Source organism: Triturus cristatus, chromosome 7, assembly GCF_964204655.1.
Source record: "Triturus cristatus chromosome 7, aTriCri1.1, whole genome shotgun sequence".
NCBI classification, from domain to species: domain Eukaryota; kingdom Metazoa; phylum Chordata; class Amphibia; order Caudata; family Salamandridae; genus Triturus; species Triturus cristatus.
The window spans coordinates 1,520,595,784-1,521,749,216 of NC_140590.1; the positions used below are offsets into that span (position 1 = coordinate 1,520,595,784).

General features: G+C 45.7%; 3 protein-coding genes and 1 pseudogene across 4 annotated transcripts; 2 read left to right on the forward strand and 2 right to left on the reverse strand.

Moving 5' to 3' along the window:
• Window positions 1–26,827: 26,827 nt before the first annotated feature.
• On the reverse strand, window positions 26,828–61,478 carry LOC146812284 (myb-related transcription factor, partner of profilin-like). The gene is made up of 5 exons (XM_085614574.1): window positions 61,321–61,478; window positions 31,487–31,523; window positions 30,802–30,996; window positions 30,185–30,452; window positions 26,828–28,292 (listed from the first exon to the last, which is right to left on the reverse strand). Exons 1-4 carry the CDS (start codon window positions 61,362–61,364, stop codon window positions 30,321–30,323), a joined length of 408 nt encoding a protein of 135 aa, XP_085470700.1. The 5' UTR covers window positions 61,365–61,478; the 3' UTR covers window positions 26,828–28,292; window positions 30,185–30,320.
• Window positions 61,479–61,653: 175 nt separating this feature from the next.
• Window positions 61,654–960,411, forward strand: SPO11 (SPO11 initiator of meiotic double strand breaks). Its single transcript, XM_085614575.1, has 14 exons — window positions 61,654–61,792; window positions 176,102–176,252; window positions 248,569–248,682; window positions 254,759–254,847; window positions 322,336–322,402; window positions 381,410–381,518; window positions 417,798–417,884; window positions 511,586–511,622; window positions 601,283–601,392; window positions 650,621–650,720; window positions 730,896–730,933; window positions 851,036–851,112; window positions 865,574–865,685; window positions 960,292–960,411. Exons 2-14 carry the CDS (start codon window positions 176,104–176,106, stop codon window positions 960,409–960,411), a joined length of 1,209 nt encoding a protein of 402 aa, XP_085470701.1. The 5' UTR covers window positions 61,654–61,792; window positions 176,102–176,103.
• A 43,638-nt stretch (window positions 960,412–1,004,049) lies between these two features.
• LOC146812286 (high mobility group protein B2 pseudogene) lies at window positions 1,004,050–1,005,445 on the reverse strand (annotated as a pseudogene). Its single transcript, XR_014966827.1, has one exon. The product of XR_014966827.1 is annotated as a high mobility group protein B2 pseudogene (transcript).
• A 366-nt stretch (window positions 1,005,446–1,005,811) lies between these two features.
• RAE1 (ribonucleic acid export 1) lies at window positions 1,005,812–1,122,571 on the forward strand. Its single transcript, XM_085619282.1, has 12 exons — window positions 1,005,812–1,005,944; window positions 1,057,457–1,057,553; window positions 1,071,113–1,071,217; window positions 1,073,712–1,073,804; window positions 1,095,470–1,095,556; window positions 1,101,655–1,101,741; window positions 1,101,889–1,101,960; window positions 1,103,225–1,103,332; window positions 1,103,525–1,103,631; window positions 1,103,721–1,103,796; window positions 1,105,658–1,105,852; window positions 1,121,593–1,122,571. Exons 2-12 carry the CDS (start codon window positions 1,057,464–1,057,466, stop codon window positions 1,121,677–1,121,679), a joined length of 1,107 nt encoding a protein of 368 aa, XP_085475408.1. The 5' UTR covers window positions 1,005,812–1,005,944; window positions 1,057,457–1,057,463; the 3' UTR covers window positions 1,121,680–1,122,571.
• Window positions 1,122,572–1,153,433: the final 30,862 nt, after the last annotated feature.

A 1,153,433-nucleotide genomic window follows, 5' to 3' on the forward strand; every position in this document is an offset into this window, starting at 1 on the left:
AGTGGGATCTACATTCCCTTCTTCAGCAAGCCTCAGTAAAAAGACATTTAGAAATATCATATAACCTTTTATCGGAGTGATAGAAATCGAGATAATTGTAGTCAAAAATGCAGAAAATCCTCTGGCGGTCTGGAGGGAGCACATGGGTGAATCTGCAGGAATCTGTTATAAAATTTAATATGGCAGGAAGGTAAGTCGATCAATTCACAGGATTCTCTGTGTGCTGATCCCTCCTAATTTTTTGAACTACGCTACAAGTTCCAGATCTGAATTAAAGTCAATATAGAGAAGCTGGCCAACACATAAAAAACAAATGAACAACAACACTACCTAGATAGGCCTTATTACTTAGTCCAAGACATAATGACTGTTGAAAGTATGTACAGAGGTTAGTTACCCACCTTATTAATATCAACACTATGCACACCTATCAAAGGGACTCAAGCAGCCAATATTCATCTGGTCGAATGAGCTCACGTTCCCTCAAGGAACGCCTCTTATTGCCAAGCGCATAATGCCGACTATAAAAGTCAATAAAGAGTGAAGTCCTTTGCTTGGATACCACCTCTCCTTCTCGGCAAAATAAAAAATAAAAGTTAATCATCTGACCTGTACTCCTCGCGTTTTCTAATGAAAAATATGCAAGGTTCTGATGGAGTCTAGCTTCTGGAAGTGCTTTTCAGCCTTCACAGGGGGAAAGGAGGAAGAAAGAAGGAAGGCAGCAAAATGAAATGATGCTTTCCAGCTTCAAATGGTACCTGGCTGAGGACATGGGTGTGGGAGGGGTCACTGAAGCTGTTGTCATTTCGGTCTCAAATAACTTGTCTTTGCTAGGGCGTTTTGGTCAGGTGGTCACCCCTTTGCACAGTACAATTACATATGTTGACTCTCGCTTAGTCTATTGGGGAGTTCAATGAACACTCCATTTGTCGGTCATGAGTGACTGTTGTAACATCCAGGGGATGCACATGTGTGCTGATCCATATGTGAATGGCAAAACAAACCTGTGATTCAGGAGCTGACCTACTGATTCTCTCTTTGCATTTCTAGGCTCCCAAAACTTAAACATAAACAAGCTGGTCAACATGCCTTTCATTCTAATACAATACAGTAAAGCAGGTTCATAGAATCAGGGAAGAATGCACAGATTCCTCCTTAGACATTAAGAGCACAGCGAGATTTTCTAATATTTATAAACCGTTCTCTAAACCAGTTTCTCAGGCACCTCATGCAGCAGGTCCCTGTTCCTAAATGCTATATTTATTCATATTATGTGTTCCCCCATCATTTTGGCAACATGATTTAGAATCATAGAACGTCAAAAGCATTGGTGGAGCTGCCTCTGAGGGCCGTGGTCACGCACTCTGGCTAACACACTGTGTGCCAGCTTCCGAAGGGTATGGTAGGAAAGGACATTCAGGGCCAAATTACGAGTCTGGCTGTCCGGGTACTGACAGACACGTGGTAGTGCGGCCGTGAGGGTCCGGTCAGACCACCCTGGGACCGCTGATGCCGCCAGGGAACTGCCGTTCCCTCAAGGTCGGTCGGCGATCAGCGGACACAATATGCTCAGCAGGACCGCCATAGTCCCGTCAAGCATATTATGTGTTTCCTTTCCACCGGCAGTGACATGGAGGTTTCTACTCCATGTCATCCCTGGCATAACATGTGCCTCCCTGTGTGCATGCACAAGGCTTTTGCACAGCATGGATATTTTAGTTCATACCGTGCAGGAACCTTGTGGGGCGTTCCCATTGCGGTGCCTTTTTCAAAGGCACCACAGCCTTTGAAAGAGGCACTGCCCTGGGAATGCCGCCCGCCTGCAAGACTACGTTTAATTTTTAATCTGGCAGGTGGGTGGCTGCGAGTCTTGGCGATGCAGGGGTGCGGCAGTGGAGTACTGGCCGCCCCTGCACTGCCGAAACTTGTAATCGGGCCCTCAGTGATCAGCTAATGTTTGGCCCTAAACTTGTAAATTAACTTCTCAGGAACTGTTCCCATAGAGTGCACAGAGCTCAAAGCCTCAATGGTGTTCCTTATTAGCAGTTAATATATATAGTGAACATTGCTGACTTTAGGGCACACTTTTTTTATTGCAGAGATAATCATGGTACTCCTGACAGAGTTACCTCCCATTATTACCGTTCCCGCTTTAATGATTATTGTATTTTAAGGTATTTCTTTAGTAGTACACCGGTTCACTGGTAGACGCTCACTATGCAGGAAAAAATATATTGAATATCTAGAGGTTTTTCTTGCCTTGGAGACATCATTGTTACATTTCATAAAACTTCTTAATATGGGACAGGATTCTCTGCTGTGTTTCTTGAACTGTGGCCATATACACTTCCAGTATCAATAAACGCAGATGTATTTTGCTTGAGCTCTTAAGTGAGTGACAACATTTATAAAGTGTCTACCACCAAAAGGAATCTATGGCATACGTCTTTAAAAGTGCCTACGCAAACAGGTATGTTTTCAGCTTTTTCATGGGCGTAGGAGTGTGCCTGATGTTAAGGGGCAGGGATTTTCCCAATAGTGGTTATTGTATTAAGAATGAACACCACACTTGCACACCAACAACTACTCCAACACGCACCAATTCACACACATTGGCAAAATATGAGACAGACACTGGACCTTTACGAATTCCTTTATGCTTCAGCCTTCCCCTCATGCAATGCAGGATACGTTAATATTTGTTATAGAAGGTATACTTAGGAAAGACCTCGGTATAAATAATAAATTCCTCTCTGCTTTTGTAAATCTGGGAGGGATGTGGAGTATTTAGGTATTCAGAGAACACCCAGGATGGAGAACTCTTTTTAAAGGTAAGTAATGATCTATACCAGGTCCTGGGATTCTTGGGGAATAGGATTGAACAGCAAGCTCAATAAAAATTGTGTCTTGTAGTTGAGAAAAGCATATAGAGTAAAAGAAGCCTTAGGGCCTTATTTATAGCTTGGGTTCAAATTACCTTTTTAGTCAAGAAAATAGGTCTTGAAGGAAGTCTTCACCAGCTATACCAGTTCTGAGGTTGGAAAGCGTACAGTGGTGCTTAGGAAACATAGGAGTTAGTCATCACGAGGTATCCACCTTACATAACTAAAGCAGCTTCTTGGCCCAACACTCTCTGACCTGCCTTATAATATACTTATTTTTGTATCTTGCAGAAAATTATAGTCTTGAGGGTTAGGCCAACTCCCTCTCTTTGAATAAAGTTATTAAGAAAAATATTGAGTTTGTGTTTCCCAGAAGTTCGTATGCAATAATTAAATACTAGTTAAGCACAATTTAAAGTAGCACAGTTATGAAACATAACACATCTTACAGAATTAACGAATACATACATTTGACAAGTTGTGCCTTTTATCATAATTATTACAGATTATTTCCAATAGTTAATCCCAAATTGCATCAATCAAAGTGTGTAGCATGTGACATTCTTGTTGTAGTTTATCCAAAAAGGATATTTTTATATTAGTTTTCTTTTTATTCCCTGAGTATTTAACAAAGATTCTTTTGCAGTATCATAGTTAAAATGCACTTCATTCCCAAGCAGTCTTACAGTATTCCATTGATTTAAAACCAGCCAATATGCGTTTCGCCCTCTACATGGTCAGCAAGCCTAGGGCTTTTTCAAGGCTGTAGTATTTGTAAAAATCATTATAATACAGAACCTATTCCTTGCCTTATCCTAATACGGCTGTTAGATTTTAAACCTACAATGTGAGTTGGAAAGCCTGTGACCTGTGGTGGGAGGCTTTACGACTCACATCGTAATAGGTCCCCAAGTGTCTCCTAGAATGTGAAGTGCACCGCAATCCAGTGATGCACCACCCACGTGCCCTTTAGTTAGACCTTTACACACGTGAAAGTGAATCTACTGTGTGAATGTACTATCTATTTTATCCTTCCAAGATAGGATATGTGCTTATTTTAAAAACTACAAATTACTATGCGCTGCAAAGCCTGGGGTTTTAATATAGCCTTATAGCCCGCCGTAGTGGGCTATACCGGCTGTTAAAGGCCCGCTGCAGCGTTAAAGGCCCGAGCCGAAGGCGAGGGACTTTAACAAAGCAGAGGGACTTTAAAAGCCGGTATAGCCCTGCTACGAAGGGCTATAAGGCTATTAGAACATTCTGCCACTAGAGGGCAGAATGTTCTAACAAAACAAAGCCTTCAGGGAGCGCGAGGGGATTGAAATCCCCTCAGGCTCCCTGAAGCCTTTGTTCACAGCCAGAGCTGTGAACAAAGAAGCATTGGAATGTTGGAGCTCCGGGCTTATACCAGCCATTATAAGCCAGGAGCACTCCATTGTTTTCAATGGAGCTTCCAACATTCCAATGTTCTAATAAAATAATAAGTACCTTCCAGGAGTTTGTTTTCTTTAAATTAATTATGTTATATACTGCTGTCTAATTCAAGGTTTATTCATGGATTACGAGGATGGAGTCTGAAAGTATTGAAGCATAAGTTTATATAAACTTATAGAGGTCAGTTGTGAAATTCTGCGCCTTTTTTGAGTCCCCAATTTACTGTATCAAATCTAAGTATCAGTTCACTTTCTCGTTTCCATAATTCTAATTCCAAATTCTCGGATGTCATTTTAGTTTCTCCAGCCCATAGGAAGTAAATGTTTGTAAATGGGGATTTTGTGTATCATAGTTAGGACTCCCGGTTTAATGGTGTTTATTTTTTTAACATTTCCATCTGTATTTACTGATATTTAATTTTTTGCCATTTATGTTATGTATTTATCCATATTCATTATGTGTTTTCATATAAATGTAGTTGTAAAACTGTATATTTCCATATTTATTTAAATGATAGACGTGCCCTCATACTTTGATGTCTGTCGGGTTTTAGCTATTTAAATTGCCAAATACTACATAATAGTACTTCCACTGGCAAATATTAGCATTATACTACAAATGTATGTTGACACATGCAGTTATTTAAAGAAATGTCATCTTTTTTTATTATTTCCCATGCTGTCCACCTGCTGGGCTATAATACATGTAAAACAGCACGAAGAGTTACCTAAAACAAGAACATTTTCTGTATTTATCCACTTTTAAAAATAAATACAGACAGAAAACACATAGTCTTCTGTCTGTATTTATCTGTAAAAATCAGTAAAAACGGAAAACAGGAAGTCTTAATCATAATGTTCAATAAATGGTAGTTTTCGATTCGATTTCTTAATGTTTTGATAATGTTCCTGTATTATATGTTTCAATTGTCTGATAGTGCTTCTGATGTCATTTTTATTACATGGCCAGGTTATGTTGTATATGACATATAAAGTGTCACAATTGATCTACTCCTTAACTTTATGTTGATGTCCATTTATTGTAGTTTCAATTGTTTTGTTTTTACCTAGTCTTTAGACTGAGCAGTTTTTACATGTATACAACACTTTTGGATTGTCCAGGCATGTTCCTATGTCCCTTCTGGTATCCTGAAAAAAATATTGACATAATATTTGTTTCACATTTGGTGCTCTTTTGAAACTTAGCTCAGGGAAAGGGTAAATATAAGTTTTGATGGTAGGATTGTTCACTTGCAATGGCCAGTGTTTCAGAAGGATTTTCCTGATGTGTTTGTGTCCGTTGCTATATTGGCTGATAAACCGAATTTCAGGTTTATTCTTTTTTTGTTTTCCTGGGTCTTGTAAGAGTTGATGTCTAACCACCTGTATAATTTCTTTCATAGATTTCTGTAAAGTAGTTATGTCATAACCTCTTTTGATGAGTCTTTGAGTGATTTTGTTTGATTTTATTAGGAGGTCCTCTTGTTTGCTGCAATTCCTTCTAGCACTACGGTAGTCACCTTTCAGAATATTAGAAATGGTAGCCTGTGGATGACAACTGGTTGCGTGTAGAATTGAATTAGCTTTAGTAGTTTTCCTGTGTATTTTACTATATAGTTGATTATTTTCTATAAACAACTTTAGATCCAAAAATTCCATTTCCTATTTTGCAATAATAGATGTCTATGTTATCCCCCAGTTGTTGGCAATAGTTTGTTGATGTACTTTTTAGAGTAGTTTGTGAGCCGTGTCATATAAGCAAGATGCCTCAAAGAATTACGCTGTTATCAAGATCCTTAAAGTTTTCATTCCAAAGCCAATATTTTCCAACTTCACCCGTTAGGAGACAGGCATATGGGGGTGGGGGGGTAAATCAGGCTCCCATCGAAGTCCCTTGTTGTTTTAGATATTTATTGCTATTGAAGATGAAGATGTTGTTGGTCAAGCAGAACTTTGGCATTTCAATAATCATCATATTCCTTTCCAGAAAATGGACTGATCTAGTGACCAGTGCTGTTCTGACTGCTTCAAGTCAATCCTGATGCTTGATGGCTGAATATAAACTTTCTACGTCTATAGTGGCCAATATATAGTCTGGTTGCCAGTCAATATTATTGAACTTTTTGAGGATATCCTTTGTATCTCGGTTGCAGGAAAGTAAATTTTTCATAAATGATTGTAATTCCTCATCTATGTATTCTCCTAATCAGGATAAATTGAATCAATACAAGCAATAATGGGCCTTCCTGTAGGGAGGAACCCAAGCTCAAGAATTTTTGGAAATAAATACATGCTTGGCATCACAACGTGCTCAATAAATAATTATTGCTTTTCTTGAATGGTAATAAGACCTTTATTGTACCATGTGCTACAAGTCTCTTCTGGGTGTCTGCTCTGGGTTATTTGTTATTTTGATATATCAAGCAGTTTCCTCCAGTTGCCGATTTCTTTCTTTCAGTCAGTCTATTTCATCTAAAATTGCAATGTTGCCTCCTTTGTCGGACTCTTTTAATACTACTTCCTGACTGCTACGAACCTCCTCAATCACTTGTCCATGTTTCTTAGTTAGGTTGGAGGGAAGGTATTTGCATTTAGAAATATATTTTCGATATTCCTTGTCAAGGTCATGCAGTACTGCAGTTTGGAAAAGATCAATTAAATTGCCTAGGGGTAAAACAGTTGTGAAAATGGACTTAGAGGAGAATTTACTTTCACGTGTGTATGAAACATCAATTCCTAATTCTGTAGATGTATCAGAGATTATGGGCCTTATGTAGGTGGGCTGGCATTTACCACTTCATAAATACCGAATCATACCGATTCGGTATTTATGAAGTGGTAAATGCAATGTAGGTAATGAGTCGGTAAATATTACCGAATCGGAAAAATTCGGTAATTACCGAATCGGTATTTACCGATTCGGTAATGAGGCATACCTTCCCATTGATGGTAATGGGGGAGCACATGCAAGGGTGGCAGGGTGTCACATTGACACCCTGTTGCACCCCTGATTCGGCCATGTGTGCACATGTGGCGCACATACATGCCCTAAGGGCATGTATGTCTGCCACATTGCACACTTAAACGTGCACAAAAATGCTTTTTTTCACCTATTCGTCATTTACCACCAACCTTTAGTTGGTGGTAAATAACGAATCCCCACACCCACCACACACTCCCCCTACATCTCATTTCATGATTCGGTATTTACCGAATCGGTAAATTTACCGAATCGGTATTACCGATTCGGTAATTTTACCGATTCGGTAAATACCGAATCATGAAATTCTCCCCCTACATCTCATAAGCCAAAATACCGGTCGGTAACGGTATAATTACCGAAAATCGGCCGTTACCGACCGGTATTTGGCTTCCTACATGAGTCCCTAAGTCACTTAAGCCAGTATCATCAGTTTCTGAAAGGTTAGGCAATAAATGTATATTTTCAAGGTACCGTAAGGTCACTTGTCAAAGCTGGTAGTGTGACACTTTTCAAAGTTTCCTGCTTATCTAAAAAAAGGCTTGAGATTTTAGTCACTGAGTGACTTTGTATAAGTCGATTTTGGTTTTTACTAAGTCACATTTGGTCGTGGGGCAAAAAAATCGCTAATATCCCACACCCCGGCAGAGAATTTATTAGCCCAGGAAGTTTGCTCGGCTGGCATGTTTTCTTCCAACATCAAGCTAAAGCTCAAACCTCCTGCGACTGGGTCAACTTCGCACCAATGAGCTTTCCCAAGCTTCTCTCAAATAGCCATCAACTGAAACTTTACTGCTCAATGATCCTGGCATTAAGGGAAGGGCAACAGCCAGGAAAGTTTACATGCACAATGTGCCCATACTCCCAGGAGGAGATATAGAAGGAAAGGACTTTCTGACCAATAAAGTAATTAATTGGTTGCATAGTGTTTGTAACTGTTTATGCATAGTTTGTTCTGATATTGAAGACTTTTGTTTTAATATCTCTATGTGTATATTGGTAAGATCCTTTGTTGAGAGTTTGACCATTAGTTTATTGTTGTTGTCTTGACCTTGGTTTGTTCTTTCTTCCTTGCTCGTGTTTGTATCCCGATGTTGATGGTTTGTCGGTTTTGGTATTTGGATGTCTGGTTCTTGTGCATTTAAATTTCCCAGGCGGTGTCTGCGGACCGCTTTGTAAAAATGTTCTCCAGCAGCCTCCTCCCCTGGGGATTCTATATCCGATGTTAATGATGTTTCTGTTGTATTGATTGGTTCATGGTTGATTTGCTGGTTTTGGTAAAGAAATAGACTGTACCAGTTGATAGTCAGCTTGGTCTCGTCTGAACTTTCTATTCTTCCTTTTTATGATGTTTTATTTGTATTTATCAATGAATTTGTTCAAATATCATAATTTTTCTTTGTCATTTCACCCCAGTTCGCTTCTTCAATTCTTTTAGTTAAAGTATCCTCTTCCTCCCTATATTTGTCAAATTCTTCTTGAACTTTGTCTAATAATTGTTTAATCACATAATTTGAATGCTAGAATCACCACATTTGCCTGTACCCGGGGTAGGACTTCATCCCCCTGTATTCCATACCTGCAAGGAGGGGCACAGGTTTATCCTCCCGCTAAAAGCTCAGTTTGTTTCCCGCAGCACAGGAGGCCAGAATCGCCACATTTGCTTCTACCTGGGGTGGGACTAAATCCCCCTGTATCCTGCACCTGCAAGGAGGAGGGGCACCGGTCCATTCATGCACTAAAAGCGTTGTTTGTTTCTGGCTGGACGCACCTGGGCACTTTACTGCTCAATGATCTTGGCATTAGGGGAAGGTTGCATAGAGTTTGTAACTGTTTATGCGTAGTTCGTTCTGATATTGAAAGTGTTTCCCATTATAATGTTTCGGGAGCCAATTTTGTTTATGTTGAAATTTCACTAATATCCCACACCCCGGCAGAGAATTTAATAGACCAGGAAGTTTGCTCGGCTGGCATTTCTTCTTCCAACATCAAGCTAAAGCTCAAACCTCCTGCGACTGGGTCAACTGCGCACCAATGAGCTTTCCCCAGCTTCTATTGCAACTATGGCACTGGCACCCTCTACCCAACAGTGACTCAAGAAGGGAATCTGTGATTAACATTTCACCAAAGAGCCCCCTAGTTCTTCCACAACGCCCACTGATGAATGGAATAAACTTTTCTAGGTGCATAGCTGCCCTAAAATCAAAACTTGCTGACCCTGACTGGGGATCCTTTGCAGACTCCTTCGATATATATATTTTTCAAGAAACTTGGTGTGTCAATCCTGTTTTTAGATCGGGTTTGCAAAGTTTTATTGTGAGGCTCTATCTAGGGGAAGGGGTGCCCTGCTTCAGGCCTGTAATATGGGTAAAAACCTCCTACTGCAGCATGAAAAGGCTTCCTCTGATCTCACTTGATATTCTTGGCCTGCTGTTTTCCACTCCCAATGGTAAGTCTAGGTGGCCACAATATAATGTCGTCCACACTCCCCAGTCTTGAGGAATTTCTTACTGTTATCTTGCCTGGGGGTTTGGCTACACTAGCAGGGGATTTAAATGTTACCTATGAACCCTTTGATAACTCTGATCTTGGTATCTCCGAGGAGGAAGACAAGGCATGGGCTATCCTTCAATTAGCACCGTTGAAGAGACACTCGGTCTTAGCAACTCAACTTTGAAGGCTCATATTGACATTAGGACTTAGAGCCTGCAACGGCAGGCCCCCTTCGGACCCGGGAGGTGGGCACACATTTAAGCTATATAACGAATCCATCAGAATTGTTTATATCCTCCTTTTCCTGGATTTATGCCCTATATCCTTCCCTCTCTGGATGTATGGCCCTACTTGGGGGACATAAGGATTATCTACAGAAGTAATAATGATCATAATGCCCTCCAACTGATAATGAGAGGGTCTCAGTTTAGCAAAACCAAATTGCAACTCTCCAGGCTGCAGGGAAATACCATTCTTGCTAATAATAAACAAGCCCTAAAATGGCCTGTTGTCTCCTGTGACCCTAACACTATGGCCCAGGTATATGAGAAGGTTGCTGACTCTATTGAGACTATTGTAAGCTTGGAATCCTAAGAGAATTGTGTAGCACCAACTTATACATCATGATGACATCTTCGATACGCTAGGTGTTTTGCTTCTAGAAAGAGCACAATAAGCCCTTTAAAGGCAGAACCAAACATCCAAGCACTGCACATTAGCTAAGACAGCTTTAATACAGTCCATTAAGTCAAATAATAGGGACCAAATTATATCAGCTATATAAGGACCTGCTTAAGCGTGCTAGATCTGAATGGGAGACAGATGTATCGGAAGACCGGGCTGTGTCAGCAAGAAAAGGGGATACCAAATCTTTTTGGAATATAGTTGCCCGTGGATGTAAATCTGCGGTCACCCACGTGGATTTCTACCTCCAGTCCAATACATGGGATGGTCACTGTGAGGGGGTCTACTCTGACATGATGCCTTGTCTAGTGACGTCCCCCATTTAGGTCTATTTAATCACATGGAATTGGCAAACTCCCTTTAAATATCGATAAGTGACTCTCTAGAGGCTCTTATAGCTATTGTCCCAGGAAAAGCCCCAGACCCTGATGGCATATCTTGCAATTCATTCGCTGCGGAACCTTTAATCTGAGGTCTCTCCTTAAATCTCCTAAGCAACTCTATTTTGAAGGGCAGTCCCTTACTGAAGTAATAGCATCAAGAAGAAATCGTATCTATATATTAAAAGGGTAACCAGGGCGATCCCTGTAGCTACAGGCCTAATCAATGGGTTGCAAAAACTTTTTTGCAGTCAAATTCTGGGAAAACTTGTCGAGTGGGTCCGAGAGAACAATATAGTTTCTGATTTCCAAGCTGGTTTTCGCCAGAATATAAGTAGTATGAATCAGACCTTCCACCTGTGTACCATCTATTGAAATCAGTGCTAGCTGAGAAGGTACACTTATATCTGGTCTTTTGGGACTTAAAATCAGCTCTTGATTCAATCCTCAGACACAAGCTATGGGAGACATGGAGGTACCCGATGGAATTCTATCAATTATTATTAGATTGCATGACCTTAATTATGTCTGGGTACAGGTGTGGTGGAATAGGCGAATTGACAATCATTATCCAAATTCAGAAGGGAGTGGCCAAAGGGATGTGTATCAATTCCCATTCTCTTCTCACTTTACATACACAATCTAGTGAACTATTTGGACGTCCTGGGCAATGATGCGCCAAAAACCGGGGCACTTAAAGTCCCGGCATTTTTATTTGCGGACAACACCTTGCTCATTTCTAAAACCCCCTCAAGTTTGCAAATCCTGCTTGACCGTTTTTTACTGTTCTGTGCTAGAAGGGGTTTGGAACTAAACATTCAAAAGGCAAAATGTATGTCCTTCAACCCCTACCCTTCCAGGAGGTACAGCATTAGGGCTTAAAACTGAGTGCTTGAACAAGTCAAATACTTCAAATATCTGGGGGTTAGAATTAACAACAAGCTAGCCTGGCCTTTCTACGTCTCACTCTACACACAAGCTCCAGCCAGAGTCCAGGGTAATCCTTATGATGATAAATAAGAAAAAGACTAGGTCACTCTCTCCAGCAGTGGAGATATAGAATACCAATGCTAAAGGATCTGCCTTTTATGGCGTGGAGATTTCGGGATATGAAACAGTAATAAATCTGACAGTAGTAGAAAATAAATGTATATGGGCACTGCTGAACTTATCACAAAGTACTCCCCGCCTCCCGCAGCTTATAGATGTGGGTATCCTTCCAATTGCCCTAGTGTGTAAACTTCGACCCGTACTCTACTGGCATACACTGTGGCCCAAGAAAGAACTGGCACCATATAGGCTGCCTCTTGCAGAGTTAATGCGTTCAGACACCTGCTGGAAAATTACTTGGCTAAGGTTCATTAAGGAAATGCTTTTTAAGCTTGATCTAGCTGTTTTCTGGAATTCTCCGGATAACACTGCCTCTACTCTTAGATCCATGCTAAAAAATACATTGACATTTTTCTAATGGGAAGAGAAATTAAGAAAAAGCAATCGAGGCAGTTGCAAAGACAGCCTGCTAGATATAAAAGTAGTTACATTCTCTGAGCCCTTTTTTAGATAAGAATATTTGTCCCTAAGCTAAGCTGCTGTTCTTACGATTCGATATGGCACCCATTAACAGTTTTTATTTACGTTGGGGATCAAATTATTGCACCAGCAACTTATGTCCTACCTGTAATTTAGAGGAGGAATCTCTACATCACTTCTTCTGTTTTTTGTTGTAAACTCTACACCTCTGCTCGTAAGAAGTGAAACAAACCTATGAGTCTCTTGCTAGGCATGAGGAGAATAGATCATGCATTGAAAATAATGAGATCGGACAGTGATGAGATCTATACCAGTGTCGCAAAATGTCTGTTCTCTGCATGGATTAGTGCTAAGAAAGCCCTCGCGCTGCGGTCGACCTGCGTTTTGCACAATCATAATGGCTATTTGTAGTAATGACACCGGACACCAGGGTTACAGGAACAGACATTTATTTCCAAATAAGTTCCTCAGAGCAAACACAGGAGCGTGTTCCATCAACTCCAGCCAAACACCAACTGTCGCCACTCGCCAATAGAACAGCGCGCGACGAACGTTCTAAACGCCAAACACCAACTGTTGCCAATAGAACAGCACGCGACGAACGTTCTAAACGCCAAACACCAACTGTCGCCAATAGAACAGCGCGCGACAAACGTTCTAAACGCCATACACCAACTGTTGCCAATGGAACAGCGCGCGACGAACGTTCTAAATAAACGGAACAATGGGGACTGGACGCAGCCGAGTCCAAAAAGGTAAATGTGACATCACTACACTATTCAAGTATTCTTTAATGATATGCTTCTTTGCACTTATAGTTGCGATCCTGCAAAATGAAGTAGGCGTGCTATAATTGAGTGTGAGTGAGCCCGTCTGCGCCCGTCCGCGCCCGATCGCTGCCAGTCGCCACAGCCCCAGGTTATTGACAGGTAATTTTGTATATTGTTTTGGAAACTAGTCCCTTTCCTTGGTAGTTCGTGTTCATTATAAAATGACTCCTCTACAATTCTCGAGGGAGGATTTATTAGAAATCAATACTCCCACTTTGGGCTGCTCTGACTGTCACATAGTAAGCCCTGGGTTAGTCTCAAGTATCCCCCACATAATCAGGCCTGTAAAGGTGGCTCCATCAGGTACTGTAGATGGACGAAAACATCATCAACTCAAGGCCATCTACCTGAATGCTCGCTCCATTCCTAAGCACTCTGGTGAATTGTGGGCCCTGATAGATCAAGAGGCCCCTGACATTTGTCTAATCACGGAGACTTGGCTTCATGACCACACTTTGCCTGATATACATGTAGCGTTTCCTCCTCAGTATAGAATAACGAGAGCAGATAGGACTCAGACAAAGGGGGGGGTCTATTAATAGCCATTCTGGACGATCTGGACCTAACTGTTCTAGAAGTCCTTATTGAAAGCTGTCTTGAAATTTGTATTTTTAAACTTAAAGCTGGCCAACATGGAACTTGGAGGGGGGCTTTGGTGTATCGTCCACCTGGCCCCAAGGGGGACTTCACTGAAAGACTCTTGGAACTCCTAGCACCGCATGTCTTGGCAGCAGATAACTTTCTTGTGATTGGGGATTTTAACTACCACATTGATGTAGATGACAACCCTGACACTGGGAAATTGATCTCGTCCATGAGTATTCTGGGCCTCACTCAAATGGTGCATGAATCCACTCACGCGGCTGGTCATACTTTAGACCTTCTTTTTACAAACCAGTCCGAGATAGTTGTATCACCTCCCGTCCCGCTATTATGGACCGACCACTGCCTTTTAAAATTTCAATTTCCTTATATGTCCAGAGAAAACAAGTCTCTGAAAATTGATTCCTCATGGCGAAGACCCTGGCACAAGATCACTTTGCCTCTTTTTCTGGAACACTTCCCCCGCAATCTAATAAGGCCCGACCAAAATATAACTCAAACTCTGGCTTCACTAGAGGAAGCAGTTTCAAACACACTGAACAATATAGCCCCGATGACATTGGTGAAGACCAAGATAAGAAGCGCCCCCTGGTTCACGGACCAGCTTAGAGCGACCAAGACTATGTGTCGGACAGCGGAGCGCAAGTGGCGTAAAAATAAATGCCTAGAGGACCATGCCACGTATAAAGAACTCCACCACAGATATATGCAGGAAATCAAAACTGCCAAAACATTGTTCCTTACTAATAGAATAAACAAGGCAAGCAATTCCTCCAAGGAACTTTATAAGGTCCTGAATGAATTTACAACTCCCAGGAATCTGCAGCCTGCTCCTGTTTCACCACACTGGACGGACTCTCTCTCCAAATTTTTCAAAAAAAATCTCTACTATTCATCACTCTTTTACGTCCAATATAAATAATTTGGACTTAAATAATGGTTCTCCTGCCCTTGCGACTCCCCCCCACTATCTCGAGAAATTCACTGCGGTGGATCCAGAGACAGTTCTCAAGACTTTGCAGAGGATAAAATCCGGCTCTCCTACTGACCTTATCTCCTCCAAACTTCTGGCAATGGTCGCTCCTGCATTGGTGAGCAATATCACGGATTTATGTAACAAATCATTATCAGAAGCTGTTTCCTCCTCTAATTGGAAAATTGCCTGCGTTAAGCCCATCTTGAAAAAACCTACGGCCGACCCCAGCCTCCTCTCCAACTACCGTCCGATCTCTCTACTTCCCTATCTTGGGAAAGTAGTAGAATCCCTTGCCAATCAGCAACTTGTTGGTTACTTTTTGACTCATGAGCTATTGGACCCTTCACAATCAGGGTTCAGAGCGGCTCACAGTACGGAGACGGCACTGGTCGAGTTCACCGATAACATCAGACGGGCCCTGGACATACAACAACCAGTAGTCCTCGTACTTCTCGATTTGTCAGCCTCATTTGACACCATCTCCCATAGTATTATAATTCATCGGCTCGGAGAGATTGGTGTCAGCGGCTCGGCCCTGAACTGGTTCAAAAGCTACCTCTCGGGCCGCAGCACTACTGTTCAGGTGGGGCTTAGTACCTCCTCCACTAGACCTGTCACTACCGGTGTTCCGCAGGGTTCCATTTTGAGCCCCACTCTATTCAATCTTTATGTGGCTCCTTTAGCTCCAGTGATCAGAGCATACGGATTTGAGGTCATATCGTATGCCGACGATACTCAGATCATAGTCACGTTGGGCCCGGACCCTAAGGAAACCATGACGCGTTTCCAAAACTGCATGTCCCATATTAACAAGTGGATGAAGGATAACCATCTGCAACTTAACGGTGAAAAATCCGAGATTATGCATTTTAGAAAGGCATCAGACTACTGGTCCTCAGAATGGTGGCCCTATGACCTTGGCACCTGTCCTGTTCCCAAGGAGGTAGTTCGCAACCTGGGTTTCTACCTGGACAATCAATTGTCCATGCGGGCCCAGGTTAATCATGTGATCAGTTCCTGCTTCGGAATTATGCGCACTTTACGGAGAGTTTTTAAATGGATCCCCTTGGAGGCAAGAAAATCGCTGCTTCAGGGTTTGATTACCAACCGAATGGATTACGGAAATGCACTTCTGTTATCCATAAATGAATCCTTTTTAAATAAGCTCCAAGGGTTGCAAAATATTGCAGCCAAGATGATTCTGAATCTCCCCCAACGAACCTCCTCTGCCTCATGTCTCAGAGCCCTGCACTGGCTTCCAGTGAAAAAGCGCATTCTCTTTAAGGTCCTGTGCCTCACCCATAAATATCTTTATGGCAACAAACCGCAATATTGGTCCAGAAAACTTTACTGGTACAAGCCCCAGAGGGCATTGCGGTCAAGTGCTAAGTCCTTACTCACTCCTTTTAGAATTTTTACCACTAGACAGGGTGGCAGATCTTTCTCATACTTAGCTCCGTATTCCTGGAACAAGTTGCCGGTCCACTTGCGGTCCATCCCCGTTCTTGGGTGTTTTCGAAACAGACTTAAGACCTGGCTGTTCGATCAATAATTCCGCACTGCCATTCTCACTTTGCTTCCAGCCGCTGCAAGCGCCATGAGACTCTTCGGAGGGATATGTCTGCGCTATAGAAATGCTGCTGACTTGACTTGACTTGCTATCAAAGGGCTGCTGCTAAGCATTTGCATTTTAAGAGATTTCTAAAATGATGTAGATATGTGATAATTGTTGGGATTAATAAAGAGCCACAGCTAAGCATTTGCATTTTATGAGATTTTAATGTTAGTATTCTACAACACTGTACTGCTTCCTATCCATTTTTGTCAAGATCTTGCAAGATGATGCAGGCTTGCTGTAAATTTTGGCGAAATTAATGAGCTGCTGCTAAGTATCAAAGGGCATATTATCAAGCCAGGCGATAAAATTATCGCCGCTTTAGCTTTAGTCCTTCACATCTAACATGGGCTTCAATTAGAATTCCATAGAGCATATTATCAAGCCCATTATCGCCGTTTTAGCGGCAGTTTTCTGCCGCTAAAGCGGCGATAATTTTATCACCTGGCTTGATAATATGCCCCTTATATTTTAGGAGCTGCTAATGCTATTCTTTCATGAGCACTATTTTTGACATTGGATATATATTATGTACTGTTCAATGCTTTTTTAAGATTGTTTCTTGGATTTTAACACTAATGTTTTTATGTGGCTGTGCTCTTATTATGATGAGTGTGGTTTCAAGGATTTTTAAATCTGAAATAAACTTTTTTGACATGTTATTTAAAAGCTGTGCGTAAATTATCTCCCCATCTTTTTAATCTGTCATGTGATGTCGTTTTTACAGGTAAAGATAATAATATTCTAAGGCCTCTTTCCGCCTGTAGAAACTACATCACATGACAAAATAAAAAGATAGTCAAACAATTAATAGACATAAATCAAGTAGAAGTTAGTGTAAATCAATACACTACATGAAGGCACAGGAACTGCTGCAATGGCTGTACCCTTTAGAAACATTGGCATTTGGGAGTCACCTCCATTGTTGGATTGTTGGGATAGGTGGAGGCACCTCAGCAGTAGATACCGGCTACATAAAAAAGGTGACTTAATCACCCTCTTCCATGTTCTAACTTTAACATACTTAGGGCCCGATTGCGATGTTGTAAGGAAGGCCATCCCAGAGCCGTCCAGAGTCGGACCTTCTAACCGACTCGCACTGGGAGCCGGTTCTACGAAACGATAAAGTACAATGCCCAAAATCCTTTACTTACCGAACGACTCAGTCACTGCGATTCTGCTTCATTTCCCAAACGAGAAGCCTCCAGATATGCAGAATGGAGTCGTCCGGAGGCATTTTCCTAGTCCGATCGCCCAAGTACGATTCGTATTTCCTGTGCGCTGAAACGGTCGCCACAACCAACATGTCCGAGCATCCGGAAGGGGAGTATTTCAGCTCTGATTCATGCGACAACACAATTCCTGCGAATGAGACGGTACAGCCATGTATCCTATTGCACATGTCATCCCTATACTGTAGATCTACGGACAATACTACAACCCCAACCGACGCTGACGTCGCAGATAGTAAGTCAGACACCTACACCCACACAAAAACACCCCTACCCCGCAAAAGGCAACATAATATAAAGCAGGGGCGAAACTACAGTTACATTTACGGTGGGGGGAATACTTGCAGCAATGTAGAGGCAAGGGGGGTGGGGGCAATAATTCCAGCAATTCAGACACAACGTGGGGCTGAGGGGCTAATACTCCCAGCAATGTACAGCCAAAATTGGGGGGTGGAGGTCTAAAACTCCCAGCAATGCAGAGTTAAAACTGGGGTTGCGGGCTAATACCCCCAGCAATGTATAGGCAATTTGTGGGTTGTGGGGCAAATAGCCCCAGCTATGTTGAGCCAATCTGGGGTTTGGGTGGCAAATACCCCCAGCAATGTTGAGCCAATCTGGGGTTTGGGTGCCAATAACCCCAGCAATGTTGGGGAAAATTGTGGGTTGTGGGGCAAATAGCCCAAGAAATGTTGAGCCAATCTAGGGTTTGGTTGGAAAATACCCTAGCTATGTTAAGCCAATCTGGGGTTTGGGGGCAAATACCCCCAGCAATGTTGGGCCAATCTCGGGTTTGGGTGGCAAATTCCCCCAGCAATGTATAGCCAAATTGTGGGTTGCGGGGCAAATAGCCCCAGCTATGTTGAGCCAATCTGGGATTTGGGTGGCAAATACCTCCATCAATGTTGGGCCAATCTGGGGTTTGGGGGGCAAATACCCCCAGCAATGTTGGGGCATATTGTGGGTTGTGGGGCAACTAGCCCCAGCTATGTAGACCCAAACTGGGATTTGGGTGGCAAATACCCCCAGCAATGTTTAGCAAATCTGGGTTTTGGGGGGACACAACCCCCAACAATGTTGAGGCAAATTGTGGTATGTGGGGCAAAACCCCCATTAATGAAGATGCAAATCTGGGGTTTGGTGGGCAAAACCCCCAGTAATGTAGATACAAATCTGGGGTTTGGGGGCAAATTCCCCCAGCAATGTGTATGTGAACAATGTAACTGCTGCACATGCAAAGTGCCTCAATGCCTAGAGGTGGAGTACATGCCTCAGGAATGTCTAAATGAACAAACACAAAAGTCATTTTCCATGAAATGCATTCTCATGCTGTTGCAGCAAAAGTAACTGGCAAATTTGAGGAATGGGCAGAGTGGAGATGCAAGTGTTCTAGGAACTGTTAAAAAACAAACAAAGCCTCATCATCTACTAAATGGTCCCTTAAAAACCTGTGAAATACTAGGGGGCTGATGTGCAAACAAGATAGACCAGCCACCTACAGCAGTTCAAGGACTGAATGTGTGTGTGGAGAAGCTGTCTCAGCCTGGGCTGGCACACACAAAGGGGGAAAAAGCCCAAAGAGCCCTCTGGGTGTTGAGTCCAATCAGAAAGTGTTCAGCATACCCTTGGATTGGCCCTGCTGGCAATTGGGCATTGGTCAATGGGCTGGTGCACTAGGGTCACCTGTGGGCTATGGTTTTGGGGCCTTCGTAAAACACACCAAGAGACTAACTCACTTACACAGTCCCCACCACACCACTGCAATGTGGTGCCAGGATTTTCTCGGCTCACCATCTGTACTGTAAATTGAGGCTGGGGACAGCCTTTGGAGCATACTCACCTTGGTGCACTGCCTTACATGCCGTGACAATGGTAGTGTCCCTCACACGACCATCACTTTCAGGTCATGGCAGGTGCAGGGAGGTTGCATTTTATGTAGGGACCTTGCAAGGAGTCAAGTCACATTTGGATAGTCTGACCTACAACCCACCCCCTTGATCAGCAACAGTGTGCCTTTTATAAAAAAAACCTTGGCAGGTAAAAGCACAGAAGCCAGAATCAAAGAGATGATTACAGATTGAATGCCAATTACTTTCAGAGGGCCTGAGCATCATTGTGATCCCAATCCGAACATGGGTCCATAGTATGTTGTGTATGTACAATGAGGGAATGCCAGCATCAGATAGGTATAGTTAGCACTGTAAATACTAGGGGAAACACACATTTGACAGTGGAACATGAATTGCCATTACCACACATATGTATGTATCACAAAGTGAATGCATGACTGCACCACAACACACACTGAAGCATCGCAGGGCAACAGAGCTACAATGTACTCACAATAGTATGACATCGTGATGCGTCTGTGTACAGTTAAGCCCAGAGGATATTGGCCCAGACAACGCACATGTCCACAGACCTAGCCACTCAGTACTGATTTCAGTGTCTCCTAATACAACACAGAAGTGGCTGTCTCACAATCGTCAGGGAAATAGCTGTAGACAAAATCCATCTTGGATTTAAAAGAAGCATGGGCCAAGAACAATGTAGGATCCAGTCACCATGTGTGGACTGGTGCTGCTGCACACAATTCCCAATCAGTATGTGTCATCTTTGGAGAATGTCATTCGTGGCAATTCAGCATCTAGCTCCTCAGGCTGTAGTGTGTTCTGCAAATTAATAATCCCATTTTGAATGTGCAGATTGTGTGCTGCCCAGTAGGAGGAGTACGCATGAGTCTCAGGACGTAGGGTCCACAAACAGTGTTGGTGTGTCTAGTGCACAGCTCATTGTGTAGGATAAGCTGCCAGCATGGGTGAGGATACTGGGGGGGGGCGTGGGTGGCTCACAAACACAACTGAAATAGTCATCCTCAAGTCAAGGGATATGGGTACATCTTTGAGGATGAAAGATATGTGCTGAATGAAGTCTGCTTTGTACACATTTGGCACTGAAACACTGTCCAAAAATCTATGGAAACATCAAGGAGGCCTTCAACAAACACATATTTCCATCAGGCCCTAGGGCAGTATTTAATCAGCACAATGGGAGCCCTCATGGACACACACAAGGGCTACCCTTGCAAAACCAGATCAGAGGTACCAAAATTTAGAGAATGCAAACACTTATGGAACTGGGTGTACTGTTCCAGTGCCAAATGTGTGTTTGCTTACACTGCAATGTGTTTTCCTCTGCACAACCAGAGATATCATCACAATGACTCCATCTCCCTTGGTGTCCCCATACCTCAGACATTTAAAGTCAGAATGCCAGCAATACCCATGCGTGTGTAGTGTACTTGCAAGTGTGGGCATGTGTTTTGGAGTAGTCTTACCCCAGGTGGCACAACAACACACATCCATGACTTCAAAATTGATGGGGCTTTACCCCACTAAGGAATGGACTGCCATCAAATGTTTCGGAATCATGACATTGCAAATTTAGAAAACACCACCTCCATCCCAGGGCAGTTTCCACGGGCAAGAATGACCAATAGCTGAGTACAACTACCTACAAAGTGTTAAACGCCACATATGCCAACACACAACTCAGACAAGGCAAGGCTAGGTGGAGCCAACTTTTCCGGTGAAGCCAATAGGTCTTGCAAACGACAGTGTACTCAAAGTGGCCATTAAAGCAATCAGTCATGAACATTCATTGGCAGGCAGCACGCTACAGACAACACATTCCACATCTACATATTTACTCAGGCAACTGTTTTTGACTACTTACATACACAAAATCTACACATCGGTACATATCAACATTATCTCATGGCCTGCATGAACTCTACTTGTGTAGGTATGACCCCTCTCACATCCACCTCAAAGTACATGGTCAACTTTCAAAACTATCATACAAGCACGTCATGAGCCCCCACTGGTGCAGCTAGGTGGAAAACCATGTCTGCCCCTCAAGCTACAACCTAGTACTCACACTGTCCAAACCCAATTCTCATAATATCACACAGGCTCTGCACTTCTCATATCGCCACCTACATGCACAGCACCCCTCTTCATCACTATGTACACAACAACTCTCACATACATGACATGCAAACTGTACTCATTACCTCCTCAGCAGATGTCAAACGTACCATGTCAAAAGGACCATGCTCATCACCAGTTGTACCCTCAGTAATGTCATGGACTTCACTCATCACAACGTGCAGCATCACTGCCCACTCTGACATGCACACTTCACACATCACCACATCTCACAGCAATGGATATATCCTCAGTCATTCACATATCACCACATACCCACCCTACTCTGCTTAAGTTCTATATATTGTAATTTCTAAAAGACATGCATACACAGATGCAAAAACAACATACATCAACTATACAACACCTCACATTTTACTGTTCAGCACCCTAAATTACACAACTGGTGTATACCCAGAACATACACGTATGCACTTTGTCACATATGACTAGTTTAATCATGTCTCACTGTGGCCCTGTCGCATCCAGAGACAACTTCCATTACCAATAACCCAATTGACTTTAGCACATTAACAACTAAACTCACACATTGAAAATGCCATGTTCCAGTCATATCTCACAGTAGTGCCACAGACTACAGCTCTGATCACTTGCCATAATCAGACCTTGTCTAGCTGGATATACCCCTATCACATCTGACTATTCCCACTATACCTTGTGCCGGATAAACCAATGTTAGGAGCTTGCATACTCTGATTCACACCCCGCATATAAAACCACTCACCTTCGGACAATGTGACTACTTCACGTCTCCTACACAAGAACAGCCCATGAACTTAAGCCATGCCTTACACTCTCTGACAATAGCTAATTTTGTCCTGGCTCCATTACGTAGGAGTCTCCACTCCATATCAAAGTTGGAAACTCCAGTCGCTCTCACCTCTACACTTGTTAAAGCCAGCTTAGCACATGTAACATCAACATCAACCTTGCTAAACACACCTGCAGCTAGGCCTCACAACTTAAATTCCACATATTCCCCTGTGTGGCAACTGAGAGCATGGATGTGACACTGGCTCCAGTGGCATCTGCATGGCAGACAGACCCCAACACTTCTGTGCACTCACTGTCCACTCGGCTCACCACATGTAGCACAGGGCAATCCAAACGACATTACAGCACCCTTAGTTCAGCTCTGTGTGATCTGGAACAGCATCAAGCATAGCTCTAAAGGATACCATTGTCAGTCATGCACAAATGACAACCTACACACAAATCATATGCTCAACTATGAATGATGTGTGGCAGTAAATATGAAATTCAGGTTTGGACAGACAAAACACAACATCAACATGATGCAGCCAGACCAAAGCAAGATGGCCTGAATCACATATGAATGAGAAAGCACTGGACTTTTAAGACCACAGACACCTTGATGAAAAGGAATATCGGCAGAAAGTTAAGTCCTAGGAGGCAACAGGGTCTGAAGACTGAAAATACTGCTCACCTTACACTCACCATGAGCTCAGGGAATGTATCAGATGAGTACACAGCCATGAAGGGAGATTGCCTACAGTGGCATGCCACCTGTGGCAAGGTTGTCATTGCCACTAGTCTACCAGATCTAAAGAAGACACAGATATGGATCCACCACTATCAAATCACATACAAGTATTGTACCATTACTTTGTGTACATGGGTGTGTTAAAAGTCACTACCATGTAGTCAAACTCTATATATACCCATGTGTATTCATGACACAGGTGTCTTCTGCCCATTACAAACATATGCAGCATGCTTCTCCTAAACTGTTGCACTTTGGGACATTTGCACTATGTTGACATCTGAAAGCATGAACTACGAGGAACTATGAATAAAAAATTCAAAGGTGTGTGACTTCATGTCACACTCATAACTAAAACTAATCTTCACATTGACACCCAGCAAATGTAGGCACCAAACTCTAGACTACATACTGTCAAAGTCCACATACTCCATGGACCATATGCAATCTATGCCATGCTAACTTCATTGTACACTTACACTACTAATTACACATGATTTACAGTTAACTAAAATACAATTTTGGATGCCACCCAGGCTGACGAGGACTCGCCACATAAAGCACGCATGGCACAGCAGGAATACAGGTCCCATCTTTGGGAGGCAGCACGCGCTAAACAGGTGGCAACTCAACATACGATCTACGAACTAGGGGACAAAGCAGGCAAACTCCTGGCATGGCTGGAAAGAGGGGAACGCGCGGCGCGGTGGGTGGCTCGGATTCAGCTCGGAACCGGGGAATTTACCTCGGAGCCTAGGCAAATAGCGGGGGCTTTCGCGGCCCACTACAAAATGATATACACTCCGGAGGCCTCCTCTACCGTTGCTGATAACGAGCTCTTCCTTCGAGACATCATAATGCCGCGACTGCCCCCTTCGGGCGTAGCGGCCCTGGAGGCGGACCTGACGGCTGAGGAGCTTACACTGGCGATTCTGGCCCTCCGCACCGGGAAGGCGATGGGGCCTAATGGAATCCCGATTGAATACTATAAACAAAACTCCTCACTAGTGGTCCCGCACCTGTTAGCCATGTATAGGGACGGTCTATCGACCGGGATCCTCCCCCACGATCAGAGGATGGCCACGATAGTGGCGATCCCGAAACCTAACAAACCGACGCACAAATGTTCATCTTACCGCCCGATCTCATTACTGAACGCGGAGGCGAAGATCCTAGCCAAGGTACTGGCGACACGACTACAGCCATACCTCTCTAACCTAATACACCCGGACCAGTCGGGATTTATGCCCCACCGAAACACTGCCCTAAACATACGACGTCTACATGGAATTATTGCGTGCCGCTCCTCGATAGAGGAGGACGCGGCCATCCTGTCGTTAGATGCGCGGATGGCGTTCGATAGGGTAGAATGGCCTTTCCTGTTTGCCGTTCTTCGTCACATGGGACTGGGCCCCAAGATTTGCGCTTGGATTCAGCTTCTTTACACCCAGCCACTTGCACAGGTAGTAGTGAACGGCCACGTCTCGGACGCCTTCCCTTTGGGCCGGGGGACGAGACAGGGATGCCCCCTTTCTCCGCTCCTTTTTGCGCTGGCTCTAGAGCCTTTGGCGGCATGGGTTCGACAGGACCCTGTGATACGGGGCCTCAAATGGACGTTGGGGTGGGAGGATCGTATCTCCCTATATGCTGACGATGTCCTCCTGTACCTTGCCTCGCCGGCACGCTCCATTACCTGTCTCCTTGACATATGTGCATCGTACGGGAGGAGGTCAGGCTATGAGATCAACTGGGAGAAATCCATCCTTTACATGCTCCAGGGCTCCCCACCTCGCCTTCCGAGGAGTTGTAATATCCGAGTGGCCGCTGATGGCTTCAAATATCTTGGCATTTATGTGACGGCGGATCGCGACAAATTTATGGCTGAAAATCTAATGAAGCCCCTGCAAAGGCTCCGTGCCGACGTCAAACACTGGCGCTCCTTGCCCCTGACATTGCTGGGAAGGGCTTCACTCTTCAAAATGCTGGCCCTCCCTAGATTCCTATACATGCTACAAAATACCCCTTTCCCGGTTGCACCCTCCTATTTCACGGCTATCAACGCAGAGGTCACCAGCCTCCTATGGGAGGACAAGGCACCACGGATAGCTCTACACAAGCTCACCAGTGGCTGGTACGATGGCGGTATAGCCCTCACAGATATCAAAATCTATTACTGGGCGTCGCAACTTATGATTATAAACCAATGGCTCCATGCGCCTGGAGATGACCCTGCTTACCGCATGGATAGGCAGCTGCTGGGGGGGGAGGGGGTGTTGGGAGCCCTATACAACCCCAAAAAAGGTCACCCTCCGGCGGGGCCCGCAGCACACACCCTCCGGATATGGTTCACGGCACAGCGCGCAATGGGCTGGGCGGGAAGAATTACCCAGGCTACGCCTCTCTGGGACGCGAAGCGGCTCGGGGTACTCCGCACCACCAAGGGATTCCACCAATGGGATCTAATCGGTATCTCCAGGGTCGGGGACCTCTGGAAACGGGGAGAGGTGGTCCCTTTCCCCAAATTGCAGGCGGAGTACGACCTGGCCGATACTGAATGCTTCCGCTACTTACAAATCCACCACGCTCTCCGGGCGGCGATTCCACCGGGGACGCGGCTCCCGGAGTCATCGCCCCTGGAAGATCGGCTCCTGACAGAACACCTTATTCAAAGAGCGACGTCCCTCACATACCGGAAAATAATAAATACTCGTCCTGATCCTTTCCTGACCCTCAAGAGTAAATGGGAGGCAGAACTTGGGGACTTAGATGAGACGGAGTGGCAGTCCGCGCTGTCGTCCCCCAGGGAGGTGGGCATATCGTCCAAGTTCAGACTAGTCCAACTTAAAATTTTGCACCGCACATACTACACCCGTACACTCCTATTTAAACTACAGCGGGCGGAGTCCCCGCAATGTCTCAGGAACTGTGGCCTCGAGGGATCTTTCTTTCACACCATATGGGAATGCCCAGCCATCACGATCTACTGGAAGGAGGTGATGCATACGCTCTCCCAAGTGACTAGAATCCTGACACCCCCGGAGCCTCGGCGATGTCTCCTTAACATCTGGGAACAAACTGATCATAATAGAATGACGCAGCTCTGGGTGACGTTAGGGCTCATGCTGGCAAAACGCAATATAGCCCAGCGATGGGGTTCGGGGCAGGCGCCTACCCTGGCGCAGTGGATACGTGACATGGATCAAGTAATGGTGGTTGAAAAATCTGTATATATACATAGAGGGTGCCCCCGGAAATGGTCCCAGGTGTGGAATGGGTGGAATGTATACAGAGGGAATATATGTGAGCCCCCACCAGCCGCATCAGATGATGAACTCAGTGACCAAGAGTAGTGCGCCTTTCGAATGCAAGGGTTTGAGATGGGAACGACGATATGCTACGTATGTAATGTCTTTATGTCTCACTTGTAACTATACTGCACTGTGGAATTCCGTTTGGAGTAACCTCCTGCTACGCCTGGAGATCGATGAGTGGTGTTTATTTTCTTTTGTGTTTGCAAATTTAATAAAAATATTTCAAAAAAAAAAAAAATACAATTTTTGGGATACAGAAATCTGAAAATGAAATTTTGAACCTGCTTTATTCAGCATGAGAACTAAAGATAATAAATAACAAAAGGCCAATGGCCAGTCCAAAAGTCTCTGACATATGGGGTAGAAGAATCATGCCCATCAAGTCTTTCCTGCACAATTTCTGCTAAGGACACCTCCCCTGGGAGGGGCATCTAGGGGGCATGCCAGGCACCAAAGGGACTAAACTAGGGAGGACCTGTTTGGGTTTTGGGAGGGATGGGATCAGGAGGGATGGGTGGGTCCACTACAGTGGTTGTGTCCAATTGAGGGGGCGGTGGGTCCACTGGAGTGGTTTTGTCCAATTGACAGGGCGGTGGGTCCACTGCAGTGGCAGGCTCAGACTGAGGTGGGAGGGCAGCTGTAGTGGGAGTGCTCGGTGGAGGGGAGGTGGGGCTTGGTTTAACCTTCTTGGGGATGGTATCATCTTGAATTGTATATACAGGGATGGGGAGGGACTCTGACTTATTGAGAGTGGTTTTTATTGTTGGGAGGTACAGGGCTTGGCTGGGGGAGTCTGGGTTTGTAGAGTGGGTTTAGGAGACCGGTGTGAATTCTGGGTTAGGTGGGGCTTTGACCTATGACCTTTTCTTCTCCAAGGGGGGGCAGATTTAGGCATAAGGGCCAGGGGTGGGGCTTTGACCATTGACCTTTTCTTCTCCAAGGGGGGCAGATTTAGGTATCAGGGTCGGAGGGGTTGCCTCTTCTTTTTGGGATAGAGGCCAAGGTCACTGAGGAAGAGTTTCTGGCCAGAGGGGGTACAGGAGAGGCACGGGCAGGTGTTGTGGAGGCAGAGGTTTGTGAAGTCTGCGGAGTGTCTGTGGATGCATGTGTGTCGTCTGGTGGTATGTCCCTGGTGGTGAGTGTGCTGTCTGTCTCCTACTTATGCAAGTGTGTGGGTTTGCCTTTGTGTCTGTGCACTGCTTGTGGCTGTTGAGGTGTGTGCATGTGTGTGTCTGCATGTGCTTGGGTCAAGGGGGGTAGTTGGGACAGTGGATGGGGAAGAGGTAGGTGGGGGGAGGGGGGAGGGACTGCTGGAGCTGGGACACTGCTGCCGTCAGTATGGAGGCCAGTGCCTGATTGGATCTCTGTAGGGCAGACATGTCTGAGTGAATGCCCTCAAAAGAGTGGTATGTGCATGGAGGACGTTCAGCATCGATGTCTGCCCCACAGACATCTTCCTTAGGATGTAGACCGCCTCCACACTAAGAGCAGCAGGGGAGACAGGGGCAGGGGGGTGAGGTGCCTGCCACAAAGAAGATGGTTCCCCAGTCACAGGAGCAGCTACGGACACTGTGTCTGGGAGCAGGTGGGTGGATGGAGATGAGAGTAGTGGTGGACTCCGATGTTGAGGAATCATTTCCTGTGTCCTCCATCACCAGGGAGTCATCGCTGGAGCTTGACTGGTCTTTCGGATGCTGCAGATGGAGTTGCAGAACTCCCCTCATCCTCCCCGCCAGCTGATGCCTCCAAGTCCGAATCGGCACTGGACCCAGACTGGCAAACTGCTCCCCCTACACCTGTGGCACTGTCTTCTCCGCTGGCTGGTGCTGATACTGTGAACGAAAATGAAAAATATTTACATAAGTCATCTGTATGTACATGACACATAGGTAACATCGCAAGTCCTCACAGTTCAAACAACTACATCATTTTGACTAGTGCTATCAGCGTTTCATACATTTACATACATGGCACTTGTCAAACTGCAAGTTAACCATTTCTCCCTCACACATGTGTTTATCTGCAACATTGGGTGTATCAACATCAATTGACACAACCACACTGGCGACTACTTCACTATGTAGCAGGTGATGTATCGTCTTTTGCACCTGACGGTCTTGTGTCCTGACACACCTGTCTCATCTCCTGCAAGGGAGTATAGAGCTCACAATGGAAATAGGATTCACACAATTGAATTGAGACAGGGTATCCATTCTGCAGTACCTAGTCATCCAATTGGGAAACATTGGCTCTATTGAAACAGGTCAAATGACATCCTTGTCCAACTTTAAGCTTGCGTACTCATTGCATGAGTCATGTTACACAGTTAACAGTGATTGTGCTTGATTGTCCTGTAACTTAGGTTCTCTACTGTCAGGTCACACATCTGACTCTGATTGAGGATTTACCAAGGCAGTAGGCATAGCTAGGGTGAGAGGCACGTGGCCCACTGTCTTGTGTCATCTATGCAAAGTGTCATTAGGAAGAATCAGAATGTTGTGCACATTGTAAACAGCTCACCATTTTCAGATGTGAACAATGGTCAACACACTTCCAAGTCCAATAACTTCATCTTCACAATGCTTCTTGTGAAACACCATGCCAATGGCCCGTCTGGGTGCACTGTCTGTCTGTACAGACTATCAGTACTGAACCTCCGTTCTTCATGAGACCAGTCAACACTGTGTACCAATCCTGTCCAGACTGCAGAGGTTCCCATTTGTATGGCCCAAGTCTGAATGTCCCTCACTTCCATGAGACATATTTCAAACTTCCTACAGCTTAGATCGCTCTTCTTTCCCATCTCATTTTGTTGATTCACTTCAAGATGATGCATATTTTACACCTCTCAGGCTGACTGCGATGCATCATACGCATGGTTTACAAAGCCCCAAGTATGTATAGTCAACAGAATTTACACACATGACAACTGTTGTGAATGTGTAGCTAACACAGACCTCACATTTTCAGCCATGTTTCAACCAGTGGTTTACAAAGCCCCAAGTATGTATAGTCAACAGCATTTACACACATGACAACTGTTGTGAATGTGTAGCTAACATTAGACCTCACATTTTCATCCATGTTTCAACCAGTGACCAACCAGTGACCACCAGTGAATGGCATGTGTTGTCACTGTCAGACACTCACTCCTTTGAATGGAGAGAATGGAATCTTCCACACAATCATGTGACAGGACAGTGTGACAGATGACCAGAGTTAGCATACCTGTAATTGGCCCATGGGATACATTTCATCACACTGAGCAGCACGGCTGGGGCCTAACAGTGGCACAATGACCAAGCAAAATTCACCAATGCCTCAATCTTGATGTCACCTGCTGCAGGGATGTACAGCATGGCCTATTCACACTTGTTTGCTCCAATAACAACATGCCTCACACCACACTGAGAACAGGTCATACATTATTCAATGTGCAGGCACATGTTGGGCATTTGCATTACTCCAGAAGGTTACCTCCATGCACATGTTTCTGTGATTTGTGGTGACCACATGAGCATGGCACTATGGTCACTTCCCTGAACATAACTGAATCACATCTCCCTGATGAAAGGGGCATAACCTGGCATCAAATGATCCCTGTGCATATACACCTTACAAAACGGAACAGTAGGTTTGGATGAATTACAAACCAGTAAAAGGGGCAGCAGGATAAGGTACTGTAGCATGCATGTCCAAAAAAGTTGTGCGAAACGGCACATACTCAGTCCCTCCTTGCTGCTTTCTGGCTTAACTGCCCATCCAGGTCAGGGAAGACCACCGCTAGGATGCGGAGCATGTGGGGGGTCAGTGTTCAGTGCCCGTCCCTCTTGCCAGGATGTGACAGGCCCAGCTGGACCTCAGCAATCTTTCCAGCTACAAAGGTCCTGCCACCTCTTGTGGCAATGACAGATGCGCCGAAGCTCCAACTCCACGGAGCGCACCTTCTTGGCAATAGTCCTCCACAGTTTGGCCTTTTCATGAGCGCTGACCTGTAAGGATGACATGGTGACAGAACCTTAGTGCACATGCAACATGTTTCTGAGTCAGACATCTGTACACACTGTTCATGGTCAGTCTGGCAACAATGTCTAAGGGCTAGGCATATGGCATTCTGTGCAGTTGTCCTGGTTTCAATGATGACTCCGTCCCATGAGGACAGTGTTAAGATATTCACCCCAGTACACACACTTCTACAGCAGTGTACCTTCCCAGAACAGTTATCTACACACTTTTAAAGTTACAGATAACGTTTTACATGCTTGCCAATGAGATTACTAATGGTAGTACAGCATGGTGAGTGCACATGTTCAATGAAAATGCAGTGTGATCATCACTCACCTGCTCCTCTGGATTGCCATACAGCTGGCTGTACAGTGGCAGGAGGGTGTCCAACAGGGCCTGGTTTTCCTCCTCACTGAAAGCTGGGGTCCTGTCCACTGTACGTGCCATAGTAGCTCCCAGAGGATGTGGTAACAGCAGCAGAGAGATAGGGAGGTGCAGGAACAATGCAGGTAGTGCAGACAAGTAAAGTCTCTAGGGAACAGAGAGACATATCTAAACAGAAGAGGCGGTCTCAAATCCATGCAGCAGAAGTGATAAATTTGCATCGGTCGCATTATCGGAATCGGTCCAATGCATTACATTGCTTGCAAAAAACACGCCTACCGCAATGTTCAAAAACTCTTCATCGGACCAGGAGTGACTTTGATACATTGGTGATGGGAGGTTACTGAGTCGGTTTCCACACGATTACGATAGGAATTGAAAAGGGCGTCTGTCACCATAACAACCAACATCCAATGGTTGTGACCGATTCGGTTCGGATGGGACTACCGCATCCTTTTAATACTCACCATCGTCTGTTACCATAATAACTTACAGCCAATGGCTGTGACCGAATCAGTTCGGATGCGGCTACCGCGTCCTTTGAATACTCACCCATATCTGTCACCATAATACCTTTCAGCCAATGGCTGTGACCAAATTGGTTCGGATGTGGCTACCACGTCCTTTGAATACTCACCAGGTCCTTCCAATAACGGTCGGCAGGGCAGAAACTCCTGTAATTGATGAAAAATTGTACCTTTCAATTAATAGCTCACACTCCCATGAGAAGCTAACATTGAGGGGCACACAACACACTGTTTGTGATGCTAATACCAACATTAAGACATAACTACTCCTTTTACCCTCCTAGGCTTGGTCACAGCGCCAATCAGTTTTGGGGGATACCCAGGCTTTTCCTCACATATTCACTGCTTTGGTGGACTGTTTGACCCAGTGTGCAATCTGTGAGATTTCTGACTGTAAATCTTTTGTGTCTAAGTCATGGAAAATGCATTCACTTCTGAATGAGTAGAGCGTGACATTAAGCCGCCACACCAGCTTGTGTTTGTTATGTGATTTACTGTTGTATCTTTGTGTCCCAGACTTAAGTGGATGATGGCGTAATATGCAACACCTACACTCTTCATGTTCTGTGTATGTGATTGTATGTGTTTGTCAAACATGACAGTTTCCATCCTGTGACAGTGGTGTGCATGATTCTCATTTTCAGACGCTGTGTGTATCATGTGTCCCACATATCTGGCATTACATGATCCTATTGTGGGTACCTTTCAACCATGTAATTGTTGGCACAAACCTATCTCTTGGCTTATTAGGTAGGGGGTTGTGGACTATGTGATGCTTGATCACATGAACAGTGACAGACAGTAGAGACTTTGTACAGTACAGCACTCTAATTGCTGTGTTACCATACCTTGGTAACTTGTCTGGAAAGGGTACTAATGCTGTGATATGTATCTAGGGTCAACCTTTTTAATAGAAATGTGTATTTCCAATGCTTTGTACCTTAATTGTGTTCATATTTCATGTTCAGTTTCTTTCAATGCATTTTGCTTTGTACATTGTAAACTGACACCAACTCTGTTTGCACTCTACACATAGGTATTGCAGACAACCTCCAGTCTACAGGCCCTTCCCCAGCCTCCAGACCATGGGAGAACGTGATACCATCAGAAGATGCCATTTTACCAGGTCAATTATTGTGGAGTTGTCTCAGCAGTTGGCCCTGCATTTGCAGCCTAGACGCCCATATCCAACTGCGCTGCCCCCAAGGTGAAGGTGATGGCAGCCCTACATATTCCTTTGCCACGGGGTAATTCCAGTATACAGTGGCAACATCTGGTGGCATGTCCCAGACCAGTGGTGGCTGGTGACATTTGAAAGTGGTGGGGCGTAAAAAAAGGGTCTAAATGTGTTTTGTGTCATAGCGAGCCTGATTGACTAAAGGGGAACTGCAGGACCCTCACGCCAAGGAAATTTTGAAGAACAAAAAAAAAAGGCCCAAAGGATGCAGGTTAAACCACATTTCAGAAAGCAAGAATATTTATAAAAGTAGGTAGGATATGTAGACTTGAAATAATTAAACACATTTAAAACTGTCCCATATCGTGCTTCATTCCTGCTTGCACCCGTGCCATCCATTTAGCCTGACTGCATTATTTTAAAACAATAGGGAACATTGGCGTTAGCCGCCTGACCTTATTGCCAAAGAAAGATGAACTATATGTCACCTCAGGTCTCCAGTAGGGCCAAAGATTGGGTGGCGAAAACAGTGACCAAGTCTCCATAACCACACTCTCTCAGATGCATTGAATTAGTTATATAGCGCCACTCATACCAGTGCAGGGTGTCTGAGCACTTTGCATCACACGCATATTACACACAGACATTCAATCATACATGTGTAAATCACTGTGTAGGAAATGTTACGTAAGCCAAAGGACTAAAAGTGTAGGAGTCACATGTCATCCATACTGGTAGGCAGCATAGTTTAAGAGTGCTTGGTGTGGAGAAGCACAAACTCAGAGTCGAAAAAGAAACAGCATAGTTGGGAGTTTTCTTTAATAATAAGAATCGATTTCTAGCCAAATTAACCCTTTTTGCAACATTGATCAATGTTCTGTACTTTGCAGCGTGTATGCAGTTCTAGGATGAAAGTTAATACCTCACTATTCTATATTAGGACTAAGGACTTTAAATTATACATTGCAAGTAACCTGCTGATCTGTTTACATCTGTAATCTACATGGTACACGTTCTCTGCAGCAGGCATATTAACCCTCTGCACTAACTTCACCTAAGTCAAAACCACAACTATACAAAATGCTGATCTCTCTCTCCAGGAAGATAATTAATCACACGAGTTATCTTGACATTTATGTGAGGCATGGTAATTGCGGGGTCAAAGAAACGCTGCAGCAGGTGCTTCAAAGGCATAATAAACTTTCAAACACGGCGCCCCCAGGATTCCAGCACCCGGTGCGGTGGCACCGATCGCACCGCACTAAAGCCGGCCCTGACTGGCATTGATACGGCACCGGAGGGTCTAAAATAGTAATGAATGTACATAACTATTTTAGGCCTAAGGAGGGCCTAAAATAGTTTTGTACATTCATAACTTCACAGTAACGGCCGGCATGATGGGGGTGGGGGTCGTCACGGGGGGTGGAGGCGGGTGGGTAAATGAAAGAATATTATAAAACTTACCATCCTCGTCCTGCAATATCTTCTGGATGCGTTCCAACTCCCGCTCCGTCCTGCAACACCGCAGCTTCTGGATGCGTCCAAACTGCCGCTCCCGCCGTCCTGAAGCTCTCGTCGTCATGTCGTCATGAATGAAAGGCAGCCTCCCTCCCTCCGCTCTGCCAATCACAACGCTGAGGCGCAGTAGAGAGCGCCCCAGCCGGGACCATTTTCGCTATGTAGAGTGGGCGCCGTGGGCGGTGCTGCTCGAGGGCATGGGGGGAGTGGCTTGCCCAGTGTTGTGCATACGGACTGTTTGATTGGCCCCAGGGCCGGCCAAACAGTCCCTATGCACAACACTGGGCAAGCCACTCCCCCCTGCCCTCGAGCAGCACCGCCCACCCCCGATCAGGCACTTCTGCTTTCTCGCAGTGCGAGAAGGCAGAAACATAAATGGTAGTTATTACCATTTATGTTTCTGCCTTCTCGCACTGCGAGAAAGCAGGGGGGCGGCGCCCAAACGCCCGTATGGAGGAGCCGCCACTGAGTCTATCATAGGTACATGCTCACTTGTTAAGTGCTTTTTTCTTAAGAATGTATAAAAATGATCCATGATCCTGTAAATCCCCTTAAATATTCTCTTGTTTATGGACAAAAGAGAGATTCCCATGCCAGAGAACTTTATAGACTAAGGGGCACATGCATTAAGCTTTTTTCCGGTCGCAAACGGGCCAATTTGCATAATCGGCCCATCTGCAAATGCAAAAATGCCTTTTCTGATGCATGTACCTTTTTCCATTCGCAATTTAGGGAATCGCAATTTATGATTCCCTAAAGGCGATGCGTGTAGCCTTTCCTAAATGTGAATGTGCATTTAGGAAACGCTAATTACCATCAATTTCAAGATGATGGTAATTTGTGCATGCTTTGAAAAATTAGCAGAAATGCATTTTTCAAAGTGCTATGTGCTACACATGTGCACACTTACCTTTTTTTGGGGGGATGCTTCAGGGGGCTTTAGGTCCCCGGGCACCCTAGGATTTGCATTCACAATTTGCGATTACCAATTTGGTAATCGCAAATTGCGAATGAATGACCATTCATTCCTATGGGCCTGTAGGCCCCTAGGAATGACTGGAGTCACATTAGCTAATAGTGATTTGCAATTACCGAATAGCTATTAGCTAATGTTAAGGAATCGCAAAATGTAGTGCATAGGCATTTTAAATAGCGTTTCCTTAAAAATTGCTATTCGGTAATCACAAATGGTGAGTTTGATGCATGTGCCCCAATACCTCAACCCCAGGTATGCTATGTAGCAGGTTCATTTTCACCTTCATTTCATTCAAGGATTACACCAAGTTTGACCATCTAGCGAGAAAGATAACGCGGTCCTATAAAGCACACATACTCTACTCATAAGAATAGCCTGCTTATGATTATCATATTTTTTTATAAAGCAGTTAAAGTAAACAACCCAATGTACTGTGAATCTTATGGCATATGCTGAAGCCTTACAACAGGGTTATGATCAAGGAGAAGAAAAATGGGTTCTCTGTTGCTGCTGAATAGTACAGTTCTGTGTCCAGAACCACTAATGCTCCTAGTTGATATGAGTGTAAGGTGTACTTCCATCCTATTGTAGGGCAGTTTATTTGATCAAGTAAATGACTCAAAATAACTTTTGAACTGCACAAATTAGTTCTAAGTGCGTCTACAAGCAGATTTTGGATGATGAACAGTATATTTGCTCACCTTGGCTTGTTGAGAAGCTAAACCTTTGCTCGTATTGACATTAAACTTTTAAACTATCTCTCCAATTTGAATCTTATTTTCATAAGCTCCCCAAGAATCTGCCATCCCTACCCATAAATAACCCAAGATTATGTAAAGTGGGGACATCATTCTGCTCTGCTCACCGCATTCCAGCACCCCACAGCTCAAGGGAGTCTTCCATACCTGCCTTCTAGCCCTGGTGGGACCGGAGTCCCAGGGCACGACAGACGCTTCTCTCTCATCTCACAGCGCCAGCAGTAAAGAGGACTACAAGTCCCAGAAACCAGTTCGCCGCCCACAGCTGCCGCCAGTGAGGGGGAGGCGTTGCCATCGTGCTTAAAGCGGTGCCTCTCCCACGCGGCACGGGACCTGCGCGGGCCGTGCCTGGGCCAAGCCCGGGCCCATCCTTGCCCATCATCGCCAGGAAGAGACAGGGCAGGGCCACCCCTCTTTCATCTATCACCTGGAGTTTGAGAAAGGCGAGGGCTACTCATGGACACAAGAGGTACTGTTTGTTTGCCCACCGTACGTGTATTTACCCACAGAGGAAAATTAGACTTTGCTTGAAATTCAGTGAAGTAAAACTGAGAAGCCCATTTATCTAACAGGGTGTATTTTTTTTTCTCTTATAGGAAAACGAAAGAGCATGGAAGGTGGAGGAGGGGGGTAGATGGTGACAACGCTGGCAGAACTCGTAAAGGGAAAAAGGCCAGAAGGATAACCAAGAAAGCTGGCAGCAATTGTGTACTTGACCGGATAGACACACTAATTGAGGAATGCGAGGATATTCTATTATCTGAGCCAAGTTTGCATTTAGATAGGGACAAGGCCCCTCCTAGCACAGCTGAATTGTTGAGGGAAATACCACTTAAGGGTCTCGCTATTTCTGCTATGTTCCTAAAGCACAAAAAAGGTTCGAAGGCCACTGGGGGGCGAAAGAGAAGTGAGAGAGAGAGGAGTGAGCCCAGCGAGGATGAGCGTCTTGGCTGGTAGCATTGTTAGTCCCCCTCCTAACTGATAGTAGTCAACCCCAAACTTATGAACCCATAGTATCCTGCTCAAATAGGTATGCCATATTGTTAGACACCCAGGAGGAGAGTAACACACAGCTGCCTGATTCACCACCTGAAATACCACCTGAGATAACTGTTGACCCAGTTGTTAATCACACTCTGACTCTCCAGGACTTAGCTCAGGTGGTATACTCACTGCGGGATGAATTAGGAACTCTGAGGACATTGATTGATAATCTAACTTCCATTATTAGACACATAGCGGGGCCCGAAAACAAGGTAGTGCAATCCCTGGAGATAACTCCACCCCACCTAGTCAATCTACTGTCCAGGCAAATGTATCTGGTTCGCTAAACGCTGCTGGGCAGCATAATGTTACTGCTTTGTATAGTGAGGTGACCAAACAGAAAAAATGTATATTACCATACTCCACTACTAACAAAACAGCCCCTACTACACCAAGCAGTTACAGGCCCCCAAATGTAGAAACACCAAGAAAGTACTCACTGCTCAACAGGAGCAAGAATACCTGCTTATCTGCAAACCAACAGTATAGCAATGTGGAAAGGAGCGGGGACTTGAATGTAGTTAAAGCACCTAATAATAACAGAATATATATGGTGAATGTTCCTAAATTAGATCCTAGCAAAAGTATAGAAAGTGCAGACTCTCTGACCAACAAAGCGATCCATTGGATACGCCATGTGAGGGGATGTCGATCTGTGATCAGGAAAGACATCATAAAGGCGCGTAGGCTTATCTCCACCACTGATCGTTTAGATTGTATTGAACTGACCCTTCAGAGGGAGGAGTTGCCTGAAAACCTGTTTGCTCTTGAGTTTAGAACATGCCCTCCTGCATATTCTTCTATCCAGCTAAGGAGGCTTCCACCTGGCAGTCAGTCTAACCACCATCCTGGGCAGCCCGTGGCTTGCAGGGTGGGTAACTCCACGCTAGAATGCAATGACTGACTGGTGGAAGAGCCTGGGCCACGCACTGGTGGAGCTGATGACTTAGTAGTCCCAAGGGATAGCCACTTAGCCACTAATTCCAACAGCACTTATAAATCTGTAATGTCTACTGAAATATGATCCTCGTATCCTCCTTGTTTAGTGAACCAGCATGAGCTTAGAAATAATCCCCCGGGGCCCATAAATGAATCACTGCACACTTGTTATGCTTCCACAAGGGGCTCACTAATGTCATGGAACATCGCAGGTCTGAGTTCAAAACTTATGTCTCCGGAATGGCTTGCTTTTATTAATGGTTTTGATATTAGTTTTTACCAAGAGACATCGCTGTTGACACCGCAATACTGTGCAGGTTTTTTAAATGATCATGTCCCAGCGGTAAAAGGAGCAAAAGGTCGGCCTGCGGGTGGTTTAACTATATGGATTCGCCAAGATCTAGGTGTAAGCATTAGGGAACTTCCATCTAAGAGCAACGATATACAGGTGCTAAGACTAAACCTAGGCCCCCTAGAGAACGTTGACATCTACAATGTCTATGTGAGGGGAACGCGAGGGGGCAAGTCCCAAGTTTTAAACTGGCGCCGGTTGTGGACCACACCGGAATTGATATCGTATGCAGGGGGATTTTTGGATGTAATAAAATCCGATAACTTTCACAAAATTGGCTGGCTACGGGGAGTCAGAGACGTTCTAGTGGATATTGGCATGAAAGTGCTCTTGGAGGACCCAACCAAGGCCTGCTTTCCCTGGAAAAAGATCCTAAAAGAAAAGTGTTGGGAGATGGTTACTTATAACACTGAGAAATAGTGATTCTACCTCTCTGACAGGAATCTTTTTGGAATTTAAACCTATTCCAAGACTTGAATCATATTGGGACACCATAACCAAACCACTGGACAGGAAATTGTATTTTCAGTTGAGGGCAGGTGCACTGTCCCTAAGATTTTTTACTTCTAGGTGGTCTCCCTCAAGTGGTAATAAGTGTCCCGCATGTGCGGCCCACAAAGAAACAGTCCCACACATGCTTTTTGCCTGCCCTGCCTATGTAGCCCCATGACCGGTCGGGCCGAGACCTATATGCAAGCTGCTAGGTATTAGGAAGAGGAAGGATTATACGCACTAGTACCTCATCAACTATCTCAATAGCAGTTCCAAAATATCTTGGGTGGATGTGGGTAATAAGGCTGAAATCAATGCCTGTGTGAAATGTTTTTGCAAACTGTGACTAGTTAGTACATTGACCCAGTATTGTAAATGTCTCCCTCTTACCCAACTTCATCCAGCTTTTCTTTAGTGCAGGCCTGAATTACCAGAGATGAAGTTGTCCGTATTGGGTTCCTATGAACAAAAACTTTCTACAGTTTTATCATCTGTAAATATGAAGTCTTTTAACTAATTTTCCACAAACAGGATTGTTACATAATCTATGTACGACATTTTTTAATGTATATTTATTGATTGTTTTTGTAATGTGCTTTTATGACTATGTGTCGAATAAAGCTTGTTTGGAATTGGAATTGGTAGGAGAGACATACAAGGTCTGTATTTCCAAACTGAATCAGCATTGTATATGATTGGGAGAGTGTCCCATTCATCCCAATTCCTTCTCAACCCAGAGTAGAGTGCGAACTGCCCAGTCAACTAATATTGGTGGAAAGTTAATCTCTGGGTCAGAGATAAGAGAATGTCATACTCTTAGGGAATGTACGGTGGATGTTCATTAAATATGCACACCCCTATTACCATGCTTGACCCTCATCAAGAATGTCTATGTCTAACTAATGGTCAAGTCCATTATTAGGGGCTGACCCTGTGCCATTTGGAGCAGACCAGCCTAATGCTTCATAACTTATTTCTGCAAAAGATACCTTGCCCAATTTTGCTTCCTTTGTTCCCACATGTCGGGACTTTCACTTTTTCTCGGATCGGTGGATTTCCCTGGAGGAGAGCGAGAAAATAGCTAAAAAAATAAAAATGTAGCAATTTAGAAAGGACATAGGGAGAATGTGATGTGGAAGTACGTGTGTTTCTTTCTAACATCTGCATTACCGAAGGGTTTATTGTGCCAACATTACCTTCTTCACAGATTTCAGCAATCGACAGGCATAAAAAGGAATTTTTTTTCACCACAGGACTTTCTAATTTCCAAGGGGTGGCATTTACTTCCTATTTTTCTGTTTTCTACCTACTTGCAGTTTTTGGGGTAAAAAGGTGTGAAACTTATGGGCAAACCTGGAAAACCCTGTGCATTTCTGAAAAGTAGATAAAATTCTGAATTCAGTAAGGGGTCGTCGGTGTAGCTTGCTTATGGTCTACCAAAATAAACTAACTGTTGAATTCAAAAATAAAAGAGGGAAACATAGTAATAGGTCACAATGCATTAATTTTGTAATATTTTGCCCATTGGATGATCTTCAAAAGTAATAATTTATAATGTCTGTCAGACTTTTCCAGAGGCAGGTATATAGATTGTGTCTCTTGGTTGTCCAAAAACACATGATACCCAGAGCCATACATTCTGCTGCAGCTTATAATGACTTTTCATTGTGTCCCAAAAAGCATCAATTCATTTAAGTTACATTTAATAAACGAAAAATGGGTATGAAGGAAAGCTATGCATTTTTTAAATATGTCCAAGAATCCGAGTTTAGGAATAGTGGTTATTCGTTTGACTCTGAATTTGGTGTTAACCATAATATCATGTGCATCAGAGGGTGTTGTACAAAATGTATTTTCTTGCAATATGACTTACATAAAATGGAGAGAACTTCAACAGATCAAAATAAACGTTCTTCTATTTTGTTTTTCCACATTTCTCTCACTAAAAACAGCACCCCACTTGGGTGAGATGGCCTGTCACCCAGGAAAGACTCCAAAACACAAAGTGGAAAGTTGTTCTTTTTGAATTTCAATATTTTTGCGGATGGTCTAGCTGCAGTATTTGGGCTCAGGGTTGGGTGGCATCCTGGGAAATACCAGGCATTCCTTAAAACTAGACACCCAAGGCAGTGCAGGGTGGTGTGGCTTGCAAAGGTCCAACTAGCTGTCTTACCCAGAATGGGTGGTATGAAAGAGGCACACATGGCTGAACCACACATGCCTCTACAACGCCGTCCTAACCACAAATGTGTCTAAACCACACATTCCTTTACCACGCAATTTCATGGTAAAGGCATGATTAGTGAAGGGATATGCATGGTAAAGATTACTATTACCCCAATCTCCCCCTCCCTGCCCTAAGCCCTAAAATCCTATCCCCCTACCTCGTCCCCCCACTCTGAGGCCTAAAACCTACCCACCCTTAAAACTACCCCTTATCCTTCCCAGCTCTGAGGCCTCAAACCCTCCCCCTTACCAAAAACTACCACAATCCCAGACTCCCCCACCCTGAGCCCTAAAACGTACTCTGCGTTGTCTTTAAATCTACCTCTACCCCTTCCACTGCCCTTAGGCCTAAAACCCTGCCCCCCATTAAATAAACTACCCAACCCCCCTTTCCTGAGCCCTAAAACTGACCTCATCCCTAAACACTACCCCAAACCCTGCCCCAGCCATTAAAATCACCTTGAGCCCCTCCCCTCCCCTCCCCGTCCCCTCCCCCTCCCCTGTGTCTTAAAACTAACCCAGCCCTTAAACCTCCCCCAAACCTTTCCCCAACCCTTTAGACTACCCCACCTCCTCCCCCCGCCCTGAGCCCTAAAACCCTGCCCTTTCCAAAAAACACCCAACACCCCCACCCTGTGCCCTAATAACCACCCCTGCAGCCAGCCCAACTTACCTGTCCGCGTCCAGAGCTTCCTGTTCTGATGCTTCCTCTTCTTCTCCTTGCCCTTCTGAACACTAGACCACTATTTGCCTTAGCCATGCATATGCGTGGTTAAGGCAAGTGCGTGATTCAGGCAAGCATGGTTACTCTTGCGGGTAAATCGCATGGGTGGCTCAGCCCGCGTTGTAAAGGCCGTTTCCCCTCAGAATGCCCTGCAGATCCACGTTTGGATAAAATCACAGATTTTCTTCAGATTCATGTGATAGCATTCTGGTATTTGCAAGAAAAGTCCTACCACCCACCTTTCTCCCAACAAAAGGGTCTATTGTCCATGTCAAGAAAGGCCCAAAAACAAAGTGGAAACATCAAGATTTTCCTCTTGAATTTCAATAATTTTTTGTTTGGGGGTACCTGCAGTATTTGGGTCGAGTACAGAGGAAAAAGTACTGATAGCAGACATTTCTGAAACCAAAACACTCAAGGGTGTCCAGGGTGGTGTGCCTTGCCTGGTTCCCAACACATTTGCTTAAAGAGAAGGCCCTGCAAACAGCAAACTTTGGCTGAAATTATGGATCAGATTTCCTGTCATATATATACTGAAAGTCCTAGAATCTGTGAGTAAAGACTGCAGTCCTATCACCTAGCGTTCCCAAACTTCTCCCAATGAAAATGGTACCCCACTTGTGGTGGCGGGCCTATCAAAGAAGATAGGCTAGGTTCCAAAATGCAATTTGGTGATCAAGATTATCCGTTGGATTTTCATTCTGTCTGGGGCTATGTTATTTGGCCCCAAGGCTGGGCAGCACCCAAGGAAATCTACCAATCCAAGAAATGTTTGAAATCTAGACACCTGGAGAGTCAGAGGGTGTGGCGTGTGTGGTTGTTCCTGTATTTTCCTATCCTTAATGCTTAGCAAATAGCAAACTTGTCCTAAACCACAGATTTTACTTACATTTATGTGGTGGAAATTTCTGGTATCTGTGATGAACAACAAAAGTCCTGTGACCCAGCATTCTCACACTTCTCCCAATTTAGACAGTATCCCACTTGTGTGGGTGGGCATATCATCAGCAACAGAGAAGGTCCCAAAATGCAAATATGAGACATCTAGAATTGTCCTTGGAATTTTAATTATTCTAGGGAGCGTGTTAGATAAAATCATAGATTTTCCCCATATGTGTGATGGAAAGTTCTGATATCTGCATGGATCAATTAAAGTCCTACCATCCATCCTTTCCACACTTCTCCCGATAAAAACTTGAACCCACTTGTGTGAGTGTTTTTTTTGTCTATGACAGGAAAAGATCCAAAACATAACATGAAGATTTTCATTTTGAATAACAATTTTTCTTTTGAGAGTAGCTGTGGTAGTTGGGCGCAGGATTGGCCGCAGCCAAGGAAAACTTAACAAACAGGACACCCAGGGAAGTCCATGGTGGTGTGGCACTTGTGTCTCCCACTACTTTTCTTACCCAGAAGGTCCTGCAAAGTGCAAACTTTGGATGAAATCAAAGATTTTCCTCACATGTCTGTGTCGGACAGTTACAAATTCTGCAAGGATTGACGAACTCCTACCAACCAGCGTTCCCACTCTTCTCCAGATGAAAATGTTATGTGTGGGTGAGTCTTTTGTCTGCTACAGGAAAGTCTCCATAATGCAACATGAAAACATCAAGATTTTTCTACTGAAATGCAATCCTTTTGCTATTGTGGGTCACTGCAGTATTTGGTATTGCAGTCTTCCAATACCCAGAAAAACCTACCATCCCAGACATTTCTGGAAATTAGACACCCAGAGGAGTATAAGGTGGAGCGGCTAGCTTGCCACTACTTTTTCTTACCCAGAATCGCCTTCAATACTGCAAACTTTGGTTAAATCACTAATTTCCCTTTAAATTTTGTGATGAAATGTTCCTGTCTCCATGGGAATTGACACAACTCAGTTCTCACCCCGCTAAATGAAAATGGAACCCCACTTGTGTGGGTACTTCTTTTGTCAGCAACAGGAAACGCCACAATTTGTTTTTTTTTATTTCACCCATTTTGCATTTGGGGATCATTGCAGTATTTGGGCATAGGTTGCCTGGTACAGAGATAAAACTACTAATTCAAGACATTTTTCAAAACTAGAGATCAGGTGGGAGTCCAGGGTGGTGTGGCTTGCTTGATTTCCTCTGCAGAATGCTCTGCAAATGAAAACTTTGGCAAAATCTCATATTTTCCTCACATTTATGTGATGGAAACTTCTGGTATCTTTGAAGATCAATAAAAGTCCTGCCACCCAGAGTCCCAGATGAAAACTGTACTCCCACTTGTGTGTAGGGCTGCTGCCTGAGATATGAAAAGCACCAAAACACAACATGGGACATTCAAATTGTCTTTGAATTTCAGCAATTTTGTGTTTTGAGGAACCAGCAGTGCTCGGGACTTGGGTTGGACACCTACCAACCACAGATATTTCTGAAAACTAGACACCCAGGCGAGTTCAGGGTGGCGCGACTAGCATGGATCACACTGTGTTTTCTTACCCAGAATGTCTTGCAAGCATCAAACTTAGTCTAAATTCAGAGATTTTACTCACTCTTCTGTGAGAGAAAGTTCCAGAATCTGTAGGGATCCACAAAATTACTACCACCAACCATTCCCAGACTTCTTCTGATAAAAATGGTACCCAAGTTCTGTGGTGCACCTATTGCCCACAATAAGGAAGGCCCCAAAATACAACAAGGAAGCATCGTATATTTGCCTTTCAAATTCACAGATTCTGGCAATGTGGACAGCTTTGGTATTTGGGCTCAGTCTCGGCTGACACCTAGGACTCCCTACAAACCCCCAGACATTTAAAAAAACAGCATTCCGAGGTGAGATCTTGATTGTGTGACTTGTGTGGATCCCTCTTTGTTTTCGTACTCAGAATGTACTGTAAACTTCGAACTTTGGCTAAAATCACATATTTCCTCAAATGTTTGTGGGAGAAAATTCTGAATTCTGTATGAATCCACAAAATTCCTAGCAACCAGGATTACCACATTCATCCCAATGAAAACTGTACTGCATTAGTGTGGCTGGGTCTAACGCCTTTTACAGGAAACGCCCAAAACTCAACAAGGAAACATCAAGATTTTGCTTTTCAAATTGACCCATTCTGACAGTGTGTGTTGCTACAACCTTTGGGCCCAGGCTCGGCAGGCATCTAGGAGAACCAACCAACTGCACAACTCTCACACTTCTAACAGTATATCTGCCACACAGTGTAGGCAAAATGTATGTACTGGTTCTGTACATATGGAATCTATCCTCCAATACAGACCTTCCGATTCTTATCTTGTAACGTTTCTTCAGTACAGGCATTACTGTGATCCTACTCAGTCCTACATCAATCAGCAATCTAAAATCTCTTGATGGCTAAAGCATTCTGCTCGAGACTTGCAGATAGAAAGAGTGTTTAGGCACCAAATTATGCCAAAGAACAGATGTGGTTATCAACAGGCCAGCTGTTTCTGTGTCACACACAAAGTTGTTTCTGGTTTTGAGGACCCTTTCCTATTGTAAAAATGGTGAGTTCTGAGGCCAAATAAGAACAAAAAGAGAGCGAGGAAAAAGAGAGAAAACTTTTCCTCTTCCCCAATAGTTCTGAGGCCATCCTGCTTCAGCTACTAGAAAAAGTGATGATTTCATGTTTCTAGACTAAAAGCAGGGAAAGTAAAAGATCAGACCTCCTACAGTAATCATGGCCCAAGGTCAACAAGAAGCTGAGTTTTGAGGCAATCCTAGATTTTTTAATCAGTAAGCGTCTACTTACATATCTATAGCGTGGACCAGTTATGATGCCTCAGATAGGTAATGGAAGCATGCTTTTTTTGTGAATACCCTCTGTATACCCTCTAATTGGTTGGAAAGTTCCATAAGGGATTCCCCACCAAACCAGTAGTACGGTTGTTGGAATTTGCATGGTGGGAAAACTATCATGACTCATCAAGTTAACACTAAAGGTCAGAACAGATCAGGTGGAAGAACAATACGCACCTGCGCGCTACGAGAGGTACTTTACCTGAGAACACTTATTTTAGCAGCCTACACAGCAACCCTACACACTCACCTACTCCCTGCTGACGAGAGGCAACTACCTCGAAACACGTGTCCAGGGATGGCTAACGCTACACTTACTTGCACTCATGACTCGGGCATAGGCGTACCCGCCGACGCTGACTTCAAGGACCACAATTCTTTGGGGCAACACGCTGGTAGGTAGAGCAGTGTGCGACCAATTGGACTTTTGTTAATATTCAGGCTCCTTGAGCCGGTGGAGCTGACGAGCTCATGGTTACGCACCTGCGCGCTACGAGAGGTACTTTACCTGAGAACACTTATTTTAGCAGCCTACACAGCAACCCTACAAACTCACCTACTCCCTGCTGACGAGAGGCAACTACCTCAAAACACGTGTCCAGGGATGGCTTACGCTACACTTACTTGCACTCATGACTCGGGCATAGGCGTACCCGCTGACGCTGACTTCAAGGACCACAATTCTTTGGGGCAACACGCTGGTAGGTAGAGAAGTGTGCGACCAATTGGACTTTGGTTCCCTTACGCTTGGTTCACTCACTGTATTTTGCCTTTCCTGCGTGTAGTGCTAGAGGCACTACTATAGTCTGACACCATGTGATGACCTTTGACTACAATCATTTTAATTGACTTTGGTGTGTTATTTTATCCTAGTCTGAATGTACGACGTCCTGCATATGCCTTGTTTCTCTTGACAATTTCTTCTCGTAGTTTGGAAGTGGGAAAAGTCACAGTAGAACATCCTTGCCAAGAACAGAACGTTTGGGGATGTGCATTTGAAAGCATGAGAGAAAGAGAGTTGTGGAATGTACATTTTGATCTCTAAGTGCAGTGTTATGAGCAGTGGTGCACAAATGTGCACTGTGTTATACATTGAGAGATCAGGTATGTGATGCTATAGGCAGTGGTGCATAAATGTGCATTGTGTTGGATATTGGGAAGTATTATGAAGTTCTTACTATTGGCTTTGACATGGCCTCATGTCATCCTGAGTTCTGACTCTGCCTTGCTTGAGCTTTTCTGTGCGCACAAACAGGCCCCCAGGGTTAATCACGTTCAAGGTTTGCTTTGTGAGAGATTGTTTAATGTACCCTGGAAGGCTTTCGTAAGCTTTGTTAAGATAAAGGCTGGAACATGTGAGAATGTAGAGGGAACATGGGAACTTTTCTTGCTGTGGAATACGTGCCTGGAAACTAGCAGTTCCAGTAAGTTTCCTTGGCGCAGAGGGAAAGACTCTCGAACCTTCTAGTGTGTTTTGAGATTATAAAGCTGAGGGTTGTTGACTTAGAAACTGGGATTTTGGAATCCGAATGGGGACGGACACGTCTACTTCGGTACAGCGGAACCCTGGTTGCTGAGGCTCTTACACCCGGTTGTAAAATCCCTTGGTCTGGTGTGGGCTAAGATGCAGTGTTTGCACCAGGTGAATTGTTTGAGTTTTGATTATTGCCATCGTGATGTGTGGCCCGTGGCTTTGATCTTTTGAGGTGTTTTCTTTGTGATGTGTGAGAGAGTCGGAGTACACATCCAAAGTAATTCTTTGATGTATTTAGTGTATATATATATATATCTTTCTGATCTCTTGTAGGAAGTCCAGTATTATTTGCTTTAGTTTTATCTCATATTATTTGCTGCTTGTATTTCACATTATTATCCATGCATTTAACTGTTGCATTTACCAAGTGTGTTATTATTGCTTGCATATAAATATATATCTCTATATAAATTTCAATGTGGTTCATTTGACACCTGGGGAAGCCTTCTGTTAGAGAGCATTGCATAAATAAAACCCCAAGCCTTATTCTAAAAAGAGAGTCTTTGCATTTTGTAAAGTGAAACCCTTTTTTAGGTGTTGTGTTTTATGTCTCTAGCCTGATGCTCCAGTGATCACTGGAACCAAGCTATACCCGGTTAATGCTCCCTAACTAGGGCACAACCGGTCCTGGGGTGCTTGTGTTTCAGTTCAGGGAGGACCTAGCCTGGAAGTTTAGGCTGGACTATTACTAATGAAGCAGGGCCAACACTGATTTGTATATGGCTGGGTCCAAACTAAGGTGGCATGGCATGCAAAATAACGATGGACTGGGGTGCAGCCCCGAGTAATTACCGGTGGCTGAAATTAATTCAAGCATTCCATCCATCTCTTTTTTGTATACTTTAGTGTGCCCACCATAGCTGTTATTGATCTTAGGATGTACAAGGAGACCACCCCATGCTCAGGACCACTGGGTACTAATTGAAAACAGCGAGGAAACAAGCAGAAGAGAAAGATCTGAAACCTACGGTAGTGGAGCTCTTCACAGAATCACGGCAGGACCATGTGGAGTGTTTAAAACAAGTCAAAAACTATAGAGGAAGGTAAAATCAAAGAGAAAGGAGAAACGACAGCGGCGCAGGAACCAGAATGGTGCAGTGGCGTAACACAGGCCCCACAGCTACCGTTGTGCGGGGTGGGGCAAGTTCCAGGGGGCACCCTCAGCACAGAGAGATGTCCTTAATGAGTCCGGAGGGGGCACATACCTTGCAGGGGGCCCCCCTCAGGTTTCGTTACGCCAGTGGAATGGTGAACAAAATAAACACCAGTGATAACCATATAACCAAGAAACTGAACTATAAGTTTTTCCACCGATGCTTCTTATGCTGCTTTAGAAGAATTGGATTCTGCAATCCTAATTGTCTGTAGACTGATATTCCACCTTTCCAGACTTCAACTGCTATTTGTCTGAAATCCTCTCCACCTAAGCAATGTCATCTACAACCTTTAACTTGCTTCGATTCTATTAACATTTTCTGCAGTCTTCTGACACAATATGGAAGAGAAAGGTACCGAAGTCCCTAATAGTTTGCCAACAGTGGCTGGCCTGTGACTGCAGCATTCATCTAGTGGTAGAACTAATGGATTTAACCCAGTACCGGGCCTATGGCCCCTTAATCACGGCCCATAGCTCTACAGTAAAGCAAAATATGTTAGCACTCAAAAACTAGTGTCACACTTATAGGGTGATTGACAGTTACAAGGCGTACATACTGTATTACAAGACCTGGGCCTGGATTGTCATGCTGTGAGAACAGCGAGCTAAGTGAAGGAGCGTTTGGGAGAATTGTGGAAGAAATTAAGAGTGGGATGTACCAAAGCATTGGAAGGCAAATATAAAAAATGTCTCACATGTGCACAGTACAGTTAGAGTATTGGCCATCGCACATCAGTGATAATTTTTGAAGGCAGGTGTCCATAGCATGGTGGTGCCCTCACCTGGTACAAAACTGACCCTGGCATTGCAGAGGTACTTCTTGGTCTATTATGGGCATAAGTGGCATTATGATGATGATACCTACACATGGCATATTGCTGGACCTCTGACTTCAAACTATTGGCACACGTTTTGCAGCGATAAGGCTCCAGTTAAATTGGGGCTACAGTCAACACAGACTTTCTGCAAGTTTAATCCATACAGCTAATGTGAGATATCATTAATCTATTGATGATAAGCATCCCCTAAGCTACAAAGTTGGAAGACACAAGTATATATTAGAGATATGTTGATCCCTATAAATGTTTAAAACCTATACACTTTCTCAGTCACGATCTGTCAGGAGTCTGTAATATGGATGCCAACACCAACCCCATGTCTTCCCTTCAGCGAAAGTACTTAATTTTAAACAAGCACTGTGCAAAAGATTCTCGGGAGGACACACAAGGAGGTAAGCCAAGAAGGAAGAACAGTGGAGTGGCCCCGCAAACTTTGGAGGATACCACCACTCCCTCTGTACTGCTCCACCACGTAGAGTGAGATACAATAGGCATCAGATACAGTGATATAGGGAGGAACAAAGTACATATTATAATGTACTATTTGTTTTCCTCGTCACTGTAGGTTGCAGGAGACAGGTCGCCCACAGCACTAGTAAACTCCCTTAGTGGTCTCTGCGAAGATGGTGAGGAGAGCATGTCAAATGTTTTTAAGCAGGATTGTTAGCAGCAGGTTGCTAGAGTGTATTTGCAGAAGGAAAAGCAAGAAGTCACTAAAAGGTAACCTTAAGGAGATGACAAAACCATAACCGCGCATACAGAGGAGGAGTCAAGGTGAGAACCCAACAAAACACACAGTTGCCATGGTAGCCCAGGGTTATAAATTGTGCTATCTCACGTTGACTTGGAAATACTACCCTTCGCTATTTTGAATTGGGGAAGGATAGGAAATCCAGGATGGAATGGGAAAGGATGCTAACCATTTGCTGGCACTTCTCAATATATGTGTACTGTATTATGGGTTTTCAAACTCTCCACATGCTTTTTGTATATATTTTGCCTTTGGGAGACTTAATGTTTCTCCAATTATGAAGAACCTTATAACCATGACAGTACCCTCCAGAAAAGAGTCCCCCTGGCTTGATAGGGAAGCGTTGATGGAGTTTGTTGATCACCACGGACCATTTATAAAAGATGTAGGTTACCAAGAAAGGTTAGCTGGTCCAGGTCCTTTCCAGTCAATCAGATATTGTACTTGACCTCAGTTTATCCTAGAGAAAATACAGTCTCTACACTGGTTTTGATTAAGGAATTGGAAGAGTGAACTCATACTTGGGCTTTCACACATAATCCATAGATATACAAAATGGGGAACATCTTTAAAGAACTTTATAAAGAACTATTGTACATGAACCCAGCCTGTGTAATCCAATGGGTGCCATCGTGGTCTTTTGAGTGATAAAACAGTTTAGCTATTATTCAATGGGTTGATTCACCCTTTTTGTCTCTGTCAGTCAGTTTGTGGATAGTAGCTATTGGAGATATTAGTTGTGATACCTAAAAATGGCACTCAAGCTGTCCTGGATTTTGATGTAAACTGAGATCTTCAATCTGAAATTATTGTATTAGGCAGCAGGCGTTTCCCCGGAGGGCCAGATAGGTGGGGGCCGGTTTTATCACTGGGGGCCGGTTTTGTAGCAGTGCTGCAATATCAGCGCCCTGTGACAAAAGCGAGAGCTGTGCTGATCTGTTAGGCACCATGTAAACATGTTCCTTATTGTGTGATTTTGAAAAATCATTGTAATGAAAGCCACAATTGCATGTTCGTATACGATACATAACAGATACTTATGTTAGCCTGTTAAGAGGCTTAAAACTGACACAAGTTAGGAATCGCTAAAATTAGAAAGGAAGTGATTAAAATCCCTGTACATTTTTAATAATACACAAATTTAAGATGCTAAATGTTAAGATACTTTACAAAATCTAAAAGGCAGCTTTTGCCCCTAAATGGGCTTCAAAAATGATCCCATAACAGAGCTTGTGATGCCCAATACATCTAAACAAAGCCTGAATTAAAATGTAACTGCTTAAAGAGTTTCTCAAAAGCATAAAATACTAATTTTATCATGATTAGTCATTCTGTAGAATAAAAACATATAAGGCCCACTAAAAAAATTAGATATTTAGGGCCACATGCATCAATCCCGCATTTCGCAATTTCTAAATGGCGAATTTTACCAATTGGCTATTTAGAAATCGCAAAATGCAATGCATGTAGGAATCGCAAAAAAAAAGTGATTCCTTAAAATTCCTTAATTGCGACTCAAAAATTGCGAGTTGCAATTAAGGAATTGATTCCCATTCATTCCTATGGGCCTAGAGGCCTGTAGGAATCAATGGGAATTGCATGCGCAATTTGCAAGTACTCCATAGGTACTTGCAAATTGCGCATTCAATTTCAAGGGTGCAAGGGTCCCAAAAGGATACCCTGTTGCACCCCTGAAATTCCAAATTTTACACATGTTGCGCACACACATGCCCCAAGGGTATGTGTGTGTGTAAAATGTGAATTTTAAAAATGCACTTTAGTGTATTTTTCAAAGAAATCGCAAATTCCCCTCAACTTTAGGGCCAGATCTATGAAGCCCTTTTCCTGTTCACAAACGGGCCGATTCTCAGAATCGGCCCGTTTGCGAATGGGAAAAAGCCTTTTGGGATATATCATCCCAAAAGGCCCTCGCAACATAGGAAATCGCAAAATTTGCGATTCCCTATTTTGTGAATGCATTTAAGGAATCGCAAATTGCGATTCCTTAAATGAAATGCTGGAAGCACCCAAGTTGTGCGATTTCTCCTTAAGAAATTGCAAATTACCACCATCTTCAAGTTGGTGGTAATTTGCAATATCTTTGAAAAATGCACTTTTATGCATTTTCAAAGTGTCATGTGGAGCACATACATGCCCTTAGGGCATGTATGTGCGCCACATGTGCATGCATACATATTTCAGGGGTGCTTCAGGGGTGTCCTTTTGACACCCGTGCACCCTTAAAATTGCATTCGCAATTTGCAAGTACCTAATAGGTACTCGCAAATTGCGAATGTCTTCCCATTCATTCCTATGGGCCTCTAGGTCCATAGGAATGAATGGGAAGGTATTCCTTAATTGCGAATCGCAATTTCCGATTCGCAATTAAGGAATATTACGGAATTGCAAATATTATTGCGATTCCTACCTACAAGGCATTTTGCGAGTCCTTAATAGCGATTTGCTAAAAATCGCTATTAAGGACTAGCAAACTGCTACAATGATACATCTGCCTCTTAGTTTGATGGTAATTTGCGATTTCTAATAGCGAAATCGCAATAATTTTGTATTTAATGCATTGCATTTAAGGAATCGCAATTTGCGATTCCTTAAATGCAATCGCAATTGAAGTAATCGTAATTTTAGCGACTCCTTAAGTTGCGATTTTTGCATTTGCAATGAAAAAATTGCGGTCGCAAAGGGGCAGATTTTTGACCGCATAAAGCAATGAGGCATGTGCCCCTAAGAGTTTATGGGCATTTAGCAGCCTATTGGAAGCACAGCATCTGGTGCATAGGTAGGTAGTGCCAGAGTCGCTTTCAGAAACTTCAAAGATCATGCTGCCAGCTGTGAGGAGTTACTTCTCGGGCATGCTTCAATGGCTGCGTGGCAAGTTCTAATGTTAAGAGCATGCCATATTGGGCGCAGTCAGAATATTCTTAGCTGAAGCAGCTTTTCAGAGACGCAAAGGATATGAATTAATGATTCCTCCTGTTTTGCACAAAAGCAGCAACGTCTATCATGCTCATCAAAGTTCCTCTGGCCGTGCCAATACTGTTTCAGCAGAACTAACCCCAGTCGCAGACTCATTAGCTCCTGCTTTAGGGCCAAGCTGACAGGCAGAGAAAGATAAATTGTCTGGGCCCCTGGCTCGTACAGAACATAGGCCCATCTGCCCTATGCCGATTTTTTTTTTTTTTTTTTGAAAAACCTTTATTTTATATCAGTGACACAGCTATTCAGCCGACATCCCGGAGGTACGGCAGCTTTAGAGATTCAACACATGCTTGCGTCCACATATCACTGACAGGAGAGCCAAAGGTTCTATTTTGCATAAACATAAATACAACCCTAAACACAAGCAAGGCGAAAGGTACTGTAATCACCAAGAGAGGTTCCCATCAGGGGGGACGAGCCCCATCACGTCCAACAGGCACTGATCTATAGTAAGGGAAAGGAGGGAAAGGCAGAGACTCTAGAAACAATCACATATCAGCGGGAAAGTCAAAGCCGGAAAAGGACTAAGGGGAAAGTTGCTCCTCAGGCGGATCCGGGTCGGGGGGCAGGCATATGTCCCCTCTGTACTGGTTCCATGGCCCCCACACAGCCTGCCATTTCCGAGGGCGCCCCCGAGCACAATACACTGTCTTCTCCCTAAACATGCTCCAGTCCATGTTTTCCATCCACGCTGTCAATGTGGGCGGCCTATTGGAGCCCCACAGCCGAGCGATATCGCGCTTGGCTACCATGTTCCCCAGGGTCACCCACTGAGTCTGTGCCGCGTTGTGGTCAGTAGGACTCCAGACATTCAGGAGACAACATCGCGCCTCAGGCTGCATAACAATTCCTGTCACCTCCCCCATCACCTCGTGGACTTGCCTCCAGAACTCCATAATCGCACCGCATTCCCAAATAATATGGAGGAAGGTACCCACCATACCACAGCCTCTCTTACATAGGCCCTCCTCAGAAAAACCCATGTGAACCAACCTGGGCCCCGTCACGTAGACCCTATGGAGTATTTTAAGCTGCACCAGCCGCAGGCGCGCGGGGATAGCGACCTCTTTGGGAGAAGAAACTGCGTACTGCCAATCCTCATCATCTAGTTCAAGGCCGTCCCCTATCCATTGGGCGCGCAACCCTAGGAGAAGATCCGCCCGAACATTGATAAGCTTCTTATAAATGAGCGAAATCGTGCTCTCTGGCATGTGACCATCCAGGATCCGATCCTCCAACGGAGAGGACTCGGGCACCTTCTCCCCCTCCACAAGGACTGACCGCAAGGCGTGGCGCACTTGTGCATATCGGAAGAACTCCGTGCTCCCCAGCTCGTATTCCTTCTGCAGCTCCTCGAACGACTTTATCTTACCCTTAACCAAAAGGTCTCCAACCCTGGATATGCCGATCAAATCCCATTTCTCGAACCCTTTTGTGCGCCAAAGCTTCCCCAGAATCTCGGAGTCGAACAGAGGGGTGGCAAGGGTAAGCTTACCCCTCCAGCCCAGCGAGTCCGTCGCCACCTTCCACACATGGACGGCCACTCTGGTGGGCCCCGTGAGGGTGAGGTCCGACGATTTCGAATACAACGCTCTGTGGTAATTACCCCCACGGAGCAACCAGCGGTCCATGGCGAAGCCAGGGCTGAGCGCCGGACCATAGACACCATGGTTAATCGCGCTCAACTGGGTGGCCCAGTAATAACGTCGAATGTCTGGAAGCGCGATACCACCGTCGTACCACGAAAGCGTCAACTTAGCGACTGCGATACGCGGACGCCCGTCCCATAAGAGCGCGCGCTGGTGGCTTTCGATCTCACGGAAATAGCTGGCCGGGACCAGGTCAAGAGTATTCTGCAGGGCATAGAGGAAACGGGGAAGGGACATCATTTTAAACAGTGCAGCGCGGCCAAGGAGGGAGAGCGGCAATCGCCGCCAGCCCGCCACATCCCGCCGCAGGCGCACCAAGGGAGGGAGCAAGTTCTTCTCGTAGCGCAAGATGGGGTCGGTGGAAATATAAATCCCCAAATACAAAAAGCCCTGCTGGGCTATCTGGATCGAACAGTTACGCGGAACAGGCGGGACATCCCCACACAGGAAATACAAATGTGACTTCCCCCAATTAATGACTAGGCCCGAGTTTCTACCGAAAGATGTCAAGACGTCACAAACCACTATCAGAGATTTCTTAGGCGAGGCAAGATATAACAGAATGTCGTCAGCGTAGAGTGAAATACGGTCTTCATGGTCAGGCGACCAGCGAAGCCCACGTATATCCGGGTGCCACCGTATCCGCACCGCCAACGGCTCAAGAGCAAGGGCAAACAGCAACGGCGACAGGGGGCAACCCTGCCGGGTGCCTCTCCCGAGCTCGAAAGGTGCCGACGCCCGCCCGTTCACCACGACGCATTCAAGAGGCCCCTCATAGAGCAGCCTCACCCACCCCACGAATCCAGGCCCGAAGCCGAATTTGGCCAGCACCGCCCACAAGTATGCCCACTCTACCGTGTCAAAGGCCATCGTGGCGTTGAGGGATGCCACAATAGCCGGCTGTCGTATCGTACCCGTCCTGGCAATCACTCCGTGGAGGCGTCTAAGGTTTAGTGCAGTGTTACGGTGCGGGATAAAGCCCGACTGATCCGGGTGGATCAAGTCGCCAAGTACCCGGACCAGGCGGTTCGCGAGAATCTTGGCAAGGATTTTCGGCTCGGCGTTGAGGAGCGAGATCGGCCGATAGGAGCCACACCTATCCCGGGGCTTTCCGTCTTTATGGATTACCACGATCGTCGCCAGCCGTTGATCGAGCGGAAGAGACCCGTTCCTCCGCGCCTCCACGAACATGGCGGTCAAGTGAGGAGCAAACTTATCCGGACAAAGCTTGTACAGCTCTACCGGCAGACCATTTGGGCCCGAAGCCTTGCCGGAGCGCAACGCACGGATAGCACCTGCCACTTCGTCTACAGTGATATCACCATCGAGGTCCTCCCTATCAATGGCGGAAAGGCAGGGCAGAGCGATGTCACGCAGAAGATCACACGAGTCCTCAGTCGATCTATCCGAGACCGAGGCGTATACCGTACGAAAATAGTCTGAGAAACACCGGACTATACCGTCGGGATCAGTGACAACCTCTCCCCCATCCGTCAACAACTCCGGCACCACACGATTAACACGCTCCTTTTTGTCCAGCCATGCCAGCAATTTCCCGGCCTTATCACCAACATCATACAACCGCCCCTGCTGCTCCCTGTGAAGGGTCTTGGCGGCATTTGTCACCAGATCCCTATACTCCAATTGCTTCAGGCTCAAATTGTGCAGCGTGGACGTCTCAACATCCCCTTCCAAGGCCAACTCTAAAGCCGCTATCTCGTCCTCCACTTGTATCACCTCGGCGTCTCTCCGCCGCTTGGCGGCCACTACCAGGGACAAGGCTTCTCCTCTCAGTACAGCCTTAGAAGCTTCCCACAAGGACACCGCGGAGTCAACTGAGCCCTGGTTTTCTCGAAAGTAGTGGTCAACTGTCTTCAGCAACGCGCTGCGCAGCTTGGGGTCCCGAAAGTACCAGGGGTTAACGGGGGCCACCCTGCCCCCCGCCACCCGGCCTATGTCCAGACGTGCCCACACCGGTGAGTGATCTGATATGCCCCGTGCCATGTGCCTAACCTCAGTTACCAAAGAGGCGTGTGCCGCCAGAGTGAGCAGATAATCAATCCGGGAGAGACTCCCGTGGGCCCCGGAGTGGAAGGTGTATTGTCGCTGAGTGGGGTGCCGCAGCCTCCAACAATCTACCAGGCCAAAAGTATCAATAAAGTCGGGAAGCCACTTCTGAGCCCCCCCGGTGTCTCTGGGCGGGCACCTATCTAGCATTCCAGAACCAACCGCATTGAAGTCCCCTCCCACCACTAGCATCCCTTCGGGGAGTTCCAACAAGGCCTTGCCCAGATCAGCAAACATGGAGGCCTGCAAGGCAGGATGGACATAAACTGAAACCAAAACCAACGTTCTGCCCTCCCACCTCACCGACACGCGCCCCCTATCATCAGCAATGGTGGAGTCAACCTCAAATGGTAGGGAAGCTCTGACAAGTATGCCCGCACCCCTGGATCCCGAGGAAAACCCCGAGTGAGCAATGAATTTGTAGCCCTTTTGTTAAGTGCATAACACATATTCCCTATAAGGTGGGTCTCCTGCAAGAGGACCACATCCGGCAAGGTCCGTTTAAAAAATTGCAGGACTATCCCCCGTTTTATACGGTCCCCTAAGCCATTAACATTCCAGCTGAGTACGTTTAAGCCCCTATCCCCCATCCCTGAACACAAAGAGACCTCCCCCCCCCCAGAGAACCACAATCGGACAATTCTGACAGTCATTGCTACGCCTTGCAAGAAAAAACAACAACCCCAAACAACAACCCCAACATCCTGAAACCCCCTCCACCCTGCACCCCTGCGTCAGCTTACAGAGCCCCCCCAACTTGCAGTGTGCCTGTCGCCCTACCAAAAACAAATCTATAAAAAGCACCCCAAGGGAGGAAAGAGCCCCTATCTTCCCCCCGCCGCCCTCCCATTACTGCAATAAGGTGCGAGTCACTGTCCAGGGCTGAATCGAAGCAGGCCAGCACCGAAGGTATCACTTCTGTCCATCCCGGTCGCCTTCCACCCCATCCACGCTGTCCCGGCCGGGCTGTCGCCGAGGGAGTGCATCCAGCCAGTCCCCTGCCATGTCCGGCGATTCGAAGAAGAAAGTCCGATCCTCATATACCACACGCAGCTTAGCGGGGAAAAGCATGGCATACTTCAGGTCCATATCCCTAAGCCGCCGCTTCACCCCCAGGAAACTTTGCCTCTGTTTCTGCACCATCTGGGTGAAATCAGGGTAAAAGCTCACAGAGGCATTTTGTAGCCCTTTTGTTAAGTGCATAACACATATTCCCTATAAGGTGGGTCTCCTGCAAGAGGACCACATCCGGCAAGGTCCGTTTCAAAAATTGCAGGACTATCCCCCGTTTTATACGGTCCCCTAAGCCATTAACATTCCAGCTGAGTACGTTTAAGCCCCTATCCCCCATCCCTGAACACAAAGAGACCTCCCCCCCCCCCCCCAGAGAACCACAATCGGACAATTCTGACAGTCATTGCTACGCCTTGCAAGAAAAAACAACAACCCCAAACAACAACCCCAACATCCTGAAACCCCCTCCACCCTGCACCCCTGCGTCAGCTTACAGAGCCCCCCCAACTTGCAGTGTGCCTGTCGCCCTACCAAAAACAAATCTACAAAAAGCACCCCAAGGGAGGAAAGAGCCCCTATCTTCCCCCCGCCGCCCTCCCATTACTGCAATAAGGTGCGAGTCACTGTCCAGGGCTGAATCGAAGCAGGCCAGCACCGAAGGTATCACTTCTGTCCATCCCGGTCGCCTTCCACCCCATCCACGCTGTCCCGGCCGGGCTGTCGCCGAGGGAGTGCATCCAGCCAGTCCCCTGCCATGTCCGGCGATTCGAAGAAGAAAGTCCGATCCTCATATACCACACGCAGCTTAGCGGGGAAAAGCATGGCATATTTCAGGTCCATATCCCTAAGCCGCCGCTTCACCCCCAGGAAACTTTGCCTCTGTTTCTGCACCATCTGGGTGAAATCAGGGTAAAAGCTCACAGAGGCATTTTGAAAAGGCACCGGGCCTGTCACTCTCGATGCTTGCAGGATAGCATCCCGATCTCGAAAGTGGAAGATCCGGGCGACAATCGGCCGCGGGGGGGCTCCCACCTTAGGCCGTCCGCCAGGCACTCGGTGAGCCCGCTCCACCGCGAAAAACTTGCCGAGGCCCTTTGGCGCAAGATGATTCACCACCAGGTCCTCGACGAGGAGGTCCACGGAGAGCTCCTCCGAAGTTTCCGGGACCCCAATAATGCGCACATTATTGCGCCGGGCCCGACCTTCAAAGTCCTCGAGCCGGCGAGCGGAGAGGTCATTCGCGGTTCGTAGCTTGCGGACCTCAGCCTGGAGTTCCGAGATATCGTCAGCGAGGCCAGTAGTCTTGAGGTCCAGGGACTTGACCCGTTCATTGGTTTTTCCCAGGTCCGCGCGAATCAAGTTGACATCGACCAAAATCATTTCCACCTTGTGCGCCAGGGTCTCGAACTGTCGCCCAATCGAAGATTGCATCCCATCTATCGCCCCCTTGATATCCTGCAATGATAACTCCGAGGCTGGGGATGGATCGGCCTTCTGTGCTTCCAGCGACTGTCCCGATCCACCAGGCGACTCCTTCTGCTGGGCATAGCGATCCATATTGTTGGATTGAATATAGCCTCCCCGCCTGGTAGTCTTAGACTTCGACCTGTCTGCCTCCGATTTGGTCGACATCTCGGACAGCAGGACGGTCCGTCGCAAGAGGACGTCCCTCACTCAGGTAGAGGAGACAGGTACGACTAGGTCTTCAACAGCCAGTCAGGACCGGGTGGAGGTCTTCCAGACAACAGAGGATCTGTATGACGCACTCCCAACCCGGAGCAAACAAAGGGCGAGAAAGCGAAAGTGAAAGTGCCACGGCATCCGTCCGTCAGTTCACACCTCCCAAGGCCGCTGTTGTTCAATTAGTGGCCGGGCATCCTGCCAACGCAAGCCCCTGGCATCCTTCGGAGGTAGGCCGCAATCTTCCGCCGTGCACAACTTCGGTCCCCGGTGGGCGATCTTGGCCCGGACAACGTCAATCGCCCCAGCTGTGACTCATCTGCAGGATTCCGTGCATGAAAATCAGGATTTAGGACAGGATGAGTGCCGGAGAGCGCGAGGGTAGCGGGAGCTCAAGGCTCACGCGGCCATCTTGGTCAAGCGCTAAGCTCCTCCCCCCTATGCCGATTTTTTGATGGCCAAAGCGTCCTGTTCACTTGAGATTGCTTTTGCCTGCTTGGTTATCAATTTGCGCTAGAATGCCACTGGACCAACAGGCACATGCATCAAGGTAGGATTTTGAGAGTCCTTAATTGCGATTAATAAGAAATCGCAATTAGGGACTCGCAAAATCCTATGCATGTAGGAATCACTATAGAAATAGCGATTCATACACATTCCTTATTTGCTACTCGCAAATTGCGAGTCGCAAATAAGGAATGGCTTCCCATTCATTCCTATGGGCCTACAGGCCCATAGGAATGAATGGGATATTGCATGCGCAATTTGCGAGTACCAAAAGGTCCTCGCAAATTGCGCATGCAATTTCAAGAGTGCACGGGTGTCAAAAGGAAACCCTGTTGCGCCCCTGAAATTGATCTGTGAACATATATTGCGCACACACATGTCCCAAGGGCATGTGTGTGTGTAACCTACAACTTTGAAAAATGCACTTTAGTGCATTTTTCCTTAAATGCAATTCCTTAAATGCAATTGCAATTTAAGAAATCGCAAATAATTGCGATTATTTAAATTGCGAGTGGCAAATTGTTTCCTGCATCGCAAAAGCTAATTTTGAGATCGCAAACGGACGATTTTTGAGATTCGCACCGTTTGCGATCGCAAAAAGCTTTGATGCATCTGCCTGCAAATCTCAAGGGCCTTTAGTGTGTTCAATGCCAAGTTGAGATACTTATGCCAGTTAGTCGAAGGATTTCTGATTGTTTCCCAAATTATGCTTTTCAACATGTCTTCCTTTGCTTGTTTAGCTTTCACACAGTAGATTAAAAACTCAACCTTGAGTAACCAGTGTCGTAAGACCAAGCAAAACTCCTGTCGAATTTGGGCATGTGCTGTGCAATTGGAAAGGGTAAAGATCCTTTGGTATCAGAGGGATTAAACCCTATCTATCCAATTTGCCATGCCTTCCCTGAATATTATTGCGCCATGCGAGATTGTTGGACATAGTTTGCAGCCCATCACCTTTAGCAGGGGCCTTAAATTAGGATTCACCAGTGACTTATGCAATTTGCAGAAGGCCCATTCCAGTGTGTTTACGGCTGATTGCTGCGCATGGATGTGGGATGCAATGCAGCCCCTATGGTCCCACCATACTTCCAGCTATTTATAAGTGTTCACGACTTCAACAACACCCTCTTCAATGAACCAGGTCCTTCTTTTTTCAGTTTAGATGAGATTATCAAGACTTTTGTTTTTGTTACATTTATCTTCTATCTATTAATTTTGCAAAAGGCTGCAAGTGCATTGAAGAGTCTCTGCAACCCAATAGGCATCAGATCGAAGAGCACAGTGTCGTCTGAATAATGTAATGATTGAACTCTGATGCCTGCCATTTTTGGTGGGAAAGCCCTCTGTTGTATCTTATATCTTCTATTCCTTTGGTTTCTTCCCTCACCCCCACTGTTGGAATGTGCTTAGAACGTTGACAGCATTCTAACCTGCGATCCTGTACCAACGCTCGTTATTGCCGTTGCCGCTGTGGTAATGAATGTCAGCTGATACCTTTGAATAAACCTTTTTTACCTCAACGTTTCTTTAATTATTTCACTGGCGACGAGTGTCAGTGTTGAGCGGAGGACGATCTGACATTCCCTCCGTGAGTAACCACAGTCGGGATAAGGATATTTTGATTATTGTGAGGAGGCACAGTGACTATCGTTAAATACTGAACAAGAAGATGTTACGAAAGCATTGTTGAGCACTAGGTTGAGATTAAGAAATATATTTTAAGTATAATCAGCGATCATAAGGAGCTTTTCGACTCACCTTATACATCTAAATGGATCAAAAGTGAGTACTTGGAAAAACATCTTGGATATTGCGTCGTACAGGAAAAGTGTAGAGAGGAAATCCTCGGATGTACAGAGCCTGGTGAATGTATCCTTGCGGTTTCCGTTGAAGCTTTCGCATCTACTTCTTGGTAGTGTTGCTTGCAATTGTGTGAAGCCGCGGAAGGAGATCACGACGTAAGTTCAAATAAAGGTGTGGTGTTATTTTAAGCTCATGAGCATTGTCCTGAGGAGGAGTTCCGACTTGTGTCTCTCTTTCGCACATGCGCGGTGATCCGAGGAAGACTTCTCAAATTTCATTGCTGTTCCTGGTTGAGGCGACATTAAATTGCTTCGCTGGAGCTTGCTGTGCTGTCGAGCGGATAGCTGTTTGAACATCAAATAACCATACGGTGAAGTTGGGACTGTGAGAGGAATTATTTAACAGCGCGCGGTGAAGATTTGGAAAGGTACTTTTTGGAAAATGCAGCTGTAAGTTAAGGAACTGCTCTAAATACACTGCTGCAACTAGTTTGAACCTACTTCCTCAGCTAAAAAAACTAAGACTATTAAATAATTTTAGGAGGTACATCCAATACAGGAATGTGTAAATTCTAACAATTTTGCATAGTGTTAAACAACTGAAGTTATGGTATAAGTATTTTAGTGCATAATTCATGTAATACTGTGTATGAGTATAGTTAGAGCTCATTGGTAACTGTGATCCTTTTATGTTACTGAGATAATAATTCTGAATATTGCTAGAAAATATATTTAGAGTATGGCAGCGGCTAGTATGCTTCAACCCACACCATTTCTTTCTGAGGCAGGGGAACCGCTAGTACCATGGAAAGATTGGAGGAAAAGCTTTGAGTTTTATCTTATTGCCATTGGTGCGAGTGGATTCTCTGCAATTAGGAGACAACGTATCTTGCTTCATAATTTAAGAGCGGAAGGAAGGAAAATATTTGACAGTTTACCAGTTAGAAGAAGAAGAAGTAGGAGAAGAAGGAAGAGATGTGTATGATTATAGCATAAAGAGATTAGAACTTCAATTTGCTGACAAAATTAATGTTGTACTAAAAAGACATAAGTTTTTTGGAAGAGTTCAAGGGAAGAATGAAAAGGTAGGAAATTATATTGCTAGCCTAAGGGGACTTGCAAATACTTGTGAATTTAATGAGCTCACTGAATCCTTGATACGTGACCAACTAGTACGTTGTACACACAAAAACAATATTCAAGGAAAATTATTAGTTGGTAATCCTAATTTAAAAACTGCAATGGACATTGCAAAAAGTGTAGAACACACTGCTGAATGTATGAAAGAGATGAACACGACTGGAGATAGTAGTGTAAATGAAATAAGTGAAGAGTTAAATGTCTGTGCCATTAGAAACACTAGGAGGAAGGAAGCAGCAAAAGAGTTTAACTAGGAAAGAATACACACAGAAAACAGATTAACATGTTTCAGATGTGGTAGCAGTGGGCATCTAGCCAACAATATTAACTGTTTAGCGAGGACTGCCATGTGCAGAAATTGTAATCGCAAGGGTCATTTTGCACGTGCATGCAAAGACATGTCCAGTAAAACTGTAAATAGTATAGAGAATAACGAAGAGTACAAAAGCAAATATGTTTTGCAAGTAAATGTATTTGACAAATGTAATGTATACCATATTGACCTACCAAAATGCGAAATTGGATTAGACGGGCACAAATTAGAAATGTATGCTGATTCTTGTTCACCATTTACGTTCATGAATAGTGAGATTTACCATAACAAATTTAATGAGGGGGAGACATCACTACAAACTCCAGATGTAGTACCTGTAGGTTATAATAAGGATCCGATTCCCCTAGAATGAGTTGCCACTATGAAGATTACATTCAAAGACAGGAGTACTGTAGGGAAAGTTTATATAGCAAGGAAGGGTGCAAACTTACTAGGTTGGGCACACCAAAGAGACTTAGGGATGAAACTGGATCCTACTGCAGATATTCCAGTGATGCTTGTGGAAAGGAGTGTTTGTGGAGTGGAAGTTTTTGATGAGTTTCCTGGAATCTTCACAGATAAACTTGGGTGTTTAAAAGAGTACCAGCACAAAATTAAATTGAAGGAGGGTGCTAAACCTGTAGCTCATAAATGCAGGAATATTCCCATAATGATGAAAGAACCTTTGAAGAAGGAGTTAGACAAATTATTGAGCCAGGGTGTTATAGAACCAGTGGAGTGTGCAGAATGGGTGGCACCCATTGTTATTACGTCAAAGGGTAACACAAATAGCATTAGATTATGAATTGATTTGAGAGAATTAAACAGTAACATATGAATTGACAGGCACCCTTTGTCCAATATAAATGACATGCTTAACCAGATTTGTGGGGCAGAATTTTTCACGGTAATTGATTTATCCTCAGCCTACCACCAAGTAAAACTTCATCCCTCGAGTAAGGCCTTGACCACCTTTATCACACCATTCGGAGCGTTCAGATTTTGCAGAATGCCTTTTGGGCTAGCTTCCGCTGCGGCGGTTTTTCAAAGAGCTATGCAGAATATTTTAAAAGGGATCGAACAGGTATTGTGTTTTCAGGATGACCTGTTAGTTTATGGGAAGGATGAGAAGAATCATAATGAGAAATTACGCATGGTTTTGAGAAGGTTGAAGGAGGCTGGACTTACTCTAAAGAAGGAAAAATGCCAAATAGGAGTCCGCTCTGTCACTTATTTAGGGCATGTTATCTCTAAAGAGGGAATCAAGCCTAATGCCAACTTGGTTGATGCCATTAAATTAGCTCCCAAACCGAACAACAAGGAAGAGGTTAAATCCTTCCTTGGATTGTCAGAGTATTATTCCAAGTTCACTAAAAATTTTGCAGACACTACATATCCTTTAAGAAACCTACTTAAAAAAGGAACTAAATTTGAGTGGGATGAACAGTGTACAGAAGCATTTGAGTACCTTAAACATCATATACCTAATGCACGATTTTTGGGGTGTTTTGATACCAAAAAGCGCACTATTATCACTACGGATGCCAGTTTGAAAGGCATTGGTGCTACTCTCAGTCAAATGACTGAAGGAGAAGAAAGGATTGTAGCTTTCGCCTCTAGAGCTCTTTCGGAAGCGGAATCCCGTTATTCAGTCATAGAAAGAGAGGCGCTCGCTTGTTATTGGGCTGTGTTGCATTTTCGGACATTTGTTTGGGGCATACCTTTCACTATAAGGACAGATCATAAACCCTTAGTAAGCACGTTTTCATCGAAGAACCTAGAAAGAACCACTCCTAGAATATCCAAATGGTTCCTTGGACTTGAGGGGTACAATTTTAAGGTAGTATACATACCTGGACAAGCTAATCAGGCAGCTGATTGTTTGTCAAGATTACCCCTAGAAAATTAGGAATCAGGGAACTGTTCTAGTGATGAGGTAGTAGTGGCTAAGGTTTCTGACGGGTTGAACAAACGAGAATGAGAGGAGGCCTTGTCCAATGATATTCTATTTCCAAGAGTGAAACAACTCATATTGGAAGGATGGCCAAGCAAATTATCTGATTTAAACAACGGTGAGGATGTGTTCTGGGAAGTGAGAAATGAGTTACATGTACGAGAACAGAATATATACAGAGGAAGTAAGTTGGTACCACCAGAGAGCTTAAGAGAAAAGATTAGAAGTTTAGCCCATGAAGGTCATCTCGATTGCAGCATAACCAAGAGCAAGATTCGCATACATTAATGGTGGCCAAACATGGACACCATGGTTGAGAGAAAAGTGAGAGTGTATGCCATGTGCAGCGAGTGACAAGAGTAAAATTGTGAGTAAGGGGAAAATTTCACCTGTAGAAGTTCCACTTGCTCCTTGGAATAAAGTTGCCATGGATATCATTGGACCTTTAAATGTAAAAGGGCTAGGTGGGCGGTTCATATTTACGTTAGTAGACTATCATTCAAAATGGATTATCATCAAAGTGGTAGAAAATATCACTACCAACAGTGTAATTTGTTTCCTTCAAGAAGTTGTCCGTACAGAAGGGGTACCACAAATCTTGGTTACGGACAACGGTGTCCAATTTACCTCCACACTTATGAGAGAGTTTCTACACAAATTCTCTGTTGACCACCAACCAACAGGCTTATATTGTCCTAGGGCAAATGGTCCAGTAGAACGCATCAATCGCATGATCAAAGACTGCATTCAACTTAATGTACGCAATGGAAGCAATGTTGTTAAAGCACTTAATGAAATGATCTGGTCTTATCTCGTCACTCCTCACTCAGTCACCGGAGTGTCACCATTTAAGTCCCTCAAAGGGAGAGAACCTGGCACCAAGTTAAGCCCTCTGTTGCTTGTCGTTAATATGAGGGAGGAAGTCAACAGGGATATGATCATGGACAAAATACACTTACATCAAAAGAATTATGTGGAAAAGTACAATTGTAGAGTGCAGAAATCTCCTAGAACTTTGGAGGTAGGTGATGTAGTAAGAATACAATTACCTAGATCTGTAACTTCAGGTTGTTCAAAATTCTCTGACAGGAAGGTGGTAAGCAAAGTGTTCAAGAATGTTGTACAGTTGAATGATGGACAATATTGGAGTGTTGATAGGGTAGTCCAGGACAACAGCGATGGTATTCTTGACAATGACTGCAATGTCGAACTTGAGGCTCACAATGGGTGTACCACTCCTAATACAAAGGTGCACCTGATAAATATCCACTCTAAACCCAGTTGGCAAAGAGACTATGTTATGTATTAACCTCTTATCTTGCCCTCGCTGTTTTGCTTAGGTAGGAAGCTGAGATTATCCTCAATGTGACATCCCTTTTGGAATCCTGTTTGACTAATTGGGATTAGCTTATTGCCCTCTGCCCAGGATTGAAGCTCTCTGTTTAAAATGCTAGCAAAGCACTGTGTCGAGGCGCGGAATTAGACGGTAAATCCTAGGGCATGACCTAGAGCCTTTTTTGGAAGAGGTACCAGTAATGAGCCCCTCCATGAATCGGGGATAGTTGATCCAATAAATATTGCTGAAATAAGGGGGTCATTACCAAGGCCGATCTGGTTGGAGCCCATTTATATACTGCTGCCGGGATACCACTTGGGCCGGAGGCCCCACTTTGGCGCATTGCCTTGATGGCCATCATTACTTGAGCTGGGCTTATTGATGACAGGTCGTCGATCACTGGGCTTGATGGTACTGGAAGCTGGGTGATAATCTGGTTGGATGCCTTGCTCTCATTTTTGCCATCCACCTGTTCTATGTAATCTTATAATATACGATTCCCACTCAGTAGGGCTGACATTGCCACCCGTCACCTGGGGCATTGGAATTAGGCTTTTATTAATCCACCTACAGTATTTCCTTTGGTCCTTTGATTTTATGGTCATGTGCAATTCAGACCACTTTCTAGCTTCCTCCTCCCTTTGAGTGTAGAGAGTTTTTCTCTATTTTAGCCTTATAGTGGTGAACTGGAATCACAGGCATTTATTCTCCCTCGTGTCACTGCTGAGAGTTTTCAGGGCTTTATTTAATTGTTGTTTTAAGGTGCCGATTTGGTTTTTGCTGCTTGTTGTCGACGTGGTCAAGGCTGATTCCATACTACTTGCATTTCTTATTGGGATACCATCCGCCTCCTTTAAAGGGGCGGCCAGGCACCCCCAAAGATTTTAATTAAGGCGTTCATTGCCTGCATTCAGGATTGCCTCTAAAAACACGTTTCCTCGAATTCCATGCCCCTCTTGATTTTCCATATTCCACCATACCCTATTAATGGGTTCAAGGTCGTCTTGCATTCCAATAAGACACAGTTTGGGGCGACCAGACGGAGTATTGCAACTTCACAATTGAGAATGGCATGGTCGCTAGCTAGGGTCATGGCAACTACAAATTTGCCTATAAGTTAAGAGGAGGCCAGAGAAACCCACATACAGTCTAGGGTTACCATCCTAAAACAAGATGTATATGTGTATAGGCAGCTGGAATATCCGGCGCTACTCTACCATTTATTTTGCAGAGGCCCAGTTGATTTAGTGATTCTGCAAGCACTTTACCTTGCTTATCGCACCTCTGATGTTGGGCTTTGGTAAGTCCCAAATCTCATCATTAAGGCCTGTTGAGCTGTTGTTCCACTCATCATGCATTAAGTTAGTAGGGAAATCCCCCATAATTATTTAGATATGATCCGGATTTGATGCGGTGAGGTCCATCAAAATTGGAAGCAGAGACATAAGGGTTGATTCTCTTCTTGACCTCGTGGGATGCAAATAAATGCACCCTATAATGAGAAATGGCATTGGCCTCATTCATCTACTGCTAGTCCGATTTATTTTCAAAATGATGTTGTCCCTCTTCCCTACATTAAGCACCATTGTTGTTGCCATTAAACCATTCTTCACATACATTGACACTCCACCAGAGGCGTGTCCCCCTGCCTGTGAGACTATTTGCAGGGGATTCATATACTTTGAAATCTGGCCAGGGAGAAGAATTAAGCGGCTCAGTCCAGATCGAGGTACCGACGGACAGAGCGGTGCTTCATTCCCTGAGCGGATGCCAGGTGAGGTGAGGTGCACACCCGTACAAACACGGGTATGAGTCCAATTTTCCTGTGATTTACTACATTTAGGATACACAGGTTCTGGCAGGTCGTATGGTATCAACTGCTTGTTATTGAGACTGGTGTACACGTTTTTTGGTTCACTGTTTTGCAGTAGCATTTTTTCATCTTTATATGTCCTGACGAAAGCCTGGATCAAATAATCCAGGGGGCTGAAACATGTAGACCTTCCCTTATGGACTTACTACAGTTATTCTTTTAAACTGTAATTGCACTGTTTTTAGTTTTGGCATCAGGGTAGCATTTATTAAAATTTAGTCAGTATCCTGTTAGCCAATTTTAATATCACTTGACTTTCAGGCCATCACATCACGAGCACTGCAACCATCACCCTTCCAAATACTCCAACAATCTCCTCATTTTTTGATATCATACTGATGGAAACATCTGTTTCAACTCCCTTCTACCTTTGAGAAGTTTGCAGCCCTTGATTTCGTAAGGGCGTGCATTTGGAGTGGATATCCCAAATGATGAAGCAAGCCACCTCGGTGGGTGATGGGATTCCGTTGTTTCCCTAGAAACTTTTCTCACTCTATTCAGCATTTTCTTGCTGACTTAGAAATAATTCTTTTAGAGACCATAGTTTTCTTCTTTTTGTGTGACTAGAAGAATTAAGTGCCCATTTATCTTGGAGTGCGATAATATCCTGTCTCTGCAACTCTTTGATGGTTTCATTCTTAGCTGTTGAGTCAATTAGAACTCTTATATTCCATGAACTGATTTTCAGAAAAGGCCCCATTTTCTTGTTAAATGTGTTCTGGGGCCAAAGGCTAGGAACAGGAGTTTAATGTACTTGGTAGCCGCGTCCAATCCTTTAATGCTGTTTGTTGTGCTATACAATGGTGGCCTTCGTCAGATCTACTTGCTGTAATTGTTAATGTCTCTTCCATAACTTTCGGGGGTCGACTTTCCCTTGCGATGCTCCTTAGAACTGGTCTAGTGGCAGACATTTTCCTATTTTGTGATTTGCTCTTGGGACCTGTCTCTTCAATTGTGAATGCATCTAACTCCAGAAAGCAAGCAGGATAATTGCTTACCACGCGATCAACTTATTTTATGCCCCATTGTTCGAGCTGCTTCTTATTCTTCCTCAGTGCATTTCCTGGGTTTGGACTGCTGAAGAGGATTTCAGTGCGCACCATTCTCTGATGGCAGGGCGGCACCACTCCATCTATACCTGAAGAACGGATTTGTTCCAAGCTCTGGATATTTGCATAAAGTTTCGGAAAGTTTCCTCTATTGAGGATATCGCATATTCCCCTAGATACATATTCTGGATAGAGAATCATTTTTTTATGTTCTGTTCCCGGTTTACTTTTCTCATTTTCTAGGATGAACACCTTCCTGATAGAGCTTTCCCTTGGTTTCCTTTCCAGATTGCTTGATATATTACAGATCTATGCCAGAGCTTTTGAGGGTTTGTAGTCGGAACATCCTTTTTAGGTCTCAGCCTGATGTAGGCAGCGCATGCGCTGCATCGTCATACGAGGCTTCTTGGAATCGATACGATTCCAGAAGCCTCGTCCCAGCTCCGCCTTAACTTTTGATTCGTGCGCGTTGTTTTCCATCACAAATTGTGCCAAAGGCAGTGCAATGATTGCACTGCAGGCATGTCACTCCCTTATTGTTGCCACCCTGTTAGAAAAACCCCACTCCCACACCGGAAAGGGTGGTGGTAACGGGGTCTCCCAGACATACACTGTGGTAGCTTGGCTCGAGTGGTCAGGAATCAGGCTCCGTGCTAAGCATACGACATACCCATACAATAACCATGCGTGCATCCGTTCCAAAAACGACTCTACACCGTAAAAATTATGAAAATATCTTTCTTTATCTTCTTTTTCTCTTAGTTGCTGATTAGATAAATAAATAACAATCACAATATACAAACTTTTTAAATAGTGCAGGTCAAATAAATACTGGCTTAATGATTCAATAAATAGGGGTGATCATAAATAATGAAGGCCTAAATATAAGTGCAATACATACAGGCAATTAAATATTCTGAGGCAATAAATACTGTAAACCAATAAATATTGTGCATCAATAAATACTGTGGACCAATAAATACAGTGAAGCAATAAATAGGTTAAATACAATAAATACAGTGCCCCTAATGAATACTTAAAAGCTGACAGTGACACTCATAGAATCAGATCACATTTGAATTCCTAAGGGCTGATTTGGCCCAGGCACAGCTTGTGGGGATGTGGAAGGCTTGAGGGTGTCTACTCCCTGGCTTGGACAAGGCTGAGGCCTAAACTGAGGTAGATCAAGGGGGGAATACCAGAGACCTGGCTCTCTCACTCTACACAACCCCTCTAAATTAGTCTCAGCTCACCCCTGGCACAGTCCAGCTGGTTCCAGCACCTCTCTAACCCCTAGAGTAGTCTCTTAGGATTCCACAGGGCCTTTGGCGCCCTCTATTCCACTTACTGCCCTTTTTCTGATGTTCCGACGCCGCTGGAGTCGTGTCGACACCGTGAGGCGGATCCGGTTCGACGTCGGCGGCCTCGGCACAATGTCAGTTCCTGACGACGCCGGTAGGCGGCTCCGGTTCGATGTCGGCGGCCTCGGCTCGATCTCGACCTCCGATTCGATGGCGTCGGGCAGTCTTTACTCGATGTCGACCTCGGGCGGCTCCGGTCCGATGGCGTCCTCAGCTTCGATGACGTCGGCCGGCCTTGGCTCGATGTCGACTTCCGGCGACTCCGGAGTGCGATCCTCACTCCCGACCTCCGGTGCTCCTTTCCTCAGGTTTCCGGCGACTCCGGAGTGCGACCTCCACTCCCGACCTCCGGCACGATTCTCTCAGGTTCCGGCGACTCCGGAGTGCGATCCTCACTCCCGACCTCCGGTACACTTCACCTCGGTCTCCGGCGACTCCGGAGGGCGGACTTCACTCCCCCGTTGACACCGCTCACTCGACCTTGGTTAACTTCCACCTCGACCTCTGGTACACCTCACGTCCTCCGTCGGCGCCCTCTCACGATCTCTGGCGGCTCTGGGCACGACGTCTGCTTCTCCAGTCAGCGCCGCTTCTCCACCTCAGGCTCCAGGTCTCCAGGCTACTCGACGTCCGGCTCCAGGGAAACCAGTATCCAGGTCAGGATCTTGCTTTCTTGACTTCTAAGGCCTGTTCCTGCTGTCCAGGTCCTTAAGATGGTTTTTCTCGCTTCTTCCCACACAGGGCTCCAGGCTGGGCTCAGTCAGTAGGGACTAGTATCACGGGTGGGTTTATGGACCCAACTCCAGGCACAAGTTTCCACCCCTGCTGCCTCACTCCTTCCTCCTTCAGGTTTCTGCTGCTCACTCTTCACCAGTCAGGTGCCAACTCCCAGCTCCAACTGCCAACTCTCTGTCTTAGCTTCCCAACATTCTAAACCGCCTCCAACGGTCACAGGGTTCTGGAATGTTCTGGAAGGTGCTAGTAGGTTCCAGTGGATGCTGGTGATGTCACAGGTGGCCACCATTTTGTGCTCCAGGCCCTCAGACAGAAGTTTCAGGGGTAGCTAAAATGGCTCCCTGAATCTGCAGCAACACGAAAAAGTCTGGTGGTTCCCAAAAAGGAAAAATTCAAACAGGGTTTGAGGCAAAAGTGGGACAAAATAAATAATGATGAGGAGGGACCACCCAAAGGGCTGACAGGTCTAACACGCGTCCCCCCCAGCTGAAAGTGGGGAGAGCTACCCAACCCCTTGGGAGTTCTCATCACTAAGGCGGAAATACCTTGAGAGACCGTCTGCATTGGCATGGTCCACTCCAGGCCGATGTTCCACCTGAAAGTCCATTCCCTGTAGGGAAATAGACCACCTCAACAACTTGGGATTCTCCCCCTTCATCTGCATCAGCCAACGAAGGGGTCTGTGGTCGGTCTGAACCAGGAAGTGCGAGCCAAACAGGTATGGCCGCAACTTCTTCAGAGCCCATACCACTGCAAAGGCTTCACGCTCTATTGCACTCCACTTCTGTTCCCTGGGAAGTAGTCTCCGGGATAGGAAGACCACGGGTTGATCCAGACCCTCTTCATTGAGTTGCGATAACACTGCCCCAATGCCATGTTCTGATGCATCTGTCTGGACAATGAACTCCTTGGAAAAGTCTGGGGCCCTTAAGACCGGGGCCTCGCACATGGCTTTCTTCAATCTCACAAAGGCTTGCTGACAAGCCTCCGTCCAGACTACCCGTCGAGGTTGTTTCTTGGACGTGAGCTCCGTGAGGGGGGCTACGATGGTACCGTACCCCTTCACGAAGCGGCGGTAGTATCCCGTGAGGCCCAAAAATGCTCGGACCTCAGTCTGTGTCTTGGGGGGTTCCCAGGCCATGATGGCCTCGATCTTCGCCTGGAGGGGTTGCACCGCTCCCCTACCCACCAAGTGTCCAAGGTACACTACCAACCCCTGCCCGATCTGGCACTTGCTGGCCTTGATCGTCAATCCAGCTTGTCTCAGGGCCTGGAGAACAGCTTGCAGGTGACGCAAGTGATCCTCCCAGCTGTTACTGAAGACGGCTATGTCATCCAGATAAGCAGCAGAGAAACTCTCCATTCCGGTGAGGATCTGGTTTACCAGGCGCTGAAACGTGGCAGGTGCGTTCTTGAGCCCAAAGGGCATCACACAGAACTGGTAGTGGCCATTGGGCGTGGAGAAGGCTGACCTTTCCCTTGCTCCATCAGTCAAAGAGATCTGCCAGTACCCTGAAGTAAGGTCAAAGGTACTTAGATATTGGGCAGCTCCCAGCCGGTCAATCAATTCATCCGCCCTAGGGATCGGATGAGCATCAGTTTTGGTGCCTGAATTCAGTCCCCGATAGTCCACACAGAACCTCAGTTCTGGTTGGGCACCCGGTGGTGCAGCTTTTGGTACTAGTACCACCGGACTGGACCAGGGGCTGCTAGAAGGTTCGATCACTCCTAGCTCCAGCATCTTAGTGACTTCACTATGAATGCTGGCCTTCACCTTGTCTGACATCCGGTAGATCTTGGACTTCACAGGTGGGCTGTCTCCTGTGTCCACGTCATGGACGCACAGGTGAGTCCTACCCGGGACAAGGGAGAACAACGAAGAGTACTGCCCCAGGACCTGGCGACAGTCCTCCTGCTGTTCAGGAGTTAGAGATGGGGAGAGAATCACTCCCTCCACCGACCCATCCTTTTCTTGAGACGCAAACAAATCGGGGAGAGGCTCGCTTTCCACGTCCTCTCCTCCGTCAGTCACCATCATCAAGATGACTTCGGGCCTCTCGTGGTGGGGTTTGAGGCGGTTGGCATGCAGCACCCGCAGGGGCTGACGAGGGGTCTTCAGGTCCACCAAGTAGGTAGCCTTACCCTTCTTCTCCAACACCTCAAAGGGTCCTGACCAGCGATCCTGGAGGGCACTAAGCTCTCCTGGTTCGATCACCCACACCTTCTGGCCAGGCTCCAACTCCACCGGGTGAGCATTGTGGTCATACCACGCCTTCATCACTGCTTGGCTGGCTTCCAAGTTGTCAGAAGCTTGCTTCCACAGCTTAGCCATTTGGCTCCGGAAGGCCAGCATGTAGCTCACCACATCCTGGGGAAGCTTTCTGGGAGTTCTTTCCCATCCGTCTCTCACCAGGTTGAGAGGTCCACGTACAGGGTGCCCATACAGAAGCTCGAAGGGGCTGAAGCCCACTCCCTTCTGTGGCACTTCCCTGTAGGAAAAAAGTAAACAGGGTAGGAGGATGTCCCATTTCCTCCGCAGGCTTTCAGGCAGACTTCTGATCATGCCCTTCAAGGTTTTGTTAAACCTCTCCACCAGACCATTGGTCTGGGGGTGGTAAGGAGTGGTGAACCGGTATGTCACTCCACAGTCCTTCCACATTGCCCGCATGTACGCTGACATGAAGTTGGTCCCCCTGTCGGACACAACTTCCTTGGGAAAACCCACTCGGGTAAAGATTCCCATCAGGGCCCTAGCCACAACAGGTGCTGTTATGGTCCTCAGAGGTATTGCCTCTGGGTACCGTGTGGCATGATCCACCAGGACCAGGATAAACCTGTGACCAGCTGACGTTGGCGGATCTAACGGACCCACAATGTCGATGCCCACCCTTTCAAAGGGTGGTGCTAACGACAGGAAGTGGTTCCAGGGGAGCTTTCAGCTTCACCCCTGTTTTCCCACTGGCTTGGCAAGACACACATGTCCGGCAGTAGGTATCGGACGACACTTTCATCTGAGGCCAATAAAAGTGTGGGACAAGACGGGCGAAGGTCTTGTCTTGCCCCAGGTGTCCTGCCAATGGTATCTCGTGAGCCAACTCCAGAAGGAAGGCTCGATAACGTTGAGGGACTACCAAGGCTCGTGACGATCCGTGTAGGGGTGCCTTGGGTTCACTGTAGAGGAGGCCATCCTCCCAGTAAACACTGTAGTTCCCTTCAACGTTCCCTGCTGCCTGGGCTTCGGCCTGTCGCCTCAGCCCCTCAAGGGTAGGGCACTCCCTCTGGCCCTGGCAGAATTCCTCCCTGGACGGGCCTCCCTCCACGTGCCACTCGGCCGGGATGGGTAGGTCCTCCAGGTTGGTAACGTCCCCCACCGCAGACTCCTGGTCCACCACCTCCGGTGGCCTATCCGTCCTACGGGGTGTGGACGCCGAGGCAGGCTCCTCCTGTCCTCGGTTCTTCCCTTGACTGGCAGCTGGCTGGGTCTTTGTTCCAGGCTCCAGCCGAAACGAACTCCCTCTTCGGGTAGTCGCGGACCTTGTGCTAACACAGACCCAGTCAGGTGTACCCAGCATCTCAGTGTGAGTCCGGTATTCCACCTCCTTCCAAGCATTGTGCTCCATGTCATTCCCCAGCAGACAATCGACTGGCACGGCAGGGCTTACGGCAACTCGAAGTGAACCTGCAACCCCCCCCCCATTCAAAGGGAACCTCGGCCACTGGATAGTGGCCTGTTCTGCCGTCAGCCATCGCGGCTGGGTGGAGTACATCGGGAATTACCTGCTCTGGAGACACCAGTTGGCTACGCACCATAGTCATACTGGCTCCTGTGTCTCTCAGAGCCTCCCCTCTTTGGCCGTTGATGGTGACCCACTGCCCATACTTTGCGGTATTTGCGGGTACCTGGATCTTAGGAACCATCTCCCGTTCTCCCAGGGACACTAAAGTGACACCCGCCCACTCCCTTCCCTTAGTTAAGGGCATCTCCTCCCCGAGCACTACACTAGCTACTCCGGGGGTCTTTCCTCCCATGGGAGGGGGTGGTCGTTTCAGGCACTTCGGATCTCCTTTATAGTGTCCAACGCCACCGCACTCGTAGCAATGGACAACCCTTGGCTGCTGACTCTGGCCAGGATTAGGGTTTCTGGGTGGGTTAGCCCTAGGGGTGAATCCTGTTCCCTTTCCTTGGAAGTTATTTTGGGGGCCTTTGGAGAACTCCTTTTTCTTTTCCCCTCCCTCTTTCTTCTGGGGGGCGCCCTGTCCGGCCCTTTGAGTATCCCCTCCAGTCCCCCTTGTGGACACCCGGGTACTAGCCCAAATGTCCGCCTCCTCAGCAAGCTTCCGGGGACTGGTCAGCTTGCTATCCACCAGGTGTTGCCGCAGTTCAGGGAAACATTTCTCAAGCAGGTGTTCCTTCAGTACAAGGTCAAACAACCCCTCGTAGTTCCTCACTTCACTGCCCTGAATCCAACCCTCTAGTGCCTTCTTTGCATAGTCCAGGAAGTCCACCCAATTCTGTGTGCCCAGTTTGTGACTACCCCTGAACTTCTGTCTGTACTTTTCGGGTGTTAGTCCAAACTTTCTTATGAGCGCCAATTTCATGGTGGGGTAGTGGGTCTGCTCATCCTCTTCGAGGGCCAATAAAGCATCCCTACCAGCTGGAGGCATGTACTTGTACAATCCCCCTCCCCAGTACTTCTCTGGAACCCCATGGGCCCTTAACGAGACCTCATAGGCTGCTAGCCACTTGGCGATATCGTCACCCGCCCCATAGCTAGCTACTATGTCCTTTGGCAGGTAGGGTTTGGGTTCCCTGGTGTACTCTCGTCCTTCGCTGCCACCGTTAGGTACAGGGTGTGCCCCGATTCTCAGGATCTGAAGATCTATCTCTTTCAGCCTTATCTCATGAGCCATCCTCTGTTCCTCCTTCTCTTTCTCCAGCCTTGCTAAGTCCCATGTGAGCTGCCTTTTCTCCCTCCGGTCTGTTAACTCCACTTCAGACAAGCCACCGCTAGAGGCACTGCTGCCCTTCCTGGAAAGTGTCCTGGGCCCCGCTGACAGGTTCCCCACCTCCGGTTGGTACAAACCAGCTCCCTCACTGTCGGGCTCTCTATCCCTGTCCTCCTCCTCAGCCTTGCTTTCTCGGCGTGCCTCCCCCCAAGCCCTTAAGCTGGTTTGGAGTGCACCGTTCTTTGCTCCTGGGGGACAATACACCCCCTCCCGCTGGCAAAACTCCCTGAGTTGGGCCACAGTGTACGTTTCTAAATTCTCCAGTACAAACTCCATCTTGCCCACTCAGGTCAGAGGACAGTTATTTGCAGTAACAATGCAGGGGGGTACCTTTAATAATACCTCCTCCCACCACCAGAGTAAATTTGGAAAAAACAAAAACCCACAATTAGGAAGGCCGCTTTGAGAAAACTCCCGGTGTAGGCCTATGGACTACCCACAGTTATTGTTGAGTACACGTAGGCACAGCTCGATCCCACCACTGAACACCAATTATGTTAGAAAAACCCCACTCCCACACCGGTAAGGGTTGGTGGTAACGGAGTCTTTCCAGGACATACACTGTGGTAGCTTGGCTCGAGTGGTCAGGAATCAGGCTCCGTGCTAAGCATACGACATACCCATACAATAACCATGCGTGCATCCGTTCCAAAAACGACTCTACACCGTAAAAATTATGAAAATATCTTTCTTTATCTTCTTTTTCTCTTAGTTGCTGATTAGATAAATAAATAACAATCACAATATACAAACTTTTTAAATAGTGCAGGTCAAATAAATACTGGCTTAATGATTCAATAAATAGGGGTGATCATAAATAATGAAGGCCTAAATATAAGTGCAATACATACAGGCAATTAAATATTCTGAGGCAATAAATACTGTAAACCAATAAATATTGTGCATCAATAAATACTGTGGACCAATAAATACAGTGAAGCAATAAATAGGTTAAATACAATAAATACAGTGCCCCTAATAAATACTTAAAAGCTGACAGTGACACTCATAGAATCAGATCACATTTGAATTCCTAAGGGCTGATTTGGCCCAGGCACAGCTTGTGGGGATGTGGAAGGCTTGAGGGTGTCTACTCCCTGGCTTGGACAAGGCTGAGGCCTAAACTGAGGTAGATCAAGGGGGGAATACCAGAGACCTGGCTCTCTCACTCTACACAACCCCTCTAAATTAGTCTCAGCTCACCCCTGGCACAGTCCAGCTGGTTCCAGCACCTCTCTAACCCCTAGAGTAGTCTCTTAGGATTCCACAGGGCCTTTGGCGCCCTCTATTCCACTTACTGCCCTTTTTCTGATGTTCCGACGCCGCTGGAGTCGTGTCGACGCCGTGAGGCGGATCCGGTTCGACGCCGGCGGCCTCGGCACAATGTCAGTTCCTGACGACGCCGGTAGGCGGCTCCGGTTCGATGTCGGTGGCCTCGGCTCGATCTCGACCTCCGATTCGATGGCGTCGGGCAGTCTTTACTCGATGTCGACCTCGGGCGGCTCCGGTCCGATGGCGTCCTCAGCTTCGATGACGTCGGCCGGCCTTGGCTCGATGTCGACTCCCGACCTCCGGTGCTCCTTTCCTCAGGTTTCCGGCGACTCCGGAGTGCGACCTCCACTCCCGACCTCCGGCACGATTCTCTCAGGTTCCGGCGACTCCGGAGTGCGATCCTCACTCCCGACCTCCGGTACACTTCACCTCGGTCTCCGGCGACTCCGGAGGGCGGACTTCACTCCCCCGTTGACACCGCTCACTCGACCTTGGTTAACTTCCACCTCGACCTCTGGTACACCTCACGTCCTCCATCGGCGCCCTCTCACGATCTCTGGCGGCTCTGGGCACGACGTCTGCTTCTCCAGTCAGCGCCGCTTCTCCACCTCAGGCTCCAGGTCTCCAGGCTACTCGACGTCCGGCTCCAGGGAAACCAGTATCCAGGTCAGGATCTTGCTTTCTTGACTTCTAAGGCCTGTTCCTGCTGTCCAGGTCCTTAAGATGGTTTTTCTCGCTTCTTCCCACACAGGGCTCCAGGCTGGGCTCAGTCAGTAGGGACTAGTATCACGGGTGGGTTTATGGACCCCACTCCAGGCACAAGTTTCCACCCCTGCTGCCTCACTCCTTCCTCCTTCAGGTTTCTGCTGCTCACTCTTCACCAGTCAGGTGCCAACTCCCAGCTCCAACTGCCAACTCTCTGTCTTAGCTTCCCAACATTCTAAACCGCCTCCAACGGTCACAGGGTTCTGGAATGTTCTGGAAGGTGCTAGTAGGTTCCAGTGGATGCTGGTGATGTCACAGGTGGCCACCATTTTGTGCTCCAGGCCCTCAGACAGAAGTTTCAGGGGTAGCTAAAATGGCTCCCTGAATCTGCAGCAACACGAAAAAGTCTGGTGGTTCCCAAAAAGGAAAAATTCAAACAGGGTTTGAGGCAAAAGTGGGACAAAATAAATAATGATGAGGAGGGACCACCCAAAGGGCTGACAGGTCTAACACACCCTGTCTCCTTTTATCTATGCCCTGCGGGGTTGGATCTCTTACCCGCGGCGTTACACTAGTGCCTTTATTTACTGGGGAAGCACTATTTGTTTCCCCTTCCGTCTGTCTCTCTGAGACACAGCTGCTTGTTTACAGCGGCTGCCTGACCAATCTGTTTTTCTGCCAGGGTGTGTTTGAGTGCGTGTGTGAGATAGAGAGCATGTTTGTGTTGGCGTCAATGTATGTGTCTCTGGTCTGTGGTGTTCGTGTGAGAAGTGGCGCGATGTCTGTGCGTGGAACGGTCACACATTGCGACCCCTGTCTCTCTTTGTCTGTAGCTGCGTGTTGCCGCCCGATGCCACAGGCCTCCTCTCTGCCATGTCGGTGCCACGGAAGATCTGAATTGGAAGTGCTCAGACATTATTTAAATGCCAGGATTAACATGTCGCACATGCCTTCATTTGGGCATAGTTTAAGAAAGAAATCAGTGGATTACATGTACCGTATAGGACGCAGCTGAGCCAGAGTAGGGATGTTAAATCAGCGCAGTTAAATAAAACCTCAGTACACACGAGAGATTGGCGTGTTGAAAAAGTCTTCTTTTATGACAAAAGTGCAGCGAGGCCCGACTTGGGATCTGACATGATCCAGTGACTTGATTGCTCTGGTCTGACCTGGGTTTTACTATATACCTCCCCTCACCTCACTTGTCCACATGGCGTGATCCTCTGCCGTTAACTCTACCTTTCTAAACCTCATTTCTGTCATCGATCTGAATTGGAAGGGCTTAGACATTATTTAAATGCCAGGATTAATGCCCTGATGACAAACTCAAGTTTAATTCTGCGATCAGGAGTTTGCGCAGGGATTGTAGTGCATAGCTGTGCGATGATGATCCCACTCCACATGTTTTACCCTGGCAGATTTCAGCATGTCTAATCTGATGGAATTTAACAGGGGAAAAGGCCTTGAAAAAAATACAAAACAAATGGAATTTCACACTTTAAACACCGATTCGGAGTGTGGAGACTCATTTCCAAATCAAAAATAGGAGGTATTAATCATACACGATGCATACCTCAGCCCGGGCAGTGTCTTTTTTACTGGGGAGGTAAATACGGTATGGCCCACTTCTATTAAGGTTGTCAGTGTCTTCAAAGTGCTCATTCTCTACTACCCACTCTCTACTACTCATTCTCTCCCACTCTCTCCTACTGTCTACTAACTCTCTACTAACTCTCTACTACTCTCTCCTAAGTCTCTACTAAGTCTCTACTAACTCTCTAATCACTCTCTACTACTCACTCTAGTACTCACTCTCTACTATTCACTCTCTACTACTCACTCTCTATGACTCACTCTCTATGACTCACTCTATACTACTCTCTACTCACTCTCTACTACTCACTCTGTACTACTCACTCTCTACAACTCTCTACTACTCACTCTACTCACTCTCTATGACTCAATCTCTACTACTCTCTATGACTCACTTTCTACTACTCTCTACAACTCTCTACTCACTCTCTACTACTCACTCTGTTCTACTCTCTACTACTCTCTACTAGTCACTCTCTACTACTCTGCTCATTCTCTACTACTCTCTACTACTCACTATTTACTCTCTACTCACTCTCTACTACTCACTCTGTACTACTCACTCTGTACTACTCTCTACTACTCACTCCCTACTACTCTCTACTACTCCCTCTCTACTACTCACTCTCTACTACTCTACTCATTCTCTACTACTCTCTAGTACTCTACTCATTCTCTACTACTCACTCTCTACTACTCACACTCCCCTAACTCTCTACTCACTCTGTACTACTCTCTACTTCTCACTCTCTACTACTCACTCTCTACTACTCTACTCATTATCTACTACTCATTACTCACTCTCTCCTACTCTACTCACTCTCTACTCACTCTCTACTACTCACTCTCTACTACTCTCTACTAGTCTCTACTACTCACTCTGTACTACTCTCTACTACTCACTCCCTACTACTCTCTACTACTCACTCTCTACTACTCTACTCATTCTCTACTACTCTACTCATTCTCTACTACTCACTCTCTACTACTCACTCTTGCCTACTCTCTACTACTCACTCTCTACTACTCTCTACTCACTCTCTACTACTCACTCTCTACTACTCACTCTCTACTACTCTACTACTCTCTACTACTCACTCTCTACTCACTCTCGCCTACTCTACTCACTCTCTACTCACTCTCTACTACTCACTCTCTACTAATCACTCTTTACTACTCACTCTCTGCTAATTCTCTACTACTCACTCGCTACTACTCACTCTCTACTACTCACTCATTACTACTCTACTGATCACTCTACTAATCACTCTCTACTTCTCACTCTCTACTACTCACTCTCTACTACTCACTCTCTACTACTCACTCTCTACTACTCTACTCTCTACAAATTCTCTACTACTCACTGTCTACTACTCTCTCTCTACTACTCTATACTAATTCTCTACTACTCACTCTCTACTACTCCCTCTCTACTACTCTCTACTTACTCTCATCTCTACTACTCACTCTCTACTACTCTCTACTAATCACTCTCTACTACTCACTCCTACTCACTCTCTACTGCTCTACTCTCTACTCATTCTCTACTACTCACTCTCTACTAATCACTCTACTACTATCTCTATTACTACTCTACTACTCACTCCCAACTACTCTCTGCTGCTCTACTACTCACTCTCTACTCACTCTGTACTACACTCTACTACTCACTCTACTCTCTACTACTCACTCTCTACTCTCTACCCCTTACCTCTCTCTACCTCTTACCTCTCTCTACCTCTCATGCTACCTCTCTCTCTACTACTCTCTACCTCTACCTCTCTACCTACCTCTCTACCTCTTTACCTCTCTACCTCTACCTCTCTACTCTCTACCTCTAACACATATGCACAAATATATATATATGCATTTATATATATGTATGTGTGTATATATACATACATACAAATATATACATCTGCATATCTATATAAGTACAAATAAAAATGCATGCATACATATACATATATGCATACATATGCATGTTATGTACATGAAAGTTTGAAAGACACTAACAAAAGCAAAGCTAAAAAGCCACCTAATTACAAACAGAATTGCTTTAACTTAAACGAGGGCGAGACCTATTGCATTTTCAATGCTTGTTTACTGATATTCCTGTTTGTGACGTGTGATTGTTTGATGACTCTCCTGAGTCTCATTTTCCTGCAGGCCTTGGCATTGTTTGCGACCCTACCGAGGACTTGGGGGGACTGTGGAACTCCTTTCCTCCAGATACATTGGCTGTACTGGGTGGAGTGGGGGATCCTTTTCTAGTGGCCACTCTGGTTCGCTGGCTTTTTCTGGAGTAACAGACTAATTTACTATAACTATGTCTTCCATGAGTTCCTTACTAGCCTCCTTTTGATTCTGTTCAGGGGCCCCTGAATCACTGACCTCTACCTCTTGTCTAGGTTTACAATCCCCTTAATCAATAAATCACTCAATCATAACATTTGTAAAGCGCACTACTCACCCGTGAGGGTCTCAAGGCGCTGGGGGGAGGGGGAAGAAGCTACTGCTCGAATAGCCAGGTCTTGAGTAGTCTTCTGAAGGCTAGCAGGTCCTGGGTCTGCCGTAGGAGGATGGGGAGGGTGTTCCAGGTCTTGGAGACGAGGTGGGAGAACAATCTGCTGCCGAAGGTCGATCTAAGGATGCGGGGGACGGTGGCGAGGGCGCGGTCGGCGGAGCAGAGCTGGCGGTTGGGGGCGTAGAAGGTGAGTTGTCTGTTGAGGTATGCTGGTTCGGTTTTGTGGAGAGCCTTGTGTGCGTGGGTGAGGAGCTTGAAGGTGATCATCTTGTTGACGGGAAGCCAGTGCAGGTCTCTCATGTGGGTGTGATGTGGCTGTGGCAGGGGATGTTGAGGATCAGGCGTGCAGAGGCGTTCTGAATACATTGTAGTCGTTTCAGGAGTTTGGCCGAGGTTCCTGCGTAGAGGGCGTTTCCGTAGTCCAACCTGCTGCTGATGAGGGCCTGGGTGACCGCCTTTCTTGTCTCGGTGGGGATCCACCTGTAGATCTTGCGGAGCATGCGGAGGGTGTTGAAGCAGGAGGACGAGACGGCGTTGACCTGCTTTGCCATGGAGAGAATAGAGTCAAGGTTGCGTGCGTGGTCAGTGGGTGTTGGAGCTGTTCCCAGTGCGGTCGGCCACCCAGAGTCGTCCCAGGCTGAGGGGGTGGAGCCGAGGATGAGGACCTCTGTCTTGTCTGAGTTCAGCTTCAGATGGCTGTTCTTCATCCACTCGGCGACGGCTTTCATTCCTTCGCGGAGGTTGGTTTTGGACGTGAGGGTGTCTTTGGTGAGGGATAGGATCAGCTGGGTGTTGTCGACATAGGAGATGATGTTGAGGTCATGTAGTTGGGCGATGTGGGCGAGCAGTACCATGTAGATGTTGAACAGCGTCGGGCTGAGGGATGAGCCCTGGGGTACGTCGCAGATGATCTCGGTGGCTTTGGAGCGGAAAGGGGGGAGGCAGACGCTCTGGGTTCTGCCAGAGAGAAAGGAGATGGTCCAGTCCAGGGCCTTTTCTCGGATCCCAGCGTTGTGTAGGCGTGTGCGTAGGGTGCGGTGGCAGACAGTGTCGAAGGCGGCTGACAGGTCCAGGAGAATGAGGGCCACGGTTTCGCCGTTGTCCAGCAGGGCCCTGATGTCATCGGTGGCGGCGATGAGTGCCGTTTCGGTGCTGTGGTTGCTGCGGAACCCGGACTGGGACGGGTCCAGGATGCTGTTCTCCTCGAGGTAGCGGGTCAGTTGGCTGTTGACCGTCTTCTCGATGACCTTCGCCGGGAACGGGAGCAGGGAGATGGACCGGAAGTTCTTGAGGTCCTTGGGGTCAGCTCTGGGTTTTTTGAGCAAGGCGTTGATCTCGGCATGCTTCCAGCTCTCCGGGAAGGTCACTGTTTCGAAGGAGATGTTGATGGCTTTCCGGAGATGGGGTGCGATGGTGGCTCTGGCTTTGTTGAAGATGTGGTGTGGGCATGGGTCTGACGGGGATCCGGAGTGGATGGTGTTCATGATTTTGATGGTGTCGTCGTCGCTTATGTTGGTCCAGGAGAGCAGGGGATCGGTGCAGATGGTGGCTGTGGGGACGGAGGTCTCAGTGGTTGTCGGGGTGGTCGTGATGTTGAGGCTGTGGTGGATGTCTGCGATCTTGCGATGGAAGAAGGTGGCAAGGGAGTCGCACAGGTCTTCCGAGGGTGAGATGTCGGTGTTGGAGCTGGGGTTGGAGAGTTAACCTTTTTTAACGGGTGGTTCCATTATTCCCTGCTCATCTTCTGGTTCTAACCGTAGCCATTGAAGTAGGGTTGATCTTCTAATATTATTACCCTAATGTATTTTTTTCAATCTTTTTTTTTCCTCGACAAGGGCATTCTCAAATCGTCCAGAGAGTTCGACTCATTAATTGTATTAGGTATGAAGGAATTGACATCTCCAGCCTTGCCAGGTCAGCTGTGCCTCACCGTCAGACAGAATACCCAAAATTCTAAAACAGCTCTACCTGAAGGTTCTAAGGATGAGACCACATAGTAGGGATAAGGGAGGAAGGGAGGGGGGAACGGGTGAGGCTTTACATAGGAAGTATATTAAGATTATAACGCATCTCCCCTCTATAATAACAAACAATCATTAAACCAAAGTAACTATTGAACACTCAAAATATAAAACTCTACACCTACACTGTGAAGTGGTATATTGTCATCACATTGTAAAAGAATTACAAAAAACTGTAATGTACAAAAAAGAAAAAAACAACATACAGCTGGATAGTGTTATGACACCTCATAGCCTTTAAACCACCCAGGAGGATGGACTTGCTTTTTTGTTCTTAGACTAGACTTGATATTAATGGATTTGTTTTTCTCCACCCATGCAGATTCTTTGGGGGGGGGGGGGGGGGAGCAGATTTCTCGGCCAAGATGCTAATTTATTAATGCTCTACATAGCCCCACTTTCTAGAATTACAACATTATTTTTAACTTTCTTGATTTTCTCTGGTTTATTAAATTTTTCAAATTTATTACGACAGTTGTTGGGTTTCCTGAAACCCATTGCCCTTTCTTCCAATCCCCTTTTCTCACTCCCCATTTCTTTTCATACCAATCTTGGTATCTGGTTTGATGTTTCTCCACCTTATCCTTCAACACCTCCTTGTTAACAGTAACCTATTTGTTATCACACAACCAACATGGAGTCAATTTGGTCCCAGGTTTACTGCCTCTCAACTTCTCAATAAACCTGTAACTGAATTAGGAGAAGTAGGATAAGACCACATCATATACCTTACCCTTTGCTCAATGGGTTTTGAAGAGGCTATGGCTAACTGAATTGATTCTTTGATCATCGTGTCGGCCGTTTCCACACTTCCATTAGCTTTAGGGCAATGCAAAGGGGTTCTTATGTGCTTAATGGACATATCACGAAGAAAATTCTTCATCTCGTCTGACATGAATTGAACCCCATTGTCAGTGATCAAAGTGGCAGGTATCCCTTCATTAGAAAACACCTCTTTATATTTATAAGGGTCTTAGTATTTAACATATTTACGAATTTAGTACAAATCCAATGAGAATGATATATTATTTCTGTATACCCCACCCATGAATGGGACCTGCAATATCCAAACACAATTTGTTCCTCGGGGCTGTAGGGAATTAACAGGGACCTACATATACTTTTGGCTTTCTTACTTACGCTACAGGCATGGCAATCTTTGACCTTTTCTTCCACTAAATGATCCATATAGGGGAACCAACAATCAGCTCTTGCCTTAGCTTCAGTGAGATTTCTCCCTAAATGCCCCTCATGGACTATATTGACAACTGTTCCCTTAACCCTGCTGGTGGTACCATCTTGCCAGATCTTAAGATGTTTCCTTCCAAGGTATAATTCTTCTCTAACATTCCAAAATAGTTGTAAATCCTCTGGTAGATCCTTACACTTTTTGGGACAACTTTCCGCGAACCAACTTCTTATTACTTCAAGATTGTGGTTCTTTACCATCGGATCACCCCACTCCGACTAAAGAATGGCTGGAACAGTGATTTCAGGAATAGCTCCTTCATCATCTTTTGACACTTCACTTTTTCCCAAAGGTAACCTTGAAAGGAAATCTGCTGCACTGTTACTGGATCCAGGAACGTATAAAACCCTCAAAATTAAAACCTTGGAGTCTTAAAGCCCACTTAGCAATTCTGGGTATGGTTTTCTCAATTTCTTTTGTTTGACAACAGTGTCAGCAAATGGTTATGATTTGTTCTCAACTCGAAAGGCAAACCCCCCAGATAAAAGTTAAAGTGTTTGATGGTCCAGTAGGACGCCAGTGCCTCTTTCTACACAGTGGAATAATTTACTTCTGAGCATACCAACGTTCTTGACGCAAACACCACAATTCTCTCTTTGCCCTGAAACCTCTGCAAAAGGGTGGCACCTAGACTTCAGTTAGTAGGATCTGTATTAAAGTAGTTTCCCTATCAACATGAAAGTTTCCTATATGTGGTGCATCAACAATGGCTTTCTTTATGTCCATGAAGGTAATGGTGTGCTCCTCTTTCCAGATAAAAGATAAAATATACACCTTTTTCAACAAATCTCTAAGGGGCTGGACCAAGTCAGAAAAATTCCATATATACTTGGACATGTACTCTGCCAAACGCAAAAATGATTTGACTTCATCTTTATTAGTCGGGGTGGGTGCTTTACGAACTGATTACACTAAATCTATCTTGGGCATAATGCCTTCACTAGTTTCTGCAGCTCTTGTTTCAGTGGTTCTCTGATCATTAATGGTACTGATCTTGTCTTATGCACCACAGGAGTGGCCCCTGCTTTAAGTATTGTTTTATGTAAGTAATTGTTCAACAGAGCCAAAGTGTATGAAAACACTTTTGGGAACTCCTCGAATACGTTTTTTCCCACTAGGGATTGATCTACTAAAAGCACTTGCTCTTCAATATTGGGGTCTAAAGTTATACCTAACTTATTCTGATGTTTTCCTTCCAATACATTTGACCCTTTTTGTGTCACATAAAATTTCCCCACTGTGTGTCTGTCCTTAAATGAGATACGCCTTCTCACCATACCCTCTAGTGGAATGGGTTGTTTGGTGTACCCTCCTGGGTGAATGTCTGGGATCTCAAGTTTGTACTCTTCTGCTGAAAAGTTTTTCTGAAAAGTGACCTTGTCAATCAGTGGATACGGTGAGCATGAATCAGCATTTGCCTGAATTATTATACCATCTAACAGAATGTCACATTTGGGATAATGCATTTTCTCCTTAATAACTGTGGGATTAACCTGGAAAATATATTCTTTCTTACCCTCCAATTTACTCCTAGCGTCAGATACCAGTTGTACATTTTTACCCTTAGGATTTAGAAACTTTATTAAAGTGTTCCCCTTCATTGCATTTTCGACACATAATTCCCCGAGCAGGATACTTTAAGCTATTGGCCAAATGGTTCTGATTTCAACATCTATAACACCTTAAATTCTCAATCTTTAACTTGGGTTTCACACTGGTTTCATCATTATGTTTTACACACCATAGAAGAAACGCGTTACTTACCTGTAACAGCAGTTATCCAGTATTGGTGTCTTTCATAGATTAAAAAGCCTGAATCATTCCCCGTCGTCGAGACGGGAGCCTCCGGTACATAGAAAAGTAATGTCCTATAGACATACATAGAGAAAAATAGGCCTAAGGGCCTCCCCTTAGTAGCCTATCTTAGTCCTTATGCAAAAAGGACCAAACTCTTAGAGCCAGCCAATCAGCTGTCACCTCCCTCTAGAACCTTCCTGACAGGAGGCTCAGTCCCTCAGATTTTCGTACGCACCAAGCTAGGTAGGTGTAACATAGTTAGAGAGAGACGTGAGTCCTTCCAGGGGAGGCGGGAGGGTTGCATGTGAATCTATGAAAGACACCAATACTGGATAACTGCTGTTACAGGTAAGTAACGTGTTTCTTATCCAGTATTAGGGGTGTCTTTCATAGATTCACATGCCTGAATCAGAGTAGTCAGCAATACATTATGCACATTTCTGATGTAATCATGCCATATAGCTATTTTAGATAAAACACATATTACTATGCGAGTTTAAAACATTGGCATACATCAATACAATAAATCAGCAAGAGATGTGCATACCAGGATGGCGGGATGTTGGAAGGCTCACCTCACTGGAATAGATGGCGAAGCACCGCCTGGCCCACTGCCGCATCCTTCGTAAGCTCAGCATCCAGGCAGTAGTGTCTGGAGAAGGTGTGCGGTGACTTTCACGTCGCCGCTCTACATATGTCCAAAATCGGCACTCCAGCGAACAGTGCTGCTGATGTGGACATCGCTCTGGTGGAATGCGCTTTCACCCTGTCTCTCAAAGGCCGACCGGCCCCGTCATGGCAGAATGCTATCGCTGAGGAGATCCACCGTGAGACGCTCTGTTTCGTTAGAGGCATACCCATCCTTGGCCTACTGTAGGCCACAAATAGCTGAGATGACTTCCTGAAGCTCTTTGTTTTGTCTATGTAAAACTTTAGACACCTTTTGAGGTCCAGAGAGTGGAGCGTCCTTTCTGCTGCCGTGGTAGGGTTTGCAAAGAAGGAACGGAGAACCACCGGTTCATTGAGGTGAAAGTCTGAAGGCACTTTCGGTATGAATTTGGGATTTGTCCTCAGTACTACCCTGTCCTGTTTGAACTGCATGAAGGGTTCCTGAATGAAGAGAGCTTGAAGCTCGCTGACTCTCCTGGCAGATGTTAGAGCGAGCAGCAGAGCCGTTTTCCATGAAATGTACTTGATGGAAGCTCGATGAATGGGCTCAAAAGGGTGCCTCATGAGTTGGTTAAGGACCAAATTGAGGTGCCACGTCGGTGGGACCCGTCTAGGTCTTGGGAAGGACCTATTTGTCCCTTTAGGAACTGTTTGATAAGCCTACTGGACCAGAGAGACGGGCCTTTGTAAGTCCTGGTGAAACGTGAAATGGCCGCCAGATGCACCTTTATAGATGCATGCGCCAATCCCGACTGTGCCAAGTGTAGTAGATATGGCAATATCTGTTCAGGTGTGATATGGAGTGGGCGCAGGCCTTTCTCTAAACACCATACGCAGAATCGTTTCCATTTGAGAGAGTAGGTTTTGTTGGTACTGTCCGCTCTCGCCTTTGCCAGCACGTCCCTGCATTCCTGCGGGATGTTTAAATGACAGAACTCTCTGTGCTCAGGAGCCAGGCCGATAACCTGAGCGATTGCAGGTTCGGGTATTGCACCTGCCCGTTGGACATTGTCAGCAGGTTCGGGTGCTGTTTCAGACGAATCGGTGTCCTGATGGAGAGGCGATGAAGATCCGAGAACCAGTGCTGCCTCGGCCAGAACGGAGCAATTAGGATCAGGATACATGGCTCTGCCTTCATCTTCCTGAGGACTCTGGAAATCATCGGAAACGGCGGAAAAGCGTACGCAAATACGCTGAACCAGCCTATGGAAAAGGCATTTCCGAGTGACCTTGGTTGGGGATGCCAGCTTGCGTAGTTTGGGCATTTGGCGTTCTCCTTGGTGGCAAACAGGTCGATTCCAGGGACTCCCCATTCCGAGAATATCTGACCTAGCGTATTCTCGTCGAGCTCCCATTCGTGGGAGAGGGATTTCTGTCTGCTTAGGGCGTCTGCAATGGTGTTGTCCTTGCCCGGGACATAGTCCGCCCTGAGAGTGATCCCATGGAGAACAAGCCAGTTCCAGATCTTTTGCGATTCGCGTGATAGAGTGAGCGAACGCGTTCCTCCCTGTTTGTTGAGATAGTGCATCGTCGTGGTGTTGTCCGTTCTGACGAGCACCTGGGAGTTCTGGATGCGTGGTAAAAAGGCTTGTAGCGCCAGATACACAGCCCTCAATTCCAGAAGATTGATATGGAGATGCTGCTCCTGATCTGTCCATTTGCCGCTTACGCGGAGGTCCTGTAGGACGGCTCCCCAGCCTGCCAGGGATGCATCGGTGGTGATCACCAGCGGTGCTGCTGGAAGCAGGAATGTCAGTCCTATAGACAAATTCCTGTGATCTCTCCACCATTCCAGGCTCTTGGATATTTGCGGTGTTATCCTCACAATGTCTTCGAACGAACCTGTACTCTGAGTCCATTGGCTCGCGAGGGCTTCTTGCAATGGACGCATCCGAAGTCTGCAGTGAGGGATGAGGAGTATACAAGAAGACATCATTCCTAGGAGTGATTTGTAGGTTCGAACTCTTAGGGACTTCCTTGATGCCACAGCCGTGGCCAGAGATATTATCTTGTTTTTCCTTTCCTCTGAAGGGAATGCCCTTGCGCATTCCGTGTTCAAGGTCGCCCCGAGGAAGGTGATGCTTCTTGTTGGGGACATATAGGATTTCTGGTGATTGAGAGTCAATCCTAGATGTTGAAAAAGATTGGTGCAGGCGTTGGAGGATTTGGTTGCGCCTGCAGCTGAAGGTGCCTTTACCAGCCAGTCGTCGAGGTAGGGGAAGACTTGGTGACCCATTTGACGCAGGAAAGCTGCCACAGGTGAAAGGCACTTGGTGAAAATCCGCGGAGCGGATTTGAGGCCAAACGGCAGGACCTTGAATTGGTAGTGCTGTCCTGCCACCTCGAAACGTAGAAACTTTCTGTGCCCCCTGAGTATCGGGATGTGATAGTAGGCATCCTGAAGATCCAGCGATGCCATGAAATCTCCTTTTTCTAGAATGCCTATTATTTCTTGGATCGTCACCATCCTGAACGACTGACTCTTGAGGAAAGAGTTGAGTGCCCTGAGGTCTAGAATGGGCCTCCACTTCTTCTCCTTCTTGCGTATAAGAAAGAAGCGGGAATAGAATCCTTTCTCCCTCTGAGACGATGGAACCCGCTCGATCGCTCCTTTCTTCAACATCGCAGATATTTCTCGGAGTAGCAGTCGCAGATGTCTGTGTGGGAACCTGCGGGGAGGGGTTGCAGGTGGGATGGTGGTGAATTCCAGGGAATGGCCGAATCTTATTAATTGAAGTACCCATCGATCTGTGGTGATGAGATGCCAATTTTTTAGGAAATGGGTCAATTTGCCTCCAATCTTTGATGAGGGAGATAGTCGCTGGACTGGCTGGAGTAACTGGTCACTGGCGTCCGCCGGTGCCCCTCTTCTGGTTTTTGCCCCTGAAGTTTGATCTCCCATAAGAAGCCTGACGACCTTGTTGTTGTTTCTGCTGGTACTGGGATTTATTCTGGGAGGAATACGAGGACCTACTCTGATAGGATCCCCTATAGGAGGACTGGCCTCTGGACTTGTTGCCTCGAAAGGACTGATTCCTTGCCTGTAAAGTACCAAGCGCTCTAGCCGTATCAGTGTCCTTCTTGATTGCTTGGAGCGCCTCGTCAATTTTATCTCCGAAAAGGTGTTGGCCGTCGAAGGGCATGTCCAGCACCTTTGTCTGCACTTCCTGCCTGAACGATGTTGCCTTCAGCCATCCCTGACGGCGCAGGACTGCAGCCCCAGCCAGTTGGCGAAAGCCTGTCATGGCCACATCTATGGCACAATCAATGATCTCGGCCGCCGAGGTTTGGCCCTCAGTAAGTAGTGCCTTGACCTCCTCCTGAACTGCGCTTGGCAGCTCCGCTAAATATGGGGCTATATCTTCCCAAAGTTGGCGGTTATAACGCCCCAACAGGGCTATGGAGTTGGCCACCTTGATGGTCATTGCCGATGTGGTAGAAAACCTTTTAGCAATCGTGTCCAACGTCCTGCCTTCCTTGTCTGGTGGGGCTGACAGAGGAGAGGAAGGGTTTCGAGAATTCTTCTGGGCCGCCTGGGTTACCACCGAATCCGGTTTCGGGTGCCCATTAAGGCAAGCTGGCGCCGTGGATGGAGCCTTGTACTTTTTATCCAGGCGTGGAACAACCGCAGGTACGGAGGCCGGTGTCAGCATCAGTTTCTTTCCCTGGTCCCAGAGAAAGTCAATAATGGGGATTGACTTCGTCGTCTTCTTTGTCTGCTCCTTGAAGTCATGCAAGAAGCACTCAGTCTCAGTCGATTCCATCACCATATGAAACAGCGTCGCTGCTCTTTCTACTATCTTATGGAAACCGCCAATATCCACTGGCGGTGAATCTGCTTGGCGCGGTTGCGGGGAAGGTGGGGAGGAGGCCACATACTCCTCTTCCTCTTCCTCATCCTGATCCGTCTGGTCTTCCTGGACTTCCCCCTCTTCAGCCTCCTCATCCGACGACTCTATCACTTGAGGAGGCACTTTCTCCTGGCAGACCTGGGTAGCTGGTCGTGTTTGAGTTGGGGCTGTCCTTGGTGGATTTGTAGTAGGCATCGGGCCCCCTGTCTCAAGCGCCGGTGATTCCGGGAAACGTTGTTTGTAGTCCCGGATAAGGTATTTGAGGTCATTAACAATCGACAGGGGAAGGCATACCATCGGGGTGACCTCCGTGCGAACCTGCTCCCGGACAGGGAGTTCCTGGTAGCTCATCTCCTCCTGTTCTTCATCCGTGCTCTGACATTTGACATGCAGCTCAGAAGGGGAAGTAGCCTGATCCAGGAATTCTTCTTCAGACTCCTCACTCTGAAGAATCTCCATAGGCAAATGTGTTTGCACCTTACTTGGAGACGTTGTTTCTGGAGTAATCTGTTGCCTTGTCAGTTTGTCAGATCCAGAACCTTGTACAGGATCCCCTGCCGTCGTCCGTGTTGTCGTCGACGGTGGTAGGGTCATAGACGACGTTCCTACTAGTTTAGATTTCTTCCATGGCTCAGAAATATCTATGGACGACGATGATTCCCCCGTCGACGATACCCTCGTCGACGGCATGGCCTTCGCCGACGGTGTCCCCGCCGACGATGTTTTCCTCATCGACGATGCGCTCGTCCACGATGCGCTCGTCGACGATTCATTTGTCGCCGACGCCTTCGTCGTCGACGCCTTCGTCGTCGACATCTTCGTCGTCGACATCTTCGTCGTCGACATCTTCGACGTCGACGTCTGCGTCGTCGACTACCCCGTCGATGGGGGACTCCTCATCGACGATGTCGTCGTCAACGGGATAATCTTCGTCGTCGACGAGGTCTTGGACGTCGACGACGGCTTTAGCAGTATAACAGATGAAATAGGTGTACCTGCTGACGATGATGAAGGGGTGGTCGTCGTCGACGAGAAGACTGACGACGCAGTCGTCGTTGACACAGTTGTCGTCGCTGTGGAGACATGACCTGGCGCCCCAACTCTTTTTTGCGCTGAGGAGGTTGGCGCCATTTTGCTGGCCGACTGGGTAGGCTTCTTAAAAGTCTGAGAGTCCTTGTCAGACACTGAAGATTTTGAAGATCTTGCCTCTGAAGACTTCTTGTGTGCCTTCATAGGAGGAGTGTCTGAGGGGCCAGGAGATGTAACTCTTGGCCTCTTCAGGGAGACTTGCGAGGTTCTTGAAAAGCTTTCCTCTGAGGAAACCACACTCTCCCTGTCCTTAAGCCTGTCCAGCCAGATAAGCAGACGACCTTCTCTGTCCCTCAAGGTCTTGTGAGGGAAAGACCTGCATATTTTACAGTCCTTAGGCACGTGGTCTGGATAAAGGCAATATAGGCAGAGGTCATGTTTGTCGTCCACATGGAGCCTCTTCTTCCCACATGAAGAGCAGGCCCTGAAAAGGGCTTTCTTCTGGGATTCAGACATGCCAGAAATTTTAGAAGAAAGAAATCACTCACTGCAGTAAGAAGTGGCCTGAAGCAATCTCAGTTCAAGTCCTTGAAGAAATAAGTCACTTAAAAAGTGAACAATCTGGTTTGAAAGAAATCCTGAGGAGAACTCAGGCTGGAGACTCCCTAGCACAACGTGCGGTAGAAAATCTGAGGGACTGAGCCTCCTGTCAGGAAGGTTGTGAGAAGTTGGCCTGATGTATGATGTCACTAGTTCTAGTGTACACCTTATATGAGTCCAAATACCCTTATGGTGATTGGTTGTAAAGTCAACCTTATAGACCAGCTATCCTAGTGGTAGCATGGACAAGAGCAGTCTTAGGCTAAACTCTGAATGGCATGTGAAGCCAGCTGTGATACCATATATAATCCCTTGAATACCAAATGAAAGGACACCACAACAGATATATATATAAAATAAAGTGTATTTATTCTAGTCAAACCCTCAGCACTCTTTATGAGATTAGAGGTAAGTACAACACAGTCTTATTTAAGCATACATTAAGTCACACAGGTAAGTAATACAGTTAGGCCCTAGGGGCCACGCAAACCATATACTAAGTAAGTGGTATAAGGACCACTGTCACGGAAATAGAATAGGCCTAGGCCTAGGGAATCGCTGGGGCTACACTACACTAGCGTTAGTTAGGAAGTGGGAGGCCCACGGGATTCGTGTGCAGAGTGGAAGCACTCACGCGTAATGCGTAAAAGTCAATAGCAATAGTACAGTTTAGAAATCGATAGATTTAGGACACTTCCGGAGTAGCTAGGAAGTCGAGACTGGAAAACTAGACACTAGGATAGTCACTATCCTGATGAGCACCGGAGTACCCAAGTTACCTAGCCCACAGGCTGCGGGTGCATAGGGGTGAAGATGCGTCGGTTTTCGTCGTCGACTCCTATGGATGCCTGAAGAAAGATGCTGACAGGCAGTCAGTGAAGAGTGTCCGGTGGATCCCAAGGCTGGGATCCAGAAGAGAGGAGACCTGCAAGCAGAAGGGACAGAGTCAAGGTCACTAGCCAGTGACCACGTGGAACCAGGAAGGAACCAGGCGATGTCGTGAAGATTGCAGGTGAAGGTGAAGCTTGTCGCTGCAGCCAGGAGGACCAGGAAGCGTCGAGGACGACCAGGACCAGGAGGCGAGCTGTCCCACGAAGGCTCTTGCTGTCGGCGGCGTCGAAGTTGGACTAGGACTCACCAAGCCTTGGCAAGCGGAACCCACGAAGAACGGAGGACTTGCTTCTGGTGCAGACCAGGAAGGTCTGGGGTGCTTCTTCTTTGCAGAGAAGCGGGAGCCAGTCTGGAGGAGCCAAACCAGCGCAGAAGATTTCAGGGTGCGTCGTCACAAAGGCCACTAGCCAGCGGGCAAGCAACCGGACAGACGCGGCAAGCAGGAAAATGCAGAAGGGCCCCACGCAGGACTCGTGGAGTGTGGGGGGCTGATCTTCGGTGCAGATGGTGCTTGGGGTTTCTCAATCCCCGGTGCACAACTTCGAGGGTGCCTCAGAAGCTGCGCTTGAAGTTACTAGCCACTTTTCCCAGGTAGCCGGTCCCACGTCGCTCGTCGCCTCCACGGATCTCAGCTTTGCTGTGGATGTGGATCAGGGTCGGAGAAGTCTGGAAGTCAAGGCTCTGGTCGGGCTCTGCAGTCGGTTCCTCGTAGAACGTGGGCAAAGCAAAGGGTAGTCTCTTGATGGTGCCTGTTTGCACAGGGTGGCCACTCCTTGGCCACAAGGGAGATTCTTCAGTCTTCTTCTTTCGTCGAATGTCGAAGGTCCAGAGTTTCTGTTCAAGTTTGCAGGTTCAGGATAATCTAAAGTCTTGAGGCCCAACTCCCACTCTTATACTAATCTGGGGGGCTGGGATACCTGCTAGGTCACGCCTTATGGGTGGGACCTGGGAGGGGGTGGTTACACCCACTTCCCTTTGTCCAGTTTCGCGCCAGAGCTGGGGCTGGAGTGCCCCAGCGCCGGTTTGAACTGGACTATGCAAGGAACACCTTGTGTGCCCCAGGCATGTCTCATTCCTTTCAGCCCACCCTGCCCCAATACACTAAAGGCTGTCTGGGGAGGTGCTAGCACCTCCCCAAGCAGGAAACCTATTGTCCAGGCCTCCCTGGCTGGGATCACTCCCAGCTGCAGGAGGTCAGACTTGTGTCGTGGCAGCAGCATCCATTTTGTGATGCTGAGGCTTTGGTCAGAGGCTAACAGTGAAGTATGATTTTAACATGTCTTTCCCTCTAGAAGGGGGGAATAATATCCTCATGTCCAGAAATGGCATGGGGGTATTATTCCACAGTGTTAGACACCTTACACGACATGTTTCGATAAAGCCAAACCATAGTTACCATAACCGTCTAAGATTATAAGGCACTTTAAGAGTATATGGTAGGCTATATCATAGAACAGCTATAAGGACAAGGTTCCGAAAGCTGCAGACAGGCTCAGCTCATGCTAGAGCACCATCTCACATGTTACCAAGCACTCTGCCTCCAGGATTGTTAAGGCCCGCCATAGGAGTGACTGATAGGTACACATGTGTCTATATAAGTAAGTTAGGTATAGGAATACTACACCTAAGCAAGGGGTGATTACACGACCTTGCCCCAGCTGAGTGATCAGCCAGTTGTGTCAAAATGGAAGGCCAGGCCAGGGGTGGCATAATACATGCTGCAGCCCCTGGTAGGCCTAGGGTACACCTATGCCCTGGGTACCTAGGGTACACTGTACAGGGGCCAATAAGGTGATCCTATCCAAATGGGTTATGTACCTAAAGTACATAGTATTAATTTAGAGAGAGAACAGCAGGGCTGTGGGTCTGATTAGCAGGCTCACAGCCACATCTAAGTCGAAAACCAGTAAAGCAAAAGCAAAAAGTGGGGGTGAACATAGAAAGCAGACCCTACTCTCCTACAAAGGTTCTAGAGGGAGGTGACAGCTGATTGGCTGGCTCTAAGAGTTTGGTCCTTTTTGCATAAGGACTAAGATAGGCTGCTAAGGGGAGGCCCTTAGGCCTATTTTTCTCTATGTATGTCTATAGGACATTACTTTTCTATGTACCGGAGGCTCCCGTCTCGACGACGGGGAATGATTCAGGCATGTGAATCTATGAAAGACACCCCTAATACTGGATAATCATCATTAAGAGATTTTACCTCCTCAACCTGATTGCATGCCACACTAGATAAACTCAATTCTTTGAACGTTTGTTCAATTACCTTTGCTATGTTTATGGCCTCTGATAGATCTGGGTTCTGTGTAAGAAGTTTCTCCAGTACTTTATGGTCATTGGTGCAACAAACCATTAGAGGACGATACCCTCCCTGATCACGCCATGCCTTTTTTATCCTTTCAGGGCAACAGTCTCATGACGACCACCTACAACGTAGTACCACAGGATTACGGGCTCTTTAAGAAGCACCAGGTATCTGTGGCTAACCCCGCCCTGAGGGAATGTGTCACGTATAGCGTCTTCCCTGAAAGGCTGGAAAAAAAAGGACGTAGAGGAGGAACCCGGAAGACGTGGTGTCTACGCGGGACTTCAGAAGACGCCGGGAGAAGACGCCGTCTACAAGTCCAGCCAGCAGAAGTCCCTCCTGACACCGACGCCGGAGTCTGAAGGAAACAACGGAGCCACGGGGGTCTCGTCCACCGTTCCTGACCGAGAACAAAGACTACAGCGACACCGCGCAGAGACCTGCCACGCTCCTGGAGGAGCGTGGCTTGCAGAGGTACGTGCCCGTTTACAGGCATTAAAGGGGAGGCGGGTTACCGACACCGAGTGAACCTTGCACATCAGTGTGTACTCCTGCGTGTTTTCCCCATTCCCTCACATTGGTGGCCGGCTGGTGCATATCACCTCACTCCCTATCCCCGTAGAGGTAAGCACTTGAGAAAGAGACCTCTGACTCTGGTTTCTTTGTGTTTTTTTTGTTTGTTTTTTTTGTTCTCTTCCGAGCATCCTACAAGCAAGAGGATCCAAGAACCGCGTGACACGAGTTAAAGACGTTTTGAGCCTGTTCCCCTGCACAAATTACGGAGAATGGTTGTCTGTCTAAATGTCTAAATAAAGAGAGGTCAAAAGAATAGATAAGTCTCACTCCGTCCTTACCGCCTGAGCATTGTAACATCTATTTTAAAAAACAGTGCCTCTCAAGAACAAAATGAATTCTCTCTTTGAAATGAGATTCTAATTTTCTTAGTGTGTAATCATATACATCTTCTTCAGTGTGTTCTTCTCCGCTTGCCTCATTTGATTCTCTTTTTGTAATATCTTCATATACTTTCCTCCCTTCCCCTCCATTAGCTATCAAATATGATTTAAACATTTTCAACCACCTATCCCACGGTATATCTGGTTCACTAAAATCATTTAGAAAAGAAGGGGGCCGAGTCATGCTAGCAGCTGCTGTTGTGAAAAGTCTAACAGGAGTTATTTAAATATGCACTGTCACATTAGACAGCAAAGAGAGTTTACCTGTGATAGTACTACACCTGAAGAACAGTGCTCACCCCTTACCATGATGGAGAAGTTGACAATAATTTAAAGTATATGGAAGTAACTTTTAAGAGCATAACCTAAAACCCTGCACTAACTTCCTTCGGTCCCCTCTCTAACTTTATACTTTATTTTTCTTTGTTACAAAACCATCCTCTTTCTGTTGAACAAGTTATTTGCCTTCGGTAAAGCCTTATCTGGTAGCGACATGACCTAGCAGCAAATTCCTTACCTTTGAATTTCCCAGGCATTAGACTGGATCCAGAAGATTTTTCTTCGAGCAATACCCTTGTGCGTCGATAAGTGGCGTCAGTCGTCTCCGCATGGTTTCGTAGTGACAACTGCGTCACCTATATAGGAACCACCTCGGCGCCCTGACATTAGTTACTTTTCACGACTTTCCATGCCAGAAGTGTGGAGCCCTCAACATGTTTTGAACAACTAGGGCCCTAAAAGGGTATCAGCCATGACCTAAAAACCTGTCCTCAGTGCAGGGAGGATGGGTGGGTTGGTAACGAATCTGCAGCTAGATCATGTCTCAACCAGATAAGGCATTACCGAATGTAAGTAACTTGTTCATCTGAAAGTCACAGATTCCTTACCTTTGAATAGCTACACAAGCAATTCCATCCCCGGAGGAGGGACTGCGGACAAGTTTAGACCAGAAAGTTCAGCAAGACAGAACGGGCAAAGAAGCCTTCCCTGTGGACCTGACCGTCAAGGCAGTAATACTTGGTAAACGTGCTCAGGGATGCCCACGTTGCTGCCTGAGAAATGTCGAGGACTGGAACCCCACGTTGCAATGCAGCGGCAGCAGCCTTAGCTTTGGTGGAATGAGCTCTTAAGCCTTCAGGAGGCTGTTTCGTTTCCACAGTGTAGCAAATCTTGATGCAGAGGAAGACCCATTGTTAAATAGTCCTCTTCTGCAATGAACAACCTCTCTTTGCACCAACATAGCCCATGAAGAGTTGGTCGCCCACCAAGAATTCTTTTGCGAGGTCAAGGTAGAACGACGCTCTTTTTGGGTTCAGGCAGTGGAGTTGCTCATCTTCCTTAGAGGGATGCAGCGGAGCATAGAAAGTGGGCATGGTGACAGACTGTCCCACATGGAATGGTGTTACCCTTTTCGGAAGGAAAGAGGCCCTAATGCGAAGCACCATCTTGTCAGGGAATATTGCCAGGTAAGGAGGAATGGATGGCAAAGCCTGCAATTTGCTCACCCTCCTGGTGGATGCGATTGCCACTAATAAGGCTGTTTTGATGGTAAGCAACCAGAGGGGGCAATTGTGCAAATCCTGATCGGAGGATCGATGCTCAGTTGGAGAAGCTCGGAATACCAGACTCTCAGTGCCCAGTCCGGAGCCACAAAATTACTTGGGCCCATTCGTTCCTGATCTTGAGAACTCTGAGCAGGAGTGGTATGGGCAGAAAGGTGAACACGAGGCCTAAGCTCTACCTGAGATGAAGAGCATCTCTGAGCAAGAACCGCCTTGGAGTTTCCAGCACGCAAAACTGCTGACATTGCATATTCTCGGCAGAGGCGAACAGATCTAACCAAGATTCTCCTCACTGCTGAAAGAGACCATGCGCTATCTCCAGGTGGAGACGCCATTCGTGATCAGCTAGGCATTGACGGCTGAGTTCGTCCACCCTGGCATTCAGTGAACCTGCCAGGTCTTGAAACACCAGGGATATGCTCTGCTGTTCAAGCCAAGTCCAGAGATGCAGAGCTCTTGACAAAGGGTCCACGACCCCACCACGCCAGTTTGTTGCAGTACCACATGGCGGTGGTGTTGTCTGTGAACACATGTACCAGTCTTCCCTTGATGGAGGGTAGAAAGACTTTCAATGTCAAACGAATAGCTTGGTGCTCCAGCAAGTTGATGTGGAGTCCAGATTCCACCGAAGACCAGACTCCTCTGATATCCACCTCTCCCAGATGGCCGCCCCATCCGAGAAGTGATGCATCTGTCACTACTGTGCGATATGGTTGGGGAAGGGAGAACGTCTGCCTGTGACCCAATCGTGATTTGTTAGCCACCACTGCAATTCCTGTGCAGTTCCTTCTGAGATCTGGACCATGTCGAAGAGATTCCCCTTTTGCTGCGCCCACTGGAACTTCAGGTCACACTGCAGAACCCATATATGCCATCTGGCATGTGTCACTAACAGGATGCAGGAGCAGGCCCAGCAGCCTCAGGGTCATTTTCATCGAACTTCAGGGGCTGAAACATCGGTGTCATAGTCTGAATATCCTGGACTCGCTGCTCGGGAGGATAATCCCGAAACTGTTATGTCCAGAACACCTCTGATGAGAGGGGGTCAGGTGTGACTTTGGCACGTTGATAGTGAACCCCAGCGAATGCAGGAGGTCAGCTGTAGTATGGAGGTGGGAAATGACAGCCTGGGGTGAGCCCCCTTCAACACAGTCATCAAGATAGGGGAAGACTGATGCCCCTGAGCTACGAAGATGAGCTGCGACCACCATCATCACCTTGGTGAATACCTGAGGGGTGCTGGTAAGGCCAAAGGAGAGAATGGTGAAATGAAAATGCTCATGGCCTACCGTAAACCACAGGTAGCTCTGATGAGCAGGTTGGACGGGAATGTGGAAATAGGTGTACTGCAAGTTCAGCGCTACCATCCAGTCTCCCGGGTCCAGGGCAGGCAAGACCTGAGATAATGTGAGCATCCTGAACTTTCCCTTTTTGAGGAAGTAGTTGAGGGCTCGTACATCTAGGATAGGACGAAGGCTCTTGTCCTTTTTCAGGACCAGAAAGTAGTGAGAATAACAACCACAGACTATTTCTGGTGCTGGAACCCTCTCTATGGTTCCCTTGGCCAATAGAGACATGACATGCTCCTGAAGCAAAATGAGATGATCCTATGTCAGCCAGTCATAAGACATAAGCATGGGGGCATAAACTCAGAGGGGAGGGAGTAGCCCCTTCGGACGATCTGGAAGACCCACCTGTCTGATGTGATGGTCTGCCAGTTGTGGAGTTGATGGCTCATCCAGCAACCAACTGGCCACCCATGAACTAGGAGGGCAAGACTAGGAGGGTTTGGAGGCTGAGGTTGCAGGGGGGTGGTAGGCTGACCTGACCTCTGGCACCCAAACCACAGGGTCGGAACGAGCCACAACCTCAGCCGCGCGGAAGTTGTGGAACTTGCACGGTCTTGTGGCTGTGATAGGGCTGGCGCTGCTGAAAGTCCCTAGCCACGAAAGGGGCAAAAGACAGACTGTGGATGTGTGGCCACTGAAAGGCCCAAGGGCTTGGCTGTAGCCCGTGAGCCCATAAAATGCTCCAGCACCATGTCTGCCTGGTCTTTGAAGAGATGACTGCCATCCAAGGGCATGTCCAGGAGAGAGGCCCGGACATTCCCCGAAAAGCCAGATGTTCTCAACCAGGAGTGGCATCAAACAGCCACTGTTGATGAAATGGCTCTGCCCAGGGAGTTGGTTGTGTCAAGACCAACCTCTTTGGAGTAGGGTGGATAGTGAGGTAACTTGGGTCGCCGGAGCAGGGCGGTGGTAGCAGGCAATTGTCCTATTCACAGGAGCCCCTGTGCTGGGCTTGGACCAGGTTCCCAGTAAGATATCTCCAAGGATCTCATTAAAGGGCAGCAAGGTTTTCAAAGAGGCGACACCAGGCTGCAGGGCCTCCATCAATATCTTAGTCTTGACCGCCATGGAAGGGAGCTGAAGGTCCAGGACCTCAACCGCCCTTCGCCCCACCATAGCAAATAACGCTCCCTTCTCCATAGCCACGGTAGGGGGAGAAAGCATGCCAGAATCTGGAGAGATGTCCAGTCCACTGGCCTCACCCAATTCCTTATACCAGTCCATTTCCTGGTAAGGCCGGTCTTCAAAAGGGTCCAGCAACCCCTCCCAATATTCTCCCACTCCTAAACCCTCAGAATAGGGCTCAGGAAATGGCCTAGGACCTGGAGGTTCTGTGAACGCCGGTATTGGCACCAATTGATGCGGTACTGGCTCTGGGTCATCGGGATCAGAATGGGACTGTCACTGCCAGGGGGCACCAGCAGCACTGGGAGCATCAGCGTAGGTAAAGGTTGCAATGGCACGACCGGTGTTGGAACAGATCCTTAGGGAGTTGTTGGGCTGGATTCGCCTGCGCGGAACCCAATAGAGTACCCTTTGACCCCTGGGAGCCCAAAGGTGCATTGGTAGGGTCAGGCCACCCAAAAATGAGCAACATGGCCTCATAAAACTCTCAAAGTTGGCTGGGGGCCACACTGACTCCTGGAAAATCGAGGAGGTGCAGAGCCGAAACATGCACAAGTTCTGAAGAAAGAGGTCTAGAATGCAGAGATTCCTCCATTACGTCGGTGGACAGATAGGGAGAAGTTGAAGCACACTTTTTTTTGCACCTCTTACCTGCGTATCCTGATGACTTGGAGTGGCACGAAGAGGACTTGGGACTCTTAGAGCAGTGCCTGGACCTTCCTGTCGACCGGGACTGTGAACGAGATCTCCTTGGAGCCATGCGACACGGTGCAGACGTTCGGGCTGCAAGTAGCTTTAGGGAAAACTTCCCCAAAGCCTTCGGAGCCATGGTCCGGTAGTCGTGTTTGCGCTCCAGGCACCAAGCCAAATCAGGACCGGGTCCGTCAACGGCATGGCGCTGTGGGAGGCACCGCATGGTTTGAATTCAGAAGTCTTCCGAGACAAGAGGAAAGAACCTACACATCCAAAAGGTCTCCACAAAAGTTTTTAAAAAGCCTGTCAAAACGTGACAGAGGGCAGCTCTCTTCACAGATCCGCAATTGACTAGCGTGGAAAGAAAAAAAATTACACCAGCGCGCAGAGCTAGTACCTATATAGGTGATGCGGACATCACTAGGACGCCGATGACAAGGATGTCACGCGGAGCCGACCGATGCCAACTACCGGCGCGTAAGGGTATTGCTCACAGAAAAATCTTCTGGATCCAGTCTGACGCCTGGGAAATTCAAAGGTAATGAATCTGCGGCTAGATGGCTCTATCAGATATTATTGTTCAACACACAGACCACTTCCCTGTAGCTTGATGTAGCAGCCACCACGTTTTCCTTGAGTCTGCTGCCACTGACTTCATGAAGAGCTACACCATCACTGGAATGTAGGCAGCGACTTTTCACCTTCCGATTTGCTGCCAAACAGTCCCTGAATTCACACCAAGTAAGCTTTTCAAATGAGGATTCTTTTCAAATGGTGTGCCGTATGAGCAAAAATGCCTCCAAACTATTGCAGCGTAGGGTTTTCTTATGGTAAAACTAATTAAGTGTATCTCTTCACAACACAACATAACTGAGAATGCTCGACGCTAACTAGCACTGACCTCCACAACGGTTAGAAATCGTGTCACCGTTAAAATCACCACAGCGTCCCCTCCCCGCGCTAGTTCTTGTGCACGACGTGTCTTTCACAGCGATATCCTCAGTGATCTTCTCAACGTGCCAACATTCCTTCTGAAAACGCCACGCGCTGTTTCACCGGTGCACTCTTACCAATTACACTGCAGCCCTCTTCACTCCGGCTCCTTGTCGCAGCAGGCCATCTTCTCTCAAACACACTCGCACATAGAAACAATGTGAGGATAAGTATATTACAATGGAAGGCTCAAGAAATAACTGTTGTGTATTTCACTTTAATTCTTGTTTATTTTATCTCGTGCAACAGCACGTGTATTGTATTTGTTTTAACTGTATGTTCGGTTCTCCAAACGTTTTTCCTGGGCAACAGGCATTACTGACATGACCTGCTGAGGAGAAGCGTTGGAGGTGCTGAGCTCCTTGTGGTGTTTCAACTTTCTGAATAAATCTTGGATTATTTCAATGATATTTGTGTACCTTTTACTCAACCATTTCGGCAACGAGTTGCTATTGAGACACCATCCAAGAACCCACAAAATTCCTCACCATTTTGCCTTTTAATAATTTTTGAGGAAATACTTTATCTACATTGGATCGTCATTCCTTGAAGAATTTCTACATTACAGACTTCTACGTTACGAAAGGTATACTGGGCCAGATGTATGACCATTTTTGCATGCGCATACGTGTTTGCGAACCCGTTTGCGCATGCAAAAACAGCATGGGCCATGTACAAAGCCTATCGACTCGCCAAATAGGTTTTGCGAATCGCTATTAGGAAGGGGCGTTCCCTTCCTAATAGCGATCGCAACCCTATGTAAGAATGTTTTGCGTCCTCTTCAAGAGGGTGGTAATGCACCCGCAAAAGGAAAGGGGTCTCCAGGGGACCGCTTCTCCTTTGCAAATGCATGGGAAAATATTTTTGAAGGGCAGGCAGGGGTCCCAGGGACCACTACCTGCCCTTAGAAAATGAACGTAAACGTTTCATTTTTTTCGTTTTTAAATGCATCCCGTTTTCCTTTAAGGAAAACAGGCTGCATTTGAAAAAATAACTGCTTTATTTAAAAGCAGTCCCAGACATGGTGGTCTGCTGAGCCCAGCAGGCACCATACCTGGAAGGGCCTGCTATTCCCAATGGGGTCGCAAATTGCAAGAGGCTCATTGAAATTCATGAGCCTCTCAATTTGCAACCCAATTGAGAATCGCTAGCAGTGTGTTACACACTGTTGTACATCCAAAATAGCGCCTTACAAGTTGTGAGTCACGAAAATCTCGCAATTTGTGAGGCGCTATTTTGGGCGTCGTACATCTGGCCCACTGTTCCTTTGCCATCGCAGCATGGTATTTGGTTTGCCCAGCTGAATGACTCACCGGCTTTCCTTGCGACCGTTGAAGGCATTGTTCAAATCAAGGAGCCAATACCAAGGGAGATCTCTTCACCAGCATTCGAATCTTCATCACTCTGTCAGGTTCCAGCTGCCTTCCGTCATACAGATTCCAGCATTCGACTCTTCGTCACTCTGCCGGGTTCCAGCTGCCTCCCGTCATACAAATTCTAGCATCAGCGTGCGTGCGTTGTGTGACCTTTTACACGTCATCACGCAAGGTCACGTTACGCGACGCCATCTTGGCTGCTTCGCAGAGTTGCTCTGCTCATCGACACTTCTTGGCTTCACTGAATTAACGGAGCTGAATAATTACTGGCTCTAAGACGTTTCTCTGAACATCGGCATTGAATACCAACCAAGAGATCAACACTTCATTTACGGCTCACGCATTAATTTTATTCCAGAAAGAGTTTTGTTATGGTAACTGTGTTTATCACAATTAGTTTTTCTTTCTTCTTTTCCTCATCGTCATTTAGTTAAACATATGAAAGGATATAGTGAACTAGTCCCTTGTGGTGAAGAGTGGACACTATATCCTATTACCTTACACAATGGCTGCACAGAATTTTACTTTACAACCACCTCAAGCCTTTTGGCCAGTAGGAAGCAGTCCGTGCATGAAATGGACTGAATGGAAATCTTAGTTTTTGAATTTCATCAATGCCATTGATGAAGAAGATAAGATGTCTGCTGAAAGAAAAAAAAACAATATTTTTACATTCTGTTGGGCCTGGTGGAATAAAAGCTTATGAGGAAATGACAATAGGGGTTGTAAGTGGTGGTGTTAATTTATTTAATGCTATTCTTAAAGATTTTGATAACCATTTTGCTCCCAAAGTCTGCATAGGTATTGTTAGATACAAGTTCTTTCATAGAAACCAAGAAACGAATGCATCCATAGATGAATATGTTTCCGCTTTAAAGTGATTAGCAGAGGATTGTAAGTTTGACCATTCACAGGATCAGTTTATTGGAGACCAGGTTGTCATGCACACCAGAGATCCTGCCATTCAAGAGAGACTGTGGATTAATGGAGATGCAGAATTGAAGGATATCCTAGCTATTGTGAGAAAGGCGGAATTATCTAGTTGCAGGGCAAAAGTGCCCAAATCTGATAGCAAGTCCGGAAACATTATTAGTAAAATGAAGAATAGGAGTGTAGATAAGCCTATAAAAGTTAGTCAAAAAAGACATGATTCTGTTAAAATAAAGTCGTAACTTTAGATGTTATCGTTGTGATGGCAGTTCCCACTTAGCCTCCAGCAAATTCTGTCCTGCTCTAAGACAAAAATGTTATAATTGTAATATTGTAGGACATTTTGCAAAAGTATACAGAAGAAGGAAAAACATCAAAGTGAAATGTGTTGATGGAGATGTGTCCAGTTCTAGTGATGAAGAACAGTTAATTAAAAAATGGTCTTCTCACGGTTTAACAGATTGTGACGATCCCAATAGTTATGATTCCAAAGAACTATTTCTAATTAACATTATTGATAAGAAGGTTGATCACAAGAAGAAACCCTTTTGTTCAATATCTTTTGGTGGGATCAATGTTCTAATGTATGCCGATTCAGGATCACCTTACACGATTGTTGATGAAGAGCGGTGGATGAACAAATTTGCCAATAAGTTAGGGCAAGAATCATTCCCACCTGACATTCACCTGGAAGGTTTGTCAGGTGAAAAGATTGATATGGTTGGTTTTCATTCTTGGTTGTTCAGATTTAAAGGGAGAGAATCCTTTGGGAAACTAAATGTAGCAAAGAAGGGTCCTGCGGTTTTAGGATGGAAGGATCAAGGTAATTTAGGTATTATCCTAAACCCCAATAGTGCGGATCCAGTCATGATATTGGATGACACTATAGAACTATGCAAGGAAATCTTAAATACATTTCCTAAGGTGTTCTGTAAAGAGATAGATACAATTAATGATTTTGGACACCGCATTATTTTAAAACCTGATGCTTGTCCTAAAGTTCACAAAGTTAGACATATTTCCATTTTGCTTAGAAAGGAGGTGGAATTAGAACTAGAAAAGTTCACTAAAGCAGACATTATTGAACCTACTGAATCTTCACAGTGGATTTCTCCAATTGTCGTCGCCCGACGCAGTAATGGAAAATTGAGACTTTGCATTGATTTACTCCATTTAAACAACAATTTATTTGTTGACAGATTTCCATTACCTAAGATTTCTGAAATGTTAACTCTCATAAAAGATGCAGATTGGTTTTCTACCATCGACTTGTCAGCCGCATATCATCAGATACTATTAAGTGAGGATAGTAAATCTCTTACTGCGTTTATTACTACGTCTGGTTGTTTTTAGTACAAGCGGTTACCGTTTGGTCTTGCTTCTGCTGCACAGTGCCGTCTGGTGACATTTGAAAGTGGTAGGGCTTAAAATAATTGTCATACTTCACTGCAGCGAGCAAGCCGGACCAACCTACGGGGGGTTTGGGGGGTTCCCCCGTGAAAATTTTGATTAAAGAGTGGACAAATGGTGCATTTTCAAGCAAATTTGAGAAAGCAGGAAGGTTCCTGTGGATATCATAATTCTATCAGCAGCTAGGTCGCAAAGCAGTAGTACGGGGTTTTTAACAACTTAAGCATTTTTCATGCTTTTTTTAATTCAAATTAGAGCGTTTCAATATGATTTAAAAAGAAGACTCCCAAAAAACACTGTTGCTGCACCCTGTAAGAGACAAGGTAGTATAGAAACGTACACTACTTGCTATAAGTAGTACCTGAGAGGACGTGAAGAAAGAGATATCACATGAAATAGGCAAACACGTTTTAGTGATTGACTGTCACTAGAACAAAGGTCCTTAAATGCGCTTAAAAGGGGTGGTGCAGGCTCAGGAGTAACATTAAGAAATAATTATCTGGCTAACTTTTCAAGTATCCCCGAACTTGCAGTCTTTCTATAATATGCCAACAACCGACCTCCCTAATGATGCTTTTACACCTTAGTTTCACGAAATGGCAAATAAACTTTAGAATGAGAAACACGCCGTGCGACGATACAAACTGTGAATGAATTATTGACAATTCTGCACAATCCCCCGGAGGAACTCGTGATGAAAATGGTACGAAGAGATGACAAACTATCGGACGGCTTGAAAACCCCTGGTCCACGATGCTTTACGTGTTCACAAGGGGCCCGGGACCCAAGAGGGGTGTCTGGGGTGGGGGTGATTTGCATGTGATATTGAATAGATGTGGGATTCACGGCGACCGCTGTGTGGAGGGCTTACGGGGCTTACGAGACTACATCATCCAGGCTCCCTTGCTACAACGCCCGGAGGCGGACACCCTGAATTTCGCGCCAACAGGAGGTTTAAACATCACTCCGCCCCAGGCAGAGCGGGTTTCTCTGCTTGCTCACCTGATTGAAACTGACGGTGGTGTATTTCCCTACCCGCAGCGCCTTCCAGTGGGCTTGTGTGTCCTGATTGCTGTCCTTCCACTCCCGCCGTTGCAGTGGGATTCACGGCGACCGCTGTGTGGAGGGCTTACGGGGCTTACGAGACTACATCATCCAGGCTCCCTTGCTACAACGCCCGGAGGCGGACACCCTGAATTTCGCGCCAACAGGAGGTTTAAACATCACTCCGCCCCCCGCATCGCGGGACCGCGCACGGGCGGCGCCGGGCTAAGCCCGGGCAAAGGGTGGGCCGTCTGTGGCCGTCAGAGGCAGAAAGAGGCTGGGCCACACTCCGTTCGTCTGCATTCCGTGAGTGGCAAGAAGATACTGTGGTTTGTGTGCTGCAATTGAGTACAATGACTAATTTGTGACGATGACCAAATCCCCACGTTAGCACTATAACTGCTTTTCCGTATCATTCATTTTTTGCCCGTGTGAAATTTCGGGACTTGATTTATACGTATTGTATTGCGCCCTAGTTATTTTGTGCTAGGATGGGGAAGCGGGCTTGCTCTGTGAGGCAACATAACCCTACTCCCATAACTAGTATGCCCAAACCTACATCCATTGATAGAATGCTTGAGAAAGCCCTCGGAGTAGTGGCCACAGAAATAGAACGCACTGAACGGCGCCTTTCTATTACTCCAAATTTAGAGCTACATTCACAAGTCTCTGATTCTTTAACTAACACACGGACATCAGATATAGAGCTCTCTAAAGATCATTCTCTAATTGAGGTGATTCAGACCCTGGATCCCCCAAGAGAGGAGGTCTCCCGCTGTCCTGGACGTAAATGTAAGGAAAAAACTAAACACATTTTGAAATCACCCATAAGAAAGAGAAAGGGACAGGACGTGCTCAAGGAGAAGGGGAAGCAAGGTAGGCTTCCAACGGAGGCTAGTTCTGTAATTACAAATGATCAGCCCGCGTGGGTTACTTTGCTGATGACGAATCTGCAACAGCAGATAAGAGTTATTATCAAAGAAGAACTAACCCCTGTAAAAGCAATGTTGGATAGCCTGTTAGCAAAGAGGGATGCATGGGAACAAAATAAAGAGATGTTCATAGACACAAATACGAAACAGAGTATGGTTAATGCCCTGGTCCCAACGAGCAATATGCAATCTGGGTCCACTACAGCTACTAAGGACTCTTCCAATTTGACTCTACAGGGAAAAACTGTACACGACAGGGGGGAAACTGTTACCAATGCGGGATGTTGCTTGGCTACAACCAATTTGGCGCTCCAGGACCGTTCGCGGATTCCAGGAAAAACGCCATTAGTGGATACCCATAGGCGGGGGATGGTGGATACCCCTTCTAATCAGGTATATAATGATTTTGAATCAAAAACCCTAACACAGTGCCCCCCAACCATAAATCTACCACCCGAGTCTGCACCATATGTTTTGATTTTAGCAGGAACTCCAGCACTAAGAGAGGACACATTAGAATCCCATGAAGAGCTAAAGCATAAAACCATTCACTGGTTAGCTAATCACAGTGATTTTAGCTATGAGAACACCCACGAGATTTTGACTACAAGAAGGGTAGGATGGATTGGTAAGCATCACAAGGATATACATGGGGACTGTGTAATAATCAACTTTAGAAATCCATGTATCATCGAGCACATTCTAGCGACAGAATACGGGAAAAATAGGGGGTCTATTATTTTACTTCCCTTAGGGTATTTCTATCCCCCAATAAGACCTCATTATCAAGAGTACTCAGCTCAGTTGAAAAGGAGAGTCCCAACCATAAAAGTGGCACCCCTAACCCAGCCCAGTTGTTTTATAAATACCCAACTTTTAATATCCCCACTAGTAACAGGTATAGTCCCCTTGAGGGAGTGGATTGACAGGGGGGGTCTAACATTACTAATAAAGTGGGAATAGTTTCGACATCACCTGATTTAGAGTATCCGGATAGGCAAACAGGGATGATTTCCAAGTCTGGGGAAGAATTAGTTAGAGGGAGTCAGATTGGCTACCGCAATTTAAGCTATCCTCTTTTGGGGCCCGACCATTTTGAAAACCCAGATCATCCGATGCATTTAGTTTGTAAACCTATTGGTAGTGCTGAACCAACAAATGTTCCCACAAATCAAAAAACAGTTGTGACCCCGCATAAGAACCCATCCAATGCCGAAATAACAAGGGTCTTATCTTGGAATATAGCGGGTTTAAGTAGTAAATTAGACGACCCTGATTGGGGAACGTTTATCGATCGGTTTGAAATCTGCATGTTCCAAGAAACCTGGGCAAGAAGAGAGGTTCTTAAATCAGGATATGCCAACTTTAACATCTTGGCATCCTCGAGGGGAAAAGGGAGACCTTCCGGGGGCCTTATAATTTGGGTGCGATCCCACCTGGGGTGTTCTGCAACCCTAATTGATACAGGTTCCAGTGACATTTTATGTGTAATGCTACAGTTTCCGGCAAAGCCCCCTGTTGTTTTAATTAATGTCTATTCACGACCTTCCCCAAAAGGTATTGAATCTAATACTGTGGAGGAATTAACCACCTTCCTCGGTACCATTGATACCAACCAATTGATTATACTAGGTGGGGATTTTAATTGTCAATTTGAACCGTTGGAAGGACTACCTCTGGACGGTCTATATGAATAGGATCAGTTTCTAAAAATTCCAGAGTCAGGCTGCCCCAAAGTCAAAATTTGGTCCCCATTGGCGATCCAGATGAGTTGCCTCACTTTGAGGCATTCCCTTCGTGCCTGTAATGGGAGATCACTATCTGAGACATCAAATAGCTATACATTTTATAGTAAAAATAGGGGGTCCATATTAGACTATATTTTTATTAATTCACATTTATGGGATAGGATGTTGGATTTTAAGATAATTCCTCGTTTTGATAGCGACCACTCCGCTCTTGTGGTGGAACTTAAAGCGCTGAACATAGGGAGTCAGTTGGACATGGATAACCCTCTTGACTCTAGGCTTGTGGTCACGCATTGCAGAAAGAGAGTGAAATGGTCTAATTTTATCCAATCAGAAGAAAAAATGGCCAGCCTATACAATGCCTTGCTTCCGGTTTTTACAGACGCATCGAAATTGTCCAGCCCGATTACAGAGGGTTTAGACCTCCAGCAGGCCCAATTAAACTATGACAAACTAGGAAAAATTACCTATGATTTCTTTTTCCCAACAAAAAAACTGAAAAAAGATAAGTGGCCTACTCATCCCTGGTATAACAGCTCTTGCCGTAAGGCAAAAAAGGCATTGGTCTCAAGTATTAAAACTAAAGACCACCCTTTAATACGGACGGCTAGAGCCAATTATAAAGCAGTTATACACGAGACAAAACAAAGTTGGGAAGTTGAAAATTGGGCTTCTATGAAAATCTGGGTGATAGAGATATGAGGACCTTCTGGGGAATTGCTAATTCTGGCACAACTATTTTACATAGTGCGGTTGAACCAAATTTAGACGAACAGACCTGGCGGACCCACTTTGAAACTTTGTATGCCAGGGAATCGGGTGTTGATCTTGCTCTTGGTTGTGATTCATCAGCTCCTGGTTCTGTGGTTAAGGAGGACATAAACCATCCATTTGATGGTGACCCGGGCTTGAGTATTTCTATAAAAGAAATAAAAACCGCATTGGCCAGAATAGCCTCGGGCAAAGCCCCAGGGTTGGACAAGATACCCGGTGATTTATTCAAAAGTGAACCTGCTATTTGGGCTCCCTACCTTTGGATGCTTTTTAACTCAATTATGCAAGGCATGAAGATCCCTTCAAGTTGGCTAGGTGCGGAAATAATTCCGATTTTTAAAAAGGGTTCCCCATTCCTCCCGACCAACTATAGACCCATAAGTTTAATAGATATCTCCCAAAAAATCTTTGCGAGAGTTCTCCTCCTCAGACTACAGTCATGGATGGAAGAGAGGGACATTTTGTCTGTCCTCCAGGCTGGGTTCAGGGAAAAACTATCGACCCTGGACCAAGTCCTAAGATTACAATTACTGTATTGGAAAACTGTTTTCCTGCAGGGGGGCAGTCTCTTTTTAATTTTTGTAGATTTAAGATCAGCATTTGATCTAGTACCGAGGGAGAAATTATGGTCAGTTTTAGGTGGGATGGGGGTCCCTGTCTATCTAATTCAACTTTTTAAACGTTTGCATGAATGCAATTATGCCCAAATTAGGTATGGGAAGGATGGTAATCTTACAGCTCCTATACCGATTAACCGTGGCGTCCGACAGGGTTGTGTGCTCGCGCCAACTCTGTTTAGCCTTTACATTAATGGCCTAATCGATACCCTGTTAGCAGCAAAAGACCTGGATGCCCCAAAGCTAGCTTCTCGTAGAATTTCGGCTATGATGTTCGCCGATGACACCCTTTTGGTTGCTAAATCACCTATGGGGATACAAAAGGTCTTGGACAAATTTGAGGAGTTTTGCAGGGATAGAGGTTTAGAAATAAATCTCCAAAAAACTAAATTCATGGCATTTAATTGTCCAAAAAGCTCACGTCCTAATCCATCCCTAAATGGTAAACCTCTGGAAAGGGTGTCATCTTTTGTGTATTTGGGTTTCACAATAACTGAGTCTATGGATTGGGGGGCTCATATTACAAAATCTACGCTAAGACTAGCACAATCTTCAGGAGGAATCATGAAGGTTTTTAACAAGTCCAGTAAAAGAACTGTTAGCCCAGCAGTTGAAATATACAGGGCTCAGGCAAGAGGTGGAACTTTATACGGCGCAGAGTTATGGGGCCACTTAAACATGACAAAACTATCCCAGGTGGAGAACCAATACCTAAGACAGTTATTTAGACTACCTCGTAGTATCCCCCTGCGCTTGGATACAGGCGTAACACCAATAGCTGAAGTAGCGGGCCTCAAGCCCATAATGTATTGGCGTCATCTGTGGACCGCCCCTGAGCTTATACCATATAGGGAGGAGCTTTCAGAGGTTCTAAGGTCTTGTGGCGCTTTAAAAATCCCGTGGTTTGACCATATAAAGCTTCTTTTATCCAGCTTGGGCCTAGGAGATTGTTGGCTTGACCCTGAGTCTGCCTGTCTGTTAACATCTGAGGGTCATATGAAGGCATGCTATAGTGATTACAAACTAAACCAACTTAACAATTTCTCTAGGATTGGGAAATGCACTAGTGCTTTCTTAGAAATAAAAGCATTTCCTTGTTTTGAACCGGCAATAGATCTCATCACACCACCAGCGGCCAGGAAGCTCTATTTACAATTTAGATATGGGGTACTCCCACTCCGCTGTTTTACATCTAAATGGAGAAATCAAAACCTGACCCATTGTCCGGTGTGTGATCACTCCGAGGAAACAGAGCTCCATGTCTTCTTTTGTTGCTCTGGATACCAGAAGGCAAGGAGTCGCTGGTTGGCTCAGATCTGCAGGAATCTGGGCAGCAGGTCCTGTCTAGAAACCTTTAGGATACTGAAATCTGACTCGGGTATCCCAATAGTATACTCGGTGGCTGGTTTTTTGTTTTCAATATGGTGTACTAGAAGGGCCTATCTGAGATCTCATAATGAAAAATAGATTGCCTGTTAGTAATTGCTGCAAATTTATTTCCCGCTTATTTGCTCATGTACAAGTTTTTATATTTAGGAACTTTTGTTTCCTTATTTTATTGAGGATCTGTTTTTAGGTAATTTATATATTTATTGCACCAGGCACTTTCTAATCTATCTGTGCTATCTCTTGTCCAAATCTTATTTCCCAAAGTTCTATGAATTTTTAAATTTGAAATTGTATGTACAATTGTATTGTTTTTATCCATTTGCTAGTTTACGATGTACTTTTTAGGACATTTTGTCCGAAATAAAGTTTTCTTGAATGAATGAATGAATAGATGCTTATGTTTTGTTCCTAAACCTACATCTGCATATTTTTTTCACCTTGCCGCCCCTGAACAAACTAACGCAGTGCAGTAATGGGAAACAGAGTAAGCCTGGAAACTATAACAGTGGTAGTCTACTGCCGCGCCACACGGACGTTTGGAAACTGAGAGGTAAGTAAGAAATGTGCCGGATACATCGGCATCAGACTACGCACTTTCCCTGCTAAACGGAACGGTAAAAGGAATGAAAAAGATGCCGCGACACACAACTCTGACATATATTATCACTTTATTAACAATTACTTCTACTGCCGAGACCTAGTGCTGGAAAAATACACCCAGAAAAGTGCCCTTTAAATGTGTTGCGGCGTTTGAATGAATCTTGCCCATAGCTATAATGGCAGTATGGAAAGGTAACACATTCTATACATTTCCTGCCTGCTGTTTACACATAAATCCTTCATGTTCTTCATCTTTACCCTTCTAATTTGATACTGCTGTTTCCCTTATCCTGTGACACCGAAATAAATTTGGTGACTTATTAATCATGCCCATTTGACAATCATGACTTACAAAATCAAAGACACGTTTAAATCAACAATTGGTTGCAACAAAGACTGAATACCAAGAGCGTTACCGAGTTCACATGACCTAGAATGTCTATAAAGCAATGTATAGGGCAAACCCCATGCAGCGGCATCACTATGGGGGCGCGGGGGGGGTGCTGACCGGGTGACACCCTCACATGGGGTGACACCAACAGGGCCGGTGTGTGCAGAGCAGCCTAACCTTTCTGGAGGAGGAGGTGCCTGTGCGCTGTGCGCACTGTCTCCTACTCTGCCGCGTCTGCGCGCCTCTCTAGGCCCGGTGCAGGCGGCTGATGTCATTCCCGCATGCGCATTGGACCCTAAAAGTGCGCATGACTGGCCTGCAGCAGCATCACGAGTGACGTGGAGGAGCTGAGGCACTGTCTTGACCACCCGTTTCTGGGCCGCCATAATTTAATTGCATTCCTAGGCTAGCCACCGACGTAGCCCCCCCTGTCTGCCACCAACACAGCAGGTGAGTTTCTCCAGCACCAATTGATTAACGGTCATGGGTGGTGGTCAAGCGGTTATGCTGCCTGTACTGTGTTGTTGGGAGTGAGTGACTTTTGTGACTTCTTGAGCAGGGCGCAGGGCGGAGGGCGGAGGCAGTGCGGAGCGAGGTGGCCTGCCTCTGATCACTGATGACGTCTTCTACGAGTTGTGGGCCCATGTTTTGAGCTGTCGGGAGGCCTGCGAAGACGACTTTCAGGCACAGCTGCTCTGTGTACATGCTGAGGCCTCTCGCCTGCTATCGCGGCAGTTCTTCTCTTACTGAAAACAGTGGCTGCAAGACGGGGTTCTCACTCTCTTTCCTCTCCTTTCCTTTATTTGCGCTCCTGTGAAATGGCTGCAAAAAAGAAAATCACTTTTGCTGGAAATCAATGTCGTATTTTTCTGACATTTAATTCCAAAGTGCAGCATCGGGAATAAAAGTTGAAAAATAAATAACTAAATAAAGTAAGTAAGACAGAGTGGTAGCAAACTGGCAAGATTTATTTTATTCACACCCAAACACATTAGCGCCACTTTTACAGAGTTTGCCAGTGACGCGCTATTTTTGTTGTCTTGGCTTTGTTTTCCCTGGGCTTGGAACTAGTGCACCAATCCTGGAAATACTGCAATGTGAGGATTGAAAAACAAAATTTGTACTGCTGCTCTGCATCTAGGGATGTTGTCTTTTTTACCATACTGCTTACGTTTTGTAAGGATGTAAGTAATGTCCATTGAAATGGGTCCATTCAGGACCGTGTGGTCATGTCCCTAACTTTTCAGGCAAAAGCACTCACTGATTTCTGAACAGTGAGTGTAAAAGCGTTAAGGTAACCATGTTGTTCCTGCTTACATTTCACATGGTTTGCAAAATTTTGCATTCCCTATGATTGTTTGCTTTTTCCAGGATGATGTCACTTTTTTTTTGTAAATGTAGGCCACATATTGCTCTAGCCCAGTGTGTAATTTAAATTGAGCCGCATCCAGGTGTTTATAGCTGGCAACAATTGGGTTGTAGTTGAAGGCAGTCTGAGTTTTTCTCAGTGGGGCAGTATGGTGTTCAGTGGGGGAGAGGATGTGGCACTATGGCCAGAGCTGCTGAATTTGGAACTTGGGAACCAGGTTCAGCCTTAATAACCAGTCCGCCAGACCATTCTCCTGAGAGAGCACTATCTCATGCTAGACCTTAGAAGGCTTCGCAAGACATTAGAAGCCCCGGTGTCGTAGCACCAGCAGTTGGACCCTAGCATGACAAGTGTAGGTTAACCTTCAAGGCTTGTTCACCACTATTCATACTGAACTTCACCTCCAGTCTTGAGGACAGGCCTATGAAGCAGCACACCCTAGAACAACAGTGACCCTGTCACTGAGATCACAGGACCCTTGAGAAGGGCAGCTCTAGGGCGGTGCAACCGGTGTGACCGCACCAGACTTCCTGGCATCCAGCAATTTTCGGTAACAATAAAAATGTCATGATGACTCTGGTGATTAATGTTCTTCGTAGAGAGAGATCGGAATTTTGTCTAATGGAAGATTTGACTCATGGAAAGGTAGCTCAGAGTGTTAATGTACCTGCTGCAAAGAACATGTACCATGCAGATCACAAACTGGCACATGCATCAACAATGCCATTTGCGATTCCTTATTAGCGAAAAATAAGGATTGGCTAATAAGGAATAGCAAAAGTCTATGCATGTAGAAATCGCTCACAAAATAGCGATTTCTAAACATTCCTCAATTGCGAGTCGCAAATTGCGAGTCGCAATTAAGGAATACCTCCCCATTCATTCCTATGGGCCTAGAGGCCCATAGGAATGAATGGGAAGACATTCTCAATTTGCGATTTTCAATTAGAGAATAGCAAATTGCTCATGCAATTTCAAGGGTGGCAGAGTGTCAAAAGGACACCCTGTTGCACCCCTGAAATCTGCATATGAGTACATCTTGCACACACACATGCCCCAAGGGCATGTGTGTGTGTAAAATGGAACTTTGAAAAATGCACTTTAGTGCATTTTTCAAAGTTTTTGCATATTACCATGAAGTTCAACTTCATGGTAATTTGCTCCCCCTATTAGCGAAATCGCTAATATTTTTACTTTCATGCATTGTATTTAAGGAATCTCAATTTGAGATTCCTTAAATGCAATCGCAATTTAAGTAATCGCAATTTAGAGATTACTTAAATTGCGATTTTTGCATTTGGGATGATGCATCCCAAATGCAAAAATACCGGTTGCAAAGGGGCAGATTCTGAGAATCTGCCCGTTTGCGACCGGTTTTTGCTTTGATGCATGTGTGCCATAGTGCACATAATGTAAATAGGCCAGTGGGCTACTGCTTTTGTCAGAGAGATCCTTTTGTTACTTGCAGTTTATAAGTTAAAATCCTAACATAGAACAGTGAAGTATTAACTGTCGTCTACTCCGCAGCAACACAAGTCAAATTTTTTATTAACTTTTGATACGTTTGAGCTACAAACAATTTATTAGTTTAAATGGTCAGATCATGCGGCAGATCTTGGATTATGAGACAAATATGGCAGAGCCATTATTATTTAGAAAACATTTGCAAACTAGGATTTTTAGCCATTCATATTTGAACTGCTGTTGTCGAAAAGGGAGAAGTGCTGATGACAGAAACTCCATGGCTCGGAGACAAATGGCTTGTGCTTTTTATTGTATTTGGGGACATTCTAAGATTAGAAGTATATCCCAATTTGTGAATACATTTTACTGTCAATAACTCATTATAACCTTAAATAATCATGTGTATCCATTGGTTGATAAAACTGGGCAGTGAAACCACACAAATACAAAAAATTGGGATGTTTGTGCATTCTGGCCACACCTCTGGCTCCGCCCACTGATCCAATCCTTGGGTTATTCCCGCCCCCTGGTTCTCCGTCCACAGTCCCCCTACTTTTTTCCCCCCACTTCGACCACTGATATATCGTGTTGCCGGATAGTGGGAACACCACACCAGTACAAAGTACCATGCCTATGATATTATAAATTCCAATAAACTGTTGACTAGCAGGTAGCCCACTGTACAACCTGATTAATGAGTCATTATCACACTGTTGTTAACAGGCACAGGGGCCTCTGTCTGCAGAGGCACGGCTGGGCGCTCACTGTCTACACAGATTTGGGTGGTAGAAGAATACATTGGTTATATTTAAATTCATGTTTCATGCTCGACATTAAATTTTTTAGTGTTCTCTGTAGGAATGTCTGTGATTCATGACTGGGTATCCTGGTGCTCTATAGGGTAATCATTTACTATGCTTTAAAAGTTAATACAATCTAATATGTAATGAAAAATGTGTTGAAAAATGCTTTGTTTAGGCCTTTCTGTCTCCCAAATTTTCTTGGGGGGGAGAAGTTCAACCCCCCAAACTCCCCCTAGTAGTGGTTGCTCACTGCGCTTGCTCGCTACAAACCATGTGGGGCTGGTCTCACTTTTACTTTGTTCTCTCTGATTCACTACTTGTGTCTATTTTTGGTGCTCTCTGAAAGAATATCTATGGGTACGTATGACTGGGTGGGTAACCTGATGTTCTTTAAGGTCACCATCTACTATTTACTGTGCTTTGAAAGTTGACACAATTTGAATATGTAATGAAAAATGTGCTGTAAAATTCACTATCATGTGACCTTGCAGCCATCTGTAATTTGAAATGTGAAGACGACACAAGGGGTGAATCTGTAGCGCTATCATTTTTCAGACCATTTACTATTGTCACTCCCATCAGAGTACAGGAAGGGGGGCGGGGGGCTATATTTGGCTGCCCTTTATTGGGCATTTATGTGCTTTTGAACTGAGACCTTTATTTGGAATAGCTTGTAGGAGCACCTCCCCCCGTTGTCCAAGCCTGGGTGGGAGGCTCAACTACGTTGTCATTGTCACACGACTCCACCATGGTGGAGAGCTGCCTGGCAGAAACGCATCCACCAGTTAAATCTGGTTAAAAGCACCAGGCACGCCCTGAAATGAGGGGGAAGCCGGACTCGGAGCGGAGGAGGTCCATGAGGTAAGTCGTGAGGGGGTGACACCATGAGTTACCCGCACCGGGTGACACCAACCCTAGTGACGCCACTGGGCTAGCTTGCATCCCTTCAATAATCATTTATAGAACAGCCTCCAGTGAATTACCGAGAACTTGAAAAAGCACATACATACCAGTCGCCACAACCCCCTTCTCCTTCCCTCGCCATTGTTTACCGGTGATATGTAATGGCCCCCTTTCATTCCCTTCTCATTTAATTATGCCAATCACGGTACAGGAATAGTGCAAGAAATAAACGCATGCCATGAGACTAAATAAATAGGGTGAACATTAACATTAAATTATGAATGCGCGCACTTAAAAATTATTACCCTTTCGGGAATGATTCTGTCGCATGTTTCTGCAGCATTTGAAGGTAGCCGATTTGGCTGTTAAAGAAAATTCTGCTCGCTGTCCTTAAACCCAGAACAAGAAGATTCTGGAAATAAGTCTGCCAGCATCTCCCAGTGCCAACCAGTGTCAGTTTTTACACAGCCCACTGGTGCTATTGACAGCATCTCATACTGCCTACTACCAGCGTCAGTATGAGATGCTGTCAATAGCACCAGTGGGCAGTATGAGAGGCTGACACCGTTAGGCAGTACGAGATGCTGTCAATAGCACCAGAGGGCAGTATGAGAGGCTGACACCGTTAGGCAGTACGAGATGCTGTCAATAGCACCAGAGGGCAGTATGAGAGGCTGCCCTCTGGTGCCACTTACAGCATCTCATAGTGCCCACCAGTGTCAGTTCCGTGACCTGCTTGCTGGCACCAGCATTTCTTACTGCCCACTGGCTTCAAATACTGTCTGCGGTGGTCTTGCAGCCTTGCACTGCCCAAAAGTGTGATCGGTGTGCATGAGCACTCACCAGTGTGTCCTCTGCTGCTGCCCCATTCCAGTTTATCATGCTGTGCACCAGTGCAAGCGCATCGTGCGGCTCACATCCGACGCAAACACCTTAGATCGCCCAACCGTAACAGCTTCACGAGTCACCTGCTTCTCACGTGGCCCATAGGTTGCCCCTCTGTGCCACCGCCTTGCTGTGCGTGTTCCTGACGTTTTTCACCAGTGTCCTCATCCTGCCTATGAAGCACTAACGTTGTACTATGCTCACACCATTTAGCATCACACGTTCTCAGGAAGGGGACTACAGACTCTGTGCCCAGTCAATGCATGACCTCTTCGCTGAGACTGTAACATCACTCACTGGTAGCACATTGTGACGATAGTGGCCATAGTGAAATAACAGTGTGCAGGATTACCACATATCAATATATTTAGCAAAAAATGTGGTGGGGCTACAGGTGAGATAGCTGGGGGCAGAGGCGCCACTGATGTAGTGGGGTGGAATTAACAAGGGCGGGGGGGGGGGGAGGGGGGGGTGGTTGCGGGCCTGCTTTTTAAAACCAGTCCGTGTTCCCCTTGGTGTGTGTGACTGTGTGCCTCCATACCCGCTAACATTCCTAGCCTTAGCGGCCTTAGGAGGTAGGGAGACCCCCTGTTACAGGGGCTCAGACCCCTTCCGGCAGAAGTGATCGAGTGTTGCGATTGGACCTTCACTACGCCCAACTATGCTCTGCTATGGAAGGCCAGGCAGCGTCCAGTCAGGGTTCGGAATTGGGTGGTGATGTGCCTGTCTATTCTGTCCTTCCGGGGGCTGCCCTTTATGTCCTCAAGTAGCCCAGTGTTTGCCGAGGGCATGCAAAGAGTGCGCGGTTCACCGGACGAGGAGAAGATTATGCGGAACCTTCTATGTGACATGTGCTAGGAAGGTGCGCCACTACACCCCGGCGGGGACAGCGGCTTTGGAGGGGGAGGTGGGGGTTTAGTAGGGGGCAGTAGGAATATGCGTTTTGAGAAAGGGCAACAAAACTTGTAAACATACTTGACATATGAGTGCAAGGTGGTTCTAAAAGATCGCATTGGGGAGAGTTGGGGGATGGCAGGGAAGACTTGTCAGCAGCGCAGAACGACAGGTGGGTTGGACCACATACTTGCTGTCCGTGGGGTAAGCTGGGGGATTTTTTAACGTATGATTTTTTTTTTTTTTATATCGCAGACCAGTCTCAGAGGGCACTTTGAGCATTAAATTAGTGCTATTGATACATAAACTAGTCGTTTCTACTCGACAGCTACCGTGCACGGGCAGTGTTTACGCTTGAGACAGCACAGTTAAACCTGGTGCCATTAATCACAAATGTAATATTTCATTATATGTGCACATATTAACGCTTGATAAATTCCTTCCCCACCGTGCCAAACGCGCACGTCGTAAATTAGACACGCAGCTCGCGTGGGGGGGGGGGACCGGGGGGAGTTTTAAAATAAATTAAAAAATCCTACCTGAGCAGGTCCGCGCTGCCTCCGGTCCGTTGGCGCCTACAGGAACGGAACAGCCGCATCACTGTTGGCAAGTGGGTGGCAACCCCTCTCAGCCAATCCTGGCGCTGGATTGACTTAGGGCATGGTTACTCTCCGCCCGCCTGCCCATTAGGAGACCGGGGTTTGAGCCTTTGCTCAACCCTCGCTCTCCTAATGGGCATGCGCCAGCCTGTGCAGACACTAGTGTGCATGACTGGGCACGGCGGAAAAATTCGCCAACCTTCCCCAGTCATGTGCACTTGTGGTGCTACCTGCTGCCCCTGGTCTGACAATCATGTCAGTCAACATGACGTTGGACCGCCCACCCCCTTCAGACTCTGAAGGGGGTGGGCGGTCCGACGTCATGCTGACTGACATGATTGTCAGTTCTCCCCCGGGGTCTCTGAACTTAAGTAAACTGAGAGTTTACTTAAGTTCAGAGACGCCGAGGGAGTCGCGGGCGGCTTGTGGGGCAACGCCCCAGCGCCCTAATGGACGCACCGGCCCTGCTGCCGCAGCTGTTTTTCAAAGACTAATGCATCTACTTTTTGGAAAACATGATAAGGTGTGTTGCTTCCAAGAAGATATTTAAATTTTTGGCAAAGATAAAGAAGAACATGATGGTGTGTTGAGGGATGGGTTGACGGTTTTAAAACAGAAAGGTTTGACCATTGAGCACACTAAGTGCAAATTTGGCGTGAAGTCCATCACGTATTTCGGACACGTTATTAGTGATGCAGGGGTGTCCACCAAACCTGCATTAGTGGATTCTATTGTCAATGCTCCTCACCCTAAGAATAAAGATGAGGTACGTTCTTTCATTGGGTTGTTGGAGTTTTACTCCAAATTTGTACAACAGTTTTCTAGCAAAAGTTTTAACAGACAACTACTCAAAGAGAGAAACAAATTTTTGGGGAGTGAAGAGTGTGACAAATAATTTGTAGATATTAAGAAAGCCATTGACGATGCACCTGTCTTAAGTTGTTTCGACCCTGATCTTAATAATTGCATTACTGTAGATGCCAGCAACAAAGGCTTAGGAGGAGTACTTTCTCAATTCAATCAGGAGGGTAAATAATGTATTGTCGCTTATGCGTCTCAAGCATTATCACCTACTGAAGAAACATTTTCAGTCCTAGAAAAGGAAACGTTAGCATGCATATGGGCTTTAGAAAATTTCAGAGCGTTTGTATGGGGGAAATCTTGCATTGTACGAAGTGACCACAAACCGTTGGTAAGGTTATTAACTAATGATGGATTGTTTAATGCCTCTCCCAGGACAGCAAGAATGTCATTAAGATTACAGGATTACGTTTACAAAATTGTTTATGTTCCTGGAAAAGAAAATGTAGTTGCAGATTTTTTGTCACGCATGCCTACTGAATTACAAGACAGCCCTGACCATGACTGGGAAAATGTTGAGGTTGCATTAGTTCATGACCAAGGTCTATCCATTGTCAAGAAGGATGAATGGGTAAAGTTATACAATGTTGACAGTATCTTACAACAACTCATTATATTTACTATTGATGGATGGCCTGAAGAAAAATGAATTTCCAAGGAGCTAAAGCAGTTTTGGGAAATTCGTGATGAATTATCTGTACTCCATGGTAATGTCTTGAGAGGTGAGAAAATTATTCCCCCTTCATTACTAAGGGGCTGATTACGATGGCAGTTGTTGGCACCTCTGCGGTGCTGGCGGAAAAAGTCCTTTTCCACACTCCTGCTGCTGTCCTCGTGTCCGCCGTATTAGGATGGGCAAAGATATCCCATTTCCTGTCTGCTGTGGAGTTTTGGGATCTGCAAGAAATTTCCTTCTGCAACGGTGGTGGAGGGAGCCAATAGAGAGAGGCCGCCGTGCGGAATGACGTTACGACCGCCGAACAGATCACGATGCTTCAAACAGCCCATCACACCGCAGCGGAGAATCCAGCCATTCGGAGACGGCGGAAGCACTACTGTGGTGAGCGAAAATCGAATCCCGGACACCGCCACGTGTTCCTGATTGCGGGTCGAACGGCGTTTTGGGTCTATCTGCAGCAATTCCGCCCGCTGCGGATGGATTTTCAGCTTTTCCGGACGTTCCCGTATCATGGATTCGTGGAAACCGTGTGCCGCGGTAGGATTTTTCGTGCAGTGCATCCTAATCCGACCGCCATCGTAATTGACCCCTTAGATTGAGCATTATTAAAATGTGTCATGAAGGTCATGGCGGAATTGTCAAAACAAAGGATAAAACAATGGTATTGGTGGCCGGACAAGGATTTAAGTATTGAGAGAGCAGTAGGAAATTGTGTATATTGTGCCAATTCTGATAAAACCCATGTCACTTTAAAACCTGAGATGTCTGAACCTATTATTCCCAGACAACTTTGGCACACTGTTCCCATTGATATCATGGGACAAATTGGCTCTCAAAGTAAATATATTTTATCACTCATAGATATTTTCTCAAGATGGCCTGTACTAAAAATTGTGGATAAAGTAAATTCCCAAGAAGTTTTAACATTTTTAGACAGTGTCTTGGTTGGCGAAGGACTTCCTGCACTCCTCATTAGTGATAACGGAATCCAATTCACTTCTAAGATTGCGAAAGATTATTTCGAAAGAGAAGGCATAAAACCACTTTATACAATCCAAGTGGAAATGGCATGATGGAGCGTTTTTATAGAGTCCTTAAAAATACCATTCAAACAGATAATTTTAATAATTGTGACTGGGAGATGCAAATATTTAAAACCCTGTGGATGTACAGAACCATACCACATGATGCTTTAGAATTATCACCATTCGAAGTAATGAGAGGGATAGCTGTCAGAACTAAGTGCAATCCTGAGTGGTTATTTAAAACTTCAAGACCTAGTGTTCCTGTCGATGTTTTAAAGTCTAGAATTGAGAGAATGCACCTTAAGTACAAGGACGTTTATGACCTCAAACATGGCACAAAGGCTTGTGACATTAAAGTAGGAACTTGGGTCAAAGTAAAACAAAATATGGAAAGTAAGGAAAGGTGAGAGCCAGTTTTCTGAACCCATGAAAGTAATTAAAGTCTACCATAATGCAGTTCAATTAAACAATGGCAAGGTTTGAAATCTGAAACGCATTGCTGTGTTGAAAAGCAACATCAAACTGTTTGAAAACTGTAGGGAACAGGACAGTTCTCTCTTGAGGAAAAATTTGGACTCTCTTGATATTGATAATGATCCTATCTGCAGCAGTAGCTCTGGAAGTGTTGACGGTGTCTGTTCCTGATGTTCACATTGATGCTAATAAGGATCATGTAGAGCTTGGTTCTGAATTTTCTAACAGGAAAGATAACATGGTTGATGTTAGTATTGAAGGTGTGGATGCAGGAGAAGGTGTGGATGAAGGAGGTCGCAGCACGCGCATTCGCACGTAACCAAAATGGTTGGCAGACTTTGTCTGTGATGATGCCTCCAGACAACACCCATCAATTTAAAAAAAAAAAAAAAAAACCTTAAAGGGAAAGATGTGTTGTGTATTTCACTTTAATTCTTGTTTATCTTATCTCGCACAACAGCGCATGAATTGTATTTGTTTAATCTGTATATTCGGTTCTCCGAACGTTTTTCCTTGGCAACAGGCATTACTGACATGACCTGCTGAGGAGAAGCGTTGGAGGTGCCGAGCTCCTTATGGTGTTTCAATTTGCTGAATAAATCTTATACGATATTTGTGTACCTTTTACTCAACAAAGACCCTCAAGCCGCGAAAGGTTTAAACATTGTCAGCATATCCTCAGTGAAAAAAAGTTAAATTGCGGTGTTTAAAAGCCGCATGCACTGCTCATTCAGCCATAAACTAATTAATCTCTGACTTTTACTTAATGGATATATGAGTGCACCTTATCACAAGAAGTTTCACCATGATTAGTACGTATTCCTCTGTGGGCTGTCACAGGAACCATGATTTGGCAGCAAGTTTTCCGTTCTGGCCAGTTTTTTAAGACACCGGGGTAAAGATGTCTTGCTGTCCCCAGCACAGCATTCCTTGCTCGTCACCATTTGAAAAGATGGTACTGAAGCAGCGAAGGTTTAGTGAGCTTTATTACGTATGAAGGAATACACATCTCCAGCCTTACCAGGTCAGCTGTGCCTCACCGTCTGGCAGAATACCCAACACTCTAAAACAGCTCTACCTGAAGATTCCCAAGGATGAGACCACCTAGTAAGGATAGGGTAGGTGGGGAACAGGTGAGGCTTTACATAGGAAGTATATTAAGATTATGAAGACTCACAATGAGGACTCAAATTAGCTCAGTGATCTCGACCTGCTTCTACCAGTTGAGGAAAATAAAGAAAATCTGTAGATTTCTTACCCAGGAAGCCTTATCTCAGGTAGTTCTAGCTATGGTTATGTCCCATATAGACTATGCCAACTCTTTATACTTTGGCATCCCTCTATATTTAATTAAACAATTGCAACTGGTACAAATCTCAAACTTTTTAAAAGAAAAAAAAAATTCCTCACATTTCTGTGATGGAAAGTTCTGCAATCTGCGGGGATTCACACATTGGCACCCACACAGCATCCCCCCCAAGTCTGCCAATAAAATTGGTACCTCCCTTGTGAGGGTAGGCCTAGTGCCCGTGACAGGTAACGGCACAAAACGCAACATAAACACATCCAATTTTTCCAGTGAAAACAGATTCTTTGTTTAAATGTGCCTATCTGTGGATTTTGGCCCATGGCTCAGCCGGCACCTAGGCAAACCTAGCAAACCTGTACAAGTTTTAAAAACTAGACACCCAAGAGGATTCCAGGTTGGGGGGGGGGGGACTTGTGTGGCTCTCACCAGGTTCTTGTAACCAAAATCCTTTGCAAACCCCAAACTTTGTCCAAAAAACACATTGCCTTCACATTTCTGTGATGGAAAGTTCTGGAATCTGTGGGGAGCCACAAACTTCCACCCACCCAGCATTTCCCCAAGTCTGCCGATAAAAATGGCACCTCACTTGTGTGGGTGGGCCAAGTCCCCGCAACAGGAAATGGCCCAAAACTTATTGTGGAGAGATCAAAATTATTTATCACCCAATAACCTGCTTTTGCAAGTGAGTCACCCATATTTTTGTTCTCGGTCTCGACGGCCATCTGGGGAAACCTACCAAACCCAGACATTTCGGAAAACAAGACACCCGTGGGAGTCCAGGGAGCTGTAGCTTGCATGGATCGCCAAATGTTTTCTTACCCAGAATCCCCTGCAAACCTCAAATGTAGCTTAAAGAAAAATCACATTTCTGTGTTGTAAAGTTGTGGGATCACCAGGCGACACAAATTTCCTACCACCCGTTATTCCTCCAGGTCTCCCGATAAAAATGGTACCTCACTTATGTTGGTGGGCCAAGTACCAGAGACAGGGAAGGGCCCAAAATGTATTGGTGAAGACATCAAAATTAAGTATCACAAAACTACCTGGTTTTGCAACGGGGGCACATGCGTTTTTGGACCCAGGCTATGAGGCCATCTATGGGAACCTACCAAACCCAGACATTTCTGAAAACTAGACGGGGGGAGTCCAGGGAGGTGAGACTTGTGTGGATCCCCCATCGTTTTCATACCCAGAATCCTCTGTAATCCTCAAATTTAGCTAAAAAGAAAATCACATTTTCCTTCCATTTCTGTCTGGGATTATCACACCAGCACAAATTTCCTATCACCCAGCATCCCCCTTGGTCTCCTGATAGAAATGATACCTCACTTGTTTGGGTGTCCAATGCAAAATAGCCTAAAAACATATATGAAAAATATAGCAACTAGAGCTCGCTTTGCTATCCCCTTAATATCTATGATTTTGGCCTTTCCCAGTCGCAGGCCCTTGGCCCACCCACACAAGTGAGGTATCATTTTACTCGGGAGACTAAAGGGAATTTGATTTTTCAGCAAAATTTGAGGTTGGCAGGAGATTCGGGGTAAGAAAATGATTGTAGATCCACACAAGCCACACCTCCCTGAACTCCTCGAATGTCTACTTTTCATAAATGTCTGGGTTTGGAAGGTTTCCCTAGATGGCCGCCTAGCTCGGGACCAATAACGCAGGTGCTCCCCCCCTTGCAAAACCAGGTCGATTTGTGATAAATCATTTTGATGTATCCACAATGTGTTTTGAACCTTTCCCTGTTGTAGGTACTCGGCCCACCCACACAAGTGAGGTACCATTTTTAATCGGGAGACCCGAGGAAATGCTGGCTGGTGAGAAATTTGTGCCAGTGCAGTGTTCCGACAAATTTTTAACACCAAATATGAGGACAATGTGAATTGTTAGCTAAATTTGAGGTTTGCAGGGGATTCTGGATAATAAAACACTGGAGGATCCACGCAAGCCACAACGCTGCCAAGCACCATTCATGCATACCACCAGCCAAGCGCCATCCACGCACACCGCCAGCCAAGCACCATCCAAACCCACCGCCAGACGTGCCATCCACGCAGACCACAAGCCAAGCGACAGTCCACGCACACTGTCGGTCAAGCGCTAGTCCACACACACTGCCAACTAAGCACAAGTCCACACACACTGCCAGCAAAATGCAGGTTCACACACAGGCAGCCAATCGCCAGTAAACACAGGTTGTCAGCCGTACTAGAGTTCACACACCCAGAGAAACTTTCGCTAGCGTCTAGTGGTTTTCTGCCCCCCTTGGGAGCAAGTGTGCCTATAAATATCGCTGATCTGCCGCAAGGGGGGCAGAAGCAGTGAAAATGTGTTCACAAAAAAGAGGTCACTCCCTGACATGCCCATAAACATATGTCTGGTGCCTAGAGGGCTTTCTGCCCCACTGGGCAGCAGATCGGGGGCTATTGCCCCCATCTGCCCCTGGGGCAGAAAGACTATGACAATTTTTTGGAGGCGTCCTTTAGGGCAGCCCCCACCCTTTTGTTCTCACAAAAAAAGATCCCTGGTATCTAGTGGGCTTTCTGCCCCCCCCCCCAGGGGAAGATCGGGGGTCTTATATTTGTTTTTGAACAACGGGGTGTTGAAAAAAAAAAGACATGCAATTAACTGATTATCACCAGCTGAAGACCTGCTCAGGTGCCAGGCAGCCTTTCCACTAATTTAAAAGAGTCAATAGAGGGCAGACATACTCCAAATTCTTCCGCTAATTCTGTCACGCCAGCTGCACTGTCATTCTGGCTCGTGGCTTTTCCCTACCGCCTTTATCACCTTCTGTTGCTCTTGCAGTGTTTGATGTTTCTTCGCCAATGACCGGGTCACAGTGCAGCGGCAAATTAGAAATGGAGAATGTATCCTGACCATTGAACGTTCAAGAGAAAAGCAATTTTCCATTCCATCTCGTCCCTGGGAAAGGATTTACTGTGGCCCTTGGCAGGACAATGTCCAGGTTGGAAATGGGTCAGAAAAAAAAGTCTATGAATACCCATGAACGTGAGAGTTTGTGGGTGTTATCAAACCAAACAGGGTACACCCTCCATAGCACGCTCTCTCCTAGGGTAGGATTTACCTATGCACAATATTACTCAATCATAGGAGAATATAATCAAGAGTTAAATGGATTTTTACACGCAAGTTTACCATTTGTAATTTTCCTCAATAATGGAAATGGAAATGGAATCATTTGTATATGTAAATTTGACTTGTGCACGCAAATAGCTTTGTAAATCGGCTCCTACATTTTCCCCAATGCGGCGGTGACGTCAGGAGGCAGCTTGGAGGACTCAGCGCGCACCATCCGTGAGTACTTGGAAAATACGCTGGTCTCTGGGAAACGCCTCAGCACACGGGGTTTCCCAACAACAAAGGCGCCCTTGTACACCGGGGGGATCGTAGAGCGAGTGCTGATACAGGAGCACTCTAGTCTGTCAGCAACTGTGAGGTGCAACGGTGCCTACTCTCCTCTTGTTATAAAAAAGCAGGTAGGATCGCTAAACCGCCCTGGGTGCCTGAGTGCTGCGGTCGCTGTGCACCGAAGCGAAGGGGCGGGGCACGCTCTTATCCCCAGGAGATGCCCAGTGTGTGCGCCTTCAATGCATGCTGCCTGTACATAGAGCGCGCTGCAGCAGCAGCTTCAACAGGAGGAATAAGCGGTCATCATCTTTAAAAAAAAAAAAATAACAATTAAATGTAAACGTACGCTACCTTTCACATTGCAGTAAAAAGGATCCAAAACCTTCTGTCCGATTTAAAAAAATACAAGCCCAATCCTCCTTAAAAAAGGCCAAAACCAAACAATCATACTACTAAAAAAAAGCCCAAATGAAGTTAGATCTCGACAATTGCTAAAAAGCCTAAACAATATAACCAACAAAGCGAGAGGCATGGCGCAGGAAGTAACACTAATACAACTGTGGAATTAAGAGGTGGTCGGAGGAAGGAAAGCTATATTTTAATGTAATCAGCCTTGGTGCCGAAACCGCACACAGGCAAAGAGTAACAGAGCATGTAACCAAGAAAAAAGCACTCTCCCAAAGAATAGATAAAGACCTGTAGCGTTATGGGACAGTACTTAGTCCCTGCGGCATGGGAGGTACGGAAGAGAAAAAGAAGGGACAAAGAGGCATGAGTGAAGACTAGCAAGCAAGGATTTTTAAAGGACACTGACATAGACAAATGAAAAGCAAAGGTAAGCAATGGGTGGAGTTGGAACTCCATAAAGCAATTACAACAGGTCGCTAAGCGACATCGCTGCCTAGGCTCAACCTAAAAAAGGAAATCCCTCTGCTGTTGGTGTGCAGAGGACGGAACGGTTACGTCCTTGGCACACCAGCGCTGCAGCCATGGACATAACCATTACGTCCATGGCACCGAACCGGTTAGGAATCGCTATTTTTTATTTTTTTTATTTTTTACATTAGGAATTGCGATTTCCTAATTGAGATTCTTTCCTAATAGCGATTCAGTAAGAATCGCAATTAGGAAATCACAATTCCTATTTTCAGTATAGCTGGCCCTGATACCCTTGGGTTAAAGTTGGAAAAAAAGTCTCAACGTATGTTTGTTAATCTATCCCTTTTGCACACGACCAATTCAAAGCTGCCAGTCACAATTTTAACTTGCTTAGGTTGAACACTGGCTTTGACTCGGGGTCGGACTGGGACAGTAAATAAGCACGGGTACCAAAATAATAGGCTGACTAAAGAAAATGGCCCACGTACGAAAATCATCAGTTTTTAACTTTTAAAAACACCAAAGTCTAAAAAGGTAGACCATCCAGGAGTCATCTGATGACTTTAGCAGGGCTATTCCTGCAATTATCTGGAGAAGTCACCCCAAGCCGTCCTGAGGTATGCCTATAGGCGAAATATTTAAATGAGATGAATCCAGAGTCATTATTAAAACGACTCTGGTATGGTGTCCCGATTACTTAAATTGAATATGCGTGACAATCTTTTACTACTGAAGGAACACAACTGACAACTTCAGGATGAGTGTTAATTACTACAGGATGATTCCATAACAACTTCACAATGACTGATGATTACTCTAGGATGCTTCCAGGACTACTTTTGGATGACTGTGAATTACTCCAGAATGACTCAATGACAACTTTAGAGCGAGTAAGGATTACTCCAGGATGATTTCATGAAAACTTTAGAATGAGTGTGGCATAATATAGGATGACTTCATGATAAGTGTAGGGGGAGTGTGAATTGCTCCTGGATGAATTCAGGAAACATTTTGATGGCTTTTGGCAACTAATGAATGATTAATCATTATTGCTGTAATACTCATTGCAGATTCTATGACATGAGAACATGCATTGGCCACATTTTCTCAAATCCAGTGCCCATCAAGGACTTTAGATCAACTAATCTGTCGATAAACAAGTACTTTGAGGTGCATGACCTATGTACCAACCTGTAAAATAGGAACCTGTACTAGAATGTAATGATGAATTGTAAGTAGCTAATAAGAGAGTAAAATTAAAACAATCTGAAGTAGGAATTAGCAAGAATACAACACACTTTGTATTCAAAAGAAGGCTTTTAATGTGTGGTACTCCCTCATATTCAGTAGAGATGGCCTTTATTTGTGTATAAGACATTACCTGACTTTTTTCTAATATTGTGATCTGTGGGAAAAGACTAAACAAAACACAGGTTGAAAGAAAATGAATCCAAAATAATTAAATGCAATTTTATTGAGCTGAAACACATACTTTATCCCAAAAGGGCTCAGGCTAACATGAAATAGAAGAGTAAAATGAGATAAGAAAAATTAGACAAGAAACACATACCCTATCCCAAAAGAGCTCAAGCTAACATAAAATAGAATAGTAAAAGTAGACAAAAACTGGCACCTCGTTGTTTGCTTCTAGATTTTCTGGTTTCTTCAGTTCTCTTCTGTCAAGGCAGATTTTTATGGCAAGTTCTCACTGCATCTTTTTGATGTTCATGGTTCGCCAGCTTTTGGCCTTATACACAGATTTCATAAACTCTGAAAGATAACAAAACCATAGATTAGGATCTTTTGTCAAAGTGGGTGCTGCCTTCAAAATGAACAAGACCATAAGCTTTCAACAGTTTGCTTATGGTTATTGGTCACGGAAGCACAGGTGATATTAGGACATTGGTCATGTTGGAGGTGGAGAAAGAACATTTCCATTTCAGAACTGTGATAGAGAAATAAGCAATTTCAGAAGATCAATCTCATAGTTAAGATGGTGTAGCCAAATCTGATCAATCTGCAAAGCGTACTATTTCACTTTTTGATCTCCTCCTCATCAGAAAAGGAAAGAACACCTTCCTAGCTGTGCCTTACATGGACGCAATTGTTACACAGGATAAAGTCTTCAGAGAGTGTGTTCAGTTAGTTAAGAGACTGCTCTGCCAATAAATATCTGGTCCCCAAAAGGATCCTACACCCAAAATGTAACAAGCATTTGCAATGCAATAGGTCTCGCATTAGTTAGAGTTAGAGATTTTGGTATTGTTTATATTTTTCTGGATTTGTTTGTTATTTTCTGTACTTAATGTGTTAGCTAACTACAGTTTTGTATGCATCTGTGGAGTAAGTATGTGTATTATACTTTTTGCATTGAATATTTGCTGGTGTAATAGTATATGTAGCATAAGCTAGAGTAGCAATAATGTGTATTTGTAAACCATAAAAATAGTACGAATAAAAATAAGGGCATCTGTTTGTACACTACTATTTGTAAAACAATGCAGAAGGTATCAATAAAAATTGGTATTTGTTGCCTCTGTTTGTTGTCATATGTGTAGTGGGATAATATTTATTAACAAGTGGTATAAAAATATAGTTGCACGTTTAAAGCGCTGCTTATAAACATGCAAAACAAACACTAGTTAAATATGTCCTGTGAGTTGCCCTAAACAGTAACCTAATGTTAGAACAGCAAAAGTGGCACGTAAATATAAGTGAAACCGACTCAAAATGTATTGCTGTGATAGCAGAAGCAAAAGCGTCAAGTATGTAAAAAAAAAGTACCTTTTTAAATAAATATAAAATACGCCAAGATATGCTAAAGTGGAAGTGTCATGAAAATGGCTCACACAGTTAACACGTAATGAATAAAACAACTACGAAATAAGAGACAGATGCGGGCAAGGCGTCTTTTAGTCTGTTTTTTTGTCATTTACAATACACTGAAAGCTATCATAGAGACGAAGAAATGCACAGCATGTGTTTTTATTAAGTGCGAACAGTGGATGGTGTTATAGACAAGAGTAACAGATCCTCCTCCAAACAACATACAAAGTGCTAGAGGGATGTTTTGTGTCCTGTAAGAAGTTTGTAGATGGCATACGTTCACCAGCTGCCACATAATATTGTGGAACGTCCTAAACATGCCGTAACAGGATATTATAGTACCTGCATCCACATAAAAAATGCATACTACTCCGACAACCAAACTGCAGTTAGGAGATTGCATTATGAAAGCTAAGTACAGAACACTTTGTGTAAACAGTTGTAGAGCCCGGCTGTAAAATAATTGACACTTATGTTTAGCCAAATAGGCGAAGTCAAATTGATTGATGTAAATCCCAGTAGGAATTGTAAGCAGACACAACAGCATAGACACTGTCTAAAATGACACAGCAGCCAAAATAAAAAATACGCCTTGCTGTCCCAAAAATGTATATGTTTAGGCTGCTATATAAGGGCCGCATTTGTTGAATTGAACAACGCTGTGAGTGGCGTATTTTAAAACATCACACCACTAATGGGAAACACAATTGCAAAAAACACGCTATGCGTGCAGTCTTACTGTGGCGCTTTAGTTCTGCTAGTGGTGGGGGAGGGACAGTTGTGAGAGGCGCCATAAGGAAACAATCTCTCGGCATGCTGTGGCGGGGGAGCGCATTCCAGGCGGTGGAGCGGTCCCTTTGAAGTATGATGCCGAGGCTGTGGCTACACGTGCACGCGCCAGTGGGCTGAAGCGCTTCCCAAAACGGATTGCATGGCGGCACGATGCACGTGATTGTGCGCGTGCTCGCCATGCAATCCCCTTTTGGGAGCACTTTGAAATGCCCCTCTTACTAGAGTCTCGCATAGCGATTGCGTAAACGCAATAGCTAGGCGAGACCTAAAAATTGGGATGTTTGTGCATTCTAGCCACACCTCTGGCTCCGCCCATTGATCCAATCCTTGGGTTATTCCCGCCCTCTGATTCTCCGCCCACAGTTCCCCTACTTTTTTCCCCCCACTGCGACTACTGATCCAATCATTCAAGAAACGTAATCTCGCCAATGCGATTCACACACCGCAGCGCCCATTGTGACGTTTTCTAATGGTAGAGAATGCATGAATGAGCTCATATAAAGCCCCCTTCGGGTCGAGCTCGCGCTACATAAAACTACAACAACAAAAAAACAGCATGGCTCAAAGATCGCACATGCGCGCTGCCTAGGCTCGACCTAAAAACGCATCAAAAGCAACAGCACAGCACTTGCGTAATTTGCGTTTCCTCGAACGAAACCTAAAGATGGGCTCTAAGGTCACGTAATGCAAGAAGACCAATCATATTGGCTAAATAAATTAAATTAGAACCCTTAAGTACTCAGGAATAGTTGTTGCTGTTTGAAGGACATTTCGCGGCTATCGTGAGGTAGCGCTTTGTGAAAGTTACCTATTTTTATGTCTGGTTGCTTCGTTTTGCCCGTGGTGCGGTGTCAAAAAAAATCTACAAAAGGCATTGATTTATAATATATTAGTTTTTCATCAAAAAAGAGTGGATCACTTGTACCGGTTATCCAGGGTTAAGTGGTTATTCAACCGTTCCTTAAAAAACCCTCATTCACGTTTTTAGATGGTCTGTGTGGCGGTATATCTTGTTTCTCCGCCTCAATAACGTGATGGCATCATCATTGGGTTTAGTATTGTGCTACCTCCACCCGGAGGAAACCACTGGATATGTCAGTAGTGATCAGAGATAAAATTGAATAAAGTGCTCGTGTGCCGTGAATCAGTGTGAATTAAAAAGGATAATCCCTCATGCTACCTGGACTATAATCTTTATTGTTGTCTGGTGCACGGGGAAAGAATAAAAAATGAGGGAAAGTTGTACCGAGAGGGCAGTTAGTGTGTCCGCTGTACAATCAATCCAAAGGGTGGGTCGACATGTTTCAGCTCTTCATGTGCCCCGTAGGGTCAGGTGAGCTTTCATCAGGACCTAAGGGTGTTGTGTTAGAGAGGGATATTACCCACTCTATAAGTGAGGAGTTCGGAATGGTATTCACTGAGCTCCTGGTGGGAGGTTATTACCCACGCTGTCTTCCTGTTTGGTCAAACAGGAAGACAGCGTCAGCACAAGTCGTGCAGAGCGGCAATCCCGCTCAACTGCGCTGCAACTCTTCCTCAGAAGCCCTAACACGGAGCTTCTTAAGGTAATAACCTCCCACCAGGAGGTTATTACTGCTCTTTGGTGCGAAACGTACCATCTATGTATAAATTGCCCCATGTTGCGATACCTACTTTAGTGAGGAGCTGGCGACACTGCAGTACCTGAGTGACCTCCAGGGCTGGATACCAGATCACTGGGAGTAACAGCGAGTATAGCATCTCTATATTCAATCGCAAATATTTTTCCATGCATTCACAGTGCACTCCACAGTGGTGGAGCCCACTTCTCTTGTCCTAGCTTGTGTAGCTATAAACCCAGATAGTAGAGTTGGCTGCATGTAATACTGCTCTACCGCCAGATGCGGCATTAGGGGGGTGGGGGGTTTGAACCAGTATGTCGCATAGCGCGCCTGTGCACTAAGATAGTATAATTCAAAGTCAGGAGCTTCGAAGCCCCCCTGTGCATATCTTAGTGTCAGAGTCTGGGCCGTATCCCTCCCCAGGCAAGTCGTATCACCTGAATTCTTAGGGTTTTGTAAAAAGCCGGACCGTCTTCTTTAGGGAAATTCTTCCTGCCATTGACAGGGGCAGTGCTATCCATCTCTCCACCGACTCAGTAATGTGCTCCATCGTTCTCCCGTAATTTGCTTGAAGGAGCTCTGAGCCGTCTCCAGTTATTGTTATTACCAAATATCCAACTTCATTGGGGCACCATTCTATGGGATAGTCTAACGGGTAAGGGCGCACAGCGGCAGTGAGAGAAAACATTTGAGACTTTACCCAATTTATTTTGAATCCTGATAGCTCTCCAAATGCGATAAACTCTCTCAAGATTGGATTAAGACCGGCCTGAGGTTCTCACACATTCAGCATGATGTCATCTGTGTATAATGAAATCAGTGCGTGTTGTGTGGGATATTCAAGAGCCTATTCTTCATGCCACTGTCTGAGTCTAGCCCCCCAAGGGCTCGATGGCCAAGGCGAACAGCAGCGGCAACAGCGGGCACCCCTGGCGCGTGCCTCTTGTATTGGAAACCAGGGCGGGCTGGCTCTGTTTATTATTACTTTTGCACGTGGCCGCGTATAGAGCAGCCGTATCCAGGACAAGAAGCTATTTGGCATACCCACCTGCTGCAGTATTCCGAACAGGTAATCCCATTCCACCGAATCGAACGCTTTGGTGGCGTTTAAGAATACTGCAACCTCCTCAAGGTACGGGTCCATATCGTGCTTTGCCGCAAACAAGGTTTGCAAGTTACGAGAAGTAGTACGGCCAGGCACGAATCCCGCTTGGTCAGGCAAGACAAGCAGTCATGAGGAGGCTCATCCGGTTTGCTATTATTTTGGCTAATGTCTTCGCGTCACAATCATAGAGAGCGGCCTGTATGCGTTTCATCTGTCTGCTGGCTTTCCAGGTTTGAGTATTTAAATGTTGGTGGCATCTCTCATGGTAGGCAGTAGCTCACCTAACTACAAGGCTTATTTGTACACCTGTTTGAGTATCGGGGCTAAATGTTCTATATATGTTTTATAAAAATCGGCATGCAGGCCATCGGGTCCGGGGGCCCTGCCAGATCGGAGTGGCATTATTGCGGCACGGATTTCATCTAATTCGAACTCAGTAGATATAAATTCCCTCTGTGAGTCTCCCAGCCATCCTAAGGCAACTGGCTCCAACTTCTGTTGTAATGCTATCGGATGTTGCAGTTTCGAAGTGTATAATGTAGTATAGAAGGTCTGAAATGTTTGTAGTATGTCTAACGTGTCCGTGGCAGGCTCTACCTCTGGAGTCTGTATCTCCATGACATAACTTTAGAATCTAGGCGTGCGTATTTGTTCGGCTAGTGCTTTGCCTGGCCTCTCGCCCTCTCTGTAGCGGCGGGCTTTAAAATATTTACCTCGGAACCGGCATTCTCTATCTGCTGCTTCTTAATATTTGGTTATCTTGTCTCTAAGCTAGATATACTTCTGTGAGGATGGCAAACGATTTATGCCAGTTTTGATTTGTTTTATTTCTTACTCTAGCCGGGTGAGCGTATACCGCAAGTCTCTAAGTACCCCTCCTCCCTTAGCGATGCAGTTCCTTCTCACAGTTATTTGAACACCTCCCATACCGTTGCCATATGTTCGACTGTTGGACTTGGCCCTTTTGGCAGGTTCACCCCTGAACTTTTTGCCTTAAGCTCTGACATAGAGGTAATGATTTTTGGCCTCTGCGCACTTTAGCACTGTGGCCCAGTGTAAAGTGCGTGCACTCTCTGAGTGCGTGTGGCCTGCCCTCCCATAGGAATGCATGGGGGATATATGTGTCCATGGTAATTCTTGATGTGAGAGGAGTGCAGGGACGAGTTTAATATGTGTGAACTGGTGAGAATAAATGCTGCGCAATGGTGTGCGTGGATTTATGGTGACTGGTGGAGAAGTGCCACTTCTAGAAGTTGGCATTTCTGTGTGCTGTGTATCTGCCTGCCTGATGTGGAGTGCATGTCTGGCTTGTGATTGACAGGTGCTGGGTGGTGTGGGAAATTCCAGGAGCCAGGGTGAGTCAGCCCAGTGGTGAATGGAGAGCTCTGCATGCAGATGGGAGGGAGGAGTTGCACCTGGGACCTGAATAGGACTGTGCCTTCCATCCACAATGCTCAGATGCCCCCTGTGGTGCGTCTGAGCACCTAGCCCCCACCTAACAAAGGAGAGAGGAGCTGAGCAAAACAAAGTGCTCCAAAGCTCTCCCAAACCAGTTCTAACTGGTATCCCTAAACCCTGTGCTGTGACACAAAGGGAGTTGCTAATATAAATATAGGGGCTGTGTCCCATAAAGTGTGCTGTACTGGTGCTGTTCCTGCGGGGCGTGCTGCTGCTGGGGCCCAGGAGGAACTGCCATGGGGGCTGCCTCCCTGCTGGAGGGCCCTGTGTGCTGGCCCCAGGGCCCAGCTATGCCCCTTCCTCTCTATGGACTCATTTCCTCTATCTACAGGACCTTTTGCCTGTTCTAGCGCCTTGTGAGCGCTTTATTTTATTTCCTAAAGGCGCTGTCTCCCTGCAGCTGATGGAGAGTGCATGGGCCTGCCAGCGTGGCGCTGCCGACAGAGAGAGAGGGAACCCCCCAGCGTAGGCATTCCCCCAGCAATGCTAGAAATTGCGGGTGTTCACCCCGCATTCTTGTGGAGCTTTGCGGGTACCCACCCCGCTTATTTCTTTATTTAAATCGCGGGTGCCCACCCAGCGGTATATTTGAAATTTCAATGGAGCCTACCCCTCTTGCCGCCGAGGAAAAATCACCGCCGCGGCCCGAGCCGAGAACCAAAAGCAGGCGCGTCTGTTTGACTGTGGGCGGGGCTTCAAGGAACGGAAGCAAGAAGACGTCCGGAGCCTGCCCGCCCACGAAGCCCAGGTCCCGAGAGAGGGGACCGGCCGAAGCAAAGAAGAAGTCCAGAGCCCTAGGAAAGGGCCCACGTGAAGGCGGTGAGAAGTCTACGTCCAGGAGGGGCTCCCGTGATCCAAGGGAGCCCCGCGATGCCATGGAGAAGACGTGTGGAGAGGAGAGCCCCGCCGTACTGGAGAGGAGTCCTACGCTAGAGCCCGGGCGAGGCAAAGAGAGCAGCCCGGTGAGTTAAAATGGCTGGGGGGGCTCCGTGTGTGCTATTGTTGGTGCCTGATCGAGGCACAGTGTCGGACCTGTCTTGCGCGGCCCCGCCTGCCAGAGGGCCGCTCCAACTTGGGGCATGTTATACTATTGCCTTACCATCCCTCTCTCTGCGCCTCTTACCACCCCTACAGCCAACATTATTACAGTTCCTCGTATCGGGAGCGTCCCCCGTGACACCCGCCAGGATACCCTGTGCATTTTGACCCTGTTTCCCCCCTACAGACGGCCTCTTGGGACCCTTCACTCAGGATTTTGCTGGTTCAGTGTAGCTCCTTCCCTTAGTATTTGTCCCTCCATCCTAAGTTCGATTGCCGGAGAAACACAGATGTTGCCTCTATACTTGTTCCACTTCCCCCATTTGTGATCCCATTTAGGTGGGCACCCCCTCTCCTTGTACGTTGCACTCTCCGCTAGCATGGCGTAGTCCATATCTTTAGCCCAGTCCGCTAAAGTTGGTATGGTGCCCACTCCCCATAGCTGTGCAATGTTCCTCTTGGCTACCCCCCATCCCCCCGTGACCCATTCTTGTTCAATTTGTGTAAGGTCTGTAGCTACCCAGATGTTCAACAGGCATAGCGCGGGTGTAGGATCTATTGTCTTATCGCAAACCCTGGCCACTTGCCTGGTGACTTTGACCCAATATTCCCTTATGCGGGGACAATCCCATAGTATATGAAAAAATGTGCCAGTCTGTGCACACTGCCTGAGGCACTGGGAATCAGGACGCCTATTTAGTCTGTGCAGCAATCTGGCGTCAAGATATACCCTATGAAGGACTTTAAGTTGCACCAGTCGGAAACGCATGGGGACGGCTACTTCTCTTGGCGATGACAGTGCCTCCCTCCAGTCTTCCTCGGGCAGGTCCCCCAAGTCAGCTTCCCAGGCCACCCTAAGCTTAGTCATAGAATCACCTCTATTGTTGATCAGCTTCTTGTATGTGAGCGAAATGGCCTTACTGTTCATGGGGTCCAATAGGAGTCTATCCTCCAAGGGAGAGGAGTCCGGAAGGGGACCATCGCCGGGCCCGTATTTTAATCTCCAGCTGCCCCGATGACTAGAGGGCAGCTGCCACATCTTGGGCATATTGGTTTTAAGGGCCAGAGGGGCCCGTGTCCGCTCCAACATGGGCATGTGTTGTTTAGGAGCCAGCGCGCTCCAACTTGAGATCCTGCGTGGCTCCAAAGGGGGCATTTGTGTTTTAGTATAGCCCCCCGAGGGCTCCAACGATGGCATAAATATTTTAGGAGGTCCCAGAGGGGTCCATGCTGTTCCCCTGTTGTGTGGCCACTCTTCACAGCTGCCCCGCTTGCGAGAGGGCAGCCGCAACGTTCTTGGGCACATGGGTTTGAAGGGCACAGTGAGTGCCAGTGCCCACATCTTGATTTGACAGCTGTGCAGCACTTAGTGCCAGCTGCTACTTTTAGGCCGCATTTCTTTGGCGGCATGTTTTCTGAAGTTAAGAGTGAAATGCACTCCTTTGCCCCATGTCCTCACAGCTGCCCAGCAAGTAGTGGGCAGCTGCAACGTTTAGGCCTGCGCAGATTGCGCACCCTTGACTTTCGCTGCTTTGGCAGCGCGCCCTGACTTTTGGGACATAGGGCATTTGAGCCCTTTTGAAATGGCCAGTTGGCCAGGGGGACTATTAGGTTTGTAGGGCGCCAGGCCCTGATGTGATTATGTGGTGCTAGGAAATGTGATTCATGTAATATGATTTACGCACCCTGTTTTATACCTCTAAATGTGGTTCTTGTGATTATGAGGTTGTTTTGCATATTATGGTTTATGCTAGTGAGATTTATTTCCTAATGTAGTTATGCTTAGGAGGTTAGGGTCTAACGCATTTTAGACTTCTGAGAGAATTGCATCATGTGTTTATGCTGGTGAGGTTGGCGCAGTGTGTATTCGCGCCTAACGTGATACTGTGATTTATGTTACAGGCTGATGCTGAGTACAATGGCTACCAGTAGTTACTGGTTGTGTTCTAGGTTTATATGTTCTGCATTTACTAAGTTCACTTTGTGATGGTTCTGACAGTGGTCCAGTTGGCCCTGTCCGGTGTAAATAATCCCTTGTAAATATAACCTAGTGCCAGGTGGCACCATGTATATTATGTGATTAATAATCTAATGAGTTATGAGAATACAAAGGATATTTTTGATATAACCTTGTGTGAAGTTCCTTTTGTAGTGTGCCTGGGATGTTGTTGCTGTGTGCGTGCGCAAATGCTTTACACATGGCCTCCGGGATAAGCCTGACTGCTCGTGTCAAGCTACCAAGGTGGTGAGCAGGGGTTATCTTTGGCGTGTAACTCCCTTGACCTGACTAGAGTGGTGGTTTCTGCCTGGCTTGGGTGCAAACCTCAGCCAACCAGAAATCCCATTTCTAACATCGACCGTGCCCAAGTTGCGCTGTAAGGAGTCTTGGATTATCTGATCCATCTTGGCTCGAAATACCGCATCTAAAAGCATGGTAGGGTTTAGGCGCCAGTTCATATAGGGAGTGTGTGTCGTTGGTGGCGATAGGCTCATGAGTACAGGGGAGTGGTCCGAGTAGGTACGTGCAATATGTTCCACATTGGTTAGCCATGTACTGAGTCCTTTAGTGACTACCCAGGTATCTAATCGCGACCATGTTGCATGCGCTGCCGCGTGACATGTTTCCTCTCCGGTTGTATGTGTAACCAGGCATCTAGCAGGCTGTATTCTTTCATTATAGCGCCCATTTGCCGCTGGGAGCGAGTGTAATGGTGTGGTATCGACCTATCTTGCGTCGGCTTAAGAGTGATATTAAGATCCCCTCCCCATATCACATGTGTGGCTCCAATATCTGCTATTTTCACCTATAGTGTGGCAAAGAACATAGGGTTATCGATGTTGGGACAATAACAGCTGACCAGAGTCACCGAGTGAGCTGCCAGCGTTACCCGATGCCAGACTGAAGCGACCCTGCGGGACCGAGATCATGCCCGTGGGCATGTACGGAGTGATTTTTTTTTTTTTACAAAAAAAGCTGTGCCTCGCGAGTAAGTGGAGTAGGATGCGGAACAGCTGTATCCTGCCCATCTAGCAGCAAACCTCTGTGGTCGTTTGGAATCAAGATGAGTTTCCTGGAGCATCGCGATCTGTATTGAGTGCCTGGCTAAGTATGTTATAATTTGCCTGCATTTTGGTGGGTCTCCCAGCCTTCTGATGTTCCAAGTCAATAAACGTATCGGGGGGGGGGAGAGTGCCGGAGTTATTCATTTTGCCAGACTATCTTGTTACATGCTCCCTGGTATTTAGATGCGCCTAGGTAGCTACATCCCACACGCCAGGGGTGTCTATTAATGTTGTGCACTATGTCTGTTTGCATATGCTGTTCAATATGTGGGAGCTCTGTGACATATATTGTTATGCTGCAGTAAACTTAAGCAAAAACATTTCCCTTTTCCACCCCCACCCACATCGACAACTCAAATTTGTCGTGAATGTCATTCTCACCCTTATTTTCAGAATCAGCAATCGGTAACATTTTCATTAACAGCTGTTTCGTCAGCAACAGTATACCAACTAGTGTGAACCAGAGGGGTGAGGGGCGAGGGAAGGAAGGCAATGAGACATGTATAAAAAGGGGGGGGGGGACAAATTAGAAGGGTGGAGATTGAGAGACAAGGGGAGGGATATAGAGGATGGGGGGGTTTGACTCTGAGGGGGAGGAGAGGAAGGGAAATACAAATATTAGCAGTCAAAGGTGGACTGTCTCCTAGGGGTCTACGGGTAGATATTAAAGGGGAAGGCAAAGAAAGAGACTACTATAGCCAGGGGGCTCACAATGTGGGGTAACATCAGAAGGCGCGTCTCTCCGCTTCCCCCTCCCCTATGGTCCCGGAAAGAGTGGGAGCGGGGTGCCCGGGATTTTCAGAAAACATACTCACTAATTTCCCCTAATTTCCCATAGTATATGGTAAGCTATCATTTCTGTTATTCTATTGCTTCAAATTGCTAAATGTAAAGTTCTTATTCATCAACATTGGTCGCTATTTACTCACAACCCGCCTCTCTTGGACATGATCAGTCATTATCGGAAAGCTGCGAAGACGATCGGGCCTCAGAGTCATCAGTCTCTTGGTTCGATTTCTGCTTCTTCAGTTTTCGTAGGTAATCCTCCACCTGCTATGGATTAGTGTAAAAATACTGTTTCCAATGGTGCGTGATTCGAAGACGCGAAGGGTACATCATTGCGTAGTCTATGTGCGCTTGTATCAGCTTTCGCTTGACTAGTGCAAATTTCTTTCTGGCCTCTTGAACAGCGAACAGAGGTAAAGTCTGGGTATAAAGCAATGGTATGTCCGTCACATGTTGTTTCGTTCTCGCCATTCTCAGAGCCGCATTGTGATCTCTGTAATTAAGAAGTCTCAGGATAATAGGTCTGGGCGGTGTCCCCGGGGGTGGTCTAGGGCCCAGGGAGCGGTGCACCCTCTCCACCACCAGCTGGGTCGAAAAGGCCTCTGAGCCAAAGAGACCACTCAGCAGTTTTGCAATGTATTCCTCCATTTTGCCCGTGTTGGCGCTCTCCAGTATTTCCAAAACTCGAATGTTGTTGCGCCGTTAGCGCGCTTCAAGGTCTTCATTCTTGGCCGCTATAACTTTTAACAACGTGTCCATTCCTTGGAGGTCACTGCGTCTTCTAGGTCTGAGATTCTGTTCTCTGCGTCTCCTATGCGTGTGTCGTGTTTCTCCAATTTTTGGGCCATGAAGTCAATTCGGTTGCACATGGTGTCCATTTTGGATTCTATGGAGCTTAAACAGTGTTTCATGGTAACAGGGAGTGTTTTTAAGTCCTCTTCTTCAGGTTGCAGTTTATCGGTATGTTGATCTGCGAGCAGTTGCTCGGTTTCGCACTGATGTCTCGGCGTCATGCGGGCTTCGAAGGGCAATTTAGACTGTCTGGGGTCTGTCTTGCCCATCATGCTTAGCTGCAGTCTGTCGATGCGCACTTATATAGGTGGGCGTATTGTCCAGTTGTTGTGGAACAAATCCGTTATCTCGTTTAGAGGGAGCTCCAGCAGTATGGTAGTTGAAGGAACACTCCTGTACCTTTGCAGTGGTATAGTGCAAGTTTCGGAGCTCTCAGGAGTAGCTCGGGAGTAATACGATTCATATTCCCCCGTCACGAGGGTGCGCCCCCACCGCTGATTATGGCCTCTTTGTTTTCCCTTTCTGCTACGTGTATTCCGCCTTCTGTCTGCAGCGGCCAGACAGCACTTTCAGGCTCCTTGCGCCGCCGATACACGCACCTGCGCACTAGCCGATCTCCCGCAGCTCGACCACAGCCCTCGGGAGGAGAGGTCGTCGTAGTTGTCTCTTAGGCCGTAGTCGCTGCCAGTTCTCGTCACAGCGGGTATTCCGGTGGCTCTCACCGCACTCCAGGGCAGTCAGGCAGCAGGGGCAGCGTCGCTTTCCACAGCAGCGAAGCCCGGCGCAGTCCCCCCTGCCTCAGGCCGCACCTTCCCTGCCGTGTCACAGCAGCAGCTAGGGGAGATCTGCCGCTCCTCGCTGATTGTCAGTTTATAGTTACTTCTGGCCTCACTTTTCGAAGCCAGCTGTAATCCGGCGCTGAATATGTAATTTTAACTAGACGATCGCTTTGCGGGAGAAGGATAATGTCGGATTATTTCTCCCGGGCCGCCAGAGCCTCACACAAGTGCGGCTATCTTGGTTGCGCGCCCTTTGACCATGTCGATGCAGACTGCTGCCGGAAAACGATTTGTAGTCATCTCCTTTCAGCATGTGCCACATACCTGAGCTATAATGGAAACAAATAGTTTCAAGTGAGCAGATATAGGAAACACAAACATTTTTGGGCAATACAAGTTGAGGGTAGAAAAGAGTTATGGATTTGGGTGTTGTGAGATATACATCTCTGAAAATGAGTTGTCATCTATCTGGTCAAAACAGAATATCCTTTTAGGCAGTCAATCTCAGACTGTACACCTCTCTCTTTTGCTCGTTAAAGTATTCACTCCTTTTTCGTATAGGTAGAGATGGAATAAGAGGAATAGGTGTTCTCTCCATTAATGATTGACAAGTTATACATAATTTCATTAGGCAGCAAGTGCCTTTATCCCAGTGTGAAATTATGCACTTTGAGTTATCAAACGATGATAGAATGCCCTGTTCTGAAAAAATCAAGAGAAACCAGTGAACTTATAACCACTTCTGTGCAACTGTTTACAATATAATTTTTTTCTTTTGTTCATTCATATTTTTTAAAAGTTATGTTAAAAGGGCTTTTCAGTCAAGACAATTAATGAACTACATTTATTCTGTATTACAAAAAAGGATTACGTCCCAAAAAAGGATGCCTTTGTCACCATGCAAAGTAGAATAGGTGTGCAGGCTTATTCGATACAATTCTGTATAATTATGCACTTATAAATCTCAGCTTACATGATGGCCGCCACACTCTCACTGCTTGTGAACTGGTCGTGAAGGCGAGTAGGATGGTGCACATCAGTGATCACAGCGGCAGCATAAACTTCACTGTAGGGCAGGTCATTTGATGATGAATGTAGCCATATCGGAGTAACACTGACGGGCATAGTCACAAACTACATTTTGGAAGATGTTTTGAAGTAATACAAAATGCTCTTCACAAACCTATGTGCAGTGTTTATGATTCTTCTATATTTTTCTGTGCAGAGATCTCATCCTCCCCCTCTAAAAACCCTCCTCTGACTGCACTCTTCGCATGCGCAAGTATACATATTAGTATTAAATGTGTGAGGGACAGAGGGGAGTGGTTGGAAAATACTACTGGGGGCCGTGGGGAATAGGAAGAACTAAAGAGTGGTTAAGGAAGGGATGTCTAACCCCTAATTTGACCCTGTTAAGCACTGTACTGGGTGTGAACATAGGCCAGGGGCACTGAGACACAAGGTGTCTTGTAGCTGTACTTGCTCCTCTTCCCATCATCAGGGGTGCACTAATGGGCAAGTCCTGGCATTTCTGACCTATCAAAATGCCTACTTCTGGTGAGAAAGATGGCCAGTAATTTTAGCTTTGAGTGCAACGCCAATATTGAATTAAGTATTGACAATTCATTGACTGGTGTTTTTGACCTCCTGTCTGTGCAGCACTTTCTGCATGCAGCTTTATAAAACGGATGAATCTTTGAGTCATCTGTGCTCTATTTAGGAATTTGTCATAAGCCTGAGGTTCGAAAAACAATTAAACATATTTGAATATTAAGTTTATAATAAATAAACCACATAACCTATTTCCGGCAAGGTATAGCATTTAGGCATACATTTTATAATACATATTTGGAATTTTCATTACTTAAATTGAAACTGGACATCAGACACCAAGGTAGCCACTGTACATTGAATCGATCACCTTCTTACAGAAATGAACAGAGCATCATGTGAGCAAAAGTGAATGGCACACAACTAGAGAGCAACAAGTATTGGCAAAGCCAATAGGCCTCGCCTATGCGAGAGCTATTGGCAATGCGTTTAGCCATGTTGTACACCAGTGTGGCAGCTGCTCAGCACGGCTAAAAGTAGGTGGCATGGGGTGGGTTATATTGGGGCAGAGTGGAGCGGGATAGATTGGCGTAGAGTGGAGTGCGGTAGAGATAGGAGTGGAGTGGAGTTGGATAGATTGGAATGGAGTAGAGATTGTTTGGGGAAGAGAGGCGTGGTGTAGATTAGAGTAAGGTATATAGAATGGAGTGGGGTGAAGTGGGATAGACTGGGGTAAAGTGGGATAGACTGGAGTGGAGCTGGGGAGATTGGAGTGGTGTAGTTGGGTACATTTGAGTAGAGTGTGGCAGATTGAAGTTAAGTGGAGTGGGGTAGATTTGGATAGAGTGGAGTGTGGTAGAGTGCAGGAGGTAGAATGGGGTAGATTGGAGGAGACTGGGCTGGGGTAGATTAGATTGGAGTGGGTTGGAATGGGATATATTGGGGTAGACTGGGGACTAGTGCAGTGGATCGGGATAGATACGAGTGGGGAGTGGAATCGAGATTCGAGTGGAGTGGGATAGAGTGGAGTAGATTGGAGTATAGTGGGGTGCATTAGTGTGGAGTATATTGCAGGGAAAATAGGACAGATTGGGCTGGAGTGGATTGTGGTAGATTTGAGTAGAGTGTGGTAGACTGGATTGGAGTGGGGGTAGATTTGGGTAGAGTGGCTTGGGGTAGTGAGCTAGACCGCAGTTGGGCCAATTGGAGTGGGATAGATTGCAGTGGAGTTTAGAGTGGAAAATTGGAATGGAGGGTGGAAAATTGGACTGGGTTAAATTGGAGTAGAGTGGGGTAGATTGGAGAAGACTGAGAGTGGTAATCTTCAGTGGAGTGTGGTAGACTGAAGTGGAATGTGGTACAGAGGGGTGGGGTTGATTGGGTTAGATTGAGTGAAGTGGGGTAGATTGGAGTAGAGTGGTGAAGATTGAAGAGGAGTAGGGTAGATTGGATCGAAGTGAGTGGATTGTGACAGATTGGGTTAGAGTGGGCCGGGGTAGATTGAGTGAAGTATATTGCTGCGAACTGGAGGAGGTGGGATAGATTGGGGTATATTGGTGTGCAGTGGAGTGGGAATGAGCGCAGTGGGGTGAGTGGCGCAGTGTGGGGTATACATGGTGTGGTAGCCCACTGCCATTAGACAATACATTTTCAATTGAAATGACCATTACATTTGCACCGAAATATGGCCTTACTGCATTCAACCGATAACGTGTGCTAAATGTCATCACCTAGTGTATTGATGTGTCATGTTCAAATACTTGTTTCCACCACACTTCAGAATTACAAGAAAAAACACACACAAAAAAACTTCATTTGTACTAATTCTGATACATCAGCATAGTTCATTTTTATAGTGTGCTTGGAAAAAAAACTTCCAACATACTCTCCTCTTACATGGGTACTTAGCAGGACAGTCACATAAATGCTCTTGCTTTGAAGTAAGAGAAAGAAACATAATCACCAAGCTCCTTGAAAGAGAAAGCCTGACCATTGACCTCAGTCTTTGAATGCACAGAAAATGTGATAAGGGATAAAAACAAGATTTAAACACCTCTTTGCGGATAGCGAATTTGTAAGAATACAGTAAAACAATGTTTGGGCAACAGGATGGGCGAACTCAAGCTGGGCAGCCTAATGAAAATAAAGCCAGCAAATAGAAAGCCATAAATTTAAGTTACAAACCACAAAGTCAATGGTAAGCCACGGGCGAATGCATTCCTAGGTCAGTTTTCTGAATCTCCCTAAGATGTCTTCAGCAAAGTCTGGCAGGCTTCAACCTAAAAAGAAGCTTAGTTACGTAGATTATAAAAAAATATAGAAAGGAAGAGTGTGAAACATGGCAGGAATAACAAAATTGTGATGAAAAGATGGTGAAACAAATTGAGAGGAAAGAGTGACAAAAAGTACAAGATGAAAAAAGAATAAAGGGTGGAGGGAGGGAAAAAAGGTGACAGAATGAGTTTCAAGCATAACTTCATTTGTAGGTTATGCAGCCCACGTGTTTTTATGTCTGGTGATTTCACTAAAATTATTCATGAGATAGACATAAATAGCAAGGACGTTCAGTCAGGCCTCTTCTTCTATTGGCCAGTTGTGTCATTTACATTTTTGTCCCACCCAGGGCAGCATACAGCATGGGCAGAGGGTCAACCAGCTCACTTCAGCTGAATGACTAACGCCACTGTAACATCATTCTTCCTTTCATAAGGAACACATTGCGAGACAACGTAGTTCCTTTCAGGAACTGCCACAGCAAGTGCTATCTGAGAACAAAAAAAATCTTCGCTTTTACATTTTTTTTTGATCGACAAGAACACTGCAGCTTCTGCTAACAATAAAGTTTTACAAAAGACAAAGATACAAAACAAGCACCAACAAAACCAGAAGGCTGGTGGGCAACATCAGACCTATTTGCTTTGCCAGGTCCGGTTTACCACTGTATTCTGTACCTACAGTGGCAGTTGTATAATCTGATAAGTAGGACTACAAAGCACAGAATACAAAAAACGACTCGCCTGCGCTAGTCATACATGGATGTGAGAAACTAAGAGGTCTGCTTGGTCCAGAAACAATCATGTAGGAGGCCAAAATATTCTAACACTGCTTTGTAACTACTTCAACATCCACATATATGTATTTACTGAGCATATGATGGCAGACACTGGCATTTGAAATACTGGATTGCAGAGTTGCAGAGATCCAAACAGCTGGGACGTTATAACTGACACCACTGTGCCCCTCACCACGGGCAAGACTGAAAATCAATGTCTCCAAGGCAAAGGGCACAAGTAAGGAGGACAGTCGCAATGTGTGATTCAGTAAAACATTAGTGCAAAAACGTGCCATTTACAGCATTTCAAGAATCAAGTTAGGTGGAATGACTGCAAAGACGGACACTATTATACTGGTGGTTCCCTAATGCTGAAAATCAATCAATCAATCAATCGCATTTATAAAGCCCGCTACTCACCCATCAAGGGTCTCAAGGCGCTGGGAGGGGGAGGGGGGGTCAGTGCTCGAAGAGCCAGGTCTTGAGCTGCCTTCTGAAGGAGAGGTGGTCAGGTATGGCGCGAAGGTGGCTGGGCAGAGAGTTCCAGGTCTTCGCTGCTAGAAAAGAGAAGGATCTTCCTCCGGCGGTGGCTTTGCGGATGCGGGGTACGGCTGCCAGGGCCTGTCCGGTGGAGCGCAGAGTGCGCGGGGGAGTGTAGAAGGAGACGCGGTTGTTGATGAGTTTGGGTCCGAGGTTGTGAAGGGCTTTGTGTGCGTGGGTGAGTAGTCGGAAGGTGATCCGCTTGTTGACGGGTAGCCAATGGAGTTTTTTCAGGTGTCCGGAGATGTGGTGGTGGCGAGGGATGTCCAGGATGAGTCTTGCGGCAGCGTTCTGGATCCGTTGGAGTTTCCTCTGCAGCTTGGTGGTGATGCCGGCGTACAGGGTGTTCCCGTAGTCCAAGCGGCTGGTGACGAGGGCGTGGGTGACGGTCTTCCTGGTGTCGGTGGGGATCCAGCGGAAGATCTTGCGGAGCATGCGGAGGGTGTTGAAACATGCCGAGGTCACCGAGTTCACCTGTCTGGTCATGGTGAGGGAAGAGTCCAGGATGAAGCCGAGGTTGCGCGCGTGGTCGGTGGGTTGGGGAGTGCTGCCTAGGGCGGGGGGCCACCAGGAGTCATCCCATGCGGTGGGAGTGGGGCCGAGGATGAGGACCTCCGTTTTGTCTGTGTTCAGTTTCAGACGGCTGTCTGTCATCCAGTTCGCCACTTCCTTCATTCCTTCATGTAGTCTGGTCCTAGCTGATGTGGGGTTGTTAGTGAGGGATAAGATGAGCTGGGTGTCGTCGGCGTATGATATAAGGTCGAGTCCGTCTCTCCCCATCTGACAGACCCAGCAGTGACTGAAAAATAGCTCTGCAAATAGCATAGCCTATGTGAGGTGAAAAACATGTGCTACTGAAAACAGCCTCAAATCGCGATAGACAGAGATACCCTAGAAAAAGCCAGAGGACTGCCTCCATTGTGAAAACCATAAGGACAAGGATTGCCAAATACGCGGTCTATACCTAATACATTGGTAGCACAGACATAGCTGCCAAGATTTGAGATTGCCAAGTGTGACATTTTCATAATTACAGTGTAATTATGAGTGACATTCCAAAGACTACGATTGACACTTTTTCGCAAGCAATGAAGACTAGGAAAACATATAAATATCAGCAATTACACCCATTTGAGCAACAAGGCACTCTTAGGAGATGTTAAAACTGCTGGAAAGCACCAGAAACTAAAGCATCTAGTGCCCTTCTAAGCTGATCGTACTATTAACCAAAACGGAGACTCAGATCTGCACCACTCTCATTGACAGTGCGCGTCCTGCCACTACAAACAAAAGGGCGTTTCTGTAAATTTCAGCAAAGTCAGTTATTGTAGTAGGGTCAGATTATCTGTTGTGATAACCGGCACAGTGTGCATGCCACTTGATCACCTGGAGTACAGAGAATAACATAATGACTGGTGTGGGGGTGGGGTGGAGATAAGGAGGCGGATGAGGACTGTTTTCAAGATTGGGTGTCTCACTTGAAAGCGCACATCATCATTCGTTGGGGTACTGAATGTATCTGAGGTGCAGACTCTCCACTACCAAAAATTTGAGCAGGAGTTCTGCTTTAATTTCTTCTGCTCTACCAAAATGAAAATAAAAAGCTTTACCTAATCACTTTCATGACTGCTCAACCGCTATAAATCTGGCCAAACAAATTAGCACAGGGACATCCATTGTATTAAAAACATCAATAGTTTGCCTTGTTCAGAGGATATAAGAGATCATTAATCATGTACTTACGTTGGGCAGGCGACGAGCGGAGAAGATGCCGTAGAGACAGGCACTTTTCCCCGGGGCTGGTACACACTCTCACAGCTGCAGGCAGCAGTCTGGCCAGTGCCAGGCGGTGGCGGTAATGACCCTTAGGCACGGGATCATGATTATACCACTTAGCACACAGACACTACACAGAGTACATAGCTGGCCGAAAGTGGCGAGCAGCTATCTATCTCTGCTACATGGCGGCAGCAGGCTCATAACAGTGAGTCAGCAGCCACCAATGCTTGTGGGGCCGGGTGACCCTCAGAGAGACCGAGGCAAGCCTGAGGTGGTGCGAGCGGCTGTGGCGTGCTCATCGCCTCAGCTACCCCGGACCTTTAAATTATCTGAGATCCTGCCTCTGCCATGACTATGCCCACCCAGTGAAAGCCGGTGTTTGCGCGAGGAGGCAAACTGAAAAAGCATAACTGCCACTCGCCTTGCCGCCTACGCAGAGAAAGTTAGGGATACACTGTTGCAATCGCGTGACCTCACCAGGCCACGTGAATGCCGTGCTCCCCGCCTGCCCGCAGCAGCTGTGCTAATAATAAATGCTCATTGCTGCAGGCAGCGCAGCAACGAGCCATTCACAAACAGACTTTTCTCACTTAAACTTACAATACACACTGCAATAACAGCACGTGGTCTACGCTGCGTGCTCAGCTCATTAGGAATTGGCCAGGGTGGCGATTTCCGTCCTGCTTATCTCTTCGTCTGGACCGATGGTGGTGTCGTGAATGAGCTACAAATGCGTGACCTTGCATTTTTGTGAGGTGATGCGGACCACTGCACAAAAATGCGTTAGTGTCCCGCCTGATGCGTGAAACTTGGCAGGGCTGCACAGACGAACATGCATCATACCTGCACCAACTACCAGATACTACCTCGAAAAGATCTGACATTATGGCCATAACTACTGACTATGGAACCGACGAACCAGGATCGATGTCCAGGGTTGGCTCAACATCCTGTGATTCTCTGCAAATAACGTAAGCTTCCCGTGCCTAAAGGAAAACACAAATGTGACTCTGTGTAATATAATGGATGACTTGTAAAAGCGTTCCAATCCCTTCAGGTCGAGTTCTGCTCCTTAAAACTGAAAAGACAAACCCATGTCCTATAGAGACTAAAAACATACCCGCTTACTATTAGAAACTAGCAGTCTCCAATAGAAGGAAAGTATGTTGTTTTCAGTTTTATGGAGCAGAACTTGACCCGAAGCGATTTGAGTGCAATTAATATACATACAAGAAAGGCCCAAAAGTGAAAGATACACGAGGCATTTATTAAGCCTCAGAAAAAAACATAAACTACAAGTTAACAGTTGCGGATGAGCATTAGGAGCACGGAAACGGGATGCATACAGTTTAAATGTCCAAATACACAGCTGCCTAGTTTTTCGGTAAAATACAACTTAATTGTGGTTATCTCCAAAAGAATGCTCAGTCAGGCCACAATTAAACCAGGAAGAGGATTGCTGAAGAATAAAATACTTAATTGTTCCCAGGTGCCCGCCATTTCGGACTACAATCCGATCCCACTATTTTCCTGACCACGCTTTTTAACTCAAAGAAAGGGGCTGAATGCGACATCCTAGACTTGGTAGTTGCGGAAAAACGCACATGAGAAGGGAAAAGATAAGCAATCTTTCTATTTCACATACCTCTTCAATTTTCCGGCCGTATTCCTCGCGTGCTCCTAACAATGTCGGCACGGGCAGGTGACGTTACTTCCTTGGTGACGTCCCTTCCGGTGCCACGGGACGTCCGCCCTGAAGTGCTTTAGAAACGTGCTTGAAACGCAGGTGTCATTTAGGCCACTTGTACATTTGTGGTCTTGCTGTTGCCGGTGAAGGTAAAAAGTCAGTGATGCAGCTGCATGAAATCTAGAGTTTCAGAAAACTGTTAGGTTTGAATTTCAGCGCTCCGATTTAGTTTGAAGAATTCCGATTTTTTCAGCAAAACGAAGTTTATTTTTATGTTCTTTGTACTAAATACCCTTGATGGAAGTTAGTTGGAAAAGGAATTTCTCTCGATGTTTACGATCACTGCAAGAGTTTCCTTGTGTTATCACGTATAGATTGGAATGTGCAAGAACGAGGGGATGAGTGCAAAATAGGAAATGTGACATTTTTTAAAGAGCAATGCAACGGTAAATTATTACACGTGCGCACCAAGGTATGATTTATGCATAACATTTTTGAAAAAGAAAGTGAGATTTTTAGAAAAGTTTATTTAAGCACAAACAATTTGAGGTTGGAGACTCTAAAATATAGTAATTTGTGCCTTCAAAAAATCGTGAGTCTCCCACTTGAATCTAGTCTATTGGCACTTATGTTTATGTACCAATTAAAATATGCATAGCTGACTTTTTTCGTGCAGCAAATCACGTCTGGAACTGATAGTTTCACTTTTATGACTCGAAACCCCAGAATGCAACAAGCAATTCAGAAGAGATAAAATGTTGAGTGAAGCCACAGATAGTTATACTCCACAGGAATAGCGTGTATCTTTCTCAAACACTGTAACATGCTTCCTAACTTAAAGATTCCCAGTGACTGCTCAAAAAAGAATAGCATTACCGTGTGGTAATTTATAGAACGTCGTAACCTCATCAAGTGCGTAGCAGTCACCTTGGAAGTTGTGTAAAGCACTTGATCTGGTGCCTCTTGCTTTATGTGGTACCAAATTCTTCCAGTGACTTAGATATTATAAATTACAGTTGTGGGTACATCATTCTGTCCATAAATTAAGTGTGTTTTCAATTTCGAAAAAAGGTTCATACTTCCCATGGTAAAGAGCTATCACATAACTCTAAACTGCTATATGAGTGTTATTAATATTTCCAAATGTAGTGGCAACCCTCGACTCCACTGCACTGATTACAAAAGCAACCATAGGAGTGAACAGGTATGCTGCTGTCATCCTTCCCTCTCAATTGCCTGTTCTGACTCATAACGGCTTCACACATAGTTGCTGGCCTAAGAGATCAAAGTGTCAAAAGGTTGGGGTTACAATAGGAGGTGCTCCGCCATGCTTGGCTGTTGCTATGCTTCAAATAAGATCAACATCATCTTTATGAAGATTGGGTCCTGGTTGGATTAGGGTGGTTACTACTCTTCACGTTCTGTGGCCTCAAACAGTTCCCAGAAGCCCCGGAGAGTGGGCTTCAAGATTTTGAACCTTGTGCGCTGTGGCTTTTACAGGAGTTTTGAGGGCCCTGTCCTTCCATGTAGGTTCAAGGTTCCAGAATGAGATTTGCTGTTGGTTTGCGACGTTTTACTGAATACATCATTTGGAAGCAATTAATATTATGAGTGACCAACTCGTAGAGTACACACAACAACCTAGATTGTCTCTCCCCTTTATTTAATACCTGTCCTTGTTAATGAAACCAAGGTTATGATTTTTGTGGTGTTTTTACTGAAAAGGATGAAAGAATCAGTCAGCATGCAGAAATTCAAACAAGTGACTTGCAATTCCCTACAACAAGCATTTGGCTGACTGAGCTGACTTAGAACAGGAAACCAGGCCAACACCGTCGGAATATTTGCATTTGGGTCAGGTGCTTAGTAAAGGCTGCTGTTTTCCTCTAAATCAGGGGATCTCCAACTTTTTCTGTAATTAGAGCTACTTATGTTCAGTGTAAATCATATTGAAATACTAATATTATCAGTGTGGTAATAGCGACCACGTGAGACAAGGTTATGTTGGAGACCTCCCATGCAAGATTACTAGCAATGACTACCTTAGTGCGTAAAGCAAGGTTGGCAGCAGTAGCAGGAAAATGGGTTTATCAATTTGGAATCCTTCGGCATGGTTAATACATGAGTCATAGTTGCAATGCCCCTGACGCCCTGGTTATAATTTTAGTGTAAGTCTTCCTGATGCCAAATTATTTATCCAGCAATTATCAGTTTTAAATATATTTTGAAAATTCCTACATTTGTATGCAAATAATAGCTAAGCTTATGAGTTCTGAAAATGTACACATTTTAATCTAAAATACACGTTTTTCAATTTTGTGATACATTTATTAATTCAACCAAGTAAAAGTGTCTACTTTAGGAGGCTGGGGTGCACTAGTTGAGCTACTTACAGGTAGTTGGGGAGCCACAAGCAGCTCGTAAGCTACTCTTAAGAGAAGCCTGCTCTAAATAATGGAATGTTGTCTTCTATAAGTTACAGTCTCGTAGTGCCAGAAACTCTCTTTCCCACCCATACAATCTTGTGACAGTATTTTTGCCTTTCATCCTTTTGCCCAGGTTTGCGTTATACAAATATCAAATGTATACACAAGGCATGGGCAAAGTTAAAATTAGGTTGCCATAATTTATGTAATTTGTGGAATTTTACGCCTGCTACATGAAATTATGCACCATTGAACGTGCAATTTGTGTTAAAAATGTACCACAAACGAATGGGAACAACAACGCGAGTAGCTGTTGTTCACTGTGCATTTGTGTAAATGCGTGCTTGCACCAAAAATTGACACATTTCACAGCACAACATAGTACAAAATTATGGATTTGCATTTCAAGTAATTAACGCAATTTTGCCGTAATTTAGTGTAATTAATAAAAAAAAGATTTTGCACTCCCCTAAATACATGTACATATACATGATTAGACAGACTATTTTCATGTGAAATATAACAAATGCAGTATTAATTGCAAGCAGTGATACAGTCAATCAGCCTGACTTTTGATTAGTAACCTGCTTTGTAATTGGTGGGTGAGTTGGTGTATAGATATTTAAACCACTGGGATGCACTGCGTATCCCTCTCTCCATGTGATGAAAATAGCGGCAGGTGGAATATTCACCCTTCACCTGCAAAGTCGGGAAACTTCACCCTCTGCGAAGATGCTGACGCTTCCCAGGCTCACTAAGTCAACGTTTTAGCCACTTAACCTGAAATTTTTACATTGGACTTTTTTCCAGCCTCAGGGTGTTTCAGCCTTTGGTTTTCCAGGGTAGGACAGTTGACAGTGAAAAGGTGGAGACTGGGGTGACGCTCCAGCTCTGGAAGCAATGTCTATGAGGGTGTAGGACCAAGTGACTTAGCTCGGTAGCAGGAGATGGTGCACAATTTTAGACTCAGAATCTGATTAGGAAACATGTTTCGGGTAGGGTCTCTGTTGGGGACCACAGCCACCCAACAAAAGTTGCCATAGTAGGAATGGTTTCTCATTGCTGTAGAATTCTGCTGAAGCTGCTATTTTTTGTATTACTTTGCAGTATCGCACTTTGCACAATTAAAAAAGTATGTAAAGTTCCAAGTTGCTTGAACCTGTTACCCCTTTTTAAAATGTCAAGCAGATACATTTCGCAATTTCATAGAATGTGCTGTATGATTTGCATTCTTTGAATTCATACCTTGTTTTACCTTGCTGCATGGTTTAGACAACACTGCCCAATTATTTTGTACTCCATTGCTGCTTAATTCCATTGGCCCTACCTACAATTGATCAAATGGCATACAAATTAACATGTTATGATCATTTTATTACAATATACTTGTTAATACGGATTATTATAAATAAAACTGATGTAAAAATTAAAAAATCCACATATTTACCTGTGACTTTTTTCATAGTCTTATGAAGCACACTGTATGCTAATTTGCATTTAAAAAACACTAATTTAATACCTAAATAGTGATCACTGACTAGTAATCAGCAAATGATTCTAAAATCACTCAGCAGGTTCGATCTTTCTGACAAAAAATGAAACCAAAATAGTAGGTGTATTTTTGGGGTAATCAGCAAATCATTCTTTTAAGGGTAAGTTTGGTCAGTGCGATTCGGGGCTTTCCCTCCCACAGCATTTCTCTCTGCAGTCCCTCTATTTCTCTGAAGTATTTGGTAGGCACTGTGTCAGGGTAGTTCTGCAACATATAAAGGAAGCGGGGCAGGGACATCATTTTAAAGAGCGCTGCCCTACCCAACAGTGAGAGCGGGAGCGCCTTCCATGCCAAGATATCTCGCTTCAGTTTTTGTAGTGGCGGAAGTAGATTATGAACGTAGCGGAGGTGTTGGCTCGCTGTCACAAAGACCCCTAAGTATTTAAAACCTGTTGTGGTGACTTATATGGGGCAGACCTTGGGTATAATTGGGGGGCCTCCGTGGAGGTTGTACAGGGTGGATTTACCCCAGTTTATGGAAAACCCAGAGAATCTACAGAAGCTTGCTAATATGTCAAAGACCGCTATCAGCAATGCTCTAGCGGAGGCGAGGAATAGAAGTATGCCATCCGCATATAGCGAGATGCGGTCTTCCCATCTTTCCGTCCAATGTAGGCCGCGTATGACTGGATCTCTCCAAATCCATGCCACAAGGGGCTCTAACGCAAGGGCGAATATGAGGGGGGACAGCGGGCATCCCTGGCGAGTCCCCCGAACTAGTGCAAACAGCTCACAGCAAATCATTCTTAAAACATCAGGAGCAATTACATCATGTTAAAAAGAAATGATGTTTGTGGAGTTATGGATGTTTATTTTTAAATCATCCTCACATCATCAAGAATAGTTGGACCATATGAAGTAATCAGATACTCATTCCTAAATCCTCCTGAAGTCATCAGGAATAGTCAGACCTTGTGAAGTCATCCGTTACTCATTTTGAAATCCTCCTGAAGCCATCAGGAATAGTGTCACCGTCTGAAGTCATCAGATACTCATTTTCAAATCCTCTTGAAGTCATCAGGAATAGTCACACCTTGTGAAGTCATCAGATACTCATTTTCAAGTAATCCTCAAATCATCAGACTCAAGTTTCTAAACTCTGCTGATGACTTCAAGAGCTTGATGATGTCTGATGATGTGAAAATGACTTCTACAGTAAGTGGATGCTCATACAATTACTGAGATGACTTCTAAAGTAATCCTGTTTGACCTGGTTAGGTAAGTATTTTATAAGGTATGGGAGATGACATGCAATTATGCTTGTTTGAGGTAATATTTGCGGTAGTAAAGGGGGAAATCAACTGCAAAGAAACGTCCCACGACCTTAAAATAGGCCCACAAACACAGCCAAAAACCAGGCCCACAAACACAGCCAAAAAACCGGCCCACACACTGACCTTTTAAAACAACAGCCTTACGGGCATTTGCCAGATTGCTCATAGACCAGTCCGACCCTGTTCTTGAGAACCTTTGTGACACGGTGTGTGCCTCAAACAGGTTGAATACTCACTGTAGTTTATGAACGGGTAAAAGCCACAAGCAACGCGCGCCCGGTTGTCACTCACTGCCAAGGTCAATAAATAGTTCAGAATCAAATTGGTAGAACATTTATTGTTACAAAAGACAGCGCTCTCTCTTTGTCGTCTAAGACATCGTAAATGTAATATTTTTTGTATTTATAAAGTTTCAAAACATTTAAAAATATTGCATAACATTATCTTGCACTGCTACATACAGCCCTTGCTATTTTACCTGAAAAGGGCAAACTCCGTGAATTATGTATTTTGTTGCTGACACCTGTTCAGTCGAAAGAAAATATTTGTATCTTGAGGTAACATTCGTGCCACGAAAGCGCAGACCGTGATTTTAAGACACTCAACATGTTCCGCCAATGGCGCCAAGCCAGATCCATCTCTGACTAACAAAAAAACCAACGCTCAATCTACAAACTGGAGGCTAGGGGGAATGCAGTTTTAGACCAGGGTATGTATGCCAAGTTGTGAAAGCTTTCTATATCAGCACCGTGCGAATACACAGATCTTACGGCCTCAGTTCGCGTGGCCGGCTACCATTCCGCTTCCTTCCCCATCTGCCGAGGGACTAGGCAGGGTTGCCCCCTCTCCCCGCTCGTCTTCGCTTTAGCTATAGAGCCCTTGGCTGCATGGGTGCGCCTTGATGCGATTTATCGGGGACTGGACGCCTGAATGCGCAGACAGGATAGCACTGTATGCTGACGACGCACTGTTCTTCTTTTCCGATCCTTTGGTTGCTTGGACGAGTGTGCTTGAGATTCTGCGGGTATTCGGCGACACGACCGGCCTTCATGCCAACCCGCCCAAATCGGTTCTCTTCCCTATCTGTGGCGACCAGGGGAATCAAACCTGGGCCGCACAGCTAGTTATCGCGGACAAGGCGTTTAAATACCTTGGTTTCCATATAACCAGATATCCCACAGCGGCGTGGTCGCGCAACATGGCCCCTGCTGACGGTATGGTCCCACCTCCCCTTATCATTATATGGCCGGTCTGCTATTTTTAAAATGGTGTCCTTACCATGCTTGCTTTATAGGCTGCAGAATTACCCATATCCTATCCCCCCGTCGTGGTTCCTTCAAATCAACGCGCTTCTCAACAGATTCCTCTGGGGGAGAGGGGCGATAAGGGTGGCCCTAGCGACCTGTATCCAGTCCACTTATTGTGGCGGGATTAAGGCAGCTGACGTTCGGGCGTATTATTGGTCGTCACAGCTCCTAGTAATCAACGACTGGTGATACAACCCCCAAACTGATACGGCCTATGCTGTGGAATGGCTCTTCCTGGCAGAATACCCACTGCTTGGTCTTCTATACAGTTACTCGCCCTTAGAAGCCCTTCTCCCGGCCTGCCGTACTGTACTTCAGGTCTGGCGACGTGTGTCTCGGAGCATGGGCTGGTGGGGCATGTTGACGGGCATGACTCCCCTTTGGCAGGGCACGCACCTCCGGCCCGTCTCCACTCTAACCGGATTTCATAGGTGGGATATTATAGGAATTTCTACGCTGGGAGACGTGATGCGTGGGCCCACACTCAAATCTTTTCAGAGGCTGCAGGAGGAGTTTGACCTTCATAAATCTCAGTTTCATAAGTATCTTCAGCTCTGCCATACCCTGTCCCCCCTGATAAAGCACCTTAAGTCCCTGCCCGAATTCCATCCACTGGAGGGTAGACTGTTACTGGGGGATCTAGGAGGACACAAAATTCGTCAAATCTATCAAACTTTGACTACACACTCCAAGACGAACATACATAAGACTAGGGCAGCGTGGGAGGCAGATTTACCGGCCCTGACAGACGATGATTGGACAGAGGCCCTTGCCAGCCCTAGATATGCTGCCGTCTCCTCTCGGTACAGGCTGATTCAGTTTAAATACATACACAGAATATATTACACTCGCCTTCGCCTGTGGAAGATGGGAGCTATTCGGTCCCCTACATGCCTTCGCTGTAACTCTGAGGAGTTACAATTACACCTATCTTATGTGTGAACACATCTTGAAAATTTGTAACCATTTCTGAGAGTGTGTCATGTTCAGAATCATGTTTGCAAGCTAAATTGATATCACAAACCCTGACAGGGTCAGGTGAACCTGGAATCAACATTTGTCCCAATTTTACCAAATAGCGCCAGCCTAAAATTAATTTTCCTTTCTTAGCAACACAGATTTTTGTAAATGCTTCTCTGCCCTAACATCTTACTTTCTCCAAGAAAAAGCTGAGCATATCAATGTCCTTGTTTCCATAAGCTTTGGAAAAACATCAGTTGTGTCTAAAGGTTTCCATGTAGTCCACACTCGTTCATACAATGTGTCTGAGATTATCGTGAAGGGAGCCCCTTAGTCTGCCATGATGTTGAGTTTTGTGTCACCAATGTAAACATCACAAATGGGACCCTTAATTGGAGTGGAATCAACTATGTCTACTTCAAGGGGTGAGAAGTACTTTTGCAAAATCATGTGCCAAGGAACATTCTTCCGAGACAAAAGAAATATCAACAGAACCAACCCTAGTGACATTCCCTGAACTTCTGCACACTCCTGAAAAGTGACCCATTTTATGGCATTTGGTGCATTTTTTACCGATAGCAGGGCAAACAGGATTATTACTTAAATGGTTTTTGGATCCACATCTGAAGCAAAAAGTATTTTTTTTTTAAAGGACTTATTAGTATTAGTCTTAGATCTGTAAGATAAAGCATTAATGACTTCTGGCATTTCTACATTGTTTATAGGCTAAGAAGTGGTATCAGAGGAAATACATTTGCTGGAAAAGATTGAGCACTCAATAGCTTTTGCCATGTCGATTACTTTTGAAAGTGTTGGATCTCTGTAGGAAAGTAAGCGTTCTTGAATTTTCTTTGAGTTACACCCAAAAACAAATTGATCTCTAATAGAAATGTCAATAGATAGGCCAAAGTTGCATTTTGTTGCCAAAATTCTGAGTGCTGAAATATACTCTTCCACTGACTCATCTGTTAATTGATTCCTCTTATTGAAGTTGAACCTTTCCAATAAGATGCTAGGTTGTTCAGAAAATTTGTTCTTCAATCTACTTATAGCTTCCAGGTATTCATTCCATTCTTCACCTTGTCCTACAGAAGATATTGCTGAGAGACTGTTGAAAAACCTTTTGTCCCTCAAGGCCGAGATTGATATATAAAATGTCCCTCTTCCTTTTGGCGTTGAATTTATGTGCGTCAATAGCGACAAGGAAGTTTTCAAAAGAATTATACCATTTGTCCCATTGTTGTGCAGGTTTGCCAGGGTTCTGTAAGAACAGATGAATTTGCACAAACTGTTGGAGGTTAGACATTTTAATAAAAATTGTTGAAAGTCTTTTCAAAATGTTGCAAGTGTATGAAATATATTAATTCCGGAATAAAAAACTTTTCGAAAATAAGATGTATACCAAGAAAAAGGTTCCTAAACCAAAATGGTTTCCAGCGTTTACTTAATAGATTTAAAATGGCTGTGTGAACAACCTTTCCCAATTTAAGATCGCCGCCAAGTTGAAGCAAGCTTGAGCGTGGCTTAATACAGCAGAACGTATGAATGACCATTCCAATATGGCCGCCACGTAACATCACTAACCCTGCCTGCTTGTGTGCCTGTGCCATGAACCCTTAACAGTCCAGTCCAAGATGGCCCACACGTGACATAATGAGTGACTTCAGCATCTAACAATGAGAAATGAAGAAGGAAAACTCAAGAAAATGCTTGCACAGCTTCTTTGCGCAGCGTAATGGTCTCCGATCATCTCTGGCAGTGGCGGAGTACAGTCCCGGTCAGGATTGAAGAAGAGCAGAGAAATTCCAAAATGTACATCGGGGTTCGTAATTATGAAAAGTTGCAGTGAGCTCCTGCTTACTCCCGCTCGTCGCCAAATGTAAAATGAGATTCTGCAGACTTTGAAGTAAGTTTCACAACGTTTATTCAACAATAGCAGGAGCCCCTCCGGCCGCGGTCCAACTCCATGAAGTCAAAACCCGCATCTAACGTGCAGCCATGGAAACCATGGAGAAGGAACCTAGCCGTGAGCAGTGCATATTTGAAAGAAAGCATTGCGTGTGATCATGCCTGCGACGAGGAATCATCACGAGCAAGATCATGCGCATATGGCACACTACACCTGTTTACTGTTAATATCGGCGTGTTGTACTTGCTTGCTTGTGGCTGAAAGCAGCATCTCGAGCAATGCACGCTAACACACATGAAATAATATACTGGAGAGTGTTTACACTTTGAAAAAGAAGACCTTGTGTGTGCCTTATTTCGAAGTCATCCGCCTATTTAGTCAACTTGTGTGTGTGTAGTTCCTGGGTAAATGCAGGAGCTGGCTATATGGCAGGTTCTCATTTAGATAGCGTGGATGAACTCTTAAAAAGTGTAGTAAAGTGTTTTTGTTAGTAGGTTTGATATATAAACTTACTGAAAGGTGAATATCATTATTCTAAACTCTTGGAGCATCAGACTATAGAACTATGCTGATCGAGTCACAATTCTGAAAAAGCCAGCCTCACATTAGACTTAGCGAACATCAGCAAAAATCCGGACTGTACAGTACAGGTGCTTAACCAAGGGAAGTCCTTCAATGACGTGCAATAAAAACTAAAGGCAATGCACTTAACTTATTTGCTGATGATTCTGGCCAAGTTGAAAGTCATACGCGAGGAGAAGACTCATTTCTTTGAATCGTTACAGGCTATATTGAACCTGCTAGACACATGGTCGCCGGGGCCGAGGAGCCCTACTCAGGGATCCATAGTCCAGACAGCTGGTCATTAGGGCTTGTGTGACTGTTTTTTTCTTGCTTATTGGAACCCATTTGAAGATTCTTAGGAGCATACAGACAGTGTGGAAGCAGGCAGAGGAGACTGTTGATCTGTCGTTTCATGGTGAGTTTGCTGTCCAAGATGGTGCTGAGGTTGCAGGCCTAACGTTTTGGTGTGGGGGTGGGTCAAAGTTCAGCAGGCCACCAGGTGTGGTTCCAGGGGAGGTATGGTTGCAAAATATCAGCACTTTAGTCTTGTCCGTGTTGAGCTTCAGTCAATTGTCCTTCATTCAGGTTGCAGCGTTCTTCATGCAGTTATAGAAGTTGGTCTTGGTGCGACTGTAACTCCTAGGTCTCTACTGTCTGTCTTCCAGTGAACCCCTTGTGTTTCCAGCTGTTCCTGCTTCCCTTTTCCGGTGCGATCGCAGAGGGTAACTGGAGCTGCTTGAAATTTGCCACTCGCAGGGTCCTCCCACCCCTCTCTAAGCTAGCGAGCTCCGGTCCATACGAGCGTGGCAGATGTACTCAGCCGCCGCAGAGTGCATGCCCTGGGATCTCTGGGGAAGCGGCCCGGCTAGAGCCAGGTGCGGCGTGCGGGCCTCTCGGTGTGCCCCGCTCACAACCCCATCCTCGCTTCACAAATCGGCCACCTACTCCGACCTCTGTCAAGTCGACAGGCTCATAAGCTGCCTGCTGACCACTGCTTTGCCGCCCCACACGCCACCTTACCTTATTCCACCTGCTACCTGCCAGGATTGAAAGTGCAGGTAAGCAGAGCAGCGCGGCGGGTTCAGGGAGTGGCTGGAATTGGCTGGACCGAGCAAATTCGAATAGGTCTACGCGGTGGCATTGCTTTGGAGGCCCAGCTGTGCCCAGGACCTCACGCTCTGCTCTAGTAAGGGCTCACAATCCCTGTTTCTTCTGACTATTCTGGTCTCCCATTCGGTGCCCTGAGCCCCTCCTCTGGTGCACGGTGGGGGAGTGGGAGCGGGGGGTGGGGGGAATAGCAGAACCTGCTGAGGGGTCAGGAGGAAGAAGTGCATCAAGTAGCTCATTTAGCATGCAAAAAAGAGTGCCACCACTCCCTCTGGATTGGGATTCGCTTGAGGCAAATCACCTGCAGCCACTAGCAGGTTCGGGCCTCAGAGTCAATTAGCACCAGCCACAACCTGCACCAACTAGCACCTCCACCGAAAACGCCAGGACACACCTGCGGCATCAGCGAGCACCAGAGAGCATTGAAGCACTTTGGTGGGCAGAATAGGATCAGGGAAAATCTAGGGGCCCAGCAGCTGGCACAGCACAGGAAAAAGGGATCAAAGGCAGCTTGCACTGAACCTGCGCTTGGGTCCGGGCTTCAAATACTCAGTGTTAAGCAAAAGCCCACACCGGATATGGCTGGCAGCTCAGCTTCACCATGAGTCACAAAATCAATTCTACCTCAGAACAACGTTCTCCATTTGGTCGAGGCTCTGGAAGAATCTGGGAAAGTTTGGATTCATGAAAGATGAAGGGCCAGCCCTTTACCCTACTATGGAGGCGGTAAATAAAGTATACCTACCACTTTAGCCCACCCCAACGCCTACACCTGCCACTCTACTGGAAGAACACGTTGGAGCGCAGGGAGAACAGTATGGCAATGTACTCAATCAGCTTTTCAGACTCAATTCTACCATCATGTGTGTAACCTTGCCCACTGATCAGCAAATGGAGCCACTTTCTTCCGCATCACCATCCCCTGAACCAAATCTCCAGCAGGACATTCTGGCAATGCAATTAGTGGAGTATCAATTGTCAAACTGGTCCATATCCTTAACCAATCTCACTTTACATAACACGCATAGTGAAGCACTTATTGACGTACTCAGAGCTGACAGTATCTCACAGCCACAAGATCAATATCCTGAATTGGGGTCTCTAACAACTACATGAGCCATGCCCAGCACTGGCAGTGACTCAGAGAACATTGCAAAAAATGAACTCTTCAGATACAAATGATGACATAGCCATCGGTGAGTCCAACATCATGACATATGTGCAAGACTTTATAACTGACCCTCTGCCAAATATTAGGACCTGGCAGCAACTAATCAATACATTAGACACCACAGCTAAAACCCTTGAATACCAGTCTAATAAGTTTGATATCTAAATTTCTCTGCTTGAAACATTAGCCCAGTACACATACACAATGGACTCACGATTAGAACGCCTCAATGCAACTATAGGTAACCTACCTAGGAGCGCTCACAAATCAAACTCTCTTACGCCTAACGCAAATGAATGCATATGTGCTATCCTCATGGTAAAATTGGTTGCTCTACCATCAATAGTGAACGACTTACTTCAAGAAGTAAAAATGGTTCGCAAGGTGCAATCGTTGAACGCCAACCCTCGTAGTTCTGTCACCACCAGTTCAGATTGGCACACCCGCACAACCAGCCCCAATCTTAGCCCAAACAGAGTCTTAAACATTAATGCGGAATGCTGATGCTTTGCCAAAAGTGTCTAGTTCACTAAGAAAGAACGGAAGTGAGACCGCTGGGTCATCTAAAGCCACCAAAACATTGTTGGCATAAAGGCTAATTGGTGTGTTTCTCTCCTCCAAATGAATTGCCTGTGATCTCGGTATTATCCCCTACTCTCTGGGCCAGGGGTTCCATATATAGTGCAAATAATAGAGGTGTGTGTGGACACCCCTGGAATATGCCTCTACATATCGGAAATAAGGGTGAGGGATAACCATTCGCTCTGACCAATGTGGTTGGTTGGCCATAATTGTTGTGAACCCACAAACAGAAACTTTCGCCAAAACCAAAGTGTTGAAGTGTAACTGTCAGAAACTGCCAATGAACTCGATCAAACACTTTTTCAGCGTCGATCGCCAGTAGCATACGTTCCCAGTCAGATCGTTGAGCTTTGTCAAAAAGGTGTAATAGCCGTTTGGTGTTATCGCTACATTGGCGATGTGGTATAAACACTGCCTGATCAGGCGCAATAAAGTAATAAGGAGCCTAGGCGTGCAGCTAAAATGCCCGTAAAAGATTTGAGGTCCACGTTCAAGAGGGAAATTGGTCTATATAACACGCAGTATTGCTTATCTTTACCAGGTTTAGGAATCACAACTATAGAAGCTGCTAACATAGAGGGTGGAATTGAGAAAGGTGTGGTGATTGCGTTGAACAGCCTAGTAAGTAGGGGGGCCAGAATCGAACAGAACATTTTGTAAAAAATTGCTGGAAAGCTATCTGGGCAAGGTGACTTGAGGTTTCTGTCAGACTATGCAAGAAATAACCTCTTTCACCCAAATAGGGCAATCTAAGTCCATTGCCTGCTCTGGTGTTAATTTTGAGGTATGGGCGTCTCGAAGATATAACTGCTGTATCTACCAACAAATGTTGCTCCGCATATGGATCTTGGTAGAAGTCCCTAAAAGTCACAGCGATATTGGGATCTTCCGCTTCTTCCATACATGCAGAGTCAAACACCATCTGAACCCCTGTTGCCCGATGTTGTATTCTTAATCTATTAGCTAGCAAGCGCCCACACTTGTCTCCACCTTCATAAAACATGTGATGAAGCCGAAGAGCTGTGTATTCTGCTCTATCTAGGTTGATCCGCTCCAATTGGGATCGGGCAAAATCAAGTTGCCGCCACACCCAAGGGTTACCCATATGCTTATGAATGCATTCTAATTCTTGGACCTGTCGAGGCAGCTGTTCCCATTTATATTTGTGCAGTTTATTTCCAGATGCAGAGATTGCAATCAATTCACCTCTAACCACTGCCTTCAAAGTCTCCCATAAAGTAAAGATGGAAACATTGGGGGTATTGTTGATAGTCAAATAGTCGCTCAAGGACCTGGTGATTTGTTTGATAACTTTGGGTCTATGTAAAAGAGTTTCTCTGAATCGCCAGGACCTAGGAGGGGGCTCTAGGGAAGGGGGGCAAGGGGTAATTTCAAAGGGACCAACACTACAGCATAAGCCGACAAGGAGCGAGGCTCGATCACAGATTGCGAGACCATAGAAGTGATGCCTGATGAGCCAAAAAAGTTCTCCAGTCGGGCATAAGTTTATGCGCATGTGAATAAAATGTATATTCCCGTGTTCGTGGATGTAGTGATCGTTAAATGTCAGACAACCCCTCCTCCTCCAAACAGCCTGCCCTGTAGGGATAGAGCCCCAGTCTGGCCATGACGAGAGGCCAATCTGTCTAAGTTGTTGTTGAAGACTAAATTTAAGTCCCTTCCCAAAAAGATCAATTGATCAGGGGTGTTCAGGACCTCGGTCACTGCACTGTGGAGAAAGGGTTCCTGCACTTCATTTGGTGCATAGATAGAGACTCTTAACATTAAGGGTCAGAATCAGTAAGTCACGGTACATTAAGTCGGCTGGGGTAGAAAGCTGAATTAAGGGCTAGAAGCCAGCCTGTAAACTGTAGATGTACCTCGGACAGCATGACGAAGGGTAGCTAGTATGTAAAGTATTATTAAACAAGTCAGTGCCACTTTTGGTTGATTCCCCCAATATAAAACAAAAACACAGAAACCATTAGAATTAACCATTGAAACATAGTAATAAGAGTCAGTGACCAGGGCAAGTGCCCTATTAGTATAATAGAAGAAAGGGTGTGTGTTGGTCCAGTGACTTCCCTACGGCCCCACCTGGGCCCTCTTGTCAGTATGAAAATAATTTTTTTGATTGGAGAACCACCCCTACTGCTGCCGTTGCTTTGCTCATGTTGCCTGTGTTGGGCGCGTTGCTGTGCTGTTGGGGATTTTAGTGCCGTCCGGCTGATTTGGATATGGATCGTAAATTTGCCTGACATGGCCTGTGGTGGACGTGCCTGCTTGCAGGCCGGTTTGACAAGCCAGTTTGGAGTCACCAGAGGTGCTTTAACGCTTGCGGTATCGGCGACCGGCCGCGATAGAACATCTGGAACGCCTGGAAGTGAAGTATGGATTTTGGCACGTTTATTGCAGCAGCCAGGATTTGTGTATTGACTGAAGCATCTTAATTAAGCCCTGCGGGCCTCAAATTCCCCCTTCACCAACCCTGCTGCACCCAGACCCTCTGGGAAGCCAGGGGGATTAGGGTGTACAGCAGATCTGTAATTTAGTGTAGGGGGCTAAGAGGGCGCAGGGGCAGCTACTGGCAGGCGTCAGAAAAAGAGGGGCAGCGTTGGAATTAAATCTAGCGGACAGCGAATCACATAGTCTGGTGGAGCCGGCTGTAGCACCAAGGCAGAGTGGGAAGTAAGTCTTCTTGTACAGTACCGTGTTCCTGTTTAAAATCAGACTGACTACCTCAAGGTGCAGCAGACTCGAGCTTCATAAGGGGGAAATGCCACCGAAAGCGAAGGCCCTCGTGGCTATAATCTAAAGAGGGGGCGGAAAGACTCTTGGTTAAAAATGTGCACCCCTAAGGAGGGCCAACATAGTAGGTCTGTGGAGAATACTATTATTGAACCCCCTGAAGAAAATCCGTCTCCCAGTATGATTTAGTAAGGATATCTGATTAACGCAGCTGTGTACCCTACGGAAGAAGTGGGTGTGACACCCTTGGGATAATCTATAAAAGAATTTGTGGGGAAATATTTTACAAGGAAATCCGATGTCTGCGAGCACCCTTCATTGCTGGGAAGTCTTCAAGGTGGCGACTAGAGAGAGGGCGAGAAGAAGGTAACGAGTGACTCTATATTTTTTTTAAACAGATACAAATCAAGTTTTGGGGATGGGTGGGGTAAAAATGTTGGGGGATGTTCTTGCCTGAACCAAGGTTATCGATTTCACCCTGTGTCTTCCCCTATGGGATCAATAGCATTACAGAGGATAGCGAGGCCCCGCAACAAGCGGTGAATGGGCTAGGGAGGAAGGGGACAAGGAGCGGGGAGAATGACTCATTAGAAGAGGCAGGAAAGAATATCCCTCGGCAGTACATATCCCACTGATACCTCTCTGGTCTTAGATATGACAGCCACCTTGGCCTCATCACTATTAGAGATGATGTTTTTTTTATGCTGAAAATCCTTCAGGCAATATTAGAAGCCCTAGTTGAGAATAATTGAGGGGAGAACTCTCATAAAAACCAACTACAGAGGATTACAGAGGAATTAAATCAAATTAATAATTGGATGCCCACCCTAGTGCGACCAGTGACAGAGAAAAGAGATCAGGAGGTATATGTGTCGGTTGACACCAACGAAGTAGATCATACACAGACAGTAAGTTCCCCTATGGTATACATTTCAAAGTGCCCAATGCTAGTAATAAAGAGGGGCAGCATTGGTTGCCAAAGAGGTATAAACCATGTCCTAAGAAATTAGGGAAAATATAGAAGACACTCAAAAAGAAAGGGGGTGTAAAAAGATGTTGGGGGAAAGGGCAGTGTGTGGCCCCAGATATAGTGAGCCGGCAAAAGAGTGGAATGGGAAGTAAAAAGAGAGTGAGTCGGATCTTGAGTTGAGCTGGAGTTATAGGCCAAGAGGACAGTAAGGCATTGTTTGGAAATACTCAATGCCAAAGATTTGTAGACGAGCGAGGAAGGGAAATAGTTGGAATTGAAAAGAGGGAAGTAGAGTGAAGGGAGAGTTTCCTGCTATAAATGAAAGAGATGAATTCACTTTAAAGCAACCTGGGAAAAGTGAATGCTTAATGTCAGTTAGAGCTTTCAGAGATGAGAGTAGTGAAGAAAAATATAATGGAAAATATAGTATATGGGTATGTTTGAAACCATGGGGAAGAGGGATAGGGAGGAAACTTCAGAGGAAGCTAAAGCCCCTGAACCGCTCGCATCTATTACAAGTGCTGGCTAAATGTCCTAGTCTGTGCGAGATTACAACTGGTGATATAAAGCAAATAGGATTTGTTAGACCTGGCACCTTGGCGTGAGTCTCCCTTCCACTTTTTATCGCTGTGCCTCATGTGTTTTGCTGGTGTTAGCTGCTCAGAGCACTGTGCCACTGCCAACCAGTGCCACAGTGCAAGTGCTCCCTATTTAAAATGTATATGTTGGTTGGATTCCATGATTGGCTTATTTGGTTTACTGTCAGACCCCAGTAAAGTGCACCAGGAGTGCCCAGGGCTTGTAAATACAAATGCTGCTGGTGGGCTTGCAGCACTGGTTGTGCCACCCACAGACGCAGCCTAGTAAAATGTGACTAAGGTCTGCCATTGCAGAACCTGCGTGCAGTCTGGTACTGTCATGCTGACTGAGCAAGTGCACCCACTTGCCAGTCCCTAAACCTTCCTGTAACTTCAAATTAGTCACCCCTATGGTAGGCCCAAGGGCAGGGTGCATTGTAAGCATAAGGCAGGACAAGCCCTGATGTGTGTGGCATTTCCTAATAGTGAATTACAGCCATTTTCGTTTTTCACTATTGCAAGGCTACCTGTTCCCATAGGCCAGAATGGGCTGTCAGAATTGTTACATCCTATGATCCTAACAGACCCAGGGAACATGGTAGAAATTCGAGTTTAGTATGCCTGAACTCAGAATAATAAAATACATCTTTTAGTAAAGTTTATTTTAATATTCTGTGTTTGCAAATACCACTTTTAGAAAGTTGCTATTTGCTTGCCTGACCATTTCAGCCCACCTCTGCTATGGTGTGTATCTGCCTGTCTGGTTTGTGTGAGTGACAGGGCTGGGGAAACCCAGAGGGGCAGGGCTAGGTAGCCTGGTGGTGAATAGAGAGATTGACATCCAGATGGGTGGAAGGAGTGCACCTGGACTCTGAATAGGGCTGTGCTCTGCCACCACAATGCTGGCTCCACCTCCTGTGGAGTGGCTGATGTCTCTGCCCTGCACCCTGAATATAAAGTCAGAGTCATGTCAACAAAGTGCTCAGGAACTGGTTTGGACTGGACAAAGGCCCCTCTACCCCAGAGGAACAAAGGAATTAGAGGTATAAGTATTGGGACCCTGCTCCCAAGACATTAGATCCTGCTTGACAAGAAGAACCTCTGCCTGAGGAGAAGGAACTGGGAAAGCTGTAAGGAGGAGTACTGTCCCTGACCAGGGGGACTGGCCTGCAGTGGTTGCCTTGCTGCTGAAGGAGAGGAGAAAGACTACAAAGACTTTATTTCAACTTGTGCTTAAACAGATCTCAAAAGGGCTTGGAATAGAGCTTGCCTCCTGCTGAAGTCTCAGGAACAACAGACTTTACCCCCCAGCTACCCAGAGTTCTTTGGAAGTGCCTGCTGCTGTTGTTGGGCCTTCTGAGGAACTGCGTGTCGCAAGGAGCTGGAAGTGCGACTCAAGGAGGAGAAGCGTGCCGCCGTCGGAGCTGTTGTCGTCACATCTCGTAAAGTGTGTCGCCGCTGCAGCATCGCATTGAGCGGAAGCATCTCGCATCATCCAGGAAGCGTCTCGCATCATCCAGGAAGTGTCTCGCGACGCCGAAGAAGCGTGTCGCCATCGTAGCTGACGCATCGCACCGCATCAAGAGAACAGTCTCGCATCGAGGAAGGAGCGTGTCGCCATCCAAGCCATCATAGCTGTCGCATTGCACCGCTTCAAGAAAAGCGCCTCGCATCCACGGAGAAGCGTGCCGTCGTCGGAGCTGCTGTCGTCGCATCGCGTAAAGGGGTGTCGCCGCTGTAACATCGCATCGAGCGGAAGCGTCTCGCAAACGTCGGAGAAGAGTGCCGCTGCCAAGGCTGCTGTCGTCGCATCGCGTAAAGGGTGACGCCGCTGCAGCTGACGCGTCGAGTCTTCTAGCAACATCAGAGAAGCGTAACGCATCTGGAAGATCTTCACGTCTTTATTTCTTTGCACCAAAATCTTCATCGCTTCAACAACGTTGCAACACTTTCGTTGCCCTGCGTGTCGCATCTAAAAGGTACATTGACTTAAAGTGTCGCATTTAAGAACCTAAGAGAACTAAGCAAAATTCTACCATCTAAAGAAACAGTATTGTGTATTTTTGTCGTTTAATGGTCTTGTGGTAACTCTATATAAAGAATCCTTATTTTTAATATAAAACCTGTGTGGTGTCCATTTGTAGTTTTGTCACTTGGTTACTGTATGTGTTCACAAATGCTTTACACACTTCCTCTGAGATAAGCCTGTCTGCTCGTGCCAAGCTACCAAGGGGGTGAGCAGGGGTTATTTTAGGAGTGTACCCCCTTACCCTGACTGGAGGAAAGGTTCCCTGCTTGACACAAGTTCCTACCTGTGCCAACCAGAGAACCCGGATTCTAACAGGATTTACAACAAACTTGGAAGGAAAAGAGTTGACATATGGCACAACGACAAGACACCGGACAGCCGCGCTGCCCACAAAGACGCCATCCGCAACCACCACCACCTCATCAGGACCGCCAAAAGGAGCTCCTTCACAGACCGCCTCGACAACAACGCACACAACAGCAGGGTGCTCTTCACCATCGTGAAGGAACTCTCCAACCCCAGCTCCAGCGCCAACGACATCCCACCATCGCAAGCCCTGTGCGACTCCCTCGCCACCTTCTTTCACCGGAAAATCACCGACATCCATGACAGTTTCAAACCCCGGACGACCCCTGCAGAGCTTGCCGTACCGGACCACTGCATCCCACCGCCCACGACACCCTGACAACCTGAGCCAACGTGAGCATCGAGGACACAATCAAGACCATGGGCACAATCCACTCCTGATCCCCGTCCGACCCTCTACCACACCACATCTTCAACAAAGCCAGCAATTCCATCGCACCCCACCTGCACAAAATCATCAACCTGTCCTTCGAGACCGCCACCTTCCCTGAGAACTGGAAGAACGCAGAGATCAACGCCCTACTGAAGAAACCCAAAGCGGATCCGGGCGACCTCAAGAACTTCCGACCCATCTCCCTGCTTCCGTTCCCAGCAAAGGTCATCGAGAAGATAGTTAACACCCAGCTCACCCGTCACCTCGAAGACAACAACATCCTGGACCCCTCCCAATCAGGATTCCTCAGCAACCACAGCACCGAGACCGCCCTCATGGCCGCCACAGACGACATCAGGATCCTTCTAGACAATGGCGAGACGGCGGCCCTCATCCTCCTGGATCTCTCCGCCGCCTTCGACACCGTCTGCCACCGCACACTACGCACGCGACTCCAAGACGCAGGGATCCGGGAGAAGGCCTTGGACTGGATCACCTCCTTCCTCTCCGGCAGAACTCAGAGAGTCTGCCTCCCCCCGTTCCGGTCCGAGGCCTCCGAGATCATCTGCGGCGTCCCACAAGGATCTTCCCTCAGCCTGACGCTGTTCAACGTCTACATGGCACCACTAGCACGCATCGCCCGACAGCATGACCTCAAAATAATCTCCTATTCCGACGACACGCAGCTGATCCTCTCCCTCACCAAGGACCCTCTCACCGCCAAATCCAACCTCCACCAGGGAATGAAGGCAATCGCCGACTGGATGAAGGAAAGCCGACTTAAGCTGAACTCAGACAAGACGGAGATCCTCATCCTCGGGTCCAACCCCTCAGCATGGGACGACTCACGGTGGCCCGCATCACTGGGGACCCCCCGGCCCCCACCGACCACGCACGCAACCTGGGAATCATCCTCGACTCAAAACTCACCATGACCAAACAAGTCAACGCAGTCTCCTCCACCTGCTTCAACACCCTCCGCATGTTCTGCAAGATCTACAGATGGATCCCGACAAACACGAGGAAAACAGTCACCCAGGCCCTAGTCAGCAGCAGACTCGACTACGGAAACACCCTCTACACCGGAGACTCGTCCAAGCTCATCAACAGAATGCAGAGAATCCAGAACGCCTCTGCACGCCTGATCCTCAACGTCCCGCGCCACGACCACATCACCCCCCACCTGAGGAACCTGCACTGGCTCCCCGTCGACAGGAGAATCTCCTTCAAGCTCCTGATCCACGCACACAAGGCATTCCACAAGACCGGACCAGCCTATCTCAACGGTCGACTCTCCTTCTACGTACCCAACAGGAAACTCGCTCTGCTGACTACGCCCCGGCCACGGTCCTGCGCATCCGTAGAACCACTTCCGGATACAGGTCCTTCTCCCACCGCGCCGCCAAGACCTGGAACACCCTCCCCCTCTACCTACGACAAACCGAAGACCTGCTGACTTTCAGGAGACAACTCAAGACCTGGCTCTTCGACCAGTACCCCCCCCCCCCCAGCGCCTTGAAACCCTAGTCCAGCCCGAACTGCCAAGCCAGGTCCTCCCCGGACCGGAAACAAGCATCCTAGGACCTTTTTCGGTCCTAGGATGCTTGTTTGAAACCCCGAAACCGGTCCTAGGATGCTTGTTTCCAGTCCAGGGAGGACCTGGCCTGGCAGTTCGGGCTGGACTCTTCCCATGAAGCACAGGGTCAAGACTGATTTGCATATGGCCAGGTCTAAACTGGGGTGGCACGGTGAGCAAAAGAATGATGGATTTAACCCAGATCTCTTTACTGGGGGTGAATGTTTTGATTTGTTCTGCATTCCGTCCATCAATTGTGTGTCTTTTGCTTTCTCGCCCTAAGTGCGCCAGGTATGCCCAGACGTGTGTCCTGGGCTCACTGTGCCACTGGAATCAAGCTATCATGGCTGAAGAGGGGTGAAACCCCGAAACCGGTCCTAGGATGCTTGTTTCCGGTCCAGGGAGGACCTGGCTTGGCAGTTCGGGCTGGACTGTTCCCCTGAGGCACAGGGTCAAGACTGATTTGCATATGGCCAGGTCTAAACTGGGGTGGCATGGTGAGCAAAAGAATGATGGATTGAACCCAGATCTCTTGACTGGGGGTGAATGTTTTGATTTGTTCTGCATTCCGTCCATCAATTGTGTGTCTTTTGCTTTCTCGCCCTAAGTGCGCCAGGTGCCCAGACGTGGGTCCTGGGCTCACTGTGCCACTGGAATCAAGCTATCCTGGCTGAAGAGGGGTGAAACCCCGAAACCGGTCCTAGGATGCTTGTTTTCAGTCCAGGGAGGACCTGGCTTGGCAGTTAGGGCTGGACTGTTCCCATGAGGCATAGGGTCAAGACTGATTTGCATATGGCCAGGTCTAAACTGGGGTGGCATGGTGAGGAAAAGAATGATGGATTTAACCCAGATCTCTTGACTGGGGGTGAATGTTTTGATTTGTTCTGCATTCCGTCCATCAATTGTGTGTCTTTTGCCTTGTTAAAGGGCAGCATGCCATAACTCATAGTGAAGTCAGCCAATGGCGGAAGTGGGCTGATGCATTGCCCCTTGGTGCATGCTCAAGTGGGTGGAAGAAAATTGTGAATGATACAGATGAATGGATGAAGTGTGGCTGGAAACCCTTATAAGTAACTATGTCATGCACATCATTTTAGTAAAATCAAAAGGTCCTGGCTAACACAGATCTAAAAGAGCTAACCGTCCTGCATGCCTCTTGCCTTTGAGAAAGAATAAAACAAAGAAGGAAAGAAGAAAGGACAGACGGACAGAAAGGAAAGTAAAGAAAGGAAAAAACAAAGAGAAGAAGAAAGGAAAGAATAGAAAAACAAAAATAGAGGAAGGGAAGAAAGCAAAAGAATGGGAAGGAAGAAAAGTGGAAGGGAAGAAAGAAAGGAAAAATGAAGAATGAAAGAGAAAGGAAGGGAGGAAAGAATAAAGGAAGGGAAGAAAGGAAAAAGGAAGGAAAGAAAGTAAGAAGGATCTAAGTTTTCATACACTGTCCTCCTAGTTTGCATCACATTTGATTTAGGGCCACCATACATTTAATGTAATGATTGGCTCATAACTTGCACCAGTAAAGTTTCAAGCTTCTAGAGGACCTAACACATTCAATTATTAGTCATGGTGTAGAGGCTTTATAGGGGGGGCACTCTTTATGTGCAGACAAAGGAGGTACACGTCTTGGTTTAGTGATGTGATGCAATGTGTTTCTTTACATAGTTTGTCATGTTTGTTCCTGTTCCTTAATCATCTCATGTTTCCTTTTCAGGAATGTCATCTTTTCAGATATGCAAGAATTTCTTCAGTGTTATAGACCACCATAAGATGGCGTTAATGTACTCTATGAGTGAGATGGAAGATTCGGAGAAGGGGGGAGAGACCTACGAGAAAACTGATCCTCTTCAAGACAGAATTACAAGGTAGAATGGTATCCATTCAGTTATTTCCCATTCTGTGGTTATTGACTCTTAATTGCCTGGAACTGGCTGATGCTACCTTTTCCAGGGGAATTCACTCATAATTGCTTGCTACTGGATAGATGCTACCCCATGGTATCATATTTATAGGTGCGGGGTTATCCCCCCACCAGTACTATTCAATTTGTAATCGGGTTAGAATAGTAAAGATAATACTGCACGTATATGTTAGCCAAGTAATATTTTATATCCCAAATATATCCTTCAATTAGCAGGAACATTGTGACCCCCCCAAATGAAGTTTAGTTGAATCCTAACAAAGTTTATACAAGAAACACGGAAGGTTCCTCTTTCTAAACAACCCAACTAGAACCCCATACACCACATATAATTGCATTGTAACTCAAATGTGCTCAGTCTCACCAGGGTAGTTGCTCATACAAGCTATGCATTGGGGGCATGCAGAAATTGTGAAGCTAAATATGCTGCCAAAGATTAGAAAACTGACAAATTAACTGACGGAAGAGTACCTTTTTGGTGCACAAGTAATTACTGTATTTGTATAAAGCAAAACTGCAAATGCCTTTTCTAATGCAAACGTTCTTCATTCTCTTACTCTGCTTGCCAATATAGTAGCAATTAAAATGCTGCCTTCATAGTTAACTATTAAATACATTTATTCGAAGGATTAAATAGGACCCTACTATCCACCTAGAGAGCACTACACTTGGGCGGATTTAGAGTTTGGCAGAAAGGGTACTCTGTCGCAATAGAGTACCCTCGTCACCAAACTGAAGACCCGCCTTTCTGATTTACATTTGGGTGGATCTTAAGTATGTCATCAATGGAGAGTACTTTGTCTCTGTTGCTAACATACTCCTCCGATGACCTGATGGCTCATCCATAAAAGAGAGGATGCTTCTCTTTAGTATTGCTGCTGGTGGATATGTTAATAGAATGGAAACTGTTGCGAAAAGATGTAAATGCTTCCAATTGTCCGAATTGTCTACTTCTTGCATTCCGTGCTATAAATATTCCATCAATTTATCTTAGCCATTCCAGAGGTTTGATGCTAGAAGTAGCAAGTATATGGCCCTCAAGTTTACCCATGAAGATATTTGCATAAGATGGAGCAATCTGAGTGCCCATGGAAGTTCCTTGTATCTGCAAATAATGTTTACCATTGAAGGTAAAAGTTAAAATTGTTGGATTTAAGGATAACTCTTGCAAAGATGTTAAGGACTTTGGTTGCTGGCATTTTTCACAGTTCTTTTATTAAGAGCTTCAGATAATGTGATAAGACCATCCTCGTGTCATGTTAGTGTATAATGATGTAACATCAAATGTAGGCAGGAAAGTGTCATCATCAAATGTGTAGGTTTTGTTAAATCTTTCAATAATCTGAAGTAATTGGTATCCTTAACAAATGATGAAAGTCTTTGAACAATGGGTTGGAGGTGCACTAAACAAAGTCAGTTTCTTATGTAGTCCCACTCCAGAGAGTCGAATGCCTTTGTGGCATTGAGGAGCACCAACACCGTAGCCTGTTCTTGGTCTATGTCCTGTAGGAATGAAAATAGTGTGCGCAAATTGTGTGAAGTAGCGCATCCCGATATGAATCCTGATTGGTCAGGCCTAATAGGATTGTCATCAGCAGGCTCAAGCGATTAGCCAGCATCTTCGCAAGTATTTTGATATCGCAGTTGATGAGTGACACGGGCCGGTAGGATTAGCAAATCTCTGCCGATTTTCTGGGCTTGAGGAGGGCGATAATCATTGCTTCCCTCATTGAGGCAGGGAGGAGGCCAGACTCCTTTGCCTCTTCATAGACTGCTTTTTGGAGTGGGCCAAGGGGACCAATTTATGTTTTATAGAAGTCCGCCTGCAGGCTGTCCGGACTGGAGACCTTGCCAGGTTGTAACTGCATAATAGCCTCTCTTATTTCGTCTTCCTCTATGTCTGCCAATAAAAACTCTTGCTGCGCACCATTCAGCCAGCCTAATGCTACATCCTCTAAATATGGATCCATGTATATGGCATATGTTCTATGGGATGTGTAGAGGGAGGAGTAGAAGGTGGAGAAAGTACTGAGTATCTCAGGTGTGTCCCTGACTACTGTGCCGTCAGCGTCTCTAATCTCAAGGATATAGTTTGAGAACCAGGGTTTGTGTGTCATTTCTGCCCGCACGTTACCCGGACGTTGCCCTCTCCATATATCCTGGCTTTAAAGTATTTGCCACGGAACAAGCACTCGCGCTCAACTGTGTCGTGATAGTGGGTGAGCTCCTCCTCGAGTTTGGCATCAATTCCCGACTCCCCCGATTTTCCATTCTGCCCCTTCAGCTTCTTGATATCACTTTCCATCTTCTGGTGCGTGCTCCGGATTGCGCGCAATAGCCCACCACTTTTGGCAATGCAAGCCCCATGTATGGTGAACTTGACGGCCTCCCACACTGTGCACATATCCAGGACAAAGTATTTCTCTCAAAGAAATCGAGGATCTCTTATCTCAGTTTCTCACTGAATGGCACATCAAGCAACAGTGCAGGGAACAGCCTCCATACAAATAGGGTGAGGGATTTGTCGAAGAGCTCAGCATGAGGAGGACCAGGGAGTGGTCAGAGTAAGTTTGCACTTGATTTGTTGCCCCCTGTACCCAAGTGTTCAGTCCCCAGTATATGATCCTATAGTCAAGTATCGAACAACTACTGTGTAACCCAGGGTGAAAGGTGCCCTCTTTTTCTTGGGGATGGAGCATTCTCTACGCATCCAATAGTTGATGCTCTTCCATGATGTCCTGAATATGGTGATTAGCCGAGGTGTGGTAATGGGTTAATGGATGGGATCTGTCCATAGCCGCGTTTAATGCAATGTTAAAGTCCCCTCCCCAAATTATGTGCGTGGCCCCTTTATCCATTATTAGACCCCACTGTCTATCAAAGAAGGGGGAGTCATCAGTGTTAGGGTCATAACAGTTGACGATTGTTATCGACACCAAAGCTAGTCTCCCTCCATCAAAGTATGCCCTGTTGTGTATACGGTGTGCCCTTTCGAATAAGCGTGGCGGTGCCCCTGGCATACTTTGAGTAAGTCGCAAAGCTTCTGTTTGAAGCCCATCGGGTGGCAAAGGTTGTGTGGGTGTCATCTCCTATATGCGTCTCTTGTAGCAATGCTATATGGATATTGTGTCCATCCAAATAAGCTAATATGTGACAACGTTTACCTGGGTTACCCAGCTCCCTAACATTCCACGTCAGACAATTATATCTAACTCGGACATCAGTACAGGTTGCTCCAGGTTTAGCCATCCCAGCTAAGTGGTCGGGGCTCTGTTGTAGTGTGCTACTTCCTGCAACACAGTGACTGGTATGACCTCAAATACAGGATTAACGAATGTGGCTGATTTGCACTGAATAACATGTAAAACATTCCTTATACCCCCCCATCTCCCACACTGGCAGCCCAAGCCTGCCACGGAATAGCCTCCATCCCACCCAATGAACAGAAAAATTAACTTAACCATGGCTCCCTGCATTGCGCTTTTTGACACGTAATCCTTGAAGTCGAGCGGGGAGAAAGGAAGGAGGAAAAAAGGGAAAAATAAAAGAACAGAATAGGAGGAGAGAGAGAAAGGAAGCTGAGAGAGTAGAGAGGAAGTAGAACGTCAAGCTATCTGCCAGGGATTATGCAGGTCAGGATAGTGCGGAATAGGGGAGTTGTAGAGGAACAAGTGGAGTAATCGTGGGTAAGCAGAAGTGTACGGAAGGGTCAGAAGAAAGAGAAGAAGTAGTAAAGGGAGGGACAATTTAAATAATAGATTAAGTAGTCCAGATAGAAACAGCACATCTCAGAGAACACAATACACCAATAAATTATATCACGGGTATCCTTTAGGGGTTCAACCAGTAAACCTGGTGGTTTCTCCTCGAATTAACGAGGGTGTCCAGGGCAGCTTTGTGGACAACTCAAATGACTGACCATTGGAGAGTCAGAATCTGCCAGTTTGCCATACTCAGTATGTCATTATCTGAGCATAAGTCATATTGCCTGGTAGGGTGGTGTCTTTCTCTTCTGCACTACCAGTGTCTTTATGTGCCCCTTTCGACTGACTGACAATCGGGCCACTGTATATCTCAGCTTTGCATCTTTAACCCTGCTGCTCTGACAGCGGTGAGGAGGGTCTGGGTTCCTGTGATGCGTGATTAGCCAGGGAAATGTGGTTTGCATTGCATTTAATGAAATCACTGACCTGTTGCAGGTTGGGGAATATGTGAACTTTACCCTGATAGGTGAGGCGGAGGCGTGCAGGTTATAGTATTGCATTCTGAATATTGGCTTGCTGAAGCTTCTGTTTGATGACCATGAAGTTCCTGCGGGCCTCTTTCCCTGCTATAGTGAAGTCAGGATGTATGGACACTGCGTTCCCTTCAAAGTGTAGCGAGTGTTTCTCTCTGGCTAGTCGCATGGCAGTGTCCTCGATCATGATAGTTTAATAGACAGGCAGTGATTGGGCTCAGTGGTGCACTAGGTGGAGGGCCGGTTCCACTATAAGCATCTTGGAAAATGACTGCCTCGAACAATGTTGTGAGCAAGCGCTCCACAAAATCCTTCATTTTACCTGTGTTGGCGAAGTTGGGTCACCTATAATCCATAGATTATTTCTGCTTGACCTTGCCTTTAAATCCTCGTTTTTAGCAGATATCACTTTTAAAACCCTTTCCATATTGAGGAGTTGTTCACGTCTGTGGGAGGCAGAGTGTTCAATCACAGAGATCCTGTGTTCCTCGGCCCTTGTGCGGCCATCCTGTTTTTCTAGCTTTTGGGCGAAGGAGTCCATTCAAAAGCACATGGAATCCATTTTGGATTCAATGGAGATGAGGCTGTGCTGCATTTCGAGGAGCGATTTCATTTCTGTGGCATCAATTTGTTCTTCAGTGGGGAGGTCTTCAGGACTTGTCTGATTGGTGCTGCTTCCCTGCACTCGAGTAGATCTACAGGCATTTAATTTGAGCTTGGTCTGCCTGCCATCCGTTTTTCCCATTTCATTGTCTATGGTGATACCTTCAAACAAGAATAAGCAGCGTGAGGTCTATGCCGCAGGCGCGTCCTACCACCCACTTGTCAATCGTGGTCCCGGTGGGTCTCCACCACCCAGGCGTCCACCAACCCACAGTTGCTTGTCACTGGTATCACTGCGGTCCCACCTCATCTCCTCTTGGCCGTTGGGAGGGGCCTGAGCAGGCAGGGCCAACCAGTCATTCAGGCTGCCGCAGGGAGTGGGTTGGGAAAGCCCCATAGTACTTCACTGTGTACAGCATGCGTAGCACCCAGAGGTTCCTTGCTGGTTTAATAACGGGTGTGGGCAGTCGCTCATAGCAGGTGAATATTAAGGAGAGCCACAACAGTTGTTGAATGTGAGTGTTCTGGAGTTCTTGGATTTCTGGGCCTTCTTGTAGCTCGCCCCCAATGGGGTGGACACAATAGCGCAGGGTATGCCCTCAAGTGCAATGTGGGATCGTCAGGGTCTCCATATGTAAGTATCCACTGCCCCAGCTTTGGTGTTGTCATTCAATAGGCCTCTGCGACCTCACTCTCACTCACCGCAATGGCCCAGTTCGTGGCAATATGTCAGCAGTTACCAGGTCCGGGTTGCCGGAATCCTCCGCTGGGTAGCTGTGCTCACATCCCCCAGCCAGCGCAGCTGGACCCTGCCTGCAAGCAGTGACCCGCCCATCATCAGCTCCCCAATTGGCACGGCCCCAGTCCAGGACAGGCATGCAGCAGGTCCGAGCACACCCACCCGCCCTTCTGCCGGGCAAGCAGCTACCAGCCCCCCATCTTTCTCCCACAGCCCGCATCTCCATAGGACGCTGGGGCGTGCCGGCCGGGCCAGTACAGCGGCCCCGCCATGCAACCCCCACCAGGCAGGCTCCCGGAAGAGATCGAGCCAGCCAGAGGTTGAAACGACTTCTGCAGTTGGCCACCAAGTTGCTGGAGCTCTGCCTACTGCAGTCCTGGGTCAATCGGCTCGATGAGCTGTTCGCAGCGCTGCCGCCATTTTCATGCGCGTCTCTCTGTTTCAACTCACAGGGCCGCTATCCTCCAAACATAGGCATTTGCCGCTCCACCCAGCGCAAATATCGCTCAAAACAATTCTTCTCTGTACAACTCAGTCTGGCATGCTTAGAGATCTGTGTGTGGCAGCCCTTTAGGGCAGGATTGTGAAATGTTGGCCCTGGACCGAAGGAGCCTCACCTTAGTGCAACCATCTATCTCGCCAGCTCTCTGGCGCCACTCAACATCATAGTTCATGTTAAAGTATTCTGCAAGTCTACATCTTCTATCAATGGTTTTAGGTCTCTCATCATGTTGGCAGTGCTATGCTTCTTAGGTACAGGACATAAATAGAGGCCTTAGCTCAATAAGTTTATTTCACCTCGTGATCCTGTCACCCTCCAGTTAAGTCAATAATGGTGTCTGATGTCTGAGAGTGTCGTAGCTGGCAGATTCTATGCAATCTTTTTTGTCTCATCAACCTTCTGTTCTTTGTATGCTGTTTACTCACAAGACTTTGCACTGACAAACACATTTCCAAAAATAGATTGATTTAAGGGGAAGATGAGGTATATAAAATGTTAACATGTCTCTTTATAGTTTTGCAGATAAAATTTGAAGAGCATTCCTGACTGCCATCTTTTTTATTTATGCAGTCCTAAGTAATGTGTATGTCATTTGAAAGTCAATTTTTGTGTTCTTTAAAATTTCAGTTCTTTTTGTAGCTTGGTTTTAAGCATTTGCTTTTTTAATCATTACTTTAACAAATGCTGATAGTAGTGCCATTGATAGGTTGTTCAGTAAAATATTCTACGAAGCTGACCATCCAGAGATAGTTAGTTCAAATGGTGTCTTAGGTGTATCTCCAACCCCATGAGATAGATGTAATTTTGTTTATACATTTGGAATTATGCTACTGTAAATTGCGGTGTTAAGACAAAATATTGTCTTTAAAATATTGGGAGACAGGAATACTGGAGATTGAATATTGTGACACACAAATATAGTAATTTACTCATTTCATTAGCAAGCCTATTGTTTTTTGAGGTAAGTAAACGCGTTTTAAACAATATCAATGTTTTTAATATTGTTTTCTATAATATAGTAATTAAAAATATAGTTTTTTGATTATTTGAATGTGTTTTAGTTGATATATTAATGTTATGTGTTGCCATTGTTTATATAAATGTTAATTTATTTCTATAGTTTGTAATTTTAAGTGATTTAGACTTTTTAAAATAATTTTAATAGTAATTTATAGTATTGTAGTGGGTTGAGTTTGTAGGGAGATCTAGTGGGAAGTTATGTAAAAATTGATTATGAATTAGTTACTAAATTTTAATTTATTATATCATTTATATTGATTTTTTAAATTGTGTATTTATTTCTGTTGTATGTTATTTGTGGGCTGTTAGGTTTATAGGGGTAAAGGGTGGGAAGTTAATTAAGTCATAATTATCAATTTTTAATTGGTTTTTATTTATGTCATTTATGGAATAGTTATTTATTTTACTTCTATTTCAATTGTGGGCTGCTAGGTTTGTAGGGGTCCAGGGTGGTAAATTAATTCAATTCAATTCAAATATCTTTATTCGAATGTAATACAATACATCCATAAAAGTACATTTTAAAACGTACAGACATAACATATTCCTTTCCTATAAAGAAAAATCATCCATTTCAACAATAAGACACAAAATGATGTGCAATAGTTTTGTGAAACCAGGATAACACATAAAATGCAACAAGTTAAAAATATAAATAATTATACAAAGCTAAAAAGAGATAAAAATACAACGATAGTAGCAGCATAATTAACCCTCCATACTTTTCCTGAAGGTGATAGCAAGTTTCAAAAAGCTGCATATAAACAGAGTATAGTCACATTTCAGGAGTTGGAGGTAATAAAGTGCTGGTTTGATTTGGGTAAATTGTAAATCCTTTAAACAAGGCTTCAAATACAACTTCCGAGGTACTAGATAATATGGACAAACAAATAAAAAGTGTGCCAAATCTTGCGGAGACTTCCCGTCGCAGCCGCAAGCAGGTAACACTTGGCCTCGGTGTGCTCCTTTTGGTGTTGCCAACAGGAGATGAAATAAATCAAAACGGAACCTTGTCAAGAGATAGCGTTCATACCCTGACATAGGCCAGGATAGGTATGGTTCCATATGTGAACATGTTTTAAGTAGGGCGTGCTTCCTTACACTATCTTTCGTCAACTCGCCCTCCTCCCGGGCAAGATACCTAGTAGACATAAATGTCTTTTTCACAAAAATTACATCAGCTTTAGTTATACAATTTGGGGATGAGAACAAATCCGGCCGTCCCATTTCAGTGAGGCGGTCGTTAATATACCTCAGCCACGGAACCTTAAACCTACCGTCCCAGGTTAAAGCTTCTTCTAGTATAGCATGAGTGAGAGGTATATCATCATTTAGCCAGGAGTTCAACCAACATAACAGGGGATTTGCTGCTATTCTGTCACTCAGGAATGGTACACCTAATTCCTCATGTACCGAGAAATTTCCGGTGCCCCTTGGCAGCCTCAATACCTTCTTTAAGAAGTTATTTTCTGTAACCTCCAGGGCTTGTGTCTGGCAGTAGCCCCATATCTCACTGCCATAGCAGGCGATGGCGACACTTTTGGCTTGATATAGTTTGAGCAAGGCGGCCACCGGACTGTTGCCCATTTTTCTAGCAAAGCCAAGTATTGCTGCATTGACACGTATTACTTCGCCCTTTTTTTTGGCAATAGCTGGGCCCCACTCTAGATGGTCGTCGAGGAGGACCCCGAGGTATGAGAAGGTTTTGGAATTTGGAATTCTTTCCCCATTTGTGTGAAAAGAGTTGGGTTTACGCGACCCCTGGCCTATTTTCATAGTGTAGGACTTTGAATTATTGATACTTAAGCCTCTGGACTCCATAAATTCATAAAAAGAATTTAGAAGTTTCTGGAGACCAATTGCGGTCCTTGAAATAAGGACAGCATCATCCGCATACAGTAAGACTGGGATACCTTTTTTGCCTACATAGGGGTAATCTGCACCTGTTCTCAACAAACAGTCCTCCAGCTCATTTATGTACAAATTGAAGAGAAATGGTGCTAAAATACATCCTTGACGGACGCCCCTATTAATTCTGATGTCCCCTGACACCTTCAAATCTTGTGAGTAGCGGACGTTGGCTCTTGTATCTGAGTGCAAATCGATCAGAACATACACTAAGTTCCGATCAATGCCCATTTTTAACATAATGTCCCATAATTTACCTCTGTCCACACAGTCAAATGCGGACGATAGGTCCATAAAGGCCATGTGTATGGTTCCCTGGCGGGCTAGAGTGTATTTGCTTACAATTAAGTACAGGTTCAGACACTGGGTCACTGTTGAGTGGCCTGGTCTGAAGCCGTATTGTATTGAAGATAGAATATTTTTCTCATTTGCCCATGTTGTAAGTCTGTTCAAAAGCACACCCCCTACCACTTTTGCTACAGAATTAATTAAGGATATTGGTCTGTAGCATGTCGGGCTGCCACGATCACCCTTTTTAAACACGGGGACAATAGTTGATTGTCCCCAGGATTTTGGGCACCCAGATATTGCAGCTGCATTTATTACATTTGCAAGGATAGGAGCCCATAACTGGATACTGGATTTAAAAAGATCCGGAGGAAGGCCATCCGGACCAGGTGCCTTATTGCTAGTTAAACCTTGGATTGCCTTTTCTACTTCGCTGATTGAGAAACAGGGAGGCTTCTCCTCTAGAGTTAAAAATTCATGATCTGAAAATTGATCATGACTTTTAAAAATTGCACTAAAATGGGACACCCAATCTGCCTCTGGGATATTTGTGCCTATTGCAGTATCACTTGGGTTGTCAAACAAAGGTTTGTTGACAATCTCCCAGAATTTGCTGCTATTTCCCAGGACAGCTGGGTCAAGCAGGGACTCCCAAGTACTGGCCTTAATTTCCTTTTTCCGCTTGTCTAATGTTTTTTTATAGACATAGCGGAGGATCCTGATTTCGCCTAGATCTCTAGGTTTATTTTTTAACGCCATCCTTAAATTTCTGTTTACAACAGAACATGCATGATCAAACCATTTAGGGTGACTATCAACTTGCCCTTTTGCTGGAACCAGTAGCATAGAGCTTACTGTTAGCGCTACACTTTCAAAGGTGGCTAAAGTTTGCTTTGGAGACACAGATGTTGAGGCACAGGTCGCTAATTCCTCACCACATAACTTATTAACATCATTGTAAAAGTTTTCTTGATTTACCCTATGCCATTTCAAACGACGTTTACCATTTGTACTTTGTAGAATTCCCCTGTCTTTACATTGTTTACGTAATTCAAATATACCACCATTCAAGTTGATAGAAATGGGGTTGTGATCACTGTAAATATTCATGTGGATAGTAAAGCAGGAGATCTGGTTTACAAGGTCAACAGATAATAATATATGGTCAATAAAAGACCCATAACGTGACCCTTTAAACGTCGGTACATCAAAGACTTTAGATTCTGACACCAGAGACATGGCTACAGACAAATTATATTCATTGAGTAAATCATTAAGAAGGGAACCGCGTCTAGTATGATTAAAGTGAAAGCCATCCATGCTGTTACATCCGAGGGATCCCATTGGGGTATCTCTTGGGTTACCGCACGGATGTGCATTAAAGTCACCTACAATCAATACTTTACAAGGTAATATGTCTATTCCTTCTTTCAACATTTCATTCAGTAATAGTATGTTACATTCCCCTTGACTAGATGTGGCGTTATAAAAATTGACTAAAGTCAAAGCATTCTTGCCTCTCTTCAATATAAGCGCTTGAAGGTTACTATTTACACATTGATGAATAGTTATATCGCAAGACAGGGCCAAGTTTATAAAAATGGCCAGGCCCCCTTTTGCTCTGCCACTAGTAGAGGGGGATGCTGGCCTAAGGAAGCTTTGATACCCTTCAATAAAGGCGGTATTTTCTTCTAACCATGTTTCTTGGAGACATATAATCGCATATTTTTTAACAAAAGCAAGCCAGGCAGGGTCGCATATCTTGTCTGCCAAGCCTGCAATGTTCCAAGAGACTAGACTCATTTTACAACCATCATCATTCTCTGTGTTCATGGGAGCCTCGGTACTAGTAAGTTCTGATAACTGGTTTTGTTGTTCATTGACAGTGGATCCCAAAGTTTCTACCGCAGTGGATTTTAGTTCTACAATTGATAGGTCAACGTTAAGTGCGTCAGATTGATGATGCAGTATATTAGAGTATTCACAATCAAAGGATACAGGCCTGGATAACAAACAGTCTATATCTGGTTCCACAAAATTTATGCAGTCTAATTCTTTGTTTGGATGACAGATGGAAGCATCGCAATTAAAATCACTTAATGGGGAATCAGCAAGCGTAGGCATTGCTGGTGCAGCATACAGTCAATCAACCCCCTCTAGACCATTTTGCTCGTAAAAAACATCAAACCTATTTGTGGTTGGGACATTATAATATGTGTTAGAGGGTATTGGTTGGAAATGATTTTCATAGCAATATGGGACATCTGGGGTCTTCCGTCTTTCATGATAAGGGACCGAATAGTTAACATTTCTGGGTCCCCCCAAAATATCATTTCTATGCTGTCTGTAATGACCTGTATTATAAGAATACGTCATCGGTATTTCTCCATTAAAATGTGGGTTGTAGGCGACATACTTTTCTTTTTCCTCAATAATAGGATGTGTAGGCAACTTATTAATGCCATAATCACTTGTGGGATAAAAATAGCTTATATCTTTAGTGCGGATCAAGCTGTTGATTGTATCATCTTTCCAGCCAATAATGTGTTTTACTGCTCGATTATCAGAAAAAGTAACGAGAATGCAGTCACCCTCAGTAGATTTAAATCTATGGCCCACCCAATCGACCCTCCTGACATTTAAGATTTTACCACTGATGTGTCTAGGGAGCGGTCTATACGTGGTTAGCCAATGACTTACTTTATTTTTCAAGTCCCCATATCTCTCCGCCTTATCCTTTTCTAGCTGCGGAACACCTATCATTACTATGGTGTGTAGTTGGGATTCCGGAGGGAGATGAATATGTATGGGTTTTTTATTTTGTGGGGGCTGCGTGAGGTTTCGTGTTGGTCGTATATTTGTGGCTGGGGATACCGCTGGTGGAGTCCTAATGGGCATAGCTCGATCGGCAGATGATACTTGGGATAGATCTTCTGCGGCCCATTCGCTCTCGTCGTTGTCAACTATGGAGTATGCCAACATGGTGGGTACACTCGGCAACGCTAATGGTTCTTTTTGTGTTCTTATATGTTGTGGTTGATCGTTCTGAGCATTAAATCCCGTAGGGGTAATGATTGCCGTATTGCAACAAGCGGTTTCTGAATTGTCAGTCTGTATAAAGGTAAGAGGGGATTTGGGATTAGCGATCTGTACGTTATCTCGATGTTTCTCGAGTTTGGCTAACATTAACTCTATATTAGTGATTTTCTCATTTATAGGCTGGAGAAGGAGTCTAACCAGCCGTTCTAGATCTGTCAAGTGAGATGTATCAGTTAAACTCACCCTTTCAGTCTGGGTTGTCTCATCAATATAAAGTTTTTTTGTTTTTGACTGATTTTCTTTGGCTGTTGATAAATCTTGTTTGGTAGATGTTGTAGCCATATTAGATGTACCCATTATTGGTTTGGCCAGTTTAAAATTAAGCCATACATCTTTGGCTAAGGATTTATGGTTGCCCAGAGGTTTGTAAATCTTCCTCGTGATAGACTTAGTTTTTTTTCTCCCATTACGTCCTTTCTTCTTTTTGGGAGAGGGAGACTTATCTGTCACTGTTATGCTAGTTAGGGGGGAACTTTCAGCAAGTACCTCTCCTGGGGAGTTTATTGACATATTTCCTGGTTGTACTAGACACGGGCTAGCCCCGCCATTAGTAGTGGGCGAAACACTTCTTTCATTACTATTTAGAGTAATCAGACCTGAGGGTGTTTCATTTCTACAACCTTTGCCACTCGGTAACCCCGAGAAGGATTGCAGCAAGAGCGAATCATCCACATTTATAGTTGACTTCACAGTGTTATTATGCTCAGTGGTATGCATTGAAAGATTTGGAAAACACATGTTAGGAGTCAAGGAGAGGCGTCTCTCCGTATTTTGGATCGCATCAGCTACTACACTAATCGTTTTCTGCAGCATAAGGTCAATAGCTGTTAAAGATGGCAAGGGTGTAGAGGGGGTGGGATTTTTCCGAGTGGATGATCTTGTGGCCACCGGAGTCTTTCTGGCTTTCGTCATTTTTTACAACTACCCCTCTATGTTACAACACAGCTAGATATTACACTTAACCTATGCTCGTATCAGGACTAGTTAACATATAGCACACAGATGAGATACAGAGATCACCTCAAAGCTTTATCCTGAGTGGCAAGATGAATGCAATGGGGGTGGCCCGTCCCGTCCCCCTCAGTCCCCTGAGGGCCACAGAGGGCCCGCCCTTTGCCCGGGCTTCGCCCGCGCGCGTCCCGCGATGCGGGAGGAGCGTCGCGCTTTTATGCGCCTCCGGGCGCAAGGCACTCTGGGGGCTGTGGTCTCCGGTCTCCGGCCGCGAGAGCTGGTGATGGCGGCGGGGAGACACACGGAGAAGCGAGGAAGTCCCCGGTAGTGGCGTCGGCAACAGCAGCCCCAAGACACGAGGGAAGGCTCCCCAGCAGGTAGGCAGCGTTTGTTTTAGGCAGTGTTCCCGCTCTGTTTTTCGAGCGTCGCGCTTTTAAGCGCCTCCGGGCGCAAGGCACTCTGGGGGCTGTGGTCTCCGGTCTCCGGCCGCGAGAGCTGGTGATGGCGGCGGGGAGACACACGGAGAAGCGAGGAAGTCCCCGGTAGTGGCGTCGGCAACAGCAGCCCCAAGACACGAGGGAAGGCTCCCCAGCAGGTAGGCAGCGTTTGTTTTAGGCAGTGTTCCCGCTCTGTTTTTCGAGCGTCGCGCTTTTATGCGCCTCCGGGCGCAAGGCACTCTGGGGGCTGTGGTCTCCGGTCTCCGGCCGCGAGAGCTGGTGATGGCGGCGGGGAGACACACGGAGAAGCGAGGAAGTCCCCGGTAGTGGCGTCGGCAACAGCAGCCCCAAGACACGAGGGAAGGCTCCCCAGCAGGTAGGCAGCGTTTGTTTTAGGCAGTGTTCCCCAAATTAATTATGCAATAATGAGTTCACAATTAATTATTACATGTTAATTATTAAATTGAGTTTTAATTATGTAAAATATGGAATACTGATTTATTTTACTTATGTTTTAGTTGTGGGATGCTATGTTGGTAGGGGTAAAGGGTGAGAAGTTAATTAAGTAATAATTGATTAACTATTATTTGTAAATTAATTATTTAATTGAATTTTGAATATGTAAATTATGGAATACTTATTTATATTATTTATATTTTAGTTGTGGGCTGCTTTTTTAAAATCCAGAAAGCCCCGGGGAGGTGGTGGTCTCTGGGGCGCTGGTCCATGCAGCCCGCTAAATTTAACAAATAGATGGCGGTCCTAAGGGCCAGGAAGGTCCGGCAGCCCCCCACCTCATATTTAGAATAGCCCTGGGAAGCTGGTGGTCCCCGGGGGGGGGGGGGGGGGGGGGTCCACCTGGTCCCCAGCAACATTTCTTATTTGAGCCCTGAGGAGGTGGTGATCCCTTGTGCATAATTAGGCCCCAGGAGGGGGGCCCAGTGCGCCCACCTCCTTTTAATTCCCACATGACCCCGGGGCCTGGCCCACCCGGGGGCTCAACCTCACAAAAGAGTTGGTGTTCACGCTTCTTCTTTTATTTATTTTTTGTAAAGAGCTGCAGCTCCAGTTGGGATTAAAAAAACAAAACAATGTTTATTTGACTCCCTCCAAGATGCCTAGGGGGTCAGGGTATACCTATCCTGCCCCTTTCTCTTTTTATGTAACATATTTTGTGGGACTCAGCTCAAGCGAGTCCCAAGATGGATGCCAGTACTTCCTAGTTTGAATTGTTGGCAGCCAATCAGATCCCAGCACAAGATCAAGAGCCATTGCGTTCCTATATATACTAATTTGAATTTCTTTTAATAACTTCTTAACTACTGAATGGTTTACACCAAATCAGAACAAGGCGCTTTTCTAGACCAACAGGTATATTTCTGCCAAATTTGGTGTAAATCTGTTCAGTGGTTCGGGCTGTAGCTGTGTCTAAAGGTCCTATGGGAATTAACATGGGGAAAATGCGTTTTGGGACCCTCCATTTTTCTAAGCCCCTGCTTGACGGATCACCATAAAACGTTCGAGACAGCAACTGAAGTGAGTGTCATACTAGTCATGAAATTTTACAAGGATTCGTCAAACGACACCAAAGTTATTAGCAAATGACAAAACGCTCTCCCTAGGGAAACTTGGTCCTAAATATAACTATCTACTGGCAATCGCCAGTAGGTAATAATTATTTTTATTCACTTAAAAAAACAAAGTTTAAAGGGCTGTTACAGTTAGGTGAAAATGTCACTTAAAACATGCAATTTTAAACAAACAAAATCACTGAATTTCACCAATTACAGTTGTTTCAAGTAACTATAGCTCGTGCCCTAAAGCAATCATAACTCGACATCTCCATTATGCACAGCGTTGTCATTAATGAAGTAATTTCAGATGCTGCAGGGATGTTATCAATGATTTCATAGAAGAAGTCAATTTAGCAGTGCATGGCGAGAGTGTGGATTATAGTTAATGTAGGTCACAAGATATAAGTACTTGTGATATCTATAACTGGTGAAGTTCACCGGTTTTGTTCATTTAATGATATGTTTTAACTGGCATTTTCACTTAACTGTAACGTCCCTTTAACTTATGTTTTTTTCAGTGGATTTCTAAGGAATTTTGTAATGTAAAGTAAGATATTGTTACAACTCTAACTATATCGTTCATGTAACTTTTTTTTTTCAAGTGTATTTCTGTGGCCAGGCCCTGCACCCAACCCCCATTGGGCGCCTATCCCCCGCTGCCATCCACCGCGCACAGTTGACTATGTCATGTAACATTATAAAGGAATCACTGTAAGTGAGGCAGACATACTGGCTTTGTCAGAGGATCAAAACATAAAAAGCGGTGGGCCTATTGAATTCATCAAGGGGTCAGCACATCAACATATATAAAACAGACCTACTGACTTTGTCAAAATGTCACGAATAACTATAATCAATGTATATTACATAAATCGCACATTACAATGTTTAATAATAGTGATTGTCACAAAATATATTAAATAAAGCATTGTTTTAAACAGAATTAAACATGTCTTTGAATCTTTTTTGAAAAATGTTCAGGCCACCAAGTGCAGCCATAGATTCAACCACAAAGGGTCCCTGCACTCCAGCTGAGGAGAATACAGCTCCAGCTCAGAATGCTTTAAAACCATTTGGTAAGCTTTCCTGAGATCCTGGATTCAATGACCCAGGAGACGTACAATCTTTTTAAATGTTGCTAGGGGGTTGCTGCGCTCACTGCAGCCCTCTACAGCATTAGGAAAAAGGTTGGTGGTGCCTCTGTCTGTTCTAAGGGTCCCACCAGGAAGAAAATGTAATTTAAAAAAACCCTTGTGGGGCCACATTTCTTCTTTTTTTTTAATTTATATTTTTTTATGGTTTGTTTTTTTCTTTTTGACCGTGGTTGCCCGGGGCACTCTCAGCTTTTTTTAGGCCCCTGCTGGCTCTTCCGCCAACACCTATAGTGGTTGCTGGCGGGAGCAGGCCATTATATAAAAATGGGTGCCCCTGTGGGATGAGGTCCCTGGAACATTACTTTGATAAGGTACCTGGGGATAGGGGCCTGGAGAAAATGCATTGCTTGAGGAGGGAGGCTTGATGCCACACTGCCCAAAACAAAAGCACTCGCCCAGGTGAATGGGGCTCCCGGGTCTTATAGACCCTCGAGGGTGGAGGAGGGGCATTGCCCACTCCCCAAAACCAATATTTCAGCCCTGGTATGGGATTCCCAAGATCTTAAAGAGACTCAGGGATGGTGGTCGCTCCATTCCCCCCATTAATAATTATACCAACCACTGAGGATGGAGTCCCCGGGGCCTCCAGAGGCTTAGGGAGGGGTCCGCACAATTCCCTGCCACTTAATAATCATACTGGTCCAGGTAATAGGGTCCCCGGGGCCTCCAGAGGCTCGGGGGCACATTTTGTACTCATGAAAGGTGCTTCTCTGCCAAATGTTATTCTGTCAAAGAGTCCAAAATCAACTCATCCAAGCATATCTTGACAGCATTAGTCCTTCATTGCTTTCTCAGGAAATGCATAGTTGTATTATCTGCACTTGAACCAGCATGTCCTTGAGAACTTGCTGAAAACATTTCAGCACCAGTGTTGCCATTGTAAAGACAAGGATGTTTGTTTGAAGAGTAATGTCTCTTTTCTGCAAAACACTCACTGCTTAATTTGAGCCGGTGTTTTCTGTTGCGAAGCAGTGGCACTTAATTCTGTGTCAATACCGGACCGCTTTCTTTAATATAGCAGCCGTCCCATAATTTTTTATCATTTTCAACACTAAAAGCGAAAAGCTACCAGTCCCATGAATCTCTGGGAATGTTTCACCAATAACAGTCCAATCACAATACACATATTCCCAGGAAGCTGCACTTGTAGATGCGAAGATCCAATCGCTCTTAAAAAAAATGCTTTTCGCCCAATGACCATCCACCCCCACAGTTTGTCAACTGTCATTTCAAAATGGAAGGCACTCGCCTCCTGCGGGATGTGCTGCGGACGGCCCACTGGATGGTCCATTTGGACCTCAAGGACACCTATCTGTCCGTTCTGATTTTCCCTCCTCACCGGTGATTCCTCCAGTTTATTTGGCGCCAGCAGGTGTTCAAGTTTTCCAGTCTTCCATTTGGGCTTTTTTCCACCCCTTGGTGCTTTACCAAGGTTCTCAAACCAGTGGTGACACATCTTTTGGTGCAGGAGATGCGCCTCATTATATACCTGGACAACATGCTCATCATGGCCCAGTTCCCTCGACAGTTGTAAATCCAGTCGCAGACGGCGATAGACCTTCTGGAAAGTTTGTGGTTCATGGCTTATGAAACAAAGTCCCTACTACTGTCTTCCCAGAAGGCGGCTATTTTGGGGTTTGTAATCAACTCAACCACATCCTCACTGAGCCTCCCGTCCCAGAAATCACAAAAATCCGACACGATCTGAGGAGCACACTGGCAAAGCCTCGCACATCGTTGCGACAGATTGTCCACCTCGTGGGGCTCCTTTCGTCCTCCATCCAAGCCACCTTCTCGGGTCCTCTACTCTATCGGGCCATTCAGCGCTTCAAAGCCTCCCTTTTGCACAAGGGGCTCACATACCCTGAATGGTATCCGTCACGGACTACACAAAGGAAGAAATCTCCTGGTGGCTTTTTCAAATGGAAGCAGGGAGGAGAGCAATTTGTGGATAAGGCCCAGATCTCGTTATAGAATCTGACTACATCAGGTCAGGTTGTGGCACGTGATGTGGTGAGTTTTCCACCTGACATTCTTGGTACCCTCAGGAGCAGTCCTTGCATATCAATTGCCTGGAACTCCTGGCCAGCTCATTCCCGGTCCACTGTTGGACAAAGGACAGAATTCAGTCATGTGTTCTCCTCAAGATGGACAATGTCTCAGCAGTCCGATACATCAATAATCTGTGTGGAACGCGGTCCAAGGTTGTCTCTGACATGGCAACCAACTTTTGCTAGTACTGCCTGGATCACCGGGTGTCGGTGACAGCAGAATACCTTCCAGGCCAGGTGAATCAGGTGGTGAAGTGGCACTCCCGCCATTTACGGGACTCTAGTCTGTTGAAGATCCATCCTGAGGTGTTGCCGACCTCCAGGAATGGCGGGGTACCTTTTTGGTGAACCGGTTTGCCTCTCGGCTGGATCACCAGCTTCCCAGATTCTTCAGCTGGAGGTCGGATCCGCAAGCGGTGACAATGACAAATGCCTTCATGCAGGATTGTGCTCCAGAACAGGGTTACGCGTTTCCCTCGTTCACAATGCTCACTTTGGCTTAGGCACAGATCCAGAGACAGCAAGCGGACATGGTGATGATCACGTCAACGTGGAGGTCTCAAGTATGGTTTTCGGTTCTTCTAGAACCTTTCTGATATTCTCCAATCCAACTCTCCCTGTTTCCTCATCTTCTTCTCAGTCTAGATCAACTCCTACACCGGCTGGTGTTGGAGGGTTCTCTAGGTTTGATGGCTTGGTGGATTTCAGGGGATGCTTGTCGGTCCTGGGTCTTTCGAAACAGGCTGAATCTTTCTTATCCAGAGCGTGGGAGGCTAGTACCATCAAGAGGTATAAGTCTGCTTAAACTAAATGGACACGTTAGTGCCTGTGACGGGGTGTGGATCCTGTGCTTGCTGATGTAGCTCAGAGCCTCAATTTTTTGCAGAGCCTAGCAGCTGAAGGTTTGGCCTATTGATCTATTAACACTTTTCGTTCCGCCATTTCGGCTGGTCACGTACCAGTGGAGGGATCCCCGGTGGGAGAACACCCTTTTGTGTGCCATCTGGATATTGATCATTTGGGGGTAAGCAAGCTTTGAACAAGCAGAATCCTCGCCTCCAGTCCTGACATAGAATGAAAATTGTTCCTAACTAACGTGTTTTTAATTCTATTAAGGACATGGAGACCAGGATTATCCCACTGTTCCTCCTTATGGAACCCACCCTATCACTAGTAAGTACTTACATTTTCAGATTATGTGAAAGTAATGTTTTGAGGTTTTCAGAAACCCTGTTAGTGGTATTTATTCAATTGAAGCGTTGTGATATGATTTATTCTACATACTGATGACTCTCTTTGTTCATAGGATTGGAGGGTACTAAACAGGATCCACAAGGGCAATACTGAGGCTTGCCTCTTGGAGAAGGGACTATATCAGACCAGAACAAGCCTGATTGGATATTGATAAAACTAATCTGTTCTGTGATTGGCCTGTTATTGTTGAACCATTCCCTGAGGTTCAAGCGACTGGTAGTTTTTTGCTTTAACTTTTGAAAATGATAAAAAATCCTTGATCTTCCTCACTTACATTTCCCAACACCCCTGAGTTCAAATATCTTATCATATTCTCCTCCTCCCCTCCCTGCTCCTCGGTTTATAGCTTTTAAGTAATGTCTCTGGAAGGCAGCCCTAATCCCTTCCTGATCCGAAACTATTCTTACCACAAGGTCTTGAACTTCACCTATGAGGGTCTGGGTTGTCTGTTGTCTAGTCCGCACCGCCAAAAGATGACCCACTTAGTCATTCAGCAGTGCAAAGAAAAAAAAAAAGAAAATCCATTGTCCTATCCCCCACACCCGATCCTACCTTCAACCCTCCGTGTCCGTGTACTTGTCCCTGTCCACTTGGATATGCTCCACTACCCCTCCCCCCTACTCACCCTGCTGCTCCCATCCCCTGAGCAGCCCCCAAAAACTGAGCAAATAGGTCATATCTGACCCTTGTGATGCCACCCACTCCTACCCGCCCATGGTGCCCCTATGCTCCAGCTCTTGTGCATATCCATCAAAAAAAGAAAACATCCAAGAACAGAAGATTCCGATGAACAAAGAATATATACTTGATTAGCAAAATAAATAAAAGGGGAGAGGGAAAAAAAACAAAGGGAAAAAAAGGAACACAAGCCTAAAGCAATCAGCCACCTAATAAAGTTTTGCAATAATGGGAAGACTAAAATATTGGCGCATTATGTGCAATAGATGAAGAGTCTAAGACGTTCGGGAAATTTTCTGGATATCTACTAAATTAGGGCAAGACCTAAATTGTAAAAAATACAGAAGTCGAATGGGCGGACGGGCAAGTAGTAGAGGGTGCGACTTATTTGGTGGTCCATATTGTAGAAGATATAGACAAGATCGTACAAATCTAGATCCACTAATAAAAAGTACTAAGAGGGAATAGTCAAGAATAAATAATCTGCGAATGTCATTATTAGTTAGGACTAATTTGATCAAAATGACGTATTTACCCAAAATATTATATTTTTTTAGAGCCATACCTCTCAAAATAGGGAATCAGGGGTTTAAAGCCATACACCAGGCCTAGGAGGGCGCTGAAATATCTGACTCTTCCAAGAGAGCGGGGAGGGGCTATCGGTACCTAATATAAAAATATACTACTGGGCCACGACAATGCAACAGATGTCTATTCTGCTGGGGAGAAAACGGGAATATCTCCATAGTCCTAATCCTTTCGAACTTCTGATTGGAGACATAGCGTGTGGCATATTATGGAGACAGTTGGAATACTTCAAAAGAGTTAGATTTAAGACACTCAGTTGTTGGTATAAAGTGTGGGCAATAGTACGGAAGAAGTTAGGAATAGGTAGGTGGAGCTTTTACCCCCATTATATAACAACCTTAATCTCCCGATGATTTTTAGGGATTCTTATATGAAGCCATGGGAAGAGGGGGGACTGGTAGAACTAGGAGATTTTTTTCAAAGGGGGGGGGGGGGTATTAGTCTCATTTGAGGTTTTACAGCCAAAATATAAATTGGGGCACCAGGAATTTTTTTTTATTATTTAAAGATTCTAGGCTCTTTATCTGAAGAAATAGGAGTGACTGAAGGATTTTCTAGGATTGAAGTGGAGGATAGAGTGCTGAGCAGAAAACCCCCCATTGGAAAATGTTATCAGATGCTTAATGGGCTCATGTCAGATGACTCAGAAAAACAGGAAAAGTGGTGGGAAGAAAAGGCTCGGAAGGGAACAAAGGCCCTCTCGGAGTCTAGAAATTTAGCATAGACTATCTTGATCTCTGCTTCTTTGCAAGTACAGCATTTTAAAACTTACTATAAACTCTACTATACTCCGGAGAAAATTGCTAAATGGGGCGGCACTAATAATGTGCACTGTCCCAGGTGTCATCTATATGAAGCAGATTTGATACACATGTTTGCGACCTGTTCAGCATTAGAGGGTCTGATAGGGGATGTGACGGAGTTCCTGGTGGGGAGACTAGGATTAAACATAGTATTGAACCTGGAATTTATATTACTGGGGGTAAGTATGACACTGTTCAGTTTCAGTTTTAATCTTTATTCAACTATCGGAGATAGCCATAAAAGAGCAATCATTATAAAATCTTATATCCAGCACATACAAAATAATATAATAATAAAATCATTACATAACATTACCATACATTCACGTATGAGCTACATCATAAATGAGGCAGAATTAAGTTTTGCACATGAAATAATCGATTAGAAATATTAAAAACTCATGTCAACTCTATACTGCTAAAAACGGAGGGCTTTTCTAGTATTTATTGCCTTCAGAATGAACAGGGCAACACTATAGTAAGCCAGGGGATCACCCAATGTCATCAGGAATTTAATTGCCACTTTATGTGATCTGATGGTGTGTGGAATAAAAAGTGGCTTTAATTAAAAACGTCTAAGATTCTTATAAAATTTGCAATACAGCAAAAAGTGAACATACTTTGTTTACTTAAACTGTCACATGGACATAGATGATTTTCCGGCGGATGAGACAGCATTGTAGGGAAGGCTACAAGGTAATGAATAATGCCACATCTTAATCTGATGAGAACAAAATGATGCTGTGCAAAGGTCACGTATGATAAATAATTATACGTACTCATCTCAGTGTTATACGATATATACTGGGTAACGGTAATTTTATTCTTTTCATCCTTGGATCTTTCGACTGTCCTACGTTGTAGAAAGGTATCTCTAATCTCTTTCTTTGTATGTATCAGTGTTTTAGATGTTTCTGCCTATACTGTTGTTTTATACATATTTTCTAAGGCAGTATTAATGTACAGCTGCCATAGGATCTTCAGAGCATTATGTAGCTTAAGGCAGTCTAAAATAATTGATTTGGTAAAATAATTTTCTTTCCTTTTGCATGTAGAATCCCAGAATAGCAATGGTTGGGCCAGTAGGAGATCTTCTAAAAACTGGAGACCCACCTCATAATGAGCAATGTATTTGATGCAGAATGGGGTAAATAGAGCAAACGTTTCAGGAACAGGTTTTCTTGCACTTGCAGGTCTTCAGTGTTTGTATGGGCCCATAACTCTGCCTCATAAAGAGCTATACATGTTCCTTTAGCTTTATATAAGGCTACCATCTCATTAATTGGTCGACTCCCCAGTTTGGAAGAAAATTTAAAAATGCCCTGAATTGCCCTACACATTTTGGCTTTGGTTGTTGTGATGTGTTGTGACCACGAGCCATTTTCTGAAAAAACAATACCTAAATAGCAAAAAGAATTCACAGTCTTAATAGGACTTTTTTCAATATAAAAAGTTTTAGGGAGTTTATATGTTTTAGATTTTTATGACCATTTTCTTCTGTAACATAAAATCAGAAAATGCATCCATAAGTCTCTGTAGGCCCATCGGGGTTCTCGCTACGAGTACGGCAGCGACCGCATATAATAAAACAGGTGTCGGACGACCTGCCACCATGGGGGCGTCAGCCTGTATGACTAAATTCCAGTTCAGGCATATGAATTCATGTTTATCGTAATGGCGGTTCTTCGGTTATGCTTGGCTACCACTTGGCGAGAGAGCTCTCCACCCTCAGTCCATCAATGGCTTGCTTGTCTTATGGCTATTTATCACACCAAAGTGGCAGTGTATGCAAGAAAGGGAAAGGAGACTAGGAGGAAAGGGGCTACGGTTTGGGACCCTCTGACAAGGTGGGCGGCCACAATATAAACGCTCAGATGTCAGTATGACAATATCCTATCACATGTTTTTCAGGATTACTTTCTATTCTGTTTCATTGTTTTCTGACTTGGTTAGTGTGGCTCTGTTAGGTGGTGATGATAAGATTATTTGTATATAAAATCTGGATCTGATTATCCTATTTTATGTAAAGGATGGGGGGAGGGGCAAGTAAATTGTAAAAGGTGTAATAATATTATTATTTTTTAAAAAGAAAGAAAATTATAATTAACGATGAAATAGCTGCTTTAATAAGGAAATCAAAGAAAGTAAAGCATAATCCTTTCCTCCGTGTCCTAGTTAGGAACTATTTTCATTCCCAACACCAGCACATGTGAAAGTCCCCACATGGTGGTGCTTTTTGTCTGTTTCTATGGTGAGCGCACCAGAGTATTTACCATTTCAAAACATATTAAAAATTAACAATACTAGCACATCCAAGCCATTGCTATATTTTTGGATTGCATGTAATAATCTAAATTGTTACACTTGCAGGAGTATGATGAAGTTGTGTTGGTGCTTGTTTGGGAGTGCTGGCATGGTACCCCCAAGCACCCATTTAAGAACACTTCTGGGCCTGAGGAAAAACAGAAGAGGACTGGACCTGCTGTGTGTGACGTGAGAAGAGCCCTGAAGGACTGGGCCTGCTCCTTCTTGTAGCCAGGTCAAAGAAGTGGACTCCAAGGGTCATAAGGCTGACAGCCTGGTAAAGCTACAGGGACACATAATGCATCCTTTTTCTGCAACTGCCCAGCTGACCAGTCACTGCCGTAACGAAACTGGAGGGGGCCCCCTCCACAGTACATACAGGGGGTCCCCCACGCTCTGGATTCACTCCGGAGCTCTCAGCTGCCGCCCGTGCACAGTGCTGGGGGTGCCCTGGAGCTCGGGGGCCCTCACACTGCAGGGGCTGCAGGGCTATTGTTACACTACTGAGACCAGTAGCACCTAGACCTGGACTGCACCCTGCTGTTTTGCCTCTGTCTGACACCATGTGCCTCCCCTGAAGTCTACAGGGGCTTTAGAAGTGTACTCCTGTGGTGGATTGGCACTTAAAGTAAAAAGGACAAATCTTTGATCAGGACGATTCTGGTTGGTGGTCTATGTCAAATTGAGCTTAGGGCCCTGGTCTACCGCAACCATTGACTGTCATTTGCACTGTATGCATATTGGCGCTATTCCTACTTAAAACTGCTTCATATCTTTAGTTCTCCTTATTGGATTTTTGTCATTTTGTTGATTACGTTTTCTCAATTTTTCTGATTCTGTTTGGGATTTCTATTGTTTTGCACCTCAGCTTTATTACTGTTTTGATACTGCATAAATACTTTACACAGTGCCTTAAGTTAAGTCTTTCTCCTCTGTGTCATAGATACCAGAGGGTTGAGCTCAGGTTAATTTAGTGACTTTGAGGGTTCACCCTAACAAGGGTTGTAATTAATCCTTGTGGTGGGTTGTTTCCCACCCCAAATGATAATCCAGTTTCTCACATTAGTGTGTTTTCAGCAGTGGTCTGAGGCTGGACAAGGAACCCAAGAAGGAGGACTACAGGATTGCCTTCACAACTTGTGAAGAAGTAAGCCTGCTGCACTTCACCTCACAGGAGAAGGAGTATGAGGTAGAAGAGGAAAATGTGAATGACAGTGTTGAAGCCCCAGGACCAGAGGAGTGTGTGCTCCAAGGAACAGCCTCACCTTCATTTTCCAGGAAAGGGAGCATTGTGTCCTCCGACAGTTTGTCTCATCAGAGCTGGTGGTCAATCAGATGGGGAGGAATCTGATGTTGCGACTAGCTACCCTAGCTTAGAAGAGAAAAAGCTGGCTGCTGAAGAGAAACCAGCAAGAGCTGGACCTGAGAGCCAAGAGGGTCTCTGAGTCCGGGAAGATGGTGGCAGCGACAGTAAAATGCTTAGGAGAGGTAAAATCCCAACAGACCTGGTGCCTATCTTTGTGGTGGGGGATGACATAGATAAGTAGTTTTGCAACATAAGCCATGCCCCTACGAATGCATTGAGTCCCAGGGAGGGAATGGAGGCCTGTGTGTGAAATCACGTGCCCATTGCTGGAAGAACACCTGATTGGTCCTTGAAGTAGCTGACCAGATGACATAGGACCCCATGGAGAGAGCCCTAAATACTAAATTTGGTTTAATCTCAAAAAAGTATAATCTGAAATTCGGGGTTAGCCAGAAGCAGACCCCCCAGTCATGGGATGATTTTATGTATTTTTCCAGTAATGCACTAAATGGTTGGGCGAAGGGCAAAAAAGTAAATTATTATAACGGGCTGTTAGACCAGGGCTCCATGGTTGGCTGAGGTAGGTACCTTAGGCCAAATAGGGACCCGCGTTTCCACGTCAGGGAAAGGAAGGTCACCTTCTGAGATAGCCCCCGCTCACCCCATGGTAGCTTGGCACGAGCAGCCAGGCTTATCTTCAAGGCAAATGTGTAAAGTATTTGCAACCGCGCTCACAGCAACCCAATTATGACACCACTAATAGACTCCACACGAGTTTTATAAAAACAAGTATAAATTTTATATAAAAAGATATACGATAAGACCGCACGATATGAATCCAACATATGAGTATGTGTACTATTTCTCCTGGCAGGTTGTTAGGCCAGCCAGCCCTTGTAAGTTCTGGCAATATTAATGAGCACTTCTAAATATTCCACTGTAATCCTAATACCATGTTATGCAGTTCGTAATGCTAGAATCAGGCACTTTTGCAATGTAAAAATAATGCAAGGCATAACACAACAATCAGGCACTTTGCAATGTAAAAATAATGCAATTATTAAAGTAACAATCAGGCACTTTGCAATGTAAGAATAATGCAGCGTGTAATACAACCACCAGGTACGCCGTTATGCAGAAATAAGGCAGTGCATAATACACGAATTAGGTAGTTCTTTATGCAGGAATAATGCAATGCGTAATACGCTAATCAGGTAGTTTGTTATGCAGAAACAATGCAATGTGTCATACGACAATCGGGTAGTTCATTATTCAGAAATAATGCCTTGCGACATACAACTACCAGGTACATTGTTATGCAGAAATAAGGCAGTGCGTAATACACTAACCAGGTAGTTCGTTATGCAGGAATAATGTAATGTGTAATACACTAATCAGGTACTCCGTTATGCAGAAATGATGCAATGTGTAATACAACAATCAGGTACTTTGTTATGCAGAAATAAGATAATGCGTAATACACTCCGGCACCGATCACGGTGCCTTAGGCGGTCTCTCCGCCACTCCTTCGGACTCTCAGTCAGCCTCTGTCAACAGTTGCCCCCAACACGGGTATGGTGTAACAAAAAGTGCAGCTCCGCACTCTGGCCCCAATACTGTCACTCCCTTGGCAATACAGGCTGCGATACGAGCGGAAGCAGAGGCTCGCGCTGCTGTAATGAGAGAGAGGCCGAGGGCGTCTCCCTCTGAGCCCGCACCCCGCCCCAGGAGTCGACACTCGTTGCCTGGGGGGCGCAAACTCACTCTCCTCTCCTCATCCAGCATCTTGGGCCTCCAATGCAATCTTTGTGAATTGGCAACGGCGGGCTTGGGCCGACGGCTCAGCTCCTCCGGGGCTGCCGGTCCGGGCCGCTATGACTACGAAGATTTCAGGCTGCCACAGGGCACATGCACACAGCGTCGCTGAGACTCCCTTGAGCTTCGAGTGCACGATCACCGGGCACTCCACACAAAGGTCTCAGGCTGCACGAAGAACACGCGCACAGCGTAGCTGAGACTCACTTTAACTCCAGGTGCACATTAACAAGGCAATCCTCATGAAAGTCTCAGGCTGCACAAAGCACACGCACACGACGTCGCTGAGACTCACTTGGACTCCGGGTGCACGATAACAAGGCAATCCTCACAAAGGTCTCATGCGGCACAAAGCACACACACACAGCGTCGATGAGACTGACATGGATTCCGGGTGTGCACAATAACAAGGCAATCCTCACAAAGGTCTCACGCTGCACACAGCACACGCACACAGCGGCGATGAGACTCACTTGGATTCCGGTGCATACGATAACTAGACAATCCTCACAAAGGGTTCAGGCTGAAAATAGTACATGCACACAGCATCGCTGATCCTTGCTTGGACTCCAGGTGCCCACGATCACAGGGCACGGCTTACAAGGGTCTCAGGCTGCAACAAGCACGCGCACACAGCCTCGTGAGACTCTCCTGGAAACTTTTGTGTTCCTGAGTTTCCGCAACAGGGAGCCAGCTCACCTCGGGCCCTTGGGGATAAGTTACTTTAGGACACAGCACAGCTAAATCCTTTCAAGCAGGGAGACACAGCACACAGCAAAGTCCCTTTAGTCTTTCCATGGTTAAAACAGCAAACTGCAGGCCAGCTCCAGAACACACAGCAAGGGTCAGTCCTTTCCTTCAGTCACTTCAGTTGTTTCTTCCTTGGCAAAGGGTCCTCTTGATCACGAAGTATCTCCAGTCTTGTTCAATCTTGATCAAGCTATTCTCCAAAGTTCAGGGGCTTCAGCTCTCATAGTTATACCACTCAATGGCTTTGAAGTCCTTGTGTTCAGGGGGGCACTGACCCCTGTTCAAACTAGTTCTGGGTGCCTCCCTGCCAGTGACACCTTCTTCCTTTGATTAGTGGGGTTCTGGATTCTCAATCACTCAGCAGGAGATGGGACAATTGTTTTATAGCAGCCGCCCAGGCCTCTTCACCTCTAGGGGCTAATCCTCCTCCTACACTCCAGATGCAGGTCAGCCTGTTGCTGTCTCATCTCCTCCCCTGGGTCAAGACATTCCCCAGATCCTATTGCTTTCAACTCCAGACAGTCAACCCACAACCAGGCAGAGACACCCAGAAATGTTAGAGCACAAAAACCCAGCCACTTCTAAAAGAGTGGCTTCTAAACAAACAGTGCAAAAACCACCTTCAGAAAAATATGTGTTATTACATTGTGAGTTCAGGCATACTAAACGTCACCTCTCCATCTTAGGCCTTTGGGAAGAGAGGCTGGAAAACATATTACACAGCCTTCCCATTTTATCCTATGGGCAAGATGGCCTTTCAACAGTGAAAAACGAAATGGAGATTATTTCACTGTCAGGACATGGTAATCACCATGGCACATGTCCTACCTTTCACATTCACTGCACCCTGCCCAGGGGGTACCCTGGACCTACCATGGGGCTGTCAGGTGTGCATAGAAAGGGAAGTGTAAGGTGTGGCAAGTGGGTGCACTTGTCAGAACAACATGGCAGTTTAACAGACTGCGCGCAGACACTGCAATGGCAGGCCTGAGTTCCCTTTTTAAGGCTACTTGTGTGGATGGCACAATTAGTGCTGCAGGCCCACTAGTAGGATTTGCATTACCAGCCCTGGCACACATAGTGCACTTTACTAGTAAGGCAAACATACCAATCATGGACAACCAGTTACCATTACACTTTATACAGGGAGCACTTGCACTTTGACACTGTTTGCAATGGCAAAGTGTCCAAAGCATCTAAGTTGGCAAAACAAAATCTATCACAGCACCAAAAACAGAGGAGGTAGAGGCAAAAAGTCTGGGGTAATCAAGCCAAGAAATGCCAGGTCTAACACGGGCTTTATATTTTGATGATAGGAAGCACATTTTAAGCAATTCTTTGACAGAGTTGCACCAGCACCTGATTGATTGATACCAAGCTCACTGTGCCCAGAGAGCTTGCAAAAAAAGCTGATTCTGGATCACCACCAGAATGTCAAAGTAGACACCAGAAAGGGTGGTTCAGGTTCACCTCAACAGGGGTAAGAGGAATGCCAGGATAAAACAGAGATGTTCCCCAAATGTCCGCAAAAGAGTTTGGAGGGAAAGGATTCCCATTCCCCTTCAGAGCAGAAGGGGAAGGATTGATGGGGGGAAGCTAAGGCACCCAAACATAAAGATTTTTAAAGGAGCTATCCCTAAAAAGAGGGTACGGTGGCCCTGAAGAAGAGTAACAGTAGCAGGTGGGTGTCATCCACAGTGGGATAACCAGTGGGTCAGAGGTTAGCTCATTTGAGATGAGAGTACCCCAAGACCGACCCTGGTAACGCCACTTCTGTCCTGGAGGTGCTGCTTACCTTGTCACAGAGAACTGGAGATTTGCACCAGGCAGACCCTTAAATTACATAGACAGACTGTGTAACCCTTGCAAGGGACTGTCTGCACCCACGTGGAAGAACTGGACTGCCAGCCAACTTTTCAGTCTCAGGGTACAGTCCCTGAACTGAATGTACATCTACAGGTTGTTACCCCAAGATGGTAGACAAAAGAGTGAAAGGACAGTGTCTTCCACCTGAGAGTATGGTCCCCCACTCTGAGAAACCTGAGAGGTCAGAGAGACCTCAGGAACAAGTCAGGGACTCCTTGCCAGCCTCACCCGTGAAAGTGAAGTCTAATCAAGGCCCCAGATTGATGCCTTGCCTGGCAGTAGATGGGAAGTGGCCTGGTTCCTGACACTGACAGCTATCAGAGACCTCCATTTGTTGCTTACCTTATGAGTAGAGCTACTTTTATCTGGGACATAAGTCTGACCTAGGCGGCAGAATGGGCCACATCACCTTGTTGACCATGGTGAAATTGTCCACCTACTGGGATACACCTGTGAGCAATCTAGGGTTAGTCAACTTACAGGTGGGTTTTGCAGGTGAGGGAAAGGTTTTACCATGGGCAGAGTTCAAGGTAAGTGGCTAGCAGAGATGACTACAGATGGGTACAGGTAGGTTCAGAGGGGCATAGAGTAGACAAGTACCTGCCTTTTCAGCTTGGTCATCACAGAATTTATGTGTTTTGCTAGACCCTATGTTTTTGCTAGTTTCATAAGTATGTTCAGTTTACCTCTGCTAACCAGTACTAAGTGCATGTGCTCCCCATTTAAAAGTGGCACAATCCTAATTGGTATATTTAACTTAACTACAAGTCCCTAGTGTATGGTACAAATTGCACCCAGGGCTTGTAAGTTAAATGTCACTAGTGAGTTGTTGCACCTATTGTGCCAGTCACTACAGTAAAAGTGTACAAAATGGCTTCAGGCCTATTAGTGTAGCCTGACTGTAGCCGTCTAATAAATATTAATAAGTAAAACCTATATAGGCTTTGTCGCCTAGACGGCACAGAGCATGGCATTTAAAAGTACGACATATAAAAATGTTATGTTAACATGTCCTTACAGTAACTAATACCCAGAAGCTATTTTTATTGTGGCAAGTCTACAAGTTGTCATATGCGGAAAAAGCAGAGTGGAGATTAAAAATCCTAATAACAGTATTTTCGGACTGGGACTAGATAGAAAATAATTAATCAACTATTTTTAATAGTTATCAAAAATCCAATTCAATGGCAAAGCCGTATTTGTATGAAATGTTAAGGAAAAGCAACTTAGAAAGTTACCTTTTCCCTGCCTGAAGTTCCTGGAGGCTAAATTTACATTTGCTCTCCCACTTCTGCCAGCTAGTAATGAGCATTTGAACAGGAATAAAAAGGTGCAAAGTCCTTTCCAGGAGCAAACAATAGGCAAACTAAATGGGCAGACATGCCTCCACTGACAGAATATGCAGAATAGAGCTATGAGGATACTTTTTGACATTACAGTGTCAAATTCTGCTTAACAGGTCTGCTGGAGTTTTAAATATGACACTTGACGAAAACAGAAGGGATGCCAAAACAATTCTTGTGTATCTTCTGTCTGGTTGCTGAAGGGCCTGGTTTGTCCCACCAGACTTCTGTCTCTTGTTTTTTTTTTACAAATAACTCTGGGAGTGCACTTCAAAGAAGGGAAACATTATGCCAAAATAATTCTTGTGTATCCACTGTATGGTTGCTGGAAAACCCTGTGTTGGTCTGCCAGATTGTTGTCTGTGAGTATTGTGGGTAGAGTGACTGCTGCCCCAAACTGGATTTTAGTGTTAGATGTAGGACGACACTAGGACTACCAAGGTACACCTCCCACACACACCCCCAACTCCTAGAGCCCACGTTTAGTGCGGCTAAAGAATTTTGTCATCTTGAAAATGACCAAAGTGTGTAGGGTTGTCCCCGAGAACTTTTACCCTATTTGGCGTGTCCAGGAGTCATTCTTACCCACTAGTTTGTGCCAGACATAAATGTGACACCATCAGGCACCCACTGACCGGGACTGTACCCTGCTGTTTGGCCTCTATCTCACAATCTTTGAGTTACTAAATGCCTTCCCTGGAGGTCTTTATAAGGGTGTGCTATTGTGTCTGTATTGGAGTGGGACTTGAAGGGCAGCCAGAAGGTAAAATATTTGACCAAGACAACCCTGGTTGGTGTATCTAACCCACAGTCCATCGCGGTCAGCGTGAAATTGAGCCTGGAACCCAGTCTAACACGACCATTGACTATCTTTAACACTTTATGCTTCCTACCTAAAATTGTATGTCTTCGATGCCCCTTAATGGATGTTTTACATGTCATTGTGGTGTCATTTAGATTGTACTCTATCTTGCTAACTCAGTTTTGGATTTTTATTGTTTTCCATTCTGTCTTTATTACCAATTTATTTCTAAATAAATACCTTACACATTGCCCTAAGTCAAGCCTGTCTGCTCTGTGCCATAGCAACTAGGGGGTTGAGCTCATGTTAATTTAGTGATGTTGAGTGTTCACCCTGGCAAGGGTTATGATTATTCCTTGAGGTGGGTAGTCAACCACCCGTAATGATAATCCAATTTCTCACAGCCATGTACACAAGTGGGATCCAGGATTTTGCAGTATCATGCAGTAATTCAAGTTTCAAATTAAAAATCTATTTTGTTTTCTAATACTCAATTTCTATTGATTTTTCAAACAAAAGAACACAAGTGAAAAAGTAAAACACAGCACATTACAGCGATGATAGGCAGCAGCCACATTATGTCCTTGGAATTTAGTATGCTTTGCAGTCTATGATCCCATGAGGCCACATACAATAGACAGAGCTAATGGAGTTGAGCGTGCCTATTTTATCTGACCCAACCATTTGCCCCAAACCTTGCGATGGTTAGCTGGGCATCCTCTGGCTTCGTACAGAGGTTTCTCCTGTGTCACACACCAGTCCAGCTCCCTGCGCCACTTCAAAATAATCTATTTTTGAATTGACAGCCAAAAATTACTTTTTGGATTTGTTATTAGCTTTTGATTTTGAATTGGTCATTCTTGATTCTTCCTAAATTTTTATTGCTGTCCTCACTTTTTGCACCTGTGAATTTTGCAAGCATGCGGTAGAACTGAACAACATTGAGAGCCTCGGCACGCAGAGTAAGGAAGGAAGGGGCTACCTACCCCAAATTATCCAGTTTCGTATAGTTGCGTTTTGCTAACCCCTAAATCCTGTTAGTGAGTACTGTAACCATGAGGCTATGTGTAGTTTCTATTTTTGCTCAAGGCAAAGAAGGACAGCGTACATTTTATTAGTGAAGAAGAGGGCATATTTGTACACACTTTGGGGCACATGCATCATTGGAAATTGCGCTCACAAAGGGGCAGATTCGCAGAATCAGCCCCTTTGCGACCGCAATTTTTGCATTTGGGATGCATCATCCCAAATGCACAAAATCGCAATTGGCAATTGCATTTAAGGCATTGCAAAGTGCGATGCCTTAAATGCAATGCAAGATTGCATTTACAATAGCAATTTCTCTATTATGGACCGCTAAATACCGATTATTTCAACCTGATGGTATTTAGCAGAAACTTTGAAAAATGCACTAAAGTGCATTTTTCAAAGTTTCATGTTACTCACACACATGCCCTTGGGGCATGTGTGTGCGCAACATGGGTGTGCATCACTATTTCAGGGGTGCAACAGGGCGTCCTTTTGACACCCTTGAAATTGCATGCGCAATTTGCGAGTACCTATTGGTACTCGCAAATTGCGCATGCAATCTTCCTCCATTCCTATGGGCCAGGAGGCCCATAGTATTGGATGGGAAGCCTTTCCTTACTTGCGACTCGCAATTTGCGAGTCACAATTAAGGAATGTGTAGGAATCGCTATTTTAATAGTCCTTAATGATTGCAATTAAGGACTCCCAAAAGCCTACTTTGATGCATGTGCTCCTTAGAGTGCCAAATAGTGGGTATCTAACTTGGAAATGCAGAGCAGAGGAGTTTGTTTCATCCTCGAGATTGATTAGGCTTTATAAGAAAGGGTGAACCGACCTTTCCACTCCTTCAGTGATTACCTGTGCACAGGATTCACATGCTGTTTCACTCATACATGTCTTAGTGGCAAATACCCATAGCACACATATTTTCTCTGTGTCTTTCCGACGCTTTTTAGCTAGGGGACTAACTTGTAATAGCATTTGGCATGTAAATAAACCTACGTTAGAAAATATAGAGGCCAACACAGGAGCAGGAAATATTGCAGCCCAGTCGGTTAACCTACAAGCACCATTGGAAAAATGACTCTCACTCTTGAGTAAGGTGGATGGGAGTTGGGCTGTCTTATACTTTGTGTTGAGGGACTGACATGGAAAGTGGAAGTAATTGTTCTAACTCCTACAAAGGAAATATGGGTTACTGGATACTCCCTGTGCTCTACTTTTCTATGGGCTTGCCGTTCCCCATGGTGGCCCTAGAGTCAATCCAAACAGTTTCACGCAAAGCTAGACATATGGACATCTCCTCCGGGGAATTAATGGTCTAGGCTCTGGGCTAAGGGCACTAATCTCCAGTAGCACACAAAACACATCTGGATCATGGCCAGGGCTCGGTGGAGACCCTAGGGGAATGTGCATAAAAGAAGGCCCCAGGGGCTTCACACCGTGTGCATGAGGTGATCTCACCAGTTTCCAATAGCTACCTTGCTCATTTATCTTCAGACATGTAATATTCCTGTTACCACATCCACGTGACCTATAGTTATGCACTCATTCTGCATACTGTCACATTCATTCCCATGGTGTCTTTTAGCTCTCAGCTCTCAACAGTTGTGTAATGAAAACATTATAACTTCTACCAGCATATTTCCTAAATAGAACTCTGCCCCCAGCATGGCCATGTGGGGCTGGCAGATCTATCCTCTAATCAGACATGTGTGTTGCCAAAGGAGGGCAGCTGAAACATATATTCCATCTGTTAGCAAATGAGCGCTGCCACTGTTATGCAATCTGGGAGCACTTTGGGTGCTGAACTTTACTTTTGCAGTTGTGAAAGGCCCTCTCCCCACAACCTCCTTTTGGTGTGGAAGATGGTGTGTACAGAAATAATTGGTTCTTTAGTTGGGCCCTTGAAGTTGCTGATTCTCTTTAAGAGATATGTGTTGGTACTACTACTAGTAGTATTTGTAAGCCACAGTGGTCCTTTGAAGTGCATTAAAAGGGTCCCAACAAAAATTGAGCCACTATTCCCAGTATGTTGAGGACGGTACAAGAAGAAATGGTCCCAGTGAAAACAAAATTAAAACATTGATTTAAATACGTGCGTTAAATTAATTACTAACAATCCTTTGCATGTTGAACATATTTAATCATATTGAACACAGTAGCATGTTCAAAACACAGCACATGTCTCAGTAAAATTGTGCAACGGTGCCCCAGAAAAAGGGAAGGGTGGGATTGGTGCAGCAATGTGCAAAAGTGAGGGTAAGTGAGAAAGGAGGGCAGTGACAATATATACATCAAAAACACATGAATGGCCTATCTGGCCTTAACCAAGGCTACAAAACTATTTACAAAACCATAATGTTAAGTTTGGCTCAGTGAAGCTATCACTGTTGTCCTCATTTGGCACACAGAGTGGAGCGGTCGATGTTTCGACCCAATGGTAGTGTAGGGAAATCTAAATCCCTACAGGAGGGTGTGTGGGGGACCTAAGAGTCATTAAAATTACCTTTAGTGTATTCAGGGGACAGAAAAAACAATTGCAACATTAATTGCAACATTAATTGCTTCGAAAGTATGTTGAGAAAGCCTCCTCCATTTGAATCTCACACTACTGACTCTTTCCTACTCTGTTCTTATGTGCTGTAACAAGCACTGACCTAAAAACAGGTTTCTTTTCCCTGTTAGGGCCCACCCCTCTCAACCATACCCAAACAGGTTCAAAGAGGACCTATCATGAGACAAAAACACTCATTCTTACTTCTGCTCTGCATCCTGCACACCCTATGACTTCCACTTCCAATGTCGCAATTTTCAATCAATTGCCGAGGGAACATTGATAACTCGGAGACCATGGAGAACAGTACATTAATCATTATCAGCTGTCTGGAATCTGCATAAGATGAATTTTTCTGCAACTCTAATCCTATCTTTAACTCTAACCCTTGGCCTCAGGGTAACCTATTATCTAACTTTATTTTTCGTAACAGTTTCCTCGTTAACTATTTACTTTCTCAATAATTGTTTTTCCCAACCACTTGATTTGGACAAATTTTAATCTGAACCAAATAATTTTAGCTAATTACGGTGCACTGGTAGCGGAACCCGAGTGCCTTTGGTACCTGTGATACTGTGAGTATATGCATGATGTTCTTTGCACTTTATTGACTACCAGGGGATTAAGGGGATTTTAAATTCAGTATGCTTGACAAGTCTGTGGTGTGGATTGTTTGTCTGTGCTCGTACTTGATATTTCGCGTCCTCTATATGTGTCAGCAAATGTCCCTCCCAGAGAGTAAATTGAGTTTAAGGCTTGTTACTCTAACATCGGGTAATGCTCGGTGTTAAAGATTTTCTTCACATGTGTCCATTGGTGAGCACTTCTGTTTCTAAAAATGACATTTTCTTGCCTTTTTAGGTGGTAGCCTACCAGATAGGTCAGCTGTCTGGTTGTGAAAGACTTCTTGGGGACATTCTGAAAGCTGATCTGGGAATGCATTCCGCCCATTACTTGCCATTGGCCTTGTGTTTAGTCACTCACACTTGCTTGCTTTCTATAAGTTGGCTTTATTTATTTTAGCACCTTGAGCGTGTCTTTGTCTATTCCATGGAGCATAGCCTGTTTACCACATCTTCATTTGACTCCTATTCTTCCACAAGCGCTCGCTTTTTAGAAGCATTTTTTTGTTTTTTGAGCAGCCCTCCATGAGAGTGCATGTGTTTTGTAGTTGTTTCCGTTGTATGCTTCTCTACTCCACGCACTCTGTCCTCTCAAGCTATGTGCTTCTGTGCATCCCACGTCCACATTACTGTTTCACCCATGAGCTTCTATCCCCTTCACCCGTATTGCTCTGTCGTTTTCCCATGAGCTTCTCTGCTACCTCTGTGTTATTTATTGTAGTAAACAGTAATGCCAGGATAACCTTACCCAAATAATGTTTAGGGCTTAGCAACTGTTTCACAGGCAAACATGATGATCCTAGTCAGAAAGCTGCCCACTGTGGCTGCCTGCCATCACAAAGCTATTTTTTTAAACAAAAGTCAAACGGAATGCATGCAGTGATTGTCTTTTTATATGTTTAATAAGCTTTATTAACGTAATGTTCATCATACAACATAGGGCAAAAGCGTAGCAATATTTGAGAATAACCAACATATGAGATAAAAGTATGCCATAAAACATAGCAGAAATCGTTTACAATTTTAAGGTTTACGTAGGAAAAGAGAAGGAAGGGAAAGAAAGGGGCAGATAAGATATACTCTGCAACTGAGGATCAAATAGCATTAAATACACATTAGTACAAAAAAGGATACGATTAATACATTTTTCATATAAGTTTTACAATGTTGAATAGTATTAAAGAGAAAAAAGGCAAAGAAGTAGAAACTCATGCAGGCTGTAAGTTTTCAGAACAGTTATGGGCTGACCTGAGAAATAGAGATCTTATTTAATTAAACAGTTGGTGGTAACCAACATAGATCGCTATTTACCTGTGGATTACAACAGGAGGCAAAAGCAGTATCCAACCTATGATAGTGGCATACAATGTTCCACCAAGACTTGACTGAGAGCTTGTTTGAGCATTTCCAATTCAGTGTAATCTGTTGAAAAGCTAAAACTAACATAAGGTCAAACAACCCTCGCTCATAAGACAATAACCCAAGTGACTCTGATAAACTTCTCGTAAAAAGAAGGACATTTAATAAAGAAATATGTAGATTAAAAATAGTCGAGACCTGAAACCAAATTTGTGACCAAAATAAAGCTGTGGGGGTCATGAAAAAAGGAGGTGGTATAGGTTAGCCAAACGGTGGTCACAAGACCAGCAGGTCTTATTATTAGAGTGTGTAAAATTAGCAATGGAAATGGGGTAAAAAATAGTCTGTGATATAGAAAAAACATAGATTGAGTGGTAGATGCTGATCTAGAGATTTTTAACAATCTGGTCCATATCTTGCTCCAAAAATCAGTGCTCCATGTACAACCAAAATATGTCTTCCATGAGAGCTCCATCTTAGTCTTAGCCCGATCCGGATCAGCGGAGTTGAAAAATCTATCAATGAGGGAGGCCCTTGGGGATAACCAGACAATTCTGAGAATCAGATCTTGTGTAGACAAATACTTTTCGGAGGGAAGGGAATAAAAAACTTCCAGAATTGCTTCATCAGTAGCGAGAATTTGTGTAAAAACGAGCAGGGACACTGAAAAGTGGCTTGGAACTGGGGTAAAGAACAAGGAGAAATGCCATCAAACATGTCCTGGACCCAGATGATACCTTTAGTTCTCCAAGAGCACCAAAACAAAGATCTGTTGTTGATGATGAGAAGAAGATTGTGCTAAAGAGGAGAACATAAGAATGTGTTCCTAGAGATTATTTTTGGTTGACAGTTAGGGCTTAACAGTGAGCAAGTGTGTTTAAATAGTGGAAGAGATGTGAGACTGGTTTTGGCCGTAAAATCGAGACTCTGCGGGATAGAGAAAAATAAGCAGTGTTCAACACTAACCCATTAAGGGGTGAAAGAGGAAATAAAAGGCTTTATGATACAATCTAAAATTTGTAAAATTTACACCTCCGGTAGATTTTAGTTTTCTAAGATGAGATTAAGAAATTCTGGATAATTTACTGTTCCATAGAAATTTGGAAAGAAGGGAATAAAGTTTTTTTAGATACATAGAAGGAATGTGGACTGTGATCATTGAAAGGATATATAACATAATAGGAGTGACCATCATCTTGATAGAATCAGGGCATCCTCACCAAGAAAAAATAGAGGATTCCAGGAGGAGGGTAATTTGGAAATACGATCAAGAATTTCTTTCATATTTATTTTAATTGAGACTGAAATGGAGTTAGTAAACCATAAACCTAGGTATTTCATTCTAGAGCTATTCAAACGGAATCCAATTGGGTCAAAGTGATGCTTAGGACAAAATTTGGTTATGGGAAGAATTTCCCTTTTGTCAGAGTTAATTTTATATCCTATACCCCCGAAAAGTCTGAAAATTCTTGTAATAACGTGTGGATAGAAGTTTCTAGGTTAGATATAAAAAGTAAGATATCATCTGCTTATGCAGAGAGCTTCAAGTGATGATCTCCATATAGAAATCCAGAAATAGAAGTGTTGCGACGAATGTGAGTCAGAAAGGGTTCAAGGGATAAAATAAAAAGAAGAGGAGATATGGGGCAACTCCGTCGAACACTGCGATTAAGTGACAAACGATTTGAAACAAGACCATTCACTATAGTGGAAGCAGTAGGTTTCGTATAAAGTAGTGAGAACAGGAAAATGAATTCAGGTCCAAAACCCTGCCAACGGAGTGTCTTAAATAAGAAAGACCAATCAACTCTGTCGACAGCCTTTTCCGCATCAATAGATATCGCAGCCATGGAATAGGATAGAGTAGATGCCTTGTTCAAAACATTAAAAAATAATCGAGAATTATCAGAAGTTAATCTGCCCTTGACAAAACCACACTGTTTTGGGCCAATTAAATGGGATAAGAGAGATGCAAGATGTAGTGCCAATAATTTAGCTAAAATCTTATAATCCACATTTATCAAGGATATAGGGCGCTCATTTTTGCAGAATTTAGGATCCTTAACTTCTTTATGAATTAGACAAATAGAGGCTTCTAGAAAAGTGGAACTTGCTTTACCAGTAATGCAAAAATGCTGACAGAGATTAAAGAGTTTTGGGAGAAAGAAATTCGAAAAATGTAAGTAAAATTCTACAGAAAAACTATCCGGACCAGGGGATTTATTTTTCTTTAGTGAATGTAGAGAGCTAGAGATCCCCTGGAGCGATATGTCCGAATCTAGGGAATTGAAATCAAGATCTGTGGATGGAGGGGGAGGAATACTGCTGAGATCAGAGGCAATAAGAGGGTCCGATGCTGGTGTTTCTGGAGTATATAAGTTTTTATAAAAAGTTGTAAGTTCTTCTAGAAAGTCGTGATCTTTGAAAAGAAGTTTCCCATCCGCTGACTGAATAGAATCTATCAGCACCCTCTCTTTTCTGGACTTAGGATAGTTAGCTAAGAGTGATCCTACTTTGTTACGGCCTCCATAATACCGGGTGCAGCTACGAAGCAGAATAGAAGAAGCATTGTCTTGTTAAACTCCAGCTTTGCACGAACAAGCTTCTGCAGAGTGAAATCTGACGAGGAAGTATAAAATTCATGTTCCAAGTGTTTGATATTGGTTAGGAGGGCTTTATGTTGGGTAAGGGTGTGGTTGTTTTTTCTGGATACAAAATCAATGATAAAGACCCGGGCAGTGGCTTTAAAAGTGTCTCACACCAAAGCAGGAGATACAGATGGACCTTCATTAAAAGAAAATAATTATTCCGTAAAGGAAGCAAAGGAGGAGGAAAAAGCTGGATCCTGTAAAAGGAAATTGTTAAATCTCCATCTAGAAGATTTGGGTTGCGGATGGAGCAAATCGAAATCAGCAATCACAGGAGCATGATCAGAAAAATGGGTTTAATCGAAGATGAAGTGAGATTTTGAGCTAAAGGTTTGGACAGGAAGATATAATCTAATCAGTTAGGGAACCATGTGGAGGGGAGAAAAAAGAAAATTCTGTTTGGTCTGGGTTACAAAGTCTCCAAGCATCTGCGTAATTGCACTGTGAAATTGTTTATGGGCTTTGTGAGAGATAAAATGTACCTGGGATTTGCGGTCAATAAAGGGGTCCATGACCTGGTTACAATCGCCCCCAGGGATAAAAAAAAAGAATCTGTGTGATGCATACATTTATTTGTAATAGTAGGCCAGAAGCCATAATCCGGTTGTGTCGGACCATAAATATTGAAGACAGTTAAAGGAATGTTATAATTAATGAGTAGTTTAACTAAAATCCATCTGCGTCTATTTCTTGTGAAACAACAGAGCATTTTGACTTTTTATGGCATAAGATAATTACACCTTTCTTCTTTGTAGTAGTAGGAGAGACAAGAACAGAACCAACCCAATTGCGTTTGAGCTTAAGAGTCTCCGCTTCTGAGAAATGAGTTTCTTGTAATAAAACTAAATCAGGATTATAAGAGGTTAAATGTGAAATAATTCTCTGCCTCTTTATAGGATTAATAAATCCTTTTACATTCCGTGTGACAACTCTGAATGCAAGAAAATAACAGTAAATATAGAACAATAGAACTGACAATAGTGAAGGAGAATAGGAAAAGTAATAGGCAAAGCAAGAATGAAAGAAAAAGGTAGAGAAAGAGCCATAAGGAACAGAGTAAAAAGGGAAAACAAGAAAAGGAAAGAGGGAGACAAAGATAGAGAAAAAGAGGACAGTACATGTCAAAACAAACTGACGACCGCAATACATACCTTGTATTGCGGGGAGTACAAAAAGGAAAAATGACTGGCGACAGACGCTAAAGACAGCAGACCAGCAGAGGGAAACTCACCACATCAGGAACCCAAACAAACAGATAACGAGAATGTGAAGTAGATCCAATGAACTGTTATATTAATAGAGAAAAAATATATGATTTAATAGGAAAACATCAACAGTTAACCTGTAAAGGGAATAAAAAGTAATGGTTTAAAAGTAAGATAACATTGACCACAAGATAAAAACTCAAGTATTAGAAGAAGGGCCAGCAATTTCCATGGAAGCCGCAGAATGAGAATTGATGAACTTCCGAATATCGGCAGGTTCTTCAAAGGTGAATGTGTGATTTTGAAAAGTCACCTTCAACAAGCAGCAATTAAATAAGCCATATCTAGTGCCCAAAGAGCGTAAGGCTGGTCGAAGTTCAAGGAACTCTTTCCGTCTCTTGACAGTCACTGTAGACACATCCTGGGACAAAAACCACTTGGCTTCAGACCAGGATAACTGTTTTTTTCATTTTTGCAGCATTCAAACCTTGAAGAAGTCAAGTGAATTGCAAGAATAGGATTATCACTCCACGAGGTTTTGAGGGTCCTGAAGAAGAGGATAGGCAATGCCCTAATCTGTGTGCTCTTTGGATATTCCAAGCTGTTTATGTAGGTAAATCTAAAAGTTTCAGGAGAAAAGAAGAGAAGGACACCGGGTCACCTACCTCAATGCCCTCTGGAATACCATATAAACGAAGATTGTTACGCCTATTCCTGTTTTCAAGGTCTTTAGCTGATTTCTTTCAGAGCAGAATGCCCTTCTCCATAGATGAGATTTTTGTAGAAGTGGCTTGCACTTCACTAACTTGTTGTTCCACTATGGAAATTCTGGATTCAAGTGATGACCATTTAGTGTCCATGTCTTGTAAACAAGTATTGGTTTCCTCTACAAATGGTCGCAGTGCCCTAATCTCTTCCGAGGTAATATCCAAGGATACCAGAAGGACAGTCTTCGGTGAAGAAGGAGGGTCTTGATTAAGCCGTTTGTTCACAGGAGAGGGCGACTGCAGTTTAGGTGGAGCAATGGGTGAGGAAACTGCCTTGGAAGAAGATGGGTAAGCCATCATTACAGGAGTATGAAGAGAATCCACCAGGGGATTAGAGATAGAAGATTAGTATGAAGAGAATCCACCTGGGGATCAGAGATAGAAGATTGCGATAAAGGCAAGCCAAGAGAAATTTTTCTACGTGTAATAGTTTTTTACTTCTGCTCATATATCTGAGAAGACACCCAGGGCGAACTGAGTTTAAATGTAATTAAAAGCGACCAGGGTGATCACAGCTCTCCTGAGGAAAAGGAGCAGTGGGCACAAATGTAGTATGCCCCTTTATGCAAATGAAGAGGATCCAAGTCCCCAGAGAACATGGAAAGGAAGGCTAAAAATAGTCAAAAAACGAATACCTGAAGAGATGTCCAAAACTGCATGTAGAAGAATCCAGTAAGAATAATGGCGGCCAGAGAAGGTCGCAGGAGATTTACGCTGTCACATGAAGCTGCAACCCTTTAGACGATATTCAGAGACATCCTAAGGGTCACCAGGTGTTCACCTCATAAGGAATCCTGTTTTCGCTAAGAAAATCAGGTAAAAACCGCCGAAAAACGAAACGCGGCGCGGAGCTCTGTACTAGGCGGCCATCTTGAAACATGTTGCACGCCGAGTCCCGCAGTGATTGTCTTTAAATCCATCATGTCGCCTCTGGTCAGCTGTTCGTACACAGCAGCCCTCTGGGCCCTGCCTCAGACAGAAACATGATCTCACAATGCAGTTGATGAGCTCACCACAGCAGAAACGCCCTGGCTCCTCAGACCACCCAGCTGCCCAGGTAAATAAAACTAATAAATAACCAAGACACATGTGGTCTTATAGTTTCCAAGGGAGGGAAGCCCTGCAGGCGTCACTGTGTGAGACAGAGGGAGTCATCTCCCACTAATGTTGCTGACACTTTACTCACTGCTTGTTCTGGTTCCACGTAGCGCTTCATACCTCACTTTTTCAGTTTCTAGGTGCTATAGAAAACAACCATTAGCAAAGCCAATAGGTTTCGCCTATGTAAGACCTATTGGCGTTGTCAATGTTTTTTAAAGATGTTGCTCAGCAACATGATTCAAAGTAAATAAAAACAAAGCATTGACCAAGTCATAGGAGTTTGTTTTTATTTACTTTAAGAGATGTTGCACAGTAGCACGCACCGCTGTGCAGTAAGCCTTAAAGCAGCACGGTGGGTTTGTGGGGTGGCAAGCAACCATCTCATTTGGGGAGATGTGGTGCTCCAGCCAGCGATACCGACTGTGGAACTGGGGATCCAGGTTCGAGCCTCGACGTGGGCTTAAAATCCTGTGATTCTGGGCAGTTAACCTAATCTCCCTGTGCCTAAAACAAAAATGAATGCCTCCTTGTGTAATAAATCAAATATGAAGGTGTCCTTGCGTAATGTAACTGGTGCTCATGTAAAGTGGTCCAATGCCTCCGGGTCGAGTTTGGGCTATATAAACCTTGGGGGAAAAAAAGCAGGAAGAGGGTGGGAAACAAAGATGGTAGGGTGAGTTGGTTAACGAGAACGAGAGGGGGTGGTGAAAAGCAAAAATGAGAAAGGACACTGGACACAGGAAGCACTACTTGGTCCATGCTCAATGAGGGTCGAAAACCGATTCCCAGAAGCAAGCCAGAGGCGAGGAGGGGCGCCGACAAATAGGATACAAGGAAATGAGAGTGAAATGGAGCCCAACCAATGGTAAGTAAAGGTAAGTAATGGTGGTCTTTAAGCACCTTTTTAAGCTTTTTTTTTTTTTAGAACAGTAGCTTTCACGGACAGCGCATGCGCCCATTAGGTGAAACCTAAACACCACCATACCCCTTACCACCACTCTTCCCACCACTCTTAAAAACCACCACCACCAATGTAACTGCCACCACCACCCTACTCTAAGCACCATCACCTTAGCCTGACCACCACCCTAACAGTCACAACCACCCTACCCTAACCAACACTGCCCCCTAACCACAACAACCTTCAGCACCCCACCCCCCTTCTACCCTACTACCACTGCCCTAACTACCACCACTCTAACTACCACCACAGTAACCACTACCATCCTAACTAGCCTACGAAAACCTTACCACCACCACCCTAAAACCACTACCCCACCACCACCCTAATCACCACAGCCCTACCCTAAATGCCATCACCATACCCTAAACACCTCTACCATAACCCCTAACCCTAACCACAACCACCACTACCCTAGCAACCACTGCCACTTTAACCACAACTCTCTAACGATCACCCCCAGAACCACCACTACTCGAATCACCACACTAACCACCACCCTAGCCTACCAATGCCACCACCCTAACACGGCCTCCTTGACCACTTTCACCGTAACACAAACACTCTACCAACCACCCTCATCACCATCACTGTACCATAACCAAAACCCTAACCACCACCAACCTCACTACCCTATCCACCACCCTACCTTACCACAACCACGCCCTACCCTAACTACCACCACCCTACCTTAACCACACCACCCTCAACCGCTACCTCCCTACTAACCATCACCCTGTCCTATCCCTCACCACCTGACCCTAACTGCAACCACCCTAACCACCACTCTATCACCCAAACCACCACCCTAACCATCAACCGCACATGATCTTAACCACCGCCACCTTCACCACCACTACCGCACCCTAGCCACCACCACAATCTGACCCTAATCATTACACCCTAGCCACCACCAGCCTCACCGCCTGTTCTGCTTGGGTTTTCGGATCAGATAGAACCCACTCATCAGGGCCTCACTAACCCAGCCAGAACGTTACCCCCTCCCTAGAACCTATTTACAATCCTACAACCACATATATCTATCACCTAAGGACAGGGGATTCCTACTATGTATACCCAGATCTCACAATCGGCGGCCTCGCGATCCCATACGGATCCAGACCTTTCTGCCCATACGACAGTATCACAAGTGGCGGCCTCGCGGTCCCATACGAACCCAGACTTCTGCCCAGACGACAGTATCAGCACAATCGGCGGCCTCGCGATCCCCTACGAATCCAGACCTCTCTGCCCATACGACAGTATCACAAGTGGCGGCCTCGCGGTCCCATACGAACCCAGACCTCTCTGCCCATACGACAGTATCACAAGTGGCGGCCTCGCGGTCCCATACGAACCCAGACCTCTCTGCCCATACGACAGTATCACAAGTGGCGGCCTCGCGGTCCCATACGAACCCAGACCTCTCTGCCCATACGACAGTATCACAAGTGGCGGCCTCGCGGTCCCATACGAACCCAGACCTCTCTGCCCAGACGACAGTATCAGCACAAGTGGCGGCCTCGCGGTCCCATACGAACCCAGACCTCTCTGCCCATACGACAGTATCACAAGTGGCGGCCTCGCGGTCCCATACGAACCCAGACCTCTCTGCCCAGACGACAGTATCAGCACAAGTGGCGGCCTCGCGGTCCCATACGAACCCAGACCTCTCTGCCCAGACGACAGTATCAGCACAATCGGCGGCCTCGCGATCCCCTACGAATCCAGACCTCTCTACCCAGATGGCAGTCTCATACGACAGTTCATCCTATGGTTACCATAACATACAAAAAGGGCTCACTATTCATCAGATCACACAAGGATTGTCAGTTTGAGTACAGCCTGTTCTCAGGTTCGAGGGGCTCCTCTTTCCCTTATTCAGTTACCACTTACCTGATCAGGGTTAACATCTGTTCATGTAGCCGCAGCTGACTAGAAGAATAGGCTACCCTCTTATACAAGAACACGCAGTACATGTTGGTTCACTACAAACTGGATATTTTATTACTCATTACATACATAATCACATAACATTACGATATAACACATAACCTGCAAAGAAAAGTGAAAGATTAAGTTGTACACTCTAATAAGAAAGGGTCGACATCACCTTAGTAGTATGTAGCCTGCACTCAGTGGTCATCTAGGTTCCCTTCTCGTCTGTATCTCGGCTCGCCGGGAGTCACCCTTCTTCGAGTCACTGGGACCTCTTCCTTATCGGCTACTCTCTCCTCTCTGGCTATTCTGCTAGGAAAGCATCTGTCTCTCGGTTCTTCTCCGCCTTCAAGATGGCGTCTGTCTTCCCTGGAATAAGTAGTAGCTTTACTGCTAACGGCCAGATGCCGCCTACGGACTGAACATGTAACTGCCTAAGACTTTCACTAATATAGAGGTGCATTTCCTCATGGAAAATTCCGGCCCGTAACCTGCCGCCCACCAAATTCTTGTACCTCCCCGTACCAAGGACACGTTCCCAGCCGGCCGGCCTGATGTAGTGTCTTCGGCATGAAGAAAAATACAATCCTTCGATAAGGGCCGGCCTGAACCGGTTCTCTCCAAGCGAATAACACCTCATAACTAAAACATAGCTTTTGGCCTAGAAGCATCCCAAGCTGCCGAAGCAGAAAGAAAGATGGAGTCTCTCCCGTTTGAGGCCTAACAGCCCTGAATTCAGCACAGCTCCATGAAATACCCTCACTATAGGACAGGTTATCCCTAATACTAACGAATCTATCCCCTAGGCTATATATGCAAGCCCTGATCTATGGGGAAGGGCACAGAATCATATCAAAGTGCCTAGTAAATAGGCTCCATTCACTACTCTAACCCTTAGGCTTGAATGATAAGAGACTGAAGTCACATCCAATCACTTGTTAACACAAGAAGGCCAGGAAAATCGAGCAGAACACCGCCACATTCCCTACTAACCATGAACACCCTTTTATCCACCAGCACCCTATTATCCACCACCACCCAACCATAACCACTACCCAACTCTAAAGACAATCATTCTAACCACCATCCCACCCACCACTCGTAATCACCCTAAATACCAACACCACATGACTCTTACCACCACCACCACCTTTACCACCATCACCCTAACCACCACACCTAAACCACATCACCCTAACCACCACCACCCTAACCACCACCACCCTAACCACAACCACTCTAAACACCACAACTCTAAACACCTCAATAACCACCACAGCATGCCTAAACAACACCACTCATTATCACCAGCCTATCACCACCACCCTAACCACCACCACTCTACCCTAACCACCCACCCACCTACACCCTGCTCCACCTCCACCCTAACCACCACCCTCATCACCCTAACCACCACCCTCATCATCCTATCCACCGCCACTGACTAACCACAAAATCTAACCTTAACCTCAATCATTCTGATAACCACCACCTTAAACATTAAAATAACCACCACAACCACCCTAAACAACATCAGTCTAATTACTGCCTGCCTCCCACCACACCGCCCTGTCACCACCATCCTCTACTGCCACCCTAGCCATTACCACCATAACCACCCTACCCTAACCATCAACCCACCTTAATAACCACTATCACCACTACCAACCCTACCTCCATTAACCTTACCACCACTACACTCACCACTACCCCTTACCACCACCAACCCTCGCCATCTTCACCACTCTCACCACCCAAACCAGCCAACAACTGCCTTTACAACCATCCTAAACACCACCACTACCCTAACCACCACAATAACCATCATAGCCACCCTAACCACTACACTCACCATCACCACCACCCTACCACTACCCTGACCTCCACCCTAACTACCACCACCACTGTCACCACCACTACCCTCACCGCCACCACCTTCACCACCACCACCCCTCACCATCCTCACCACCACCCTCATAAGCCTAGCCTTACCACCACCACCCAAACCTACCAACCCCAATCACCACCACCCTTTCACTAAATATAGCTCTCAGTTCCTGTAGAAGCGCGTCATTTTTAACAACCATTTTGTATTCATTACTTGACTGTTGTTTTCAAGGAAACTTGTGGCCAACGTTTGCATTTGTTTACTCTCGGGTAACTTGTTCTCACCTGAAACTATTCATCTAAGTATCCAGTAAAGCTTAGTCATAGTAAAGATTAAGAGACATTTACATGTTGTGTATAGCTATCTATCAACCTTTTGGCCTTATCAATGGAAATCGATATGTGAACATTGAGAGGGAACTTTATGGTAGGATGTTGCTGGAAACCCTAGGGCAAGTGCTCACTGGGCAGATTCACATTTGAATGAACTTTATATTTGACTGCCTAGTATGCTTTAATTGTTGTGAAGTGGGAATAAGAAAACATAGTGTTCATCGCATTACATGGCATGCTTTTAATAAAGTAACCACTAAATGCAGTTGGTCCTGCTTCGAAGACTGGTTGTGTGGTCTTTCCTTCCTCTTCTTGTGTTTGTCCCTGCCCTGGAGCGTGGCCTCATCACGTGTGTCCTTCTACTGCTTACTTTTCAGACACTCCATTTTTCTTTTTGTCTAAGCACTCCATGAGAGTAGATGTGTTTTCCAACTGTCTACCTTGTGTACTTCACTTCTCCCCTCCACCGTGATCCCTGTTGATCTCGCCCATCTGCTTTTTACCCTACGCCCCTCAATGATGTGTGTGCTTACACTTCTATGCTTTTCCTCTGCATTGCTTTTTTGTCCTTGTGCTTCTCACCGTTCCACACTGCACACATTCTTGCTTTTGTGCTTTTATTCCCCTTTGCTCCACGTTGCCCTCTCTTGTCAGTGATGTGTACTTTTCTTGCCGTTAAACAAATTGCTTCCTACCCTGTCCTCTGTGGTGCCTTGCCCCACCAGTGCCCTCCATGTTGCTTCCACCCCATTCTCCTTGTAGCTTCTGCCACCCACTTTAAAAAACACAAAAAAACCTTTGCCATTACCTTCTTGTCCTTTTTGTAATGTTACAAATCCAACTTAGATTAGTAAATAAAAAGACTTCCTGTGCATTTTATAGGTCCGTGCATATGTGGTGCACGTTCCTACAAAATGACACGGTACAAAGTTCTTGAAAGGAAGAAGCTTCACAAGAAAGATGGGGTAAGTGTAGCTTATTTATACTGAGAGTAAGCTGTCGCAGGACTCCGCACCTCCCAGCCAGCTCCCAACTGACTCCCCGAATGCCACACTTCCAAGCCCCTCCAAAATTCCACGACGCAGTATGCTACACACCTCTCGTCCCACAAACCATACAAGGATACAGAAATGCAACAATGCAAATATTCTATAAAATAAAATAAGATGAAATAAAATTAAAGGAAACATCCAAACTTCATGTAAAATCTGGAATGACATAGCGTGGAGAAAACATATGCTAGCTCTACCACAATGGACATGCCAAACAGTAAAATCGTTGAAAATCGCTGAAATAAGCTTCAGTACATTTTGTAGTCCTTCACCCATTCCGGTGCCCTCCGGAACCTTCCTTGCCTGGCTTGCCTCAGAAACACATTGGTCTGCACATCATTTCTTGTTCTCACAGGTACATTGGTAATGCAATCAGCCAGCTTAGCAAACTTTTTCTCATTTCATAAATTTCCATCACTCAGGTGAACGGTATGTGCATTCACCTTTTTCACTTGGAACGGACCAGAAAACGTAGACATTCCCTTCTTCCCTTTTCGCCCACAAAGCACACACTCCCAATCACCAACCACCAAGCTTAGGGAATTTGTTCCTTCCATGCCATCTATTCCAATGACACTGTTCTGCTCATTCCACCTCTGCACTCCAAAAGACAACAACATCCTCGCTTTTCTGCCCGCATCAATTCAAAACATGATTTCCCAGTGGCACTATTGGGTATGATAACCCCTTATCAACTTCTACTCCGCCTTCTTCCATGAGCTACCCTGACCCAAAGCCAGGTGCAATCCTTCCTTCAATGTTCTATTCCACCGCTCCACTAATCCATTCTCTTGGGGATAATAGACCAATGAACGGACCTGCTCCACACCCCATTTTTCCCAAAAATCTTTCATTTCACATGACACAAACTGCACACCATTATTGGTCACTATCACCTCCGGGGCCCATTCTCCGTTCCACAGCTCCTCCAGAAACACAATCATCTCTCGCATATTGACCTCATTGGTAAACGTCACTTAATCCACGGCCACCAGAGCATACACAGATCTAGCACCTAAAACTCCATAAGGTCTAGAAATGTCATACCCGATTTTCTTCCTTGGAGCATCCATTTTTTTCGTTACCACCGGTGGGTATGTCATTGTCTTCTGAGATATATCACTCCATGCACATGCCAAACTGTTCCAAATACTGGGTTCCACCTCACGGTCCATGCCAGGCCACCAGTATTCAGATCTCAACCTCCGCTACATTGCACTCATTCCTGAATGTCCCTCGTGTGCCAGACCCAAGACATGACTTCTTAGCTCTCCCGGCACCACCAACACCTCATTCCGCCACAGCATCCCATCAGTCGATGATAGTTCCTCACCCACTTGCCGATATTCATCAGACTGAACAGAACCTTCCCCTCTCTTCTGCCACCCATATGTCACATATTTCAACACTTCCTGCAGCACAACATCCCTTACCAAGGCTTACACCCACTCCTTGTGTGACATGCGACCTTCTCACATAGCACTCACTCCAGCCACCATCCAATATATTTTGTCCAAATCTTGTTCATCCAAACAATTGACCGGCAACCTCGATAAACAGTCAGCTTCCACATTTTTCTTTCCTGGCAGATATTCCACCACATACGTGTATTCCATTATCCTCATCCTCCAACATGCAATTCTGGCGGTAGATCTGCTTGCCCCCTTTGTGGTAAAAACAACCACTAATTGGCGATGATCAGTACGCAGTACGAACTCAGTTCCCCACACAAACATTTTAAAATGACAAATACCCCACCAACACCCCAGGGCCTCCCGTTCAATCATGAAATATGTCAATTCCACCTCCCTCAATGGTCTGGATTCATAAGCTTGTGCTTAGACGCGGGACTGAGAGCACTCCGCGACAAAATAGGGCTTAGACCAATATTGTATTGGTGCAGAATTTAGGTGACACTCAAGCTACTAGCTTATCTGCAGGGTTTAGAGGATGTATTTAGGTCAACTGGTGTCTTAAAAATACCATAGGTCAGGTATATCAAGCAAACTCTTATCCAATTAGACTGTGCAATTCTTTGGACTCTTCCATGCAGACCTTAGTGGGGTATCCAAGGCTGCCTTAAAGAGCTTGTATTGGCAGTATAAGAAATCCACATACATTGGGCAAGGGGGAGCAGGTTCCCTAGCTTCTGCATGTCTTGATTTTAAAGTAGATTTGAAATTGGAACCCTTTTTCAGTGAGGTCGATCCCCTTTTAGCTGAGTCATTATATTTGAAATTCCGTTATGGGACTCTTCCTCTGTGTTCCTTTTCTTCCAAATGGCAGCAAGCAAATACGTTATTGGAAAGAACTTGCCCTCTTTGTGCTGGACCCAATGAGACCATTGAACATGTTATGCTCTTTTGCCCAGTTTACCCAGGATATCAGAAAAAATGGATACTTCCACTATGTTGGCTTCTGGGCATACGAGTTTACAGAACAGCAATTAGGATATTGAGAAGCGATACAAGGCAATCCATAGTGTTTGCGATCTCATGATTTCTGCTCTGTATGTGGAGACTACAGTCCAAATTTTTGTAGTCCAGGGATCCTGCTTTTATTAGCGCTTGATTTGCACCTATTGTATATGTAAATTTGCTGCTAAATTGTATCACTGGAATGATTTTATCAGTTTATTTATTTATGTACAGTATCAATTGATTTTATTAAATCATATGTTTTTATGTACTTTTATGGCTCTGTGCTGAATAAAGAAATGTATGACGATGATCAGCTATTGCCACCCCTCTCTCTCCTCAGCGCTGCACCAACACTGCTCCCAACCCCACGCCACTGGCATCAATGCAAATTATACTGATGTCACGTGTCAATATGTTTTATCCTAAGCCATCAATAAGAGTGTTTAGTGAGCCAGCCATAGTTGTTAGATGACTATGGATTGCCTGTAGAAGGTCTTTAAAATGCTATGAAACAACACTTCTGAAGGCTGCATTCTAAGGTCCAATGGGAGGAGGTTCCACATCTTTGTCTTTGCTGCAAGCACACTGAAGGAGCTGCCACCCAAATGAGCTCTGTGCACTTTGGGTATCGTCAGCTTAGCTGTTCCTGAGGATCTGAGACTGCTATTTGGCAGGTAGAGTTTAATCAGGGGAAACAAAAATTGGGGACTTTTCAAATTTCCGATTCTGTGACAGAAGCATAAGGCTTTGAAGGCCACTCTGACCTGAATAGGAAGCCAGTGAAGCTTAGTAATGGCAGGGCCCAGAGAGAAATGCCTAGGAATATTAAGGAGCATATGGGCCGCAGTGTCCTGCACCCTCTGCAACATTCTTATTCTGCCCTTAGAGACTCCAAGATAAAGAACATTACAGTAGTCCAGGCTAGACACTACCAACATCTGGATGATTGTTTTCTTAGGCAACTCTGGTAACAGCACTAAGATTTTGTGAAGCATCTTCAAGATGCCAAAACAGAAGCCAGCCAGAGACGAGATCTGGTAGTCGAAGGACAGTGCTGATTCAAACCAGACCCCAAGATTTTTTTAATCTTTGATTTAGGAACAGGGACCAACCCCAGTTCAGTTCTCTTTTATCTGCACTAATTCTCATTCACAAGCTCACACCACACAAACTTGGCATTCTTTGTCATTAGTTTCCTCATATTCACTGTCCTGTCCGCAAAATTTGGTATAAACCTTGAACAATATTCGGCTAACCCCAAGAATGAACGTAATTGGTCCTTGGCATCTTGTATGGCTTTTACAATCTTCAGCTTAGGCGAAACACCATGCTTATCCAATCAATGTTAAAGAAACTCTACTCCATCCCTCTCAATCCTACATTTGTCCAGCTTGATCGTTAACCCACTATCACACAACTTTGACAACACACCATGCAAGCTTTTGTCATGTATTTCCTCTTTTTTCGCCGAATATCAGAATGTCACCCTGAAAATACGTTATATTAGGCATTCCCTGAAACAGGTGGTGCATTGCCCTTTGGAAAACCCCAGACGCCAATCCAAAGGGCATGCACACAAACCTGTATGCCTCCTCCGGTGTGACAAATTAAGTTAGATGTCTTGACTCACTTGCAATACAATCTGGTGGTACTTGGATAATAAGTATTAGGTAGAAAACACCTTAGCTCCCTTGACCAACATCCACATATCTCCAATGTTGGTCAAATGATGCCTGTCCACCCATATCTCTGCATTGAGATCCCAGAGATCAACTAACATTCTCAGATCCCCATTGGCTTTCTTTGCCAGTACAACTTGAGCCAGCCACTCTGACGCCTCTATTTCCTTGATGACATTCTCCTCACGCAACCTGCGCAACTCCTTCCTCAAGTCAAACAGTATAAATGTCACTTGTATGTTTGGTGGTTTTTTGAATTTTGGTTTGGCAATACGACATAGTTGGATTAATTCTGGGTCTAACTTTTTTACTTAGATTTTACACGGCAAAAGATCTGGTGGACACACCATCCACAGGTACAACTCACTTTTAATAACGAGGCTGTTGCATTTAAAAGGCGGAAGCAGTCTAGTAAGAGTCCCTTTGTGTTCTCCTTTCAGCTCCCAGGTCCTGATGAGAGCCCCAGCACTAGAAGGGGCTTGAAACGCGTCGACCTCTATCTTTTGGCCTAATGAATTCAAAGAATCTTTTGGAACCCTCAATATTGTTCCCTACAGAATACATCATTCTCTATGGCCAAATTGTAAATTGTGTCTTTAAAGAGAATTCAGATTGTTTGTTTATACATAGTATGTTTGGTTCTGGACTGTCCAGTGTGGTATGGGAATGAATGTTGATATGACTGTGGTTGAATGTGTCTATCTATGTACAGTAAATATTCTGTGTTATTAGTTCAATGTTAATTGTGGAAATACACAAAAAAAGTTTTTGTGGAATTCAAAACAAAACGCATAAATAGATTGATTAAATCGACTAAACAAAAGGTCCCCCGTTCATTTTGTTTTCTTTCGAAATGTTCCCACATAAGAAAGTGGAGTCAAAAAGTCCATCAGTACTGGCATTGTTATTGTTACTTCTATTTCCTTGATAACATTCTCCTCACGCAACCTGCGCAACTCCTTCCTCAAAGGCTCTCTCATGACGAATGGCACAGGATGCGCCTTGTGTACTTTGGATGTAGCATTATCGTTCAATCTTATTGTATGCATGAACCCTTTTAATAATCCCAATCTGTCACTGAAAACTTTGGGAAATCTTTCTTTCCAACTGTTCTTGATACTCCATTGACACAGGGTCACAAACTTTATTCCACCCCAATTACTTGCTCCGGATGATTAGGATCCAATTTTATCTGCAACTCCCTCTGTTGCGGACAACCCAATAAACAAGATCCATCATTCGCGATGTACACCTACGACATGAATGAGAAACCCTGAAACTCCAAAGTGCTATTAAAGTGCTATTGAAGTGCTCCACCAGATCAATTGGCTTATTTCCATATGCCATCAACCTGACATCTGGTGGTTTCACATCCTTTCCAGGAAATTCGTTCATGCGTTACTCTCCAATCAGCGTATAGTGTGCTCCTGAGTTCACCATTATTCGCACCTCCATGGCATCCACAGTCAAGGTGCAATATGGGTTTTCTGACTGGCCAACTCCCACCTCACTGAGTAGCAACAGGAATTCTTTCGGCATTGCATTCTCGTCATCCCCACTCACGGCTGCAATCACGTTTTTCGGTTTGAAGTACAAACTTCCAGCTTTCCCTTGCACATCCTGGCAAAATGTCCACGTGACCTGCATTTCCGGCATATCTGTCCCACCTCAGGACAATCGGGACTAGTTGCATCATGTCCCTTCCAACCACACTTGTAGCATACTACAACCTTGCTAAAAGCTTCCACAGATTTTCCCCACGTATCTTGTTTCTTTATACTCAAGTCTCGTCGGACCGCACTAGAAGCACTCGTACTCGCCACCTTGTTCACATCACCTGACCCCATTTCTTTCAGTCCTTCTCTTGTGTTCTTGCCCTCTTTGCAATTTTTATTGCTTTGTCTAGTGTCAGATCTTCAGTATTTAGCAATTTCTCTTGCATTTTCTTGTCTCCAATTTTCTGAACCAACTGATCCCTCAACATGTCATCCAAGAAATTCCTGTAGATGCAAGTCAAAGCTCGTTGGTTCAAATCGACCATGAAGTTATCAAACGTCTTGCTAGATAGCTAACCTCTCTTCAAGAACTTGTATCTCTCCACCACCACGTTTCTTTTTTTCCCATAATTGATGTCCAGTCACCACATAACACTTTCTCATTCGTCCAACTCATCATCCTCCTCTTCGTTCAACTCAGGAAGATGCTTTAACACTCAATGTTCTTCTGCCCTCAATGTTTAAGCATAGCCGTTTTACGCACTGCAGTAAATATATCCCCGCCCACTGCTGTCACATAGGCTTCAAAGCCCTCTTGCCAGTCCTCCCATAGGATTGTGGGCTCCCCTGGTGCCTTTAGGAATGTCTTGGGAGCTATTAATCCCTCCATTGCCATGACTCTTTACTACGTCTGACGTTTTATTAGTTCTTAAATTGTTCTTCTGGTTCAATGTTAGGCTGTAATGTTAGGTTTGTATTCATCAAGGCTTGTTTTCTTTGCCAGAGGCGGTGCTTGTTACATCACACAAAATGAGAGCAGTTACATCAAATTGCTGGAAAGGCTAAACAAGTTAAGTGCAGAACTGCATTACTTTACATGAACGAGCGAGAGCTGGTGTTGCCAGTCACAGATGGGTTGCTAAGGGCAAACGTGTTCCGTCCTCCTTTGGTAGAGACTGCCAGGAGCTTCTAGGCAACAGATGCATTGCTAGGTGCACTGTGACAGATGTGTGCGCTCGACTTCTCTCGGGCTGACTCCGCCCAGCTTGCGTTGACTCCTTTGTTTTTTAATACGTAAAAAAACTCTCAATGGCAGCAAAAAATATTACAAAAAAAACAATACCAGCAATATCCAACAAGTGACTATTCTTGGCTGTTGCTTGTTTTCTCAGTCTCTCATCCAGTGTAGAGGCACCGGCGCAATACTGTCGATGCTTCCCTTTTAGATCATGTTCGGACCTCCGTTCGTTGCTACTTCAACGTCCTTAAAAGGAAGAGGCTTCGCAGGAAAGAAGGGGTAAGTGTAGTTTATTTATACTAAGAGAAAGCTGTCGCACCACTCCACACCTCCCAGCCTGATCCCATCAGACTCCTCGAATGCCACACTTCCAAGCCCCTCCAACATTCCACGATGCAGGATGCCACACAGAACTGCTGCAGCTGTGTCATAGCATAATTTCTTTGGTTTCCTCTTTAGCATTGCTGCACATATAACTGAAAACCATTGGCAAAGCCAGTAGTTCAAAAAGGTGCCATCGATTGGCTTTGCCAATGGTAGGTTTTACAGCCCCTTGATAATCTATGTTCTATGCACTTAAACCCCTTAGAGACAACTGTTTCTGTCTTTGAGGTAAGAAAGGGAGGGAAAAAGGAGTCCCTTTCTGTGTACAGAAAGGCTTGAGTCTCCTTACATCTCTTCTATTCTTTTCCCTTGGATCTTTGCCACCATGCCTTGAGAAGCGCCTCCCCTGGTTCTGGTAAGTGTCGTGATTAACTATTTTGCTATTTCTCTCGGCATCAAATAAGGACAATACTAGAAAGGGCAGGTCAGGGACACACAAAGCAGCCTTTGATGTCAACACCAGCAGTCACGCCATGAAAGTGTTTTAGGATTACCCCATGAACAACTGAAGGCTCCGCCAAATATAAAATATGAGTTCAGAAGACGTTATCAGTCTGTTTCAGCTAAGTGTCAGCTCAGGTGAATAACTATTTCTAAAGGTTTATATAGCTGCTTCTTTCCTCTGTTATCTGGCCTGAGCCCAGGTCTTTCTTCTCTTTCAGAGAGCTGTGCAACAGTATTAAAGATATTCAGCTGAAAAAACAGGCACACTAAGAGCTGAGATCTCCAAATAGGTGAATTCACATTAAATCAGCATATGTTACACAAACCTACGTTGAGAGACAAAGAGCACAAGAAGAGTACAGTGGATGGAACACACAAATCAGCCCAAGCAGGAAGAAACTTGTCACTCGAGCTCAGGAAGAGCCATTGATGTACATCTTTTGAAGTATCTTTTTTAACCCATAAATTTTAGGAGCCTGCTCCTGGCGTAGGCCAAACGGACCAGTTTAATGCGTCAAGAATGTTAATATTCTCAATTGGTATGACGGGGGCGTCAGTCTCCCTGACTTTAAGAAATATTATTGGGCGTCCCATCTCACAGCAATTAACCATGGGATCTATGGTCGCCCGGGTATGCCATGGACAGATGGCTACTCCCGGGGGGGGGGGGGGGAGGACAGCAGGACGCTATATGCCAAACCCCGCAGATTCCCTCTTACCGGACCAACTGCACATTCAATCCATGTATGGCATGAGGCCAACAAACAATTGAGATGGGACGGTAGGCCCTCCCTGGCTACTCCATTGTGGAACTCCGAGAGGCTGGGGAGTCTATGGAAATCCAAGGGCTTCGACAAATGGGATCTCATTGGAATTTCGTAGATTAAAGATGTCTGGGGTAGGGGGACTATTATCCCTTTTGCCTCCCTCTAACGGCAGTACCGCCTGGCGGTCACCGAATACTATCGGTATCTTCAAATACGACATGCCTTGCTCACCCAGGTGGCCAGCAACACCACACTTCTGGAAGCCTCCCTCCTGGAGGACAGATTACTCGACGGACAGCTCCCGGAGAAAACCATCTCCCTGATTTATAAAAAATTGATTAATAATATGGCAGACCCACTACAATCCTTGAAGGAGCAATGGATTAGCGATGGCTTAGAACTAGATGAAGGGGACTGGCAGGAGGCGGTTTCCTCCCCGAGGGAGGGAGGTTGCAATCCAGGCTAGGCTGTGATTGGTGCAGCTCAAAATATTACATAGTATCTACATCACAGGGCCCTGCTTGGTACGAATGGGTAAAGCAGAAAGCGGTGAGTGCAGTAGAGGGTGCGGGGAAACCGGAACATTCATCCACACTTTGTGGAATTGCGTACACATACAGTCTTATTGGCAAGCCATACACCACACACTACGGGAGGTGCTTCATATTGACCTTCAGCCCGAGGCTCGCAGGTGTCTCCTTAACATTTGGGAATCTACGGATCTCAACTCGTACGCCACGCAATGGGCAACCCTGGCATTCATGATAGCGAAAAGGAATATAGCACAGCAGTGGGGGGCATGCCAACCACCCAAGCTGAGAAAGTGAGAAGAAGACCAAGACTGGTGTATGTTTCGGGAGAAATCAGTCTATGTGGCAAGAGGGTGCTCTGGTAAATGGAGTAGGGTGTGGGGGTCATGGAATCAGTACAGAGGCGATATCTGTACTCCACCTTCTACCCGGACAGACCCTGAAACTCTTGAAACCCCTTGAATTATCTTATATTGTAAATGTGACTTGACATGTGGTGTACTTGATTGGAAATATGGAATTTGTAATGTCGCTTGCTCATGATTTTTTATGGTGAGTTTTGTCGATAATGTTCAATAAAAAGAATTGTAAAAAAAAAGAATGTTCCTATTTCATTGCTGTGTTATGTTAACCAAGATTTGGATGCCTCTGTATTACCATTAATGTGGCGGCGGTGCGCTGCCTGTTCAGGAATCCCAAAGTCTAAGTAAGAATGAAGGGAAATAACTGAAAAATTGGACTGAGAGAAAAACTCACTAATACGGCGGCTTCGTGTTAATGAATGCATGGCCAAAACACATTTGTTAGTTTAGTGATCTACATTGATGTAGAATACTTGTTGTCACTCCAAGACACCCTTCAAAGGACAAAAAGGTCAGAAGTGTTGCATTATTACTAGCCAGAGCTCTTCGAATGAGGGCTAGCTGCCTTTTCCAAGAAGGATTGTCCTGCGTTTTCAGTTGAAGGAATGTGGGGCTGTTTGTATGCATTCCTCTTTCCGAAAACGAATCTAGCCAGAGCTTAAAATAGTAAGAGGCATTACAGTCCTTCATCAGAGCTTTCCATGTTGACAGGACTGCCTGTGCTGTCACAGGAGAGTCTGAACTGGGTCGCACGCCTGTATGTCACCCCTTGGATGACCAACTCTTCCTGCTAGATAACCCAGTCAAGCTGCAGGAGTCAGAGGTTTTTCCACGGCTACCTTCTGCGGTTATCTGTTTCAGATGAACAAGTGTTCAGAGATTCCTCCCCCTATGCCTCGCCTGCACTCACTTAAGCTATCAAGGCCCAAGAAGGTTGATTTGCTGCAGCAGGAAGTGTTTGCACTCGTTACTTGTAACCCTATACAGCCAAAGCCAATATTACATCATCTGGGTGAAATAATGAATCACTTGAGACACAGAACAACTATTTGATTTACAAGCGCAGCTGCTTTCATATCTGATGGAGTCAGTGATGAGTTATTGCAAATCTTATATTTGAGTGGTGTTACCGGTCGTGCAGCAAACGTATGAACATACTTGTCTTAAATGGTTGCCTGTTATCTAAGCAACCATAAATCAGAGATAGCCAGATGCTTTCAGAAGCGCCCTCTGGTGAAGCACAATGTTTTCTGGTAGTGAAAAGTAACACGATCTTATATTATAAATAATGTATTGCACAACAAACTAGACTGCAGAGTCTAACACCCCAAAATACCTCGACTTGAGTGGAAAATTATCTGCATTGGATTTTTTTTTTATTCCTAGCAGTGGACATATTTACATTTTTAGACCGTCTTTGAAAGTAAAGTCACTCAGGCCACATTTTAGATTAACTATTTTCCAACGTCCTGGCTGTATTACCTGAAATCCAGTCGTCTTTTAAGTCCCTTGATTTTAATGTGCAGCTGCTACGTCAAACAAACTATATCCTGGACTAGAAAGGAATGTTACCATATATCTTATGTAAACGAGGCACATTAAGTAGCACTCATTTAGAATTGTCATTGACTGTCATCAGGATTGGGGGGAGGGGCATGGCTGGTTGATATATTGTACGGAATTAGAAGAATCTGCTTCTGCACGTAATGGCTTAGAAGTACAGAACAAAGATTTTGGCTCAAATTTAAAGCTGACCCTCTAATAACTCTTGATTGAGAGTATAGCACTTCATATCAAGTCTTTCTAAGAAAATATTGAAAGAAAAATGAATGAAATCTGAATGCCAGTTCGATGTTGACTGTAGGCAAAAATGAACACTAACCCCGCCAAGGGTGTTATGAAGTACCTGCTACACCAGCTTCAGCGTAGATGGCAGTGGAAGATTAAATGCTTCTTGATGCCCTTCTTAACTTTGATCTGCGAGTCATGAAACTAATACATAACACTACAAGAAAGAAGATACCATGGCAATGTTGTGGAGTGGGGCCAAGGGATGGCAACGAGAAATAATAAAACAATGATGAGAAGAAGGAATGAGAGGTAAATGGAATGGCAGTGTTAAAGAAGGAAGGAAGGAAGGAAAATGTTATAAGGGAAAAATGTTGGGAAAAGATTGAAAGGAACATAAAAAAAAAGAATGACATTTAGAAGGATGAAAAAAAGAAGGATTGTTAATGCTACAGTGATTTGTAAATCACGAACAAATACCCGAAGGTACTCGTGTTGAGTGCTGCTCCCGATATTTTAAAAAAGATTGATGTTTGCTTTTTTAAAAAAATTGAATTGATTGTGCTCTGTGTTGCTTTTAACTAAAAATCACTTTTTCCCGCTCTTTTAGCATTTTCTATGCTGTTTGTGCCGGGTTCTGCTGCTATAACGCTTGCTCCCGCATTCTAGACAGTGCCGAGTGCTGATTGGCTGGTTAGGGCCAATCAGTAGTGCCAGGAGGTTTTTGGCCCTGCCCACCGACCTTTAAATTCCATAGCCAATGCGGACGTGCAGCGGGCGCGCCGCTGGCGCGTCGAAGGCGCCCGTCCGAGCTGGGACGCTGCCAACTGCTAGTAACTCTGCCCAATTCTGTATTGACAGGATAACATTTACCCATTCTGAACTTCTGTCTCTGAACACACACTGCTCAAGTTGTATGAAGCATTCCTGGACATCTATGTTAGATTTTTTTCAGTGTGAACAGTGTCTTTTTACTCTGAGGAGCGCGGGGAGGGGTTTCTCTCCCATGGCCTCAACAGAACTACGGTTCCTTAGTCTGAATTGCCGCTCCCTTGTTAAACATCATGCTGAAATATTTGATTTGCTCTCAGATGATTCTCCGACCGGTCTCTGACGGAGACCTGGTTAACCCAGGATTCTGGTTCAGAGGGCTGGCTGGCGCTCCCTCCAGGTTATAGTATGTTTCAACTTAACCGATCATCCAAACGTGGTGGAGGCATTGCGCTAATTCTTAAAGAGCCGTTCTTATGTAGTTTTAAGAAGGAGGATATTCCGGACTGTGAAAGTGCTTTTTTTCAAATTACTTTTAATTTCAACTTCACGGTCTCGGGATTGCTAATCTACCGGCCTCCTGGGCCATCTAACATATTTAGGGAGGCGCTAGTGAGTAAGGTCGCGATATTAGCTAGTTAAGCAGCAAATTTCTCCATCTTGGGTGATTTGAATCTCCATTTGGAAAACAATGACAAAGCTGACATCGCCTGTTTCTTAGCTGATCTTGAGGCCTGCCAACTGTACCAATACGTGACTGAAAGCACTCATGTGGCAGGCCATTTGTTGGACCCCATATTTTCAAATTTGGGCTCATTAATAGTGTCTCCTCCTGTCCCCGTGGCTTGGTCCGACCACTTTTTGGTCTCCTTTTCTGTAAAATTGCCAGGGAAACCGGCTTTGAAGCGTGCTTGCCCGGTGATGAAACGTCCTTGGCATAAATTGAATGTTAGCCAATTCTCTGGTTGGTTGGTAAGCTCAACACCCCAGTTTTCCCCTAATATAGAGGCTGCGGACCTTCTTTTTCAGGATTGGCTGACCTCAGCATTAGATACTTGTATTCCGGCAAAACTGAGCTCAAAGAAGAAACAAGGGCCATCTAATCCATGGTTTACTGAAAAAAGGTCTGTAAGCAATTGGAGCGAACCTGGAGGCGTGCTTATGAGTCAGAAGCAAAAAATAATGATCGCGCCGCTATTAAGTCATATCATAGGTTGATTAGGAAAGCAAGAGCTAATTATATTGCTGACAAAATTTTGGAAGGTAAAAACCCGCCCAAAATGATTTTCTCCCTTCTTAGACAAATGCAACATTCTAATATGAAAACGGATCCCCCTGTCTTGTTTAATGCTCATTGCGATAAACTTGCTGACTTCTTTGTGCAAAAGGTGGAGACTATTTATAATAATCTTCCAACTGTCAGCCCTCACGTACTGAGTAGTAACATTGCGTCTGTACCTAAAGGGGTGGATTGGTTGGTCGCCCCTGCATCTACACTGTTTTCTTTTCCTCCTCTTACGTTAGCTGAGACGGAATCTTTTTGCCGTAAGATCAAATCAGGTTCCCCAGTTGATACTTTGAGACCCGACCAACTGAGCTTGGTCTTTCCCTCCGTGCTCCCAGTGGTCAGGGATTTGATTAATTTATCGTTGTCTTCGGCTTCTTTGCCCACCTCTTGGAAGCATGCAAAAGTGATTCCTTTATTAAAAAAAAGCATCTTTGGAGCCCTCCGATCCTGGAAATTTTCGGCCCATTTCTCAACTTCCTTTTTTAGCCAAAGTCATCGAATCCTATGTCAATTCTGCTTTGGCGGAATTTGTGGCGGAGAATAAAATCCTTGACCCCTCGCAAAATGGTTTCCGTCCCCGCCACAGTACCGAGTCTGCTCTGTTGGCCGTGATTGAGGATCTCCATGGTAACCTGGATGTCGGGAACTCGGTGGCCTTGATTCTATTGGATTTAAGTGCCGCTTTTGACACTGTTTCGCATGACATCCTTTTGGGTAGACTACGTGATATTGGGGTCAGGGGTTCGGCGCTTTCCTGGTTCGGTTCTTTCTTGGGAAAGAGGACCTTTCAAGTGGTTATTCCTCCATACCATTCGCAGGTGCATGCCATTAAGTACGGGGTTCCGCAGGGCTCAATACTGAGCCCAGCATTGTTTAACATCTATGTTCAGCCCCTTGCAGTGGTTGCTAAAAGTAGAGGGTTGTCGTTGGTATCTGATGCCGATGACACCCAGTTAGTCATTGCTTTTTCTAAAAATTGTAGAAACAACCTTCTCAAATTCAAAGAGGACTTATTAGCTATCTCAGATTGGATGACAACCAACTGCTTGCAGCTAAATGCCGCAAAATCAGAAATTCTTGTGCTAAGGAAAGACAGTGCTTTATGGTCAGAACAGTGGTGGCCGGATCAACTTAAGCCAGTGCCACTGCCTAAAGAGGCGGTCAAGAATTTAGGCTTCTGGATAGACAGGGACCTTTCCTTCGATACACAGTCCAAAGTCCTTGCAGGGGTCTGTTTTGGACTCCTGAGGGGGTTGAAGCCCCTGCATGGATACTTTGATCCAGAGATCCGCCAAACTATTCTCCAGGCCACAATACTGTCCAGGTTGGACTATGGCAATTCCCTTTATCTGGGGGCCAATAAATCGTGTATCTCTCGCCTTCAACGCATTCAAAATGCGGCTGCTCGGGCGTTGTTTGCGCTTCCTAAATTTTGCTCGGTGTCTAATCTTTTACCCAACCTGCACTGGTTGCCTATAGCCAAAAGATTTCAGTTTAAGTCCTTGTGTATGGCTCATAAAATTCTGGTGAAACAAGGCCCTCCTATCCTGGATGACATGCTTGTCCAGTATATTCCGAATCGCCCCCTTCACTCCGCTAACTCGGGCCTTGTCTGTACTCCTCGTTTTCAAAGAGTTAGAGCTGGTGGACGTTCTTTCAAAGTCCAGGCAGCCCTTTTGTGGAATTCCCTTCCGACTTCCATTAGAGGTTTGCAGAATCATATGCTATTTCGCAAGGCCGTGAAGACCTGGCTTTTTCCTGCGTAATTCTAGTCTGTGTTAGTTGGAGTAGTCTCTGCACTTGTTCTTCTGGGTAGCGCTGGGACGCCCCGTCACTGGGGCAGCTATGTGCTGTAATAATACCTTAATAATAATAGGTGTCAAGACGCTAGCACTGTGGGAGATCAAACATGGGACCTCAAGGAATTACTTAGTGAAAAGCCAAGTTTTCAGTACCTTCCTGAAATTGAGCAGGTTATGGCTAGATCGAATATGGGAGGGAAGTAGAAATGATAGAAAATATATGTGGGCAAATAGTTACAGGAGACCTTCTTACGAATTGTCGAAATTGCATAATTCCTACACTATATTCGTGTGATATGGTATAAAGTTGGGTATTTTATTTTTTTGTTACTGCTTGGACCCCTGCAATAAAACATTTCCTACACATAACTAATTAGTAAGTTCTTTGCCATTGTAGCAGATTTTTTGGGGGATAAATTGTCTGGGTCAGTAAACACTTCTATAGAGCAATACTCGTGCTCTTTCAATTTTGCTAATTAAAACAATTTCAGCCTCACTCTCAGAGAATCTTAGCCTCATTTCTAACCCAACAGCAACAAGTTATACTGATCCTTCAGTTGTCTCTCTAAAGACTGAACTTATATAAATATAGCAGGATATCATTTGCATACAATGGTAGTCCGTCATTCTCCCATTCGGGGCTCCTCCAAAGCCCCCTGATCAATGCCACATCAAATCCAGTGCTAGCTGCTCTAATACTAGAAAAACACACAAGATGATGGACGGAATGTTGCACATTGGCAAAACATTCACCCCCAGTCACAGATCTGGGTTTAATCCATCGTTATTTTGCTCACCACGCCACCCCAGTTCAGACATGGCCATATGCAAATCAGTCTTGACCCTGTGCCTCATGGGAACAGTCCAGCCCGAGCTACCAAGCCATGTCTTCCCTGGACCGGAATCAAGCATTCTAGGACCAGTTTCGGGGTTTCACCCCTCTTCAGCCAGGATAGCTTAACTCCAGTGGCGTAGTGAGCACAGGACCCACATCTGGGCATACCCTTCCCGCATAGGGCGAACAGCAAAACACATAAGATGATGGACGGAATGTTGCACATTGGCAAAACATTCACCCCCAGTCACAGATCTGGGTTTAATCCATCATTATTTTGCTCACCACGCCACCCCAGTTCAGACATGGCCATATGCAAATCAGTCTTGACCCTGTGCCTCATGGGAACAGTCCAGCCCGAACTGTCAAGCCATGTCTTCCCTGGACTGGAATCAAGCATCCTAGGACCGGTTTTGGGGTTTCACCCCTCTTCAGCCAGGATAGCTTGACTCCAGTGGCGTAGTGAGCACGGGACCCACGTCTGGGTATACCCTTCCCACATAGGGCGAACAGCAAAACACACAAGATGATGGACGGAATATTGCACTTTGGCAAAACATTCACCCCCAGTTACAGATCTGGGTTTAATCCATCGTTATTTTGCTCACCACGCCACCCCAGTTCAGACATGGCCATATGCAAATCAGTCTTGACCCTGTGCCTCATGGGAACAGTCCAGCCCGAAATGCCAAGCCATGTCTTCCCTGGACCGGAATCAAGCATCCTAGGACCGGTTACGGGGTTTCATCCCTCTTCAGCCAGGATAGCTTGACTCCAGTGGCGTAGTGAGCAACGGACCCACGTCTGGGCATACCCTTCCCACATAGGGCGAACAGCAAAACACACAAGATGATGAACGGAATGTTGCACATTGGCAAAATATTCACCCCCAGTCACAGATCTGGGTTTAATCCATTGTTATTTTGTCCACCATGCCACCCCAGGTCAGACATGGCCATATGCAAATAAGTCTTGACCCTGTGCCTCATGGGAACAGTCCAGCCCAAACTGCCAAGCCATGTGTTCCCTGGACCAGAATCAAACATCCTAGGACCGGTTTCGGGGTTTCACCCCTCTTCAGCCAGGATAGCTTAACTCCAGTGGCGTAGTGAGCACAGGACCCACATCTGGGCATACCCTTCCCACATAGGGTGAACAGCAAAACACATAAGATGATGGACGGAATGTTGCACATTGGCAAAACATTCACCCCCAGTCACAGATCTGGGTTTAATCCATCATTATTTTGCTCACCACGCCACCCCAGTTCAGACATGGCCATATGCAAATCAGTCTTGACCCTGTGCCTCATGGGAACAGTCCAGCCCGAACTGTCAAGCCATGTCTTCCCTGGACTGGAATCAAGCATCCTAGGACCGGTTTTGGGGTTTCACCCCTCTTCAGCCAGGATAGCTTGACTCCAGTGGCGTAGTGAGTACGGGACCCACGTCTGGGTATACCCTTCCCACATAGGGCGAACAGCAAAACACACAAGATGATGGACGGAATATTGCACTTTGGCAAAACATTCACCCACAGTTACAGATCTGGGTTTAATCCATCGTTATTTTGCTCACCACGCCACCCCAGTTCAGACATGGCCATATGCAAATCAGTCTTGACCCTGTGCCTCATGGGAACAGTCCAGCCCGAAATGCCAAGCCATGTCTTCCCTGGACCGGAATCAAGCATACTAGGACTGGTTACGGGGTTTCATCCCTCTTCAGCCAGGATAGCTTGACTCCAGTGGCGTAGTGAGCAACGGACCCACGTCTGGGCATACCCTTCCCACATAGGGCGAACAGCAAAACACACAAGATGATGAACGGAATGCTGCACATTGGCAAAATATTCACCCCCAGTCACAGATCTGGGTTTAATCCATTGTTATTTTGTCCACCATGCCACCCCAGGTCAGACATGGCCATATGCAAATAAGTCTTGACCCTGTGCCTCATGGGAACAGTCCAGCCCAAACTGCCAAGCCATGTGTTCCCTGGACCAGAATCAAACATCCTAGGACCGGTTTCGGGGTTTCACCCCTCTTCAGCCAGGATAGCTTGACTCCAGTGGTGTAGTGAGCACGGGTCCCACGTCTGGGCGTACCCTTCCCATATAGGGCGAACAGCAAAACACCCAAGATGATGGACGGAATGTTGCACATTGGCAAAACATTCACCCCCAGTCCCCATTCCTGGCTGAAGAGGGGTGAAACCCTGAAACCAGTCCTAGGATGCTTGGTTCCAGTCCAGGGAGGACCTGGCTTGGCAGTTCGGGCTGGACTGTTCCCATGAGGCACAGGGTCAAGACTGATTTGCATATGGCTGGGTTCAAACTGGAATGGCATGGTGAGCAAAAAAACGATGGATTCAGGCCCAGATCTCTGTACTGGGGTGAATGTATGACATTGTTCTGCATTCTGTCCATCAACTGGTGTTTTTGCATTTGTCACCCCGAGTGGGAAGGGTATGCTCAGACGTAAGTCCCGTGCTCTCCATGCCACTGGAATCAAGCTATCCTGGCTGAAGAGGGGTGAAACCCCGAAACCGGTCCTAGGATGCTTGGTTCCAGTCCAGGGAGGACCTGGCTTGGCAGTTCGGGCTGGACTGTTCCGATGAACCACAGGGTCAAGACTGATTTGCATATGGCTGGGTTCAAACTGGAATGGCCTGGTGAGCAAAAACACGATGGATTTAGGCCCAGATCTCTGTACTGGGGTGAATGTATGACATTGTTCTGCATTCTATCCATCAACTGGTGTTTTTGCTCTAATACTAGAGCAAAACTTAAATGGAAAGGGAGTCGCCCTGTCTTGTTCAGAAAAGGGCTCAGATACAACTCCATTTACCCGCTGTCTTGCCAAAGGAGCTGTATAAAGTAGTTTAATCCCAGACACAAATTAGAGACTGGAGCCTATCCTCTCTAGAACTCTCATTACATAAGCATACACAACTGAGTTGAAGGCATTTGGAGAGTCCAGGGACTGCACTACTGTCATTTATGCAGTGTTGCGCATATATTCCATGCACCTATACAGAAGTACAGAGTTATGACTCATGCTGCTGTAAAGCATGAATCTGAATTGATTCTTAGAGATCACCTGATCTGTCCCACACAGAGGTGATTTTCCAAGACCATCTAAAATCTCACATTCTAATCCCACCACAGCCACTTAATTGTGGTATTGGTTCCCTGAAGATCACAGGCCACTTGAAAATCAGTTTTTTCCAAGTTGGAGCAACTGCGATTCTACTTCCATTAATAAATTCTCATGTACGGTAGTTTTGGGACAGACCCTATAAAATGTGAAATGGAGTCAATATTATGGAAAATGTATGTTAATTGCCTGGACGAAAATGCATCTTTTCCTGACTTCCTCTATTTAGAATTCTGTTGTATTGAAAAAAAGAATAAATATGTTCAACTTCACCTGGAACAGGATAACAATGTAAGGATTATTTGCAATATGGAAATTGAGGCCAATGGGGAAAAATCAATGTAATGGTGCATCCAAGATTCTTACATGTACTGTAGACTTGTGAATGGTGTATCTGAAGAAACCATTCGCCCAAATAGGCGTGTCTTTGATTTACTTTCTTCAACAGCAAAATGTGAAGGTGAAACTGGCTGGAGACTTCACGTAATGTGATCATACTACAACATGCCAAACGTGTAACAGATCTTCCTGAATCTGAAATACCCACCTGGTTAAATATAGAGAGTTTCTTGTCCTTGACTCCATATTTCGTTTTAGTTGTTTCCTGGAACATTTTAGGGTTACACTGACATTTAAGAGAGAAAAAGATTAGAGTGTATTGAGTTGTATCAAATAAATAATTTTAAGGAGACCTGGCATACTGGAATCTCCTCTCACCCACAGACCATATTTCTTTGAGAAAACCACTACAGCATATCTTTAGGCCTGCATAAAGGAAGATCTTTAGACACTGCTCTGCAATAACTAATATTGCCAGTTGGAAAGGGAAATTAACATTGCTTTAGAGTATTGTTTTACTTTTTGCACTTGAAATTTTCAATGTTTAAAAAATATACTAATTACTAATACCCATTTTCTAATTCATTCCTCATTCAAACACACTTTACACAAAGAGGTATTTGGTACTGAAGTAATCTCTTTTGGATGGACCCCACTGTTGTAATAGGGAAACATGAATCTAATGTGTTCTGTGGAGCGGTAGAATGTCCAATGGATGATGTGCAAGCAGTGTTTGAGTCACTGGATTTCTGAAGCACAGCAGACTTTCGAGTAGAGTTGTGTATCATCTGCATTGTTATTTGTTAGTAGTGCACGAAGTGGCTCCATGTAAAAGTTGAAGATCACAGGAGGCACTCTGAAACCCTGGAGGACTTGGCAGGTGATAGGGATGATTTGTGACCTGTAGGTACCCATATGAACAAACTGGTGTTGGTTGGAAAGGTGGGAGGAGAGCCAGTGAAGGACATTGCCAGTGAATCTCATTTGACACTCTGGGGTGCGTATGAGGGTGGGATGGTTGTCTATATCGAAAACAGCTGAGGGGTCCAACAATATCAGGAGTGCCATATTCATCTGGGGTCAAGAGGGCATCGCCTGTGATGTATAAGGTAGTGCTTTCCATGCTGCAGCATAATCTGAAGCCATACTGGCAGTTATGCAGGAGATGGTCACTACTGATGTGCCCTTGAAATTAAACATAGACTGCTTTTTCAATGAGCTTGTCGATGAATGACCGGTGAGTGATGGGCTGGTAGCTGGCAAGGTCAACCGGCTCTAGTGTAGATTGTTTTAGAAGTGGAAGGACCGAGGTGCAAGGTGCCTTGAGTGTGGGAGGCATTGACATTAGAAAGTAGGGGTAAGAGCATCCCCAGAGAGTGCTTTGAGGAAGGATAATGATAAGACATCACCTTCATAAGAATGGGCTATAAGGAAGTTGAGCATGTCAGCAACATCTGGAAGAGATAGGGCTTTGAAAACTGGTCATTGTGGAATTCTTTTGAAAGGGCAGATGTAAGAATTGAAACAGGCTTGATGTTGTTGATGTGCTGTTGGATCTTCTGTACTTTTTCATGGAAGAAGAGATTGATGGCATTGCACTTTTCTTTAGAGTGAGGAACGGGTTAAACCAGCATAAGGTTGATGCAGTGTATGACTGTCTTGAATAGCCTTCTGCTTCTGTTGGTGGCTTTGTTGATGGTGTTGGTATAGTACTTTGCGTTGGCTGATTTGATGAGCTGTCTGTGTGTTGAGCGGAGGGACTTCGAAATCCTGAGGCCCTTGGGAGTTCTGTTTTTCATCCATTGTCTTTGTCTGCAAATGGGTTGTTTATTGCTAGCAAGGTCCTTTGAGTACCAGGATGCTCAAGGCGTTGACCTGCAGTTGCATCTTTAAATTTGGGCGTGGATGTTAATATAGGTTTCTAGAAAATTGTTTAATTTGTTTAGAAGGGTGTTGGCGTCTGACTTGGACTTGATAAGGTGATAGGAGAGTTCATACATTAGGTTGTTTATGAAGAAGTAGTTAAAGGATCTGAAGGTTTGGCCTTCTGTTTTGTGCTGACCTTGATGTTTGTAGGAAGCTAAGTCTGGAGATAGTGATGGTAAATGTGTTGATCCAGTCCAGGGGTATAGGTGGTTTGCATGAGATTGTTGGTGATGTTGACAATATGGCCTTTGGAATGGGTTGGTTTTGTGACAAGCTGTAGCACTTTGAGTCGTTGAGTGTATCGATCGGGATGGTGTCTTTTGTTCTTATTTTAGGTTGTGTTGCCTGAGAGGTTGAAGTCACCGAAGAGGGTGGTGTGGGCATGTTGGATGGGAGAGGTGGTGATGAGATCCGAGAGTTCATCATTGAAGACCATGGTTCTCCCCACGAGGCCTGTAGATAAGATGATGGAGGAGGTTTGTGTCACAAGGAGAGGAAAATTGCATGTCAGCAGCTCCATAGAGTTGGTGTTACTTGGTAGCCTAGAATGTAAGAACATAAGGACTTATGGATGACAGCGAGGTGGCGGCCTCATCCCTTTTTATGTGTGCAGTCCACAGGATGGATGCTGTGTGAATGTTCTGCGAGTCTCTGGGTCGTCTACAAGTGGGTGTGATTGTGGGGATTGATAGTACGGGGTACTGGATGAAGCACAAGAATGCACCTTACACTGTACGTTTCACTGGAATAGGGTTCTGGCCCAAGGCCTATCCTGGCCCTAACAGGCCCAAAAAGGCGATACCAGTGCCTGTGTCCACAGTTTGCTGGGGACCGCCTGGCAACGGGGCTTCCTGAAGAGTTAGTTGAAGTCGGGAGAAGACAAGAAGTGACTTCACTACCTGTGCAAATGGATGATGGGAAATCCAGTGATGTCACTTCCTGTTCAGATGGATGATGAAAAGTGCAGTGGTGTCAGTTCCTCTGCAGATAGATGATGGGAAATGAAGTCCTCTTGCTTGGCTTGTTCTTTTAAATACAGTTTTGGTGGGAAACCAGTGATGTCACTTCCAGTGTGGATGTATGATGGCAAATCCAGGGATGTCACTTCCTGTGCAAATGGATGATGGTATGTCCAGTGATGTCACTTCCTATACAGATAGATGATGGGAAATGCAGTTGTGTCGCTTTGTGTGAAAACGGATAATGGAACATTAATTCCTCTTGAATGGCTACTTATGTGTTGACCATATTGAAATGATGTGGGTCTTTTGTTTACTTGTTGAAGTAGAATGTATGTTAATGTAGTGTATATCAAACAAACCAAGCACTTTGAATTGTTGTGATTTGATTATTGCACAGCCAATGGAGAATCCACCTGTTTGTAGAATATGAAAAAACTAAGAAAATTATCATTACTCTAACAATCCTGGTTTCCTTAATGATGAATGATGGAAAGCTCCAAATTTCACTGCATTTAACACCAATAAAATCTTTTTATTTTAGTCCTCAAGTTCTTGTGGCAATAGAAAATGTGATCTTGGAAGTTGTTTCAAGCTTGTCCCGAAATGAAGCGCCTTGCCTCACCTTGTTTAACCGATCAAACTGGGGAAATGTAGAGTAAGTACTTTTCAGTATTGCTGGCTGCATTTTTCTTTCCTCGTGGCTCACAATACTAGGTCGTATTGTTTAAAAATGTACATAATTTTGAATTTGTGACTGCTATTTTCAATAAAAGGATAGAGACCATGTTACTTTAGCATTATACCATTATTTATTTAAGTTGATTCCTAGAGTCGAAAGAATGGCTACTTTTAACCCTAGCAGAGTGCTTTTGTACATAGCAAATGCAGTAAGTTAGTATGCACATGTAGGAGATGTATAACAATGTGTTGAATGTGTCTAATGCGGGTTTTGAAACCTACGGCCTGCCACATTGTCACCTTCACTGTGCAACTTATGATGAAGTAGTGTAACAAAGGTTTATACAGTATAGGGAAGGGAAGTTCAAAAGCAAGAAAATATGATAATTAGGAAATATGTAAAATAAGATTTTTTTTATAAGGGTAGAGTGTTTTTCTGAAGGGGAGATGACAGCCAGTCTCCATTAGTTCGCCTTGACTCTAACTAGATTCTTCTTAGGAAACTTTCTCAGTAAGCGATCAAAAGGCAATACTCAAGGTGGTAGGTCCGAACTGTTGGACTTTGCCCTTTCTAAAGGGTCATCAACCAACTTTTTGCCTTGGCCCTCCTATTTTCAGAACTCATTTTTGTTGGCTCTTAGGACTCTGTGCACTTTGCCACTGCTAACCAGTTCTAAAGTGCTTGTACTTTCTCCTTAAAACATGGAAGAATTGGCTTATACCCAATTATCATATTTAACTTACTCCTAAATCCCTAGTACAGAGGCACTCCAAGTGCCAGGAAATTAAAGGCTATTAGTGGGCCTGTAGCCCTGATTGGGCCACCCACTTACTTTCTCCTTAAACATGTCTCATGCATGCCATTACAGCCTGTGTGTGTAGTTCTAAACTGCAATGTTGGCCTAGCAAAATAAGCATTTTGCTGTGTCCAACCCTTCCTTTTGAATACATATAAGTCACCCCTAGGGTGCAGTGTACTTAAAAAGTAGGACATGTACTTTTGAGTTTTACATGTCCTGGTAGTGAAAAACTCTTAACTTTGTTTCTCACTTCTGCAGGGCCTGCCTCGCTCATAGGATGAAATTGGGGTTAACTTATTACATTTTAATAAGATGTAACTTCCAGATGGAAATAGATCATCAATTCATGTTTGGTGTTTTTGGAATTGTAATGAAAAATCTTCTCTTATGGTAAAGTCGGATGTTAAATTACAATTTTGAAAATGCAACTTTTAGGAAGTTGGCATTTTCATACCTTAGGCATTTATTGCCTACAGCATGTCTCTGAGTCACATGAATGGGTGTAGCTGACAGTTGGGCTTTGTGTATTCTTCCTAAACAGCCACACACAATACAGAGTTTAGGTGTGCCTGGATGGGCCATTATTGGCAGGATGGGAGTACGGAGCTGGGCAAGGCACTAATTACACTTCAGTAGGCTGTGCCCTACCTCCACAGAAAAGCTGCATACCGCCCTTAGTTTGTCTGGAGCCAGGGCAGGGAGGCAGGAAACCTGTGCACTTTAAAGGGAAAACTCCTGAAGCTTCTCCCACTTCAAAGTTAAGGCCAGGTAAAAATATTGAACCTCAGACACCAACTCTTCAGTACACTTTTGGACCTGTGGAGACTCTGCCAGGAGGAAGGACTGCTGTGCTATTGAAAGGACTGCACTCTGCTGCCCTGCTGGAGAACTACCTTGCTGGCCTGCTGCCTTTCTGGAGTGCTGCCCTGCTGCCCTCTTTCTTGAGTCAGAGGGTTTGGACCCACACCTGAACCCAAGACTCCCAGAACGACACCGAGGGTGAGCCTGCATGCCTCCTGTTCTGAGTCACAAGGACATAACAGGTTCCCAACCACCTGACCCAGCACCCAGCTCCAGCTGGAGCAACCCCTTGACCCCCAAGTGGTGCCCCTCAGGTCCACAGAGAGGCTGAATTTAAATGTTTGGGTTGTTTGCGACTGCTGACTGGCCCATTGAAATCGAAACATTGGCAGTGTCTGCCAACGTGAAGTTCAGTCAGCTTGACCCTTCATGCTACAGCATCACCACGACCCACCCATTCATGAAGATAACAGGATCTTCACGCTACAGCAATGATCGTCCATGATGCCAGGCATTGCGCTACATCGACGACCATCACGCAATGCTTCCCTGCTCCTCGCGGCCCACTCCACCTTGAACGGGAATCTTTGTGCTGGACTGAGAAGGTGACTTTTAAGTGGGACTGACCTGCTCCTTGTATCTTACCCACCCTCCATAGCGCTCTGCCTGAACTTGTGAATTTCTTCCTGTTTTGCACGACCAGATAGATGCGCTTTTTTCGCTTATATCTTTAAAATTACATGTTTCTGGTTCCACTGATTGGATTTTTGTCATTTTGGTCTTGATTCATTTATAAAAATGTTCTCTACTTCTTTAAATTTGTGTGGGATTTTTCTTGTGTTGTGTTTTCACTTTGTTACCATTTGTAGTGCTGCAGAAATGCTTTACACATTGCCTCCAAATTAAGTCTGTCTGCTGTGTTCCAAGCTATCAGAGGGTTGAGCACAGATTAATTTGGGTTTTGCTTGTGTCTCACCCTGATAAGGATTGTGGTTGCTGCTTGAGAAGGGTTTCACCCCCTGATTTATTATTTGGTGGACGGATCGTTGTTCCGCCACGGGGATGGAATAAATTAATCCATCCCCACGGCGAATGGACCATCCATCAAATTTATAAATGACCGCCAAACAGGCGGTTATTTATAATGCCTTGGCAAAAACCTCCATGACGGCTGTTCCTGCCAATGCATTTCACTGTTTGGTGCAGGGCTGCGTCAGCATGACACACACCTGCACTAAACAGTTTCCTTTTTTTATTTTCAAAAAGAAAATGTAATGTTCCCCTTGCCATGGGAGTCATCTCCCATGGCGAGAGGAGCATTATTAGCATTTTACTGTCCCTTACCGCCAGGGTTTAAAAGCCTGGCGGTGACGGACAGTAAAACACTGGCTATATGTCCACCCATCCTGATTGGGTGAGTAAACACACAGCCATTTCTCTGATGGCCCTTACTCCGTCAGTCTGTCAGAGAGATATGGCTATGAGGTGGCGGAGTAGTCACCGCTCTAGACAGAACTATGGTCCTCAAGCATTTAAATCGGGTGGGAAGTGGACCATTATGTTGACGGTAAAGATACTCCGTCGCCATTGCGATGCAGTATCCTTACCGCCAACATTTAAATCAGGCCCCATATCCTGGACCATTTTATAACAAAGAGATAAATGATGCTATTCCACGAAGTAACTTATTTTGTAAGTCACGTGCATTTTTAATTAATTTCCTCTCGTAGTACTCCAGCTGTTTCCTTGTGCAAAATAAATCAGAAGAGTGGCGTACCTTATTGGATCCAAGACAGTATAGAAGTAAATCATCTGGATGGTCACTCGACAGAAGGTGCTGCAGCAGTCCCAGAATGAGAAGTAGTTACCCCTCATCGCTGGATTATCAAGACACACATTTCTCCATTCCCACACACCCCAAGAACCACAGAAACCTGCAAGTAGCCGGTTCTTCGACCTCATGCCAGCACCTGAGATATTCACAAAATATATGGCCACTGAGGTAGCATTCCTAAATAGACAACGACACCGTGTCTTTCTTTACTTAGATGACAAGTCAAATGTAAAGATTTCCACTCGGCCAAATCATCAACAGAATCGCACCAGCACCTTTTTTGCTCCCTAGACTTCGCCTTAAAATAAACAAAGTCTTATCCAAATACTCTCAATATTTTTAGGGCTGTCAAAGACACAACAATGGAAAATTATTTGACATCAATCAAAAGAATTCAGAAGCCATGAACATTTGCAATTCATGTACAGGAACTGAAGAAGGGCTCAGTCCTCACTTACAATTAACTTATTTCATGATGTCCTCATGCATTTCGTGGATGATGCACTTCCGGTTGAATATGTGTCCTTTGTAGGAAGAAATGAATGCGCAGTGGCTGCAGATGTTCAGCTTTTGTGTAGACCGTGTGCAGGTCACTAATATAATTAAACAGTTGCTGACATGGTAGAAAGCAAAGTACAATACAGGTACAACCTTGTATTTGCAACGTCGCCCGGTACACTTTGTAATGACAACCTATGCATTACTGGAGGGATAGGGCATCCAATTACTGGACTTGGAGGCAAGAGGAAGTTGTTCAAAAAGAGAATGTCTGCTCCACATCAATATTCTCAATTTCAAGGCCGTCAGGAGGGGGTTACAGTCATTCCTCACACGGCTTATCACCTCTTCAGTGCTCCTGAGGACAGACAATGTTTGTAATGTTTTATAAAACGAGGAGTCACAAGTCAACAATATTCTAGGAGGTGTCACAACAATTTCAGATCTGTCCCGAAAAGTTACTGCATTTCACTGACTACAGAATATTTTCCTGAAATCAACAACGCACGGGGGAACACACCCGACAGAAAGCAAAATGTCAGGCACAAGTAAACGTTGATATTCCGGAAATTGGGTCTACCGACATGAATATATTCGGTGCACCACAGAACAAAAAATGCGCATACTTTACAGACAGTAGTTTCTGGGATCAAAAGGTGGCGAAATGCCGCTGCCCGCATCCCACGCAGGGGGACATCAGCAGGGCAGCTCTCTAGTGGCCACCCGTCGGAGCCTCCCCCCCCCTGTTCCACCTCTCTCGAGAGGCCGCGCCTTGGGGAGGGGAGGCCCCAATGGGCATCGCTGGGGGAGGTGGGCCGCTGGCTGGGCGGGGCCAGGCCCCTATTTAGGCCTCCCCCACTCGTAGATCGCCCTCTGCTTCCTGCGTACACTCCTGGCCGCGCAAGATCCCACCCTTTCCGCTTACCCTGCGCGGCGTAGGCAGCGCGCAACTGGAATGTTATAATGTTTTTTCTTGCGTTGCAGGCGGAGTTACAGGGCGATCTGGAGGCAGAAGCGTACAGTAAGGGTACCTCTGCGACAGGCGGTACAGTAAGGGTACCCCTGTCCGGCACAGTAAGGGTGCCCGAGCCAAGGTCCGTGAGCCGAAGGAGGTTCTGGGAAGACCGCGACGGCGCCCCGTTAGTCCTTCGGGCGGTTGGGGGGCCTGACCAACCGGGGGTGTGCCATAACACGCTCCGCCCCCGTTAAAAGGGGCGGGAGTATTAGACAGATCACGTGATCCAAAGGAGGATCTGAAAAGAATGTGCCGCACTGCCGGGCATCGACCCACCGTGCGTGCTGGCTCGCAAGGCGGGCGGAGCAGCGAGGGGCTGCTTGCCCTGGATCGCCCGTAAGATAACCCACTCTATCGTCATACTTATGTTGTATGAAATAAACCTGCAGCAGTTCTTCACCCATAACTAATGTGTCAGTGTAATCATTGGGTGATGTCTGTGCATACGTGTTGAGTGGAGCGGATGACGGTGTGGTCACTATGTTCATTCTTATAGTCCAAGGCGTTTGCATACACTTTTGCTTTGCTTCCCCCTCCCCCTCGCCCACAAGAGATCAGCATGATCAAGAGGGAGCCTTACAAACAGATTCACCTCCCCGCTCTGAGGCATTTTTCTCTTTTCATGCTTAAGGTATCAATGAATAGAAGTATGGTGGTCTATAGTGGCAGTGGAGCTCAGTTTTCTCTCACCTTTGGGTCTTTCCAAATGCGGGGTTTTAGTTAGTTAAACACAACAGTGTTGAGTGTATTTCTAAGGAAAACTGACTGTACTGCTAGTGTATAATCAATATAGGAGTCCCACCTGGACATAGGGGATTGATTCAAGCATGTGATTCCATGAAAGAAATCAGCGCTGGAGGACTATGGTTCCAGGTAACTAACTTTTCTTCTTATTCCTTTGCTTTTCTACCAGACCCTAAATTATCAATTTAACACCATGTGCAAAGTAATTACCACTAGATTTATTAGCCTAAGTTAAATTTAGTTGCCTTGTTTCTGAATGAGAGCGCAGCAGTTTTCCAGGAAGGGCTTTATTATCTTTAGTTTACTAATAATTCCTCTATTCTGTGTAAAGAATCCAGCCATGAACGTGTTTGTATTCCAGGTTTACAGATTCCCTGGGTCTTCACATGATCCCTTGTTGCACTACCAGAAGAGTAAGAAGTGATTGTCCGAAGTCAGCACATAGATTTGGTAAGATGAATGAATAATAACATTTGTATGATGCTCCGATTTAATTAGATTACTTGTCGGTGCTCGCCATCTGACTTAACTGAACCAGAAGATGTACAACAAAGAAGGCTTTTAGGTGTCTCCCGCAGAATACAAGGGTGGAAATCATCATGAGGGTGAACAAAAATACAAATAATTTCTAGGCGATAGTTGTCTGAATTGAGAATTGTCACCCTCTTAGCGGAAAGTCTAAAGAAGTTACTGGAGAAAAGCAGCCGGTTAACTGAGCCGGGCCATCTCCTGTGCAGTGTTTTGTTTCTCTCCTAGATGTCAGGGCTAATCGACCACTTAGGCACTTTGGCATTTCTCCGAAGAGCTGCAGGCTAGGTGATTGGTTAAAGGACTGGATGGGCTGTCCCAGCCAGCAATGAAACTGCTCTCTATCCTGTTCTACCCACAATTCATTGCCACTACCTGCATCAGGTAGATGAGCTTGCTAGCTTCTCCGCCTCTGATCACAATCTTTTTACTAACTGCATTTTCTGGCAGACTTGGAAACCAAGCAACCTGTAAAAGGGTGCAACAGTGCATCTATGTGCGCATGCGACTGGAGTGTTTAATCCATGGATGAAAAGGGTGGTTTGATGTGACTAGATGGGGAGATTTCCCATCTGGAGTGAGTTAAAAATTACTGTGAATTTAGAAGGAAGGGCAGACTTCTGTCAATCTCTACAGCCGTGTACTAAGCAGCATGCACTAAGGCGAGTCTTGAATAGACACTTCCTACTGTTACAAAGTCCAGCAGTTCCTGATACTGGTTGCAGTCTATGCCTCTTTGACTGGGATTGAGGAAAGATGAAGGAGTGTAGGAAGTTTGGCTAGTCTGCATATTGTACTTGCACTGAAATGAGTCTTTAAATAACATGGTATTTTGGTTTCTGGCTTGATAAACAAGCTGTAAATTCCTTTGCACTATTGATGTAGGAACACTTATGGTGCCCGCTTACTTGGACAATGTGGATTCTTACATGATTGTCGATGACTCTATGCAAGTCATGGTATCGGGGTTGCTTGCCCTGCAGTAATGCTTTCCATACATAGGCCTTTCCGTTTTTAGCATGTTATTGGTGCTAATCCTACCTGGGTAATGTCAATTCCAACATGCGTCCAACATTGTAGTTTCTGGAAGAGGTGGTGTTTTCCATGACATGCGATAGCAATATGTAGTTTCCTTACATGTACGATGTATACACTGGTATCAAAGCAGTGTCCAGCTGGCATATTTAGAATCTTATTATGAGCAGCCCACGAGCTTTTGAAGCAACCTTAACTGGCATGGGAACAGTAATAAGCGTTATGCCGTGACAGTTCTAAAAACTATCGGAATTTATATGTGCATTAGCATTTATTTAGTGAGTGCATTGGATCAGGTAAGCAGTATTGCTATTGGGGCCCAGAAATAGTTACAGGTGCAGGTATATTTAATTGGCTCTTCAAAAATGACTTTTTATCCAAGATATTTGATGCATTGTGCTGTTAAATACACTGTTTGAGCCAATTTGTTTAACAGAAATGTTCTATGTGGAAGACCCTTTGCCCTCTAAACCTCTTTGGAGACATTCAGGTGTACTTACTTTCAGACTTGCATATACAACATTGCATTTGAGCTCTGATGTAAACAAGGACTGCCACACTGAACCTATTTTTTTGTACATACTAGTGACATTACTGAAGTGAGTTTTGACCGCGCTCGTAGTTGAAGGCGTCAAGGTCTTGTCTTTGATCATATGAAACATTACTGGCTTAGGGGCAGCTCCTACGCTAAGGAGGAGGAGCATCGCCCTACTGAGTTCAAAGGAAAAATAAGATGAAAATAACGCAACGTTAATAAAGTTACGTTATTATCATTTTATTTTTTGTATGGAGCCCGAGCCAGGTTAGGGCGGGGCAGGGCTAGGCTGTCGTCACAGGGAGGAGGAGTGGTTGCTCCACCATAAGTGCTCATGACAGTTTGGCTAGCCATCTTGAGGTGGCCAAACAGTTATGCACACTTAGCATGTTCTCCATCTGGCTGTATTGCAAGGCCAGGTAGAGAACATGCACAGGCTACCACTCCCTGTCTGAGCGTTGAACCAGGGCGCTCAGAACAGGAGTGGCTAGGGGAGTCTGGGAGCATGTGTTCTTCCTGCTTCCTGGTGACTACAGAAGAGGACGGAGGAGAGGCAGTGTCCGGCAGGTGAGCTTTACTTTTCTCTATTTTTTATTTTTTTGTAATTTCCCCCACACCACCACTACATTTTCCTAGCGGTCGCTCCTGACTGGTTTACCAATGAAAAAAGCTTTTGAGTACAAAGTTATTTTAGGCTCTTTCATTGAGTTATTCTAATACAATTTAGTTTTAGATAGATTGAGCTGCAGACAGCCAGGTTTCCATTTGGTTCTGAAAGTCAAAGTCTAGATGAGACACTTTTGGTTTGCACCCAACTTTCTGACAAAGTTCTCTAGCTGCAGATTCCACATCTTTCCAATACTGTCCAGGAGTCTGACTGGATCCTGAAACTCTTCAGCAGTACCTCTGCACGCTAGTAGGTAGTGCCATCCAGTTTTGCACCAATGCCATTCCTCTCTTGAAGTGGCTTCATGATGCTGCGCACAAAGACAGTTGAGGTGCTGCTTCTTCCACGTGCAAAGCCTCCCCCACAGGGAAGACAGCATACCCTGCATTCATTTTTCATCATGGACTGAAATATTGATTATGACGCGGGTGATGTGTTTGCTCAGCCCTTCAAAGACGTCAATTGGTATGATGATCTGCAGGAGGCAAAAACCAAAGGAAATGATGGACGGAGTGTTGAACATTGCAAGCACTCACCCCCAGTCAACTGATCTGGGTTTAATCCATCACCGTTCTTTAGCCCACTCTGCCACCCCAGTTCAGACATGGCCATATGCAAATCAGTCTGACCCTGTGCCTCATGGGAACAGTCCAGCCCGAACTGCCAAGCCATGTCTTCCCTGGACCGGAAACAAGCTTCCTAGGACCGGTTTCTGGCATTTCAGCCGTCTTCAGCCAGGCTTGCTTGAATCCAGTGGCAAAGTGAGCAAGGGACTCACGTCTGAGCATAACCTGCCAACTTATGGCGAACAAAGCAAAAACCAAAGGAAATGATGGACGGAGTGTTGAACATTGCAAGCACTCACCCCCAGTCAACTGATCTGGGTTTAATCCATCACCGTTCTTTAGCCCACTCTGCCACCCCAGTTCAGACATGGCCATATGCAAATGAGTCTGACCCTGTGCCTCATGGGAACAGTTCAGCCCGAACTGCCAAGCCATGTCTTCCCTGGACCGGAAACAAGCTTCCTAGGACCGGTTTCTGGCATTTCAGCCGTCTTCAGCCAGGCTTGCTTGAATCCAGTGGCAAAGTGAGCAAGGGACTCACGTCTGAGCATAACCTGCCAACTTATGGCGAACAAAGCAAAAACCAAAGGAAGGCTATTGGTCTCAATACCTCCCTTGAAATGTGCCTTTTCTTACACCCAGTACCAGCCACAGAGCAATCTGCTTCCTACCCAACGGTAATTCGTAGGGTGACCGAAGTACTTTACCTTCAGCTCTCCACCTTGGAGGTGAAGATTAACATATTGACCTTGCTCTGGTCAACCCTCAATCTTAAAATTACGCAACGCAATCACCCATTTTTATCTCAACACCTCTCCCCCGAAAGCTTGGTGGTACAAATGTTCACAAGGGAAACTAACCCCAACATGTTCCCTACTGCTCCCTCTGATAGAGAGTCAAAACGTGTTGAAACCTTTGACAGGCGAGTATTTTCAGCCACCAGCTTGGCACTCAGGTCAGTGAATGCAAGCTGCCTTCTGGGGCACTAGTCCCATGCCCTTTGGGACTTGGTGGATTTAGTCCTCCCAGATATCCCTCCAACATTAATGACCTCTCCTTGCCCAGGCTATCAAGATGCTGCTAAATTCACGATTCGCTGTGGCTTGGACACCACCCAATCCATTGTGCAGGCCATCAGCACCAGTATTGCTATTCACATCCGCACCTGGCTGAGGTCCACCAGTTTTTCAAGCAGTGATTCCTCATGGACATATCGTTCGAAGGTCAGGGGTGCCAGTCTTTCCCTACCTCAACAACGGGCTGTTGAAGGCGGGTTTGTCCCATGCAATAATCAACTACCTCCAGACTACGGCGAACGCCTGTCATCACTGGGGTTCTCTATCAACATGCCAAAGTCATACCTGACTCCTTCTCAGACTCTTCTCTTTATATGAGCCATTCTAGATATGGTTCGGTTCATGCCTTTTCCCAAGAAAAGAGAGTACAGGACATTCAGACTATGATCTCGATCTTTCTGCTTCGGTCCTGGATTTCAGTAAGTTCGACTCTGAGGCTGCTGGCAGGGATGGCTTCCTGCATCCTGCTGGTCGAGCACGCCAGGTGACATTTGCAGGCTCTGCAGTGGGACCTAAAGTCTCAGTGGGACAACATCAAGGGGACCTCTCTGACCACGTTCAGATTTTGAAGAAGACTGATCTGCAGTGATGGTTGCTGGACTGTGATTGGGTCAGTGCAGACCACTCTCCTTTCCCCACCCAGGGCTGACAGCAGTGACCATTGCGCCACTTCTGGGTTGGGGTAGGCCTCTGGGAGAGGTTGAGATCAGAAGCCTCTGGTATTCAGCGGAGCCCCAGCTCAATTTCAATCTTCTGGAGCTGAGGGCCATGTGCTTAACGTTGAAAGCATTCCCTCCATCCATCAAGGGGAGGCTGGTGCAAGTGCTTAAGGACAACACCATCAATATGTGGCACTGCTACAGACAGGGCACGTTGGGGTAAAGGACCCTGTGCTAGGTGACCTTGCACCTCTGTAACTGGCAGGACCACCAAGGAATTTTGCTTGTGGTGAACCACCTGGCAGGATCATTGAATGCCAGGGTGGATGAGCTCAGCCATCTGTGCCTAGTGGATCATGAGGTCAGTTATACCTGAAGGTGGCACAGGCTCCCTTCCTTGAATGGGGAAAACTTTAGCTTGGTCTGTTCACACCACAGAGAACGTGCAATTTCAGCACTTCTGCATGTTGGAATTTCCAAGGTGTCTCTCATGCAGGGGGTGCTTTCCTCCTCAATTGCAACACATGACTTCTGTATGCCTTTCCGCCAATACCACTCCTGTCTTGAGTTCTCAAGAAGATGAATGTTGAGACCCAAGTCTTGCGGAATCTTCCATCTCCACTGACTGCGCCCGCGCGGCGTGGAGTGAGGACCTGGGCGCCGATCTCTCTCAGGAGGTCTGGCTATACTGCTGCAATCAGACGAAACGTTTATCCCCAAATTACCGCCTGCGCCTCATACATTTTAAATATCTGCATAGACTATACCGCTCCCCCGCTCAGCTGCAAAAAATGGGCCTCATCCCCAACGAAAGATGTTTGCGATGCTCCGCTCCTGCGGCAGACTTCTCCCACCTCGCCTGGCTGTGCTCCAAGGTCTCTGCATACTGGCGCGATGTGTGCATCGCCATCACTGAGATCACCTCCACGCCTGTCACGCTGGACCCACTGCTTTGTCTCTTACGCTTTGTGAAATTCTGCCCAGATGCTACTCGCCGGCTGACTGCGATGCTGCTCGTTCTCGCACGGCGCAGGGTCTCTATGTGCTGGGGTCGAAGGTCCGTGCCCAGGGTTAGCCCTTGGCTTGAGGAAGCTTCGCGTTGTCAGACTTCTGTCCGAATTCTGGGACCTGGTGACGGCCACCTGCCGCCCGATTAATATTTGGGGTCCCCTTGTCTCTTATCTCCAGTGCCATAACGCCCTGCCCTCTGCGACCTCTCCCGCGCTCCCCGCCGGCACTCGGCCCGCGGCGGCTGCCAGCGTTGGCTCGTGAGGCGCGGCCTCCCCATCCACACACTCTACAGGTTCCTTGCGCACTCTCTCATTAGCATTGGGCCTTTCCCGGGTGCTTCCCTCCACTCTCCCTGTTTCACCTCAGTACTTCTCTTTCTTTGTAATGTAATGGGCTACTCATATACGATGGTTCATATAATGTATGTAACAGATGTGGTTCTCCTCTTTGATTGCGGACATGCCGCCTGCATATATTGTAACTCGAAGTGCAATTTTTTCTCAATAAAGGTTTTTGGAGAAAAAAAAAGATGTTGAGACCCAAGTCATCCTAGTGGCCCTGGACTGTCAGGTTACCCCTTAAGGAGGTCCTACTGTTGCAGAAGCAGGGCAGGATTCTGCACCCGGTCCTTCCTAATCTCCACCTTCATGCACAAAGATTGAGTGGCGACAGCTGAGCACCTTTGTCTTTCCCCCAGAGGTGGTTGATGTCATCTTGGCAGTCAGGCGTCCCTCGACTAACACTGTATAGGCCTGTAAATTTGTGGCTTGTGCGTTACTTGGCAGATTGACCTACTTCACGTCAAGGTATCTGGCGGTGTAATGTCTGTTTTGTCTCTAGCCCAGCAACGCCTTGCCCTGGGTACAGTTAAAGGGTACCTTTTGGTCCCTTTGGCTTTTTTGCGGTTGCCAGTTCAGCCCTCTTTGTTCAAATGTCCTGTCGGTATGAGATTTTTGAAAGGGTTACAACATGTGTTTCCTCCCTCTCTCTTTGTCATGCCACAGTTTAATCTTAACTTGGTCCTCACCTTTCCAATATGCACTTGATGTAAGCTGCTTCAATGCTGTCCCTTGCGGCTCTGTCCCCTCCAGACACTGTTCCTTATCGCCACAACCTCAGCTCGACATGTGAGTGAGCTTCAGGCCCCCTGTGTCAACCCATCGGACACCACCTTCTTCCCAGACAAACTGGTTCTGCTGATACAGGCATCCTTTCTGCCAAAAGTTGTAATGTGGTTCCACGTTGGTCAAACCATCACCTTGCCAATTTTCTAAGGAGGAGAAGTGGATCCATCACTCCTTTGCTTAGTCCCCATGAGAGCACTGAGCTTCTATATAGATCTTAGCAAAGACGACTAGCTCTTTGTGGGGTTCGCTGGAATGAAAAAAGGCAAAAAAAAAGGCAAGGTTTCGCAGAAGAGAACATCATCTGCATTATCATCTGCTACTGACAGGCTAAAAGGCTGCTAACAATGTGTTAGTACGAGGAATCCCTGTCCTGGACATTTGCCAGGCTGCTACATGGGCATCCCTCCGTATGCTCACGAACCACGATTGTCTGGACAGTCAGGTCTGCTGAGAAGGGCCTTTTGTCCATGCACGTCTACAGGACTATCTGGTATGAGTCTATTCATAGTACCTCAAATTAGGTACTGCTTTGGTATCTATCCAAAAGGGGAGGAATCTACAGCTAGAAGTATAATGCTGTTTCCGGTAGAGACTCTATCTAGCCACAGATTCCTCACCGACCCTCCCATCCTTCCTGTTCGTTGATTGGACTCTATCCATTAATAGGATCCCACGTCTAAGATTTTGCACACTGGTCATGACAATTTTCTATTGCGGCTCTGCATCTGGGGGCACGGACGTCTCGAAAGCAACTTGTTGCATCCTGTATTATGTAAGCTTGTCTGTTTTGATATGTAATCTGGGCTCACTGGAATATGGAACACAGTGTCTGCGTGGTACGGTTTGTGTTCCATGTTCCAGGGGTCGACAGTTGGTGTATTACCAGTAGCTTGATGTGCTGTGTCTCTTTTATTCTACATAAAGAAACAATCTTTATAACTACCTTGTTCCCTGGAGTTTGGATTTTACAATTGGCGACGAGTTGTGGAAGGTGTTGCTGCCACTTCATAAACGAGACACAGGTGCGCTGCAGCTTTCATTTGGATCCACGCTGTTTATGGTTATAGAGACGTGGGGAACATCCTCCTTTCATCGCCGTATTCTCTTCGTGCCGTTCCCGAAAATCCGGAGTTTGAAGGTGGTGAAATCCACAAGCGGCTGAATTTTAATCATTTTCCTGGGAAATACAAGTCCTGGATATGTCACAAGGATACGTCATTGCTGCACGAGAAGAGTGACTACGCTGCATTTGGTATCTGGGATACCGTGAGAGACGCTCCATAAACAGAAGCATACAAGTTTACTGTGGGCCCCTCTGATTGGATGCGCGCGCTACAAGATATGAAGTGTTAAAGCCTGCGATTGGCTGCGCGTGACGTAATCACGCTGGCGGCCATCTTGATGTAACACGGAGGTGTAAAAGAGAAGCTTTTTGTCGGAGAGGTTTATTTTGCTCGTTTTTCCTCGTTTCAAGTCTTCGTTCTGAAAAAACAAATATTTACTTATGTGAGGTACTTTGGTGCGTGACTTTAACACTTACTCTACGGGATTATGATGATGAAACTTTATTACTCTTCATTTTCAGTTCTAAGATAGGATAATAATAGCTCCAGTAATTTATTTTCTGTGTGGTATTTATTGTAAAGTGTGACATAATTTTGCAAGAATATACGTTGAGGTTCAATGTAGTATACATTTATAAAGTTGAACCATTATTTCATTTTTGTAAACATGCAATTCGATCCGCCATCTAAGTTTCTACAGGACAAGGGTGAACCACCAATTCTCTGGACAAGATGGAAGGAGGAATTTTTTACCTTTTTAAAGGCCATCGATGGAGAACGCATGTCGGCCGAAAGAAAAAAAAACATTTTTCTTCATTCGTTGGGTTCTGAAGGACAATTAGTTTTCAGAACTCTTCCGCCTGTTAGATCTGGTGGAGATCACAATGTTTATGATGAGGCCATTTTACGTATTGAGGGAAGATTTAAACCTACTACTAGTGTTGCACTTAATAGGTTTAAATTTTATACAAGAGCTCAAGCAGACAGTGAAAGTTTTGATGAGTTTCTCACTGCTCTGCGTGCGTTATCCTTGCACTGTAACTTTGGTCTCATGACGGATGAGGTGATCAGAGATCAGATAATTGTGCATGTTAAGAGTAAAAAGGTTCAAGAACAGTTGTGGATTTTAGGTGACCCTAGCTTGGAAACAGCGATTAGTACGGCTAAAGCTCTTGAACAATCAGATAGATGGATTAAAGCTCTTGATAAAGATACCAAATCTGTCGCTTCAAATGAGGTTAGCGTAGTTAGTCCAAAAGGAGGTCCTTCTTACAAGAATGAAAATAAGTCTAAACAATTTTATTGCTATAGGTGTGGCAATCCGGATCACATAGCTTCATTTCCGCATTGTCCTGCTATAGGTAAGGAGTGTAATAAATGTGGACGTCTTGGGCACTTCTCGAAATTGTGCAAAAATGTATCCAAACCTAAAGTTGATTACAGGAAATTTAATTCAGATTCTTCCAATGTTGGAAGAGGGAAAATTTCTTGTGTTGCATGTGAGAATATGCCTAATGATTGTTCCTTTGGAGGAGTAGAGTCTGGTGTGGTGGTTTCAATTCAGAGTTCCTTTGATTTGTCGGAAGTAGATAAGATTGGTTCGCCAAAGTGCATTGTTGATATTTTGGGAAAAAACGTGGAACTCATGGCAGACTCTGGTTCTCCTTGGACAATTATTACCAAAGAGTATTGTTCAAAGTGTTTAGGAGATCTTGTGGATTTTGGATCTCTATGGGAGCCAGATATTTTGGCTTTCAATTTTGATGGCTCTAAAATTGATTTCATTGGTTACAAAGAAGTACCTATTCAGTTCAAAGGTAATTCCACCATCATTAAATTGTATATTACCCCTAAGGGTGTTAATGTGCTAGGATGGCGTGACCAAGCCAGGCTAGGTATTATGTTAAATCCCAGAGACAAGGAACCAGTTTCGGTACTGGCTCTAGCTGTGTCTACAATTGATTTTTCACAGATGTATCCTCATGTTTTTTCAGATAGGTTAGGGAAGCTCAAAGGTTTCACACACAAGATCAAAATCAAGTTGAGTGCTATTCCTGTGAAACAAAAGCTAAGAGGTGTTCCAATCAACATCAGAGAAGACCTAAGAAACATGTTGGATACCATGATTAAGGATGACATTATTGAGGAAGTGGAGTCCTCGGAATGGGTGTCTCCCATTGTTTTGGCCCTTAAACCGGATAAAAGTATTAGGTTGTGTGTTGATTTAAGAGCTCTTAATACTAACCTAGTTGTGGATTGTCATCCTCTTCCGAATATCAATGAGATGTTATGTATGTTGGATGGAGCATGTGTATTTTCCACTCTTGACCTTCGGTCAGCCTATCATCAAATTGAACTCACAGAGGATTCTAGACATTACACTGCATTCATAACACCACATGGTCTTTTTCAGTTCAAAAGAATGCCTTTTGGCCTGGCTTCGGCCGCTTCTGTTTTCCAGAGAGCTATGTATCACATTTTCAGAGACTTGTCTACTTTTGTGAAATGTTTTCAGGATGATATTTTGATTTTTTCAAAAAATGATGATGAGCATTATCTACATATTAAAGAAGTCTGTTCTAGGTTAAGTGAATATGGGCTAACACTCAAAGCCAGTAAATGCAAATTTTTCTGTAAATCTATGGAATATCTAGGACACACACTTTCTGGGGAAGGTGTGGTACCGAAAAAGGTTTTGGTAGATGCTATCATTAATTCACCAGCTCCTGATAATAAGGATAAATTGTTGTCATTTGCAGGGTTATGTGAATACTATAGTAAGTTTATACGAAATTTTGCAACCAAAATGGAACCTCTCAGAGAATTGATGAGGAAATCGTCTGAGTTTGTATGGACAGACAAACAGGATGCAGCGTTCAAATGTATCAAAGAGGAGATTGTTAATGCTCCTACTTTAAGGTCGTTTTGTGTCAACAAAAGATGCATTATCACTGTTGATGCTAGTCTTTATGGACTAGGAGGGGTTCTTAGCCAATGTGCTGGTAAAGATGAATGGTCTGTAGCGTTTGCTTCAAAGACCTTGTCTGGAACGGAAAGAAGATATGCTGTTATTGAGAGGGAACTTTTGGCATGTGTCTGGGCGATTGAGCATTTTTGCAACTATATTTGGGGAAGCAGATTCACACTGAGAACCGATCATAAACCCCTGGTTGGTATTTTATCTCCTGGGGGTGGTTGGAACTCCACTGCCCGCATAGCTCGTCTTACATCCCGTTTACAGGAGTATGATTTTGAAGTTGCTTATGTTCCGGGTAGAAACAATGTAACTGCAGATTTTTTGTCTAGGTTACCGTGTGGTGATAGTTGTGTTTCTTCAATTGAACAGGATCTAGATATAGTTGCAACATTGAAAGACTTTGTATCTCAGGATTTTGTAAAATTGTCAGAAAGTGAATGGACATTGGAAATGGGTAAAGACCCGTTGTACCAGGAAATTTTGTGTTGTGTGAAAAATGGGTGGCCTAAGGAAAAGGAGGTTTCCGCTGATCTTGCTCCTTTTTGTCGGGTATCTGCTGACATTGAGGAAAGTGATGGTTTAATTTTCAAAGGGGGTAAGATCGTTCCTCCGAATGCCATGCAAAAGAGAATTTTATTTATTTCACACCAAACTCATTTGGGTATGTCTTCGATGAAGCGTTTGATTAGGGCTAACTTTTGGTGGCCGGGCCTTGACAAAATGGTGGATAGAACTGTTAGGGAGTGTCCTGAATGCATTAATAGCGATAGGATGCTTCACACTTCTTCTGCTCCGCTTAAGCCAGTGGTGTGGCCAGTGTTCCCTTGGCAGAAGGTGGCTTTTGACATTTCTGGACCATTTAGCAATCTCCCCCCCAGTGCTCGCTTTGCTTTAGTCATGATCGACTATCATTCCAAATGGCCTGAGGTTAAGTTTGTGGCTAATTTTTCAACTCAGACTATTGTGACTTTCTTTAGGGAGGTCTTTGCTCGTGAAGGGTATCCTGAGATAATTGTAACGGATAATGGGGTACAACTTACATCTCATGAGATGCAGGAGTTTTTAGATATGTGTAACATCAAACATGTGACTACGTCTCTATATGAACCAAGGGAGAATGGTCAAGTGGAGCGGTTTAACAGAGTTCTCAAGGACAGTGTTCAGGTGGCACAAAGGTCAAGTGAACCTTGGTTAGACGTAGTCAGGAAGAAGCTGTGGATTTACCGGATCACTCCGCATTCAGTGACGGGCATTAGTCCTTTCAGCTTATTGAAAGGGAGGGAACCTTCGTCTGAAATTTGTCCCTGGTGGATTAAAAAGTACAATAAAACAGATGATACAACTGATATTGATGATGTTGCTAGACAGGTAAAAAGTAAACAGGAGGTGATGAAAAGAAGGTTTGATGATAAAATGAACGTCAAGATTCCTGACTTTGTGGTTGGAGATTGGGTCAGGATCAGGAAGCCTGGGTTTTTGGTTAAGGGATGTTCTAGATTTTACCATCCCATTAAGGTGGTGAAAGTTTGTAAGAACAGTGTGATTACTCAGGATGGTAGAGTCTGGAATGTAAGAAGGGTGGCAAGGTATAAAATGCCTGCGGTTGTTGAATCTTGTACATCACATAATTTGTCTGACTTTTCAAAAAATGTTCCTCCTTCCACATCTTCTGTGGCATGTAGAGTTAAGAACAATCTTCGCGAAAGAAGGTTACCTGTACGGTTTTTAGGTTAACATTTTTCTTTTGTTAAGGAGGGAAATGTGTTGCATCCTGTATTATGTAAGCTTGTCTGTTTTGCTATGTAATCTGGGCTCACTGGAATATGGAACACAGTGTCTGCGTGGTACGGTTTGTGTTCCATGTTCCAGGGGTCGACAGTTGGTGTATTACCAGTAGCTTGATGTGCTGTGTCTCTTTTATTCTACATAAAGAAACAATCTTTATAACTACCTTGTTCCCTGGAGTTTGGATTTTACACAACTGACTTCAGCAAATGGGAGTGGCGTCTATATCAGCTCTGCCCGTCATATCTAGAGTAAAGCGGCATCAATGCGGATTAGCACAGCACCACCTATCAGTGTGCAGAGGTACTGCTGAAGAGTTTCCAGATCCAGTCTGACACCTGGGGACTATTCAAAAGGTGAGGAATCTGCAACTAGAAAGATTCTCTACCAGAAAGAGGCAAGTAATGTCTTCTTAAGTTGCATGCTGCGTGTTGCACACGAAGAATATGACAACGTGGTTAGAAACAGTGGGTCCAGAGTCATTGTTGTCTTCCAGGCCAACATAAAATGGTAAGCCAGAGCTGGCAAGACCTGTGCACATTCAATAACATTTTATTGGGATTTTATCCAATAATAAGAAAACAGCGCTTGTTAATGTTAATCACATCACACTGCTACTGATATGTAGCACAATCATTAATCTATAACCCAGCCCCCATTTCCAAGCACAAGGTGGAAAAGCTCATATCACAATTTTGTAGAGGTAACATTTAAACAAAACATTAGCAACAGTACAAAATATTCAAAATGACAATTTGCTGCTCATTTCACCATGATCTTATGAAGTTATTGCAAATCTTAACTGGATTCAGGGTTCCCCAGTAGGTTGTCAATGTCCAAAGTGTCCGGTGGTATGACAGAGCTGGCATATGAATTTGCAGATGGTCAGAGGTTAGAGGTTTCCATTCAATGTAGAATATATCCCTGTCATTTGCTAGCTCAAATGTCATCATTTCCATGGCCTTTATCAGTCATGGATGGAAGTAGGAAACTGGCTTATCCACTTCAATGTTATCTATTGTCTCATATTAGTAACTAAGAATCAGTCAAACCAAGTCAGTCCTTCCATTCCATGATGTTGTAGGCCCAGAATGTTCACCCCAGAGTCTGCAGGCAAGCGATGGTCCATCACACTTTTCACATTCTTTCCAAAAGGTCTAGACATGACAGCAGTTCCACCAAGCATGCACATCATCTCCCATCCCACCACACTACCTCCAGCACTTGGTATCTATACCCCAAAACATCCGTATTCTGTACCAAGGGAACTTTATTTTACACAATATTTCTTTATTTTGTACACTTTACAAACTCTTAGGTATATCTTGCCATAACCATCCAGTTACACTTCCCAAGACAGATTTTGACAAACTTACCAAAGTGAGAAGACAGACAGGGTGTGACCACAACTCCCCTGTAGATAATGTTGGGGAACATTATGTCCACCACCCTGATAAATTACTGCCCGCTAAATTTAGAGATGATTGCCGGCCATGGATCTCTAAAACTTGATAAGAACCACCATCATCTTGGTTCCGCTCAAGGTACAAAAGGTTTGGTGGACAGCCACCATGCTTTTGACGGCCGTTCACTCCCGTTTTTGTGCGTCAAAAATAAACTCCCTAAGTGGGAGTTTGTTTTTGAAAAAACAAATAACTATTTACCCCAAAACCCAGGGAATTCTTTTCACTGTGTGTGGGTGTTATTATTTGTCTTTTTTATGTCCCTCACCTCAAGGTAAAACCTGGCTTAGCCTGGTGATGACAGACAAAAATAATAGCACACTTTCCACTCTAAATGGGCCGGGTACTAAGGTACCCCCAGATTGGCTACTGTTGTACCCTTGTAAGTCCCTAGTATATGGTACTGAAGTACCCAGGGCATAGGTAAACCAGGTGTTCCCCATGAGCTGAAGCATGTATTATGCCACCCATCGGAGACCAGTCAAATTGTGATTACAGGCCTGCCATTGCAGCCCGTGAGCTGGTGCAAGCACCACTTGCAACAGATATGCTGAGGTCACTACACTTAAAACCTATAAAGCACCCCTCATGCAGGCCTTTCAATCCTGATGATAGGGTGCTTGGTTATAAGTGTGAGGGTACACCTGCATGAGCAGGACGCTCCTACAAACGCCGGAGTCCATTCTCCAGGCGCAAGTGCATCAGCCATTACGATACATAGAGTGGCCATGCGTCATTACGCGATGGCTAACTCTAAACTGGCTGTAACGAACCCTGGCATGTTTGGTATCAAACATGTTGGAATTATACCCCGACACCGGAAACAGTGTTGGAGGTATGATTCCATGCACTGTGGTGCAACTCCGGGAAGCCCTCTGTGCTCCTGGTACCAGTCTTCCAGAGTCTTGACAGCAAGCTATGGCTGCTGTCGACCACAGACACGATTTAGGCCTCATGCTGCTGAGCCAAGCTCAAGCAGGGGAAGGTAGGACAATAGGTTTCCTGTCACGGGGAGGTGTGACCACCTCTCAGACATGGCATAGTGTATTGGGCCAGGATGGGGGTGCTTACCAGCGCCACTAGACTGCTATGAAGGGCACATTTTGTGCCCTCCTTGAATACTCCAATTGGAACCAGTTCTGGGTGCCGTTGGCTCCTGCTCTGGTGCGAAACTGGACAGAGAGCATGCGAGTATCCTCCCCACCGTCCAGCCCCTCCCCTGGGAGGGACCCCTGAATCGTCTCTTCTTTAGGGTACTTAAGGGCTTACCTTTTGGTGGTTCTTTAGATTCTTCGTGGGACAAGATTCAGATCCAAAACCACTTTATCTTCAACCGTCTGGGCACTTTGGACCTCATTGGACTTCGCTTTGGGAACCAAGACTGCACCAGGAAGACTCCTGCTCCTGGTCTCGTTGTACTGCCAATCTTCTTTGTCATTTGTGCCTTTGCTCCATACATAAAAATAAATGAAGGGCAAACCCAATATACCCTTGAGGGCTTGGGCAGATAAATTGTAAAGGTAAAAATGCCAACAAGGGATTTTGTTTAAAGTAAACTGGTTACTTGTACGTTTCAAAAATTTAATTAGTAGGTGTATTAAACTAAATTCACACCAAAAAGAAGTCAATCAACTGATCAAATCATCCAATATAGAACACACAAACGGGGATTCTGATTTGTGAATTAAACACAGTTCTTTTTATATGTCAATCAAGGATAAAAAGGAGTATAGGTGAAACAATAATTTCAGCAATATTTCATGAAAAAAGGGGGTTACATCAAATCCACATTTCATCTGAAAAACATCTATTCCATCGTGATTTTAAACAGAGACCAATCTCATTGTTGAGAAAAATAATCAACTGTGCATGATAAATAATTTGGAAGTAGATGATATAGTCGACGTTTCGGTCTTGGGTGGTGTCAATCCGTCAGACCATCTTCAGGACAATTATTGCATTATAAAGACTCCTATATGAACATAATACAAACAGTTACATAACTGTAAACATGATTGTGCTATCAATGTCAAATACAAACAATTTTAAAACAACCCGTGTGTGAGGAGTGGTTTTCTTAACATTTTGTCAAACATATTTTGTCGCCGTCTTGCAAATCTTATCAACAGGACAATTATCATTGTTTTATATTGAGTGTTAGTCTACATAAGAAGACAAATTCTTACAATTAATGAGTCATGCTTACTTTCTGAATCTCAGAGATTTCACGTTACTTGTTTTAAATCGTCTTATAGACGTTTTTATTGGTTGATGCTGTAACAAAAGTAGAGAGCACAGCATTTAGCAAACATTTATAATGATTTTTAAGAAAAGAGTCCAGGTAATGAAATCAAATCATACCGGGTAGTCTTCAGGGTTTCTGACAGCCAATTAGTGTAGGCGCGAGGGAGTCCTTCCTCGTATGTAGAACTGTTTAGTGAAGCAAAATGCCACAGTATTACACAAAGGCTTATAGCTGCGCTGTCTGTTCATTATATCTGCAACTGCATCCATTCAGAACGTACTTTTATTGTCGAAATTTAGTGTTTGAGCCGTATATTTCGCTCCTGGTGTCAACTAGCTTGGAGGTCAGCTAATCAACGAGCGTTTTGGTTATTCTCAATCACATAAATAGCTCCGAGTGTCAACTGGCTTTGAGATCGATTAATCGGCGAGCGCTTTTTTTGTTATTCTCAATTACATAAATGTCTGGCACATGACATGATTGTATTCCATTCATTTAATGGCATCGGGAATTTCATGCATCTTTGGCTAACTTAGAGTGATGACCATCGACTAAGCGATATCACTTGCGACCCGCCGTATATGGGTATGACGCCTAGCTGTATATGTCAGGGGGAATATCAGATACTAGAGTTATCATTCCCGTATGGCTAACATAAGTGAAATGACAATAATTGGGCTAAACTGAACAATCATGCCTTGTCACCGGATAACCAGTCTGGTCCGACGGCAGCCAAACGAGAAACTCTCAAACATGTGATATACAAATTAGGCTGACTGCTCATTGCGACTGAATTACTGTGTTTCTAGTCTCTTAGTTAGTTCATTTATGTTAACTAAGTGAATTAACAAGGATGCGAGACGAGTTCCACGTAACGAACAATTTGGGCTGACTGCTCTCTGGCTGTGTTACTACTCTCTTAAAAAGTTAAATCCTTAACAAAAGTGAGAGACCTTAATGACCTAATACAAAGTCAAGAACTACTAGGAAACTCAAATCGACTTACTTGTTTTTTGCAACAGTCAAGACACGCAGGGGGGGGGTCCGTCCAAGTCCGGAGAGCCTAACCTGTCTAATGACTGTAGAGTCTTTTTAAAGGCAAGCAGCATCAAATACGGAAGTCAATGTAATTGATACCGGAAAAGCGTATAGATTTTTTAACGAAGCAAAGGAGCGGCCATCTTTCATTGCCTCACTTATTATGTTTTTGTATATACACATAATTGTGTTACTCAATATTTCCTCATTATCGTAAGGGAAGCCTGATCTGTCTAATGACTAAAGAGTCTTATTAGAGGCAAGCGGCACGAAGATGTGATTAATACTGGAAATGCATATAGACAGTTTTGCGGAGTAAAGTGGCGGCCATCTTTGACTGCCTCACTTTTTCTGATTATATGCACTTTATCATGCTACTCAATACTTCCTCATTTTCGATAGAGCTATATTGAATTTAGGGTATAGTAATCAAAAATTCGGAATTCTCCAAGAATAGGTGTGGGCAAATCTTTAAGCTTTAAATTCACTTGAGATTAGTACAAACACCGGGACTATCGGGTAAGTGCTCTCAAAGAAATGCAGTCTGAGAGACATATAAGTGACATGATAGAGCGGCCATCTTGGACTGCCTCAGTATTTTAATCATCTTTAAATCCCACCTCATGGGCATAGGCTTTTGACTAATTAATTACTCTCAGATTGTCATACATTAGTCTATGCGGTATAAATATTATGGAAAGATAATCTCAAAATCAAGACTCTGTGAATTAAGACACATATAAATTAACAGTAACATTTTCGATACTTTTAACTGATGATGTTATTGTCAAATGCTGTTATCTCATAAGGTCATATTTTAGGACATTATTGTGTATTTTTACAATCATTTACATGTATTCAAGAGTGGGCACAACTTAAACATTCTTTATGAAAACAGCTTTCATTGTTATATCTTAAGCAGGCAGTGTCTACATTGTCATTTTGGCGATGGATTATCGACATATTTTCTGTATGTCAGAGTCACTTTATACAGACTGGTATTTAAAATCAACTTTTGTACTGTTTTAATTGTAACTCCTGTCCACAACAACTTTCTTATATGCATCTAAACATTTATCACTAATTCGTACATTTTGTTACAATAGTAGTGACAGTCACAGTGTGATTACAATCATATTGGTTGCCAGAACATCTGATAATAAACAATGCATCTACATATGTTAAATAATACATCCTCTTTTTGGAAAACCATGAAAAATAACCTATGCTGAGTTATGTACCTAAGGTGCGGTTAGTAAAAGATCACCTTAATTATATTAGGCAAGCCAAAGTGTGCCATTCTGTGGCAGAATTAAGACCCTGCTTGATGTTGTCAGTTCGCCAAATCCAGCGATTTTCTTTCATGGTGAGTGTACGATCAACATTGGCCTGTCTAATTGTGGGTTTAACCACTTCGATAACCCACCAGAACATGTCTTTTTCAGTGTGCTTCATTCTGGTGTAATGCTCAACAAGTGGTGCATTCTCTACTTTGCATCTAATTCTTGATTGGTGTTGCAAGATCCGTTTTTTGACCATTTGTGTGGTCTTGCCTATGTATTTCAAGCCGCAGGGGCATTGAATACAATAGACAACGTTGTTAGTGTTGCAATTCTAGAAAGACTTTACTTTGAAATTTTCGCCATTAAGTTCAAATGATTTCACATTAGATGTACTCGGGCATGCTGCACAGTTACCGCATTTGTAGTGACCAATTACAGGTAAAAGCTGTCGCATGTTATTGACTACATTGTGGTCTAGAGATTTGTATGCATGCACTAGCCGATCTTTGAGATTTGTACCTCTTTTGAACGAAAACAGTGGTTCTCTGGCTAACTCAGGTAATGAGGCCAAAAGTGTCCAGTGTTTTTTGACGATTTTTTTGATTTTGTTGGTGGCTGTGCCAAAGGTAGTAACACACACAAGTTCTGGTTCATTTGTTTTGCATTTGACTTCTAGCAAGGCATTACGATCGTTGTCCACGCCCTTTTGAGTGATTTTTTAAGTAGCTTGTTGGGATAGCCACGTAGGTGTAATTTTTCTTTGAGTTTCTTTGCTTCTAAAAAATAATCTTCCCTCCTGGAACAGTTCCTCCGAAGACGGAGAAACTGACCGAAGGGAAGGTCATCCTTGAGTGACTGTGGGTGATGACTGTCATATTTCAGAAGAGTATTTCTAGCTGTGGGTTTCGTGAACAGTGGTATATAGTGTATTTTCTGTACCCACTTTGACTGAAATGTCAAGAAAGTTAATTTGTTGGTTGTCACATTCTATTGTGAATTTCAAGTTGGGGTTTCTAGAGTTGATCCATTCATGAAACTTGAGGAGTAGTTCTTTAGTGCCGGATAACCAGTCTGGTCCGACGGCAGCCAAACGAGAAACTCTCAAACATGTGATGGGTTCGAAGGTGGGTGGCTCAGTGCCAAAGAGGCATTGTTTCTAATCAATAAATCCCCCACAGTTCCGGTAATATACATCTTACCCAAAATACATAAGAATGCTAACATGCCTCCCGGTAGACCGATTGTCTCTGGTTGCAACTCAATCCTGAAACCTTTAGCTCAATATGCAGATTTTTTCATTCGTCCCTTTGCTACTGAGACTACCACCTATATCAGGGACACTACAGCAGTCTTCAATGTGGTCGAGAATCACCCTTTCGACCCTCTCTGTGAACTCCTAGTCTCTATGGACATAGAGAGTTTATATACCAACATCCCTCAAGTAGAAGTTTTAGAGATTGTGGAAAATCTACTTAACAGTACTAACAGTAACTTAACAGTAGACCCAGACCACATGCGGTCCCAACAGAATTAATCATGGAGTGTATGAGGATCTCTTTGTGTGAAAACTTTTTTCTTTTTGAAAAAACATTTTTTCAGCAACTAAAGGGAGTCGCAATGGGGGCAGTTTATGCACCAGATATAGCTAACATCTATGTATCGGATTTTGAAAAGAAACATGTTCAGAATACATCTAATCCATTTATAGCCAACATTACGTGTTGGCTAAGGTACATAGATGATGTCTTTCTCATTTGGAAAGGCACTAAAGAACTACTCCTCAAGTTTCATGAATGGATCAACTCTAGAAACCCCAACTTGAAATTCACAATAGAATGTGACAACCAACAAATGAACTTTCTTGACATTTCAGTCAAAGTGGGTACAGAAAATACACTATATACCACTCTATTCACGAAACCCACAGCTAGAAATACTCTTCTGAAATATGACAGTCATCACCCACAGTCACTCAAGGATGGCCTTCCCTTCGGTCAGTTTCTCCGTCTTCGGAGGAACTGTTCCAGGAGGGAAGATTATTTTTTAGAAGCAAAGAAACTCAAAGAAAAATTACACCTACGTGGCTATCCCAACAAGCTACTTAAAAAAATCACTCAAAAGGGCGTGGTACAACGATCGTAATGCCTTGCTAGAAGTCAAATGCAAAACAAATGAACCAGAACTTGTGTGTGTTACTACCTTTGGCACAGCCACCAACAAAATCAAAAAAATCGTCAAAAAACACTGGACACTTTTGGCCTCATTACCTGAGTTAGCCAGAGAGTCACTGTTTTCGTTCAAAAGAGGTACAAATCTCAAAGATCGGCTAGTGCATGCATACAAATCTCTAGACCACAATGTAGTCAACAACATGCGACAGCTTTTACCTGTAATTGGTCACTACAAATGCGGTAACTGTGCAGCATGCCCGAGTACATCTAATGTGAAATCATTTGAACTTAAAGGCGAAAATTTCAAAGTAAAGTCTTTCTCGAATTGCAACACTAACAACGTTGTCTATTGTATTCAATGCCCCTGCGGCTTGAAATACATAGGCAAGACCACACAAATGGTCAAAAAACGGATCTTGCAACACCAATCAAGAATTAGATGCAAAGTAGAGAATGCACCACTTGTTGAGCATTACACCAGAATGAAGCACACTGAAAAAGACATGTTCTGGTGGGTTATCGAAGTGGTTAAACCCACAATTAGACAGGCCAATGTTGATCTTACACTCACCATGAAAGAAAATCGCTGGATTTGTCGAACTGACAACATCAAGCAGGGTCTTAATTCTGCCACAGAATGGCACACTTTGGCTTGCCTAATATAATTAAGGTGATCTTTTACTAACCGCACCTTAGGTACATAATTCAGCATAGGTTATTTTTCATGGTTTTCCAAAAAGATGATGTATTATTTAACATATATAGATGCATTGTTTATTATCAGATGTTCTGGCAACCAATATGATTGTAATCACACTGTGACTGTCACTACTATTGTAACAAAATGTACGAATTAGTGATAAATGTTTAGATGCATATAAGAAAGTTGTTGTGGACAGGAGTTACAATTAAAACAGTACAAAAGTTGATGTTAAATACCAGTCTGTATAAAGTGACTCTGACATACAGAAAATATGTCGATAATCCATCGCCAAAATGACAATGTAGACACTGCCTGCTTAAGATATAACAATGAAAGCTGTTTTCATAAAGAATGTTTAAGTTGTGCCCACTCTTGAATACATGTAAATGATTGTAAAAATACACAATAATGTCCTAAAATATGACCTTATAAGATAACAGCATTTGACAATAACATCATCAGTTAAAAGTATCGAAAATGTTACTGTTAATTTATATGTGTCTTAATTCACAGAGTCTTGATTTTGAGATTATCTTTCCATAATATTTATACCGCATAGACTAATGTATGACAATCTGAGAGTAATTAATTAATCAAAAGCCCATGCCCATGAGGTGGGATTTAAAGATGATTAAAATACTGAGGCAGTCCAAGATGGCCGCTCTATCATGTCACTTATATGTCTCTCAGACTGCATTTCTTTGAGAGCACTTACCCGATAGTCCCGGTGTTTGTACTAATCTCAAGTGAATTTAAAGCTTAAAGATTTGCCCACACCTATTCTTGGAGACATCCGAATTTTTGATTACTATACCCTAAATTCAATATAGCTCTAACGAAAATGAGGAAGTATTGAGTAGCATGATAAAGTGCATATAATCAGAAAAAGTGAGGCAGTCAAAGATGGCCGCCACTTTACTCCGCAAAACTGTCTATATGCATTTCCAGTATTAATCACATCTTCGTGCCGCTTGCCTCTAATAAGACTCTTTAGTCATTAGACAGATCAGGCTTCCCTTACGATAATGAGGAAATATTGAGTAACACAATTATGTGTATATACAAAAACATAATAAGTGAGGCAATGAAAGATGGCCGCTCCTTTGCTTCGTTAAAAAATCTATACGCTTTTCCGGTATCAATTACATTGACTTCCGTATTTGATGCCGCTTGCCTTTAAAAAGACTCTACAGTCATTAGACAGGTTAGGCTCTCCGGACTTGGACGGACCCCCCCCCCTGCGTGTCTTGACTGTTGCAAAAAACAAGTAAGTCGATTTGAGTTTCCCAGTAGTTCTTGACTTTGTATTAGGTCATTAAGGTCTCTCACTTTTGTTAAGGATTTAACTTTTTAAGAGAGTAGTAACACAGCCAGAGAGCAGTCAGCCCAAATTGTTCGTTACGTGGAACTCGTCTCGCATCCTTGTTAATTCACTTAGTTAACATAAATGAACTAACTAAGAGACTAGAAACACAGTAATTCAGTCGCAATGAGCAGTCAGCCTAATTTGTATATCACATGTTTGAGAGTTTCTCGTTTGGCTGCCGTCGGACCAGACTGGTTATCCGGTGACAAGGCATGATTGTTCAGTTTAGCCCAATTATTGTCATTTCACTTATGTTAGCCATACGGGAATGATAACTCTAGTATCTGATATTCCCCCTGACATATACAGCTAGGCGTCATACCCATATACGGCGGGTCGTAAGTGATATCGCTTAGTCGATGGTCATCACTCTAAGTTAGCCAAAGATGCATGAAATTCCCGATGCCATTAAATGAATGGAATACAATCATGTCATGTGCCAGACATTTATGTAATTGAGAATAACAAAAAAAGCGCTCGCCGATTAATCGATCTCAAAGCCAGTTGACACTCGGAGCTATTTATGTGATTGAGAATAACCAAAACGCTCGTTGATTAGCTGACCTCCAAGCTAGTTGACACCAGGAGCTAAATATACGGCTCAAACACTAAATTTCGACAATAAAAGTACGTTCTGAATGGATGCAGTTGCAGATATAATGAACAGACAGCGCAGCTATAAGCCTTTGTGTAATACTGTGGCATTTTGCTTCACTAAACAGTTGTACATACGAGGAAGGACTCCCTCGCGCCTACACTAATTGGCTGTCAGAAACCCTGAAGACTACCCGGTATGATTTGATTTCATTACCTGGACTCTTTTCTTAAAAATCATTATAAATGTTTGCTAAATGCTGTGCTCTCTACTTTTGTTACAGCATCAACCAATAAAAACGTCTATAAGACGATTTAAAACAAGTAACGTGAAATCTCTGAGATTCAGAAAGTAAGCATGACTCATTAATTGTAAGAATTTGTCTTCTTATGTAGACTAACACTCAATATAAAACAATGATAATTGTCCTGTTGATAAGATTTGCAAGACGGCGACAAAATATGTTTGACAAAATGTTAAGAAAACCACTCCTCACACACGGGTTGTTTTAAAATTGTTTGTATTTGACATTGATAGCACAATCATGTTTACAGTTATGTAACTGTTTGTATTATGTTCATATAGGAGTCTTTATAATGCAATAATTGTCCTGAAGATGGTCTGACGGATTGACACCACCCAAGACCGAAACGTCGACTATATCATCTACTTCCAAATTATTTATTATGCACAGTTGATTATTTTTCTCAACAATGAGATTGGTCTCTGTTTAAAATCACGATGGAATAGATGTTTTTCAGATGAAATGTGGATTTGATGTAACCCCCTTTTTTCATGAAATATTGCTGAAATTATTGTTTCACCTATACTCCTTTTTATCCTTGATTGACATATAAAAAGAACTGTGTTTAATTCACAAATCAGAATCCCCGTGTGTGTGTTCTATATTGGATGATTTGATCAATTGATTGACTTCTTTTTGGTGTGAATTTAGTTTAATACACCTACTAATTAAATTTTTGAAACATACAAGTAACCAGTTTACTTTAAACAAAATCCCTTGTTGGCATTTTTACCTTTACAATTTGCTCCATACAGGTTCTTTTCCAGGCCTGTGGGCATCCAAGACACCCAAAGGAATCTCCCTTGGAGTGAAGGAGTCATTCCCCTGCATCTGCAGGCACCTCAACGAAGCTGACTGGTCTGCTTTTCCTAAGCTCCCACGGACACCGAAAGGTTCAACAACACAGGTGGTGGTTCTCCAATTCCCTCAAGGCCTGCCGTGTCTTCACAGACAGTTTGAAGTCAGTATCCTTCGTCGGAACCGCTGGAGCTGCACCCCTCTGCACTGTGTCGACTTGCCGTTGCAAAGGCTTGTCGGCTCTCTTCTCCAGAGATCTTCGGGCTCCAAGAAGCTCCACCCTCCAGCATCTCCTGCTACCAAGATCTTCGTCCTCACTGCATCCTCTGCACCGTGGGCCTGCATCATTGGTGAGTTGCTTGAGGTCCTCTAGCGACTCCTGTGCCTTAGCCCGTGGACCCACTACAGGGTCTTTTTTGGCTCCAGTGGGCTCCTCTATTTGCTCAGGCCTGCTCTGACTTACCTCCACTTGATGAGTCCCTTGGAACTTGCTGGTTCCCACACTGCACCTTACTTCTTCTGCCTAGTTTGTTGCCTCTGCCAAGGCTTGTTGGTGCTCCTGCCGGACACCGACCCCCTGGCTCTTGAAATCCGACGTGGGACAGTTCGTGAAAGGCTCCTGGTTTTCCACAGCGTCCCCTGGTCCCCACAGCTACAGTGCCAAGGTTACCGTCAACTCTTCTGATAAATGCCTATGATTGATTCTGCTTCTTCCGACATCAGTGGGCATTCGTCTCCTGTGCCTCTGGGTCACTCCTGAGTGGCATAGACTCTGTCTCTCTGCTTGCAGGTACCTGTCATCCTGAATCCACCCCTGGATTCCACTGGATTTTCACCTTCTTCGCCAGCGGCATCTTTACTGAAGTTCTCCATTGTGGTCTACGGCGGTTTCCAACGTCACTTCGCACCTATGCACCCGACTTCTCTGGTATAGGTATCCTGGTTCACAGGGTATCCATGGGTTGGGTGACTCTCCAACCTTCCATCTTCCACTAGATTTCTTCAGGGTCTTCTGGGAAGGGTGCTTCTTGAAAACGGCAACCGCTCATTCCCCACTGACTTGTATTGATCACACGGTCGTGTTTCCAGGGTACTTACCTTGGGTGGTTCCTTGGGTCCCCGGCTCTTCTAAGTCTTCTGGTTCCAGTTTCGATTTAGGTCGTTTTTCACATTCCACTTTATTTGTATTTGGTTTGGTCTCCCCCTGAAGACCACTGTGTATTTGTGCTACCTACCTGTTCTATTACTGAAGTATTGTGTGTATTGTGGTTATATGTCCGGGGAGGAGATATTGCAATTTGTTAGTGAGTGCTAATAACAAATACATATTTTTATAACTACACTGTATGGTTCTTTTTCACTTAACCTACACTATATGATTAGCACTGGTAAAACAAGCTGCTTCGCACTCCTTCTGGACTAAGCCTGAAGGCTGCTCTCCACAGCTACCACTTAGAGAGCTTTCTTATGTTGTCTAAGAACACTAAAATCACCATGAGGGTTGTCTGGATTAGTGCAGGGCCCTTCACTTAAATAAGTGTGCACCATATACTAAGCTAGCCTCCTACATATGTTGTGACAATTTAGCATGTCATAATCACCTTCTGACTTATACAGGGACGTGAAATCTAATTTAACCATCTCCTGGGGGGCTTAGTGCGTGTTTTGATGGTCAGATTAGTTTATTACCATAATTTGTTCTTGGGTCCTATGAGATAGGTCTCTGTTTAATTTTTACAGATGATGAGCGTTTCCTGTGGATTCCATATTTGAGCAGCGAATGTCACTTGGTTTTACTATATCATCAGCGAGGGTTGAGTGAGACTGATACATCTGCGGCTAAGAGTATTAGTAATGTGGCTATCATTGCAATGTCATTCATTATGTGTGCATCTTTGAATCATTGGTTTGCTATGGGGTCGAGATTACATTTGTTTGCTTGGGAGTTGAGATAACTTCGGCCCCTACAGAGGGCAACCCTTACTTCACAATCTCTCTATAAGTTGGTTGAATAAATACCGTTGTGGTGCCAAAAGTTATTGGCGGTGCTATGGCGGTAGTAACACGGTTGGACAATTCCTTTCTGTAGTGGATGTAGCTATTGCTGCAGATGAAGATGAATTGGGGCCACTGAAGGTATTGAAATCCATGTCTACACTCATATTTTTAGCTTCTCCATCTGATTGTAGTGTGTCAGGCTGTGCCATATCTGTCGTGGCAGATGCTGCCGAGTTCACAGCAGGTGTAACGATATTGGTCTCACTTGTGTTATAGGAGACCGTTTTCAGCATCGGTTTTTTGAATATTGGAATATTTTCCACTGCCACATGAGAGTTTTGGCCTGGATTTGCCTGATTTATGTCTGAATTCTTTTTAAGTCTTTTTAGTTTCTTAAGGCGTCTTTTACTTAAGAATGGAGCAAAGCCTTCAGAGGTTTCTTCCCTGATTGATTGTTCTGGGGATGAGCGTGATTTGTCAAGCTGGAGAGCTTGTATGATTTGTACAGCTGATTTATAACTTGTAGTACTCGGTCCCCCATTTGTAGTATTTTTGAGGATCGAGTCTCCTGGCTCACTAAGAGCGCCTGTTTCCACGTTTGTGACTGGTGCAGGCTGTGACAACTGTCATAATAAATTCTGCTTGTGATTTATCTCGGTATTTGTTGGAGCCTGCATTAGGTGAGTGGGGTAATCCGACTCTCTTGATACTTCCAGCTCTTGCAGTTGGTCCAGAGGTATTGACTTATTGAATTAGTTAGCTGTTAATTCAGTGTGATTGTATTAAAATTCCAGGTAGAACACCCCTACAGCTATGGAGTACTTGTGGCCATAGATAGAGTTAGTTTCCAAATGATCATTAGCAGATAACTCTGGTATGGCGTTCTTTACTGCAGGGGTGGTCGTAAATCGGTGTGGTAAAGAAATGTCAGCATACGTGGTGATAACATGGAGGCTCTTATTGGGTGCCATGTTAACTGCTTCAGTGCTTAATTTGAGCCGCTGGTTTCAGTGCTTAATTTGAGCCTGTGGTTTCTCGGCACCGGTACTTAATTGTCAACACCGGCACTTATGACTATCTGCTACATGGTGGCACTATCTGTCTAATTTAGAGATGAGCACAACAGTTATTTCATAATTCAGTAAACTTTAAAAAATTACTAATACGTACCTCCCAAGCCATTCTTATAGCATTAGGGTGGGGAATAGTCTGAATTGTCACATTTGTAGGAGTGTGATGGTTAGTAGCTGTGGTGGTGCGGTGATTGACAGCACCGGCAGGGGGGAATGGTGTGGTGGAGGCTGCAGTGGCCTCTTGACAAGAGCCCTGGCACTTAATATTTTTACAAATTAAGCACTGAACTGCTTCCAATGGTTGCAACCCCAGACCAGACTTAGAGCACAATTGGTTATTTGTGTTATTATCTGTTTTCCTTAAGCATTTGTGGATCAATTGTTGTCTAGTATTGGGTTTTGCAGGCTTGGGAATAAAAGATGAAACCTCTTCGTCCCTCTCCATGGGAATTGTATCATGTGCTGTATGCAAGGCAGGTTGAGCTTTGGCTATATCTGTTGAAGGCAGTACAGGCCTTACTGCAGAGTCCTTGGATTTACTCAAGCCTGCCAAGCTATGATTGGGTATATGGTGGACGTTCAGTTTAGCGGAGCATGTTTTCATCTCCCATGGCTGTCGCTCACTAATTTAGGGCGGGGGGGAGGAAAAACACTTGTAGCAACCACTAAGTACGATCTTCACCACTATGCAGTTGGTTAGGTGCTTTTCTCACCACCCCACAGTGAGAAACTGGTCATTACAGATATTTTAACATCGTTCTGGTGGTTGTGTGATTTTACTTATTTACGTTGGGTGAGGTAGCATCAACTTGGTTGGGGATTAGTCAGGTTTCATCTTGAGCCAATGAAGCTGCTGGGTCTCCCCTCCTTCTCACTATGTGAACCTTGTGGAGTGGCATTATCGTCCTAGCCAGTAGAATTCGGGGAGGCTGCTGATAACGGATCAGATGCATGCAGACAAGATTGAGAGAAGGCAGAGGAGGGCCATGCAATGACCAAGCCGCACCAGCCCCTAGGCTAGCTGCCTCCATGCACCGCAACCCTCAACCCTATGGTGATGAACCTACTCTGCAGCAGCCTCTCCTCCTCGTTGTTATGTTTGTATAAGTGAGCCAGGTTCACATGGTCAACCCAGAGAGGGGTGTTTTATGTCTCCCCCTGTGTGCGTCAGTCCCGGTAGTCACGATGTAAGATCAAAGGCAGCGTGAAGGAGACGTCAGGAAATTAAGGTAGGCTTGAACAAGTATTTATTGTTCAGGAGTTATAGAGACCCCATCCAGCACTCAAGCCTTGCAACGGTCAACTGACCAGTTGCTGGAATCCCTAGGCAACCTCCAGGTTCCACATTCCATGGTGGTAACCGAGGAATCAAGAACTTAACACTATACACAACCGTGACATAGGAACACAACAAGTTTAATAAAGGAACCCGGGCGTGGCCCAGTGGTAGTTAACCACCAGAGTTTGTTTGCGTGTCATTTAATTATCCCGGGGAGCCACTAATTACTCGGGGCCTGCATCCACGGGCAGTTGCACTCATTTGGCAACACAACACTTGTGAAGGGCAAGGCAGGATGGGCCACGAGGTCAGAGCCGTGCTCTCGTTGGGGGAGTCTGCTGCCCGCCCAAGTTGCGATGGGGCGCTTCTCTCCTTGAGACTGAGGCCACGCTAGAAACACACATGCTCTCTGCTGCTCCGCTCTACAGGTGCCAGCCCTGGCAAGTCGGGAGGTCGGTCGGGGGTCCGCAATCCATGATGCGACCCGTGGAGCGGGCCCAAGTGATGGCCGATAGTAGTGGCGGCAAACAGCAGCCATGCAGCCCAGCTGCACGGGAAAGAAGGTAGCTGGAAGCGGAAAGAGTCAAAGGTAGTGTTCAACCTACCTAGCTAAAAGTTGGACTACAGTTTCCTCCATCAAGATACATTGAACTGCCATTAACGAGTATCATTTGTATCTTGAGGTATCTAATTTCGGGGTTTCAGTCGTTAAAGATTTTCTAAAAGATCTCAGGCAACTTTGTCCTACTGTCAGAAAACCCTCTCCTTCATGGGAACGAACATAGTCGTATAAACGTTAATTGGTTTTTCCTTTCGACCGATGAAAAAGACAGATCTATCAAATTTGTATCACTTTTTCTTTCTTCCTAAAATAATGTATGATTTCAGCAACAATTGGCTGATTTCCCTGCCGGCCTCCTTCCAAACCCTTTCCTCTGTCTGAACCTTCTTTGCATACATTGGATATGTGAAGAGCAATCCTTTATTACTTAGAACCAAATGCATTGAAAAGAAGTTACTGAAGCCAGGTAAGTAAATTGATTTCTTCTTTATTACCAGCAGGACTCAAGGGACTCGATGTACAACCTCTCTCCGTATTTTCCCCAACTGTCGTTTCCCTTCCTTCTAGAACCCCTCTACGTGGAAGTTCTAAGGCGAACATCACGAATAGAACCTAACACATCTTTCTCCTATACAAATGAAGAACTAAAATTAAATGTATACTAGAATTAAATATCAACAATATTTTCATAAAACAAGAATAATTAAGATTCTGACATATTAATTCACTTACTGATACATTACGTAGTCATGAAATTTGCTAGGTAATTTTGTTGATCTGGAAGAGTGTTCACGAATGTAAGGACTGTGACATGTAGTAGTTTGATTGGAACATGTGGTAGTTTGATTGGTACAAGATGAATTGTGGCGATCAGAAATAGTTTGATTGGCACAAAAATGAATTGTGGTGATTAAAAACAGAAATCTTACTTTTATTCCACCACCTTCCATCTTCTAAATGTACAGCACTTTTATTAGTTCTTACTGCAAGCTGAGGATGAGAGAACTTTGATGATCCCTTAGGCAAAATTCTAGAACATTTGACTCGCACAAAATCTCCTACTTTTACTTTGAGCTGTCTTGTGCAAGACTGAATGTACTTCTTTTGAGCTTCAACTTTCTTCTTGTTAACATCTTGTAATTTCGTTATTGGTACACTGAACGCACCCATCCATCCTCTTAACATTTTTGAAGAAGGGATCCGCCCTCTAAGTAAAGCAAAAGGAGAAACCCCTGTATCTGAGTTCGGAGTAGTGCGTACAGCCCATAACACATTTTTAAGTTCTTTTTTACAATTAAGATTACCCGCTTTGGAGAGTTGTATATCCTCTTTGATTACCCTATTAAACCTTTCCACAAGGCCATTACTCCTAGGGTGATAGAGAGATGTCTTGGTATGTTTTATGTCTATAAATTTTAGAAATTCCCCAAATTCTGAGGAAGTGAATTGGCAACCATTATCAAATTTTAACTCTGGCCAACGGCTGTAATAATCCATGACAACAATACCATATTCTGAAACACCATGATTTGATAACTTCAAAGGACCTATGATGTCAATAGCCAACTTAGACCATGGCTTTGGAGAAACTTCCACAGCTTGAATAGGGCTGGGAACAGTCACCTGAGTTTTGTCACTAATGGCACACTGTAAACAATCTCTCACAAAATGTTCGACATGCTTATCAAGACCAGGCCACCAGAATTGCTCCCTAATCCTTCTCTTCATTGCACTTATGCCTATATGTCCCTCATGAGCTAGGGTAAGTACTTTATTCCTCATACCTTTTGGAACTATAAGAGAAGTAGAACGGAATAAAAAGCCATCAATTATTGATAACTCATCAAAAACAGGTTTGAATTTACCAATAGAATCATTAAGAGAAGACTCTACTCCACCCTGTGTGAATCGTGTCCATCACCTTCTTGTTATCCTCATCACAAGAATATGCATCTCTCCATTCACTTTCCAAAATGGCACCACATGATTCAAAAATAGCAAAACAAAATACATCTCCTTCATCAATATCTTCAATTTCCTTTGTGTCATCAACACTTGGCAATCTAGATAGACAATCTGCCACAATGTTCCTTTTTCCTGGAACATACTCTACTTCTAAATTATGTTCTAATAATCTATACTGCCATTTTGCAATGCGGGGTGTTGCCTTCTCCCCACCTTTTGTTGTGAAAAGTTGTACTAAAGGTTTGTGATCAACTCTCACAGTGAATTTAGAGCCCCATGAGTAGTGTTTAAAATGAACAATGCCTCACCAACAAGCTAAAGCTTTGCGCTCTATTACAGAATACGTTGCCTCTGCACCTTTAAGACCTCTTGATGCAAAGGCTACTACATCATCTCTTCCAGTCCTGCGTTACATTAGTACTGCGCCAAGACCCTTCTGACTCGCATCCGTCATAATTATGGTATTGTCATTAATGTCAAAAGGTTTAAGAGGAGTGGCATGTGCAATCTCATACTTAATTTTTTTAAATTCTTTGTTGCATTCATCACACCATTTAAAAATGACATTTTTCTTCAGGAGATTCCTCATATGAAAAGTTTTCGATGAACAATTGGGAACGAACCTGGCATAGAACTCAATAAGTCCCATGAAATATCTCAATTGATCTTTGTCCATTGGAATACAGAAATCTTCTATAGCTTTAATTAGGCTATCTTTTGGTACAACCCCCGTTTCAGATAGTTTGTACCCCAAATAATCCACAGAGGCTACATTCATTTTACATTTTTCCACACTTCAAGTAACACCTTTTCCCTTTAAATGTTAAAGACCTTACTTAATGTCTCATCATGTTGAGTTTGATCCGAACCATAGACCAAAACGTCATCCTGAAACGCCATCACCCCAGGGATGTTCTTAAACATGCTTTCAACAATTCTCTGAAAAACTGCCGAAGCAGATGCAAGACCAAATGGCATGCGTTTAAATTGAAACAATCCTTCTGGGGTGATGAAGGTAGTGTAATGTCGCGAATCAGGATGCAACTCAACCTGATGATAGGCTGATGTCATGTCGAGCAGACTGAAACTTTTTCCATTCTTAAGGGTGCTAGTCATCTCAGTTAACAATTGCGTTAGCCTGGTTACCTTTGAAACATACATTTGCATCAACTTCACCTATAACATTTATGTTTTTCCCTCCATAAGCAATAGGTTTAACAAGAGAGTATTTTAAAACATGACCTTGTGATTTAAACAAATCCCCCCATATTTTGTCAGATATAAGAGTGAATGGGGATCCTTAATCGGCTAGAACTTTGATGTCTACTCCATTTACTGTTAACATACATAGAGATCGTTTAGCTTCTGATTCAATTATAGCAATAACATCGGCATTCTGAGGATCAGACAATATGCAAATTTGGTTTTCCTCACTTGAAGATGATATATCCGAAGATTGTTCAATATTCATGACTTTCTTGGTGGGCGACGTGCTTGGTTTGCTTAATAATGACGATTTAGTATTGAATCTGCAGGCACTTGCAAAATGACCTTTCTTTTGACATTTACTGCACGTTTTATTGATGGCTGGACAAAATTTAGCATTTCCAAGGTGGGAACTACTTCCACAACAATAACATTACCAACGTTTATTGGGTTTAGAATTTGTATCAGCATTAAGATGTCCATCTTTATTCCCTTTATGTTTATCTTTTGAAGAAGAATTGGATTTGCTTTTAATGGAAGAAACAGCTTGTACTTGACTATCAGAACTAGAAACAGACATCTATTCCAAATGAGAAGAAGTGCTTTCAATTCTTGTAGCTATTTCCAACTCTTTTTGTAGGGACAAGTATGGTTTGTTTAAAAGAGCTTCTTGAACTTTTTTGCTATTAGTTTTTTCTACTAATGGATCCCTTATCATTTCTTCCTCAAAAGTTTTATAATTGCAGGATTCTGCCAAAATACGTAATGCACCAACATAAGTAGTGGCTGACTCACCGGAAAGCTGTGCTCTTTTTCTAAATGTATGCCTTTCTAATGTAATGTTCTTACATGCTTTGAATCTATTGTCAAGAGATTTAATTGCTGTAGCATACTGATCTTCTACACCATCACCTTCATCTCCGCTTAAAAGAACTACAACTTTTGTGGTATCTTTAAGGATGGTGCGACCTTCAGATCCAAGACAGTGTCTCAAAATTGAAAATGTCCTTTTATGCGTGAAAGGATCGCCATCAACAGCATCCAGATATGCTTCAAAACTTTCTTTCCACTTCTCCCAGTCTAAATCAGGAGAAGATGGATTTGGAGAAAATGCTGGAGGAGCTGATAAGGATTGCTGCATGTTGGCAATGACAATTTTTCTTGTTGACTTATAATTCAATCGATAAAAAGTAAAAGCTTTGACTGTTTATTCTAAAATAATAAATGTGACTTGTTTTGACACATGTAAGTTATTATTAGCGTGCGTGCCGCAGATGTAGAAGTAAATAATTGTGCCACGATGAAAAGATTCACTTGAAATAGGTTGAAAACAACATGCACGTTATTTTAATTACAAAGGTGCTAGCGTCCGCATCGCTGATGTGAGTATTAACAGTCATAGTTCATTGCACCAATCTGTATGCTTTTTTTTTAATTAGCGTGTGCATCGCTGTGAAAAGAGATGCGCTGCAAATTTGAAATAATGAAGAGGCGCGCTTAGATCAGTGTGCGCGTCGCTGGGCAACAAGTTGACGCGCTACTAATTCCGGAAAAGTACGCCGAGAAAATAATTTTTACTTCCCTATTCACAATGGCGGCACGTGATCTTTTACGTCTGGACTAAATGCATCATACGCTGTATGCGTGTCTCGAGAGGAGCGCGCGATCGTGTCTCGAGCGTAGCACGCGATCAGAGTGCGCGAGCACCATACCTGTCGAAAACACGTACCTTGCCCAAATTCGTTGGCGGGAATCCCAACACAGTTCCCGATCCTTCGAGCACCAGCAACCATGCACGAACTGGTATGGAATCAAAGAGCCGAGCACAGCACCTGTTCGTCGAGGAGAGTTCTTGTTCGTTGAGAACAGTTCCCATTCCCGTATCTACTCCGCCAACTACAGACCAGAAACTGCACGCGTGGCTGTCCTGCTGGCTACTCGTCGCCAGTGAAAAGAAGTTACTGAAGCCAGGTAAGTAAATTGATTTCCTCTTTATTACCAGCAGGACTCAAGGGACTCGATGTACAACCTCTCTCTGTATTTTCCACAACTGTCGTTTTCCTTCCTTCCAGAGCCCCTCTACGTGGAAGTTCTGAGGCGAACATCACAAATAGAACCTAACAGGCATCTCCAAGCCCAAGCTGCTTCCATTTATTATGGAGCTATTCAGATGTGGCTAGCATAGTCTAAGCAGTCTGTAGTTAGATGGGATAGTCTGTTGCATCATAAACTCCTTAAAGAATGCCAATAGGACCTTACATAGTGGACCCTAGAGCCACTCCAGAAGAGGAAAAAAAGCAAGATATTTTCATAAAGACAAGTCCACACGTTTGCTAAGCATTGTTTATGCATTCATTAAGGATTTTGTATAGCAGTATGTGTAACCTTCAGTAACTTCAGAGTGCTCGCAGATGCAAATTACCATTGATTGTTGAATGAAGATGTTAGTGTTCATTCGGGTAGGGTAAGTAGATATGTACAAAGTTCTTCGACACCATAATTTTCCAAGTCAATCTCAAGTAAATGCAAGTTGGAAAAGTTCACTTTTCATTAGCCTCTAGAAAATAACTTCAAGACGGATATCCCAGGACACCAGGCTTCCCTGCAAACATGTTTGCAGAATAATTCCTTCTTGCTCCATAATTTGTTTTGCTATATTTCTTTATGGAATTTTGTGTAACATCAACAAACAATGCTGAAGGATCACCTGGTAACAACTGCATACAATTCCGGCTCGTTCCAGTTAACGCCTACAAAGTAAATATATAAGTAAAAATAGTAGAGTCTGCAGGAGTGCCCATCTGTAACACTAACAATAACCCTTTGAGTTCACTGTGGTGTAGGTGTAATTGAATTAGTAAAACTACCAATAAAAGTTAAGTATGGCGTTAGCACCATACCATGAGCTACTGCGTAGTGCCATCCTCCCTCATATAAGGACCCCTATCTGGGCCTCCATCATCATGCCCTGCGCATTTCCATGTCTGATCTGCCATTACTATGCATCTACTACTCAGGGAGGGTGTACGTCCGATCTAGGTTCCAGTTTTTCCAGGTAGGTGTCCCAATCAGCGTAGCGCACACCTCTGCCTCCCTTACTATGGGGAGTAGACATCACAGCGATCTCGGTTTGGGCCCATTTCCAGATATTAATCACTCAGTCTCCAAGTGTTGGTGCCATTGCCGCCTTCCATGACATTGCAATGCTCCGTTTAGCAAGCACAAATGCCAGATAAATAAATTGCGACACATGTTTGTGTTTTTTTGAACGGGCCATTAACCACAATAGTCATAGCGAGTCATCTCTAGGTATCAGCCGTCCAATGAGGTCTGTTATATTTTGCAGTATTGGGTCCCAGAATCCAACTATCATGGTGCAGTGCCATACCATGTGCGGTAAATCAGCTTCTTCTTCTCTACATCTAGGACACACTGTTTTCATCCCTGAGAACATGTGGTTAATTCTGTGGGGCGTTAAATAGGTGTGTTGGAGGTAGTCAAACTGGACATACCTCAGTCTGGCATTCCGGGAAACCCCTTTGATCACTGATGGAGCAAGGTTTCGCATAAAAGGAAACTTGCTCATATGCAATCCTCTCAAATAACCTGTAACACTATAATCAACCTGTCCGTGAGTACTAACAGCGCACCACATTCAACATATTGTATCTAGGGGACGCTTTTCTATGTACCTTACTAATGAATAACCCGAGTGTTCTAAAATGGCCGCCGAAAATGCGTGAACTCTTCTGCGCATGCGTCTACTACATCTACGTAGTATGACGTTTTCTGTCGCTTGGGGGGGGGGAAACTTTGCATCTGCGCAATAGCTTCCAAAATGGCCACTTTAAAGTAACGCATTAATGCACATGCTGAGCTGAAACTAACCCATGCAAGCTCTACTAAGCTATTAATGCAAAGGATTTATTACGTAAATGGGGTTAGAGTAGAAGTAAGTGATATACAGTGAATTCATTTAAGTTTGTATTCTAACGTGTTCCTCTTTGACTTTATTAATAGTTCCCATTTGGGCTTTGGAGGGTGACCGTGTCTCTGTTTCCATGTGACTTACACGCATGCTCAAACGTCTGCTTATTCTGAACAAGTGAACTAAATTGACTGGCTGCCAAACCATAAGCCAAGCAAGGACATGGGAGACCAACTTTTGACCCTACAAGAGGAAGGAGAAGAAACATTGTAAATTAGACTTACCGATCCACCTATGAAATATCTGTGGGAATAAAGCTTGTGGGTATTAAAATTAAGGGGCGGGGAGTTAGACAATAGACTAAAGAAAAATATTGCACTTGGTATGGTGTGATGTCCTCACCCCACTGCTTGGCCCAATCAAATTGCGGGTGAACATGGAATTGAAACATTTGGGGGTGGATCATACACTTGAATTTGGTATAACAGAGGTAAGTTATAGATAGTTAGACACACTTGATGCTGATATGCTGATGCTATGCTGAGATGCTGCCTGATTTTGCTGCAATCTGACTTAAGAATCGAACACTAGGGAAGTTCGTGGAACAACCGAGGAGGCACATCTAGGAAGGGGTCCGGACGAGCCGGAGAGAGTAGCACCAGAGAAGGGTGTAACGCTGGCGTTGCACTAGAAGAGATCACCTTTCCCTGTCCCGAAACTGTCCTGAATCCTTGACTCTCTGATGTCGGGGTCCTCACACCATTCTAGGTAAATATATCTGTAGGGTTAATGCTCCGTACTTGCTCTCTGTTCTTTCTCTCCTCGGGTGCTGTCATTGCAAGAATTATTAATGCGAACTGATTATAAGCTAACTGTACTATTTTCATGATGGAGATTTCTGGTATATTCATGTGTATTTTGATTTGACTCACAAAATTATTAATTCAGATAAACTTTTAAAACACCTTCTGAGTCTGTGGTTCTTTAAAATAAAGTTAAATGCATTATTGTATTTCCTTCCTATTCTAATCTACTACTAAGATCTTATCAAAACGTTCATTTACTCAGGAGACAGGAATGGTAAGAATACTGGTGTAATGGTTTCCTAAATAATAAAATTGATGACCAGTGGATATTTGACAGCTCATTGCGCGTATGAATGTATATGGGCCCAAATGAGTGTTGTGTGTATGAATGTGTAGAGCTGGTAAACTCCGCTGCATCACCACTGCTAGGCATTTTCACTCATTGTTGGTATGATAAATTCTCTCTCACAGTTCCCTAAGGTGTCCCAGTGACTGTACAGTGTTGTGCAGCAAAGTTGTGTAAAGCAATGTGACAGCGTGCCTGCCATAAACTTGTGTTAACATCACTTGTAGTGGTTTCGATGTGGCTGGTTCTGAGTTTCCAGTTCCCCACCTCTCCGTGAGCAGATCACTCATCGCTGCTTAGAGCAAAAAGGCGCCCGGCCCCAGATTGGTGGTCTCTTGTAGGTTAGAAAAACGTTGCAATGTTTCTTCGTGGAACAGATCCCCCTATGCTGTGATGTCCGTCTCAGTCCAGTGGCGTGTATCATGCAAGGCAGCCATTGTCGCACTTTTTGGAAGGGTCTAAAGGGCAATTCTGGAGCGTACGTTGCCTTTCCGGGGCTAACCTGCATGTATTTCTTGCAGCGCTAGTGAGCCGCCCCAAAACAGCAGAACAGTGGTGGTTCGCTTCTCGTGCACTCCTCAAAGTCCCTGTAGCAGCGGCAGGCCTTCTAAGTGCGCCGATATAATTGGAGTTTCCGGGTCGGCAGACCCCACTATCCATCTCATTGGCCACTGCAATTGTGCTGCTTAGTAATATAGCTCATAGTCGGTGTACAACCAGACCCCCCTCATTCTGGGGGAGATAAAGGTCAGTCAACCTTACAGTGCGCCTCCCATTAGCCCAAATTACCATTGATGATAGGGAGTGTAACGTTTAAGTATGAGTCTGAGCGCTGAGAAAAACTATAGTAACCTAGGAAGTATTAGCATCTTAGAGATTTCTATGCGGCCCAATGTGGATGATGGTAAGATGCTCTAGAAGGGGAGGGAGTTCCTGATCGTAGTATCAGCCCTCCCTAAGTTACACTGGAACAGATCCTGTCTGTTTATAGTGATAGATGTGCACTCCCAGGTATTTAAATGTATCACTCGCCAAATGCAGTACAGTATTTGGGCGAGCCCACTGCCTATCAGAGTCTCTGGCAGTCAATGGAAACAGGATTTATCCCAATGCACTTTGAAACCCAAGGCTTTGCCAAAGTCTTCAAGTACCGCCATAACTGGGGCGAGGTTTCGTTCAGTGATCATTCCCACCCTTAGGTATATCAGGGCATCATCAGCATATAGGGAAACTAGGTGCCATTCTCTCCCCTGTCGCGTTTCTATTCCTATCTGGATAGGGGATGATATGTCTCCCCGTACATTCCCGCACAGCATATTCCCTGTGGAGCAGACTCACCCATCGAAGGAATCCAACACCTATGCTGAATCGCTGCAAGACACCCAGCAAATAAGGTCAGCTGAGGTTTTTTCGATATCTAGCAAGATCACCCAATGGCGCTCTAGGTGCCACCTAGCCCAGTCCATGATCTCAAATAAGCGTAGGTGATTTAGGAAAGTGTTGCAGCCTGAAATGAATCCATTCTGATCAGTTTGTATCACAGTCTGGATCATGGGTAACAGGCGATTAGCCAACACTTTCCCAGAATTTTATAATCTAGCTTCACAGCAAAAATGGTTGCTAGGAACCTACCGCTAGGGGATCCCTGACGGGTTTCGTTAAGACCACGATCAACGCCTCACTCATTGACTTAGGAAGATGACCAGCGTCCTTGGCAAATTCATAGGTCTTTAATATGTGTGACACTAGCCCCGGTCTGAAACCTGCATAAATTCTAATGGGAGACCATCTGGGCATGATGTTTTGCCCCTGGCCATTTGTGCTATCTCTGTATTTACTCGAGGAAGAGGGGGCTATCTAGTACAGCTTTCTGTGCCGCAGTAAGGCTAGGGAGGGGGTTTGCACTTGGATCATCATCAGCCGCCGTTCCGTTAATTCGGCTACAGGTGTGTATAGGGTAGCATAATAATCTTTGAACACCCTGTTGATTGCAGACTGCACATTAACTACCATTCTGTAAGTGTCCCGGATCGCAACCACTGGTGTTCTGGGGGAATCTGTTCGTAGGAGCAATGCCATCATATGTCACGCTTGTTGGGTTGCACTCTCCCTGTATTCAAGGCGTCCCAATCTCGGTAGTGCCTCACTGTACTCTGCTCAGGAAGTGAAGAAATCATGTTGCCTCAAGGGTATGGTCATCTTAAGAGGTTTGTGATTAGGGAGCATGCAGCCCGGGTATTCTGCATCCATCAGGTTACCTACTAATGTCTCACTGCAGTAAAACAGGTCTATCCACATGTGTAAGGTGTGCACCCAAGAATAGAACGAGTATTCCCAACCAGTTGGGTACAGAGCTCTCTATACCTCTGTGACATTTGTCGCCCATTGGGATAGAGTCTTCCATGCCTCCAACGAGTGCACCCCAGGAAATGGGGGAAGTGATCTGTCAGTGTCAGTGTTTGGTACCGTGTTGAAGTCCCCACCCCATACGTGTGGCAAAATTGGATCAGAAAGCAAAGTGGGGGTGAGTGTGGTGAGAAAGGACTCCTCTTGTGCATTAGAGGCTTATATCACTATCAAATTTATGCTCTACCCTTCGAGCAGCCCTTCAGCGTTACATACCGGCCCTCCTGATCTGTCTTGCAGTGTGTGAGCTGGAACGGAACCCCGGCTGCAACCTAAATGAGAACCCCTCCTGGCATAATTAGAGTATGTGGGACCCACCAGTGTACCTCACCAACGTTTGCGCAGTTTGGCAAGTTCTGTGGTGATCATGTATGTTTCTTCTAAACATGCAAAGTGTACATCTCTGCATTTAGGTAAGCATGAATTCTGTTACACTTGGTGTGGGAGCCCATGCCCAAACATTCCAGGTGAGGATAGTGTATCGAGAGGGGATGTTTGTGAGTGTATCAGGAATTATGACCCTTGTGTTATAGAGAATACATCACAACTCCACCTCAGTAGGCCTGGCGAATCCACATATGGGATCATGACAGTCTGGATTCCAATCCGTGTACTCGAAGTATGAACTAAGAAAACCCCTTTCTCCCCATCCTCCATCGAGGACTCCTAGCTTGCCTTGCCAAACCTTTAGCACCCCAAACCGGTGCCCGGTGTCATGTCCATTCAGTAGTCAGCAAGACTCCATGTAGGTATGCACTAAATTCTTGTGTCCCACCCCAGGCAGCTCCCCTTAGAGCCTGCATCACCCTGCCCCCTTACTCTACCCCTTCACCTCCATTTGATAGGGTTGACGATCATTATTAAGCCACAAATAATATATGGGTGTCCATCAGTTATCCAATAAAGTCTGCCGTCATGGGCTCCGTGCCTCGAGGACAGCAAAACCTCCTCCAGTTTGGTGTGGCACCCCTGATCGTCCCCTGAATTAGATGATTTCGGGCTGGTCTCCGCTACGAACGTGGCCCGCTCTTTGGCTGCTTGTTCTTGAGACGACGGCTGTCCCCTAAATCTTCTGCGGGGCCCTTTCCTGTGAATCCAGGCCAGTTTGGGAGCAACAGCATCACTGTGGCCCAGCCCCAGGAGCCCCCCTGGCATCTAACCATGAGTTTGCTTCAGCCAGGGTTTAAAAAAAAATCACTTTTTCTTATTCTGTGACTGAGTTTGGCTGGGAACATCAGAGCATATCTCATGTTAAGGTCTCGGAGGTACTGCTTGACCCCTCGGAATGACTCTCTGCGGCATTGTGTTTCAGTAGTGTAGTCCGGAAATATGCTTACTTGACTGCTCTCGATCATCTATGGCTAGGCTTTCCTGTTTTCAGTTTCTATTTTTGGTAAAATCTGGTGTATTTTTTTCTCGTGTTTTCCAGTGATTTCAATACCTTAAAAAAACAGTGGTTCTCAGTGGTTACACATTTTCGCACCATTAAAAACAACAGAAACATTGTTTTTCCGGTGTTTATGGAACGTTTTGCTTTTATTATTTCTTGCTTACTGTACTGATAGTGCATGGTATATAGACAGTGTACGTACAGTTTATGAGGTTCTAATACATTTTTACAAATCAAAATCATTGTAGCACACCATACAATACTTCTTCAGTAAGTCTTTGGTCATGCACGCTCGCACATTCCTTCACATGTAAACTTTTATCTGTGAAAAAGCCCTCTCAGCATAATATTAATAGTAATAATTAATATTAAGGGCGGACTTATGACCCCAGAAGGATTTCAAGGCACTGGTGGGTCATTGGGGAGATTAAGTGAGCTATTGCCCAGAGTCACATAGTGCTGAGCTGAGCTGCTGACGGCACTGGGGATTGAACAGCGTGCCCCGTGCTCCGGTGTCAGCTGCTCTGGCTGCTGCATGCCAAATCAGCCAGTACACAATTTGCTAACTCTGGCCACTGGCATAGCTTTCTGTGCCAATACTGGTGCACCTGAAGATTGTGATTCTCTGGGATAGGTTCTGCAACATATGCGTTGAACTGGGCGCATATGTCCTCAGAGTTATTAAAGCGGTCAAAAATAAAGCAGTCATTTTCAAAGTCCGGAGAAAATTTTCCTTTACAGAAGGGATCTAGGACTTGTGCAGAGTACCACAGTGATGCCTCATTAACTTCAAATCGAAAACCAAGGGAAATGATGGACGGAGTGTTGAACATTGCAAGCACTCACCCCCAGTCAACTGATCTGGGCTTAATCCATCACCGTTCTTTAGCCCACTCTGCCACCCCAGTTCAGACATGGCCATATGCAAATCAGTCTGACCCTGTGCCTCAGGGGAACAGTCCAGCCCGAACTACCAAGCCATGTCTTCCCTGGACCGGAAACAAGCTTCCTAGGACCGGTTTCTGGCATTTCAGCCGTCTTCAGCCAGGCTTGCTTGAATCCAGTGGCAAAGTGAGCAAGGGACTCACGTCTGAGCATACCCTGCCAACTTATGGCGAACAAAGCAAAAACCAAAGGAAATGATGGACGGAGTGTTGAACATTGCAAGCACTCACCCCCAGTCAACTGATCTGGGTTTAATCCATCACCGTTCTTTAGCCCACTCTGCCACCCCAGTTCAGACATGGCCATATGCAAATCAGTCTGACCCTGTGCCTCATGGGAATAGTCCAGCCCGAACTGCCAAGCCATGTCTTCCCTGGACCGGAAACAAGCTTCCTAGGACCGGTTTCTGGCATTTCAGCCGTCTTCAGCCAGGCTTGCTTGAATCCAGTGGCAAAGTGAGCAAGGGACTCACGTCTGAGCATACCCTGCCAACTTATGGCGAACAAAGCAAAAACCAAAGGAAATGATGGACGGAGTGTTGAACATTGCAAGCACTCACCCCCAGACAAAGTGGCAAAGTGAGCAAGGGAGTTCGGGCTGGACTGTTCCCATGAGGCACAGGGTCAGACTGATTTGCATATGGCCATGTCTGAACTGAGGTGGCAGAGTGGGCTAATGAACGGTGATGGATTAAACCCAGATCAGTTGACTGGGGGTGAGTGCTTGCAATGTTCAACACTCCGTCCATCATTTCCTTTGGTTTTTGCTTTGTTCGCCATAAGTTGGCAGGGTATGCTCAGACGTGAGTCCCTTGCTCACTTTGCCACTGGATTCAAGCGAGCCTGACTGAAGATGGCTGAAATGCCAGAAACCGGTCCTAGGAAGCTTGTTTCCGGTCCAGGAAAGACATGGCTTGGCAGTTCGGGCTGGACTGTTCCCATGAGGCACAGGGTCAGACTGATTTGCATATGGCCATGTCTGAACTGGGGTGGCAGAGTGGACTAAAGAACGGTGATGGATTAAACCCAGATCAGTTGACTGGGGGTGAGTGCTTGCAATGTTCAACACTCCGTCCATCATTTCCTTTGGTTTTTGCTTCATTAACTTCAAATGCCATGGTTGGTGAAGGGACATATCTATACATCGTTGCAAGCCATTCCTCTTGCATTGTAAAATAAATTTTCCTGAATTGCTCCTCAACATTTCTTTGCTTACCAAGTGGTAAGCATTCCAATATGGAACATGTTGCCGTGCCAAAGTCAATAAAAGTGTAGTCCAGCCTACTCTCAAGATGTTTTACACCAATTATACTGAACACTTGGTAAACAAGGGTGTTTTCAGACTCTAGTGTTTTAATTATGTCCACTACAGCAGTCATGGTTTCCTGTAAAAATCTAAGAATGCAGTAGTGTACTTTTTTCACATCACTATCAATATACAACCAAAGATCCTCACATTTCTTGCCTTTGGCATCACTAAGCAAAAATTCTGTAAACAGTCACCACAGGGATAATATCGCATTCACGGCCTCAAGGACTGAGATCCACCGGCTAAATGACACAGTTGGGATGACTCTTTCTTTGATGCCACACAAAGCACAAAATGAGAAATATTTGTGTTTTAGTTCTCGTGCATAACAAAACTGCACAGAATGGACTACAAAGTCAATAGCATTCTTTATTAACTCTGAATATTGTAAAGAGGCTTTCCTCATACCATCTAGCAAGTGGCAAGGATTTCTTACAGGGAAACACTTCACCTCAGGTATTTTTCATATACGTAGCTGAATCACTGCAACTACACACAATATCACTCCAGTCTTTGTTAAACTTGGTAAGAAGTTTTTGCAGCAGCATTCCAAGTGACACTGCATTTCACGTTTTCCAAAAGCCTGGTGTCGTGTTTCCACCTCTTTCCCAGATGCTTGGTGACAGTACGCTTTTCACATATACCTGTCACTACACCTTGCATTGACTGTTTAAAGCCTGGGGTGTTTGGCAATTCACCTACTACCAATACTGACGCACTAGAAAAGGAGAATGATGTATTAAAGGGTTTCACCCATCTTCTGACTATGGGTAAATGTGATGGTACATATCTGAGGAAAAGTGTCCTTCTTGTCGGCATCCATTTTATGTCAGACTCCATTATTTTAGCATTGCCATTTTGTGTCAAACACCTCTGCATGACCCTCCTGGTCGTTTCTACTGATGCTTGCCAAAGTTCTAACTGTCACGACCGCCCTGCCCTTCCTGCTCCTTGCGGTTAAGCCAATTCCAAAAAGGGGAACAGAGAAATGGCCTCTCACCGCCCTCGGACTGGACTCCTGCACGCACCCATCCTGTTTTTGCAAGACTTGGTCACGACGCTGTCCCAGAACTTGTTTCTTTCACATATCCTGTTTGTCAAGATCTGTTTGATTCTTTCACGTACATATCCCGTTTGGCAAGATCTGTCCTAATCGATTGCATCATCTGTTGCAGTACCAGTCCTGCCTGAACGAAGAATGGCGTAACTACAGCCCCATCTGAACTTGTTCCTTGGGGTGGGGAAATATGTATATAAGGCCTGTAAGCTGCGGAGTAAAGCAGCAGCCTCCTCTGTCTTGTCACCGACGAGCTTGGGACTCTGTTCCATAGCCCGGGCTATTTGATTAAAACCTTGTTCCTCCTGCAGACGAAGGCTCCTGTGTCTCCTTTTTCGATATAAGGAGGGTATGGTAGACTTGGGCGGTTCCCCCGCCACCGAGACCTAGTAAGTGGGTATTACGGCTCTACAAAACGGCGCCCAAACAGGGACCCCACGAGCACGAAGGTCTGGCCCGGTGGATGTGAGGAGGTGCACGGAGAGACTCGGACAGAGGTACCCTACCTGAGGGATTCTTGCAGTCCGGTAGCCGAACGACTCGCCCGCTGTTCCTCCCCGCCCGGTCTGGGCCACATGACCGCGTCCTTGCTGGGGTCCCCTAACAGTGATTTCTGGAACAGGACACGGCCCTACGTCTGCAGAAGAGAACTACCCCTGTCAGGTAAGGGTGGGCTGATCACCCACCGAGTCTGTATGATTGCGCTCCTATTGACTTTTGCAAAAGCCAAGCCAGCGAGGTGAGTTTTTTAAAGCCCGCTCTTGTTTGCATTATCTGTTTTCGGTCCTTTTCAGTATGCCGGCGAATAGTAAGTTTAAGAAATATGTTGTTGTATGTGTACGCAGGACTCCCAGCTGGAGGCGGCTTGCCCGCTTCCTCCAGAAGGGACGCCTGGTCACACTATGTACGCAAAACATGGCCCATCTGCCATAACATTTTCCTCCCTTGGGACTAAGTATACCAAATGAGCAGTTCCCGATTTACAATGGCGCCCTTATGGGTCCTTTGATCCACAGGTTATTGCAAATCTAGAAGAACAGCTATTTAAACTGAAGGTTCGTCCCTCGATGTTTGAGTCTGTCAGGCTGTGGAGGAAGGAAATTGAGCAGAGAGCAAAGAAGGAAAAGGCACTAGCAAAGCGCCTAATAACTAGAAGGTGGAAGGCGCATGACCCGCCTCACCCGCAGGCATGGAGGCACTCGCTTGCTGCATGGGCTGGAGCGGAGGGGACTGCCATCAGACGGGAGGAGACGTTAGGGTTGATGAAAACGCCCATAGCCGCGCAGTGGGAGGAGTTGCTCCGAACGCTCAGACATGTAGAGGAGGTGGAAGGGGGGGACGAGCTGGCAGGTAGGGGGTCGACTTCAGGGCGGGCGACGGGAGGGCCGTTGGAATGACCCCGTAGTGTTCTACGCATGACTTAGACCTAGACTGGGTGATGTGAGAATACGCACCTAGACACAAGATTACGTGCCATAGCTTAGCCACTGCAAAATACCATGGGAGAAGGGGAGCGGGCGGGGGGCGGAGATAGGGAGATGGATAATGGAGCTGGTCTAATTCCGAGGTGGTTGAGGATTTAAATGTTTTGTTTCATCATGGTTTATTGGAAGTAGATATTGATTAGGCTGAGGGACTCAATGAGATATCCTGACATGCTCATGTAGAGGAATAGTGGGCTGTACACGGCAAAGCTTAAAACCTACACTTTACCAGAGGTTCTGAGCAACTGGGTAGAGTTCCCATTCTGTAACCCAACTATGTCCCTGTCATGTGTAATATATAACCTCTTCAGTGCCCATGACGAGATAGTCTCGTCATGGAGCACGGTTGCGCTGTGCCCATGACGAGACTATCTCGTCATGAACCCCACCCACTAGTGCAACGCCCGGCACAGGAGGGGGAAAGGGCGTGGCACTGAAGGGGTTAAAGCTGTTATGACAAAGGAACTCATATGCAAGTAAGCCGAATTGCTGTAACTGTGTTTTCTTTTTAAAAACCCAATAAAAACAGATGATAAAAAAAAAAAAAGAAGAAGGAAAAGGCACGAGAAAGGAAACGAGAGCGGATGTCAATGGCTGACCATGCTAGGGAGCACTTACAGGACCGAATGGAAAAATCTGTAGAGATAGCTGATAGGGAACATAGGGCGCGGGTGCAGAAGTGTTACCCGGCCCGTGAAGAGAAAGGAAAAGGCTTTATGGAAGGATACCATGTTGGAAAGTCCTCCTGCTTATGCCCCCATGTACCCTGCGCTGAAACCCCCGCCCGCATGCTACACACTCCTGCCCCCACTGCCCTCCTACTGTTCCCCAAGTCACACCAACCCCCCCTATTTTGACGCCTATAACACCGACTGCGCACGCTACCCCTGTCCTCGCCACGGGAATGACAACGAGTCGCCATCCGCCCAATACCTGCAGCTTTACCCTTGCCCGCCCCCTCCCTTCTTCCCCGTGGTCTACGGTTAAGCAGGATTTATATAGATTATTGAATTCCCCCCGACTGGCTTCCTTGCGCTCTGCGGTCAGCTTTTCATCCCTTCGAGAAGATGACCTGCAAAGGCAACAGTGTGAATGCTGGATAAATAGCGGGAATATTTATCCATTTAAAGAAATATGCTCCACCATTTCCCAGTGGACGATTATGGAACAGACCACCTGGGCTGAATACATGTGTACCTTGGTTGTGCAGAGATTCGAGAATTAATTTATGCAGATACCCGCCGGATTGGTGGACCTCAGGTCACAAATAAAAAGAGGCGATGTACAGGGAGAGGGGATGTTTGGCGCTATGTCTGCTTTGATAGCTTACCGTGATATGACCGCTTTCCCCAGCCCCACTCTAGAGACAGCTATGCCAATGAGAGAGGCAGCCCCGGTCTTTGTTAATGCACTCACCGATGCCCAAAATAATGACCGAGGGGCTGTCGAAGCACACTGGCGCAGGCTTTGGGTTCATGTTCCTTGGAAAAGGTCAGAAGTGATACAGATAAAGGGACAATTGCCGGATCCTCTGAAGAATCCGGCTGCCTTCTATAAAGAATTAAGCCAGATAATATCTGCCGGTACCCTTATTCTCGAAGACAAAGATTTACTTTTTGGTACGGTTGTCCCTACTGAGGTCTGGGATAATATACTACATACCGACCATGAAGTAGAATTGGGATGTAAATGGGCTGATCTAGAGGCCATGGAGTGGGAGGGTGGAACCAAACGCCCCCATCACAGCCTTGCCTGGCAAAATCATAACATTCATGAAGACGCTGTTGCCAGAAACGGTCATCAATTGGGATCAAATTAACGCCTGTAGACAGCGTAGAGATGAGAGTGGCGGATTTCTTCACCCATTTTGAAACTGAATACAAGGAACACAGCGGCCTGGACCCTCGGGTCCCAGGAGACGGCCCAGAATTCGTTGACAAATTTGTCAGCAATTTGCTCCCTGACATTTCTGCCAGACTCAAGAAGGTTTGGAGTACATGGTCCGCTCAGACTGACAGGTATCTTGGCCATGGCCCAATACCATGAGAATAGGGAAAACGAGGATAAGGAGAAAGAGGTCAAGAGAAATAAAGACCTTAAAACGAAAGTACTTCTGCAACAGGCCTATCCTCCCAAAGGTCCTGACGCCCGTGGCAATTTCCGGCCGCCCCCTCAGCGGCCGCCAAGAGCACACCAGTCGATTCCCTCCAGCCCCTCCGGGCCTCTCCAGACAGATCAATGTGCCTATTGTAAAGGTTACGGCCACTGGGTGGATGAGTGTCCTGTTTTGACAGAAAACATACGGACTGGTAAAGCACGGCCTTGTGTTCACAGGGATGGGATGATTGCTAAAGACCAAAGGCAACACCGCCCTAGTGACCGAGAGGGGAGAAATAGGGATGACAACACCATACGACAACGCCCCGCTAACAAGTTTGATGGGTATGAAGCCATGGGTATGAAGCCACACGTACTTATTACAATGACGATTATGAAGAGGTAGACGAGACACGGTTTTATCAAGCATAGAACAGCCAGGGAAGGGGTATTTCGAAAGTACAAATTCCGGTCGACCAGAAGGGCACGCATGTTCAAGTGTCAGTTGCAGGGGATGCTTGGTCTTTCCTTCTGGACATAGGGGCGACTAGGTCTTCTATTGCACGTGTATCGGTCCCGGAGGCACCCCTTTCTGGCAATTTGAATGTCTCCGTGGGTTTTGCGGGAACACCCGTGACCAGCCCTGTTGATGAACCCCTCCCTCTCGATATCGGCCCACCCATGTTGATGCTCCCTTGCTCCTTACTACAGGTTGCAGTGAAAACTTATTAGGCATGGATTTACTGAAAGCTCTGTATGCCACTATATCATGTAGTCCCCAAGGCGTGTCTCTAACAATTTCCCCCACCCCCGACTCCTATATGTATCTGTCCGGGCCTCTCCCACCAGAGTTGCAGTCATTACCTTCCTCCCTCTGGGCATCATCAGACACTGATGTGGGGTGACTCAACATACCCCCTCATGTGGTACGCATTCAGCCAGGCACCCTTCTCCCCCGCCTCCAGCAGTATCGACTACCCGCGGAAGGAGAAGTCCCCCTTTTAACAATAATATCTGAATTGATGGACTAGGGCGTAGTGGAGGAGACACGTGGTAATAACTGTAACAGTCCCATTATTCCGATTCTTAAGAAGACCAATGGAGATGCTCTCTCCCCTAAAATATACAGATTTGTGATTGACCTGAGAGCCCTTAACAATATACCGATCTCCCAATACCCTGTTGTCCCCGACATTACAGCCTTCTTGACGATGGTCCCTTCTGACGCCACGCACTTTTCTGTCATAGACCTGAAGAATGCTTTTTTCAGTATTCCTATACATCCTAACAGCAGACATTTTTTTGGTTTCTCCCTTGGTGGGCGGAGCTTTAGATTTTGCCGCGCCCCTAAAGGCTTCACCGAGAGCCCCAGTATCTATAGTCAAGCTCTCAAAAGTCAACTAGATTCCTTGGAACTCCCTGATAATTCCACACTGCTGCAGTATGTTGATGACATCCTCATTGTTGCAAATTCTGCCCCGACATGTAAAGAGGCTACCCTCTGTTTGTTATGCCACCTTGCCCTCCATAACAACAAGGTCTCTTTAAAAAAGCTTCAGTTTTGTCAAGAGAAGGTGACCTATTTAGGTCATCTCCTCTCGAAGGAGGGAAGACAGCTCACCGCTGATCGTGTAGCCGTTATCAATGTTATGGCGGCCCCACGAACACAAAAGCAGGTACGAGCCTTCATAGGCCTAACCTCAGACTGCAGACAGTGGATTTCCAATTTTTCGGCCATGGTCAAACCTCTTCTTTCCCTCACCACGAAAGACATATCAGACAGTTAGTTTCCATGGACTAGAGCGCATACGCAGGCCTTCCAGGATTTAAAAAGAGCTCTGTGTACTGCTCCAGTCCTCGGTACTCCTGATTATAACAAACAATTTTTTCTTTTTGTACATGAGACAGACGGTTGTGCATGCGCTGTCTTGACCCAGATGTTCGGAGATCACCATCGGCCATGTGCCTATTTTTCAGCTCCCTTAGACCCTGTTGTGAGGGCTCTCCCAGGATGCCTACGGGCGACAGCTGCGGCCACACTCATGGTCCGTCAGAGTGCGGGGATCGTCATGAACTCCCCCTTAACTCTGATGGTTCCCCATTCTGTGGACACCCTCCTTAATAACACCAAGACACAGTACCTCACTAGCGCACGACTCACAGGATATGAATTGACAATCTTTTCCAGCCACATTAACATCAAGAGATGCACTGTACTGAATCCCGCCACATTACTCCCACTGGATACTCAGGATGCCCGTTTAGATCCACATGACTGTATATTGAGGACAGAGGAGGAGACGAAGAGACGGGTTGACTTACAGGATACCCCGATAACAGATCCAGAAGGTACACTGTATGTGAACGGATCATGTCTCAGAGGGCCAGATGGTAACACATCAGCCTACGCCCTCACGACATTGGAGCAAGTAGTAGATACAGCTCAGATTCCACAGTGCTCTGCTCAGGCTGCAGAATTAGTGGCCCTCACTAGAGCCTGTGAGTTAAGCAAAGGAATAACGGTTAATATCTCCACTGACAGTCAGTATGCTTTTGGGGTGGCTCACAACTTTGGAAGACTTTGGAGAGAAAGGAATTTCCTTACTTCACATGGGACGAAAATTCAACATGGCCCCCTAATTCACCGATTATTAGACTCCCTGACATTTCCCAGAAAGGTAGCCATTATAAAATGTAAAGCGCATAAGAAAGTGACGGATGATGTTGGAAAAGGCAATGCCTTGGCTGACCAGACAGACAGCTCTTAAGAAAAAGGAAGGAATGTACGTGGGAGTTCCCTCCAGGTGGGTGGCAGAAGGGGGCATGGTTGAAGACACAGTACAGAGTGTGATTGATATTCAGTCCCATGCTACCCCTGAGGAGCTGAGGATGTGGACGGAGCATTTGGCGGTAAAGGAAATAGATGGTTGTTGGGCCCGTATCACGATGGAGAGACAATGGATGTTGCCTGACAGTCATGTGCTACCGGTAGTTACAATGGCCCACGGCCCTGCTCACATTAGTACAAAAGGGATATGTAAGCTGTTGCAACCTACCTGGTATAACTCAAAGATACAAGCGTATGCTGAGAAGTTGGTCAAAACATGCATGATTTGCCTTATGTACAACCCGGGTAAAGGTACAGTAACTCCTGAAGGAGGATTCTCCCCTCCTACCTTTCCTTTTGAAGCCCTCCAGATGGATTATATCCAGATGGACAGATGTAACCATTTAAAATATGTCCTGGTGGTGGTCTGTACCTTTAGCCGATGGGTAGAGGCTTATCCTGTCAAAGACTGCACCGCTATCACTACCGCCAAAATACTATTGAAAGAATACTTCCCACGATATGGTTTGCCCCGTTTGATCTGGAGTGACAACGGGACACACTTTACGGCTCAAATAATGGAGTATGTCTGTTCAGCACTGGGTATGAAACAAAAATGTCATGCAGCTAACCACCCCCAGTCCGCAGGTCTAGTGGAGGTGTAGAATTGCATCCTAAAGACCAAAATGGCCAAAATTGTAGCCGAGACAGGTGTCACTTGGGTTGATGCTCTGCCCCTGGCTCTACTGTCTGTCAGGACAACGGCCCATACCAGGATCGGATTATCTCCCCATGAGATTGTGTTCAGGAGGCCTGCCAATGTGTGGGGTGTCCCATGCCCTAAAAAACTGTCTGATGTTGAATACCCTGTGTTGACTGATTATCTGTACAGTTTGACTAACACCTTTCGTACCCTTATGAGGCCATACCTGATAAAAGCGAGGGCCCAGGACACATTATCCAACCTGGCGATTGGGCTCTGATTCGCAACTTTCAACGTACTAAGAGCCTCGAACCCCGCTGGACACAGCCCTGCCAGGTGTTACTGGCCACCCGCACTGCCGTGAAAGTTGAAGGTCGGAAGAACTGGATACGTGCAACGCACTGTAAACGAGTGCCTCTGCCTCTCCACTATGATCAGTGGGTGTGAGAAGGACAAGGAGACTCAGCGACAGAAATAGTCCCGACGTTTGTTCCATTCAGCGATGCAAGATTGCATTCTACATCTACAGAAGCAGAGAGTGACAGTATTCTGAAGGGAAAGGTGGAACTCTCACCTAACTCTGCTAAGCATCAGGAACAATTATTCCCCGACCATACTGTCCCTATTTCTACCCGATATAACTTGCGTTCCAGAAAGAAGGCTTGTCCTTGACTTCGCCCGGGTACCTATAGGCTGTAGAGCTGTGATCTCCCGGCTGAGACCGGTGCTGGTGTGTCAGACTAAGGTACGTCCCTAGGGCTCTTGGCACCTGCATCCAGTGAAGCAACCACCAATCACAGACAGCAGCTAGTGGTCCCTGGCTTAGTACAATGGCAGCCGTTCAATACACCCAAGTCCAGAAATGATATGTCAGTCTCCTACATAGCAAAGGCTTCCTGACCACCGTGGTGACACTGTTTGTCTCCCTCATCTTGTCTATCATCGGTTGGATGTTACTGATCTACTATCCTGTTACCCCACCGACTCCTACCCCCACTCCTGCGGAGCATCAGTATTTCACGTTACCTGCCCACGAATTACCCCGCCGTGCAGAATTTTTCAATAACACCTTCGTCCAAATGTTACATCATCATCAGCTGATCATAAATACTTCCAACTGTTGGGTATGTGGACTGATGCCGCATGCTATGACACAACCTGTCCCATTCTTTCCTTATCCTTTTTCCATCTCTGGGTCCTGTCTTGCATGGCGGATGTTGATACAGGAGGCCTATACTGTCAATGGTACTGCCAATTCTGCACTTGGAACATTTCGAGATGACTTCTGGCGGAACAGGTCTGGCAATACTAATACCCTTTTTTGCTCGACCAACTCATCAACATTGCTATTATCAACGGATGAACTCGGTGAGATGGTGGTATTTAACTCAACTTCTCGACAAACATTTTCCAAATTTCGCGCCAGAAGGCTACTACCTGATGTACAAAACACTCTGAATGTTATAAATGTGCGGGGCCGTGTCTGCATCCATGGCTTGGGAACTAAGAAAGTTGGTACTAGTATCTGTGACATCATTAAAAAGGTAAAGTCTACTCCAAAGTTGGTGGCGTCTCCCAACACTTATTTTTTCTGTGGCACAGCAGCCTATACTTGGCTCCCCCACAACTGGTCTGGCACATGCTATCTGGCCTTCCTCTTTCCACCAACGTATTCTACCCATGGAAATTGCCACCTGTTGATGAAGGGTGCTTTACGCCGCTCACGTAGGGGTGTCATATCGGCTGAGGATACAGTAGGCCAGGAAGCCGGGGACTTCTTTAAGGGTTTCCTGCCATTCTGGGGCCCCATGGCAAACAGTCTGGCTATACGAGGACTGATCAGGGTCCTTGAGGCCACTATCACAGAAACAGCTGGTGCCCTCTCCAACGTCACTGCAGAGCTACAGGCGAACCGCCTTGTAGCACTTCAAAATCGTATGGTCCTTGACATCATCCTCGCTGATCGTGGTGGTGTGTGTAAATTGATTGGCTCCAGCTGCTGTGTGTATGTTCCAGATAATGCACCTACAGTATATGATGCCATCCAACGTCTGCATCACCTTTCCTCTGAAATTCATCAAGATAAAGGCAACTGGTCCCTCACAGGCTGGATCTGGGGCTTCCTTTCCCAATGGGGATGGAGGGTCCTCGTCTTCCTTACCTTGGGAGTGGCTGTCCTAGTCTCCTGTTGTTTGTGTGTTCAGTGCCTGCCAATGCACTGTGCAAGGTGTGTCCAGGCTCTTAAGCTTCCACCCCCAAACATTCACGACACCAATATGAAGATGATGCTCCAACAAGAAACAGATGATCTCATGAATATAGACATTTCGTAATGGTTTTGCCACTCAATGGCAAAAGGATGGTCTGAGGAAAAGTGTCCTTCTTGTCGGCATCCATTATTTTAGCGTTGCCATTTCGTGTCAAACACCTCTGCATGACCCTCCTGGTCGTTTCTACTGATGCTTGCCAAAGTTCTAACTGTCACGACCGCCCTGCCCTTCCTGCTCCTTGCGGTTAAGCCAATTCCAAAAAGGGGAACAGAGAATTGGCCTCTCACCGCCCTCGGACTGGACTCCTGCAAGCACCCATCCTGTTTCGCAAGACTTGGTCACGACGCTGTGCCAGAATTTGTTTCTTTCACATATCCTGTTTGTCAAGATCTGTTTGATTGTTTCACGTACATATCCCGTTTGGCAAGATCTGTCCTAATTGATTGCACCATCTGTTGCAGCACCAGTCCTGCCTGAACGAAGAATGGCGTAACTACTGCCCCATCCGAACTGGTTCCTTAGGGTGGGGAAATATGTATATAAGGCCTGTAAGATGCGGAGTAAAGCAGCAGCCTCCTCTGTCTTGTCACCGACGAGCTTGGGACTCTGTTCCATAGCCCGGGATATTTGAATAAAAACTTGTTCCTCCTGCAGACGAAGGCACCTGTGTCTCCTTTTTCGATATAAGGAGGGTATGGTAGACTTGGGCGGTTCCCCCACCACCGAGACCCAGTAAGTGGGTATTACGGCTCTACATATTGGAAACAATTCTTATGAAATCAGCCATTTTACCTATCAGTGAAAGAATCAAACGTAGCCAAAATATCAAATTTAATTTTGATATTTCCTGATTCTATGCAGTTTATAAAATGATTAAATAAGACCTAAAACATGCTTCTAAACCGTGCATCTTTAGACCAAAGACAACAAAACTGAAAAAAGTAAAAGGAAGAAGAAACAATATTTTAGTGACATATCTAAATAACAAAACTCAAGCAGAAAAATGTTAGCATAGTCTGTCTTGCTGTTACCTTTTATAACAAAGTTACATTGTATTGGGCCCTTCAGGAAGAATTAAAATGACTCTTTCACGCTCCTTTACCTTTCTTTGAATGACATTTAGGGTATGGCTGTGCAGGTGTTTTTTCAGAGTTTATATGTTAACACTGGTAATGGCTGTCTCCCTTTCGGTGGGATTTTATCAGTTATCATAGGTTTAAACCAAAAACAGGATAGTATACCTATGGCCCTTGTGCTTTGGATGCTTGAAGGATGCGGTCTCTATCCGTTAGTTGAAAAGTCTCGCCATAATTGACCAGGGGAGTGCTCCCGGCGGCGGTCTTTGGCTTGGCACTCTGTGCTCTCACTCCACTGAAAAAACTGTGATTGTTCACCAACTAGTACTGTTTACATAAACCACATTTCAAGATAAAGTTCCAAGCTAGGGCCCTCAGTCCGCTTCGAGAGGTCCACAATGCACACACTGTTCCTATAACACCACAGTTTGCCATCTTCAGTTTTCAATTTCAGGTATCATACTTCCCCCTAGAAAGCTTTGATGTGTGTTTCCATATCGCTCACTTAAGGACGAAGCGCTGCCAATGCAGACTGATTAATCTCCACCCATTCCACTAGCTTCCTGTGGTCTGCTCTCAGCATCACCACTTATGTTACGTTATAGGTTGTATAGAGCGCACAGCTGCCCCAGCAAAAGGGAATCAAGGCGCTAATTGTAGCAGATTATAGGAGGAGACTGAAAAGAGAGAGGCAAGGCCTATAGCGTAGAGAAAAGATGAGTTTTAATAGCTTTACGGAAAGAGGTGTGGTTGTTGATACTACGAATATGAACCGGGAGAGAGCTCCAGAGTTTCGCAGCCAGGGCGTGGAAAGAGAGACCACCTGCTTGCTCTTTCCTCACCCGAGGAACAACCGCCAGATGCTGGCCCAAAGATCGTATATGGCGAGTGGGTGTGTAGGGTGAGAGCAGGTTCGCCAGGATATCTGGGGAAAGGAAATGCATGATTTTGTGGGCAATACAGACTGACTTAAACTCAATGCGTTTCGCCACTGGCAGCCAGTGAAGTCTGCAGATGGCGTTGGTTGTGGGGCAGGTTCTTGGGAGGCCAAGTAGGGTTCTGGCAGCCGCATTTTGAGCCCTTTGCAGATGTAGGATTTCTGCCTTATTAGCCCCTAGGTAAAGTTAACTAGCATAGTCCAGCCTAGATAGAATGGAGGCCTGAATGATGACTTGGTGAACTGTTGGATCAAAGAAGCCCAGCAGTGGTTTGAGCCCACGCAGGAGTCCAAAACAGGTCCCAGCTACTTTTTTAGTTTGGGCCTGGAAGTTAAGGGCAGAATCAACCCAAACTCCCAGGTTTTTGATCACCTGTCGAGGGGCGGGTGCACAACCCAAAGTCAGAGGCCACCAGCTCTCAGTCCACAACTCAGTATCTTTCCCCACTAGCAGAATCTCTGATTTGCTTGCATTTAGCTGGAGACAGTTGGCAGTCATCCACTCTGCTACAGCTGTTAGATCGCTGAACTTAAGAGCGTCCTGTATGGAGTCATCAGAGAGTGCCACTACCAGCTGGGTATCGTCAGCATAGGATACCACTGTTAGTCCTCTGCTCCTGGCTACCACTGCTAAGGGGTTGGACATAGAGATTGAATAACGTTGGGCTCAACGCTGAGCCCTGTGGAACCCCTTGTTTAATAGTGTGTATCAGGGAGATGTAAGGGGGGGCCGCCACCTGGAAAGTTCTTTCAGCTAGAAAAGAGGCAAATCAGCCTATTGCCATACCCTCAATGCCAGCCTTCTCCAGACGTTGTGACAGAATCCGATGGGACACTGTGTCAAACGCGGCGCTAAGTTCTAACAGTATCAGCGCCGATGTTCGCCCAGCATCTAATGTCTCCCTCAGGTGTTGGGTCACAGCTAGGAGGGCAGTCTCCGTGCTGTGGCCTGGTGCGGAAACCATTCTGAGAGGAGTCAAGCAAGTTGTTATTTTCTTAGAAACCTGCCAGAATGGAGTTGATGTAGACTCCGCGATTTTGGAAACCCAAGGCAGGAGAGAGATAGGGCGAAAGTTCTCCGGTTTAGAGCTATCCAATGTGGTTTTCTTTAGGAGAGGGACAACCAAGGACTGTTTCCAAGCCCTGGGGACAACCACCATAGACAGGGACATGTTAATCATCTGACGAAAAGGAGAGAGGAGCAGAGGCAGAGAATTAAGGAATTGCTCAGGTTTAAGAGGATCTGCAGGAGAGCCTGACTTAACTTTCCTGCACATCGCAAACCTCAGTAGCCACTACATCGAATTTGGGATCCAATGTGGAATTCACATCCTGGATAGCCTTCAATATGTCATCCAACTGGGTGGTGTGTTCCTGCGCCGCAACATCAGGGGTGGCATGCATTCCCGGCGAGGAAGCTTGAGTCACCATCTCGCCATTGAAGAGTCCACTGTGGCTTCCAGGTGTCACCCCTTTCGGTTTCACCATGGTGACCGGGATGATTGGCACCAACACCGGACTCCCAGCAACTCTGTATTATGAGCCAAACAAAGGGTGGAGTGCTGGGGCTCTACCCTGTTATCAGGTTGCTTGTTGAATGGCCTCTATACAGTCCTGTTTCACCTCACCCGAGTGAGGTCGCCTTGCACAGATCTGGCCCTACCAGGCCATCCTAGGTCTTTAGTGTCTCGTCATGCTCCACTGGGCCGACATAAAGGAAGACAGCCCCGCCCCCTAGGTGATACTCTGTGCGCACCCACCAGTGGGGGGAGTGTCCACATCCACCTCGAAGAATATCCATAGACGGAACCCTGCACTCCAATAGAGGTCTCCGCGATTCTCTGACTGAGTCCCAGTCAGGGGGCTACGTGTTTGTTTTGAGAGAGGTAGGAGAGACGACCACAGTGCACCCAACCTCCTGCCCCCGTCAAGTACGGCTGATGCGCTGGTCCCGCGTCACCAAGGCCCAGGACCGTTGGTCCCTGTAATGTGGGCTCAATTATTCCGCGTCTGGCACCCATCTTTCTCCCAGGAGCTGGCCCAGCAATGCAACTCGGACGAGACAGCGTGAGATCCTCTTCACGGCGCTGAGGGGGTATGGAGATCAGCCGGCCCCACCGCTAAGCCAGACAGCGAGATACGGGGCTTCGCTCGCTACACCCGCTCTCCTTTCTCCTCCATCAGGACCCACGGGCCACGGCAGCACCCCTGGTGTCCGGGCCGCAGCACGCCGCTGGCACCAGGTTTCCCAATCAACCGCTAGCAGTTCTCAAGGTCCCCGGAGGTCGATTTAGGAGGCAAGGATCGCAGCCAGGGTAGTTCAGGATGCTAGCAGGGGGAAGACTTACAACAAACAAATGATGGACGGAATGCTGACAATGCAGACATTCTCCCCCAGTCAAGAGATCTGGGTTAAATCCATCGTTCTTTTGCCCACTACACCACCCCAGTTTAGACATGGCCATATGCAAATCAGTCTTGACCCTGTGCCTCATGGGAACAGTCCAGCCCGAACTGCCAAGCCATGTCTTCCCTGGACCGGAATCAAGCATCTTAGGACCGGTTTCTGGCTATCAGCCGTCATCAGCCAGGATAGCTTGACTCCAGTGGCGTAGTGAGCACGGGTCCCACGTCTGGGAATACCCATCCCACTTAGGGCGAAAAGCGTTACAACAAACAAATGATGGACGGAATGCTGACAATGCAGACATTCTCCCCCAGTCAAGAGATCTGGGTTAAATCCATCGTTCTTTTGCCCACTACACCACCCCAGTTTAGACATGGCCATATGCAAATCAGTCTTGACCCTGTGCCTCATGGGAACAGTCCAGCCCGAACTGCCAAGCCATGTCTTCCCTGGACCGGAATCAAGCATCCTAGGACCGGTTTCTGGCTATCAGCCGTCATCAGCCAGGATAGCTTGACTCCAGTGGCGTAGTGAGCACGGGTCCCACGTCTGGGAAAACCCATCCCACTTAGGGCGAAAAGCGTTACAACAAACAAATGATGGACGGAATGCTGACAATGCAGACATTCTCCCCCAGTCAAGAGATCTGGGTTAAATCCAGCAGGGGGAAGACTGTCAGAGCGCTGAGCCGAGCGACTTACTCAGTTGCCATCTTGGTCACGCATCCCGCTTGCTCCATTGTTAACTCTCCAAAGGTTGTTAAGTTTGTTCTTATAGTCTGTTCTTTGGGAATATCAGAGAGAAACCCGTGATGGAGAAGTAAAAGTTACTTTGTTGCATTCCTAGTACGCCATCATCGCATTCCTCTCTGAAGTCCCATTTTTAGATTCTTCTCGATGCAATGATAGGGCAGCAACACAAGTTCTTGATTAGTCATGCTGAGCTTTTCACGTTTGTGCACACTAAATATAGGAGCATTTTTCTCGCCTTTCTTTTTGTTTTGAGAAATGCATGTGTTCTAAAATATGACTAATTTAGTTGATTAGGTTACGTTTTTACATCTGGCTTGACAGTGCAGCTGTCCTCATACCACCAGAAAAAGAGATGTACAAAGTACTCCATAGAGAGAGGAGCTTTCACTCTGCTTACATGTCATGCGCCTTAGTTACAGGACTTAATTGGGCAGCAATTGTGTTAGTCTTCTTAAAAGTAGTTCGACTTCCTCTGCCGTGGCATCAGCTGATATATACCATGCGCCTCTGACACCAGTGAGCGAGGACAAAGCCCCTTTGGTGATTGCAGCAATGCTTGCCCTGTGACGGCACCTGCCCCAAGGAAAACCTGCATTCAACTGTGTGTTTCTAAGGGCTGTTGAAATATTACCTGCTGTCTCATGCGCTGACAACGCTAATGGGGGCTGTAGTTTTCGAGTCCTTAAAAAGCCCCTGGGGCTCACTCATATGTCAAGTAGTTTCTCTAGGGCATCAGAACTCTTGTCCATCCTCGAGTCCACTGTCATCTCCCTACACTCAGAGACAAAGAGAGGTGGTGGGCAGTACAGTGCAGGCTAGAGGTGTATAAAGGCACTTCATCTCATTGCCACTTGTTCATCTCTTTCTCTCTGGCATCTGCAGTGCTGCTGTCTCTCATCAGTGAGGCACTGGGAGATGGAACTGAAAATGTGAAACCTGCAAATAAGGTTCAAAAGCCACACTAAAGATGGTGTCTACGCGCTCCTGCAGCATTGCTCTGTGGCATTATTGCCCTGTCCACACAACTCCTAAGCAAGGGTTGATAACAGTCCATACTGCTCTGCTGTGAACTGCTATGGTTTAGCACACACACACCTCCAAACATAACCTGGTGACAAACTCAAATCCATATCATGATGTTGCCTTCAGTCAAAACCTCATCCACCCCACCCGCCCTAGCTTTGCTTGTCTGCAGAAGCATCCCTCATAGATCTGGTATGAAAGCCTCTGGTACAGTAGACTACAACGTGAAGGCTGAGCTGGGTAGCTTAAACTCTGCTTTAATTGTACTTCCTGCTTCGAGTATGGGCTCCTTATTTTGATGTACATCCATGATGCAAAAATATACATGTACACTAACAAACACGTATACAACTGCACACACACATACACCATACAATACACAGATACACACATGCAACACCAACATTACTGCCTTCCTCCTGTTTGATAGTGCAGCTGATACATGACTGCACTCTCTATCCACTGCCCTTTTTCCTGTCGTTTGCATCAATCCTGTTCCTCCAGTCTAGCAGAGAAGCTGAACTGTGACTGCATTTAGTCTAACACACACACGTCGATCACATGGAATTATTATACACAGGCATCCACTCCACATTGTCCCTCACTTCTCTCTGCCCCCTTTCTCCATTCTTGTAGGGGAAGTGGGAGTGTGGCTGCACTAATTCTACTCATCACCACCTCTCTCCTGTTCACTCACCCTCGGATCCAGGACAAGAGTTGGGGGTATACGCAGGTGGACGGAGTCCACCCACTAATTTCACAGGGTTAACTCAGTCCACCCTGCCAAGAATTTGGGCCCCACTGACTAATGTGCTGAACTCGTCCCGGTGTAATCTCCAAACATCGGGACACTTTCAGTAGCGCCTGCACGTTCTCTGCTTTCCATCTGCAACAAGCAACAACGTGCAGGCGGGAACGGGGCTTTCCTATTTTACAGCCCTCCTGGGCCCATAACAAAGGCCGAATTTGAGGGGTCATCAGGCCTCTTTTTTTCGAGTCTCTTTGCTGGGAGCAGCCAGGAGCCTCACACCTGATGCAAAGGAAGCGGAGGGGAAACAAAGACTCACACCTTGTTAGCACTTCACATATACTTAAGAGAGGCAGCTTTTCACTTTGTTCAGTCCCTGTTTATGAGATATGCATGCACTGTAAGAATGTCAGATGTGTTGGTCTTTCCCAGTATTTACACAAAACAAATTGCAATTATATGGAGCTTATTTCCCCTGAGAGGGCGTTGAAATAATTTAAGTACTATTATTTTTTATTGTATAGCCCTACTCATCCCAATCAGGGTCAGATCGGTAACGCGGACACTCGGGAAATGGCCGAAGGGCCGGTAGCCGAGTTCTAGCAGTGGGCTGCTTTTTTGGGTAGTCTGTGCTGTTAGTATGCTTCCAGCAGCCCAGTGGGTGCCTGCGTGGCCTTTCTAGAGGCAGATGGGCGAAGGTATCACTCTGTTTCTCTCGCTGGACCGGCCCATTAATGTATGCTGACTGAGCGGGAGCAGGGGGCCTGATCAGAAGTGATCTCACTTGCATTCATGTGTGGCTCAGCAGTGTAAACTGATCTCTGCATTTAAAAAAAAATCCCTTTTCTTTTCATAAAACTTCGCTGAAGCAGTGTTTTGCGGAAAGGCACTATGCCAATGTGGGTGAATTTTTTTGGGTGTGCCTCAGCCGATTTTTGATCTCAATCCAACCCTGATCCCAATGCAGGTTGTCAGAGCGCTTTACATCAACATGTGCATATTTACATGTACAATAAATGATATAGGTTTGTAAATGAACGAACAAGATGTGTTACATAAAACTGGGGATTGCAAGGTGTAGAAGTCAGATATCGTTTTCCATAGCTCACTGTGCTTTTATCCTTGCAATGCACTCAAACTTACTCATGATGGACCTGCTAAACATATATGTGAGGGCTTTGGATCTGATGTCACTTCTTGTGATGCCACTTCCTGTAAAGTCATGGCTTGTGATGCCACTTTATATGATGTCAATTCCTGTGATGCCATGCCGTGATGTTGTGCGCCGTGATGTCCCTTGCATACTGCCTAACTAGGTTAGTCCCGCTACTTTTTTGAGGGGATTTGTGCCCTGCTTGGATCCATGTGTGACTAGGTCCTTCATCTGAGTTTTTTCTTTTCCTCGTTAACCTGTTGTCCTAATTTTGTACTGGGTTCCATGGGACCAGGTACCAGATGCCAGTGTGCTGTGTGGGAAGCCATGACTTGAGCGGCTGTGGACCAGGGAAATGTGACAGGACTAGCTTTTAGGTCTCGCCTACGCAGTGCGCATGCGCTGCATAGGAAAAAGACCTTTTATAATCGACACAGCTTTGCAGGCAAAAACGTGCCCGCGTTGCATTGCTTTCAATGGTAATACGTGCACGTTTGGCGATTCCCATGCAGGAGCGACATTTGGCGTCATGTGTTAGCAATTATCGCTCCTGGCGCTGCTCGCTCCCGCAAGGGAAACGCTTTCACTTTAGCCGCTACTTGTTTTTTTTACTTTTAGCTCTCTTACTTTTGCAATTTACTGTGCATACGGAGGTGCCAGTTGCAAGACTTAGTTATATTGTACAACACAATGGAGTATTGTTTTGTACGTCATTATTTGACATTGAGCCCGTGGACACGCACCCACCCCCATGATGAAAACGTTCCAACACATGGGTTACGGTACCGACGGCGTGTCCCTGCCTTCTCGCACTTTCCCAACTTGCAATCACTATGTGCCCCAGTAGTGTGGCGGTGGCTGCTTGAAAACGGCGTTTACTCTTCAATGTTCTCCCCCCTCACAGACACACACGCCTCAGACCCTCCCACCCGGCAGCGTACTTCTCCATGCACTTCATGTCCCCCCCGCACTGCTGCCCACCAGTCTCCATGCACAGACATGTATGCCCATCCGCCCCCGCCTGCCTCCACCTCACCCGAGCAGCCCCCTCACAGCCCACCGCTTGCAATTAGGATTTTTTTTTGCCACCGGGGAAGAAAGTGAGGGAAAGAAAGCGCACCCACCTCTCTGAGCGCGCGCAGCAGCTTGCCTCTCTCTGCAGCACACAATGCAGCTTCATGAAACTTGGCAGGCAGTTCTCTTTTGGGGAGGGCTGAGGTCTGTCCCTGTCCAGCCCTCCCTCACCACACCCCTTGAAGTGTATGTACTGCGTGTAACTGATAGCACTGGTAGAACCTCCTCTGTCCTTCTATGGGCCTGGAAGGGGCTTTCCTCGCGTCTAATACAACCCTAGTCTGCTGGGAACTTTAGCAGAACATAATGCGCACAGCCTCGCTGTTCAACCTTGTTTTAACCAGCCGACCGCAGGCACCTATACACACAGTACAGCATTACCAGGCAGGTACCCAGGAAATGCACGGCGATTGAGTACCGAATTATATGGTTGGAGCAATACATTATGTGGCAAAAAGGGAAGTTATGTGGCATAATGTAACGTATTCTATGGCAGCCTTATTTTGCCGTTTTGTCACTTTAAATCAATAGTGCCTTGGCAACATTTTTACCTCTTTAGCACTGTTTAATATCTGAATAAAGGAAGCAGGGAATGAAAGGTGACAGGTTCACCTTTGCAAATGGTTTGCCACTTTATCCAGTGTTGGACTGGCTTTTCGGGCAGCCTCGCAGCCTGGCACTGCCAGATGAGCCATCTTCAAAGGGCCAGTGTGTGGGCTGTGACTGTCTTGGTTCCAGAACCAACAAGCATTGGCATAGCCAATGGGTCTCGCCTTTGGAACCTTATAAGTATTTAGTTATGCAGTACAATATCCTTGGTGCAACAACATCAACTGTTGCATGGCTAAACACTTACAAGGTCCCAAATGCGAGACCTATTGGCTATGCCAATGCTTGTTGCACAGTAGCAGTGGATTAACAGCACTTCATATACCCTTACCAACTTACCACCTACAACTTCTTTTATGCAGGGCAGCTGAACCATCACCAGAAAGAGCCTGTTAGACACACCTCAGACAACTCCTATCAGTAGACTGGCAGTAAGTTTACTCTCTTTAACGCCCTTCCCCCAATTGCCCCGCACACCCATTCTTGCTCTTTCCGATTTTGGAATACTGCAAGAATTTATTTGCGTTTCACTTGCTTTACTAAAACGCTCAAACAACTGTAAGGACTCGTCCAAGGGACTTGAGACAGCGTCCGATAATATTCCACAAATCTCCTCCCTGTGATGGCAGGTAAGAGAGCACATATGCAGAAAAAGGGATTTAAGAGTGAAACGAGAAACCTCTTCTATTGGAGTCCGAATGGATGGCGTTTCGTAGCAGGTCATCGATGGAACAGCTCACAGTAGAAAGGTGAAATCCCATATAAGGAGCGTTGACAAGAGCCAGAGATTACCAGGAGGCCCTCTCCGAATTTGAGTTGAGAGCATTGGAGGCAGCTGGTGAAATCCCCAGATGCCTTTTTAGGTCTCGCCTGGCGACGCAGCGCAAAAGCGCTGTCGCCAGCGAGATCTATTGTTACTGACTTGCTTCGAAAGGGAGACAGGAGATGTGCACGAGCAGGATGGACTGGAATTGTGAACGCGCTCGTGAACGCGTACGACGGCGTTAGATTAACTCGCAGGAGAAACAAACAGACTTGCTTTTTTTTCCAAAAGCTTCCATGTCAATTGCAAGCAAACCTAAAAACAAAGAGACTACAAGGCGCCTTCAGTACACCCACCCTGCACGTTCTAGCTCGCTAGAAGCATTCCGTACAACCGCTTTTAAAAACCCTGTCCTTATCTCATCCCCCGCACGCTCCTGGTTGGGCCCTTACCTCAGTTGTTGCTCTGTTGACAGCCGGCAGCTCCACAATCTCCACAGCCCACTCACAGCTGCCTCTGCCTCCCCCTTGTCTATAGTTTTTTGGCATGGTGGTGCAGCAGTCCTCCCCTGCCAAGTCCCAGTGCGTGGCTAGGCTTCTCGATCGCGTCGCATCACCATTCCCCAGCGCGCCCGGACAGCCAATGTGCACGCTCACGGTGTGTCTTCTCTTAAGTCTGTCTTAAGTTTGTCTTAAGTTTGTCTTAAGTCTGTCTTAAGTCTGTCTTAAGTCTGTCTTAAGTTTGTCTTAAGTCTGTCTTAAGTTTGTCTTAAGTTTGTCTTAAGAAAAACTTAAGACAAAATCCTAACTTCTGTGAATACCAACAGTAGTAAGTTTAGGATTTTGTCTTAAGTTAGTTCTGTGAATCGGCCCCAATGCCTTTTATTTATGTTTGGTTTTTTAAAACATAAATAAAAGACATTGTCATTTACAATGCCAATATCTTAAACTCGCGTAAATGCGAGACCTATTGCATTGCAAATGCTTGTTTGAGTTTGCCAAAGTCACAGCCCAACAGATACAAAACATGAAGAGGAAAGGAGAAAATTAACAAAGGTGCTGAAACTCTAATGGTGAACAAACTGAGCGGGGAAGGAACCCTACAACACAGCAAGTCACACGGACTGTTTCCCACTGCTGCTAATTAAAGTCAACAGGAAGAACCCGCTCTAACCCACTGACCGACAGGACACATCTGAATGGTTCTTTGCCTCAGGTTATACTCCCTCCGAGCTCCACCTTCACAGTGCCGTCCTATATCTCTTCCAACCCTGCCCAGGTCTCGCTGCATTCCTTATAATCAGTGATTTCTTTTTATATGATAATCTACAAGTAGGTGTTTATCTTCTTACAGAACTGGCTAGCCGAGGGCACTGTGACAATCATCTCCTGACACCTACCTTACAATAGCTCTAACCTTACAATTATTTTCGCCCTAGGATTGTATAGGGGATAGGGAGAGGAGTGCTGGGGATAAGGAGCGTGTGGCTATTACTGCTGCTCTGCCTAAACAGCCACACTAACTCTGCCCCACAGAAGAAAGGAGCTCATCTGGAGCCACCTTCCCTGTTATGGACAGGTTTTAAATGAAGCTGAGCTGTGCATCACTCATCACTCATCTTGAAATCTAGTCTGTGCAAGGCTTTCCAACACATGCTTGGCACTGTGTGAATGTGGTTCTTCACCAGGTGGCCTTCTGTGAGGGATGACACAGTTTGTGAAATGGTGGCACCGTGTGAATGGCAGGCCTGACACGCACAAATGCAGGTGCACATCAAAATATTACATGCTCATAAATCAACACAAATACATGTGCACATACGCAAAACCATGCACATAAAAAGGCATATTCATATTCATACAAACCACACCATTACATATACATATACACCTGATATCCATATACCTTTACCCCTCCCTTCTTGTGCCCACCCCGTCCGGTCTTCCAGCCCCTCTAATGTGGCCCCTCCTCTCAGTGAGTATAATCAAAGGTCTGTAAAAAGTTTAATTTTCTTTAAAAACTACCCGTACTTTTTGCTTTGTCAATGGCGCTGGCATAGTTTTCAAGAAAAACATTTTTAGCCTTGTGGAGAGGTATGCGTAAACCTGTGGTGTAATGAGAATAACCCCTGGGCCCCTTTCTTCAGTGGGACATATTCTACATTTCATGGTTTCTATACAACTGTACAGGACACTGTCGTTACATGCTGCTCTTGCCATGGTTCTTAAAAGTGGGTTACCATTACCATATATAACCCTTTCATGCTTTTTCTTTTTCAAAGACAGAATCCGTATCTATGCGTGGAGATAGCCTATCCTTTCTGAAGTCAGAGAAAAGGCCCATGATGTAGGTCTAGAATTGCATATAAGTAACTTTTCCTCATGCATGTTCAAAATATCCTTGCTTTTTACATGGAGATCAGATTACATTAAAGATCTGTTATATTAAATTAGCGTCACCATTACATTGTTTTCGACGGATGCATAAAACCCACTAAGATTTTGTTTCTTCATTTACCCATGCCATAATAATTTACTGTAAACGCGATTTGGCAAGTACATTTTAGGTGAACAAATCTCTTATTAAAAACACTCTATCTTAGACACATTTGTTATCCTGGTTCATAGCACTTAAGAATGTATTGCCTACGCTGCCAACATAAATCTAAATAACTTGCAAATTGAGTGCCTGGTGAGCTTAATATTTCTCTTGTGCCATAATTTATGGGCTCGGCATGTTTTCTGTTACAGCTCTCATTCTTAAAATACTATCCATGATTTACAAGATGGTGCAGAAAAATACCTACGCAACTAAGAGGTAATTTTTTTCTAATCATTACTTTTTCGGAATGTTAATGAATTTATTTACGTTATTAGATGCTGAATGGGTTAACACTTTGTAAATCTCTGCTGTTTTATTGCAAATCATGACTCGCAACTCCTTGTCAGCAACCTTCTGAATTTTTTCAAAAATGTGATTTGCTGGAGAGGGGCTCAACGTTTTTTCAACCTTATTGAAACTAGTGAGTCAGCACTGACTCAAATGTTTTTTGACAAGGGAAAAAAAAATCCCAGCCATGGTTAGAGTGGTGTCCAATTAGTGGTGCCCGACCAAGTAGCGTGCTGAGAAGCACCCAGAGGCATGGAATACACACCTAGAAACTCAAAAAACGTTCTAAGCACGTTAATCGTTATTTTCACGAAAAGCTGGTGGATCACAACAGCTGTCATTTTAGGTGGACAAATCTACCAGCTGTCATTTTAGGTGAAGGAAAAAGCCACCATTTTGTGTTGAAAGCCCATGAGTTTGCAACCACATTTTAAAGAAAATATATTAAAAAAATGAAAGAAAAATATGGGAAAATTATTTTTCACCCACAACAAAAAAAGTATAACACATGCTGCCGAAGGGCTTCTGCAGTAGGAGTTGGCCACCAGTGATACTTAAGTTGCAGGACCTGGCTGCAGGCCATGGCCTGCGTCCAAACCAGCGACACAGGGCTGAAGAGTGTTCACAGTGGGGATGAGCTGTCCGCAGCGGGTCTGCAGTAGCCCTGATGTAGAGTTTGGAGCAGGGCCTGTCTGCAGGTCAACCTACACTACACACAATGTATATATGTGCTGCAAATCCTTTTGTTCACAAACAACTTAATGCATTCTGGCTACACAGAGCCCTACTTCAGGGTGAGGAGCCATGTTTATATTTGCATTATTTATACCACCCAGCGACATAATCCTGTAGACAGAGAAAGTATTGTTAGTGTTATTGCACACAGTAGTCTTTTCTTATGGTATACCTATATAACTCATTTCTTATCATTAAACTACATCTAAAAAGATTTCTTTATAAATAATATGTATCTTATCATATTGAAGCAGTAACATCCTTGGATGAATCTCAACAAACGACGCATACACAATTATTATTAGGCTCAAAAACGTGTTACCAACAATCTGTTACAAACAAAATTGACAGCTGTTGCTATTAGGTACCTCATGCCCATGGGGACAATGTACCATTCATCCATTGATCACATGTACATTGTTCCCAGGTGGGCCACTTTTACAAAAAATCAATATTTGTAATGAATTGATTTATTTCTCAAAACAATAATTGCAACTACTCCATATTGAATCGATCATGACTAAACTGGCAACTATCAGTAATGGTGAAAAATGATTCATTCCTCTCCATTGAGCAAGCTGCATATATTATCATCAATTGTGCTCATCAGTAGTTTATTTTACATTGATTTCTCTTCAGCTGTTCCCTAGGTCAGTTTGATATTTTTTCCGGTAAAAGAAAAGATTTAATTTAAAAAAGCTAGAAATCAAAGAATTCACAAAAATGTGCACGCTGCTCTTATCAGAAAAAGACAGTTACCATATTTTGTAAGTGCACAAATAATTATCCTTTTATTTTCAACTCTCTGGGTTCCTTCGTGTCTAGTTCCATTTAGACTCTAGCCTTCTAAATGCTAATTATCTAGTTTCCCTCTTCCTAGGTTTATATACTCTGTCAATAATAGACTATTCAGGAGGTCTTCCTTCCCTTCATGCCATTTCGCAAATCTGCATGATTTCTTATTGCCCCTACATGCTGTAAAATTCTTTTGTGAGCCTGCAAAACAGTTCTCTATAGATAGCTCTTTCAGCATGATCACACCAGCATATATACAACATGATCTGTTTTACATGTTAGAATTTCATTTTTCTTCTTTAGGAATGTTTGAGAAAAGTGTAAAATAATATTTGCAGTCTACGCTATGTTTACAAGCTTTGCAGCTTTTGCAGCACTTGAAACCATCCATCCCCTTTGGCCATTTACGCCTCTTTGTTGCAAAATCACTATATACCTCTGTCTTTTAACAATAGTGCTTTACAGTTTTTATGGCTGGTCTTCTAGGTATCAATTGCCCTATCACTGGCTGCGATATTATCACCTTCCAGTGCCTATCCATGATTATTCCTACTTTATGATGTTGATTACTACAGGTTGTAATTCGACCTGTTCTTAGTCTCTTTCCTGCCTCATATTAACTCCTCCCTGTGTGAAAGCTATTAGCTTGCAAGATGCTGTTTGCTGATCTATCTTCACTGAAAAAACAAAGGTTAAAATGATGTTATAGTTAGGTGAAAATGTCATTACTAAGCTAACTAGAACTCGTGCCCCCCACCATGCCTAGTGTCATCAGTTCTGTCATTTGAAATGTTATCATTATGTCATCTATGATTTAATTGAGCTTGTAATGAGTGATGCTGTCAGTGAGGTCATAAGCAGAGGATAGTGGGGCACAAGTTTCAGTTAGCTCAGGGTTAATTTGGGGTTTGTTAATGTAAAGTAAGATCTAATTATCATACTCAATCCCCTGTGGGTGGCCAACCCCCCTGCCTGCATGTGGTGTTGGATGCAGAACCTGGCCTGTGGCTAAGACCTGCGCCCACCCATCCACGGGCGACGAATTCAATGCTGCACACGGCTAAAGCAGTGCATCGTATTGGGTTGGGTGCAGGGCTCTGCATTGGCCAAGCCCTGTGACCAAACCCTCGCAGGCAGCCAACCCCATGAACTCCCACTCCACATTTTTTTATTCATTTTCCCAGTGCCTCGGTACTCCTGCAAGATATATGCTATTGTTTAAACATTTTCAGGGCACGATTGCCGAGCCCCCATGTTCAGTAATGGCAGACGCAACATTTCTTCTGATGTTTCGGTCACCAACCAGAGAACTCACTCCCGCAGGACTATCTTGCTCCAAAGAAAGCGAAATGACTGACGAGAGAAAGAGTTTGCTCCTCAGTCACGCTTTATTTTTTTTTAAACTGGTCCTGTAGGACACCAAGGGACCAACCATCCAGATATCTCTATTTTGTAACCTTCATTTTTCAAAAACAAGTGAACGGATTAACACCAAAGCACGCTTTCTGGATAAAGATCGAGCTTTCAGACAAATTTGGCATAATTCTGTTCAACCGTTTTGGCTGTAGCACTAGCTAAAATTCCCTATGGAAACTGCACGTGGAAAAAGAGCTTTGGGACCCTCCCCTTTGTCTCGGCCCTTTCTTCACAGATCATCCCAAAACTTTCAAGGAAGGAGCTGAGGTGGGGGAACTTTTTTTATGAAAGTTTCTTTTTTTAAATCTCTTTATTCAGTTTTTGCATTTTTCCCCAGAGATCAGCACAATAAACACAACCAGATACAAAATACGAAAATACGAGATTTTAAGAAGAAGCAAACAAATGTTACATAGGCTTATTATAGAACATCAGAAAGTAAATAAAGCACATTTTTTGCAGAAGGAGGCCGATTTTTATCACAAAACATTAATCTGGGTTCTTGCAGAAACACTTAAACTAAGCCAGTACATTGAACTCCACCCACATACTTGGCTTATTTGCCTAATTACTGGCAGTAACTATGAATCCTTCCATCTTGCTAGGGGAGCCCAAATACTCCGTCCTAACAATTTCGATTTCTTCCCCTTTCTTTCATAAATCGCTCTTTCTAATGTATAAATAGAGAGTAACCGGGCAAGCCATTGATGAAAAGTAGGGGCGAAGGGTCAAGCCAGGCAGAAGCGATATTCATCCGTAGTCCAGCCATAGCCACAAAAAGAAATTGATAAGCCATCTCATTTTGTTCCATCCTGCTTACTCCCAGCAAAACTAAATCGAAAGTTGGTATAATCTTTAACCCTAATGACCGGTCTAAAAATTCTACAATAGATTCTAGTAAGCCCTGCAGACGTGGGCAGGATGCAAACATATGCACGAGGTCTGCTGCCACCGCCCCGCACCGAGGACACGTAATCCCAGATAGCCCACCCCACTGTGCTAGTCTTGCCGGGGTATGATATAAAGCAAAGACAGTTTTAAAGTTTTGCACCTGAAGCCCGGCAGATCGCAGAACCGTTCGAGCTAGCTCTAAGGATTCTGTAAGCGCCTATGGCGCGGCCCCCACACGTTCCACCCATTTATTCTCATGTTAGCTAAATCGTCCTTTTTTAGGCCTATTAATTCTGCATACGATAGCCTAATGATACCCTTAGTACTGCCTCTCATAATGTTTATGATTTTATTACTGCTAAACCCAATAAGCCCCCCAATCTTTTTAGAAAAAAAACTACGTAGCTGCAAGTATTTAAAAAAATGACCCCTTTCCAACCCGAACTCGAGCTGGATATCGCTAAATTGGCGAAACCCTTCATTCAATATTAGGTCCCCAGCCATCCGAACTCCGTTTGTTGCCCATACTGCCATTACCTCATCTGAGAAGATTTCCGGAAAGGTGGGATTTTTATAAAGCAAAGTATAGTGATTAAGTCTCCCCAAACCAATCTTTTTTTTTAAAGCCCCCCAAATCTTGAAGGCAGAGAGAAGAGTCTTACATTTTGCCCTCTTATAGTAGCTGGGCTCCGTAAATTTCCCAAAACAGTTCTCAGCCTGCTCCCCCAATAGCAACTTATAAACATCAGGAAGTTCTATTTCCCCATCCAGATCCCTGGAACATGACCCAACCAGTATGCCCATGTATTGGAGAGTAGCAGCCTAGTAATAGCTTTGAAAATCAGGAACTGAAAACCCCCCTTTCTCCCGTGGTAAAGACATAAATCGAAAGGCCCTCCTAGTTTTCGTGTGTGCCCAAATAAATCGATTAACAATACCTTCCAAAATAACAAACCAAGATTTTTGAAACTCCAACGGGATTGCCCTAAGCAAATAAAGAATCTTTGGTAAGAATATCATCTTTACCACGTTACAACGTCCATAAAGAGATAAAATCCACTCTCACCTTCCTAATTACTGGCTCAATATTCTTGGCTACCAGATTCTCTAAATCAGACACGATCCTAATACCCAGGTATATTGCTGAGTCTGTAACACGAGAATCTTCAATGTTAACAAAACGATTCTTTATAACTTGAGTTTTCGTTCTATTTAGTGCATACCCTGAATATATGCCAAATTCTTGTGCAATTGACTCCACCACCGTCAGCGCCGAGAGCGGATCAGCGGTGATAATGGCCACATCGTCAGCATAAGCTAAAACTTTAGATTCAACACCCTGACATATAATTGGGAAAATTCCATTATTAGCCTCAAATAGCCGTATTAAAGGGTCCATATATATAGCAAATAGCAGGGGCGAAGATGGACAACCCTGCCGAGTCCCCCGTTGGATATTAAAAGGCAGAGTATTGCTACCGTTAAGCCTTAAGCGAGCTGTGGGAGCCAGGTAAAGTACCTGAATAGCTTTAATAAAGAATTCCCCCAACCCAAACCATCTCAATGATTCCCACAGAAAATCCCAAGAGACCCTATCGAATGCTTTTTCACCATCTAATAACAAAGCAGCCATAGGGTCCCCTGAGATCTCCGTGGCATCAAAGAGTGTTATCACCCACCGTACATGCTGTGTGGTTCCACAGCCCATTATAAACTCATGTTGACAGGGGTGAATAGTTTTCTTTAATATATTGTTTAGCCTCGTGGCTATTACTTTCGAAAATATTTTAACATCACAGTTCAATAATGTTATGGGGTGATAAGAGCCTGGCTCCCTAGGTGGCTTATCTTTTTTTAGGAAAACTGTAATGTCCGCTCCTGCCCAAGACTCAGGTGCGGGTCCCCCCCCCCCTTTGAGCCAAAAAAATAACCTCAGTCAAGTCTGGTCCAATAATATCTTTGAATATTTTGTAGAACTCTAGCGAAATCTGGTCAGGACCATCTGCTTTACCAGATGGTAAATCTTTTAGAGCCCCTATTATTTCTTCATAAGAGAACACCCTCTTGAGTTCATCCCTATCCGCCGGGTCTACCTTGTGTACGGGTTTTTTATCTAAAATGTTTAGTGTTAGATCTGGGGGTCTCTAGTTGGCAGAGGTAAGTACCTTAGACCAAATAGGGACCCTTGCTTCTAGTCAGAGTACAGGGACACATACGGTAGATAACCCCTGCTCACCCTCTAGGTAGCTTGGCTCGAGCAGACAGGCTTATCCCCAAGGCAATGTGTAAAGTATTCGCACTTAACATCTACAATGAACCCCCTAGTACACCACAAACGTGGACCACACAGGTAAGTATATCAAAAATATAACTTTATCTAGTTTCAGCAGTGGAAATCAATTATCATAGCGTTGCACATTAATCGTTTTCTTAGGTTGATAGGAGCGTAAAAAGATAGTCTCTAGTCTCTCGTGTGAATTCCACAGAGAATATGTTCGTAGGCTCTTAGTTCTTAAGACACGTTATTCAGTGGTGCCCCTGCGCTTGCAACTGTAGCGCTCCTCTCCGGCTGTTCCTTCGATGGTAACCAGGTGATTATACCTTGCGCGGCAGTCCCCGAGCCCCCCACACGCTATGCGGGATGATCTGGACTTGCGAAGGATGCTACTACAGTAAGCCGGGTTCCCTCTCCCTCTACAGACTCACCAGGATGGGGCCCGGGGTGCGAGGACTCGGCGTGTTGGAAGGTTTCTTCGGTGCAGGGCTCCTGCAACTCGCTAGCGCTGGCCAATCCGGTCGCGGCTCTCTCGTCGAGACCCCAGTGACATCGACAGATGTCCCCGGGCAACAACCAATCGCAGCGCAGCTCCTCCGGCCAAGCCTCCACAAACCACCAATCGGGTCGCGGCCTTCTCGCTTCTTCCTCCGCGGCTTTGCGGAGCGAGTTGGTCGAGACGTCGCCGGGCTTCACAGCGGCTCAGAAGGCACCCACGATCTTTTAGGCTGGCAGGAATTCACGTGCCGATGAGCACGCCGATCTCCTCTCCACGGCAGCCGGTTTCAGGCAGGACTCGGTGCGGCGCTCTCAAGCAAAGCGGAGAGCAGCCAGCGCAGTTCACGGGCAGAACAGAGTCTTGTAGTCGCGGCAACCTTGATGTCCCTGGGTTGCCAAACAGGAGGCCAGTTCTTCTCAGGCCCTTGGAGATTCAGAGTTTGAAGACACAGCACACAGCAAAGTCTTGTTTTTAGGTCAAGCAGGCAGGGTCACAGCACACAGCAAAGTCCCTTCTCCTCCTCAGCTTCAGTTGTACAGCAGGACAGGTCAGCCCTTAGAGCACACAGCAAGGCAATCTTCCTTCAGTCCTTCAGCGGTCCGTCTTTCAGCAGAGGTTCCTCTTGATTGTAGAATCTAAAAATCTGTTGTCAGGGGTCCTTTACTTATACCCCTAAAAGTCTTTGAAGTCTTTGTGCAAGTGGGCCCTGAGCCCGGTGTGATCCAGTTCTGGGTGTTGCTGGAGCACTTTGTTTTCCTGGCTTCTTCTTTCCTTTCAGAGTGAGGGGCAGAGTCGTCAGCCGCCCAGCAGGAGGTGGAGCCAGCACTGTGGCAGGCAGGCACATCCCTATTCACTCCCAGGTGCTACCTCCTCCTTCCACTCTACTTGCAAATGTCGTCATTCAGCAAAGGGCTGACTCAGCCAACCCCCTGGGGGATCCCCAGCCCCTGTCACTCTCCAACCAGACAGTCAATCCACAAGCATGCCCAGGCACACAGAAGGGTCAGACAAGAGAACAGCTACTCTCTAAAAAGTACTATTTTCCAACTCAGGATTTAAAAACAGCCTCTCCTAACAGATGTGTTATTAAATGCTGTGCTCAGGGATATCAAACACTCATGTCTTATCTTGTTCCTATGAGAAGATAGGCTGATAACCATTGGCACCAGCCTCCCCCATGTTAGCCTATGGAGCAAGATAACCTTGCAGCAGTGAACACACAAAATGGCCGCTGTTCACTACCAGAGCATGGTACCTGCACTAGTACATGCTCTACCTTTTACATACACTGCACCCTGCCCAGGGGGGTACCTTGGGCCTTCCATAGGGATGACTGATGTGCACAAAAAGGGAAGGGTTAGGCCCGGCCAGTGTGGACACTGGCCAGGAGGACATGGCAGTCCGGGGACTGCAGGCAGGCCTGCGGCGGCAGGCCTGAGACACCATTTTAGGGCTACACAGGTGGGTGGCGCAATCAGCGCTGCAGACCCACTAGTAGCATCTGTCATCACCAGCCCTGGCACACACAGTGCACTTTACTAGGGACTTCCTGGTGATACAGATATGCCAATCAGGTATATCCAATCGATACGATATTTTACACAGGGAGCACTTACACTCTGGCACTCATTAGCAGTGGCAGAGCGTCCAAAGCATCTAAACCAGCAAAAACGAAATCCAGCACAGCATCAAAAATCCAGGTAGTAGAGGCAAAAGATAGGGGAAAAACCCACGCCAAGGATGTCAGGTCTAACATTTAGTATATCCAGTGGCACCACTAGTGATTCTCTGCTATATAGATGCTGATAAAAATGCCTAAAGGTCTCTTGAATCCCTAGCGCGTCGGTTATAACCTTCCCATCAGCATCGTAAATTTCAGAGATCTCCCCAGCCGCCATTTGTTTCCTTGCTCTTACAGCCAGAGTATGCCCCACTCATTATATTCATAACAATGCTCTTTTCTCGCCAGATAAATCTCTGCCGCTTTTGCAGCAAAATTATCACCTGCCTCAACCTTTTTTATAGCCAGCTGAAATATTATTTCTTCTATCAGCCCTCCCGTGCTAATAGCAGTAGCTACAGCCTCTTCCAGTTTATTAAATTTTTCTCTAATCTCCGCTAGTGGTTTCGCCTCTAACAACCCGCTTTAAAAGCGTCCCAGACCATTCCCGCGCCAGAACTCCCTCGGTTAAAATCCCAAAATTCCTTAATCCAACCCTTCATATATATAACATAATCAGGATCATATAACAACCTCCGGTCAAAGGTCCATCCCCGAGTTTGCTTATCACCCCCCTCCCCCCCCCCCCAACAAATTAACAGTAAGAACTAACGGGTTATGATCCGACATTATCCGAGGGTACCTCTCAATACGAGAGTTAGAAATAAACTGGTGTGAAACAAATAAGTAGTCCAAGCGAGAGATTACCTTATGTGGTGCAGAATCTGTAGATTTCACATATGCCCATACATTTATCAGAGCATTATTGCTAACCAAATTTGCTAAAGCAACACCAACCCTTTTTTTTCCGGCAGTACTTGCTCCCTGGCATACCCACCGGACCCCCAAACCATGGATATTGAAATCCCCACAAATAATCATAGGGGTGGGCCACATGGCCAACCTAGAATCTAGAGCCTCTAGCATTTCTGGATCATCACATGTTGATCCATAAAGAGAGCATAGTGTAAATTTGAAACCATTTAATAATCATTCAATCACCACCCACCGACCCCATTGATCAGCAGACTTTCTTAAAACTCTTACATCATTCCTCCGGGTGAGGATTGCAACCCCCCTAGTACGAGAGCCCTGTGTCGTATGCACCAAAAGTTTAAATCCCAGTTGTTCCATTATACGTGCTCTGCTACCTTCTATATGTGTCTCTTGAACACAAAGAAGATCTGCGCGAAGAGACAAGCCAGATTGCCACCTTATTCCTCTTATTCTGGTCATTTAAACCACAAATATTAACTGTCACAATCCGCAAACTCATGAGTAAAAATTCCCTGTTTCCTTATTGTAAACCCACATCCTCCTGCTTTTGTTTAATATCTCCATACTTGCATTTATACTTGTCAGGACTGTTCGGACATCCTCTAATAACCAGGCACAGACATTTTGCCTCCAATTACGCAGCTCCTTCATAAACCTCACAAATTGTGCTAACTCATATTGTGCTGAACCCAAACAAGACCCCCCCGAGAGAACAACCTCACAACCTCCCCCCACTCCCCCCTACACCCCTTACAGGCAACTAGGTCAATCATGACCTAAGTATGGCCGCTGAGTTTCCACCTCCAGCAACGCCAACCCCCCCCTCGAGTGTCCCCACATACCACTTATTAACCAGCCTCAATGGACTAATCCTTAGCATTGCTCAACCCGGTAGACCCCCAGCCCCGAAAATTCAAAAATAGGAAACCAAGGCGGCTAACAAAATTATACTTCATAGTAAGTTTCCCATCACACCGTGACCCCCGCAGAACATTAATAACAAACCATAGTGGCTAGCACAATTATACTTTAGTCATCCCATGTGGCCCCCCCTCTGCGATATTGGCTATGGCCCTCTGACCCCTCATTTCGTTTAACTCCGCTAGAAATTCCTGGGCTTTTACCTCAGAAAAAACATTTTAACCCTCCCTTTATGAATAACCTTGAGTCGTGCGGGAAACAGCAAGAAAGCTTTGCAACCCACCCCCTGAACGGGTTATCATCTGCCATAGTCTCCATCTTCGCTCGACCGTTGTGTGGCAAAAGTCCGGCCGACCGAAGAAGGTGTACCCCTCAAATGTTCGCTTTGAGTCAGGTCTGGCCCGGTCTGGTATAGCCTGCCTTAGCAAAAAATTGTCAACAAAAATCAAGATGGCTCTGGGTCGCTCCCCTTGGTTTTTCGTCTGGGTTCTCCTGAACATTGGGAAGCGATGAGCCCGCTGTACTTCCATCTCCCAGTTCCAGTGGGCAAGATCCGGAAAAGCACCCTTCAGCAGCTTAACAACGAAGGCCATGATATTCTTTCCCTCCACGTTTTCCTCCAGGCCAAGCAACCGGACATTATTGCGGCGCTGCCGATTTTCGAATTCCTCAAGCTTCCAGCATACATCTAGTGATTGTTTTTCCTGTGTAGCCTTAAATGATTGTAGTTTCTCCACCGCCTCCTCTACAGCAGCTGTTCGTTCTTCCACATGAGTAACTCTCTCAGACATATCGGTACACAGCTTGTTCGTCTTGCGGATGGCCCCCTGCAGTTTTTTCGCTGCAAGTAGCGATCTCTTACTTTCCTGTCTGGCCTCCCCCTGCATCTGTTTAAGAGTTACATACAGTAACTCCAGTGTCGGAGAAGGAGGCATATTGCCAGAATTATTGATTCCTCGTGTACCACTTTGTAACAGGTTTCCTGATTCAGGTCCGCTACCGGTGCAGGCTGTCAGCATAGATGCGAGTAGTCCCATTCAAGCTTCCTAGTAGCTGAGTCCGAAGATCTCCCTTTAGTCCTGGCCCTTCGTTTGGAGATCATAGATCGACTGCGATGCGTCTTCTGTGTGGCCGATGAGGCGGTCTCTTGTGATGATTCCAGCTCGCAAATCTCTGAAGTGTCAGCATCATCATTCAATGAAAAAAATGTATCTACTTCCGGGGAAGGCAAGGGTACACTCGTCCAAGAAGCTACAGTCCCATGGTTATTCTGATCTCCTGAAGTACTGCTAATATTACCACCGTCGATTTCCAGTGTATCTGGTACTGCCTGAACTTGCGCTGATGTATTACACTGAGACTGGATTGATTGACAATCTGTATTCTTAGAGACGGTATCTAGACTAAACCCAGTGGCAGAGGCATTACAGTCTTTGTCCTTATCCTTGCGTTCATTTGCAGTCTTATGCTCATCCATTATAGTAGCCATAGTAACCATAGTCTGAGAGTTTGCCTCCTCCAAAGTCTCATTTAAGGATATCGTAGGTGGGAGCCCCCCTGCTATATTTACATCCATTGCACCACTCAGTTCCGAACAACCAGCAGAGTTCTCTGGAGCCTGAGACTGTAACTGTAACGGAAGCTGGGAGAGAGAACGACTAATCACAGAATCCACCTGGGCAGCCACAGGAAAATCAATGCCCTGTACACCTAGGGCCGGAACATCCGCCAAAAAAAGTAAGCTATCATCGTTTCCAGATACAGCAGGTATTACAGGGGCAGAAGCAGGGAGGCCAGCTGGAAAATCAGCAGTGCTTGGGGGTATTAACGCCGTAGTGCCTATCACCCCAAAAACCTCCAGAACCGAAGGCTGTCGCATAGTACCTTCCGCGGCAACAGTGGCTGCAGCGCATAGCCTTGTACCGCCCGCCATGCCAACATCCTGCGATCTACCACCCTCACCTTTCTTTTTGGGGCCACCTCGCCGCTTCTGTCCAGAATCTGCACCCATGTCCTGCGCACCGTCCCTCGAAACACCTCTGATCTCCTTGGCCGCAACCCTGGCTGCAGCCTTAGCGTCGTTCGTGTCTTTTACAGCGCTCGATACCTTGAGCATCTTAGTTGTCTTCGGAGCCATCCTAAACCGAAACGACCACTGCCGAATGAGCACAGAGAGCCGCCGCAAAGCTGCTGGAATCCGTAGCAGCCGAGGAACGCTACACGGAGCACCGTAAGAACAGCCACGACAGCCGAGCCAGCCGCTCCCAGCCTCACGAAAGTCAGCAGCGTCAGGAACTTGCGGAATCTGAACAGCCTCGCAGTGAGTCCACCGAAACATATCCCTTACATTTGATCGTGCATTTTCAGCGGGTTTTCCACGGAGGAGAGAGGAAGGTCAGCGCTGCCCTCCCTGAAGTCAGTCAGCGGCCATCTTGCCTTTATGAAAGTTTCTTGAAGGCCAAAGTTATTAGCTAAACAAAAAATGCTGTTCCAGTGGAAACTCTGATTCATTATAATCTCACATATTACATTACTCATGAAGCTCAATGACATCATTGATGACATCACTGATGACATATCTATTGTTTTTTCAGTGAATTTCTAAGTTTTTATTTAACGTAAAGTAAAATATTATTAGAGCTAATTCTAAAGCCACTTTAACCTTTGTTTTTTCAGTGAATTTCTGGGGTCTTTTTTAACATAAAGTTAAATCTTATAACCCTACCTAACCATAACGTGCATTTAATCTTTAGTTTTTTTTAATGAATTTGTAGGGTTTTTAACATAAATTATGATCTTATTACCATACCTAATCATAACATCACTGGCCTGTGGTGGACAATCCTTGCACCCAGTCTCAAGGGGGTGCAGACAGAAACCCCCCTTATCCCCAACACACACACCCTCCTGCACAGTCAGCCGATGAGAAGGCTCATCACAATACAAAGGTGTATTTTAACTGATGCAAGGCTTTCTCTAGGGGTCACCACATCAATTTATAAAAGGGAGACCTACTGGCTTTTTCAAGAGGTGGCCACATAAACATTCAAGACAAGCCTATTGACTTGTAAAAGGGACACCACATCATTATATAAAGGTAAACCTATTGGCTTTGTCAACGGGTGACCACATCAATAAACACGGCAAGCCTATAGCCTTTGTCAAAGGGTGACCACATTCTTATACAAAGTAAGCCTATTGGCTTTGTCAATGGGTCACCACATCAATATATGAAGGCAAGCCTGTTGGCTTTGTCAAGGGATGACCACATCAATGTACAAGGCAAGCCTAATGGCTTTGCCACGGGGGTCACCATATCATTATATGAAGATAAGCCAATTGGCTTTTTGAAGGGGTGACCACATAAATATACAGGACAGCCCTATTAGGTTTGTCAATGGATCCCCACTTTATTGTATAATGACAGACCAATTGGGTTTCTCAACGGGTGACCACATCATTATACAAGACAAACCTACTGGCTTTATCTAAGAATGACCACATCAATGTACAAGTCAAGCCTATTAGCTTTGTTAAAGGGTGGCCACATCATTATACATGACAAGCCTATTGCCTTTGTCAAGAGGTCACATCATCAGTATATGAAAGCAAGCCTATTGGCTTTGTCAACAATAGTAAATACTGTTAAGAGTATTTTATTTACATTCCTCAGGCCACATAATGCAGCCATAAGACCACTCGCATGGTATCCCTTCAACTGTTAGCTAAACAGCAAAAGCACCAGCTCAGAGAATGCTTAGAAACACCATAAACTTTTCCTGGGGTGACATTGTATACACAGCAGCAAACATGGTTACTTTTAATTAATGATTTCCGGGGAGCTGCTTTACTCCCTGCAGCCACCCAAAACACTTTTGTAACATGTTGGTGTTTCCACTGCCCAGATAGGGGTACTGTGAGAAAGTGGGTCTATGTTGCAGTAAACCCCCCCCCCCTCCTTTTCTTTTTTTTGTTGCCAGACTACTGATGCTCTTTGACTTGGTATGCCCTGGGCCCCTGCCAATCAGGTGCCCAGGGCCTGTGTTCCTTCCCTAAAACTGCCTAACAACCTAAACCCAATTGGCATCTCTGGCCACATGTCAGCCCCTGGTAAATGGTACCCTAGGTACCCAGAGCCTTGTGACCAGAGAAGACCACTAAGGGCTGCAGCACTTATTGTGCCACCCTTAGAGCCCCTGTGCCCTGACACACACACACTGCCTTTGCAGGCTGAGTCTCTTGGTGCAGAACAAAACAGAAAGTTGACATGGCACACACCCCTGTGTGCCATGCCCACAAACACACTGCCATGGCATACCTCAGTCACCCCTCTAGCTGGGTGCACTATGCCAGTGGTGAGGATATAGGTGCATGAGCCCTTTACCCCTACAGGTCCATTCCTGGGCACTGTAAGTGCAGTGCTGCCATTAATGAATATATGGTGCTTGGAGGTCGTCATCATGAACTCCAGAGCACCATGATGGCTGCACTGAAGACTGAGAAGTTTGATTTCAAACTTCTCAGCACATTAAACCCACACTGATTCCAGTGTAGGATTTAATGTAAGATGCATGACAGAGGGCAACTTAGAGTTGCCCCCTGAACCTAACCTACAATCCACGTCCTGTCTGAGAGGCTGCCTAGGCTGCCACACAGCAGACATGTTGCTGGACCCCTGGGTAGAGAGCCATCCGCTCTCCTGGGCCTGCAACAATGCACATCCTGGGCGAGGTGCTAGGTCTCCTCCCCCAGGATGGGCAGGGGAAGCTTCAAAGGCATGCCGCCTTTGTGAGCTTCTCCAGGCCACTTGCTGTACTCAGCAACTGGCCCCCACCGGTTCAGACCCCCACTCTTGGGGGAAGACTGGCCGGAAAGCCCAAGTGAGGAAAGGGGGTGTGCCAGCCTCTGCCAACCCCACCCCTCAGGTGGGGGAGGCGAGGTGAAGCACAACTCCGGGCTCTCGCCATCTTGAGGATGGGGGAGCCCTGCCCAATCAGGATTAGGCTCCTGCCCCCCTCCCACTCGAGAGTGGCAGGATAGGGGGTGTACCCATCCCAGGGAAGGGACCCATTGGCCCCTGACCTCTACCTACCTGTAACGCCCCCAAATTTAGTATTTAGGGGCACCCTGAACCTTCCTTCCTCAGATCACGAATCCGAAACAAGCAAGAAGAACAAGAAGAAAGAAGACCTGCCGTGCAGCTGCTAACAAGAGGAAGACACCAACTGACTTGGCCCCAGCCCTACAGGCCTGTCGACCCTCGAACCTGCTCCTGCTAAAACCCGGCGTCTCCAGTGGTCAGCAACCTCGAAAAGCCCGGAGGACCTGACTGCTTTGTGACTATAAAAGACTGGGACTCCCACGAGAAGTGGTTCTGCTCAAAGCAAGTAACAAGCCCCTGGTGCCAACCAGGAACCGCGACTCCTGCACACTCTGCACCCGCCAAGCCTGGCCTGTGCCGGAGTGGACGAAGACCACGAGGATCTCCCCCGGCGACTGTGACCCCGAATCCAGCACCCAAGGAGCCACCTTGACGCTCCTGATGACGCCTGCATCCTCAGAACCAGAGACCCCTCCAACCGCGACCAGCTGAGGGTAAGATTTCCCGACGCAAAAAGACACCCCTGCATCTGGCGCCCTGCGACTCCCTGTGCCCAGCTCCTGGGTGCCTACCTAACCTACAGCTTCCCAACTTAGCTCTCAAAGTGGTGGTCGCACCTGAAGAATCTTCGTCCCCGAGCTTGCAGCCTTTCTTCGTCTTAGAGATTCTCCATTGAAATCCGTTGAGCGCCCGACGGCTCAAAAGCACCCTGCACCCAGCCGCCCGAGTGCCCCTTGGAGTGCAACCTCTGTCCTATTTTTCTTCCCCACTTGCCCTGAGCAAGTGACCAGGAGCCCAGCTCCCACAGCCGCGTGGCCTGCCTGCTAGCAGCCACTACCAAAGGCCCCCTGCCCGCCATAGGCTAACATTGGGCATAACTCTCTCTGCACCCGGCTGCCCCTGTGCCGCTGAGGGTGTTACAACTGTACTTACCTGACCCTGGGAGATCCCTGAGTCTATGCCCAGAACCTTAACTCTGCCAGTCGAGTACTTACCCAAAAGCCAAGTTTTGAAACTTTAAAATATTCACCTAAAATCAGCCGAATAACGAAAACGAAATTACTCACCTGTTATCAGGAGAGATCCCAGTGCTGGATCTTGGTGCCCAGCACTGACCCTGAAAAGTAATTACAACTGTACTTACCGCTAACTTGATTTTCCTCCATAGGATAACAATGCCTGTTTTTTACCAGAAATTCTTCTAAGTGTCGATTTTTGAAACAAACAAATATTGCTTAAAAATCGCCTGTGTAACAAAAACGATTTCTTTCAACTGGATCCAGCACTGAGTAAAAAAAAGTAACGATACCCCTACTTACCTGCTAAGTGTGTTTCCTCCCATAGGATCATATTGGTGATTCTATGTGAAAAAGTTTCTAAGTGTCAACTTTTGAAATACAATAATATTCCTTAAAAATCATACCTGTAATCAAAACGTATTTACTTACCTTTTTCCAGGAAATGTCCCAGGATCCAGTCCTGTAGTTAGAAAAGTAATCCAAAAAGTAATTAAGTGCATTTACTAAGAAATTCCCATTGAGCTCAATGTTATAATTGTGTTTGAATTGTGTTACCTATTGCAACAGCTGTAACTACTGTGTTCAAAAGTCTATTGCCTATTGTAAGTATTTAAGTAAAGCATCTCATTCTCAGAAAATATATTTTGCTACCTATTGTTGGTTCTAAAATAAAACAACTATATATTTTTATATACAAACCATTGGCCTAGAGTTCAGTTCTTAAGTGTGTGAGACCACTTTCTGACTGAGTGTGTACAACAATGCTTTACACTGTCCTCTGATACTGCCTTACTGCTCGACCAAGCTACCACTTTAGAGAGTAAGGTTATATCTAACTTTAGCCTCTGCCAAACCTCTGGAGACTGTGGACTCTGTGCACACTGTACCTATATTCAGAGCCACTTTCTTACAGGTACCACAAAGAAAGAAAAAATAAGCAAATTACCCCACAAAGGGCATTATGAGGTGCTCCTGGCTGGGAGCAGTGACTTATAAATGAACTTCTCTGGGCGCTTATTTATTATGGCCTTATGACCCGCCATAGCGGCTATACCGGCCATTAAAGTCCTGCTCCAGTGTTCGGCTCGGGCCCTTAACAAAGGAGCGGGACTTTAATGCCTGTATAGCCCAGCTACCTAAGTCTATAAAGCTATTAGAACATTCTGCCACTAGAGGGCAGAATGTTCTAACAAATAAAACAAAGGAATCCTTTTGGGCTCTGTAAGGCCTTTGTTCACTGCAAAAGCTGGGAAGGACGACATTGGAATGGTGAAGCTCCCGGCTTCTACTGGCCATTAGAAGTCCAGAGCACTACATTGTTTTCAATGGAGCTCCCAACATTCCAGTGACCTAATATTCTTTGTTTTCATTCTTTAATTGTTGATTTGTGGGTGGCCAGTCCCACCCAGGATACCCACTATTTATTTAATTGTCACAGGGTGCGGGGGGAACCCAGTGGCCCCTATGAGTCCGCGGAACCGCAAATGCAGCCCGTCCTATGGTGCTGCACAAGTGCATTTTTTTCTTCAGTTCTACATTGAAAGTAAATATATAAAATTCATTTATAATTATATTTAACATAAACATATTTTGACTGTTTTTTTTTGTGCCTCAAATAAACTTTTTACATTTTCCTTATACTTTAGTATAGGGAGACTCCACAGTCAGGGCAGAGATCTCTGCATGCTAAAGTACAGGGAAGATAAAAAAAGATTATTGAACTTGAAAATGTTAAAAAAAACATTTTTATGTCAAATATTATTGTAAATTAATTAAGATATTTATTTTAAGTGCAGAACTAAAGAAAAAATGCTACAGCACTGTTTTCTTAATTTCGAATTAACTCTTTCATTACTATAAATATATTAAATAAAGTTAAAATAATTCTTCTGAAGTTTAAATTAAAAAATAAATTCTCACCTAGTAAAACAATTAATTTTGTTATTTTGTTTTAATAATTATTAAGAGTGATGTTTAGAATTAATTAAAAGTAAATTAATTACATTTAAATAAAAATATTGTTACATTATTTTTTAATTCAAAAGTAATTAAAATATGTCATAACATAATTATATACTATTTTTATAGTTTTTATTTAACATTAAATTATATTTGTTTATATTTGTAACTATTTCAAACAATTTAATTTAATTTAACATTATTTAAATTACTTTCAATGTGAGGGTGTTGCATTACCAGGGAATTGCCAAGTGTGGTGCTGAACTTACGTCAGCCCTGAGCTAGAATACCTTATACTGTTTTGGGTTCTTTTTTGGCTGTAGTAACTTTAAAAGTGCAATTTGTGAATAGCTCTTACTCTTTGTGGGTGGGTGGATATTCCTTCCTAAATACCTCCCTGACCGTCCCTAAACCCCTCCCTAATCCTGAATTATCCCCCCCCCCCCCCCCATTAGTTGTAAATATTTCCATTTTCCTCTCTGTTCCTCCTACATTCACTACTGAAACATGAACTTAGGTGTCCGGAGATTCCACAGTCGGGGGCAAAGATTTCAGTGCAGAAAAATATAGGAGAGGCAGAGGTTGAAAATGCACATGTAGTTTTGTAAATCGCGTTTTTAGTACTATTGTAGTATTACAAAATGTACTATAAAATTGCAGTTTCAGAATGGGCTTCAGGTTATACAAGTTCACTATTATTAAACATAGACAAAAAGTTATAACTTTTTAATTGTGGATACAATGTGATGATCAAATGACATATCTTCACTCAACTTTTTACATTAGATTTACCCTCTTTCATCTTTAGTGTGATTTCTGTATGGTACTCTCATTCCATTGAGATGGACAGTCAGTTTTTGTCATATAGCAAAAACATCTATGATGCCCACAAACATTCTACATATCACCTGTTGCTACCTCTCCAGATTTACAGAACACCTAGAATAGTGGGCTTCATTTTTTTCAGTCCAATATACAGTGATGGCTGTGCAGTTTCTACAACGTATCTTACTACTAACCTAAATATTTTGCACCTTGCCTTTTACCTGGTCACCAAAATCATGCACGTCCACGTCAAAGCGTCTGTTATTAAGGCTTCTGGGGTTTTAGTTTTGGGCTTCTCAAGTCTGTAGAAAGTTTCAGAGGGTTTGAAAATCACACCTCTCATCTCTGTAGAAAGGGTGTGAAACCTTTCTGTTTTAAGCTTTGATTTTCATTGTTTTTTTAAATAATTATTTTTATTGTGTTTTACAAAACTACAAACATAATTCCTCACAGCTCAGTCCTAATAACGCAGGTAACGATTAGCAAGTAAAGCATACTTAGTTCACTTCAGCCCTCTCCTCAGTTCCCCAAGCCAGTAGTACACTGACTAAAGGTCCCACCAAGCATCCTATATTTTATGGTACTTGCTCAGACAACCACACGCAGCATAAACAGTTTTTTCAGCTGTTGCAAACATATCCATTCCTTCGTTGTAGGTGGATTGGAAGCCATCTAGTGCCACGCAACATCTTGTTTTGCTACCATCAACACGACAGCCATCAGTCGGCGGGCCGCTATGGTGTCATCTCCTTCTCCGTCAATGCCCAGAATAGTATGCGTAGGATATGGTGTAAGCATGTATTTACCACAATTTCACTCAGAGCAATGTGTTTTTTAGTCCAATATCAGGTGATGACCGCCCACTCTCATATCCTATGAAAAATGTGGCCTGGTTTGCCTTGCATCTGGGACAGTTATGATCCTTCCATCTATCCGTGTGCCAAAGTCTGACTGGGTCATAGTAAACCTGGTTGAAATATTTAAACTGAAACAGTCGTGGTTTAGCAGATATCGTCAGGTATCTAGCTGCCATTTTGGCTTTCTGCTACTCTTCGTCGTCAAGTGGGCCTATGTTGTTCTACCGGCTAGCCTCCAGGGGTAAAAAGGGTTCTGTGGAATTCACCATCAGAGATCTATATGTGCATGAGATCCCCTTCTCAGTTAACTGCTCCATTCACCACCTTAGGATCAATTGGGTTAAATTTGGTTACCTATTCATGGAGGTGTTCCTGTTTAGAAAGTGCATGGCCTAGTTGTAAATACCTACTAAATTGGGATCTGTGTAGAGTGAACTCAACTGCAAAATGGTTGAGGGATTTAATATGTCCTCCAGACCATACATCACCAATCATAGAGATGCCAATATTATCGTAGGCTTTAAAGCCCTCCAGACCCGACACCTGGAGGTTCCAAGTGTCCTGCATGAAGGAGTTTCCTTGGTAACATGTTTGAGCCATTTGATATGTTTGAGAGCATGGTGCCAACATATTAATTGTGCCATGGTCAGTTCCAGTATCCCAGTAGAGACCAACAACCCATATAGTATTGCTTCCAAATCACATGCCTCTATGTAGTCCCTCTCTAATTTATACGCTGGGTCTCCCGTTCTCTGAAAAGCCAATCATTGACTATATAGCTATAAAGCCTAGTAATAAAGGCGGATTTCGGGAATGCTCAGTCCACCGTCATGTTGGGCCTGTATACATTTAGCCAAAGACACTTGCGGGTGTAGGTCAGCCCATAAAAACGTACTTACTAAAGCGTTAATCTCTGCGAATAGGGACGTGGGTATTAAATGATTAACCTTTGCGGACGCCTTGCCAAGCATTCGTGTCAACAAATAAAAATTTCATTGTTAATGCATTTCTAAAATATTACTGCCATTGTTTGAAATTGTTGTAATATTAAAGACGTGCATATAATGTTTTATTTATCACGGACTGTCTAAACTACATTGTATTTAGGCTATTGGTCAAATATATTTATAAATAAACATTAATGCATAAATTCATTACTTGAACTGGCAGATTTACAGACTTTGAGATTTTGTTATTGTCTTTTATTTAAAATGTTTAATTTGTAATGCTGTGTCTTTATCTCTAATTTAATCAGAACTGTTTTATTGTTGTGGTTTGAGTAGATATATTGTAATAAATGTATTTGAAATCTGTTGGAACACAATGTAACAGTTTCTTTAAAAATCTCTGCATCAGAGTAAGATCTGGCAATTTTGCCAACTTGTAAAAGTTCATTTTATGCCATTATTGAAATTTCTCCATAGCCAGTCTAAAGTTTTCTATATTAGACTTAAGCATCGCAAACCTTAAGTCATTTGAAAATTCTGAGGCAGATCTACCAAGATGAGAGTCCACAGCCAGCGCAATACAAACTTCAAATGCAATTCAACTAGCAAACAATGAAATTACATTGAACTTGTACCATCAGTTAATACATTTTTATTCCAACAAAAGCCTGAACTTGTGAAAGTGTTGTAAGGAAGACGCTCAATTATCAGTAGTTTATGAGAGTTTATTCTTCTCAGACCAGCCATACAGAGAGTCTCATCAGCCAGACAGCAGACCTCCTACTGAAGTGGTCTCCCTTGCTGACAATGGATCTCCTAATGTAACCATGATCCATAAAGCTATCAATCGTAACAGATGTCTTTTCTCCTTTAAATTCATAAAATTGAAATATACAAAGAATTTGAGAAAGAAAATATAATAGAACACTTGTTAACCTAATGATACACAGAATATAGTATGGACCAACAACAAAAATATTAAAACATAACAAGATGGTAAAGAATATATATGTCAATGCAATATCATATAATGATGAAATGTTATCTTCCCTACTTCCACTCAATAACTATCACACATAGTCAGTAAGCTGTATTGGAGCCCTCCTCACTGTTGGTCGGTTGAAACTCATCAGGTCATTCTCATGACCGACACCTGTAAGATAATCACTCCTAGTTTACTGCCCATCTCTCTCACCAATTTCCTTATCTCAAGGCTCTACCACTCTCTTCAAACACTCATCAGTCATCATCAAGACTCCTCCACAACTTTCACTATCCTCTCCATCACCTTGAATTTCATCACTCAAACTTCGTTTTTGATACAAAGCCACTCTGCACCTGTTTCAACTCTGGCCATTTTGCCGTTTGATGTAGTCCCCGCTCACATACACAACCTTAAAAAGTCCTTTAAATTTAGATAAGTCCACACCCAACAGTCCAGACTTCACCGTCACCCAATCTCCTACCTACACCCAACATCTATCATTTTACACTTCGCCGGCCTCTTCTGAATCCTCCTTTTTGGCAATTTTTTTTCAACCATATTGGGGCCAACTTGGTGTGACCTACCCGACCCCTCATCATAAAAAATGCTGTCTGATCCATGACCTTATTCAAACAACTGTGATGTGCCCCAAGAATTTCTATGGTCCTGATTTACAAAGGTAAAAGTACACTTTTGGTTTGGTTTACTACATTTCTGTATTCACAAAGGTAAACTTAGACCAAAAGTTGAACTTTACTATTTTTCGGTATTCACAAAAGGTAAGTTAGTAATAGTAAAGTTCGACTTTTGGTCTAAGTTTACCTTTGTGAATACTCAAAAGTAGTAAAGTTTGACTTTTGGTCTAAGTTTACCTTTGTGAATACCGAAAAGTAGTAAAGTTCGACTTTTGGTTCAAGTTTACCTTTGTGAATACCGAAAAGAAGTAAAGTTTGACTTTTGGTCTAAAGTGTAAGTTTACCTTTGTGAATCAGACCCAGAAACTGTTCAATCCACACTTCACCTCCATTTAAATGACACCTTTAATCATAGAATTCACGCTTTCAAACATGGCATTCAACTGTGAATAGGCTATTGCAGTTCTACAGTTTCTTCCACGGACTTCCATCAAAACTATTTAATATCTTTTTGAAATTAACTGTGTTCCACTGTATGTAACTCGATAAAATGGGACACCCTTTCTGGTAAAAAAAATTAGATTGTGCTAGCAGTGGTTATCTCACTTATTAATTCGACTTCTAGCCATCCGGTATGCACATCTACCAGAATCAAAGCAAATCTCAAGCTATGCAGAAAAGCTTATACAGGACCTATAAAGTTCCATAAACCCTCCCCTCGAAGGTTGAACTGAATCTTGTGTGTGAAAATCAAAACCTATAATGTTATGAGAGAGGCCCCACTCACCAAAGGGACAGGGCTCTGTATAGACTGTAATATAAAATTGATATTCCCTTTGGTATTCAACCTAATCAGATATTCCTCTCCATTCAATTCCACACTAAATCACATTTCATGTATACAGCACAACCCCTGCTCATAATTGTAGTTTAAATACTTTAAAAATATAGTATGTTTATTAAAAATACCATAGCCTCCTTTAGTGTTGGATATTTCACTGTCCACAGTCTTTCTTGTAGCTTCTTACCGTAACATTTAAAAAAAAAAACAACTTTATTTATACAATTTTTCACACCATAACTGAGCGGTCACATAAAAAATCCTTCAAGATAATACCCTTCGATTTATTTCCATTATATACTTCTGAGTCCTGAGCACATTAGTTATACCTTTGTACATGTATGGCACAGCAGTAAGCCCAGCGTCATACATAGTTAGGGTTGCCCAAGCACCAACATTTACATGCTACTACTGCTGCAGACCCATTGTCCTGCTCACTTCCAGTCCCCGTTGGATTTCACAATTCCCTACATAACTCTCTCCAGATTACAATGTCCTCCTCTAACTTCTCATCCTTACGAGAGGCCCTCAAATGCAGCTCCTCCACTAGAGACCACTCTCCCACATCCCTTATCCAACTTTCGAACGTCAGAGCCCGTTCACCCATCCAGCATATTGCCACCCTCCGTTTGGCCAGCACCAATGCTAACTGTTAAAATGTATTGGCCTTTTTCCTTTTTTTGGCGTTGTGGGACCAGCCCCAGTAGACACTGTTCTTTCTTACTATTGCATTAACTATGTGTTGATCTTGTATCAGTTCCTCCATCATAGCACCAAATTGACACTTAATTGCCAATTATCTGAGGCAAGTGACACATTCCTAGCCTGATTTGTTCACTCTTTGAGGATTCATATACAATTTGTAGCTTGTCATAGCAATATTCACAGCTTTGCCAAATATTGTTTCAAGTGTATACACATCGGGAATAGGCTGTCTTAGTTATTGTTGGAAAGTGGATTATTGGTAGGGGCAAATGTAGGTCTGCCACTGGCAATAAGGCTATTAACAAGGTAGTGGGCTCAGAATAGGTCACAGAAAATTATTCCTAGGCTCAACCCATGGTAACGTGGCTGCGAGCAGGCAGGCTTAACTTCAAAGACAGGTATGTAAAGCATTTAAAAACACCAATTCAGTAAATAATTAAGACACAACACAAAATAAAAATCCAATACCAATTTACAAAAATAGGAAATATTTTTATCTTTTAAATGACACCAAAACGAAAAGAAAATCCACTGTATGGACCAGAGATATGAATTTGTAAAGATTAATCACTTTCTAGTGCTTAGAAACCAACAGTGCCCCTTTTTTAGAACACCTTCCTAAAGTTCTTCTTGCGGGTCCCAAATAATCCAACACACAATCCAAGGTTCTGGAATCTCCAAGAGGGTCCTTGAAAGTGTGAGACTTCAATTCCCACCATCCGCTTGGACAAAACCCTTACAAATCCACTGGTAGTACTCCAGGCTGGGCATTCTTTGTGGTGATGGTCCAGGTCAGCTCTGTTAACCTGTAGCTTGCAGGGAGTCCACTCTTTAGTCCTTATGAAGCAGGTTTGATCCACAGGGCTGTAGTTTCAAATGGTGCAAAACGGCGCAATCTTCAGAGTTCAGGCTTTTGGAAATGCACATCAAACTCTTCAGCGCAGACCCTTCTGATTCTCTTAAGTTTCAAGCAGCAGATCTGAGAGGCACCGCCCCTCTCAGATACTAGTTCAGTGTTCTCTGTGGCTCAAGCAGAAGGGCACTTCTGTCCAATGAGCCGCAGGGTTCCACCCAAAGGTCTGACCACTTCCTGCAGAGTGTGGCAAAATGCTAACCCCGAAACCACTATTCTTCCAAAATTCAATATGTCAGATTTTTCAGCAGGGAGAGAAGAGCTGGCTAAACACACCCCTAGGATGGGTAATCTCCATAGTCTCTCCCCCTTACGTCTGCTCATTCCTTTCTTAAGCCTAGCATCTGCCTTGGGTCAAAGAGGAGAGTTGTAAATTAAACTGATGTTTTTAGCTTTTCTTCCTCTTCCCTTGAAGAGCATTATTTACTGACCCTCCCCGTGGCTCTGGCATTCCTATGTCCAGCAACCTCTCCTCCCCATGGAGGCTTCCTAACTCCAGGGGTCATTTATCACCTCTTCAAAGCAGCCAGGCTCACCCACTTATCTCTGACCAATCAGGACAGAGCAGCACAGGGTTGAATTTTGGCTTACAGACAAAAAAAAGTCTTATAACTTCTTGTTACATTTTACAATAAATTCAACAATACCATATTGTTGGATTTATCATTACAATTCTACTGAGTCCTTTAACCTAGTTTTATGGCTTTTCTCTCTCCAGTTATTAACTAATAGCCTTTTCCAATGTTAACCTTTGGCATGGGATTGGCAATGGGAAAAGGGACTACAGGACCCTCACCCCAGGAACACCCAGGGGAGACATTAGGGGTTCTGAATATGTAAAAAATATTGCAGATCCTCGCTCCACAGTGCTCCTACCACCAAAGTCGATTTTGGGCAGCATTTTATCACAATGTGGGCAGTGAAATGTGCAATTTCAGTTCACCTAGGGCATATAAAACTCATTTTTATAAAGATCCACCTTATAGATACCTGATCCCCCACCCCTGGGACACCTAGGGGAGACCCTGGGGGTACCTAATATGCCCAAACATTGTAGGTTAACCGTTTTAAGTGCCCCAAACACAAAAGGCGAGATTTGGGCACAAATTACTTTTTAAAAGCAGTCATGTAGCACAGAGCCACTTTTAAAAAGACCTTGGGCTTTAGCAGGGCACACATGCAAGTGCAGAAGGGGCTGCTGGCCTCTAAACTGCCATGCCCTATTATTATACTAAGGACTGGTAGGTAGTTTCAATCCCCCTGAACCATTATGTACTAGGGCCCTATGGTGTAGGTCATACCAATCACAGGGGTACCCCAACCCTTAGTGTACCCTAGTATATGTAGGTGTTTTCATTGTATTCCAAGTGTTGTCAGCATAGCACTGGCCCTGGGCCTGGTTAGGCAGAGCCCAGGGTCAGTTAGAGTCAGTTACCACTAGTTAGCAAAAAGTTGGGGAATGCCCAGAGCACAGGATAACTTTGCAACAGTTTTGCTCTAGGTAGATAGTTAAATATGAGCTGCCCCTGCTGGCCCAATTTATTTAATGACAAAGCCCTTTTCCTTTCTTGACTGAGGATCTGACCATCCAAGCCTGCTAGATAATTTTCAAAAATTTCCCTCCATCCAATCAATGGAGGGTGGACTACGATTAGGTGAAAAGTGAAGGAAGTGAAGGGAGCAATTCCCGAAACGCGTCGGACCAGCTGGAGGCGGTGCGTGTATGGAGCATCGTGCCTGAAAAGAGCTTTACTCTATCTGCCCTGAGTGCCGGCCACAAGGGTGTTTCTTGTTTCTAATAAATTGTGGCTTTAACCCGGCCACGGCATGGCACTGCTGCAATATCTTTGCGGATACCGCGCCTGTTACACTTGGCAGGTATGCGGTTTGGGTGGCCTGGAAGCTGCTTGTGGAGGGCTGTTAGCGATGTTTTTTCACCCCTTCATTGGTTTTTAAGAACTTTTTGGCTTCAACAAACTCAGCGGTGGGCACCCCACATGGGGATTATTGTTTCATGGACTGCATGCCCCATAATGCACTTGGCAATTGCTACAGATTTCCTGAAAGAATACAGACTTCCTGTGTTTAAATGAAATAAAAGAAGGCTTGAATGCAGCCATTTGCCTGCCGCTCTGTTATTGAAAGGGTCCATGAGGAAGGGAGCAATTCCTGAAACGCGTCGGACCAGCTGGAGGCGGTGCGTGTATGGAGCATCGTACCTGACAAGAGCCTTACTCTATCTGCCCAGAGTGCCGGTGATGTAGCGCCTAAAGGTTTTGAAAATTGTAGGGGTGCATCATATCCACTGTTAGTTGGCACCCGCATATAATCAATGTATACTTAGATGTGCCGTGCGAAATGTATTAAGAAATGTATCAGCTATATGGTAACATAGAAGCATTAGAAATGTGAAACTATATTGTGAATGTATTTAGTAAATTGCATGATGGTTAGTTTTCGGTCAATGCAATGTATTAGTTAAACGTGGGACATGATTAAGATTTACTCGTGTAGGTCGCCCATTCATGTAGGTGAAAGTAAGAGTACTAATGCTTAGGATGTGATTTAATAGCGTGCTTAACCGAGTAGAGGCCCGAATGCACATATATCGTTGAGAAGAAAGGCCTGTTAGTTTCTTATGTTAGCTGAATGCGGTAGGCCGCAATGATTTATTCTTGTAGAGGTTTTGGGCTGCAGTAAATTGTAAAGTTAAAAGATGCAAAGTATTTCTCCATCCCATGATCTCACCGCAGGTGCAAGGACAGTTGGTTCGTTAGTAGAAAAGGTCTTTGTTTAAGAATTGAATTATGGGGGAAGCCAGACATGGGAGTACTTTAGAATGTGCCAATTGCAACTCCTAGCGCGGACGGTGTCTGGGACTCAAGGCCAAGCTGATGGACGATGGAAGATGGACAGCGCTGGATGGAAAAGTACTGGAAGAAGACCTGGTCGAGGAGGTGTGCCAGAGGGCGTGTTCTATGATTTGGGGTTTCGTATTAGGGACAGCGCCCCGAGGGTTGAGCAGAACAGAGTAGCCCAGAGCAGAGAGAGGAGAGGTAGAGAGGAGCGGAGAGAATAGGTGGGCAAGGAGCTAGAAGGAGCATGGTAAATCAAGCTCTCTCTAAGTGAAGACTTCTTAGGGAGTTTCACTTCTGACACCTTTTTCGATTTCTTGGGTCTTTAGGGAATGCTAAGTAGGGATGACATCTAGCTGAGAGTAGGGACAGAGATGCTTTGGATTAATGATTCCTAATATCGACATTGGCTTGGTAGTTATCTACCTCATACTTTTAGAATTTTGTCGGGTTGTCAGCGGCACAAGGTAATTAGGAGAGCCACTAACCTGTGAAAACAGCCAGCAGGGACGATAGCAGTGGAGAGAGGCCTCCCTATTCGCCCTGATACTGCCTCCCACCCAGGAGTGGTCACTGGTATGGAAGGCAGCACCGTGGGGAACAGGGAAGAGAGAGCAACTCGGGTAACAGCGGATGTGGGTGTCGGGCGAAGTTCGCGTTCCACACGGCTGGGAGTAACTGCGGAGGGATTAAAACAGGAGCATAAGTATGTTGTTTGGAATGAACATGACCAAGACCGTACAGTATTAGCAGTGGTTAATCCTCCTACTCACAAGCCTGTCGTACTGGTACGCGATTGCGTCGTGGGCTCCACTCTTCCCTGTGACTTCTCAGCGCCCCAATGTCTGGGATGAGAGTCAAGGTGGTGGACTGTGGATTACGATGTCTCGAGCGTGTACTCAACAGGGTCGTGAAGCTAGGCAAAGTAACAGATAAGTGAGCGTCAATAAGGGCGTAGGTAAACACGCACTTAGCGCCCCTTACCTGTCACCGTTGGCCGTAGTCGAGTCTGCGTCTGGGAGTACAGCTTGGGATGGGTCCGTATACCGAAGCGGGTAGGAAAGCGTCCGCCTTCGGTATACCTGGGTCACGCTGCCGACAGCTCCTAGCGGGAAGGAAAGCGTCCGCGCTGTGACAGGGGCGTGAATGAAGATGGCGGGAAGCGCCGCTGGTCCTAGCGGGAAGGCAAGCGTCCGCGGTGGGCTGAGGTCCCAATGGTAACACTGGGTCTGTGGCGGCTCCTAGCGGGAAGGCAAGCGTCCGCGGTGGGCAGAGGTCCCAATGGTAACACTGGGTCTGTGGCGGCTCCTAGCGGGAAGGCAAGCGTCCGCGGTGGGCTGGGAATCCTCGGCGAAGGGAAACTGCAACGAAGCCTCGTAGCAGTCTTCAGGTTCCGGTCGGATTGTCAAGCACTCACCTGGTTCCAAGGTGGAGCTTATATAGGGGCGGGATTCTTCCTGGTTCCCGCTCTTTTCCCGGCCCTGCCCCGCGGTGTTATGGGAGTTGTAGTGCGGGTGTGTGTGCACTACTCCCGGCGTCTCTGGAGGATCGCTACAGAACCCCCTCTCAAGGACCGCCGACTCGGCGGGCGACCAGGTTTACCAGGATTATGTCTATGGAACCGGTCTAGCAATTCAGGGCATCGGAGATTCTGTATGGGTTCCCAGGTTCTGTCTTCCACCCCGTATCCCTTCCATTCAACCAGATATTGCACTCTCCCTCTCACCAATCTGGAATCTAATATCTGGTGGACCTCAAACTCTTGTTGGCCATCGATATCTATGGGTGGAGGTTTATCTGGCAACCTCATGGCAGTGGGGCAGGGTTGGAGCAAGGATACGTGAAACACCGGGTGTATGTGCCATGCCTCGGGTAAGGTCAATCTCATGGCAACGGGATTTACGACTTTCTCAATAGAGTAGGGACCGATGTATTTGGGTTTGAGTTTTCCCACTCCCTTTAAGTGTAAGTTTTTTGTGGCCAACCATACCCTGTCTCCTACTTGATACTCAGGTTCTCTTGTTCTCTTTGTGTCAGCATAGCGTTTTTGTGCTGCTTGAGCTGCGACGAGATGCTGTTTGGCGTCTAGTAGAACCGCCTTCAGGTGTTCATGATGTTCCTTTATACTGGGAAGGTTGGTGGTAACCGGCAATTCGAAAGGTAGCATGTTCGGATGGTATCCATAGAGACAAAAGAAAGGGGAGCATCCCAATGTTGCATGGTCCGCATTGTTGTATGCGAACTCCGCCGTCCACAATAATGTTCCCCAATGGGCTGTGTTTTGTATAGAAAAACACCGGAGATACTGTTCTAGTGTCTGGTTGAGGCGCTCCGTCTTCCCATCTGTTTGGGGATGGTAACTGGAGGAAAGGCGCGCTTCAATTCCCATTGTTGTGCATAAGGCTTTCCAGAAGCGGGAGGTAAATTGAGTTCCTCTGTCTGTGATGAAGACACTAGGTATACCATGAGGTCTCACTACATGCTGTAAGATCAAAAGAGCTAGTGCTGAGGAAGTAGGCAATCCTTTCACTGGTACAAAGTGGCCCATCTTAGTCAAATGGTCCACTATTACTAGTATCGTTGTGTATCCTTGACAGGGGGGCATCTCCACTATGAAATCCATTGACACTGTATGCCACGGTCTAGGAGGTATAGGGATTGCTTGAAGTAGTCCAGCGGGTTTTTCATGTCTCGCTTTTCCTTGGGCGCATACCGAACAGTTCTGGACATATTCCGTGGTATCTCCTTTCAGGGATTTCCACCAGAAGGCTCTTTCCACACAGCCGATTGTTTTATTGATTCCTAGATGTCCCCCCAGGCTGGAATCGTGTGCCCATTGCAACACTTGGCGCTGTAGGTCAGGGATGGGTACGTACACGGCATGGAAGTGGTAGAGTAATCCACGGTTCATGGTTCTATGGTTTGGGTCTTCCTCAATCCATTCCTGCTCGTTTACGTCTCTTACTGCGGTTCTGATCTTGTCTATGAAGTCGGTTTTTGTTAGTAGGGCTACTGCCTGTTTCTGGAACACGCCTTCCGCCAATATTGAAGGGATCTCGGAGACGTCCAAAGGTGTGTCACTATCTGTGTTCAGACTGCGTGAAAGGGCATCAGCCTTGCCGTTTTGAGGCCCTGGCCGGTATTTGATTACAAAGTCATAATCGGCAAAAAAGAGAGTCCAGTCGAATGGAGTATTTTTTCTCAACAGACTTGAAATGGGATGTATTATTTTTGAGAAATCTTTAATAAACCTACGGTAGTAATTTGCAAACCCCAAAAAGCTTTGTACTGCCTTAACGTGTTGGGGGGTTTGCCACTGGGTAATGGCTTCAATCTTTCCCGTTTCCATCTGGAATCCCTGGGCGTTGATGACATACCCTAAGAAGGCTACCTCTTGCACATGAAAAAAGCATTTCTCCAGTTTTGCGTAGAGCTCGTGAAGACGCAGTCTATTTAGGACGGTTTTCACGTGTTTCACATGATCTTGAAGACTAGCTGAATAAATGAGTATATCATCTATGTAGACCACACATATGGTATCCAATAATCCCCTCAGCACTTCGTCCATGAAATATTGGAAAGCGGCCGGGGCGTTGCAGAGCCCAAAGGGCATTACTTTATACTCGAAGAGACCGAACTTCGTTCGGAAGGCTGTTTTCCATTCATCCCCACTTTTGACTCTCACTAAATGATATGCGCCCCGGAGATCTAACTTAGTGAAGTAACGAGCTCCCTTGAGCTGGTCCAGTAAAACAGGAATCAATGGTATCGGGTATCTGTTCTTTACTGTTATGCTGTTGATTGCTCGGTAATCTATGCAGGGTCTTAGCTCGTCGCAGTCCTTCTTCGGTATAAAAAAAAGTGGGGAAGAAGCAGGTGAAGAGGACGGGACAATGAATCCGGAGGCCAGATTCTCCTTCAAGTAATTTTGTAGATACAGTGTCTCGGGTTCGGTTAGTGCATATACTCTGCTACAAGGGATGTGTGCTCCTGGTATCAAGTCGATACGACAGTCGTAGACTCTGTGGGGAGGAAGTCGTGTAGCCTTTTGTTTATCGAAGAGAGAACGATATTCTTCATACTCTTGTGGCAATGTGTTGTTGACGAGGGTCATCTCTTGTGTGTTGGCTATCGCTAGCAGGCATGCTTGAGTATCGGGGGAGCTGATTCCCGAGAAGGGGTCTTTATGACAGTTCTTGGAGCAGTATTCTGAATCCAGGGTCACTGTTCTTTCCCCCCATCTCACGGTGGGATCATGGAGGGTTAACCATGGCATACCAAGGATGAGGCGGAATTGCGGTGCATCTATTAAATCAAACTGTATATACTCGTGGTGCCAGGCGTTAAAACGCATCAATAGAGGCCCCGTATGGGATGTCACAGGGCCTGAGGTCAACGCAGATCCGTCGACCGCTTTCACGAATTCTGGTCTTTCCTTTTTCTCCCACGGCACGCCGATGCTCTTGGCATATCCTTGATCCATGTAATTTCCTGTAGCACCCGAATCCAATAGGGCATCCACCTCTCGAGGGTCGTTAGCGGAGATCCATAAGGTAACGTTTACACAGAGATGAGCCACCGATGGCTGCAAGGTATTTGCTAAGACGGAAGAGATCAAATTTCGTAGTTCACCCGACCCAGCGATCTCCTTTTGGCTCGGGCGCTTTAGTTTTCCGAAGGGTCTTGTATTCCCATCACGGATGGTTGTCTGGAAGAAGACACCCGTTCGGGTAGCTGGGCTCTGGCTCTACATTCCCGCACGAAGTGTCCTCCTTTCCCGCAATAAAGGCACAATTTCATCTTGCGTCTTTTTTCCTTCTCTTCGGTGGTGAGGGGGCCTCTAATGCCTCCGATCTGCATGGGTTCTGTCCCTTCCACCGTTTTATGCGGTTCCTCCGTGCTTACTTTGGGTTTTGGGTACCACCCTCGAGGATCACTTTTACCCTTATCTCCCTTTCTTTCCTGCAACCTATGGTCCAATTGGACTGTGAGGTCGATCATGTCTTCACAGGTGGCGGGAAGTTGTACTACCTGTGCCAGTACGTCCTTTAGTTCCCCTCTCAGACCCTGATAGAACAGAGTGGTCCGCTTCTCTGGTGGCCAATCTGTTTCTACTACCAATCTATTAAAGGAAGTGATGTAGGACAATAAATCCTGCGATCCTTGCCGCAGGGTCAGCAATTCTCTGTCCAGGGACAACATGTGCGATTTGCGATCGAACAGTTTCCTCAGTGCCACACAAAAGTCAGGGAAGGAATGCAGCGTTGGATCATTTCGTTCCATTAACGGTATAGTCCAACTGGCAGCATTGCCTCCCATGTATGACATCATGAACGCCGTTTTAGCCACATCCGTTTGGAAGACTGCGGGTTTGCAGAGGAAATGGAGTCGGCATTGATTTAGGAATGTTTCAAATTTCTTCGAGTCTCCATGGAAGCGCTCTGGAGGTGCCAGGGGAATCCCCGTGTTTTGTATTACGTGTACTGTAGGGTTCGTGCCGGAGGAGGGAGAGGAGACAGGAGGTATCACAAAAGACCCACCCTCACTTGTTGTGGTGGTCACCGGGGTGGGGGCTGCCGCCCCTGGTGCAGGAAGGGTAGCCTCACGAATATAAGATCCTGTCCCGGGGCCCCTACGTGACAGCCCTGCTACCTCCCTTCGTAAGGTATTCATGTCTTTTCTTAGGTCTTGGTTTTCTACTCTAGCGGTATGTACTTCTTGCTGGAGTGCCGTAAGAGTCTCCAGCAATGAGGACAAAACCACATTGGTGTCCATCGTCCAGGCCGGTCCTTTTAACTTGGGCTTGACAATCTGTCGGGTTGTCAGCGGCACAAGGTAATTAGGAGAGCCACTAACCTGTGAAAACAGCCAGCAGGGACGATAGCAGTGGAGAGAGGCCTCCCTATTCGCCCTGATACTGCCTCCCACCCAGGAGTGGTCACTGGTATGGAAGGCAGCACCGTGGGGAACAGGGAAGAGAGAGCAACTCGGGTAACAGCGGATGTGGGTGTCGGGCGAAGTTCGCGTTCCACACGGCTGGGAGTAACTGCGGAGGGATTAAAACAGGAGCATAAGTATGTTGTTTGGAATGAACATGACCAAGACAGTACAGTATTAGCAGTGGTTAATCCTCCTACTCACAAGCCTGTCGTACTGGTACACGATTGCGTCGTGGGCTCCACTCTTCCCTGTGACTTCTCAGCGCCCCAATGTCTGGGATGAGAGTCAAGGTGGTGGACTGTGGATTACGATGTCTCGAGCGTGTACTCAACAGGGTCGTGAAGCTAGGCAAAGTAACAGATAAGTGAGCGTCAATAAGGGCGTAGGTAAACACGCACTTAGCGCCCCTTACCTGTCACCGTTGGCCGTAGTCGAGTCTGCGTCTGGGAGTACAGCTTGGGATGGGTCCGTATACCGAAGCGGGTAGGAAAGCGTCCGCCTTCGGTATACCTGGGTCACGCTGCCGACAGCTCCTAGCGGGAAGGAAAGCGTCCGCGCTGTGACAGGGGCGTGAATGAAGATGGCGGGAAGCGCCGCTGGTCCTAGCGGGAAGGCAAGCGTCCGCGGTGGGCTGAGGTCCCAATGGTAACACTGGGTCTGTGGCGGCTCCTAGCGGGAAGGCAAGCGTCCGCGGTGGGCAGAGGTCCCAATGGTAACACTGGGTCTGTGGCGGCTCCTAGCGGGAAGGCAAGCGTCCGCGGTGGGCTGGGAATCCTCGGCGAAGGGAAACTGCAACGAAGCCTCGTAGCAGTCTTCAGGTTCCGGTCGGATTGTCAAGCACTCACCTGGTTCCAAGGTGGAGCTTATATAGGGGCGGGATTCTTCCTGGTTCCCGCTCTTTTCCCGGCCCTGCCCCGCGGTGTTATGGGAGTTGTAGTGCGGGTGTGTGTGCACTACTCCCGGCGTCTCTGGAGGATCGCTACAAATTTGTACTCTTGTTTATATTTAGCCGAATGCGAATTCTTCGTAGAGTAGCATTTGTGTTAGTGACTATTTACCTGTTGTGCCTTGTACTAATGTGCCTTTATCTGCAGATGTTTATGTTGATAATAAAATCCCGAGAACACTAGAGATTGAGTTTCGAGTTCTTAATTATGTCAAATTGCGGAAGGTATTCACTGATAATTGTGTTTGCTCCCTCCACGCTATTGGGCAAGTAAAAAGGTTCACTCGACCAGAGTGGGTTCTTGGAGATAATTGGAAACAAGAAATTGGGCCCCAGCAGTTGGTAGCAGAGGATGGTTACTTCCGATAGCGAGGGACGATTAGATTAAGATAAGTGATCCTTGAGACCCATATACGATAAGTAATGGTGAATCATCAGACGGTGAGCAGCGGACGACGGCGGATTGTGAACATTGACGGCGAGTAGCAGTGCGGCAGGAAGCAGCAGTTCGTGGAGTGAGTATGAATAGGATGAGATGTTGTAGATTGCGGTGTTGAATTGTCGTGTGATGTCTTGCGGAGTTGGAGCGAATGTTGAGTGATTGTGAGATCAGGCTGTTGTTGTATTCCTTTAAAATGTGCATGGCTATGCAGCACCTAGCAACAAGGTTCTTCTGAGGAATCTAGATTGTAGAGACCTCAGAGGAAGCTTGGCTGAGGAGCTGAGAGGACACGTCTGGGGCTCCGTACTTGATATCTCATTAAATATCTTCTTCAATTCATTTTTGGTGTCGGTATTCACAAAAATGGCGACAGAGGATGGCGGAGTTTAAGGACATTTAAAGACGTTTGCTGCCTTTAACTTTTGACGACTCTGCAGAATACCGAAAACGCGACTGTGGACCCCCAGAGCTGATTATTGCTTTACAGGTAAAGAGGCTTAGGAATATATCGGACATCGGACAAGGACGGCTATACCCTGAAGTAATTTAGATAAATCAGTTACGCTCACCTGAACGGTTGCTAGCGTTGTTCAAATCGGAACGCGTGCGTGAGTGTGAGCTGGTGAGACTACGTTGAGTCGTGTCGCGTGCCACACGGAGTGCTGCATGGAGCAGAGCTGTCTGACTTGCGGCTGCTCTGAGGAGTTGCTGGTTTTCGCTGACATAGCAGCGTGAAGACACACGGAGGCAGTGGGAAGTTCCTGTCGGTTTGGATCGGCGAACCAAGTGCACTGTGGGAAATCGTCCAGGACAGCAAAGATTGTCTCTAGAAAGAGACACAAATACTGAACAAAAACACAACGAGGTGAAGTGCATTATTTGAATGAACGTGGGAAAGGTACTGGAGAGCGAGGATTGTCTCTAGAAAGAGACACGAGAACTAAAAAGACACAACGAGGAGGAGAGCGATTGTTGTCACTTCACAAGCAACACAAGGAAGTAGAGAAGTCGCAACAAGAACTAGAACACGTATAATTTACATACAAAATATGGCAACACAGTCATCGATTCCCATTCCACCTACTTTTTTACAAGAACCTGGTCCTCCGTGTATGGAATGGGAGTATTGGAAAGAAGCTTTTACTACATATTTAGAAGCTATAGGGGGTGATATATTTGTACGAAAAATGAAATTAGCCATATTAAAAGTATGTTTGGGGTTAGAAGGGAGAAATGTTTTAAGCACTTTACCTAGTTTTCAATCTGATTCCACAAATGTTAATATTTCGTCTGACGAAGATGAGGATGTATATGAAATGGCATTGACAGCCTTGGCTGACAATTTTGCGAAAAAATTGAGCATTGTGGTTGAAAGGCATAAGTTTTTTTCACGCTCCCAAAAACAAGGAGAACAAATAGAGCAATATGTTGCTGCTTTAAGGAAATTGTCAATAACTTGTAAGTTTAAGGATTTAAGGGATGAAATAATTAGAGATCAACTTATAAACAGAACTAATAACAAAAGAATACAAGAGAAATTACTTGATTTAAAAGACCCTTTGTTAGATAAATCCATAGAGATTGCCAGACGCTTAGAAAATACGTCGCAATATGTGAAGGAGTTAGCAGAAACTAATGTAAAGAGTGAAACAGATGCTGATAAAATATGTGCAGTGAATTTCAATGCAAAAAAAAAATTATCTAAAAATGTTAATGATGATAAGATGAATTTCAAAACAAAACAAGAGGTGAACAGTAGGAAATGTTGTTATAGGTGCGCAAGTTATAGACATAGTGCAGATGCTGTACACTGTCCTGCACTCAAAAGCCGTTGTTATAAATGCAAAAGGATTGGTCATTTTTCAAGGGCTTGTAAAACCAATGACCTTCCAAATTTTAAAAAAACGATAAACACGATAGATAATGCATACATGACAAATAATATGGAAGGTAAAAGTGAGGATGAGGAAAGTGATGTTGAAGTTATGGTAATCGAACAAGTCAGTTCAGTCATTAATGATCAATCTACGCTATATGTTCCTCCTAAATGTTCGGTATTCATTAACAATACGGAGATACAAATGTGGGCCGATTCATGTTCCCCTGTTCACCTTGATAGACAGAATCAAATGGGAAAAACTAGGAATTCGCAAATTAATTCCTACTGATGTTGAACCCCTAGGATATTGTGGGAAGAAACTACCTGTGATAGGATATTTTAATGCTAAGATTAATTTTAAAGATCGTGAAACTTTAGCAAAAATCTATGTCGTAGAATCAGGCAGATGTCTTTTGGGGTGGATGGAAAAAAAGGGTTTGGGTATAATACTAAACCCGAATCATCCTGCACAAGTGCTTTTAACAGATGTGAGCAAGGGGAACAAATGGGTCAATGATTTTCCCAAACTATTTAGTGATGACCTAGGATGTCTCAAAGGGTTTGAGCATAAAATTATTGTCAACAGTGACGCAATTCCAAGGGTACACAAGGTACGTAATGTACCTATGGCCTTAAGGGGGGAGTTAAAAAAGGAATTACAAAGATTGTGTAAGGAAAAAATTATCGAACCTATAGAAGCATCACAATGGTTAAGTCCAATTGTGATCGCGCACAAGCCCAACGGAAAAATCTGCATGTGTGTGGATTTGAGAGATGTAAATGAGAGTATTTGGGGACATCTTGCTCGTTTTTGCAGGGGATTCAGCGGAGGAGCTTACCTGTTTCCTACTTTGCGCCCAATCACTGCTTGGCGCACCCGCTTCGCGGGTGCCCCTTCGCCCGTCTCGAGGAGCGGACCATAATCCACGCTTGGGAGGAGTCCGGAGGAGCTAAACCGGCAACAGGCGTGTGGCTGCAGCGGGGCTGCGAGCGTGCGGTGACTTCATTTCCCAGAAGTCCCTGCCAGACCAACGACGAGCTTCCGGTCCGCTCTCCCTGCTGCCCCGCCCCCCGCCCTCCCGAGGTTTAAATACACCTGTTTGCCTTGAATTAAGCGGGACATCTTGCTCGTTTTTGCAGGGGATTCAGCGGAGGAGCTTACCTGTTTCCTACTTTGCGCCCAATCACTGCTTGGCGCACCCGCTTCGCGGGTGCCCTTTCGCCCGTCTCGAGGAGCGGACCATAATCCACGCTTGGGAGGAGTCCGGAGGAGCTAAACCGGCAACAGGCGTGTGGCTGCAGCGGGGCTGCGAGCGTGCGGGGACTTCATTTCCCAGAAGTCCCTGCCAGACCAACGACGAGCTTCCGGTCCGCTCTCCCTGCTGCCCCGCCCCCCGCCCTCCCGAGGTTTAAATACACCTGTTTGCCTTGAATTAAGCGGGACATCTTGCTCGTTTTTGCAGGGGATTCAGCGGAGGAGCTTACCTGTTTCCTACTTTGCGCCCAATCACTGCTTGGCGCACCCGCTTCGCGGGTGCCCCTTCGCCCGTCTCGAGGAGCGGACCATAATCCACGCTTGGGAGGAGTCCGGAGGAGCTAAACCGGCAACAGGCGTGTGGCTGCAGCGGGGCTGCGAGCGTGCGGGGACTTCATTTCCCAGAAGTCCCTGCCAGACCAACGACGAGCTTCCGGTCCGCTCTCCCTGCTGCCCCGCCCCCCGCCCTCCTGAGGCTTCAAATCTACATTTTACTCCCGCAGCGCGGGACGCAGCCCGGGCTAAGACTGGGCAAAGACAGGGCCGTTTGAGGCCGTTCGTAGTCGGTCGTGGTCGGGGCGGGCCACCTCCCTTAAACCTGCCACCATATATGAACTAATTATTTTGCTGGCGCAGTGAGTATAACCGCATCTGCCGTCTGGCGAACTGTTTTACAGCATTGGTGGCCTATATTTTGCCCTTAACTAATGAAATGAGTTCTGGACATATCTAGTCAATTTAATTTTGTTGTAACCATTGGAGGTTTATCAGTTTACCACATTCCGAGTTTGTTTGTTTGTTTGTTCTTTCCCTAAACCATGACCTCTTTAAGGTCTGGTAGGATGGTGGCCCGGGGCAGTATAGGGGGTCAAGTAACAGGGACCCTAGACAACTTTATTACTAGAGCTGCTCGTGTTCTCGAACACGAGATTATATTAACAGAAAAAAGATTGTCCCTGGAACTATCTGCTAAAAGATCATCCCTTGGCAACATTATGACAGCGGTCTCGCCTGACAATAGCCAGCCCCAACTTCATTCTATTATGTCAGGTATTACTTCAAATGTACCTCCAGTCACTGTTGATTCTTGCTCGTCGGTGGACTTCCATGAGACAATAAGTACCCCAGTTACTAGTGGCATCCAAACCATCGATGGCACTTGTATCCAACAGTCCACCTTCGACCAGCCATCTGCTGGAGCGATGACTCAGGTCCATAAGCCCAGGTACATTTCGAGTAAAAGGAAACGGACGGGAGCCCCTCCCAAGGGGAAACGTGTTAAAACATCTAAAGTGTCTAACCCTCATAAATTTGTAGCTACCGGCGAAGCTTCCAACCCTGCTACGCCTGCTAGTTCCCAGTCGGCATCTGTTAGTTCTAAGTCCCCGCACCCTCCCTCTGTTCAACCCAACGTAGACTCTTTTACCTCCGACTTTCTCAAGCCTGTAGAGAAGCTATTTAAATCACTACTCCTCCCATTATTAGAGCGAGTTACTCGTCTCGCTACGTCGCTTGGGAAGTTAGAGGGTATGGTCTTAGCCAATACGTCTTTACTGGAAAAGATTGCAGTGTCTCCTACTGATCATGTAACCTCTTCTAATTTAGACATTGCTGACAAATCTAGACTTGCTCCCACGGCCATTACATCTTTGGACGGAGCTTTACCTAATAACCCGGCTCTTAATGTTCAGGTGGTGGATGTTCCTCGTCCCCAGGCCCATACTGAGGCCCCGAGAGAAACAGATCGCCACACTAATACTGCCATCAATTCTAATATTATTTCTACCAGTAAGTCCAACATAGAGGAAGCTGATTCCCCCCAAAATTTTCCATCTATTAATCTTCCACCCGAGTCCCAGCCTTACACTGTCATAATGGTGGGTGTTCCTCGGCTTCCTCAGTCAAAGTTCGAGTGTCATAGTGAGCTGAAGAACAAAGTCTCACACTGGTTAAATACCAACAGGCCTTTACCGGCTGGTCTAGGGGCTGAAATAATGACTGTTCGTAGGGTATGTTGGTTGGGCAGTACTGTTAAACAGGTGGTGGGTGATTGTGTGATTATTAACTTCCGTGACCCCAGGGCTGTCAGGCATATTTGTTCCTTTCCCAACATTTTGAGAGGGACGGGCATATCCACGGTTGACTTGTCATACTTTTATCCACAAAAACCCTTTGCCACAATACGTGACATGTCTCTTGCTTGGGAAAGGGTCAATGGGACTTCCCACCGTCTGATAAGGCCGGATTTTCAACTCCCACTGTCAAATTATTATGCACCCCTGAATTCATTAGAAGGGGTTGATTGACAGTTATCTTATCAGGATAATTCTTGTTTTCCGTTGGAAGGCTGCCTTGGCCCAGTTAACTCAGTGCACAAGGGGAGTGGTGGCTCTCGGGGTGGTCAAGTTGGTTTGGTTGCTTTCTTTCCCAGCACCCCGCCTCCTCAACCAATTAGTTTACCTTCCCCTCTCACTGATTCTTGTCTACCCGAAAGTGAGTCTAGGGGCCCCATCGATATTGTACTAACCCCAGTCACTACTGGTCCCGTCTCTGCAGCACTATGTGCCATGCCATCTAGTTCCATGCCTTTGACCCTGGTTTCGTGGAATGTTGCGGGCCTTAGTAGTAGGGTAACTTCTGAAGAATGGGTTGGCTGGGTATATACACACGATATCCTGGTTTTCCAGGAAACCTGGGCGGTGGATCCGATCTATCTTTCTGGGTTCGTAAACTTTTCTAAGGGGGCCATTCGTGGCATCAGGGGCCGTCCGTCCGGCGGGCTCTGTATATGGGTTAAGCAATCCCTTGGGTATTCACTCAAGGAACTAGCTATTGATAGCCCCGACATACTAATTATCTCCCTGCAACATAACAATGATCCCGCTGTTTTAATTATAAATGTTTATAACAGAGGCCTCCCCGGTGGACGTGGTACTAACACCTTTTTATTATTAGATGGGTTCTTGGACACCATTAATATTTACACCAATGTCTATATTGTGGGCGATCTAAATTGTTGTTTCGAACCCCTGCTTTCTACTCTAGACCCACTAACTGGGGAAGTGGATGCGATTTTAAATATTCCCCCTCTTGATCTCCCTCCCATCAAGAGGTGGACCGAGTCTGCCACCCAGTGGATGGGATTATGCATGGAGCGGGGATTTAGGGCCGCAAATGGGAGGACCACCTCGGATAAGGGTGGAAAGATGACTTTCTCAGATGGCCGACGTTGCAACAGCAGAATTGATTATGCCCTTGTTAAAATCGAGTTCTGGTCAACACTAAGTGATATGGCGGTATTAGACCGTCCAGAGAGTGACCACAACCCGTTGGTCTTAAGTCTCTTACTTTGCCCGGCACATAGATCCAAACCCACCGAAATAGCGACCGCGGAAGCCGTCTTAGCTAATGATCGACGGCGCGTTCGCTGGGACAAGGTTGCAATTGATGTCGATTTACTGTTAGTGATTAGCTCCAAGGTATCCGGTGCTCTGGCTGATTTACAGTCTTTCCAGAGTATCGAGGATGTTGTTGGTAAAACCACACGTGTTCATGACCATCTTTTCACTGGCCTTAAATCTCTTTTCTCCAAGCCTTGTAAGGCTAAGAAATCTGCCACTTTAAAGCCATTATCCTGGTATAACAAAGAGTGCCGTGAATCTTTTAGCAATTTAAAATCTGCTATTGCTAATAATGATCCAGTTAATACCAGACTGGCTAGGAAAACCTACAATAAGGCTAAAGCCAAGGCCAAACATGAGTGGGACAACGACCACTGGAATAATCTTTTGGCTGCTAGCAATGCACCGGAATCTAACCCTCTTCTGGCATATTGTCAAGTGGGGCAACTCCCAGAACAGTCAGGTTCCGACCAATCACGTCTCTCCGGACGCCTGGGTGACTCATTTTGAATCCCAGTTCTCGGTTTCCCCACTGGTTGAGGGTTTTGCTCCAGCCATAATCAGGGATCTTCCCCCCCACTCGACATTGACTTTTGTCAATGCCGAAGTTGAAAAGGCCTTAAGTAAGATTCCAAGTGGCAAGGCGCCTGGTATGGATTGTGTACCTACGGATCTTTTTAAATCTGATCTAGGGAATTGGGTGCCTTATATTGTCCACCTTGCCAACGCTGTAGCCAGAGGGGCTGATATTCCTGACTCCTGGGGGGGGGGCTGAGATTCTTCCCATCTTCAAAAAAGGTGATCGTTCATGCCCGGGGAACTACCGCCCAATCAGCCTTATTGACTCGGTCCAGAAAATTATCGCTAGAATGATCTTGGCACGAATACAGGCTTGGATTGAGCAGGAGGATATCATCTCTCCCCTCCAAGCTGGCTTCAGACCGTGTACCAGTACCATCGACCAGGCATTTAAATTCCAACTAATTGTCTGGAAAACGGTCTATCTGTGTGGCGGTACTTTATACGCTGCCTTTGTAGACCTTCGGTCAGCTTTTGACCTAGTCAATAGGACGAAACTCTGGAGCGTATTGGCTGAGCTAGGGCTTCCTCCCGATCTCCTGAATATCATCATTAGGCTCCACGACAACAACTTTGCACAAGTTCGCTGGGGGAAACAGGGCCAGGTTACGGATCGGTTTAGGGTCAATCGGGGTGTAAGACAGGGGTGCGTCCTTGCTCCTACTTTGTTTCTTTTGTTTATTAATGGTGTAGTTAAGTATTATTCTAACACATCGACTGACGCCCCAACGTTGGGAGGTACAAAAATACCCCTCCTTATGTTTGCCGATGACACCCTTCTCCTTTCCCAGACCCTGTCTGGATTACAGGTGGCACTCAACGTCTTCACGAAATTCTGCCTTGATTTTGATCTGTCTGTCAATGTGTCCAAAACCAAATACATGGTTTTTAATAAAGGGAGAGGTGTAAAGGGCCATGTCTGTATGGACAAAGCCTTGCTGGAACGTACTAATGTTATGACCTATTTAGGGGTAGTTTTTGAAAATAAGTTGGATTGGAGGCCGCAAATTGACGTTCTATCGCTAAAATTTGCTCAGCTTTCAGGTTGCCTAGTCAAAGAACATAAGCAATCCCAGTCGAGAATGATAGGTCCCCCCATTAAAATCTACAATGTAAGGATCAACTCGGCGATCCTCTACGGCGCCGAACTTTGGGGCTTCGCAGATCTTTCTCCTCTGGTTAAGGCGCAATATAAATTCCTCAGATTACTCACGGGGCTTCCTTGTTCTACCCCTGTCAAACCCCTCCTGTTGGACCTTGGTTGTCACTCGTTTGATGATATTGCAAGGTTCAAACCATTGGCTTTCTGGAGGCGTTTATGGACAGTCCCTGAGTTGGACCTTTATGCTAAGGCCTTTCTGGATGTGCGAGCCATCTTGGGGGCTGGCAACATTCCCTGGTTCAAACAGACCAAACAACTCCTGGAATCTATGGGGTTAGGCAACCTATGGTCCGATCCCGCCAACGAACCCTTTCCCTCTAAGAAAGATTTTAAGAGCCTTTATTGGTCAATGGTACAGCAGAAACATTTTAACACAGCTACCGCAGAGTCCTTGTCAGGAAGGTTCCTAGCCCTAAAAAGAATTCCACTCCTCGAAGCTTACTGGGACACCATCACCAGACCTTATGACAGGAAACTATACCACCAATTTAGGGTAGGCACACTTCCGACCAACTCTTTCACCAAAAAATGGAAGGGCATGACCAGCGACTCCTGCAAAAATTGTTTTGATTGTATTGACTCTGTCGGACACATTTTTTTTGTTTGTCCTGCCTACGCTGCACCCCGAGCAAAATGGCTCAAACCATTATGTCAAATTTTGGGCACCAGACGAGGGTCTGAAGCACTTGAAATGTTGAGATTTGAGTCTAGCGAATATGTTGCTATCGCTGTTGCCAAATTTTTGGCTTGGGTTTGGTTTATCAGAACCAAGAGGCATTAAGGTACTGAAATATTTTTGTGTATATTGCACATGTTCTTCTTCTTTTTAATCTATGTATTTTTAAAATTATGTATTTCTTTTATGTATTGTAATCGTCTTTCATGATGTAATACATCGATAATAAAGACTAATGAAATGGGTAGACAGATTTCCTTTACCCCGTATAAATGAGATGTTATCGAGTATTGAAGGGGGGAAATATTTCACGACCCTGGATCTATCAAGTGCTTACCATCAAGTACGCTTACAACCTGAGTCAAAACATTTAACATCATTTATCACGCCTGAATGGGCGTTTCAATTCGTTAGGATGCCGTTTGGGTTGGCCTCGGCATCGGCAGTGTTCCAGAGGATCATGCAAAAAATATTGAAGGATGTTAATAATGCTATGGTATTCCAAGATGATGTACTGGTGTGGGGTAAGGATGAAGATCATCATGACAATGTTTTGAGGGAAGTACTATGCAAACTTGAAACTGCTGGTCTAACCATTAGCTTACAAAAGTGTAAATTCTGTTTACCTGAAGTAGAATATTTAGGACATACGTTATCCGCCAAGGGTATAAAACCAAAATTAAATTTGGTGGAAGATTTAGAAAAAGCCCCTCCACCATTAGATAAGGACCAATTAAGGTCATTTCTCGGACTAGCCGAGTATTATGCGAAATTTGTACATCATTTTTCTGATATAGTACAACCATTACGTGATGTTATGAAAAAAGGCATCAGTTTCATATGGTCAAAGGAATGTCAAGAGTCTTTTGAGACAGTCAAAAGGGTGGTTGCAAGTGCCACCGCTCTGAAGTCTTTTAATCCGTCAAATAAGTCAATCATAGTGACTGATGCTAGTGGATATGGCTTAGGAGCAGTATTGATGCAAGAGTGTAATGGTAAGAAACATGTGATAGCGTTTGCATCACGTACACTTAAGGGTGCAGAATTGTCGTATTCCACTATTGAGAAGGAAGCATTGGCATGTTGGTGGGGTGTGCAACATTTCAGGGTGTATGTTTGGGGCACAAAGTTTGAACTGCGTACTGATCACAGACCTTTGTTAGATATATTCACAACTAAAGGTGCTAGTAGAGCAACTCCACGCATAGCCAAGTGGATTTACAGATTGCAAGAGTATATGTTTAACCTAAGATATGTGCCCGGCGTGAAAAACATTAATGCAGATTGCTTATCAAGATTACCTGTGGATAATAAGTTGGATGATAATAGTGACGATGAAGATCTGCTAATTGCTAACATTGATGATCTCCATCATTCTATAAGTGAACAAGAGTGGAAGGATGCCGTTATCTCTGATGACTCCTTGGTCAAAATAATTAAATGTTTGCCATCCATGAACAGGGTCAAGCTAGATTCAGACATAGCAATGTGTAAGGATGTTTGGGAAGAACTATCTGTGGTTGACAGTGTAGTAAGGCGAGGGGACAAATTGGTAGTGCCTTCTGTTTTAAGATCCAAGTTGATGCATCTATTACATGAAGGTCATGGTGGGATGTCCGCTGTCAAAAGAAAGGCGAGAATGGATTTTTGGTGGCCTAATATGGATAGAGATATAGAAAGGTTTGTGAGGGAGTGTATTTCTTGCACGTGTAGTGACAAATCTCATGTAATGAGGGATTCCCCTATAACACCTATGAAGTTTCCGGAAAGAGCATGGGAAAGGTTGGCAATTGACATATGTGGGCCGTTCGATGGGCTAGGCTCGGTAGAAAAGTATGCCATAGTCATGATAGATTACTATTCGAAGTGGCCTGAAGTAGCACTTGTGACTGAAGTCAAGACCAGCAATGTTATCTCTTTTTGTGAAGAAGTGTTTAGGAGGGAAGGCTGTCCGGCAGAATTACTGTCGGATAATGGTCCACAATTTTCTTCACATGAATTTGATGAGTTCATGAAGGAATGGGGGGTCAAACATTTAAGAACACCAGTATATCATCCTAGGGGAAATGGTGTGGTCGAGCGCTTCAACCGTGTTTTGGGGGAAAACATTCAATTGGCGGTATCCATGAACATGTGTTGGAAGACGCAAGTAAAAAAAAATTTGTGGGACTATAGGACTACTCCTAGTTCAGTAACGGGTGAAACACCTTTTTGTTTACTTAAAGGTAGGACTCCTTGTTCAGCTGCGGTGCCTTTCTGGATGGGGAGGAGTGGTAAGAAAACGATAGAAGATGGAAAAATCAGGGAAAAAGTGATGAAATATCAAGAAGGTTATCGGTCAAGAAATAATGACAAAATTGTGAACAGTAAGAGAATTTTCTTAAAAGGTGACTACGTGAGAGTATGTCCTAACAATTTCGTAAGGAAAGGTCAGTCTAAATTATCCGATCCCAAGATGGTTGTGGAAGTCAATGGCAATGTGATTAAAACTTCAGATGGAAAATGGTGGAACACTTCTAGAGTTGCCAAATGTAATGATGTTGAAACAAAATATTGGTTGGACAACAGTACAAGAAAAATTGAAAATTCAGGGTGTGGCAATTCTGTTGATATGTCTAAAAGAGTTCCAACCGAACGTCTGAAAATGAGACCTAAAAAATTGGATGACTATATGTGTTTTTAATTTTGTTGTATTTATATTTGCAAAGGATTTGCATATATATTTGTAATTATATTTGTACAAGGAGGGATGTGTTGTATTCCTTTAAAATGTGCATGGCTATGCAGCACCTAGCAACATGGTTCTTCTGAGGAATCTAGATTGTAGAGACCTCAGAGGAAGCTTGGCTGAGGAGCTGAGAGGACACGTCTGGGGGTCCGTACTTGATATCTCATTAAATATCTTCTTCAATTCATTTTTGGTGTCGGTATTCACAAAAGCTGTGAGCGCGCGCAGCCCGGGAATTGTGGTGTAGAAGACACCCGTGGTAGATTTTGTTGACCACCCAAAAGGAGATCGTGAGGTACCATCGATCACCTGGACCGAGATAGGGGGAGCGAATGTGTGAGTGCATGACAACTTGACGCTGGTCGTGGGTTGCTGTATGTGGATTTGAGTATTTGTAACCTATCAGAGGCGATCTGTCTGCCCGGACGGGGACAGACAGTTGCCAGCCGAGGTCAACAATTTCGAGAGACTGTGGACGAACAGTCAGAGGCTGTGGACGGACAGCCAGAGAAGTAACTAGTTTGGGACAAACGGTTATTTCAGTGTATGAGTGGGACGAATGCAGGCGTGAGATGTACGTGTAAGGAAAGGGAACTGCTGCGAACGAAGGAAGGTGACGTCAGAGAGTGTCGCGCTGTGATAGGCTGGTTGGTGTTAGTCGCGCTGTTATTGGAGGGTTCGACATCAAGAGGTAAACAGTGTGTGAGATCGAATTTTGTCAATCATGAAGTGTTTTAAGGTTTTTCGAGAATTGTGTAGAGGTGACAAACATGTGGTTACTCGGGAGAGAGAAGAAGCTCCTCCTGAGGATACTCCAGCACATTATATGGCAAAGAATGTGGAATTGCATACGATAATTTGGCTTGAGAATTGGCATAAAATGACTCAAAGTGAAGGAGAATTAGCATTCCCGAGGTATGGCTCATTTAGATTAGCAGTATTCTACCAGTTGAAGTCTGTGATGGCGGCTTTACGACCTTTGCCAAGGCCAACACAATTCGAAGCACTATATGCGTGTATTAGAGCAGCGCATGATAGAGAAAGAGGAAGAAATCGGGAAAGGGTGAAAAAGTCGGTCAGGGCTTTTCAGGATGCCAGATGGGATGCAGCGGAGAAAAGATGGAGGGTACAGGCAATAGATGGAGATAGACTGTATCCCTTATTGATCAATTCAGAGGGGATAAAGAATGTGAGGTTAGAGGACGAGGATGAGAGTGATTTTGAGGATGGTCTATTGGAAAAGTTGTTATCAGAGAGACCACCTCCGTATAACCCAGAGGTCCCAGAAGAGACGTTGGTCCAGATAGAAGACGGCAGAAGAATAACCTTCCAACCAGAGACGAGAGTAGAAGGAAGGATCTCGATAGGAACAGAGAGTACAGGGAGCCAGTCTGTGGCTAGCGTAAAGGTCGAGAGAGACGTGAGGTTACCGGATGCTCTAAAAGAACCGGTCACTATTGAACCTATTGTTTCGATTTATCACCCAGATTCAGAGGAGGCTGCGGACCCAGAGCGGACAACCGAAGGGGTAAGGAGAGAGGCCGCGGGAAGTGGCCTCATGGGAGGAAATGGGTTAGTGGGTGGAATGGCTTGGACTCCGAACCCTATAGAATGGAGTACACCATTGCCAGCCATGTCAGATTCATCTCAGAGTCAAGGAGAACAGAGACCAGAGAGGCCGAAGTCTCTGATGGAGCCGAGATCAGATTTACGATCATGGGTACCACCAGTGAGAAATCAGAACCCAGCAGTGATGACAGCAGAAAGAGAGCGGGTTGCTTTTCTGAATCGTTTGCTCCAAGGTGCATACCAGAAGGGAGTAGGTCGCAAGAGCAAGAATGCGAGGACAGAGATAGGGAAGGGGCAGTCTGCCGAGATATGCTGAGAGGAGCCCTGAAAGGGGGGATGATAGATGTAGTAAGGTTAAAAGCGGAAGTGGATGAGATAATAGGTGGAAACTTACCCCTTGACAGAATATTAATATATGGACCAGATGAATTACTCTTCGTAGCGAAGGATGTGACTCGGAAGGCACGAGCTGCACATGAGAAATTGTCAGAATTGGCTAGGCGATATGAGGTGGATCTGTCCAAGACTAAAACATTGCAAGGAAGTCATAGGTTGCAGTACAGCGACCAGGAACTGGAGGAGAAAAGGGTTGCTGGACTGAGGTCCCACAGTAGAGATCTAATCACAGCCATGCGTGCATGGATGATGCTTGAGAAATGGGAAGAAAAATGATCCAAGAAGAAAACCTCTAGGGGAATGGCAGGGACCCCACCTCCGGGTGGAGGGACGATAGGGATAGGACATTTCCCTTTAAGGGAAGTGCAGAATGGAGGATATGTGCATGTACCCTGGAGCAGGGGTGATTTGGCGGCGTTTACGAATGATTTTCCCCAGCTTAGGGAGAAGCCCGCAGAGTGGTACAAACAGGTTGACCGCTTTGTGAAGATCTCGAAGGTATTATGGATTGATCTGAATACCTTGTTTGATATTGTGGTTCCGGGAGATTTGTGGGCAGCATGCAAGATTGCCGTTGATTGGCTGACTTATAAGCCCGATAGGAACACGATCACGAATGGTCCGTCACCGCTAGTGATGAGGAAGTACGAGCAAGTGATTGAGTGGTTGAAGTCGAAGGTCTCACCACAAGACATTGATTGGGTGAAGATAGACAGGACAGTGCAGGAACCTAAGGAGACGGTCTATGAGTTCTACGAGAGACTTTTGCAGGCTTTAAAGCAATACAGTGGCTTAGATGTGTTGGAGACGAAAGATATGGGACAGTTTGACTCAAAGTTTGTGTTGGGATTGAAGCCAGAGGTTAGTCTCATGATACAGCAGCATTTGATTTGTTGGCAGAACAAGCCCGTTGATGAGATTTTGTGGTACGCCTGATATTGCACAGATGAGATTGAGTCAAAACACAGGAAGTTGAAAGATAACTTGATGCTTGTTCAGATGCAAACCGCTCAGGGACAGCCTAATGGGGGAGCATTGGTAAGGTGGCAAGGAAATTATCAGGCAGGAAATCAGAATGTTCAGGGGCAGGGAAGGCCAAGACCAATAGACCCTAGAACAGGCATGGATGTGGCGACATTGAAAAAGACTACAGCATGTCATCAGTGTCACCAGGTTGGACATTGGAGACGCAAGTGCCCCCTGAACCCATGGAATCAGATACATCCAGAAGGAGAGATAGTTCAGGTCCCTGGGACGGAAGCGGTACACACGGTGACTAGACCTAGAATGGTAAAAGTGGGGACTGGTGCTTCGCAGGTACAGATTCCCCAGCCACCCAGAATACAGAATGCACAGCAGGGAGCTCGAACTTATTTGCAAATGCCAATGTTTGAAGTAAGTGAGGGAAACGATACCAGCCTGTTGGCATGATCCTGTTCAGAGAGAGATAAGGATTGCATTCTTAGAGCCATCCTAGAGGTAGATCAGAAAGGACCCTTTGTGGAGGCAGACCTTGACGGTCACCCTACAACCTTTTTGGTTGATACGGGGGCTACCAGATCGACTATAAGATCGCCAGTGGTTCCAGGTTTAGCTCTTTCTGGGCAAAGTATCCAGGTTGTTGGTGTGGCAAATAAGAAACTGATTAGTCCACTGACAGAGCCAATTCCAATCAGGATAGGAAATTTCAGAGATAGACACCAGTTCGTGGTGTGCGATTCTAGTCCGGTTTGCCTGTTAGGGAGAGATTTACTGTGCAAGCTCAACTGCACGATCTACTGTACCCCGAAAGGAGTGGAGGTACAGACGAGAGACTATGACGCGACCTTTAAGGTTGCGAATCAGCGTGTGTGTGTGGAAATGTACCCAGCATTGACGCTGGAAGAACTTCCACTTGATCTGAGGGACTCAGTGTCTATTGACGTATGGGACCTTAGTGGGGAGGAGATTGGTTTAATCAAGGGAGTAGACCCAGTGAAAATCCAGATTAAACCAAACATAGAGTTTCCGAGGACACCCCAGTATAAGTTATCTCCTAAAACTATTGCAGGGATTAAACCTGTGATTGAGTCTATGATCAAGCAGGGAATACTAAGGGAAATTATGGGTAGCCCATGTAATTCGCCTATCATGGGACTACAGAAACCAAGTGGGAAATTCAGGATTGTGCAAGATTTGCGAAAAATAAACGAAATAGTTGTTCCATGTTGTCCAATGGTACCGAATCCATCCGTGATCCTATTTCAGATCCCATGTGAAGCTGAATGGTTCACGGTGATTGACTTGTGTCAAGCATTCTTCTCGATTCCTTTACAGGAAGAAAGCCGTTTTCTTTTTGCATTTCGGCTGGAAAATCATGTGTTAACGTGGTGTCGTATCCCACAGGGGTATACCGAGAGCCCATCTATCTTTAATCAGATCTTGAAGAAAAATCTCGAAGGTCTTGTGTTTCCACAAAACTCTGTTTTAGTGCAATACATTGATCATCTGCTCGTTGCGTCGGAGACGGAAGATGCCTGCAGAAATGATACGGTTGCTCTGTTGAATTACCTGGGAGAGAATGGTCACAAGGTGTCTCCAAACAAGCTGCAATACTGTCTGAGCGAGGTACAGTACTTGGGGCACCGAATTGAGAAGGGCAAAAGGAAGGTGTCTCCAGATCGCATCGATGCGATTCTGAGAATGCCGATTCCCTCGACTCAAAGGGAAGTCAGAATGTTCTTGGGAATGGTGGGCTATTGCCGCCAGGGGATCCCAAACTTTTCCTTTGAAGCGAAGCCTTTACAGCGGCTGACGCGAAAGGATGTGAAGGATCCGGTACCATGGGATGACGACTGCCTAAGGTCATTTTTGAGGCTGAGAGAAGCTTTATGCAGCGCGCCAGCTTTGGGAATGCCAGATTATAACAAGGCATTCGCTTTATTCTGTTGCGAAAAGGAAGGTTGTGCATTAGCAGTGTTGACTCAGAGTCACGGAGGTGTCCGTAGACCAGTTGCCTATTTTTCAGCTACTTTAGATCCAGTAGCTTCTGCGTTGCCCGTATGTCTCAGATCCGTTGCTGCAACAGGTGTCAGTATCGAAAGATGTGAGAGCATTGTGATGGGTCATCCGCTTACTGTTCATGTGCCACATTCTGTTGAATTGTTGATGACTAGGACTACCACACAGCACCTCACAAATAATAGATTGACTCGTTATGAGCAAGTCATCCTTGCTGAAGACAATGTGACACTGAAGAGGTGTTCTGTTTTAAATCCTGCTACATTGTTGCCTATTCCAAATGTAGATGATGATGAAGATTGTGAGGACCATGATTGTTTCGACGTGACTGAACTATGCACCAAACCGAGACCTGACATTGTCGATGAACCGCTCCCAGTTTCAGATGAGATTTTCTTTGTGGACGGTTCATGTTTAAGAGACAGTGTTGGTCGACTGAGAGCAGCGTTTGCTGTGTGTACCATCACAGGGGTGGTTGAAGCCGCTTGTCTAGAAGGAGTATACTCCGCACAGGTGGCTGAACTTATTGCCTTGACTCGTGCCTGTTTGGCCGCTGATAAGATCCGTGTAACCATTTACACGGATAGCCAATATGGGTTTGGTGTGGTTCATGATTTCGGACAGCTATGGTCCCAGGGAGGGTTTATGACATCTTCTGGTTCACCCATTAGAAACGGGGATTATGTACGACAATTGTTGGAGGCATTGCAAGGCCCAGATGAAATTGATGTTGTTAAATGTTCTGCACACACTAAAGGAAACGACTTTGTGTCATTGGGTAATAATTACGCAGATGAAGTTGCTCGATTTTGTGCAGAACAGGGATGTAGTTTTACTGAGAACCATGTTGTGGAAAGCGAAGAGAAAACAGAATACGATGTGATGTTAGCTATGGCAGACTCATGGGAGGAACTGAAACAGTTGCAGGATGGAGTCCCTGATCAGGAGCGGGACAGCTGGATACGAGCGGGATGTGAGAAGGGGGATGTGGATGTTTGGGTTTCGAATGATGGACGAGCTGTGTTGCCGGAATGTTTGCTGAATCCCATGGCGAGGTTGATACATGATGCTGTACATCTTGGTAGAGATGCAATGATGCGAGTGTTTCGTCAGACGTGGTACAATCCGAAGTTTCGGACGGTAGCTGAAGGTGTGTGCCAGAGGTGTGTCACATGTCAACAGATGAATGTAGGAAAGAGGACCGCTGTGACGTTGAGTCACATTGGTAGGTCAGGTGGACCTTTTAATAGAATGCAGCTGGATTTTATTGAAATGCCGAAGTGTAATGGGTTGAGGTACATATTAGTCATAGTATGCGTCTTTTCCAGGTGGGTGGAGGCTTACCCGACACGTAGGTGTGACACACTCACGGTAGCTAAGTTATTATTGAGAGAACTAATCCCGAGGTACGGTTTTCCGACCTCTTTTGAATCAGATAGAGGAACGCATTTCCACAGTGAAATCATGAAGCTGCTTTGTGCTGCCTTAAATGTAGACCAGAGGTTGCACTGCAGTTACCGACCAGAGGCTTCTGGGATTGTAGAGCAAGTGAATGGGACTTTGAAAGCCCGAATGGCGAAAGTGTGTTCTTCGACATCCTTGAAGTGGCCAGATGCATTACCTTTGGTTCTCATGAGTCTCCGTAGTGTCCCTGATAGGAGGACTGGATTGTCACCCCATGAAATCCTCATGGGAAAAGTGATGCGCTTGCCCGCAATACCTGCTACTGCTTTGATTAATATCACTGATGATATGATACTGGACTATTGTAAAGGCCTGGCTGACGTGGTCCGTTCTGTGTCTCAGCAGGTGCAGGCAGCAACGGTTCCAGCCGCAAGTGACCTGTGCCACGACTTGTGCCCAGGGGACTGGGTGTTGGTGCGCAAACACGTAAGGAAGAGTTGCCTGGATGCTCGCTGGCGCGGGCCGTACCAGGTTATATTAATAACGAACACAGCAGTGAAGTGTGGAGGACTTCCGAACTGGATATACGCTTCCCATACCCGTAGAGTTCCAGCACCCTTGGAAGAAACAGCCCCTCTCGAGAACGAAAACCCAGCTGAGGTGGCAGAGCCATCCGAGAGGGCAAGTCAAGCTGTAGGGGTTGCTGACGCAGCTGGTTGTGCACTAAATCAAGCCGAAAGGGAACGTGAAAGTAACATCGAAACAGACTCGGAAGAAGAAGAAAGAGCTGCAGTGGGCAGTACCGAGTCAAATCCTGCTGAAGAAGAAAGAAGTGCACAGGGTACCAGTAGGGAGAGTGGAGGTGCCACGGAAGCAGGAAAAGTCTGGCCCGTGAGTCAGAGTCAGAGAAACCTGAGATCAGTACCAAGAACAGATCTCGCCCCAGTTTCCGAAGAATCAGAAGCAGAGCAAGGTGACGAAGATCAACCCCAAGGTGCTCTGAGGCGATCGAAAAGAACAAGAGTGCCGTGCCAGAAGTACGCCTCACCAGAGTGGGCATACTCTGTGACTGATGACAGGGTTACTGACCACGGGACGGCTGAGATCAATCACACTGGTCAGCAATTCTCTGTTTCCGAGAGTGGAAGTGTTGTTGAAGATCCCAGGATTGGAGATCGAAGGAATATTGACCATCAATATTTCGAATCCGCCACTTCTGAGCATCATCCGTGGTCTGATTTTGGAAACGCTAGACTTCCCAACTTTTGCAGTTATACCAGCTCCCCAAGAACTGACAACCCTTAAACTTGCAATTTTGCAGGGGGTCCTACAGCTGTTGGGACCCACAGTTATTCTGGACTGATTGTAAATTTGGTGTATATAAAGCTTGAAAGAAGGTAACCTAGGCCCGAGTGGAAGAAGAATAAATTTAGGGATTTTTCCGTTGGAGGGCAAAGAAGAGCTAGTGAAGCCTTCCTGATCTAAAAGGATAAGAAATTGAACTTTGCTAGAGGTTCCCCCGATTGAAAAGAGCAGCTGAACTGAACATTGCTGGATGAGAAAGAGACTTGTGTCAACAGAGACTGTGCTGAACATTGAGAACAGTTCAAAGATGGCGGAACCTGGAAATACACACCGTAGAGCCAAAATAGTGATAGGCACACTGTTAGGGATAGTGATAGCCGTTATATTTGCAGTAGTAGTGACTTCATACATGGTGGCCCATAGACAGGAGGGGGAGGTTCAGGGAACACCCACACCTACCACTTTGGGACAGGGAGGGGTCACTAGTAGAGATCAGAGAGCTCAAACGCTTGAGGAGAGTCATATGTTTCACATAGATTTGTCCAGAGCTGATTTCAAACTTAATGCTTATGCGAAGCTGTTGTATGAGTATGTTGATGCGATGGATGCGAAGGATTGTTATGTGTGCATGCAGTTGCCTGCTTCAGTAGACGAAGGTATCAGGTATCATCATCTTCCATTGACATATGGGGTTTCTTGTAGCTTATTGCTTAGTTTGTTTTATGACAGGAGACAGTTTGGGTATTTCTTTTCAAATTATGATTCAGTACTTCCTGAAGTTCCGGCATACAAGCATTTGAATAAGTATGATTATTACAAGTCAGAAGATAGACTTCGGAAGTATTTCATACCGACTGTGAAGCTAGATACAGCTTATGCTCACAGACATAACTGGACATGTTGGTTGTCCGAGACAGAAAAGAAGTTCATAGCTCAGATAGAGGATAGGTACAGAAAACTGACTCAGACACGAGATACAGGAGATAGTCCAGTGGATTGGACGGATGAGGAGAGATTACACAAATCTAAGGGAAGTTATGGACCAATTGCATTAGATGAAGTACAGAAGGGGAAATTGTGTGTTGCCCGTCCTCAAACTCCTAAGGAGAAGGTTCCAGTGGGACAGAGTACGTGTGATCATACTTATACCATGGAGCACTCTGCTAAGAACTTCTTGCAAGGTCCGGTACAGGTGATTCCGACCGTGTACTATGTATGTGGGAAGAATGCCTATGTGAGATTGCCTGCGAATTGGTATGGTTCATGTTACTTGGCTATCATCTTCCCAAAGATTTATCATGCTGAGGATTTGAAGTTACTAGAGACGGGACGTCATTCGAAAGTGCGTAGAGCTGTAAGTGCAGGAGTAGTGATTGGTGATATATACGGAGCGACTATACCTAGTTTGGGCGTGGTCCTGAATGATGTGAAAATAAGAAGGTTGGCGACTGTGGTGGATGAATTGTCTATGAATTCGGCGAGGTCATTCTTGTTGGTGAATGGAGAAATGTTATCGATACGGAATATGGTTTTGCAGAATCGACTTGCGTTAGACGTATTATTGGCAAAAGAGAGCGGAGTCTGTAAATTGCTGAAGGTTCAGGAATGTTGCACGTATATTCCAGACAATAGCAAGGATTTGGAGAAATACATAGATAACATTACCACAATCCATAAAGAAATATTAGATCTGACAGAAGAGAATGTGTGGGAAAAAAATTGGTCAAGGATTTGGTCGCGTGGGAACTTGGTTTGCGAACCTGGGAATGGGATTTCTTGGATCTGTGTTGAAGCCAATAATAATTGCTGTGGTTTGTGTGATTTTTTTGTGGGGACTCGTAAGGGCATGGAAATGGTACAGCGGGACTAAGGCCGAAAGAGCCCTCAGAGCGAATGAGCAGAGAATGGCGAGATTGCAGGACCGTCAATATCAGAATCTTAAAAGGATGGAAGAGATTCAACAGAGTGGAATGGTAGTAACTGCCGTTTAGATTAGCTTCTGATTCCAGGAGAAGTGAGAAATGATGGTGTGATGACAGTTGTCATCAAAGGGGGGAACTGATGTAGCGCCTAAAGGTTTTGAAAATTGTAGGGGTGCATCATATCCACTGTTAGTTGGCACCCGCATATAATCTATGTATACTTAGATGTGCCGTGCGAAATGTATTAAGAAATGTATCAGCTATATGGTAACATAGAAGCATTAGAAATGTGAAACTATATTGTGAATGTATTTAGTAAATTGCATGATGGTTAGTTTTCGGTCAATGCAATGTATTAGTTAAACGTGGGACATGATTAAGATTTACTCGTGTAGGTCGCCCATTCATGTAGGTGAAAGTAAAAGTACTAATGCTTAGGATGTGATTTAATAGCGTGCTTAACCGAGTAGAGGCCCGAATGCACATATATCGTTGAGAAGAAAGGCCTGTTAGTTTCTTATGTTAGCTGAATGCGGTAGGCCGCAATGATTTATTCTTGTAGAGGTTTTGGGCTGCAGTAAATTGTAAAGTTAAAAGATGCAAAGTATTTCTCCATTCCATGATCTCACCGCAGGTGCAAGGACAGTTGGTTCGTTAGTAGAAAAGGTCTTTGTTTAAGAATTGAATTATGGGGGAAGCCAGACATGGGAGTACTTTGGAATGTGCCAATCGCAACTCCTAGCGCGGATGGTGTCTGGGACTCAAGGCCAAGCTGATGGACGATGGAAGATGGACAGCGCTGGATGGAAAAGTACTGGAAGAAGACCTGGTCGAGGAGGTGTGCCAGAGGGCGTGTTCTATGATTTGGGGTTTCGTATTAGGGACAGCGTCCCGAGGGTTGAGCAGAACAGAGTAGCCCAGAGCAGAGAGAGGAGAGGTAGAGAGGAGCGGAGAGAAGAGAAGAGGTGGGCGAGGAGCTAGAAGGAGCATGGTAGATCAAGCTCTCTCTAAGTGAAGACTTCTTAGGGAGTTTCACTTCTGACACCTTTTTCGATTTCTTGGGTCTTAAGGGAATGCTAAGTAGGGATGACATCTAGCAGAGAGTAGGGACAGAGATGCTTTGGATTAATGATTCCTAATATCGACATTGGCTTGGCAGTTATCTACCTCATGCTTTTAGAATTTGTACTCTTGTTTATATTTAGCCGAATGCGGATTCTTCGTAGAGTACCTTTATCTGCAGATATTTATGTTGATAATAAAATACCGAGAACACTAGAGATTGAGTTTCGAGTTCTTAATTATGTCAAATTGCGGAAGGTATTCACTGATAATTGTGTTTGCTCCCTCCACGCTATTGGGCAAGGAAAAGGGTTCACTCGACCAGAGTGGGTTCTTGGAGATAATTGGAAACAAGAAATTTGGCCCCAGCACCGGCCACGAGGGTGTTTCTAACATATATATATATGTATATATATATATTTAAATTATGTGAAATATAGGGTAAACCAGCGTTTCCACAATCCTGACATCAGCATAGTATGTCATATGATGCTTTCGCCTGACTTTCTGTAGCATTGCTGTGGTAGCAGCACACAGTTTCTTCATATTATTTTCACACGCAGGCCCTCTACAGCATCCCCTGTAGTCGTGCTGAAGCTAACACACGTTGCCAAACTGTTCTTAGGAAGACGCTCACGTATCTGCAGTTTATGTGAGATTATTCTTCTCAGACCAGACTTACTGGGAGTCTCCTCAGCCAGCCAACCAATCTCCAACCGAAGTGGTCCTCCTTGGCAACAATGGATCTCATGCAGTAATCATGTTCCATAACGCTGCAAACTACAACAGAAACATTAGAGAAAACATTTTTTTTTTTTTTTAAACACCAGGAAAAGGTGTTGTAGAGAGATCAATAAGGGGAGCATCTGCATTCAGTATTAACAAGTTTTCCGATTGATATAAAGTCTTCCATGTCACTTGTCCTAGATGTTAACATTTTCCTGCTCACTGCTCATGAAAAGAGCCACATTTTATTGGTGATATAGATGCTATTGAGATTCAAAGCCGAAATACCTCACAAGTTTGTAACTATCTCAGGCCCTTGTGTCCAACTTCATAGTTGGAACTAGCATAAACGACCAATAAAACACGAATAATTTGATTGAGAGTACAGTAAGCAATAAAAGCAGCGGAGCGTGGGCGAGGCTTCCACAGGATACTCTACTGCTGCATGCCACGCAGAGTGAGCAACGCATGCGCACTGCCGCTAGGCTCGACCTAAAAATGATTGTGTTTGTCTGTAACGCAACTGGTGCTCATGTAAAGCGCTCCGATACCTTCGGGTCTAGGGCGCTATATAAAACTCACACACAAAATAGTGTAGGGTGTATGTTTTGGTTGTGGTTCTGTGTGTGACGGGTAGAACTACAGTTCTTTATACATATGTAAATAAATAGAATGCAGAGTGAAATACAACATAACCACACACCTAGGTGCAGATTGTGAAAAAGGTGTCATTTGATCTTGTTGATAGTTAATTGGTGATATTTTTAGAAGTCGTTTGCACTTTGATGTACCCACCACCCAAAAAAACATGAAATCGTTGCTCTTTTTTATGAGAGATTTAGTGAATCATTAATTTTCTTGTTTCCCGACAGAGACATATATTACACGGATGTGCAGTTATTTGGCACCCAAAGTGTAGTGGACAACATTGTCAATGACATTTCCTGCATGTTGAAAATACCCAGGAGAAGTCTGCATGTTGTAAGTTGCTTCATTCATTTTGCCCAATATCTGTGTTCGGCTATGTATCTAAATCTCCAAAGTGTTTGTCCCTTAAATAAGAAAGCTGTTTACATCTAAAGCAAAGCGGTGTGGATTATAATAAAAGTTCAGGCTATTTTTATTTGTGTAGACATAGGGGGTGGTCATCTGCTTTCTTCCACCTTGAGAGTTTTGTCCTGGCTAAAAATACCTTTAATCTTGCAGATTTGCATACACCTCTGCATTACTTAACTTCATGTTTACTTCTGTTATGGTGGGAACGGTGGGGAAGTAGTGTCGCCCGTGAATATTGCCAATAAAAAGATAAACGTCTCTTTTCAACTTCTATTAAACTTTAGCTGTAAATGTTGTGCGGCTGAAATGAAAGCAGTAGGACGCTCTAACCGCAAAAAAGACCGGACGTTCTCCCACGACTGGTTTATACACACATCTTTTATATTGTTTATGTTCTCAATTTTGTTTAGCCAATTAACTCCAGCAGTGTCCTCTTTTCTTTCTTGTTGGTATCTCTGATATGCAAGCTAAATTAATGTTGGCGTCCTTGCAAGCTAAATTGAGCCGTATTCGTTTTTCAAAGTCTCCATTAATGAGCTTTGTTGGTACTGTTCAACAAAGCAAACTTTGCTCACCAACCCTTCCTCGAATTCATTTAAGGTTCTTTGCAGCCTTTTTGAGACATTGGTGTTGCCTCATACGGAAGTACATGTATACCCGAGTATCCGTACTTGTAGATTACAGGAACACCCGTCCATTACAAGGTGGAAATGAAATGAGAATTAGGGAGTAAAATGCTGGAATAAATGATTCGGCACTGATTCCTGCGCCTTATTTCTCATTATCCAGCAGGTAAAATTTCAATTCTTTTTAGCAGGTGAAATATATGGATGAAAAACTCGGGAGCTGTAGTGTACGCGTTTGGTTCCCAGTAACTCTCTCTCAGGACACTTTCGGATAATACCTCGGCAAGTAGGAACTACTGGGCCCACAGCCGAAGTGCATGGGGCATTGTATTACTGTTGCTCCATGCCCTAATCTACTACTACAGCGCTGAAACTGAGCACTAACTACACCTTTTCAATGCTGGATCCTTAGGGTTGCAGACCAATAGTCCGAGACTTCTAAAGGAGGCAATGTGTGAGGCGGAGACATAGGACACAACAATGACCCAGTAGCGGAAAAAAAGATTGTCCAATCCAAAGCTTACTTTTAGTACGAGAAAAGGATATAAACAGGGGGCAAGGTTCTACAGGAAAAAGGCCCTATCTTATTTAGCAAGGCAAAATCACAAAGTGCAAACAGATCGCCGTATCTATGACCGTGGGAAGGGCCTCTAGGGCAGGGCACTCAATTTTGAGTTCATTTAACAATTATGCTCCAGTCTCATTTCTAGGCACTCGTGTCAACTTTGGCCCAAATCAGTTCTGGTTTACCTGCTCTTGTGATGGAGGGACCAGGTGCGAGGTCTTCACCAAGGTGTCTTGTAGGAGGACAGGCTCTGCTTCTTTTCTGATGGTACTCAGGAAGGATTATAGGCGCAAACAGACCCAGTGGAAAACTCTCCCTCTCAAATGGTGAAGCCCACCCCTCACATTCTCTGTGAGCTTTCTCCTGGGCATCGCAGGTGGGTTTTTTCTCGAGGCAGTCTTCCTCCTGAAGGGATGCCCTTCACTCCCCTGTCTCAGGCCAGGGAGGCTCTGTATCGGGGGCCGGGGCTCCGTTCCACTGCTCTCCTTCAGTGATAGATGCAGACTTCCATGTATTATCTCCTCATCCCTGGGATACTGGCTCTCAGGGACACTAGACCTGGATCACAAGAATCCCTAGACATTCTGCAGAGTGCCACCTCTCCGGGCTGTGAGAATTTGTGGAAGGAACACCTTTGGAAGGCTTCAATCCTTCTCTTATAATCAGTTTCCAAACTGGGATTGGATTCCACTTACACATTTCTGGACCCAGGATGAAGTGGTTTTCTCATACAGTGTGTTACTCTTCTTCAGTGTGGGGTCAGTCTTTAGTGACATCTGAAGGATTTTTGGGTCTTGTGACCGTGATGGGCCAGTTTTTGCTGTGGCACTTCACAGGATCAACTTAAATGGTGGCTGATGCGCACTACGGATCAGCCTCCTGAAATTCCAGTGAGTGCATATACAGTTGCAACAATTAGAATTCCAGCTCATGAGCACCAGATGGGCCGATTTTGCTGCAACCTAATAAGTGCCTCTTCTGCAGCGAGCTACTGCACTGTCACCGCGTTGGGCTGGTTGCTGCGCTGTCCCGCTGGAGCAGACAAAATGGTGGCTGTCGCGCTCGTCTGGTCACCCTCACAGAGGCCTCTGTGAAAATCTGTATATGCATAAAAGTCTAGGTTAGACAGGTTGCGTTTAAGTTGTAAGGATGAGATTAGTAACATACCAGAGTTGTCGTATAGATTGGAAATCATAGCTATCCCTTTGGCAGCCCACAGGTGATCAAACTCATGAGAGTTAGGAGTGAGTAGTTCCTTTTTATACCAAAAGGAGGACATCGTTGAGTTATGGATGCTGGTTTTCAGTACTGAATCAATGGCGAGTATGGCGGCTACAGTGTTTATAAAGATTATGCAACTGGGAGTAGGGTTACTGTGACATTGTCAGTGTGGATGAGAGTGGAAAGGGGTGACAGATAGTGGACTCGGGCTCGAACCAGATGGGTTTAAGTAGAGGTTTAGGTTCAACCCACCGAGCGCCCTGGGAGGCCAAGTATGCCATTTGGTAAGAAGCCCTGTCAGGGAACATGCAGCCACTGGCCTTCCTGGACATTCTCAATTTCACAGTCTCGAAGTACGAGACAGAGCTACAGTTCTTGCAAGAAGGTTGCCAGTATCGAGCCAAAGGACTACCAGGAATCCCTTCTGCAAATCAGAGAACCTGTAATACTTAAGGAGACATCCAGGTAGAATTGGAGGATGCCTAGGCAAGAGAGGCAAGTAAGTAGTGGCACTAGTTGTTCACTGATGTATACAAAAAAGTGATGGTTGGAATGCTTGAATTATTCTCAACCACTGCTAATTACTTGGGGGTTTATCTCAGTCCATCATTATTTTGCGCACCATGCCATCTCTGTTTGGACCCAGCAAATCATCCTTGATTCAGTTTAGAATTTACCAGTGAACTCGAAGACTGCAGTAATAGCATGAAGCGAAGGAAGGGAAAACACAACAAAGCTGCAGGACTGGGAAATGATGAGTGTACTAACCAGGGATCAAAAGACTAAGCAGTTGCAGGACAACTGGCAACTTACAACATGGCTCTTTACATTTCCCTGTAAGTACCCACCTTCTCTCTAACTGTTGCAATGATTGGACTCGTGACTGAAATGACTCAGAAGTCTTGCCTAATCCCTCTGTACCCAAGCTGCCAGTGTCATGCCTTCAATTATCATCTCCATTTACCGCACTTCTTGTGCTGTTTAATACCTGGTGGACCCCAGGGGATTAGGTTCATGCTTTAATCATGCCTTTCTCAAGAATTTCTGCCAATGATTCCTGACGGACACCTTCTTACTAGCATTCCCGAAAATGTTTGAAGATCCTGGCTTTGAGTATTCTGCTGAAGAAGCATTGTCCAATATTCAACAAGGAAGAACGGAAGTACTGATTTTTGTGACTTGTCATTAGTTGACAGCTGAAACTACGTGGGTTGAAAGAGCTCAGGTGACGTTTCTGATGTGGGTTGAAAGTAGAAATTAAGGGTGAATGTATCCGTTTTCAGCATCCTACTTCATTTTCTGAACGTATTGATCTCGTGCTGTTGATTGAACACAGGTTACAAGAGAAATTAAATTAAAGAAGGAACTCAAAAGTAAGTTATTCTACATTTTCCAGTTGCCCTGTCTGTTCGATTTCTGTGGACCCATTTTCTTGAGGAGAGTCAATGCAAGAAGGAGCTTTGTTGAGCCCTTTAACTGAAAGTGAAAAAGAGCGCTGGTGAAAGTCTCAACTGTGTCTATATCGTAAATAGTGCTGGACATATTATTTAGCCTATATAAATGGTCACCTAGAAATGTTGGAAGTACTCAGTCCTCTCCTGAGAAGACAGGAGTGTTTTGGCTTTCTTACTTTAGATATTCTATGAATAACACTGATAATCATTTGTTCCTTCTACAGATTGTTATGAGAGTAGAAGAAGGAAAGTTTGTAATAACTCTGTATTGATGGATAGTGGCTCCTGTGGTATGACTGATCAGGACTAGCTGCAAAGAATCAGACCAGCCATCAGGACAGACAGACCTCTCTGCTTACCCTTTGCCTCAGTTATGCTCTAGCCTGAGAGTGATTTAAACAAACTGTTTTCTAATGACTCCGGAGAAAGAGGGGAAGAAAACAATAGAAGAGGAAAGACAATTAGATGCCTGCCACTGAAGCAGTAAAGCTATAAAAAGGAAAAGGCAGAATATTAAAAATGCAGTAATTGGTGAAATAACATTTTGGAGGATACAGTTGTATTCACGATCAGCGCGCGAGTTCAGCCCTCCTGTTCTGCCAAACAGCAATGAAGGAAGCAGAGGCAATCTCCATCTCAGAAAACCTCAGTGGCAAAGCACTGATAGATGGCAAATGCAAGATAACAAAACAAGAAGTATACAAACTCAAACACTGGAGGAGCGCGAGGAGGGAGGGAGTAGGGTAAACAACCAAAGTTCACAGAGGAAGAAGACCAGTTGCAAACAGGAGCAAGGTAAACCCACCAGTACTCAAAGTTGCCAGGCACAAACAGAATGGAACCCTTTTATTCTGTCACAGCTATCCGTGCTCCGGAACACGAAGTGAATGTAAATGGTAGCCATATTGGATAGGGAAGATAATCTATGGAGCATGATGGTTTTGACGGAATCCAATATGGCCGACTCGTGTGGGAACTTAACCAATTATATGTTCAATCTTCACCTCAAGATATTCCCGGTTTGTCACTTGTCGTTCACAGTCTCCTGAACCCAGGACTCTTCTATCTTTCAGATGGGGGTTTGCTCCACAATCCTCTGATAAATGTCTGTGGGGCCAGTTCCCAAACTTCATTTGTTGTAAGTAAAGTACTACTTACTTTCTACAAAATGCAATTCATAAACCTACATGTGGAAATCTCCCCCTCCATTTCCGCTATCTTTTCTGTGGGGACATCTCCACACATGTAAGTTTACTACTTAGGCCCTCATTACGAGCAGCCTAGTTCATTACAGTATGTAGAGTAACTGCTGTTACCGCACAGATTCCAGTTATGTGTTTTGATCTAAATATTTTCAGGTCAAACATGGCAATATTTATCAGTGAAAAATTATTCTTTATTTACCTGAACATGCAAATTTTTGAGCAATGAACACCAAATCGGCATCTTTTTCCACAAAAAAACACGTATTTTAGATAAATTTAGACTCGGCTGAATCTGATTTTATTAGGTGCAATAAACATCACTCCAATTATTGGGCAACTTGTAATGAGGGCTATAGTGGTGAATGTGGGAGGGACCAGGGAAATGATGGGAAAATGGGAAATATCTACTAAAAACGGCAGGGGTTTAGGGAAAAAGTAGGGGGTTAGGGAGGGACAGAATACTTCAAACACCCACCCACAAAAGAGTAAGCTTATTGTTATTCACAAACTATACTTCTAAAGTTACTAAAGCCCTAAAGGTAACAAAACAGCAGTAAATGTACACTAGCCTAGCTTTGGAGTAAATCAAGCATCACACATGGCCATCATAGGCACTGCAGCACACAACATTGAAATGTAATCATAAACTTACTTTCAAAATAAAATGAAATTAAACTTTTGCTATAAAAATAAAAATAAATAAATTAAAACATCTAACTTGTAACAAAATGTAATACCTATTAAATGCAAATAAATATTACTATGGTTGGGCATTGCTTTAAATTATTCTTTAAGAAATATTATCGCTAAGATAAATAAATAAATTTAAATTAGTTAACATTTTATTTTGTTATTTCTATGTTAATGAATATTTTAAATTACTATACAGTGCCATTTTATACTAAAGAATTGCTAATGTTTATTTTCAAGAATAATAATTTTAAAAGTTTGCCCTATACTCTCCTGTAGGGAGATCACCAACTCAGTGTTTGAGATCTCTACCAATGTGTGGAAAGTTCCTAGTCGAAGCTTTAAACTCTTAAATGTATTCCTAGGTGTCTCCACTCCCAGGCTTCAGATCTAAATCTATATTTAGAAATGCTGAGCGAATGATTAGCAAAAAGTGTAGATTTAAACCTAGGTGCAAGAGTAACTTTACATGTAAGTAAATCTACACATATAAGTTTACCTTTGTGAATAGATATTGTTTTCCCACAACTTCTACAGGCAGTGTAATACAGGAAATCTGCACCTGCTTTTCCTATCCATCTTAGTCGGTATCCTGAAACATGGCCACTAAAAATAATATTTCAAATAGAGTTAAGAAGGCTCTTAAAGTGATTTCAGCTGTGGATGGCTTCAGGTCTGACTGAGGAAGCTTCTATTGCTTTGCAATTTGGGATCATATAGAAATGTTTTCCTTTGGCATTATTGCCTCTCATTTTCACATTAATTGTGGAATTCCTAGGATAAAGAGGCAAAATCCACATATAAGTTGGTCAACTTGAAAAATATCTTTGTCAACACAGATTTGTTGTGATCATTGTTACAGTGTTATGTTTCTGGATATCATTCCGGAACAAGTAATGAGAAAAGGAACTACACCTCCAATTAACTAGTGGCTGACCTAGCTTCTGGGCCACTGCAGTACCATGCTCTCTCTCCAGTCTTTGCTAAGTTTATGGTTTATCTCTTCTCCTTCATAGGGAATATGACTGCATCATACCAGTTGAACCTGCTACTAGGAACATTTTTGGACTGACTTATTCCTTAACACAGAAAGTGATACTAAAGGCTCATTTGCAGGAGAGTTTGCAACATAGTTTAATTGTGCTATCTTGTATCACTTCCTGGGGCAACATTATTCTTTGCATCCTAGAAAGATCACAATGTTCAACCTTGTATTGATTATAGAGGTTTATGTCAGATCACAATCAAGAATACATCTATATCCTTTACCTCTTATAAAGGGCATCTTAAGGTCACTCCTTAGAGTACACGTCTTTACTAAAATTGCTTTGCAAGGTGCATGTCATTTGTTGCTCATAAAGGTTGGTAATGAATGGAAAATGGCTTTCAACCCCCCATTCAGACATTTTGAATATCATAATGAGTGTGTGCAAAGCTCCTGCAATCTTTCAGCGCTTTGTGGATTCAATATTCTTTCATATTTTCACTCAATGTATATTGTGCTATCAAATTATATTTTTGTGTTTTTTTAAAAACTGTTGAGGAACATCAAGGGCATGTGAACTTGGTGTTATCAAAACTTCAGCAACATCATTTGCCTTACAAACTTGACAATTTTGAGTTTGTGAAGGAGGACGTCGAGTATCATGGATTTACACTGAAGTACAAGGTTTCAGCTACTATGGACTAGCCATCACCTACTAATGATAAAGATACTCAAAGTTTCCTTGGATTACAAACATTTAACAATTAATCATCAAAACTTGGCAAAGATAACCAGTGATATTACTTGTGTTTTCAAAAAGGAAAATATGAAGAGAAGCTTTTGCTTGAACAAGCAAAATAAAATAGTTTTAGTACTCAAGTACCAATCTTATGTCATCCTGATATTTCAAAACTTTATTGTGTAAACAAGTGCCTCTAAAAGGGTAGGTGGGGCAGTTATGTTACAAGAGCCGGGAGATGATGGGTAAGAACATTCTATCTTTTATTTAGCTCATGATTTGTCAAAGACTGAACGAAAGTACTCAGTATTTGAAAGAGAACTCTTAGCTCATAGCCATGAAGATGTCTTCAACTAAACGGTAACCTGTTTTCATGGGCACTATAGAACCATTTGGAATTTGAATTGATCATCAAAATATGGGATGTTTGAGGAATCTTCAGTGCAGGAATTACTGTCAAGATACATAGGCAGTTTCTTTGCACCGCATGCTTTTACTCTCACTTATATTCCAGCTTCAAGGAATGTGTTGGTGGATGCTGAATCCTGTCATTATCCTGAGGCATCTCATACTAATGGTGAGCCTGTAATTCCCACTCAATGGGTCGTTTTAATAGTTCAGTCTTTCTCAGACAAAGTCAAGATGGCTCAATAACTTTTGGATGCAAAGAAATTAGAACATCTTCATCTAGATCCTGCTAGTTTGTTGAAATGATTTTATTTCAGCCACCGAGCTATTTTATGCCATCTTAGGAATTCCAATTGGATGTTATGAAAATGTGTTCTAACTCAGCCATTTCCGGTCATAAAGAAGTTAAGACCACTTTGGATTTAGGTTTAGGATTGTTTTGGTTGTCAGCTGTGGTTCTAGAATACGTCCTCACCTGTCCCATTGTGTCCATGGATAAACTCTTACATTCTAACTCTTTTGTATAGTTACAACTATTACAAGCAACTCCTAAATAATTTTGGCATAAAATTGCTACAGAGTTTGTGACAGATAAAACACTGTTGTTAGGATACTGTGTGATAATGGTTGGTATAGATACTTTTTCCAGAGATGTTTCCTCATCTGCCCAAGTTACCAATGGGTGAAGAAATGATTTATTGTTTTTGGTTGATAGTTTACATCTTGATGGATTCCCTTACACTATCATTTTTGGTAAAAGTACTCAAAATCTTAAACTTTTTAGAGAGTTTTGTGTAATGCATTGAAACTTGATGAAAATCTTCGTTGGGGTTATGATCTAGAGTGAAATAGGCAAACATAACACTAACAGCAGAAATACTGACGTTGCTACTGTTATTAAACTCAAGACAATGTTACATCTTTGGTAAAGCAGGGTCTGCAGGGACAAGTGCTCCCTGAGTTGTGCAGCGCTTCCCACTTTTGCGAGACAAGCGTGTTCACATACCTACCCGTCAACCTTCTCACCTGGTTCCTGACTCAGAGCAGCCCACCCTGGCTCTGACGAATGTCTCAGGGGACATGGTTGTGGTTTCGGGCGTCTTTCTTACCCAAGGTATTGGTGTTTTCCTTTCCTGCTTTCACAGGACTAGGGACGATAGCATCTAGGCATAAGCTACTAAAGACAAGAGTGATAGCTCTGAAGGCAATGTAAAGCAACTAATCAGTATCCTCCTTAACTTGCAATTGTCAGGGATACCACGTCTTAGTCGTGTTTATTGCCCATTTCACTGCAATCCCTTGTTTCACCTTGTGCTCTATGTTCTGTTTTTGACTACTGTTTCATTCTGTGTTTTGTTGTTTCTTATACTTTTTGAGAACTGTTTTATGCTATATGCATTTTTTGTTCTTAGGTGCCTTCCTGCCTATAGCGACGGTTGGCATTCTTCTTTTTTCTATTTGCCTCCTTACTCTTCTTTACCTAGTTTTTCTTAGCAATGCCAGGCTGCCATCGGGGAATGACCATCCAGATCTTCCTTTATTTAATATGAGGTCCAGAAAAGAACAGACTAAAGCTTATGCTGTTCTCATTTCAAAAATAAGAAAAATGCTGATAAATCAAGCTCAAAGTATGTTTATTTTGCTCCTGAAGAGAAAGTCTGACTTTCTTCTTGTTTCCTTCCTTGCCATACATTGCCAGTTAAATAATGAACAACATTCTTTGGTCCTTGGTCATTTAGTCTATGGTCTCTGTGATAACTAATCAGATCACTCCAATGGCCTTTTGGTTGTAGTTGCTTTGCTCTTAGAAGAATTATGCTGCCAACTTAAACCAGTGTTTTCCATTCTAATCATCAGCTTCTGTTTGAAGCTCCATCAGTTATGGTGCAAGGGCCATCACAATAAGAGCTTAAAGCAATTGGTGATTTTCTGAAACTTCGATGTAGGTTTTAATTTCTAATTCACTGTAAAGATTATCTTTCTAGTGACCGCTTTTGAGAAGACCCTTCCACACTTCTTAGATTGCCATTTATTTAAATGGCACTCTGATAAGTCTGGAGCTTTAGGGAGCAGGCACAATGTTACATCCCTGCCAAGAGCTGTGTTGAGAGCAATGTTGATAGCAGTGCCAAGAGCTTATCAGAGCCTATGAATGATCAGAAGATAAATCACCATTCCAAGTGTCATTGGACAGTGTGTTGATGGATGCTGCTGTCAGCACATGACTGGGCAACTTTGCCTTCTAATTCACTCTGGCATCTCTGCTCTCTTGGCCACCTGGAGAAGGTATACCATGAACTGCCTGGAGCCTCTTTCATAAAGGTCAGCCATGAGACTGCAGAATTTAGTGCAAGTTGATGAATGTCGAACATGGGCTTCTTCAGTTACCAACTGAACGTCATGAATTGCGGGAAAGGGATATGGACAAAACATACAAATTGCTGTCGAAAGATTATGGTCTGTCATAGCATGTTAATAGAGGTTTATAATCTAAGATCAATTAGAGTCTTTCCCTGTGGTGCTGGTTCCTGTTTGGATCGTTGTAGGAAGGTGGATATCTGACTATGGTTACCCCCAAATTTGTGCCTAGTGTCTAGCTGGTTTTTCGACTTAGTTGGCCTGAGATCCTGCCATTCAGGCTCTCAGGCTATCTGCTCTCTCTGTAAAATGGACTCCATGTACCCTAGGTACATAACCTATTGGAAGTGGATCACCCTGTGAGCCCCTGTACCAGTGTACACTAGGTACCCAGGGCATTGGTGTATCCAAGGCCTACCAGGGGCTGAAGCATGTATTATGCCACCCCTGGCCTGGCCTAACAAATTTGACACAACTGGCTGACCACTCAGCTGGGGTAAGTTGGTGTAACCACCTCTTACTTAGGTGTAGTATACCTATACCTAACCTTAAATGGAACACATGTTAACCTATAAGTCACTCCTATGGCAGGCCTTAACAATCCTAAAGGCAGAGTGCTTGGTTTCCATGTGAGATGGTGCTCTGGCATGAGCTGAGCCTGTCTGCAGTGGTCGGAACAACTTCCTTCTACTGTTTCCAGTTATCGTCATACCATATACTCTTAAGTGCATTATGAACCTCGCGGTTAAATGCTATCTTTGGTTTGGCTTTATCAAAACATGTCGAGTAAGGTGTCATACGAATTGGAATACTAACCCCTCGCCAATTCTGGCGACGGGGTTAGCATTCCACCCTTCTAGAGGGACACGACATGTACAGTACCTGAAACCCGGGTAAAATCAGACATAGCCTCAGCTCCACAAAATGGATGCCGCCACCACAGACACAAGTCTGCCCTCCTGCTGCTGGGAGTCCTTCCAGCTTGGGAGGTGTGGACAAAGGGTTTCCTGCCAGGGGAGGTGCGTGCACCACCCCAGACAGGATTTTGTGTATTGGTCAGGTAGGGCTTGAAAGGAACCAGACATGCCTGAGGCTCACAAGGAGCCTCGGTGCATATGCCAGTTCAAACCGGTCCTGGGGCACACCAGTCCCGGGCCTGGGGCGAGCTGGACAAAGGATTGGGGGTGTAACCACCCCCCTTCCTGGTCCCACCCATAGGGAGGGACCTAGCAGGTAGTCCGGCCCCTAGAATCCGAATAAAGGTAGGAGTTGTGTCCTAAGACTTTAGACATCCTGGAATCAACTTGAAACTAAGAAGAAGACGGGAACTTTGACATTCTGCTGCACAGAAGACTGAAGCTAATCTCCCCTGTGGTCAGGGAGTGACCACCTTGCTAACGCAAGCACCATCCAGCGAATCAACGTCTGCTTTGCCGCCGCCGGAGCCCGAGCCCAGAGACTGACAAGACCTGGACCTCCAGACCTCTCACCGCCCGATCCACAGTCCCTGAAAAGAGGAGACCCGTGGAGGCACCGAGACACGTGGAGCCAGCCATCTTGGAACGACTACGACAAGCTGACAAGTGCAACAACCGAGGCTCCCTCCAAGTTGTGCTTTGGGATCTGAGAAGCCCAACACCCGAGCAGCATCTGCACCAAAGGTGAGCCCTCCAGCATCTCCACGATCTGCGTGGGGCCCTTCTGCATTTTGCCACTCGACGCGCCTAACCGGTTGCTGGCCCGCTGGCTAGTGGCCATCTTGGTGACGAACTACACGAAATACACCGCTGGTCTGGTTGCTCCAGACTGGCCCTTGCTCCCCTCCAAAGGAGCAGTCCCTCTGACCCTGCTGGTCAGAACCATCAGCTTATTTCATTTCCTCCAACAATTGCTTTTGCCAAGGCTTGTTTGCTTCGATCAAGTCGCCGACACCGCCGACAGCGAGAACCTGCGTGGGACAGCTCGTGAGCCGACTCCTGGACGTCGTCGACCTTCAGGGACCACGTGGCTGCAGAGACAAGCTACACCTTCCTTCCTGTTTGCACCCGACATCGCCTGGTACCCACCTGGTGCCACGCTGGTCACTGGCTAGTGACTGTGAACACTGTCCCCTCTGCTTACAGGTCTTCAACATCTCCGATCCACTCTTGGATCCACCGCATCTCTCCCGGACCGACCGCCTGCAGCATCTTTGCCCCCAGGCTCCACGGAACAGATAGAAGAAACCCGACGCACTTCGACACCTATGCACCCGCTTCCTGTGGGTGAGGTAAAGCTGGCACTCCGGTGCCCACGTGTAGAGTATCCTCTCTAGTGTCTATGTTTACAATCTTAAGTTCCTAGTCCATCCGGAAGATCCTCTTTGCAGTAACTTTGTACTTTTTACGCACCCATTGAAACCTATGGGAGCTCGCCTGTGACTATTTGCTCTGCACACGCAACCCGTGGACCTCCTGGTCACTAACTGAAGTTAGCTCCTTGTAGGCCCAGCGATTCTAGAGGCCCTAGGCCTTTTCCCTTTTCTGTTCGTGGTACTTATACCACTATTTTAGTATATGGTTTGAGCGGCCACCAGGGCCTATCCATATAAAGTGCAACTTCTGTGTATTCTACTGTAATCTTGTTTGAGGATTTGTGCTCCTGTGCTCATAAAGAGACTAGGGGTTACTTTGAGAAATAAATACATATATGTTTTGAATATATATCTGTGTGGTGTCCTTTCATTGGTATAAAAGGGGGTTACATTTGGTAAAACAGCCTGCTTAACACGCTTCACGAGTTTAGCCTCAAAGACTGCTTAGCCTACGCTACCACTAGGGCAGCTAGTCCGAAAAGGTTGACTTACAACCACACCATAAGGGTTGCTTGGCATGGTACAAGGTGATCACTTTAACTAGTGAGCATCATATACCAGGCCAACTTCTCACAATCGTGTAAAAAGGAGGCATTTCCATTTGCAACACATTAGTACCCTTATTTCTATTCATCCTCTTGCTACTATTTTTGTTCCTGATATTTTGTTTCTAGCCATTGGAACTTTCTAGCCAACTCTACTTCTGGATATTTGGGTTGGCACTTTCCTCTTCCCTGGTATCAGCAGACTTCCTTACCTTGCTAATTACATCAGTATTATTTTCTCATGAGTCAATAGCTACAGCATTTCCAATGTGATTTGTTCCTCCTAACTGACATCCTTTCAAGGAAACACTTGATATCCTCCACATGTACAATTCTGTGCAAGTTCTGTGCATAGCTACTAGGGGGAGTCACAATGTTCTCGAACAATTAAGAACAGGACTCAACAGACCATCTTGCCATTCAGTACTTGAAAACCCCACTTGTTTCATATCATTCATCTGTCATACAGCTCTAAATTACCAGTCACCTTATACTAGTCAGCACTTACACACCACACGCACAGAGGATGTCAACGCAGGGAACTGGTTATAGCACTTCAGTGGAACTATCCAGAGCGAGGTCAGTAGACTCCTTGCCTTTTACCACCCAGCATCTAAAAGCTGGTACATTGTGAGAAGTCCCATGTAGTGAGTGGATAATTTTTGTTTCGCTCCTCCAGACAACATTACCTTGCACTTGATCACAATTTCTTTACCTATGCTGGTCCTTAGCATCCTTTCGAGATTTTTGTGTGTGCTGGGAAAAAAGTAGGAATGGTAAAACATTAGGTTAATACTTATATAGATGGGGGATTATTCTAAATATTTACTATGGGTTGTAATTTCTCACCTTATTTATTCTTATGGTGAGTCTTATCCAAGCAGTCCTGTACACGTACGGTATATATACCCGACATAAGATGGCGCCGGACGAATACGCCGGTTCGGGCACGCGGTAGGAGTACTCTCCTTCAGATGACTACGGGGACAGGTATTTTGGCTGCAGTTGTGAATACATGTGTTAGCATACTGTATACACTATTGATTTCTATTCTTTAGTAGCGATCATTAGATATTGGGGATATTGTGAACGGTTATATATGCGCCCTTTCTCAACATGCGCTATTGATTTTTATACTGGAGACACAACTGCTTTAATATGAATATACAGTGTGTCTTCTTTGCAGAGACCATTTTTGTTGAGCACTTTGTATGCGTCTTTTCTCAGCATGCGTTATTGATCTTACACCGGAGACATAATATTTTTTGATAATTAAATATATACTGCATGTTATTTTTCACAAAGACCTTCTTTTGAGCACTTTGCATTCATTTGTGGTCATCCTCACAAGTTAATTTTACTTTGTGGTTTGTGGGGATCCATTATGAGGACTCTGGATGTGCCCGTCTGGTGGTTTTTACCACGGTAGGCTGTAATTGAATATCTTACGCAATGTGGGATAATATAATTTAGACGACATAATCCATTTGGGCACATTCTAAATTTACAATATTGTCATTTTGGATTACAGGATCACTCCCTGATCCTTACAATACTAACTATGGGGCAATCCAAGCACCGCTGTACTCTCACAATACACCCGTGGCCACTTAAGGTACCTTACATCAGGGAGGCATTGCTTAAAGACGCAGACTACTATTTCACCAAAAATATGGGGTCGTTCTCATCAGCGTCGGTGCTGAGGGGTGCGTTCGGCGCGGTAATAAAGGGCAGAGCCTTGTCGCTTATGGTAGGGCATAGGAGAGAACATACTAGGTGTGTGGTTGATCTGGACGAGGCATCCTCGCTAAAGAGAAGGCCCTGGCAATTGCTCCTAACTCGGAGGCGGAACACCTGCTGGACATGGTGCGCTTAGACTATCAGCAGCTTCTGACTGACGCGGCTAGGGCCCCACACACAGCCACCCGGCATAAAATATACGACCATGGTGAACGTACGGGCAGGCTCTTGGCATGATTGGAGAGAAAGGAAAGAGCATCTAGGTGGGTGCATTCGCTGCATGGGGCTGAAGAGGAATCGCTCACTGACCCCCAAAACATTACTGACACATTTGCCACTTATTTCTCGTCTGTGTATACACCGGCCAAGACGTCCCAATCTGCCATGGCTATAGAACTACTGTCGACAATTAAAGTCGCTTGTCTGTCCACACAAGACAGGGACTCCCTTGAGGGCGACATCACTGACACTGAAATTCAGAAAGCTATTCAACACCTGTGCTCCGGTAAAGCCATGGGACCCAACGGGCTCCCAATCAAACTTTTTAAACCAATGGCATCCAAGCTCTCTCCCCATCTATTGCAAATGTATACTGAAAGTTTTGACGCGGGGGTTTTACCACCCGAAGTCAGGATGGCGTCAATTGTGGTCATACATAAACCTGCCAAACCTGCAGAGGACTGTAATTCGTACCGTCCTATTTCCCTCCTCGCGGTTGAGGCAAAAATTCTGGCAAAGCTATTGGCCAATAGGCTTCTCCCATACCTGACCGGGTTGGTGCATCCGGATCAATCCGGGTTCATGCCAGGACGGAACATAGCTTTGAACTTGCGCCATTTGAATGGGGTCCTGGGCAGAATAGATACCATTAGGGAGGATGCAATCGCGCTTTCCCTAGACGCAACGATGGCTTTTGACACCATTGAATGGGACTTTCTCTTTGCTGTTTTAACCCGGATGGGGTTCGGTCCCAAGTTTGTCAAATGGATCGGGCTACTCTATTCTCAACCTGCCGCGCAGGTGATTGTCAACAACCATGTATCAGGATCGTTTCCACTGCGACGGGGCACTAGACAGGGGTACCCCCTGTCACCCCTTCTCTTTGCGCTAGTACTGGAACCCATGGCAGTTTGGGTCAGCGGGGACCCAGTGATTAGAGGTCTTAAATGGACAGAGGACCATGAAGACTGCATCTCCCTATATGTGGATGATATCCTCCTTTACCTCGCTTCGCCTGCGCGGTCTCTTAATCAAGTCCTCCATATTTTTCGTGTATTTGCTGCCCACTAGGGCTACACTATTAATTGGACTAAGTCGCAGATTTATGTCCTATGGGGCGATCCACCACGTAACCCTAGGGGATATAGCATACCAGTGGCCCCACACAGCTTCAAATACCTCAGTATCTTAATCACCCTGGACCCGGTTCTATTTCACGAGTCCAACTTGCTCAAGCCCTTGACCCGGCTTCGATCTGACGTCAAGCACTGGCAGTCTCTTCCCCTTACCCTCCTGGGATGGGCCGCCCTTTTTAAAATGCTAGCGCTACCGTGCTTCCTCTATGTGCTGCACAACTCCCCCAATGCGATCCCCGACACCTTTTTCGTCGGTGTGGAGGCCACAGTGCGAGAGCTACTATGAGAGGGACGTGCCCCACGCATAGCAATTAAATAGTTAACGATGGGATGGTACGATGGAGGTATTGCATTGCCAGATATAAAGCTATACTACCAAGCTTCTCAATTGATCGCAATCAATAAGTGGGCGCACGGTGAGCATGATGACCTGAACCTTCGCACTGACCGCTGGCTCCTGGGACGGGGTGGCTACAATAGGGCGCTTTACACAAACCCTCGCAAACTGCACCTCACGGGGCCCACGGCACGCACAGTAGAGATTTGGCACGGGGTTAACAAACAATGGGGCTGGAACAACACTCTTACTAAGGCCACGCCACTCTGGGAGCCTGACATGCTGGGTCAGCTTAGCAAATGCCCTGGATTCGACAGGTGGGACATGATAGGGATCTCGTCGGTAGGGGACATGTGGGTAGAGGTAAACTAGCAACATTTGAAGACATGCAGGCTAAATATCAACTATCTCAGACTGAGGCATACAGGTACCTACAGATCAGCCATGCAATTGCCGCTGCCTTACTTAGGGGCTGCCCTTTGGCCGCATCCACCCCACTGGAGGATAGGCTGATACTCGACCCTATGCCTACAAAAGCCATATCCCTACTTACAAGAAATTACTAAATAACCGTCCTGATCCCGTTTGCGCCAGAGCTGGGAGGTGGACCTGGGAGACATTGAGGATGAGGACTGGCGCGATGCTCTGGCTTCCCCTAGAGAGGTGGCCCTCCCGCTAAGACTACGCCTGGTTCAACTAAAAAACCTGCACCACGTCTACTTCGACGCGCAAACCCTGTTTAAAATGGGTAGAAGATCTGACCCTCTGTGCCTCCGGCGCTGTAACTTGCCAGGCACTTTCTTTCACATACTGTGGGAGTGCCCCATAATGCAACAATCCTGGGAAAAGATCACAAAGCAGATGGAGAGAGCGTGTGGTAAGTCTCTAAAGGCTACCCCCCAGCTATGTCTCCTCAACATGTGGGAAGGCACTGACCTCACACAGGCCGAACAGACATGGGCTTCAACTGGGTGGTCCATCGTAAAACGAAATATAGCGCAGAAATGGGGGGTGGAGGCAGCCCCATGCCTGCGGGACTGGGCGATTGACATGGACAGGGCTATGATCGCTGAGAAAGACGTCTTCAAGCATAGAGGGTGCTCCAAGAAATGGGACCATAAGTGGGGGAGGTGGAACAAGTATAGAGGCGACATCTGCGTATCCCCTACCATTAAATTACAACGAGATAGACACCAAATATTGGAAGTCTCTGGTTTTGATGACACACTCCCGCCTAACGAGACTGATATGCCTGTTCTAATGCTCATAGCCGAGTGGGGTGAACTCACACTAAGTACAACATTCTGTCTAAATGCCAGTTGCTGCCGGGTTGAGATGTTCCTTATATTTCCGTTGGGATGTGGGGATGTGGGAAGGTGTGCTGTGCACACTGCGCACTTTATGAGCTGCAGCTGGTAAATTTTTACTGTGGACCCAAAGACTGTTTTAACAATGCACTGTACCTTTTCTTTTTCTTTCTCGATAAAAATTGTTTAATAAAATTTTGGGGGGATTACAGGATGATGGTTCTCCCTAATATTGGAACTTAATATACAAATGAAGAGGTGCATTAAAAACTAGTTCTATATCGGTGAGACATAGGATTTAATAGATTTTATAGATGGATGTGTGCCACTTTGCGATATGGAGTTGATGGTTACTGTTTGTTCATAGTTTGGTTTACGGCGATATTGGGAAATATCAAAGGTTACAGGACCATAGAATATTACAGTGTGATGATTTACCAACAGGTGAAATAAAATATGAGTTCATTAATGTGGAAAGAGACATAAGGGCTATAAGGTGGCACTAGGGTGTGATTGTAAATATTAGCACGATATGTGCCACATTACACAGGGTGATTATTTTTTGTTTTTCAAAATCTCTTTTGAATTCATACTAATATTCCACAAATTTAAGTACAGCATGCGAATCAGCACTTGTGGTGGGACTATTCTTGCATGTATACATTATAGATGTGTTAGCTTCCTAGATTTGTGCTTTAGGCATATATTTAATATGTGTATTCTTAGTGTGTAATTTATTTAGTAGTCCTGATGAAGTTAGTGCTTGATATACTGAATGACGAAACATATGTTGGCCACGGATTTGATTGAAGGCTTTTGAACATATGTGAAGAAAAAAGAATAAAAGACAAAGAAAGCACAACTTACCTTGTATTGACTTTTTGAAATATTTGGCTGCTCAGGAGGATTTTAAAAAGCAGAATTATCATGGAAATTTGAAGTTGTGTAACCTGTGGCAGGGATGCTTGTAAAGCCTTGCAAGGAAAATTCCTGCCAAATGCTCTCATTAAAGGCCGCATCAGGAACAACAGGCCACTTGCAATTAGGCTGTGAAAAGGCTCCAGTATCACCTCTCCTGAAGAAGCCCTTTCTGGGTCCTTCTAAGCTGAGTGCGATTTACACGATGTTCAAACTGATTACTTGGCTAAACTTGTAGATGCTGTGTGAATCAATGACTTCTAACTTTCTTGGAAAGTTGACATATTTATACCTTTTCCAAGGTGTCTTTAGATGAGGCAAACAACAAAATCATTTTTAATTAGGTTTAGCTCATTATTTTCAACTTATCGAGAATGAGGTCAGTGTCTCTGAAGTCATTCTCTTGAGCCAATGCGGCCTTCGATCATGTGATCTATAGGATCAAGCTGTCCACCTGACCAAGCGGTGTGTGGAGAAAAAGTAATGGACTGGGTTTCTTCTTTTCAGTCTGATGGTCCTAGAAGCTGGTACTAATCCTTTTTCTCCTTGGTACCCTGCACCATTCCCTAGTGGATCCACAAAGTTCTTCGCTCTCTCCCCTCTATGTAACATCTACATCAGCCCTTTAGCTAAAGTGATATTTAGCTTTGGCTTCCACTGCTTTACCTAAGCAGATGTCTCTCAGATCTTGCCCCATATCAACTCATTCAACTCCCTCAGTTGCTTCAGCTTTGAACTCTTTTTTTGTAGTTGTTGTTGTTCAATAGATATACTTCACCTGCTTAAAACTACAGTTTGCACTGTTGGGAGTGAGAAATAAATCTGGAATCTAAATATGATATATAGGGTTATTGCCTTCAGTGTGTCAAGCCCAGCATTCTAGAATTTGGTCTCCTGCTTGACGAAAAACTCTTGGTTAATAAATCAGAGCATTACTTAAGTCTGGTCACATTCAGCTCAGGATTTTTCCCCAAAAACATTTTTATTAGGTTGTCCATAACACCAGTAATACACAATTCACTGCTTTGTGGGTGGAGTTAAGCACTGCTATTGACAGTTTTCTGGTTCAATTAATTGCAAGAAGGATGATTCCACTCCCCCTTCCCCTTACGTTACAGAACATATTATTCAATATGCAATATATTCCCTTTACAAAGTCTTCACACAGAATATTGAATCTCTTTGCTGAATTTTATACTATGCTCAATCTTCTTTGATCTCATCACTCTCTTTTTTTTAAAATTCTTTTTATTTGCATTTTCATCAACAAAACAACCACAATGATCTCATCACTCTCTTTAGTAGTTCCCAAAGTGATCGGAAGTCTTAGTATAGTTTAAGCACCCACAGGCTTTGTGGGTGAGACAGTGACAAAGTATGTGTTGGCATATATTCAGTGGTTTCCACACTGCCAAGTTTTGCTAGTCCTATGGTAGCATCTCCATTGCCATGGCTGATCATAGCCTTCTTTTGCATTCATTAACGAAGGGGGAAGAGGGTGCCTTTCCCTACAGTGCACCCTCTTCTTTTACCTCACTAAGAGCATGTTATAGATAAGATTCCAATAATTGTTTGCGAACCCCTCTAATTCTGTTTGGTCTCAATGCCACCATTATAACCCCTGGTTCTTCTTGGTCTCAGAAACATATCACCTTTTTAATGTGACTCAAAATCCCCTTCAAGTAAATGGTTAATACTGAGCAGTTCCACCAAATATGCATATCATCTCTCACCATCTCACACTGTATCCAGCAATGTTTGTTACCTCTCAGGAACATTTTCCTAGCCTACCTGCCATTGATTTTGGGAATCGCTTTACCCAGCGCTTTTCCCCATGTTTCATGTATGACCATGGGGGTGGCATGTGTGTGTCCTTATGAATACTTTATAAATGCTGAATTCCAGGCCCTTTGTGGTTTCGTACATGCTAAAAGAATTCACCACAGAAGTCAGCACTCTAGGACTTCCTCTCATTGCAGTCTGCGAGACAAATCTCTCCTGTTCTCCCATTGAGAATTTTTTTGTTTGCACTTTTTTAATGTCTTGCAGTGTAAGAAGACCCACACCACAGTCTCCCTCCTTACACCTTTTCAATCCCTTTCTCTTCATGTTTGGCCTAAACTCTAGTTTATTGTGTATGACTGTAAATGGGATGTGAATGGGATGTAAATGTCATATCTTTGATGCCCTGGGATATGTAGTCCCATATTTACAGTAGTGGGTATGTTAACTCCCAAACGTAGACCAATACTGGTCTGTTTTTGTTTTCTAACCAGAGGAGTTCCCAAATAGAGAGGACTATTGATGCTTGCTCCCTCAGCTCGGGGTTTAAGGCACATTCTGCCTTTCCTACAAAACAGTTTGATAGCCAGAGCAATAGACCTTTCTAGACTGCACTATTATAGCAGTCTTTATTTGGGTCTGTCCAAGTCTGTGGTGTACCACCATCAATGACTTTAGAAGGCTACTGCAAGACAAGTGCCTCACAACCACCACTTTGATCAGATAACTCTAGTTTGCGCCCAATTTTACTGGCTACTTGTGCACTAGTACATTAAGTTTAAAGCTCTGTCAGTTGTGCAAAAGGCTGAAGTGAAGGCCTAGGTTTACTGGTGAGTAACTTTCAAAACTATCTTACCTCCCTGAAAACACCCTCAGGAGACAGTTGTCATTTCCATGTTTTCTCCTTCCATAAGGTTGTACCGGAAGCCATGCCTCGGGCCTTTTGAAGCTTGTTGCTGGAATGTACTGACTTGAGCAATGCATCATCATGCTTGATGACGTGCCAGTAATGCAGTCCTGCAAGGTATAGATGATGGGCCCTGCTCACGTGGCCCAATCAACCTGCATAGAATCCCCATGGCCCTTATGGCTATACCCTATTGTGTTATGGCTCATGACATGAAATGTTGAGCCATGACATCATGCATTCCAAAGGTGACAGTTGGAGCAGCCTGGAGAGGTTTACATAGTGGGGGCTTCTGTAATGTCTACGCAGTCAGACTAAGCCAAGTTCTCCTCGTTGCTAGAGTGTGTTGGCTCTACACTGTCACCGTGATGCACACACCTTTATTTCTACATTGCAGGCTCCAAAAAAAACTAACGCTGTGACACACCTTTTTTTAATACCAGCGTGTCTTTGTTGAGTATGTCACACCGGCATTTGTATTTGTTGGCAATTTACAAACACGCGGTGAGGCACTCTCCTACTAAAAGTTAACGGTGGCCTCTTTCTATCCCAAGGGGCGTGTCTGCTGGAGGCTCCTCACAAGCTGATTAGTGTCCAGTTTCAACCGCCATTTTGGGAGGAGATATTTTGGCATTGAAAACAGTTTGGCAATCTCATTGATACGCACACCTAATACAGAGTATCAATTGTTATGTGTGTTGAATAGGTGATGCGCCTAACATGTGGAGCACGTTTGGCATAGTTTCTTTCGCTGACGTACACAGCTGGTTGTGACATTGTATGTTGGTGACAATTATGTGCATTTACTTATTAGTTTGGAAAACACATTAAACCAGATTTTCAGTACTGTGGTGTTTTGATGCACGTGTAGCATAATTAATTCTACTCTTTCGCTGATGTGCACAGCTGACGGTGACATTTAATGATAGTGTCATTTGTGTGCTGATTCTTATTAGTTTTTAAAACACATTAAGGCAAATTTTCATAGTTTAGATGCACAGCAGGCAATTCTTTTGTTATGTGCATAGGATGAATGACACATGGTGGTGAGATACACATCCATTTGTTTAGTAGGTATATTTGATTTTGCCAAAATACATCTGTAGCACATATTTATTTTTGCTATTAGCATGCGGTCAGTCAATCCTCCACCACCGTTTTTGGAATTGCCTGGTAGTCCGCCCACACCATGGAATCATTGTTTCCTTGCCCTCCAGGCATATCTGAGGCTATTGGTGCATCTTGCTTCAGGGCTGACAGAAAGAAATATCTCTTATTACATTCCTTGGGTTTCGAAGGTAGAGAAGTGTGCTAATATCTTCCAGAGGTGCTTCTATGGATAGAGAAGATCTTGATGAATATCAGGAAGTAGTAGAAAAATTGAAGGAAAGGTTTGATATTCAACCTAGCTTAATCGTGTTACGACATAATTTCTTTAAGAGAACACAGTCGCCATCAGAGAATGTAGACAGGTACATCAGTGTGTTAATGAAATTGTGTGCAAAGTGTCAGTTTGCAGGATTCACTTATCAACTGAATAGGGATCAGTTTTTTGACAATTGTTTCTGATAAGCACATCCAGCAAAAATTACTTATTTCCTTCCTTACAGGAGGTGATTATAATTCGCTCAGATATCTATTAAGGAGTTAAATGCCCAGGCTGTAGTAAAAAAAACTGTCAGTGCAGTTTGTGGGTGGTCAGCAAAATAAGAAAGATGTTAAGACACTTGAGAAGAGTTTTTTTAGGAGGTCCAACATCTGTTTTAGGTGTAGGAATAATCCACATCGTAGCGAAGGAAGAGGTTGCACTGCAAGAATGGTAACATGTCGCAAATGCTCAAAGGTGTGTCATTTTGCTACTGTCTGCTAGAGCAATATGACAGAAAGTCTGAAGGTGACTAGTGTGGTAGAAGAGGAATTCCAGTGTGGGGTTGATGAGCTGATTGTGAAGGAGATTCAAGATATAATTCTTGTGGTCAAGGAAGACGAATTGAAAGGTTGTGATCCAGAGGAATGTATTGACCCATATTTAGATGTGTGTGTGCGAGACAAATTATTGTTTGATTCTGTGGTAAGAATCACAATGATCACTTAGGAGTTGTACCACAATCTATGGGGTGGCATTAAGTTGAATCCTCCGGGTATGTCACCGGTATCCTGTCAGGGTAGAAAGATAGAGTTAGGAGGATTTCTTGAGGATAAATTGGAGTTCAGAGGCAGAAAAATATTTGGAAAAGTATAGGTAGCTAAGAAGGGTCTAAATATTTTAGGATGGTATCATCAGGGGTTCTTCATTTTGATGCTCAGACCAGGCACAAGTGAGCCTGTGTTAGTTGTAAAGGATGTATCTCTGTCAAATTCTATTGAATAAGAGTTCCCTGAGGTCTTTGCTGAATAATTGAGACGCATTTCAGGTTTCAAACGCAAAATTAAAGTAGGAAGCTATACCTGTTAAACACAAGACTAGATCCAATCCATTTAGTTTATGAGGTGATTTGGACAAAGAGTTTGTAGGAAGGTGGATATCTGACTATGGTTACCCCCAAATTTTTGCCTAGTGTCTAGCTGGTTTTTCGACTTAGTTGGCCTGAGATCCTGCCATTCAGGACCTCAGCCCATCGGCTCTCTCTTTAAAATGGACTCCATGTACCCTAGGTACATACCCAATTGGTTGGATCACCCTGTCAGCCCCTGTACCAGTGTACACTAGGTACCCAGGGCATTGGTGTACCCAAGGCCTGCCAAGGGCTGAAGCATGTATTATGCCACCCCAGGCTTGGCCTAACAATTTGACACAACTGGCTGATCACTCAGCTGGGGTAAGTTGGTGTAATCACCTCTTACTTAGGTGTAGTATACCTATACCTAACCTTAAATGGGACACCTGGTAACCTATAAGTCACTCCTATGGCAGGCCTTAACAATCCTGAAGGCAGAGTGCTGGGTTCCATGTGAGATGGTGCTCTGGCATGAGCTGAGCCTGTCTGCAGTGGTCGGAACAACTTCCTTCTACTGTTTCCAGATATCGTCATACCATATACTCTTAAGTGCATTATGAACCTCGCGGTTAAATGCTATCTTTGGTTTGGCTTTATCAAAACATGTCGAGTAAGGTGTCATACGAATTGGAATACTAACCCCTCGCCAATTCTGGCGACGGGGTTAGCATTCCACCCTTCTAGAGGGACACGACATGTACAGTGCCTGAAACCCGGGTAAAATCAGACATAGCCTCAGCTCCACAAAATGGATGCTGCCACCACAGACACAAGTCTGCCCTCCTGCTGCTGGGAGTCCTTCCAGCTTGGGAGGTGTGGACAAAGGGTTTCCTGCCAGGGGAGGTGCGTGCACCACCCCAGACAGGATTTTGTGTATTGGTCAGGTAGGGCTTGAAAGAAACCAGACATGCCTGTGGCTCACAAGGAGCCTCGGTGCATATGCCAGTTCAAACCGGTCCTGGGGCACACCAGTCCCGGGCCTGGGGCGAGCTGGACAAAGGATTGGGGGTGTAACCACCCCCCTTCCTGGTCCCACCCATAGGGAGGGACCTAGCAGGTAGTCCGGCCCCTAGAACCTGAATAAAGGTAGGAGCTGTGTCCTAAGACTTCAGACATCCTGGAATCAACTTAAAAACTAAGAAGAAGACGGGAACTTCGACGCTCTGCTGCACAGAGGACTGAAGCCAATCTCCCCTGTGGTCAGGGAGTGACCACCTTGCTAACGCAAGCACCATCCAGCGAATCAACGTCTGCTTTGCCGCCGCCTCCCGCCGGAGCCCGAGCCCAGAGACTGACAAGACCTGGACCTCCAGACCTCTCACCGCCCGATCCACAGTCCCTGCAAAGAGGAGACCCGTGGAGGCACCGAGACACGTGGAGCCAGCCATCTTGAAACGACCACGACAAGCTGACCAGTGCAACAACCGAGGCTCCCTCCAAGTTGTGCTTTGGGTCCTGAGAAGCCCAACCCTCGAGCAGCATCTGCACCAAAGGTGAGCCCTCCAGCATCTCCACGATCTGCGTGGGGCCCTTCTGCATTTTGCCACTCGACGCGCCTAACCGGTTGCTGGCCCGCTGGCTAGTGGCCATCTTGGCGACGAAATCTACGACAAACACCGCTGGTCTGGTTGCTCCAGACTGGCCCTTGCTCCCCTCCAAAGGAGCAGTTCCTCTGACCTTGCTGGTCAGAACCAACAGCTGATTTCCGAATCCTCCTGCAATTGCTTTTGCCAAGGCTTGTTTGCTTCGATCAAGTCGCCGACACCGCCGACAGCGAGAGCCTGCGTGGGACAGCTCGTGAGCCGACTCCTGGACGTCGTCGACCTTCAGGGACCACGTGGCTGCGGAGACAAGCTACCCCTCATCACCTGTTTGCACCCGACATCGCCTGGTACCCACCTGGTGCCACGCTGGTCACTGGCTAGTGACTGTGAACACTGTCCCCTCTGCTTACAGGTCTTCAACATCTCCGATCCACTCTTGGGTCCACTGCATCTCTCCCGGACCGACCGCCTGCAGCATCTTTGTCCCAGGCTCAACGGAACAGATAGAAGAAACCCGACGCACTTTGAGGCCTATGCACCCGCTTCCTGTGGGTGAGGTAAAGCTGGTACTCCGGTGCCCATGTGTAGTAATACATCTCTAGTGCCTGTGTTCCAAATCTTAAGTTCCTAGGTCATCCGGAAGATTCCTTTTGCAGTAACTTTGTACTTTTTACGCACCCATTGAAACCTATGGGAGCACGCGTGTGACTAGTTGCTCTGCACACGCCCCCCGTGGACCTCCTGGTCACTAACTGACGTTAGCTCCTTGTAGGCCCAGCGATTCTAGAGGCCCTAGGCCTTTTCCCTTTTCTGTTCGTGGTACTTATACCACTATTTTAGTATATGGTTTGAGTGGCCACCAGGGCCTATCCATATAACGTGCAACTTCTGTGTATTCTGTGATAATCTTGTTTGACGATTTGTGCTCCTGTGCTCATAAAGAGACTAGGGGTTACTTTGATAAATAAATACATATATATTTTGAATATATATCTGTGTGGTGTCCTTTCATTGGTATAAAAGGGGGTTACTATTGGTAAAACAGCTTGCTTAACACGCATCACGAGTTTAGCCTCAAAGACTGCTTAGCCTACGCTACCACTAGGGCAGCTAGTCCAAAAAGGTTGACTTACAACCACACCATAAGGGTTGCTTGGCATGGTACAAGGTGATCACTTTAACTAGTGAGCAGCATATACCAGGCCAACTTCTCACATTGGTGAGCAGCGGTTGGATTTGAGCTTGCTGTGTTTTACCATTGTAATCTCTTGGTTACCAATTGAAAGATCACATAGGTACCTGTAGGTACATATAAAACAAGATTAGATATACTTAAGTTCTACTGAACTTAGTTGTTGTAGAGCAAAGGGAGTAGCACACCCTGACTACAACTACTAGATAGGTTTAGTAGGTAAACCCAAGTGTAGGTAGATTGCAACACATCCACCCACACTTAAGAGCAATGGCCGGGGCAGAGGGGTCCACTGTACCCATCTCTGTTGAGAGTGACCCCCAGAGGGCACCATCCAGCTTTGCTACCCTTAATCAGAATGAGCTCAGGCATTTGGCAACTCTTAGAGGCCTTAAACAGCCCAAGAACCCAAACTCTGCTGAGCTCAGAGAGCTCTTGCAGAATGATGAGAATCAGAGAGCACTCAAGAAAGCTTCCCAGTTAGCCCCCTTAGGGACAGGAACAGGAGGCCCCCCTTCTGAAGATGCCACTGAAGTACCCCTTCCCAATAGTCACCCCTTAGATGGGATGCCTACCACAGAGGATGAGAGTGAAAAGGATACTGACAGTAGTGAGGATGAAGGGAGAACTAGCCCAGTGCCAAGTATTATACTTGGCCCAGCTAAACCAAGGCTATTGGGGACTGACAGTGGGTTCAACCCACTGGATCTCCCCAGTGGACTTAACACAGGGCTTGGAAGGCAAAGGAATCGCTCAGGTGACTCCAATGCTTCCCATGGCTCTAGAGGCTCTCAAGGTCACTCCAGGAGAAGGATGACCACCCCTCAGAGGAGGGAACATGAGGCCAGAATGCAGGAAGCCCAGCTGAGGATCAGGAAGCAGGAGCTAGAAGTAGCCCTGATGGAAGAAAAACTGAGCAAGGCTAGGCAGCATAGAGAGAGTGGGTCTATACCCACTGGTGGCAGCAATGTCCCTAGGGACAAAGATAGGGTCTTTGACAATAGGAACCTGTCCAAGATTGTGCCCCCCTACAAAAGTGGGGATGACATCCACAAATGGATGACTGCTCTTGAGAGAGCCTGCAAAGTGCAGCAGGTTCCTGAAGACCAGTGGGCAGCAATCTTATGGCTCTCCTTTGAGGGGAGAGGCAGAGATAGACTCCTCACTGTTAGAGAAGAGGATGTCAGAAATTACAGAGTCCTGAAGAGTGTCCTAGTTGATGGGTTAGGCTTAACCACTGAACAGTACAGGTTAATGTTCAGAGACACCCAGAAGACACAGACTCAGGACTGGTCTGAATATGTGGAATGTGCCACTAAGGCTTTGGAGGGTTGGTTGCTGGGAAGTAAGGTGTCTGATTATACAGGATTGTACAATTTGATGATGAGAGAGCAGATTTTAAGTAATTGTCAAAACCAGCTTCTCCATCAACACCTGGTAGACTCAGATTTGACCTCTCCCCAAGAATTGGGAAAGAGGGCAGATAAATGGGTCAGGACCAGGATCAGGCCTAAAAACCAGGGTGGTGACCAAAAGAAAGATACCACCAAGCCTCAAGAGAAGGGTGGGGATAAAGAAAAAGAGAAACCTTCCTCAGGGCCCCAAAACTCCACACAGGGTGGTGGGTCCCAAGCTCCCTCCTCTACCACAGCTAAAAAGCCCTACTGCCATGAGTGTAAAACTCCTGGGCATTGGAAAACTGACAGCGGTTGCCCAAGGGCTAAAAACAAAACTGTTCCTCCAATTACTCCTGTCACACCACCTATTACTGTCAGCAGTAATCCCCCAGGTGGTGGGAGTGCCCCCAGAAATCTGGGTGGGTTTACTTGGGGAACACAGGGGGACCCTGGCTTAGCCAATTCCCCTACAGCAACCACTCTTGTCTGTGATGGTGGCATGGGGTTTGCCAACTTCACTGCCTGTCCCAACACTTTGGGTAGGTACAGACAGGAGCCCTACATCAATGGTACAAAAGCTGAGGCCTACAGAGACACTGGGGCTAGCATCACAATGGTGGCCCATTGGCTAGTTCCCTCTGAGCAGCTTTTGCCCGGTTTCTCCTACCAGGTGACTAACATTGATGGCAAACAGAACAGTCATCCCATGGCAGAGGTATGTCTCAGCTGGGGAGGGGTCACTGGCCCTAAAAGGGTAGCAGTGTCCCCAACCTTGCCTGTAGACTGCTTACTGGGGAATGACTTAGAACTCTCAGCTTGGGCTGGAGTTGAACAAGACACCCATTCTAAAATGGTAGGCCTGTCACAAAAGGGTAGGGGGGTTGTGCCATTCACAACCCCTGTCCAAATAGATTTCCTCCCTGAAAAGGTTGGAAGGGCATTGGTAGCCACAGCCCAGGCACAGACAGACTTCCCTGTAGAGACTGGCAGAGCTGTGACAGTCACAGCTCAAACACAAACTGAGTGCCACCCTGAAAAGGTTGGCAAGGCTGTAATGGTCTCAGCCTATACTCAGACTGACATAGGTGTAGTGAAGCCTGAAACAATGGATCACTCCACACAAACTGAGAGTAGTGGGGAGGAAGAAAAGTCTCCCTCTCCCCAGACATTAGGAAAAGGTCAGCCTCCTCAGGGATCTGACCTCACCCCTTGTGAAGGAACTGCCCCAGAGGTAGCCAGGCCTGGCCTGGCAGAGCCTCTGATATCAGTGGCCCCTTCCAAGGTGGGACCCAGTCTGGTGCAGGTAGCCTGCCTCTCTCTACCCTGCCTCAGTCAGCCCAGGGCTGCAGAGGTCAGGGAGGCCAGTGGACCCCCAGAGGGCCCCTGTCCACAAGAACCCCCCCATCAAAAGAATGAGGATTGCCTGGCTAGTAGCCCTAGTCAGGTGATGGGTAAAAACATTCCTGAGGGATCTCCTTTACAGGTAGTTAGGGACCTCCCCCAGAGGGATTCTGTTGGGCACAGGCAAACCTGGGACCTTAGGGCCCCAAACCTGACCTGTCCCTCCAGTAAGCCCACAAAAGGGACCCAGCCTCCAGCTTTAGGTAGCCAGAGGCTGACCCTGAGAGCACAGTGCAACTCAGTTAAGGAAAGAAAGGCATCCATGGTGAAGGATGATTGGAGGAAGCTGAGGTCTCACTTTGAGGACACTCACTTCAGTACTCCATCTCAACACCAGCCTTTTACTTTGCCAAGACACACCAAAGGTAGAGATTCCCTATGGTGGAGACCCTCTGATACCCTTAGGGTGAGGGATTGCTTAGTGGACCATGAGACAGGGGGTAACCATGCCAGTGCTGGTTCCTCCTTATATGGCCACTTGGGCAATATAGGCTTACCTGGTCAAGGTCAGCCTTATCTCCCTTCGTTTGGGGGGGGGTTGTGTAGGAAGGTGGATATCTGACTATGGTTACCCCCAAATTTTTGCCTAGTGTCTAGCTGGTTTTTCGACTTAGTTGGCCTGAGATCCTGCCATTCAGGACCTCAGCCCATCGGCTCTCTCTTTAAAATGGACTCCATGTACCCTAGGTACATACCCAATTGGTTGGATCACCCTGTCAGCCCCTGTACCAGTGTACACTAGGTACCCAGGGCATTGGTGTACCCAAGGCCTGCCAAGGGCTGAAGCATGTATTATGCCACCCCAGGCTTGGCCTAACAATTTGACACAACTGGCTGATCACTCAGCTGGGGTAAGTTGGTGTAATCACCTCTTACTTAGGTGTAGTATACCTATACCTAACCTTAAATGGGACACCTGGTAACCTATAAGTCACTCCTATGGCAGGCCTTAACAATCCTGAAGGCAGAGTGCTGGGTTCCATGTGAGATGGTGCTCTGGCATGAGCTGAGCCTGTCTGCAGTGGTCGGAACAACTTCCTTCTACTGTTTCCAGATATCGTCATACCATATACTCTTAAGTGCATTATGAACCTCGCGGTTAAATGCTATCTTTGGTTTGGCTTTATCAAAACATGTCGAGTAAGGTGTCATACGAATTGGAATACTAACCCCTCGCCAATTCTGGCGACGGGGTTAGCATTCCACCCTTCTAGAGGGACACGACATGTACAGTGCCTGAAACCCGGGTAAAATCAGACATAGCCTCAGCTCCACAAAATGGATGCTGCCACCACAGACACAAGTCTGCCCTCCTGCTGCTGGGAGTCCTTCCAGCTTGGGAGGTGTGGACAAAGGGTTTCCTGCCAGGGGAGGTGCGTGCACCACCCCAGACAGGATTTTGTGTATTGGTCAGGTAGGGCTTGAAAGAAACCAGACATGCCTGTGGCTCACAAGGAGCCTCGGTGCATATGCCAGTTCAAACCGGTCCTGGGGCACACCAGTCCCGGGCCTGGGGCGAGCTGGACAAAGGATTGGGGGTGTAACCACCCCCCTTCCTGGTCCCACCCATAGGGAGGGACCTAGCAGGTAGTCCGGCCCCTAGAATCCGAATAAAGGTAGGAGCTGTGTCCTAAGACTTCAGACATCCTGGAATCAACTTAAAAACTAAGAAGAAGACGGGAACTTCGACGCTCTGCTGCACAGAGGACTGAAGCCAATCTCCCCTGTGGTCAGGGAGTGACCACCTTGCTAACGCAAGCACCATCCAGCGAATCAACGTCTGCTTTGCCGCCGCCTCCCGCCGGAGCCCGAGCCCAGAGACTGACAAGACCTGGACCTCCAGACCTCTCACCGCCCGATCCACAGTCCCTGCAAAGAGGAGACCCGTGGAGGCACCGAGACACGTGGAGCCAGCCATCTTGAAACGACCACGACAAGCTGACCAGTGCAACAACCGAGGCTCCCTCCAAGTTGTGCTTTGGGTCCTGAGAAGCCCAACCCTCGAGCAGCATCTGCACCAAAGGTGAGCCCTCCAGCATCTCCACGATCTGCGTGGGGCCCTTCTGCATTTTGCCACTCGACGCGCCTAACCGGTTGCTGGCCCGCTGGCTAGTGGCCATCTTGGCGACGAAATCTACGACAAACACCGCTGGTCTGGTTGCTCCAGACTGGCCCTTGCTCCCCTCCAAAGGAGCAGTTCCTCTGACCTTGCTGGTCAGAACCAACAGCTGATTTCCGAATCCTCCTGCAATTGCTTTTGCCAAGGCTTGTTTGCTTCGATCAAGTCGCCGACACCGCCGACAGCGAGAGCCTGCGTGGGACAGCTCGTGAGCCGACTCCTGGACGTCGTCGACCTTCAGGGACCACGTGGCTGCGGAGACAAGCTACCCCTCATCACCTGTTTGCACCCGACATCGCCTGGTACCCACCTGGTGCCACGCTGGTCACTGGCTAGTGACTGTGAACACTGTCCCCTCTGCTTACAGGTCTTCAACATCTCCGATCCACTCTTGGGTCCACTGCATCTCTCCCGGACCGACCGCCTGCAGCATCTTTGTCCCAGGCTCAACGGAACAGATAGAAGAAACCCGACGCACTTTGAGGCCTATGCACCCGCTTCCTGTGGGTGAGGTAAAGCTGGTACTCCGGTGCCCATGTGTAGTAATACATCTCTAGTGCCTGTGTTCCAAATCTTAAGTTCCTAGGTCATCCGGAAGATTCCTTTTGCAGTAACTTTGTACTTTTTACGCACCCATTGAAACCTATGGGAGCACGCGTGTGACTAGTTGCTCTGCACACGCCCCCCGTGGACCTCCTGGTCACTAACTGACGTTAGCTCCTTGTAGGCCCAGCGATTCTAGAGGCCCTAGGCCTTTTCCCTTTTCTGTTCGTGGTACTTATACCACTATTTTAGTATATGGTTTGAGTGGCCACCAGGGCCTATCCATATAACGTGCAACTTCTGTGTATTCTGTGATAATCTTGTTTGACGATTTGTGCTCCTGTGCTCATAAAGAGACTAGGGGTTACTTTGATAAATAAATACATATATATTTTGAATATATATCTGTGTGGTGTCCTTTCATTGGTATAAAAGGGGGTTACTATTGGTAAAACAGCTTGCTTAACACGCATCACGAGTTTAGCCTCAAAGACTGCTTAGCCTACGCTACCACTAGGGCAGCTAGTCCAAAAAGGTTGACTTACAACCACACCATAAGGGTTGCTTGGCATGGTACAAGGTGATCACTTTAACTAGTGAGCAGCATATACCAGGCCAACTTCTCACAGAGTTGAGTAGGTTACAAAGTTCTGGTGTTATTGAACCAACAGAGTTGAGTTTATGATTGTCTCCTTTAGTGGTAGCTAGAAAGCACAATAGAGATATTCGGGTATGTGTTGACTTGAGGAGTCTTAATAGAGAGATATTGGTTTATTCCCACCCTTTGCAGAAGATTAGGGATTTGTTGGGAATGCTGGGTGAATTTGAGTGGTTTTCGAAAATTGACTTGACACAGCTTTTAATTCTCCTTCTGGCACATTCCAATTCTGTTGCATGCCGTTTGGGCTGACATCGGCTGTGTCAGTTTTCCAACGTACCATGCATCAGCTGTTGGACAACATTTTAAGTAAGCTTCTCCAGATTTTTTCAGATGAAGGAATAGTCGTTTAGAAGGAAAAATGTGACGTCTGGAAGGAGAAGGTTGAGTTTTTGGGTGACATTATTTCAGATGTGGGTATTTACCCGAGACCTGGACTGGTAAAAGCGGCTGTTGATTGTCCACCATCCGTGATCAAAATGTGAGTTATGCTCATTTATTGGGCAATGTGAGTTCTAAGCCAGATTTATTTTGGGGTATGTGTCTAAAATTAAAAGACTTACAAATATGTTAAAGAGGAATGTCCAGTTTGAGTGGGATGACTGTTGTCAGGTCACTTTAAATATGGGTAAAGATTAAATGACAGGGGCAAGACTTTTACAGTCTTATGATCCGGAGTTCCCATGCTCCATTACAGTTGATGCGAGCAAGTGTGGTCTGGGAGCTGTACTCACTCAAGATAAGGGGTGTGAGTATGTCACTATAAGTAATGCATCTAGAGTTCTTCATAAACTAGAGCTCAGTTACTCTATAATTGAGAAAGAATTGTTGGCCTGCTATTGGGCCATAGAACAATTTAGGTCATATGTACGGAGTAGGAGATTTTGCCTCCAAACAGATCATATGTCTCTGGTGAACAACCTGAGTGGTGAGAGAGTCAAGTATAACATTCCTCGTAAAGCTCATCTTACCGCCAAGCTTTTACAATATAACTTTTTGATTTTACACTTTCCTGGAAAAGATAATGTAACTGCACATATGTTGTCCAGTTTGCCAGTGACTGATCAAGAATTGACAGATCCTGAGGAAGATGTTGAGAGGTGTTTTGTAGCTGCAATGGATATGCCTGAGTATGAGGCATCTTCAGAAAGGGAGTGGAAACAAGCAAGTAAAGTGGATGCTGTGTTGAATAAGGTCCAGGATTATATTATTAATGGATATCCAAAGGAGAGGTGTATACTCCCAGAGATTCAACCTTACTGCAAAATTGCTGAGAAACTCTCCATTGAGGGTGGTGTTGTGTTGGGAGGTGACAAGTGTGTTCTCCCAGTGGCATTGCATCAAACGTCGGTTAAAATATCTCATGTGGAGCATTTGGGGGCAACAATGACAAAAAAAGAGCCAAAGCTTACTGTTGGTGGCCTTCGATGGAAAAGGATATTAAATTTGAAGTCAAAGAATGTGTTGTGAGCAGTAAAAGGCCTTAAAGTGGTGTTGCCACCTTTGCAGCCTCTTCAATATCCTGACAGACCATGGGATAAATTGGGATTTGACATGGTTGGTCCATTCAGTTTTCTGTCTCATAATTTGCATTTTCGTTCGTCGTAATAGATTATTACAGAAAATGGCCATAAATATGTTTTCCACACCTTCTGCAAATAATGCTGTGTTGTTGCTGAAGGATGTCTTTCTACACAACGGTTTCTTGAACATCTTATCTCTGACAATGGAGTATAATTCATAAATGCTTGAATGGAAGACATTTTGAAAGTTTCAGGGTCATACATTTGAAAAGTTCTCTTTATCATCCGCAGACCAATAAGCTGGTAGAGAGGATGAACAGGGTTGTGGGTTATGGGTTATTGCATTGAGTGGGCCAGAAACAACAACTAAAATGTGGAAGAAGCTTTCAAGTCTATGTTGTGGTTTTACCGTGCGACACCCTACTCTGTCACACAGCAGTCCCCATTCAGTTTATTAAGGGGACATCCTCCTGTCTCTGTGCTGTATACATCTTAGTTTCTTGGGTCTATTAAGCACAAAGTGATTAAAATTGATGATCAGAATACCTTATGTCAAAGAGTGTTGGAGAACCAAAACCTGGTTTTGTAAAGAAAGGAGATGCCAAATATAGTGCTCCAGTTAAGATTGAAGGGAAGTGCTATACTTGTGGAAGGGTGACATGGTGGGATGTTGGTAAGATTGTCAAAAGTACCAGGGTGAAATGTTCTCAGAGGCTGAGCTCAAACAGAGGAAAATATTGGTCAAGATGATGGTTCTTAGGGGCGATGACACAGTCAAGGATTCTTTCAAGGGTCTTCTTGAAATAACAGGGTGGAGTTAAGGAGATAGACCTGCAAAAGATTTGTGCCTATGAGATTGAGATCGGTTTATGATGCATGATTTTATAGTTACTGTGTTACTTGAAGGTTTGTTTGTGATACTAGTATGTGATAGAGATGTATAATTGTATCATTGTGTTTCTACTGTGTTTTGCTGTTTAGTTTATTTATTATAGTTATTTATATATATTTTTAGTGTTTAGTTATTTTGTATTCTTCTGTTAGTTTGCTTATTTTGTTTACTGTAAAAAAAAAAAGATAATATGTTATGGTTCATGGCATGGAATGTTGTGCCATGACATCATTGCTGGCCCTCGAAAGGCTGCGCTCCAATAATGACAGTTGGAACAGCCCTGGAGTAGTTTGCACAGTGGTGGCTTCTGTAATGACTACGCAGTCAGAATAATCCTGGTTTTATCTCACTAACCTGGAAAGCGTGATCTCTATACATTGTCCTAACAAAAAATATCTGGGTGGACCTACAAAATATGAGATCTTACAAAAATACCAATTTACCTAAAATTTGAGTAGTCCATCATATTTTGATATTGCATCAGTGATTCAAGGATTAACCAGTGGAAACATAATTTTTGCTGGTCGTTAATGCATATCTGTTAATAGAACAATGTATTACAGATCATTAAATGGAGATGAGTGGTATTACTGGTCCTTCTCCATGTATTACAGCTTTGCTTCCCATTAAATTGCCAAAGATGTTTGTATTTTTGCAAAGCAGACAAAATATATGGCGACCCTATTACGGGAAAATGGGTTTTGCTCTGCCCAGTAGCCAACAACATTTAATCATGGAGCAGATTGAATGGGCGCTGCCTGTTGAGGGAGTTTCCTGAAGAACAGACGAGTACGTGTAAATCTGAACTGAATTAAAAGTCTAATACAGTCAGAAGAAGTATGTTATTGACTAATATACAAAACACTTATCTCAAATACTTCGCCCAGCTTTCCATATACACTTTGTTTTCTTCATCACTGCAACTTTTATTTTTTCCACCAGCTGTCTACCTCCAAAGGTTGCATTGCGGGAGATTTATGTTATTCCGAGGAAGATGGTACTAAAGTAAATTGTAGCTGTTATTCAACGGTAAGCTGTTTTAATAATGTAATCCTTCTCGTACATTGTGTAGAATTGTGTTCCCTATTGAGATGAGAAGCTGAGTGCACTAATACATTGTGTTCCACAAGCCAGCATTTAACTTTTTAGAACGCTTCAACATTTTACAGTCACTGAAAGAAATTAAAAGGGACACGTGTATTTAAAACAGTTGATATGCTGTATCTTACTCTCAATGTTTACATTCCTGGCAGTGCCCATAAACCTGTTTACCTTGCATCCTGTCACTTGACCTATAGTATACTCTCGGCAATAAGAGTCTGCCGAAATCCTGCTGTGTTAGAGTGTTTATTAACTCTTGAGTTGGTTTACGTAGTAGGTCACCACGGTCTGGGAGACGTAAGTGTAGCATTAGTGCTACCAGATGCATGCCTAGTGGCAGTGCTGGTGGTACTTCAGCATGGTCGTCCGAGTTCAATAACAAGATTAACAAGCATTGGCATAGCCAATAGGTCTCGCCTTTGGGACCTTTTAAGTGTCTTGCTAGAGCTATGGGGGTGGGGGGGGGTGGGGGGGGGGGTTGGTAAACAAGGCACCACGGACTGAACGTAAATCAAACAGCTGCCGGCGTTGGCAGCCCCGGGTGCTGTGTGCTCCAGATTTGGAACTACAAAGGAAGGTCCTGCTGCTGTGCTCTGAAAGGACCATTTGGCAGTTACACAGCCTCCTCCACACGCAAACACACAGAGGCAGACAGACACACATGCAGAGAGGCAGCCGCACACGCTCGCAAACCACACACTCATTCACAATCTCACTGACACACGCAGATACACAGGCAGACAGAATTACAGACACGCAGAGAACTAAATTGGCTAACTTAAAGAAGTCTGGTGCTGCATCATAATGAAATAACTAACAGGGTTCCTAAATATGCAACTCTAGAATTGCGACTCCAAGAAACAGTTCAGGGTTATTAAAACAATCATCAAATCACATTATAATAGAAGTGAAAAAGATCCCAAAGAAAAGAATCGAAAAGGGAATAGCAGGGATTATGCCCAGTAGCGTGCTCAAAGGAAAGTCAACTCAATGAAAAGAAATAGACAAGGAGCTCCTTTTAAGGTAAACACCAGCACTCACGTCGGGACAGAAGTGCAACTATAGCCAAACTAAGGGGGAGGGGGGGGGGGGTGTAGGGAGAGGGATTCTTCCAGCAATAGGCAGAGTGGAGATGCAGGGTCTCTAAGAAGGGGCGAAAAACACAACAGCTTCTCATTTACAAGCAAATGGTCTTTTAAAGACCTGTGAAGTACTCGGATGCGGCTGTGTGTGTGCCCCGGAAGCTGTCTCAGCCTGGGCTGCCACACACGGGGGGAGGATGGTGGGGGGAGATCAGCTGAGGCTGAAAACAAAGCAACAACTTCACGGCTAAAGGAAATCAGGCGGAAAATTAAAAAAAACACACGATCTGTGTTTTCGTCTCTTATTTTAAATGTGTTATTTCTTTTAGTCGCTGTGATGCCCATTTAACTAATAGAGTATACAAATTATATGTACACCAAATGCCCCGAACACCACATTTGTGGCTTTTTTGTGTGTTTATGTGAACAATTTCTAAAAATAACATGAAAGAAACAAAGATCATGTCTGTGGTATGCTTTTTTGATCGTCCATAAACGGAAAAAAAATATAATTGTGGTGACACTCCTGAGAAACACAGTGTGAACCCGGCTTCCCTGCCATTTTCAGACTCAAACATTTCTTTAAAACACATATGGTACAGGATGAAAGGCTGTCTGCGCGGTAGATCTGCTTTGTGATTGGCTGAAATTATGGTGGATGTCACGTTTTAGGGCAGGATGATATGGCTCTGCACATCCGTGAAACCTCAGCCATTACCCCTGGTGAAACCGGGAAGGTAGCAAACTGTGTAGCCTCTGCAGCAACCGTGATGATTCATCTGCAGCGCCGCCTGAGTAAATCTGAGGCGCGCGCGCAGACTGGGTTTGATGACGATCACACTGTTCTCCCGTATCTAGGGCACGCCGTGCCTTACATTTGTTACAAAAACAAGCCCGGCCGTGGTGTGCGAGAGCTCGCGCGCTTGTGTGAGGGAGCAGCCCATCTGTTTTCAATTATCGCGCACGCGGCTGGGCACGATAATTGGAAACAGATGTCGCCCGTGCGGGTAACCGCACTGGTTTGGCCGTGGGCGGAGCAAAGGCGGGGAGATGCACCCGCCTTTTCCAAATTGCGTGCTGTCTTTTTTGAAAGACAGCACGCAGAGCTCAATTAAAATAAGCAAAAAAAGCTCGACCCAATGATGCTCCACAGAAAAATGGAACACTCATAGAGCAAATGAGAACCAGTTTGAAAGCCTTGAAAAAGAATATTATATTAAGTGATTAAATCCCTTGCAAACCAGGAGAGTTCTAACTGAAGCTAGAAAATTGCATAATCCATGAGGTGAAAAGGAACCGTATGGGCAGTGGTAGACTAGAAAATGGAAAAGAGCCCACATTTAAAAAAGAGAGTTCATGCAGGATATTATTAAAAACGCTTAGTTCAGGGTTGTCAGATGGAGGACAGGGGTGCATTATTCCTTTGGTCCTACTCTTTTTCAGGGACACATGCTGCAAAATTAATATTTCAGATTTTGGAGAAAGCCTGTCCTGTTTATCAAAGATGATGAAGATAATTAGTGCTATACCACTAAATGGTGACAGAGGCTAGAGCTTCTATGGTGCTTCTTTCCCTGGAGAATATATATATATGTTTTTTTTTTTTTTTTTTTAAGATGCTCACAGTAGGTAAGGCCTTAAAGGCGCATAAAATAACTTCTGGCATGCAAGGTGGCCCAATGTGACCTCACAGAGTAAATGAAAACATCTCTTAACAAGGAGAACACTTAGATCTCATAAATGGCACGAAAATAAAGGACTGCGCGGAACACCTTCAACGACTTAAATAGATATATTGGTCACCACTCAGTGAGTGATAGTCCATTTCACACTCTGCTCTTTGCTAAAATAAGCATTATTACTAGATTACTTTGAACAGGCTCTGTTTTCCAAGATGTAGTTTACAATGAAGCTCACGGAAGGACAAAGGCAAACAACATCTCGTAACAAGGAGAACACTTAGATCTTATAAATGGCAAGAAAAGAAGGACTGCGCGGAACACCTTCAACGACTTAAATAGAAATATTGGCCACCACTCGGTGAGCGATAGTTCATTTCACACTCTGCTCTTTGCTAACATAAGCAGTATTACTAGATTACTTTGAACAGGCTCTGTTTTACAAGATGTAGTTTACAATGAAGCTCACGGAAGGACAAAAGCAAACATTAGTGGCCTGATGGAGTTCTGCCAAGGAGAATCATGCCATAGGAGGTGGGTAACTAGCTGCTTCAATGAAGTGTTTCACAGAGTGGCCATGTACACTCCATAATGTGATAATTGGTTGCCACAGCAATTGTTCTATATTTCCATAAGCTTTTAGGAGTGACAAAGCGCAGGTCACATTCCCAGTCTGAATGACGAGCTCCAGCACCCGTTGAGGTTGTAATAAAATGCGTGCTTGTTGTTAGCTTTGACGGTCCCGAGAGCAGGACTCTATTTGGGTCTCATTTCAGGTGAGGTTCTGCCATTTGCAAGCCTAACGTTTTCTACGTCACTGCCTGTGCCATGTATGCTGCCTCACAGACTGTCCGTCCCAGTGCTGGGCAGTTAGGTTGGCAGTAGCAAGGTGGGAGGTAAGGTGAATGGAACTGTATGGGCCAAGTTAAAATGAGTCAGTTCTTCAGGAAAGCCCCATTTGTTTGGATATTTTATGTTTTTATGATCTCATGGACCAAACCAGGCGACTGCCAAAGGCACTGTGGCTTAAGGATATAACACGTCTTACTGCGCTCACATTCCCAGGTTTCATTCCAGTGCCCTGCATTGAGTTCACGTTCTATACACCATAATAATTTGTATATACAAAGATCTTCCTAATCGATAATCTTACACGCCGTCGCAGTCAGGAAGTGGCACCTCCCTTCCCAGGTATGTATGCTCCATTAAAACATAGCTCGCAAGGCTGCATTCCTGCAGGCGGAAGCTGCAGGACAAAGGGGGCAGCGTGGGAAAGAGCTACAATGGACCAACGTGATGGAAGGGAAGACTCTGAGGCGTGAAGAGAACGGGTTTGGAGGTGATGAAAGGTAATGATACGGGGATTTGAGAGCGCACCAACAAGAATGCAGGTGCAGAATCTGAAACATTGGACAAAGGGTCGTGTACGGTACTGATGAGTGCGCTGAAAGGATCCCTGGGTGACAGCCTAGGGTACCAGGGCAAGAGGATCGTCTTCTCAAGGTCACGTGGTCCGCCTCAGCATGCATGCCCAAGGGAGCGTGCTCCGTTGTCCGAGTTCAGAACTGAAGCCTCCTTTGGAACTTCCGCCTGTTCTCAGCACATGGAAAGACCACCCAGTCACCTAAAGCAGTCTAAAGTCATGGAGACTTGTAAATACCTAGAGACAGATATCAGTTTGTACTGCCTGCTGGATACGGATCTCACTTTCAAAGGCGAACCGTGCTGAAATTATTGTTCTACATCAACAGTGCGTCTGGGCATGTGATCAATTAATCTATAACTTAAGAAAATAGAGAAAAGCTTATGGGGTTTTAACGCTTCTAAAGCTCGCGCGATGTCACTGCCAAGGTAAACAGAGTCAGAATGTCCCTGAAAGCACTGTGAGGAGGGAAACAACTTGATGCAGAGCTTCCCAGCGGAATGCCGCACATTCCACGTGCACCAACAGTAAAAGCAGATCGATGATTACAAAACCCCGGGAGCCTGACAGGAGGTGCCCGGCTCAGGGACAGACTCCGATGCAACTTACTAACTACTGAAGACTTACTAACATGGCATAGCCTACATGAGAACCGATGCGCCGGCGAATGGATTATACAACAGCACTATTTACAGGATCACTGTCTGGTGCTCAAGTAAAGAGCTCTGATACATTCGAGTCAAGTTGGCACTATATAAAACTCCAAAGAAAGAGCTGTAAGAGATGTTTAACACGCTCCAGATATTTGGAACCGTTTGTTTCTGGCTCATGTACAAGCCCCAATCTGCTGCAGTCTATTCACTGAAGCCTTTACTAACATGGTTAGAGCACTCCGTGGATAGCGACTGTAAAAACAAAAGATACGGCTGGGCACAGGCGTGTAGTGTTGTGCGCGCTCACACACACAGCGTTTCCCTTGCGAGAGCGAGCAGGGGCACCCGATAATTACAAACATATGTCTCCAAAGCTCGCTCCCGCAAGGGAATCGCCAAGCGTGCACGCGTTGCCATTGAAAGCAATGCAACGCGTGCACGTTTTTTCCCCAAAAAGCGAATCAATTCCAAGAGGTCTCTTTCTATGCAGCGCTGCGTAGGCGAGATCTAAAAATTAGCAATCCTTGTGTGACCATGCATAAACCCTGGATAGTAAAGCTTATAAAACACTAATAACACACATTTGTTCAGTTTTTCATGGGGAAATATTAGCCGTCTATTGGATTACAGATTTCTTAAAGTTTAAGAGAGGAGCTCATTTAGAACAGTGAGGTAAAACCCAAATTCACAGCATGTTTTAGCTAAGTCCTCATTCACATGGCGGACGCAAAGCAAGAAAGCAGGAAATGGGACTAGGACCTGGGTAGCCAGGCACCGGCCTTGTACCAATGTCTTAGGTACCATGCGTTCACCAGAAACAGTTGTATTGGCATGGAATACAACCATGATTCTGCCCAGTGCATGTCTCTCTGTCTCATCACCTATGGGTTAGTTTCCTGCTGTATTTGATTCACTCTTCATAGGTAAATACAATTATGATTCTTAACCCCTTCGATGCTCATGACGGAACGGTTCCGTCATGAGCATCGGTTGAGCTGTGCTCATGACGGAACCGCTCCGTCATGAGCACAGCCCCTGGGGGAAGCGCTGGCGCTCCCCCCCTGGGGCATCGATCGTGCCCCCACAGATGGGGATGGCAGCGGAAGAGTTTCCGCTGCCACCCCCGAGCCCCCCCACGCTTCCTGGTGACGTCAGCGCGCACAGCGCGCGCTGGCGTCATCAGGAAGCGTTGGACGCGCTGGAATTCATTTCTTCCAGCGCGTCCAACGAGGAAGGTAGGTGTTTTGCTGCGGTGTGGCGGGGGGGGGCGGAATTCCAGGGCCTTGAGGCATCGGGGGAGAGGAAAGAGTATTTCCTCTCCCCTGATGTCTCAATGCTGGGCATTCCTGTTCCACGATCGCGCACAGCGTCGCGATCGTGGGACAGGAATGCCCCCACTAGACCCCAGGGATGTTGTTTTCGGCCATTTGGGAAGCGACCCCTTGGGCAAGGGTCGCTTCCCTGGGGGACAATATTTTGACAGACTTTTCTGCCCCCCCTGGTGCAGATCGGTCCACTTTCGGTCCGTTTCTGCCCCCAGGGGGGGCAGAAAAGCCCACTAGACACCAGGGATGTCGTAATGGTGAATTGGGAAGCGACCCCTTGGGCAAGGGTCGCTTCCCTGGGGGAGAAATTTGGCAAAGACTCTTCTGCCCCCCCTGGGGGCAGATCGGTCCACTTCCGGTCCGTTTCTGCCCCCGGGGGGGCAGAAAAGCCCACTAGACACCAGGGAATTTTGATATATTGATATGGGAAGCGACCCCTTGGGCAAGGGTCGCTTCCCTGGGGGTGAATTTTTGCAAAGACTCTTCTGCCCCCCTGGGGGCAGATCGGTCCACTTCCGGTCCGTTTCTGCCCCCAGGGGGGGCAGAAAAGCCCACTAGACACCATGGATGTCGTAATGATGATATGGGAAGCGACCCCTTGGGCAAGGGTCGCTTCCCTGGGGGAGAATTTTTGCAAAGACTCTTCTGCCCCCCCTGGGGGCAGATCGGTCCACTTCCGGTCCGTTTCTGCCCCCAGGGGGGGCAGAAAAGCCCACTAGACACCAGGGAATTTCGATATATTGATATGGGAAGTGACCCCTTGGGCAAGGGTCGCTTCCCTGGGGCTGAATTTGGGAGAATTTGTGCACAGACTTTTCTGCCCCCCCTGGGGGCAGATCGGTCCACTTCCGGTCCATTTCTGCCAACAGGGGGGGCAAAAAAGCCCACTAGACACCAGGGAATTTCGCAATTTTGTTATGGGAAGCGACCCCTTGGGCAAGGGTCGCTTCCCTTGGGGAATCATTTTTGCACAGACTTTTCTGCCCCCCCTGGGGGCAGATCGCTCCACTTTCGCTCCGTGTCTGGCCCCGGGGGGGGGGGGGGGCAGAAAAGCCCACTGGACACCAGGGAATTAGTGTAAATAAAAATGGAAGTGACCCCTTTGGCAAGTGTCGCTTCCAGGGGGCAATTTTTATAATATGTATTTGGCCCACCCGCCCCGGGACAGAGTAGCCTTTTTTTTCCTGCTGTTTTCTGCCCCACCTGGAACATAACGATTGACCATTTGGGTAGTAACATAGAATGTTGTTATGTTTATTGTTTTTTTTTTGTGAATTGCAATAGTAATGTTTTTTTTTTTTTTACTTTTTTGTTCTAGGTGAAGGCTTTTGCTCTTTTGAGTTTGCCGTGTTTCTGGCGGTTCTGCTGTTTGTGTAGTTTGGTAAGAGACTCTTTTTTGTACAATGTAAATGTGTTTGATTTCTCTGCATGAATTTTTTTTGCAAATGGTGTAATAATAGCAGTATGTTTGTTTTTTGAGTGTCAAAAACTTTTTGCATTGGTGCTCGATGTGTATTTTGTTGTCTTGTGAGTAATGTGTTTTTTTTTTCTTCTTTCTAGTTTGATATCGTTGGTTTTTGCTGTGTCACTGCAGAGTTAGTTTCTGGTGAGTGCAGCTGTCTCTTGTAATTGGATTGTATAGTTTTTGAGTACATTGATCTTTGTGATAAAGGTACACATTTCTTTACTTACTTGGTTTGCACATTGTTGGTTGTTGTTGACTTGTTTGTGCAGTCTTCTATCTTAGTAAGTATAATGGCTAGCCGCAGGATGACTGCTCAGCAGGTTGTTGGTTTGCTGTTTGAGTCTTCCTCTGATATTGGTTCAGAGACTGACTCTGCATCTGAGGGAGAGGAGGCAGGGGACGATTCTGGCAGTGAGTTGTCTCTCCGTATGGAGTCATCGGATGATGAAGATACTCTTAGTGCGGATGAAGTGCCTGTGTTAGAGGAGGAGACTGATGTGCCGCTAGTGCGGCAAGAGGCATCTGGGTTGCAGGCTGGGGCTGCAAGGCTTCCCGTTGGTGTAGTGCGGCAAGAGGCTTCTGGGCTGCAGGCTGGGGCTGCTAGGCTTCCCTTTGAAAGTGATGACCTCTGGGTTGCCCCTGGCATGGTGCAGCCGGCATTGCTAGAGTTTACTGGTGTTCCAGGGTCTAGAGTGAATACTGAAAACTTTTTGCCGGTCAATTTTTTTCAGTTGTTTATGGATGATGTGTTTTTTGCAGAGATTGTTGAGCAGACTAATTTGTATGCCGAACAGTTTTTGAGGGACAACTGTGCCAGTCTTAAGCCACACTCTAGAGCTACCCGGTGGACTCCCACAAATGTTGAAGAGATGAAGAAGTTCTTGGGTTTAACTTTTTTGACGGGCTTGCTAAGGAAGCCATCAATGTCTTCATATTGATCTAGCAGTCCCTTGATGGCAACGTCTATTTTTCCGGCAGTCATGAGTCGTGACAGGTATTTGCTACTGCTTCGGATGATGCATTTTGTTGATAATGGTTTAGCGTTGCCACGAGATCACCCTGACTGTGACCGTCTTTTTAAGATTAGGCCTGTCCTTGATCACTTTGTTGATCGATTTCCTGAGATCTATGCTCCTGGGAAACAAATTGCAGTGGATGAGTCTTTGGTGTTGTTCAAGGGCCGCTTGGTTTTTAGGCAATACATTCCTAGTAAGAGGGCACGCTATGGAATAAAGCTGTATATGCTGTGTGACAGTAGGACTGGATATGTCTCTAATTTCAGGGTGTACACCGGTAAGGAATCTAGGTTTAATCTCCCTGGTTGTCCGTCCACTTTTGGAGTGACTGAGAAAATTGTTTGGGAACTTGGAAGAGGATTTTTTAACAAAGGCCACCATTTATATGTAGACAACTTCTACACTGGTGTGCGGTTGTTCAGGGAATTGGCCAAAGTGGACACTCTTGCTTGTGGCACAATCTGCTCTAACCGTAAAGGTTTCCCGAAAGAACTTGTGTGTCAAAAGCTTGTGCGGGGACAGTGCAGTGCGTTGCGTTGCCAGGAGCTTCTTGCTGTGAAGTTTACTGACAGGAGAGATGTCTACATGCTGACTACCATCCATGATGAAAGCACTGCACCTGTGACTGTTTGGGGTCAGGTCGCTGAAGCGCGCAAACCTGTGTGCATTTTAGACTATAATAGGCACATGGGTGGTGTTGACAGAGTAGATCAGAGGTTGGAACCTTACACTGCTCTTCGTAAGGCTTACATTTGGTACAAGAAGTTGGCTATCCATCTTTTCCACATGGCAATGTTTAATGCTTTTGTTGTGTTCCAGGATTCTTGCCCTGAGTCAAAGATGACTTTTGCTAAGTTTCAGGAGTCTGTAATAGGCAGCCTTGTTGTAGTGGAACAGGCAAGTGTTCCTAGAGTTGGACTGGTGGAGGATGTTGCTAGATTGAAAGAACGCCACTTTCCAGATCACATTCCTCCCACACCCGCAAAAGATTTTCCCAGTAGGAGATGTAGAGTCTGTTGGCGAAAAGGTTTGCGGAAGGAGAGTCGTATGTACTGCCCCGACTGTCCTTCTCATCCTGCACTGTGTCTCTCTGCTTGTTTTAGAGCGTACCACACCCGAAATTTTTTTGGGGAGGATTCTTGAGTGGTAAAGTGAACTGCCTAGTCTGTATTCTTTGGATAATTTGATTCTGTTTCAAGGTTGGTGTTAGTGCAATGTATTTAGTTGCTGATTTTCTGTTAGAAGATTTGTATCTATTTGCAATTTGTTTGTGTTTTTTAAAAAAAAAATCCTAAATGTGATGGCGGTGTGTGTTGGCTTGCGCTTGGCTGTTGGTGTGTGTGGACTGGCACTTGGTTGGTGGTGTGCGTGGAATGGTGCTTGGCTGGCGGTGTGCATGGACTGGCGGTGTGCGTGGACTGGTGCGTGGCTGGTGGTGTGCGTGGAATGGTGCTTTGCAGGCGGTGTGCGTGGACTGGTACTTGGCTGGCGGTGTGCGTGGACTGGTGGTGTGTGCGGACTGGTGCTTGGCTGGTGGTGTGCGTGGACTGGAGCTTGGCTGGCAGTGTGCGTGGAATGGTGCTTGGCAGGCGGTGTGCGTGGACTGGTACTTGGCTGGCGGTGTGCGTGGACTGGTGGTGTGTGCGGACTGGTGCTTGGCTGGTGGTGTCCGTGGACTGGCGCTTGGCTAGCGGTGTGCGTGGACTGGTGTTTGGCTAGCGGTGTGTGTGGACTGGTGCTCTGCTGGCTGTGTGTGAGTATTGACTTTCTGCTGATCACTACACACACTGCTAGCTGAGTGCCACTCCACGCAATCCATCAGCCTGTGTAGTTGCTGTGTCTGGATTGTGGGCGTGTGAAAGTGATGGGCCCTTGAATGGCGCTGTGTGCTGGTGTGAGTTTTGTTATGTGATGGGCCCGCGGCTGGCGGTGTGAATGGTTTTGTATGTCTCACACGTATGAAAGGTGTGTGAATGGCCTGTAAAGAGGTTGGTGCCTTGTCGTGGCTTTACAGCTCACGAGCTGTGAGTCAATGGTTCAGTTTCTCGCCCTTTCAATTATTACCAGTGCATTTCATTTCTGTGAAATCACTTGCTAATACAATTGTATCTACTGAACCATCACTCACCCTCGTGCCAAATCCAACCAGTATGTGTGTGTGCTTGCGGATTAGATGGCTGTGCAGTAATATTTGTCTTTCTGAAGCAGGGTGTACCTTGTCCCTTTTTGGTGAATTTTGTAATGTGTTGCTTTTGTGCCTGGTGGTGCGAATGGTCTTGTTTGTATCACGTATGAAAGGTGTGTGAATGGCCTGTAAAGTGGTTGGTGCCTTGACGTGGCTTTACAGCTCACGAGCTGCGAGTCATTGGTTTGGTTTTTTGAGAATTTAATTATTGACAGTGCATTTCATTTTTGTGAAATCTCTTGTTAATAAAATTTAATACACTGAACCATGACTCGCCCTCGTGCAAAATCCAACCAGTATGTGTGTGTGTTTGAGGAATAGATGGTTGTGCAGGAATCTTTGTCTTTAGTTTCTCTGGCAAGGTACACTTTCCATGCAAGAATAACCCACCAACTGTAGATATTGTCGAAAACCCTTGGGAGTTCATGGTGATGTCTCTCTAGTGAATTGAAAAATATTTTTTATCCCCATTGTCCTGTAAACCTCAAACTGTCTGCCACATTTTCTTTGCAGTATTATTCCAAAATTCCCACGCTGTAGTAACAATAGTTAATCTGGTTTTGCAAGGGGGGTTACTTTGGTTTTTTGCCCGGTGCTCTGCGGCCATCTAGGGAAACCTACCAAACCCACACATTTCTGAAAACTAGACAACCGGCGGCTTCCAGGGAGGTATGGCTTGCGTGGATCCCCCAACGTTTCCTTACCCAGAATCCCCTGCAAACCTCAGTTTTTGCTCAAAAAATCACTTTTTTCACACATTTTGGGGTGGGAAAGTAGTGGCATCACCGGGCTCACACAAATTTACCACCACCCAGCGTTCCTCCAGGTCTCCCGGTAAAAATGGTGCCTCACTTGTGTGGGAGGCCCAAGTACCCGCGGCAGGCAAGGGCCCAAAACGTAGTGAGGCGACATCAAAATGGCCTATCGCAAAACCACCTGGTTTTGCAAGGGGGGTCACTTTGGTTTTTGGCCCGGTGCTCGGCGGCCATCTAGGGAAACCTACCAAACCCACGCATTTCTGAAAACTAGACACCCGGCGGCTTCCAGGGAGGTATGGCTTGCGTGGATCCCCCAACGTTTCCTTACCCAGAATCCCCTGCAAACCTCAGTTTTTGCTCAAAAAATCACTTTTTTCACACATTTTGGGGTGGGAAAGTAGTGGCATCACCGGGCTCACACAAATTTACCACCACCCAGCGTTCCTCCAGGTCTCCCGGTAAAAATGGTGCCTCACTTGTGTGGGAGGCCCAAGTACCCGCGGCAGGCAAGGGCCCAAAACGTAGTGAGGCGACATCAAAATGGCCTATCGCAAAACCACCTGGTTTTGCAAGGGGGGTCACTTTGGTTTTTGGCCCGGTGCTCGGCGGCCATCTAGGGAAACCTACCAAACCCACGCATTTCTGAAAACTAGACACCCGGCGGCTTCCAGGGAGGTATGGCTTGCGTGGATCCCCCAACGTTTCCTTACCCAGAATCCCCTGCAAACCTCAGTTTTTGCTCAAAAAATCACTTTTTTCACACATTTCGGGGTGGGAAAGTAGTGGCATCACCGGGCTCACACAAATTTACCACCACCCAGCGTTCCCCCAGGTCTCCCGGTAAAAATGGTGCCTCACTTGTGTGGGAGGCCCAAGTACCCGCGGCAGGCAAGGGCCCAAAACGTAGTGAGGTGACATCAAAATGGCCTATCGCAAAAACACCTGGTTTTGCAAGGGGGGTCACTTTGGTTTTTGGCCCGGTGCTCGGCGGCCATCTAGGGAAACCTACCAAACCCACGCATTTCTGAAAACTAGACACCCGGCGGCTTCCAGGGAGGTATGGCTTGCGTGGATCCCCCAACGTTTCCTTACCCAGAATCCCCTGCAAACCTTAATTTTTGCTCAAAAAATCACTTTTTTCACACATTTCGGGGTGGGAAAGTAGTGGCATCACCGGGCTCACACAAATTTACCACCACCCAGCGTTCCCCCAGGTCTCCCGGTAAAAATGGTGCCTCACTTGTGTGGGAGGCCCAAGTACCCGCGGCAGGCAAGGGCCCAAAACGTAGTGAGGCGACATCAAAATGGCCTATCGCAAAACCACCTGGTTTTGCAAGGGGGGTCACTTTGGTTTTTGGCCCGGTGCTCGGCGGCCATCTAGGGAAACCTACCAAACCCACGCATTTCTGAAAACTAGACACCCGGCGGCTTCCAGGGAGGTATGGCTTGCGTGGATCCCCCAACGTTTCCTTACCCAGAATCCCCTGCAAACCTCAGTTTTTGCTCAAAAAATCACTTTTTTCACACATTTCGGGGTGGGAAAGTAGTGGCATCACCGGGCTCACACAAATTTACCACCACCCAGCGTTCCCCCAGGTCTCCCGGTAAAAATGGTGCCTCACTTGTGTGGAAGGCCCAAGTACCCGCGGCAGGCAAGGGCCCAAAACGTAGTGAGGCGACATCAAAATGGCCTATCGCAAAACCACCTGGTTTTGCAAGGGGGGTCACTTTGGTTTTTGGCCCGGTGCTCGGCGGCCATCTAGGGAAACCTACCAAACCCATGCATTTCTGAAAACTAGACACCCGGCGGCTTCCAGGGAGGTATGGCTTACGTGGATCCCCCAACGTTTCCTTACCCAGAATCCCCTGCAAACCTCAGTTTTTGCTCAAAAAATCACTTTTTTCACACATTTCGGGGTGGGAAAGTAGTGGCATCACCGGGCTCACACAAATTTACCACCACCCAGCGTTCCCCCAGGTCTCCCGGTAAAAATGGTGCCTCACTTGTGTGGGAGGCCCAAGTACCCGCGGCAGGCAAGGGCCCAAAACGTAGTGAGGTGACATCAAAATGGCCTATCGCAAAACCACCTGGTTTTGCAAGGGGGGTCACTTTGGTTTTTGGCCCGGTGCTCGGCGGCCATCTAGGGAAACCTACCAAACCCATGCATTTCTGAAAACTAGACACCCGGCGGCTTCCAGGGAAGTATGGCTTGCGTGGATCCCCCAACGTTTCCTTACCCAGAATCCCCTGCAAACCTCAGTTTTTGCTCAAAAAATCACTTTTTTCACACATTTTGGGGTGGGAAAGTAGTGGCATCACCGGGCTCACACAAATTTACCACCACCCAGCGTTCCCCCAGGTCTCCCGGTAAAAATGGTGCCTCACTTGTGTGGGAGGCCCAAGTACCCGCGGCAGGCAAGGGCCCAAAACGTAGTGAGGCGACCTCAAAATGGCCTATCGCAAAACCACCTGGTTTTGCAAGGGGGGTCACTTTGGTTTTTGGCCCGGTGCTCGGCGGCCATCTAGGGAAACCTACCAAACCCATGCATTTCTGAAAACTAGACACCCGGGGGCTTCCAGGGAGGTATGGCTTACGTGGATCCCCCAACGCTTCCTTACCCAGAATCCCCTGCAAACCTCAGTTTTTGCTCAAAAAATCACTTTTTTCACACATTTTGGGGTGGGAAAGTAGTGGCATCACCGGGCTCACACAAATGTACCACCACCCAGCGTTCCCCCAGGTCTCCCGGTAAAAATGGTGCCTCACTTGTGTGGGAGGCCCAAGTACCCGCGGCAGGCAAGGGCCCAAAACGTAGTGAGGTGACATCAAAATGGCCTATCGCAAAACCACCTGGTTTTGCAAGGGGGGTCACTTTGGTTTTTGGCCCGGTGCTCGGCGGCCATCTAGGGAAACCTACCAAACCCATGCATTTCTGAAAACTAGACACCCGGGGGCTTCCAGGGAGGTATGGCTTGCGTGGATCCCCCAACGTTTCCTTACCCAGAATCCCCTGCAAACCTCAGTTTTTGCTAAAAAAATCACTTTTTTCACACATTTCGGGGTGGGAAAGTAGAGGCATCACCGGGCTCACACAAATTTACCACCACCCAGCGTTCCCCCAGGTCTCCCGGTAAAAATGGTGCCTCACTTGTGTGGGAGGCCCAAGTACCCGCGGCAGGCAAGGGCCCAAAACGTAGTGAGGTGACATCAAAATGGCCTATCGCAAAACCACCTGGTTTTGCAAGGGGGGTCACTTTGGTTTTTGGCCCGGTGCTCGGCGGCCATCTAGGGAAACCTACCAAACCCACGCATTTCTGAAAACTAGACACCCGGCGGCTTCCAGGGAGGTATGGCTTGCGTGGATCCTCCAACGTTTCCTTACCCAGAATCCCCTGCAAACCTCAATTTTTGCTCAAAAAAGCACTTTTTTCATACATTTTGGGGTGGGAAAGTAGTGGCATCACCGGGCTCACACAAATTTACCACCACCCAGCGTTCCCCCAGGTCTCCCGGTAAAAATGGTGCCTCACTTGTGTGGGAGGCCCAAGTACCCGCGGCAGGCAAGGGCCAAAAACGTAGTGAGGCGACATCAAAATGGCCTATCGCAAAACCACCTGGTTTTGCAAGGGGGGTCACTTTGGTTTTTGGCCCGGTGCTCGGCGGCCATCTAGGGAAACCTACCAAACCCACGCATTTCTGAAAACTAGACACCCGGCGGCTTCCAGGGAGGTATGGCTTGCGTGGATCACCCAACGTTTCCTTACCCAGAATCCCCTGCAAACCTCAATTTTTGCTCAAAAAATCACTTTTTTCACACATTTTGGGGTGGGAAAGTAGTGGCATCACCGGGCTCACACAAATTTACCACCACCCAGCGTTCCCCCAGGTCTCCCGGTAAAAATGGTGCCTCACTTGTGTGGGAGGCCCAAGTACCCGCGGCAGGCAAGGGCCCAAAACGTAGTGAGGTGACATCAAAATGGCCTATCGCAAAACCACCTGGTTTTGCAAGGGGGGTCACTTTGGTTTTTGGCCCGGTGCTCGGCGGCCATCTAGGGAAACCTACCAAACCCACGCATTTCTGAAAACTAGACACCCGGCGGCTTCCAGGGAGGTATGGCTTGCGTGGATCCCCCAACGTTTCCTTACCCAGAATCCCCTGCAAACCTCAGTTTTTGCTCAAAAAATCACTTTTTTCACACATTTCGGGGTGGGAAAGTAGTGGCATCACCGGGCTCACACAAATTTACCACCACCCAGCGTTCCCCCAGGTCTCCCGGTAAAAATGGTGCCTCACTTGTGTGGAAGGCCCAAGTACCCGCGGCAGGCAAGGGCCCAAAACGTAGTGAGGCGACATCAAAATGGCCTATCGCAAAACCACCTGGTTTTGCAAGGGGGGTCACTTTGGTTTTTGGCCCGGTGCTCGGCGGCCATCTAGGGAAACCTACCAAACCCATGCATTTCTGAAAACTAGACACCCGGCGGCTTCCAGGGAGGTATGGCTTACGTGGATCCCCCAACGTTTCCTTACCCAGAATCCCCTGCAAACCTCAGTTTTTGCTCAAAAAATCACTTTTTTCACACATTTCGGGGTGGGAAAGTAGTGGCATCACCGGGCTCACACAAATTTACCACCACCCAGCGTTCCCCCAGGTCTCCCGGTAAAAATGGTGCCTCACTTGTGTGGGAGGCCCAAGTACCCGCGGCAGGCAAGGGCCCAAAACGTAGTGAGGTGACATCAAAATGGCCTATCGCAAAACCACCTGGTTTTGCAAGGGGGGTCACTTTGGTTTTTGGCCCGGTGCTCGGCGGCCATCTAGGGAAACCTACCAAACCCATGCATTTCTGAAAACTAGACACCCGGCGGCTTCCAGGGAAGTATGGCTTGCGTGGATCCCCCAACGTTTCCTTACCCAGAATCCCCTGCAAACCTCAGTTTTTGCTCAAAAAATCACTTTTTTCACACATTTTGGGGTGGGAAAGTAGTGGCATCACCGGGCTCACACAAATTTACCACCACCCAGCGTTCCCCCAGGTCTCCCGGTAAAAATGGTGCCTCACTTGTGTGGGAGGCCCAAGTACCCGCGGCAGGCAAGGGCCCAAAACGTAGTGAGGCGACCTCAAAATGGCCTATCGCAAAACCACCTGGTTTTGCAAGGGGGGTCACTTTGGTTTTTGGCCCGGTGCTCGGCGGCCATCTAGGGAAACCTACCAAACCCATGCATTTCTGAAAACTAGACACCCGGGGGCTTCCAGGGAGGTATGGCTTACGTGGATCCCCCAACGTTTCCTTACCCAGAATCCCCTGCAAACCTCAGTTTTTGCTCAAAAAATCACTTTTTTCACACATTTCGGGGTGGGAAAGTAGTGGCATCACCGGGCTCACACAAATGTACCACCACCCAGCGTTCCCCCAGGTCTCCCGGTAAAAATGGTGCCTCACTTGTGTGAGAGGCCCAAGTACCCGCGGCAGGCAAGGGCCCAAAACGTAGTGAGGTGACATCAAAATGGCCTATCGCAAAACCACCTGGTTTTGCAAGGGGGGTCACTTTGGTTTTTGGCCCGGTGCTCGGCGGCCATCTAGGGAAACCTACCAAACCCATGCATTTCTGAAAACTAGACACCCGGCGGCTTCCAGGGAGGTATGGCTTGCGTGGATCCCCCAACGTTTCCTTACCCAGAATCCCCTGCAAACCTCAGTTTTTGCTAAAAAAATCACTTTTTTCACACATTTCGGGGTGGGAAAGTAGAGGCATCACCGGGCTCACACAAATTTACCACCACCCAGCGTTCCCCCAGGTCTCCCGGTAAAAATGGTGCCTCACTTGTGTGGGAGGCCCAAGTACCCGCGGCAGGCAAGGGCCCAAAACGTAGTGAGGTGACATCAAAATGGCCTATCGCAAAACCACCTGGTTTTGCAAGGGGGGTCACTTTGGTTTTTGGCCCGGTGCTCGGCGGCCATCTAGGGAAACCTACCAAACCCACGCATTTCTGAAAACTAGACACCCGGCGGCTTCCAGGGAGGTATGGCTTGCGTGGATCCTCCAACGTTTCCTTACCCAGAATCCCCTGCAAACCTCAATTTTTGCTCAAAAAAGCACTTTTTCACACATTTTGGGGTGGGAAAGTAGTGGCATCACCGGGCTCACACAAATTTACCACCACCCAGCGTTCCCCCAGGTCTCCCGGTAAAAATGGTGCCTCACTTGTGTGGGAGGCCCAAGTACCCGCGGCAGGCAAGGGCCAAAAACGTAGTGAGGCGACATCAAAATGGCCTATCGCAAAACCACCTGGTTTTGCAAGGGGGGTCACTTTGGTTTTTGGCCCGGTGCTCGGCGGCCATCTAGGGAAACCTACCAAACCCACGCATTTCTGAAAACTAGACACCCGGCGGCTTCCAGGGAGGTATGGCTTGCGTGGATCACCCAACGTTTCCTTACCCAGAATCCCCTGCAAACCTCAATTTTTGCTCAAAAAATCACTTTTTTCACACATTTTGGGGTGGGAAAGTAGTGGCATCACCGGGCTCACACAAATTTACCACCACCCAGCGTTCCCCCAGGTCTCCCGGTAAAAATGGTGCCTCACTTGTGTGGGAGGCCCAAGTACCCGCGGCAGGCAAGGGCCCAAAACGTAGTGAGGCGACATCAACATTGCCTATTCCAAATGCCGCCTCACTACGTTTTGGGCCCTTGCCTGCCGCGGGTACTTGGGCCTCCCACACAAGTGAGGCACCATTTTTACCGGGAGACCTGGGGGAACGCTGGGTGGTGGTAAATTTGTGTGAGCCCGGTGATGCCACTACTTTCCCACCCCAAAATGTGTGAAAAAAGTGATTTTTTGAGCAAAAACTGAGGTTTGCAGGGGATTCTGGGTAAGGAAACGTTGGGGGATCCACGCAAGCCATACCTCCCTGGAAGCCGCCGGGTGTCTAGTTTTCAGAAATGCGTGGGTTTGGTAGGTTTCCCTAGATGGCCGCCGAGCACCGGGCCAAAAACCAAAGTGACCCCCCTTGCAAAACCAGGTGGTTTTGCGATAGGCCATTTTGATGTCGCCTCACTACGTTTTGGGCCCTTGCCTGCCGCGGGTACTTGGGCCTCCCACACAAGTGAGGCACCATTTTTACCGGGAGACCTGGGGGAACGCTGGGTGGTGGTAAATTTGTGTGAGCCTGGTGATGCCACTACTTTCCCACCCCGAAATGTGTGAAAAAAGTGATTTTTTGAGCAAAAACTGAGGTTTGCAGGGTATTCTGGGTAAGGAAACGTTGGGGGATCCACGCAAGCCATACCTCCCTGGAAGCCGCCGGGTGTCTAGTTTTCAGAAATGCGTGGGTTTGGTAGGTTTCCCTAGATGGCCGCCGAGCACCGGGCCAAAAACCAAAGTGACCCCCCTTGCAAAACCAGGTGGTTTTGCGATAGGCCATTTTGATGTTACCTCACTACGTTTTGGGCCCTTGCCTGCCGCGGGTACTTGGGCCTCCCACACAAGTGAGGCACCATTTTTACCGGGAGACCTGGGGGAACGCTGGGTGGTGGTAAATTTGTGTGAGCCCGGTGATGCCACTACTTTCCCACCCCAAAATGTGTGAAAAAAGTGATTTTTTGAGCAAAAACTGAGGTTTGCAGGGGATTCTGGGTAAGGAAACGTTGGGGGATCCACGCAAGCCATACCTCCCTGGAAGCCGCCGGGTGTCTAGTTTTCAGAAATGCGTGGGTTTGGTAGGTTTCCCTAGGTGCCGGCAGGGCTAGGGTTCAAAATCTACAGCTAGTCACTTTGCCAAAAAAAGGGTCATTTTTCACTGCAAAACCACGTTGCGTTTTGCGCCGTTTCCTGTCGCGGGCACGAGGCCGACCCGCACAAGTGAGGTACCATTTTTCTCGTAGGACTTTGGGGAACGCGGGGTGGGTGGAAATTTGAGGATCCACGCAGATTCCAGAACTTTCCATCACAGAAATGTGGGGAAAATGTGTTTTTTTTGTCAATTTTTTACGTTTGCAAGGGATTCTGGGTAACAGACCATGGTGGGAGGCAGTTAAGTCACCCCATCCTGGATTCCCCTGGGTGTCTAGTTTTCATAAATGTATAGGTTTGCTAGGTTTCCCTAGGTGCCGGCAGGGCTAGGGTTCAAAATCTACAGCTAGTCACTTTGCCAAAAAAAGGGTCATTTTTCGCTGCAAAACCACGTTGCGTTTTGCGCCGTTTCCTGTCGCGGGCACTAGGCCGACCCGCACAAGTGAGGTACCATTTTTCTCGTAGGACTTTGGGGAACGCGGGGTGGGTGGAAATTTGTGGATCCACGCAGATTCCAGAACTTTCCATCACAGAAATGTGGGGAAAATGTGTTTTTTTTGTCAATTTGTTACGTTTGCAAGGGATTCTGGGTAACAGACCATGGTGGGAGGCAGTCAAGTCACCCCATCCTGGATTCCCCTGGGTGTATACTTTTCAAAAATGTATAGGTTTGCTAGGTTTCCCTAGGTGCCGGCAGGGCTAGGGTTCAAAATCTACAGCTAGTCACTTTGCCAAAAAAAGGGTCATTTTTCACTGCAAAACCACGTTGCGTTTTGCGCCGTTTCCTGTCGCGGGCACTAGGCCGACCCGCACAAGTGAGGTACCATTTTTCTCGTAGGACTTTGGGGAACGCGGGGTCGGTGGAAATTTGTGGATCCACGCAGATTCCAGAACTTTCCATCACAGAAATGTGGGGAAAATGTGTTTTTTTTTGTCAATTTTTTACGTTTGCAAGGGATTCTGGGTAACAGACCATGGTGGGAGGCAGTCAAGTCACCCCATCCTGGATTCCCCTGGGTGTCTAGTTTTCATAAATGTATAGGTTTGCTAGGTTTCCCTAGGTGCCGGCAGGGCTAGGGTTCAAAATCTACAGCTAGTCACTTTGCCAAAAAAAGGGTCATTTTTCACTGCAAAACCACGTTGCGTTTTGCGCCGTTTCCTGTCGCGGGCACTAGGCCGACCCGCACAAGTGAGGTACCATTTTTCTCGTAGGACTTTGGGGAACGCGGGGTGGGTGGAAATTTGTGGATCCACGCAGATTCCAGAACTTTCCATCACAGAAATGTGGGGAAAATGTGGTTTTTTTGTCAATTTTTTACATTTGCAAGGGATTCTGGGTAACAGACCATGTTGGGAGGCAGTCAAGTCACCCCATCCTGGATTCCCCTGGGTGTCTACTTTTCAAAAATGTATAGGTTTGCTAGGTTTCCCTAGGTGCCGGCAGGGCTAGGGTTCAAAATCTACAGCTAGTCACTTTGCCAAAAAAAGGGTCATTTTTCACTGCAAAACCACGTTGCGTTTTGCGCCGTTTCCTGTCGCGGGCACTAGGCCGACCCGCACAAGTGAGTTACCATTTTTCTCGTAGGACTTTGGGGAACGCGGGGTGGGTGGAAATTTGTGGATCCACGCAGATTCCAGAACTTTCCATCACAGAAATGTGGGGAAAATGTGTTTTTTTTGTCAATTTTTTACGTTTGCAAGGGATTCTGGGTAACAGACCATTTTGGGGGGCAGTCAAGTCACCCCATCCTGGATTCCCCTGGGTGTCTACTTTTCAAAAATGTATAGGTTTGCTAGGTTTCCCTAGGTGCCGGCAGGGCTAGGGTTCAAAATCTACAGCTAGTCACTTTGCCAAAAAAAGGGTCATTTTTCACTGCAAAACCACGTTGCGTTTTGCGCCGTTTCCTGTCGCGGGCACTAGGCCGACCCGCACAAGTGAGGTACCATTTTTCTCGTAGGACTTTGGGGAATGCGGGGTGGGTGGAAATTTGTGGATCCACGCAGGTTCCAGAACTTTCCATCACAGAAATGTGGGGAAAATGTGTTTTTTTTGTCAATTTGTTACGTTTGCAAGGGATTCTGGGTAACAGACCATGGTGGGAGGCAGTCAAGTCACCCCATCCTGGATTCCCCTGGGTGTCTAGTTTTCATAAATGTATAGGTTTGTCTAGGTTTCCCTAGGTGCCGGCAGGGCTAGGGTTCAAAATCTACAGCTAGTCACTTTGCCAAAAAAAGGGTCATTTTTCGCTGCAAAACCACATTGCGTTTTGCGCCGTTTCCTGTCGCGGGCACTAGGCCGACCCGCACAAGTGAGGTACCATTTTTCTCGTAGGACTTTGGGGAACGCGGGGTGGGTGGAAATTTGTGGATCCACGCAGATTCCAGAACTTTCCATCACAGAAATGTGGGGAAAATGTGTTTTTTTTGTCAATTTTTTACGTTTGCAAGGGATTCTGGGTAACAGACCATGTTGGGAGGCAGTCAAGTCACCCCATCCTGGATTCCCCTGGGTGTCTACTTTTCAAAAATGTATAGGTTTGCTAGGTTTCCCTAGGTGCCGGCAGGGCTAGGGTTCAAAATCTACAGCTAGTCACTTTGCCAAAAAAAGGGTCATTTTTCACTGCAAAACCACGTTGCGTTTTGCGCCGTTTCCTGTCGCGGGCACTAGGCCGACCCGCACAAGTGAGGTACCATTTTTCTCGTAGGACTTTGGGGAACGCGGGGTGGGTGGAAATTTGTGGATCCACGCAGATTCCAGAACTTTCCATCACAGAAATGTGGGGAAAATGTGTTTTTTTTGTCAATTTTTAACGTTTGCAAGGGATTCTGGGTAACAGACCATGTTGGGAGGCAGTCAAGTAACCCCATCCTGGATTCCCCTGGGTGTCTACTTTTCAAAAATGTATAGGTTTGCTAGGTTTCCCTAGGTGCCGGCAGGGCTAGGGTTCAAAATCTACAGCTAGTCACTTTGCCAAAAATAGGGTCATTTTTCACTGCAAAACCACGTTGCGTTTTGCGCCGTTTCCTGTCGCGGGCACTAGGCCGACCCGCACAAGTGAGGTACCATTTTTCTCGTAGGACTTTGGGGAACGCGGGGTGGGTGGAAATTTGTGGATCCACGCAGATTCCAGACCTTTCCATCACAGAAATGTGGGGAAAATGTGGTTTTTTTGTCAATTTTTTACGTTTGCAAGGGATTCTGGGTAACAGACCATGTTGGGAGGCAGTCAAGTCACCCCATCCTGGATTCCCCTGGGTGTCTACTTTTCAAAAATGTATAGGTTTGCTAGGTTTCCCTAGGTGCCGGCAGGGCTAGGGTTCAAAATCTACAGCTAGTCACTTTGCCAAAAAAAGGGTCATTTTTCACTGCAAAACCACGTTGCGTTTTGCGCCGTTTCCTGTCGCGGGCACTAGGCCGACCCGCACAAGTGAGGTACCATTTTTCTCGTAGGACTTTGGGGAACGCGGGGTCGGTGGAAATTTGTGGATCCACGCAGATTCCAGAACTTTCCATCACAGAAATGTGGGGAAAATGTGTTTTTTTTGTCAATTTTTTACGTTTGCAAGGGATTCTGGGTAACAGACCATGGTGGGAGGCAGTCAAGTCACCCCATCCTGGATTCCCCTGGGTGTCTAGTTTTCATAAATGTATAGGTTTGCTAGGTTTCCCTAGGTGCCGGCAGGGCTAGGGTTCAAAATCTACAGCTAGTCACTTTGCCAAAAAAAGGGTCATTTTTCACTGCAAAACCATGTTGCGTTTTGCGCCGTTTCCTGTCGCGGGCACTAGGCCGACCCGCACAAGTGAGGTACCATTTTTCTCGTAGGACTTTGGGGAACGCGGGGTGGGTGGAAATTTGTGGATCCACGCAGATTCCAGAACTTTCCATCACAGAAATGTGGGGAAAATGTGTTTTTTTTGTCAATTTTTTACGTTTGCAAGGGATTCTGGGTAACAGACCATGTTGGGAGGCAGTCAAGTCACCCCATCCTGGATTCCCCTGGGTGTCTACTTTTCAAAAATGTATAGGTTTGCTAGGTTTCCCTAGGTGCCGGCAGGGCTAGGGTTCAAAATCTACAGCTAGTCACTTTGCCAAAAAAAGGGTCATTTTTCACTGCAAAACCACGTTGCGTTTTGCGCCGTTTCCTGTCGCGGGCACTAGGCCGACCCGCACAAGTGAGTTACCATTTTTCTCGTAGGACTTTGGGGAACGCGGGGTGGGTGGAAATTTGTGGATCCACGCAGATTCCAGAACTTTCCATCACAGAAATGTGGGGAAAATGTGTTTTTTTTGTCAATTTTTTACGTTTGCAAGGGATTCTGGGTAACAGACCATGTTGGGGGGCAGTCAAGTCACCCCATCCTGGATTCCCCTAGGTGTCTACTTTTCAAAAATGTATAGGTTTGCTAGGTTTCCCTAGGTGCCGGCAGGGCTAGGGTTCAAAATCTACAGCTAGTCACTTTGCCAAAAAAAGGGTCATTTTTCACTGCAAAACCACGTTGCGTTTTGCGCCGTTTCCTGTCGCGGGCACTAGGCCGACCCGCACAAGTGAGGTACCATTTTTCTCGTAGGACTTTGGGGAACGCGGGGTGGGTGGAAATTCGTGGATCCACGCAGATTCCAGAACTTTCCATCACAGAAATGTGGGGAAAATGTGTTTTTTTTGTCAATTTTTTACGTTTGCAAGGGATTCTGGGTAACAGACCATGTTGGGAGGCAGTCAAGTCACCCCATCCTGGATTCCCCTGGGTGTCTACTTTTCAAAAATGTATAGGTTTGCTAGGTTTCCCTAGGTGCCGGCAGGGCTAGGGTTCAAAATCTACAGCTAGTCACTTTGCCAAAAAAAGGGTCATTTTTCAATGCAAAACCACGTTGCGTTTTGCGCCGTTTCCTGTCGCGGGCACTAGGCCGACCCGCACAAGTGAGGTACCATTTTTCTCGTAGGACTTTGGGGAACGCGGTGTGGGTGGAAATTTGTGGATCCACGCAGATTCCAGAACTTTCCATCACAGAAATGTGGGGAAAATGTGTTTTTTTTGTCAATTTTTTACGTTTGCAAGGGATTCTGGGTAACAGACCATGTTGGGAGGCAGTCAAGTCACCCCATCCTGGATTCCCCTGGGTGTCTACTTTTCAAAAATGTATAGGTTTGCTAGGTTTCCCTAGGTGCCGGCAGGGCTAGGGTTCAAAATCTACAGCTAGTCACTTTGCCAAAAAAAGGGTCATTTTTCACTGCAAAACCACGTTGCGTTTTGCGCCATTTCCTGTCGCGGGCACTAGGCCGACCCGCACAAGTGAGGTACCATTTTTCTCGTAGGACTTTGGGGAACGCGGGGTGGGTGGAAATTTGTGGATCCACGCAGATTCCAGACCTTTCCATCACAGAAATGTGGGGAAAATGTGGTTTTTTTGTCAATTTTTTACGTTTGCAAGGGATTCTGGGTAACAGACCATGTTGGGAGGCAGTCAAGTCACCCCATCCTGGATTCCCCTGGGTGTCTACTTTTCAAAAATGTATAGGTTTGCTAGGTTTCCCTAGGTGCCGGCAGGGCTAGGGTTCAAAATCTACAGCTAGTCACTTTGCCAAAAAAAGGGTCATTTTTCACTGCAAAACCACGTTGCGTTTTGCGCCGTTTCCTGTCGCGGGCACTAGGCCGACCCGCACAAGTGAGGTACCATTTTTCTCGTAGGACTTTGGGGAACGCGGGGTGGGTGGAAATTTGTGGATCCACGCAGATTCCAGACCTTTCCATCACAGAAATGTGGGGAAAATGTGGTTTGTTTGTCAATTTTTTACGTTTGCAAGGGATTCTGGGTAACAGACCATGTTGGGAGGCAGTCAAGTCACCCCATCCTGGATTTCCCTGGGTGTCTACTTTTCAAAAATGTATAGGTTTGCTAGGTTTTCCTAGGTGCCGGCAGGGCTAGGGTTCAAAATCTACAGCTAGTCACTTTGCCAAAAAAAGGGTCATTTTTCACTGCAAAACCACGTTGCGTTTTGCGCCGTTTCCTGTCGCGGGCACTAGGCCGACCCGCACAAGTGAGGTACCATTTTTCTCGTAGGACTTTGGGGAACGAGGGGTCGGTGGAAATTTGTGGATCCACGCAGATTCCAGAACTTTCCATCACAGAAATGTGGGGAAAATGTGTTTTTTTTGTCAATTTTTTACGTTTGCAAGGGATTCTGGGTAACAGACCATGTTGGGGGGCAGTCAAGTCACCCCATCCTGGATTCCCCTAGGTGTCTACTTTTCATTAATGTATAGGTTTGCTAGGTTTCCCTAGGTGCCGGCAGGGCTAGGGTTCAAAATCTACAGCTAGTCACTTTGCCAAAAAAAGGGTCATTTTTCACTGCAAAACCACGTTGCGTTTTGCGCCGTTTCCTGTCGCGGGCACTAGGCCGACCCGCACAAGTGAGGTACCATTTTTCTCGTAGGACTTTGGGGAACGCGGGGTGGGTGGAAATTTGTGGATCCACACAGATTCCAGAACTTTCCATCACAGAAATGTGGGGAAAATGTGTTTTTTTTGTCAATTTTTTACGTTTGCAAGGGATTCTGGGTAACAGACCATGGTGGGAGGCAGTCAAGTCACCCCATCCTGGATTCCCCTGGGTGTCTAGTTTTCATAAATGTATAGGTTTGCTAGGTTTCCCTAGGTGCCGGCAGGGCTAGGGTTCAAAATCTACAGCTAGTCACTTTGCCAAAAAAAGGGTCATTTTTCACTGCAAAACCACGTTGCGTTTTGCGCCGTTTCCTGTCGCGGGCACTAGGCCGACCCGCACAAGTGAGGTACCATTTTTCTCGTAGGACTTTGGGGAACGCGGGGTGGGTGGAAATTTGTGGATCCACGCAGATTCCAGAACTTTCCATCACAGAAATGTGGGGAAAATGTGGTTTTTTTGTCAATTTTTTACATTTGCAAGGGATTCTGGGTAACAGACCATGTTGGGAGGCAGTCAAGTAACCCCATCCTGGATTCCCCTGGGTGTCTACTTTTCAAAAATGTATAGGTTTGCTAGGTTTCCCTAGGTGCCGGCAGGGCTAGGGTTCAAAATCTACAGCTAGTCACTTTGCCAAAAAAAGGGTCATTTTTCACTGCAAAACCACGTTGCGTTTTGCGCCGTTTCCTGTCGCGGGCACTAGGCCGACCCGCACAAGGGAGTTACCATTTTTCTCGTAGGACTTTGGGGAACGCGGGGTGGGTGGAAATTTGTGGATCCACGCAGATTCCAGAACTTTCCATCACAGAAATGTGGGGAAAATGTGTTTTTTTTGTCAATTTTTTACGTTTGCAAGGGATTCTGGGTAACAGACCATGTTGGGGGGCAGTCAAGTCACCCCATCCTGGATTCCCCTGGGTGTCTACTTTTCAAAAATGTATAGGTTTGCTAGGTTTCCCTAGGTGCCGGCAGGGCTAGGGTTCAAAATCTACAGCTAGTCACTTTGCCAAAAAAAGGGTCATTTTTCACTGCAAAACCACGTTGCGTTTTGCGCCGTTTCCTGTCGCGGGCACTAGGCCGACCCGCACAAGTGAGGTACCATTTTTCTCGTAGGACTTTGGGGAATGCGGGGTGGGTGGAAATTTGTGGATCCACGCAGATTCCAGAACTTTCCATCACAGAAATGTGGGGAAAATGTGTTTTTTTTGTCAATTTGTTACGTTTGCAAGGGATTCTGGGTAACAGACCATGGTGGGAGGCAGTCAAGTCACCCCATCCTGGATTCCCCTGGGTGTCTAGTTTTCATAAATGTATAGGTTTGTCTAGGTTTCCCTAGGTGCCGGCAGGGCTAGGGTTCAAAATCTACAGCTAGTCACTTTGCCAAAAAAAGGGTCATTTTTCGCTGCAAAACCACGTTGCGTTTTGCGCCGTTTCCTGTCGCGGGCACTAGGCCGACCCGCACAAGTGAGGTACCATTTTTCTCGTAGGACTTTGGAGAACGCGGGGTGGGTGGAAATTTGTGGATCCACGCAGATTCCAGAACTTTCCATCACAGAAATGTGGGGAAAATGTGTTTTTTTTGTCAATTTTTTACGTTTGCAAGGGATTCTGGGTAACAGACCATGTTGGGAGGCAGTCAAGTCACCCCATCCTGGATTCCCCTGGGTGTCTACTTTTCAAAAATGTATAGGTTTGCTAGGTTTCCCTAGGTGCCGGCAGGGCTAGGGTTCAAAATCTACAGCTAGTCACTTTGCCAAAAAAAGGGTCATTTTTCACTGCAAAACCACGTTGCGTTTTGCGCCGTTTCCTGTCGCGGGCACTAGGCCGACCCGCACAAGTGAGGTACCATTTTTCTCGTAGGACTTTGGGGAACGCGGGGTGGGTGGAAATTTGTGGATCCACGCAGATTCCAGAACTTTCCATCACAGAAATGTGGGGAAAATGTGTTTTTTTTGTCAATTTTTAACGTTTGCAAGGGATTCTGGGTAACAGACCATGTTGGGAGGCAGTCAAGTAACCCCATCCTGGATTCCCCTGGGTGTCTACTTTTCAAAAATGTATAGGTTTGCTAGGTTTCCCTAGGTGCCGGCAGGGCTAGGGTTCAAAATCTACAGCTAGTCACTTTGCCAAAAAAAGGGTCATTTTTCACTGCAAAACCACGTTGCGTTTTGCGCCGTTTCCTGTCGCGGGCACGAGGCCGACCCGCACAAGTGAGGTACCATTTTTCTCGTAGGACTTTGGGGAACGCGGGGTCGGTGGAAATTTGTGGATCCACGCAGATTCCAGAACTTTCCATCACAGAAATGTGGGGAAAATGTGTTTTTTTTGTCAATTTTTTACGTTTGCAAGGGATTCTGGGTAACAGACCATGGTGGGAGGCAGTCAAGTCACCCCATCCTGGATTCCCCTGGGTGTCTAGTTTTCATAAATGTATAGGTTTGCTAGGTTTCCCTAGGTGCCGGCAGGGCTAGGGTTCAAAATCTACAGCTAGTCACTTTGCCAAAAAAAGGGTCATTTTTCACTGCAAAACCATGTTGCGTTTTGCGCCGTTTCCTGTCGCGGGCACTAGGCCGACCCGCACAAGTGAGGTACCATTTTTCTCGTAGGACTTTGGGGAACGCGGGGTGGGTGGAAATTTGTGGATCCACGCAGATTCCAGAACTTTCCATCACAGAAATGTGGGGAAAATGTGTTTTTTTTGTCAATTTTTTACGTTTGCAAGGGATTCTGGGTAACAGACCATGTTGGGAGGCAGTCAAGTCACCCCATCCTGGATTCCCCTGGGTGTCTACTTTTCAAAAATGTATAGGTTTGCTAGGTTTCCCTAGGTGCCGGCAGGGCTAGGGTTCAAAATCTACAGCTAGTCACTTTGCCAAAAAAAGGGTCATTTTTCACTGCAAAACCACGTTGCGTTTTGCGCCGTTTCCTGTCGCGGGCACTAGGCCGACCCGCACAAGTGAGTTACCATTTTTCTCGTAGGACTTTGGGGAACGCGGGGTGGGTGGAAATTTGTGGATCCACGCAGATTCCAGAACTTTCCATCACAGAAATGTGGGGAAAATGTGTTTTTTTTGTCAATTTTTTACGTTTGCAAGGGATTCTGGGTAACAGACCATGTTGGGGGGCAGTCAAGTCACCCCATCCTGGATTCCCCTAGGTGTCTACTTTTCAAAAATGTATAGGTTTGCTAGGTTTCCCTAGGTGCCGGCAGGGCTAGGGTTCAAAATCTACAGCTAGTCACTTTGCCAAAAAAAGGGTCATTTTTCACTGCAAAACCACGTTGCGTTTTGCGCCGTTTCCTGTCGCGGGCACTAGGCCGACCCGCACAAGTGAGGTACCATTTTTCTCGTAGGACTTTGGGGAACGCGGGGTGGGTGGAAATTCGTGGATCCACGCAGATTCCAGAACTTTCCATCACAGAAATGTGGGGAAAATGTGTTTTTTTTGTCAATTTTTTACGTTTGCAAGGGATTCTGGGTAACAGACCATGTTGGGAGGCAGTCAAGTCACCCCATCCTGGATTCCCCTGGGTGTCTACTTTTCAAAAATGTATAGGTTTGCTAGGTTTCCCTAGGTGCCGGCAGGGCTAGGGTTCAAAATCTACAGCTAGTCACTTTGCCAAAAAAAGGGTCATTTTTCAATGCAAAACCACGTTGCGTTTTGCGCCGTTTCCTGTCGCGGGCACTAGGCCGACCCGCACAAGTGAGGTACCATTTTTCTCGTAGGACTTTGGGGAACGCGGTGTGGGTGGAAATTTGTGGATCCACGCAGATTCCAGAACTTTCCATCACAGAAATGTGGGGAAAATGTGTTTTTTTTGTCAATTTTTTACGTTTGCAAGGGATTCTGGGTAACAGACCATGTTGGGAGGCAGTCAAGTCACCCCATCCTGGATTCCCCTGGGTGTCTACTTTTCAAAAATGTATAGGTTTGCTAGGTTTCCCTAGGTGCCGGCAGGGCTAGGGTTCAAAATCTACAGCTAGTCACTTTGCCAAAAAAAGGGTCATTTTTCACTGCAAAACCACGTTGCGTTTTGCGCCATTTCCTGTCGCGGGCACTAGGCCGACCCGCACAAGTGAGGTACCATTTTTCTCGTAGGACTTTGGGGAACGCGGGGTGGGTGGAAATTTGTGGATCCACGCAGATTCCAGACCTTTCCATCACAGAAATGTGGGGAAAATGTGGTTTTTTTGTCAATTTTTTACGTTTGCAAGGGATTCTGGGTAACAGACCATGTTGGGAGGCAGTCAAGTCACCCCATCCTGGATTCCCCTGGGTGTCTACTTTTCAAAAATGTATAGGTTTGCTAGGTTTCCCTAGGTGCCGGCAGGGCTAGGGTTCAAAATCTACAGCTAGTCACTTTGCCAAAAAAAGGGTCATTTTTCACTGCAAAACCACGTTGCGTTTTGCGCCGTTTCCTGTCGCGGGCACTAGGCCGACCCGCACAAGTGAGGTACCATTTTTCTCGTAGGACTTTGGGGAACGCGGGGTGGGTGGAAATTTGTGGATCCACGCAGATTCCAGACCTTTCCATCACAGAAATGTGGGGAAAATGTGGTTTTTTTGTCAATTTTTTACGTTTGCAAGGGATTCTGGGTAACAGACCATGTTGGGAGGCAGTCAAGTCACCCCATCCTGGATTTCCCTGGGTGTCTACTTTTCAAAAATGTATAGGTTTGCTAGGTTTTCCTAGGTGCCGGCAGGGCTAGGGTTCAAAATCTACAGCTAGTCACTTTGCCAAAAAAAGGGTCATTTTTCACTGCAAAACCACGTTGCGTTTTGCGCCGTTTCCTGTCGCGGGCACTAGGCCGACCCGCACAAGTGAGGTACCATTTTTCTCGTAGGACTTTGGGGAACGCAGGGTCGGTGGAAATTTGTGGATCCACGCAGATTCCAGAACTTTCCATCACAGAAATGTGGGGAAAATGTGTTTTTTTTGTCAATTTTTTACGTTTGCAAGGGATTCTGGGTAACAGACCATGTTGGGGGGCAGTCAAGTCACCCCATCCTGGATTCCCCTAGGTGTCTACTTTTCATTAATGTATAGGTTTGCTAGGTTTCCCTAGGTGCCGGCAGGGCTAGGGTTCAAAATCTACAGCTAGTCACTTTGCCAAAAAAAGGGTCATTTTTCACTGCAAAACCACGTTGCGTTTTGCGCCGTTTCCTGTCGCGGGCACTAGGCCGACCCGCACAAGTGAGGTACCATTTTTCTCGTAGGACTTTGGGGAACGCGGGGTGGGTGGAAATTTGTGGATCCACACAGATTCCAGAACTTTCCATCACAGAAATGTGGGGAAAATGTGTTTTTTTTGTCAATTTTTTACGTTTGCAAGGGATTCTGGGTAACAGACCATGGTGGGAGGCAGTCAAGTCACCCCATCCTGGATTCCCCTGGGTGTCTAGTTTTCATAAATGTATAGGTTTGCTAGGTTTCCCTAGGTGCCGGCAGGGCTAGGGTTCAAAATCTACAGCTAGTCACTTTGCCAAAAAAAGGGTCATTTTTCACTGCAAAACCACGTTGCGTTTTGCGCCGTTTCCTGTCGCGGGCACTAGGCCGACCCGCACAAGTGAGGTACCATTTTTCTCGTAGGACTTTGGGGAACGCGGGGTGGGTGGAAATTTGTGGATCCACGCAGATTCCAGAACTTTCCATCACAGAAATGTGGGGAAAATGTGGTTTTTTTGTCAATTTTTTACATTTGCAAGGGATTCTGGGTAACAGACCATGTTGGGAGGCAGTCAAGTAACCCCATCCTGGATTCCCCTGGGTGTCTACTTTTCAAAAATGTATAGGTTTGCTAGGTTTCCCTAGGTGCCGGCAGGGCTAGGGTTCAAAATCTACAGCTAGTCACTTTGCCAAAAAAAGGGTCATTTTTCACTGCAAAACCACGTTGCGTTTTGCGCCGTTTCCTGTCGCGGGCACTAGGCCGACCCGCACAAGGGAGTTACCATTTTTCTCGTAGGACTTTGGGGAACGCGGGGTGGGTGGAAATTTGTGGATCCACGCAGATTCCAGAACTTTCCATCACAGAAATGTGGGGAAAATGTGTTTTTTTTGTCAATTTTTTACGTTTGCAAGGGATTCTGGGTAACAGACCATGTTGGGGGGCAGTCAAGTCACCCCATCCTGGATTCCCCTGGGTGTCTACTTTTCAAAAATGTATAGGTTTGCTAGGTTTCCCTAGGTGCCGGCAGGGCTAGGGTTCAAAATCTACAGCTAGTCACTTTGCCAAAAAAAGGGTCATTTTTCACTGCAAAACCACGTTGCGTTTTGCGCCGTTTCCTGTCGCGGGCACTAGGCCGACCCGCACAAGTGAGGTACCATTTTTCTCGTAGGACTTTGGGGAATGCGGGGTGGGTGGAAATTTGTGGATCCACGCAGATTCCAGAACTTTCCATCACAGAAATGTGGGGAAAATGTGTTTTTTTTGTCAATTTGTTACGTTTGCAAGGGATTCTGGGTAACAGACCATGGTGGGAGGCAGTCAAGTCACCCCATCCTGGATTCCCCTGGGTGTCTAGTTTTCATAAATGTATAGGTTTGTCTAGGTTTCCCTAGGTGCCGGCAGGGCTAGGGTTCAAAATCTACAGCTAGTCACTTTGCCAAAAAAAGGGTCATTTTTCGCTGCAAAACCACGTTGCGTTTTGCGCCGTTTCCTGTCGCGGGCACTAGGCCGACCCGCACAAGTGAGGTACCATTTTTCTCGTAGGACTTTGGGGAACGCGGGGTGGGTGGAAATTTGTGGATCCACGCAGATTCCAGAACTTTCCATCACAGAAATGTGGGGAAAATGTGTTTTTTTTGTCAATTTTTTACGTTTGCAAGGGATTCTGGGTAACAGACCATGTTGGGAGGCAGTCAAGTCACCCCATCCTGGATTCCCCTGGGTGTCTACTTTTCAAAAATGTATAGGTTTGCTAGGTTTCCCTAGGTGCCGGCAGGGCTAGGGTTCAAAATCTACAGCTAGTCACTTTGCCAAAAAAAGGGTCATTTTTCACTGCAAAACCACGTTGCGTTTTGCGCCGTTTCCTGTCGCGGGCACTAGGCCGACCCGCACAAGTGAGGTACCATTTTTCTCGTAGGACTTTGGGGAACGCGGGGTGGGTGGAAATTTGTGGATCCACGCAGATTCCAGAACTTTCCATCACAGAAATGTGGGGAAAATGTGTTTTTTTTGTCAATTTTTAACGTTTGCAAGGGATTCTGGGTAACAGACCATGTTGGGAGGCAGTCAAGTAACCCCATCCTGGATTCCCCTGGGTGTCTACTTTTCAAAAATGTATAGGTTTGCTAGGTTTCCCTAGGTGCCGGCAGGGCTAGGGTTCAAAATCTACAGCTAGTCACTTTGCCAAAAATAGGGTCATTTTTCACTGCAAAACCACGTTGCGTTTTGCGCCGTTTCCTGTCGCGGGCACTAGGCCGACCCGCACAAGTGAGGTACCATTTTTCTCGTAGGACTTTGGGGAACGCGGGGTGGGTGGAAATTTGTGGATCCACGCAGATTCCAGACCTTTCCATCACAGAAATGTGGGGAAAATGTGGTTTTTTTGTCAATTTTTTACGTTTGCAAGGGATTCTGGGTAACAGACCATGTTGGGAGGCAGTCAAGTCACCCCATCCTGGATTCCCCTGGGTGTCTACTTTTCAAAAATGTATAGGTTTGCTAGGTTTCCCTAGGTGCCGGCAGGGCTAGGGTTCAAAATCTACAGCTAGTCACTTTGCCAAAAAAAGGGTCATTTTTCACTGCAAAACCACGTTGCGTTTTGCGCCGTTTCCTGTCGCGGGCACTAGGCCGACCCGCACAAGTGAGGTACCATTTTTCTCGTAGGACTTTGGGGAACGCGGGGTCGGTGGAAATTTGTGGATCCACGCAGATTCCAGAACTTTCCATCACAGAAGTGTGGGGAAAATGTGTTTTTTTTGTCAATTTTTTACGTTTGCAAGGGATTCTGGGTAACAGACCATGGTGGGAGGCAGTCAAGTCACCCCATCCTGGATTCCCCTGGGTGTCTAGTTTTCATAAATGTATAGGTTTGCTAGGTTTCCCTAGGTGCCGGCAGGGCTAGGGTTCAAAATCTACAGCTAGTCACTTTGCCAAAAAAAGGGTCATTTTTCACTGCAAAACCATGTTGCGTTTTGCGCCGTTTCCTGTCGCGGGCACTAGGCCGACCCGCACAAGTGAGGTACCATTTTTCTCGTAGGACTTTGGGGAACGCGGGGTGGGTGGAAATTTGTGGATCCACGCAGATTCCAGAACTTTCCATCACAGAAATGTGGGGAAAATGTGTTTTTTTTGTCAATTTTTTACGTTTGCAAGGGATTCTGGGTAACAGACCATGTTGGGAGGCAGTCAAGTCACCCCATCCTGGATTCCCCTGGGTGTCTACTTTTCAAAAATGTATAGGTTTGCTAGGTTTCCCTAGGTGCCGGCAGGGCTAGGGTTCAAAATCTACAGCTAGTCACTTTGCCAAAAAAAGGGTCATTTTTCACTGCAAAACCACGTTGCATTTTGCGCCGTTTCCTGTCACGGGCACTAGGCCGACCCGCACAAGTGAGTTACCATTTTTCTCGTAGGACTTTGGGGAACGCGGGGTGGGTGGAAATTTGTGGATCCACGCAGATTCCAGAACTTTCCATCACAGAAATGTGGGGAAAATGTGTTTTTTTTGTCAATTTTTTACGTTTGCAAGGGATTCTGGGTAACAGACCATGTTGGGGGGCAGTCAAGTCACCCCATCCTGGATTCCCCTAGGTGTCTACTTTTCAAAAATGTATAGGTTTGCTAGGTTTCCCTAGGTGCCGGCAGGGCTAGGGTTCAAAATCTACAGCTAGTCACTTTGCCAAAAAAAGGGTCATTTTTCACTGCAAAACCACGTTGCGTTTTGCGCCGTTTCCTGTCGCGGGCACTAGGCCGACCCGCACAAGTGAGGTACCATTTTTCTCGTAGGACTTTGGGGAACGCGGGGTGGGTGGAAATTTGTGGATCCACACAGATTCCAGAACTTTCCATCACAGAAATGTGGGGAAAATGTGTTTTTTTTGTCAATTTTTTACGTTTGCAAGGGATTCTGGGTAACAGACCATGGTGGGAGGCAGTCAAGTCACCCCATCCTGGATTCCCCTGGGTGTCTAGTTTTCATAAATGTATAGGTTTGCTAGGTTTCCCTAGGTGCCGGCAGGGCTAGGGTTCAAAATCTACAGCTAGTCACTTTGCCAAAAAAAGGGTCATTTTTCGCTGCAAAACCACGTTGCGTTTTGCGCCGTTTCCTGTCGCGGGCACTAGGCCGACCCGCACAAGTGAGGTACCATTTTTCTCGTAGGACTTTGGGGAACGCGGGGTGGGTGGAAATTCGTGGATCCACGCAGATTCCAGAACTTTCCATCACAGAAATGTGGGGAAAATGTGTTTTTTTTGTCAATTTTTTACGTTTGCAAGGGATTCTGGGTAACAGACCATGTTGGGAGGCAGTCAAGTCACCCCATCCTGGATTCCCCTGGGTGTCTACTTTTCAAAAATGTATAGGTTTGCTAGGTTTCCCTAGGTGCCGGCAGGGCTAGGGTTCAAAATCTACAGCTAGTCACTTTGCCAAAAAAAGGGTCATTTTTCAATGCAAAACCACGTTGCGTTTTGCGCCGTTTCCTGTCGCGGGCACTAGGCCGACCCGCACAAGTGAGGTACCATTTTTCTCGTAGGACTTTGGGGAACGCGGTGTGGGTGGAAATTTGTGGATCCACGCAGATTCCAGAACTTTCCATCACAGAAATGTGGGGAAAATGTGTTTTTTTTGTCAATTTTTTACGTTTGCAAGGGATTCTGGGTAACAGACCATGTTGGGAGGCAGTCAAGTCACCCCATCCTGGATTCCCCTGGGTGTCTACTTTTCAAAAATGTATAGGTTTGCTAGGTTTCCCTAGGTGCCGGCAGGGCTAGGGTTCAAAATCTACAGCTAGTCACTTTGCCAAAAAAAGGGTCATTTTTCACTGCAAAACCACGTTGCGTTTTGCGCCGTTTCCTGTCGCGGGCACTAGGCCGACCCGCACAAGTGAGGTACCATTTTTCTCGTAGGACTTTGGGGAACGCGGAGTGGGTGGAAATTTGTGGATCCACGCAGATTCCAGACCTTTCCATCACAGAAATGTGGGGAAAATGTGGTTTTTTTGTCAATTTTTTACGTTTGCAAGGGATTCTGGGTAACAGACCATGTTGGGAGGCAGTCAAGTCACCCCATCCTGGATTTCCCTGGGTGTCTACTTTTCAAAAATGTATAGGTTTGCTAGGTTTTCCTAGGTGCCGGCAGGGCTAGGGTTCAAAATCTACAGCTAGTCACTTTGCCAAAAAAAGGGTCATTTTTCACTGCAAAACCACGTTGCGTTTTGCGCCGTTTCCTGTCGCGGGCACTAGGCCGACCCGCACAAGTGAGGTACCATTTTTCTCGTAGGACTTTGGGGAACGCGGGGTCGGTGGAAATTTGTGGATCCACGCAGATTCCAGAACTTTCCATCACAGAAATGTGGGGAAAATGTGTTTTTTTTGTCAATTTTTTACGTTTGCAAGGGATTCTGGGTAACAGACCATGTTGGGGGGCAGTCAAGTCACCCCATCCTGGATTCCCCTAGGTATCTACTTTTCAAAAATGTATAGGTTTGCTAGGTTTCCCTAGGTGCCGGCAGGGCTAGGGTTCAAAATCTACAGCTAGTCACTTTGCCAAAAAAAGGGTCATTTTTCGCTGCAAAACCACGTTGCGTTTTGCGCCGTTTCCTGTCGCGGGCACTAGGCCGACCCGCACAAGTGAGGTACCATTTTTCTCGTAGGACTTTGGGGAACGCGGGGTGGGTGGAAATTCGTGGATCCACGCAGATTCCAGAACTTTCCATCACAGAAATGTGGGGAAAATGTGTTTTTTTTGTCAATTTTTTACGTTTGCAAGGGATTCTGGGTAACAGACCATGTTGGGAGGCAGTCAAGTCACCCCATCCTGGATTCCCCTGGGTGTCTACTTTTCAAAAATGTATAGGTTTGCTAGGTTTCCCTAGGTGCCGGCAGGGCTAGGGTTCAAAATCTACAGCTAGTCACTTTGCCAAAAAAAGGGTCATTTTTCAATGCAAAACCACGTTGCGTTTTGCGCCGTTTCCTGTCGCGGGCACTAGGCCGACCCGCACAAGTGAGGTACCATTTTTCTCGTAGGACTTTGGGGAACGCGGTGTGGGTGGAAATTTGTGGATCCACGCAGATTCCAGAACTTTCCATCACAGAAATGTGGGGAAAATGTGTTTTTTTTGTCAATTTTTTACGTTTGCAAGGGATTCTGGGTAACAGACCATGTTGGGAGGCAGTCAAGTCACCCCATCCTGGATTCCCCTGGGTGTCTACTTTTCAAAAATGTATAGGTTTGCTAGGTTTCCCTAGGTGCCGGCAGGGCTAGGGTTCAAAATCTACAGCTAGTCACTTTGCCAAAAAAAGGGTCATTTTTCACTGCAAAACCACGTTGCGTTTTGCGCCGTTTCCTGTCGCGGGCACTAGGCCGACCCGCACAAGTGAGGTACCATTTTTCTCGTAGGACTTTGGGGAACGCGGAGTGGGTGGAAATTTGTGGATCCACGCAGATTCCAGACCTTTCCATCACAGAAATGTGGGGAAAATGTGGTTTTTTTGTCAATTTTTTACGTTTGCAAGGGATTCTGGGTAACAGACCATGTTGGGAGGCAGTCAAGTCACCCCATCCTGGATTTCCCTGGGTGTCTACTTTTCAAAAATGTATAGGTTTGCTAGGTTTTCCTAGGTGCCGGCAGGGCTAGGGTTCAAAATCTACAGCTAGTCACTTTGCCAAAAAAAGGGTCATTTTTCACTGCAAAACCACGTTGCGTTTTGCGCCGTTTCCTGTCGCGGGCACTAGGCCGACCCGCACAAGTGAGGTACCATTTTTCTCGTAGGACTTTGGGGAACGCGGGGTCGGTGGAAATTTGTGGATCCACGCAGATTCCAGAACTTTCCATCACAGAAATGTGGGGAAAATGTGTTTTTTTTGTCAATTTTTTACGTTTGCAAGGGATTCTGGGTAACAGACCATGTTGGGGGGCAGTCAAGTCACCCCATCCTGGATTCCCCTAGGTATCTACTTTTCATTAATGTATAGGTTTGCTAGGTTTCCCTAGGTGCCGGCAGGGCTAGGGTTCAAAATCTACAGCTAGTCACTTTGCCAAAAAAAGGGTCATTTTTCACTGCAAAACCACGTTGCGTTTTGCGCCGTTTCCTGTCGCGGGCACTAGGCCGACCCGCACAAGTGAGGTACCATTTTTCTCGTAGGACTTTGGGGAACGCGGGGTGGGTGGAAATTTGTGGATCCACACAGATTCCAGAACTTTCCATCACAGAAATGTGGGGAAAATGTGTTTTTTTTGTCAATTTTTTACGTTTGCAAGGGATTCTGGGTAACAGACCATGGTGGGAGGCAGTCAAGTCACCCCATCCTGGATTCCCCTGGGTGTCTAGTTTTCATAAATGTATAGGTTTGCTAGGTTTCCCTAGGTGCCGGCAGGGCTAGGGTTCAAAATCTACAGCTAGTCACTTTGCCAAAAAAAGGGTCATTTTTCACTGCAAAACCACGTTGCGTTTTGCGCCGTTTCCTGTCGCGGGCACTAGGCCGACCCGCACAAGTGAGGTACCATTTTTCTCGTAGGACTTTGGGGAACGCGGGGTGGGTGGAAATTTGTGGATCCACGCAGATTCCAGAACTTTCCATCACAGAAATGTGGGGAAAATGTGGTTTTTTTGTCAATTTTTTACATTTGCAAGGGATTCTGGGTAACAGACCATGTTGGGAGGCAGTCAAGTAACCCCATCCTGGATTCCCCTGGGTGTCTACTTTTCAAAAATGTATAGGTTTGCTAGGTTTCCCTAGGTGCCGGCAGGGCTAGGGTTCAAAATCTACAGCTAGTCACTTTGCCAAAAAAAGGGTCATTTTTCACTGCAAAACCACGTTGCGTTTTGCGCCGTTTCCTGTCGCGGGCACTAGGCCGACCCGCACAAGGGAGTTACCATTTTTCTCGTAGGACTTTGGGGAACGCGGGGTGGGTGGAAATTTGTGGATCCACGCAGATTCCAGAACTTTCCATCACAGAAATGTGGGGAAAATGTGTTTTTTTTGTCAATTTTTTACGTTTGCAAGGGATTCTGGGTAACAGACCATGTTGGGGGGCAGTCAAGTCACCCCATCCTGGATTCCCCTGGGTGTCTACTTTTCAAAAATGTATAGGTTTGCTAGGTTTCCCTAGGTGCCGGCAGGGCTAGGGTTCAAAATCTACAGCTAGTCACTTTGCCAAAAAAAGGGTCATTTTTCACTGCAGAACCACGTTGCGTTTTGCGCCGTTTCCTGTCGCGGGCACTAGGCCGACCCGCACAAGTGAGGTACCATTTTTCTCGTAGGACTTTGGGGAATGCGGGGTGGGTGGAAATTTGTGGATCCACGCAGATTCCAGAACTTTCCATCACAGAAATGTGGGGAAAATGTGTTTTTTTTGTCAATTTGTTACGTTTGCAAGGGATTCTGGGTAACAGACCATGGTGGGAGGCAGTCAAGTCACCCCATCCTGGATTCCCCTGGGTGTCTAGTTTTCATAAATGTATAGGTTTGTCTAGGTTTCCCTAGGTGCCGGCAGGGCTAGGGTTCAAAATCTACAGCTAGTCACTTTGCCAAAAAAAGGGTCATTTTTCGCTGCAAAACCACGTTGCGTTTTGCGCCGTTTCCTGTCGCGGGCACTAGGCCGACCCGCACAAGTGAGGTACCATTTTTCTCGTAGGACTTTGGGGAACGCGGGGTGGGTGGAAATTTGTGGATCCACGCAGATTCCAGAACTTTCCATCACAGAAATGTGGGGAAAATGTGTTTTTTTTGTCAATTTTTAACGTTTGCAAGGGATTCTGGGTAACAGACCATGTTGGGAGGCAGTCAAGTAACCCCATCCTGGATTCCCCTGGGTGTCTACTTTTCAAAAATGTATAGGTTTGCTAGGTTTCCCTAGGTGCCGGCAGGGCTAGGGTTCAAAATCTACAGCTAGTCACTTTGCCAAAAATAGGGTCATTTTTCACTGCAAAACCACGTTGCGTTTTGCGCCGTTTCCTGTCGCGGGCACTAGGCCGACCCGCACAAGTGAGGTACCATTTTTCTCGTAGGACTTTGGGGAACGCGGGGTGGGTGGAAATTTGTGGATCCACGCAGATTCCAGACCTTTCCATCACAGAAATGTGGGGAAAATGTGGTTTTTTTGTCAATTTTTTACGTTTGCAAGGGATTCTGGGTAACAGACCATGTTGGGAGGCAGTCAAGTCACCCCATCCTGGATTCCCCTGGGTGTCTACTTTTCAAAAATGTATAGGTTTGCTAGGTTTCCCTAGGTGCCGGCAGGGCTAGGGTTCAAAATCTACAGCTAGTCACTTTGCCAAAAAAAGGGTCATTTTTCACTGCAAAACCACGTTGCGTTTTGCGCCGTTTCCTGTCGCGGGCACTAGGCCGACCCGCACAAGTGAGGTACCATTTTTCTCGTAGGACTTTGGGGAACGCGGGGTCGGTGGAAATTTGTGGATCCACGCAGATTCCAGAACTTTCCATCACAGAAATGTGGGGAAAATGTGTTTTTTTTGTCAATTTTTTACGTTTGCAAGGGATTCTGGGTAACAGACCATGGTGGGAGGCAGTCAAGTCACCCCATCCTGGATTCCCCTGGGTGTCTAGTTTTCATAAATGTATAGGTTTGCTAGGTTTCCCTAGGTGCCGGCAGGGCTAGGGTTCAAAATCTACAGCTAGTCACTTTGCCAAAAAAAGGGTCATTTTTCACTGCAAAACCATGTTGCGTTTTGCGCCGTTTCCTGTCGCGGGCACTAGGCCGACCCGCACAAGTGAGGTACCATTTTTCTCGTAGGACTTTGGGGAACGCGGGGTGGGTGGAAATTTGTGGATCCACGCAGATTCCAGAACTTTCCATCACAGAAATGTGGGGAAAATGTGTTTTTTTTGTCAATTTTTTACGTTTGCAAGGGATTCTGGGTAACAGACCATGTTGGGAGGCAGTCAAGTCACCCCATCCTGGATTCCCCTGGGTGTCTACTTTTCAAAAATGTATAGGTTTGCTAGGTTTCCCTAGGTGCCGGCAGGGCTAGGGTTCAAAATCTACAGCTAGTCACTTTGCCAAAAAAAGGGTCATTTTTCACTGCAAAACCACGTTGCATTTTGCGCCGTTTCCTGTCACGGGCACTAGGCCGACCCGCACAAGTGAGTTACCATTTTTCTCGTAGGACTTTGGGGAACGCGGGGTGGGTGGAAATTTGTGGATCCACGCAGATTCCAGAACTTTCCATCACAGAAATGTGGGGAAAATGTGTTTTTTTTGTCAATTTTTTACGTTTGCAAGGGATTCTGGGTAACAGACCATGTTGGGGGGCAGTCAAGTCACCCCATCCTGGATTCCCCTAGGTGTCTACTTTTCAAAAATGTATAGGTTTGCTAGGTTTCCCTAGGTGCCGGCAGGGCTAGGGTTCAAAATCTACAGCTAGTCACTTTGCCAAAAAAAGGGTCATTTTTCACTGCAAAACCACGTTGCGTTTTGCGCCGTTTCCTGTCGCGGGCACTAGGCCGACCCGCACAAGTGAGGTACCATTTTTCTCGTAGGACTTTGGGGAACGCGGGGTGGGTGGAAATTTGTGGATCCACACAGATTCCAGAACTTTCCATCACAGAAATGTGGGGAAAATGTGTTTTTTTTGTCAATTTTTTACGTTTGCAAGGGATTCTGGGTAACAGACCATGGTGGGAGGCAGTCAAGTCACCCCATCCTGGATTCCCCTGGGTGTCTAGTTTTCATAAATGTATAGGTTTGCTAGGTTTCCCTAGGTGCCGGCAGGGCTAGGGTTCAAAATCTACAGCTAGTCACTTTGCCAAAAAAAGGGTCATTTTTCGCTGCAAAACCACGTTGCGTTTTGCGCCGTTTCCTGTCGCGGGCACTAGGCCGACCCGCACAAGTGAGGTACCATTTTTCTCGTAGGACTTTGGGGAACGCGGGGTGGGTGGAAATTCGTGGATCCACGCAGATTCCAGAACTTTCCATCACAGAAATGTGGGGAAAATGTGTTTTTTTTGTCAATTTTTTACGTTTGCAACGGATTCTGGGTAACAGACCATGTTGGGAGGCAGTCAAGTCACCCCATCCTGGATTCCCCTGGGTGTCTACTTTTCAAAAATGTATAGGTTTGCTAGGTTTCCCTAGGTGCCGGCAGGGCTAGGGTTCAAAATCTACAGCTAGTCACTTTGCCAAAAAAAGGGTCATTTTTCAATGCAAAACCACGTTGCGTTTTGCGCCGTTTCCTGTCGCGGGCACTAGGCCGACCCGCACAAGTGAGGTACCATTTTTCTCGTAGGACTTTGGGGAACGCGGTGTGGGTGGAAATTTGTGGATCCACGCAGATTCCAGAACTTTCCATCACAGAAATGTGGGGAAAATGTGTTTTTTTTGTCAATTTTTTACGTTTGCAAGGGATTCTGGGTAACAGACCATGTTGGGAGGCAGTCAAGTCACCCCATCCTGGATTCCCCTGGGTGTCTACTTTTCAAAAATGTATAGGTTTGCTAGGTTTCCCTAGGTGCCGGCAGGGCTAGGGTTCAAAATCTACAGCTAGTCACTTTGCCAAAAAAAGGGTCATTTTTCACTGCAAAACCACGTTGCGTTTTGCGCCGTTTCCTGTCGCGGGCACTAGGCCGACCCGCACAAGTGAGGTACCATTTTTCTCGTAGGACGTTGGGGAACGCGGGGTGGGTGGAAATTTGTGGATCCACGCAGATTCCAGACCTTTCCATCACAGAAATGTGGGGAAAATGTGGTTTTTTTGTCAATTTTTTACGTTTGCAAGGGATTCTGGGTAACAGACCATGTTGGGAGGCAGTCAAGTCACCCCATCCTGGATTTCCCTGGGTGTCTACTTTTCAAAAATGTATAGGTTTGCTAGGTTTTCCTAGGTGCCGGCAGGGCTAGGGTTCAAAATCTACAGCTAGTCACTTTGCCAAAAAAAGGGTCATTTTTCACTGCAAAACCACGTTGCGTTTTGCGCCGTTTCCTGTCGCGGGCACTAGGCCGACCCGCACAAGTGAGGTACCATTTTTCTCGTAGGACTTTGGGGAACGCGGGGTCGGTGGAAATTTGTGGATCCACGCAGATTCCAGAACTTTCCATCACAGAAATGTGGGGAAAATGTGTTTTTTTTGTCAATTTTTTACGTTTGCAAGGGATTCTGGGTAACAGACCATGTTGGGGGGCAGTCAAGTCACCCCATCCTGGATTCCCCTAGGTGTCTACTTTTCATTAATGTATAGGTTTGCTAGGTTTCCCTAGGTGCCGGCAGGGCTAGGGTTCAAAATCTACAGCTAGTCACTTTGCCAAAAAAAGGGTCATTTTTCACTGCAAAACCACGTTGCGTTTTGCGCCGTTTCCTGTCGCGGGCACTAGGCCGACCCGCACAAGTGAGGTACCATTTTTCTCGTAGGACTTTGGGGAACGCGGGGTGGGTGGAAATTTGTGGATCCACACAGATTCCAGAACTTTCCATCACAGAAATGTGGGGAAAATGTGTTTTTTTTGTCAATTTTTTACGTTTGCAAGGGATTCTGGGTAACAGACCATGGTGGGAGGCAGTCAAGTCACCCCATCCTGGATTCCCCTGGGTGTCTAGTTTTCATAAATGTATAGGTTTGCTAGGTTTCCCTAGGTGCCGGCAGGGCTAGGGTTCAAAATCTACAGCTAGTCACTTTGCCAAAAAAAGGGTCATTTTTCGCTGCAAAACCACGTTGCGTTTTGCGCCGTTTCCTGTCGCGGGCACTAGGCCGACCCGCACAAGTGAGGTACCATTTTTCTCGTAGGACTTTGGGGAACGCGGGGTGGGTGGAAATTCGTGGATCCACGCAGATTCCAGAACTTTCCATCACAGAAATGTGGGGAAAATGTGTTTTTTTGGTCAATTTTTTACGTTTGCAAGGGATTCTGGGTAACAGACCATGTTGGGAGGCAGTCAAGTCACCCCATCCTGGATTCCCCTGGGTGTCTACTTTTCAAAAATGTATAGGTTTGCTAGGTTTCCCTAGGTGCCGGCAGGGCTAGGGTTCAAAATCTACAGCTAGTCACTTTGCCAAAAAAAGGGTCATTTTTCACTGCAAAACCACGTTGCGTTTTGCGCCGTTTCCTGTCGCGGGCACTAGGCCGACCCGCACAAGTGAGGTACCATTTTTCTCGTAGGACTTTGGGGAACGCGGTGTGGGTGGAAATTTGTGGATCCACGCAGATTCCAGAACTTTCCATCACAGAAATGTGGGGAAAATGTGTTTTTTTTGTCAATTTTTTACGTTTGCAAGGGATTCTGGGTAACAGACCATGTTGGGAGGCAGTCAAGTCACCCCATCCTGGATTCCCCTGGGTGTCTACTTTTCAAAAATGTATAGGTTTGCTAGGTTTCCCTAGGTGCCGGCAGGGCTAGGGTTCAAAATCTACAGCTAGTCACTTACCCAAAAAAAGGGTCATTTTTCACTGCAAAACCACGTTGCGTTTTGTGCCGTTTCCTGTCGCGGGCACTAGGCCGACCCGCACAAGTGAGGTACCATTTTTCTCGTAGGACTTTGGGGACCGCGGGGTGGGTGGAAATTTGTGGATCCACGCAGATTCCAGAACTTTCCATCACAGAAATGTGGGGAAAATGTGTTTTTTTTGTCAATTTTTTACGTTTGCAAGGGATTCTGGGTAACAGACCATGGTGGGAGGCAGTCAAGTCACCCAGTCCTGGATTCCCCTGGGTGTCTAGTTTTCAAAAATGTATAGGTTTGCTAGGTTTCCCTAGGTGCCGGCAGGGCTAGGGTTCAAAATCTACAGCTAGTCACTTTGCCAAAAAAAGGGTCATTTTTCACTGCAAAACCACGTTGCGTTTTGCGCCGTTTTCTGTCGCGGGCACTAGGCCGACCCGCACAAGTGAGGTACCATTTTTCTCGTAGGACTTTGGGGAACGCGGGGTGGGTGGAAATTTGTGGATCCACGCAGATTCCAGAACTTTCCATCACAGAAATGTGGGGAAAATGTGTTTTTTTTGTCAATGTTTTACGTTTGCATGGGATTCTGGGTAACAGACCATGGTGGGAGGCAGATAAGTCACCCCATCCTGGATTCCCCTGGGTGTCTAGTTTTGAAAAATGTATAGGTTTGCTAGGTTTCCCTAGGTGCCGGCAGGGCTAGGGTTCAAAATCTACAGCTAGTCACTTTGCCAAAAAAAGGGTAATTTTTCACTGCAAAACCACGTTGCGTTTTGCGCCGTTTCCTGTCGCGGGCACTAGGCCGACCCGCACAAGTGAGGTACCATTTTTCTCGTAGGACTTTGGGGAACGCGGGGTGGGTGGAAATTAGTGGATCCACGCAGATTCCAGAACTTTCCATCACAGAAATGTGGGGAAAATGTGTTTTTTTTGTCAATTTTTTACGTTTGCAAGGGATTCTGGGTAACAGACCATGGTGGGAGGCAGTCAAGTCACCCCATCCTGGATTCCCCTGGGTGTCTAGTTCACAAAAATGTATAGGTTTGCTAGGTTTCCCTAGGTGCCGGCAGGGCTAGGGTTCAAAATCTACAGCTAGTCACTTTGCCAAAAAAAGGGTCATTTTTCACTGCAAAACCACGTTGCGTTTTGCGCCGTTTCCTGTCGCGGGCACTAGGCCGACCCGCACAAGTGAGGTACCATTTTTCTCGTAGGACTTTGGGGAACGCGGGGTGGGTGGAAATTCGTGGATCCACGCAGATTCCAGAACTTTCCATCACAGAAATGTGGGGAAAATGTGTTTTTTTGGTCAATTTTTTACGTTTGCAAGGGATTCTGGGTAACAGACCATGTTGGGAGGCAGTCAAGTCACCCCATCCTGGATTCCCCTGGGTGTCTACTTTTCAAAAATGTATAGGTTTGCTAGGTTTCCCTAGGTGCCGGCAGGGCTAGGGTTCAAAATCTACAGCTAGTCACTTTGCCAAAAAAAGGGTCATTTTTCACTGCAAAACCACGTTGCGTTTTGCGCCGTTTCCTGTCGCGGGCACTAGGCCGACCCGCACAAGTGAGGTACCATTTTTCTCGTAGGACTTTGGGGAACGCGGTGTGGGTGGAAATTTGTGGATCCACGCAGATTCCAGAACTTTCCATCACAGAAATGTGGGGAAAATGTGTTTTTTTTGTCAATTTTTTACGTTTGCAAGGGATTCTGGGTAACAGACCATGTTGGGAGGCAGTCAAGTCACCCCATCCTGGATTCCCCTGGGTGTCTACTTTTCAAAAATGTATAGGTTTGCTAGGTTTCCCTAGGTGCCGGCAGGGCTAGGGTTCAAAATCTACAGCTAGTCACTTTCCCAAAAAAAGGGTCATTTTTCACTGCAAAACCACGTTGCGTTTTGTGCCGTTTCCTGTCGCGGGCACTAGGCCGACCCGCACAAGTGAGGTACCATTTTTCTCGTAGGACTTTGGGGAACGCGGGGTGGGTGGAAATTTGTGGATCCACGCAGATTCCAGAACTTTCCATCACAGAAATGTGGGGAAAATGTGTTTTTTTTGTCAATTTTTTACGTTTGCAAGGGATTCTGGGTAACAGACCATGGTGGGAGGCAGTCAAGTCACCCCATCCTGGATTCCCCTGGGTGTCTAGTTTTCAAAAATGTATAGGTTTGCTAGGTTTCCCTAGGTGCCGGCAGGGCTAGGGTTCAAAATCTACAGCTAGTCACTTTGCCAAAAAAAGGGTCATTTTTCACTGCAAAACCACGTTGCGTTTTTCGCCGTTTCCTGTCGCGTGCACTATGCCGACCCGCACAAGTGAGGTACCATTTTTCTCGTAGGACTTTGGGGAACGCGGGGTGGGTGGAAATTTGTGGATCCACGCAGATTCCAGAACTTTCCATCACAGAAATGTGGGGAAAATGTGTTTTTTTTGTCAATTTTTTACGTTTGCAAGGGATTCTGGGTAACAGACCATGGTGGGAGGCAGTCAAGTCACCCCATCCTGGATTCCCCTGGGTGTCTAGTTTTGAAAAATGTATAGGTTTGCTAGGTTTCCCTAGGTGCCGGCAGGGCTAGGGTTCAAAATCTACAGCTAGTCACTTTGCCAAAAAAAGGGTCATTTTTCACTGCAAAACCACGTTGCGTTTTGCGCCGTTTTCTGTCGCGGGCACTAGGCCGACCCGCACAAGTGAGGTACCATTTTTCTCGTAGGACTTTGGGGAACGCGGGGTGGGTGGAAATTTGTGGATCCACGCAGATTCCAGAACTTTCCATCACAGAAATGTGGGGAAAATGTGTTTTTTTTGTCAATGTTTTACGTTTGCATGGGATTCTGGGTAACAGACCATGGTGGGAGGCAGATAAGTCACCCCATCCTGGATTCCCCTGGGTGTCTAGTTTTGAAAAATGTATAGGTTTGCTAGGTTTCCCTAGGTGCCGGCAGGGCTAGGGTTCAAAATCTACAGCTAGTCACTTTGCCAAAAAAAGGGTAATTTTTCACTGCAAAACCACGTTGCGTTTTGCGCCGTTTCCTGTCGCGGGCACTAGGCCGACCCGCACAAGTGAGGTACCATTTTTCTCGTAGGACTTTGGGGAACGCGGGGTGGGTGGAAATTTGTGGATCCACGCAGATTCCAGAACTTTCCATCACAGAAATGTGGGGAAAATGTGTTTTTTTTGTCAATTTTTTACGTTTGCAAGGGATTCTGGGTAACAGACCATGGTGGGAGGCAGTCAAGTCACCCCATCCTGGATTCCCCTGGGTGTCTAGTTCACAAAAATGTATAGGTTTGCTAGGTTTCCCTAGGTGCCGGCAGGGCTAGGGTTCAAAATCTACAGCTAGTCACTTTGCCAAAAAAAGGGTCATTTTTCACTGCAAAACCACGTTGCGTTTTGCGCCGTTTCCTGTCGCGGGCACTAGGCCGACCCGCACAAGTGAGGTACCATTTTTCTCGTAGGACTTTGGGGAACGCGGGGTGGGTGGAAATTTGTGGATCCACGCAGATTCCAGAACTTTCCATCACAGAAATGTGGGGAAAATGTGTTTTTTTGTCAATTTTTTACGTTTGCAAGGGATTCTGGGTAACAGACCATGGTGGGAGGCAGTCAAGTTACCCCATCCTGGATTCCCCTGGGTGTCTAGTTTTCAAAAATGTATAGGTTTGCTAGGTTTCCCTAGGTGCCGGCAGGGCTAGGGTTCAAAAACTACAGCTAGACTCTTCGCAAATAAAGTGTACATTTTCAGTGTGAAAATGTGGTGCGTTCACCTTAGGTTTTGAGCCACTTCCTGTCGTGGGCACTATGCCTACCCACACAAGTGAGGTACCATTTTTATCGGGAGACTTAGGGTAGTTCAAATTTGTAAAGCAACTGTTATTACCTATTGATTTTTGATGCATTTCTCCCTTCCAAATGAAAGACATTGTGTAAAAAAAAAGTCATTTTGAAAAATGACCAATAATTGTCATGCAAATATGAGTATTCCCAATTTCGAAAATGTGCAAATATGCACTGTTTCTAACCTCTGTAATTTGTTCCCATTTCAGAAATACATAGGTGACTTTCATACCGATTTTTCCATGTATACATTTTCCCACAATAATTGCTATATACCCGGAACAAAAAAAAAAACATTACAAAATGCTGCTCAGTTTTCTACTCTGGGTTCGTTGGGCTCTTGGTGAACCTACAAGTCCTATATGTCCCCACAACCAGGAAGGTCTACCGGATGTAACGGTACATTGCTTTCAAAGAGATGTCATAATTCGAAGAAGTTACAGGTGAAAACGTTGACTCAAAAGGCTGCTTTTTTCAACAAATTTTTAATTTTTCCTATATTTACCTGTAAATTTCTATAAAGAAACCTTGATGGATCTACACAAATGACCCCTTGCTGAATTCAGAATTTTGTCTACTTTTCAAAAATGTATAGCTTTCCAGGATCCATTATTGTTTTTGTACCCATTTCTACCGTTAACTGGAAGGAGGTTGAAAGCACAAAAAATAGCAAAAATAGGGTATGTCCCAGAAAACATGCCAAAACTGTGTAAAAAATGTTGGTTTTCTAACAAAATTCTGTCATTCCCTAAAAGCTGGAGAAATGGTGATTTCAGCCCCACAAACCCTTTTTTGATACCATTTGCAGAGAAAAACCCAGAAGCTTTCATTTGCAGCCCGTTTTTCCCATTTTTCACAAAAAAAAAAAAATTGCTGTATTTTGACTAATTTCTGGGAACCCTCTAGGAGAATCCACAAACCCTGGGTACCTTTAGAATCCCCAAGATGTTGGAAGAAAAGGACGCAAATTTGGCGTGGATACCTAATGTGGTCAAAAAGTTACAGAGGCCTAAGCGCGCACTACCCCAAATAGCCCAAAAAAGGCTTAGCACAGGAGGGGAAAAGGCCTAGCAGCGAAGGGGTTAAAATCCAGGAAGACAAAGGTTGTTGATGAATCACACTAATCAGAATTTACAGGGGAACGACCTCCAGATTAGTGCATCACAATTTGGCTTTCCTTTTTTTATAACCATGTACACCATAAAAGCACGATTTTTCCAACCGAACAGAGAAATTTACATTGCAAAATTAACTGGAGTCTGAATGTTCATTGGGACAACACTTTAGAATTTGAATGTCTACACAAGTGCGAAAAAAAGTTTTGTTAGAATATCTGAGTTTGTTTTCTGCTACTGTTAGATCGTAGCTCTTTCCCATTCAGAGCTTAATGGGTACCAAGTCAGCCTTTGTAGTCTTTTAATACCCAAACAAGGGGAACATGGGAGCATTTTATGTGTTTATGCGTTTGCTTTAAGGCCCATGGCACCCTTAGGTAGGCCACTGTTAGTCACCTGGAAACTAGACCACAAACGAAATCTAGAGTTGTTAATTCAAAGGTTTGTGCGGCATTACTACACTTGCATGCATGTGTGCATCATATGTGGCATGGCCACCTCTGATACGCATACGTATTGCCTCTCTAGCTCTGTTCACGGACAAAATAGAAATCAACTGGTGTTCATAACTTTGTGGGTAGATTCTTGAGACATTTAGACTCAGAAAGGGAGTGGGAAGAGGCAATATTGTGTGCCTTAGGCCTAGGCAATAAGATTATACTGCACTTCCTTCAGAAGACTTTGCATTGCTTCAGCAGGTCATCTTAATAGCAGATAAATTAATCTAGGGCAGCCCATGTGCACTTCAAAAATGGGAATGTAGCAATGCACTATGTTGTAGGGTCTGCTGCCTGACATTATGCATCTACCTAAAATACCCAAACTTGATAAACAAAATAGCATCATTGAGTTCAAAAGTTAGAAACAGAAGATGGAGGCTGCAAAGTTCTGTACTTTACCACCGGCCCCCACATTATTAATAAACATCGAGCTCTCTGAGCCTGCAAACTGGGGTGGAGATGGTAGTATGGATTCCCCGTCTTCCCCGGAGGTGTACTTTGCCATTGTGTCCTGGCAATCTGAAGCTGCAGAGAGGAGGTGGTCCCCTGGCAGACTCCTGTGGAGAAGGGAGAGCTGCGGTGCCTGGCAATGAGCCCCATTGGGCCCCGACAGAGAGCCTGGGGGCCTGGAGAGGTGGCGTCTGGCTGTGGCGGTAGTGCTGTGACTCATCTGGAGACCAGAGGAAGAAGAAAGTGGCGTTCCTCTAGTGGTAGAGACCACGAGCCTGGAGGACAGGTGCAATGAGTCGGCGCCCTGTGTGGGGTCCAACTGCAGACCTAGTGCAGAGGAGACTCCTGCACTCAGCGAAGGAGTCAGAGGTGGTAGAGGGCGACAATGGTGGAGTGGACCTGGGAGATGGGCATTACGGCCTAATGAGGGGTGACTAGTGTCTGGCTAGGAGCTGTGGCCATTAAATCAGACTTGGACCATGAGGTGAGGCGGTTTGACTGGACCTGGATGGAGTGATTGGGGCTAGATCACAGGGTGATTATCGCCAGACCAGGAGGTTTGTTTGCCCTATGGTGCTGGCAGACAGCACAAGAGACGTTGGGGGAGACTTAGGAGGTCTAAAACAGGCTGCCCTTTGTATTGCAGCTAGTGGATGTAGACGTTGCAGCTTCTAGCGGTAACCCATAGCTGGAAGGAGTGGTCTGGTGCAAAGCTATAGGTAGGGAGAAGGCGGCAGTCCCTGCCCAGGGGAAAATACACAAATTCTTCAGACCTTCCGCAGATAAGAAAGAAGGCAGAGGGGATGGATCCCGGCCTATTGGTGTTCCCTCTGACTCCACTGCATCCATTTTTCAGGCCATCCTCAACTCCCGATCTTCACCAAAGGGCACGATTGGCGAACCTAGTCTCAACCTGTGCCTCCTCCGCCAGGATCTCTGTAACACGGTCAAGAGGGTCTTAGAGGCTGAAAGGAGGCTGTCTGTAGTTGAGGACACTACTAAGACTTTTCATGCTATGCTGGCAGCCATCCAACGCAGAGTAGGCCTCCTAGAGACCAGAGCCGAGGACGCAGACGGTAGGTCAAGGAGGAACAACATCTGCATAAGGGAGGTGAAAGAGGAAGTCAAGGGGCCACAGCCCACCGCCTTTATCATCTACTGGCTTCGCTCGTAGGTTCCCCACGATGCATTATCTGCTTGCTTTGTGGTGGAGCTGGCACATAGGTCCCTTGCTGCCAGGCTACCCCCAGGCTCCCCTCGAGACTGATCGTAGCGAGGATCCTTAACTTCGTTGACAGAGATGCTATACTTCAGGAGGCCTAGACGATTGGGGACTTAAACTGTGGGTGGGCCAAGGCCATGCTCTTCTCTAACTACACTATAAAAGTACAGCAGTATCAATGTGCTTTTCAAGCTGTTAAGGTAAAGCTTAGGCCCATGCAGATCACAAACATGCTGCAATTCCTGCACTCCTCAAAGTTATCCATAATCACTGAACCTTGTTCTTTGATACTCCGGAAAGTGAGGAGCGCCAGGAATTGCAGCATGTTTGTGATCTGCATGGCCCTAAGCTTTACCTTAACAGCTTGGAAAGCACATTGATACTGCTGTACTTTTATAGTGTAGTTAGAGAAGAGCATGGCCTTGGCATTTCATAGGTCTATGGCCTGGGTATGGGGAACGCCCAGTCCATAGACCTATGAAACGCGTGTCACCCACCATTCCCTGTAAGGACTTGCCCACCTCACTGTGGCGACAGTTGCTGCAACTCACCAAGAGGAACAGATGGCAGCACAGATCGAGGAGGTGACCCCATACAGCCCGAAACACCAGCAATCGACGTCCATGGATGGCTTCCCCTAGGCATGGAGAGGAGGGGGAGCTGTAGAGCCCTGCAGGGGGCTTGCTGGGCCCCCTAGTGTCACCACTCACAGCGTTCTCAGTGTGCTGTACTGTAGTAACTTACCTGGGGCCCTAGGAGATCTACCACAGAATATATTTTTAACTATTTAGGGTATTATGATTGAGTTCTCAGTTTGGTGCCAGATGTTTTAGGGGGAAGTGGAGGGTTGAAAGGGAGTATTGCATCCTCTGGTTGCGGAGTCCCAGGGGAGTTATTATTCTGTTTGTTTGAATTTTGGTTTGGTTAATGCGCTCCTGGCGCTGGGCCCCATTCAGTTTCCTCTTACATGCAATTTCAGCAGTCACAGTAGTCAATTGGCAGTTGCCACAGGGGAGTATAAGATCACCTGTTATGCAAATAGTCTTAATGACGAGATCAAGCGGGGCTTGTCATCGCGTATGCCAAACTGCATCATCCAGCGGTTCTCATGCTCTAGGAAACTCATCTACTAGGGACCAACTGTTCCTTTCTGGGGCGGTTTAGATATTCTTTCGGTCCTGGATGGGCGTTCAGGGTTTGGTCGACGCCTGACGGGTGCGGCACCGCACCAAGTGTCAACACACATACTACTCCCCCATGGCTTCTCCTCCCATTTGGATTATTTCTTGCTACCCTCCTCAGACGTAAGATTCGTTATACAGGCTTGCATCCTTCCTAGGGGTCTTTCCGACATTCTCCGGTACTGTTGGTGGTTGGGGATGGACGTCGGGGCGAGCGTGGACTGGCGTGGTTAAATGCATTGTGGTTCCTAGACGGCGACTTTGCAGAGGGTTTCACCAAATATTTTGAAATTAATAAACATACTGCTTCCTCCCCTACTGTCCTCTGGTCCTTCCGGGATGGGCATTCTAGATATAAGCGTTAGCAACAGGCGTAGGGACGAGGTGTTGCTTTGTCTTGAGGGTGAGATTGCTGGCCTTGAGCAGATGGCTCAGGTCTCCCCTTCATAGTCTGTGCAGCGTAGTCTTATCCGAGACCGCTTAAACCTTCGCCAAAAGCTTTTAGATTCGACAAAATTGGGCTGACTCCATGCCCAGGGACAGATGTACAAGATCTGTGATAGGTGGGTAAGCTAAAATGTTGGCTGGCAACGGTCAACTGCCCTTACACTTTGGTCACCGAGCTGCGGACTGAGTCGAGCATAAAGCTGAGGGAGTCTGATCTGGTGAGGGAATTTGTCTCCCATTTCCAAGCCCTGTAGGCCCATCGGGGTCTCCCACTTCTGAGCGGGGGAATCCTATTATCCACGATTTGCCTGTGTGTACATTCTCGGCCGAGGAGAGCAGAAACCTTGATCTGCCACTCACTGTTGAAGAGGTCCAACAGGCAATATACTCTATGCCCCCCAGGGAAAACCCGTGGCCCGAATGGGTTTCCGCTAGATTATACAAGAAGTACTCCTCCTTATTAGTAACGCATCTACTGGTGCTGTATGAAGATGTCTACGCTTGCAGGGAGCTCCTCTGAGATCTCCGGAGAGCAATTCTTAGCCTGATAAACCCCCAGCAGACTACGGGTCATATCGCCCCATTTCCTTTCTTAACTTCCAGGTGAAAATTCTGGCTAAAATCCTGGCTATGTGCCCAGCCATGGTGATATACTTGGTAGTGGACTCCAAACAGAACAGCTTTATGCTGGACAGAAGCCATAAGCATTGCTTTCATCAACTGCATTTGGCACTAGCCGGATTGTATGAATTACCTGGTCGACATAGAGTGGGCCTTTGATATGGTTCATTGGCACCTTCTACTGGCTGTTCTTCGAAGGATGCAATTTGGACCCAGAATCAGGAAGTGTGTGTATCTTTTCTATACTGTCCTGTGGCCCCAAGCCTGGGAAACGCTGCCCTATTGCGAACATTTTCCATAGAAAGGGGCACTCAGCAGGGCAACCTGCTCTCTCCTTTGTTGTTTGATCTGATGATAGAGCCATTGGCGGAGCTCATCAGGGTTGACGCCTAACTGGGTGGCTTTGAGTGGAAAGAGAAGACAGTAGATTGCATCTCTCTATATATGCAGACGATATGCTCCTATTCCTTCAGAGATCCCGAAACACCATTCCACTGCTTATTGAGATCCTGACGGTGTATGGGGAAGCCTCGCGGCTCAGAATCAATTGGGGGAAGTCAACATTGGTGATCATACGAGGGGTGATAGACAGAGGGGTGTGGATTCTCGTTGTGGGTGGCATGCGATAGTTTCCGCTACCCAGGAATTAAAGTGGCCCTCACTCAACAGAGGTGCTGGGAACTCAATATTGCCCCGCTGCTTTCCTAGACATGGCAGGACATTGGAATGGTCCAGATTACCACCTGCAATTGCAGGTAGAGGTGCGCTTTTTAAGATGGTGTCCCTCCCTCATTTCCTTTACGTATTAAAACATTGCCGGCACCCGCTACCTCCCACTTTCTTTACAGACTTGCAGACCTAAATAGCCAGTTTCCTGTGGGTGGGAAAAACTCCCAGAGTCTCTTTTGAGAAATGTCAGTTTTCCACATTCAAGGCGGGGTAAGTTTGGGTGGATGTTACACTGTACTATTGGGCCGCACAGTTAGTCAATATTAATGACTGGTTCCGAGCAGATAGAGGCAACCCCGCTCACAGGCTAGAGTTGGAGCTGCTGCAATCCAATTGTATACTTTCATTATTGTATAGTAGGTCATCCCCTCACTCACTGCCACTCATCACCCAGGTCCCCATTCAATGTTGGTACACGTCCCTCCGCCACATGAAATTGTATGGCACCGTACTCAGGTGACCCCCCCATGGCATGGGACATGACTGTCAGAGATGGTGAATCTTGGTGGGTTTCGCTTCTGGGACCTCATAGGTATATCTATGCTCGGGGAAGCCTAGGGAGAGGGACATATGCGATCCTTCCAGGAACTTGTGGCTGAGTTCCATTTGCACTCCTCACAGTTATTTAGATATCTCCAGCTGAACCATGCTCTGGAAGAATACAAGGAGAGACTGGGTACCCTTCTGCAATTCACCCCCTAGAATGTAAACTGGTAATAGACGACCTTGGAAAGGGTCTATCTCATGCCTATACAAATCTCCAGTTGTTAACACGCCGGACTCCATGATGACCTTTAAGGTACTAGGTGGCCAAGCAACACCTGGTTAGGCATAGGAGAGATGAACTGGCACTGCCCCGGCAGGAATGGGTTAGGGGCATGGCCCACTGAGCAGCAATGGATAAACTAGTATTCAAGGCATGGGGGTTACACAAAAATATGAGCGAATGTGGGGCCTCTGGACGAACTACAATAGACAAATGAACTGACCGTGCTTGGTGCGTGTAGGAGGGGCTTGCCTTTTCTGTCACCAATTGTCTGCATGTCACTGAAGTGGGGAACTTATTTTATCTTGTTTCTGCAACCTTGTTTGTTTCCATGTAGAGGACCTGGCGATCGAATGAAGGCCCTCTGGGCCGCAGTTTGCTTATTTTATTGTATGAAAGCAATAAAATGTGTTATAAAAAACAGTCAGAAACTGTTGATCACTGCAATGCAGGTCCTGGTTCTGACCATGACAAAGTGTATGTGACAACCAGGGTGTGGCTGACGAGACAAGGGGATGTGCAATGAATTTTGTGAGAGAAATCTACTCGTTCATTTGGAACAATGGGAATACCTTTAGAACTAAGGTCAAATTGGGTCTCAAGATCACCTTGTCCTATTGGATTATGATGAATGGGGCTCACCTCGCTGATGCATCTGATCTCATTGTTTCACTGGAGCACCATTAATGAGCCTGACACTAAAAGAGTCTGCATGTCACTAATGTGTCCGGTCAATGTTGTGGCTAGTGTTATGAATTAAGCTTTGTATAATTTTTTTTTTTTAACCAACTTTGTATTTATTGAAAAATGAGGTTAGTCAATTTACACAGCTATGTGCCTACAACCATTGTGGCTGGCAGCGGGTAATGTCCAATTTCATCAGGCAAAAGCAATAAAACAGAGCATGTCTCAAATATCTCTCATCGTAATCCCAGCCATATGCTCTATGCCCAGGGTCTTCCCCTCTCCTTCTGAACCCTACGCCCCTCCATCACCCTAGTATTCCCCCTCATTGAAGAGCCTGCAGCCTTATCCCATCAGCCGCACCCCAACCCAGCGCATCCCACCTAGCGTGCCCGTCACCCCAAAGCCTGTCTACAGCCATGTTCACACCAGCCAGGGGAGCAGACAGAGCAAGTGCAGCTGGTGGCGCCGTCTAGACTCTAGCATGGGTCCAGCGAGAGGAGGCCAGTAGGGCCCAGTCCCAAGTCCAGTGTTTATCCTTACCCTGCCCAGGACGAGTCTTTGTTGCTCCCTAAGCCAAGCCTATAGTAGTTGCATGTGCCATGCCCCAGACCGCTCAATCAATGCATTACAATATTCCCAGCCTAATTCGCATTCCTTAGGAGTGTTGGACTGGCTGGCGTAGTGCCACCGTACTATGACACCCAGGCACTATCACATCGCATAACCTCTATAAGTCCTGAAGAAAGAACATAACCAAACAAACGAAGGGGAGAAAAAAGGCAGGGAAGGAGAGGCGGGGCGCCGAAGGCCAGAGGAGGAAGTCTGGTGGATTCAACTGGTCTCGCTTGATCTGGGCTAACTGTCCCCTGAGGCCTCCTAGTACCCTTGAGGTGGTGTGTGCCTGTGCCGTGGGGAAGCAAGACCCTAGTGCAGTCACCCGGCGTTAGGAGCCCTCCAGCGCAGAGGGCGTCAGCTCCACGGACCGCGCGAGTATCGGGCTAATCTCGTCATCGAACAGCTTTAGGGCCCGCAGTCTCGGCAGTTGCAACCGTGCATGCTCTATCCTACCCAAGTGTTCTACCACGGGAGTCCAGAGGGTCCTGAACCTAGTTTCCCTGAACTGAAGGCGGGCCGTGAGCAGCTCCATCGCCAACACCTGCCAGAGGCGGGTAAACCATACGTTGATGGAAGGCGTCTCCGCCTTCTTCCAGTAGACCGCCACTGTTTGTTTTGCTGCACCCAACATGTGGAGGCTCAGATGCCAGTCCCGACCCGTCATAGCCCGTCGTGACGTTGGCCGGAGGCCCAAAATGATCGTGAGCGGGTCCTCCGGCAGGGGGTAGCCCAGTACCCGTTTAATGTGGCTGAGGACTTCCTTCATAGGTAGTCAAACTCGGACACGTCCACCAAACATGAATAAAGTCTCCCAACGCCTGAGTGCAGCGCCAGCATAGCGGGGACACCTGAGGGAACATCTTCTGAAGTCGGACAGGGGTGTAGTACCACTGGGTCATCACCTTGTAGGCTGATTCCTGTTGGGGGATGCTACGGAAGGTTTTGGGGATATCACTCCAAAGCCTTGCCTACTGTGCAGAGGTGATCCCGGAGCCGGAGAGGTTCTGCCATCGTACTTGGTATGGGTGGGGACCCGGATGCTGAGCATGCTGGAGCACCTTATATACGCGGGAAATGAGGCCCCTATATGTACCAAACGTGCGCGCCAAATGCTCGAACGGGGTGAAAGGCCGCGTAGCCGCCTGCGCCAGCGAGGAGCCCTGCACCCAGTGCCGAAGCTGTGTGTATTGAAATTTGTCCTTTTCCGTCAGTCCAAATTCCCGTTGACACTGCGGGAAGGATTTGAATTCCCCCCCCACAAAGAGATCTCGGATCGTCCTACAGCCGCTTTCCGTCCAGTTCTCAAAGTAGGGCGGGCGGCAGGCCGGCGGGAACTGCGGATTGCGAGCTATGGGAGTGTGTGGTGAGGGGAAGGTGGTGAGGCCCCTGCGGACCGCCACCCTATCCCAGATCTCCAGGACCGTCTTGGTGGGGACCGCCATGTATGCGCTACGGTGACGCGCCGCCCGGGGCAGCCAAGCGTGATCCCAGATCGGGCGACATGTAACTGCCCTGTCCATGTGGAACCGGATTTTTTCACTCTCCCACGCCCCCCATTCCAAGACGAAGCGGAGGTGCGATGCCCAGTAGTAGTCCAGTAGATTGGGACAGGCCAGGCCACCCCTATCTCGGGGGAGCTTTAGGATTTTGTTAGAGAATCGCGGCTTCTTACCTCCCCATATGAAGGAGATCAGGTCCCGTAGTAGCCCTTGGATATAGTGTTCCGGTATGGGAGTCGGCAGGGTCTGAAACAGATAGAGAATCTTTGGCAAGACGGACATCTTAATTGCGTTAAGGCGACCCAGCCAGGAAAGCGGCAGGGTCTTCCAAGTGCGCAAGTCCTCTAAGACCGAGCGCTTGCACTCCTGCCAGTTGACCTCCGTCCAGGTAGCGAGGTCCGGCGTCAGGTTTAGGCCAAGGTATCTTACTTTGCTGCGCGCCCATTGGTATGGGGCGTAAGTCTGTAGCGCTGCAACTTCCGCCTCCGGAATCGTGAGATTGAGCACCCAGGACTTTGTGTGATTAATTTTTAGCCCGGAAACGCGCTCGTAGGCTTGAAGCAACGAATGCGCTGCCGGGAGCGAGGTTGAGGGATCAGACAGCGTGAGAAGAAGATCGTCGGCGAAAAGTGCGATCTTGTGGTCTCGGCCCCTAAGGGGAATGCCCTTGACGTCCGGAGACTGGCGAAGGAGAATAGCAAGCGATTCCACTACTAAGGCAAAAAGCAGGGGCGACAGGGGGCAGCCCTGCCGGGTACCCCTACAGATGGGTAAGGGCTGTGTAAGCTGGCCATTCACTCGCACTCTAGCCGCGGGGGAGGCGTAGGGAGCCATAATGCACGCCTCCATTTTAGGCCCAAGGCCTATTTTCCGTAAGACTGCTCGGAGGAACACCCAGTCCACCCGGTCGAACGCCTTTTCAGCGTCAAGTGACAACAGGCAAGCCGGGATTCCCCAATGCCTGGCCTTGCCCACAATGTGGGCTATGCGACGTACATTGTCCGCGCCCTGACGTTGGTGTATGAACCCCACCTGGTCCGGGTCGATAAGGTGAGGGAGGTGGGCACCGAGGCATTGGCGAGAATTTTGGTATACAGTTTGAGATCTGTATTCAGTAGGGCTATGGGCCGATAGGAGGAGCAGAGGGTGTGGTCCTTCCCCGGCTTTGGTATGAGGGCAATCTCAGCCATCGCCATATCCGGAGACGGCCCTCCCGATTCCGCGAATGAATTAAATAGCCGTAGGAGGTATGGTTGTAGCTGCGGCAGGAAGGTACGGAAGAACGCCACCGGAAGCCCATCTGGCCCAGGTGTCTTGCCTAGTGGGAGGTCTCTCAGGGCGCCCGCTATTTCCTCCAGTGTGATGGGCTCCTCTAAGAGCTCGGAGTGGTGTTTACTCAATGGCTCCCATTCACACTCCCCCAGAGTCTCCGAAATCAATGCGGGGTCCGGCGGGTCACTCACATACAGAGCGGAGTAATAGTCATGAAACGCCTGGAGCTTCGCAGCTTCAGTAGTCACCCAGGTTCCCCCTGCCCCCTGCAGCTTCGCGATGTGAGCCTTGGCCGCCCTCGTACATAGTCGCCGCGCAAGAACTGCACCCACCTTTTCACCTCCGACGTAGAAGCGCTGGCGGAGCGCGAGTAGCGCCCGTTCTGCCTTGTTTGTCCTATGCGCCCGTAACTGCCCCCGAAGAACCACCAGCCGCCGCTTATGGGCCGCCAATGGGCGGGCCTGGTCCATCTTTTCCAGCGTCTTAATTTCGCGAGTAAGTCTGGTTTCATACAATTGGGCCTCCCGCGTCCGTGCGACAGCTATAGCCGTGAGGGTGCCCCGTATCGTGGCCTTGAAGGCATCCCACACGAGAGGAAGAGGGGTCTCTGGCAGAGCATTGTTCTCGAAATATTCCAGTATGGCCGTCTGTATTTCCTCCCTGTCAACCGGGTCCCGCAAGAACGTGATCCGGGAACCGCCAGCGGCGCGCGCCGAGTGTGCGAGTAAAGCGCTCATGGAGCAACACCTCCACGTGGGCATGGTCGGAGACGGAGATGCTCGAGTGTGATGCTGACATAGTGTCTTTAAGCAAGAGGTGGGAGACAAAGAGCATATCGATGCGGGAGTAAGATCGGTGCGCGTGTGAGTAATAGGTGTAGTCCTTCAGCCCCGGGGAATGGTAACGCCAAACATCTACCAAATTCAGAGCAGTAAGGGATTTTTTCACTGTGGCCGACAAGGCCCCTACCCCATGGAAGCCTCCCCCACAACGATCCAGCTCCGCGTCCCACACCAAGTTAAAGTCGCCCCCCACTATGAGGTCTGAGCTCACCGGCTCGAGGTACTCCCAGATGACCCCGCGTAGAAAGGCGTCCTGACCCTGGGTGGGGGCATAAAGGTTGCAAAGTGTAAGCCTACAGCGTCCCCTCGCTAGCTCAACCCTCAGGACCTGGCCCTCAGTGTCCTTACGAACATGCACGTCCCCATACAGGAATCCCGCCCGACAAAATATCGCGACCCCCGCTGTCTTAGTGGCTGCAGATGACCAGAACCTATGAGGAAAGCGCGGGTGGGCCATTCGAACCACATCAGCTTTGAGGAGATGCGTCTCCTGTAAGAATATTATGTCAGCGCTCTGTTGAAGCAAGTATCTCCAGATCTGATGTCGTTTGCTAGGTGAGTTGAGCCCCTTCACGTTCAGAGAGACAACCTTCCAGGAGGGTACTACAGTCATAGACATTGATCAACTGATGCAATTATCCCCACCTTAGTCCCCAGCCCACCCACGAAGCCCCCCCGCCAGAGGATTAGGAAAGAGGGAGGGAGAAAATGGAGAGGGTAGGTTCGAAAAGTAGAACTGGAACCACAAAACGGCCAACATGGCCAACAAGGCCTATTCCAGCCAAGGGAGTGGCCAGGCACAGTGGCACAGGCTATCCCGGAGATGTCACTCTCCCAAGAATAGGAGTTGGGGTCCGTCTGCACTGCCGCCATCCACTAAGTACACCAGGGGGAGCCCCGGGCCGCCGCCCCACACTTGGAGCCGCAGTGGCGACCGAGGAGAGCAGGCATCCCTCCCGCTCCATGCGAGGCAGCCGTGATCCTGAAGTGAGGCCTCCTCGCCTTTTCGATGAGACAGCTAGTGGGCCCCCCCCTCCTGGGGTACCCGCACCAAGAACGGCGCTACAAACAGGGAAGCTCATTGGGGGGCGGGCTCCTGCGACCCCACTGGCGATGAGCCCGCTTCTAAGGAGCGAATGTGGCGTATGATGTCTTGTTTGTCCCTGGATGAGCGGCTAGCAGCAGGGGAGGGAGACCGCCCCGCACGGCGCACCCCGGACCAGCTAGGCCTAAGCAGGACACGTGGCCCCACGGCACGTCGCATCGGGCTGGCCGGCGGGGAGTCCGGGATCAGGAGCAGCTGCTCCGCCTCCCTTTAGGAACGCAGCACCCGGCGTCGGGATTCCCATTGGAAAATGAGGGCGAAGGGGTGACCCCATTGGTAGCGAATGTTGAGGTCTCGCAGTTTCTCTGTAATCGGCCGGAAGGCCCTCCGGCGCCGAAGGGTCGTGGGGCCAGGTCCTGGAACAGTTGAATCGAGGCGCCCTTGTACTTGATATCGGTCTTGTCCCGGGTCGCCTTGATAATGGCCTCTTTTTCGACAAAGAAGTGGACCCGCGTCAGGATGTCGGGGACTAGACCAGGTCTCCCAGGCGGGCCAGAGACCCTGTGGGCCCGATCCAAGGCCGGCGGTGAGGCATCGTCGTCCCCCCGGAGTTCATGAAGGAGATCCGCCACGAATGTCATAATATCTGCCCCCTCCGCTCCAATCGGGACGCCTCGAATGCGGATGTTGTTGCGGCGCCCCCTATTTTCCAAATCCGCCTGCCAGATCTGTAGTTCGACATTCTGCTCCTCTAGGGTCGTTATCCGCTGCCAAAGGCGTTCCTGGTCCTCTGTGCGAGCATCCAGGGTCTTTTCCATGTCGTCCACTCTGTCCCCGAGTTCCCCCACGTCCCTCCGAAGCTCCTTGACGCAGGCCTGGACCTCCGTGCGCAGCGACCCTATTTCAGACTTGAGGTCTTGCATGAAGAGCGCCATAAAGGACTGCGTCACTGGCTCCGCCGATGTCCCGGCCCCCAGTGCCGGTGAGCCTGCCGGCGCCACTCCAGGCTTGTTCCAAAGGTCTTTCACTGTGGTGTTTTTAGTGGGCGCCGGCGGTTCCTTCCCTGGCTTAGTGCGTGTCATTGTGCAGTCCCGCGTCGCCCCCACACGAGGACCCCCACCGCGAGTCGACCAGTCCACTCAGGGCCAGCACCCGGTAGGCCAGCCGGTATCAAGAGGCTCGCAGGTCAGGCAGCGCAGCGTCCGACTTGAGGCAGCTCCCCACTCCGGGCCACGCGCCCTGGTCACAGCGTCGTAGGACAAGTATTCCGGGTGCAGCGAGGGAACAGGGCACCGGGGCCCTCCCAGGCACAGACCGCCCTCAGAGCAAAGGCGCCACCAGTCCCCAAGTCCACGAAGCTCCGTCCCGGGGCCTCCCCCGCTCACTCAGGCAGCGAAGGTCGCAGAATCGCCAAGTAAGGGGGTGCGCTGCCACCTCAACGGCCCCCGCTCAGCGCCCCCAGAGGGTCTCCGGATACCCCCACAGTAGGCCAACACAGGCAGTTCGACAGTCGGGGGGGAGCGCTTCGTTGTCCATGCAGGGGAAGCCCAACGGCCGGCAGATCCCACGGCCTATGACCCCACCAGCGTCGCACCGCTCAGCCCTGCTCCACACCAACGTCTAGTCAAGGAAGTAATCCAGCGGCCGGGGGTGCCACCACTCCAGTGCGACACGCCCGATGGAGACCCCAATTCGCCCCCAGCGCAGGGTGAAGGCGCACCCCGCCAGGCAGGTCCGGAGCGCTCTCAGGGGCCAGTCGCCGACTCAGCTTACGGGCGCGCGTCCGTCCCCCGGGGCAGCAGCACCACCTCAAGCTACCGCACGGGGGACCAGCCGAATCGCCCCCAGTCCGGGACTCCAGTCGCGCGCTCTAAGGCCGGCCCCTGCACAATTACTCCGGGCAGCACCACAGTGTCATCGTCTCCAGCGCAGGCAGCACTCCCAAGGGTCCTCTCGCGGCAGAGCCCACCTCGGCCAAGGCGTCCCCCGCCACCACAAGCCGTCCTCCCCCAGGGCCGCTCGCGTGGGCAGACGCTGAAGCTGAAGCTCGGGCCGATACCGCCCGCCGACCTCCTCACCTCAGTCTTGGCCTCTCAAGCGGTGTCGCTACAGGCTCCCGCCCCCGGCTGCAGGGACCGTCCCCTCCTCCGCTCCGCGGCGCCAGGGGCACAAAATGGCGGGCTCGCCCTCACCCTCCGGATCAGCCCCTCCAGTGTCTCCGCCTCCAGCCAGCTCTGGTAGCTCTCCGCCGCTGCTCCCAGGCGTCTCCGGTCCCGTCCAGAAGTCGAGGCAGCTCCGCCGGCGGGCTCGGGGACCCAGTCCGGCCGTGGAAACTCTCCGCTGCACCCAGGAGCAGGACACTCAAAATGGCGGTCGCCTCCGCCTCGTCCGGGGCCTCTCCCCGATCTGGTCTCCGGCCCACCAGCTGCACGCTCCGGGCTCACCAAGGCGTCCGGAAGCAGCCCGCTCCCCTCCGCCGTTGTCTCGCCCCCAAAGGAGACGTTGTACCAGCCGCCAAGTCGCTGTGCGATGCTCGTTTCCCCGGCGGCAGCCCGGAGCCCCGGCAGCCCGCGTCTCACTCCATGATCGGCTTGGCCACGCCCCCCTTAGTATAATTTTAAGCCACGTTTTAGGCCATAGTTGCACCGATATAAGTTTTACAGACATTTATCTACACATCAGTCTTGGCCAAGTGATGCAAAAAGACACCATCGTTCACTGACCAAGTGAGTGGGTCCTTATTCGTCTCTACTGCCCAGTGGCAGAACCTAAGACATTCGCTAATGTAATTAACTCTTGTGGATGAGTTTCCAGCACCTCCACGACATCTAGGTTCCCTTAGGAGCGGCCAAGCTCTGCAAAGGTTAACACATCAGGAACCTTGTGTTCTATCTGTGCAATGGATTCCCTCCAAGAACACAGCTTTCTGATGGGGAAAATGCATTAGATCCTTCTGAAGCAGTTGGAGCAGGTTTGAACACCAGACTTGGCATGGTCAAGCTGGAACTAATAGAATGACTGAGCATCCTGGGAGCACTGTAGATCAGAGGAGTCCGAGGGAACACAAACAAAGTGCCCCCAGTCCAGTCTAATCCAATGCCAGCTATCCACATTGGATCCCGGCCCCTTCTCATCTAGGAGGTGAACTATTAATTTGAGTGGCAATATAGATGATGAGAAAGGGCCTATGAACTAAGCGTAACCATAATGGTAACATATTCCTTTTTGTCATGCAAATATAAATAAATCATGCTTACGCACATCCAAATCCTACCACACAAAAACTATTTTTGGACAAAAATATCCTTATTTTCCTACTTTGGCTTCAGTGTACTCTGCCCCTTGAATAAGCTTTCTTAGGCAGAGTTTGAGAAAAACTTTCATTGCCGTAGAATTTGACCATATGACGTCGACTCCCTGTGTTCAAGGACAATTTATAAAAGTATTCCAAACGGAATTGGTTCTGATGATGTTAGCCTAGAAAAATCCTCAGCAAAAATGATTATTCTAGTGCACTCTTAAAAGTGTTACGACAAATGGATTAAAAAACTCAGGTATTTAAAATCAATGTCTCATGTTATTCAGCTATAATAGTTTTAGCGATAAACTGAGAGTAGTGCCAATTCAAAACTCCTACTTGGATTAACATGTCCTTGCCTATACATTACCATTACCCGCAATTCCTAGGTCTTCAAATCTTTGAATCAGAATCTCTCAAATGTCCCATATTTTACATTTATCTCTCTACATTGGTGAATTGAATTTCCTAAGTGCTAAGACATCCAAATTGTAAGTTTTTTGTCATTCTTTGAAATCTTGGCTTTCTAGAATACTCACCTGTAATTGTAAATTTAATAGAGGTTTTTGATTCTATTCCTACCATGCTTCGAGATCATCTTCCTCCATGCACCTGGTATATTCCAAGCAAGAATGACCCTCTTTGAAGTATCAAGAGAGGTCAATGATTGGAAGCATTTCAGAAATCTCCCTCTGACACCTCCAAAATAGGCATACTTTTTATTTTTGATGAGAAGCTTTTTTGTAAACTTTTTTTATTATTTTGCAATGCAAAAGACTAAAGAAAAATTATCACAATCATGTCATATTTTGTAGCAATGTCATACGTGGCTGGTCCCGTCTAGGGTGCGCCTGTTGAAATGGGGGTCTCTAGTTGACAATGGTTTGCACCTTTGTCCAAATAGGGACGCTTCCTTCTAGACAGGATAAGGGAGATGCACTACTGAAATAACCCCTCCTCAACCCCTTGGTAGCTTGGCACGCGCAGTCAGGCTTATCACAGAGGCTGGGAATGCATTTGCACATAACCAACAGTAATAAAGTGAAAACACTACAAAAGGACACCACACCAGATTTAGAAAAATAACCAATATTTATCTGTGCAAACAAGACCAAAACGATACAAGACCAACATACAGTAATCAAAAGTATGCACTTTGCAAGAATAACTTTAAAATGCAGTTCCTTAAAGCTGGTTGCTCCGTACGGGGCTACTGTGGTGCTCAAAACATTGGAATGCAACAGTTCGGTCTGACCACTGCGGTGGGGACCAGTGTCAGTAGACTTGTAAACAGTACCTTTTGTTCTGGCCGTCCACATTGGTGCGGGCCTATCATGACAACAATAGCAGATGCAATGTGAAGCGTAGCGGTGCAGGCAGCGACTCCGTGGTGGTTGTACAGCGGCGTTGGTGAGACCAGAACTGCGGTGCGGAGTGAGGTGGTGCTCGTGGTGGTGCTGACAGGTCACGTTGCAAGCAACAGTTCCAGGTGATGGGAACTGGCATTGGTCGGCCTAGACTGCGGTGTGGGAAGAGGCGGTGCGTCGTGGGACTTACGAGCGGTGCCCCCAAAACCACGGTGCGGTCACAGGTGTCGAGGTCAGTGGGCAGCGACATCCTCGGTGATACCAGGGTGGCGGAGTGAAGCGAGGTGGTGCGGAGTGCGGTGCCCACAAGTTGCGGTGCAAGCAGTGGCCTGGTGGCAGCGGAGAGACCAGGGTTGCAGTGGGAAGTGCGGCGGTACCCTCTGCGGTGTCTTCAGGACACAGAGCCTGCAGAGGTATCGGTGCCGGTATTGGCTGCTTTTCCCCTCTGTGGCAACTGAAACCCATGGTTCCATAGTGTTACTCAGAGATAAGAGAAGACTTTGCTAGTCCTGAGACTTCGTTAACAGGAGCCAAGCTCTATTCCAAGCCTTTGGAGATACTCAGCGATAAATGAATAAAGTTCAGTCCAGTCCTTTCACTGCCCAAGGCAGAAGCAGCAACTGCAGGCCAACCCAACAAAGCAACAACACAACAAAGGGGCAGTACTCTTCCTGGCAGTTCTTCCAGCTCTTCTTCTTGGCAGGTTCCTTGATCCAAGCAAGTTCTGAAGTTCTGGGCCCCATTATTTATACTCAGTTTCTGTTTGTTCTCTTGGGCAGAGAGTGTCTGTGCTCAGTCCAAACTAGTTTGGTCCTCTCTGGCCCAGCTTCCAGGCAGGAGGTGGAGACAGAATTGTCCAAGGCAGACCAGGCCCATTCAGGTGCAATGAAATCTCCTCCCACTACTCTAAATGCTACCCAGTTCTATTCAGCCCAGCCCTGACTCATCCAGGAAAGGCAGGACACACCTCGACCCCCCCCCAGTGGCTGTTTGAAGAATATGTACTTCCCCAGCCCCTGTCACTCCAAAGCCAGACAGAGTATCCACAACCCAGCAGAGGCACACAGGATGGCTCAGCAAGAAAATACTTACTTCCTAAAAGTGGTATTTTCCAATACAGAACATAAAAATCATCTTTACTAAAAGATGCCTTTCGATATTCTGAGTTCAGGCATACTAATCTCCATTTCTCAATCTTGTCCTAATGGGAAAATATAATCCTAAAATGTTACCAAGTATTCTCCATTCTATCCCATGGGACAACAGTGAAACACAAAATATACTGCATTTTACTATCAGGACATGAGACACACACCAGTGCATGTCCTACCTTTCAAATACACTACACCCTGCCCATAGGGGTACCTTGGTCCTACCTTAGGGGTGGCTCGTATGTAATAAAAGGAAAGGTTAGGGCATGGCAAGTGTGTGCACTTGCAAAGTCGACATGGCAGTAAAAACTGCGTGCAGACACTTCAGTGGCAGATCCGGGAACCCTTTAAAAGGCTGCTCGTGTATGTGATACAATCTGTGCTGCAAGCCCACTAGCAGCATTTGATTTACAGGCCCTGGCACTCTCAGTGCACTTTACTAGGGACATACCAGTAAATCAAATTTACCAGTCATGGAAGCACCAATCCATAATCCAATTTACAATAGGAGCACTTTCACTTTACCACTGAACAGCAGTGAGAAAGTGCGCAGAGACAATAAAACCAGCAAAAACAGATTCAAAACTGGGAGGTCAGATAGCAAAAAGACTGGGGGAACACGCCAAAAGATGCCAGGTCTAACTCTGCCATTGCCAGGGTGTTTTCTAGTGGACGTGCCCGATGTCCTTTACATTATGGTGGTGATTTCTCTATGTCCCTGGGATTGGTAGTTGGGCCACCACACATCCACATTCAGCACATTTCATAGAACGATGGAAAGAGACATAGCTTGGCATCTCAAACATGAAGTATCCACCCATCCCTCGCCCTGCCCTGCCTGGCCCAGTGTCGTCTCATACTGTATTATTGCCTCTATCTAATGCCTACTCCAGCCTCTGCTCCCCTGTCCACAAGAAAGCCTGTGATTCTCGGTGCCCTATTGGTGTTGATGCACATGTGTAATTTTCCCTCCCTGCTTAGTTTATGAAGGGCCCCTGGTAGGCCCCCATTTAGGCTGGTGCATCGTTAAACAATTAGGCAGGGGTGTGTCCAAGATGACGCCCAAGTGAGAGTCTTCCTGCGAGGCACAGCATGTCGGCGGCTCAGCTGCTCCTCTTTGAGAATAGGGCAGCAAACACTGAAAATGTATTCCTAGTGACATCGGGGATGCCTGAGAAGGAGATTGCGGAGGCCAGCGCACCCTAGAGACAACTGCCGCTCACCGCTTGCAACCCACGCCCCACCAAAATGGGGGCCGCCAGCCACCTCGTGACCTAACCTGGCTAAAAGGCAGGATCTGTAGAGGCAGCAGGAGTCGCTGTGAGGCCTCCTCACCCTCTGCTGGGTCCCTCCCACATTTGCCCACCTTTGCTTCCGAAGGGACATCCGACAGATGACTGCGGAGCACTGACAGGGCCCTGTGGCTGGTTTGACTGAGTTGAGGTGCCGGAGGGGGGCTGCGGGAAGGGGTTGCTGTGGGACCTCCCTCCTGCTTTGTTGATATATGTGGCCTCCTGAGTCCGCCTGCCTTTGATGAATGCACCCTGTGACCCCTACTGCTGTGGTCTCTCTACTGGTAGGCGGACGTCGGCTCCTCCCTATGGAGATCCACTACCCTTGATGGTGCTGTAGTTGGGGCTACGCAGCCCACTTGCACCTGTGGCAGAGGCGGCTAAAGCAGCATTGGACACTGCGTGCTATACCTTGCCTGCAGCTCAGGCACTAAGAGGCAGACCTGGAGTGAGGAGGAGACGGAGGAGTTCTGAATCCACTCTCTCATTACTGAGGATCGTCAGACGTGGCAGCAGCGCCTCCCACTATGAGCATTACCCCTGCGCCCTTGCTTGCTCTTCATAGCTCACAGTGAGGGAGGAGGCGCTGTCGGTGAGGGGGCACACCCCATCTATCAAATAACACAGGGATTCGCGGGGGGGGGGGAGCCGCCACTCAAAATGCCCCTGAGACAGAGGCGCTGGTCACCCGCTCTCGAGTTCCTCTTTGCTACACTCTGGACATGCATTGCTACCCTGCGAGATGAGGTGGCAGCTGACGTCAAAGAGGTTAAGCAGGAGGTTACGGAGCACGGCCAAAGGGTGGACACACTAGAGCAGACTAGCGACGCCCAAGAGAATGACCTCAAGCACTCCTGATGAGAACTGCTGGACCTGAGGAACCAACATCAGAGCCTGCAAATACGCTTGCAGGGTCTTATGAGGGGTTTCACTAAAGGTGGATGCGGGGACCTGGAAGGCTACGTCACCCACCTTTGACATACTTTACCGGACCTGATCGACAAGGAAATAATCCTGCACCCCACAGATCAGGCGGATAGACTGGCCATGACCACAGGGATGCCGCAAGATATCTTGACATGCTGTCCACCACTTTCAACAAAAGGAGGCAATCATGGCAGCTGTGTAGGATCGCCCCACGGTCGCCTTTGAGGTTATAGGAGTCTGGCTATACCAGGACCTGTCCCTTATCACGTTGCAACATTGTCGCCTCCTCAAGTCCGCTACCTCTTTCCCCTTAGACAGTGGGTTCAAGTATAGAAGGGGGTCAATCATTCTGTCAGAATTTTGTGTGATACAAGGAAACACACACGATATGCACCTTGGCAAAAGCAAAGTCGATCCTGGATTTGGGGGCTGATTATTCTAAGGATGCCCCCTTAGATGACCATCACAAGCTGTCAAGACGCGAGAAGATGGACAGCAAGACCCCCGGTCCTTCCAGAAAACACCCATGCAAAACTGGCAGGTCCACAGCAAATGAAATTCGCAGAGAACACTCTGCCCTTCTCCATCACCTTCATCGTCATGAGTCCTCGCCGGACAGAGACTTTCCATGATGACCATCTAACAGCATGTCTCTGGAGGGGCTACCACCGAGATGCCTTCGCCCGCTGTCCTCTACCTCAGGCTCCCGACATCCAATGCTTGGTTTGAACCTGACAAGGGACTTTGCGCCCATCATTAGTACCCAACCAACATCTTAATCTTGTTCAATCACTGGGCTGGCGAACTACCCACCTTCACTACAAACCTTAAGACGCTCTCCAGACATGGCCATGACCCCTGTCTATGCTGATGCTTTGACTCCGATGGAGGGAGTAGTTGTATCCCCTGGTTGTATGCTGAGTTCTACCCCCTTTCCGTGGTCCAGCTTTTGTGCTATTGACTGCCTATAGAGGTGGATTCCTACCGGTCTTGACCGAGGGCTTATGCATCCGTCTGTGCATGCCCAGGCACACACACTATCATTAACATATTGAGTCTAAATGTCTGAAGCCTCAATGCACCGACCCAAAGGGTCGCACTACCGTCCATGTTATACGACTACCAGTACGATTTCTGCCTACTACAAGAGACACATCTCCTCAAATGCGATTCGAAGTTGCTGAAGTGCTGCTGGTTCGACCACCAATACTTCTCCTCGTGGGCTGGGGAAGAGGGCAGGGGTAGCGATCCTCCTTTCAAGGTCAGGTGTTCCAGACACAGGCGGACAACCGGGAAGGCTCCTTTCCTTATAAATCACACTACACACTTACACATTTACCCTGGAAAATCTCTACGCGCCCCACGATTATCAAGAACAGTTCATACTTGATGCTTTGGGACAGGTACTGATTACCCCTGACACTGAAGTACTGATTTCAATCTGGTCTTAGACACCTCCGTGGACCTCTTAGCACAACTCGCAGGCCATACCGGTGCCTTTACTGCAGAGGCCCTGCAATGGCTCAAGAGGCTGGCCTCTCACATGTACGGCACTCTAGTAACCTCTCAAATCGAGACCACCTTTTTCTCCACCACTCACCAGACATATGCACGTATTGATTACTTCCTGGCTACAACGAGCCTGGCTGTGGCGGTCACTCATGCCAAGATTAGAGTCATAGTGCTTTCAGATCATGCTCCGATCTGGATTGGATTGAGAGCCTCATGTGGTCCAACGATACACAGTACATGGTGCTTGAACCCAAAGCTGTTAACATACGACTCCACCGTTAAAGAACCACCTTTCTGAATATGAACAATAGCTCAAAAACACCCAATACACTTCTGTGGGACAACCTGAAGGCAGTCCTTCGCAGTGCTCTGATTGCTATATCTGAGAGACTTAACAAGTCTCAGAGTGAGAAACGAGCAGCCTTGGAAACTGACTTATCCCCTGCACTCTAGCCACGGCCAGGGCATCATCTTGGCACTGTGTTCTGCCAAACAAGTCATCCTGGCCGGATGGTACACAGGCACCACTCCCACCCACACAGACTGGTTATATAAATTCCAAGAACTAGTGGGCATTGAGCAATTACCTGCTGTTCTTGAGGATAACCTTCAACACTTTTTTAAAACTTGGGGCTCATATATCACACTAGACAACCACATGGACCACAACGCAGCTCACTAACCCTTGGGCTGGATATTTGTCATGCCCACAGATGGCCCTACAGAACTATTTATGGTGAGAAGCTCCTGGTAACGGACTCTTTTCCTACCCTGCCTATCCTCACAACCCATAACTCTCCTCCTGTGTGTCTAGGTGTGTTGCTCCCTGTTGCTTCTCTTTCCTGCCTTCTTATATTAAAACTAATGAAGAGATTTGAACCATAAACAGTTTAGTCAGTTTCTCTGCCAGAGGGTGTTACCCTCCTCTGAGTCCTATTTCCCTACCTCCTCTTTCCAATGGCCCAGTGTCAAGGCAACCACACGCTAGATAACTGCCATCACCAGACATACCCCTGTCATGTGCAAGAAGTCTGTATCTCTCAAAGCACACCTTGGGCATCTCTTGTCGTCGGTACTGCTAATAAGATTAACCTTTGTATTGTTAAGTAGAGTGGAGTAGAGTGGCATGTCGTGGAGTGTCATAGAGTGGTGCATAGTGTAGGGGCATAGAGTGGAGTACAGTTTTGTAAAGGGCAGTGGTGTGGAGTGGTGCATGTTGTAGAGTAGAGTGGAGTGGCATAACATAAGAGTTGTGTCTCATACAGTATTGTAGAGTAGATTAGATCTGCTTAGACTGGAGAGGCATAGATTGGAGTAGAGTGTTGTAGAGTGCAATGGCGTAGAGTGGAGTTGTGTCTTGTGGAGTAAATTAGAGTGACGTGTCATAGAGTGGCATCTTGTACAGTGTGTTAGAGGGAAGTTGCATAGAGTGGAGCAGCATGGAGTGGAGTAGAGACGAGTAGTGTATCATACAGTACAGTGGAGTACAGTATCATAGAGTGGCATACGGTGGAGAGGTGAAGTGTGTGGTTAAGTAGAGTGGAGTGGCGTGGCGTGGCTTGTCATAGAATGATGTGTTGTGCATTCTGTAGAATGGAGGGCCATAGAGTGGAGTGGCAAACAGTGAAGTGGCATGTCATAGAGTGGTGTGGTGCGTTGCAAATGAGTGGTGTGGAGTGTCGTGGAGTGCAGTGGCATACTGTACATTGGAGTGGTGTGCGGTAGAGTGGAGTGGCGTGACATAGAGTGGAGTACAGTGTTGTAGAGTGCAGCAGCGTAAAGTGGAGATGCGTGTTGTAGATTACAGTGGAGTGGCGTGTCAGAGAGTTGTGTTTTGTGCAGTATTGTGGAATGGATTATATTATTATTATTATTATGGAGTTTTGTAGAGCGCATGGTTACGCACCCCGGCGTGTCCCCGCGCTAAGAGGAGAAACAAAAAGGCGAGTAGAGCAAGAGATATGCATAGATTAGAGGGGTGTGGAGTGAAGTGTTGTGGCGTGGACTGGAGGGTTGTCTCGTGGAGTGGGGTTTCATAGAGTGGCGTGTCATACAGTGTGTTAGAGTGGAGTAGTATGTCATAGAGCACAGTGGAGTGACGTGGTGTGGAGTGGTGTAGAGGGAGTTGCTTAGAGTGTCTTAATATAGAGTACATTATTGTCATACAGTGGAGTAGAGTTTTGTAGAGTGGAGTGTCAAAGATTGAAGTGTCATTGAGTGTCGTGTCATAGAGTTTTGTGGTGTACAATGTTGTGAGGTAGAGTGTCATTGCATAGAGTATCATGGCGAACAGTGTCATAGCGTACTGCGGAAAGGTTTACAGGGGAGTGTCATAAAATGGAGTGGGGTAGAGTGGAGTGTCGTATAGTGGGGTGGCGTGTTGTAGAGTACATTGGAGTGGCATACACTGTACTGGCATGTCATAAAGTAGAGTGAAGTGGCTGTCATAAAGTGGAGTGCCGTAGAGTAGAGCGGTATCTTGTAGAGTGGAGTGGTGTGTCGTATAGTGGAGTGGTGTGTCGCAGAGTGAAGTGGTGTGGTGTGTAGTGTCGTACAGTGGAGTGGAGTGTCGTACAGTGGCGTCTAATATGGTACAGTGGAGTAGCATGTCGTTAAATGGAGTACAGTGGAGTGGAGTAGAGTGGACAGTCATACAGTTATGTATTGTCAAGTGTTGTAGAGCGTCATGGTTCAAATACCGTGACATACAGTGTCATAGCGTACAGTGTAGTGGCGTATAGTGTTTTGGCAATGTGTGTCATTGTGTAGATTGGAATGGCGTACACTAGAGTGGCGTTGAGAGGCATGTCATAGAGTAGAGTGGTATGTCGTAGTAGTGGAGTGTAGTAGAGTAGAGCCATGTGTCATAGAGTGAAGTAGAGTGGTGTGCAGTGAAGGGGCATAGAGTGTTGTAAAATGGAGTTACGTAGACTGGTGTGGCATGTTGTGCAGTGTTTTAAAGTGGAGTAGCATAGAGTGTCATAGAGTGGAATGGCATACAGTGGCGAAACGTAGCATGGCATAGAGTTGAGTGGTGTAGTACACTCGAGTATAATGGAGTACTGTGTCATAGACCAAAGTGTAGTAAAGTGGAATGTAGTGGCATCGAGGTAGTTCCATAGAGGGTTGAAGAGTGGAGTAGAGTGTCATAGAGTAGCAAAGAGTGGAGTCCAGTGTTGTAGAGTTGAGGAGCGTAGAGTGAAGTAGACTGTTGTGGAGTCGCGTAGAGTGGAGTGGCATTTAGAGGCATAGAGTGGAGTGGTGTGTGTCATAAATAGGCGTGGCATGTCATAGAGTGGAGTGGTGTGTCGTTGAATGGCAAAGAGTCGAGCAGAGTGGCGTATACTGGAGTTAAGCATGTGGAATGGTGTAGAGTGTAGTGGCATGTCATACAGGAGAGTGGAGTGGGTGTCTTAGAGCGACATGTCGTACAGTGCCTTAGAGCGGAGGTGTATAGAGTGAAGTGAGATGTCATAGAGTATAGTGTCATGTTGTAAAGTGGAGTGGCGTGGCGTGGAGTGCCATACCGTAAAGTAGACTGAGTGGAGTGGTGTGTCGTACAGTGGAGTGGTGTGTCGTACAGTAGAGTGGTGTGGCGTGTCTTAGAGTGGAATGTTGGACAGTGTCTTATAGTGCATGGGCATAGAGGGAACTAGGATGCCATAGAGGGGAGTAGTGTAGAGTGGAGTGGCATTTCATAGAATGGAGTGGTGTGTCGTAGAGTGGAGCGGCATGTACTCGGGTGGAGTGACTTGGAGTGTCATAGAGTGGAGTGGCATGTTGTCAAGTGGAGTTGTGTGTGGCAGAACATAATGTGTGTCGTAGAGTGGAGTAGTGTGGAGTGTCATACAGTGGAGTGGAGTCAACTATCCTAGAGTGGAGTTGGGTGTCATAGATTAGAGCGACATGTCATAGAGTGACGTGACGTGACGTCTCATAAAGTGGAGTGGAGTAGCATGCCCTAGATTAGGTTATTGTAGAGTGGAGTACAGTGCAATATTACTCTGTCATATATAATTACGACAGCACCAAACTGGGCAGAGGGTTTTTCTTAAAAATTGTCAGAGGTATAGATTATAGTGTAGAAAGGATCCTTTTTGTTTAGTCACAAACACTTTGTGATATTTTGGGCCATGGTGAATTATGGTACTTTCGCAGTATATCGCAATACATGCCGACGCCTAATCAGTATATGATTGGTTAAGACAAGCTGTTACAAAAGAAAAAGACTGCTATAATGTTTTGCCACACACTTGGGGACTTATTAGGATGTCGGTGGGACTGACACTGACGGCATGATGGTCCCAGCAACATCTGAATCAGTGGTCAGACTGCCGCATTACAATGCGGTCGGTCCGACTGCATGGATGAGGGACCGACAGCTGCGGTTCCAACGGGCTCAAGGAACTCGTCGGCCCTGCAGTCGGAATGCAATCCCTAAAATGAGGGAGGTGCCTGCTCAGGCACCGCCATAGGGATTACAGTGGCCCTTTCCGACTGCCTTTCAATGGTGGTCCAACCGCCATTGAAAGGCTGTCGGAAACAGACTTTGGGTGCCTCTAGCAGGTCCTCCGTCCCTCCATAGCCTCCGCTATGAGGCCAGGGGGGCTGCCCCCACAAACATCCATGCCCCCTGTTGGAGGCACGGTGAGGTGCCTGCCACAGGGTGCAGGGATGTTTAACAACATTCCTTTTGGCATTAGTGCTGTTCCCTTTTCCGGGCACAACACAAGCCTCAACGCCAAAAGGCATGTTTTCAACCACCGCCACTGCGGTTGTATCCTAATTAGGCAGTCAGGACTGCCAACTACCTGTCGGCCAGTCTTTTTCCTGCAACGAAACCGGAATGATGCTCCTCCGACAGGCATCGTAATTAGGGCTTTAGTTTTTGTTTTGGATTTGACGTTCAGATATAGCGTTATAATGTTTTTTGAAGGGATAGAAAGCAATGAGGGAGTTTAATAAAGTCTCTAAAGTTAGGGTAAAGTAGTTAAATTAATTGAATATATATATTTTTTTTAAATGTTGTGGAATACTGTTGTACTGCCACAAAAGTACCTAAAAGGTACAATGTTACTTAAAAAAGTGATTTATCGTAGATTATAAAAATGTTAAATGAAATTATTTAAACTAGTTACAAATATGAATTCATGTTAAAAATATATATTAAAAAACACTTTTTTTGTTTAATTAAATAATAAATATGTACTCTTTTTATATATTATGTTTAACATTATTTCCTATTGGGTTTTATTTTAGGTCCCTACCTTCAGTATGTTTTTTATGGGAGGGTGCTGCAGTACCAGTGGTCGACCATGTGTAGTGCTGGACTTACTAGCAAAGTGTAAATTACTACAGAAGTGCAGTTTTTGAATACGAAAAGTAGTAACTTACTCAAAAGTGTAAACTTGAAAAATTCCTTTGTGAATCAACCCCTTTATTGTCAAGATTGGCACCTCATGGAGCATTTACTGAGTTGGGAGCATTAAATCAATCATACGTTTTAACTTTTAAACATGTAGTGAAGGATTTCACCTGCCCCCAGTGTACTGCTTTCATGTTTTTTTGCAGTTGGAAGCATCTGTTTGCTTTTTTCCAAATACTGTTAGCATTTCAAATTCTGTGCTAGTAGTGGAGAAGCTATCTGCTTCTGGCTAAAGTGGGCTTCAATGGTTTACACATTTGATAGCGCTCAGAACACTGTTAGTAATAGCAAAATACACTCCAAGTGGTCTTCACTTACTAATGCCAACCGGTCTGTTGATGATTGGAATATGGTATGGTGTTCCAATATTAGACTGCTTCTTCTAGCCGCTATACTACAAACAAACTTTTCCCAGGTTCATTTTACACTTTGAACCCTTTAAAATGTATTTAAAGATGTTTTTAGATTCACCCAGATATGAGAGATGCAATGAGGTTGATAATTCTTTACCTCGTGTGGTTTTCAACCATAGATATGTAACTGTTTTCTGGTCTGAAGTCCAGGCAGATTTGTGGAATTCTTCCTGTAAATGAAATCTTGCCTTCATTTAATCTAACCTATAGGCACAGAGTTTTGAATAAATCTCTCTTTCCTAATGAATGAATCAGGTTTATCCTCATATCCATTGTGGATCTGGTTTATTTTTGCAAGAGGTATTAGTTCTTCATTTCATAGTCACAAGGCTCTAACAAGGCTAATATACTATGTTGATTTCTGTATATCTGTACAATTTTTTGTAATTATCTTGCCTTTTTTTTCTGAGTTTTATATATCGCGCACTGGACCCGAAGGCATTGAGCGCTTTACATGAGCACAAGTTGCATTACAGACGGACATATTCATTTTGTTAGGCACCGGATGATTAAGTGATTTGCCCAGAATCACAGGATGTTGAGCGTCCCTTGCAAAACTCGAACCCCGTTCCCCTGCTTCGAGGTCGACCGCTCTAGTCGTCAGGCTATATCCTCTCCCCATCAGTTATATATTTTTAAGTTTAATTTGTTTTTCCCTTTTCGTTTCGCATGTTTTTTTAAAAACATATTTTATTTCAGTTTATTTAAAAACAGTATTGCATATAGATTACAATTATGGTCATAAGGTGTATTTGAGTCATACAACACCTGAGAGAGTGAGTATTCCGTATTCCGAGTGAATAATCATGACTAATCTACAATATAATTGATATACTATAGTTAATATGTAGGCTTCACGTAGGCCACTGGAGAAATAGGTTAGCAAAAATAAACAAAACATAAACCTAATAGTAAATCTCCACCCTCCCTCCCTAACCCCCACCAGCTATCAGTTATTCATGTCTTTATAAAACATAGTTCATCTGTGAAATCCTGTTATATTCTTGAAGGCCCAAAAAAGGGTGTGTTCAAGTGTTTAGTAATACCCCAAGGGAACATCAGGTGCCATGGGTGATGTGGCCTTGATGGCAGCATGTAATTGAAAACTACTGACCAGATTCCTCCTGGGATCAGAAGGTCTCTAGCACGTCATCCCAAAACATTGTAATAGGCTGTTTACAGAGACCTCGATATTCCTCCCTGCACAGTGTGTAGCTCTCTGCCATACCTCAGCATATGCCTTCATCTCGCCAGCTCAATGTAAGGGGCGCTCAAGGGTATTACCAATGTCTTGTAATCTGACGTTTCACCAGAAGAAGAGCTACGTCTACAAATTGTTCTATGGTCTTAAACTTCTTAGGCTTGGGTATAGGCCCAGGAGACAGTGTTCAATTGTATCCCACTGGGTGAAACCGTAAGAGTAGAAATCACACTTTTTATATCTGCTCAGTAAGGCAGGGGCGGCTCCTCCACTAGGGCGGAGGAGCTTCGCCCCACTGCTTTCTCGCAGTGCGAGAAGCAGAAGCATGTGGTTGCGGGCAGGCGGGTGGGCGGGGCTGCTCTGCGAGCAGGGGAGGAGTAGTGTGCAAAGACTGTTTAATCGGCTCTCTGGGGCCGTCCAAACCAGTCACGCTCACTCTGCCCTTCTCCATGCAGGCTGTAATGCAGCCTACATGAAGAATATGACCTCCCCATAAGCGCCTGGCTGGACGCCATCCCGACCAATCAGAACGCTGCTTGCAGCATTGTGATTGGCTTAGGGGAGGGAGCCTGGCTGCCTGTTCCCTGTTCCTGCCAGAGGCAGGAGAGCAGGAGCCAAGAAGCCGCAGGACCCGGCCGGCAGAAAGGTAAGTTTAAATTATAATTTTTTGAAAATTATTCAATTAACGTGTGACCTCCCCTGCAACCCCCACCACCCATTGCCCCCCACCCGCGAGCCATGACGGCCGTGACTGCAAATGAGGGCCATGACCACAACATGTGTAGCAGATTTGCAGAGTCTATTAGGTGACGCTGTGGGAAAAAGTCTATGAAGCATGAGTGGCCTCAAATGTGTTTATGTAAAAGAGAAAATTGGATAAATTTGAAACACTAAATGCGGGAAATTTTGCTCAAGTTTTTGAGGAGAGTGTGCCACTCCTTATCACACAAAGCACAATGCCAGGTCTACTTCCATTTTCTCACTACAGGGGGTCACAGATGTGCATAAGTTCACATGCAAACCTCTACATAACCATTTAACAAGGAATGTGCCATTATCCATCTCATAGACCTCCTGAATTAGTGCATGTGTATCTGGTTCTGTCCCTGTAAGTGCCCAATGTTTATTGACATATCGGAAAAGAGTGGTCTGTTCGGGTTGGACTGTTCCCATGGGGCACAGGACCAAGAATCATTTGCATATAGCTGGGTCTGAACTGGGGTGGCAAAGTGAGCAAAAAAAACATGATGGATTCAACCCAGATCTGTGACTGGAGGTGAGTGTCTGAAAACTTTCAGCGCTCCGTCCATCGTCTCCTTGTGTTTGCTTTGTTCGCCCTAAGTTGGCAGGGTATACCCAGACGTGAGTCCCTTGCTCACTTTGCCACTGGATTCAAGCTAGCCTGGCTGATGAGGTGTGTTACCCAGAAACCAGTCCCAGGAAGCTTGTTTCCGGTCCAGTTAAGACCTGGTTTGGCAGTTCGAGCTGGACTGTTCCAATGAGGCACAGGGTCAAGACTGATTTGCATAAGGCTGGGTCTGAACTGGGGTGGTGAAGTGAGCTAAAGAACGATGATGGATTCAACCTAGATGTGTGACTGGGGGTGAGTGTCTGAAAAGTTTCAGTGCTCCGTCCATCATGTCCTTGTGTTTTCTTTGTTCGCCCTAAGTTGGCTTGGTATGCCCAGACGTGGGTTCCTTGCTCACTTTGCCACTGGATTCAAGCTAGCCTGGCTGATAAGGTGTGTTACCCCGAAACCAGTCCCAGGACACTTGTTTCCGGTCCAGTGAAGACCTGGTTTGGCAGTTCGGGCTGGACTGTTCCCATGAGGCACAGGGTCAAGACTGATTTGCATATGGCTGGGTCTGAACTGGGGTGGTGAAGTGAGCTAAAGAACGATGATGGATTCAAACTAGATGTGTGACTGGGGGTGAGTGTCTGAAAAGTTTCAGTGCTCCGTCCATCATGTCCTTGTGTTTGCTTTGTTCACCCTAAGTTGACAGGGTATGCCCAGACGTGGGTTCCTTGCTCACTTTGCCACTGGATTCAAGCTAGCCTGGGTGTTACCCTGAACCCAGTCCGACCATGCTTGTTTCCGGTCCAGTGCATCATCTCCTTGTGTTTGCTTTGGTAGACTATACTAGCCTTACGGCGATTGAGTTGGGAAAGGACCCTATGAAGCTTGTGGATGGAACCCATGCCCCTGACATTCCAGGTTTAAATTTTATACTTACAGGTAACATTGGATATTCAAGGAAAAAATATGCATCATTTCTGTCTGGGTCACACAACAGGCATATTATACCACATGAGATAGATGTAACAAACTGATGGCAAAAAATGAAAAACAATACCCCTATAGTAGGTCCAACAAAAAACATTTGTTCACCAAAACTGTAAAACATAACTAGGTATTCTTGTGAGCAACCGCTGTGGGTTAGGCCAACAAGGGTTATAAAGCAGATCAGTGATGTACGAAACTGCAAAGCTGCAAAAACCCTGCATATGTGGCACAAGAATTCACATCATTAAGGCACAATACAAAGTAAACAGTACACTTATCGGGAGGAGTGGCCATCAGTGGTGTTCACCAGCCGGGTCCAAGGAAACATTTTGAGAGGACACAACAAAAGGAAATGGTAGAGTGTTACTGGTCCATGCATTCAGATCATATTGTCTGCAGTTTGTGGTGTTACGGAGGGGAAAAGAACCATCCTGGTGTTGGAATCAGATTCTGAAACGTCATTCATCGCGGAATTAGAATGAGGTAAAAGTTGTTGCTACCTTATCGAGAACACAGTTGCAATCACAGCTCGTTGACCCTCCAGGGCCTGTTGTGGGGATGTAACCACTTTGAATGATGGTAGTCAAGGGACCCCATGCCTGTGGTGCGGGAGGGGGGGCGCCGTCTCGTTTGACAGGATGGTTCCGATGGAGGAGGTCAAGGTGTGGGAGGGTATTGTTATTCCAGCCACTCCCATACAACTTTGGGCATCAAAAAACAGAGTTTGGTGATCATGGATGATTTTTAGCCAGGCCAGGAACATCAGCAGGTTGGTGAGGTCCACTGTCCTGCGTTGTTTTTTGGCTTCTAGGAAAGATGCCCTCCTGCCAATGTGTAATCCGGCAAAAGGGCTATGGTTGTATTATCCTAAATTATGGGCCCATGCTCTCTGGCTTTTTGCAGTACAATGTTGCGGTCCCTGAAATTGAGGATGCGAGCCAAAATAGGCTTTGCCGGTGCCTCCGGAGGCGGGCATCCCGTTGGAACCTGATGCACTCTCTCCACAGTTGACAGAGCAGACAGTCCTTGTGGGGCCACACTGGTCTTCAGCCAGTTTTCTATGAACAACATAGCATTTGGCCCTTCGGCTCCCTCCGGTAATCCAATGACTCGCACATTGCTGCGTTTGCCCTCGTCCTTCAGCATCTTGCGCTCTGTCATGTAGAGCGCTGAGTTGTTTCCGAGGGTCATCCAGAGTGGTAGCGTGTTGCACCTGTTGTAGAGCCAGTGTGGTCAAGGCTGTTTCGGTTGCATTAACCCTGTATGACAACATACAGTGGTCATCCCTGAGCAGGTCCAGGTCCGTGGCCCGTATACCAATGCAGTGCTCAATAGCGGTCTTAAAATCTTGTATTTCTTGCAAGATAATGTCCAGCTTAACAGTAGTGGGGCTCAGTGCCATAGGCGGAATACTGTCTTCCAACATGCTGGTTGTGGAACTTTTGAGTTATGGTGTTGAGATTCACAGCAGTCTTGCAATTGTAACGGCGAGTAGTTTTGGTTGTGTGGCCCATAGTGTACAAACGTGACTGGGGAGGAGGATGAAAGAACGCTTACAGGTAGGCAAGGATCGTGCTAGCACACATGGCACTCCTATGACCGATGGATTGGGACAGAGCCCTTGCTCAAGGACCAGCCAAGTTGTACCTGTGGCACAAAAGAAAATACTTTGTGGTAAGAGTGGGACGTAGGGTGGCAGCTGCAGTTGGGCACTGGGCATAGTTTATTTAGTTTATTTTGTATAGTGCAAACAAGACCCTGAAGGGTATCAGAGCGCTTCACAGTAATGGCAGAGGGAACAAAGTAGGGGAACGTTGAGGAAAGGGTAAGAGAGGCTAGCATGTTGGGCTAATAAAATTATACATAGATGTGAGCAGAAAGTAACTTAACAAGGTAAGGCAGAACGTTATTTAATAAGGTAAGGCAAAGAATCATAGAACATTACAATTGTTAGGAAACTGCAATATATACACACCAGGGGGGGCCTGAGGAGATTTAGTGGACCACCAAGGGCACACTCCCCAATTAAAGACTCAATATCACACAAAGACCTCTTGGGTCCAAAGTGTCACAGTGGTAGTCCAGAAGTGAGAACAACGATTATAGAGGGGGGGTCCCTTTTAAGGACGGTTTCCCTCACACACCAGATGTGTCATGCTTCAATATGGGGATACCTCCTCGCATCATGAAGCCTGGTCATGATGCGGGCTACAACCCATTCGCTGCGAGGGAGGAGCTCAGGGATGTTTTGAAAAGAGGGGGGTACTCCTAAAACCCAATGTGAGCAGTGTGTATGATGGGAAAGTGCAGTGCTGGCGGGGAAGCGGTTAAAACTAGCTACAAGGTTAGCCAGAAGCAGTTTATTATTGCTACCCTGTGCTAGGATTAAAAAACAAATGACGTGTAGTGCTCCTGCCGACATTTGATGCAGTTGCACTTAGTAGTGATCAACATGTTTCAGCCTCAGACCTGGACAGTGTCATCAGGATCTCTAAAAAAGCTACTGCTACGTGTAGGTGAAGAAAGGAAAAAAAGAAAATAAAAGTTTGTCGGTGTGTTAATGAAACATACTAAACCAGTGATCCAGCAGTTCAACGGATTCACCGGTAGGACCTGCAAGAGCCAGGTTCTGTGCCACCTCTGTCCTTGCTTGCATTACAGCAGGGAGCCACGTGGTGTGTCCATGAAAGAGGAAGAACTGACCTGTTCCACGGACACAATCCACGGCTCCCCGCTGTAATGCAAGCGGTTACATGGGCGTGTGTACCTTAGGCTAGTTGCCGAGAACAGAGGCGGCACATAACCTGACTCTTGCAGGTCCTACAGGTGAATCAGTTGAACTGCTAAATCACTGGTTTAGTATTTTTCATTTAACATGCCGACGCACATTTATTTCCTTTTTTCCATTCTTCACCTACACATAGCAGTTGCTTTATTAGAGATCCTGATGAAAGCCACAAGACTGTCCAGGTCTGGGGCTGAAACATGTTAATCACTACTCAGTGCGACTGCATCTAATGTCGGCTGCAGCACTACATGTAATTTTTTTTTTAATCCTAGCACAGGGTAGCAATATTAAACTGCATCTGGCTAATCTTGTAGCTAGTTTTAACCACTTACCCACCAGCACTGCACTTTCCCATCATACACACCGCTCACATTGGGTTTTAGGAATACCCCCCTCATTTCAAAACATCCCTGAGCCCCTCCCTCGCAGCAAGGGGGTTGTAGCCCGCATCATGACCAGGCTTCATGATGCGAGGAGGTATACCCATGATGAAGCATGACACCTCTGGTGTGTGAGGGAAACCGTCCTTAAAAGGGAAACCGCCCCCCCTATAATCATTGTTCTTACTTCTGGATTACCACTGTGTGACTTCTGACTGAGGGCTCTTTGTGTGATACATAGTTACTGCAAGGCAGGAGCAAGAAGTATCCTCTATTCCAATATGATCCCAGGATTCAAGAAAGAACCAGTAACACAGCAGGTCAGAGGCGCACAGTATAAATGCCACACAAACAGCAGCAGCGTGCCAACAGTAAAAAGAAGGTGAAGTTTGTATGCCAAGTTCACTACAATTGGGAAATAAACATCTGCAGCAATGGGAGCAGAGAGTGCTGGCAAATGCAATGTTCAATATACCCCCGATGCCTATGTTGTTGGACCCACTTTATCTCTACTGCAGTTCCCAGTAGAAAAGCATACAATTTGTGCCTCTATGTATGGTTTGGGGAAAGTGGTCAGCAATCTCAAAGCAAAGTCCCCGGCCCGCCAGCGGCCCCAGCAAGTTTGTCAGTGAGTGCTCAGAAGGTTATTGCAATCCCTGAGGGCAACCCCCCAGGGTCAGTTCGCACTACTCCACTCATATCCGAGAAACCATGGGGCAAATACGGACTGCAGTGTACTCCAGGTGCAGGAGGAAGTTCTCAGGTGGCGTCCTGGAGCAGAAGTAAGTCTGGGGTTTCCGCAAGGGTGAACTAAGCTGAACCTCACCGCTCCGCGGTGCACAGAGCCATCAGGCAAAGGCCATTATGGTCGTGCGAGTCTAATAGGGGCACTCTTCACACCACTCAGGGTGGCAGCCGGCAGGGCTTTAAGTGGGATGAAAAAACTGGGGGGTCTCTCAAAGAGGCGTAGCCAATGTAATTAAGGGGGTTAAAAACACGTAAGCTAAAAATTTGTGTTTAGCATAGTGTGTAGCCCAACTTCTATTTTGCTGTTTCTGTCATTGCATCCAGATATATGATCAACAAGTAACATCATACCTACAACAAGTCAAGACTATTGGCTTTGTCAATGGTTGTTAGTTGCAGAAGATAAATAAGCAGCAACTATGGCTTGTATATAATATTGAAAAAGCTTCCACTTAAAGCCCTGGTGACACCACAACAATGTTGCTGCTCCTGAGTTTCCAAAAGAGAAGGGAAATACAGAGAGAAAATGACTCTCTTTAAAGGATTTCCCTTCCCCTGCAGCGCTCACCTGGCATGACATCATGCCATAACTTCTCCATGAGTGAAAAATGACCAGTGTGAGCTTGCACACATCGATGTGCCTGCTGTCACTGCAGTCCGGAAGAAAACGGACCGCCTGTGCCAGGCCACAAAACAGAGCCCGATAGGGACCCGTTTCGAGGCCCCCTTTAAAAAACTGCTGGTGCTCAGCACCGGTGAGACCCGGCTCACTTAAAGCCCTGGCAGCCGGGACACTAGTCATGATGCCCACCCATGCTACTATGGACAGTAGCCAGGCGAATATAGCAGCCGCGGCCCGTGGAGAGAGTTCCGTGGTGCGTAAAGGCGGGGCGGGGGAGGGGCAGGGTGGGGGGTACTAAAAACCGGAATATGGATAATTGGAGGTAAGTAAACAATTAAATAAATAAAACCAATTTAGTTGCGCGACCTGCATCGCAAAATGCGATGCAACGCGCGCTACGAAATTCGTTTTATTTATTTAATTGTTTACTTACCTCCAATTATCCATATTCCGGTTTTTAGTACCCCCCCACCCTGCCCCTCCCCCGCCCCGCCTTTCCGCCCCACGGAACTCCCTCCACGGGCCGCGGCTGGAATATAGGTACTTACAACGCATGCGATTTGAACGCATGCCATTACGTCGCAAGTCATTACAACGACTTACAGTAGGGGTCGCGCTGGATTTAGGAATATTATTATGTACTATTTCTACTTCAGTTTGTGCAACAGCAGGGAAGGTGTTAGATTGTAAATCCAATACCAGTGCGCCCCCTACTAAAAGTTGTTGTAATGACTTGCAATGTAATGGTATTGCGAACTAACAACGCGGTCGTTGTAACGACTGTGTTGTAATAGCATTACGTTGTGGAGACAGCGTTGTAAACGCTGTTTCCCAGCCAGGCCAATGCTTGGTGCCGCTTACCCCAGGACCTGGCGGCCCCCCCAATTAGTCCGTCACCTGCCGCTCAGCGGGCTTAAGTAGTCCCTCGGGGGCAGCTCGCTGCAGCTCTGCGCAATGTCAATTCATGCCAATCCTCGATCGGTTCATCGGCACATGATCGTTCAGGGGAGCAACACGGGGGGAGAGCACAGCAGGACCCTCTCGCTCTACAGTGCAGCAATAAGAGCAGTTGGTTCTCCGAAGTGGCAAGGAAAATTAAAGAACCAGCTTTTTCCTTCAATGCGAGTGCCGGCAACCGGCCATGCGCAAAGTTGTTTGCTGGCTCCAGCAGGTGACCAACCCACTGGAAACGACGTCAGTGGGTGCAAGAAAGGTTACCTCTAGCCGATGCGGCAATATTGCTGTGTGCTGGGTTCGGATAATGATGGATAATGCATGATTTTCTAGTACCCGGCGGGAGCAGTAGAAAAATCAGTCCACCATCTTTGTCAGTTAGCCACACCCATCTCCTTTTCACATGGTGGAGCACTATTAATGGTACTACTTTAAGGAAAACTATTTTTTACCATTATTTCATTCAATATTGATTAGACTGGTATTGATTTTTAATCCTTCCTTATACCATTTAAAATATTTATTATCTGTATATCCACTCCTTGTATCAAGTATCGTTCTGTTTTCGATTTATTTAATAAAATACGTTTGAATGTAAAAACAAAACAATACACCTTTGTTTTGTTGAGAGACACTCCCCACAGCTCGTCCTCGGAATTTGTTTCCTTGACTGTATGGGTCATCGGCTAGGGAATTATTAGTTTAATGCACAGTGCTTAATTTGAGTGGGTGTTGAGCACTTAATTGTCAGCACCGGCCCTAGTGCCAGTACACTACAGTGTGGCTTATTTGTCTAATTTTGAGATGAGCACAACAACAGTGTTGAATAAGTAAATGTACATTAAAAATTAATAATACCTGGCACTCAAGCCATTCTTTTAGCTTTGGAGGCCTGGAATAGTCTGAAGTGTCACACTTGTAGGAGTGTGATGGTTAGTAGTTATGTTGTTACTTTTATTGCTAGCACTTGCAGGGCCATTGAGTCGTGTAGGCTGCAGTGGCCTTCCAAAAAGGGCCCTCACAGTTACCTTTTTACAAATTAGGCACTGGTAATGCATATTCTTTTGCATGAGTATCAATCTAAAATATTGTATTTCATGTACATACTATCAGCTGAGTTGCGCTTTTTAACAAAACCTTCAAAATGTATGTCCACTCAATTCAGTCTCACTGCCTGTGAAGTATGGTAAAAAGTGCAAGCCACAATGTTGAAAAAAAAACTAAACAGTAACTTTCTCTCGCTGTACAAACTTGCAAAAAGTCCAAACTGTTAGTGAAATTTCAGATTTGTTCGTCTGGTATCAATGACAATCAAAATGCCAACGTCAAAGGCATAAAAATAATGCATGTACTGCATTCTGTATTTTAACTTAACGATATGGTCTTGTGTGGATGCTTACCTACATTTTAAGTTTGTGTTTTCTCTGTTGGTCTATCAATATTTCTCTTGTAGGGGATTTCCATGTATAGTCATAAGCATTGAATAGTCCTGCCCATCTGTGGGGACCCTGGAGCACTTTTTCCAATATATGTTCTTAAGTGATGAAGTTCACCTTTCTTCAGGAAGGCCTAGAAAAGTCACTTAAGAAAGTCATAATGCAGCCTAGGAGTAGGCTACAGTGGTCAGAGTTCTTCATCTTGGAATCTCAAAAGAATAGATTGTAAATAAATGTACTCTCAGCACATACATTTTCTGTAATCGCACAGAAAAAAGAACCTTCGCAAACCCTTTTTCTATGAGAAAACAGAGATGAAGAAGTGCTGGTCAATATAGCCCATAGGCTCCCATTATAAGTGAAGACAAAGAAGGCTGTGCCTTTAAGAGCAGGGAGACCACCAATATCCCATCATGTTCAGCCAGAGGCAGTTGCTTAAGTTCTTTTTTCCGGCTCCTTCTGACAGGACCGTTGGAGCATTGAACTCAACCTTTTTAGTTTTTTTTCTTCAATTTAGATCTTCAAAGTTCACTGTTTTTTGCTTCACTCGACGTCTTTTGTCTTTCTCTGTGGAGCAAAGTATTTTTCTGGTAGGAAAGAGGATTTTTTCCTATTTAAAATGCCATCTCTTTTTGACAAATGCCCTAGAAGTGGTAGAAAAAAATCTAAAACAGACCCACATGAGGTCTGCATTATTTGTTTACCATCCTCTCACCTTCCTGCCTACTGTGACATCTGCAAGTCCTTCTCCATACGAATCCTGCGTGACAGGGAGAAGATTCACCTACAGGGAGGAGAGGAGAAAACCGCAAGTAGCCAGTGGGACTTCTGAGCGAAGGGGAGGTAATTCTTCCACCAGAGCTCTTCCCTCAACCTCCAACGGACGTGGGAGGTAGGAGAGGCGTTCTTCAGGCAGAAAACGCTTTCGGCCCCGGTCGACGTCAAGAGGAAGGAGGTACGGCTCCGACATGCTCACCATCATTGTCTGGCATGATGTCGCTTAAACGTCGATGCTCGATGTCTAGAACCACTCAAGTGACGTCAAGAGACACTTTGCAATGACGACCGACACCGAAACAAGTGTTGACGTCGAGGGATACTGACTCTCCATCACCGAGAGGTAGGATATACACGTCGGCAGCGACACATCAATGATGAGATTGGTTGATGTCAAGAGCCGATCTTCGCTGAGTGGGCTACGTTGACATGGGTCAACGTCGAGGAGCAGGTCATTGTCAAAGGCCAGACGACGACGGAGATCAACATTGAGGAGACCATTGACGTACAAAAGGGGAATGTCCTCCAAAAGAAGGAGAATCTACTCCTCATCTGAGTCTCATTCCAGACCTCTTTCTCTGGTGGAGATACCTGCGTCTCCCATCCCGGTCTCTCCTCCACTGGACTCCGCGGCTCCTCCTGCATTACCAGCTCCTCCTCCTCCAGTACCTCAGACTCTGGTACTTCCAGCATTACCATCACCTGTCCTGCCTGCTCCTGGGGTGCCTCAGATTTCGACACCAGCTCCTACGAGATCACGGTCAAGAACACACCACCGTTCTCAACATGGATTCTCATGCTCCTCCACGAGATCTCGCTACTCTTACCGAAGGTCAGGATCACGCTCATGCTGTCATCGGCATAGAGATACGTCTTCGTCTACCAGAGACTATTCTCCTACGTTGACAGATTCGCCGCAACCACGGTCCGCTCCAATTGAATACATCAACACTTTTCAGAAGGTCCTGGTTGCACAGCGCAAAGAAAATTGGACATACGTCCGTCATCTTTGATACGCTCCACCAACGCATGGCTTCTAGACCATTACTTCCACTAATACCAGGCCTGCTGGAGCCAGCCATGGAATTGTTTCTTACGCCTGCTGCAGCAAAATCAGCACCATCAAGGCTCCAAAAGAAATATTGACCACCAGAGCAGGATCTGTTGTTCTTACCTGCCAATCCTCCTCCCGACTCAGTGGTGATTTTAGCAGCGCAAAAATCTCATGCCACCTCTCCATCTGCTACTTCTCCCAATAAGGAGAGCAAAAAGGTGAATTCATCAGAACGCAAGATTTGCAGCACGCCTGATACGTCCATAAAAGCGGCCAGTGGCATAGCCCTCCTATGAGGATACAACCGTGCCTTGTGGGATTCCATCCTCCAGTTTGCTGACCACCTCCCAAAAGAACATCGGGAAGATTTTCTAGAAATCTACTAGGAAGGGGCTATGGTGTCAAATCAAGTCATCAGCACGGTAGCCAACTCTTCCATTCTAGCTGCCCACATCTACTGCCACAGAATCGCTTTACATAAACACACGGCTGCGATTAACATCTCTGAAACCAGACGCCCAGGTACGTCTGCAAAATGTACCCTTTTCCGGCTCCACCCTCTTCTGCCCGCATGCCGACAACAAAATGCGAGAATGAAATCGGAAATGGATACCTTAAAAGCGGTGGGATTAGAAAAATCTAAAGAACAACGATGTTCATTCCGCCCTTACCACCGACGCTTCTCCGCACAGAGGGTTCAAACCCTCAATGGCAGTCAGACAGATCGCAAAAATATCAGCGTCTGTACAAGTCACAGCGCAAAACACAGAGAGGTCGGAACTCCCAACAATCTAACCAGGGAGTACGTCAACCTGCTACAGCAAAACCCTGAATCATCTTTTCCCCCTCTCCTGTTACCCACTCCGGTAGGGGGAAGCATTGTAAATTATCTGGCAGAGTGGCAACACATAACAACAGACACTTGGGTCTTGAATATTGTCAAACATGGCTATCATCTCAGATTCAGTTCTCCACCACCACCCATTCCTCCAAGGTCATCCACATCTCGCCTCAAGCTTTCACAAGAGGAAGTCAACACTCTGGGCCACAACAAGGCGGTGGAGCCAGTCCCTTGAAACCAACGAGGTTAAGCTATCTACTCCAGATACTTCCTAGTGCGAAAGGAAGGCAGACAAGACTTCAGGCCGATCCTCGACCTTCGCACCGCAAACAAGTGGATCCGGAAGGAAAAATTCAGGATGCTGGCCTTACACCAAATTTACCTTCAAGTTCAAAGGGAAGACTGGCTAAGTTTAATAGATCTACACAACGCCTATTTTCATATTCCGATCACAAAGTCCCATTGGAAATTCCTCAGGTTCGTCGTGGGACAGAACCACTACCAATACTCGGTTCTCCCATTCGGCCTCAAGTCAGCGCCCAGAACCTTCTCCAAATGCATGGCAGTGGTGGCAGCACACCTTTGGAAATGCACAATCTATGTAAATCCCTACCTGAACGATTGGCTGATCAAAGCATCCACATTCACAGAAGCCCAGGAACATTTCCTGTGGACGTGCGATCTGCTTCATCGCTTGTGTCTGCAAGTCAGTGTTCAAAAGTCCACGTCATCTCTGGTTCAGATTCCACATTAATTAGGAGCTACCATCAATACGTTGCAGGAAAAGGTGTCTCCTTTGGAGGAACGACAGTTATCCATTCTCCGAAAATTTCAGATAACCCATCCTTCAGTAAGCATGGTCTCTCGCTCCTCGGCTCGATAGCCTCCTGCATATTTCTGACTCCCAATGCTCGCCTCCACATGCCTCCGCTCCAGGAGTGCCTGGAGGACCAGTGGAACCAGTTCTCAGGGTACTGGGAGGTCAAGATCACCCTCCTAACTCATGCTATAGAATCTCTCCAGGGTTGGTGATCCCAGAAAAATTTCCTGAGAGGATTGCCTTTTCACCACAAGCCACCTACACAGATCATGGTCAAGGATGCCTCACCGCTTGGGTGGGGAGCCCACATGGATCCCCGACAGATACAAGGGCTATGGTCCCGAGAGAGCAGACATATCATATCAACCTTCTGGAACTCCGAGCGTACACCTGACACTCGAGGCTTTTCATCCTGCATTCACGTCCAACAACAATACAACCACCATGTACTACCTGAACAAGCGGGGGGAACGCGATCCAGAGCCCTATCACAAGAAGCTCAATAAATCTGGCACTCACTTATCGCCAGAAATCTAACATTGGTAGCTGCGCATCTGCTAGGGGAGCAGAATATCCACGCAGACGCTCTCAGCAGGGTTCTCGACAAAAACCACGAACGGGTGCTGAACGAAGTCATGCAAGGTATCTTCAGCTTGTGGGGCACACCCTCTACAGATCTGTTCGCCACAGAGGAAAACAAAAAATGCCACAACTTCGCCTCCAGATTTTACCATCCAAGGTCACTAGGGAATGCCCTATGGACGGACTGGTAGAACAAATTTCTTTACGCTTTTCCTCCAATACCACTAATACCGGCAGTACTGCACAAACTGGCGTCCACGACAGCCCAAATGATACTCATCGCCCCAGAATGTCCAAGACAACTATAGTTTCCGGACCTCGTTCACCGGTCTGTCCATCCACATCTCAGACTGAATTGCAGACCAGCGCTTCTCACGAAGTTTGAAGGTCAACTGCTACATCCCAGCCTGTCCTCCTTGAATTTGGCAGCATGGCTCCTGAGATAGTGCAGTACGGTCATCTAAATCTGCCTCAGGAATGTTTGGACATTCTAAAAGAAGCAAAGCGACCATCCTCAAGAACAGCTTATGCTTTTAAATGGAAGTGATTTTGTATTTGGTGCTCCTCCAAACAAATTGATCCCACTTCTTGCCATGCAGAAGTCATTCTCCCATATTTATTACATCTTGCCAAATCTGGCCTGCAATACTCCTCAATCAGAGTCCATCTCTCTGCTCTCACGGCATACTGGAAAAGTCCTTCACAAATCTCTTTCTCTAGGATCCCAGTTATTAAAGATTTCCTTAAGGGGTTAAATAAGGTCTTCCCTCTCATTAGATGCCCGTCTACTCCATGGGAGCACAATGTAGTACTGCCTCGGCTCATGCTTCCCCCCTTCGAACCCATTCACAAAGCTTCATTATAGCATCTCACATGGAAAACTGCTTTCCTATTGCCATTACGTCAGCGAGGAGAGTTAGTGAGATCCATGCCCTTTGCACCCATGATCCTTACAAGGTATTCCATTCCTCCAAAGTAGTGCTGTGCACTCACCCTAAGTTTCTCCCTAAAGTGGTCTCAGATTTCCATGTAAACAAGACTATCACTTTAACCACGTTCTTTCCAAACCCTTAGTCTCCAGTGGAGAGAGCTCTCCATTTGCTGGATGTTAAAAGGGTGTTAACATTTTATTTGGATAAGGCCACGGGCATTCATAATTCAAATACATGTTGTTTATCAATTACGGCCCAGTCCGCACAGGTTTATCTACCTCTAAACAGTCAATCTCTAGGTGGATTGTCTCTTGCATTCTCTGCTGCTATCAGCTAGCCAACAAATCTCTCTCTAGTAGGCCCAAAGCTCACTCGACCAGAGGCAAGGCAGCTACTGCTGCCCTAATGAGGAATATTCCTTTAGCAGACATTTGCAGGGCAGCTACTTGGAGGTCAGTCCATACATTCACTAGGCACTACTGCCTGGACACAGATGCAAGGGCAGATGTACAAGTAGAACATGCATCCCTTAGAAATATTTTTGCTTAATGGGTTTCTTTCCTGGTGTTTTTTGTCTACCCCACCGCCTTATGGGGAATGAGCTTGCTATTTTATTCAGCGCTTATGACTATACATGGAAATCCCCTACACGAGAAGGTATAGTTTCTTACCTGTAATTCTAGTTCTCTCGTAGGGGTATTTCCATGATAGTCATAAGCAGCCATCCCTCCTCCTCGGTGGAGTGGACAAATAATGTCATGCTCCGTTATAATCGGTTTGGTGTAGCCTTTAAAAAGAACTGAAGCAACTGCCTCTTGCTGAGCATGATGGGATATTGGTGGTCTCTCTGCTCTTAAAGGCACATGCTTCTTTTTCTTCACTTATAATGGCAGCCTATGTGCTACATTGCCCTGCACGACTTCATCCCTGTTTTCTCATAGAAAAAGGATTTGTGAAGGTTCTTTTTTCTGTGCCATTACAGAAAATGTATGTACTGAGAGCATGTTACAATCTCTTCTTTTGCCATTCCAAAATGAAGAACTCTGACCACTTTAGCCTACCCCTAGGCTGTATTCTGACTTTCTTAAGAGATTCTTAAAGGCCTTCCCAAAGAAAGGCGAACTTCATCACTTAAGAAAATATATTGGAAAAAGTGTTCCGGGGTCCCCACAGATGGGCAGGACTAATCAACTCTTATGACTATCATGGAAATACCCCTACGAGAGAAGTGGAATTACAAGTAAGAAACCATACCTTCCCTTTGTTTCTCTATAGTTTGGTTTTAGCTCACACACTTGTAGAGACTAATGAAGTGGCTGTACTTGCTTTACTTTGTATTCAAACAATCATTCGCGATCTGATTAATCTAAAGTTAGCCTTTAGGGTAACCCGGCTGTAGAAATACGTTTCTAGATAGAGGAAATCGTACAAGTGCTGGTATTATGATTGCAAAATAATGTACAGCATTGCTTGCTCCTTGGGTGGATGGAATCATTCTGTTGGATTGTCGTTCAGGAAGATGAATGACTGCTTAGGAAATCATTCATAATATGCCTGCTTAATTCTGCTATTTTTAAACATATCAGTTGCTTTACCTCTACTAATTCCTCACATTTTGATTTGTTGTTTTAGGCCATACTTGTGTCATCCAATGTTCACGGAATTAAAAGTATCCTTTGAATGGTGTCTGGTTGTGCTTGGAAGGGAAGTATAAAAACAATGAAAATTCCATGTTGAATAATATTTTCCTAAATCATTTACTATTAATTTAAAATAGCATTGCAGGGTCACTATCACTACATCATAAATACTGACTTTGGCTGACGATCAAATGTTTCTTGGCATATCAGCCCTGGAGCTGACTTGTGAAATGTAATATGATGTATGGCATACAGAGTAGGCTGTTAATGAGCAGGCTTACATTTGTATTTATCATAGATAAGGTTACCAGAACTAGGGTTGTCATTTTTCGAAATAGGCATAAAAATTGCGAGCCTACCTGGTAGTCTTGTTAAAAATATATGTAATTCCGCAGTTTGAATGGAAGTGCGGTATACTAACTTTCTTTTTGATGCACTTTGAATGTGGTTGTAACATACAATAACACAGCATGAGATATTCATGCATTATATATGAAGGAGCCATGGAGATTTTTACATTGGTTTTCAAAAAGCGCAACTAGGGCTTTGTCATGAACGTGCTACGCGTAGTTCAGCACACAGCACAGTTCTATGTCTATTTTATGTGATTCGAAAGTATAAAGTGCATAACTTTACATTTTTCCGAGTTATTACATAAGGTACATGAGCTGGCTACAGCAAGGCTCGTAAACAATGAACGGCGGTTGCCTCTCTCTGGTGCACATGGTGAAGTCCCTGGTGTTTCACCCACAAAAGTCACAATGAGGTGCTAACTATCCGTCCTGTGGAGATAGAATATACCCTGCCCATCCTAAAGTCAGGTTGAAGGTTTCATACGGCAAATCTATCAGTTTAGTCGGTACTTCACAGAAACGATATACATACTTGCACTGAGAGCTTACATGGTAGCTGGGATGTACCTACCCATGTGAGTTACCATTAGCCCCTACTGAGGGGCCAAGAAGGCCATTTGAATGCCCTCTTAAAGCGGTTAGTGAAGCCAATTCTCTACAACGGTTTGAAGGGAAATCTGACACGCAGCTGCTGACATTAACAGTTAGCACTTTGGGCCTGATTACGATTTTGGAGGTGCGGGTATGGGACCGCCACGCCACTACCCTGTTCCCGCACCGCCAAACCTGTGTGTGCACCGCTCACCAGATTTTGACTTTTTTAGGTACTGGCGGACAGATCTTTGGCGTTCCCACGGTGATGTCTATGAAATAGGTACCACAATGGGAACGTCAAAGGCAGTACCTGCACAGCATGTACTGGTGCAGTCCATGCAGTGCAGGTACTGGAGTGCATGTACAGTGGGGGGCACAACATGTACCCCCCTGCATGAACCCCATGGCCCAAAGGCAACATGAGCACCTTTAGGGTCACCTTTGTTTTCTCTCCGTCACAGTTTTCATGGAGGAGGAACCGCCATATAAACTGTGGCGGAGAGGAAATTCGTAATATGATTGGAGGGACTGCGGCGGTCCCGCCTAGCATATGGCAGCCTCAAGACTGCCAAGCCACAGCCAGGAATTTCTGATCCCTGGCGGTTGCTGCAGGGCAATGGCAGTCCGACCGCCCAACTTGTAATGGGGCAGTCGGACCGGCGGTGCGGCGGTTGGTGGACCGCCACCGTGCACCACTGTGAGTCTGGCGGTCTGTGGACCACCAGACTCATAATCAGGCCCTTAGTGACTGTGTTGTTTACTGTAAGGTAGCACGTTGAACACCATGCCTGTATGAAATCTGCTCTTTCTGCATGTTCAACTCAGATTTTCCACTTTTTCCTGAAACTTATATTTTATATTTTTGCTTCCTTTATCACTCTGTACACTTTATCTCTGCTAACTAAGAGTAGAGTGCCTGTGCTCCTGCTTTTAAAATGGCTGAATTGGTAGAAAGTGCAGTCAGGAAGCTTGGAAGTTAAATGCATCTTGTGGACTGCAGCACCTAGTGTGCCATCCACTACAGTAGCAGTAGCAGGGCAAACATGATTTCAGGCCTACCATGTTTAGCCTGACTGCTGCAGTGAATATCTGCAGTGCAACATGTTCAAATAACCCTTTTCGATGGGTGAAAACCTCCCTTTTAAATATTAGTTAGTTACCACTATGTAGGCTTTGTAGCCCACAAGGCAGTGTGCATGGTATTTAAAAGTGGGACATCTAGAAAATTAATGTTACCATGTCTCTGCAGTGACCAGGCCCTAAAAGCTATTTCACTGTGGCAGGTCTACCTGTTCTATGTAGAAAACCAGGTGCAGGTTAAAATGCTAATACTGATAACTCAGGAAAGAGAACAGCTTGAAAAAAACCTACTATTTTTAATATTTATTAAAAATCCATTTCAATGGAGAAGTCAGATTTTTACAAAATTTCATGGATGAGTATCTTTTTGGAGGTTAGCCTCTCCCAGCTCTCCGCATGTGCTCAGCCTTGAATGGGTGTGAAATGCCTCTCAGCCGCAAACAGTAGGTCATGATGTGAATAGGCAGAGCTAACTCCTCTGGGCTCCACAGAATGTGCAGGGTGGTGGCTGTGAGCCTCCTTTTTACAGCACAGTGTCAAATCCTGCTTGGGGAAAACCACTGGAACAAGTGGATATGTTTTCCTTTGAACAGCTCTCAATGAGCTGAAGCATGCCACTGCCATGGCATCGCCGAGACAACACCGCCAGCCCGGCGGTCTTCTCTGAATACGGGGGTTGGCATGCCACTGGGTTTGTGGCATGCTCCTGACCGCCGCAATGGGATACCGGCGGTCCGACCACCAAACTCGTAATTCGGCTCTAAGCGTCTGATTTATACTTTGGTTGAGTTTCTATGTCTGTTAGGGCCATAGAGTAATATGCTCTGTCGCCTATATGGATGCAGCATCTACCAAAGTTAGAGATGTCCGTTGGGCCTACAGACATTTTTTTAAATTGGCAGGAAGCACCATCAAGGTGGTTCCTATCAATGTTTTAAAAATTTGAAGGACGCCTCTGTCAAACATGACCTTGTCCCAAAGCAGGAATTTGTTTTTGGTAAATATAAAACTAATGATCCCCACACCATGGTAGTTTACTTCTAAGGTGTGGTGGCAATTATATATTGTTTTTACTGTCGCTCGCCTCCAGGCTTAGCTGGTGGTGATGGACAGTCATTCAACTGCCCACTCTAAATAGGGTGGGCAGTAGAATGGCTAACTTCTGATTGCCATTACTCCAGCAGTTCCGAGGAGTATGTTGGCAGTGAAGCCAGAGTAGGCCCTGTCATCGACATAGTTTTAGCCCGCCTGGCTCTGAACGAGGTGGGCGGACCTACAGTTTGTCAGAGAAGGTACTCTATTGGCATTGGTATGGAGTACCCTCTCCGCCAATCTCTAAATCAAGGCCAAAATCAAAAGGTAAAATCTATGACCAGGGTGAACCTTGGTGGTGGATCTGACCTGCACTCTTATCATGGTCAGCCTGAAACCGAGCCTAGGTCTCTAGCTACTACAGCCATTGAATGTAATTGGTGCTGTGTGTTGCTTGCTGCTATTTTCACTTTAAACTTTAAACATTCATATCCAGTTCCCTTGATTGGATATTGGTCCTTTTTTGGTTTCATTTTGTTAAATAAACTTTAATATTTGGATTTTTTTTTTTTTAAACAGATTTTTATTTTCATTTGCACAATAAACGCAGGGCTCTGCACCCCAGAGGCCGCTGCCGCATCAAGTTATACAGTGGCATGACCACAAATGACTGTTTTTTTTTTTTTTGCATAAGAAAAACAAACACAATCCTGGATGTAAAATGCCATTCCGGATACCCACTTCAAACACCCCAATTCCCCCCCCCCCCCCCCGAGTTGCTCAATTCCCAATGATGACTGCCCACCCGCCAATAACCGAGGACCAAAGAGGAAGGAAACAGACATACTACCCGCTCCGAGGAAAGACCATTCCACTCTAGCACAAACACCCCCCAGGCCCCCCTCCTATTTGGAATTTTTTATGTTTTGCATTTTGACTTTATGACTGCTTTGGTACTTCATAAATAATTTACACATTACTCTAAGTTAAACCTGTCCACTCTGTGCCATAGCTATCATTTGGTTGAGCTCTTTAATGGGACCAAGAGGGTGTGGAAGTTGATCATTACAGTACACTGGGCACAGCCACTGGCAGGACACCAGTTAGGGGCACAAATGTTTCATTGCTTTGCTATGTGACTAGTTGTTAGTTGTGGGCAACCGTCTTGGCGGTACCGAACTTTAGGGGCCCTTATTTTGGATCCTTCTAATCACAATGAAGACTTTTGGTTACAGGCGGTACCTATGGAAATAGGCCACTTGCAGGTTGCAAAGGTTAGATCACTGGAGTTCGTTTCGGCATGTAGGTTAACTCTGATGTGGCATTTATTCTGGGGAAATTCTGATTAGCTGGGATGCAAGATGTCCGTAGCCCATGGGTGATTTAGATGCGTCCATCATATGCTTTAATCATATGAGTCAAAGTTGGGGTTTCTCCCAGAATCTAGGACTGATCCTGGTGGGCAAAACACCAGTCAAAAAGGTCCTGTGTCTGGCAAATATTCTCTTGTTACTGGCTTGAGGTGTTTAGGAATCATCCTGCTTTGGGAGCACTAGCGAAAGCTAGTGCCAGTCAAAGCACAAGCAAATTCCACTGCATTATAGGAGCGTTCTGTTTTTGAGCAGGGAAGCTAAAAACAAAGGCAATGCAGGGCATCAAATCCACAGAAGCCGACAGCAGCCTGTGGCTGAACTGCTAGTTTGTGCAGGTCCATTAGACCTGCAGTCAGCGTCCTGGTTCCTCACACACACCATACACATGTGCTGCAACTCATTATATATAACAAATATTTTTGGGAGGGTAAAAACCACAATTATGGAGACTGAATTCATTTTACACTGGGAAAACAGGTTTGCTGCCTACATTCAGGAGGTTCGGTTACAAGAAATCTCTGCCACCATACAGCTACCTCCCACCTATTGTCTTGTATGGGGGTGGTCCGTACTAGAGTTGGGAGTAGGTTGGTCAACTTTAAGCTATATTGTAATCTTGTATCTATCAGATCTCCTGATTATTTTAAAATATAATAAAGGAGTAGTCCAAGATGGCGCCTGTTGCCTTAAATGAATAAGTTGGTGTCTCACACCCCAAAAACAATTAAACCTGGCAGGCCGGCTACCAACCCATGGGCCTGAGTAACCTATTGGCCTAATGATACAGACAATTAAGCTGAACATTTCTCCAAGCACAATACAGTGATTTATATTGGTGTGACCAGTACAGAAGGGTGCCTGCACCTCCGAACTGCATCACTGCATGGCAAAAAATCTTTGCGAAGGTCAATAGGCCTAATAGGAGGCACTGACTTTGCCAATGTCTGTAATAATCATGGAAAAGATCCGGCACCGTGTACATCATTTAGACCTATAGACCTGATTGATGTGGATGCTAACATTTTGACAAAAAATCAGAATTCTCATGTACAATCAATCCTTCCATAATTTATCCATACAGATCATGCAGGATTAATCAAAAATAGGCTTGTGTACAATAAAACTAGAAAAATGCTCATTTAATATACATTGCCACACAGTGACTATGATGGCCAGCAGTGCTTATCTCACTGTCCTCAGAAAAGGCCTTTCATGTCGTCTTTCGTAGAGAAAGCTGTGATCACAAAATGGGTGGGGCTCGATGTCAGAAAATGGATTCTGGAAAATAACGTATCTACCCAGGCAAATGCATTAGTAAACTGTAGTCTTACAACTCCTTTTTGTTTAGTGAGGGACACCAAGCAAGGGTGCCCCTTATCTCCTCTTCTGTTTGCAATGGTGGTAGAGTGCTCTGGCTGCAAATATTAAGAACAACATCCTCAGAAAGCATATAGAAATAGGGAAAGAAGAACAAAGTATTGTACATGATATATTATTTGCTGACCACATATGCCTTTGATGTTTGGACAAATTACTGAATAATAAATATTGTGGTACCAAAATATCACGCCAAGAATATTGGATTGTCAAAAATATCGTCAACACTAATATCGAAGATAAGAATATTCTTTTAAGTGTTGTTTTTATATTGTAAATAATACCTTTCGATAAAATATCGTTGTATAGAATATCATTTTTATGTGTTTTTATATGTATTTTATTTATTTTACTTGTTAATTTTTTGTATTTAGTGTGATTAATAAAAGGTATTTATTTATGTAAATTGTGATTTTCTAAAAAGTTTTATTAATGTGTTTAATTCATGTTTATAATTAATTTTTATGTTATCGTGTTATAGTAGTGGGAGGTTGAGTTTTTAAGGGACCAGTGGGAGGGGATTTTCAAAATGTGTATATTTAAATTAGATTTTAGGTGTAATTATTAATAATATATCCATGTATTATTTAACATTTTAAAAATGATTGTTTATATTTTTAAAATACTTTTTTTTATTATTAATAATTGAAACGTATTGCAAAGACAGATTCAATTTAGTGTATTTAATGTTCATTTTATAATTTTTACGTAATTAAAGTAATTGGAAAATTAAAATATTCAGATTTCAAATTGTATAATGTAATTATCTAAGTAAAATGTATGTATCTAATTATTTTAAAACATAAAACTGATAATTATATTTTTGTAAAATTGAGGGCCTCATTACGATGCTGTTCGGACCGCAACCGACGGGTTGTTGATTGCGCTTCGAACGCATCTACTGATGTGATCCGACCGACGCATTACAATCGAGCAGTCAGAGGCAGCAGTGGGAGGGACCGAGCTCATAGAGCCGGCCGGAAACCCACAATAATCCCTTAAGGCCGACGTTTCCGCCATTGAGATTATGATGTCAGTTTCCGACAGCCTTTCCATGTCGGTCTTTCTGACATGGAAAGGCTGTCGGAAAGCGATATTGAGGACCCCTAGCAGGGCCCTCTCCCCGCCCCCCCTGCCCTCTGCATCTGGGCTTGGGGGCACCAGAACATCCCTGACCCGTGGGTGCATGTCACACGGTGCAGGGATGTTCACAAACTCCAATTTCTCAATGGGAGCTTGTGCTGCGGGCAGTTTCTGCCCGTTGCGTAAACTTTCATTGAGAAACAGGAGTTTCCGACCACACCATGTGTGGTCGCATCCAAATAATGCAGTCGGAACCGCCGACCTGAGGTCGGTTGATTCACAATCTGCATCGGCCTCCTACTGACATAGTAATTAGGACCTAAGTGTAATATATTTGTTTTGTTATTTGTTTTGAAATCTGAAGTATTTTATTTTAATTTTTATTATGTTGTGTGTAAAACAAATGTTTTATTTTAAATGTAAATAATTTAGTGAATGTATAAATAATATGTAATATGTAAATCTTAAGTACAACATTATACAATTTATGTATTAGTTACTATGTATTTTTAAAAAAAATACAAATATATTTTAGAAATAAAAATAATTTTTTGTTGGTAATGAATAATTTAATATTTATGTATAAAATAGGTAATTGGTAAAAATACATTATATGTTGTCTGATGTTTAATTTATTTTATAAATATTTTTAATTGATTTTTTATAATTTGTGCATGCAATGTAAATATATTTTAGGAATTTTAGGGATTTTTAATTTTTGTTTATGTATATATTTATGTTTAGTTTTAAATTCTGTTTCACTTCTAAATAATATATAATTTTTAAAAATTAATAAATTATTTACTATGTTATTGGTTCAGGTTAAATATATAGATATTGTTTTAATATTATGTTAAAAGTAATATTTTTATTTATTTTATTAATAAATAGTTAATATGCGTTATCATGGAGTATGTATTTTCTATGTAATTCTTTTGGTGTCCACTACTGTCTCCTATTTGGTTTTGATTTGAATGGGAATAGTAAATGTTGACCCTTTAGTGTCCAACCCCTTCCCCAAAATAGTTTATGTTGCAATAGTTAACCCCTTCGATGCTCATGACGGAGCGGTTCCGTCATGAGCATCGGTAGGGCTGTGCTTATGACGGAACTGCTCCGTCATGAGCACAGCCCCTGGGGGAAGTGCTGACGCTCCCCCCCTAGGTCATCAATCTTGCCCCCACAGAGGGGGATGGCAGCGGAAGAGTTTCCGCTGCCGCCCCCGACCCCCTCCACGCTTCCCCATGACGTCAGTGCGCACAGCTCGCGCCGACGTCATCAGGAAGCGCTGGACGCGCTGCAAATCATTTCTTTCCAGCGCGTCCAGAGGGAGGGTACGTTTTTGTTGCTCCGGTGGAGCGGGGGGGAGGCAAATATGGATGCCTTGAGGCATCAGGGGAGAGGAAACCGTGATGGCTCAATGCAGGGCATTCCTGGTGCACGATTGCGCACAGCATCGCGATCGTGCACCAGGAATGCCCCACTAGACACCAGGGATTTATTTTTTGTGTTAAATGAAAGCGACCCCTTGGGCAAGGGCCGCTTCCTAAGGGGGACAAATATTTTTTGACTTTTCTGCCCCCCCCTGGGGACAGATCGGCTGATTTTTGGCCGTGTGTGGACCCGGGGGTGGGGGGGGGGCAGAAAAGCCCACTAGAGCCAGGGAATTTGTTTAATTTGAAATGGAAGCGACCCCTTGGGCAAGGGTCGCTTCCAGGGGCTGCATTTATTTTAAAATTATATTCTGCCCCCCCTGAGGACCGATAGCCTGATTTTTTTGGGCGTTTCTGGCCCCAGGGAGGGGGGCAGAAAAGCCCACTAGAGCCAGGGAATTTGTTTTTTTTTTTAAATTGTAAGCGACCCCTTGGGCAAGGGTCGCTTCCAGGGGCCATATTTAAAAAAAAAAGTATATTGTGTCGGTTTGTTTACTTGGCCTTTCTGACCCCACTAGACACACGGGAGTGTCTTAAATGTTAAATGGAAGCGACCCCTTGGGCAAGGGTCGCTTCCTTATGGGCCTTAATAATATGTAAGACTTTTCTGCCACCCCAGGGACAGATCACCTGCATATTTTGGCGTTTCTGGCCTGGGGGGGGGGGGGGCGCAGAAAAGCCCACTAGAGCCAGGGATTTAAAAATAAATAAATTGGTCGCTTCCAGGAGATATATATTTTTTTATGTATATCCTGATCTGCCCATTTATTTGTCCTTTCTGCCCCCATTTGGGTAGTGAAATAGCTTGTTATAATGTTAATTGTTTTATTTCTTGTGAATTGCAATTGTAATGCTTTATTTCTTCCTTTTTGTTCTAGTTCAAGGCTTTTGCTCTTTAGACTGTTCCAGGTTGCGGTTTCGTTACTGGGTGTTCTGCTGTTTGTGTAGTTGCATGTGTTTGGTAAGAGACTTTTTTTGCACAATGTAAGTGAGTTTTATTTTTCTGCATGAATGTTTTTTGCAAATGTTGTAATAATAGCAGTATGTTTGGCTTCTGTTTTTTGAGTGTCAAAAACGTTTTGCATTTGTGCTCTGTATTTTGTTGTCTTGTGAGTAATTGTTTTTCTTTTTTTCTTTCTAGTGGGATATCGTTGACTTTTGCTGTGTCTCTGCAGAGTAGGTGCTGGTGAGTGTAGCTGTCTCTTGTAAGTGAATCGTATAGTTTTTGAATAGATAGATCTTTGTGATAAAGGCACACTTTTTTTACTTACTTGTTTTGCACAGTGTTGGTTGTTGTTGACTTGTTTGTGCAGTCTCCTTTCTTAGTAAGGATAATCTCTAGCCACAGGATTGCTGCTCAGCAGGTTGTTGGTATGCTTTTTGAGCCTTCCTCTGACCATGGTTCAGAGAGTGACTCTGCATCTGAGGCAGAGGAGGCAGGGAACGATTCAGGCAGTGAGTTTTCTCTCCACATGGAATCATCGGATGATGAAGCTACTCACAGTGCGGATGAAGCTACTCTTAGTGCGGATGAAGTGCCTGTGTTAGAGGAGGACATTGATGTGTTGATAGTGCGGCAAGAGGCATCTGGGCTGCAGTCTGGGGCCGCAAGGCTTCCCGTTGGTGTAGTGCGGCAAGAGGCATCTGGGCTGCGGCTGCAAGGCTTCCCGTTGGTGTAGTGAGGCAAGAGGCATCTGGGGCTGCAAGGCTTCACGTTGGTATAGTGCGGCAAGAGGCATCTGGGCTGCAGCCTGGGGCTGCAAGGCTTCCCGTTGAAAGTGCTGACCTCTGGGTTCCCCATGCATGGTGCAGCCGGCACTGCCAGACTTTACTGGTGTTCCAGGGTGTAGAGTGAATACTGAAAACTTTTTGCCGATCACAAATCTGATTGATTTTTGCGCGTACTGGCTTTACTCCCTCTTTGTAGTTTTGCCCATACTCTTTCGTTGTTTAATAGTAATTTGTATGCCAAACAGTTTTTGAGGGACAGCAGTGCCAGCCTTAAGCCCCACTCTAGAGCTACCCGGTGGACTCCCACAAATCTGGAAGAGATGAAGAAGTTCTTGGGTTTAACTTTTTTGATGGGCTTGCTAAGGAAGCCATCAATGTCTTCATATTGGTCTACTAGTCCCTTGATGGCAACGGCTATATTTCCGGCAGTCATGAGTCGTGATCAGTATTTGCTTCTGCTTCGGATGATGCATTTTGACGATAATGGTTTAGCTTTGCTACAAGATCACCCTGATTGTGACCGTCTTTTTAAGATTCGGCCTGTCATTGATCACTTTGTTGATCGATTTTCTGAGATCTATGCTCCAGGGAAAGAAATTGCAGTGGATGAGTCTTTGGTGTTGTTCAAGGGCCGCTTTGTTTTTAGGCAATGCATTCCTAGTAAGAGGGCACGCTATGGAATTAAGCTGTATATGCTGTGTGACAGTAGGACTGGATTTGTTTCTAATTTCAGGGTGTACACCGGTAAGGAATCCAGGATTAACCCCCCTGGTTGTCCGTCCACTTTTGGAGTGACTGAGAAAATTGTGTGGGAACTTGGTAAAGGATTTTTTAACAAAGGCCACCATTTATATGTAGATAACTTCTACACTGGTGTGCGATTGTTCAGGGAATTGGCCAAAGTGGACACTGTTGCTTGTGGAACAATCCGCTCTAACCGTAAAGGTTTCCCAAAAGAACTTGTTTGTCAAAAGCTTGTGCGGTGACAGTGCAGTGCGTTGCGTTGCGAGGAACTTCTAGCTGTGAAGTTTTCAGACAGGAGAGATGTCTACATGCTGACTACCATCCATGATGAAAGCACTGCACCTGTGACTGTTTGGGGTCAGGTTGCTGAAGCGCGCAACCCTGTGTGCATTTTAGACTATAATAGGCACCTGGGTGGTGTTGACAGAGTAAATCAGAGGTTGGAACCTTACGCTGCTCTTCATAAGGCTTACATTTGGTATAAGAAGTTGGCTATCCATCTTTTCCACTTGCCAACCTTTAATGCTTTTGTTGTGTTCCAGGATTCTTGTCCTGAGTCAAAGATGACTTTTGCTAAGTTTCAGCAGTCTGTAATAGGCAGCCTTGTTTTAGTGGGACAGGCACGTGTTCCTAGAGTTGGAGTGGTGGAGGATGTTGCTAGATTGAAAGATCGCCACTTTCCTGATCACATTCCTCCCACACCCTCAAAAGACTTTCCCAGTAGGAGATGTAGAGTCTGTTGGCGAAGAAGTATGCGGAAGGAGACTCGTTTATACTGCCCGAGTGTCCTTCTAACCCTGGGCTGAGTGTGCCTGCTTGTTTTAGAATGTACCACATGCAAAATAATTTTTGGGAGCATCCATGAGTGATAAAGTGAACTGCCTGGCCTCTATTGTTTAATATTTTTTGCTCAGTTTCAAGGTTGGCATTTGTGTAGTGTATTTAGTTTCAGATTTTGTGTTAGTAGATTTGTATCTATTTGCAATTTGTTTGTGTTTTCTCATTTATATAAACAAAAATACTAAATGTGATGGCGGTGTGCGTGGTCTGGCGCTTGACTGGCAGTGTGTTTGGATTGGTGCTTGGCTGGCGGTGTGTTTGGATTGGCCCTTGGCTGGCGGTGTGCGTGGACTGGCGCTTGGTTGGCGGTGTGTTTGTACTGGCGCTTGGCTGGCGGTGTGTTTGGACTGGCGCTTGGCTGGCGGTGTGCGTGGACTGGCGCTTGGCTGGCGGTGTGCGTGGACTGGCTTGGCTGGCGGTGTCTTTTGATTGGTGCTTAGCTGGCGGTGTGTTTGTACTGGCACTTGGCTGGCGGTGTGTTTGTACTGGCGCTTGGCTGGCGGTGTGTTTGCACTGGCGCTTGGCTGGCAGTGTGTGTGGACTGGCGCTTGGCTGGCGGTGTGCGTGGACTGGTGCTCGGCTGGCGGTGTACGTGGACTGGCGCTTGGCTGGTGGTGTGTGAGTAGTGACTAGCTGCTGGTCACTACACACACTGCTAGCCAAACGCCACTCAACGCAATCCGTGTGCCGGTGTGGTTGCTCTGTCAGGAATGTGGGCGTGTGAAAGTGATGGGCCCTTGAATGGCGCTGTCTGCTGGTGTGAGTGTTGTAATGTGCTGGGCCCGCAGCTGGCGTTGTGAATGGTTTTGTATGTGTTACACGTATGAAAGATGTATGAATGGCCTGTAAAGAGGTTGGTGCCTTGTCGTGGCTTTACAGCTCACGAGCTGTGAGTCAATGGTTCAGTTTCTTGTCCTTTCAATTAACAGTGTATTTCATTTTTGTGAAATCTCTGGTTAATACAACTGTATATACTGAACCATCACTCACCCTCGTGCCTAATCCAACCAGTATGTATGTGTGCTTGAGGAATAGGGGGTTGTGCATAAAAATGTGTCTTTTCTGTTTTTGTCAAGCAGGGTGTACCTTGTCCTTTCTTGGGAATGTTGTAATGTGTTGGCTTTGTGCCTGGTGGTATGAATGGTTTTGTGTGTATCATGTATGAAAGGTGTGTGAATGGGCTGTAAAGCGGTTGGTGCCTTGAAGTGGCTTTACAGCTCATGAGCTGCGAGTCACTGGTTCAGTTTTTTGTCGTTTCAATTATTGACAGTGCATTTCATTTTTGTGAAATCTCTTGTTAATACAATTTTATATACTGAACCATCACTCGCCCTCGTGCCAAATCCAACCAGTATGTGTGTGTGCTTGAGGAATAGATGGCTGTGCAGTAATCTTTGTCTGTTTTGTCTGTCTGCCAAGCTGTACATTTCATCTAAGAATAACCTAACAACTGTAGTTTTTGTCGTAAACTAAACACCCATGGGAGTGCATGGTGATGTCTCTCTTGTGGATCCCAACAAGTTTTCTTACCCACAATGTCCTGCAAACCTCAAAATGTGACTGTGACATTTTCCTTGCATTATTGTGCCCAAATTTTCACACTGCAGAAAGTAACAACAAAATGCCAACCCCCCAGGATTTTTCCAAGTATCCCAATAGAAATGGTACCTCACTTGTATGGGTGGGCCAAGTACCCGCTGCAGGGAAGGGCCCAAAACCTATTGATGCAACATCAAAATTACCTATCACAAACCAACCTGGTTTTGCAAGGGGGGTCCCATGAGTTTTTGGCCCGGGCTCAGCGGCCATCTAGGGAAACCTACCTAACCCACACATTTCTGGAAACTAGACACCCGGGGGAGTCCAGCGAGGTATGGCTTGCGTGGGTCCCCCATCATTCTCCTACCCAGAATCCCCTGCAAACCTCAAATTTTGACGAAAAATTCACTTTTTTCTCACATTTCTGTGGTGCAAAGTTCTGGAATCTGCGTGAATCCACAAATATCCTCCTATCCAGCGTTCCCCCAGGTCTCCCGATAAAAATGGTACCTCACTTGCTTGGGTGAGTCAAGGTCCCGCAACAGGCAAGGGCCCAAAAGGGTTAGGGAGGTTTCCCTAGATGGCTGCCGAGCCCCGGGCCAAAAACTCATGGGACCCCCCATGCAAAACGAGGTTGGTTTGTGATAGGTAATTTTGATGTTGCCTCAATAGGTTCTGGGCCCTTGCGTGTCGTGGGTCCTTGCCCCACCCACGCAAGTGAGGTACCATTTTTATCGGGAGACCTGGGCGAACGCTGGGTGGGAGGAAATTTGTGGATCCACGCAGATTCCAGAACTTTCCCACACAGAAATGTGAGAAAAAAGTGAATTTTCAGTGAAATTTGAAGTTTGCAGGGGATTCTGGGTAGGAGAATGATGGGGGACCCACGCAAGCCATACCTCGCTGGACGCCCCCGGGTGTCTAGTTTCCAGAAATGTGTGGGATAGGTAGGTTTCCCTAAATGGCTGTCAGGCCCCAGGCCAAAAACTCATGGGACCCCCATGCAAAACCAGGTTGGTTTGTGAGAGGTAATTTTGATGTTGCTTCAATAGGTTTTGGGCCCTTGCCTGTCGCGGGAAATTTGTGGATCCACGCAGATTCCAGAACTTTCCGCCACAGAAATGTGAGGAAACTGTTGCTGTTTGACAACTTTTTAGGTTTGCAAGGGATTCTGGGTAACAGAACCTGGTGGAAGGCAGTCATGTCACCCCATCCTGGATTCCCCTGGGTGTCTAGTTTACAAAAATGTATAGGTTTGCTAGGTTTCCCTAGGTGCCGGCAGAGCTATGGTTCAAAAACTACAGCTAGGAACTTTGCCAAAAAAGGGTCATTTTTCACTGCGAAATTGAGGTGTGTCCATGATGCGTTTTGCGCCGTTTCCTGTCGCGGGCACTAGGCCGACCCACACAAGTGTGGTACCATTTTTCTTGGATGACTTTGGGGAACGCGGGGTGGGTGGAAATGTGTGAATCCATGCAGAATCCAGAACTTTCCACCACAGAAATGTGGTGAAAATGTGTTTTTTTTGGCAATTCTTTAGGTTTGCAAGGGATTCTGGGTAACAGAACCTGGTGGAAGGCAGTCATGTCACCCCATCCTGGATTCCCCTGGGTGTCTAGTTTACAAAAATGTATAGGTTTGCTAGGTTTCCCTAGGTGCCGGAAGAGCTATGGTTAAAAAACTACAGCTAGGAACTTTGCCAAAAAAGGGTCATTTTTCACTGCGAAATTGAGGTGTGTCCATGTTGCGTTTTGCGCCGTTTCCTTTCGCAGCCACTGGGCCGACCCACACAAGTGTGGTACCATTTTTCTCGGAAGACTTTGGGGAACACGGGGTGGGTGGAAATGTGTGAATCCATGCAGATTCCAGAACTTTCCACCACAGAAATGTGGAGAAAATGTGTTTAAAAAAAAAAAATTAGGTTTGCAAGGGATTCTGGGTAACAGAACCTGGTGGAAGGCAGTCAAGTCACCCCATACTGGATTCCCCTGGGTGTCTAGTTTTAAAAAATGTATAGGTTTGCTAGGTTTCCCTAGGTGCCGGCAGAGCTATGGTTCAAAAACTACAGCTAGGAACTTTGCCAAAAAAGGGTCATTTTTCACTGCGAAATTGAGGTGTGTCCATGATGCGTTTTGCGCCGTTTCCTGTCACGGGCACTAGGCCGACCCACACAAGTGTGGTACCATTTTTCTTGGATGACTTTGGGGAACGCGGGGTGGGTGGAAATGTGTGAATCCATGCAGAATCCAGAACTTTCCACCACAGAAATGTGGTGAAAATGTGTTTTTTTTGGCAATTCTTTAGGTTTGCAAGGGATTCTGGGTAACAGAACCTGGTGGGAGGCAGTCAAGTCACCCCATCCTGGATTCCTGTGGGTGTCTAGCTTTAAAAAATGTATAGGTTTGCTAGGTTTCCCTAGGTGCCGGTAGACCTATGGTTCAAAAACTACAGCTAGGCACTTTGCCAAAAAAGGGTAATTTTTCACTGCGAAAATTAAGGTGTGTCCACGTTGCTTTTTGCACCGTTTCCTGCTGCGGGCACTAGGCCGACCCACACAAGTGTCGTACCATTTTTCTTGGAAGACTTTGGGGAACACGGGGTGGGTGGAAATTTGTGGATCCACGCAGATTCCAGAACTTTCCACCACAGAAATGTGGGGAAAATGTGGGTTTTTTTGATAATTTTTTAGGTTTGCAAGGATTTCTGGGTAACAGAACCTGGTGAGAGGCAGTCAAGTCACCCCATCCTGGATTTCCCTGGGTATCTAGTTTTCAAAAATGTATAGGTTTGCTAGGTTTCCCTTGGTGCCGGCAGAGCTATGGTTAAAAAACTACAGCTAGGCACTTTGACAAAAAAGGGCCATTTTTCACTGCGAAATTGAGGTGTGTCCACGTTGCGTTGTGTGCCGTTTCCTGTCGCGGGCACTAGGCCGACCCACACAAGTGAGGTACCATTTTTCTCGGAAGACTTTGGGGAACGTGGGGTGAGTGGAAATTTGTGGATCCACGCAGATTCCAGAACTTTCCACCACAGAAATGTGGGGAAAATTTGTTTTTGTTTTTTTACAATTGTTTAGGTTTGCTAGGGGGGTCTGGGTAACAGAACCTGGTGGGAGGCAGTCAAGTCACCCCATCCTGGATTCCCCTGGGTGTCTAGTTTTCAAAAATGTATAGGTTTGCTAGGTTTCCCTAGGTGCCGGCAGAGCTATGGTTAAAAAACTACAGCTAGTCACTTTGCCAAAAAAGGGTAATTTTTCACTGTGAAATTGGGGTGTGTCCACGTTGCGTTTTGCGCCGTTTCCTGTCGCGGGCACGAGGCCTACCCACACAAGTGAGGTACCATTTTTCTCGGAAGACTTTGGGAAACACGAGGTGGGTGGAAATTTGTGGATCCATGCAGATTCCAGAACTTTCCACTACAGAAATAGAGGAAAATGTGGGTTTTTAAAAAACTTTTTAGGTTTGCAAGGGATTTTGGGTAACAGAACCTGGTGAGAGGCAGTCAAGTCACCCCATCCTGGATTTCCCTGGTTGTCTAGTTTTAAAAAATGTATAGGTTTGCTAGGTTTCCCTAGGTGCCGGCAGAGGTAGGGTTCAAAAACTACAGCTAGGCACTTTGCCAAAACGGGTCATTTTTCACTGTGAAATAGGGATGTGTCCACGTTGCGTTTTGAGCCGTTTCCTGTCGCGGGCACTAGGCCTACCCACGCAAGTGAGGTACCATTTGTCTCGGAAGACTTTGGGGAACGCGGGGTGGGCAGAAATTTGTGGATCCACGCAAATTCCAGAACTTTACACCACAGAAATTAGAGGAAAATGTGTTTTTTTTGGACAAAAGTTTAGGTTTGCAAGGGATTCTGGGTAACAGAACCTGGTGAGAGGCAGTCAAGTCACCCCATCCTGGATTTCCCTTGGTGTCTAGTTTTCAAACATGTATAGGTTTGCTAGGTTTCGCTAGGTGCCGGCAGAGCGTGAGTTCAAAAACTACAGCTAGGCACTTTGCAAAAAAAGGGTAATTTTTCATTGTGAAAATGTGGTGTGTTCTCGTTGGGTTTTGAGCCATTTCCTGTCGTTGGCACTATGCCTATCCACACAAGTGAGGTACCATTTTTATCGGGAGACTTAGGGTAATTCCGTTTTGTAAAGCAACTGTTATTACCTATTGACTTTCGATGCATTTCTGCCTTCCAAATGAAAGACATTGTGTAAAAAAGAAGTCATTTTAAAAAATGACCGATAATTCTCATGCTAGTTTGAGTATTCCCAATTTCGGAAATGTGCTAATATCTACTGTTTCTAAACTCAATATTTTGTTCCATTTCAGAAATACATAGGTGTCTTTCATGCCGAATTTTCCATGTATACATTTTACCACAATAATTGCTATATACCCGGTACATAATAAAAAGCCAATTGCAAATTGCTGCTCAGTTATTTACTCTGGGTTCGTCGGGTTCTTGCTTTCAAAGAGCTGTCATAATTAGAAGAAGTTACAGGTGAACACGTTGACACAAAAGGCTGTTTTTTTCAACTAATTTTCAATTTTTCCTTTATTTAACTGTTAGTTTCTAAAAAGAAACCTTGATGGATCTACACAAATGACCCCTTGCTGAATTCAGAATTTTGTCTACTTTTCACAAATGTATAGCTTTCCAGGATCCATTATTGCTGTCAAACCCATTTCTACCATTAACTGGAAGGAGGTTGAAAGCACAAAAAATAGCAAAAATAGGCTATGTCCCAGAAAAATGCCAAAACTGTGTAAAAAATGTTGGTTTTCTGACAAAAGTCTGTCATTCCCTAAAAGCTGTGAAAATGGTGATTTCAGCCCCACAAACCCTTTTTTGATACCATTTGCAGGGAAAACCCCAGACGCTTTCATTTGCAGCCCTTTTTTCCCATTTTTCCCAAGAAAACGAAAATGTAGCTGTATTTTGGCTAATTTCTGGGACCCCTCCCGGGGAATCCACAAACCCTGGGTACCTTTACAAACCCCATGATTTTGGAAGAAAAGGATGCAATTTTGGCGTGGATACCTTATGTGGTCAAAAAGTTACAGGGGCCTAAGCGCGCACTACCCCAAATAGCCAATACTTTCCCCAAAATGGTTTTGAATAGAGTGGGAAGAGGAAGTGTAACCCTTTTAATGTCTAAACACCTTCCCCAAAATGGTTTAGATTGGAGTGAGAATAGTAAATGTGAGGTTTAGATTGGAGTGGGAATAGTAAAAGTAACCCCTTCTGTGTGCAATACATTTCTCAAAATAGGTTACATTGGATTGGGAATGGTAAATGTAACCCCTTTAGTATCCAACACCTTCCCCCAAATGGTTTAGTTTGGAATGGGAATAGGTAATGTGATCTCTTTAGTGTCCAACACCTTCCCCAACATCGGTTACGCTGGACTGGGAATAGGCAATGTGACCCCTTTAGTGTTCAACAATTCCCCAAAATGGTTTTGATTGGTGTGGGAATAGTAAATGTAACGCTATTAGTGTCCAATACCTTTGCTAAAATGGTTTTGTATGCAGTAGAAGTGGTAAATGTAATTTAGTGTGTCCCAGATTTTCAGAAAAGTAATTCACATACGAGTTGGTTATGCATTTGTTATATAGCACATTTATATTTATATTTCCTTATTAAAATAAAGGTACATAACATGGTTTGTATTTTTAATTTTTTTCTCATAATTATTTAATGTTTATATTTACTTTTTTAACATATATAATTGTACTTATACAAAACATTTATCCTGTGGCACGGCATCTAAAACTTGTACATAACAGCAACCTCAATGATCTCAAATATTATGTTATCAGTTCAGTGCCCAAGAACATCAGAGGGGGCAATAGAGAAAAAAGATTAAGACAAGTAGAATCTGAATTTATTATGCTACTTGACTCCAAAATGCCGAATGGCCTCAATAATAGTGATGATCTGCACAATTTTCTATAATTACAATTGGGGGTAATAGCAATTGATGATGGATCTCAGTTAGGCTTTTAAATGGGTTTTTATTCTTTCTCTGTGGCCGGGTTTTAGTCTGGTTTTATCTAGATGTTAACTGGTTATGGTAGAGGATATTGCCGGTTTTTGAGTCCTGAGATTTTATCTTAATTGAATATTTATATTGTTACTGCACTTTAAGATCAATAGCTGCTATATTTATGTTTTATATTTGTATACTCTATGAATTTTATCTGAGGTTTTCTCGATTTTATTGGGTTTTATGGGACTCTTGCCGGTTATTTTCATTTATATACTAGGTTGACATAAAATAAAGTAAGATATTTGACTCATATCCGGGGTTCTGAAAAGCATAGGTAGAATAATTCTAAAAAATAAAGGTAAAATATCTATAAGGTTGTTGCTGGTATAGTTATTAGATAAGGGTTGTCTTAAATTATAAAACATTATATTTTCTTTTTTATTAGATATTTCTAATTACAAAGTCTGGAAATTGGAACATGACGATATGCAACTGTGAAACTGATTAAGAGGTCTAAAACAAAGAGACAATATAAAGGGCGTCTGTATATATGCTGCTATGTATTTTGTTTGTATTTATCTATGCACTTTCACGACTGCACTTTTTTGCACATTTTGCACACAGCGATGTATCATATAATGATTAAATAAGACGTATTTTTTAAGTGCTAGCGTTAATCTATCAAAAGACTAGATATTGGTATTTGTACTGTTATATCTGCTAATGGGAGACTCAAGCCAACAGAAACTAAAATAAGAGCACTAGGTTATTAGCTTATTGGTTTTCTGTTTCAAGATTAATTGAAGTCCATGAGTTGATTATTCTTTATTATTACACTGATGGAACTAGGAGCACTATGCTATCATTTTATGTTCCATGTAATACTAAGATAAACATATATGAGATTTCTATTTTTATGTACTTGAGTCAGTGGCCCTTTGGTTATATTGGCACTGTGTCTTTAAAACTTATTAGATCAAATGTATCATGTGATTATGTGCTTTTGTTAAGTTTCACTATATATACGCACTGATAGGTCCAGCGCGTCATGTGATCAAGACTGCCGTTGGGCAGTCGAAACAAGTCAGGCTGGGCACTTGCTTTTCTAAAGATTTTGCACTGGCACTTTAAAAATCTGCATTAAATAAGGAAGAATCTTTTCTCCATATCGTGGTCCGTACCTGCTTTGAGACCGTAATTGGGATCGTCTTCAGGATTGTGGCTATCATATATATATATATATATTGCCTTTAAAGTCTTCCCCAATATTTTCGGAAGAAAAACGAAGCCTTGTGTGGTTGAGCAAATCTTTATTCCTCAATCAGCCGCTCTCCAAACGCGTTTCGAGTCGAGTGCGTTGCACCCTTGTTCACTGACGTAGAGATACATTTTTTGCGGCCATTTAACTTTACTGCACATGTGACTTCTGAACTACAGATTGACTGTATGAGAAAACAGACTCGTAGTTTTACATGTCTGTGCAATTGTACGCTATTGGCAACAATGGAAATCATAATCTTAGTCATATATTTCATTACACCTAAATAGGAAATAAAGATCTAAATGATTTCACATTTATAATTAATTACTCGCAAAAATTGGTGTTTTTCCAATTGTTTGCCTATAATAATGCCCATGTGGGCGTTCTTAATTAACCTTGTCATTCTAGCCCTAGTGGGCGATTGCCAATATAATGCATCAATTCATACCAAGTCTCAAAACTGTATAATAAAACATTTCTTATAAAAGCAATTACAAGAACTGATTTCTAAAGATGCGTGTACATGTCCTCTTCAATATTTAAACCATCTGGCTTTTTTTAATTCAATTCAATTATGTAGCGTGACTCCAGTCTCCTCAGTTGCTTCTCTCTGTTGCCTCCCCTTGGATTTTTTCTAATGGCATCTATCACATAATACGTTAGTCCCTCCACTCTTTTATTATGGAACTTCTCAAAATGTCGAGCGACAGGGTATGACCTGTCGTCGTTTTTTATTGCTCTCAAATGTTGAAGCACACGTTTATGTACCTCTAGGATTGTGCTGCCCACGTACCTCAAGCCACAAGGGCACTGAAGCACGTAGACAGCAAAATCCGTCTTGCAAGAGAATTTTCCTTTTATCTTTCTCATCTGCTTGCTTAGACCTGGTTCATATGTATCTGTATTAACACCATGTGTGCATGCTTTGCACTTGGTGCATTTTACAAATCCTTGTTTCTTTGTTAACCAAGTTGTTTTGGGTTGAGATTTTTTTAGAGTATTTTCAACCAGAGTTTGTTTAAAAGATTTTGCTTTCCGAAATGTGATTTGCGGTCTACGGGGAACAATTTTTCCAAGAATTGGGTCATTCTTGATCACATGCCAGTGTTTGTTTAAAATGCCTCTTAGTTTGGTATGCTGTGTACTGTAGGTTGTAATGAATCTCCCTGGTTGGATCAACACCATTCTCTTGTTTTTTCCTTTATTCACTTCTTTTTTCTTGAATAAGACATCCTCTCTCTTTTTTCTTTCCACTTTAAAGATTGCACTGTCTATCCATTCATCTGGATATCCTCTCTCCTTAAACCTCTCTTTAACTACTCTCAATTCTCTCTCTATGACCTGCTCATTGCTGCAATTTCGTTTTGTGCGTAAGCATTCACCGTAGGGAATACTCCTCTTGAGGTTTACCGGGTGGAAACTTTTTGCATGCAAAATAGTGTTGCTGGAGGTGGGTTTTCTGTACAGTTTGGTTTCTATCTTACCATTCTCGATGTACACTGTCAAATCTAAAAAGTTTACTTCAATTTTGCTTATTTCACTTGTAAACTTTAAGTTGAGGTCGTTACATTGTAAATTATTAATGAATGACCTGGCCTCCTCTTCTGTACCTTTCCACACTAAGAACAAGTCATCGATAAATCGACTCCAATGTAAAATGTTATTTTCCCATTGTTGTTGGTACAACGACCTGACCACCTGCTCCTCCCACCAGCCCATATGCAAATTAGCATAGTTGGGGGCGAAGCAGGTGCCCATCGCAGTCCCGCACACTTGATGGAACAACTCATTGTTGAACATAAAGTAATTGTTTGTCAAACATTCCTCAATCATTATCAAAAGCATTTGGGTATGGGCCCACATTGTAATTGGTCTTGTTCCCAAAAAATATCTAACAGCTTTTATCTCATCTGCATGTCTTATACTAGTGTAGAGTGTTGACACATCAATTGTTATTAACAGATAGTCATCTTCCCATGGCATGTCATAAATGCCTCTCAAAAAATCCCCTGTGTCCTGGATATAAGAGGGTAAAGTTTGAACAAGGGGGTTGATGAAGGAATCTACGTATTTCGATGTGTTTTCTAGAGCACTCCCTATTGCAGAGATAATCGGGCGTCCTGGTGGTTCTAAAATATCCTTATGAACCTTGGGAATCAGGTAGAATACTGCTGTTATTGGATGGTCAATTTTTAAAAAATTGTATTCATCACGATTGAGCAACCCCTGATCAAACCAATTCTTCAGTTGAATGTTATACTGATCATTACTAGTGAGCATAAATTTATCGTCCACTCGTACATAACATTTTTTATTGTTAAGCTGTTTGTATGCCTCCGTGAGATATTTCTGTTTGTCCCACAGACTATATTGCCTCCTTTGTCCGCGTTGCGCACAATGCAGTTTTCATTTTCGGACAGTTTTTTCAATAAGGCTTGATACTCATTTTGCTTTGCATATTTAATGATTGAATTGATTGCATTCATTTGACAGCTCAATTTCTTAAGTTCATTTGTAACTAAGTCACAAAAAATATCAATTCCATCCCTAGCTGACATAGGGATGAAACGTGAAGTTGGTCTGAAACCAGTTGGTGCTCCTTGCCCAATAGATAAGCCTTCTTCTTGTGCCATTGTTTCTACATCTGTTGCATTTGTTCCAGATGTGTGTGTTATGTCCATCGATTTAAGTTTCATCATTAAGTCGAAGTCATGAACTTGCAATCCACTTGCTTTGGTTGTTGGTCTTTCCATAGTGGGTGCGCTTTTCTGCACAGGATTTACAAGGAAATGTTTTTTCAATTTGAGTGTTCTAATAAATTTAAAGAGATCCATCCTGGTTTGAACATAATCCAATTCAAAACAGCCAGATCGTTTAAATATTGAAGAGGACATGTACACCTATCTTTAGAAATCAGTTCTTGTAATTGCTTTTATAAGAAATGTTTTATTATACAGTTTTGAGACTTGTTATGAATTGATGCATTATATTGGCAATCGCCCACTAGGGCTAGAATGACAAGGTTAATTAAGAACGCCCACTTGGGCATTATTATAGGCAAACAATTGGAAAAACGGCAATATTTGCGAGTAATTAATTATAAATGTGAAATCATTTAGATCTTTATTTCCTATTTAAGTGTAATGAAATATATGACTAAGATTATGATTTCCATTGTTGCCAATAGCGTACAATTGCACAGACATGTAAAACTACGAGTCTGTTTTCTCATACACTCAATCTGTAGTTCAGAAGTCACATGTGCAGTAAAGTTAAATGGCCGCAAAAAATGTATCTCTACGTCAGTGAACAAGGGTGCAACGCACTCGAAACGCGTTTGGCGAGCGGCTGATTGAGGAATAAAGATTTGCTCAACCACACAAGGCTTCGTTTTTCTTCCGAAAATATTGGGGAAGACTTTAAAGTAGATAGTTATAGTTAGGACCGTGTTTCCATAGGAAATCCGCAACATTCTATTCAAAATAGGTGGGGCGCTCCGCTCCGCTCCTACCCTGAAAGTCTCGGGATGATTCGTCAAGCGGGGGCTGAGAAAAAAGGGTGGTCCCAAAACACGTTTTCCCCATGCAATTTTCCATAGGGACCTTTAGTCCAAGGTACAGCCCGAACGGCTGAACAGAATTACTTGAGATTTGGCAGAGAGGTAGTCCTCAGGTCAGGGATGTGCCTTTTGCAAGTCTGGTGTCAATCTGTTCAGTAGTTCCTGAGAAAATCAAAAGTAAAATCATATATATATGTGGGCGGAGCCTAACCACACATCTCATCCTGAGATCTGATTGGCTCTCAGCACTTCATCCAAGAAGTGTTGGCAGCCATCTTGGGACCAATATACATGATAGCACCTCATTAAAAAGCATTGCAGTTAATAGAAGGTTTTAAGACTTTAGTTACATTATAAATCATTTGTTGATGGTACCATACTCATTTTAGGAATTGTGGTATGTTCTAAGGTGATTTCACCATGTGAAAAAGCCTTCTGCTGGGATATCATGATTGAGAGAAAAATATTTTCTCATGCTTTTCCCACAGAGGTTTGGAAGGTGATCTATAAGCTAAACTGAGAGCTTATTTTCTGTAAATTCACATTATCTTTCTCAGTCATGTGAGAATGAAGTCTGACATTCTCAGTAAAACATGTACATCCAACAAGGGCAGAGACTGTCAGTTGATTCCTTTGTGTTCTACTGCAGCTTCCCAGAGTGTTCCAAAGAACAACTAGAGCGCTAACAGTCCTACTTATGATAAACGTATGGCACACCTGAAGCCATCTTGCTTGGATTAAAGTGGTAACTCTTAAAACATTTAATTTAAAAAGGAACAAAATGAGGGGGTTCATTTTTCCATAAAAAGTATGATTAGTGCTGCAGAAAGAAAAATTAGGGCACATTTTGAGTGACTTCTCAAATCCTCTTCTATTTCATTAAACAATTCTGACATGCAGACTGAAACATGCACTTTCAATACCAGCAGCAGTTTTCCCTGGTGAGCAGTAGCTTTACTACAGTGATCTAATGAGCAAAAAGAGTGCTAACATTCTGAATTTATGGCAAATGTGTGACACATCTGAATGCCTTTGGAATCAAAGTAAAAAACTGAAAGTATTTCCTACTGAGGAGACTGCAGTAAATGAGGAAATTAGGAAACTTCATAACAAATAAGTCTGCCAAGATGGCCACCAGAGACAAAAGAGCCCAAATGTAGCCCAAATATCACCCAGATGTAGCCCAAGTATAGCCCAATGACAGAATGTCCCAGAGTGTTCTTAAAAACAACTAGAGCGCTTACTGTCTTCATTATGACAAAAGTATGGCACACCTGAAGCCATCTTGATTGGAATAAACTGGTAACACTTAAAACATTTAATTTAAAAAGGAACACAATGAGGGGGTTCATTTTGCCATAGAAATTATGATTAATGCTGAAGAAAGAAAATGAGGGCACATTTTGAGTGACTTCTCAAATCCTCTTCTATTTCATTAAAAAATTCTGACATGCAGACTGAAACATGCACTTTTAATACCAGGAGCAGACTTCCATGGTGAACAGTAGTTTTACTACAGTGATCTAATGAGCAACTAGAGTGCTAACATTCAGAATTTATGGCAAATGTGTGACATATCTGAATACCTTCATGATGGAATCAAAGTAAAAAACTGAAAGCATTTCCTACTGAGGAGACTGCAGTACATGAGGAAATTAGGAAACTTCATAACAAATAAATCTCCCAAGATGGCCACCGGAGACAAAAGAGCCGAAATGTAGCCCAAAATCACCCAGATGTAGCCCAAATATAGCCCAATGACAGAAGTGTGCAAAACACTTATTATTTTGTGTTTTTGCAGTGTTATATAGTGCAGACTTGTCAGGTATTGGAGTGCTTTACATGAGCATTGGTTACATCCACAAGAACAAATTCATTTTGGTTGTAGACATGGGGAGACTAAGTGATTTGACCAGAATCACAGAATGTCGAGCTGAAGCAGAAACTCCAACCTGGTTCCCCAGTTGCAAAGTCTGCAGTTCTGGAAGTAACACCACATCCTCTCCCCTAAGTGCAACATTTAATCAAGTGGTCAACTGGATAAAAAAACATAAAGGTAACAAATAATTTAAAAGTGCTTTCTCGCTATTTGAAAACTCAGAAAATATGTCCTTATTTTAGTCTTTTAGAGCACTAACCATAATTTTGATGCCAATAAGACCCTCTCATATATGTAATTTCTAAAGGAAATGCTCTAGGTATTACAGTTTTGATTACATCAAGGTGACGTCAGGCGTTCCACACTTTTGTAATAAATATAGAATGTTAGCAATCTAGTTGTTCATTAGGATACTGTTGAGAGGCAGAGGCCAGGGGCACGGACTCTGAAAATTGAAGGCAGGTAGGAGGGTGCAAAGGCAACAATTTAACCACACTGAGCAGGCAGGAAGGGCTGTGGCAGCACAACAGACTATGGAGGGCAGTGGAAAGGGGGGCAGGGGCAACAAACCAACAATACAGGACTTGCAAGAGAGGCTGTGGCAATGTAATAGACCATTGTGGGCAGAAGGAAGAGGCAATGGTAGTACAACCATACATGCCAACAGACCCGATTCAGCCAGGAAACGTCCAATGGGCTTTATTTTATCTGTCTCCTGTCTACAATCTCCTCTTTTTCAATGTAACTCAAAGGGGAAAATCAATACCCAGTTTTTTTCAAAATCTCCCTCTTACCAAGTTCAAAATGTTCGCAAATATGGTACATTGGATCATGGAAGGAAATGGGGTAGGGACATAGACTTGGATAACAGAGGACAGGAGGGACATGGAGAGGTGCACCAAACTGACCCTTCAGGGCAGGCATCAGGGTTTGCAGCAGCACAATACACCACACAGGGCATGCGGGACGGGAGTGCAGCACAACAATCCATAGAAAGCAAGAGGGAGGGGACAGGACCATGCACATGGACAACAGAGAACAGAGGGGCAAGAGGCAGGACCATAATGGACAGACAGGAGAGAAAGCTGCAGCATAACAGACCATAAAGGGCAGGAGGGATGGATCAGGGGCATTACAATGGAACAGATAAGCCAGGAGGGAGGGAGTAGGGGTCTGCACTTGTAAACAGAGGGCTGGGGGCAAGGGGGCAGGGCAGGAGCAGCAATATAACCATGGAGGTCAGGCAGGATGGGCACTAGAAGCAAGACACACCATGAAGAGCAACAGTGAGACTGTGATGGCATACACACAGACCATGGAGGAAAGGTGGGAGGGGTTCAGGGGCAGCTAACTGACCACACAGGGAAGGTGGGAGGGGCCATGGCAGCACAGAAGACCATGCATGGCAAGTGGGAGGGTTAGTGGTAGCACAATGGCTATGATGGGCAAGAAGGAGGGTGCAGGGGCATGCACAAAGGACGATGGAGGATAGAAGGGAGGGTCAGGACCTGTGCACAGACAAGAAAGTTCAGGGGAAGGGGCCTCACAACAGACCGCACGGGGCAGGCACGGGGCAGGCAGGAGGAGCAGTTGCAGCACAACAGACCAGGGAGGGCAGAAGGGTGTGGCAGTACAATGGACCATGTAGGACAGGAGGAAGAGGATAGGGGCATGGCATGTGGACAGGCAGGGTGGAGGTGGCAGGGACAGGTTACAGTCATCTGACAACGCTAGGCAGGTGGTAGGGGATTGGCAGCTCAACAGAACACTCAGAGTAGATAGGAGTGGCAGGTCCATGGAACATGGTGGGCAAAAAGGATGGAGCAGGGGCATACACAAAGACATCGGAGGGCAGGGGGAAGGAGAATAGGGGCAGCAAGCTAAGCACAGAGTTTAAGCAGGAGGTCAATGATAGGGCATAGAATTGGGCAATGGAGGGCAGGAGGAGTGGACTGGTACATCATACTAAATTGAGGGCAGTGGCAGCACATCAGACCATGCATGGCAGGAGGGAGGAGGCTAGTCCATGGATTCACACAACAGAGGATAGGGAGGAGGGGGATGGGGCAGCAAGCTAACTGTTCAAAGAAGGCGGGTATTAGGAACTTTATTGTTTTTAAAACGTGTGTCTGTGCGAACTACTTAAAATATGAACAAGTATGCAGCATAATCTCACTTTTATTCAGGAAGAAGAGGACGTTTGTGACTGTGACTCCGGGCTCACTTGGCAGAAACACCCCCTGACCCTCCACCCCCTATCGCAAAATGTAATGCCCGTGAAAAGGGTAGGTGAACACAGTGTTATATAGAACATAGTCCTGAGAGCACGATTGAAAATGAAAACTAGATATAGTGTATGGTATAAACTATGCACCAAAAAGTGTGATATAAGATGAACCGGGCGTGAAATATAATATGCAATACATTGTGCGCAATGACAGATTCATTGGAGAGCGCGAGATAGCACAGGCACTAGCGCGTGCTATGCGATATGCGCCTTGGAGTGTAATATGCACAGGGCAGTGTTGTGTAACCTAACTAGTCTCTAAAGTTGTAATATAAAATATGTGCTGGGGAGTGTAACGTTGCATATGCACTGTGACAAAGATATGGATCCCAGATTGTAATATGTATGGCATAGCACTGTGCGTTATAACATAGGCATCGAGGAAGGCACGTTAGATGGGGCAATATAACCCGTGCGAAGACAAGTGTGGCATGACATATTCACGGGTGGTGTTACAGTGCACATGGGCTAGAGAGTGTCATAGCATATGCACTAGCTAGTGGAATACAACACAGAGGTGTGTGGCACTCAGCAGGCAATGGTGGGTGTAACACAGCATTGGGCTCTGCCAGGAGCGCGCTGTGACTCTCAAGTGATGTTCGTCCCCTTTCCAGAGAGTAAAATAAAAAGTATTACACATCCGGCAGTGGATGTGTGTTTTATTAACCGTGAGGGGGGTTTCTTGCATAGTTTTTGTCGAATTTTTGTCGAATCCCCTTTGAATGGCTTGGTGTGCATGTGTATTAAATGTGCCCGTCAATAGCTACCCATGTTTGTATAAATAAACAACAAGGGTGTCTACCGGGATTAGGCACGGTAGGGCATCAGACATGTCAGAGCTTCACTAGTGGTGTAAATACATTCCACGTGGATTCATTGTATGCATAGTCGCCTTTTAATGAATATCACGCAAATCGTCATGGTGATAGGTACGTACGGTTTGTCCAGCATGTCCTAGGTGTGTCTATAAATATATATTTTTTAAAAATAATAAAAAATAGTGGCCGGCACTGGGGATTGGGGTCAAAAAAATATAATTAGGAGACAGGCCCTGGGGGATGGGGTCATCAGGGCCAATAAATTAGAATAAGAAGGGGAACCACACAGCCCCCCTTCTTAAAAAATTAAAATAAATAAAAGACTGGCATCGTGCCGGAGGCCACGCCCCCTCCTTGCAGCACTCTGCAAACGCGCCCCCTGGCGAGTTGTAAGTTGGGGAATTAAGTCCTCTTCAATACTGAGGGTCCCTGAGGGCCAACTAGCCCAACAGGCATCTCCAGTATGCACCAGGGAGCTGCGCTGCAGACAGGTGCTCTGAGGCCAAGCCCCTATTTACACCTCTCTGCAACGCAGCTCTGTGGCGCTTACTGGAGGTACCTAGTGGTCTAGTTTGACCCTAGGGACCCTTAGGATTCAAGGGGACTTAATCTCTCAACTTAGAACAGCCACAGGGCGCGTTTACACAGTGGTGAAGGGAGGGGACGGGGCCTGAGGTGACGTGTGCAAACACGCACTATGGCACGTTTTAAATTGGGGATATAATTTTCCTTCAATACTGAGGGCCCCTGGGGGCTAACTAGCCCACCAAGTGCTTCCAGTAAGCGCCACTGAGCTGCATTGCAGAGAGGTGGTCCAGGCCGTGCCACTTTTTACACCTCTCTGCAACGCAGCTCTGTGGCACTTACTGGAGGTACCTAGTGGGCTAGTTGGACCCTAGGGACCCTCAGGATTCAAATGAACTTAATCTCCCAACTAAAAACGGACACAGGGCGTGTTTACACAGTGGTGAAGGGAGGGGACGGGGCCTGAGTTAACGTGTGCAAAAACACCCTGTGGCCTGTTTTAAGAGTTAGTTTTAATCCCCCTGCCCTATTATATACTAGGGGCTTACAGAGGAGGTCATGCTAATCACAGGGGGACCCCAACACATAATGTTCCCTAGTGTATGTAGGTGTTTTCACTGTATTCTAAGTGTCTTTTAACATAGCACTGGCTCTAGGACTGGTTAGTCAGACTCAGTTACCACCAGTATCCGTCTGAAAAAGTTGAGGGTACAGGATGATTTTGCAACAAGGCTTCTTTCTGCTCTTCTTTTTGTTCTTTCTGCACGTTATCCTTCTTCCTGCACTTTTCTTCGTCTTTGAGGACTTCTGTTGCTTCTTTCTGCACTTCTTTTTTTTCTTTCTGTGCATTTTTTCTTCTTTCTTCACATGTCCTATCTCTGTAGGCATAGTTAGAAATTAGCATTTAAAAAACCTTTGAAATTCACAGAAAAAACCATAGGTTTCAGGCACGTTATAGTTAGGAATTAGCATTTAAAAAACCTCAGAAATTCACTGAAAAAACCATAGGTTTCAGGGGTGTTATAGTTAGCTGGACTTTTCACTTGTACAAAACCATTGAAATTCCCCCGTTATAGTTAGTTCAGCTAACTATAACTCGCGCGCCCGCAATGCACTGCTGATGACGTCACATATTACATCACTCATGACATGGTCAGTGACATCACTCATGACATCACTGCTGACATCTCAAATGACATCACTGATGACATCACTGATGACATCATCCTTGTGATAGAGTGGCAGACCTCCTCTCACCCTAATATAACCTTTGATACACACATTCAAAAATAGAGACTAAACTTTTCAAAACAATGGACATACCAATACCAGTTACAACAACCTCTTCAGTAATTCTAAGATCCACATACACATCCACTCATTCACCAACAGTCCTATACAGTCACTCATACATGTATTCACTCATCATATGTACTCATACACCTATGCATCCTGTTACACAATGCCACTCATCCATAGAGTTACTCACACACATAGTCACTCATGCTAATAGAGAATCAAACATACATTTATTTGCATATACAGTTATACACACACCACCACACTTACTTCTACGGAAACTTACACATACTTAGTCTTTTAAACAATCACTTATAGAAACACATACTTATTCATACATCAACTCTTTCAATCTCTCACTCTCACATATACTCACTTATATACACCAATAGTCACATATACTAGTTTAAAACATATGTAGTTACTCATAAAGACACTATTGAGACAGTCATTCACTCACTAACACACCCATACACACACTCATCCACCCATACAGTCCTGCACACATGCTGTCTTCAACACATACAAAGAGTGAGTCACTCATTCATGCACCTATGCACTACGTAATACCCCCCACCGAACCATGCAGACACTCAGACTGATACTCAAAAAACCAACTAATAACCTAGACACCCATGTAGCTACTCACCAACCCATGCAGCCACTTATACACAAAGTGAGAGACTGATACAGATATTTACATATTTAAACATTACTCACTAAGCCATGTATTCACTATGATACACTTAATCAGTCAGTTACACAATCAATTTTTCAAAAACAAATCATCCATTTAGACACTTATATACCCATTTATTCTTCCATCGACCTTGAGATATACATATATAAAACATATTTAATTTTCAGAAAAACACACATTCACTGGATAATGTCATCAGTGATGTCATTTGAGATGTCATCAGTGATGTCATGAGTGATGTCACTGACCATGTCATGAGTGATGTAATATGTGACGTCATCAGCAGTGCATTGCGGGCGCGCGAGTTATAGTTAGCTGAACTAACTATAATGGGGGAATTTCAATGGTTTTGTACAAGTGAAAAGTCCAGCTAACTATAACACCCCTGAAACCTATGGTTTTTTCAGTGAATTTCTGAGGTTTTTTAAATGCTAATTCCTAACTATAACGTGCCTGAAACCTATGTTTTTTTCTGTGAATATATATGTATATATATATATATATTCATATGTATGTATATATGTATATATATATATATGTATATATATATATATATATATATATATATATATATTCACTGAAAAAAACATAGGTTTCACACATGTTATAGTTAGCTGGACATTTTACTCGTAAAAAAACCAATGAAATTCCCCCGTTATAGTTAGTTCAGCTAACTATAACTCTCGCGCCCGTAATCCACTGCTGATGACGTCACATATTACATCACTCATGACATCACTGATGACATCTCAAATGACATCACTGATGACATCATCCATTGAGTATGTGTTTCTGTAAAGTTTAAATATGTTTAATATATATAGGGAAAGGCCTGTTGAAGAATGAGTTTGTGTACAAGTGTGTAAATGGATGATTTTCTGTGGTGCGTAACTGACTCTATAAGTGAGTCATTAAATGTATCTTACTGCAGACTAGTGACTAAACTGTGTAAATGTCTGTATGTTTCTGTATGTTGGTGTATAAGTGGCTGCATGGTTTTGTGAATAGCTATATGAGTGTCTATATGAGTTATTGATTTCTTGTCTCAGTATCTGTATGGGTTCCTGAGTGTTTGTGTGTGTAGGGTGTGTGTGACTCTATGCATAAATGTGTGAGTGGGTGATTCTATGGGTGCATGGTTTTAAGAGTGCATCTGTGATGGACTGTATGGTTGAGTGAGTGTATGTATGGGTGTGTTAGGGATTGAATGTATATCTCAGTGGTACATTTGTGACTAACTACATATGTGAAAGGCAGTATATATGCATGTAAGAGTATATAAGTGGGCAGATGTGAGAGTGTGTGATTGTGAGAGTGACTGTATGGATGAGTGTGTGCTTGTATGAATGATTCTATAAGAGCTAAGAATGTGGTACTATTTTTATGACTAAGTGAACTTGAGTGTGTATAACCGCATAGGTGAGTAAATGGGAGTGTGATTATTTACATGACTGACTAGGTGTGAGAGTACCTCAATGGATGATTGGTGGTGTGTGAGTGTCTATATAGGTGTATAAATGCATAAGATAGTTTTGTATGGAGTGACTGTAAGTATGAGTGACTGTACAGCTGAATGATTGGAGGTGTATGTAGACCTAAGAGTTAATAAGTGGGTATGTAGTTATTGGTATTGCAGTATGTATAGTTTTGAGAATTGAACTCTTAAATTTTGAGTTGGTGTATCAAAGGTTATATTAGGGTGTGAGAAGATGCGCTAATTTATCACATGGATGACATCATCAGTGATGTCATTTGAGATGTCATCAGTGATGTCATGAGTGATGTCACTGACCATGTCATGAGTGATGTAATATGTGACGTCATCAGCAGTGGATTGCGGGCGCGCGAGTTATAGTTAGCTGAACTAACTATAACGGGGGAATTTCATTGGTTTTTTACGAGTAAAATGTCCAGCTAACTATAACATGTGTGAAACCTATGGTTTTTTCAGTGAATTTGTAAGGTTTTTTAAATGCTATTTCTTAACTATAACGTGTGTGAAACCTATGGTTTTTTCAGTGAATATATATATATATATATATATATATATATATATATATATATATATATATTCAATGAAAAAACCAAAGGTTTCACACATGTTATAGTTAGCTGGACATTTCACTCGTAAAAAACCATTGAAATTCCCCCGTTATAGTTAGTTCAGCTAACTATAACTCGCGCGCCCGCAATGCACTACTGATGACGTCACATATTACATCACTCATGACATGGTCACTGACATCACTCATGACATCACTGATGACATCTCAAATGACATCACTGATGACATCACTGATGACATCATCCTTGTGATAGAGTGGCAGACCTCCTCTCCCCCTAATATAACCATTGAAACACACATTCAAAAATAGAAACTAAAATGTTCAAAATAATGAACATATCAATATCAGTTACAACAACCTATTCAGTAATTCTAAGAACCACATACACATACAGTAATTCACCAACAGTCCTCTACAGTCACTCATACATGTACTCACTCATCATATGTACTCATACACCTGTACATCCCGTTACACAATGCCACTCATCCATAGAGTAACTCACACACATAGTCACTCATGCTAATAAAGAATCAATCATCCATTTACTTGCATATACAGTTATACACACACCACCACACTTACTTCTACAGAAACTTACATATACTTACTCTTTTAAACAATCACTTATAGAAACACATACTTATTCATACAGGAACTCTTCCAATCTCTCACTCTCACATATACTCACTTATATACACCAATAGTCACATATACTAGTTTAAAACATATGTAGTTACTCATAAAGACACTATTGAGACAGTCATTCACTCACTAACACACCCATGCACACACTCATCCACCCATACAGTCCTGCACACATGCTGTATTCAACACATACAAACAGTGAGTCACTCATTCATGCACCTATGCACTAAGTAATACCCCCCACCGAACAATACAGAAACTCAGACACTCATAGTGATAAAAAACCAACTAATAACCTATATAGACACTCATGTAGCTACTCACCAACCCATGCAGCCACTTATACACAAAGTAAGAAACTGATACAGATATTTAAATATTTAAAGATTACTCAGTAAGCCATGTATTCACTATGATACACTTAAACAGTCAGTTACACAAAAAAAATTCCAAAAAAAAGTATCCATTTAGACACTTATATACCCATTTATTCTTCCTTTGACCTTGAGATATACATAAATATAAAAAATATATAATTTTCATAAAAACACACAATCACTGGATGATGTCATCAGTGATGTCATCAGTGATGTCATTTGAGATGTCATCAGTGATGTCATGAGTGATGTCAGTGACCATGTCATGAGTGATGTAATATGTGACGTCATCAGTAGTGCATTGCGGGCGCGCGAGTTATAGTTAGCTGAACTAACTATAACGGGGGAATTTCAATGGTTTTTTACGAGTGAAATGTCCAGCTAACTATAACATGTGTGAAACCTTTGGTTTTTTCATTGAATTTCTAAGGTTTTTTAAATGCTAATTCCTAACTATAACGTGTGTGAAACCCATGGTTTTTTCAGTGAATTTCAAAGGTTTTTTAAATGCTAATTTCTAACTATGCCTACAGAGATAGGGCATGTGAAGAAAGAAGAAAAAATGCACAGAAAGAAACAAAAGAAGTGCAGAAAGAAGCAACAGAAGTCCTCAAATACGAAGATAAGTGCAGGAAGAAGGATAACGTGCAGAAAGAACAAAAAGAAGAGCAGAAAGAAGCCTTGTTGCAAAATCATCCTGTACCCTCAACTTTTTCAGACGGATACTGGTGGGAACTGAGTCTGACTAACCAGTCCTAGAGCCAGTGCTATGTTAAAAGACACTTAGAATACAGTGAAAACACCTACATACACTAGGGAACATTATGCGTTGGGGTCCCCCTGTGATTAGCATGACCTCCTCTGTAAGCCCCTAGTGTATAATAGGGCATGGGGATTAAAACTACCTCTTAAAACAGGCCACAGGGCGTTTTTGCACACATTAACTCAGGCCCCGTCCCCTCCCTTCACCACTGTGTAAACACGCCCTGTGTCCATTTTTAGTTGGGAGATTAAGTTCATTTGAATCCTGAGGGTCCCTAGGGTCCAACTAGCCCACTAGGTACCTCCAGTAAGTCCCACAGAGCTGCGTTGCAGAGAGGTGTAAAAAGTGGCACGGCCTGGACCACCTCTCTGCAATGCAGCTCAGTGGCGCTTACTGGAAGCACTTGGTGGGCTAGTTAGCCCCCAGGGGCCCTCAGTATTAAGGAAATTATATCCCCAATTTAAAACATGCCATAGTGCGTGTTTGCACACGTCACCTCAGGCCCCGTCCCCTCCCTTCACCACTGTGTAAACGCGCCCTGTGGCTGTTCTAAGTTGAGAGTCCCCCTGAATCCTAAGGGTCCCTAGGGTCAAACTAGACCACTAGGTACCTCCAGTAAGCGCCACAGAGCTGCGTTGCAGAGAGGTGTAAAAAGGGGCTTGGCCTCAGAACACCTGGCTGCAGCGCAGCTCCCTGGCGCATACTGGAGATGCCTGTTGGGGGCGCGTTTGCAGAGTGCTGCACGGAGGGGGCATGGCCTCCGGCACGATGCCAGTCTTTTATTTATTTTAGTTTTTTAAGAAGGGGGGCTGTTTGGTTCCCCTTCTTATTCTAATTTATTGGCCCTGATGACCCCATCCCCCAGGGCCAGTCTCCTAATTATATTTTTTTGACCCCAATCCCCAGGGCCGGCCACTGTTTTTTATTATTTTTAAAAAATACATATTTATAGACACACCTAGGACATGCTGGACAAACCGTACGTACCTATCACCATGACGATTTGCGTGATATTCATTAAAAGGCGACTATGCATGCAATGAATCCACGTGGAATGTATTTACACCACTAGTGAAGCTCTGACATGTCTGATGCCCTACCGTGCCTAATCCTGGTAGACACCCTTGTCGTTTATTTATACAAACATGGGTAGCTATTGACGGGCACATTTAATACACATGCACACCAAGCCATTCAAAGGGGATTCGACAAAAATTCGACCAAAACTATGCAAGAAACCCCCCTCACGGTTAATAAAACACACATCCACTGCCGGATGTGTAATACTTTTTATTTTACTCTCTGGAAAGGGGACGAACATCACTTGAGAGTCACAGCGTGCTCCTGACAGAGCCCAATGCTGTGTTACACCCACCATTGCCTGCCGAGTGCCACACACCTCTGTGTTGTATTCCACTAGCTAGTGCATATGCTATGACACTCTCTAGCCCATGTGCACTGTAACACCACCCCGTGAATATGTCATGCCACACTTGTCTTCGCACGGGTTATATTGCCCCATCTAACGTGCCTTTCTCGATGCCTATGTTATAACGCACAGTGCTATGCCATACATATTACAATCTGGGATCCATATATTTGTCACAGTGCATATGCAACGTTACACTCCCCAGCACATATTTTATATTACAACTTTAGAGACTAGTTAGGTTACACAACACTGCCCTGTGCATATTACACTCCAAGGCGCATATCGCATAGCACGCGCTAGTGCCTGTGCTATCTCGCGCTCTCCAATGAATCTGTCATTGCGCACAATGTATTGCAAATTATATTTCACGCCCGGTTCATCTTATATCACACTTTTTGGTGCATAGTTTATACCATACACTATATCTAGTTTTCATTTTCAATCGTGCTCTCAGGACTATGTTCTATATAACACTGTGTTCACCTACCCTTTTCACGGGCATTACATTTTGCGATAGGGGGTGGAGGGTCAGGGGGTGTTTCTGCCAAGTGAGCCCGGAGTCACAGTCACAAACGTCCTCTTCTTCCTGAATAAAAGTGAGATTATGCTGCATACTTGTTCATATTTTAAGTAGTTCGCACAGACACAATGTTTTAAAAACAATAAAGTTCCTAATACCCGCCTTCTCTGAACAGTTAGCTTGCTGCCCCATCCCCTTCCTCCCTATCCTCTGTTGTGTGAATCCATGGACTAGCCTCCTCCCTCCTGCCATGCATGGTCTGATGTGCTGCCACTGCCCTCAATTTAGTATGATGTACCAGTCCAGTCCTCCTGCCCTCCATTGCCCAATTCTATGCCCCATCATTGACCTCCTGCTTAAACTCTGTGCTTAGCTTGCTGCCCCTATTCTCCTTCCCCCTGCCCTCCGATGTCTTTGTGCATGCCCCTGCTCCATCCTTTTTGCCCACCATGTCCCATGGACCTGCCACTCCTATCTACTCTGAGTGTTCTGTTGAGCTGCCACTCCCCTCCCACCTGCCTAGCATTGTCAGATGACTGTAACCTGTCCCTGCCACCTCCACCCTGCCTGTCCACATGCCATGCCCCTATCCTCTTCCTCCTGTCCTACATGGTCCATTGTACTGCCACACCCTTCTGCCCTCCCTGGTCTGTTGTGCTGCAACTGCTCCTCCTGCCTGCCCCGTGTGGTCTGTTGTGAGGTCCCTTCCCCTGAACTTTCTTGTCTGTGCACAGGTCCTGACCCTCCCTTCTATCCTCCATTGTCCTTTGTGCATGCCCCTCCACCCTCCTTCTTGCCCATCATAGCCATTGTGCTGCCACTAACCCTCCCACTTGCCATGCATGGTCTTCTGTGCTGCCATGGCCCCTCCCACCTTCCCTGTGTGGTCAGTTAGCTGCCCCTGACCCCCTCCCACCTTCCCTCCATGGTCTGTGTGTATGCCATCAAAGTCTCACTGTTGCTCTTCATGGTGTGTCTTGCTTCTAGTGCCCATCCTGCCTGACCTCCATGGCTATCTTGCTGCTCCTGCCCTGCCCCCTTGCCCCCAGCCCTACTCCCTCCCTCCTGGCTTGTCTGTTCCATTGTAATGCCCCTGATCCGTCCCTCCTGCCCTTTATGGTCTGTTATGCTGCAGCTTTCTCTCCTGTCTGTCCATTATGGTCAGCTAGCTACCATTGCCTCTTGCCCCTCTGTTCTCTGTTGTCCATGTGCATGGTCCTGTCCCCTCCCTCTTGCTTTCTATGGATTGTTGTGCTGCACTCCCGTCCTGCATGCCCTGTGTGGTGTATTGTGCTGCTGCAAACCCTGATGCCTGCCCTGCAGGGTCAGTTTGGTGCACCTCTCCATGTCCCTCCTGTCCTCTGTTATCCAAGTCCATGTCCCTATCCCATTTCCTTCCATGATCCAATGTACCATACTTGCGAACATTTTGAACTTGGTAAGAGGGAGATTTTGAAAAAAAACTGGGGTATTGATTTTTCCCTTTGAGTTACATTGAAAAAGAGGATATTGTAGACAGGAGACAGATCAAAAAAGCCCATTTGAGCTTAAAAACATTGGACGTTTCCTGGCTGAATCGGGTCTGTTGGCATGTATGGTTGTACTACCATTGCCTCTTCCTTCTGCCCACAATGGTCTATTACATTGCCACAGCCTTGAAGGAGGGTAGATTTTGTATCACAGGGGGCCCCTGGCCCGTTCTGTCCACACCTGAAGTATGAGACCCTTGTCCTTGCCCTGCCAGCTGCATTTGTAGGCCGTATTAAATTGACCAGCGGGTCCTGTATTGCTATATAATTATCCTGAGACATCCTTACCACTCAGCCAGCATAAAACCCCTGTGTAGGCCCTTCTGTTCAATATGTAGGCCTCTTTGTTAAATTGACCATAGCTCTGCAATTTTAGTGTATAGCAGTCTGAAGGCAGGTCTGCGAGGCCTTCTGATCCAAACTAGTAGCCCCCACCCTACCCGAGTGCTCCGTGCTCGGTATCAAAGTTCAACATCCCCCTGAAGCTGTCGACATACAGTAGGCTGCATCCTGGACTGGTACTTGCTTCCTGGGCAGGTTTCCCGCTTTTAAGGAAGTGGCAACCGCAGAGCGTCAAGTTAGGAGAACTGAGGAGATTTTATACATGAATATATTGAATTCCCGTACAATACCCATTATTTTCTGCTTGCTCTATGGAACTTACGATAAGCGATTGGCCTGAGAGACTGACCTTTTCACCCAGTCCATTGTCAGCATTAAGTGGGTAAATGACGAAATGTCTGGTAAAATCTGCAGTCGAAGCTTTTGGGTAGCATACGTAGGTAGATGTAGCGTGCAAAGGAGCCCACAAAATGATATAAAAAGGGAGCACCCACAGATATCGACGGACTACCTCGCCGTCTGTATGTAGGTTAACAGGCAGTGCAGGTTTTCCCCAAGAGCTGGGAGCTCTTGTCTTCCTTTGCTTAAAATGTCTTGCTCTGCTTTGCTTGAAGTATCTTATTCTATTTTACCTATATGAAATGTCATGTTATGTTTAACCATTGTTCTCTTTACTTTTGCATTTAAAAGATTTTGTATTGTAATTGCAGGAATGCTTGCTCTAAGAGTAAACGTGAGTGTTCCTAGGTAACATTTTCCTTGGTGTAACTTGTTTCTCATGATGCATTTATAGATGTGTTTTCTCTCTCTCTCTGTCAGTACATTAATTGAGATACAGAGAATATTATGACAGCTGTATGATTATCTGGATTCTGTTTTTTGTACTTTATGTCTCTATTCTGCGGTTTCTTTGAAGTTGCATCTTCTCATTAAACTGCCATTGTATTCTGCCTCCAATTCCATGTCTCATATGTCTGTTTTCTTCATTTTTGGAGCAAGCGTTCCTAGGCACCCCGGCTCAAATTAAGGTGCCCCTTTTGTCCCTGACTCACTCTCCTGCTCAGTTCTGTGGTGGCTCCCGGGGATCTGGGGACCGCCCCTAGCTTTGTTGACCCGTAATAGATCTTCCCTCCAACAGCCTCTCTTGCAAGTCCTGTATTGTTGGTTTGTTGCCCCTGCCCCCCTTTCCACTGCCCTCCATAGTCTGTTGTGCTTCCACGGCCCTTCCTGCCTGCTCAGTGTGGTTAAATTGTTGCCTTTGCACCCTCCTACCTGCCTTCAATTTTCAGAGTCCGTGCCCCTGGCCTCTGCCTCTCAACAGTATCCTAATGAACAACTAGATTGCTAACATTCTATATTTATTACAAAAGTGTGGAACGCCTGACATCATCTTGATGTAATCAAAACTGTAATACCTAGAGCATTTCCTTTAGAAATTACATATATGAGAGGGTCTTATTGGCATCAAAATTATGGTTAGTGCTCTAAAAGACTAAAATAAGGACATATTTTCTGAGTTTTCAAATAGCGACAAAGCACTTTTAAATTATTTGTTATCTTTATGTTTTTTTATCCAGTTGACCACTTGATTAAATGTTGCACTTAGGGGAGAGGATGTGGTGTTACTTCCAGAACTGCAGACTTTGCAACTGGGGAACCAGGTTGAAGTTTCTGCTTCAGCTCGACATTCTGTGATTCTGGTCAAATCACTTAGTCTCCCCATGTCTACAACCAAAATGAATTTGTTCTTGTGTGATGTAACCAATGCTCATGTAAAGCACTCCAATACCTGACAAGTCTGCACTATATAACACTGCAAAAACACAAAATAATAAGTGTTTTGCACACTTCTGTCATTGGGCTATATTTGGGCTACATCTGGTTGATTTTGGGCTACATTTGGGCTCTTTTGTCTCCGGTGGCCATCTTGGGAGATTTATTTGTTATGAAGTTTCCTAATTTCCTCATGTACTGCAGTCTCCTCAGTAGGAAATGCTTTCAGTGTTTTACTTTGATTCCATCATGAAGGTATTCAGATATGTCACACATTTGCCATAAATTCTGAATGTTAGCACTCTAGTTGCTCATTAGATCACTGTAGTAAAACTACTCCACCATGGAAGTCTGCTCCTGGTATTAAAAGTGCATGTTTCAGTCTGCATGTCAGAATTTTTTAATGAAATAGAAGAGGATTTGAGAAGTCACTCAAAATGTGCCCTCATTTTCTTTCTTCAGTATTAATCATAATTTCTATGGCAAAATGAACCTCCTCATTGTGTTCCTTTTTAAATTAAATGTTTTAAGTGTTACCAGTTTATTCCAATCAAGATGGCTTCAGGTGTGCCATACTTTTGTCATAATGAAGACAGTAAGCGCTCTAGTTGTTTTTAAGAACATTCTGGGACATTCTGTCATTGGGCTATACTTGGGCTACATCTGGGTGATATTTGGGCTACATTTGGGCTCTTTTGTCTCTGGTGGCCATCTTGGGAGACTTATTTGTTATGAAGTTTCCTAATTTCCTCATTTACTGCAGTCTCCTCAGTAGGAAATACTTTCAGTTTTTTACTTTGATTCCATCAAGAAGGCATTCAGATGTGTCACACATTTGCCATAAATTTAGAATGTTAGCACTCTTTTTGCTCATTAGATCACTGTAGTAAAGCTACTGCTCACCAGGGAAAACTGCTGCTGGTATTGAAAGTGCATGTTTCAGTCTGCATGTCAGAATTTTTTAATGAAATAGAAGAGGATTTGAGAAGTCACTCAAAATGTGCCCTAATTTTTCTTTCTGCAGCACTAATCATACTTTTTATGGAAAAATGAACCCCCTCATTTTGTTCCTTTTTAAATTAAATGTTTTAAGAGTTACCACTTTAATCCAAGCAAGATGGCTTCAGGTGTGCCATACGTTTATCATAAGTAGGACTGTTAGCGCTCTAGTAGTTCTTTGGAACACTCTGGGAAGCTGCAGTAGAACACAAAGGAATCAACTGACAGTCTCTGCCCTTGTTGGATGTACATGTTTTACTGAGAATATCAGACTTCATTCTCACATGACTGAGAAAGATAATGTGAATTTACAGAAAATAAGCTCTCAGTTTAGCCTATAGATCACCTTCCAAACCTCTGTGGTAAAAGCATGAGAAAATATTTTTCTCTCAATCATGATATCCCAGCAGAAGGCTTTTTCACATGGTGAAATCACCTTAGAACATACCACAATTCCTAAAATGAGTATGGTACCATCAACAAATGATTTATAATGTAACTAAAGTCTTAAAACCTTCTATTAACTGCAATGCTTTTTAATGAGGTGCTATCATGTATATTTGTCCCAAGATGGCTGCCAACACTTCTTGGATGAAGTGCTGACAGCCAATCAGATCTCAGGATGAGATGTGTGGTTAGGCTCCGCCCACATATATATATGCTTTTAAATGCTATTTACTCAGGAAATACTGAACAGATTTACACCAGACCTGCAAAAGGCACTTCCTTGACCTTATGGCTACCTCTCTGCCAAATTTCTAGTAATTCTGTTCAGCCGTTCGGGCTGTAGCTCGTTCTAAAGGTCCTATGGAAAAATGCATGGGAAAAACGCGTTTTGGGACCCCCCTTTTATCTCAGCCCCCGCTTGACGAATCCCCCCGAGACTTTCAGGGTAGGAGCGGAGCGTAGCGCCCCACCTATTTTGAGAAATTCGCGAGGATTCATCGACCGGCGCCAAAGTTATTCAAAATAGAATGTTGCGGATTTCCTATGGAAAAGGGGTCCTAACTATAACTACCTACTGGCGACCGCCAGTAGGTAATATATATATATATATATCTTCAGTCTGCAGCCCAAGTTATGACGCTGGCGCACAGTTTCAAAGGGCAGTGCGTTTCTTTTCCGGCAGAGCCACGCCGGTATCCATAAGTCAGTTCTCGCTTTGCAGCTAAGTAAAGAAGCACTCACTTGATTGCAGAAACAGTTAGAGCGGATTTATTCGTTATTTGCCATGCCCTACGCGTTTCGGTCAAGAGACTTTTGACCTTAATCACGGGAATAGTGTGAAGCAGAGAAAAGGTCTTCTTTTATTTCTATCTGCACACAGTTACTTCCTGTTATATATTTTGGTGCATTGTGGTTAGTGTGGTATATACATGACAAGTGTTACTAGGTGACATTGGTGATTGGTGTGCTTATCTCTCTTTCATTTTTGAACAATCTTTATATTTTTTATTGTTCTATTGGCAATATTAATGCATTATGTCCGTTTTTCCATGTCCTTATTTATTTGCATTTTCTCTTTTCTTGCTCCTTGGTGAGCTATTCTTTAATGATTTTCATTTCTTGATGATTCTGGTATCATTCTAACTTCTATTTATTCTAATTTACTCCTTTTTAGAGTCAATGTTTCATATCTTGATTTCTTCATGTGTTTTATATTCATCTTTATGTTACTCTATTTTGTTTAAGGTATTAGAGAATGTTTCAAAGATGTACATAAAGTTCTTCATTCTGATTGAGACCTCTCGGATCCAAAGTTCTGAAAGCAACTATATGTCTTGATTCTTTCTGACGTAACGTTCTTTCACGATTTCCTCCCCTTTCTGAAAGTGGTATTTGTTCTATGGCCCAAAATTGGAGACATTCCCATCGACTTTCATGTTCTTTCTCCATGTGTTTTGCTATCGCATTCGAGCGATCCTTATGTATGGTGGCTCGGATGTGTTCAAGGATTCTTTTCTTGACCTCAAAGATGGTGCTTCCAATGTAACGTAATTTACATGGGCATTCCACCATGTAAATGACATAATTGCTTTTGCAAGTGAGATGTTGCTTGATTTTCCATTTTGTACCCTTATGGATCTCCAACTCTCTCACATGTTTTGCAATTTTTCACGCTTTACATTGTTTGCATGGCCAAAAGCCTTCTCTTTGTAGCCATGTTGTAGTTGGGGTATCTTTAAAATGGCTGTGCGTGATTTTGTCAGCAATATTTTTTGCTCTTCGATATGTCACATTTGGGTGGACTCCCATTATCTTTGCCAATGATGGGTCAAGTTGTAAGATATCCCAGTGTTTTTTAATGATCCTGATTAGATTTTTGTTTTCCGCACTGTATTGTTTATATATATATATATATATATATGCTTCTCCAAAACGGCTCTTTTGATCCGGTCAATGTGGCGCTGCAAAAAGGTGCGTGATCCTCGCGGTTCGAGCCACAAACCGCTAATATATGCCAACCATTTCTTCCTCGAAAGAAAATTAGGGTCGCACTCCAGTTCATGAATGTTGCAAGATTTATTCACAAATCATTTCCAAAGTCAGCAATAAAGAAAGGCACACAGGTCCCAACCAACGCGTTTCGGTATCCTCACGATACCTTGCTCACGGTCATTAGTTTAACTCCTGGTGACTGATATTTAAACTTTTCTCAACAAAACTTCACTGAAAAAAACTTTCAACAATGGGAAATGGTAGTACCTCATTTCCTGTTCATAACAAGACTAACTCCGCTGACTGATGGGAGATGTAGTCCATTGAATTTAAACCATTTTGTCATGCTCAACCAGTTGCGAGACAGTCATAGGTAGGCAATGATGATTCATCAAACACAATCAAATTAACCGATCAGGCCGTACATCGAGTTATAATTCAAACCATAATTTCAAACCTAGTGAATTATATGTACATGTTATTTTTCTCGGGTTGGAGATTGATGTATAAGCAACGTAGTAATTAACATTCTTAAACACATCACATTGTTTCTAGGCGAAAATATCGGGTTAAAAGAACCCTTCAGTGGGAATTATTTAGTGTCATTGTTAAACTTTTAAACTCCTCCAGTGGAGTGTCTCTCCCCATATTTAAATGGGATTTCAGCCTTTCATTTGACCTGTATTGTTGATCGCTGCCTATACAGGTTACTATTCAGTTTTTTTGAATCAGATGTGTATGTATAATTCTTCCGACTGGTTTAAACCGTGTGGTGTCAAGCTTCTGAAGTTCAAAATGTGACGAGATTCCCGTTGGCGTAGCATTTTCTCTCTGTTGCCACCGCGTGTGAGTATCGGGATGGTTTCTATTCCATAAAATTTCAAGGATTTCCAATTGCCATTGTGGCAAAGATCCATATGTTTTGCCACTGCATTGTTTTTGTCTTTGATTTTAGTTGCACGAACATGCTCTAAGATTCTTTTTTTCAGTTCGCATATGGTGCTGCCCACGTATTTTAATTTGCATGGGCACTGAATAATGTATATGGTGTATTGGCTTTTGCAAGATATCAAATCCCTTATTTGCCATACTTTCTCATTAGCCATTGTGGTTTCCGTAGTTGGTTGCGCAATTTGACACACCTTACAGTTGTGGCATTTGATAATACAGATCAAATGGAAGGCTGAAATCCCATTTAAATATGGGGAGAGACACTCCACTGGAGGAGTTTAAAAGTTTAACAATGACACTAAATAATTCCCACTGAAGGGTTCTTTTAACCCGATATTTTCGCCTAGAAACCATGTGATGTGTTTAAGAATGTTAATTACTACGTTGCTTATACATCAATCTCCAACCCGAGAAAAATAACATGTACATATAATTCACTAGGTTTGAAATTATGGTTTGAATTATAACTCGATGTACGGCCTGATCGGTTAATTTGATTGTGTTTGATGAATCATCATTGCCTACCTATGACTGTCTCGCAACTGCTTGAGCATGACAAAATGGTTTAAATTCAATGGACTACATCTCCCATCAGTCAGCGGAGTTAGTCTTGTTATGAACAAGAAATGAGCTACTACCATTTCCCTTTGTTGAAAGTTTTTTCAGTAAAGTTTTGTTGAGAAAAGTTTAAATATCAGTCACCAGGAGTTAAACTAATGACCGTGAGCAAGGTATCGTGAGGATACCGAAACGCGTTGGTTGGGACCTGTGTGCCTTTCTTTATTGCTGACTTTGGAAATGATTTGTGAATAAATCTTGCAACATTCATGAACTGGAGTGCGACCCTAATTTTCTTTCGAGGAAGAAATGGTTGGCATATATATATATATATATATAAACAATATTTTAATAAAAGTTTAGTGTTAAACCAAGTAAATGATATTAAAACGGTCTGTATTTTGCACATTTTTCTGTAATTATTTTCCCATTGTTTAACTTTTTTTCAGTAATCCAGTTCTTTCAAGTACATTTTTACACATTATTTGTGCATAATTTGTTTAATACATTTTTTAAATTGTATATTTTTAAATACTATGATTTAATTTATAATTTAAAAATGTTCACATAGTTATCCATACATGTTTTACATGCTTACCATTTCTTAAACATTTTATTATTTTTCTAAAAGTTTTTTAAACTTTTTTCTTTATGTTCGCATTGTTTGTGATGGGGACGTAGTATTTGTTTTGTTGCATTTAGTGGCTATTTTTTTTACCGCTACCTTCTATTTTGTAGTCTATTTGTCTAATTACTTTGCTGTTTTTCCTGGAAGGAGGTCGAGGAAAGATGCTGCTATTCGTTGGCACAGGTAAGATTTTTTTAAAGCTTTTTGGGGTGTTTCGAATGTGGATGGAATGTTGGGGAGAGTTGTAGACCTTAGTTATAGTGTTATTATGGGTTTTCGTAGATTTAGGGCCCAATTATGAGTTTGGCTGTTTCATCACCATACTGTTGAGACAGCGGTCCCAAGTAAACCGCTGACCAGGCAGTCTTCCGCCTGCCATATTACGATGCGTGCACCTGAACCGCTGACCGAGTTGACAGAGTGTGTCCCACCTGGGCCACGGCAGACTACAATGTTAGCGATGCATACTCCGTCGCTGTCAGGGCTGTGGTTTCCCACCAGACAATTACGAAAACACATTTGTTCTGGCGATCCCCTTGCGGTGGTTCCCTGACAGCGGTAGTCCCTCTCGGTACGCTCTCCTCAAAGCACCAGCACAGTGCCCATTGGATGGATACAAAAACAACACAGCTGATATCCATTGGCCAAGTGGACACACCTGCAAATCAAACTATAATACACACCCCATTCCAGACCATGAGCCTTTGCCTCTCTACTGCAGCACAACTAGACAGAGGTCACACTTTTTTTTTGTGAGATAAGGCAGTCTTTTTTTCCCAATCCCATTTAACATTCTCCACATACTTTTGTTGCATTTTTTTCTAATGTCCCTTGGTGGTTTGTTTTAGTCTTTTTTCAGAGGCTGAGTTGTCAGTCATGATGGATGAAATCATAAGAGAAGAGCCACAATTGTTTGGGGCCCAAGTCCAACATACTCCTCTCAGTAGGAAAAGAGAAATATGGGACAGAATAGTTGACAGAGTGAATGATGTAGGTACCACCCTGCACATAAATGAGGAAATTAGGAAGAGGTGGAATAAAATGAGCCCAAACGGCGGTGGCGATCCGCCCGCCATATTACACCGCCCGCATGCCAATTACCCCCCGCCATATCAGTATGGCAGGGGGTACCACGGCAGACGGGAAGACCGTCGTCCACTTTTCCGCCCGGTGCACCGCCCATATGGCGGGCGGTCCCATTTCCCATCAGGATGGCGGGCGGACAAAGTCCACCCGCCATCCTAATGATGCCCTAACTGTCACAACACTTGAATGTCCTGTATGCTCTCATCCCAACTTTTGCTATTGTTTTGTCTATTTACTTTCTATATATGCAATAATGATAGTATCAGAGATGCTTGATTGTCAGTGTCAATGTGAATTGTTGCATATAAGATCACATGCACCAATCTTCATAACATGCCACATGTTGGAACGGTGTCTGTACGTGTAATATTATTAAATTATCACCCCAGGACCAATGATTTGTGTCAATATGTAAATGTATGGTCTAGCACAACTGCATTTTGGCAACAGGTATGTAAGGCTAACCATTTGTCAAGTGTTGGGAAGTAGAGATTGAAATTACTGCACCATGAGGCCCTGTTTCTGTAACGCAAAACAAGATGCAATAGTAATTTTGCCCATTTTCACTTGTCTGCCATGTTACAACTGATTTTTTCTTCTCTTGGAGTTAACTGTTTGTCAAGTGTTAGGAAGTAGAGATTGAAATAACTACAGCTACTATGAGGCACAGTTTATGTAGCAGAAAACAAAACACACTAGTGATTTTACCCATTCTCACTTGTCTGCCATGTTACAACTGAATTTTCATTTTTTTCATGGACTGAGTAATCTACATACAGTGCTTTACTCAAAGACATGTCTGCCTACTTAGCTTGATGTTGTCCTGGTCTCCTCATCTGAAGCTATTGATGTCATGAGTGACTCTCAGTGTGTACTTTAAATATTTTTAAGGCATTAAGATAACTCAGATGATTAGAAGTGGGAAATGACCCATTAACTCTGCACTGCTTTCATGATGACTAATGCTAAATATGCAACCAAGTTGTGTGTTCGCCTGTATTGTACACAACTAGGCCTTAGAATGGTCAAATACACGTTACTTCGCCACTGTGTTGGCTTAAATGTTTGTAAGATGTCATGTTCATTCCTTAATCCAAAATGCAACATATCACCACAGCTAATGAGCTGCTCAATTCTAGTACATGTATTGAATGTCTCCAAATGTCTTGTTAACAAGTTCAATATCACGGAAATAAATCAAAATATCAATACCTTTTTTGTTTTTTCTCAGTCTCTACTTAGGGTCTGATTCCGATGCAGTTAGGAAGGCCTCCTAACGGCATTTCTCTGTCCAAATTGGATCGGGAACGTGTCTTTTCAACCGACTCAGAAAGGTTTCTGGCCGACCGAGTAAGATGCGAGTTAGGCGTTAGGAATATCCTAATCTGAACCCAGCGGCATTTGGAATGACCGAGCTGTACAGAGCAGAATGGTACGTCTCTATGGGCCGTGTTTCTGAACAACCGAGTACGATGCTGGATTTGGACATACTTTCCGAATCAGGCCGTCCGACTCGAATCGGCAGTCAGAATCAGACTTTGGGGCCAAGTAGTGGGCCCCCCTGCACCCAGAGCCTTTCCAATCGGGCCCGTGGGGGTAAACCATTAGTGCCCCCTTACCAGCCATGTACAGTGTGGCAGGCACCAGGGGGTGCCCTCCACAGGGTGCCCGATTGTCCCCAGCCACCCCTTTCTTCAATGTGAACCTATGCATCCAGTAGGTACAAAGGCTCCCATTGAAGTCAATGGGAGTCCAACCAAATTGTATCTGGAAGCATCCGGATGCATCGTACTTAGTCAGTTGGACTCTCCCAATTCGATTCGGTCGGAAACCATTCCCAAACCCATTCGGTAGGGAAGCTTTCCAAAATGCATCAGAATGCGGCCCTTACTGTGACACAAAATATTTGGATGTAGATACCACTCTTCCACCAATAACAATCTTCTCTATTTTCACAACAGACCGATCTGGCACAGCACCTGGGCAGAGCTTGGCCACCAAGCAGACTCCCACTCCACCCCGGGTTAAAGCCTTCAGTGATGGCAACACTCCTGAACATGTGGAGTTGGATGACGGTCCTCTCCCTTCTGATCAGACGGCAACAGTGTTTCTCACTTTGCCCACACCAACACATCCCACCCCAGCTGCAACACCTCAGCCAACCCCAGTCCCCCCAACCTGTGTACCTATCACAGTTACCACCATCTTGTGCCCCCCTCCTGGAATTTGAGGTGAGAATCACTAGCCCAGTCACAGAGGAACCAGGATCCAGCAGTAGAGGGCACCCTGGCCCAAGGGCATAGGCTCGTGGGGATAGGGATTGTGGACGGGGTACTATGGGCACGATGAGTGAGGCCACTGGGGCGACTCACACCCAGGCCTCCATCGGCCACTTTTGTGAGTCTATCATGAGTCCCAAGACGTGATGGGCCAGGTATTGAAGGAAATCCGGGAGATGAAGCAGCTGTAGAGGAACATACACTAGTAGCTGGCCACCCACAACACCAACATGGGCTCCATAATTGGGGTGCTGAAGGACATCAACACAACCCTGTGAAGGGCTTTTCTCCCACCATCTACCTCTTCCTATGGTCCAACTACATCAGGGCCATCTACATCTGTGGCAGCCACAGGAAGGGAGGCCTTGCCAGAGGAACACGCACCTGCAGACACCCTTGTCCCTGCAGCAGCGCATCCATCCTCCTCACCTTTGCAAGCGGGGATATCCATGCAAAAATCCAGGAGGTGCAGATGGCAAGACATTCAACACTGCCAGCAAGAAACCTCAACCTTTATTTCTTCCGGTGTGGGAAACACATTCACTCTGTGGACACTTTCTGTACACTTTTCCCTTTCTGAAGGAAGTAGCATTTTGGACTTCAGGCAATTTGGCACCCACAACTATGGTTTCATTCACCATGACTGACTACTTCACTTTTGTTTGTTATGTTTGGTTTTGTACAATATAATATCTTCACCTTTACCACTTTAATAAATGCACAAGTCACAAACTCATTGTCTGCTGTAGTAAATCTCACATCTAGCAATGTACATATGTACACCAACGTGAACTTTACAATGCCAAAACAAGCTAAATGTGTAAGCATGAATATGTTGCATGTACACAATGTTTATCTCAGGATTACAACCATGTAACGCCAACATATACAGACAAGTGTCTTATCTTAAGACATCTTTATTCCATTGTTCCATTCATAGGCTGGCATGATGTCAGAAACATAGTAAGTCATACATGACTCAAATATTCTGTGTCAGTAATTACATTTTCAGGTGCAGACCTTAACAGCATAGAAGGAGCAGATACATCAGACAATTTCCCATAGAATAGGCAAAATAAAAATGATCTATGTCATCAGCTGGTGCCATATCGCCTACCTCAAAAAAGGAATTCCACATCATTTAAAGGAATAAACAGACACATGGCAGTGCAACAGTTTCTGATCACATGGTCAAATCCAGTGTTGCTGCATCTGGTGGAATATCACCAACAAATGTCAGTGATGTGCCACACACACTTTTACCTACAATGAGCAGAAACCTCAACAGCTACATACAGCGTATACACAATGAGGATTTAGCCAATGTGAATGGAGACTAGCATGATTTGGGCCCACAACAACATTTTGTTGGAGCACATGATGGCACACATATTGCATTAGGACCACCATACAACAAGGAACAAGCCCAGTGGATGGCTCTGAACTTCCATCCTATCACTGTGCAAGCTGTCTTGGTAAAGAGTTTGAACACCTAAAGTCTGTGATAGACATTCCCAGGAACAATCCATGTCCACTTCATACATCCAAACAGCATCATATACCTGCTATTGTCACAACTCCGAAATGTCCAAATGAAGAAGCCATGGTGAAGGTACCTAAAACAGACCAAACAAAGAGAATAGCTATGAAACCATACATATGACACAATTCACATAGTCAACTTCTCGAGAACACAGTCCATGACAAGAATCTAAGCTAAACAAAGGAACACTAACAAAATAAACATGTTTCAAAATCTTCCCCCACAAACACTTTTCACCAGAATTTATCAGAGCTTTAGCTTCCTTATATTTTCCCTAAACATGTTCCTTACTTAATCACAACAAGAGTTGCTTTAATAATCAGAGTCATGACATCTCACAACATACTTAATCTCAGAAGAAGAAGTTGTTGATGAGATGTTTATACAAGTTAGCTCCTTTCTCTGCACCACTATCATCATGTGGCATTTCAGGATCCTCACCTGGTGTCACTTCATGGTCTCCATGCTCTGTGATATAAGGAATGTTCCGTCACAGGGCGATGTTGTGGAGCATGCAGCAGGCCTCTGTGATTTGACATACCTTCCCGGGTGTGTAGAGGAGGGCTCCCCCAGTCTTGTTCAGACATCTGAATCTGGCCTTCAGGAGCCCAAAAGCCCGCTCCACTGGCCACCGTGTTCTTCCATGGGCCACATTGAAGCAGACTTCCCCTGGCATAGTTGGGTTCATCAGCGGTGCCAACAACCATGGACAGTTAGGACACTCTGAGTCTCCTAGATGGAAGACAGACATGAGTGCAACAATAAAGTGCACACTTTCTGATCATACTACCTGACATCACCCACACAAAGTTAGGACAGATCAAAGGTACCAACAAGCCAGGTCCTCTCCAGTAGTAGTTGTGACATCATTTGGGGTATGGTGCTGTTCCGCAGTATGCAGTAATCATGGGCTGATCCTGGGAACCGGGCATAGACAATTGAGATGTACAAATCCGATAATCAGACAACTTGCATGTTGATAGAATGGAAGTGCTTCCTGTTACGGTAAACTTGTTTTCTGGCTTGTTGTGGCACTAAGGCGATATGGATGCCTTTAATGGCTCCAACCTCTTGTGGGAGGCGACCAAATCCATAGACGTCAACCTTCACAGTGGCTAAATCCTCATGTCTGGGAAACTGGATATAACTGATAATGTGTCTCATCATTGCTGAAAGCATGTGTTGTAGTACACCACTGAACATTAGTTGTGACATACCACCAGATATAACCACAGTGTATTGAAAGGAACCTGTGGCCAGAAAATACAATACTGCCATAAGTCTCACAATAGGTGGGATGAATGTGGGATTACAATTTTGAGGAAGGAGATCAGGCTACAACTGATGACATAAATCCTGATTTGTTTCCCTATTCAAACAAAACTTCTTGATTACATCCCTTTCTTCCATGGTTTGAAAGTCTGGATGGGCGGTACACTGGAGGCTATCGTCTCCTCCCTCTCCTAGGGTATCTATGAGTGGAGTGAAATAGTTTTTTTTACATTGGCTCCAATGTCTACAGTAAGATGTGAAGAGTCACCCAAAAGTAATGTGACAACACTTAACTGGTTCAGAAAGCATAACACATTATAATTGTCTACAGTCCAACATCCACCAATAATCCCCATTGTGACCTTCACATGTGCCTGTAACATAAATGTGCAAACTATACATTCAGAAATGTATTCTTAGCACAATAATGTTAATTTTAGGATATTTTAAGTGAAAAACTGTCAACCGCAGTTTACAGTGCACTGCACATATTTTGCACTTATGCACAGTAATGCACTACACATATAATTTGTGTCATGGAAATCACATGGCAATGGAGTAGTCAATATGTAAACATGTTAGCCCTCATTTAGAGTGGTGGTGACACACTTAACAGTCACCTATACTATAGTTTCTACTGCTAAAATGGTGGATACCTGACCTCGCATATAGGACATTTGTAAAAACCGCCACGGGCAGATGTCGGCCACGCAGTGGACGGTTTCATCCGCGGCAGACACAGATGTAAGCTAATGTTGGTGATTGTGACAGTCGCGGCCCAATGGCTGTGTCCTATGCTGACGACCATGTACGTGGCGTACATGTACGCTGTAATTTGAAATATAACTCACTTGCCTCCTGACACTGCTGCTGTCAACACCTCCTCCAAATTAGCTACTGTTTTCCACCTCAGGGAGCAATCATGCCAGGCCAAACAGATGAGAGGGCCCATGCTTTTCTCCAGAGGAGTTGGAGAAACTGTTTGAAGAGGTCATTCCCCTGCATGGCCAGCTCTATGGTTCACCAGAGGAACAAGTAACTATCTCACATACATATTTTACTCAGTTCAACTCCATATTTTCCCTTCCCATGGGCTACAGTGTGGCTCTGAGTCCCAGAGTGAATTCAGATTACTGTTGTAACATGTTGTATACATAGGACAAACATGTAATGGATTGTGGAGCACTGTACTTTGTGTACTTAACATCACCATTGTGATGTGTGATAAGCCCTATATCCTACTTTTGTGCATGCACATATCTATGCATATAAACATTTCATGGTACCTACGATATATTGGCTAATCAGATAATGGTAAGTGTGCAAAGAAATGTATAGGCTTTATAGCTTGAGCTGTGTATTTATAGTGTAAGAAGCAGTTGAGGATGATGTTAGCTATGTGTATAGTACCACATATCACTCAGCCCACATCAGGCCTCGCCAAACTGTTGTCTGCGAACTAGCTATACCTCACAGAACCCTTCAGTGTGCCACAGAACCTTGAGGTCACATATTAGATGGCCACAATATGTACTTTTATGTATTGAATTGGAGGAAATATGATGTTTATGTGGGATCAGTATTCTCAGCCTGCAGAGATCAAGGCCTTACAATGAATTGTGCCCAGTCTGGGACTTGGCTCAGGCTGGGGCAAAGTAACTGTGGCAATACAACTGATGCACAGAGTAATCTTCCTGTCGACATGCAGATCCTTGAAGGTTACCAAAATGAGTATTCTGAACTAATAGTAGCCCTGATTGTGTTTGCATGGACTACATTTGGAATGGTGACTGAGGTAACCTGATACTTCTTTCCATTGACCCATATTGTCAATGTGTGACATTTACTAATGACAGGCCCCTTACACCCACAGGTCTATTGTCAACCTTTCAATAAGTCATGCTTGCATTGTACAGGCCTATTGCACATGTGACACATTAACAGTGCAGATAGTTGGTTACTTCTGAAGAGATTTTTGTATGTGAATCACCAGCTTTTTTACATTCAGCCAATCAAACAAGACATACAATCGTATGTTGAATGTCATCCCTGTAACAATAAAAAAGTGACAAAGCTGTTCCTAGAGGGATGGGGGGAGGATGTACCATGTAAGGAAGGTATATTATGGATATTGGAACCCTCACACAGCCATCAGGATATTGTGAATCACATACCCTTCAGGATGTAATGTAACATCATCGGGCTGCTCCTACGTCGAGTCGGCTGGTGCAATACCCGACGGGCTCTTGTTTAGAGAGCACTCTTGTGGAGATCTTTATATCCAAGATAGCCGATAATTCAAGTGGAAGTGAGGGGCTCGTTGATAATGTAGATGAATATTAAAATAGGGGAGGAAGTTCTATCTCAACAATTTTATTATGATGTCTCCTCACCTAATTAAAAATTTGAGGTAAAGTGTTAGTAACTCAGGTCAATGTTCTGGGTTGTCTACACTGCCTCGTCATGGTCAACATGTTTCTCGCTATTACTGAGGTGTGCTCAAGCGATTCGTCAGGACCTAAAAAAATTCTATCTACAAGTATATACAGAATGGGTTGTGTGATTAACAATAAGCATTCTCATATACAGCTGGTATTTTACCTGCGACTCGGTCTACCTGTATGGAAAAGGGGAGACCAAAATCAATGTAGAACGCTCAATGACAAACTTAGTTACCATACATGGTGCGGATAGAACGTGCGTTGGGAGTGAAGGTGCACATTCTGTGTAAGGGGAGGAAAAATACTTAAAAAGACACACAAAAGCCACGTGAAGTGATCACTCCAAAGGTGTTTAAAACAGCAGTTAGTGGACTTACCCTATATACTCCATAGGATAAACCACTGCAGTCCCTGGTAGGCTACGCAAGGAGTTCCTTGCGTTCTGTAATGGTGTATGGAAGAAGTGCTTTGAAAAACATGTTAGATCACTAAATACAGTACTCCAGGGTCATTAACACCCCTTCTCTTATGTTCACAACATATCATTACGTTTATTGCAACTCTAGTGGGGGTCACTAATGAATGTGAGGAAAGTCAGAGAACATTCTGAAAGCACCTACTGTCTGTAGCGGCCGGTCGGTAAAGGAGACGTGTTCCTAAAAGTAAAAGTACAAGCAGCAGTCGGAGCAAAAGGGACTCGTGTCTCCGCGTTTTGATTAACGTCTCGTTCTGTCCTGTGTGGATCTGGGTACTCCCGTTTGTCTAAGTGGACTAAGGGCAATGACTATTAACCCTGGTGCGTGTGTGATTAATAAATATAAGTGTAGCCTTGATCCTGGACAGTGATGTCGGTATGTGGATCTAAACCCATCCGAGTAGTGGAGCTAGCAGTACTAGACACGTTATCATTTAAAACCATAGAGTCATACTTACTGACACGCCGAGTCCGTGTCGCCCGTCGACCTACCCCGCACTACCAGGACTGGGAGGTGGGGCTAAGCGGTCTCGCGTAGGTATAAGAAGGAATTCACGTCACCACTTAGGCGGAAATTAATGCACTGTTGTTAATTGATGTTGCGAGCGACTAAGTAGCCGCCATGTTGGAGGTGGTGCGAGTAGCGGAGATGTAGCGTTAAAACTATGTGCCGGATGCATACGTGTTGTTAATGCCATTTATAAATCGGTGTAGACAATGCTATTTCAAAATTGGATGCTGGTGTATTTTACCAATTGTGAGGAGAAAAAATATTTTTTATTTTTTATGTAAAACGAAAGATATAGCAGAGATAAATTCATATGGTTATGGTATATCCGCTGATGTTACCATATTTGCGGCTCGCCATATTAAAACATCCGTGACAGCCATGCGTAGTCAGCCATAGTGTTCAATATATTAAACTAATGGACCTCAATTTAGTCGGTTTCAGAACCTACAATATTTTGTGGTGACCTAAATATTAATAGGAGGTCTAGTCAGTGTGAGATGGCCTAGTGTATAAGGAAGATGTCAGACTCGAGTGTGGTAACTAAGAAAATTAGTGTGCACAATATAGGACAAGTCTTAAGGTGGTTTAAGGGAGGCCCACGGAATGGCATCATTGAGTCCTGAGGTGTCTGTGCCACTTTTGTACACCCACCGTTGTTCTTTAATTAATAAAGCTTCTTTTGTTTTATTCGGCAATGTTTCCAGAATGAGCCATCTAAAAGAATCGGGGGGTGTCCTTTTTCTAGAAAATACGCACACATTTTGGTGTTGATTTTTTTACAGCGAAAGTTACTGCGGTGTTCAATGATGCGCGTCTTGGCTGGGCGGGTTGTCATGCCTATGTACTGTAGTTTGCAAGGACATGTAATCATGTATACACAATTGGTCATGTTGCAGTTGAGAAATGTCAGCATGCTTGGAGTTCTGCAATTGGATCAATACTTTGGATCCACATCTCAAATTCACACACACAGTGTCAGAAAACAGCATCCCTTTTCTAGACCTGAACATCAATCTCCATGGAGGTACACTCTCAACCACACTGTATAAAAAACCTACTGATCGCAACAGCCTGTTACCATACTCCAGCCACCACCCGCGGAGCCTGAGAGACAACTTACCCGTAGGACAATTCCTGAGGGTAAGACGCAATTGCAGCAACTTAACTGATTACAAGACCGAAGCAGAAAAATTAGCAAGGAATCTAAAATCACGTGAATATCCAGCCAAACAGATTGCCCAAGCCAACAAAAGAGCTCGTAATAATCCTAGAGAGGCCCTGCTGGAACCAAAATCTAAAACACACACGGAGAACCTCACGTGTGTTACCTCGTTCACCCCGGTATCTAATCAGATTACCAAGGTGATCAAAAACATTGGAAGATACTGAATACAGGTTCTATGACTCTAGAAACACCCAGGTTCTCATTCAAACGCACAAGAAACCTGAGGGACTCTGTGATCCACACCCGTCCACGCCTACAGAGACCGACAACACAGAGATCACTATGGGACTTGCCCCCTGTCACCGGGCACTACCCCTGTGGCTCATGCTCTGTGTGCCACCTTACTGACATACACAAGACAGTTGAAATCAATGACAATCTCAAGTGGGAAATACGCCGCCACACCAACTGCAACACGACCAATTGTGTATACATGATTACATGTCCTTGCAAACTACAGTACATAGGCATGACAACCCGCCCAGCCAAGACGCGCATCATTGAACACTGCAGTAACTTTCGCTGTAAAAAAATCAACACCAAAATGTGTGCGCATTTTCTAGAAAAAGGACACCCCCCCGATTCTTTTAGATGGCTCATTCTGGAAACATTGCCGAATATAACAAAAGAAGCTTTATTAATTAAAGAACGGTGGGTGTACAAAAGTGGCACAGACACCTCAGGACTCAATGATGCCATTCCGTGGGCCTCCCTTAAACCACCTTAAGACTTGTCCTATATTGTGCACACTAATTTTCTTAGGTGCCACACTCGAGTCTGACATCTTCCTTATACACTAGGCCATCTCACACTGACTAGACCTCCTATTAATATTTAGGTCACCACAAAATATTGTAGGTTCTGAAACCGACTAAATTGAGGTCCATTAGTTTAATATATTGAACACTATGGCTGACTACGCATGGCTGTCACGGATGTTTTAATATGGCGAGCCGCAAATATGGTAACATCAGCGGATATACCATAACCATATGAATTTATCTCTGCTATATCTTTCGTTTTACATAAAAAATAAAAAATATTTTTTCTCCTCACAATTGGTAAAATACACCAGCATCCAATTTTGAAATAGCATTGTCTACACCGATTTATAAATGGCATTAACAACACGTATGCATCCGGCACATAGTTTTAACGCTACATCTCCGCTACTCGCACCACCTCCAACATGGCGGCTACTTAGTCGCTCGCAACATCAATTAACAACAGTGCATTAATTTCCGCCTAAGTGGTGACTTGAATTCCTTCTTATACCTACGCGAGACCGCTTAGCCCCACCTCCCAGTCCTGGTAGTGCGGGGTAGGTCGACGGGCGACACGGACTCGGCGTGTCAGTAAGTATGACTCTATGGTTTTAAATGATAACGTGTCTAGTACTGCTAGCTCCACTACTCGGATGGGTTTAGATCCACATACCGACATCACTGTCCAGGATCAAGGCTACACTTATATTTATTAATCACACACGCACCAGGGTTAATAGTCATTGCCCTTAGTCCACTTAGACAAACGGGAGTACCCAGATCCACACAGGACAGAACAACGAGACGTTAATCAAAACGCGGAGACACGAGTCCCTTTTGCTCCGACTGCTGCTTGTACTTTTACTTTTAGGAACACGTCTCCTTTACCGACCGGCCGCTACAGACAGTAGGTGCTTTCAGAGTGTTCTCTGACTTTCCTCACATTCATTAGTGACCCCCACTAGAGTTGCAATAAACGTAATGATATGTTGTGAACATAAGAGAAGGGGTGTTAATGACCCTGGAGTACTGTATTTAGTGATCTAACATGTTTTTCAAAGCACTTCTTCCATACACCATTACAGAACGCAAGGAACTCCTTGCGTAGCCTACCAGGGACTGCAGTGGTTTATCCTATGGAGTATATAGGGTAAGTCCACTAACTGCTGTTTTAAACACCTTTGGAGTGATCACTTCACGTGGCTTTTGTGTGTCTTTTTAAGTATTTTTCCTCCCCTTACACAGAATGTGCACCTTCACTCCCAACGCACGTTCTATCCGCACCATGTATGGTAACTAAGTTTGTCATTGAGCGTTCTACATTGATTTTGGTCTCCCCTTTTCCATACAGGTAGACCGAGTCGCAGGTAAAATACCAGCTGTATATGAGAATGCTTATTGTTAATCACACAACCCATTCTGTATATACTTGTAGATAGAATTTTTTTAGGTCCTGACGAATCGCTTGAGCACACCTCAGTAATAGCGAGAAACATGTTGACCATGACGAGGCAGTGTAGACAACCCAGAACATTGACCTGAGTTACTAACACTTTACCTCAAATTTTTAATTAGGTGAGGAGACATCATAATAAAATTGTTGAGATAGAACTTCCTCCCCTATTTTAATATTCATCTACATTATCAACGAGCCCCTCACTTCCACTTGAATTATCGGCTATCTTGGATATAAAGATCTCCACAAGAGTGCTCTCTAAACAAGAGCCCGTCGGGTATTGCACCAGCCGACTCGACGTAGGAGCAGCCCGATGATGTTACATTACATCCTGAAGGGTATGTGATTCACAATATCCTGATGAATGTGTGAGGGTTCCAATATCCATAATATACCTTCCTTACATGGTACATCCTCCCCCCATCCCTCTAGGAACAGCTTTGTCACTTTTCTATTGTATACTTCGGGCATACTTAGCTGGACCTTTCAAAAAGCCCATTTGGCCCCCCCCTTCTTTGTTGACTCATCCCTGTAACAATGTCACATATGGCAGTACATACCATGCAAACTCAATCAGACGTAGTATGATATCCCATTAAATAGTCAACATGTTCACACATCCCCAGAGAGGAAGCTCTCAGTGACACACATGCCAGCTCTTTCATTGTGACCTAAGTCTTAGGATGTTGTCTATACTATGGTACCAGCCTGTATGGATCGTATGCATCAAATCAATGGGCCTGGCTGTAAAGGTGTCTGGACAGTCATGCACACATAGTTTTCCCTTCTGAAGGTCACAATGGCTTATGCTAGGTTTATAGAAAATATGTGTCAACCAAACAGATATCCTAAAATTTGCAGTTGTAATCTGTTTCATCATCTATTGCATCCATACTAGTCAATGCCCATCAGAAGCATGTCCTTTGGAAAGCCATTGCCCGGAATGTGCAAACACTGAAGGTCTATCACTGGCACATCGTCCATTGCAGGAAAAGGTGGAAGGACCTGAGGTGCTGGACACGGAAGATCACGGAGGTACAGTTGGGGATGTCCTACCAATGTGGACGGGGCGTGCGCCGGACCCTAACCTCCCTTTAATTCCCCGCATACTGGCAGTGGCCTACCCAGTGCTTAATGGGCAGTTGAGAGCCCAAAAGCAGCTACAGGGTGGAGAGACCTGCAGAGTCATACATGCTACATTGCCAACTTTGTGTGTTACAGGCAGGCATTTCCCCATCAATATTGGGAGTAGCCCATGTGTGACGCACAAGAAGAGTTATTGGTGGTGTAGACCTGATAGTAGGTGCATGCTGATGTGCTTTGCCTATTGTCTTAATGACCAGGAACACAGCAGAGTCCAGCCCACTACCAATGTACTGTCATGAACAGACACATGGCTGAGTAAAGTGATTATTCAGCTCATTTTGTTTGATGTGTGCGACAATTGCACCAAACAGGCCACTTATCTTTATTGTGTTAAGAGTTATGCTCCCTCATTACTGTGTCTCATGTGATGGTGTCCCCCTTACATGTGACATAGCATACAGTGCACTTTAGATAAGGTGACTGAGCAATAAGCCCCATTGGTAAGTGGGGAAAGTACAGTATTATGAGGTAGCAACAGTAGCGGTCCGTGGAGGGAGTTCGGTGGGGCGGTGAGGCGGGGCGGGGGAGGGGCAGGGTGGGGAAATGTAAACACCAGAATATGGATGAACGGAGGTAACTACACATTTAAATAAATAAAACGAATTTCGTTGCTCAGGTTGCATCGCATTTAGCGATGCAGTGCGCGCAAAGGAATTCGTTTTATTTATTTAAATGTGTACTTACCTCCGTTCATCCATATTCCGGTGTTTACATTTCCCCACCCTGCCCCTCCCCCGCCCCGCCTCACTGCCCCACCGAACCCCCTCCACGGACCGCCACTGGGTAGCAAACATCACTAGTGCTATCTGCATTAGTTCCTACATGTTGGCATGTGTACCCTTCTCTGTTGTAGTATCATCTGCACTATTGTTTCATGCATGATCTACGTGTCTACGTCTGATTCCATCACAAGGGTAGGCTAATCTGTATTTGCAAATACTTATTTGTAATGGTGTCACAAAATGCATACCCAAACCTTACTAAAAGAAGACGACGTGGATCCATTCACCTCTCACCTGTCTCCTCTCCTCTGTTTCCAGGCTTCCCCTGACGCCGACATTCAGGAACCGCATTGTCCCTTTAACGTTACGAGTTCTCCAGACTCGACCCCGGCCCACGTGCTCTGGTCACATGCCCCAATGGGCGGTTACGGCACCATTACAGAAGACCTGAAAAGAGAACCACCCCGTGAAGCAAGCGCTGCAGAGCCCCTGTGGGAAGGCGGAAGAGAAGAGGACATCGGCTGTAGTATACGGACGGAAGGTTTGGAGGCGGAGCCCCTGCTGCCGCTGAGAGAAACATCTGACGCGGAGGACACCGACCGACCCAATGTAAAGAGGGAGCCGGACCCGCTTCGGCACCACGCAAACTCCAGCCGCGCTCCTGGAGGAACGTGGCTCCACAAGGTACGTGCTCGCATCCGTGCCATGTGGGGTCGAGGGGACCAAGGTGGAAAGCCACCAAGGACGTACCGGGAGGGCTGTAAAGGACCGGGTGCTACCCACAGCAGAAGTCTGGTGCGTAAACACAAGCAGTGTGCAACTGACGGCGAGCGAGCCACTGGTGACGGTCCCGGGTGCAATGTCTCACACTCCCTTCCCTCCTTATAAGCAGACCTGCTTTTGGCCTCAAATCTTACGGACTTTTTCTTTTTTTTCTTTTTTTTTCTGCCCACCTCCACTGAGTCTCCCGGGGAGCACGAGAACCAAGGGAGAAAGACCGAGACTCTCGGGAAGCATAACCACACCCAAAGAAACGGACTAAGCGTCCACACCTCTGAGACTACCTGTGTTCTGATATTGTCGAAATAAAGATCCATGCAAATCTAAAGTGAATCCCCGTAATTCTTCTGCACTGACCCACACGTGGTGAAGAATGCGGGCAATTATAGCTCCATGAAATAAACATTCAGCAATTGATTAGTGGGCAACAGAAGCTAGAATGGGCACTCAACAAACAAATGGCCTCCGCCCAAACGGACAGAGATATGTTCAAGAATACCATGAACCAGCAGGTTGAGTGTATACAAAGGGTAGCTGTCGACCAACTATAGCTAATTTACCAGATGCAAGTCCGACCCGGTCTCCAAACAGACGGCCCCCAATGTGGTATTACAAAAGTGCCTCCCGAGCGAAGACCTGGATGCCTTCCTGGTAAATTTCGAGAGAGCTGCGCGCGCGTGTGGCTGGCCAGAGGCAAAGTGGCCTTTCTTTTTGGCGCCTCTCCTAACCGGAGAAGCCCAGGCCGCCTATCAAGTGGCCAATCCCACAGGCAATACCCCCTATGTGGAAGTGAAAAAAATTATCCTGGACCACTTAGACCTGGACGCAGAGGACTACCGGGTCCGTTTTAGAAAGGAAAGAGGAAATCCAGGAGATAACCCAAAGACTTTATTTTTCAAGCCTAACACCGCTGCAGATAAGTGGCTCAAGCCAGAGGAGCATACTAAAGAAGAAATCATGGCGTCAATTTACCTGGAACAATATCTTGAGGCCCTGCCACACTCCACACAATGATGGCTGAAACAGCACTCGCACTTAACTGTAGACCAAGCGGTAGAAATGGCTACCACCTTCTCAATGGCCCAACCCCGATCTATACCTTGGGAAAACGACAAACCCCGTACACACACCCCCTCCAATAGGACAGACAGAAGACCACCCAAGTCCACCCCAGAACCCCTGAAAACCCGAACCTACCAACCCGGTCCCCTCCCTTCCAAGGGCCCGCAGTGCTTTGATTGTGGGGAGTGGGGCCACATCGCCCGATTCTGCCCCCACAAGAAGAGCACGGATGAACCAATGGACGTTAGTTGCATCCCCCAATCGGTCCTCTATACCGAGGTGATGGGACTATGTTTTTAAATAAGTGTACAGGTGGGTGGGAAGAACGTAAGGGCGTTGCTGGATTCGGGCTGTCATCAATCAGTTATACTTGAGTCTCTAGTGGACCCGTCAGCGCTTTTGACACCAAACCATATACCAATAAGGTGCGTCCATAGAGATGTACGCATCTACCCAGTGGTACGATCTCCCATCACCCTCCCGAATGGTTGTGTCCTCCGTGCTAAGCTAGGCGTCCTACCCAATCTCCCAGAACAATTGATATTGGGTTTAGACAATCCCCAGTTTCTTCACCTCCTCAGGGTTAAGATGTGCCCCTCCACTTCCCAAAACCAAGAGTACACTACCTTGCTAACCCAAGCTCCCTGGTTCTCGGATAGGAGCTCTAAATATAACCAAACCCATGACCCTACCCTACAAGCTGCTTGGTCTCATGCCAGGCAGTCCGCCACAACATCTAGTCCTACCTACCCCCTTTTTCATGTAGAGAACGGCCTCCTGTATAGGACAAGTAGCCCTGGGGTCTCTCCACAGCTTTAGGTGCCACAGGCCTTTCGAGACCAAATACTTTTTTTTGCACATTCCAACTTGCTGGCAGGACACCAGGGTGCCCAGAAAACCACACAAACTCTCCTCCAACACTTTTATTGGCCAGGTATCTTTGCTTATGTCAACAAGTATTGTCAGGAGTGCGAGGTCTGCCAGGGAAAGAACCCCTATAGGCCTCCCCCGTGCCACTACAACCCCTTCCGATAATTGGGAAACCATTCGAGAGAGTCGGGATGGATCTCATAGGCCCACTCCCACGATCCAAAAAGGGAAACGATATGCTTTAGTCATAGTCGACTACGCTACTCAGTATCCAGAGGCCTTCCCCTTAGGATCTCCTACAACCACCAACATTAGCGACAAACTCCTTGAGCTATTTTCACGCGTAGGTTTCCCTCAAGAAATTCTTACGGATCAGGGGACCCCTCTCGTCTCTCGCTTGATGACTCAGATATGTAAATCTCTCTTCATCACGCATATCAAAACATCAGTATATCAACCCCAAACTGATGGTCTCTGTGAACGTTATAACGCCACTCTTAAGTTGACTCTTAAAAAACATGCTTACGGTGGAAGGCAATGAGTGGGACATGTTACTTCCCCTCGCCCTCTTCATGATCAGAAGCCAGGTCCAGACCAGTTTGGGTTGTTCCCCTTTTGAACTCTTGTACGGTAGGCAACCCCGCAGCCTCCTAGAGATAACCAAAGAGGCCTGGGAACATGAGAAACAAGAAGAGACCAGGTTTTTTCTTGAATACACTCACGCTTTACACACCCGACTGCACAAACTAAGGGAGTTTGCTGATGCGAACTTAGAAAGGGGCCAGACTAAACAACAGCTATACTACAACAAAGAGAAGAAGTGGCGGCACCTGAATGTGGGTGACTGGGTGTTGGTCCTCTTACCCTTCCCAAAGTCCGTTCCGAGTGGAAAGACCCCTACCAAATCACCAAAAAGGTCGGTTTAACTTCCTATCAAGTACAAGTCACACCCAAAAGAACACAGTTATAGTATATTAACCTCCTAAAAAGTGGTTAGGCCCCCTCCCTCAAAATGCCCATTTAACCGTCCTCATGAACGAAGAAACCAACACCCTAGACCAGCTAGTAATAAATGAAGCCCTATCTGATGACCAAAAGAAGGTCCTACATTCCACCCTTTTACTTTTCTCTTCGATGTTTTCCAACTCACCCGGAAGAACAACCTTAGTGGAACACTCCATTCCCACTCTCCCAGGAAAAACAGTAAAACTAAAACCATATCATATACCTGCTGCCCGTAGGGAAGCCATAAAAAAAGAGATTGAGAGCATGCTGGCCATGGGGGTCATAAGATAAGTTGTTGGTCTTCTCCAATCGTTTTAGTCCCAAAACCGGATGAGTCTTTTCGGTTTTGCATAGACTTCTGGGCCGCCAATGCCATATCTAAGTTCGAATCGTACCCGCTACCCCGGGTCGACTAACTCATTGAGAAGCTCGGGGACGCCCAATATATCACCACCCTGGACCTTACCAAAGGGTATTGGCAGGTGCCACTCAGAGAACAAGACCAAGAGAAGACCGCTTTTTCCACCCCAACAGGTCTCTATGAGTTTACCGTCTTACCCTTTGGTCTACATGGAGCACCTGCTACATTCCAAAATCTTATGAACAAGGTACTCCTACCTCACCAGACATATCCATCCGCGTATCTGGATGATATCGTCATCCATACCCCAACCAGGGAAAACCATATTTAACACTGTCAGTAGGTATTCCAAGCTCTACGGTTAGCGGGTCTCCATGTGAATGCAAAGAAATCCCGGGTGGGGTTCCAGAAAGTAAGGTATTTGGGTATCTCCTCGGGAATGGGGTTATAGAGCCTCAGCAGGAAAAGATCAAAGCCATCATAAACACTCCATTTCCCTCCATAAAAGAGGAAGTAAGAGCTTTCCTAGGGCTACTGGGTTATTACAGGAGATTCATTTCCCAATACTCTGTCATAGCAACAGCATTGACGGCCTTTCTTAAAGCTCAGGTGAAAGAAAAAGACCTCCTGACCCCCACCCCCCCGCCCCCAGCGGCCATACACGCCTTTCAGGAACTAAAAAGGGCCATCACTTCCAGCCCCATACGGGGTTCACCTGACTTTTCAAGGCCTTTCATCTTACAAACAGATGCCTCCGAAAATGGTATAGGCGCTGTGTTGTCCCAGTCAGTGGAGGATGGTTCTGAACATCCAGTGCTGTTCATTAGCCGAAAGCTATTCCCACGCGAGCTAAGATATCCAGTGATAGAAAAAGAATGTCTAGCAATAAAATGGGTGGTTGATAAGCTCCGGTACTATCTGGAGGGCTCCCATTTTCTCTTGTACACAGACCATGCCCCCTTGCTCTGGATGAGCGGGAACAAGGGTAATACTCCCAGGGTCTTGCGGTGGTTCCTCTCCGTACAGCCTTTTTCCTTTGAGGTCAGACATCACAAAGGTATTGATAATGGGAATGCAGACTTCCTCTCACGTATATCGTCGTTCCCCGAACGGAAACATTCTGGGGAAGGGGTGTGTCACGAAATGCATACCCAAACCTTACTAAAAGAAGACGACGTGAATCCATTCCCCTCTCACCTGTCTCCTATCCTCTGTTTCCAGTCTGCCCTTGACGCCGACATTCAGGAACCGCACTGTCCCTTTAACGTTACGAGTTCAGCAGACTCGGCCCTGACCCACGTGCTCTGGTCACATGCCCCAATGGGCGGTTACGGTGCCACTACAGAAGACCTGAAAAGAGAACCGCCACGTAAAGTAAGCGCTGCAGAACCCTGGTGGGAAAGCGGAAGAGAAGAGGACATCAGCTGTAGTATCCGGACGGAAGGTTTGGAGGTGGAGCCCCTGCTGCCGCCGAGAGAAACATCCGACGCGGAAGACGCTGACCGACCCAGTGTAAAGAGGGAGCTGGACCCACTTCGGCACCACGCAAACCCCAGCCACGGTTCCTGGAGGAACGCGGCTCCACAAGGTACGTGCTCGCATCCGTGCCGTGTGGGGTAGAGGGGACCAAGGTGGAAAGCCACCAAGGGACGTACCGGGAGGGCTGTAAAGGACCGGGTGCTACCTAAAGCGGACGTCTGGTGCGTAAACACAAGCAGCGTGCAACTGACTGCGAGCAAGCCACTTGTGACGGTCCCTGGTGCATTGTACCACACTCCCTTCCCTCCTTATAAGCAGAGCAGCTTTTGGCCTCAAATCTTACGGACTTTTCTTTTGTTTTCTTCCCACCTCCACTGAGTCTCCCTGGGAGCGCGAGAACCAAGGGAGGAAGACCAAGACTCTGGGGAAGCATAACCACACCCAAAGAAACGGACTAAGCCTCCACACCTCTGAGACTGCCTGTGTTCTGATATTGTCGAAATAAAGATCCTTGCAAATCTAAAGTGAATCCCCGTAATTCTTCTGCACTGACCCACAGATGGGAATAAAGTTCATGTGTTACCAGAGACTGGAGTGTGCAGACATTGGTGGGTAGGTCACACATACCTTAAGCCATTACTCAATGTCATTAGTCAGGTCCAATTGATGAACCAATGAAGGACATGACATGTAGACTTACAGTTATTTCTCACAATGTGAATTTTCATGCCATTGATGTGGGAGCATTCAGTTATGTGAATTGCACATGTTGATTTGTCAAGGTTCATTCACTGACTGGTGACATGCATCAGGGATTGAGATGCAGAAATGTTGGGATCATATGTTAGTGTCTACACTCAGTAATACAATGGAATGTATATTTGCGAGAAAAAAAGGCACTGTGATGTGCCTTCCTATTAGGACATAAGTTAAACCACCTCTTCATGTAATGGAGATTCCCTGAAACTCAACAACCTTCAATGGTCTATTGGCTTTTAGGTATGCAATGTTGTAGGAGGCTGGATCTGTATATACTATACAAAAATTAGGTATAGTGTGTCCAGTGGAACCCCAAAGGTAGGCAGAGGTAAAAGTAGATAGCACCATACTCTCTATTTGTGGTAGCGTGGGCGAGCAGTAAGGCTTATCAGAGGGTAGTGTTAAGCATTTGTTCTACACACTCAGTCAGCAAATAATGGCACACACTCAAAGACTGACATCAGACCAATTTTGTTTGTATAAAAAAATATTATTGTTATTTTATTTCTAGAACCAAGCCAACCCTGGCACAGGTAAGTGAAATGCTTTGCAAAATATTATGCAGTGTTTACAAATTGAACGCAAGTTAAAATGAAGTTGTTTGAAATATAGGTAAGTCAAAGATTCGAAATTACTGTACAGATTACTCTTTAGTTACTTTTTAGATTACTTTTTAAGTTACTTTTTCTACTAAGTGTAATATGCCTAGATATCACACTGGGATATATCCTAGAGAAAAGGTAAGTAAAATCAGTTTTGCACAGTTGTAATTTTTCAGGTTTCCATACAAATCAACTAAACTCTTAGAATTTTTTTTAGAGAAAAACAGTCAATGTATTCCTGTGGAGAGAAATGAAGTTATCGGTTACCAGGTAAGTCCTCGGTCTTTGGGGTTGAGTTTCTGGGACTAGAACAAGGGTTCCCCCAGGGTTAAGGATGCACTCTCAAAACATCCTCAGCTGCACTAGGGCGGCCGGGTGCAGATTGCTGAGGCCCATTGTTATCCAATGGGGAATAGGAGGCCTCCGGTTGGAGGCTGCTCACGAGCAGGCCACAAGGTTGTGGGAGCAAAGCTTCTGGTGTTAGGCTCAGGGCAAAGGGGGATCCGGTTTAGCACACAAAGTGCACCTGCAGAGGCGCAGGGGCGACTGGTTGCAGGGTGCTGTTTTGGCGTCTGGTGCTATCTTTTTTCCAATGGGGATTTTCATTTTAGTTTTTTAGCTGCAGGCTCGGTCCAGAAAGTCTTCCAGGAGGAACCAACAGCTGGGCAGGTAAGTTGGAGGGCTTGGGGACGTAGGTGCGCCTCGGGTCTTCTCCAGGGCGCAGGGCAGCTGGAGGCAGGGGTATCCTTTGAGGTTGGATTTCACCTTACCGGGCCACTTGCGGTATGGGAGGGGGTCTCCGTGCAGAGGCTGCAGGCGACGCCGGAGAGTCCTGGAGGGGTCAACCAACGGTGGACTCAGACTCTGGAGCACTGGGGGACCTCGCTGGGACCGGTGGGCCACTCAAACTCGGGCTGTAGGCAACGGGTGCAGTGGTGGTTCTAGGCGTCGTGTTTCTTGGTCCTCAGCAGGCTCAGAGTCTGTTTTACGAGTTTCTTTTGATGCGCCATTCCTATTGTAGACCATATTTGGGAGGAAGGAGTTAAAATCATGAACAACCCATATTTGGTACCTGCTCTCCTTCCCAGGATTAAGAATATATATAAAGCCCCTGACGATGCACTTACATGCCTAGTAGGAGAGCCTAGGCCAGATTCGGGTATTACCCAGGCTGCACAACGAAAATCGCAGAATTCTCCAGTTCCCATCACTGCTCCACCTGATAAGGATGGAAGAAGGTTAGACAATATTGGAAATGGGTTCATCACTATTGCTCGTGCATCAGTGCATGCTGCAAATTCCTTAGCAATCTTAGGCAGATATGGCCGCCAAATGTGGTCTGATCTGGCATCATATCTTGATTTTTTTTGCCTGATGACAAAAAACAGGAGGCAAGAAAGATTTTACTGGAAGGTGAACGGTCAGCCTCGGAAATCACTGATATTTCTATGGATATGGCTTCTCAGCTTTTAGACACCTAGCTGGAGCAGCAGTTCTCCGACGCCAAGGATGGCTCAAGTCTAATACCTTCAATCCTGAGGTACAAAGTAAAATCCTAGACATGCCATTTGATGGAGACGCACTATTTGGGAGGCATGTCGATGACGCCATACCAGAAATCAAAAAGGATACTGACACCGCCAAAGCTTTAGGTATGCTGGAATATAGGAAGACTCCATTTCGAGGAGCCCGTGGCAGAGGATCATATTCCTTTCGAGGGAGCTATCAGAAGTACCATCCTCAATCATATCAATACAGATATGGCTATCCGCAGAAGCAGTCGTATTGAGCCCCACCGTCTGCTGCATATTCTGGGCAGTAACCCAGAAGAAAGCAACCTACTCAGGCCAGGGACAGTGCTAAAAAGCACTTGCAACTTCCCAGCACCTGCTATGACTGTTAAATTCCTATCCCAATCTGGCGAATATTTCCCTACAATTCAATCAATGGAGCAAAATTATGACAGACATAAGGGACCTGGACATCGTTAAGTATGACCATACTCTAGAAGTCCCACCGCCTCAATCAACCCTAAAAAGGATTCCACCTTATCTCAATTTTCTCAGAAAGGAAACAGTGGTTATGCTACAGAAAGGGGCTATAGAAAAAGTTCCTCGTTATCAGATGGGAAAAGGCTTTTATTCCCACTTCTTTTTAATAAAGAAGAATTCAGGAGAATGGAGGCCAATTCTGGATCTCAGAAAACTAAACAAATAAGTGCAGAGAAAATCTATCCGCATGGATTCTTCAGCTTCTCATTCATGAGGATTTTATGACAACTCTAGATCCCAAACATCGAACATTTCTCAGTTTTACTGTGGCAGGTGCTCACTTTCAGTTCATAGTCCTCCCTTTTGGTCTTCGCTCAGCCCCAAGGGTGTTAACCAAGTGTCTGACTCCAGTCGCTGCACATCTCAGGCTTCAAGGTCTTCAACTGTTTCCTTACCTCGACGACTGGCTGGTGAAAGCACCATCTTTTCAGCAGGCCTCAAAGGTAACCTCAATCTGCTTGCAATTGTTTCGTTCCCTGGGGCTAACTCTTAATTGTCAGAAATCAATTCTATAAACGTTTCAAAAAATGGCCTTTCTCAGAGCATTCCTGGACACTGTCCAAGACAAGGCATTTTTATCTACAGAAAGGCAAGCTCACCTTATTTCTCTAGCGGCAAAGCTAACAAAAAGAAAGTTTGCTTCTGTGAGACTGATAAAATCTCTGCTCGGCCTGATGTCCTCAGCAATTCTAATAGTACCTTATGCTCGTCTCAGCATGAGACTGTTACAGGAGGAGCTAGACAATCAATGGCTCCAGGTAACCGGATTAATCGACGACCTAGTACAGATAACTCCAGTCATGAAAACAGCACTTCTCTGGTGGCAGTTCTCCAGGTATCTCTCGACAGGGCTAACTTTCCGTTCCCTGATACCGGAATTCATCCTCACTACGGATGCTTCTCTAGAAGGCTGGGGGGGCTCACCTTCAAGACCTCCGGATAATGGGCAAGTGGTCCAATGTGCTCTCAAAGATGCACATAAATTTCCTGAAGCTACGAGCCATTTTCTTAGCCCAAGAGGCATTCCTTCCAAGAATACGGGGTGCTTCAGTCCTTATAAGAACAGACAATAATACTACATGTATGCATTACCTCAACAAGCAAGGAGGTACGCACTCTCATATCCTTTCGCTTGAGGCACAGTAAAACTGGAAATGGGTTGTCTCACAGCACACATCGATAAGGGCAAAACATCTTCCAGAAGTGAGCAACAGTCTGGCAGATACTCTAAGCAGGGCATCCAGTTCTTGCCACGAATGGGAACTAGATCAGACGGTTCTCGATTTCATCTTCCAGACATGGGGAAAGCCCAACTTGGGTCTCTTCACCTCTGGAATGAACCGGAAGTGCCTATTCCTCACCAGCTGGGAACCAGAAAGAGGAGCATGGGGATACGTTTTTCTAATAAGGTGGTCCGGGATCTTTGCTTACTCCTTCCCCACCCATTAATGCCAAAGCTTCTGATGAAAATGAAAAGTGAACCATGCCGTCAGATCCTCATTCCTCTGCGTTGGCCACACCAACATTGGTTCACAGAGCTTTCCTGCTCTCAGAATGCAAACCTTATCGCCTTAGAGTATCATCAACATTGTTAACAATGAACAAGGGTCAGATTCTCCATCTACATCCAGCGTCACTACAGCTGCATGCGTGGTTACTGAACTCAGTGAATTTAAGGAGCTAACGAGTGTAGAGAGATTCGTTCTAAAGCTAGAGCAATGTCTACTGTTAAAACTTAAAGTCTGAAATGGAAACAATTCTGTTCATGGTGTCTTCAGAACAAATTGCACCCGATTGAATCTTCTCCAGACAAAATTTAGCCTTATCTTCTCTCACTGGCTAAACCAGGTCTTATGTTCACTTCTATTAAAGTTCATCTGGCCGCTATCTCTACTTACAGACATTCTTCGGGAGAGATCTGTGTGTTCATGTTGCCTGGTAAAACAAGGACTTTTCAGAGTGTATCCTCCTATTAGGGCTCCTCCTCTGGAATGGAGACTTAATTTGATTCTTCAACAACTTATGAAAAAACCCTTAGAACCTATACACAGAGCTGAGCTCAAATATATTTCCTGGAAAGTTGCACTATTGTTGGCTCTTACTTCGGCCAGGAGAGTCAGCAAAATTCAAGCTTTCACGGTTAAAGATCCTTACCTTTGCTTTACAAATGACTATGTGCTACTTAGAATGAACCCAGTATTTATTCCTAAGGTGCCCTCTACTTTCCAACTGAATGAGCCGGTTATTCTGAGAACATCCTTTTCAAATCCTACTTCCCCGACTGAAAGAGCTCTTCATAATTGGGTATGAAGAGATGTCTCAAGTTTTATCTATCACATACTAAAACATCTGAAAATCTGATCAGCTGTTTGTTTCTTATGGTTCGCAAGAGCCAGGTACTGCAGTGTTTAAAGCAAAGATTCCCAAGTGAATCACAGCTGCTTCAATTCTGTCACTCTGCAGCAGGCAGGCCACTTACTCTCAAACCTAAAGCGCACTCAACGAGAGCAGTATCATCCTCAGCGGCACTCTTTGCGGGAGTGCCATTGGATAAAATTTGCCTTGCTGCAGCATGGAATTTTTTTATTTATGCGACATTACTGCTTGGATCTGGCTACACGGGGGCAGAGAGGTCGAGGACGCGGCAGAGGGCGCGGAAGCGGAGAAACAGAAGAAAAAGAATACATCAGCGATGGCAGAAGAGGCAGATCAAGGGGCAACATGGGAAGCAGCAGAACACGCTCCAAAAAGACTTTCTAATGGATCTAGAAATGGTTAATAAGACTATAATTAATCTTTCCAAAAGACCTGTGTGTGACATTGAAAAACAAACTCTCTGTTTAGGCTCTCATTCATTCTGTCCATCAAAGCCATTTAATTTTATCGATACCAGAATAGATATATACAAATTTACAAGAAATTAAAATTAAAGAAATGGCATAAACTGAAAAGATTAGGTGAGAATTGAAGACCTAAAATACTCACACCTAAGTACCAAGATAACATCAACACAGGTGATATTGACACATTAATCACCATGATACAATTGGGACAGGAGACCACAGGAAACACCAGTGTAAATACCATTGAATCCACACAGGGTTACACCTTTGACAACAACAATGAGTTAAGTATCACATAGACCTTAGACAGTCTTGATTTGACTACAGATGGATGTGCCTTTTCGGGTTTTAAACTTAAATCAACATTTCTGCCCATTTTATCTCATGACAACATTGATACCTTCCACGACAGTGTCAGTAAGGCACTATGTACATTTAGACACAAGAAGAGACATCCTAACAGGACCACTAACAATCTCTCGTACAACCAGAGACTAGCACTTAAATCTCTTGCAGATGACACCAATATTGTCATCCATCCAGCGGACAAGGGTGGCAATGCAGTGATACTGGATAGAGAGAAGTACATTGATGAGGCACTGAGACAACTTTCAGATACCAAATACTACATGCCTATCTCTACTGAGATATACAACATCAGTATTACTACCATCTGGGAGAAACTCACAACTTGGCATGACAAGGGTATTCTAAAATGGGAAGAGTATTGTTATTTAAAAAATGACCATCCTATACTTCCTGTTCTCTATCTTTTGCCCAAATTACACAAGGATCCCATCAATCCACCTGGGCGTACTATAGTGTCTTCTAGGGGGAGTGTCTCGGAGCACGTTTCCAAATACGTTGACCACTTCCTTAGAGACTATGTTACCAGTCTGCCCAGCTATGTCAGAGATACTAGAGATTTTCTAAGCAAAATACAAGATTTACGGTGGGAAGAGGAGTTTTTGCTCATAACCTTAGATGTACAATCATTATACACCATCATTAATCATCAGCAGGGCCTGGATGCATGCAATCATTTTCTGAAAACTAGACAAATTCGCTTCAGGGAACATAGCAAGATGATACTGGACATGATTGAGTTTTGTCTCATTAACAACATCTTTCTTTTCAATGGTGTCCTGTACAGACAAACCACCGGTACAGCGATGGGTTCATGCTTCGCTCCCAGCTTTGTGAATTTTTTCATGGGACGCTGGAAGGGAGAGCTATTTGCTGACCTGGATGCGCTTTATTGATGATTTGTTCATCATATGGAAGGGCACTGAGCTCAAAGCAAAATAATTAATTGAGCAACTCAATGTTAACAACTATAATATTGTCCTTTCAGGCAACATCAGCAGCACCAGAGTATTTAGATGTCAGGCTTGACATCAAAGACAATTTAGTATGTTCCACCCTCTTTAGAAAATCTACTTCAGGGAACAGCATTCTACATGCCCTCCCTAGCCATCCTGAAACTCTAAAATGGAGTATCCCTTATGGAGAGCTGCTGAGGGCAAAAATAAATTGCAATACTGAGGCAGCCTATCAACTGGAAAGTGCACACATGTTAGATCGCTTTAGAGCCAGGGGGTATCCAAACTGGATATTACGTAGAGCTAAACAAAGAGCAGATGGGGTTAATAGAGCTTCCACCATCTCAGAGAAACCTCCTGAAGCTAGGGAAGACAGTGAGAACAATACCAGGATTATCATGACATACAACTCTGATTCCAGCAGTATACAAAAAATCCTGACTAAGAATTGGGAAATTCTCAGATGTGATACCACCATTGGAGACAGTATTCCCACGAGACCTAGCATCACTTATAGGAAGGGTAGGGACCAACTAGTACACAGCGATGTTACTATATATCCTAAAAGACAAGAACATGGTCTCAAAGGCTTTTTCCCTTGCGGCCATTGCAAGGCATGCAGAAATAGTACATTATGCAATAAGGCTAATTGCAATTCCTCACCTGCAGTTCCACCTTTGTCATCTATGTGATCGAATGTCCGTGCAAGCTCTGGTATATCGACAGTACCACTCTCATGGCCAAGAAACGTATACTAGAGCATTGCAGGGCAATCACACATATTGATGAAAAGTATCCGGTGGCCCGCCATTTTAGAGATAAGCATTACTCGAACCCAGCACTTCTGAAATTTTTCATTTTGGAACAGATCTTTAGCAACCCCAGGGGTGGTAATCGGGTTCTCAAACTCAGGCAGAAGGAGTCCAAATATATTGTGGACTTTCATAGCCTTTTATAGAATTTTAGTCTCATCCTATTTTTCCATATTCCATCTGTGCATCAGAAATGAAAACACTGCATTGTGTTTTTTTTATAAGTGTATTATGTTATCAGTTATTTATTGTTTTCTATCTTTTTACTTATTCACAGGAGGAAAGGAAGGGGCCCAGACACCGGCACTCACTGTTCACGGGCAACCTACCCTTTTCCCCTTATCTTCACTGAGAAAGGTTGACTGATGGGTACAGTATGATAAGGTACAGGGACTCATTATTGGAATTGCGGGCTCAGCTGTTGTGTACTTTGATTGCCTCATCTTTGAATCTATGGGCACTTGCCCTACAAATCGCCTTTTCAGGATTGACTGAGAGCAGCCCTTTACATATTTACATTCATAACTTGGAGGGCAGTTGCCCTTCAGTTGCATTTTACTTTGCATTGCGCTTCAGAAGATTGGTAACCTCCCTGCGCACTCGCGCATGCATTTCTAGATCTTTTGTGTTACTTTTATGCATACGAAAGGGCAGCTTTAGATTACAGGTATTTCCCTGCACCGTTTCGCATGTGTGATACACTAACGCATGCGAGGTGGACAATTCTACTGTACACGCAAATCTGGGCTGGGGCATCTGAAAGTCATTAGTTGATAGCAGTGACCAGTGTCTCTTGATTATTTGTCTGATCTTGTTGTCTGAGATATCGCAGGAATTGTTCTTCTACAACAGACTACCTGCATCAATCAGAAGTTTTGAGCATGAAATTGGCACAACGTGCTTACCCTAAGAGAATCATCACTAGAGCTCGTAAAAGGGCCCACAATACACCTAGGGAGGCCCTGCTTGAGAGGAACAAAAAGGAAGCAAGGGAGAGCCTGCCAGTAGTCCTGACGTTTGACCCTTTGTCTAACAAGATCAGACAAATAACAAGAGACACTGGTCACTGCTATCAACTAGTGACTTTCAGATGCCCCAGCCCAGATTTGCGTTTAAAAGGACGCAAAACCTGAAAGACAGACTGGTGCACACGAGACCTGTTCATGGTAAGAAGAATGTAAGCCTTCCCCCAGGACATCATCCCTGTGGTAGTTGCTCAGTGTGTGGACTGACGGAGAAAACAACTGAAATTACACTAGGTAGTGGGAGAACCTGGTTTCTCCGTCAGTTTACCAATTGCAATACATGCCATGTAATATACAGACTGACATGCCCATGTGGCTTACACTATATTGGTTTAACATCTAGAAAGGTCAAGGTACGCATACAGGAACATCTGAGCACGATCAGGGCCGGCAAGCTCACAACACGCTTGGTACAACATTATCGAGACCAGCAACATCACTTTAAATCTTTAAAATGGGTCATTTTGGAGAAAGTTTTTGGCGACATTGGCGAAATAGACAAAAGATTGGCTGTGAAGGAAGCTCGCTGGATCTACTCAGAGAAGGGGGATACTATTGGTCTTAATGACCAAATTGAGTGGAACAAAGTGAGCAGATAGGTGGTCATTTGTAATTCTAGTATAACATCATGCAAATATGACCCTACTACCTGCGCCAATCCCTGACTTTCTATGTGTGGCATATCAAGTGTAGCCTTACACATAAAAGGTCTAGCCTTATGATCCAATGCGATTAATTTGGGGACTATGATTTCCCCTATGTGGTCTCCTCTGGGCCCTAAGGATAAGTCTCTTTTGATTGTTGTGACCGCCTTTTGTAATCTATTATGGTGCCCCCGATCGCGTCCTCAAACCCGTGAGTGAGCTGTGTTTTGCAGTCTGGAGGATACTTTATTGAAAGAAACTTGATCTGACTACATTCTTTTGTACCCAACATACTGTTAAGATGGCTGCCCGTTTTTTCATTCTATGGTAGATATTGGTATTTATAAGGAATATGTCCTTAGCATATGAGTTTTCAGCCCGCTTAATGCGGGTGAGCTGGAAGGTCTAAATGCGCACCCTCAATGACCCTACTGTGTCTGGGAATTCTTTTTTCAACAGGGTCTACACTAATTGTAAATAGGACCTGATACAGTTCTAAGATGGCCGCCGCATTTCCTAAGACCACATAGACACGAGACTGGAAACCGTGGAGTCTCGCGAGATGGGGCTAGAGACGTTTTGAAAACAGACACAGGCGGGCTGTAACCCGTTCCAGTGCTGAGTTACCGCCTGGGTGTAAAGTTACAGGGTAAGCTGGGGGTATACGAGACGCTGAGGGAATGCTGCCCGCATTTCGATCGATGCGTGGATGTTGCGGTATGTAGAACCTGAGCTTATTGTAAGCATGGCACGAGTTGGAGGGACGTTTTTAAGCCAGCTCGGGGGCATAGGAATATCCAGTGACGAGTTGGGTCCCCCTGCAGGCACAGGATATAAATGGGTGAATCACCGTCAGTGTGCGTGGCCGAGTAGAGCTTTGAACCCGTTGGGTGAAGCATCCATGAGAGCTTTAGGAGCAATAAATGACAATATATCAAGGACCGTGCCTTGTTAGGTATATATGATCGATATACTTTTTTCACAGACGGAGGCACTAACAACGGTCGTGCTTTGCAGAGCAGGAAGGCGAAAATAAAGAGGTTAGAACGCCCCTGCGACTGGTTGGTGGCTGGTATGTGGGCCCATAGCTCCAACTAGGTAATGGATCTGAGCTCATAATCCTAACCATCTCTGGGATGCACTGTGAATATATCTCCCGTTGAACTAATCAAGCTGTGTGTTGTCTTTTTGTGTTTGTCAGTCCGTTTTAAAGGTGTGTGTCCAGAGAAGGTGATCCTTGACCCCTTCTTGCCCTGATGAATTTGCCACAAATTAACTGGCAATGAAACATGTTGGCCGTCATTACCAAGGTATGCAACATGCTGTGTTTTTAAACAGCGGGATAGACTCCTAACCAGAATAAATAAATATTTGAGAGTCTATTACCCCCCCTTTTTTTACTGTCCTTGTTCGCACAGTTTGTGTGTTTTTTTTTTTTGTTTTCACACTACACCGTCTTGTGTTATGTGTTTTTGCACTGGACACTGCACACATTTTTCTTGAGAGAGAGTTACCAATGATGAAATAGACGTGGGCAAGCTGGTGAGAACCAACCAGTAGCTCCTCTGGTGGTGCGCACGTGAGGTACTCTCTCTCTCTTTACACATTTTTTCACCTCTTCATCACTGAGGGTTTGTGTAGAGCTTATCAATCTGTGGACTGACTTCACACTTCTTTCATTCTTTCTTTACTGACTTACACAATTTTTAATTTTGTAGAATACTGGATGGGGTGATACCATATAATATAATGAGCGCTGGTGGTTTGTGATAAAGCACACTCCCTCCGCCCATTCCAGAACAAAAATAAATATTTGCTACAGTGTGCCAGTACTTTTGTGTTGAAACCATTGTATGTGCACCAATTTCACGTGAACAAGGCTTTGCAGTAAGCCGAAACGCTCAGTGAGATTAAAACACCTTTACGGAATCGGATTGTTGTGGAGTCCTTTGATTACTGAGAGCGCATTGATTGTGACTTTTGGAAATATTTACAGCCGGCGCGCTCCACCGGCGTATGCGCCACCTCCCTTGGGTCCCCCGCGGTTGGAGGGAGCACCGTTTTTGCGATATGTATATATATATATATATTTCTCTTCCAGGGGATCCTCATCAATAGTCATGAGCATTAGAATATTCCCGCCCATGTGCGGGATCCCGGAAACAGTATATTATATGTGCCCCACATATATATATCCATACATATATACCTATATGTATACACAAGCAATTGCAGCCCATAAACCCTAGAGCTGAGCCATGCTGTAAGGAATTTCCACTACACATAAGAAAAAAGCATTATAAACATGAGAAACAACATTATAACTTGTTTGGAAACTGTTTTAATGCTTAGAAAACAGCAGAAATTCTTAGAAAACACTGAAAGCATAGGAAGCTCCCAGGCTGCATTGCAAATACCCAGTCTAAAAAGACTGAAAAGCTAACTAATAGCTGCATAGCAAAAAACTGACACCGTGCCTTTAAGGCACACCTGACCCCCACCTCCCCATCATGCCTCGGGGGTGGCAGTTAGGCCAGTTGTTCTTTCCGGCTCCTTCTGGAAGGATCCTGGCAACAGAGCTCCACTTTTTTTCTGAGTTTGTCAGAAAAAATTGTCTATTTTTCAACTGTTTTTTCACTTACTTCGACGTTTTACATCCAAGTCAGTAAGAGGCTGTCTTTTGTAGGCAGTTTTGGGCATTTTTTTCCAACTTGAAATGCCTTCTCTTTTCGATCCTTGCCCTGCTTGTGGCAAGAAGAAGGCCAGGACTGACTCTCATAGGGTCTGTATCCTGTGTCTACCGGAGGATCATGGTTCCAAGACATGTACTCACTGCCAGAGCCTGTCCAAAAGAACTTTGAAGGACAGAGAGCACAACCATCCAGAGGACGATCTCCGGTGAGGAAGGGCTCCAAGAAGCCTAGAGATTCATCTAGGAGCAAGTCCTCTCGTCCTTCCGCCTCAGCGTCGGGCTCGGCGCTGAGGAAAGATGTTCCGGGAGGTCGTGTTTCCAAGAAGAGACTTTCGACAGCGGGCTCGCCGTCGAGAGCAGGTACGTCGTCGACGTCGAAGTCCAGACCGCCATCGTCAACTCGGCGACGATCGGCGTCGAGATCTAGAGCCTCTCCGCCGTCGTCAACCCGGCGACGATCGGCGTCGAGAGACACCACCCCTCCGCCGTCGTCAACCCGGCGACGATCGGCGTCGAGGAGCAGAGAACCTCCGCCGTCGTCAACCAGGGGACGATCTGCGTCGAGGAGCAGAGAACCTCCGCCGTCGCCAACCCAGCGGCGATCGGCGTCGAGGAGCAGGGAACCTCCGCCGTCGTCATCTCGACGACGATCGGCGTCGAGGAGCATGGACCCTCCGCCGTCGTCAACCAGGCGACGACCGGCGTCGAGGAGTGTCACCCCTCCGTCGTCGAGGGCACGATCCCCTCCGTCGTCGAGGCTCCATCAGCGTTCGACGTCGAAACAGCAGGATCCTCCGCCATCGTCATCCAGCCGGCGTTCGGCGTCGAGGTTGGCATCCGCGTCGATGTCGAGAGTGGCAGCATCTCCGCCGGCGTCCCCACGGCGTTCGGCGTCGAGGGAGAGAGGGCCTCCGTCGTCGGCTTCACATCGCCGTTCGACGTCGAGGCGGCATTCTTCGCCCACGGAACATGGCCGCCGGTCCGCATCGAGGCGTCGTTCGACGTTGAGAGAAGAGTCCCGGCGAGAAAGGAGACGACGTCGCGGATCGACGTCAAGACCACGCTCGACGTCGAGACAGGCCTCGGACAGGTCAGTGGTCCTGGTGACAGAGTCGGCGTCGCGCCATTCCTCCTCTCACTCAGGGGCATCTCCACGACCGGCAATTCCACGAGAGCCTGCCGACCAACCCCGTAGGTCTTCCCCTCAGGCTCAAGGGACCATTTCTCTGTCGCCCCGATGGCTGCTGCCAGCACACCATTGGCAGGACTCAGGGGCTACAAGGAGGCTGCGGGAATACGTCAGTCCAGTGCATGACTCTCCGCTGCAACGGCTGGTGGCGGCTGTGGACAGGGCTAGTCCCCCCAGGCCAGCACGTCAGAAGTCGCCGGACGACAGGCGACGCAGATCGCGCTACCCCAGACGGGAGGGGCGTTCATCTGGGTCACGGGCTCGTGTTCATCGCCGGAAGCGGAGGACTCCATCATCGTCCTCTTCCTCGTCCTCCAGGTCCTCCATCAGGGACTATTCACCCACGCTATCGGGCAGCCCAGTGTCCAGGGTCTCGCCCATAGACAACATCAACACCTACCAGGAGGTGTTGCAACGGGGAGCGCAGAAGCTGGGGATTGAGATGTCAGTCCCCCAAGTCACCACGTCGGTGATTTTTGAAACACTTCACCAGACGTCTGCCTCTCGTCCACTGTTGCCTTTGGTCCCAGGAATCATGGAACCAGTCATGGACACCTTTCTCACCCCGGCGACCGTCAAAGCGGTTCCGGCTCGTATCCTCAAAAAATACAAGCCAGCTACCTCTGACCCCGTCTTTGTGAAAATGGACCCGCCTGCGGACTCCGTCATAGTGGCAGCGGCAAGAAAGGGTCAGACGGCGTCGGCCTCCTCTTCCGTCCCTCCAGATAAGGAGAGCAGAACCCAGGACTCCTGGGGACGCAGGGCCTGCTCTTCCGCGGCGGCGTCCCTCAAAATCTCCAGCGCGGCGGCGCTTCTGGGCAGATACGATAGGGCTCTCTGGGACTCGATGGAGCGATTCAAGTCCAAGCTCCCCAAAGAGGACCAAAAGGACTTTGAGGAGATTGTTACTTAAGGGGCTCTGGTGGCTAATCAGTCGATTAGCACAGCGGCGGATGGTGCGCTGCTCTCAGCCCACTCTTACACACACGGCGTGTGCGCCAGGAGGTCGTCCTGGTTGCGGCTGACAGGGCTCAAGCCAGACGCACAGCAACGGATTTTAAACCTCCCGTTCTCTGGCAACTCCCTCTTCGGCACTCACACGGATGAGGAGATGGGGCGCATGAAAACTGAGCTAGACACCCTCAAAGCTGTGGGCTTGGAGAAGAAAAAGGAATTCAAGCGCCGTTTTCGACCCACCCAACGCAAGGGGCCTCAACAGAGGGTTCAAACCCCTCAGTGGTCTCAGAGTAAACCCCAAGGAAAATCGCAGTTTCGAGGCGGAAAGTCCGGCAGGGGCAGAGGTGGACACCAGCAACAGTCCTCCACTACCACAAGAGGAGGAAAGTCATGAGCTGTGGCTTCCTCTACGACCGTTGCCCACTCCAGTGGGAGGAAGTGCGTCACTACATCTAGCAGAGTGGGACAGCATCACAAAAGATCGCTGGGTGCTGAATATACTGCGAAATTGATATGCGCTACGTTTTCGAGCGCGGCCGAGAGACACCCCGCCAAAAAGGTCCCGTCCTCACCACTTAAGACTACTCCAAAAGGAGGTGAGGGCCCTTCTGCAAAAACAGGCCATAGAAAAAGTTCCTCCTTCGCAGGTCGGAAAAGGAGTGTACTCCCGGTACTTCCTTGTGCCCAAAAAAGATCAAGAGCACAAGTTTCGGCCGATTCTGGACCTTCGTCTCCTAAACAAAGTCATCGTCAAGGAGAAGTTCCGTATGTTGGCGCTTCACCAAATATGTCCACATCTGCAAGTCGGGGATTGGATGTGTTCGGTGGACCTCCAAGATGCGTACTTTCACATTGCAATCGCGAAACATCACCGCAGGTACCTGCGGTTTGTGGTTGGAAGCAAGCATTATCAGTACAAAGTCCTCCCATTCGGACTCAAGTCGGCTCCGAGAGTCTTCACCAAATGTATGGCAGTGGTGGCGGCCTGCCTACACAAGCAGGGTCTCTTCGTCTACCCGTACTTAGACGACTGGTTGCTGAAGGCTCCATCCCAGCAGCAGGTGAAGAAAGACTTCCAAATCTGTCTGAGACAGTTGCACGCTCTCGGCCTTCACGTCAACATGGCAAAGTCCGTGCAGCAGCCCACTCAGTCCATCCACTACCTTGGCTCCGTTCTGGACACAAGCGTGGGAAGAGCGTATCCTTCGGGGGAGAGACTGTCTTCAATGAAGAGGAAATGCAGGCTTATGCAGCAGATGCAGAGGCCGTCAGCCCGCCAGGTAGCATCTCTGCTGGGATCCATGGCGTCCTGCATTTTTCTCATTCCCAACGCCAGACTGCGAATGAGACCTTTGCAGCAAGCCCTGGAGGACCAATGGGATCAGTCCACAGGCCGTTGGGGGGATCGAATCTCTCTCTCCCAGATGGCGAAAGCTTCCCTAGCATGGTGGACTCGTCAGGACAATCTATTGGTGGGAGTCCCGTTTCACCACCCACTTCCGGTGGAATCGGTGGTGACAGATGCATCGCTGCAAGGTTGGGGGGCCCACATGGGGTGCCTCCAAATACAAGGTCGGTGGTCTGCAAAAGAACAGGGCTACCACATAAATATGCTAGAGCTTCGGGCAGTCCACCTTGCTCTAAAGGCGTTCCTCCCAGCAATCAATGCCGACTCAGTCCTGGTGCAGACCGACAACACCACGACCATGTTTTACCTGAACAAACAGGGCGGGACTCGGTCACGCCCCCTCTCCCTGGAGGCGCAGGCGATCTGGCACTGGCTGCTAGCCCGGAACCTCTCGGTAGTGGCAGTGCACCTTCCAGGGGAGTTGAATATCAAGGCAGACGCACTCAGCAGGCACTTCGAAGATCAGCCCGACTGGGTGCTGCACGACGACGTGGTGGCAGACCTGTTCCGTTGTTGGGGTCGTCCAGACATCGATCTGTTTGCAGACGACGAAAATTCAAAATGCCACGCCTTCGCGTCCAGATTCCACCGTCCAGGGACCAGGGGGAATGCTCTTTTGATGGACTGGTCCGGGACATTTGCCTACGCCTTTCCGCCCCTGCCTCTGATTCCGAAGGTGGTATCCAAGCTGCTCAGATCCGACATGAAGATGATCCTCATAGCTCCGGACTGGCCGCGCCAGTGGTGGTACCCGGACCTTCTCCATCTCTCAGTGCGTCCTCACAGGCGACTGCCTTGCAGGCCGGACCTGCTGTCCAAGATGGGCGGGAGGATTCTACATCCCAACCTTCCCTCACTGAACTTAACAGCATGGCTCCTGAGGTCCTGCAATACGGACATTTAGGTCTACCACCTGACTGCATGCATATTCTCAAAGAAGCGAAGCGACCCTCCACGAGAGCGTCTTATGCGTTTAAGTGGAAGAGGTTCTTCATTTGGTGTAGGGAGAATCACCTTGATCCTACAAAGGGGCAGGAGGACGTCATCCTTCCGTACCTCCTTCACTTAGCTAGATCAGGCTTGAAGTATGCATCCATCAGGGTCCATTTGTCTGCCATTACAGCTTACAGGAGGTCTCCCAGCCAACCTTCTTTTTTCCATATGCAGGTGGTCAAGGTCAGGGGTTGAAAAAAGTTTACCCCCCTGTTCGAAACCCTTCTCCTCCGTGGGAGTTGAACTTAGTGTTGTCCAAGTTGATGGGCCCACCTTTTGAGCCGATCCACAAAGCTTCTTTACAGCATCTGTCGTGGAAGGCCGCTACATCGGCACGCAGAGTAAGCGAAATCCAGGCGCTGTGTACTAAAGAGCCGTACACAGTTTTTCACCAGCACAAAGTGGTCTTGAGGGCACATCCATCTTTTCTCCCTAAGGTAGTGTTTGATTTTCATATTAATCAGTCCATTTCTCTGCCATCCTTCTTCCCGAATCCAGCGACCCCGGCTGAGCGGTCGCTCCACTCCTTAGACCTCAAGAGGGTACTTAAATTCTACCTGGCAAGTACCAGAGGCATTAGGAAGACGGATCAGCTGTTTGTCAACTATGGCGCCATGAGAACAGCCTTCCCAGCAGCTAAACGATCCATTTCCAGATGGATTGTCTCCTGCATTACCCTAGCCTACCAGCTGGCGAAAAGGCCCTTACCTTTGGCCCCTAAGGCTCATTCTACTAGGGGGAAAGCGGCCACAGTAGCTTTCTTGCATGACGTTCCAATGGCAGAGATCTGCAAGGCGGCCACTTGGAAATCGGTTCACACCTTTACCAGGCACTACTGCCTCGAATCCGATTCCAGGGCGGATGCCCAAGTAGGCCAAGCCTCCTTGAGGAACCTGTTTGGGTAGCTGGGTCTATCTAAGCATACTGTTCCCTCTCTGTTTTTCTTTCCTTTGCCCGCAGGGGGATGAGGTGAGGCTCGCTATTCTATTCTAATGCTTATGACTATTGATGAGGATCCCCTGGAAGAGAAGGATTAGTTACTTACCTGTAATCCTAGTTCTCTTCCAGGGGTATCCTCATCAAAGTCATAAGCAACACTCCCGCCTCCCCGGGCAAAGGTGTGATAGTTTTCAGAGGTTATTACTTCTTTGTGCCATGACTTTTCAGTCTCCGCAAAGAACAACTGACCTAACTGCCACCCCTGAGGCATGATGGGAAGGTGGGGGTCAGGTGTGCCTTAAAGGCACGGTGTCAGTTTTTTGCTATGCAGCTATTAGTTAGCTTTTCAGTCTTTTTAGACTGGGTATTTGCAATGCAGCCTGGGAGCTTCCTATGCTTTCAGTGTTTTCTAAGAATTTCTGCTGTTTTCTAAGCATTAAAACAGTTTCCAAACAAGTTATAATGTTGTTTCTCATGTTTATAATGCTTTTTTCTTATGTGTAGTGGAAATTCCTTACAGCATGGCTCAGCTCTAGGGTTTATGGGCTGCAATTGCTTGTGTATACATATAGGTATATATGTATGGATATATATATGTGGGGCACATATAATATACTGTTTCCGGGATCCCGCACATGGGCGGGAATATTCTAATGCTTATGACTTTGATGAGGATACCCCTGGAAGAGAACTAGGATTACAGGTAAGTAACTAATCCATATATGAAAGAAAAGGTTGCCCCCAGGCGAAGTGCACACGTAGCAGGGAAATCCTTTAAAAAGCGCTTTATTCGATTTCATACACTTTAGCAGTAGTCTGGTGCCGACGCGTTTCGGGCTTTGCGCCCTTTGTCAAATGCATGCTGGGATGAAACGGCTTCTGCAACAAACACCCCCTCTTTTATGTCCATCACACTCAGGTAAATTAGCCGCATGAGTTATGGGCTATGTAGTCAAGTGATGCCCTTGTGGACTGCCGCCATTCTCTCAGCACAACGTTGTTACCCTGCTGATGAAACAAAACAAAGTCACTTTACTTGACACAGGAACCCGCTGCTCCGCCAAGTGCCTGCCCAAATAAGCAAGCCGCGGATCCGCTTTACTTCTTGCGGTGGTGCATCCTCACGGCCGGGCCGGCCGTATTACACGAAAGAAAAGGTTGCCCCCAGGCGAAGTGCACACGCAGCAGGGAAATCCTTTAAAAAGCGCTTTATTCGATTTCATACACTTTAGCAGTAGTCTGGTGCCGACGCGTTTCGGGCTTTGCGCCCTTTGTCAAAGGCATGCTGGGATGAAACGGCTTCTGCAACAAACACCCCCTCTTTTATGTCCATCACACTCAGGTAAATTAGCCGCATGAGTTATATATATATTTGACTACTTGTTTGTTTATTTAAAGGTTACAATATTTTAATTTGTGATATTTTTGTTATTGATATTAGTGAAAACCTATATTTTTTTTGTTGATAATTGGATTTTCTTAGTTAAGTATAGGAAGATGATTTTTTTTAGAACGATATTTATTTTAGGATATTTTTGTGAATCGATATTGTGTGCATCTATATTGTGTCATTGATCCACTCCTTTAACCAAACACGTTCTCCCATTTGTTGTCCGAAGCAATTCAGTGGTTTTCCACGGTATCAGGCTTTAAAATAAATGCAGAGAAACCAGGGCTACTGAGTCTCACACTCATCCCAGAAGATGGAAATTAACTAGTTGACTTACCTTGCCCTTACAGTTGGCCTCAGTGCTTCTAAAAGTCTTGGGCCCGATTCACAGAACTAACTTAAGACAAAATCCTAAACTTACTGCTTTTGGTAGTCACAGATGGCATTTAGTAGTAGTAAAGTTAGGATTTTGTCTTAAGTCTGTTTTAAGTCTGTCTTAAGTCTGTCCTAAGTTTGTCTTAAGTTTGTCTAAGTCTGTCTTAAGTTTGTCTTAAGTCTGTCTTAAGTCTGTCCTAAGTCTATCTTAAGTCTGTTTAAGTCTGTCTTAAGTCTGTCTTAAGTCTGTCCTAAGTCTGTCCTAAGTCTGTCCTACTACTTTTGGTATGCACAGAAGGCATTTAGAAGTAGTAAAGTTAGGATTTTGTCTTAAGTTTGACTTAAGTTTGACTTAAGAAAGACAGATTTAAGACAGACTTAAGACAGACTAAGGACAGACTTAAGACAGACTTAAGACGAAATCCTAACTTTACTACTACTAAATGCCTTCTGTGAATACCAAAAGTAGTAAGTTTAGGATTTTGTCTTAAGTTAGTTCTGTGAATCGGGCCCTTAGCCAAGGAGGGCTGCAATACTTTCAGCTTAGGTATTAGCTAAAGGATCCGTTAATTAAAGTTGGTGCAATCAGGAATGTAGAAATTTGAGGATGTTTATGTTCAACATTGTGGACGTTAGGTGTCGGATAACATTACCTTCCAAGGAACTAACAAGTTCAGAAAAAACAGAAGGCGCTGTATAAATAGTTGGGAGCCAGATTTGAGTAGGGTCATATTCCCCCTGGAATGGAACAACGTGCACAATAGGAATTTTCTCAGCTGTGTATGTGTGCAATAAAGTTATTTTTTAACAGCCTACACAGTTGGTATTGCACGTAAACCAGAATTAAATTGACAATGTTGGAGACAATGCTGGGAAAGGGTGACTGGCTTCTCCTTTGGTAAGGGTGTCAGAAAATCAAACTCTTCTGTCGACAGCTGAGGCACCTGATTTCAGAAATGTTAGGAATGGAGATTTGAGAAGACCCTTGCAGAAATTTATTTGAGGGGGCGAGACGGGTGATACAAACCTCTTCATGAGTATTGAGAGAAGGAATGTTGTGTACAAAAGTGCTAGGGACTGCCAAACGTGAGATGGCCAGTTTCTATGGGAAATATCACACCCCCTTTGATAGGATATGGTACATGAAAATATAGAACATGTTGCCAATGGAGCAAACGCTGGGTGCTTTGAGGAGTAATTCAAGAAGCAACACCACATCTGGGTCCTTTCCTTGCGAATATAGGCAACAGTGAACTTTGGTGCCCAATTCCTATAAGGACACTTTAGATGTGTGTTTAAATAACTTGTGCAGATGTTAAACTGTTGAATTTTCAAGCCCCATGGCAACATGTTGAATTTAGGGCCTGAATGAGAAGGATCCATGTATTTGATGCTAATCGAGATCTACTCTAATATCTGAATTTGATATGGGTGGGTGAGTTAGTGAGTTATTGAATATTGAAATAAGATGCAAAAGCTACTGATGTTGTATGAAAAGAAATGCATATAAAGTTTAAGGTCTCTAAAATCTATAATCTAAAATAAAACAAAAACATTTTTTTGCTTCAGCATTCCTACCACCATCCAAAGAGTGGCCTGAATGACGCCTTATACGAAGGGGAGTGACTGGCTATTTGACTGTGGAATAAAAGTAGCGATTCAATTGATTTATTGGGAAATAAAATATTGCAGCAAATCTCTAGATAAGGAGTTCACAGCCACTGGTGGAGTAAAGGGTAGACGTCAACCTAGTTTTGAGGAAAGTGGTAAGAGGGGACTCCGGGGTGTGAAGTAGTGCTTTGAAAGGCAACTCTCAGGGATGTATGATGCTACAACGCATACTTTTACAACGCATGCACTTAAAACGCAATTTTTACATCGCAACATCCACTACAACGCATTCCATTACATCGCATGACACTACAACGCATTTTAAAAAACTACCTTTACAACGCATTCCATTACATCGCATACTACCTTTACAACGCATACCATTACAACGCATACTGTTACATTGCATTTAAGGTAAGTATTGGATATTATAGGGGTAAAAAATACTATTCTAACTCCAGGGGGTGCAACAGTAGGGTAAGTGTTGGATAGTGTAGGGGTTAAAAATTACTATTCTAACTCCAATGGTATGCATTGTAATGGTATGCGTTGTAATGCCTGCGTTGTAGTGACATGCGATGTAGTGTCATGCGTTGTAATGGTATGCGTTGTAATGGTATGCGTTGTAGTGTCATGCGTTGTAAAGGATGTTCCGTTGTAATGCCTGCGTTGTAAGTGTAGTGCGGTGTAATAGTTGCGTTGTAAAGGTTGTTTCCCGACTCTCAGCCTCCCCACCCTTTCAAATATTTCAATATGTAAGCAACATCTGGAGCAACATTGTGTATGATCTCATCTGAACGGCTGTGAAACCATCCACGGATTTTGAGTTATTAGAGGTTCTGAAAATAAAAAAACCTAGGGCCAAGATATTAAAAGTCTGATATTGCACTGTCTGCTGCTGTTATGTGAGCAGTAGCAAAAATGTGAAACTCTTGGTGATGCTCAACTTCACCAGTGGTTTCAATTGACCATAATACGGACTTTCATACCTATTGTATACCAAAATTCAGGTGTATAAAAGCCAATATCTTAATAAATGCATTGACTGAGATTATTATTGCACAATGCCTTAACTTGAAAGATATGACTTCTAATGCAAAGTTTATACTAATCGTAGAGAAAGATGCTACCTTCCAACGTCTTCTAGATGATGAATTCTGCAAAAAATTATCCCCATGCATAATCATAACGGTAGGTGTCTAAAGGTATTTTTCGTAACACTTTAGTCTTGCCCCATGAAATACCTTTTAGAGTAATGTAGCCAAAAGAATGTATGCATTTGTAGACAGTAAAAAATCACATGCTTTCATAGGTTTGAAAGATTAAGGTCTTTAGAGCACTGTGTGCACATTGAATTCATTTAATATTGCAAACTGATCCTTAGGATGAATGGAAGATGTGATAAACATACAGGGGCATATGTATGAAATGGCTGTTTTGCGAGTCCTTAATAGAGATTTTTTGAGAAACTCTATTATGGACTCGCAAAATGCTATGTATGTAGGACTCGCAATAATATTTGCGATTCCTACATATTCCTTATTCGCAATTAAGGAATACCTTCCCATTCATTCCTATGGGCCTAGAGGCTCATAGGAATGAATGGGAAGACACTTGCAATTTGCAGGTACCCATTAGGTACTCGCAAATTGCGAATACAATTTCAAGGGTGCAAGGGACACTCTGTAGCACCCCTGAAATATGTACATGTGCACATGTGGAGCACATACATGCCCTAAGGGCATGTATGTGCACCACATGGCACTTTGAAAAATTCAAAAAAGTGAATTTTTCAAGAAATCGCAATTTGCGATTCTTTAAATGCATTTGCAAAATAGGGAATCGCAAATTTTGCGATTCCCTATTTTGCGAAGGCCTTTTGGGATGATACATCCGAAAAGGCTTTTTCCCGTTCGCAAACGGGCCGATTCTGAGAATTGGCCCGTTTGTGAACGCGAAAAGGGCTTGATACATATGCCCATAAATCTATGAGGTCACTTTCCTGTGAGAGAATGCAAGTTGAGCTAATATTTTATATAGGAACGCCTGGTGGTCGACAATTTTTTGGTATTACAAAGATTTCTTTCAATTTACTCACCTTACATTTCAAAAGCTGTCACATTCCCTCACAAGACTGTGATACTAGTGTGTCATTCAGAGTTTGGTGGAACGGGAGCACTGCCATGAGTTGGCCATTCTTCTGCTGGGCTAAACTTGAACATTCCCCTCTATATTTAGAGTCGCAGGAAACACTGGCCAGAGTTTGAGCTGGTTCCACTGATGTAAACCTGTGATCTGAGTGCTTCAGGCATATTTAGAGGGAGGAGGAGGCACCATTTCTTGTATCCCCACAAAGAACTGCTGTGAGATGCTTAGCAAGCCTGGATAGACAAATGCATACTAGCCCCGTATACAGGAAGAAAACACCCTGCACGTCATGGTAATTGTTTTTTCTTTTCAAGAAACAGCTTAACCCCTTCAGTGCCCATGACGAGCTGGACTCGTCATGGGCTGCGGTGGCGCTGTGCCCATGACGAGTCCAGCTCGTCATGAACTCCGCCCGCTAATGGAAGGCGCGGCACTGGGCGGGGAAAGGGGCGGGCATGCAAGGGGTTAAAGCTGCTTCTCTGGCGACTTCATTGAAGGCACATGGTCCCTACCTGAATGACAGGGATCTCTAAATTCAGCACGCATATTTCTCCCGGGGGGAGTGGAGGCCATGACCTCTGCTGAATTGGTAGGCTGATAGCCAAGGATCTGAAGGACCCATCTGGTGTTAGTTACCACAGTTTGGTATTAGTCTGCGTGCGTACCTAATCAGAGTGTGTAATAGGATATTCTGCGTTGTAGGCTCTCCAGTGATAGCCATAAGTGTTAGAATAATTACCCACTGTTAGGGTGGACCCTTGCACACTTCTCATCCAATATATCAGACTGTGACAGGATAAAGAGCCTGGCGTGACTAAAATTCACAAAATCATCCTCAAAAAGCCTATTCATTCTAAATGTTCTGAATTTGAAAATTGATTCATGAATAAATTAATAATTCTCCTCTTTAAGCTACATTGCAGCACCTATCACAACCTGTGCTCTAACATATCTTAATTAAGATGAACATAGCATGCTGATAGGCTTACATTCTAAGAGTTAAAAAGCACCTTTGATTTTTAAGACTCCAGGGACTTCCAAATACCATAATGACTTTTACTGGTAGTTGCTTGACAATGTGGTTTCTTTTTTCTGGATCATGTTTGTGGGATACTGTAATACTCTTAATTTCGCTTAACATATTTGTCCCTTTACAAGTTGTGTGATTTGATTTGGCAATTTTCGGGGATTTTTCCCATCATAAGGTCTTCACTATTCATGAAGTACCAATCCTGTGGAAGAAAGAAGGCTGCTACTAATCTTCTGGCTCTGTAAAGAAATGTGATTTTTCTATTAAAAAATGTCCAAAAGGATACTTAAAGACAGGGAAAGTATCAGGCTTCATGGCAAGATAGAAGACCTCAAGTCGAAGGAGACATAAAAGACTGACAAGACCTCCAGGAAACACTGAGTCTCCATTGTTACAGTGCCTGTTTCCCCAAAGGACTCCCACAGAGATAGATCCAGGAAGAGGAGATTAAGGAGGGTAGAAAAGCAAAAATATCACCACCGCCTTTGCATCAATGTTGATCTCAGTTACCATTGAACACTTCGAAGTTGGCAAAAGTATCAACATGGACTTGCTGAAACAGACACCTCCAGAAAGAGCATTTGGGCAGTTCTGTTACAAGAACAAAAATATGATGGACAAGAACATCCTATTTATTTTCGTGTTTTGGCGGAATGTAAAAAGAACTATTCAATACTTGATTGAAAACTCTTCACCCTGTAGATGTTTTGTATGGAATGTAGACATCTGTTTGTGACCCCTCAGAACCAAGGAGACGATCAATAGAAACCACACGAGCAAAAGGTTCACCAAGTAACCAACTAGTCATCAAAAAACAGAAGGAGCACATGCAAAGACAATCCAAAAGGTTTGTTGTAGAACAAAATAAACTAATTAATTAATAATTGATCAATAAAAATATTTTAGGAACCTAAACATACATCAATAAAAATGCTTTACGATCATACACATATATCAAAGACAAATACACATATATGTTCTCTTCTTACAATTGAACTAATTCTGTAAAAGATACCAGGAGCCATATTATGCAGTGTCCCGGGTGTGCAAAAGGCGTATGTTCCCTCTTTGTCGCACACCCGGGGCACTCCTGTATTACAGAAGTGGCCACAGGCATCCCTTCTGTAATACTGATAGTGTTGGGCACATGTAGCACCAGAGCTATCTCATAAGGGTAGTTACTCTTTTGCATTAGGGGGTGACCCTATGCAAATGAGGTAATCACGTTGTCTCTGCACTGACGCCCTACTATGGATAGGGCACCGAAGTCAAGCAAGCCATTAGGAGGTGACATGACAGTGTGCCACAAAACGGTGTCCCATTGTTAGCTTCTTCCTGTAATAAGAATCACAGAGTGGCCGAAGACCATCCTCGTCATCTTTGAAAGAATTCACTGTCTTCTATACCTCTTTCAGTTTAGAAACAGAAATTCAAAGGACACATTAAGAACCCTGTTTTGATTCAAGGAAAAAGTAAATACGCCCAAGTTCATCTTTATTTATTGACATTTTAAGTGGTGGAAAAATATTCAAGTTGACCTGTATGCCCACAGACTGCAAATTGTTTGAGCTGTTCATTCAATCAGATATTTTGTATCAAACAGATCAGAGACTGTAGGGAATTAAAGGAGTTGATTCTGAGGTTAAAAGATAAAGCGGTGGCTAAGGCATGTTTGTACTATTCATCAAAACTTAACATTGATTTTAACAGTACACGGACATTTGCATTTTCAGTCACAGCAATAGAGAAACTCTTCAATTTCTATTCTACCAGACTTCTGTCTGTGGGTTTTAGACATAAAGTTTAGAGCACACATGAAAGGAATGGAACAGGATGCCAAGACAATACTTGTGTTGCTAATGTCTGGTTGCTGAAGAAACCTACTTTTGTCCTACCAATATTCTATCTCTGGGTTGGCTGTGGGTACAGTGTTTGCCTTAAACTGTATTTCCATGTTGGATGTGAGAGTGCACTATGATTGCCATAGTATACTCCCAATGCACACTCTCAGCCCTCTCAGCCCAAGTTTAGTGTGGCCAAAGACTTTCGCCATCTTGAAAATGCCCAAATTGCATACGTAGAGTGGCCCCAGGAATTTTTACCCCATTGGTTAGGGCATTCTCTGGAGTCTTTCCGAAACACTAGCTAGTGCAAGGCATTCATGGAGAATCTCCAGGCACATACTTCAAATATGAATAAGAACAGAGGAGGACTGGACCCACTGCTTGTAACTTGAGAAGTGCACCTCCCCCCTCACGTACCCAGGACAAAAAAGTGGACTCCAAGGGTCATAAGGCTAAACTCCGTATCAAGCTACAGGGATACACAAGCTTCAAAAGGCCTGGCTTACAACCGGTGGCAACTGGAACTATACTGGACCATGCTGTTGGCCTCTGTCTATTTCTGTGTCTAGAATTTAAAAAGCACATGTCTACTAGGAAATGGTTTCCCAGTGATATCTGAACCTAGCCATGCCTCAGGTTCCTCAAATGGAATAGTTAAAGGAGCCTTGAAGTAAAGGAGCCATGTTTTACATTCCTTGTGGAAACACCCCTTCGTCTGACAGCTCTGAAGCTGTAAAGCAAGGGAATTCTACAGTTTCAGTGCATATATTTGAAAAGAGCATCCATCCAAACTGGCCAGTTGAAGCGCGGACCCACCCCCTCAGCCTGGGACGACTCTTGGTGGCCGACCACAATGGGAACAGCACCAACACCCACCGACCTTGCACGTAACCTAGGATTCATCCTCGGCTCCTCTCTCTCCATTCTAAGCAGATCAACGCCATCTCCTCCTCCTGCTACAAAACCCTCCGCATGCTCCGCAGGATCTACAAGTGGATCCCGACCAAAACAAGAAGAACGGTGACACAGACCCTCGTCAGCAGCAGACTGGACTACGGCATGCACTCTACGCAGGAATCCCAGCCAAACACCTACGACGACTACAACGCACCCAAAACGCCTCAGCCCGACTAATCGTCAATGTCCCCCGCCGCAGCCACATCACACCCCACCTGAGAGACCTACACTGGCTCCCCGTCAACAAGAGGATCACCTTCAAGCTCCTCACCCACGCACACAAAGCACTCCACAATACCGGACCAGCCTACCTGATTACCAGACTCAGCTTCTACACCCCCACCCGCCAGCTCCTCTCTGCCAGCCTCATCGCCTTGAGACCCTCATGGGTAAGTAGCGTGCTTTACAAGTATTGATTGATTGATTGACCTGTGCCAAGGAAGTATGGGAGGAGTGAAGCAATCTTCTGGGGCAGTAGGGACTGATCAGGCGGCATAGATATATCGTTCCAGAGTCCGAAAGGCTTCTATAAGCAAAGCAGAGTGCTTGGAAAATAATGCACTTTGCAACCGGGAGCTGATAGAGTTCCATAAGTTGGACCCACATATGGGGCAGATGTCCTTGAAGGCGAGCGCAGAAATCTAGATTATCTGTAATTTTTGGAGGAGAGCTTTATTGATAACCAGATGAAGCATATTGCTGTAGTCCAAGTGAGATGTAATCAGAGCCTGGACACTTTCTGTGCGGAGGAGTTAATGCCCACACAAATTTCCTTAAACCGCTGAGCAAGCCAAAACAGCAGGCTGCCACTATATGGATCTGTTGCTCAAACGTAAACTGGTTATCAATCCAAATGCCTAAGTTCTTAACCACCAGTGTGGGAGTAGGTACCGGGCCAAGATCTGCTGGCCTTCATTGAGCCCTCTGAAAATAGATGGTTGCCAGCTGTCAGAATATCTGTTTTGATAACATTGGGTTTCAGGCAATGTCTGTCCATCTACTTGGCCACTGCTTGTAAACAGCTTTTAAGTTGAGAAATACCATTGCCAGAGTCTGGGTACAGGCTAATGATCTGAGTGTCATCAGCATATGAAATTATGGAGAAGCCAAAGGTTTCTACACTGTCCACAAGAGGTCATGCATAGATGTTAAAGAGTTTTGGACGTAGGGACCAGCCCTGAGGAACTCCATGAAGGATCGACGGCACCAACGAGGCATAAGGTGTGGAGGGCACCTGAAACAAGCGATCTGCCTGAAAAGAAGCGAACCAGCTCAAAGTCAAGCCAAATATCTTGCACTCCTGTAGTCCCCTGAGTAGCACCGGGTAGTACACAGTATCAAAAGAGGCACTCAAATACAAAAGGATAAGGGCTGCAGTCCTGCCCTGATCCAGAGAGTCTAACTTCGAAAGAGAGACGCATCAGTGCTATTTCTTGGGTGAAAACCTGATAGAGAGGTGTGCAAAAGATAGTGGGGCACTAGATACTCTGCTTGTTGGTAATAGCTAAATCTGATGAGAACCCGTCCACCGAACTCTAAATCAGGCCCTAAGTCAGAAGGTAAAATCTATGACCTGGGCGAATCCGGTTGGTGTATCCGACCCACACTTTATTGCTGTCATCCTGAAATTGCGCCTAGGTCTTGGTCTACATGACCAATGTCTACACTTGCCACTTTGTGCTTATCCAGTATTAGGGGTGTCTTTCATAGATTCACATGCCTGAATCATTCCCCGTCGTCGAGACGGGAGCCTCCGGTACATAAAAAAGTAATGTCCTATAGACATACATAGAGAAAAATAGGCCAAAGGGCCTCCCCTTAGTGGCCTATCCTTGTCCTTATGTAAAAAGGACCAAACTCTCAGAGCCAGCCAATCAGCCATCACCTCCCTCTAGAACCTTCCTGACAGGAGCCTCAGTCCCTCAGATTTTCTACCGCACGTTGTGCTAGGGAGTCTCCAGCCTGAGTTCTCCTCAGGATTTCTTCAAAACCAACTTCTTCACTTTTAAAAGCGACTTATTTCTTCAAGGACTTGAACAGAGATTACTTCAAGCCACTTATCACTGCAGTGAGTGATTTATTTCTCCTAATTCTGGCATGTCTGAGTCCCAGAAGAAAGCCCTTTTCAGGGCCTGCTCTTCATGTGGGAAGAAAAGGCTACATGTGGACGACAAGCATGACCTCTGCCTATATTGCCTTTATCCTGACCACGTACCTAAGGACTGTAAGATATGTAGGTCTTTCCCTCACAAGACCTTGAGGGACAGAGAAGGTCGTCTGCTTATCTGGCTGGACAGGCTTAAGGACAGGGAGAGTGTGGTATCCTCAGAGGGAAGCTTTTCGAGGACCTCTGAAGTCTCCCTGAAGAGGCCAAGAGTGGCATCTCCTGGCCCCTCAGACACTCCTCCTATGAAGGCACACAAGAAGTCTTCAGAGGCAAGATCTTCAAAATCTTCAGTGTCTGAAAAGGATGCGCAGACTTTTAAGAAGCCTAACCAGTCGGCCAGCAAATTTGCGACAACCTCCTAGGCGCAAAAAAGAGTTGGGGCGCCAGGTTATGTCTCCACAGCGACGACAACTGTGTCAACGACGACAGCGTCGTCAGTCTTCTCGTCGACGACGACCACTCCTTCATCGTCGTCAGCAGGTACACCCATTTCATCTGTAATACTGCTAAAGCCGTCGTCGACGTCCAAGACCTCGTCGACGACGAAGATTGTCCCGTCGACGACGACATCGTCGATGAGGAGCCCCCCGTCGACGGGAAGGTCGACGACGAAGTCGTCGACGACAAAGACATCGACGACGAAGGCGTTGACGACGAAGGTGTTGACGACGAATGAATCGTCGACGAGCGCATCGTCGACGAAAGCATCGTCGATGAAGAAAATATCGTCGACGGGGGCACCGTCGACGAAGGCCATACCGTCGACGAGGGTATCGTCGACGGAGGAATCGTCGTCGACCATAGGTATTACTGAGCCATGGAAAAAATCCAAGCTCATAGAAACGTCGTTTATGACCCTACCACCGTCGACAACACCACGGACGACGGCAGGGGATCCTGCACAGGATTCTGTGTCTGGCAAACTGACCAGGAAGCAGATTACACCAGAAACAACGTCTCCAAGTAAGGTGCAAACTCATTTGCCTATGGAGATTCTCCAGAGTGAGGAATCTGAAGAAGAACTCCTGGATCAGGCTACTTCCCCTTCAGAGCTGCACGTCAAGTGTCAGAGCACGGACGAAGAACAGGAGGAGATGAGCTACCAGGAACACCCTTTCCAGGAACAGGTTCGCACGGAGGTCACCCAGATGGTATGCCTTCCCGTGTCAATTGTAAATGACCTCAAATACCTCATCCGGGACTACAAACAACGTTTCCCGGAATCACCGGCAACTGAGACAGGGGCCCCACGCCTACTACAATTACACCAACGACAGCCCCAAAACAGACACGGCCAACTACTCAGGTCCGCCAGGAGAAAGTGCCACCTCAGGTGATAGAATCAACAGATAAGGAGGCTGAGGAAATGGAAGAGGGGGAAGTCCAGGAAGACCAGACGGATCACGATGAGGAGGAAGAGTATGTAGCATCTTCCCCAGCTTCACCGCAACCGCGCCAAGCAGATTCACCGCCAGTGGACATTGGCGGTTTCCGTAGGATAGTGGAAAGAGCAGCGACGCGGTTTCATATGGTGATGGAATCGACTGAAACCGAGTGCTTCTTACATGACTTCAAGGAGCAAACAAAGAAGACAACGAAGTCGATCCCAATAATTGACTTTCTCTGGGACCAGGGAAAGAAACTAATGCTGACGCCGGCCTCTGTACCTGCGGTTGTTCCACGCCTGGATAAAAAGTACAAGGCTCCAACCACGGCGCCAGCTTGCCTTAATGGGCACCCGAAACCGGATTCGGTCGTAACCCAGGCGGCCCAGAAGAATTCTCGCAACCCTTCCTCTCCTCTGTCAGCCCCACCGGACAAGGAAGGCAGGAAGTTGGACACGATCGGTAAGAGGTTTTCAACGACATCGGCCATGACCATCAAGGTGGCCAACTCCATAGCCCTGTTAGGGCGTTATAACCGCCAGCTTTGGGAAGATATAGCCCCTTATATAGCGGAGCTGCCCAACACAGTTCAGGAGGAGGTCAAGGCACTACTTACCGAGGGCCAAACCTCGGCAGCTGAGATCATTGATTGTGCCATAGATGTGGCCATGACAGGCTTTCGACAACTAGCTGGGGCAGCAGTCCTGCGCCGTCAGGGATGGCTTAAGGCAACATCATTCAGGCAGGAGGTGCAGACGAAAGTGCTGGACATGCCCTTCGACGGCCAACACCTTTTCGGGGATAAAATTGACGAGGCGCTCCAAGCAATCAAGAAAGACACTGATACTGCTAGAGCGCTGGGTACTTTGCAGGCAAGGAATCAGTCCTTTCGAGGCAACAAATCCAGAGGCCAGTCCTGCTACAGGGGATCCTATTAAAATAGGTCCTCGTATTCCTACCAGAATAAATCCCAGTACCAACAGAAGCAGCAACAAGGTCGTCAGACTTCTTATGGGAGATCAAACTTCAGGGGTAAAAACCAGAAGAGGGGCACCGGCGGACGCCAGTGACCATTTACTCCAGCCAGTCCAGCGACTATTTCCCTCATCAAGGATTGGAGGAAAATTGACCCATTTCCTAGAAAATTGGCATCTCATCACCACAGATCGCTGGGTACTTCAATTAATAAGATTCGGCCATTCCCTGGAATTCACCACCATCCCACCTGCAACCCCTCCCCGCAGGCTTCCACACAAACACCTGCGACTGCTACTCCGAGAAATATCTGCGATGTTGAAGAAAGGAGCGATCGAGCGAGTTCCATCGTCTCAAAGGGAGAAAGGATTCTATTCCCGCTTCTTTCTTATACGCAAGAAGGAGAGAAAGTGGAGGCCCATTCTAGACCTCAGGGCACTCAACTCTTTCCTGAAGAGTCAGTCTTTCAGGATGGTGACGATCCAAGAAATACTAGGCATTCTAGAAAAAGGAGATTTCATGACATCTTTGGATCTTCAGGATGCCTACTACCACATCCCAATACTCAGGGGGCACAGAAAGTTTCTAAGATTCGAGGTGGCAGGACAACACTACCAATTCAAGGTCCTACCGTTTGGCCTCAAATCCGCTCCGCGGATTTTTACCAAGTGCCTTTCACCTGTGGCAGCTTTCCTGCGTCAAATGGGTCACCAAGTCTTCCCCTACCTCGACGACTGGCTGGTAAAGGCACCTTCAGCTGCAGGCGCGACAGAATCCTCCAACGCCTGCACCAATCTTTTTCAACATCTAGGATTGACTCTCAATCACGAGAAATCCTACATGTCCCCAACAAGAAGCATCACCTTCCTCGGGGCGACCTTGAACACGGAATGCGCAAGGGCATTTCCTTCAGAGGAAAGGAAAAACAAGATAATATCTTTGGCCACGGCTGTGGCATCAAGGAAGTCCCTAAGAGTTCGAACCTACAAATCACTCCTAGGAATGATGTCTTCTTGTATACTCCTCATCCCTCACTGCAGACTCCGGATGCGTCCATTGCAAGAAGCCCTCACGAACCAATGGACGCAGAGTACAGGTTCGTTCGAAGACATTGTGAGGATAACACCGCAAATATCCAAGAGCCTGGAATGGTGGAGAAATCGCAGGAATTTGTCTATAGGACTGCCATTCCTGCTTCCAGCAGCACCGCTGGTGATCACCACCGATGCATCCCTGGAAGGCTGGGGAGCCGTCCTACAGGACCTTCAAGTAAGCGGCAAATGGACAGATCAGGAGAAGCATCTCCATATCAATCTTCTGGAATTGAGGGCTGTGTATCTGGCGCTGCAACCCTTTTTACCACGCATCCAGAACTCCCAGGTGCTCGTCAGAACGGACAACACCACGACGATGCACTATCTCAACAAACAGGGAGGAACGCGTTCGCTCACTCTATCACGCGAATCGCAAAAGATCTGGAACTGGCTTGTACTCCATGGGATCACACTCAGGGCGGACTATGTCCCGGGCAAGGACAACACCATTGCGGACGCCCTAAGCAGACAGAAATCCCTCTCCCACGAGTGGGAGCTCGACAAGAGTACGCTGGATCACATATTCTCAGAATGGGGAGTCCCAGGAATCGACCTGTTTGCCACCAAGGAGAACGCCAAATGCCCAAGCTACGCAAGCTGGCGTCCCCAACCAAGGTCACTCGGAAATGCATTTTCCATAGGTTGGTTCAGCGTATTTGCGTACGCTTTTCCACCGTTTCCGATGATTTCCAGGGTTCTCAGGAAGATGAAGGCGGAGCCATGTACCCTAATCCTAATTGACCCGTTCTGGCCGAGACAGCACTGGTTCTCGGATCTTCATCGCCTCTCCATCAGGACACCGATTCGTCTGAGGCAGCACCCGAACCTGCTGACAATGTCCAACGGGCAGGTGCAGTACCCGAACCTGCAATCGCTCAGGTTATCGGCCTGGCTCCTGAGCACAGAGAGTTCTGTCATTTAAACATCCCGCAGGACTGCAGGGACGTGCTGGCAAAAGCAAGAGCGGTCAGTACCAACAAAACCTACTCTCTAAAATGGAAACGATTCTGCACATGGTGTTTAGAGAAAGGCCTGAGACCACTCCATATCCAACCGAGCAGATACTGCCATATCTACTACACTTGGCACAGTCAGGTTTGGCGCACGCATCCATAAAGGTGCATCTGGCGGCCATTTCACGATTCACCAGGACTTACAAAGGACCGTCTCTCTGGTCCAGTAGGCTTATCAAGCAGTTTCTAAAGGGACTATATAGGTCCTTCCCAAGACCTAGACGGGTCCCACCGACGTGGCACCTCAATTTAGTGCTTAACCAACTCATGAAGCACCCTTTTGAGCCCATTCATCGAGCTTCCATCAAGTACATCTCATGGAAAACGGCTCTGCTGCTCGCTCTAACATCTGCCAGGAGAGTCAGCGAGCTACAGGCTCTATCCATTCAGGAGCCCTTCATGCAGTTCAAACAGGACAGGGTGGTGCTGAGGACAAATCCCAAGTTCATACCCAAAGTGCCTTCAGACTTTCACCTCAATGAACCGGTGGTTCTACGTTCCTTCTTTGCAAACCCTACCACCGCAGCAGAAAGGATGCTCCACTCCTTGGACCTCAAAAGGTGTCTAAAGTTTTACATAGACAAAACAAAGAGCTTCAGGAAGTCATCACAGCTATTTGTGGCCTACAGTAGGCCAAGGATGGGTATGCCTCTAACGAAACAAAGCATCTCACGGTGGTTCTCCTCAGCGATAGCATTCTGCCATGACGGGGCCGGACGGCCTTTGAGAGCTAGGGTGGAAGCGCATTCCACCAGAGCGATGTCCACATCAGCAGCGCTGTTCGCTGGAGTGCCGATTTTGGACATATGTAGAGCGGCGACGTGGAAGTCACCGCACACCTTCTCCAGACACTACTGCCTGGATGCTGAACTTATGAAGGATGCAGCAGTGGGCCAGGCGGTGCTTCGCCATCTATTCCAGTGAGGTGAGCCTTCCAACATCCCTCCATCCTGGTATGCACATCTCTTACTGCTATGATGTATTGATGTATGCCAATGTTTTAAACTCGCATGGTAATATGTTTATTATCTAAAATGACTATATGGCATGATTACATCAGAAATGTGCATAATGTATTGCTGACTACTCTGATTCAGGCATGTGAATCTATGAAAGACACCCCTAATACTGGATAAGAAACGCATTACTTACCTGTAACAGCAGTTATCCAGTATTGGTGTCTTTCATAGATTCACATGCAACCCTCCCGCCTCCCCTGGAAGGACTCAGGTCTCTCTCTAACTGTATTACGCCTACCTAGCTTATTGCGTACGAAAATCTGAGGGACTGAGGCTCCTGTCAGGAAGGTTCTAGAGGGAGGTGATGGCTGATTGGCTGGCTCTGAGAGTTTGGTCCTTTTTACATAAGGACAAGGATAGGCCACTAAGGGGAGGCCCTTTGGCCTATTTTTCTCTATGTATGTCTATAGGACATTACCTTTTTATGTACCGGAGGCTCCCGTCTCGACGACGGGGAATGATTCAGGCATGTGAATCTATGAAAGACACCAATACTGGATAACTGCTGTTACAGGTAAGTAACGCGTTTCTTCCTTGTGCTATTCCTACTAAAAACTTTAAAAAGTCATATCATATCGCCTGTTCTCCTTATTGGATATTTTGTCATTTTGTTGTTTTGTTTATTAAATTTGACTCTATTATTTTAATTCGGTTTGGGATTTTTATTGTTTCGCATTTTGACTTTATTACTGTTTTGGTACTGCATAAATACTTTACACATTGCCCTAAATTAAGCCACTTTGCTCTGTGCCGTAGCCACCTGGGGTTGATCTCAGGTTAATTTAGTGACTTTGAGATTCACCCTGAAAAGGGTTGTGATTATTTTTGGCAGTGGGTAGTCACCCACCCCAAATAATATTCCAATTTCTTACAGTAAGTACGTATGGATTACACATTTAATTAAAAAAAAAAGACTTTGGCTAATACCGAACTTAAAAATGTTTGAACTGCCTGGAATATAATTGATGGATCCTAGGTGATGAAGATTGACCATTCCACAAAATGGCTTAAAGCTTCATGGTTTCTTGGAATGTTCCTGGCCTCTGCCACAAAAGTAAAAAGACTAGTGTGGCCATATTACAGATAGTTCATAATTCCAATGTGCATATTTTCTTCTGACTAGAAACCAATATCACATATAATAAAATAAAAGCGCTATTAATATCTACAGAGTCACTATAGTATCTGCATCGACTCAAAATTCTTGTATTACAGGATAGCTATTTTCGCAATGACCTCGTTCCATATTGCATGTTTAAAGGAAATGGGAGATCCATTGAATAGATGGGTGCAACCACTCCTATTTTTTTGACTGTTTAGAACAAGATTTTCTTCCTACACAGTACGTCCCTAATGTGGAGATTGTGAACATCTCATACTCTGGGTAGGGAGTAAGAATCCTTCAGGTGCTCGCTCTAGAAGGATTTTCTTTTTGAAAACTAATCTTGAGATTGAGGAATCCCCTCATCTCGAAATACTTTTTTCCCCACTCTGTGCGGCATCAGTGCACATCTCATGCTGATGTTGCACAATGCGAAAGTGAAAGCAGTCGCTGCCATTAGATGCCCCCTGAGAACCAATCAAAGTGGGAGAAGTACAGTAGTAAATGGGACAATGTCCTTCTTACTTTACGTCTACCTAGTGGATCCCTACTTGGTGTTTGCGGCAGAAGGATGATCCCCCACTAGATACAAGGGAAGTGAAGCAGCCCCTGAGGCATGGTTAAGTGCCCCCTAAAAAAAAGGTGGGCTCATCCTGACTTCAGGCTGCAACTGACTTTCCTAAAGGCTCCAACAATCTTTATTCCGCCCTGGGGCCTACAGCATCCCTGTGGTAAGTGAGAGGACATTTGCATTCTTTTGGGTGTAGTTTTTACATATCAACTAGGAGGGGGAGGTTAATCCTGTATCCAGCATTCCCCGGGTGGTAGAAAACCTATCTGTTGCTTGGGGTGGGCAATGCAGTGCACTGCCATGATGGGCAAACCCAGCCCCCAATCTGTTTCTCACTTTGTTTCTTTGAGGGACTTGTGGCTCTTCTGAGCTCCAAGAGTCAAGCAGGTCGGTGATAAACATCCCACTCTACCCAACCATCGGGGCTGAAAGCCCACTAGACTTCCTGGGGAAAACATGAGAAAAGTAATGAGGTGGAGGTACTTGACCATCGAAGAATCAGTCCTCATGCCTCTGTGCCAAACAATATTTCTTCCCCTAGGGAGATCCAGAATGGTGGGCTTTGACACCTCTTCACTAGCCCATAAGTCAAACCTATGCCCAACGAAATCTCAATTTCCCTAATCGCTTTAATGGTCAATAGCTTCACTGTTCGGGCTCTGTGTGAGCCAGCAGCCTTGGAACCCTACCATTCTTTGGTATTTCTGAAACAGAGACCCAGAGGAGGCCAGGGTGGTGTAGCATGCAAGCATCTCAGGTTGTGTTTTTTCCCCTGAATGCTCTGTGAATGTCAAGGTATGGGTCAAAATTATTGTGACAGAAAACACAAGCACTTCCAGTCAACACCCATGGTCTTACCACCCAGCGTTCCCACTTCTCCCAATTGAAACAATGTGTTTGAGGCATATGAGCTGCAGATTACACACTTTTGCATAGATCGCCATCTGGTGTTGGGCCCGGATGTTTGCAGTTTGTTTTTCCTCTTGGAAAGTCTTTGGAAGTCACGAGGTCGGTGACTCCTCCCTTGGTTCGTATTGCGCATGGGCTTCGGCTCCATCCTCAGATTGTTTTTTTCCTCCATCGGGCTCGGATGTAATACTTCGCGCTCCGGTTCCGAACATTCCAGTTCGACGATCGAAGCGGAATCCTCGCTCTCCGCGGTATTGTTTAGATACTGATCTCCTCAATCACCTTCTTCTTCGACGCACCTTCGATTCCAGTCATCGACGGCGGCCTTCGGGCCTATCCAGGCTCCGGTCCCGGCTGATGGAAAGAACTCCATTCAAAAAGTGCCCTCGATGTGGGTCCAAATTCCCCCACACCGATCTTCATGAGGTGTGCAACCTCTGCTTCTCCCCTGAACACGAGGCTCGAAGTCATCCCCGAAGATGTCGACTGGAACGGAGGTCGAGGAGTGCGCCATTTTTCGTCTGGCCCTTCGATCTCGAATAGTCTTTTTGGATCTAAAAGACTATTCGAGATCGAAGGGCCAGACGAAAAATGGCACACTCCTCGACCTCCGTTCCAGTCGACATCTTCGGGCCTAGGCAAGACCAAAGGCACTGCTTCGAACACCCCACCTTCGGGCCCGGTGACAAAGCCAAATAAGCCTTCCGGCGGCTCGGGCTCGAGCCAGCCTGCCAGCGGTGCCGAAAAACACCCTTCGGCACCGAAGAAAAGATCGGCCTCTACCTCGACACCGATCTCCACACCAAAGCCCTCGGTGTCCAAACCCAGCCTCACGGTGCCGACCAAACATCATAAGGCCCTCGGCACCGACACTCCCGCGCCGAAGCCTGTCTCGGCACCGAACAATAAATCGGAGGTTCTCAAAAAGCACGCCACAGACAAGCCTAAGAAGCCGTCGGCCCCGAAAACGTCGGCGCCGACCGAACAACCAGTGTCGCAAGAACTTTTTACACCGGATCCTTTGCAAAAGACACTTACCAAGGATCCAAAAACTGGACATTTGGCACTGTCTTCTAAAAAGAGACATTTGGACAAACCAGCTCCACCTCCACCTCCAAAGAGGAAGGACTGTGCTACTTCCCCTTTCAGAGTGCCTTCCCCACCTCCTCCACCCTCTCCACCCTCTCCACCTTCTCCACCCCTGCCTCATCGCTCTCCGACCCCGTCTCCAGACCATGATGATCAGGGGGACCCATACTACGACCCAGCAGATGTGCCACAACACCCCACCCTTACAGGATCCCCAGACCCCTGGGATAATTATAATAATCCAGACATTCCAGATGTCCCACAAGATGACCTCTATCCATCCAGGCCATCTCCACCAGAAGACTCACTAGGTTTTCACCACCTACTTCAGAGGGCGGCACATTATCACGGGGTAGAGCTACACACTGACCCAGTAGAGGAAGATTTCCTCCTAGACACCTTTGATACTGCACATAGGTCTACTGCTATACTACCTATGCTCAAAGGGGTAATAAAACATGCGCCAGAGGTTTTTAAAGACCCAGTCAGGGCTAGGGTCCTAAACCCACGCATAGAGAAAAAGTATAAAGCTGCCCCCACAGATCCTGCCTACATCAAAGGGCCAGCACCACTGGATTCCCTATTGGTATCCACCGCACGAAAGAGATCAAATTCCCAGGCGTCAGGTGAAGCACCACCACCTGACAAAGAATCAAAGCTCCTGGACGCGTCAGGAAAACGCACTGCGTCACAGGCAGCCAATATATGGCGTATTGCCAACACTCAAGCACTATTGGCAAGGTACGACAGAGCGCATTATGATGAACTAGAAACCATCATGCACCATCTCCCAGAAAAATATAAAAATAGGGCCAATGAATTAATTCAAGAGGGTAAGACCATAACTAATACCTCTATACGCTGTGCCTTAGACGCAGCAGACACAGCCTCCAGGGCCATTAACACCAGTGTCCTACTCCGTCGACACGCTTGGCTGAGAGTTTCAGGCTTTAAACCCGAGGTACAAGCCTCCATATTAAACCATCCATTCGATCAGGAACATTTATTTGGTCCAAAGATAGATGAGGCCCTCGAGAAGATGAAAAAAGACACAGATACGGCGAAACCTATGGGAGCCCTACAGTCACACCCTCCTAGGCGCTCCTTTCGCCGCTCTTCCTTTCGGGGCACGGGCAGAGGCTACTCCTCAGATAGCGCATCCACGTCCTACAAATCCCCTCCTCAGTCCACCTTCACAAAAGGTTATCAAAGAGGTGGCTATAGAGGCAATAACAATAAAGGCAGAGGCAAAACAAATACCGCCCGCTCTGCCACACCGCCTACCCAATGACTTTCCCCTGCTCCCCCCAGACCATCCCACTCCGGTCGGGGGCAGACTACAAAATTTCCTTCACGTCTGGGAGTCCATCACATCAGACAAGTGGGTGACCCAAATTATTCGTTCAGGGTACTGCCTAGAACTCACATCTACCCCCCCAACATTCCACCCAGGCAACGCCCAATGTCACAAGAACATTCCACGTTACTAAAACAGGAGGTAATCTCCCTCCTACAAAAACACGCAATAGAACAGGTCCCCCACGATCAACAAAATGTAGGGGTCTACTCCCTATATTTTATGATACCAAAAAGAGACGAGACTCTACGACCTATCTTAGATCTCCGGCCTCTAAACACATACATACATTCGGACCATTTTCACATGGTAACACTTCAGCATGTACTTCCGCTCCTCTCCCAGAACGAATTTCTCACCACACTGGACTTGAAAGACGCATACTTCCACATTCCGGTACACCATGCCCACAGAAAGTACCTCAGATTCGTAGTGGACGGGCAACACTACCAGTTCAAAGTGCTCCCATTCGGGGTCACAACAGCACCACGGGTATTCACCAAGTGCCTAGCGGCAGTGGCGGCACATCTCAGAAGACAGCACATTCACGTCTTCCCGTATCTGGACGACTGGCTGATAAAAACCGCGTCCTACAACCAATGTGTACACCACACCGCCACTACAATCCAACTACTTCATCAACTAGGCTTCACGGTGAACCACCAAAAGTCCCAGCTAACACCATCCCACATAAAGCAATACCTCGGTGCCACCATAGACACCTCAAAAGCCATAGCCTACCCCAATCCGGCCAGGATTGCAAGCATTCAGGCTTTGCGTTAAAAATTCATACTTCAACACTCCCTCCCAGCAACAGTGTTTATGCAACTGATAGGGATGATGGCCTCTTGCATTTTCATAGTGCCTCATGCAAGACTCCAGATGCGTCCACTCCAAGAGTGCTTAGCGCACCAATGGAACCAGACCCAGGGGCAACTGACAGATCTGGTGTTGGTAGACGGTCGCACCCATCGCTCTCTGCAGTGGTGGAACACCACAAATCTTTCCAGAGGTCGACCGTTCCTGGACCCGGTTCCACAAATAATCCTGACAACAGACGCATCGCTCTCCGGCTGGGGAGCTCATCTACTACACCTCACAGTGCAGGGCACATGGACGCCGCAACAAAAGTTACTCCACATCAATCATCTCGAGTTACTGGCAATCTTTCTAGCCCTAAAATCCTTTCCCACACAGATTTTAGGCAAGGCAGTCCTTATCCGCACAGAGAACATGACCGCCATGTACTACATCCAAAAACAAGGCGGCACACACTCTCCACAGCTCTCTCAACTAGCACAGAGCATATGGAGATGGGCAATTCCTCACAAAATCTTTCTGCTAGCCCAGCATGTCCCAGGAGTCCAAAACACCATGGTTGATCTGCTCAGCTGACAGACGCAGCAGATCCCTGAGTGGGAACTTCACCCGCAGGTTCTTCACCCGTTCTTTCAGATGTGGGGGCATCCACAGATAGACCTATTCGCCACCCACGAAAACAAAAAATGCCCAAGCTTCGCCGCCAGATACCCACACCCATTGTCCAAAGGCAATGCGATATGGATGAACTGGTCAGGCAAATTTGCATACGCCTTTCCACCTCTCCCACTAATTCCATTAGTGGTGCGAAAGCTACAACAGCACTCCCTCACACTCATTCTAGTAGCTCCAACATGGGCCAGACAACCATGGTACACCACGCTGTTGGAACTCTCAGTAGTGCCACACCAAAAATTACACCTCCCACCATGCCTCCTAACCCAGAACCATGGAGAGATCGGACACCCGGACCCAGCTCAGCTCAACCTTGCGATCTGGCTCCTGAAATCCTAGAATTCGGATACCTTAACCTTCCCCCCGACTGTATGAATGTTATCAGAGAAGCTAGACGTCCTACCACTAGAGCCTGCTACGCTGCCAAGTGGAAAAGATTTGTTGTTTATTGCCATAACAACACAATCAACCCTCTAGACGCATCCATACAGCACATCATATGCTACTTACTACACCTACAAACATGTAACCTAGCATATACATCCATTCGGCTACACCTCGCAGCAATTGCCGCTTACTTAAAAAACAGACAGCACCTATTACTTTACAGAGTGCCTGCCATTAAAGCCTTCATGGAAGGCCTAAAACGAATAATTCCCCCCAGAGTGCCACCCTCACCTGTGTGAAACTTAAATATAGTGCTCACAAGGCTAATGGGACCGCCTTTTGAACCCTTGCATAAATGCGAACTGCAATTCCTCACATGGAAAACAGCTTTCCTTGTAGCCTCACCTCCCTTAGAAGGGTCAGTGAAATACAAGCACTTACTATACAAGAACCTTTTCTCCAAATGCACCCGAACAAGGTTGTCCTACGTACCAACCCAAAATTCCTACCCAAAGTCATCTCACCCTTTCATCTAAACCAATCGGTAGAATTACCGTTTTTTTTCTCGCAGCCTCAAACTGTTGCAGAAAGGGCTCTACACACACTGGATGTTAAAAGGGCCTTGCTTTACTATATCCAGAGAACACAGCCTTTCAGGAAGACAAAGCAATTGTTTGTCTCTTTCTCTCCACCTCATAAAGGCAACCCCATCTCTAAATCAGGGATAGCTAGGTGGATTATAAAATGCATACAGATTTTATGGCATGACACGGAGGCCAACATTATGCAAATTCTCCTTTATTGCCACAGCTCAGCAGTAACAATGAAGAGAACATAGAACTTGTGAACATTCTGTAGAAACAGCATAAAGACCGTGAGCACACAGCCATCATCCTTCTTTATTGCTGCTGCTCACAGAGATAAGTACCTCATTTCATTCGCTCTTACTTTCATAGTATTACGAATTATATTACGATTATATTGTACTTAATGCTTGTACCTTTTTTTCTTGCTTTACATGACTGGGTCCTATTGACCCTATCATGCCTTTACTTTCTTTCACCCAACCTCTCCCCATTTCTTCTGTCCTTTCTATGTTTAAGAAGGCCTTTTCTAAGGTTGTAAGTGTTTATTATGACCCCCCTTTACTTCTTGCCGCAAGAATTTAAAATTGTTAGCCCCTTTCACTCGCTTCCTCTTACGCGCGTTTCAAATTCCCACACGAGCGCTAACGTTGCCTAGCAACGCATTGATAGGGCCCGCTTGCATGCGTACACCCGCCTCTCCTCTTCACAAGCCTGCCACACACTGCGGGACCTTTCCGCTCTTACCTTCTCCTCCCGGTACCATTGTGGTGCTCCCTTCCTGGCTCCTAGACGACGCCATTAGTGCCTCTTCCCCTCGCGATGCCGCCATTAACTCACGCATCGCGAGGAGGAAATAATTAGAGGAATTCTCCTTAGAAACAACCACGCACGTAAAAAAACGTGCGTGATTGTCAAAGCTTCATGAGAAGCAGCACTCGACGGTTGATTCCACACGCTTGGACTCGATAGAGTGCAACTGTCATCACGTATTTTCTTCTCAGCAAGGGTTTCTATTGAAATTTTCACCGGAATAACCACTTAGGCTTAGACCATTATTTTAACAGTGTTTAGTTTTTTCATTATAAAAAAAAAAAAAAGCTGAGAATTACGGTAGGAAGACATATCTATTAATTTAATCCGATACAAGGGGGAAAGACAATTTTTAAACTAGCTATCTTGTTAATTCTTACCCCTTCATTATGTCCTCCGCTGACGCATCGCTAGAAACCAAATTGGACCTAATGGTTTCTAAAGCCATGGACAAGGCCATGGACTCGTTCAGCGACCGTATTAATAAAAAATTTAACGAGACCATAAATAAAAAATGGGATATTCTTACAAAGGGGTGGCCCTCTACTAGCGGGGCACATATTCTAAACCCCAAAGAAGGGACAGGGAAGGTCCCAAAGAAAAGATCCGGAATACAACAATCAGACCCAAAATCTAAAAGAATAAAGGTCTCATTAAATATGGATCGATCTCGCTTACAAGGCGGAGACCAGAACGATGCCCAGGGCATCTCAGAAGGGCAAGAAACAGGCCTACAAACCCCTATCCAAGTTGACAGCGACGACCAATACGAGGCGGAGATAGATCTCTCATGCTCCTCGTCCTTCGATTCGGACATTGAGGTCCAAGAAAAGAGTTCTACTGTCAACACAGAAGAGGCAAACAAGGCCTCAGGATCGAAAATGGGTATTACTGACCCCTTTGGAGAATTCATGTTCGATCCTTTACTAATTAAACACCCCCTATCTCCCGAATGGTTACCCTCACAGCACGTGGCAGACTACATTAGCTTCTTGCTAAGAAGATAGATCCCGAAGGAAGTAAGGTCGAGATTAAGATCGGAATGTCCTCGACCATCTCTCCCAGAAAAAATCGCCTTCACACCCGAACTTGACCCTAAAGTCGTCGCATTCATAGCTAAAGGCGCAAAAGACCCAAGAAAAGGCATAGATAAAAGCCTTAGATCATGCCAAGACCGCCTTCTGGACCTAGTTGGTCCTCTAACCAAGATCTTTGACATGGCGGAAAATGCATATGTTGGCGGCATCCCTGTTGACGCGAAGGAACTTCGCGAATGGATACAAAGGTGCATCTGCCTTCTAGGCAATGCAAACACCGCCATATCTACAGAAAGAAGAAAGGGTATACTTCTAAAAATAGACCCAAAACTTATTGAACTGGCAAACCAAGAGGCTGGACCAAGCTCTCAAGGTCTCCTATTTGGAGAGGACTTTATACGTGATATGGCAAAATACGTGGGAGCATTTAGCTCAATACAAAAGTCTCAACGTGAAATCAAAAAAGTCTTCCAAGATAAAATTTTTGGTCGGGCCGGGAGAATGCGGGGTCGATTCCCCGGCCGTGGACAATCCACGTCAAGACCCTTTCTGGGACGAGGAAATAGGTTCCAGCAAACAACTTTCTACGGGAACCATCCCTTCTACCCTCAAAGACAACGCTTCAGAACAAGACCGTTTCGAGGTGAAAGAAGGAGCAGAGCTTTCTCAACAGGTAGGTCCATCGACAGGCCCTTCAGATACCCCTGTAAAAGTGGGAGGGAGACTAGCCCTTTTCTCTGGCAGATGGACACTAATAACACAAGATCCCTGGGTCCTACAAACAGTTCAAGGCTACAAAATAGATTTTATAGACCTCCCCTTCCAAACCAAAATTCCGCACGAAATAGTCTTTTCTCAAGAACAGAGAAAACTAGTGTCTCAAGAAGTCAAAGATCTTCTAATCAAAGGGGCTATAAGAGAGAGCTCAGAGATAGGTTTCATCAGCAATATTTTTCTGGTCAAAAAGAAAGACAAAACCCAGAGACCCGTAATAAATTTTAAAAATCTGAACAGTTGGGTTTCCTATCACCTCTTCAAGATGGAGGGAATTCATCTCCTCAGAGATGTTTTGAGGAAAGGGATTGGTTAACACGTCTAGACTTAAAAGACGCCTACCTCACAATTCCGATTTGGCCACCTCACAGAGGTAGTAGCTTGGCTAAGGGAAAGGGGAGTAAGACTGATAATCTACTTGGACGACATCCTTATCATGGCCCAGTCCAAGGCCCAAATCCATCAACATACGAACCTTACCATTCACCTTCTGGAGCATCTAGGCTTCATTATAAATACCAAAAAACATGCACTATCCCTCTACAAGAAACCCAATTCTTGGGATTCATGGTAAACACGATTTCGGGAGAATTAAAGTTACCAAGGGAGAAACTAAAGAAACTCAAAAAGGAACTCAAAAAGATCCTTTCACTGAAATTTTTCCCGCTGAGACTTTTAGCGAGAATTTTGGGTCTCCTCTCCTCGACCATTCAAGCTATTTTTCCGGGCCCTCTCCATTACAGAGCTCTACAGAGACTAAAGGCGAAAGCCTTGAAGTCGAACCTCTCCTACTCCCAGATGACTTACTTAGACGAAGAATCGAGGAAATAACGTTTTTGGTGGTTGAGGAATGCAGAAGCGTGGAATGGCAAAGCCATCTTCGGAGACACACCAGACCTGATTATAGAGTCGGATGCGAGTATAGAAGGCTGGGGTGCAACTTGCGCCAACCTTTCCACAGGGGGGCGGTGGACTCTAGAAGAGAAGAAACTTCATATCAACTGCCTGGAACTTCTAGCCGGTTCCTTCGCGGTTCGGAGTTTTAAAAAAAAAATTCGATCAAATGCTCTATAATGCTCCGCATGGACAATGTCTCTGCGGTAAGATATGTCAACAAGATGGGGGGACCTCGTTCGAAAGGCCTGAGCGAAATAGCGAAGGTTTTCTGGGATTATTGTTTGGAGAAAGGTCTGTCGGTCACGGCAGAACACATCCCTGGTTTGAACAACCACGTAGCAGACTTCAGGGAGAAACTTCAGGGACCCAAGCAACTGGAAGTTGGACAGAGGGATATTCTTATCCATTCAACAACAATGGGGTCCCTTCCAGGTGGACCTATTCGCAGACAGGTTGAATACTCAGATGACGGAATTCTTCAGTTGGAAGCCGGACCCTCTGGCATCAGGAGTGGATGCCTTCCTCCCGAACTGGCAGGGCTTAAAACCATATGCCTTCCCGCCCTTTGTAATGCTTCCACGCCTTCTCTCACATGCTCGCAGATATCTTCAGAGCATGGTGGTAATAACCCCCCTTTGGAGGTCTCAGGCATGGTTCCCGGTCATCCTGGAGATGGCCATAGACTTCCCAATCCTAATTCCGTCTTGCAGTTATCTCCTCCTAGGTCCTCAAGGCGAACTTCATCCCCTCATAGAACAAGGAATCCTAGTCCTGACGGCATGGAAGATTTCAGGCGACAATGGGAGATCCCTGGCCTTTCGCTCGATGCTTTTAGACTCATATCTGAATCCTGGGCTCCTGGAACGAGGAAGGCATATCGATTGGCATGGAACAAATGGGTTCGCTGGTGTCTTCAACGACGTTACGATCCCGTTTCAGCTGATTTAGTTCACGTTCTTAATTTCCTATCGGAAAGATTTGCCTCCGGTCTTAGTTACAAAACCGTTAATGTTTATAGGTCAGCGATAGCGGCAGGCCACTCTCTAATTGATGGTGTTTCTGTCGGCCAATCTCTTTTAACTAAAAAGATTATGAGAAGCATGCAGGTTCACAATCCCCCAACTCCAAAATACACAGCACTATGGGACGTGAGAAATATTTTACATCTTATTTCCTCCTGGGGAGATAACTCTTCTCTTTCTCTCAAACTTATTTCCTACAAACTTACTGTCCTACTTTGTTTGGTCTCCTTTAGAAGAACTTCAGATGTTAAAGCATTGGATATTTCTAGCAGAGCTTATCAACCCGAGGGAGTTTGTTTCTATCTTAGGAAAAGGACCAAAACTATGTTTTCATCCATTTTCTATCCTTTCTTCCCTGAGAATGAATGTTTGTGTGTTGTTAAATGTCTTAAAGAATATGAAAAAATAACACTTTGCATAAGAGGAACCAACACACAACTTTTGATCTCCTATAGATCTCCTCATAAACCAGTTTCCTCTCCCACCCTCGCAAGATGGGTGAAAGAGGTGATGCGTGAATGTGGTGTCGATACTTCTATTTTTGGTGCTCATTCCCTTAGAGGTGCATCTGCTTCCAAAGCCTTTATGCTTGGTGGAGGACTACAAGATATCCTTAGAGCCGCTGACTGGTCTAATGAAAATATGTTTAAAAAATGTTATTTTAGACCTATCAATAATGTGATTGACAGTGTGCTCAATTCACTTTAAACTTGCATAATGTTGGCCTCCGTGTCATGCCATAACATTTAGATTTTTCACAGCCTGCTGGGCAGAAAATCTGGATTTTATTAAAGACACGGAGGCTAATATTATCCCTCCTCTATGTCTACCCTACCTAAGGAAATCATTTTTACTTTAACTTCTCTCTTTCAGAATAAAATCCTCTCGTTTTGGATTAATGCAATGACTCCCTCAACGTTATTTAGAAAATTGGGATTGGCTGTTCTTTCTCTTGGATTCGCAGCTTAGAACAAAGAAGGATGATGGCTGTGTGCTCACGGTCTTTATGCTGTTTCTACAGAATGTTCACAAGTTCTATGTTCTCTTCATTGTTACTGCTGAGCTGTGGCAATAAAGGAGAATTTGCATAATATTAGCCTCCGTGTCTTTAATAAAATCCAGATTTTCTGCCCAGCAGGCTGTGAAAAATCTAAATTTGCTACCACAAAGCAAAACGCACGCTATCTGTTCGCCCTAAAGCCCACTCTACAAGAAAGATAGGGGCTTCTATGGCTTTTCTAGGGAACATCCCATTAGATGATATCTGCAAGGCAGCTACATGGTCAACACCGCACACTTTCACTAAACATTACTGTGTAGATGTGCAAACCAAGCAACAAGCTAGTGTGGGCCAGGCTGTACTAAAAACACTATTTCAAACCACTGCAACAGATACCAGTGGTCGCCGCTAAGGTTGGGAACTGCTATATAGTCTATGCAAAAGTGTGTAATCTGCAGCTCATATGCCTCGAACGGAATATGCTACTTACCAGTATGCATCTGTTCTTGGCATGTAGAGCTGCAGATCTACACACGCCCACCCGCCTTCCCGGCTACCTGTATCTGTTCCAGTCTATCTTATTTAGATACAACACACATGGGTTTCTTCACTGTTATTACTACGCTCCATATTTCCCTGTTGGCGAAAAACAATCTGAGGATGGAGCCGAAGCCCATGCGCAATACGAACCAAGGGAGGAGTCACCGACCTTGTGACTCCCAAAGACTTTCCAAGAGGAAAAACAAACTGCAAACATCCGGGCCCAACACCAGATGGCGATCTATGCAAAAGTGTGTAGATCTGCAGCTCTACATGCCAAGAACAGATGCATACTGGTAAGTAGCATATTCCCTCCCATGAGTGGGTAGGCCTAATGCACGCATTGAACAAACCAAAACTACAACGAAGTAAAGGCATCAGGGACCTCAAGTTCCACGTTTTATCCAGTTCCTCAAACTGGTGATAGACCCACCTACACAATTATTTTTAACAGAAATGTGGGAATGCTGGGGGGTAGAGATTTTGTGGATCTCATGGATTCTGGGTCTTTCCCTCACAGAAATGTGAAGAAGGTCATTTATTTTAGTCAAAGTTTGACGTTTTCAGGGCATTCTGCTTAAGGAAACTTAATGGGATCGATACAAGATACTAACTACCCTGCAATGCCCGGGGTGTCTAGTTTTCAGAAATGTGTGGGGCTGGTAGGTTTCCATTGGTGCCGGTCAAGCATGGTCAGTACACAATGAAAAATCATTATAAGCTGCAGCTCAGTTATTGTTTCTGGTTAGTGCTTGTTTGTGGACAACCAACAAGCACTATATATCCGTGCAGCTAGAAGGGTCTGACTAGCATAATGGTGTATTACTTTAGTAAATCACCAATCGTGATTATACCACAAAATGCAAATAGGTAGAAACCACACGCAAAAAAGGAAAAATTAACTACCACTTAGACAAATGCAAAAATCGTGGGGAAAATTATTTTTTTTACTACTGTACCTGTTCCTGAAAGCTGAGAAGAGGGTGCTCCTCGCACAGCAAACCATTCATTGATTTTTAGAAAACAAATTCACTTTCTTGCACAGCACGTTTTCCCATTTTCCCCAAAAAACTATTTTTTTTCTACATCTTGGCTCTTGTCTGGCTTCCTTTTGTGTGGGCAAAAGGACCCATTTTGAGGGTAAAGGTTCTGTAGTCTTAACCACAAACAGCCTCAAACATCAAACAAAGGTTACAAAATGTGGTGGATGAAAAGCCTCATAGGCAATTGATTGCGTACAGCCCTTATTCTGATTAGCTATCTAGCTGTTTATAACTATATACAGGTAGAAATTGAATAAACATAGCTTCTGATAGAGCCTTCTAACTGCAGATTCCTCATCTGAGAGAATTTCCCAGGCATCGTACTGGATCTGGAAAAGCTTGAACAGTGCCTCTGCAAGCCGCTAGGTGGCTCTGCTGGGGTCGGACCACGATTCTAGAGCTGGCGCCGACTTCCAGTTGGTGCACCCGAATGCGATCTGCGATTGAGCTGTGAGTGCGACATACGAAGGCCCGTGTCACTCAACATCTGATTCCGTGGGAAATCTCGGGCCCAGTCACAAAGCTGGTCTCGCAGACGGTCGTTTTCAAAGTCTAAGTCATTGAGTCGGGTAAGTCTAAGAAACAAAAAGAAGAAGTTGAGATGTTCTGCCGCCCCCCTAGAAACCCTGTGCTTTAAGGCCCTGCTCCCGCACTACACATGCAGAGGTGACGACCGGGTCTGATCTCCACCTCCCCAAATTCCCTGGAGCTGGTGTGACCCCCCTGCCCCCCCATCCAACGTAGTTTTTTTTAAGCCATGCACTCAGTCTTTTGGCCACCAGCTCCCTCTGTTGCACCTTCTGGCCCCATGGATCTAAGAGGTGCCCCAGCTGGGTTACCTACAATGAGTCCGATCCAGCGTCAACTGGGTCCTCTGGATCCATTCCCAGATCTGAGTGACTTCAGCCTGGAACCCCAGGCTGGAACCAGTTAACTCAACCCCGCCCTGACTTCTCTGGCACCATCTGACGATGTGGAACCCATTCGCCTGTCTGAGTCCAAGATGGCACTGCCACAGCAGTGTTGGACGTCAACACTGGCGGACACTCTGCCTCTGTCCTTAGACAGACCCAGTAGACTGGAGGTGGTGGTGATGATAACAGCCAAGGGTTTTTGGACCCAGCTGATGAACTGGCAAAATTCCTAACAGGAGGACAACTGGTACGAGGAGCTAGGTGATGCTACTTGTCACATATCCAAATTGTGGCTTAGTCTCTCCCAGCTGCCATGGAGGCACAGTCATTGTCGTCACAGTGGCAGTCTATTGTCACTCCTGGCTGAGATCAACTGGCTTCTCTAGGGATACAAAAGGGGGTGGTGATCAAACCCAGATCTGTTGACTGGGTGTGAGTGTTTGATTGGTTCTGATGCTCCGTCCATCACCACCCCCTTTTGTACCACTTTGTTCGCCATAAGTTGGCAGGGTATGCTCAGACGTGAGTCCCTTGCTCACTTTGCCACTGGATTCAAGCAAGCCTGGCTGAAGACGGCTGAAATGCCAGAAACCGGTCCTAGGAAGCTTGTTTCCGGTCCAGGGAAGACATGGCTTGGCAGTTCGGGCTGGACTGTTCCCATGAGGCACAGGGTCAGACTGATTTGCATATGGCCATGTCTGAACTGGGGTGGCAGAGTGGGCTAAAGAACGGTGATGGATCAAACCCAGATCTGTTGACTGGGTGTGAGTGTTTGATTGGTTCTGATGCTCCGTCCATCACCACCCCCTTTTGTACCACTTTGTTTGCCATAAGTTGGCAGGGTATGCTCAGACGTGAGTCCCTTGCTCACTTTGCCACTGGATTCAAGCAAGCCTGGCTGAAGATGGCTGAAATGCCAGAAACCGGTCCTAGGAAGCTTGTTTCCGGTCCAGGGAAGACATGGCTTGGCAGTTCGGGCTGGACTGTTCCCATGAGGCACAGGGTCAGACTGATTTGCATATGGCCATGTCTGAACTGGGGTGGCAGAGTGGGCTAAAGAACGGTGATGGATCAAACCCAGATCTGTTGACTGGGTGTGAGTGTTTGATTGGTTCTGATGCTCCGTCCATCACCACCCCCTTTTGTACCACTTTGTTCGCCATAAGTTGGCAGGGTATGCTCAGACGTGAGTCCCTTGCTCACTTTGCCACTGGATTCAAGCAAGCCTGGCTGAAGACGGCTAAAATGCCAGAAACCGGTCCTAGGAAGCTTGTTTCCGGTCCAGGGAAGACATGGCTTGGCAGTTCGGGCTGGACTGTTCCCATGAGGCACAGGGTCAGACTGATTTGCATATGGCCATGTCTGAACTGGGGTGGCAGAGTGGGCTAAAGAACGGTGATGGATCAAACCCAGATCTGTTGACTGGGTGTGAGTGTTTGATTGGTTCTGATGCTCCGTCCATCACCACCCCCTTTTGTACCACTTTGTTCGCCATAAGTTGGCAGGGTATGCTCAGACGTGAGTCCCTTGCTCACTTTGCCACTGGATTCAAGCAAGCCTGGCTGAAGACGGCTGAAATGCCAGAAACCGGTCCTAGGAAGCTTGTTTCCGGTCCAGGGAAGACATGGCTTGGCAGTTCGGGCTGGACTGTTCCCATGAGGCACAGGGTCAGACTGATTTGCATATGGCCATGTCTGAACTGGGGTGGCAGAGTGGGCTAAAGAACGGTGATGGATCAAACCCAGATCTGTTGACTGGGTGTGAGTGTTTGATTGGTTCTGATGCTCCGTCCATCACCACCCCCTTTTGTACCACTTTGTTCGCCATAAGTTGGCAGGGTATGCTCAGACGTGAGTCCCTTGCTCACTTTGCCACTGGATTCAAGCAAGCCTGGCTGAAGACGGCTGAAATGCCAGAAACCGGTCCTAGGAAGCTTGTTTCCGGTCCAGGGAAGACATGGCTTGGCAGTTCGGGCTGGACTGTTCCCATGAGGCACAGGGTCAGACTGATTTTCATATGGCCATGTCTGAACTGGGGTGGCAGAGTGGGCTAAAGAACGGTGATGGATCAAACCCAGATCTGTTGACTGGGTGTGAGTGTTTGATTGGTTCTGATGCTCCGTCCATCACCACCCCCTTTTGTACCACTTTGTTCGCCATAAGTTGGCAGGGTATGCTCAGACGTGAGTCCCTTGCTCACTTTGCCACTGGATTCAAGCAAGCCTGGCTGAAGACGGCTGAAATGCCAGAAACCGGTCCTAGGAAGCTTGTTTCCGGTCCAGGGAAGACATGGCTTGGCAGTTCGGGCTGGACTGTTCCCATGAGGCACAGGGTCAGACTGATTTGCATATGGCCATGTCTGAACTGGGGTGGCAGAGTGGGCTAAAGAACGGTGATGGATCAAACCCAGATCTGTTGACTGGGTGTGAGTGTTTGATTGGTTCTGATGCTCCGTCCATCACCACCCCCTTTTGTACCACTTTGTTCGCCATAAGTTGGCAGGGTATGCTCAGACGTGAGTCCCTTGCTCACTTTGCCACTGGATTCAAGCAAGCCTGGCTGAAGACGGCTGAAATGCCAGAAACCGGTCCTAGGAAGCTTGTTTCCGGTCCAGGGAAGACATGGCTTGGCAGTTCGGGCTGGACTGTTCCCATGAGGCACAGGGTCAGACTGATTTGCATATGGCCATGTCTGAACTGGGGTGGCAGAGTGGGCTAAAGAACGGTGATGGATCAAACCCAGATCTGTTGACTGGGTGTGAGTGTTTGATTGGTTCTGATGCTCCGTCCATCACCACCCCCTTTTGTACCACTTTGTTCGCCATAAGTTGGCAGGGTATGCTCAGACGTGAGTCCCGTGCTCACTTTGCCACTGGATTCAAGCAAGCCTGGCTGAAGACGGCTGAAATGCCAGAAACCAGTCCTAGGAAGCTTGTTTCCGGTCCAGGGAAGACATGGCTTGGCAGTTCGGGCTGGACTGTTCCCATGAGGCACAGGGTCAGACTGATTTGCATATGGCCATGTCTGAACTGGGGTGGCAGAGTGGGCTAAAGAACGGTGATGGATCAAACCCAGATCTGTTGACTGAGTGTGAGTGTTTGATTGGTTCTGATGCTCCGTCCATCACCACCCCCTTTTGTACCACTTTGTTCGCCATAAGTTGGCAGGGTATGCTCAGACGTGAGTCCCTTGCTCACTTTGCCACTGGATTCAAGCAAGCCTGGCTGAAGACGGCTGAAATGCCAGAAACCGGTCCTAGGAAGCTTGTTTCCGGTCCAGGGAAGACATGGCTTGGCAGTTCGGGCTGGACTGTTCCCATGAGGCACAGGGTCAGACTGATTTGCATATGGCCATGTCTGAACTGGGGTGGCAGAGTGGGCTAAAGAACGGTGATGGATCAAACCCAGATCTGTTGACTGGGTGTGAGTGTTTGATTGGTTCTGATGCTCCGTCCATCACCACCCCCTTTTGTACCACTTCTCTAGGGATGGCCAGTCTTTTATGATGGATATGCCTTTAATGGCTTCCGCCTGTTCGGCAATACGGCAGATACCTCACTCAAGCTCTTCAAGGAGCGTGGGGTCACTGCTAGATCCTTGGGTCTTTCCTTGGCTCCACGTCAACTGCACTTCTCCTTTCACCTCTCCCTCGGCTAAGGTAGTGGCTCCCAACAGCATCTGCAATACCAACCTTACCTCTAAGTCCTACAGGCTCCACAGCCCTTTTGTGGCCATTCACGCTGCTCCCACAAAGATTGCAGGACTCAAAGCCTGCTGACTATCCAGGCCCGATTCTAAAGCAAAAATTCGAAATGCTCTCCCTGGCCCATGTCCTATCTGCCTTCGATCGTGGAGCCTGGATGGTAGCGTTGGACCTCCGAGCCTTCCTTCCATCTATCAATGGAAATCTGTTTCAAGTGTTCACAGATAACACCATTGCCATATGGTATTACAACAAACAGGGCAGGGAGGGGCAGTGGGCTCCGTGTCAGGAGGTCCTGTGTCTCTGGACATGACTGGAACATCAGAACATTTTCCATGTCATGCAACACCTGGCGAGATCTCTGAACACCAGGGCAGACAATCTCATCCGCTGATGCATTATGGACCATGAATGGATAGAATGGGGGAGAAACTTGGTTCGATCTGTTTGCCACCACCGAGAACCAGCAATATCAGCACTTCTGTGCGTTAGAGTTTCCACAGCGTCTATCGCTCAGAAACGCAGTCCCCTTAGAATGGGACTCAGGACTCATGTACACCTTTCTGCCGATACCTCTCCTGCCCCAAGTTCTCTAGAAGATCAAAGTCATCCTAGTGGCTTCAGATGGGGCATGGAGAGTATGGAATTAAGAACTGCTGGGCATGAGCATCTGTACTCCGATCAGCCTGCCCCTTCCTAAGGATCTCCTATGACAGCAAGAGGACAGGGTCTTGCACCCTAACTTGGCTTTTTTGCGGTTTCTGGATCAGCACCCCCTCACAGGCTTGCGACATTTGTTCCCGCCTACTCATTTTGTTACGTCTATACTTAATTTAGTTTTGCTATATCTCATGTGTTCTCTTGGTTAATACCTGCACAGCTGTGCTCTAAGATGTCTGACTATTAAGACATTCTTCTTACTGGCCATTACATTGGCCAGAAGAGTCAACGTGCTTCAAGCTCTTTCGGTTAACCCTCTATGCACTAGCTTTTACCCAGACAAACTGGTTCTTCAGAATTGAGCCTCCTCTCTGCCATTTCCATTTTTCACCCCACCTCATCTTTCTAAGGGAAAGGAGACTCCATTGTTTGGATCTAAAAAGAACCCCACCCTTTTACATTGTTCCCGCCAGTGGTGGACGATCAGCTTTTTATTGGGCTCTCTGAAGCGAAAAAAGGCATGACACTGCAGAAACAGACCGTCTTTTGATGGATTGTACTCTGCATTAAAATCTGCCACACACTAACTAAGAGGCATCCACCTGGAGGGTTACAGGACCATTCCACCAGAGCCAAGACCGCTACTACTGCGTTAGCACGCAGCATGCATGGCATGGACATCTGCAAGGTTGCTACATTGGCATACATACATTAAATAAACACTACCGCCTGGAGAGTAAGGTTTTTGGCTAGAGCCAGCTGGCAGCCCCAAGTTCAAGGTATTGCTTTGGTATCTATTCCAAGATGAGGAATCTATGGTTAGAAGTCTCTATCAGAAGAACAAATTACTTACTGTTGGTAATGTTTTTTCTGGTAGAGACTCTATATAACCGCAGATTCCTCACCATCCCTCCCGTCCTCCTGATTCTGTGAACTGTGCTGTTCACCTGAAAGATCCCATTAGATTGTGCACAATGGTAAAAGATCCTCCTGATGGAGCTCTGCATTCTTGGTGCAGGAATAATCACAAAAGAAACGGTTGAATGTTGGCACAGAGATATTACTCAAGATTTTATGGATCCAGTCTGACGCCTAGGGAATATTCTAAGGTGAGGAATCTGTGTTTGCATAGAGTCTCTACCAGTAAAAACATTACCAGTGGTAGGTAACTTGTTCCTCAAGTATCACTTTAACTGGGGTGGACCTTTGAAGGAAAAATTAAACCAAATGATCCTGGGTTCAGCTTTTCCATCCACACTGAACTCGTATACTAGGACTGATTATTTTCTGATTTCAAAAGAATTGTGTCAGGATCTGTGCTGGATCAAGGTTTTACCTAGAAGTCTAGGAGATCTATTGAGAATAATCATTGAATTTGGATTGCTCCAGAAAATACAGACTGATCCTGGGCTGTGAACTGGGTAATGTAAGTGGATGCCTATTTCATGATGATATAAAGTAACAAATGTCAGAATTCTTTAAAGGGAAGCTAGAAGCTGCGCATGCGTTCTGAGGAGAGGTGTTCATATAAAGCCTTCTGAGGGGCTTTTATAAGTAAGTATGCTATGCACAGCAGGCACAAAGACCATAAGGAAAAGGAGCAATGGACAAAGTGCAAATGCTCAAAGTGTGTGTGATAAGTTATCAATTAGATTTTCTCTTCATCATGATGATATAAATTAATTTATCAAAAACACCTCCATGCAAGGAGATTGAGAGTCCACAATTGACTGCGTTTGATTTGCCACCTCAAGTAGTGGATGTCATTCTTGCCACCCGGCATCCTTCCATTTATACCAGAAGCTGATGTGGTGTCCGGTACACTGACCCCTTACAGGGAAAGCAGTTGGGCATCCTTTTATTTGTTTTGTCTTTAGCCCAGCATGGCCTTGCAGTGGGTATTATAAAAGGTTATGTATTTGTCTTTCTGACCTTTCTACGTTTGCTTGACCAACCGTTCTGGTTTAGGTCACCTATTGTGATAAGATTTATCAAAGCTTTGACACACATGTTCCCTCCCTAGTAGTTTGTAATGCCATAGTGAGACCGTAAATTGGTCTGGACATTCCTCATGTGCATGCCCTTCGAACCGATGCACAGCTTCTTGCTGTATCTCCTGATCTTGAAAACTGTCTTCCTTATCCTGATTACGTCAGCTGATCACATGAGTGAACTGCAAGCACTGTCGGTGGAGCTGCCTAACACCACAGTTTTTCTGGGCAAGTGGGTGCTAACGGCTCAGGCGACATACTTACCAAACGTTGTGACTCTCTTCCCCGTTTGACAATCCATCACTCTACCAGTGTCCTTTGCTCCCCCTTACCCCTTGAAGGAGGAGAAGAGACTCCATCGATTAGATCCCAAAAAGCTTTTAAGCTTTTAGATGGATCGTACCAGTGATCACCGAGCGGGGGATCAACTATTGTGGGGTTCTCTGGAGAAAAGAAAGGGAATGCTGTTGCAGGAGACGGCCTTTCGAAGCGGCTAGTCCTCTACTAAAAGCTGGACCAAAAAGCAGCACCTGTAAGGTCTGAGTGACGATGCTAACAGGGCTAAGGCCTCTCCCACTGCGTTGGCGCAAGGAGTGCCTATCCTGGATATCTGCTAGGCCTCTATGTGGGTGTCTGTGCATACATTCACAGAGCTCTATAGCCTTGACAGCCAGGCCCAGTGGGAAGGACACTTTGCCGGCCTGGTGCTCCAAGACTTTTTGGGTTAAGCCCTCTCCACAGACCTACACTTGGGGAGGCACTGGATTGTATCTATTCTAAAGTGAGAAATCTGCGATTAGAAGTATCTTTACTTTAGCTAGCTTTAGTAGCGCTCTTTCTCTTGCATACTCTAATCTCACATTTATCACTACCCTTCCACCTCCTTATTTTGTGAAGTGACCTCTGTTTAACATCTAAAAAAAAGTCCAAACTTAGTACTCATCACACTGTAACCAACGATTGTTCACACTAGCAGCTGAAGGAAAATTAAAAGACTAGAATCTGATGTTATCATGCACGGTTGACACTTATGTATGCTGCTCCACTCTGTCAGTTCTGGGCAGTATGGAGGCAACACAGAGCCGCACTACAAAGGAATGAGGAATCTGTAAATAGACATAGCACCCACCAAAAAGAGCCTAGGTAGGTAACTTGTTCTTTAGCTTCTGCCAGGGCCAAATCAACTCTGTGCAGCCGTGATTTGAGAATCATCCTATGCCTGTCATATCATGAAGTATGAGGTCAGTCGTACTAGGTAATATTTCCCAGATTCCTTCCTGTAATTGGACGACCATAGCAAATGGTACAGGTCACAATGTGGACTGCAGCATCTTTACAAACCGTATGACAAAGGATAGTTGCCTTGTTCAATCTGACAGGTTTTAGTGGCTATTTAAAGTAGGAGGCCCTCAGTTGAGCTTCTCTAATGGGTTTACTGTGCATAGAAGCAGGGACGTCCATTCAGTCTTGAATACGACTGTGCTCAACGTATTTCGCCAAAACTGCCTTAAGGTGTTAAAGGCAGGTTTGGAGAAGAGACTTCAAAGGACAAACCTTGAACACCCTGCACTACTCCCCTGAGGGAACCGACGTCCTTAAATATTTCAGACTGGAAATTCACTTAAAGTATTAGGTTATGTGGGTAGTCTGTGGTGCAAGCAGTGAGATAGCTGTAATGTAATGTAGTCCAGCTTCTATTCCAAATTCAGTACAAAGATCATGGAAAGCATTTTGGGTTCCATTCAGCACTATGTGGGCTGGGTTCATAATACTCTTTTATATCTATTGGGTCCAGTTAAATCATTAGGATGTTAATATAGTGGCATTATTCCACAGTAAGACGTGGAGAAAGAGGTCAACCCTGACCAGTTTTCATACCCTTTTCCAAGATTGAAATATGGCACCAAGGACATTATTTTTAATGTTCAATGAGACAGATTTATAGTAATATTAAAGTAGTGACCCATTCCCTGTTGATAACTGGTCTCCCTTCAGTATGCCAACCCAGGAGGCAGTGGTGCACAGTGTAATACACTACCCATGAGAGTTGATGTGTTAGACAATATGTATCCAGATATGATAAATGTAGGCCTCCAGCCATAGTATGGGCCTGTGATTTATATGGCTTTAGAGTAGTTCTGTGTCGCAATACAGGGGAAGTGGATTTAACAAATTACGTCTCTGGACTCGGATTCAACAAAGCCGGCGCCCGTCTTGTATTACAGGGTGGGAGAAACGAGGATGAGCAAACAGGAAGTCAGTCAGACCAAAGGAGGACAATGGTACCAGTAGGCCTGCGCGAGTTGGAGATACAAGAGGAGGAATCCAGGAACGCTGAAGAGAGAACCCGGAGGACAAACGAAGGGGGTTGTGTCCCAGCTGTCTTGGACGAAAATGGATGAGAGGCGTTGGAGGAGTTGAGCGGAGAAACCAAGGGGCCATCATCCACGGAGTAGTCCAGGCATGTCGAAGGAGCTTCACGGCGAAGGTCCTGAGGGGAAGAGCCTGAGACCCGGAGCGAATGCCGGCACAGTCTTCCATCCCACCACGCTCCCGGAGAAGCGTGGCTACGACAGGTGTGTGGACCATGGACAATTCCTGAATCAAGGAGGGAGAAGGGGAGAGAGACAGGAGATAGGAGAAGGAAACGGAGCGGGTCGTAGAAACGGAATCAGTTTAGCAGAAAGAAGGATAATACTCCTGTGAGACTTCCATTCTTTCTTTATGTTTTTTTATTGTTCAGCAGTTTTCTTTTCCTTGGGTGATTCCTACCGCATTTACTAGCTTGGAGAGACAGTCTATCTCCACCTGAGAATGCTTGAAAGTGGTCAACTATCAGGGTGTATTATCTTTCCCCACCCATTTTAATCTCACCTGAAAGATAAGTGATATACTGATTTACATTACAACTAACCTCCCAAGAAGTGAGACAAATTGTGCTAGTGCATTCACTTACCTGGTATATCCTTTTTGTCTAGGCTGCTGGCGGATGGAAGCTCTAGAGGACCTAAGTACAAAGAAGAAAACAAAAGAAGTTTAGTTGTAATCTGTAATCCATATTTGTAAAGCGCAAGCATATCAACCCTTCAGGTTTTAGGATGCTGGGGGCCGTCATGGAGATTAAGGGAGATATTGCCCAGAGTCACATGATGCTGAGCTGACCTGCCGTTGGAACCGTGATCCCCGCGGTCCGGAGTCAGTCGCTCTGGCTGCCATGCCACACCTCTTGAAAAGTTGAAATTTACGGAACTTTTGTCCATGTGATCAAAGAAAATAAAATCTTTTTACCAAAACCAACGACTCTCATAATTAATTCCCACACTGAGTGACACCTGGTTGAGAATGTGGACATAATATAATTTGAAACAAAATGGATGCCTTAATTAAACATCTAGTTCAAGGACAAAGAAAATTAGAACGGGCGATGGAACTCCAAATGTCCTCAGCTAAAGCTAACAGAGAAATATTTTGAGATGCGTGTAAAAATCCAAACCTAGCATTTTAACAAAATAGTCCAGGAACAATTACAAGTGACAACAGGACTCATTAATTATAGGGGACCTTCAATTGTGGGTCCTATGGTGGCGCTACAAAAAACACAGTCTGGAGAGGATTTGGATTCATTTTTATTTAATTTTGAATGGACTGCTAGAGCTAGCTCCTGGCCTATAGAACGTTGGCACCTTTATTTGGCACTGTTATTGACAGGAGAAGCCCAAGCTGCCTATTTATTTATTTATTTTATTTAAAACATTTGTAGAGCGCAACTGTCACCTGGCAGGTATCCTGGCGCTGAAACTCACTCCTTAAGAAGGAAAGAGACGGGAGGCTTCACTAGGGAGTTAGCAGCAAACGGGATTAGGGAAGAGCCAGGTTTTGATTCGCTTTCTGAAAGGCAGGAGTTTTGGAATTTGGCGAATGTCGACCGGCAGACTATTCCAAAGTTTGGCGGCAGCCACTTTGAAGGATCTTCCCCCGGTCCTTACCTTGTTAAATCTCGTTACCAACACAAGGCAGGCTGAGGTGGATCGGAGAGTTCTGGTGGGGGTGTACCAGGAAAACAATTTTTGTTGGGATCTGGGGCCCGTTCCATTTAGTGCCTTGAAGACAAGGCAAAGTGCTTTAAAAGCAATTCGCTGCTTCAAAGGGAGCCAATGTATTTCGGCTAAGGCTGCTGTGGCCGAGGATCTTCTGGTCCAACCAAGGGCCAGTTTGGCTGCAGCCGACTGGACTCTTTGGAGTCTGTCCAGTAGAACAGCTGGGGACTCGAGCAAAAGAGCGTTGCAATAGTCAAGGCGACTAAGGATAGTGCACCTGACTATTAGTGCTCGGGCCTGGGCGGGGAGTAGTGGCATGATTTTACGTAAAGAACGCAGTAGGGCCGAGCAAGTAGAGACTGTTTTGGTTACCTGCGTTTCCATGCTGAGGTTGTTGTTTAGCATAACACCCAGATTGCGGACACTAGTGACCGGCTGTGGTTTTTCTGGGTTTTCCGGGGGCCAGAATTCTGCAGGAAATAGACGAGGAATCCGGCTCCCAGAACAGAACAGGACCTCGGTCTTGGAAGAATTGAATTGCAGGGAATTCATGTGCAGCCAGCCGGCTGTGTCTCTTAAGCAGTAATGGAACGAGTCCATGGGAATTGAATCCTCCCCCTCCCAGGAGAGGATGAGCTGGGTGTCGTCCGCGTAGTTTACCGTTTTCAATCTGTGGGATTTGATTAACGTGATCAGTGGTTTTAGATAAACGTTAAAAAGGATCGGGCTAATGGACGAGCCCTGGGGTACACCGTGAGGTACTGGGGAGAAAGCGGATTGAAAAGGGGGTAGGGATACAGCCTGTTTCCTATCTCTCAAGTATGAGTGGAACCATAGCAGGGCGGTGCCGTCTACCCTGCCTCTCTGAGTCTCTTCAGCAGAATCACATGGTTAACCATATCGAATGCGGCAGACAGGTCCAATAGGATCAAGGCTACTGAGTGGCCCCTGTCTGCACGCATCCGAAGTTCTTCCATGGCTGTAAGTACCGCCGTTTCGGTGCCATGGGCTGGGCGAAAACCGAATTGGAAGTCGTCCAGGATGTGATTCTGCTCAAGATATGTCGAGAGACAGGAGCTAACCCAGCGTTCCACCACTTTGGCTGGAAAGGGTAGGAGCGATATAGGTCGAAAGTTGGATAGACACTCGGGGTTCAAAGAGGGTTTTTTTAGCAATGGGGTGATGAGTGCTTGCTTCCAGGGGGTGGGGACAAATCCACAGCCCAGAGATTGGTTACAGATCCTGCGGAGGGTGTGGAATAGTACAGTTCCGCACGCTTTCCAGGTTTTAGGGGGCAGAGGGTCGAGGGGGGACCCAGAAGTGATTCCGTGTGCCAGTCTCTCGAAATCTGCTTCGGGGATGGGGGGGAGAGCCTGTAGGGATTGCCTTGATAGGTGTCCTGGGCTCGGCGGCTCAAGGTTGGGAATAACGGCTCCGGGGGAGTTTAGATTATCTTGAAAAGGGGGAGTTGCAAGATTCTGAATGATTGTCTCGATTTTGTACGTGAAGAACTGTGCGAGATTATCGCAGAGGATCTGAGAAGGGGGGATAGTTTTCTTGGCACAGTCGGGGTGGATAAGGTTATCAAGGATCTGGAAGATGCTTTTAGAGCTATTTGCTGCGTTGACTATAGTGGAGCAATAATAGGTGGATTTGCTCTCTGCGATGGCTGATTTGTATTCAAGGAGCTTGTTTTTCCAGCTAATTTTGTATGATTCGCAGTAGCCTCGTCTCCACTTCCTCTCGGCCTGTTTGCAGGCTGATTTGAGGGTTTTCAGTGAGTCGTTGTACCATGGGGCTGGTGCTCTGCTTTTAGGTTTGCATCTTTTTAGTGGAGCAATAGAGTCCGTGGTGGATACAATCCTCGTGCAAAAGGCTCTGTAGTTGTTTTCAACCGGGTTGATTGGGGAGAAGCTATCTTCTACGTTGAAGGCGGTGGTGGTAGAACTCAGTTTTTCCAGAGCTTTCCAGTCCCTATAGTAAAATTCGGATGGTACGCTATTATTCAGCTTTCTAGTTTTTGTGGTGGTAATACAAAATTTGATAAGAGCATGATCTGTCCAGCTCATGGGCAGAATGTCGTTCAGATGTGTTAAACCCTGACTGGAAAAGATGAGGTCAAGACGGTGGCCTGCTGAGTGGGTAGGATGCTTAACCAGTTGGTAGAGTCCCACGCTTTCGCAGGAAAGCAGGAGGTTTTCTAGACCGGTGTCTAGGCTTCCGTTTGGCCAGAGATTGAAGTCCCCTAGAATGATTAATTTATTATGGGAGGTTGCCATGTTCGTGAAGGTGGTCAGTAACGCTTGCTGTTGTTGGATGGTGAAAGACCCTGGAGGTCGGTAGCAAATCATTGCCGTGAAGATACCTCCGGAGTGACAGTTTATGGAAAGGCCGAAGAGCTCAGTCCCGGCAACTGAGTCTATGTCTATGGTATTAATGTGCCAGGAGGCTCTATATATCATGCCTACACCGCCACCATGGCCTTTGGGTCTGGGAAGGTGCAAAATTTTGAAGTCTTGAGGGCAAGCCCATGCTAATTCAATGTCGCAGTCTGCGTGAGTCCACGTTTCGGTTAGAAAGAGGACATCCAGGTGGTGGAATTCTATGAGGAGATGAATTTCGTTGGCATGCTTTGGCAATGATCTGACATTCAGAAGGCCACCCAGGAGCAGACCCTTATGAGTGAAGTCGAGCAGTGGAAAGGCGGTGTCATCAAAGATGAGCTTACCTTCGTGAGCGAATTCTCGCAGGTTAATCAGGGTTTCCCGCGTATAGCATGGGGGCTGCGAGCTAATTTGTGCAGAGATATCTGCGCTAGGCGCGTCCTCGGCGCGGACGAGCGCCTCGGCGCGCATTCGTCGCGCCCGCTGCGCTCGTCCGCTGCGCTTCCGGTAAGTAAGCATGTTATATGGGTGAGGGGGAAAGACGGAAAGACGGAGGGGGGGCGTGGCCAGCACGAGGGGGCGTGTCCGCTGGGCCAAGGATGGCGGCAAGAGGTAATCAACAGACCCCAGGGGCAGCGAGTGATCAGCTGGGCTGGATGTCCGTGACTACAATGGCAACGCCGAGGGGTGAGTGAGATTAAAAAAACACAAATCAGTCACACCAGAATAAAATACTAAGATGCTCCCGGCTTTCCGCCTCAGGAGGAGTTCTGTAAACGCAGCGCTTCGTCAACGCGCGTTTAAATAACCGGGGGGGCGTGGCCAGCGCGAGGGGGCGTGTCCGCTGGGCCAGGGATGGCGGCAAGAGGTAATCAACAGACCCCAGGGGCAGCGAGTGATCAGCTGGGCTGGATGTCCGTGACTACAATGGCAACGCCGAGGGGTGAGTGAGATTAAAAAAAACACAAATCAGTCACACCAGAATAAAATACTAAGATGCTCCCGGCTTTCCGCCTCAGGAGGAGTTCTGTAAACGCAGCGCTTCGTCAACGCGCGTTTAAATAACCAGGGGGGGGCGTGGCCAGCGCGAGGGGGCGTGTCCGCTGGGCCAGGGATGGCGGCAAGAGGTAATCAACAGACCCCAGGGGCAGCGAGTGATCAGCTGGGCTGGATGTCCGTGACTACAATGGCAACGCCGAGGGGTGAGTGAGATTAAAAAACACAAATCAGTCACACCAAAATAAAATACTAAGATGCTCCCGGCTTTCCGCCTCAGGAGGAGTTCTGTAAACGCAGCGCTTCGTCAACGCGCGTTTAAATAACCGGGGGGGGGCGTGGCCAGCGCGAGGGGGCTTGTCCGCTGGGCCAGGGATGGCGGCAAGAGGTAATCAACAGACCCCAGGGGCAGCGAGTGATCAGCTGGGCTGGATGTCCGTGACTACAATGGCAACGCCGAGGGGTGAGTGAGATTAAAAAACACAAATCAGTCACACCAGAATAAAATACTAAGATGCTCCCGGCTTTCCGCCTCAGGAGGAGTTCTGTAAACGCAGCGCTTCGTCAACGCGCGTTTAAATAACCGGGGGGGCGTGGCCAGCGCGAGGGGGCGTGTCCGCTGGGCCAGGGATGGCGGCAAGAGGTAATCAACAGACCCCAGGGGCAGCGAGTGATCAGCTGGGCTGGATGTCCGTGACTACAATGGCAACACCGAGGGGTGAGTGAGATTAAAAAACACAAATCAGTCACACCAGAATAAAATACTAAGATGCTCCCGGCTTTCCGCCTCAGGAGGAGTTCTGTAAAAAACTATCAAACGGCAAACCCTTGAGGGAAGTCCACTTATGAAGAGGTCGAGATCATTTTGGACCGAGTGGGATTGGATGAAGACCTAAGTGCAAAGAAGAAAACAAAAGACGTTTAGTTGAAAATAGCGGAACTGTTGTCCATGTGATCAAAGAAAATAAAATCTTTGTACCGAAATCAACGACTATCATAAATAATTCCTGTACTGAGTGACATTCTACTCCCTTCCTTTATAAATAGTTTAAAATAATCATTGATCAGAGAAAGTAGGGATTTGGATATTAGTAGTGATAATTTACGGAATATGCAGCTGTAGTGTGCCTATTTTTAGGCCTGGAGGTAGCAAAAGCCTTTTGATTTTACTAAAATTATATATGTATAATATGTTTACTTAAGGGAGGTTTCCCCCAGCCCTCTTGATCCATTGGCATCTTGTTGCATCATTCACATTTTTCTTCTACGCTTTACACCATAACGCATGGAGGAGTTGGTCAGCCAACTTCAGCCATTGGCTTACTTCACCTGGAGTAACAGCCTGCAGCTCTTTCCCAAAGATCACATCCACACAAGGCAGTTCCCCTCAGTACTAGCAACTACTATGTCAAAGTGTGCTTTTTGCGGTTAAAAATCTTTTGCATGTTGCCAGCGTTATTATTTTTCATATTGGCGAGTTTGGCCGGCTTCTCAAAAATTAAGTTTTACAGAATCCATGACAAAACAAACACCAAAAAAGCCTAAAGGCGACCAGTCGAGGGGATTATGAGTCATGTAGCACATTTTTTGGGGGTTTATCTCACATCCTGCTACTCCTAATCAGACCATCTTATAAAATATAACTCGGCCGGAGGTTGAGCACAATTGAGTGTGATTACTATTCATAATCTGAGTTCTATTCCTTTTCTACCATTTTCTGGAGTAAGACTAGACTGTTTGCTGTTGCAACTTTTGAGAAACAGGTTTCGAAAATGAACAACTCTGGCATCCAAATGGAATGAAATAGTCTTAAGCTTTGAAACACCAACCAGTATCTACCACACATACTGTCCAGTAACCACCTATCGCCACAGTCCAGTGGAAACATTTTAGCCACAGAACTAGGATACTTGACGTCCAATACCAGCGTTACCGGTTCCCCTAAATAAGCTGGAAATAAACATTGTATAATAAAGCTGGACAGTGCCACACACAGTGTCATTTTCCTGAGAGAGGCATTAATTTGGCCTTGCCATCAGAATCACTGCTACCCCACTTATGGATTTCTGGGAAACGTGGAACAGAGAGAAACAGTTTTAAACCCCATTTGGCCAAATTGCGTGTTATTGGGTAATCAACTTTTGAGCTTATCCCTTTACTCCATGGTTTGGCAAGATTGAGAGTATGTAAAATCAATGTGAAAGCTGTTTGTACAAGTGTGGTTAAGATTAAGGAGGGAAGAAGTCTCCTGTCTCATGATATAGTCACCAAAATGCAATATGGTGATAAATGTGGCAGGCATTTCCAGAAAGTTACAATGTGCACCAGTTTATGATCTACTACTTTAATAAACTGTTTGAACCCGAGCAAATCATACTCTCCATGTTCCAACGTTAACTGATCCGACAATATGTCAGCACTCTGAAGCAGGCTTAATGTAAGATATAAACACCAAGGGTGCACTCCCAAGACAGGTCCACAACATGGTTTTCATTCACATGTTCTGGACTGTTTATGGTTAGTGGCTGGGTGTTCCTGGGGTTCCTGGGTCTGTCTGTGCAGACAGTGGGACACAAGGCAGGATTGCAGGAGGAACCTGCAAAACGCAGGAACGTTGGCCATTCTAGGAAATGATGTCTAACATTCTGCATTTTCTGAGTCTTGATACCGGAGTATCTGTAGGTAAATTAGGATGTTTTTGCCTTAATCCAACTCTACTTGAAAGCTATAGTGGTGAGTCATAGCCAAACTAGGAGAGGGTTATCCATTGCTTTACAGTATTGTGATGCTTTCACTACATGCCTCAAAAGAATGATGTATCTATAAAATGGAAGGTGTAAATTCACCACCAGAAGTATTGTGCAGTAATAACTATCCTTAGCTAAAACACAGAAGAGTAGATAAAAGACCGAATACTAACAAGCAGCTGAATACTTGAACATTTATTAAGATTTTACAAAACATGAATTTTATAACAAATATGTATATATTTATCACTTACTGCATTAGAAATAGCTTTGGTCAGGGAATCCATCACATTTTGACTCTTAATATGAGTGGAACTTTTTTCAGATCCCTGCATAGTCACTATTTTGCAGTGATATCAGCATCATGCAGTTCGCTGTAATTACCTTATTTCCTGAGATTTTTCCCCATATGATTTGGACAGATCAAACGTATTGAAATTCAACAGGATCAAATGCATGGTAAATACCAGAACATGCAGATTTTGTTGTGGAAACCTTTTTCTGAGCACAACTGAAGCAAAATAGCAAAGAGCCACTCATATTTAAGACTGATGGAACAGAAGTACCTGTGTACTTAATAAAATCCAAAGGACGCACTGTGATTAACGGAGCTCAAGCAATAGACCTAAAATCCTGAATGTTCATGCCATGAATCATATCCTTGGGTAACATATCTCGAATAGATAGGTTTTAAGGTAGGGCATAAAAAAGCAAGCTAAGACCAGTTTTGTCATATTTATTCTCTCCGCAAACGAGCAAGTGCACATTTACTTGATCTGACTTTAAAAATTGCCTTATTCGTAGCAGTGACTTAAGCCCAAAAGATCCGTTACCTTCAGGCACTTTCGTTATGGCGACTGTTGACAGTGTTCGGCATTGAGAAACTTTTTCTACTTGTCCTTTCTTCTTACTGAAAGTAGTTTCGGCCAATCCATTGGTTACCCATTGTTCTTCTCTTACTTATCCGAGGCTTGAGGAGGAGCGACTACATAGATTATCCCCCAGGCATGCAATATCTTACCACAGCAACATACTCAACAGGACACAGGTAGAAATCATATATTTGTCGGTTTCGCTGCAGCGAAGAAGGGCATGTAGGTGACCAACAACACAATTTTGCGTTGGTTATCCATTTGTATTGACATCTGCTATGACTTGGCCAAGAAAGAACCTCTGAATGGCATCTGTCAATTTCACCAGGGCCATGATAACTTCAACAATGGCAACTTGATCATCCCTGCACACATTTACAAATCTATATTTCCTCACATCCCAGGCATGCAGTGATGAATACTTTGCCAGAATTGTGTCACATTGGTTGGTCTGCACTACTCCGTCCCACCTACCCGAATGGCATTGCTTTGAAGCTTTGCAGGAAGAAATATCTATCATTAGAAAAACGTACTTACCTTCGGTAGCCATTTTTCTAGTGGGTACTTATCTTCACGCCGATACCCTTATTCATAAAATCCCAACATATGCTCATTTTTCATTGCTGTATTTGGCTATTTTGGAAGCTCTCCTGATTCTTCTCTGCATGCCTTGATGCGGCACAGGTAAAGTTTAAGAAATTGAGGCCAGTATGTCAGTTGGCACCTTATATATGCTGATGTCATGGATGAACACAGCCATGAGTAATTTACATGTGTAATTTACTCTTACCTTTTTAATAAATTTACTACTTTTAGCTATTCAACAAATCTGAGTGAAAACATACTCAAAAGTGTAGACTTGCACGTCTTCACCCCCTGAAAAGGGGAGTGGAGCCAAATGTACAAGTGAGAATAATGGAGGCAGGTAATTAAAACAAAACCCCATAGGAAATAATGCTAAGTTAAATTATTTACAAAAGTAAAAAAATATAAATGAAGATAATTTAATGTAAACAAATAAAACATATTTATTATTTAATAATAAAATATTTTAACAGCCTTTTTGAATTTTAAGATTATTTTTGTATTAAAATTAAATTACTGGTAGTTACCTCTAGTCATCACCTTTACTCATTATAAAAGTATAATAAAAAAGTGTTTTACTTTGTGTAGGAATTGATTTTTTTATTTAACATTTTTTAAATTAATGTAATATATTTAAATAAAAGATTTAATTCACAATTAAATTAATAGAGCATTTATTTAATGTCAGATAATTGTACTCATTTATTGTAAAATGTAATAAACGTTTAAGAATTTTCCCTATAGTTTACCATAGGGAAATGTCTAGCCCACCTATGGAGCCTCACTATGCTAAAGTATTCAACTCTACAAAAATTAGTGAACATATTTTTATGTTAAATAGTAATAGAAATTACTTTTATGTATTCATTTTAAATGTAGAACAAAAAAAAAATTCAACAGCACAATTAACTTTTTTCTAGTTAAATATTTAATTAATTTGAAAATATAAAATAAAATATGCATTATCTTTCTGGAGTTTAAATTAAAAAATAAATTCCCACCTAATGTAAAACAATGACTTTTTGTGTGCACTAATAATTATTAAACGTGATGTATTGAATTAAATAACAGTAATTTAATATTGTAATAAAAGTTAATGTAACATTCACTTATACATTAAAAAAGCCTGTTTAAATATGTTATATTTTGATTTGTTTAATATTCAGTTATAGTTATTTATAGTTCATGTTGGGTTTTATTTTAAGTCCTTACCGTCATTATTTTCTTTGGGAGGGTTATGCAGCACCAATGGTTGGCAATGAATGGTGCTGGACTTACTCCAGCTCTCAACTAGAGTAATTTACTACTGTTTTGCATCCCCTTTTGGTTGTAGCAATTTTAGAAGCGCAGCTTGTTAACAGAAATGAACTTACTCTTTTGTGGGTAGGTGCACATTCCTTCCTGAACTCCACCGTAGCCCTCCTAAACCTCTCCTTACTCCTTCCTAATCCGCTCCCATTTCATAGTAAATATGCTCCTCTTTCCATCATCTCCCCCAGTACCTCCCATATTTCTCGGTCGAAGCCGTTCCTACGGCATCGTAATCATCAGTTTGGATTAATTTCCGTCAGAGCCATTTGGATGAAGTCGTTCAGAAATTAATCCAAACTGGATTTCCGAATGGCTTCTGACGCCCGAGGGATTACGATGTCGGATTCCGACAGCCTTTCTGTGCTGGCCTTTCCAACACAGAAAGGCTGTTGGGAGTCAGCTTTGGGAGTCCCTGCAAGGCCTCCGGATGGTGGGCGAGGGGGCACCTATGGGCCCCCATGTTGATTTGCCACGGAGTGCAGGAATGAAATGCATCTCTTCTCTTTACAGTGAGAGCATGCATTCCGGTCGGAATGCATGCTGCCATTGTAAAGAAGAGGAGTGTGACCGAACAGTGTTCGTCGCATCCTAGTTGCTGGGTTGGGACTGCCGACAGGAGATCGGTTGGTCCCAGTACTGAATCGATGTCAGACGGACTCAGGTCTGTCCGACATTGAAATCGGGCCCTAAGTAGTAAACTTATATGTGTGAGAATCTTCTCATAGAAAAGGAAGGAGAGTTGGAGGTGAAGATATACACTCGCAAGTTGTGAACAGCATGTTGCAGTACTTCAGTAGTACTATTGCAATAATTCAAAACCTTCTACACAATGCAGTGTGAATGTTTCAGCAAATAGATGCTTGTATTTGACATTTAAAATGAAGACTGCTGTTGTTTAGAGAAGCAGTCCATACACTTCTGAATTTTCCGAATTGTTTTTAGGTTTGGGTGTAGTCAAGACCTTTTGGTTTTATTAAAATTATATTGATATAATATAAACTTACTTTTAGTAGCTTTTAGCCAGACCTTTTCATCCATTCATCTGTTTCACATTGAATTTCACCCACTACGGCACGCAGCATGGGACAGTGGGTCAGCATACTTCAGGCATTGACTAACTTCACTGTGAGTTACAGCATTCTGATCTTTCACAAGGAACACATCCACACACAACATAGTTCACTTAAGAGCCATAAACCTTTATGACAATATGCATTTTTGACACCAAAAAAGTATGTTGGCTTTTAGCCATTTTTTTAGGTTTACGAGGCGCCTGTGACTTTCTCAACAACAAGTTTTAACAAAAACCATGACAAAACAAGATTATTGACAAAGCCAAAAGGCCAGCTGCCAACTCCAGACCTGTTGCCTTAGCCAATGCTTGTCTTTGAAAGGCAGCTGCATTCTCCTGTTGTACGCAGATCTTTGTGAGAGGTGTCAGGGTTTAGTGCCGCATATTCTGTTAGCTGACATTTTGAGCTGATTGAAGCTCATTTACGGTGGGCCTGCTGCTGGAAGTCTGGCATGGCTGATGTCCCCTCCTATATAGGCAGCGACTTCCATTGCTGGTTTTTCTTATGCTGGACGATGATGCGAAGAGCGACTGTTTTGGTAAGAGAAAAGAATGTACCGATGTGCCACATGTCATGGATATTGTTTTTTCTTTCCAAAAGTACATTTACTCTGGCAAAGAGGGTAGGATGGGATTGATCATTTTTTGCGAAAGTGCTCCCTCATTGTTGGTCAGGACACATTTGGCAAAAAATCCCTACCCCCTCGGCAATATTCTTTGAATATGTATGTTCACTGTAGGGGGCAAGTGGAAGAGCAGCTTCCACCGCCCCATGGGTTTGCTGGTCCGCCAGCCAGGGTCTCAATCGCTTCACAGCAACTCTTGCATTTATCTTGCCTTTATTTTCAGTATTTCAATTAGATTCGTAGATATATAGATTCTTATTTCTTTTTTGCCAGGGGAAAGGAGTGCCAGACCTGAACACAAGACTCCTAATTAGAAAGCTCTGGGATACGTTCCACATACCGATGTTCACTCTTGTGGACGCCGATCCACATGGTAAGATCTTTTAAAAACATAATTTGTGAACTCACACGTTTTACAACAACAGCATCTTTATATTTAGGTCAAAATAACTGATTTCGTGAATTTAATAATTATATTTTAAAGAAAATGTTGCACTTTTGCTTTCTGTGTTGTGGTGAAAACTGTATAGTAGTAGTTGTATTTGTCAAAACGATTATGTGTGGTTATATTTGTGCAGTGGAAATAACATTCATGAATGAAGGGAATAGCCCTCTTCACTAACCTCACAGGGCTAAAAAAAAACAGTCAGGTGAACAATTGTGCCAGAGCCCAATGATGAGTCAAATATGGAGAGGACAAACAAGGGGCTGTGTACTTAGTTAAGAAAAGGTCATCTATGACACGGGACACATCTAACTGAGTTACACAAAAGACACGGTTGTGCTGTTTTTTTGGACGATACAATCAGTGATGAAAGCCCCCCCCAAAAGAAAACTAAAAAGAATGTTTTATTGAAGTGCATGGATCTTGATGCATATCCATAAACTGCAGTGCAGTCTTTAGGTCTGCAGGGTGCACGATGGAGGCAGCTGGAAGAGTCTTGAAGACAAGGCAATAATTAATGGATTTATGATGTCTGACTTCTCGTTGTCTGTGCCTCTTTCATCACCAGCTTAATTTGATTGATATCGTGGTGATGTAAACACTGTTATAGATGATAGATTTGATTGTACTTCTCTATTCAGTATTGCATGTGTGGAGTGGTCTATGTTCCCACCTGGAGTGATTATTCTGCCGTGTCCTATGTATCCATGGGTTCCGTTCTTTGCTGCAATTATCCAGCCAACAAGCTAAATTCACCTGCTCCTCTGAAAGTAAAAAGGTGTTTATGCTAAGTAAATTATCAGCAAGGAGTTAGACTCATTGCTGGTCTTCCCACTTTCCCCGTAACTGATAGGAGCTGATCACTTGTTGGGGCCAGTAGAAGAGAATGTGTTTATTAAAAAGACAGAAAATACAGTATAGAAAAGCCAAATTAGTCTTTTTGCAGTAGAAGTCATAGCAGATGATCGTGCAATCTGTATAGGAAAATATGGTTAATACATTATTTGGTTAATATGCCGATGATGAAATGTCTGAGATAAAAACGGAATTGGACACCCTGTAAGCTGTTGGTTTAGAGAAAAGAAAGGAGTATAGGAACATCCACAACCAGTAACAAATGGGTTCAGAATATTGTGCAAAATGGGTAATGTCTCAGGTTCAGATACACTCCACCAGCGACTCCACCAAAGACATCATCCCCTTTATATCAGTAGCAACTTCAGCAAGACGCCTCCAATCTTTTGTGAAATCAGGCTATGGAGAAGATCTCTAGTTCGCAGAAAGGGATGGGAATTTATCCCTATTACTTTCTGGTAAAGAAAATAAGGGCCAGAATACAAATTCAGACCCACTGTAGATGCCAAGACGGTGAACAAGTGGATTTCCAAAGAAAACTTCAGGAGGTTAACTCTGCATTAGATCCACCGCTAACTCCATCAGGGAGATAGACTATGCTCCATTGGCCTTCAAGATGCTTATTTTCAAATACTGACAGACAAAAAAAAGTAAATCCCCGAGATTTATAGTGGGAAGTGACCATTACCAGTACGTGGTCCTCTCTTTTGGCTTGAAGTCTCCACCCAGGACCTTTCAAAATGCATGACAATCTTTGCAGCACATTTCAGGAAGTTGAATATGTTTGTCTGCCCTTACCTAGACTATTGACCGATTAAGGCATTAACATATTAGCAAGCATGCCATTATTACCAGATTGTGGTCACTACCCTCAACTTATTGGACCTGCATGGCAATCATGAAAATTCAGTTTCCATCACAGTACTATCTATTCACTATCTGAGAGCAGTTTTGGACACTACAAACACATGTGTTTCGCTTGGAAGAAAGATGATTATATATCTTTTCGGAAATATTGAAGAAAAGAGCCCATCCAAGCAAATATCTTCTCATCTAGGTTCAGTGGCATCCTGTATCTTCCTAGTACCAAATGGGCGCCTGAATATGAGACCTCCGTAACAAAGTCTGGAGGATCAGTGGGACCAGTGTTTCAGCAAATGGGAAGACAAATTAACTATAACACTTCACACAATGCAATCACTCAGTTGGTTTTGCCTTCCACAGAATCAGTTTGGGGTGCTCACATTATTCATCTTCAGATTCAACACATTTGGCTTCTAAAAGAACGGACATATCACATCAATCAACCTGCTGAAGCTGAGGGTGGTGGACCTAGAACTATCCAGATGGACAACACAACAACAATGCATTGCCTGAAAAGCAGAGATAGACTAGATCCAGAGCCTTGTCCCCAGAAGCTCAAATTATCTGGAGATGGCAAATAACAAGAAAACTCAGGATTCCAACAGTCCTTCTGCCAGGGATCTAGAACGCTGAAGTGAACTCTTTGAGCAGAACCATCCAGGAGAACCACAAACAGGTCATAAACAATACAGTTTTGCGAGACGTCTTTTGCAAATGAGGTTTACCTCGAATAGGCAAGGAAACAATAAATACCTAAACTTCGCCTTAAGGTTTTACAAGCCAGGCCAATTTTGGCACGAATGCCTTATGGATCAAGTGGTCAGGCGGATTTCTCTATGCCTTTCCTACCTTTCACTGTTACCAGCAGTAATCATCAAGCTGACTTACTCAAAGGCCAGAATGGTTCTTAATTGCACCAGAGTGGCATTGTCAGTGGTGCTTCATGGACCTTCAAATCTATCACAATGGCCACTTACGAGGCTGCCGTGGAGTCCACACCTTCTGCACAAGTTCAGAGGCCAGATACTACATCCCGATCTTCATTCCTTGAACTTGGTAGCATGGCTACTGAACTTATACAATATAGCTACTTGAATCTTCCTCAGGCGTGTATGGATGTGTTAAATGAAGTCAGAAGACCATCCAAAAGAGCATCTGGTGTGCACAGAACACTTGTAATGCTAACACCATCCAAGAAGGAATGCTTCCATATCTTTTTAATTTGGCCATGACAAAGCTGCAATTTCCTGTAGTTAAGAAGTTCTTGGAGGGCATTAAGGAAGCTCTTCTGCCCATTTGGTGGCCATTCCTCTCTGTGGGAATTGAATATCGCCTGTTCATGCCTCCCGAGTCCTCCCTTTGTGGCTTCCTTCCAACTCCTTTCTAGGAATGCTGCTTTCCTAGTTGTGATAACATCTGCATAATAGTAATATGGTATGAATGAGTAAATGGTGATTTTAAAAAGTGCATGGCTACCTGAGAGGGCCTCCCAGCTCTGTAGGAGGAGGGTGATAAGCCAGACAAAGATGTTAGATGTTAATAGGTGTGCTCAAACTGCAAAGTCTTAGGGGATTTCCTGAATGTTGGTTCATTAAGAGAGTAGCGAAGTGTAAGAGGAAGGGTGCTCCAAAGCTTGGAGACCAAAAAAGAAAAGGAACATCCACCACTTTGGCTTTTATGGGATCTGGGGATTACAGCAAATTGGAGGTAGAAACCTTAAGTGATCTCCGAAGAGTATACGCTTAAACCAAGTGTCTCAAAAACCTTAGACGCTTGTTTTTAATTGTTCTAAAGGTGAAGCATAGAGCTTTGAACTGAATTCATTTTTTGATAGGGAGCCAATTGAGTTTTACAAGGGAAGTGGATACAGACTGGTGTCTGGGCATCTGCAATAGAAGAGGGGTTGCTGAATTTTGCATTATCTGCAGCCTTTTTAATGACACTTCGGGGGCACCAAGATATAGCACATTTCCGTAGTCCCGGCGAGACATAATTAGAGACTGAACTACTGTTTTTAGGTTAGAAATCAACAGAATGCTTTGAACCTTCCTCTTGATCAAAACAGCATACTGCCAGTTTCCTCACCTGAACCTTAAATGACAACTTGTCATCAAACTGAATTAGTAGGTTTTTTTATGACGGTTTTAGGCTGAGGCAGAATAACTAGACTATCTGGCCATCAATTGGGTGTCCAGCAGTGTAAACTGTTGCCTCCTATCATGACTTCCGTTTTTCCACCGTTATGTTTCAGATATCAGTTGGCCATCTAATTGCATACTGCTGTAAAGCATTTTTTAACTGAGCTGCTCTGGAATGATGTTCTAGAGCTAAAGATATGACCAGCTGAGTATCATCAGCACAAGACACCAATGTGAAGCTGAAGGTCTGTACAATATCTTCCAGAGGTCAAACAAAGATATTGACCACAATGGGGCTCATGGAAGATCTGCACAACAGAGGTGAGGAATCCAAATAGAAGGGCTTGTCTCAGACCTGAAAACTGGAGAGCAGACTCGGTGCTGTGCGCCAGACAAAATCCTGTGGGTGAAGAAGACTGTTCTGCTGTAAAAATGTGCACAGTTGCCTGTTAATGTGTTTCTCTAAAGCATTTGCAGGAAAGGGAAGGAGGGAGGTTGGTCTGTAATTTTCAAGTCACAAAGGGACTAAGGACGTTTTTTTTTCACAAAGGCTTACCTATTGCATCTTTTCAGTCCGTGGGCGACACTGCACTTAGAAGGGAGCTATTCAAATTTCCCTTAGTGCTGGATAAATAAATCAGGCATCTTGATTGAAAATATCGAGTGTGGGGGGGGAGGGTCTAAGGGTGAACCAGATTAAACCTTATTGATCAATACTGATAAGCCTTCATCTTCTATGGGAAAGAAGTACGGAAGCCTTTCCTTCGGGCCCCAGACCCAACTGTAAATTTCACATGGAGGGAGATCTGTTCCTTGATCAGGGATGGAGGGTATAGATGCAATATTTTCCTGGAAAAGAGTCTGTCAGATCATTACACTGAGCCAGCGAAGACGTCGCTACCGGATTTTCAGAAGCTGGGCTGGTCAAAGCTTTAACAGTTATAAACATGTCTTTCGCTGAGTTGACTGAATTATCAATTTTTGGGGAAATAGATACTGCCCATGTTTTTTCAACTTTTTACTAAAGGAGTCATAGGTCTTCTTCCACTTTTACATTCCTTCTTGGGCTTAGAAACTTGGAGTCAAACCATAGGGCAGGCCTTTTGGCCACAAGGCCTGGATAATCACAAAGAGGATTAGTTTTATCTAACTAAAAAGTGATCCGATCTTTGAATATGAAATCAGCTTTTATTGCATTCTTTCCAGATTCTTGTTTTGTGAGAGTTAGTAGACAATCAAATTCTCCAAGATCCAATTTGGAACAATATCTACAAATACTAGACATGAGGCAACTGGAGGTAATTGGGGAAGATACAAAGATCAGGACTACAAATTGGTCTGGCCATATCCCACATTAATCTGAGGTACATTTGAAAACACAGGATCTAGGAGATGCCCTTCTTAAGTGTGAAAGATTTCACCAGTTGTGTCAGTTTGATTGCAGCTAAGTCTTGTTTTAAATTGGCAGCTAGTGAATGATGTTTATTGTGCAAAGGGATGTTCAAATCACTGTTAGAAGAGTGAAGTTAGAAGCTTTTAGTGCATGAGTAGCTGTCACTTTAAGTAAGACTTGTGTTGGGGTCCCATTAGTTGGGTAGATTAAAGCCCCTGATAGTGTTAATGTCACAGAAAACTTAAGGGTAAAAAGTATGCTTTTACAGTCCGGACACGGAGCATAGAAATTTGCAACTTAACTCCGATTTATGTACTATAGCGATCCTGCTTCCCTTCCTACCTTGTTGAATCTGTCTTGCGATGACATAGCCGGAGGAAATAAGCACTGCTTCTGTAAACAATAGCAGCCTTCATTTAAATTGGTAAATACAAGCATCTCACTTAAATTTAAAAAAATAAACTGACTTAAGCACAAAAATTTCAGGCCTGATGTCACTGTTGATTAACAGTATGCTTGCTCATTCAGTAGAAACAGAGAATTAATATTTCCATACAATGGGATCTTGTATTGTAATTGCATTTATATAGTGCTTACTACCCCTGACGAGGCATCGCATCGTTCTTTGGCGAGTAGCACGCTACTCCGGAACCCATAAAGGATTAGTTGTGAATTAGTATAATGAAATATGAAAGCAATGTGAGTGGTGGATATGTTAGTCAGTTATTTCGATTCAAAAGGATAGTGGAGGGATAGAAGAGGGAAAAGGTTTACATTTATATAACGCTTGCAATCCCTGATGGGGTGTTAAAGCGTTTTATTCAGTGAGTAGCCCGCTACTCCGGAACCCATAAAAGATTAGGGGGGTATTGGTATAGTGAAATATGAAAGTAACTTGAGTGGTGGATATGTTAGTTATTTGGATTGAGAAGGATAGCGGAGGGATAAAAGAGGGAAAACGGTTTGAATTTATATAGCTCTTGGTACCCCTGATGAGGTGTTGAAGCTCTTTTTTGGCAAGTAGCACGCTACTCTGGAACCCATAAAGGATTAATGGTGAATTAATATAGTGAAATATGAAATTAATTTGAGAGGTTGAAATTTTAGTCTGCTATTTGGATGGAAAAGGATAGTGGAGGAATAGAAGAGTGAATGATTTAGACATTTTTTTGTTTTTCTGTTTGTTTTGGAGGTTATAGCCGTAGGAGGAGGCTTGGTATGAGGAAAAGGGGTGTGGAGGGGGAAGAGTCAGAGGGAAGGGTTTAAATAGGCTTGTTTTGGGGGATTGGAATAGTAAAAGAGGTATCAGATGATGCAAGGAGGGGTAGAGTATACATTGTTAGGAATTGTCCCCTACTCTGGCCTACAGCCCCTTCTACTGACCTGATGCAGTCTGTATGGACACCATGAACAACATCGGAGGAAGGCAGAGCCGGCACAAATGTACACAATAGTGATACTGTATTGTTATAAACACAGTGACTTATAACTTGAAGGTTGTTTTAAATTAAAGTTAGTCTGGCTTAAATGAATTGGGACAATACCTGGAATTGAAAAAAGGGTTGTCGGTGGGATATAAGAAAAAATTCCCATTTCCTCTCGGAAGATTATTGAAGGTCAATGCCCGCGCTGATCAGGTCTTTTTGTTTTTGGTGTACGAATTGAGTGGAGGGCGACCTGATCAAACTTTTCCCTCCATAGCTCCCTAATGTGAGAGATCAGGAAAGATCTCAGCAAGTTCTGGCTCACCCCCAACTTCAAGGGTTTGTTAACAGGTTTTTTTCCTAGAGTTACAGAATCTGCAAAGTCAAAATGGTATAATCATTTCTACAACAAATCACATTTTCACATTTTAAAACATCACATAACCCGATCACCTTAGCACTAACCAATTACATGAATATTGATTCAGCCATTTTGAGCTAATATCATCTGGAGGTGTTAGAACAAACTAGTTACACAAACAACTGAGAATGCAATACAGTAAGCAGGCAGGAAAAACCTTGGAGAGTGTAACGAAAAGCTTCCTCTAGTGAGCTTTTCAAGAAGTGTCATACCGAAATTAAAAATCCACATTTTGCTGTATGTAGTGTCAGGCGAGAAATATAAACACAGAATGAACATCTCTAGGAAACTGGATTTGTATTGCAGTACCCCCCCCCCCACCCTCATTTTTTTCCAGGTATCTTGTGCAACTTTGGCTGAAAGCGTGTTGGAGTTCCTTCTAATCAGGTCCCCAGCACCAGTGTTCTTTCCCTAAACTGTACGGTTGTTCCAAAGTTGGTACACCTTTAGGCCCCAAGTAAGTCCCTAGTAAATGGAACCCCTGGTACCTAGGGCATTGGACCTAAAGAAGGTCTCTGAGGGCTACAGCACGAATTGTACCACTCTAAGGGACCCCTCACCAAGCTTATGCAAACTGCCATTGCACCACGTGTGTCGGACATGGCACACATCCCTGTAATCAGCAAGAAAGATTCGGGTCAAAGTTTACCTGAAGTGACCTACATTCACGGCTGAGTGTATTTAACAAACAAAATGTTATACATTAGTCCAAATGCTTACACCATTTAACACATTTTCTTTTATCCAAAAGACTGTATTTCTTGGGCAATCACATCTTTTTATAACATAATTCGTGTTAAAAGATGAATATCTTCACATGTATACAAGACTCTTTCAAATATGCAAACACATTATAACAAGAAATTACCAAAATGTATTTTCTTTTTCTTCTTCTGTGATTTCCACTTGGTTTCTTACGTTGCCCTATGCATTTCAGGAATGATGGTCCCTTCTTCAGGGGCCACTAAATAATCGAAAATACGGAAACAATAAGTCCAAAGAAAACGTAATCCCAAAGCATCCTCAAACTGCCAACGTCCCCAAGTAGAACGAAAACACAACACCAGTGTCACCATCTTGGCCATGAAGTTATCAAATGTGCCATGCCTGATGCCTCAACCGCGCTCTACATGCCTATGTGCATCATGCATAGTAACAACATTAGTGACCTTGAACTAGCCAACCAAAGTTATGTGGCTGCACACCCCATTTAAAAAAAAAATTCTAAGAAAAAATTATACCAAAACATGCATTTTAGTACTGACGTGCTCACACAGAAAGTGGAATCATCAAGGTTGTATCCTAAATAAAATGACACAATATCTTAATTTTCCCAACTAACAACATTTGCAAAACAACCCTGTGCGTAGCATCTTCGATTCAAACTTAGCTTCTGTTGAAACTCCAAAAAAATATCTCTAACCGGCTGCACACAAGGCGCCACTCTGCAGAGATAAGATATCGCTAAACCGGCATAGCCCCATAGCCCAATACTACACCCTATTCCAAATCTATCGATGTCACCCTTCACTGCGTACCTAGTCTGCTATTCGAAGCCTCATCTGTTCAACGCTACACATGTCAGCCGTGTGAACTACAACTTATATATGGGACGGGTTCCAGATATAACCCTTGTGATGTCGGCGTTTTCCACGACCTGAAAGCAACAACGGACTGCCCATGTGACCTCGTCTACATAGTGCTTGTGGTGGCCATCTTAAATTGGTGAACCAAAGTCACTTTCACTACATTTGTTTCACACATCCCTGTGTGCCATGCCTTCTAGCACTACATGTGGTATAGGTAAGTCACCCCTACAGCATGCCTTACAGCCCATAGGCAGGGTGCACTATACCCATGTAAGGGTATATCTGCAAGAGTGGATATGTCCCTGTGAAATCTAAGTTCTCCCTTAGATATTACCACTGCACAGGGAACCCATAACAAGTACATGGGCTGGACACATGTCATTACAAGTTACAGAGCTACATGATGGCTTCACTGTACTCCAAGGTGTTTGGTACCAAACTCCTTGTCTTAATAAGCCCATACTGATGCCAGTGCTGGATTTATTAATAAATGCACGCAGACGGCACCTCAGAGGTGCCCGATAAAACCTACTGACTACTAGTGTGTTGACTGACTGGTCTTGACAAGCCAGACACCATAGACGGGTTTCTGACCTCCTGTGGTGAGAGCCTTTGTTCTTGGAGGACAGGAACAAACCCTGCACTCAGAGGTGTTCGCACCTCCTCCAAGCCGAATGGTCATTCCAGGGTGGCATGCTTTGTTATGCTACCCCGGGCCTCTCCAGATAGTGGAGTTTCCGCCCCCTGTCCTGTCCCCACTTTTTGGCGGCAAGACAGGCGGGAAAATTAGTAGGATTAGGAGGAGTGCCCACATTCAGGCAGCACCAGCCCTAGGTTAAGGGTGAGGGTGATGCTCATTTCCCACAGGATGTTGTCACATAGAGGGTGTAGGCATCCTAATGGAAGGTAGCCCATTTGCTACTACCTGTCACTCCCCTTAACATCCCTAAATTGAGTATGTAGGTAGCACCCCTGAACCCAAGAACTCAGATTCCATGGATCAACAGAAGAAGGACAAAGAAGAGTCACTGCTTGGAGAGAACTACAGCAGAACTTTGGACTTTGGCAAGAAACCCTGCCATCCTCAGCCCTCTCTCGACAATTGCAACGGAGTGACTTGTCCTGTAAGCTGGAGAACTACCAGAGCCTTTGGTAGCCTACTAGCACTTCAACAAACACCGAAAGTCTCCTTTAGCGTACAGGAGCTACTCCCCTACAGTTCACAGACACCGACAAGCAGAGTCTGTCCACTGCCTTGCAGCTCCCCGGCTCGACCAATGCTGCAGACAACCAGGGGAAGGTACTCGCACCCTGGAAGGTCAGATCAGTCTCCCCACAGAGTAGGAAGACACCAGGACTTACCGGAGCTGTGCCGTACCAACCCCCGAGGTACAGGATGCCCTGCATCAAAAACCGACCTTGAGTGTCCAGTCCAGATCCTCACTGCGCCAGGACCAAGCAGCAGTCGAGGGATGTCAGCATCACTGAGACCCACTTCAGGGGTGTCCCAGCTGCTTTGATTTTGCCCCTACCAGCTGTTTATCCCTGACTGCAAGGTGCATCTTTACGCACACAGCCCAGCAGACCAAACCACTCTGCTCCCGATCTGCCCAGCTCAAATCCTGACGAATCAGCTGTGCCCCTGTGCTTCAAGACCCCTTGCGACCTAAGCCCCCATTTGGGAGCCCTCAGATGTGCCCGCAAGTTCCCCTGTGCAGCCTCTTTTCAGGTGGCCACTGTTCTCCATAGTGTCTGCTACCATCCTCACTAGCTCCCTGCTCCCAGTAGAACCCAGGCGGTTCCCGAAGAACTGCTGGTAGTACTTGGCCCACTGCTACTGTAGCCCACAATGTGAAACTCTGAAACCCACTGTACCTACCTTTTTGCATATTGGACTTTCCCTCCCATAGGATTGCATTGTGCGTAAAAGTGCACAGGTCTGAAACGTTTACATACTTGTGAATTTTTTTTATCGAAAACTGTACTTTTAAGGAAATTAAGTGTTTGAAATATATATAAAAAGAAGGGTTATTTTTCTAATTTGGTCTCGGATTTATTCTTTGAGTTTGTGTCTCATTTTGCTCGTACACACTACCACAAAATAGAGGGTTAGTATTATCTACTGTAGCTTCTGCACACCCATTAGGGACCTACTGGACTCTCTGCACAGTGTACCTCTTTTTAGTACATTATATAGAGAGGCACCTTCCTACAACATCATAATACAGCAACCATTATGAACAAGATGGTGTCAAGGCCTAACTGATGTCTAGTTAACCTAATCTAGAAAAACACCCTTTAACACATCATAATTTTTTTTCACTTGTAATAGCTCTTTTTCAGTATACACCTGTGACTTGAGATGTTGAGCAACTGATATTAATGCACGTTAGTTTTAATGCACAAAGGCTCTCTCTAGCCCTATTGCAAGCACGCAAGCAAAATAGGCCCTCCTGCACCCTGCAGTTAATTAGTAAACCAACTGCCATAATTAAGGTGCAGAGGACCCCTCACACAGCACTGGGCCTTCTACACTAATGATGATAGGTGCACCTCTGCCAAAAAAGGAATGACTTGAGTTAGTCTAATAAAAAGTCAACACTTAACAAATTAAACATCTGGCCCTTCTAGCTTGCAACACACTGCACTCTTACTCACATACTCCTCTTCCCTGAATCTCATTACAACCTGCTGCTGTCTCTAAGTCACATACATCTTCAACTAGCTTTGGCCTGCACTCCCCTTCACCTATCTCCTCTTTTTCTCCCCATCACATCCTTCTTTTTCACCTTTCTCTTCTCACTCCTATCTCCACATGCTCACATATCTTTTACCACTTCATCATTTTTCAACCATGTTGTCACTCCTTCCTTCTGGCTGCAAACTTTGACTCTTTTCTCCCTCTCATCACTGCCTGTCTGCTTCTGTGGCAATTTCTTTTTTTCTTATTCCATTATTTTCCATTTTTGCAATTATGGCATTGTTATCTCACTGTAACGGTTTGTGATCTTGTCAGTTCTCTTTCGTCCTTCCTAAAGTGGTTTGTTCTCTTTTCTCATCCCATTTTTCTGTACGTTTTCTCTCTATCACTGCATCTCTCCTCCTTTCATTCTCTCTCACTGTCACTCAGTAGATTCCATTCATCCTATCTCTGTTCGCCCTCCTCTCTCTCATCCATCAATCACTACCCCTCTTCTATATTGTACTTTTACTCATTTATTTTCCTTACTCTCACCTTATCAGTTTGCACATTGTTTCTCACCTCATACACCTGCACTCTGTCTCTCTCATCCCTTCTTTTTGCCCTATAATCTTCATACGCTAGCACTCTGTAAACTTCCTTTCACCCTCTCAGTTCCCTCCTTTTTAGGTCGAAGCCTACCAGACAGGGCAGCTGTGTGATTTGCTAATGACATCTTGGGAACCTTTGGAAAAAATTACAAGGGCATACATTCCGCCCATTGTTTACCATTGGCTTTGTGGTTTGTAACTCACTTTAGCTTGCTTTTGTATTTGCTTGCTCTATTTGTTTTAGGGTGCTCATCCCGAGTTCCCCCCTTCCTTGACCAAACCCTATTTACTGTATTTATCCACCAGTGCTCGATTTCTATAAACAGGCCTTTGCATCTTGTTCTTATCTTCTCACATTTGCTGTGCATTCAAAGACTGGTCAAATGTTAGGCTCTCTTCCAGGGAGCTTGGTGTTTACTTTGTCTTTCTCTGAATTCAAAGTGAGAGGATTTATGTGACAATCATGCTGGCTTGGGGGAATGCATGAGGAAGGCTGTACAATGGTATTTTTATAGCACACACCAACATTTAAATGTCCGTAAATGAACTGTGCAGAAATGTCAGAATTTGAAAAGCCCAAATGAAGCACATTTTTTTGGTAATTCTGAAGTGTGGTGGAAACAAATATTTAAAAATGATTAAAACAAATGAATACACTAGGTGATGATATTTCCACACATTATTGCTTGTGCGCTGTATACTTCTATCAGTGAAACTGTATGTGTGCAAATGTAATGGTGATTTCAATTGAAGATGTGTTGTATTTAATGGAAGTGTGCTACCACACAATGCATATTCCACTGTATGCCACTCCACTCCACTGCAGTCTACTCTGCACCACTCCACTTTACACTATGCCACTGCACTCTACACCACAGCACTCTACTCTACTCTACTCGACTGCACTCGAACCAAGGCATCCAGACCCGTAATGACCTCTCCTATGTTCAGTGCATAATTAGCCTCCGTCATATGGGCGACTTGTATACCTAAATACCGATAGTGGTACAAGTGATTTGTAATGCATCTAATTGCCTGTAATAAATGACACAGCTGCTCTACTGTAATAAGCTATTACAGTTAACTTCTGCTAGCCAGAGCTAGCAGCCAAGGTGAAAGTCAGTCACAGAGCATAAACTGCAGTTTAAACAAGGATAACAAGAACTGACTTTTCATTCTTCTGATATGTTTTTCTAAACAGAAAAAGTAATAGGCAGAAAGAAAATGTTTATGCAACCATATTAACTTTTTCCATGCTATGGATCATTACAGGAAAGATAGAATCCTTGCAAGTTTCTACACAATCTGAGCCACAGTATTTTTTAATGTGATTTTCATGAAACTGACTCTAATATCATTTTGCACAAATTACAGATTGCTTTTTGGTGTGTTTGTTTATGCAGTATCGATTCTACTTTTGTTCTTCTGATCTGCAGAGAACTTGAAAAAGCAAGATTTAAGTGGTTTGTGGAAATGGTGAAAGTGTGACCATTTATTATAGGAAATAAAATGCCTTCTGCTGTACAGTAAAATGATATTTCAACTAAACCTTGAAGTTTCTTCACCTTCTTAAGGAAGTTCCTCTATATGGTCAAGGAATTACTCTGTGACTTGTAATAAACGTATAATATATGGGATTCTACAATCCTTGTATAAAAACCCACGTCTAATGTCTTTATAATACATGACTTGTTGCACAGACAGTGTCCTGTAATAAAGAAATGAGCATTCCATACCCTTATAAAGGATCTCTGTCTTCAGCCTTGTTCCTCTATATGGTCAATGAACTCTTTGGTAAAATTTTGGTGGCTTACTATATCCTTATAATGTATGGCAGGAGGCAATTTATCCCATATATAGTGTACTGTTGCAAGGTACTTTATTCCATATATTTGGTCACTCACATTTAGTCATCAGGCTGATGGAGCGCATCACCATTTTTGTTTAATATTTTAATTTTACCTTGACACAAGGTCTCAGTGAGCCAGTAGTCTATTCAGTACAAATATTCATCTTGTGTTTGCCTAAATAAATCATTAAATAAAATAGGCATTAGAACCAGCATGGGTAGTACTCGGGTCAGGAAGAATGACTAATCACACATCACTTCCCCTAATTTCATTTCCGAATACCATTTTTGCTGTGTCCAAAAATCTGGTCTGAAAATATCTAATAAATAATTATAGACAGAGATACGAGCACTCACTGTTCATTAAATGGGTTTCCAATGTAACTGAGGGTGTCCATGAGTACAGAGATCAAGTCCACATATCAACATTCAACCAGTTTGGCGCGCGCCTGGCAGACAGGGCTCTGAAGTGATATTAAGTGTGACATTTAGCACTCTGCAAAACACCAAAAATAAATGAGCGTCTCACAGACTTGGGCAGTAAGATCATTATTGCAGCCTTTGTAAAGCCCACCTGGGCTAGTTATTCTGCATAATTTGGTCACAAACTCTGAATCATTCAAGTTATTATTTTTTCAGACTTTGAGCCCTTTTCCCTTTGGGTTGTACTGAAATTTAAAAGTAAAAAAGGCAGTTCACCCGTTAAGATGTCTAGAATGTTCAGAAAAGTCTGGAAACAAGCACAACGTATTTAGATACACGTATTTGTGACCTTCTTGAAGATGAATGGTATATTGGTATGCATTCAAGCCTCACAAATTCATCGGCCTCTGAGGACCCCCAACTTTGATACTTTATGCTATCCGTAACTGCACGGCCAACCAGGGACTGTAAAAATATTTATTTTTTCAGTGAGGTACAAACAGCACTTGGAGAGTGCTCCAGACCCGGGCTATGTCACTTTCTGTGAGGTTGTGCTCCATGATCTTGAAAAGGCCCTCGGCCACACATTGAAAATCGGAAACATCAGCGATCAGATCTCAACTAGACAGAGCGAAGAACAGACCCATAAAACTATTTGACATAATAAAACAACAATCAGAAAAACTTGAAGAACCCACAACTGCAAACAATTCAACGTCTATCTGCAGCGCCATCTCCACTTTCTTTAAAGAGAAAATCGGAACCATAAGAAACTCTATCTTCAACCAAGCTGGTACCCAACGTGGAGAATCCATCAGCCACACTGTCACAGCACACTGCAGGGCATCTGATAACACTGTCCAGCCATCCCAAGACAAAACAGAGCCTTCTGGAGCAGCTTCGAATCTCTGTCCCAGGAGTTAATCCAGAGAACAATTCTGTCAATAAAATCTACCACACATTTCAACAACCTTATTCCCTCCCACCTACTGGAAGAGATCTACCAAGCCATCACTACCATATGGGCAAAAATCGTAATGCATCTCTACTACAAGGATCCCGTCCCGGGATGTCTGGAGATGGGCCAAGTATCCCCCCTAGTAAAAAAAACTAGACGATGACCAGAATGACTTTAACAACTTCTGACTAGTGTCTAATCTTCCCTTCCTTGCCAAACTGGTAGAAAAATGTGCCTACCATCAGCTATGCGAACACATCAAGAATTTTGACATGTTGGACTAACACCGATCAGGTTTCAGGTCTAGTCACAATAGCGAGGTTATTATTCTTAACATACTAGATGATATACAAACAGCACTAGACCAAAACGAACCCTGTTTCCTAAAACTTCTAGATTCATCAGCGGCGTTCGCCACACTTAGCCACAAACGCCGGCGAAAAAAATCTTGAATTCAGAATGGGCCTTTCAGGAGCCGTCCTTAACTATTTCACCTCCTTCTTGCAGATAGGGGGATTTCCACAAGAATCCACAATTTTACCAACACTCTTCAATCTATATATGGAACACTCACTGAAATCCTTAAACAATCAGTAATCGCATACCACATGTATTCTGATGATACTCATCTATACATCAAACTCTCCTCTCATGTGGATATCAGGAGAATGAATGACACTGAAGAAAACACAGAAATGGCTGGTACACAACCATCTAAAACGTTACCAGAAAAAAAAAAAATGTAATCCTCTTCTTCTCACCCCTTAGATCCCCTCAACCACAACTCTGGTCTCTTAGCCTCAAATCGCTAAATGGCACTGCAACCATCTGCGACTCCATAAAAACACTAGGCCTCACACTAGATTCTATGTTAACATGCAAGCTTACATGCAAGCTGTAACCAAAAGAGCTAACCTACATCTGCACCTGCTAAGAAAACTAAAACCCTTCATACTGCTAAGTGACCTCAAAAGCAGTTCATTCGCTAGTGCTGTCAAGATTGGATTATAGGAATGCCACACTCTGAGGTCTACCGAAAGCCAGCCTAGCCCCAATGAAAGCAACAATAAATGCAGCAGCAAGACTTTTAACAGGCACACATAGGTATGACCTTTTCTCTCCATCACTCAGAACTCTCAACTGGCTCCCAATTGAAGCTAGGATCCAACTGAAGGTGGCTTGCATAACACACAAAGATCTTCACAACTCTGGTCCGCAATACATGGTGAATAGGATCAAGCTATTAGGAGGTGGAAGGGAGTCAAAAAGTGTTAACCCCTTCGCTGCCAGGCCTTTTCCCCTCCTGTGCCATGCCCTTTTTTGGCTATTTGGGGTAGTGCGCGCTGAGGCCCCTGTAACTTTTTGACCACATAAGGTATCCACGCCAAATTTGCGTCCTTTTCTTCCAACATCATGGGGATTCTGAAGGTACTCAGGGTTTGTGGATTCCCCTGGACGGGTCACAGAAATTAGCCAAAATACAGCAAAATGTAGGTTTTTTTTGGGAAAATGGGAAAAACGGGCTGCAAATGAAAGCTTCTGGGTTTTTCCCTGCAAGTGTTATCAAAAAAGGATTTGTGGGGCTGAAATCACCATTTTCCCAGCTTTTAGGGGATACCAGACTTTTGTCAGAAACCCAACATTTTTTACACAGTTTTGGCATTTTTCTGGGACATAGCCTATTTTTGCTAATTTTTGTGCTTTCGACCTCTTTCCAGTTAATGGTAGAAATGGGTACAAAAGCAATAATGGATCCTGGAAAGCTATACATTTTAGAGAAGTAGACAACATTCTGAATTCAGCAAGGGGTCATTTGTGTAGATCCATCAAGGTTTCTTTATAGAAACTAACAGTTAAATATAAGATAAATTGAAAATTTGTTGAAAAAAAGCACCTTTTGTGTCAACGTTTTCACCTGTAACTTCTTGTAATTATGACAGCTCTTTAAAAACAATGTACCGTTACATCCTCTGGACATTACTGGTTGTGGGGATATATAGGACTTGTAGGTTCACCAAGAACCCGACGAACCCAGAGCCAACAACTGAGCTAGTAATTATTCTGTAAAAATGTGTACATGGAAAAATCGGTATGAAAGACACCTATGTATTTCTGAAATGTGAACAAAATATAGAGTTTAGAAACAGTAGATATTTGCACATATCCGAATTTGGGAATACTCATACTAGCATGAGAATTATCAGTCATTTTTTATGACTTCTTTTTTACACAATGTCTTTCATTTGGAAGGCAGAAATGCATCGAAAGTCAATAGGTAATAACAGTTCCTTTACAAATCTGAATTACCCTAAGTCTCCCGATAAAAATGGTACCTCACTTGTAGGGGTAGGCATAGTGCCCACGACAGGAAATGGCTCAAAACCCAACGTGAACACACCACATTTTCACAATGCAAAATTACCCTTTTTTAGCAAAGTGCCTAGCTGTGGGTTTTTAACCCTAGCTTTGCCGGCACCTAGGGAAACCTAGCAACCCTATACATTTTTGAAAACTAGACACCCAGGGGAATCCAGGATGGGGTGACTTGACTGCCTCCCACCAGGTTCTGTTACCCAGAATCCCTTGCAAACCTAAAAAATTGCCAAAAAAGCCACTTTTTCCCCACATTTCTATGGTGGAAAGTTCTGGAATCTGCATGGATCCACAAATTTCCACCCATCCCACGTTCCCCAAAGTCTTCCGAGAAAAATGGTACCTCACTTGTGTGGGTCAGCCTAGTGCCCGCGACAGGAAACGGCACAAAACGCAACGTGGACACACCTCAATTTCGCTGTGAAAAATGATCCTTTTTTGGCAAAGTGCCTAGCTGTAGTTTTTGAACCATAGCTCTGCCGGCACCTAGGGAAACCTAGCAAACCTATACATTTTTGAAAACTAGACACCCAGGGGAATCCAGGATGGGGTGACTTGACTGCCTCCCACCAGGTTCTGTTACCCAGAATCCCTTGCAAACCTAAAAAATTGCCAAAAAAAAGACTTTTCCCCCACATTTCTCTGGTGGAAAGTTCTGGAATCTGCGTGGATCCACAAATTTCCACCCACCCTGCGTTCCCCAAAGTCTTCCGAGAAAAATGGTAATTCACTTGTGTGGGTCGGCCTAGTGCCCGCGACAGGAAACGGCGCAAAACACATCGTGGACACACCTCAATTTCGCTGTGAAAAATGAACCTTTTTGGCAAAGTGCCTAGCTGTAGTTTTTGAACCCTAGCTCTGCTGGCACCTAGGGAAACCTACCAAACCCACACATTTCTGAAAACTAGACACCCGGGTGATTCCATGGAGGTATGGCTTGCGTGGATCCCCCAATGTTTCCTTACCCAGAATAAACCTCAAATTTAGCTGAAAAAATCACCTTTTTCTCACATTTTTGTGTGGGAAAGTTGTGGCATCACCAGGCTGACACAAATTTCCTACCACCCAGCATTCCCCTGGGTCTCCCGATAAAAACGGTGCCTCACTCGTGTGGGAGGCACAAGTACCCGCGACAGGCAAGGGCCCAAAACGTATTGAGGCGACATGAAATTTGCCTACATCAAAACGACCTGGTTTAGCAAGGGGGGTCACCTGGGTTTTTGGCCCGGTGCTCGGAGGCCACCTAGGGGAACCTACCAAACCCACACATTTCTGAAAACAAGACACCCGGGGGATTCCAGGTAGGTATAGCTTGCGTGGATCCCCCAACGTTTCCTTACCCAGAATGCCCTGCAAACCTCAAATTTAGGCAAAAAATTCACCTTTTTCACACATTTTTGTGTGGGAAAGTTGTGGCATCAGCGGGCTGACACAAATTTCCTACCACCCAGCGTTCCCCCGGGTCTCCCGATAAAAACGGTGCCTCACTCGTGTGGGAGGCCCAAGTACCCGCGACAGGCAAGGGCCCACAACGTAGTGAGGCGACATAAAAATTGCCTACCTCAAAACGACCTGGTTTTGCACGGGGCGTCACCTGGGTTTTTGGCCCGGTGCTCGGCGACCACCTAGGGGAACCTACCAAACCCACACATTTCTGAAAACTAGACACCCGAGGGATTCCAGGGAGGTATGGCTTGCGTGGACCCCCCAACGTTTCCTTACCCAGAATGCCCTGCAAACCTCAAATTTAGCTGAAGAAATCACCTTTTTCTCACATTTTTGTGTGGGAAAGTTGTGGCATCACCGGGCTGACACAAATTTCCTACCACCCAGCATTCCCCCGGGTCTCCCGATAAAAACGGTGCCTCACTCGTGTGGGAGGCACAAGTACCCGTGACAGGCAAGGGCCCAAAACGTATTGAGGCGACATGAAAATTGCCTACATCAAAACGACCTGGTTTTGCAAGGGGGGTCACCTGGGTTCTTGGCCCGGTGCTCTGCGGCCACCTAGGGGAACCTACCAAACCCACACAAAACTAGACACCCGGGGGATTCCAGGGAGGGCAGAAAGGCTGTAATGGTGGCGGTGGGTGGAGGCATTGGCGTGCCCGTTTCGGGACGCCCCCACCCTAAAAAAAAAACTGAAAACAAATCCCTGGTATATAGTGGGCTTTCTGCCCCCCCGAAGGGGCAGATTAGGGGCCAATGCCCCATCTGCCCCCTGGGGAGGGCAGAAAGACTGTGATAATTGGGGGGTCGGGTGGGGGCATGGGCCTGCCCGTTTTAGGCAGCCCCCACCCCTATTTCTTTTTTTTTTTTACAATTCCCTGGTGTCTAGTGGTCTTTTTGCCCCCCAGGGGGGGCAGATTGGGGGCCAATGCCCCATCTGCCCCCCAGGGGGGGCAGAAAGGCTGTAATGGTGGTGGGTGGGTGGGGGCATTGGCGTGCCCATTTTGGGCAGCCCCCACCCTAAAAAAACTGAAAACAAATCCCTGGTGTATAGTGGGCTTTCTGCCCCCCCGAAGGGGCAGATTAGGGGCCAATGCCCCAGCTGCCCCCCGGGGGGGGGGCAGAAAGACTGTGATTATTGAGGGGTGGGGTGGGGGCATGGGCCTGCCCGTTTTGGGCAGCCCCCACCCCTATTTTTATTTTTTGGAAAATTCCCTGGTGTCTAGTGGGCTTTTTGCCCCCCCGGGGGGCAGATTGGGAGCTACTGCCCCATCTGCCCCCCAGGGGGGGCAAAAAGACTAAATAATGCCCAAATTATTTGGGGGGAGCAAAGGCCCTTGCCCAAGGGGCCGCTCCCCCCTCCCTGGTGTCTAGTGGGTGGATCCCTGCTTGGGGATCGCCCTCCTGTGGCGATCCCCAAGGAATCCACTGGGGAGATTCTCCCCTTTCCAACGATACCTCTCCCGTCTTTCTACGTGTTCAGGGGGCTGAGATAGCCCCCTGAGCACGTACAAAGTGAAACCTGAAATGAGCCTCTTGGCTCATTTCAGTTTCACTTTCACTGTAAGGACGTTGGCGCGGCGTGCGCGCCGATCGTCATTACAGTGAAAGGGGGGGGCTCTTCCCCAGCTCCCGAGACTATTTGCAGTAAAAGGGAATCCCTCTGGTGCCCGCACCTGAGGGATTCCCCGGGGAATGACTCATGACGAGCTGGACTCGTCATGGGCACAGCGCGACAGTGCTCCATGACGAGTCCAGCTCGTCATGGGCACACAAGGGGTTAAATCCCTAATACTAGAACCACCCAGATTAAAAAAAAAACTCAGACTCACTTTTGCTGGAACAGAGAGCAATTACCTCGCTAAGGATCTTCGAGAAGGAAGTTAAAGCCATACTACTTAAAAAACATGTGTCGTGAGAGAACTGTTTCGAAACTGTCATAAACTCCATTTTATACTGTATTCCTTTGTTCCAGACCTTGGGCTTTGAACTCTATGTACAGCGTTCCTTATTTTATTTTGTATCCTATTGAATTTATACTTTGTTCCAAGAACTCTTTGTACAGATTGCCTTATTGTGTGAGGTGTTTTAATGCACTGCAACCCTCTCCAGCTCTCTCATTGCATAGCGCTCTGATAACGTGATGGTCATGTTTGCGCTTTATAAAACACAATAAATAAATAGAAATAAAATTAAAATGTCATCCTTATCAGATTTCAGAAAGGAGGCAGTGCTTTCTAGGGAGTTGAATAAGAGGGGATGCCCTAGAAAAAAAGTGTGGCGTGAGACACCAAGCTAAGAAACCTTCAGAGTAACTAAGGATGCAGTCAAATACACATGATATAGAAGACTGACAAATGTATAAATTGAGCCTTACTGTACAAAGAATAACCAAAATCAACATATACCCTGTGTACGAAAGTGCCCCTTTTGACATGGTTACTCCCCATGTTGTGCCCTTGTATCTGGTGCAACTTTGAATGAGAGTCTATTGGGTTCCTGCTAACCAGGTCCCCAGTACCAGTGTTCTTTCCCTACACTGTACAATTGTTCCACAATTGGCACCCCTTTAGGATCCCTGTAAGTCCCTAGTATTGGGAAGCACTGGTACCTAGGACCTTGGAGCTAAAGAGGGTCCCTAAGGCCTGTAGCACGAATTGTGCCACTCTAAGGGGCGTCTCACCAAGTTCATGCAAACTGCCACAGTAGTCGACGTGTCTTGGTGCAGAGAACACTGAAGGGTCATCATGGCACACATCCCTGTGTGCCGTGCCAGCAAAACACCACATGTGGCATAGATAAATCACCATTATGGCAGGCCTCACAGCCCTAATCAGGGTGCACTATACCCACGTATGGGCATATCTGCGGAAGTGGATATGTCCCGCTGATATCTAAGTTCACCCATAGACATTACCAGGGCACAGGAAGCCATAACCGGTACATGAGCTGGACACTCATCATTAGGAGTTCCCCAGCTACATGATGGCTTCACTGCACCCCAAGGTGTTTGGTACCCATAGGGCACCTTAGAGGTGCCCCCTGAAAACCTATTGACTACTAGTGTGATGACTGGTCTCGACCAGCCAGCCACCATAGACAGGTTTTTGACAGGTTTTTGAACATGTTCACATCTCCTCCAAGCAGGATGGGCATTCCAGAGCGGGAAGCTTCAAAGGCCCTGCTGTCTTTGTTATGCGACCTCGGGCCTCTCCTAAATAGTGGAGGTGCACACCCCCTTGTCCTGACCCCACTTTGTGGCAGCAAGACAGGCAGGAAAATTAGTAAGATTAGGAGATGTGCCCACATTTAGCTAGAACCACCCTAGGGTGGGCCAGCTGAGGTGGACCCCTCACTTTTTAGATTGCTCTATGTTGTTTCGGACAGAATTTGTTTTTAGGGTAAGGGTTATGTCCACTTCCTATAGAAGGTGGTCCTATAGAGGGTGTAAACACCCTGAAGGCAGGTAGCCCATTGGCTACTACCTGTCTCTCAATAAAAACGCCCGTAAATTGAGTATTTAGGCACCACCCAAGAATTCATTTTCGACTGTTCAACAGAAGAAGGACGAACAAGAGTCACTGCCTGGTGAGAACTGCAGGAAAACTTTGGACTTTGGTGTGAAACCCTGTCATTCTCAGCCCTCTCTCAACAGTTGTGGCAGAGTGACTTATCCTGTGAGCTGGGGACTACCAAAGTCTTGGGGAGCCTACCAGCACTTAAGAAACCACAGACAGTCTCCCTTGGGGTAGAAGAGCTACTCCCCTGCAGTACACAGGCACGACAAGCTGAGGTCGGTCCACTGCCTTGCAGCTCCCTGTCCTGACTGACTCCTTAGACAACCAGGAGAAGGTCCTTGTGCTCTGGAAGGTCAGATCTGTCTCCCCACCGAGTGTGAAGACACCAGGACCAACCGAAGCCGTGCATTACCAACCCCCAGGGTACTGGATGCCCTGCCTCAAACACCAACAGCAAGAGTTCTGTCCAGAATCTCATTGCAGCAGGACCAAGCAGTCATCGAGGGACGTCAGCAACAATGAGACCCACTTCGAGAGCGGCCCAGCTGCCTTGAGTTTTCCCCTGCCCGTTGTCTGTCCCTGACAGCGAGGTGCATCTTTGTCCACCCAGCCCATCTGAGCAAACCCCTCTACTTCCGAGCCTCCCCGCCTGGGTCCTGAAGAACTAGCTATGCCCTGTGCTCCAGGATCCCTTGCGACTTCAGCCTCCTTTTGGGAGCCCTCGGACATGCCCGCATGTCTCCTTGTGCAACCTGTTTTCAGGTGGCCCCCCTTCTCTGTAGCTCTATCTACCAGCCTCACCAGCACCCTGCTCCCAGCAGAACCCAGGTGATTCCTGTAGAACTGCTGCTAGTACTTTGAACCTTGGCCCACTGCTATTCCGATCCCAGAAGGTGAACCCCTGAAACCGACTGTACCTATGTTAATGCATCTTTGACTTTTCCTACTATCAATCAATCAATCAATCATTTGTCAATATCTTGGGGAAAGATATCTGTATAGTCTAGCGCGGAGACGCCTACGGGTATTCGCTTGCGCTCAGTAAATGTTAGAAATAAATAAATAAAGCGTACTACATACCCAAGAGGGTCTCATGGCGCTGGGTGGGGGGGAGGGCGCTACAGATCGAACAGCCAGGTCTTGAGTATCCTTCTGAAGGTCATCAGGTCTTGGGTCTGTCGTAGGCTCAGTGGGAGGGTGTTCCATGTCTTGGCGGCAAGGTGGGAGAAGGATCTCCCACCGGTGGTTGTTCTTCGGATGCACAGGACGGTGGCGAGTGAGAGATCGGCGGAGCGGAGCTGGCGGTTGGGGATGTAGAAGGAGAGCCGTCTGTTGAGGTAGGCTGGGCCGGTCTTGTGGAGTGCTTTGTGTGTGTGGATGAGGATCTTGAAGGATATCCTCTAGTTGACGGGGAGCCAGTGCAGGTTTCTATAGGATTGCATAGTGCGTAAAAGTGCACTGATTTGAACATTTTACTTACCTGTGAATATTTCTATTGAAAACTGTATTTACTTTTGAATAAAGTTCTTGAGTTTGAAATATATATAAAACGAAGTGTTATTTTTCTAAAATGGTCTAGGATTTATTCTTTGAGTTTGGGTCTCACTTATTGCCTCTGTGAGTACAATAAATGTTTAGCACTACCCTCTGATAAGCCTAACTGCTCAGTCACACCACCACAAAAGAGAGCGTTAGTATTATCTACTTTTGCCTCTGTAAACTAATTGGATACCCACTAGACTCTGCACAGTGTACTTTGTTTTAGTACACTATATGGAGAACCATCTCCCTACATTGGTGGATCAACGGTGGGGTCTACGACTTTACGTTTGCCTATACCACTTGGTCAATAAGTGACCACATGAGTAAATCCATAAATTGCTTTAGTTAAAAGTACTTTTTTTTCCGATTGTCAAATCCCCCCCCCCCCGACCCCCCTAAATTCTTAAAATTACTCTTTAAGAATTTGTTAAGTCCTTGAAGTTTAAAACTGTTTATGATTTAAAACCTTACGGTAGTTAGGACTAAGAAAAAATTGATTTTTCTAGCTCCAAAACGTCCCAACTTTAGTACAATAATGAATACTGCAGGGGATGTGGCTAAGGAGCTTGACCTTACCCCTTATCTGCATCTTACATTCAAGCCGGTAAGGACCCTCTGGAAAGGGTACAAAATGAAAACTGGCTACAATCTTTCCACTGTAATGATTCAGAAGCTGTTGGCAGAGTATGAGCTGGCACATAATATGGATGAGGCAACGACCCTGAGAACAGAGGAGGATGAACAAAACATACCCCAACTTGAAGGAAAGGGCACCGTACCGCTACCTCAAAACTGACCCAATGTGCCAAGGGCACATGCCTCTAGCGAGGAGTTCTCAGGTTGCTCAAGGTATACTAAAGAACGCTCCGAAGAGGAGGCTCTTCTTGAAAGATTGTCCCGCAGAATAGCCCTGGAGGACAAGATACTGGCCATAGAAAGGGTGAGGGTAGATATGGGTTTAAGATCCATAAACGGTGGGAGCAACATAATAACTAGAGACAGAGGGGAAACCTTTGACCCAAACATCCCCGAAGGGATTGTTTCAAAGTCTGCAGAAGGTGATGACATCACAAAATGGTTCACAGCGTTCGAGAGAGCCTGTAGGGCAAGGAAGCTTAGCCGGAAGTATTGGGGCTCTCTGCTTTGGGAACTGTTCTCTGGTAAGTGCAGGGCTAGACTCCTGACACTGAAAGGAACAGAAGCTGAGCCCTATAACAACATGTAGGGTACCCTGATTGAGAACTTTGGACTCACCACTGAAGAATACAGGATCAGGTTCAGGGAGACTCGAAAAAAAACAGAGTAAGCCCTGGGTAGATTTTGTAGACTTTTCAGGAAGACACTAGGAGGCTGTCTGGTTGAAAGCTAACTATGTGAATTACTATGATGGGCTGAATAATTTAATTATGAAAGAACATCTGTTAAGCAATTGTTATCAAGAAATGTTCCATCAGTACCTGGTAGACCTAGGTCCAATTTCTCCCCAAGAATTGGGAAACAAGGCAGACCATTGTGTCAAGACTAGGGTGACCAAAACTACCACTGGTGTGGGTGACCAAAAGAAAGCGGTTACTAGGCCTTCCCAGGGGAAAGAGGGTGAACATTCCTAAGGATAAAAGTAAACGTCTTCTAATGGCCTCCAACAACCTGCTATGGAGGGTGGGCCCCAAAACTCTTCACAACCAAAAACTGGGTACGAAGGCAAGAATTGGGATCCCAAAAAGGCATGGTGTCACAACTGTCAGAAGACTGGACACCGAACTGGAGACTCTGCCTGTTCCATAAAGAATCCCCCTAGTACTACTTCAGTTAGCGGTGGAATAGCAAGTCTCCAGGTGGGATCCCTAGTGTGCCCTGAGCATTTCTGAGTGCACACAGAAGCTACACTGGTCTCTGAGGGTGGGGTGGACCTTGCAACCATAGCTGTTTGGTCTCCTAATATGGAAAAATACAAGCAGCAGCCCTTGATTAATGGGATTAGGGTAGAAACCCTGTAAGATACAGGTGCCAGTGTCACCATGGTGACAGAGAAACTGGTTTCTCCAATGACCAACACTGAAAATGTCACTAAAATCCATCCCATGGCAATGGTGTCCTTAGAGTGGGGAGGAGTTACTGGCTTGCAACAGGTAGTGGTCCCTTCTGCAATCCTGGTTGAATGTCTGATAGGGAATGATTTGGAGTCCCCAGCTTGGGCTGAAGTCGAGCTTATGTCCCATGCATGCAGCCATGCTTGGAATTCCTGAATGGGTGTGTATAAATACCCGAGCACAGAACAATGCCCAGGGTAAAAAAAAGGTGTTGGAGCCTAAACTGATGGACCTACCCCCCAAGAGAAAATGTAAGAAGACTGGGAAACCAGCTTCTGAAGAGCCATACGCTCAGATTGCCTCTCCTCAGGGAGAAGACCTGTCAGCCCCAAGTGGTTGGGGTACCCTTTGAAAGGGTGAGGATTGACATTATCAGTCCCTTTGGCCCTCCAGCTGGATCAGAAAACAGAAATATGCTGGTGGTAGTGGATCATGTTACCGGTTATCCTAAGGCATTTCCCCTTAGGACTACTACTGCTCCTGTAGTGGCTAGGGCTCTTATTGGTATCTTTATCAGGGTGGTTTTTCCTAAGGAGGTAGTGTCAGACAGAGATACAAACTTCACATCTGGCTACCTGAAGCACATGTGAACTGAATGTGAAGTGACTTACTAGTTCACTAGCCCATATCACCCACAAACTAATGGCCTGGTTTAAAGATTCAACAAGACGATTAAAGGCAGGATCATGGGACTCCCTGACAAACTCAAAAGGTGGGATGTCCTTTTGACATGCTTGCTTTTCACTTACAAAGAAGTGCCACGGAAGAGAGTAGGTTTTGCCATTTAAACTTCTGTTTGGCCATCCTGTGAGGTGACCACTTTGTGTGGTTAAGAAAGGCTAGGAGAGACCTCTCAAAGAGCCTAAACACGATATTGTGGACTATGTACTAGGCCTACATTCCAGGATTGCAGAGTACATGGATAAGGCAAGCAAAAACATTGAGGCCAACCAAGAACTTCAAAAACTCTGGCATGACCAGAAGGCTGCCATGGTGGAGTTCTAACCAGGGCAGAAGGTATGGGTGCTGGAGCCTGTGGCACCTAGGGCCCACCAGGACAAATTGAGTGGTCCCTACCCTATCCTTGAAAGGAAACTCAAGGTCAACTATTTGTTTGGCCGTGGCACTATCAGAAACCCCAAAAGTGTCATCCATGTTAACTGCCTTAAACGTTTCCATGACAGGGCTGAAGTGGCTATGCTGATGGTCACTGATGAGGATCAGTAAACAGAGAGTGGACCTCTCCCTGACCTCCTTTCCAGCAGCCCCAAATATGGGTCAGTAGATGGAATGGTCTATTCGGACACTCTATCTGCCCAACGGAAAGCTGACTGCATGCAAGTCTTGGAGCAGTATGCTGGGCTCTTCTCCTTAACCCCTGGCTAGACACACTGGAGACAGCTTGCCTGTCAAAAACAAGATCTATTGACAGTCTGACCATGTTAAGGAGAGCATCAAAGCTGAAGTCAGCTAAATGTTGAGTTAGGGGTTTTTTGAACCCTCTGACAGCCCCTGGGCTAGCCCAGTGGTTTTAGTTTCCAAGCCTCACTCCAAAGGGCTGAACTAGAGGTCTCAATGCTGTCGCTAAGACAGATGCTAACCCTATATCCAGAGCTAATGATTTGGGATTGGGAGCAGCCAAATTTCTCAGCACCTTTGACTTAACATCAGGGTACTGGGAGATTGGCATGGCTCCAGGAGCAAAAGAAAATACAGCATTCTCCAATCCATATGGGCATTATCAGTTCATTGTTATGCCCTTTGGCTTAAAGAATGCCCCTGCCACCTTCCACAGGTTGGTGAACCAAGTCCTTGCTGGGCTGGAAGCTTTCAGTACAGCATATCTTAAAGATATTACTGTCTATAGTTCCACCTGGCAAGATCACCTGATCCATCTTGGCACGGTTTTGCAGCCCCTTCAGACTGCAGGCCTCACTATCATGGCATCCAAATGCCATATAGGACAGGGCACAGTTGTATACTTGGGCCACCTTGTAGGTGGAGGCCAAGTTCAACCCTTGCAACTGAAAATCCAGAGCATTCTGCATTGGGAAGCTTCAACTATTCAGACTTAAGTGAGGGCATTCCTTGGCTTGACTAGGTATTAAAGGAGCTTTGTGAGGGAGTATGGTTCCATTGTGGCACCCCCCACAGAACTTACCTCCAGGAAAACTGGACATTTAGTTGTTGTAAGGCTTTTGATACCCTGAAAGAAGCAATGTGCTCAGCACCCATTTTCAAAGCTCCAGATTACGCTGGTCAGTTCAGTGTGCACACCGATACCTATGAGCAAGGGATGGGTTTAGTGCTATTCAAGCCAACAATGATGGCCTTGACCAGCCTGTTGCGTTGAAAAGCAGGAGGTTTCTCCCCAGGGAACCTCAATAGAGTGTCATTGAGAGGGAAGCCTTTGCGGTGGTTTGGTCCCTGAAGAAGCTGAGACCATGAAAGGTGGCTCCTCCATTGGAGTGGAGGAGTGTCTCCCCACCTAAGTGCCCCCAGAAAGCCCCAGAGACAAAAAATAAAATGGTAATGAAGTTAACTCATTACCAAATAATTTTTTGTTAACCCGTCCTAACTCAGAAAGGGGCGGGCCTGCTGAGTGGCAGCAGTGGTGGGCTGCATTTGCACTCATTTATAGTGCGCATGTCCCTTTGCCCAGCCGTCGTGCGATGGCAAGCCTGACATGCGCACTATGAACCTCTGGGTTGAGTGCCTGCCTCCCTCCAGTCCTGGCGCTGCTCTCATAGTGATAACAGTGCCTGGATTAATTTTGTAGATTAGCTGGGGCCCTGGATGTGATGTCGGAAATGAAGAGGACCAGAACGAGGAGGACGTGTCTGCGCAATCAGGTAAGTGTTTTTTTTTACATTCATGTACCGTCTTAATGTAGTGTATTTATTTTATGCACCCACCCATTTCTCACCACTCCAATCAGCATACTTGCCAGCCGCCACTGGAGACCACACATGTTTGGTACTCACTTCCTTGTTGAAACCGACCACAGACCTCTCAGATGGCTGATGCAGATGAAAGGTGAAAACCCAAACTTTTGGGGTGGTCCATCCCCCTACAGGAAATGGACTTTATAGTGGAACACCGTCCAGGGACTGAACATGCCAATGCAGTTCGCCTTTCAAGGTCCTTCCACTTAGACAATGAAGACTCTCTTGGGAAAGGTTAGTCTCATCCTCTTTCTTTTGGGGGGTAGTGTAGTAAAGTGCCCCTTCTCACATTGTTACCCCCCCACATTTTGCCTGGTATCTGGTTCAACTTTGAATGAGAGTGTACTGGGTTTCTGCTAACCAGGTCCTCAGTACCAGTGTTCTTTCCCTAAACTGTACAATTGTTCCATAATTGGCACCTCTTTACATTCCCTGTAAGTCCCTAGTAAGTGGTACCCCTGGTACCTAGAGACTATGAACTAAAGAGGGTCCATAAGGGCTGCAGCATGAATTGTGCCACCCTAAGGACCCCTCACCAAATTCATGCAAACTGCCACTGCAGCCTGCATGTCTCGGTGCAGAGAAAAGCAGAGGGTTGACATGGCACTCATTCCTGTGTACCATGCCAGCAAAACACTACATGTTGCATATGTAAGTCACCTCTATGGCAGGCCTTACAGCTCTAAGGAAGGGTGCACTATACCCATGTGTGGGCCTATCTGCTGGATACCCTTCACCCTTAGATATTACCAGTGCACAGGAAAGCCATAACTGGGACATGACCTGGACACTCATCATTAGGAGTTACCCATCTACATGATGGCTTCACTGTACCCCAAAATGTTTGGTACTGTAAGAGAGTAGGGTCTGCTATCCTATGGTCACCCCAAATTTTTTGCTTTTTGCTTCACTGGTTTTTGACATATTGAGGCTGTGGGCCTGCCAATCAGACCCCCAGCCTGCTGTTCTCTCTACTAAATTTACACTATGCACCCTAGGTGCATAACCAATTGGAAGTGGATCACCCTGTGAGCCCCTGTACCAGTGTACACTAGGTACCCAGGGCATTGGTGTATCTAAGGCCTACCAGGGGCTGAAGCATGTATTGTGCCACCCCTGGCCTGGCCTAACAATTTGACACAACTGGCTGATCACTCAGCTGGGGTAAGTTGGTGTAATCACCTCTTACTTAGGTGTAGTATACCTATACCTATCCTTAAATGGGACACATGGTAACCTATAAGTCACTCCTATGGCAGGCCTTAACAATCCTGAAGGCAGAGTGCGTGGTTCCATGTGAGATGGTGCTCTGGCATGAGCTGAGCCTGTCTGCAGTGGTCGGAACAACTTCCTTCTACTGTTTCCAGATATCGTCATACCATATACTCTTAAGTGCATTATGAACCTCGCGGTTAAATGCTATCTTTGGTTTGGCTTTATCAAAACATGTCGAGTAAGGTGTCATACGAATTGGAATACTAACCCCTCGCCAATTCTGGCGACGGGGTTAGCATTCCACCCTTCTAGAGGGACACGACATGTACAGTACCTGAAACCCGGGTAAAATCAGACATAGCCTCAGCTCCACAAAATGGATGCTGCCACCACAGACACAAGTCTGCCCTCCTGCTGCTGGGAGTCCTTCCAGCTTGGGAGGTGTGGACAAAGGGTTTCCTGCCAGGGGAGGTGCATGCACCACCCCAGACAGGATTTTGTGTATTGGTCAGGTAGGGCTTGAAAGAAACCAGACATGCCTGTGGCTCACAAGGAGCCTCGGTGCATATGCCAGTTCAAACCGGTCCTGGGGCACACCAGTCCCGGGCCTGGGGCGAGCTGGACAAAGGATTGGGGGTGTAACCACCCCCCTTCCTGGTCCCACCCATAGGGAGGGGCCTAGCAGGTAGTCCGGCCCCTAGAATCCGCTTAAAGGTAGGAGCTGTGTCCTAAGACTTCAGACATCCTGGAATCAACTTGAAACTAAGAAGAAGACGGGAACTTCGACATTCTGCTGCACAGAAGACTGAAGGAAATCTCCCCTGTGGTCAGGGAGTGACCACCTTGCTAACGCAAGCACCACCCAGCGAATCAACGTCTGCTTTGCCGCCGCCTCCCGCCGGAGCCCGAGCCCAGAGACTGACAAGACCTGGACCTCCAGACCTCTCACCGCCCGATCCACAGTCCCTGAAAAGAGGAGACCCGTGGAGGCACCGAGACACGTGGAGCCAGCCATCTTGAAACGACTACGACAAGCTGACAAGTGCAACAACCGAGGCTCCCTCCAAGTTGTGCTTTGGGATCTGAGAAGCCCAACCCTCGAGCAGCATCTGCACCAAAGGTGAGCCCTCCAGCATCTCCACGATCTGCGTGGGGCCCTTCTGCATTTTGCCACTCGACGCGCCTAACCGGTTGCTGGCCCGCTGGCTAGTAGCCATCTTGGCGACGAACTTTACAAAATACACCACTGGTCTGGTTGCTCCAGACTGGCCCTTGCTCCCCTCCAAAGGAGCAGTTCTTCTGAGCTTGCTGGTCAGAACCATCAGCTTATTTCATCTCCTACAACAATTGCTTTTGCCAAGGCTTGTTTGCTTCGATCAAGTCGCCGACACCGCCGACAGCGAGAGCCTGCGTGGGACAGCTCGTGAACCAACTCCTGGACGTCGTCGACCTCCAGGGACCACGTGGCTGCAGAGACAAGCTACACCTTTCTTCCTGTTTGCACCCGACATTGCCTGGTACCCACCTGGTGCCACGCTGGTCACTGGCTAGTGACTGTGAACACTGTCCCCTCTGCTTACAGGTCTTCAACATCTCCGATCCACTCTTGGATCCACTGCATCTCTCCCGGACCGACCGCCTGCAGCATCTTTGTCTTCAAGCTCCACGGAACAGATAGAAGAAACCCGACGCACTTCGAGGCCTATGCACCCGCTTCCCGTGGGTGAGGTAAAGCTGGCACACCTGTGCCCAAGTGTAGTATTACATCTCTAGTGCCTGTGTTCCAAATCTTAAGTTCCTAGTCCATCCGGAAGATCCTTTTTGCAGTAACTTGGTACTTTTTACGCACCCATTGAAACCTATGGGAGCACGCGTGTGACTATTTGCTCTGCACACGCCACCCGTGGACCTCCTGGTCACTAACTGAAGTTAGCTCCTTGTAGGCCCAGCGATTCTAGAGGCCCTAGGCCTTTTCCCTTTTCTGTTCGTGGTACTTATACCACTATTTTAGTATATGGTTCGAGCGGCCACCAGGGCCTATCCATATAAAGTGCAACTTCTGTGTATTCTACTGTAATCTTGTTTGACGATTTGTGCTCCTGTGCTCATAAAGAGACTAGGGGTTACTTTGAGAAATAAATACATATATATTTTGAATATATATCTGTGTGGTGTCCTTTCATTGGTATAAAAGGGGGTTGCATTTGGTAAAACAGCTGGCTTAACACGCTTCACGAGTTTAGCCTCAAAGACTGCTTAGCCTACGCTACCACTAGGGCAGCTAGTCCGAAAAGGTTGACTTACAACCACACCATAAGGGTTGCTTGGCATGGTACAAGGTGATCACTTTAACTAGTGAGCATCATATACCAGGCCCACTTCTCACATTGGTGAGCAGCGGTTGGATTTGAGCTTGCTGTGTTTTACCATTGTAATCTCTTGGTTACCAATTGAAAGATCACATAGGTACCTGTAGGTACATATAAAACAAGATTAGATATACATAAGTTCTACTGAACTTAGTTGTTGTACAGCAAAGGGAGTAGCACACCCTGACTACAACTACTAGATAGGTTTAGTAGGTAAACCCAAGTGTAGGTAGATTGCAACACATCCACCCACACTTAAGAGCAATGGCTGGGGCAGAGGGGTCCACTGTACCCATCTCTGTTGAGAGTGACCCCCAGAGGGCACCATCCATCTTTGCTACCCTTAATCAGAATGAGCTCAGGCATTTGGCAACTCTTAGAGGCCTTAAACAGCCCAAGAACCCTACCTCTGCTGAGCTCAGAGAACTCTTGCAAAATGATGAGAATCAGAGAGAGCTCAAGAAAGCTTCCCAGTTAGCCCCCTTAGGGACAGGAACAGGAGGCCCCCCTTCTGAAGATGCTACAGAGGTACCCAGTTCCAATAGTCACCCCTTAGATGGCAATAATACCACAGAGGATGAGAGTGATAAAGGGGCTGATACAGAAAGTAGTGATGATGAAGGGAGAACTAGCCCAGTGCCAAGTGTTATACTTGGCCCAGCTAAACTAAGGCTATTGGGGACTGACAATGGGTTTACCCCATTGGATCTCCCCAGTGGACTTAACACAGGGCTTGGGAGGCAAAGGAATCGCCAGGTGACTCCAATGCTTCTCATGGCTCTAGAGGCTCTCAAGGTCACTCCAGGAAAAGGATGACCACCCCTCAGAGGAGGGAACATGAGGCCAGAATGCCGGAAGCCCAGCTGAGGATCAGGAAGCAGGAGCTAGAAGTAGCCCTGATGGAAGAAAAACTGAACAAGGCTAGGCAACCTAGAGAGAGTGGGTCTATACCCACTGGTGGCAGCATTGTCCCTAAGGACAAAGATAGGGTCTTTGATAATAGGAACCTGTCTAAGGTTGTGCCCCCCTACAAAAGTGGGGATGACATCCACAAATGGATAACTGCTCTTGAGAGAGCCTGCAAAGTACAGCAGGTTCCTGAAGACCAGTGGGCAGCAATCCTCTGGCTCTCCTTTGAAGGAAGAGGCAGAGACAGACTCCTCACTGTTAGAGAAGAGGATGTCAGAAATTACAGAGTCCTGAAGAGTGTTCTGGTAGATGGGTTAGGCTTAACCACTGAACAGTACAGGTTAATGTTCAGAGACACCCAAAAGACACAGACTCAGGACTGGTCTGAATATGTTGAATGTGCCACTAAGGCTTTGGAGGGTTGGTTGCTGGGAAGTAAAGTATCTGATTTTACAGGATTGTATAATTTGATGATGAGAGAACAGATTTTAAATAACTGTCAAAACCAGCAACTGCATCAACACTTGGTTGACTCTGATCTGACCTCTCCCCAAGAATTGGGAAAGAAGGCAGACAAATGGGTCAGAACCAGGGTTAAGCAAAAGAACCAGAACCAGGGCCAAGGGGGTGATCAGAAGAAAACAGACCAAAAGGGTGGAGATCAGAAACCTAAAGACCAGAAGTCTTCAACAGGGCCCCAAACTACTGCTAAGGAGGGTGGGTCCCAACAGTCCAAAAAGAAGAAAGAAGGTCAAAAGAAACCCTGGTGCAATCATTGCAAAAATACAACTCACTGGACTAGTGATTGCAAAAAGGGTGGAGCCCCCAACACTGTTGCCCCTAAGGCACCTGCTCCCAGTACTACTGTTAGCAGTGTTGGTCCCCAGACAAAGGGTGTAGTGGGAATCACTATGGGAACTGAAGGAGATTCTGACTTAGACAGAACCCTGACACAGGCAGTCTTGATCTGTGATGGGGACATTGATTTGTCCCTGACTGTGAGCCCCAGTAACCTGGGCAAGTACAGACAGACTCCTTTAATAAATGAAAAAGTGGCTCAAGCCTACAGGGACACATGTGCCAGTGTCACTATGGTGACACCAGGCTTTGTGGACCCTGGACAGTACATACCAGGTGAGAATTACCTGGTGACCAATGCCAGCAATGCCACTACTTCACATAGTGTGGCAGTTGTTAACTTCTCATGGGGAGGGGTAACTGGCCTCAAAAGGGTTGTGGTTAGTGCAGACCTCCCAGTAGAATGTTTGTTGGGCAATGACCTAAAGAGTTCTCTATGGTCAGAAGTGGAGTACAGGACTCATGCAGAGATGTTAGGTATATCATCACATGTCCTTGCTGTGACCAGGTCACAGGCCAAAAAGTGCCTCACTGAACCTCAGGTCCTGGATCCTGGAACAATGGACCAAGCACCTACCAAGAAGAAGAACAGGAGGGTCAAGGCTGTGCCTTCCCCCCTGCCTCAGAGTGATGATCAGCCTTCCCAGGAAACGGATCTAGAGGACCCTGAAGGAACTGTCCCTGAAGAGCTTGAACCTGATCAGGTTGAGTTTCTGGGGACAGGGGGACCTTCAAGGGCTGACTTGAGGCAGGCTCAGTTATCCTGTCCCTCTCTTGAACCCCTGAGACAGCTGGCTGCTGCTGAGGCTGCTGGGAATGCTCAAGGTACCCATAAAGTGTATTGGGATGAAGGGCTCCTTTATTCAGAGGCTAGAGACCCCAAGCCCGGTGCTACCAGGAGGTTGGTTATACCTCTGCAATTTAGGGGCTTCCTTCTTACCTTGGCCCATGATATTCCTTTAGCAGGACACTTAGGCCAGAACAAGACTTGGGACAGGCTTGTCCCTCACTTTCACTGGCCTCATATGAATGAAGATACAAAGGAGTTTTGTCGCTCCTGTGTGACCTGCCAAGCCAGTGGCAAATCAGGTGGCACAACAAAGGCCCCCCTAATACCACTACCTGTGGTGGGGGTCCCCTTTGAAAGAGTGGGAATAGACATAGTGGGTCCCATGGATCCTCCCACTGCATCTGGGCACAGATTTATACTGGTGGTAGTGGATCATGCCACCAGGTATCCAGAGGCAATTCCCCTTAGGACCACTACAGCACCTGTTGTGGCCAGGGCCCTGCTGGGAGTATTCTCCAGAGTGGGGTTTCCTAAGGAGGTAGTTTCTGACAGAGGTACCAACTTCATGTCAGGATACTTGACAGCTATGTGGAAGGAATGTGGTGTCAACTACAAGTTCACCACCCCTTATCACCCACAATGCAATGGGCTTGTTGAGAGATTCAACAAGACCCTAAAGGGTATGATCAAAGGATTACCTGAAAAGCTCAGGCGAAGATGGGACATCCTTCTACCCTGCCTTCTGTTTGCTTACAGAGAGGTCCCACAAAAAGGAGTTGGCTACAGCCCCTTTGAATTGTTGTTTGGGCACCCTGTAAGAGGCCCACTGTGTTTGGTGAAGGAAGGATGGGAGTTACCTCTCAAAAAGCCTAAACAAGACATAGTGGACTATGTACTTGGTCTCCGCTCCAGGATGGCTGAGTATATGGAGAAGGCATCCAAAAACCTTGAGGCAAGCCAGGCCTTACAGAAAGCTTGGCATGACCAAAAGGCTGTCTTGGTTGAGTTTCAGCCAGGACAGAAGGTATGGGTGTTGGAGCCAGTGGCCCCAGCAGCACTCCAAGACAAATGGTCTGGACCCCATACAATCCTGGAAAAGAAGGGAGAGGTCACCTACTTGGTGGACCTAGGAACTCCCAGGAGTCCCCACAGGGTACTCCATGTTAACAGGCTTAAAGCATATGTTGACAGGGCAGACATGGGCTTGCTCATGGCTACAGATGAGGGACAGGAGGAAGAGAGTGACCCTCTCCCAGACCTGTTGTCTCAGAACCCTGAAGATGGCTCAGTTGAAGGAGTGACCCTTGGAGGCAACCTCACTGCCCATCAGCAGACTGAATGTAGACAGGTTCTACAATCATTTTCACATATGTTTTCCTTGATACCTAGTCAAACTGACTGGTGTACTCATGTGGTGGACACTGGTGACAGTCTGCCTGTAAAGAACAAGCTTTACAGACAACCTGACCACGTCAGGGACTGTATAAAGGCTGAGGTACATAAAATGCTGGAATTAGGTGTCATTGAACCCTCAGAGAGCCCCTGGGCTAGCCCAGTGGTTCTGGTCCCCAAACCTCACACCAAAGATGGCAAGAGAGAGATGAGGTTCTGTGTGGACTACAGAGGACTCAATGCTGTCACCAGGACAGATGCACACCCTATTCCAAGGGCAGATGAGCTCATAGACAAACTAGCTTCTGCAAAGTTTTTGAGCACATTTGACTTAACAGCTGGCTATTGGCAAATCAGATTAGCTGAGGAGTCTAAGGCCAAAACAGCATTCTCAACCCCAGGTGGGCACTACCAGTTTGTGGTGATGCCCTTTGGTCTGAAGAATGCACCTGCCACCTTCCAAAGGCTGGTGAACCAAGTCCTTACTGGGTTGGATGACTTTTGCGCAGCATATCTTGATGACATTGCTGTCTTTAGCTCCACCTGGGAGGATCACCTGATCCACCTGAAGAAGGCTCTTGAGGCTCTGCAAAGGGCAGGCCTCACTATCAAGGCCACTAAGTGCCAGATAGGGCAGAGTAAGGTTGTATATTTGGGCCACCTTGTAGGTGGAGGCCAAGTTGAACCACTGGAGAGTAAGATACAATCCATCAATGACTGGTCTCCTCCAACCACCCAGACTCAAGTCCGAGCTTTCTTGGGCTTGACTGGGTACTACAGGAAGTTTGTTAAGAACTATGGGTCCATTGTGACTCCTCTTAATGATCTGACATCCAAGAAGATGCCCAAAAAGGTTCAGTGGACAGTAAGCTGTCAAAAGGCATTTGATGACCTGAAGGAGGCCATGTGCTCTGCACCTATCCTGAAAAGTCCTGACTACTCCAAAGAGTTTATTGTCCAAACAGATGCTTCAGAGTTGGGTGTGGGAGCTGTGCTGTCACAACTTAATGTAGATGGTCAAGACCAACCCATTGCTTTTATTAGCAGAAGGTTGACCCCCAGAGAGAAGAATTGGTCAGCTATTGAGAGGGAGGCCTTTGCTGTGGTGTGGGCCCTGAAGAAGCTGAGGCCATACTTGTTTGGTACTCACTTCAAGATTCAGACCGACCACAAGCCCCTCTTGTGGCTAAATCAGATGAAGGGTGAAAACCCCAAACTGCTTAGGTGGTCCATTTCCCTACAGGGGATGGACTTTACAGTGGAGCACCGGCCAGGTACTGACCATGGGAATGCAGATGGTCTCTCCAGGTACTTCCACTTAGGACATGAAGACGAGACTGGTCAAGGCTAGTTTAATGTCCCAGCGTTTGGGGGGGGGGGGTTGTGTAGGAGAGTAGGGTCTGCTATCCTATGGTCACCCCAAATTTTTTGCTTTTTGCTTCACTGGTTTTTGACATATTGAGGCTGTGGGCCTGCCAATCAGACCCCCAGCCTGCTGTTCTCTCTACTAAATTTACACTATGCACCCTAGGTGCATAACCAATTGGAAGTGGATCACCCTGTGAGCCCCTGTACCAGTGTACACTAGGTACCCAGGGCATTGGTGTATCTAAGGCCTACCAGGGGCTGAAGCATGTATTGTGCCACCCCTGGCCTGGCCTAACAATTTGACACAACTGGCTGATCACTCAGCTGGGGTAAGTTGGTGTAATCACCTCTTACTTAGGTGTAGTATACCTATACCTAACCTTAAATGGGACACATGGTAACCTATAAGTCACTCCTATGGCAGGCCTTAACAATCCTGAAGGCAGAGTGCGTGGTTCCATGTGAGATGGTGCTCTGGCATGAGCTGAGCCTGTCTGCAGTGGTCGGAACAACTTCCTTCTACTGTTTCCAGATATCGTCATGCCATATACTCTTAAGTGCATTATGAACCTCGCGGTTAAATGCTATCTTTGGTTTGGCTTTATCAAAACATGTCGAGTAAGGTGTCATACGAATTGGAATACTAACCCCTCGCCAATTCTGGCGACGGGGTTAGCATTCCACCCTTCTAGAGGGACACGACATGTACAGTACCTGAAACCCGGGTAAAATCAGACATAGCCTCAGCTCCACAAAATGGATGCTGCCACCACAGACACAAGTCTGCCCTCCTGCTGCTGGGAGTCCTTCCAGCTTGGGAGGTGTGGACAAAGGGTTTCCTGCCAGGGGAGGTGCATGCACCACCCCAGACAGGATTTTGTGTATTGGTCAGGTAGGGCTTGAAAGAAACCAGACATGCCTGTGGCTCACAAGGAGCCTCGGTGCATATGCCAGTTCAAACCAGTCCTGGGGCACACCAGTCCCGGGCCTGGGGCGAGCTGGACAAAGGATTGGGGGTGTAACCACCCCCCTTCCTGGTCCCACCCATAGGGAGGGGCCTAGCAGGTAGTCCGGCCCCTAGAATCCGCTTAAAGGTAGGAGCTGTGTCCTAAGACTTCAGACATCCTGGAATCAACTTGAAACTAAGAAGAAGACGGGAACTTCGACATTCTGCTGCACAGAAGACTGAAGGAAATCTCCCCTGTGGTCAGGGAGTGACCACCTTGCTAACGCAAGCACCACCCAGCGAATCAACGTCTGCTTTGCCGCCGCCTCCCGCCGGAGCCCGAGCCCAGAGACTGACAAGACCTGGACCTCCAGACCTCTCACCGCCCGATCCACAGTCCCTGAAAAGAGGAGACCCGTGGAGGCACCGAGACACGTGGAGCCAGCCATCTTGAAACGACTACGACAAGCTGACAAGTGCAACAACCGAGGCTCCCTCCAAGTTGTGCTTTGGGATCTGAGAAGCCCAACCCTCGAGCAGCATCTGCACCAAAGGTGAGCCCTCCAGCATCTCCACGATCTGCGTGGGGCCCTTCTGCATTTTGCCACTCGACGCGCCTAACCGGTTGCTGGCCCGCTGGCTAGTAGCCATCTTGGCGACGAACTTTACAAAATACACCGCTGGTCTGGTTGCTCCAGACTGGCCCTTGCTCCCCTCCAAAGGAGCAGTTCTTCTGAGCTTGCTGGTCAGAACCATCAGCTTATTTCATCTCCTACAACAATTGCTTTTGCCAAGGCTTGTTTGCTTCGATCAAGTCGCCGACACCGCCGACAGCGAGAGCCTGCGTGGGACAGCTCGTGAACCGACTCCTGGACGTCGTCGACCTCCAGGGACCACGTGGCTGCAGAGACAAGCTACACCTTTCTTCCTGTTTGCACCTGACATTGCCTGGTACCCACCTGGTGCCACGCTGGTCACTGGCTAGTGACTGTGAACACTGTCCCCTCTGCTTACAGGTCTTCAACATCTCCGATCCACTCTTGGATCCACTGCATCTCTCCCGGACCGACCGCCTGCAGCATCTTTGTCTTCAAGCTCCACGGAACAGATAGAAGAAACCCGACGCACTTCGAGGCCTATGCACCCGCTTCCCGTGGGTGAGGTAAAGCTGGCACACCTGTGCCCAAGTGTAGTATTACATCTCTAGTGCCTGTGTTCCAAATCTTGAGTTCCTAGTCCATCCGGAAGATCCTTTTTGCAGTAACTTGGTACTTTTTGCGCACCCATTGAAACCTATGGGAGCACGCGTGTGACTATTTGCTCTGCACACGCCACCCGTGGAGCTCCTGGTCACTAACTGAAGTTAGCTCCTTGTAGGCCCAGCGATTCTAGAGGCCCTAGGCCTTTTCCCTTTTCTGTTCGTGGTACTTATACCACTATTTTAGTATATGGTTCGAGCGGCCACCAGGGCCTATCCATATAAAGTGCAACTTCTGTGTATTCTACTGTAATCTTGTTTGACGATTTGTGCTCCTGTGCTCATAAAGAGACTAGGGGTTACTTTGAGAAATAAATACATATATATTTTGAATATATATCTGTGTGGTGTCCTTTCATTGGTATAAAAGGGGGTTGCATTTGGTAAAACAGCTGGCTTAACACGCTTCACGAGTTTAGCCTCAAAGACTGCTTAGCCTACGCTACCACTAGGGCAGCTAGTCCGAAAAGGTTGACTTACAACCACACCATAAGGGTTGCTTGGCATGGTACAAGGTGATCACTTTAACTAGTGAGCATCATATACCAGGCCAACTTCTCACAGGTACCAAACATCTCATCTTAAGAAACCCACACTGATGCCAGTGCTAGATGTATTAATAAATGCACCCAAAGGGCACCTTAGAGGTGTCCCCTGAAAACCTACCAACTACTAGTGTGTTGACTGACTGGTCTCGACCAGCCAGCCACCATAGACAGGTTTCTGACCTCCTGAGTTGAGAGCCTTTGTTCTCGGAGGTCATGAACAAAGCCTGCTCTGGGTGGAGGTATTCACATCTCCTCCAAGCAGGATGGGCATTCCAGAGTGGGAAGCTTCAATGTTATGGAACCCTGAAAATCTCCAGATAGTGGAGGTGCCCACCCCCTGTCCTGACCCCTCAATCAATTTCATGGCAAGACAGGTGAGAAAATTAGTAAGATTAGGAGGTGTGCCCACATACAGGCAGTCCCATCCCTAGGGTGGGCCAACTGATCTGTACTCCACTTTTCAGATTCCTCCATGTTGTTTTGGATGTAATTAGCCTTCTAGAGTCAGGGTTATGGCCACTTCCCACAGGAAGTGGTCATATAGAAGGTGTAAACAACACCCTGAAGGAAGGTAGCCCATTGGCTAGTACCTGTCACTCTCCTAAAACATCCCTAAATTGAGTATTTAGGTGGCACCCAAAAACTCATCTACGACAGATCAACAGAAAATGGACAAAGAAGAGTCACTGCCTGGCAAGAACTTCAGCAGAACTTTGGACTTTGGTGTAAAACCCTGCCATCGTTAGCCCTCTCTCGACAGTTGCGACAAAGTGACTAGTCCTGTGAGCTGGAGAACTACCATAGCCTTGGGTAGCCTTCCAGCACTTCTAACACCAACAGCAGTCTCCTTGGACTAGAGGGGCTATTCCCCTGCAGTCTGCAGACACCGACAAGCAGAGTCCAGTCCACCGCCTTGCAGCTCCCCGGCCCGACCGAAGCCGCCGTAGATGACCATGAGAAGGTACTCCTGCTCTGGAAGGTCAAACCTGTCTCCCCACCAAGTTTGAAGAAACCAGGACTAACCAGTGCCATGCAGTACCCATGCCCGTGGTACCGGACACCCTGCACCAAACACAAACAGTGAGAGTCCCGTCCGGATTCCCACTGCACCAGGGCCAAGCAGCCATTGAGGGACATCAGTATCACTGAGACCCACTTTGAGAGTGGCCGAGCTGTCTCGATTTTGCCCTTTCCAACTGTTTATCCCTGACCGCGAGTGCATCTTTGCATGCCCAGCCGACCAAACCCCTCTTCCCCTGCCCCTCCTAGCCCGGAGCCTGACGAACCAGCTGTGACACGTGCACCAAGACCCCTTGTGACCTGAGCCCCAGCTAGGGAGAACCTCAGACTTTCCCGCAAGTACCCCTGTGCAGCCTCTTTTCAGGTGGTGCTCCTTCTCTGTAGCGCTATCTACCAGACTCACCAGCACCCTGCTCCCGGTAGAATCCGGATGGTTCCTAAAGAACTGCTGTTAGTACTTTGATCCTTGGCCTACTACTATTCCGATCGCAGAAGGTCCACCCCTAAAACCGAATGTACCTACCTTTCTGCATTTTTGACTTTTCCTCCCATAGGATTGCATTGTGTGTAAAAGGGCACAGATTTGAACAATTTACTTACCTGTGAATATTCCTATCGAAAACTTTACTTACCTTTGAACGAAGTTCTTGAGTTTAAAATATATATCAAAAGAAGTGTTCTTTTTCTTAATTGGTCTTGGATTTATTCTTTGACTGTGTGTCTCATTTATTGCCTCTGTGAGTACAATAAATGCTTATCACTACCCTCTAATAAGCTTAACTGCTTGCCCACAATTCTACAAAAGAGAGCGTTAGTATTATCTACTTTTGCCTCTGAAAACCAATTAGGGACCCGCTAGGCTCTCTGCACAGTGTACTCTATAGAGAGCCATCTTCCTACACCCAGATATTTATTTATCAATATAAATAGTGCCATTATCCATGGCCGTAAACAGGGCCACTAAAATTGTGTGACGGGGAGGACAAAATTATGCAACAGAGTTGACTAAATTATGTGGCAAGAAAAGGTATATTATGCGTGTAATGCGGCACATTTTGTGGTAGTGTTACTTTATTCGTTTGACATTTTTACACATTATTAAAATTGTGTGTGCAAATGGTTCACCCTATTTGTACCAGTTTAACACCCAAATACTGATAAAAGTCACTGACAATTGACCAATTAAGCTTTGTAAAGGGCCTCCAATGAAGCAACAACACATGTTGCTGCGTTTATAGTAACTTTTGATTTGTTTGACCAGAAACATTTGTTTTCTTAAAATAAAAACGTTGCGTAGTGCTGCGGTCATTTTTTGCTTGCTCGCGGTCCTCAACGTCAAGTTGGCGACCGCGAGCAAGCAAAATGACATCCCGGCGAGACTTTTTCCTTGTTCGCGATCAGCAACATCAAGTTGGCGATCGCGAGCATGGAAAATAAACCTCCCGGCGAGATTCTCAATGCGAGGAGGTCAAGTTTCTCATTGCGAGTGGTCGCGTATGCTCGCAACCGCTCATGATGAGAAACTACCAGTTCGCGTTGAGAAAGCTGCCGCTCGAGTAAAAATCTACTCGAGCAGCAGAAAACTACAGCTTGCACTGTGCAAGATGACATATTCAATGATTGCACAGTTCCGGTTGCTTGTCCGCACTGTGCAATCATTGAAAACGACATCTGGCACAGTGCGAACAAGGTACTACACAGTTCGCGAAGTGCTACGCAAAGCTCGCGTAGTGCGAAGTGCACTTTGCGTAGCTTCGCGAAGTGCTACTTCGTGAACTAGGCCCAGGGTTACTTATCAGGATCCTGCATATTTTACGCACTTTGGCATCACAGACTTCAGGCGAGTTACCGTTGGTCTGAGAGCCACCTATCGCTACTGTCTTGCGGTTTTTGGATGCTCTTATTTGGATTGAATAACTGCTACCTTTTGATGACTCATCGTGACGGACTACTTGCAAGCCTTCAAAAACTCGTCACATACGACGAAACACATGTCGGCTTTCGTTTATCGGTGATTTGGAATAAAAACAAATGAAACCAACCAACTGTCTATGTGTACCTTCATGGATTATTGCTGAACCAACCGCAATGGACCCGCTAGAATGACGGACCTTCGTACTGTTATTGGTAGTGCTCTGGACGTTGTTAAATGAGTTTGTATGGATGGGTCTTCCCACTATACCTGACAGTGTTGGGATGATATGGTGCCTTGGTTTCCATTGAGCACGCCTACCTTACATTTGATAATTGTAAACTCCTGAAATTGTGTATGTGCTTGCACCTTTCTTATACCATTGTCAACCTATTTGTTATTATTTAGTGTAAATTGGGCCTTGGTAAACATTTCTCTTTACATTATGGCATTTAGTTATTCTTTTTAAGTTAAGTTCTAAGATTTCTAATTGAAAATATTTGAAAAATAAACCATGGCTATTATAAAGATCGAAAACATTTAATTCAATCCACAGTTTTGAGAAAATATGTGTTTGGGGTTTTTCTCCAGTATTTTGAAATGTTTCTTTTTTTAAACTTTTTTTTAAACAATCCTTTACAAACAAACACCAGCAAAGCAAACAATTTGGCACTCACATTATAAATGGAAGAGCTATTGGCTTTGATAGTCTTTGTTTGTTTTGCCAGCACTGAGTTCTTGGAGCCATTAGGCTACTTAGAACACTGACAGCAGGTTTGATGTATATTCTGGCAAAACCTGATAGCACATCTCCACAGGATGAATACATTCATCTGAATGACTCTACAAGTTTAGCACTTTGTTAACAAGTATCGGACACGAAACAACAGAAAACAACTGGTGCCAATAGTCAGTCTTATCTATGGATGTTCAGTGGACTAGATGAAATTCATTTGTTGATTGTATTGGTGTTCCCAGAGGGCAAATAGTCATCCGATTACACCACCACCATGATTCAACAATCATAGACAAACTTAGTGCTCTTTTTGGAGAGGTCAAATGTCTACTGAATTTGTGAAATTGGATTAATTCTAGTCTAAACTCTGTTCTGTTAAGTGACATTGGTTTGGCATTGTGGCCCTTTAGCCAGACTGATGACATCTCACATAGCTCTGTGGCTACCACTACAAACCGGAGTCTAATTCAGCTGGTTATTATATGGGATGAATATTGTGACCTGGTCATAGACTATGTGACCAAGTCATTAATTGAGAAGTAGGATTATGATTCTTTTGTTAAGGGTTAAGGTAAGAGAGCAGTGACAGTTCATTATTGAGAAAAATTTAACTTTATCAGGTAAAAGAATTGAACTTTTATTCATCAATAAAGGTTCACAGCTCAAAGCGATGTGACAACTGACATCTCACCAACTCCAACCGCCTTATCCCGAATTCTCATGTTCCCCACATTACATCACACGTACCACACAGAGAGCGAGAGGTCAGACCTAACACATCTTCCCCCTTAATAAATTTGAACGAGACCTATTACATAAGAGAACAAGAAGTGGGTGCAAACATTATACAAAGTTATCATGAAAACACATTATAATGGAAAAACAATGAAGCCACTGAAATGGAGTAATAGATGATAGAACAGAATAAAAATTATATACACAAAATGATGGATTAGATACTAACAAAATGAGATATACATAATTTCAACCCTTGACAGAAGTATACATAGAAAGAAAATTGACGCACTAGATGAACCCATCACAAAATCCTTGTAGCACTCAGACAACCGCCTGGCATTGAGAGAACATATATGATGGGGTGCAGATGTGGCAACATCAGCTTCACTTTCCACATTCCCCAATTGAGGTTGAACAAAACCAACTTTTTCCGAAGGCGAAGTAATAATAACAATCCTGTCCTTGTTTTGTACCTTACCATCATTAATGTGTTTTACATCAGGTGAGACTTTGACAACTTGCATAGGTGCAGAAAATTTATTTTGACCCTACTGAACGTATCCAGGTTTCTTGATTCTGACCCAACAACCTACTGTCAACATACGATCAGTCTTCTCTCTTCATTCAACTTCATGTTTTTTCTGAACTCTCTCTATTACATGCTGGAGCGGGTCTTTAATGGCCAGTAGAGCCCGCTAGGTCGGGCTCTAAGGCTATATTAGAACATTGGAATGCTGGGCGTTCCATTGAAGATAGTGGAGTGCTCCGGGTTTCTAATGGCTGGTAAAAGCCGGAGCTCCAACATTCCAATGTTTGTCATTTACAGTTGTTGCTGTGAACAAAGGCCTCGTGAAGCTCGAGAGGATTTAAATTCCCTAGGGCTCCCTGAGGCCTGTGTTTTGTTTGTTAGAACATTCTTCCCTCTAGTGGTGGAATGTTCTAATTGCCTTATCACCTGCCGTACCTGGGCTATACAGGCCACTGAAGTCCCACTCCCTTGTTAAAGGTCCTCGCCCGAGCTGAATGCTGGAGTGGGCCTTTAATGGCCGGTATAGCCTGCTATTTCGAGATATAAGACTATGATAAAGCCGCACAGCTCAATGTGATGCTACCACTCACACCTCACCAACTCAAACCGACCTTCTCCCGAATTCTTCTGTTCACCACATTCCATCACACGTTCCACATGGAGAGCAAGAGGTCAGACCCAACACTTATACAACTTCTAGGCAGGTAGACATTCACATTATCATGTGGCTCAAGAAGGAAAAGGTATTTCTTGGTATTGAGTAATTTGGGGTATGATGATTGCTGAATAATTATTACATATGTAGTATTTGTATAAACTTGTGCACAGAAGGGTTCCACTTAAAAATAATAATGGCAACTTGAGCAGGGTTATTATTTTACACCACATCTGTTGTTCTTTAAGAGGAAAGTCAATCCAGTACTTGGAACTTGTTGCGCTTATTTGTTCAAAGCTCTGCGTATGAGATACCTTTTTCGAGTCATTAAGTGCAAACTACATAAGGACGCTTGCAAAATTTGCCATTCCAAAGGTATACACAAGTATATAAAAATGAAGTGTTGAATTTCTATACCAGGGATTTTAAAAAGTACTGGAGTCCCGAGTGTTTTATGCTAATAATTTTGACAATTCATTTAATTTTTCCTTTATGGCCCTTAGAAATGCATATTTTGAAATTGGCAGATGGGGCACTACATATAAAATCGAGCACTTCCTTGTGCCTGAATTCCAAAATACTTTAGGTTATTTAATAATTCCCTACGTTTATATCGTTGTAATCAATTTGCAACATATTACATATTTGCTTTAGGTTATCCAATAATTCTTATTGTGTAATCTTTGTAACGAATGTGCATCATAATTTCAAATCAAATATCACTGTGTCTTGTACATGATGATGTCCATTCTCTTTCAACCTCTCCTCTTGCTCTCATTCGTGCCGTAGAGTGTAGATTAACATGATTTTTTCGGGCACATAGAGACTCATAGTGATGTGGCCGAAAACCAAATAGTTTAGATTTTATGCCCATTTCTTGTTATTTTGCTGTGTTATGTTATTTTGTTGTACTCTGGAATTGATTTAAAGTTGCAGCAAATGTTGCTACATTTTCATCAAAAAGCAGCATTTTCATTTAATTGTCTAAGGTTGTAAAATACCGCTGCTCATGCTCTTCAACTATTTAAGACATATCTCCACCGAAAACTGGAGCGGGGCCTGGCCTCAAATTTGCACTTTCATTGCTAACTTTATGTGGTACCACCCTTTAAATTCTATCTGTCAGTTGAAAGGACTTTTGGTATGATTGCAACTTTGAGTGCCAGTCATATTAAAGCAAAGGGAACTATTAAGGCATGTTTCTATTGTGAAGTGGATATCTGTCCAAAAACCTTGTTCCTTGCAGTCTGATGAAGCACGTTTAGAAAATTCAAACAATGCAAAGCATGTACTACCGACTGGCTGTTTTTAATCTAATCTAGGGCGAGAATGGGTTTAATCAATGAAAACAGTTTTCCTCCCATTATCGAGAAGGACAGAGCCTTATCGGTATGTCTAGCAGGGATTGAGATGAAACAGAGGGCGAGTCCTTTCTAGCCAAGTGTTCTGTCCTGGCTCGAAAACCGCGTAGGCTGACATGGCCTCTAACATTGTAGACTTCGCTCCAGCCTATCTCTACTAAACCACTCCCCCCTCCAGCAAATGTTTAAACGCATTAGCGAGTTGCATATATCAAAGCCAAATAACGCTGCCATAACCTCTCGTTGTCAGGATCTTGAGGCTGGAACAGTTTGTCTTTGATTTAGTCAGTGCACTAATGGACATTTAACATTTCATTGTCTGTTCGGGGAAGGGAAGTGAAGTCTGATTTCTTTTAAAGCCATGTGTTTTATATTTGTTGAAAACATTCACGATTTCATCTTTCAAATTCCACAACACAGCCGTTGAACAGCATTTGTGAAGTTGACTTCTGTGAACAGATTCGGTTGAAATATAAGTGTTGTTCAGACCAGGCGATAAGATTTTATTTTGGGACATGATTTTCTTACAAGCTGGGCTTAGAAAATTGCCAACTTCTTTCTGGCGTAATAAGGTTTAAATAAAATTTAAAAAACACAAAATTCGGGATGTTTACACCTCGAATGTTAAGATTCGTACAAAAGATGGACAATAATCCACAAGTCTGAACTTTGGGTTTCAATATTTGGGTGGAACATGAGTTCTACAAAATCCTATCTCCTGCTGCACACACCTCCCACCCACCATTTGTCTTCAAATTGAGCATACATCGCTGTAACTGATTACATTGCAGCTGATGTACTGTGCACGGAATCAAACACACAAAAACTATTTTAAATGGTGTTCTGGGTGCATGATTATTGCGCATAATGCCAACGTTTTCTCTAATCCATGAAGGACTGGTATACTTGGCCCTTATGGATATTCATCATGGTATTTGCTGTATAATTGTTGACAAATATGTTATTCATGTGATTCACAGATATTGCAGAACACTTCTTGTTACCCGTGGGAGCTAGCAGGGCAGAGCCTTACATACTGTGAGGATCTGGGAATATTATATGATATGGCTGTGAAGCCTAATCGTGGTGTACACTCGCAAAACATTTATTGGGTCCAGTCATGGCCGTTTGAACAACCTTAAGCTCAACTCTGGGTAGCTATGGCTTTCGAGCAGCAAGGCTTGAACAAAGGAGTCAAATAAGTTTATATGTCCTACTTAACAGTGTGCAGCTCCCTGACATAGAGCTCTATAGGCTTTCCTTGGGAGGGACTTGCATATAATGTTAATGGAAATGGTGGCTTTGCTATTGGTTTTAATGGCAAAGTTAAACTAGCAGTGTGACACTGCCCTTCCAGTCTACAGTGGCAGGCCGGTAGCCATTTTGAACTTGTGACACACTCAGGGTGGCACAACTAGTGCTGCAACCCTGGGTAGACACTCTGCCTTACAGGCCCTAGGTACTCTGGGTACCATATATGAGGGACTTAAAAGTAAGTCAGTACTTGCCAAGTGGGGATAGCCAATTCGACATACACTTTGGGTGAGAACACTGGCACTAAGGCCTGGGTAGCAGGCCTCATAGTCGAAAAACTAACAGCATCAGTCCAAAAAGTGGGGGTGAGCATGCAAAAAAAGTCATTTCCATACATGGTCTCCTCCAGACGAAAGCTGATAAGCAACTAACCCTTATCCTGTAGTTCTCATTGTCTAAGTGGAGGAACCTGGAAAGGCCATCTTCATTGGCATGGTCAGTCACAGGTCTGTGTTTCACTGTAAAGTCTATACCCTGTAGGGAAATGGACCACTTTCCACAGTTTGGGGTTCTCTCCTGTCATCTGCATCAACCATCTGAGAGGCCTGTGGTCAGTTTGAACTGTGAAGTGAGTCCCAGGCTGGTAGGGTCTCAGCTTCTTCAGGGACCAAACCACAGCAAAGGCTTCCCTATCAATGGCACTCCAATGCTGCTCTTTGGGGAAGAGATACCTGTTGATAAAGGCAACTGGTTGATCTTGACCCTGGTCATTTAGCTGTGACAACACGGCCCGTATCCTATGTTCTTGAAGCATCAGTTTGGACAACATAGTCCTTGCTAGAGTCAGGTGCCTTCAGGACAGGTTTTGAGCACAAAGCTTCCTTGAGGGTGTCAAAGGCCTTTGACACTGATTAGTCCATATGACCTTCCTTGGCTGTTTCCTAGAGGTTAACTCTGTTAAAGGTGCCACGATAGTAACATACCTTTTTACTAATCTCCTGTAGTACCCAGTCAGGCCAAAAAAAGCTTTGACTTGGGTCTGTGTCTCAGAAGTTTCCCAGGCCAGAAATGTCTATATTGTAGGTTGGAAAGGTTGTACATGGTCTCCACCTACTTGGTGGCCCATGTACACTGCAGACCCTTGCCATATCTTGCACTTGCTTGCCTTGTTAGTCAGCTCTGCCTTTTGAAGGGCTTGTAGTGCTTCCTTAAGGTGAAATGGATGATCCTCCCAGTTGGAACTAAAGACAGCAATATCATTCAGATATTTTGCACTAAAGCTTTCTAAACCTGGAAGTACTCTGTTCACTAACCTCTGGAAGGTGGCAAGTGCATTTTTCAACCCAAAGGGCATCACTTTAAACTGAAAGTGGCCTTCTGGAGTTAAAAAGGCAGACCTCTTCTTGGCTCCTTGGGCAAGGGGTAGCTGCCAATACCCTGAAGACAGGTCAAAGGTATTCAGATATTTTAAAGTCCACAACCTGTTTATGAGCTCTTCTGCTCATGGTTTGGGGTGGGCATCCATATTGGTGACTGCATTTAGGCCTCTGTAGTCCACACAGAATCTAAACTCTGATTTTCCCTCCTTGGGGCTTGGTTTGGGCACCAGAACCAATAGGCTGGCTGAAGGCCTACTAGAGAAATAAATCAGCCCCAACTGTAGCATCTTTGCAATCTCTGCTTTAATGCTAGCTTTGACCTGGTCCGGCAATATTGCTTTTGACAGGTAAACTGTCACCGGTGTCCTCATCATGGGAGCACCATATTGTCAAACCTGGGCTTAAGGAAAAGAGTCCAGCAAACTGACTGAGCAATTTGTAGCAGTCTTTTTGCTGTTGCTGGGACAGAGTCGAAGGGAGTACTACTCCATACACTGATCTATCTTTGACATTGGTAGACAGTATGTCTGGGAGAGGTTCACTCTCCTTCTCTTCTACACCATCTGTCACTATGAGCGTAGTGATATCTGCTCTATCATGATGAAGTTTGAGCTTATTCACATGTATCACCCTCTAATGGTTCCTAAATCCACTAAGTATCTGACTTCACCCTTTTTTACTAGATACATTAAGGCCCAGTCCTTTTGTTTTGGAGGGCTCTGGGTGCTACAGACTCTAACACCCATACCGGTTGTCCATCCTAGTACTCAACCATTGGCGACTTCTAATCATACCAGTGCTTGCCAAGCTCCTGGCTGGCATCCAAATTCCTGTTTGCTTTATTCATTAACTCAGCCATTCTGGAGCAAAAGCCTAGTACATAGTGCAGTATAGCCTGTTTGGGCTCTTTGAGTGGTCTCGCCCAACCTTCTCTAACCAAACTGAAAGGACCTCTCACATGGTGACCAAAGAGTTGTTCAAATGGGCTGAATACAACTCCATTTTGGGAGACGTATGTATGCAAATGCTGGAGCAGAGTTTTCTGTTTGAAAATTCGTTGGTTTTTGAAGCTCTGGCATGTCTATTTGTTATATTAATTTATTAATTACTAATAATTAATTATTTGTTTTGTGCAAGTGTGATTATATTAATCAATCCGTTTGTCCTAATAAGAGAGAGTAACACGTGGGTACGCATAAATGTGCTGTTTAATAATAACGTGCGTGTTTTCATGTTTAAACGTTGCTATGTGCTGTTTATTTTTGAGCACAAAACGCTTTTCGAATTAATGCTTTTCTATGTTGCAAGTGCTAGATAGATACATACACATAAGGGTATTAGTGGGATTAGCACTGTTTAATCACTATGCTGTGGTAACGTTGTTTTTGTTTCTTTTAATTAAGATGGTCTATTGTGGCCTATGGTGGCCTAGACAAAGATGGCCGATTTTGTAAGCCTGGCCTCGATTTGAAAGTAGAAAACTGTGATGGGAGAGAGCCCTGCTGAATATGGTCCTGAAGTCAGCTGACCACAGTCCTTGCTTGCCTTGTTAAAATTTCCGTGAGGACAGCAGCAGCCTGGGTAATCTCCAAGTGAAATGGAACGTCCTTTGCAGCCTTGGGAAACAAAGGAGCCTTAGAGAAAGACTCTGAACTATGGTCTCATTGCCGAGGAGAAGTAGAACTAACAAGATACATTTATGTTTCTTGGTTCCTGTTCCGTAGTCTTTATTTTGTGATTTTTCCTGAGCGGAGATTTTCAAATGTAGCGATGTTACATCCTTTCCTTCTCGCTCTGCTCAGCGGTCCAGCGGACATTACAACTTTTCTATGTATCTTTCCTTTGTTCAATTTATTATAAGAATTGTTAGCCTAGAGAGGGTTTTTGCCACTTGCCATTTGCCTTTGCCGCGTACCGAATCTGCGTTGCTGAGGATTGATGCTGAAAGGACTTCGTCTTGAGAGACTTTACCGAGAGACTTGTCCTGACCCGTTCTGACATTTAGCTAGAATAGGTAACTATGAGAAAATGATTTATTCTGATTGATTTCCCTTTTGACTAATTTTAGATAAAGCAATATAAATTGAACATGGTGTTGGATATTATTTCTTGTCAATTATTGAGTATTATATTTTGATTATTGCCGTATAGATTGTATAGATTATGTTTATGGACAGTCATAATAACCAGGTCTTATCGACCTCGATATAGATGCAGGGTGACTAGGAGTTTTCTTTCCACAGGTTTATTGCTGGTAGAGTATTTGAGCGTATGTTAGTGAAATGGGCCCTAGCGTATGATGAATGTATGTGCGTGTAACTGTGAGATTACTCTATCCGTGGTAGTGGGAATATTATACACACCCTGATCTCTATCAATTTCCTGGTAGCAGAGGATGGTTATTGATGATTGTCTTGATCTGATAAGATTGCTTGTACATTAGCTTATTGATTATTGATTATTGGTTGATGTTGGTATATGTACTAATACTATATGTTGGAGTCGTAATGTTGAGTTATATGTAGTGCTTCTGGAACTTGGGAGCTGGTAGCAGTTCCGTAGTAGGGCAGAGGGAAGTATATGCTGCTCTCGGGAAAGACGGAATTGTAAGGAATAACGTGTGACAATTGAAGTTGCGCGTCATATTGTCTGGGTTCTGAATCAGTGACATTGTCGTATGTTACTATTAGATATTTCTGGTATATAAGGAGTGTGTATGATAGTGAAGGTTATCTATGAAACTCTGGTCTTAAGTCCCAGGGATCCGTAAGGATTACCGTTAAAGCTTATCGCGGGAAAAGTAATAGGTATTCTCTGAGCTTGTTTGAGAAACTGGGCAGAGGAAAGCTGTTTAGTTGATGTATGTTATAATTCTGTAGTGGGACAGATTGTTCGCTGTTCTCGGGAAGCAGGATTCTGTGTGTATGTACTATATTTTTCTTGTATGAATGTGCGTAAATGTATATACATTTAATTGATTGTAAGACTCTTTGGACAAGTCCTAGAGGAAACAGTTAAGAGATGTATGAAAGTTTGTTGACTCTTGAGAAATAGATTCTTTTTACTATTCTGTGGTTAGCGAAGCAGACAATGGAGATGTTTTTATGTTGTAACTAATAGATTTTGTAGAAATTTTGACACGAAGTCTACTGAAAAGATTTTGTAAAGGAGGGGTAGACGAGTGACAGAAGACAGGAGACAAGCGACTGCAGCGACTGTTGACGTCAGAAAGACCGCGCTCTGATTGGATAGTGGATCAGAATAGTGTTCGCGCTAGGATTGGTGCGTTGGTGTGAGCCGCGCAAGAATTGGAAGAGCTATTTAGTGACGTAGACGCTCCAGGATTGGTGTGTTGGTGTGAGTCGCGCTGTTATTGGTTGAAAATTCGTATTGTATATTTATAATACAGAAAGAGTAGAGAGTTTTTTGGTAAACGCTAAAATGTATTACCAAGAAGAGAAAAAGAAGAAAAAATTTTTGGGAAAAATTAAAAAGTGGTTTAACAAGGATAAAGATGTTAAAACGAGAGAGGGTGAGTTGTTACCTCCAACGAAAACACCTGCATCCTTCATGGCTGCGAAATATGGGTTTCATACCTGTATATGGTTGGAGAATTGGGTTAGGTATACTAAAGAAGATGGTGTTCTAGCATTTCCAGAACATGGTTCATTTAATCTGGCCGTGTTGAGAAATTTACGGGAAAAGATGTTATGTCTAGACCCGAAACCAAGACCTACACAGTTCGAGGCTTTAGTGGAATGGGAAGAGGAAGTACATGAGCGAGAAAAACAGAGATCTGGAGGGTACTACAGGTACATGTTTGGGAGGAGACATGATCGTGAGACTCATCATGATCGAATGAAAAGGTGGCGAGATGTTAGTATGTCAGAGGGATTATATCCGATGAGAACAGTTGAAGGAGGAGCAGAAAGGGTTCCTGAGTCAGAAATGAGAAAATATGGAGTTAATGAGTATGAGGATGAGGTCTTGAATGACATGATTTACAAGAGACCACCTCCATATAGACCAGAACCGGATAAAAGTACACCAGTTGTTTCTCCGATAAGAGATACAGTTTGTGTCAATGAGACAGAAAATGAGACACCTGAGTTAGGAAGTGGTCACTACCTTGATGAGAATGCCAGACAATTAGCCAGAACTACAACAGAGCTGACTGAGAAGATTAGGGAGTTAACGAAGAATCTGGAAGCTGTTAGGGTGCCTGTAACTATAGGTCCGGTTATGCCTGTATTTGACAAACAGAGGACAGGTGAAAATGGATTGGTGATTCCATATGTTGGAAATAATTTGACAAATTCAGTTGGTCCTTCAGGAGATTCAGGCAAAAGAGCAGAAAGAACTGACTTGAGACAATCAAGACATGACATATGTAGTGAAATACTGGATGCTAGTGAAGCTAGTTGTTCAGGGATGCCAATTTTAGAACCGCAGAAGAGAGTGGTTCCAGTGAGAAAAACTGCTGAAATAACAGTTGAAGATTTGAATGATTGGATGAAAGTTCTACAGAAAAAGGATAAAGATTCACAAGTAATTGACGTGGCTAGGTTACGTGTAGAACTAGAAGAGCTTGTTACAGGAACAGTTCCAACAGAAATTCTGAAGAGTCATCATGATGGTGAGTTAATGTTTATGTGCAAGAACATTACCTGGAGAGCAAGAAATACACATGACAGGCTAAGAGCAATAGCGAATGAGCAGGGAGTTGACATTGATAAAGTGAAAGCTTTACAAAAAACTTACAGGATGGATTTTACAGAGAAGGATATTGAAAATTTGAATGCTACTGGTAGAACAGGACAGATTAAGGAAATGGTAGCATTATTGCGAAGATGGGGTGATGTAGAAAAGTGGAAGGATAGGTGGTATAAGAAAAGAGAGGAAGCTGAAGATAGAACAACTTATTCAGCATTTCCAGTGAGAGAAAAGGAGAAACCAGTGGATAATTATCCTATGAGAGAAATACCTGGAGGAGGATATGTACATGTTCCATGGACCAGACAGGATATTTTATCATTTACGAATGATTTCCCTCGATTGAGAGAAAAGCCCGTCGAGTGGTATAGGCAGGTAGATAGGTTTGTGAAATTGTCAAAAGTGCTGTGGGTTGACCTGAATAGTCTGTTTGATATAATTGTTCCAGCAGACTTGTGGACTGAGTGTAAAATTGTTGTGAGTTGGCCTACTGAGGAATATCCAAGAGACCCAAGAACAGGGGCACCAGATCCAGAGGTAATGAGAAAGTATGATCAGGTGATGGTATACCTGAAGAGTAAAGTTCCTGCAAAAGAGACAGACTGGGTAAAAATAGATCGAACACAACAGGAAGCGAAAGAATCAGTTCATGCTTTTTACGAGAGGCTGATACTGGCATTTAAACAATTCAGTGGAGATGAACACCTGGGTGACAAAGATTTGAGTCATTTTGTATACAGATTTGTATATGGCCTTAGACCTGAAATTGGTGAAAGAATTCGTGAGCATACAGTGGATTGGCAGAGTAAGAAAGTAGATGAGATTCTGAGACATGCGAAATACTTTAGTGATGAAATTGAAGCAAAACAAAGAAAGCTGAAAGAGAAAGCAATGTGGGCACAAGTGAAAGTTGCGGAAAGACAGGAAGCACAGTTAGTGGAACAGGCGAATAATCCAGGAAACAATGCAGGGAATAGACCTAGATATGCAGGGAAAGGAAAAGGAAGTCTTGAGGAAGCGAAAAAAAAGTTTCCTTGTCACAACTGTGGCCAATTGGGGCATTGGAGATCAGAATGTCCTAATCCACCATTAGTGAGTAATGAGAATAAATCCTTAAATCAACAGGTGCAGAATGAAGGAAATAATCAACAGCAGCAACAACAGAAAGTTGTGAGACAGCAGAGTCAAGAGCCAAAACCGCCCTTGCCGCAGAATAAAGGGTTACAAAAGTATAATCAGGATTCAGGATTCTACAATGATGAACAGGTAAATAAACCAAGACGTTCAAACAAGGTACAACAGTACTTGTTAAAGAGTGAAGGGAGTGAATCTGAGGGTGATTATTGACGGTGCCGAGGAGAGGAAGAAGAGTGCATACTTGGTGCAACTCTAGAAATAGACCAGGCAGGACCATTTGTGGATGGGAAAATAAATGAGGAGAGTGTTACTTTTTTGGTAGACACAGGTGCGACAAGATCAACTGTCAGGTCAATGGATGTTAGAAATCTTCCTCTCTCGGATGAAGCAATCCAAGTAGTTGGTGTAGCCAATACGCAAATCAGAACACGTCTTACTGAACCAGTAAGAGTACAGATAGGGAAATTTTCAGACATGCACAGATTCATTGTCTGTGACACGAGTCCAGTGAACCTGTTAGGTAGGGACTTGTTGTGCAATATGAACTGCACAATTTTTTGTACACCGGATGGAATAGCCTTTGAGACACCAGATGAGGATGTTTTGTACCGAGTGACTCTAGAGAATAGAGAAAGTGAGTTAATTGGTGCATTTGCTGTGTTTAATCCGGAGGATTTGCCTCGAGAGCTGAGAGACACAGTGAAAAGGACAGTTTGGGATTTTACTGGAGTGGATGTGGGATTGATGAATAATGTAGATCCAGTGAAAATTGCAGTGAAAGAGGGAATTACATATCCTAACATTCCTCAATACAAAATGACACCAGAAATAATTGAAGGGATAACTCCTATAATTGAGAAAATGATTCAGCAGGGAGTCCTGAGAGAACTACTGAGTAGTCCGTGTAATTCACCGATAATGGGACTAAAAAAGCCTAATGGGAAATTTAGGATTGTACAGGATTTGAGAAAAGTTAATCAAATCGTGGTGGCATGTTGTCCTATCGTGCCAAATCCATCAGTGATCCTGTATCAAATTCCACATGATGCTGAGTGGTATACAGTAATTGATTTGTGTCATGCATTCTTTTCAATTCCATTGCATCATGATAGCCAGCCGATTTTTGCATTTAGGTTTGGCCAGCGTATTTTAGCATGGTGTCGTATCCCACAGGGGTATACAGAGAGTCCTTCGATATTCAATCAGTTATTGAAGAAATCGTTGGAGAGTTTGATCATGCCTGAGAGCTCAGTACTAGTGCAGTATATTGATGACCTACTTGTGGCATCAAAGACACGTGAAGCTTGTGAAGTAGATACCATAGCTTTACTGAATCATCTGGCAGATGGAGGGTTAAAGGTATCTCCAGCCAAATTGCAATTTTGCAAGAAAGAGGTGCATTATCTTGGACTCAATATTGAAAAAGGTCTGAGAAAAAAGACGGATGACAGGATCAGAATAATCAGAGAAATGAAAGCCCCAAAAACTCAGAGAGAAGTGAGAATGTTCCTGGGTATGGTGGGTTATTGTCGTCAGTGGATAATTAATTTTTCTTTGCTAGCAAAGCCACTGATTAAACTGACAAAAAGTGAGATGACAGACCCATTGGATCTAGATGTAGAACAAATGGCAGCATTTGAAGAGCTCAAAAGTAAAATGTGTGAGGCTCCAGCTTTGGGTATGCCAGACTACGAAAAGGAGTTTGAGTTGTACTGCAGTGAGAGAAATGGATGTGCACTTTCAGTGTTAATTCAGAAGCATGGATTACTGAGAAGGCCTATTGCGTACTTCTCATCGACACTTGACCCCGTAGCTGTGGGTTTACCAGGTTGTCTGAAATCTGTGGCTGCAACATGCAGAAGTCTGGAACAAAGTGAGGGAATCATAATGGGATATCCTGTAAGGGTATTCGTACCTCACAATGTGGCAATTCTTTTGACAAGAAGCAGAACCCAGTACATGTCACATAGTCGGTTGACTAAATATGAAAAAGTGATTCTGGGAGCATCAAATGTGACTCTTGAAAGATGTGTGAATGTGAATCCAGCGACACTCTTGCCGGATATTGAAAACGTGGGTGTAAAGATGGAAGATGATCATGATTGTTTGGATGTGCTTGAGTATTGTACAAAACCGAGACCAGACATAAAGGATCTTCCCTTGCATGAGAGTGATCATGTGTTGTTTGTGGATGGATCATGTCTGAGAAATGATAATGGTGTGTTGTGTGCAGCATATGCGGTGTGCAAAGTTTCAGAGGTCATGGAAGCATCACCATTGAAAGGAGTGAAATCTGCGCAAGTTGCTGAATTGATGGCATTGACAAAAGCTTGCGAAATTGGGAAAGATTTGAGGACAACTGTGATAACTGATAGTCAGTATGGATTTGGAGTTGTGCATGATTTTGGCCAGCTTTGGCTACAAAGAGGTTTCTTGACATCGAGTGGAACTCCGATAAAGAATGCTGAAATGATTGGTAAATTGCTTGAGGCAATACAGCTGCCTAAGGAGTTAGCAGTTGTAAAATGTGCTGCCCATGGACAAGGAGAAGATTTTATCACGGTTGGAAACCGTTACGCGAATGATGTTGCGCAATACTGCGCCAAAACAAATCAGTCCATTAATCGGGACAGAGAGGGGGAAATGTCTTTTCTCTCTGTGATGTTTACTAATGTCTTAGAAACATGGGATGAAGTGAAACAGTTGCAAGATGAGGCAGGAGAGGAAGAGAAAAAGATTGGATTAAGGCAGGATGTGCTCCAAGAGAAACAGACCATGTTTGGGTCTACAGAGATGGCAGACCAGTAATGCCTAACTCCATTTTGTCGTCAATGGCAAGAATGTATCATGGCCAGGGACATTTGGGGAGGGATGCGATGGTTAGGTCATTTAAACAAACCTGGTACAATGCAAAGTTCAGGACAATTGCAGAAAGCATCTGTCAAAGGTGTTTGGTTTGTCAGCAATTTAACACTGGGAAAAAGACAGTGGTGAGTCTGGGAACAATAGGCAGAGAAGGAGGTCCTTTTACAAGAATGCAGATTGATTTCATTGAAATGCCCCAAGTAAACAGACTGAGGTATGTTCTAGTGGTAGTCTGTTTGTTTTCAAGGTGGGTGGAAGCTTACCCGACTAGAAGAAATGATGGAATAACAGTGGCAAAGTTACTGTTAAGGGAGTTGATTCCTAGGTACGGGTTTCCAGTAACAGTTGAGTCTGATAGAGGTGGACACTTTCAAAATGAACTCATGGGTTTGATTTGTGAAGCATTGAAAATACAGCAGAAGCTACATTGTGCATACCGACCAGAGGCTTCTGGTGTGGTTGAGCAGATTAATGGCACAATCAAGAACAGGATTGGAAAAATGTGCTTAGCCACTGGCATGAAATGGCCAGATGTTTTACCTCTAGTGCTGATGACTATTAGATCTACTCCAGATAGAACTACTGGCTTGAGTCCGCACGAAATAATCATGGGACGTGCAATGCGCCATGCATTCGTGCCTGTCAATAAGTTGGTGACAATAACTGATGACATGATTTTGGATTACTGTAAAGGCCTGGCTGACGCAGTTCATTCTGTGTTTCACCAGGTTGGAGAAGAAGCTACCACACTTGAGAAGAAGCAAGCCCATGATCTGAGTCCAGGAGACTGGGTGAGGATTAAGGTACACAGAAGAAGAAATTGCTTGGTTCCAAGGTGGGGAAGGCCGAGACAAGTTATTCTGACTACGACAACTGCAGTAAAGTGTGCTGGAGTGAGACACTGGGTACATGCAAGTCATACTCTGAGAGTTCCAAACCCAAAAGAAGGGACTGGTAAAGAGTATTTTGAAGAGTCAGATTCCAGTGATGATGAAGATACAGAATCAGTGAGGAAATAAGCAGGGAAAGCTTCAAATGAACCACTGCGAGTATCAGAGAAAAGATCAGATTCTGTAGGAGAGCCTGAAGTTTCAAAAAGCAGTGAAGGAAAAAGAAAAGAAAAAAGAAATTTCACAGAGACTACTCCTGAATCAGAAGAGGAGGAGATTGAGGAACCACTTGAGATTATACTTGAAGAAGTAGGGTCAGAAGAAGATAGAGAGGGACAGATTGCGGAAGACCCCAGAGGAGGTGTAGGGAACATTCTTGATGAGCTAGGTGAAGGGACAAGTAGACAGCAAGAAGATTGCGTGTCGGAGACTCGAGGAGGGACAGAAGTAGGGAAATCTCAAACAGTGGTGAAAGAATCTGTGGAAGAGAAGAAAACTGCTAGAAAACGAAAACAGAAGGCACTTGAAACAGAATTGGATGATGAGAATGAACAAACAGAGGGTCGAGTTCTGAGAAAGAGAACTTGGATTGGAGAAAGAAATAATAAAGAAATAAAGCCGAAAAAGGTGATAAAAGGAGATCGTTGGCCTAACAACAGAGTTAAGAGGCTGAGATACAGAATAATAAGGGCAAATACATCAAAAGCTGAACAAGTGAATGAAGTATCGAGTCAAAGTTCAAAAGCTGAAGGAGAAGAATCAAAGGAATCAAAAGAACCAGTAGAAATAAAAAGAGTAAGAAGACCCAACCAAAAGTACAGATCACCGGAATGGTCTTATGTGGCACTGTCTGAAGAAGGAAAAGAAGAAGCAGTGACTCGAGATAATCCGGAAGAGATCTTGAGAAAAGTGGTTGAGGAAGATACTGGTGAAATCCTGAAAGTACTCTTGACTGACATTGGAGAAGAGTCAAATACTGAGGATTTTGATGTTGGAGATCTAATACAATTTGATGTTGAAGAAATTGAAGTTAAGAATGACAAGTATCCAAACTGAATAAAAGAAGGATTCACTTGGATTAAGTGAACGAAAGGATCATTTGGAAAAACTGGGGAAAAAAAATTGAAAAGAATTGTTGAAGAATTTAAGACTTCCAATTTCAGTAGTGGAGTAGTAGAGGCTAAATTAAAGTAGTAAAATGGCTAATATAGAGGATAATCGAAATAAATGTGCCTTCTTTAAAAGGTGGTGTAGAATGTGCTGCTGCTGTACTGGATTATTAATGCTTCTATGGGGTGTTTTAGTTTTATTAGTTACTTTTAAAGTTGAGTTTGAGATGCATACAGAGAATGTGACAAATGTAGAGAAGAATTCGCAAAAAGTAGTTCCGATTAGAATTAGTAATACTTACATACACAAAGATAGGTCAATTAATAACTTTTCTAGTAATGTTTTTTCAAAATTGTTATATGAATATGTGAAAACAATGGAAGTGAGGGATTGCTACGTTTGTATGCAATTACCTGCATCCGTTTCAGAGGGTGTTACTTATCATCATTTACCAGCTACATATGGTATTTCTTGTAGTATATTAAGTAGTGTTTTTTATTTGTTAGGGAAAGTAGATTATAAAATGTCTAACAGAGATAGTATTTTTGGGCATTTGCCAATGAACAAAGAGCTGAATCCAGCTAAAGAAGCTAACACTTTTGGTGAGATTTTTATTGAAGAAAAAGGACTAACATTAGATTACATTTTTAAGAATAATTTAACTTGCAGTCTGAAAGGAGAGGAGAAAGCTTTCCTGGATATGGTAGAGGAAAGGAGATTGAACATGCAGGAGAAAGCAGGAAAATATAAAGTGAGTGAGACAATTTGGGACATTGAGATGGGAAAAGAGTTGAAAAATGGGGTTAGTCCGATTTTAGCTCTAGATACACCCCAGAAGGGTAAACTTTGCATTACAAGAAGGAAATCTCAATATGATACATATTTTGTTGGGACTAGTGAGTGCCATGATACATACTTCATTGCAACAGGTTGGGGTTTTAGAGGTGGAGAAGATAAAAATTTTCCAGGGGTGTACTATGTTTGTGGGAACAAGGCTTATTACAAGTTGCCTGACCATTGGTATGGCACGTGTTTTGTGGGCCTGGTTTTTCCAAAGATTTTTCATATAGATAAGATAAGAGATGTGGAACATATTAATTTACTAATGCGTTTTAAGAGAGAAACTTGGTCTGAAATAGTGGGTGATATTTTTGGGGTTTTAATTCCAGCAGTGGGAATTTCTTTGAATGCTTATGGAATTCGGAAGCTGTCCACAGTGGTTGATCGCTTATCGACAAATACCGCTGGAGGGTTTCTTTTGGTGAATACGGAATTAAGTGCCGTACGTGCCATGTCTATGCAAAATCGACTTGCCCTTGATATTCTATTGGCCAAGGAGGGTGGAGTCTGTGGAATGCTGAAAGTTCAACATTGTTGCACTTACATTCCAGACGAAAGCAAAGACCTGAAGGTCTATATCAAAAATATTATTGATTTGCATGAAGAATTAGTACCACTTGAAGCTGAGAATTTATGGACTAAAATAGCTAATAAAATGATAGCTGTTAAGGATTTTATTGCAAAAATAGGTAGTACTATTATAGGTAGAATATTGTTTCCTTTAACTTGCGTAATTATTGCTTTACTGATACTGAGATTAGTGTGTGTGTGTTGTAAAAACAGGGGAGGGAAGAAGAAACTGAAAATGAATAAAGAGAAGAAAAACAAGAGGTTGAAAAGAGAACCGCAAGAAATTGAATTGGAAGAATTGAGGGAGAGTGTTTACTTAGAGACAAAGAGGGATGATGAAAGAGTGACTGGTGTGTAATGTTGTGTAAGGAGAAAAGACATTTCCGATTTCTCCTAAAATGGGACTACATTTTCACTAATTTTTTTTTGGGGGGTTTATTTGGTGATAAAATCACCAAAGGGGGGATTGCTGGAGCAGAGTTTTCTGTTTGAAAATTCGTTGGTTTTTGAAGCTCTGGCATGTCTATTTGTTATATTAATTTATTAATTACTAATAATTAATTATTTGTTTTGTGCAAGTGTGATTATATTAATCAATCCGTTTGTCCTAATAAGAGAGAGTTACACGTGGGTACGCATAAATGTGCTGTTTAATAATAACGTGCGTGTTTTCATGTTTAAACGTTGCTATGTGCTGTTTATTTTTGAGCACAAAACGCTTTTCGAATTAATGCTTTTCTATGTTGCAAGTGCTAGATAGATACATACACATAAGGGTATTAGTGGGATTAGCACTGTTTAATCACTATGCTGTGGTAACGTTGTTTTTGTTTCTTTTAATTAAGATGGTCTATTGTGGCCTATGGTGGCCTAGACAAAGATGGCCGATTTTGTAAGCCTGGCCTCGATTTGAAAGTAGAAAACTGTGATGGGAGAGAGCCCTGCTGAATATGGTCCTGAAGTCAGCTGACCACAGTCCTTGCTTGCCTTGTTAAAATTTCCGTGAGGACAGCAGCAGCCTGGGTAATCTCCAAGTGAAATGGAACGTCCTTGGCAGCCTTGGGAAACAAAGGAGCCTTAGAGAAAGACTCTGAACTATGGTCTCATTGCCGAGGAGAAGTAGAACTAACAAGATACATTTATGTTTCTTGGTTCCTGTTCCGTAGTCTTTATTTTGTGATTTTTCCTGAGCGGAGATTTTCAAATGTAGCGATGTTACATCCTTTCCTTCTCGCTCTGCTCAGCGGTCCAGCGGACATTACAACTTTTCTATGTATCTTTCCTTTGTTCAATTTATTATAAGAATTGTTAGCCTAGAGAGGGTTTTTGCCACTTGCCATTTGCCTTTGCCGCGTACCGAATCTGCGTTGCTGAGGATTGATGCTGAAAGGACTTCGTCTTGAGAGACTTTACCGAGAGACTTGTCCTGACCCGTTCTGACATTTAGCTAGAATAGGTAACTATGAGAAAATGATTTATTCTGATTGATTTCCCTTTTGACTAATTTTAGATAAAGCAATATAAATTGAACATGGTGTTGGATATTATTTCTTGTCAATTATTGAGTATTATATTTTGATTATTGCCGTATAGATTGTATAGATTATGTTTATGGACAGTCATAATAACCAGGTCTTATCGACCTCGATATAGATGCAGGGTGACTAGGAGTTTTCTTTCCACAGGTTTATTGCTGGTAGAGTATTTGAGCGTATGTTAGTGAAATGGGCCCTAGCGTATGATGAATGTATGTGCGTGTAACTGTGAGATTACTCTATCCGTGGTAGTGGGAATATTATACACACCCTGATCTCTATCACAAACACTAGGCATGGTAGGAAAATATCCCATCTCCTTCTGAGTACTCGGGTAAACCCATAATCATGCCTTCGCTGGTCTTGTTAAATCTTTCTAATAGGTTATTTATTTGGGGATGGTAACGAAAAGTGAACTTATAAGTCACGCCACTCTGATCCCACATTGTTTTCAGATAGAAAGACATAAAGTTTGTGCATCTATCTGATGTTACCTCTATAGGGAACCCCTATCTGGTAAAGATACCAAGTAGAGCTCTAGCTACTGCAGGTGCAGTGACTGTCCGAATGGGACTTGCTTCTGGGTGCCTGGCGGCATGGTCTGCTTCCACCGGAATAAACCTATTACCAGAGCCATAGGTGGGGCTAGGGGCCCAACGATGTCAATCTCCACCCTCTCAAAGGGAGTCCCAACCACAGGTAGTAGTAACAGGGGGGCATTTGATTTCTACCTGACTTGTCACTGGCTTGGCAGGTAACACTGGAGCAACAACGCGCCTTGACTTTTTCTGACATCTGAGGCCAGTAGAAATGATTGACATACCTGTCCCAGGTCTTAGTCGGCCTCAGATGTCCTTCTCAGGGGATGTCATGTGCTAGGTTAAGGAGGAATTCTCTCTACTGTTGGGGTACCACCATTCTTCTTGTTGCCCCTCGTTTCGGGACCCTTGCCTCACTGTACAGGATTCCCTTCTCCCAGTATGCCTTATGGGTACCACTGACATCACCTTTCTTCTGTTTGACAGGCAACTGTCTCAGACCCTCAAGAGTGGGACACGTCTTTTGCCCCAAGCTTAATTCCTCTCTGGAGGGACCACCTGCTCTCGGGAGTTCTGCCAGGTCAGGCAAATCTCCCAAGGAAGCACCCTTCTGCTTAGAGACAAGGCCCTCCCCCTGAGGGTTAGGCTCCTCCTGGTCCTGTGAAGTTGTGGTATTGGCCTTGCAAGACCTACGACCGCTCCTCTTGATACTAGGGAGTTGGGCCATTGTTTTAGGCTCCAGAATCCCTTGACTTTCCCTTAAGGCCTTTTGTGCTCGAGTGAAGATACACACACACTCAGGAAAACCCAGAATTGCTGCATGAATACTTCTCTTCACCTCTGCCTAGGCAGATGTTTCAAAGCCATTGCCCAACAGTCAGTCCACTGGGATGGCAGGGGACACAGCTACTTTCTTAGGGCAAGTAACACCTCTCCCCTCAAAGTCTACCACAGCCACTGGAATTGAGTTTGTTACATTGTCAGCATTGTCTATTTGATGCACCTCATCAGGTATGATCTGACCTGGGAAACCAGTTTAGCCATGCCCATGGTAATGCTGGCACATGTATCCCTTAAGACCTGAACTTCAGTCTCATTGATTCGTGGCCACTGTCTGTGCTTTACCATACTGGCAGGCCAGTGAGCCAAGGGTACAATTTCCTCCAAACCCATGGAGACCAATGTGACTTTAGTATACCTCCTGAAACTCCCAGGGACAGCTTCCACCCCAATCCCCACACTGGCAATACCCTTTGGATTGTCCTCAGTGGGCGACTTTTTGGTATATGCTGAATCACCCCTCTTGTGCCCTGGCTGCTCACAGTCATAGCTCACCCCAGACTTTGTTGGGTCATAGTTCTTTCCCTGATACTCCCTCCCTTTTGATTGGGATATGGCTCTGGGCTCCCCACTTTGGGCATCATTTGGGGGTCTCTTTGGTCTTCTCTGCCTTTTTAAACTTGGCCCCATCTTTCCCCTGGATGGGGGCCTGTCACACCTTTTTCTGTTAACCACCTAGGAACTTCTTGGGTACCCTTGTGTATACCCATTTATCAGCCATCTTCTCAAGCTCTCTAGGGCTAGATAGCTTGGGATCCACCAGATGTAGGTGTAAATTATCTGAGGTACAATTTGTTAGTATATGCTCTTTTACCACCAAATTATTAAGCCCCTCATAGATATCTACTCTGTTACCTTTAATCCAGCCTTCCAGTGACTTCACAGAAGTTTCTAGAAAATCCACCTAAGTTTCTGTTGCCCCTTTGTGTGTGTTCATACGTGTTGGAAAACGAGGCAGTATCTGTGAGGCCTGAACAAATAACATGACTACATTTGTCCTTCACTGGGAACCAAACACCCAATTGTAGCGCCTGACTCTCAGGGGGTAGCGTTGCAGAGCAGTCTGAGGCTTACTCAAGGGAGGTGGTGTGGGCTAGTAATCGCCATTTGCAGGTGCACAAAAATAACACTCAATAATTGATTGTCCAGTCTGTACTTTGCTTTATAAAAGTAAGAGTACATTTATTAAACACACACACTACTCAATACTATGCACCGATTTATAAATATACATAAGCTGTTGGAATTACTTTGTGACATTGCATAACATCTCCACCCCTCCCGTAAAGGGGGGGTGGGGTCTAGTACCACCACTCCCATGTATGCACATCCACTTGCCCCCAATGCAGATAGTTGAACATAACCTGGAGCGAGGGCCCTGCGCACTGGCACCATCCCAGTGGCGACCCACCTCATTACCTCAACAAGCATTAAAAAGGGGTAAACCTGCCTTGGTGACACATGGCCCTGACTGAGCATCTCCTACTGACCATAAAGTATGCACCTCTATATCTTAAGGGCTAGCAGTCTGGGGTCTTCACCTAAGCGCAGCAGCAAGAATCCATGTTTACGCACACTTTAGAATGACAGCACTCATCACCTTGGTTGATCATTTGAATGCATTGCAATTACAGCCCCTAAAGGCATCACAGATGAAATCACAGGATTGCGCATATACAGCCAAACACCCTAGCAGGACTGTCTGGCAACATAGCCCCACTTGGCTTATGACATCTCCTTACACATGTGACTTACAGTCCCTTCAAAAGAAGTACTCCTGGCAACTACACTTCTCCTGCAGTGTGCCTCTTCACTTTAAAAGGAATCACAGGTAAAAGCATGGGATTACGTAAATACAGCCAGACCCCCTAGCAGGAAGGTCCAGCAACATAACTCCATTTAGCTTAACATCACCTTACACAGGTACTTCACTTTACACATGTGACTTCCAGTCCACCTAAAAAGAAATAGCCAATAGTAAATGCATTTCGGTGCAATTACACCACTTCACCTCCGGGGGATGCCCTTCTCCAGACATCCCCAACTCAGCCCTTCACTCCATGATGCACTTCATAGTACACCCTCCGCTGTAGTACATAAGTTCCAGCCTAGAAGGTGTTAAAGGCTGACTGAGCCGTTGAGGGGTTATTCTTTCAGATGCCCCGTGAAGCTTATGGGTGGACTGTTCTTCTTTATGCTGGGGGAGGCTGCAGTGCTCCTGCAGCCCCCCTGCACCCCTTTTCACACATGAGGGTGACCCCCTCCTCTGGGGCCACCAGGCGCCAAAACAGCAGATTTCTTCGTGCTGGTGGGGGGGGGAAAGACTGCACTTCTCCAGCAGCTCCCCCAGCACCTTTTCACAAGTGAGGTTGACCCCCCTCCTCTGGGGGCCACAAAGCACCAAAACAGAAGATTTCCAAATGCCTGGGGAGGCATTATGGGGCGCTTCATGCTCCTCTTTACCAGCCCCAGCCACTGGGAACACTCTCCTCTGCTCTCTGGGTCTCTGAGAGGGTAGATTCAGCAGTGTGCTGTCTTCACTGGCTCTCTGCGCCAGCCTTTCGCCAGGCTCTCCTTCTGGGCCTCTCTTCTTCCTGCGCAGAGGCCACTGCTCCTGCGCACCGGTCCTGGGCTCTTCTTCTGGTGCTGTTAGGGTCCTGGGGGCAGTCAGGGGGTCTCTCTTTCCAACTGCCCATTGCGCCAGGCTCCAGCACCTTCAGCCTCAGCAGACTACACCCCAGAGAGACCTTCTCTTCCTGTGCAAGCACTTTTTAAAAGTTGAGTAGGGGGCTGGCAGGAAGTCTCTGTTGGTCCTATCAAACAGCGACACATCACGTCCCTGCCCCTGCTCCCTCCTTCTCGTCCAGCCTCTGAGCTTGTTCAAAATGGCGTCGTCCAGGGTTTCTAGCCATATGTCTCTGAAGCCCCTTTCGCCCACGCTGCCTTCCCTCCTTGGTGCAGCGTGGTGCCTGGCACCCAGTGACAGCTGCTAATTGATGAGCCTGTAGCCCCTCCCCATCTTCTCTTCGTGGAGAGGAGGCCCTAGCTTGTGGAAGAAAGGTTATCAATCCATCCAGCTGAGGTCAGCCCTCAGCCTGGGTGTGTTCCTGGCTGGCTCAGAGAAATATGACAATTCTGGATGACCCAAAAGCAGTACAAATATGACTTTGGACTCTGCAGAATACTTCTTTTCACCTCCAATACAATGGACTTTAGCGCGTGTCTGGAAACTGTAGGCCTAGTGGAAGTTAATCTAGCCATGGGCCCCACATTCCCTTTCCCTTAGGGGAATAATGAAGTGAAAACACAGTAAAACATACTGACTTTCCCTGGCATGTTTCTTTCCAGCGTATAACGCCTATTCCATGTCACCACCCAATACTGCATAAGTCCTGCCACACCATTTACTTTGTAGCTGCTCCTGGACTGCTCACGCTAGAAATCTCCCCTGCGCACCCCGTACACGTGTGCACATGCATGTACACATGTGTCTGCATTTAACCAGCCCGGTGTCCCTTACTCCAGCTGCTCGACAGTGGCCTGGTCAAGCCAGGGGAACACCAGTAAAATCCCCATGCAGTCTCTTACATCCTGAGTTCACTGTGGGTGAGTCCCAACTTATGAGGCTCCCCCACAGTTAAAGCTCAACAATTAGGTGCTCAAAAAGCGAAAAATCCGGGCGGCCCATATTGTCAGAACCACCTTCTAACAATACGTTTGAGTCTAGTCCAAATAGCTCAATTAGTGCTTCTCTTGTTAAGGGTATGACTATGCCACCTCATCTTTTAGTCTCAGCAGTCTATCTCTTCCTACTGTTGAAATGACTTCTCCCAATAAGGATCCCCATGTTGTGCACCCACCCTTCTCACCCTGAGAGCTCTCATAGGATGCCAGCCACTTATCTATGTCATCCCCTCTACATTTTTAGGGGCAATCCCTTTTGGCAACCTGGGATCGTAGGCACCCCCTGCAGTCACCTCTGGATCTTTGTTGCTGCCACCATGTCCTTGCGGTTTCCTCCCCAACTTGACCTTCTTCTCCTCCAGGGCCAGTCTCCTTTCTTCCAGGGCCAGCTTTCTCTACTGAATCCTCAAGAGGCTGAGCTGTGTGCCCAAATCCTTAGGTCCTCTCCCAGAAGTAGAGCTCATTTCACTCTTAGACAGGTAATTATTCCTTGAACCTGGAGTGGGGACCACACTCTCCTGGTCACCCTCTGTTTCAGAAATATCACTGCCACATTCCTCTTCTCCAATCTCAGGAGTGATTTCCTCCTCCAACTAAACCTCAGCTTTCCTGGCTTCTTCCCAGGCTCTACGGCATTCTCGAGAACCTACTTTTTGGCAGTGAATCCTGTAAATATGTTTCTAGCCCTGCACAGCATCCTTAGCTCATTAATCTTGAGTGTGAGCCAGGTGGCCAAGTTGATTTCCCTGTTCTCCATCTTTGAACGCTCTTTTGGAGACTATGCACCTTCATAAAACTGTTTCTTTGAAATTTAGAGAACTTGACATTGGTGAAACTTTTCACTCACTTGTCGACTTGGCAAGTTCTCTCTGTGGTTACCAACTTATTAATTGTCTGATACAGCGAAACACAAGTTCTGGATCCCACCGCTGCCACCAATTTGAGGATATGGGTATATAATATGATATGGCTGTGGAGCTTTATCGTGCAATACCCTCGCAAAATCTTTATTGTCTCCAGTCAGGCTTGCTTAAACAACCTTAAGCTCAACCCTGGGTAGCTAGACACTTAGTGTAAAGCATTTTAACAGTACCAAACAACGAAATAAGAAAGTTATCAAACACAAAAGAAATACACCATTATAAAAATAGATTTTATTTCTATGACGTTTTGGAGAGCAAGATGATCAAAATCGGCCAAAGGGTTCTGGAGATGTGATTTTTCAAAGATTTTATCACTTTTAATTTTAACAGAATATAACATTGGTCAACAAAAATTTTGCAAACTTTGCAAACTTTTCAAAAGTTTGCAAAAGTTAATACTTCTACTTTGGCCCGGATTGGGATTGGGACAGTTACCTGGCTACTACAGCGTTTTTCAGTCCAGTTCCAGCCTTTACAACATAATCGCCATTGACGATAATGGGGTGGCCCTGATGCTGTGGATGCAAGATGAAATGATGCTTAAGGATGCTCTGGTTGTGATGAGGTCAATGGAGGTGCTTTTGTGGTGGTTTCTCGATCCACAGGTGATGTGGGGCAACTTTAGCCACAGAAGTCTGTGGTCCCACAAAGTCCTGTTTCCGGGGGTTAAAGGTCAACAGCAGCTAGGCTTCTGATCTCTGGGTACAACGGTGGGGGCAAAATTATTTAGTGGGGGGTAGTGTCCATATGGAGTTACCAATCCAGACTTTGACGACACTCTCAGGTCCAGCGGACCCAAGTGCAACTTTTGGCCATTAAAGATTGGTTTCTTAAGGTTCCCAGCAGCTGCTAGCAGTGAATCTGATCCATTGAGTCACTGCTTTAGGCTGGGGTTGGGGGATCAAGTTTTCCCCGAGTTGGGAGCCACAGGCACAGTCTAGATTTACTAGTTCAAAGTGCCGCAGGTGCAGTCCAGCAGATGGTGTAGCCTCTCTTTGTGCAATTTCAAGTGCAGCAGGGCAATACTTGTTTGCTCCTCTTTCCAAAACTAGTGTAATCAAAGAATTCAAGGTGCCAGGGGTGCCCTATTTATCGTCCTAAAGTGCGCTGAAGAGACCAGGCAGTTACTAGCCAGTGGACTGCCAGGTCCCCTCCCTTTGGGCAACGACTTTCCGGTGAAGAGTGGCATCTGGCAATCACAGTGTGCACAATTCTGGCCACTCTCAAGATGTCTGGGCCCTTCCTTGGATGTAAGGAGCTTGGTAGCCCACCCTAGAGGTGTGGCTGCCTGGGAGCTGCACACCCCCTGGGAAAACCGATTTGGGCACTGGTCTTTCCTCTCTGTTCCTGTCTCTAGCTTGTCTGCCAGAACAATGAGCATCACTCTGTAGTGTTATCGCCATTTGCCCACCAAAGGCAGCTTACCCTTTGAAGCGCGCCTTTTGGGCTAACACTCGAGTGGCCTCCTGCAAAGGTGAGGTGACACCTCTTCCCAGCTGCATGTAGTGTTTGAGCCTAAGCCTGGGAGTCATAAACACCACTCCCAAGGTGGGCAGAAAGCTGTCTGTGGGTTTCAGCCCATGTGAGGCTACTGGACCACTACGGCATAGAGTGCAACTTTCTAAAAGTTGCTTAACTTCAAAACTGACATTAAATTTGACCTGGGACTGTGGGTTGCCTTGTGGGCTTGCTTTTTGTTGTTATTTATATAAAAATGAAACCGTCGTGTGGGGTCCGGATGGTGTGGCTGCCAACGCCTCTTTCAACTCCTGTGAATTCCCTTTTGCCACAGCGTGCGTTCTATTGTCTGTATTACATGCTCCTTTTGTTTGCTAGCGGCCGGCCTGAAGGTTGTAGGCCCATCTTTGTATATTTTTTGGATTCTGTAATAAACGGTTTCAAAAAAAGAAAAAAAAAAAATTTGACCTGGGCCTCAGGTCAGCCCTAATACCATGATTAATTTGATACCTTTCTGTACTCAGTTATGTAGTCCCATTCCGAAGTTAGCCATGCTGTGGTCCCAGACGGTAACCTTGTGTTAGCCTAGGAGGCTACTAACTCTTCCCCAGCAAAACGACAATTTTGGGGGTTTTGCTTTTGAGACATGTACGTTTATATGTCCTACTTAACAGTATACAGTTCCCTGCCATAGGACTCTATAGGTTTTCCTTAGGGGAGACTTGCATAAAATGTTACGGAAAGGGGTGGCTTTGCCTTTGGTCTTAAGGGCAAAGTCATTTTTTTTTCATTTCATAAAGCTTTATTCGGAGCTTAACAAAAAGTCCATAAAAGCACAAACATTACATTGTAAAACATCATTTGAATACAAAGACAAAGATGATGAACCATAAAAACATCCTCTATGCTACTTGAACAGACAAGTGATTAAAAATACAGTTGGATGACAATTAAAAAATGATACTAGGCCTTGCCTTGATGGCTTGGAGAAGAAATGTAGCAGTAAAAAAGCCAACATCGGGTGGGGGGTTAAATAACAATTTCATAGTATCTTTAACAGTCCTAACTCCAAATTTCTTAAAAACAGGTTTTAAAAAAGCAATGCGGAAATTGCTGTAGAGTGGGCAAAACAGTAAAAAGTGCATGGTGCTTTGAGCTGTGGTGCTATCACAGGGGCAAGGACCGATCGGGTGTTTTTTGATATTTGGGAACGCCACCAGATGGTGGACAATCCCAAAGCGCAGTCTAGTTAGAACGAACCTGTGGGAGGGTCTAGTTACAAAGCTCAGATACGGTTGGTAACCTATCAAGTCACAACAACTGCCATAGAGCATACAAGTGGTTAGATTGCTACTGGCCCTCACACGTCGCTCAAACTTTTGGAGCATAAAAACAGATTTCAGCTCACTTTTGGTCAAACTATTAGCAGCATAACTATCCTCAAATAAGTTAAGACCATAAATTTCCATAAAGCTACTCGTGACAAAATTTACCCAGGGGATCTTTAGATTGTCAAGGGTGAAACAATCCTTGATGATGGCTCTGTTCAAGGAGGTCTCTTCCTTTGCCCAAATAGCACGCCACAGCAAAAGAGGTCTAAGGGCAACAGAATCCGAGAGATAATGGATTCCGAACTCCCTATGCACCAAATCCGTAGATGCTGAGATGGGCAAACAAAGTAATCTTTTTAGGAACAGATTTTCCTCCACTTGTAGACTCCCAGCCGATACATGCCCCCAGACACCCGCTCCATAGAGGGCAATTGAGAGACACCTCATCTGGTAGATTTTCAGCATATCTCCAAGCCGCCTATCCCCGATTTTGGAAGCGAACGTAAACACCCCGTGGGCACATTTCGCCATTCTAGCCCTAACATGGGTGATTTCGCTGGACCAGCTACCTGTCTTGGAGAAAGTGATACCTAGATAGTTAAAAGTGTCTACCGTCTGGACCCTATGCCCTTCGATAAAAAAGGAATGCGGTTTTTTACGACCCTTGCCACATTCCATAACAAATGTTTTTGATTTATTAATCATCAGCTTCCTTTCCCCAATGAACAGAGAAAACCTGTCCATTAGGCGTTGTAAGCCGACAGGGGTCCTAGAGAGAAGGACGGCATCGTCCGCGTAAAGTAGGACTGGGACGTGGAAGTCAAGTATTTTTGGTGCGTCTGCCACAACGGTCTTTAGGACAGAGTCAACCTCATTAATAAAGAGTGTGAAAAGTAGGGGGGCGAGCACACACCCCTGTCTGATTCCACGCCTGATGGTAAACTTTGGAGTGCACTCCCCCCCTGGGCCATATCGAACGCTTGAGCTAAGATTGGCATAAAGTCTAGCCAGGAAGTAAACAATACCCTCCGGAGCCCCCATTTCAAGTAGTTTCTCCCATAGGATCAGAGGAAAAGGGAACCTTTCTTGGCCATGGTGTATTTCCCTATAAGCAGTTCTAGGTTGAGACACTGTTCTACTGTGCCTCGACCCTTCCTAAAACCAAATTGGGAATTTGCCAAGATGTTATTTGATTCGGCCCATTCTTCTAATCTAACAAGAAGCACCCGACTCATAATTTTCACGGAGGAATCTAAGACGGAGATTGGGCGATAGTTCTTGGCATCCCTCTTCTCCCCCTTTTTATAAATAGGAATTATGATAGATTCCTTCCAGGTAGGCGGGGCACCGTTGCAAACAGCTGCGTTAAATACTTTAGTTAGTAATGGGCCCCAAATCTCTGGTTCCTTTTTATAGACGTCAACCGGCACCCCATCGGGCCCCTGGGCCTTCCCTCCTTTACTAGCGGTGATACAATTCTTGACCTCGGTAGAGGAGATGTCTAAGGGAATAGATGGCCAATCCCCTCCACCTATGTCCAAGAGTTTAGCCGAATCAAAGATCAAGGAAAAGTGAGAGACCCAACTTTCCGCACTGACGTTTGCCGACAGTACAGGTGTCTCCTCGTTCTTTAGGAAAGGGCAGTTGACTGTTGCCCAAAATAAAGAGGAATCAGAGGTTTCAGCGGCCTGATCTAACTTGTCCCATGCCTCTTGCCTTAGTTCGGCCTTTCTTTTAGAAACTGCGGCCCGGTAAGTAGCCCCAAGCTGCCTAATCAGGATTGTGTCCCTTTGTTTGGCTGCCAGTGCCTCTTTAAGACTCTTAAGGGCGGTGGTACTGGCATGGTCGAACCACCCCCTTTGCCGGCTTAGGTTGCCCTTAAATTGCTTGGTGAGTTTAGCTTCTATGCTAAGATTAATGTTAATGAACTTGGGCAAGATTACGTCTGTCAGCTCACTGCTCTCTAGGATAGCAACAATGTCATTTACACAATTCGTGATAATGGAGTTGGACAAAAGGTCTGCCTTATCCCCCTTCCACCTGATTCTGGTTCCATTGGGTCGATGTGGTTCAATGTTAGCAACTATACATGGTTTTGGGCCTTGATTGGCCTTCCAGAGCACCGTCTCCATGGTCAGGCAGTTGTGATCACTAATTAAGTTATCAACTACCAAAGGGGCTGTACACCATGGGTTAAGACTAGAGGAAATGCAGATGAAGTCAATAACAGTACTAGCATTTCGACCCGTAAAAGTAGGGAGGGTTTCTCCAGAAGCGCCCCTCATATTTCCCAACATCTCCATGTCGTAAGTCATCAGGATTTTGTTTAAAGAATCACCATATGGATTATGGGGGAAATGAGAGACACCCTCCCCCCGACAATTTACGAAGCCACAGACCCTGTGTGCAGAAGATGGGCAAAGCAGAGGTATTAAAATCCCCCAACCAAATAAAATCGAAAACAATATCATTTCCCGTTACAATATTTGCCAAAGCAGACTCCAAGGCAAACACTACCTGTTGCCTAGTATTATCAAATACATTGTTATAAAAATTAATTAAAAGGATATTTCTATCCTGCTCCTGACAAAGCCATAGAATCTGGGAATGGGCCCCAATCAAAACATGTTTCTTTACAGTGAGTGGAACATCTACTGAGATCAATGTCAAAAGGCCACCCTTGGCTCTTCCCGAGTTGGAAGCCACAGCCAGTAATTGGTAAGAAACAAAACCATTGTAATTAATGGGGTCCAGACTCCAGGTTTCCTGAAAACATTTTATGTTAAAAAGGTTAATAAAATCAAACCAACCTAGACATTCATCCTTATGTAATAGTCCCGCAACATTCCAACAGGCAATAGAACACGCTGGTTGAGTGAGCTTGTTTAATGCAGTCCAATCCCTATCATTAATAACTGGTCTTTCGTGTTCATGATCCACTACGGAGTCGATATGGCTAACACCAGTACCAGTGATATTGATTGACTCCTCACAATCTGGTACCCCAGGGACCGTACTAAAACTCCTCTTTCCCAAGAGAACGTCCTGGTTCCCTATATCAACTAAGTGGGATTCCAGTCAATCATTACAATCAAGCCCACTCAGGGGCTGGAATCTATTAAACGTGGGGATAGCGGGAGCGGCACACAAGTTCTGGTCTCTGGGCCTGCACCGGTGGCGCTCATCATCAGATTGGGTAACATGATCTCTATAAAAGTACCCAAGGGGGCGCAAAGAAATACCTTGATCACTTGCAGGGAGAGATGCGGCTTTAATTAGTACAGTAGAGGTAAGTTGAGGGTTTCGAAAATTAATGACTATGCAATCACCCTCACAGGTCTTACGTGATTTGCCAACCCAATGAGTTCTCCTAGTACTTAAAATATCCCTTGATAAGGCTACAGGGAAGCCACACTGTCGGTGAAGCCAATCCACAGTCTTATTCTTTAATGACGAGTGGGATTCTCCATAGCCATGGTAACCACCGAGCCCCTTAACAGGGGGGACGTTAGTCAAGACGGCTACAAAGGGTGCACAAGTCGGTGGCAGATCCGGCTGAGGGCTGCCAAGGCTGTAAGTGTTTGCGTCATGGCCCATCGGTTTTCCTGGTGCTATGTTGGAGGGTGATTTGATGGAACCCGGCCGCTGGGGGGATGTGTTGGAGACTACAGGTGCAGTTCCACGAACATTCCCAGAAATGGAGTTAGAGTTTCTACTCCCAGCCGTCAATGAAACTGAGTTAGATGTGATTAAAGGTATCTCAACAGGCCCCTGTATGTTATCGTTAGTATTGGCTCCTAGGCTAGCCTTAGAAAATGAGTCCAATAGGCCTCCCAATCTGGCTACTTCATCTGTGATTGTAGCAAGTTTAGTCAGAAGGGGTTTAACTAATAGTTCAAACTTGGCATCTATAGCCTTTATTAGAAAATCAAGTTGCTCATCATCAAGAGTGATCTTAGTACCATCCAATAGCACTGATTGAACTCGTTGATTTTTGGGCGGTAAGGGGTCATTTTTCTTGGTGGAGCGATTCCCCCCTCGCTTGGGCTGGGTGGTTTTGCTGTTATTCCTACATGTGCGTGATAATCTTTGGCGTCTAGAGGCCGTCAAACTGGGGGTTGGTGGATCAGGTGTAGCAACTTGGCCAGATTCCGGTTCATTAGAGGGCCCTGGGGTACCACTATCCATGCTTATTGTAACCGTTGGAACTCCCTGTGTCATACAATCCGTTAGATCTAAGGAAATACTAACATCTTGATTGGTACTAGGCTGGGGGGCCGAACAATTAAACGGGAGGGGACTCATGCTTTGTGACCCCGGCCGTCCTAAAGACTTCCTGCGTTCTTGGTTGATTTTATCAACCATCTTGACCAGATAGTTATCCATAGTTGTGGTCGTGGCTGCTGGCTTAGCTTTAGGCATAATAGCTAAGCCCGGTCGAAACCAAAAACCTCACTACAGATCTCTCGGCAGCAAACAACAGTCTACTGGCTTTCTCAGGGAGTAACTGCCTATCCCAGATGATTTATCACGTACAACCACCATACACCTTATTGACCAATCCTAATATCGGTGGTGGCTAGTCAGGACCACCCACAGTAAGAAAACAGAATAATATCAACAATGGGCCAGTCTGCGGCCCCCTCCTACCCCCTCCTGTCCCGGACTGTCTCAGACTGTCCGCCCTTTGTCCGGGCTTCGTCCTGGGCGTCCCGCGGCGCGTCCCGCGCTGCGGCACCCTGGTATATTAATAGGAGAAAAGGACCAATGGGCGTGAAGGCGGGCCGGGACTCAGGTGCGGGCTGTCAGGCAGGCATGCACGGGCTCCTGGGAACCGTAGTCCGTCCCACGGCCTCTCACTCCTTTGGCAGCGGCGGTGGCTCCAACGAGCAGCTCCTCCCGGAATGACAGGGCTCTGAGCTACAAATGCCCCCAACAGCGAAGGGCAAAGTCAAACTAGCAGTGGCACTGCCCTTCCAGTCTGCAGTTGCAGACCGGGAGCCATTTTGTACTTTTGACACATTCAGGATGGCACAACGAATGCTGCAGCCCTGGATGGACACTGCCTTACATGCCCTGGGTACCATAGACTAGGTAGGGACTTATATGTACGTCTGTACTTGCAGATTTGGGGTAGCCAATTCGACATACACTTTGTAATGGGTAAGAACACTGGCACTGAAGTCTGTTTAGCAGGCCTCATTGCACTCTTCGAGTCAAAAGACCAGCAGCACCAGTCCAAAAAGTGCAGGTGAAAATGCAAAAAGAGGTATTTACTTACACATACCGTTAGTGTACATAGCATGATAATTGTTATAGTACATCACTAACAATTAATGCCAATGGCACTCCATGATGTGATAGTATCCTTTTGTAAAATATTGATCTTTTATGACAAAACATTTTTTGACATCATTAAAAAAAATAATAGTTCTTCTAAACAAACATAACTTCTGATAGCAACGTCTAGCTGCAGGTTCCTCACCTTATGAATATTCCTCAGGCATCAGACTGCATCCAGAAATGTTTCACCAGTTCCTTGACGTGCTGGTACATGGCGCCATTTGACTCTACACTGATTCCCTTCTGCTCCGGAAATGACCTGTGGGGCCTATAAAGACACCACCCCCGCAAGCTGACGCAGTTGCTTTTGAGGCTGTCCGTGACCCAAAAAACATTACCCCAATGGCGAAATAGTTGTGATCGGTATGCAAATTCCTAAACTTGGGATCTCATTAATGGATGGAGTCCAATTTCAAAACGGAAAGGATGGGACTGTCGTTGAGGAATCTACAGCTAGATAGAATCTCAGCCAGAAAGAGCATTACCTAAGGTAAGTAACCAGTTCTTCTGATAGAGACTTCACGCTGCAGATTCCCCACTTTTTTATTAGATACCAAAGTGGTACCTAGTGGAGAAGGGTCTGTGACTGGACTCAAAACAGAAAGTCCTTCCGGACTGAGTGGGCAAAATTCCCCTTTTGGCGGACCTAGCAGCCCAGACATTAGTGCTTCGTAAATGTTTGGAGGGAGGCCCACATGCCCACATGCTCACGCAGTGGTAGAAATTTTGACCTGGTTAGAATGAGCACAAAGTCTGTCTGGAGGCTGCTTTTTGGCTAGTGTGTAGCAGATCTTGATGCAGAGCACGAGCCAATGGGAGATGGTTCTCGTCTGCACTGCCTTGTCTTTTTTCTCTTCAGTGAACCCCACAAAGAGCTGATCACCCACATGTTGTTTTCGGGTAGGGTGAATTTAGAAACTCAGTGCCTTTTTGGGGTCCACATGGGGTCTTTCCTCCTTCATAGAGCACTGGCAAGGGGATGGTCTGACTAACGTGGAATGGCATTACTTCTTTCGGTAAAAAAGATGCACATGTTCACAGAATCTGTTTGTTTGGAAAGAAGGTGGTGTACAGTTGGTTGACACAGAGAGCTTGAAGCTCCTTCACACCCTGGGCAGAATTTACGGCGATGTGGAGCTCTGCCTTAAGGATGAGAAGCTGCAAAGGACAACTGTGAAAGGTTCAAGTTTGCGCTATATAAAAGTACAACAAAAAAAAGATTCAGTAGAGTAGGTGAGGATATTGTCTAAGTAGATCACCATAAACATATTAATAATGTTCCACAAAATATTCTTGAAAAATGTCTGAAATCATGAAGAAGGTTGTTTGACGCCTTTTTTTTACTGGCAAATGAAGCAGAGTGTAATCAACCTGGCTCAGCTGGTAAACTGTCATTCAATTTTTTTAACTGTTTTCTGCAGAACAATCTCCAGTGATTAATTGAAAGGACAAACATACCTTTGGATTGCCTCCTCCCACCCAACCCCTGAGCAATCCGCCTCAAATGTTGTAAAGAAATTGTAATTAGCTAATCTTGCCCTTTGGAAGATTGGTCATTGGGCCAAAGTTGTAAGCCTTCCAAAAGCTCTTTCCTGTTGGGAAGTGACTGTCCAACCTTAACTACAAGCCCATTTTTGCAAAAGGTTCAATGAAAGTGCAAAGTAATTTCATACTATGTCTACTTCTATATCTGTGTGCCATCCTTATCCATTGCTTTGTGTGGGTTTTCAGCATTCATGGTGACATTACAATAGGCAAGAGGAAAGGAGAAGGTTAAGAGACTATCCTCATTGATTGCCAGTTATACACATTCATTCGTTTTCAAAATGTATGAAGCTGTTTGAATCTGATTTTAAAATCTTTATTGTTCACTAAAATGAGAGTGCCCTCAATCAAGCACTTACAAAGTTGGAGATGATATGTAGATGAGCAACAAACATTTTTTATGTTGTTTTTCATAAACTAGGGATAGAAATCATGTGCATTTACAAGTATGGATCTTTGGTAAGTAGAACTATTTATATTATCTTCTTGAGTAGTGTTAAGTTATAAACACTTACATTTTAGGATAGGCGTGACAGATTGAAAATTGCTCATACTGTTTAAGAGTGTTGTTTGAAAATAATACAAAATATTTCAGTTAAGGAATGGTTCCACATCAGCACTGTATTATTATTTTTTTTAAACATATTTTTATTGGCATTTTATACAAATCAGCACACTGGATACATGAAGGAAAGAAGGAAATACAGTACATCAATCTTAATCAGACTATACAGTAAGAAATTACAGCCTACTATCCCCAGGCCCTACAGGTGTCAAAAAGTTTCAGTGAGTCAGTATAACCATTTTCCTCTTCGTCCCGTGCGCTTCTCATAACCTAGTAAACTATTAGCAGTAGTCTAAGAAATTGCTTACAACTTCAAGTATTGACTACATTCTCCAGTACTTCCTCTACTCTTGCTTTTATAGTACGTCGTTTAGGTGGGTGGCCTTCCAACCTCGGTCCTATGTATGCGCACACCACTCATATTTGTGTGCCTTCCATTCTGATTACTTAATACAAACCGTGTAATAAACAAGAAATGAAAAAATAAAGAAAACAGAAACTTGTGCAGAGGAGTGTGTAGATAGCTTTGTACTATAGAGCCCAGAGGGAGTTTCAGCGTGGGTGACCCGCAGGCTGGTCTGAGAGGGAGCTCCCAATTCCAGATCTTCCACCTTCTTCTGGCTAACAGGTCCCACGTAACCCACACCTGTGCACCTTTCTTACTTGAGTCAGACCCCCAAATTCCCTAGAGGTTGCAGGGGAGTATCTTGTTCACCACTAACTGGTGGGGACCCTTGTCCTGGCTCATCTTCCTCACTACTAGAACCCTCTGGCTTCTCCCATGCAGCTAGTGCCTCCCGCCACTGCTCAGCTATTGGACGCTTTCTCAGTCCTTTGGCTTCCTCTCAACTTAGCACTCTACCTTCTGCCCCAGCCCACATTACAACATCTCTGGTCCAAGTTTCAAACTGTGGCCCCCTTGTAGATTTCAACTCCATCGCTATTCTGCGCTTGGTGAGTCTCACCGCGAGGTCTATCAGCCTGTTCCCAACTTTGCGCTTTGGTGGCCTAGGGAAGAGACCCAACAAGCACGTCTGTATCGGGTGGGTCAACACCCTACTCAATGCAACTCTGATCTTACCCAGCACCGCCTCCTAGAAAGGACACATGCATTGACAGTCCCAGGTCATTTGGCCAAAGTCGGCATCCGGGTGTGCACAACGGGGGCATGGTCGGATTTCTCCCCCATATGTCACATTGAGTCGGTGTGGCGTCATATAAGATGTGTGTGTAATTAAATTGGATGTATTTTAATCGTGTATTCCAGGAGATCTTTTTGGGATATTGCAAGATTTTGCTCCACTCCGCGTCAGTAAGGACTCTGCCCGACTCTGTCCCACTTTGCCCATAGCCCACTCAGGGGGCCAACGGATGCTGCTATTAACGTGGCATAGAACCATTTCACAAGGTGGCCAGCTGTGCCAAGGGTGAATAAGGCATGCAACACAGGGTGCGTTTCTGGTTCCCCCTCCCACTGCCCCATAATTGTGCAAGCATGCGTGTCAACGCCCCGTACTGCAGGAATTGACCTGGGGGGGGGGGGCACAGCTCTCTACCAGCTCTGCAAATGGGATCAATGCCTTGTCCAGGTAGCAGTCCCCAACATTATCCAACCCGGCTTCTGACCAGCGAACCAATTGTTCGCTTGTGAATATAGATTGGGGATCGCCATGCGGCAGCCCTATGAGAGGTATAATGGGGGAATACTTGGTGTGTCAATGCCGTCTCTTCCAACACCTTTTCCAAGCCTGGAAGGCCGTGCATTGCAACAATGAACAGTAGGGGGTAGGCGTTGCAGCGTTTAACAGTTTTGCCATCCCAAGTCGAGGACAAGACGTCGGGTCCGACAGGCCCGTTTCCTCCTCATTTACTCCCTCCACCCATTACGCCAGCCATTGTAGTTGGGCAGCCAGCATATAAAATTCGAAGTTCGGTACCCCAGACCTCCCTCTGACACAGGGCGTTGTAGTGTTTCTCGGGTGCCCATCACCCCATTCCAGATCTCGTAGGAGCGTGTTCAAGAGGCAGAATTAGCTGCTCGGCATCAGGACCGGTAGGTTTACAAAACAATACAACAGCCAGGGCAGCATGACCATTTTAGACAAGGTAATCTGCAGTGTGCAGCAAAAATGCACACAAGACCGAAACTAACGCAGCGCCCTGACCAAGTTCTCTTCCCTCAGGTCATCCAACGCAAGAAAAATGTGGACCCCAGGTACTTAAAGGTATGCTGAGCCCAGCGTACATCAGCAGGCAGTGTCGCCAGTCAAGGCAACGGCCCTGCTATCGGGAAGAGATACGTTTTGGCTTTGTTGACCCGAAGGCCCTAAAGCAGAGCAAAGTCATCCAGGATTTGCATAGCCGCGGATGTGCCCCCAACCGCCTCCGTCAGATATAACAACAAATTGTCCGCATATAGGGAGACGTGATGCTGCCGCCCGCCCATTGACAAATCTATCCCGTCCCCTCCCAGATGGACCCTCTCTGCAAGGGGCTCCATTGCCAGGGCAAACAGGAGTGGAGAAAGGGGACACCGCGGCATATCTTATATTCACAAATTATGTTTCTACCTGGTTTAACCCTTGCGGTGGGCAAAGCATAGAGGAGCTGTATCCACCGAACCCAGTCATCCCCCAGGCCCATGCGCAGCATCACCTCAAACAGATATTCCCAACCCACTGTATTGAATGCTTTTTCGAAGTCGACTGACAAAACCGCAGACTGATGTTGGGCCGGGGCTTTCTGCGCATGGTACACTATAGAATAAAGCCTCCGGAGGTTGTTGGAGGTGCTGCGGGAGGGAATACACCAATTTTTGTCCGGGTGAATCAAGGACTTCATATGCGGGAGTAGCTTACTTGCCATCACCTTACTCAGGATTTTAAAATCCAAATCAAGCATGGAAAGAGGCCTGTAATCTTTCACTCCAGCGTCCAGTTTCTTGGTCTTTGGGAGAGGGATAACTAGTGCAGTCTGGGTGGAGCTGGGTAACCTCTCACTTTCGTACGCCCCAGCAAATAATGTGATCAGATGCGGCGCTATCGTATCAATAGAATTCCGCTGGGAGGCCATCTGGCCCCAGCGTTTTGCCTGGCGCCAATGCCGCAATAGCTGCTTTGACCTCCTCTAAATTTAGCGGGTCCCCTAACTCCTCCCAGGCTTCAGCCTCCAAGGTTCAGAGCGGCAGAGGGCCCAAAAAGCCTTGTATAGTCGTTCATAATATGTCAAGAAGGAGTCGTTAATTGTATCTGTGTCATGCACCACGTCCCCGGATTCTAGGCTAAGTTGGGTGATTGGCACTGCCCCCCCATCTCGGGTTTGATGAGCCTCGCCAACAGTCGGCCTGCTTTCCCTTCTTCCCTCTGCACTCGGTCCAGGTAATCCTTATAATTGTAACATCTTAGCCTGCCTAGCGCGTCATTGTACTTTGCGCTGGTTTTCCTGCAATGTCACACTGGCAACCTCATCACTACCTCGGGCATTGTCTAGCCTGCAGATATTCCCTTCTAGGTCTAGGAGTTCTTGGTGAAGCGCCCTATGCGCCCCACTTGCCTGTCCCATACAGTGGCCCCTTACTACCACTTTAAATGCATCCCAATCCACTTGGGCTGAGGATGTTTTGTTAGCATTAATGGGACAGTAAGTTTCAATGATTGTGTATAGCGAGGCTTGAAAAGGACGACGGGTTCAGTTTCTATGTGGGACTCTGGGGACGCCTCCCCGGAGACTGGTGCGTCATTAACAATGAGCTGTGGTCCGACAATGTACACCCCAGATATTCGGTACATGTTATGAAACTATTGAAGGCTGGAAAGCAAAGGAATGTGTCAAGCCTAGTATGCACCTGATGGACCGGTGAGAAGAAAGAATACTCCCTGTCCCTATTATGTTGCAGTCTCCAGGAGTCTTCAAGGCCCCAGTGGGATAGCCACATATGGAAGCCTAGTGCCGTGTGATGCGGCTGAGTCCCCGGTAGGGGCGGGTGAGATCAGTCCGTGGCAACATCTGCTACACAGTTAAAGTCGCCCCCCAGTATTATGTGACCATTTAAGTGATTAACCATTATAATCAATGGGGTAACCCAACAAAAAGTCAATGGACCTGGGTTATAATTAGTACAAGGGAACAGTGGTCCTAGACCAATACCTCATAGAGAAATATATCTCAACATTTGTCATTTAACAATTCTGAACTTATAGTATTCAACTCATGGTTATACGAAACCATTACAACTTAATGATAATATGATGTGCAATAACCAATTTCATTCACATCGATATGTATTTATTTGGTTCAAAAGCCAAGTAAGAAAGGAAAGGAAGGGTTGCTCCAAGGGAGCGTGCAAAAAGGGGTGTGTTGGATAGAGTAGAGAAAAATCAAGGAAGGTGATCAAGGAACATATGAATTATAATACTCTACATGGGACTGATAACAAATAAGCAGTCTTAATGGCCTGGTCAAACACAATATAATTGCACTTTGTTCCACATAATTCACAAAAGTCCAATGGATGTATCTCTTTGAGTTGCACAGGGCGGGGTGTAGGGGGCAATAAGATCCAGGCCAAGTGGGGGGTAGCATCGACGTTTCAATCCGACTTTACGGGATGAGAGGGAATTTGTAAACCTCAGCCATGTGGATCTTCCTCAGGACATGGAACTAGAGAGGGGCAACCCTACAAAATAAAAAACAATGTCTCAGAGCTAAGTCAACAACAAATATCTCTTACCCACCTCAGAGTTAAGCGGGTAAAATTGGTGGTGGGCCACCTGTAATTGGGGCGAGAGGAATTGCACTTCAGGGGAGAATAAAACGAGCCATAAGTGGAAAGTTCATTAAAAGAAAGGAGAACCACTCGCCCGAATTAATTGGTGTGGTGTGACTCCCTAGGTGTCCAATCAATCGAGCCACTAATTCCAATAAAATGATAATACCCATGGGCAGAACCGATTGCTCGGTCCCCCTAATTTCATGAATTACTGAGCCCAGGAATGTTATACTTACTCACCACATCCTTTTGCGGGTAAGTTGGGTTGGCTCATCAATTATCATCAGATGGTCCTCTGTCCCATTAGGTTTCAACACATTGGTATTATTATTTTATAGGAATTAGTGCCTCGTTTGTAGGTGGCACAAAACCGGGTCGCTAGGTCCCCCTACTCCTTCACTCCGCGGTCCAATCCCTGGGGCTGGGCTCCCATCCAGGTCACTGCCGTGATACCAAGTGGGGTGACTCTTATGCGAGGGTCCTTGCCGAGAATCTCCCAGACCGTCTTGGGGGCCACACAGCTGCCCGGTGGAGTCACATCCGGCAGGATCTAGGTCCCCCAGTATGTGGCCAGGTCCATGCAGGGTGATTGCTCTGCCCCCGAAGACTCCAGCACCAGAGCCGTCTGGCCCCCATCCAGTCTCCGATCTCCCGCCACAACCAGCTCTTCAAATCAGGAATATCGCCACTATTTGCAGCTGCGCCTCATGGGGGTTCCTCCGCAGTCGCGCACCCAGGCATGCCACCAATTCAGCTGCTCGAGGACGCCCAGTCAAAGGACAGGCCGCAGCCTCCTCCAAGTCGCTCGTTGCAGGCCGCCCGCATCTGGACCGCCATCTTGGGGGCTCTTCGTCCCGGTCACGCCGAGACTTTCCAGTCTTTTGCCGGTCGCCCCAGCAGCGGCAAACCCACCAAACTCTGCTTCTGCCTCGCGGAGACCCCAGTGCTCTGTTCTGATCCTGCCCAGATCCTGGTCGCCGGAGTTTTTGTTCCGATAAATGACGGGCCGGCGCAGAGCTCTGAGCTCACGGATCCGCCATCTCAGGCTCCGGGCCATGCCCCCTCATCAGCACTATATTACACCACTATATTACACAATAGTCATTTTCATATGTCTCTCCAAAGCTCATTGAATGATTCTAGTCCAAATTAAAAGTATATTAATTTTCAGCCTTTATTGAGGGTAGACAAAAAAGAAGTGTCTCAAAAAACCCTTTGCCCTTATTTTCCTGCATATCCTTTCCTACTGCTTGAAAAACCTCCAGAATATGATATTAGAACATTTCCTGCAGCCCAACCCACAAATTATAGTTTCTTCTCTTTAAATTTTCTCAGAGCTGTAAACTTTACCTTATAGTGCACTCGCTTACATTCATTGGCCTTCACCCAGATACTCTCTAGTTCTTAAACCACACTTCAGCATTGGGAAACCTGCAAATTTCTAATTGTACTCCAATATCAAGTTGAAACCTGTTTATCTGCTGAACAGTTGGAAATAGCAGTCCATGTTCTCACTGTTTCCAGGCTGCCCTTGAAAATGCAGGTGACTAATGAACTAGTCTGTTGTCGAGTTGGAACAATAGAATAGTATTTGGAGAGGACAGTTCTGTTGCTTTTCAGATTGTGGCCCTTTAAGAAATATGTCAAGACGTTTGACTTTGCTGAGGTGCTGATATGTATTTCATGGCATCAAACCACAAAACCTTGGATATTCTCCATGGTAGGGAATAGGATGGAATGGGATCTCTATGATGAACTGGCCTCCAATCGCAAATCTTAAACACAAGAAAAGCCACCCTAGAAAATGTTTATCACTTTATAAGTGATTGTCCATCTCAAGCCTATCTATGGACACACAAAAAATTGTGACAGGATTTCTTCACACACCATCAGGTGTCCTGCTTCATCATAGAACTCCCCTTGCTCTTCAAAAACCCCATTTGATGAAGAGCGGGCCTACTCTTTATAGTAAAGGAGGAACTTCTACCTGACTATTGAACCTGTGATATGAATATGTTAAAAACCAATGTGATAAATCAAAACTACCTTTTAATTTAAGTGAGATATCACTTGGTGTTAAAAACCAGTGTGGAGATATGGGGACCGATACCCTAAAACCACTTAGACCGTCAACATGTTTGTGCTTCTTGGCTCACAAGATTCCGTGGCATTCGTCCGGATGGAGCACAGGGTCATATTGTGGCATGTACTCCTGTTAGTGCCACTTTAAATTTGGGCTGACCTCTGTCGTCCTACACATTTCTAGGTCCCTAGGTACCTAAAAGATAACATTAAACAGGATTAAACAAGAAACTGTTGTGCAAAAGAGGGACATGCCCACACTGCCGCCTGTGAACAGCAATTGTCCGTCCGGTCGGGGGCTGGCTGCGTCTCTGTAAAAGTTCAATAGTCAGGACAGTCACTTATAAAGGAACAAATAAACATTTTCTAAGTGGCTTTTCTTCTGTTTAACATGTATTTCATGGCAGACACATTATCTACCCTGAGATGTACACTGTGCTGGGATTTCTGGCTATCCTCTAAGCAACAAACTTGCTAGCTAAAACTTCCAGGGAGTTGATGCGAAGCCATCATTCCACCAGGCCCATTACCCCTGGAATTTATGCTGTTCATACGTGTACCCAACCTGCCCTGCTCACATTGGACTATGTGAAGAAGTGTGTTGTGGTCCCAAAATTGGTTTGCTGTTCCTGGCTTCTATATTGGCTAACCGTAATGTGACTCTTGCTTGCAATCCTAGTTGAGTTCAATATGGTCCAAGTTGCAAGACCTTTGGCAGAGGCGGTTTATCTTCCAGCTGTGGAGGGGTTAATACTTAATGAGTGCCAGAATTATCACTTTAATCGAGGCACCCAGGTCAACTTGATCAAGTCAGCTTCTAGAAATATCAGTAGACTACTATCATTTCCCTCTTAATCAGAGCAATCTTCATCCACCAGGGTTTGAGTCGGTCTCAGGACCGACCAACCTCCGGTGGAGGTCGGTCGGTCTCGACATCGCTATTAAAATGCGACCGCACATGGTGCGGTCACATACTCCCATTTCATTATGAGAGCTTGTGCTGCGGCCATAAACCAGCCACAGCACAAGCTCCCATAGAGAAATGGGAGAGTCTGTTACTCCCTGCACCGCGTGGGAGGCTCTACAAGGTGCCTGCCAAACAGTGCAGGAATTAACAGGGGGTCGCCTTAGGTGCCCCTTCGGCCCCCAAACGGAGGCCGTGGAGGAATAGAGGTCCTGCTATGGGGCCCAAAGTCGCTTTCTGACAGCCTTTCCATGTCAGAAAGCCCATCAAGGAAAGCCTGTCGGAAACCAACATCGTAATCCCGACGGTGACAACGCCTTCCTTAGGGATTACGGTGAGGCCTCCGACTGGCTGGCGGGCTCCTCGAGCCCATCGGAATGCAGCCGGAATGACCGGCTGGGTTCACTTTCAAACACCGGCATTGTAATGCAGCGGTCAAAAGTGAAACCTATGATGTTGAGCGACCAACATCATAACAGGGCCCTCTGTTTCATTAATTCACAATGGTTTACTGTTGTTAATGTAACTAGTTTGTACTGACACCTCCAGATAACATTAGATCATAGGAGCGGATCTTTTTATTTATTTATTTAGAAAGTTTCATATAGCATGGACATGACCCCTGCAGGTAACAGAGCGCTTTACAATAGTTCAGAAACAAATTGAGTCAATGATATTACAGTTGATAATAATAAAGGATAAGGCAGCACCCCTGAAAAGGGAGGGTGCACACAAAATGTCAGGATCAATAGATCAAAACAGTAAACAAAAAAAAAAGCAATAGTCATGTGTGTAAAAGAAATGCCATGAATGAACTGAAGTGAGGAGACCCTATGATCTAGGGCAGAAATTTGTTTATGAGTAGTACTTTAACTTGTTTCTTGAAAGCTGCTGTTGAAGGATTCAGTCGGATTTCTGGGGGCAAAGCGTTCAAAATTCTCTTGGCAACACCTGAGAAAGCTTGGATATAGGTTTTCTTTTTTAGGAATCTCTGTGGTTTCAGCATTAAGGTACTCAAGCTTCTGAAGGATCTGCCACCGCCATTCAGTTCCAGCTTTTGAGTGAGGTATCTTGGAGTATTGTGGTGTACCTCTAGTCTAGCAACACATTGGCATTAAGCGAACCATTCCATCTCACAATTGAGATATCAAATAATTGCGACTGTGACTATGACACCTGGAGATGACAATAACAAGAGGCTGCTCCAGTGTGAGATTTAATGGATCAATCGATTGGATACATTACTACCAAAAGGTCTGAACGATAGAATTGATATGAGCTGTTTCATATGATTCTTTAGCTCTTTCAACAGTCTATCTACAACAGGAATTTCATTGGTTAGACAAAAGCCAGACGAACCATAATCAACACAGTGGACACATACTTTATCTATATAAAGTATACATCTCACTACACAACTAATACAGTATTTACACTTCAACCAAGTAGGTTATATTTTGGTGGCGGGCTCTGTCATCATGATTCTATGCCTACTTGACCGATATAGTTTCTTGACAATTTTTCTAGGTTTAGTTTGACACTATTATGCAAATCTGGACAATTTTTGAAATAAGGACAGTACATCGATGGGTGATGTCTCTTCCACAGTCGGTAACGTGGCAGGTAGATCAGCAGGCGTAATAGCAAGCTATATTGAAGTACTGTGCAGTGCCGTACATTCAGATGTCACCACAATGTGCCAAATTTGTTTTATCAGCCCACAGAGGTTTGGAACAGTGGGTTGTTAGAGTATTACTGACCCTATTGGATAGAAGTAATTTATTTCTCTACACAGTGGCTTTTCATGCTATCGTTATATAATTCACAATATATTCGTATTCACCGTGTTTATAGTTTGTGAAATTTCATCACTTTGTATTTTTGATAGTTTGTATTTATTGTGTAAATCACAGTCAGTACATAGCTCTCTGAGGCATCTCGCACCCAGGTTTGAGGAGCGTCTAACCAGTAATGCATATTCCAATGTGAGGGCCGTAATACTGCTAGGGTCTTAATTATACAGATGAACGTTGTCCGCCTTCATTGTTTACATCCCAATCTTTATTTGAATGTGGTCCAGCAGTAGTAATTTGTTTTTATAGCTCAGTATGGTGGTTTTAAGGCAATTGTCATATAATGAGTCATGGCAAGTTGGATTCACCAGGTGAATGGTTCGGCAGTTTCATAATAGAATATATTACCATTTATTTTGTTTTCCGATAGTTTCTGATAACAGAAAGTATACAGCCCCCTGAGGTACTCAGGTTTGTGGTTCATAGTACTAGGAATGTATACTTCAATATGGCGGAGGTTACCTGGATAGGGACTTGGTTCGCGAGACTACATATTACATATACCCATAAGCGGGCAGAGGGAAGTTTGGTTTGAGGCTTTGATGTTTTGTTCACAAGCACTAAGAGGCATGCATACTTAGTTGCTAATGGTTAAGCATTAGGTGTGTTTGTCTATTGCAGAGACAGAGACTGAGTAAACTTTAGGATCTCTTCAGATTGGAATTTACACTCATTTTGGAAGTGAGCAAGCGAACGTTCATTGAGGATGTAGTATCCAGCTGGATATGGTCTAGTGTTCCACCGAGGATGTAACCCACACTATTCACCCACCCACCACAGGCGTCACCAGTCAGGTGACCCTGTCAATAAAAGGGGCTGGGCGCACGTGCCCGGGGCCCAGTTACTGCACCAGACTACTTTGTGTCAGTGTCCGTTATTCCCCAGTATGTGGGCCTGAGGCCCAACACCACAATGGCGACGAGTGGTTCTTATCCCACGCGTGAGAAAGCGGTGAGTCACAGCCCCCTGTGGGGGAAAAGGGTAGCTTGCACACCTGCACTATGAGCACAGCCGGCTGCTGAGTGTCTGCAGCACCGGTGCTGTGGTACGCCAGGACACACGCCCTCCTGTCTGCACCGTATCCAACTGCATGCTGACCTGGTAGCAGCCCATCGCACTGAACGGCCTAGCACCAGGCTGGGGGTGACCGCATGTGCTGCGACCGGCACTGGGGGTGAGACTCTATCCCGCACCATCATCGCTGCGTGAGATGAGCAAGCTGTGCCAATACTAAAGCGAATGGAGTATCCACAGTGCCCCGCACCCACCAGGAGCTCTGCCAGCCTGCACGAGTTGTGACAGGGGGAGAGAAGCGGGGTTAAGTGCCGCCACACTGTCGAGTGACCCCCCCTGCTGATGCCTGCGGAGGTGACAAGACTGCACCCAGCCGCCAGCCATGGGATGCCTGCGTCCATAAGCCTGCCACCGGCCCATGCAGCATTCACAAGTTGCTCCACGCTGCTGTCTGATGATTTGTATGCCACAGCCCATGTGAGCGGACTGCACCCCAAGGCAGGCAGCCTCGGCGAGGCTGCCCGCTCCTGGCCCTGTCACACAGCGGAGCCAAGCCGGCTATGCCCCAGACTGCCCTTCATGCAGACTCACCGACCAGCCGGTAAGCGTGATGGGAGGACCAAACATGCCAGCCTGTTGACGGTGAGGCGCCTACCCGATCCTCCAAAGAAGTCCAGCCCGCTGCTGCCAAACCTCAAAGTCGCACCAGCAGCTTCGTACAGAGCGTGCATGACCTGGTAAGCCTGCAGCCTCGGGCAGTGTGTCACGGCTGAGGCACCATCCAGCGGCTGCACTGTTCAACGCAAGCGCGAGTACCCTGATTGCGGGACTGATCCTCCATGAGTCCGCCCAGCCCAGCGAGGAGGAAATAAAGCCGCAACTCTTTTGCAACACAAGCATCCAGCACAGGGCCCTGCGTGGCCGGTATTACAAATGAAGCTGCCGCATTGGAAAACAATACATGGCATAGATGGCGTATGCAGTGCCACCTAGTGGCCATTGCAGTTACTGTGCATGAACACAGCCCCACACAAGCACCCATAACACTGCAGCCCAGCAGCACCAGAGAGAGTGCCTAACGGTACCGCAGCACAAGGAAAGCTGCAGTGGCCTCTCTGCACTCACCCACAGTGCCACTTGGTGGCCCCAGTGCCCCCACCACTCCCAGCAATAGTGGTCTGCTGGAGCAGCCCCTACTACAGGGCTAGCATTTATGAAAGAGACTTGGTGCTGCACTGGTGGGCACTGATACAACCACCGGTCGGCTGGAAGAAAAACAGGTGAGAGGAGCCTACCGCAGTGCTAGAGGACGGTGCACACGCCCTATGAGGAAAAGCGAGCATTAGAGTGTATGTTCCAGCAAGGAAGAATCCACAGTACTCCAAAGATTGCGCTCTAAGCAGCCACTGAAAGAGGCTGTTGTGAAGCGAGCGCCACACGCCTCAACTGACCGCCTGTCATTTGAGGGGAGATGTTGTTGAACTCCCCAGAAGAAGGCAGCCCAGCGAGTTCCATGGAACGAGTATGGACAACATGGCAGTGGCTGTCTGATGCCACTGCAAGCAAGGAAATTGCACCATCCACCCTCAGTTGGTGAACGGACACAACTCAGAGCTACAACGCAGGCACACGACGTGCTCGAAGAAAGCGCCCAGAAGAAGATCGAGCGCACATGGTTCGAAGCACGCAGAAGGCTGCGCCATTGATCTTGACAACACAAATAGGCGCCCGGGAGATAGTGACACCTCCACGTAGAAGCACTGTGGAACGTAGCACAGAGAGCGACCACATCCCTACTGCACTGAGGGTGTAAATGAGTACACAGTGCCAGGCAAGCGTGCAGCAGCACACGAACAGCTGCTACGGTTCCAGGGGTGAAAGACTGAAGAGAATGCGCAGCTAGCGTGTCCAGTGAAGAAAACGAAGGGCGCAGTTGGATGCGCGCCAAAAGAGAAGAAGACCTGCCAGACGGCCGAACGAAGAAGCACTGCTGTGGGCCGAAGGAAACACAGAGAGTCCTCCCTTGCACTGCCTCAAGACGGAGTCGGCAGGGACCCAAGACAGGCAAGAGAGGAGTTGCACACTCCACGTGGCAGGCTGCCACAGCGACAGGTGATCCGACAGCACAGCGACACATGACCGGACGTCACCGCGCACAGCAAGAGAGGAGCCTGTCACACAAAGAGACCAGTCCGGAAGAGCGCACTGGAAGAAAGGAAGAAGCAGCCACCAAGACGGCGCAGCCTCGAGGCCCAAGCACGACACCCTTGAGCGAAGAGAAGAGTGACCCCGTGAAATCCCTGATGAGGGGATGGTGCCACCGGAAGTCCCCAAGAAGCACATGCCAGTCCTACAGACAGGACAGACCTGCTACAGGTCTGCATAAGGAAGGGAAATACCGTCCCAGGAGTGATGCGATCAGTGAGGTGTCCGTGTGGAGCAAACATGACACAGGTGACTGGATGCCACATCCAAGGAAATACCTGGTCAGAAGAAGGAGAAGAGCGTGGCACGACGCCAATCCGCAAAGGAGGAAAGAACAGTGGCATGACGCCGCAGGGCAGACAACCACCACAGGCGCGCAAGATGGAACAGAGAAGAGCGACAGCACCAAGGACTCGCACCCGCACTGAGGAAGGTGTTCATCCCCACAAGCCAGCCACCGGGGTGCAGAGACGTCACTGGAGACAGCTCCACGGTAGGACCTACCGTAAGCCGCTAGCAGCGCAATCTGCGTCCTGGCCCCACGCTTTGCAGTTTGACCATCTTCTTGGTATCGATAGCACCACACCTCGCAGTACACCTGCCTGCAGACAACGGAGCGGTGCCACGAAGTCCATCGAGTCCTTCTCACTCCCTAAGGTCACCCCGACAGAAGATCACCGCCTGTCTGCCCACTGAAGAAAACTAACATCCTTTTACCACCCTGTTCTCTCTTTATATAAATGGGGTGGTCGATTATTTGAGAGAGATCCCTTCAGATGCTCCAACTTTAGCAGGGGAAAAACACCTACTCTCCTTTTTGCCGACGACACCCTCTTGATGTCAAAAAGCCCAAGCGGCCTACAAAAGCTGCTTGATAGGTTCTGTCAGTTTTGTGATGCACGAGGTTTAGTAATCAACACTTCCAAAACTAAACTAATGACACTATCTCCATCCAAACGTTTTAAGAATAACATCTCTCTTAATGGCACTCCACTAGACATCGTAGACTCCTTTGACTATCTGGGAATTAGGATCAATAAGTCGATGAAATGGAACGATAATATAGCTAAAATTATCCTCAATCACAAGAGAGTGGCGGGAGCAATTTTAAGAAAACAGCGGCTCTCCTTCAGCAGACCAATTGTCCCGGCACTTGAGATTTATGATGGGAAAGCACTGCCTTCAGCCCTGTACGGAGCGGAGCTATGGGGGTTTGAGATCCTATTCGACCTGGAGAAATAAGAGAATCACTTCTTGAGAGGCTTGGTTTCTCTCCCTCTCTCCACTCCCCTGCTACCGCTCCGTATGGATCTGGGTAAACATCCCATTAGGGACATTGCAAGATTACGGCCACTGCTTTTTTGGGTCCGCCTAAGACGTACCCCTGAACTGGCTAGTTATTCCGACGCCTTGGATGAGATCATCAAGATAAACACAGGCACCAAGATCAAATGGATCTCCAACCTTAAGCGATTGGTGACTGATATTGGCTATGGCGAGGCATGGCTTAACCAGACCCCACCGCCAAAGCAAGTTATCAAAAAAGCATATTGGGTCTGGGTAAAGGGAGAGGCAGCAAGAAACCCCAAGAGAGGTTCTCTCACTAACTTGTTTCTTGAGCACAAGCTGGTGGCAAAAACTGAGCACTACCTTGACTATATCCAATGCCCCCGCGATAGAACGCTCTACATGAAGTTTAGGTTTGGGTCCCTCCCCCTTAATTCTTGGGTTGCAGGGTGGAATTGTCAGTCCCCAACAACTGCTGACTGCCCGGGGTGCCCTGCCCCTAGTGAATCCATTCCCCATTTCCTCTTTGCATGCCCAATGTACAGGGCGGCCAGGAGGAAGTGGCTCAGACCCATTTGCAGGAATCTGGGGTTTGAGAATTATAGGGTGGCACTCCGCTTCCTCTCAACTGATGCCTCGTCCATGGTGGTGGTATGCGGGGTAGCCAAATTTTTGGGATGCGCCTGGATGATCCGCTCCAAACAGTTAAAACCTCATAGGAGCCCGGTCATTGGAGACACATGAGCTTTGGTCCCTGTTATATCTTGAACTGTTTCTATGTTTTATCATCTGCCTACAATTACTCTTTTTTTTTTTAAATTATTTGTTGAATAAATGGATTTTAGGATGCTCGTAAATGTACATACTTTTATGATTTTTATATCGAATAAAGTTATACAACACCTTCCGGGTGCATCATCATCAAGGAGAATCCACATACGCCCCGAACAACCGGAGCGCAAGGAGGCGAATAACCCAGGGACAGTCTGTGCACCCCAGTCAACCTACAGCCTGCCGAAGTCGAGCACACCCGGCCATTGGAAGATCCGCCCTTGGGGACTACACAAGACTTGGCCGTGGCACTGTTGGGAGTTCCGCAGCGACCCCTACACGCGGCCTACGCAAAGGCCCGTACAGCCCACGCGGTTACGTGGCAGTCCAGGGGACAAGGGCCTCATCGGAATTCCCGCACGAAGGGAGTCCAAGTAGGAGAGATGTGTCGGCCGCGGCTCTACGTCAGGCGCAGGAAACACGAAGGTCACGGCTGAAGACTGGTCACCCACAAGATCGCCAGAGGAAGGTGCATAACCCGACTCCAGATGGTGAGGATGCCCAGATGAAGACACCACCATCGGAGGCTACATGAGCGACTTGACTGTGAGTCCATTGGCAGTTCCTCAGCGACACCTTCGTGCAGCTCACACGAAGCCCCGCACGGTCCACACGGTCCCATGGCAGCCAGCAGGAAAGCCCTCCAAGAGGCTCCAGTGAGAGAGGAGTCCGGGCGAGAGAGGCAAGTCGGACATCGCTCAGCAGTCATTCCAAAGGAAGGCCTCACTCACAGAGATCGTCTCCAACAACTGCAAGTTCTGTCAGAGACCCTCCAGAGTGGATTCCACCTCCACTCCAGATGCACCAGCACTGAAACTCTATACATAGACTTCAACACCGTGGGACCAGGCCGGTCTAAAGAACATTGTCAAGGCAGATGAAGGCATCCTGACCGTGCGGTCCAAAGCTCCGGTGCTGCCTGGCTGACGGCCTGAAGAGACTCATTGGTGCTATTGTTGTTTATTTGTTTTGTTCAAGTTGGACTGTTGTTTGTTTTTTTAATTAAAGTTTGGGAGGGATGTAGTATCCAGATGGATATGGTCTAGTGTTCCACCGAGGATGTAACCCACACTATTCACCCACCCACCACAGGCATCACCAGTCAGGTGACCCTGTCAATAAAAGGGACTGGGCGCACGTGCCCGGGGCCCAGTTACTGCACCAGACTACCTTGTGTCAGTGTCCGTTATTCCCCAGTATGTGGGCCTGAGGCCCAACACCACAGAGACATGGCTGGTTTTGGATAATCTGTTGTCCGAAAGGATTTTTTTCAGCAATAATAAAGCACTGTTTGGCATATTTTGATTATAGATTGTTTAGACTGATTGGCAACGCTATTGTCACGGAGCGTCTACTGAGTATTTCATGCGGTAGGATTGATTAGACAATGAGGTATCATTTCATCAGGAGAGTGACATGCACCGGGGGATTTAAAATAACGCTAGCTCATCTTAGGTCACTAAGGCATGATTGGTATTTCGCATGAATACCTTAACACGAGGCTGATAGTGCATACCGGCAAGCTTGAATAGATCAGGTAAAGCATGCGCCAAGCAGTGTGATGCAAAACAACAATGGTGCATGAGAACCTTCAGCACACAAAGGGTTGTTGGCCGTATATGATACTCCGTGTATTTTAAAATTGTTTAAACATTGACATTTTGTTTGGGGTTTCAGATATGCCCCTGAGGAAGGGACCCTGCTCTCCCGAAATGCATCGGGCATGAAAATGAACAGGACATAAATATTTTTTGTAGCGCATAAAATTTTATGATTTACGTTTATATTAAATTTTGTATCAAAGAAATTTATGATATAAAGATTTTGTTCTAAGGAACGAGCATGAGGTACTAGCAATATGGCACCAAACGCAATGAAACAATAATATGCAGTGAACAAATAAATAATGCTTAAGAATGCAGAAACAAGCAGATTGTGTTTTATACTGTGATTAACAAATTTATGAATTTGGTTCAAAGTGAACAGTGCACACCGCAACCAAATCTGTATACTTGTTATATGTTGGAAGTTTATATAATGTGTGTCGAGAGCACACGATGCGCGTCCAGCATCACTTGATTATCTTGAAAATATTTATTTGAGACAGAATAGGTATAGTAAATAGGAGTGCACCACTCAATAATATACTGTTTGTAGGGCTTTATGGGTCATGCAGGCAATTTTTGCTGAATTCTTGCATCATACAGTAGCCAGTTGAGGGATTTCAAATTGGGGATGATGTGGTTGTTTCTTTTTGATCCAATGAAGAGCCTTGCAGCAGAAAGGCCCTTATGTGAGCCGTTTTGGATCTCGGCAAGCAGCAGAGGGTTGCTCTTCCAAGAGGCAGTATAAATGCATTACTTTATTTTGAGATTCTTGTCATAAAAGCTTTGCTACCAACCACCATACAGATTGCGACATGTATCACTTATAATACAAAAAAAAAGCCATGAATTGATCATATCTGTAATAAAAACCATTAAAACTGGTCAACAATACTGCATAAAATGGCCATCAATAAAAAGTACAATAAAACAGTAAAATACACGTGGTGTGTGATATCTTAAATTCTGTCCATGTAGTCCGCCATTCCACAAATACTAAAGGTCTCATAACCTATTAAAACCATTATATGAGGTCAACTATCATTTGCCCTCTGGGCCCTTTTCCTAATACCCCACATTTGGCCCAGAAACGTGGCCACCCCAAAAAGAAAGCAGCGGCCTGGCATCGGATTTCAAAAGAAATTCGCAGCACATCCCTATAAATATTGGTTTCCAGCTGTTTGCAGTTTGGGCTCAGCCAGTTTTTGCTCGGTATACAGCGGACAAGCAAACATTACGTGGGCTAAGGTTTCTTGGTGGATTTTACAGCTAGGGCAACAATGTATGGGCGCTGGGCTCATGTTCCATTTTCCAGTGAAATCATGCAGGTGGAGGGTGCCAAACCTAAACTGGATGGATAATTTCCTATTTCTTGGGGTTTCAATAAGGTCTAGCTAGCCCTCCAGGGATTGGTCCACTTTATGGACCATAGAATCTAGGGTAAGCTTGCCCCATAGCCCAGTGTGAAGTTCACACTGGGTTACCCACTCCCAATAAAGTTCTTTTACTTGGCTTTTCCGGGGGAAAAGTGAGGGGTCGCTAACCTCCCAGACATCTCCCAACCCAATGGCCGTAAGCAAGTTCTTAACACATCTCAGCCAGCTGATTTTGTTAGAAGCATACCTGCAACTTACATCCTCTAGAGCCCAAGCATATTGCAAGAGTTCGGGGTCGACTTATCCTTTAACCAGTGCAGCAAGGGACGCTGCTTAGATTTGGTGGCGATGGAGTGCCTGCCAATGTCCAGCATAATGGGGTTTGGGGGGGGTACTCTGGGGAAGCATCCCTAAGCTCCCAAGAAATTTGTGTTACTCCAGTTTTGGAACTTTCATAGATTCCCATAGCTTGTATCATTCCCCGTCGTCGGAATGGGAGTCTCGGTAAACAAAATGACATAGCAGTAGGTACAAAAGAGAAAGAAAAAAGGCCTAGGCCTCATTCCCTTTTGTAGCATATCCACCTCTTTTTGTAAAAGAGACCAAAATAAAGAAACAGCCAATCAGATTAGCCTCACCCCATAGAACCCTCCTGAGAGAACCACAGAACCTTAGATTTTCTACCGCACGTTGTGCTAAGGGAGTCTCCTTTGAGCTCTGCTCACTTCAACTCTAGTTGACTACTTTTTCAGCATTCTTTCTTCGGAATTGTTTGGTATTTCATCTGGAAATGTCTGACAAGGAGAAGAAAGCCCTTTTCAAGGCTTGTTCCACCTGTGGCAAGAAGAGGCTGTATGTGGAGGACAGGCATAAGGACTACATTTATTGCCTGTACCCTGATCACAAGGCAGCGGACTGCAAGATTTGCTGCACCTTCTCTACAAAGACCCTCCGGGACCGTGAGGGTCGCCTCCTCACTTGGCTCCAGAAGCTGAAGTCGAGGAAGGAAACTCTGTCAAGTGACAGTGAGGACTCATCATCTGGCACCTCATCTAGAAGGTCAGTGAAAAGGGGTAGGGCTTCCCCTTCACCATCCTCAGAACGTCCTGTTAAGGCCTCAAAAAAGACCCCCCATAAGTCTGAAAGCCGGAGTCCTAGCAAATCTCCTCACCATGGTGCAATGGAGAGGGAAGGACTATCTTCAGCTGCAGCAGTGGTGGAGTCTGCTAAAGCTTTTAAAAAGCCCTCTTCTCTAACATCTGAGAAGTCAGAGAAAGATTCCAGATCGTCGACGATGCTGCAGAAGACTCCGTCAACGAAGACTTCAAAATCCCAGGTGAAAAGAGTTGCACCGTCGACGGGCTCGTCGACGGTACCTTCTAGCCACACACGTCAGTGTCGACGGGAGCGTCAACGGCGGTTATGGCGAGAGCGACGAGAGTGTCGACGATGGTGTCTATGAAGGTAGCGGCGACGACGGTGTCGTCAACGAGAGCAACTACGACGACGACGCGCAGGAGTGTCGACGGTCTCGTCGACGGCAGTGTCGAGGACGCCCATCTCTTCGTCGACGATTCAACTGTCGACGGTGGATCTTCCGTCGACGACCTCGTCGACGATGGTTTCTCTTACAACCCCATCGCCAATGGTACCGTCGAAAACATCTTTGTCGATGGAGAGGATCACTATTTCCTTAAAGAGGATAACGCCTGATATGATGTCTCCAAGGAGGGTTACCCCCTTGCCTCCCGCTCTGTTGCTCGAGGAAGAAGAGGACTCTGACGGGGATGATCAGGATTCTTTTGGCTATGCCCATAGCCCCTCACAATTATTTGTAAAATGCCAAGACACTGATTCTGAGGGCGAATACACTCATGAGTGCTCATACCAGCAATCCTATCGTCGTCAGGAAGGCGCAGGCCAGGAGATGGTTTCAGTCCCTTCTTCCCTCCTGGCAGATCTCCAGGGCATCTTACAGGATCATAGGAAGATGTTTTCTCAAGCTACTCCTCCTCCTTCTTCGGCTTTTTCTGTAGCATCAGCTTCTGCAGTGGTTTCTCCGGGAGAAGCATCCCAGTTGGTTTCACAGTCGCAGGTATCCAGCCCAGGTATACCTCCAGTGGTCCAAGATGTTCAAGATGATTCCTCGGACGAGGATCAGGATGATGGCAACAGGTCTAACCAGTGTGTAGAGGGGGATGATTATGTGATCCCGGATCCAGCTTCACCTACTCCGGATCCAGCTGATTCTCCCCCGACAGACATTGGGGGATTCCACAAACTGATGGAAAGGGCCTCCAGTAGATTTAAACTTCCTATGCTTTCAGTTCAAACTTCCTTTATGATTTTAAGGAGCCCTACAGGAAAGTGGTCCATTCCATTCCCATTGTCAGCCATGTCTGGGAAGTGGGTTTGACGGCAATGAAAAACCCGGCTACTGTCATACCAGTTTTGCCACACCTGGAGAAGAAGTACAAGGCTCCTGAGGATAGTCCAGCGTCCTTGATAGGTCAACCGAAGCCGGATTCGGTAATATCGCAGGCGGCACAAAGAAAGTCACGCAATCCTTCTGCACCCCTGACAACTCCTCCCGATAAGGAAGGCAGGCACCTTGATAATGCGGGGAAAAGGTTTTCCTCTATGGCAAGTCTTTTGGTACGGGCAGCGAATGCGTTGGCGATCCTTGGTAGATACGATCGCCAAATGTGGTGCGACCTCTCACCATATTTGGACCAGCTCCCACAGGAGTCCAAGGTGGAGGCAAAAAAGATTCTACAGGAGGGAGAGGCTACATCAGCGGAAGTGATCGACTGCGCCATGGATATTGCCACCACAGCTTTCCGTTCACTGGCAGGCGCAGCTGTTCTTCATCGCCAAGGCTGGCTCCGGGCGACATGGTTCCGGCCGGAGGTCCAGAACAAAATTCTGGACCTTCCGTTTGATGGTGAGCATATAGATGATGCCCTCCAGGACATTAAAAAGGATACGGGGATGGCAAGATCTCTAGGAACTCTTCAGTATCGGAAGGTTCCTTTCCGTGGGGCCAGAGGGAGTACCACATCCTACAGAGGTTCATACCAACAACAACAGTACTCTTCTTATGGTTCAACGTCTCAGTCTTATCGACCAACATACCAACAAAGACAAGGCCAGACCTCTTCTTTCTCTAGGTCCAATACTAGAGGAAAACAAAATCGCCAGGGAAGTGACACCTTCAAGTGACAATAGCAGCGATCTGGCTCTGCCTGCTGTTCCCACTTCCCCGTCAACATCTGTGGGAGGCAGGGTGTCTCAATACCTCCACAACTGGAAACGGATAACATCAGACCGTTGGGTGCTCAACATCATTCAGAATGGCCATACGCTGGAGTTTATTCATTTGCCACCGCCCAAGCTCCCTGTCGCTCTGCCTTCCAAACATCTACGTCTCTTACGGCTCGAAGTTCATCAGATGCTCCTCAAGGGAGCAGTGGAGCCGGTTCCCCTGTCTCAGAAAGGGGAAGGTTTCTACTCCAGGTTTTTCCTGGTCAAGAAGACGCTGGAGAAATGGCGCCCTATTTTAGATCTCAGGGAGCTAAACACCTCTCTCATCAGTCAATGCTTCCGGATGGTCTCTCTCCAGGATATCTTACGTCTCCTCAAACCGGGAGATTTCATGGCCACTCTCGATCTCGAAGATGCGTATTTTCACCTACCCATTCATCCAGCCCACAGGAGGTTTCTACGATTCACAGTAGCCAAGAGCCACTTCCAATTAAAAGTTTTACCCTTTGGACTTCGCTCTGCCCCGAGGATCTTTACTAAGGTGCTGGCACCGGTGGCAGCTTTCCTAAGGAAATAGCATTTTCAAATCTTCCCGTACCTGGACGACTGGTTGCTGAAGGCTCCGTCCAGGCGGACAGCGGAGGAGACAGTCGAGGCATGTTCAGCAATCTGGGTCTGACTCTCAACAGGGAGAAGTCGTCTCTCTGTCCGTCCAAGAAAGCAAGATTCCTAGGGGCTATCTTGGACACGTCTCTCGACAAGGCTTCTCCATCCTTCGAAAGGCAAGAAAAACTGAGGTCCTTGGCTCATCTGTTGAGAAAAAGAAAGTGTCTTTCAGTACGCCGTTACAAATCCCTTCTAGTAGTGATATCTTCATGCATCCCTCTGATACCCCACTGCAGGTTGCGGATGCGATCTCTTCAAGAGCAACTAGACATGCAATGGCAGCAAGTACACGGCTCCTTCGACAACAAGGTGGTGATTACTGCGGCAATGAAAAAAGCAGCCTTGTGGTGGACAAAGGAAGAGAATTTATCCCAAGGTCTATCCTTCGTAAGCAATCCAGCTCCTCAAGTTGTAACAACAGATGCCTCGCTGGAAGGCTGGGGTGCGGTGCTTCAAGACTTACATGTAAGCGGGCATTGGTTGCCCCGGCACCGCCTTCTTCACATCAACCTCCTGGAGCTCAGAGCGATTCGTCTGGCACTGCAGGCATTTCTTCGACGATTGCAGGGTTCCACGGTTCTCGTCCGCACAGACAACACCACGGCCATGCCCTACATAAACAAGGAAGGGGGTACCAGATCTCTTCCGTTGTCGCAGGAGGCCCAGAAAATATGGGAGTGGGCGATCCTACACAGATTATCGCTCAAGGCAGAACACCTACCACGAGTGCTAAACGAAAAGGGGGACAGGCTCAGTAGGCTTTCGTCAGTCAGCCACGAATGGGAACTAAACCAGATGGTCTTGGAGGAGATTTTCCACCGGTGGGGCATACCCTCAATAGATCTCTTTGCTACCCCGGTGAACATAAAATGCCAGTTTTACGCAAGCAAACTACACCATCGCGGATCGCTGGGGAATGCGCTTTTGATAGCTTGGTCAGGAGCATTTGTATGCGCCTTCCCCCCCCATTCCGTTAATACCGAGAATACTCAGGAAGATCTAAACGGAGCTGTGCAAGATGATTCTAATAGCTCCAGCTTGGCCGAGGCAGTTTTGGTTCACGGAGATTCACCTCCTTTCTCTGGCCCCTCCACGTCCTCTACGGGCGATCCCGGGTCTTCTCATGATGTCCCAGGGCTAGATCTGGCATCCGGATCCTTGTTCCTTACACCTGTCAGCATGGCTCCTGAGTAGTGAGAACTCCTAGATCTTCATCTCTCGGAAGAGATAAGAGATGTTCTCTCTCAGGCTAGAGCTCCTTCCACTATCAAGACTTACCGTTTGAAATGGAAACGATTTTGCATCTGGTGCCAACAGAAAGGTGTGGACCCTTTCTCGTCTCAACCTCACCAGGTTCTTCCTTATTTCCTGTCCTTGGCTAAGGCAGGTCTGGCTCATTCATCCATAAAAGTTCACTTGGCTGCAGTTGCTCGCTATAGACACACTGCATCTGGGCCTTCTCTCTGGTCATCCAGAATTGTCAAACAATTTCTCAAAGGCCTATTTCGAGTCTTTCCTCCAGTGAGGCCTCCGCCCACCACATGGCATTTGAACTTGGTTCTCACCCAGCTGATGAAGCATCCCTTTGAACCGGTTCATCGAGCAGATTTGAAATTCCTCTCATGGAAATTGGCGCTCCTTCTTGCTCTCACTTCAGCAAGACGTATTGGAGAATTACAAGCTCTCACAATCCAAGAACCTTTCCTCCAATTCAAAAGAAATACAGTGATTCTAAGGACTAATCCAAAGTTCATACCAAAGGTGCCTTCGGACTTTCATTTAAATGAGCCGGTGATTCTCAAGGCTTTCTTTCCTCAGCCTTCTATGCCGGCAGAAAGGGCACTTCATTCGCTGGACGTGCAGCTGTGCTTGAAATTTTATCTAGACCGTACTAAAGAATTTCGGAAATCTTCTCAATTGTTCATTGCATTCAGTGCTCCCCGCAAAGGCTTACCCCTGTCCAAGCAGGGTATTGCTCGATGGATCTCCAGTGCTATACAGTTCTGTCATTCTGCAGCGGACAAGCCTCTAGAGGGCAGAATTAGAGCACACTCGACAAGGTCCATGGCTTCCTCTACGGCTCTCTTTGCGGGAGTCCAGATTAAAGACATCTGCAGGGCTGCAACTTGGAGCAGCACGCACACCTTCACAAGACATTACTGCCTGGAGACCTTGGCACAAGAAGACATGGCTGTAGGTCAGGCAGTCCTGAGGAACCTCTTCCATTGAGTTGTGAGCTTTCCTTTCTTCCCTCCTTCCTTTCTTATTGTTATTTGCACATTTTGCTATGTGTTCTTTATGTGATTGCACTGTTGATTGATGTTTTACTTTGGAAAAAAAAGATTAGAGGAAGAGATGTCACTAAGGGAGCAAAATGTGCTTCTGACTGCTAGCTACTCTGATACAAGATATGGGAATCTATGAAAGTTCCAATACTGGAGTAAGAAAACAAGTTACTTACCTGTAACTTTGGTTCTCCAGTATTGGTAACTTTCAGAGATTCCCATGCGCCCACCCTCCTCCCCTGGGAAAGCTCAGCCCTCAGCAGGTTTTGGTTATACTGTTACACAACGGCTATGAAAATCTGCGGCTCTGAGGTTCTCTCAGGAGGGTTCTATGGGGTGAGGCTAATCTGATTGGCTGTTGCTTTATTTTGGTCTCTTTTACAAAAAGAGGTGGATATGCTACAAAAGGGAATGAGGCCTAGGCCTTTTTTCTTTCTCTTTTGTACCTACTGCTATGTTACCGAGACTCCCATTCCGACGACGGGGAATGATACAAGCAATGGGAATCTATGAAAGTTACCAATACTGGAGAACCAAAGTTACAGGTAAGTAACTTGTTTTCTTCTGAGCTAGTGAGCTCCTCCAAGTGCTCCAAACCCCATAGTTCTGACCCATACATCACAGAGCACACCATTTTAGCATCGTAGACGTGCAGAGCTGGCGCTACTGGCTTACTAAAGGAGGAACAATGCTCTTTTACCAGAACCCCAAATAGCTGCTTGTATTTCAGAATCATCTTTGATATATGGGGTTTCCATGACAAGCTATCAGACAATTTTTATATCTAAGTATTCCAAACCTCTTACTGTCTCAAGTTGCACTAACCCAAGTGAGGTCCTGCCCCTATAGGACTTGTGGGGGTTCGGGGCCATGAACTTGGTTTTGCTTATATTTATTACTAAACATTTAGCGTCACAAAATTCTTGAAAGCGGTTAAGGAGCCACTGTAACGCCCCCGGTGTTTTGGATACCAACAATGCTTCGTCTGCAAAGAGGAGTGTCGCTACTTCTCCCCTCCCACGTAGGAGCTTCATTCAGGTTCATTGTTAAAAATAAATTGCACAACATTAATGATAAATAAAGAGAAAAGTGTCAGTGCCAATACACAGCCCTAGCGCACACCCCTATTGACAGTGATTGGATCAGTAAGTTGCCCTTGTGTGCCCCAACGTACCCTGGTGAAATTTTCTTTGTGTAGGCTTATCATCAGTATTACAATTTCCTGTGGTAAACCTATGTCGATAAGAGTTTGCCACAATTTCTGCCTGGGGACTAGGTTGAAAGCCGTCTTGAGGTCTATAAAGGCGACATATAGGCTACCCTTTCAAATGGTCACTATTTTCCAACAACGTAAAAGAAAACGAAACACCTGGTCAATAGTCCCAGTTTTCTCTCTAAAGCCGGCTTGATATGGGGTTAGAACTTAATTTTCTTTAACCCATACTTGTATCTTATGCAAAAGTGCCCGGCTAAAGACTTTCTGGATCAAGTCGATTAGACTGATTGGCCTATAGTTGCAAGTTGTCACCTTTCTTCAACAGTGGCATAACTTCTGCTTTCTTCTATGATCCTGGGATTGGAGCGCCCTCAACTATGGCATTAAATAACACATACATATACTGTGACCAGCCGTGAATATCACAAAGAAAGTAGTCACCAGATATAGCATCAGGTCCAGGGACTTTTGAATTGACTATTAAGCTGATTGAGGACATGATGTCCTTCAAAGTAAACAAAACACCATTAGTTTGGGAAAGCTTTCTGGGTTGTTCTTCCAGGGTGTTAGTAACTACATGATTGGTATATAAGTTGGAGAAGTGGGCGTGTCTATAGGAAGCAGAGATATGTTTTTCTGGTGGTCAGGGGCTCCTGACTGGTTGCCCCACACCACCAGGTTCCAAAACATTTTACTATCCATAACTTGTCATTCTCCCATAAGGGACTGCCATCAAACTTCGTCCCAGTCCTTCTGTGCTTTCAAGAGTTCTAGCTTATATGCTTTCCTGGCATTTCTAGTCCCCTCATGGTCCCTAGATTTAATTGCTTTTATTAATTGGGACCGTGAGTGCCTACAGGCCTTGTTATACCATGTTTGTGTGCTCTTGTAAATAAACCTTGAGTTCTTTGTGTGTCTTGCCACAGTGAAATAGTAGCCTATGCGCTCAAAAAAATGACAATGAGCATTCGTTACGTTTGTCTTCCCCTCCTGAGTTGCCTGTAGTGCTGCAATTTTTGCTATGCAGGCAAACAGATCGCTATGCAATTCCTGCACTTTATCTGGGTCTGTAGCTAACTTATGCCATTAAAGGCGGTGCATATCATTTGTTGGCCGTACCTCTTTGGTTACCAGCCACTGGGACAATGTAAGTGCTATACCCCACATTGGTACCATAGTTAGGCAGAGGGGATTATGGTCGCTTTGGACTCTATCTCCTATGGCAATATCTATTACCTTTTGACCGGTTTCAGGTCCAGTGCGGGAACCCCCTCGTTGGTTGTCTTCCTCTTGTACTTCGACCACCTCCTCCCGATTGAGAGGCACAAATGTGACGTTAAAGTCACCTGCTATTATTAGGAATGGAATGGGGTTTCTTCTGCCCAAGAGCTCCTACAGTTTTGTGATAGTTACGGAGGATCTAACCCCCCTAGTGCCTCTCACATGTTACCTGTGGTGCGCTTTAATCGAATTCCCATAACATCTGGGGTATCCGAGGGTAGTTGTGATATGCTACAGCGAAGGGTTAACTTTACCCATATAAGTAGGCCCCCCACTGAGCATCCCATTTTATTTTGGGTTGCCGGAGCACACTAACTAGCATACCCTCCCTTGTATACTGGAACTGTGCTCCAGTTCTCTTGGAGCAGACATATGTCAAACCTCTCAATAAACCTATTCCAATGCGGGAGGGATAGTTTGCTCTATCTATTTGGGCTAGAGCATTAGGACTTTGAATTATACTGTTCGCTACAATGGCACCTTCTAGAGTGATTGCTTCATTTAGTTTGTTTACTATAGGAGGTAGTGGAGTAGTCCTATTAGGACTCTGACACACCTGCTTAATCCTTATCTCGGAAGAGGGACTACCCTCCTAACAACTCGGTATTATTTGAAGTGGCCATGACTGCTGTGCCAGCTTTTGGTGGGGATTTGAGTTTGATACTAAGATAGTGACCAGCTGTCCGAGGGCCTTGCGCCATGAGTCAGTCATTGTCCCCCAAGGATGACTCAGGAGCCGAGCATTTCAGGTGGCTGAGTACCACTTGAATATGGTCTTTTAGTGATGTGCTATGTCTAAATTTTATGGCAGAAGCTACTGGGGGGACAGGTTCTAAACTCTAGCGCTATCAAATTCTCGGCCAACCGTTCGTGAACCAGTGTCAACTCTATGCAATCAGTGCGAGAATGTGGGGCCTCGCATCTCCTGGCCCTGAATATATCCTCTCTAATTAGCAACATACACCTTCTCACATGACGGATCCAGTGAATCTCCTTATTCTTCAGGGAGTCCTCCTCAAAAATATTTGGGACGCAAACTTAGGGACATCAATCATATACACTTTGCAAGGGCTTAGGGTTCTTCGGTACGTCTTTGGTAGGGGTCTACATTCCAGCATGTTTCTGTTAGAGGGTTCAGCAACCCGAGTACCCCTGGGCCTGGTATAGTGGGCCACACCCCCACCCATCCCAACTGTCTTGTTTAGTATAGCTAAGCAGCCCCCAATTGCAACCCCATTTCCTGGGCCCCTATTCTGCCATTTAAACATTGGGCTCACTGGGATAACCGGGGTCTCCTTCAAGGCACAAAGTACTTGGCCATTCATTTTCTCAGTGGTCAATAAATTAGACCGGATAACTTGGGCATTGAGGTGTGGATGACCGACTTATTTAGCGCCAATAGCTCCTTCATTATCTCCATAAGGTCACCAATCTTAGACTTCAGGGCATTGACCTCTTTTTTTAAATCATTAACAGACTCATAAATGTTAGGGTCATACGCCAGGGTAGTGGTTGCTTGTGTTGGAAGAGATTCACCTGCACAGATGACATCATTATCATTAGGGCTTTGCAGGGGGGAAATCTGTTACTACATGAAATTATTAGGTCATGTACACATGGGTCAGGAGATGGTGTAACTGCAGCTTCCAAATATGAGCTTACTCGTTTGGTTGTGGGTGCAAGACCACTCTTGCCCTTGGGCTTCGCAAACATCTTTGGAATGGTATGTGTTACGCCAAGGCTTGTGTGGGAACAACTGTCAGTTGAACTGGAAGCAGTCTCTGCCCCGCCTTCACCTGAGTCCAAAATTCCCTCACACTCAACCAGAAGACTTTCAATATGGTCGAACACGCAGTTGCTCCCTGCATGTTTTAATAATTTCTTAGCCTTCTTAGCTTTCCCAATTCCTGTTCCACCCCCTCCCTCTAGTGCCTTTCTTTTTGCCATCGATTCTGCAGCGATTAGCGTAATGACCCAAGAGAAAGGGGGAAGGAGGAAATATAGGAAGGAAATGTATTAAAGCATGGGGAGAAGGGCTTAAACGCAAACCTCTCTCGTATAGTCACAACACAGCTTGTTATGGTCTGCTGCGTATTTGCTAAGCGCAGTGGGCCCCTGGTAGGATCCTAGATAGAACAAACCCAGCAATATCTCAATGTCCAAAGCCAAATATTTGAGGGGTGGCCCAGCCTAGCCTGTGCCAGGATCTAACAAGCGCGGATGGGCCGACCCTTGGCCCGGGCTTTGCTGGGAGCGGCCCGTGCACATCCTGCACTGCGGGGTTAGAGGCAGTGCTTTGAGCTCATTTGCCATGCCTCCCCCATTAGGGATTGATCGTCGCACCCTGGGACAGGAAGTCCCACCAGGGTGTTTGGGTGTGGCAGGAGTGCAGGGAGACCAGGATGCGGCAAAAAGACTGTCCCACGCCGCGGTGTTAGAGGCAGCGCTTTAAGCGATTTGGCCTTTCCCCCCCCCCCCACCCCCTCTGGGATTTATCGTTGCACCCTGGGACAGGAAGTCCCACCAGGGTGTTTGGAGGCGGCAGGAATGCAGTGAGACAAGGATGCAGCAGAAAGACTGTCCCGCGCCGCAGGGTTAGAGGCAGCACTTTAAGCGCGTTGGCTACACCTCCCCCTCCAGGATAGATTATTGCACCCTGGGACAGGAAGTCCGACCAGGGTGTTTGGAGGCGGCATGAGTGCAGGGAGACCAGGATGCAGCAGAACAACTGTCTCCTGCGCTTCCATAATCCAATCTGGAAATCATTAGGGCTTGCACTACAGACATAAAATCGTTGGGAGGGAGGAAGGGTTTTAATATTCTTAGCATATTCATTTGGCGGTACGCGCCTTTGGTGGCCGCACTGATGTGTTTTTGCATATTAAGGTTCTTGTTGAGAGTTATTCTCAGTGATTTCGCTGACTCAATAATTTGTGGCACCCACTTGAGGGCTTTTAGTTGTTTCAGCCATTCTCCAATGACAAGTGACTGGTTAGAGGAATTTGGTTTTTATATTGTTTAGCTTGATGTGGTTGCATGGCAGCCAGTTATGGGTTATCTGTAGAGTTAACCTGAGGGATCTGATGTCTTCGGGGGAGGAGACTTTCAGGTATAATTGAGTGTCGTTGGCGTAAATGTGGTAGTGAATGTTGCATGGATTTCCGTTAGAGGCTCCATGAACAAGTTAGAGAGTGTAGGTATGAGGAAGGAACCCTGTGGGTCCCTAATGTGACCGGAGTGGTCTGAGATAGGGAATGATTGACCTTGAATCTTTGAGTTCTGTTATCGAGAAACGAGGTGAACCAGTTTAGGACAGACCCAGTTTGCCCTGTTCTGTGTTCCAATAGGTATAGTAGGTTTTCGTGCTTAACCCTTTTGAATGCAGGAGATAGGTCAAGGAGGATTAAAAGGCAATATTTGTCCTGGTCCAACATTTTTAGCTTATCGTCCACTATGTGTGTAACCACCAATTTAGTGTGATGCCCTGAGCGGAAGCCAGATTGGAATTGGTCTAGAAGGTGTAATTATTCAATGTGGCTACAGAACTGGACATGTACGCATTTTTCGAGGAGTTTCTCCAAAGTAGGGATACTGGAGATAGGGTGAAAGTTGTTTAGTTCTGTGTGATCTGCTGTTGGTTTTTTACGAATGGGTAAACCTGCCTGGACTTTAGGCAGTCAGGGATAGAGCCTTGAAGTAGGGAGGCATTAACAATCTTGGTCCAAAGTGGGAGTAATGATGGTTTGATCTCATTGAATGCATTGGGGGAAGAGGGCCGTTGAAGTGCTTTGAGGGTTCCACCGCTGCTAGAATTTTGAGAGTGGTGCTTTCCTCAAAGATCTTGAAAGTATTCCATGAGGCATTGTTTTTGGGGATGTGTCCCGGTAGGAATGTGGGAACAATAGTTGGTGAAGAGGAGAGGCTGGATTGAAGTAGGCGAGGACGATGTTCCAAAGCCATCTGCAATTAATGTATCATGTTTTTGGTCTTCTCAAGGAAGAAGGAGGCAAAATCCTCGCAGTTTGGCAGTAGACTGGATCCGGCTAAGGAAGGGTTGGGTAGGTCATTTGATTGTAATTTGGTGAGTTCAAATATTTTTTTAGATCAGTTTCTAGCTTGACCCTGTTGGTTTCTGAAGAAATTTGCTTTTGGGCTGCTAATGCCTTTGTAGTCTCTGTTCCTCAGTGATCTCAAATGTTTGAGGTGTTTAAGGGATGGTGAAGATCTCCACCGTCCTTCAGCAAGTATCCGGTTGCGTCTTTCTGTATTGAGGCTGCAGTTATACCATGGTTTGGAGCCATTGGTGGACAGTCTTTTGTGGTGAAACAGTACAATTGAATCTAGAATTATCTCCATGGAACGGGTGTAGTGGTTTCTGAGATCATGAACATCTAACATGTCTAAAGGAGGAGACAGTATGTTATTACTGAGAGCTGTCAATTCATTGAGGTCGATATCTTGCATGTTCCTTTTCCAGAGTTAAGGTTTTGTTGGGGGAGCTGTGTTAGATCTCACCGATTCAGTGATGAGGAATGTGATGCAGTGGTGATCACACCAATCACAGGGGAGGATATATTCAAGTTGAATGGAATTGGTCTTTGCAATGATAAAATTTAAGGTCGCTCCCTCATTTTGTGTGAGGCAGTCGAAGAATTGGGTCAGGTTGAGATCGGCAAGATAGGTTTTAAAGCTGTTAACTGCGGGGTCATTCAAATCATTCCAGTGTAGATTGAAGTCTCTGAGGAAGATTTGGGTGAAGTGTTGTACCAAGTTAATTGCGATGATTTCCATAATCTTTTCTGTGAAAGAAATGTTACAGAGGCCTGTTGTTGCATGCAATATCGAGGCAATCAATCAATATCCATGTAGTGTATTAGTGCTATATGGTTATGTGACGATTTATAATTCTGTAAGCTTATTTGTTGAAAATGTAAATCTTTGCTCACACCAGGATGAGTTTGCAGCTCTAATGCTTTCTTATGAAGAAAATGGCTATATAATCCCTAGAATGTGGGGGTGAGTCAGATCTTTTTGGTCTTTACTTGGGATGTTACCCGATTTCTTACTGGTTTGCTGCACATTTTAGAGTTAGCCTAATATTGATTTTGCCTATTATTCTACATTTTCCCTTTTACTTCGAGGCATCATGGCAATGATATCATGCATTTAAATGAGATTGGCTGCATCTGCACCTCACTGTCTCTATATTGTACCCTTTTACATTTTGTAATAAACCTTCACAGTTTTTCTTATTGTTGCTCTAGAACTCACTTATTGAGTCAATCTTTTTTATTTCACAAAATTTTGAAAATGCTGCTTTGAACCTTATCTCTGGGTCACATTGCCTAGTGATTGGAGGTTAACACCTCCACAATCCAGCCAACTCCTGGGCGCACCACTGAGCTGTAAACCTTTACAGGTATAGCACCCAGATCGCAATTTGCAACGAGTATTTTGTGACCATTAAATAGTACATTTCCCCATCATGTGGAGAATCTACCACCCATTAAGGCTTTATGACTAAACTCACAAAACAAAAACGAAACACCTTTTATAAGAGGAAGTTGAATAATTTTAATACTGTTTGTTAAACAGCATAGAATCAATGCTGGCAAATTCTACGAACATACAATTGTGAGCTCATCATTCTCGTAATTCACTGGTGCAAGCATATTGATGGACCTTCTGTCAATAACTGAGGGAAACCCAAGAAAGTCTGGCCAGTAATGTGTTTTCATGTATGATTATGTTTGCAATAGAGTCCTTGCTAAAATGCCCCTCAGCTAAACATGACTATGTGCTCGTGCAGCAACAGAGCATGTCACAAAACATGCAAAGATAGGTCACTAAGCTTTCTCTAGTCAGAAAGCCGAATTCTATTATGCTTATTGACTCCGCCAATGTATGATTTAATGGAAGAACTTTCTGCTAAGCCTTCCTTGTAACCACAGCATTGAGAAAGAATGGAGCAGAGCAGATTATAAAAGGTAATGAGATTGGGCTGGCAAAGGAGAAAGCACAGGAGAGAAATAATTTATAACAAACCTTTTCCTGATGTAGAGGGGCCATAGCTTTCAGAGCAGAGGGTTCTGTAAACACATTTTTCCAAGGGGGAGAAAACCCTCTGGAGAACAAAGTCAGCCAATCCCAGGTGTTTGGGTGCCTCAGGGCGGATGTGGAAAACATGGGTTCACCCAGCAAATGCAGTATGGAGGATTTGTAAGTGGTCGAGATAGGCATGGAACAAGGGACATCAAGAAGGTCTTGGGGAAAACTACCAGCACCAGGCGCATCATCATCAGCGCTTGAGAATGAAACTTAGGAGAAGTCATCGTCCGAATCATCAGTCACATCCTCTTCAACCTCACTGATACGTGCCTTGGGAGGGTAAGGTACATTTATTATGCATGATTAATTAAAACCGTTGCATTCGAAACATTAAAGGTAAATTAAAAAAATATACATTAATAAAACAATTTAAGATAAAATACAAGGTTAAAAATGCTTTGGTTTTGTGTTTAAGAGACAAAAAAATTGTTTCAGCTGTGTTAGCACTGCTGGCGCAGACATGAAGGCCTGCCTAAGGTCAGTTATGGAAACTTTCTTGGTTATCCAGTGGTGTGGTCCAGTTCAACATCTACGACTCTCTGTAATAGGTCTTAACTGCTGGCAGCATCTTTTCTCAGTCTCAGTGCTGTGGATCGAAGAATTTTCTAAGGCGGCAGTTTAGCTGCACTAAGGTTGGGTTAAAGCACAGCATCACTGCCTGCCTGCAGGACCTCACTCCATGCTGGTTAAATATTGGTTTTAACAGTGCCTTCCGAATGTCCTCTAGCTTCTTGCATATGCATATGAGGTGGATCAGAGGGTGCCGCAGGCATCATGTTTGATGCAGCACTTTTACCTTTTCCAGGAGGAGTTTACCAGTGGGCAGTGGCCCTTTAGCCATATGAAGGCATTGTGCAATTTGGTCCATTTACACAGGGCTTAGAAGAGAGTCCCAAATGTTCCTGGGGCCCCAGTGGGATGAGAGGTCTCAGAGAAGGAAGAACGTCGAAGTGATGCCAATCTCTCTGTTGCCTTATCTAGGGTACACAGTAACTGGGCAGTCGAGTCATTGATCACCTTTTCCTCCTGGCCCTGTAAGACTGTGTTAGGGGGGAAGGGAATACCCCATTGTTAACCTCCTCTGAAGCTTGTATGCTAAGAGGTTTCCTCTATGGCCAAGGATGATGCAAGGAGAGCAAACTTTTACTATTATTTTCCTTTATTCTCTTTCATATATATATATTTTAATATATTTTATACTGATGCACTATGCCTCATACATTATCCAGGTGTAATAGTGTAAGGCTGTAGTCAGCCAAAACTCTCCATTTCTTTTCTTTTTTTACATTGGATTTTGAATTATTTTTCATTTATTTATAATGTTTGTTTAGGAGAGGTGGAGTACCTAAATGGGAAGCACTAGGAATTCCTATTACTCCTAAAGATTGGTGTAATACAGGCTGAATCGGAAGATGTGCTGGAAGGTGTGCTTCCAGCAACTAAACTACTACTAGAGTTTTCTTAGTAGTCTGTGAACAACAAAAAAGAATAAGATAGCTGACATGCCATGTGTTATAGATGCAGATGACAGGTGGCTGTACAGAGGCAAAAAAGAAGCAGAAAGAATAGGCGTGCCATGAGTGACTAAACACACACTCTGGCACATGTGTAAAATGGGACAAATGCTTGCAATTTCACTTAATCCAGCCAATGGTGAGGGCAAAATTGAAAGGGAATGGTTACTCATGTGAAAACGGTGGGGACTTATTGAAGTGGAATATGGGCAGTGAAATAAAAAAGCCTCAAGCAGGTAATATAAATGTTATAGACTTGAAATAGTTAAGGAGTAAGAAAGGAAGATTATGGGATGGAGAAAATAGCGGGATAAACTGGGTAGAGAAAACAAAATAATTGAAAAAGAAATGGAAACACATTAATAAGTTTAGTTATACATGGACGTTAAAGGACAAATAAAGAACATGACAAAACAAAGTATAAAACAGAGAAAGAGCCTATAAGGGATAGAGCTGATGGTAGCTCTTATCTGTTGCCAGGAGCAGCAACGAGAGGGCAATGGCTCCTACAGAGACACTTAAATAATAGCAGTGGCATTGTTTGTCTTTATTATGTCACCTCTTAATGCTGCTGCCAGGACATTGATTAAAGGGATGTTGCAAATTATTCTGCCTCATTGTCCTGTGATATAATTGGGGAGGTCAGATTTACTATTACAACTCCAATCCCACTTTCATTGTAGAAAGTGATTTTTGAGTGGTGGGGTCAAATTTACTATCCTAACTCCAAAGCTCCTTAAAATAAAGAAAATGCTAATATTTGGGTGAATCCGATTAAGTAGACTAAATCTAATCCCTCTATATATATGTGTGTGTGTATATATATATTCACTTAAAAAACCATAGGTTTCAGGGGCGTTATAGTTAGCTGGACATTTCCCTCGTACAAAACCCTAGAAATTCCCCCGTTATAGTTAGATCAGCTAACTATAACTTGCGCCCCCGCAATGCACTGCTGATGACGTCACATATTACATCACTCATGACATGGTCAGTGACATCACTCATGACATCACTGATGACATCTGAACGGACATCACTGATGACATCACTGATGACGTCATCCATGTGATAAATTAGTGCATCTTCTCACACCCTTTGATATACTCAATCAAAATTTCAGACGTCCATTCTCAAAACCATAGATACTCCAATACCAATAACTACATACCCACTCATTGACTCTTAGATCTACACACACATCCACTCACTCACCTGTACAGTCACTCATACTTATAGTCACTCAGTACAGGACTATCATATGCAGTTATACACCTACATAGACACTCACACACCACCAATCATCCATAGAGGTACTCTCACACCTAGTCAGTCATGCAAATAATTAATCACACTCCCATTTACTCACCTATGCAGTTATACACACACAAGTTCACTTACTCATAAAAATAGTATCACATTCTTACGCTCTTATACAATCACTGATACAAGCACACACTCATCCATACAGCCACTCTCACAATCACACACTCTCACATATACCCACTTATATACTCTTACACACATATATACTGCCTTTCACATATGTAGTTACTCACACATGTACCACTGAGATATACATTCAATCACTAACACACCCATACATACACTCACCCAACCATACACTCCATCACAGATGCACTCTTAAAACCATGCACCCATAGAATCACCCACTTACACATGTATGCACAGAGTCACACACACCCCACCCACACAAACACTCAGGCACCCATACAGATACTCAGACAACCAATCAATAACCCATAGAGAAACTCATATAGCTATTCACAAAATCATGCAGCCGCTTATACACCAACAGACAGACAGATACAGACATTCACACAGTTTAGTCACTAGTCTGCAGTAAGATACATTTAATGACTCACTCAGTCACGCACCTACTAAATCATCCATTCACACACTTATACACCCACTCATTCTTCCATAGGTTTTTCCCTATATATATATTAAACATATTTAAAATTTACAGAAACACACACTCACTGTATGACGTCATCAGTGATGTCATCAGTGATGTCATTTCAGATGTCATCAGTGATGTCACTGACCATGTCATGAGTGATGTAATATGTGACGTCATCAGCAGTGCATTGCGGGGGCGCGAGTTATAGTTAGCTGAACTAACTATAACGGGGGAATTTCTAGGGTTTTGTACGAGGGAAATGTCCAGCTAACTATAACGCCCCTGAAACCTATGGTTTTTTCAGTGAATTTCTAAGGTTTTTTAAATGGCAATTCCTAACTATAACGCCCCTGAAACCTTTGGTTTTTTCAGTGAATTTCAAAGGTTTTGTAAATGCTAATTCCTATCTATAACTTATCTCTAAAGATATCATGTTTAATGATTTTCATTGGATTTCTATATTTTTCAATTTCCGTGTGTCAATTTCATTAATTATGTTTTTTTGAAATACTATTTTATCACCATTTTTTAAACTTATTTTTTCAATTAATTCTTTTAAAAATTAAAAAACATTATTTGTTTTTATTGGGTTTTTCAAACATAATTTTTTTTTTTTTTCAATATTTCTTTAACTATATGTTCAAAACTTTATTTTATATATTTTTCTTCCATGTTTTTGGATCCGCGCACCCTATGCGCACCGTTCTCGATCCCTACGTGTTAGCATCCGCGCATGGTATGCGTTGGGTACGTGTTTAGTGCGTGATCGCAATGCGACAGGTACGCGACTCCCTGTCAAGATACGGTCCACGGGATCCAGTGGTAGTAGAAAAAGGTCCACCTCCTGATATCACCAACACCCTGGTGAAAACAAACAGGGTATTCGAGGGATCAGGTGAGGGAAAGGGTAGGGAAGGGAACAGCAGGGGAGTTAGAACCTGTAAACAAAAAGGAACAAGGGCATAAGACTTTTGCATAAGACTCTACTCTCATTTATTCTCGCTATGAGTCGTCTGCTATACCTGGGAATGGGGAATGCTGTAATCCTCTCCACAGAATGCCTTCGACAGTCTTTGGTGTTATTCGGTTCTGCAACAACATATCACAACCATTAATGGCGTTGTTTTCCCCCCCCCTTTTTCATACACTCTGCACCAGCGATTATTTCACCACACGTACCCCCACCTGCATCTCCTCTGCATCCAATAGGGGAAGTGCGTGTGCAAAGTACAACTTCATAGTCAAGAGGAATTGATTAGTAGCCCAAGTGCCTGTCCACCGAACCATATATCCTTCCCCTATTTGGGTCTTTTAACAGAAAGCGGTTCCTTCACCGCTGTACCCCTTTAAGGGTCCCCTGAGGGGTTTTTCCACAGAGCTCGTTTAAACCAAACCGGGATGGTGTCTTTAAAGTCCTGCAAAAACGAACACATGGTAGCGTGCAGTTCACATCACCGCGACGCTCCGCTGTTTTTCGTAACAAAAGAACAATGGGAGCGAAGAGTCTTTTTGCCTCCTCATATGCCGTACTGATAATACTAGCCGGCAGCCGCCCTTCTGATTTTGCTAAGTGGGGCACTAAAGTAACAAAGTCCCGCAACCGTGAGAGCGACTACTGCTCTTGTCCACGGTACTCACGAATCTGCCGCTCCTCTAATCCGGCCCCTTGAAGTTCTCGCTGGTTCTCCGAGCGGCCCGAACAGAAGCCGTTTCGAAACAGCCCTTACGTCCACACAGTCCAGGGCAGAAGTGACTGAAGAATTACGCGCGCCGGCTCCAACAATCCACGCGCCTTTATCCACACTTCCGCATTTGCATCATGGGAAATGTAGTTTTCACCTCGGAATCTGCGAGGTAGGCGCCGCTGTGCCTGATTCCTGACAGTAGATCCCTCTTTCTAGCGCCTTCCAGGTCCGGGCTTCCCCGGAAAGCGTCGATGGAAAGTGCGTACAGCAGCGGGAGCATGAACATTGTGGTGGGGTTCCCATGAGTCATCCTCAGCTGTGTATCCCTTCCATGATACCAGATACCATAGACCCCTCGTCTCCACTTGGAGTCTTTAATGCTTTTGACTTCGTATTCCCATCCCCCATCACGCAACACCGGCGGTGGTGCCCTCCTGCGTGCACCTACAGCCAGTTTCAGGAGCTGACAATGGAACACCGGGTGGATACGTAAGGAACCGGGCAGCTTCAGTTTGTAGGTCACAGGATTTACCTGTCGTACTACGGTATATGGGCCGATGAATCGCGGATGGAATATACTCCTCAGCTTGAACCTGATGTTCTTTGTGGATAGCCATACCCTATCCCCCACCTGGTATTGTGGTCCCTCGCTCCGATGTCTGTCTTCCCATTTCTTATATGCCAGCTTGGCCCGCACCAGATGGGCCTTTATCTTGCGGTGTAATGCATGCAGTTTACTCACCTGAGTCGCCACCGATGGCTGGCTTGCCACTTCTTCGGGGATCGTGATGGGCAGGATGCGGGCATCATAGCCGTAGGTGGCATGGAACGGGGAATCGCCTATAGAGCTGTGTTTGGCATTGTTATAGGCCAGCTCCGCCATCCATAACAGGTCAACCCAGGATTCCTGTGCCTCCTTCGCATAACACCGGAGGTATTTCTTTAGCGTTTGGTTCAGGCGTTCTGTCTGGCCATCGGTCTGTGGGTGGAAGCTCGTGGATAACGCGGACTCAATGTGCAAGGCCTTGCACCACATTCTCCAGAACCTGGCAATGAACTGGGGTCCTCTGTCGGTTACTATCGCTTCTGGTATTCCGTGGGCTCTGATGATGTTGCTAAGTAGCAACTGTGCGGTTTGACCAGCTGTGGGTAGATTCCCACAAGGAACGAAATGCCCCATTTTTGTGAGCCCATCTACTACGACCATAATGGCGGAATACCCCTTCTCTGGAGGTAGTCCGGTGATGAAGTCGAGACTAATGTTGTGCCACGGTAGCCTGGGGGTTGGCAAGGGCATGAGCTTCCCCCTCCTCTTGATGTTTTCCGTCTTGGCTCGGGCGCAATCCTCGCACTTGGTCACCCAGGAGGTCACATCTCTGTTCCAGAACTTCCACCAGAAACGGCGTTGGATCAACTGTAAGGTTTTCTGGATTCCGGGATGTCCTGCCAACTGAGATTCATGACACCATGAAAAAGCCTTCTGACGGAGTTCCTTTGTGGGAAGATAGAGCCGGTTCTCACAAAAGGGCAACCCGTCACGTACTGTGCGCCTTTCTTCCTTCTGGGCCCATTCCTGCCAAGCCTCATTGGTGGCATGTTTTCGCACGCATTCCAGGAAGTTGTTTATAGTAACAGCACATAACACCTTGGAGGGGTCTATAATGGAGTCCGGAGTCGTGCGTGGTGCAGGAATACTCGCCGAGTCTTGCCGAGACAAGGAATCTGCCTTGCGATTCTCCACTCCGGGTCGGAACGTGATAGTAAAATCATAGCCTGCGAAAAACAGCATCCATCTCATTTGGCGCTGTGAAAGGTGTGTGGAAATGTGGATTTTCCTGATCAGTTATGTCCCCTATCTTGGACCCCAACGGTTCTATATGCATGTTACAAATACATGTATGTTCCCTCCAGTTCCAGTTTCTAAGACGCAAACATATGTGTGTCTACTGTCGACATGTTCTCTGTCAGATCCGCCATCAATGGGCTGGATATTCGATTCCTAAGTATGAAAGGCCACCGACTTTATATGGCTAAGTTACTCCATTTTTACAGTTCAGGCAAGTAGGCCCGATTCTGTCCTCAAAGCCTTTCCCTGCTCTCTGTCTCTGACAGCTTCAGCCTGAGCTCGCATCTGTATCCATGAACTTTGTCCTACTCCCTGTGCAGCTAACGGTGCCTGCCTCGGCCAGTTTTCGCCTGCCTGCCAAGAAGCTGTATTTCACCTTCGAATTATCTATCTTGCTCTCCAACCGATGCATTCCTGTCTAGTGATTTAGGTAAACATTTCCTTTAGCTCACAAGCAAAGGACTCAGCCTTTCCGTCCTCCTGCAAGTGATTCATAGCCCTGCTGCCATGGAAAGTTTTCTGCCTCTCGCATCTCATATAGACACTTAGGCGTTTGTGCACGCACACAGTCAGTATAGACTAGATTCTGTCCGAGAGTCCTTCCTTGTGGATAACATAGTTCTCTAAACATAGGATGTTAGATATGATTTGGGATTAGGTTGACTTGACCCCCCAGACTTCTCGTCTCCACATGTAGAGCTAAATGTCAAGTCCCCTTCACCCCCTAGTTGCACGTCAATCACACGTCATACTGCTGCGCGCGCATCTATGCCAAGTATTATCTTATAGATCCACCTATGTCTGATAATCCTAACCAATCATGTTTCTTTTATTCCTTATTACGCCTAGTTTCGATTACGTACCTGTTATGTTACTTTTCTTATCAAATGTTACGCCTTCTACATTCGTTTCATTGTAATGTACTTATTATAAAAATGCATGTCTGTCAATAAAGTATTGTACTTCACTTCCTGAACCCTCGTGGTGACGGAACCTGAAGGCCGCGACTCGAGTCGGCCATTTTTGATGGAATAAAGCCCATTTAGAAAACCTCTTATACCACGGATTCTGCCTCTTGTTATTTTGAGCTATTTTACTTTATTTTAAGATTCCGTATGAAATTCAGTCCGGTAAAGAAGATTTTATTTACCACATAATGGCGCCCGAACAGGGACACTTTCTCATCTCACGCGCCGGCGGTGCGTTGCAGGCCCGGTCTCCTGCCACAACTGGACGGACCATAAACGCGTACCAGCAGGATTTCCTGTAAGCTCCCTCCGGTCAAGCGGGGGCGACTGAGGCTGCGATCAACCCAGACGAGGCGGTGAGAAGTGCGAAGTATCCCGACCAGAGCCTAGCTGAGAGAGCAAGATCCGAGGTATACAGAGGCCCACCAGGTTTCTCGAAATCCCGATGTCCAGAGGGTCCGCTGTCCGCAGTCATCGAGTCCTGTCCATTCTCTGAGGCCTTCCGTTTCAAGGAGCTACTCGGTGAGTACCATCGCCGGGGAGGCGTGTTGACGCGCACATAGGTTGTGCCGGTCAAGACGGATTTGGGTACACAAATCCGGTCTGCACTGTTTAGCAGTGTATATGTACTGTTTAGCAGTATATCAAGTATTCCGAAGTATTCAGTTACTGTCAAGAATTCAGCGTGGTGATTAGTTAGGCAGACTGTCATCATTGTCGGTCATTGTTAAAATATTTAATGTTCAATATTTAAAGTGTTTAAATGTCTTGCATATTGTGGTATGAATGATTGTTCATTGTTCACTGTTCATTATTGTGTTTTTCGTATTAAGTGAATTCAAGAGTAAGTATCAGATCAGTTGTCAATATGCCGCTTTTCTCGAAGTTAAGACAGATTACTACCAGAAAAGGGGTGCTTGAAGAAGCAGTTCCTATTCCTCCTAGGGACACTCCAGGGCATTTTATGTACCATAAGCATGGCTTAGATGCCATATTGTTTCTTGATCTATGGGTAGATTATACCAAGGGATTGCCGGAAAGTCAAAGGTGGCCCGCAGCGGGAACCTGGGATGCAGAGTGCATCATGAAAGTAGAGGAAGAGTTATGGAAAAGAAAGGTCAGACAGTCACAGAAAGACGCTGTTGAGTTATGGCGTAAAGAATCTCATAGACGTACAGAAAAAGCACGTAGACAAGAAGAGAGGAGTAAAGAAAGTTCAAATAAAGTTCAAGAAAATCTATTAATTGAGGAAGGTATCCGAGTGAAATCAGAACAAGTAAATAGACAAAGAAATGCTCTTATGAATGGTATGTATCCCCTTCTAGCCGAAGGACTACCTAAGGCTGTTACAGAGATGCCAAAAGACTTGCCACCCCCATTATTTCCAATTAAGGTACATCAAAAAGGGCATCCCAGAACCGCAGAAGATGTTTTTCTTTCCTCATATCTAGACGATGCAGCTCCCGAGTATGCTAACGCCACACCACATAGACCGTCTGGCGGAGGGGTTCAACGTCAGGATCAGGTATCTGTACCCGTGCAACAGCAAGTCCCGACGCAAGCGTCGGCAAGCACATCTGTTTCCGCATCTGTCTCCGCAGTCGATTCTACAGGGGTGTCGACGCCCATAGTTGCTGTGTCACGTTCAACGAACCCATTCACACCCGACGCCCCAGATGGGGCCACGGGAGGTGCTAGCAGTACCTTTACACCACCCAGAATAAATAAACTTGTTTTTCAAGAGTCAGCGCATTCTCGTACACCTAAATTCGTAAGTGAACGTACGCTTAAAGAACTCCTTGTAAATTGTAGATATGACCCGGTGGTTGGTAAAGAGGATGAAATGGTCCTGGCATCATTACGTATCAGGCGAGCCGCAGAGTATTTAGCGAGGTTACCAGGGATGATTACGCATCTAGATAACATATATCATTTTGTTCAAACAGGACGAGATCCAGGATGTATTAACAGAGCTATGGAATTCCAGAAAGTAGAAATACAGGGGGAACTGTTACGTTTCCTCATAAACTGTGTGATCAGAAATCAAGACCGTCCGGGGGTAGACCCGAATGCAATGCTTATTCTTACAAGATGGAGTCAGAATATATCAGAAGGGAGACACGATAAGCAAAATTGTATAATAGCCATGTGCCGAAAAATCCGTAAAGAAATAGAGCGTATTCATGAAGAGAGATTGGGAACAGACGAGTTTGAGCAAGATGAAGTGTCCGAATCAGGGAATTCCGCAAGACAGTCAGAGACCATAGCCTATGTAGGCAGAGGAAGATCCTGTGAAAATACTAGATGTTTTTCTGATCCCATACACTCAGTATGCCCAAATAATAGCAGAACGTATCCGACGCCTATAATAAATCTGAAGTCTTCTGAACATTCGTTTCAAGCCGCAGATAAAATACTACGAGAACGAAGGGGTTACCACCTCCTCGATTCCATGGATGAGCAAGAATTAGCCAGATCAGCCGTTCACTGGATTGACAGTCCTGAAAAATACGGTGATGAGACCGTAGCACACACGTTTTTTAATCTCAGTACAGATGAACAACGTTTAGCTGGAATCTATATGATTCAGCAACTCCTCATATTATATAAGAGCCAACATGCTGACCCTGGTCCTTTACCTGATATATTAACGGAACTACTCACGAACAGATGGAGAGGTTCTAGTAACAAGCTAATTAAAGAGATATTAGTGTCACGTAAGCAGTATGTCCTTTTTGTAAGTCCGGATTCTCTCTCGCTGCCCCGCAGAGAAAGAGCGCCGTACTATATGGATAGACAAAATCCCTTACGAGAAGTGCACCCAATAAAAGGCGAAGACAATGAGTTTCACCGTGTATTTGTTTACACACCCATATCAAAAATGGAATTATTAGAAATGAAGAAAGTAGTACCTAGTCATGATAAAGACCCAGCGGGTTTCCACCGAGAAATTAAAGACATGTTACTGATGGGAGAGTACACCTTTCCTGATATTATGACGATATTAAAGGTGCTTTTGCCTGCTGGCATTTATGAAAAACTGAAAGAAAAAGAGTGGGAAGTGGGAGACCAAAAGATAGACTGGACAGCATTAGCAGAGGAAGAAAGGGCCCGAACTGCAGGTTCAGGGCTCGGGGATAAAGTTAAACTGTTACCAGGTTTACTAGTACAGGTACTGCCACGTTTATTAACTACAAAAAAGGAAGATTGGGGTGCAATCACAGCCTGCAAACAAAAGCAAGATGAAGACACAAGCGATTATTATGCTCGATTTGAAAAATGTTTTGGTATAAATAGTGGTATAAAAGCAAGTAGTGACTCATATCCACATCTATTTGTGACAAAATTAGTGGAAAATGCATTGCCCCCAGTGAAGAATAGAATATTGAAATTCGAGAGTACCTGGCAAAGTAACACTCCGTCGCAAATGCTACAAATGTTACAGTATCATCACAATAGAATTAGGGATGAACAAGAACACGAGCATAGACGCATGAAGGATACAAAAATGAAAATGCTAGTTTCTCAGACAGTACCAGCAGATGGTCACAAAAAGGGTGTGACACATTCTGGTGATTCTGCAGTTCCTGTAAAAGGAACCTGCAATTACTGTAAACAACTAGGCCATTATGTACACGATTGTCCAGTCCTGAAACGTAATATAGCTACAGGCATTGCAAAGGAGAGACCACGATTAGTTAGACAAGATCAGAATGAACAAGGAGCTATGCAGCATGGACAGTCCATGCCAGTTCAGCAACAGTCCATGCCAGCCTCACAGCAACCCATACAGTTTGTGCCAGCTGCACCACCGTTGCCTGCTACTGCCACACAAACCACAACACGACAAATGTATCAGACTGCACAGTATGAATACCCTGAGTATCAGCGTTACGCATGAACCAGCCTAGAGAGGGAAGTTGACTTACCGCTTATCGAGATTCCTGTAGATCAAGAAGGACCTTATGTACATAGTGAATTATTAGGTCAAGATAGAAAATTCTTACTCGATACAGGGGCAAGTCGAACAACCATAAAACGTAGTGAAGTTCCAGGGGCACCCCTCTCAGGCTCTCAAAATGTTTCCCTTGGTTTTTCAGGAAAACCTATTGTTAATGAAGTATCACAGCCTCTACCACTTACGATAGGACCTTTGACACGAACTACAGATTTATTGCTTACTAAATCATGCCCAGAAAATCTGTTAGGAATTAAAACTCTGAAAGCACTAGGAGCCATAATATGTTGTTCTCCGGAAGGAGTAAGGTTGTTTTTACGTGATTTTAAAGGTCACTATGTGTCTAGAGACATGGATCCCCGACTACAGACTTTACCAGTACATCTATGGGCACAAGGCCCTACGGATGTTGGCTGCATGAACATTACACCCTATCGAGTCACACTGAAAGCAGGAGTGGTACTACCACGAATGCGACAATACAAGTTACCGCATGATGCTGTAGTGGCTTTGCTGAAAATCATTGATGAGCTGATTGCCCAGGGAGTAGTTGTAGAAACAGACTCCAATGTATGTAATTCACCGATAATTCCGATTCTTAAACGAACTGATCCTACTGCCCCATCAGTGTACCGATTGGTTATTGATTTGCGTGAACTAAACAAGTGCATTGTACCACAATTCCCTGTGGTCCCTGATATATCATCATTGTTGACAGCAATTGATTCCGAAGCAACATTCTTTACTGTAATCGATCTCAAGAATGCCTTTTTCAGCGTCCCAATAGATCCGGAAAGCCAATATTTGTTCGGATTCAGTTTAAATGGGCGCAGCTTTAAATTCTCACGCGCTCCCCAAGGATTCACAGAAAGCCCCAGCATCTACAGCCAAGCACTGAAACGAGAACTTGACAGTATCCACATGCCAGTCAATACTGCACTGCTTCAATATGTCGATGATCTGCTGATCACAGCGAGAAGCGAGCCAGAATGTGAAAAAGCTTCTCTGACAGTTTTACATTTCCTAGCCGACAAGGGGCACAAGGTGTCTCCTTCTAAGCTGCAATTCTGTGTCCAGCGAGTTATTTATCTTGGTCACTCGCTGTCCAAGGAGGGAAGGCAGCTTACACCAGATCGCATCCAGTTAATTGCTAACATGTCAATACCCCAGACACAAAAGGAGGTGCGGGCTTTCATAGGCCTCACTTCATATTGTAGGCAGTGGATCCCTCAGTACGCATTTCTAGCAAAACCACTCATTCAGTTAACCACACAGGAGGCAGCCACATCGACTGTTCTCCCTTGGACTCAGGAACATACACAAGCTTTTGAAAGCCTAAAGGAAGCTTTATGTCAAGCACCTGTTTTAGCAACACCATGTTATAGCAAACATTTTACACTCTTTGTTACAGAACGCGAAGGTACTGCCTTGTCAGTACTCACTCAGGATCAAGCAGGATCACGCAAGCCATGTGCTTATTTTTCCAGTACATTAGATCCCGTAGCTCAGGCTTTGCCTGCATGCCTGAAATCAGTGGCAGCGACAGCTTTAGCAATCAGACAAAGCGATGCCATAGTGTTAGGACATCCATTGACAGTACAAGTACCACATGCAGTAGAGGTTCTTGTGAACCGAACACAAACACAACACTTGACCATAGCAAGACTTACCGGTTATGAACTGACATTGTTTCAACCACACATAGAGATCCGACGGTGTAATACATTGAATCCTGCTACACTATTACCTGTAATTGGAACAGACCCACTAGCTCATGATTGTGTTGAAATCATTGAAATAAAGACGAAACCTAGACAAGACTTGACAGACGTTCCATTGTTAGATCCAGACCTGACGTTGTATGTAGACGGATCGTGCATGAGAACAAGTACAGGAGATTTAGTGGCCGCGTATGCAGTCACAACAGACACTAAAGTTATTGAGACAAATTGTATAGATACTTTGTCAGCCCAAGCAGCAGAGCTTATTGCTCTAACACAAGCCTGTATTCAAGCCACAAATAAGAAAGTTAATGTATACACTGACTCACGTTATGCATTCGGAGTTGTACACGACTTCGGCGTGCTGTGGCGAGAGAGAGGTTATTTAACCTCCCATGGTGCCCACATTCAGCACGGACCCCTCATTCATGCCTTGTTAGACGCAATACATCTACCCACTGCTATATCGATTATGAAATGTAAAGCACACACGAAGGTTACTGATATCATTTCTCAAGGCAATGATTTAGCTGACAGAACAGCTAAACAGACTGCTCAGAATCGCACATTAGACATGACAAAGCCAATAGTTCAGACACCAACACAGTGTATGACAATTAAGGATCCCGCACTTGACGTAATTGACATACAGACACATGCCACAGCAGAAGAAATAAAGAAGTGGACTGAACTAGGAGGGATCCAGACAGATCAAGGATGGATGACGAAGGAGAAATCTGTATGGTTTCTCCCTGATTCCATGGTTCAAGCCATTATAGCTACAGTTCACAGTCCAGCACATTTAGGAGAGAAGGCTATGCTAGACAGCATTCAGCACATTTGGTTCAACAAACATTTACGAGCAGCAGCTAAACAAAAAGTTCGTACCTGTATGATATGTTGCCAGTTTAATCCAGGAAAGGGTGTTCCCGTAGAGCAGGGTGGATTTCAGCCTCCTGACCATCCTTTTGAAGTCCTCCAGATGGATTATATTCAGATGGAACGTTGTCGAGGATTCAAATATGTTCTCGTAGTTGTCTGCGCTCTCTCCCGTTGGACAGAGGCGTATCCCGTATCAGATTACACTGCCCCGACTACTGCCAAGCAGCTAGTTCGAGAATTCTTCCCACGGTACGGTTTACCACGTGTTGTATATTCAGATAACGGCCAGCCTTTCTCATCCGAATTAATGAAACATGTCTCACTTTTGTTGGGATATCAGTGGAAATTCCACTGTGTCCGACACCCCGAGGCAGCAGGTCTCGTGGAACGACATAATCAACTTTTAAAAATCAGATTGTCTAAAATATGTCAGGAAAAAGGTGTGGACTGGATAGTAGCCTTACCAGTTGCGCTATTTTACATGAGAATGGTAGCACACTCTCGAACAGGGCTATCCCCTTATGAGGTGATCTTTGGTAGACCACCGAATATGTGGGGGACGCCTATACCCCGTAAAATAACTGATGTTGACTGTAATATGCTGACAGATTACCTGGCTTCCTTGATGTCTGCACTACAATCTTGTCGTTCACAGGTAGTCGCAGCTTTTCCCGACAACACCGAGGTGAAACCTCATGATGTAATTCCCGGCGATTATGTTCTCGTCAGGAATTTCGATCGGAAAACCCAACTGGAGCCAAGGTGGAGGCTTCCTAAGTTGGTCCTGCTGACGACCAGAACAGCTGTGAAGATCGAAGGGAGAAAAGGCTGGGTGCATTCCAGCCATATCAAGAAATTTCATGGACTTCCTCCTGACACAAACAGTACTCCCCGTGTGTCTTCCCCCATTGACTCAAAGCTACCTTTGGCTGAGGCCAGTAGCACCGAATTCTATAAGCAGAAACTCAGGTCCAGATCCAAACTGTCGGACGATTTGATTGTTTAAGTCCTCTCCAAGGTGAAGCGGTTGAATCTGTCCCGACATGTATCCCTTAGGTCTGAATGATGTAGAGTCCAGAATCATAATGAAACGACATGCTTATTGTAAATTACTGTGTAGCCACTGTATTGTGACTTTATTAATTTTGTTTTCCTTGAGTTTTTTAATAGTTACTGCAAGTATATTGTTGCATATGTATTATCCTGTTTCTAAACGTGCTTTCAATATAACTGATGAACATTCTTTTAGTGACCTACCCCCACATGAGTTGTCCTATAGACTTGCGCTGCGCAATAACACATTCATTAGTATGTTACATCATTCCCATCAGACTAGTAATGCCACCAATTGTTGGGTGTGTGGCCGACTCCCTCCCTATCAGAATAACAAAGGAGTTCTGCCTTTCTTTCCACATCCGTTCACACACAATGGCTCCTGTGGAGCATGGTTTAGTTTATTAAATTCCATAGACCCAGACACAGCAGTTTATCAACAACATTGGATATGGGGAAATCTGAATCTAGTTTTATTCAAAGTCTGTCACCCCAATAAGGAGGGTCACCCCAGTAGAACAGGAACTGATTTAGAAAATGAAGTGTATAAATTAGGTAATTTTACGCCTAATCTTATGATTTTGAATGTCAAATCCGAAGTTGAACTAATTCTGCCCACTATGTCTGTATTTCCAGTTAAGGGTGAATTATGTGTGAGAAAAGTTGGTTCCATACATATGGGCCATAGCCAATGCGTTACTACAGTAGAATATCGTGATCAAGGTAAATCTTCATTTAGAGCTTCTCGCCATTCTTACTTTATATGTGGTCAGACGGCATATATGCGTCTGCCTCTAGATTGGGATGGTACCTGTTACATAGCATTCCTTCTGCCACCTGTTTTCCTAGCTCCCCCTGATTATTATCGAAATGTTCATTTAGTACACAAAAGAGAGCGTAGAGATCTCCCAGTTGTCGATTATACTGAGACGGCATGGGACAAGTATGTAGATTTCAATAAAGGTATCTTTCCCTATATAGGTACCATATCAAATAGTAAGCTGATACGCAGACTCACCAAGACTCTTGAAGCTGTAGTAAACGAGACTATAGCCGCCCTAGGCAATCTGACAGAGGAACAATCAGTGATGAGAATTGTTGTTCTCCAGAATCGTCTTGTCCTTGACGTCATCCTGGCCGATAGGGGCGGAGCTTGCAGGGTCATCGGATCCAGCTGCTGCATATTCATACCAGAAAATTTGCCATCTGTATATAAAGCTATAACACGCCTTCATAAGATTGTAAGCCAGATACACGAAAATCCAGGTACTTGGACGTGGTCCGGGTGGTTTTGGAGTGTGATATCAGCCTGGGGATGGAGAGTTCTATCCTTCCTAGGTATTGGCCTTCTTATGCTCTTCAGTTGTTGTTTATGCCTGCAATGTGGACCAGCGATTTGTGGTCTGTGTGCCACATCATGCATTCCATATCACAGTTCTCGTTCAAAATACCGGAAGAAGAAGGAAGAAGAAATGATGCTCCATGAGCAAATCGATGGAATGATGAAGATTGATATCTCTTGAAGGGCAAGTAGGGGACAAGAAGGGAATGTGGAAATGTGGATTTTCCTGATCAGTTATGTCCCCTATCTTGGACCCCAACGGTTCTATATGCATGTTACAAATACATGTATGTTCCCTCCAGTTCCAGTTTCTAAGACGCAAACATATGTGTGTCTACTGTCGACATGTTCTCTGTCAGATCCGCCATCAATGGGCTGGATATTCGATTCCTAAGTATGAAAGGCCACCGACTTTATATGGCTAAGTTACTCCATTTTTACAGTTCAGGCAAGTAGGCCCGATTCTGTCCTCAAAGCCTTTCCCTGCTCTCTGTCTCTGACAGCTTCAGCCTGAGCTCGCATCTGTATCCATGAACTTTGTCCTACTCCCTGTGCAGCTAACGGTGCCTGCCTCGGCCAGTTTTCGCCTGCCTGCCAAGAAGCTGTATTTCACCTTCGAATTATCTATCTTGCTCTCCAACCGATGCATTCCTGTCTAGTGATTTAGGTAAACATTTCCTTTAGCTCACAAGCAAAGGACTCAGCCTTTCCGTCCTCCTGCAAGTGATTCATAGCCCTGCTGCCATGGAAAGTTTTCTGCCTCTCGCATCTCATATAGACACTTAGGCGTTTGTGCACGCACACAGTCAGTATAGACTAGATTCTGTCCGAGAGTCCTTCCTTGTGGATAACATAGTTCTCTAAACATAGGATGTTAGATATGATTTGGGATTAGGTTGACTTGACCCCCCAGACTTCTCGTCTCCACATGTAGAGCTAAATGTCAAGTCCCCTTCACCCCCTAGTTGCACGTCAATCACACGTCATACTGCTGCGCGCGCATCTATGCCAAGTATTATCTTATAGATCCACCTATGTCTGATAATCCTAACCAATCATGTTTCTTTTATTCCTTATTACGCCTAGTTTCGATTACGTACCTGTTATGTTACTTTTCTTATCAAATGTTACGCCTTCTACATTCGTTTCATTGTAATGTACTTATTATAAAAATGCATGTCTGTCAATAAAGTATTGTACTTCACTTCCTGAACCCTCGTGGTGACGGAACCTGAAGGCCGCGACTCGAGTCGGCCATTTTTGATGGAATAAAGCCCATTTAGAAAACCTCTTATACCACGGATTCTGCCTCTTGTTATTTTGAGCTATTTTACTTTATTTTAAGATTCCGTATGAAATTCAGTCCGGTAAAGAAGATTTTATTTACCACAGGTGTCGAGCGGTCTTCATATATTGCAGGTTCCTGTGGTCCGAGTATACAGTGGTGGGATGACTAGCCCCCCACAGATAGTGTCTCCACTCCTGAAATGCTTTTTTGATCGCCAGTAGCTCTTTCTCGGCTATAGTGTAATTCTTTTCTGCCGGGTTCAGTTTTTTCGACAGATAGGCCACAGGGTGCAGTTGTCCGGTGTGTTGATTCCTTTGTGACAAGACAGCCCCTATGGCTTCATCCGAAGCATCTGATACCACAATAAACGGATGTTCTGGTCTGGGGTGTGCCAACACAGGGGCTGTGGTAAATGCCTTTTTCAGAGCGCGGAAAGCCTCTTCAGCTTCTTTGGACCAGTGGAATGAAGCGTCTTTTCGTAGGAGACGAGTGATGGGGGCAGCGAGTTTGGAGAACTGAAGGATGAATCTCCTATAGTAATTAGCAAAGCCCAGGAAGCATTGCACCTCCCGGATGTTCTTGGGAGCTGGCCATTCCTGTACTGCCTGGACTTTCCTCTCTGCCATGTGTAGTCCTTCGGGACACAACATCACCCCCAGGAATTCCACACTCTCCACCCCAAACTCGCATTTGCTCAACTTACAGAAAAGCCCATGCGTACGCAATCGAGACAACACCTGGCATACATGTTTAACGTGATTCTCCACCTTTCTGGAATAGATGAGGATGTCATCTATATATACGACAACAAACAGATCCACGTAGTCTTTTAAAACGTCGTTTAGAAAATACTGGAATGCCGCCGGGGCGTTGCAGAGGCCGAACGGCATAACAGTATACTCAAACAACCCGTATCTGGTCTTAAACACCGTCTTCCATTCGTCCCCCTCCCGGACGCGTACCAAATGGTACGCTCCTCTCAGGTCCAACCTCGTATAAACAGAAGCTTCCCGTACCTGGTCAAGCAAATCTGGGATGAGGGGCAACGGATATCTATTCCTCACAGTGTTTTTATTGAGTTGTCGGTAGTCCACACATGCCCTGAGATCGCCATTGGCTTTGGCTATAAAAAATAGCGGAGAAGCCGCCGGGGATCTAGAAGGTCTAATAAAGCCTAGCTTTACATAGTGATCCAGATATTTCCTCAGATACTTGGTCTCTGGCACAGACAACGCATACACCCTGCATGCCGGAATTGTGGCTCCCTCCACTAGATCAATGCGGCAGTCGTACTCTCTGTGCGGAGGCAGTTGTTCGGCTTCACTCTCGCTGAACACATCACTAAACTGGGCATATTCCGGGGGCAACTGGGTCGCTTTCTCCGCTGCTGTGGCGACTACATGAGGACGCGTCAAATCCGTAGCTGCGGAGAGCTCGAGAGGCACCAGATGGCCTAGACATTCCTTTGACCGAAACCGAATGGACCTAGTTCTCTAATCGATGGTGGGATTGTGGTCTCGCAACCATGGCTTCCCAAGATGATCTCGTATTGCGGTGCCTCAATTATGTTCAGGGACAACTCATCTAGGTGTTTCTCCTGTTGGACTCGGAGAGTCAAACAGACCGGTTCTGTTTGCTCGATAATCAACCCCGAGTTTAACGGTTTACCATCCACCGGCAGTACTTCCTCGGGCGTCTCTTTCGCTATTCTTTGGAGATTAAGGGTCTTCACCAGACCATCATGGATAAAGTTCCCTGTAGCCCCAGAGTCTATCATCACCTTCACCGGGTGGCTCTGTTGCCTGTTCTCTAGGTTCATGCGGAGCACTATATGGGACTCGATCTCCTTTGACCCCGTGGTAGCCAAGGAGGGGATCTTCCAACCCTTTCCTGCCACCCCTCCTCCCTGAGAGTCCTCCGCCTGTCCGTTGGGAAGCGTCATGGACGCAGCCGCATTCTTGTTTCGTGGCCAGGCCCCTGCATTTTTCGGTTTAAAAGGGCGTTCTCTCACATAATGGCCCCCTTTACCGCAATACATGCATAACCCGTGCACCCGTTGATTTTCCCTTTCTTCCCTAGTCAAGGGCGTTCGAACCGCCCCTATCTCCATGGGTTCCGACCCCGGCACCTGAGGTTCAACCAATCGTCGAGGGGTTCTATCCGAGCGGCCGGGCCCTCTGTCCCCCCTCCTTCTGTCACCCCCTCTCTCGGCCATGCGGCCATCCAACCGTAAGGTCAGATTGATCATGTCCGTGCACGTAGTAGGTTGGGGATCTATCTGGGCCAACACATCCTTTAGCTCATCCCTTAACCCCTGATAGAGCAAGGACATCCGTTTTCCTCTGGCCACGCCGTCTCAGCCACGAGCCTGTTAAAGGTAGTGAGATACGAGACTAACTCATTCTTCCCTTGTTTAAGCTCCAGGAGCTCCTTATCCGCGCTAAAAGTGGTGGCCCTTCGATCGAAAACTCTTTCGAATTCCACTCTAAATGCCGCCCAATCGGAAAGGACAGCATTGTTGTTCCTTACCAGTGGGACGGCCCAGTTGGCCGCATCCCCAACGAGATATGATATGGCAAAAGCGACTCGCGAGTGGTGTGTAGGGAACGAGGCCGGCTTGCGAGAGAAGTGCAGCATTATCTGTGTCAGGAATACCTGCACCTTCAATGGGTCTCCGGCGTATCTCTCCGGACTAGCCAAAGGGATAGGAGGAGGCACCGTGACCTGTATCTGTGATGCTACCGTAGAGGCGTCAAAGGGGTTCCGAGACAACCTCTCCACTTTATCCCTCAACGCCGCTGTCTCTGCCTTGGAGGCTGCCAATTCCTGTTGTACAGCCAACAACGCCTGAAGGAAATCATCCATAGACGCCATTCTCTACCACCCCTGGATCGGGCAGAGCTAAATTCGTGGGCGCGTAATTCTGTCAAGATACGCTCCACGGGATCCAGTGGTAGTAGAAAAAGGTCCACCTCCTGATATGACCAACACCCTGGTGAAAACAAACAGGGTATTCGAGGGATCAGGCGAGGGAAAGGGTAGGGAAGGGAACAGCAGGGGAGTTAGAACCTGTAAACAAAAAGGAACAAGGGCATAAGACTTTTGCATAAGACTCTACTCTCATTTATTCTCGCTATGAGTCGTCTGCTATACCTGGGAATGGGGAATGCTGTAATCCTCCCCACAGAATGCCTTCGACAGTCTTTGGTGTTATTGGGTTCTGCAACAACATATCACAAACATTAATGGCGTTGTTTTTTCACCCCCCTTCTTCATACACTCTGCACCAGCGATTATTTCACCACACGTACCCCCACCTGCATCTCCTCTGCATCCAATAGGGGAAGTGCGTGTGCAAAGTACAACTCCTTAGTCAAGAGGAATTGATTAGCAGCCCAAGTGCCTGTCCACCGAACCATATATCCTTCCCCTATTTGGGTCTTTTAACAGAAAGCGGTTCCTTCACCGCTGTACCCCTTTAAGGGTCCCCTGAGGGGTTTTTCCACAGAGCTCGTTTAAACCAAACCGGAATGGTGTCTTTAAAGTCCTGCAAAAACGAACACACCGTAGCGTGCAGTTCCAATCACCGCGACGCTCCGCTGTTTTTCGTAACAAAAGAACAATGGGAGCGAAGAGTCTTTTTGCCTCCTCGTATCCCGTACTGATAATACTAGCCGGCAGCCGCCCTTCTGATTTTGCTAAGTGGGGCACTAAAGTACCAAAGTCCCGCAACCGTGAGAGCGACTACTGCTCTCGTCCACGGTACTCACGAATCCGCCGCTCCTCTAATCCGGCCCCTTGAAGTTCTCGCCGGTTCTCCGAGCGGCCCGAACAGAAGCCGTTTCGAAACAGCCCTTACGTCCACACAGTCCAGGGCGGAAGTGACTGAAGAATTACTCGCGCCGGCTCCAACAATCAACGCGCCTTTATCCACACTTCCGCATTTGCATCATGGGAAATGTAGTTTTCGCCTCCTCGTATTCCGTACTGATAATACTAGCCGGCAGCCGCCCTTTTGATTTTGCTAAGTGGGGCACTAAAGTAACAAAGTCCTGCAACCGTGAGAGCGACTACTGCTCTCGTCCGTGGTACTCACGAATCCGCCGCTCCTCTAATCCGGCCCCTTGATATTCTCACCGGTTCTCCGAGCGGCCCAAACAGAAGCCGTTTCGAAACAGCCCTTACGTCCACACAGTCCAGGGCGGAAGTGACTGAAGAATTACGCGCGCCGGCTCCAGCAATCAACGCGCCTTTATCCACACTTCCGCATTTGCATCATGGGAAATGTAGTTTTCACCTCGGAATCCACGAGGTAGGCACCGCTGTGCCTGATTCCTGACACTCCCAGCCTATACGCGACACGTTCGATGTACGTAACGCGACGTTTACGTGCTTCCGCGATGCGTCAACTGCGTCTATGACGCGGTAGGTGCGCGGATCCCGCGAAATATTTAACATTTAAAAAATCATATATATGTGTATTTCATGTGAATATTAATTGAAGACAAACTCTAAACTAGTCTTAAAACTAATATATTTTTACATCTAATCCTATAATTTTTTTTTATTCAATTTTGCGGATGCGCACTGGGTGCGTGCTGCATATGCGCAGGGTGCGCGGATCCCATGTGACCTGCAAAAAAATAGATTTGATTGGTTCATTACACTTCCTATTCTAACTATTGAAAGACCCCAGCCATTTCAATCATTCTTCTTTGAGCTTCTTTGGAGGAACATCTCACACCTTAGAACTAGAAGAAACTTTTTGGGGAAGATTTCCACAGCTGCAATTTTTCTGAAGACAATGGCTTCTGCACAGCAGCCACCATCAGAATCAGACCATTCGTCCGATGAGGAATTTGTTGTGGAACCTCCACATACAGAAAGATACACCTCTGTGGTGTGGAAATGTTTTACCTTCCCAGAAGGACAAAATAAAACTAATTCAACTAAAGTGACATGTAAAATATGTCAAAGAGTGCTTTTCAGAGGAGATGCATCCAAAAAGTACTCTTGTGGGACTGCGAGTATGTTAAAACACCTGAAGACTCTGCATCCCGTGAACCTGGCCAAGCAGGAATGCAGAAGACTCCGACAGCAGCCTCAGCCAGCAGTGGCAAGCACTTCTGCAGCATCACCATCGAGTACTCACCTGGACATACGTCCAGAATTTGGAAAACTAAAAATTTGTTGCATTAAATGCAACAAACTGCTATATTACGGCGAGCAGTCAATTGAACTAATCTGCCGAGCGCAGCAAAACCACAAGTGCTAAACTTGTGTTTATTTATTTTTTTTGCAGAAGTTGACTGTTTTCTTCCTCCTGTTGTCTTTTTTTCCTTTTGAAAAAACAAAAAAATGAAAAAATTGTTCCAAAAAGTACAAAAAAATTAAAAAACAAAAAAGAAGAAAAAAAAAAGTTCTTCTAAGAACTAACTTTCCTGGTTTAAAAAAAGAGCTATATTTGTTTGTTTGTCTGTGAAAGTTTAGATGAATGTATGTGTAGTACGTAATTGACTGAACAAATGCATTAGTAGTGTATGGTGAATGTATGAGTGCAGAACTATGAGGAAGTGCTGCAGCATCACACAGTAACCTCTTTAACTACAGTGAGCTGTAGTACTTCCGAAGCACAGGGATGCAACATATGTACATAAATATGTTGCAAATCTATGCTTCTCTCTGCACGGCTGCTTAAACTGCAGCCATGTGGTGACACAGGCGCCCTTGCACCATAGTGCAAGGATATCTGTGTCATGTGCTGTTTGTTTTTCTGCAGGAAGACACACCTTCCTGCACAAAAACAATGAGAAAAGGCATTTTTCTCCTTCGATGTATACTGAGCATTTTAGCATGCATTAAAGATGTAAAAATGTGGAGAAATGAAAGCAATTCTCCTTGTTGTGCTTTCCTACACCAATTTTAGAATGGTGCAGCATTCACACACATATCGAGATTTATGATTTCTGATAAATCTAGAAATGTGTCTTGTTCTATGAGTATTAAGTGCAATCATGCACAACAACACTTATAGAACACCCTTTCAACGCAAAGTGGTGTGCATGATGAGGTTGTATTTACATGGAGTATAAAAAGTGCACAGAGTGCCTTTTCCTCTCTTTGTAAATATGCACAATAACTATGTTACAAAAAGTGACATATTTCCGTTTTTAAAATTCCTTGCAAATGATAGAAGGTAAGTACGGAGTTTTGTCTGCAAAGATGTTCAAAGAAGAATGATTGAAATGATTGCGGTCCTTCAATAGGTACAATGGGAATTATTATGAACCCCTCAAATCTCTTTTTTGCTGGTCACATGATATCTGATTATGGTCAGATTTCAAAACTACATAGGTATAAACAGAGTGTTTTTAGAAACGTGTTTCAACTTTGTAGCTTCTTGCAGACCTCCTCATTCTGCATATTGAGACTTAGTTAAACTTACCTTCACAGTAATAGGAATAAAAAATGGTATACATTTTTTTCAGATTTTCATTCCAATCTAAATTCATAAAAATTGCTTATTTTAAAATTTGGATCTGTGAAAGAAAAGGAAAAAAAAAATTATAACATGTAATAAGACATTTTTTACAACACAGCATAATTTCCACAAAGTAATTTGTTTGCCTTTTTTGCTGTTCTCAGAATATATTAAATTTCACTAAAAACAGTGATTTCAATCGTACTCATCACTTAACAGCGGGCAAAAAAAAAACAATCACAATGATTGTTAAAAAAAAACCAACATGCTATTCTCAACAAAATACCACAAGATACAAATCACAGATATATAAAATGCTTACAGCTAACAAAATTTTATAAGTTTAACTTACAAAAACTGTAAATGTTGTCGCTTTAAAATATTCACCGAATCTAAGGATGAATTTTTGGAGGACGCACCAGGCCCACAACGTTTTCCTTCAGTGGTGTGGAATTTTTTTACTGTTCCTGAGGGGCAAACAAAGACCAATGCCACCTTGGTCACGTGCAAGATTTGCAAAATAGTTCTGTTGCAAGGGGATCCTAACAAGAAATACTCGTACGGCACGGCAAGTATGATGAAACACCGAAGGATCCTTCATCCAAACAATCTTGCACGAGAAGAGTGCAAACAGATGAGAAACACTCCTGTTCTGTATCTGTAAAAAAGAATCACAAATAAATGTATATTAATAACTCTCAAATTTATACTATTCCATTACTGTACAAACACATTTTATATAAAAACTGACTAAGAAACTATAGCCCTGAACCACAAGTGTGACGATCGTTAAAACACTACATGCATAGTGCATACTACTTTGAAGCAGTTCATGCCCTAAAGCCTACCTCACTAAAAGACTACATGCTAACTGACTGAATGATAACAGTACTATAAGGAGACACACTGGGTGAGTGACAGGGTGTTTGCTAGAAGTGTATGAATACTGACTGGGGAATTGAAGGTGTGAAAGACAACTGTGTAGGTGGTTATAGGCCTGCATGCATAGTGGATAGGCATTTGAAGCAGTCTATGTCATAAGGCCTACTTACTGGTACTGGGTACTGACTGAATGATTAGAGTACAGCAAGGAGAGTGCCTGGGTGAATTTATAAGTGTTTAGGTTTTGGCGCAGTGAATGGATTAGTACATGGTGCTGAATGGGTCACTAGAGGAGTGTAAATGGAGTGACAGGGTGTTTGCGGGAACTGTATGAATACTGACTGACTAAATCATCAGACTACTGCTAGGTTAGTGCCTGGGTAAAACTTTTAAATTTTCAGTTCTGGCACAGTGAAGAGAATAGTACATGGTACTGCACTTTAGTGTCAAACCCTGACTCATTTTATCAATGCATAAGCAAAGAATAGCTTCTAAAGCTACTAAAACGTGACAACATGACCGATTTTAAAACAGGTATCTGTCAGCAAATACACTATGTTACCAAATGCTTCTCTCACAATCCTTAGCCAAATGTACACAGACTCACAGTGTGCTTTTAGACAAGCAACACTATCCCTAGCAGTTTACCAAAACTCATTCACTAGTCTAGAAGAGGTAATGGTACTGCACACAATCTACATATTTAAGTACAGCACATTAGTGTCAAAGCATGACTCATTTAATCAACGCATAAGCAAAGACTTGCTTCTAATGCTACTAAAACTTGACAACATGACAGGTTTTAAAAGAGTTATCTGGCAACAAATACACGATGTTACCAAATGCTTCTCTCACAGTGGTTCCCAAATGCACACAGACTCACAGTGTGATTCTAGACAACAACCACTATAACTAGGAGTTTTTCAAAAATCATTCACTACTGTGGAACTGATAAGGGAACTGCACTCAATCTACATATTTCAGGACTGCACTATTGTGTCAAAGCCTGACTCATTTAATCAAAGCATAAGCAAAAACTGGCTTCTAATTCTACTAAAACTTGACAACATGACAGGTTTTAAAACAATTATCTGTCAGCAAATACACAACGTTACCAAATGCTTCTCTCACAGTGGTTCCCAAATGCACAAAGACTCACAGTGTGATTCTAGACAAGCAACACTATCCCTAGCACCTTACCAAAACTCATTCACTACTGTGGAAGGGGTAAAGGGACTGCACACAATCTACATATTTCAGTACTGCACTTTACTGTCAAAGCATGAATCATTTTATCAATGCATAACCAAAGACTGGCTTCTAATGCTACTAAAACTTGACAACATGACAGGTTTTAAAAGAGTTATCTGTCAGCAAATACACAATGTTACCAAATGCTTCTCTCACAGTGGTTCCCAAATGTGATTCTAAACAAACAACACTATCCCTTGCACTATACCAAAACACATTTCTTCATCTAGAAGGAGTACTACATTTTAATATAGAAACATAACTCATTTCACGAATTCATAAACAATGACTGGTTTCTAATTCTACCAAAATATAAAAACAGCACAGTTATCTGTCTGCAACCACATGAAAAACACAAATGCTTATCACAGAATGGTTTCTACATACACACACACTGTCAATAAGATTGTAGAGAAAAAAAGTACTCCCTACACTTTAGCAGGAGAAATACATTAGTCTGATTAAAATAAAATTAGTCTACATACATCCCCTCACAATTAAATAACTCACCTTTCAAGTTGTTTTGTAGATTAAGAAGTATATCAGTCACACACCAGATTTTCACAATCCTTACCCAATTGCACACAGACTCACAGTGTGATTTTGGACAAGCAACACTATCCTAGGAGTTTACCAAAACTCATTCACTAGTCTAGAAGAGGTAAGGGTACTGCACTGTAGGATCCAAATTAAAATATATGATTAGCATAGCGTAACTAAAACTAGCTTATTTGATTCAGCCCTGTAATAAGGCCCTTCTCGCCTAAATTAAGTTAGTATGACGGAAAGGGCCGAAAAACAGAACCGTGGCCATCTTGGCCCTCAACTCTCTCTTCATGAAGGGACTACGATCACGTGGTTTCCCGAGCCCATATTTTCCTTAGTTAGCATGCCCCGGTTTAGAAGACAGGCTGAATTGTATTTACGACCGAGAAGCAAGGTCACATCTGCTAAAAGGGAGTACCAAGCAAAATTCCTTCTGAACCTGGGACGAGAAGGGAGTCACCCAGCCGACCTTCTATTCTTAAAGATAGTAGCTCTTTTTGTATCGCTGAAACTAGATATAGGATGAGCTCATTGGAAGCGCCTGGACGGGCTGGTACTTTTCCACTTGTAAGGCTTTGTATGTTGCGCTGTAATGTATAAAAGTATGAGTTTGACAAGGAACCAGCAGTCTTCCTCGGCGCACCCCCTGGGTGAGGATCGATGAGGCTCCTCTATGTAGAGTTTTCTGTCTGGCCAATAAACGCTTGAACCTTCTACGTTGCCAACTGCTCATTATTTGACTTGCATTGCGGGCCACTGGTAAGTGTGGCCCTTGAGATGAAAATTTGGATACAACAGTTGGCGACCACGAAGGGACCCCGTGATAGGGTCTGACCTCCCCCGTAATCGGGTGGTAGGTCCGAGGGCGTCTTAGCCGGGTGAGCGGAGAACGAGCTCGAGGGTTCCGATCTGCGTGCTCGAGTGGGATGCCCTCTGCTGCTAGTCACCCTTCACCGGGGTCCTACAGGCTCAACTCAAGAAACGGACCGTGTTGGTCAAGAGGAGTTGGCAGCGAAGAACGGACATTCGTACCAGGGTGCAACCGGTGAGTAGAATTTTGATTTGAAGCACTGACTATAAGCAGTGCCTGTTTGATTTTTGAAACACGCGAAGGTGGAGCGTGTAGTTGTATTCGAAGCACAGGCTCTAGGGCGGTGCATTGATTTTGAGGCAGGCGCTGGAGAGCGGTGCCACTGTACTTTGGTTTGAAGCCCGATTGGTATGACCGGGCAGTGATTTGAATGTACATGTACAATTGATACGATTTGATGGGCCCTTTTCTCTGATGAACCGCGCGCGGAATATAGCCCGATTGCACCTGGGAGACTCACGACCCAAGCTGGGTAGCCGCGAGACATATCCTCGGTGGGGCACAGACCTCCCCCGGGACAGGCCTCAGTGGTGAACCAGGAAGGCAGTGAGAGGATCCATGGTGTAGTCAGGGATGTCTATTGTTGGAGATATTACCGATTAGTGTGGGACTGGCTCACTGAGTAGGTGGAAAAGGTTGTAACCTCTTGGTTGTCATTTGTGTTTGTATTGAACTAATCACCATGCCTTGTTTTAGTAAGTTGAATTGTTTCAGCTGTTGCTGTCGGACGGGTGACTCTCGGCAAGCTGAGAGTCAGCCTGCCCCGCCGGAAGGCAGTCCCAGCCACTATATGTATGTGAAGCATGGAATTACCCCTTTATTGTTTTGTACTCTGTGGCATAAATATACTAAAAGTAACGAAGAATTGCAATGGCCAAAGACTGGCTCGTTTGACGAGAAAAAGATTGCTTTCTTGCAGGAACAACTGTTCTCCAGACGCAGCCGCCAGGCTATGTTTGATGCCCTGGGTTCGTGGCTGAAAGAATCCAAGCAGCGTCGGATAAGGGAGGAGAAGCAATCTAGGGCTAAGGCAGGACAGAATGTGACTCAGAAGGCCATAGCTTATGATAGGTCTCGAGCAGAAAAGGGAATAGACTGTATGAACCGTGAATTCCGATTGAAGGTAGATAAGAGCTATGTGACTCGGCCCAATGCTGAAGATGAGATAGGGGACTTATTGGATATACGGCCACCGTCTCCTTATGTGCCGCAACGGCTGTATCCGGAGGTGGCTGGAGTCTCGGCTCCAACCACGGCCGCACCCTTAGGGACCTCGGGAGCCTCAGCCCCTCCGGCTCCCCCCAGTTCCCCTCCTTCGACAGAACTCTCCCGACTGTCTACATCTGTGTCGGCGGTGATTACTATGTTACCAGCACTGTTAACTGCTGCAGCAGCTGGGACAACACAGCTGCCATCCGGGTCAATGACTTCCCCTTCTGCCTTGCCCTCCTCCTCCGCGAGTACTACGCCAGTAGCAGCTGTCACCACTCCGACACGTCCGGTTCCTTTGGCTGAGGGTAAAAGGTTGTTTACTCGTTCGGCCTTGGGAACCGAAGAAAAAGACGCTATTGCTGTGCAGGCATCCCAATGGATGTGGCAACCCATTTATTTATTATCAGACATTTGGAGCACCATGAGGGATTACGAGCCGGTAATGCAGCAGCATGCATTAGAACATATGGCAAACCGCCTTATATCATTATGGGAGCAAGCACACACGGAGGGAAGGGCCCCGGCCATATTATACGATATTGTCACACAAGCCCATAAATCCCGCCTTACCCCCGAAGAAGTGTATGGGAATGTGCAGACCCTGGTGGTGTATAGAACCCGCTTGCAGTCCACTAATCCTACGGGGCTATCCCAGTACCCTATGCGGGAAGTACACCCCATCTACCATCCCGAAATCACGGAAGTGGTAGACGCCCATGGGGTAGTTACTCGTCCCAGAGTGGAGGCGCGTTTCCAGGAACAATGGGTGTATACTCCCTGGAAACGTAGTGAGGTGTTGTCACTAAAAAGTCAGTTACCAGATCCCAGGAAGAATCCCACCGCGTATTACAAAGAGCTTACTGAGGCGGCTTCCTCCGCAGTAATGACGTTGGCAGACATCGAGCTATTCTTCGCTTTACTAGTACCGGTGGACATTTGGCGCCAGGTGCACGATCAAGACCATGCAACCGAATTTGGGGGGACCTGGGAACAGCTACGGGATGGGATAGAGATCGTAAACCAGGGAATAAGCCCCGGCGGAAATATTGGTCCTTCCTGATAGGATAATAAATTATATGCATTCACTGATCCCTCCCCGGAAAGTGGACTGGGATAAGTTGACGGCCTGCAAGCAGAAGAAGGATGAGAGTGTATCTGATTTCTTTACGAGATTTGAGGGAGTTTTCATTGACTTCAGTGGACAGGACCTAGCCACTGAAGGGGGGGTACGGTTGTTCGTGAATCGATTCGTGACCAATCTGTTGCCAGAGGTGTCGGCTCGATTACAGGCTGCCGAAAGCACCTGGACAACCACCACCCCGTCGACAATATTGAGTATGGCTCAATATTATGAACATCGGGAGAATGAAAGCAAGGACAGGACAGAAAAGAAGTCGAAGGACTTGAAGACTCGAGTATTGTTACAGCAAGTAGAGAGAGGACGGGGAAGAGGGAGAGGGTCACAGAATTTTGCTTCGAGAGGGGTGGGTCCGCCGCAGACGATGGGACGGACAGATTTGGGCATAAATCAATGTGCCTTCTGTAAACAGGAGGGGCATTGGCGAGCCCAGTGTCCGTTATTATATGAACAGAACAGTGCTCCGAGAGGTCGGGGAAGAGGACGTTTTTCTGGACAGCGAGGGGGATCTATGAGACCAGAGCATTCGGCGACAGGTGAGATGGGTCAGAACTGTTTTGATCACGGTCAGGGAAAGCAGTATTACAATGATGATTATGTGACAAGCGAAGGACCAGGTTATTCTCAAGCATAGGACAGCCAAAGACAGAGTCAGGGGCAGGTGTCGATTCCAATTGATCAAGCTGGACCTTATGTCCATGCACGATTACTGAACGCATCAGGTAAGTTCCTAGTTGACACAGGGGCCATGAACAGTTCTGTTTCACGTGCCCTAGTCCCGGGGGCTGCTCTGTCTGTCCAGAATAATGTGTCTGTGGGGTTTTCTGGAACTCCGGTGGTAAGCCCCATCTCACAACCGCTTCCCCTTACCTTGGGGCCGGTATCAATAGACTCACCTTTCCTTTTGACCTCCCAGTGTGGAGAGAACCTCCTAGGCATGGACATATTGAAAAGACTGCATGCTCACATCTATTGTTCCCCGGAGGGGGTTTATCTGACCATAAAAGACCCTTCTCCCCTCTCCGCTCAATGCTTATCTAAAACAGAATCTCTACCACCAGAACTGGCATGCATCCCGAAAACTCTCTGGGCGACTGGAGACACCGATGTGGGCCATTTGGAAATACCCCCGGTATCCATTACCTTAAAACAGAACGCCCAGTTGCCGAAAATTCCCCAATATAATATTGCCCCTGCTGGGGAACGAGCTTTAATGGCTATCATTCATGATTTGATTAAGACCGGAGTAGTGGAAGAAACGGCCTCCAACACGTGTAATAGCCCTATTCTTCCGATTCTTAAACGAGCCCCGGCACCACAAACTCCTGATTATGCTGATACCTATCGATTTGTGATTGACCTGCGAGAGATCAACAAGATTGTGGTACCCCAGTATCCTGTGGTACCTGATATCAATTCCATCTTGACGATGATTCCTCCAACTGCGCAATTTTTCTCAGTCATAGATTTGAAGAACGCTTTCTTTAGTATCCCCATACATCCTGATAGCCGCTTTCTTTTCGGCTTCTCATTGGGGGGCCGTAGCTTCAGATTCTGTCGCGCCCCCAGGGGTTCACAGAAAGCCCCAGTATCTATAGTCACGCACTGAAAAGGATACTAGACACCCTGAGTCTGCCGCCAGGTAATGTATTACTCCAATATGTTGATGATCTCCTGGTGGCCTCTGATACTGAGGAGGGCTGCCGGACGGCAACAGTGGATTTACTACAGCATCTGGCAAAACATGGTAACAAGGTATCATTGTCAAAGTTCCAATATTGTCGACCGGAGGTGACCTATCTCGGTCATCTCCTGTCGAAGGAGGGAAGGCGATTGACCTCGGAGCGTATTGCATCCATTACTAACATGTCTGTTCCTCGCACGCAACGTGATGTCCGTGCTTTGCTTGGCATAACCTCTTACTGTCGCCAATGGATCCCTAACTACTCCCTCATCACTAAGCCTTTCTTGTATTTAATCACCAAAGATGTGCATGAACCCCTACCCTGGACCGATGAGTGTCAAATGGCTTTTCTTTCTCTGAAGGCTGCTTTATGTTCTGCTCCTGTGCTTGGCACCCCAGACTACCGGAAGCCTTTTGTGCTTTACGTGCATGAGGTGAACGGTTGTTCGCTTTCAGTGTTAACACAGGACTTTGGAGGTAAGCAAAGACCCTGTGCATATTTTTCAGCGGTTCTGGATAACGTCACCAGAGCACTTCCCAGCTGCCTGAGAGCCACGGCTGCTGTAGCGGTGGCGATCAGGCAATCGGAAGGGCTAGTCCTAAATACGGATCTCACAGTGATGGTACCACACGCTGTGGACGTATTGCTAAACAGGACACAGACGCAGCACTTAACCAGTGCGCGTCTTACGGGGTACGAATTGACCCTGTTTGCACCTCACATAACAATCAAGAGATGCGTCACTCTGAATCCTGCCACGTTGCTACCCCTCCCCTCAGGAGAAAGTGGCCAGGATGTACATGACTGTATATTTCGGACCGAAGAAGAAACAAAGGGCCGGATAGATCTAACAGACACCCCCTTATCGGAACCCCAAGGGGAATTGTATGTTGACGGCTCATGTTTTAGATTGCCCAACGGTACTACGGTTGCTGCTTATGCAATTACCACCTTGCAGACCGTGGTCGAGACGGCCAAAGTACCATATCTTTCCACCCAAGCGGCTGAATTAATTGCACTATTAAGAGCGTGTGAGCTGGGTAAGGGTTTGAGGCTAAACGTCTACACCGATAGCCAATACGCTTTCGGTGTAGCCCATAGTTTTGGGAGGTTGTGGGCAGAACGAGGGTTTCTTACATCTCATGGTAAAAAGATAAAGAATGGACAATTGGTCGAACGACTGCTGGCTGCATTACCTTTGCCAGAGGCCCTCGCCATTGTGAAATGTAGTGCCCATAAGGCTGTAACTGATGATGTCGGGAGGGGAAATGCTTTTGCAGATAAGGTTGCTAAGGAAACTGCCCAGTCCGATACCCCTTCCATGTTTGTGGTTAGTCAATGCAGAAGGATGGTAGAAGCAGACATTTTTCGAAACACTGTAGATAGTGTGAAAGAATTGCAACAGGAGGTCACCCCAGAGGAACTGCAGTATTGGCAGGAGCAGGTGGGACGGTTAGATGAGAATGGGTGTTGGACGGACCTGTCAGAAAAATGCAGATGGCTGCTACCGAATGCATTTGTGAATGCGGTGGTGGCCATGGCACATGGTCCCGCCCACGTCGGGGTCCGAGGCATGTGTGCAATGTTGGACCCTGTGTGGTACAACATCAATATCCAAAAAACGGCCAGGAATTTGGTCCAGCATTGTATGATCTGCCTTCAGCATAACCCGGGGGGTGGTGCTCCTGTTTTGTCAGGTAGTTTTGCCCCACCTACCTTGCCTTTCGAGGTACTCCAAATGGATTATATACAGCTGGAACGGGTTAACAACCTCAAATACGTTCTGGTGGTAGTCTGTACCTTCAGTAAATGGGTGGAGGCGTACCCCACTAGAGAAAACACAGCTATAGCAACTGCGAGAGCCTTAATAAAGGAGTTCTCTCCCCGGTATGGGTTACCACGAGTAATCTGGAGTGATAATGGGACACACTTTAATGCCAATTTAGTTCAACATGTATGTAAGGGTTTGTCAATACGGCAGAAGTTCCACGCCGCACGACACCCTCAATCGGCAGGCCTAGTTGAAAAATATAATGGGATCCTGAAGTTAAAATTATCCAAACTACAGGACACGACTGGCCTGAAATGGCCTGATCTCCTACCATTGGCCCTGTTGTCTGTGAGAACGACCCCTCATTCTCGGAGTGGGATTTCCCCTTACGAGGTGGTTTTTGGGAGACCTGCCAATGTATGGGGGGTGCCCCGGCCCAAGTCATTTAGGGATATTGAGTATCCTATGTTAGCCGACTACCTCTATGCGTTAACTAAAGATCTCCGTTCTATCCACCAACAGATTTCAGCAGTACTGCAGCCTCTGCCGGAGGGCCCCGGACACAGCATCGAACCAGGTCAGTGGGTCCTAATTCGGAACTATCAGCGGAAGTCCAGCCTGGAACCCCGCTGGACATGGCCACATCAAGTGCTTCTGGCCACAAGGACGGCGGTAAAGGTCGAAGGGAGACAGCATTGGATTCATGTTTCCCATCTGAAGCGTGTCCCGCTTCCCTTGCCCGAGGATTGCCAGGGCCAGGAGGAGAACGAACAGCACAGAGGTGAGCACGACACCGAAGAGTCACCCTCCCCCGAAGCCCACAGAGAAACGGAAGGGCAGGGAGAGAGGGCCACAAGTTCGGGGTCAGTTGCGGCAGATGAGGCCCTGTCTGGGGATCAAACGCGTGACCAGGAGGGACCCACACCTCGTTCCTTATCTGATCCCACTGTGCCCATTTTGTTCATAGATCCTGAAAACCCTGGTCACACTCGATATCACCTGCGGCCCCGCAAACGGAGTGAGATCCCCCGGTCCGGCTTACAATAAATGGTGAAGTCTGAGCCACGGGACCTAGGGATCATATAAACACTGGACTGAACTCGTGGAGGGCGTGGAACTCTAAGTGATAGCCCTGTTCAGAAGGAAGGTAGAGACACAGGTAGTTAAAAGTGGGCCCAGGTAACCTTCCTCTTCGACCAGAGTTGCGTCAAGTGCAGCTCCCACGCGAGAAGTTTTTGCACCCTTGATTTTTCTTTTTACTGTTTGGAATGCTAAGAGTCTGCCTGTGAGGCTCTAACACGGACACAGGAAAGAAGCACCCTCCGGCAGATTGGACTGCTTGTAATTTTTTTTTGTGTTTCCCAAGCTTAGAACTGGACTTTTAGTGAGAATGTATCCCATTGCTCGTTTTGCCCTTGAAGAAGAATGTCCCATAATCCCTCGCCCTAGATACTCATATGTACCAATGTTTTCCACATGGAGTTTGCGTGCTAAAATTGTGTTTATTTCTATAATAGCCGTGTCATTTCTATTATGTTTAGGATTGTTCATTTATCTAGAATTCCGCCACCCAGTCCATACCCTGGTGTTAACTACCCCCACTCCTCAGGAACACCATTTCCAGACTTTGGCCCCTCACAAAGAAAGGCATCGCCAGACTTATGTACATAATGCCTTTATAGAAATGCTGCATCAAACCCACAGTTCCACGAATGTTACCGATTGCTGGGTATGTGGCCTCCTCCCTTCAGTAATGCATAAACATGATTTGTTTATTTCAATGTCATTGTCACATTTAGGGAGCTGTGAAGCTTGGTTTAGATTGTTGTCTATGATATACGAACATTATACTGTAGATGCACACAGATTCTCAGAGAAAGATTATGACTTAATCTTGGCCTACATAGAGAGGCACCAGGGATTTACTCCCAACGCAGAAGGTACTGACGGCACTTTAGATCCAACAGCCTGCATGAATGTGTACATGGACCACGAGAATGATACTTGGCTAAGGGATGAGATATTAGATTTTGTGTCCTTCAACTTTACTGAATACTTCAGATATTTCCAGGAACGCAATGTCTCAGAAGACAAAATTATACCAGTCCCTGTATTAAATACGTCATCCTCCTTTTGTATCCAGGGGTCCGGCCATTTGTTCATAGGATTTAGCAGATGTAATTACACTTATCGATTACGGACTTTCAGTAGTCCGCCAATATTGACTCCCCCGAACATATATTTCGTATGCGGGGAAAATGCTTACACCTGGCTTCCCAGGGGATGGTCGGGCAGGTGTTATCTGTCCTTCCTCTATCCTCCTGTTTACATTGCCCCATCAGATTATCACAAATCCCATTCACTAAATAAAAGAAGTCTGTTATCCACATCCACTGATAATGATGCCACTGATCAAACAGATACCCCGGCCCAACATTTTGTAGACATTATGAAAGGGGTCCTACCTATATGGGGCCCTATCCTAACTAGTAAGGAGATTAGGAGGCTGTCCAGGGTGGTGGAAGGAGTAGTCAATACCACTGCTGGAATATTGACTAATATCACTGTTGAGCTTCAGGCGAACCGGCTTGTGACCCTTCAAAATCGTCTTGTTCTAGATGTTATATTGGCCGATCGCGGAGGAGCATGCCGGGTGATCGGGAGCTCCTGTTGTGTATATATACCTGACTCCGCCCCTTCGGTTCATTTAGCTATTCAGAAACTCCACCGACTGGCATCAGAAATCCATACGGAGACCGGTACCTGGTCCCTGTCAACTTGGTTCTGGGACCTCCTGACCACTTGGGGGTGGAAACTATTTATGGTCCTGTTGGGTATCGTGGGTTTCCTTTTCACCTGCTGTATTTGTATCCAGTGCGGCCCTGCCTGTTGTTCTTATTGTGCCACCCAATTTCGTTCTGCCATACCTAAGCCCCCCCCCTACCCAAGCTCATGTCCAGATGACCCAGAAAGAAATTCATGACCTAATGCAGATAGATGAGGGCATTTTTGAGGAATAGTCATATTTGTTTTTATTTTTATTTTAGCTACGCTATACTAAAAGGGCCGTTCTGTAGGATCCAAATTAAAATATATGATTAGCATAGCGTAACTAAAACTAGCTTATTTGATTCAGCCCTGTAATAAGGCCCTTCTCGCCTAAATTAAGTTAGTATGACGGAAAGGGCCGAAAAACAGAACCGTGGCCATCTTGGCCCTCAACTCTCTCTTCATGAAGGGACTACGATCACGTGGTTTCCCGAGCCCATATTTTCCTTAGTTAGCATGCCCCGGTTTAGAAGACAGGCTGAATTGTATTTACGACCGAGAAGCAAGGTCACATCTGCTAAAAGGGAGTACCAAGCAAAATTCCTTCTGAACCTGGGACGAGAAGGGAGTCACCCAGCCGACCTTCTATTCTTAAAGATAGTAGCTCTTTTTGTATCGCTGAAACTAGATATAGGATGAGCTCATTGGAAGCGCCTGGACGGGCTGGTACTTTTCCACTTGTAAGGCTTTGTATGTTGCGCTGTAATGTATAAAAGTATGAGTTTGACAAGGAGCCAGCAGTCTTCCTCGGCGCACCCCCTGGGTGAGGATCGATGAGGCTCCTCTATGTAGAGTTTTCTGTCCGGCCAATAAACGCTTGAACCTTCTACGTTGCCAACTGCTCATTATTTGACTTGCATTGCGGGCCACTGGTAAGTGTGGCCCTTGAGATGAAAATTTGGATACAACAGCACACAATCTACATATTTAAGTACAGCACATTAGTGTCAAAGCATGACTCATTTAATCAACGCATAAGCAAAGACTTGCTTCTAATGCTCCTAAAACTTGACAGCATGACAGGTTTTAAAAGAGTTATCTGCCAAAAAATACACGATGTTACCAAATGCTTCTCTCACAGTGGTTCCCAAATGCACACAGACTCACAGTGTGATTCTAGACAACAACCACTACACCTAGGAGTTTACCAAAAATCATTCACTACTGTGGAACTGATAAGGGAACTGCACACAATGTACATATTTAAGTACTGCACTTCACTGTCAAAGCATGAATCATTTTATCAATGCATAACCAAAGACTGGCTTCTAATGCTACTAAAACTTGACAACATGACAGGTTTTAAAAGAGTTATCTGTCAGCAAATACACAATGTTACCAAATGCTTCTCTCACAGTGGTTCCCAAATGCACACATACTCACTGTGTGATTCTAAACAAACAACACTATCCCTTGCACTATACCAAAACACATTTCTTCATCTAGAAGGAGTACTAAATTTTAATATAGAAACATAACTCATTTCACAAATTCATAAACAATGACTGGTTTCTAATTCTACCAAAATATAAAAACAGCACTGTTATCTGTCTGCAAACACATGAAAAACACAAATACTTATCACAGAATGGTTTCTACATGCACACACACTGTCAATAAGATTGTAGAGAAAAAAAGTGCTCCCTACACTTTAGCTGGAGAAATACATTAGTCTGATTAAAATCAAATTAGTCTACATACATCCCCTCACAATTAAATAACTCACCTTTCAAGTTGTTTTGTAGATTAAGAAGTATATCAGTCACACACCATATTTTCTTTTACATAATCTCTGCACTCTGCACCTCTCACCAAAAACAAAGAATGGAAAAGTTTTCCTTTCATTTTCCACACATATACATGTAAACATCAAATCACAATCCTTCACACATAAATTCAAAAGCAAACACACATTGCTATTGGTTAAACATTTCAACCCTTTCCAACTGAAATACATTTCAACCCTTCCCCCAATCTGCCTTCTGCCTGTTACCATAGAAGCAGGTCATGGACCACTGCACTGAGCACACAGGTCACAAGTTCAGCACACAAAGTTGCTAAACAAGACAGCAAGTGTGCTTGACTTTTCAACATATCAGCTTATCATATATAATGTTCCTTACAATCTGTTTTTGTTAACCAATAAGACTCATACCTTTAAAAAACAGAAATATACACCCTACCTTTCAGTGTATAAAGTAGTCATACAACCAATGATTTCTTGTCTTTTTTCAATTTTTTTTTCCGTGGATCCGGGCACCCAATGCGAGAGAATCCATGCACCCAACACGATAGGATGCGCGCACCGTGCGCGCATTCGCCGTTTCTTTTTTTAAATTTTTTTAAAGGGCCCCAGGGGGCCCTTCTGGGACCCCCTAAGCACCTCTAGAGGGTCAGAGTATTTCCACTCTGCCCCCTTTATATGTTTTACACACTTATTCCCCTTGCTTCTTCAGCCTCGCTTCTACCGAGGCAGAAAATGGCCGCCAACAGTTCCTGGTTTCGAATGTAGACAGACACTCGACAGGCAATTAGCATTCAGCGCGCGATCGGGAGGGTGCGCGCTTGGTTCGGGGAGGGTGCGCACACGGTGCGGGTATGGTCCGCGGATCCTCCCCGGCCATAGATATATATGTACTTTTAACTCTAATTTTCTCAGGAACTACTGAACGGATTTACACCAGTTAAGCAAAAGGCACGAGTCTGAACTGAGGACTACCTCTTTGCCAAATTTGGTGTCATTCCGTTCAGCGGTTCGGGCTGTAGCTGCGACAACAGATCCTATGGGAAATTGCATGGGGAAAACGCATTTTGGGACCCCCCACTGTTTTCTCGGCCCCCGCTTGACGAATCACCATGAAAGTTTCAGGGTAGGAGCGGAGCGGAGCTGGCCAAAAGTTTGGAAAATTTTGCGAGGATTCATCAACCGGCGCCAGACTTATTGGGAATAGAATGTTGCAGATTTCCTATGGAAAATAGGTCCTAACTATAACTATCTACTGGCGACCGCCAGTAGATAATATATATATATATATATATATAATGTACGATTCTAATGTTAGTGAGTTTTAATTTGCTTGAAAATAATGATCAATTTAGCATGCCTCAGGTAGCATAACTAGGTTGCACCAGCCCACATTGCCAATAATTAATGAAATGCAACAGAAAAGTGTATGTTTATTTTATGTGTATGAGCTTTCCACGTGCATGTGTCTTTATCAATTTCCAGAAAATCAACAAAAATACAGCTTCTTTATTGGTCTATGTGTTAAGCAAAAGTATAGTAATTTGTTATGCTTTCCAGAGGGAAGAATGTGTTTCTGTTACAAGTTCAAGGTCAATTAGCCAAGCTCTGCTGGTAGATGAATACGTTATTTAACTCCCGTGTTTCATAATGTATGATTTCATCTCCTTAATTAAATATGTATTACTTTAACCAATAAAATGCTTTGGTAAGTGGGAGATTTTAGTTGAGCTGTACCAACTAAAAGATTTATTAGTTGAAACATTTTTAATCCAACCACTTAAACGCAGTGTCATGCTGTGAATGTGTGTGCCTTCTATCCATGAAACATTATAAAAGGCATTTACTTTGAAGAAGAGTCTGCTGTTTAGTTCTCGGCTCTAGATGGCGTGCATAAGCTGTCTCGAACTGAGACATGCTGTATCTGCTTTGTGGGCTTACAGACCGCCCACAGACATCCCATTTTCTGGTACCATCGGTGTTCCATTTTGCATTCTCCCCGTTTGTCAAGGGTATGAAAACGTCATGCCTCTTCTGGTGTTCAGGCCTCCCCAAGAGCACTAGCCAACTACTGTCAAACATACGCAGTGGCCATTTTCATGCATTGTTTAGGGACTACGTTTTCATGTTTGTAAATGAGTGACTGGTCCGGCCACACATTAGGAGCGCTGGTGTTTTAATTATCGGCGAGTAGCGTTTTAATTTTTTTTGTTATCCTGTGCCGTTGCAGGTACGACACCATGTTTTCTGGTAGTGAATTGGTAAAAACAAACCTACCACCAAGAGCTGCTCTTGTCAGCATTTATTTCTCTGATTGCCAGTCTTTTTTCTGTGACTTTAGTGTGTTTTGGCACCAGCGGTTGTGAGGCACAGTAAGTGCAATGCAAAGCGCTTGTGCATGATGGGTGGGTGGCGGGCACGGCCCATTTTTACCAAATATTCACCCCAAGTGTGTGGACCCAGTGTCTAGGAGAAGATAGCGGAATCATGTTTGGGACTTCGTAAGGACGTTGCAGCCATGCCAGAAGTGAGGAATGCAGGTACAAAGATTTGGTGTCAATTCATACATTTCAGGTATCAGCACAAGATGAGTTTTAAAAAAAACACTTTGCTGATACAATACCACAAGCTCAAAAGAACACTGGCAAAGCCAATAGGTCTGGTCTGGCACGTCGAAACGTTGGTCAACCTTTTTTTTTTCACTTCACTTTAAGCATAAAATAAAATGAAGAAAAAATAAAATATGCAAATGCTTAAAAGAAGCACCATATGCTTGCAATTAAAATCGTTTAAAAAAAACATAGTTTTGATAGGCTAGAATGGAATTCCTAGCAGACTGGTGTACTTTAAACAGAGGCTCACTGACAAAATAGCGACCCCCGAAATATCCCCATACAAACAAATCATGCCATAAAATGGCAAATATACCATTACCATGTAAATTACAAAAATCAAAAAAAAAATCACTGGCACTATAATCGTTGTAGAAAATATCATTGATTTAAATAGTAAACATTAAATATATTAATTATTAACACTAATGTAATAACAAATATATCTAATCGTATTTTTAAAAATATAACAATTATAATTATTTTCAAAAAGTAAAACACATATATATTAATATAAATATTTATTTACATATATCTAATTAAAAAATAATATGAACCTAATATTTTTTGTTATATATTATAACGTAATTATAGTTTTTAATGTAATAAGATTTTATTTTTTTAAATATATATATACACACACATATATCCAATAACATAAAATATTTAAAAAACAAACCATTTTATATATATGTATATATATATATATATATATATATATATATATATATATATATATATATATATATATATATATATATATATATATATATATATATATATATATATATATAAAAAATGTCTTTCCGTTTCTACTCCTTTTGCCTTCCCCCGCCATGTGCAGTGGATCGCTTGTAGTCGGCGGAGCGCGCCGAGTATAGTATTCCAAGAAAAAGTCAATAAAGCGATCACTCGGGCGATTTTGCAAAATCACCAGAAGTTGCTTTTAATCCAGGTAACGTGTTTCGCTTGCTCTGCAAACCTCTGAGTGATCGCTTTACTGACTTTTTCTTGGAAAATATCTATCTATATCTATATATATATATATATATATATATACACACCCACACACACACATTTCCAATAATATAAAATATTTAAAAAAACAAATCATTTTAATTACAAACAAAAAATTAAACAAAATAAAAATTACAATTTACTAAAAATGTATTACATATTAAAAAAACTTTAATAATTATAAATATGTTAATTTTAAATAAACAAAAACAATAATATAAATGTAAACAATATAAACTAGACTATAAAGTTTTACAGTTAATACATATCCTATTCCCACTACAATTTATACAACAGTAAGCAAAGTTTTATACTCAGGAGGGGTAAAATGTACTTTTCCCACTCCAGTCAATGCAACAGTATGTAAAGTGTTGGATTGCGGAGGGGTGAAATTTACTATTTTCACTCTTGTCAGTGCAATAGTAAGGAGAGTGTTGGATGGCAGCGGGGTAAAATTTACTAATCCTACTCGAGGAAGTGTAACAGTAGAGAAAGTGTTGGATTGCAGAGGGGTAAAATATACTATTCCCACTCCAGTCAGTGCAACAATAGGGATTGTGTTGGATTACGGAGGGGTAAAATGAAATAATCCTACTCCAGTCAGTGCAACAGTAGGGAAAGTGTTGGATAGAGGAGTGGTTAGAATTTACTATTTCGACTCCAGTCAGTGCAACAATAGAAATGGACTAATTAACTTGAACAAAAGTAATTAATTAAAAAAAATACTAAACAAAAAATATAAATATGAACATATACAAATCAAAATCATTTTCAAAATAAAATTAAATAAATTAAATATGTATTACAGTGTTTCATACATATAATACATACCTACAAATATTATTATAATTATAATACAAAGCTATGGGGCTGATTAGGAGGCGTCTACCTGCCATGCTAAGCAACTTTTCCACCTGCCAGATTTTGATGGCGGGCGGTGTGTAAGCAGAAGGGAAGCTCGACGGCCACGCATCCTACAGGCTCCTTGATCCCTCCGGTGATGTGGAGGGCCTCCCAATCCCTACAATGGTGGCAGTGCCTACCAGGCACCACCGTAGGGATTAGGGTGGTCCTTCCCCGCCAGCCTTTCCATGGCGGTTCAACCGCCATAGAAATGCTGGGGGGATGGACATTGGGGGCCCGTAACAGGCCCCCTTCACCTTGAGCCCATTCCTTTGGGTGTGCACCTGTGGTGCCCCTCAACAGATCCCTGTACTAAGTGACAGGCACCGCATGCTGCCTGTCATGTAGTACAGATATGTGTTACACATCACTTTTTTCCAATTGCGACGGGTGCTGCAGCCAGCAGCACCCGTGGCAATGGAAAACGTGGTGGCGGTCACATTGTAATTTGGCTTGTGAGACCCTTGACACGATGGGCCCAATTCCGATCTCGCTAGGAAATCCCTCCGTACTACTCAGATACGGAGGGCTCTCCTAGCAATTCGCGGTGTGCGAATCTGACCGAACGAGTACGATGCAGCCGTATGCTGACTCCCATTGAAGTCTATAGGGCCTCTATACCCACGCGTACACAGGCTCCCATGGCAAAAAAGGGGTAGGTGTGGAAAAGTGCACACCCTGTGGCGGGCACCCCATGTTGCGCGCCACACTGTGCATGCTTGGATTGGGGAGACCCATGCACATCCCCCTACGATTGATTTGGAGGGGTCCAGGTGAAGGGGGCCTTCTCTGGCCCTCCGAAGTCCGATTCCGACAGCTGTTTTGTCGTACTGAGACTGAGTCGATACGGCTGTCCGAATCATGCATCGTAGTTGCTCGTTCAGAAGCCGGGCCCATTGCGCTGCACGATTCGGCTCCGGATGAGTCGAACTGACAGATTCGGGTTCGGAAAGGGTTCGGAAACGATTAGGCCGTCGCGGATGATATCTGCGCATCGTACTTGGTCGTTCAGAATGGGGACGATTCGGACGGAAACAGTGGCTCCGAATCAGATTTGGTCGTTCCAGATCCTGTCAGGAGAACTTCCGACCAAGATCGTAATCAACCCCTATGTCTGGCAGTCTCCATCTCTATTAAACAATTATTATTAATAATTAATCATCAAAAATGAATTATATTTAATTTACTTCACATCCTTTAATCCTACAAATGCCACAACTCACACCTAATATATAACATAAAGAATATCTTAATTACATATTTTACATAATTATTTATCATTATTTATCATTTCAATAATTATTATTAATTAACATAACTAATTATTATAATACATTTTCTACACATCCTTTACCAAAAAACGCACACCCAAAAATATATATATAGTATTACATAATTTACAATTATTTGACAATTAAATTATTAATGTTAACTAAGGATTAATTATTAATTAATTATTATTAATTTACTTTCCACCGTATACCTCTACAAAACACACAACCCACACCTGAAACATAATTAAAAAAATTAAATTAATTATACAATTAACAAATAAGTAAGTAAATAAAAAATAATTAAAAAATAATAATAATAAATTTATTATACTTAATTTACTTCCCACCCTATACCCCTGTAAACCCTACAGCCCGCTATGGTACTAAAAATTAAAAAATACCTTTAAAAATACTTTTCAAAATGAGTAACAATTTAAAATCTATATTCAACAAACATTTTATAACATATACAATTAAAATACATGCTAAAAGGCATAATAATAATTAAAAAACGATAATCTTAACAACAATATTTTTGTAAACTATGTTAATGATTTCTATCTTGATAAAATCGATATTACTTACCTTAAAATCAATATTCTTTACAACAATATTCATGCACATAATATTTCAGTGTGACAATATTTCAGACTAAGGGGCCTATTAGGATGGCGGGCGGACGCATCCCGCCATAGGTGCGCTGGTCCCGCCCGCCATATTAGGATGCGCCCGCCATAATGGCGGGCGCATCCTGGTAGGTTAACATTGCGGGCGGTGCTGCTGGCTGCAGCACCGTATGCAATGTTAAAATGCCATGTTTTGCATTGCGATGCACAACGTGGCAGGCACAGCGCGGTGCCTGTCACCTTGAACATGGCAATGTAGGAGGGTACCATAGGTACCCCCCAAGTGCAGACACCCACTCCCCCGGGTCCGGCAGCGGGCCCCGTGGCAAAACACAGCATGCCTTTCCATGGCAGCATCGCCGCCATGGAAAGGCCGATTTAAGCTGGCATCCTAATCTGGTGGACGGTGCCTGCTAGGCACCGCCACCATTTTGGGCTCCCTGGACCATCCGCCAGGCAATCGGGACGGTTGCTGGCAGCGGACGGTATTTTTGTCCCCTGCGGACGCATTCATGTTCCCACCGCCATCCTAATCTGTCGGTGGGAAATATCTGTACGATGGCAGAAGGACCACCTGCGGTGGCGGTCCTTCCGCCATCATAATCAGCCCCTAAATATTTCTGTCTGATAGATTTTCTTTTTCGATATTTTGTCTGAACACCTTAAACAGGTATAGAATCCCTTTTTCTCTTTGATGCATGTTGCCGGAAAAACGGTTTTATTGGTACAAAGAAAATCAGCAGTAGTATAAGACTATGTACTCCTGCTGTTACCAAAGACCCACTAGTGTGATGAAAGAGTGCAAAGACATAAGCACTGCCGAAGTAAACTATTGGCTCACTAACTGTGGCACTGGAGTGCAATTATTTTTGGGCGGATGTGCACACGTGCTCGGAAAAAAGGTAACAGTGAAGAGCTCCAATGGTTTAAGTGGGCCAACATATTTCCCCATGTTGTAAATTGTTTCCATACCTGTTCTAACATCTAAGTACACCTGCCTGGTTGGAAACTCCCCTGCTGTTCTTTTCAAATAATATGCATTTTTCTAATATAACATTTCCATTGCAAGCCTTTGATTGTCACACTTGGGCGGAAACATTTTCTCTCTTTTTCTTTTCGTGAAATGTGCTAGCAATAAATTATGTAAAAAGAAAAACATTGCACTAATTTGGCAGTGTTTTTTTGAAAAAGTGTTTGCTGTTTTGGAGCTGTGCAATGTTGTTTATTTTATGAAGTGTATTGGTAAATAATTTATTGACTTTATATAGAAATTTTCTGCGAAACTGTTAGGGAAGTAATTACCACCACAGTACATTATGTCCAGTCTTATCTCTATTGTGCCTAGTTCACTTTGCTTCAAATAACCCCAAACATTCCTAGCGATATATTGGTTACAATAATTTACATAATGCTTAAATATGCAGTGCATTCTATAGAAATGTCACCATATTATTCATTTTAATTTCTACTCAGAAAAAACACTGTACCCCATCTCTATGACTCTCTTTTATAATATTAGTGATGGGGCCATGCCCCACGAAAAATATAGATTTTGCTACAGCCTTAAAAACACATAGTAACAGTCATTATATGTTATATAATATATGTAATGTAATGTAATGTAAATTGGTACTTATAAACCGCACAGCTATTCAAAAGAGTGTCCCGGCGCTGAAAGAACTCAGGGCAGAAATCTGACACTATAACTAAAAGATAGAGGGGCTAGTGGCTATTGCCGAAATAGCCAGGATTTTAGCTGCTTCCTAAAGGTGAGTAAATCAGGCACCCGTCTGAGTGACAGTGGCAGGCAGTTCCACAGACGGGAGGCCTGTAATGCTGGACTCTCTTTCTAATATAGAAGGCACTAGGGTCATGTAAAGCTTTAAAAGCCAAGACCAAAGCTTTGAACTGAATTTTCTTTTGGACCCGCAGCCAATGCAGGGCTTTCATGTGGGTGACAACCCGCGCTCTGGGTCCTAACATGAGAATCGCCCTGGCTGCCGCATTCTGGGCCACCTGAAACCGATTCAGTAGATATTATGGAAGGCCCAGGTACAAGACCTTGATGTAGTCCAACCTCGAAACAATAAGAGCCTGGACTACAGTCTTCCTATGAGTAATCGGTAGTAAGGGGAGAAAGTTCTTGCATTTTTAAGAGGCCAAAGCAGGAACCAGCTGCTGTTTGGATCTGAGCTTTCATGGATAAAATGTCATCTAGCTTGATCCCCAGGTTCTTGACTGTATTTACTGAGGTTGCAGGGAGGGACATGTCCAAAGGCCACCATTGACGCCACACGTCGCTGGATGAAGAACCAAAGAAGATGATCTCAGATTTCTCTGGATTGCACTTTAATTGGTTCAGTCTTAGCCGAGAGAACACCCCTGTCAAACAATTGTTAATCTTATCACCCCTAAAATCAGCGCCCTTGTCACATGTAAACAACATTTGTGTATCGTCTGTGTATAATATTATTGTTGCGCCATGTGACTCAGCTAGGGGAGCAAGGAAGGGCATATATAAATTGAAAAGTGTTGGGCTCAAAATCGAGCCCTGAGGAACCCCTACCTTCATGGGGGGAATAGGGGCAGCAAAAGGAGAAGGCCAAATCACTTCCTGACTTTCAAAAAGGAAGAGAACCACTTGAGTACAGTGCCACCAATGCCGCACTCCTGAAGTCTCTGCAGGAGCCGGTCATGGGACACGGTATCAAAGGCCGCGGAGAGGTCCAGCAGAATCAACACCGCTTTGCCTCCTTTATCTAATGTCTCCTTAATGAAGTCGGAGACTTTGAGCAGGGCTGTGTCTGTGCCAAAATTCACTCTAAAACCAGACTGGCTATGATGGAGCACATGGTTGGCTTCAAAGTGTTCTGTGGTGACTAAGTTCCCATATTTCTCCAGGGCTTTGGAGAAAAAAGGAAGTGATGATATTGGCCTGTAGTTTTAAGCCACTAAGGGGTCGGCTGAAGGCTTTTTTGATAGAGAGAATGTTCGCATTTTTCCATCTGCCTGGCACCTGCCCATTTTCCAGTGAGGCATTAAGGATCAAATTAGCAGTTGCATTAATGACCCCTGCTACAGATGCCAACACTTTAGCTGGGCATGGGTCGGAGGGAGAGCCTGACTTGAGGGCTTTCATAATCTCCAAAGATTTGTCCAAGGGAATTGGAGGAAACTGTGTGTTACGTGGACCTGTTGCAGAGGTAACGAGAGAGGGAGGTCCTATGTTCACTCTGTTGACTAGGGAGGAATCATCAAAGGAGTCTTGAATGGTTTTGATTTTATCACATAAATATGAAGCAAGATGGCGAGTTCATTTGCAGGTGGGAGTAAAAGGACTGTCGACAGCACTTGGGGATGTAAAGTCTTTTACTATTTTAAAGATTTCTTTACTCTTGTTTCCAGCTGTCTCGATTTTGGAAGAGAAGACATTTTTCTTTTCCTCAAGAATTTTATTGTAGATTGTTATATCCTCTGGATTAAAAAAATTCTGCCATGCACTCTCCAGATGTTTACAGGCACTTTTACTCTTTCTGAGGGCTTCTGTAAACCATCGGGCGGATTTAGCTGAGCGAGAGGTAGTAGGGGGAGCAAGCTCCCAAGATCGTAGCTGGAGCCAATTCTCCAGGCAGAGTACATCATTCTCGAGGTAGCCACTGAAGAGAATCGGATGATGACTGAGTGCTTCACTCAGGGTTCCGGGGTAATCTGATGGAAGGGTCTGAAAATATTGGGGTGAACCCTCCAATAGGATTGAGGGCGATTAGGCCCCTTACAGACTCTAAAACTTAAGAGAGGAAGGTCGAACCACTCTAGAGGCAGAGGCGCATCTGTTTCAATCGTCACATTGGAGAAAATCTGATCCAGAGTATGTCCCTTCTCGTGGGTATGGTAATGGACATAAGGGAGTAGATTAAAAATGGCCAATGATTCCCGCACCATAATGGATTCCTGCTCGTCTGGCTTGTCCATGTGAATATTAAAGTCACCTAGCACCAGGCAATGCTTGTATTTGGAGTCAAGGGGTGAAATTGCGTCACTAATAGACTCAAGGAACTTTCCGGCAGGGCCAGGGGGCCTGTACCTTAGTGCTCCAGCCAAGGATTGATGTGCAGACACTACAAAATGAAATGCGAGGCATTCAGCTCCATCTAACTCTTCTGTGAGGACTATGGTGCAGGAAAAATATATTTAACAATAATTGCAATGCCCCCGCCCATACCCACTGCCCGGTCCCTCCTTATGATCTGGTAGCCAGTGGGAATGGCGCTCGCAATAGTGAGGTTTGAGCCTTCACTAAGCCATGTTTCTGAAACATCATATCAGGGTTTGATTCCAACAGCAAATCATAGATATGCAAATCAGGTTTTTTAAGGAGCGGCTATTGAGGAGAAGGGCCTTTAGATGACCGTCCATATACTGTGGACCTGATTGTGGCCTCGGGGTACTGTTAACCTCCATCCCCAAATTGGTCTCGTCGTTGGAGATAGAGGCCGCCCAAGTTGCAATACATGCACGTGAAGATGTTGCCATCAGAGTTCAAAGCTGAGTGGGAGCGGCAGCTCGCGTACTTACCGATGTCAAGTAGCCTTGCTCTGCTGTAACTCAGGCGCTTCCCATGATTGAGAGGAAAACTGGCAGCGTGGCCGGCTCCAGTCGGCTCCGGGACGCTGACGGGCACAGACGGGCTTGCCTTAGGCGTGCCTACGGTGTGCCCGCTGCGCATTCGCGCAGTGCCCTGCCTTATATTGCCCAGGATAGAGCAACTAGAATGCTCACTCGTTTAAAATGGCGGCGCTTTGTTCTAGCGTTTGCAGCACCCTAATCAGGGTTCGATTCCCGCCCTCCCTCACCACAATTCAAATTCACAACAGAGCAAATTGGTGATTTCAAATACCAAATAAGAACAGCTAACAGCCCATACAGGATAAATTAACAGCTAGAAGTTAAAAACAATTTTATGTGCAAGATCGCAAAAGCCTGCTCGAGGACTGAGCAGAAGTGCTTGTGACAGCACTGTCTAGAGGCCAACCGGGTTTGCGCAGGGCCCCCCCCTCATGTTGCCCAGAATAGCGCAACTAGAAGGCTCACTCATCTAAAATGGTGGCGCTTTGTTCCAGCATTTGAGGCACCCTACTCAGGGTTTGATTCCCGCCCTCCCTCACCACAATTCAAATTCATAACAGAGCAAATTGGTGATTTTAAATACCAAATAAGAACAGCTAACAGTTCATACAAGATAAAATAACAGCTAAAAGTTAAAATCAATTCTATGTGCAAGATCGCAAAAGCCTGCTCGAGGACCGAGCAGAAGTGCTAGTGACAGCACTGTCTAGAGGCCAAACGCGTTCGCGCAGCGCCCCGCCTTATATTGCCCAGGATAGAGCAACTAGAACGCTCACTCATCTAAAATGGCAGCGCTTTGTTCCAGCGTTTGAGGCACCCTACTCAGGGTTCGATTCCCGCCCTCCCTCACCACAATTCAAATTCACAACAGAGCAAATTGGTGATTTAAAATACCAAATAAGAACAGATAACAGCTCGAGGACCGAGCAGAAGTGCTAGTGACAGCACTGTCTGAAGCTCGACTCCCCCCCACCCCACTCGTACTTACCAAGCTACTCCCCTAATCATCATCCCACCTCAGAGGAGAAGAGATTGCACCTCATGAATCCTAATAGGACCCCATGTTTTCTATTGACAAGACCCACAAGTTTTTTCTTTGGCCATGCTGGTGCCAAGAAGGGCAAGTTGATTCAGAAGCCGACAAATTCACGCAGGATGGTGCCATGTTTTAAATCTGCTATGCTCAATCGATTGAAGAACTGAACTTCTCAGGGAATCACAGCCCAGTCCTCCAGGTTGAAGGCTGCTTTATCAGCATTCTCCAAAGGTGTCCCTGTGCTGGAAATCTTCCGGGCTGCAATGTGGGTTTTGGTCCACACCCTTACCAGGCATTATTGCCTGGATTCTGAAGTCCACAAGGTTTGCCATTTGGCCAGGTCTGTGTTGCCATGCTTACTAGTTTGACCATCTTCTCAGTACCACCAACTTGAAGGTACTGCTTCAGCCTAATTTCTCCCTCTGAAGGTGTGGAAGGAACTGATTTCAGAACACTGGGTGGTATATTTTACTTCTCTGTGATGTCACATCCAAGTGGTGGATCCCAGAGCTGAGCCACCACCTATCATCACAGGACAGCTATTTCAAGTTTTGTGATCTAGTCTGGAGCCCAGAGTATATTCAAGAGATGAGTAATCAGCATGTAAATAAATTATCCACCAGAAAGGTTGTTGCTAAAGGTAAGTAACTTGCTCTTCCAGCATTAGCCGAAGACTTTTGAGCTGCATGCAGCAACAGTGAGGAAATAGGCCTAGTCCACCTACATCCACCCTGTATGTTTGTCCAAGGGTGATTAGGTAACTCCCTTTTAGCCCCCGCTTTAGGGGCAAGCAAATGAGAGGGCAGGCATTATTTTTGCCTGGGTTGACCAAATCCAGAATTAAACCAGTGCAGATAGAGAGAGAGAAAGAACAAAGCAAGACCCAAGATTCTGCCTGTGGAATGCAGTTCACTCCCAGAGGTTCAGGTCCAAGGAACTGAATAAATGATGAGCATTCTGCCTTGCTGTTTCCTGTGACTAACCTTGCCTTTTTCTGTGTCCAAAGATAGAGATGGACTTACATATCCCACTAGGCACAAGCCTCCAATGTGCTCCCTAAATGGACCATGCCTACCATCCTTACTTATACATGTACTCCACAAGGTATTGTACTGCTGAATGTCATCACCAACAATGTAGTGGCATACTAATATCGAGGACAAAATATTGAAAGGTAAGTGCATATAGAGAAGTATAGATTTACTATTCTTAACACCACATCTACGTACCTTGAAGATATAGGTGCCACGTAGGTACATACATGTAGTGCTAGGTATAGAAAATCTAGACTTACTTTCCTGTCTGTATTTTATTTTCAATATTTTGTCCTTCGATATCCTGTCCCATCGATATTGTTGACTCAATATTCCGGGGCCATACCCCACAAGGGGCTCCTAGCAGAAACCTGGTAGGCTCCCTGCAGTATCGCCTCACTATAAGCATCTTGGGACACAAGCCAGTTTACTCATGTCTAAGTGTGCACTGTTTGTCTTTTGCACACTTTCCAGCTATTTTCTCAAACATTCCTTGAGGAAGAACTCCAAATATCCTTTGAAAAAATATTTAAATTTCTGTGAAAATGTTAGGGAGGCACTTACCACCACAGTATATTATGTCCAGTCTTTTTTCTATTGTGCCTAGTCCACTGTGTTTCAGACTGATTTACTTTCAAATAATCCCAAACATTCCTAGCAATATGTTGGTTACAATAATTCAAATAACGCTAAAAATGCAATGCATTCCATAAAATGTCACCATATTATGCATTTTAATTTCAAAACGTACTGAGAAAGAACACTGAACCCCATCTCCATGTCCCTCTTTTATATTATTGGTGATGGGGACATGTACCTCGAAAAATATAGTTTTGGCTATCAGCTTGGTAACACATAGCAACAGTCAGATACCTATGTTATATAATACGTGAAGCATTTTAATCTGTTGACTGGAAAGCTTTGCCAAGACTGTGTTTTCAAAGTCGAAATTAATTTAAGTAAATGCATAGTCTAATGACTCAATGCATGCAGCAGAGATGCAAACAGCCTATAAACTATATTTTCAGGATGTTTCTGAATTTGAATTATAAAGCAAAATAATAGTTCCCTGTGGGGAAAGTCACAAGCCTGGACCTTCTGGACTAAATATTTTAAATACTAGAAAACAATCTGTATGAATTAAACAGATGATTTAATTCCAAAACTCAAATTGCAATGCAGGTACTCCAAATAAGATGCAATGAAAGTGTAAGGTGTCATCAGTGAAGAGAAAGTGCATTGGGGCTGTACAAAAAACATTCAATATATACAGTTTAATATGTACATTGAAAACCAAGGACTGATAGAATAATCTTTGCAAGACTACAAATTAGGGTAGATCTTAATTATCATAGTCAATCATATCAGTACAATGGTATGATTGTCGACGTTTCAACCCTGTTAACAATTTGTCTGGGTCATCATCAGGACAAAAAGACAATGTCAGCGGCCATATTTGGGATTGGACCTGCAATTGAACAAATGAATCAAATAAGTAGAAGAGACCCCAGGGTAATGTGCCCTGTATTAGGAACTGCACCATCAAAGATCACTGCTGCGGATATGAACTGACTTTTTCAAGACTGTGTTGACTCGCTACGACCTGCACCGCCTTGCACTGGGCGCCAACAAGTCTCCATGTTTTTAATAACTTTTGATCCGTTTAAAATTGAAGCAAAAATGATTTTTATTCAAATCGGCATATTATGCAGCAGTTGATGGATTATGTGGCAAATGAACTAAATCCACAATAATGTGAAAAAAGCTACGCCCGTAAAATCACATGACTCCAGTAGCCCTGAACTAAAATAGATGGCGCGACAAATGAGTGGCGCTTTGAGGGAGAGATGGGAATGAGCATTTTCGAGAGGGTAGATGCTTCAAAGGGGAGGGTGGACATTATCCTGAAAAGCAAAACAGCGTTTTTCAAGCACCTCAGAATTTTCCACGCATTGAGGTATCTGCTATGAAAACGACCTTTGAAAAAAGGTGCCCCTAAACAGATGGATATGTTGAGCACAGGACTTAGAAACTGTGTCCCCTGCAAGTTATAGGATTTCATCTCAGTTGTACAGATCAAGAAGATGAGTGCCTCCTCCTGGGTGCATAATCTGTAGGTCACCGGTTAAGTGAATACACCTGCTGCACAAATGTTGTGTGTGTTTGTTTTTCTGTGTGTCGTTTCACATTCAATATGTTGGCAACCCTATTTGTGGGCAGTAATGGTGTGAAAAGTTGGTAATCATGTAAGTTTTCAGAAATAAATCAGTACACTTTCATAAGCAACACAATTCCCCTTCACAGAGTTACTTATTATGTGTCCAACAACGTTTATCAGTTTTTTTTCGTTAACCTGATCTTCCTGTCAGCTCTCAAACTGAACTCCTTGCCATCCCTTTTCTGACATTATTCAGAGGTTACGAAATTAGGTTGACCAACCGTCCGTAAATATAACGGACCGTCCATAATTTGGACCTCGCGTCTGTTGTCCGTGAGGATCCTTTTACGGACGCCTTTTGTCCGTAATTTTGGGCATTGCAGGGAACAGAGCTGTTCCTCTGTGAGAGGCCTCAGCTCCCTGATGAGGCCGCCTCACACTCATCATCGGAGCACAAGAGCAGCCCCACCCTGCCCATTGTCATTCTGTCTGCGGCTGATTGCCACATACAGAATAAGAATTGGCCAGTTTAGGCTCTTACAGCATGTGGTGGTCCTCCTCCAGCCTCCGTGTAGGGCATAGGTCTTCAGACTGTGGGGCACGTCCCCCTAGGGGGGGGGCGCCGCATCGCCTCAGGGGGAGCGTGCACTCCACCCCACCACTTCACCTTCCATTGTTGCTTCCAGGCGCGTAAAGCCCATTAGGCTGAAAGGGCTTCAGTCCCCTGTCATCGTGTGTCTCAGCCTGGGCTGCTGCTGCAACTCGAGCTGCTGGGGGCTCGGCTGAGCAGTGTCTGGAGTCTTATCTCTGGCATACCCAAGTTTTTCACAGGTCTTTAAAGACCATTTGCATATTTACGTACCTTTTTTAAACTGGTTACAGATGCGGTCTGTTTTCTGGTTCCAGTACCTCCTGGGCCCCCACTCTGCCTATTCCTTACATTTGGATTTTACTTTTTACTGCCTTAGTGTGAGAATGCATTTCATGAAAAGGAATATAAAGTAGGGTTACCAAAAGAAAAATGACAGCCATGTGTTGTTTAAAGAACCTGCAAAGGCCTTGTCTTGACACTAAATAGGGCTATAAATAAAATAGTATGTATTTATTTGTAATGCGACTTTTCAATCTTTGTTTTCTTTAATTATCAGTCATGGATCATTCAGGCAGCCCTGGAACACCATTAAAAATGCTTTCTGTTTATTTTTGCTGTTCCAAGTATGCACAGATAAGTGCTGAAAATATGCTTTAGGGGAGTGCTTATTTTTGTACCGTCTGGGACATCAATATGATGAGCTGGCAACCCTAATCGCAAGACTGGAAGTTTGTCGCAGGATGAGCACAATATTTATTTCCTCCAACCTTGATCCCTGGACCCTGAATAATGCCATAAAAGCAATAGTTTAACTTATATCTGAAACCCTACTCCAGCCTTCAATAACATGCTGAGTTACTGCAATTGTCTGGGAATGCACCCTGCATTCAGTCAAGTCACTCCTCGTTCTCGCCCTTCACTTTCACACCCACCCTGATCACAATGTACTCACACTGACCACCATGCACTCACACCACCCGCTCACTCTGCACTCACAGTGACCACACTGCACTTATGCCACTCACCATGAACTCGCACCGTTCTCCCTCCACTTACCCTGAGGTCACATGAGCACACCGCTCACTCTGCACTCACAGTGATCACTCTGCACTCACAATGCTCTTGCGCTCTTCACCCTGTACCTCACCATGCAGTCACACAAGCACACTACTCAGCCTGCTCATGTGACACTTCTCTCACCTGTCCCCATCAATGCTCACTTTGCATTCTCACTCAAACAAGCCCATCACTAACCATACATTCATTTGTCCCACTCTGCACTTACATCCGCACCCAAATTCATATTGTCACCTCACTCACCCAACAGCCACTCCTCTAACCCTACTCTCACACTGTTGCATCGCTCACCATGCACTCACATGGGCACTCATGTCACCCACACAGCCCAGAAGGCTAATGTGCCTGCTTCAAAGAATGTGTATCATGCAGATCACAGAACTGAGTGTTAGTAAACTACGGGTAACCCTATAAAAAAGTGAAATGTTGGTCAGAAAGGGGCTACATTTTGTGTTTTATGTGAAAAATAAACCACCAATGTAATTTTTTGTGCTATTTTTTTCTTGGAGATTTTTCATTTGAACTTTATAATAAGCACTTCAGAAACTTCAGTTTACTAAACACTCTTACTTAAATTTATTTTAACATATACCACCTGGGCTCTGCATGAGGGAATGGCCATCAATGATGCAGAGTACCAGCTTCCAGAACGTTTTTGTCAGATGGTGTGGGGGGGGGGGGGGGGCCTCGAAGTGTAAAAAGGTTTAGATGGGGGGGGCTCAGCCGACAAAAGTTTGAAGACCTCTGGTCTAGGGTAGGGCATTCTGTTAGGGTTAGAATGTACAAAACAAACGTACAAAGTTGAAAAGAAGAAGTTACATTTCTTACACAGTCTCATTATTTCAGAACTGAAGCATTTTCATTATTACATAAAATGAAAACATAGTTGCTGCTTTTGCATTACTTTTATGCAACTAACATCCATTGACAAAGCCAATAGTCATGGCTTTTTGTAGGTCTAATGTTACTGGATGCAATGATAGAAACAGCAAAATACCAGTTGGGCGGCACATTATGCTCAGCATATATTTTAAGGTGAGATGTTTTAAGCCACGCCCTTAATTACATCAGACATGCCCTTTGGAGAGACCCCCAGTTTTTCATCCCACTTAATGCCCTGGAAACAACACCATGTCACAGTCACCTCACATCCTGGAACTGTGCATCATGCATGACTCATGACTTCCAAGTTTTCAGATTGCCTATGTGCAGGGGCATAGTGAACCCTCCCCTACCCCACCCCTCCCCACCCCTTGCCCCTTTCTTTAGGAACTACAGCGTGGGTGAAGTTCTTGATGTGCCTTTTCTGTCTGTAACTGGATGGGTGGGTGGCTAAGTAAAAGGGGAATGGAGACAGAAAGAAGGGAGGATGGATGGATGAATGCTAGCATGGATGAATGATTGACAGAATGGATGGTCGAATGCCTGCATGGATGAGTGAAAAGAAGAATGTAAAGCTGGATGAGTGAAAGAATGCATACATGAGTGAAAGGGAGGGTGGAGAGCGGGAAGAAAGTATGGGTGAGTGAAAGGGTGAATGGGTGGATGGATGAGTGACTGGGTGGATGGATGAGTAAGTGAAAGGATGGCTGGAAGGATGAAAGGGTAAATGATTGGATGGATAGGTGGAAGGGTGGATGGATAAGTGAAAGGTTTGCTTGGGTAAATGGTTGGATGGATGAGTGGAAGAGTGGGTGGATGAGTGAAAGGATAGATTGGGGAGAGGAGTTGGCCAAACGGCTAGGGCGGTCGACCTTGAATCTGAGGAAGTGGGTTTGAGTCTCGGCAATGACGCTGAACATCCTGTGATTCTGGGCAAATCACTTAGGTGCCAATTACGATCCGGCAAAAAAATTCCCCGTACGACTCGTATCCGGTCTTTTTACCGTACGAATTGTACAAGTGCCGTACAAACTGGCAATCACGATTCGCATGGTAAAAAGTCCATACGAACCGCATTCGGAATATTTTCCCACACGTCCTCGGGTCGGAAAATGTGTCCGACACGTCCTCGTACGATTTACCGTACAAATGTGAAAAGTGAAGTCCGACCGAGGAATCACGATCCAGCCCGTGCGTCCGATCTCACAACCGTATGGTAAAAACACCATCCGCACCGAACTCCCATTGCAACCATGGAGACATGTCCCCGCATACGCGCCCAACACTCCCCCCAGCACCCATACGTTCGAGTCGCACTCCCCGTTAATGTACACACCCCCCCTGTATGTACACCCGTGTACGTGTCGAACCCCCACCCGTGTATGTACACCCCTGTACGTTTGAGTCGTACCCCCACCCCTGTACGTGTCCTACCCCCGTGTATGTACACCCCAGTACGTTCGAGTCGTACCCCCACCCGTGTACGTGTCGTACCCCCGTGTATGTACACCCCTGTACGTTCAAGTCGTACCCCCACCCCTGTACGTGTCGTACTACCGTGCATGTACACCCCTGTACGTTCGAGTCGTACCCCCACCCCTGTACGTGTCGTACCACTGTGTATGTACACCCCAGTACGTTCGAGTCGTACCCCCACCCCTGTACGTGTCGTACTACCGTGCATGTACACCCCTGTACGTTTGAGTCGTACCCCCACCCCTGTACGTGTCCTACCCCCGTGTATGTACACCCCTGTACGTTCGCGTCGTACCCCCACCCCTGTACGTGTCCTACCCCCGTGTATGTACACCCCAGTACGTGTCGTACCCCCCTGTATGTACACCCGTGTACGTCAGAGTCGCACCCCCACCACAACCTCCTAAGTACGGAGCGCACCCCAGGCCCCAACATCACAACCGCATGTACGAGTCGTACCAAGCCACACACAAGGACAGCACCGTACAACCAAATGGCCCATGTACACACCGTACACACGCTAAAAACGCACGTACACAACCAGGACAAAACAAAACAACACAAGAATACACCATTCGAATGGCACAAAGCCACTAAACATGTCCAACAAACACTAAAAAAACACATTCACTGACCTGCAACTGCCAAAAACAAACAGAGGCCCAAAACACCACCACTCCTTATAACACACCCACCCAAACTTCAAACACAGCCACACCCACCAATGGACCAATAAAAAGGGCCCACACACACAAACCATGAGCCTTTGCAACAGACTCACTGCTGCCAGACACCACAGAACCATACTACAAGCTTCACCACACCTTACACTTGCACACCTTCACACAACCACCTTCACAAACACCCCCTCATCACATTCACACACACATACACCTGCACAACCACACCCACACACCCACAACCATCCACCCCCACCCCCCACCATCCACACCCACACCCCTCACCATGCCCACTAACAAGAATCCAAAGTTCAGTAACCGAGAGTTGGAGGTCCTTGTTGATGAAATCCTCAGAGTCGAGCCACAGCTCTTTGGAACATTGGTCAGACAGACCAGCATTGCAGCAAAAACAGCCATGTGGCAGACCATCGTCGATGCTGTGAATGCTGTTGCGGACACCAGAAGGACCAGGCATGAATGCCAAGCCAGGTGGTACGATCTGCGGAGGAGGGTCCGAGCCAAGATACTGGAGGAACACAACCAGGCCAACGCCACTGGAGGAGGGCCCTCCCGCAGACCCGTACACTACCAGCCCTTTAAGGAGAGGGTGATGGCCATACAGCCGGTGGAGGCAGTCGAAGGATTAGGAGGACTCCGAGACCCGGGTGAGTACACAAACAACGCACCTCACATGGGGGTAACGTCATCCACAACCAAAATCACTAACAGGCACGCAACCACCCCAAGCTATCGCATGACTCAACCACACTCCATGAACACGCACATGCCACTGCCGCCACCATGCCCCATGCACCCAGCTGGACAATGTCAAGTCACAGGCCACAGAAGACACCAACACATGACACGGTAACCCGGATGGCGGGAGGGTGGGCCCCAAAATTCACATAGTGCAACTCAGAAGCAGACAACAATGCCCTCTGCCCATATGGCCTAGGTCACAGCCATACAAACACTGTGTCCCCACACAGGAAAGACTCGCCAGCAAATGGCGGACGCCTTGCATCAACACATGGGGGTGAAGGCACTGTTTTGCACATGACAGCAGCTAATGAACAGCCAACATTGTGAAAGAGTGGCAGCACACACCACCACAGCAGCAGCACAGAGACACACACTACACCCAATGGGTGCCTGGAGATCAGAAACAAACTCACATCAACAAGCCAAGGGCTATTCAAAGATCTGCTAACAGTGTGTGCCCAGGAAGCTGGGCTGAGGTGACAGAGGGTGACACACAGAGGGAGGGAGAGGGGGATAGAGAGGGAGGGAGAGGGGGACAGAGAGGGAGGGAGACACAGGGACACGGACAGAGGGAGGAGGCTGACACACGGAGGGAGGGAGAGGGGGACAGAGAGGGAGGGAGACACAGGGACATGGACAGAGGGAGGAGGCTGACACACGGAGGGAGGGAGAGGGGGACAGAGAGGGAGGGAGACACAGGGACACGGACAGAGGGAGGAGGCTGACACACGGAGGGAGGGAGAGGGGGACAGAGAGGGAGGGAGACACAGGGACACGGACAGAGGGAGGAGACTGACACACGGAGGGAGGGAGAGGGGGACAGAGAGGGAGGGAGACACAGGGACACGGACAGAGGGAGGAGGCTGACAAACGGAGGGAGGGAGAGGGGGACAGAGAGGGAGGGAGACACAGGGACACGGACAGAGGGAGGAGGCTGACACACGGAGGGAGGGAGAGGGGGACAGAGAGGGAGGGAGACACAGGGAGACGGACAGAGGGAGGAGGCTGACACACGGAGGGAGGGAGAGGGGGACAGAGAGGGAGGGAGAGGGGGACAGAGAGGGAGGGAGACACAGGGAGACGGACAGAGGGAGGAGGCTGACACACGGAGGGAGGGAGAGGGGGACAGAGAGGGAGGGAGACACAGGGACACGGACAGAGGGAGGAGGCTGACACACGGAGGGAGGGAGAGGGGGACAGAGAGGGAGGGAGACACAGGGAGAGCAAATCAGCCGTGTGGTGTGTGGGAATGTCTGCTCGTCAGCAGGTAGACTGCGTGCATGTAGCCAAGGGTGGCCAGTGCCAGAACCCCCCCTCTTCCCCATGGCAAAACACAGGGCCATGTCACAACCTGTTCACGAGCACAACGACAGCTACCTGCATTATATAAGTGTGTGGATCCACTCCATGTGCACATGTACAGTGCTACACGGAAGGCACCAATGCATGGCTCGCCACACCTGCCCACTCCACTGCTGACTGCAGTCACACTTGACGCAGCAAGTAAGACTGTGCCACACATAGTTAAAGGGGCCAAAGTGGTGCCCAAGGGACACACCCATGCACAAGTGCACTGTGAGTGGAATGCAAGACAGATCCTAATTGCAAGAGGAAATGTGCCAACGTTGAAACTGATGAAACATGGATGTTGCATGGACCAAAATTAACACTGTCTCTCTCACACACAGGTCAACGTCGTGGTTCACCCCCCAACACTGGGGGGGGAGACTCACAGGACCCGGATCTGCGGGAGCCCGATCCCACCGGCAGCGACGACTCGCACCACTCTGTGGACGACCCCGACCAACCTGGCACCTCTGGTGTCCAACCACCTGCAGCACCTGCGTCAGGTACAACGGGGCCAACCACCACCCCCACTCCTGCCACATCCTAGGAGACACCCAGGATCCCTGCCCCACCACCACAAAGCAGCCAGGCTGGCCAGGAGGGACACGGTGTCCCGGGCACCCAGGAGGAGGCAGGCGACAACGCCAATGCCACCCCTCAGGGGTCCCGGAGACCCGATGTGCCCACAAGGGCAGGCCAGGTGCAAGTGGGCAGGGGTGGTGGGAGTGGAGGATGGCGGAGGCGCCAGCCTGACCAGTTGGCTGGGGAACCGGTATATTCCCATGTCCGTAACATCCTGGACACATACCGGCAGGACACCACGGGCATGGCCCAGGTTGTTTCCACCCTCAATGAGATCAAGGGGACCCTCGATGAGATAAAGACCCAGCAGGCCCAGCAACATGCCTGTCTACTGCAACACCAACGGAGGATGGAGGACAGACAGGCTGAGCAAGTGACGGTGTTCCAGGGGATTCACGATACACTCCGTCGGATGGCCGACAACATGGGCAACCCTCCCTGTGCCAGAAGGCGTAGAACATCACCACCCACAGGGAGGGATCAGGAGGAGGAGGAAACATCCGATGGAGCATCCCAAACATCGTCACGGCCTGCTTCTGAGGGTCCCCGCAGGAGGCCGGGTCGTCCACGGAAAGGACCGTGAGGGTCGGCGCTACATCACAATCTCCCAGGACACCTGGCCTGGCACCTGGCCCACTGGAGCAACAGCATCACAGCATCACGAGACATTCTCTGCCACATGGCCTTGCTGGTCACTGTCTGACCAATGTGGACAAAGACTGTGGCATGGACTCTGAGGATTTCCAATGGCAAGGACACCAACTCCCCTACTGAACTTTGGATTCCAAACTCCCGGAAAGCCCCTCACGTCATACCCCCCCCCCCCCCCACCCCCCCACAAAAATAAAAATTCACACCATTAAGAGAAGATGCCTGCTGGTTGCATTATTACCTTACATGTGTCTTGTAAAGTCTAAACATGCCTGAGTTCTCTTTTGACTTCAACCATCCACACCCTGGGGCCTGAGTCTGGCACAGGACACACGGGCCACAGTGTATTAGGCAAGACAGACATGGAGCACCATACACACCCGTGATGGGCCCAACCAGCTGAGGGGGTGGCCGCACAACCGTGCTGACAGACACATTGAGTACAGCAACAGTCATGCGCAGAGGTCAGGGATCCAGTCCAGTGTCCTGGGGGGCACCCAGGTGTGTGTAGACAGGTGGCAGAACCATGTCCTGCAAGCTTGAGTCCGGTGGATGCAGAGAATGGGGGCCTGGCCAACGTTGGATGCATGGGGATGACACATATCACAATACCCACACAGTCATGGACATCATGCATAATACACAGTCTCAGCCCACACACACAGCTTGCATCTTGCTACTCGACACATAGACACATAGCCACTATCAGGGGAAACCCTGCCAGACATGCTGGATGCACCGTGGCAACACACCAGCATTGACTGAGAAGAGGCACCTTGGAGGCATAGGGACACCTTTATTAGTCATGTATTCGGGATTGCAGAGGCAACTTGAAGTACACATGAACACCTCATGTGGAGTAACATGTGGGTCCAACACTGGCACCCCCCTCCTGCAGCACAAATGCGTGATAGCCATGGAACTGGCACACAATTGTCGGCCAACAGCTAAACACCCACAGCTGCTCACGGAGAGACTGCCATACACCATTGATCCGCTGATGTAGAAGTCCCACACCATGTCAAGCCAATGCAAACCGTATGTGTCAGAGGGCAGTGTTACACACATTGATGCCATCATCACAATCCACTATCCCATCACTGATGACTGTCAACCAGTCAGACCATCTATTCAGGTGTACACAGCTGCATGTCGTGTCCCATGGTGATGCTACATGGCTGCAGAGGAACCAAACATCGACAGGGGCAGTGTGCATACATCGTGAACGACTGCCACACCCAATACACCCCTGATGCATCCCTTACCCTAAGGAGACTTCCAAACTTGTCCGTGCGTGTAACGCTGAGTCAGCACACGATGACGTGTCCATGAGGAATAGCAGTGCCACAACAATGCAACCAGCAGACGGCATGCGCAAGTACCTGGGGATGAGAGACACATAAGAAGTAAGCCACAAAAAGCACAGCCACTTGCATGTGCATGTACTCGACACATGTATGGATGACAACATGCTAGGTCACAATTATGACTGTGGAAATACAACCATCACTGCCACCATCACTCCAGTGACACACCCACACACACATCTGACTCACGTGCCATACATGCAGGTGGAGACACACATCACAACACATGCCACACGTGGAGCAATGTGTGCACACTCAGACACTGGTACTCACCACTAAGCAAAGAAGTCGGGTATGAGCCGAGTCCGGATGTCCTCTTGCGGCTCCACATCCTCCACATCACTAGCCCCATCGCCAAGCCCTTCGTCCTCCACGGGTGGATGGTCCTCGTCATGTTGATCCAGGATGAGTGGCACAGCTTTCTCAACTGCCATGTTGTGCAGCATGCAGCAGACCATGAAGATTTTGCAGACCTTCGCAGGGGCATATGGGAGCGCGACGCCGGTCTTGTGGAGGCACCGAAATCGGCTCTTCAGCAGGCCAAACGTCCTCTCTATCACTCGCCTTGTCCGGCCATGGGCGGTGTTGTAGCGGAGCTGGGCCGGCGTGATGGGGTTGCAGAGAGGTGTGAGCAGCCATGGCATGTTGGGATAGCCAGCGTCCCCTACATGGGAAGCACATGGACATCGTTAGAAGTGGTGAAGCGGTCGTGCTGGTAGGCTATGCAAAATACAGGACAGACAGACTGTACCCACCAACAACACATGCTCGTTCGTTGCGCAGCTGCATCATCATTTCAGGCATCCTGCTACGCCTCATGATGTAGGCATCGTGTGCTGATCCTGGAAAACGAGCAGAGACATGTGAAATCACCATGTTGGACAGACACACCACAAGGGCATTGATGGAGTGGTAGTGCTTCCGATTGCGGTACGCTGCCTCCCGTGCGTGTGGTGGTACCAAAGCTACATGTGTCCCATCTATGGACCCAATGACATGGGGCATCCCTCCCAGGGCATAGAATCCACGCTTGACCCCAGTCAACTGTTCAGGGGTTGGGAACTTGATGAAGTCATCCAGGTGAATCAACATGGCCTCTAAGAAATCATGCAGCACACGGCAGAACATGCTCTGGGACATGCCACCAACATGAGCTATGGTATTTTGAAAGGTACCCGTGGCTAGAAAATGTAGGGCTGCCATTACCTTCAGCTTGGGTGTCAGTGCCGTAGGATACCTGTGCAGCAGTTGCAGGTGTGGTGCCAGTCTCGCCGTCAACTCCAGAATGAACCGTCGTGGGAAGCGGTAGCACCGGATCCGATCATTCTCCCGCATTGCAGCCAAGTCCGGCATTGCTCGGGGAAGAGGCGGCGCTCTGCAGTAATTTGGAAGTGACAAGGAAGAGTGAGTGCACCACAACAACAAATCATTTGTACTGAGCACATGTTAATCTGTCTATACACATATGCTACATACGGAGTGAGGTATGTGCCACATGCCCTGGACACGTATGGCTGCCAGGTGACACTCCTACCAAGACCCAGCTACACACGGAGATTGAGAACCTCCCCATGCCATGCCATGGGATTAGCTGTGTCCCAGTGCAAGTGAACAGCCAGACGCAAGACAGGAGTGACATACACCCACACATCAGCAGAAGTAGGAGGCCGATTGCAGAGACTGGTAGCGGAACACTAGAGCCACAGGTCACATGACATTACACTAGGACAGCCCACACACCTTGCCATGAAGGTGCACATGTCATGACTCACCACACATTCATTGAGAGGATGCAGACATGTCCTTGTCACGCTACTCCGTGTCCCATGCATACATGCGCACCTCACATCCGAAACCACATGTGGCATGGTGTGCGGAACAGTGTGCAATGTCAATCTACACACAGACACATGTTGGTTGCTGCAACAGCTGCAGCTTTTGAGGGTGCTCCAACATCAACCAAATGGGAAGCCCCCACACATACATGACATAGTCACATCGTGCACCGTGGGTAGTGACAAGTCAGGTGTGGTAACCCCTGTACCGGGCATCAGGGGACACTTCCGTGTGTTGGTGTATGTGCCATGCCAGTGTCGGTCATCCCAAGTGTGCAGTACGACATGCACACATGTCCAAGGAGTCAAGGGCATGCCTGGCACACATTGCACCGTCACACATTACATCTGTACACATCTCATCATACATCTGGTGCCTTCTCGACTCAGGAGTAATGTGCCACATCACAGCCTGTCACACCTGTGCCCCACACATGTAGTAATGCACAGACAATGCCTTGATGTCCATTCATGGACAAGTATGTCCATCCATGGACAATTATGTCCGCCCTATTCCTTCCTGTGTGCTGCCTGTCACCACTGTGATGTGTGAAAACCGCCGTACTGCTGCTAAGAGGGCCTGTGTACGTTCCCATATCACTATGGGAGTGCTGCCGTATGTGTACCCATCGTGATGGCGAGCGTACAGGCATGTGTACGGTCCGTACCACTACGAGTACGCATACGCAAGAACACCCATAGTGCTACGGGCCGTACACACGCCTGTACGCTCCCTATCACTATGCGTGTCCTCGCGTATGCGTACTCGTAGTGGTACGGGCCGTACACACGCCTGTACTCTCCCTATCACTATGGGTGTCCTCGCGTATGCGTACACGTAGTGGTACGGGCCGTACACACGCCTGTACTCTCCCTATCACTATGGGTGTCCTCGCGTATGCGTACACGTAGTGATAGTGAGCGTACAGGCGTGTGTATGGCCCGTACCACTACGAGTACGCATACGCAAGAACACCCATAGTGGTACGGGCCGTACACACGCCTGTACGCTCCCTATCACTATGGGTGTCCTCGCGTATGCGTACTCGTAGTGGTACGGGCCGTACACACGCCTGTACTCTCCCTATCACTATGGGTGTCCTCGCGTATGCGTACACGTAGTGGTACGGGCCGTACACACGCCTGTACTCTCCCTATCACTATGGGTGTCCTCGCGTATGCGTACACGTAGTGATAGTGAGCGTACAGGCGTGTGTACGGCCCGTACCACTACGAGTACGCATACGCGAGGACACCCATAGTGATAGGGAGCGTACAGGCGTGTGTACGGCCCGTACCACTACAAGTACGCATACGCGAGGACATCCATAGTGATAGTGAACGTAGGCACGCGTGTACGGGCCGTTGCTATGCATTTGGGGTGCCCTAGGGCCCCGGAACGCACCGTACCTGTGTGTGAAGCTCCAAATTACATAGGGGACACATGAAGGACAAGTATTAAGGCCTACATGCATGCTGGTTGTCATGGAGACCAAGTTCAAATTTTGAATTTGTTCAGGAAGGTGCACAGCAGAAGTCAGTTGGAATGAATCTACTTTGTTGCAATGTGTTTGTGGGGCTGACATCATGCAGGAGAAAAAAACAGATTGAGAACCCACAGACTGCTAGGTTTGAAGGGATTGGAGAAAACATAGGATGCAAATGTGAGTGACCAATCACTCTGTACTCCTGTGCATGAGATGGGCCAGCAAGGCAGATATAAGGCAGCCAGGTCCCATGAGGGAGCACTTGCCTGCACATCTCTGTATTCCACGACCCAGCTGCTGCTACTGATTCCCTGGAACCATGTCAAGGGCTGTGGAGAGGTCACAGCCATTCACCCTGGAGGAGAACATGGCTTTGGTGGATGTGATCCTCCCACGGTACCCCATGCTGTATGGGCGACCAGGTTATCAGGTGAGTTCAGTGTCCACTGGCACAGACTGTGTCCCTTTTTTGTGACTGTGACTTTTGCCATTGTGTCAAGGTGTGACACACATGCTATGTACTGTAGGGGAGGTCCCGGGGGGGGGAATGCCTGATGTCTCCCAGCAGTGCCCTGAGACAGGAGGGGTGGGATCCTATCACTCCCAGCAGTGCCCTGAGACAGGAGGGGTGGGTTCCTATCACTCCCAGCAGTGCCCTGAGACAGGAGGGGTGGGTGCAGAGCCCTCCCAGCAGTGCCCACAGACAGGAGGGGTGGGTGCAGAGTCCTCCCAGCAGTGCCCTGAGACAGGAGGGGTGGGTTCCTATCACTCCCAGCAGTGCCCAGACGCAGGAGGGGTGGGTTCCTATCACTCCCAGCAGTGCCCAGAGACAGGAGGGGTGGGTGCAGAGTCCTCCCAGCAGTGCCCTGAGACAGGAGGGGTGGGTTCCTATCACTCCCAGCAGTGCCCAGACGCAGGAGGGGTGGGTTCCTATCACTCCCAGCAGTGCCCAGAGACAGGAGGGGTGGGTGCAGAGTCCTCCCAGCAGTGCCCAGAGACAGGAGGGGTGGGTGCAGAGTCCTCCCAGCAGTGCCCAGAGACAGGAGGGGTGGGTGTGATGCACAGTGTGAGCCTGGCTCATTGATTGTGTAGTTGCCCTCATTCCACCTGTGTCCTTTCAATGGCACGTACTGCTTTTGGCCTTCCCCCAGAGGATCATGTCCCTATGACAAAGGTGCAATGCGTTGGATGCACACTATGCCTTGTTGTAAACAGCAAATGTGTTCTAATCTGTGTCCCTGTGACATGTGCCAGGTGTATTGATGTAGTGTCACTTGTTCATCCTCACAGGTAGACGCCTCTGCCAAGGAGCAGATATGGCTGGACGCAGTCAGCGCCGTGAGGAGTGTGGATGGTCGGAGGCGGCTCCTGTCCCAGGTGAGGAAACGCTGGCAGGATATCCGGTGCTGGACGCGGAGGATCGCACGGGTCCTGCTGGGGGACTCACCTGAGAGTCATAAGAACCGCGGGCGCCGCCGTCTCTCCCACATCCAGAAACGTGTGCTGGCGGTGGTCTTTCCAGACTTGGACAGGCGTCTACAGGACATGCAGCAGCCGGAAGGGGGTAGGTACATGTGTGTGTTTGTTGTGTTTCACCAGCATTTGTAAGTGCACTGTTCCATGGATACACTTCCAGGGTTTATGGTGCTGTGCAGATCCTGTTCCCCACAGTATTGCAGTGCTCTCCTGCCTCCCTTCCCCTCCTTGCAATGTGTTCCCTGGTCTGTGTGTAGTCACTCCATCACAAGGTTATGTAGCCTGACACCTTCTACAAGTGTACAATGCCTGCAGCATCATGTGTGGGGGTGGTGTGTAACAGGTTTTGTGACCTTGCCTGTGCCCTGTCCTGTTCTGGACTTGTGGGTTCCATGTCAGTTGGCACTAATGCTGAGTCCAGACATGGGAGTTAATCTCTCGAGTGGCAGGCCTTCCAGCAGGCATGTCCCATGTGGTGGCCTGTGACATGATGTGCATGAGTGTGCGTTACGCATAGTGCAGGGATGTTAGCATGTGTTGCAGTCATTCCCATTCAGGAGCATGGAGTTGTGTGGCCACTACTGTCCCCAGGGGCATCTTTTCCTAGGTATCATGTGTGTAATCCGAGAATGTCGACAATCTCTGTGTCTACAGCATAGGTTGTGCTCTGTGCCATTGTCCCCTGCACCATGTTTATTGACGTGAGATGTATTACAAGTGTCCACTGTCCAGCCTGACCTGATTTTCCAAGTACATACTCACGGTGGCCATTGCCTGTGTGTCTTGTAGCAATCATCTGATGATGGCCCTTTGTACATGATTATTTGGACAGGCGCACCTTGGGTATTTGGTGTGCAATCTTGAATTATTGCATCCCATGTGTATTTCACCCAGACTAAGAGATGTAAGTGCTTCCTGTGTCTCCACAGATTTGTCTCATGTAGGGGGTGGGTGGTGCGGCCATGGCCTACATGTCAAGACCTGTAATCTCCTTGCTCGGACTGGCCAGTGTGTGATGTTGGTCTGGACATACACTCAAGGTGCAGTGTGCCAGTCAGGGTGGGCATGTTATCAGTATTACCTATGCTGCATGTGCCTCTAGTTCCTGGATATGGTCCCTGCTCATCCCAATTTCCTGCCACGCTGTGTGGTGCAGATGCAGTGCTGTATTGTCCCCAGGGCCTTGCTCCTCAGTCAAAATTCCATGTCATCTCATTTGCTATTGTGTCATGCTCTCCATAGTTTTTCCATGGCATGGTGGGTCACACAACTGTGTCTTGCAGGGCCTACATATGTACCTTGTTTTGTAGTTGTAACTCTTCCTTTGTTTCAGGCTATGCACTGTAACCTAAGTAGATTTGACTCATGTGACATATGTATACAGGTGTATGATTAATTTCTGTCTCTTCACCCTGCCCACAGCATCGTCGGGGGACACGGAGGGAGACATGGACACAGACGGCGCGGAGGGACCGAGCACCAGTGCCAGCGGTGACATCGGGGCTGGCACTTCGAGTGGGACTGAGGCGGAGGAGAGTGAACCCGGGGACCTGTCGACTGGCACAACAGAGTATGAAGCTGACGGGTCCGAGGATGATCTCTCCGAGTGGGCGGTGGCTGCACCACCATCTGACAGCAGCCCTACATCTGGCACCGCCCCCTCCATTTGGCATCAGCCGCCTCCCACGTGCTCGTGTCCCTTCCCAACGTGCCCGGTCATCACATGTCTCCTTCCTGCCAGGCACCGCACCCCCTGCCCCTGTCTCCACTGCTGCCGCCAATGCTGAGTCTGTGGACATCCAGCGGCAGTTGCAGATTGGTCAGACTGCGATCCTTAATGTCCTCCATGCCCACAGCCAGGTCCGCAACAACATGGAGGCATACTTGGAGGGCATTCATTCATCGCAGGCTGACCAACGCAACTTGCTGAGGTCCATAGACTCCACACTGACTGCAGCAATGGGTCTCCTGCAGCGCTACGTCCCACCCCCTACCCCTGCTCCTTCCACACTTCCCACTCCCATGCCTGTCCCACATACACCCAGACGTAAGCATGCACCCACCACAACAGACACAGGCACCACACCAGCAGGGAAGGTCCGCCGCACACCTCCTGACACGCACACACAGGGTGAAGTAGGCACACCCACTGGGTCGGGGGGCAAACGTGTGACACGCAGCCAGAGTGGGAGTCCGCATTCCACCCAATCCACTCCCTCCAAATCCCCTCCCCTCAGCTCTCCTGGCCACATCTCCCCCAAAGACTCCTTCATGGCCACTCTGTCCCTGAGCCCCACAGTGACACCACCCCGCAAGCGGTCAAGGAAGTCCACGGTCAGGGTGCTTGAGTCCGCCCCCCCCCTGTCCACAACCTCCCCCAGTGGCGCTGCGACCCATCCCTCTGACCCCCCCCCCTCCTTGGGGCCTGTGGTTCCTTCGGGTGCAGGGGAGTCCCTGGAGGACCTTGCCGAGGTGTGCAGCGCGCTCCTAGAATCCACCTTTGGCCCTGCCCCACCCCCTGTGGTGGAGTCCTCCATCCCTGCACCCACGTCGCCTACCCTTCGCCCTCCTGTCCCTGCGGTGCCTGTTCCTTCCCCCCAACATGATGCCCTGACCCCTGTGGAAGACAACGGCTTGTAACTGTGCAGGCAAGCTAGGGGACACGCATCCCACTGTGTCCCCCATCCAGCTGGGACTCCTGGACTGCACTATGGGCTTTGTTAATATTGGACTTACTTCATACTAGTTTTTTGCTCATGCTGAATAAAGCTATTTATTTTTTGCCCTTGGAACACTCCTGCTTTGCTGGCATTGCTGTTGGTGGGGCTGCTACATGGTTGTGGGTGTTGGTCATGTGTTGGGTGTGTGGGAAATGTAGTAGTGTGCTGCTCATAGGGGGGACCCTGGGATCTGTGTGCCATCACACGGTGTTAGCTACCTTTCTCCATTCATGTAAGCAGTTGCTGCATGTTGCAATTGTCCCAAGGTGTATTCCTTCCTCTGTGTACCCTGACTTCTTCCCTGCAGGGTGTCCCCTGACTTTAGCGCAGAGCTGTGTGTCCATTAGCTGGGTGTGTGACGTAGTCCTTCACCTTTGCACATGCATGCTGAGCCATTCTCCACCTGCATCATTCGTGGCATCCTTGGTAGTCATTGTACTTGTGTATGTGGACTATTGACATGACAAAAGAAGAGAGTAGTACGCGCACTACCTGAAGCTATCCAAGGTTTTTAAAGTTGCACCGTGCTCACGGGGTATCACTCTCCGAGGTGGAGTGTAAATGTAAACATTGAGAAGCACCCCCAACGGTTTGGGGTGTGTCCCCCAGGCACTGGTTGAAGGCCGCACATGCGGTTTTTAACTTATAGAATGAAAGAAGTTCATCACAAATTAAAGATTTCTTGAAGTGAAGCTTTACTGTTTTCTGACGCGCGGGCTCAATGGTGTGCTACCACACCATTGAGGCCGCGCGTCAGAACTCCACACATTCGATTTCCCCTGACGAAGGCAGGTTCTGCCGAAATGCATTGGGAATGACTATGTAACCGCAAATCGCAATGGAGATATTGCCGTCTATGGACTAAAATTGCCATTTGATTTTCTATAAAGTAATAGAAAACAGTAAAGCTTCACTTCAAGAAATCTTTAATTTGTGATGAACTTCTTTCATTCTATAAGTTAAAAACCGCATGTGCGGCCTTCAACCAGTGCCTGGGGGACACACCCCAAACCGTTGGGGGTGCTTCTCAATGACTATTGACATGACTACATGTGGACATGTTTTCTTTTTGGCCCTATGCATGCGTATACTCCCAGCCTCGCACACATGTGGTAGATGTACTGCAGGGTCTTTGTGCACCTGACTGACATTTGTGGGCATGGTATCTGTGGCTACTCCACCCTTTGCGTTCCATGGGCACTGCTGGGAGTGATGGGCACCCACCCCTGCTGTCTCTGGGCACTCCTGGGAGGACTCTGCACCCACCCCTCCTGTGTCTGGGCACTGCTGGGAGGACTCTGCACACACCCCTCTTGTCTCTGGGCACTGCTGGGAGTGATAGGCACCCACCCCTCCTGTCTCTGGGCACTGCTGGGAGGACTCTGCACACACCCCTCCTGTCTCTGGGCACTGCTGGGAGGACTCTGCACACACCCCTCCTGTCTCTGGGCACTGCTGGGAGTGATAGGCACCCACCCCTCCTGTGTCTGGGCACTGCTGGGAGGACTCTGCACCCACCCCTCCTGTGTCTGGGCACTGCTGGGAGGACTCTGCACACACCCCTCCTGTGTCTGGGCACTGCTGGGAGGACTCTGCACACACCCCTCCTGTGTCTGGGCACTGCTGGGAGGACTCTGCACACACCCCTCCTGTCTCTGGGCACTGCTGGGAGGACTCTGCACACACCCCTCCTGTGTCTGGGCACTGCTGGGAGGACTCTGCACACACCCCTCCTGTGTCTGGGCACTGCTGGGAGGACTCTGCACACACCCCTCCTGTGTCTGGGCACTGCTGGGAGTGATATGCACCCACCCCTCCTGTCTCTGGGCACTGCTGGGAGGACTCTGCACACACCCCTCCTGTCTCTGGGCACTGCTGGGAGTGATAGGCACCCACCCCTCCTGTGTCTGGGCACTGCTGGGAGGACTCTGCACACACCCCTCCTGTCTCTGGGCACTGCTGGGAGGACTCTGCACCCACCCCTCCTGTGTCTGGGCACTGCTGGGAGGACTCTGCACACACCCCTCCTGTCTCTGGGCACTGCTGGGAGGTCTCTGCACACACCCCTCCTGTGTCTGGGCACTGCTGGGAGGACTCTGCACACACCCCTCCTGTCTCTGGGCACTGCTGGGAGTGATAGGCACCCACCCCTCCTGTCTCTGGGCACTGCTGGGAGGACTCTGCACACACCCCTCCTGTCTCTGGGCACTGCTTGGAGTGATAGGCACCCACCCCTCCTGTGTCTGGGCACTGCTGGGAGGACTCTGCACCCACCCCTCCTGTGTCTGGGCACTGCTGGGAGGACTCTGCACACACCCCTCCTGTGTCTGGGCACTGCTGGGAGGACTCTGCACACACCCCTCCTGTGTCTGGGCACTGCTGGGAGGACTCTGCACACACCCCTCCTGTCTCAGGGCACTGCTGGGAGTGATAGGCACCCACCCCTCCTGTCTCTGGGCACTGCTGGGAGGACTCTGCACCCACCCCTCCTGTCTCTGGCCACTGCTGGGAGGACTCTGCACACACCCCTCCTGTGTCTGGGCACTGCTGGGAGGACTCTGCACACACCCCTCCTGTCTCTGGGCACTGCTGGGAGGACTCTGCACACACCCCTCCTGTCTCTGGGCACTGCTGGGAGGACTCTGCACACACCCCTCCTGTCTCTGGGCACTGCTGGGAGTGATACGCACCCACCCCTCCTGTCTCTGGGCACTGCTGGGAGGACTCTGCACCCACCCCTCCTGTGTCTGGGCACTGCTGGGAGGACTCTGCACACACCCCTCCTGTGTCTGGGCACTGCTGGGAGGACTCTGCACACACCCCTCCTGTCTCTGGGCACTGCTGGGAGGACTCTGCACACACCTCTCCTATTTCACAATATGTACGCTCATTACATACACGGATGTGGGTACACTCCATGCATTCGAGGTGGGGGTACGTGTCGTACTTACACTGTTGGGGTGGGGGTACACTCCATGCCTTCGAGGTGAGGGTACGTGTCGTACTTACACTGTTGGGGTGGGGGTACGCTCCATTCTTCCGCGGGTGAGGCCACGGGTCGTACTTACACTGTTGGGGTGGGGGTACGCTCCATACGTCCGCGGGTGGGGGTACGGGTCGTACTTACACTGTTGGGGTGGGGGGTACGCTCCATGCCTTCGAGGTGAGGGTACGTGTCGTACTTACACTGTTGGGGTGGGGGGTACGCTCCATGCCTTCGAGGTGAGGGTACGTGTCGTACTTACACTGTTGGGGTGGGGGTACGCTCCATTGGTCCGCGGGTGAGGCCACGGGTCGTACTTACACTGTTGGGGTGGGGGTACGCTCCATACGTCTGCGGGTGGGGGTACGGGTCGTACTTACACTGTTGGGGTGGGGGTACGCTCCATATGTCCGCGGGTGGGGGTACGGGTCGTACTTACACTGTTGGGGTGGGGGTACGCTCCATTGGTCCGCGGGTGAGGCCACGGGTTGTACCTACACTGTTGGGGTGGGGGTACGCTCCATACGTCTGCGGGTGGGGGTACGGGTCGTACTTACACTGTTGGGGTGGGGGTACGCTCCATTCGTCCGCGGGTGAGGCCACGGGTCGTACTTACACTGTTGGGGTGGGGGTACGCTCCATACGTCCGCGGGTGAGGCCACGGGTCGTACTTACACTGTTGGGGTGGGGGTACGCTCCATACGTCCGCGGGTGGGGGTACGGGGCGTACTTACACTGTTGGGGTGGGGGGTACGCTCCATACGTCCGCGGGTGGGGGTACGTGTCATACTTGCACTGTTGGGGTTGGGGGTCCGCTCCATGCATACGGGGTGGGGGTACGGTCCGTACATATCCGTCCCCACGCTATGTGATGCTTGTGCGGGCCGTCCCCAGGCCTTTGCCACGTGGGTACGAGCCGTCCCGCCATTGTTGGGGTGACGTAGGTGTGGTACGACTCGTACCCACGCTCTTAAGGCATGGGTACAGGACGTACCTGTCTGGTTGTGTTGCAGGTTCGCGTCGTCAAGGACTTCCGTTGTGGCGGTCGCTGGCTTGGCTGGACACGGCCCCACCCCCTCGTAGTGACCAGGGCCTGGGAGTCAGGTATGTCCAGGGCATGTGTGCTGTGTGACTATGGTGGGGGTTTTGTGGCCTGCCCCTGGTCCTGCCCCCCCCCATTTCCCCCCCTTTCCCCCCTCCCTTAGTTGTTCTGACCTTCTGCGGCGTCTGCGTCGTAACCTGTAGAGGAGGTCGACTGCTATGAGGGCCGGGATGACACGTAGGTTCGGGTCCATGTCTGTCCGTCGCGTACGGGTACTCCTTGTCCGCGTCGTCCTGTCTGTCCGTCGCGTACTGGTACTCCTTGTTCGCGTCGTCCTGTCTGTCCGTCGCATACTGGTACTCCTTGTTCGCCTCGTCCTGTCTGTCCGTCGCGTACTGGTACTCCTTGTTCGCGTCGTCCTGATTTCCCGGCAGTTTTTGGCAGCCGGAAAATATTCACCGTGCGGGATGACGTCGGTGCGAATCGTAATTCCTGGTTCGTGAATGGCAGGCTGCGAGCGTCCCGACGTCAGGTCGGTGCTTTCCCGGATCGCATTTGTATGTTTATTTTGTTCGGTCTGGGTTTTTTACGAATCGTACGGAAATGGTGTTTCCGTGCGAATCGTAATTCCATGTTGGTAGATTTTGACGACCGGGTACGCGTCGGACGGAGAATATGCTCCGTCCGACGGTTCGTACCCGGTTTTTACAGGATCGTGATCGGCGCCCAAATCTACCCGTGCCATACAAAAAAATTAATGTGTCCTCATGTAATGCAACTGGTGCGATGTAAAGCGTTCTGATACCCGATTCGGGTCAAGTTCGTGCTATATAAAACTCTGTAAAATAAAAATATATAATTGGGTCAAAGGATGGATGGATGGATGGATGAGTGAAATGATGGATGGAAGGACAGATGATGGATAGGTGTGCAAATGGTTGAAAAGGTTTGGGTATGGATGGGCACACAGATGGAACGACAGAATGAATGGTGAAAGACTGAATGATGGATGAAATAATTAATAGATTACATTTTGAGTGACACCCAACTGCTACTTGAATGTTACACTAGTAATTGTAAATGTTTGCATGTTTTGTTTTATGTGTAAGATTTTAGGGAGAGCCTCATAGTGCCATGAGATGTTCTTGAGCTGTATATTGTGTTTGTAGCAATAGGCAAGTCGTAAGAAATAAACTATGTAATAGTGTATTGACAGTGCATTCTTTAAGACAGCTGCAGGGAAAAGAACCTTTGTGACTTCCGTCAGCTTTTGCAACTCTCTGCGGAGCCCACATAAGCAAAGTCAGATTCCATATTGTAGGTTCCACTTCCTGAAACACCCATAATGTGTTCCCTCTAGTGGGATCATTACAGTAATCCTCCCTTTAGTTCACCTGTGCTTGCCGCTTTACATCTGACAATGGCACTCAGATATGAGATGCTAGTAACAAAGTCTATTCGAGCAGATCTTCCTGACCACTTCTCTCACCAAACATGCCTGCTCAGGACCATGAGTTGTAAAGAAAATATCAGACTGGACAACCCAGTGCAGTAACAATGTAAATAGATTATAATCATATGAAATACCACAAAAAGGCCTGCACAGTTGCTCAAAACTGCATGCATACCGAAAAACCATGAAGTACACGATTGTCTCAACCTAATATAAAACTCATTTTGATTTGTACTCAATACGTTATCTATTTACGTACTTTTATACTATCGCGCAACTTCCTCTGATGTGTCTGTAAAACGTACCTTTTGCGCCCGAAGTTTTGTCCTGAATTTTGACCTTCTATCCTGAATTTTTGTCCCGAATTTTGACACTCTGTCCTGAATTTTTACATTTACCATCCTGAATTTACACCCAAGCCAGTTGGTCACTCTACACGAAATATGTCTTGTTTCTCCTTCACAGTCTTTGGGGCCTATTTACGCCTCCAACCTTCCACACTGCAGACTCTTGCAGACCTGCTGCTTGGTTGCTCGGTGCTGTGAGCATGCACAATAATAAATAAACTCAGCAGTGCTATGAACCCAGGCCTAGCACTGTGTACATTTTGTTTAGTGACCCTAGGAAGTTGTCGATTGAACCCCAGCACGCACCCCTGATAGGAAACCTACTCTTTCCATATGAAACATGACATCTGACTTGGCGCCCATGAGCCGGTTTTAAACATATGAATTGTCTTTTTTTTAGGCGGGTGAGACACTCCCAAGCCCTCAATTAAGGTACACCCCTGTGGAGCAGGTGTGTTATCTCTTCAGAGCCCGTGTGGGAGTGTAAACGAACATTTCATCCTGAATAATAAAGTGTAACTAAACAAAAAGGATGTAAATCCCAGTTGCAGACAAATCTAATTTGAAGGTTGCCTCCTTTATGTGTTTCTCGGTTTCTGCCTGCCCTAAAGTTAAACTAATTTGAGTTTGACAGACGGTTGGAGGCATAAATCCCTTGGGGTCCCTTGTTCTGGAAAATCTGACCAAATCTCAAAATATATTTACAGGCCAGGCTGTGTGAGTTTCCATGTGCTACTTAAAAATGCCTAAATCCTGGTTTGAACCGTTACTGTGAACTTTGGCCATCGCATAGAATTGCGGGATTATATATCAACATTTCACATGAAAGGAGAGCATTTTACATGCCATAGGTGTCATGTCTATTCTTAACGTGCTTTATTTAGGTTACGCGTGTCTCCCATTTATTTTCCTGCCAGAAAAACGTCATGTTTCTCATAGGGCTGGAGCCAATAAATAATTACTGGTGCTGCAATCCCACACTCAATTCCCTGAAAGCCTTGACCTCAGTGTAAAATCGGGGCTTGATGCAAATACCCATGGACCTCTGAGCATAATTGTTTTTTTTCAACAATTATATGGACATCTGCTGCCTGGCCCTTCAGCAGGGGAGGCAGCATGCCAGGCCTTTCTGCAGTACTCTGACAGATTACCTTACTTGAACAGCCTCCATGTTTTTAGTGTAAATTCCCTGTTGCCTGCATTTTTGCCGTTGATTCGAAATAGACGCTTTTGTTGGAAAACAAATATATACTGCATTGTCCTTGACATTTTATTTCAAACTATAAAAAAACATTTAAACGCACTGGACTTAGATACAAAAAAGTTATACTTTTTTCTCTGGTCTCACTGACTGCTCTTAGCTGCCTTTTGTTGAAGACCTATGGTAATCAATACCAAAACTTACAGGGGGCTTTCAGCAAGCCCATTCCTTATAATTGGTTGGCTTTCTTGTCAATTTAATTTAATTGATTCTTGTTCAATTGCTTTCCTTCCTCTTGATGATTTTGTATCCTTCAACTGCTAACTTTCAGTGAACTACTTTCTAGGTCTCACCTAAGACACCGTGCATGCGCTAATGCTTGCAAAACATATTGTCTAGAACAAGGGGATTGATGTCCGCCCATTGCTTACCATTCATTGGCTTCATTGTCACTCTTGTTTTGCTGCCTCCTAATTGGCCAGCGCTTGCCGGCTTCACTTCCTCTTTTTTCCTGGGGAGCATGGACCAAGTACTGATTGATTCATCTTGTTTAGTGTCGTTCTGCTGGTTGCGCTGTGATTGAGGTACTATTTTTATTTTTTATTCACCTGTCATCCCTGTCTGTGCTGCTGCTTCTTCTTCCTCCCACCCATCCCATTTTCTGTGTTACTTCTTCCCATCCCATCCTGTGTCCATGTTGCTTCTTCCCCTCTCACCCGACTTGTCCATGTTGCTTCTTCCCCTCCTACCCTTCTTTGTCCATGTTGTTCTCCCACTCCCAAACCTCTTGTTGTGTCGTTTCTTTCCCTGTTCCCCTCCCACCTTGGCCTTTGTCTGTGTTGCTTCTTCCCTTCCATCCCAACCCTCCAGTGGCCATGCACAGCTGCCGCGCTGCTCTAACATATTGCTAAAAAAGACATCGGCAAAACCAATAGCTCTTACGTAGGCGAGACCTATTGGGTTTGCCAATGCTTGTGTTCTTTATTTTCAGGACTCTGTGGGGGTGCATGTGTTTTTTTGTGTTCTGCACTGTATGTTTATGTTTAGCGCTTCATAATAGATATACTCTAAGTTTATCTGCTCCCCTCTGTTCTCTTATATCTTTCTTGCCCATGCTTATTACTTCATTGCTTCCCCATCGTTTGTTTTCATATGCTCTTTTTTGACCCCTCCCGTCTCATTTGCTCTACGACTCTGCATCTTTTTTTCATGTTTACTCCCTTGACTCCATTTCTTCTTTCCCGTCCGCAACATAATGTTTCACCCCACCTCTTTTCCATTGATATCTCTATTTTCACTTTTTCTCCTGTTTCTTTCTGTAATTGTGACATATAAGTGTGTTTCATACTTCCTCCACGATCCCCACTGCTACCTTTGTTTCTTTCATACCCCTCCACTGTCTCAGCTCCTCCATTCATATGTCTCCTCTCCTTGCTTGCTTTAATGTTTACTCCCCACTCTCTCTGTGCTTTCTGTAGCAGCAACATGATTTCTATCATACCCGGGGCCACTGGAATTATGTGATTTTGTGGCCGCAATGATTTTCACAAAAGTACTGATTTGCCCCTTTGGTCACATAATCCATCATCTGCCCATAATCTGCAGATTTTAACAACAAAAATATAGTTTCTAGCTTAAACAGTTCAAAAGTTACTAAAAATACATCCACACGTGTTGCTGCCTGATGGAAGGCCCTTTGCAAAGACGTACTGGTTACCTCTCTGTTACTCACTTCTATATTTAAACTGGCATTAATGAGGTGCAACCAATTCCCAGACAGTGTTACCACATTTAAGAATGATGAAAATACTACTATTACAAAATGTGTTGCATTATGCCGCATAATTTGGCTGTTTCATGCTGCATGATTTACTCAACCCTACCGCATAATTTGTCCCTCTCCTGCTGCATAATTGCAGTGGCCCTGATCATAGCCCTTCTCCAGTGCATGTCTCCTCCATCTATTTCTCTCGCCTCCATCCATTCTTTAATGTCTGCTCCCCCCTGCTGCCTATAACTGGGACACAACATTGTGTTTCATATTCCTCCGCAGGTCCCCACTTCTCCGTTCATTTGCCCCTCCTCCCTTTTTTCGATGTTTACTACCCTCACGCTCCCCCGTTGCTTTCTGTAGCTGCTTCGCTATGGAAATATACCTGTACCACTGGTACATCGGCATCTTTCATACAATAACTGTGATAATTAGCTGCCAAGGTGCGACACGGCACCAAGATGGGTCATTTCTTATGTTAAAATCAGTGTAACATGTGTTTGCTATTACTAAAAGTCATGAAAATAAACAACTTCCTTGCTAAAACAGCTAGAAACTTCTTTATTGCATGGTACGTTCTGTAAACACCACAGATAACGTACAGCTCTACACTTTCTTGTTTCATTTCGATACATATTGCCTCCTACTACCTACATTTCAATTTACATCATTCAATTGCACATTTCTTTGTCTTTTTAAACTATGCACATATTTTTCATCAGCCTCTATTCACTGTTAATCGATTAATATATACGAGCAATTATAGCAATTTATTTCTTGTTTCACCCTGCTTCCTCGTCTATGCGGCTTTCCTACTTGTAGTATTCTTTGCCAGAATTGGAGGCCCAGCACAGACTACACACTCGCTCTTTATGTGTGAAAAAGGCCGCTTTATTGAAGACAGGTGCATCTCACAATGTTAACCTTGGCCTTAGCCTTACAAAACTACACCTCACTATACATTTGTTCACCTACTTGCCTTCTACCCCCACCGCTAAGGTTCCTACCCTTATATCCTTTCCTTGCAACTGTTTTAAACGCCTGCTCGGTCATTAACTGTTGAACTTTAACCCCTGTACCCTATTGCCTACTTCCATAAACATCTACCTATCTCCTATCTTAACTTCTCATGTATTGCTTCCTCCTGGTGTAACTTGGTACCAACCATAAACTTCACCTTTAACCTCTTCAGTGCCCATGACGAGATAGTCTCGTCATGGAGCACGGTTGCGCTGTGCCCATGACGAGACTATCTCGTCATGAACCCCACCCACTAGTGCAACGCCCGGCACAGGAGGGGGAAAGGGCGTGGCACTGAAGGGGTTAACCATGTAAAAACTAGCTGCCAAACACTTTGCACCTGCTTCAAGCAACAACCAAATACAATTATCCCACCCCTGTGCACCTGTGCTCAACCAAACCGCCAGAAACCATGTAGGACATTAAGAAGAAAAAAAAATTGAATTAGGGAGGGAGAAAGTTTTTCGATACCCCTGGCCGGCTGCCGTGTCACCTTACTCAAAATGGTGACACAAAGCATAAAATGGGCACATAAATACCCTGCTCCCACCAGCCCAAAAATGTATAGGCCAAAAGAGCCCATTTGGGCCCGGACCGCACCTTTGGCCCAAAACCCCTGTGGGTGCAAGCCTCCAGAGCAGTTGGCTGCTCCCCCAAGGTCTCAATATCCCTCTTCCAATATATTTCTGTCTCTTTCATCTGCTTCACTGCTCCTCTGTTGCTTTTTAGCCCTTAATTTTTCCATATTTCTTTCTTTTATCTTTCGTTTCACAAGTCACTTTCTTTCATCTTTAATCCCCACGTCTCTGTTGCTTTCTTTTCCCAGGGCATACTAGTGTGTTTAATCTCATCACTAAGGTCCTAGCTCCACCAATGTTTTCCGCCCCGCTTTATGCTTTATTGTGTTAATATTGCATGCCCACTCCTCTCCTGCTTTTAAGCTCTGCACTTTGCCATATTACTTTGTCATCTTTTCTTCCCATCCTAAAATTATTTCTTCTTTACACCTCCTGACCCCCCCTTTCACCAGTTGCCTCATACCAATTTCTTTAATATCCTCCGCCTACTCATTTGTTCTTGTGAACCCCGCTCTAGTTGCTGTTCTCCGTTATCTGTTTTTTTCCCATGCTGCCACAGTTTGGCCCTTTCTCTGGTATCCTTTCCTGGTCCTTCCCCTGCTTTGCTCATCCATTGTTTTCTCATCAGCTACATACCACTTTCCTTATGCTCTTTACTCCTACGTTGCTTTTAGTTCAAACTTTGAGTTATGGTTTAAGATGTTTTTAATAAAATTGCATATTTGTAACCCTACTTCCATGCTTTGTACATTTGTTCTCATCAGCTATGCTTTTATTTACGCCTCCACATATAGGCACTAAAATAAAAACTTCACTCAACAATCAATACATGCATACATAGACATATACATACACGAATAGTTGTTAATATATTGATTAACAGTGGCTGTAAATCTCACACACTCAAAAATGCATTAAGCAAAAACATGGAGACAACACAAACTTCATATTCACACACACCAATGGCCAGATATTTAAAACAAGAATTTGCAATGCAATCAGTCTTGCATTTGTGAAAGTTAGAGCGCTTGGTGTTGGAAATAATGTTTTTTACTTTTGTTTTTTGTATGCAGTGGAATAATGATATTTGCATAGCGCTATTGCCATTAACATGACCTTGCAGGGCTGCAGAACCAGAAAATAGGAAATCGGTTATGAGGGAGGAGAGACAAAAGTAATATGCTAGCTGGAAAAAAAGTAACAACATCCTGGAAAAAACAAACACTCATAGGGAATGCAAGATTAAGTAAAACATGTGATCAGGGGAGGCTCCCCTGATATGGCGGAGGAGCGTCGCCCCACTGCTCTGCGAGCAGTAGTTAAAGTAAAAGTAAAATGATAATAACCAGCGTTATTATCATTTTAGTTTTCTGTTTCCTGGTGTGGGCGGGGCAGGACTGCCAGGGCAGGGGCCAGGAGGAGGAGTGATTGTCCACTCTAAAGTATGCATAACTGTTTGGTCGGCCCTCTAGGGCCAACGATAACAGTCATGTGCACTTTGCATTCCCTGCACCCAGGCTGCATTACAGACTGGGTGCAGAACATGCCCGGACCCCCATTCCCCGTCTGAGAGCTGAACCACGGCGCTCAGATCATTCACAACGGTGCTTTGCAGTGTTGAGATCGGGTAGGGGAGTCAGGAGCTGGGAGCTTCCTGGTTCCTGTTTCCCAAGAGCAAAAGGCGGCAGCAGCGAACAGACCGAGAGGCGTCAGCTGGTTGGGTGGCCGGCCTGAAGGTAAGTGTTTTATTTGGTATTATATTAATTTACCCCCCTCATCCTCCTCACCTGCCCTGCCACCCCGGTAAATAGCGATCGCCACTGCATGTGAAATGTAAGCAGGAACAACATGGTTGCCTTAACACTTCTACACTTATTATTCAGAAATCAATGAGTGCATTTGCCTGAAAAGTTAAAGACATGACTGCGTTGCCCAGGTGGGACCCGTTTCAATGTCCATTGCTTATACTTTACAAAATGGAAGCAGTATGGTTTAAAAAGACCACATCCCTGAACACAGAGCCGTGCTACACATTTTATAAACTAAAATAAGGAAAACAGCTGATAACGATCTCACATTTAAATGTTTTCCACTCAATGCAACAACCAGCTATTGCAGTACTTCCAGGAATGGTGCACTTCCCCACTCAGGGAAAACAATATTGTTCAAATAAAGACAGAAAACAAAAGTATTGCTTCACTGGCAAGCTCTGTAAAGTGGCACTACTTCCTTCCTAGTCATTACAGATACTGTTTGCAGTCCTGAACCTGCATGTGATCACCGAATACAATTTGGCTGTTGCAACCTTCGATTAAACTAATTTAAACTAACACACCTAAAAACCCTAAAACGGGGTGAACGCCTCAAAGGGCTTCAGAATGCAAATCTAGCTTATTTGGCAAAAAAAGGAGGAAAGTTGAAAACATCCTAATATCTGAGGCAAGAAACAGTGAAGTTCCCACATACAACGGAACATGTAACAACACAACAAGACAGATGCTGCATACCCGACCCAGTAGCTAATGCTTGCCCCTGTTAGTGTGCCTCAAGGTACATACACCCCAGCAGAATTGCAATAGCATAATTCTTTGTTAATTTCATTAAGAAAAGAGAAAAAGGCACAATGTGTTTGGTAGATGTGCGGAAGGCCCAGGATCGTAGGGGGAGAAGTGGGGTTCTGCCAAACCAGCCTCCTCTGTGGCTCATCCCACACTGCACTAAGAACATACAGTACCATAGTTACAAATAGCAACAGGCAGAATTTTGCTGGCTCAAAGGTAGGTTACATTTTCCCCTGACTTGTGATGGGAAAAGGGGTTTTTTTGTTTTGGAAAAATGAGGGAACGTTCAAGTTTCAACAAATATTAAGAATTAGAGAAGGTATGAAGAAACTAAAATAGCCTTTAATGGGTTTTTAGTAACATAATTTGGAGTATGCGTCATACACGGGGAGGTACAAACACTACATATTTGTAAAATGTGCTAGGTGTATAGAAACACATCTAGCGATCTCTCACCATGTGACATGTTGCTTCTTAAAACTTCACGTTGCGAGATAGTGTTCTTCCTGTGAGCCCTCTTATTATGTTAACAATCCAATGTCTATTACAACAAAATTCCCTTCTGGACAGACCTAAATATGGAGGTAAAGAGTGTTTTGTGCAATGAAAATGATGGAGTCGCTACACGATTGTGTTCTTGTGGAAGGAATTTGAGACATCATGGGATGGGCTTTCAGAGATTTGTGTGGCAGCAGTGGTACAACCTTCAACCTGGAGACCCCAGTCATATCGGGACAGCTTTTTTTAAGGCTGCAAGTTAGGAGATGCAATTTTAAAATCGCTTAGGTCAAAGATAGTGTATTCCATTTCCAGCCAGGTGGAAATTTCAGGTTGAGGCAGGGGTGTAATGCTGCTCCTTGCAGCCCCTGTGGAGCAGCAGGGGCTCCATTCAGACCAAGACCTATGAAAATCTGCGAGAAATAAGAGTATTATGAGCCCCTCACCACATTCTGCAGGAGAACCCCATCATTTAGGGTACTGTGTTGTACTGAGAGGCAATGGTACCAGCATAGAGTTGTGCATTGTGGTAAAGAAAGTACCTCTAATATGTAAAGTTGTCACATTACATTTAGCGGCCCTGTAGGGCGCCGGCTTCTGTACCAGGCAAAATATATAAAAACATGGACGGGGAAACGATTTGATGCGTGCCAAGTTAAAATCAAAAGGGACGAGGAGATTTACAAAAACTGAGACTTTACCTATTGCAGTCTCCTAGATTGCAGTCCTATGCAGTCGTGGGATCGTCAGCACGCTTTTCAAGCAGTTATATGAACATGCGAGCTGGAAGGCAACGGAATTTATAGAGGCACTGTACTTCCGATGTGAGATGTGAAATGCGCAAATTCAGGCGGGAGTGGCCGGGTCGGCTGTCATTTTGCAAGTGTTTGTTAGATGCATACACTGTGAGACGATTAGCATCCTGAAGGAATGATTAACCAAGGTTTGTACTCTAGCCAATTGACTCGTCATGTTAGGTGCGTGCACAGAACATGGTGCCCAAGTGAGAAGGAGCTACAGCTTGGTGGTGGCACCGGGTGTCTGTATCTGCTCTGGAAGGACAGTACAGGGTAAAAGAGTAATGAGAGGGAAGCCATGTAACGCCATGAGATTTGGAGCCTAATAATCCCAGTTTATGTAGCGCAGGGGGCCCATGTGCAGGTCCTGCTCTAGTATGCCCACTGAGCTTCATGAAACATGAAGCGCGTCAGCTGTGAAGTGGGCACCATGCTGATAAAAGGCGTGCTGCCACACACGCACCCACAGAAGTGCCGTAGTAAATTTTAAAAAAAGGCGCTGTGCCATATTTAACGATAAAGCGTGATATTGCTGGGTGCCGCTCTGGAAGCACTTTGTGTTAATCTAAAACAAGCAAGAGAGAGGAGGAGGCAGCTGCAACTGAGGAGAGATATATAAAGAGCAGCTGTTCAGAATAATGAGGAGAGAGATCAAGAGATGGTAGGAACAGTTTGCTGAGCCTAAACAAGCAAAAAGAAAAAAGAATGCTCAGAAAGTAATAAATAACATGACGAGTAAGACCACATGTAGCAGGGGCAGTCCTGTTGGGAAGCTACAAAAGTAAAAAAGAAGGGACTACTGAGCATATTAACAAATGACAAGCAGCCATTTACGAAAAACAGTAAAAGAAGCCAATTAGAAAGATTGGCGGTGCTTCAAGCTCATAGGCTAGATACAACATGTCTGAAAGAGACAGCGCAGGCGCTGCCTAGGCGAGACCTAAAAATACCTGGCTGTACAATATGCAACAAGGATTTTTTACGAACCTGCAACTAATGCAATCAATGGTTTCCCAGACTTCTTGTTTACACTTCACTTACAGCTAACCAGATAGTGGTTTAGCATTGTTTCCTGCATCCACATTCGTCACCCTTCATTATTTATCTCACTACAGGTGTAACAGACGTATGCTAATGTTTCTTAGTGCAATTAATACTGGATGCTAGTTATGGTTTTGTGGAAGAGGAATTTAATAAAATATGTCTAGGCCATCCAATCTAATTTGCTTGCATCTTATTCAATGAATTTCCTTTCTCTGCTCACATTCAGGAACCTTTTTTTTGATTTAGCACTTCGTGGCAATGCATGTATTTTCTTTCTTGCTATCCCCAACTGTGTTGCTTCCCTATCACCTCCCCACACCCCTGGTCTTCATGTTGCCCTCTTCGCCACAAGCTCGTCCGTTCCTTCCCTTTGCATCTGTTTTGACGTTTATGTCATATTTATTTTATTTAAAAACCCACTTCCTCCCTTGCTCCCTCCACATTATTCCCTATTAATCTCGCTGCTTTGCTGCATTTAATTTTCCCTCCACCCTGCCTGCTGTACCATTGCTCCTCCCACCACTAACTATTGTGCCTTATGTTTTTTTATCCCTTTCTTAGATGGCCCGGCATGTCCAATTTGCTTCTGGGCAGCTTTTTTTTTTAACTCACTTTAATACACATTTAACTTATTATTTTTTATTTACCGCTCCAAGATTGGTGTTTGCCAACTTAGAATGGTAAATTAAAAATAAAATGTTGTTGCATCCATCAAAGCATACTGTATGCCTACAAATGCATGGTGATTCATGCACACATATAAGTCACCATGCGGGGCTCCTGTAGCGTCTTGACGCATATGTGCACATGTGTGATGACACTTGCACATGTACATGTCATTATACTTTCTTTTTTTGTGATTGTTCTTCTGCGCTGTTGTTTTTCAGAATCAACAAACTAGCTTTTATTTTCCTTTTGACAATGCTAATTGCCTCCCCTTGAAAAAAGCTGGTGTGTTCTTTTCCCTTTTAGTTCGATTGCTGCAATTGATCCATTAGAAGTCATATGGGTGGCTATATTTCTAAATCATTGAGAATTTACTTTAAAGTGAAATTTCAAAGTGTGCTTTTTATCTTTACATTCTAGTCGATGTCCTTTGAAGCCCATAGCCTCACTGTTCCAGCCATTCGATGGATTGGCATTCTTCCCTCAGACATAGTCAGGTACATGTTATTGTGAAATTTGGACTAACAAGTTGCTAAATAATGAAAACGTTGATATATGTTTGTACAAAGTAAGCATGTTTACCCGTTGCTAAATCACAGCAGTCCTATGTTTAATAGTTCAGATTCTGAACCTTTTGAAACAATGACATACTAAAATGTGCATTGTCCAAATGCATTGTTGGATAATCTATTTACATGGCTATTGAAGTTACAAAGTCCCTGATAATAATTAGTGCTCAGATCCATCTAGTGTATGCTGATGTGTTTTCCTCCCTCGGCCAAACATAGTGGGATTTACTCAGTACAGTTTGAGATGGACTACCTGCCTGCATTGCCCCTTCCTATTCCTGGAAGCACCTGCTCCCCCACTACGTTTTGACCTATGTTCTGTGTATCAGTGTTGTAAACAGACTCCAATGCCAAGAGTTATACACCCTTTGTGGTATTCCTACAAGGACTGTCAAGGGTTCAGCGGTTTAACAATATTGGCCACCTTTGTTGCTGCATTCAGCATTCTATGAACTTCTGTGTAGGATTTATTATTTATTTGTCTATTTATAGTATTTGTAAAGAGGAGTTGTCACCAAACTTGCATCCTGGCACTGAGAGCTTATGTGTCAGCAGAGCACTACTGGCGTAAGACTCGTTCATGGACGGGCAGCAGAGATTACTTTGGGAAAAAGTCAGGTCTTCAAGGCTTTTCTGAACTGCAGCAGTTCAGTTGATGACCTGAGAGTGGGTGGCAGCTTGTTCCAGAGCTCGGCCGCCTTCACTATAAAGGCCCTACCCACCTTGTCATAACACATTTTTTTTCCAAATAAGATTTGCAGAACTCGAATGAAGAGATCTTCCAGGAGTATGTCTTTTCTGTCTGTCGGTTGTAGAAGCATAGGCGCCTTGACCTGTAAAGCCTTAAACGCAATGCACATGGATGTAAAAGTAATGCTCTGTTTCAGTGGAAGCCAGTGAAGTTCCTTCAATGCACTGGATGCAGAGGATCTTCAAGATCTATTTAGTGCCAGTTTAGCTGCTACCACTTGGACTCTCTGCCTGTCTGTTGATCAGATAATACGAGCTCCAAGAAGCAGGGTGTTGCAGTAGTTGAACCTATTAAGTATGACACTGCGCACAATAAAAGATTTTGCTTGGGTAGGCAGTAGTGGTAGCAAAGCAAGTACCTGCGACTTTATTGACATGACTCTCCAGAGACAAGGTGTCATCAAATATGACCCCAAGATTGCGAACTGTGCTCCTCTGATGTTGAAAGAGCCCAAAAATTGGAAGGAAGTATCATGGGGATTTTGTGTGCAGAGCAGCAAAGGAATCCCGTTTTATTCCTGTTAAGTTTAAGGGAGTTTGAGTTCATCCAATTTACAATGTCCGACAAGTAATTCTGGAATGCAGCCACTACGTCCTGCTGGCTAATCTAGCCAGAAGGAGTTTGTGGTTGACTGTGTCGAAAGCACCTGACAAGACGAACAGAATCAGGACTGTCGACTGGCTGCTATCAACCTTCATCCGTAGCTCGTCCATGGCAACGAGTAGAGCTGACCTGGTCTGAAGTCAAATTGTTCATCCTCTAGGAGAGAGTGAGTTTCCAGATATTGGAACAGCTTCCTGCTACCATAGCGCTCCAATATTTTCACTGGAAAGGTATGGAGCGATATGGGCCAGTAGTTACTCAGGACCAAAGGGTCTACTGTAGATTTTTTCAAAAGGGGAGTTACTATGTCCCTCTTCTACATCTGTGGTACAACGCCGATATCCAGGGACTGGTTGCATAGCTGCAGTGTGTGGGGAGGTAAGTTGACCTACCATCTCTTTCCAAAACCTAGGGGGAAAGGATCAAGGGGAGAACCCGATGAGGTTGACATGGCAATGGTTCAAAAGCATTCCTCATAGATTGGTTCGAAGGTGTCAAACCTACGAACAAGACTCTTGAGGGGGTCAAGCCTATTTTGTACCACAGTGATGCATAGCACCGGTGCTTTTGTTCTGGGATGGGTAGCTATGACTGTGGCTGTATTTCCTTTATGACATGAATTATACAGACCTGAGGTTATCAACTGGGAGAGAACTTCATTGTCCTCCAGAACCTCGCCGATCTTTTTCTGAAAGAAGTCAGACAGAATATCACAAAGCTCTTGCAAGGGTGTTTTTTCCTGTTTCACACATTCTGGATTGGATAGTTCCCCAAGGATCTCAAAAACCTTTTTGGTGCTGTTTGTAGCTGCAAGGTTTAGTATTGGCATAGTAGTCAGCCATTGCTTTGTAAACCTCTCTTTTATATTAGTTTAAAGAGTTCTTGTGTGCATTTTTTGGTCTGCTTCGGTGTATAAGCTATGCCATATTTTTCAAGTTTCTTGAATGATAATTTTAGAGCTTTTAGTGATTCATTGTACCAAGGTGCAGATGGTTGGTGGCAAGATTTTACGTGCGAGGAATTTCTTTATCTAATGTTTCTTGGATCCCCTTCTCAAATGCTATATAGTTGGTCTCTACTGAATTTCTGGGGCCATATGTATTGAAACCGGTCACAGAGTTGGCTTGTTCAATTTATGCCTCGCACTCCCTTTTCTCTTTATGAATGCAGTCTTCTTGAAAAGGCAGGGTTCCTTTATGAGTAGATGAAAAGATATTAGAACTTGATCGGTCCAACTAAACATTGTGATATCTTTCATGGAGATCAGCCCATCAGGAGAAGAAATAAGATCCAGAGTATGGCCAGTCTGATGGTTGGGGCCTTGCACTAGTTGCTGCAATCCCAACATTTCACACAAGCCCCGCAGTTCTTTAAATGGGAGTGATAGATCCCCCTCCGCCCACAGATAGAAGTCCCCCAGTATAAAGAAATTAGAATGTGCAAGAGCCATGTGGGAAAAGACTTCTATCAGTGGATGAAGATGTGGGGTTGGGGAATATGGGGGTCTGTGACATAGAACCCCTGAAAAAACACTCCCATTTTTGGTTTTCAAAGAGAATCCCAACACTTCTGGGCCTCCTAGCTCATGGAGCGGGATGGGTGCAGACGGACTTGCCTTAGGCATGTTTTCGGCGCACCAGCACCGTGGTTGCATCAGAATTTGGCTTAAGCAATCTCCTGAGGAAACTAGACCGGCAACCAAAATGGCAGTTGGAGAATAACCTGCTCTGACTGGCGAGGACAAAAGTTATAGACACTGTAAAAACAGCTTTAGCTTCCTCATTAAAAAAAAAAAACATAATGTGAAAACTGCTATGTGCAAACGTTACGCTCAGAGCAGCAACAATGCCTCCGATAAGCTGCACGGTTGCGTCAGCATTTGGCTTAAGTAGTCTCATGAAGAAACTAGACCAGCAATGAAAATGGCAGTCGAAGAATGTCCCTCTCTGACTGGCGAGGACAATAGTTATAAAATGGAATAATACACAGTAAAACAGCTTAAACTTACTTATAAAACCCTCTGAAATTTGCAAAAAGCTATGTGCAAAATTTCTGCTCAGAGCAGCAGCTATGCCTCTGATAACCGATGGATCCCTAACTACTGTCCTACGTTATGGGGTAACTGTTAATGCATTTTTCCTACCGTGAATAATGAAGCAATGTTTTGATTTTATTAAAGACACTGAGGCAAATATTATGCTTTCTTAATTTGTTACTTTTATTATATCAGCTTCGAAATAAAAAACACCCTTCCTACCACTCCCTCAGAAACTACAGGCTGAGGGGAAGTGAAACCATCAATCAGCCATAAGCTTAGTCTATATATAGCAGTCACCAGAAAGTAAAAACCTCATTTGTAATTGTGAAGACAAACTAAACTCCATAAATGAAAGAGAACACCAGAATAAATCCTACAGAAATCATTAGAACAACACTTTTTAAAACACCAAACAACGTATTAGGAATATACTGGCCCTGTATGCCTGAGCTTCATATGTGTCCTCTTGAAGAAGAGCCAGGAGTTGTAGCAATTGAAGCTGAAGAAATAATGAAGAACATGTCTAGAATAGAAAACTTAATGGGAGGGAAACAAAACAGCTGACATTTTATAGATAGTTGAGGGATTATAATGCCTCGATGAAAATCAGAACTTTGCTTCACTTTCTAGCAAGGAAAATGTGCATTTTATTGCAAGACCGGAGTCTTATATTATGCTTCTTTAAAGCCTATCCACTTCTACCAAACTAGCACAAGCCACTAGTCTGTGATAAAACATCCTGAATGCGGATACGCGGGACCAATCAGCAGGCCTCCTCTAAATTTGTTTCAGCTAAAGAGGCTTTTTGGAATGAGCCCCAAGTTGTTTTTTTTTTTCATCTTTCTCAGCTAAAACCGTTCCCTAGCCCATCTAGCTAAAGTAAGAGACCATACAGAATCATGGGTTTTTAGACAAATGAAAAAAGGGGGAGACGAGAGAACTTTGTTAAATAAGTAGCCTTTGATTTTAAATTTTAAGTCATAGTACACAGAACGTTGGATGAAAAGAAAATAAGAATACTCAACACTAGTGAAGTCAATCTTATGCATCAAGCAACAGAAAAGAATACACCTGAAGGAGAATAAGGTCTTTCAGAAACATCTGGATCCCCATCATTCAATCCTTTTACAAAGGAAAATCAAGCAGACAAAAGAAAGGAAAATGTGAATGTGACTAATCTTGCAAGAACATGTCTATAGCAAGTAGATTCTGTAAACGTGGGACAACTGTGAGTCAGACTTGGGACAAAAATGTATTTGCAACAGGCACCAATGATGAGTGAGTGTCTGGAAACCTATTGGATGAAGTCGCCTGTCATTAATGTACCTGGAGGGCCAACTGACGGCCAAGTGAATGCCAGGTAGCAAATCTGCCCTAACTTAAATTTTTTGATGGTGAAACAATTCATAAAATGCCATTGCCAACCCTACCAGGGGTTTTGGATTGCATCTTCAAATGTATTTATCTATTGGACAACGGAAATTTTGTCCATCCTCAAAAGTACAGTGAAAACATACCCTGTCTAGGTGAAATGAAACGACAGGGGAGCCTGCAAAACATCTAAACATATGCCTTGACAATTCCTTTACCTATAATGCCTCAACAGTACTGAATACTCCAAAGGCCTCATCCCTACAGACTGAAATGTAGCAGTCTATCTGTAGGCCTGACAAAGTTTGCAAGTTAACTCAATTTGTAATCAGTCTTAATCACTAAGGCGTTGTGTCTTTCCAGGTAAATAGCCAGACTGGCCTTATCAGCAAAACACAAAGATCATGGAGCCCAGGTAGACAAGACTGTTTACTGAATGCCAACACTCCTTGGCGTGTTCTGTGAATTCTAAAATCTTAGGAAGGGGATCCACTACATCTAAATGATTGTGCTAGCAGGAGACCTTGGCCATTAAATACACATCTTTGGAACACAGAAACAAATTGTCTTTTACTTGCTCCACTGAACCTTAAAATGAATTGTAATGAAACAGTCTCATGACTGTAGAGAAGCCAGTACTCGAACCTGTAACCTTCTGATTTAGAGTCTTGCACCTTAACCATTAGGCCATAAGTGACCCTCCCACTTTTGGTGAAAAAGGTAGCCATTTGAGGATGTGTAATACAATGGCAGCTGTGGAACTGATGAGCTGAATAAGAGATGGCTTAAATATTGAATTAACATTGGCATCTGACTGACACTGATTCTGGAATACTCCGCTCTTCGGGGACACGCTGAGGACATATTTTGTCTTTTTAACAAGTCAAGACCCAAGCAACAGTATTGGAATCAGTTCATTAGCATTGTCTGAGTCAGTATTATAATCATACTTTCGTTCATTCTCCATAACAACATAATGTTGTCTCTTCATCTTGCATTCTACCTCTAGATATGCGAGACAAAGGATTAAGCTTTATCTATGTCTAGGTGAAAACCGCTAATCTCAATAGCAAAAGTACTGGAATCATCTCAGTTATCATTGTTTGAATCAGTGGAATCGTAATTATTGATAATATACTTTTGTACATTTTCCAAAGCAACTTTAGGTAATTTCTTTACCTTGGATTCTACCTCTGGACATATCACAATACAACAGAGCCAGAAATCCATTGCATTGAAAGCTCTTGGGCCGTATGAAAATGCACATGTTGAGATTTAAAGAACATTTACCTCTTTTGGTTGAAGCCTCAATTTCCATGGCTACAGAGCCAGACTCATCAAAAGAGTGCACACCTTCAGAATGGGAAGTGCACAGCCTGCTACTAGCAGAAGGTGAGGGTCGGGTTTTCACTAGCTGCACAGGCCCAGCTCCCAATATCTTAACCTTGAACTTTAAAACAGAAATGTTGTGGAAAGAATGTATGTTATGTTTTATCAGTCCTTCCTCTTCAAATTCACAGTCATATGAAGAATACTGGGACCTTCATAACTATTGTTGTCATCATAATCTCAAATTTACACAAAAACAAACAGCAACAGCATTTACACAAATACATTTAAATCCAAGGTTCAGAGATCGGAGGGTGGAGTACTTGTGTATGCTGTAATTTTTAGTTTTAATGGTTATGCGATGCACCAAACAATCTGACTTCTATCTGCAAAGTACTATCAATTGTTCCCCATTCAAACATTTTTGCCAGTGCTTCCTGAGCAGGTGTTCTAGGTGCAAGGAAGCCATTCATTAGAGTAGTCATGGGACCTATAATTAGTACATTACTCCAGTGCTGAATCTATTCTACAATCGCAATGAATACTGGTCATTTTAGTTTCCATGTCATGTCTTGAAACAAAATGTGACTGCATGAAATGCAGTGTACCATTAGCGGGAGCACTGTGGGAAAACAATACCTCAAATCTATCTAATTATATAGCAGCAAAGCTAGTGAACAGCACAAGTGTAGAGAAAAAAGTCCAATTAAGCCCAATATTCTATCAAACACATTATCAAACACATTTCAAACAAACACATTATCAAACACATTTCAAACAAAATTGTAACAATATAATACATTTCAAACACATTTCAAACAAAATTGTAACAATATAATACAGACTGGAGTGACATTGCCTCTAGGCTGAGCAGCAAGAAATTAGAATGTTACTATCTGGTGACTGTTTTACGTAGACTAAGCTTTTGACTGATTCAATCAATCAATCAGGGGTTTATAAAGCATGCTACTCACCAGCAAGGGTCTCAAGACGCTGGGGGGCAATGGGAGGGGGGGGAGGTAGCTCCGGATCAGTCGAAGAGCCATGTCTTGAGGTCCTTCCTGAACGCGTGCAGGGTCGGGGAGCGTCTGATGTTCACCGGGAGCTCATTCCAGGTCTTGGCCACGATATAGGAGAAGGCCCTCCCACCTGTTCTGTTCCTGCGGATGCAGGGGACCTCTGCCAGGGCGAGGTCGGCGGAACGGGGGTTCCTCTTGGGTACGTGGGAGGATACTCTCTCGTTGAGATATTTGGGTCCGATGATGAGGGATTTGTTGAGGGATTTGTAGGTGTGGATGAGGAGTTTGAAGGAGACCCTCTTCTCAACAGGGAGCCAGTGTAGGAGAGTCCGGTTGATTCCGGCGTATAGGGCGTTGCCGTAGTCCAGTCTGCTGGTTATGAGTGTATGGGTGACGGTCCTTCTGCAGTCGGGGGGGATCCATTTGAAGGTCTTGCAGAGAATACGCAGGCAGTTGAAGCTAGTGGAGGTGACGGCGTTGATCTGGCGGTTCATGGAGAGGGAGGAGTCGAGGATGATGCCGAGGTTTCGTGCGTGGTCTGTAGGGATGGGTGGGTTCCCGAGGGCGGAGGGCCACCAGGTGTTGTCCCAGGCAGAGGTGCAGGATCCGAGAATGAGGACTTTGGTCTTCTCTGAGTTGAGCTTCAAACAGCTGTCATTCATCCAGGCTGCCATGTTCTTCATTCCTTCCTGGAAGCCGAGTCTGGTGTCTTCGGGATTCCTCGTGAGTGAGAGGATAAGTTGGGTGTCCTCGGCGTAGGGTACGATGCTGAGCCCATGCTGTCTGACGATTGGCGGCTTCACATCCCCTTAACCTGTAGTTTTTGACGCAGAGTTTGCTGGATGTGATGTTTTTCTGATTTATAGCTGCCATGATAAAAGTAGTAAGTTAAGAAAGGATGTTATAGTAAAAGTAGTTACATGTTATGTTAAAAATATTTGTAGAGCGCACTTACACCAAGCGCTTTCATAGGGCTGAGAACAGGAAGGAGACAGTGGTATGATGACAGGAGCTTTACTCATATGCCTGATAGAACAGAAGGGTCTTAAGGAGTGTTCTGAATTGGGCGTAAGAGGTTACTGACCTCAGTTCAAAGGGAAGAGAGTTCCAGAACTGAGGGGCCAGGAAAGAGAATCTGAGGCCACCGTGTTTTTTTTGTTTAAAGGTGGGGGTGGCAAACAGGTTCAGATGGGAGGATCGAAGTTCGCGAGAGGGGGCATAGAGATGGATCCTAGACAAAATGAATGCTGGAGCGTGACAGGCAAGGGCTTTAAAGATGGTACAGTCCAGTTTGAATGCACAGCGTTCAGCCACCGGAAGCCAATGGAGGCTTTTCAACCGGGGGCGGACATGTTGGTGTCTGGGTTGATGGAAAATGAGCCTAGCTGCTTGGTTTTGAACCAGTTGCAGACGGTGGAGTTGGTAGGCCGGAATGTCGACATAGTGTGAGTTGGCATAGTCAATACTAGAGACGACCAAGGCCAAAAGAACTACAGTCAAGGCCTCGGTGGTCAGGAATCTACCGATCTTCCGGATTCTCTGTAAGTGGAAGAAGCAGGTAGATACCACCGCGCTAATCTGAGATTTCATAGACAGATCGTTGCTGATTATGACCCCTAGGCTTTTTACGGATTCCGCTGGGCGAGGGGGACTGCCTAGAGGAGGGGGCCAGAAATTAGAATCCGAAGGGTTGGAGGTGCCTCCAGTCAGAATCAGCTCAGTTTTGTCGGGGTTGAGTTTTAGTTGGTTGGCGTACATCTATTCGCTAATAGAGCTCATGGTGGATTGAAAGTTGGAAACAGAGGTGTTGGAAGAGTCAATGTCAAACACCAACAGGAGATCATCAGCATAGTTAAAAGTTACAACTTTACTTTTGCGTAAGGACCAGATCAAAGGTAGCATGTATAGATTAAACAGAAGGGGCGAGAGAGAGGACCCCTGGGGGACCCCACAGGTCATCCTAACTTCCTCGGCTGAAAGGTTGGCGAGACGGACTGTCTGGAATCGGTTGTGTAGCAAAGAGGAGATCCACCTCAGAGCCAGGCCCTGGATGCCAGCATTACTGACACGATCGATCAGGAGATCATGATCGACCGTGTCAAAAGCGGCTGACAGATCCAAGAGTGATGTTTTTATCGGCCCCCTTCCTAAGCTCGTCCATGACTGCAAGGTTGACTGATTCCGTGGAGTGTGCTGGTCTGAATCCTGCCTGCTGGGGGTCGAGGAACTGAGATTGCTCAATGAATGAGCTAAGACAGTTTGCTACCTGGGGCTATTAGATCTTACTAAGGTAGGGGAGTAAAGAAATACGGCAAAAGTTGCTCAGGACCAAGGGGTCAGCGTTGGGTTTCTTTAGGATTGCGACAATTTCGGCATATTTAAACGTGTCTGGGACAATGCCTTCTTTAAGAGAGTTGTTGAGGAGCGAAAGGGGCGGGTCTGGGCAGGTAAGGAAAGTAAGATGTGAGGGGGGCAGCAGTCGGTAGGAGAGCCTGATCCGACTTCTTTTAGTAAGACGAAAAACTCTTCCCTGAAGATCAGGGGGATATGATCCAACATATGGGGATTTTTGCATGTGATGGGGGAGACTGTTGAGAGTGTGGAAGTAGGGATGCTGCTTTAAATGGTGGCAATTTTCTCTATGAAATACGAGTTCAGGGAATCACATAGTGATTGTGAGGGGACCGGTTTTGCTATCACTCTATCGGGTGGTGAAAGCTCGTCGACTATAGAGACGATGTCCTTGGTCTTAGTGGCTGAGGTCATAATTTTCCGAAGAGAAGTAGGTTGTCTTGGTGTGGAGGATTGAGTTTTTATAGTCTTTTAACAGGGTTACATAGGTGGCTTTTTTATCTGGGGCATAATCTTGTCTCCAACTGCGCTCGGCTGAGTGCTAGTTTTTTTATTTGCAGGTCGTCAGAGAACCAGCGTTGAGCGTCATGAGGGCGTTTGAGTTTGGTTCTCTTAAAGGGGGCGACACTGTCGCTGGCTGATTCAAGCCATTGCTTGATGCTTGTTACCTGATTGCAGAGGGAGTCTTGTTCGATAGGTGATGTGGCTTTTAGTAATGTACAAAAGTCGCCAATTTTGGCCCGATTCCAGTTTCTAGCCAGGTGGTTGCCCGTCAGGGAAGGTTTAATGGGGGGGGGGACAGGCCATAGTGAATGTGATGAGGGAGTGGTCTGACCATGTACACGGGGAGATTAATGGTTCTGTGATTTCCAAGTTGCAGGTCCAGACTTGGTCCAGGATATGTGCCTTGATATGGGTGGCAACGTGCACATGTTGGGTGCAGTTCATACCGGATAGGAGATCCGTGAATTCTACGGAGCAGGTGCTCTCCTGTGCGTCAGTGGGCCAGTACTTGAAGTCTCCGATAATAATGATCCTGGCATGGTTAATGACTAGTTGGGAAATCATTTCACCTAGCAGGTGGGGGAAAGAGGGCATGTGATGGGGAGGTCGGTAAAAGAGAGCACAGATAAAGGGGGATTGGGGCAATTCGAATTTCAAAATGAGGCTGTCGACTGAGGGTATACCAGCGATCCCTAGAGCAGTAAACCTGTGTTTATGGTGGATGATAGCTGCAACCCCGCCACCGGGCTTTCCCAAGGGCCTATTGGCCTAAAGTATGTAATAGCCTATGGGAACTGCTGCAAGGATATCAGGCCCAGACTCGGTAGGGAGCCAGGTTTCAGACAAGAGACGTATGTCTGGTTTGTCGGAGTCAAGGAGCTGAAAGATTTCGAGTTGGTGCTTAACCATCGAGCGGGTGTTTAAGTAGATGATTACCAGGGTCCCTTCTGCCTGAAGCTCGGGGGTGGTAGGTTCAGGTGGGTCTTTATGGGTGGCGGGAGAACCCTGCTCAGCAGGTGAGGCAGGGAACTCTGGGAAGGAATCTCTGAGGTAGAGAATCCCTGCACTAATGCTGATGGGCCAGTTACCGTGTAGGTGTCTCAGCTCAGATGCTGTGTAGGCAATAAAATGGGCATAATGTTTGTCCCCTGGAACCGGACGGGCCCAGACTGGCTTGCCTTTGGTGGCGCGCCCGCTGCGTGCGTCCGCTGCGCGAGCGGAAAGGCATGCCAGCTAAATAGTGCAGGGAGAGCTATAGCCCTGACCAGTGGCTCCGCCCCTAGCAACCCCCAGCTGCCTAGAGTGGAAAATTAGAGGCGTCGGCACCCTCCACGGACAGCAGGGGAACCCCGTCATGGACTGGGATGCCGGTGTTTGATCCAGAGGGGAGACGAGTGCAAAGTGCGAGGTAAGATTCAGGCGGAATTAGGTGATACTAGCGGTAAGTTAAAAGCAGTTTTAAAAGTTTTAAAATAGTTCAAAATAAGATCACCAATTCGTTTTTTAAAAAGCACAGTTGTAGGCTTTTAAAAACACAGATTCAGTTATCAAGTAACACAATTTTCAAGTTTCAGATGCACAATGTGAGTCTTACATCTCGTAATAACATTGTCTGATGATTACTATTATCAGGGCACACAAAGATAAACTCATGTCACATTTTTTAGCTGCCTGGTAGTCTTATCTTGTGTGTTCCATGTGATTCATAATGTCATAACTCATAATTATTTTAAATTGCGAACAGTTACAATTGTTCTGCCTCATTGGAATGTTGTATGCTTCCGAATGTTTGCTGTGCTTCTCAGAGTTTTTACTTGCCCATGTGAACTTGTTAGTTCTTTGGCTTTTCTTGTATGATTATTGGGTGTATGTGTAAATTAAACCCATATTCTATACTTGTGACAATTATTAGCTGTCTGGCTGGTCTAAGGTGTAACTGCTATGTGATTACTAGTTTCCTACCTGTGAATTTGTTTATTATATAGGCCCTGATTACAATCTTGTGCTACATTCTATTTCAAGGGCAAATATAGCACGTTACAACGCGTGCTTTTACTACGCGGTATGTTACAACGCGGTCGTTACAACGACCGCATTGTTACAACGCAATGCCATTACTATGCAAGTCATTACATCGACTTACAGTAAATGACGCCGTAACATTAGAAATGTATAATTTACTATTCCAACTCCAGCCTACGCAACAGTAGGGAAGGTGTTGGAAAAGTAAATTATACTATTCCTTATGTTAGAGCGCCATCTACTGCAAGTCGATGTAATGATTTGCATAGTAATGGCATCGAGTTGTAGCAACGCGGTCGTGGTAACGACCGCGTTTAAAGGCATCGCGGTCTAATGACCGCGATGTAAAGGTTGTTTCCCTTCAAGGGTAAACTTCCAATTTGCCAATGTGCTGAATGCCAATGTGTAATCTTCTGCTATTTGACTACAAGTATTCGAGAGGGCAAACCTGGTGGAAAGCGTGTAGTGAATAGATAAAATTTCTGATTCTCACATCATCCAACATGCAGGGGTGCACAAATTGCAACACCCACGTGCATAGTTCCAGGGCATTCAACATGGACATTTGAGTGACTTGCTAAAAAGACTATGGGCAGAAAACCTGCATGCAAATCGTGCAGGGGTAAACCATATTGACATTGGTAAATAGCAGATGTACAAATTTTGCTGATTTGGGCATTTACACCTGAAACGAAATTAGCACCAAGGTCTTACTTAAGTGATTACAAAGTTGCTACCTCCCTAAACCATTTTGTATAGTCAAGCGGTTAGCAATATCCTACATCAAAAATATTTTGCATGCTTGATGGTTATTATGTTCGAAGCATCAGTGTCAGGCCTGATTCATCTCTATACTTTATAGAGCATCAAACAAATAATCGCCAGCTTGATGTATGAAGATCTGGTCGCAAACGTCTGGTCACAATCCGCGACCAATATTTATGTGAAAAGTAAAGAATTTCATGAATTGACATATATAGCAACAAGTCAATTCATTTAAATCTGAATTGGAGTGGGTCGTAATATGTTCTATCGCATGTATATTACTGAGGTAGATCTCAAGTAATGACTCAGTCCAATTGGTGGCCATCACAGAGATGGTGGTCTGCTAGGGTGAACAGACCACCAGGTTTGTGGTTGGTTTTCAACAAAATATACTTTTTATAAATGCAGGTCTACTTGAGAGTTATCAGTGGTCCCCTGGACCGATACTATTTCCCATCTAGCGTTTTTTTACCCTAAGAGACCCCTTCCATTTTGCGAATGAGTAACCACTCCAACCTGAGAGTCAGTAACTTTTCAGTGTCTTGCTGGAACTGGCCATTCTCTGCAGAGAGTACTGTACTTTGTTTTGTGGCCAGATTACTTTTGCAAAATTTTGATACATTGCACACCAAATCCGTATTTGGAAGCGACACTTACAATATGCTCCCTCTAAATACTGGAGCATTTGAGAAAGTAAAAATGCTTAGTACATCTGGATCCATATTTGTTGTTTGAGCAAATAATCTACACTGGAATACTTATTGATTAATGGATGATTTGCCGTACTCTTGACAAAGCATTCTGAAGCTGTGGTATGCACCTCTCATAGGATTCTGGACTGTCCACCTCTTGGGACTTCCTAATCTAGTGGTTCCCATTGACCATCACTTTCTCTATGCTACACTTGCTGTCTCTGCAATGCCCTCAAGTTATCCAGTGGTGTGTACTTGCCACCAGAATCTCTCCGCTTTTCTGTCTGTGTGGTACAGCCAAGGCCTCCCCTCTGTAGTAGAATGTCTGATACACTTGGCTTTGCTTACTATCTCGTTAGGACCCTAATTTCACCCTACTAGTAATTAAGGTCACTTACAATGGAATTTGCATTTAAGCAGGAAATTCCCATCCTTCTGAGCCATAATAATCTCCTCTCTCAGGGATTGGAATTTAGCCCTTGCGGGCCCAGGTTATGCTATGTCATTTTTGTTTATGTGTAGGGTTTGCATATCACCCAGCGGGTATCCTGGTGCAGCAGAAGGAAGGGAGCTGGCGTCTCTGGGAGCTTATTGCAAGTGCATGCTTAATTTTCAGAGTATCAGCGATGCTCAAATGCGTGGCTTATACCCTGCATATGATGCATGGTTGGTCTGACTCACATAACACTGACTTACCCTGTTTGCTCTAGAAGTAGTGATTGCAGGACGTAATACCAGGGAAGTAGGTACTTCGCCATACTGTCACTATCTGAAGGCGAATTTTAAGCTGCAACAGTAGGCTGGATTCCAGGACGATGAAAGGGTAACAGCAACCCATATCAAAGTTATAGAGATCCATTCAAAAGGATGTGTGAACAGTGCAATAATTGCTGCCTAGTTTTTCTTTCCACATTAATGATTGGAATATGTATCTGCTGTTTAGGCTGAATATACCGAAGGATGTTCTAATTCCCTTGACTCCGTTGGACGAGAAAAAGCTTGCTAGCCTGCAGACGAGGCCTTATATTGCTTGTCAACCACTATGGAAGAAAGAAGTATGTATATGAGTATTTTAGCATACTATTGTGATAGATTTTGCTTCTGAATTTAACCTTTTAATGTGTTGATCTCTTGTCACGGAGGGTTTTAAGATGGCTTTCATTTCTCTCAAATGATACCTTTAGCATCTATTTGGCCACATTAGAACGATTTTATATCCAGTCAGTTTGCAGTGGTCGCTTGCATTACAGCATTTATGCTTTCCATTACCATACTACATTCATTCGGCATTGACGATGCTTGTTGTTGCTTTCAGGGCTCTTCTTTCTAGCATGCTGTATTGCATTCATTCATGATTATTTTCTGTTGTTTATGTAACTAGTATGTTCTAACACATTGGGATGATATTAGGTCTTATGGGGTGAGTAAATATTCATGTAATAGGTTAGTGTTTAGATGGTAGGGTTATATGACGTTTTTGAAATATGAATTGTGATTTGTTGTAATAATGCTCATACCATGCAGCCTTTGCAGTTTCAATAACTTCCTATTCTGAAAATGGCCATATGAACCCCTGAATTCAGGGGTCAGTGAGATCTTTTTGGTCTCTACTAGAGGTGCTGCCTGCACCTGATGTTTTATTTGATTTGCTTCTTATTTGAGACTTGGGGCCTGATTTAGATCTTGGCATGACTACCGCTGTCCCACCACGGTGGTGGTTCCAAGTACTCCATCAAGCTGACGGCAGTCCGCCTGCCATATTTAGATGTTGCAGCAATAGACAGTTGACCTCTGCTGCAGTGGTCTTCTCTGCTGGCTAACAGTACTTTGTTGCCATCAAGCCAGCAGATTTGCTCCCAGCTGATTTAGATGATGCCGTTGTGCTGGTGGTGTTCTGACGGTGGAGTCCTGACGGAGTGAGGCCATGAAGGCATGGAGACAGGTAGGTACTACTCATCATTATCTTACTACACATATATGTTGTGAGTGTGTCAGTGTATATGTAGGTAATGTGTAATGCCCTTATTTTACATATAGCATTGCACTCCAACAACATACACACACTATTAAGGTGTCGATTCGGATCCGGGAAAAACCGGGTACGAACCGTCGGACGGAGCGTTTTCTCCGTCCGACGCGTACCCGGTCAGAAAACATTACAATATTGCAAGTACGATTCGTATGGAACAACCATTTCCGTACGAATCGTACAAATCCCCGACCGACGAAAATATCCATACAAATGTGATCCGGGAAAGCGCCGACGTGACGTCGGGACGCATTCAGGCTGCGTATCACGAACCAGGAAGTACGATCCGCACCGACGTCACCCCGCACGGATTATATTTTCCGACTGCCAAAAACTGCTGGGAAATCAGGACGACGCGCACAAGGACCACCTGTATGCGACGGACAGCCATGGACCCGAACCTACGTGTCATCCCGGCCCTCATAGCAGTCCACCTGCTCTACAGGAACCGACGCAGACGCCGCAGAAGGTCAGAACAACACCCAGGGGCAAAGGGGGAGGGGCAGGGGCAGGAAACCAAACCCCCACCCATGTCACAAGTCATACATGCCCTGCACATACCTGACCTCCAGGGCCTGGTCACCTCGAGTGGGTGGGGGCGTGTCCAGCAACGCCAGCGTCCGCCACAAGGAAGTGGGTGATGACGCGAACCGCCAACCCAACAAATCCGGTACGTACCGTACCCACGCCTTAAGAGCGTGGGTACGAGTCGTACCACGCCCACCCCTACGTCATCCCAATAATGGCGGTACGGCCCGTACCCACGTTCTAAAGGCCTGGGTACGGGCCGCACCCCCACCGGTGTATGTACGTGCGTACCAACACCCGCGTACGTATGGAGCGTACCCCCACCCCAACAGTGTATGTACGGACCGTACCCACACCCGCGTATGTATGGAGCGTACCCCCACCCCAACAGTGGATGTACGGACCGTACCCACACCCCAACAGTGTATGTACGGACCGTACCCACACCCGCGTACGTATGGAGCGTACCCCCACCCTAACAGTGTATGTATGGAGCGTACCCCCACCCCAACAGTGTATGTACGGACCGTACCCACACCCCAACAGTGTATGTACGAACCGCACCCCCCACCCCAACAGTGTATGTACGGACCGTACCCACACCCGCGTACATATGGAGCGTACCCCCACCCCAACAGTGTATGTACGGACCGTACCCACACCCGCGTACGTATGGAGCGTACCCCCACCCCAACAGTGTATGTATGGAGCGTACCCCCACCCCAACAGTGTATGTATGGAGCGTACCCACACCCCAACAGTGTATGTACGGACCGTACCCACACCCCAACAGTGTATGTACGAACCGCACCCCCCACCCCAACAGTGTATGTACGGACCGTACCCACACCCGCGTACATATGGAGCATACCCTCACCCCAACAGTGTATGTACGGACCGTACCCACACCCGCGTACATATGGAGCGTACCCCCACCCCAACAGTGTATGTATGGAGCGTACCCCCACCCCAACAGTGTATGTACGGACCGTACCCACACCCACGTACGTGTGGAGCGTACCCCCACCCCAACAGTGTATGTACGGACCGTACCCACACCCCAACAGTGTATGTACAGACCGTACCCACACCCACGTACGTATGGAGCGTACCCCCACCCCAACAGTGTATGTACGGACCGTACCCCCACCCGTGTATGTATGGAGCGTACATGGCCAGACATAGGAGGGGTGGGTGCCTATCACTTCCAGCAGTGCCCAGACGCAGGAGGGGTGGGTGCAGAGTCCTCCCAGCAGTGCCCAGACATAGGAGGGGTGAGTGCCTATCACTCCCAGCAGTGCCCAGACATAGGAGGGGTGGGTGCAGAGTCCTCCCAGCAGTGCCCAGACATAGGAGGGGTGGGTGCCTATCACTCCCAGCAGTGCCAAGACGCCGGAGGGGTGGGTGCAGAGTCCTCCCAGCAGTGCCCAGACACAGGAGGGGTGGGTGCAGAGTCCTCCCAGCAGTGCCCAGACACAGGAGGGGTGTGTGCAGAGTCCTCCAGCAGTGCCCAGACACAGGAGGGGTGGGTGCAGAGTCCTCCCAGCAGTGCCCAGACGCAGGAGGGGTGGGTGCAGAGTCCTCCCAGCAGTGCCCAGATGCAGGAGGTGTGGGTGCAGAGTCCTCCCAGCAGTGCCCAGAAACAGGAGGGGTGTGTGCAGAGTCCTCCCAGCAGTGCCCAGATGCAGGAGGGGTGGGTGCAGAGTCCTCCCAGCAGTGCCCAGACATAGGAGGGGTGGGTGCCTATCACTCCCAGCAGTGCCCAGACATAGGAGGGGTGGGTGCAGAGTCCTCCCAGCAGTGCCCAGACACAGGAGGGGTGGGTGCAGAGTCCACCCAGCAGTGCACAGACACAGGAGGGGTGTGTGCAGAGTCCTCCCAGCAGTGCCCAGACGCAGGATGGGTGGATGCAGAGTCCTCCCAGCAGTGCCCAGACATAGGAGGGGTGGGTGCCTATCACTCCCAGCAGTGCCAAGACATAGGAGGGGTGGGTGCAGAGTCCTCCCAGCAGTGCCCAGACACAGGAGGGGTGGGTGCAGAGTCCTCCCAGCAGTGCACAGACACAGGAGGGGTGGGTGCAGAGTCCTCCCAGCAGTGCCCAGACATAGGAGGGGTGAGTGCCTATCACCCCCAGCAGTGCCCAGACGCAGGAGGGGTGGGTGCAGAGTCCTCCCAGCAGTGCCCAGACATAGGAGGGGTGGGTGCCTATCACTCCCAGCAGTGCCCAGATGCAGGAGGGGTGGGTGCAGAGTCCTCCCAGCAGTGCCCAGACGCAGGAGGGGTGGGTGCAGAGTCCTCCCAGCAGTGCCCAGACACAGGAGGGGTGGGTGCAGAGTCCTCCCAGCAGTGCCCAGACGCAGGAGGGGTGGGTGCAGAGTCCTCCCAGCAGTGCCCAGACACAGGAGGGGTGGGTGCAGAGTCCTCCCAGCAGTGCCCAGACACAGGAGGGGTGGGTGCAGAGTCCTCACAGCAGTGCACAGACACAGGAGGGGTGTGCGCAGAGTCCTCCCAGCAGTGCCCAGACGCAGGAGGGGTGGGTGCAGAGTCCTCCCAGCAGTGCCCAGACATAGGAGGGGTGGGTGCCTATCGCTCCCAGCAGTGCCCAGACATAGGAGGGGTGGGTGCAGAGCCCTCTCAGCAGTGCCCAGACACAGGAGGGGTGGGTGCAGAGTCCTCCCAGCAGTGCCCAGACATAGGAGGGGTGGGTGCCTATCACTCCCAGCAGTGCCCAGACATAGGAGGGGTGGGTGCAGAGTCCTCCCAGCAGTGCCCAGACATAGGAGGGGTGGGTGCCTATCACCCCCAGCAGTGCCCAGACGCAGGAGGGGTGGGTGCAGAGTCCTCCCAGCAGTGCCCAGACACAGGAGGGGTGGGTGCAGAGTCCTCCCAGCAGTGCCCAGACGCAGGAGGTGTGGGTGCAGAGTCCTCCCAGGAGTGCCCAGACATAGGAGGGGTGGGTGCCTATCACTCCCAGCAGTGCCCAGACATAGGAGGGGTGGGTGCAGAGTCCTCCCAGCAGTGCCCAGACACAGGAGGGGTGGGTGCAGAGTCCTCCTAGTAGGGCCCAGACATAGGAGGGGTGGGTGCCTATCACTCCCAGCAGTGCCCAGACATAGGAGGGGTGGGTGCAGAGTCCTCCCAGCAGTGCCCAGACATAGAGGGGTGGGTGCCTATCACCCCCAGCAGTGCCCAGACGCAGGAGGGGTGGGTGCAGAGTCCTCCCAGCAGTGCCCAGACATAGGAGGGGTGGGTGCAGAGTCCTCCCAGCAGTGCCCAGACATAGGAGGGGTGGGTGCCTATCACTCCCAGCAGTGCCCAGACGCAGGAGGGGTGGGTGCAGAGTCCTCCCAGCAGTGCCCAGACACAGGAGGGGTGGGTGCAGAGTCCTCCCAGCAGTGCCCAGACACAAGAGGGGTGGGTGCAGAGTCCTCCCAGCAGTGCCCAGACACAAGAGGGGTGGGTGCAGAGTCCTCCCAGCAGTGCCCAGACACAGGAGGGGTGGGTGCAGAGTCCTCCCAGCAGTGCCCATGGAAAGAAAAAGGGTGGAGTACCCACAGATCCAATGGCCACAATTGTCAGTCATGTGCACAAAGACCCTGCAGTACATGTAACACATGTGTGCGAGGCTGGGAGTACACACATGCATAGTGCCTAAAAGGGAGCATGTCCACATGAAGTCATGTCAACAGACTACATACACAAGTACAGTGATCACCAAGGATGCCACGAATGATGCAGGTGGAGACATCGCTCTGCATGCATGGCCAAAGTTGAAGGGGTCCATCACACACCCAGCTAATGTAGACACAGTCAGCACAACATATTGGAAACACCCTGCAGGGAAGATGTCAGGGTACACAGAGGAAGGAACACACCTTGGGACAATTTCACCATGCAGTAACTGCTTACATGAACTAAGAAACTTAGCTAACACCTTGTGATGGCACACAGATACCAGGTGTTGGACCCGGCCTCGTAGAATGACCCTCCGTGCCCCCGCACCACCGAAACCTGGTACCTGCAGCCCAAGCACACGGCCCAGCCGACCCTTCCCACCAGGACACCCGCACCAACCCCGGACATCCCCGTCCATGGCCTCTCTCCTTTCGGCCACCCCGGGCCCGCGTGCCCACTCCATGCAACAAGATGGCCGCCTGGCCCCAGCGCGACCCGGGCCTCGAGGCGCCACTCCGGCTGGAGGACATCACGCTTCCAGGGGATGAGAGAGGGAGGAGCAGTTTCTATCGCACCTCTAACTCCCCTGGGACGATGGGTTTCGATCGGCCCTCCGGCCTCCCTGCGGGCTGGCTCCGTGCCTGCTGGGTGTCTGGGACTCCTCCCGACCCGGCCCTGAAAGGATCAAAAGACAATAGCAGGAAAACCCCGACAAGCGGCCCCCAGGTGACAAGACCCCTGCCTGCACAGACTCCGGACATCAAAGAGGGGTCGACCTATAACAAGGGGTGCTCTGAGACTGTCCGGTAGATTCGACGCTGGAACAACGAGAGCCTGCCGACGCGGTCGCGGCTCCTGGAACTTGAACCTACCTGAGCCCTGCTGAGTGACTCGCGGCTCCCTGAAGATCGTAAGACCTCCGAACTTGTACCTGAGCCCTGCTGAGTGACTCGCGGCTCCCTGAAGATCGTAAGACCTCCGAACTTGTACCTGAGCCCTGCTGAGTGACTCGCGGCTCCCTGAAGACCGTAAGACCTCCGAACTTGTACCTGAGCCCTGCTGAGTGACTCGCGGCTCCTTGAAGATCGTAAGACCTCCGAACCTGTACCTGAGCCCGCTGAGTGACTCGCGGCTCCCCCAGACTCTCACGGTCCCGCCGGACCCCGACTCCGACCACGTATCCCCCAGCTCGAGGATTGTGAGCTGTGCGCCGGATACGTCCCTGCTTTGAACCATTACCAGAGACAGTCCCGCTACCCCCTACCTTTCCGGGACTCTTGAGCCCGTGCTCACCTTGTACATATTTGCGGTGATACCTATTTGATAAAGCTTGTTTTCTGAGAATACCCAGTGTGGTCTCTCTGTGTCGTGTGGTGCCAGAAGTACGATCCTAGTTGCGAGATTCCTCCCCCTGGGGAATCTCCCGCCAGTGCCCGGCTACGATACTACACGGGTGGGACTCAGGGTAGTCAGGACCCCCCTTCCGGGCTCCTCTGAGGTCGCCGTCTAACATTGGTGGCAAGCGACGGGATTCGGGCCCATCACCTAGAGATCGTACAGTAAACAACGGACGCACGACCAACAAAGATGGCAGAAGGAAGCGCCATGAGCTCCGCAGAAACCAACGCCAACAGAGTGTTCCAGGTGGAGCATCTAGAAGAATACACACACAAAGAGCTGAAGCAATTTTGCAAAGAACTTAAAATCGCTACCACTGGCCTCAACACTAAGGAAGACTTGCAGAAAGCACTGAAAACTTGGGTGGAGACCGGGGCCTCCCGCCCGGAAGGCACGGGGGAGCGCCCCGACGAAGCCGAACCCCCTCCAAGTGAAAGCAGCGACAATCAGGTGCGAGGCATTGTACCAGACGGGGGCCTATCCCCGGAAGAACTCGCGGACAGAGAGAGAAGCCGCAGTCATGAACTCGAGTTAGCCAAACTCAAAATCGAGGGCGAATTGAAGTTAGCGGAGAAAAAGCTAGCGGTGGAGCAAATGCGCGTACAAGGCGAACTGGAAGAAAAGAAGCTCCAACGGGAGCACGAAGGAAGGAAGCTCCAACTGGAGCACGAACGCAGCTTAAAGGAACTCGAGCTCAAGGCCCGAAATGAGGACGGGAGGCCCTCGGGAAACCGAGAGACGGCCCCCCCATCGGAACAGAAGGTCCACATCCCCAAGGATGTGGTCAAGGAATATAATAAAAACGATGACATTCAGCAATGGTTTCGGGCCTACGAGGTCGCCATGACCTCCCATCGGATCCCACAGAAGGACTGGGGGGCGGGGTTGTGGGGGCGGTTTCTGAGCGAAGGAAGGGACACCCTGCTCGACCTACCCCTCTCCCTGCAGACCTCCTACAGCCACATGAAAGAGGCTCTCCTCACAAGATACGGCCTCACCCCAGAAATGTACCGCCAACGGTTCCGGGACTGCAGGGAGATCCCGGGCACCACCTGGGTGGAGTATGTAAACTTTTTTAGTCGGGCCTTCGATGGGTGGGTCAAGGGCAGCAAAGTCACCACCCTTGCCGAACTCACTGATCTCATGTTATGGGAACATCTGGCTGCGAACTGCTTCATAGAGCTACGTCAACATCTGCTGGATAGCAAGCTCACAGATCCCCGGAAGCTGGCTGTGGAGGCCGACCGCTGGACCAACACCCGGGTCTCCCGGGGCATGGTAGGAGAGTACCCCCGAACCAGTCAGGGACCACCCCGCCAGAGAGGGGGAGGGAACCAGGGAGGGCCGAGAGAGTCCCAGCCTAGCCCCCCGAAGACACCACCTCCACCTTTCCCGGCGCCCCCCCCACCAGTGACAGGGCCCCCTGGGAGACGAGGACACCGGGTGACCGTCACATGTTTCCGTTGCCAGAAACCCGGGCACTACGCCAATGACCCAGAGTGCCCCATGGCCACCCAAGTCACCCCTGCGAGACAGATAGCCAACGTAGCCCTGGGGGAGGAGGTTGAGGAAGCCGAGGAGTGGGAACCCGCCGCTATGGCCCTAGTATCCCTGGGAGATAGGGAAATGATCCCTGGTAGCCTCCTACCGTCCAACACACAGAAATATGGGCAGCTCGTCAAGATCAATGGCCACCAGGTAGAGGCCCTGCGGGACACCGGGGCCAGTATCACCGGTGTCCTCAGGCACCTAGTCCCCGAGGAGCAGATCCTCCCCAATGTCTTTTGCCCCGTAATATCCGCAGACAATAGGGAAAGTATGTGTCAGGTAGCCCTGGTGCCATTTGAGTGAGGAGGGGTGATAGGTAAACTCAAGGTGGCCGTAAGAACCTCCCAGCCGGTCGACTGCCTCCTAGGGAACGACCTGGAGAGTTCTCCCTGGAAGCACGTAGAGCGCAAGGCCCACCTAGGAATGATGGGACTCCCCGAGTGGGTGTGTGCCACCACCCGATCTATGACAGCCCGACTCACTCCCCGGAGAGAAGTCGAGAGCACCCCGGTCGAAGAAACCGGTACCGTCCCCGCCGAGGGTCCTCCCGTTCCCCCATCGGAAGGGTCCGTCGCCAGCGACGAACCCGCACCATCCGACCCCGCCCCGGTCCCCGAGTTGGGGGATCTACCCGAGTTGGCCCATTGGCGCCACGAGGGCGGGCCCACCCGGGAAGAATTTTGCCGGGAGCAAGCCACCTGTCCTTCCCTGATCGGGCTGCGGCGCCAGGCCGAGGGCCAAGCCGCAGGTGACCAGACCGGAACGCACCGAATCTATTGGGAGAATAACATCCTGTATAGCGAGCAGAAGTCGGTGGAGCTGGGATCCGGACGGGTACTGGTGGTACCCCTCCGCTTCCGAGATTTCCTCCTGGGCTTAGCCCACGACGTCCCCCTCGCTGGCCACCTGGGTCAGGACAAGACCTACAGCCGTCTCGTGACCCATTTTTATTGGCCTAAGATGAAAGCAGCGGTAGAGGCACACTGCAAGTCCTGCCCCACGTGCCAAGCCAGTGGGAAGAGTGGGGGGAAGCGCAAGGCTCCCCTCCAACCCTTCCCGGTCGTCAGTACCCCCTTCGAACGAGTCGGAATCGACATCGTGGGGCCACTGGACCCTCCCACCTCCCAAGGTCACCGTTTCATCTTGGTCCTAGTAGACCACGCCACCCGCTATCCGGAGGCTATTCCCCTACGCACCATTACGGCCCCCGTGGTGGGCCGGGCCCTGATGGGGATCTTTTCCAGGGTGGGTTTCCCCCGCGAGGTCGTGAGCGATCGCGGCACTAATTTTATATCAAGGTATATGACGTCCCTGTGGCAACAATGTGGGGTGTCCTATAAGTTCACCACCCCGTACCATCCCCAAGGGAACGGCCTAGTAGAGAGGTTTAATAGGACTTTGAAAGGGATGATCGCTGGCCTAGAAGAGCCCCTCCGGCGTAAGTGGGGGCGTCCTGCTCCCCTGCCTCTTGTTCGCTTACCGGGAGGTCCCCCAGAAGTCCTTAGGGTTCAGCCCGTTTGAATTACTCTATGGGCACCCCGTCCGAGGTCCCCTCAGTTTGGTTAAGGAAGGGTGGGAGGCAGCACCCCAGACCACCCCCCGAGATGTGTGCCAATATGTCCTGGCCCTCCGGAACCAGACCAGGAGGTTCCGAGAACTGGCCGAGGCCAACCTGGAGGCGAGTCAAGAAGAAATGAAGCGCTGGTACGACCAGAATGCTACTCTGGTCGAGTTCCAGCCGGGCCAGCAGGTGTGGGTCATGGCCCCCGTGAAGCCTGGCGCCCTCCAGGACCGATGGACTGGGCCCTACAAAGTGGTTGAGAGGAAGAGTCAAGTCACCTACTTGGTGGACGTCCAGTCGCCTCGGGATCCCCTCCGGGTCCTGCACGTGAACCGCCTCAAGCCTCACTTCGTGCGGACAGAACTGAGCCTCCTGCTGGCCACCGATGACGGGGCCGAAGATGAGTCGGATCCCCTCCCGGACCTCCTGTGTGTCAAGGAGCAGGATGGCTCCGTGGAGGGAGTGAACCTCTTCCCAGCCCTCACTGCCCAGCAACAAGCGGACTGCCGCCAGCTCCTCAGACAATTTTCCGACCTCTTCTCCCTGACCCCCCGGGTCACCAACTGGTGTGTTCACGATGTGGACACCGGGGACAGCCCGCCGGTGAGACACCGAGCCTACCGGGTTCCTGACCGGGTCCGGTCCTGCATTCAAGCTGAAGTCTCGAAGATGTTGACCCTGGGGGTGATCGAGCCCTCTGACAGTCCCTGGGCCAGCCCCGTGGTCCTGCTCCCGAAGGCAGCAGCCCCCGGTGTCGCCCCCGAGCTCCGGTTCTGCGTGGATTACCCGGGGCTCAATGACATTACCCGAGCCGATGCCCACCCCATTCCACGAGCCGACGAGCTCATTGACCGACTAGGGGCCGCCCGGTTCCTCAGCACTTTCGACCTCACCTGCGGATACTGGCAGATTGCGCTCACCGAAGGGGCCAAGGAGCGGTCTGCTTTCTCCACCCCCGATGGGCACTACCGCTTCCGCGTGATGCCCTTCGGGATGAAAAATGCCCCGGCCACTTTCCAGAGACTGGTGAATAGGGTCCTGGCCGGGCTAGAACAGTTCAGCGCGGCCTATCTGGACGACATCGCTGTCTTCAGTTCAGAGTGGAGTGAGCACCTCCAGCACCTCCGGAGAGTGCTAACCGCCCTGTGCCAGGCAGGCCTCACCGTAAAAGCCAGCAAGTGCCAGATCGGGCAAGGATCCGTAGTCTACCTGGGGCACCAAGTCGGGAGTGGCCAGGTCGCCCCTCTACAGCCAAAGATCGACGCCATCCTGGCATGGGAACCACCGATCACCCAAACGGAGGTCCGAGCCTTTCTGGGACTCACGGGCTACTACCGCCGATTCATTCGGGGGTATGGCAGCCTGGTCGGCCCTCTCACTGAACTCACGTCTAAAAAACAGCCAAAGAAGGTGCAGTGGACGGCTGCCTGCCAGGAAGCTTTCGATGCTCTAAAAAAGGCCATGTGCACTGCCCCCGTCCTCCAGGCTCCCGACTACACCAAGGAGTTCATAGTCCAGACCGATGCCTCCGAGCATGGCATTGGGGCCGTCCTGTCCCAAGCGAATGATCAAGGCCTAGACCAGCCCGTCGCCTTCCTCAGTCGGCGGCTGCTGCCCCGAGAACAGAGGTGGAGCACCATAGAGCGCGAAGCCTTTGCCGTGGTCTGGGCACTCAAAAAACTACGACCCTACCTGTTCGGCACTCATTTCAGAGTCCAAACTGACCATCGGCCCTTGCGATGGCTCATGCAGATGCGAGGAGAAAACCCCAAGCTACTGCGGTGGTCAATCTCCCTCCAGGGAATGGACTTCACCGTAGAACACCGCCCTGGTACGGACCACGCCAACGCTGACGGCCTCTCCCGGTTCTTACGCCTCAGCGAAGAGAACCCCCCAAGGTGATGGGCAGTTCTCTCCGGCTCTCAGCTGGGGGGGACGCGTGTTGGACCCGGCCTCGTAGAATGGCCCTCCGTGCCCCCGCACCACCGAAACCTGGTACCTGCAGCCCAAGCACACGGCCCAGCCGACCCTTCCCACCAGGACACCCGCACCAACCCCGGACATCCCCGTCCATGGCCTCTCTCCTTTCGGCCACCCCGGGCCCGCGTGCCCACTCCATGCAACAAGATGGCCGCCCGGCCCCAGCGCGACCCGGGCCTCGAGGCGCCACTCCGGCTGGAGGACATCACGCTTCCAGGGGATGAGAGAGGGAGGAGCAGTTTCTATCGCACCTCTAACTCCCCTGGGACGATGGGTTTCGATCGGCCCTCCGGCCTCCCTGCGGGCTGGCTCCGTGCCTGCTGGGTGTCTAGGACTCCTCCCGACCCGGCCCTGAAAGGATCAAAAGACAATAGCAGGAAAACCCCAACAAGCGGCCCCCAGGTGACAAGACCCCTGCCTGCACAGACTCCGGACATCAAAGAGGGGTCGACCTATAACAAGGGGTGCTCTGAGACTGTCCGGTAGATTCGACGCTGGAACAACGAGAGCCTGCCGACGCGGTCGCGGCTCCTGGAACTTGAACCTACCTGAGCCCTGCTGAGTGACTCGCGGCTCCCTGAAGATCGTAAGACCTCCGAACTTGTACCTGAGCCCTGCTGAGTGACTCGCGGCTCCCTGAAGATCGTAAGACCTCCGAACTTGTACCTGAGCCCTGCTGAGTGACTCGCGGCTCCCTGAAGATCGTAAGACCTCCGAACTTGTACCTGAGCCCTGCTGAGTGACTCGCGGCTCCTTGAAGATCGTAAGACCTCCGAACCTGTACCTGAGCCCGCTGAGTGACTCGCGGCTCCCCCAGACTCTCACGGTCCCGCCGGACCCCGACTCCGACCACGTATCCCCCAGCTCGAGGATTGTGAGCTGTGCGCCGGATACGTCCCTGCTTTGAACCATTACCAGAGACAGTCCCGCTACCCCCTACCTTTCCGGGACTCTTGAGCCCGTGCTCACCTTGTAAATATTTGCGGTGATACCTATTTGATAAAGCTTGTTTTCTGAGAATACCCAGTGTGGTCTCTCTGTGTCGTGTGGTGCCAGAAGTACGATCCTAGTTGCGAGATTCCTCCCCCTGGGGAATCTCCCGCCAGTGCCCGGCTACGATACTACACGGGTGGGACTCAGGGTAGTCAGGACCCCCCTTCCGGGCTCCTCTGAGGTCGCCGTCTAACACCAGGGTCCCCCCTATGACCAGCACACTACTACATTTCCCACACACCCAACACATGATCACCACCCAAAATCATGTAGCAGCCCCACCAACAGCAATACCAGAAAAGCAGTATTGTGCTAAGGACAAAAAAATTGCTTTATTCAGCATGATCCAAAAATGTCTTTTTTTTTTATAAAGTTCAATATTTACAAAGCCCATAGGGCAGTCCATGAGTCACAGCTGGATGGGGGACACAGTGGGATGCGTGTCCCCTAGCTTGCCTGCACAATTCAGACCACCCTGTGTTCCACAGGGGGGGAGGCATCATGTGGGGGGGGGAGGACCAGGCACTGCAGGGACAGGAGGGGCAAGGGTAGGCGTTGTGGGTGCAGGGATGGAGGACTCCACCACAGGGGGTGGGGCAGCGCCAAAGGAGGTGGTGAGGATGGAGCTGCACACGTCAGCAAGGTCCCCCAGCGTCTCCCCTGCACCCGAAGGAACCACAGGCCCCAAGGAGGGGGGGGGTCGGAGGGATGGGTCGCAGCGCTACTGTGGGAGGGTGTGGACAGGGGGGGGACTCAACTACCCTGACCGGGGACTCCTTTGACCGCTTGCAGGGTGGTGTCACTGTTGGGCTCAGGGACAGAGCGGCCATGAAGGAATCCTTGCTGGATTCGTGGCCAGGAGAGCTGAGTGGAGTGGATTTGGAGGGAGTGGATTTTGCGGAATGCGGACTCCCGCTATGGTTGCGTGACTTACGTTTGCCCCCCCACCCAGTGGGTGTGCCTACCTCACCCTGTGTGTGCGTGCCAGGAGGTGTGTGCTTGCCCTGCCCTGCTGGTGTGGTGCCTGTGTCTGGTGGGGTGCGTGCATGCTGATGTCTGGGTGTACGTGGGACAGGCATGGGAGTGGGAAGTGTGGATGGGGCAGGGGTAGGGGGTGGGACGTAGCGCTGCAGGAGACCCACTGCTGCAGTCAGTGTCGAGTCTATGGACCTCAGCAAGTTGCGTTGGTCAGACTGCGCGGCTGAAATGCCCTCCAAGTATGCCTCCATCTGGTTCAGCACTTGGCTGTGGCCATGGAGGACATTAAGCGTCGCAGTCTGACCAACCCGCAACTGCCGCAGGATGTCCACAGACTCGGCATTGGTGGCAGCAGTGGAGACAGGGGCAGGGGGTGCAGTGCCTGGCAAGAAGGAGACACGTGGTGACCGAGCACGGCGGGAAGGGACACGAGCAAGTGGGAGGCCGGTGATCGGAATGGAGGGGGCGGGTAGTGATGGAGTGCTGGTGTCAGCTGTGGGACCAGCCACCGCCCCCTCGGAGTGCTCAGCCTCGGACCCGTCTGCATCATAGTCGGTGGTGGTTTGACTGGACAGGTCCTCCGCTGCACTCCCGTCGGCCTCCGTGCCAGACAACTCTGCACTGCTGGCACTGGTGCTCGCTCCCTCCTCACGGTCCGTGCCAGTGTCTCCCTCTGTGTCCCCCGACGATGCTGTGGGCAAGGTGAAGAGACAGGAAATAATCAGACACCTGTACACATATGTCACATGAGTCAAATCCACATAGGTCACAGTGCATAGGCTGAAAAGCAACATGAGTAACATCTACAACACAAGGTGCATATGTAGGCCCTGCAACACACAGTTGGTTGACCCACCATGCCACTGAGCAACTATGGAGAGCATGACACTAAAGCAAATGACATGATATGGATTTGGACAGAGGAGCCAGGCACTGGGGACAATCCAGCACAGCATCTGCAGCACACAGCGTTGGCGTAAAAAGGGATGAGCAGGAACCATGTCTATTAACTGTAGGCACATGCTGCAAAGGTAATACTTGAAAACATGCCCAACATTAATGGGTCACTGCACCTTGAGTGTATGTCCAGACAAACATCACACACTGGCCAGACCTAGCAAGGACACTTCAGGTTTAGACATGTAGGCCTTGCCCGCACCAACCACCCCCTACATGAGACAATTTTTGGAGACACAGGAAGCACTTACATCTCTTAGTCTGGAATGAAAACACATGGCCTGCAAGAAATCCTGATTGAACACAAAATACCCCTGGTGCGCCGGTACAAATACATCATCTACAAATGGCCATCATCAGATCATTTTACCAAGACACACAGGCACTGGCCCCCGTGAGTATGAACAAGGGACATTTGGTCAGCCTGTACAGTGGACACATGTAGCAGAGTTTACGTAAATACTAATGGTGCCAGGGTACAATGGCACAGAGCACAACCTATGCTGTAGACACAGAGATTGTCGACATTTTTGGTTTACACACATGATACCTAGGGAAATATGCCCCAGGGGACAGTAGTGGCCACACTACTCCATGGTCCTGAATGGTAATGACTGCAACACAAGCCACCATCCCTGCACTCTGCATATCTCACACTCATGCACATCATGTCACAGGCCACAAAATAGGACATGCATGCTGTAAAGCATTACACCTTTGAGACACACTCCTATGTCTGGACTCAGCATCAGTGACAACTGACATGGACCCCACAAGTACTGAACTGGACAGGGCACAGGCAAGGTCCAAAAACCTGTTACACACCACCCCCACACATGAAGCTGCAAGCATTGGGCACATTGATAAACTGGCAGCCTAGATAACCTTGTGCAAGTGTGACTACACACAGACCAGGATACACATGGCAAGGAGGGGAAGGGAGGAAGGACAGCACCGCTACACTTTGGGGACCAGGAACTGCACTGCACATTTAAACCCTGGCAGTGTATCCATGCAACTGTGCACTTACAAATGCTGGTGACACACAACAAACACACATGTACCTACCCCCTTCCTGCTGCTGCTTTTCCCGTAAGCGCCTGTCCATGTCAGGGAAGACGACCGCCAGCACACGCTTGTGGATGTGGGTCAGACGGCGGCGCCCATGGTTCTTTTGGCTCACAGGTGAGTCCCCCCGCAGGACCCGTGCGATCCTCCGCGTCCAGCACCGGATATCCTGCCAGCGTTTCCTCACCTGGGCTAGGCGCCGCTTCCGACGCTCCGCCTTCCGCACGGCACTGACGGCGTCCTTCCAGATCTGCTCCTTGGCACAGGCGCCTACCTGTGAGGATGAAAAAGTGAGACAACATCAATACACCTGCGACATGTCACAGAGACACACATTAGGACAATTTGGCTGGTTTTAACAGGGCATAGAATGCATCAAACTCATTACACCTGTGTCATAGGGACATTTTCCTCTGTGGAAGGCAAAATGCACTAGGTAGCATTGTAGAGTACACAGGTGGCATGAGGGGTACGACACAATCAATCATCCAGGCTCACACTGTGCATCACAAGCGACACCAGGATTATGTGCAGCACCTCAAAGCAGTCACATGCCACAGGCCACTGAGGCACCCTCAGCAGAGTACACAGACACACACAGCCACAGGACAATCACCTGCCATTGCCGACTGCAGCTACACACCTCACTCTGCACATGTGCCACTAGACTGGGGGGTGTCACCGTAGACACACAGCACTGCTCCCTGCTCACATCAGATGGCCAGGGTACATCCATCCCTCATGCAGCTGGGGTGCTACACTCCACATATGCACTCACCCACATGACAGGGGACTTACACACACACACCAATGTCCAGGGGACAAACACATCATTTGTACACTCTCAACTCAGGTACACTAAACCAACACACATCTGTGGGTACTGCCACCTGTCACACTGGGGGGACCACAGATTCACATAAGGACTGTAGTAACAACATTCCCAGGAGGATTAGACAGGCAGAATGTGTAAGGCCACATGCAGTGATTGTCACAGTACACGCAATGCAAGTGAGGAGAGCAGACATGCACCACAGCATGCTCTGGCTGGGAGACATTAGCCATTCCCCCACCCGGGACCCACCCTACAGTACATTGCATGTGTGTTACACCTGGACACAATGGCAGAAGTCACAGTCACAAAAAAGGGGCACAGTCTTTGCTAGTGGACTCAGCACTCACCTGAAACCCTGGTCGACCATACAGCATGGGGTACAATGGGAGGATCACATCCAGCAGGGCTTGGTTCTCCTCGTGGGTGAAAGGCTGGGCCCTCTCCACAGACCTGGACATGGTGCCAGAGTTTTCACGAGCAGCAGCAGTGTTGTGGAATCAAGGTATGTGCAGGCAAGTGCTCTCTCATGGGAGATGGCTGCCTTATATCTGCCTTGCTGCCCTGTTTCATTCACAGGGGTACAGAGGGATTGGTCACTCACATTTGCATCTTATGTTTCCTCCAATCCCTTTAAACCTACCACAGTCAGTGGCTTTGCTTTTTTTTTTCATTGAGCATGATGTCAACTCAACTACCACTTTGCAACAAAGTAGATTCTTTCAAACCGACTTTAGCTGGCCACCTGATGAAAAAAATTCAAACTTTAAACTCGGTCTCCATGACAACCAGCATGCATGTAGGGCTTAATACTTGTCCCTCATGTGTCCCCTATGTAATTTGGACATTCACACACAGGTACGGTGAGTTTCAGGGCCCTAGGGCACCCCAAATGCATAGAAACGGCCCTGTGGGAGTGCTGCCGTAGGCCTACCCATAGTGAAACGGCCCATACACGCGCGTGTACGGGGCGTATGACTATGGGTACGCATGCGCGAGCAAACCCATAGTCATACGCCCCGTACATGCGTGTACGGGGTGTATCACTATGTGTACGCATACGCGTGCAAACCCAACGCGCGTGTACGGGCCGTTTCACTATGGGTTTGCTCGCGTATGCGTACCCATAGTCATACGCCCCGTACACGCTCGTGTACGGGCCGTTTCACTATGGGTTTGCTCGCGTATGCGTACCCATAGTCATACGCCCCGTACACGTGCGTGTATGGGCCGTTTCACTATGGGTAGGCCTACGGCAGCACTCCCACAGTGATGGGGAACGTACACACGCCCTCAGAGCGCATGTACGGTGCATTTCACACCTGACAGTGGTGACAGGCAGCACACAGAAAGGAATAGAGCTGACACCCCTGTCCAAGGCTGGACATCAAGGCATTGTCTGTGCAGTACTACATGTGTGGGGCACAGGTGTGTCAGGCTGTAATGTGGCACATTACTCCTGAGTTGTGAAGGCAATAGATGCATGTTGAGATGTGTACAGATGTCATGTGTGATGGTGGACTATGTGCCAGACATCCCCTTCACTCCTTTGACATGTGTGCATGTAGTACAGAACACTTGTGAAAAGCGTCACTGGCATGGCACAGTCAACAACACACGCAACTGTCCCCTGATGCCAGCCACAGGGGTTTTCACACCTGACATGTGACTACCCGCGTTGCACGATGTGACTATGTCATGTATGTGTCGTGTGTTCCCATTAGCTTGCTGTAGGTGTTTGGTCAAATGCATCTGCAGTTGCTGCAACCAACATGTGTCTGTGTGTAGATGGCCATAGCACAGTGTTACGCATACCAGGCCACATGTGCAAGCCGACGTAAGGTGTGTATGTATGCATCGACACGGAGTTTCTAAACAAGGACATATCTGCATACTCTCAATGTATGTGTGATCATTGTAGACATGTAATCCTTCATGGCAAGGTGTGTGGTCTGTCCTTTTTCTATTACATGTGACCTGTGCCTCTAGTGTTCCGCAACCTGTCTGTACAATAAACATCCTTCCTCTGCACATATTTGGTTGTCTGTAACTCCTGTCATGCGTCTGCCTGCTCACTTACACTTGCCCACAGCTAGTTTCATGGCATGGCATAATGAGGTTGAGATTCAACGTTTGGAGCTGTCTCTTGGTAGGAGTGTCACATGGCTGGAATACGTGTCCAGGGCATATTGCACAGACCTGACTCTGTATGTAGCATATGTGTATTGCCTGTTGACCATGTGCTCAGTACATTGACATTGGTGGTGTACTGTACTCACTCTTCGTTGTCCCTTCTAATTCACTGCAGGGCTCAGCCTCTCCCTCGAGCAATTCCGGACTTGGCTGACATGTGGGAAAATGACTGTATACGCCGCTACAGCTTCCCCCAATGTTTGATTGAGGACTTGACGACATGGCTGGCAGCACACCTCCAACCGCTACACAGGTATCCTGGTGCACTGACACCCAAGGTGAAGGTGATGGCAGCCCTACATTTCTTGGCGACGGGTACCTTTCAACATACCATTGCCCATGTGGGTGGGATGTCCCAAACCATGTTAAGCCGTGTTCTGCATGATTTTTTAGAGGCCATGTTGGAGCACCTTGATGAGTTCATAAAATTCCCAACTCCTGAGCAGTTGACAGCTGTCAAGCGTGAGTTCTATGCCCTGGGAGGGATGCCCTATGTGATTGGGTCCATAGATGGAACACATGTGGCTTTGGTACCACCACAGGCACAGGAGGTAGCCTTCCATAACCGCAAGCATTACCACTCCATTAATGCCCTTGCGGTGTGTCTTGCCAACATGCTGATTTCACATGTCTGTGCTCGTTTTCCAGGATCAGCCCACGATGCGTACATCATGAGGCGTAGCAGGGTGCCTGAAATGATGCTGCAGCTGCGCAACGAACGAGCATGTATTGTTGGTGGGTATACTCTGGCAGTCCTGTATTTAACGTCATCTTCCTGTCTTACTGCTTCTCATGACCCACTCTTGTCCATGATGTTTCCATGTAGGGGACGCTGGCTATCCCAACATGCCATGGCTGATCACGCCTCTCCGCAACCCCCGCACGGCTGCCGATCACCGCTACAACAACGCCCATGGGCGGACCAGGCGAGTGATAGAGAGGACGTTTGGCCTCCTGAAGAGCCGATTCCGTTGCCTCCACAAGACCGGTGGCGCACTCCCATATGCACCGGTGAAGGTCTGCAAGATATTCCTCGTGTGCTGCATGCTGCACAACATGGCAGTGGAGAAAGCTGTGTCACTCATCCTGGATCCAGATGAGCAGGACCATCCACCCGTGGAGGATGAAGGGCTTGGGCACGAGGCAAGTGATGTGGAGGAGGAGGATGCGGCAGAGGACATGCGGAGTCGGCTCATACGCGACTTCTTTGCTTAGTGGTGAGTTCCAGTGTCTGAGTGTGCACGCATTGGGCTGTGTGTGGCATGTGTTGAAATGTGTGTGTCCATCTGCATGTCTTCCAAGTGAGTCTGAGGTGTGTTTGGATGTGTCACTCGAGTGATGGTGCAATAGAAGAATGTTTTTCCAGAGTCATCATTGTCACCTAGCATGTTGACAACCTAATATGTGTCGAGTACATGCACATGCATGCGGATGTACTTCTTTTGGCTGACTTCTGGTGTGTCTCCCATCCACAGGTACTTGCGCATGCTGTCTGCTGGTGGCATCGTTGTGCTCCTGCTATTCCTCATGAACACAGCAACATGTGCTGAATCAGCGTTACATGCACGGACAAGTTTGAAAATCTCCTTCGGGTAAGGGATGCAGCACGGCTTTTTGGGAGTGGTATTTGTTTTGAATGTGTGTGCACTGCTCCTGTTCATGTTTGGTTACTTAGCATACATGTAGAATCACCATGGGGCACATGACCTGGAGCAGAATTCACCTGAATTGATGGTCAGACTTGGTGACAGTCATCTGTAATGGGATTGTGATGGAGCCATCAATGTGTGTAACACTGGCCTCGGAAACATACGGGTTGCACCGGGTTGACATGGTGTGTGAATTCCCCATTAGGGGCTCAATGGTGTATAGCAGGCTCTCCGTGAGCAGCAGGGGGTGTTTAGCTGTTACCCGTCACTTGTGTGCCAGTGTCATGGATTTCCAGCATCTGTGGTGCTAAGGGGGGTGCCAGTGTTGGTCCCACGTGTTCATCCACATGACCTGTGTATGTGTTGACAGTGTTGCATTAGCATTCCGACACACATGAGTAATAAAGGTGTCCCTCTGCCTCCAAGGTGCCTCATCTCTGTCAATGGTGGTCTGTTGCCACTGTGCATGCGGCATGTCTGGCATTGTTCTCAGAGATGGTGCATATGAGTCTATGTGTAGAGTAGCAAGATGCAAGCTGTTTGTCAGGGATTAGATTCTGTATTGTGCATGATGTCCATGGCTGTGTAGGTTTTGTGGCATGTCAGTCTCCACGACGGCCGCTGTGCCGCATGTGATTCCATTGTGTGTGTGTGTGCCATGTTGAACCAGACATTCCTTCCTTGACATACACCTTTTGCATGGTTCCTTCCTGAGATCCTTGTCTTTGTGTGCTACTTGTGGCATTGTTTCCTTGACATGGCGCATGCTGCTGCAGGCCCTGCTGCAAGGGCACCCAGTGTCCACGCAAACGAGCTGGTGTCCATCATGGATTGCTTGCTGACATGTGCTATGCTGATCAGCAGCATCTGTGCCTCATGCGGCAGCACACTCTGCATTATGCACAAGATCCCCAGTTCCATCCACCTGAAGGCAAGAGGGAGACCATCCCCCAGGTCAACTATGGCATCCGTGTCTACTCCTACCCTGCACTCTACGGACATGTGCGTTAGAAATCCCATGATACTTGTCCAGGGTGCATCTGCACAGCTCTGCTACTACATCCGGCGACCAGGCCACATCAACGTCCAACAGAGATGGGGGAGTGGCTCACTGCCAGCTGCAGGATGACCTTCTCAATCCACGCACACACTCAGGATGCAGCCCACACCCACAACACAACCTTGTGGCACTGTGATCCAACACCCAATTGTGCCATCTCCATGCATCCAACCTTGGCTGGCCCACCATTCTCCACATCCACCTGACTCAAGCATGCAGGACATGGTTCTGCCACGTGTCTACACATACCTGGGACTCCAACCCCAGGACACTCCACATGATCCCTGACCTCTGCGCATGACTGTTGCTCTTCGAAATAGGTCTGTGGGCACAGTTGTGCGGGCACCCCCTCAGCTGGTTGGGCCCATCACGGGTGAGTATGGTGCTCCATGTCTGTCTTGGATGGTACGTTGTGACCCATGTGTGTCCTGTGCCAGACTCAGACCCCAGGGTATGGTGGTTCGGAGTTAATTCAGAAATCAGGCATGGTTTGACTTTACAACACAGACATGTAGTGGAATAATGCAAAATGACGGCATCATCTTGTGATTGGGATGAATTTTATTAGTGCTGGGGTACGTGTTTGGGGGGGTGACAAGAGGTGCTTGGCGGGAGTGTAGAATCCAAAGTTCACAGGGGGAGTTGGTGTCCTTGCCATTGACAGTCATCAGAGTCTGTGCCACAGTCTTTGTCAACATTGGTCAGACAGTGACCAGAATGGCCATGTGGCAGAGAATGTCCTTTGCTGCTGTGCTGCTGTTGGGCCATAGGGCCGGGTGCCAGGCCAGGTGACCTGGGAGATGGTGATGTTCCGCTGACTCTCACGGTCTTTTGCGTGGACGACCCACCTTCCTGCGGGGACCCTCAGACGCCTGGCTTGACGGTGCAAGGGACGCTCCGTCAGATGAATCCTCCTCCTCCTCCCTCCCTGTGTGTGGTGCTGCTCTACGCCTGGTGGCACAGGGAGGGTTTGCCAGGCTTTGGGTGATTTGATGGAGGGATTGGCTCAGGTCCCTGTGCACCGCCAAGTGCTCTGCATGTCTTGCCTCCATCCTGGCATGATGCTCAACCTGCAAGGCCTTCATCTCATTGAGGGTCTCCACTACCTGGGCGATGCCTCTGGAGTCACGCCAGTATGCGTCCAGGATGGTTCTGACGTGTGCCATAGCCGGGTCCTGAGCTGGCTGGTCAGGCTCGCGCCTCCGCCGTCCTCCACTCCCACCACCCCTGCCCACTTGCGCCTGGCCTGCCGTTGTGGGCACATCGGGTCTCCGGGACCCCTGAGGGATGGCATTTGCGGTGTCGCCTGCCTCCTCCTGGGTGCCCGGAGAACCTTGTCCCTCCTGGACAGACTGGCTGCGTTGTTGTGTGCGGGCAGGGCTCCTGGGTGTCTCCTGGGATGTGGCAGGAATGGGGGTGGTGGTTGGCACAGTTGTACCTGACGCAGGTGCTGCAGGTGGATGGACACCAGAGGGGCCAGGTTGGTCTGGGTCATCCACGGAGTGGTGAGAGTCGTCACTGCCGGTGGTGTCCTCTTCATGCAGAGCCTGGTCCTGTGAGTCTTCCCCCCCCTGTTGGGGGGAGATCGATGACGTTGACCTGTGTGTGAGAGAGACAGTGTTAATTGTGTCACATGCGACATCCATGTTTCATTCATTTTTGATTTGGCACAGTTCCTCTGGGTGGTTGGATTTGGCTAGCATTCCTCACACAGTGCACTTGTGCATGGGTATGTCCCTTGGCCACAGCTGTCTACACTTTACCTATGTGTGACACAATCTTAGTTGATGCATCTTTTGGGAACGCAGTCAGCAGTGTAGTGAGCGGGCGTAGCAAGCCATGCAGAGCCGCCTTACGTGTTGCACTGTACGTGGCCAAATGGTGTTTTTTCCATGCTATTTGATAATGCAGGTAGGTAACTTAACAGTTTGGGACAGGGTTCTGACGAACACAGTGGGTAGGTATACTGGGTGTAAGGTTCTGTTTGTGCCTGCAGCACGGATGTACTCGTACACAGATTGACACATGGCCTAGTGTTTATCAAAGGTTGAAGGGGGGGTTAAGGCACTGCCAAACCTTGTCTACATGCACACAGTCCACCTGCTGACGAGCGGACATGGCCACACCACCCAAGGGTGATTTGGTCTCCCTCTGTCTCCCTTTCTCCCTCCCTCTCTCAGCCTCCTCCCTCTGTCCGTCTCCCTCTGTCTCCCTTGCTCCCTCCCTCTATCAGCCTCCTCCCTCTGTCCGTCTCCCTCTGTCTCCCTTTCTCCCTCCCTCTATCACCCTCCTCCCTCTGTCCATCTCCCTTTCGCCCTCCCTCTGTCAGCCTCCTCCGTCTGTCCGTCTCCCTTTCTCCCTCTGTGAGAAGTTGGCCTGGTATATGATGCTCACTAGTTAAAGTGATCACCTTGTACCATGCCAAGCAACCCTTATGGTGTGGTTGTAAGTCAACCTTTTCGGACTAGCTGCCCTAGTGGTAGCGTAGGCTAAGCAGTCTTTGAGGCTAAACTCGTGATGCGTGTTAAGCAAGCTGTTTTACCAATAGTAACCCCCTTTTATACCAATGAAAGGACACCACACAGGTATATATTCAAAATATATATGTATTTATTTCCCAAAGTAACCCCTAGTCTCTTTATGAGCACAGGAGCACAAATCGTCAAACAAGATTACAGTAGAATACACAGAAGTTGCACTTTATATGGATAGGCCCTGGTGGCCACTCAAACCATATACTAAAATAGTGGTATAAGTACCACGAACAGAAAAGGGAAAAGGCCTAGGGCCTCTAGAATCGCTGGGCCTACAAGGAGCTAACGTCAGTTAGTGACCAGGAGGTCCACGGGTGGCGTGTGCAGAGCAAATAGTCACACGCGGGCTCCCATAGGTTTCAATGGGTGCGTAAAAAGTACAAAGTTACTGCAAAAGGAATCTTCCGGATGACCTAGGAACTTAAGATTTGGAACACAGGCACTAGAGATGTATTACTACACATGGGCACCGGAGTACCAGCTTTACCTCACCCACAGGAAGCGGGTGCATAGGCCTCAAAGTGCGTCGGGTTTCTTCTATCTGTTCCGTTGAGCCTGGGACAAAGATGCTGCAGGCGGTCGGTCGGGAAGAGATGCAGTGGATCCAAGAGTGGATCGGAGATGTTGAAGACCTGTAAGCAGAGGGGACAGTGTTCACAGTCACTAGCCAGTGACCAGCGTGGCACCAGGTGGGTACCAGGCGATGTCGGGTGCAAACAGGTGATGAGGGGTAGCTTGTCTCCGCAGCCACGTGGTCCCTGAAGGTCGACGACGTCCAGGAGTCGGCTCACGAGCTGTCCCACGCAGGCTCTCGCTGTCGGCGGTGTCGGCGACTTGATCGAAGCAAACAAGCCTTGGCAAAAGCAATTGCAGGAGGATTCGGAAATCAGCTGTTGGTTCTGACCAGCCAGGTCAGAGGGATTGCTCCTTTGGAGGGGAGCAAGGGCCAGTCTGGAGCAACCAGACCAGCGGTGTTTGTCGTAGATTTCGTCGCCAAGATGGCCACTAGCCAGCGGGCCAGCAACCGGTTAGGCGCGTCGAGCGGCAAAATGCAGAAGGGCCCCACGCAGATCGTGGAGATGCTGGAGGGCTCACCTTTGGTGCAGATGCTGCTCGAGGGTTGGGCTTCTCAGGACCCAAAGCACAACTTGGAGGGAGCCTCGGTTGTTGCACTGGTCAGCTTGTCGTAGTCGTTCCAAGATGGCTGGCTCCACGTGTCTCGGTGCCTCCACGGGTCTCCTCTTTTCAGGGACTGTGGATCGGGCGGTGAGAGGTCTGGAGGTCCAGGTCTTGTCAGTCTCTGGGCTCGGGCTCCGGCGGGAGGCGGCGGCAAAGCAGACGGGGATTCGCTGGATGGTGCTTGCGTTAGCAAGGTGGTCACTCCCTGACCACAGGGGAGATTTTCTTCAGTCTTCTGTGCAGCAGAATGTCGAAGTTCCCGTCTTCTTCTTAGTTTCAAGTTGATTCCAGGATGTCTGAAGTCTTAGGACACAGCTCCTACCTTTATTCGGATTCTAGGGGCCGGACTACCTGCTAGGTCCCTCCCTATGGGTGGGACCAGGAAGGGGGGTGGTTACACCCCCAATCCTTTGTCCAGCTCGCCCCAGGCCCGGGACTGGTGTGTCCCAGGACCGGTTTGAACTGGCATATGCACCGAGGCTCCTTGTGAGCCACAGGCATGTCTGGTTTCTTTCAAGCCCTACCTGACCAATACACAAAATCCTGTCTGGGGTGGTGCACGCACCTCCCCTGGCAGGAAACCCTTTGTCCACACCTCCCAAGCTGGAAGGACTCCCAGCAGCAGGAGGGCAGACTTGTGTCTGTGGTGGCAGCATCCATTTTGTGGAGCTGAGGCTATGTCTGATTTTACCCGGGTTTCAGGCACTGTACATGTCGTGTCCCTCTAGAAGGGTGGAATGCTAACCCCGTCGCCAGAATTGGCGAGGGGTTAGTATTCCAATTCGTATGACACCTTACTCGACATGTTTTGATAAAGCCAAACCAAAGATAGCATTTAACCGCGAGGTTCATAATGCACTTAAGAGTATATGGTATGACGATATCTGGAAACAGTAGAAGGAAGTTGTTCCGACCACTGCAGACAGGCTCAGCTCATGCCAGAGCACCATCTCACATGGAACCAAGCACTCTGCCTTCAGGATTGTTAAGGCCTGCCATAGGAGTGACTCATAGGTTACCAGGTGTCCCATTTAAGGTTAGGTATAGGTATACTACACCTAAGTAAGAGGTGATTACACCAACTTACCCCAGCTGAGTGATCAGCCAGTTGTGTCAGATTGTTAGGCCAAGCCTGGGGTGGCATAATACATGCTGCAGCCCCTGGCAGGCCTTGGGTACACCAATGCCCTGGGTACCTAGTGTACACTGGTACAGGGGCTGACAGGGTGATCCACTTCCAATTGGTTATGCACCTAGGGTGCATAGTTTTAATTTAGTAGAGAGAACAGCAGGCTGGGGGTCTGATTGGCAGGCCCACAGCCTCACTATGTCAAAAACCAGTGAAGCAAAAAGCAAAAATTTGGGGTGACCATAGGATAGCAGACCCTACTCTCCTACACAACCCCCCCCCAAACGCTGGGACATTAAACTAGCCTTGACCAGTCTCGTCTTCATGTCCTAAGTGGAAGTACCTGGAGAGACCATCTGCATTCCCATGGTCAGTACCTGGCCGGTGCTCCACTGTAAAGTCCATCCCCTGTAGGGAAATGGACCACCTAAGCAGTTTGGGGTTTTCACCCTTCATCTGATTTAGCCACAAGAGGGGCTTATGGTCGGTCTGAATCTTGAAGTGAGTGCCAAACAAGTATGGCCTCAGCTTCTTCAGGGCCCACACCACAGCAAAGGCCTCCCTCTCAATAGCTGACCAATTCTTCTCTCTGGGGGTCAACCTTCTGCTAATAAAAGCAATGGGTTGGTCTTGACCATCTACATTAAGTTGTGACAGCACAGCTCCCACACCCAACTCAGAAGCATCTGTTTGGACAATAAACTCTTTGGAGTAGTCAGGACTTTTCAGGATAGGTGCAGAGCACATGGCCTCCTTCAGGTCATCAAATGCCTTTTGACAGCTTACTGTCCACTGAACCTTTTTGGGCATCTTCTTGGATGTCAGATCATTAAGAGGAGTCACAATGGACCCATAGTTCTTAACAAACTTCCTGTAATACCCAGTCAAGCCCAAGAAAGCTCGAACTTGAGTCTGGGTGGTTGGAGGGGACCAATCCTTGATGGACTGTATCTTACTCTCCAGTGGTTGAACTTGGCCCCCACCTACAAGGTGGCCCAAATACACAACCTTACTCTGCCCTATCTGGCACTTAGTAGCCTTGATAGTGAGGCCTGCCCTTTGCAGAGCCTCAAGAGCCTTCTTCAGGTGGATCAGGTGATCCTCCCAGGTGGAACTAAAGACAGCAATGTCATCAAGATATGCTGCGCAAAAGTCATCCAACCCAGTAAGGACTTGGTTCACCAGCCTTTGGAAGGTGGCAGGTGCATTCTTCAGACCAAAGGGCATCACCACAAACTGATAATGCCCACCTGGGGTTGAGAATGCTGTTTTGGCCTTAGACTCCTCAGCTAACCTGATTTGCCAATAGCCAGCTGTCAAGTCAAATGTGCTCAAAAACTTTGCAGAAGCTAGTTTGTCTATGAGCTCATCTGCCCTTGGAATAGGGTGTGCATCTGTCCTGGTGACAGCATTGAGTCCTCTGTAGTCCACACAGAACCTCATCTCTCTCTTGCCATCTTTGGTGTGAGGTTTGGGGACCAGAACCACTGGGCTAGCCCAGGGGCTCTCTGAGGGTTCAATGACACCTAATTCCAGCATTTTATGTACCTCAGCCTTTATACAGTCCCTGACGTGGTCAGGTTGTCTGTAAAGTTTGTTCTTTACAGGCAGACTGTCACCAGTGTCCACAACATGGGTACACCAGTCAGTTTGACTAGGTATCAAGGAAAACATATGTGAAAATGATTGTAGAACCTGTCTACATTCAGTCTGCTGATGGGCAGTGAGGTTGCCTCCAAGGGTCACTCCTTCAACTGAGCCATCTTCAGGGTTCTGAGACAACAGGTCTGGGAGAGGGTCACTCTCTTCCTCCTGTCCCTCATCTGTAGCCATGAGCAAGCCCATGTCTGCCCTGTCAACATATGCTTTAAGCCTGTTAACATGGAGTACCCTGTGGGGACTCCTGGGAGTTCCTAGGTCCACCAAGTAGGTGACCTCTCCCTTCTTTTCCAGGATTGTATGGGGTCCAGACCATTTGTCTTGGAGTGCTGCTGGGGCCACCGGCTCCAACACCCATACCTTCTGTCCTGGCTGATACTCAACCAAGACAGCCTTTTGGTCATGCCAAGCTTTCTGTAAGGCCTGGCTTGCCTCAAGGTTTTTAGATGCCTTCTCCATATACTCAGCCATCCTGGAGCGGAGACCAAGTACATAGTCCACTATGTCTAGCTTAGGCTTTTTGAGAGGTAACTCCCATCCTTCCTTCACCAAACACAGTGGGCCTCTCACAGGGTGCCCAAACAACAATTCAAAGGGGCTGTAGCCAACTCCTTTTTGTGGGACCTCTCTGTAAGCAAACAGAAGGCAGGGTAGAAGGATATCCCATCTTCGCCTGAGCTTTTCAGGTAATCCTTTGATCATACCCTTTAGGGTCTTGTTGAATCTCTCAACAAGCCCATTGCATTGTGGGTGATAAGGGGTGGTGAACTTGTAGTTGACACCACATTCCTTCCACATAGCTGTCAAGTATCCTGACATAAAGTTGGTACCTCTGTCAGATACTACCTCCTTAGGAAACCCCACTCTGGAGAATACTCCCAGCAGGGCCCTGGCCACAACAGGAGCTGTAGTGGTCCTAAGGGGAATTGCCTCTGGATACCTGGTGGCATGATCCACTACCACCAGTATAAATCTGTGCCCAGATGCAGTGGGAGGATCCATGGGACCCACTATGTCTATTCCCACTCTTTCAAAGGGAACCCCCACCACAGGTAGTGGTATCAGGGGGGCCTTTGTTGTGCCACCTGATTTGCCACTGGCTTGGCAGGTAACACAGGAGCGACAAAACTCCTTTGTATCTTCATTCATATGAGGCCAGTGAAAGTGAGGGACAAGTCTGTCCCAGGTCTTGTTCTGGCCTAGGTGTCCTGCTAAAGGAATATCATGGGCCAAGGTAAGAAGGAAGCCCCTAAATTGCAGAGGTATAACCAACCTCCTGGTTGCACCAGGCTTGGGGTCTCTAGCCTCTGAATAAAGGAGCCCTTCATCCCAATACACTTTATGGGTACCTTGAGCATTCCCAGCAGCCTCAGCAGCAGCCAGCTGTCTGAGGGGTTCAAGAGAGGGACAGGATAACTGAGCCTGCCTCAAGTCAGCCCTTGAAGGTCCCCCTGTCCCCAGAAACTCAACCTGATCAGGTTCAAGCTCTTCAGGGACAGTTCCTTCAGGGTCCTCTAGATCAGCTTCCTGGGAAGGCTGATCATCACTCTGAGGCAGGGGGGAAGGCACAGCCTTGACCCTCCTGTTCTTCTTCTTGGTAGGTGCTTGGTCCATTGTTCCAGGATCCAAGACCTGTGGTTCAGTGAGGCACTTTTTGGCCTGTGACCTGGTCACAGCAAGGACATGTGATGATATACCTAACATCTCTGCATGAGTCCTGTACTCCACTTCTGACCATAGAGAACTCTCTAGGTCATTGCCCAACAAACATTCTACTGGGAGGTCTGCACTAACCACAACCCTTTTGAGGCCAGTTACCCCTCCCCATGAGAAGTTAACAACTGCCACACTATGTGAAGTAGTGGCATTGCTGGCATTGGTCACCAGGTAGTTCTCACCTGGTATGTACTGTCCAGGATCCACAAAGCCTGGTGTCACCATAGTGACACTGGCACATGTGTCCCTGTAGGCTTGAGCCACTTTGTCATTAATTAAAGGAGTCTGTCTGTACTTGCCCAGGTTACTGGGGCTCACAGTCAGGGACAAATCAATGTCCCCATCACAGATCAAGACTGCCTGTGTAAGGGTTCTGTCTAAGTCAGAATCTCCTTCAGTTCCCATAGTGATTCCCACTACACCCTTTGTCTGGGGACCAACACTGCTAACAGTAGTACTGGGAGCAGGTGCCTTAGGGGCAACAGTGTTGGGGGCTCCACCCTTTTTGCAATCACTAGTCCAGTGAGTTGTATTTTTACAATGATTGCACCAGGGTTTCTTCTGACCTTCTTTCTTCTTCTTGGACTGTTGGGACCCACCCTCCTTAGCAGTAGTTTGGGGCCCTGTTGAAGACTTCTGGTCTTTAGGTTTCTGATCTCCACCCTTTTGGTCTGTTTTCTTCTGATCACCCCCTTGGCCCTGGTTCTGGTTCTTTTGCTTAACCCTGGTTCTGACCCATTTGTCTGCCTTCTTTCCCAATTCTTGGGGAGAGGTCAGATCAGAGTCAACCAAGTGTTGATGCAGTTGCTGGTTTTGACAGTTATTTAAAATCTGTTCTCTCATCATCAAATTATACAATCCTGTAAAATCAGATACCTTACTTCCCAGCAACCAACCCTCCAAAGCCTTAGTGGCACATTCAATGTATTCAGACCAGTCCTGAGTCTGTGTCTTTTGGGTGTCTCTGAACATTAACCTGTACTGCTCAGTGGTTAAGCCTAACCCATCAACTAGAACACTCTTCAGGACTCTGTAGTTTCTGACATCCTCTTCTCTAACAGTGAGGAGTCTGTCTCTGCCTCTTCCTTCAAAGGAGAGCCAGAGGATTGCTGCCCACTGATCTTCAGGAACCTGCTGTACTTTGCAGGCTCTCTCAAGAGCAGTTATCCACTTGTGGATGTCATCCCCACTTTTGTAGGGGGGCACAACCTTAGACAGGTTTCTATTGTCGAAAACCCTATCTTTGTCCTTAGGGACAATGCTGCCACCAGTGGGTATAGACCCACTCTCTTTATGCTGTCTAGCCTTGCTAAGTTTCTCTTCCATCAGGGCTACTTCTAGCTCCTGCTTCCTGATCCTCAGCTGAGCCTCTTGCATCTTGGCCTCATGTTCCCTCCTCTGAGGGGTGGTCATCCTTCTCCTGGAGTGACCTTGAGAGCCTCTAGAGCCATGGGAAGCATTGGAGTCACCTGAGCGATTCCTTTGCCTTCCAAGCCCTGTGTTAAGTCCACTGGGGAGATCCAGTGGGTTGAACCCACTGTCAGTCCCCAATAGCCTTGGTTTAGCTGGGCCAAGTATAATACTTGGCACTGGGCTAGTTCTCCCTTCATCCTCACTACTGTCAGTATCCTTTTCACTCTCATCCTCTGTGGTAGGCATCCCATCTAAGGGGTGACTATTGGGAAGGGGTACTTCAGTGGCATCTTTAGAAGGGGGGCCTCCTGTTCCTGTCCCTAAGGGGGCTAACTGGGAAGCTTTCTTGAGTGCTCTCTGATTCTCATCATTCTGTAAGAGCTCTCTGAGCTCAGCAGAGTTTGGGTTCTTGGGCTGTTTAAGGCCTCTAAGAGTTGCCAAATGCCTGAGCTCATTCTGATTAAGGGTAGCAAAGCTGGATGGTGCCCTCTGGGGGTCACTCTCAACAGAGATGGGTACAGTGGACCCCTCTGCCCCGGCCATTGCTCTTAAGTGTGGGTGGATGTGTTGCAATCTACCTACACTTGGGTTTACCTACTAAACCTATCTAGTAGTTGTAGTCAGGGTGTGCTACTCCCTTTGCTCTACAACAACTAAGTTCAGTAGAACTTATGTATATCTAATCTTGTTTTATATGTACCTACAGGTACCTATGTGATCTTTCAATTGGTAACCAAGAGATTACAATGGTAAAACACAGCAAGCTCAAATCCCACCGCTGCCACCAATGTGAGAAGTTGGCCTGGTATATGATGCTCACTAGTTAAAGTGATCACCTTGTACCATGCCAAGCAACCCTTATGGTGTGGTTGTAAGTCAACCTTTTCGGACTAGCTGCCCTAGTGGTAGCGTAGGCTAAGCAGTCTTTGAGGCTAAACTCGTGATGCGTGTTAAGCAAGCTGTTTTACCAATAGTAACCCCCTTTTATACCAATGAAAGGACACCACACAGGTATATATTCAAAATATATATGTATTTATTTCCCAAAGTAACCCCTAGTCTCTTTATGAGCACAGGAGCACAAATCGTCAAACAAGATTACAGTAGAATACACAGAAGTTGCACTTTATATGGATAGGCCCTGGTGGCCACTCAAACCATATACTAAAATAGTGGTATAAGTACCACGAACAGAAAAGGGAAAAGGCCTAGGGCCTCTAGAATCGCTGGGCCTACAAGGAGCTAACGTCAGTTAGTGACCAGGAGGTCCACGGGTGGCGTGTGCAGAGCAAATAGTCACACGCGGGCTCCCATAGGTTTCAATGGGTGCGTAAAAAGTACAAAGTTACTGCAAAAGGAATCTTCCGGATGACCTAGGAACTTAAGATTTGGAACACAGGCACTAGAGATGTATTACTACACATGGGCACCGGAGTACCAGCTTTACCTCACCCACAGGAAGCGGGTGCATAGGCCTCAAAGTGCGTCGGGTTTCTTCTATCTGTTCCGTTGAGCCTGGGACAAAGATGCTGCAGGCGGTCGGTCGGGAAGAGATGCAGTGGATCCAAGAGTGGATCGGAGATGTTGAAGACCTGTAAGCAGAGGGGACAGTGTTCACAGTCACTAGCCAGTGACCAGCGTGGCACCAGGTGGGTACCAGGCGATGTCGGGTGCAAACAGGTGATGAGGGGTAGCTTGTCTCCGCAGCCACGTGGTCCCTGAAGGTCGACGACGTCCAGGAGTCGGCTCACGAGCTGTCCCACGCAGGCTCTCGCTGTCGGCGGTGTCGGCGACTTGATCGAAGCAAACAAGCCTTGGCAAAAGCAATTGCAGGAGGATTCGGAAATCAGCTGTTGGTTCTGACCAGCCAGGTCAGAGGGATTGCTCCTTTGGAGGGGAGCAAGGGCCAGTCTGGAGCAACCAGACCAGCGGTGTTTGTCGTAGATTTCGTCGCCAAGATGGCCACTAGCCAGCGGGCCAGCAACCGGTTAGGCGCGTCGAGCGGCAAAATGCAGAAGGGCCCCACGCAGATCGTGGAGATGCTGGAGGGCTCACCTTTGGTGCAGATGCTGCTCGAGGGTTGGGCTTCTCAGGACCCAAAGCACAACTTGGAGGGAGCCTCGGTTGTTGCACTGGTCAGCTTGTCGTAGTCGTTCCAAGATGGCTGGCTCCACGTGTCTCGGTGCCTCCACGGGTCTCCTCTTTTCAGGGACTGTGGATCGGGCGGTGAGAGGTCTGGAGGTCCAGGTCTTGTCAGTCTCTGGGCTCGGGCTCCGGCGGGAGGCGGCGGCAAAGCAGACGGGGATTCGCTGGATGGTGCTTGCGTTAGCAAGGTGGTCACTCCCTGACCACAGGGGAGATTTTCTTCAGTCTTCTGTGCAGCAGAATGTCGAAGTTCCCGTCTTCTTCTTAGTTTCAAGTTGATTCCAGGATGTCTGAAGTCTTAGGACACAGCTCCTACCTTTATTCGGATTCTAGGGGCCGGACTACCTGCTAGGTCCCTCCCTATGGGTGGGACCAGGAAGGGGGGTGGTTACACCCCCAATCCTTTGTCCAGCTCGCCCCAGGCCCGGGACTGGTGTGTCCCAGGACCGGTTTGAACTGGCATATGCACCGAGGCTCCTTGTGAGCCACAGGCATGTCTGGTTTCTTTCAAGCCCTACCTGACCAATACACAAAATCCTGTCTGGGGTGGTGCACGCACCTCCCCTGGCAGGAAACCCTTTGTCCACACCTCCCAAGCTGGAAGGACTCCCAGCAGCAGGAGGGCAGACTTGTGTCTGTGGTGGCAGCATCCATTTTGTGGAGCTGAGGCTATGTCTGATTTTACCCGGGTTTCAGGCACTGTACATGTCGTGTCCCTCTAGAAGGGTGGAATGCTAACCCCGTCGCCAGAATTGGCGAGGGGTTAGTATTCCAATTCGTATGACACCTTACTTGACATGTTTTGATAAAGCCAAACCAAAGATAGCATTTAACCGCGAGGTTCATAATGCACTTAAGAGTATATGGTATGACGATATCTGGAAACAGTAGAAGGAAGTTGTTCCGACCACTGCAGACAGGCTCAGCTCATGCCAGAGCACCATCTCACATGGAACCAAGCACTCTGCCTTCAGGATTGTTAAGGCCTGCCATAGGAGTGACTCATAGGTTACCAGGTGTCCCATTTAAGGTTAGGTATAGGTATACTACACCTAAGTAAGAGGTGATTACACCAACTTACCCCAGCTGAGTGATCAGCCAGTTGTGTCAGATTGTTAGGCCAAGCCTGGGGTGGCATAATACATGCTGCAGCCCCTGGCAGGCCTTGGGTACACCAATGCCCTGGGTACCTAGTGTACACTGGTACAGGGGCTGACAGGGTGATCCACTTCCAATTGGTTATGCACCTAGGGTGCATAGTTTTAATTTAGTAGAGAGAACAGCAGGCTGGGGGTCTGATTGGCAGGCCCACAGCCTCACTATGTCAAAAACCAGTGAAGCAAAAAGCAAAAATTTGGGGTGACCATAGGATAGCAGACCCTACTCTCCTACACCCTCCCTCTGTCAGCCTCCTCCCTCCCTCTGTCTGTCTCCCTGTGTCCACCTCTGTCTCTGTCCCTCTCTCTGCCCCTCTCCCTCCCTGTGTGTGTCACCCTCTGTCACCTCAGCCCAGCTTCCTGGGCACACACAGTTTGCAGGTCTTGCAAAGGCCATTGGCTTGTTCATGTGGGTTTGTTTCTTCTCTGCGGGCACCCATTGGGCGTAGTGTCTGAGTCTGCGCTGCTGCTGTGGCGGTGTGTGCTGAGACTCTTTCAGTGTGCTGCGTCTTGATTGGCTGATGTTATGTGCAAATTGTGCCTTCATACCCATGTCGTCCTGCAACGCGGCCACCATTAGTAGGCAAAACTGTACTGTATGGGGACACACTGTTTGTATGGCTGTGCCCTTAGCCATATGGGCTGAGGGCATTGTTGTGTGCTGCAGAGTTGCTCTATGTTAGTTTTGAGGCCCACCCTCCCGGCATCAGGGACATCCTGTCTTGTGTTGGTGTTTTGTGTGGCCTGTGACTTGGCATGGCCTTGCTTGGGGCATGGGGCATGGAGGCGCTAGTGGCATGTGTGTGTTTTTGGAGTGTGGTTGTGTCCGGTGCTGGCTTTGGGGGGGTTGCGTGCATGATTGGTATTTGGGTTGTATATAGCGTTCCCCCCATGTGAGGTGAGTTGTTTGTGTACTCACCAGGCTCTCGGACTCCCCCTAGTCCGTCTACTATCAACGGCGGCAGCGTGGCCATCACCTTCTCCTCCCAGGGATGGTAGTGTACGGGTCTGCGGGGCGGCCCTCCTCCAGTGATGTTGGCCTGGTTGTGCTCGTCCGTCATTTTGCGGCGGACCGTCCTCCGCAGATCGTACCACCTGGCTTGGCACTCATGCCTGGTCCTTCTGGTGGACCCAACAGCATTCACGGAATTGACTATCCTCTCCCACATGGCAGTTTTTTCTGATATGCTGGTCCGTCTGATCAATGTTCCGAAGAGCTGTGGCTCGACTCTGATGATTTCGTCGACAAGGGACTCCAGCTCGTCCTTTGTGAACTTTGGATTCTTGTTGGTGGGCATGGTTTGGGGTGTGGGTGTGGATGGTTGTGGGGGTGGGGGTGTGGATGGGTGTGGGTGTGGATGGTTGTGGGTGTGCAGGTGTGTGTGTGAATGTGATGAGGGTGTGTTTGTGATGGTGGTTGTGTGAAGGAGTGCAAGTGTAAGGTGTATTGATGGTTGAAGTATGGTGCAGTGCGTTGTCTCTGGGGTCTGGCAGCAGTGGATCTGTTGCAAAGGATCATGGTTTGTGTGTGTTGGGCCTTTTTATTGGTCCATTTGTGGGTGTGGCTGTGTTTGAACTTTGGGTGGGTGTGTTATAAGGAGTGGTAGTGGTTTGGGCCTCTGTTTCTCTGTTTGTCAGTTGCAGGTCAGTGTATAGGATGTATTTGGCCTTGTTGGATTTGTTTTGTGATGTTGTGTGCCTCGGATTGACTGTCCTTGTGTTTTTTTGGTTGGTTCTGGTTCAGTAGGAGTGTTTTTAGCCTCTGTACGGTGCGTACATGGGCCATGTTGTTGTACAGTGCTGTCCTTTGCTATGGCTTAGTACGACTCGTACATGCCCGATGTTGGGTGAGGGTGCTGGTGTGTGGGCCTGGGGTAGGGTGCGTACGAACACGGGCAGGGTGTTGGTATGCTCAATTCATGCACGGGTGGGGGTACGGTCCGTACATACACGGGTGGGGGTACGGTCCGTACATACACTGGTGGGGTGGGGGTACGCTCCGTACATACACGGGTGGGGGTACGGTCCGTACATAAACGGGCAGGGTGTTGGTACGCTCAATTCATGCACGGGTGGGGGTACGGTCCGTGCATACAAGGGTGGGGTGGGGGTATGGTCCGTACATACACTGGTGGGGTGGGGGTACGGTCCGTACATACACTGGTGGGGTGGGGGTATGGTCCATACATACACTGGTGGGGTGGGGGTACGGTCCGTACATACACGGGTGGGGGTACGGTCCGTACATACACGGGCAGGGTGTTGGTACGCTCAATTCATGCACGGGTGGGGGTACGGTCCGTACATACACGGGTGGGGTGGGGGTACGGTCCATACATACACTGGTGGGGTGGGGGTACGGTCCGTACATACACTGGTGGGGAGTTGGTACGCTCCATGCATACACGGGTGGGGGTACGGTCCGTACATACACGGGTGGGGGTACGGTCCGTACATACACTGGTGGGGTGGGGGTACGGTCCGTACATACACGGGTGGGGGTACTGTCCGTACATACACGGGTGGGGTGGGGGTACGCACCATACATGCACGGGTGGGGGTACGCTCCATACATACACGGGTGGGGGTACGGTCCGTACATGTACTGGTGGGGTGGGGGTACGGTCCATACATACACGGGTGGGGGTACGGTCCGTACATACACTGGTGGGGTGGGGGTACGGTCCGTACATACACGGGTGGGGGTATGGTCCGTACATACACTGGTGGGGTGGGGGTACAGTCCGTACATACACGGGTGGGGGTACGGTCCGTACATACACTGGTGGGGTGGGGGTACGGTCCGTACATACACAGGTGGGGGTACGGTCCGTACATACACTGGTGGGGTGGGGGTATGGTCTGTACATACATGGGTGGGGGTACGGTCCGTCATACACTGGTGGGGTGGGGGTACGGTCCGAACATACACGGGTGGGGGTACGGTCCGTACATACACTGGTGGGGTGGGGGTACGGTCCGTACATATACGGGTGGGGGTACGGTCCGTCATACACTGGTGGGGTGGGGGTACGGTCCGTACATACACGGGTGGGGGTACGATCCATACATACACTGGTGGGGTGGGGGTACGGTCCGTACATACACGGGTGGGGGTACGGTCCGTACATACACGGGTGGGGTGGGGGTACGCTCCATACATGCACAGGTGGGTGTACGGTTCGTACATACATGGGTGGGGGTTGGGCGCGTACATCCGCGGCCAGGGGTCATTTTGCGCGTACATGCGGGGTCTGTGGTGAGGTGTTGGGCGTGTATGCGGGCACGTGTCTCCAAGCTTGCTGTGGGTGTTCGGTCCGCACGGTTATTTTTGCATACAGTTGTGAAATAGAAAGGACGGGAGTGATCGTACTTGCGCGGTCGGACTTCATTTTTCCGATTCGTACGGTAAATCGTCCGGGGATGTGTCCGACACGATTTCCGACCCGAGGACGTGTGGGGGACTTTTCCGGATGTGATTCGTATGGAGTTTTTCCCATGCAAATCGTACTTTGCAGTTTGTACGGTACTTGTGCGACTCGTACGTAAAAAAATACGGATGCAAGTTGTACGGTATTTTTTTTTCCCGGATCGGAATCGGCACCTAAATGTACACCCACATGCACCACAAGCACAACACCCACAAGCAGCACAACAACAATATTTTTTTATATGCCAATACAGGTGTGTTAATTTTACATTGATAAGTTGTCAAATGAACACTACTGCTATGCACTATTGCATGTAAGAGTAATGCAAAAATACACAAGGCTACAGCAATTTTCAACACATGATTCATAGTAATACAATTGTAAAAGTAGCTTACCTTAGATTCCGGTGTCCACTTTGTTGTTAGGTGCAATCGAAACAGCAAAGGGGAGACCTGTACGATGGGGTTCAAGACGGAAACGGTAGTGGTAGATAGTAAAAAAGGGACTTTTCTAACTCATTTCCTTTGATTTCGCCAACTCAAAGTAGGAGGTATTTCTGCCATAGTTTCCTCAAGTGAAAGGTACAACGTAATCAGGATGGCAGGAATCTTGGCTGGACTTCCTCGGACAGCTGCTTCTGCCTCTGATGCCGTCGACGTGGGAGCAAGATTCTTGCAGAGGGACTCCGAACAGTCTTCCCTCCATAGACCCGCTAACATCTAAGTACAGCAGGCGGCCCACCAAGTCAGTGGGTGGGAAGACCGTCTAAAAAGTCACAGCTTGACCTGATCCACCAACATCTAAATCGGGCTCTAGGTCTATTTGGCTGATTTTTGCTCGTTATTGTATTATTTCTGAGCCTTCATGGCAATTGACTTTTACGTCCTTACGGTGAGATGAGATTGCTGCTGCATTTGCATTATTGTCTTTTTTTCATTGCACTTTAAATCTTAATAAGCCTTCATAGTTTTTCTTACATATCTGATATTAAACTCCCTTTTTGAGTCAGTTCTTTATTATTGATTGTATTTTGAAAGGCTGTTTTGAATCTTGTCTCTGGGACACTTTGAGATTAACACTGTCCCAGAACCCTGCAATATAAAAATATCTAAGCAATAGTGCGCCAACAATCCTGGTGTTAGAAGTGTGATAATAGCTGTGGTAAGCAACCTCTTTCGAGATAATTTTTGTCCCTGACCTAGATTTTGTCCATATTCCCTAAGAGCCCACAATTTTGTTTATTTGCGGTGTTCCATTGCTGTTCCCTAGTGTGAGTATCAATAGGGCGAAATGAATGCTGAGTGATTGAGATTGGTTTTGGTATGTTGCTGATGCATAATGGGATTTGTAGTTCGAGAGTGTGGATTTATGTTGCATAAGGAATCATGTTGCATGTGAGGTTTTTGGAAATGCGCTTTGTAATTTGCTGTTCATTAGGTGCTCTAATTACTGTGATTTGTATGTTTTTGTTGGACCTGTGAGCTGGAAAATCACAGTCAATCAGTCAACTGAGGCTCACAATAAGCTTGAGGATTTAGCAGAAGAATTTGGTATTGATTACCAAAAACAAGGAGCTTGCATAAAAACTACAAAATTAAATTGAGCAAGGCAGAAATAGAAACATGTGTCCAGTGACTCTGCAAGCTCATATTAAAGAATTAATCAATTATATAAAAGACTGGAGCTATGTGAGAAAATGCAAGGATAAGTGGAAATAGAAAGCTAGTTCTAATTAGAAAAAGATTGATACAGGAAAGAAAGCGTAGGTCATGAATGAGCCTGAAATTGGATCGGGTTTGACAGAGTTTCCTCTGCAAGAAGGCCATGGATGAAATTCAGTGAATTTTCCTTGGTCTAAGGGTGATCTTTTTGTCTTTATGACAAATTTTCCAAAATTGAGAGAGGAACAGGACAGATTTTGCATGGAGGTCAATATATTAGTGACTATTTTGAAAGTGCTTTGGGTTGATGTGACTACAATTTTAAGATTGACGTTCCTAACGATTTGTGCATAGAATGCAAAGCGGTTGTTGCATGGCCGATAGAGAAACCAGCAAGAGTTCAGCCAAATAATGCCTCGGCTACTCTACTTATGGAAAAATATCAAGCAATATAGAACTGTAGAAAAATAAATAGGCAGAAAAAGAGGTGAATTGGGAAAAATGGTGAGAGCCACAGAAGAGCTGAAAGTGGTGGTGTATGCCTTTTTATGAGATGCTTCTGCATGTTTATGGCAAATACAGTGGAGATGAAGAACCAGCAACAGAGGGTGTTAACAAATTTGTAACAGCTGTTGTTTCAGATTTGCCTCTGGAACTTAGTTCACATATTCAGCAGAGTGTGATGAGTTGGCAGACTAAGAGTATCGATGAGATACTCAAGTATGCCAAATACTGTACTGTCTGTTTTGATCAAAGAGAAGTTGATGACTACACTCGGAACAGATTCAGAGAGGTAGTAGGAATCAGATGATGAAAGAAAAAAATCCTAGCTATCATAACGGAAAGTTTTAATTCTGCTTAGGACAAGGAGGCAAGGATTATGTCCTTCTTTCTTTATTCAAACTCACCAGTAGCTCCAAGTAACCACAATCAACAGAACTAACTTTCCTATGCACACTTGGGAAATTGCAGGATTAACAGTCAATCAATAACATCCCTCAGATGGGTACAATAATCTTTTGCTGCTCTCTACCACTCCTCTTTCTTCCTGCAACAGGCTCCATTCATCTGCTCTTAAATGCTCTGTTCCCTAAAACAAAAGCAACAGGTTACCAGTTCACTTTCACTTTAACTTCCATCCTCTCGTAACAGGTTATGCATGCTCTGAACATTATGACACAAACCACAACTTCAGCAAATGGGTCAGAGACATCAAAGCCATCAGCTTGACAGGCCAAAGTTCCATAAACATAGAATAAATACCATACCCGATACATGGTTCAACCCTGTTCTTCTTGTGCAATGTGGAGGGAGGGGAGGACACAGTTGTCCCTCGATGGGATAATCCTTGCCACCTTCTCCTTAATTGAATTGAAACTTTTGTTACATTAGCTAGGAAATATTTAATTCTATGCCAGGACAGGAGGTGAGGATTATGCTTGTTTAAAGCTTACTCACCACCAAAGGCCATATCTACCTCCTGTTTGAAATAGATTCCAAAGGCCAATATGCTGCATTCATGATGTCCTTTAGCCTGGCTCCTAAAGAGAAGGCCTTAGACTCCATTGCTCCTCTGGCGAAGTGGGCACCGAAAATTCAGGTATCTGTATCTGCCTCTGCATAATCCAGCGGACCCATCTAGCAATGGTTGGGGAGGAAACTACCCTATGTGCTTGTTCATTGCTATAAGCAACAGTCTCTCACCTGTTGAATGCAGATCCTATGTCATGCACTTGTATGCTTTTAGGCACCTTACCACACACAGCTTCGAGACTGATTGTAAAGCCAGATACAACACTGATTTGAGCTGCCCTTCTAGAAATGTAACCCCATCAGCGGTAAACACTACCTGTAACTAGGCCCATGGCCAGAATGAGAATGAAAACCAGCCCTGGCAATTGAGTCGGACCGGTGAGGTGGGGGAGGGTCGGTGCTGGTGGGGAACATAGCTGCTGCTTTTGTTCCAGGGGGCTGATATTTCAGCAAAATCGGTCACCAGTAACAAACAAACACCTCCCACCGCTCTAAAACTGACCTCCACCCTTCTGGCCAACTTGGTAAACACCCGGTGCCCACTATGGTCAGTCCGGCCCTGCTAGGCCCTGGCAGAATTATAATTTCACATGCGGAGTTGGTGGAATTTGGTAACTCCACGCAACGCAAGGGGTTCCCTATAAATTCCGCCATCTGATGCGTGGCAGAATTAGAATCCATTGGTGCGCACGAGACTTGTGTTAGCACGCGCTGGGGAGTGCAACGAGATTTGCTGCCCGCTAACGCATGTGCATGAGGGTTGCTGCCCGCTAGTGCAGTTTCCGGTTGCTACAAAGCGTTCAGGCACCATTATCGTGATGCTGGTGTTCGTGAGTGCTGTGGCTGCTTCTCAAGCAGATTCTCTACTCAAGAAGCAGCTACATCAACTCGAAAATACATTTTTTGAGAGAATATTCTACTCCAGCGAACCGTTCAGGTTGTTTTTTAGTGTGAAAAGCATTTTTTTATTTTAACTTTTTTTGCTCAACAAGAAGAAATAGCCCCAGAGACTACAACTTCCTCTTCCTGTCCAGCAGGCTCCTCCCTGTGCCATGCCATCTCCTGGTCATTTTTCATTTGGATTCCAAGGTGGAGGGATCACTCTCTTTGTCTGCAATTCCTGCTGCACATATACCATCTGATTTCAAAGATTTTGGGCCTGATTAGAGTTTGGCGGACAGTTTACTCCCTTCCGCCGTATTCCAAGTGCCATTGCATGTAATATACTTGTAACACAGCAGATGAGCTAACTGTCACGTTTGTGACGGAGTAGCCGACGTCCGCAGAACTCTAAATCAGGCCCTTTGTTTTTGTGACATCCCAAGTACAGTATGGCCGGGATGGAAGTGATGGCTGGAGGTACTGAAGGCATTGGAACATGCCTTCGACTCCTCCTCCAAAGCCTCCATCCGGTGGTGCCGCAGCTGGGCTGCCACCTCCTTCCTAGATGGTGGACCAGCAGGAGTATCTGTATCAAGAACGGAAAAAAATGGAAAAGACAAATTGTAAATAATGCTCAGTGCAAACATTTGTTAGTATAGTGTTGTGACATAGTAGCAGAACATTGCTGGTCCCTTAGGGCCATTGGAATTTTTGATGTAATTAGTCACAGCACTAAGTTTTCTCCACATATGCTTCACATGCAGCACTGACTGCAGAGAATTAACCCACAATACCGCCAGAATAAAAGTGATTTAAAAAAAAAAAAGATTTCATAGTAAAAAACGAAATAGACACTTTGTATGTAAAAATATAAAAAGTACCTCTCATTAATGAGTAAGACATATATATTTTTATCACAATTAGTAGTATTCTATTCTTCTTGTGCAACATTAATTGAGGCATGTTAGCGTCGGGTCTGGCACTCTCTGCAGTCTGCAGTTGGGAAAGCTGTTATGGATAATTTATTATCTTACTTTAATTCCAGTGGCCCTGCTATTCTCTAACTGCCTTTCAATTCTACCCTGACTCCAAAGAAGCACATGAATATTAATAATACTACGCCACACATGTCATGTATAAATGAGGAAATCCAGTCTGCCATAAGTAGACAGTGGAAAAAACGATGTACTGCTGTACAGGGAAGTAAACGGGACATATATTTTATTTGGCACGTTTGTCAAAGAGTATCCCATTCGCCAAACTCTAAATCAGGCACCTAGTCCCACTTTACTCCCTGGCCTCACCCTCCACCACAAATAATTTTCAACTAATACCTTCACTATGGAGTAAGGAAAGTTACTCCACTGCAAAGTAAGTTAGAGGGATTAAGCTAGGTAGCGGTTTTGCTATAGGATAGTGGGCCATCATGTGCTAAGCTGATGCTTAGTCCGGCACTGTAATTTACGATAGGGAAAAATTTGAAGAGGCGTAAATCCATCATGGAAGCCATGAAATATACATATATACATCACTTGGCCAGAAAAATGTGGCACATGCCAAGAAGGGATTTTTCAGTTTTTTGGTTGGCTGGGACAAAACTTAGGAAAGAATAATGGAGTGAAGTACTAGTAGGAGGTGACTGAACAGGCACTGGGAAACACACCTTATTTTTGGTTTGTAATGCATTGAAAACTTTGTGATGCTACATTAACTAAAGCAAACACACATTGCACAGAAAATACTTCAGTGCAGAACTGAACCATGCTGCAGTTAGGTCACGGGTGGCAAAATGCTATGGGCAGAGAGGTGATAAATGATGATGGGTGGGATATCTGCCTCACTTAAATAAAGTATACCTAATTTGCCACTAAGCAATCAATGTGACTTACCACCACGACCCGTCTCTGCCACCCTGGGACTCCTCCCCCTCCAGCTTCCTTCTGGGCCTCCTCCATCGCACTAGCACTGTCTACACATTTTAGATACCAGATTCGCGTAATAGGAAAATATTATTTCTTAACAAAGTTCAACAGCAATACCTCACTACAGTTCGGTTAGCAGTATCTTCTATCAAAACTATCACTTTGGGAGGTTTGTTGGTTGACATGTTAGGAAAGTCAGGTAGTCATGCCAACCAAAAAACGTTTTGCAAGGGGAGAACAGAGCTATGATGAGTAATTGAAGTGGAATGAAGGGGAGGAATGGTCAATGCAGGATATATGGTCTTGATTGGCAATTGCAATGGGACCTGATACTTTCCTGCAATGCTGCACTTTCATAGAAACTGCTGGTATACTGTATAAATGAAAGATAACACAACATTGAAGAGGTCCATGATAATGGCCACTCATTCGTTTTGATTATTTGAGCATGAGCAAGAAAGCCTTCTCAACAAACATGCATGGTGAATAATTGCTTACTTGGGCCTGCAATCTTCATAGTACCAAAAATCTGTTCTTAGTCTTACAGTACCACAAGACGTATAAGGGGAGGGGGGAAGCTTACTTAAAAAGCAGAAGAAAGCTAGACAGGAAGAAGTTAGCTACAGAAACATGAAACATAGAAAAAAATGAGTATGCAGGGATAATAAGACTTTAACTAGCATGAGTTAGATGTGTTGGAAAAAAAAGGAGACCGTATAAAAAAAAGTAAACAAGCCAACATTATTAGTATAGTAGATAGATGTAAAAGTTACAGAAATAATAATAATTAATAATGGGACTTACTCGGGCCAGCAGAACCATCAGCCACGGTGCAGGTGGTAGTCGTCGTACCACCTGTCGCTGCACTGGTGGTGGTGGCCCCTTTGCCCTGCTGTTATGTCCTCTTGCCCATGGGTGTTGATGTAAGAAATAAAGAAGATTAAAAAAATGGATTGGTGATACAGATAATCTTTTGACAGGCAGATGCAGCAGTGTTGTACTTTTCTAAATCAGATCACCTATTGCCCTATTCCTAATTTTCTAAACCACATTTTGAACTACTAATTCTATGCAACGATTGATCTTTACTTCTCCACCCCCATTGATGGGCCAACTCAATCTAGGGAAAGTATGAGCTATGTAAAGAAAGGCATAGAGAACGCAAACTCTCTGATATACTACTATCTTAGTGACGGGACAGAGGATTCTGCATCACTTCTTAAATAATCAGCCCAAGCGAGCACCGACGAGTATGAGTAGGTTAGCGCCAAACACCTTGCTAGCTGAAGCTGGATCAGATATTATTCGAGTGTGAGCAGCATGCTATCTGAAAATAATAATTCGCATTTTTAGAAAACAAAAAATAATCACTCACCGAGCTCTGCAAACTCAACACGCAGCAGGTCGAGCAGGTCCTTATCCCGATCCATTAGGCCACTGATGCGTAAGCTTTTGTGTGGTGTGCTGCACACTTGTGCTACGGGTCAGGCACCAGAGCACTCTCCCCACAGCAGCAGACGCTCCCATAAGGGGTACCCTTTCCAAGGCCTTCCGCCTGCTGCCAGCATTGAAGGAGAGGTGGTACTGCACAAAACAAATACAGCCACCTCTGCCTCTGTAAAAATGTAGCGGGCTGATCCCTGCGCAGAGCTGGGGACCACAAGGTGTGCTGCACCGGCACTGCCACCTGCTGCCTGTTCTGCCATGTGGCTGGGTGGAAATATAAAAAGAAGTAGGACAAAAGCAAAGCGGAAAGGGAGAAAGTGGAACACAAGAGAGAAAGGGAAAACAAAAAAAGTGCAAAAAGTAATAAAAAAGTTTTAAAAAAAGACAAAAGCATAAAATACACACACAGAAAGACACACACTGATAAAAATAAGTAAATGAAGCATGAATGAGTGGGATGGGATAGGATTAGCACAAATGAAAGTAGATTAAGAAGGGCCCAGCACCATGCACAGAACAGCAGAGAAAGCAGGTAAAACAAAATGGCTGCAGCTATGCTTACCGCATGGTGCTGTTCGCACTGAATTTTCAGTGCGGAACACCCAACTAGCCTGAAAAAGCAGTGCAAACGGGCGGGCAAGCATTCTTCCACTCGTTAGTGGAGTTTGCAGAATCTCACTGAGGTTTTTTGGAACTTTGCGGAATGCTGCAGATCAAAACTCAGTGAGTTCTGCCCAGACCTACCTGTAATATCCAGGGCTCTGACATCAGGGATGGGTCTGCATGATATGAGGAGTAGTAGCATCACTAACATACTAGAAATCTGTTTCCTAGAAAGGTGTTTGTTGGACTTCCAACAACAAAAGAAGTTGAGAAGCACATCCCAGAGGGCAGCGTACTGAAGCTCTGGTGGAAGATAGAGGTGGACACTCCACAGGAGTTTTCGCACTAAAGGATGTTCTCCCACCAAGCGGCCATTGATTGTTGAATGGCCCACAGAGATGGCTGATCAAAAGGTGTTAACTGAACTGTAAGTCATCCCGTTTTCCACCATGCTTTGCCAGGAAATCCAGAAAGACATTTACCCCTACGAGATCCAGGTCCCTCTGCATGTACCAACCAAGCCATTGTGACCACGCCGACCTATAGCATTTAACTGTTCTGTCCGCCCAAGCCTGGAGAGGAGGAATGGAGCATGCACCAAAAGCCCTGGGATCTTCCATTGTTCCCTGTATTCCGCCATGCCATAAGACATAATGTGCCCTCCATAATCAGGTGGATGCAGGAAAAGGGCTGGGAGAAGGGGTAGAAAAGTTGGAAAATCCAGGAAAGTTTCATCAGAACTGGATATCAAACTTGAGATTTCCAGATCGGGATCATCACCACCACATCTCCTTGTTGCAGCTGCACTTGTGGTGTCATAAAAGTGATCATCGAGAAGGTTAGAAATGCATACCCCTGTTCCTTGTGCAATTACTGGAAAAAAGCATCCATCATGACCCCAGACAGGTCCAGCCTCCAGATGAAGTACCAGGGGAGTTGGTGGTCTAGCCTTGCTCGAAGATTTCCTTCTTTAGTTTCCAACATTTTGTGTCTTCCATGTGCCTTGAGGGCCAGTCTGCCACTGTGTTGGTATCCCTGGAAGGAACTCTGCGATCATCGATAGGTGATTGTCCAGGCAGAACTCCCAGTAGGCCTCCGATATATTTGTCAGAACTTTTGAATTGGTGCCCCCTAGGTCATTTATGTAGTTCACTGCTACCACATTGTCCATTTTGAGGAGAGCCGTAGATTGAATCCTGTCCTTGGTCCAGCAGTGGACCTCAAAGGAGTCCGCCAGGCGTTCCAGGCAGTTGATATGTGGGTGCTGCTCTTAAGCTGACTATTCTCCTCCAGTAGAGAACTGGCTGCAGCGAGCACCCCAGCCTAATCTGTTGGTGTCAAATTCGATGAACCAGTCCTGGTTGGAGCCGAAAACTGATCTTCCATTCCATGCTTCCGAGTCCCTTGCACAGGTGATGAGCCTTGAGTATCTGTTGGACCCTGAAATGGAGGGTGCCCAGGATGATGGCCTGAATGGACGATGAGGGGTGGCCTACCAGCAGGGCGAGCTTTTCTCAGCAAGGTGTTTGGGTGAGTCATGGTCTTATGAAGCTCTTGTTGAATCTTTGACATTTTTCTGGATTGAAGGCTGAGTGTTGCCGCCATCGCATCGACCACAAAACCCATAAATATGAATTGTTGCGTCCGTTTTAATAGCAATTTCTCCACATTTGTGATAAAGCCCAGGTGCTCTAGCTGGGACACTGCCCTCTGGAGATGCCCTGCTAGGTTTGTTTGGTACTGGTCTATTCGCAGGATGATAGTGAATGAGGAGGAGGAGGCTTGCAGGATTGGTGTAGAAGATAGAGGTAGACCAGAGTGGCCCATAAATGGATAGTGAGGTGCAAGATGACCGTGTATCATTTTTAATTGATACTGTTGCTACCTGCTCTATTGCTCATTCCATGAGGGTTCCAAACCACCCCATTTTGGAAAAAGAAGTCCAAGTTGTGGGAATAAGCAATAAACAGATTTCCAATCAGGTTTCAGCAACTGCCCCAGTTAAAATAGGATCTGGGGGAAATGATCATCAAGTCATATTGTGTACCCGATATTTAAGCTATTCCCTATGAAATTACCTGTCTGACTTTGTAAGATGGTTCTTGTCTGAGAAACCATCAATGAATACTGAGAACAACTTATAGAGCCTCTTCTGTTTCTGAAATTGTTGAAGCATCATACTTGTCTGATAAATTTTCAGTACAAGTAGCCAAACGGATTGCCCTGACAAGAGAATGATGTCTAGCCAATTAATTGAGTGTGACAATTTACAGCGACGGCCAATATGGATTTGGGGTGTTACATGACTTTGGACATTTATGTTCACAAAGGAGCTTCATGGCATCCTCTTGTGGTCGTGTTTGCAACGGAGAATAATTTCTAAATGTGTTAGAAGACATACAGCAACCTAGAGAGATATTGGTTGTAAAGTGCATTGCTCATAAGTCTGGTGATGACATGGTCACCATGAGCAATCACTATGCAGATCAGGTCGCGAAGTACTGCTCAGGAAAATGTAACTATCAAAGCAAATGAGCAAATACAAGAACAAGAGTCAGAGCAATGTGAAACTGATGCAAAAATTGATGATGTAGATAATGCAAATTGTTTTTCGATTAACCCAATAGTAACAACGTTACGAGAACTCGGAGAATTGCAAAAGCAGTGGTGAACCTAACTATTTTTGCAAGCGCACCCCCCAGCTTTTTGCCTTCTGTTGCTGAACCTGTTTTTGTTGGCATTAGAACTCTGTGTACTTGTTTCCCTGCTAAACAATTGTAAAGTGCTAGTGTTCTCTCCCTAAAACATGGTCAAATTGGCACACACCTAATTGGCACATTTAATGTACCTGTTAGCCCCTAGTAAATGGTACTACATGTACACAGAGGCTGTAAATTACATCCTACCAGTGGGCCTGCAGCACTCATTGGGCCACCCACTAAAGTTGTCTTTTTAAAATTGTCTTGGGCCTGCCACTGCAGCCTGTAGTGCTGTTTAAACTGCCATTTTGACCTGACAAAATTAACCTTTAGCCAGACCTAAACCTTACTTTTTAATACTTATAAGTAAGGCTCCCTGTTTTCCATTTTTACTGATTTTTACGGAGCAATACAGACAGAAAACCATTAATTTTTCTATCTGTATTTATTTTTTAATGTGGATAAAACCGGAAATTGGGTTGTTTTTTTAATGCTTCTAAATGCTGTCAATCATGAGTGCCAGGCCAATAGATGTGCGGATTGACAGGTAAGGGGGAGGGGAGTAAAAAAAATAAGAAATTCTATTAAAGAGCCTTAGACAGCAGTACATATGCTCAGCCTTGATATTTGCATTTGAATGTTTTCTTAAAATTGCATATTTTATCAACTAAGGGCCCGATTACGATGCGGGCTGGAATGGCTCCGACCGTCGGTCGGAGCCCTACAGCTTGCATCGTAATAAGTTGGTCGGATTCCTTTCCGACCGACCCATTTCAATTGGGTTGGTTGGAGGGGAATCCGATTCGGTTTTACGGATGGCCTCCGACGGGCTCGGAGAGCCCATATGCCATTTGGAAAAAGTGCAGTAATTCCTCAGCCGGCTCTTTCCAGCCGAGGGATTACGATGGCAGCTTCCCAATGCCTTTCTGTGCCGGCCTTTCCGACACAGAACGGCATTGGGAATCTTCTTTGGGGGCCCCCAGGAGGGACCCTATGAGTGCAAGGCTGCCAAATGGTGGCCTAGGGGGCACCTATGGTGTCCCTGTGGGGAACAACCTTTACAACGCAACTTTTACAACGCACTACCATTACAACGAAACTGTTACAACGCGAGTGCATTGACAACGCAGGACATTACAACGCAAGTCTTTACATCGACTTGCACTAGATGGCGGGCTAACATTAAAAATAGTGTTGTTTACTATCCCAACACCTTCCCTACTGTTACGTGGACTGGAGTTGGAATAGTAAATTACACTTTTTTAATGTTAGCACGCCATCTAGTGCAAGTCGATGTAAAGACTTGCGTTGTAATGTCCTGCGTTGTCAATGCACTCGCGTTGTAAAACTTTAGTTGTAACAGCATGCGTTGTAACGTCATACATCCCTCCCTGTTGATCCCAGCACCCCTGCTCTTTGCAATGTGAGCATGCATAGCGGAACTCTGCAAACTCCACCCAGGCCTGCAAAAAAAGGTCCAGTGAGACACACTGCAACCAGGAGACTTGATCCTGGTGAAGAAGCATATCCATAAGTACTGCCTAGAGCCACGGTGGAAAAGGCCACATCAAGTCATACTTGTGACTTTCACAGCTGTGATTGGATCTAAAATCCTACAGCAAATCCATACAGCTCACATGCAGGGACTGAAGACTGCAGATTAAGAAGTGATGACAACAACCACTGATTCAGTGTCGATCTTGAGTTCACTACAAAGTTCCAGCGGGGGGGAGAAGAAGATCCTCAGTCTACAATAGTGGATTGGATTTTGTTTTGTACAATAGGTATGCAGACGAAGATAATAATGAATAATGAATTTCATGAACTGAAAATAAGGGGCTTGATTCCTGGTCTTGTGTCCTATAATTTGTGTTCTTTGTTTTGTACCTCCTTTTAATCATTTTTATTTTTCTCTGTAGAAAATTACATAGCGGCGAAGCTCTAAATATTTTGGTGTATTTTCCTTCCTTGACAATGATATTAATAATTCAAATTGAATTTGATGTAATGCCTAATTTCTCCAGTTGGATATGTCTCTCCTTCACTAGGTAAATTAACTACCATAAATAATGAAATAGAGCAAATTAGATTAACACATTGGGATAGATTAGTAGGAAATTATAATGTTAACCTTTATTCAAATCTGTTAAGGGAGTACGTTAGAATAATGGGTAAGAGAGATTTGTTGTTTTTACATATCTTCCTTCATCGGCTGAAAAAGGTGCAACATCTTTCTAATTAGCCTTTTCACATAGTTTATTCTGTAATGTTATGTTTGTATTTTGTATTAGCAGGAATTTTTGTCTCTGTATATTTTGGATTCCAACATTTTACTAGAAGAACCTCCTGTATGTGAAGACTCTGGGAAGTGTATCGCGTATTTGAAGTATTTAATGACGATTGTACAACCTAACTTCAAAGATTAATAAGACTAAAAATTAGTATGTTTCTAGTCAAAGTCAAAAAGAGCATGAGTTTGTTAAGGAATATAATGAAAGAAAAGTGAAAATTCTGTAAAATTAGGAAGATGAGGGTAAAATTTGAAATTTGGAAACGGTGCGTCAGAAATCTCCAAAGAATAGGTCAGTGGAGGTTGTTGGAGAAAGTAAGTGTGAAAAGAGCTATGTGGTTGTTAATGAGTTTTGGGGTATTGAAGAACCAATATTTAAAATACTCTATTATGTGTTTGGTAAGACTGCTTATTTTAACCTGCCTCGTAATTGAGTTTTAAGTTGATACTTGCTTTGGTATTCCCTCGGGTTTACCATGTGAATGAGAATTATGATGTTGATGGTTTAAAGAGAGTGGATTTGGACAAATTATATTAGATGTGTTGGGTGCTATGATACCACTTATTGATTGGTATGGATATGAATGATGTGTAAATTAGAAATTACCTATGCTTGTAGATTGCCTTCCTTCTAATACTACTGGAGCATTACCAAAAGTGAGTCTAGCTAATGGCAATGCCTGCTAATTTTAAGCAGTACCACCTAGCGCTAGATATTATTCTTACAAAGAAGGCTGGATTCTGTTGGGTTTTGAGTGTGCAAGAGTAATGTACATTCATCCCAGAAAACAGTAAACTTATTAATGATTATATGACAAATGTCACCAATATCTCTTGAGAAACAAAAGCACTTTGAGAACACGGTTTGTGCAAATTAGTTGATTCCTGGTTCGGTGAAACTGAATAGCAATTTAGGAAGGTTGGTGAATAGTTTGGTAGTGTGAGTGGGGGCATACTATGGGTAATATTAACACCTATAATTATTGTGCAATCGTTCTGTTCATTTTGCTTAAACTCCCTAAACAAATTTTCTCAAAGATGGGACTAAATTGTTGGTGTAGGAAGGTGTCAATGATGCCATATAAGAGGAAGAAAGATCAAATGTTTTTTTAAGACATTAACTCATGAGTGTATGACCGACTTAAGATGTTGTAAGGATTGTGATGCAAGAGACAGAAAGTGATCCATAGTGTATTGTAAATAGTTTAGTGTTTTGTACAATTTAATCATCAGGGTGGAATTGTGTTGGTTTTCCACAATAATAAACAGTATTGTGCATTATAATTTTTCATTCTATAAATTGCATACACACATGTATTCTAACATAAAGCTATTGCAATTGAAACAAAATCATTATGATGTGTTCTTGTGTTTTTTTTCTTGCTTAGGCTAACTAGTCCTCAGTTTGGCCTCATATCTATCTTTGCTAAACATGTTTGCTGAATCATGATGTTCAATCTCTATCTACATTTTCCAGCTCGATACCACATGCAGCAAGACATTTACTGTTATTTTTTATGAAGTATTATTAGCGGAGAACTTGCCGGTGGAAGCCTCTCTGTTACTAAAAGGCTCGTCCTGCTAGCACACTGTCTTGCATTCGTTCACAATTGTTTTATGTTGTTTATGTAAGTAATTGGTTCTGATTCCTCTGGATGACATTAGGGCAGAGTCAGAATATTCATATAGTGGGTTAGTGTTTAGATAGTAGGGTTATGTAACATTTCTAGAGTATGAATTGTGATTCATTGTAATAATGCCAGTGTCATGCTGACTTTGCAGTTTCAATAATTTCCTTTGCTGAAAATGTCTATATAAACCCTTGAATTTGGGTGTGAGTCAGATCTTTTGGATCTCTACTAGAGATGTTGCCTGATTTTGTATTGATTTGCTGCACATTTGAAACCAAGTCAATTTGATGGATTTTTGCTCATTATTGCATTATTTCTGAGCCTTCATGGCAATTGACTTCTATGTACTTAATCAGATTCAATGAGATTGCTGTTCCATTTGCATTTTTCTATTTTCTGTATTGCACTTTAATATTAATAAACCTTCATGGTTTTTGTAAAATTTCCGATCTTGAACTGACTTTTTGAGGCAGTCCTTTATTATTGACTGTATTTTGAAATACTGTTTTGAATTTTGTCCCTGGGAGACATTGCCTCATAGACTTTGAATTTAACACCATCCGTGACCCCCACAATATACAGGTGTGCCACTGTCGTGATAGAGCAATAGAGTGCCCACACATGTTTCTCCTTTAGGAGATCTTCAATAATAGTTATAAACGCTCTTTATTCCTGCCCACACACGGGATCCTGGAGCACATTTTATTAAATATATATTTTCTTTAGAAATGCAATTTTCAAAACAAAACATAATTTTAGTAGCCTAACAATTATTATTAATTTGTCTTGAAAATTAGCACATTTTGAGTCAAAGAAGTTACAGATGAAGTGACTAGAAAATATGGAGGAAATCGGTGTATCCAGATACTGTCAGTCTTTACAGGCTAACGCTGCTCTTCTCAAAACGCACACAACACCCGTATTTCATCATACCTTGTCAGTGGCAGTTACCTCGTTTCCTTTTTTTTATCACTACTGAAAACAGGCAAACTTAATGGCCTGTGCTGGACTGCTGAACTTTCCATTGATCTGCAGACCTGGTTTTGGGTTCGCGAACCTCACGAAAAGCCCAACACAGACAGAAGCTTACAGTGGGTTGCAGCACTGGCCATGAAACTTTTTTGGGACCTGTAGTCCCTTGGAAATGGTTCATAGACATTAGGGCTCCACTGGAGGCAGTGAACCCAGTCAGGATCTGTGAACCCCATAGCAAAATTGACATGTTTATTTTACATTATTTTTCACCTGAAAAAGGGGTCATAGAGCGCATTTCCTGCCACCTTGTAACTTATCTTTTTTTAAGGACATGGGGACCAAATCCCTGCTTTCTGTAATAGTGACTGCAACATTTCTACTGAAGCCGTGGCAGCCAATCGGAGAGGATTGCGTCTGTGAAGCCAATTTTAGGTTTGTAGTCCTGAAATGACCGACAGAAGAAAAACTCTCTCGGACAATCTGAGTTGCATAATTCTTTTATTCGGATACTGCGGTAGGTCCGCAAACTAAGGTTTTCAGACCTATGAGGAGTAACAGTCCACATAAATATTTAATTTAACCCCTTCATTCCTTCATTCCCAACCTCACTCAATCCTTAAATTTGATTAAGCAAACGAAAACTGCAACATTCCACATTCAACCATGAGCAGGTTGCAAAGAATTCAGAAGCAAGACTACTTCTAAATGTAAATATATGAACCCATATCTCTCTAGTCCTGAAGGCTCTACACTGCATCCATTTGCAAGAATATCCTCGTTCAAGCTACTTTGCATCACTCAGAGAGAGACACATCGGAGGACAAAAATCTCTGTTATAGAAAATATACCACCTGTGAGTCTGTGTCAAACAAATACATAACTAAATGATTGATGCAGAATCCCTTTTGTGGCAGGAAGTGTAGGCTCTTTTGGCCAAAGGAACCACAGAGTGCAGACGTTGGAAGTTATTCCTACTATTTCCTGGTGCCAAAAAAGGACGGAGGGGCCCATCCTATCTAGGATCTCCACCCCCTCAATGCTTCCTACAAAAAAATTAATTCAATATGCTCAACTTGTCTCAGGTCTTGTTTGCCCTCGACCCTGGAGATTGGATTGTGGTGTTGGACCTGCAGGATGCTTGTTTCCACATCTCTGTCCTGAATGCCCACAGATGTTACCTGTAGTTCACTGTGAACCAGGGGCATTTTCAGGTCACTGTGCTCCCCTTTGGCCTCACCAGTGCCCTTTGGGTGTTCATGAAAGATATGACGGTGGCTTCAGCACACCTTTGGAAGTCAACTGTCCCGGTCTTCCCCTACCTCGGCGACTGGCTGTTGAAGGCGGGCTTGCCCCAGGCAGTTATCACCTACCTCCAGACTACTACAACCCTCATGACAGCGTTGGGGTTTACGATCAATGTGCCGAAGTAACAGCTGGCTCCTTCGAGGAACCTCCCCTTTATCTGAGGCATTCTGGACATGATACAGTTTCCTGCCTATCCCATTGGGCGGAGAGTCCAAGGCATTTGGGCTATCATCCTAATGTTTTAATCTCTGTCTTGGATTTCAGTAAGAATTACTTTAAGACTGCAGGGACCGATGGTCTCCTGCATCGTGCTGGTCAAGCATATCAGATGGTATATGTCGGCCCCACAGTGGGATCTGAAATCCCAGTGGGCACTGCACCAGGGGGATAGTTCCAGTCTGGTTTAGATTTCGGGGGAGACTGCAAAAGATCTGCAGTGGTGGCTATGGTAAAGCGATTGGGTGGGCAGCATACCCCTCTTTTTACTTCACCCAGAGCTCACAGTGGTGACCTATGTATCACTTCTGGATTGTGGAGGCCATATTGGGTATGTGGAGATCAGAGGTATCTGGTCTTGGTGAAGGCCCAGCTCCATAGCAACCTTCTGGAACTGAAAGCCTTTCTACCATCCATCAAAGGGAAGCTGATGCAGGTACGTACGGAAAACACCACTGCCATGTGGTACTGCAACACGCAGGGTGGGGTTGGGATCGTGGACCAGGTGCCAGAATGCTTTGTGTCTCTGGACGTTTCTAGACCACAAAGGAATTTTTCTGGTGATGCACTACCTGGTGGGTTCCCTGAATGGCAGAGCAGATGAACTAACCCATTGACACCTTGTGGCTCATGAATGACAGTTATCCGGATGTGAATCAGGGCCTTGTGCACAAATCAGGAGAGCACTGACTCGATCTTTGCAAAAATGCTGAGAAAGTCGAATATCAGAACTTTTGCACGTTGGAGTTTGCAAGGCTTCTCTCACTCTAAAATGTGTTCCACATTGAATGGGACTTGGGACATCAATTATGCCTTCCTGCTGATACCTTTCCTGCCCTAGTTCTTAAGAAGATCAAGACTGATCGAGCCCAAGTCATCCTAGTGGCTTTCGATTGGGTACGGAGAATCCTGAACTTCTGAGAATGAGCATCTGTCCTCTGATCAGGCTGTCTCTTCAGGAGGATCCCCTGTTGCAGCAGCAGGAGACAGGTTCTGCACTGCACTTCAACTTGTGAAACCTACAACTCAATCCTTGGAGATTGAGTGGTGACAGTTGAGTGCTTTTGACCTTCCTGTTGATGTCATCTTGACAGCCAGGCATCCGCATCTCTCAACTGACTGTGTATACACCTGCCGTTGGAATAAGTTTGTGGCCTGGTGCACTTCTAAGCAGATCAACCCACGACATGCCAAGCTGTTTTACTTTTTTGAGTTCTTTCTAGCCCAGAAAGGACTTGCTTTTGTGCACCGTTAAAGAGTAACTTTCAGCTATGTTGGCCTTTTTATGGTTGCCGTGCAGTCCTCATTCTTCAAGCTACCTTTGTGATGTGTTTCTTCATGGGGTTACAATATATATTTCCCCCCTTTCAGTTATGCCCCAATGGGATTTAACTTTGGTCCTCACATTCCTCATGTGCGCACCTTTGAGTCTCTACAATGTTGTTTTCTCCGGCTCCTTATTCTCTGGCGTCCTAACATTGACGCGGTGAGTGATTAAATTATGAGCGCTGTATGTCAACCCGTCCTACAACACTTTCTACCCAGTCAAGCTAGTTTTGCGGACTGGAGCCTCCTTCCTTCTGAAGGTAGTGACTCACATTCGTGTCAATCAAAGCATCACTCTTCGGGCAAGGAGGAGAAACTTCACTGGCTGGACCTGAAAAGGACTTTCAACTTCTACCCTGAGCATACCAAAGACCACTGGGTAGACAATCAGCTCTTTATCAGATTCACTAGGGCAAAGAGAGGCAAGACTGTATAGAAAAGGGCCATTTTGCACTGAATCATACTCTGCGTTTTGATCTGCTACACACTCATCAAAAGCAGCCCCCTGAAGGGTTACGGGCTCATTCTACCAGAGCCAAGGCTGCTACCACTGCATTTGTGTGCAAGGGGCCTGTTCTGAACATTTGCCAGGCTGCTATGCATGTGTCTCTCCATACGTTCACGAGGCACTATTGTCTAGACAACCAGCTCTGCTTAGATGGGCATTTTGACTGCTCATCCTTGAAGACTTTTGGTTTGAGCCAGTTTACAGATCCGCCTCATGGAAGGTACTGCTTTGGTATCTATTGAGAAGGTGAGGAATCTGAAGTTAGAAATGTCTGAGAAGAACTTACCTTACTTTGGTAACCTTTCTGGTAGAGACTCTGTCTGACTGCGGATTCCTCAACAATCATCCCTCCCCCGTTGTGTTGTTAGATTTCAAATCAGGACCTTACTATAGGTCCAGAGAACAGCGTACACTTTCCCTACATTCGCACCCGTTATTTCATATGAACGTGCCTTATAAGGACATGACTCCAAATAAAGATAGAATGCCTTGTATGGACATAATGCCTTATAAGGACTGTAGCCTTTTATGGACTAAACCTTTCACCTAGTTCCATGCAGAGGGTGGGTTCTTCCCAATCGATATTGCTAAGACGTCATGCTTAGCGCAATAATTGATGAGTACATTGATGAGTACACTCTCCAGGAGGTACACTTCACCTCTCCCATCGACGCACAAGGTTTAATCCCCAACGTCATCCTCCTTCTGAACAATGGGTAACACACGTACATAGACTGTATAAATACAGCACCTCTTGCTATCAGAAAGCAGGAGGAACCCGAGACTTCGAGGCCGACACACTGACCAGAGACGCTGCAGCTCCAGCATGCCATCGCTCCAGCTGACAGTGGTTTGACGTTCCCTTGCGGGGTGTCCAGCTCAAGTCCAGGACGAAGTCCCACACTCTCACTATTCAGGTAATGGGGTTCAACTAAAAGCCTAGTGGGATTCTTGGCTCATAGGCTCTTAGGCTCTATAACACCTACTCACATACTAGGTACACTTAGGTACATCTAGTCAGGCATCTTAGGAGTACGCACTTTATTTTATAAATGCATTCTATGTTCATGTATCTGTTCATGACTATTACACAATGGTAGAACAATACTTATTTCTTTTTTCGCACTGTACTGCTGGTTCGTTCTATTTCTCTGCTACTGTATTACAGTTATAGCAGCTCATATATTTTACATGAAAAGAACTACTGTACAATAAATTCTTATTGCAAACACCCTGACTGTTTCTTCTGTGTATCTCTCCGAGAGCAAAACAAGCAAGCACGAGTGACTGGGTGAAAAGCAATATATTGTTTCCACAGTATGAGGTTATTGTGTTCTAAGGTTGCCAAAAACGAATCTCTGTGATAGCAGGAGAGTCTAGTGGCACTGCGAGCTAGCTAATGCAAACCATAGGCTAACATATGCGGCGGGGTGTACGGAGTTAGTCTGCCACCAGACCCACAGTATATGTTATCCGTAAACATCGTAGGTCCTGCATGACAGGATACTTATGGGACTACACTACAGTGTGAAATTGGTTCTTTTATCTAATAAGATTCCAACTTAGAGATCTGCACACTAGTCATGATTTATCTGATTTTGGCTCTGTGCCTGTGAGTGTGGACGGGTCAGAAAGCAGCTGATGTCAGAGCACTTTGGTGGCTCATATATATGCCCGCGCACGTCACGTCTGGTGCAGAATAACATTGATGTTGCGTCGCCGGTGCCACCTGTCAGCATGCGGGGGACTGCTGAAAATTTTCCATAGCCTGTCTGATGCCTGCGGAACATTCACAGGTGAGGATTCTGCGGTTTGATATTCTCTACCAGAAAGAGAGTTACAGAAGGTAAGTAACATGTTCACTAATGTGTTGTATCGTGTAGTGTGTGCATCAAAAAACTTCATTTTTGTAAGTAAAAACACCAACTGGACAATAATGTATTGGGTGGTGTTGGTTGCATGCCTGCAGACTGGGGTGCTAGCCCACGCCAACTCCCATCTGCCTTGCTACAGTGTGAGAGTCAAGTGCTTTAAGAGGGTACTTGATGCCTAGTAGATGGAAGGTTTGAAAATATTACTTGTGAAAGACACACTTCCTTCTCAACTAATAACCCGATAACTCGGTTAATTTCAGTTAGTGACTATTAGATGAGAGTAGACTTGTGTCCGGGATCTATTAATATTAAGAAGACATGGTACATTTCTAGATTATCATTTATGACAGAGCATTTTTATTCTGAGTGGTGAAAATAAAGGATTCATGCTTTCATATTTAATAACTTTGATTAACATGATGTGAAAAATCTGAAGAACCCTTGTATTTGTGACTCTGAAATAGTGTGGGACATTTTTGTCTTTGTCATTGAGAAACTGGAACCAGAAAGAAACAGGATTTGGTGCCCTACACAAAAGATAAGGAACAGTTAACTTTTTCACAGAGCTGTATATCCATAGAAAAGCAATTACATTTCCTGAACAATTTAGTTCATGGGAAGTTGAGCTTGACAAGGACTCAATGTTGGTTGCAGAAAAAATTTAAGAAGACCAGAAATTCACAAGAGCCTAGCTTCATCTCATCTCCCATCCTTGCCACACAAGCTTATTAATGCCAAACAGTTTCACAGACAAAATAAGTTGATACCCAATATACAATACCATTAACTATATCTGTAATGATTCGATATGGATAAATCCAAATTTTGAAGGACAACATAATTAAATGTCACAATGACATACCCAAAGTACTATCAGATGCTGGCATCTAAAGAATATGGTATAACACCTGATAATTCCACCTCCAGAATACACAGTTAAAAATGTAAAACATGTTCTACATAGAAACTACCACTTTACAGAATCTCAAGAATAAAAATGTCATCTATGCTCATTATATATGGATGGAAACCAAATAAGGAACAACTAAAGTATGTAATACCTACATGCAATATACAGTATACTATATTACCCAGTCATGTAAATAGGAAGTAATAACGTACGATAACAACTGCTGACCATAATAACTTAGCGACCCGTTTTGTAATCAAAAGACTATACATTTATACCCAACGAAAAACAATTCTGCAATTACCATTTCTACTCAGTGTCATTCTAGTAACTAACAATCATGTATACTTTTACACTCTCATGAACATCCGCAATAAGTCTCTCATTGGCATCTCATTTCTTTCACAAGTGATACCCAGAAAAGAGGTGAGAGATAAGGTTAAGTTAATATGACTGGGGTGGGAAATAAGAAGGTTGAAACCTAACTTATGAAATTCTGGTCTTTTGGGGGGTTGTACTACTATGACTACTACTGACTCTTCAGTATCTTTAACTTTCGTCTTTCAAAGCAGTTTGGGTCTGTCGTTATTTTGGATGCACTGTCATGCCGAGCGATTAATGAGACGAAATACTTATTTGATAGAGATTACGTTCTAATCGAGCTCCTAGTGGATAAAATACGTTTTTAAAATAAACACGTCATATCCATGAACCAACATCCTTTGAGTATGGAACGTTGTTAATGTTTTTAAACAAGTGTTTTTGTGCAACAAAAGCTGTAAAAAATGTTATATAATACGCACACACGAATTCTGATAAAGATGGTTGTATGGTAAAAATCACGAATAAATAAATATACATATGAAAGGAGGAGAAACTTAGAAAATAAATGTTACAATACAATTCAACATGCTGCTGCTGTTTTTACGTCTTTTTGAACACTAGTATGACTAGCATTCCAAGGCAAGAAGATGTCCTAATGAGCCTCTATATTGAGTCAAGTATTTTCATACAGTGCCCACTAGATGGTGGTGTTGTTCTTAAAATTCGCCATTCTTCATTAATAGCCCTGAGAACAGTTACATTCTGAAGGCTTAGTTTTAGAAGTCGCAGCGATCAGAAAACAACAGGGCGAAATCTTCTTATCTTTTTTAAGAAAAATAAATCAGCTGTTATTCTAGTGTACAGCGCTATCCTTGCCCCGCACTGGAACATCATATCATTTAACAGATATTTTAGAACACAGCAAATGGAATTATTGACAGTGCAGAGAGTTTCTGAAAGGTTTTTGAATAAAAGCTCCATGCAGAAGTAAGTAATTAATTATAGCATTAAATAGAATTTCTCATGTGAAGACAAACTTTCCATTATCACTTCCCAGAGACACTGAGGTCGTTTGGAGACACTTTGCACGCGTGGAGACACTGCACACGCAGAGACACCAAAAGACATTTATTTGGGGTGGAGGGATACGAGTCGATGAATGCCTTTTCGGGATTTAATTTCACAAGGCCGTCCCAAGATTCATTTTCCTAGTCTCATTAAAATACATGGATGAGACACTGAGTATACTGTTTCAAAAAGACAGCCAGTAGTAGTGTTTCTGGACGGCACCGGTCAAATATCCCAATCTTATAGTTCTCTTATGCCCACAAGGGTCGGACTGGCCCTAGCGGGCACTGGTCGTCGCCCCGGTGGGGGCCGTTTTTTAGGTCTCGCCTGACCCAGCGCATGCGCTGGTCTGGCGAGACATTTAGTTGGTGGGTTTAGAAAGTGCTACCCACCTTTTTGTGCTGGCGACAAGCTACAGTGCACGATGGCGTGCACGTGCACAACTGCTCCCCGCATTCCCCCCTCCCTTCTCGCCCAGCCATCTCCTGCACCATACCCCTTCCCCCGCTGCTGCGCGTGCATCCCTAGTGTGCGTCATCACGATCACTTTCGCTTTTAGAGTGATCGCGATGAGGGATTGTCAGTGTGTAAGGGGTACTTCAGAGTGCCCGTCCCACTCTTCTCCGTGGTCTGTCTACTGCTATAACCCTACCTCCTTCAATCCCCTCTGTATCCCCTTCTCTTGCCCGCTAGCTGCTCTACATTCTAGACCCGCCCATTCCATCTCCTCGCGCCTCTTCCTGTCCATGTGCTGCTTTGCTATCCTCATAGCCCCGCCCTTCTTCCTCATTAGAAACACTTTAATACCGCCTCTTCCGCCCTTCTCCATCCTCACGTCTTTGTGTCCCCCCTCCCCCATCGCGATCACGATCACTTTCGCTTTTAGAGTGATCGCGATCGCGATGAGGGATTGTCAGTGTGTAAGGGGTACTTCAGAGTGCCCGTCCCACTCTTCTCCGTGGTCTGTCTACTGCTATAACCCTGCCTCCTTCAATCTCCTCTGTTTCCCCTTCTCCTGCCCGCGAGCTGCTCTACATTCTAGACCCGCCCATTCCATCTCCTCGCGCCTCTTCCTGTCCATGTGCTGCTTTGCTATCCTCATAGCCCCGCCCTTCTTCCTCATTCCCAGTGCTGATCTAGAAACACTTTAATACCGCCTCTTCCGCCCTTCTCCATCCTCACGTCTTTGTGACCCCCACCCCCCCCCACCCTTTCACGCTCGCGCCCGCACGTGCTCTGTTCACACACTGGGGGCAGCTTTACATGATCTCAGCTGACAGGCGCCCTCTTCCCACCACAACATAAGCTGATTACGAAGGGAACAAGGCGCATTAGAAATCTGTCTGTTTCATCTCTTTTTTTGTTAATCCCCCGCTCATGCTGAACCCCTCCGTGTTACTGAAGTTCACTTAAGTAAGTAAATTCGATTTTTCAGCCTCTACCGTGCAGTGTCCTTCATTGTTAGGAATATATGGGCTCCTAAGTGTCTTTGTACGGCAAGAGCCTCCTGTCTCTAGGAGCTATAGGGCTGAGTGCATATATTTCGTTTTATATTATTCTCAGTACGTAATGGTGCCAGCGCAGAGATAGACAGCACAGTGTTGATGCTATGGCATTTAAGCTGCTTCACTTTATATTTAGCACTGAAATAAAAATGTGTATTCGACAAGACTAAAGAAAGCCATTTTATCCGGGAAAATGCATATTGCCGATTTACTGAGTGCTATCTCAGCCTAGTGTTTGTGGTGTTTTCATGTTGACCCCACATAAACTCAGTGACTGCAGGACCACTTGGGCTCCAAAACCTTGCCTTCTACCCCATTATTCTCCCTACGAATTCTAGGTCAATTAAGTTCTCTGGCTTTACACGTGCTCACAACTAATTAGTGATTTACTTTAAAACTAGCACAAAAAAAGCTGAATTCATACTAATTTCCCGTGAATGCTCACTAATTTTGGGGTAACGCCATATATCAACTCTGTTGTATCAATGAGCAAAATTCCTACACGGGCCGAGCGAGGTTCATGTTTTTGCCCAGGGTCACTGGGGAAGCTGCAGTCTGCACCGTGCTTGATCAGGCGATAACATCAGTCTGGGTGATAAAGAAGCCATCTTTCCCTTAATTGAAGGCGCACTCGCCCTTTGCAGTGTTCCTGGCCTAGGATTGTTCGGCCATCCAGTGTGCCAGCCATTGCTGGAGCAAACATTTATTTTTCTTGCTAATCTTAAAATGTTATCTGCAGCCTCGGAGACTCTGGTGTCACCGGGGTTCTCTGGAGAACATTCCTTTCCAGAACAAGCATTGGCATAGCCAATAGGTCGCGCTTTTGGGACCTTATAAGTACTTAGGTGTGCAGCACAATATCCTTAGTGCAATAACACCAACTGTTGCATGGCTAAACACTTATAAGGTCCCAAAAGCGAGACCTATTGGCTATGCCAATGCTTGTGTTACCAGGGGCCAGCAATATCGGCCCCCTCAAACAAAATCGGGCGAAACCGTCCCTAGCAAACAGCTCGGCCACCCCCTCCCACCCCCAGGGGCCGGCCAAGCAGTTTGTCAGGGCTGGTTTTGGTTCCCAGTCCGGCTCTGATGCCCACTCCTGGAGTTCTGACTGCCCACAAAACTCAAACCTTGGTAAATGCTTTCACAGCTGGGTCTGTTTTAAATGTGATGGAATTGGATACTTGATAAAAAGAACTTTATGGAAAAAGACACCAACGTCTGGAAATTAATTGAGAAACGAGATATGGAAAGTAATTGAAAACAAAAGAGTAACTACAAATACATGCAATTCGAATTGGAAAGTTCAATGTGATCAAGAAAATTAGGTTGCCCTATTAATATTGTGAAAGCATTTGCTAAGTATACTGCGTCTGATCATTGTAGTGTTGTCTGATCATGTGCAGTGGGACCCTTTGTGATCCTTGCGAGACACCTTACAAAGTTACGTAATCAGTTGAGATGTATCTAGGTGTGGGGTCAATAAAGTTTATGATGTAGTGCATTCAGTTAACAGTTGCAGCCCGAAGAATAAAGATGTGTATTACAGAGCTCTGTGTATGTTGTGGTCTTCTGCGTGCTCCAGAGCAGGGGTGAACACGACAACTGTCGACAAATAGGATATTCGTGCCCAAAGAAACAAGACTGCTCTCCCTTGAGGGTTTGACAAGGTCCAGCAAACTGCTCATGGGTGCCTCATGCGCCCCAAGAATCAGGATACGGTTCCCGTATGTGGAGTCAAAGCGCTGTTCTAGCTCGTACAAGGTCCTTGAAGAAGGTGAAGGCCCTACAGAGGAGCACAGTTAGAAAGCCTGCCTGAAGCCTACCTGTAAAGGTGAAAGAAGAGATACTGCGCCACAGCATAACACAGAGCTATTGTTCATATAAAACAGAAACGCTAAAAGAAGTGACAGCCAGGAATGAAATAGTACTAAAAGGAGTGACAGCCAGGTGCAAGAAAGAGATAAAGGCAGAGACGAACAGGCGCAAAGAAATGGTAAAGGCAGGGGCACCCAGGCAAAGGCAAAAAAGGTCTACTCATCTGGCAAAAAAACAGACAAAGCACCTTACAACCTCAAAATCCAGCAATGAGACTCGAGAGCAAACACAGGGCATTGTGTTTACAAAGTCGTTGGTTCCGCACAATGAACAAAGCGGTGGCTGATGGTATTCAGCACAACTCAAAAGGTCTTTTGAGAAATTGAAATTCTCCAATGGCTGCAGAAAGGAGTGTCAAATACAGGCCAGCAGCATTCCTGAAATCGCCACCGCCATTCAACACCACCAAAAAACTGAATATTGGCACCAGATGGACTGCATGGATCGAAACGTTTGATTACTTCATAGAGGCTCTAGAAGAAGTAGATGACAAAAATATCATCCAATACTTAAAGAACCTTGCAAGTGATGGAGTGAAAGAAGTGATAAAGAAAATATCATAAGCTGATAAAGTATCATACTGTCAAATCAAAGAAACGTTGGAAGCGAAGATCAATACAATGCCGAATGTCGATTATGAAAGATATATTTTTAACCAGACAAGACAGCAAGCTGTTGAAATAATGGATGAGTTTGATGAAAGACTTGATACCCTCATCAAGCACTGCAAGTTCGGTGAATTCAATGACGAAGAAGCCATGTGTCTCAGAGTCATTGATGGTTGCCTATCCGATTCATTCAGACGACACAAGCTGATAAAGACACTTAGCCTAGAAAGGGCACTCCTGGCTGCGAGACCTAAAGAACGTGCAGATCGACAGGCTGCTGATTTGGAAGCTCAAATAGCCCAGAATGAATCAGCGTTGGTCATGAAAAGTACGCAGAAACACAAAGTGGAGGCCTAGAAGACGATGTCTCCAAAGAAAGAGAAATTGTGTTTCCGGTGTGGATTCTTGCTTCCACACTAAGATAAATGACCTGCCATTGGGCAGATATGCAAAAGCTGTGGGAAAGAAAAAAAAACATTTACTAACGGTCTGCAAAGTGAAAGAGAAACTAAGTGTGTCATGACGAGAAGAGAAAATGGGCGCCAGAAAGTTCCAGAAACATTCTAGCCACTCCCACAAGGCCACCTGTAACATCAATTGAGGCAAGTAGAAACCAAATGAAGTTGATCGTCATCAAATTCATCTTCCAAAGGTTCTTCAACATCATCATCGAGCGACAGTGAAGAAGATAAATAGATAAATGTGCAATGGTGATGTTGACCGCAGAACCCTATAACTTTCATTATAGTCCTTAGTGAATCGATCAACATCATCAAGCGCTCTACTGGTCCGACGCCATGGGTTTCACTCATCGTGGTAGTGCCAAAAAAGGACAGTGGAGGTGCAGTGACATTTGTATTGATATTCACCAAGCCAACAAAGCAATCAAGAGAGTAAGACATCCAGGTCAACACATAAGGGGCATGATTACACAACTGAATAGCTCCTAAGATTTTCCTGTCTTGATTTCAACATTAGATGCCCTCAACTCGAGCCGGAAGAGAGCTGTAGGTACATTACTACTTTTTCAACTCATGATGATTTGTCTAAATACAAAAGACTCAGCTTTGTTGTGTTGTCAGCTTCAGAAATCATTCAGGATGTCATTCGCCGAGTAATTCAACCTGTCACACATGCTTTTAACCATAGTGATGATATAATAGTGTTTGGGGCCACACAAAAGGAGCATGACAAAGCTCTTATACAAGTATGCCATCAGCTCTCTGATGCAGGTTTCACTTTGAATGCAGAAAAGTGTGAGTTTCACAAAACCAAACTCAAATTCTTCGGGCGTATTTTCTTTGAAGGGGAATGACTCCTGACCTTGAAAAAGTACAAGCATTGTCATACACTTGTCCCCTGCAAGATGTAACCATTCTGCGATCCTCCTTAGGCATGACCAGCTATTGATCCAGATACATTTGTGACTTTGTCACGGTGAGTGCCCGATGATTAAGAGAGTTGACACAGAAGAATATTCCCTCCCAGCGATCCTCTGAATGTGACAGAAGTTTCAAGAAAATCAAACAGGCAATTAAGAATGCAACTGAAATGGCTTATTTTCATCAAATGTTACATACTGAGATCAAATTAGACGCAAGCCCGGTGGGCTTGGGCACGATCCTTACTCAACAAAATGGACACCCAAATGCTCAGAGACACATTGTGGTCTATGATAGCAGAAGTCTATCTCAGACTGAATGTGCCTCTTCTCAGCCAGAAAAAAAGCCTGACTGTAGTGTGGGCTTGTGAACAATTTCATGCATTTCTGTACGGAAAGCATGTTACCCTTGTCACTGACTACCAGGTGTTGCTCACCATTTTCAGAAATCCAAGATGCCCCCTCACATCGAGAGGTGGGGATGCAATTGCAAGAGTATGATTAGACTATTGTGCATAAGCCGGGATCAAAACTGCGCAGATTAATTCTCACGAGTGCTGTTACAGCATCACAGAGCAACTTCTAAAGTGGCCGAAGAGTATATCAATTTTATAATAAAGTCCAGCAACTCTACAGCTCTATCCATTGAGAAGATCATTGCTGCTACCAACACATACAGAGACATGCTCACACCCATGGATATCACACAAAGGACATCATGGCACTGTAGCCACCAAGAGAGCCCTCAGAGATCAAATGTGGTTTCTGTGCCTTGATGAACAAGTCGAGAAGGAACTGCAGCATGTCACTTGTGACACTGCTTATCTCCCAAGACAACACAGCATCCACTAAATATGTCTGACCTTCCTAAAAGAGAGTGTAAGAAATTTGCAGTTGATTTCTTTGGACACTTAAACAAAGGACATCATCTCATGGTAGTTATTGATAAGAACTCACGTTTTACCTTAGTGAAAAAATGTCATCGACCACCCAAGACAAAGTCATCGAGAGAATGGATGATATTTTCACAGCCTGGGTTGTTGTTCCCTCCATTCTCAAATCTAACAACATTCCACCGTTCAACAGCAGAGAGTTTAAGGACTTTCTTAGTTGCTTAAATGTCAAGCATCAGAAAAGCACACCTCTCTGGTCACAGGCAATTGGCGTTGTTGAACGATTTATGGGCACCCTGAAGAAAGTGGTTCAGCATGTTGCGTTCAAAGGAAACTATCTCATGTCAACCTTATGTCCAGCCCTTCATGCCTATCAGTCTACTCCCCATTCTACAACAGGCCTTGCAACCCTGCTGTTTTGGACCACAAGCTGAGATAGACATTGATGAGATTCGTATCATGGACACTTCTCACAAACGCAAGATGAAGATCATTGCATAAAAGGGCAGATGCGCTTGCGACACAGTTTTCGAAGAAGGAGACTGACTCTTATTCAAACAAAAACAAAACCTCAACACTGACGCTCTGTTTGATGCTGATCCATTGAGAGTCATGGCAAGTAAAGGACATATGTTGACTGCTCAATGTCTCAGAAAGCCCATTATGAGAGACTCATCACATTTCAAGCATCTGCCTAGATGTTCGTTGGCTCTAGACGTCATGAGTGAGACAAGTACACCTCAGTGTCCAAGTCAAGCATCTGAGTCTACATCTACGATGCCAGATAACAGTGCAACACCTTCACCTCGTACAGCACGATCTGAAAGACTGGTGCGAGCACCCAGACGGCTCATTGATGAACTCTAATGTATATATGTTGTCTATATTTTTATTTAACAAAGGGCAAGATGTAGTATTGTCTGATCATGTGCAGTGTGACCCTTGTGGTACTTGCCGGACTCCTTACAAAGTTATGTAATCAGTATAGAGGTACTTGGGTGTGCATGGGAGTAGTCAATAATATTTATGATGTAGTGCATTCAGTTAACGGTTGCATGCCAAAGAATAAAGACGTGTTTTACAGAGCTTCGTCTGTGGCGTGGTCATTTGCCTGCTCCAGGGCTGGAATTCACCTGACAATTACTGTTTCATATGTATCCGATTATGAATCCTTCTACCTACTCGCTGAAGTAATTCTGGACTGTTCGCTATCACAGACCTTCATGAGACAAGTGTATAAAAGGGGTAACTCAATCATTGAATTAAAGATTATTTTAGACCTGAATTATCTACCCACAAAGGAAATTGCCCAATAGCCACATACTGTTCCATGGCCAAGAGAAAAGGCTTTGCACTCCCTTTCTCGCATTACTCCGTTAGCTGTAAACACATCAGGTATTGAGTGCCATAAAAAAACATGACAAGATCCCCAACAAGGTGGGCAATGCACTGGCATGGGCAGACAGCATCATGTCTACCACTTGATGTGGTGTAGTGAACAGTATGTTTTAGCCATGTAAGAATGTGATGTGACAGCTATTCCTAATTCTACTACTGTTCCAAAATATACTAAAACCAAACACTGAATTTAAAAACGAGCTTTGCTCCCAACAGAGCGCAATTTCCTGGGAGCACAATCAGAGGATCTCACAATCAGATCCACCCCACACTAGTACTGGAGTACTGGGAAGGTCGAAAAGTGTGTAATCAGTGAAAGAAATGTGGTTTTTAATCCCAGCCTCCCCATGTAACTCAGTTGTTGGATTTTGCCAATTTCATTTTTTGATATATTTCCTTGCTCCTATTTTTTGCAAAAAATGGATATTCTTGGAATTGGACTTAATGCTGGCACTGAGCGAATGACAACAAAACTTGAATGGAACCATTACACATTGAAACAGCACCCAGTCTGTGGGTGTATATGTTATTATGATGTTTAGTGAGATAGGTACAGACCTTGAAATGGGTGGTGTGAGTTTCAATCTTGTATTTGACCAAATTGCTTCATCACAACAAATGTGAAAATACTCTTCTGCAACTTCCAGGTATTGGTGTCAGTGTGTACAATTATAGCTGTGACACCTTATTAAAGTGATTTCTGCTGGATGAATTCTCCTAAAATGTTGGCCACAAGCACCATTAAATTCTTGCATCCTCATGTTTCTGTGAGTTCACTGTTCTTACTGATATATTTTAGACATATCTTTGGAGAAACTCCTTGTAAATATCTTTACTCATGCACACCGTGGACAAATATATTGTAAAATTCCATTTGTAATGGGTTATCCTACTTTATTACTTTTGATGAAGTACATAGTTGTCTCAAACTCTGGTATTATTTGCTCCCCTATTCTACAAATGTTCTCTGTGATGGCACATTGGATGAAGAAAGCCCACAATTCTTTTTGTAGGTGAGCTGATTTTTTGGTGACGAAACCTTGTGCCACTTTTAGACACATTTAAAGATGCATGTAAAAAATACAGCAGTTCCTACAAACTTGTTTTAAATGAAGATTCCATAATTCGGAGGGTAGCAAATCAATAGTGAGTAGGTTTTTACTATATAAGATATTAATTAAATCTATCATCTCATATGATAAACGGATAACATGACAATACAGAAATGTTCAGTTCATGTACATCCACAGATATATTTACAAATGCAGGGGATACTACAAACAAATTGAAGCTATCACAGCGTTCCAAGCGCAGCGGATGAAAAGCAAAGCATTGAGTATAACTTGCCGCTTCTGGCGGCTTTGTGGACTAATGCTTCCACTGCAGGGACCTGTGTTCAATCTCATGGTCACAGGTTCAAATCACAGAGGGTCCACTCAGCCTTTCTTCCATCTGAGGTCGATAAAATGAGTACCGTTGGGTAACAATAAACATCTGTTATTCAGCGCCAAGATACCTACGGGTGAACGTGTGCTTTACAAATACATATGTTATGTTAACTAGGATGATATGCAGCACATGTAAAAAGTAGACAATACTTTTGCTGTTACATTTTATGTTGCATGACACAGTGATCCCTGCTGCGGGGAGTCACGAGTACAGTTCAAACTATATAAAAGTCGAAAGTTTCGACATCTGTGATCTTCAACAAGGCAGGGCAAGAGACACTTTTTATTCATGTAGCGCCGTTCTAAAAAGGCTAACATGTCTTTGGGAAAAAAATAGCCTATGCACCTTGGACAAAATAGGTCCTAATAGATCAGCACAATACCTCAGATGTTGTACTCGGGAAGATCTCATCTTTCATTTAACATGGACATGCCACAAGATGTAGCGATTTTGGGAGGATATGCACACCGGTATGACCAGCAGTTGCATATGACATCATAGATGATGCAGAAAGCCTATTGACGTAGGGTTTCATTGTTTAGAGCCCGGCATAAGACAAAAAAGAAAGCTCTGCAGTTTAAATTACACTGGCTAAAAGGGGTATAGCAATTAATTGATTATCGGAAAAGGCCCCTGGTATCCTTGATTCGGCTACACGTGTAATGGAATTCTGAACTGCTGAGGAAGCACATGCAGGGGCATCACTAGGGGGTGCGGACCGCACCGGGGGACACCATCACATGGGGTGACACCGTGGGACACAAGGAAAATGTGGAGATAGGGAGTGCGGAGGCAGGGTACAGGGGGGTGTGGCGGTCAGAGCACAAGGGAGACACAGAGGGTGCGTAGGTATGGGTGAGTGCGGAGGTATGTGGCACAGGGAAAATGTGGAGGTACGGGGCATGGAGGAGTGCGAAGAGTGCGTCAGCTTCCTTGGTGTGGATATTAACATCTGCTCGGAGATCTTGTTGAGGTGGGCCTCGCTTTCCTTTCCTCCTCTGTTCAGATCACAGAATGGCTCTATTTAGTCTGCTGTTCACCTTGTATTAACCTGGAACACACGGATGCAGCTTTGGCTGCCAGCGAATGCTTCACCTGCCTGTAGAAAGTGGACCTTGTTGTGTTTTGCGAGTATCGCGTCTGAAGCGACCTCACGGGGGTATCTGCACCGGGCTTACGGGAATGCCGTGGCGCATTAATAATTACAGGAGGCGCTTGTGGTGCTTATGTGCCGTGCTCGCTGCTCGCCTTACTGACGCACGTACGAGCCGGCTTACTTTATTAATCCCGGGTCACATGACCCGACGTGGCGTGCCTGTTGCGTGACGCAACAGGCACGACATTACATTCCTCCCCAACCAACAGAAAAACAAAGGCAATAGTATAAACTCCCACGCCACCAGTTCAAAGTGCGTTCTTCCTTATTAACGCTCCAGAATAAAAATTTCCCCATAGAAATAAGAACCGTCTGACGTGAAGTAGTCCTTCAGCCGACGACTGGGCTCCGGATTTTCTCGCAGACTATACCGGATCTGGCTGCGTCCCTCTGGGACAGTTCCTGACTCATCTTCAGAGATGCCATTTCTGGAGTCACTTTCCGTAGCAGGATTACTCTCCTGTTCTCTAGGTTGACCACTGGGAGAGTCTGACCCCGCACGTAGCTCCCTACGGGGAGTCGCAGGTGCCATTCCAGGCCATTCTGGATTCCCCTGTCTGGCGTCCGCTGGTGAGGACAAAGGCTGGTTCTTCTTGAAGAAAGACATGTTTCTGGTCACAGTCTCTCCTCCTCGCCTCGCAGTGATACGGGTACCTTTGATGCCCACGATGGTCCAGGGACTCTTTTCAAAGGGCAGGCGGAATTTTCCACTCATCACCCGATTCCGGAGCAGCACCATATCTCCACAGGCCAACCATCGAGCCTTCGCGTGTCGTTTCTCACTAACCCGAGCATGAGCTCGGAGTCGCCTAGCATCCACTTGAAGATTATCAAGGACGTCAGGGCGCCATTGAGGGTGATGAGGGATGGAGTGATGGACTACTCTGCCCATGGCCAAAATGCGCCGGAGCCACTCCTGTAGTGGTATGGGGTGTCTGGCGATAGCTCCGTAGGAATGGGAAGATAGCAAGCTTCAGGGACTGTCCTTTGTCCGACGCAATCCTTATCACCTTGTTCAAGGTTCGCATGAACCTTTCGACTTCCCCATTGGCCTGGGGCCATATTGGGGTGATCCTCCGGTGTCGAATGTTCAATGATTTGAGGTATCCCATCAGCTCTTGCCCTTGAAAGGGAGGACCATTATCCGTTCTCAGCTCTTGAATGAGTCCATGGGTAGCCATTACTTTTTCGAGCTTGGGAATTACTTCCGCAGCACTGAGGGATGACACAATTTTGACCTCAGGATACTTGGAATGGTCATCAATAAGTACGAATAGGTGCCGGCCATCAGGTAGGCTGCCGAAATCCAAGCAGACACATGTCCAGGGTGTTAACGGCCGGGGTTCTGTGATAATGGGAGACGGGCGGGGAGCATCCCCTGTCACTTGGCATGATAGACAAGATCGAACAGTGGCCTCTACCATCTCATCCATGAGCGGAAACCATACCTTGGTTAAGAGTCTGGACTTGGTTTTGACCATCCCCTGATGGCCGATGTGAGCTAGCTGAACGACCCTATTAGTGAGGGCTGTCGGAATCACCAACCGGTGCCCCTTCAGCAGATACCCTGAGGAGTCCTCTGTGAGTTTGTCTCGAACATGATATAGGCTGTCCATGATCTGTTGGGCCTCCACAGTCAGAATTTTCCACTCCTCTTTGGCTCGGTGCCAATGCCCATGCCTCAGTGCCGCCTTGGCACGCTGCAGGCAGTCGTCCTTCTCCGTCTCAATTCTCAAGTCGTTCATGGAGAGGGGAATGGGGCAGGACTGAGCCATGACACACCTCACGTACTCCTCCGTGTCTTCGGCCTCTTCCTGCTCTTGAGCCGTGGCAGCTCGAGGATGTAGCGACAAGTAATCCGCAGGGTTCCGGGACCCTGGCTGGTACTCCACCCTGCAGTTGTAATTTTGGAGCTGCAACATCCATTTCTCAATGCGAGGCAGCGGCTTGGAGGATGTCCCTGAGAAAAGGGCGACTAGAGGTTTATGGTTGGTTGTGACTATGAATGGCTTGCCATACACGTATAAGTGAAAGTGCCGACAGCCCCAGTGTATGGCTATGGCTTCTTTTTCAATTTGTGAGTATCTTTGCTCCGTGTCGGTGAGGGACCGGCTGGCAAAAGCCACGGGTGTCCAGTCTTCTTCTGGGGCTCTTCGTTGTAGGAGCACCGCCCCCAACCCGGTGGGACCTGCATCCACCGCGATCTGAGTCATTTTATTGGGATCAAAGAATGCTAGGGTGGTTGCTTCTGACAGCGCTTCTTTGGTGTCCTCGAAGGCTTTTGCTTGTTCTTTGCCCCACTTCCACGGGGTAGAATCTTTTGTGAGATCTCTCAGGGGCTGGGTGAGTGTGGTGAGATCCCGAATGAAACGCCCGCAGTAGTTTACCATTCCGAAAAAGCTTCGGACTTCTGTTACATTCGTGGGGGCCACAGCGTCCTTGAGGTCCCGAACCTTCTCCGGATCCGGATTTACACCTTCTGCCAAAAAGGTATATCCGAAGAATTGTAATTTGGTTTTCAGAAATTTGCACTTATCTCGGTGTAGTGTCAGGCCAGCATCCTGAATGCGACGAAGCACTTGAGTCAGTCTGGCATTGTGCTCTGGTATTGTTTTGGCATGCACCATGATGTCATCACTGACATTTATAACTCCCGGTATATCCATGATCAGTTCATGTATCGTGTTTTGGAAAACCCCTGTTGCGCTTGACACGCCAAAGCTTAGGCGTTTATATCGCCGTAGGCCCACATGAGTTGAGAATGTGGTTATGTTTCAAGAGGAGTCAGCCAGTACAAGTTGGTGGTACCCTGACCTTAGGTCTAATTTGGAGAACCAGCAGGCTCCCGCCATTTCCCCAATGAGGTCATCTATAGTTGGTGTAATGTGTCGCTCCCTCTTTATGGCACCATTTGGTAGCCTCATGTCCACGCAGATCCTCACTGCACCCGCTTGTTTTGGCTTGCGGGTGACGACGATTGGAGAGACCCACGGCGTGGGTCCCGAGACCCTCTCGATTATGCCTCCTGCCTCTAACTTTTTTAGTTCCTCCTCCATCAGGGGACGTAAGTGGAATGCTATCCGCCTGTGGCGCAAGGCCACCGGTCGTACTGTGGGGTCAATGTGTAGATGCACCTCTTTGCCTTTGAATTTTCCAATTCCTTCAAACACATTTGTGAACTCCTTTAGTATGTGTTGCACAGACTCCTGGTGAACTCCAAATGCAAATTTGACGACCCCCAAGTCTTCAGTGGCCCGACACCCTAAGAGCATGCCCTGTCCATCTTCCGTAACATATACATTGGTAGTGATTGAGCAAGTCCCATGGGCTATCGAGGTCTTGAATTTTCCTCGCATTTTCAGGGGTGAGTCTTGGCCATAGGCAAACACTGTAATGCCCGTATGGCTCAGTGGGGGTGCCGGCTGCAGGGTTTCATACAGCGCCGAGGCCATGATGTTGATGGTGGCCCCAGTGTCCATCTCCGCTAGTATTGCCTGAGTGCCCACCTGGATGATGCACTGAGGTAGCCGTCAAGATTTCCGGGTAGTAGTTCCGATCATGTGTATTTTGTGAACGACACGTTCTTCCTCCTCGTCGTCGTCCATATCGCTGGGCCCTTTCTCTTCTTCCGGCACCATATTTACCACTTGACAAGGATTCCGATATTTCTTTGATCTGCACACTTTTTCGAAGTGGTTGAATCGCCCACATCCTGAGCATCCTTTTCCTTTTGCTGGACAGACCACTGCCCTGTGAGGTGGTCCTCCGCAGTAGCCACATGTCTTCGCCTGGCCTTGGGGCACCGCCCGTGTCTTTTCTCATCCAGCGACTTGTCGGTTTTGTCGCTACGACATTCACTGGCTCCGCCTTGACTGGGGATTGAAGCGCCGCTTCCATGTGTGCCGCCCGAGCCTTAGATAACTCCTTTGTACGCCCTAGTGTTAGTATGTCCTGTAGAGGCTTTCCTGATTCCTCCAGGATTCTTTCACGGAGCTTGGCAGATGCACAACCCTGTATGATTTGTCCTCGAATTTCCTCCGTCTCATCGCGGAATCCACATGTCAACGCTAAGTTTTTGAGGCGGAAGTGAAACGTGTCGAGGGACTCTTCAGGGAGTTGACGCGCCTGCCGAAAGATAAACCGCTCATAGTCCTGATTGGCCATTGGCTCGAAATGGCCATTGAGAGCATTTATCAGGGTATTGTGGGTCTTTGGCGTTGTTTCGTTGAGCGTCTTGGAGATGTTGTGTAGATCTTTACCTCCAAGATGGAGCAGCATTGCCCTTGTCTGATCTCAGTGTACCTTGGTGGCTTCAAAGAAAATCAGCAGCCGTTCCACCCAGTCTTTCCATTTTGGGGCCAGCGAAGATGGGGAGCCTTCTACTATGAAAGGTTCTATTGGGGGAATTGTGGACATAGTGGCTTGCAGTGACTATTAACGAGGGCTTACGTTATTTGTGTGTGACGTGGTGGACGCACTCGCCAGACTGCGGTTGTTGCTGTCCACCCCCACTGGACAGTCCACTTAAGTCCTATGCTGCTTCACCGTGATTGTGTGTAGTGCCTTTCCCCATCTCAACTGTGGGCCAGGCTGAGTCGGCTTGATCTTGAGCCCAGATATGCAGTGGGTGAGCAGATCTCTAGCTGCAGCAGTCACATCTGTGCAGTTCCCCCCTTGTTCCTCTGTGGGAGTCTGTGTACTCTTGTGGTGATTTTCTTAATTTATTTTACTTTATTTTATTAACTCTCAGTTGGCGCTTATTTGGATTGCACCCCCCCCCCCCGCGCCGGGTGAGCAGAGCGACACACTCGCCTGAGGCGATGCTGCTGACGGTCGACCTCACCTCCGGGCACAGCATGCAGCGGGGTCCTCACCGCAAACGCTGGCGCACTGTAGCACCGCAGGGCAGGTAAGACGCCCTCGCGGCCGCCACTTGGTGCAAGTGAGGGGCACGCCCACCCCTCATCGCCAATGTTGTGTTTCGAGGATCACGTCTGAAGCGACCTCACAGGGGTATCTGCACCGGGCTTACGGGAATGCCGTGGCGCGTTAATAATTACAGGAGGCGCTTGTGGTGATTATGAGCCGTGCTCGGCGCTCGCCTTACTGACGCACGTACGAACCGGCTTACTTTATTAAACCCGGGTCACATGACCCGACGTGGCGGGCCTGTTGCGTCACTGGCACGACATTACAGGCCTTTCAATAACGTGGTACACGTCTGTAACTAGCTAATATTTGTTGCCGGTTGGTAAATAATGTTTGTTTTCCGAACAGATATGCTTCAGTACTGGGGTACAGGAGGTGTTGCTGTCCACGATGGACACTCATAGCCGCTCTGTTCGAGGAGCCCTGCAATATTCACTTGAAGGCCCCGCACCCTGTCAGCTGTCTATAAATGCTTCTCTCTCTCGCACGCGCTCACAATCACCAAGGCCTCTCAATTAAAGGCAGATGCGGCCCGCTAGGAACACGCCAAGACGGACATGGGAAAGTGCTTTCTTAGCGGTGCGTTCATTAGGGCGTTGGGGCATAGCCCCTCCCCCCGCAGCGTCGCCCGCAGCATCAGCGTCTTTGAACTTAAGTAAACTGAATCAGTTTACTTAAGTTCAAAGAAGCCGAGGGAGAACTGACAATCATGTCAGTCAGCATGATGTCGGACTGCCCACCCCCTTCAGAGTCTGTAGGGGGTGGGCGGTCCGGCATCATGTTGACTGACATGATTGTCAGACGGACCAGGCAGGGGCAACAGGCAGCAGCACAAGTGCGCATGATTGAGGAAGGTGAGCGAATTTTCGCTCCGTGCCCAGTCATGCGCACTAGTGTCTGCTCTGGCTGGCGCATGCCCATTAGGAGACCGAGGGTTGAGCAAAGCCTCAAACCTCGGTCTCCTAATGGGCAGGCAGGCGAGCAGTAACAGTGCCCTAAGCCAAGGATTGGCTGAGAGCCTGAGAGGGGCTGTAGGCGCCAAAGGTCGGACCCGAGGCGGCGCGGACGTGCTCAGGTCCTCAGGTAAGATAAGGATTTTTTAAAATTTATTTTAACACTCCCCCACGGCCCCCACCCCCGTGCGACAACCCCCCCCCCCCCCCGCGCGAGCCACGACTGGTGGTATATTTATGTCTCTTTTCCATTGTTGATGGTGTGGCTCCATACTCGATCATACATGCGTGGCCTGGTTATTTGTGTTCCTGGCCTTTATTTCGGATATGATCTCGTGCTGTGCCGACAGGGAATCCTCCCACACGACCCTGACTAATTTGGGGGTGTTTTGCGTTCTTGCCCCTTGCAATGGTAGTCGGAATTGAATCCAGGTGTTTATTGCGCTTCTGTTCTCTTTCCGGCCACATCATGGGAAAAACCTTGACTACTGGATTTTTCTGAACGGTAGATTTGCTGCTAGGCCGCAGTTAGCGAGGCTTGTGAACTGTCTATAAAGACGATGAATGAACAGAGGCCGCGGGGAGCCAGCTTGACTTCGAGCTCAGAAGCGTCTTTGTGAAGCACTGGTGTGGAGGACGTGGGAGAGGCCCAATGAGAAAGCGAAAGCTGGGGGGACCTGCGGAATTACCTGGAGTATGTTAGAGCCACGACGGGTGCCCTTTAATGGAGCCCAGGAGCTTCCCAGGGCACGACAGAACACGGGCTCCTTTGTGACCTGGAAGAACGGGCTCTCCTGCAGGACCGTGGGGCAAGGGAAGAAAATGAACGCCGGCGGGAGCTGGAAGAGGGGAAAATGCAGCCGGGTCTGGTATAACAGGAGAGCAGAGGCTCCTGCAGGGTTTGAGGACATGCAAGAAGTGTCATCTACAGGAGCTTGCGAGGCTTGAATGAATGGTATAACAGGTTAGTCTGCATTAGGTTCTTTTAGCTTATGTGATCGGAGAACAGGCCCCTGGGGAAGCTACTGTGGACTCCTCAAGAATGTGGGAGCTGGTTAGAAGAGGAGGTCCGACAAGATCTGGCAGAATCTGAAGCCAGGAAACAAAAGGTTATTCGGGATACAGGAGCAGTAGGAGGTCCCGTACGACTTGGGAGCAGAGAATGGAAGTTCCGGAGGGAGGTGGTAACCGGGCTTAGGTTTTTTGAGGAGCCCCTGCGGGATATTTGGCGTGCCAGAACAGACTGTTGAATGACAGGGTAGTATGACAGACAGGGGGACCTCCCGGAGGACCTGCAAGCAGGCGGGAAAGGGGGACCATTAGTGAAGGTGTGTATGCGGAGAGCGCAAAGCAGGAAATTGGAGCGCCTACTGGGACTCTTTAAAGTCCTTTAAACGTACCCTAATTCTTAGAAGAAGATCTGAAATGCAATAGTGAGGTTGGGAGGATTTATGCATGCCAGACTTTAGTCTTCATGCTTGAGGAATGCAATGAAAGTATTAAGTGAACAGGAAGAGTGGACAAGGCAAGAATAAAAGAAATACATTCAAGAGTGTATTTTCTTATGAACGCGACTCTCTCTCAGATTAACATCGGCGCAACAACAAATTGTCTTGCCAGAAAGCAATGTCTCTGCTACATTGATTTAAAACATGCAGTTTGTAAAAATTAAAAGTGATTTCTTCACTTCAACTTGGAAAATCTGGAAAGAAAACTCTATTTGAGCAGCAGCCTGAGGGTGTATTAATTTATTTTAAACAAAAGTGTGTGTGGATGGTTAATTTGCCATAAGCGTGGCTGCTGGGGTATTTTTGGCCTGCAGCGGGTTTACGAGCATGCTCAGTTAAACATGCGGCAAGTTTTGCCTCAGTTTGCAGCTTTGCCTTTACCTTGGCAAATGCAAGTGACAGCCGACGAGGCTTCCCAATTCTATTATTTAATTGCCGCATTTTTAAATGGTGCATGACTGTGCGTGGCGGTGGCAGGAATCACGTGAATGTAGAAAGATTGTAACATCATGGCAGTCCTAGATAATCAGTGGCGGCTGGTCCATTAGGGGCGTTGGGGCAGCACCCCTCAAAAGAATCGGCCAGTGTACAGGATGGAATGTAAACAGACGAATTGACAGCTTACAATTCGTCTGTTTACATTTCCGGGCCGCCTGTGCGCTTCATTACCGGTGAAAGTGCGCTGTGCGCATGTCACGCACAGCGCACGCAGGCAGAGACGAGCAGGAGTTAAAAAGATGGTCTGCGCATGTGAGAGAGAAGGAAAGCCCCTCACTCACATTCACAAACCATTAGGTTTGCTGCGCATGCCCTGTGTAGAGCAGGAGTTTGAAGGTAGGCTCCTGCTCGGGCGGTGACGCGTTTTGCCCTATCAAATAACAGGAAAGTAATGGTTCAGCCCACCGCCCGGCCCCCCAGTCTCCTCATTGGGAAAAGAAAAGAGCGGGAGAAGTTACTTCCACGTTGCAGTCAGAGCAGCAGACGTGATGCGACGCGGGACCGGAGAAGATGGCTGGTAAATTCTTTTTTATTATTGATTAACTTTCCCCCCCCTACCCTCTCCAGTCATGCCGGCCGTGCCTGGACAAACTCCATTAGAAGGGTGACCTTTGAGTTACTAGCGCCACGGGTTACCTACCTGTAAATCGGGTGCTGAAAATCTTGTCTGCTCTACCGTTAGTCTTTTCAACCAGAGTACATTTCAGACGAGTGCACATTAAACACTGGTTTTTCAACGTGCATGTGTCGTACTATACAAGCCCTTAAATACCACATCGGTATTGTATTATTAATAAGTGTTGTCTTTTTTAGGCACGCAGTCAAATATAAAATGTTTAGATTACGAATTGTTTTTATTATGTTTGTATACATTTTTTTTTTTTTTTGTTCCAACATCAGTTATGTAGACATTTATACCTGCTAATAGTTTGAAACCGTCTTGCAATCATAATCATAAAAAAACATCAAGAAAGCCAATTTAGTAATGTTCATAATCATGTCATGAACAAAACGATATTGTTTACAGTCTGGAGAAACATTTCCAAGCTCAACTTCCTCCTTGATGTATATTATTAACGTTCCACAATTCTCATTACATGAACTCTTTATACTTCCTAATGCACAGAAAGATGCTTTGTCATAATGGATGCGGCGGTTTGTAAAATAAATGCTTTGTCATACTTAGCAAGCTGTGTGAATAATTTATCCTGCTGTTGCATCGGCTGCAATGTTGGCACACCTTCTACAAGCAAAGGGATTACTAGGTACTATTTCTGGGTAGCTGTTTGGCAGACCTGCAACAAGTCAATGAAACACGATGACCAGCAATTATTGAAACCACTTACACCCAGTGATGTTGGAAAGGCAGCGAAACCACTATTTGTATTTTCAAAAACACTCTCTCAGGAGTGGCACAAAAGGTCACCTGGTAAGTCGACCAGGAATTACTGACAGAGGAGGCCTCAGTGTTTCCTGGGGGGTTACCGGGTTTTCCATGTTTTCGTGGAATTACATGAAAAAATTGCCCTTTCAGTGCCAGTTCTCGCCATGTTTTCCCTTAGTGTTTCTTCCACATTGTCCTTCCCTGCTCCCGGTCCCTACATTACAATGCCTGCTGCTCACTCAACAAACACCCCCACACACTTATCTGTTCTCCTGCAGAGCACTTTCACCTTGCCTGGAACACACAGCTAAGAATGCACAAATGGCCTTTGTTAGCTGTCAGAAAGGGACATGCGGCCTCACACATATCTGTGCTCTCACCTTCTGTGCTATAAGCCGAAGCTGCACAACAACACCTGCATAGTCCCCTGTTCCTTCACACTACTCCGCTACCCACCCCCTGTAAATGAACACAGTTCCCGTTCCTCCTGTCTTCCAGGCACACACAACTGGCAGTTCCTGTGTACTACGCTGACTCCGGGTCATCTGTTTGGTCACATGCCCACCTTCCCAATAGCACAAATGTACACATTACATTTTTTTAATGAAATAATCAGCTTTTCATGAAATTGTGTGCAACTGAGAAAATTTAACAAACGTTTTGCATTCATTCAAATTAGTGCTTACTTTTGTTAAATTATCTAACACAGCTTCCAAAAAAATGTCACAAACTGGTAAACTGTACTACGGTCGAACAGCCTTTTTTCAATCTATGCGTTGTGCAGTTGCCTGGTGAAGTCCTGCCGTGCTTCACACGTCAAAGGCCGGTAAAGTGCGCAAACAAATCCCATCCGTACAGATTATATAATGCCACCTCCAAGCACATGAACTCAGCATGGACGTCATTAAGGCTAATTATGTGTTGATTAATAATTAATGCCTGAGAACACAGGCCATTGGTAATGCTATTACTGTGTTACACTCTGAAAACGACACGAACTGTAGCTCCCATGCTTAGGATTCCCTTCTGTGGCTGTCCCACTTCAGCTCTGTGAGTGTGATGACGACACATATTAATGTCCCTGGAACTGCAGGATGCATGTCTGTCTGCAAGGAGCGCCAGAGAATGATTCTGACAATGCATAGGATGAGGCCACAGGCAGAGCTGTAGCTTGTCATGAAACACGTCACAAGCAAGCGTGATGTTTGATGCAGCCTGGTATCTATTATATAAGATACTCAGAGCCATACCCGTGCCTCTTGGTGGTATTTATTCATTGAACCCTTCCTCTCCAATGCTTCCCTGTGCTTCACCACACTTTCATAATTGCTTAATTAACCTTCTTGCTTTCTCAAATATGCGTGAAAATGCATAATTTACCCATTCTTTTCTCAGGGGGAGAATCCCACTCATCACTAACTTTTACGCCACACCACTTTCAAAAGTCACCAGCCGCCACTGTAGATAATTATGATAGCTATATTGTCTGGCAATGTGCTTAACTATGCATTGATAGTGTGAGTTTCTACGAAATCCAATATACACGGACAGTACGCCTGGGCTACTTCCGCCGTGTCAGAACACATGCAAAACGTCAGCACGGCCTTTACTTTTAGCTCAGAGACTGATTGAAAAATGTTGTTTCCGTATCGCTGTCAGTGTTTTCATGTGAGAGTTGCTCGGTCCTCCAGGGACCCCTCACAAATGATTAAATAAACGAGCGGTGCGAGAAATGGAGCTCTGTGCGGACAGCAGAGTATTTTATTACTGTAAGGAGGGAGGAAGTAGTGAGAGAGCGGTCGGTGCCAGCAGTGGCGTCACTTATTGTCAAAAGTATAAAAATAATTCTAATGTATATGCAGCCCAGCTTGATGTAAAAGGTGATATAAATTGGTACTAGCGTTAAATACTTTATGCCCTCAATGCAGAAAGTCAACATAGTTAAAATATTTCACTGAAGTTGTCTGTATCATATTATTGTGTTGCAATGAGACTACAAACATTGATTTTTTTGTAAGCTCTATGCAGAGATTGTATTGCTGTTCTAGGTTGAACATTATAAATACAATAAAGATATATATTTTTTGAAAGTATTAGTAAAGGCAAAAAGTACTTGAGTTTAGTCTACAATGGGGTCCATGTACGCACACAATCGTAGCTTTGTGGCTACTAAATTGCACGGCATAGTCAGTTTGAAATTAAGCGTTAGTAAAGACAATTCGAATGGTGTTGGCTGGAAGACTTTTGGCTTTGTCATTGCTTGTTTTGTTGTGGTTTTTTGCAAAACATTATTGTTGGGGAAGCTGCCGGCTTTTTGTCAATCTAAAAAAAACATTGGTTAAAATCAAATTTGTGGGGGAGTGTCTCAAAAAGCGCACATTGCTATAGTAGTGCCTCGAACTTAAGGGAACTATTTTGTGTGTGGATGCGTGAAATGGCAGAATGTCGTCACTCACTGCGAAGTTAAACAATGCCTGAAGTGGTCTGACCCACTGCACATTGTGCTGTAGTGAGCAGAATGTGAATGACACAATAAATGACCAATGGATAAACAGGGCTGGCATTAAGCCGCTATAAGTAAATATACTATATATACATATAATTTTAGTGATGTCAAAAGATCTTGTCTAGTACAAGACCTACATTGGAAGAGAATCTTGCTTAAGTCACTGTAGTGTGAAAGTGCTAGTGAATGCTCCATGTAAGTAGACACAAATGTGTTCAGCAAGGGTGGGTAGATAACTTCTTAACAGCAAAAAGAATGTGTATGTTGAGATGGATAATCATTGAGGCTGCTTCTATATGTCTACAAAACCTTTGTGGGGAGACTGATCTTACCTCAGAAGGTTATATGTACAGATATACACCATTTCTGATTGTGTGCTGACAAAAGGTTGATGGTGTCACTGTCGGCTTTTGATCAATGCGAAAAATTATTTAAATTAACTCAGTAACATAATTTCACTCGATTTCTTTTCATGCCTGTTTGGTAGAGTTCCCATTCTTATAGTGGTAGGTGCCTTTTCCCCCTGTCTTTCTTGTGTGGGCGGGTGGGTTGGCATGAAAAAATAACTTTCACATGTGTCATCTGCCCGACAGATTCTCACTACATAATGACATCCAAGAGTCACATTGAGATGTGATATAGAAAGATGAGGGACAGCGAAGCAGTTATGAATGGGTAGGACAAGTTCCCTTGTGGTCCACCAACTTCTTCAGGGTGAGCTAGCAAGTATTTTTCATATCTACCCTAGATGTGACCAGGCCTTGCCATCCGCGGAGCCACTGACCTTCCTTCACACAATCAGGGCTCCTATTCTTAGCCCAATTTGAGGCACTAAATGTTGAATCATTCACATCAAGACCTTATACGTTGAGGCTTTCGATATATAGGTTTTCTGGGGTTACCCACACATCGTTGAGCAATTCTATGTGTCAGAATTGTCAGTGTCCTATAGGGATCTGACTTTGATACACTTGGTATCTCAAGATCATACTTGATCACCCTGTCTCTTATCCTGGAAAAGAATTAAGACAGTTTCTAGCTTTCCAGAACCTGGAGAATCCTTAGTTGAAGTGCTTCCTCCCAGTATATCTGTAGAAGACTCACTGATTTTGCAATCCTCAGGTGGTCTGTCTACTCTGCAAGAAGTACAGTCTCTTATCCATTCATCCTCTATCACTGAATGTCCCCCCTCTCCGCAGTCAGGAGAGATGACAGATAGGAAAATAGATATGAAAGGCATAGGAGCAATTTTCTGGAACGCTATTAAAGAAACAAAGGAAAGAACACCACACCTGATTTCACTCCCAGGAGTGGAGATATGACGAGATGGCTGGAAAAGAGTTGTCTTCCTGAAAAACTCCAGTCTCGTCACCCTCTGGATATACCAAGATGCCTGACTTTCCCCTTTCTCCATTAAACTAATAGAATGGTATATGAAAAAGCCAGCTAAGGAGAGATTCAATGGGGTATGTTCCATTAATTTTGTTCCTCAGCAATAGAGCATGAAGATGAACTCTATAGGGAAAAGTGGCCCAATATTAGCCAGATCGTCTGCCACTTTAGGTAGCTACGATAGTGCATTATGGGATACCTTGGGCAGGTTTGTTGAACGTCTTTCCACAAGAGGATTTCAGGGAGCTACTCAAAGAATGATTGATCACTTCAGACCAATTAATTAGTGCTGCAAAAGATTCTGCAGTCTTGTCCATCGAGGCTACAGCTAATCGTAATTCTGCAAGCTTTGGCCTACCTCTCTTGTACACCATATACTAGTGAATATCATAGGTATGTCTTCTGTGGTGCTCTCTTTTTGAAAATACAGTGCATGAAGAACGAGGGTAAACCACTTAGATTCGTACTAGTTGAAAAACAAAAGGAGTTTCTAGAGGTTCTGTCTAAGGGGTACAGGAGAGGTCAACAGTGCCCCCAAGACCTTATTGGAAAAGACCGAAAGACTTTTAACACCAGGAGCTATAATAAAAACAAATGCCTCACGTTCAAACGCAAAACTGTGCCAGTTTATCGGTTACTGACAGACGTCTGCTGCAGCTGAAAAAGCTGACCATATAAAACAATGACTTCCATAATCTGCCACTTCGGCTCAGCACCCTGGTAGGGCAGATGTTCGCTCCCATTACACCAGAGGGCAACAAACCACAATTGGGTACAAGATATTGATACAAAACGGATACTAAGTCAGGTTTCACACATCCCCACCTAGCATACCACCAACACTGTCAAAGCTAATTCTGTTGAGTTGACTGGTGCAGAAAGCACTTTCTCTGATAAAAAAAAATGTTTGGAAACATCAAAACAATAAGGGTATCTTATCTTGCTATAAGAAAAAAGACACCAGTCAGGTCCCAATCTACAGGAGGTGGCTCCTTCGCTACGGCGGAGGAGCGGCACCCCCCTGCTTTTTTACAGTGAAAGAGAAAATGAAATTATAATAACTCACGTTATTATCATTTTATTTTCTCCTACTTCCTCCCACAGCTTTGAGTAAGGGAGCGGGGCAGGGGAGGAGTGGTAGCACCCTCCTAAAGTGCCTAATGACTGCTTGGATGACCCTCTCTGGCCACCCAAATCAGTCTTGCGCACTTCGCATGTTCTCCATGCAGGCTGCATTACAGCCTACATGGAGAACATGGCCAGGCTTCCAGTCAGCGTTTGAGCGCTGTAAAACGGCACTCAGACCAATCCAATCACAACGCTGTTAGGCAGCGTTGTGATTGGCTGACTAGGAGCCTGCGTAGCCGAGCGAGGGATGACTGCAGAGGAGAGACGAAAGGAAGGGGCGAAAAGGTAAGTTTTAAATTTAAATGTATTTTTTCCATTGCCACTTACCCTGCATCCTCCCCCCTCCAGCACCCTTCCCCCTACCTCAGGCATCCTCCCCCCTGCCTCCGCACCCCTACCTCCGATCGGTGCCCGCCACACCTGCAATTTACATCTCAAATATTCCAGCAAATGGTTCACATTTTCTCCACCTGGTAGACTGGATGGTCTCAGTTGACCTACAAGATCTCTACATGCCAAAATTATAGTAGCAAGATTATGACAAGGGAATTCTCATGACTAGAACACATTTCTTCCTTTCACTCTTGAATATGCTCACTGAGCATTCACTTTGTACGTGGCAGTTGTAGTGAGCACCCTTCAGCAAAAGTGCATCTTTGTGAGCCCATATCCAGAAGAGAGGTTGGCACCTTAGCACTCAAGCTGCAGCAGGACCGACAGACAACTGTCAGACTCGTACCAGACCCAGTCTTCAGATCAGTTGAACCAGATTAATCCTTCACGTTATCCAAAACTTTGCAGTGGCAGTGGAAACAAAAATCACAACCCTGTTTCCTTGGGAGGACGGACTGTTTTCAATCCAGAAAAATGTCACCTTTTGAAGAAGACTATGTATGACAGCTAGAGAAGTCTTCTCTCTTCTTGGCTGCAGGGCCCTGTGCCTTTCATAGTATCCAATACCAGATTACACATACAACCCATTCAAGAGAGTCTGGAAGTTCAATGGTTGCATTTATAAGGAGATTGATAGGACTTAACTAAGCAATGGCTTGATTAATTCCCAGTCATATGTGTGCAAGAGAGTCACCATGATTTATGGGGTTCCTTTTCACAAACCTTCTTCAATGCACACCTTAATGTTGGTGCATCAATAGAAAGCTGTGGAGACCATATGGGCTTCTTAACAGAGAAGTTGGCTCCTCCAGAAGGAAAATGTTACATCAAAATGTTGGAACTGAGGGCAGTTCACCAAACTCTCAAATTCTTTCTTCAACCAATCTCATCAACAACCATCTTTCAAGAAACAGATAACTCTACTGTGATGTATTAACTCAGCAAGCATGAGATAGTAAAATCCAGAGTCCTTTTAGGAGTGAGGGTGGAGGGGTTAAGCAGTGAGGCACGTCAAACTGGTAAGGTAAATCACCAAATAGGCAGTGCTTTGTCCTAGTTCTATAGAGAAAAAACACAGATCAACTCATGGAAGAACTCCATTTAATGCTAAACAACATAGTTCTGCCCAACATCTTTATTGGCTGGAAAACATAATGCATCAACTTGTTTACCATTATAGAACACACAAAACCCTCGGACTGTTTATCCAGGATTCCAGATATCTGATCTGAGTGTGAAAGTTCTTTTGATTGACAGGTTTAAGACATTGATAAAACTGTCATAATTCAAGTTGACAATTAGTCTAATTGATCAGGACTGGTAGAGATGGATCCGAGAACTTATCTGGAAGTGATGGCACTGCCTTATCTCCCAGAAATTATCTGAGGAGCCCGTGTTTGTTTGCTTTTCTGCCACCCGCATCACCAGCCTGCAAATTTCACCAGGGGACTCCAATCCCCATAGACTCACGCTCCGGGGAGGCGCCAACGTTTCACTCTAGCGCCAGGAGGCGCTTGAAAGGGGGCCTGGGCTCCCACAGCGTGGGGCACGCGCGTGCGGGCCTGTGTGCGCCCATTTTGCTAAACAATTTGCTTTGGAGGTAGAGGCTGAAAATGAGGAACCATATCTAATTCTGCCTTGCGACACCGTATTGAGTTTTGATATAGGGGAAGTTGAAATAGCGTTGGGTTCAGTCACTAGCGGAAGAGCCCCTGGCCTCGATGGCGTTACGGCTGATTTGTTCCAAAAAGATAGTGTTATCTGGCAAGAGTATATACTCTTGCTAGCGAATGCAATAACCAGTGGAGCGCCCACCCCTGATACTTGGAAGGGTGCTGGGATTTTACCAATTTATAAAAAAGGTGATAGTTCGTGCCCAGGTAATTATAGGCCAATCGGTCTTATAGATGCCATGCAAAAAGTAATAGTTAGAATGATACTAAACAGAATACAAGATTGGATTGTTGATAAGGACATACTGACACTATTGCAGGCAGGATTCCGCACCAATGTGAGTACGATAGACCAGGTCTTTCGGTTTGTCTTAATCTATTGGCATGTTGTTGTGCTGGCGGGAGGCACCATTTACGCCGCCTTTGTGGATTTAAAATCCGCCTTTGACCTGGTGTCTCGTAACAAACTTTGGAGGGTTCTCAAGGATTTGGGTATGAGGGCTGAATTATTAACTGTTGTGGAGCTCCAGCATGCAGGGAATTATGCCTAAGTCCGTTGGAGTACTCAGGGTAATATTACTAACCAATTCCCAGTATCTAAAGGGGTTCATCAAGGGTGCGTCTTGGCACCGACACTGTTTTCACTGTTCATTAATGGGGTTGTTGACTATTTTTCCACATTCCCAACAGATGCTCCATCTCTTGCTGGTGTAAAAATACCCATTCTTATGTTTGCAGATGACACTCTCATCATCTCAAAAACGCAGAGTGGTTTGCAGAGGGCTAATACTAGATTTGTTGGTTTTTGCAAAGATCACGGACTTGTGATTAATGCAGACAAAACCAAGTTTATGGTCCTCCACAAACATCGGGCCATTAAGGGAAGGGTGTCTCTCAATGATGAACTTTTGGACCAAACAGATGTTTTTAATTATCTGGGGATTATACTTGGAAACAAACTTAATTGGAAACCTCAGATAGAAACTATGGCCCTAAAACACGACCACCTAGCTGGAGTTTTGCTGAAAGAACATAAGACTTCATTTAACCAGCCTATGTATCCATTACTTAAGATCTAAAATACCAAAGTTATTGCCTCTGTAACTTACGGTGCTGAACTCTGGGGTTTTGATAACCTAACGCCACTAGTTGTAGCTTAAAACAAATTTGTGAGGAAGGTTATTGGTCTCCCACAGAGAACTCCAGAGAACTCCACTGAAGCCAGTTTTCTATGACTTAGGTTGCAGTAGACTGGACGAGGTTGCTAAGTTTCACCCAATAGCGTATTGGCGTAGATTATGGACTACCCCTGAGCTATTGCATTATGTCACTGCACTAATAGACGTATGGGAATCTGACACCTCATGTAAAATTAGGTGGTTACAAAACGTTAAAAAGACACTGGTTAGTATGGGAGTGCGACATTTATGGGATGACCCAGAGGGCCAACAATTTGGGTATACTAACCTCAGTGACTACATCACTGACGGGCAAATATTTGGAGTTTAAGACCGGTCCTCAATACGAGCACTTTTGGGATGTCATCACCAAACCAAGGGACAGACGTCTTTACTTTCAATTCCGGGTGGGCTCGCTACCTGTAAGCTCGTTTACATGCAAATGGCACAATGTAAATGATAGCTAGTGCAAGTTGTGTATGGAGTTTGAGGGGACCTACCCGCATATTTTATTTGTTTGTCCGGCCTATGGTTGATACCACTATGTAGAAACATGGGTGTTAGGACTAGTGCCACCGCAATGAGAATATTGCAGACAGACACAAATGCACGGTGTGTAATAGCTGTTGCTACATTTTTAAGCTGGATGTGGCTAATTCGTGAAAAAATGACCAAAATTGCCAAGCCCATCCAATTTAATGATCTGGAAAAGAAGTAAAAAGATGTGGAAACGGGTAGGCCAATATTACGCCTAATGTTTTAACTCTTGTTTGGTATAACCCCAACTATAAGTGGAGATTGAATCATTTCCTTATATATATATATATATACCGCATCGTTAAACTGGTGTTTATTTGTTAAAACCCAATCCTGATTATTTATGCTTATTGCAGTCGCTTATTCTCAGGGCTTCCAATCGTTTAGTTCTATGAAATGTATAGAAGTTTTAATTACCTTGTGTGGTTTTAATAATATTAATTTTAATGTTTTTAGTATATTTCCTGAAATCTATATGTTTTTAAACTTTTGATCAGTAATCACACTTAAAAAAATATCTTTATATTTTATCATGAATAGTGTATATTTTATCCCTTTTAATGGTGGGCTTGTGTGTTTCATTGTTAATTTTCTTTTGTGGTCTTAAGTGATCGAAATAAAGATATTGATTGATTGATTGATTGATTGATTGATTGATTGATTGATTGATTGATTGATTATCTGAGATTTCCATCTCAATCAGATGATTTATTTTTTTAAATTTCCTAACTTTTCTTACCTAGCAGAAAGGAGTCTTCATACATTAGATAGTAAGAGGCTATTGAAAAAAGGACAAAAGACTTGTGGCAATTGAAACACATGCCTGGTGCCCTGTCTTACCTCCATTCAACCTTCCCTAGGCAATATGTGATCGTGTAGCTTTTGTGCCAATAAGCCACATGGGGTTATTAGCCATTTTATCTAAGCTTCATGATATTTTATATGTTGGCACTTCCTAATATTTCAGCACTTCCTAATAAAAAAGCCTACAGACCTTTGCATGGCAAGTAGCTACAGCTGCGATCACAAGGAATTTCCCTATTCCTGACATTTGTAGAGAAACTATTTGAAGGTCAGTTCATACCTTTGGCAAACTCTATTGCACTGATTTGGGAGTCCAAGACCGATGCCATGAGAGTAAAACCTTTGTAACCTTTTACAATGATTGTGTCTGTTTCTCTATTCTATGTTTTTGGACTCCACCTTTCAGGCTTAATTTCTTATATACATGATTCTCTGTAATGATGTGTATGGATATCAAAGAGAAGCCCACGATGAATACTGTTACCTGTAATCCTAGTTCTCCAACATAGGTATTCACTCCAATTCTACAGATTCCTGACCCCACCATTATGTGGAACAAAAAAAATAGTAGGATTGTTAGACCGGTCATCCTTAGGGTGGCCTTCCCCCAAACTTTTTGCCTGCTTGCTTCCTCTTTTTGCTATATCATTTTCTTGGTCTTAGGACTCTGAGCACTTTACCACTGCAGACCAATGCGAAAGTGCATGTGCTTCTCCCCTAAACATGGTAAAATTGGTGTATACACAATTTACATATTTAGTTTACTTGTAAGTCCCTTGTAAAGTGCTATACCATATACCCATGGCCTGTAACCTAAATGCTACTAGTGGGCCTGCAGCACTGACTATGCCACCCACACAAGTAGCATTTCACACCGGTCTCAGACATGCCATTGCAAGGCCAGTGTATGCCCTTTACTGCCCCTTCGACTTGGCACTTAAAGCCACTAGCCAAGCCTTTAACTTGATCTTTATTATACATACGTCACCCCAATGTAGGTCCTAGGTAGCCCTAAGGGCAGGGTGCTCTGTAATTAAAAGGTAGGACATGTACTTTTAAGTTTTACATGCCCTGGTAGTGACAAAGAGCTAAATTTGTTTTTCACTGCTATGAGGCTTACTCCTCTCAAAGGCTAGCATTGGGAATTCCTTCAAACACCTTTGAGCTGTAATTCCTGATTAGAAAGGAGTAGCCGCATCAAGTTTGATATCTTTGGAATGGTAATGATAAATCCTCTTTAATGGTAAAATTTGATTTAAAATGACTATTTTAGGAATGGCAATTTTCGAAAGTGGGCATTTCTCTGCTCTTACTGGTCTGTGTGACTTGCAGTCTGTCTCCAATACACGTCTGGGGTGGTTGACAGCTACACTTTGTGCATTCCCTCAAGACAGTCACAAACACAGGAAGGGTGGGTGTGACAGAGAACTCATCTGCATTCATCTGCATTCCGATAGCTCTTCCTGGCAGGAAGAGAGAGGGGGAGTAAACACTTGCACCTGAATAGGCAGTGTCCTATTTCCCACACAAAGGGCTGATTACCCCCTACTGATAGCCTGGAGCCAGGGCTGGGAAGAACGGGGGACCTGTGCACTCCAAGGGCTTGCTTTGAAGTCAGCCCACTTCAAAGGCACAACTGAATACAACTACTTGGCCTCGGACCCTCCAAGACAGTACACTAATGGACCTGTGAAGAGCCCGCCAGGAGCAAAGACTGCTGTGCTACAAGGCTTGCCACTATGCTTGACTTCTGCTCTGGAAGAGCTGCTTTCTGCTTTGCTGAGTTGCCCTGCTGACCTCTGCCCTGGTGAGGACAAGGACTGGACCCATCTCATTTGAACCCATAGTGACTCCAAGAACTTGCTGGCTTGCGCCCTGTTCAGAAGTCTCAGGGCCATCAAAGCCTTCCTTCAACCCTGCAACATCACCTGGACTCTGCCATTTGTGAGTCCTTCCCTGCTAAGTGGTGCCAATCCAGTCCTGGGCCCTCAAAAGGTGACTTCTGCTGTCCAGAACCATTAAAATCGATGCAGTGGCGATTTTGCGCCAATTGGAACCAGCGCATTGCCAAGCTACGCCGATGCAGGAGCTGATCGACGACATCGCTTCGAAGGACTGCTTGGCATGATGGACAGCGCAGCTCGACAAAGATGCAGTGCCTGCCTCATAAAGGGGTTTGTCTATGACACCTTCATTACCTACACGGATCAGAACCGATGAATCAAGTCTTCAACGTTTTGGCCATCCAAGGTATTTTTTCAGCGGGACCTGTGTGAGTCCTGTAGCCGGCCTGCCATCGATCGCTGTTGGCCTGAACTTTGGATTCACCCTGGTCCATCGCAACCTCAAGTAGCCCTTAAGTGCTATTTGATTCTAAGCACTACTTTTTTATGTATTCTTTAAAAATTCATACCTCTGATTCTACTGATTAGATTTTTGCCGTTTTGGTCTTATTTTACTCATAAAAATATAATCTATTTGTCTAACTCGGTGGGGAGTATTTTTGTAGTGTTTTTATTGTGTTACTGTATGTGCGTGTGTGTTGCACAAATGCTTTTCACATTGCCTCTTTATATAAGCCTGACTGCTCTATGCCAAGTAGACAGAGGGTGAGCACAGGTTATTTTTTAGTGTGTATCTAGCTTACCCTGACTGAGTGGTGGTTCTTGCTTGTACAGGGTGCATACTCTGACAACCAGAAATTCTATTTCTGAAAAGGACACTTGAGTTGCTTCAGATTCTCTCACTATTTCACTTCAAACTGCCTGACTGACTTTTAGGAATTGTGTAATAGTGGCAACTTCTGGAATCTGTAAAGGTGCAGTGTCAGTTTTGCATTCTGTTTACAGCTTATTTTAGAGACTACATTTCAACTTTTACAAAATCCAGTTTAGAAAATGTGATTAAAAATGATGTTTTCAGTGAAATGTACTTCATTACTGACTTGGTGTATTGCTTGAATATTTCAAAAGCAAGAACTCTGCAAATGATGCAAAAACATACCCATAATGGAGTATTCGATTTACTGGTAAATAACTTTTCCTTTTCTAGCAGTCTTACATTATTGATATTTTTTTCATAATGCACATCTCCATTCACACAATGAACTGCTTTGTAAAGAAATATCCCCAAACATCAAAGACACAAGTATCTTGTTGTTAAAAAAAGGAAAGGTTCCATTAGCACCAGTGACCTTGGGGTTATTCGGAGGTTGTTGCAATAGTGAAAAATGTTCAAAGGTTATACTTAACTTTGGTACTGGTCTATCTTAGATGAAGCTGATGTGGCCTCCTCACAGCTTCTAGATCGGGGGTCTCCAACCTTTTCTGTAGTGAGAGCTACTTATGTTCAATGAAACGCATTGAGAGGTACTAATATTATTAGGTTTGTATAATTTCAAATGTTTTTATATGTATTATAATTCAACCAAGCAAAAGCTTTCTAATTCGATAAGCTAGGCTGCACACAAGTAAGCTACTCAGAGGTAGCTGGAGAGCTACAGTAGCTCACGAGCTACTGGTTAAAGACCCCTGATCTAGATAAAGGACAAACTTGCACACGTTGTTGGGTTAGAAACTGCTTTCTCAAACCCACTAAGGTCATAATGCTCTAGTTGTCTGCTACTTTCAATAACGATGATACTTTGCATGAGTTGACTAAGGCATGATGTGTATTCATGCTATCACAGTATATCCAAATAAGGAATCCAAGCGGATGGCAGTCACACTCCTTTCACAAGGTTGATTTGTAATCAGTTTTCCAAACATATTGTTCTCTTTTGAAACATTGTTTTGTATAAATATGGGGCTTTAACGTTTCCAAAAGTGTTGCCTTTTCATCTGGAGCACTGATTGATTCCTGATGTAATTTGCTGGTTCCTGGTGTAATTTGGACTCCAACATGGACTCTACTCGGAATATATTTCCTCTGCCTTCATCTCAAATACATGGGCTTTCCTATGCTGTTGTACCCTGGCTTGAGGACCAATGTGACTGTATCCCTACTGCTAAGGACCCCAATCTGATGTCAAAACTTTAAATCTCTTAGTTGTGAACTATCTAAACTACTAGTAATTTATCCATTGACATAAATGTATTTGTCACTTTCTATTTGATTAATTCATGAAATCATAGAAGTATGTGTCTTTCTATTGCTATTATGATTCTTCTCTGTTTAACTGTACCTTTTACACGTGAGGATTGAAACAAATTTCAAGCAAAGAAGATCTGCATTTGTTTTGAAATACAGATCTTAGAAATCATTTTAATTTCTTTTTCTTTTTAAATATTTTTTTATTGGGTTTTTTGCATATTTTAGTAAGGTAAGTAATACAGCATGGAATACTCCTATACAAATCATTTTAATTTCTAGTTATGTTAGTTATTTAAACCCTTATTCCACCAATCTTACTTAAACTTCTATAGTGAAATAATGAATCACTGAATGTTATTATTCCCTCGCCAAATGTTAAGAGTTAACACTTCAAAACAGCATTGTCTAATTTTTAGAATTTTCTTTTTTGCAGATGGAACTTATGACAGCTTCCAAAATGAAGGCAGAAATACAAGCACTGACCGCCCTGTCATCAAATTACCTTACAAGGGTGTATCTGCCAAACAAATTGCAGTTTGGTGGGTGGATATAAACATGCATTTTGGTCTGCGGTAAACTTCACTTTTTAAAATCTACATGACATTATTTTTGCTTCACCAGATTTAGGAAGAGATGTGAAGTATAAATTAGTATGCTGTTATCTTTAAAATAAAGTTGAAAATGCTTTAAGATGTTTCGTCATGATTTTTCCTAAAAAAGCAATATGCGATTTTTGATTACGTTTATCATTGCGAAGCAATGCAAATGTTTTTTCATTTTTTGTGTGAGCATATAAAGTAGCCCAGTGTTGTCAATACGTACATCAGTGTGTGGTGAAGTGCATGAATAAAGAGGCTGCACATAAATATGCTGTAGCATTTAGCCTGGATACCTGCCAAATAATAGCACCATCTAGGGCAGGCTTCTCCAATGTCGATCCTGGAGGGCCGGATTTTTAAGATAACTACATTTATCGAAATAGGGATATGCTTAAAATCTGGTATGGATCTGGCCCTCCAGGACCGACTTTGGAAAACCCTGATCTAGGGGGCGAGACTCAATTTTCTCACACTCACCCAGAATTTCCATCTGTCCACCAGACTATTTCTTTATTTTCCTTTTCAAAAGTATTTAGTACATTTAGTGTTTAGAAGAGTGCCATGATGGCAATGAAATACACAAATTTGAATTCTTAATGATGTTAAAAAACTCAAATTGTTCTAAGGATTTTTTTCATAATCCACTGAAAAACAATCAGATTAATACAATCATGAATAAAATGGGCCCAGTTAAAATGTTCATAAGCCCAAAATAAACAAAAATTAACTATATTAAATATTAGTACAACTGTTAAACTATTCTTATTGCAATAGATTTATTCATGTGAAATATTGAACTGATCTTTAAAACATAACTCCACTAAGGCAGGAGCGTTTTTAGATTTCCAGAGGGATACTAGCAAGAATGGTGTCTAAAAATACCAGCTGTCGAGCCACTCTGTCCTATAAACTATCCCACAACACCCTAAGACAGCCATTTGTCCCACCTTGATTTTTAGGGTTTTAGTAATCCTGTAAATGGTATTTAGTGAGGACCCAAGTCACACAGAGAACCTTCTGAGTAATTGGAAATCCCTGAGATAGAGAATTTATTAGACGGGTAGTGTGCTGCATCTGTAGTAATCATTTTGTGTACTATACTGGTCATTTTAAATAGGTTCTGGTTTCTATAGGAAGCCATTTGAGAGTAATTAGGACGGGAGAGATGCTTTCAGGTGTTTTGATTCCAGATTTTAGTTGAGCTGTTGCATGTGGAGTTCCTTTTAAAGACACTATAAGGATTTTATGGTTTCCAGCTAGTAGTAAGTTTCATTATTAGAGTATTTAACAACTGGTTGTGCAAGTTCCTGTGTAAGGTTGCTCCATTAAGGGAATGTTTGATGCTTCGGGCTAGACATTCGATTTCTCAATATTCCGAGCACCTATGTGTGGCAACGATTAAATGCAAATTCTTAAGGGGAACATGGAGAGTGGCTTACCACTCTGAACATAACATCACTTACAGACTAGCTCTAAAGAATTATCCAAAAATTACACGAAGGGGGTGCCATTTATATTTTGCATCCAAAATCACAGAAGTGGACAGCTCACAATGTGAACTATTTAACATAATGAGAAAGTACTTATCCCCCCTCCGCCTGTGAACTGTGTATTTAACCTACACAACAATTCTGTAATAATACTTTGACATCTTTCTGCGATAAAATTGTCAACAACAATAAGCAGGATCCTGTACATTTCCTAAAATGCTGTGATACGAATTATAAATCTGCTAATGGTGCATCACTGACACTCTTTGCCCCGCTAGCTGAGAAAGAATCCTTAAGCATTATGACCACAACTAAATCGGGTTCTCCACTGGATCCTTGTCCTGCTCATTTCTTTTTTGCTCCAGATTTTTATGAGCTAGTCTCCACTCTGACTGCCCTCTGAAGTTTGTCAATTAACACAGCAGAGGTTCTTGCATCATGGAAGCATATTAGGGCTCTCCAGCTCTTGAAAAAGCAATTGACGGTTCGCAAGTGGATTTCCAACTATCACCCAATTTCTCTGCAGCCTTTTTGCAAAGCTAGAGGAAAAACCGATAAACAGATAGCTCTACAAATTCATAGAAGATAACAAACTGTTGGGTTTCTCTTTCAGTCAAGCTTCTGGGCTAACCATAGCACAGAATATGCTCTAACCTGGTAGGTCGCTCCCCCCACCCCCGCTGCAGCTCTGCCTGCACCCCCACTGAGGACTACTGACCGCCGCCGAAGTTGAGGCCCTCCACCACCCGCAGGCTTCCACCTTCCCCTCATCTCTGGTGGCCAGTGGTGGCCTTAGGTTCGTATCTGCTCTGCTGTGCAATATCTCTGTCTGCCCGCTCCTCTTCTGTGTCCCCCTGCCCCCCGCTCGCCGTTCTGCTTTGTGCCCCCTTTCTCTGATTCTGTGCCCCGTTTTTCTGACTGCTGTTGCCCCATTTTTTTGATTCTGTGCCCCGTTTCTCTGACTGCTGTTGCCCCCTTTTTTGATTCTGTGTCCTGTGTTTCTGACTGCTGTTGCCCCTTTTTTTTGATTCTGTGCCCCGCTTTTCTGACTGCTGTTGCCCCCTTTTTTTGATTCTGTGCCCCGTTTCTCTGACTGCTGTTGCCCCATTTTTAAGTCTCGGCTAGCGAAGGCTGCGCTTGCGCAGTCTCGCTTGCGAGACTTAATGTTTTTCAGTAGTGGGGCTTGAACCCGCCCCTCTTCTCCATTGGCTGGCCTCTTAAATGCTGGTCAGCCATTGGAGAAGAGCTTTGTCTGTCGAAACAAGCCCCGTCTTTTTCGGATTTGGGGGTGTGTTTTTTCGCTTCTTTCTCTTTTTTAAGCCCGTCGCTTTTACACTGGTGGGCGTGTTTTTTAAAAAAAATTCTACAGGGACCTTCTCGTGTTTATTAGGTCTCGGCTACCGAAGGCTGCGCTTGTTGATCTGTCGGGTCGAGTTTGCGCTATATAAATATGCACACAAAAAAATAGGTTGCTTTGGAGAACGCTATTCGTGTCCTTTTGTTGGCGGGGAGTGCTTTGATTCTGTTCTCATGGCGGCTCCCTCGGTCACAGGACGGGCACACAGTTGATCGAGCCGAAGCCCACTGTGCCGAAGCCCGGCTTGAGAACGTCGAGGTCACGCTAACACACGGGTAAGTGAAAGCGGCCCGCCACCACCCACAACAACCTTCTAATTATAGGGGCTGTTGTTTTTAATTTTGTGCTGCCGCCCCAGTCCTGTATCTGTTGCTCAGCCGGCGGCTTCCTCCGTCCACTGTCTGCAGACCACCCCTTCTATTGTCCACAATTTGCAGTTCCCAGTCACACACCCTTTTCCGTCCCTCGGCAGACCCCAGACCTTCCCGCCTGGTGTTCTCTGGTAGCCTCTCATAGGTGGCTTTGGAGAACGCTATTCGTGTCCTTTTGTTGACGGGTGAGTGCTTTGGTTCTGTTCTCACGGAGGCTCCCTCGGTCACAGGATGGGCGCACAGTTGCTCGAGCCGAAGCCCACTGTGCCGAAGCCCGGCTTGAGAACGTCGAGGTCACGGTAACACACGGGTAAGTGAAAGCGGCCCGCCACCACCCACAACAACCTCCTAATTATAGGGGCTGTTGTTTTTAATTTTGTTTTAATTTTGTGCTGTCGCCCCATTCCTGTATCTGTTGCTCAGCCGGCGGCTTCCTCCGTCCACTGTCTGCAGACCACCCCTTCTATTGTCCACAATTTGCAGTTCCCAGTCACACACCCTTTTCCGTCCCTCGGCAGACCCCAGACCTTCCCGCCTGGTGTTCTCTGGTAGCCTCTCATAGGTGGCTTTGGAGAACGCTATTCGTGTCCTTTTGTTGACGGGTGAGTGCTTTGGTTCTGTTCTCACGGAGGCTCCCTCGGTCACAGGATGGGCGCACAGTTGCTCGAGCCGAAGCCCACTGTGCCGAAGCCCGGCTTGAGAACGTCGAGGTCACGGTAACACACGGGTAAGTGAAAGCGGCCCGCCACCACCCACAACAACCTCCTAATTATAGGGGCTGTTGTTTTTAATTTTGTTTTAATTTTGTGCTGTCGCTCCATTCCTGTATCTGTTGCTCAGCCGGCGGCTTCCTCCGTCCACTGTCCGCAGACCACCCCTTCTATTGTCCAGAATTTGCAGTTCCCAGTCACACACCCTTTTCCGTCCCTCGGCAGACCCCAGACCTTCCCACCTGCTATTCTCTGGTAGCCTCTCTTCTCACTAACTCTGTACTCATCTCCCCTCACTGCCCACAGCAGATCTCCCTCCCATCCTCTTCAATGGGATCCTCCTGATCTCCTTTCCAGCCTCTTCTCACTAACTCTGTGCTCAGCCCACAGACCACAGATCTCTCACCTGTCCTCTTCTCAGCCTCTCTCCACAGTCCACAGATCTCCTTCCCTCCCCTGACAAGCCACTCTGGAGCCCGCAGGTCTCTCTTCTCACTCAGGATCTCTCTCAGCCCATCATCTGCCTCTGCTCACAGACCGCAGATCTCTCCCTTCCATTCTCGCTCCACAGTCGGCAGATCTTCCGCCTGACTCGCACCTCTGGAACCTGTCAACCTCTTTCACATCTCACTCGGTGTCTGTCTACTCAGCCCCTCGTCTTCTGCCTCAGTCCACAGACCTCAGATCTCTCACCCATCCTCTCTTCGCAGTCCACAGATATCTCTCCCATCCTCTTCCCAGCCTCTCTCCACCGTCCCCAGTCGCCCTTGCTCTGTTACCCTCCCTCCCAGCCTGACCGCTTCCCCGTCGTCCACACATTCCCCAGACATCTTCCACTTTTTTTTTTTTTTTGTTGTTGTTGCATATTTATATAGCGCGAACTCGACCCGAAGGTATTGAAGCGCTTTACACGAGCACCGTATTTACATTACACATTCAGGCACGGGGAGATTAAGTGATTTGCCCAGAATCACGGGATGTGGACGCAACCCCGAGGCTCAAACCCTGGTTTTCAACACCAAAGTCGGCAGTCTAGCCGACGGACCTCATCCCCTCCACTTGCAATCTCTCTCTTGGTTCCTGCTGGTCCTCGCCGGGCCCTGCTCGTGGGGGTCAGCCCCACTGACAGGCGTGTCTCGCTCCTCGTGCAATGGCGTCTGTCCTCTCATAGAAGAGCTGGGTTCAGTTTAAGCCACCAAGTTTGGTCACCTAGGGGCTAAAAGCGTGTACAGATCAGAGAGCAACAACAACCCCCCCCCTCTCCTGCCACTACAACCGTGTGGCGGTTTCCGAAGTGCCAGTACCAGTTAAGGGGGTACTGGTCGAGGAACTCAAAACCATCCACTTTGGGGGAACGTGTAACAGGGCCCCGCATTTGCGTGGAAAAAGGATGTTCGCTAGCTATATTAGTCAGCAATACTTTATTTTTATTTTTAAAGCAAAATTAATCTAATACATCTTTCAATAATAATGTTCATTTATTGACAGTAAAAGGTTCCCAAACAATCTTGAAGTGACCACAATCAAGGCAAGTATGAGGAGAGGTCAACTTTATTACCGCTCATCAACAACAGCTTCCAGGGAGTGTCAACCTGTTTCAAGCATAGACATTCCATCACCAAGGAAATGACAGAACACACAGTAAGCCATGACATCACAGCTATAGATATTACAATATCTCCCTTCTTTACAGAGACACAATAATTGAAAATTAAAGAAAAACAAAAGAAAACTTAAAGCAAAGCTAGATACAATAAATAACATGGAAAGGTAACAAAATGACAATAAAAGACAATAAAAATACTGAAGAAAAGTTTCATTAACATAAAAATTAGAATGACTACTACATTCTATAAATCCATACGTTTGGGAATAAATCTCATACGGGTGCTCCTCCTCACCAATGAGGTAGACTTATCTTGTGATGAAGTATCACAAGATGAACTTCTTCCACTCAATCCAATCTTCCCAACCTCAAAAGAAGATTTATTAAGAGAAGGAACAATGTTATCTTTCAAACACATTTGATGCACAACATTGTCAGGAATTCTATAAATCCTAGTTACATTCCACCAATTCTTACCATCGACTCTCACAGCATACCGCGAAACCATATAAACACACATGGGTTTACTGAATTTAGATAAACCCTTGGGTACATTATGTGGAATCTTTCTCTTGACCCAATCACCCACCTTGATTTTGTGAGACCACTCTTCTTTATGATAACTCTGTCCTGAAAGATTAGAAGTGCTATCCTTAGCATTGATTTTATTGAGTACATGAGAATGCACCTTTTTCTCAACTTCCTCTACAGAAGAAGACAAAACTGATCTTGACAATAGTCCCCACTCCCTCATCCAAGCTGGGCACATGCTGAATGTTGCAACTCTCCCTCTCAGTAACTCAAAAGGACTTTTCCCAAACTCAATACCGGGTGTAGTCCGATGAGCCCACAGCATACTCTGTACAGCTCCTCTAATGTCCATGTTACCAGAGACAGCCCATTGCACACAATCAACCAAAATGTGATTCATGCGCTCAATAAAACCATTTCCTTGTGGGTGATAAAGAGCTACGCGCCGATGAAAAATGCCAGATTGATTTAAAAAAGTAGACATTTCTTTGGAGACAAACTGTACCCCATTGTCTGACACTAATTCCTTAGGAAAACCTTCCCTTGCAAACAGACTGTCCAAAAATTTGATAACTTCATTTGTATTAGGTTCCGTCAAAAAACAAACCTCCCACCACTTGCTGTAATAATCAGCAATTACCAAGGCAAATCTATATTTATTTGGTAAAGCATTGAACGGACCGATGAAATCTAAAGCTAATTTCATCCAAGGACCTGAAGGTAAGTCAACTTTCACTTTGGGAGGAATGACAGTCTTGATCACTTTGTCACTGGAACAGCACGTAAAACAATTTTCAACCATATTCTCTATATGACGATCCATTGAAGGCCACCAATAAATTGAACGAATTCTGCGCTTGGTACATGTTTGCCCCAAATGACCTTCATGTCCTGCTATAATTATACGATCTCTCAAACTAGCTGGGGGAACAAATTTATCACCCCGTAAAATCATCTCACCCTCTTCTAGAGAGAGTTCATCAGCCACTTTAGAAAAAGGTTGCAGTTCGCTATCCAGATGTTTTTCCTTTGGCCAACCCTGAATAATACATCTTTTTACTTCCTTGAGGACAGAATCAGACTTCAACGCATCAAACCATTCTTCCTCCTTGAAACACCCCTCTTTACACACATCAATACTCGCAATTAAGCATTCTTCATCTTGAAAACACTCATTCTGCACCACTGGCATTGGCAATCTGGAGAGTAAATCAGGTCTGATGTTTTTTCCTCCAGGAATATGTTCAACTGCAAAGTTGTATTGAAGAAGTTGAGAACTCAATCTCGCGATCCTAGGAGTATGATATTTCACTAAAACACCATTTAGAATGGGAATCAGAGGTTTGTGATCAGTCAACAACTTAAAAGATCTACCCCAGAGAAAACTCTTAAACCTCTCAACAGCCCAACAACAAGCCAGAAGCTCTCTTTCGATAACCGAATAGTTTTTCTCACTGGGGCGTAATGATCTAGAGATGAATCCAACAGTGTGCTCTTTTCCAGCTTTCATTTGAGTCAACATGCCCCCTAGACCATCAAGACTAGCATCCACAGATACAATTGATTCTAGAGAAGGATCATGAGGAGTCAAAATGTTACACCGACCAAGATCCTCCTTAATTTTGTCAAAATCTGTTTGGCATTTTTGATCCCAAAGAAAAACAGTTCCTCTTTTCAAAAGTTTACGTAAATGGGCAGTCTTAGCTGAAAAGTTTGAAATGAACTTAGAATAAAATTCGCACATACCAAGAAACGATGACACTTGTTCCTTGGTCTTGGGAGAAGGAACTTTAACAATCGCCTCGATCAAACCAACTCTGGGAAGAATGCCCTCATCAGATATGCAGTGCCCTAGATAATCAATTGACACAACACCAAAAACGCATTTGCTCAAATTAGCCACTATACCTTTCTCTTGTAGTCTGTTTAACACTTCCATCAAACTCTTGTCATGCGACGATCTGCAAACTCCTGCTACTAAAATGTCATCTTGGAATACAACAGTATTATGCACTCCCATCAGAACTTTTTACATCACACGTTGAAACACGGAAGCCGCAGAGGCTAGACCAAACGGCATCCTTTTGAATTGAAAAGTTCCAGATGGTGAAACAAATGCAGTCAAGTGTTTTGAAGACGTATCTAATTAACTTGATGATATGCAGAGGATAAATCTATCTTTGAAAACCATTTGAAACCCTGAAACTTTGAGACTATATCATCAATGCGGGGTAGTGGGTGAGAATCCACCCATATGTTCTTATTGAGACTGCCTAAGTCAATGCAGACTCTGAGATTCCCGTTTTTTTTCCGTGCGACGACCAAGGGACTTAACCAGAGAGATGATTCGATTGGCTCAATCACACCAGAGTCACACATCTTTTCCAGCTCTTTCGTTAAATCATCCCTAACGCTCAAAGAAACATTACGCAGTTTGTGTTTGCTAGGGATAGCTCCATCTTTTACCTTGATAAGATGTTTAACACCCTTGATTAGACCTAGTGAGTCACAGAAAACATTTGGGAATTTACTTCCCCAGATAGAAGGATCATCATAACATGTTGATTCATTGATAATAGATACTGGATCTTTTGTGCCTGGTCTAAGGGTCATTCCGAATAAACCTTGGTGGTACCACCCCTGGATATTTAACCCTTTAATAGCGACATACATTTTTCCAGTAATAGATTTCTCTTTGAACACTAATGTGCTTTAAAAAAAAAAACCTTTAGTTGAATCTTCCTTCCTTCATTAGATACAGGACTTCTGTCAGGAGGTTCAAGATGCTTATCACCCCACACAGATTCCAACAAGTCTTCGGTAATCATTGTCATGCGTGCTCCTGAATCAGCAAGTAATTTCAAAGTTTTCCATCCACTATTATGTCAACAATCGGGTCTGCACATTCCTCACAATCATCCTTAACTACTAACATTAAATCGCTCATGGAACTTACAACTTCTGTGTCACTCTCCAATTTGTTACTCTCCTCCCACACAGCATTAATATTCCTCCTGGCAATACACACTTTGGAAAAATGACCTTGTTTACCACAATTTCTACAGGAAGCATTTCGAGCAGGGCAAACTCGTGAATTCGGAAAGTGAGAAGGGTAGCCACACTTTGAACACACATTCTTCTTTTGAAAATATAATTGTTTTTTATCTTGTCTTGCTGCAGGCAATTTCCCTTTAATCTCATTACTATTTCTCTCAGGGACACTATTCTATTCTCCCCCAATTTTCCCTTCATTAACAACACCGATCGTAGATTTGTCTGATCTAAGCTCATTTGAAGACATTTGTGATAACTCAATGCTCTTAACGATGGAAACAGTCTCTTCAAGTGATGGATTTTTTAAGGTCAATAATTTCTGTGGAACTTTTTTATCTCTACATTGTACTACGATTTGATCTCTGATGAGTTGAGACGTAAAATTCTCAAACTCACATTCAGAAGCCAATATATGTAGAGAAGCGACATATGACACAATACTCTCAGACGTTTGTTGCTCCCTCGTAAAAAACTTATGCCTGGCGACTACCAAACTCTTTTCAACATCAAATTGTTTTTCTAACATCTGTATAGCTTGATCAAAATCATTTAATGGTTCAACACCCTCTACTGGTTCAGGTAAGGGTAAATGTTCCAACACCGCCTGACCCTCAAAACCCAAGTTGTGTTCAAGGATGAATCTCTTACGTTCAGCACTAAATCTAAGACCCCCTATGGCTCCTAGATATTTCGTAAATGCCCTGTACCATACTTTCCACTCTACTGGTGCGTCTCCTGGAAGCTGTAGGAAAGGAGAAGGTGCCTATACATTCTGCATGATAAAAGAAAAATACTACAAGGGACAAGCTATGCAGAAATTCAACTAATATTCTCCCTTACACAGCAAATATTCTCCTTTTGCTTGGTGAATCAGACAAAACTGATATAGTTCTATACTATATTTTTTTTAAATAACTAGCTCAACAGTTGACATATTTATCATTTTAAAAAAATATATATATATTTTGTGAGTAAGCACAGTGAAAAATACGTGATTTTGTTCTAAAATCACTATTTAACACACAGTCAAAAGAGTTCTTCTGCTTTTCCTTTTAAAAAAAACCACAAGATGGCGATAGCGTGCTGTTAATGTAATGTCAGCAGAAAAAAAATTGTAGCTCCAATGGTTGAATTTTACACAATAAACTCCGTGTTGATCGTGAAAACAGTACCTTGGCCCAGGGGAAATGTCAGTCAGTACACATCCATGCGCTGAGTAAATACCTTGATGTGTAGTCTTGTGAGAAAATACCTTCATGTGACTACAAAGTTCAAGTGCGCACTGATTTCACCACCGGAGGACGTCGCGATGTGAAGAGAATGCTGTTGCTCTGACGTTGTTTTCAGAATGCAGCCACCAGAAGAATGCTCGATGAACGTGAACGCGTCATGACACGTACGCACTCCACGTCATAATTTCACCAGTCGGCATGAAAGGGTGAAGATCAACGGCTATCTCCAACCTCGCGCACCTCCAAAAGCGATACCAATCAGACGACAGTGAGCAGGCAACAGACAACACGGAAACGAAGGTAGGGTTGAATCAAGTTCCTTACGTTTTCCCTTCTCTAATAGCCGTTTGACATCAGAGAATGGAATCTTGATTTTTTCTCGCACCGTAGAGAAAAAATATGAAATCCATTTTCAAACAAGGTAGTTGCTAGCCGAGACCGAGTGTCCCATCGGCATCAAGGAGATATTGGAGATCAATATGTCCCTCACAATTTTAAGGCAAAATACAGTTCTTTCACTTTTCGACCAAAAAAAAAATGTTGGAGAGAAAAAAACTATCAGTTTGAAATCCGCACACGTGGGAATAAAGATGAGCGGTACGTCCCAATCGCGTCGCCAATTGAAGTGACCACAATCAAGGCAAGTATGAGGAGAGGTCAACTTTATTACCGCTCATCAACAACAGCTTCCAGGGAGTGTCAACCTGTTTCAAGCATAGACATTCCATCACCAAGGAAATGACAGAACACACAGTAAGCCATGACATCACAGCTATAGATATTACAAATCTTAAAACGGTGTCCCTTTGACAAGTGGATCATGTATTCCCACACTGTGCATGCGGTGAATTTCCTCTCACAACAGTCATAGTGCCGGGAAAAAGTATGACACTTTATTATCTGTGACACAGCAGCAGCGTGTGTGGGTTGCTCTATGTGAATAGCTCTGTGTAGGTGGCACTGTGTGGGTGGCTCTGTGTGTGTGGGTGGCTTTGTGTGGGTGGCTCTGTGTGTGGGTGCAAATGCAATAGGTCTCGCATTTGAGAGAGATTAAGCTATTGCCATTGTAAATAACAATGCCGTTTCTTTAAATGTTTTAAAAACATAAACAAAAATAATGTCTAGAGCAATGCCAATAGCTCTAACTTTAACAATGCCGAGACCATTACATTGTAAATGCTTGTTGATTCTGTGCCCCGTTTTTCTGACTGCTGTTGCCCCCTTTTTTGATTCTGTGCCCTGTTTTTCTGACTTCTGTGCCCTCTTGATCCTTGCCCCTTGCCTGCCTCCTTCCCGCGGTCGCTCTGCTCTGCTTCCCTGCCCCCGTCCCCGCCACTGCTTCCCCTGCGGCCCCGCCCCCTCCGTGCCCATTCACTGCCCCTGCAACACACCTACCGCCTCCCAGCTGCTCCTCCCTCCCCGCCTCCCCATAAATGGCGGCCGCTGTGCGGGCGCGCCTAAGGCAAGCCCATCTGCGCCCGTCTGGGCCTGGACCGCGCCCAGCACCAGAACCCCTGCCCCACGCACCAGCCACGAAGACCGCCTCCGCTACGACACCAACACCCTCATCGCTCTCAACCCAGGAAGGACCCACACCTGCTGCAAGGCCACCCCGAAGCGCACCCATGGTCCCTTCCCCTGCCTGAACTGCAGCTTCTCCTGCCTCGAAGGCGCAGAGACACCCGCCATGACCAAACCCAACCAGCTTAGATGCATCCTGGTCAACACCCGCTCCGCAAACACGCCGTCGGGCTCTGGGACCTACTCGACACCGCATCCCCGGACGTCCCCTTCCTGACCGAGACCTGGATGAACGAAGCCTCCTCGCCAGACATCGCCATAGCCATCCCCGACGGGTACAAGATCACCCGCAGAGACCGCACCAACAGGGCCGGAGGAGGAATCGCCATCGTACACAAAAACACCATCAGGGTCTCACCAAACACCAACAACACCCTCAGCACCGCCGAACACATGCACTTCCAGGTCCACACAGACCCCAAGACCACCCTAAGAGGCACCCTCGTCTACAGACCGCCAGGACCCCGGCCTCAATTCTGCGACTCCATCGCCGACCTCATCAGCACGCACGCGCTGACCTCCACCGACTACATCCTCCTTGGAGACCTGAACTATCATCGGGAGAACAACAACGACAACAACTCCTCCACCCTGATCGACAACCTCGCCAACCTCGGACTAAAACAGCTCGTCACAACGCCGACCCACATCGCCGGTCACACACTTGATGCCATCTTCTCCTCAAGCCCCCACGTCACCTTCAGCCACGCCTCCGAACTCACCTGGACAGACCACCACTGCATCCACTTCTCCTTCCGAAAACCCCTCACACACCACCGCACCCTACAGATCCCCCGCCGCTGCTGGGGCAAAGTCAATGAAGACTACAGACAAGCCTCGCACTCAACCCTCCGATCAACCCCACCAACCCCGATGATGGTGCACTAACCCTCGAACGCTGGATGAACGACTGCGCCAACACTGTAGCTCCGCTGAAAAAAAACCCCAACAGAGACACCAGCAAAAGAGCCAGCTGGTTCACCCCGGAACTCCTCGACTCAAAGCGCACCTGCCGGAAATTGGAGAACATATGGCACAGTGGCAAGACGCCGGAAAGCCGCGCTGCCCAGACGCCATCCGCAACCACCACCATCTCATCAAGACCGCCAAAAGGACCTCCTTCACAGACCGCCTTGACAACAACGCACACAACAGCAAGGAGCTCTTCAACATCGTAAAGGAAGTTTCCAACCCCAGCTCCAGCGCCAACGACATCATGCCATCGCAAGCCCTGTGCGACTCCCTCGCCACCTTCTTTCACTGAAAAATCACCGACATCTTTGACAGTTTCAAACCCCGGACTACCCCTGCGGGCCTCGTCGCACCGGACTCACCGCACCCCACCGTCCACGACTCCCTGACAACCTGGGCCAAGGTGAGCATCGAGGACACAATCAAGACCATGGGCACAATCCACTCTGGATCCCCATCCGACCCTCTCCCACACCACATCTTCAACAAAGCCGGCAATTCCATCGCACCCCACCTGCGCAACATCATCAACCTCTCCTTCGAGACCGCTACCTTCCCTGAGAACTGGAAGCACGCAGAGATCAACGCCCTACTGAAGAAACCCAAGGCGGATCTGAGCGACCTCAAGAACTTCCGGCCCATCTCCCTGCTTCCGTTCCCAGCAAAGGTCATCGAAAAGATAGTTAACATCCAGCTCACCCGTCACCTCGAAGACAACAACATCCTGGACCCCTCCCAATCAGGATTCCCCAGCAACCACAGCACCAAGACCGCCCTCATCGCCACCACAGACGACAACAGGATCCTTCTAGACAACGGCGAGACGGCGGCCCTCATCCTCCTGGATCTCTCTGCCGCCTTCGACACCGTCTGCCACCACACACTACGCATGCGCCTCCAAGACGCAGGTATCCGGGAGAAGGCCTTGGACTGGACCACCTCCTTCCTCTCCGGCAGAACTCAGAGAGTCCGCCTCCCCCCATTCCGGTCTGAAGCCTCCGAGATCCTCTGCGGCATCCCACATGGATCCTCCCTCAGCCCGACGCTGTTCAACGTCTACATGGCACCACTAGCACGCATCGCCTGACAGCACGACCTCAACATAATCTCCTACGCCGACGACACGCAGCTGACCCTCTCCCTCACTAAGGACCCTCTCACCGCCAAATCCAACCTCCACCAGGGAATGAAGGCAGTCGCCGACTGGATGAAGGAAAGCCGACTTAAGCTGAACTCAGACAAGACGGAAATCCTCATCCTCGGGTCCAACGCCTCAGCATGGGGTGACTCATGGTGGCCCACATCACTGGGGACCCCCCCGGCCCCTACCGACCACACACGCAACCTGGGAGTCATCCTCGACTCAAAACACACCATGACCAAACAAGTCAACGCAGTCTCCTCCACCTGCTTCAACACCCTCCGCATGCTCCGCAAGATCTACAGATGGATCCCGACAAACACGAGGAAAACAGTCACCCAGGCCCTAGTCAGCAGTAGACTCGACTACGGAAATGACCTCTATGCCGGAGCCTCGTCCAAGCAACAGACTACAAAGAATCCAGAACGCCTCTGCACGCCTGATCCTCAACGTCCCGCGCCGCGACCACATCACCCCCCACCTGAGGAACCTGCACTGGCTCCCCGTCGACAGAAGAATCTCCTTCAAACTCCTGATCCACGCACACAAGGCACTCCACAAAACCGGCCCAGCCTATCTCAACAGTCGACTCTCCTTCTATGTACCCAACAGGAAACTCCGCTCCGCTGACCGCGCCCTGGCCACGGTCCTGCGCATCCGTAGAACCACCTCCGGAGGCAGGTCCTTCTCCCACAGCGCCGCCAAGACCTGGAACACACTCCCCCTCTACCTACGACAACCCGAAGACCTGCTGACCTTCAGGAGACAACTCAAGATCTGGCTTTTCGATCAGTAGCAGCAGCACCCCCCCCATCCCCAGCGTCTTGAAACCCTCGAATATGCTCTGGCGGTAAAATGCATAACCTGCGCAGGATCCTGGACCAAGGAGGCAAGGCTGCCTTGTTTTTTTTGCATTTATCTGCAGCTATTTACACTGTGTCTCATGTCATTCTAATTAAGCCACTTTTCAAGATTAGGGTTTATCATCGAGCTCTCACATGTTTAGTTTCTTTATTAGCCCACAGGACACAGGTGGTGCCATTAGCCCATTTCTCCTCAGTGGCAAGTGTCATTCTGAAAAAGGGTGCGTCACAGTTCCTTTCCCTGTTCCCCCTCATTCAACATCTACGTAACTCCACTAGCAGAGCCACTAAAATGTTTTGACCTAGGGATGATCTCATATGCAGATGATGCGCAGATTACAGTGATCATTTTTTAGAATGTTCTTATTACCCAGGCAAATTATGACATTGCATGAGGGCTGCGGTGAGCTAAATATATGCCAATTGGCCACAATTAAATTCTGATAGAAAACAGAAGTTTTCTTTTTGGGAGACCTACTCATCTATGACAATGAGTGGCAGCCAGCAGCTCTGGCTGGACATGGCCTCTTCCCCAGTGGCCCAGGTTGGGGACCTGGGAATTATCATTGATGCACATTTTCAACGGCCATACAAATTGGAGAGTTAGCAGGGACCTGTTTGCTATATTAAAGATGATCTACAGTGTATTTAAGGTACTTTTATTGGAGGCCCGCAAACAGTTGTTCAAGGCTTCATTGTGTCCAGAATGGATTACATGTCATGGGGGCATCTGAGAATCTAGTAGCTCACCTTCAAGGTTTTCACAATGCTGCAGCAAGACCTGTTTCTCAATCTTCTTAGGACTGCACGTATGGTGCTCCCCCTGAGGGCACTTTACTAGCTTTCCATCTACAAGATAACTCTTTTTAAATTATCTCTTTGCCTGGTTCACAAGTCCCTTATGGACTGGGCCCAGGATATTCAACAAGATATTTTGTGTTCTATCATTGCATACTTGTTTGTGGTTCCCCAAATTTGCCACTCATGGGAAACGTCTGCAGTTTCTTGCTATCAGACTAGATTTGTCGATTTCACTTTTCAAAAATAAATTAAAGAACTTGATTTTGATATCTCCTTTCTCTTGTTTGGCTAGTGGTAACATTTTATAGCCTAGTGCACGGGCGCGTTGGTTTTGTGTATCACTCTCAAGATAAATATTTTCTATTAAATATTAGGAAAGGCCATGGAACTACTGTTTTCAATCTTCAGTAGGAATAAAGGGGCATAATAGCAAGACCGGCGATAAAATCATCGCCGTTTTAGCGGCAAGAAACTGCCGCAAAAACGGTGATAATGGGCTTGCTAATATGCGGTATAGAATTCCAATAGAAGCCCAGGTTAGATGTGCAGGACATCTAACCTGGGCTTCTATTGGAATTCTCTGTGGCAGATTATCAAGCCCATTATCGCCGTTTTAGCGGCAGTTTCCTGCCGCTAAAACGGCGATAATTTTATAGCCGGTCTTGCTAATATGCCCAAAGTACTTTATTTTACTGAGAAGTGCATTATGAAATTGAGTTCCACTAGATAGGGTGTTTAGTGATAATTGATTATTCAAGCAGATTTATACGGAACCACCACTACTGGACGGGGGAGGAGAAATGAGGGGTAGGGGGAATCACAAAGAATTAAGTTTTCTACGGGTTCAGTTTGAGAGGCCTGGGTGACATCCAAGACTGAACATCTACGAGGGTGTGGCCAAGAGTAGTTTTGTGCTTTAGGGATGGTGCTTTCATATATAGGTGAGTGCTGAAAGGAAAAAAACAATGCAAACTGTTAGTATGTCTAATCAGGGATCTCAGCCACTATATGTGTAGATTAAAAAGTATTGAAAAAACTATGAAACTATGTGGCCTCAAACAAAGCTACACACTGGAACAATTCTCTAGATAAATTTACCATGTCAAATGCAGCGGACAGATCAAGAAGAATAAGGAAACAGAGTTCCCCAATTTCCAAAATGTGTAGAGTGCATCATCCACTCTTTCATGCATGGTATCCAGATCTAAAACCTGATTGAATATACTCAAACACAACTTTCTAGAGCCTTTGCTAGGAATGAGAGGTTTCACACAGGATGAAAATTACTTAGGTCTTGACTGCCTACACCGTCTGATGTAGGTTTTTTAAATAGAGGTAAAACTGCCCAGTCATGAACTAAGCCTTGACTCAGAGAAGAATTGATTGTATTTTTCTGATAAAAAACTTTAAACTTCAGATTCCTCACCTTTTGAATACTTCCCAGGCGTCAGATTGGATCTGAAAATTCTTAAGCAGTACCGCTTAGTGTCAACAGGGTCCGCGCTGATGTTGCTCCTTTCCACAAGTAACACAAGGGTGTCATTAGGCGACATCCATGTGCGCTGACATCAGTGCCCTTCTTTCTCTCCTACAGACGCAGATCCGGAGTAACCCCTCATCTCTCTGAGACCACTCTTTTGAAAAACAATTCTATAAGTGTGCAAGTGAAATGTCACCTACCAAATCTACATGGTTCAAACTGTGTTCTGAATGTTGCAAACAGATATCTGTGACTAATCCACGTGTGGTTTGCCTCTGGTGTCTGTGGTTGGACCATGACTGCAGGGCCGGCAGCAACTGCTCTATGATAGCTCCTCAAGGTCATCCGAGACTGGGTAGCTAAGCTCTTCACGGAAAAAAACGCTGCAAGACTTTGTGACGTGATCGGTCAAAGTTCAAGGGAGGGCCCCAGTCCCAAGGCTGTTCCCTCCGATATCCTCAAGTAAGTCCAGAAAACACACAAGAAATCTAAGCGTGACCCAGCCCTGTCCCATCACTCTCGATCTTCCCAAAGGGTGCAATGGCATCACCGAAGCCTCCAGGTTGCGATCCCATAGCTGTTCTACTTCGGAGCCGATTCCAACCATGGTCCCGCTGCAACCTGAATTTCCTCACCAACACCACAGCAAACTGAGGAATTTCATGAAGCTGTGCTACAGTTATGCGGCTCATTACTGGATCACTCTGGTGCGCCTTTGATCCCAAAGAAGCTGAGAGGCCTCCTAACTGGCCTCCTGCTTGCAGACCACCCTCTGCTCCAGCTGGGACCTGTGGCTTCGCTCAAGGTTCCCGACTAATTCAGTGTAGGTTTCCTATCCGGTGCCACAACCCATGCTGCAATGCGATCCACTGACAATGATGTTGGCACCGTCAACTCCAGACAACAACGTCCAATCCATAGTGCTCTCTGACGCGGAGATGGCGCTGCACTAACCTTGAATGAGTTAACCGAGCCACTCCTCTAACACTGACACAGTGTCTTTGCCCTCCGAAATACCACATCCTCCACAATTTGGTTGGCACAGGTTATGACAATGTTGGCTATGAAGCTGATGATGACTTTGTCGAGCGGTATCAGGAGGATAATGATATGAGGTCCTCTAGGATGCCAGTGATCTGGATACCTCTACAGACACTGGCTTGGTTTCACCTATGGGTCTTGCCAGAGAAGACAGTGTCTTCTTTGAAGTGGTCATGTGTAGGGCGACTGGGATTCTTGATCTCCAACTTCCTACTCAGAAAGTTAAAACCATTGTCTTCACAGAGGTTTTGCAGTCTGGCAAAACAAGTTCTGATGCCTTATCTCCATTGCTCCAGGTGACCCGGACTTTCTCACCCAGGACCCTACTCCCGACAGCCTTGTGGTACAGGCTTGAGCAAGCAGAGTAAGCCTAAATTTGTTCACCACTACTTCTTCCTGACAGATTATCAGAGAAGATAGAAACATTTGGCAAGTAGTTTTTCTCTTCTACAAGTCTGGCCTTTTGCTCAGTGAATGCCAGCTGTCTCCAGGGCTGCTGTTCTCATGCCTTGTGGGGTTCAGAGGCCCACGAATTGCCCATGATGCCAGAAGGGGCCTGAGTCATGCTTCAAATTGCAAATTGTTCTGCAGGGTTACACCTTACCAATTCTCTGATCCCTGTCACACCTTCCACTATCCTCAGACCATCTGATGGGGGACCATCTGCAGCTCTTTTCGCCAAAGGAGCCATAGAGGGAGCACAAGCGCCTGAAGTTAGTCATAATTGTGTTTCTCATCACTTCTTAATTCTGAAAACGGATGGGGGCTCCTGTAACATTTTTGACCATCACCCTCTCAATGCCTTTTTACGGGAAGACAGGACAAAATGCTCACCCATAATCAGGTCATTTGTCCCTCGACCCTGGAGACTGGATGATACCACTGGACCTGCAGGATGCTTATTTCCACATCCCCAGCCTGCAGGCCCACAGGTGTTACCTGCTTTTCATTGTAGGCCACAAGCATTTTCAGTTTGCTGTACTCTCATTTGGCCATACCAGTGCACCTCTGGTGTTCATGGAAGTGATGGTGGTGGTAGCTGCACATCTTCGGAGTTCAGGGGTCCCAGTCTTCTTCTGCCTCAATGTCTGGCTGCATGAGGTTGGGCTCACCCAAAGTGGTCATCATCACCAGACTATAGTGAATCTCCTCACATCTTTGGGGTTCACTATCAATGTGCTAAAGTCACACCTGACTCCTTCGCTGATGCTCCACAGGAAAAGAGAGTTCAGGACATTTGGGCTATGATCCCCATATTTCAACCTCTATCCTGGATCTCTGTGGTGACGACTCTAAAGCTGCTGCGACTGATGGCTTCCCCCATCTTGCTGGTGAAGCATGACAAATGGCATATGCGGGCTCTGCAGTAGGATCTGAAGTCCCAGTGAGTTCAGCACCTGAGGTCAAGTCTAGTGGTGGGGGGTGGACCCCGCTCCGCCAGCGGCATTTTGCTACTCTGCGCTCCACCTGGAGCGCAGAGTTTAGCAAAAAATACTCAGCCAAACTCTGGTGGAGCGGATTTTACCGGCGAACCGGCACATCACTCTGTTGACCTCTTTTTGAGAGAATATAATTGTGTACACAAGACGAAAAGCAGCAGGGCGCTCATTTCGCTTCTGTTGTTGCTTTGCATTATTTTGTACCTGGCAGGGCTCTTTCTCACAGCTGCACGTTCTTTGCCATTGTGGCTCAGGAAGATGCTGAATGGGAAAGGCTGCATGGTGCACGGAATGGGAATCTTTTCATTGGACAGCCTCCAGGGTTTGCCATGAAGGGATTAGTCTTGTTGCAGACATGGGGATGACAAAGCCGCACTTAATTTTAGTACTGAAAACTACAAACCCTGGGAGCCCGTGCAAGATTTCACCAGTAGAAACGCCTAAGGAACCTGGGGCTGCCAGGTTCCAGTGCACTGTATTGGCTGTGGTTAACTCTCCGGCCTCGGTGAGCAAGGCGGATGACGTCTGCTTGTAGCCTGCCAAAGGAGAATGGCTGCATTGGCCCGCTGGTGATCTGGAGGGGAAGGCAAACACATGGGCCGAGGGGGCTGGCACGTGTTTACAACATGCCTTCCTGCCGCCCCAGCCAAGGAAGCGCACATTGAGATGCCAAGCAAAGGCGAGGCCCCTGAGGTAACCATTCTGAACCCCAGCAGAAACGTGCAGAACCATGGCATGCCCATGACAACCTACACAAGCTGTGCCAGGCGCTGGTGGAGAAGTCGCTGGACGCATGCAGCCTGGTACTGCTGGGAATCCTGCTCATGGTGCTACAGACCGTGCTGCTCTGGTTCGCACACTGCTAAGTGTGCAACGCATTTTACTCCCCTATCTTTTGAAATGGAAATATCACATTTTAGACATCGACCAACAAGGCGACTAGAGGCGGTTCAGTGTGCACTGGCCTAAACCTAAATAGGATATACTTTCAACTAGCCTTTCTTAGGTGCTCCCAGGTATGCTGAATATAATAACCTCGACAAAAAGTGAGAACTAGTCTGTCTAGCAGCACACACATTGACCATGTTCTGGATGACTTCCTGCTCTCTCTGCGTCAGACCACCTGCTTGCTGGCTTTAAGGCACACCACTTAATCCACGCACTTCACAGAAAGGCAGAATGTGGCAAAGTGGGCTCAGGGAACAATTGGGGTTGATCTGACCATCTACCACTGGCATCTTACTCGACGCGGGTTACATACTCCTTGGGACTTCCAAAAGAAAACACCATTTGAAGAAGTAGTAGTGGCTGAGCAATACTTTATCCGCGGGTGTAATTCGACTGAGTTTTTTAGCAGAGTGCAACTCCACGAGCTCCGCCCAGGCTTAGTCAAGTCTAGACGTCTTCGGAGACTACAAAAGTTCTGCAGTGGTGGCTTCTGAACTGTGATTAGGTCAACGGCAGTCCCCTTTGACTACCCCCACCCGAAGCTGACAGTGGTGACCACTGCCTCGCTCCTTGGTTGGGGTGGACACTTGCGAGAGGTAGAGATCAGAGGTCTTTCGTCTGCGGCGGAGGCTCACCCCCACATCAATCTGCTGGAGCTCCAAGCCATTATCTTGATGTTAAAAGCTTTCCTTTATTTTATGAAGGGGAAGTTGGCACAGGTGCTCACAGACAACACGATTGCTATGCGGTACTGCAACAAGCAGGGCTGGCTCGTGGAGCCTATGCCAAGAGGCTCCACACCTCTAGACATGGCTGGAATGCCGGGAGATTTTCCTGGTGGTTTGCCATCAGATGGGATCTCTCAGTGTCAGCAACAAACTCAACTGTTGACGCCTCACAGATCACAAATTGTGGTTACATCCTGCGAATGGGGAGAACCTTTGCTCAATCTTTTTGCCACTGTCAAGAACATGCAGTATCAGCACTTTTGCATGCTGGCTTTTCCAAGGCATTTCTCGTTCGGAGACACGTTGTGCTTAGAGTGGGACTAAGGACTCCTTTACACCTTTCTGCAAATACCTCTCCTGCACAGAGTTCTGAGGAAGATAAGAACCGACCGGGCCTAAGTTATCCTGGTGGCCGTGGATTGGGCACAGAGAGTTTGGAATGCCCATCTCCTGGGCATGAACATTTTTGTCCTCTGAATAGGCTGCCCCTTTGGGAGTATCTTCTGATGCAGCAGCAGGGCAGGGTCCTACATCGTAACATGCACACACTCCACCTTCATGCTTAAAGATTCAGTGGCAGCAGTTGAGCGCTTTTGATCTTCCTCCTGAAGTTGTTGACATCATCTTGGCAGCCAGCTCTCCCCCACCAAATCTATTCACGCCTGTCATTACAAGTTTGTGGCTTGGTGTGCTATCAAAAATTGACTCACTTGATGCTAAGCTGTCCATGGTATTGTTATTTGTGCTGTTCTTAGCAAAGCAAGGACTTCCGTTGGACTGTTAAAGAGTATCTGTCTTCTCTTTCGGCCTTTTTAAGGTTACCAAACAGCCCTCTTAGTTTAGATCACTGATAGTGATGCATTTTCTTATGGGTTTACAGCATATTGCCCCACTTCTTCATTTATTATGCCTTAATGGGATTTGAAGATGGTTCTTAGATTCCTCCTGTGCTCCTTTCGAACCTCTCCACAGCTGTCCTCTTTGACTTCTCACCCTCAAAACAGTCTTTCTCTTTATCATAACATCAGCATAGTGGGTGAGCGAGCAACAACCCCTCTTGGTCAACTCACTGTACACCACATTCTACCCAGATAAATTGGTTCTACCGACTCAAGCCTCCTGAAGGTAGAGACTTCATTTCATGTTGAGCAGAACATCACCCTTACAGCATTCTTTGCTCCACCTCACCCATCTAAGAAGGAGAAGAGACTCCATCAGTGTGATCCAAACAGGCCTCTTAGGGCCTCATTTATATGCTGGTGGTATGTATACTCTGTTGCAACAAAGTATACATACCACCAATATGAAGGTCTGCCTGTCTGATTTAGATGCATGTAGACCTTTGATTGTGCTATGATGGTGACTACTCCATTACCGCCATAGTTTTACTTCTCTGACGGCCTGACGATATAAGGGCCCACAGAGAAATGCCTACATGTCTGCACACCCAATCAGGATGGGCAGACATGTAGCTATTCTGACAAACCTCGGCAGTGAAGGATAGTAAAAACCAAATAATGCTCCCCACTATGGGAGATGACTCCCATGGCGAGGAGAGCATTACTTTTCAGGTCAAAGCCTACCAGCGCAGGCTTTGTGGTTTGTAACTCACATGTGCTTGCTTTGTATTTGCTGGCCTTATTTGTTTTAGACTGTCTATAATGTCTTTGACTCTCCCGTTAAGCAAAGCCTGTTTGCTATATTCTACTGATCACTTTTTGTAAACAGGCTTTTAAATTTTGTTTGTAAACAGGCCTTTTAATGTTGTTTTTATCTTGTCACATCTGCTGTGCATTCAGAGACATAGGTCAAATGTCAGGCTCTATCTTCCAACGAAGCTTGGTGTTTACTTTGGTGCAGTGTAGTTTTATCAGTAAAACTATATGTCTGTGCATATGTAATGGTCAGTTCAATTGAAAATGTGTAGTCTGTAATGGCAATGCACTACCACACCATGCATACTCCACTCCTATCTCTATGCCACTCTATGCCACTTCATGACACTATGTCACTCTACACCACCCTATGTTACTCCACTCCACGACCCTCCTACTCTATTCTACGACATTCCACTCTACGACAAACCATGCCATTCTACACCACTCCACTCTACAACACTGTACACCTCTCTATGCCACTCTACCCCACTCTATGCAACTCCTTCTCTGCCACTTTACTTTACTCTGCGCCACTCCACAAGACTCTATGTCCCTCCACTTTATGCCCCTCCATGCTATGCCACAATCCTCCACTCCACTCTACAACACTCCACACTACTTTCCTCTATACCACTAACTTTTAGCCAAGCTGAACAAGTGTCATCCTGGTTTACAACATGGCCAAAACATATTGGCAAAACAAATAGTTCTTGCATAGGTGAGTCCCATTTGCTTTGCCAATGCTTGTTATATTTTAAAAAAGAAAATCCAATTTCAGGATTTTCTTTTTGAAAATAAAAGTAGAATATTGTTTGCTGCAAGGTTGCTTCATGTGGATGCAGCCCTGCACCAAACAGCGGAATGCATTGACAGAAACAAAACACCCTTATGGCAGTTCCTAGCAATGCTTTATAAATGACAGCCAGCTTGGCAGTCATTTATGAATTTGGTGGTTGGGACCTCCATTATGACGACGGGGTTATTTGACCCAACCGCCAATATATAAATGACGCCCTTAGTTTTTATATTGATCATATAAGAGAACATCGAGTGGACAAGCAGCTGTAAATTGGATTTGCTGGAGCAAAGAGAGGCAAGGTGGTGCCAAAAAGAACCATCAACCTCTCCTTCGATGATCGTGCTCTGCATTAACATCTGCCATGCACTGGCCAAAAAGCAGCCTCTGACGGGGCTTACAGGCTCACTCCACCAAAGCCAAGGCTGCTAAAACTGAGTTGGCCCACTGACTGCCTTTCCTGGACAGCTACGTGGGTGTCCCTCCATACACTTACAATGCACTTTTGACTGGACAAACAAGTCCATCAAGATGAGCATTTTGCCAGCTCGGTCCTGCATGACTTTTTGGTTCGAGTATTCCACAGATGCTTCACAAAAACAGTTAAAGGGGGGTCCAAGGGAAAATTTAAAGACCCGCTAGGATTACATCCCCAGTTAATTACTCAAAAAACAACATAGAAATCTTTGGGTCTGAGATGACGAAGCAAACAGACAGAGACACTCAAAGTTCACACAGGAAATCCTGTTGGATAATCCTTTTCAGGACAAAATCCCTCACCCACCGAAGGTTGCATGCTTTATCATCCAGGATTCTCCTCCTGGCGTGAATGCCTAGTCCTGCCAAGGGCTACAACTCCCTCTCTGAGAGGAAGAAGCTCAGGGATGTTTTGTATTCCCACTCTATTTAGGATGTACTAAATCCAGCAGATGAGAGGGGCAAGGACAGGTTATGGTGAGGGTGCAGCGCAACAAAAAATATCAAACTGTTTGGGTAGTGATGTTAAAACTAAGTAACGGAAACAAAGAAGTTGCCTTTATTAGCTTGTTCCCTCTGCCAGGGTTAAAAACAGTGCACTTGCAGTATGGATTTAAACCTGCATGAATCGGACGAAAAACAGGTCTACATGTCTCAGCCAAGGAGACCCAAAAGGTGTGACGGCTTTCGTCAGGACCTAGGAAAATGTTACTGCGAAAACATAGTGAATAGTGAAAAACAGATAATATTATTAATGGAATACAAAACCAGTACTGCTGTTTTCAGTTCAAGATTAACTGGTCGTACCCATTGTGTACAGATAAGAGGCCTCACCTCAACCTGGCAACAGCTCATAGAAGGGGGCACCGCTCTCTCCGTTGGTACCCCTGGCAGTACATTAGCTGCAACTGGAGCCAAACCTGGCCAAGTACTGCTTTTGGTATCAAAAGGTGAAGAATACATGGCTAGATGTCTCTGCCAGAACAACAAATTACTTACCTTCGATAATGCTCTTTCTGGTAGAGACTCTAGGTTCCTCACTGTAAGAAAACAAGGCTTTTTGCAGGTGCTCCCCCACTTTTGGCCCGAGATACTGGTTTTCAACTCTGACAGTACACTGGAGCCTGTTAATCAGGCCTCAGTGCGGGGAACAACCTTTACAACGCAACTTTTACAACGCACTACACTTACAACGCATTTTTTACAACGCACATTCCATTACAACGCATGACATTACAACGCATGACACTACAAGGCATTTTTAAAAACTACCTTTACAACGCATTCCATTACAACGCATACTACCATTACAACGCATACCATTACAACGCATAATATTACACTACACTATCCAACACTTACCCTACTGTTGCACCCCCTGGAGTTAGAATAGTAATTTTTACCCCTATACTATCCAACACTTACCCTACTGTTGCACCCCCTGGAGTTTGAATAGTAATTTTTACCCCTATACTATCCAACACTTACCCTACTGTTGCACCCCCTGGAGTTAGAATAGTAATTTTTACCCCTATACTATCCAACACTTACCCTACTGTTGCACCCCCTGGAGTTAGAATAGTAATTTTAACCCCTATACTATCCAACACTTACCCTACTGTTGCACCCCCTGGAGTTAGAATAGTAATTTTAACCCCTATACTATCCAACACTTTCCCTACTGTTGCACCCCCTGGAGTTAGAATAGTAATTTTTACCCCTATACTATCCAACACTTACCCTACTGTTGCACCCCCTGGAGTTAGAATAGTAATTTTTACCCCTATACTATGCAACACTTACCCTACTGTTGCACCCCCTGGAGTTAGAATAGTAATTTTAACCCCTATACTATCCAACACTTACCCTACTGTTGCACCCCCTGGAGTTAGAATAGTAATGTTAACCCCTATACTATCCAACACTTTCCCTACTGTTGCACCCCCTGGAGTTAGAATAGTAATTTTTACCCCCATACTATCCAACACTTACCCTACTGTTGCACCCCCTGGAGTTAGAAAAGTAATTTTAACCCCTATACTATCCAACACTTACCCTACTGTTGCACCCCCTGGAGTTAGAATAGTAATTTTTACCCCTATACTATCCAACACTTACCCTACTGTTGCACCCCCTGGAGTTAGAAAAGTAATTTTTACCCCTATACTATCTAATACTTACCTTAAATGCAATTTAATATTATGCGTTGTAATGGTATGCGTTGTAATGGTAGTATGCGTTGTAATGGAATGCGTTGTAAAGGTAGTTTTTAAAAATGCGTTGTAGTGTCATGCGTTGTAATGTCATGCGTTGTAATGGATTGTGCGTTGTAAAAAATGCGTTGTAAGTGCATGCGTTGTAAAAGTGTGCGTTGTAACGACATACATCCCTCAGTGCCAGTGCTCTTTCCCCAAAACTATTATCTGTGAATTGGTAACTCCAATTGGCAAAGACTTTAGCCCCCCCCCTTTATAAGTCCCTAGTATATGGTATTAGGGGCACCCAGGGCATCGGATGTTAAGGTGTTCCCAGTGTTGCAGCATGGTTTTGTGCCACCCAGGGTGACCCAAAAAAAACACTGAAAGCAGGGCTGCCATTGCAAACTGCAAGAGCAGTGTAAACTGCACAAACTCCACTGTGCCCTCACCATGTGTGGCACAGTCAAATGCACTACCCCTACTATATGCCAGACACCCTAAGCTAGGCCTACTCAGCCCAAGGGGCAGGGTCAAGTATAACAGAGGTAAGGACATGTAAGTGCAAGCCTATATGTCCCCATAGTCGTGTTCCCCATTGGAAACGACTATGAGTGTTAGTGATCCATAGGATAACATGGGCTGCCAACCGGGCACTGTCGAGGTTGGCAGCTCCATTATGGTACCACTAAAATAAGTCATGTACGGAATCAAACAACATGCCTTCTCATCCCTGACATGATTCTTGTGCCATGGGTGAGAAGCATGCACCCAGGTTGCACCTTAAAGGTTGCCCACCTGGTTGCCCCAGCTTCAGTGTTTTCTTTCGGACCAGTCCTTGCTTCCCAGCACCTGCCGCAGCCAAGAAAGGATTCTGACCTCTTGCCAGGCAGTGTGATCACTCCCAGGAGTCAGGAACAAAGGCTTCGGCAGGAAGGAGGTCACATCTCACTCCTCCTAAGCAGGCTAGTGAAGTGGCACATCAAGGTGATGAACATCAAAGACTGCAACACCTCTGATATGTATCGGGGCTGACTTCAAGTGGAGGAAACAGCCCTTCCCCCGCCCCAGGCACAATTGCACCTGGGCAGGTGGGAAATTAGCTATGAAGAGGAGTGCACACCCCATAAGACTGGCTACATCTGCTCTGTACACTACAATTTGATTTCTGCCTTTTTTAGGAGTGTCAGAATAGAGGGTTCTGGGTCTAAAAGGTATCCTACACCCCCATATGTGGTCACCTCAGGGACGGGCTAGCTGCCTATTGGCTACTAGCTCCAACACCCCTAACTCCAGGATTTAAGGGACCCCCTTGACACCAGAACCTCAGATCAGAACAACTTGCATCAAAGAAGGGCCAAGAAGAGACCCGTGTTCCTGACAACAGGACTTTGCCTACAGCACCAAAGCAAAAGAGTGATACTTTGTCCATGTAGCAACAGACTTGGAACTGAGTGAACGACCATCGTCCTTGGCGAAAACTCAGCACTCCCGAAGAGTGGGACCCCTATGGAAGCCAAAACCAATCTTAGACCCCCCTAGACTCGTGGCACTAGTCCCCTGCAGACTGCTGGTAAAAACACTCACTGGACCCAAAGAATCGCTGGCCATCGGGCTTTCCGTGAGATCGCCCAAATCCAGGTGGGCCAGTGCATTGTGGGAGTTGTAGTCTCGTCTGTACCAACACTTCAGGCTGCTACCTCGCTCACCTGGACCCAGTGAATGTTCCAGTACCTTTTTGCTGTGCTTACCGCTGACAAGACTTGTTGGTCACCAATCCCATAACCAACCCACACACTCAAAGCTGCATCTACAGGGAACACCCGACATCAGCAGCTGTCTATCTGTTGTGTTTTTACATTCTGTTTTTTGCGGTACCGTATAAGCAGTAAAATCAGCACCACGTGGGCTCCCGTCCAGCACCTAGGACAACTCTGCACCCGGACTCCACAGGCTAGGTAAAATTGATCTGCCTGGCATGGCCTGGCTCAAAGACTGCTTGACCTTAACCCTGTAAGGGTTCCACGTAACTCGATCTGCAAGTGACCAGTTGTCACTAGTGTTTTTCGCTATTGACCACAATGTTATCTTAACCATATATTTTTCTGTACTGATTTCAAATTGCTTCAAAAATCTATAAATCCAGTTATATGTGTGGCATTCCGTTTGTTTGGTGTCTAAATTAGGATACAAATATACTCTATTTTTATAAGTTGGTGTTGGATTTCTCTCGAGTCATGTCAATTACTTATAGTCCATGTTGGCCCTCTGAAATGCCTAACACATGTTCCTCTAGTAAAGCCCGACTGCTCTTTGCCACTCTTCCGAGCAAAGGATTTATTAGTGTGAATCCAAGGACTATATTTGGAGTATTGTGATAAGGCTACCCAGCCATACCACTTATTTTTCCACTTTCGTGCCCTCACGACCCTCTCATCCTCAACGTTCTGTGAACTGGTCTCTTCTCCTTTAAAAGGGTCCCAATTAGAGAACTGCATACTGGTCTGCATACTGGATTCTGGTCGCTACTGATCTGAAGTTGAGATTCTGTATCTGTGGCACAGACTGTTCAGAAAGAAACTGCTATCAGCGCACCTGGCTAGAACATATGTAGGGTTCTGTGTGTCACTTCCAGAGCAAACATGAAGCCTCATGGCACCACTTGTCAGCGCAAAGGGGTACTGCTTAAGATTTTCCGGATCCAGTCGTACATCTGGTGAGTATTGAAAAGTTGGGGAATCTGGGGTTGAGTACAGGCTTTATCAGAAAGAGTGTTGCCGAAGGTAAGTAACTTGTTTGTAAAGTATGAGATGAGGAAGGAAGAAATGGATTTTACACCCCCCTCCCCCAGCGCCTTGAGACCCTCACGAGTGAGTAGCGTGCTTCACAAATCCCCGATTTATTGATTACAAGCTGTTGTAGAATGGGATCGATGAAGAATGAAGGTCTGTAATCTGCAATGCAATTAACTAGGTTTGAGTTATGTCTTTGAAGCATGACCAATTCACAGTTGACTGGAAGGAAGAGTAGCTCCAGTTAGGGCACTTTCTGTGGGAATGCAAGAGAGCACATAATCATCTTCTTTCAAAGAACTTTGGGAATCTTTTGCAGATTTGTTGGTGTTTGGAAGACCAATGAAGGCAAGGACGTTTGAATATTGTTTATGATCATTTCCCAAAACTCCTGCTTTAGCTCCGAAGCTATGTTTTTTTTTAAATACATTCTTTTTATTAGATAAACAAGTCAATCCATCCAGATACACAATGAATATCAAGCAATCATGTCTAACACGGCCTCCGCTTCAGGTAGAGCAACAATTCACAAATGTGCTGGAGGGTATATACGTCAACCAGGTCATTACAGTGCACATATTCGTATCTTAACCTTCCCGTATCCGTGTACCCACTCCCCTGTCGTTAGTAGGTTCTATACTTCTCCCATGGGCTCCATATCTTTTCCCACTTCTTTGGGAAGCCGAAGCTGTTTTTATAGCTTTTGCATTTGTTGCATAAACTAATCAGCTTCTCCCTGTTAGGGTTTTAGGTTGTCTTTTAAGCAGTTTTGAAGCAAGATCATCAGCAGCTGGCTTTATGGCTGTATTATAACATCTTTCTAGCAAATCCACCTCTCCGGATACTCCATAAGTGAGATGAGATCTTAGTTTACAGGTTAATCTGTACCCAGATCTTGTTTTTTAGGCTGTTTCATGATAAATGTCTATACAGAATAAGGAGAAAGACACAAAGTAGTCTGGCCAGTCTACTTGAACAGGATGCTTGCTCTGTATCTTGCCTTCTTTAGCGATTAGGAGGTCCAGCATCACACTATTCTTATGGGTGAATGTTGAGCAAAATTGCTGTTGCTTTGTTTCACAAACAAGAGTGACAGTTGAAATACAGCCATTCTTGTCACCCTAATAAAGTTTGATGTCCCCAAGAAAAATATTTTTTACAGAACAGCTGAATGTTTCAGCTAGGAGATAAAATGTGTTGTTTGACAAATTGTAGATTTTGGCCTGGGCAGTGGTGTAGAGGCAAATGAGATTCATATGTGACATTTTCATCTCAATCGATAGATGTTGAACAGATGAAAAATGATCCTTCAAACTTGTGCACTTTATGGTGGACCTTGACTAATCACAACAGCTTCACCTATTTTACCCTCTTGATCAAAGTGAACAATTGAGTATTCTGGAGGTAAAGAGGTCAGTAGAGGATGAGGAGAGTTTGTGATCCAGAGTTCTGTCAAGATTGTAGGTCAAGGTTGTTGGCCTGAATTGAATCTGAAATTTCAAGCTGGTATTTAGCCACTGCTCTGTAATTACACAGAATACATTTCAAAGAACTATGAACATTTTAGTTAGAATCTCATAAAAACCTATGTGGATAATGGTTTATATTACATTGCTATTGATGACTAGGATATGAGCTGGGATTGGTGATTGTAGGAAGGTGGAGTATTAAGTGGTGATGATGGTTAGGCTTCACCATGCAGTACTGTCACAAACCCCAAAGATGGTCCTTATATTCACACTAATAAATTGCTTAGCGCATTCCAGGTAGTGTGGCAAATAGCAGTCAGGCTTTATTAGAGGAAAATGTGTTAAACATTTCAGAGTACTAATATGGACAATAAGTAATTGACATGACTTGAGAAAATACAAAACCAATGTATAAAAACAGAGTATATTTTTGACTTAATTTAGACATCATAACAATCGGAATAGCATACATATAACCAAAGTTAGATATTTTAGACGCAATATAAAATCAGTGCAAAACACGGGTCTCTTCTTTTGTCCCCTTAGATGAATGTTGTTCAGAACTGAGGTTCTGGTGTCAGAGGTAGCCCTTAAATACTAGATTTAGGGGTGTTAGGGCTGTAGGTACAAGTGGTCAATGGGCTGCTTGCCCAGTAGCTAATCCATACTGAGATGATGACATCTGGGCAGTGGGTCACCTTTTCTACCTAGAACCCTCTATTCTGCCACTTCTAAAAATGGCAGAACTCTTCTTTCAGTGTACAGACCGTGCTGCCCACCCTGGAAGTGTGGCTATCCTTCTTGGAGTGTACAAATCCTTGACCATCGCATTTCCTACCTGCCTGGGTGCAAATGTGCCTGAGGCAGGGGGAGGGCTCTTTCCTCCCTCGGGAATCAGCCCTGATGCATATCAGTGGTGGTGCAGCCTTTGAGGCTCACTGCCTTTATATGCCACTTCACTAGCCTTCCTGACAGGGTGGATGTGTGACCTCCTTCTGCCCAGGCCTTTGTTCCAGACTCCTAGAAGTGATCACACTGCCTGGCAGGAGGTCAGAACCCTTTTTTGGTGGCAACAAGCAAGGGCTGCAAGCCACAGCACAGAGAAGTTGGGGCAACCAGGTGGGCAACATCTAAGGTAGCCACCTGGGTGCATGCCACATCACCCTTCAACTCCAGATTTGGGTCAGGGTTGAGAAGGCATGTTGTTCCATACTTAACATGACATATTTAGGCTGTATCATAATGGATCTGCCAACCTCCGGTTTGCCCAGGTGCCAGCCCATGTTATCTTATGGGCCATCAACCACTTATAGTGCCCTTTATTGGTAAAGGGCGCCATAGGGACATATAAGCTTGCACTTACATGCCCACACCTCTAATATATTGCACCCTGCCTCCTGGAGTTTAGGAGGCCTTCCTCAGTGGTGACTGATATATAGTAAAGGTAGTGCATTGATTCTGCCACACATGGTGAGGGCAGATTGAGTTCAAGCAGTTTGCACTGCTCCTGCAGTCTGCAATGTCAGACTTGCTGTCAGTAGTTTACTTCGGTCACCCAGGGTGGCAAAAACTGCACTGCAGGCCTTGGAGAATCCTTTACCACCCATGCCCTGAGTACCCCTGCTACCATATACTAGGGACTTATTAGAGGGGTAAAGTCCTTGGTAGTTGGGGAAGCCATTTTACACCTAACAGTTTTGAGAGAGAGCAATGGGGTCTCAGCAGCAGACTCCAGTGCACTATCAGTCATAACCATTAGCATTGGAGGAAAATAAGTGTGGGGGGTGGGTTGGCCATACAAAAACGGAACTTTCCAACAGTGATGTTTTTATCCAAGTGACTGTACCTTAGGACTAAATGAGTTCTGTGATTTTATAAAGATAGAACATTAGGAAAAATATTTGGGGGCAAGGCACTAAAGTGTTATGTGGTTGAAACGTGAAACACTTTGAGGATGTGCAGAAGAAAAAGCAAAAATTAGCATGTGAGTAGAAGCAGTTAGGCCAGATATTAGCCAATGCTGGGAAGGACTGAAGCAGTAGGCCTCAATTCTGGAAGAAGAGTGTGATTTTAGGTAAAGTATAGAGATAGTGAATCTTGTGTGAATTAATAGGTGTAGCTTGGATAGAATGTGACTTTAGATGGATGTCAGAGTTTGGTGCTATTATGGGAGTCTTATCAGAGTATGACTCAGAGATTGACTATATATGCCTAGGCCCTTTGTAAATTAGGACCAGAAATTCCAGTAAAAGTGATGCACATTGAGTATGTCATTTCAACTAAACTCCATTAAATTGCACCTTTTACAATTGTTTGCGGATATTTTATACAGTGTACAAGGAGTTTTTGTTGCATAAGAAAAAAACTAGTTTCCCCGGTATGTATTACAAGGAATGTAAAAAAAATTGGAAGAATTAAACATCAATTACCTACATACAACGTATAAACTCTATCTTATTTACAATACTTAATTGATGCTTTTGTGAGATAAAGCTCCAATACCAAATCTATGTATACATTTACTAAGGGGTGTACCCCCGCCTGGGACTTCCTTTACTTACACACACACTTTCTCTCTCTCTCTCCCTCTCTCCCAATATGAAGAACAGTGGTTTATTTACAGTGGCTATTCCACACCACAACCATTCCCCAAGTTTCCATATATTGCAGTCTGCTCTGTTCCATTCGCACTCATAAGGAGGTAAAAATGTTACAGCCCTGAAAGCTGATTTTAGGTAAGTAGTCTAAGCCCTGATCCAGTTTCGGATCGAAAGTGTGATCTGTTTTGGTGAGTGTACCCAAAGTCTTCCCTACCTTCTTAAAGGTAATCCTTAAAACTGCTGCAAAGCTACTCATTTAGGCCTGCAAGTTTCATCATGTGCCTCCCCTAATTTGAGATGTTCATTGCCTCCTTTTTGAGGAAATTTAGTCTTTTCAACATCAATAATCATAGCTGAAGCTCTGTATTTCACAATCATTACCTGGACAGTGAGCTTAAGGTTTCACGGGAGAGGAGCCAGTGTATTTCATATAAAAAAATCTATTTTTGCATCAGAGGTGGACAAATTGTGTATCTTGAGGATAATCAATCTTTATCAGGTCTACCTGTGTGTGGGGATGGAAAAGCTCCAAGCAAGTTAATAGACGTGTACTCCTGTCCTGAGAGCCCCAGCTTCAGTGGTATCTGGATCTCCGATGCTGATTTTTGGTCATGGGTGAACACAGATCATACATGTGTACCATGACCTAGGCCTGTCTCACAGATTATGGTCTTGCTTAGATCGGGAAAGGCACCCTAAATGTTACCTTCTCTTGGTAGAAGGCTACTGCCTTCACCAGATTTGACGTAGTATGACCTTGGTAATGTCAGCATACCGTGTTTTAAGTAATAGTGCTCATTAGAATGAACAAGCCTTATTACATGTGTCACTGGAGTGGTGCCTACTGGTCCATGCATGTTAAGTTCCACTGCTGTGTGATTAACTCACCATTGGCCTACTTGCATGAATTGAGAATTTAGCTCAACGGCAAGGCAGCTATGGTCCATGTTGGGGTAAGAGAAAAGCAAGGTGCTGGTTGTCTCTTGTGCACATTTTTTTTGATGGCCCCTTGCTTGGGGCCTGGACCAGAAGCATTTATGGCTTGGACCACCTCAGCTGTGTTGACCAGAGAACAATAAATCCTAATGTAGAGTTAGTAGGAGGTGCAATCCTCAAGTGTATCCGCCAAAAGGTATAGCACACAAAAATACTTGAGATGTTAAAGTTAAACCAAACCGATTTATTGACTTGCTCTAGTAGTGGGGCATCAAAAAAAGTTTGAGAGGTTGTCTCACCTTCACCTTTTCAAAGCATGTTTTATCATTTGATGACCTCTCACACCGGGATAAGGATACTATCCCAGCAGACTCAAGCGAGGGAAGCTGGTCTATCCCTGGGAGTTCGTATAAATATATATTCAGGACAATAACACTTGGTCCTGTTTTTTGGGGGTGGGGGCAGAATTATATAAAATGTACCTAGTGGTATAATCAATACAGTCCTTTATTCAGTGAGCACTGCTGGTATGTTTAAACACACTTAAAAGGTCAGTCTCAGTGAATTACAATAGATCACTAGACCTAGAAATTATCATTTCCAACATGTTTCGACCACTCTGTGAGCCTAAAGAGGACTAAGGTCTTTGTCAGGGTAACATAATAGACAGCAGTGTCATATTCTAACCATGCAATCAGGTAAATGTTAGTACCCTACCAGTCCCTCTTGTGGATCTGTAAAACCCCCGTCATACTAGACAACATGCTCCATGGCAAGGTGTGGGGTCATCTCCTCCATTGTCACACATTCGTCAGGTCGGCATTGCGTTTGCACCTGCTGGGCCCCCCTCCACTCATGTAATGCTGGCACAGCCTGCATGGCCGCTCCTGGATGACAATGGGATTAAAGATTAGCAAGCACCAGAATAACATAGTTTGCAGGAAAGGGCACACTCCAGGAAGGCACTGGCCATGGAGGTCATCACGTCTGCTCCATATGGAGTGGAGGATGAGGCTCCTGAAGAGGGCCAGGTGCTAGAGTCTGGGCCGGTCCCAGAGCTGCAGGGTTTGTTAGTTGCTAGAGGGGGCTCCCCGAGATGCTTTGTGCAAGGCACAAAAAGAGTGCAATATGCTTGTGGAACTTCAGGAGGACTTTGTAACCTTTTGATGAACATAGATCAGTGAGTATGATCCTCTAGTCACTTCCACAGCCTGTGTTTTGGAGTTACCAAGTTTGGAGACACCCCTGCTGTGATTGACTGGTCTGAGGAAGAATAATACGGAGTGGGCACTTCAAAGTGGGCAACCCTCATAATACAATCTTCAATGCCTCAGACACTAAATTACATTTGCATCTGAAAACGGATTATAAGAAGGGGAACTTGGGCCTCCCAAGATTGCCAAACTGAAACTAGATCAGCTGGAAAAATTATGCATGACGTCTGCCTGTTGTGACCAGGGTTGGGGACTTCCGGTCTGCCAGTCTCCTTGCTGGAGGAGGGGATATCCACCATATGACATACCACATAAGGGGACAACACCAAGGAGAATCAAGACCACTTTCTGAGGAGCACCAGTTCTGCCTTACCTGAGACCAGAGGACCCTCTGTCAACACTGACTGAAGGGAGTGAGGTCCAGAAGGGATCCTGTCAAGTAGATTCCGGGAGTAAAGTGTGAGATTCTGGTCGATGCAGATCGCCACATTGATCAAGCTGTGCACATGCGTACATTGTATGTCAGGTGCGGCGACTTAACCTTAAGGATAGTTTCTATGGTGCAGCACTATGAGAAAGACAGGGCTGTCACCCTATGCAAGGTTGGGACCTGCAGATGGATGCCACCTTGAGTGCTCTGCACGTGACCCCCAGATGCCAGGTTGGGGCAGTGGAGAAGGTTAAGCGCAGGTACTCTGGTGTGCTGCTGTACGGAAAAGAGGGCAGTCGCCCTGTGCAGCACTGTGATCTGAATAGGCTGTCTACTTCAGGGCACCGTGCAGCCGAGCAGTTGGTGTTGCGACCCGTAAAGAGCATCAATTAAGCAACCAAAACCTAGAATACACGAGACCGGTCACTGGACTCAGGGAGACAGATCTATTGTAGTTCTGGAAAAGCACCATGGGTGTATGCAGTCTTGAGCACAACACCCAGCCTCGTGCTCATCTACAGGCTGCTGACGCTCCTTAACTTTCCAAACTACCACTCCAGTGGGTAGGACTGAGTATTATGTCAGGCCTCTGGGGGACCTTGATGACTGAACTGAAGCACTGCGGCGACGGGCCACACAACTTTTCAAATGCCACTGTGGAATTTCTAACTCCTTTACCGGGCCAAGCCCGAGTGTTGCCTCAAATGAATGGAGAATAAGCACAATCCTTTGAGAAGGAGGTAAAACTTGAGCACAGACACAGGTAATGCTAGCATAAATCACTTAAGACTACTGGGTATATTATTAGTGGTGTTCCATATTTCACTTTTTGTTTAAAAATACATTTTTTACATATAAGCAAGTTATCTGACTGGAAAATCATTTACAGGGGTTATTGGGTGTATTTTAAGTCTTGAGCCTGTGTTCACCCTACACAGATTCCCTCTCCAAGAAGCTTTGGACCGCACACCACGTGCTATTACAGAGTCAAATGCTGAAGTGGTACTTGGCCCAGGTGCTCAGAGTCCATAATAAGTCAGGCCCCAGGACATCAGGAATAAGAGGCCTCAACCACCACAGCCGGGCCCAGTAGTTCCGCCATGCACTCAGAGCCCTCTGAGCAGGGTCTGATGAACTGTTTTTGTCACTTCCCTTCCAAAGGTACTGCGGAACATCCGTTAGTACATCTTATGTAGGAAGAAGTTAAAAACCTTAGGTACCTTTAGCTTGTGAAGGAAGAAGAGTGGTGGAGACTCTGGTTTCATTCCATTTTGCCGATCAAAAGATGGTCTTAGATTTCTGTAAACTGTGTGCATTCTTTGTAAAGAACTACATTGTTTTTATCAGGTTCACGCTAAATTAAAATTTTTATAAAATAAGAATCAATAAATGGAAACATTTCCAAAGAAAGATGTCTCTACTAGCTAGATAGGTATATGAAAGTAGGCAATATACCCGTTATTTAAATTTTGACTGGGTTTGCTGGGAGTGCAACAGGGAGTCAGAAATGCAGACAACAAACATGTTCTTAAATAGTTATTTATGTTTCAGAATGCTAACTGAAAGACCCATACAAGCGAGTACCATTTTTATTGGGAGACCAGGGGGGGGTGGTTGGGTGGTAGGAAATTTGTCTCGACACAGCGATCCCACAACTTTCCCACACAAATGTGAGGAAAATTTGATTTCTTTAGCAAAATTTAACATTTGCAGAGGATTCTGGGTGACGAAACATTGGCGGACCCAGGCAGGCTACATTTCCCTAGACTCCCCCAGGTGTCAACTTTTCAGAAATGTCTGGGGCTTTGGTAGGTTTCCCTAGATGGCCACCTAGCCCAGGACCAAAAACGCAGCTGCCCCCCACCCCCAAACCTCCCCCTTGCAAAACCAGGTTGTTACAATACGTTTTGAGCCCTTCTCTGTCACGGGACCTTGGTTTACCCGCACAAGTGAGGTAGCATTTTTATCGGGAGAGCTGGGGAAACGCTGGGTGGTAGAATATGTGTGTGGGTGTGGTGATCCTACAACTTTTTCAGAACAGAAATATGAGGAAAATGTGATTTTTGTTTAAGCTAAAAATTGAGGTTTGTAGGGATTCTGGGTAAAAAAAAAACATTGGGGGATCCATTCAAGCCACACGTCCCTGGACTCCCCAAGATGTCTAGTTTTCAGAAATGTCGGAGTTAGGTAGGTTTCCTTAGGTAGTTGTCGAGCCCGGGACCAAAAACGTAGGTGCCCCCTTTACAAAAACAGGTTTTGTGATAGATTGGGGGCACTTGCGTTTTTTGTCCTGGCTCGGGAGCCGTCAAGGGAACCCCACTAAACTCAGAAATTTCTGAAAACTAGACACCCGGGGGAGTCCAGGGAGGTGTGGCTTGAGTGGTTCCCTCAATGTTTTGTACCCTGAATCCCCTGTAAACCTCCAATTTAGCTAGCAAGTCACATTTTGCTCACATTTCTGTGTGCCATGGGTGTGAGATCACCACGCCACCACAGATTTCCCACCCCCCAGTCTCCCAATAAAAATTATGCCTCACTTGTGTTGGTGCCAAAAGCCGAGTCAGACTAATAACTTAATAAAACTGCTATTTTGGACCCACTTTGGTTCCCCCTCAGTTTTTGATTTGATATATTTTTAGGTTCTCTGCCTTGGGCACCCACACAGAGGTTTCATTTTTATCAGGAGACCAAGGGGAACGCTGGGTGGTGGGAACTTTGTGCCGGTGTTGAGATCCCACAGCCTTTTCACACAGAAATGTGAGGAAAGTATGACTTTTTAGCTAAATAGAAGGTTTCAGGTGATTCTGGGTAATAGAACGCTGGAAGATTCACACAAGCCACACCACCAGACAAACGCCATCCATGTACACAGCCAGCCAAACGCCATCCATGCAGACAGCCAAGTGACAGTCCACACACACTGCCAGACATGTGTCATCCACGCAGACCGCTAGCCAAGCGACAGTCCACACACACTGCCAGCCAAGCGCTAGTCCACATACAATGCCAGCTAAGAGCAAGTCCACATACACTGCCAGCAAAATGCAGGTTCACACACAGCCAGCTAAACGCCAATACACACAGACCATCAGCCGAACTCCAGTTCTCACACAAGCAGAAGCTAGTGTCTAGTGGTTTTCTGAGCCTAAAACTATTTCTGATCTGCCCCAAAGGAGGGGGCAGAAGAAGCCAAAATTTGATCGCCAAAAAAAGGGGTAGCAACCCTTGCCTAAGGGGTCGCTCTCGGACATGCCCATCTCTGGCACCTAGTTGGCTTTCTGCTCCCAAGAGGGGGGGCAGAAAGACAGACTATGGGGGAAGGGAGCACTGGAATCACCCATTATGGGCAGCCCACACCCATCCTTTATTTATTTTTTAATCCCTGGTGTCTAGTGGCCTTTCTACCACCCCCCCCCCCCCCTTCACGGGGTAATAACCCCAATCTGCCCCTCAAGGTGAGCAGACTGTCCCTTTTTTAGGTCGAGCCTGACCCAGCACTTGCGCTGGTCCGGTGAAGACCTTAAGTAAGGAGGGCTTCAAAAAATGCTACCGCCGGCTACAGCATGCAGTGCATGGGCGCGCGCTTGTACTGCAGGCTGTGGCCGGCGGTAGCATTTTCCCCCCCAGCTTTTTTCTTTGTAAAGAAATAGATGCTTGTTTCTATTTGTTTACTTTTGCTATAATCGGGCACCGGCGCTTTACTTTTAATGTTAAAAATAAAGCGCCGGTGCCGCGATTATAGCAAAAGTAAAGAAATAGATGCTGGTTTCTATTTCTTTACCTTTGGTATCGCGGCACCGGCGCTCTACTTTTAATGTTAAAAATAAAGTGCCGGTGCCGAGATTATAGCAAAAGTAAAGAAATAGAAACAAGCATCTATTTATTTACAAAGAACAAGCATTGGCATAGCCAATAGGTCTCGCTTTTGGGACCTTATAAGTATTTATTTATGCAGCACAATTTCTTTGGTGCAACAACAACTGTTGCATGGCTAAACACTTACAAGGTCCCAAAGGCGAGACCTATTGGCTATGCCAATGCTTGTTTGTTTGGGGGTGGGGGCATTGGCATGCCCATTTTGGGCCGCCTCCACCCCAACATATTCACAATCTAAAAATCCCTGATGCCTGGTAGATCAGGGGCTTCATCTGCCCCCAGGTGTGGCAAATAGACTTAAATGATTATAATTGTATGTGGTGGCATGGCCTTGCCCATTCTGGGCAACACCCATCCCTTTTATAATAAAAATGTAATCCCTGTTTAGTGGACTGTCTGCCACCCACCCCCTGGGGGCCAGTTCGGGGCTAATAACCCCTGTCTGCCCCCAGGGGGGCAGAAAGACTGCCCCTTTAGTTTTGGGGGGGTGGGGACATTAGCATGCCCATTATAGGTAGTCCCCACCCTTCCTTTAGATAGGAAAATGTATCTGGGGTCCAGTGACCTTTCTACCTCCGGGGGGGGGGGGGGGGGGGGCTGATAAGGGGTAAAAAACCACATCCACCTCCCAGGAGGGGAAAAAAGACTGCCTCTTCTGTGTAGTGGGTGGGGGCATTAGCATGCCCATCATGGGCAGCCCCACCCCTGTATTATAATAAAAATAATAATAATCCCCGGTGCCTAGTGGGCTTTGTGCCCCCGGGGGGGGGGGGGGGGGGCGGCAGAAAGACTTCCATTTTTGGGGGGATGGTGGGGGCATTATAAAGGCCATTTAGGTCCCCCCCCCCAAAAGCCAGTCTCTACTGTGCTTCCCCCCCTCCAGGCTGGGGCAGAGACTGAATATGGCCAAATAATTAGGGGAAGAGGCATAGGCCCTTGCCAGAGGGGCCGCTCCCCCCTCCTTGGTGGCTAGTGGTGGATCCCTGCTTGGGGATTGCCCTCCTGCGGCGATCCCCAAGCAGGGATCCACTAGGGAAGGCTACCTTTGAAAATGGGAGATTCTCCCCTTTCCAATGATATCTTACATGCTTGGGGGCTGAGATAGCCCCAAGGAGCACATAGGCAGTGAAAGTGAAATGAGCCGATTGGCTCATTTCACTTTCAGTGTAGCGATGTCAGTGCGCGTCACTACACTGAGAAAAAACAAATGCCTCAGGCAGCCGGGGAAGCTCTTCCCCAGCTCCCGAACCTGAACAAAAGAAAAAAGGAAAAACCTCTGCTGTTTGCAGCAGAGGTATTTCTTAATAGTGTGCCTTGGACAGAACGGTTAAGTCCTTGGCACTGGAGCACCAAAGCCTTCGACATAACCGTTGCATGCAAGGGGTTAAATAATCTACTCGACCTACTCATAATGCTCTTGACCCATAAACTGGTTTCAAATTATGTGATCATAGGCAAGTATTTTAATTCACTGGGCTGCCATTTTCCTCTTTACCACATATGAGAGCATCTTCAAATACATTAGTTCAGCAGGTCTGCTGTACAGAAAACTCTTGTGTTTGATTTAATAGACTAAACGTTTGCTCCATATATAAATACAAATCTAGTCATATAAAGGATACACATGACCGCTGACTTACCTCAGTTCATTATCCGCATTGTCATCAGCGCAGGAATGTCTCAAACCATGTTTAAAAACTGTCACTTTTAATAAATACGTAACTAAAGCATAAAGTAGCAGCACATTGGCATTTGCAATCAACAAATTTTATATTGAAATGGCCACAAAATTTCCCACAGACCTGTGGAATTAAAACTATATAGTATACAATGTTTGGAAATCGAGTTTCTGCAAATATTTGTCGTTTGTACAACACCAAGTAAAGTGTTCTGATATGTTTTGCCCCATGCAAGTCTTTGCATAACATTTCTGAATTGCAAAAAAAAGTTTTCATAATTCCCCCGATATATTTTGAAATACTTTTACTATTCATTTACAAACTTTGAATGTTGTGTTAGAAAACCCCCTGAAATTTTACAGCCTTTTGTTTCACAATTATTGTCAGATAACTCACTTGAGAAAAAGCACTAACTATAATAACAGAAATAAAATAAAACACCATTTTCTAAAAACAGATAAGCAACAATTAGTAAAGACAAATTGACATTGGACCACTGTCCTTAAACAGACAGCAAATGTGTCCAGACAAAAACAAGATTTAAAGGCGTCTTTATTGCCCATTCACTTTCTGAATGAACAGAACACCTGTTCCTTTCAGCTTAAGTTAACTCGCCAGCACTGATTAGTAAATGCTAAAAAAAAAATAGCTCGACCTGATAAAATCTCACTCGCTATTGCAAGTGGATTTTGAGAGGCCTGAGCTGGCATGATTAAAAGCAGCACAATGTATGTTAAGTAGTTAATTTAGCTACGGTTTCCCATATTTACCAACTGAGTCCTGGTTCAGTGTAATTTTAGTTATTTTCATTGGCACAAGGAATAAGGTTTACACCACATGATTTTATTTTTATAACATGCAAATTCTTGCTCTATTTTATTTACAAAAGCTGATGCTATACTTCGCCCTCATGTGATTCAATCAGACGTCTCAGACAGAGCGACCCTTGGGCCTCACTCTGCCTGTATCCTAGGCACTAATCTAACATGCCTGTCTTCAAATGAAATATAAAGACTAGTGTATTCAGAGGCTTCTTCCCAACTGCTGATCTCACCGGAACCACCCACCCCAGTCAGACAGGCTCCTCTAAACTTGGTCCATTTGCCTTGTATTTCTGAGAGGAGATTTAAGAGACTGTTTTCCTAGTTCTGCTTATATGTACCACAATACTGGGAAGAGGTAGGCAACAGGGTCTAAACTACCACCAAATTTACACGGTAAAGTGGTTCCTAATCTCAAATCTGGACTATACAAACATATTGATAAAACCAAGCAGGAGGTTTTCCTGGTACTACCCGTGATAGTGTTTGAACTGCTTACGTCATTTCTGCCTCACCCTAGACCAGATGTTAATATGGTTTGAATGATCCGATTCTGTTCTTCAGACTGACCTAGCTTACAAACCAGCTCTAGGATACCAAAACGAGGTGCCATTTGTAATAACGTGTAAATTACATTATGACGTCATTAGTTCTAAAAGAATGTTAAGGCTTAAGGAATGCACAGGGGGCATTCAATTGAAGTACTAGGATGAATATGGAAGCTGATTTACAAGCTCCATTAAAGGATATTACTAAACTATATTCACTGTGTCTGGAAGACTCTTTTACATTGGCGACAAATGGGATGTGGACACATATAAAGAGTGAAGATTTCTCTCCAAAAGGAAACGTGCTATAGGAGTTTTCAAGAAGTTTTTAGAACTGATTGCGGCTGAACGTTGGCAGTTTGGAGATTTCAGAGGGCTGCAAGCTGCATTGTATAATTACAGGAATTACATGGACTGCACAGGACCTGTACGGGAGGCAGATTACTGAGTGATCTCCACTCTTAAAAAAAAAACTCTCCAAAGAATTCTGATGATGATTTGAACAGTAAGACTCTTTTACACCATTGAGCCCGTTACTCTTCACAACTACCTCTTGGTGAAGACAAGCCTTAAATGTAAGATCTGCAATCATGTAGGGTTCCAGAGTGGTGTGCTACTCGCCATAAAGCGCTTGACGTCTCGCCAGAGGCCGTTAGCGCTATATATACCAATCACTCTTACTGCCTTTGATAGGAGGTAGTACGAGTGAAGCAGTTGTTTGAATGTACAACTATGAAGAAAATAAAAAAAACTGTATTCAATCAAACTTTTATTATAAAAAAAGGAGTAAAAAATGTTTAAGGGTTCAACAAAGACGTAAACAACGGTGACATCACACCACTGATCCTTTATCATTCAGATTTAACAGATGCTAGTGCTAAGAGTAAATGGGTATATTTTTCTCCTTGGATCGCTTCAAGGTGGACAGTGTATTCAGTATACCTACCACAGCTAAAACATGACAAATGACTCAATGAAAAAGAACTACGGCGTTCCTAGACTCAAGTCCCATCCTCAACAAGTGTGTCTTCCTCCATCTCTTCATCATCCTCTCCCCAATCTTCTTCCTCCTCGGGCTTTATTTTCGTTGCTAGCCCTTTGACATTCCCCATCACACTGTGGTCGACGATCTCATCATCACCGAGTTCCTGAATCTCCTGTATAGCGGGTGTCGCCTCCTTCTGATGTTTTCGCTCCTCTCCCTCTTTGCTGCAGTGGGCTTCTGCTGAGTGCTTCTCCAGATCCGTGGGACCAGAGCGGCAAGCATCCACCTGGACCTTGTCTGTCACCTCGCACATGAGTCCCCCACTGTGGAGCGTCTCGAGGTCGTGTTTCACAATCCCACCCTTTGCATGAGGCCGTTTGGTGTGGGGTCCCTCCATCCCGCGTGCTTCGTTAGCCCCACCACTATAGTTTGAATCTAGCTCGTCCTTCTGCAGACTCTCATGAGGCCCTTTAAAGTCCTGGACCCCCAAATCCTCACTCTTGTCGCCCTCCCCAGGGCTGCCCTTTTTAAGCGGCTCCCCTTGGCCCAGGACCCCGCTCTGATAGGCCGCAACCTCGGCCTCGTATTTCTCCTTCAGAACGGCGGCTCTGAGCTCGAACGGCCGCCGCGCCTCGGGACTTTGCTCGGACCACTTCTGGCCCAGCCTCTTGGCCTGCTCAGGGACGGACAACCCGGGACAGTCTAGCCTGAGCTGAGGCCTGTACGAGGAGGCAAATAGGAAGAAGGCGGTAAGCGGCTTCTTGGGGGCGCGGGGGTCCTTGCGGGGCCGGACACGGGCGGCCACCGCACCCCCTCGTTCTCGCTCCCAGCGCTCCTTGTCACCCTGGGCCAGGTGCTCGAACATCGCCCTCTCCCGGGCTGTGGTGCTACGCCACCGCTCGCTGCAGGCCCGGGAGAGCACGGACACGCTCACCCGCGCCTCCGGGTGTCTCCTGCGGATCTCCGCCCTGCAGGCCTGTACAAAGAATGAGAAGGGGGACATGCGCGCCCGGGGCTTCTCCGATTTACCCATGGCGACTGCAGGGAAGGAGGGACGCGGTCAGACAGCGCCCCCAGCTTAAGCGAAAAAGTCGGTGTGCTTAGAACTCCGGCGAAGAAGGATCTGCGTGTCGGGATCGGGAACACAATACAAAGGAAGTGGGTGGGTAGACGCAGGGCTCCGGAGAGAAAGATGCACCGGAAGTTTAGCCTTGGAACGCATTCTTCGCCTCATAAAGAATCCATCTGCCGTGTCTGAGAGGCCATTCAAGAAACTTGCGCAAATACTGACATATTTTGCATGTTGCAGTAATATCGATTTTTTAAATTATTAAAACTTCATTCGTTTTGTTACGGGAGACCGAAGTTTCTAAAAGTGTGTACTCGTAAAAAAAATACAACAAATATTATACGACCTAGGTGAGGTCTAGGTGAGGCCTGTGTTCATAACATTGGCTTATTTTCAGTCGCCCAGTTAAAGTTTACAGGGAGCATTGGTATACCAAGATGGTCGCTGGATTCATGCCGTTTACTATGACGTCCTGGCGCGCCGGCACTAACCGGAAGCGGAAGTGCAAAGGAGCTGTCTGAGAGTGTCAGTGTGCTGTTTCTGGCCAAGACAAGCGGTGTGAGTGAGTGCTTGTTGTCCAACGGGGAGCCGTGTGCGGTGAGTGTAGACTGAAAGAGCTCGGAACAGGGCATCTGAAGGGTTAGATAACAAAGAGCGTCTCACCGGGATGCTTCTAGGGACAGCAAACTCAGTGACAGCCCCATGCTTCCACGCCTTGCTTGGCGCCAGGAGCGTGCAGGCCCTCTTTCTCTGATTCTGACAGCAGCAGTGGGGAATTGCCCCTCCCCCCTATGGTTTGACAGCCAGGAGCGTCCCTTCAGCATACAATAAATTATTGAATCTGGTTCAAGGGCTGCAAAGTAACCCATCTGTGCCACGCCTGCTTCTGGATTTTCCTCAGATCGTGTAGTTCAACGTTTTAAATTATGAAGAGATTTAGGTTTATTTAATGCACATTATATTCAGCCTGTGTAAGCTCAGCTGTTTACCCTTCCCTGGTCGACAAACTGATCACTCCAGTCAGACGGTATCATTCTCTGTTAAAATTGCAAAGGCACACCTCACAATGTGTAATGCATGGTGAAAATTGTCATCATTCCTAATTATGTTTCTATTCATGTGTATTGGGTAATTCTTTTGCGAGGTTATATGGTAATGTTGGGTGTGAGTAATGTCATCTATCATTGTTAAACGACTGCAGGTACTTTTGCACTCAAACCGCCAAGACAAGTTACTCCCAAATTAATGAGGCAGCAGTAGTGGGTTTAGAGTTTGGATACACCATGAAACTAGAGTACTCATACACAATAAGTTCAATACCCACTCAGAGCTATTAGTTTTAAAGAGCAGAGAGTCTTTATTTCTATACATGGAAGGCAGAGCAGTTAATGTAAGGAAAATCAAGGACATATGTTCGAGCGCCTTCTGGGTTGGAGATGGGACCGCCAGACAGTTTTATGTCATGAAGGTCTTTCCATTATGCGCAATAGCCTATAAGTTAAACACTTGCCACTGGCATTGCAGTAGACTGTAGGTCACATTTCAATACTGTAGACTATTCCTTCTGTCCCTCAGTGTTTGGTCGAGTACAATTACATGTCTCATAGTAACACTTGGGAATGGCAGAAGTGTCGTCATTTGAAACACTAAATTAAATCGGGTTCATAATAATACTGTTCAAAATAACATCTGCACTGATGGTATGTCGTAGTAGGATTAAATGTAAATTCTTGATTTTCTTGAAAAAAGTCTGGATTCTCAAGTATTTCAATTCAGTATTTTTTGAACCCTTGATGTCAGGCATTTGGTCCATGGCCTATGCAACATGGGGAGCTGGACAATCCTTTGGAGAAATAATGCCTTTTGTCCCTGAGCCACAGTAGCTAGGTGGTACCGTGAGTTCATTTGTTTTCCAAGTATTATTTTAGGCTTTGACTTTCAGGGGGTGGTGAGGTTGAACAGTCCAGTTTTGCTCTTGGAGGATGGTGTGGGAGTAGAAAGTTGGATAAGTGCATACACAAATACTACCAATAAATGTTCTAGTCCTTTATATCAATGTATAAAACGAAGACCTCCGTTGTTAAATTTCATAATCTAGTAAAAGTACAATAGCGCTACATGTAAAGCTTTCTGCTATTACTGGGGTTCTTCCAGGCGAAATTCTGTGGAAGGAGAGCTTCCCACCTGCTGTCAATCAGTCTGCAACGTGTACTATATTAATAGATTTCCAGACCGGTTTCAGTTCCTTAATTTGAAGTGGCACTAGTCTTGCCAATAGTATGTGATTTAAACCACATTTTCCCAATGCTTGGTAAAGAGGTGGTTTGTATTTTTTTTTGTGTGGGTGTCATTAGGTAAACCTATAGATCCCTCGCTGGTAGCGCTTTAGTGTCCATTTCACGTGAGCGGAGGTGCAGTTACTTTTCTATTGCAGATTAGATAGCTGTGTAGTTGGTGATATCTGGCGACCAGTTTAAACACTTTCTTGTGCCTTGGATCTTATCAAGTTCAGCAGCCAGCATACCTGTTGTGAGTAGTTTACCAAGGGCAAAAGGTTTTTGTCCTGAGCACCCTTCTAATAGCTCTCTGGTCGTTGGATTGTCAAGAGTATTATTTAGTTTGCAGAGGATGTGTGTGACCATCTTTCCTTTAATCTTCATCTTTTGTAGATGCAGGTTTGGTTGTCCAGTTTCACTCAGCCAAACCCCAAGATAGTTGTAGTTTTGTACACAATCGAACCTCTGTGATCCTCCGCTTCCATTTCATAACCCTTTTTTTCGGGTGGCGCCCAAAAATCACAATTTTAGTTTTGCTTGCATTGGCCGCGAGTACATTCTTTATATTAAAAGTGTTCAGCGCCATCTGTAGCCACACTTTAGTTTGATCTAGAAGGACAAGGTCATTTGCATATTGCATGAGACGAGTTTTCATGTCTCCAGTCCTCTGTGTGGCTAGGTTGGCGAGGAATAATACCTGGTCTAGAACAGCTGTGCATATTTTAAATAAGATTGGGAAAGCACGTCCCCCTATTTTAACCCTCGGTTAGTGGTAATTTTTGTTGTTACTGTATCCCCTGAGAGCTTGACCCTTAGCCATATCCTGATATGAAGTGACATGATGGCCCACAATAATTTGGGACAAATGTTTCACCTCTCTTATTTCTGCCAGATGATGTTCCGGACTACTCCGTCAAAGGTGGCGAAGTAGTCAATGAAACAGAAAAACAGGGGAAGTGTTAAGAGTGACGGCTTGGTGAGCTAGATAAGAGAGGGCGGCAATGTTTTCCACTGTTGATCCTCCAGCTTGGAATCCTGTTTGGTAAAAGGGCTGCAAGCCCACAGTGGAGGCCCAGTGAGCCAGCTCCTGCTAAAGTATACTAGCGTAGGCTTTTCCCTCAATGTTCAGCAGCGCTCTTCGCCTGTAGTTTTTTGGGGTCAATATTTTCGCCCTTGTTAAAAATAGGCTGCAGGAGGAAGTCCTTCCTAGAGTCCAGGACATCTTCGCGTAGTCTGCATTCGGCGTACAGCGGGGCAACCAACCACTGAGGCCTAGAACCGCATGTCTTCTCTAAATAATTCCCTGGGCGGCCGTTTGGGCTGGGGCACTGCCCTTTCTGATCTTTTCAGGACCGTGTTGACTTCCTGATCGTTCAGTGCTGGAAGACCGTAGATACCGCTAGTCTTGCTGCCTCTACTTCCTCTGCCTTATATATGGACAATAAATTGTCTAAGGAAGGTTTGTCTTGGGGTTGTGTATAAAGGGACGCAACATGTGCAGACCGTGTTTCTGCTGGTACCGAGCTCCCCCTTTTGCCCTTTCTGTGGCATAAGGTGTTGACATACTGCCAGAATTGTTGGTGTTTATTGGCTGCAATTCGGTCAACATTTTTGATCCACTCAGTCTCATGTCTTTTTCTCCTGTACCCCATACTAGTTGCTTGTGCTTATTTACCTCAATAGTTAGCTGGTCCTTTGAAATGGTGATTTTTGGTTTGTTGCTTGCCCCCCGTGTCAACCTTAATTTCCGCATGCTTTTTTTGATCTCTGCCACCGATCCCATCCTGTGATTCATTGCCCTTTTGATTTTGTCTGGGCTGTTCCTTTGCAGGAGCATAAACGGCTCCAGTACCAGACACGGCCAGCCCTTAATGATTTCCTACTTCTGATGCTCTGAAGCCCAATCTTCCCATTTTTTCATCCATCCCTCAAACTTCCCTGTAGACATGGTTGACCATTTAATCCTTAGCAGGAGTTTAAAGTGTTCTTCAACTTTTTGTTCTTTCCTGTGTGGGTAGTTGTTCGCTGGTTGGTATGTCTGATACGGTCATCTGCTTCAAGTGGGGTGGCACGGTTGCTCTCTGCCTGTTAGATCACATTGTAGTTCACATTGGCTTTACTTAGACCATGACTCAGGAAGACGTAGGTAATGGTGGTTTTGTATACTTTTTTGCTGTACTCTGTGCTGATTCCAGATTATAGGTCTGCAGGAAGGTATTAAATCTCAGAGTTGTTGCGCTATGTGCCCTGGTGCTTGTTTGTCTTCTCCCAGGTGGCGCATATTGAAATCCCACAGCAGGATCATTCCTGGGTCTATGTGTGTGCCTGCTAATGTCTCTGGATGCCCAATCAGGATTTGTAGTTTTTCTAGTGTGTTGGTTCCATGGACATTAAAGTAAACATTAATGATTAGTGTTGACTGATTCTTTGGAGCCTCCGAGACCTTTTAAAATGCCTGCTTGAAGCATTTTCGATTTGCTATTTATTTCCAGGAAGGACAGTCTTACTGAGTACTTAACAAAGATTGATTCTCCTCCCAGGAGTCTCCCAAATAAATGGATCTTTTTGGCCGGCTTGTGATATTCAGCGTACCAGGAAAGCAATGTGTATGTTAGCGACCATGTCTCTTGGAGACAGATGTCTGCTTTGCCCAAAAATGTTAGTGTGTCCTCGCTCTGTAGAATCTTAGTGATTCCCATCACATTCTAGGTCACTATGCTGGAAGTTTTTTCACACTCCTGGCCTTGGTATGCATTGTGCTAGAATCATCTTAGATTCCCTTGGGTTAGGCTGGTGGTGACCCAGCCCCAGTTAGTGGAGTCAGTTGTATAGTCTTGAGTGAGGCTCTGGGTGGTGATGACTCTTTGGCATCCTTTTAGCCGATACTGGATGTTTTGATTCATATAAGCTAGATTGGTTTCGGTCCTCCTTGTTCCGTTCAGGGTACCTTAATTTCGACTGTATTTGGAAACTTGACTTGGAATGTGTAGATATTTGTCTCTCTCCATCGTCTGTACTGAGATCCGCCATTCCAAGAACTGTTTATTTTTCGTTGAGCACCCTTCTTGATGTGCTGGCGTCTTGCCATGTTATCATTGATTCTCTCGATTTGTCTAAGCCTATGGCGTCAACCTATGCCCTTGTCATATCTTCGCTTTTGATGAATGACAATGAGGGGATATGATGCACAAGTTTTAGTATGTTTGATCTGTTGAGTGTCCGGATTGCCTCTGGATATATACTGCGGGGTGAATATAATTTTTGAGGACCACCTCCTTCTAATATATTGTGGCTGGCTGTTGAATATGGGTGGAGGCGATCCCCTGGTTGGGGCGATTGGGGCTGTGGCCGGCTGGACATGTCTCCAGCGAGCCCTGCTGGAGGCCTGGGGCTCTTATATTGTGGAGTTGTTTCCAATATTGCTCGTTCTATGATCCTTAGGTCTGGTACAGGCCTGTCTTTTTCCCACCTGTCGCATGTGGCACGTGTGGAGGGCCCCATAATTTCTCCAGTCCTGCACCTCGCCTTGTTCTTCTGCTGGGCACCCTCTTGTTTTCTTTGCTGCTTTTTAGCACCTTTCTTCCTGTGTATTCTGTATCCCTGCTTGGACTAGGCATCATTGGGTGTATAATGGGTGGTTGCATTCCATGTGATGCGCCCATGTCTTGGAATCTTCTGTCTGAATGAGAGCTTGCCTGCTTAGAGTGACTTAACTCTTCTTCTTGCAGTTGTGCTGCAAGCTGCCCGGCCTGCCTGTGCAAGCTGGTGTGTCCATACTAACAATTGATCTGGTCCTTTCACTGGGCGAATGCTGCTTGGCCTGCAAATATGTAGGCTTATTTGTAGTTATGAGGTTTGCGTTAACCCCCTTAACTGGCCCGAATGTTACAATCCGATTTGGAATATTGGATATAAGGGTTTTGTTGAAGCGCTGGCAGTGATCAATTGAGTTTTACTTGCTGCAGCTTCGTTTTGTTCTTTCATGGCGTCTATTTTCATTAGCTGTGTTTTTGATTGTTTCTGACGTTTCTTTAAGCGTTTTTGTTCTCCGGGTTAACAGTGTAGTTGTGGAAGGGATGGTCCCCTCCTCGGCACTTGCCTGAGGTGCATTATATGCTTTAGGCTGTTTTTTTAGTTTGATGATAGACCCAGGTTCCTAGTTTTGATCCAACGTCGTCTTCTCAGTCTTTGTTTGAGCGGGTTTTTGATGTGTGCCCATCTTATGTAACCCCCCTTCGATTGCCCCAGTTTGCTGCAAACCGAAGCGTGTATTGTTTATGGCTTTTAATTCGGTGACCAGTGTAGTAAAGATGGATGGTAACATGGATAATTTGTCCAAGATGTCCGGGCATAGGTAGTCTTGTGTTGACCACACCCTTTTGTTGGTCTTGTCAGTGTTATCAATTGTCTTTGCCATGTCCGCCATGCTGAGTGTAATTTATTGTAGGATCGCCATCTGTACTTCAAGTTTTTGTGACTGCCATGTTAAAGCAATTGCTGCTGTCAATGAGGCGTTAATTGATCTTAACAATTTGTCCTGCATATAAGGCAATTCAAATGGTAAATACGCTGGGGATCTTTGTAGAGAGTTGGATATCTCTGGGTAGCTTGGCACTGCTACACCGGTTATTTTGGCTGCAATGCAATCCGGGCTTTGGGAAGCCTCACTGGTACTGAGGCCCTCTGATTGAGTCTTGGCCCCAATGGCTTACCCACCTCTGTTTCATGCCCATATTTGTGGTAGAACTGCACAATGGTTTGTTCCCTGCATGGTGCTGGATTGTGGGGGAGGACTGACTCTTGCTCATGTCTTGCTCTGCCTGTCTCACCCCCCAAGTTTTGTGCTTGTGGGGCAGTCTAATGCTGTCGAAGTTTGGGCATAGCACGTCCTTCTTCTTTTACATGAATTGCCATCCCTATAACTTGGTCTGCTTGCGATTGTGCTTGCAGTGGTAAATACAACACAATTTCTGGCTTCCTGGAGGCTCCAGAGGGGCGCACATCCCTGTCCTGCTTCTTGAAGTACACCGTTCTTCCAACGGCTGCTTTTTTGCTGCTGCATGTGCTGTTTCCCGCCGGGAGCTCAACTAAGTTGGCCCCTTTGCTTGACCTATTGGCCCGGTTCCTCTCTTCCTATTCTATGTTTTCCTATCCCATTTGTGCCCGTGTCAGTCCCTTCTGTGCCTTCCTTTTAGGCATATGCATTGTTCAATAAAAGGCGTAATACAGATTCAAAATTTAAGAGGGCAAATGCGTATTTGCTTAATAATAATACAGATGCTTGTAGAGCGCGAACAGCTACCTCAGGTGAGGTGTCCCGGCGCTAGCGAGTCCTACAGCCAAGAGCGAGTAGTCAGGGGGAAGATCAAGATTATTGCATAAAGAGCCAAGTTTTTAGGAGCTTCCTAAAGCTAGCTTCTGTAGTGGCAGATTGGATGGCAGGGGGCAAGGTATTCCATAGTTTAGCCGTGCCGGCAGAGAAGGACCTGCCTCCAAGTCTAGCTTTCCTCACACGCGGAGTAGTTAGCTTGAGCAAGGAGTTTGAGCGCAGCTCTCGTTTTTGGTGGTAACGGGGAAGTCGAAGTTTTAGATAGTTGGGACACGTGCCTTTTAGTGCTCTGAAAGCCAAGGTAAGCACCTTGAACTTAATTCTGCTTGCCACTGGCAACCAGTGCAGCTCGTGCAGATGCGGAGAGATATGCTGCCTGAAAGGGACACGTTTTATCAATCTCGCAGCCGCATTCTGCACGATCTGTAAGCGTTGCACCGCATATTTGGGCAGACCAAGAAGGAGGCCATTAGAATAGTCAAGTCGAGATGTGATTGTTGCGTGAACAACCGTTTTTCGACACTCGAGTGGTAGCAGGGGCAGAAATTTTCGCAAATTTCTGAGTTTGTGCAGGCAGCCAGCGGTAAGCTGTTGTATATGCGGCAAGAAGGACAAATTCTCATCCCATCTTACTCCTAGATTTTTTGCATGGGTTCCGGGACATGGGGCAGGGCCCATTTCCGTTGGCCACCACAGGTCCGGAGGGGGGTGTTTGAGATTTCCAAAGAATAACACCTCTGTTTTGCTCGCATTCATTTTGAGTTTATTAGTGTTCATCCATTTGGCCACGTCTCGAAGACAGCCCCTGATTTTACTAAAAGCTGCCTCTGACGTGTCTGTATAGGGGAAGACCAATTGAGTGTCATCCGCGTATGATATTGCCTTGACCCCCCATTTAGCAATCAAGGTGAAAAGCGGGGCCAGATAGACATTGAACAGCAGAGGGCTGAGTGCCGACCCGTGTGGGACACCACACCAGAGGCCTTTAGGTTCAGAAGAGAAGGGGCCCAGAGCCACTTTCTGGGACCGATCTGTGAGGTAGGAGTGTAGCCAGTTAAGTGCTTTGTCTCCAAGGCCGATGTCCTTAAGTCGAATCAGCAGTCTGCTATGATCTACCGTATCAAAAGCAGCGGATAGATCCAGGAGCACCAGCATAGCTGATGCCCCTGAATCTAAGGACCACCTGATTGACTCGGCAACCTCAATGAGGGCCGTCTCGGTGCTAAAGCCGGCCCTAAAGCCAGACTGAGTTTCATGTAGGGCACCGCTTTCTTCAATAAAGCTGTTAAGCTGCCGTTGGATCAGTTTTTCGAGCATTTTGCCAGGGGCTGCTAAAAGGGAGATGGGTCGGAGATTGCTCAGATCATCCGGCGCACCTTGGGGTTTTTTTTTCAGCGGGAGAAGAGTGGCCTGTTTCCAGCAATCCGGGAACATGCCTGTTGTAATGAACGTGTTCCATATGTGTAAGAGGGGAACTGCGATTGCGTCAGACATTAATTTCCACAGTTTAGGTGGGCATGGATCATCAGGTGCCCCAGATTTGCATTTTTTTTATTTCTTTCAATGCCTCAGAGGGTGATGGGCTGAAATTGATTTAAGGAGGAAGCGGGTGGCTCAGAAACTCCCAGCTCATCCATAGATGTCGGCTCGGGGTTCGTAAAAGTATCATACACTTTTAATATTTTGGTGTCAAAGAAATCTGAGATGGTTTCACAGAGTCTTGCGGATGGGATAATATCCGTCTCGATGGCTCTGGGCTTGAAGAAAGATTTAACAATCTTAAAAACTTCTTTACTTGATTGTTCCGCCTGCTGGATGGAGGTCGCAAAGAAGATTTTTTGGCTTTTTTTATGGATAAATGTAAGGCATGGAGGGCTTTTTTATAGCTGGTTTTGGCTGATTAGCAATAATTTGCTCGCCAAAGGCGCTCCAGCTTTTTGCATTTACTTTTTTCGGCCATCAGCTCAGGGGAGAACCACGGAGCAGAGGGAGATTCTCTGCGCTACGTAGCGATTCTGGCCGGAGCGATAGAGTCCACTACATTGCCAATCCACGAGTTCAGTGATGCAGCATCGGAGTTTACATCCGATGTAAGGGGTAGGGGGTTTGCTCGAAGTGCCGGGCATAGAGTGTCCGCTGTTAAATTATCCCATTTTCTCCGCACATAGGAGCGTTTCCCTGTGATCTGAGACTGGGAGGAGATTGAGATGGACATAGCGATTAAGTAGTGATCCGTCCAGAGCAGTGGTATCGGAGAATTAGCTTTTGTGTTCGATATGTTGGAAAAGAAAAGGTCCAGCATATGCCCCGCCCGATGCGTGGGGCCTGCAATAGCTTGAGTTAGATTGGCCGATTGCAGGGTTGAGATGAGGTGAGTAGCCTGTGGACAATCAGGATTGTCAGCGTGAAGATTAAAATCACCGGCTACGATATAATGCGGGTGGGCTAGAGAGTTTAGGACTACAAAGTCCATAAGCTCACTCAAAGATGATGCCGGGCAGTCCGGGGGTCTGTAGATAATTAGGCCTGTAAGAGACAGTTGGGGGGTAGCTTGGAGGCAAAAGTGTAACCCCTCTGTGCCTGGGAATGTAGTAGGAGTGGAGGACAACAATGTGTATTTCTCGTTGTAGATGAAAGCCACTCCACCACCTCTTCGGCCTTCCTTTCTATTAGAGAAGCTCAGTTTAAAGCCTGGCGGGATTGCTAGCGAAATGGATGCCATGTTGTCCTCATTGAGCCATGTCTCCGTAAGGCACAAGGCGTCCCAATTAGAGTCCGCTATTAATAAGCATAAATCATCAGCATGCTTGGGAAGGGATCTGCAATTCAGTAGACCGATCCTAAGTTGGGTAGAGGAGGTGTTGCGAGATGGTTTACTTGCTTTTTTGAGAGGTGATACTATTTGGGGAGAGACGATGCCAAGAGACTTTTGGCAGCGTGGGCAGTGGGGCGGGAGATCCTGAGTCGTCAGATTGAGCTCAGGCGACTGACAGGGAGTGGCAGCGTTCAGTGACCGTAGCTCCGCACTGGACCAGACAATACTTTGATTGTGTGAATGGACACAGGCAGCATGGCTGGCGCTGGACGCGATCCGGTCGCAGACGGGCTTGCCTTAGGCGCGCCTACGGCGCGCCCGCTGCGCCCGTCCGCTGCGCTTCTGGGGGAAGCACATGTTTTTATGTTGGGGTGGTGTGGCCTGAAGGGGGGTGGGCGTGGCCGCAGTCTTCCCCTCACCCAGCGCCGGTGTGTCAGAATCCCTCGTGAGCGCTCAGTCGGCTCGTTGGGAAAGTGCACGTGATAGCAGCAAGATGTTTGTTAAAAGCACAAAGTTATTACACAAACAAAGCTTAAAATGCAGTTTTTAAAAACCTCCCGGCTTTTCGCCTCAGGAGCTTGCAGGACAGTGACCGCGCTTGTGGATCAGCGCGCTCTTTTATAGCTACGGGAAAAGGGGGCGTGGCCTGAAGGGTGGTGGGCTTGGCCGCAGTCTTCCCCCTCACCCAGCGCCGGTGTGTCAGAATCCCTCGTGAGCGCTCAGTCGGCTCGTTGGGAAAGTGCACGTGATAGCAGCAAGATGTTTGTTAAAAGCACAAAGTTATTACACAAACAAAGCTTAAAATGCAGTTTTACCTTACCTTAAAAATACTATCCTAAATAAAAAACGAGGTTTTGGACATAGCTAAACTACTCATTTAATCTCTTAAGTCACTAGTCGGAAAGGTGCTAATGTAATGAATGAATGAATAAATAAATAACAAGCATTGGCATAGCCAGTAGGTCTCGCCTTTGGGACCTTATAAGTGCGGACAACAGCTCCAAAACTCAGAGAGTGAAAGCAATGGACAGACTGCACACATACTGACCATAGCTCCGACAGAAAGAAGGAAAGCTCTGGACAGATTTACCTATACTCACCACAGCTCCCATACAAAGGAAAATCATGGACAGAATGCACATACTGGACACCCCATAGGCCCATTTAAAGAATGATCAGGGCAGAGTGCAATTGGGACCACGGCTCAAACACAGAAATAATCCTAAAAGCAGACAGTGCACATAGGACCATCATCAGAAGCTATGGACGGCAGTACACATGCTGAATGAAGCTGAGGCGAAAAAGGAGCACCGGGAATATACAGTGCACACTCAGAACACACAACAAAAAAGCTGTTCCCTACAGTGTTGGCACATAATGACCACAGTTCGGGGTGGGCTCTGAACAGGCAGGGCACACAGCCCTGAGGCAGAAAGGGAAGCTTCGGACCGGCTCTGCACAATAGGCCATGGCTCGGCGACAGGAGGAGAGAGTTATCAGACCCAGCCATGGAGGGACAGCCTGGAGGGAGTACATGGGACCCCAAGGCACAGCTGAGAAGTTGTGTACAACAGACATCTTTTAACTTCAGATGGCCAGAGCAGTCAAAGCAGATATAGCCTCGGGTGGGACTCCCTGCTCGAACAAAGCAGATATCACAGAGCATGGTACTACACATATCCACACCCTGATGTTCTTCCTCCAGCACAGACCCTTCTTACCTTGTGATGGCGCGCCTCTCCCTTCTCGAACATCATCTTCAGGTTGGTGAGGGCACATTGTACTTCTCGATCTTGGGGAAGGGCTCCGTGCCCTCTCCGTGGGCTGTGCCCCTGTCCTCCTCCCCCCTGTCCTTCAGGTGCTCCTCCATGCCTGGGCTGAACGGTGGCGAGCTCTGGTAGATGAAGTGTCCCCGAGCTCCGGCCGCTGGGCTGAGCGTGGCTCTCTGGGTGAAGCCTGCAGAGGGCGGGTGGCTGTTCTCGCAGGGTGCCTCGGAGCTGCTGACCCACGGCCGGACCTCGGAGGGGACAATGCGGGCAGCTTCCTTAGGAGGCGGCGACTGCACCACTGGGTTCTCCCACCGTTTCTTCATCACGCTCAAAGCACCCCTCCTAAAGTTTGGGGGGAGGTTTTCGGAGTTCTAAAAAAGCACAAAAGGCAATTGGAGTCCTGCCCTGTGCACGATGTGGCGCGTTGTTTGTGGAGCGAGCAGCATGACAGGCAGTGAAAGACTGTTTCTTCGATGTGCGTGCCCGTGAGCCCTGCGCCTTGATGGTACCCTAGCCCCTGTCAGAAGCGCTTCATACCCGCGGTACCTCTGCACGCTGGCGGCTGGGTTAAGATCTCTGTGCAGGCAGGCACCTGTTCCTGGCAGAGAGAGCGTCCGGGGGCAGGCAAGAAACGGCGCAGGACGTCTGAATGCCAAAGAAAACAAGGCCGGAAGTGGTGCGAGCGAGTTTTTGCCCGCTGCGGCAAAAGTGAAAGCACCGCGTTTGCCCATCTATTTCCAATTAACGCGACCGCGACCGCGACACGCGGCCCGATAATTGGAAACATATGGCACTCATGCTCGCTCCCGCGGACCCTAGGCCACAGAACAGAGAAGGCGGGACATGCACCCCGTTGGGCCAATTGCATGCTGTCTTTCTTAGAAAGACAGCACGCAAAGCCCAATAGCAAGTGATAAATTCCAAGCACACGCACAAGCGTGTGCTTGGAATTTAAGAGCCCTTACAAAATGCCTCTCAGAGCAGCACAAGCGTGCTGGCTCAGGCAAGACCTAAAAAGGGCATAGAAAAATTAGGAAAATGAGATTGTGAAACTGTGTCACGACGCATACAGATAGTGCATATACTGCGTGGCATGCAGCAGAACGTGGAAGAGTTGTCTGATCTTAGTGAGAGTTAGATCTTTTTTAACCCCCCGCCCCATAAAAACTTATGAATCTATCTGTAGTGTGTCTGGGTGAAATGTCCTTTAATAAATCTACTGTAATGTTGATGCAGTTAGTCGGATGTGCCTTCCACTAGTCTGTATGGGCGAGTTTTTTGAGTAAGGTATCTGGATCGTGCAACATGTTGCCAGAATTGGGAGCATACAGATGTAGATGACAATTCACTCTGTTCTGGGGCAGTCTTTTTTGACATCTGTTATTTTGCAAGCTGCATATATGTATGATGTTACAGCCTTAAAAATACCCTTCAAGTCCATGCTGTAGCAGAACATTAACTGTATGTCGTATAATGACGTGCAATTAGTGTTCTGCTACAGGACGGACTTGTGTTTCTTTAAAAAAAAAAAAAAAGGGACACAAGTAATATTCCAGACACTAAATGATTTTTCACATAGCAATATGAAATGAGTGACTTCCCATTGAGCAACTGCATTGGTCTGAAGTTTTAAAAGGAGACTTGGACCATTATTTTGGTATCAGAAAGTACATGGAGGGTTCCAATTCTAAATTTGAGGTAGAGGGCTCTTTTCTCATTAGGAAATAGCGAGTACTGGTACAGCTCAAAACAGCGCTCTGCTTTTATATTCAGGTAGTTTGAACAGAGAGTGCTCTCTTTGGCTTCTTCCTTCATTATTGTAAACGCCCATAATTGCTTTTTAATTGTCTGAGATGCTGCTCTTACCATTAGCTCAGGGTTGGTCTAGAAGTCCTCGCACAGTTTTTGCAGTGAGCATGTTGGTTACATGCCTGAACCAGGATAAGGTTTTGCAGTTCTGGCTCCTTCGGAGGCCCCATAGTGTGCTCCTGTACATGGCGAGGGCAGGATTGGTCCAGAGACTAACCCAATACATGACAGGTCGAAGGGCCATATAATCCCCTATTTTATTTATGGCAATTTCTAATCTTAACACTGTCATTGGGGTTTCTGAGCCTAAGTATTACAGGCGTTGTAAAATTAGTTTCTGTTTAGGTCTCGCCTGGCTATCGCGTAAGCGATCGCTCAGCGCGACTCTAGTAAGGGACTCCCAAAAGTGCTCCCAAAAGCGGATTGCATGGCGAGCACGCGCACAATCGCGTGCATCGTGCCGCCATGCAATCCGTTTGGCATCGTACTTCAAAGGGTCCGCTCACCTGCCTGGAATGCGCTCCCCCGCCCCCGCCAAGCGCGCGCGCCACGTTCAGCCGGGCTTGTCTTGTTTTTTTTTGCAGTTTTGTAACGTTTTGGAGACTCTCTCTAGTTATTCCCCAACTATTCTTCTGTTTTTCCCACTTCCATGTGAAGTTTTCCTGCCTTCGAAAATTGAAAAATGTTCACAAAACAGGATACGTACACCTGAAGCTCATGTCTGACTAATCTTCGTTAACAGCCGTCCGTCGCTTTCATTCAGCTGGGGGAGCGCCAGGCACGTTTTCACTATGCCTGTTTACTGCCTTTCTCGCGAGGTGCACATCTGTACTCCTTTCATGGTCCCGCCGAAGAGAGGTCGTGATATAATAAATATGACTGCCCGCGGGCTGCGAAAGGCGCGGGGTGAAGCTGAGTGCCCTCGGCTCCAATGGAGCCCACACGTGTGTTACCAGCTTCGTGAGAGGTTCTACATCTCTCCAAGCGCTAGTCATTCATCCAACAACTCAAGGAGTACACATTCTTATCACAGTGACAGCACCAAAACAGTTAAACACGCGCGCTCCTGAGGTGGAGAGGAAAGGTCACTCGGTGGCAACGGACACGCTTCTCCTGCGTGCCAGATAATTTGGGACCACTATTCCAAACAGACGTCATGTTACCGACTAAATCATGTAATTTCAGTCAGTGCAAAGTACACTGTACATTGAAACAAACATTCTCACATGGTTTCAGCAAAATGAATTAACTGCCACGCATTACATAGGTCTTTAACGCTCGAGACGTGATTTTGGGCTGATGAGCAGATGCAAGGGGATTGTTCTATCTATCAGGTCGGGAGTAGGGGTGGCGCGGGGCATTTCTTCTGCACGGTACGGGCATCTCTCTCTTTCTTTTAGTTGCTTTTGCCAATGTTGCGCTGCTGTATTGCTCTGGGGTCCTCAGCCGTCCACGGGACCCGCAGGTCAAGGCACTGCCAGGGAGTGTGGGTCCATCTGTTGTAACTTCAAGCCATGTGTTACCTCACGTTTTATCACCGTCTCACTGAATATGCATAACCTACAACCCTCAGCACGCCTTTGTGTATTCGTAAACTACGCATTTGTCTGTGGCCTACTAATTTGCTGCTCACCAAATGTTCGATATTATTGAACGATGCTCATTTTGTCGACTTCGTGAGGATGAAAGGCCCAGGTCAACCACTCCGATCTGAACTCACCGCAACAGGAGAGAAAGGACGAACACAGGTCCTGGGCCTGCATTGAATGCTTTAGTCCACTCACCCATCAGATTCGGCAACGGAACACACATCTTTTTTTTTACACTCTTAGGCCGATTGTCCAGTCCCAACTCTATAGCGGTATCTCCATTTATTCAATCACTACTGCATGTGTGAGAGAGAGAGAGTAAAGCGAACTACTACTGTTCCACCATTACCAATGCGGCTAACAGTCCAAAAAGTATATTTCAGATTCTGGACAATATCTTACACCCTGACTGCATCAAAAACTCCATCCCCCCCTCTCAGTCCCTCTGTGATAGCCTCGCCCAGTTCTTTACTGATAAAATTGAGACTATCATTAACAACCTGGCAACGTCCCCGTCTTCCACTCTCTCCACCCTTTCCAAAACTAATCTCACTGACCTTGAATCTCTGAGGCCACCCTGTCCTCCCACGGATAAATTGCTGGCTTTCCCTCCTATTCCTCAAACGGAATTTGAAATAGTCGCACAGGGCATCACTTCCGGATCCCCCCTTGACCCTCTGCCACCGAAAATATGGAAAACCTGCGGGCATCTACTATTTCACACCCTTCGTTTGATTTGTAATCAATCCCTGAGCTGCGGCGTCGTTCCCCGCTCCTGGAAGCAAGCGCTTATAACCCCGCTGCTAAAGAAACCCACGCTAAACCCAGATTGTCTGTCCAACTTCCGCCCCATATCACTCCTGCCTTTCCCGGTGAAGGTGCTCGAACGCTGGGTCAGTAAATACCTCTCAACACACCTCGAGCAGCACCATTTTTTGGACGAATTCCAATTTGGGTTTCGCCCAGCCCATGGCACTGAAACCGCGGTGCTCACGGCCATGGAAGAGCTTCGAATGCGCGCAGACAGGGGCCAAGCCGTGGCCCTCATTTTACTTGACCTGTCTGCCGCATTCGATACTGTCAATCATAGGATCTTGCTACAGCGGTTGAAATCGGCAGGGATCGACGGCACGGCCCTGATCTGGTTTCACTCCTACCTCAGCGAAAGAAAACAGGCTGTTTCCCTCCCCCCCTTTCCAATCGGTTTTCTCCCCTGTCCCTCACGGTGTCCCCCAGGGTTCCTCTATCAGTCCGATTCTTTTTAATGTTTACCTTAAACCTCTGGTCACGTTAATTAAGTCACACAACATGACCACAGTAAACTATGCGGACGATACTCAGCTCCTTCTCTCGTGGGAAGGCGAAGACTCCATTCCCTTGCAAGCCTTCCATGATTGCCTACGAGACACGGCATGCTGGTTGCACCGGAACTCACTCCAGTTCAACGCCTCGAAAACCGAGGTGATGTACTGCCCTGCGAGTCGCATACCTCGCCCTCTGCCCGCTGAGTTCTGGCCTCCGGAAAACTCCAACAACCCCCTACCAGCTACCACCGTTCGCAACCTGGGCGTCATGCTCAACCATCAATTAAGCATGGAAACACAGGTCTCAAGAACAGTTGCAACTTGCTCTGGCCTTATGCGCTCACTGCGCAAAGTCTTGCCTCTACTTCCATCCTCCGCCAGAGCTCTAGTAGTCAGGTGTACTATTCTTAGTCGCCTTGACTACTGCAACGCCCTGCTGCTTGAATCCCCTGCGACACTACTGGACAGACTCCCAACGAGTCCAGTCGGCAGCAGCCAAACTGGCTCTGGGATGGACCAGGAGATCCTCGGCCACTGCCGCACTGGCCGAGTTGCATTGGCTGCCTTTGAGGCAACGCATTGCCTTCAAGGCCCTTTGCCTGGTCTTCAAGGCATTACATGGAATAGGACCCAGACCTCTTCAACGTCTGTTCTCCTGGTATACTCCCACAAGAACACTCAGGTCCACAACTGCCTGCCTCGCGAGAGTGCCCAGCTGTAAGAGGGCCAGGATGGGAGGAAGATCGTTCCGAGTAGCTGCAGCCAAGCTATGGAACAGTCTACCTGTCGACATACGCCATATCCCTCACCTCTTCCCATTCAGGAAACGTATTAAAACTTGGCTCTTTCCCCTGTCCCTATAAAAACCGGTTCAGTTCCAGTTCACCCCCGTCAATAAACCACAAGAGTAGCTACCAGCGCCAGGATACCTGCCAGGTGACAGTCGCGCTTTAAAAATGTTTTAAATAAATAATAAAATAACAATAACTCTGGATCAGCAGCAGAAAGTTAGTGGCCCAGAAATCACCCCTCATTTAGAATATTTGGAGACTCGAACCTTCAGAACCGGGTTCTGTTTATACTCCTTAAAGATGCGTCGGAATCTCTCCCAGACAGTCTGTGCCATTTACACACTTGGGTAACTAGTGGCCACCCTCTGTTCCTCTACCACGCATTCTTTGTATTTTTCTGTAGCATGATCTGGGCGGTGTGAGCGGACAGGATTGTGTTGGTGGCTGGTTTTTCATTAACAATGGAAAACATTGTAATTACGGTTCAGCGGTGGTAAGTCATTAGAGCGGCTATTAGTTGATTTCGTTGATGGCTTTTTTTAATATTGTGACAGCGCTGGCTTTTAGGTGTACTTTTTTTTTAAAGACGGGGGCAGTGTTTTAAATTAGGTAAGGTGCCATATGTTCTGATAGTAAATCGCAGTCGGTGCTTATGATATTCTAGCCTTCTGAAGGTTCCGGCAATATTTTTTAAATTCCGTGCACTGAGGCAATGGCCTGTTAAGCGCATTACACACACTTTTAACTAAGACAGCTGGTGAGAAATGCAGTAACCCAAACAACCTTCATGAGCGCCATCCATGCTGCTCCTAAATCTTCCTAACTGTTAACAGTGGCTTGTCTTATTCACTCAGAGGGCTAGCACGGGCACCGAATGCATTTGAAATGCAAAATATCTCGCATTTGAGAGAGTTTAAGCTATTGCCATTGTAAATGACAGTGCCTTTTATTAATTTCAAAACAACACATAAATAAAAGGCATTGTCATTTACAATGCCAATAGCTCAAACTCTGGAAAATGCGAGACCTATTGCATTGCAAATGCTTTTTTTCTTTTCTTCTTATGCAGAGTATTCGCTTTTTTATTGCCCCCATATTTCTGCACCATGAGAGCTTGCTGCATGTACTTTAGTTTTATAAGTAGTAATAGCTGGCCCAGTTAATCAATTGCCACATTTGTTCGAGAATCTTGTTACTGCACCAGCCTCTTGGCTCAAGATTATTTTGCTCTATGCTAGTTGATAGTCCCGATTAAGTTTTGCGTCAATGTGTATACCCAAATAGTCATATGTTGCTACTCTTAAGTGGCTTGCCATCGTTTTTTAAGTCGAGATATAAACTTCGATTTTGGCTTGATATTGTTGATCTTATTTTTTTCTGCTTTGATGTTCAGCTTCCCGTTACCTCAGAAAGTCTTGAATCCAGTTAGTAGACAATGCATTGAATTTCCTGTACGTGCAAGTCTCACTGCATCATCTGCGAATAACAGGATTGGTATATGTTCTTTGTCCAATTTCAGCGCATCTAGACTGAGGTCGGTTAGGAATTTTTCCTACACCATTTAAATAAATGATAAATAATGCCAGCGCTAGTGTGCAGGCCTGTCTTACTCCGCTATTTGTTTCACAGTCGTTGGTGCATTCTCAGTTTTCTCATATTTTATCCCCGCTTTATAGCCACTGTGCAACTCTACCAAGATTCTCAAAAGCTTGTTATGTATGCCTGCTTCACCAGAATGACCTACAGTGTTGGTCTATCGATGCAGCCGAAAGCTGTTCTTAGATTTATAAAGATCATATATTATATAGTTCCCCAACACTGTGTATTTGGAGCAGATTAGTTGCAACTTCATGTCTTGATCTACTGTAATTTGCCATTTATGGAATCCAGCCTGGAGATGCAATAAGATTTAGCTGGCATGCGTCCCTGTCTTGAGCCTTGATGATAGAAGTTTTTCAAATATTTTTCCGACCTCATCTAGTAGTGAGATGGGGCGGGAGGTGGAAGAGTCGTCTTGTTGCATTTTCTTATTAATGGACACCATTATGGAGGACTTCCACTGGACTGGTACCACCTCTTGTACCCAGATTGAATTGAGGGGGTTTGTTAATGTAGCAGGCTACAGGTCTGGTTGTTCGAAATACATCAACCAGGTCTTTGTCCGACTCGAGCTTTAAAAGGGTATTGGCTCTAGATAGCGCTAGCTACCTTTTTCTGACTAAACTCGTGAACCTTGGTTTAAGGGCATGAAATTAGTGTTATCCGGTTTATATAACTGTTTTTTTCTTGTGCCCCCTCTTTGAATCTTCATCAGGGGCCTTTTGGTAAAGGGAGATAAAGTTCTGTATACATGTCTTGGGGTTTATGTTTGATTCAAATTTCTTTTCCCGGCCCTCACTCCCCCCATTTTATAATCTCCAGCAGTATTTTTTCATCAGTTGCAGCCTTCAGAACTTTGAATGCCTTGTGCTGTTTGTTACCTTTTTGTTTTTATAAATCATTTATACATCTTTCTAGCTTCTAGTAGACCGGTTTCATCTTTCTTTCTTACATGCCTATTTTTGAAGGACATTTGTTACATATCTCTTAGATTTAAAGCATTCCTCATCGTACCAGTCGAAGTCTGAAGTGGTTGGTGTGGCATTGCAGCTCCCCTTACTTTCCTTCAATACTGAGCTTGGGGCTTCGAGGAGAAGCTCAAACCTTTTTTTTATCACTATATTCCCTGGGTCGCGCTTTGGAATTACCCAAGATGCATAAAGAGTTTTCCATCTTATATTTAAAGATGTTTCAATTAGTTTCCATTGAATATTGGTTCTACGAATGTTTTTCCTGTTTTTTGTATTCAGAACCTCCATGCCGATGTGTGTAATCTGCCCAGGTGGTAGAACAAATTGAAAGGCCGTTAGAGAAAGTGAGAGCTGCAGCGGATCATGATCACTTTATAGTCTCTGCACCACCAGCATGTCTTTGTTCAAGTGCTAAGCCTCTGGGTACCATATGCATAGTCAATAGTACTTTCACGATTAACTGATCTATATGTGGTTTTGGGTGGATCATCTGAATCTTTGCAGCTGTTCTAAGGTCGTAAAGCTGCTGCCACTTGTATAGAGCATGGGTGTTCCCCTTTTTTGTTGCCTCACAGATTGTTTGACTAAATGGGGGAACACCCCAAGCGCATTCTTCCTCTGCAACTGCTTGTTCCAACAATACAGGATGAAGTATTGTATTTAGGTCACTACATATTAAGGTAATCAGGCCTCCAAAAACCATAAAGTGTTGCCAGACTGGCAGGTGTAGTGACTTGAATAATCAACTTGACCTAACTTATGCACTTGACCTGTAAACTGGTCTCAAATTGTGTGATCTTAGGCAAATATTTTATTTTACAAAGGCCGAACAGAACATATACTGCACAGCTCATTTGATGTTATGTGTTAGATACCCAAGAGTGAGTTGATCATTTTAAGAAAGTTTCCCCTATTACGGATGTCATGTTACCCCTGGATTGATACATTGGTTGGCTGCGAAGTTTACTCCTTGCTGTTTACTTTTCTGTGCAAATAAGGCTTGTTAGGGTCAAAGAAATGTTTTTCTGTGGTAAAATCTAACTTCTGGAGGGCTTGGAAGCCCCTATTTGGTTTAGATGCACTGTGAGGCCACATTGTAGGTATTTTGTTGTGCCGAAAATTGAAAATTCACGACATTAGCACCTAGTGCTATGTTGGCTGTGTTGTTGCAGCAGCAGCGGAGCTCCTCTTATATTGCCTTGTGTGCAGTACTGGATTGTTGGGGTCCCTCCGTAGGTCCCTACTCCCTATATTTTCTACTGACATATGTATCTGTGCCAAAGATCGCCTTGGGATTATCTCAAGGATCTTTCCCATCCAAGCTGTTAGCTGGTGGTCTCCTTGTTTAACAGTGATTCGAAGTGGCCAATAAGGCACAGTTGCAGATTTCTGGCGCAGCTGGCAGTTTAAAAAAACATTTTTAATTTTTGTTTTGTCGCCAGACACAATATATTCTTCTTCCCCCGGGGCAGCAGTTTTTGGCTGGTTGTGAATCTCTGTAACCCATTGGCACTCTTTTGAAATGCATGTGGATTGTAGACAATTTATCGCTCAGAAGGTTTGAGGTGGTGTTGACGAATTAAGTATGCGATTTGGTTGACATCCTGTTTAGCATATCTGCTCTTTTCATGTGGACAAAATAAACATTCAGATCTGTCCTTGACCCTAGGCAGTATTTCCGGGGTGTTGCAAAACTTGCAGTGATGAATGCAGTCACAGTGCAAGTCACGCAATTAAGTGGTAGGAACACTCTGATTTTGAGCAGGCTCCTCTTTCTCTGGGAGACTTCTGTCATGACGGCTCTAAAAACAACTGTTTCCACATTTCTTCAGTTGTTTGCTTTAAGTTTTCACCTCATAAGGTAGTCAGCCTCCTTCTCTTGAGAGGCAAGCTCAGCAGGTCTGTTTTTTTTGTTTTACTGAACTAAGCATGTGATCTCTAGATTCCAACAGTGTTCCTCTTGCCCATCATGATGTGCAGCCTTTGGCTGTTATCGAACTTGCAGTTTTGTCTTCTATATGTTTGCTGATTGACCCCCCCCACCCACTCCCCCTCCTCAGGTCTCATCAGCCTAAATTTTGGGTGTTGTGTTTGACTCCAACCTTTCATTTGAATACTCATTTCTAAACTCGTCTTTGCTTGTTTTTTCCTCATGAAGGTCCTGCTAAAGGTTCTTCTCGTTTTCCCTTTCGAATATTCTAAACTAAGTCTCAGTCCCTGGTAGATTTGCACTACTTCAAAAGAATAAGTGCAACCCATATGTACATGTGAACTGGGTATTAAGTATAAACTTATAACAAGGGTTCACATGAAACTCTTTTCTGAAAACAATTTCTTACTACCAGAGGATAGTTCTGTGTAGATTTGATCAAAGTAAGAGAGAATATTAACAATAAAACAGATCACATCTGTCAAAAATGAATTGAAAAAAACTTCTATAGCCCAATTTTTGGCTGTCGTAGAACTCGGTTCAGCCTAGCGGAGTTATTTATTCTCGTTATAATACAAAACATGCAGGCGCATACTGTTTCAGTGAATAAGTGATGAGATTAAAAAGTGATAGAGAACTCCAAGTAAAGCAACCATAACCAAACGTAAAAAATTGACAAAAATGTGACTTTGTATTAAAAAGGGTTATTGGTATATACAAGTATGTCTGAATGATCACTTTGCAATGGAAAAGGAGCGACCAGACTTTTCTCTGGTGCTTCTGCCTAGAGACTGTCCTTTAGTTGGTGTTGACGACGTTTTAACCCTGCGTGCAATATGAGGGTCTCATCAGGACTGTTATGACCAGGGGACTACAAAATGCACTAAATTAGAAAGATACTCATCTGAGGATATTGGTATTTATAGTTTAAGGAACGATCTGTGTGGATCGCAACTCATTTGTCCTTTCATGAAGGCATTATTATGCTTCCTGGTTTATTGAAAGATCCTGATATTGTGTTCATCCTTCAGGAAAGCCAGATTATGGATAAGGGTTCCTGGTTTACTGGAAAATCCAGGTATTGTGTTCTTACTTCTCATCAAGTATCTCTGCCCCGACCACTAACCCTAAATAAATTATTTTGGAGAAATTAGATGGGGCAAATAAAAAGCATGTGCGCACAGAGTTGCATGCCTGCATGTTTACCTAATATTTGAAAGCTAACATCATACCACAAGGGTTACAAGTTCATAACGTACCAGGAATTTTCAGAGAAGGTAAAAACTTCAAGGGTGGTTTTAGTCATATCCCAGCCACTTGTTCCAGGCAATGAATGGTGCTTGGAATAGTAACGGCATTGAAACACAGCAAAAGAGAACTATAAGAAATAGCAGATCTAGCGAAGCAACTGCTAGGGTGCGACGATCCTGAAGAGGCTAAAATAGCACTTGACAAGGACCATCAGTGAGTGCGATACCTTTTAACTTAAAAGAAATAAAGCAGATAGAGTTAAAAAAGACATCAATTTTACTAAAGAGAATGCACAAAGAAAAATGTCACTTTGGTTCGATACAGAGACAATAAGCTAATTACATTCTCTGATTACTCAGCAGGGTCAGATAGCTCAGACGACACAGGCGAAGGTACAAGCTTCAGCACAGGTAACCCTACACCAACTCGTTTTTTAGGCCAGGTTCAGTGAGGCAGGGGCAAAACACGGAACCAACAGAGGACATGGAATCAGTATGCTGGGGACCGCCAGACAGGCAGACAATATTACACCTGGGCCCCAGAAGGACAGTAAAACACAGGGATATCTAGGACATGACCAGTTCAAACACAGAAACCACTGTATTTTTAAACGACGGAGATATACTGAGAATGGGTGATCTCGCTCTGGATAATTCCAGCACTCCACAGTGCATCCCCACTTTTAATTTGTTGAACCACAAGCTCAATGGTAATGAAATATCTCTTTGAGCAAAAGGTTTTTCTTCATGATAACGGAGAAAACAGATTTTTTTTGTCAAACTTGTTTTTATTGATTTTTCAAGATCTTGAGCCTCAAACATGGTAATACATTCAGTCATTGCACTCCCGTATAGCCGTTGAGCAGCTATTTCTTTGTACAGAGTTTGTCGGATAATCTGAGTAGTCTCCCCTTCGAATGCATACTCCTGTATTACCGGTATGCACATAGTTCATTTTCAAACCTCTCCCCTTAACTAAACCCTCCCCTTTCCCAAGAGGCAAAGAAAACCCTTGACAGTTGTTGTAATATCCCTTCCACTTATGGGCAGAAGGAAAGAAAAGTGAGAAAGAAAACCAAAACTAGATTAACAAGAAATAAAAGAAAGGACAAAAACAAATTAGCTTGGCCTGACTGAGGACCTGGGTGACATGTTGCAACCATAGCGTTGGGTGAGCTCAAGCAGGGAAAATGGTACTTATTAAAATTGGAACAGATGCAGTGCTCTAACCCTCGAGGGACAGGAGGTCAGCGGGAGACCTCTAGATAGATAGCTAACCAGCTGGCCCCAGGCATATTCAACGTTTTTAAATTCATCCCTGAAATTATCACTCATGCGCTCCAGGATGAGTGCTTGCCGTAAACGTGCGTGCCATTGTGTCATGGCTGGAGCCTCTTTCTTCTTCCAGGTGGCGGCTATTGCCGTTTTGGCCGCCCCCAGACATAGCCACATTGTGGCTTGATCGGCTGTCATTTGGTATTTCAAGTATGGGTCTCTGAGACCTAGGAGCGTAAAATCCGGGGTGTCTGGGATAGGGTACCCCAAAATCTTTTTAAGTTGGGCTAGGATTATGGTCCAGAATGGCCGGATTGTCAGACAATCCCACCTATTTGTGACACAAGTCACTTACGAGACTACACCCTCTCCAGCAGAGGTCCGATGTGTTCGGGAATATCTTTTTTAATTTAGTGGGTTATAGGTACCAGTCATAGAGTATCTTGTAATGGGCCCTTCGTTTTCTTAGAGAGTGATTATGTTGTCTGATATCTTTCCATAGGGCCTTCCTTTGTGTCTCTGTAATATCATGGCCTAGTGTGCGTTCCCAGAATTTGGGGTAACGTTGGTGCCTGGACGGTAGTGTATGCAACAGAAGGGAATACAGGAAAGAGATTGCCCCTTTTACGGCCCGGCCCCCTCACATAGTAGTCTAGTGTTGTAAGTTTCCTTGTCGCCCCTTCTCTAATTCCCGTTTGTAGGACCCAGTGTCGCAATTGGAGGTAGTGGGAGTATTCTGTGTGTGGGAGGCGGAAATCTCTTTGGCAGTGTTCTAAAGTTAATATATCCCAATTGTGGAAAATATCAGCTAGAGTGAGGCATCCCCCCTCGTTCCACGAGTCCCCGGCTGTAGAGCTGCAGGAAATGCTGGATTGTGGTGTATTGGGGTGAACGGCGAGGGAAACTTTGTCCATTCAGTCTGACTCAGCACGGCATCCCACGTTTTAAGAGTCATTCTAGTGGGGGCACTTAAGTAAGCATTAGCAGGTCAGCCCAGCTTCGGCTTCCAAAGGACATCCCATATCACCCTTTTTGTAATAGCCTGGTCCATGTGTAGCCAGTGTTTATCTCACTCACGTTGGGACCATGCTACTATAACTCGGAGTTGTGTCACCTTGTAATAGACGGTTAGGTGTGGCAACGTCAGTCTCCCTTCATCAGGCGGTTTCTGGAGGAGGTTGAAGGGGAACCTCTGTCTTTTATTTTTCCAGATAATTTTCTTAAAGAGTGTGTGGATTTCTTAAAGAGTGTGTGGAACAGATGTAAGAAATTCAAGAGAACTACCATCTTAATGACATGTATTCTGCCAATCCAGGACAGATATAGGGTTGTCCTCCGCTTTAAGATCGGCTTGCAGTTGGTGTGGGGGGTAGTTGGCTACAAATAGACCTGAGATTTTGGGATTAATTTTATACCTAGGTATGTTAACTTTTTCTTGGCTGACTAGAACAAGCTTGTGGCCACTAGGGTACTCATCTCTGCTTCCGCTAAAGTCAGGTTAAGGAGGTAGGATTTGGGTGAGTTAATGCGGAGCCCAGCCACTTCTTCGAAGCTTCTCAGCTCCTCCTGAAGCATTGTTAGAGAGTGCAGCAGGTCGGAAAGTGTCAATAGTATGACGTCGGCAAACAGTGAAATCTCATGTTCGTCGGGTCTGAAGTCAATTCCCCCGATTGTCGGGGTGTCTCTAATTTTTGCAGCTACGGTTCAATGCTAAGTGCAAAGAGTAGTGGGGATAGTGGGCACTCCTGTCTCGTTCCCCTCCCCAGAAAAAAGGATCCAAGCTTACCCCAAGGACTAGGATTCTGGTCACTCGGAGCTGCAAAGTTGGCCTTAATCATGTTTATGAATGTCTCACTGATTCCAAACCTCTGGAGGGCTTGAAAAAGGAACGGCCAGTCCACCCGAGCTAACTCCTTCTCGGCCGAGAAGAACTGCGGGAATCTTCTTTTTAGTAGTCTTTTCTATTAAGTGTATTACCCTGCATGCGTTGTCGTGCGTTTGTCTGTCTTGGATGAAACTGAATTGATCCGGGTGTACCAATCCTGGCATCAGATCCTCTAGGTGTGTAGCCAATATTTTATAGTATAGATTGACATCTAAATTGAGAAGTGCTTTGGGGTGATAAGAACTGCATTGCTGTAGGGCTTTCCCTATTTTGGGGATTCCCCTGATAAGAGCTTCACGCATGGTGTGGGTCACCTGCTGGGTTTTCGCAAAATGGTTAAAAGTGCGGTCAAGTGGTGGATCAATTATGCGCTGAAGGTTTTATAGAATTGTTCTGTCAGGCCATCTGGGTCCAGAGATTTGTGCAGCTTCATACCCCGAGTGCAAAACTCACCTCCTCCTCTGTTACATGTTCACCCAGTTGTTCGTGGGTGGGGGTGACCTGTGGGAGTTCCACAGTGCTAAGATAATCTGCTTGCGCCTGTAGGTTGGGTAGATCAGCTGTGTATAAAGTGCTATATGTCCCTAAATATGCAGGCTTTCCCCCCGAGTCTTCCCGTGTCTGAATAACAGAGGGTTCCTGTATGTCTCCAATGTAGTCCTTCTCTCCCTTGATTCACAACTGTTGTGCAAAGTGTAATTCCACCTTATTGCCCTGTGCGTATGATGTCTGCTTAAGGCGTAGTAGTGTCACTTCCGCTCTATTAGTGTAGATCGCATGTAGTTTCCCTTTCAGGGCTGTGACCTATCTTTGGAGTGCTAGTGTTGGGTTAGCCTAATGAGTGTGTGCTAGTTTTTTCAGTTCCCCTTCCAGGCTCAGCCTTTCTGCGGCTCTGTTGAGGACGACCATCAGTGTCAGGATTTGGGCCCTTACCACCGCTTTCAATGCGTCCCAAGTGTTTGTCAGGGTTGTGTCTTGAGGGTCGTTTGATTGGAAAAGTTATCTGATGGTTGTTTGTAGTGCGTTGCGCAGTGTTTTATCGCGGGCTAGTCCACTGGGGGAAAAACATCTCCTAAATGTGGATGCAGTGCAATACCACTACAGGGAGAACGAGACCGGCGCCTGGTCAGAGATGAGAATGGGGTGTATGGTGGCGTCTTTGACGTACTTATTGAAGGCTTGGCCCATAAATATATAATCGAGTCTAGAGTATATAGATGTGGGAGAAGAATTGTAATCTTTATCCCTTGGGTGCGCTTCTCTCCAGGTATCTCTGAGGCCCATATCCTTGAGAGCGTGTTTCATTTGTTTCGGGAATTTCCCTGTGTGAGACCTATTTGGGTGAGTGCTGTCGGTCCCTGAGTGCCAGGTGAGGTTTAAGTTCCCCATCAAGATTACGTCTCCCCCTGCGAATCCACCCCCAATAGGGACAAGGTGTTGTTTATAAACCCCGCCTGGTTAGTGTTAGGTGCATATACTGATAGTATCCCCCGATTACGTCCTTTCACTAGTACTACCCTCCCGTCCTTATATGTTTTGTAGTCTTCTGGTTGGAACTTAAGCGAGGAATGAAAAAGGAGGGCCACCTCATTGTGTTTTGTGGAGGAAGAGGATTTATATATTAGCAGATATGCCTTGTGCTTCAGTCTTTGATTTTCGGATCTCTTGAGGTGGGTCTCTTGTAGAGCTACTATATCATAGTGTTGGTCTGTGATGTATTTCCAGATCTTCTGACGTTTGAAGGGGGCATTCATACCTCTAATATTCCATGAGAGCGTTTTAATACCCAGGGTTGTGTGCACCTACTTGCTAGCCCTTGTTCACCCCTTTCTTTCTGTTCACTCCCCCACTCCCTCCCGACCCCACCCATCCCCTTCAGGTTTCCTGAGCCCTCTTCTCCAGTGACTGCAACTTGCTTTTGTTCCCCCTGTGTCATCGCTATCACCCAGGCCTCTTAAAAAAAAAAAGTGATAAAAATCCAACCAAAGAACAGATAACAGTGGGACAACGTGTCCTCGATTCAGTTCACCATTGTGGTATTTGTTACACATTGGAGGCGAATTGGACCAATGTCCGCTGCTGAGGTTGCTGTATATAGTCAATTTGAGAATATAAGGTATCTTTCCCCTGTCTAGGGTCCTGTTAGCGCCATCCGTTGATGTGTTTCGGGTAACTGGCCGTAGGCTGTGTTAGAACATATATTATCCGGATCGTGGAGTATTGTAAATGTTGTGGGCCCCTGATTCTGTTGTAGTGGGAGTTTTCGGGGGACTTCGGGCAGTCCTTGTTTTCTGTGATCGGGGAAGTCGATGAGTTTGCCATGAGTCTCTTTGCCCGTGCCTGAAGGGGGAGCTACCTCAGTCAGTGAAGTGGCGTGCTTTGTTTCGGAACTCGAAGCCCAGGCGGAAGGGATGAGTCCAGCGGTACCTGATGTTGTTGTGCCTAAGTTTTTCCATGACGGGCCTGAATTGTTGGCGGCGCATGAGGGTTGCTGGTGCTATGTTTTTGCTGGACCTGTTCAAAATAGCCCTTTGTTCCTTCTCTTATATTCAACGTTTAGCACGGGGAGTCCCTCGTAGGAACTGATTAGGATACCAAGGACACTCACCATTGTTGAAGCCCTGGCCCAACCGTATCAAGAGAGGACTAATTTTTGCCTCTCCCGTTTTTATATCTATTTCTCTTCCTTCACAATCTCGCGAATCTCTATCATGGATGACTTCCATGGGTTGAGTTTTGGTGACGATATTGCTGCAGAAATTTTACGCACTCCATCACTACTGGGGCCAGATAGTAATGCTACTACTGGAGCACAATCAGACGACTTTATGACGCTCGCTGCTTTGAAACGCGAGTGGCTTAAAATTACGTTACACGGGGCTATGATGACAGAATATCTGAGGGCTAACAGCGCCCCCAACGGACTAATTGTTAAGAATTTTCCACGCCTCTTCTTGGAGGACATGATCTTCAAGAAAGAATGGTCCCTGGTGTCATGGAAGTGCACCAGCGACTGGCTCATACTCATTATCAACAAGGCCAAGAGACTAGCAGACGCTATTCTGATCAAAATCCAGAATGCAGAGGGTGCAGTCAAAGTCACTCCTACCACCGCAGTATTCAAAACTAAACTATCTGAGATCAAAAATGAAATAGCAGAAAACAGGGAGTTTCTGATGAAACAGAAAATATCTAAATTACAAAAGGACATTAAGAAATTCGAAAAGGAGAAGGTCTACCCATATCTGAAGGCAGACTATACATCAGTAAGCAATAGTTACTCCTCAGATGATGAATCAAATACCTCCAGACGTAACTCAAACACCAGTAGCGATTCAAGTAACAGTAGCTTCTCGAATAATCGCAGCAGACAAGGTCTACAACACTACCATCCCTATCTGATGGTGCTTTTCAGGGACAGTATCAATCAGTCCCACCATTCTGGCAATATCCCAATTACCAGCAGGGTCCTCCACCACCTCCCTTCTACCAACCGGGCCCCCCCTTTTTTAGGCAGAGGTTGGGGCAGAGGAAGAGGGCGGAGAAGAGGAGACGACAAGAGAGTACACTGGCAGGACCAACCGTCAACCTCAATGGAGACCAGGAGCCAGACCAAGAACAAGAGACACTAATAGTGAATCTCTCTCATAGACCGCTGTTGGAGACAGAGAAACGAGTACTTCAAAAAGGTTTGGGCTTCGTACCAACACCCAAAATTGACTCCTTCAGGGAGATGTACGAATTACAGGCCTTCTTCCGTAAAGTACGCCTCAAGGCCTACTTCTATGACGAACCTGGTGAACCGAGTGAGGACTCTGGCCTCCACAAACCCTCCACGTTTACGCCTCAGTGGGATGGTTCCCAATGAAGTCTTGATCTTTGAGCAGGCGGTGTTAAAAGATTGGGAAAACATACGCCCTGTGACGGCCTTTCAGAATATCTCCAATGAGGAAGAAGCAGCGATACAGTCGCTGAATGATGACCCCTCGATAATTATTAAACAAGCAGATAAGGGGGGCGCTACTGTGATTATGTCCACCACCGATTATCGTACTGAGTGCGAGCGCCAACTCAGCGATAGGAGGTACTACACTCCGATTAAGGAGGACCCCACTATTCGCCTCTCTACTTTGATCACGACCATGGTATTCCATGCAGAGACCCAGGGATGGATGACGACAAAAGAGGCAGCGTTTCTGGTTACCAGTGAACCCAGAATCCCCTATTTCTATTGCCTCCCGAAAATACATAAGGGTACTTCTCCAGTTCCAGGGAGACCTGTTGTCTCTGGGATCGGGTCCCTTTTGGAACCCCTTTCTAGGTTCGTGGATCACTTCCTTAAACCAGTAGTACAGGGGACTCCGTCTTTCCTGAGGGATACTACTGACGTCCTTAGGTTGATAGAGGGTTCTCAACACCAGGGGGAAGTTGATTTCCTCATCACCCTTGATGATGAGGCCCTCTATACTAATATCCCACAGAGAGCAACCCTGGATGTTATTGAGGACGTACTTAGTGGGTTAGATTGGGAATCAGCCACCCCATGTCCCTTTATCCTTGAATGTGCATCTATAGCCCTTACAGAGAACTTTTTTGAATTCGAAGGACAGCTTTACCATCAGATACAGGGCACTTCGATGGGGAGCACCTTCGCCCCAAGTGTGGCCTGTCTCTACATGGCGGCTTTTGAGGAAAGAACTATCCAGAGTGCCACTAACCCATACAGAGCCAACATTCTACTCTGGAGGCGTTTTATCGATGATATTCTGGTACTCTGGAAAGGTGATCGAGCCCACTGCGAAGAGTTTTGCTCTTAGATTAACACTCTGAACCCCTACTTGAGGTTCACCGGTACCATTTCTGATCAACAAATCCCATTTTTGGACCTTTTGATCCAATTAAACAATCATACGATGAGTACCACGCTTTACCGTAAGCCCACTGACAGAAATAGCCTTTTGCATTTTCGCAGTTACCATCCACGTGCCCTTAAACAGATCCTACCGTTTGGACAGTTCCTCCGAATGAGGAGGAATTGTAGCTCCATAACTGATTTAAAAAAGGAATCTAAGATCCTGACAAATCTTCTCGAGAGGGGTTATCACAGCCTGGATGTAAATAAGTCATTCAAACGTGCCCGGAACAATGACTGGGAGGGGTTACTTGAACCTAGCGAGCGACATACGGATGACTCTATTACATGTGTGACAACCTTTAACCCAAATTCTTACAATTTAAAGAAAATCACTAAGAAGCATTGGGGGATCTTACAAACTGGTGATCTTACAATCACTACCCCACGTTTTGCCTTCAAACGAACCACAAATTTGAAAGAGAGACTGATACATGCGAAACCCCAAAAACCCAAGGGCACCACACAGTCGACATTATGGCACCTTCCCCCTGTAATGGGGCACTATCCTTGTGGCTCATGTGTGGTTTGCCCCCTGACTAAGATCACCTAGAATATCATTTTTCCTAATGGGTTTACCTGGGAATGCAGGACTCATACCAACTGCAATACCCCAAACTGTATTTACTTGATCACCTGTCCTTGTAACCTCGCTTACATAGGGATGACTACAAGACCAGTCAAAACCAGAATTATTGAGCACAGGAGTAACTTCCGGTGCAATAAAGTGAACACAAAAATGACAACACACTTTTATGAAAGGCAACACTCCCCTGACTCGCTTCAGTGGATAGGCCTGCAGTCTGTTAGGAACATCAATAAAAACAAATTATTCTAGTTGGAACAGAGGTGGGTGATGAGGCTGTCATCCCATAGGGAAGGGTTAAATGAGGAGATCCCATGGAGCAGTCTTCTAGGTTCCTAAATACGATCGTTTCCCATATATAACCCACGGGTCAACTACATTTTATTCAGTAATATGCCCGAATTGGGGTCTTAGAATTTTAAGTGGACCGTGATACTCCCTCGGGTGGCCCTACGCCCTCACTCGTTATATTCACCCGCAGCTACTCCCAGCTAGCGCTGTTTCACTACCTCCCACACTGGGATTGGCTTGTGATCATTGGTCCCGCCCCCCCATGTCCCGTGATTGACACGTGACGTCCTCGCTATCGAGACGCACCCGGAAGTGGGGCTCGCACCCAAGACTCTGTTTGAGTAACGGAGTACATCGATTGGCTCTGGTTCCCTTTTTATGATCTCCATCAGCATTTGACAGCGTTCCCCGAATCGGCTTGGACGGAGGGTAGGAGTCTACGTTTCCTGTATCGAGGAAACATGTAAGTGCTTGTTTGTGCTCTGTACCCTCTTTTGGGTTGACTCTAACTTTTTCTGGTAATTCTACCGCCATTGGCGTTTTGAAATAATTGGGCTCTATGAGATTGGGTGGAAACATTTCGCTGTGTACATTTCCTGACATACGGGACTCTTTGCAGCTCGAGAACTGTTAATCCAACTCCTCCACCCTTGCCTGTTCCTTATATGAAGTTTTCTTTTTCTTTTTCCACCTTACATTTCCTTGCGATCTCCCTTTCGCAAATGTTGCGAACCGTGGTCATTTTCCACATGATGCCTAGCGTCGTTTGGTAGTTTCTACCGTCCTACGTTGAGAGCAGTCGACATTTTGTGAGAATTTCGATTCAATGGGGCAATGACTTTGAATCTTTCTGGTCTAACTCTGAGAGCGGTCGACGTTTTCAAACAAACCCATTTATAGGTGTTAACGGCTTTGAGCCCCTCCGGACCTTCTGAAGTACCGAGAGCCTTGGTCCATTTTTCACCGGTAATATGAACGTCACATGGCTCCTGTTCCCCGTTTACTTTTGTTTATTTTGTTTATTATGTCTTACTTATCGTTTGGTCATGCCGGAATACCAAAGCTATTACCTTGCTTGTGTACCATGACAGAACACTGCACTATTCAGTGTTATAGTCCGGCCCTGATTCGCTGGAGCCCCGGACGCATCATTATGGGGTGAGTTTACTAGTGACCCGTGGTACTTTGATCAGAGTGCTCTCCTTGGCCTTTTGACTTAAGGAAATAGTTTTTTTTAATGAGATATTGGTTGCTTTAGAACAAATACATGTGTGCGAATTCTGCAGTAGTCTGTGTTTTTTTACTTTTTTGCACTTTTTTCCTCACTGTAAGCGCATGTGTAAAGTTTTCACAGCACTTGTTTTCATCACCATTGTACAGTACTGTACCACGAGTGCTGCCTGACATCACTTTAATGGTTCACAAAATATAAGGCTTACAATCATTAACTTGTTATACAATGTTGTTTTTATTATGTGCCTGTTTTTTATTCTTTCTTCCAGGTGCATTTAGGTTTTTCTCCAACAAAAGTAACCACTTATTAGGGTGCTGTAAGAGTGGTAAGTGCTGTAGTAGGTGCTATCACTACCAGTAAGTGTGTGAACTTTTTTTGTTTGGTCCTGATGAATTGCGGTTTAACCAACCATTGCAAGAAACATGTTGACCTGTTTTAGCACCAACCTAACTACCTTACTGCAGGGAGGCGCTCCCTTTTGGTTTTAGTCAAGAGTGGGACCCTGCTTATTAAACTTTTGTTATTTTGGGCCCCGACTACTTGTTTTAAAGTTTCATTAGAACACACTACACCTAGCATTACACCAACCGGCATAAAGGAATAAAGATCTCCATCAAAAGGCCCCGATAAGGGCGCCGATCGGGGATTGCAGCGCCGGCCCGATTTGGAGCAGACCTGATGATGAAGCATGACATCTAGCTGGCTGGATGTGTGAGGGTCTTTTTCCTGAAGGAGGAAGTTTCTCCTGACTTCACTGACTAATAGATCATTGTAGGCCTTTCTTTATCTAATCACACCCTTTAGGAACAGCATACATCTTTATACCTAGACTTATGTTTTGATATAAGTCACATGTAAATAAATCCCTGGAACTTCACCCTGTCCCTTTTCCTGGCGGCTTGCAGTATGGCCTCTATGGTTTTGAACGAGTGTAGTTTTGCCAGGGTGTTGCGTGGTCGACGCTTATCTCCTTGATTAGGCCTCCCCAATCTATGCACACTTTGTAGCTTAATTTTGACTGATGTTGTTCCCAGGGTTTCAGCAAAGAGGTCCGTTATGAAGGCCTCAAGGTCGGGCCCTCTACTCCTTCCTCTAGGTTCCGGATTCTGATGTTTTCGTGTCTAGACCGGTTATCCAGAAAACAGATTTTTTTTAAGATGCAATCAGAACTTCAAAAGTTTTTCCAATTAAAACTATTGAGTCACTTTTTTCAAGAAAGGGACTTTTTGTCCATCTATTCAACCTCTAACCTGCGACCAAAGTCCTCATATATTCTGCCCAATGCAGTGATGCCACCTGAAATATCTAGCATTCAAAAAGGCAGAACTTGAAGATATTAACATCCTTAAAACTACAAGAACTTTCACACGGCCAGAGAGACCGTCTTTACTGTGACTCAAAAGGGAAGAGTCTATCATTATTAAACCCGCAGACAAGGGGGTGGTATTGTAATACAGGACATGGAGAAGTACGACGAAGTAGTGACCATACAATTGAACAACCCCAACCTATACAAAAAAGCTAATGACTAACCCTCTCTCGTATATTAGACGTAGAATTCAGGAGGCTACCACACATGGTCTAGAAGAAGGCTTCTCCACACAATTAAAGTTTGAATTTTTTAATAAAAAGTCACATAAGTCTCCTGTCCTATACACACTCCTGAAAATCCACGAAGATAACAATACTCCTCCAAGGAGACCCCTTCTATTGGGCTGTGATTCTAAACTGGAGCCTATCAGAGAATATATAAACACCCTTATCAAGGACTATGTCCCCCTACTACATACATACGTTCGCGACAGCTCTTGCATGAATAATTTTATCGTTGGTCTAGATCCCATAGAAGAAATATTAAGTGACATTTGACATTGTCACTTTACACAGACATCTCTCAAAATCAGAACATAGAAGTGATAAGGCAGATTCTTGATCAGCAGCCTGCACCATACCGTGTCCTGGCCTCCTTAATTGTAGAACTTCTAGAAATTGCCTTAACTGCCAACTATTTTCTCTTTGACTTCAATGGGAGCCGTTTTTCCTCCCAACCTACCAAATCTCTGTGTTTTGAACATGTATTCATTAATACCATGTCCAATCCCTTCTAAAGTAACATCAGATGTTGGAAGCATTATATAGAAGATATATTCATGATCTGAACAAGCTCACAAGACACGCTGCATAAGTTTATACATCAACTCAATACCTGCCAACCATGCCTGAAGTTTACTCATGAAATGAACACTGAAAGCATTCCATTCTTAGACCTAGAAATCAAAAATAAGGATAATCATTTAATCGTGTCCCTCTACAGAAAACTGACCGAACGTAACACACTACTGCAATATAGTAGCTTTCACTCACGGGCCCTAAAGGATGGACTTCCCTATGGACAATTTCTGAGATTATGCAGAAACTGTACCCAAAAAGAGGACTTTTTTAAGGAGGGATCCATTCTCCGCTGTAAATTGAGGGAGAGATGATATCCCAAATGACTAGTTAAAATTTCCATGAAAAGGGCTTTTTACAGCCAGAGAGAAAAAATACTTAAAACAAGATAAAAGACTAAATTTGATAACATTGTTTGTGTCACTACCTACTGTTCAGATACGACCAAAATAGTCAAGATTATCAGACGACACTAGCCAGTTCTCAACACAATGAGTATTTTCAAAGAGCTTCTCCTTTTTTCATACATACAAGGAAAAATTATCAGAGACCATATAGTGCATTCCAATACCTGTTTTTAAAAGTCCACAAACGCTTTTTCAGAAATGTGAGGCATACCCCCATTTAAAGGTCATTACAAATGTGGAAATTGCATTGCTTACCAATACACTCTTAACACAAAAGAATTTATACATAGGGATGTAAAAATGACTTTGCAGCAACACACTTACTGCGCCTCTACAAATGTTGTCTACTGTATCTGGTATCCGTGTAATTTGATATATATTGGAAAAACATCACAACATGTCCAGGCTAGAATCAGGCAACATAGACGCCGCATATGCTGTCAAATTGAAACTGCCCCTCTTGTCAACATTACACAGAGAAATAACACACAGCTGATGACCTTAAGTGACAAATTAAGAAAGCAATTCCATCACCAAGAGGAGGAGATGTTTCATATACCCTACAGAGGCTTGAATGTAAATGGATTGATAGATGTAATTATATCTGTCAAGGACTGAACACGATGGAGGAATGGCTTGTTTGTGACTCCTCTTGCCATGCAGAACCTTCCATGCTCAAAGAAAGAACTTTACATTTTAGTGTGTGTCACTATGATGGTCAAAATCCTTACATAGACATCATGGGATTGGTAATATGTCGGGAGATATGCAGTAATTGTGTATATTGTGTCCACCTGTGTGCTAAGAGCTGGCTATCTCAGTGTCCTCTTGTATGTAATTGCTTATGTACAGTTTCCATTGATGTGTCAAAAAAAGTGTATATGTTTTTAGGTCTTGCAGACCTAGCGCGCATGCGCTCCTCGCTCTGCGAGGCTTATTGTCATCAGTAGCTTTCAGAAGGGGACTTGAAGCCCCACCCATCTTTTTGATTAGCTGATGTCATCCTCCATGCTAAACGCTGGCTCACGATTGAAAAGGAGGCTTCTTAGTCCCTCCTGGTTACCGCCCTGGCTCCTTTTAGGACGGTCTGTATAAATCATCAAATATAGAGACAGGATGCACACCTTTTCACTTTCAAAACTGTTTTCTCTGTTTTCTTTCCTTTGCGTGCAGACTGGGGAGTACAATGCCCAAAAAGCACTCTTCGAACATGACACCATTTCAATGGGGCGACATCTCACCCCAACCAGTCGCACAGCTTCATTGTGCCTACCTCGGCAACTTGTTCAAGAACATACTCCTTTTGAATTCCAACTTTATACTTCTTAGTCTTACTCATTATTCTTCATTTCAACATGCTTGAATTCCAGAAGCGGAGTGATCATGCAATTTCCTAAATTTCTGGTGTTCACACCGTGGGAACATCAGAAATTTAGGAAATTGCATGATCACTCCGCTTCTGGAATTCAAGCATGTTGAAATGAAGAATAATGAGTAAGACTAAGAAGTATAAAGTTGGAATTCAAAAGGAGTATGTTCTTGAACAAGTTGCCGAAGTAGGCACAATGAAGCTGTGCGACTGGTTGGGGTGAGATGTCGCCCCATTGAAATGGTGTCCTTTTAGGACGGGCCATCCCGACTGGATCTTTTGCGGGTGGCCTGACACGGTCTCCTTCATAAGTGTGCAAACACTCTTTTATTTTTATTTTCAGTGCGGTCCGCCTCAGCCCCGCCTGTTTATTTAATTATTGAATACCCTGTTCTTGGTGTCTGTATATCTCCTCTGTGTCTGTGCACAGCTGTGCATCTGTGCCTTTCACCTCTCCTCTGATGTCAGGCACACGACTCTGCTGGGAGGGATTTACGAGGCTGCATCTCGGCTCCAGTTAGCAGAGTGCTGATCTCTGCCTCCCTCCTAAAATGTGCAAACATTTTCCCTTGCACAGGCTGCTGCCTCGGACGGGCGCCTCTATGCTCTCATATTCCCAGCCTCTCTCCTGCATACCTCTTCTTGGATCTGCCATTAGGGGCAGAGCAGCTGTGTTTGTGCTCATGTAGGACAACGAGCCCCCTTTTTCGCTGAAGATTAAACTATACCATTACCTCTAACAAGAAATGTATGAAAGAGCCCACTCCCCTCCGGTGCGCACCGTCCCCTCTTCCCCCCCCCCCCCCTCCCCCCTCTTCCCCCCAGGAATGGCTGCCGCTCTCAGCTCGGTCCCCACTTGTCCCCCCCCCCGCCTCGGCTCCATGCTGACATACCCAGGCTCCGACTGCCCGACCTGGAAGTGGGGGCCACAGAAGAGAGGACAGAGGAATGCAGGGTTTGGGCAGATACAGGGTCTTTTTTAGGTCTCGCCTGAGCCAGCGCGCATGCGCGGCGAGGCTTCTAGTAAGGGCTCTTCAACTCGCACCACACGCTCGTGCGTGTGCTTTTTTTTTTCATCACACCTATTAGCCTTTGCGTGCATCTTTCTAAGAAAGACAGCACGCAATTGGACAAAGGCGGGTGCATGTCCCGCCTTCTCTCTGCACTGGCCTAGGCTGCTCGGGAGCGAGCGCGGCTTTCCTCCCTCGTCATGGCTCATTAAGCACAGCGTGAACTTTTCAGCTCCAATCGCGGTCGCTTTTACTTTCACGTGCCACGCTTGATTTATTTATTTAGTAGAGAGCTATAATGCCTTTCTGCACCGAACACCCCTCCCATCTCCCAAACATCAACCATAGCGATGCCATGGCTTCTTCACTTCATCTCACCACTTTTCTCTCCTCTCCCTGCCTTCGCTCCATCTCATCTACCACTGTTTTTCACTCCCTTTCTTTTCTCTACTCTCCGCATCTTCCCCCCGTCGTCGTTTCACTGTCCCTCTCAGAGGTCTTTCTCCTATTGTTTGTCTGCTCTTCTCCTGTCATGGATTAGCTCCCGCTTCCTTTCTGTCCAGCATGGACCATTCTGCCCTCAGTGCCTCTGCTCTCCTCTGTCTTTTTCCCTTTCTCCCACTATCCTGATTTTCCTCCCCTCTCCTGTTCATTGCTTTCCTTCTCCTTTCCTGGGTTTCTGTCACTCTTTTTTATTTTTCTCACTCCTTTCGTGCTTCTGTCCCTCACATCCTCTCTCTACCTCTTCGCCTCTCTCCTTCGCCAGGCCCTCATTTCATGTTATGCTTGTGTGAAAGTGGAGGAGCGCCACCGTGCACGTGCTGTGACTGCATAAAGCATTCCATGTATATCACACGTTTAATCGACAGGCGAAATACCAATACAAAGCACTGCTTGCCATAGTAACCGGTTCTGTACCCTGCTGGGCTTCCAGGGAGCTCGAGCTGCAGCCACGCAGGAAATGGAGCGGCATTCCAGGGCTGCAGTCACCCGATAAGGCCGAGCAGGGCGTGCACCGGAAGGGGCCAGCGACGGCCGAGGGGCTTGGTGAAAGGTCAACAAATCATTTGTAAAACTGGCTTTATGTCTTGTCGCTGAACAGCCCAATGGGTCTGCTGGGGAGGTCCGGGATCTGCTTAAGTGGGCGCTGTTCTCCACGGTTTCATGAAAGTGGAACTGGTTACAGCTTCTAGAGGCAGAAAGGTATCCCGGTGGGTGGAACGCTCGCTGCTAGAGTTTTGCAGACACACATGCTACAGGGGTGCAGTCACGCTCTGGCATTAACGTTGCCACCACGCTCATTAGGGAATAGAATGCATCGTATCTGCACTAACCTTAGAGAAAATAGTGTACACCTGTGCTGGGACAGGAATGTACCCTGCATGAGGTACAGTTGTGTCCGCTGCTCTGTAAGCCCAAACTGCACACCTGCGATCCTGTTCTTTTAAAACATTGTTGGTCGTGCCACATACTAGTATCTTGTGGGCGTGTGTTGACCTAGCCCTGATCTTTTGACAATGGTAAGTTCTGGACCTAGTCCTGAACCAGGAGGGATACACCAAACACACTCTCACAGTGACTCACGGGACTGCCAGCCCTAATGCAGGTTTCATGCATGGAACGCGGTGGTGGCTGAGTATCATGGTTGGTGAATTATAGTGGTGGGCTGCTGCTGGCTCTCGCGTCCTTTGAGGCGGCCAGTGGGGCTTGGCAGCTCCTGCCGCTTCTCGTTGCTATGGTATGTGGTGCCTCTGTGCGGAGCCGGGAACACCTCGCTGACCTTATGTAACACAGCCCCTTATCTGGGTGTGCGTCGCCCCTCTGTGCAATGCAACCATTAAACACGGGATACTCACACATTTGCTGGTATCTTCACTACCCATAACTCCATTTTTTAGATCGCTGTTGTAAGTGCACATCTCACTGAGTTGTTTGACTTTGGTTTGCATTAACAGCCAGGTATCACGCAGAGACTGTGATTGTGCACGCTCACCATAGATCATTGCATCAAGCACTGAACCCTCTATCGAACCGGTTATTGAGATTACAGCCTGTAATAACCAGGTCTCTCTCCCACCCTCATCCACACAAACACGCACTCTGCTGCAAGTCCATTAATTCACTGAGCTGCCTTAGGATTGTGTCAGACCTGTGACGAACGGCTTGCGTACAGACCCTCGTAGCAGGTGCATTAGCCCTTTGAGCTGTCTTTGAGGCTGTCGTTTACTGGGTTCGCCATGATAGACGCTCTACTCAATGCAACATAAATACACTCCACACAGTGCCACATCATTATATGCTACATAATTACACTGCACTCAATGCAACCTACACTCCAAATACCACTCAGTGCCACATAATTACACACCACATACTTACACTCTACTAAATGCAACATTCACTCCACACAATACCACTCAGTGACATATAATTATATGCTACATAATTACACTGCACTCCATGCAACATACACTCCAAATAATAGCACTCAGTTGCACATAATTACACGCTACATAATTAGTCTACTCAATGCAGCATAAATACACTCCCCATAATACCACATAATCACATGTCACAATTACTCTACTCAATGCAAAATAAATAGACTCAACATAATACCACTCAGTACCACATAATTACACGTCACATAATTACTCTATTCAATGCAACATAAATACACTCCACATAATACCACTGTGGAACATAATTCTACGCCACATAATTAGCCACATAATTACAAGCCACATAATTACACTCTACTCGATGCAACATAAGTAAACTCCACATATTACCACTCAGTGCCACATAATTACACGACCCATAATAACACTACTCAATGCAACATAAATACACTCCATATAATACCACTCAGTGCCACTTAATTACATGGCACATATTTACACTCTACTCAATGCAACATAAATAGACTCAACATAATACCACTCAGTACCACATAATTACACTCTATTCAGTGCAACATAAATACACTCCACATAATACCACTGTGGCACATAATTAGATGCCACATAATTACACTCTACTCAATGTAACATAAATACACTCCACATACCACTCAGTATCACATAATTACACGCCACATAATTACTCTCTACTCAATGCAACATGCATACACTCCACATAATACCACTCAGGGCCAGATAATTACACGCCACATAATTGTGCTCTACTCAATGCAACATAAATACACTCCACATAAATGCACTCTATACCACATACCACCAATCAACATAAATGCACTCCACACCATGACACAATTTCAATAAGCATAATTTCACTCAACACCACAGTTCCAGGCCACATAATTCAACTCTATACATTTCCAATACACAACGCATGATTACACACCAAACAACATATTTTAACTCCACAATCCACAACATACCTCCAATCCACAGTATTTAGTGTCACCACCTGAGCACCAAACATCATTCAACACCACCATTTTGCATCAGCGCACCACCTAAGCATCACATCAGTCTGCCCTTGGAATCTGGCATCTGTTGATTCTCCCCTAGTGTCTGTCCGCTGCTCGTGTTCTAATTAAATTACTGTTTTCCAAACTCCTCTCCCCCGTTATTTATGTCCCGCTCCCCCATAACAACAACATTTATAACAAAGAAGCAAGAGAACAGGCAGGAAGAAGTTGCCAGCGGTGCAAGTAAAAAAAAAAAACTAGAAGACATTTTTTATGTTAAAATCTTTTTTTAATCAGGTTTTTCAATAGAATATAATGTCATCTTCATTTGTATAAAGGTAAAAAAAATGCTTAACACTTTTTAATATTACTTTTCAACATAATGCACAGCAGCCACAATGCTCTACAACATAGCCAAAAGTTCTGGCTAAACACATAAGGTCCCAAAGGCGAGACCTATTGGCTATGCCAATGCTTGTTTCTGGAGGTGTAATGTTGAGGGACCGGCCTTTCAGACGCGAACGCTGTCTGAATATGGCAGAGAGGAAAGGGAGATGCAGGCTGAGAGCGAGGAAGGGAGAGGAGGAGGCAGGGAGAAAAGAGGCAGAGGAGGGTGCGGGGAGGAGTGAGTCTGAAAGGGGCAGACCTGTAGGACAGAAAGGTGGGAACACTTTCATCAGTACGCTTTAAGAATCCAATCACACAAGCAACTGCTTGAAAAAACACCAACACGACAACCCTGTTTTAGTACTACTACCCTTGTCCGCAATCTGCGTGGTAGTTGCTGTGCTGCACCTGAATTCGTCCTTTTGATTTGAGAAAACTATCATATTCTGTTGTTAAGTAATCTTGCTATATGCAGCCATTGTTTGTGTTTCTGTGTATATTAATATTTCTGTGCACATCCACTGCCCTGGGTTATTTGTATGTTGCTACTGATTGTATCCTATATTGAGCGGCTGGCTGGAGCAATGTGTTCTATGCGTTTGGAATTTAGAACAGTGCATCGTATTTCTTTACTGCCTTCATCTCGGTGTTAATATTCTGGGTCTGCATGTGTATAGATAGGGTGCTGTGATGTAACGTCTAATGCTGTAAGAATTGCAGAAAATCAGTTTTAAGGAAGAAGCCCGACGACATAGGTCTGCATGCTCAGTAAAGGGTGGGGACATTGGCTTTCGGATTGTCTTGAGTGATATAATATTGGTTTTACTGCAGGATCTTGGGGTTACATACGAATTTTGTTGGTGTAAAGTGGTGCCTTCCTTAAATCTTATGAGGGCAGGCGTGGAGGGTGGTGACTGGGGGAGTGGGTCGTTCTTGGTCGCATGCATGCTATTTTTTGTGTGAAAATAAAGATATGTTATGCCCCCAGCTGGTTGTCCCCACATGCAGTCTGGTTTGATCTTGCCTGTCACGAGAGAGTTTGGAATGTGTTCAGGTGAAATGTGTTACTGAATCCTGGGCGAAAACTGTACAGTTCTATTATACAACTAAAATAAACAATTGATTTCTGGTGTAGGATGCCCAAGCTAGTGAAACTAGGAAAACAGAACAAACAGTTCAAGCTGAGAAACTCAACATAATACTTTATTAGCTCCTAAAAAGAAATGAAACTTGAGAGGAGGGTTTTATGAATTTCCTTATTATTTGACGGAAATGATTTAAATTTATTTCATATTTCAGAAATAATTTTGCGCAGAAACATTTCTTTTTTTGCGCTAAGGTCTTATATACAAAATTTTACAAGACATATATTACAATGACACATAACTAATGATCCCCTGAAAACAAAGAAAAAATATATGCAAACATTCATCAAACACTCATGGCCATTATACTCATGCATACACAAAAAACATACATACACTGTAAAGAACTGGGTCCTTGTGGCGACCTTTCTTCCCTTGTACAATTAATTACATCTCAATTTAAACGTCCAAAAACATTTCATTTTTGCATTGCCAAAATGAATATAACAAATTGTTTTAAACTTCACATGGAAATAAAATTTTTGAGAGCGGTGCGACACAAGGAAATAAGAACTGGTCGACGCGTTTCGAACCCCAGAATTATGGGTTCTCCTCAGGACCAACCAATTTCTGAAATGAACAATAGAAAGGTTTTAGGATGTGATATTGTGACTCAGAGTACCTACGAAGCACCAACAGGGCTTCTCAAAACCCACCTTAAAACGTAGAAATCTATCTGCCTGAAATGGATGCAAGTCGTTTCCAATGCAGAGGGACCTAAACATAAAAACACCAAACACACCAACTATATTATAATTTCCAACTTGTCTACCACAGGCTATACAAATAGCACAGGACACACAGCGGACTTTGGACAAAGATAGGTAATGCTCGCTCGACTTACTGGAGCAGGGGAACGTGTCCTCTTTTCCGGCTGCCAATGATTGAATACTTGTGTATCTAAAGGGAGGGAGAACGAATTCCGTTTACTATCGTCGTCTCTTTCACAACTCTAAACAATCGTTAACATACGCGTTCGAAAGCCCGGACTGCAACCAGCTGTATGAAGTATAGAACTTACTTAGATAAGTTTATCAGTCAACTTCAAGATGCTTTTCCCGCGCCGGAATCTGAAAAAACGAAACGAGCTGTATAAGTCATCAGCGGGGACTCTTACGACCTGATACCTCAGAGCTCCTGTTCCCTTGACATGACTAATCCTTTTTCCCCGCAAGCTTACCGGGAGTACATTTTCCATCCGTCCACAACCTTGTCAAACCACGAGTGAGGATACACACAGCATTGTGGGAACTAGTGACGTTTAGAGCTCATTAGGACTACCAGAAGCGCAAAGCTTGCTGGTACATGTAGTTTATGCTCGGCGCCCCTACAGGTGTGTTTTTGAAAATGTGGCTAGGATTTCGTGAACCTGAAGAAGAGTGTTTCAAATTGGAATACTAAGGATGAAAAAGAAACCGAGAAGTGGCTTCCGGGTGTTATGGTTAAAAATTCCTCTCATATAGTTGTGTGTTCCCGAATGTAAAAAATTCCTTGGTTACGCACCTAAACACCGGGGAAGGCTTCCCCAAAGCGGGGAGGAATGCATGGCTAGAACAATGATCGGAACTGTCCATCAATTATAATTGTATGGAAAATTAAAACAGCAGGACAGACCAAGCCCAAACCATAGAGACAGCGACAGCGAAATGGTGTTCTTTTTACATTAAGCAATTGGTCTGAAAATTTCAGCGACTTCATTCAGGCCATTAATAGCCGTATTGTACTTCATGATTAATAATGCCTCGCGACGGCTTAATTGGCCTTCCAAATCTCCTCCACGTGGATCTCTTTCAATTTTGGACAAAACTGTCCATCTCAAATCAGCCTCACTGTGTGTATGAGTGACCCAGTGATGGACTAAAGGGGCATTCTCAACTCGACGTCTGATCCTAGATTTATGCTGGATGATACGTTGTCGCACCTCCTGGGTTGTTTTCCCAATGTACAGCTTAGGACACGGACAAATTATTGCATAAACGACATTCTTCGTTTTGCAATTACTGAATGTGTTATGCTTCCAGTGCGTGGTATTGAAAGAAAAAACATCGCCCTCTATGGTCTGATCACAGTTTATGCATGTTCCACATTTGTGGTGCCCCATAACTGGTGGTAGGTTAAGCATACTCCTTAATGTACGCTGTTCTTCTTTTGGTAGGGCAGCACGTACTATGTAGTTAGCTACACTTTTCTCCTTTTTGTAAGCAAACATTGGAGGTCTAGAAAAATCCTCATGGAGGTCCTTGATTAAATGCCAATTGCCCAGGATGAGTTTGCGGAGTTGGTGGCTGTTAGGGCAAAATGTTGTCACACAGACCGATCTGTCACCCTTTTTCCTAATATTTTGCTCCAGCAATGTCTCTCTTGGTGTCCACCAAGCTCTCTTCAAAGAATGTTTAATTAGTTTCTTTGGATATCCCCTCTCAAGGAGGCGATCTCTTAATTTGTTTGCATGCCTGAAATATTCCTCTTTTTTGGTACAGTTCCTGCGAATTCGCAAGAACTGACCATAGGGTAGATTTTGTCTCAGACTACGAGGATGGTTGCTCGTAAAATGAAGTGCCTTATTCCGGTCTGTCTCTTTTCTAAAAAGTGTGGTCTCGAGCTCTCCATCCGAAGCCACTACCTTGACGTCCAGAAAAGTGATTGAATCGTTAGACGAGACACTGCTAAATTTGATGTCATTTGATCTTCCGTTGAGCCAACAAATAAACTCGTCTAGTGTTTGCTGTGTGCCAGTCCAAATTAAGAAAATGTCGTCGATATAACGCATATAGTTGGAAATATTTGCAACAAACGGGTTGTTATTATATATGAAATTATTTTCATATAAACCCATGAATAGAACAGCCAACTCAGGTGCGAAAGGACAACCCATGGCCACGCCTCGTATTTGGTAAAAAAACTCTGAGTCAAAAGAAAAGTAATTTTTAGATAGTGCAAACTTCGCCAGAGACAGAAGAAATTCCGTTGGAACTTGTACTGGTCGCTCTCTTAAACTTAAAAACCACTCTAAGGCCTCCAAAGCTTGATCTTGTGGGATTTGGGTGTAGAGTGACACCACATCCATTGTAACCATCAGTTGTGTACTTTTGTTGAAATGCACGGATGTGATTCTATTCAGGAAAGCAGTGGTGTCTTTCAAATGTGCCGGAACCTGATTGATGAATGGTTTCAGAAAAAAGTCAATATATTGAGCCACTGGCTCAATGAGTGATTCACACCCAGAAACTATGGGTCGTCCTGGGGGGTCCAATTCATTTTTGTGGAGTTTGGGTAAGGCATAAAAGACCGGTATCCTTGGATACATATTTTTCAGGAACAGGCGTTCTTTAGGGCCCACGAAACCTTGTGAAAAGCCTTCCTCTATGATATGAAACAGTTGGTCTTGTAGTTCTTTAGTTGGGTCTTTTGTAATTTTCCGGTAGCAGGTCACGTCTTCCAATTGGCGGAGTACTTCGTTCTTATACTTATTGACGTCCCAAAGGACCACTGCGCCACCTTTGTCAGCCTGCTTTACTACTATAGATCTATCATTTTGCAGGTCGATAAGGGCATCTTTCTCCTTTTTGGCTAAATTAAACCTCACAAAGCTTTTTTTGCTTTCCATTGCCTGTATTCCTGATAAGATGGTTCTCTCAAACGTTGCGATTTCCTTGGGAACCTTGGGTCCTGTTGGACAAAAAGTAGATTTCCTCTTTAGTCCGGTGATTTCTGCCGTTACTGCTTCGGTTGTCTCAGAAAAAAATGTTTTCAAACGGATTTTGCGACAGAACTCCATGGTTTCTAGCTTCATTTTGATGAAGTCTGTAGATCTAGAAGGAACAAAGCTTAGTCCTTTTTGAAGAATGGAAATTTCCGCTACTGTGAGTATTTTGTCAGACAAGTTATAAATTGGTGATGAAGCTAACTCCTGTAATATTGGCGTCGTGTCCTCATTTCCCATGGTTGGGAATATCGCAACCGTCCTCTGCCTTGTCGTTGGCCTCGGCCTAAAAAACGTACTTCCTGATTAGATGTTTGTGGGTCCTGATTTTGTTGGTTACCCCTTTGGTTCTGATTAGCCCTAGTCGTTGTATCTGTAGTCTCACTAGAAGATGATGATGATTCTGAAAAGTTAATGAATCTCTTCCGGGATCTCCCCTGATAGTTTTGGAGATAATTTCTAGAATCGTTGGTAGAATAGAAATCCTTGTTCAGGTAGGGATAAGTAGATTCCAACGAAAAATTCTTTTTGTCCTGCTCAAATTTGTTACTTTTTTGGATAACCGTGTAATCTTTAAACTCCAGAATTTCTTTCTCGACTTTTTCCAATAAGGCCTTCGCATCCGTAAGATTAGGATTGTTTTTAATCTCACTTTCAAGGTCCGTGATCTCCTGTAGTTGTATCAATGAAAGTCTGTGGGCTGTCTCCACCGTGAGGACCATAAGGTCCCTGCTGCATTTGGTCTCTATGCAACTGTAACCTTTCTTGTAGATTGGGTCGTCTATCAAAACTACTGGAATGTTACGTATCTGAAGCCCTGATGGAATGGTGCCTTCCTTTAAATGCTGTAGTAAGAAATGTCCGTGAAGGTCCGTGCGTATTTGTTTTTTACGTAATCTAGTGAAACGGCACACCTTCTTTTGTTGACTCGGTTTCTATGTATATATATATATTTTTTGTTGTTGTTATTGCAACTTTGTCAGGATCTTGTGAGACATGTTCAATTTTAGAACAAAACCGTACTTTCTGGTGTCAGCTAGCGCTGAATTCCGTGTTTGCAGCATGGATGGTGGGCAGGCGGATGTCCAGGGGCTCTGGGTCTGCCGCTCTAGATGTTATGGTTGAATTCTGTTCCTGATGAGTTTTTCATGCTCCCCTTGGAGTGCTTACTTTAACGTGTCCTTGTAGTCCTAGATCACAGGGATATATAAACAAGCATTTGCAATGCAATAGGTCTCGCATTTGCAACAGTTTGAGCTCTTGACATTGTAAATGACAATGCCTTTTATGTGTTGGTTTTTAAAACATAAATAAAAGGCATTATCATTTACAATGCCAATAACTTAAACTCTCGCAAATGCGAGACCTATTGCATTGCAAATGCTTGTTTCTTCTTTTTATCATGATTGACTGTAATGTAATTGAAAATTAGAGGCACAGGTGGAGTATTGCACTAAGCAGACCGTTAAACTCATATTCCTTCGTTACACACCCATAAGTCATCAAAACAGTCAAATTTGTCCTTAAAAAATAATTTTATTCCTTCAATCCTTCTTCAAGTGGCGCATATAACACGGTGTCCTCACCGCTGTACAAGCGCGTGCACAAGAGAATCCTTCCAGACTCTGCATCATAGGTCTAGTTGTTGCACGCCTCCGGGACGGACAGCACACAACGTCTTGAAAACTGGCTACTCTCTGACCGGGAGTTCGCCTCGATAAATAGAAAGTTCCATATGGACCGAGGCGCCATTAAGAGGCATGGCAGGAGGTATTGCTGCACTGGCCAGTGACTCTATTGGGAGCACATACAGGCTCTCTTATCCACGGTGAGTCCATTAGTCGTCATGTAACTTAATTATATAAATTACAGTTACCCATCGCAATAGTGCAAAATGGATAGCCAAACTGTAATTTTAGGCCCTTTACCATTACCTTTAGGCAACCCATATCCATATCGGACTCTTCGGGTAAACCAAGAACCCTTTTCCATATCTGACCCTTCCTGAGGGAAGAACACAATATCGAGATATCCCAGTAAATCAGGAAGCATAATAAGACCTTCATGACAGGACAAATGAGTTGCGATCCACACAGAAAAATTATTTAGGTAAGGATTACGTGTCTCAGCCTCGACAGCCCTATTGTTGTCACTTATTCCTTAAACTATAGATACCACTTTCCTCAGATGCGTCTCTTTCTAATTTAGCGTATTTTGTAGACCCCAGGTCATAACAATCCTGCTGAGACCCTCCTATCGCAAGCAGGGTCAAAACATCATCGACACCAACTAAAGGACAGTCTCTATGCAGAAGCACCAGTGTCTGGTCGCTCCTTTTCCAAAGGCAAAGTGATTATTCAGACGTCCTTGTATATACCAATAACCCTTTTTAAATACAAAATCACATTATTGTCACTGGTTTTTCCATGTTCGATAGAGAACCCCAAGTGAAGTAACCATGAACACTTTTTAATCTTATCACTATTCACATATACAGTATGTGCCTGCATGTTTTGTATCACAACGAGAATAAATAACTCGGCTCGGCTAAACTGAGATTTGTGACAGCCAAAATTGGTCTTTTTCAATTCATTTTTGACAGATATGTTCTGTTTTATGATTATTTTCTCTTTCTTCGATTAAATCTACACAGAAATATCCTGTGGTAATAAATTGTTTTCAGAAATAAGTTCCATGTAAAGTCTTGTTATAAGTTTATAGATTTGGACTACAGCACATCCCAATTTCTATTTCAGTTGCCTTCAGATTGTTGGTACAGCTGCAGCACGCTTTATCATGAACATTAGGAAATGTTTCCACCTATCTTCTCATCTTCAGTTTCTTCATTGGCTCCACATGTGAGAGCAATGTATTATTATGGCTCTTTGTATGTGGCGCTGTGACACCCTCCACACAGGTCCCATGTCCATACCAAATCTTTTCGACAATTCTATCCCAGCAAGATGCCACCACTTTACTTCTGCCACTCTACTACCGATTCCACGCATTATCAAAGTCAGGAAAGCCACTCTCTTCACTTTGTAACTCCTAAAGCCTGGAATAATTCCAACCATCTTTTGCAGGCCACCTCATCTTACACCGATTTCAGAAAACGTCTCAAAACCTATGTGTAACTTAATAACATATATTTTTTCTAATAACTGCCTGTACCTGTAATGCGCTGGGCACCCATTGTTGGTTAATAGTATGCTTTATAAATCAATAATTAATTAGTTCATTGATTCCCACTAATCACTCTTCCTATACTCAATCAATCAATCAAGGAGGGGATTTATAAAGAGCGCTACTCGCCGGTGAGGGTCTCAAGGCGCTGGGAGGGGGGTGGTGCAGCTCCGGTTCAGTCGAAGAGCGAGGTCTTGAGGTTCTTCCTGAAGGTGTGCAGGACCATCTGATGTTCACTGAGAGCTCGTTCCAGGCTTTGGCTGCGACGTAGGAGAAAGCTCTTCCTCCTGCTCTGGTTCTGTGGATGCGGGAGGGGGGGGGTCTCTGCGAGGGCGAGGTCTGCAGAGCGAAGGTTCCTCTTGGGTACGTGGAAGGAGACTCTCTCGTTGAGGTATTTAGAAGTGGAAAGTGATCGCCCAGATTTGGTTCCTCCCTTTTGAAGTTCACTTTTGCACAGGTATTATCATTGTTACAAAGAAATACTTCTCAGTTACATAAGGGGCAAGTCAAGACCAAAAGTGTTCCTGTGCTCCCAAAACTATTTTGACATTGCACTTCTTTGATGTAAAATTGCTTTGTAGAGCTATAGCGTTCTGCTAGACACAATAACTATTATTGCATTACTCTTAGCTATAATATTGTGTTAGTGCTCTAAAAAACTGTTTTGGCATCTCTAAGCACTGTAAATACCAGGCCCTACTATTTCACATGTCAGTAAATGCTTCATTTACCCACCTCAGAAGAAAGGAAGGCTCATTTGAACTTAAAGGTATTCAGTCTAGCGACCTGCAGATCATAGCTGTTCTTAAGTCATTACGCTGTGAATTAGCATCACAGTCACCATTATTTAGAATTGTCATTGTATCTTATGTGATGTCTTTGGTGTCCACGCTCGAGATACCCGGAGATAATCCAGTCATAATTCTTGCCTAACGCTGTTGTGCAATCACTGGCTTTCAGTACTCAGTCATATCAGTTTCAAGACATTGTTGCCCACCTCACTGTATTTCATACCATTCCTTTCTGACTGCAAATTCTCCCATAAATGCGTTCTAAGACCTTTCTATTATCAGCTCTTAGTTGTGTCTCACTTAAATACATTTTGAACCATAGAAAGTCAAATCTCCATAGTTAAGCTGTAAACCACTACACGGGTTGGGAGGGCAGAGAACCACATTGTATCTTACTGCTGGTTAAAACGTGGGTATTTTCACAGTAATCTATATGCAATTCTTTAATTACCTTCACGCTAAAAAGACAGCCATGTGGTGCATGTGCACATTGGAAAAACTAGAATTATAATCCATAAAGATCAAGGGAGGTATTACACCACCGAAACAAACTTTTGTATTTGGAATTTGGTTTGTTTTTGCTGTAAAGTGTGTGTACAACACCATAATGTGTATTTGTAAAGAACGCATGTATCCTGAAGTTTAACCTGAAGAGTATCTTGGCACTGAAATAAGATGCTTATTTCTACCCAGCTGTATTGTACTCATTTTGTCTGAGGGACCTTGCAGGTTTCGAACCAGTGATCACGAGGGAAAGCCCATAATTCCTTTGGTGGATACATTAGCCTACTTTGCCACCACACATGGCTACTGTGTTTCTTTGAGAATATTATCACCGGAATGTGTGAGTCTTCTACTAAATGACGTTCTATTATTTGTTTTTATTGTTCACAGAGCCAACATGAGTTTGTTTGGATCAAGCACCGGCTTTGGAACTGGCGGCACCAGCATGTTTGGATCCACACCAACTGATAACCACAATCCCATGAAGGTATTAGTCAAAATTATTCATATCTCTAAAATTCTCTTTTAATTCTGTTCTGCATTTGATCTATTTAATACCATTTTGATTATTGGGTGGCCTGGAATATTATTTTCACGGATTTCGTCAAATCCATAAAATGTGTTTTGGATTTTTCACTTTAAATATTCTGTATACTTTTTTTAGCAGGGCCATTTTTAGGTCGAGCCCGAGTCAGCGTGCAAGTGCTTCTCTGGGGTTGATCTGTGGTAGTTCTCTGCGTGAGGGAAGCCCCTCCCATCTTTTCCATTGGCTTGTGTCTTTGTCCTTTCTAAATGCTGCCTTTCGATTGGTTTATAGGCTTGTTAGTCCCTCCTTATGATGGCCATGTCGTCATTTGTAACCTTCCATGGCTACTGGCCCCTTTACTTCAAGTGTTGCACGGTATGTGTTGTTTATATTGTGAGCACTATTTTCTTTAATGAGGTTCTCTTACTGCCCTTGCCTCCCCCCACTCCCCCAGCCCACAGTCCGTGCCTTCTCACCGGTATGTTGTGATTATGTTTTACAAGTGGTGGCATCGTGGCTGAATCCACTCACAAGCGCGGGGTGCGGTGCCTCCCTTCTGGTATATGGTGACCCATGCACAGGCAGCATTAGCACTTTAATAGCATTTTATTTCAAGGTGGTATGGGAATGTAGCAATATTTTAAAGTGGCAACGCCAGTGGCTCAATCCACTTGCAAGTGCTGGGGGTGTTGTGCCTCCCTGCTGGTATATGGTGGTGGAGCCGGGGAATAATTCATGGGCTTGCAGTTTTTCCCATTCGCTCAAGAGAATGCGGCCGTATAACATATCCCTACTCCTCCACTGTCCGCAGCTCCTCTCTGCAGGCCTTGCTGTGTGCTAACACGTACCTGCAGTGCTCCACTGAACGCATCAGTTATTAATTACGAGAGAATCGGTAGGAGATAAGGCAGTCCATTAACGCTACACGGTGTAGGTAAACCGGAGGAGCACACAGCAATGTTTTCTTTGTGAAGGAAAGAGACCGCAACTGTAACGAATACAATTTTGTTGCACTGACATGTTATTCTCTAATTTGGGTTTAGATGTGTATGTATGTATATTGGACACAAACATTTCAAGGCAGTGGCGTAGCTAGGGGGGGGGCGGTGGGGGCGGACCGCCCCAGGCGGCACTATTAGGAGGCGGCACACTGGTGGCCCATTGCGGCGGTCTTTATAATTTAATTGGGGACACTCACTGACACTACAGTGTCATTACAGTAGTGTCAGTGTCCCCAAATAAATTATGAACGCCGCCTGAGCTCACTCAACTGCACTATTGTAATCATTCACCCGCGGCGCGGCTCTGACGAAAGCCTGGCGTCATGATCCAATGACTAGAACGCCAGGTTGTGCTACTTTGCAGCGCCGCGGGGAACGTCACATCCTGCTGCTGGAGCGGGCCGGGAGATTTGAGCAAGGTGAACGCCTCCGTGCTGGCCGTTTTGCTGGTGGTGCCGCAAATTGAATGATGGCGCCGGAGTTCACAACGCTGCTGCAGGTACCTCGCACCGACCCGAGCTGTCACCGTGCCTGTAGCTCAGCTGTTAATTTACTCCCGGGCCCGCCGAAATTATTGCAGCCACCTTCACTATTTCTAAATAATTTCGGCCTCATTCAGACTTGCCAAGCTACTGGAGTGTCGAGTTAGAGTACCTGTCACCGCTGATCCTGCAGCCTCGTGCCCAACTTGGACTTCACCTCTCAAACGACGTGAGCACTTTTATTGACATTTTTAAGTGTTCCCTAATCTACGGTGGCACTCGGTGGCGGTGGAGATTTGTATTTTGAAAGTACACCATCACCCGCCAGGGTATCCTGGTGATTCAGTTGGCTTTTTCACGAGACCCCCAAAGTGAAGGAGGTTTCAGGCGGGGCCTTATTTATTTGACAGTATTCAGCTAGATTTGCAAACACACTGGGACTTCACTTTTCTCCCAGAGCATGTTTTATTTTGCAGTTTTATATGGCGCGAACGCGACACGATGTTATTGGAGGGCTTTACTTGCCCCACAGTTACATTACAAGGACACATTAATTTGTTGTTTGGCACATGGAAATTAACTTCCCAGATTTTTCCAGAATCACAAGATTTTGGGCCGGTTCGTTGAGACTCGAACCTGGCTCCCAGTGCCAAAGTCAGCAGCTGTTAATAATTTTTCCATTATCAGCACCCCCATGTTCTGCATCGTGAATGAAGAAAAAAAACACAGCAGATTTGGTTTGCCCTCTTATGTAATGCCATACCAAATTGTAGCAGCTGACGCCCCACACCACTCCTGCAAGGCTTCTATGAGGATGGAGCTACTGTACAATTCAGAATCGGACACACCGATGTATGCAACCTCTGAATGAGGAGTTGCGGTACTGTGGGGGTGCTTAGAGGTAAGACATATTTTTTAGCCATTCGTTTTTGGTAGATGTACCATTATCCTGCCATCTCTACAGGACAGCTTTGGAGTTCTCCTCTAATTGCACCATAGGCAAGCAATCACCAGTCAGTTCCATTGAGCTCAAATATCACTTCAGGTTGCAAAGGCACTAGGTTAGTGCCTTTCAATTTCTGGTACTTTGCAGCAGTTAGCGTCTTAAGAGTTTCTCGTTGCTCAGATGGGTGTAATTTCTGATATTTATATGTTTTAGCTTGTCTTCATTGCTTGGTATTACTCGCGAGAAAGTGTCACTCACAGTCTTTCAAATGTCACTCATAATTACACTGAAATTATGAATATGTCACACACAGCAATCTGAAACCTTGGCAGCTATGTGCCTGCATTGCACTCACCACCACCTAGCGTAGTTGTGGTGGTGAGGTCGTGCGCACGCCGCGACCAAGGTCAGAGGGAAAAGTCTAATGAGCTTTCTCAGCTCAGGGTCCGGGATCCAGCCGACGAGCCCTCCGCTTCATAGGCCGGTGTACATGTGTGCAGGCAATCAAACAGAGGCGCGCAAGGGTCTGTATTGTGGTACGTACAGGCTTTGAAGTTTGAATTTATGTCTGTGATATTTACCGCGTTTGTGGGTGCTTGTGAGTCCGTCCCAGCTATATACAATCGGAGGATTTAAAAAAATGTTTTTATGGCAATTCATTGGGACACAAGACTCTAAAGAGAAAACCAGAGGGCATGTTTTTAATTATCAAGCTGTTTGCTTTGCAATTAACGTTTCCAGTAGAAGGTTATGTGAATATGATGAAACTAAGGAGACTGGCTTGCCTTCGCTTTCAAGCCTGCTGGTTTGTTTAAATCATACGGGCGTGTCGATTAGGTAACAGCTACTAGCACAATGTGGGGCAACAACGTGTGCTTTGTTGCTTTACTGGACATACGATCCAACATGTAATATTCGAAGAACAAAGGTTTGTTTGTTTTTAAAATTTATTTTAGCCATATAAATTGAAAATGTGCAAGGCTACCTTGGGCTCCCCAGTTGAAAGAATTAAAAGGTTACTTCTTCAGATCGCAAACTCTGGGGTTCGCTAATGATCCAGATTTCGATGCGCAAGGCCTGCAAAACACTTCCATCCAATATTAATAATTAGATCTGGTGTTAGTCAAAACCTTTTGACTTCACTAAAATGAATGTATCACATACTTACTTACAATGGGTCATCCTACTTAAGCTACTGGTTAACTTCACTTTGAGTGACTGCATTTTGCTCTTTCACAATGAGCACATCCACACATAAGAGAGTTCTCTTCAGTGCTAGTGTTTTTGTTCTTACTTTATAATCACTTCAGTGTTGCCTTTGTTTTTAGAGCCTGATGTGATAGCAGGACGCTTTTAATGTAAGAAAGGCACAGTCCGGTCTCATCAGTTCTGTTATCCTGCCAATGGTGTTGAAAATAGCTGTTGGAGTGCGCTTTGTTTATCTGACTTAAGCTACTTCGCAGCATAATAGATTGTGTAGATTTCTGTATTAAGTTATGCCTTCTTTCTTTCTTGCAGTCTTTCCTTTCTTTCCTTTTTCCTTCTTTCTGGCTTTCATTCTTTCTTGCTTTTGTTCTTGCTTTCTTTCTTTTTTACTTTCTGTCTTGCTATCTTCCTTTTTCTTTCTTGGCTCCTTTCTTTCCTTTCTTTTTCCTTTCTCCTTTTTGGTTCCTTTTTGAGCCTTCGTTATTTCTTTCCTTTTTGCTTTCTTTTTTCCTTCCTTTTTCTTGCCTTTGTTATATCTTTGTTTCCATCTTTCTTTCCTATTTCCTTCCTTTTGGTCTTTTCTTCTTTCTTTCCTTCCTTCTTGCCTTATTTCTTTTCTTCCATCCTCCCTTCTTCCTTTCTTTTCTTCTGTCCTGCCCAACTCACCCAACAAATAAACTGGGAAAACCCAGCCGATGCTCTGGCTTAGCTCTGTGAGCCCTTTAATGAGCAGAGCTATCAAAATATTTCCATGTGTGCAGAATCCCTTCAATGTTGTTCTAACATCTTCGAACAAAGGTTGATGAAGTTCCCAAAAAGCAGGTGTACAATGCTTTATTAAAAACAAGTACTGGCAAAACCATTAGGTCTGTAGCTGGCTACCAGCTTTTGACTTTGTCAGTGCTGGCCAACCCCTATCATAGATACCCTGGCTGCTGCAGTACAGGAGGCTGAGTGAGGTAAGAGCTAAACGGTTTTCAGAGGGGAGGAAAGGATCTTTAGTGAGTGGCAGAGTGGCAGACAGTTCACAAACAAGTCCTATAAAACAAGCATTTGTAATGCAGTAGGTCTCGCATTTATGCAAGTTTGAGCTATTGACATTGCAAATAACAAAGCCTTTTATTTGTTTTAGTTTTTAAAACAGAAATAAAAGGCATTGTCATTTACAATGCCAATAGCTTAAACTTGCGTAAATGCGAGACCTATTGTATTGCAAATGCTTGTTTATATAATTTACCAGAAACTGAAGCCATTTTGTGTTGAGTCTAAAGCAGAACTAGTTTGGGCTCTGGAGCAGAAGAGAACGGTTGCCTAAGTGCGTATTCAAAATAGGCAACAGATTTCATATAAATACCAATCAATAGCAGTATATTGATGTGCATTTGTGCTTGTGATGTGTACATAAGTATGTGTATAAGTAAAGAGAAAGGGTATTTCGGGGTATATCTATGGGCATCTATGTTAGTGGAACAATATATACATCTATGCTATGACAGTGAACATTAATGCGGCTAAATTAAATATGCTACTGGGGAGAATGTATACTAATACATGTATGCCCTCCCCCCCACTCCCATTTTATACCACAGAACAAATGTCAGATGTTATATTATTGCCATAGAGCAACCCATCTAATGTGGAAAAAACACTCTTCTTCCTCAGAGATTATTTGCTATTATGTCTTTAGAGTATACTATCTCTGCTGATGCTCACAAGGCCTATTCAGTGTGCATACGGATTTAATCCACTATCTCCTCTTAAATGTTTATTATATATAAATGTATTTGTTTATAACTACTAAACAAGCCATACATAAAGTATGCAAAGGGTAACGTATTATGTACTACCAATCTTGAGTTAGGGAATAGTCCTCATGATACACTTGAGGCTTTGCTTCTTGTAAATCACTTCCCCTCCCATCCAGAACATTGCTGACAAATAATAGATGACAAATTGCCCATAGATAGATCAATAATTAGATAGATAGATATATTGCTTTTGCTCGTTGTTTTCTTTCCTGCAATTGAAAAGCTTTCTATTAACTAATAGATACAGAAGCTAAAATGGAGCCAGTTAATTGGGGAGACTATGATATTTGGTAATTTAATGTCAGCTGTAGATGATGGATCCCCGAACAGTGTCATGTATGTGCATGTTTGCATTGTGCTGAGGGGATTACCAGGTATTCGTTCACGCAGCTCTCTGATGGATGTCACATGCGGTTTTTCTGAGTCCCCAGATAGATCATGCAGTCTGTGTCTTTTCCATTGGTCTGCCAGTCACCGGTGTATTCAACTGGCCTTGGACCGTGTTATGTATGTGCATGTAACTTGCATGATCGAGGTAACTATTAGTGTTGATACTAGTGTCTCTTGGACCTCTTTCAAGTGCTCGCCGTCCTTTTTCCCAGCCCCCCCCCCCCCAGGGGGGGGACAATCTGAGGGATAGCCCCAGGCGCCACAAGCTCTAGCTACGCCTCTGTTTCAAGGACCGTCTGAGACGCCAATGTAATTATTACCACAGATTTTTGCCCAGTTTGTGCAAACTTGTCCATTGACCCTGTGACAGTGTCTGAAACTTTGTTTTCATGTATACTGGCCACTTGGCCATTTTCTTTGTGTGCCCCCAGCCATACATTTTAATAGTTTTTTTTTTCATTATTAAGTACCAACAATTTGGAACTGTATCCGTTTCGAAAATGGACTCTCACGCCAGAACCTTTCACCTGTTATGCACTGAATTTTACGTGTCACATGGTCTCTCAGCGCTACATGAACAGGGTCTGGTGAAAAGCAAAATCATGACGGTTCATTAAGGGTACAGTTTTGTTTGTTTGCTGGCTCTGCTACAGCCCGATATACACAATGGTAGACACTTTGCTTTGATAACTAGAGTGGTGGACGCTGGCCTCTACAGGGAAGGGTTCTTAAAGGCAGCTCAAGTTTCTCTTTCATTTCACCACTGCCCCTCCTCATCTCGCTTTCCGGGCCTGTGGCAGAGGGAAACAGCTCAACTCTGGTACCACTCCTCCCCCACCACGTACGCTTGGGAATAGCCTACTATGACTGCTGTATTTTTAGAGCTCTCGTCTCAGCTAGGGGTGCCTCCTTTCAAAGAAAATGAGCATTTGCAATGCAATAGATGTTAATTTACTCGAGTTTAAGCTATTGCATCGCAAATGCATGTTTTTTCTTTATGCTGTCAATGCACTCTGCTTCTGGGTTATGTATTTGAGCGTGGATTCCATGTATTCAATGTACTGCTGAGTAATTGTTATCATGGGGTACATCTGCAATATGTTCCTTTCAAAGGGACCACCAGTTCTGGATGAATGTACGTTCTTATCCCGCAGTGTTTTTCCCCGCAGGGAATCACAACGCGGTAATTACAATGACCGCGTTGTGATTCCACATACCATTACTCCGCAAGTCGGAACAACAACTTGCGGAGGGGCGCTGGATGTTGGAATAGTATAATTTACTATTCCAACTCCAGTCTGTGCAGACAACAGGGAAGGTGTTGGATTTTAAACCCAACACCTCACCCCCCCCCCCCCCCCCACCCCCGCAAGTCGATGTTACGACTTGCGGAGTAATGGTATGCGGAATTCCCCAGCGTTTGTAACAATACCTATTGGTAAAGCTTTCAGCTTTTGAGTCCATGTTGCAGAGAATAACAATGTTCTGTTCCCAAAGACTGCATCTATGTAGGTCTGTCCTATTGGTTCTGATAAAGGAGCTGATGCCAGCTATCCTTGAATGTCCAGACGGCAGTGGAGATAGGAATGCCCAGGTCATGGTCAACGGCTAGCATTGTACCTCTGTTTAAAAAGGGTAACAGGAGTGACCCCCAATGTTATAGCCCGATCTCGCTAATAGATGTGACGGTGAAGGTACTGGGTAAGGTCATTCTAAACCGTCTGACGGCTTGGGCTGAGGAAAATGAGATTATTACAGCCTCTCAGTACGGTTTTAGAAATGGCCGCTCCACAACGGACCAGTGCCTTAATCTCTACAATCTGGTGGCAAAGTACACCTTGGCAGGCGAGGGGACGGTCTTCCTGGGCTTTATGGACTTGACTGCGGCCTTTGACCGGGTAAACCGCGAGAAGCTGTGGTAAATCTTAGGGCTCCTTGGGGTTGATTCAGGTCTGATATATATTTTAAAAATGCTACACCGGAACACAACTGCTCAGGTCAGATATAGCAACGAGGGGAATCTCACCGAACATTTTTCATGTACCAGGGGTGTAAGACAAGGCTCTATTTTGGCGCCTTTTTTATTTACGTTATATATAAATGGTTTAGACAAAGCACTTATAGAGCTGGGGGTAGATTGCCCACGAGTAGGTAAGAGAAGCATACCTGTTCTCCTATACGCGGACGATGCGGTCCTTTTGTCCCGTACAGGAAGGGGACTCCAGTCTCTTATCGATGGTTTTAGCAGGTTCATGGCGGATCTAGATTGATCTCCCAATCTCACCAAATCATATATATTGGAAACAGGGAAAAGACCGACAAAGAACTTTACTTTTAAAATTGGGGGTCACAAATTAGAGAAGGTTGAGGTTTTTAATTATTTAGGGATATTATTTGATAAACACCTCAATTTTAAAACACTAATTTCTGACAAATGCAGTCAACAAACGAGCACGATGGGTTCAATAATGAATCGTGCCACGAGATTAGGTCGTTGGTCACCAAACGAAATATTGCATTTGTATAATTCAATATGCTGTGCTAAAACCCTGTATGGGAGTGAGGTATGGGGCTTCAGAAACACCTCTTTGATACAATTGGAGGAAAATAAGTTCCTCAGAAGGATTCTGCAAGTACCTCAAAGCACGCCTGCTTATATCGTCCACGAGGAGTTTGATCTTCCCTATATCAGTGACAGGTTAAGTATTAAACCAATAATGTGCTGGATCAAAATTTGGACCAACCCCGAGGCTAGCTTAAGTAGACAAATACTCGAGGACTGCATTAATAGAGACAAAGGCTATTGGATACCATGGATTAAATATGTAAAGGACACCCTGAAATGGCTGGGATTTGCAAATTATTTTGATGAGCCCATGACACTGACACCCCAAGTTAAGGGGGTCATAAAGTCCGAATGCCTCCGGCGCTTAGCTTGTGCAAGGGAAGACAGCGAAATATTGAAAGTTTCAGTGAGAGCCCACATATTAACGAAGTCAGCACCAGGCTTAGAACCCTACCTGGCGTACATCTTTAACAAAAATGATAGATTTTTAATGACTAGATTCAGATTGGATCTGTTGCATCATATTTTATCTGTTCCCGCAGGGTTCGCAAGAGATGTTGAATCAAAGGGTCCTTGCGGCTGCGATCTGGGATCTCCGCAGGATACCCTACATTTTTTTTTTTGTTGCCCCTTTTATGAGTACCCAAGGGTATTATTTTTAAAAACTATCTTAAGAAAGAATACATTTACCCAGGTTAGGGTGGGACTCTTGTACTTGAGACTTTCTTCTGACCCTTTCACGTTGTTCTGTACCGTGAATTTTTTAAGATTAGCCGCAAAATTAAGGAAGACCAGAAATGAGATGTAGACACCTTTGTCTTGGAGGGTAGGGACGGTTGGGCCTCACAAATATAGCTGCTTTTACGAAGTTTCCATGTCTATTATCGCCTTATCATTGACCTAGCTAAGGATTTATCCAAATTATGTATGGACTGGTATATTGTTTCTAGGGTGCGTCATGATGTTTTTAAAGACTTGGTTTACGTTGTAACACCCTTTTTTATATTGGCTATAATCCTGCACTTAATAATATTATATTTTGCTGCTAACTGAGGGGTACTTGTCAACAAAGCAATTCACGTTTTTTATGTTAGAATGTTATTGCTATTGCCAACTCATGTATGGCCTGGCAGATTGTTTGTGAGACGTGTCATGATGTTTACAAGGACTTGGTCCAGGTTGGAGCTCCCTGTTTTAAATTGGTTAAAACCCCGCACTTTACAATACCATATCTTTGCTGCTACTTTAGAGGTACTTGCTATCAAGGCGACCAATGTTTTTTAAGTCCTAATGCTGTTGCTGTGGCAAATCTTTGATGACATGAAATATTTTAAATCTTTTAGCTATGTGCAATTTGTTTTGATAATGAAATGTTTGATTTTGTTAAATGTCATGTTCTTTTGTGGATATTATTATATCCGAATAAAGATTAATTGATTGATTGATTGAATGTCCAGACCAATTAAGCATTTATAGCTGCTGTAAAGACCATGTGAGTCCTGATGGTAGTAGAGTGATCCCTTTCATAGACCTTTCTAGTGTTGCTACTCTCCACGTGCACTGAATCTCTTCTCAGTGCCAGGTTTATAACTCCTGAACCTAAATACTTTTCTTATACAACTTTTAAAGCTGGCGGCTTTGTGTCTCTTTTTGACGTGAAACACCTTATTACAAGTTTGGTCATTGGGCTAACCACCACTTCTATCCCAGAGCAGACTCCGATCTGTGGCCATGCTCAAAACTACATTTTAGCTTATTGGAGCTTCTTGTTTTGCAAGTGTGTAGTCCCAGAAGATCTGCTGGTCATCTCATTATCAAGCATCTGCTTGTTTTGTCTTTAAATACCAGTGTATCTCAAACGTTTTGTTATATTGACAGGGCAAAAGCTTCTCTCTTTCTCTCTCTCTCTCTCTCTCTCTCTCTCTCTCTGTTTCTCTCTCTCTTTCTCTCTCTCTTTCTCTTTCTCTCTTTCTCTCTTTCTCTCTCTCTCTCGCTTCTCTTTCTCTCTCTCTCTCTCTCTCTCTCTCTCGCTTCTCTTTCTCTCTCTCTTGCTTCCTTCTCTCGCTTCCTTCTCTCGCTCTCGCTTCCTTCTCTCGCTCTCTTTTCTCTCTCTCTCGCTTCTCTTTTCTCTCTCTCTCGCTTCTCTTTTCTCTCGCTCTCGCTTCCTTCTCTCGCTCTCGCTTCCTTCTCTCGCTCTCGCTTCCTTCTCTCGCTCTCGCTTCCTTCTCTCGCTCTCGCTTCCTTCTCTCGCTCTCGCTTCCTTCTCTCGCTCTCGCTTCCTTCTCTCGCTCTCTTTTCTTTCTCTCTCGCTCTCTTTTCTCTTTTCTCTCGCTTTCGCTTCTCTTTTCTCTCTCCCCTCTCCCCCTCTCTGCACTCTTGCTGACGGGTGCACACAGAATGGAGGTGGATCCATTCACAACATGAACGCTCCTGCGTCTCGTTACCGAGACTCACTGCACTCACGGGGTTCCTTCAACTTAATTCAGCGAGGACACGTTTCGGCGTTCTGCCTTCTTCTGCTCGCATTAAGGAAATTAAACAGTATGTAAGTGTCGGTGCTTTAAATTGCTAGATGGCTTCTCATTGGACGCAGTGGATGAAAGGAGGGATGGGATTGGCTGATCGTCTGCCAATATCTTTTACACTTCCTGCTGTTACCGCAACATCCATATTTCGGGAGTATTTGTTAAAAGTTGTCTCAGTCCCAATGGAAAATTACTGTCTTGCATATTAGGCCAAATGGCACTCCCAAGTACCGATAAGTACCTTCACCACTGCTCAATTAAAAAAGGTACCGCACTCGTTGTAATGTTGACCCTGGTTGAGGAGCCCCTCGTCAAACCTTGGGCTCTGCTGCACTCTGCGCAAGGGTCGGTATATATCCAATTCCTACCAGCCTGTATGCCTGGCGACTGAGTCGACGCTGCTGCCTCAGATGCCCAAAGGTGGTGCAACAGGTTAGTAATATCCACGCTCCCCTCTCCACCTTTGCGTACTCTGCTCTCTTGCTGATGGGTGCACACAGAATGGAGGTGGATCCATTCACAACATCATCGCTCCTGCGTCCCGTTACTGAGACTCACTGCACTCACGGGGTACCTTCAACTTAATTCAGCGAGGACGTGTTTCGGCGTTCTGCCTTCTGCCTGCATTAAGGAAATGAAACAATATGTAAGTGTCGGTGCTTTAAATTGCTAGATGGATTCTCATTGGACACAGTGGTTGAAAGAAGGGAAGGGATTGGCTGTTCGTCTGCCAATATCTTTTACACTTCCTGCTGTTACCGCAACATCCATACTTCGGGAGTATTTGTTCTAAGTTTTTCTCATTCCCAATGGAAAATGACTGTCTTGCATATTAAGCCAAATGGCACTCCCATGTATCGATAAGTACGGTGCCTTTTTTAATTGAGCAGTGGTGAAGTACTAATTTTTAGAATTTCGTGAAGATTCAGCAAACGTGCCAAAGATATTATCAAAACAAAAAACGCTTTTCCTTTGGAAATGCAAGTAGCTCTAGAAGGGAAGCCTGACAACAAAAGATTAAGCTCTCTTAAAGTTTAATTTGTCTTGTCTTATCATTTTGCCTATGTAGCATTAGTTCCACTGAAGTCAGGGTCTGAGTGCAAGACCTAACATGGCTTAATTGGAAACCGTAGCATTTGTAAAGCTTGTATTGGTAGTTGTACAAGCATTGGGCATTTGAATTACTTGTTGACATCCTCTGGATAACTTTACTGATCTCCTTCCATGCATCAGCCTGTTCAAGCTGTTATGAATACATATCGGCATAATGCTTGCCACTAGGGACACGTTTTGACCTATCTGGATTATCAGCTGAAATCTAGTAAAAGTAGTGAATCTGTCCTTTGAAGGAAACCATGCTATGTTGTTCGTTCTGTTACTAATACTCCTACCAATAAGTTCATATGCTGTTAGATGTGTGAAGTGGCCAGTATAGGTAAATAGCTTTTCAGACCATGGCCAAAGGGAACTGGTTTTGAAAGTGCTGAAAATGTGTTCCCTGTTACTCCTAGATTCTTCTTCTGCTTCTTGTTGGAAAGACTAATTCCTGGCTCACTCTTTCTTGGGTGCTGGCAACAGTTTCCTCAGCAAGGCCTCATTGGTCACATAAGGGCCTAACTAATGAGTTGCTTTCAGGTGCTCTGTATTGGAAAGAATACCAACTTACTCTGGCTGGAGATTTTATTTCTGACATTGAAGGAATTACTGCAGTATCTTAACTGGCTATCGTAAATCTTCATAGTGATAATTACGTTCTGCAGAATTCTAGGCTCATTAAGAGCAGTGGTGTCCACTTGGGCGTTTCCAGATGTAACACCATGATAAGTGTCAAGGATGCCTTTCATTTGCATTTGTATTAGGAACTCCTGCCTCATTATTGCAGTGAACTTATTGACTTGATCATGGACATCTCATCGTAATTGTATAGAGAAAGTGAGTATTAGAACTCGCCACAAAGCTTTCCTATTAGCAGTTGGATGGCAGTAGATAAACAGATGTGAATCGATTTAAAACCTACTGAAACTTGCAGGACCATGATTAAAGAATAACGAAAATTATTCTCTTACAATACTTTACCTTTAATTTGTTGATAGCTTTAAATATGTTTTCGAGCAATATCCAAATGTATTCACAAATCGATATTCCTTGATATAGGTTTACAGGTTGTTCTATAGCAAATGTGAAACTACAACGAAAATGAAAACATTTCCAGTACTTTCTCATGCAGATAGATCCTATTTTGTCATCACATGAAAATGGGCATTGTTTCAAGACATTAAAATCACTTCACTTACAAGAAATGCATATATTAAAATGACCTATGGGTTTAAACTTGAGGATATGCATGTTTTTCTTTTCACTAAGTGAAAGTGGAGAGTTCCATTTTTGGCTCTTTTGTACAGAACTAAAATTAAGCTACATACAGGACAGAAATGATGAACAAATATATGAAGGAATTCAGCTGTGTCAAAGGGAGGGGCAAAGCTACAGAACATTTGGTAAGACTGGGTAGTTGCAACTCTGAAACAGCATTTTGTGCATTATTGTGTATTTTTGTGTGTGTTGCATAATCTAATTTTGTTTTTTTGTTTTATAGGATATTGAAGTTACATCTCCACCAGATGACAGTATTAGCTGCCTTTCTTTCAGCCCACCCACATTACCAGGCAACTTCTTGATTGCAGGGTCCTGGGCTAATGACGTGAGTTGTTTAAACCTGATATAAGCAAACTGCAAATCCTACCTCCTTCTCTTTGGGTAACTTCTTTTCTTTTTTGACTGCTAAGATCCGCAGATGTACCATTTGTTTTTATACGTTTCTGTATGAGATTTTTGTCATCAGTTCGTACATTGTCTTCCCATTGGTTTCTTAATGGATTCCTCTTTACCTACTGGTCCTGCATAGAAATGGGGAAATAATTTCCTTTATTAAAGCAACTGGAGCGTATTACGTACAACGGTTTTAACATAGTCTGCACATAAGCAAATTCATACCTTTTTACGAATTTAAGAACGGGCAGATTCATGAATATTGGTTTTCTAACTGCGATGTACAAAGATGCCATCCTTAAATAGGAAGCCTTCATTTCAGCAATTTAAGAGTTTGTGCAGCGGCATCTCTAAGGATCGTCTCTTTATCATTGAGCTTTGTTAGTGGTCGCAAGGTAAAATATGGTGGAGCTTAGTTTGCTTTTCGTTTGTTTATGCTAAAATAAACAATTGTGCTGATTTTATCAACATCAGAAGCAAAATCATGATTACATGTTACTATGTTATATTAGCTCTGAACAGTCTGCTGGAAGACGGATCTTATTTTACAACCTTCAGGCCAGAATAACTGTGCCTTGTCCCACTGCATTAAATAACCAATGAATTCTAATTGTAACTAATCTGGCACAGTTATATTCTGCTTGAAGTGACAAGCTAACACATTTGTCTGTCTTCTATTGTGTGATGTCCATCATTGGTCTAAGTTGGGTAGGTGCAACTGGTCTTTAAAACGTGAAAAGCCATGTTTTCAGGGCCTTCCTAATATCCAAGTGTTTACTTGTGCTTCTAAGGTGTAGTGGGAGAGTATTCCAAGCTTTGGCTGCTCCCTCTAAAAAACTTCGTCCCCCCCCAATTAACTTTTTTTGCAATGGGAACTGAGATTAATTTTGCCTCTGATGACCGCAGCATTTTTCTGGGTGTGTACCATCGAATGCGCTTTATCATATGAGAGGGTCCAATTCTGTGAAGGGACCTGTGCACCACGCACATGGCCTTAAACAAAATTCGTTTTTTCACGGTTAACCAATGTAGCCTTTTAATCTCAGCCGAGATTGCGGCGTATTTTGGAATGCCAGAAATCAGTCTGGCAGCTGCATTCTGCAGTAGTTGGAGTTTTTTCAATAGCCCATCCTGGATGTTTAGGTATAGGCTATTACAATAGTCCAGTCTCGACATGGCCAGGGCTGTAACAACTACTTTTTGGCTTTCTTTAGGTAGTAGAGGCAGAATCTTTTTACATGACCTCAGTGTATACGATGTAGCAGAGACTACGGCATTAACTTGATCTTTAAAGGACCGCTTGTTGTCGATTTATAATTCCTAAATTTTTTACCTTCCCACTAGGAGTTGGGAGGGGTCCAAGTGAGTCTGGCTACCATGCTGGGGTCCAGAAGTTTGTCATTTCCAAAAAGAACCACCTCTGTTTTGCTGGAATTAATTTGAGGCAGTTTTGGGCCATCCAGCTGCCCACCGCAGTCATGCAGTCCTTAAACCCAGATGCTGTATTCTGAAGTCCCCCTGGGAGTAGGGACACCACAATCTGGTTATCATCAGCATATGAGGTGAGGTAAAACCCTAAGGATTCTACCGAGGGGGCGAGTTGTTTTAGATAAACATTAAAAAGTGTTGGGCTAATGGATGACCCCTGAGGGACACCACAAGGAAGGGAGAAAGATTTAGCAGTAAAATCTCCAAGAGTAACGGTTTGTACTCTATCAGCTAGGAATGACTTAATAAGTTTCCAATTTGTCCTGTTAACTCTAATCTTTTGCAGCCGGTCCATCAATAACACATGATGGACCGTATCGAAGGCCGCGGAGAGGTCCAACATGATCATGGCCGCTTTTCCTCCTTGGTCCAATATAGACCTAATTTCTTCGGTAGACTTGAGAAGCGCAGACTCAGTACTATGTACCCCCCCGGAAGCCATACTGTGTAGGGTCCAGCACCTGACCACCTTCCAGAAATCGACTAAGTTGAGTGAAGTAACTCTGTGGTTAGTTTGGAATGGTAGAAGACCCATTTCCTCATAGAATACTGTCATTTAGCCTTGTTGGGTACCCTCCATCTCCACCTCTCTGGTAATGTTCTATGAATGCACTTGGTCTCTCGTTCTGTTCAGCGCTCAGTTATTTCCCAGCTTTATAAGTACCCTCCACTTGAAATAGTAAAGGGAAGGGTACATTCATCTGAAAATATTTGTCTTCCATCAGTTCTTAAATTATTCTGTAAAGTGCTGAAGATATACTTGTTCAGAGAATCTTTGATTCCAGACAAACTATAGCTTCCTTCCCCTCAAATTCTCAACTCACTATATCCATCTGTTGTTCCAAAGCTTTCTCTCGCTTACTTGTAAAGTGCTTCTTTACCTTCACACAGAGTTCTCTCTAGAAATAATTTAACCTTTCACTTTTTTTCCGATTTAGGTGCGGTGTTGGGAGGTGCAGGATAATGGACAAACTATTCCAAAGGCTCAGCAGATGCACACAGGTCCCGTACTGGATGTGTGTTGGAGCGATGTATGTATTTAATTGCATTTGACTGCATTGCTAAACTGAAATGTTTATTGCCTTAAACCCATGCTTGAAAAAGTAGAGCTTGCTGTTGGATCAAATTTTTCTTTTTGTTGGCTGAAAACATCTTTGATATGTGAGTTGTGTTCTCTTTGTTTTTCACATGATGAATACACCATTGATAGCCAAAGCTGACATACTTAGCTTACTTTACCAGTTTTTGCAAAATTTTAGAGATCTATATCAAAGTTATAAACTGTCATCTTTCTTGCAAGCTCCATCCTTGACTACTATGCTCATTTGCTGTTTTTTCTACCACTCTCCCCATTTATGTTCCCATGTCAGAACTCCCCCCTTCTCTTCTCCTTCCAAAGCCTCAAAATACTTTAGAGTAATAGGATAAATAAGTTGGTGAAAAAATGGATTTTAATATAGTTAATATTGTATTTATATTGTAATGCTGGTGGCTACTGACTATTATGAAGGAAGGATGGGAGGCTACTTGGCTAAAGGTTGGGTCATCTAAATTTAACAGCAATCATATTCTGTCAGCCAACAAATCCTGGATTAATAATTTGACAAGACTGGAATCTAAATGCCTGTCAGAACACATGCAGAAGGCCGCGACACTTGTACAGGTCCCTAGGCCGAAACATGTTGGGTCATGTACTAACACAGACGCTCCTTATAGCGGTACCTGTGTTACAAGCTGTTTGACTTGTTTTTAATCCTGACACTGGGTAGCGGAATAAAGTTGCTGCTTAGCTAACCCCATAACCAGTTTTAAATCACGCACACACCAGCACTGCACCTTTTTACCACACCAAGCTCACACAAGGTTTTAGTACACCCGCCGTACCACAAATAAAACATCCCTGTGCTCCTCCCTCGTAGAGAGGGGGTTGTAGCCCGCGTAGAGACTAGGTCTCTCACGCGAGTAGGCACCCCTATGATGAAGCATGACACCTTTGATGTGTGAGGGGAACCGTCCTGAAAAGGGATTCCCCCCGATACTTGGTTAAGTGGACGAAGTTATAATTCTGACCTCTCTCAGGATTTCAGACCCATGGCTTTTTTCTGTGATCTGAGAACACACGCAACTTCAAGGCTTTCAGATTCTGAAAACACAGTATTTGAGTCTGAGCATTAGAGAGAGTTGGTTCCAGAAGGAGCCACAGATAGCCCTTCCCCAGAATGTTTGCATCTCATCAGGTGGATGGTATGGTGTCCTCAGGTTGGAAAGTTAAAAGGGAAGCCAATATTTTGAGAAATAGGGTTTGTGCGCTTATCCTAAAATTGAGGAATATGGCATGGTATTGCACTTCATGGCTTAACCATTCTAGGATAATGTAGGCAGCCTAGATTCTGTTGCAGTTGTCTGTTCTTGAGTAGACCATAGCTTGAAGAATAGCAATAATTTATGCAGACTTAACAGAGGCAGAATTTCACGCAGAATACCTAAGTGGTAGAAGGCATTAATTACTGACGCTGTCCTTTTTAAAAAAAATGTAAACACACTTTATTGGTTTTCCTTTTTTTCCCGCAGAACATGTATATTCGTAATCCATTTTACAGTACATTGAAAATAATACTGTACAATTTATATCTTACTGTTATTAGTCTATAGCTATTATGAGGCACTACATAACTTTGATGCAGTTTAATGCACTTGTGCAGTCTTACAGTAGTACCTAGAAAGAAAAGGCTATATATGAGTGCATTTGCGATTACAGAACAACTAAACTATCCCACCCCTCTCAACTACCCCATTTAAAATACTCCGCTATGCAGTATACCTTGGTTCCCTCATTTTGCCCATAGATGCATGTGTAGAGTGTAGGGGTTGGAGAATCCTAGTACTCCTATATATCGTTCTAGGGTCGGTATTAGGTGGGCGGGAGGAGCTGTAAACGGACGGTAATTATCATATTAATCAATTCATCTAGGGATGGGTGCAGGTTCAAGGGCCTTGAGTGCTTCTAGTAGCAGGTGATATTAGGGTCTTACGTTGACCTCGGGCCTCCTCCCGTCTAATGGCAGCAATCTCCGCACTACCCCATCGCACCACCTGATTGTGCCAAATATAAACTGATGGGGCCTTCGTTGATTTCCACCGCATTATGATGGCGCCTTTGGCAATAAGAACCGCCAAATCAGTGAAACACATTTGCACCTTCTGTGATTTAGGGCCGCGGCGCAATCCAAGCACGCAGCTGTCAGCTGTTTGCTCTTTAGGAATCCCTGTCGTGGTGATTCTACTTTGGATTACCACTTCCCAGAATTCAGTTAATATAGGGCATGCCCATAGCATGTGTAAGATTTTGGCATTTTCCGGTCTACGCCTAGGGCACTGGTGTTGTGTGTCCAGAAACACACATTGTAAGCGGTGCGGAAATGAGGTACGCCCTATGTAATATCATATACTGTATTAATTTGAACTTGGCATTGCGAGAAACCTTTTTGGGGTACTCTAGCGATGTAGACCATTCCTTATCTATCAGTTCTTTCCCTAGGTCCTCAGACCATTTGTTGTGTAGGTCAGTGAGAGAGATCCCAGCCTGTGCCCTGATGGCACTGTATAGCCATTTCTTGAGGTGAGTCCCCCTTCCCATGAGATATAATGCTTGTGTCAGTTTGTGTGTTTGGGGTTCTTCTCTGGAAGTGGCCCAGTGTTTTTTAACATAGGCAAGGATTACTGCATGCATCATAAATGGGTTGCCCGAAACCCCATTTGCCCTAGTGAAGTTCCCATGGTCCATGAGTGTACTGTTGTTGAAAAGCGCCTCCACTGTGGTGACCCCTTCCTCAGCCCAGCTGCGGATGGTTCGGGTTGTATTTAGTCCTGTGGGTGTAGGGATACCTAGCAATGGCAAGTTAGTAGCATATGGGATTCTCCGGCGTGTGTATTGCACCGCCCTATGCCAGTATAGAATTGCTGTGCCAGGGCGTTCGGTGGAACTTTCGAACGAGGCAGTACCAAAGTGTGTAGGACACCACGGGTTATGTCATGAGCTGTGTATACCACCTCATGTAAGTTGCGGTCTGCCAGCCAGTATGACAGCCATTGTAGTTGGCTTGCATAGCAGTATGCACGAAAATCAGGTGCCCCTAATCCGCCCCATCGGTCTCTAATTGCAGTTTAGCTAGGCCCCCCCTTCGCCGGCCATTTCCCCAGACGAGATCGGAAAGTAATGTATCTAGTATTTTAAATATGGTAGTAGGAATTATCACCGTAGGTTCGTGAAAAAATACAGCAGCTGTGGGAGGACTACTGTTTTTGAAATAGCTACCCGGCCCATCATGGATAATGGCAACGAAGTCCCGAAGGTCGTTTGGGATCGAATCGCCCTAATAGCCCTATTCAGGTTGCCTTCTATTAGGTCTTGTGATTCTCTATAGATGTGTATACCTAAATATTTGAACGTGTTCTGCGCTACCAATAGGGAGAGTTGTCCAAATTATATGGTATCTGGGTGTTACCAGGATAAAAAAAAAACGCTTGTGATTTTGCCTCATTTATAGCCAGGCCAGAGACCAATTCAAATTGTCGTAATATACCTGGAATGGGCTGAAGGTCATCAACCAGGTCCTTGGCGTATGATTATGTTGTCTGCATATGCCGACAGTACATGCTTGGCATGCCCCAGCCTAATGCCCGCATGTTCTGCTTCGGGCCGCAGTTTAATGGACAAGGGTTCCAGTGCAAGCACAAATAACAAGGGTGACAATGGGCATCCTTGTTGAGTGCCTCCACCAACTGGTAATGCGCTGGAAATTTTATTTCCTGTGCGTCTGTGCGGGCCCGCTCCGTAGGGGCAGCGTACAGTAGCTATACCCGCTTCAGGTAGGCCGGTGGTATGCCAAATTTCCCCAGCGATTTCACCATGTAGTCCCAGTGGAGTGTGTCAAACGCCTGTTTTAAATCTAGTGAAATGCAACCTGCATTGTGATCCGTTTCAGAGATGGTCCCCATGACTTGATACAGTCAGCGAATATTCAATGAGGTACTGCGTGCAGGCACAAAGCCACATTGGTCAGTATGTATCAAATTGTGCAGGTACGGGAGGAGGCGGAGTGCCAGAATTTTGCTCAGTATTTTATATTTTGTGGCAAGTAATGAGAGGGGGCGATATCCTGAGATATCTGTGGCAACGTGGCCCGGTCTAGGAAGGGATACCACTAGTGCCTGCATTGTAGTGGAGGGGAGGAACCCTGTTTCCATCGCAGCGTTATATAGCTGTTCTAATTCGGGAATCATAATATCCGCGAAGGTGTCAAAGAATTCGGTAGACCATCTAGGCCAGGGGCCTTATTTCGTGGTAGCGCCCGAATAGCGTCTCTGATTTCTACCCTTTTGATAGGGCCTGATAATGCATCTTGAGCGGTGCGGCCTTGTTGGGGAAGAGATAGATCATCAAAAAAGGCATCTATAATATCATCTGTCCGCTGCGGTGGGGCTTGGTATAGGGTTTATTAATAATTGCAGAAGGCTTCATTTATATCCTGCTGGGTGGTTACAGTGTTTCACCCTGGTGTGGTTATCTCCTGTATGACCACGGCAGAGGGTGCGTCACGTAAGATGCGCGCCGGCGGTGCACCCGATTTATCAGCCTCTGTGTGTTTTAACTGAGTGTATGACTTGTATTCTATTATTCTGTAGCTTTCCATCAGTTCGGAGTGTTTCATATGCATCTCCTGCAACTCTGCTGCCTTAGTGGGATCCCGTGTCGCTTCTTGCTCTAATGCATTCATGTTGTTTTCAACGGTTTTTAAGTTGTTGTGTATCTCCTGCTGTGCCCCCGCCGTGGTACTAATAGCTATGCCCCTGATCACAGTTTTAAATGCCTCCCATTCTATGTGTCTTGTGGAGGCAGTGTTGGCATTTTCTGTGAAATAATTTTGGATACCGACCACCATTGCATTCTTAAAAATAGGGTCCTCCGGCATCTGAGGCCATCGTTTCCAGGTGGGGGACCGGGGTGGAAATTACACCCCAGGTAATGATTTGTTCTAATGGATGGTGTTCAGATAAAGTTTTACCCAAATAGTGTGTGTGACTTGTGCTGTGAGGGGGCATGTGTCGGTGGTGTGTCAGGAAAAAAAAGGAGTACTCTCTGCTGGTTGGATTTTTGAGACTCCAGACATCTTCCAGCGCCCAGTCTTCCGACCACCTAACCAGTGCCTCCGCCTGTTTAATGTATCTTGCTCCCATGATAGGAGGATGTGAATGGTCAATGGCAATGTCCATGACCGCGTTGTAGTCACCACCCAGTAGCGATGGGTACCCTGCCCAGTCCGCCAACACATGGTTAATGTTCATCAGGAATTTATCTTGGTCAAAATTAGGGGCGTATATACTTCCCAGTATCACTTGCATGCCATCCAGTGTACCCCTTACTAAGGTATATCGACCCTGTGGGTCTATGCATTATTCTAAAGTTATAAAAGGAACCCCGCCCCTCACCCAGATGGACGCCCCCCCCCCCCACCCCTGCCGGCAAAGGCAGAATATGATGTGGAAGGGATTTGGCCTCTCCATTTCTTATGCATCTTTATAGCTTCAGATTCGGTGAGGTAGGATTCTTGGAGGAACACTGTGTGCCCTGCGTCTGTTAAGCTGTATATATATCCATGGCGTTTGTGTACAGAACCCAGTCCCCGTACTTTCCAGGTTATTATTGTGTAGGCGTCTGACCTGTAGTAGTGTAACTTTGTGCATTGTATTCAAGAGGTCGAGGAGCCAGGGCATGTACTATGAATCGTGGTGCATGGGGTGAGCCTGTAACCCTAAACTCCCTTGAACTAACCTGAAATACTGGGTCCAGCGCTAGAACTACACTGGTCCAAACTAATATCACAACAGTGTGAACTGTGAACAGGTTATAAGGTGCATTCGCATTCTGGGGGGTGCTTCCTATGTTGTACATAGTGATGTATGGGATGTTAGAGCCCACAATACCCGGACCCAATACGTTAACCGATGTGTTTGTATCGAAGCTGGGATAATGTTATGTCAGCTACTATCAGCTGTTACCTTACCACTTACAATTATAGAGCATCCAAACAGGGCAGTTCAAATCCCCCCACCCTACAATTTGTTAGCCCAGCAAATTGTCCGCAGTCTGAGGAGTCACAGTGGGGAACAAAGCGATACTGTTTTCGGAGTCAGAATGTGAGGGTTCTCCTCAGAAGAATCGGATGCTGATTGGAGGTTAGTGTCTCTAAAAGTGCTTGCCGCTGCTATTGCCTCTGCACGTCCTCGTAGGGCCTATTCCAGAGTATGGTTACCGCCTTGGGATTTTCTGACGATTATTACGGCGTGATCTCCGAGAAATCGGTGTCCTCTGGCTTCGAGGCATACTTTGTAAGGAGGAACCCAACATCGTCCGAGGGAACATGATCTCCAACCATTCATCAGCGTCCTCCGGGGTGTCAAAAAAATTTGCTTTTTGGTCATGTATGACTTTTAGGTGAGCAGGGAAGAGTAGGGCATACTTAAGATTTAGAGTTCGAAGCTTTTTTTTGGACGCCTGATATGAGGACCTTTTGCGCTGCACGAGCATTGTGTAATCAGGGTATAATGAAATCCCCTGGTTTTCATACAGTATCGGGGTCCCCTCTCTGGCCTTCTGAAGTAACGGGTCTCGGTCCCTAAAGTTTAGAATCTGTGCAATCGTGGGGCGGGGCATGGCCCCTGCTGTTGGTCGGCCTGATGGGATTCTGTGTGCCCTCTCCACACAGAACAAGTCTGAGAGGCCCTCTAGGGCCACATGTTCCCTGAACCATTGCTCCATGAACTTGGTGGCGTTGGGCCCTTCACATCCCTCCGGTAATCCTAAAACGCGAACGTTATTTCTCCGAGCTTTTCCCTCTGCATCATCAATCCGCTCCTGTAGTCACGTCACTTGACGCTGCAACTGTGTTAGTTGCTTTGCTTGCTCCTTATGTTGCCAAAATGATACAAACGGTTCTGTCGGGTAAACAATATTACTTCTAGAAAAAACCTTCATTTGTTTGCTTATACGAACACACATAGAGACCATAAATAGTTTTCAAAACGGCTTTATGAATTGCATCATTCATAGATAACTAATTGCAATGGCTGTCAAAAATTAAATGTGAAACATATTTGTGACAAAGTGACATATAGTGCTCAGTGCTGTGGTGAAAAGTGCGTAATATATACAGTGTGACTTATGGAGGTATTGATAATTTACAGAGGCCAGTTAAGCGAATATTTGAAACAATCTGCAGATGGATTGAATGAGTCTTTTATGCAGAGTATTTCCAACTGATCCTTGTACAAATGTCGACGTTTCAACCCAAGGTAGCGTTATACGCTAGTCAATACGGGTCTTCATCAGGACAGGGAGTGACAGCCTATGAAATAGTAAGGAATATGGTCAGGTGCGTTCGAGAGACTGAATGCCGTATAAATTGGTGCATGCAAGGTGAAGACTCACCAAAAGGGAGGCCCAATGTAACTTGTGGGGCGGTATGTAAAGGCAAACAGGAGCAGTTGTATCCTGTACGACCTGGCTAGGAATCAATTCAAGAGAATGAGACTTTATAAGACATGGCCCTGGAATGGCTGTCAAAATGATCGCATTAACGAGGATAAACTGATAAACTCACTTGGTAGGTGGGTAAATTCTTTCTCAAAAACGGTTCAAGTCAAATCGTTTGATAGATGAGTTGAACAAACCCGCATAAGGGATTAGTCCAGGGCGGTAAGTGCGTGAGGATAGACAAAGTTTTATCCTCAGAAGGAACGAATCACTGTGGAAATAAATAAATAAAAGGAACTCAGTCTAGATTGAAGTTAAAACTAGCGAGGTGTCTAAATCAGGTGGGACAGGGTTAACGCGCATGAGGATCTCAACTCACCATCAAAATCAGCCCGGCCTTAAGCAATTACTTCATACTCGGTAGCAACCGTGGGTCCCCAAGACAAAATCATTTGTGAGAGACACTATGCACATTATTCAACTTTTGGAGGGGCAGGAATTCGATCTACAAACACAACTGCTCGTTACATTGGATGTCTCTTCACTATATACCTCAATCCCTCAAGACAAAGCATTGGAAGTTATTAGAACCACCTTGGATGAACGAGAGAGACCCCACTGGATCCCAACCGATTTCTTGATTACACTCTTAGAGATCGCAATGAAAAAGAATTATTTTATTTTTCAGAAACATTTCTACTACCAGTGTAAAGGAGTGGCGATGGGAGCCACATATGCGCCGAGCTTGGCGAATATCTTTATGGACAACTACGAAGAGGAACATCTATACAGTCACCAAAATCCATTTCTCAACCAGATTGCAGTATGGAAACGTTATATTGACGATGTCATCATGGTGTGGTCCGGCGACAGCATGGAGCTGAATAACTTTCACGAGTGGCTCAATGCCAGGTCCAACGACATTCAGTTTACTATGACTAGTAACAACGAGTCAATAGATTTCCTGGATCTTACTTTTCGAGTGGAGGAAGGGCTCTTATACTGTGATCTTTATCGCAAGCCCATGGAAAGAAATACACTACTAAGATACAACTCACACCATCCCCGTAATCTGAGAGACAATTTGCCCTACGGACAATACTTAAGACTGAGAAGAAACTGTACTGAGTCTTCACCTTGCATGCACCAATTTATACGGCATTCAGTCTCTCGAACGCACCTGACCATATTCCTTACTATTTCATAGGCTGTCACTCCCTGTCCTGATGAAGACCCGTATTGACTAGCGAATAACGCTACCTTGGGTTGAAACGTCGACATTTGTACAAGGATCAGTTGGAAATACTCTGCATAAAAGACTCATTCAATCCATCTGCAGATTGTTTCAAATATTCGCTTAACTGGCCTCTGTAAATTATCAATACCTCCATAAGTCACACTGTATATATTACGCACTTTTCACCACAGCACTGAGCACTATATGTCACTTTGTCACAAATATGTTTCACATTTAATTTTTGACAGCCATTGCAATTAGTTATCTATGAATGATGCAATTCATAAAGCCGTTTTGAAAACTATTTATGGTCTCTATGTGTGTTCGTATAAGCAAACAAATGAAGGTTTTTTCTAGAAGTAATATTGTTTACCCGACAGCACCGTTTGTATCATTTTGATAATCTGCCCAGGTTCTGAGGGATACTGGGTTACCCCATTTTGATATTATTATGCTCCTTATGTTGCGGCACCAGTTCAGCTATGGCAAGTTTGTTGTCTCTAACGGTGGTGGCGAGTTTGGCATGGTCTGCTTTCAGAAGAGTGAATCTTGTTGTCAAGGAGCTGATTTGCTGCTCTATGGATTTTCTAGAGTCCCGCACCTCCTGAAGAATTGGATCCAGTTTATTGGGTTCTGAAGCCAAGTTTGTTGGTGGGACACAGCTCAAGAAAGGCTGCTGAGAGGGAGCGTCTGTGTCCTTCGTTTGTTGTGAGCTTGTAGTAGTGTTCTCCGGAACTTTGCTCTTTGGGTGCCCCATTTTCAGTTATTTCCCAGCACAGCACCGGGAGTCCGTTCAATGTGCCTTGAGGTAAGGGTGCGTATTTGGGTTTGGTGTCTTCGTTATTGTATGAAGTAAAGCACTGTCAGTGATCAGCTCCGTGTGGTCTGCTGGGTGTACGGTTCCAGCCTGGACCGGTGGACCCCAGTGGGCGATTGAGTAATGTTCTCGGCAGCTTCCCCCACCCTTGAGCCCTTCACCACACTGTGTTTCTGCGCAGGTAGCAGGGGTATTCCGCTATCCAGCTGCTTCTCCGCTTATAAATTGGCGGAGTTGTCCTCAAATAATCATCTCGTTCAGGTCACACCCCAGCTGAAGGCTGTGCCTTTGCCCTTATAGGCCCGATCCACTTCCCAAGGCCCTCGTGGTTACTCTCCAGTATCTGCTTGCTATAGGGGGGAGAGGAGCTCTGTGATTTGTGCCGAGGGTCCAGCGGGGTGTCCTGCTTCCGACAGGGGGCCTCATTATGATTTACACTCCCCACAGTGGGGATGCGCCCTACCAGCATCAGGGCGGGCCCGTAGGCTAAGGCGATAGGGCTCTCGCTACCTCTTTGCGCACACTGTGTATCCGGAGGGAAGGGGAAGACACCGAGCCCGTGGTGTGAGGGCTCTGTAACACACTACTCACTGTTGTCACCCGGGCTACAGCACCACCAGCGGACATGTGTTCGCTCCACACCAACCGCAGTACAGGGCCGGGCCCAGGCACCAGTGCAAGGCACCGGCGGGCCGCTGCTGGTCCAAGTTCAGTGTAGAAGGGACGATTGAGCATTCCACATGCCCGGGGGGGAACTCTTCAGTCCGCACTCACCCACCGGAGGCCACAACAAAGGCGAGTGCAGCGCAGGAACGAGGCCATGAGCGGCTCCGCACACCGCAACAGATTTAGGATTCAGTCGCTGTCCGCCCGCCTGCCTCCAAGGCCCCGCATTGGGCCGTGTCCACTCCTCAGCCCCCACGCTCGTCACCCATCTCGTGGGCTCAGGAGTTCAGTAAGGTGCAGGTGAGGAGGGGGAGGGTGTCAGCGATGCGCTGCCACAGGAGCAGGAGAGGCACAGGCCTGATCGGCGAACCCCGCAGGGGGGCCGGAGGCCTCGGTAACTCAGGGCCCCCGCTCTCACACGGGGGTCACACAATAGTCCAAGAAGGCAGGGGTCTCCATCGGGCCGAACAGCTGCACCTCCCCACTTCTTCCACACCTCCGCGATCTCCCAATCCGGCGCCGCCTTGTCAGCATCGGATCGGGTGTCCTGGTTAGGCCCCAAACGGCATCAACGCGCTCGCTCTACTCAGCTGTGCAAAGGTCCTCCCATCGAAGTTGGAGTAGGTATGTCACCCGTCTGCCGTTCTTCGGTCATACAACTCTCGTCCGGGTGAAAGATGCACCCCAGATTAATTGGTCCTGGGACGGAGCTCACTCAGAGTGCGTCTGCCATGCTCGGCGGTTACCCACGCCCCCACTGACTGACGCTGTCCTCTTGAGGGGTGTACCAGGTTTGAGTCAGGACTTACTTCTGTGGAACAAGGAATACATCTGCTTCTTATTATCAGTTAATATATGTTGGCATGGGAGGGGGATATCTACCTATGTTTTGCAGATTTGTCCTGCGTCTTTGATCTTGTAAATCATGCAAAACTATGGTATGTCCTAATAGAGATGGGTGCCCACATGGTATTGTATGCCACCTCTCCCAGCTGTATGCATACTTGACAGCCTCTATGCTTTATGGTAGTAGGTAGTAAGGGGGAGGGTACAAATACATTTCGGGTGATCTGGTGGATAAGGCAGGGGTGCGTGCTCTCACCTCTGTTATTCTCTCTATTTATAAATGGGGTGGGCAGCCTATTGTAGACTGTAATGCCTGATGCACCCAAGGTAGGCGCCATATCACTCCGGTCCAGTTTTATGCAGACGATGCAGTGCTCGTATTTCGGACTGCAATTGGCCTCCAGTGATTAATAGATAGAACATTCATGGAGAATCGAGATCTAAAGCTGAATTTAAGTAAGACCCATACATTGGTCTGCCGGAAAAGAAAGTGGAAGAGCTAATTTGCCCTGGGCCAAAAACTAGTTGAATTAAAAACTTTTAGTTACTTGGGCATCCTGGAAATAAGCCTATTAAAGAAATGATTAAATTATGCAGAACTAAATGCCTCCCTTTAGCTTTATATAGATCCCCTGTATCGGAGGAGGGGAGCGTAATATGCTACAGGTGTAAGAAAACATCTTCCTAAGTAGGCTTTTGATGGTGCCAAGATCGACCCTGCCCATATTGTCCACAAGAATTGGGTACTTGCAGGATACTATCCTTCTCAGTACTCTGACAAAATGGCATAGTATCTCATCAAAACAAGGAACCAAGTGGTTGAGGCATGTGAGCTGTAGATCACATGCTTTGCAAACTCCTGCTATCTAGTGTTGGGTCCGGATGTTTGCTAGTTATTTTTCTTCGAAGATGTCTTTCCAGTCACGAGGTAGGTAGGCATCGACTCCATTGTTAGATTGTTTTTTTTTCCGCCATGGGGTTCGGACGTGAATTGCTGCGCTCCGGTTCGAATGCGTTTCTCGGGTTCCTCTTGGTGCGCAATCCACTTACCCTCGACCATATTGTTTTCGATCGTGTGTTCACTTTTCTCCGCGTATCTTGTTAAATACAAAAAACTCTTTTCGATCGGGAAACTCGTGGAAGGCCGTCTGGCCTAGTCCCTGTTTTCAAAAAGACAAGGGAACCCAATGGGCAATTGGTCGGGGACCTTGGGTACGTATATAATTTCTAAAGACAGAGGTCCCTAGACAGACAGTTTATTATCAGTAGTAAATATAGATGTCGGTAGGACGCTGGTTGTGTCCCACTTTAATTTTTCTGTGTACTTTCTGTCATACATTTATAAAAATTCGGTCCGGCTGGACAAAGAATATAGCGCTGATTGAGTCTATATTTGCCTACCCACGTCGGTCCACCTCGCAGTTGATAGAACCAACTTAAATTCTGCCCTTGGTGCCAGGTGAAGTTCCTGTGCACCGACTCACACACAGTGTGCAACTTGTGCTTATCCCTGTAGCACAACGAACAAGACTCCGACGAGTGTAAATATTTCAGCTCAAAGAAAACGCTCCACGACCATCTGGCTCGACGTCGCAACATGCAGAGGCAACACACCAGTTCCATTTCGGACCTCTTCGGAGAAGATTCCGAACAAGATACTGGTGATGCACTAGGGGCCGAGGAAGAGCAGGAGAATCCTATATCCTTCTCAGAATCTGTCTCCGATGTGTATGAAGAGATTCCACAAGGTCAGCGTATCGTGAGTACCGAACCTCCCTTGCCCCAAAGTCCTACTCAAACTAAGAAAAAGGCGCCGGTCCCACCTCTGCCTTCGGGCCATGGTCGGCACTGAGAAAATGTTTCCTACACCCCGTCTTCCGGCACGGCACCAAAACACCGGTTCGGCTCGGGATAGAGTTATCCACACTCGGGCACCAAGCCAAAACCTTCAGGTTTGAAGCCAAAACCAGTCTCAGGCCCAGCTCCTTCATCACCGAAAACGTCTTCGGATCTGAAATCTTTGGTACCAAAGACATCGACAAGACACCGAAGACTTCGGCCCCGAAACATAAAGACGCTTCGCAACCACCACAGGAGCCCCGTTTCGAAGCCCCGCCTTCGAAACCGGACCCAAAACAAAAATAACTTTTTATTAATCCAAAAACTGGACAGATTGCAACCAAATTGTCACATAAACGCAAATCTGAGTCACAGGACACTTATCACATTCCTTAAAAAAGGAAAACATGTTGGTACTAACCCTTCTCCTCCTCCATCACTTCCCCACAAAACACAGCATTTACTAGTTACTCCTACTAATTCGCCACAACCACAAACACCTGATGATGCGGATGATGGGAATGCTTCACCTGCAGGCCCCTGGAAGGATTATAATATGGATTCTCCCACAGATAATGATCCTGACCTTTATCCTACCAAGCCTTCTCAACCAGATGATAATGTAGGCTTTACAGAGCTGCTAAGCAGAGCTGCTGAATATCATGGGGTACAATTACATAAGGAGTCCCTAGAGGAGGATTTCCTCTTTGAAACCCTCAGTAGTTCCCAAAGAACCACCCATACACTCACTATGCTCAAAGGCATGTTAAGACATGTAGATGACATATTTAACGACCCGTTTCGTACACGCATTCTCACACCCAGGATAGACAAAAAATGTAAACCTGCACCATCAGATCCAGCTTTCACTAAAGTCCAGTTATCTTTAGACTCTTTAGTGGTTTCTAATGCCCCTAAACGGTCCAATTCACAGATGTCAGGGGATGCTCCTCCTCCAGACAAAGAATCAAAGCTCATAGATCCCTCCGTAAAAAGAGTAGCCTCCCAAGCTGCAAATTACTGGCGCATTGCTAATACCCAGACCCTTTTAGCCAGGTACGATAGAGCAGTTGCTCCGATTTCTGTCAGATGAACAGAACAGCAAAGCCCAAGACTTACTGCAAGAGTGGAAGCTCATATCTGATCCTTCAGTTAGGTGTGCACTAGATGCAGCTGACACTGCAGCTAGAGCCGTCAGTACCAGTGTGTTACTGAGAAGACACGCATGGTTAAGGATTTCGGGTTTTAAACCCGAAGTTCAGGCTTCCATTCTTAACAAACCATTTGACAAACAACATCTCTTTGGTCCTGTAGTAGACACGTCCTTAGAAAAAATGAAAAAGGATACAAAGGTGGTAAAATTTATGGGCGCTCTACAGTCCCCTTCCAACCGTGGGTCCTTGCGCACCTTCTATCATGGGAGGCCCAAAAATATCTCTTCAGACACTCACTGCCTCTACACCATACAAAGGCAATAAACAGCCCTTGTCTTCAAAAGGTTTCGTTAGAGGAGGCTACTGAGGCAACAATGGCAAAGGTAGAGGTTCCACAACATGCACCTCCCCCTCAAATTACAAACCGTGACTTGCTTACGATCCCCTCCAATAATTCAACACCTGTCCGGGGGGGGGGGGGGGCTGTCTTTCACTATTCCTTCCTGTCTGGCAATAAATAACTACAGACAGATGGGTGCTAGGAATGATCCAATCTGGTTATTGCCTGGAGCTTACCAACAATCCTCCAAACATTCTCCCGCGTTCACATAAAATGTCACCTGATCATATACACCTCCGCAAACGGGAGGTTCAGTCTCTACTTTTGAAGGAAGCCATTGAGCCCGTAGCACTACAATATCAAGGGTCGGGCGTATACTTCCTGTAATTTCTAATACCCAAAAAGGACGGCTCTTTCAGACCCATTTTAGACCTCAGAGAGTTAAATCACTACATACAATCGGATAATTTTCACATGGTGACACTTCAACAAGTGCTCCCACTTCTACAGCAAGGCGACTTTTTGTCCACTCTAGACTTAAAAGACACATTTTTCCACATTCCAATACATCCCGCTCATCGCATATATCCCAGATTTGTGGCAGCGGGGCAGCATTACCAGTTCAAAGTGCTCCCATTCGGAGTCACCACTGCTCCCAGAGTATTTACCAAATGCCTGGCTGTAGTCGCGGCTCACCTGCGAAGACAACACGTTCATGTCTTCCTGTACTTAGATGACTGGCTCATCAAAGCCAGCACTTACATAAAGTGTCTCCAGCACACTCGCATAACACTACAGTTACTGCTACAACTAAGGTTTACAGTCAATGTGTTAAAGTCTCATCTCCAACCTTCCAACATACAAACCTATATAGGAGCCACTTTAGATACTCAAAAATCTCTCGCTTTTCCTAATGCAGCCAGAATTCGCAATATTCAAGCTCTAGTCCCTCAGTTTCAACCCCCCCCCCCTCACTACCAGCTTGAGTGTATATGCAACTGCTGGGAATGATGGCCTCTTGCATCATGATTGTCCCACATGCAAGGCTTCATATGCCCCCCCCCTCTGCTTAGCAAGTCAGTGGAACCAGTCGCAGGGTCATTTGACCGATCTATTGTTGGTAAATGGCTGCACCCATTGCTCCCTGCAGTGGTGGAACCCACAAAATGTATCAAAAGGCAATGCACTATGGATCGACTGGTCGGGGATCTTTGCATATGCTTTTCTGCCTCTCCCACTCATTCCATCAGTGGTTCGGAAACTCAGGCAAACATCTCTCACACTAATCCTAATAGCTCCCACATGAGCCCATCAACCTTGTTTCACCATCCTGTTGGAGTTATCACTAGTTCCACATCAAAAACTACATTTCACATCCAGTCTCCTCACACAGAGCCATTGAGAAATCAGACACCAAGATCCTGTTTATCTTTTACTCATCCCTTCTTTGTGTTCCCTTCTTCTTTCTCCTCACTTAGCCCATTTGCTGTCCTCTTTCCTTCATATGTTTCTATTAATGAGACTACCATGCCCTTCCATTTTTTTAGGTTCCTGTTACCAGCTTTGTTAGTTTCAGTCTATCAAATAGTCCTAGCAGACACTTTTCAGGTCCTACTTAAACCTTACATTTCTGAACCCTTCTGTAATCCCTCTTTAGTTGCGTCTGAGACAGATCTATTTAACCGGGTTGCCAGCCTGCGACTGTTGCTAGCTGTGGATAGCAGTTGAAGAACCCCAAATGTTTGTGGTTTGGCAGTGTTTTGTTTCCCCATCTAATGTTTTTCGTAAATTCTCCATGTATCAACATTTGGGAAGTCGGAAGCTTAAGTTCCTCAATCAAATTCTCTAAAGGTATCCATTTGCCTGCTTGATAAAGAGCTCCTATAGGGATTAGTCTTGCCTATGACCAATGTAACAAGCTAAAAGCCCTAGGGTAACCCCAGGCATCTCAGTGCAGTTTAAGCTAAACTGGATACTTCTTTTCTCTTCTGTCTGTTTACTGGTAGCTGGTAGATAAGTGCACCCTGATAAGTCTCAAGTCCCAGTGTACCCATTGGTTTAGTGAACCCGCTGCTCCGGCCATTTAAGCTGTCCAATGGATCTGGGCGGGTAAATAGTCAAGGTCAGGTGCCCGGTGCCCTGCCTTGAGCAGTGATAATTTAAGGAATTTGCATGTTCCTTCCCCCCCCAAAAAAAATGCCTCTGGAGTACTTCTGCTTCTTTAAACCATTTAGGGCTGATCCATAAAGATAAATTAAATAATTTAAGAGTCTGGAGCTCCTTTGTTTTTGTCAGAAGAATGTATCCCGTTACTGATAACTTTAATGTCTATCAAAATTCAGTAATCTGTTTCAGATTTCTCATGGCAGTTTTTAGTTTTTCTTCCATTAAATACTCGGCTGGTGGTAGATTTTTACCTCCAAACCTATGAATGTATCCTGCTGCCGGGCAATATTCCTGCATTGCAGTTTGTGTTGTTGCTCTTGCATTACTCAATTTATTGAGAGGGCACAGGTTTTGGACCAGTTTCTCATAAAACCAGATAACCTCCCATATTTCACTCAGTGTTGTACTGTAGGGCCCACACCTTAGCTTACATCTCCTAGGAACAACAGCATATTATCAGCATAAAATGAAATAAGATGGCCTCCATTTGTTAGTGGAATTCCCTTCCACATTTTTTATCCTTATCATTTCAGTAAAAGGTTTGATAGCAAGGGCAAAGAGCATGGGTATAAGCGATCATCCCGGTCTACTTTTGTACATCCAGCTTGGGATTTGTTAGGCAGTCCTTGATCTTAAGACTGTTCAGAGTTATTGTCTGCCTTGATGTACAACTTACATTCATGTGGTAAACCATGTTAGTTATCTATGGAAAGTGATTATCAAGGGTGCTGAACCTTATTGGAAGCCGCATTTGGTGGTAATTGATGTGGATATGGTTGCTGTCTGTCTTACATAGTGAAACGGGTCAGACAGGAATGAGCTGGACCATTGAAGGGCTTTTGCTCCATCACCATAAAACCTTGAAAGTTGTTAAAGACGTTTTTGTGGTTGACTATATCTTATGCTTTGAAGAGGTTGGGATGGGCCTTATTTACAGCTGGAAGAAGATAGCATAGTTGCTCATGATGAATTGTAATGCTGTCAATTAATGTATTAGCTTTTCAGTAAAACAAAATGTCACTTAGGAATACTTCTAGTGGGGTAGATGTTGCTTGGCTATGGATAATACTGGTGATTTGATTTTTCTTATGTTATTTATTGATTATCTTAAGTTCATAAGATCCTTTTGAGGAAGACAGACAAAGATAAAAACATTGTAAAATTAGACTGTGTGCTCGTCATCTTAGTTCGAACAAGGACACATTGGGTCACCTCACAAAAAACCCACCCAGCTTCATCAGAAAAATGTAAGGCTATATGTGAAGGTTTCAGGCACCCACCTTCTCTAGTAGACTGTTGTCGATTGTTGCCATTGAGTGGACAAAACCCTTGATATGGTACCTTTTTTGTTCATTCTGGGACAATTCTATTCACTATGCTCTTAATGGCGTCTGGGTATCAAAACTAAGTCATCCCCAGAAAAGAGCATTGGCCCTTTGAATTTCCTGGTCTTTGAAATGTAATGAGCTACTTCGTATACTATACTTTGTTATACAGAGTGAGAGGTTGGAACCCATCAAACACCTTTAATACACTTGTTTTAGTTTTGAAGTGGGCACTCAGTTTAAGTTTGTGGTTGATTGTTGTTTGGACATTTGTCTCTGTGTCTGATCATTATGACTGCTAGGAGGTTTGCAACCATTAAATGGCTTTTGTCTTTGATTCAAGTTCCTGTCTACCAGTTAGATCAGACATAGATAAAAATCCATATTGCCACAGAAAGGCGAATTTCCTACGGATGTGTATTTGTGATTGATGTGGTAGATTACGGAGACATGATCAATGACTTAGAGTTGACTGGTCTTTCACCCGAAGGTTTCAAGCAGGTTAAGAACACTTATGGTGGCAAACAGGAACCTACCCATTTTTCATCTCTGTTTTTGGTATTCAGGCTTATGCCTGCAACTATTGCCTTACGCTGCCCCGCCAGATCTTTTCACTCTTATACTCTGTCCCTTGAGTCCCTTATTCTTATTCATAATGTTGACTTGGATCAAGATCACAAATGCATATTCCCAGAACCACTTGAGAGAGAGAGAAAGCCAGGAGCAATTTGAGAAGTGTTAGAATAGCATCGGGATATTTCAAGGGGGGTGGGGAGGGAGGATTGAATGAGGTACCAGTGTAACTACTATGCAAGAGTTTCCTGGTAAAATCTGAAAGAACACCATTTTCGTTTGTCGTCTACCTTACACGTCCACTCCTACTTAGTACCTGTGTTGAACTACAATGAATGCACTAGCTCACTTGTGTCTCCTTACTGTGATGCCTGCTATCCTGCCCCCTTGACTCTAGCATTTCCCACCTTTTAGCGCTTACCTAATTATTTCTTTCCTGCAGCTTCTTTTGTGTGCTGTGGTGAAACTCGAAAGAACTCTGAGCAACAAACTTCAATAAACAGCCTATTCCTTAGACCCCTCTACCCACTACAGATAACAACTGCAGAGATCTATGTACCTCCAGATGTCCATTGCACACATCATCTGTGGGTGACAATGGCAGTATTAGCTCCTGCTTTTTAGGGAATAGCAATGGACCCCCAGAATTCTGATTTAACAACAGCCTGAGCAAAAACACTAAAATCAAAGCAGATATAAACATTCGACTTTTAGTCCGTAATTGTTTCTTCCTATTTTATTCCATGGTTATGTATCCATTTGTCAATCTTCTTAACATATGTTGTCCAAGTCACAAAACATGCCAGCATGTGTTTCTTCTATGCGGCATTAAGCCATAGACTTCATTAGGGCTAAAACAAACACAAAGCAGTCATATTACAATATGTAACACCAAGCACTTGTATATATCATACAACAAGTCCCTTCAGCCTTGTTATCTTAACCATTTTTGAACAATGCATTATACTAAACAGTATAGAAATGTCATAAATTCAACCATAAGAGAGGCACATGTTTTGTTAAATACCAATCTTAAGGGGAGGCAAGGCTCAACAGTAAAAAGTCAAAAGAAGAAGCAAATATCACCAATACCATGCATACGTGCTCCTATACTAAGTGGCTCCGTGAAGAGAAAAAGTGTAGAGATAGAATAATTTAAGACCAAAACCCCCACACCACTTGGTGCTCGTAATAAACTAATATAAACTTACCACTTGCACAAATTTTGTTAGAAACTATACTCTCAAGATCAAGAAAAAAATCGCAATGATCCAATATCCCTAAAGGTGAAACAAAAGAAGGATCAGTCTACTTAACCAAAATATTCAACGTGAACCTAACTACACACAGCTCGGTTAGGCTCAGGTAAATCGAATGCCACATATATCCAACAATAGATTCATCAGAACCTATTATAAAAGGCATGTATCATCTAGCTAGTATTGATGCAAAAAGTAGTATGGCCATACACATTTCGCATCTAAAATAGTTAAAAGGAGAAAATATAGACGTGCAAAAACGCATTAAACAACTAGGCAGCAGACAGAAGTCGTCAAGAATAAATGATCAGTTTGGAATATAAACCAAAAACGGTTACTTAATAAGGTCGCATATATCAAAAGCGAAATGTTAACATGTGCGCGTAACTGTGCATAAGAGTAAAGTTATCTCTAAATACTGGCAGTAACAATATCTATCTAAAATTAAATACCTTATGTCCAAATCCCAACGTAGAGACCGGTATCAGTCATAAACTATCATCATAAGTAAAACCACGGGCATTGTAGACCAAGTCTCCTAAAGAAACAAAATAAAATAATAACTAAAGACGTGTGACAACGGGTTTTCGAAAACGTAAAGCAAGAAGTAACATACGTGATTCAATATAAGAACCACATTTCTCGAATTTCTTATTCCTTTATTAGTAAAGGCAATGTCACACTAGTCGCACTACCAGAGGAATTCTACACAAAGTAACATAATAAACGATCTATATCCCTTACATTATCTATGATAATGGTTTAGGGGAGCATCACCAACCAGGGACACTCTAGGACCAGGTCTGATGCTCATACACCTGATTCTTAGAAGACATGTATTTGACATATATTTGTGGCATTTCCAGTGATTTCAGTGGACCAGATACTGGTGATGAGTAATGTGCACCTCCACTTCTTAGACTCTATATAGGAAGGTATGTATGTTGTTAGGAATTTGGCCAGAATTTATTTTTCATTGAGAGCAACACCTAAAACACATGTTGCTGGGAGCATTCCTCTATTAAGGCTCCTTTTGTTGTTAGCTAAAACCAAACATTTATTTCCATCAAAGTACTTTGCCAATCTGTTAGTAGGTCTGACAGTCTGTAAGAGGGAACAGTTAGACCCATTCACAGCTACTTGTCAACACAAATTTTAGGAAATCGTACAGATTTCAATGCATTTTCTAATGCTATTAATGTGTTTTATTACTTTGTATTTCTGTAACATCTTTCTGAGCTGTGGGTGTTCTGGGTGGAGTATTTGTGTTTGTATTTGGGATTTCCTGCACACAAGTGTATGATGTCATACCATTTCTTTCTCGACTCCCCTTATTTCCCAATCTGGGCTTGTCTCTGTCTTCCATAATTGGTCACTCTGACTCTCTGCTGCCCCACATTTTCCCTTGTCTCCTAAGGCTAGTGTCTTCCAGTGCACGTCTCTCCAGTGTTAGTCGCTCCAACTGTCTGTCTCTTCCTGGTTGTACATGTCTTCATGGTCTCTCCTTGATGCTGCCTTCTCGTATCGCTACTGCTTTATCTTGATTTTGTGTCCACTCGTCCAGCTTTTGCTAATTTACTCCCACCATCTTTGTGGTCCCTGAAGTACTTTTTTATTTTGTCAGCATTTCAGATGAGTTATATTGTGTACTTTATTATCTTTCAAAACATGAGAAACACAAAATTAGTCCTGTTTCCTTACTCTGGTTAATTAAGGCATTGATGTAGAGGCTGCTCAGAAGCATCTTAGACAATTTTAGGTTTGTATATTTTGGCTAAAACTGGGAACTCAGATGAAAATCTTAGTGGTAAAGTACATTTACTCTCAGCATCTTCTGATGAACATGCTTCTCCTTCAGATGTTTGCAAGTATGTTAATACACCTTTGCCATTTACTCTCCATGTACTGTATTCAAAATGTTTAATTCTCTTTAATTTACAGGATGGGACCAAAGTATTTACAGCTTCCTGTGATAAAACCGCAAAAATGTGGGATTTGAACAGTAATCAAGCTATACAAGTAGCACAGGTACCGTTTAGCGTAGCCCTTTTATAGCACTTTGTTAATGATTTTTTTTTCCTTCAGGATTTACATTGCAAAGTAAGACATATTCTGCAAATAATCTCCGATTTAACAATATATGTGTGAAAAAGTGTTCTGTTATTGTAATTGTATTGTAATTGCATTTATATATCGCTTACTTCCCCTGACGAGGCGTCAAATCGCTTTTCTGCGAGTAGCACACTACTCCGGGACCCATAAAGGATTAGTGTTGAATTAGTATAGTGAAATATGATAGTAATTTGAGTGGTGGATCTGTTAGTTATTTGGATTGAGGAGGGTTGGGGAGGGGTAGAAAAGGAAAAAGTTTACATTTATATAGCGCTTGTTACCCTGATGGGGTGTTGAAGAGCTTTATTGGCGAGTAGCACGCTACTCCGGAACCCATAAAGGATAAGTGCTGAAAATTAGTATAGTGAAATATGAAAGTAGTTTGCGTGGTGGATGTGTTATTCAGTTGGATAGAGAAAGGTAGTGGAGGTATAGAAGAGGGAAAAAGATTTGGATTTATATAATGCTTGCTCACCTCTGATGAGGTGTTGAAGTGCTTTTTTGGCGAGTAGCACGCTACTCTGGGACCCATAAAGGATTAGTGGTGAATTAGTGTAGTGGAATATGACATTTGAGAAGTGAACATGTTAGTCTGTTATATATAGGAGAGCGAAGGATTTTTTTGGGGGGAGGTCATAGCAGTAGGAGGACGCTTTTGGATGAGTAAAAAGGGGTTGTGGAGGGGAAGAGTCAGAGGGAAGAGTTTAGAAAGGTTTGTTTTGGGAATCGGTATAGTAAAAGAGGTGTCAGATGATGCAAGGAGGGCTAGAGTAAGGTAGAGTCTAGAAGGGTTATTTTGGGGGTCATAGTAGTGTTATGGGGTTTGTGATAAATGAGAGAGTGGGTGTAGAGGATATATTGATAATGTATAGGGTGAGAAATAGGGTAATGCATTGGAAAGAGTAGTAGAAAGAAGTTTGAGATGAGTCAAAGTTGGGTTAGAAGATATATTGAGAGAAGTATAGGGTGAGAAATAGGGTAGTGCATTGGATATGCTGAATTAGAAGAAAGTGATAAATATATAGATCCATAAGTACATTGAAAGTATATCAATGCATAAAGGAGGTAGGTATATGTAGATTACAAATATTGATAGAAGTACATGATGAGAATAAGGGTAGTGCATTGGATATGCTTTTCCAGAGGAAAGTAACAAACACACAGATCCAAGTACATGGAAGGTACATAGATGCACAATGGAAGAAGTACATGTAGACCAAAGATGCACCAGATAAACTCTGTTTTTCAAGTGTTATTGTACTTTAAGTTTTTTTTTTAACATAATTATTCTACATGTTTATACAAAGCAATACACGAAGATAGGTATATATCTATAGTAAAAAATAAATGATTGTATACAGAGGGATATGCTGTACATTTCTGTTTGCGTATGGTGCTTATGTGGGGAAGAGCCAATTCTTGAGTAGTTTTCTGAAGATAAGGTGGCTGTCCGTGGATCTTATGTTTGGGGGTAAAGCATTCCATAGTTTGGCTGCTTGAACAGAGAAGGATGTGCCACCCATGTTTTTTTCTTGTATCTTGGGATTTTGAGGCGAGGTGCCATTTTAGAGCGGTGGTTCCTTTGTTGGATATGTTTGGTGATTTTATTCCTGATGAAGAGCAGTTCCATTTCATGTATTGCTTTGTGGGTGATACAAAGCAGCTTGAATGTGGATCTTCTGGCAACCGGTAACCAATGCAGGGCTTTCAAGGCAGGTGAGATGTGGTCTCGCGGTTTGATATGTAAGAGTAGTCTGGCAGCCGAGTTCTGAATCCGTTGTAGTCTTTTCATGGTCGTTAAAGGTGATCCGTGGTAGAGGCTATTGGTGTAATCGAGTTTGGACAGAACAAGGGAGATGGTAGCTTGGACCTTGTGTGGAAATCCCAAATGAGGGAACATTTGTCGCAGCGTTTTTATAGTGACAAAGCTTGATCTTGCTAATTTATCCACTTGGGCATTCATCGATAGCTCCGAGTCCATGGTCATTCCGAGCTTTCTTACTTCCTTCAATACTTTAGGTGGTGATCCCAGTTCATCAGGCCAGCCGGCAAGCGGGTCATAATGTTTCCAATCGCCATATGTGAGGATTCCCATTTTGGAAGCATTCAATTTGAGGTGGCTCCAAGTCATCCACTGATCCACGGCTCTGAGACAACTGAAAATTGGGGAGTTTCTAATGTCTTTGGAGCATTCCAGTTGTAGGAGTATTTGTGTGTCATCTGCATAGTAATAGCACGTGAGGTGAAATTGATTGATTGTACCGGTAATGACTGCATGTAGATGTTGAAAAGCATGGGCGAGATGATGGAGCCTTGAGGGACCCCTGCTTTTGTGGAGTATGGTTTGGATGAGAAAGGTGGGGTATGGATGACATTAGTTCTGTTTCGAAGGTAGGACGCAATCCAGTCTAGAGCAGTCCCCTCTATGCCGGCTTCATAGAGTCTTTGTTTCAGAGTGTCATGGTCAACCGTGTCAAAGGCAGCCGAGAGGTCCAAGAGGAGAAGCGCAGCAACCCCGTTGCGGTCTACTGTGTTCTTCAGGTCATCCCAGACGGCAAGGATGGCAGATTCTGTGCCTCTTCCTGGACGGAAACCTGTTTGGAAGTCTGAAAGTATGTCATTCTCTTCAATGAATTGTGACATCTGGGCGAAAGCTGCTCTTTCTCTCAGTTTGCCCAGGAAAGGTCCATTTTTAATGGGTCTGTAGTTGTCCAGGTCAGCGGGTCCAAGTTTGTTTTCTTCAGTAAAGGGCGTATGTATGACTTTTTGAGTTCTTCGGGAAATATTCCGGTAGTTAAGGAATCGTTGATGATTCTTCTTACTGGAGTGGCAGCAGAGGTAGTTAAAAGAATAGTCTTGAAAGTAAAATATTAACTTTGGAACAGAAGAACAACGCATCAGCTATTTTCAAAAGATATACCAAACTCTGAGGAAATCCTTTTTGGACAAAACGCGTTGGCTGGGTTTATGTGCGCATATCGCATATGACTGAAAATAAAGAATAATTGGGGGGAAAAATTCAAGACTCCTTGTCCAATACTTTTTGGATTTTATGGATTTGCAGATATTGATTGTATTTCACATATTAATTGTGTATAATTGTATGCTCCTTTTCATTGCTTGGTCTGGAAAAAAAGTTTTACTTTTATTGTGACTTCTAAGCGGTGGGGTCACGAAAAGTTGAGCATTATAAAGCAATAAACAAATTGAGAAATATTATACCTGTGCGACCTACATTGGCCTACACTGCTGACAGTCCAACTCTCTATTCATATGAGGGTAGCCCCATGATGGTGATGCGGATAATGTACCACATTTCCCACTGTAGATCTGGTTTGGGTGGGAATGAAGTTTCTGCCGCAATATTGGCTAGCCCCTCAAATAAGTCACCGGGCACAGATTGGGAGAACATTCAATTGTGGGTCCCCGTAATTACTAATGTTTTAAATGCCACAGCATCCTCTGGCGTCCCTAACTCCTCGCAGACTGCTACTATTGTGCCTATATTCAAGAAAGGTAATCGACCGGGCCCTCACTGCTACAGGCCAATCTTGCTTTTAGGTTCTGTGGTTAAGATTGTGGGGCATTTTTTTTTGGGGGGTCCTATGATTATGCTGCCATAACACTCTATGGGCCATGTTTGACACTCCCAATTTAGAATTGGGAGTTTTTAGACAAAGGCCATCCAGCTCCTGGAGTTTGAAAATAGTTATCTCCGTTGGGGTCTTCACTTGACACTCGAGCAAGTTTATGTGCCAGTAGACGGGCCTTCTTAATCTCCAAACGTCTACACCTCTCGGCTAGTTGAGTGTGGGTACGGACTGCTCGAGTGTGTATTTGAAGCGAGATTGGTGGTGAATGAGGACAAAAAAAAAATTAGAAACAGAAAAAAAAGAAGATTGTGGGGCATGTTATTTTGCACAGAATTGAGGGCTGGGTGGAGCAAAATGGTTCCGTATGTGCCGCTCAAAATGGTTTCAAGGTAGGCCTGGGAACCCTGGAACAATGTTTAAATCTGCACCTTATCATAGAGAAATACATGATCGCAAAGAATGGCCAGTCTTATCTAGCATTTATGAACCTCAGTAGTGCATTTGATTATTTCAATTGCTCCAGGCTATGGTTCATTTTAATTAATATTGGCCTACCCTTACCTTTGGTGGGTTTTTTCCACGCTTTGCACTATGGGGTCAGCGTTTCCTTAAGATACGGAATAGAGGGGGAATGCACAGTTCCCTTTGGGCTTTTCAGGGGAGTTCGCCAGGGCTGTGTCCTGGCTCCTATTTTATTTCTTTTATATAATAATGGTTTGAACTCTTTTTTAGTAACACAGGAGAAGGCCATGCCCAAGGTAAAATAGACTTGTATCCCAAGCTTACTCTACGCTGATGACGCCATCCTCCTTTCCCGAACACCAAATGGTCTTAGGGGTCTTACTGACACCTTTGTTGTTTTTATGGACAACTTAGATTTAGAAATGAACATTGCCAAGGCCAATTACATAGTTTTATGGATTAGTTGGGGTTTTGCTTTGGCTGGCAGTTAGAGTAGGAGGCAAGTCTGTACTGCCTTTGCTGGAGGTCTATAGACTTAAGTGTCTGCTAGTTTTGACCCATGGGGCAGCCTTATGGGGCTATCGGGACTGCTCAAAATTGCAGCAGGAGGAGAGCCATTTTTGTAGATTACTTGGCCTTGGCCCAAGCAGCTTCCATTTTTTTCTCCTCGAGGAATTGAGCCTACCTTATGTGGAAGAAAATATAAAACTCGCTCCCCTTCTGCTATGGATGTCGGTTTGGAGCAACCAGCATACGTCCCTTAATCGTGAGATGATCTTAGATTGCCTAGGTTGTGATACTGACCATAAGATCCCATGGCTGGGATACATCAAGATCATTGCTGCAGCGTTGGGCGGGCCCGATCTGTTTTGCTCCCCTTATAAACTAGGCAAGGTTGAGCGTTTTAAGGTCAAGAAATCATTTATGAGATCTGCCTCTTCTACACGGGACGAAGGCAACTGGATAAACCGACCATGAGAGCGCATCTAGCCACCAAAGCCAGTGATGGTCCCAAGCCTTCTCTCTCCCGAGTGGGGAATGTGTGGTACTGGTCCCCCCCTAAACAATTTAGGCTCAATCTGCCGTTACCATTGCTTTCCAGCAGGGCAGTACAGCCCAAAAAGTGTATGTTTGACCCTGTGATAAGTTCTCTCTGCAAAAGTTAAAGCACTTTTTTTTGCTGCTATTATGAGCCTTTTCGACGAAGATATCCATTACCAATTCTCAAAGCTTATGAGTTTCGGCAATACAGACAGGCATTTTATTTTCTCTGAATGATGTATGAGCTGGCTGTACCTCCATGGAAGAATTTTTAAAAAGTGCTCTTCGCTGGCGTAACAATGAATTTTTAGACTCCTTTTTAGCTCCTTATTGTAACTTGTTTTATGATGGTTAGGGTATGTTATGACTGTATATTGTTATGTATGGATGTTAGCAGATTTTACGATGTGGCTCTTTACTGTTCTTTTATGATTATTGTTCAATAATCGAATAAAGAGATGCTACTACAGATATGATTTCCCACCACTTAGAAAACTGTGCATTGAGTCAGATATATTTCAAATTCATGGTTCAAATGTTATGAATGGCCTTCCGCTGAGTATATATAAGGAGCAAAGAAAAGGAACAATATCTTCATTAAAAGGCAGTAAGATTATTGTGGTGGCGATATCCGAAGCTCGGAAACTGATTGAAGCTTTCTGTGTGGGGCTGTTGTCACGAATATGCCAGTTACTGTTTCATCTCCAACTCCAGTTTGCGAACGTTTGCAGCTTTAGTTTTCCCTGAAAAGTTTGCTGTTCAAGACGACTTTAAGCCCTGTACAGTCCAGCGGCTAAGTGTGACAGCCATAGTCTGTTTATTCACGGAATATTGGGCATCCCACAATTTAAAAATGGAACAAGAGGTTTACAAAGCCTAATCATAGAAGCAAATGTTTGTTTTTTGTTTCTGTTTTAGCATGAATCTCCTATCAAGACTGTCCACTGGATAAAAGCCCCAAATTACTCCTGTATAATGACAGGCAGCTGGGATAAGACGTTAAAGGTATGTTCTGTGGAATAAAATGCCTTTTCTGTTGTTTTGGTTCCTCATTCTACATCTTTTTAAAGAGGTTTTGATAATGACCTTACCCTCAAGTAAAAGAAGTGTTTTTAAGGCTATTTAATTTGTTGCATTCTGCTTTCTTTTTAGTTTTGGGATACACGATCTCCGAACCCGTTGTTGTCATTGCCTCTGCCTGAAAGATGTTACTGCGCTGATGTGGTGAGTTCATAAGATCAGCAGCATGAAGGAGCTAGCTTTAAACACAAGAATTACTGAAACAATAAATAAATACTCAGTTGTATTGCATAATAGAAAATGCAGCTTTCTAACGAAGTTGTGTGTCTGTCCATGAGGACAGTGGTGTGCCCATTATTGTATGTTAGGAGTACTAATTTCTTCGTAGTTTGAGGTGCCATAATAGTGTTCTTGCATTTTGCACACATTTGTAGCATTGGGGTTATTTAATTATTTATTTGTAGTGTATATAGTGGAAATCATCAATTTACACACGATTGGTACATTAATTACATAGTCAACCTTCTCAATAGATTAGAAACAATCGTAATTGGGATACAATAGGAAACGGACGAGTGACAATAAATACATTGGCAGAATATATACATATCTAATGCCAAACACTTGGATTCACTGTAGACACTGACCTCACCTCAAGGAACACATCACCAAGAAAACTAAGATGACCTGGTGCTGAAAGTGAAACCGTTCCTCCCAGACAGCGACTTCAGTTGTGCTGTCAAACCCTCAAACTCCTGCCACTGGGTGTTGTCAGTGGCCTAAGGTACACCAGTTTCCACACTGAAACCCCCCTACCCCTACGCTCCCCCCTAAAGGGCATCAAACACACAATGGCTGTTGAAGGGTGTAAAGAAATATGACCACATTGATCCCATTCTTGTGAAACACCATTGAGCCCCCCTCACTAGCCCGCATGTAGAATAATTATAAACTCTGTAGAGTTAAAATAAAAGGACCTTAATGCAGCTCGCAATGAATTAAGATCACTTTTTGATGTCATTATCAAATCTGACTTTAATGCATGGGAACATACTCCCGTACTGAATTCTAGCAATGCGCTTTTTAAACACGCATGTCTCTTTGCCCTTCAATGACTGCATATTTTCAAAGAATTAAAAAAGAAGGGAAGCTGAAAGTTTTTAATTCTTGTTCTGTAGAATAGTGTTGGCTTCTTTTTGGAGGTGAGTTACCATGCCAGAACTAGACTCTTGAGAAAATTGGAGACCGTTTGTTATGCATTAATTGATGTCTCAATTTTTGCAAGAAAATTAACGTTTGAACTTCCTAGTGAAGCCAAAACTCTCATAAAACCCTAAGAAGTTAAAGAATTACAAACTGTTTGGACTGTGAAAAGAATAACATGTTCTGTTCATAATATGCTTTGATGTATCTGATCCAGGCATTGCATTTAATTCTGACCATGTGAAGTTCACTTGCTGTGTTGTAGGTTTACCCCATGGCTGCTGTCGCCACTGCAGATAGAGGTCTTATAGTTTACCAACTAGAGAACCAGCCCTCGGAATTCAGGAGGATAGATTCTCCTCTCAAACACCAGGTAACTAATTATTATAATTAAAAATCATCAAATAGAATCTCTCTTCAATAAAGAAATGTTATGATCTTTTCCACGCATCAAAGCATTGTGTGGCTCTAAAGTTTGTCATCTGCTGCATAAAATCATTACCAATCTGTATCGTCAAGGTGTAAAATTCCTCTCCAAACTTATCTTACCTGTTTTTCTTATCAGCATCGCTGTATTGCCATATTTAAAGACAAACAGAATAAACCCACCGGATTTGCTTTGGGAAGTATTGAAGGGAGAGTGGCGATCCAGTACATCAACCCGCCAAATCCGTAAGTCTGGGTGAACCCTTCTGTTTTTGCCACCTTTTGCTTTGCTAAATTTTAAAAGAATTTAAAGGTATCCTCTGTTTGCTTTTTAGTACGAAAGATAACTTCACTTTTAAATGTCATCGTTCAAATGGAGCTAATACAGCACCACCTCAAGACATCTATGCTGTGAGTTTTTCTCTGGATAATTTTGTTTCACTTGTGTAAAAGTTATGTTTATTTTAATTTTTTAAATCAAGAAAATTGAGATTTTTAACATCACTACGCCTTACAAGAATGCTAAGATAGAATCCTATATGTGCAAATAAATTGCTTTTTGTTCAGCTGTTGGAAGAATATTAGTGCATTTTGGTCAGATTGTGTATTTCTTCAAGTGACTGTTTCAATGCAAATCCAATCAACAAAAGGTAAATCTCTACACAATCAAGGAGAGAATGCAAAATAAAAATGTTGACAGTGCCAACAACAGGCGTTATAACCAATCATTTGAGATGTACACAAGTTCCTCTGTTAAAAAAATTAAAATGTGATCAACTTACCACTGCTGATGCAACATGATGTACCCTGCACTGAAACCAAATGTACGGAATCTAAACTGTAAATTTGCAGTATCTCATCAAGGCAGTGAAGATGCCTCTCTTTAGCATATTAGTGAAAATTTGCTCTGCTTATGGACAGAGGACTAAAATTTGCAAGGAAAGTATTTTTGTGAAACTGCTTGCATCAACCCACCTTTGCCTCAATCAGGAGAAGCCAGAGTTGAACGCCAAAGTGTACTATGGGAACCAGTAGTTATCTTATGCTATCACAGGCACAGATTCCTGGTTCTTACCTTTCTGAAATAAAATGACATCAGGCAACCTCATTCTGCCAGACCTGCATGCAGAAAACTTGCCCTGCTTCTCATCGATGCAGGATTTACTGCTGTTTCCTATATCTATGTTGAAAGTGTCCGATTATAGTCTTAAGGTATAGCATGTTCCTATGGTGGGCACTGGCTAAGTTCTGCTACTTCCGTAATGCCTTACCTCTGCCTCCCTGGCATGCCGGTACCAGATAAACTTGTTGTGCTCCCCTTGGAAGTCACTGATGCTGTGTACCATTAAAATATATGCACATACAGTCAGTCCAGAAAAGGGCAAAGAGTTTAAAGAGGGCAGCATAGACTTCACGACGCCCAGTGGTGACTTTAAAAAAAAAAAAATAGGCCTTGGATTTCCAGGTTGCGTGTAAGTGGTCGGTGCTTCGAGATGCCCATCTTTAGTTTGAGGAAGGGTGATACTCCTCTTGTTGACTGGAATCCCTGTAAATTTCCACTCTGGCCAATTAATTGTTGTGGAATTAAGTGTACGTGATTTATTATTAAGATATGTATGGTTGGCTCTTATTGCACGCTTTGAGTCTTTTATCCACTTGGATAAATTGGGTGGTGTCTTAAACGTTCTTACACAAGAGAGAGAAGGGACGACAGGTTATAGTGTTGAAATGTGCAATTAAATCTTTTTCATTCTGTATCTCTAATTAGGAGTTGTGTGTGTTTAATTTCTAGTCTTGTCTGGCAACACATGCTTTTTGATGCTTCTGGAAATTGGCGAGAATAATCCTGCCTTCAGAGTGCTTTGAATATTCATCGTGACAAGCACAGTAGTTTTTTTTCTTTGCTTAAAATGTGTACAATTTGGTAGGCCTCATTATACAGTGCTCTCACTACACTGAAAATGGGGATGATACTGGACCTAATGCTGCCACAAGCACACCACTTTGAAGTCTGACCACAGGTGACTTACTATTCTGATCATTTTACGAGCTGATGTGTAATTCGGATGGACCACATCCCTGCTGATCCCTTACACCACCCCGAGAATGAAATAACTGCCATTCCCCAGACACTAAAATACTTCAGCGTCTTATCTGGCATGATGCTACCCTCGTTTATTGTACACAAAATGTAATTTTATTTTTTAAACTTGCTTCTTTTGATCGTAATTTGTTGCTCTATTCGAATCATTTGTTGTGTTTTCTTGCACAGGTGAATGGTATTGCATTTCATCCTGTCCATGGCACACTAGCAACAGTTGGCTCTGATGGAAGATTCAGCTTTTGGGATAAAGATGCAAGAACAAAACTGAAAACATCTGAACAATTAGATCAGCCCATATCTGCTTGCGCCTTTAATAATAATGGAAACATATTTGCATATGCATCCAGCTACGATTGGTCCAAGGTACGACACAGTGCTGCTTATTCACCTACTTTGTTACAGTTATCTCAAGTTCTCACTTGCATGTTAGTACCACTGACCTACTTTCTTTGTTTATTGTAAAACTTTCATCCGAACAATTTTTTGAAAACAGTAAACCGTGGACTTTACAGCTCTAAAAGGGGACCCAAAACTGCTTTAAAGAAGATCTGTGAGGCTGAAAGTACACAGTAGTTCATTTGAGAAAGAGTGAAATGAAAGTCACTTTCAAAATGAAGGGGAGCCCTCACACTAAACCTAAAGAACAAGTGCATGAGTATAGCAAGAGCTTGGAACATTTACATTCTTTAAATTATCTTTTTGCTGGCAGTTACACAAATAAATATAACACGCCTGGTTCTAATACTGTGATTGCAGTTTTACTCCACATGCGTAACCAGTTTCATCCTACGTTCACGCTTTCCTAGTTATACAGTAAAGAGATACAGTTTTTTCATACAAATACATTTAGTAAATACAACCTCTGTACATGTGAATGTTAGCATTAACCACCACCCACTGATATCATTACTGCACTTTTCTTTAAACAGGAACATAATGGTGAATACTCACACTGGCATCAGCATAAGTTGTCCATAGAAGTATAAAACAATTTTGCTCATCAAACCATTCCAGATAATCATACTTCATGTGTAAATTTCCTTCTCGGTCTTTGACTAGAAGATCTTCGTCCACCATATTTCTTTCTAGATTAGCCCAATTTTTCATGTCTGATGCTCAAGGCTTTTGCAACTAAATAGTGAACCCTTTCCTCTCATAGCTATGCGGCATCTTGCATGTAGATGGTCTAGGGCAAGAATCAGACCGTAGAGCATGTTTTTGTTTCTTCTAAATAGTAAGAATCCTAGGAGATATATTTTAGTAATGCAACTTTTCTCCATTTTTTAAATCTCCCACAGGACTAAATAAAACAAAAATCCAAGGAGATAGCGTAATCGTAATCTACTCTGGTTACTCACAAAGCCACACTTTCACACATCGTGTCATGCTTTTTTCCAGCTTCTACACTAGTATCTACATGAACCACACTTCCACTCACATCTTTGTTTTTATCTCTATGCATGTAGAGATAGGAACCGCATCATACCAGTTCAGCACATTATCATTAACAGCCCTGACCATCTGCAGCAGTCTTGAAAACCTGGACAAACCTTTTTTCATCAACAGTGCTCTGACTCTTACCTAATTGTCTACTTTAAAATAATCACCTCCTAAGTGCTGCAACAAGAAAGCCCCATTTACCACTTCCTAATTCACCTTTGCTCTAGACCATAGCGCTTAGGGAAATACACAGAGGTATGGAAATGTTTAATTATTCTTTTCAAGAACTCTCTAATTTCTGCTATTTCAAGTTGAACAAGAATTTTCAGTCACAAACTCCTTCAAAAGATCTCTCATGAATAACTTTTAAAACTTCTGTGACAGTCTTAGTGTAAACCTGTATCATTAATTTACACACACACATATGTTCTATGCCAAACTACTCCAACTTTATCACTATTCATAGAGACCAGGATCTTACTGCAAACTCTTGATACATTTGGAATAATATTCCACAAAATTACCTTTACTTAGATTTTTTGGGGACCAACTCCATCCCTCTTCAATTGATGGGCTGAGTATCTACCCTTTTTTTCTTGGCATTACCACCGTTCTCTAAAACCCTTTATACCTTGAGTGAGGTGGCATTTTCTTCTTTTTAGTGGCACAATATATTGTACTATTTTCTTTTTTTTTTGTAAATCTTTTTTTATCAAACAAGCTCAAGTTGAATACATCCTTTTCATAGTTAATCATGCATGCAATACAGTTTTCAAATTTGTGTAATATTTGTTGGAAGTAGAGTACTTTCATCGACCCCCAAAAGCCTCCCAAGGTTCTGCTACGCAAGTTTATGGCTCAAGCTCCAACTTTACGTAATATAAAACAGGCAAAAATGATTATACCTCCATATGTTTAATACACACTGGTAGGCACCTCAATTCCCTCTGCACTTGCGCCACTGCGACCAGACCTTCTCTCACTTCTTCATGCAGTCCCTACTTTTGTACACAGTTTCCTCTGCTCGCTGGCACAGTCCAAATCGTTTTCCCACTCCGCCGCTAATATCGGCTGGGGTGCTCCCCACAGTCTAGCAATATTTTGCTTTGCCACACCTGCCACCAATGTCAGCCAAATATTAATATACTTGGGTCTCTCTGATTCCCCTTTAATCAACAGAAGCAACTCCCTAATATATTGTACTATTTTCATGGAAATAAGTAACTTTTTGGCTCCCTTAAAGAGCTGATGAATTGCCCTTTGGACCACAGTAGACATAGACGCTAGTTGAAAAGGCACACATTTGAACCTGAATTTTCATTCAGGTATTCTGAATGTTATCCAGATGTGTGATACACTTGCATGGTTATTGCTTTATGATATTCAGATTACAAGTGAAAGGTAAAAAAAAGCATCTCTCCTGAGAGTCTTCGGCTTCCCACAAGTGCTGATTTTTAACTAAAACGTAATAACTATGGTTTCCACATTTCCCCACATTCCAAAGCCTCTGTTAGCCACTCAGAAGCCTCTACTTCTCGAATATCCTCCTCACTTAACCTCAACAATTCCTTCCAGAAATCCTCTGCCAGCATTTGTAAGCGTTCCTCACTTTCTTCACTTACGGGACAATATCTTCCTAAAGAATTATTTTACATGCAGACCTCTTGAGCATTCCCAGCTGCTCACAACCTACACAAGGACACCAGACTCCTCAGCCTCTCTTATCATCCTTAGGAATGCCATAATCAATTTTCAAAACCAGGTCAGTTTTTGCGGGTGCCAAAAACATGATAATCCTTCGCCGTATACACATTTACACAAGTCTCCCTGTTTTTATATCCAATACTGATTCAGAATACCCTTTCATATTAATTGGTTTAATACCAATAGGCTTTGTCACATTCTGGGTGTAAGAAATTGGGTTATTAGTTGAGGGGTGTGAAAGCCCCAGTCAAATAATAAACCCAATCCTTGTTGAGGTAAACTTCAAAAGTCACTAGATAACCTCATGCATAGCCTTCTGGTGGTTGCCATGAAGCAGTCCGGCTTAGCTTCGAGGCAAAGTGTAAAGAATTTATGCAGCACTCCAACAGTAATAGAGTGAAAACCTCAAGACAAGAATAATCACAAACCAATTTAGAGGAAATAGGATAAAATGTGGTAAATGAAATGACGCCAAGATAACAAAAATCCAATTAGTAGAACTGGGGATTTGACTTTTTAAAGTTTTAGGTGAAAATAGCTGGAAAAAGCACAAAGTGCCACTCAAGGTTATCTGCTTCGCTGGACCCGGGGGAAATGTCACAAGTTCAGGCTGACCACGATGTTCTGCGGGTTAGATACAGGGACCAGGTTCATCCTGCTGAAGAGTTACTTTTTCAAGTTCGCAGGAAGACCTGCTGTTCATGTTGGTGGGTTCCGTGATGATGTCGGCGTGAGGAGCAGGTTGGGCGTTGTGGACAGTCGATGTGGGAGCATGGAGAGCCCATTATTGTGGGCTGCCGCTGTCAGCGCGTAGTAAAAGGCCTTGTGTTAGTGGTCATCGATACAATCTGTCTGCTCAAAGAGCAGATCTTGCTTGAACTTGGCTTTGTCGGTCTGCGCTGGCGCTCGATTCTTAGCATGAGGGGGTCACTTTGTGGTTCCGAAGTGCCCTAAACTTCTGTATCTTCACCCGTTTTTTAGGATCAGTACACTAATGCCAGTCAAGGGTCCAGGTCCTGGGGGGGGCACCTCTTGGGAATCAGGACTTATTCCAGCAAAGGCCAGCATCAGTACTCAGACAGGTACAGTTGATGCAGAGCTTGTTCAGGGTGGCACTCTGTAAGCTTGTTTCCATGTAGCTCAAACAGGTCAGCCAACTGGCCCTTGAAGTCCATTATAGGGAGCCTGGGTTCAAGATAAGTGTCCATTCTTCCTTCTTCAGACTGCAGGGCAGCCCTTCTTCTGAATCTTCTAAAGGTCCAGGAGTGTTCTGATGAGAGGTGTCACTTTTATCTCTAGTGCCAGTATGTTGGGGAGAGATTCCCCTTTTGTCTAATCTTACCATTTTCCTGGGTTTGGCTCCAAACTGTCTAGGGTGGTAAAGGGCAGGCAGGCCGGCCTAAGAGTAAGCTGCATTCGTCAGTGGCAGGGCAGGCAGCCCTTAGAAGTCAGGAAAGGAGAGGCAAACCCTCAAGCTACCTCTTGGAAGCTTAGGAGGGTTGGGTACAGCTGCCCCAGGACATTCTTCTCAGGAGAACAACATCCTGCCCCACACCCAAAGCCATTTGTCTCCATGTCTGAAAGGAATACACAAATCACAGTCGTGACCCTGAACACTGACAAAAAGGGACATTTGGTTTAGGGAGAAAAATACCAACTTCTAAAATTGGCATTTTTAAAATGGTAATTTACAATCCGACTTTACCACTAAAAAATGCTTTTAAATTACAAATCCGTTGTGTAAATGGCATATTTCTATCTGGTCCCAAAGTTATGGAGCAACTCCATCCCTCTTCAATTGGTGGCCTGACTATGTACCCCGAGGTAGCACAGTGCTAGTCTATGGGAGAGATAGCCTTATAGCAGGGAAAAACGACTTTAGGAATGTTTCACTGCCCTAACATATCGAACTTAAACTCAAATGTCCTACTGTTTGAGTAGTATGCACTCTTCTCTATGAGTGGTTATGAACTACCCTAGTGGTGACTTATGAGTATTAAAAAGCTTTTTTTTTGCCAGGTCACAATGGCAGTTCAGAACTTTACTACTGGGTGTTGTGGCAGGCCTGAGATAGGTTTTGCAAACTACTTTAGGGTTGGCTCAAGAAGTGCTGCTGCCCACTAGTAACATTTAGTTTACACGCCCTGGGTACATGTAGTACAATTTACTAGGGGCATGTAAGTAGATTAAATGTGCCAATTAGGTATAGGCCAATTTACCAAGTTTTAGGGAGAGAGCACTAGCCCTTTACAGCTGCTTAGCAGTAATAAAATGCATCGTGTCCTCGTTAACAAAAACAAGTTCAGCAAAAATTTGAGGGAATGCCACGCCAAGGATATCAGGTCTCACACTGGGTACTTAAATTTCTATCATGTTATGTTATGTTGTGTGCACTTATAGAGCACACGATTACTCTTGAGTGTCCTGGAGCTAAGTACTGGTTGCCTGGGAAGCTGAGGAGTGCTACTGCAGGAAAAGCCAAGTCTTCAGACCCCTACGAAAGGACAAAAGATCCGGGGCAGTCTTAAGAGAAAAGGGAAGCTCATTCCAAGCTCGAGAGGCGCAGAGAGTGAAACTCCTATCTCCCCAATTAACTTTTTTTGCCTTGGGGATTTGCACTTGTTTAGCACTGGTCGAGCGTAACATTCTACCAGGTACATACCAATGGAACTTTTGCTTAAGAGATTCAGGACCGATGCCATTAATGGCCTTAAAAACAATGCAGAGTGCCTTGAAGTGAACTCTTTGTTTTATCGGAAGCCAGTGTAACTTCCTAAGTTCTCCTTTCACAGAAGCAAATTTAGGTGTTCCGGACAGCAGTCTGGCTGCTGCGTTTTGGACTAATTGAAGCCTATACATGTGCTGTTATTGTATGTTCAAATAAAGGCTGTTACAATAGTCCAGACGTGATGTTATGAGGGCCATGACTACTGTCTTGAGATTGCTCTCGGTCAAAAAGGTCTTAATTTTCCTAATGATTCTAAGAATCATGAAGCAAGCTGAGGTCACTAGGCTTAATTGATCGTCCATGGTGAGTGTGTTATCAACTAACACCCCAAGGTTTTTGGCCTTCCTATTGGGTACGGGGCAAGATCCCAAGTCTTCTGGCCACCAATCCGGTGTCCATACCAGAGGATTAATCCCAAACTTTAAGACCTCAGTCTTGTTGGAATTGAGCTTTAAGCAATTGGAGGACATCCAGCAAGAAATAGCACTCATGCATTCATAGAACCGGTCCCCAGATTCTTTCTCATCTCCCTTGGTCAGTGACAGCACTATTTGTGTCGTCAGCGTATGAGGTGAGCTGAAAGCCAAAAGATCTGATAACTCCTGCCAGTGGTGCCACATATATGTTAAAAAGAGTTGGGCTAAGAGAGGAGCCCTGTGGCACCCCGCATGGGAGTGTAAATGGTCTAGAAGAATAGCCGTCCAGCTCTACAGTTTTGAGATCTGTCAGCTAGAAAAGATTGTAAAAATTTCCCAAAGACATGTAACCACTTTCCCAGGTTTAGGGGTGTATCTTGATCCAGAATCACCAGAAACTTGCACTCCTTTGCCTTCAATCACTGCGGCATAATACAGCCAATCTATTAAAATTTTAAAAATCACAAACTTACAATATGAAGAATTCTGAACTTCCACTGTTTTTGCCCTCTAAACTGTAGTTAGGAATTTTAAACAGTGCGGCAGGGGAGGGCTCAACCTACCCGATCCATTTTTCCCAATGCATTCTAGTAGATCCAGTCCTCCGTGCTGGCCATATTTTCGCTGTTGTGGTGGATCTTTGGACATGTATTTTGTGCTATTTGACAATCACTGTCAAAGGGGAAGTAACTGGTGTGGGGGGGGCTTGGAAAGCCCGTTTAATGAGTACTAAGGTATGTCCCCAGGATTGGTCGACTTCACAAATGTTAGAAAATGTAAACAGTAGGAGATGGCAACACCTGGCCTGCATGCATCGGTCTTCCAAATGTATTCTGGTACATACAGCACACAATAGTGCATAGGCATTGACTGGAAATGCCTGAGATATCGGTCACATGAATGTGGGGAAAATTGTGTTTTTTCCCCATGCTTTGACATTTGTAGGGTGTTCTTGGTAAGAGAATGGGTTAGAATCCATGCCGACCACAAAACCCTAGATTCTCCTGGATTTAAAATTCTTTTAAATGCTCAGGTTCTGTATCAATCCCTAGGTGATGGCTGACCTCTGGACCAGTTTTGCAGCCATTCTCCTAATAAAGAAGAAATTGGGTGTTATTACGTGTAGTTTTGACATTTACAGGGCATTCTGGGTATGACAACATAGTGGAATCCATGTGAGTCTCACCACCCTAGATTTCCCGTGTGTCTGTAGTATTGAGAAAATAGGGTTGGTAATGGTAGTGCTCTGTGGGTACCAGATCACCCAGAGCCCTAGTAGTAAAGCCATCCTCGTCATCTTCAATGACAAGGGAAAGGGAACTGGGATTTACTTGAGCAGTATTGACCTATTGGGCTGCAGAGGCTGGTTAAAGGTGTCATTTTGCCCCCCACCCCACCGAGGGTGGTGCCAAGAGAGGTCAGTGGTTCCTCACCTCATTCCTTTTTTTTTTTTTCCGGCAGTCAGGGTCCTGTCTTTGAGTTTGTGGTTAATACGACAACCTGTCTCACGAGAGGAGGCAGAAAGAATCTTGGACCTGAAGAATTAAAGAGGAGCGTCTGATGTCAGGACGGGGGGTGCACCCCCATTACCCTTTTTTTTGTGCAATTTCTTTTCCTATTTTGTCTTGTGTACTGTTTGCCAATTGGTGTGGGGTTTAAAACGTTTACCATATGCCTACCAACCCCACGGGAATTCAGAAAGCCTAAAAATCAACCAAGAAGATAAGTTAAAAACGGAATGTGGTGCATGACTTGTGCAGCCTGTCATTGGGTTCCACCTTTCCGTTCTTGCATCAGTCTTTTTGCCCCTTTAGGGCACTTTCAGTTTTACTGCCCCAAGGGGGCAGAATCCCACTTGACACCAGGGCATAGTGTCCAAAAAAGGATGTGAGGTACTGGCCTCTCATTGCTGTGGGCCACACCCTGAGGCATATGATTATCTTTCTGACCCCCAACAGTAGAATAGGTGTTTATCACTTCTTTGTCTGCCCTTATGTCAAAACTGCCCCTAAGAAAATTTCAATTTTCCTCTCTTGCCATGGGGGATGTCTGTATTTGGACTTTGGCTAAAGGCGCGCAGAAAAAATCTTGGTACAGGCGTGTGGCAGGGCAGCTCAATGCCCGGAAGGCCCGGCTTCCACTCAAATAATCTTATACTGGTAACTGTTGCTCTGTCTGTGGATAGATCAACTGGGGATAAACTTTCAAGTGAACCCTTTTTTGGGGGTGGGGGGGTTGGGGTTGAAAGATGGTTTGTGTCTGGTAGTATGGAGGGAGGGTGTGATTCCTTATGCTTGCACTGGACAGATCCAAACCTTATTACCTTTTAAAAAATCTGCTGATGTCTAATGGACTTGTCTGCTCCTGGGGCGGACCGACTGAAGGAAATCCCCACCAAATCTTCCTCCATAGGTGGGCAGAAAGATTAACTTGGACCTGGTGGTGGTGAGCGGGTCTGATGCCAGGTCGCTCCAGTCCGCCACCTGATTTTTTATTTTTTTAAATGTTCTTCTTTGCCCTTTGCCCAGTGGGTTTTCTGGCACCCAGATGATCAGAAAGATGAGCCATGGAAAGAGGGTGGGCGAGAGGGCGGCGTGATGCAAGGCTAAGAGTGTTGAGATCCAGGTAAACCACACTATCCTGGACTTCCCTGTGGTTATTCTTCTAAAATGTTTTGGGTCAGTAGGTTTTTCTGTGTGCTGGGCGACTCTGGGCGAGATACTGCAGCCACCCTCTTAGAAAATGCAAGAAAAATGTATATTTTTTAGTCCTATCCATTACATTTGCAGGACATTCTGTTTAAGAAAATATACTGGGATACGTGTAAGCCATAGAATCCAGGATATCCCTTGGTCTCTGTTTAGAATGCCCAGTCTTGGTAGGGTCTGTGGGTGCCTGCCAATCCCAGGCCTGAATAGTGTGGTCGTTCTCCATGGACAGAGAGACAACTTTGGGTGTTTTTGTAGATGGTTGACATTTGCACTGCATTCTGTGTAAGAAACAGTAGTGGCATCCACACACACACCCCCCCCCCTCTGTCCTGGATTCCGTACGTTGTCTGGTTTTCAGAAATGTCTGGGTTTTGTAGATTCACTGGGTGCCAGCTCACCCAAGGCCAAAATACTACAGCTACCCACATCCCCAGAAACATTCTAATTAAAAGAAAAAATCTTTTTTTTTTTTCCCATGCTGCATTTTAGTGACTTTCCTGTATTCAGTGATAGTCCAGCCCACACAATCATAGCACTATTTGTATTGCATGAGAAGGATTTTCTATACAACTTTACTTGGACTATATCCCTTTCTTCTTAGTGTGCTACAAGTTACGCCAGCTACCTAATATGCTCTTATTTATGGATAACTCTGCACCCACTACACTGACTTTTGCCTCCAGTTCGGATGATTACCTCGCTACTTTTACGATATGTGGGTCAAAATATTGACATATTGATATTAATTAACTGCTAGTGTGCTTTTTACCACAACTAGAGAGAATAGTTAGCCACATCCCTATCGTTATTATTCACAAATAGCCATATTTGTGTTGATTCATGTGCATAGCCTTCCCTTTTCACATTCAGTAACATAGATTTATGAGGACTGTGCCAACTTCAGCTTTTCACATTTGGAGCACTCTTCTTCTCAGTGCATCCCAGATTTGCGCTATCACTTTTTGCCTTTTAACCTCTTGGATACTATTGACGTGACATCCTTGTCTCGAGTAATACAAGCCCAGCGCTATTGACAGGGAGGTCACAACAGAATGCCAATGACAAGGAATATACCTCTGGTGATCAACAGCGAGATTCCCGTTTTTAGGTCTCGTCTGAGCCAGCGCTTTAGCGCTGCTCTGGCGAGAGCTTTAGTAAACGGGGGGATTTGGAAGTGCAAACTAGTGCTTTTCAGGCCTCCAAATGCAGTGCATGTGCGCCGGGTGCGCGCACCATTTGGCAGCCTGCCTGATCATTTCGCGGCCGCTTTGATGTCCTCAGTGAGCCGCGCGGCCACTGAGAACATCAAAGCGGCCGCGAAAGTGCACACCATTTGCCAGCCTGCGTGCCTCTCTCCCCTTAGAGGGTGCGACGTGCCCTAGCCCATCCCTTATCCTACTTCCTGTTTGTTCTTTCTTACATGTGCTTGTAGCTCATCGGCTGTCTCATGTGGAGAGCATCAAATCAAGTTACTGTTTGCTTTAAATAGAACGAGGTATCAGATAAACACTAGAATGAATAGTGAAGTAGAATCCATCGCGCTACTTTTAAGAATTTCTTTGTTTCCGTAATGCCTCGAATTCGCAGCCTTGCCAAATGAATATTGCACTGCACAATGCTGAATAGCATCTAAATATAGCACCACATCCAGAGCAGTCCCCTGGAATGCGATGCTGGGGTGTGTGGTAGGGACGCCATCCAGCAATATTTCTACCAAGGTTACTCAGCCATCTGTTTTACGTACAGCGAAAGTTACATTCCTTTGCAATTATGACATCTAGTGGCCAATGTAGGTTTTGGCATCATTTATTAGATGAATATTCGCAAGGGATGTTAGACTCCGGAACAGTACAGGAAGAACGATTCTCGCACTAGTAACTTCCCTGATCAGTACTAGAAATAGATTAATATACCCCAGGAACTAAACACGGCAGAGGGGTACTGGTCTTGAGGCTGGGAAAACTGGATCATAGAGACAGGCAGCTGCTGGGCTGCCTTGCTGATGTGTACTTCAGGATCTCATAATTTCACCACTACCTAATTACTCAAACGTCTCATTAGAGCTCCCTTACTCTTAATAGGACGCTTATCAGCAAGGCTGTTGTACCATTAATGGACGATAGCTGCACTTCTCATCGGGCATACCAATAGTAAATAGCCATAGCACTTCTCAACAGGTCTGTTAACGCAATGATAAAGAGTACCAACACTTCTCAACAGGCTTGTTCAACCAATAGTGAAGAGTTCCAGCACATCTAACCAGGTCTCTACAAGCAATAGTAAACATTATGAGCACTTCTAAGCAGGTTTTTAAAACTAATAGTGAAGATTACCAGCACTTCTCATCAGGTCTGTTATATCACAGGTGAAAAGTACTGGCAAATCTCAGCAGGCCTTTTAAAGCCATAGTAATGAGTGCAAGCACTTATAAGCAGGTCTATTAAAGCCATAGTGAAGAGTACCAGAACTTCTCAACCGGGTCTCTTAAAGCAATAGTAAACAGTACGAGCAATTCTGAGCAGGTTTGTTAAAACACTAGTGCAGAGTACTGGCACTTCTCATTAGGTCTGTTATATCAATAGTGAAGAGTAATGGCACTTCTCAGCAGGCCTCTTAAAGCAATAGTATTGAGTGCGAGCACTTATTAGCAGGCTTATTAAAGCAATAGTTAAGAGTTTCAGCACTTCTCAGCAGGTCTAATATATCAATAGCGAAGAGCTCTGGCTCTTCTGAGCAGGTCGGTTATACCAATACTGGGGTATCCAAGCACCTCTCACCAGGTTTAGTATACCAATATTAGATGGTCTCAGCATGTCTGTTAAACCAATGGCGAGGAGCCCCAGAATATCTCAGCAGGTATGTTACACCAGCAGTGAAGAATAAAAGCACTTTAGAGCAAGTATTTTATAGCAACAGTGGAGAGTACTAATGCTACTTTACAGGGCGGCCAGACCATTAATGGACAATATCAGCACTTCTCAGTAGGTTTCTTACACCAAATGCTGAGGATTGCTGGCACTTCGCATGAGTGCTTTATTAGCCACAATGAGAAGTACAAGGACTCCTCAGCAGGTCTGTTATAGCAGCAGTGAAGAGTCTCAGAACTTCTTAGCAGGTCTGTTCTACTAGTAGAGAAAAGTACGAGCAGTTCTCAGTAGGTCTGTTACAGCAATAGCGAAAGGTCCTGCCACTTATCAGCTCTATTATGCCAATAGTGAGGAGTACCAGAACTTCTCAGCTGGTACGTTCTAGCAACAGCAGAGAGTACCAGCACTTCTGAGCATCTCTGTTATACCAATAGTTGAGAGTACCAGTACTCCTTAACAGGTCCGTTATACCAGTAATGGATAAAACACTTGCTACCCAGTTGGGCTGTTATACTTGCAACAGGATATACCACATGTTCCCAGCAGAGCACTAATACAAATAATAGACAGTATCTGCACTTTAAAAAAAACAAAACTATTAATTTACATAGACTTGTAAAGCACAAACCGTGCTACAATGCTCTCTCTACCTCTTCCACTCCATCTATCACTCCCTTTGCTTTCATCTCTCTTTGTATCTCCTTCACTGTTTCTGTTCACTCTCTCTGCTTCCAATGTCTCGCTTGTTTAATACATCTGTCTTACCTCTGTCTCTCTCTCTCTCTCTCTCTCTCTCTCTCTCCCTATTTCACCATTCTCTACTTCTCCCTTGCCCTTCCTCTGTATAAGCCTCATCTCTCTACCTCATCTGCACCTCTTTTCTCTCTACTTCTCATATCTTTCCAGTTTTCATCCCACCGGCTCTACCTGCTTCTCTGCCTCGCTACTTTGTTTACTTGACCTGTCATTCTGTGCTTCACCTTTCTATTTGTGCTAACTCATTATAACTCACCTCTCTTCCTATCTTATTTCTCTCTAGACCTTGCCCCTCGGGTTGGCACCTTTTTTACCAGCCTACATTTAAAACTGCATGCCAAGCCTCTAAAAAACAAGCATTGGCATAGCCAATAGGTCTCGCCTTCGGGACATTGTAAGTTTTTAGCCATGCAACAGTTGATGTTATTGCACCAAGGATATTGTGCTGCATAACTAAATACTTATAAGGTCCCAAAAGCGAGACCTATTGGCTATGCCAATGCTTGTTTCATTTCAGATATGGCTGTTAAGAAAGCCCCAGGCTGTTTTTAGGTCTCGCCTGACCCAGCGCATGCGCTGGGTCAGGCGAGACATTTTGTGAGGGCTCCAAAAAGTGCTGCCAGGCCAGCCTAGAGCTACAGTGCATGTGCGCGGGCGCGCGTGTTGCGCTTTACCACGATTACTTTCACTTTCGCGGCCGCTTTGATGTTTGATCGCGATCACTTTCGCGGCCGCTTTGATGATCTCCGTGAGGCTTCAATAGATTGCAGCAGTTAAAACAAGCATTGGCATAGCCAATAGGTCTCGCTTTTGGGACCTTATAAGTGTTTAGTTATGCAACTGTTGCATGGATAAACACTTATAAGGTCCCAAAGGCGAGACCTATTGGTTCTGCCAATGCTTGTTTTTCCTGTAATCGCGATCAGCACGCATTATGCACTGATGGCATTACTGTAAAATTGAAACTGAAATGAGCTGGTCAGCTCCTTTTACTTTCACTTACATTGGTGTTCGGGGGGCATATCTTGGCCTACCCCGCCCCAGTGGTAGAGGTGTTGTTGGAAAGGGGAGAATCTCCCCATTCCATTGGTATCTTTCCCTGAGGTGATCCCTAAACAGGGATCCACTCCACTTTTTGTGAAGGGGAGTGGCCCCTTGGGAAATGCCAATGCTCCTCCGTCTCATCGTAAAAAAAAAAGGCTTTCTGCCCCTTCCCCTTGGGAGTGTGGGGGGGTTTAATTTGGGGGCTCGTCACCAATTTGTCTCCCCATGAAAGGAATGGAAAGCCCACTAGAGGCCGGGTATTCCAAGCAGAAGGGGTGAGAGGTGACTCACCCTGGCTTTGGACAAATCCCTGACCCCACAAGGAGCCTACTGTCTTTCTGCCACCCGCATCCTGTAGGTTTAAAAGTCCACTAGAATCCAGGCATTTTATTGTTTTTCCACACTTCCCACTGCAGCATAGAGCCATTTTCCCTCACCCATGAAAAGAACAGTAAAAGGTTTATGCGCCTCCCCTGGGCCTGATGCGGGTTTGCCCCAAATTTCTCCGGGGGCGGGTAGGATGCCGAAAACCCTCTAGGCGCCAAGTATTTTGAAATAGTGCCAAAATAATGGAGGGATCTAACCCTGCAATTGGGCCGTGCCCTCCACCTCTGAAGGAAGTGTTTCTGCTCCCCGCCCTACCCTTCTTCACCCCCGCGAGGCCAAATAGGAAATTTGTTTCAATTGTGGGCTTATTCATAATCTGCCTTTTGGGGCAGGAGGTGTAGGGGTGGCAGCAGTAGAAAGCAAATTAGGCACCAGGGGTTTTACTGTGGGACACAAAAACAGGTGGTGGTGTCCTACTCTGGTATTGGACTGTACCCCCACCGCAAAATGTGTAAAAGTCTTTCTGACCCTCTAGGGGTGAAGATGAGGGGGTTGTCCGAACTTGCTTCCTTTGGAGGGATGGAGGCACAAAGCCCTCTTAATTCCTGGGATTTTAAAATGGGGAAAGAAAGAAAATAAATGGGGGGGGGGGGGGCAGTACACCAGTGCATCTGGCCATGCCACCACTCCAGAAGGGGCAATAATCTTTCTGCGCCTCAATGAGCACGTAGGAGTAACACCGGACCGGAAAACAAGTCAATCTCAGTTACCACTTATTGATTTGTTAATAGCTGTAGCTTTTCAGCAAATATCAAAAAACTGGAAAGATTCCTCTAAATTGTCCTATTTAGCTTGGTGGTATGCTGTATGTCACAATCATCGCCTTGATACAGCACTCGTTCATCCTATCTCTCTTGCTACTAAACGTTCTCACCTTTGGGGCCCACTCACACAATTTCTAGACGATACCGTGAAGAAAACTCCTTTACCTGCTCCCTCACAACAAGAAGTGACCAAGCCTCGGTGACCTCCTATTGTTTATTTATAATTATGTTTAATTTATCATTTTCTATTATATATATCTATATATATATATATTTTTTTAAAATTTTAATTGTGTATTTTTGACATGTACTGTTATTTACGATTTCTGTGAACCTTTGCTTGTATTCATATCATCTTCTATATTATCCTTTTACTATTTTAATGGATATTATATATCGTTATTCTTTATTACACCTTCATGTATTTATGTATTAACAAATAACTGCATATGTGAAGTATGGTTTTTATGATCATAATAATCTTTCCAATAAACCTTTTCTTGAACTTAAAAAAAAAAAATGAGCACGTAGGAGGATTGCTGTGATTGGGGTGGGGGTTGCCCCTGATCTGCCCCTTGATGGGTAGAAAGCCTACTAGACACCAGCTCTGCCCTTATCGCCCACTCCTATAGCCCCAACAGTCTTCCTGCATACCTGAGCATCCCCGTCCCTCTGGCAAGCAAGAGGATATTTAAATTATTTTGCATGTAGTTTTCACATGTCAACTGCAAGAGTGGAGGAATTTCAAATTTCCTCTTACTTGCCATTCTGAATGTTGCCCTATTCAGTCCCAGGGGGCTTTGTATTTAGCATGCTTTTTAAGGACAGATACACTGTGCAACAACCTTTGGAAAAGACAGTAGGTATTGGTTGAATGTGCTAATACAGGCATATTAGCAATTTAGAGCATGGCACACAGAAGGGAGCTGTAAAGTAATTCTTGTATAGTTCAGTGCAAGCACTTAAGTGCAGATGGAAGGATAGTCCCCAACAGCCACTAACATTAGTTGCGAGAGTTCACTCTACCGGGCAGAGTCAAGAGGTGATTGTCTCCAGCCAGGGGCTGATTGAGACTGATCAAAGAGAGCGAATTGTTGATGGGGATGGACACACAATTCCATTCTTTGTTTATTATAAACCAGAATAGATTTGTTTGAACAGCTGTGCTGTCAAAGCCCAAACCTGAAAACTGGTAATTATTCAGACTTCTGTAATTAATTGTAGATTTGTTCACTCATATTTCCTCCTTGTAACGGATGACTGATATCTTTTCTTTTTTTCTTTAGGGCCATGAATTTTATAACCCTCAAAAGAAAAACTACATTTTCCTGCGTAATGCAGCAGAAGAGTTAAAGCCTCGAAACAAGAAGTAGAGAAGCCCGGTGTACAGTATGCTTTTGAAATCACTTTCTTTCCTATGGAAATCTGTTTTGGACCAGAAACGTGTAGTAGGTCTTGTAACTAATATCCACTGAAACGTATATCAGAACCCTATGGAAGGCACTGTAGATGTCGGATGTCGATATGTCGGTTGCTGGGAAAACACAGAACGTGTCACTTGTTCAGACTCTGCATTGTCACGAGCATCTTCTACATGAATTGTGGCTGATCTACCCTTGATGACACCAGGTGCAGATTATATTTGTGCAGATTTTAATGTGGAAGCTCCATATTTGCACATTGTAACTGTACTGTGCAAAACTGGTCGTAACTTGATTCTGTTGGTCCTCCCTTGGAATGCTGGGCAGTTACCCATGTAATTGATGTCACTATGTATTCTAATGCAGCAGTAGATCCATGTAATAAAACCAACCAACATCCAATGCAGACTTATTGTCTTGGCACTGAATTAATAGCACAGTCATGCAGTCCTCATGCCCTGTTTTTACAGTGCCTTTTTAATCACAGCACAAGTGCTTGAAAGGACCGCTTTTTTCTATTATTTTCCCGCAGACAGGAGTATTGTACTGTTGGTGGGAGAGCTGTAGCTGTGAGGTGTTAAAATACCTGCGAACTAAACCTGTTCTTTATTGTCTCTTATTCCGCTTTTCTTGTTTCTGTAACCCACCGAAAAGCAGCCAAACCTATATTTGTTTTCTCTTTTAGAAATGAACAGTGCTTACTCCTGTCAATAAGTGTTTGTGAAAGAGTCTGGGGTCAGCATGTTAAAAGATCTGCCTTAATGTATAAAAATGTATCTATAATGACATCTTAACGCTTATTCGTGGATTGTTTTTTAATAAAGACAAGCATTTTTGTAGACCACCTTGTGTGTACATTTTAATTTAAAATAGGTTGCAATAAATGGTGTTCACCGCTTTTGGAATACCCACTTAAGGTAGTATATGTACACGAATGCCTCACTGCCTCACCACCCTTTACACTGCTTATTATCGACTTCAAAATATTGCAGACGACATCATTCTACAGAGTGGTTGTCGTGGATTGGTGCAGGCACTGCTAACTTTAGACTAGACTGCTATACCCACTCAGGAGGGAAGAACTAGCTGTAAATAAATTAAAATCTGTTTACATGAAACACTGGAAAACACAAGGAACCAGAGAATGCGTTCCATAATTTGTTTTAGTTGAACCTCAATCTTCTTTGCCTTGTGTGGATAAAAGGGGAAACCACTAGGTGAACGGAAAAAACACACTGTTCTTTCCTTCTCTCTCAGTATTTCAAAACAAGTGGCAAAACACATTTAGAGCAGAATAAAATATCAAAGATCTTTGCATTTATTAACCAACAACCGAAATCTAAGTAAGACAACCTCTTGATGTGTAAGGAAACTATGGGGACAGTTTGCCTCCCAGACTGATCATTTGATGTACATGTAGTGCTTCTTTGCCGGATATATTCGGCTACTGCATATGTGGATAGTTGTCCTGCAACATTAATAAGTTCAACAGTTCTCTTCCAGGGGATCCTCATCAATAGTCATAAGCATTAGAATATTCCCGCCCATGTGCGGGATCCTGGAAACAGTATATTATATGTGCCCCACATATATATATCCATACATATATACCTATATGTATACACAAGCAATTGCAGCCCCTAAACCCTAGAGCTGAACCATGCTGTAAGTAATTTCCACTACACATAAGAAAATAGCATTATAAACCTGAGAAACAACATTATAACTTGTTTGGAAACTGTTTTAATGCTTAGAAAACAGCAGAAATTCTTAGAAAACACTGAAAGCATAGGAAGCTCCCAGGCTGCATTGCAAATACCCAGTCTAAAAAGACTGAAAAGCTAACTCATAGCTGCATAGCAAAAAACTGACACCGTGCCTTTAAGGCACACCTGACCCCCACCTTCCCATCATGCCTCAGGGGTGGCAGTTAGGTCAGTTGTTCTTTCCGGCTCCTTCTGGAAGGATCCTGGCAACAGAGCTCCACTTTTTTCTGAGTTTGTCAGAAAATGTTGTCTGTTTTTCAACTGTTTTTTCCCTTACTTCGACGTTTTACATCTAAGTCAGTAAGAGGCTGCCTTTTTTAGGCATTTTTGGGCATTTTTTCCATCTTAAAATGCCTTCTCTTTTCGATCCTTGCCCTGCCTGTGGCAAGAAGAAGGCCAGGACTGACTCTCATAGGGTCTGTATCCTGTGTCTACCGGAGGATCATGATTCCAAGACATGTACTCACTGCCAGAGCCTGTCCAAAAGAACTTTGAAGGACAGAGAGCGAATTCGCGTTTATGGCCTGGCACAACCATCCAGAGGCCGATCTCCGGTGAGGAAGGGCTCCAAGAGGCATAGAGATTCATCTAGAAGCAAGTCCTCTCGTCCTTCCGCCTCAGCGTCGGGCTCGGCGCTGAGAAAAGATGTTCCGGTAGGTCGTGTTTCGAAAAAGAGGCTTTCGACAGCGGGCTCGCCGTCGAGAGCAGGTACGTCGTCGAAGTCCAGACCGCCATCGTCAACTCGGCGACGATCGGCGTCGAGATCCAGAGCCTCTCCGCCGTCGTCAACCCGGCGACGTTCGGTGTCGAGAGACACCACCCCTCCGCCGTCGTCAACCCGGCGACGATCGGCGTCGAGGAGCAGGGAACCTCCGCCGTTGTCAACCAGGCGACGATCGGCGTCGAGGAGCAGAGAGCCTCCGCCGTCGCCAACCCAGCGGCGTTCGGCGTCGAGGAGCAGGGACCCTCCGCCGTCGACATCTCGACGTCGATCGGCGTCGAGGAGCATGGACCCTCCGCCGTCGTCAACCAGGCGACGACCGGCGTTGAGGAGTGTCACCCCTCCGTCGTCGAGGGCACCATCCCCTCCGTCGTCGAGGCTCCATCGGCGTTCGACGTCGAGACAACAGGATCCTCCGCCGTCGTCCTCCAAGCGGCGTTCGGCGTCGAGGTTGGCATCCGTGTCGACGTCGAGAGTGGCAGCATCTCCGCCGGCGTCCCCGCGGCGTTCGGCGTCGAGGGAGAGAGGGCCTCCGTCGTCGGCTTCACATCGCCGTTCGACGTCGAGGCGGCATGCTTCGCCCACTGAACATGGCCGCCGGTCCACATCGAGGCGTCGTTCGACGTCGAGAGAGTCCCGGCGAGAAAGGAGACGACACCACGGATCGACGTCAAGACCGCGCTCGACGTCGAGACAGGCCTCGGACAGGTCGGTGGTCCTGGTGACAGTCGGCGTCTCGCCATTCCTCCTCCCACTCAGGGGCCTCTCCACGACCGGCAAATCCACGAGAACCTGCAGTTCAACCCCGTAGGTCTTCTCCTCAGACTCAGACAATTAATCTGTCGCCCAGATGGCTGCTGCCAGCACATCATTGGCAGGACTCAGGGCCTACAAGGAGAATGCGGGAATACATCAGCCCAGTGCATGATTCTCCGCTGCAACGGCTGGTGGCGGCTGTGGACAGAGCTAGTCCCCCCAGGCCAGCGCGTCAGAGATCGCCGGACGACAGGCGACGCAGATCGCGCTCCCCCAGACGGGAGGAGCGTTCACCTGGGTCACGGGCTCGTGATCATCGCCGGAAGAGGAGAAGGACTCCATCATCGTCCTCTTCCTCGTCCTCCAGGTCATCCATCAAGGACTATTCACCCACGCTCTCGGGCAGCCCAGTGTCCAGGGTCTCGCGCATAGACGACATCAACACCTACCAGGAGGTGTTGCAGCGGGGAGCACAGAAGCTGGGGATTGAGATGTCAGTCCCCCAAGTCACCACGTCGGTGATTTTTGAAACACTTCACCAAAAGTCTGCCTCTCGTCCGCTGCTGCCTTTGGTCCCAGGAATCATGGAACCAGTCATGGACACCTTTCTCACCCCGGCGACCGTCAAAGCCGTTCCGGCTCGTATCCTGAAAAAATACAAGCCAGCTACCTCTGACCCCGTCTTTGTGAAGATAGACCCGCCTGCGGACTCTGTCATAGTGGCAGCTGCAAGAAAGGGTCAGACGGCGTCGGCCTCCTCTTCCGTCCCTCCAGATAAGGAGAGCAGAACCCAGGACTCATGGGGACGCAGGGCCTGCTCTTCTGCGGCGGCGGCCCTCAAAATCTCTAGCGCGGCGGCGCTTCTGGGCAGGTACGACAGGGCTCTCTGGGACTCGATGGAGCGTTTCAAGTCCAAGCTCCCCAAGGAGGACCAAAAGGACTTAGAGGAGATTGTTACTGAAGGGGCTCTGGTGGCTAATCAGTCGATTAGCACAGCGGCGGATGGTGCGCTAATCTCAGCCCACTCTTACACACACGGCGTCTGCGCCAGGAGGTTGTCCTGGTTGCGACTGACAGGGCTCAAGCCAGACGCACAACAACCGATTTTAAACCTCCCGTTCTCTGGCAACTCCCTCTTCGGCACTCACACGGATGAGGAGATGGGGCGAATGAAAACTGAGCTGGACACCCTCAAAGCCGTGGGCTTGGAGAAGAAAAAGGAATTCAAGCGCCGTTTTCGACCCACCCAACGCAAGGGGCCTCAACAGAGGGTTCAAACCCCTCAGTGGTCTCAGAGCAAGCCCCAAGGGAAAACCCAGTTTCGAGGCGGAAAGTCTGGCAGGGGCAGAGGTGGACACCAGCAACAGTCCTCCACTACCACAAGAGGAGGAAAGTCATGAGCTGTGGCTTCCTCTACGGCCGTTGCCCACTCCAGTGGGAGGAAGTGCGTCACAACATCTAGCAGAGTGGGACAGCATCACAAAAGATCGCTGGGTGCTGAATTTACTGCGTCATGGATATGCGCTACGTTTTCGAGCGCGTCCCAGAGACATCCCGCCAAAGAGGTCCAGTCCTCACCACCTGAAGCTGCTCGAGCAGGAGGTGAGGTCCCTTCTGCAAAAACAAGCCATAGAAAGGGTTCCTCCTTCGCAGGTCGGAAAAGGAGTGTACTCCCGGTACTTCCTGGTGCCCAAGAAAGATCAAGAGCACAAGTTTCGGCCGATTCTGGACCTTCGTCTCCTAAACAAAGTCATCGTCAAGGAGAAGTTCCGTATGTTGGCGCTTCACCAAATATGTCCACATCTACAAGTCGGAGATTGGATGTGTTCGGTGGACCTCCAAGATGCGTACTTTCACATTGCAATAGCGAAACATCACCGCAGGTACCTGCGCTTTGTGGTTGGAAGCAAGCACTACCAGTACAAAGTCCTCCCATTCGGACTCAAGTCGGCTCCGCGAGTCTTCACCAAATGTATGGCAGTGGTGGCGGCCTGCCTACACAAGCAGGGTCTCTTCGTCTACCCGTACCTAGACGACTGGTTGCTGAAGGCTCCATCCCAGCAGCAGGTGAAGAAAGACTTCCAAATCTGTCTGAGACAGTTGCACGCTCTCGGCCTTCACGTCAACATGGCAAAGTCCGTGCAGCAGCCCACTCAGTCCATCCACTACCTTGGCTCCGTTCTGGACACAAGCGTGGGAAGAGCGTATCCTTCGGAGGAGAGACTATCTTCAATGAAGAGGAAATGCAGGCTTATGCAGCAGATGCGGAGGCCGTCAGCTTGGCAGGTAGCATCTCAGCTTTTTCTAATTCCCCACGCCAGACTGCGAATGAGACCTTTGCAGCAGGCTCTGGAGAACCAATGGGATCAGTCCACAGGCCGTTGGGGAGATCGAATCTCTCTCTCCCAGGTAGCGAAATCTTCCCTAGCATGGTGGACTCGTCAGGACAATCTGTTGGTGGGAGTCCCGTTTCACCAGCCACTTCCGGTGCAATCGGTGGTGACAGACGCATCGCTACAAGGATGGGGGGCCCACATGGGGTGCCTCCAAATACAAGGTCAGTGGTCTGCAAAAGAACAGGGCTACCACATAAATATGCTAGAGCTTTGAGCAGTCCACCTTGCTCTAAAGGCGTTCCTCCCAGCAATCGAGACCGACTCAGTCCTGGTGCAGACCGACAACACCACGACCATGTTTTACCTGAACAAACAGGGCGGGACTCGGTCACGCCCCCTCTCCCTGGAGGCGCAGGCGATCTGGCACTGGCTGCTCGCCCGGAACCTCTCGGTGGTGGCAGTACACCTTCCAGGGGAGTTGAATATCAAGGCAGACGCACTCAGCAGGCACTTCGAAGATCAGCCCGACTGGGTGCTGCACGACGACGTGGTGGCGGACCTGTTCCGTTGGTGGGGTCGTCCAGACATCGATCTGTTTGCAGACGACGAAAATTCAAAATGCCACGCCTTCGCGTCCAGATTCCACCGTCCAGGGACCAGGGGGAATGCTCTTTTGATGGACTGGTCAGGGACATTTGCCTACGCCTTTCCGCCCCTGCCTCTGATTCCGAGGGTGGTATCCAAGCTGCTCAGATCCGACATGAAGATGATCCTCATAGCTCCGGACTGGCCGCGCCAGTGGTGGTACCCGGACCTTCTTCATCTCTCAGTTCGACCTCACAGGCGGCTGCCTTGCAGGCCGGACTTGCTGTCCAAGATGGGCGGGAGGATTCTGCATCCCAACCTTCCCTCACTGAACTTAACAGCATGGCTCCTGAGGTCCTGCAATACGGACATTTAGGTCTACCGCCTGACTGCATGCATATTCTCAAGGAAGCGAAGCGACCCTCCACAAGAGCGTCTTATGCGTTTAAGTGGAAGAGGTTCTTCATTTGGTGTAGGGAGAATCACCATGATCCTACAAAGGGGCAGGAGGACGTCATCCTTCCGTACCTCCTTCACTTAGCTAGATCAGGCTTGAAGTATGCATCCATCAGGGTCCATTTGTCTGCCATTACAGCTTACAGGAGGTCTCCAAGTCAACCTTCTTTTTTCCAGATGCAGGTGGTCAAGGACTTCTTGCAGGGGTTGAAAAAAGTTTACCCCCCTGTTCGAAACCCTTCGCCTCCGTGGGAGTTGAACTTAGTGTTATCCAAGTTGATGGGCCCACCTTTTGAGCCGATCCACAAATCTTCTTTACAGCATCTGTCATGGAAGGTCGCTTTTCTGGTAGCCATTACATCGGCACGCAGAGTAAGCGAAATCCAGGCTCTGTGTACTAAAGAACCGTACACAGTTTTTCACCAGCACAAAGTGGTCTTAAGGGCACATCCATCCTTTCTCCCTAAGGTAGTGTCTGATTTTCATATTAATCAGTCCATTTCTCTGCCATCCTTCTTCCCGAATCCAGCGACCCCGGCTGAGCGGTCGCTCCACTCCTTAGACCTCAAGAGGGTACTTAAATTCTATCTGGCCAGTACCAGAAGCATTAGGAAGACGGATCAGCTGTTTGTCAACTATGGCGCCATGAGAACAGGCTTCCCAGCGGCTAAACGATCCATTTCCAGATGGATTGTTTCCTGCATTACCCTAGCCTACCAGCTGGCGAAAAGGCCCTTACCTTTGGCCCCTAAGGCTCATTCTACTAGGGGGAAAGCGGCCACAGTAGCTTTCTTGCATGACGTTCCAATGGCAGAGATCTGCAAGGCGGCCACTTGGAAATCGGTCCACACCTTTACCAGGCACTACTGCCTCGAATCCGATTCCAGGGCGGATGCCCAAGTAGGCCAAGCCTCCTTGAGGAACCTGTTTGGGTAGCTGTGCTATCTGAGCATACTGTTCCTTCTCTGTTTTTCTTTCCTTTGCCCGCAGGGGGATGAGGTGAGGCTCGCTATTCTATTCTAATGCTTATGACTATTGATGAGGATCCCCTGGAAGAGAAGGATTAGTTACTTACCTGTAATCCTAGTTCTCTTCCAGGGGTATCCTCATCAAAGTCATAAGCAACCCTCCCGCCTCCCCGGGCAAAGGTGTGTTAGTTTTCAGAGGTATTTTTCTTTGTGCCATGACTTTTCAGTCTCCGCAAAGAACAACTGACCTAACTGCCACCCCTGAGGCATGATGGGAAGGTGGGGGTCAGGTGTGCCTTAAAGGCACGGTGTCAGTTTTTTGCTATGCAGCTATGAGTTAGCTTTTCAGTCTTTTTAGACTGGGTATTTGCAATGCAGCCTGGGAGCTTCCTATGCTTTCAGTGTTTTCTAAGAATGTCTGCTGTTTTCTAAGCATTAAAACAGTTTCCAAACAAGTTATAATGTTGTTTCTCATGTTTATAATGCTATTTTCTTATGTGTAGTGGAAATTACTTACAGCATGGTTCAGCTCTAGGGTTTAGGGGCTGCAATTGCTTGTGTATACATATAGGTATATATGTATGGCTATATATATGTGGGGCACATATAATATACTGTTTCCGGGATCCCGCACATGGGCGGGAATATTCTAATGCTTATGACTTTGATGAGGAAACCCCTGGAAGAGAACTAGGATTACAGGTAAGTAACTAATCCTTCTGGTCTTAAAGACTGTGCTTACATGTCAGTGGTTTTAGATAAACACTGCAAAGTCCAGATTAAAAACTACAGAAGAAATGAAAGTGCATTCCTGTCCTCACATATATTAAATTACAGATATTTCTGGCCATGTTAGGAAGAGTTTTCCATTGTGTGACTTAACCTGACGAAGAAAGTGGGCCTGTGCGAAAATGTTTGACATGCTCCTTAGGTGAAAGGTATCCACCTCATGCAGATAAATGTGGGACAAAGTCGACATTATTAATTTGCAGTTCCAAATGAAGAACAACATTGCACCAAGTGCTGTGCATGCACTTCTTCTTAGTTTGTATTTCGGAGCCTCAGTAGATTTGTGTTAAAAAAAAAATAATTAAAAAAACAAGGTCTGGCTTCAGTGTGGCAGTGAAAGCCTGCCTTTTTGTGTCTCCTATGTATATTTCCTCTATCTTGTATTTCCTAAGGTGCCATGTAGAACAGTAACCTTAAGCTTGCAGAATTAAAAGTGCAGCAGCAAAAGCTTGGGAGGTAAAACATTATCAAAGATATAAATAAGCACAGGAAGAGACCGGTTGCAATAAGATTTGGGATATAGAGCCTGTGCACATTTATACCTGTGTTTGCAATAATTAGCACATTAAAGCCACACCTGTTGGCTTTCACAAACCTTGTTGTCCATGTCTGTAGACTTCGCTATTTCTGTCTTGATTTTAAAATGGAGAAGTGTGCGTTAAGGCCAGGAGTTTGAAAGGAATATGGCTGTAGGCTCACTGTTCCAATGTCTGTGTGGGTTAGGGATATGTATCTAGTGTTTCTTTATGACAATCTGGACCATGAAACAGCCCTTATTGTGGTGGGTAATGTGCAGTGTTGGAATATGTTAGTATTGAATTGCAGCATTTTTATAGCGCTTATCCCTATATGGGGAACTAAAGCATTCGCGTACATGAGCCACAAGCTACGCCATGTAGGTGTGTAAGTGGAAGTGTGTTGCCATTATTGATTCTGTGTGAGAAGTGTTTCCCTGTTGTGCATGACGACCACTGAGGTACGGTTATCATGTTATGGGATGCAGCACTCTGCAGTGTGGTGGGTGAAGCTATACGTCGCGCATCTAGGGTGACGTATAGCTTACATTTTTGTTTGATTTCCTAAGAGATTTTTTTTTCCTTTAAGGGTTTTGTGAATTCTTTGAGATGATGAAAAAACTGTGTATTTGTCCATGATGGTTTGGCACTGGTTACAAAATGTCAGTTTTAATATAGCTCAGCCTGAGACTATTGTATTTTATTTATACATTTATTATTTTTGTAACACACGAACAGTAGCCTGAGGGCATCATGGTGCTGGGACTATAAACCACTAAAAGCAGATTGTGTAACCCAGAGGGGGATAAAACCCAATGTAGCCCCAGACTGATTAAGAGAACTGTTCTGGTCTCCTTGTGAGGTATGCAACCTGAGGCATCGAACGTCCCCATGTGATAATTTACTGTATTTTCACAATGTCCTCAGAATGCATGTGTGGAGGGAATCCTAGGGTGGCAGTTGCTGATGAGAGGAACTAGATAAGCCTGGAACACAGTGTCCTCTTTTGTTTGTATTGCTTACATTTAGCTAGTAGGTATAGTGGTCCTGTTCTTTGAGAGTCTCTGTGGACAATACAGAGTGGCTTGAATAGTTGCAGATGTAAATGTTTGGTGCTTACATGTAGTTTTAAATGTGGAGATGCAAAGTGTCTGACCATTGGCCGTTTCCGGTCCTCATTAGGCCCTAACAGTCAGCACCCTTAACCTGACACCCTTTACTTGGATGCCTGTTTAAATAACCATTGTTGATCAGGTGATCTGGACCAATGGGAATCGTAGCCCACGGAACCTATAGGAGATCCATCCATAAGCTCTATTGCCAAAAGAAACCCGAAAACAGAGAACCAATAGACGCCTAAGCTCTCCAGCCAGTACAAATCCTAGCTCTGTAGTTTTTGACTGAGTTTTTCGAGGCCTTTTTGTCTCTATTTTTCGAGTCGATCGACTCCTGGCGCAGTAGGGATGCCCGGCTTCAAGACATGCGGGAACCGTCATCGCATGATGTCGGTGACGGATCCGCACCATGTGTGTCTTTTCTGCCTGGGGCGCGACCAGGACCCCAAGTCGTGCCCCGACTGCCGGGCCATGGCGCCGAAGACTTTGCTGGAGCGGTCCCGAAAGTTGCTTGAAGTCCGGCAGTTGGCTCCACGCCGCTCAAGGTCCTGGTCCCGTGGGAGTTTGAGGGACCGGTCGCGGAGCCACCACCATCGTTCATCGGGATCGAAGTCTTCGCACTCAGGGTCAGGTAAGATGAAGCATCACAAGAAGTCGAACTGCCATCGCTTTCCGACATCCCCTCGCCCGTCGCGCCACGCTGCTGAGGGTGCAGGTGGTGCCTCCCCCATTCGGCTCCGGCAGAGCCTACGCAGTAGCTGTCGGCCTACCCGCCCTTCCCAAGTCCGTCGGCGACTCCGGACCAGCTGCAGGAATTTCTGTCAGCCATGGCTTGCCTCTTTGGGCCATCGTGCCCCGCTGGTGTGCCTTCGGGCCCAGCGGGCCCGACCGGGGGTCCTCGCCCTTCACTGTCCGCGGGTCCGGCATCGCTGTCGGCTCCAGCCCCGGTGCCGCAGGGCCCCCTCGAATCCCAGCGTGGATCCCGGTCGACGCCGGTTGACCTTGCGACACCTCCGTCGACCCGACTGGCACCACCTCTAACGTCGCCCGTGCTACCGGACGACATTGTCCCCAGTTTCAGCCCCGATGTGGACACGGCGCCGGAATGGCGTCGCTTGACGCAGATTCCGATGCCGATGAGACCTTTCTATCCCTATGTCCTGCCTCCTTATTTTCGGCCTGTTCATCAGCCTTCGGAGGAAGGGGAGGATTTGGAGGGTTCTGAGGACCCTCTCACAGCACAAGGTGAGTTTGAGCCGGACTGGGCAGAGGAGCTGGGGGATGGCAGTGGTCTTGATACCTCTCCTGATCTTGGCATGCTAACTCATCCTACCGTGGCTACAGAGGAGGGTTCAAGTTACGCATTGGTGTTGTGTAGGGCGGCCGAGGCACTTCACCTCGCGCTCCCTACAGTGACCGTCAGGACTAACTTCCTGACAGAAGTGCTTCAGCCGGCGGCTACCTCTGTGGAGCCACTGCTGCCCTTTAATGAGGTACTTTCGGACGTTCTTTTGGGCACCTGGTCCAAGCCCAACACAGGGGCTCCTGTGGATAGGAACGTGGCCCGACACCATCGCCCGACCCCAGGCGACCCCCTTTTCCTTTCCCAACATCCCACCCCTGAGAGCTTGGTTGTCCAAGCCTCTGTGTCCCATAGCGCATTCCCTACCGAACCACCGGACAGGGAATCCAAGAAACTGGAGCAGTTCGGTAAGAAGATTTTTTCTTCCGCCGGTTCAGGGCTGCGGGCTGTGAACACTGCATGCCTCTTGGGCCGTTATTCCCACTCTGTGTGGGATACGGTGGCGCATGTGCTGCCTCAGTGTCCGAAGGAGGCCCGGACAGTGCTCTCTCAAGCTATTGCTGAAGGGAGAGATGTAGCAAAGTTCACGATTCGATGTGGCCTTGACACCGCCGACTCGCTGGGCAGGGCGATTTCCACGACAGTGACGCTCCGTCGCCACTCCTGGCTGAGGACTACTGGTTTCTCTGAGGATGTCCAGAGCACTCTGATGGACATGCCCTTTGATGGCATTCGTCTTTTTGGCAACAAAGCAGATAGTGCGTTGGAGCGCTTTAAGGACTCGTGGGCTACGGCCAAGTCCCTGGGCCTTTCCGCCACTCGCCCTCCTCCGCCTTCTGCTTTTCGTTCCTTTCGTGGCCACGGAAGGGGCGCCCGACACGTTCGCTTCAGAGCCACAGGCCTGCGCAGGAACATTCCCAGCGCGCCCGTGGATGTGGGACCCCCCCCCCCCCCCCCCCCCCCCCGAGTGGTCAGTCTACCTCCACCCCGGCCACGACTGCCTCCAAACCTTCCTAGTCCGGTTTTTCAGGCCCATCAAACGCCAGTGGTCGGCAGGATTCGCCATCACCTCCCCCACTTGTGCACCATCACTTGAGACAGGTGGGTTTTACAAATAGTCCGAAGGGGATATTCCCTCCCCTTCGAGACTACCCCTCCAGCCATGCCACCCCAGTACCACCGCATGTCGGGGGATCACTTGGCACTTCTTCAACAGGAAGTCGCTGCCCTCTTGGCCAAGGGGGCCGTCAAGCGCTTTCCTGCGCCAGAAGTAGGACGTGGTTGTTATTTCCACTACTTTCTGGTGCCCAAGAAGGACAAGGGCCTGCGTCCTATCTTGGACCTCAGGGACGTCAATCGCTTCCTCCGGAATGAGAAGTTTAAGATGTTAACTCTGGCTCAGGTCTTGTCTGCCCTCGACCCTGGAGACTGGATGGTAGCATTGGACCTGCAGGACGCATATTTTCATATTCCTGTCCTGCTGGCGTTACCTGCGGTTTACGGTAGGCCACAAGCACTTTCAGTTTACCGTGCTCCCTTTTGGCCTTACCAGCACCCCTTGGGTGTTCACGAAAGTGATGGCGGTGGTCGCAGCTCATCTGCGCAGATCGGGGGTTCCAGTCTTCTCCTATCTTGACGACTGGCTGTTGAAGGCGGGCTCGCCCTGGACAGTCGTTTCCCACCTACGGCCGACGACCTGCATTTGCTGGGGTTCTCCATTCATGTGCTGAAGTCGCACCTGATTCCCTCTCAGAAGCTCCTTTTTATCGGAGAGGTTCTGGATACGACACACTTTCGAGTCTATCCTCCCGAACAGCGAGTCCAGGATATTCAGGCTCGGAGTCTGATCTTTCGGCCTCTCTCCTGGGTTTCGGTCAGGATGACCCTGTGCCTGCTGGGCCTCATGGCCTCCTGCATCCTGCTGGTCGATCATGCCAGATGGCATATGCGGGCTCTGCAGTGGGACCTGAAGTTCTAGTGGGCGCAACATCAGGGGAACCTATCCGATTACGTCCAGATCTCAGAGGGCACTGCATAACAATTGCATTGGTGGCTCACAAACCGGCATTGGGTCAATGGCAGATCCCTCTCCCTTCCCCAACCGGAGCACACAGTGGTGACGGATGCGTCCCTCCTGGGATGGGGCAGCCACATGGAAGAGGCGGAGATCAGAGGCCTCTGGTCTCTGGCGGAGTCCAGGCTCCATATCAACCTTCTGGAGCTCCGGGCGATCCACTGAAGGCATTCCTTCCCTCTGTCAAGGGGAGAGTAGTGCAGGTGTTCACAGACAACACCACCGCCATGTGGTACTGCAACAAACAGGGCGTGGTGGGGTCGTGGACCCCTATGTCAGGAGGTCACGAATGGCGTCTTCACTTGGACGTGGCACAAGGTCTCTTTCAACAGTGGGGAGAGCCTTGGTTAGATCTATTCGCCACCGAAGAGAACGCGCAATGTCAACAGTTATGCGCATTGGAATTTCCAAGGCGGCACTCGCTAGGCAACGCTTTTTGTCGCGAGTGAATTTGTGGTTTGTTGTACGCCTTTCCGCCTATACCACTTCTGCCCAGAGTGCTGAAGAAGATCAGGCGCGACCGGGCTGAAGTCATTCTTGTGGCTCCGGACTGAGCTCGAAGAGTTTGGTATCCCGAGCTACTCAGTATGATCATCGATCCCCCGATCCGACTGCCTCTGCGGGAGGATCTTCCGTCGCAGCAGCAGGGGACGATCCTCCACCCGAACCTATCCAGTCTCCACCTCTTTGCGTGGAAATTGAGCGGTGGCAGTTGGTTCCTTTTGACTTGCCTCCTGAAGTCTGTGATGTAATTCTGGCAGCCAGGCGTCCCTCCACTAAGTTGGTATACACCTGCAGGTGGAACAAATTTGTGGCATGGTGCACAGCAAAGGCTGTGGATCCCCTTTCTGCCCCTCTTTCAGAAGTTCTTTTGTTCCTTCTTTCTTTGGCCTTGCATGGCCCTGCTCTGGGCACTATCAAGGGCCATCTTGCTGCTATTTCAGCCTTTCTCAGGCTTCCTGATCAGCCCTCTCTTTTCAAGTTCCCTCCTATTCCGTTCGTAATGCCACAGTGGGACTTGAACCTGGTTCTTACATATTTAATGTGTGCTCCGTTTGAGCCTCTTCACAATTGTCCTCTTCATTTGTTAACTTTGAAGACTGCTTTCCTGGTTGCCGTCACCTCTGCTAGGAGGGTGAGTGAGCTCCATGCTCTTTTTTTTCTAAACCTCCTTTTCTGTCAATCCATCCGGATAAGGTTGTGCTCAGGACACGTCCATCCTTGCTGCCAAAGGTTGTCACTGCCTTTCACATCGGACAGACCATCACTTTTCCCACCTTCTTTCCGCATCCTTCCAGAGAGGAAGAGAGGCTCCACCGTCTGGACCCAAAACGTGCACTCTCATTTTACCTGAGTCGCACACAACCGCTCCGGGTGGATGGCCAGCTCTTTGTTGGCTACGTTGGCGCCAAGAAATGTCGGGCCGTACACAAGCGGACTATCTCCCGATGGGTCGTCTTGTGTATTAAAGCCTGTTATTCTCTGGCAAAGAAGGAGCCTTCATTGGGGCTGCGTGCCCCTTCCACCAGGGCGACGGCTGCCACTATGGCGTTGGGTCGTGGTGTCCCCTTACAAGACATCTGTCAGGCAGCTACTTGGGCCTCGTCGCACACTTTTACTAAGCACTATTGCCTGGACAGCCAAGTCCGGAGAGACGGATTCTTTGGCCGTTCTGTTCTCTGGGACTTTCTGGTGTGATCTTGGTTTGCGGATCCACCACCGGGGTTGGTATTGCTGGGGTATCTATTCTAAGGTAAGGAATCTATCACTAACTTGTTTCTTTCAGATGCACAAGTTACTTACCTTCGCTAACGATATATCTGTAAGAAACATTAGTTAGTGATAGATTCCTTACTGCCCCACCCATACTCCCCGTTAAGCGAACTGATTTCTAGGGTTAAGGTCATCCCTTTCAGGGCCCTAGTTTCAATGCACCGATGGTAAGTATCTTGCATGGCTCTGCGTTCCTGGCGCAGAAAGTCGTGTACAGAACTGATGTCAACGCGCGAGGACGGCGTCTAAGTAGCTGTTGCGACGTCTTCACGCCAACCACGACGCCAACGACGGACGCGGAGCCGCACGACGCCACCTTCCAACCCGCAGGGGTACTACTGACGAAAACTTTCCGGTGAGACTGAAATGCTCCTCTATAAAAATCCAAATTGTTGTTAATGCTTTCTTGAAGAGCTGCTGAAGTGTGGTTGAATCAAATAAACCAGTGGCTCAGCATAACTGATTTTAATAAAACCTCTGTTGTAGGTGTTGTTGATCTGGACTTTGGTAGCCAGCTAAACTATCTTACGCAAAACCTAATTGCCAACTCTCAAGGGTAACAAATTGGCCTGTATGTGAGGCAAGACGAACTGTCATCATTCCCACAGCTTTGAACATCAATAATGATGTACTGTCTCAAAAATGAATGAGTTGGAAAATCCACTTTCAATCCAGAATAAGCAGGTGCAATCACAATCTGTTTCTCTCTAAAAAGCGACACAGACTCTGTGTGAAACATATACTGAGGCAGAGCACTGCATCCCTAGTTATCTGCCAAAGGAATGTTACCTTTGCACTAGTAAATAACCCACAGTTTGCTGCCATACGGAGGGAACAGAGGCCAGAACGTTATCCCTGTAGTACTTCAGCAGAGCATGCAAAGGTTTGCATCTGATCTTTTTATGAAAGCAAGAAGATAGCTCCATTCACTTGGGCTTAAATGTTTTTGATCTCATTACCTGTGGTAAGTATGAAAAAGAAATAGTGAAATTTACTCCCAAGCAATAAAAAGAATCAACATCCTCAAGAGGATTTGACTTAGAAATGTTTTTTTTTTAGTTTTGGGTTTGTCACTATGCAAAAAAATAACTTTAGACTTATTGATCCAGTTGAAGAGCGGTCGTCTGTCTAAATGGGTTGCAAATGCTGACACTAAACCATGGCAGCCATTAGCTGTCTTTAAAAGGAGCAAGGTATCGCCTGAATAAAAAAAAGCCTACCCTTTTTACATCCATACATAGATACCGCAACTATTTTGAAATCAAAGTAACAAATATACATGTTAGATGTGAGGCTAAGACGCAGTCAGTATTTGAGATGAAAGTGGCTCTTTCGCTCCCCCAGTCCAAATCTATTTCTCACATTTTTAAAGTACAGCATTATAAGTCTAAGAAGGGCTAACTGCTGCCATTTGTCTTCCAGAATAACATTTTGCCTTTTTTGGTGCAAAGGCTAATATGTAGTGGAGGGAAGTCCCACAAAAGAAGCATATTATTTGGCAGGGAGTGAATATAGAGAGGTGCTAAACCCTCTGTGAAGCTAAATTGAAGGTTGGTTTAAATAGGATTTCTGCAATTCAGACCATCCTTGTAGCTCAGAGCTTCCAAGAAGACTTAGATATTGAATCCAGAATAGATGGAATGGTAAAAGAATGAGTCTGCACAATCTTCTTTAACTAAATCTTACCAACATTCACTGGTTTACTGTCAAAAACATTTATTCTGTCTGAATTCTATCTTAAAGCTTTCATGCCGGGCGTGGCTAGCGTACACCCAAGATGGCCGCAGAGGAGTGAAGCTCTGAGCTTCTATTAACTAAATTTCCACCAAACTCCGCTAAATTATCCGGATAGCCCACAAAAACCATCGACCTGGGTGCCCACTGAGCTACGGAGTCATCCAGTCGGCTGACAGCGAAGATCTGCCAGCTCTGTCCCGAGAAATCTGAACTGCGGCGCCGAACCGGGATCGCGAGGACGCTTTGGCCGTGATGACATCCGGAGCTGCTCTACGCGACATCCGCTGCTGCCGTGAGGGCCTGTGGGCGTGAGGCGACGTACTGCTCTCGGCGCTGCTGCCTTTCTGCGGAGGGGGTCATACCTTGGTCCTGGAGGGTCCCCGTCTGCTCTTCGTCAGTGGTGCTGGGTGGCGGAAGGCTCCTGTACGCGCAAAGATAATTGGTGCGTGGCGGGTGCCATTGATCGGCCTCCAATGCTGCCGCGGGGTTGGGAGCGGTGGGATTGGCTTCCCTCACCCCTTCCACTGCAAATTAAAAGGCGTCCGTGCAAATTTGGGTCATTATGTATTATTGCACGCCGGGGCCTGCCATTGTGTAGCAGCGCGGTGCCCCTCCGCATCCGGGCTGAGCACTCAATTTACAGGCGACTACTGGGGCGAATTAAATGTAGCATATTAATAGTCAAACAGATCCAAGCCCTTGGGATCAGCTGGCTCCACTCCAAAGACAGGACTGGAAGCTATATAACCGTCCTGGTATCTTTTATTGCCCCAGGAGCACGGAGGATCTACGCGAAAGCGGTGATGGGTGAGCACTTGACTCCTTGTTTCCCACGACGAGTTGCTGTTCCATTGGGGTTTGTTAGAACGTAGAGCACTTGGACTTTCTCTAATCGTTGTTGGTATTGGGCCCCCAGTATAAACGCCCCACTACCCCCTACATCTGGGGATTGTATTTGAGACTGGATCCAACACAATGGCTACCAATAAAGGCTCCAGGCAATCCAGCCTATTGAAACTATCCAAATTTACCCACTCTAAAGCCGATGCATCGGAGGAGAAGCAAGCCAAGACCGAAATGAAGGACCAAGCCGCCCCATAGAGACCGCCTCTCGCCGACGTTATGAAGGCCATTCAAGGGGTTCGCTCTGCGTTGGAGCAAAAGATTGATATGAGCAACTGCCCGATGATGAAGCATGACACCCCTTGGGGTGTGTGAGGGCATTAGAGGACAAAAAGTGTTCTTTCCCCTCAGCTGTGGGTACTCTTTAGCTAAGGTTTTCCTTCTTTGTTCACATTTCTTTTTAAATGCACGGGTGACTTTTTGCACCCTTAAGTATGGGTCAATTTTTGCACCCTGCTTTAGGAACAGTGTCTTTTTGTTGGTTTAATATGACGGAAGTCACCCTCATAAGCGCTGATCTTTGTAAATTGGGCGATAAAGTCAACCGAAGATTCAGTGAAAACACTTCAGACTTCAACTAAGTCCCTCGAACTGTCGGTCAATCGATTACAGACCCAAGCTTCGGACTTTGAGGCTAAATTGGAGGACTTTGAAGGGCGCGCACGAAGAAACAACGTATGAATTTTGGGGGATCCCGAAAAGTCAGAAGGGTAAGCAGCGAATCTGTTTGTTGAAGAATTAATACAGAAACACCTACAACCCTGGTCCCCCGAAACCAGGCGCTCCTCCGCGGCCCATGCTTGCGAGGATATTTAATTTTCGAGACCGAGATATCATCCTACAAACGGCAAGGGCTGCCCCACCACTTAATTTCGAAAACTCTACTTTTACATTTTTGCCGGGCTTTACCTACAAGCTACAACAGAGACTCACATCTTTCCTCGAAGTAAAGCGGGCACTTCATGATTACGACCTAAAATATGCCATGCTCTTTCTGGCCAAGTTGAGGGTACTCGCTGAGGGGAAATCGTTTTTTTTCCAGACTCCAGAGGAGTATTGGTGCTCCTCCAATACTCGAAAGCTACCATTCCCGAGTCAAGGGGAGAGACAGGTCAGTCAGCCGGAACGCACTGATAGAAATGAGAGTGACTAACTGGTCCTATTCTCCTGCAGTAAAGACCCGACTTGCCTGCCGCAATTGAGGTAAACCCTGGCCTAACAGTAGTCACAATGAGTATTGACTGGTCTTATGGGGGCAGGGGTCTGTTCATATTACCAGATATAGAATTGGGTGTGACAAAGTTTTTCACCTGGTAGGGCGCCCAGAACTACTGGAGGTGTCACTGGCGCACTGCCTAGAACCATTGTTAGGGGGGGCAGAGCTGCAGATGGGATTTATTTGGTAGCCATGTAGGAACTGGCTCCTGGCACTATAGACCTTTATGTTCAGGGCCTCGTGCAGTAGTTAACTCGGGGGTTTGGTAATGTAACCTTTTGGGTAGTTTGGCTGTGTAATGGTTCCCTCCATAGAGTAGATTTGAATTGGGTTTACAGGCGCTCTTCAAAATTGGGGGGTGGGCAGTTTTGAGTCCACGTTGCAGGGAGGCAGGGTGGGGTTGGGATCCAGGGTGTGTTAATGGGTGTTGTTGCAGTTTTGGTATGTGTGTTCAGTACTATCTCAGTTGTGGTCTCCTTCAGGGCAACTTGGGTCGTTATTAATGTTGATTTCCATATTTCCCGAATCATGTACTTACTGTTTCCAGTGTGGCCGCGGGGGGGGGGGATTATTCATCAGTATTACCTCTCAGTTATCCTTCATGTATCGGGCCCGTTACTAGTTGGTTAAATGGGTATTGATCAAGAACCAACCCTGCTTTTGGGATGCCTTAAATTACTTACTTGGAATGTGAACGGCCTGGGGGATCGCATCATGCGAGGAATTGTGCTGCAATCTCTAAAACGACAGGCCCCTGATCTGGTTTTGGTCCAGGAGACTCATCATATCCAGGGTACCTCCTAGTGTGCTTTTAACAGATGGGGCTATAAATTGGTGGCGTATGCGGGCTATGCGAGAGGGTCCAGAGGGGTGGGTATTCTGGTACGTAATACCCTTCCTTTCCATATACAAAATGTTACTCGAGACCCACTGGGCAGGCTTGTCACAGCTTCAGGGCGGTGGGAGGGGGAGACCTCTTAATGTAACCTCCCTTTATGCGCCCCCCAGACTTCATTCCATGATAGATACTTGAAGGACCTGTAATCCCACCTCCTCACAATACACCTTTCATTCTGGGGTACATAGGAGTCTGTCCCATATCGATTATTTCTTCTGTAAAGCCTAGCAGCTTCCCATGTTCGATGGGACCTCCTTCTTTCCCAGGGGCATCTCAGACGACTCCCCAATCATGACGCACTATGCGGGTGTTCCTCCCCCTACCCGACACAAAATGGTTCTTAATCCCTGGTATCTCAAAGTGCCGACGATAAGAGACAAATTGATAACATCAACCCAAAATTACTTTGCAGAAAATGACAATTCGGTAGCTTCAGATGTAACTTTATGGGAGGCCTACAAGGTTGTAATCCGCGGTAGTGGGGTGGCAGCGGTTGCGGGTCACAGAAAAGAGAAACATAAACAACTGGTGGATTTGGAGAAAAAGGTGGCCACGCTCGAAGATGAGTTGGTGGCCTCTCATACGACCGATACCACACATAAATTATCTATAAAACAAAAGGAATATAGGGACTTTGCCGAGGAGGCAGCTAGGATCCGGTACAGAGCCACCCAACATCACATTTACAATATAGGTGACAAGGCCAGCAAGTTATTATTTGGTTGGACAAAGGAGAGGTGGCCAATAGGTGGGTGGCTTAGATCATTGATCAGGGGGTGATTACATACAGGACAGGGTTAAGATTGCAGGGGCGTTTGCTAACCATTTTGAACGGTATATACTTCCATGCAGTCATCTACCCAGACGGAAGCGGTGGAATTGCTTGCTACTTAGCCGCTGCCTGTTTAAGACGCCCAAGACGTTGAGGACCGCGATGCTGCTTTGACAGCCGAAGAGGTATCTAAAACCATCTGATCTTTGCAGTATGATAAGGCCATGGGCCCGAGTGGCCTTCCAATTGAGCTGTATAAATCTAATGCTACGACTATTGCCCCATTCTTAGTGCGAATGTACGAGGAAAGCGCAATTCGGGGTATTTTGCCTGAAGCGCAAAGACTAGCCAATATTGTGGCAATTCATAAAAAAGGTAGACCTCCCGACATCTGTAGCTCCTATCGACCTATTTCCTTATTGGGCCCGTAGGTTAAAATCCTAGCTGAGCTACTGGCACAACGTCTTTCCCCGTGCCTCCTCAGATTAGTGCATCCTGACCAATCCGGCTTTATGCCCACCAGGAATACAGCATTAAATCTCCGCCGTCTATACAGCGTCCTGGGCAGAGCCACCACTATAGAGGAGGATTCCATTATTATGTCTCTTGATGCCAAAATGGCCTTTGACATGAATGAATGGCCCTTTCTGTTTGCTGCCCTTGAAAGATATGGATTCGGTGGTCGGTTTCTGTCTTGGGTGCGTCTTCTTTACTCTGAGCCCCTAGCAAGGATTACGGTAAATGGAGTTCGTTCGGCATCCTTTGCGTTGGGTAGGGTCACGAGACAGGGTTGCCTCCTCTCGCCCCAGCTCTTTGCCTTGGCCCTGGAACCTCTGGCGTTTTGGATAAGAGGTGACTCCCTTGTCAGGGGCCTCGATTGGTCGTTAGACTGGGCAGACAAGATTTCACTCTATGCTGACGACATCTTGCTGTACCTGGCTAAACCCCCATTTTCTATTCGAAGAGTGCTACATATCTTTGCTCTTTTTCAAAAATATTCCGGCTATACTATTAACTGAGATAAATCCCTGATTTATGTTTTGAGTGGGGAACCTCGGAGTTTACCGACGGGCTGTGATGCCCAAATAGTAGTAGACGGTTTTCAATACTTAGGAATATAAATTACGCAGGATTCCTCTGCTTTCCATGAACGTAACTTGCTGCTCCCCTTGCATCGTCTTCGAGCGGATATACACCATCGGAAAACGTTACTCCTTATACTTTTAGGTAGAGCTGCCCTCTACAAGCTGATGGCACTCCCACGCTTTTTGTATGCCCTGCAAATTCGCCATACTTAGTCCCACCGCGGTATTTTCAATTAATCGACTGAAGTGCATGCCCTGCTTTGGACTCCGGGTACTCCGCGTCTTGCTCTCACGTAACTAACAGAAAGCTGGTATGACAGAGGCATTGCCTGCCCGATATCAGATCTTACTACTGGGCCTCACAATTAGTTGTTCTGAATCACTGGGTCCACCGACCCATGTCGGAACCCGCTTACAGAATGGACAGACATAATATGCTTCCTGGCACCTATCTACGGACGCTTTATGGAGGGGCTAGGTACACCCCTTGCTTCACTCCCACGTCCTCTACTGTAGAGTTATGGCACAAGGCAGCACGCGTTCTGAGGTGGAAATACAAAATAACGCAAGTCACTCCATTATTGGAAACAGCCCGTTTAGGTATGCTATCGAAAAAAACAGGGTTCGACAAATGGGACATGATCGGTCTCTCGTAAGTTGGAGACATTTGGGTGAAGGATAGAGGGGTTCCATTTAGCGACTTGCAAAGAGACTACCAATTGCATGAAAGGGAAACCTTTCGTTACCTTCAGGCCAGAAATGCGTTGTACAAAGCTATTCCGAAGGACTGGGACTTGCCGGTCTCCTCGCCTCTGGAAGATAGGTTGTTGGATGACTATCTCCCGGAGAGGGCCATCTCATTGACCTACCGTAAAATCCTAAATCATACTCTAGATGCCCAGGAGAAAACACGTACAAAGTGGTTGGATGACTTAGGGGACTTGGATGACGACGACTGGCGGGAGGAATTGGCCTCTCCCTGCGAAGTAGCGATCCGTTCTAGATTCAAACTTATCCAACTTAAATTGTTGCATCAGGCCTACTACACCAGCTCGTTACTGGTCAAGATGGGGGTACTGGACACCCCTGACTTTCCCCGTGGGTGTGGGCATATGGGTACCTACATACATCAATGATGGCACGGCCCGATCCTCCAGGGGTATTGGGAGAAGGTTATCACAGGAATGTCCAGAATCTGTAATTCGCCTTATAAATGTTTCCCCCCGGCTGTGTCTGTTAAACATTTGGGATGCCACGGATCTGTCACGCGCTGAGAAGACATGGGTTTCTTTGGGCTGCATAGTAGCGAAGCGCAACATAGCGATAACATGGCAGGGAGGAATTCAATCCAGCTACACGGATTGGGAGTCGGATATGGATTGGTACATGCAGGCGGAGAGGATTGTCTACGAGAGTAGGGATTGCCCACATAAATGGACGAAAATCTGGGGCACTTGGAATGAGAGTAGAGGTTTATTATGTACTTCCGTTAGCCTCCCCCTTCCCTGATGGTTGACGATGAAGATATTTAGATGATTTAAATATGGAACAATGATATGTGCCTTTTGTATGGTAACCTAATGCCTGAACTTATATCTGTACTGTATGACGCGATTTTTGGAAGTTTTGAACGATGATTGTACTGTTTCTGTCTTTTTGTTGTCTTTTGTATTTTATGTTATTCTTTGAATAAAAAGATTCCCTCCCCCCCGCCCCCCTCTTCCAAAAAAAAAGATTTCATTCCTGTTGGACTTGGCCCTTTTGGCAGGTTCACCCCTAAACTTTTTGCCGTTTCTGTGACCTGATATTGATAGTTTTTGGCCTCTGCAGAACTTTAGCACTGTGGCCCAGTGTAAAGAACGTGCGCAATCTGAGTGCATGTGGTGAGATTGGCCTGCCCTCCCATAGGAATGCATGGGAGATACGTGTGTCCATGGAAATTCCTGGTATGAGAGGAGTGCAGGGGTGAGTTTAATATGTATGAGTTTGTGAGAATAAATTCTGCGCAATGGTGTGCGCAGATTTATGGTGACTGGTGGAGAAGTGTCACTTTTAGAAGTTGGCATTTCTGTGTGCTATGTGTCTGCCTACCTGAAGTGGAGTGCATGTCTGGCTTGTGAGTGACAGGAGCTGAGGGGTGTGGGTGGCTCCAGGGGACAGGGTGAGTCAGCCCAGTGGTGAATAGAGAGATCTGCATGTAGATGGGAGGGAGGAGTTGTACCTGGGACCAGAATAGGGCTGTTCCTTCCCTCCACAATGCTGGCTCCGCCCCCTGTGGTGCGTCTGATCACTGAGCCCTCACCGGACAAAGGGGAAGAGGAGCTGGGTAAACAGAGTGCTCCAAATTCCGTCTGAACCAGTTGCATCTGGTTTTCCCCCCAGCCCTGTGCCTACACACAAAGGGAAATGCTAGTATAAATGTAGAGGCTGTGACCCCAGGAAAATGTTCTGTTGTGCAGTTCCTGACTTGAGGGCTCCTGCTGCTGCTGGGCTCCAGGGGGAACCTTCACTAGGGACTGCCTCCCTGCTGGAGGGCCCTGTGAGCTGGCCTGCCTGAGCCCAGCGTTTGCCCCCCCTGAACCTTGCTGTGATTCTGGGGAAGAGTGATTCGTTTTGACCCTGGACCGTGGACTTCACTTCTAGCGCCTTGGGAGCGCTTTTCTTTTATTTCAAGGAGCGCTGGTAGCCTACAGTGCAAGGCTGCAGCATGTGGGATTCCCTCACACTGACCCTCATTTGCTCCGTTTCACTGCTGCGGCGCCGAGCTGCATATGGCCTCTGAGGGAATCCCCCAGCGTAAGGGATTCCCCCACCATCGCTAGGATTGAGCGGGTGCCCACCCCGCATTCACTTGCTGATTCGCGGGTGCCCAACCCGCTTTTATGCTGCAAATTATCGTGATAGGACTTGCGGGTGCCTACCCGGCTTCTGCTTTTTGTTTACTGGCGGGAGCCCACCACGCATCTTGGAGGAAATGACCGCTGCCGGCCTGAGCCGCCGAGAATGCGGAAAACCGGAAGTCAGACAGCGTGTTGCCTGACGTGGGGCGGGACTTCCGCTTTCCCGAGGGAAGCCCCGCGCCCACGGAATTGCCAAGTAGAGAAACCTGACCGGAGCCTCAAGGGCTCCCAGCGCCAAGCTTCCTCAGCAGAGGGAGAGAGCCCTGCGTGTGCATCCCTGGTGAAGTCCCGGTCCCAGAAGGAGGACCAGGTGAAGAGGAGACTGTGGGGGAGCAACGCAGAGTCCCACCAGGAGCCGGTGAGTAAAGGCTCTGTGTGGGTAGTGCCGATCCAGGCACAGTATCTATGCCTGTTTTCTGAGCGGCCCGCATGATAGAGGGCCGCTCCAACGATGGGACAGCTTTGTTTTTGATGGCCCCAGTGGGGGTCCTGAGGGCCAGTGGTGCCCGTACTCTTGCCCAGTTCTGTCTGTCTTATACAGCTGCCCCATTTTGACAGTGTGCATCTGCAACGTTTCGCCCAATTGTGCTAGGAGTCCCCAGGGGCTCTTTTAGCACGTTTAGTGCCAGTGCTTGATTTTGCTGGCCATCTTTCCCAGCTGCCCTGCGAGAGTGCAGGCAGCTGCAACGTGGGGCCATAGTTAATTTCAGAGGCCCAGAGAAGAGGGCTCAGGAGGCACGCTAGTGCCCGGGCTCATTTCTACAGCTGCCCAGCAATTAGTGGGCAGCTGCCACGCTTAGGTGGTGCAACTGCGCATTTTGCTTTGCTGCTGTTGCAGCCCGCCCTGACATTCTGGACATAGGGAATTTTGAGCCCCTGTGAGAGGCCAGTTGGCCTGGGGCCAGTTTCAGTGCGTTGTGCCCCCGATTGGGGCACACTGTTTTTATGTCAATTTATTTCCTAAGGTTTATGCTGGGTATTGCATAATGTATTTATGCTTGTGATGCCTATTGCGCAATGCGTTCTCCAAATCTAATTTATGCCTCATGATTCTTACATAATGTACGTTTGAGGTTGGTGCATAAGGTGTGATCCTAATATGTTTTATGCCTAATAGGATAATGCTGAGGTCATTATTGTGCCAGTAGTTACAGGTTGTGCTCTACATTTATGATAGGTCTTACTTTTACTATTTCTACTAAGTGATGATTCTGACAGTGGTCCATGTGGCTCTGTTGTGTGTATATAATCCCCTGTAAATATTGCCCAGTGCCAGTTGGCACAGTGTATATTGTGTGATTACCATCTAATGTTTTTATGACAATACAAAGGCTATTTTTATATATAACCTTGTGTGGAGTTCCTTTTGTGGTGTGGCTGCTGTGTGTGTGTTGCGCAAACGCTTACACATTGGCTCCGAGATAAGCCTGACTGCTCGTGTCAAGCTACCAAGGGGGTGAGCAGGGGTTATCGTTGGCGTGTAACTCCCTTGCCCTGACTAGAGCGGTGGTCTCTGCCTGGCTTTGGCGCAAGCCTTAGCCAACCAGAGATCCCATGTCTAACAATGCCCTTTGTTTTGTTTCTGATCTTTTCAAGAGGAAGCTTTTCTGCTATTCACTAGTTGACTAAAAGCCTTCTGTTAAGTGTGACGCATGTGAGCCATAAAATATTCAAAAATAATATAATTACAAGAAAAGAGCCAGGTATCCGCAATCTATACATTTGTGCTATGATTAAGAGAATACAAAACATTCTCCGAATATCTTGTGATTTAATATGCTCTCTTCCTGATTGTCTCCCATCTTGTGATGATAATCCGAAAACCAAATTACATCACATTGTTTGCCAATTTCCTTAGCTTTGCATCAACTTTAATGTGTTAATGGAGCCTATTAGAAACTGCATTCTGTAGTGCAATTAGTAGTGTTACTATTTTAGTTCAAACTGCTATTCAAACGCCTACTTGTGGAGGTCTCCGCCTTCGTCCTCCTCCTGTCTTTCACATTTAGAGATCTCTGCTTCAGCTGCAAAGATCTCTGCAAAGGTAGGTTTACATTTTAGTAGTTCATGTGGAAGGGCCTGGAGGAGTGACTGGAAAATGGGGAATACTTATTCCTGAAGTGGACGGGTTAGGAGAGTAGTAAGGAGGATTTAAGGGATGACTAGTTGGAGTTTTAGAGCCGGACATGCATCAACCCACAAACGAGTAAGACCATTTCTGTTCACAGCCTGCATTTCTATAGCTATTACAGCCATAAAGCACTCTAAACAGTCTTTAAGGTAATCCAGCTCAGAGGTGCAGTAAGTCCAGCACAACTCGCAGGTACTACAGCACTCATGCATAGAAAATAATGGAGGCAGGGACTTAAAATAAAAACCCATAGGAAATAATGTTAAACAAATGTATTTAACCTTCTTTTAAAATATATATATATATTGACTTTGATATAATTTAATATATAAACTATAAATATTTTATTTTAAAATAATTTACTTGTTTTAATCAACGTAAGCTCAATAAATGTAACTTGGATTTTTTTTAAACAAATTAATTTTAGACATAAAGTTAAGTATTTTGATACATAATAAATAAGTATAAACATTTTACTTTAAGTAGGTGTAATTTTTTTAAATAGATATTTAAAAACAATTTACATTTAACATAGTTAAATTAATTAATAGTGCTGTAAAATTACTAAAAATTATTCTGAGTTCAAAATACATATTTAACATTAATTTACATTAACATTTAACTTTACACTTTTTAAAAATATTTTTTTACTTTCATTTTACAAATTTTGCCTATACTTTACCATAGGAAGATCTCCTCCCCAATTGTGGATGTCTCCACCAAGCGTGCGGAACATCAAATACTGTTCTAGAGTTATTGCTAGTAGTAAATTTACATTCATATATGACTTTTTACTGACTCCACCCCCAGTTTTAGGAAGTGGGCAGATGTAAGTCTACATTGCTGATTATTTTTACTCTCGTAAATTATGAAAAGCCAAAAGTAGAAAAGTTACTCAAAAGTGTAGAAGTACATTTTACATGTGGAGATTTACTCACATGTACATTTATATTTGCAAATAGGCCCCTATATGTCTTAGAATTGTCCTCATGGGTGTGTGGGAATTATCCTCAAGGGTATGTGGGAAGCTGAAAAAGTGAAAAATGCCACTGAACTGCTTCAAAACATGGAGCTTCTGGGGTTCATTCAGCATTTGAAGGATTCAGGAGAGAAAGTACACACAGGCTGGTATACCATAGATTATGATTTTCCCATAATGATAGTGGTACCCATCTTCAGGTCTGATTATTTGATTATATCTGCCTAAAACACAATTCACAAACTTGCAATCATCAGATGAGGACTCCTCCTCTTGGGGTTTGCACTAGTGACATTAGGAAGGTACCAGAGACAGGCTTCAAAGTCGCTACTGTCTTGGTCTCAGAAGTGAATTTATCCATTGACAAAATGCAGTTGCCATTCAGAAAAACATCAATTTCACTCTAGGCATGGTTGAATATACTGAGAAGAAAGACATAGTTTAAAAAACAAAGCTGTCAACTAATGGCTTACTAGGTAATTGACAACACTGAACCGAGATGGAAGGAGGACCCCTGCAAGATCAACCAGTGAGGTTTCCGTACAGTGCACAAATGTGCAAAGAAAACATACTTCACAAGCAGAATGCGGGAGGCAGCGAACCTTTTGAATGCAAGCTTTTCATATTTGCCATATGAACAGTGTACTAGAACATTTAAAGTTATGCTGGTGGCATGAGGCAAACTTTTTATAAAAAATGCAAAGCATGATAAACAACTTTAAAAATGACACCAAGCAATATTTAATCTTAAACTATAAAAAATGGAAAATGAAATAAAGTCTGAAGAAGAACAAATGCTCAAGACATTCGCTATTATCATATGCATTAGCATAAATGAAAAACTAGATTATTTAATTCCATCGCAAAGCTTTATACATTTTTAGGGTCCATAATACAAAATTAATCAGGAAATTGGTTTTTGATAGGAAAAATGCATATGGCTTTAGACTTTCATATTTTTTCCTTTTACTGCGGACAATCAAATTGCTAAATCTTGACATTTTAGAGTGCAGATATAATTATTAAAATGCACCAATTTTTAATACCGTTCTGAACTTTAGAATCTCTGATGATCAATTAAAAACTTGAATTTCATAAAGGGTGGTCAAGTTTGTAATGTTTGAAAGATCTGGATTTGTTAAGTAGCACGCTGAACAAATTCTTCATGGCAAAGGCAACCATATATATGCGTTTGATAAGTGTCAATTATTATCATTAATATTAGAAATAGATGGGCATTTCTCACAAGTCTATCCTGTCAATACATTTTTTTTGAGTATACACAATGCTGCTTTCCTAACTAAGAAGGAATCTTGATAAGATTGGAAGTGACTCAGTTCATATTGAATTGGAAAATGGAAGTTTGGACAAAGTAATATAAGGCTTTCTAAAAGAAGAGGGATTCAATGTTTTTTCATCTTCTAAATTGATTCTGACAGGGGTTGATGTGTAAAGCTAATAAATATAATAATTTACAGGCGATAACCATTTTATAGGCTTGAACTTGCCACCACAGCAAGAGACCACCTGCAAATATCATCCTGAACTGATACCATAGTATTTTCACAACTTACAGTAGTAGGATATAGTATTGCAAAATTAACCCTTTTGTGCTTTAATGGAAGACATACCCTTATAAAACTTGGATCAGTCAATCAATCAGGCGTTTATTGAGCGCGACTACTCACCCGTAAGGGTCTTAAGGTGCTGGGGGTGGGGGGTTGCAGGCTCCAGTCATCAAGGAGGGGGTCTGTCGAAGAGCCAGGTTTTGAGGTTTCTTACAAAGATGGGAAGCGATGCTGTCTGTCTGAGGTGCAGCGGAAGGGCGTTCCAGGCTTTGGCTGCGAGGAAGGAGAAGAAGCGGCCTCCCGATTGGGGTTTTCTGGTGCGAGGGACCACAGCGTAGGAGAGCTGGTCTGATCGTAGGGTCCGTTGGGGGTGCGTGGAATTTGAGTCGGCTGTTCAGGTATGCTGGCCCGGTAACGTGGGTGCTCGTGACCAGGGCTTGAGTGACAGTCTTTCTGTGTTCAAGGGGGATCCATTTGAAGGTCTTACGTAGGAGGCGGAGGGTGTGGAAGCAGGAGGACAAGACTGAGTTGATCTGGCGGTCCATTTTGAGGTCAGAGTTCAGGATGATTCCCAGGTTGCGTGCGTGGTCCGTGGGGGCAGGCGGGTATCCGAGGGCGGGGGGCCACCAGGTGTTTGGGTTTGGGCCCATGATGAGTACTTCCGTCTTGTTGGTGTTTAGTTGTAGGCAGCTGTTCTTCATCAATTTGGCAACGGCTTCCATTCCTTCTCGAAATTTGTGTCTGGCGGTGTCTGGTTCGTTGGCTAGGGAGAGGATGAGTTGGGTGTCGTCTGCGTATGAAGCAGTGTTAAGTCCGTAGGTTTTGACGATGGGGGCGAGCGGCGCCATGTAGACGTTGAAGAGTGTCGGGCTGAGGGAGGATCCTTGAGGGACTCTGCAGGTGGTTGTTGTGGGGTCCGAGAGGAAAGAGGGGAGTCTAACCCACTCCGTTCTGCCGGAGAGGAAGGAGCTGATGCAGTTGAGGGTCTTGTTCTGGATTCCTACGTCGTGAAGTCTGCGTTTTAGGGTGCGGTGGGAGACTGTGTTGAATGCCGCTGAGAGGTCGAGGAGGATGAGGGCTACTGTTTCTCCTCTGTCCAGTAGGGTGCGGATGTCGTCTGCTGCAGCGAGGAGGGTGGTTTCCGTGCTGTTGTTTTTCCTGAAGCCGGATTGGGAGGAGCCGAGGATGTTGTGCTCTTCGATGAAAGTGGCGAGTTGGCTGTTGATGGCTTTCTCGATGACTTTCGCAGGGAACAGGAGCAGGGAGATGGGTTTGTAGTTTTTGAGGTTGGTGGGGTCCGCCGATGGTTTCTTCAGGCGGGGGTTGACCTCGGTGGGTTTCCAGTCGGGGAACGAGGCGGTCGCCAGGGAGTGGTTGTTGGTGTGGCAGAGCATGGGTTCGATGGTGTCGGCGGCTCTGTTGAAGATGTGGTGGGGGTAGAGGTCCGTGGGGTTCCCGGAGTGGATTGACTTCATTGTTTTCAGTGTGTCTTCGGTGGTGAGGGCTGTCCAGCTGTCAATCGTTGGCTTCAGGGTGTCGGGATGGTTGCTGGGGGTTCCGTGTGTTGGTTGTCTTCGTCGAAGTTGGCGTAGATGCTCTTGATTTTGTGGTGAAAGAAGGTGCTGAGTTTGTCGCAGAGGTCTTGTGAGGGAAGGATGTCAGTCGACTCGCTGGTGGGTTGGGCGAACTCCTTGATGATATTGAAAAGTTCATTGCTGTTGTGGGCGTGTGTGGAGATTCTGTCTTCAATCGCTTTTGTACTTGTTTTTTAGGTCGAGCCTAGCGCATGCGCTGCTCTAGGAAATCGACCTCTTGGAGTCACTTCAGGTTCAGTAGAAGCTCGTGCGTGTGGTGCTCACACGCTATTGGCCTTTGCGTCTGGCTTTAGTATGCAATTGGCCAAAGGCGTGTGGATGTCCCAGCTTCTTGGGAAATGTTAACTCCCAGAGCGTTTTGCTCTCGGGAGCCAGCAGCGGCGCGCTGGGGCCATCTGGTTTTAATTAGCGTGGCCGCGCTTGTCTGTTTAACTTTATTGTTCTTCAGTACCCCTGTCCGGCCATCCCCATTTGCCTGTAAAGCTCCTATTTCAACCTTCTATTGGGCCGCTCTTGCTTCACAGGAGATCCAGTGGGAACAGGGGGCGCTACCCGGCTGTGCTCAGTGTCTTTCCCCCCTGCACTGTTGTCTCGCTCTCGCTTCACAGGAGACCCAGTGGGAACAGGGGGCGCTACCCGGCTGTGCTCCGTGTCTTTCCCCCCTGCACTGTTGTCTCGACCTCACCGTCTTTTCTTGGAGCAGTCCGCTCGGATAACTGCTTTCCAGGTTGGCTGTATCTCCGGCTGCCTGTGGCCTCGACTGGT

Excerpts from the sequence above, each read along its gene's own strand:
- LOC146812284 (XM_085614574.1), bottom strand. The coding sequence starts at position 61,364 with ATGTTTTTCCAAGTACTCACTTTTGATCCATTTAGATGTATAAG. Across the intron at positions 31,524-61,320 it reads GATCCATTTAGATGTATAAG|GAGTTTCTGCCCTGCCGACC; the intron begins GTGAGTCGAAAA and ends CATCAATTACAG. Across the intron at positions 30,453-30,801 it reads ATGGCAATCCAGAGGAGCAG|GTCAGCGCTCATGAAAAGGC; the intron begins GTGAGTGATGAT and ends TCATCCTTACAG.
- SPO11 (XM_085614575.1), top strand. The coding sequence starts at position 176,104 with ATGTCATCTTTTCAGATATGCAAGAATTTCTTCAGTGTTATAGACCAC. Across the intron at positions 254,848-322,335 it reads GAAGTCAGCACATAGATTTG|CTCTCATTCTTAAAATACTA; the intron begins GTAAGATGAATG and ends TTTCTGTTACAG. Across the intron at positions 730,934-851,035 it reads TTTACAAGTATGGATCTTTG|TCGATGTCCTTTGAAGCCCA; the intron begins GTAAGTAGAACT and ends TTTACATTCTAG.
- RAE1 (XM_085619282.1), top strand. The coding sequence starts at position 1,057,464 with ATGAGTTTGTTTGGATCAAGCACCGGCTTTGGAACTGGCGGCACCAGC. Across the intron at positions 1,071,218-1,073,711 it reads CAGGGTCCTGGGCTAATGAC|GTGCGGTGTTGGGAGGTGCA; the intron begins GTGAGTTGTTTA and ends TTTCCGATTTAG. Across the intron at positions 1,095,557-1,101,654 it reads AAGCTATACAAGTAGCACAG|CATGAATCTCCTATCAAGAC; the intron begins GTACCGTTTAGC and ends TTTCTGTTTTAG.